At 33.1% G+C, this 1,009,181-nt stretch overlaps 379 protein-coding genes and 12 non-coding genes across 391 annotated transcripts in view; 197 read left to right on the top strand and 194 right to left on the bottom strand.

Moving 5' to 3' along the window:
- On the top strand, nucleotides 1–1,754 carry BX664DRAFT_338846 (nucleoside phosphatase family-domain-containing protein). The gene is made up of 5 exons (XM_051546517.1): nucleotides 1–272; nucleotides 369–531; nucleotides 705–850; nucleotides 898–1,110; nucleotides 1,151–1,754. Exons 1-5 carry the CDS (start codon nucleotides 83–85, stop codon nucleotides 1,432–1,434), a joined length of 996 nt encoding a protein of 331 aa, XP_051397341.1. The 5' UTR covers nucleotides 1–82; the 3' UTR covers nucleotides 1,435–1,754.
- Nucleotides 1,755–4,168: 2,414 nt separating this feature from the next.
- BX664DRAFT_284339 (S25 ribosomal protein-domain-containing protein) lies at nucleotides 4,169–4,939 on the bottom strand. The gene is made up of 3 exons (XM_051541631.1): nucleotides 4,909–4,939; nucleotides 4,385–4,675; nucleotides 4,169–4,302 (listed from the first exon to the last, which is right to left on the bottom strand). The coding sequence occupies exons 1-3, from the start codon at nucleotides 4,909–4,911 to the stop codon at nucleotides 4,225–4,227; spliced, it is 372 nt and encodes a 123-aa protein (XP_051397342.1). The 5' UTR covers nucleotides 4,912–4,939; the 3' UTR covers nucleotides 4,169–4,224.
- A 531-nt stretch (nucleotides 4,940–5,470) lies between these two features.
- Nucleotides 5,471–6,234, top strand: BX664DRAFT_284341 (ribosomal protein S25). The gene is made up of 2 exons (XM_051541632.1): nucleotides 5,471–6,019; nucleotides 6,101–6,234. Exons 1-2 carry the CDS (start codon nucleotides 5,830–5,832, stop codon nucleotides 6,148–6,150), a joined length of 240 nt encoding a protein of 79 aa, XP_051397343.1. The 5' UTR covers nucleotides 5,471–5,829; the 3' UTR covers nucleotides 6,151–6,234.
- A 2,446-nt stretch (nucleotides 6,235–8,680) lies between these two features.
- Nucleotides 8,681–10,452, bottom strand: BX664DRAFT_284344 (nucleoside diphosphatase Gda1). The gene is made up of 2 exons (XM_051541633.1): nucleotides 10,160–10,452; nucleotides 8,681–10,061 (listed from the first exon to the last, which is right to left on the bottom strand). Exons 1-2 carry the CDS (start codon nucleotides 10,311–10,313, stop codon nucleotides 8,842–8,844), a joined length of 1,374 nt encoding a protein of 457 aa, XP_051397344.1. The 5' UTR covers nucleotides 10,314–10,452; the 3' UTR covers nucleotides 8,681–8,841.
- Nucleotides 10,453–10,776: 324 nt separating this feature from the next.
- Nucleotides 10,777–11,745, top strand: BX664DRAFT_351965 (fork head domain-containing protein; the record flags this gene model as incomplete). Its single annotated transcript, XM_051547666.1, has 1 exon — nucleotides 10,777–11,745. One exon carries the CDS (start codon nucleotides 10,777–10,779, stop codon nucleotides 11,743–11,745), a length of 969 nt encoding a protein of 322 aa, XP_051397345.1.
- A 124-nt stretch (nucleotides 11,746–11,869) lies between these two features.
- Nucleotides 11,870–15,316, bottom strand: BX664DRAFT_360996 (nucleolar protein 14). The gene is made up of 6 exons (XM_051548207.1): nucleotides 14,985–15,316; nucleotides 14,777–14,911; nucleotides 14,427–14,708; nucleotides 13,010–14,350; nucleotides 12,481–12,867; nucleotides 11,870–12,374 (listed from the first exon to the last, which is right to left on the bottom strand). Exons 1-6 carry the CDS (start codon nucleotides 15,291–15,293, stop codon nucleotides 11,982–11,984), a joined length of 2,847 nt encoding a protein of 948 aa, XP_051397346.1. The 5' UTR covers nucleotides 15,294–15,316; the 3' UTR covers nucleotides 11,870–11,981.
- A 778-nt stretch (nucleotides 15,317–16,094) lies between these two features.
- Nucleotides 16,095–18,670, top strand: BX664DRAFT_360997 (uncharacterized protein). Its single transcript, XM_051548208.1, has 3 exons — nucleotides 16,095–17,646; nucleotides 17,779–18,163; nucleotides 18,256–18,670. Exons 1-3 carry the CDS (start codon nucleotides 16,124–16,126, stop codon nucleotides 18,502–18,504), a joined length of 2,157 nt encoding a protein of 718 aa, XP_051397347.1. The 5' UTR covers nucleotides 16,095–16,123; the 3' UTR covers nucleotides 18,505–18,670.
- Nucleotides 18,671–18,798: 128 nt separating this feature from the next.
- BX664DRAFT_338858 (uncharacterized protein) lies at nucleotides 18,799–19,497 on the bottom strand. The gene is made up of 3 exons (XM_051546518.1): nucleotides 19,367–19,497; nucleotides 19,213–19,300; nucleotides 18,799–19,140 (listed from the first exon to the last, which is right to left on the bottom strand). Exons 1-3 carry the CDS (start codon nucleotides 19,469–19,471, stop codon nucleotides 19,010–19,012), a joined length of 324 nt encoding a protein of 107 aa, XP_051397348.1. The 5' UTR covers nucleotides 19,472–19,497; the 3' UTR covers nucleotides 18,799–19,009.
- A 179-nt stretch (nucleotides 19,498–19,676) lies between these two features.
- On the top strand, nucleotides 19,677–21,763 carry BX664DRAFT_338861 (Man1-Src1p-C-terminal domain-containing protein). The gene is made up of 4 exons (XM_051546519.1): nucleotides 19,677–20,179; nucleotides 20,282–21,029; nucleotides 21,106–21,331; nucleotides 21,433–21,763. Exons 1-4 carry the CDS (start codon nucleotides 19,717–19,719, stop codon nucleotides 21,634–21,636), a joined length of 1,641 nt encoding a protein of 546 aa, XP_051397349.1. The 5' UTR covers nucleotides 19,677–19,716; the 3' UTR covers nucleotides 21,637–21,763.
- Nucleotides 21,764–23,339: 1,576 nt separating this feature from the next.
- On the bottom strand, nucleotides 23,340–23,411 carry BX664DRAFT_t112. Its single transcript has one exon. It is a non-coding gene; the product is annotated as a tRNA-Glu (tRNA).
- A 250-nt stretch (nucleotides 23,412–23,661) lies between these two features.
- Nucleotides 23,662–25,849, top strand: BX664DRAFT_361000 (Scd6-like Sm domain-containing protein). The gene is made up of 7 exons (XM_051548209.1): nucleotides 23,662–23,797; nucleotides 23,901–23,982; nucleotides 24,054–24,241; nucleotides 24,303–25,085; nucleotides 25,169–25,227; nucleotides 25,312–25,513; nucleotides 25,636–25,849. The coding sequence occupies exons 1-7, from the start codon at nucleotides 23,762–23,764 to the stop codon at nucleotides 25,675–25,677; spliced, it is 1,392 nt and encodes a 463-aa protein (XP_051397350.1). The 5' UTR covers nucleotides 23,662–23,761; the 3' UTR covers nucleotides 25,678–25,849.
- A 565-nt stretch (nucleotides 25,850–26,414) lies between these two features.
- On the bottom strand, nucleotides 26,415–29,176 carry BX664DRAFT_338874 (xanthine/uracil permease family protein). The gene is made up of 11 exons (XM_051546520.1): nucleotides 28,977–29,176; nucleotides 28,664–28,868; nucleotides 28,492–28,587; nucleotides 28,360–28,386; nucleotides 28,038–28,298; nucleotides 27,819–27,978; nucleotides 27,521–27,724; nucleotides 27,294–27,405; nucleotides 27,060–27,204; nucleotides 26,852–26,941; nucleotides 26,415–26,744 (listed from the first exon to the last, which is right to left on the bottom strand). The coding sequence occupies exons 2-11, from the start codon at nucleotides 28,842–28,844 to the stop codon at nucleotides 26,494–26,496; spliced, it is 1,527 nt and encodes a 508-aa protein (XP_051397351.1). The 5' UTR covers nucleotides 28,845–28,868; nucleotides 28,977–29,176; the 3' UTR covers nucleotides 26,415–26,493.
- Nucleotides 29,177–29,231: 55 nt separating this feature from the next.
- On the bottom strand, nucleotides 29,232–31,301 carry BX664DRAFT_301060 (uncharacterized protein; the record flags this gene model as incomplete). Its single annotated transcript, XM_051542371.1, has 6 exons — nucleotides 30,835–31,301; nucleotides 30,110–30,769; nucleotides 29,926–29,999; nucleotides 29,727–29,859; nucleotides 29,584–29,664; nucleotides 29,232–29,524 (listed from the first exon to the last, which is right to left on the bottom strand). Exons 1-6 carry the CDS (start codon nucleotides 31,190–31,192, stop codon nucleotides 29,232–29,234), a joined length of 1,599 nt encoding a protein of 532 aa, XP_051397352.1. The 5' UTR covers nucleotides 31,193–31,301.
- Nucleotides 31,302–32,043: 742 nt separating this feature from the next.
- On the top strand, nucleotides 32,044–37,467 carry BX664DRAFT_284358 (coatomer protein alpha subunit). Its single transcript, XM_051541634.1, has 14 exons — nucleotides 32,044–32,218; nucleotides 32,420–32,455; nucleotides 32,539–32,680; nucleotides 32,771–33,331; nucleotides 33,398–33,616; nucleotides 33,683–33,906; nucleotides 33,978–34,362; nucleotides 34,471–34,609; nucleotides 34,677–34,917; nucleotides 34,992–35,147; nucleotides 35,250–35,448; nucleotides 35,559–36,178; nucleotides 36,294–36,902; nucleotides 36,970–37,467. The coding sequence occupies exons 2-14, from the start codon at nucleotides 32,438–32,440 to the stop codon at nucleotides 37,210–37,212; spliced, it is 3,756 nt and encodes a 1,251-aa protein (XP_051397353.1). The 5' UTR covers nucleotides 32,044–32,218; nucleotides 32,420–32,437; the 3' UTR covers nucleotides 37,213–37,467.
- Nucleotides 37,468–37,607: 140 nt separating this feature from the next.
- BX664DRAFT_338878 (uncharacterized protein) lies at nucleotides 37,608–39,064 on the bottom strand. The gene has a single exon (XM_051546521.1). The coding sequence runs from the start codon at nucleotides 39,051–39,053 to the stop codon at nucleotides 37,698–37,700; it is 1,356 nt and encodes a 451-aa protein (XP_051397354.1). The 5' UTR covers nucleotides 39,054–39,064; the 3' UTR covers nucleotides 37,608–37,697.
- A 193-nt stretch (nucleotides 39,065–39,257) lies between these two features.
- On the bottom strand, nucleotides 39,258–40,748 carry BX664DRAFT_338879 (membrane bound O-acyl transferase family-domain-containing protein). The gene has a single exon (XM_051546522.1). The coding sequence runs from the start codon at nucleotides 40,730–40,732 to the stop codon at nucleotides 39,398–39,400; it is 1,335 nt and encodes a 444-aa protein (XP_051397355.1). The 5' UTR covers nucleotides 40,733–40,748; the 3' UTR covers nucleotides 39,258–39,397.
- Nucleotides 40,749–40,964: 216 nt separating this feature from the next.
- BX664DRAFT_375681 (permease for cytosine/purines, uracil, thiamine, allantoin-domain-containing protein) lies at nucleotides 40,965–42,845 on the bottom strand (the record flags this gene model as incomplete). Its single annotated transcript, XM_051548720.1, has 4 exons — nucleotides 42,710–42,845; nucleotides 41,983–42,644; nucleotides 41,452–41,905; nucleotides 40,965–41,374 (listed from the first exon to the last, which is right to left on the bottom strand). Exons 1-4 carry the CDS (start codon nucleotides 42,828–42,830, stop codon nucleotides 40,965–40,967), a joined length of 1,647 nt encoding a protein of 548 aa, XP_051397356.1. The 5' UTR covers nucleotides 42,831–42,845.
- A 537-nt stretch (nucleotides 42,846–43,382) lies between these two features.
- Nucleotides 43,383–44,460, bottom strand: BX664DRAFT_338881 (Asp/Glu/hydantoin racemase). The gene is made up of 2 exons (XM_051546523.1): nucleotides 44,375–44,460; nucleotides 43,383–44,258 (listed from the first exon to the last, which is right to left on the bottom strand). Exon 2 carries the CDS (start codon nucleotides 44,226–44,228, stop codon nucleotides 43,443–43,445), a length of 786 nt encoding a protein of 261 aa, XP_051397357.1. The 5' UTR covers nucleotides 44,229–44,258; nucleotides 44,375–44,460; the 3' UTR covers nucleotides 43,383–43,442.
- A 514-nt stretch (nucleotides 44,461–44,974) lies between these two features.
- BX664DRAFT_338885 (microtubule associated protein-domain-containing protein) lies at nucleotides 44,975–48,152 on the top strand. Its single transcript, XM_051546524.1, has 10 exons — nucleotides 44,975–45,200; nucleotides 45,260–45,343; nucleotides 45,420–45,593; nucleotides 45,719–45,856; nucleotides 45,922–45,957; nucleotides 46,037–46,459; nucleotides 46,595–46,660; nucleotides 46,727–46,814; nucleotides 46,879–46,997; nucleotides 47,067–48,152. Exons 1-10 carry the CDS (start codon nucleotides 45,105–45,107, stop codon nucleotides 48,072–48,074), a joined length of 2,232 nt encoding a protein of 743 aa, XP_051397358.1. The 5' UTR covers nucleotides 44,975–45,104; the 3' UTR covers nucleotides 48,075–48,152.
- A 460-nt stretch (nucleotides 48,153–48,612) lies between these two features.
- BX664DRAFT_338887 (Sec1-like protein) lies at nucleotides 48,613–51,183 on the top strand. Its single transcript, XM_051546525.1, has 9 exons — nucleotides 48,613–48,735; nucleotides 48,866–49,061; nucleotides 49,120–49,199; nucleotides 49,281–49,499; nucleotides 49,597–49,800; nucleotides 49,870–50,190; nucleotides 50,275–50,433; nucleotides 50,526–50,761; nucleotides 50,827–51,183. Exons 1-9 carry the CDS (start codon nucleotides 48,646–48,648, stop codon nucleotides 50,984–50,986), a joined length of 1,665 nt encoding a protein of 554 aa, XP_051397359.1. The 5' UTR covers nucleotides 48,613–48,645; the 3' UTR covers nucleotides 50,987–51,183.
- A 483-nt stretch (nucleotides 51,184–51,666) lies between these two features.
- BX664DRAFT_338888 (pseudouridine synthase) lies at nucleotides 51,667–53,033 on the bottom strand. Its single transcript, XM_051546526.1, has one exon. It carries the CDS (start codon nucleotides 52,972–52,974, stop codon nucleotides 51,745–51,747), a length of 1,230 nt encoding a protein of 409 aa, XP_051397360.1. The 5' UTR covers nucleotides 52,975–53,033; the 3' UTR covers nucleotides 51,667–51,744.
- Nucleotides 53,034–53,134: 101 nt separating this feature from the next.
- BX664DRAFT_284373 (uncharacterized protein) lies at nucleotides 53,135–55,159 on the top strand. Its single transcript, XM_051541635.1, has 8 exons — nucleotides 53,135–53,287; nucleotides 53,352–53,529; nucleotides 53,588–53,724; nucleotides 53,803–54,324; nucleotides 54,386–54,420; nucleotides 54,488–54,540; nucleotides 54,632–54,777; nucleotides 54,936–55,159. The coding sequence occupies exons 1-8, from the start codon at nucleotides 53,144–53,146 to the stop codon at nucleotides 55,113–55,115; spliced, it is 1,395 nt and encodes a 464-aa protein (XP_051397361.1). The 5' UTR covers nucleotides 53,135–53,143; the 3' UTR covers nucleotides 55,116–55,159.
- Nucleotides 55,160–55,316: 157 nt separating this feature from the next.
- On the top strand, nucleotides 55,317–56,419 carry BX664DRAFT_361011 (uncharacterized protein). The gene is made up of 2 exons (XM_051548210.1): nucleotides 55,317–55,867; nucleotides 55,940–56,419. The coding sequence occupies exons 1-2, from the start codon at nucleotides 55,418–55,420 to the stop codon at nucleotides 56,018–56,020; spliced, it is 531 nt and encodes a 176-aa protein (XP_051397362.1). The 5' UTR covers nucleotides 55,317–55,417; the 3' UTR covers nucleotides 56,021–56,419.
- A 32-nt stretch (nucleotides 56,420–56,451) lies between these two features.
- Nucleotides 56,452–60,987, bottom strand: BX664DRAFT_387861 (Fusaric acid resistance protein-like-domain-containing protein). The gene is made up of 8 exons (XM_051549412.1): nucleotides 60,336–60,987; nucleotides 59,611–60,230; nucleotides 59,361–59,538; nucleotides 58,288–59,279; nucleotides 57,927–58,216; nucleotides 57,490–57,817; nucleotides 56,774–57,396; nucleotides 56,452–56,655 (listed from the first exon to the last, which is right to left on the bottom strand). Exons 1-8 carry the CDS (start codon nucleotides 60,827–60,829, stop codon nucleotides 56,599–56,601), a joined length of 3,582 nt encoding a protein of 1,193 aa, XP_051397363.1. The 5' UTR covers nucleotides 60,830–60,987; the 3' UTR covers nucleotides 56,452–56,598.
- On the bottom strand, nucleotides 60,978–61,507 carry BX664DRAFT_338895 (uncharacterized protein; the record flags this gene model as incomplete). Its single annotated transcript, XM_051546527.1, has 1 exon — nucleotides 60,978–61,507. A coding segment is annotated over one exon (440 nt), but the record flags the coding sequence as incomplete, so codon positions are not given.
- A 631-nt stretch (nucleotides 61,508–62,138) lies between these two features.
- BX664DRAFT_338897 (uncharacterized protein) lies at nucleotides 62,139–63,050 on the bottom strand. Its single transcript, XM_051546528.1, has one exon. The coding sequence runs from the start codon at nucleotides 62,980–62,982 to the stop codon at nucleotides 62,290–62,292; it is 693 nt and encodes a 230-aa protein (XP_051397365.1). The 5' UTR covers nucleotides 62,983–63,050; the 3' UTR covers nucleotides 62,139–62,289.
- Nucleotides 63,051–63,207: 157 nt separating this feature from the next.
- Nucleotides 63,208–65,336, top strand: BX664DRAFT_361015 (uncharacterized protein). The gene is made up of 2 exons (XM_051548211.1): nucleotides 63,208–65,046; nucleotides 65,115–65,336. Exons 1-2 carry the CDS (start codon nucleotides 63,279–63,281, stop codon nucleotides 65,219–65,221), a joined length of 1,875 nt encoding a protein of 624 aa, XP_051397366.1. The 5' UTR covers nucleotides 63,208–63,278; the 3' UTR covers nucleotides 65,222–65,336.
- An 817-nt stretch (nucleotides 65,337–66,153) lies between these two features.
- BX664DRAFT_351987 (Ctr copper transporter family-domain-containing protein) lies at nucleotides 66,154–66,852 on the top strand (the record flags this gene model as incomplete). Its single annotated transcript, XM_051547667.1, has 2 exons — nucleotides 66,154–66,456; nucleotides 66,565–66,852. 2 exons carry the CDS (start codon nucleotides 66,154–66,156, stop codon nucleotides 66,850–66,852), a joined length of 591 nt encoding a protein of 196 aa, XP_051397367.1.
- A 623-nt stretch (nucleotides 66,853–67,475) lies between these two features.
- Nucleotides 67,476–69,156, bottom strand: BX664DRAFT_338902 (asparaginyl-tRNA synthetase). Its single transcript, XM_051546529.1, has 4 exons — nucleotides 68,893–69,156; nucleotides 68,712–68,826; nucleotides 68,479–68,616; nucleotides 67,476–68,408 (listed from the first exon to the last, which is right to left on the bottom strand). Exons 1-4 carry the CDS (start codon nucleotides 69,120–69,122, stop codon nucleotides 67,512–67,514), a joined length of 1,380 nt encoding a protein of 459 aa, XP_051397368.1. The 5' UTR covers nucleotides 69,123–69,156; the 3' UTR covers nucleotides 67,476–67,511.
- A 231-nt stretch (nucleotides 69,157–69,387) lies between these two features.
- Nucleotides 69,388–70,714, top strand: BX664DRAFT_380323 (eukaryotic porin-domain-containing protein). Its single transcript, XM_051548895.1, has 3 exons — nucleotides 69,388–69,726; nucleotides 69,808–69,959; nucleotides 70,045–70,714. Exons 1-3 carry the CDS (start codon nucleotides 69,498–69,500, stop codon nucleotides 70,696–70,698), a joined length of 1,035 nt encoding a protein of 344 aa, XP_051397369.1. The 5' UTR covers nucleotides 69,388–69,497; the 3' UTR covers nucleotides 70,699–70,714.
- A 404-nt stretch (nucleotides 70,715–71,118) lies between these two features.
- Nucleotides 71,119–72,304, top strand: BX664DRAFT_338905 (uncharacterized protein). Its single transcript, XM_051546530.1, has 4 exons — nucleotides 71,119–71,215; nucleotides 71,296–71,320; nucleotides 71,409–71,724; nucleotides 71,784–72,304. The coding sequence occupies exons 1-4, from the start codon at nucleotides 71,172–71,174 to the stop codon at nucleotides 72,131–72,133; spliced, it is 735 nt and encodes a 244-aa protein (XP_051397370.1). The 5' UTR covers nucleotides 71,119–71,171; the 3' UTR covers nucleotides 72,134–72,304.
- A 66-nt stretch (nucleotides 72,305–72,370) lies between these two features.
- BX664DRAFT_181724 (integral membrane protein DUF92-domain-containing protein) lies at nucleotides 72,371–73,791 on the top strand (the record flags this gene model as incomplete). Its single annotated transcript, XM_051540023.1, has 6 exons — nucleotides 72,371–72,682; nucleotides 72,743–72,933; nucleotides 73,026–73,053; nucleotides 73,155–73,391; nucleotides 73,459–73,593; nucleotides 73,669–73,791. Coding segments are annotated over 6 exons (969 nt in total), but the record flags the coding sequence as incomplete, so codon positions are not given.
- A 141-nt stretch (nucleotides 73,792–73,932) lies between these two features.
- On the top strand, nucleotides 73,933–76,968 carry BX664DRAFT_338909 (U3 small nucleolar RNA-associated protein 6-domain-containing protein). The gene is made up of 11 exons (XM_051546531.1): nucleotides 73,933–74,047; nucleotides 74,115–74,262; nucleotides 74,340–74,508; nucleotides 74,623–75,062; nucleotides 75,147–75,412; nucleotides 75,532–75,612; nucleotides 75,679–75,802; nucleotides 75,881–75,976; nucleotides 76,049–76,191; nucleotides 76,266–76,560; nucleotides 76,625–76,968. Exons 1-11 carry the CDS (start codon nucleotides 73,967–73,969, stop codon nucleotides 76,786–76,788), a joined length of 2,007 nt encoding a protein of 668 aa, XP_051397372.1. The 5' UTR covers nucleotides 73,933–73,966; the 3' UTR covers nucleotides 76,789–76,968.
- BX664DRAFT_338912 (uncharacterized protein) lies at nucleotides 76,934–77,901 on the bottom strand. Its single transcript, XM_051546532.1, has 4 exons — nucleotides 77,518–77,901; nucleotides 77,346–77,410; nucleotides 77,181–77,261; nucleotides 76,934–77,123 (listed from the first exon to the last, which is right to left on the bottom strand). The coding sequence occupies exons 1-4, from the start codon at nucleotides 77,705–77,707 to the stop codon at nucleotides 77,034–77,036; spliced, it is 426 nt and encodes a 141-aa protein (XP_051397373.1). The 5' UTR covers nucleotides 77,708–77,901; the 3' UTR covers nucleotides 76,934–77,033.
- A 789-nt stretch (nucleotides 77,902–78,690) lies between these two features.
- BX664DRAFT_301098 (kinase-like domain-containing protein) lies at nucleotides 78,691–80,247 on the bottom strand (the record flags this gene model as incomplete). The annotated part of the gene is made up of 4 exons (XM_051542372.1): nucleotides 78,691–79,339; nucleotides 79,464–79,527; nucleotides 79,624–79,848; nucleotides 79,965–80,247. The coding sequence occupies 4 exons, from the start codon at nucleotides 80,245–80,247 to the stop codon at nucleotides 78,691–78,693; spliced, it is 1,221 nt and encodes a 406-aa protein (XP_051397374.1).
- Nucleotides 80,248–80,476: 229 nt separating this feature from the next.
- On the bottom strand, nucleotides 80,477–81,903 carry BX664DRAFT_338917 (uncharacterized protein). Its single transcript, XM_051546533.1, has 5 exons — nucleotides 81,864–81,903; nucleotides 81,631–81,788; nucleotides 81,017–81,473; nucleotides 80,868–80,948; nucleotides 80,477–80,771 (listed from the first exon to the last, which is right to left on the bottom strand). Exons 2-5 carry the CDS (start codon nucleotides 81,682–81,684, stop codon nucleotides 80,719–80,721), a joined length of 645 nt encoding a protein of 214 aa, XP_051397375.1. The 5' UTR covers nucleotides 81,685–81,788; nucleotides 81,864–81,903; the 3' UTR covers nucleotides 80,477–80,718.
- A 1,778-nt stretch (nucleotides 81,904–83,681) lies between these two features.
- Nucleotides 83,682–87,407, top strand: BX664DRAFT_361024 (potassium/sodium efflux P-type ATPase). The gene is made up of 6 exons (XM_051548212.1): nucleotides 83,682–84,174; nucleotides 84,261–84,517; nucleotides 84,590–84,652; nucleotides 84,735–85,966; nucleotides 86,066–86,666; nucleotides 86,778–87,407. Exons 1-6 carry the CDS (start codon nucleotides 83,713–83,715, stop codon nucleotides 87,337–87,339), a joined length of 3,177 nt encoding a protein of 1,058 aa, XP_051397376.1. The 5' UTR covers nucleotides 83,682–83,712; the 3' UTR covers nucleotides 87,340–87,407.
- A 797-nt stretch (nucleotides 87,408–88,204) lies between these two features.
- Nucleotides 88,205–92,805, bottom strand: BX664DRAFT_338921 (uncharacterized protein). The gene is made up of 7 exons (XM_051546534.1): nucleotides 92,089–92,805; nucleotides 91,362–92,017; nucleotides 91,155–91,288; nucleotides 90,811–91,080; nucleotides 90,524–90,724; nucleotides 88,755–90,444; nucleotides 88,205–88,681 (listed from the first exon to the last, which is right to left on the bottom strand). Exons 1-7 carry the CDS (start codon nucleotides 92,637–92,639, stop codon nucleotides 88,569–88,571), a joined length of 3,615 nt encoding a protein of 1,204 aa, XP_051397377.1. The 5' UTR covers nucleotides 92,640–92,805; the 3' UTR covers nucleotides 88,205–88,568.
- Nucleotides 92,806–92,979: 174 nt separating this feature from the next.
- Nucleotides 92,980–100,043, top strand: BX664DRAFT_387876 (uncharacterized protein). The gene is made up of 12 exons (XM_051549413.1): nucleotides 92,980–93,048; nucleotides 93,142–93,235; nucleotides 93,303–93,557; nucleotides 93,654–94,626; nucleotides 94,698–95,328; nucleotides 95,403–97,087; nucleotides 97,394–98,602; nucleotides 98,682–98,771; nucleotides 98,841–98,945; nucleotides 99,015–99,228; nucleotides 99,322–99,471; nucleotides 99,543–100,043. Exons 2-12 carry the CDS (start codon nucleotides 93,213–93,215, stop codon nucleotides 99,737–99,739), a joined length of 5,532 nt encoding a protein of 1,843 aa, XP_051397378.1. The 5' UTR covers nucleotides 92,980–93,048; nucleotides 93,142–93,212; the 3' UTR covers nucleotides 99,740–100,043.
- Nucleotides 100,044–100,416: 373 nt separating this feature from the next.
- Nucleotides 100,417–102,188, bottom strand: BX664DRAFT_338927 (fructose-1,6-bisphosphatase). Its single transcript, XM_051546535.1, has 7 exons — nucleotides 102,034–102,188; nucleotides 101,815–101,918; nucleotides 101,460–101,718; nucleotides 101,268–101,369; nucleotides 101,101–101,172; nucleotides 100,851–101,010; nucleotides 100,417–100,745 (listed from the first exon to the last, which is right to left on the bottom strand). Exons 1-7 carry the CDS (start codon nucleotides 102,109–102,111, stop codon nucleotides 100,516–100,518), a joined length of 1,005 nt encoding a protein of 334 aa, XP_051397379.1. The 5' UTR covers nucleotides 102,112–102,188; the 3' UTR covers nucleotides 100,417–100,515.
- Nucleotides 102,189–103,276: 1,088 nt separating this feature from the next.
- On the top strand, nucleotides 103,277–105,176 carry BX664DRAFT_268156 (DDHD domain-containing protein; the record flags this gene model as incomplete). The annotated part of the gene is made up of 4 exons (XM_051540979.1): nucleotides 103,277–103,529; nucleotides 103,634–103,869; nucleotides 104,148–104,339; nucleotides 104,790–105,176. The coding sequence occupies 4 exons, from the start codon at nucleotides 103,277–103,279 to the stop codon at nucleotides 105,174–105,176; spliced, it is 1,068 nt and encodes a 355-aa protein (XP_051397380.1).
- A 624-nt stretch (nucleotides 105,177–105,800) lies between these two features.
- Nucleotides 105,801–107,002, bottom strand: BX664DRAFT_387879 (uncharacterized protein). Its single transcript, XM_051549414.1, has 2 exons — nucleotides 106,835–107,002; nucleotides 105,801–106,758 (listed from the first exon to the last, which is right to left on the bottom strand). The coding sequence occupies exons 1-2, from the start codon at nucleotides 106,943–106,945 to the stop codon at nucleotides 105,823–105,825; spliced, it is 1,047 nt and encodes a 348-aa protein (XP_051397381.1). The 5' UTR covers nucleotides 106,946–107,002; the 3' UTR covers nucleotides 105,801–105,822.
- Nucleotides 107,003–107,131: 129 nt separating this feature from the next.
- Nucleotides 107,132–108,340, bottom strand: BX664DRAFT_338930 (ras family-domain-containing protein). Its single transcript, XM_051546536.1, has 6 exons — nucleotides 108,196–108,340; nucleotides 108,054–108,137; nucleotides 107,887–107,981; nucleotides 107,759–107,815; nucleotides 107,420–107,702; nucleotides 107,132–107,352 (listed from the first exon to the last, which is right to left on the bottom strand). The coding sequence occupies exons 1-6, from the start codon at nucleotides 108,275–108,277 to the stop codon at nucleotides 107,192–107,194; spliced, it is 762 nt and encodes a 253-aa protein (XP_051397382.1). The 5' UTR covers nucleotides 108,278–108,340; the 3' UTR covers nucleotides 107,132–107,191.
- An 86-nt stretch (nucleotides 108,341–108,426) lies between these two features.
- On the top strand, nucleotides 108,427–109,321 carry BX664DRAFT_338934 (phosphatidylethanolamine-binding protein). The gene is made up of 4 exons (XM_051546537.1): nucleotides 108,427–108,597; nucleotides 108,667–108,827; nucleotides 108,886–108,961; nucleotides 109,027–109,321. The coding sequence occupies exons 1-4, from the start codon at nucleotides 108,531–108,533 to the stop codon at nucleotides 109,272–109,274; spliced, it is 552 nt and encodes a 183-aa protein (XP_051397383.1). The 5' UTR covers nucleotides 108,427–108,530; the 3' UTR covers nucleotides 109,275–109,321.
- A 657-nt stretch (nucleotides 109,322–109,978) lies between these two features.
- Nucleotides 109,979–112,014, top strand: BX664DRAFT_182012 (uncharacterized protein). Its single transcript, XM_051540024.1, has 2 exons — nucleotides 109,979–110,112; nucleotides 110,188–112,014. Exon 2 carries the CDS (start codon nucleotides 110,249–110,251, stop codon nucleotides 111,857–111,859), a length of 1,611 nt encoding a protein of 536 aa, XP_051397384.1. The 5' UTR covers nucleotides 109,979–110,112; nucleotides 110,188–110,248; the 3' UTR covers nucleotides 111,860–112,014.
- A 682-nt stretch (nucleotides 112,015–112,696) lies between these two features.
- On the top strand, nucleotides 112,697–114,206 carry BX664DRAFT_387883 (uncharacterized protein). Its single transcript, XM_051549415.1, has 3 exons — nucleotides 112,697–113,027; nucleotides 113,123–113,271; nucleotides 113,361–114,206. Exons 1-3 carry the CDS (start codon nucleotides 112,859–112,861, stop codon nucleotides 114,150–114,152), a joined length of 1,110 nt encoding a protein of 369 aa, XP_051397385.1. The 5' UTR covers nucleotides 112,697–112,858; the 3' UTR covers nucleotides 114,153–114,206.
- A 417-nt stretch (nucleotides 114,207–114,623) lies between these two features.
- BX664DRAFT_352006 (uncharacterized protein) lies at nucleotides 114,624–115,836 on the bottom strand (the record flags this gene model as incomplete). The annotated part of the gene is made up of 3 exons (XM_051547668.1): nucleotides 114,624–115,478; nucleotides 115,551–115,708; nucleotides 115,776–115,836. The coding sequence occupies 3 exons, from the start codon at nucleotides 115,834–115,836 to the stop codon at nucleotides 114,624–114,626; spliced, it is 1,074 nt and encodes a 357-aa protein (XP_051397386.1).
- A 561-nt stretch (nucleotides 115,837–116,397) lies between these two features.
- BX664DRAFT_301121 (uncharacterized protein) lies at nucleotides 116,398–117,938 on the top strand (the record flags this gene model as incomplete). Its single annotated transcript, XM_051542373.1, has 6 exons — nucleotides 116,398–116,737; nucleotides 116,816–117,070; nucleotides 117,157–117,249; nucleotides 117,319–117,456; nucleotides 117,522–117,629; nucleotides 117,750–117,938. Exons 1-6 carry the CDS (start codon nucleotides 116,528–116,530, stop codon nucleotides 117,936–117,938), a joined length of 993 nt encoding a protein of 330 aa, XP_051397387.1. The 5' UTR covers nucleotides 116,398–116,527.
- Nucleotides 117,939–119,303: 1,365 nt separating this feature from the next.
- BX664DRAFT_267482 (Dopey, N-terminal-domain-containing protein) lies at nucleotides 119,304–126,750 on the top strand (the record flags this gene model as incomplete). Its single annotated transcript, XM_051540952.1, has 19 exons — nucleotides 119,304–119,432; nucleotides 119,521–119,667; nucleotides 119,738–119,818; nucleotides 119,907–120,325; nucleotides 120,396–120,801; nucleotides 120,880–121,104; nucleotides 121,237–121,800; nucleotides 122,104–122,130; nucleotides 122,230–122,848; nucleotides 122,958–123,006; nucleotides 123,092–123,342; nucleotides 123,445–123,957; nucleotides 124,168–124,509; nucleotides 124,600–124,726; nucleotides 124,821–125,125; nucleotides 125,285–125,558; nucleotides 125,601–126,105; nucleotides 126,157–126,281; nucleotides 126,348–126,750. The coding sequence occupies 19 exons, from the start codon at nucleotides 119,304–119,306 to the stop codon at nucleotides 126,748–126,750; spliced, it is 5,511 nt and encodes a 1,836-aa protein (XP_051397388.1).
- A 2,850-nt stretch (nucleotides 126,751–129,600) lies between these two features.
- Nucleotides 129,601–129,843, top strand: BX664DRAFT_237566 (uncharacterized protein; the record flags this gene model as incomplete). The annotated part of the gene is made up of 2 exons (XM_051540190.1): nucleotides 129,601–129,700; nucleotides 129,767–129,843. Coding segments are annotated over 2 exons (177 nt in total), but the record flags the coding sequence as incomplete, so codon positions are not given.
- Nucleotides 129,844–130,732: 889 nt separating this feature from the next.
- On the bottom strand, nucleotides 130,733–131,319 carry BX664DRAFT_182106 (uncharacterized protein). Its single transcript, XM_051540025.1, has one exon. The coding sequence runs from the start codon at nucleotides 131,176–131,178 to the stop codon at nucleotides 130,813–130,815; it is 366 nt and encodes a 121-aa protein (XP_051397390.1). The 5' UTR covers nucleotides 131,179–131,319; the 3' UTR covers nucleotides 130,733–130,812.
- A 706-nt stretch (nucleotides 131,320–132,025) lies between these two features.
- On the top strand, nucleotides 132,026–133,389 carry BX664DRAFT_338947 (uncharacterized protein). Its single transcript, XM_051546538.1, has 4 exons — nucleotides 132,026–132,338; nucleotides 132,408–132,555; nucleotides 132,613–132,776; nucleotides 132,841–133,389. The coding sequence occupies exons 1-4, from the start codon at nucleotides 132,176–132,178 to the stop codon at nucleotides 133,356–133,358; spliced, it is 993 nt and encodes a 330-aa protein (XP_051397391.1). The 5' UTR covers nucleotides 132,026–132,175; the 3' UTR covers nucleotides 133,359–133,389.
- Nucleotides 133,390–136,952: 3,563 nt separating this feature from the next.
- Nucleotides 136,953–137,966, top strand: BX664DRAFT_338951 (ribosomal protein L14-domain-containing protein). Its single transcript, XM_051546539.1, has 3 exons — nucleotides 136,953–137,072; nucleotides 137,446–137,793; nucleotides 137,866–137,966. The coding sequence occupies exons 1-3, from the start codon at nucleotides 137,067–137,069 to the stop codon at nucleotides 137,917–137,919; spliced, it is 408 nt and encodes a 135-aa protein (XP_051397392.1). The 5' UTR covers nucleotides 136,953–137,066; the 3' UTR covers nucleotides 137,920–137,966.
- Nucleotides 137,967–138,655: 689 nt separating this feature from the next.
- BX664DRAFT_267966 (uncharacterized protein) lies at nucleotides 138,656–139,953 on the bottom strand (the record flags this gene model as incomplete). The annotated part of the gene is made up of 4 exons (XM_051540973.1): nucleotides 138,656–139,206; nucleotides 139,270–139,440; nucleotides 139,544–139,773; nucleotides 139,838–139,953. 4 exons carry the CDS (start codon nucleotides 139,951–139,953, stop codon nucleotides 138,656–138,658), a joined length of 1,068 nt encoding a protein of 355 aa, XP_051397393.1.
- Nucleotides 139,954–140,257: 304 nt separating this feature from the next.
- BX664DRAFT_361040 (Rad1/Rec1/Rad17) lies at nucleotides 140,258–141,681 on the bottom strand. Its single transcript, XM_051548213.1, has 8 exons — nucleotides 141,504–141,681; nucleotides 141,205–141,449; nucleotides 141,003–141,123; nucleotides 140,803–140,928; nucleotides 140,678–140,745; nucleotides 140,506–140,602; nucleotides 140,375–140,425; nucleotides 140,258–140,312 (listed from the first exon to the last, which is right to left on the bottom strand). The coding sequence occupies exons 1-8, from the start codon at nucleotides 141,585–141,587 to the stop codon at nucleotides 140,292–140,294; spliced, it is 813 nt and encodes a 270-aa protein (XP_051397394.1). The 5' UTR covers nucleotides 141,588–141,681; the 3' UTR covers nucleotides 140,258–140,291.
- Nucleotides 141,682–141,756: 75 nt separating this feature from the next.
- Nucleotides 141,757–143,577, top strand: BX664DRAFT_301136 (Nin one binding Zn-ribbon like-domain-containing protein). Its single transcript, XM_051542374.1, has 4 exons — nucleotides 141,757–141,986; nucleotides 142,059–142,189; nucleotides 142,268–142,750; nucleotides 142,815–143,577. The coding sequence occupies exons 1-4, from the start codon at nucleotides 141,779–141,781 to the stop codon at nucleotides 143,316–143,318; spliced, it is 1,326 nt and encodes a 441-aa protein (XP_051397395.1). The 5' UTR covers nucleotides 141,757–141,778; the 3' UTR covers nucleotides 143,319–143,577.
- Nucleotides 143,578–143,598: 21 nt separating this feature from the next.
- On the top strand, nucleotides 143,599–144,936 carry BX664DRAFT_361042 (HAUS augmin-like complex subunit 6 N-terminus-domain-containing protein). The gene is made up of 4 exons (XM_051548214.1): nucleotides 143,599–144,285; nucleotides 144,359–144,509; nucleotides 144,575–144,678; nucleotides 144,737–144,936. The coding sequence occupies exons 1-4, from the start codon at nucleotides 143,610–143,612 to the stop codon at nucleotides 144,805–144,807; spliced, it is 1,002 nt and encodes a 333-aa protein (XP_051397396.1). The 5' UTR covers nucleotides 143,599–143,609; the 3' UTR covers nucleotides 144,808–144,936.
- BX664DRAFT_338959 (uncharacterized protein) lies at nucleotides 144,937–149,195 on the top strand. Its single transcript, XM_051546540.1, has 11 exons — nucleotides 144,937–145,349; nucleotides 145,416–145,571; nucleotides 145,659–145,788; nucleotides 145,856–146,000; nucleotides 146,055–146,370; nucleotides 146,445–146,642; nucleotides 146,718–146,902; nucleotides 146,972–147,294; nucleotides 147,367–147,624; nucleotides 147,716–147,781; nucleotides 147,859–149,195. Exons 1-11 carry the CDS (start codon nucleotides 145,141–145,143, stop codon nucleotides 149,032–149,034), a joined length of 3,162 nt encoding a protein of 1,053 aa, XP_051397397.1. The 5' UTR covers nucleotides 144,937–145,140; the 3' UTR covers nucleotides 149,035–149,195.
- Nucleotides 149,196–149,743: 548 nt separating this feature from the next.
- BX664DRAFT_284435 (uncharacterized protein) lies at nucleotides 149,744–151,263 on the bottom strand. Its single transcript, XM_051541636.1, has 4 exons — nucleotides 151,221–151,263; nucleotides 151,093–151,143; nucleotides 150,869–151,022; nucleotides 149,744–150,797 (listed from the first exon to the last, which is right to left on the bottom strand). Exons 1-4 carry the CDS (start codon nucleotides 151,230–151,232, stop codon nucleotides 149,794–149,796), a joined length of 1,221 nt encoding a protein of 406 aa, XP_051397398.1. The 5' UTR covers nucleotides 151,233–151,263; the 3' UTR covers nucleotides 149,744–149,793.
- Nucleotides 151,264–151,613: 350 nt separating this feature from the next.
- Nucleotides 151,614–152,391, top strand: BX664DRAFT_316769 (putative 60S ribosomal protein L27A; the record flags this gene model as incomplete). The annotated part of the gene is made up of 4 exons (XM_051542727.1): nucleotides 151,614–151,640; nucleotides 151,813–152,121; nucleotides 152,194–152,299; nucleotides 152,372–152,391. 4 exons carry the CDS (start codon nucleotides 151,614–151,616, stop codon nucleotides 152,389–152,391), a joined length of 462 nt encoding a protein of 153 aa, XP_051397399.1.
- A 1,084-nt stretch (nucleotides 152,392–153,475) lies between these two features.
- On the top strand, nucleotides 153,476–154,118 carry BX664DRAFT_338969 (ubiquitin family-domain-containing protein). Its single transcript, XM_051546541.1, has 2 exons — nucleotides 153,476–154,065; nucleotides 154,102–154,118. The coding sequence occupies exon 1, from the start codon at nucleotides 153,518–153,520 to the stop codon at nucleotides 154,013–154,015; it is 498 nt and encodes a 165-aa protein (XP_051397400.1). The 5' UTR covers nucleotides 153,476–153,517; the 3' UTR covers nucleotides 154,016–154,065; nucleotides 154,102–154,118.
- A 119-nt stretch (nucleotides 154,119–154,237) lies between these two features.
- Nucleotides 154,238–155,307, bottom strand: BX664DRAFT_338970 (uncharacterized protein). The gene is made up of 2 exons (XM_051546542.1): nucleotides 154,707–155,307; nucleotides 154,238–154,597 (listed from the first exon to the last, which is right to left on the bottom strand). The coding sequence occupies exons 1-2, from the start codon at nucleotides 155,259–155,261 to the stop codon at nucleotides 154,589–154,591; spliced, it is 564 nt and encodes a 187-aa protein (XP_051397401.1). The 5' UTR covers nucleotides 155,262–155,307; the 3' UTR covers nucleotides 154,238–154,588.
- A 70-nt stretch (nucleotides 155,308–155,377) lies between these two features.
- On the top strand, nucleotides 155,378–156,123 carry BX664DRAFT_338974 (uncharacterized protein). Its single transcript, XM_051546543.1, has 3 exons — nucleotides 155,378–155,774; nucleotides 155,843–155,941; nucleotides 156,009–156,123. Exons 1-3 carry the CDS (start codon nucleotides 155,423–155,425, stop codon nucleotides 156,014–156,016), a joined length of 459 nt encoding a protein of 152 aa, XP_051397402.1. The 5' UTR covers nucleotides 155,378–155,422; the 3' UTR covers nucleotides 156,017–156,123.
- Nucleotides 156,124–156,133: 10 nt separating this feature from the next.
- Nucleotides 156,134–163,511, bottom strand: BX664DRAFT_301151 (uncharacterized protein; the record flags this gene model as incomplete). The annotated part of the gene is made up of 8 exons (XM_051542375.1): nucleotides 156,134–156,463; nucleotides 156,551–156,679; nucleotides 156,744–160,063; nucleotides 160,179–161,218; nucleotides 161,321–161,902; nucleotides 162,047–162,975; nucleotides 163,060–163,210; nucleotides 163,259–163,511. The coding sequence occupies 8 exons, from the start codon at nucleotides 163,509–163,511 to the stop codon at nucleotides 156,328–156,330; spliced, it is 6,540 nt and encodes a 2,179-aa protein (XP_051397403.1). The 3' UTR covers nucleotides 156,134–156,327.
- A 902-nt stretch (nucleotides 163,512–164,413) lies between these two features.
- Nucleotides 164,414–166,581, top strand: BX664DRAFT_338980 (uncharacterized protein). The gene is made up of 6 exons (XM_051546544.1): nucleotides 164,414–164,689; nucleotides 164,790–165,446; nucleotides 165,545–165,842; nucleotides 165,901–166,046; nucleotides 166,153–166,378; nucleotides 166,448–166,581. The coding sequence occupies exons 1-6, from the start codon at nucleotides 164,456–164,458 to the stop codon at nucleotides 166,498–166,500; spliced, it is 1,614 nt and encodes a 537-aa protein (XP_051397404.1). The 5' UTR covers nucleotides 164,414–164,455; the 3' UTR covers nucleotides 166,501–166,581.
- A 443-nt stretch (nucleotides 166,582–167,024) lies between these two features.
- On the bottom strand, nucleotides 167,025–168,288 carry BX664DRAFT_361051 (uncharacterized protein). The gene is made up of 3 exons (XM_051548215.1): nucleotides 168,018–168,288; nucleotides 167,843–167,939; nucleotides 167,025–167,769 (listed from the first exon to the last, which is right to left on the bottom strand). The coding sequence occupies exons 1-3, from the start codon at nucleotides 168,257–168,259 to the stop codon at nucleotides 167,146–167,148; spliced, it is 963 nt and encodes a 320-aa protein (XP_051397405.1). The 5' UTR covers nucleotides 168,260–168,288; the 3' UTR covers nucleotides 167,025–167,145.
- Nucleotides 168,289–168,922: 634 nt separating this feature from the next.
- On the top strand, nucleotides 168,923–170,124 carry BX664DRAFT_238817 (kinase-like domain-containing protein; the record flags this gene model as incomplete). Its single annotated transcript, XM_051540202.1, has 4 exons — nucleotides 168,923–169,000; nucleotides 169,069–169,353; nucleotides 169,615–169,651; nucleotides 169,751–170,124. Coding segments are annotated over 4 exons (774 nt in total), but the record flags the coding sequence as incomplete, so codon positions are not given.
- Nucleotides 170,125–170,709: 585 nt separating this feature from the next.
- On the top strand, nucleotides 170,710–172,818 carry BX664DRAFT_338981 (regulator of chromosome condensation 1/beta-lactamase-inhibitor protein II). The gene is made up of 8 exons (XM_051546545.1): nucleotides 170,710–170,936; nucleotides 171,010–171,112; nucleotides 171,169–171,462; nucleotides 171,643–171,798; nucleotides 171,890–171,960; nucleotides 172,110–172,197; nucleotides 172,314–172,457; nucleotides 172,592–172,818. Exons 1-8 carry the CDS (start codon nucleotides 170,754–170,756, stop codon nucleotides 172,750–172,752), a joined length of 1,200 nt encoding a protein of 399 aa, XP_051397407.1. The 5' UTR covers nucleotides 170,710–170,753; the 3' UTR covers nucleotides 172,753–172,818.
- A 740-nt stretch (nucleotides 172,819–173,558) lies between these two features.
- Nucleotides 173,559–174,476, top strand: BX664DRAFT_316777 (E2F/DP family winged-helix DNA-binding domain-containing protein; the record flags this gene model as incomplete). Its single annotated transcript, XM_051542728.1, has 3 exons — nucleotides 173,559–173,839; nucleotides 173,896–174,274; nucleotides 174,396–174,476. 3 exons carry the CDS (start codon nucleotides 173,559–173,561, stop codon nucleotides 174,474–174,476), a joined length of 741 nt encoding a protein of 246 aa, XP_051397408.1.
- Nucleotides 174,477–174,887: 411 nt separating this feature from the next.
- Nucleotides 174,888–176,341, top strand: BX664DRAFT_338986 (uncharacterized protein). The gene is made up of 6 exons (XM_051546546.1): nucleotides 174,888–175,143; nucleotides 175,265–175,411; nucleotides 175,540–175,623; nucleotides 175,694–175,855; nucleotides 175,936–176,012; nucleotides 176,097–176,341. Exons 1-6 carry the CDS (start codon nucleotides 174,925–174,927, stop codon nucleotides 176,281–176,283), a joined length of 876 nt encoding a protein of 291 aa, XP_051397409.1. The 5' UTR covers nucleotides 174,888–174,924; the 3' UTR covers nucleotides 176,284–176,341.
- A 19-nt stretch (nucleotides 176,342–176,360) lies between these two features.
- BX664DRAFT_338987 (RNase P subunit p30-domain-containing protein) lies at nucleotides 176,361–177,780 on the bottom strand. The gene is made up of 6 exons (XM_051546547.1): nucleotides 177,675–177,780; nucleotides 177,493–177,548; nucleotides 177,334–177,429; nucleotides 176,929–177,272; nucleotides 176,774–176,853; nucleotides 176,361–176,644 (listed from the first exon to the last, which is right to left on the bottom strand). Exons 1-6 carry the CDS (start codon nucleotides 177,763–177,765, stop codon nucleotides 176,460–176,462), a joined length of 852 nt encoding a protein of 283 aa, XP_051397410.1. The 5' UTR covers nucleotides 177,766–177,780; the 3' UTR covers nucleotides 176,361–176,459.
- Nucleotides 177,781–178,209: 429 nt separating this feature from the next.
- Nucleotides 178,210–181,003, top strand: BX664DRAFT_366555 (translation initiation factor IF-2; the record flags this gene model as incomplete). The annotated part of the gene is made up of 8 exons (XM_051548526.1): nucleotides 178,210–178,543; nucleotides 178,619–178,675; nucleotides 178,761–178,851; nucleotides 178,934–179,097; nucleotides 179,208–179,797; nucleotides 179,929–180,220; nucleotides 180,305–180,751; nucleotides 180,852–181,003. The coding sequence occupies 8 exons, from the start codon at nucleotides 178,210–178,212 to the stop codon at nucleotides 181,001–181,003; spliced, it is 2,127 nt and encodes a 708-aa protein (XP_051397411.1).
- Nucleotides 181,004–181,213: 210 nt separating this feature from the next.
- Nucleotides 181,214–181,735, top strand: BX664DRAFT_338990 (uncharacterized protein). Its single transcript, XM_051546548.1, has one exon. The coding sequence runs from the start codon at nucleotides 181,264–181,266 to the stop codon at nucleotides 181,642–181,644; it is 381 nt and encodes a 126-aa protein (XP_051397412.1). The 5' UTR covers nucleotides 181,214–181,263; the 3' UTR covers nucleotides 181,645–181,735.
- A 1,074-nt stretch (nucleotides 181,736–182,809) lies between these two features.
- BX664DRAFT_387907 (WD40-repeat-containing domain protein) lies at nucleotides 182,810–184,751 on the top strand. The gene is made up of 4 exons (XM_051549416.1): nucleotides 182,810–182,907; nucleotides 182,975–183,252; nucleotides 183,329–184,416; nucleotides 184,495–184,751. The coding sequence occupies exons 1-4, from the start codon at nucleotides 182,821–182,823 to the stop codon at nucleotides 184,668–184,670; spliced, it is 1,629 nt and encodes a 542-aa protein (XP_051397413.1). The 5' UTR covers nucleotides 182,810–182,820; the 3' UTR covers nucleotides 184,671–184,751.
- A 416-nt stretch (nucleotides 184,752–185,167) lies between these two features.
- BX664DRAFT_338994 (ClpP/crotonase-like domain-containing protein) lies at nucleotides 185,168–186,840 on the top strand. The gene is made up of 9 exons (XM_051546549.1): nucleotides 185,168–185,327; nucleotides 185,406–185,512; nucleotides 185,590–185,666; nucleotides 185,769–185,915; nucleotides 185,995–186,098; nucleotides 186,187–186,257; nucleotides 186,328–186,391; nucleotides 186,456–186,543; nucleotides 186,633–186,840. Exons 1-9 carry the CDS (start codon nucleotides 185,227–185,229, stop codon nucleotides 186,693–186,695), a joined length of 822 nt encoding a protein of 273 aa, XP_051397414.1. The 5' UTR covers nucleotides 185,168–185,226; the 3' UTR covers nucleotides 186,696–186,840.
- Nucleotides 186,841–187,456: 616 nt separating this feature from the next.
- BX664DRAFT_301170 (glycosyl transferase family group 2-domain-containing protein) lies at nucleotides 187,457–189,419 on the bottom strand. The gene is made up of 2 exons (XM_051542376.1): nucleotides 188,958–189,419; nucleotides 187,457–188,853 (listed from the first exon to the last, which is right to left on the bottom strand). The coding sequence occupies exons 1-2, from the start codon at nucleotides 189,401–189,403 to the stop codon at nucleotides 187,500–187,502; spliced, it is 1,800 nt and encodes a 599-aa protein (XP_051397415.1). The 5' UTR covers nucleotides 189,404–189,419; the 3' UTR covers nucleotides 187,457–187,499.
- Nucleotides 189,420–189,659: 240 nt separating this feature from the next.
- On the bottom strand, nucleotides 189,660–190,346 carry BX664DRAFT_267417 (HotDog domain-containing protein; the record flags this gene model as incomplete). The annotated part of the gene is made up of 3 exons (XM_051540949.1): nucleotides 189,660–189,890; nucleotides 189,955–190,122; nucleotides 190,200–190,346. 3 exons carry the CDS (start codon nucleotides 190,344–190,346, stop codon nucleotides 189,660–189,662), a joined length of 546 nt encoding a protein of 181 aa, XP_051397416.1.
- A 2,358-nt stretch (nucleotides 190,347–192,704) lies between these two features.
- On the bottom strand, nucleotides 192,705–193,817 carry BX664DRAFT_284471 (uncharacterized protein). The gene has a single exon (XM_051541637.1). It carries the CDS (start codon nucleotides 193,746–193,748, stop codon nucleotides 192,861–192,863), a length of 888 nt encoding a protein of 295 aa, XP_051397417.1. The 5' UTR covers nucleotides 193,749–193,817; the 3' UTR covers nucleotides 192,705–192,860.
- A 47-nt stretch (nucleotides 193,818–193,864) lies between these two features.
- BX664DRAFT_387912 (translation elongation factor EF-1 alpha) lies at nucleotides 193,865–196,169 on the bottom strand (the record flags this gene model as incomplete). The annotated part of the gene is made up of 5 exons (XM_051549417.1): nucleotides 193,865–195,086; nucleotides 195,170–195,487; nucleotides 195,569–195,624; nucleotides 195,946–195,990; nucleotides 196,100–196,169. The coding sequence occupies 5 exons, from the start codon at nucleotides 196,167–196,169 to the stop codon at nucleotides 194,082–194,084; spliced, it is 1,494 nt and encodes a 497-aa protein (XP_051397418.1). The 3' UTR covers nucleotides 193,865–194,081.
- A 5-nt stretch (nucleotides 196,170–196,174) lies between these two features.
- BX664DRAFT_182630 (uncharacterized protein) lies at nucleotides 196,175–199,022 on the bottom strand. Its single transcript, XM_051540026.1, has 6 exons — nucleotides 198,795–199,022; nucleotides 198,613–198,716; nucleotides 198,006–198,396; nucleotides 197,716–197,910; nucleotides 197,554–197,640; nucleotides 196,175–197,486 (listed from the first exon to the last, which is right to left on the bottom strand). The coding sequence occupies exons 1-6, from the start codon at nucleotides 198,888–198,890 to the stop codon at nucleotides 196,476–196,478; spliced, it is 1,884 nt and encodes a 627-aa protein (XP_051397419.1). The 5' UTR covers nucleotides 198,891–199,022; the 3' UTR covers nucleotides 196,175–196,475.
- A 67-nt stretch (nucleotides 199,023–199,089) lies between these two features.
- BX664DRAFT_339005 (uncharacterized protein) lies at nucleotides 199,090–200,079 on the bottom strand. Its single transcript, XM_051546550.1, has one exon. It carries the CDS (start codon nucleotides 200,057–200,059, stop codon nucleotides 199,106–199,108), a length of 954 nt encoding a protein of 317 aa, XP_051397420.1. The 5' UTR covers nucleotides 200,060–200,079; the 3' UTR covers nucleotides 199,090–199,105.
- Nucleotides 200,080–200,564: 485 nt separating this feature from the next.
- On the bottom strand, nucleotides 200,565–202,168 carry BX664DRAFT_339007 (uncharacterized protein). Its single transcript, XM_051546551.1, has 6 exons — nucleotides 201,999–202,168; nucleotides 201,679–201,822; nucleotides 201,472–201,594; nucleotides 201,103–201,403; nucleotides 200,898–201,031; nucleotides 200,565–200,831 (listed from the first exon to the last, which is right to left on the bottom strand). The coding sequence occupies exons 1-6, from the start codon at nucleotides 202,062–202,064 to the stop codon at nucleotides 200,820–200,822; spliced, it is 780 nt and encodes a 259-aa protein (XP_051397421.1). The 5' UTR covers nucleotides 202,065–202,168; the 3' UTR covers nucleotides 200,565–200,819.
- A 1,040-nt stretch (nucleotides 202,169–203,208) lies between these two features.
- Nucleotides 203,209–204,837, top strand: BX664DRAFT_267927 (WD40-repeat-containing domain protein; the record flags this gene model as incomplete). The annotated part of the gene is made up of 7 exons (XM_051540971.1): nucleotides 203,209–203,320; nucleotides 203,388–203,477; nucleotides 203,540–203,743; nucleotides 203,999–204,102; nucleotides 204,178–204,254; nucleotides 204,309–204,458; nucleotides 204,546–204,837. Coding segments are annotated over 7 exons (1,029 nt in total), but the record flags the coding sequence as incomplete, so codon positions are not given.
- Nucleotides 204,838–206,229: 1,392 nt separating this feature from the next.
- BX664DRAFT_267499 (PSP1 C-terminal conserved region-domain-containing protein) lies at nucleotides 206,230–207,104 on the bottom strand (the record flags this gene model as incomplete). Its single annotated transcript, XM_051540954.1, has 2 exons — nucleotides 206,230–206,335; nucleotides 206,425–207,104. 2 exons carry the CDS (start codon nucleotides 207,102–207,104, stop codon nucleotides 206,230–206,232), a joined length of 786 nt encoding a protein of 261 aa, XP_051397423.1.
- A 740-nt stretch (nucleotides 207,105–207,844) lies between these two features.
- BX664DRAFT_182734 (uncharacterized protein) lies at nucleotides 207,845–209,115 on the bottom strand. The gene has a single exon (XM_051540027.1). It carries the CDS (start codon nucleotides 208,855–208,857, stop codon nucleotides 207,943–207,945), a length of 915 nt encoding a protein of 304 aa, XP_051397424.1. The 5' UTR covers nucleotides 208,858–209,115; the 3' UTR covers nucleotides 207,845–207,942.
- A 591-nt stretch (nucleotides 209,116–209,706) lies between these two features.
- Nucleotides 209,707–210,315, bottom strand: BX664DRAFT_339019 (uncharacterized protein). Its single transcript, XM_051546552.1, has one exon. The coding sequence runs from the start codon at nucleotides 210,299–210,301 to the stop codon at nucleotides 209,732–209,734; it is 570 nt and encodes a 189-aa protein (XP_051397425.1). The 5' UTR covers nucleotides 210,302–210,315; the 3' UTR covers nucleotides 209,707–209,731.
- A 129-nt stretch (nucleotides 210,316–210,444) lies between these two features.
- BX664DRAFT_339023 (mitochondrial carrier domain-containing protein) lies at nucleotides 210,445–212,260 on the bottom strand. The gene is made up of 7 exons (XM_051546553.1): nucleotides 212,211–212,260; nucleotides 212,071–212,127; nucleotides 211,955–211,987; nucleotides 211,719–211,804; nucleotides 211,236–211,402; nucleotides 210,852–211,156; nucleotides 210,445–210,791 (listed from the first exon to the last, which is right to left on the bottom strand). The coding sequence occupies exons 1-7, from the start codon at nucleotides 212,230–212,232 to the stop codon at nucleotides 210,556–210,558; spliced, it is 906 nt and encodes a 301-aa protein (XP_051397426.1). The 5' UTR covers nucleotides 212,233–212,260; the 3' UTR covers nucleotides 210,445–210,555.
- A 483-nt stretch (nucleotides 212,261–212,743) lies between these two features.
- BX664DRAFT_380342 (amino acid/polyamine transporter I) lies at nucleotides 212,744–216,408 on the top strand (the record flags this gene model as incomplete). The annotated part of the gene is made up of 6 exons (XM_051548896.1): nucleotides 212,744–212,913; nucleotides 212,992–213,072; nucleotides 213,158–213,646; nucleotides 213,714–214,226; nucleotides 214,307–214,684; nucleotides 216,391–216,408. Exons 1-6 carry the CDS (start codon nucleotides 212,812–212,814, stop codon nucleotides 216,406–216,408), a joined length of 1,581 nt encoding a protein of 526 aa, XP_051397427.1. The 5' UTR covers nucleotides 212,744–212,811.
- A 743-nt stretch (nucleotides 216,409–217,151) lies between these two features.
- BX664DRAFT_t100 lies at nucleotides 217,152–217,224 on the top strand. Its single transcript has one exon. It is a non-coding gene; the product is annotated as a tRNA-Lys (tRNA).
- A 3,100-nt stretch (nucleotides 217,225–220,324) lies between these two features.
- Nucleotides 220,325–222,093, bottom strand: BX664DRAFT_387919 (uncharacterized protein; the record flags this gene model as incomplete). The annotated part of the gene is made up of 5 exons (XM_051549418.1): nucleotides 221,884–222,093; nucleotides 221,243–221,820; nucleotides 220,956–221,170; nucleotides 220,780–220,878; nucleotides 220,325–220,701 (listed from the first exon to the last, which is right to left on the bottom strand). The coding sequence occupies exons 1-5, from the start codon at nucleotides 222,043–222,045 to the stop codon at nucleotides 220,325–220,327; spliced, it is 1,431 nt and encodes a 476-aa protein (XP_051397428.1). The 5' UTR covers nucleotides 222,046–222,093.
- BX664DRAFT_387920 (uncharacterized protein) lies at nucleotides 222,078–223,447 on the bottom strand. The gene is made up of 3 exons (XM_051549419.1): nucleotides 223,010–223,447; nucleotides 222,704–222,952; nucleotides 222,078–222,608 (listed from the first exon to the last, which is right to left on the bottom strand). The coding sequence occupies exons 1-3, from the start codon at nucleotides 223,404–223,406 to the stop codon at nucleotides 222,382–222,384; spliced, it is 873 nt and encodes a 290-aa protein (XP_051397429.1). The 5' UTR covers nucleotides 223,407–223,447; the 3' UTR covers nucleotides 222,078–222,381.
- Nucleotides 223,448–223,855: 408 nt separating this feature from the next.
- On the top strand, nucleotides 223,856–224,485 carry BX664DRAFT_339038 (uncharacterized protein). Its single transcript, XM_051546554.1, has 2 exons — nucleotides 223,856–224,199; nucleotides 224,274–224,485. Exons 1-2 carry the CDS (start codon nucleotides 223,902–223,904, stop codon nucleotides 224,417–224,419), a joined length of 444 nt encoding a protein of 147 aa, XP_051397430.1. The 5' UTR covers nucleotides 223,856–223,901; the 3' UTR covers nucleotides 224,420–224,485.
- On the bottom strand, nucleotides 224,468–225,650 carry BX664DRAFT_339041 (uncharacterized protein). Its single transcript, XM_051546555.1, has 2 exons — nucleotides 224,761–225,650; nucleotides 224,468–224,710 (listed from the first exon to the last, which is right to left on the bottom strand). The coding sequence occupies exons 1-2, from the start codon at nucleotides 225,581–225,583 to the stop codon at nucleotides 224,592–224,594; spliced, it is 942 nt and encodes a 313-aa protein (XP_051397431.1). The 5' UTR covers nucleotides 225,584–225,650; the 3' UTR covers nucleotides 224,468–224,591.
- A 1,664-nt stretch (nucleotides 225,651–227,314) lies between these two features.
- On the top strand, nucleotides 227,315–228,487 carry BX664DRAFT_339042 (TatD family). Its single transcript, XM_051546556.1, has one exon. The coding sequence runs from the start codon at nucleotides 227,335–227,337 to the stop codon at nucleotides 228,367–228,369; it is 1,035 nt and encodes a 344-aa protein (XP_051397432.1). The 5' UTR covers nucleotides 227,315–227,334; the 3' UTR covers nucleotides 228,370–228,487.
- An 85-nt stretch (nucleotides 228,488–228,572) lies between these two features.
- BX664DRAFT_387924 (uncharacterized protein) lies at nucleotides 228,573–230,177 on the bottom strand. Its single transcript, XM_051549420.1, has 4 exons — nucleotides 229,758–230,177; nucleotides 229,474–229,677; nucleotides 229,178–229,381; nucleotides 228,573–229,070 (listed from the first exon to the last, which is right to left on the bottom strand). Exons 1-4 carry the CDS (start codon nucleotides 230,092–230,094, stop codon nucleotides 228,727–228,729), a joined length of 1,089 nt encoding a protein of 362 aa, XP_051397433.1. The 5' UTR covers nucleotides 230,095–230,177; the 3' UTR covers nucleotides 228,573–228,726.
- A 69-nt stretch (nucleotides 230,178–230,246) lies between these two features.
- BX664DRAFT_339049 (V-type proton ATPase subunit B) lies at nucleotides 230,247–232,623 on the bottom strand. The gene is made up of 9 exons (XM_051546557.1): nucleotides 232,464–232,623; nucleotides 232,341–232,396; nucleotides 232,149–232,247; nucleotides 231,914–232,085; nucleotides 231,715–231,854; nucleotides 231,433–231,641; nucleotides 231,085–231,359; nucleotides 230,835–231,022; nucleotides 230,247–230,739 (listed from the first exon to the last, which is right to left on the bottom strand). The coding sequence occupies exons 1-9, from the start codon at nucleotides 232,546–232,548 to the stop codon at nucleotides 230,419–230,421; spliced, it is 1,545 nt and encodes a 514-aa protein (XP_051397434.1). The 5' UTR covers nucleotides 232,549–232,623; the 3' UTR covers nucleotides 230,247–230,418.
- Nucleotides 232,624–233,194: 571 nt separating this feature from the next.
- Nucleotides 233,195–236,543, bottom strand: BX664DRAFT_316801 (elongation factor 2; the record flags this gene model as incomplete). The annotated part of the gene is made up of 7 exons (XM_051542729.1): nucleotides 233,195–233,280; nucleotides 233,348–233,855; nucleotides 234,008–235,414; nucleotides 235,495–235,989; nucleotides 236,127–236,159; nucleotides 236,337–236,338; nucleotides 236,540–236,543. The coding sequence occupies 7 exons, from the start codon at nucleotides 236,541–236,543 to the stop codon at nucleotides 233,195–233,197; spliced, it is 2,535 nt and encodes an 844-aa protein (XP_051397435.1).
- Nucleotides 236,544–237,323: 780 nt separating this feature from the next.
- Nucleotides 237,324–239,793, bottom strand: BX664DRAFT_339052 (major facilitator superfamily domain-containing protein). The gene is made up of 9 exons (XM_051546558.1): nucleotides 239,600–239,793; nucleotides 239,451–239,534; nucleotides 239,322–239,386; nucleotides 239,088–239,250; nucleotides 238,942–239,017; nucleotides 238,389–238,859; nucleotides 238,183–238,236; nucleotides 237,854–238,091; nucleotides 237,324–237,740 (listed from the first exon to the last, which is right to left on the bottom strand). The coding sequence occupies exons 1-9, from the start codon at nucleotides 239,770–239,772 to the stop codon at nucleotides 237,409–237,411; spliced, it is 1,656 nt and encodes a 551-aa protein (XP_051397436.1). The 5' UTR covers nucleotides 239,773–239,793; the 3' UTR covers nucleotides 237,324–237,408.
- Nucleotides 239,794–240,105: 312 nt separating this feature from the next.
- BX664DRAFT_301207 (uncharacterized protein) lies at nucleotides 240,106–242,545 on the bottom strand. Its single transcript, XM_051542377.1, has 10 exons — nucleotides 242,483–242,545; nucleotides 242,376–242,415; nucleotides 242,106–242,281; nucleotides 241,753–241,980; nucleotides 241,501–241,691; nucleotides 241,257–241,436; nucleotides 241,016–241,181; nucleotides 240,796–240,943; nucleotides 240,607–240,718; nucleotides 240,106–240,520 (listed from the first exon to the last, which is right to left on the bottom strand). The coding sequence occupies exons 1-10, from the start codon at nucleotides 242,483–242,485 to the stop codon at nucleotides 240,226–240,228; spliced, it is 1,539 nt and encodes a 512-aa protein (XP_051397437.1). The 5' UTR covers nucleotides 242,486–242,545; the 3' UTR covers nucleotides 240,106–240,225.
- Nucleotides 242,546–243,423: 878 nt separating this feature from the next.
- On the top strand, nucleotides 243,424–246,108 carry BX664DRAFT_361080 (DHS-like NAD/FAD-binding domain-containing protein). Its single transcript, XM_051548216.1, has 8 exons — nucleotides 243,424–243,629; nucleotides 243,820–244,101; nucleotides 244,174–244,233; nucleotides 244,311–244,393; nucleotides 244,465–245,010; nucleotides 245,110–245,235; nucleotides 245,329–245,804; nucleotides 245,902–246,108. The coding sequence occupies exons 1-8, from the start codon at nucleotides 243,452–243,454 to the stop codon at nucleotides 246,014–246,016; spliced, it is 1,866 nt and encodes a 621-aa protein (XP_051397438.1). The 5' UTR covers nucleotides 243,424–243,451; the 3' UTR covers nucleotides 246,017–246,108.
- Nucleotides 246,109–246,231: 123 nt separating this feature from the next.
- On the top strand, nucleotides 246,232–247,350 carry BX664DRAFT_284509 (emp24/gp25L/p24 family/GOLD-domain-containing protein). The gene is made up of 4 exons (XM_051541638.1): nucleotides 246,232–246,492; nucleotides 246,578–246,707; nucleotides 246,851–247,057; nucleotides 247,141–247,350. Exons 1-4 carry the CDS (start codon nucleotides 246,292–246,294, stop codon nucleotides 247,260–247,262), a joined length of 660 nt encoding a protein of 219 aa, XP_051397439.1. The 5' UTR covers nucleotides 246,232–246,291; the 3' UTR covers nucleotides 247,263–247,350.
- Nucleotides 247,351–247,376: 26 nt separating this feature from the next.
- BX664DRAFT_339060 (kinase-like domain-containing protein) lies at nucleotides 247,377–249,545 on the bottom strand. The gene is made up of 10 exons (XM_051546559.1): nucleotides 249,133–249,545; nucleotides 249,027–249,056; nucleotides 248,743–248,948; nucleotides 248,662–248,672; nucleotides 248,549–248,567; nucleotides 248,433–248,478; nucleotides 248,214–248,356; nucleotides 248,106–248,145; nucleotides 247,912–247,992; nucleotides 247,377–247,839 (listed from the first exon to the last, which is right to left on the bottom strand). Exons 1-10 carry the CDS (start codon nucleotides 249,350–249,352, stop codon nucleotides 247,529–247,531), a joined length of 1,107 nt encoding a protein of 368 aa, XP_051397440.1. The 5' UTR covers nucleotides 249,353–249,545; the 3' UTR covers nucleotides 247,377–247,528.
- Nucleotides 249,546–250,245: 700 nt separating this feature from the next.
- Nucleotides 250,246–252,575, top strand: BX664DRAFT_361083 (carbamoyl-phosphate synthase L chain, ATP binding domain-containing protein). The gene is made up of 4 exons (XM_051548217.1): nucleotides 250,246–250,490; nucleotides 250,565–251,057; nucleotides 251,132–251,587; nucleotides 251,672–252,575. Exons 1-4 carry the CDS (start codon nucleotides 250,267–250,269, stop codon nucleotides 252,467–252,469), a joined length of 1,971 nt encoding a protein of 656 aa, XP_051397441.1. The 5' UTR covers nucleotides 250,246–250,266; the 3' UTR covers nucleotides 252,470–252,575.
- Nucleotides 252,576–252,772: 197 nt separating this feature from the next.
- On the bottom strand, nucleotides 252,773–254,070 carry BX664DRAFT_361084 (uncharacterized protein). Its single transcript, XM_051548218.1, has 2 exons — nucleotides 253,733–254,070; nucleotides 252,773–253,628 (listed from the first exon to the last, which is right to left on the bottom strand). Exons 1-2 carry the CDS (start codon nucleotides 254,031–254,033, stop codon nucleotides 252,862–252,864), a joined length of 1,068 nt encoding a protein of 355 aa, XP_051397442.1. The 5' UTR covers nucleotides 254,034–254,070; the 3' UTR covers nucleotides 252,773–252,861.
- Nucleotides 254,071–254,650: 580 nt separating this feature from the next.
- On the top strand, nucleotides 254,651–254,732 carry BX664DRAFT_t101. Its single transcript has one exon. It is a non-coding gene; the product is annotated as a tRNA-Leu (tRNA).
- Nucleotides 254,733–256,187: 1,455 nt separating this feature from the next.
- On the bottom strand, nucleotides 256,188–256,568 carry BX664DRAFT_339069 (uncharacterized protein; the record flags this gene model as incomplete). The annotated part of the gene is given in 2 exon segments (XM_051546560.1): nucleotides 256,188–256,294; nucleotides 256,312–256,568. Coding segments are annotated over 2 exon segments (170 nt in total), but the record flags the coding sequence as incomplete, so codon positions are not given.
- A 328-nt stretch (nucleotides 256,569–256,896) lies between these two features.
- BX664DRAFT_361085 (uncharacterized protein) lies at nucleotides 256,897–259,144 on the bottom strand (the record flags this gene model as incomplete). Its single annotated transcript, XM_051548219.1, has 8 exons — nucleotides 256,897–257,036; nucleotides 257,107–257,340; nucleotides 257,403–257,529; nucleotides 257,603–257,626; nucleotides 257,697–257,772; nucleotides 258,486–258,617; nucleotides 258,687–258,745; nucleotides 259,138–259,144. The coding sequence occupies 7 exons, from the start codon at nucleotides 259,142–259,144 to the stop codon at nucleotides 257,199–257,201; spliced, it is 567 nt and encodes a 188-aa protein (XP_051397444.1). The 3' UTR covers nucleotides 256,897–257,036; nucleotides 257,107–257,198.
- A 7,646-nt stretch (nucleotides 259,145–266,790) lies between these two features.
- Nucleotides 266,791–267,528, bottom strand: BX664DRAFT_339078 (VPS4-associated protein 1). Its single transcript, XM_051546561.1, has one exon. The coding sequence runs from the start codon at nucleotides 267,503–267,505 to the stop codon at nucleotides 266,891–266,893; it is 615 nt and encodes a 204-aa protein (XP_051397445.1). The 5' UTR covers nucleotides 267,506–267,528; the 3' UTR covers nucleotides 266,791–266,890.
- A 358-nt stretch (nucleotides 267,529–267,886) lies between these two features.
- Nucleotides 267,887–271,292, top strand: BX664DRAFT_339079 (uncharacterized protein). The gene is made up of 3 exons (XM_051546562.1): nucleotides 267,887–270,539; nucleotides 270,638–270,673; nucleotides 270,738–271,292. The coding sequence occupies exons 1-3, from the start codon at nucleotides 267,920–267,922 to the stop codon at nucleotides 271,082–271,084; spliced, it is 3,003 nt and encodes a 1,000-aa protein (XP_051397446.1). The 5' UTR covers nucleotides 267,887–267,919; the 3' UTR covers nucleotides 271,085–271,292.
- Nucleotides 271,293–271,977: 685 nt separating this feature from the next.
- Nucleotides 271,978–279,106, bottom strand: BX664DRAFT_361089 (ribosome 60S biogenesis N-terminal-domain-containing protein). The gene is made up of 16 exons (XM_051548220.1): nucleotides 278,976–279,106; nucleotides 278,752–278,897; nucleotides 278,553–278,662; nucleotides 278,295–278,445; nucleotides 278,143–278,209; nucleotides 277,936–278,069; nucleotides 277,736–277,840; nucleotides 277,354–277,661; nucleotides 276,490–277,238; nucleotides 275,587–276,384; nucleotides 275,240–275,477; nucleotides 274,764–275,169; nucleotides 273,802–274,653; nucleotides 273,012–273,740; nucleotides 272,667–272,882; nucleotides 271,978–272,574 (listed from the first exon to the last, which is right to left on the bottom strand). The coding sequence occupies exons 1-16, from the start codon at nucleotides 279,088–279,090 to the stop codon at nucleotides 272,095–272,097; spliced, it is 5,604 nt and encodes a 1,867-aa protein (XP_051397447.1). The 5' UTR covers nucleotides 279,091–279,106; the 3' UTR covers nucleotides 271,978–272,094.
- Nucleotides 279,107–279,810: 704 nt separating this feature from the next.
- Nucleotides 279,811–281,670, top strand: BX664DRAFT_366570 (surface antigen-domain-containing protein; the record flags this gene model as incomplete). The annotated part of the gene is made up of 6 exons (XM_051548527.1): nucleotides 279,811–280,128; nucleotides 280,208–280,300; nucleotides 280,402–280,533; nucleotides 280,691–280,776; nucleotides 280,851–281,248; nucleotides 281,354–281,670. 6 exons carry the CDS (start codon nucleotides 279,811–279,813, stop codon nucleotides 281,668–281,670), a joined length of 1,344 nt encoding a protein of 447 aa, XP_051397448.1.
- A 164-nt stretch (nucleotides 281,671–281,834) lies between these two features.
- Nucleotides 281,835–286,016, bottom strand: BX664DRAFT_183442 (SNF2 family N-terminal domain-containing protein). Its single transcript, XM_051540028.1, has 11 exons — nucleotides 285,700–286,016; nucleotides 284,860–285,611; nucleotides 284,620–284,782; nucleotides 284,486–284,548; nucleotides 283,929–284,386; nucleotides 283,788–283,840; nucleotides 282,993–283,710; nucleotides 282,463–282,930; nucleotides 282,311–282,382; nucleotides 282,171–282,242; nucleotides 281,835–282,111 (listed from the first exon to the last, which is right to left on the bottom strand). The coding sequence occupies exons 1-11, from the start codon at nucleotides 285,998–286,000 to the stop codon at nucleotides 282,016–282,018; spliced, it is 3,216 nt and encodes a 1,071-aa protein (XP_051397449.1). The 5' UTR covers nucleotides 286,001–286,016; the 3' UTR covers nucleotides 281,835–282,015.
- Nucleotides 286,017–288,500: 2,484 nt separating this feature from the next.
- On the top strand, nucleotides 288,501–289,801 carry BX664DRAFT_387938 (uncharacterized protein). Its single transcript, XM_051549421.1, has 2 exons — nucleotides 288,501–288,628; nucleotides 288,694–289,801. The coding sequence occupies exons 1-2, from the start codon at nucleotides 288,526–288,528 to the stop codon at nucleotides 289,728–289,730; spliced, it is 1,140 nt and encodes a 379-aa protein (XP_051397450.1). The 5' UTR covers nucleotides 288,501–288,525; the 3' UTR covers nucleotides 289,731–289,801.
- A 424-nt stretch (nucleotides 289,802–290,225) lies between these two features.
- On the top strand, nucleotides 290,226–291,583 carry BX664DRAFT_361093 (uncharacterized protein; the record flags this gene model as incomplete). The annotated part of the gene is made up of 4 exons (XM_051548221.1): nucleotides 290,226–290,337; nucleotides 290,448–290,553; nucleotides 290,631–290,975; nucleotides 291,057–291,583. The coding sequence occupies 4 exons, from the start codon at nucleotides 290,226–290,228 to the stop codon at nucleotides 291,394–291,396; spliced, it is 903 nt and encodes a 300-aa protein (XP_051397451.1). The 3' UTR covers nucleotides 291,397–291,583.
- A 259-nt stretch (nucleotides 291,584–291,842) lies between these two features.
- BX664DRAFT_387940 (uncharacterized protein) lies at nucleotides 291,843–293,654 on the top strand. Its single transcript, XM_051549422.1, has 2 exons — nucleotides 291,843–292,129; nucleotides 292,200–293,654. The coding sequence occupies exons 1-2, from the start codon at nucleotides 291,934–291,936 to the stop codon at nucleotides 293,441–293,443; spliced, it is 1,440 nt and encodes a 479-aa protein (XP_051397452.1). The 5' UTR covers nucleotides 291,843–291,933; the 3' UTR covers nucleotides 293,444–293,654.
- Nucleotides 293,655–294,708: 1,054 nt separating this feature from the next.
- On the top strand, nucleotides 294,709–296,610 carry BX664DRAFT_339093 (uncharacterized protein). The gene is made up of 5 exons (XM_051546563.1): nucleotides 294,709–295,030; nucleotides 295,096–295,199; nucleotides 295,277–295,378; nucleotides 295,447–295,870; nucleotides 295,941–296,610. Exons 1-5 carry the CDS (start codon nucleotides 294,751–294,753, stop codon nucleotides 296,474–296,476), a joined length of 1,446 nt encoding a protein of 481 aa, XP_051397453.1. The 5' UTR covers nucleotides 294,709–294,750; the 3' UTR covers nucleotides 296,477–296,610.
- Nucleotides 296,611–297,183: 573 nt separating this feature from the next.
- On the bottom strand, nucleotides 297,184–298,557 carry BX664DRAFT_352069 (uncharacterized protein; the record flags this gene model as incomplete). The annotated part of the gene is made up of 1 exon (XM_051547669.1): nucleotides 297,184–298,557. One exon carries the CDS (start codon nucleotides 298,555–298,557, stop codon nucleotides 297,184–297,186), a length of 1,374 nt encoding a protein of 457 aa, XP_051397454.1.
- Nucleotides 298,558–299,618: 1,061 nt separating this feature from the next.
- On the top strand, nucleotides 299,619–304,379 carry BX664DRAFT_366573 (uncharacterized protein; the record flags this gene model as incomplete). Its single annotated transcript, XM_051548528.1, has 16 exons — nucleotides 299,619–299,741; nucleotides 299,883–300,057; nucleotides 300,119–300,346; nucleotides 300,439–300,499; nucleotides 300,551–300,951; nucleotides 301,017–301,237; nucleotides 301,302–301,841; nucleotides 301,912–302,019; nucleotides 302,210–302,321; nucleotides 302,399–302,565; nucleotides 302,643–302,846; nucleotides 302,931–303,008; nucleotides 303,086–303,287; nucleotides 303,386–303,708; nucleotides 303,785–304,086; nucleotides 304,199–304,379. 16 exons carry the CDS (start codon nucleotides 299,619–299,621, stop codon nucleotides 304,377–304,379), a joined length of 3,426 nt encoding a protein of 1,141 aa, XP_051397455.1.
- Nucleotides 304,380–306,666: 2,287 nt separating this feature from the next.
- Nucleotides 306,667–306,738, top strand: BX664DRAFT_t102. Its single transcript has one exon. It is a non-coding gene; the product is annotated as a tRNA-Glu (tRNA).
- A 3,267-nt stretch (nucleotides 306,739–310,005) lies between these two features.
- On the top strand, nucleotides 310,006–312,283 carry BX664DRAFT_267613 (Noc2p family-domain-containing protein; the record flags this gene model as incomplete). The annotated part of the gene is made up of 7 exons (XM_051540958.1): nucleotides 310,006–310,639; nucleotides 310,706–310,971; nucleotides 311,063–311,392; nucleotides 311,488–311,648; nucleotides 311,736–311,961; nucleotides 312,050–312,151; nucleotides 312,209–312,283. 7 exons carry the CDS (start codon nucleotides 310,006–310,008, stop codon nucleotides 312,281–312,283), a joined length of 1,794 nt encoding a protein of 597 aa, XP_051397456.1.
- A 436-nt stretch (nucleotides 312,284–312,719) lies between these two features.
- BX664DRAFT_387945 (P-loop containing nucleoside triphosphate hydrolase protein) lies at nucleotides 312,720–315,098 on the top strand. Its single transcript, XM_051549423.1, has 4 exons — nucleotides 312,720–313,056; nucleotides 313,131–314,574; nucleotides 314,693–314,800; nucleotides 314,887–315,098. The coding sequence occupies exons 1-3, from the start codon at nucleotides 312,734–312,736 to the stop codon at nucleotides 314,789–314,791; spliced, it is 1,866 nt and encodes a 621-aa protein (XP_051397457.1). The 5' UTR covers nucleotides 312,720–312,733; the 3' UTR covers nucleotides 314,792–314,800; nucleotides 314,887–315,098.
- Nucleotides 315,099–315,142: 44 nt separating this feature from the next.
- On the top strand, nucleotides 315,143–317,488 carry BX664DRAFT_339101 (beta-lactamase superfamily domain-containing protein). Its single transcript, XM_051546564.1, has 9 exons — nucleotides 315,143–315,433; nucleotides 315,480–315,593; nucleotides 315,684–315,880; nucleotides 316,007–316,053; nucleotides 316,139–316,273; nucleotides 316,366–316,459; nucleotides 316,526–316,601; nucleotides 316,683–316,777; nucleotides 316,846–317,488. The coding sequence occupies exons 1-9, from the start codon at nucleotides 315,203–315,205 to the stop codon at nucleotides 317,381–317,383; spliced, it is 1,527 nt and encodes a 508-aa protein (XP_051397458.1). The 5' UTR covers nucleotides 315,143–315,202; the 3' UTR covers nucleotides 317,384–317,488.
- Nucleotides 317,489–318,238: 750 nt separating this feature from the next.
- Nucleotides 318,239–319,796, bottom strand: BX664DRAFT_267842 (uncharacterized protein; the record flags this gene model as incomplete). The annotated part of the gene is made up of 3 exons (XM_051540966.1): nucleotides 318,239–318,882; nucleotides 319,341–319,481; nucleotides 319,547–319,796. The coding sequence occupies 3 exons, from the start codon at nucleotides 319,794–319,796 to the stop codon at nucleotides 318,239–318,241; spliced, it is 1,035 nt and encodes a 344-aa protein (XP_051397459.1).
- Nucleotides 319,797–320,794: 998 nt separating this feature from the next.
- Nucleotides 320,795–322,248, top strand: BX664DRAFT_339103 (uncharacterized protein). Its single transcript, XM_051546565.1, has 5 exons — nucleotides 320,795–321,040; nucleotides 321,118–321,197; nucleotides 321,291–321,435; nucleotides 321,515–322,090; nucleotides 322,195–322,248. The coding sequence occupies exons 1-4, from the start codon at nucleotides 320,901–320,903 to the stop codon at nucleotides 322,059–322,061; spliced, it is 912 nt and encodes a 303-aa protein (XP_051397460.1). The 5' UTR covers nucleotides 320,795–320,900; the 3' UTR covers nucleotides 322,062–322,090; nucleotides 322,195–322,248.
- Nucleotides 322,180–322,958, top strand: BX664DRAFT_339105 (nucleoside diphosphate kinase). The gene is made up of 4 exons (XM_051546566.1): nucleotides 322,180–322,465; nucleotides 322,538–322,621; nucleotides 322,707–322,783; nucleotides 322,844–322,958. Exons 1-4 carry the CDS (start codon nucleotides 322,209–322,211, stop codon nucleotides 322,936–322,938), a joined length of 513 nt encoding a protein of 170 aa, XP_051397461.1. The 5' UTR covers nucleotides 322,180–322,208; the 3' UTR covers nucleotides 322,939–322,958.
- A 174-nt stretch (nucleotides 322,959–323,132) lies between these two features.
- On the top strand, nucleotides 323,133–324,150 carry BX664DRAFT_301248 (GTP-binding protein ypt1). The gene is made up of 5 exons (XM_051542378.1): nucleotides 323,133–323,223; nucleotides 323,330–323,450; nucleotides 323,513–323,560; nucleotides 323,625–323,852; nucleotides 323,919–324,150. Exons 1-5 carry the CDS (start codon nucleotides 323,210–323,212, stop codon nucleotides 324,129–324,131), a joined length of 624 nt encoding a protein of 207 aa, XP_051397462.1. The 5' UTR covers nucleotides 323,133–323,209; the 3' UTR covers nucleotides 324,132–324,150.
- A 194-nt stretch (nucleotides 324,151–324,344) lies between these two features.
- BX664DRAFT_339107 (uncharacterized protein) lies at nucleotides 324,345–327,885 on the top strand. The gene is made up of 6 exons (XM_051546567.1): nucleotides 324,345–324,445; nucleotides 324,517–324,579; nucleotides 324,686–325,396; nucleotides 325,488–325,688; nucleotides 325,786–325,944; nucleotides 326,003–327,885. Exons 1-6 carry the CDS (start codon nucleotides 324,397–324,399, stop codon nucleotides 327,811–327,813), a joined length of 2,994 nt encoding a protein of 997 aa, XP_051397463.1. The 5' UTR covers nucleotides 324,345–324,396; the 3' UTR covers nucleotides 327,814–327,885.
- Nucleotides 327,886–328,337: 452 nt separating this feature from the next.
- Nucleotides 328,338–329,349, bottom strand: BX664DRAFT_387951 (uncharacterized protein; the record flags this gene model as incomplete). The annotated part of the gene is made up of 5 exons (XM_051549424.1): nucleotides 328,338–328,520; nucleotides 328,588–328,658; nucleotides 328,892–328,949; nucleotides 329,063–329,085; nucleotides 329,293–329,349. 5 exons carry the CDS (start codon nucleotides 329,347–329,349, stop codon nucleotides 328,424–328,426), a joined length of 306 nt encoding a protein of 101 aa, XP_051397464.1. The 3' UTR covers nucleotides 328,338–328,423.
- Nucleotides 329,350–330,127: 778 nt separating this feature from the next.
- BX664DRAFT_267663 (glycoside hydrolase superfamily) lies at nucleotides 330,128–331,382 on the top strand (the record flags this gene model as incomplete). Its single annotated transcript, XM_051540962.1, has 2 exons — nucleotides 330,128–330,809; nucleotides 330,901–331,382. The coding sequence occupies 2 exons, from the start codon at nucleotides 330,128–330,130 to the stop codon at nucleotides 331,380–331,382; spliced, it is 1,164 nt and encodes a 387-aa protein (XP_051397465.1).
- A 37-nt stretch (nucleotides 331,383–331,419) lies between these two features.
- BX664DRAFT_387952 (ras guanine nucleotide exchange factor domain-containing protein) lies at nucleotides 331,420–334,884 on the bottom strand. Its single transcript, XM_051549425.1, has 5 exons — nucleotides 334,537–334,884; nucleotides 334,403–334,478; nucleotides 333,797–334,228; nucleotides 331,918–333,555; nucleotides 331,420–331,851 (listed from the first exon to the last, which is right to left on the bottom strand). The coding sequence occupies exons 1-5, from the start codon at nucleotides 334,606–334,608 to the stop codon at nucleotides 331,487–331,489; spliced, it is 2,583 nt and encodes an 860-aa protein (XP_051397466.1). The 5' UTR covers nucleotides 334,609–334,884; the 3' UTR covers nucleotides 331,420–331,486.
- A 392-nt stretch (nucleotides 334,885–335,276) lies between these two features.
- BX664DRAFT_339114 (acyl CoA binding protein-domain-containing protein) lies at nucleotides 335,277–337,013 on the top strand. Its single transcript, XM_051546568.1, has 4 exons — nucleotides 335,277–335,548; nucleotides 335,625–335,709; nucleotides 335,774–335,849; nucleotides 335,972–337,013. The coding sequence occupies exons 1-4, from the start codon at nucleotides 335,310–335,312 to the stop codon at nucleotides 336,868–336,870; spliced, it is 1,299 nt and encodes a 432-aa protein (XP_051397467.1). The 5' UTR covers nucleotides 335,277–335,309; the 3' UTR covers nucleotides 336,871–337,013.
- A 36-nt stretch (nucleotides 337,014–337,049) lies between these two features.
- On the top strand, nucleotides 337,050–338,130 carry BX664DRAFT_361107 (uncharacterized protein). Its single transcript, XM_051548222.1, has 3 exons — nucleotides 337,050–337,179; nucleotides 337,251–337,392; nucleotides 337,464–338,130. Exons 1-3 carry the CDS (start codon nucleotides 337,080–337,082, stop codon nucleotides 338,020–338,022), a joined length of 801 nt encoding a protein of 266 aa, XP_051397468.1. The 5' UTR covers nucleotides 337,050–337,079; the 3' UTR covers nucleotides 338,023–338,130.
- A 72-nt stretch (nucleotides 338,131–338,202) lies between these two features.
- On the top strand, nucleotides 338,203–339,672 carry BX664DRAFT_339117 (rab domain-containing cell division control protein). Its single transcript, XM_051546569.1, has 6 exons — nucleotides 338,203–338,331; nucleotides 338,412–338,625; nucleotides 338,708–338,934; nucleotides 339,033–339,123; nucleotides 339,200–339,347; nucleotides 339,405–339,672. Exons 1-6 carry the CDS (start codon nucleotides 338,209–338,211, stop codon nucleotides 339,628–339,630), a joined length of 1,029 nt encoding a protein of 342 aa, XP_051397469.1. The 5' UTR covers nucleotides 338,203–338,208; the 3' UTR covers nucleotides 339,631–339,672.
- A 59-nt stretch (nucleotides 339,673–339,731) lies between these two features.
- BX664DRAFT_339118 (uncharacterized protein) lies at nucleotides 339,732–342,126 on the top strand. The gene is made up of 8 exons (XM_051546570.1): nucleotides 339,732–339,836; nucleotides 339,940–340,148; nucleotides 340,207–340,461; nucleotides 340,556–340,971; nucleotides 341,065–341,164; nucleotides 341,271–341,348; nucleotides 341,423–341,550; nucleotides 341,655–342,126. Exons 1-8 carry the CDS (start codon nucleotides 339,748–339,750, stop codon nucleotides 341,958–341,960), a joined length of 1,581 nt encoding a protein of 526 aa, XP_051397470.1. The 5' UTR covers nucleotides 339,732–339,747; the 3' UTR covers nucleotides 341,961–342,126.
- A 3,090-nt stretch (nucleotides 342,127–345,216) lies between these two features.
- Nucleotides 345,217–346,416, top strand: BX664DRAFT_339126 (glutathione S-transferase). The gene is made up of 4 exons (XM_051546571.1): nucleotides 345,217–345,459; nucleotides 345,526–345,763; nucleotides 345,840–345,990; nucleotides 346,075–346,416. The coding sequence occupies exons 1-4, from the start codon at nucleotides 345,453–345,455 to the stop codon at nucleotides 346,357–346,359; spliced, it is 681 nt and encodes a 226-aa protein (XP_051397471.1). The 5' UTR covers nucleotides 345,217–345,452; the 3' UTR covers nucleotides 346,360–346,416.
- Nucleotides 346,417–347,336: 920 nt separating this feature from the next.
- On the bottom strand, nucleotides 347,337–349,364 carry BX664DRAFT_301257 (protein-tyrosine phosphatase-like protein; the record flags this gene model as incomplete). Its single annotated transcript, XM_051542379.1, has 4 exons — nucleotides 347,337–347,852; nucleotides 347,927–348,208; nucleotides 348,533–348,595; nucleotides 348,869–349,364. The coding sequence occupies 4 exons, from the start codon at nucleotides 349,362–349,364 to the stop codon at nucleotides 347,482–347,484; spliced, it is 1,212 nt and encodes a 403-aa protein (XP_051397472.1). The 3' UTR covers nucleotides 347,337–347,481.
- Nucleotides 349,365–349,983: 619 nt separating this feature from the next.
- On the bottom strand, nucleotides 349,984–350,788 carry BX664DRAFT_339129 (uncharacterized protein). The gene is made up of 2 exons (XM_051546572.1): nucleotides 350,372–350,788; nucleotides 349,984–350,297 (listed from the first exon to the last, which is right to left on the bottom strand). Exons 1-2 carry the CDS (start codon nucleotides 350,753–350,755, stop codon nucleotides 350,058–350,060), a joined length of 624 nt encoding a protein of 207 aa, XP_051397473.1. The 5' UTR covers nucleotides 350,756–350,788; the 3' UTR covers nucleotides 349,984–350,057.
- Nucleotides 350,789–351,087: 299 nt separating this feature from the next.
- Nucleotides 351,088–352,891, bottom strand: BX664DRAFT_183833 (X-domain of DnaJ-containing-domain-containing protein). The gene is made up of 6 exons (XM_051540029.1): nucleotides 352,857–352,891; nucleotides 352,677–352,793; nucleotides 352,456–352,601; nucleotides 352,278–352,383; nucleotides 351,551–352,161; nucleotides 351,088–351,463 (listed from the first exon to the last, which is right to left on the bottom strand). Exons 2-6 carry the CDS (start codon nucleotides 352,750–352,752, stop codon nucleotides 351,245–351,247), a joined length of 1,158 nt encoding a protein of 385 aa, XP_051397474.1. The 5' UTR covers nucleotides 352,753–352,793; nucleotides 352,857–352,891; the 3' UTR covers nucleotides 351,088–351,244.
- Nucleotides 352,892–354,026: 1,135 nt separating this feature from the next.
- BX664DRAFT_284558 (uncharacterized protein) lies at nucleotides 354,027–354,548 on the bottom strand (the record flags this gene model as incomplete). The annotated part of the gene is made up of 2 exons (XM_051541639.1): nucleotides 354,352–354,548; nucleotides 354,027–354,207 (listed from the first exon to the last, which is right to left on the bottom strand). Coding segments are annotated over exons 1-2 (342 nt in total), but the record flags the coding sequence as incomplete, so codon positions are not given.
- A 475-nt stretch (nucleotides 354,549–355,023) lies between these two features.
- BX664DRAFT_339136 (uncharacterized protein) lies at nucleotides 355,024–355,555 on the bottom strand (the record flags this gene model as incomplete). The annotated part of the gene is made up of 2 exons (XM_051546573.1): nucleotides 355,024–355,256; nucleotides 355,360–355,555. 2 exons carry the CDS (start codon nucleotides 355,550–355,552, stop codon nucleotides 355,093–355,095), a joined length of 357 nt encoding a protein of 118 aa, XP_051397476.1. The 3' UTR covers nucleotides 355,024–355,092.
- Nucleotides 355,556–355,667: 112 nt separating this feature from the next.
- BX664DRAFT_339138 (uncharacterized protein) lies at nucleotides 355,668–358,794 on the bottom strand. Its single transcript, XM_051546574.1, has 7 exons — nucleotides 358,257–358,794; nucleotides 357,062–358,170; nucleotides 356,844–356,991; nucleotides 356,367–356,760; nucleotides 356,193–356,297; nucleotides 355,932–356,119; nucleotides 355,668–355,845 (listed from the first exon to the last, which is right to left on the bottom strand). The coding sequence occupies exons 1-7, from the start codon at nucleotides 358,762–358,764 to the stop codon at nucleotides 355,742–355,744; spliced, it is 2,556 nt and encodes an 851-aa protein (XP_051397477.1). The 5' UTR covers nucleotides 358,765–358,794; the 3' UTR covers nucleotides 355,668–355,741.
- Nucleotides 358,795–359,306: 512 nt separating this feature from the next.
- BX664DRAFT_380361 (ubiquitin-related modifier 1) lies at nucleotides 359,307–359,879 on the top strand. Its single transcript, XM_051548898.1, has 3 exons — nucleotides 359,307–359,367; nucleotides 359,463–359,624; nucleotides 359,687–359,879. The coding sequence occupies exons 1-3, from the start codon at nucleotides 359,336–359,338 to the stop codon at nucleotides 359,802–359,804; spliced, it is 312 nt and encodes a 103-aa protein (XP_051397478.1). The 5' UTR covers nucleotides 359,307–359,335; the 3' UTR covers nucleotides 359,805–359,879.
- Nucleotides 359,880–360,065: 186 nt separating this feature from the next.
- BX664DRAFT_339141 (kinase-like domain-containing protein) lies at nucleotides 360,066–362,470 on the top strand. Its single transcript, XM_051546575.1, has 7 exons — nucleotides 360,066–360,240; nucleotides 360,306–360,645; nucleotides 360,805–361,021; nucleotides 361,077–361,145; nucleotides 361,235–361,560; nucleotides 361,644–361,971; nucleotides 362,037–362,470. Exons 1-7 carry the CDS (start codon nucleotides 360,213–360,215, stop codon nucleotides 362,364–362,366), a joined length of 1,638 nt encoding a protein of 545 aa, XP_051397479.1. The 5' UTR covers nucleotides 360,066–360,212; the 3' UTR covers nucleotides 362,367–362,470.
- Nucleotides 362,471–363,269: 799 nt separating this feature from the next.
- BX664DRAFT_361120 (uncharacterized protein) lies at nucleotides 363,270–364,415 on the top strand (the record flags this gene model as incomplete). Its single annotated transcript, XM_051548223.1, has 2 exons — nucleotides 363,270–363,702; nucleotides 363,798–364,415. The coding sequence occupies exons 1-2, from the start codon at nucleotides 363,283–363,285 to the stop codon at nucleotides 364,413–364,415; spliced, it is 1,038 nt and encodes a 345-aa protein (XP_051397480.1). The 5' UTR covers nucleotides 363,270–363,282.
- Nucleotides 364,416–365,368: 953 nt separating this feature from the next.
- BX664DRAFT_316841 (uncharacterized protein) lies at nucleotides 365,369–366,375 on the top strand (the record flags this gene model as incomplete). The annotated part of the gene is made up of 3 exons (XM_051542730.1): nucleotides 365,369–365,633; nucleotides 365,690–366,053; nucleotides 366,120–366,375. The coding sequence occupies 3 exons, from the start codon at nucleotides 365,369–365,371 to the stop codon at nucleotides 366,373–366,375; spliced, it is 885 nt and encodes a 294-aa protein (XP_051397481.1).
- A 400-nt stretch (nucleotides 366,376–366,775) lies between these two features.
- BX664DRAFT_339147 (uncharacterized protein) lies at nucleotides 366,776–367,618 on the top strand (the record flags this gene model as incomplete). Its single annotated transcript, XM_051546576.1, has 1 exon — nucleotides 366,776–367,618. A coding segment is annotated over exon 1 (656 nt), but the record flags the coding sequence as incomplete, so codon positions are not given.
- Nucleotides 367,619–369,457: 1,839 nt separating this feature from the next.
- Nucleotides 369,458–372,079, top strand: BX664DRAFT_352097 (uncharacterized protein; the record flags this gene model as incomplete). The annotated part of the gene is made up of 14 exons (XM_051547670.1): nucleotides 369,458–369,476; nucleotides 369,538–369,588; nucleotides 369,688–369,786; nucleotides 369,884–370,088; nucleotides 370,162–370,235; nucleotides 370,300–370,457; nucleotides 370,543–370,560; nucleotides 370,720–370,860; nucleotides 370,902–371,278; nucleotides 371,369–371,504; nucleotides 371,575–371,617; nucleotides 371,692–371,820; nucleotides 371,915–371,937; nucleotides 372,038–372,079. The coding sequence occupies 14 exons, from the start codon at nucleotides 369,458–369,460 to the stop codon at nucleotides 372,077–372,079; spliced, it is 1,515 nt and encodes a 504-aa protein (XP_051397483.1).
- A 299-nt stretch (nucleotides 372,080–372,378) lies between these two features.
- BX664DRAFT_339159 (uncharacterized protein) lies at nucleotides 372,379–376,129 on the top strand. The gene is made up of 11 exons (XM_051546577.1): nucleotides 372,379–372,901; nucleotides 373,190–373,363; nucleotides 373,422–373,531; nucleotides 373,611–373,834; nucleotides 373,909–373,977; nucleotides 374,038–374,186; nucleotides 374,260–374,525; nucleotides 374,599–374,740; nucleotides 374,812–374,999; nucleotides 375,078–375,279; nucleotides 375,371–376,129. Exons 1-11 carry the CDS (start codon nucleotides 372,769–372,771, stop codon nucleotides 375,808–375,810), a joined length of 2,097 nt encoding a protein of 698 aa, XP_051397484.1. The 5' UTR covers nucleotides 372,379–372,768; the 3' UTR covers nucleotides 375,811–376,129.
- A 244-nt stretch (nucleotides 376,130–376,373) lies between these two features.
- BX664DRAFT_339161 (transcription factor TFIIH complex subunit Tfb2) lies at nucleotides 376,374–378,941 on the top strand. The gene is made up of 13 exons (XM_051546578.1): nucleotides 376,374–376,574; nucleotides 376,683–376,787; nucleotides 376,896–377,012; nucleotides 377,115–377,306; nucleotides 377,386–377,494; nucleotides 377,570–377,638; nucleotides 377,701–377,784; nucleotides 377,840–378,044; nucleotides 378,143–378,273; nucleotides 378,355–378,402; nucleotides 378,461–378,539; nucleotides 378,610–378,730; nucleotides 378,805–378,941. The coding sequence occupies exons 1-13, from the start codon at nucleotides 376,465–376,467 to the stop codon at nucleotides 378,863–378,865; spliced, it is 1,431 nt and encodes a 476-aa protein (XP_051397485.1). The 5' UTR covers nucleotides 376,374–376,464; the 3' UTR covers nucleotides 378,866–378,941.
- A 388-nt stretch (nucleotides 378,942–379,329) lies between these two features.
- On the top strand, nucleotides 379,330–380,837 carry BX664DRAFT_387967 (uncharacterized protein). Its single transcript, XM_051549426.1, has one exon. It carries the CDS (start codon nucleotides 379,464–379,466, stop codon nucleotides 380,700–380,702), a length of 1,239 nt encoding a protein of 412 aa, XP_051397486.1. The 5' UTR covers nucleotides 379,330–379,463; the 3' UTR covers nucleotides 380,703–380,837.
- Nucleotides 380,838–381,035: 198 nt separating this feature from the next.
- Nucleotides 381,036–382,313, top strand: BX664DRAFT_339163 (ribosomal protein S5 domain 2-type protein). The gene is made up of 3 exons (XM_051546579.1): nucleotides 381,036–381,788; nucleotides 381,854–381,973; nucleotides 382,043–382,313. The coding sequence occupies exons 1-3, from the start codon at nucleotides 381,093–381,095 to the stop codon at nucleotides 382,268–382,270; spliced, it is 1,044 nt and encodes a 347-aa protein (XP_051397487.1). The 5' UTR covers nucleotides 381,036–381,092; the 3' UTR covers nucleotides 382,271–382,313.
- A 960-nt stretch (nucleotides 382,314–383,273) lies between these two features.
- On the bottom strand, nucleotides 383,274–384,244 carry BX664DRAFT_240499 (RmlC-like cupin domain-containing protein; the record flags this gene model as incomplete). The annotated part of the gene is made up of 4 exons (XM_051540224.1): nucleotides 383,274–383,437; nucleotides 383,586–383,812; nucleotides 383,924–383,964; nucleotides 384,044–384,244. Coding segments are annotated over 4 exons (633 nt in total), but the record flags the coding sequence as incomplete, so codon positions are not given.
- A 1,473-nt stretch (nucleotides 384,245–385,717) lies between these two features.
- BX664DRAFT_339175 (transcription factor/nuclear export subunit protein 2-domain-containing protein) lies at nucleotides 385,718–390,914 on the top strand. The gene is made up of 4 exons (XM_051546580.1): nucleotides 385,718–386,107; nucleotides 386,178–386,305; nucleotides 386,389–386,561; nucleotides 386,663–390,914. Exons 1-4 carry the CDS (start codon nucleotides 385,769–385,771, stop codon nucleotides 390,832–390,834), a joined length of 4,812 nt encoding a protein of 1,603 aa, XP_051397489.1. The 5' UTR covers nucleotides 385,718–385,768; the 3' UTR covers nucleotides 390,835–390,914.
- Nucleotides 390,915–391,420: 506 nt separating this feature from the next.
- BX664DRAFT_339176 (uncharacterized protein) lies at nucleotides 391,421–393,142 on the bottom strand. The gene is made up of 6 exons (XM_051546581.1): nucleotides 392,887–393,142; nucleotides 392,543–392,780; nucleotides 392,395–392,433; nucleotides 392,116–392,245; nucleotides 391,732–392,041; nucleotides 391,421–391,658 (listed from the first exon to the last, which is right to left on the bottom strand). The coding sequence occupies exons 1-6, from the start codon at nucleotides 392,968–392,970 to the stop codon at nucleotides 391,590–391,592; spliced, it is 870 nt and encodes a 289-aa protein (XP_051397490.1). The 5' UTR covers nucleotides 392,971–393,142; the 3' UTR covers nucleotides 391,421–391,589.
- An 830-nt stretch (nucleotides 393,143–393,972) lies between these two features.
- Nucleotides 393,973–394,771, bottom strand: BX664DRAFT_339179 (uncharacterized protein; the record flags this gene model as incomplete). Its single annotated transcript, XM_051546582.1, has 4 exons — nucleotides 394,477–394,771; nucleotides 394,274–394,411; nucleotides 394,116–394,199; nucleotides 393,973–394,042 (listed from the first exon to the last, which is right to left on the bottom strand). Exons 1-4 carry the CDS (start codon nucleotides 394,661–394,663, stop codon nucleotides 393,975–393,977), a joined length of 477 nt encoding a protein of 158 aa, XP_051397491.1. The 5' UTR covers nucleotides 394,664–394,771.
- Nucleotides 394,772–395,516: 745 nt separating this feature from the next.
- Nucleotides 395,517–398,051, bottom strand: BX664DRAFT_339183 (Mysoin-binding motif of peroxisomes-domain-containing protein). Its single transcript, XM_051546583.1, has 6 exons — nucleotides 397,970–398,051; nucleotides 397,767–397,906; nucleotides 397,332–397,700; nucleotides 396,551–397,193; nucleotides 395,833–396,446; nucleotides 395,517–395,774 (listed from the first exon to the last, which is right to left on the bottom strand). The coding sequence occupies exons 1-6, from the start codon at nucleotides 398,019–398,021 to the stop codon at nucleotides 395,667–395,669; spliced, it is 1,926 nt and encodes a 641-aa protein (XP_051397492.1). The 5' UTR covers nucleotides 398,022–398,051; the 3' UTR covers nucleotides 395,517–395,666.
- An 85-nt stretch (nucleotides 398,052–398,136) lies between these two features.
- On the bottom strand, nucleotides 398,137–398,967 carry BX664DRAFT_375802 (uncharacterized protein). The gene is made up of 2 exons (XM_051548721.1): nucleotides 398,798–398,967; nucleotides 398,137–398,725 (listed from the first exon to the last, which is right to left on the bottom strand). The coding sequence occupies exons 1-2, from the start codon at nucleotides 398,878–398,880 to the stop codon at nucleotides 398,152–398,154; spliced, it is 657 nt and encodes a 218-aa protein (XP_051397493.1). The 5' UTR covers nucleotides 398,881–398,967; the 3' UTR covers nucleotides 398,137–398,151.
- Nucleotides 398,968–399,714: 747 nt separating this feature from the next.
- On the top strand, nucleotides 399,715–401,200 carry BX664DRAFT_387973 (CRAL-TRIO domain-containing protein; the record flags this gene model as incomplete). The annotated part of the gene is made up of 6 exons (XM_051549427.1): nucleotides 399,715–399,855; nucleotides 399,956–399,994; nucleotides 400,137–400,391; nucleotides 400,463–400,640; nucleotides 400,710–400,861; nucleotides 400,937–401,200. 6 exons carry the CDS (start codon nucleotides 399,715–399,717, stop codon nucleotides 401,198–401,200), a joined length of 1,029 nt encoding a protein of 342 aa, XP_051397494.1.
- A 178-nt stretch (nucleotides 401,201–401,378) lies between these two features.
- On the top strand, nucleotides 401,379–403,202 carry BX664DRAFT_339186 (uncharacterized protein). The gene is made up of 6 exons (XM_051546584.1): nucleotides 401,379–401,787; nucleotides 401,861–401,993; nucleotides 402,065–402,227; nucleotides 402,308–402,401; nucleotides 402,493–402,744; nucleotides 402,804–403,202. Exons 1-6 carry the CDS (start codon nucleotides 401,483–401,485, stop codon nucleotides 403,072–403,074), a joined length of 1,218 nt encoding a protein of 405 aa, XP_051397495.1. The 5' UTR covers nucleotides 401,379–401,482; the 3' UTR covers nucleotides 403,075–403,202.
- Nucleotides 403,203–403,895: 693 nt separating this feature from the next.
- On the top strand, nucleotides 403,896–404,793 carry BX664DRAFT_339188 (GPR1/FUN34/yaaH family-domain-containing protein). Its single transcript, XM_051546585.1, has one exon. It carries the CDS (start codon nucleotides 403,918–403,920, stop codon nucleotides 404,587–404,589), a length of 672 nt encoding a protein of 223 aa, XP_051397496.1. The 5' UTR covers nucleotides 403,896–403,917; the 3' UTR covers nucleotides 404,590–404,793.
- Nucleotides 404,794–405,126: 333 nt separating this feature from the next.
- Nucleotides 405,127–407,061, bottom strand: BX664DRAFT_339189 (uncharacterized protein). The gene is made up of 4 exons (XM_051546586.1): nucleotides 406,921–407,061; nucleotides 406,729–406,864; nucleotides 406,448–406,674; nucleotides 405,127–406,339 (listed from the first exon to the last, which is right to left on the bottom strand). Exons 1-4 carry the CDS (start codon nucleotides 407,027–407,029, stop codon nucleotides 405,225–405,227), a joined length of 1,587 nt encoding a protein of 528 aa, XP_051397497.1. The 5' UTR covers nucleotides 407,030–407,061; the 3' UTR covers nucleotides 405,127–405,224.
- Nucleotides 407,062–407,151: 90 nt separating this feature from the next.
- On the bottom strand, nucleotides 407,152–408,204 carry BX664DRAFT_184385 (kinase-like domain-containing protein). The gene is made up of 4 exons (XM_051540031.1): nucleotides 408,052–408,204; nucleotides 407,913–407,991; nucleotides 407,618–407,832; nucleotides 407,152–407,552 (listed from the first exon to the last, which is right to left on the bottom strand). Exons 1-4 carry the CDS (start codon nucleotides 408,147–408,149, stop codon nucleotides 407,270–407,272), a joined length of 675 nt encoding a protein of 224 aa, XP_051397498.1. The 5' UTR covers nucleotides 408,150–408,204; the 3' UTR covers nucleotides 407,152–407,269.
- Nucleotides 408,205–409,828, bottom strand: BX664DRAFT_184383 (uncharacterized protein). The gene has a single exon (XM_051540030.1). The coding sequence runs from the start codon at nucleotides 409,579–409,581 to the stop codon at nucleotides 408,259–408,261; it is 1,323 nt and encodes a 440-aa protein (XP_051397499.1). The 5' UTR covers nucleotides 409,582–409,828; the 3' UTR covers nucleotides 408,205–408,258.
- A 577-nt stretch (nucleotides 409,829–410,405) lies between these two features.
- On the bottom strand, nucleotides 410,406–412,631 carry BX664DRAFT_339192 (major facilitator superfamily domain-containing protein). The gene is made up of 6 exons (XM_051546587.1): nucleotides 412,321–412,631; nucleotides 412,182–412,237; nucleotides 411,690–412,091; nucleotides 411,314–411,546; nucleotides 411,113–411,249; nucleotides 410,406–411,035 (listed from the first exon to the last, which is right to left on the bottom strand). The coding sequence occupies exons 1-6, from the start codon at nucleotides 412,544–412,546 to the stop codon at nucleotides 410,506–410,508; spliced, it is 1,584 nt and encodes a 527-aa protein (XP_051397500.1). The 5' UTR covers nucleotides 412,547–412,631; the 3' UTR covers nucleotides 410,406–410,505.
- Nucleotides 412,632–413,235: 604 nt separating this feature from the next.
- BX664DRAFT_361136 (tyrosine phosphatase-like protein) lies at nucleotides 413,236–414,193 on the top strand. Its single transcript, XM_051548224.1, has 3 exons — nucleotides 413,236–413,307; nucleotides 413,391–413,951; nucleotides 414,036–414,193. The coding sequence occupies exons 1-3, from the start codon at nucleotides 413,289–413,291 to the stop codon at nucleotides 414,113–414,115; spliced, it is 660 nt and encodes a 219-aa protein (XP_051397501.1). The 5' UTR covers nucleotides 413,236–413,288; the 3' UTR covers nucleotides 414,116–414,193.
- Nucleotides 414,194–414,520: 327 nt separating this feature from the next.
- On the bottom strand, nucleotides 414,521–416,110 carry BX664DRAFT_267461 (meiotic recombinase Dmc1; the record flags this gene model as incomplete). Its single annotated transcript, XM_051540950.1, has 8 exons — nucleotides 414,521–414,656; nucleotides 414,724–414,784; nucleotides 414,867–415,223; nucleotides 415,380–415,394; nucleotides 415,464–415,590; nucleotides 415,789–415,884; nucleotides 415,960–416,022; nucleotides 416,081–416,110. Coding segments are annotated over 8 exons (885 nt in total), but the record flags the coding sequence as incomplete, so codon positions are not given.
- A 1,811-nt stretch (nucleotides 416,111–417,921) lies between these two features.
- On the top strand, nucleotides 417,922–419,522 carry BX664DRAFT_339205 (S-adenosyl-L-methionine-dependent methyltransferase). The gene is made up of 7 exons (XM_051546588.1): nucleotides 417,922–418,286; nucleotides 418,344–418,375; nucleotides 418,445–418,524; nucleotides 418,633–418,646; nucleotides 418,706–418,771; nucleotides 418,839–419,196; nucleotides 419,265–419,522. The coding sequence occupies exons 1-7, from the start codon at nucleotides 418,092–418,094 to the stop codon at nucleotides 419,465–419,467; spliced, it is 948 nt and encodes a 315-aa protein (XP_051397503.1). The 5' UTR covers nucleotides 417,922–418,091; the 3' UTR covers nucleotides 419,468–419,522.
- A 531-nt stretch (nucleotides 419,523–420,053) lies between these two features.
- On the bottom strand, nucleotides 420,054–422,195 carry BX664DRAFT_339215 (uncharacterized protein). The gene has a single exon (XM_051546589.1). It carries the CDS (start codon nucleotides 422,123–422,125, stop codon nucleotides 420,104–420,106), a length of 2,022 nt encoding a protein of 673 aa, XP_051397504.1. The 5' UTR covers nucleotides 422,126–422,195; the 3' UTR covers nucleotides 420,054–420,103.
- On the bottom strand, nucleotides 422,194–424,141 carry BX664DRAFT_284604 (ATP synthase subunit beta). Its single transcript, XM_051541640.1, has 4 exons — nucleotides 424,084–424,141; nucleotides 423,976–424,018; nucleotides 423,741–423,907; nucleotides 422,194–423,627 (listed from the first exon to the last, which is right to left on the bottom strand). Exons 1-4 carry the CDS (start codon nucleotides 424,103–424,105, stop codon nucleotides 422,390–422,392), a joined length of 1,470 nt encoding a protein of 489 aa, XP_051397505.1. The 5' UTR covers nucleotides 424,106–424,141; the 3' UTR covers nucleotides 422,194–422,389.
- Nucleotides 424,142–424,417: 276 nt separating this feature from the next.
- On the bottom strand, nucleotides 424,418–426,364 carry BX664DRAFT_339216 (uncharacterized protein). Its single transcript, XM_051546590.1, has one exon. The coding sequence runs from the start codon at nucleotides 426,279–426,281 to the stop codon at nucleotides 424,569–424,571; it is 1,713 nt and encodes a 570-aa protein (XP_051397506.1). The 5' UTR covers nucleotides 426,282–426,364; the 3' UTR covers nucleotides 424,418–424,568.
- A 733-nt stretch (nucleotides 426,365–427,097) lies between these two features.
- BX664DRAFT_339218 (uncharacterized protein) lies at nucleotides 427,098–427,586 on the top strand. The gene is made up of 2 exons (XM_051546591.1): nucleotides 427,098–427,254; nucleotides 427,316–427,586. Exons 1-2 carry the CDS (start codon nucleotides 427,120–427,122, stop codon nucleotides 427,451–427,453), a joined length of 273 nt encoding a protein of 90 aa, XP_051397507.1. The 5' UTR covers nucleotides 427,098–427,119; the 3' UTR covers nucleotides 427,454–427,586.
- A 195-nt stretch (nucleotides 427,587–427,781) lies between these two features.
- BX664DRAFT_387985 (uncharacterized protein) lies at nucleotides 427,782–431,388 on the bottom strand. Its single transcript, XM_051549428.1, has 6 exons — nucleotides 431,314–431,388; nucleotides 430,905–431,247; nucleotides 430,330–430,831; nucleotides 428,418–430,239; nucleotides 428,268–428,332; nucleotides 427,782–428,179 (listed from the first exon to the last, which is right to left on the bottom strand). The coding sequence occupies exons 2-6, from the start codon at nucleotides 431,163–431,165 to the stop codon at nucleotides 427,980–427,982; spliced, it is 2,850 nt and encodes a 949-aa protein (XP_051397508.1). The 5' UTR covers nucleotides 431,166–431,247; nucleotides 431,314–431,388; the 3' UTR covers nucleotides 427,782–427,979.
- A 1,083-nt stretch (nucleotides 431,389–432,471) lies between these two features.
- BX664DRAFT_339223 (uncharacterized protein) lies at nucleotides 432,472–433,488 on the bottom strand. The gene is made up of 3 exons (XM_051546592.1): nucleotides 433,365–433,488; nucleotides 433,158–433,249; nucleotides 432,472–433,027 (listed from the first exon to the last, which is right to left on the bottom strand). The coding sequence occupies exons 1-3, from the start codon at nucleotides 433,399–433,401 to the stop codon at nucleotides 432,650–432,652; spliced, it is 507 nt and encodes a 168-aa protein (XP_051397509.1). The 5' UTR covers nucleotides 433,402–433,488; the 3' UTR covers nucleotides 432,472–432,649.
- A 250-nt stretch (nucleotides 433,489–433,738) lies between these two features.
- Nucleotides 433,739–436,221, bottom strand: BX664DRAFT_339226 (nucleotide-diphospho-sugar transferase). The gene is made up of 11 exons (XM_051546593.1): nucleotides 436,200–436,221; nucleotides 435,896–436,023; nucleotides 435,720–435,829; nucleotides 435,494–435,651; nucleotides 435,268–435,409; nucleotides 435,080–435,185; nucleotides 434,829–435,010; nucleotides 434,548–434,750; nucleotides 434,201–434,415; nucleotides 433,980–434,083; nucleotides 433,739–433,906 (listed from the first exon to the last, which is right to left on the bottom strand). The coding sequence occupies exons 2-11, from the start codon at nucleotides 435,979–435,981 to the stop codon at nucleotides 433,857–433,859; spliced, it is 1,356 nt and encodes a 451-aa protein (XP_051397510.1). The 5' UTR covers nucleotides 435,982–436,023; nucleotides 436,200–436,221; the 3' UTR covers nucleotides 433,739–433,856.
- On the top strand, nucleotides 436,140–437,251 carry BX664DRAFT_301318 (uncharacterized protein). Its single transcript, XM_051542380.1, has 2 exons — nucleotides 436,140–436,914; nucleotides 437,041–437,251. Exons 1-2 carry the CDS (start codon nucleotides 436,200–436,202, stop codon nucleotides 437,124–437,126), a joined length of 801 nt encoding a protein of 266 aa, XP_051397511.1. The 5' UTR covers nucleotides 436,140–436,199; the 3' UTR covers nucleotides 437,127–437,251.
- A 182-nt stretch (nucleotides 437,252–437,433) lies between these two features.
- Nucleotides 437,434–439,966, top strand: BX664DRAFT_339231 (Sds3-like-domain-containing protein). Its single transcript, XM_051546594.1, has 6 exons — nucleotides 437,434–438,667; nucleotides 438,856–438,911; nucleotides 438,984–439,135; nucleotides 439,201–439,297; nucleotides 439,435–439,674; nucleotides 439,759–439,966. The coding sequence occupies exons 1-5, from the start codon at nucleotides 437,517–437,519 to the stop codon at nucleotides 439,569–439,571; spliced, it is 1,593 nt and encodes a 530-aa protein (XP_051397512.1). The 5' UTR covers nucleotides 437,434–437,516; the 3' UTR covers nucleotides 439,572–439,674; nucleotides 439,759–439,966.
- A 917-nt stretch (nucleotides 439,967–440,883) lies between these two features.
- Nucleotides 440,884–443,285, bottom strand: BX664DRAFT_375818 (Neutral/alkaline nonlysosomal ceramidase; the record flags this gene model as incomplete). Its single annotated transcript, XM_051548722.1, has 9 exons — nucleotides 440,884–441,017; nucleotides 441,100–441,560; nucleotides 441,650–441,702; nucleotides 441,785–442,100; nucleotides 442,190–442,238; nucleotides 442,346–442,518; nucleotides 442,577–442,837; nucleotides 442,900–443,179; nucleotides 443,264–443,285. 9 exons carry the CDS (start codon nucleotides 443,283–443,285, stop codon nucleotides 440,917–440,919), a joined length of 1,716 nt encoding a protein of 571 aa, XP_051397513.1. The 3' UTR covers nucleotides 440,884–440,916.
- Nucleotides 443,286–444,003: 718 nt separating this feature from the next.
- BX664DRAFT_352126 (uncharacterized protein) lies at nucleotides 444,004–444,752 on the bottom strand (the record flags this gene model as incomplete). Its single annotated transcript, XM_051547671.1, has 4 exons — nucleotides 444,004–444,163; nucleotides 444,273–444,328; nucleotides 444,397–444,659; nucleotides 444,722–444,752. The coding sequence occupies 4 exons, from the start codon at nucleotides 444,750–444,752 to the stop codon at nucleotides 444,004–444,006; spliced, it is 510 nt and encodes a 169-aa protein (XP_051397514.1).
- Nucleotides 444,753–446,620: 1,868 nt separating this feature from the next.
- Nucleotides 446,621–449,374, top strand: BX664DRAFT_339245 (uncharacterized protein). Its single transcript, XM_051546595.1, has 5 exons — nucleotides 446,621–447,253; nucleotides 447,337–448,135; nucleotides 448,233–448,249; nucleotides 448,349–449,142; nucleotides 449,244–449,374. Exons 1-5 carry the CDS (start codon nucleotides 446,669–446,671, stop codon nucleotides 449,266–449,268), a joined length of 2,220 nt encoding a protein of 739 aa, XP_051397515.1. The 5' UTR covers nucleotides 446,621–446,668; the 3' UTR covers nucleotides 449,269–449,374.
- Nucleotides 449,375–449,582: 208 nt separating this feature from the next.
- On the top strand, nucleotides 449,583–453,548 carry BX664DRAFT_301325 (uncharacterized protein). Its single transcript, XM_051542381.1, has 8 exons — nucleotides 449,583–450,487; nucleotides 450,551–450,664; nucleotides 450,746–450,874; nucleotides 450,946–451,053; nucleotides 451,129–452,374; nucleotides 452,442–452,585; nucleotides 452,661–453,188; nucleotides 453,258–453,548. The coding sequence occupies exons 1-8, from the start codon at nucleotides 449,684–449,686 to the stop codon at nucleotides 453,458–453,460; spliced, it is 3,276 nt and encodes a 1,091-aa protein (XP_051397516.1). The 5' UTR covers nucleotides 449,583–449,683; the 3' UTR covers nucleotides 453,461–453,548.
- A 187-nt stretch (nucleotides 453,549–453,735) lies between these two features.
- Nucleotides 453,736–454,507, top strand: BX664DRAFT_339247 (uncharacterized protein). Its single transcript, XM_051546596.1, has one exon. The coding sequence runs from the start codon at nucleotides 454,013–454,015 to the stop codon at nucleotides 454,448–454,450; it is 438 nt and encodes a 145-aa protein (XP_051397517.1). The 5' UTR covers nucleotides 453,736–454,012; the 3' UTR covers nucleotides 454,451–454,507.
- A 989-nt stretch (nucleotides 454,508–455,496) lies between these two features.
- Nucleotides 455,497–457,281, bottom strand: BX664DRAFT_284622 (mitochondrial carrier domain-containing protein). Its single transcript, XM_051541641.1, has 5 exons — nucleotides 456,905–457,281; nucleotides 456,700–456,831; nucleotides 456,291–456,641; nucleotides 455,946–456,224; nucleotides 455,497–455,855 (listed from the first exon to the last, which is right to left on the bottom strand). Exons 1-5 carry the CDS (start codon nucleotides 457,232–457,234, stop codon nucleotides 455,532–455,534), a joined length of 1,416 nt encoding a protein of 471 aa, XP_051397518.1. The 5' UTR covers nucleotides 457,235–457,281; the 3' UTR covers nucleotides 455,497–455,531.
- Nucleotides 457,282–458,378: 1,097 nt separating this feature from the next.
- On the top strand, nucleotides 458,379–459,491 carry BX664DRAFT_184777 (phosphoesterase family-domain-containing protein; the record flags this gene model as incomplete). The annotated part of the gene is made up of 3 exons (XM_051540032.1): nucleotides 458,379–458,648; nucleotides 458,712–459,017; nucleotides 459,143–459,491. Coding segments are annotated over 3 exons (870 nt in total), but the record flags the coding sequence as incomplete, so codon positions are not given.
- Nucleotides 459,492–460,976: 1,485 nt separating this feature from the next.
- Nucleotides 460,977–461,059, top strand: BX664DRAFT_t103. Its single transcript has one exon. It is a non-coding gene; the product is annotated as a tRNA-Tyr (tRNA).
- A 724-nt stretch (nucleotides 461,060–461,783) lies between these two features.
- On the bottom strand, nucleotides 461,784–462,499 carry BX664DRAFT_339255 (uncharacterized protein). The gene has a single exon (XM_051546597.1). It carries the CDS (start codon nucleotides 462,470–462,472, stop codon nucleotides 461,861–461,863), a length of 612 nt encoding a protein of 203 aa, XP_051397520.1. The 5' UTR covers nucleotides 462,473–462,499; the 3' UTR covers nucleotides 461,784–461,860.
- A 3,682-nt stretch (nucleotides 462,500–466,181) lies between these two features.
- Nucleotides 466,182–468,494, bottom strand: BX664DRAFT_352134 (uncharacterized protein; the record flags this gene model as incomplete). The annotated part of the gene is made up of 3 exons (XM_051547672.1): nucleotides 466,182–466,865; nucleotides 467,724–468,058; nucleotides 468,278–468,494. The coding sequence occupies 3 exons, from the start codon at nucleotides 468,492–468,494 to the stop codon at nucleotides 466,182–466,184; spliced, it is 1,236 nt and encodes a 411-aa protein (XP_051397521.1).
- A 1,480-nt stretch (nucleotides 468,495–469,974) lies between these two features.
- Nucleotides 469,975–470,321, top strand: BX664DRAFT_339284 (uncharacterized protein; the record flags this gene model as incomplete). Its single annotated transcript, XM_051546598.1, has 1 exon — nucleotides 469,975–470,321. A coding segment is annotated over one exon (180 nt), but the record flags the coding sequence as incomplete, so codon positions are not given.
- Nucleotides 470,322–473,983: 3,662 nt separating this feature from the next.
- On the top strand, nucleotides 473,984–474,747 carry BX664DRAFT_339292 (uncharacterized protein). The gene has a single exon (XM_051546599.1). The coding sequence runs from the start codon at nucleotides 474,033–474,035 to the stop codon at nucleotides 474,639–474,641; it is 609 nt and encodes a 202-aa protein (XP_051397523.1). The 5' UTR covers nucleotides 473,984–474,032; the 3' UTR covers nucleotides 474,642–474,747.
- Nucleotides 474,748–475,392: 645 nt separating this feature from the next.
- On the bottom strand, nucleotides 475,393–475,466 carry BX664DRAFT_t111. Its single transcript has one exon. It is a non-coding gene; the product is annotated as a tRNA-Val (tRNA).
- Nucleotides 475,467–476,763: 1,297 nt separating this feature from the next.
- Nucleotides 476,764–478,285, bottom strand: BX664DRAFT_339296 (aspartic peptidase domain-containing protein). The gene is made up of 6 exons (XM_051546600.1): nucleotides 478,235–478,285; nucleotides 477,821–478,173; nucleotides 477,547–477,755; nucleotides 477,379–477,460; nucleotides 476,979–477,317; nucleotides 476,764–476,871 (listed from the first exon to the last, which is right to left on the bottom strand). Exons 2-6 carry the CDS (start codon nucleotides 478,143–478,145, stop codon nucleotides 476,834–476,836), a joined length of 993 nt encoding a protein of 330 aa, XP_051397524.1. The 5' UTR covers nucleotides 478,146–478,173; nucleotides 478,235–478,285; the 3' UTR covers nucleotides 476,764–476,833.
- Nucleotides 478,286–479,224: 939 nt separating this feature from the next.
- On the bottom strand, nucleotides 479,225–481,224 carry BX664DRAFT_339297 (uncharacterized protein). Its single transcript, XM_051546601.1, has 5 exons — nucleotides 481,039–481,224; nucleotides 480,736–480,938; nucleotides 480,251–480,621; nucleotides 479,853–480,145; nucleotides 479,225–479,791 (listed from the first exon to the last, which is right to left on the bottom strand). The coding sequence occupies exons 1-5, from the start codon at nucleotides 481,163–481,165 to the stop codon at nucleotides 479,313–479,315; spliced, it is 1,473 nt and encodes a 490-aa protein (XP_051397525.1). The 5' UTR covers nucleotides 481,166–481,224; the 3' UTR covers nucleotides 479,225–479,312.
- Nucleotides 481,225–481,267: 43 nt separating this feature from the next.
- On the bottom strand, nucleotides 481,268–482,997 carry BX664DRAFT_339300 (uncharacterized protein). The gene is made up of 8 exons (XM_051546602.1): nucleotides 482,949–482,997; nucleotides 482,640–482,846; nucleotides 482,472–482,564; nucleotides 482,320–482,380; nucleotides 482,138–482,246; nucleotides 481,984–482,059; nucleotides 481,766–481,924; nucleotides 481,268–481,673 (listed from the first exon to the last, which is right to left on the bottom strand). The coding sequence occupies exons 1-8, from the start codon at nucleotides 482,954–482,956 to the stop codon at nucleotides 481,340–481,342; spliced, it is 1,047 nt and encodes a 348-aa protein (XP_051397526.1). The 5' UTR covers nucleotides 482,957–482,997; the 3' UTR covers nucleotides 481,268–481,339.
- Nucleotides 482,998–483,233: 236 nt separating this feature from the next.
- On the bottom strand, nucleotides 483,234–484,186 carry BX664DRAFT_388003 (uncharacterized protein). Its single transcript, XM_051549429.1, has one exon. It carries the CDS (start codon nucleotides 484,116–484,118, stop codon nucleotides 483,288–483,290), a length of 831 nt encoding a protein of 276 aa, XP_051397527.1. The 5' UTR covers nucleotides 484,119–484,186; the 3' UTR covers nucleotides 483,234–483,287.
- A 1,968-nt stretch (nucleotides 484,187–486,154) lies between these two features.
- Nucleotides 486,155–487,838, bottom strand: BX664DRAFT_249893 (uncharacterized protein; the record flags this gene model as incomplete). The annotated part of the gene is made up of 4 exons (XM_051540284.1): nucleotides 486,155–486,327; nucleotides 487,357–487,462; nucleotides 487,542–487,557; nucleotides 487,708–487,838. Coding segments are annotated over 4 exons (426 nt in total), but the record flags the coding sequence as incomplete, so codon positions are not given.
- Nucleotides 487,839–488,676: 838 nt separating this feature from the next.
- Nucleotides 488,677–490,302, top strand: BX664DRAFT_301339 (uncharacterized protein). The gene is made up of 6 exons (XM_051542382.1): nucleotides 488,677–488,887; nucleotides 488,955–489,272; nucleotides 489,367–489,500; nucleotides 489,597–489,728; nucleotides 489,808–489,887; nucleotides 489,952–490,302. The coding sequence occupies exons 1-6, from the start codon at nucleotides 488,736–488,738 to the stop codon at nucleotides 490,105–490,107; spliced, it is 972 nt and encodes a 323-aa protein (XP_051397529.1). The 5' UTR covers nucleotides 488,677–488,735; the 3' UTR covers nucleotides 490,108–490,302.
- A 166-nt stretch (nucleotides 490,303–490,468) lies between these two features.
- BX664DRAFT_284637 (uncharacterized protein) lies at nucleotides 490,469–491,301 on the bottom strand. The gene is made up of 4 exons (XM_051541642.1): nucleotides 491,137–491,301; nucleotides 490,972–491,045; nucleotides 490,811–490,915; nucleotides 490,469–490,745 (listed from the first exon to the last, which is right to left on the bottom strand). Exons 1-4 carry the CDS (start codon nucleotides 491,248–491,250, stop codon nucleotides 490,613–490,615), a joined length of 426 nt encoding a protein of 141 aa, XP_051397530.1. The 5' UTR covers nucleotides 491,251–491,301; the 3' UTR covers nucleotides 490,469–490,612.
- Nucleotides 491,302–492,011: 710 nt separating this feature from the next.
- Nucleotides 492,012–494,152, bottom strand: BX664DRAFT_339310 (uncharacterized protein). The gene is made up of 8 exons (XM_051546603.1): nucleotides 493,818–494,152; nucleotides 493,649–493,753; nucleotides 493,555–493,589; nucleotides 493,114–493,467; nucleotides 492,960–493,028; nucleotides 492,628–492,892; nucleotides 492,371–492,508; nucleotides 492,012–492,292 (listed from the first exon to the last, which is right to left on the bottom strand). The coding sequence occupies exons 1-8, from the start codon at nucleotides 494,102–494,104 to the stop codon at nucleotides 492,097–492,099; spliced, it is 1,449 nt and encodes a 482-aa protein (XP_051397531.1). The 5' UTR covers nucleotides 494,105–494,152; the 3' UTR covers nucleotides 492,012–492,096.
- A 741-nt stretch (nucleotides 494,153–494,893) lies between these two features.
- Nucleotides 494,894–497,548, bottom strand: BX664DRAFT_339312 (nucleoporin complex subunit 54-domain-containing protein). Its single transcript, XM_051546604.1, has 10 exons — nucleotides 497,409–497,548; nucleotides 497,096–497,269; nucleotides 496,669–497,001; nucleotides 496,440–496,580; nucleotides 496,318–496,371; nucleotides 496,021–496,243; nucleotides 495,870–495,963; nucleotides 495,698–495,808; nucleotides 495,294–495,527; nucleotides 494,894–495,235 (listed from the first exon to the last, which is right to left on the bottom strand). Exons 1-10 carry the CDS (start codon nucleotides 497,467–497,469, stop codon nucleotides 495,098–495,100), a joined length of 1,563 nt encoding a protein of 520 aa, XP_051397532.1. The 5' UTR covers nucleotides 497,470–497,548; the 3' UTR covers nucleotides 494,894–495,097.
- Nucleotide 497,549: 1 nt separating this feature from the next.
- Nucleotides 497,550–498,252, top strand: BX664DRAFT_339315 (uncharacterized protein). The gene is made up of 3 exons (XM_051546605.1): nucleotides 497,550–497,797; nucleotides 497,877–497,938; nucleotides 498,002–498,252. The coding sequence occupies exons 1-3, from the start codon at nucleotides 497,650–497,652 to the stop codon at nucleotides 498,089–498,091; spliced, it is 300 nt and encodes a 99-aa protein (XP_051397533.1). The 5' UTR covers nucleotides 497,550–497,649; the 3' UTR covers nucleotides 498,092–498,252.
- Nucleotides 498,253–498,323: 71 nt separating this feature from the next.
- BX664DRAFT_185180 (uncharacterized protein) lies at nucleotides 498,324–500,471 on the bottom strand. Its single transcript, XM_051540033.1, has 2 exons — nucleotides 498,781–500,471; nucleotides 498,324–498,699 (listed from the first exon to the last, which is right to left on the bottom strand). The coding sequence occupies exons 1-2, from the start codon at nucleotides 500,146–500,148 to the stop codon at nucleotides 498,361–498,363; spliced, it is 1,707 nt and encodes a 568-aa protein (XP_051397534.1). The 5' UTR covers nucleotides 500,149–500,471; the 3' UTR covers nucleotides 498,324–498,360.
- A 107-nt stretch (nucleotides 500,472–500,578) lies between these two features.
- BX664DRAFT_361170 (WD40-repeat-containing domain protein) lies at nucleotides 500,579–502,682 on the top strand (the record flags this gene model as incomplete). Its single annotated transcript, XM_051548225.1, has 7 exons — nucleotides 500,579–500,604; nucleotides 500,671–500,881; nucleotides 500,930–501,134; nucleotides 501,206–501,441; nucleotides 501,542–501,781; nucleotides 501,852–502,106; nucleotides 502,192–502,682. The coding sequence occupies 7 exons, from the start codon at nucleotides 500,579–500,581 to the stop codon at nucleotides 502,615–502,617; spliced, it is 1,599 nt and encodes a 532-aa protein (XP_051397535.1). The 3' UTR covers nucleotides 502,618–502,682.
- A 219-nt stretch (nucleotides 502,683–502,901) lies between these two features.
- On the top strand, nucleotides 502,902–503,351 carry BX664DRAFT_339323 (uncharacterized protein). Its single transcript, XM_051546606.1, has one exon. The coding sequence runs from the start codon at nucleotides 502,916–502,918 to the stop codon at nucleotides 503,333–503,335; it is 420 nt and encodes a 139-aa protein (XP_051397536.1). The 5' UTR covers nucleotides 502,902–502,915; the 3' UTR covers nucleotides 503,336–503,351.
- Nucleotides 503,352–503,567: 216 nt separating this feature from the next.
- BX664DRAFT_339325 (mitochondrial ribosomal protein subunit L20-domain-containing protein) lies at nucleotides 503,568–504,239 on the top strand. The gene has a single exon (XM_051546607.1). The coding sequence runs from the start codon at nucleotides 503,609–503,611 to the stop codon at nucleotides 504,038–504,040; it is 432 nt and encodes a 143-aa protein (XP_051397537.1). The 5' UTR covers nucleotides 503,568–503,608; the 3' UTR covers nucleotides 504,041–504,239.
- A 618-nt stretch (nucleotides 504,240–504,857) lies between these two features.
- On the top strand, nucleotides 504,858–508,432 carry BX664DRAFT_339327 (SPOC like C-terminal domain-containing protein). The gene is made up of 12 exons (XM_051546608.1): nucleotides 504,858–505,047; nucleotides 505,109–505,163; nucleotides 505,234–505,377; nucleotides 505,452–505,620; nucleotides 505,736–505,805; nucleotides 505,869–506,405; nucleotides 506,484–506,702; nucleotides 506,764–506,924; nucleotides 507,006–507,211; nucleotides 507,276–507,817; nucleotides 507,892–507,981; nucleotides 508,061–508,432. Exons 1-12 carry the CDS (start codon nucleotides 504,922–504,924, stop codon nucleotides 508,076–508,078), a joined length of 2,337 nt encoding a protein of 778 aa, XP_051397538.1. The 5' UTR covers nucleotides 504,858–504,921; the 3' UTR covers nucleotides 508,079–508,432.
- A 175-nt stretch (nucleotides 508,433–508,607) lies between these two features.
- BX664DRAFT_388014 (uncharacterized protein) lies at nucleotides 508,608–510,836 on the bottom strand. Its single transcript, XM_051549430.1, has 4 exons — nucleotides 510,335–510,836; nucleotides 509,584–510,200; nucleotides 509,442–509,509; nucleotides 508,608–509,365 (listed from the first exon to the last, which is right to left on the bottom strand). The coding sequence occupies exons 1-4, from the start codon at nucleotides 510,525–510,527 to the stop codon at nucleotides 509,026–509,028; spliced, it is 1,218 nt and encodes a 405-aa protein (XP_051397539.1). The 5' UTR covers nucleotides 510,528–510,836; the 3' UTR covers nucleotides 508,608–509,025.
- Nucleotides 510,837–511,886: 1,050 nt separating this feature from the next.
- BX664DRAFT_339336 (tetrapyrrole biosynthesis, uroporphyrinogen III synthase) lies at nucleotides 511,887–512,839 on the top strand. Its single transcript, XM_051546609.1, has one exon. The coding sequence runs from the start codon at nucleotides 511,908–511,910 to the stop codon at nucleotides 512,724–512,726; it is 819 nt and encodes a 272-aa protein (XP_051397540.1). The 5' UTR covers nucleotides 511,887–511,907; the 3' UTR covers nucleotides 512,727–512,839.
- A 312-nt stretch (nucleotides 512,840–513,151) lies between these two features.
- BX664DRAFT_284652 (carbon-nitrogen hydrolase) lies at nucleotides 513,152–514,442 on the bottom strand. The gene is made up of 4 exons (XM_051541643.1): nucleotides 514,291–514,442; nucleotides 514,019–514,224; nucleotides 513,889–513,954; nucleotides 513,152–513,773 (listed from the first exon to the last, which is right to left on the bottom strand). The coding sequence occupies exons 1-4, from the start codon at nucleotides 514,416–514,418 to the stop codon at nucleotides 513,238–513,240; spliced, it is 936 nt and encodes a 311-aa protein (XP_051397541.1). The 5' UTR covers nucleotides 514,419–514,442; the 3' UTR covers nucleotides 513,152–513,237.
- A 1,746-nt stretch (nucleotides 514,443–516,188) lies between these two features.
- On the top strand, nucleotides 516,189–517,483 carry BX664DRAFT_366607 (40S ribosomal protein S23; the record flags this gene model as incomplete). The annotated part of the gene is made up of 3 exons (XM_051548529.1): nucleotides 516,189–516,196; nucleotides 517,013–517,162; nucleotides 517,216–517,483. The coding sequence occupies 3 exons, from the start codon at nucleotides 516,189–516,191 to the stop codon at nucleotides 517,481–517,483; spliced, it is 426 nt and encodes a 141-aa protein (XP_051397542.1).
- A 480-nt stretch (nucleotides 517,484–517,963) lies between these two features.
- BX664DRAFT_388019 (uncharacterized protein) lies at nucleotides 517,964–519,544 on the bottom strand. The gene is made up of 6 exons (XM_051549431.1): nucleotides 519,394–519,544; nucleotides 519,070–519,328; nucleotides 518,789–519,003; nucleotides 518,561–518,720; nucleotides 518,280–518,501; nucleotides 517,964–518,211 (listed from the first exon to the last, which is right to left on the bottom strand). The coding sequence occupies exons 1-6, from the start codon at nucleotides 519,417–519,419 to the stop codon at nucleotides 517,999–518,001; spliced, it is 1,095 nt and encodes a 364-aa protein (XP_051397543.1). The 5' UTR covers nucleotides 519,420–519,544; the 3' UTR covers nucleotides 517,964–517,998.
- A 945-nt stretch (nucleotides 519,545–520,489) lies between these two features.
- Nucleotides 520,490–521,397, bottom strand: BX664DRAFT_361180 (TB2/DP1, HVA22 family-domain-containing protein). The gene is made up of 3 exons (XM_051548226.1): nucleotides 521,102–521,397; nucleotides 520,842–521,029; nucleotides 520,490–520,786 (listed from the first exon to the last, which is right to left on the bottom strand). Exons 1-3 carry the CDS (start codon nucleotides 521,319–521,321, stop codon nucleotides 520,655–520,657), a joined length of 540 nt encoding a protein of 179 aa, XP_051397544.1. The 5' UTR covers nucleotides 521,322–521,397; the 3' UTR covers nucleotides 520,490–520,654.
- Nucleotides 521,398–521,903: 506 nt separating this feature from the next.
- Nucleotides 521,904–527,170, bottom strand: BX664DRAFT_339345 (CNH domain-containing protein). The gene is made up of 12 exons (XM_051546610.1): nucleotides 526,021–527,170; nucleotides 525,472–525,890; nucleotides 525,134–525,365; nucleotides 524,954–525,066; nucleotides 524,817–524,858; nucleotides 524,606–524,752; nucleotides 524,175–524,545; nucleotides 523,887–524,082; nucleotides 523,633–523,806; nucleotides 522,470–523,556; nucleotides 522,260–522,408; nucleotides 521,904–522,192 (listed from the first exon to the last, which is right to left on the bottom strand). The coding sequence occupies exons 1-12, from the start codon at nucleotides 527,117–527,119 to the stop codon at nucleotides 522,046–522,048; spliced, it is 4,176 nt and encodes a 1,391-aa protein (XP_051397545.1). The 5' UTR covers nucleotides 527,120–527,170; the 3' UTR covers nucleotides 521,904–522,045.
- Nucleotides 527,171–527,405: 235 nt separating this feature from the next.
- On the top strand, nucleotides 527,406–529,549 carry BX664DRAFT_339347 (CDP-alcohol phosphatidyltransferase-domain-containing protein). The gene is made up of 7 exons (XM_051546611.1): nucleotides 527,406–527,756; nucleotides 527,834–528,192; nucleotides 528,283–528,363; nucleotides 528,434–528,575; nucleotides 528,634–528,939; nucleotides 529,027–529,199; nucleotides 529,268–529,549. The coding sequence occupies exons 1-7, from the start codon at nucleotides 527,602–527,604 to the stop codon at nucleotides 529,366–529,368; spliced, it is 1,317 nt and encodes a 438-aa protein (XP_051397546.1). The 5' UTR covers nucleotides 527,406–527,601; the 3' UTR covers nucleotides 529,369–529,549.
- Nucleotides 529,550–529,623: 74 nt separating this feature from the next.
- On the bottom strand, nucleotides 529,624–533,618 carry BX664DRAFT_388023 (citrate synthase-like protein). The gene is made up of 3 exons (XM_051549432.1): nucleotides 533,250–533,618; nucleotides 530,620–533,148; nucleotides 529,624–530,523 (listed from the first exon to the last, which is right to left on the bottom strand). Exons 1-3 carry the CDS (start codon nucleotides 533,607–533,609, stop codon nucleotides 529,888–529,890), a joined length of 3,525 nt encoding a protein of 1,174 aa, XP_051397547.1. The 5' UTR covers nucleotides 533,610–533,618; the 3' UTR covers nucleotides 529,624–529,887.
- Nucleotides 533,619–534,623: 1,005 nt separating this feature from the next.
- Nucleotides 534,624–536,429, bottom strand: BX664DRAFT_301376 (uncharacterized protein; the record flags this gene model as incomplete). Its single annotated transcript, XM_051542383.1, has 2 exons — nucleotides 534,624–535,445; nucleotides 535,566–536,429. 2 exons carry the CDS (start codon nucleotides 536,427–536,429, stop codon nucleotides 534,717–534,719), a joined length of 1,593 nt encoding a protein of 530 aa, XP_051397548.1. The 3' UTR covers nucleotides 534,624–534,716.
- A 2,734-nt stretch (nucleotides 536,430–539,163) lies between these two features.
- BX664DRAFT_339353 (uncharacterized protein) lies at nucleotides 539,164–541,079 on the bottom strand. Its single transcript, XM_051546612.1, has 3 exons — nucleotides 539,796–541,079; nucleotides 539,353–539,716; nucleotides 539,164–539,246 (listed from the first exon to the last, which is right to left on the bottom strand). Exons 1-2 carry the CDS (start codon nucleotides 540,795–540,797, stop codon nucleotides 539,597–539,599), a joined length of 1,122 nt encoding a protein of 373 aa, XP_051397549.1. The 5' UTR covers nucleotides 540,798–541,079; the 3' UTR covers nucleotides 539,164–539,246; nucleotides 539,353–539,596.
- On the bottom strand, nucleotides 541,018–542,213 carry BX664DRAFT_339356 (uncharacterized protein). Its single transcript, XM_051546613.1, has 3 exons — nucleotides 541,364–542,213; nucleotides 541,117–541,184; nucleotides 541,018–541,048 (listed from the first exon to the last, which is right to left on the bottom strand). The coding sequence occupies exons 1-2, from the start codon at nucleotides 542,098–542,100 to the stop codon at nucleotides 541,148–541,150; spliced, it is 774 nt and encodes a 257-aa protein (XP_051397550.1). The 5' UTR covers nucleotides 542,101–542,213; the 3' UTR covers nucleotides 541,018–541,048; nucleotides 541,117–541,147.
- A 4,295-nt stretch (nucleotides 542,214–546,508) lies between these two features.
- BX664DRAFT_366613 (Squalene/phytoene synthase) lies at nucleotides 546,509–547,394 on the top strand (the record flags this gene model as incomplete). The annotated part of the gene is made up of 4 exons (XM_051548530.1): nucleotides 546,509–546,553; nucleotides 546,630–546,965; nucleotides 547,019–547,174; nucleotides 547,266–547,394. The coding sequence occupies 4 exons, from the start codon at nucleotides 546,509–546,511 to the stop codon at nucleotides 547,392–547,394; spliced, it is 666 nt and encodes a 221-aa protein (XP_051397551.1).
- A 1,746-nt stretch (nucleotides 547,395–549,140) lies between these two features.
- Nucleotides 549,141–551,007, top strand: BX664DRAFT_339365 (uncharacterized protein). Its single transcript, XM_051546614.1, has 2 exons — nucleotides 549,141–550,045; nucleotides 550,120–551,007. Exons 1-2 carry the CDS (start codon nucleotides 549,615–549,617, stop codon nucleotides 550,955–550,957), a joined length of 1,269 nt encoding a protein of 422 aa, XP_051397552.1. The 5' UTR covers nucleotides 549,141–549,614; the 3' UTR covers nucleotides 550,958–551,007.
- Nucleotides 551,008–552,641: 1,634 nt separating this feature from the next.
- Nucleotides 552,642–558,446, bottom strand: BX664DRAFT_361187 (uncharacterized protein). Its single transcript, XM_051548227.1, has 11 exons — nucleotides 558,367–558,446; nucleotides 558,103–558,306; nucleotides 557,998–558,024; nucleotides 557,841–557,911; nucleotides 557,667–557,763; nucleotides 557,413–557,592; nucleotides 557,078–557,276; nucleotides 555,857–557,014; nucleotides 555,746–555,790; nucleotides 555,525–555,623; nucleotides 552,642–555,423 (listed from the first exon to the last, which is right to left on the bottom strand). The coding sequence occupies exons 1-11, from the start codon at nucleotides 558,384–558,386 to the stop codon at nucleotides 552,694–552,696; spliced, it is 4,830 nt and encodes a 1,609-aa protein (XP_051397553.1). The 5' UTR covers nucleotides 558,387–558,446; the 3' UTR covers nucleotides 552,642–552,693.
- A 598-nt stretch (nucleotides 558,447–559,044) lies between these two features.
- BX664DRAFT_339370 (uncharacterized protein) lies at nucleotides 559,045–560,316 on the bottom strand. The gene has a single exon (XM_051546615.1). The coding sequence runs from the start codon at nucleotides 560,281–560,283 to the stop codon at nucleotides 559,219–559,221; it is 1,065 nt and encodes a 354-aa protein (XP_051397554.1). The 5' UTR covers nucleotides 560,284–560,316; the 3' UTR covers nucleotides 559,045–559,218.
- A 53-nt stretch (nucleotides 560,317–560,369) lies between these two features.
- On the bottom strand, nucleotides 560,370–565,712 carry BX664DRAFT_301387 (tubulin-specific chaperone D-like protein). The gene is made up of 21 exons (XM_051542384.1): nucleotides 565,553–565,712; nucleotides 565,270–565,447; nucleotides 564,963–565,132; nucleotides 564,768–564,871; nucleotides 564,624–564,705; nucleotides 564,321–564,540; nucleotides 564,082–564,245; nucleotides 563,747–564,010; nucleotides 563,430–563,654; nucleotides 563,228–563,328; nucleotides 563,007–563,160; nucleotides 562,775–562,918; nucleotides 562,269–562,694; nucleotides 562,077–562,173; nucleotides 561,662–561,995; nucleotides 561,438–561,564; nucleotides 561,141–561,358; nucleotides 560,977–561,057; nucleotides 560,816–560,906; nucleotides 560,619–560,728; nucleotides 560,370–560,539 (listed from the first exon to the last, which is right to left on the bottom strand). Exons 1-21 carry the CDS (start codon nucleotides 565,682–565,684, stop codon nucleotides 560,449–560,451), a joined length of 3,513 nt encoding a protein of 1,170 aa, XP_051397555.1. The 5' UTR covers nucleotides 565,685–565,712; the 3' UTR covers nucleotides 560,370–560,448.
- A 244-nt stretch (nucleotides 565,713–565,956) lies between these two features.
- Nucleotides 565,957–566,802, bottom strand: BX664DRAFT_388030 (thaumatin). The gene is made up of 2 exons (XM_051549433.1): nucleotides 566,267–566,802; nucleotides 565,957–566,164 (listed from the first exon to the last, which is right to left on the bottom strand). The coding sequence occupies exons 1-2, from the start codon at nucleotides 566,780–566,782 to the stop codon at nucleotides 566,006–566,008; spliced, it is 675 nt and encodes a 224-aa protein (XP_051397556.1). The 5' UTR covers nucleotides 566,783–566,802; the 3' UTR covers nucleotides 565,957–566,005.
- A 726-nt stretch (nucleotides 566,803–567,528) lies between these two features.
- Nucleotides 567,529–569,073, bottom strand: BX664DRAFT_339375 (phytanoyl-CoA dioxygenase domain-containing protein 1). Its single transcript, XM_051546616.1, has 8 exons — nucleotides 569,022–569,073; nucleotides 568,923–568,936; nucleotides 568,469–568,853; nucleotides 568,363–568,384; nucleotides 568,140–568,265; nucleotides 567,969–568,082; nucleotides 567,786–567,909; nucleotides 567,529–567,686 (listed from the first exon to the last, which is right to left on the bottom strand). Exons 1-8 carry the CDS (start codon nucleotides 569,046–569,048, stop codon nucleotides 567,647–567,649), a joined length of 852 nt encoding a protein of 283 aa, XP_051397557.1. The 5' UTR covers nucleotides 569,049–569,073; the 3' UTR covers nucleotides 567,529–567,646.
- A 1,594-nt stretch (nucleotides 569,074–570,667) lies between these two features.
- Nucleotides 570,668–573,837, top strand: BX664DRAFT_185671 (uncharacterized protein). Its single transcript, XM_051540034.1, has 5 exons — nucleotides 570,668–570,983; nucleotides 571,060–571,125; nucleotides 571,179–571,286; nucleotides 571,366–571,458; nucleotides 571,548–573,837. The coding sequence occupies exons 1-5, from the start codon at nucleotides 570,894–570,896 to the stop codon at nucleotides 573,747–573,749; spliced, it is 2,559 nt and encodes an 852-aa protein (XP_051397558.1). The 5' UTR covers nucleotides 570,668–570,893; the 3' UTR covers nucleotides 573,750–573,837.
- A 445-nt stretch (nucleotides 573,838–574,282) lies between these two features.
- BX664DRAFT_284692 (mitochondrial carrier domain-containing protein) lies at nucleotides 574,283–575,837 on the top strand. Its single transcript, XM_051541644.1, has 6 exons — nucleotides 574,283–574,427; nucleotides 574,544–574,610; nucleotides 574,681–574,701; nucleotides 574,784–574,882; nucleotides 574,947–575,599; nucleotides 575,677–575,837. The coding sequence occupies exons 1-6, from the start codon at nucleotides 574,363–574,365 to the stop codon at nucleotides 575,714–575,716; spliced, it is 945 nt and encodes a 314-aa protein (XP_051397559.1). The 5' UTR covers nucleotides 574,283–574,362; the 3' UTR covers nucleotides 575,717–575,837.
- Nucleotides 575,838–576,208: 371 nt separating this feature from the next.
- On the bottom strand, nucleotides 576,209–579,420 carry BX664DRAFT_267617 (WD40-repeat-containing domain protein; the record flags this gene model as incomplete). The annotated part of the gene is made up of 7 exons (XM_051540960.1): nucleotides 576,209–576,694; nucleotides 576,770–577,037; nucleotides 578,205–578,683; nucleotides 578,771–578,823; nucleotides 578,914–579,132; nucleotides 579,203–579,309; nucleotides 579,374–579,420. The coding sequence occupies 7 exons, from the start codon at nucleotides 579,418–579,420 to the stop codon at nucleotides 576,209–576,211; spliced, it is 1,659 nt and encodes a 552-aa protein (XP_051397560.1).
- A 1,260-nt stretch (nucleotides 579,421–580,680) lies between these two features.
- On the top strand, nucleotides 580,681–582,300 carry BX664DRAFT_339387 (uncharacterized protein). Its single transcript, XM_051546617.1, has 5 exons — nucleotides 580,681–580,739; nucleotides 580,810–581,048; nucleotides 581,143–581,435; nucleotides 581,518–581,787; nucleotides 581,854–582,300. The coding sequence occupies exons 1-5, from the start codon at nucleotides 580,713–580,715 to the stop codon at nucleotides 582,198–582,200; spliced, it is 1,176 nt and encodes a 391-aa protein (XP_051397561.1). The 5' UTR covers nucleotides 580,681–580,712; the 3' UTR covers nucleotides 582,201–582,300.
- Nucleotides 582,301–582,384: 84 nt separating this feature from the next.
- Nucleotides 582,385–583,563, top strand: BX664DRAFT_388036 (SMAD/FHA domain-containing protein). The gene is made up of 4 exons (XM_051549434.1): nucleotides 582,385–582,635; nucleotides 582,693–582,837; nucleotides 582,904–582,967; nucleotides 583,064–583,563. The coding sequence occupies exons 1-4, from the start codon at nucleotides 582,411–582,413 to the stop codon at nucleotides 583,236–583,238; spliced, it is 609 nt and encodes a 202-aa protein (XP_051397562.1). The 5' UTR covers nucleotides 582,385–582,410; the 3' UTR covers nucleotides 583,239–583,563.
- BX664DRAFT_339390 (50S ribosomal protein L32) lies at nucleotides 583,450–584,341 on the bottom strand. The gene is made up of 3 exons (XM_051546618.1): nucleotides 584,281–584,341; nucleotides 583,933–584,028; nucleotides 583,450–583,861 (listed from the first exon to the last, which is right to left on the bottom strand). The coding sequence occupies exons 2-3, from the start codon at nucleotides 584,020–584,022 to the stop codon at nucleotides 583,556–583,558; spliced, it is 396 nt and encodes a 131-aa protein (XP_051397563.1). The 5' UTR covers nucleotides 584,023–584,028; nucleotides 584,281–584,341; the 3' UTR covers nucleotides 583,450–583,555.
- A 500-nt stretch (nucleotides 584,342–584,841) lies between these two features.
- On the bottom strand, nucleotides 584,842–587,959 carry BX664DRAFT_268110 (uncharacterized protein; the record flags this gene model as incomplete). Its single annotated transcript, XM_051540977.1, has 6 exons — nucleotides 584,842–585,208; nucleotides 585,286–585,692; nucleotides 585,774–585,973; nucleotides 586,061–587,147; nucleotides 587,477–587,713; nucleotides 587,804–587,959. The coding sequence occupies 6 exons, from the start codon at nucleotides 587,957–587,959 to the stop codon at nucleotides 584,842–584,844; spliced, it is 2,454 nt and encodes an 817-aa protein (XP_051397564.1).
- A 189-nt stretch (nucleotides 587,960–588,148) lies between these two features.
- On the top strand, nucleotides 588,149–590,981 carry BX664DRAFT_284703 (uncharacterized protein). Its single transcript, XM_051541645.1, has 12 exons — nucleotides 588,149–588,201; nucleotides 588,281–588,475; nucleotides 588,534–588,820; nucleotides 588,880–589,113; nucleotides 589,185–589,428; nucleotides 589,515–589,761; nucleotides 589,835–589,992; nucleotides 590,074–590,178; nucleotides 590,289–590,410; nucleotides 590,549–590,610; nucleotides 590,667–590,720; nucleotides 590,795–590,981. Exons 1-12 carry the CDS (start codon nucleotides 588,174–588,176, stop codon nucleotides 590,910–590,912), a joined length of 1,854 nt encoding a protein of 617 aa, XP_051397565.1. The 5' UTR covers nucleotides 588,149–588,173; the 3' UTR covers nucleotides 590,913–590,981.
- Nucleotides 590,982–591,310: 329 nt separating this feature from the next.
- Nucleotides 591,311–591,562, top strand: BX664DRAFT_267615 (high mobility group box domain-containing protein; the record flags this gene model as incomplete). Its single annotated transcript, XM_051540959.1, has 1 exon — nucleotides 591,311–591,562. A coding segment is annotated over one exon (252 nt), but the record flags the coding sequence as incomplete, so codon positions are not given.
- A 1,196-nt stretch (nucleotides 591,563–592,758) lies between these two features.
- BX664DRAFT_339394 (2,3-bisphosphoglycerate-independent phosphoglycerate mutase-domain-containing protein) lies at nucleotides 592,759–595,007 on the bottom strand. The gene is made up of 10 exons (XM_051546619.1): nucleotides 594,862–595,007; nucleotides 594,642–594,738; nucleotides 594,467–594,542; nucleotides 594,287–594,393; nucleotides 594,050–594,175; nucleotides 593,887–593,947; nucleotides 593,690–593,818; nucleotides 593,360–593,611; nucleotides 593,209–593,292; nucleotides 592,759–593,111 (listed from the first exon to the last, which is right to left on the bottom strand). Exons 1-10 carry the CDS (start codon nucleotides 594,980–594,982, stop codon nucleotides 592,863–592,865), a joined length of 1,302 nt encoding a protein of 433 aa, XP_051397567.1. The 5' UTR covers nucleotides 594,983–595,007; the 3' UTR covers nucleotides 592,759–592,862.
- Nucleotides 595,008–595,597: 590 nt separating this feature from the next.
- BX664DRAFT_339396 (uncharacterized protein) lies at nucleotides 595,598–596,693 on the top strand. The gene is made up of 5 exons (XM_051546620.1): nucleotides 595,598–595,786; nucleotides 595,861–595,948; nucleotides 596,048–596,237; nucleotides 596,304–596,375; nucleotides 596,465–596,693. The coding sequence occupies exons 2-5, from the start codon at nucleotides 595,937–595,939 to the stop codon at nucleotides 596,590–596,592; spliced, it is 402 nt and encodes a 133-aa protein (XP_051397568.1). The 5' UTR covers nucleotides 595,598–595,786; nucleotides 595,861–595,936; the 3' UTR covers nucleotides 596,593–596,693.
- Nucleotides 596,694–596,752: 59 nt separating this feature from the next.
- Nucleotides 596,753–597,790, top strand: BX664DRAFT_339399 (uncharacterized protein). Its single transcript, XM_051546621.1, has one exon. It carries the CDS (start codon nucleotides 596,870–596,872, stop codon nucleotides 597,704–597,706), a length of 837 nt encoding a protein of 278 aa, XP_051397569.1. The 5' UTR covers nucleotides 596,753–596,869; the 3' UTR covers nucleotides 597,707–597,790.
- Nucleotides 597,791–597,933: 143 nt separating this feature from the next.
- On the top strand, nucleotides 597,934–600,628 carry BX664DRAFT_185867 (uncharacterized protein). The gene is made up of 4 exons (XM_051540035.1): nucleotides 597,934–597,988; nucleotides 598,073–599,608; nucleotides 599,697–599,916; nucleotides 599,994–600,628. Exons 1-4 carry the CDS (start codon nucleotides 597,984–597,986, stop codon nucleotides 600,351–600,353), a joined length of 2,121 nt encoding a protein of 706 aa, XP_051397570.1. The 5' UTR covers nucleotides 597,934–597,983; the 3' UTR covers nucleotides 600,354–600,628.
- A 3,924-nt stretch (nucleotides 600,629–604,552) lies between these two features.
- On the bottom strand, nucleotides 604,553–604,852 carry BX664DRAFT_239150 (uncharacterized protein; the record flags this gene model as incomplete). The annotated part of the gene is made up of 1 exon (XM_051540207.1): nucleotides 604,553–604,852. A coding segment is annotated over one exon (300 nt), but the record flags the coding sequence as incomplete, so codon positions are not given.
- Nucleotides 604,853–605,519: 667 nt separating this feature from the next.
- On the top strand, nucleotides 605,520–605,590 carry BX664DRAFT_t104. The gene has a single exon. It is a non-coding gene; the product is annotated as a tRNA-Gly (tRNA).
- Nucleotides 605,591–606,171: 581 nt separating this feature from the next.
- On the top strand, nucleotides 606,172–607,921 carry BX664DRAFT_339409 (uncharacterized protein). Its single transcript, XM_051546622.1, has 3 exons — nucleotides 606,172–606,697; nucleotides 606,822–606,920; nucleotides 607,014–607,921. The coding sequence occupies exons 1-3, from the start codon at nucleotides 606,196–606,198 to the stop codon at nucleotides 607,775–607,777; spliced, it is 1,365 nt and encodes a 454-aa protein (XP_051397572.1). The 5' UTR covers nucleotides 606,172–606,195; the 3' UTR covers nucleotides 607,778–607,921.
- A 30-nt stretch (nucleotides 607,922–607,951) lies between these two features.
- BX664DRAFT_339411 (PDCD5-related protein) lies at nucleotides 607,952–609,000 on the bottom strand. Its single transcript, XM_051546623.1, has 6 exons — nucleotides 608,871–609,000; nucleotides 608,678–608,769; nucleotides 608,583–608,610; nucleotides 608,450–608,486; nucleotides 608,169–608,338; nucleotides 607,952–608,105 (listed from the first exon to the last, which is right to left on the bottom strand). Exons 1-6 carry the CDS (start codon nucleotides 608,928–608,930, stop codon nucleotides 608,052–608,054), a joined length of 441 nt encoding a protein of 146 aa, XP_051397573.1. The 5' UTR covers nucleotides 608,931–609,000; the 3' UTR covers nucleotides 607,952–608,051.
- A 49-nt stretch (nucleotides 609,001–609,049) lies between these two features.
- On the top strand, nucleotides 609,050–614,520 carry BX664DRAFT_185970 (Foie gras liver health family 1-domain-containing protein). Its single transcript, XM_051540037.1, has 17 exons — nucleotides 609,050–609,541; nucleotides 609,611–609,900; nucleotides 609,987–610,051; nucleotides 610,130–610,250; nucleotides 610,333–610,560; nucleotides 610,651–610,780; nucleotides 610,869–611,011; nucleotides 611,132–612,239; nucleotides 612,329–612,449; nucleotides 612,578–612,638; nucleotides 612,706–612,863; nucleotides 612,975–613,141; nucleotides 613,236–613,481; nucleotides 613,538–613,592; nucleotides 613,717–613,831; nucleotides 613,906–613,991; nucleotides 614,061–614,520. The coding sequence occupies exons 1-17, from the start codon at nucleotides 609,296–609,298 to the stop codon at nucleotides 614,447–614,449; spliced, it is 3,729 nt and encodes a 1,242-aa protein (XP_051397574.1). The 5' UTR covers nucleotides 609,050–609,295; the 3' UTR covers nucleotides 614,450–614,520.
- A 144-nt stretch (nucleotides 614,521–614,664) lies between these two features.
- BX664DRAFT_339414 (uncharacterized protein) lies at nucleotides 614,665–617,532 on the top strand. Its single transcript, XM_051546624.1, has 3 exons — nucleotides 614,665–614,960; nucleotides 615,040–615,433; nucleotides 615,507–617,532. The coding sequence occupies exons 1-3, from the start codon at nucleotides 614,796–614,798 to the stop codon at nucleotides 617,387–617,389; spliced, it is 2,442 nt and encodes an 813-aa protein (XP_051397575.1). The 5' UTR covers nucleotides 614,665–614,795; the 3' UTR covers nucleotides 617,390–617,532.
- A 600-nt stretch (nucleotides 617,533–618,132) lies between these two features.
- On the top strand, nucleotides 618,133–620,667 carry BX664DRAFT_339415 (VTC domain-containing protein). The gene is made up of 3 exons (XM_051546625.1): nucleotides 618,133–618,355; nucleotides 618,420–620,375; nucleotides 620,449–620,667. Exons 2-3 carry the CDS (start codon nucleotides 618,421–618,423, stop codon nucleotides 620,621–620,623), a joined length of 2,130 nt encoding a protein of 709 aa, XP_051397576.1. The 5' UTR covers nucleotides 618,133–618,355; nucleotide 618,420; the 3' UTR covers nucleotides 620,624–620,667.
- Nucleotides 620,668–621,082: 415 nt separating this feature from the next.
- On the top strand, nucleotides 621,083–622,889 carry BX664DRAFT_339416 (mitochondrial carrier domain-containing protein). Its single transcript, XM_051546626.1, has 11 exons — nucleotides 621,083–621,155; nucleotides 621,271–621,324; nucleotides 621,423–621,452; nucleotides 621,521–621,599; nucleotides 621,677–621,822; nucleotides 621,883–621,916; nucleotides 621,987–622,101; nucleotides 622,194–622,246; nucleotides 622,306–622,471; nucleotides 622,522–622,643; nucleotides 622,706–622,889. Exons 1-11 carry the CDS (start codon nucleotides 621,114–621,116, stop codon nucleotides 622,777–622,779), a joined length of 915 nt encoding a protein of 304 aa, XP_051397577.1. The 5' UTR covers nucleotides 621,083–621,113; the 3' UTR covers nucleotides 622,780–622,889.
- Nucleotides 622,890–622,913: 24 nt separating this feature from the next.
- Nucleotides 622,914–628,154, top strand: BX664DRAFT_301429 (uncharacterized protein). The gene is made up of 11 exons (XM_051542385.1): nucleotides 622,914–623,236; nucleotides 623,340–623,412; nucleotides 623,503–624,055; nucleotides 624,152–624,325; nucleotides 624,400–624,485; nucleotides 624,544–624,617; nucleotides 624,704–626,458; nucleotides 626,533–626,982; nucleotides 627,054–627,144; nucleotides 627,233–627,540; nucleotides 627,626–628,154. The coding sequence occupies exons 1-11, from the start codon at nucleotides 622,932–622,934 to the stop codon at nucleotides 627,999–628,001; spliced, it is 4,245 nt and encodes a 1,414-aa protein (XP_051397578.1). The 5' UTR covers nucleotides 622,914–622,931; the 3' UTR covers nucleotides 628,002–628,154.
- BX664DRAFT_339421 (uncharacterized protein) lies at nucleotides 628,115–630,256 on the bottom strand. The gene is made up of 6 exons (XM_051546627.1): nucleotides 629,566–630,256; nucleotides 629,337–629,507; nucleotides 629,147–629,270; nucleotides 628,848–629,084; nucleotides 628,614–628,760; nucleotides 628,115–628,551 (listed from the first exon to the last, which is right to left on the bottom strand). Exons 1-6 carry the CDS (start codon nucleotides 629,787–629,789, stop codon nucleotides 628,240–628,242), a joined length of 1,215 nt encoding a protein of 404 aa, XP_051397579.1. The 5' UTR covers nucleotides 629,790–630,256; the 3' UTR covers nucleotides 628,115–628,239.
- Nucleotides 630,257–631,831: 1,575 nt separating this feature from the next.
- BX664DRAFT_388050 (major facilitator superfamily domain-containing protein) lies at nucleotides 631,832–634,133 on the top strand (the record flags this gene model as incomplete). Its single annotated transcript, XM_051549435.1, has 9 exons — nucleotides 631,832–631,947; nucleotides 632,001–632,171; nucleotides 632,241–632,341; nucleotides 632,414–632,494; nucleotides 632,578–632,671; nucleotides 632,766–632,795; nucleotides 632,927–633,610; nucleotides 633,696–633,934; nucleotides 634,000–634,133. 9 exons carry the CDS (start codon nucleotides 631,832–631,834, stop codon nucleotides 634,101–634,103), a joined length of 1,620 nt encoding a protein of 539 aa, XP_051397580.1. The 3' UTR covers nucleotides 634,104–634,133.
- A 790-nt stretch (nucleotides 634,134–634,923) lies between these two features.
- On the top strand, nucleotides 634,924–636,438 carry BX664DRAFT_267498 (uncharacterized protein; the record flags this gene model as incomplete). Its single annotated transcript, XM_051540953.1, has 3 exons — nucleotides 634,924–635,170; nucleotides 635,255–635,671; nucleotides 635,795–636,438. 3 exons carry the CDS (start codon nucleotides 634,924–634,926, stop codon nucleotides 636,436–636,438), a joined length of 1,308 nt encoding a protein of 435 aa, XP_051397581.1.
- A 592-nt stretch (nucleotides 636,439–637,030) lies between these two features.
- Nucleotides 637,031–637,943, top strand: BX664DRAFT_186168 (Sin3 associated polypeptide p18-domain-containing protein). The gene is made up of 4 exons (XM_051540038.1): nucleotides 637,031–637,142; nucleotides 637,215–637,264; nucleotides 637,329–637,388; nucleotides 637,457–637,943. Exons 1-4 carry the CDS (start codon nucleotides 637,104–637,106, stop codon nucleotides 637,797–637,799), a joined length of 492 nt encoding a protein of 163 aa, XP_051397582.1. The 5' UTR covers nucleotides 637,031–637,103; the 3' UTR covers nucleotides 637,800–637,943.
- A 136-nt stretch (nucleotides 637,944–638,079) lies between these two features.
- On the top strand, nucleotides 638,080–638,504 carry BX664DRAFT_267920 (glutaredoxin; the record flags this gene model as incomplete). The annotated part of the gene is made up of 3 exons (XM_051540970.1): nucleotides 638,080–638,127; nucleotides 638,186–638,288; nucleotides 638,356–638,504. 3 exons carry the CDS (start codon nucleotides 638,080–638,082, stop codon nucleotides 638,502–638,504), a joined length of 300 nt encoding a protein of 99 aa, XP_051397583.1.
- Nucleotides 638,505–638,775: 271 nt separating this feature from the next.
- BX664DRAFT_186199 (uncharacterized protein) lies at nucleotides 638,776–639,348 on the top strand. The gene is made up of 2 exons (XM_051540039.1): nucleotides 638,776–639,095; nucleotides 639,171–639,348. The coding sequence occupies exons 1-2, from the start codon at nucleotides 638,903–638,905 to the stop codon at nucleotides 639,251–639,253; spliced, it is 276 nt and encodes a 91-aa protein (XP_051397584.1). The 5' UTR covers nucleotides 638,776–638,902; the 3' UTR covers nucleotides 639,254–639,348.
- Nucleotides 639,349–640,117: 769 nt separating this feature from the next.
- Nucleotides 640,118–643,881, top strand: BX664DRAFT_267811 (uncharacterized protein; the record flags this gene model as incomplete). Its single annotated transcript, XM_051540964.1, has 12 exons — nucleotides 640,118–640,195; nucleotides 640,328–640,587; nucleotides 640,672–641,022; nucleotides 641,290–641,486; nucleotides 641,642–641,763; nucleotides 641,838–642,032; nucleotides 642,109–642,355; nucleotides 642,515–642,790; nucleotides 642,870–642,950; nucleotides 643,015–643,075; nucleotides 643,173–643,330; nucleotides 643,403–643,881. Coding segments are annotated over 12 exons (2,505 nt in total), but the record flags the coding sequence as incomplete, so codon positions are not given.
- A 1,347-nt stretch (nucleotides 643,882–645,228) lies between these two features.
- On the top strand, nucleotides 645,229–645,868 carry BX664DRAFT_339430 (uncharacterized protein). The gene has a single exon (XM_051546628.1). The coding sequence runs from the start codon at nucleotides 645,304–645,306 to the stop codon at nucleotides 645,712–645,714; it is 411 nt and encodes a 136-aa protein (XP_051397586.1). The 5' UTR covers nucleotides 645,229–645,303; the 3' UTR covers nucleotides 645,715–645,868.
- A 1,554-nt stretch (nucleotides 645,869–647,422) lies between these two features.
- On the top strand, nucleotides 647,423–649,307 carry BX664DRAFT_268106 (glycosyl hydrolase; the record flags this gene model as incomplete). The annotated part of the gene is made up of 2 exons (XM_051540976.1): nucleotides 647,423–647,603; nucleotides 647,770–649,307. 2 exons carry the CDS (start codon nucleotides 647,423–647,425, stop codon nucleotides 649,305–649,307), a joined length of 1,719 nt encoding a protein of 572 aa, XP_051397587.1.
- A 118-nt stretch (nucleotides 649,308–649,425) lies between these two features.
- On the bottom strand, nucleotides 649,426–654,698 carry BX664DRAFT_301448 (armadillo-type protein). Its single transcript, XM_051542386.1, has 24 exons — nucleotides 654,568–654,698; nucleotides 654,296–654,493; nucleotides 653,821–654,207; nucleotides 653,389–653,752; nucleotides 653,135–653,283; nucleotides 652,998–653,062; nucleotides 652,839–652,922; nucleotides 652,633–652,779; nucleotides 652,521–652,566; nucleotides 652,389–652,455; nucleotides 652,191–652,324; nucleotides 651,929–652,123; nucleotides 651,759–651,846; nucleotides 651,467–651,654; nucleotides 651,215–651,376; nucleotides 651,084–651,146; nucleotides 650,879–651,027; nucleotides 650,680–650,803; nucleotides 650,479–650,613; nucleotides 650,370–650,412; nucleotides 650,089–650,303; nucleotides 649,875–650,018; nucleotides 649,715–649,792; nucleotides 649,426–649,598 (listed from the first exon to the last, which is right to left on the bottom strand). The coding sequence occupies exons 1-24, from the start codon at nucleotides 654,661–654,663 to the stop codon at nucleotides 649,542–649,544; spliced, it is 3,378 nt and encodes a 1,125-aa protein (XP_051397588.1). The 5' UTR covers nucleotides 654,664–654,698; the 3' UTR covers nucleotides 649,426–649,541.
- Nucleotides 654,699–655,457: 759 nt separating this feature from the next.
- Nucleotides 655,458–657,291, bottom strand: BX664DRAFT_339436 (TAFII55 protein conserved region-domain-containing protein). Its single transcript, XM_051546629.1, has 7 exons — nucleotides 656,903–657,291; nucleotides 656,694–656,824; nucleotides 656,466–656,618; nucleotides 656,293–656,365; nucleotides 655,986–656,240; nucleotides 655,825–655,913; nucleotides 655,458–655,719 (listed from the first exon to the last, which is right to left on the bottom strand). Exons 1-7 carry the CDS (start codon nucleotides 657,207–657,209, stop codon nucleotides 655,639–655,641), a joined length of 1,089 nt encoding a protein of 362 aa, XP_051397589.1. The 5' UTR covers nucleotides 657,210–657,291; the 3' UTR covers nucleotides 655,458–655,638.
- A 22-nt stretch (nucleotides 657,292–657,313) lies between these two features.
- Nucleotides 657,314–658,940, top strand: BX664DRAFT_339439 (centromere protein Cenp-K). The gene is made up of 7 exons (XM_051546630.1): nucleotides 657,314–657,585; nucleotides 657,692–657,763; nucleotides 657,854–657,917; nucleotides 657,998–658,238; nucleotides 658,310–658,412; nucleotides 658,479–658,541; nucleotides 658,613–658,940. Exons 1-7 carry the CDS (start codon nucleotides 657,403–657,405, stop codon nucleotides 658,775–658,777), a joined length of 891 nt encoding a protein of 296 aa, XP_051397590.1. The 5' UTR covers nucleotides 657,314–657,402; the 3' UTR covers nucleotides 658,778–658,940.
- Nucleotides 658,872–660,000, top strand: BX664DRAFT_339440 (NADH ubiquinone oxidoreductase subunit NDUFA12-domain-containing protein). Its single transcript, XM_051546631.1, has 5 exons — nucleotides 658,872–658,944; nucleotides 659,049–659,062; nucleotides 659,281–659,473; nucleotides 659,597–659,663; nucleotides 659,738–660,000. Exons 3-5 carry the CDS (start codon nucleotides 659,317–659,319, stop codon nucleotides 659,913–659,915), a joined length of 402 nt encoding a protein of 133 aa, XP_051397591.1. The 5' UTR covers nucleotides 658,872–658,944; nucleotides 659,049–659,062; nucleotides 659,281–659,316; the 3' UTR covers nucleotides 659,916–660,000.
- Nucleotides 660,001–661,036: 1,036 nt separating this feature from the next.
- On the top strand, nucleotides 661,037–662,518 carry BX664DRAFT_316942 (uncharacterized protein; the record flags this gene model as incomplete). Its single annotated transcript, XM_051542732.1, has 6 exons — nucleotides 661,037–661,121; nucleotides 661,201–661,241; nucleotides 661,316–661,354; nucleotides 661,421–661,744; nucleotides 661,822–662,003; nucleotides 662,083–662,518. The coding sequence occupies 6 exons, from the start codon at nucleotides 661,037–661,039 to the stop codon at nucleotides 662,516–662,518; spliced, it is 1,107 nt and encodes a 368-aa protein (XP_051397592.1).
- A 564-nt stretch (nucleotides 662,519–663,082) lies between these two features.
- BX664DRAFT_339443 (uncharacterized protein) lies at nucleotides 663,083–665,222 on the top strand. The gene is made up of 9 exons (XM_051546632.1): nucleotides 663,083–663,198; nucleotides 663,272–663,385; nucleotides 663,455–663,585; nucleotides 663,664–663,878; nucleotides 663,954–664,059; nucleotides 664,133–664,207; nucleotides 664,291–664,421; nucleotides 664,513–664,967; nucleotides 665,030–665,222. Exons 1-9 carry the CDS (start codon nucleotides 663,101–663,103, stop codon nucleotides 665,142–665,144), a joined length of 1,440 nt encoding a protein of 479 aa, XP_051397593.1. The 5' UTR covers nucleotides 663,083–663,100; the 3' UTR covers nucleotides 665,145–665,222.
- Nucleotides 665,223–665,252: 30 nt separating this feature from the next.
- BX664DRAFT_339444 (uncharacterized protein) lies at nucleotides 665,253–667,632 on the top strand. Its single transcript, XM_051546633.1, has 6 exons — nucleotides 665,253–665,422; nucleotides 665,520–665,647; nucleotides 665,726–665,932; nucleotides 666,004–666,238; nucleotides 666,459–666,914; nucleotides 666,992–667,632. Exons 1-6 carry the CDS (start codon nucleotides 665,335–665,337, stop codon nucleotides 667,471–667,473), a joined length of 1,596 nt encoding a protein of 531 aa, XP_051397594.1. The 5' UTR covers nucleotides 665,253–665,334; the 3' UTR covers nucleotides 667,474–667,632.
- A 124-nt stretch (nucleotides 667,633–667,756) lies between these two features.
- Nucleotides 667,757–670,113, bottom strand: BX664DRAFT_301456 (ubiquitin carboxyl-terminal hydrolase-domain-containing protein; the record flags this gene model as incomplete). The annotated part of the gene is made up of 4 exons (XM_051542387.1): nucleotides 667,757–668,284; nucleotides 668,358–669,192; nucleotides 669,265–669,500; nucleotides 669,708–670,113. 4 exons carry the CDS (start codon nucleotides 670,111–670,113, stop codon nucleotides 667,821–667,823), a joined length of 1,941 nt encoding a protein of 646 aa, XP_051397595.1. The 3' UTR covers nucleotides 667,757–667,820.
- Nucleotides 670,114–670,237: 124 nt separating this feature from the next.
- BX664DRAFT_339447 (DNA polymerase delta, subunit 4-domain-containing protein) lies at nucleotides 670,238–670,956 on the bottom strand (the record flags this gene model as incomplete). The annotated part of the gene is made up of 3 exons (XM_051546634.1): nucleotides 670,676–670,956; nucleotides 670,506–670,607; nucleotides 670,238–670,449 (listed from the first exon to the last, which is right to left on the bottom strand). Coding segments are annotated over exons 1-3 (469 nt in total), but the record flags the coding sequence as incomplete, so codon positions are not given.
- Nucleotides 670,957–670,992: 36 nt separating this feature from the next.
- BX664DRAFT_339451 (TB2/DP1, HVA22 family-domain-containing protein) lies at nucleotides 670,993–672,304 on the bottom strand. Its single transcript, XM_051546635.1, has 4 exons — nucleotides 672,091–672,304; nucleotides 671,967–672,030; nucleotides 671,727–671,897; nucleotides 670,993–671,617 (listed from the first exon to the last, which is right to left on the bottom strand). Exons 1-4 carry the CDS (start codon nucleotides 672,261–672,263, stop codon nucleotides 671,138–671,140), a joined length of 888 nt encoding a protein of 295 aa, XP_051397597.1. The 5' UTR covers nucleotides 672,264–672,304; the 3' UTR covers nucleotides 670,993–671,137.
- Nucleotides 672,305–673,699: 1,395 nt separating this feature from the next.
- Nucleotides 673,700–674,980, top strand: BX664DRAFT_361224 (uncharacterized protein). The gene is made up of 3 exons (XM_051548228.1): nucleotides 673,700–674,313; nucleotides 674,449–674,638; nucleotides 674,722–674,980. Exons 1-3 carry the CDS (start codon nucleotides 673,778–673,780, stop codon nucleotides 674,836–674,838), a joined length of 843 nt encoding a protein of 280 aa, XP_051397598.1. The 5' UTR covers nucleotides 673,700–673,777; the 3' UTR covers nucleotides 674,839–674,980.
- Nucleotides 674,981–675,112: 132 nt separating this feature from the next.
- On the bottom strand, nucleotides 675,113–678,355 carry BX664DRAFT_301459 (fungal-specific transcription factor domain-containing protein; the record flags this gene model as incomplete). Its single annotated transcript, XM_051542388.1, has 9 exons — nucleotides 678,135–678,355; nucleotides 677,712–677,994; nucleotides 677,452–677,617; nucleotides 677,226–677,396; nucleotides 677,125–677,154; nucleotides 676,914–677,045; nucleotides 676,092–676,821; nucleotides 675,772–676,000; nucleotides 675,113–675,588 (listed from the first exon to the last, which is right to left on the bottom strand). Exons 1-9 carry the CDS (start codon nucleotides 678,252–678,254, stop codon nucleotides 675,113–675,115), a joined length of 2,337 nt encoding a protein of 778 aa, XP_051397599.1. The 5' UTR covers nucleotides 678,255–678,355.
- Nucleotides 678,356–678,410: 55 nt separating this feature from the next.
- Nucleotides 678,411–680,344, bottom strand: BX664DRAFT_339457 (uncharacterized protein). The gene is made up of 6 exons (XM_051546636.1): nucleotides 680,298–680,344; nucleotides 680,143–680,202; nucleotides 680,021–680,075; nucleotides 678,958–679,914; nucleotides 678,790–678,871; nucleotides 678,411–678,728 (listed from the first exon to the last, which is right to left on the bottom strand). Exons 1-6 carry the CDS (start codon nucleotides 680,332–680,334, stop codon nucleotides 678,600–678,602), a joined length of 1,320 nt encoding a protein of 439 aa, XP_051397600.1. The 5' UTR covers nucleotides 680,335–680,344; the 3' UTR covers nucleotides 678,411–678,599.
- Nucleotides 680,345–680,778: 434 nt separating this feature from the next.
- BX664DRAFT_361226 (dihydrouridine synthase-domain-containing protein) lies at nucleotides 680,779–682,279 on the top strand. The gene is made up of 3 exons (XM_051548229.1): nucleotides 680,779–681,035; nucleotides 681,115–681,918; nucleotides 682,013–682,279. The coding sequence occupies exons 1-3, from the start codon at nucleotides 680,784–680,786 to the stop codon at nucleotides 682,166–682,168; spliced, it is 1,212 nt and encodes a 403-aa protein (XP_051397601.1). The 5' UTR covers nucleotides 680,779–680,783; the 3' UTR covers nucleotides 682,169–682,279.
- A 142-nt stretch (nucleotides 682,280–682,421) lies between these two features.
- Nucleotides 682,422–684,245, top strand: BX664DRAFT_361227 (WD40-repeat-containing domain protein). The gene is made up of 4 exons (XM_051548230.1): nucleotides 682,422–682,650; nucleotides 682,748–682,916; nucleotides 682,994–683,611; nucleotides 683,695–684,245. The coding sequence occupies exons 1-4, from the start codon at nucleotides 682,456–682,458 to the stop codon at nucleotides 684,177–684,179; spliced, it is 1,467 nt and encodes a 488-aa protein (XP_051397602.1). The 5' UTR covers nucleotides 682,422–682,455; the 3' UTR covers nucleotides 684,180–684,245.
- Nucleotides 684,246–684,678: 433 nt separating this feature from the next.
- BX664DRAFT_267298 (acetyl-coenzyme A transporter 1-domain-containing protein) lies at nucleotides 684,679–686,835 on the top strand (the record flags this gene model as incomplete). Its single annotated transcript, XM_051540945.1, has 7 exons — nucleotides 684,679–684,865; nucleotides 685,007–685,606; nucleotides 685,688–685,744; nucleotides 685,871–686,070; nucleotides 686,144–686,362; nucleotides 686,453–686,582; nucleotides 686,639–686,835. 7 exons carry the CDS (start codon nucleotides 684,679–684,681, stop codon nucleotides 686,833–686,835), a joined length of 1,590 nt encoding a protein of 529 aa, XP_051397603.1.
- A 7,044-nt stretch (nucleotides 686,836–693,879) lies between these two features.
- Nucleotides 693,880–694,476, top strand: BX664DRAFT_339470 (uncharacterized protein; the record flags this gene model as incomplete). Its single annotated transcript, XM_051546637.1, is given in 4 exon segments — nucleotides 693,880–694,062; nucleotides 694,073–694,157; nucleotides 694,266–694,269; nucleotides 694,323–694,476. Coding segments are annotated over 3 exon segments (173 nt in total), but the record flags the coding sequence as incomplete, so codon positions are not given.
- Nucleotides 694,477–704,100: 9,624 nt separating this feature from the next.
- Nucleotides 704,101–705,573, bottom strand: BX664DRAFT_186566 (uncharacterized protein). Its single transcript, XM_051540040.1, has 2 exons — nucleotides 705,420–705,573; nucleotides 704,101–705,292 (listed from the first exon to the last, which is right to left on the bottom strand). Exons 1-2 carry the CDS (start codon nucleotides 705,459–705,461, stop codon nucleotides 704,492–704,494), a joined length of 843 nt encoding a protein of 280 aa, XP_051397605.1. The 5' UTR covers nucleotides 705,462–705,573; the 3' UTR covers nucleotides 704,101–704,491.
- Nucleotides 705,574–707,031: 1,458 nt separating this feature from the next.
- Nucleotides 707,032–707,637, bottom strand: BX664DRAFT_352212 (uncharacterized protein; the record flags this gene model as incomplete). Its single annotated transcript, XM_051547673.1, has 2 exons — nucleotides 707,032–707,438; nucleotides 707,508–707,637. The coding sequence occupies 2 exons, from the start codon at nucleotides 707,635–707,637 to the stop codon at nucleotides 707,032–707,034; spliced, it is 537 nt and encodes a 178-aa protein (XP_051397606.1).
- Nucleotides 707,638–707,976: 339 nt separating this feature from the next.
- Nucleotides 707,977–708,727, top strand: BX664DRAFT_339477 (30S ribosomal protein S6). Its single transcript, XM_051546638.1, has 3 exons — nucleotides 707,977–708,076; nucleotides 708,157–708,296; nucleotides 708,383–708,727. The coding sequence occupies exons 1-3, from the start codon at nucleotides 708,029–708,031 to the stop codon at nucleotides 708,531–708,533; spliced, it is 339 nt and encodes a 112-aa protein (XP_051397607.1). The 5' UTR covers nucleotides 707,977–708,028; the 3' UTR covers nucleotides 708,534–708,727.
- A 183-nt stretch (nucleotides 708,728–708,910) lies between these two features.
- On the bottom strand, nucleotides 708,911–717,113 carry BX664DRAFT_339479 (pre-mRNA-processing-splicing factor 8). The gene is given in 11 exon segments (XM_051546639.1): nucleotides 708,911–709,204; nucleotides 709,276–710,377; nucleotides 710,449–711,410; nucleotides 711,485–711,749; nucleotides 711,823–712,385; nucleotides 712,399–712,404; nucleotides 712,627–714,417; nucleotides 714,492–714,658; nucleotides 714,754–714,904; nucleotides 714,979–716,679; nucleotides 716,795–717,113. The coding sequence occupies 11 exon segments, from the start codon at nucleotides 716,970–716,972 to the stop codon at nucleotides 709,047–709,049; spliced, it is 7,044 nt and encodes a 2,347-aa protein (XP_051397608.1). The 5' UTR covers nucleotides 716,973–717,113; the 3' UTR covers nucleotides 708,911–709,046.
- A 222-nt stretch (nucleotides 717,114–717,335) lies between these two features.
- On the top strand, nucleotides 717,336–721,435 carry BX664DRAFT_361234 (uncharacterized protein). The gene is made up of 13 exons (XM_051548231.1): nucleotides 717,336–717,454; nucleotides 717,527–717,718; nucleotides 717,797–717,952; nucleotides 718,040–718,436; nucleotides 718,517–718,689; nucleotides 718,784–718,854; nucleotides 718,913–719,490; nucleotides 719,542–719,706; nucleotides 719,800–720,107; nucleotides 720,188–720,557; nucleotides 720,630–720,811; nucleotides 720,900–721,094; nucleotides 721,159–721,435. The coding sequence occupies exons 1-13, from the start codon at nucleotides 717,346–717,348 to the stop codon at nucleotides 721,365–721,367; spliced, it is 3,105 nt and encodes a 1,034-aa protein (XP_051397609.1). The 5' UTR covers nucleotides 717,336–717,345; the 3' UTR covers nucleotides 721,368–721,435.
- A 30-nt stretch (nucleotides 721,436–721,465) lies between these two features.
- On the bottom strand, nucleotides 721,466–721,990 carry BX664DRAFT_339482 (uncharacterized protein). The gene is made up of 2 exons (XM_051546640.1): nucleotides 721,857–721,990; nucleotides 721,466–721,797 (listed from the first exon to the last, which is right to left on the bottom strand). The coding sequence occupies exons 1-2, from the start codon at nucleotides 721,920–721,922 to the stop codon at nucleotides 721,603–721,605; spliced, it is 261 nt and encodes an 86-aa protein (XP_051397610.1). The 5' UTR covers nucleotides 721,923–721,990; the 3' UTR covers nucleotides 721,466–721,602.
- On the bottom strand, nucleotides 721,991–723,291 carry BX664DRAFT_284773 (NLI interacting factor-like phosphatase-domain-containing protein). The gene is made up of 5 exons (XM_051541646.1): nucleotides 722,792–723,291; nucleotides 722,607–722,723; nucleotides 722,506–722,543; nucleotides 722,366–722,439; nucleotides 721,991–722,308 (listed from the first exon to the last, which is right to left on the bottom strand). The coding sequence occupies exons 1-5, from the start codon at nucleotides 723,155–723,157 to the stop codon at nucleotides 722,160–722,162; spliced, it is 744 nt and encodes a 247-aa protein (XP_051397611.1). The 5' UTR covers nucleotides 723,158–723,291; the 3' UTR covers nucleotides 721,991–722,159.
- A 147-nt stretch (nucleotides 723,292–723,438) lies between these two features.
- Nucleotides 723,439–724,709, top strand: BX664DRAFT_339489 (N-terminal C2 in EEIG1 and EHBP1 proteins-domain-containing protein). Its single transcript, XM_051546641.1, has 6 exons — nucleotides 723,439–723,679; nucleotides 723,761–724,004; nucleotides 724,070–724,119; nucleotides 724,181–724,275; nucleotides 724,341–724,399; nucleotides 724,460–724,709. Exons 1-6 carry the CDS (start codon nucleotides 723,519–723,521, stop codon nucleotides 724,541–724,543), a joined length of 693 nt encoding a protein of 230 aa, XP_051397612.1. The 5' UTR covers nucleotides 723,439–723,518; the 3' UTR covers nucleotides 724,544–724,709.
- A 943-nt stretch (nucleotides 724,710–725,652) lies between these two features.
- Nucleotides 725,653–726,857, top strand: BX664DRAFT_339494 (Metallo-dependent phosphatase-like protein). Its single transcript, XM_051546642.1, has 3 exons — nucleotides 725,653–725,908; nucleotides 725,992–726,477; nucleotides 726,528–726,857. Exons 1-3 carry the CDS (start codon nucleotides 725,693–725,695, stop codon nucleotides 726,750–726,752), a joined length of 927 nt encoding a protein of 308 aa, XP_051397613.1. The 5' UTR covers nucleotides 725,653–725,692; the 3' UTR covers nucleotides 726,753–726,857.
- A 664-nt stretch (nucleotides 726,858–727,521) lies between these two features.
- Nucleotides 727,522–730,259, bottom strand: BX664DRAFT_339498 (acetoacetate-CoA ligase). Its single transcript, XM_051546643.1, has 10 exons — nucleotides 730,069–730,259; nucleotides 729,784–730,008; nucleotides 729,551–729,731; nucleotides 729,457–729,484; nucleotides 729,194–729,381; nucleotides 728,691–729,112; nucleotides 728,382–728,618; nucleotides 727,852–728,321; nucleotides 727,751–727,789; nucleotides 727,522–727,668 (listed from the first exon to the last, which is right to left on the bottom strand). The coding sequence occupies exons 1-10, from the start codon at nucleotides 730,184–730,186 to the stop codon at nucleotides 727,573–727,575; spliced, it is 2,004 nt and encodes a 667-aa protein (XP_051397614.1). The 5' UTR covers nucleotides 730,187–730,259; the 3' UTR covers nucleotides 727,522–727,572.
- A 1,118-nt stretch (nucleotides 730,260–731,377) lies between these two features.
- Nucleotides 731,378–732,567, top strand: BX664DRAFT_186758 (methyltransferase domain-containing protein). The gene is made up of 3 exons (XM_051540041.1): nucleotides 731,378–731,968; nucleotides 732,054–732,285; nucleotides 732,370–732,567. Exons 1-3 carry the CDS (start codon nucleotides 731,393–731,395, stop codon nucleotides 732,525–732,527), a joined length of 966 nt encoding a protein of 321 aa, XP_051397615.1. The 5' UTR covers nucleotides 731,378–731,392; the 3' UTR covers nucleotides 732,528–732,567.
- Nucleotides 732,568–732,833: 266 nt separating this feature from the next.
- On the bottom strand, nucleotides 732,834–737,594 carry BX664DRAFT_186768 (Spc7 kinetochore protein-domain-containing protein). The gene is made up of 15 exons (XM_051540042.1): nucleotides 737,450–737,594; nucleotides 737,309–737,382; nucleotides 737,153–737,212; nucleotides 736,895–737,065; nucleotides 736,783–736,830; nucleotides 735,283–736,688; nucleotides 735,017–735,187; nucleotides 734,841–734,911; nucleotides 734,489–734,752; nucleotides 734,322–734,428; nucleotides 734,191–734,259; nucleotides 733,933–734,114; nucleotides 733,605–733,846; nucleotides 733,266–733,546; nucleotides 732,834–733,194 (listed from the first exon to the last, which is right to left on the bottom strand). Exons 1-15 carry the CDS (start codon nucleotides 737,549–737,551, stop codon nucleotides 733,095–733,097), a joined length of 3,348 nt encoding a protein of 1,115 aa, XP_051397616.1. The 5' UTR covers nucleotides 737,552–737,594; the 3' UTR covers nucleotides 732,834–733,094.
- A 27-nt stretch (nucleotides 737,595–737,621) lies between these two features.
- BX664DRAFT_339505 (ribosomal protein L6, alpha-beta domain-containing protein) lies at nucleotides 737,622–738,634 on the bottom strand. The gene has a single exon (XM_051546644.1). It carries the CDS (start codon nucleotides 738,556–738,558, stop codon nucleotides 737,869–737,871), a length of 690 nt encoding a protein of 229 aa, XP_051397617.1. The 5' UTR covers nucleotides 738,559–738,634; the 3' UTR covers nucleotides 737,622–737,868.
- Nucleotides 738,635–738,870: 236 nt separating this feature from the next.
- BX664DRAFT_339506 (uncharacterized protein) lies at nucleotides 738,871–740,008 on the bottom strand. The gene is made up of 3 exons (XM_051546645.1): nucleotides 739,718–740,008; nucleotides 739,441–739,614; nucleotides 738,871–739,380 (listed from the first exon to the last, which is right to left on the bottom strand). The coding sequence occupies exons 1-3, from the start codon at nucleotides 739,883–739,885 to the stop codon at nucleotides 739,000–739,002; spliced, it is 723 nt and encodes a 240-aa protein (XP_051397618.1). The 5' UTR covers nucleotides 739,886–740,008; the 3' UTR covers nucleotides 738,871–738,999.
- Nucleotides 740,009–740,431: 423 nt separating this feature from the next.
- On the bottom strand, nucleotides 740,432–742,254 carry BX664DRAFT_339507 (velvet factor-domain-containing protein). The gene is made up of 9 exons (XM_051546646.1): nucleotides 742,064–742,254; nucleotides 741,912–741,973; nucleotides 741,772–741,850; nucleotides 741,547–741,701; nucleotides 741,381–741,465; nucleotides 741,183–741,244; nucleotides 741,073–741,090; nucleotides 740,928–741,003; nucleotides 740,432–740,820 (listed from the first exon to the last, which is right to left on the bottom strand). The coding sequence occupies exons 1-9, from the start codon at nucleotides 742,102–742,104 to the stop codon at nucleotides 740,511–740,513; spliced, it is 888 nt and encodes a 295-aa protein (XP_051397619.1). The 5' UTR covers nucleotides 742,105–742,254; the 3' UTR covers nucleotides 740,432–740,510.
- A 2,571-nt stretch (nucleotides 742,255–744,825) lies between these two features.
- BX664DRAFT_339509 (S-adenosyl-L-methionine-dependent methyltransferase) lies at nucleotides 744,826–746,128 on the top strand. Its single transcript, XM_051546647.1, has 2 exons — nucleotides 744,826–744,990; nucleotides 745,066–746,128. The coding sequence occupies exons 1-2, from the start codon at nucleotides 744,861–744,863 to the stop codon at nucleotides 745,827–745,829; spliced, it is 894 nt and encodes a 297-aa protein (XP_051397620.1). The 5' UTR covers nucleotides 744,826–744,860; the 3' UTR covers nucleotides 745,830–746,128.
- Nucleotides 746,050–746,719, bottom strand: BX664DRAFT_339510 (uncharacterized protein). Its single transcript, XM_051546648.1, has one exon. The coding sequence runs from the start codon at nucleotides 746,677–746,679 to the stop codon at nucleotides 746,107–746,109; it is 573 nt and encodes a 190-aa protein (XP_051397621.1). The 5' UTR covers nucleotides 746,680–746,719; the 3' UTR covers nucleotides 746,050–746,106.
- A 182-nt stretch (nucleotides 746,720–746,901) lies between these two features.
- On the top strand, nucleotides 746,902–749,178 carry BX664DRAFT_339512 (uncharacterized protein). The gene is made up of 8 exons (XM_051546649.1): nucleotides 746,902–746,952; nucleotides 747,060–747,076; nucleotides 747,134–747,295; nucleotides 747,400–747,512; nucleotides 747,579–747,721; nucleotides 747,779–747,876; nucleotides 748,017–748,306; nucleotides 748,368–749,178. The coding sequence occupies exons 1-8, from the start codon at nucleotides 746,939–746,941 to the stop codon at nucleotides 749,058–749,060; spliced, it is 1,530 nt and encodes a 509-aa protein (XP_051397622.1). The 5' UTR covers nucleotides 746,902–746,938; the 3' UTR covers nucleotides 749,061–749,178.
- Nucleotides 749,179–749,206: 28 nt separating this feature from the next.
- On the bottom strand, nucleotides 749,207–751,037 carry BX664DRAFT_339518 (Septin-domain-containing protein). The gene is made up of 6 exons (XM_051546650.1): nucleotides 750,884–751,037; nucleotides 750,682–750,813; nucleotides 750,372–750,588; nucleotides 749,836–750,297; nucleotides 749,651–749,762; nucleotides 749,207–749,587 (listed from the first exon to the last, which is right to left on the bottom strand). The coding sequence occupies exons 1-6, from the start codon at nucleotides 750,990–750,992 to the stop codon at nucleotides 749,459–749,461; spliced, it is 1,161 nt and encodes a 386-aa protein (XP_051397623.1). The 5' UTR covers nucleotides 750,993–751,037; the 3' UTR covers nucleotides 749,207–749,458.
- Nucleotides 751,038–751,982: 945 nt separating this feature from the next.
- Nucleotides 751,983–753,739, bottom strand: BX664DRAFT_339521 (WD40-repeat-containing domain protein). Its single transcript, XM_051546651.1, has 4 exons — nucleotides 753,685–753,739; nucleotides 753,386–753,538; nucleotides 752,203–753,241; nucleotides 751,983–752,102 (listed from the first exon to the last, which is right to left on the bottom strand). The coding sequence occupies exons 1-4, from the start codon at nucleotides 753,692–753,694 to the stop codon at nucleotides 752,030–752,032; spliced, it is 1,275 nt and encodes a 424-aa protein (XP_051397624.1). The 5' UTR covers nucleotides 753,695–753,739; the 3' UTR covers nucleotides 751,983–752,029.
- Nucleotides 753,740–753,903: 164 nt separating this feature from the next.
- On the bottom strand, nucleotides 753,904–755,870 carry BX664DRAFT_388088 (Bromodomain-containing protein). The gene is made up of 6 exons (XM_051549436.1): nucleotides 755,802–755,870; nucleotides 755,049–755,730; nucleotides 754,924–754,932; nucleotides 754,564–754,877; nucleotides 754,318–754,498; nucleotides 753,904–754,212 (listed from the first exon to the last, which is right to left on the bottom strand). Exons 1-6 carry the CDS (start codon nucleotides 755,817–755,819, stop codon nucleotides 754,142–754,144), a joined length of 1,275 nt encoding a protein of 424 aa, XP_051397625.1. The 5' UTR covers nucleotides 755,820–755,870; the 3' UTR covers nucleotides 753,904–754,141.
- Nucleotides 755,871–756,331: 461 nt separating this feature from the next.
- Nucleotides 756,332–757,555, bottom strand: BX664DRAFT_361251 (uncharacterized protein; the record flags this gene model as incomplete). Its single annotated transcript, XM_051548232.1, has 8 exons — nucleotides 756,332–756,520; nucleotides 756,580–756,648; nucleotides 756,721–756,788; nucleotides 756,847–757,005; nucleotides 757,073–757,169; nucleotides 757,231–757,283; nucleotides 757,356–757,393; nucleotides 757,485–757,555. The coding sequence occupies 8 exons, from the start codon at nucleotides 757,553–757,555 to the stop codon at nucleotides 756,332–756,334; spliced, it is 744 nt and encodes a 247-aa protein (XP_051397626.1).
- Nucleotides 757,556–758,015: 460 nt separating this feature from the next.
- Nucleotides 758,016–760,379, top strand: BX664DRAFT_339527 (uncharacterized protein). The gene is made up of 4 exons (XM_051546652.1): nucleotides 758,016–758,617; nucleotides 758,791–759,739; nucleotides 759,803–759,986; nucleotides 760,065–760,379. The coding sequence occupies exons 1-4, from the start codon at nucleotides 758,143–758,145 to the stop codon at nucleotides 760,116–760,118; spliced, it is 1,662 nt and encodes a 553-aa protein (XP_051397627.1). The 5' UTR covers nucleotides 758,016–758,142; the 3' UTR covers nucleotides 760,119–760,379.
- A 2,282-nt stretch (nucleotides 760,380–762,661) lies between these two features.
- Nucleotides 762,662–763,626, bottom strand: BX664DRAFT_339531 (uncharacterized protein). Its single transcript, XM_051546653.1, has one exon. The coding sequence runs from the start codon at nucleotides 763,487–763,489 to the stop codon at nucleotides 762,815–762,817; it is 675 nt and encodes a 224-aa protein (XP_051397628.1). The 5' UTR covers nucleotides 763,490–763,626; the 3' UTR covers nucleotides 762,662–762,814.
- A 2,371-nt stretch (nucleotides 763,627–765,997) lies between these two features.
- On the bottom strand, nucleotides 765,998–767,329 carry BX664DRAFT_339533 (PAC2 family-domain-containing protein). The gene is made up of 6 exons (XM_051546654.1): nucleotides 767,216–767,329; nucleotides 766,980–767,139; nucleotides 766,734–766,911; nucleotides 766,395–766,624; nucleotides 766,240–766,305; nucleotides 765,998–766,169 (listed from the first exon to the last, which is right to left on the bottom strand). Exons 1-6 carry the CDS (start codon nucleotides 767,282–767,284, stop codon nucleotides 766,078–766,080), a joined length of 795 nt encoding a protein of 264 aa, XP_051397629.1. The 5' UTR covers nucleotides 767,285–767,329; the 3' UTR covers nucleotides 765,998–766,077.
- Nucleotides 767,330–769,366: 2,037 nt separating this feature from the next.
- On the top strand, nucleotides 769,367–769,773 carry BX664DRAFT_339536 (uncharacterized protein). The gene has a single exon (XM_051546655.1). It carries the CDS (start codon nucleotides 769,374–769,376, stop codon nucleotides 769,710–769,712), a length of 339 nt encoding a protein of 112 aa, XP_051397630.1. The 5' UTR covers nucleotides 769,367–769,373; the 3' UTR covers nucleotides 769,713–769,773.
- Nucleotides 769,774–770,697: 924 nt separating this feature from the next.
- BX664DRAFT_284806 (uncharacterized protein) lies at nucleotides 770,698–777,919 on the top strand. The gene is made up of 17 exons (XM_051541647.1): nucleotides 770,698–770,823; nucleotides 770,922–771,258; nucleotides 771,327–771,369; nucleotides 771,452–771,677; nucleotides 771,742–772,475; nucleotides 772,595–772,874; nucleotides 772,956–773,140; nucleotides 773,240–775,199; nucleotides 775,285–775,647; nucleotides 775,704–775,809; nucleotides 775,873–776,224; nucleotides 776,299–776,582; nucleotides 776,652–776,846; nucleotides 776,908–777,177; nucleotides 777,256–777,403; nucleotides 777,470–777,596; nucleotides 777,670–777,919. The coding sequence occupies exons 2-17, from the start codon at nucleotides 771,072–771,074 to the stop codon at nucleotides 777,811–777,813; spliced, it is 5,604 nt and encodes a 1,867-aa protein (XP_051397631.1). The 5' UTR covers nucleotides 770,698–770,823; nucleotides 770,922–771,071; the 3' UTR covers nucleotides 777,814–777,919.
- Nucleotides 777,920–778,210: 291 nt separating this feature from the next.
- Nucleotides 778,211–780,067, top strand: BX664DRAFT_388095 (uncharacterized protein). The gene is made up of 5 exons (XM_051549437.1): nucleotides 778,211–778,328; nucleotides 778,463–778,496; nucleotides 778,577–778,977; nucleotides 779,056–779,778; nucleotides 779,868–780,067. The coding sequence occupies exons 1-5, from the start codon at nucleotides 778,272–778,274 to the stop codon at nucleotides 779,916–779,918; spliced, it is 1,266 nt and encodes a 421-aa protein (XP_051397632.1). The 5' UTR covers nucleotides 778,211–778,271; the 3' UTR covers nucleotides 779,919–780,067.
- A 22-nt stretch (nucleotides 780,068–780,089) lies between these two features.
- On the bottom strand, nucleotides 780,090–780,673 carry BX664DRAFT_339540 (uncharacterized protein). The gene has a single exon (XM_051546656.1). It carries the CDS (start codon nucleotides 780,597–780,599, stop codon nucleotides 780,126–780,128), a length of 474 nt encoding a protein of 157 aa, XP_051397633.1. The 5' UTR covers nucleotides 780,600–780,673; the 3' UTR covers nucleotides 780,090–780,125.
- A 2,249-nt stretch (nucleotides 780,674–782,922) lies between these two features.
- On the bottom strand, nucleotides 782,923–785,407 carry BX664DRAFT_388097 (uncharacterized protein; the record flags this gene model as incomplete). The annotated part of the gene is made up of 3 exons (XM_051549438.1): nucleotides 785,268–785,407; nucleotides 783,212–785,197; nucleotides 782,923–783,066 (listed from the first exon to the last, which is right to left on the bottom strand). Exons 2-3 carry the CDS (start codon nucleotides 785,180–785,182, stop codon nucleotides 782,923–782,925), a joined length of 2,115 nt encoding a protein of 704 aa, XP_051397634.1. The 5' UTR covers nucleotides 785,183–785,197; nucleotides 785,268–785,407.
- A 555-nt stretch (nucleotides 785,408–785,962) lies between these two features.
- On the bottom strand, nucleotides 785,963–788,176 carry BX664DRAFT_187040 (uncharacterized protein). The gene is made up of 2 exons (XM_051540043.1): nucleotides 788,039–788,176; nucleotides 785,963–787,955 (listed from the first exon to the last, which is right to left on the bottom strand). Exon 2 carries the CDS (start codon nucleotides 787,942–787,944, stop codon nucleotides 786,013–786,015), a length of 1,932 nt encoding a protein of 643 aa, XP_051397635.1. The 5' UTR covers nucleotides 787,945–787,955; nucleotides 788,039–788,176; the 3' UTR covers nucleotides 785,963–786,012.
- A 307-nt stretch (nucleotides 788,177–788,483) lies between these two features.
- On the bottom strand, nucleotides 788,484–791,453 carry BX664DRAFT_267890 (chitin synthase 1; the record flags this gene model as incomplete). The annotated part of the gene is made up of 10 exons (XM_051540968.1): nucleotides 788,484–788,901; nucleotides 788,955–789,269; nucleotides 789,335–789,501; nucleotides 789,559–789,698; nucleotides 789,770–789,809; nucleotides 789,874–790,170; nucleotides 790,268–790,609; nucleotides 790,687–790,848; nucleotides 790,937–791,023; nucleotides 791,172–791,453. 10 exons carry the CDS (start codon nucleotides 791,451–791,453, stop codon nucleotides 788,484–788,486), a joined length of 2,250 nt encoding a protein of 749 aa, XP_051397636.1.
- Nucleotides 791,454–792,252: 799 nt separating this feature from the next.
- BX664DRAFT_339555 (40S ribosomal protein S8) lies at nucleotides 792,253–793,215 on the bottom strand (the record flags this gene model as incomplete). Its single annotated transcript, XM_051546657.1, has 4 exons — nucleotides 792,253–792,331; nucleotides 792,406–792,961; nucleotides 793,036–793,108; nucleotides 793,212–793,215. The coding sequence occupies 3 exons, from the start codon at nucleotides 793,213–793,215 to the stop codon at nucleotides 792,406–792,408; spliced, it is 633 nt and encodes a 210-aa protein (XP_051397637.1). The 3' UTR covers nucleotides 792,253–792,331.
- A 528-nt stretch (nucleotides 793,216–793,743) lies between these two features.
- Nucleotides 793,744–795,153, top strand: BX664DRAFT_339557 (uncharacterized protein). The gene is made up of 2 exons (XM_051546658.1): nucleotides 793,744–794,247; nucleotides 794,309–795,153. Exons 1-2 carry the CDS (start codon nucleotides 793,960–793,962, stop codon nucleotides 795,035–795,037), a joined length of 1,017 nt encoding a protein of 338 aa, XP_051397638.1. The 5' UTR covers nucleotides 793,744–793,959; the 3' UTR covers nucleotides 795,038–795,153.
- A 76-nt stretch (nucleotides 795,154–795,229) lies between these two features.
- Nucleotides 795,230–796,930, top strand: BX664DRAFT_284817 (putative U5 snRNP complex subunit). Its single transcript, XM_051541648.1, has 7 exons — nucleotides 795,230–795,463; nucleotides 795,546–795,599; nucleotides 795,680–795,752; nucleotides 795,825–795,918; nucleotides 795,986–796,274; nucleotides 796,335–796,455; nucleotides 796,553–796,930. Exons 1-7 carry the CDS (start codon nucleotides 795,320–795,322, stop codon nucleotides 796,861–796,863), a joined length of 1,086 nt encoding a protein of 361 aa, XP_051397639.1. The 5' UTR covers nucleotides 795,230–795,319; the 3' UTR covers nucleotides 796,864–796,930.
- Nucleotides 796,931–797,013: 83 nt separating this feature from the next.
- Nucleotides 797,014–798,320, bottom strand: BX664DRAFT_187118 (putative mitochondrial genome maintenance protein Mgm101). Its single transcript, XM_051540044.1, has 4 exons — nucleotides 797,725–798,320; nucleotides 797,592–797,657; nucleotides 797,323–797,533; nucleotides 797,014–797,253 (listed from the first exon to the last, which is right to left on the bottom strand). The coding sequence occupies exons 1-4, from the start codon at nucleotides 798,260–798,262 to the stop codon at nucleotides 797,109–797,111; spliced, it is 960 nt and encodes a 319-aa protein (XP_051397640.1). The 5' UTR covers nucleotides 798,263–798,320; the 3' UTR covers nucleotides 797,014–797,108.
- A 115-nt stretch (nucleotides 798,321–798,435) lies between these two features.
- On the bottom strand, nucleotides 798,436–799,741 carry BX664DRAFT_339561 (uncharacterized protein). The gene is made up of 6 exons (XM_051546659.1): nucleotides 799,725–799,741; nucleotides 799,558–799,657; nucleotides 799,476–799,487; nucleotides 799,269–799,320; nucleotides 798,728–799,209; nucleotides 798,436–798,654 (listed from the first exon to the last, which is right to left on the bottom strand). The coding sequence occupies exons 2-6, from the start codon at nucleotides 799,618–799,620 to the stop codon at nucleotides 798,568–798,570; spliced, it is 696 nt and encodes a 231-aa protein (XP_051397641.1). The 5' UTR covers nucleotides 799,621–799,657; nucleotides 799,725–799,741; the 3' UTR covers nucleotides 798,436–798,567.
- Nucleotides 799,742–799,798: 57 nt separating this feature from the next.
- Nucleotides 799,799–803,708, bottom strand: BX664DRAFT_284821 (telomere length regulation protein-domain-containing protein). The gene is made up of 14 exons (XM_051541649.1): nucleotides 803,091–803,708; nucleotides 802,838–802,995; nucleotides 802,297–802,752; nucleotides 802,110–802,232; nucleotides 801,898–802,037; nucleotides 801,689–801,818; nucleotides 801,407–801,541; nucleotides 801,223–801,343; nucleotides 801,049–801,167; nucleotides 800,856–800,985; nucleotides 800,637–800,778; nucleotides 800,352–800,539; nucleotides 800,019–800,296; nucleotides 799,799–799,945 (listed from the first exon to the last, which is right to left on the bottom strand). Exons 1-14 carry the CDS (start codon nucleotides 803,648–803,650, stop codon nucleotides 799,851–799,853), a joined length of 2,775 nt encoding a protein of 924 aa, XP_051397642.1. The 5' UTR covers nucleotides 803,651–803,708; the 3' UTR covers nucleotides 799,799–799,850.
- A 50-nt stretch (nucleotides 803,709–803,758) lies between these two features.
- Nucleotides 803,759–805,907, bottom strand: BX664DRAFT_284822 (ABC1 family-domain-containing protein). The gene is made up of 4 exons (XM_051541650.1): nucleotides 805,242–805,907; nucleotides 804,962–805,170; nucleotides 804,431–804,889; nucleotides 803,759–804,362 (listed from the first exon to the last, which is right to left on the bottom strand). Exons 1-4 carry the CDS (start codon nucleotides 805,888–805,890, stop codon nucleotides 803,823–803,825), a joined length of 1,857 nt encoding a protein of 618 aa, XP_051397643.1. The 5' UTR covers nucleotides 805,891–805,907; the 3' UTR covers nucleotides 803,759–803,822.
- A 184-nt stretch (nucleotides 805,908–806,091) lies between these two features.
- On the bottom strand, nucleotides 806,092–807,403 carry BX664DRAFT_388105 (uncharacterized protein; the record flags this gene model as incomplete). The annotated part of the gene is made up of 3 exons (XM_051549439.1): nucleotides 807,187–807,403; nucleotides 806,245–807,092; nucleotides 806,092–806,175 (listed from the first exon to the last, which is right to left on the bottom strand). Exons 1-3 carry the CDS (start codon nucleotides 807,263–807,265, stop codon nucleotides 806,092–806,094), a joined length of 1,011 nt encoding a protein of 336 aa, XP_051397644.1. The 5' UTR covers nucleotides 807,266–807,403.
- Nucleotides 807,404–807,551: 148 nt separating this feature from the next.
- Nucleotides 807,552–808,619, bottom strand: BX664DRAFT_339566 (uncharacterized protein). Its single transcript, XM_051546660.1, has 5 exons — nucleotides 808,395–808,619; nucleotides 808,224–808,302; nucleotides 808,000–808,158; nucleotides 807,830–807,910; nucleotides 807,552–807,762 (listed from the first exon to the last, which is right to left on the bottom strand). The coding sequence occupies exons 1-5, from the start codon at nucleotides 808,548–808,550 to the stop codon at nucleotides 807,638–807,640; spliced, it is 600 nt and encodes a 199-aa protein (XP_051397645.1). The 5' UTR covers nucleotides 808,551–808,619; the 3' UTR covers nucleotides 807,552–807,637.
- Nucleotides 808,620–811,968: 3,349 nt separating this feature from the next.
- Nucleotides 811,969–813,163, bottom strand: BX664DRAFT_388107 (uncharacterized protein; the record flags this gene model as incomplete). Its single annotated transcript, XM_051549440.1, has 2 exons — nucleotides 811,969–813,078; nucleotides 813,154–813,163. The coding sequence occupies 2 exons, from the start codon at nucleotides 813,158–813,160 to the stop codon at nucleotides 812,414–812,416; spliced, it is 672 nt and encodes a 223-aa protein (XP_051397646.1). The 3' UTR covers nucleotides 811,969–812,413.
- Nucleotides 813,164–814,145: 982 nt separating this feature from the next.
- Nucleotides 814,146–815,616, bottom strand: BX664DRAFT_301533 (uncharacterized protein). Its single transcript, XM_051542389.1, has 3 exons — nucleotides 815,068–815,616; nucleotides 814,596–815,013; nucleotides 814,146–814,514 (listed from the first exon to the last, which is right to left on the bottom strand). The coding sequence occupies exons 1-3, from the start codon at nucleotides 815,478–815,480 to the stop codon at nucleotides 814,344–814,346; spliced, it is 1,002 nt and encodes a 333-aa protein (XP_051397647.1). The 5' UTR covers nucleotides 815,481–815,616; the 3' UTR covers nucleotides 814,146–814,343.
- Nucleotides 815,617–817,706: 2,090 nt separating this feature from the next.
- Nucleotides 817,707–820,438, bottom strand: BX664DRAFT_339571 (uncharacterized protein). Its single transcript, XM_051546661.1, has 10 exons — nucleotides 820,354–820,438; nucleotides 819,016–820,287; nucleotides 818,875–818,956; nucleotides 818,686–818,803; nucleotides 818,513–818,628; nucleotides 818,302–818,446; nucleotides 818,181–818,243; nucleotides 818,048–818,116; nucleotides 817,890–817,969; nucleotides 817,707–817,815 (listed from the first exon to the last, which is right to left on the bottom strand). The coding sequence occupies exons 1-10, from the start codon at nucleotides 820,411–820,413 to the stop codon at nucleotides 817,757–817,759; spliced, it is 2,064 nt and encodes a 687-aa protein (XP_051397648.1). The 5' UTR covers nucleotides 820,414–820,438; the 3' UTR covers nucleotides 817,707–817,756.
- Nucleotides 820,439–821,817: 1,379 nt separating this feature from the next.
- Nucleotides 821,818–823,365, top strand: BX664DRAFT_361271 (amidohydrolase; the record flags this gene model as incomplete). The annotated part of the gene is made up of 4 exons (XM_051548233.1): nucleotides 821,818–821,845; nucleotides 821,909–822,156; nucleotides 822,256–822,835; nucleotides 822,942–823,365. The coding sequence occupies 4 exons, from the start codon at nucleotides 821,818–821,820 to the stop codon at nucleotides 823,310–823,312; spliced, it is 1,227 nt and encodes a 408-aa protein (XP_051397649.1). The 3' UTR covers nucleotides 823,313–823,365.
- A 154-nt stretch (nucleotides 823,366–823,519) lies between these two features.
- BX664DRAFT_187241 (putative serine dehydratase domain-containing protein) lies at nucleotides 823,520–825,072 on the bottom strand. Its single transcript, XM_051540045.1, has 3 exons — nucleotides 824,578–825,072; nucleotides 824,419–824,524; nucleotides 823,520–824,337 (listed from the first exon to the last, which is right to left on the bottom strand). Exons 1-3 carry the CDS (start codon nucleotides 825,014–825,016, stop codon nucleotides 823,635–823,637), a joined length of 1,248 nt encoding a protein of 415 aa, XP_051397650.1. The 5' UTR covers nucleotides 825,017–825,072; the 3' UTR covers nucleotides 823,520–823,634.
- Nucleotides 825,073–825,210: 138 nt separating this feature from the next.
- BX664DRAFT_284834 (endoribonuclease L-PSP) lies at nucleotides 825,211–825,835 on the top strand. The gene is made up of 2 exons (XM_051541651.1): nucleotides 825,211–825,598; nucleotides 825,674–825,835. Exons 1-2 carry the CDS (start codon nucleotides 825,305–825,307, stop codon nucleotides 825,770–825,772), a joined length of 393 nt encoding a protein of 130 aa, XP_051397651.1. The 5' UTR covers nucleotides 825,211–825,304; the 3' UTR covers nucleotides 825,773–825,835.
- A 69-nt stretch (nucleotides 825,836–825,904) lies between these two features.
- Nucleotides 825,905–827,141, top strand: BX664DRAFT_187262 (uncharacterized protein). The gene is made up of 5 exons (XM_051540046.1): nucleotides 825,905–826,058; nucleotides 826,198–826,280; nucleotides 826,364–826,514; nucleotides 826,582–826,669; nucleotides 826,734–827,141. The coding sequence occupies exons 1-5, from the start codon at nucleotides 826,024–826,026 to the stop codon at nucleotides 826,881–826,883; spliced, it is 507 nt and encodes a 168-aa protein (XP_051397652.1). The 5' UTR covers nucleotides 825,905–826,023; the 3' UTR covers nucleotides 826,884–827,141.
- Nucleotides 827,142–827,453: 312 nt separating this feature from the next.
- Nucleotides 827,454–828,744, top strand: BX664DRAFT_339577 (uncharacterized protein). Its single transcript, XM_051546662.1, has 6 exons — nucleotides 827,454–827,574; nucleotides 827,641–827,746; nucleotides 827,869–828,016; nucleotides 828,092–828,179; nucleotides 828,264–828,394; nucleotides 828,503–828,744. Exons 1-6 carry the CDS (start codon nucleotides 827,473–827,475, stop codon nucleotides 828,537–828,539), a joined length of 612 nt encoding a protein of 203 aa, XP_051397653.1. The 5' UTR covers nucleotides 827,454–827,472; the 3' UTR covers nucleotides 828,540–828,744.
- Nucleotides 828,745–829,888: 1,144 nt separating this feature from the next.
- Nucleotides 829,889–832,687, top strand: BX664DRAFT_267471 (rab-GTPase-TBC domain-containing protein; the record flags this gene model as incomplete). The annotated part of the gene is made up of 6 exons (XM_051540951.1): nucleotides 829,889–829,919; nucleotides 829,981–830,096; nucleotides 830,175–830,231; nucleotides 830,304–831,484; nucleotides 831,574–831,631; nucleotides 831,749–832,687. The coding sequence occupies 6 exons, from the start codon at nucleotides 829,889–829,891 to the stop codon at nucleotides 832,685–832,687; spliced, it is 2,382 nt and encodes a 793-aa protein (XP_051397654.1).
- Nucleotides 832,688–833,023: 336 nt separating this feature from the next.
- Nucleotides 833,024–834,223, top strand: BX664DRAFT_284840 (UPF0014 family; the record flags this gene model as incomplete). Its single annotated transcript, XM_051541652.1, has 6 exons — nucleotides 833,024–833,159; nucleotides 833,226–833,298; nucleotides 833,415–833,427; nucleotides 833,496–833,556; nucleotides 833,633–833,700; nucleotides 833,765–834,223. Coding segments are annotated over exons 1-6 (798 nt in total), but the record flags the coding sequence as incomplete, so codon positions are not given.
- Nucleotides 834,216–835,356, bottom strand: BX664DRAFT_339582 (acyl-CoA N-acyltransferase). The gene is made up of 4 exons (XM_051546663.1): nucleotides 835,110–835,356; nucleotides 835,004–835,039; nucleotides 834,729–834,935; nucleotides 834,216–834,624 (listed from the first exon to the last, which is right to left on the bottom strand). Exons 1-4 carry the CDS (start codon nucleotides 835,279–835,281, stop codon nucleotides 834,512–834,514), a joined length of 528 nt encoding a protein of 175 aa, XP_051397656.1. The 5' UTR covers nucleotides 835,282–835,356; the 3' UTR covers nucleotides 834,216–834,511.
- A 588-nt stretch (nucleotides 835,357–835,944) lies between these two features.
- BX664DRAFT_187361 (HotDog domain-containing protein) lies at nucleotides 835,945–837,262 on the top strand. The gene is made up of 3 exons (XM_051540047.1): nucleotides 835,945–836,658; nucleotides 836,715–836,830; nucleotides 836,907–837,262. The coding sequence occupies exons 1-3, from the start codon at nucleotides 836,057–836,059 to the stop codon at nucleotides 837,113–837,115; spliced, it is 927 nt and encodes a 308-aa protein (XP_051397657.1). The 5' UTR covers nucleotides 835,945–836,056; the 3' UTR covers nucleotides 837,116–837,262.
- Nucleotides 837,263–837,310: 48 nt separating this feature from the next.
- On the top strand, nucleotides 837,311–838,699 carry BX664DRAFT_339588 (uncharacterized protein). The gene is made up of 4 exons (XM_051546664.1): nucleotides 837,311–837,461; nucleotides 837,521–837,767; nucleotides 837,841–837,993; nucleotides 838,051–838,699. The coding sequence occupies exons 1-4, from the start codon at nucleotides 837,409–837,411 to the stop codon at nucleotides 838,540–838,542; spliced, it is 945 nt and encodes a 314-aa protein (XP_051397658.1). The 5' UTR covers nucleotides 837,311–837,408; the 3' UTR covers nucleotides 838,543–838,699.
- Nucleotides 838,700–838,844: 145 nt separating this feature from the next.
- On the top strand, nucleotides 838,845–840,913 carry BX664DRAFT_388121 (tubulin gamma chain). Its single transcript, XM_051549441.1, has 10 exons — nucleotides 838,845–838,900; nucleotides 838,971–839,083; nucleotides 839,148–839,201; nucleotides 839,268–839,450; nucleotides 839,516–839,722; nucleotides 839,790–840,032; nucleotides 840,096–840,242; nucleotides 840,302–840,463; nucleotides 840,547–840,726; nucleotides 840,788–840,913. Exons 1-10 carry the CDS (start codon nucleotides 838,852–838,854, stop codon nucleotides 840,812–840,814), a joined length of 1,365 nt encoding a protein of 454 aa, XP_051397659.1. The 5' UTR covers nucleotides 838,845–838,851; the 3' UTR covers nucleotides 840,815–840,913.
- Nucleotides 840,914–841,031: 118 nt separating this feature from the next.
- Nucleotides 841,032–842,621, bottom strand: BX664DRAFT_339590 (eukaryotic translation initiation factor 3 subunit G-domain-containing protein). Its single transcript, XM_051546665.1, has 5 exons — nucleotides 842,582–842,621; nucleotides 842,382–842,425; nucleotides 842,168–842,256; nucleotides 841,897–842,070; nucleotides 841,032–841,795 (listed from the first exon to the last, which is right to left on the bottom strand). The coding sequence occupies exons 1-5, from the start codon at nucleotides 842,587–842,589 to the stop codon at nucleotides 841,229–841,231; spliced, it is 882 nt and encodes a 293-aa protein (XP_051397660.1). The 5' UTR covers nucleotides 842,590–842,621; the 3' UTR covers nucleotides 841,032–841,228.
- Nucleotides 842,622–842,804: 183 nt separating this feature from the next.
- Nucleotides 842,805–843,591, top strand: BX664DRAFT_339592 (ribosomal protein S11-domain-containing protein). Its single transcript, XM_051546666.1, has 2 exons — nucleotides 842,805–842,861; nucleotides 843,068–843,591. Exons 1-2 carry the CDS (start codon nucleotides 842,859–842,861, stop codon nucleotides 843,515–843,517), a joined length of 453 nt encoding a protein of 150 aa, XP_051397661.1. The 5' UTR covers nucleotides 842,805–842,858; the 3' UTR covers nucleotides 843,518–843,591.
- A 138-nt stretch (nucleotides 843,592–843,729) lies between these two features.
- On the top strand, nucleotides 843,730–845,188 carry BX664DRAFT_380432 (galactose mutarotase-like domain-containing protein). The gene is made up of 7 exons (XM_051548899.1): nucleotides 843,730–843,854; nucleotides 843,960–844,011; nucleotides 844,080–844,180; nucleotides 844,267–844,338; nucleotides 844,466–844,641; nucleotides 844,697–844,904; nucleotides 844,961–845,188. Exons 1-7 carry the CDS (start codon nucleotides 843,779–843,781, stop codon nucleotides 845,119–845,121), a joined length of 846 nt encoding a protein of 281 aa, XP_051397662.1. The 5' UTR covers nucleotides 843,730–843,778; the 3' UTR covers nucleotides 845,122–845,188.
- Nucleotides 845,189–845,312: 124 nt separating this feature from the next.
- On the top strand, nucleotides 845,313–846,328 carry BX664DRAFT_361284 (SURF4 family-domain-containing protein). The gene is made up of 2 exons (XM_051548234.1): nucleotides 845,313–845,592; nucleotides 845,650–846,328. Exons 1-2 carry the CDS (start codon nucleotides 845,353–845,355, stop codon nucleotides 846,235–846,237), a joined length of 828 nt encoding a protein of 275 aa, XP_051397663.1. The 5' UTR covers nucleotides 845,313–845,352; the 3' UTR covers nucleotides 846,238–846,328.
- A 3,229-nt stretch (nucleotides 846,329–849,557) lies between these two features.
- Nucleotides 849,558–850,048, bottom strand: BX664DRAFT_361285 (uncharacterized protein; the record flags this gene model as incomplete). Its single annotated transcript, XM_051548235.1, has 2 exons — nucleotides 849,921–850,048; nucleotides 849,558–849,838 (listed from the first exon to the last, which is right to left on the bottom strand). The coding sequence occupies exons 1-2, from the start codon at nucleotides 850,015–850,017 to the stop codon at nucleotides 849,558–849,560; spliced, it is 378 nt and encodes a 125-aa protein (XP_051397664.1). The 5' UTR covers nucleotides 850,018–850,048.
- An 803-nt stretch (nucleotides 850,049–850,851) lies between these two features.
- On the bottom strand, nucleotides 850,852–851,443 carry BX664DRAFT_268084 (uncharacterized protein; the record flags this gene model as incomplete). Its single annotated transcript, XM_051540975.1, has 2 exons — nucleotides 850,852–851,064; nucleotides 851,126–851,443. The coding sequence occupies 2 exons, from the start codon at nucleotides 851,441–851,443 to the stop codon at nucleotides 850,852–850,854; spliced, it is 531 nt and encodes a 176-aa protein (XP_051397665.1).
- Nucleotides 851,444–851,679: 236 nt separating this feature from the next.
- BX664DRAFT_352268 (CCR4-Not complex component, Not1-domain-containing protein) lies at nucleotides 851,680–858,952 on the bottom strand (the record flags this gene model as incomplete). Its single annotated transcript, XM_051547674.1, has 20 exons — nucleotides 851,680–851,701; nucleotides 851,779–852,058; nucleotides 852,186–852,928; nucleotides 853,017–853,384; nucleotides 853,462–853,627; nucleotides 853,702–853,937; nucleotides 854,002–854,393; nucleotides 854,462–854,531; nucleotides 854,608–854,709; nucleotides 854,788–854,940; nucleotides 855,011–855,792; nucleotides 855,887–856,112; nucleotides 856,189–857,040; nucleotides 857,140–857,431; nucleotides 857,506–857,774; nucleotides 857,846–858,043; nucleotides 858,137–858,374; nucleotides 858,458–858,483; nucleotides 858,568–858,681; nucleotides 858,752–858,952. The coding sequence occupies 20 exons, from the start codon at nucleotides 858,950–858,952 to the stop codon at nucleotides 851,680–851,682; spliced, it is 5,730 nt and encodes a 1,909-aa protein (XP_051397666.1).
- Nucleotides 858,953–859,594: 642 nt separating this feature from the next.
- BX664DRAFT_339601 (uncharacterized protein) lies at nucleotides 859,595–860,708 on the bottom strand. Its single transcript, XM_051546667.1, has one exon. The coding sequence runs from the start codon at nucleotides 860,613–860,615 to the stop codon at nucleotides 859,749–859,751; it is 867 nt and encodes a 288-aa protein (XP_051397667.1). The 5' UTR covers nucleotides 860,616–860,708; the 3' UTR covers nucleotides 859,595–859,748.
- An 828-nt stretch (nucleotides 860,709–861,536) lies between these two features.
- BX664DRAFT_187622 (alpha/beta hydrolase fold-domain-containing protein) lies at nucleotides 861,537–862,902 on the bottom strand. Its single transcript, XM_051540050.1, has 5 exons — nucleotides 862,866–862,902; nucleotides 862,472–862,757; nucleotides 862,337–862,394; nucleotides 862,061–862,259; nucleotides 861,537–861,989 (listed from the first exon to the last, which is right to left on the bottom strand). Exons 2-5 carry the CDS (start codon nucleotides 862,729–862,731, stop codon nucleotides 861,544–861,546), a joined length of 963 nt encoding a protein of 320 aa, XP_051397668.1. The 5' UTR covers nucleotides 862,732–862,757; nucleotides 862,866–862,902; the 3' UTR covers nucleotides 861,537–861,543.
- Nucleotides 862,903–863,940: 1,038 nt separating this feature from the next.
- BX664DRAFT_267952 (Sec23-binding domain of Sec16-domain-containing protein) lies at nucleotides 863,941–867,155 on the top strand (the record flags this gene model as incomplete). The annotated part of the gene is made up of 7 exons (XM_051540972.1): nucleotides 863,941–864,104; nucleotides 864,612–864,624; nucleotides 864,724–865,006; nucleotides 865,385–865,820; nucleotides 865,935–866,394; nucleotides 866,521–866,672; nucleotides 866,765–867,155. Coding segments are annotated over 7 exons (1,899 nt in total), but the record flags the coding sequence as incomplete, so codon positions are not given.
- Nucleotides 867,156–869,178: 2,023 nt separating this feature from the next.
- On the top strand, nucleotides 869,179–872,124 carry BX664DRAFT_339606 (FAS1 domain-containing protein). The gene is made up of 5 exons (XM_051546668.1): nucleotides 869,179–869,772; nucleotides 869,891–870,163; nucleotides 870,238–870,342; nucleotides 870,456–870,875; nucleotides 870,960–872,124. The coding sequence occupies exons 1-5, from the start codon at nucleotides 869,208–869,210 to the stop codon at nucleotides 872,075–872,077; spliced, it is 2,481 nt and encodes an 826-aa protein (XP_051397670.1). The 5' UTR covers nucleotides 869,179–869,207; the 3' UTR covers nucleotides 872,078–872,124.
- A 134-nt stretch (nucleotides 872,125–872,258) lies between these two features.
- Nucleotides 872,259–874,117, bottom strand: BX664DRAFT_301585 (uncharacterized protein). The gene is made up of 4 exons (XM_051542390.1): nucleotides 873,746–874,117; nucleotides 873,272–873,709; nucleotides 873,002–873,138; nucleotides 872,259–872,925 (listed from the first exon to the last, which is right to left on the bottom strand). Exons 1-4 carry the CDS (start codon nucleotides 874,098–874,100, stop codon nucleotides 872,278–872,280), a joined length of 1,578 nt encoding a protein of 525 aa, XP_051397671.1. The 5' UTR covers nucleotides 874,101–874,117; the 3' UTR covers nucleotides 872,259–872,277.
- Nucleotides 874,118–874,499: 382 nt separating this feature from the next.
- On the top strand, nucleotides 874,500–875,851 carry BX664DRAFT_388132 (COP9 signalosome). The gene is made up of 7 exons (XM_051549442.1): nucleotides 874,500–874,624; nucleotides 874,739–874,821; nucleotides 874,933–875,129; nucleotides 875,210–875,317; nucleotides 875,407–875,469; nucleotides 875,543–875,731; nucleotides 875,830–875,851. The coding sequence occupies exons 1-6, from the start codon at nucleotides 874,553–874,555 to the stop codon at nucleotides 875,620–875,622; spliced, it is 603 nt and encodes a 200-aa protein (XP_051397672.1). The 5' UTR covers nucleotides 874,500–874,552; the 3' UTR covers nucleotides 875,623–875,731; nucleotides 875,830–875,851.
- Nucleotides 875,852–883,889: 8,038 nt separating this feature from the next.
- On the bottom strand, nucleotides 883,890–884,960 carry BX664DRAFT_339621 (uncharacterized protein). Its single transcript, XM_051546669.1, is given in 5 exon segments — nucleotides 883,890–884,182; nucleotides 884,366–884,519; nucleotides 884,562–884,604; nucleotides 884,683–884,798; nucleotides 884,810–884,960. 4 exon segments carry the CDS (start codon nucleotides 884,695–884,697, stop codon nucleotides 884,113–884,115), a joined length of 282 nt encoding a protein of 93 aa, XP_051397673.1. The 5' UTR covers nucleotides 884,698–884,798; nucleotides 884,810–884,960; the 3' UTR covers nucleotides 883,890–884,112.
- BX664DRAFT_361293 (uncharacterized protein) lies at nucleotides 884,940–887,193 on the bottom strand (the record flags this gene model as incomplete). The annotated part of the gene is made up of 8 exons (XM_051548236.1): nucleotides 884,940–885,079; nucleotides 885,150–885,385; nucleotides 885,449–885,533; nucleotides 885,610–885,672; nucleotides 885,743–885,818; nucleotides 886,625–886,666; nucleotides 886,727–886,785; nucleotides 887,187–887,193. 8 exons carry the CDS (start codon nucleotides 887,191–887,193, stop codon nucleotides 885,012–885,014), a joined length of 636 nt encoding a protein of 211 aa, XP_051397674.1. The 3' UTR covers nucleotides 884,940–885,011.
- A 3,445-nt stretch (nucleotides 887,194–890,638) lies between these two features.
- Nucleotides 890,639–892,884, bottom strand: BX664DRAFT_339626 (major facilitator superfamily domain-containing protein). Its single transcript, XM_051546670.1, has 8 exons — nucleotides 892,390–892,884; nucleotides 892,264–892,276; nucleotides 892,120–892,174; nucleotides 891,964–892,040; nucleotides 891,569–891,869; nucleotides 891,337–891,438; nucleotides 891,166–891,264; nucleotides 890,639–891,102 (listed from the first exon to the last, which is right to left on the bottom strand). The coding sequence occupies exons 1-8, from the start codon at nucleotides 892,863–892,865 to the stop codon at nucleotides 890,873–890,875; spliced, it is 1,353 nt and encodes a 450-aa protein (XP_051397675.1). The 5' UTR covers nucleotides 892,866–892,884; the 3' UTR covers nucleotides 890,639–890,872.
- A 1,011-nt stretch (nucleotides 892,885–893,895) lies between these two features.
- On the bottom strand, nucleotides 893,896–895,860 carry BX664DRAFT_339627 (uncharacterized protein). The gene is made up of 2 exons (XM_051546671.1): nucleotides 895,472–895,860; nucleotides 893,896–895,331 (listed from the first exon to the last, which is right to left on the bottom strand). The coding sequence occupies exons 1-2, from the start codon at nucleotides 895,851–895,853 to the stop codon at nucleotides 894,007–894,009; spliced, it is 1,707 nt and encodes a 568-aa protein (XP_051397676.1). The 5' UTR covers nucleotides 895,854–895,860; the 3' UTR covers nucleotides 893,896–894,006.
- Nucleotides 895,861–897,118: 1,258 nt separating this feature from the next.
- Nucleotides 897,119–899,706, bottom strand: BX664DRAFT_339632 (uncharacterized protein). The gene is made up of 12 exons (XM_051546672.1): nucleotides 899,595–899,706; nucleotides 899,462–899,508; nucleotides 899,228–899,388; nucleotides 899,110–899,149; nucleotides 898,956–899,011; nucleotides 898,483–898,857; nucleotides 898,010–898,105; nucleotides 897,820–897,898; nucleotides 897,657–897,709; nucleotides 897,589–897,590; nucleotides 897,395–897,451; nucleotides 897,119–897,292 (listed from the first exon to the last, which is right to left on the bottom strand). Exons 1-12 carry the CDS (start codon nucleotides 899,597–899,599, stop codon nucleotides 897,253–897,255), a joined length of 1,011 nt encoding a protein of 336 aa, XP_051397677.1. The 5' UTR covers nucleotides 899,600–899,706; the 3' UTR covers nucleotides 897,119–897,252.
- A 785-nt stretch (nucleotides 899,707–900,491) lies between these two features.
- Nucleotides 900,492–903,380, top strand: BX664DRAFT_317025 (uncharacterized protein; the record flags this gene model as incomplete). Its single annotated transcript, XM_051542733.1, has 2 exons — nucleotides 900,492–900,810; nucleotides 901,093–903,380. 2 exons carry the CDS (start codon nucleotides 900,492–900,494, stop codon nucleotides 903,378–903,380), a joined length of 2,607 nt encoding a protein of 868 aa, XP_051397678.1.
- A 469-nt stretch (nucleotides 903,381–903,849) lies between these two features.
- BX664DRAFT_187836 (40S ribosomal protein S30) lies at nucleotides 903,850–904,689 on the top strand. Its single transcript, XM_051540051.1, has 4 exons — nucleotides 903,850–903,894; nucleotides 904,156–904,212; nucleotides 904,314–904,375; nucleotides 904,494–904,689. Exons 1-4 carry the CDS (start codon nucleotides 903,892–903,894, stop codon nucleotides 904,567–904,569), a joined length of 198 nt encoding a protein of 65 aa, XP_051397679.1. The 5' UTR covers nucleotides 903,850–903,891; the 3' UTR covers nucleotides 904,570–904,689.
- A 216-nt stretch (nucleotides 904,690–904,905) lies between these two features.
- On the top strand, nucleotides 904,906–906,242 carry BX664DRAFT_284883 (40S ribosomal protein S1). The gene is made up of 3 exons (XM_051541653.1): nucleotides 904,906–904,917; nucleotides 905,039–905,093; nucleotides 905,458–906,242. The coding sequence occupies exons 1-3, from the start codon at nucleotides 904,914–904,916 to the stop codon at nucleotides 906,197–906,199; spliced, it is 801 nt and encodes a 266-aa protein (XP_051397680.1). The 5' UTR covers nucleotides 904,906–904,913; the 3' UTR covers nucleotides 906,200–906,242.
- A 184-nt stretch (nucleotides 906,243–906,426) lies between these two features.
- BX664DRAFT_339644 (exocyst complex component Sec5-domain-containing protein) lies at nucleotides 906,427–910,099 on the top strand. The gene is made up of 11 exons (XM_051546673.1): nucleotides 906,427–906,703; nucleotides 906,756–906,799; nucleotides 906,873–907,151; nucleotides 907,225–907,370; nucleotides 907,488–907,756; nucleotides 907,832–908,192; nucleotides 908,283–908,679; nucleotides 908,755–909,089; nucleotides 909,180–909,296; nucleotides 909,399–909,540; nucleotides 909,621–910,099. Exons 1-11 carry the CDS (start codon nucleotides 906,435–906,437, stop codon nucleotides 910,046–910,048), a joined length of 2,787 nt encoding a protein of 928 aa, XP_051397681.1. The 5' UTR covers nucleotides 906,427–906,434; the 3' UTR covers nucleotides 910,049–910,099.
- A 527-nt stretch (nucleotides 910,100–910,626) lies between these two features.
- BX664DRAFT_339649 (actin-related protein) lies at nucleotides 910,627–912,366 on the bottom strand. The gene is made up of 7 exons (XM_051546674.1): nucleotides 912,261–912,366; nucleotides 912,162–912,194; nucleotides 912,034–912,098; nucleotides 911,768–911,966; nucleotides 911,412–911,659; nucleotides 910,979–911,343; nucleotides 910,627–910,906 (listed from the first exon to the last, which is right to left on the bottom strand). Exons 1-7 carry the CDS (start codon nucleotides 912,279–912,281, stop codon nucleotides 910,701–910,703), a joined length of 1,137 nt encoding a protein of 378 aa, XP_051397682.1. The 5' UTR covers nucleotides 912,282–912,366; the 3' UTR covers nucleotides 910,627–910,700.
- Nucleotides 912,367–912,480: 114 nt separating this feature from the next.
- Nucleotides 912,481–914,554, top strand: BX664DRAFT_339651 (uncharacterized protein). Its single transcript, XM_051546675.1, has 8 exons — nucleotides 912,481–912,550; nucleotides 912,631–912,756; nucleotides 912,824–913,510; nucleotides 913,583–913,728; nucleotides 913,784–914,003; nucleotides 914,100–914,192; nucleotides 914,271–914,390; nucleotides 914,459–914,554. Exons 1-8 carry the CDS (start codon nucleotides 912,506–912,508, stop codon nucleotides 914,480–914,482), a joined length of 1,461 nt encoding a protein of 486 aa, XP_051397683.1. The 5' UTR covers nucleotides 912,481–912,505; the 3' UTR covers nucleotides 914,483–914,554.
- Nucleotides 914,555–914,787: 233 nt separating this feature from the next.
- On the top strand, nucleotides 914,788–916,199 carry BX664DRAFT_339652 (uncharacterized protein). Its single transcript, XM_051546676.1, has 4 exons — nucleotides 914,788–915,210; nucleotides 915,274–915,417; nucleotides 915,489–915,851; nucleotides 915,922–916,199. Exons 1-4 carry the CDS (start codon nucleotides 914,830–914,832, stop codon nucleotides 916,126–916,128), a joined length of 1,095 nt encoding a protein of 364 aa, XP_051397684.1. The 5' UTR covers nucleotides 914,788–914,829; the 3' UTR covers nucleotides 916,129–916,199.
- A 59-nt stretch (nucleotides 916,200–916,258) lies between these two features.
- Nucleotides 916,259–919,633, bottom strand: BX664DRAFT_361303 (P-loop containing nucleoside triphosphate hydrolase protein). The gene is made up of 5 exons (XM_051548237.1): nucleotides 919,128–919,633; nucleotides 918,418–919,049; nucleotides 917,562–918,357; nucleotides 917,134–917,487; nucleotides 916,259–917,068 (listed from the first exon to the last, which is right to left on the bottom strand). Exons 1-5 carry the CDS (start codon nucleotides 919,624–919,626, stop codon nucleotides 916,389–916,391), a joined length of 2,961 nt encoding a protein of 986 aa, XP_051397685.1. The 5' UTR covers nucleotides 919,627–919,633; the 3' UTR covers nucleotides 916,259–916,388.
- A 206-nt stretch (nucleotides 919,634–919,839) lies between these two features.
- Nucleotides 919,840–922,559, top strand: BX664DRAFT_339657 (Rho GTPase activation protein). The gene is made up of 13 exons (XM_051546677.1): nucleotides 919,840–920,046; nucleotides 920,117–920,170; nucleotides 920,260–920,375; nucleotides 920,446–920,587; nucleotides 920,648–920,710; nucleotides 920,785–920,904; nucleotides 920,970–921,098; nucleotides 921,157–921,274; nucleotides 921,355–921,482; nucleotides 921,548–921,761; nucleotides 921,830–921,970; nucleotides 922,038–922,143; nucleotides 922,217–922,559. Exons 1-13 carry the CDS (start codon nucleotides 919,903–919,905, stop codon nucleotides 922,434–922,436), a joined length of 1,695 nt encoding a protein of 564 aa, XP_051397686.1. The 5' UTR covers nucleotides 919,840–919,902; the 3' UTR covers nucleotides 922,437–922,559.
- A 370-nt stretch (nucleotides 922,560–922,929) lies between these two features.
- On the bottom strand, nucleotides 922,930–924,581 carry BX664DRAFT_339661 (proteasome complex subunit Rpn13 ubiquitin receptor-domain-containing protein). The gene is made up of 7 exons (XM_051546678.1): nucleotides 924,445–924,581; nucleotides 924,347–924,365; nucleotides 924,209–924,268; nucleotides 923,883–924,156; nucleotides 923,714–923,771; nucleotides 923,219–923,637; nucleotides 922,930–923,131 (listed from the first exon to the last, which is right to left on the bottom strand). The coding sequence occupies exons 1-7, from the start codon at nucleotides 924,546–924,548 to the stop codon at nucleotides 923,040–923,042; spliced, it is 1,026 nt and encodes a 341-aa protein (XP_051397687.1). The 5' UTR covers nucleotides 924,549–924,581; the 3' UTR covers nucleotides 922,930–923,039.
- A 985-nt stretch (nucleotides 924,582–925,566) lies between these two features.
- BX664DRAFT_267506 (uncharacterized protein) lies at nucleotides 925,567–926,890 on the top strand (the record flags this gene model as incomplete). Its single annotated transcript, XM_051540955.1, has 4 exons — nucleotides 925,567–925,698; nucleotides 925,783–925,939; nucleotides 926,004–926,099; nucleotides 926,178–926,890. 4 exons carry the CDS (start codon nucleotides 925,567–925,569, stop codon nucleotides 926,888–926,890), a joined length of 1,098 nt encoding a protein of 365 aa, XP_051397688.1.
- Nucleotides 926,891–927,228: 338 nt separating this feature from the next.
- On the top strand, nucleotides 927,229–929,851 carry BX664DRAFT_284905 (uncharacterized protein). The gene is made up of 2 exons (XM_051541654.1): nucleotides 927,229–928,253; nucleotides 928,422–929,851. Exons 1-2 carry the CDS (start codon nucleotides 927,251–927,253, stop codon nucleotides 929,615–929,617), a joined length of 2,199 nt encoding a protein of 732 aa, XP_051397689.1. The 5' UTR covers nucleotides 927,229–927,250; the 3' UTR covers nucleotides 929,618–929,851.
- A 114-nt stretch (nucleotides 929,852–929,965) lies between these two features.
- Nucleotides 929,966–932,850, bottom strand: BX664DRAFT_375947 (uncharacterized protein; the record flags this gene model as incomplete). The annotated part of the gene is made up of 8 exons (XM_051548723.1): nucleotides 929,966–930,304; nucleotides 930,368–930,473; nucleotides 930,548–930,763; nucleotides 930,852–930,950; nucleotides 931,012–931,215; nucleotides 931,314–932,065; nucleotides 932,153–932,337; nucleotides 932,578–932,850. 8 exons carry the CDS (start codon nucleotides 932,848–932,850, stop codon nucleotides 930,103–930,105), a joined length of 2,037 nt encoding a protein of 678 aa, XP_051397690.1. The 3' UTR covers nucleotides 929,966–930,102.
- Nucleotides 932,851–933,648: 798 nt separating this feature from the next.
- BX664DRAFT_339672 (uncharacterized protein) lies at nucleotides 933,649–936,390 on the top strand. The gene is made up of 8 exons (XM_051546679.1): nucleotides 933,649–933,763; nucleotides 933,815–933,884; nucleotides 933,963–934,750; nucleotides 934,800–935,180; nucleotides 935,292–935,369; nucleotides 935,426–935,671; nucleotides 935,721–935,930; nucleotides 936,025–936,390. The coding sequence occupies exons 1-8, from the start codon at nucleotides 933,689–933,691 to the stop codon at nucleotides 936,331–936,333; spliced, it is 2,157 nt and encodes a 718-aa protein (XP_051397691.1). The 5' UTR covers nucleotides 933,649–933,688; the 3' UTR covers nucleotides 936,334–936,390.
- A 117-nt stretch (nucleotides 936,391–936,507) lies between these two features.
- On the top strand, nucleotides 936,508–938,395 carry BX664DRAFT_361310 (uncharacterized protein). The gene is made up of 3 exons (XM_051548238.1): nucleotides 936,508–937,085; nucleotides 937,162–937,205; nucleotides 937,884–938,395. The coding sequence occupies exons 1-3, from the start codon at nucleotides 936,534–936,536 to the stop codon at nucleotides 938,119–938,121; spliced, it is 834 nt and encodes a 277-aa protein (XP_051397692.1). The 5' UTR covers nucleotides 936,508–936,533; the 3' UTR covers nucleotides 938,122–938,395.
- A 100-nt stretch (nucleotides 938,396–938,495) lies between these two features.
- On the bottom strand, nucleotides 938,496–939,824 carry BX664DRAFT_388148 (P-loop containing nucleoside triphosphate hydrolase protein; the record flags this gene model as incomplete). The annotated part of the gene is made up of 2 exons (XM_051549443.1): nucleotides 938,496–939,763; nucleotides 939,799–939,824. 2 exons carry the CDS (start codon nucleotides 939,822–939,824, stop codon nucleotides 938,590–938,592), a joined length of 1,200 nt encoding a protein of 399 aa, XP_051397693.1. The 3' UTR covers nucleotides 938,496–938,589.
- A 467-nt stretch (nucleotides 939,825–940,291) lies between these two features.
- On the top strand, nucleotides 940,292–942,003 carry BX664DRAFT_301619 (adenylosuccinate lyase). The gene is made up of 3 exons (XM_051542391.1): nucleotides 940,292–940,647; nucleotides 940,704–941,008; nucleotides 941,085–942,003. The coding sequence occupies exons 1-3, from the start codon at nucleotides 940,314–940,316 to the stop codon at nucleotides 941,889–941,891; spliced, it is 1,446 nt and encodes a 481-aa protein (XP_051397694.1). The 5' UTR covers nucleotides 940,292–940,313; the 3' UTR covers nucleotides 941,892–942,003.
- A 162-nt stretch (nucleotides 942,004–942,165) lies between these two features.
- Nucleotides 942,166–946,059, bottom strand: BX664DRAFT_284918 (leucyl-tRNA synthetase). The gene is made up of 7 exons (XM_051541655.1): nucleotides 946,018–946,059; nucleotides 945,628–945,924; nucleotides 944,672–945,526; nucleotides 943,124–944,590; nucleotides 942,798–943,061; nucleotides 942,615–942,713; nucleotides 942,166–942,542 (listed from the first exon to the last, which is right to left on the bottom strand). The coding sequence occupies exons 1-7, from the start codon at nucleotides 946,036–946,038 to the stop codon at nucleotides 942,330–942,332; spliced, it is 3,216 nt and encodes a 1,071-aa protein (XP_051397695.1). The 5' UTR covers nucleotides 946,039–946,059; the 3' UTR covers nucleotides 942,166–942,329.
- Nucleotides 946,060–947,608: 1,549 nt separating this feature from the next.
- Nucleotides 947,609–949,707, bottom strand: BX664DRAFT_268083 (SWIRM domain-containing protein; the record flags this gene model as incomplete). Its single annotated transcript, XM_051540974.1, has 5 exons — nucleotides 947,609–947,794; nucleotides 947,859–948,454; nucleotides 948,539–948,908; nucleotides 949,010–949,302; nucleotides 949,395–949,707. The coding sequence occupies 5 exons, from the start codon at nucleotides 949,705–949,707 to the stop codon at nucleotides 947,609–947,611; spliced, it is 1,758 nt and encodes a 585-aa protein (XP_051397696.1).
- Nucleotides 949,708–951,323: 1,616 nt separating this feature from the next.
- On the top strand, nucleotides 951,324–951,395 carry BX664DRAFT_t105. The gene has a single exon. It is a non-coding gene; the product is annotated as a tRNA-Glu (tRNA).
- Nucleotides 951,396–952,346: 951 nt separating this feature from the next.
- BX664DRAFT_339689 (Zinc/iron permease) lies at nucleotides 952,347–954,160 on the bottom strand. Its single transcript, XM_051546680.1, has 4 exons — nucleotides 954,023–954,160; nucleotides 953,682–953,912; nucleotides 953,079–953,614; nucleotides 952,347–952,992 (listed from the first exon to the last, which is right to left on the bottom strand). Exons 2-4 carry the CDS (start codon nucleotides 953,752–953,754, stop codon nucleotides 952,639–952,641), a joined length of 963 nt encoding a protein of 320 aa, XP_051397697.1. The 5' UTR covers nucleotides 953,755–953,912; nucleotides 954,023–954,160; the 3' UTR covers nucleotides 952,347–952,638.
- A 476-nt stretch (nucleotides 954,161–954,636) lies between these two features.
- BX664DRAFT_366670 (ChaC-like protein-domain-containing protein) lies at nucleotides 954,637–955,749 on the top strand (the record flags this gene model as incomplete). The annotated part of the gene is made up of 5 exons (XM_051548531.1): nucleotides 954,637–954,737; nucleotides 954,809–954,851; nucleotides 955,121–955,213; nucleotides 955,423–955,513; nucleotides 955,610–955,749. 5 exons carry the CDS (start codon nucleotides 954,637–954,639, stop codon nucleotides 955,747–955,749), a joined length of 468 nt encoding a protein of 155 aa, XP_051397698.1.
- A 328-nt stretch (nucleotides 955,750–956,077) lies between these two features.
- On the bottom strand, nucleotides 956,078–960,017 carry BX664DRAFT_339691 (VTC domain-containing protein). Its single transcript, XM_051546681.1, has 5 exons — nucleotides 959,646–960,017; nucleotides 957,832–959,584; nucleotides 957,299–957,648; nucleotides 957,133–957,216; nucleotides 956,078–957,062 (listed from the first exon to the last, which is right to left on the bottom strand). The coding sequence occupies exons 1-5, from the start codon at nucleotides 959,961–959,963 to the stop codon at nucleotides 956,115–956,117; spliced, it is 3,453 nt and encodes a 1,150-aa protein (XP_051397699.1). The 5' UTR covers nucleotides 959,964–960,017; the 3' UTR covers nucleotides 956,078–956,114.
- Nucleotides 960,018–960,289: 272 nt separating this feature from the next.
- BX664DRAFT_188269 (uncharacterized protein) lies at nucleotides 960,290–960,949 on the bottom strand. Its single transcript, XM_051540053.1, has 2 exons — nucleotides 960,543–960,949; nucleotides 960,290–960,441 (listed from the first exon to the last, which is right to left on the bottom strand). Exons 1-2 carry the CDS (start codon nucleotides 960,826–960,828, stop codon nucleotides 960,410–960,412), a joined length of 318 nt encoding a protein of 105 aa, XP_051397700.1. The 5' UTR covers nucleotides 960,829–960,949; the 3' UTR covers nucleotides 960,290–960,409.
- On the bottom strand, nucleotides 960,622–961,510 carry BX664DRAFT_339697 (SH3 domain-containing protein). Its single transcript, XM_051546682.1, has 2 exons — nucleotides 961,094–961,510; nucleotides 960,622–961,034 (listed from the first exon to the last, which is right to left on the bottom strand). The coding sequence occupies exons 1-2, from the start codon at nucleotides 961,455–961,457 to the stop codon at nucleotides 960,955–960,957; spliced, it is 444 nt and encodes a 147-aa protein (XP_051397701.1). The 5' UTR covers nucleotides 961,458–961,510; the 3' UTR covers nucleotides 960,622–960,954.
- A 391-nt stretch (nucleotides 961,511–961,901) lies between these two features.
- BX664DRAFT_339700 (ankyrin repeat-containing domain protein) lies at nucleotides 961,902–962,823 on the top strand. The gene is made up of 3 exons (XM_051546683.1): nucleotides 961,902–962,116; nucleotides 962,189–962,355; nucleotides 962,419–962,823. Exons 1-3 carry the CDS (start codon nucleotides 961,957–961,959, stop codon nucleotides 962,599–962,601), a joined length of 510 nt encoding a protein of 169 aa, XP_051397702.1. The 5' UTR covers nucleotides 961,902–961,956; the 3' UTR covers nucleotides 962,602–962,823.
- A 141-nt stretch (nucleotides 962,824–962,964) lies between these two features.
- Nucleotides 962,965–964,787, top strand: BX664DRAFT_380447 (cytoplasm protein). The gene is made up of 4 exons (XM_051548900.1): nucleotides 962,965–963,244; nucleotides 963,341–963,524; nucleotides 963,597–963,718; nucleotides 963,788–964,787. The coding sequence occupies exons 2-4, from the start codon at nucleotides 963,359–963,361 to the stop codon at nucleotides 964,619–964,621; spliced, it is 1,122 nt and encodes a 373-aa protein (XP_051397703.1). The 5' UTR covers nucleotides 962,965–963,244; nucleotides 963,341–963,358; the 3' UTR covers nucleotides 964,622–964,787.
- A 197-nt stretch (nucleotides 964,788–964,984) lies between these two features.
- Nucleotides 964,985–967,706, bottom strand: BX664DRAFT_388157 (WD40-repeat-containing domain protein). Its single transcript, XM_051549444.1, has 11 exons — nucleotides 967,605–967,706; nucleotides 967,370–967,548; nucleotides 966,948–967,277; nucleotides 966,617–966,870; nucleotides 966,350–966,530; nucleotides 966,074–966,220; nucleotides 965,786–965,992; nucleotides 965,661–965,710; nucleotides 965,402–965,584; nucleotides 965,255–965,310; nucleotides 964,985–965,191 (listed from the first exon to the last, which is right to left on the bottom strand). Exons 1-11 carry the CDS (start codon nucleotides 967,669–967,671, stop codon nucleotides 965,049–965,051), a joined length of 1,797 nt encoding a protein of 598 aa, XP_051397704.1. The 5' UTR covers nucleotides 967,672–967,706; the 3' UTR covers nucleotides 964,985–965,048.
- Nucleotides 967,707–970,294: 2,588 nt separating this feature from the next.
- On the bottom strand, nucleotides 970,295–970,367 carry BX664DRAFT_t110. The gene has a single exon. It is a non-coding gene; the product is annotated as a tRNA-Phe (tRNA).
- A 300-nt stretch (nucleotides 970,368–970,667) lies between these two features.
- On the bottom strand, nucleotides 970,668–970,739 carry BX664DRAFT_t109. The gene has a single exon. It is a non-coding gene; the product is annotated as a tRNA-Glu (tRNA).
- Nucleotides 970,740–970,837: 98 nt separating this feature from the next.
- Nucleotides 970,838–970,911, top strand: BX664DRAFT_t106. Its single transcript has one exon. It is a non-coding gene; the product is annotated as a tRNA-Ile (tRNA).
- Nucleotides 970,912–972,346: 1,435 nt separating this feature from the next.
- On the top strand, nucleotides 972,347–974,068 carry BX664DRAFT_366673 (uncharacterized protein; the record flags this gene model as incomplete). Its single annotated transcript, XM_051548532.1, has 5 exons — nucleotides 972,347–972,642; nucleotides 972,873–972,955; nucleotides 973,040–973,148; nucleotides 973,217–973,323; nucleotides 973,404–974,068. 5 exons carry the CDS (start codon nucleotides 972,347–972,349, stop codon nucleotides 974,066–974,068), a joined length of 1,260 nt encoding a protein of 419 aa, XP_051397705.1.
- Nucleotides 974,069–974,312: 244 nt separating this feature from the next.
- On the top strand, nucleotides 974,313–974,750 carry BX664DRAFT_252837 (rab-GTPase-TBC domain-containing protein; the record flags this gene model as incomplete). The annotated part of the gene is made up of 1 exon (XM_051540302.1): nucleotides 974,313–974,750. A coding segment is annotated over one exon (438 nt), but the record flags the coding sequence as incomplete, so codon positions are not given.
- Nucleotides 974,751–975,348: 598 nt separating this feature from the next.
- BX664DRAFT_317049 (uncharacterized protein) lies at nucleotides 975,349–978,848 on the top strand (the record flags this gene model as incomplete). Its single annotated transcript, XM_051542734.1, has 7 exons — nucleotides 975,349–975,741; nucleotides 975,823–976,036; nucleotides 976,109–976,279; nucleotides 976,351–977,328; nucleotides 977,419–978,262; nucleotides 978,344–978,611; nucleotides 978,675–978,848. 7 exons carry the CDS (start codon nucleotides 975,349–975,351, stop codon nucleotides 978,846–978,848), a joined length of 3,042 nt encoding a protein of 1,013 aa, XP_051397707.1.
- A 531-nt stretch (nucleotides 978,849–979,379) lies between these two features.
- Nucleotides 979,380–981,145, bottom strand: BX664DRAFT_339712 (Alpha/Beta hydrolase protein). Its single transcript, XM_051546684.1, has 7 exons — nucleotides 980,714–981,145; nucleotides 980,504–980,615; nucleotides 980,179–980,401; nucleotides 980,032–980,097; nucleotides 979,873–979,973; nucleotides 979,678–979,784; nucleotides 979,380–979,604 (listed from the first exon to the last, which is right to left on the bottom strand). The coding sequence occupies exons 1-7, from the start codon at nucleotides 981,027–981,029 to the stop codon at nucleotides 979,537–979,539; spliced, it is 993 nt and encodes a 330-aa protein (XP_051397708.1). The 5' UTR covers nucleotides 981,030–981,145; the 3' UTR covers nucleotides 979,380–979,536.
- A 189-nt stretch (nucleotides 981,146–981,334) lies between these two features.
- Nucleotides 981,335–984,674, bottom strand: BX664DRAFT_361324 (V-type ATPase, V0 complex, 116kDa subunit family; the record flags this gene model as incomplete). The annotated part of the gene is made up of 12 exons (XM_051548239.1): nucleotides 981,335–981,597; nucleotides 981,658–981,775; nucleotides 981,837–982,043; nucleotides 982,108–982,383; nucleotides 982,449–982,529; nucleotides 982,593–982,796; nucleotides 982,853–983,137; nucleotides 983,249–983,461; nucleotides 983,520–983,936; nucleotides 983,994–984,229; nucleotides 984,430–984,508; nucleotides 984,585–984,674. 12 exons carry the CDS (start codon nucleotides 984,672–984,674, stop codon nucleotides 981,335–981,337), a joined length of 2,469 nt encoding a protein of 822 aa, XP_051397709.1.
- Nucleotides 984,675–984,963: 289 nt separating this feature from the next.
- On the top strand, nucleotides 984,964–987,386 carry BX664DRAFT_339715 (uncharacterized protein). Its single transcript, XM_051546685.1, has 5 exons — nucleotides 984,964–985,052; nucleotides 985,413–985,662; nucleotides 985,727–986,034; nucleotides 986,135–986,567; nucleotides 986,624–987,386. Exons 1-5 carry the CDS (start codon nucleotides 985,023–985,025, stop codon nucleotides 987,343–987,345), a joined length of 1,743 nt encoding a protein of 580 aa, XP_051397710.1. The 5' UTR covers nucleotides 984,964–985,022; the 3' UTR covers nucleotides 987,346–987,386.
- Nucleotides 987,387–987,632: 246 nt separating this feature from the next.
- BX664DRAFT_388162 (uncharacterized protein) lies at nucleotides 987,633–988,468 on the bottom strand. The gene is made up of 3 exons (XM_051549445.1): nucleotides 988,122–988,468; nucleotides 987,951–988,055; nucleotides 987,633–987,887 (listed from the first exon to the last, which is right to left on the bottom strand). Exons 1-3 carry the CDS (start codon nucleotides 988,419–988,421, stop codon nucleotides 987,768–987,770), a joined length of 525 nt encoding a protein of 174 aa, XP_051397711.1. The 5' UTR covers nucleotides 988,422–988,468; the 3' UTR covers nucleotides 987,633–987,767.
- Nucleotides 988,469–989,169: 701 nt separating this feature from the next.
- BX664DRAFT_339719 (phosphoesterase family-domain-containing protein) lies at nucleotides 989,170–990,920 on the bottom strand. Its single transcript, XM_051546686.1, has 7 exons — nucleotides 990,731–990,920; nucleotides 990,532–990,607; nucleotides 990,118–990,445; nucleotides 990,017–990,048; nucleotides 989,716–989,919; nucleotides 989,606–989,631; nucleotides 989,170–989,457 (listed from the first exon to the last, which is right to left on the bottom strand). The coding sequence occupies exons 1-7, from the start codon at nucleotides 990,911–990,913 to the stop codon at nucleotides 989,251–989,253; spliced, it is 1,056 nt and encodes a 351-aa protein (XP_051397712.1). The 5' UTR covers nucleotides 990,914–990,920; the 3' UTR covers nucleotides 989,170–989,250.
- A 374-nt stretch (nucleotides 990,921–991,294) lies between these two features.
- On the bottom strand, nucleotides 991,295–992,954 carry BX664DRAFT_339724 (uncharacterized protein). The gene is made up of 7 exons (XM_051546687.1): nucleotides 992,909–992,954; nucleotides 992,790–992,828; nucleotides 992,529–992,678; nucleotides 992,351–992,472; nucleotides 992,167–992,268; nucleotides 991,721–992,105; nucleotides 991,295–991,631 (listed from the first exon to the last, which is right to left on the bottom strand). The coding sequence occupies exons 1-7, from the start codon at nucleotides 992,930–992,932 to the stop codon at nucleotides 991,368–991,370; spliced, it is 1,086 nt and encodes a 361-aa protein (XP_051397713.1). The 5' UTR covers nucleotides 992,933–992,954; the 3' UTR covers nucleotides 991,295–991,367.
- Nucleotides 992,955–993,047: 93 nt separating this feature from the next.
- BX664DRAFT_301654 (P-loop containing nucleoside triphosphate hydrolase protein) lies at nucleotides 993,048–996,872 on the bottom strand. Its single transcript, XM_051542392.1, has 5 exons — nucleotides 994,854–996,872; nucleotides 994,534–994,769; nucleotides 994,180–994,457; nucleotides 993,832–994,045; nucleotides 993,048–993,765 (listed from the first exon to the last, which is right to left on the bottom strand). Exons 1-5 carry the CDS (start codon nucleotides 996,803–996,805, stop codon nucleotides 993,305–993,307), a joined length of 3,141 nt encoding a protein of 1,046 aa, XP_051397714.1. The 5' UTR covers nucleotides 996,806–996,872; the 3' UTR covers nucleotides 993,048–993,304.
- Nucleotides 996,873–997,308: 436 nt separating this feature from the next.
- On the top strand, nucleotides 997,309–998,488 carry BX664DRAFT_339727 (uncharacterized protein). Its single transcript, XM_051546688.1, has one exon. The coding sequence runs from the start codon at nucleotides 997,344–997,346 to the stop codon at nucleotides 998,250–998,252; it is 909 nt and encodes a 302-aa protein (XP_051397715.1). The 5' UTR covers nucleotides 997,309–997,343; the 3' UTR covers nucleotides 998,253–998,488.
- Nucleotides 998,489–998,505: 17 nt separating this feature from the next.
- BX664DRAFT_388167 (uncharacterized protein) lies at nucleotides 998,506–999,876 on the bottom strand. Its single transcript, XM_051549446.1, has 3 exons — nucleotides 999,666–999,876; nucleotides 999,101–999,600; nucleotides 998,506–998,998 (listed from the first exon to the last, which is right to left on the bottom strand). Exons 1-3 carry the CDS (start codon nucleotides 999,859–999,861, stop codon nucleotides 998,594–998,596), a joined length of 1,101 nt encoding a protein of 366 aa, XP_051397716.1. The 5' UTR covers nucleotides 999,862–999,876; the 3' UTR covers nucleotides 998,506–998,593.
- Nucleotides 999,877–1,000,021: 145 nt separating this feature from the next.
- On the top strand, nucleotides 1,000,022–1,004,168 carry BX664DRAFT_284954 (armadillo-type protein). The gene is made up of 18 exons (XM_051541656.1): nucleotides 1,000,022–1,000,104; nucleotides 1,000,195–1,000,248; nucleotides 1,000,335–1,000,438; nucleotides 1,000,517–1,000,617; nucleotides 1,000,686–1,000,950; nucleotides 1,001,048–1,001,095; nucleotides 1,001,165–1,001,299; nucleotides 1,001,391–1,001,444; nucleotides 1,001,531–1,001,590; nucleotides 1,001,688–1,001,789; nucleotides 1,001,867–1,002,106; nucleotides 1,002,270–1,002,508; nucleotides 1,002,578–1,002,964; nucleotides 1,003,067–1,003,160; nucleotides 1,003,242–1,003,345; nucleotides 1,003,437–1,003,576; nucleotides 1,003,638–1,003,861; nucleotides 1,003,946–1,004,168. Exons 1-18 carry the CDS (start codon nucleotides 1,000,062–1,000,064, stop codon nucleotides 1,004,078–1,004,080), a joined length of 2,529 nt encoding a protein of 842 aa, XP_051397717.1. The 5' UTR covers nucleotides 1,000,022–1,000,061; the 3' UTR covers nucleotides 1,004,081–1,004,168.
- Nucleotides 1,004,169–1,004,439: 271 nt separating this feature from the next.
- Nucleotides 1,004,440–1,006,137, top strand: BX664DRAFT_388169 (phosphoesterase family-domain-containing protein). Its single transcript, XM_051549447.1, has 7 exons — nucleotides 1,004,440–1,004,642; nucleotides 1,004,762–1,004,837; nucleotides 1,004,906–1,005,233; nucleotides 1,005,343–1,005,374; nucleotides 1,005,447–1,005,650; nucleotides 1,005,751–1,005,776; nucleotides 1,005,840–1,006,137. The coding sequence occupies exons 1-7, from the start codon at nucleotides 1,004,496–1,004,498 to the stop codon at nucleotides 1,006,044–1,006,046; spliced, it is 1,020 nt and encodes a 339-aa protein (XP_051397718.1). The 5' UTR covers nucleotides 1,004,440–1,004,495; the 3' UTR covers nucleotides 1,006,047–1,006,137.
- Nucleotides 1,006,138–1,008,025: 1,888 nt separating this feature from the next.
- Nucleotides 1,008,026–1,008,108, bottom strand: BX664DRAFT_t108. The gene has a single exon. It is a non-coding gene; the product is annotated as a tRNA-Leu (tRNA).
- Nucleotides 1,008,109–1,008,985: 877 nt separating this feature from the next.
- The window catches only part of BX664DRAFT_301664 (nuclear pore complex subunit Nro1-domain-containing protein), a 1,646-nt gene continuing 1,450 nt past the window's right edge, over nucleotides 1,008,986–1,009,181 (top strand). Inside the window, exon 1 of the mRNA XM_051542393.1 lies at nucleotides 1,008,986–1,009,181. This exon is cut by the window's right edge and continues 28 nt beyond it. Within this exon, the coding sequence (XP_051397719.1) occupies nucleotides 1,009,008–1,009,181 (174 nt within the window). The 5' untranslated portion in view covers nucleotides 1,008,986–1,009,007.

Raw genomic sequence — 1,009,181 nt, forward strand, 5'->3', positions numbered from 1 at the left:
TTTTACTCTTTTCTTTTCTGTTGAATTAACTTTTTTTTTAAGGACGAATACCCATTTGTTAGTATTAGTTGGTATCCTTTAAATGAAGAACAAGAAACTACCTCCCAGTCCATATACCATGTTACGTCAATCAGCAAAAACAACTAAACCTGTCAATCCTTGGGGTCGTATCGTATTGGCCGTTATTGGTATTCTCTTTGCCATGGTAGCAGTCTTTGTCCCTGAACAATCTTGGTTATCAGTAATTGAAACTTTACTCAATAGTCATTCTGGTAAGTTAATAAAAAGATATAATAATAATAATAATAATAATAATATATATATCTTCTTTATCTTACACCTCAAAAAAAAAAAAAAACTCTTTTTAGACGATTGTTTTAGATATGCATTGATGATAGACGCTGGTTCCACTGGTTCCCGTATTCATGTTTATCAATTCCACCAATGTCAAGGAAGCACTGAACCTTTAAAGTTCCATGATGAAATTCTCTTCAAACAAAACTATCCCTGGACCTCTCTGCCTATTCTCCTGTTGAAGCGGCTCAATCTCTAGACTCACTCTTGGATGCTGCCATGGACTCATGTCCCACAGCCAACATAAAAACCACTCCTATCTCTGTCAAGGCAACAGCAGGTTTACGTTCTTGGGCAATGAACAAAGTGAAGCTATTCTAGATGCGGTATATGAACGTTTGGTAACCAAGTTATCCATTTGTGATTGTGGGTGGACGAAAGGAAGGTGTGACCATTATGGAAGGCCGAGATGAAGGTGTGTACGCATGGATCACTGTCAATTCTTTACTTGGACGTTTGGGTACCAATAATACAGCAGCTATCTTTGATCTTGGTGGTGGGGTCAACACAAATTGTATTTGAACCGGAAAAATGGAATTAGAGAATCATTAGACAACTTACCAGCACTTGATCACAAATACGAACTCCAACATGATGGTCATCATCATATACTTTATCAACACTCTTATTTGGGCTATGGTTTGATGGAAGCAAGGAAATTGGTGCATCAACATGTATTCTCATCATTGGATGGACAGGCGATTGATCTTAAACATCCTTGTCTTCCTGCTGGCTTAGCATGGGCGTATCAACTTGGTGGCGATCAACAATCATTTACAGGGGGCTGCTATACCAGAAGAATGTAGGGCAGTGATTGATCATGTACTGGATAAAAATGCAATGTGCGAAACAGCACCTTGCTCTTTCAATGGTGTCCATCAACCTACTATCAGTGATTCATTTCACACAAGGTCCTATCTATGTTTTCTCTACTTTTTTGATCGAACTCAACCTCTTGGTTTACCTGCTCAATTCAAACTTCCCGAACTGGCGGCACTTGACAGAAAAGTATGCTCTGGCGCTTATTTGCAATCTATCACTGATGATGATCTACGTGGTGAATTGTTGGATCGACACTGAATGGTGTTTAGATTTGACTTATATCTATCGTCTTTTGTCATTTGGCTATGAAATCCCTGATCATCGTGTCATCAATGTGGCCAAGAAAATCGATGGTGTGGAAACTGGTTGGTGTTTGGGCGCTGCCATTGCCTTGTTGGATGATTTTGTCTCTTCTTAGTTTAGCTTGGTAATAGACCTTGTATATATATATTTATATTTTTTTTTTTATGATGATGATGATAAAAAATAAACGGTCTCTTTATTTTAAATAATTACTATGTGGAACTTTTTTTAGACAGATAATGAGTTTGATTGGGCCAAGATATGAAGACAAAATGAGGTACTTAATGTTTTTCATTTTTTCTAAGGGGTCGATCATAAAACATAATAATAAACTATGACTTTATTGGTATAACATATAAACTATAATTGACATTGGATTTTTTCAACTAGGAAAAAGGCAAAATGGTTATCGCTTTGTAGAAATCTCTTTTTTTTTTTCAATATTACCTGGATGTCGTGTTCGTTAGGATTTGTAAAACATAATGATCATCAATTAAAAATAAATTCAAACCATCCGATTGTTAGTCTTTCTATACTTACGGCTCTTCTCAGTGTATCGTTGTTCTATAGTATATATATAAAAAAAAAGAGTCATATTAGTAAAATAAAATTCATTTCATTGCCTATATATAGTATATGTTTTTTTTTTTTTTTTTTTTCCAATGTCGATCCTTGAAGAAACTATTCGATGACCCGAAATTGAATTTGTTTCCATCATCTTGAGATCTCGGTGAGAGATTTATTGACAACTAAAAAGACCACACAGAGATGATTTCAGAGACTATAAAAAAGCTCCCAAATAAGGAGATAAACTTGTCAATTAATTTCTATCTATAAAAGTCAATATCTCTGTTTTGGTCAATTACCCTATCCAGAAAACCATCTAATATATCATTAAATTGTTCAGGAGTAAAAGAATCGATAAAAAGAATAAAGGGAGAAGTTTCCTTTCCTACAAATCCTATTCCTTCTACCCATGAGAATAAAAGAATGATGATCAATATACCGTAGTCTGCTGGAAGTCCAAATAGATATACTTACATTTTTTTTTTTTTTTTTTTTTTTTTGGTTTCCAGTAAATCTGCAATAAGAGCGGGCATGACAGATAATGTTGATCTAATAAGCACAATTATAACAAGACGCCTAGCATTGGTGGTCGATGTAATATCCATATTAGTAAAAGTTAGTTAGAATAATACTTATCCAGCTCGTTCATTTTTTCATCATTTTCCATTCCTCCATAACAAATAAACAGAAAAATTATAATAACAATAAGTAAAAAGAATACGTATATAGCTATTTTCTATACATACTGAGGGTTTCGTACAGACATGAATAGATCGTCCCTTTTGATATTGTGGTAACTATATGATAGGTGAGATTTCATCGACTCATAGAATGGCTTTTGAGATGAATGTTGAATGGTTTCGTATTGTGAAGGTGATAACGGTGGTTATCCATAGTGAATGTTTTCTCCATTAGACGCTGTGACGTCATTAGTCGAGAAATCGAAATCAATGTCAATGGGGAGGAAAAGAAAGAAAAGAAAAGGAAAATGAAAAGGAACTGGAAAGTGTTGCAGGATGGAAAAAAAAAAATTGGATCAGTTTTTGGATTTTACAGCCAAAATTTTCAAACTCCTCAGCCAAATTTTAGCTGTAAAACTAAATCGTCGAGGAGTCATCAGGCAACTTTTGGAAAAATCGATGAAATATTTTAGTGTTTTATTGCACATTAGCTGGAAAGATAAGTGATGAAATGGTATTAGATGATATTAAACTACTTTTTTAAGAGGAATCCAATGGTGGTCATTTTATGGGATGATGATCATTATTGGATGAAGGATGACGATATTGAATTTTATTTTTTAATTTATTCTATAAATTGAGAGGTAAGGTGTAAATTGTTATTAAGATAAATGAAAGAGAATGTTGTTATCTTTGTTCGATTCAAATTTGGTACGATGATGATCACTTTTGAGCGAGCTACAAAGAGATCAGTGAAGTTATGGAAAAAAAGTGGCTAAAAAAAGATGATGAATAAACTAAAAAGAGGGGACTTTGAAGAACTTCACGAATTAATACCTTAAAATTTCTTTTTTTGCGATACTTTGAGTACGGAGTTTTAGTAAAAGGTGAACACAAGAAAGAGTCGTCAGAGCAAAAAAAAAAAAGAAAAAAAAAAAAAAAAAAAAAAAGGAAAAGTAGTAAAACCAACAGTCAGTTTGAAGACTCCGCTGTCGCGTATAAATTTTTGTTTTTATTATTTTTTGTTTTCCTTTTCTTTTTGTTTTTTCTCTTGAAGGGACATGATCTAGAGTCGTTGAATGTACGAATCTTCCAAATAGGTCATTCTGCGCTAATCATTCCCGCGAAAAAACAGTATCCCAGTTTATAGCTGTGTGATGGTGTGGTTTATAGTTATCGAACTACTATTTTCAGTTTGACGCTTTGCCAATTGCACAAACATCTTTAATATTATAATGAAAATGAAAATAACTTATGAAGTCTTGTACGTGGAATATATGATCAAAATAAATCATCATCGTAGTAGAATCATGATTATTGTAGATATATATCACCCATCATCATCATTGATAGAGTATGACGATGGATAAGTAGGACATAGCATAGGGTTAAATGTTCAAAAAAAAATGATAATATTTAATAAGATAAAAATAAAGATGGATAAAAATCGAGTAAACTTAAAATAAAAACCTATCAATCAAGTCTTTATTTGAATATATCATGATTTGTACAATTGTAAAACTAGTTTATTCTTCATCAGCAACCTTCTTCTTGTCTTCATCACCAGTAACACGAGCTATACAGAAATAAATAAATAAAAAAAAGATAATAGATTAGATATCATGTAATATATTTGATTTTTTTTTTTTGTATCTTACTGTAGATAACTTGAGAGCATGGTGAATGGTAAGAGGCTTGATAAGTCCTTGAGCAGTGAGTTCCTTGAGAGCGACACGAGCAAGAGAACCATTTAACTTGAGACGATCAACTAAAACAGATTGACTGATGAGCTTGTAGGTAGGTACTTCCTTAAACAAACGTTCGTAAGTGGGTTTGTCCAAAACAACCATATTGTTAGCCTTATCCTTCACCTTCTTGGCAGACCACTTCTTCTTGGCTTTCTTTCCTCCAGAAGAGGAGCTAGGCTTAGCAGCAACGTCCTTCTTAGCCTAATGAATTGTCCATTAAAAAAAAAAAGAAGGTTGAGTCGATAGGATGTTCTTTATTTCCTGCTGGGAATTTCATGTTTGTTGTTTGAGTCGTTTTAATTCATTCATCCATCTATCCATCCATCCATCCATCCATTCATATATATATGTATTGATCGTTTATCTTTATTTCGTCTCTTTCCTATTGATAATCACTATTTTTTTTTGCCTTTTTGTAGTATACGATTCCTTACCATATTGGATTATTCAGAGGAAGAACAAAATCGGGGGGGATGACCAAGACGTTTCGCTATGGGATGTTCCTTTCGACTCATTGGCCGATCTCGTGCGGCATTTTAAATTGTGAGTGCTTTTTTTTTTTTCCCTTTGTTCTCCTTTTCTCTTTTTTTTCCTCCTATGATATATTATATTTCATAAAAGAAAACATGAGATCAACGACTAGAGGCAAGTTTAACAGGTCACCAGTTGTATCACATTCAACGTAAAAATAATAATAATAAAAAAATACTCAATATATATATTAATAATATATATGAGTATTTTTTATTATTATTATTTTACGTTGAATGTGATAAAACTGGTGACCTGTTAAACTTGCCTCTAGTCGTTGATATCATGTTTTCTTTTATGAAATAATAATATATAATAGGAGGGAAAAAAGAGAAAAGGAGAACAAAGGAGAAAAAACAAAAAAAAAAAAAGCACTCACAATTTAAAATGCCGCACGAGATCGGCCAATGAGTCGAAAGGAACATCCCATAAGCGAAACGTCTTGGTCATCCCCCCGATTTTGTTTTCCTCTGAATAATCCAATATGGTAAGGAATCGTATACTACAAAAAGGCAAAAAAAAAATAGTGATTATCAATAGGAAAGAGACGAAATAAAGATAAACGATCAATACATATATATATGAATGGATGGATGGATGGATGGATAGATGGATGGATGAATGAATTAAAACGACTCAAACAACAAAACATGAAATTCCCAGCAGGAAATAAAGAACATCCTATCGACTCAACCTTCTTTTTTTTTTAATGGACAATTCATTAGGCTAAGAAGGACGTTGCTGCTAAGCCTAGCTCCTCTTCTGGAGGAAAGAAAGCCAAGAAGAAGTGGTCTGCCAAGAAGGTGAAGGATAAGGCTAACAATATGGTTGTTTTGGACAAACCCACTTACGAACGTTTGTTTAAGGAAGTACCTACCTACAAGCTCATCAGTCAATCTGTTTTAGTTGATCGTCTCAAGTTAAATGGTTCTCTTGCTCGTGTCGCTCTCAAGGAACTCACTGCTCAAGGACTTATCAAGCCTCTTACCATTCACCATGCTCAAGTTATCTACAGTAAGATACAAAAAAAAAAAATCAAATATTACATGATATCTAATCTATTATCTTTTTTTTTATTTATTTATTTCTGTATAGCTCGTGTTACTGGTGATGAAGACAAGAAGAAGGTTGCTGATGAAGAATAAACTAGTTTTACAATTGTACAAATCATGATATATTCAAATAAAAGACTTGATTGATAGGTTTTTATTTAAGTTTACTCGATTTTTATCCATCTTTATTTTTATCTTATTAATATTATCATTTTTCTTTGGAACATTTAACCCTATGCTATGTCCTACTTATCCATCGTCAATTACTTCTATCAAATGATGATGATGGGTGATGATATATATCTACATAATCATGATCTACTACGATGATGATTTATTTTGATCATATATTCCACGTACAAGAGACTTCATAAGTTATTTTCATTTTCATTATAATATTAAAGATGTTTGTGCAATTGGCAAGCGTCAAAACTGAAAAAAAAGTAGTAGTTCGATAACTATAAACCAAAGCACGCATCACACAGCTATCAAAGCTGGGATACTGTTTTTTCGCGGGAATGATTAGCGCAGAATGACCTATTGTGGAAGATTCGTACATTCAACGACTCTAAGATCATGTCCCTTCAAGAGAAAAAAACAGAAAAGAGAAAAGGAAAACAAAAATAATAAAGAAACAAAAATTTATACGCGACAGCGGAGTCTTCAAACTGACTGTTGGTTTTACTACTTTTCCTTTTTTTTTTTTTTTTTTTTTTTTTCTTTTTTTTTTTGCTCTGACGACTCTTTCTTGTGTTCACCTTTTACTAAAACTCCGTACTCAAAAGTATCGCAAAAAAAGAAATTTTAAGGTATTAATTCGTGAAGTTCTTCAAAGTCCCCTCTTTTTAGTTTATTCATCATCTTTTTTTAGCCACTTTTTTTCCATAACTTCACTGATCTCTTTGTAGCTCGCTCAAAAGTGATCATCATCGTACCAAATTTGAATCGAACAAAGATAACAACATTCTCTTTCATTTATCTTAATAACAATTTACACCTTACCTCTCAATTTATAGAATAAATTAAAAAATAAAATTCAATATCGTCATCCTTCATCCAATAATGATCATCATCCCATAAAATGACCACCATTGGATTCCTCTTAAAAAAGTAGTTTAATATCATCTAATACCATTTCATCACTTATCTTTCCAGCTAATGTGCAATAAAACACTAAAATATTTCATCGATTTTTCCAAAAGTTGCCTGATGACTCCTCGACGATTTAGTTTTACAGCTAAAATTTGGCTGAGGAGTTTGAAAATTTTGGCTGTAAAATCCAAAAACTGATCCAATTTTTTTTTTCCATCCTGCAACACTTTCCAGTTCCTTTTCATTTTCCTTTTCTTTTCTTTCTTTTCCTCCCCATTGACATTGATTTCGATTTCTCGACTAATGACGTCACAGCGTCTAATGGAGAAAACATTCACTATGGATAACCACCGTTATCACCTTCACAATACGAAACCATTCAACATTCATCTCAAAAGCCATTCTATGAGTCGATGAAATCTCACCTATCATATAGTTACCACAATATCAAAAGGGACGATCTATTCATGTCTGTACGAAACCCTCAGTATGTATAGAAAATAGCTATATACGTATTCTTTTTACTTATTGTTATTATAATTTTTCTGTTTATTTGTTATGGAGGAATGGAAAATGATGAAAAAATGAACGAGCTGGATAAGTATTATTCTAACTAACTTTTACTAATATGGATATTACATCGACCACCAATGCTAGGCGTCTTGTTATAATTGTGCTTATTAGATCAACATTATCTGTCATGCCCGCTCTTATTGCAGATTTACTGGAAACCAAAAAAAAAAAAAAAAAAAAAAAAAAAATGTAAGTATATCTATTTGGACTTCCAGCAGACTACGGTATATTGATCATCATTCTTTTATTCTCATTGGTAGAAGGAATAGGATTTGTAGGAAAGGAAACTTCTCCCTTTATTCTTTTTATCGATTCTTTTACTCCTGAACAATTTAATGATATATTAGATGGTTTTCTGGATAGGGTAATTGACCAAAACAGAGATATTGACTTTTATAGATAGAAATTAATTGACAAGTTTATCTCCTTATTTGGGAGCTTTTTTATAGTCTCTGAAATCATCTCTGTGTGGTCTTTTTAGTTGTCAATAAATCTCTCACCGAAGATCTCAAGATGATGGAAACAAATTCAATTTCGGGTCATCGAATAGTTTCTTCAAGGATCGACATTGGAAAAAAAAAAAAAAAAAAAAACATATACTATATATAGGCAATGAAATGAATTTTATTTTACTAATATTGACTCTTTTTTTTTATATATATACTATAGAACAACGATACACTGAGAAGAGCCGTAAGTATAGAAAGACTAACAAATCGGATGGTTTGAATTTATTTTTAATTGATGATCATTATGTTTACAAATCCTAACGAACACGACATCCAGGTAATATTGAAAAAAAAAAAGAGATTTCTACAAAGCGATAACCATTTTGCCTTTTTCCTAGTTGAAAAAATCCAATGTCAATTATAGTTTATATGTTATACCAATAAAGTCATAGTTTATTATTATGTTTTATGATCGACCCCTTAGAAAAAATGAAAAACATTAAGTACCTCATTTTGTCTTCATATCTTGGCCCAATCAAACTCATTATCTGTCTAAAAAAAGTTCCACATAGTAAATTATTTAAAAATAAAGAGACGTTTATTTTTTATCATCATCATCATAAAAAAAAAAATATAAATATATATATACAAGGTCTATTACCAAGCTAAACTAAGAAGAGACAAAATCATCCAACAAGGCAATGGCAGCGCCCAAACACCAACCAGTTTCCACACCATCGATTTTCTTGGCCACATTGATGACACGATGATCAGGGATTTCATAGCCAAATGACAAAAGACGATAGATATAAGTCAAATCTAAACACCATTCAGGTCGATCCAACAATTCACCACGTAGATCATCATCAGTGATAGATTGCAAATAAGCGCCAGAGCATACCTTTTCTGTCAATGCCGCCAGTTCGGGAAGTTTGAATTGAGCAGGTAAACCAAGAGGTTGAGTTCGATCAAAAAAGTAAGAGAAAACATAGATAGGACCTTGTGTGAATGAATCACTGATAGTAGGTTGATGGACACCATTGAAAGAGCAAGGTGCTGTTTCGCACATTGCATTTTTATCCAGTACATGATCAATCACTGCCCTACATTCTTCTGGTATAGCAGCCCCTGTAAATGATTGTTGATCGCCACCAAGTTGATACGCCCATGCTAAGCCAGCAGGAAGACAAGGATGTTTAAGATCAATCGCCTGTCCATCCAATGATGAGAATACATGTTGATGCACCAATTTCCTTGCTTCCATCAAACCATAGCCCAAATAAGAGTGTTGATAAAGTATATGATGATGACCATCATGTTGGAGTTCGTATTTGTGATCAAGTGCTGGTAAGTTGTCTAATGATTCTCTATTCCATTTTTCCGGTTCAAATACAATTTGTGTTGACCCACCACCAAGATCAAAGATAGCTGCTGTATTATTGGTACCCAAACGTCCAAGTAAAGAATTGACAGTGATCCATGCGTACACACCTTCATCTCGGCCTTCCATAATGGTCACACCTTCCTTTCGTCCACCCACAATCACAAATGGATACTTGGTTACCAAACGTTCATATACCGCATCTAGAATAGCTTCACTTTGTTCATTGCCCAAGAAACGTAAACCTGCTGTTGCCTTGACAGAGATAGGAGTGGTTTTATGTTGTGCTGGTGGGACATGAGTCATGGCAGCATCCAAGAGTGAGTCTAGAGATTGAGCCGCTTCAACAGGAGAATAGGCAGAGAGTCCAGGGATAGTTTGTTTGAAGAGAATTTCATCATGGAACTTTAAAGGTTCAGTGCTTCCTTGACATTGGTGGAATTGATAAACATGAATACGGGAACCAGTGGAACCAGCGTCTATCATCAATGCATATCTAAAACAATCGTCTAAAAAGAGTTTTTTTTTTTTTTTTGAGGTGTAAGATAAAGAAGATATATATATTATTATTATTATTATTATTATTATATCTTTTTATATAACTTACCAGAATGACTATTGAGTAAAGTTTCAATTACTGATAACCAAGATTGTTCAGGGACAAAGACTGCTACCATGGCAAAGAGAATACCAATAACGGCCAATACGATACGACCCCAAGGATTGACAGGTTTAGTTGTTTTTGCTGATTGACGTAACATGGTATATGGACTGGGAGGTAGTTTTCTTGTTCTTCATTAAGAAGGATACCAACTAATACTAACAAATGGGTATTCGTCCTTAAAAAAAAAAAGTTAATTCAACAGAAAAGAAAAGAGTAAAAAAGAAAGAAAAAAAAAAAAAAAAAGAAAGAAAAAAAAAAGAAAGAAAGAAAAAAAATCTTTGATAATTACCAGGAGCGGAGAGGCCAGGGGAAGATGAAATGAAACCATTGGATAGGGTTTGAGCGACCGATAGTTAGAAACGGATGAAATCAAAAAACAATGGGAAAAGCAAACAAATCTAAAAAAGGTGTCAAAAGATGTATATAATATATATATATATATATTTCAACAATATTCCCGTTGAAAACTGGACTAAAAGATAAAAAAGCAATTATTTTTTTTAAAAAAAAAATCATCATCTTGATTTTAACTTCTTTTTTTTTTTTATCTTTAATTAACAATGAACTTTATTCGCTTACCAAGCTTAAAGTTAAATCATCATCCATCTGATAATCATCATTCTCACAATGCCGTTGATTCATCATCGGTTAAAATGAACAGTCTCTTTTTACCACCAACTTGGAAACAGGAATCTCATCATTATCAACAAGAAGATTTAGGTTTGAAATTACATCCTTCTTCACAAAGTTATGCACAAGAGATGTTTTCGTTCTCCGCGGGAAGCACCATCCCACCTCCTCATGCCAACAATATACGATCATCATCCACTATTAAACGACGTAGACGACCTCCACATTCATATGCATCCATGATTGCACAAGCTATCATGACGTCTAAAGAACAAAAGATGACCTTACGAGATATTTATGCATGGGTGCAGCAACGGTATCCTCATCTATATGAGACAAACACAAGTGGATGTCAAAACGTGATCCGGCATAATCTTTCCTTGAATCGTTGTTTTTATAAACTGCCTAAATCTAATGGGAGAGGTAAAGGAAAAGGTGGTTACTGGGCCGTATCTCCCGAGCAATTGCACCATACCACGTTTGGTCGACATTTATTAGATACGGGAGGTATATCGGCCGCTGGTTTCGAATATTGGCCTCAATCATCAGTGGATCAGAAGACACAACATCAAGCGAGTGAAGAAGAACAAGAGGAAGAGGAAGAAGAGGAAGAGGAAGAAGAAGGTTCCCAAATGGATGAAGACAATGAGGGATTCATTCCACGTATTCATCCGTCCTCTATCTCTTATAAAAATAACATCACTAATTTGCTTCAACCTGCAGATCTCGCTACTTTACAAAATCATCAACTTCATCTACAACAACGTCGATCTGTTCCTCCTCCACCAGCTCTGACTATCCCTTTTGAACAAGATCATCATCATCATCATCAGAGTCCTATTGCTGAACTAGATAATCCTACATTTCATCCACCATCACTTCATCATATTCTGAACTAAACAAAGACAATAATAATAAAAATGAGAATAAGATAGTGCTTGATTTCCTTTTTTTTTTTTATTATTTTATTTTATTTTATTTCAAATGTGTATGAGAGAAATAATATAATAAAAGGTAAAATATCTGCGTTTCTATGTACATTGTAAAGTAAGAGGGGATAATAATAATAAAAAAAATAAAAAAATAAAAAAAAATCTAATCAAATGATGCAGTGATACCAAAAAGTGGGGACAATCTATTTTCTTTTCTTTTCTCGTTCCAACCTATTCTTTTCAGCTTGATCGCCTTCCAAGATCGTCATGACACCCTTGATCATCTTGTTGTAGTCTTCATCCTTTTGTTTCTTGATCTTTGCCTTTTCACGAGCCATAAACATATTGTCCTTTCGTAACTCACGCATGGCACCCTTCTTTTCCTTCTTGAGTTGTGCTTCCAATTTGGCGGTGGCAGCTCGTTCATGATCAGGATCATAATGACGATCCATTGAGTATCCTTTTTCAAACTTGGGTAAATGTTGTGCAATTGGTACTGGACGATGTTGTTGCATTCGTAAAGGTGTCTTGAGTCGTTTTTCAATACAGAATTTGATTTGTCGTTCCAATCGATCTTGTAAGTGATCCATCAAGGTCTATACAAGTAAAAAAAAAAAAAAAAAAAAAAAAAAAAAAAAAAAAAAAAAAAAAAAAGGTAAGTTGATGTGATCCCAAATACATATATATATATATGTATCTTACCTTCAGATCCTTATGCCAAGTCAATGATTGAAGTTGTTGAATTAAAGAAAGAGAAGAATCAAAGACTTCTACCAAAGCAGGTGTTGATGCATATAATTGAAGATAACGTTCCAATAAACGTAAAGATGCTTGAACAAGAGAGAGCCGTACGGTATTTTTCTTGTCGAATCCATCTTCATCCACCAGTTGATCTAAAGAAATTGATTTAAGAGATTCTAACCCTTTACCTTGTGTATCCTTGATTTTCAATTTGGTTGTCTCTTCAGTCATTGGGAATATGCCAGGTATTTGTTCATCAGTGAAAGCATTTGATGGGGTCAAAATGGCCAATACACGGTGTAAAAAGTTGAGACATTCTGGTACCAATCTTTTTGAAATTGCTTGATACTAATGAAATAAATCAAAAAAGATAATGCGTTAATACCCTTTCTTTTTCTTTTTTTTTTTTTTTTTTGTCTCTCTTTTGGTTGTCTTGTTTTTTTTTTTTTTTTTTTTTTTTTTTTTTTTTTTTTTTTGGCTGTATACGTACCTCCAAGAATAACTGTGTCAAGAAAAGTCCACGACCAATATCAACTTCAGTACGCACAGGACATTGAGCTAAAGCTTGAGCCATAAAGAGAGAAGCAGGAGTAGCCACAGAATGATTCAAATCAGAAGTAGAGAAAACTTGACCTAGAGAGCGTAAAATAGTCAAATCTTCTACATCAGGCCAGCAAGATGACTTCAAACTGTTTCGCATTTTCTTCGCCATGTTGTTTTGCATTTGCTTAACCTTAGTAATATAGACTTCAGTAGCAGCTTCTGGTATTTGTTGTGCTATTTCAAAGATATGACCATTTAGGGCTTCCAGTAACTTTATAGGTAAGGGACTAACTGTTGATGCAATATAACCTAGATGTTCCACCAAGACATTGAAGAAGACTGACATCTTTTGTTTATTTTCGGGAGAGATTTTGATATGATACAAAACACGGATACGCTTGATTACAGTAAGAGTATCTTCCAATTTGAGACCATCCATGATTGCCAAAAAGTCGCTATGTGATTCGGGGCATTCAAATGTATATGGAATTTCGCCTGTTGTTTCGCCATTAGAAGTTTTGGACTTTTTGTTGCTTTTATTAGATTTTGTAACCACTTTTCCATGTTGTCCAATTTGATTCATGTCATCATCATCATCATCATCGCCAAAGTCTGGTATTTCATCCCCTTCCAAATCGTCCACTTCTGATTCATCATCATCATCTTCTTCTTCGTCGTCGTCATCTTCATCTTCTTCTTCATCTTCATCCCCAGATCCTTCATCGCCAGTTTCCATATCAGCTTCAAGATCATAGGCACCATTTTGAATATCATCCAAGGTAAGACCAGTACCAAGTTGTTCATGATCATCTTCAACATAATCATCCTCCAAATCATCAGCATCAGGACCACCTGTAGACTTACGTTGTTTCTTTGCTCCACGTCTATGTGAGAATCGATCACCTTCAGTTTCAGATTCAGAGTCCAATCCTTCCATACGTCGTTTTCTTGCACGTTCAGCCTTTTCCAACTTTTCCTTTTCTTCCAAAGCCAATTCTTCTTCTGTTTTAGTTCTATCAGTAGCTTGAGCTCGTCGATCAAATGCCAAGTCACGAAGAGCCTTGTCATAATCTTCATAATCATCGTCCTTTTCTACTTGATGATCCTTTTGTTCAGCAGCTTGCTCGGCTTTGATATTGTTTTCAATTTCTGTTTTGGCAAATAGCTGATTCTGCGATGGAAGAGGTTTGCGTTTGTCAGTATTCAAAAGAGCCCGGATATCTTTGAGTTCTTCATCCAATCCAGCACGAATATCATCATCTTCTTGTTTAGCCATTTGTCGTTCATACTATATATCAAAAAAAAAGAGAGAGAAAAGAATGAATTTCAATTATATACATAGTTTATTCGATGATATTTCTTACTTTGTGCATTTTGCTTTTAGCAATAAGTTCCTTCATGACTTCATTCTTGGATTTAGGTCGATCACTTCCATCATTTGTTTCTTGATCATCATCACCGAAACCACCGAAATGCATCTTGTTGACAATACTACGATCCAATTGTCCATTATCTTCGTCATCACTAAGGGTCAATCCAGTGTCATCAAAGTCATCAATATCTGCCAAAGATTGTCCGTAATGGGTTAGATTCATTTCATCCTCGTCATCCAAGTTGAAGAGTGAGGTTGATGATCGGGCAGCACGCTGTTATAGATTAAGGAAGTAAGTCAGTATAAAGAATAAAATTCATAGGATGGACAAAAAAAAATTACCTGACGTTCTCGGGTGAATCTTTCCAGCATTTTTTCTTCAGGAGTCAAATTGGGATTGTTTTCACCGAAACGTTTATCAATAATACCACCCACACGATTCTTGTTTCGCATTTCAACTAGAAGAGTTTTCTTACGCTAAAAGTCATTAAAAAAAAAAGATAGATTAGAAAACCGAATTCTATCGCTCTTTTAGATCTTTTGAACTTACGTTGTCTTCACCAACTTGTTTTGATAAAGTAGGCTTCCCAGTAACACCTTTGATCTTGCGTCCAACCACATCAAATTTGGTACGAGTTGTTTTCATTTCATAAGGATTGAATTCTCCACGAATAAGAGCCAACTTTGCTGAATTGTCCATTTTGCCAACCTCACTAGGTTTACCTTTCTTGCGATCCTTTTTTGATCTGCTTGCTTTGGATTGTTGACCAACCACTCCAGCTGCTTGAAGTGATGTTTTTAATCGTTTAAGTGCTGATCCTCCACTTGATTTCTTGTTATTGGGTGCAGTGGCTACCATAATTTTAATTGTTGGATCAAACCAGAGAGATAAAAAAGTGAAAAAAAAAGTAAGGAAAAAGTAGAAAATTTTATTTTATTGTGGTTAAAAAAAAAGTTCCAAGCCGCAGAAAAATGCAAAGAAGCGGAATTGACAAAACGGTAGAATCAAAAAAAAAAAAAAAAAAAAAAAACCACACTAGTAAAACTAATAATAATGATTTGTTTTCCATCAGGCAACATAGATGATAAATGATGTAAACTATGATAATAAAAGAAATCAAAATCAGTATTTTTTTAAAAACTATTTGCTTACCTAATGTGTCAAATATCCAGTCAACGACTTGATCCTACAAAAAGAGTGAGTATGATGATAATCATGTAGATATGTATCCTCACCAAGCACCATCGACTAACAAGAAATGCTGGTTTCTAATTTTCATCCATATCCTTCTATATAAAGAGTTGATCTAGCTTGTTTAATGACTTCAAAACAAAGAATCAATGACTATGATAACTGTTGAACCCATAAATATAAGCCAATAAAGGTATATAGACAACTTCTTTACCCGTCAAAGAAACAGATCTTTATCAAAACAGTGTTTAACAACTTTGTCCAATAATATTTAATGTTTGTATAAACAAGGCTTTTTACATCTCATGAAAGGAGAAGAAATAACCTTGTTGAACAAGAGTAAAGAAGAAGAAAAAAAAAAAACAAAATTGACACCTGGAAATAAGTTTGGGACTCCGGGGAACCGCAGCTTGATTGAAAACTACCAATTTTTTTTTTTTTTTTTTTTTTTTTTTGCTACTTCTTCTACCACTCTTCTTTTTCTTTTTCGTTTCCTGATGCTTCTTCCTTATATTCCAAATGGTTCCCAAGGCATCAATGATACTACTTGGGAAAAAGGTTATCATATTTGGACAACTCAACTCATCAAAGTACTCTCTCTAGACGACACTGCCTTTCTCCAAAAAGTAGAACGCGACCAGGAATTGGCCTCTTGGATTCAGTCACTACTACAAACACAACTTGATCTTGGTAACACAGAAACAGGTCTACTTCGCCTTGTATATCTGATATACGTCCGGTTGGGAACTGTATTGGAGTTATCATCATCTTCAACCTCTTCACCTTTGATCTCAATTACCTCTCTGGACACTTTCTCTCTGGTATTTGCTCGTGCTAATCCAACCACAACACAAACACTTTTTGCTCAACTCTTTGCCAACCAAAAGGGACTACGAGATCAATATGAAACATCCATATATCTACTTGTAGATACTTTGAATACTATCGGCAGCTACATCGCAACAATGACATCTCAGCAGGAAACAAAGTGGGAACAATCTTTTTTGGAACGTATTCTTGTGGTGACGCGGTTACTAGAAGCCAAAATACTTTGTTTGAACTCAAAACATTTATCTTCTCAACTGCAGCCTGCCTTGATGTCAAGCTATGAACAATTACTAGATGGATTTACAACGACAACTATGACAAAAGATAATAAAGACTTGGAAAACAAGGAAGATTCGACAGCTCATGTGGACTATTGGATATATCTTGTGAAGCAATCCTTGGTGAACATATTTAATACGATGGTCGAAATCAACTACTTGACACCACTGGAGGCACTAGGACAATCAGAAAGCTGTGATGATGATAATAAGGAATCCCTTGTTGCGGCACTCAGTGATCAAATCTTACAATGGGTGGAACAGAGTCATGGGCTGGAGACTATCAAGACTGCTTTTGTAGATGCTCCTCTGATTATGGATTGGCAAGTAGAATGGCAAGTGGCAAAAAGACTGGATCAAATCAATCAAGACCTATTTCGTGGTGAGAATGAACAACTTTCGTTTCTGACATTGGTAATGGACACTCAAATACAAGAATTGGCTTCCAACCCACCACAATCATGGAGTAATCGTATTAAAAGACAACAAAAGAAACAACAACAGCAACAGATGGATCAATCAATGTCTTCGACATCTACGACAGTGACGACAATGGAAACAAACGATGACTATACCAACTATATCAAACGTACTTCTTTGATATCTCAAGTTAGGGATATCTTTTCTGATCTTGGAGAAGGATTTATCGAAACTTGTTTGATAGCTAATGATGATGATGCTGAAATGGTGATCATGCAACTTTTGGAAAACAATCTCCCATCTTCTGTCAGCTCTTTGGATCGAACAATGGAACGAGCTGCTTTCATTCCTTCAGCAACTACGGAAGTAATCATCAACTCTATACCACGTACAAGCATTTTGGATTCAAGAAAGAATATATTCGACAAGGATGAGTTCGATGTCTTTTCTGGTGGAATCGTGGAAAAAAGCAAAGTTTATGTTGGAAAGAAAAAGTAAGGAATTCTTTGATCAATAATCAATATACTGATTAGCCGCTCTCTTATTTTATTTTATTTTATTTTGTTTTTTTATTTTTTATTTTTTTTTTTTTTTTTTTTTTTTTTTTTTTTTTGGTTTATCAATAGCGATGGTACAGCTGATTCACTTTTGGAAAACAAAAAACATACGGAAGACGAAAAAGTAAAAATGCTGCGGAGGATTTACGACATGTATGAAGACGAAATTGATGACTCTTATGATTCTGTGAATGAAGTGACGGGACCTGTGGATCTTGCCGCAGTTGATGAAGGTGGAGAAGCAGCATTGGACGTGGTACGGGCCAAGAAACAACAAACAGTGGATCCAGGTGTATTGAATGAAAGCGAATTAGTACACGTGTATGTGGATCATCCTGAAGTCTTTGATCGATCATCAGCTACTAGGAAATCTGCGCAAAGGGATGCTCTAAGGAAACGAACCAATATGACTGATGAACAACTGGAAGGATGGGCTATCATGTTCAACCGAAACGTAAGTGCCTTTGGAGAATAAAAAAAAAAAAATAAAAAAAAAGGTAGTTTATACTCATGGTATTTTTATTATCGTTGTTATTGTTATTGTAGCCAAGAAAACAGCGAATCCTGGACAAATATATGTTATTCGATGGCAATCAAGATCAAGTAGATGCAACGGTAAAAGCAAGTCAACAGCAAAAACAAAAGGAATCGCCATCGAGGAAACCTCCACCGATATCTGAATCAAGACAACGAGCTTACAAGGATAAAAACAAAGCCAGGTTTGGAAATCACAATCGAAAGAAGAATCACGACAAGAAATTGGCTAAATTGGGTGGTCCTACAAGTGCAACTTGACCTTGACGACAATAAGAGAAGGAAAATGGAAGGAATTTTTATGTATAGAATTCAGTTAGACTTTGATACCATAGTATATGTATATTTTTGCCTCTTTTTTTTAAAAAAAAATATATTTGTCTCAATAAAAACTCTGTACTTATAAGTATATGAGTATGTATTTATGGGTATTTTATTACTCGTTGGTTTCAAATATCTTCCATTTTGAAATAAAATGTAAAAGGTTTCCACATGGAGAAATATTACCCTAATAAGGTAATCACTTTACCTGTTCTTAGTAAATGAAGGGATTCATGATTTTTCAACATATATATTGTACTTTATTGTGGTCGATACATGGAATTAAAAAAAAAAAGGAGACAAAGGAAGTGTACAAATGATAGGATATGACTGATATGAATGCTAAACTACAAGCAGAATTATAACTATTCTACAAAATGATGATACATGATATAAATAACAATTATGTAAATATGAAAGGAAGGAGAGGGGATGCGTATCTAATCTATCCTTCACGCCATTGATGTTCACATTTTTCATTGCAACACTTGAAGAAAATGGAGGATGGTTCATCAGCTGATCGAATTTGAATTTGCATAAAGTAAGCTCTTTCATGTTCACATTTAGGACAGGTGGCTATGTATAAAAAAAAACAAAAACAAAAAAAATAAGTGATAATATTCAATGACTCTTGATCCATTTCTTTACCTTCAGTAGAATCAACATTTTCCCAAGCTTTTGCACCACCAAGCACATCATCGACTTCCTTCCTTTCCAGTTGTTTCCGAGTCGTCAACTACAAATAGAAACGAACGAAAAAATGTTAAAAGGAAAAAATACGTTCTGGTTGGATCTTTCTTACCTTATTCTGTATACTATATTGATATGGACATGTTTGACAGTAGAACATTTGACCACCATCGTTCTGTACAAGAAGAAGATTAGCGCATTGTGGGCAAAACAACATGGTTAAAAAAAAGCTAGGGAAAGAAAAGAGAAAGAAAAGAGAAAGAAAAAAAGAAAGAAAAAAAGAGTTAGGTCGAAAACATAAAAACGTCTCATCTGCATTTCCGGGATTCCAAAGTCACGCATTTCTTTTTAGGTCCCAAATCGAAATCCAGAATAAAGGAAAAGAATAATTTCTTTTCCTATTTCTTTCTATTCTATTTTTCTTTTTTTCTTTTTTGTATATATTCCATTCACATACAACATATGGATAATCCTCCTACGAAACGTGGACGTAAAAAAATTGAAAGAATACCTGACGGTCAAGGAACTGATCCAATTACTTCTACAACTAAAGCCAAACGCGGAAGACCTCGTAAACCGAAGACTGTCACAACTGATCCTACAGAAGTTATCGTCAAACGCGGACGTGGACGACCTAGAGGCAAGATACAAAAAGAAGATCAACTAGAAGATATCAAACTTGAATATTCTCCTTCCGGTTCAACGTTATCCTCACACGCACCTCATATCCTTCCTGACAAGCAAGATATTAAGAACGAGGTCCTTCAAGAAGACAATAATATTAGCAACGCCATTATCACCAATGACAATAACAGCGATAGTGATAGCGATGATGCTTTCATTTATGAAGGAACTGATGACGACGACATGGAAGCAGAAGGAATGGATGATATTGATAATGACGAAGTGATCTATCTTGTCCGCGGTAAGATATCAAATGGAAAAGACTTAATGAAAAATAATCATTAATCTCTCTCTTTTTTTTTTTTTTTTTTTTTTTTTAAATCTTCCTTTGGTGAGAATATAGATCAACAGTTAGATATCAGAAAAGGTCACGAATTACCAATCCTCTATTATCCCGACGTCCAAAACAGATTTTATTCAATAATACGATCCTTCCGCATTGAACATTTTTACATCATCAGTCGATATATCTTGTTGATTTTATTTGCTTGTTTTATTATATCTCAAGTTGGTCAAGTCAAATCTACAGTCAGAAGAAATGGATATTGTGACTCTGACATTGGAAATAATAGTGGAACAGGCATTTTACCTAATTTGAATGGAGTGAACTCATTTTGTATCCCTTGTCCTGCGAATGGTGTATGTGTCAATGGTCAACTCACTTGCCTTCCTCTCTATCGACCGCATCGATCAATCACAAAACGGATCATCAACCTTATTTGGCCAACTGGGAAAACATGTATCAAAGATCCAACACTGGTCAAACTTTCAAGGAAACTGGAACATCATATGTTACAGTATCTTTCACGTCGCCAAGGTCATCATGAATGTCGCCACCTCCAGTTTGCTTCTTTTAGAACATCATCATCAAAATCATCTTCCAATACGCAGTCAACTAATGCATCATCATCATCACAACAACAAGATCAATATCTGGTCAAAACGAACAGGACAAGGATGATCGATAACTTGCGACGATCATCAGCTCTACCTACTGCTCACGATCAACATCACCAAATTGAATTGGATTATGTCATGGAACAAGCTCTGATGAATATCAAGAGTAATAAACATGTGATCACTTGGAATATGTAAGACGTGCAAAACAGTAATATGAACAGTTATTCATATTCTTCTTCTTTTTATTATTATTATTATCTTTTATAGCGATGATGAACTGTATTTGGGCATAGACGTTGCAAGATATTCGGTTTGGTGTTGGTGTTTGGCCTCCATCTTCTCTATCTTTGCACTTGTGAAAAGGATGAATACAATGATTACACTTGGTATTCCTACGCTGGTGATTCTATGGATGGGCTATAGATGGAAAATGAAAAGAAATCGACAATTGGCAACCGTTGTTCTCAAAGCGTTGGATATTCTGAAAAAGCAGGTAATCAAAAAGAAAGAAGGAAGGGAAGAAGAAATTAGACAGAAAATATATATATTCATTAACTAAAATCTTTTTTTTTTTTATGGTTTCGTGAATAAAAGCGACAATTACATATTGAAAATCCTGATGGGTTTGGACCAGGATGTTCAGCAAGATACCTTCGTCTGCATGCATTGGAATCAAGCAACGAAAATACAGCACATGTATGGAGGGCGGCATTACAGGTACTACAGCACCATCCTTGTCTGCGTCATGGCTATACGGATGAAAATGGCGAAATTCTACAGTATTTTGAATGGTTATAGTTTTATATTGTAACTTCCATAGATTGCTTGTATATATTCTTTTATCCTATCTTTTTTTTTTTTTTATCCAATCGTACATGATTCACATCCTTTACCAATATATGCACAATATTATACTGATACCAATAAAAAAAGATTTTATTACGTTTTATAAAACATTTTATTATGCCTGATTGACTCAATTAGAACCTCTTTTTAATCAACGATCTATCTTCTTATTTTTTTTTTTTATCAATAAAAAAAAATATAAAATAAAAGGCTATTAAAGGGTCAAAGGAACAATTTATAAAAATAATCATCCCATGTCTTTATCATATCCATAGAATCATCATTTCGAAAAAGACATTTTCTTTTATCTGTTGTCAAAATCATCTTTGGATAACTGACTATGAAGATACTTTTTTACTGGTCTCATCCACTTACTTTCCCATCACTTTTATTATTATTATCATCCATCTTTATTTTTCCATCACTTTTTTTTTTTTTTTTTTTTTTTGTTTTGACGATTAATCATATCCATCTAATAATAGACTTAGTTTCTTTATATAAGCGCACCACTAGTTTTTATATATATATATTTTTCTCTTCGTCAATCATCAAGTCAATTTTTTTTAACAAACAATAAAAAGATTGTATACTCAAATCATCCTGGCTACACTTACGGAATCAATCATCCTAAGTTTTATCTTTATTATATTATTATCAAGCAATCATCAAGCTTCTATATTCAAGTTATTTTATTATCTGATCGTCACCGAGTGTGATCATACATTCAAGACATCCATTTCCATTTTGGATTATATATTTAAAAATATCTTTTATTATTCTTTGTTCTATCAACTTAAAACTGTTGTTCATGTAATGTTTGATAGTCTTTATAAAAGTCAGTGATACAAAAGATAGATGATTTTTATTAAATAAAATAATAGAAGGCTTTTTATATAAAAAAATGGAGTTGGAATGAATATATTACATATAACTATTCTGATGGATCATTGGTGTAGTTCTAGATGATAAGATAAAAATAAAATAAAATAGAATAGATGGATTGTTCATATGGAAGATTGATTACTTACCCGTATGAAACATGACCAGTTATGTATATCGTATTTAGAATAAAAGGCACAATTGTTGAGTAAGTATAATGATTCCATGTTGATTGGGTATGAAGAGACGACGAATACAACAGTTCACTACTATATAATCATCAAAGATATTGGTAGACAAAAAAAAAAAAAAAAAAAAAAAAAAAAAGAAAAGAAAAAAAAAGATATAATGAAAAAAAAAGATATAATGAAAAAAAAAGATATAATGAAAAAAAAAAATAAAAACATCCTTTATCGCTACTTATTGCGGATCATTCATCCTGATTGGCTCAACCTCTTTTTTAAAGTCAGACTAAGTACTTCGTATTTTCTCACCTTTCAAATTTGGTCTTTATTTTTCTACTACTTTGCTTTTCTTTTTTATTTTATCTCTTTTCTTATACGTGTGCTTGCGTAATCAAGTACTGGTGCTCACTATAAACATTATTAACTTTCAATCATCCGTTTTACTTTTTCAGTTTTGGCCTTAACAACCAAAAAATCACTTTAACATCACTTAGCAACACAATCATCTACCAAAGTACAAAAGACATGAACATCAACAACTATGATTGGCTTATATATTAAACCTTAAATTTGAGGAAAAAGGCAAAAATCTTCCCACACGGGGAATTGAACCCCGGCCACGGCGGTGAAAGCGCCGGATCCTAGCCACTAGACCATATGGGAGAAGATGAAAATTAGACTCATAAGTATGTAATAAAGTGAATCAGCTGAGAATGAAATAGCGATCGCTGATTGGTTGGATTACGCCGTTTGAATCCGATTGGTCGTGTAAATGCCGTACTTTTTGCACTTCCCAAAACCAAAACGTGGACTTGTGACTAACATTTGGGGCATTTTTGTTTTGCGTGTACACCCTCATACTTTTTTTTTTCTTTTTTTTTTTTTTTTTTTTTTTTTTTCTGTTTCTTTCTTTCTCACACCTTATTTTCTTTTTTCCACTCTATTATTTTTTTTTTCTATTATCTTTCTTCTTATTCTATCATTATTTTTTTTTTCTTTCATTTTGATATACAATGAGTGGACAAGATTACATTGGCTCCAAAATATCGGTAATATATCAGTTTATCATTGTTAATATATAAAGTCATCTAATCTAGAATTTTTTTTTTCTCAACATATTTATTCTTTTGAAACTTATTTTCTCTCAACTAGCTCATAAGTTTGAGTGATATTCGTTACGTAGGAACTCTTCACAGTATTAATACAAGCGATTCTACTGTTTCTCTTGAAAATGGTAAGTTCAGCTTTTATATATATATATATTTGCCAAACTAACAGATGTTTTTTTTTTTTTTTTTTCGTTAGTTCGGTCTTTTGGTACTGAAGGTCGCCGTGGTAATCCTGATGATGAAGTTATGGCCTCTGATACTGTATTCGATTTTGTCGTATTCCGTGGTTCAGATATTAAGGACTTGCAAGTTTTCGAAGCCCCTGTTAAGGCAGCTCCTCCTCCTCCTCCTCCTCCTTCTAGACCTCAAAACCCTCCCATCAGAGTAAGAAAAAAAAATAAGACAAGTCTTTATTCGAATAAATAATCTTTTATTTTATGATTAGCATTCAATGGAAGGGTACCCTCCTATGAATCCTTACATGATGCCTCCGTATCCTCCTCAAGCTCATCAAGCAATGTACTGGCAAAGTCCTATGTATCCTGGTCAACAGCCTCCTCTTGGTCAACCTCCAATGCAACCTCCAACTTCTCAACAAGAACAACAACAACAACAACAACTGCCTCCACAACAACAAAATCAACAACAACAGCAACAACAACAATCAGTATTGCCTCCAACCACCTCAATGCCTCAACCACCTATTTCTACCCAACCTTCTGCGCCTGGATTAGATTTGGCAGCTAAGGAACAGTCATCCATTTCGCCTTCGAATATTGCTGCAGAACTTATCGATCAACAAGAAATTGATGGTGCAGCTGTAGAAAACCTAGCCAAGCAAGTCAGTGAATTGGATACGGATATCAAGGAAACTGAAGAAGCTCAATCATTACCACCAGCACCACAACAACAGCCACAGCAACAACAACAACAACAAAGACAACAAACACACCAACGTCAAAACAATTACCGTAATGGACGTCATGCCAATGGACCTCGTACACGTGATAATAATCAAAACGCCAAGCAACGCATTACCATCCCTCAGTCTGATTTTGATTTCGAATCTTCCAATGCCAAATTCAGCAAGAATGATTTACTCAAGGAATTGATCAAAGGTGGTGAAGATGATGATGTTCATCATATTACTAATGATAAACATCAACAACATCAACAAGAAGAAGAGGAAGTGATTATCCCTCCTAATGATGAAGAATTCTATGACAAGGTAAAACAAGACAAAAAAAAAAAAAGAAATGAAAAGAGTGAAATGTACTTATTATTTTATATAAATATATATTTGCTGTTTAGAGTAAAAGCTTCTTTGATAACATCTCTTGTGAATCCAAGGAACGTCAAGACCAAGATGGGTAAGTCCCAAAAAAAAAAAAAAAAAGATTAGAGAGAATGAATGAAATTTTAATTAAACTGTTTCTTCTTTAATATTACAATAGTTCTGTTGATCGTCGTGGCAAATTCCATGAAGAACGAAAATTGAATATGGAAACATTTGGTCAAGCATCAGTGGATCAATCACGGTTCCGTAACTTCCGAGGACGTGGAGGCTATCGTGGAGGCTATCGTGGTAATCGTGGCGGCTATTATCGTGGAGGTAATCGTAGCAACTACAGCAGAAACACTTCTTACGGCTACAGAGTAAGTAGGAATTAAAAAAAAAAAAAAAAAAAAAAAAAAAAAAAAAAAAAAAAAGTTTGACTTTTGTACAACCTTGGATCTTTATCTCATCATCATTTTTTAAATGCTTTTTTTTTTTTTAGTCACAACAACAACAACAGCAAGTCGAATCTCAACAACAATAGAATGAATTGGATGATGGATACCTTACACTTTCTTTTTTTTTTTTTCTTGTCCCCTTTTGTCTTTTAATCACTTTTTCTTTTGCTATGGTTTAGTTTTTTTTTTTTTTTTCGTCTATATTAGTATTATTTACACTTTCTCACTGTCTCCATTCTCTTTTGTCTTTCTTTTTTTTTTACATGATTTTTTTGACTTTGTAATATATTTTGAAGCCAAAATCAGAAAAAAAAAGTCTTAGTTTAGTTATGTATATTCGTGATAAAACCCAAACACTTGTGAATAAAGACCATGATTACCTTAGTCAATTATTTTATAAAACTAGATTATGATCCATGTGAGAGTCAATGATCGGGATTTGACACCTCGAGTAAACTCATGCGTCCGCCTTTTTTTTTCTTCCTTTTTTTAAATCAACAAAGGTAAAGGAATACTCTTTTTATTTTAAATGTTATTATGTTATGAAAGTAAGCGAATATATGTATCTATTTTGACATATGTGTGAACATATATCTTTCTCTGAACTAACAGTTTGTTTCATCGGCTCATTCTCTCATCTGACTCTTTTGGATAATTAAAGAAAGGTATCTTTATATTTTTGCCATTCTACCAGTAGCCGTTGCTGTCCAAAATATTTTCTATCATCCCATCATTCATCATAAATAGCATATTCTAGAATAAATAGTCAGTGGAAGAATCAAATAGTTCAAATAATATACATTTTTTATTTAAAAATACAAACGTGAGATGATCATACATGAATTCGTAATGAAATAAAAAAAAAAAAGGAGGATTGGGTGAATCATATATCATGGTAGATATTATTGTTGTTGTTGTTGTTGTTGACATAAACGCTGTCCATCGTTTGTTCTCCTTCTTGTTTGATAGTAGTTCTTGATTGCATTTCCATATTCCTTGAAGCCATCCACACCACGGAGAAGTTGATTCAATATGATTGCACTAAAAGTTGCACAACCGATGCCATCCAATTGAAAATTCCCTAGAACAAGCTGTCCTTGCATCGTGCTTGCCAAAATCATAGGAACGACTCCAATGAATATATTTCTTGCATCTGTTTTTTTTTTTTTTTTTTTTTTTTTTTTTTTGTTTTTGTTTTGTATGAATAAAAAAAAAATGAGTTCCTAATCCTACACTATCTTTCATTCCTATTATCTTTACCAGAGAAATCCACCTTGTTGTCGATCCAAATCTTAATTCCGGTAATGGTGATGATTGCATAAAGAACCAAAGTAATGCCACCAAAGACACCTATGATATAAAACGTAAGAGTCAATGATGATCTTCAAAAAATAAAAAAATAAAATAAAATAAAACCTTTGTTCCTTTTTACGTATATATATACGAGTGTACGTGTGAGTGATATTACCTGGTGGGATACTATTGACGACAGCACCAAACTTTGTAAGCAGACCCAAGATGATAGCTATCAATGCAGCAAACACAATGACTAATGGAGAATATATACGAGTCACAGAAAGAATAATCAAGTTTTCAGCATAAGTTGTCATTGGCTAATAACAACAGTAAAAAGAATAAATGATATCAGTCATGATTAGTACAAAGTATTCTCATTTCTATCGTATTCATACCTATCACTTACCGCTGTCCCAACAATGCCACACAAGGTGGTTGCTAACGCATCGCCTAAATAAGTCTTGGCAAGATGATGATCCAAAGGTGTTTGTGTGATAGAAGAAAGAGCCTGTAAGTGTCTATTTGTAAAATGTAAATAATAAAACAACGTCAATAAAGATGTTACTGATGATGGATGATGGATGATGGATGATGATAATGTTGATGTACGACTTAGTAGTACTATTTACTTACCCCATGTTTTCTGCTAGCAATACAATAAGGACAGGTGCCACAGTAGAAATAGCGGGTGCTTGGAATAGAATGGGTGAGTTGATCATAGGCGCACGAATCCAAGGACTAGAAGAAACTTGACTGAAATCAATTGGAGGACCTGCTCCCTTGAGACCACAAATCAAATTGATTATATATCCAACAATTGCACCTGAAAGAATACATCTATATTATTCCCCTCAACCAAATATAAAAATAAATATATACTAATCTCTTCATTGGTAATATTCATATAGGAAAAGAGAATAGAATAACTTACAATCGACGGAGTAGAGGGAATGGAGCATAAACAGCGATAAACATGGTTGCTAAAATGGTTGTGAGGGCCATATATGTATCAAAAGGAGTTGAAGTTGCCTGATGAAAAGAGGAATAAACAAGATGAAGACCAATACTAGCAACGACTGAACCAACTACCACTACGAAAAACAAGTCAAATTGAATCATTATTTCCTTTTTTTTTTTTTTTTTGATTTACCAGGAGGCATAATCCATCTAATCCATTTGTAACCAAAGACAAAGACCAATAAAGAGACGCCAACATACATCAAACCAAGTATCACCAATGCTCCTTGTACTGCAGATATATTTGGATTAAGAGTTCCATTCCCGTAAACAAAACCAGTGATACTAAGCACAGCGCTTGTAGCTGACCCGGAGCTTCCAAGATAACAAGGTACCCTACCTCGTACAACTATAAAAAACAATATTGTACTTATTCCCGAAAAGAATAATGCAGCTACAGAAAAAAATAACAATAATTAAATAGTGTCGCTTATAACATACAGTATAACACTTACTATTAATATCAAACCCCATTTGCATTGCTGAAAAAAAGAGAGAGAGAGAGAGAGAGAGAGAAAAAGAAAAAGGAAGGTCAGCATTTAACATTCCGTACATCAACACGATGACCTTTTTCTTTTTTGACTTACGAATGAAAACTGTTCCACTAAACATGGCTAAAACATGCTGTAAACCAAAAACAATACACTTGTAGATTGGTGGACGTTCATTAATTTTGACTAAATCTATAGAATAATAATAGTAATAACAATAATAAGGAAATCAATATCTTTTTCTTTTTGTATTTTTAATCGAACTCACCTGATCCTGATTGTAGTTGATAATAAGGAAAATAGTTTTTGATCCCGTGCCAAATGGTAGGATAAAAAGAAGCCGAGTTTGTACTTGATGTTGATGCAGTTTGTATAGTTTTGTTATGAGTGTGATCACCAATAGAATCCATTGAAATAACATTTGTTGTTTCCGAGTCCATATTTTTCATAAATAAAACGAAAAGTCAAGATACCTAAATATAAAAAAGAAAAAAAAAAAAAGAAAAAAGGAAAGGAGATAAGTAAATATATGCACTCCTTCTTTTGTACAGTCCATCATGCAATCAAAGCGATAAACTTACTCCGACTGGTCATCAAGATACTGTTATCAGAAGAGATAATACCAAAAAAAAATATATATAACCTAATGTTAATAGTAATGATAATAATAAAGTCTAATTCAAATTCTAATACGACACAATGTAGATATAGTTGTATATTTATAAAAGATAATAATAATAATAATAATAATCAAAGATAATGAGGGAAACCAAAAAAAAAAAAAAAAATAGACTTCAAATGTATACATAAGGGGAAGGTAAGGGAGATCCATTGCTTCAAAAATCTTCGTTTGCTTCCTTAATTTCATGTAGTAAAGCGTTGTCAGGATTCAAGCTTTGGAAAAGTCGATAATCAAATTTGCCGTTCTTCATCAATCGAGTAGCCATACGATCAATAGCTATAACTGCCAATACCGTTTGAATATAAGCATCGATCAAATCATCTATTCCCAAACCCAATTGATTGAAATCTTTTCGGTCCATTAGTATCAATCTTGAGGTATCTGTTGTCCAGCCACCATCAGGTAATTTCACCGATAAGTTTGTACCCAACATATCCCATGTATCAGCTTTTTCATCAAAAAAAAATAATATGTTAATATCATCATCTCATCATCATTCTTCTTACCATGTGGATCCAAACTTGATGCTAATGGAAGTCGAGCTTTCCTGCCATAGATACAAATAGGTCGAAATCCTTGAGCACTACCTATTTTTATATAATATATAATATTAATAAACTAATGGATAATATTTGATTGTTAAACTTACCAGTCACCATCATCCTTAAATCACTAACAAAGGTATTACTCTTCTTATTCGGGATGGTACCAACATGATAAAACTTCCCACTTCGTGTAACACTTGACCAAGAAGCATTTCCAACCAAAGATTGAACAATAAACTATAAATAATAAAAAGAAATGAATATATATCATTCGTGCTTGATATATATATAATCCAAGTGTACCTTGTCATAGTGATGATCTTGCTTGATAAAGTTATCCAATTCATCATCATTCGTGATGGTATAAACACCTTGACCTGTAACAAAAGATAATAACAAGTGAGACAAATATTAAATATACTTTTTTGTTAGTACAGAAAATTTCCATTTTTGTAATATGTATATATATATATTTTTTTTGTCATACCGGCATTACTATAAGGAACTTTCAAGACAGCATGTCCTCCCATTGACTGGATCCAAAGAGGGATTTCTCCAATAGTCACATTATTGATCGTTTCAGGTGTACGGATATTCAAACCAGTGTCGACAAGTTCGGAATTGTAAAAATCATAGGCCCGAGCAGCCATCATTTTGTTTCGGCCGCCTGCTAGACAGCTGATGATTTGATTCATGACAATGGTTTTGGTCTTGAGAGGGAAACGATTCCAGGGTTTTTGAGTCAAATAACGGAAGCAAGCACGAATAGGATGCCATTCACGATCTACCAAATCACGTACATAAAGAACACGATCTACCCATTTCACATTTGGATCAGGATCATCAACGTTCCATTCCACCAACCAAACATCTTCTTGAGATACATCAGCTAATACGGAAGCATAACCAGAGGATTCCATCAAATTTTTGTCGTAAATTACCGCCAATCCACCCAATGATCGGTCTGCTTTTGAAAGTTGTTGTTGGAATGCAGTTTCAATCACCAATCGATAACCACCTTGTTCATTGTGTTCATCCGTTTCTGATAAAAGAGGCATTGATTTTTGACCAGAAGGACAAGAATTTGTTTCTATAACAATCATTTGTCGTTGACCAGAAGCTGTTGTTACATTGAATAAATCAGATCCTAATAAATAAAAATAAAAAAAAAATAAATGAAATGGAATATAATAATAATAATAATAACAATACCTGCCCATTGGAAATGAATTGGTTGATAAGATAATAATTCTTTAAGATGATCAGGTTTGACTTGAGGATTCAAATGGGTATAACGGGCAATGATTCGGTCATTTCCAAGTGAAAAAAAAGATTGAACCAAAGGATGAATTTGTGCATTTAAAACACGAGGATAAAAATGACGATCAGATTCAAATTCACCTTGAGATATTAATCTTGGCACATTTTCAGTAGTAGTATTTTCTTGAGGTGGTGTTCTTGGAGGTGATGGTGCTGTTGATACAGATGTACGTTTCTGTTTCTTGGATTCACGAACTTGTTCATCTCTTGTAGGTGATCTTCTTGTAGATGATTGTAATAGATCCGTCATCTTGTAAAATATCTTGATATATTGTGAATATAAAACAATAAGAAAGAAAAAAAAATTTTTTTTATTTTTATATAAAACCGGAAAGAAAGAAAAAAGAAAAAAAAAAAAGAGGGAGTTTTTTTATTTTATTTGGTTTTTTCAATTGGTTGAATTCCCTCTGTGCAGGATAGATCGTCCAAAAAAGGCAAGAAACTCCTCCAGTCTTGAACTTGTCTTATCCAATAGCTTGAGACATGCTTGTTTTTTTTTTTCCCAACCCATAGATTTGTTATCCAATAAGAAAATATATCAGTTTGACATGTCCAAATAAAAAAAAAAAAAGAACTCTGTTCTTATCCTAAAAATAAATACATACGCGTACCTACAAACACGTTCACGTCTCAAGATATGGACTCCACTTACTCCTTTTGTCAGTATGAGTGGGGATGTCTTTTCAATTTCCGTCCCAATTTCTTTAACTTTCCCTTATTGTTCATCATCACGTAATGCTTTGACAACAACAAAACAAAAAAAGAAAAAAAAAAGGCTTGAAGAATGATAAATACATAAATTATATTGAATATAATTTATTTGATATAGAAAAAAAGAAATAATAAATAATATAACATATTAATTAACTATACTACCTCTATTACTACTCGTTCTACTATCTATTACTATTGCTATCTAAGTCTTTTGAGAGACAAGAGACAAAAAGAAAAAAAAATATCTCCAGCGTAACGTCATGTACAGATTTATATATAAATTTCAAATAGCGCAACTTTTGTCTTGGCTGGCGTTGGTTGACACGTTGAGATTTTTTTTTTTTGTTTTCCCTCTCTCTCTCTCTCTTTTCTTATTTTTTTTTTTTTCATCTGTAAAAGTTATTTTTTTTTTCTTTTGTATCATCTTTTCCAGAATATACACTTTTACGTGATCATTACTTAGACTTATCTTTTTCCTTCTTTTTATATTCTTCAAATCACTTTTACATCTTACTTTTGTATTCATCAACTTTTATCATTCGACACAACTCGGTTCAAAAAGGTACATACACATCTATCTCTTAGTTTTGTTTTATATCGATGAAAGGAAATAGGCTCCTTACTTTATTTTTTATTCAAAAGTATTGTTTGGTCCTGTTTTTTTTTTTTTTTTTCGAAGATATTATCATTCTTTTTTTTTTCTATCATCATCATCTGTCATTAATCCTTCACTTTTTTTTTTTCTTTCTTTCTTTTCTGATAGAATTATTATACGTCAAGGATGCAGATGCTTACAAAGGTATAAAGGAGGAACATAGAGAGAGAAAACGGTTTAGGTACCTACTCACTTGGACATTTCTCTTCCTTTTTTTTTTTTTTTAGTTTGAATCGAAAAGCAATCGCGTCAAAGGAATCGCCTTCCATCCTAAACGACCATGGATATTGGCTTCTTTACATAATGGTTGTGTACAACTTTGGGACTATCGTATGGGGACTTTATTGGAACGTTTTGATGAACATGATGGTAAAAAAAAATAGTATACTATATATATATATTTATTATTTGAATATTCATTCCTTTTTTTTAAAAAAAAATTACATAAATTATATATAGGACCTGTTCGTGGTATTGCTTTCCATCCCACACAACCACTTTTTGTCTCTGGAGGTGACGATTATAAAATCAAAGTATGGAATTACAAGACTCGTCGATGTTTATTTACTTTAAATGGTCATTTGGATTATGTACGTACTGTATTTTTCCATCATGAATATCCTTGGATTATTTCATCATCAGATGATCAAACTATTCGTATCTGGAATTGGCAATCTCGTACTTGTATTGCTATTCTTACTGGTCACAATCACTACGTTATGTGTGCTCAATTCCATCCAAAGAATGACCTTGTGGTATCTGCTTCTATGGATCAAACTGTACGTGTATGGGATATTTCTGGTCTTGTTAAAAAGAATCAAGCTCCTTCTGCAATGTCATTTGATGATCCTTTTGCTAGACAAAACTCTCAAGCTGATCTATTTGGTTCTACTGATGTTATGGTCAAATACGTATTGGAAGGTCATGATCATGGCGTCAATTGGGCTTCCTTCCATCCTACTCTTCCTTTGATTGTATCTTCTGGTGATGATCGCCAAGTTAAACTTTGGAGAATGAATGGTAATAAATAAATAAATAATCAAATGATTTATATTAATCTACGTTCTTTCTTTCTTTTTTTCTTAGATTCCAAGGCATGGGAAGTAGATAGTTGTCGTGGTCATTTCAATAACGTATCAAGTGCTATCTTCCATCCTAGACAAGAACTTATTTTATCTGATGGTGAAGATAAATCTATCCGTGTATGGGATATGACAAAACGAACAGCCGTTGCCACCTTCAGAAGAGATCATGATCGTTTTTGGGTATTAACTGCTCATCCTGAATTGAATCTTTTTGCTGCAGGTAAAACAAAATATAGATTGTTTATCATCATATCTCATTTTTTTCTTCTATTTTTATTTTTTCAAGGTCATGACAGTGGTTTGATTGTTTTCAAATTGGAACGTGAACGTCCCGCTTTCCAAGTTCACCAAAGTCAACTGTACTACGTGAAAGATAAGATTGTTCATGTCCATGACTTTGGAAGTACTGCTGATCAAGAAGTTCTTAGTGTTCGCAAATTGGGATCTCAATATATTCAACCTCGTACATTGTCTTATAATCCTGCTGAACGTGCTGTGCTCATTACCTCAGTAAGTAAAAATAGAAATAAAATCGGATGACACTGTTGCTATGCACGTTCTAACACTTTTTATTCGTTCAGCCGCAAGATGGTGGTATCTATGAACTCTATCATTTGCCCAAGAATTTGTCAGGTTCTTTGAAAGAACCTATGGATGAATCTAAACGTGGTACCGGTCATTCTGCTCTCTTCATTGCTCGTAATCGTTTTGCTGTATTGGACAAGACTAATCAACAAATTCAAATCCGTGATCTCACCAATACTGTCACCAAATCATTCAAAACCCCTATTCCTGTGAATGAAATCTTTTATGCTGGTACTGGAAGTTTGATTATGGCTACACAAACTTCTGTTATTCTGTTTGACCTTCAACAACGTCGAGTATTGACAGAACTTCCTGTGGCTACTGTCAAGTATGTGGTATGGTCCAATGATCAAAATATGGTGGCTTTATTGAGCAAACACAGTAAGTGATTATGAACGAAAACAAAAAAGAAATTGAGTGTATATTATACAAGATAAGTGATGTTTAACCTAATATATTCCTTTCTTTCATTCTTTTTTTCCTTATTAGCAATTACACTTGCCGATAAGAATTTGAAACAAATCTGTCAAATCCATGAAACGATTCGCATCAAGAGTGGAACTTGGGATGATTCTGGTGTCTTTCTATACTGTACTTTGAATCATATCAAATATGCATTGCCTCAAGGGTAAGAAGGATGAAAAAAAGGTCGAGATGATTTGATCAAAAGTGTATCTTAACCTTCTATTTTATAGTGATAGTGGTATTATTCGTACTTTGGATCAACCTGTGTATTTGACTCGTGTCAAGGGAAAGACATTATATATTTTGGATCGTGATGGCAAGGCTCGTTCTATTATGATTGATCCTACTGAATACCGATTCAAGTTGGCTCTTATCAAACGTCAATATGAAGAAGTACTACATATTATTCGCAACTCCAATCTGGTTGGACAATCTATTATTGCATATTTACAAAAGAAGGGTTATCCTGAGGTAAATACATATAACAAAAATTGGAAATGGATGAAATCTAAAAGATTTACGTTATTTTTTTTTCCCTTCTATAGATTGCTTTACACTTCGTCCGTGATGAAAAGACTCGATTTGAATTAGCTTTGGAATGTGGCAATTTAGATATTGCATTGGAAACAGCAAAATCAATGGACAAAGCTGATTGTTGGATGAAGCTCAGTGCTGAAGCATTACGTCAAGGAAACTACAAGGTAAATATATATATATATATGAATTGGAAAGACGACAAAATGAGAGAAATGATTTACTTACGTATTATCTTCTTTTTTTTTTTTTTCTGTTGACCTTTATAGATTGTGGAATTAGCTTATCAACGAACTCAAAACTATGATCGCCTTTCTTTCATGTATCTTTCAACTGGCAATGAAACCAACCTTCGCCAAATGATGAAGATTGCTGAACTTCGTGGTGATCCTATGTCTCGATTCCAAAATGCTTTATACCTTGGTGACATTGAAGAACGAATTCGATTGCTTGAAGATGCAAATCAATGTAAGTTTCTATTTAATATTATTCTATGTTAAAATAGAGGATGGGAGTTGTGATATATATTAGTGCGCCTTTATTAATTTAACTTCTCTTTTTATCTCTATCAATTTTAGTACCTCTCGCTTATATGACCGCCAAGGCCAATGGACTTACTGAACGTGCTGAAGCTATTCTTGCTGCCGCAGGAAAGACGGAAGAAGATATCCATCTTCCTACCATATCTACTGATCAATCTATCTCACGACCCAAACCCTTGTCACAACTTGAAGATCCCAACTGGCCTTTGTTGACTGTATCCAAAAGTTTCTTCGAAACCGCCTTTACCAATGCTAGTGTTGACAGTAATGGACCTACCAATCTTGCTACTGGACCTACCTTCAAATTTGATGAAAATATTGATGACATGGGCGATATCGATGGTGGTGAATGGGGTGGTGATGATGATATTCTTGATTTGGCTGGTGACAAGCATAACCTTAGAAATGAAGATGATCTCTTTGAAGCTGGTGAACAAGATCTTTTGGATATTGGTGGCGGCGATGAAGATGGTGGATGGGGTCTGGATGATGATATTAAGGATGACATTGATGCTGAAATTAGTCGTGTGGCGGCCAAGGAATCTGCTGAATTTGTACCTCCTACTGCTGGACCAAGTGAAAGTGCACAATGGCTTCAAAACTCTCCTTTGGCTGCTGATCATATTGCTGCAGGTTCCTTTGAATCTGCCATGCAGGTAAAGAAGAAAAATATATTATAATAATAACATTAAAAAAAAAAGGAAGATATGATTTGTATATACGTGTATGATTAACTAATCTATCTCTTTTTTTACATATATTTCCAATTAGACTTTGAACCGTCAAGTTGGTATTGTCAACTTTTCACCACTCAAGAACCACTTTTTATCTATCTATGAATCATCACGTATTTATTTGTCACCTATGGCTTCCAATCCTCCTTTGCAATTCTATCTTCGACGCAATCCAGAAGAATCGACAACACGCACCAGCTTACCTCCAGTATTATACAATGTAGAGAATCTTAGCCGTATGCTTCAAGCAGGTTATCGACTTTTCTCATCAGGACGACTTGCTGCCATCTCTGTACAATTCAAGACTGTTTTGCATGCTGCGTTATTCACGGTGGCTGCTGATCAAAAGGAAGCGGATGAAGTGTCGCAATTAATTGACATATGCAGGGAATATATCACTGGTGTGGCTTTAGAACAGATGCGACGATCGATATCATCATCAGCTACAGCAACAGAACCAGCACAACAAAAGCGGGCATTAGAACTAGCATCATACTTTACTCATTGTCAGTTGCAATCAACACATCTTCAAGTGGCTCTACGACAGGCAACCAAACAAGCGTTCAAGCTCCGGAACTTCATCACTGCATCTCAATTTGCACGTCGTCTACTTGAATTGGCTCCTGCTGCTGCTATTGCTGAAGAGGTAACTTTTTTTTTTTTTTTTTTTTTTTTTTACAACAGAAATTATATACTAAATCTACTTTGCATAGGCAAGACGAATTCAAGCTGTATGTGAACAAAATTTGCGTGATGATATCGATTTGGCTTATGATCAGTACAATCCATTTGTGGTATGTGCCATCACTTATGAACCAATTTACAAGGGCTCACCCAAGACGACATGTTCATTCTGTCAAGCATCCTACAAACCTGAATTGGCTGGAAAACTATGTACGATTTGTGATGTGGCTCAAATTGGATCCAATGCAAGTGGACTTCGTGTATTGGCTTAGATTTATTTATATATCTCTCTCTCCCTTTATCTTTCACTACACCATGGTTTAGCGTTTGCTCCTGAAAATCTATTACTACTATATAAACGTTTACTGCACTTCTTTTATTCTTTATTTTCTCCTTTTGTCTCTGTTTCCCATATACATTTTTTACTCTTTTTCTTCCCCCTTTTTATACTTTACATTTACGTACTCTTTCCAAAAAAATAAAATAAAATAAAATAAAAGATAATGACTGATTTTGTTCCATCCTCCTAATAAAACAATGAAGTGTATAGTCCTTTGATGACATGAGTTAAATCAGAATTTTTTTTTAAAAAAAAAACTTGTATTCCAATGTTAATGATCTCCATATTATGACGATTCGCATATGATAATGATTCCTATGATAATGATTCATATGATAGTTCAAGACAAGTGTGTTTATTTATTTGACTGTGATAAAAAAAAGAAGGGCCAATAAATAAAACTAAACTAATCATCATTCAACTTGATGTATCGATGGTGCCATAAGGACATAGGAAGCCAATGTGAGAATCAAAAAATCTTGGGTACAGACCTGTACCAGGTAGCAAAAGGGATCCATTTCTTGAAAAGGGCACAATGAAGATCGGAAGGGTAAAGACAAACCACACCAACGTTAGTAAACGAGCTAGCCACATTGGTACAGCACGCGACAAAAAACGATACCATGGCATACAAGGAGAACTGATTACCGTAGCTACACCTTGAAGAAGAAAAAAAATTGTCTGTTGTCCAAGCATCCCAGGATACGATCGAATGGCGGAAAGACCCACCCTTGCCAACAGGATATAATCATGTAATAATCCAGATGCCAAAAACACAGCCATGATTGCAGCAATGCGTCCCATACATACGCCCATGATTGACGTATTATTTGCCTTTTCTTCCGGGAAAAGTGATCGTACAGGGTCGTAAACCAACTTCTTGAATCCAGGACGGAGGAGTTGATGCCATCGACAACTCCATAGATTGTGTGCCGAATGAGCTAGCCAAGGTTGATCAAACAAAGAAGGTTGCAAGATATAATGACGACTATCATGATAGTGGTGCAATAGCGAAGTCATACAGTCTTTTGTCGGCTTTGTTTTTGTCCATAATACCATCATCATCAAGTGTGCCGACAAGAAGAATCGATAAATCAAATCCACGGCATGTAAATAAGGATGTACAATCAAGAAAGTCACTAGGTAGTATGCCAGCGTTTTCCACGGATACCAGTATAGAATGGAGTTTGCTGTCGGAGGGAACGAACACACGTGGAGCAGGCCATCAAAAAATGACATGATAGGAACCAACAACGCTATATATGTCACGTACTTCAAGAACCAACGTCGACTGTCATGATAAATCACAGAGAGAGAAACAGGTTTAACATCATTCAAAGAAGAAGAAGGTGTTGACGTTGTTGTTGATGCTGTCATTCTGGTAATGGCATTATCCTCACCATTTGAAGATGTTGTGTCTTTGTGGTTGTTGGAAGATCGAGTAGGGCTTTCGTTCCATTGGTGACGGGCTTGGTAAAAAACAGCGAGTTGTTGTCGTTTTTCTTGATTGTTTCCACACTGTCGTAGATCATGTATATAAAACATCATACGGGAGCCGAGAGATATACTCAACGCAACGAAGAAATCATTTTCTTTCCAAAGACCAGCGCCACGATAGGAGATCGGAATTAGCAGTTGGATGATTGTAATAAATACTAGGACGATATCAGGGGTATATTGTTGATGTTTCTCTGTACACAAATAAAATAAGAATGAAGGTATGGAATAGAGAATAATATCTGGCAGTAACATGAATGGAGAAAAAAAGAGCATAAAGAAAAAAAAAAAAAAAAAAAAAAAGGGAAAAAAAGGTTGGAGTCCCGCTTTTATGTTAAATCTATGGCATTTCTGTCCTTTTTTAGGTAAACAGACCATTTGCTCCATGTACCGATGATTTCCATTTGCCGATGATTTGCCGATGATTCTTCTTCCTGATGATTCATATGATGAAGAAGATATTACTATACTGAAGATTCCCGTGATGATCCAAACAAGTGACTTTTTATTTGATTGTGATAGAATGCAAAAATAAATAAATAAATAAAATAACAATAAATAAAAATCATAAATAAAATCTACAGTCTAATCTAATCTAAATCAATCCTCTTTTCCAAAATCTAATTCGTTTGTGCATTGATGGTGCCATAGGGACATAAAAAACCAATATGAGGGTCAAAGGATCTTGGGTATAGAGGCACTTCAGCTTCCACATGTAGTCCAATTCGTAAAAAGGGGTCCACAAAGATTGGCGCAGTGTAAATGATCCACACCCACGTCAATAAACGAGCCAACCACATTGGTAAAATACGCGACGAAAAATTTGACCACGGCATATTGGGAGAACTGATCACCGTTGCCACACCTTGAAGAAGGAAAAAAATAGTTTGTTGTCCAAGCATGCCAGGATAAGATTGAATAGCAGAATGACCTATCATTGCCAGTAAAATATAATCATGTAACAATCCAGATGCCAAAAACACGGCCATCGTACCAGCAATACGTCCCATCCATACACCCATACTTGGAGTCTTGTTTGCCTTTTTTTCCGGGAAAAGTGATCGTACAGGGTCGTAAGCCAATTTCTTGAATCCAGGACGGAAAATCTGATGCCATCGACAACTCCATAGATTGTATGCCGAATGAGCTAGCCAAGGTTGATCAAACAAAGAAGGTTGCAAGATAAAATGGTGAGTATCATCATAATAACGTAATAATGATGTCACACTTGTCGTCCATAACATCATCATCATCAAACGTGTCGTCAAGAAGAATCGATAGATTAATTCCACAATGCCCACATGGAGATGAAGAGTAAATCCAGTCATCAAGTGATATGCCAGAGTTTGCCAAGTAGGAGGGAACCGATGCCAATATGAAATTGTGTCTGTACCTGGAGGTAAAGCACACACACGCAGCAGACCATCAAAAAATGACATGACAGGAACTGACAAAGCCATATAAATCACAGACTCCAAGAACCAACGTCGACTGTCGTATTGAATCACAGAGAGAGACACAGGTTTTTGATCATCAAAAGTTGTTGTTTTTGTCGATGATATGGTGGTGGTTGTAGTACAGTCGCTGTTTGAAGATACCTCGCCAGTATCGTTGTTGTTATTGTTAAAAGATCGAGTAGGGTTTTCGTTCCATCGGTCAAGAACATGATAAAACGCAGTGAGTTGTTGTCGTTTTTCTTGATTGTCACCACAACGTCGTAAATCACGTATGTAAAACGTCATGCCAGCGCCAAGAGACACACTTAATACAGTCAAAATAGCATTGTCGGCCAGGTAACCAGCACCATCATAAAAGATCGGAATAAGCAGTTGTATGACTGTGATAAACATTAGGACAATGTTAGAGGTATATTGTTGATATTTCTCTGTACATAGGTAAAATAACAACGAGGGTATGGCGCATCCAACATAGAGAACAATCTTTAAAAGTAACATGAATGGAGAAAAGAGATCATACGGGGAAAAGAAAAGAAAAAAAAAAAGAAAGAAAAAAAAAAAAAGGAAAAAAGCAAGTCCGCCTTTTATATTTTTCTGTCCTTTTTTGGGCAATCAGGTCATTCAAACGGTCAATAGAAAAATAGTGTATGATTTATTTGTTTTTATACATATAATAAAGTAACTAATGAAGGAATAATATACAAAGAGATATAATAAAAATCTAACTTAATTATACAATGGAATCATGAGTAGTTTGAAGAGAATGTGATTGTTGATGAATTGAAGTAGTTGGTGATAATGTAACAGGTATTTCATACTTGTCCTTTTTAAGAGCACTTGGATCCATGACAACCTCCTTTTCACGTTCAGCAATGATCCATTGGCAAGGGAATAACCAGTTGCACAAAATGTAAACACCACCTCCAATGATGAATCCAATAGGCCACGCCAATTTAAAGATCTTTTCAGCAACAGGAGATACATAGTTTCCAGTTACTCCTGCAAATCCAGGAAGATTGGGTGTAATACCAATAAGATAAGCAGCATACGCACGCCAATTGATACCATAAGTATACCAGTATATACCTGCAGGATCATACAAGTCTGCCACTGAATAATGCCCCTTTTTGACGAAATAATCTATATAGGAAAAAAAAAAGAAGGTAAATCTTAAATCTTCTTCATACAACTGTTGTCTAAATTAAAAAACTACTTACAATCCGCAATCAGAACGCCAGTGATTGGAGCCAAGAAAACAGTATATCCTGTGAGAAAATTGAGAAAAGCTTGTGCACCAGAAAGTAAGTTCCAAGGAGTGATACAGAATCCAATAGCCGCTGCAACATATCCACCACGACGCATATTAATATAACGAGGAAAAACTGCTGCCAGATCTGCACCTACAGGAATTGAGTTTGCCGCCAAATTTGTACCAAGAGTTGCAAAAGCAAAAGCAAAAGCAAGGAAGAAGACAGCCGGTCGACTATCCATTCTATTCAATAAATCAATAGGATTCCATAAAGCCTCCCCATACATATGTTGAGATGCAGATGTCACGACAATACCGATAAAAGAGGTGAAGAAGAATCCAAGTGGAAGTGTGATCAGTTGAGAATAAATGATATCTCTTGGCTTGATAGAATATCTTGCAAAATCAGGTTGATTGACAATCTAAAAGAACAAAAAAAAAAAAAAAAAAGACAATGAGTTACCATTTCCTCTTTCTCTCTTTTTCTAATTATTATTACCAAAGCAGCCATGTTACCAAAACAAGAGATGATAGAACCAATAATACCCCAAGCCATATCTTCGTTGGAAGTAAAAGAAGAAGGTTGATTCACAATAGGACCTAATCCATGTACGTTGACAACAGCCCAGATAAAAAGAGAAATAGCAGCAATAGGTACAACGATTGATTTGAGGGTGAATAGATGACGGATTCTTTCCACAGGGAACCAGATGGCCACACAAGATAATAAAGAAAACAAAAAGAAACCAAGGAAGGCTTTTGTTGTTGTACCAGCATTAGGAGGAAGTGAATTGGGAAGATCATCAATACTTGGGGCAATAGCACGAAGCATTTGATAGACACATTGACCACCAATCCAAGCTTGAACACCATACCAGACTACACCAAGTAAAACCCGATTAAGAATAGGAATGAAAGCACCATACATACCAAAGGAAGCTCTTGTAAATACGGAAAATCCAATATGATATATTGCACCCACTCGACCATTGATTACCAATACTACAGCTGATAATCCATATCCAATAGCAACCACCACCAATGCTTGCCACCAAGAACATCCAAGGGCAACAAATGAACCTCCAATCATAAATGTATTTACATTTAAACAATCAGAAATCCAAAATGCAACATAATTCCAAGTACCCCATGTTCTACGTTCTAAAAAAAATAAATAAAATAAAATTAATATATGATTTTTTTTTTTTTTTTTTTTTTTTTTTTACCTGGAGGAATAGGAGCTAGATCACGATTGATCCAATTATTGTTTGTACTAATATCATTATTCTGTCCAACTTCTAGTTTTTTCAAAATCTGTTGAATATTTTCTTTATTGACTATTTTCATTCTTCATGTAAAAAAAAAAAAAAGTATTCTGTAAAAAGAAAAGAATCGAATCTAATTTTTTTTTTCTGGATACCTTTTTTTTTTTTTTTTTTATCTAATCCTGAGTTTGAAAAAGTCTTCCCAAAATGGGTTATCCTCTCAAACCTAAAAACCATTTAGTAGTTGATAAAAGATATTTGTTATATGATCTTTTTTTTCTTTCACACTAAAATAAGTATGAATGGATTTATAATAATTTGAATTAAATACAAATGTTCATTGAAAATAACGATAATCAAATAGTTAGAACAATAAAGATCAAGAGAAAAGTCGTCATAATAAAACTATGATCGAATCCCTTTCATTATCTATATGATGATAGATAAAACAGGAAAGATAGGAGCTTGAATCAAGATAAACATTATAATCGGTAGTGTTACGTGAAATGATAGAAAGCAGATGATTTCATAAATTAGACTTTTGATTTTCTTGAGAAAGATATAGGTATTTTTGACAAGCCAATAATGGGTTACTCACGTTTTGGAATGGTGGGAAAATAATTTTATACAAATATACCAAAAAAAAAGAAGAAACTTTATTTCAAGAGATATTATCATAAAAAAGTAAAACTATCTATTTTGCACCGGAATGATAAGCCATCATAATACCTTGATTAGGTACAGAAACTTCATCAGGACGACTTGGAAGTGGAGTATACATACCACAAGGACTTGTAAAAAGATTGGACAATAATAAGCCTACCATAGACATAACACCAGCAGATACAGCATCAATCACAGGGACACCTAAATTAATTTCAATATCTTTTTTCAACTGAGACATACCAGCACAACCCAATAGAATCACCTCAGCACCATCTTCTTTAATTGCCAATTGACTTGCCTCCAGTAGTTTATTCATCACTTGATCCACCGATAAGGTTACTGTATCTAAAGCTGTCATACCGGATGATCGTACACTTGCACAACGTTCCATAGAACCCAAAATGGATTGAATTCCTTCCTCTAATAATGGTTTCCAATGAGCTGAATCGGTCACGATAGAGAATTTGGCACCTAAAGGTAATGATTGCAAAATAGCGGCTTCCATAATATGCATTACTGGTTTACTAGTTGCTTCCCGTAAAACCTTAACTGATATATGATGAGAGAAACAGGCAATCAAGACACCGTCATATTCATCTAATAGAGTCATCACTTTATCTACAGTCCAATAGGTCGATACCGCTTCATCAAACGATCCTTCTACCGATGCTACACCTTGATCCGCACTAGTCGTTGTTGCTTCCATTAAGCCTCCTAGTTTTTTAATCGAATCATCCACAGATTGTTGAATTACCAATGTCATTTCTTTGCTTGTATTGGGATTGATGACAAGTAATCGTTTTGCTTTGGTCATGATTTAGATAAACTAAGAAATGTGTTGTCTCTAAAAAAGAGAAAGGTAAAAAAGAAGAAGAAGAGAAAGGAGTTAAAATAAAAAAAATTAGATCTAAAAAAAAGGTAAACTATATTCCCAATCCTTTTATTCTGTCACACACTTACTTTTGTGTTAAAATATAGTTTTTCAACATTTTCAACAAAATTTATTTGATTTTCCTATATTTTCTAATATTAGTTTATGAATCAAGTTTATCTTGAATAAAATATTATGAAGAAGGAAAAAAAGGAAAAAGAAAAGAAAAAAAAAGGTATTCAAGCAGAGGCTGCCTAAATAAAAATTCCCGTTCGGAAGGTAAAATGATCCTTAACTAAAGTTTTATATAGTTATGAATGAAAAAATGTTTCGAATATTAAAATAATAATAATAATAATAATAATAAAGAACAAATAAAGAAAGACCTTCATTTTAAACTAAACTTTTTTTTTTTCTATTATGTAGGACAATAATGCAACTCTATAAGAATATAGTAATCAATGATAAAAGATATTATTATTATTATTATTATTATTATTATTATTTTATGAGGAGTGAATGACTAAGGTAAACCTTTGAAGAAGAATAATTTCAAAAAAGGGAGGATAGATTAGAGTGAGGGAGAAAGGGAAAGGAGAAAAGGGAAAAACCCTTTTGACTTGTTTGGTTACCCCGGAGTCTTAATTAGTTTTTATTTTATTTTATTTTTTTTGTAGGTTAAAGGAATAAAGGACAATAAAAAAGTTCACTTTCCTTTCTTTTCTTTCTTCTTTCTTTTTTTCTTTTCCTCTTTTTCTATATATTCTTCAATTTCTTGTATATCATCTTATTATAATTATTATTTTATTCTTGAATGAAATGGAACGTTTACATTTAAAGGTATCAAGACTTGAAACTCTTTGGTCCTGTCTGGGAACTTGTATCGATTCACTTAGTATCAATGAAAAATTAGAAGTAAAATAATAAATAAAATAAATTACCCCATAACTCATTTTATTATTATTATCTTATAGCATGTCCTTTATGAATTGGATAAAGTTATTGAATATGAAGAATGGCGTAAACTAGTACTTAGTGCTGATATTGAAGATGTGATGGTAATAACAATTCATTCTTTTTATTTTATTTTATTTTATTTTTTTTTTTTTATTTATTTATTTATTCTTTAATAAGGCAAGTATTGAACATGGTTGTGATATTCTCGGTATAGCTATGGAAAGTTTACTTACAACTAATATGAATGATACAATGACCGATAACTGGGAATTCTTTGCAACAAATTGTGTAATGACACCAACATTAGATCGTAAGAAAACTCTTACAACGTTGAACAACAGACTGGCAAACGTATGTATGCATGACAGGACAAGAAATGAATTCTTATAGTTAACATCATCATCATTCTCTTCTCCCCCCCTTTTTTTTTCTATTACCCCCCCCCACTCCTCTCTCTTTCTCCTTATGGATCATAGGAAATACGACAAAGAAGATTACATGTGAAGGAATGGCTACAAGAGATCGATACTATTTGTCTTGAATTAGGTCAATCTCATTCTCTTGGTTCCTATCATGATTATTATGATGATTTAAGTTGGGGTACTGTACAAAAGGTAAAAAATAAAAAAGGAATTACTTTCATTATCTCAATTGGTTTACTTGATTTCTTTTGTTATAGGTTAGTTGTACTTTACGTGATCTTACTCAAAAACAGGTAATAAGAATAATACTGAAAAAAAAAAGAAATATAATAACATCATTAACCCTATGTTTATTATTATTATTATTGTTAGACATCAAACAAAGTTTTATTTGAACAATTGGTTCATTCTATTCATTACTTTTGGACTGTTCTCGATGAACCTATTCATGGTGATGATCCTATCGACATTTCCTTACACCAGCTATGTAGTACTATCAACAATCATCATTTCCATATGGATAACATTCCTCATTTACCACTTGACAAGCATAATATGAACAACAATGCATTTTTGTACTACCGTCATCCATTACCTTTTCCATTGTCCTTACAAGATGATCTCATGATGGTTCTACAATCTAAAGCACATGATTTGGAAGCATTGTACAACAATCGACTGGAAAGATTCAATCATTTTGTGGAAAGCATTCAAACTCTTTGGGAAGAACTCAATGTCCCAGAATCAAAAAAATGTACAATACATAGATCTCTACATGAAGAAAATATGATCAAGGTAATATATATATAAAATAAAATAAAAGAGGGACAAAAGGGGAAAAGGGAAATGGAAAAAAAAATACAAAGGGGATTTTTTTTTTCTTTTTACTAAACTAACGTTTGATATTTTCTTTATATTTTTCATCATTAGCTTCAAATCGATTTTGATCAAATGAAAACAATTGTGCGGACCATGACAGATGAATACCTTGATACGGTAATGATCAATCCGAAAACGAATAACTATTTTATTCACTTGATTTTTTTATTTTTATCAATACAGATCAGACAGGATTTAGTACACTTATGGGACGAATGTTTACTGACACAATATGAGCGTGATGAATTTATGTCCATACTCTATCATAAAGGTAATCATCTCATTCATATCTTTATCATTACAAACGCTAACTAGCTTTTCTTTTTTTTTCGTAGCAAATACAATGGATACTGTACGATCGATCATAGACGAGCATATGTCATACTTGAAAGCTATACAACCAGCGAGTCATATAGTATCAACTATTATGAAAGAAAGAAAAGATTTAATACAGGTAAGAACAATTATATATATAATCGTTGTTAAAAAAAATCAAAACTCATTTCACCAAATTCATTTATAGAAAATGATCGATTTTGAAACTTCGGCCTCTGATCCAAAACGACTATTTCAAGCATCCTTCCAATTGCTTGAAGAAGAACGATGGAGAAAAACCTGCTTCCCAACATTACTTCAACTGGATGACACCCTCACCAAGGCAGTTCAAGATTTTGAAAGGATCTCTGAAAAACATTTTATGGTGGGAAATCGACGGTTTCTTGACATATTGAAAGAGGAAATCATGGACAGAACGGCAAATCAAACCTTTTTTGGATTTTTGAATACGGAACCCAATCATGATCGATCTACACGTGTTAAACCACGCCACAATTCATCAATCTGTCATTCACTTTCCATCAATACCAATAACAACAAAAAATCTAAAACGACTATCTTCTCAGAATCTCCAACACAAGACATGCCTTCAAATGATATTCAACCTCGTCGAAATAGTAACTCTCACAAGCAGCGATCTTCACCAACAGGCAACAATAAACAACATATTACCAATTCTATAGTAACGACAGATCCTCCATTACCTTCTACAACATTATCTTCGTCTTCTTCGGCAATAACCCAACAATTGTCATCATCATCATCCAAATTCTTGAATCAAATATCATCATCTCATTCAACTAGAACAAAGCATCGTCAAGACATTAAAAAACGACGTAGTACTCAATCTATACCAACATCACAAGAACAGACAATGATCATACCCGAACAACACAAATCAAAATCTTACCCAGTTTCAGGTGGCATCAAAAAGAAACGAACCACCCTTTTTGACAATGATACCAGCATACCAAATCATGTAGAAAATAACCATATCAAAAATAACAATCAAACAACAATAACAAATGATGATACTATCACGACATCCACATCACAATTATCACCACCTATATCTCCGTTGACCCCTCGAACTAAGGCTTCTCAAATCCCTGTACGTGCACAACCTCCTTCCAATCGAGCTTCTGTTTCTCCATCTCCAGCTCGACAACAACGGATGCCTGTTCAGTGTGCTTAGTTTTTTTTCTTTGTATTGTAGTATAATGTTAATGCTCAAAAATACCCTCATCAATAAACATTTATTCATTTGACTTTATTCTTATTGTGACATTCACCATAATACTGACTCTATATTTATAAATTAGTGATCATTTTTTTTTTATTTGATTAAATTACAAGGTAAGATAGATCATTATCAAATTGATGAATATCGTGAAACAAAAGAAATAAAGACAATGATTGGTCTTGAATACATTTCTTGTTCTATGCTGGTCAAGAAGAAATTGATCTATTCTTCTGCTATTTTTTATTGTGATCAAAAAAAAAAGGTACTATTTTAAACCTTGATCTATTCTCATCCTAGGCAGGTTGGGATCCCATATTATGCGCTTGGTGCTAAAGGGTTGTTTGGCTTGTTTTTTTTTTTTTTTTTTTTTTTTTTTTTATATAGAGAAAAAGCCTAAAAATGATTGGCTCCATTTGTTCTCTGACTTTATCTGTGGTTGATAAAATAAATTTCGTCGGATGGCAGGAAAACGCATTTTTTCTCTGTTTCTTTGTCACTGATACCCTTCTACTGTTCTGTCATCATGGATATGATAAAAAGTGTACAATACTATGTGAATAAAATGATTGACGATGTGACTGGAATGAAAACTTTATTGTTGGATATCGAAACTGTAAGTAGGATAAAGAATTTTAAAGTAGGGGAAACACTCAGACTAATCAGTTTCTATTTCTCTTGTATATTCATTATCCCTCTGGTCTCTTTTATTCTACCCTTCTTATCACTTTTTTTTTTTTTTTTAGACACCTATAGTATCACTGGTCACTACTCAATCTGCTCTTCTCACCAAAGAATGTTATCTTATTGACCGAATAGACAATCGTCAACGAGACAAGATGAAACACCTCAAATGCATTTGTTTTATTCGACCTACCAGAGAAAGTATTCAGTATCTCATTGATGAATTGCGTGATCCTGCGTATGGTGACTATTATCTATGTAAGTATCATATTATAAAAAAGGACCATTAGATTTATCTTTATATATATGTATATAGTCTTTAGTAATACCTTACAAAAAGCTGATGTGGAACGATTGGCCGAAGTGGATGAACATGAAGTTGTTCGTGAAGTACAGGTAATAAACTTATATGGAGTGAATATCTTCTATATATATATATATATATTGACCAATATGGTGTTTTTTTTTATGATGCAGGAATATTTTGGTGATTATTTAGCCATCAACTCGGATTTGTTTTCTTTTGGTATGTCACCTTATCATCTATTTGGATCCAATATTTCGACTTGGGATGCTACAGCTTTTGAACGATGTGTACGTGGTGTTAGTTCAGTACTACTTGGATTAAAAAAGAAACCTGTGATTCGATATGAACGTGCAAGTTCCATGACACATCAACTTGCAAATGAAATACAGGTTCGTGAATAGAAATAATAATAACAAAAAAAAGGGAATATTATTATGTCAAGATATTTATTCTCTTTTTCTTTTCTTTTTTTGAATCAACTCATAGCGTCGTATTCAACAAGAAGGTCAATTGTTTGATTTCCGTCGCCCTGATACACCTCCTATATTGTTGATCCTTGATAGGCGCAATGATCCTGTCACTCCTCTTCTTACTCAGTGGACTTATCAAGCAATGGTACATGAATTAATTGGTATACATCATGGTCGAGTGGATATGTCAAATGTACCAGATATTAGGAATGAACTCAAGGTATGATACATATACTTTTATATCTTTTTATTTTCTCACCTCTCACTCTATCTATATATACACACACAGGAAATTGCTTTATCACCAGATCAAGATCCATTTTTCAAGAAATCAATGTATTGGAATTTGGGTGATCTAGGCGCAAACATCAAGAAATATGTGGATGAATATCAAAGTAAAACCAAATCCAACATGAATATCGAATCGATTGCTGATATGAAACGTTTTGTGGAGGAATATCCTGAATTCAGGAAACTTTCTGGCAATGTCTCCAAACATGTTGCCTTGGTCAGCGAATTGAGTCGACGGGTAGCTCAAGATCATTTACTGGAACTTAGTGAACTTGAACAAAACTTGGCATGTAATGAAAATCACAACACAGATCTCAAGGTAAGAATAAGACAAAAAAAAAAAAAAAAGACAAGCCATTCTCATTGACTTTTTTTTTTTTTTTTTTTTTTTACTTGTTGGTAGAGTATACGTCAAATGCTTGAAGATCATAATATTTCTGAAGTTGCCAAGATACGACTTGTTCTTCTTTATGCCTTACGATATGAACGAATGCCCAACAATGCCATCAAGTCTTTGGTTGACCTTTTAGATGCAGTAGGTGTCAGTGAAAAATATAGTGCAGTAAGTTGAATAGAAAAAAAAAGATCTAGATTATCGTTTTTAGTGACTTAAAATGCTTTTTTTTTTTTTTTTTAAAAAAAAAAAAAATCTAGTTAGTTCCTGCCATTCTTTTTTATGCTGGATATCAACAACGACAAGATGATCTATTTTCCAATCAAACATTTTTATCAAGGGGCAAAAGTGCACTGAAGGGACTTAAAGGAGTTGAAAATGTATATACACAACATACGCCTGTATTAGGGGAAACATTGGATCTACTCATCAAGGCTCGATTGAAGGATACAGATTATCCTTTTGCAGATGGTACCCATCAACAAGCAAGAGAAAGGTGATGTGATAGAAAATGATTTACCAAGAAATGATTTCATCTCATTTATCTTTATATATATATAGACCACAAGATATCATCGTGTTTATGGTTGGTGGTGCAACTTTCGAAGAAGCAAAATATGTGGCTCAATTGAATGCAACGACTCCTGGCGTTCGAATTGTCCTTGGTGGCACTTGTATCCACAATTCAAAAAGGTACTATCGTGCTCCAGTCACATTATGATCGTTACTTACTTTTTTCTTTTCTTCTTCTTTGATTTAGTTTTATGGAACAAGTAGATCAAATTGGAAAAAGTTACATGAATTAACATAGTCTCCTCCTAATAGATTATCTCGTTACCATTATTCTTATTCTTATTATTATTTTAGAGGGGATGATATCATCTTAATGGAAATAATAAAAAAAAAATGTACAATTCATTTCGATATGGAAAATGTTATCGTAATTGGAAGGATCATTAGGAGATAAACGATTTATCAATTAGGTGATGAGAGAGCAGTGAAAAGATCAAGAGTGAGTTGGAAAAGGGGAAGCGAGAGAGGTATATGATCCAATTTCAAGATTGGTTTAACGATGAACTATAAGGTAGATTACTTATGGGTAGCATAAGAATGATGATCGTCTTTTCGACTTCAATTAAATGTATCGATGAAAATAAGCAAACTGAGACATTATTTCATTCGCATCATGTCAATGCGTGCTCCTTCTTTTTAGCCCATTTCTTGTTTTGATACTGATTTTTTATTTTAGGATTTTTTTTTTATTGAGCATCAGTGAATGGTGATATAATCAATTTTTTTTTTCATATTGGTCATTTTAGGTGGAACATCTTTTTATAGATAATAACCTGTCCATCCATCATCTCCAAATACAATATTATGCAACAAAAAAAAACAATAAAATAAAAAAAAAATCAGATCTGTTTATTTCATATTAAATACAACTATATACAAAAAACTATACTATCCAATAAAAATATATCATTGATCATCGAGTATAGCGCGTTTCCTTTTCTTCGCTGAGAATTTTTCTTTTTTGCGTTCGTCAGTATCACAGCATGGACGGAGGGCCAGAGGTTTATAATGTTGCATTGAAGAAGACAAACCAGCACCCAAGACAACTTTGTGTTTTCCATCTTGAATAGGATCGCAAGCGGTCTGTTGAGAGAATAATTCACAGGTCAAGGCACGAACTTGTTGAGCATAAGCCATTTGATCCCAATGGGTAGCAACACGATACGATGCTGAGGGTGCGTAATGCCATACTATCGAGTCAAAGGCACAGTCGTACAGAATCAAAGGAAGATCACTTGCCATGGGGTATTCCGGTCGTCCAGGGTATCGTGAGATATCCATCAAATCCTTGATGATCGTGGGTGGTTCCAAATGCTGCCCAATCAGAAACAATACAGACATCATACACCGTACTTGATGCCACAAGAATGCCGTACCTTGTAATTCCAATTGAACCATATCTTTTTCTTTGACATCGTCTAATGATGTTGGAAGGAGGGTGCAGCGAAGAATACATCGATGATAATCCGTGATATTCTTTGATGGATCCAATTTACAAAAGTTGCGGAAATCATGAGTGCCGACAAAATCTTGAGCTGCTTGTTGCATCAAATGAAGATCCAGTTGTTCTTTTCGGAAGAGGTAGCGATACGTTCGAGATCGACAATCAAAGCGAGCGTTGAGTTGAGATGCCACAGGTGCCCAGGCCAGGATATGAATATCATCAGGTAATGCTCCATTCAACATGTCCACATAAGGTAACTCTTCTTCCACAGGTAAAAAATCATCATCCTCCTCCTCTTTTTTTTGTTGTGAGAGTTGCTTGGAACGAACATTCAATATGATCACTTGCCCTAGTCCACTGACGCCACGATCTGTTCGTCCACACCGTGTATAATCACAAGAGTCCCTATCAACAATGAGTCTACAATGTTCCAAAGCATAAAAAATAGGTCCTTCAACAGTAGGTATATTGACTTCATCCCCTTGAGCAGCAAATCCTGCGTATTTCCAACCAAGATAGGCCACTTTGAGGGCAATACGTCGTTGTCGATATTTGGTCATGTCAAATGGTCGTTGTTGTTTCTTGTGTTTCTTTGTTGATTTATTGTTGCTTAGTTTATTTTCACTTTGTTGTTCCAACTTTTCAATATGTGATAATAGTTGTTCTTTCGTCCAATCCTTGTACTTTTCCATCTTGTCAACTAGATAAAGAAGAAAAAAAAAGAACAGCGAAAAGAAAAAAGAAAAAAAAAAAAAGAAAAAGGGGACGAAGCCACCAAATACTCCGTTCGAGCATTCTTTTTTTTTTTTTTTAATTTTTCTTTTTCGTTCCTCTTTTTTTTTTTTTTTTTTTCCTGCAAATATGAATTCTAACTTTGATGAAGCTGGAAAACGATTTTGGCAATGGCTTATAGATAATAAAGCTATAGTATCTGATGCTATTGCTTTTAAGGATTACCGTGATGAAAATGCTGGTCGTGGTGTAGTGGCTACTCAATCTATCAAGGTAAGTAGGTTTATCTATTCAAATTGAAAAGAACTTATATTGGTATTATTTTCTTCACATTTAGGAAGGTGACATGTTATTCAATATCCCAAGATCTTTACTTTTCTCCACGAAAACGGCGCAATTGGCTAACAAGGAAAACATGGCAACTATTTTACAAGAATTAGAAGGTTGGACACCACTTATTTTATGTATGATGTATGAACTTGATCGGGAGGATTCCTTCTGGAAACCTTATTTTGGTAAAACAAGACTTTTTTTTTTGATATATTCATGTCAAAATTGATTTTTTTTTTTTAGATTTACTTCCTAGATCTTTTTCTACACCGATGTTTTGGACAGATCTCAAATCATTGGAGGGAACAGATGTGATCAACAAGATCGGCAAAGAACAAGCAGATCAATGTTATGATGAACAAATTGTTCCTATTATCAAAGTATGTGATAAAGAATGAATTTGATAGGTCCTTTTTTCTAATCTTTTTTTTTTTTTTTTTTTTTTTTTTTGATGATAGGCCCATCCAACTTTATTTGATCTCAATGTTCACACCAAGGATTTGTTTCATATTTGTGGCTCATTAATTATGGCGTACAGCTTCCACGACGAATATAAAGATGAAACAGACAACAATGGTAATGGTAACAACGACAAATCTAATGATAATGCCGAAGATGAAGAAGAAGAAGAAGAAGAAGAAGAAGAAGAAGAAGAAGAAGAAGAAGAAGAAGAAGAAGAAGAAGAAGAAGAAGGATTATTGGCAATGGTTCCTATGGCTGATATGTTGAATCATAAGACTGGTCATAACAATGCACGACTATTCCATGAAGCTCAGGGTTTAATGATGAAGGCTATCAAGGATATTAACCAAGGGGATCAAGTATACAATACATATGGTGATTTGTGCAATGCAGATTTGTTACGCAAGTATGGGTTTACCGATGACAACAATCCACATGATCTAGTTGAAATTGATGGTGAAGATGTGATGAAATTGTCTTGCTCAGAGGACACTGATGAATCGATGAAAGAAGAAAAGGTAAAACAACATTTTATATATGTATTATACTTATCACTCATTTGAATTCTAATCTTTATAGTTATCTTTTTTGATGGATGAAGGCGTACTGGATGAGTAAGTTTTGTGATGGTGATACAATATTTTGAAAAGATGTGTATTTATTTACCCTGAAAAAAAAAAGTTATTTTGTGATAGATGGCGATCATGAGATCCCCCCTGAAATGATTATTACTAGTAAGTTCATATCGAGATGGGATACTTTCGTCATCATACAAATATACTTATCAAAAAAAAATTTTTTTTTTGTTATCTTCTTTTACTATAGTCATTGTTTTTGGTAGTTCTCGTGAAGTCTTTGAAAAAATGGTGGCTAAGGAAAAGTTACCGAAACCAAAATTGACTGATCAAGTTAAACAAGTAGTCTCCACTATATTAAAACATCGTTTATCAAAATATCAAACTAGTTTGAAGGTAAAAAAAAAAAAAAAAAAGAGTTTGATGGGGTGTGTATATGATACATGATGTGTTTATATATAGGATTAAATATTTTTATTATTTTGGAAACTATTTTTGTACTTACATTTCATTTCTCTCTCTTTTTTTTTTTTTTTTTTTTTATAAAAAAACAGGAGGATTTAGAACAGATTCAAGGGACACAAGATGAAAATGAAAAGAATGCAATCCGTATTAGGATTGGAGAAAAGCAGATATTAGAACATACATTAGACTTATTAGTGAATAATAATACTTTAGAAAAACGACCAACCCCCCTTAGTGTAGATCATCCCAATAAAAAAACCAAAAAATAAATATTTATATCGTTTCATCAAACGCCCTTTTGCCACAATAAAAATCGTTAGTTTATCAAAAAGTTTCTTTTTTTTTCCTATTTACTTGATTTGGAATTTTTGCTTGAAACAGAAAAATTTACCCATATATGGTAACGAAATAAAGAAAAATATAAATAGCCCTTTTTCAAGAAAAAAAAGGAAATATTATTCCACTTTTATCCTTTTTTTTTCTATTATTCTTTTGAACCTTTGAAGGTTTATATTGTATTTTTTTTTATTTTTTAATTTATATATCAATTTTGTATTATATATATAACATCATGGTTGTTCCTCTTGCTTCCATTTCAACATCATCCACATCATCCACAGGCTCTCCTACACTTGACTTTTATCATAGTCCTGAACCAGCTTTATCATTTATGGTGAAAAAGATAGATGGATTATTGGATTGCTCAAGTAAACCATCACATCATCATCGGTTACCATCATTACAAAGCTTTGTTCGCCAAGTATATGTGAAATGTCGATTATCACCTTCCATTTTGGTCATTGCCTTGATTTACATTCATCGATTACAACAACAATTACCTTTGGATTCAAAAGGTGATTATGATACTCCTCATAAGGTCTTTTTGGCTGCTGTCTTGTTGGCTTGCAAATATAATGAAGATTCTAAAAGTCTTGCTCAAGCTATTTATCGTTGTGTCTCTGTTGTTTATACCAATCTCGACCTCAATGAAATGGAACGTAGCTTTTTGGGTGTTGTCAAGGTAAAGAAAAAAAAAAGATAAGTGACTTTTTTCTCTTTTCTATATTAATCATCCTTTTTTTTTTATTATTAGTTCGATCTTTTTGTTGATATGAAACAAGTAACTCGTTTTATTGAAGAACATCCTACACTTGAATTGAATTGGGAGGATTAATCTCATCTTTTTTTTTTTATCCTCTAAGAGTGGATTCTCTTTTTATCTTTGTTTTATCTATCTTTATGTTTATCTACCCTTTCCTTTCTTTCTATCTACTTTTTCTTTTTTTATTTAAGCATGATCATCATCCAAGTCACCGCCAACTCCATCTCTTTTTATTGTTCTATATTATTTTATGCTCTTTTTTTTTCCTTTCTTGTATGATACCCTTTTTATTATTTTTATTTCCAATCAAAACAATATGAGAAGCAGCTCAGTTTTTATCTATCTCTCCCCTCCAAAAAAAAAAAGATAACAAGAACTATGTACATAATCCAGAATTGCCCCTCATTTCTCTCTCTCTCTCTCTCTCTATTATATATATATATCTTCTATAATAAATAGTTTTCATTTTTATTCAAATAAAACAAAGTATTCATAATAAACTTGGTGTATTGATAACTTAAAAAATCAAGGTTCTAAGATTCTATTCTAAGGTACATCAGCTGATATTGGCCCCTGACTTTCCATTTTGTTCGAGAACTCCTTTTCTTGAATGGGAGAATTTCACCAAAAAAGATCAATCTGTCTTAATTTCAATTGTGCCAATGAGGAATCAATGATCCATAAAGTGCCTTCATATGAGATCCCAACTAGAAAAAAAAAAAAAGAAAAAAAGAAAAGATCATTTTAATAATACTAATAATAGTGATAATAATAGCAAGCACTGACCCTGATCTTCCTTTTTTTTTTTTTTTTTTTTTTTTTTACCTGATCCATATCGGTGAGCATAGTTTCCATTAAGACAATATACGCATAATAATCCATATAAGAAGAAATAGATGCATGATGCATTGTTGAGGATTGTAATCGTCCAATGAGTTGTTTGCGTGCCATATCTGCAGGAGGTAGGTAGGGAGGTAGAGGCGTCTTAAGCTGCAACGCCGACGCCAATACGTAAAAATACAACACCACATTGCCCTCCATCTCTGTCCCTTGCTTGTTCGTTTGTTGATTTGCCTTCATCACCATCCGCATCATCACCAAATTATCCAAAATCGATTGACATAATTCTAACATCACTTGATAAGTCTTGACTGGGAAACGTCCTTTCAACCTTGGTTCGTTGGGCGCATGACTTAGTAGCACTGATAAATCGTATAGCTGGTGTTGTAAATTCAATGTTATATCGTCATCATCCTCGTCCCCTGTTGTCATCAGCATCATCGTAGTTGTTGTTGTCATTGTTGGCATCATCATCGTTGTCATCATGTTGTTATTGGTATTGTTCAGTTGATAATATTGCCATGAGAATCTTAATAAAAGATCAGATAAGCCAAGTCGTACTTCTTTTCTTGCTTCGTAAGGCCACATATAGGTAGTCACCACCAATCCTAACAAAAGAGATGAAAGTAGAATCATGATTAGACTTTGGACATTGCATAATAATCACACACACCCGTATATATATATATATATAAGTTTACCTATGATGACACCTTGACAAACAGCCACACATCTTTGATAAGCCAAGTCAAATACGTTCACATCAGGATGATTGTACTTGTAAAGAATCACAAGAGTGTAAGCTAGTAAAACAAATTGCCCAAACTTGCCATATTTCGGTTGGTGAAGAATCATCCAAAAACAAGGAAGAGATACCATCCATGTCAAAAAGATAAGAACCACCACATGATAACCAGAGAATACTTGATAACAACATGCACCAATCACTACTCCTACCACTGTTGCACCCAAACGCAGTATTGCATTAAAATTGGTTCCTCCTACTGTTGGGGTCATCACTGCCAAAGCCTAAACATAGAAGGTCCGATCACATGTCCATACAAACATATAAATAAATTAAAAAAAAAAAACATGAGTTCCCATTTTTTGACTAAATCGTTTGTTTACTTTTCCTTACCGTAATCAGAGTCCATTCCATTCGATAGGTTTGAAAATAATCTTGAGTAGAAGGAAAAAAAGCCATACTTGCCACTACCAAAGTTGTCAATCCTGCCTTGATAGCATATCGCACTTGATATTTTCGAAACCACGATAAGAAGCTCCAAACTCCCAATCGAAAAGAATGACTCAAGTTACTTGGTGCTGGAGTATGTAGAGTGTCAACCGTGTGTTGATTGTTAGAAAGAAATGGACCAGTATTGTGACTAGATTGGAAAGCAGCAGTGAAGAGGCACTTGATACCAAACACTATAAAAAAAAATGGATTAGTTTCATGATTTGGTACACTCCTTTTTTTTTTTTTTTTTTTTTTGTCCTACTCAAAGATGTTATCGAGATCCGTTTTTCATATCGATCAAATACTTGTTCCATACATGTCACAGTGACCATCAATTCCTTGGCGAAGGCACTTAGACAGAATACAAAAAAGTAAACCAAAAATAAATCATCTTCAGGAAATTGAGTCAGTAATTCTGAATGCACAGTCGAAGGATGAGGTGTAGTTGGTGAGAAGTAACCAGTAGAAGATTCAGTTTTTGCTTTTGTTGTTGGTCCATTTTCCTTGTCCTTGTTTTTATTGCTAATATGCCGACGATATAAGCGTGTCAATGCTTTTTGTTGTGATTGTTCAAAGACTTCCAAAGCCAATCCAAGGTTTTCACGTAAAGTAGAAAAAGATGGTGGAGGAGATAAAGTCGTTGTATCTTTTGAGGGTGTAAAGTGATATTGAAGATGGATGATCGTTTGTTTACAGGTGAATGCTAATGATTTCATAGGCGGTCCGGTCGTTCGAAGAAAATTGATCAAATTGCCATCATTACCACTTGTTTGCGAATTGGTATAATTCTCTTCTTCATCAATTTGTTCCGCCAAAGATGTATCCTGTGTACTATGTTCTCTTTTCAATGTACGTTCAAATTTTCGTCTATGATCATCCGCTCTGATTTGATAGGTAACATTTTCATTGTCGTTCTCTTTTATTGTTGAAATAGTTGACGTATTATGAGTTCGATCGAATTGTAGCCCACAGCTTTTTCGTAATCCACCAATATGAAGAGCCAATCGTTGAATGCTTTTGACCATGCGGTCATATCCATCATCACAGTTATCAGACTTGTTCCACCGCCACCATTCAAGACGTGCTTCTCGTAGACTAGATTGAAGAGCAGTAAAACTTGTAGCATGCGTTTTGATCGCTTGTGCCAATGGTTCATTTGCCTTGAAATCTGGTAGATCAGCATCCAATAAGAAAGTTTTTGTCAATAATTTCAGTAAAATACGAAGACTTTGAAGACTATCATACATATTGGAACTAAAAAAGAAGGAAAAAAAAAAACATAATGGATATATTAGTATATTTAAATTCTCTTCCGATATATATATATTTCATCACTTGAACTTTTCGGTTGCAGTTTGAGGCCAAATAAAGAAACATACAGCAGATGAAATGGCAGTACCAATAGCAACAATGGCAAATGTATCTTGAATCTTTTGTCGACTGTATTCAGATTCGTCCAAAGTATGTTCGCGTACCAAAATAGGAAAAAGAATAATGAATGCCAAAGAAGATGCTAAATTAAAAAGAGAATGAGTCTTTTTTCTTTCTTTCTTTTTTTTTTTTTTTTTTCTTTCTTCTAAATTACCAGTTCCCACGCTTGGTCGATCAGAGTATCGTGCCTTCAGAAAAGTCAGTAAAAGAGTACTTGTCAAGAGCCAACCAATAAGAGTGATCGCATAAGAAACAGAAGTTTGATGTAAATAGTCCAAAAAATAATCAGTTGTCCAGAGACTTGCAAGACAAACAGCGAGAGCACCTAATGTCATGATCCATCCAATTCCTGCTGCTTCAACCATACCACCTACTGTTTTCGCTGGATTGAAAAACACGGTGACCGTTGCTGCCATAGAACTTGCTACCCTATTTCGAACCATACCATCTTCCCCATATCCACCATTGACCCATTCATGTAAGAGAGGTACAAACGTGAATAAAGATCCCAAAATATAAGCTAGACTACATTTCAACACGCGTTTTTGTCCTGTCGTCAGTGTTGATAATTTGATCCAAGAGAAGAAAGTAGAAGATTTCATTGTCTTTTTCTTGCTGTTTAGTTTGTTATCACCATCATTGTCCTCATCACTATCTGAGAAGTTATCCTGTTGATCAATAGATCCTGCAGCTGTAATGATGGAATTGTTATTTTGGTGATATTGTCGTTGATCAAAAGTAAAAGGTAATAAATGAGTCGTTTCCAAGTTTTCCCTAAAAAAAAAAAAAAAAAAAAAAGAAAAAAAAAGAAAAAAAAAACGTTAAGTAAATATCAAATTGGTCAAAATCTAAATCAATAATAATAATACAAGTACTTACCTAGGAGATAGGTTAGATGGAAAAGATGGAAAAAGTGGTACAGTTGTTAAAGATATGGTACGTTTTTGTCGAGTTCCGTCGTCCATAATAACATCAACATGATTACGATCAAAGAATGAAGAGGCATAAGAAGGTGAAATAAAAGATGAAGTACCAAGAGAACCATATTGAGAATAATAAAAAGGTGATAAAAAAGTTGATTGTTGTTGATCCATCAAATTTTGTCCTGTAGTTGTACTTGTAGTAGATGTAGAAGGTAATAGCCAGTTTTGAAAGAAGAGAGTAGAATAGAAAGACGAGGAATGATGACTAGTTTGCTCCGAAGTATTGTTAGTGTAGGCATTCATTGGAATAGACCTTGGATTTGTTGTTGTATTGGATGTCATAATAGGACTTGTATCAATTTGATCTGGGTCTATGTCATCATAAGTTGGTGTTGTCAAAGGATGAATAGTATTTGATGGTGGTGAAGTACTATTCTTTATGTAATGCATAGTGTAGTGGTATATGTAATATACAAATAGTATAAATAACAAAAATAAAAGGAATAAGATGAATAATCATTTTCTTTTTTTATTATTATTATTATTAATATTATTCAATTAGATAGAAGTAAGGGGCTGAAAAAGTAAAATGTGTCAAGAAAAAAAAAAAAAAAAAGAAAGAAGAGGGAAAAATGAAAATTGACGTACGCGGAGATGAAATACCATATTCAGGATTAAAAAAAGTGTTTCAAATTTCTCTTAATGCTAATGTAAAGCATACAGTAGCCATGATATCACCAATCAAACGAACTTTATGAATTTTGATCCATCGTTTAATAGCTGGTTCAATGGATGATTGATTTTTGTTTTCAATAATTGTTTGGCAAGGATACATTATCAAAGGAACAAAAGCAAAATGTAATCCAGCAAAAAAGGCACCCCAACCAAAATATCGATTTCCACCACGAAAAAAGTAAAGATATGAACTAATCATACTCGAAGTACTACCAGCTGCAATAATAGGACCCAACATACCATAGAAATAGGAACTAAATGCTTGTGACATCACATTAGTAGAAGGTAATTTTAACAGGGATGGTACAGATACAAGTGCTTCTATTCCAATGGTTGTTAAAGCTGTCGATGTTATCAATGGAACTAAAGAAAGTGTATGATAATGATTCATTTTAATAATAATGATAATAATAAAAAAGAAAAAAAAAGAGAGACCCCTGATTTAAATAGTCTCTTATTTGAAACAACGCTTGTTTCTGGGGTCCATGCAATTTTCCCATTATTTTATCGCCTGATCAACTCACAGACTAAACTAAGCTTTGCATCCTCATCATAAAAATAGTAGTAGTATTTCCATTTTAGGATCGGATCATTTTTGACACAAATACTTGTAATAGTTTTTTTTTTTTTTTCGGGTAAATATACCTATATGATTTGATTCATAAAATGATATATACAATTGAATGTCGGATGAATTAAACCGAACCGCGCGGATTTGCTTTCCAGCATCATCATCATCCATACTTTAGTCCTAAATTGGCTCTATGATAATGATATTGGCTATAAGTTAAAATTTTTATGTAAAAATTCAATGATAGTGAGATTATATATGATGACAATGATATAAAAGATGACTTTGATGATATTTATGTGATGACTGATAGTTATTATGATACATGGATGTTGGAAGATATGTAATGAATGAATAATCAGATGTTGATGATCGATGACATTAAAGCTAGGAAATGAGAAATCTATAAAGGATGTTTCAAAAAAAAAAAAAAATATAACGAGACCAGAAAACTTTGATAGTAGTCATCACAGATAACTTAATATGGATAATTTAATAATAAAAAGTAAATAAAACAAAGACTATACTATATAATATATACTATATATGTAAAATAGGAATAATCGATTTATAGGTAAATCTAAACTAGGAAAGAGAAAAGTATCTAAGCAATAACCACAGAGAGCATCACAGCAATAAATACCATAAGACCACCAGTTCTCAAAGAAGTAGCAATACTAGTAGTAGGTTGACTACCGGCTGAACCAGATTTTGAAGGAGAAGAACCATCAGCATTGACACAAGCACTAGTGTTGAAATTAGAAGGTTGATTTTTCAAAGTCACATCGGTACACTTGATGAATGAAAAGAGACATGAGGAAAATAAAAGTAAGTAAACGTATAGTAAGTTCAAAATGAATTTTTTTTTTTTTTTTTTTACCTGATACAAGCTACCATCACCAGCCATATAGATAATTTGTAAAGTAGCATTGGTACCATCAGTAGCGGCTTGAACAGATGAAAGATCCACTTGAAGACAACTTTGAGCAGGATAAGAGACTTGACCTTGAGCGACCATGCTATTATTACCAGTAAAAGAAGAAGCAGTAGGATTGTTACCAATAGCCATAAATACTTGATAAGTATATTTGGGATGTTCCGAATTAATTTCTAAGAAACCATTTTTTATAGGGAATTCAGTACGTTGGGAACTAACTTGGTTAAAACCACCACAAGGACCAGTAGGTTCATTTGATTCACTGAATCCACGAGAAGGAGGATAAGTCAATTGGTAATGACCATAAACAGTTTGACAAACCAAAACAAGAAGAACAGTGAATAATAATAAACGCGACATATCTTATTTAATAATATATAGAAAAAAGAAAAAGAAAAAAAAAAAAGAAAAAAAAATGAAATTAAATAATAAAAAAAAAAAGAAGGGAAATGCGAACTTTTCGCGCTAACAATTGTTTTTATTGGCTCTTTTATTGACAAACCGAATTTGTCTTACCCTTTTTTTTTTTTTTTTTTTTTTTTTTTTTTAAAAAAAAAGCTCCGTTTCAGATTTTCTTTGCGGTGTCTTTCTCTTTTCAACTTTTTTTTTTTTTCTCTTTCTCCATTCTATTCCCACCTCCAACTCTTTTTTACAATATGGACATGTCAGAAATGAGTATGGAGGATACTCCTCTCAATGGTAACGAAATGTATTCTCAAACATTGGTTGGAATTATATGTGCCTTTATATTTCTATTGATCATTCGCCACCATATTCTATTACGACCCTATATCCCACTGTCAACTTATAAAACAAGGTCAAACAATACAGTATTATCAAGGTTATTATCTATACAAATGCCAATTGGAATTCAAACACTTTTAAAACAATATCAAGCAATCGATCGTTTAGTAGTGAACAAGTTTACCTGGTCCTTACCTTTTTTACCTCCCATTGGTGTTATACTTATATGTTTGGTACTGATCACTACGATCCTTCCCCTTTTATTGTTGAATACTGATCTTTCCTTAAACTCCAATCGTGCAGGATTCCTTACTATTGGTTTGGTTCCATTTTTATTGGCTTCTACAGGGAAATACTCGGCCCTTGCTTTATTAACTGGTATGTCATCTGCTCGTTTGAATGTTTTCCATCGCATATTGGGTTGGGCTATTGTGATCTTGGCTACTGTTCATATGTCTTGTATGTTATCCGCATGGGCTCCTTTCCCATCCTTTATGGCTTCTCAATTGACAATTCCAAAGGTACGATATGGTTTGGCTGGATATGGTTGTCTTTGTGTGGTTGTCCTTGGTAGTCTTTATCCTATACGTGTATACAAATACGAATTCTTCTTATGTACTCATATCCTTGCCTTTGGTTTTATTGGTGCTATTTCCAAACATACTCCTTATGCTATGCGTTACTTTATCTCTGGTATTATCTGTTATTTATTGAATCTTTTAGCGGCCTGGTGTGTTCAAGCTCGTCTAGCTCGTGTCCGTACCCATGTCCTTGATCATGATTGTACAAGATTATCTTTACGTCTTTCTAGTCCTATGGCTCATGCTCCTGGTCAATTCATTTACGTATGTATTCCTCGTCTCTCTGCTTTCCAATGGCATCCTTTTACGATCACCAATATTCAACCTCAAGGTGAAGGTTTTTGTGATACAATGGTGGAAGTACATGCAACTGTTCGTGGTGATTATACTCGTCAACTTTACAAGATGGCTGGACATTCTGGTGATGATGATGATGATGATTGGATTGCTTTTTTGAGTGGCCCATGTGGTCGTGCTTTATCTTCCACTTGCCCCAAGACTATGCTTACTGAACAAACTGTTATTGTCCTGGCTAATGCTGGTGCTGGTGTTACTTATGGTATTCGATTGATCCGTGAATTGGCTTCAACTCTATTAGAAGTGGATAGTTTCAACATATCATCTACAAACGAGGGTTATGATCAACATCATCCTATTCAACAAAGTCATTCTAATTTGAAAACTCGTGATATCTATTTTATATGGTCCGTACGACATGCTGGTGCTTTCAAATGGTTTGGTCCTGAATTACAATCTTACAAGGATCAATTTGACAAGGCTCATACATCCAATTCCCGATTCCCTCGCTTGCATCTTATATTACATCATACTGGTACTGATGAAATAGAGCATGACTTTTTGGATACAACCGACGTTAAGAATATGGAGAAGGAAAACAATGAAATCATTAGGACGACAGAACCCGACGTGATGGATGAAACTTGTGATGAACTGGTTTACGAAAACAAAGTATCGACATATACAACTGAATATAGTGAAACAAAAGCACGTTTGATCAAGACTGCCCTATTTCGACGACGAGTGGATCCAAAAGAATGTCTGGCATTATCTTCTGACTCTGATACGATGGGACTCTTTGGTAAGTTGAGAAAAAAAATATGTATATTTAATAATATATTAAACATTTTTCTCTATTCTTTTTGTTAGTGTGTGGATCTACTAGTTTTAATCGATCATTCAAGAATGTTGTCGCTAGCACTGATGTTTCAAGATCATGTTTATTGGATTTCCATTGTGAAGAATTTGAATATTAGATCATTCCCCTGCATCACATGACACAATAGTAGATTTATCAATGTATTATATTACTGAAATAAAGCGTTTTGATTCGCCTATTCACAGCCATAAAGTCTCATTTTCATATTAAAATATCAGCAAATCAGATGATTGACTACAGCAAAATGATCTCTTTCTATTTTAGTATACTATTTGGATTTTTTTTTTTTAATATTTTGTTTCGGGTACAATAAGGGGAGGTGTACGATCCAAGAAATAATGATAAAAAAACGGATGATTCTTTCCATTGAGAATGTAAGTATAAAAAAACGCTTTGATGGCAATAATCTCTCAATGGTAGTACCGATATATTTTGTTATAAAGATCAAAAAAACGAAAGACGTTGTATAGAAGAAATATGTTCAGCTGAGAGTCAATAATATGATGATGGAAAGGTTGGATGGTCATTCCTTCCGAATATGTATTTTTAGTATAGACAGTCAAATCATTTTTTTTTTTTTTTGTTTGTTTGTTATTGATCTGTATGATAAAGTTTTAATAAAATGAATATATTATTGAATAAAAAAAAAACAAAATATGGTTTATATGTTGATGTTGGACTATCTTGGTCTGTGCTCTCTTTATTGTTCACTTTTCGTATTTTTTTTTTTTTTTTTTTTTAACAAAAAAATCTATCAATGTGACATTAAGCTTTAAGCCAAACCTAGCTTGGTTGGTAGCTCCGCGATTTTGAGAATTTTTTGCTATACCAATGGTTTTCCTCGCCTAGGAAACTAAGGTAATGGATGATTTGAAGCTCCTACTCGCGAATAAAAAGGGATACAAAAAAAAAAGTGATTTCTACAAAAGTACCTCCCTCTTTCTTTCCTTTCTACCTCTTTTTTTTTCAACCCATTCTCGGTCAACTTTCTTTCTCTTTTTCTCAACTTTATATATACATACAACAACAATGGATCATTCAACAATGGACCATTCTTCTCATGGATCAGGTAGCATGAGCGACATGGGTGGAATGAATATGGACATGTCTTCTATGACTATGGGTACTTTCCATTGGTCTTCTACTGGTGATGCTTTATGGTTTGATGCTTGGATGCCCAAATCAGAACCTGCTTATATTGGTGCATGTATTGGTTTATTTGTATTTGCTGTGGTATCTCGTGGATTATTAGCTTTGGAAGTCTATTTCGTGTCATGGCGCGCAAGAAGATTTGAATCTATTCATCAAGCTAATCATATCTCTATGTCACAGGTATTAAAAAAAAAAAAGAATAGTGATAGTAGAAATAGAAATGTTAACAAAAACAAACAATCAATCAATGATATTCATCAAACTTTGTTTTTTCTTCTTCCCGTTCAGACACAATTGAAAGACCAAACTTCAACTTCTTCTCAATCATTGACAAATAAGGATTACCCTACAGAACTTGGATTACCATTGGTTCCTCCTTTCTCATGGATCACTGATCCTATTCGTAGTTTCTTGACCACCTTCTCATCCTTTGTAAGCTATCTTCTCATGTTAGTGGTGATGACTGGAAATGGTGGCTTCTTTATTGTTGTCATTGTTGGTATCTTTGTTGGTGAAATTGCTTTTGGTCGATTCCGATCCATTGGTGGTATGAAAGGCGGTGAACATGATCATTAATTTATCTCTATTATCATTATTTTGTGTACACTTTATTTATTCATATGCATGTATTATCTCCTAGTTGATTCCCTCCTCCTTTCCTTCATCATCTTTTTTACTCCTCCAAGTCCTCCATCAATATTTTTGATTTCTTCATAATACTTATTTTACATATTACCTCCTCACTCTTTTCCATACTTCATACTTATTAGCCTCCTTCGATCTTATTGTACAAATAAAAACATTTATTTTCAATTTTTTTTTATGGAACATCCTCAACGCTCCTCTTTTTCTTTCTTGTGTGTACATGTATATATGATCTCTGAAGATATGAATAATTACTATTATATGATGTTGTCAATATGACCTGTTGTCAATCATACTCTCATTTGCCCTTGATCGACATCTCGTTCTTTATTCTCCGATACTTAAAAAGGCAATGGTCATTTTACGTATCTGACATAAAAGAGTACAAAACGTGCATATACTGTTACTATATACATATGGAAATTTGTCTTTATTGACGGATAATGATGATGATACAAAAAAAAAAAAAAAAAAAAGGAATAATCTAACACTACTATTTCTATCTAGTAAAAAAAAAAAAAAAAAAAAAAAAGGATATGATACAAAATCTATCTATACATATATAATAAAAAAAAAAGAGAGAAAATACACTAATATTTGCAATGACCAACCCATCTAGGGATAGGTACCACTTCGCGGACATTATCAAGACCAGTCAACCATAACATCAAACGTTCAAAGCCAATACCATAACCACCATGAGGAGCCGAACCATATTTTCGCAAATCCAAATACCATTGATAATCTTCACAATTCATATTGGCCATTTCCATCTTGTACTGTAAAACATCATATCGTTCTTCACGCATGGATCCACCCACTAGTTCACCAATACCAGGTATCAATAGATCAAAACAACCCACTGTCTTTCCATCGAGATTATCACGCATATAGAAGGGTTTTAATTCCTTTGGATAGTCGGTCACAAATACTGGTCGCCCACAACAGTCATCCGAGACTAAGTAGCGCTCATGTTCAGATTGTAAACTGGAACCCCATGTTGTTGGAAAATCAAATTTCTTTTTGCTTCGCTGTAAAATATCGATAGCTTCCGTATATGTCATTCGTACAAATGGTTTATCCACACTCTTTTGTAACTTGTCCAATAAATGTTTGTCGATCCATTGATTGAAAAAGGCCACATCCTCTTGACAGGTTGTCATCACATGCTGAGTTGTTTGTTGGATACTTGCTTCTGTCACGTCTAACAGTTGATCCAATGAATCAATAAATGTCATTTCTGCTTCTGCCATCCAGAATTCTGCCAAATGCCTTGATGTCATAGATTCTTCTGCACGAAACACTGGTCCAAAGGTATATACACGTCCCATTGACGTAGCCATGATTTCCGCATGTAATTGTCCTGACACTGTCAAATACACAGGTTTTTTAAAAAAGTCGGAAGGAGCTACACTGAATACTTCACCACCTCCTTCGCAATCCGATGATGTCAATAATGGCGTGTTCACTTGAATAAATTCTTGATTCTATTGATGATATACAGATATATTAGTTCATACTCGAAAAAAAAATATCGATTTTATTTTCTATTCTTACAGCAAAAAACTTTTGAAGACCTTCACTAGCAGCATGTCTAATTCGTAGTACAGCACTACCAGTATTTGCACGAGATCTTAGATGATTAATTGTTCGCATAAATTCGAGTGTGTGTCGTTTCTTTTGAAGTGGATATGTCTATGATAAAAAAATAAAAAAAGAAACAGAAACGTCAGTTATCCAAAAATCATCCTTTTCCTTTTATTATTATTTATTTATTATTATTTTATTACACTGTCGCATTCACCTAAAATTTTGACCTTATTGACTTGTAATTCCATACTTTGTTCCTTGCCTGGACTTGTAGCTAATATCCCTTGTAGTTCTACACATGTTCCAGTCGATAACCTTATACCCAAAAAAAAAAAAATAGATTTAATAGTTGAATAAGAAGGTTTCAAATTGGCAACTTACTTGTGGATAGGTTGGTCGTCGTTCAAAATAGCTTGAATACCTTTCAGAGTAGAACCGTCGTTAATGGTGGCAAAAGACAATTGTTTTTGTTGACGAACGGATCTTATCCAACCACGTATAGTAACATTGGGTTGAGGTTTTTCGGATAAGAGAGTTCGAATAGTTTTAGTGGGGAATAAAGGTTTTGTTGAATAAAGTCGACGATGACCTTGTAAACTACAACGAAACATTTATTTTTTTGAAAAAAAAGGGGGAAGAAAAGAGAGAAAAGGCAGGATCTTTTTTTTTTTTTTTTCCTCAATTCTCGAGAAATGTGATGTCAGAGCGAGTCACCCCCCTTCGCTTGGAAATGCTTTTTGCTCAACAAATTTTTGATTCCGTCTGGTGGCTGGCAAAAACTCTTATGTCTCTTATTTTTTTTTTTTTTCGGTATTATCTCTCTCACTTGTGTGTTCGGCCTAGCTTCCTTTTTTTTTTTTTTTTTTTTTTTTTTTTAGCTCTTGTCAAAAAAAAGTTTTTTTTTTTAACATTTTACATTTTAGATTTCATTTTTTTTTTCTCTTTCTTCTTCCTTCTTCCCCTTTCTACCTCGTTAATACATCATAATGGCCACACCTGTTGTTCCTCCCACTACACCTACCAACACTGCACCCATCACTCCTGGTGCTACTCCTCGCATCTATTCACCTCTTTCTACTTTCCCAATCAAAGATCAACAACCTACTGGTTCTCCCTTGAACCCTCTTCATTGGGGTGCTTGGTTCTCTTATCAAAAGTCCAAGTTGAATCTTCCTAATCCTGGTAAATTTGAACGTTTACACAGTGAAGCCAAAGGTAATATTTCGATTCCTATTATTCAAAAAAAAAACTTTGTATTTAACCTTTTTTTTCATATATTAATAATAATAATAATAGACACATTTGTTACCAACTATTTATTCGACGGTGCTCAAGCCAACATTGTTAAAGAATTATCCGGTAACTTCCACGTACAACATCAATTCTCTTTAGGTTCTCAAGTCATGCCTCCCATGTACAACTTTATGTCTGGTTATATGACTGAAAGAGTAAGTGACCACAATCAAAAAAGAAAAAAAAAAGAAATAGAGAAGCTAATTCTTTTTTTTTTTTTTTTTTTTTTTGAATAAATAGACTATGGCTCAAGGTACTATGGACAATGATACCAACTTGAATGCAGTTGTTCGACATGCTTGGTCTGCACGTACAGCTACTAAGGTTGTTGCTCAAATTACTCATATGCCTGGTCAATCCATGCTTCAAATTGATCAAGATTATACTGGTTCCGACTTTTCTTGCAATATCAAAGCTATGAACCCCAATCCTCTTGAATTCACTGGATTGTATATGGCTAATTATTTGCAATCTATCACTCCCAATTTGGCTCTTGGTACTGAAGTGGTATTGCAACGTCCTACTCCAGATATGGAAGAAACTGCCATGTCACTTGTTGGTAAATATACCGGAAGTGACTTTGTTGCTACAGCTCAATTCCAAGGACTTGGTGCTATTCAAGCAAGTTATTATCAACGTATCAATGAAAAGGTAGAATTCGGTGCTGAAATGAATATTATGGTACAAAATGGTCGTCGTGAAGCTGTGGCTACTGTGGGTGGTAAATTTGATTTTAGACAAGCTACTTTCCGTGGTCAAATTGATACTACTGGTAGAGTGTCTGCTGTATTGGAAGAAAAGATGGCTCCTGGTTTCTCTTTCCTCATCAGTGGTGATTTGGATCATATGAAGGGTCAAAGCAAGTTTGGTGTTGGTATTATGTTATCTGCTTAGATTTTTTTTTTTGTCTTCTTTTTTATTCTTTTTTTTTTGATTTTTACAATCTATTTGTTTTATTCTTTTTTCTTTAGTATATATACTTTCTTTTCCTCCCTTTCCATCCACTTTCCCTTACTGTCTTCATATAGTATACATCATTCAAATATACATGTTGTCACTTTATCTTTCTTTCTACTATTGTACACCTCCTGTTTCTCCCCTACCTTTTTTTTTTTTTCCTTTTGTAAAGTGAAAAATACATCAATCAATAAAAAAAAATATGCAACAACATCAATTGTCTGTGGTTCTGCAGTTTCGACTTGGATGCTGTCAATTCACACATCACATGCGGAAATTCAAATTCGATTTCTTATTTTTTATTTTTTTTTTCCCTGTTTCCAAGTTATTTTTCCTTCTACACTTTTCTTCCATTCCTTTTTTTTTTTTATTTGTAAATCAATCAATTACCTTTTTTTTTTTGAAATAATATGGCTGAATATCTTGCTAGTATTTATGGTACAGAAAAAGACAAGTAAGTAATCAAGTACAAGTTGTAAAACTATGTCATTGAACACTATATTCATTTATTTCTTTTATGTTTGTTATTTATAGAGTCAATTGCTCGTTTTATTTCAAAGTAAGTAGTGAAAAAAAAAAGGATAATATATTTTGTTTATAATAATGACTGATTGAAACTTTTCTTTTTTTTTACTATGAAACGATAGATCGGTGCTTGTCGACATGGAGAACGTTGTTCTCGTAAACACGTTAAACCTACTTTCTCACAAACAATGCTAATTGCTAACATGTATCGTAATCCTAGTCATGAGCAACCTCGTTTATCAGCAGAAGAAGATCAAGCCAATTTTGATTTGTTTTATGAAGATGTATTTATGGAACTTGCCTCGTTTGGTGAAGTAGAAGAAATGATCGTTTGCGACAATGTGGGTGATCACTTGGTGGGGAATGTTTATTGTCAATTTAGATATGAAGAAGATGCTGGAAAGGCGGTGGAAAGCTTGAACGATCGATTTTATGCTGGTAAGATATAATATATATATATAACTAGGATTTTTACAAAAATATTTGTTTGATGATAGGACGACCTCTGTATGCAGAATTATCACCTGTGACTGATTTTAGGGAAGCATGTTGTCGACAAAACGAAATATCAGAATGCAATCGTGGAGGTTTTTGTAACTTTATGCACTTGAAACATCCATCAAGATCACTAAGACGAGATTTACAAGAAGGACAACGACTGACAATACGAGAAAAGCGACGGGAAGCTAGACAACGGGAAGATGAAGAAAGACGACAACGGGACGAAGAACGACGAAGACGATACGATGAAGAAGAAAGGCGGAATCACCACAATGAAGATGATAGACAACAACAACAGCAAGAGGATTATCATAATATTGTGCAACAAGAATCAATGACCATGTAGATAGATAGTCCCCCCACTTTTTTTTTTCCTTCTATATATATATATTATCTGCTTTTTTTTATTCCTTTATATTGATATTTACATATCTTTTTTTTTTTTCTTTCTTTCTTTTGTTTGATTGATATATATTTATTGTGTTTTAGTTTAAGTTTGAATAATAAAAAGCCAAACCAATTTTAAATGATACTTTTTTTTTCTGACTTTTTTTACTGATGATGATGGACTCGATGACCTGAGAAAAAAAAAAAAAAAAAAAGGGGGAGGGAATGGAATTACCTTTTTTTTTTTTCTTCCTTTCTCTCTCACACCCACACACTCCTTTTTCTCTTTCTTTTCGAGATTACCAATTTAAAAATACCCATGCATCCCATTATCTTTGCCTTTGGTTTATCCACGTTATTGGTAGTATATACACGTCGAAAGAAATCTCTCACAAGAGATGGTGCTGGAGGTGCATTTGTGCTTGGTATGACCACATTTGCATCTTCCTACTGGCTCTTCACCGTGGTACTTTTGACCTTTTTCTTGACTAGTTCGAAACTAACAAAGGTAATCAAATAAAATAAGAAGTATACTTGTTTTTAATAAATCTTTTTATACTATTGATAGTTCAAAGCGGAAAGAAAACGACTCCTTGAAGATGAATATGATCTATCTTCTGAACGCAACTTGACACAAGTGTTGTGCAATGGTTTGGTGGGTGGCATTGCCGTATCGTTTTTCCATACTTTGGCTGACTCAGAACTTGTTTGTTACTCTTCATTTCCCTGGGGAAAAATGCTTCTTTGGATCTATATTGGGTAATCATCATCATATTAACACTCTTTATTACTATTTTCATCTGGTATATATTGTATTGACTTTTTTTTCTTTTTCTTTTTTTCTTCTGTAGACACTATTCTTGTTGCGCTGGTGATACGGTAAGAAGAAGAAGAAGAAGAAGAAGAAGAAGAAAAAAGGATGGATGAAACTATCATCTTTTATTTTTTTTTTTTTGTCTCATATCATCTTTTCATTTTAGTGGGCAAGTGAACTAGGTATTTTGAATTCATCATGGCCATTTCTTATTACGAAATGGGAACGTGTACCACCTGGCACAAATGGTGGTGTGTCTCCATTAGGACTATTTGCTTCTTTGGCTGGAGGTTTATGTATTGGATTGGTGGCAGCTCTTTCATTGGCATTGGATCAACGTTGTCATGGATTTGATTGGAGTGTGATTATCTTGGGTGCTATGGCTGGACTTGGAGGCTCATTGGTAAGAGAACATCTCAAATGATTTGACTATGACATAACCCTGACAATGATATTTACTGTTTGAACAGATTGATTCCATTCTAGGCGCTACTATTCAAGAAACAGTATACTCCAAGGATAGAAAAATGATAATGACAGATAGATCAGCAATAAAGGAAGCAAATATCGACATTCGTGGTTGGAATATTTTAGATAATCATCAGGTAAAAAAAAAAAAAAAAAAAAAAAGATTGAGTTAGGGTTTATTGTCTCGCTTATCACTATTTTTTTTTTAATAGGTGAATTTCGTCTCTTCTTTGTTGACATCTAGTCTGTGTGGTTTAGCTGCATTGTATTTTCAATAGTGATAGATATTTTTGTATAGTGTATAAACCAATAAAAAAACATGATGATCATCAAGCTTTTGAATAGTTTCTGTCCTCCAATCTGTCAGAAATGAGCAGGCATCAGCCACTTGGTCGTTTTTTTCAACGACCGATTTTTTTCTTCACATAATTTGAACATTTTTCTTTCTCTCTACTTTTCTTTCTTTCTTTTTCAGTCTTTTGTGATCCTTACGATCGACATACAATCAATATGGCTGATACCGTACAATACTATATGGAACGTATGGTTCCAGAATTAGAAGAACTGGAAAAGAAAGGTTACTTCAGTGATGTATGTCTTGTTTTTTTATTTTTGTATGTGTTGTGATCTGTTTACTTATATAGATCTTTATATATAGGTCGAAATCAAATCTATTGTCAAGAAACGTACTAACTTTGAATACGCTATGAATCGTCGTATTGCCAAAAAGATCGATTTTTTACGTAGTATTGAATATGAAATCAACTTGGAAGCACTACGAAAGAAGAGGAAGAAAAGGATCACAGGCAAGTCATACTATATTTATGTCAAGGGAAAATACAAATATTGCAAAAACTAATCTTTTATTCCTTTATTGTTATAGTTATCGATGGAAAAGTAGGAACTTCTGAATACTCCATCAACAGACGTATATTCCATTTATTCAAACGGGCCACCAACAAATTTAAGGGCGACTTGTCATTATGGATTCAATATATCGAGTTCGCAAAGAAAAACGACGCTCAGAATATCCTCAGTGGGATCTTTGCACAGTAAGTAACATAGAAAAAAAAAATATCAAGGAATACATTAAAGAGGAGTTAAGTTTATAAATCTTACTAAACTCATTCACTTTTTTTTTCGTCTTTCTTTCTTCATATTAATAGAGCCATTCAATTCCATCCTAACAAGCCTAGTTTATGGATCCTTGCGTCTTCATGGGAATTTGAAGACAATGCAAATATGGGAGCAGCACGATTATTATTACAAAGAGGATTACGCTTAAACCCGGATCAGACTAGTCTGTGGCATGAATACTTTCGCTTGGAACTGTTGTATGTGGAGAAAATCAAAGCACGACGACGCATATTGGGAATCGATGAAAAATCTGAAGAACAACAAAAGGGTGATATGGAAATTGATGATGAAGAAGAACAAAAGGATGACAACATGATTCAATTACCAAAAATCACTGGTGAAGATTTGAATAATGACTCGGATGCTGTGAATCAATTGAAGGAAAAAACAGCAGATGCTTTGAAGGAAGGCATGAATCCTATTTTGCAAGGTTTATTGGCCACCATTGTGTACAAGAATGCGATTGCTGGTAAGTTATATGTAGAAGATGAAACATTATCACAGACAGATTCTCAATTTTATTACCTTTTTTTTTTTTTTTTTGTCTTATAAGCCCATCCCGACAACCTCGATTTTAGAACCGCTTTTATCGATATTTATCGCACGTTTACAGATACTGAAAAGGGATGTGACTTGGTGTACGATAGTATTCGACAAGATATGAATGACAATCCTCATGCTCGTACTTACTTGGCAACCCGACATTTATTTACAAAACCCAATGATGCAAACAACGAATCAAAGTACATTTCTATTACGAATCCTTCTTTTGTGGTAGCTCTCAAGGCATCTGTAGACGAATTCAATCTATCTGTGAAGGTAAGAGAAAAAAAAATGATGAATGTAAAATGACAAAAAAAAGTATGGATATGGATGACTGATTTGATATCCATGGGATGATTCTCTCTCTCTTCTTTTTTTTTTTTTTTTTTTTAAAGGAACTATGTGTCCCACTTATGTGGCAATTGTACTTGGAATTCTTGATCCAATGGAGAAAACTCATTAGTGAAGAAAACTTGGTAAGTTCCAAAAGAAGCTTGTGACGATCATATGGGTACTGATTTTTTTTTTATGTGTTGAAATAGAAATTATACCTTACAAAGCTATTGCAACGAACATTCACATCATGTCAAAAGAAAGATTGTCTTTCTGAAGAAATATACAAATTATGGATAGACTTGCTTGTAGATCAAGATGAAATCACTCAAGGTAAAAACCTCAATTTTTTTTTTTTTCATTGATCATGACAAATTTGACTGATTTTCTTCCTTGTTTTTGTTGGTATAGCTCAATCCAAGGCAAAAGAAGCTACTAAAAAGTACCCTCATTGTCCAGCTTTATGGCTTGCTCGTATCTCTTTAGCTCAAAAGGAAGATGGTAACGGTAGGTTGATTACCAAAGAAAAAAAAAAGGCGGAATGAAAACACGTAAAACTAATCTCATTGAAATTGTTAGATCAACCCCAAATGATATTATTCAAACAGGCTTTGGAAAACCTACCTTCATCCTATGATTTATGGGCATCATATGATGACTTTTTGCAACGACTTTCTGAAGAAAATACTCTCACATCTGAAGAAGTGAATGACCTTTATTTGGTAAATCACACACATCTATATATTTACAACAAAATGAGTATGACTAACCTCAATTGATTTTTTTTTTTGAATAGGATGCTTGTCAAAGGGTTACTTATTTGCTTCCATCCGTTATGACAGCTACAGAAGAACGTAACCATATCAAGGATTTGATATTATCTAACTATATCAAATGGTCTGCTGACGTTTGTGGTATTGAAGCAGCCCGGATGGCTTACAAAAAAGTGATCCAAAGTATGTATCCTACCATCCAATTTTACAAGACTTGCTTGGAAGTTGAAAACACATATGGTCAAGGTGGTCAAGATGGACAAAACAAAGTGGAATACTTGTTTGAAATGGCGGTACGCATGGAAAACAGTAAAGAAGGTAAATCATTGATATATATATATGCATTACGAATATATTGACTCAATCTTTTTTTTTTCTATAGATACCTATCTTTCTTATTTGTCATATCTCTATTCTCAAAAGAAATTCCAAAAGGCAAATACAATTTATTGGAAAGCTAGTAAAGAAGTTTTGGACAAGGCAACGTTTGATCTTCGATTCCAAGATATCAAGAATGGCACCGTATTCAATGTTTTTGCTTTATAAATAGTAGTATCCCCCCTTTTCCTTTCGCATACACACATATATTTTGTTTCTTTTTTTTTTTATCACATTATGTTCATCCATAGAATCCATCATTTTATATTTACTAGTCCTTTGTAGAATATTTTATTTTCTTTTTATTTTTTTTTTTTTATCAACAATAAAAAATGATATGGCATTTTTGAAACAACAAATGGTTGAATCATATATATATATATATATATATGTAAAATACTATACTATAATTTTTAAAAAGCAGAATTCAAAAATTCAAGTAGATTGGATCGATTTTCATCTCGCTTCTTGTCATCAGAGGTTTTGTGGATCTTGAGTTTAACCTATATTAACAAATAAAGTTGTATAAATGATATTCTCTTTTTTTTCGCTTTTGTTACCTTTTTGCCAGTAATAGGATTTCTTCTATGATCATCATCATCGCTTGAATCGTCATCACTTGTATCCGATCTTTTACTCTTCTAATCAACCCCAATATAATAACAAAATAATAATAATAGGAAAAAAAAGGTTAATAAGGTACACATACGGGAGAATCCACTTACCGATTTCTTCTTCTTTTTATGTTTACTGGATGATTTCTTGTGTTTCTTTCTGGATCGTCGTTCTTCTATTGAATGGAATGGTAAGTAACAAAAGCTGATAATCCCCTCCCTTCTTATCCCTTCAATTGCAATAGGTGTAAATCTTTCATAAAAAGGAACCTATTTTTCTTACCTTCCGAGTCACTTGATGAACTAACTGAAACACTTCGATGACGATGGCGACGATGATGATGACTATTACTACGTCGAGAAGAAGTGGGTGACCTTGAACGTCTATCTTTGTCGTCGTCTAATTGTATTAACATCATAGTTCCCCAAACCCCAAATACAGAAGGGACAAATGAGGTGAGAAGAGAGAACATTAACCAAGATCATATACGTTTTCCAACCAGACAAGTTTCATATAGATATATTACAGTAGTATTGACATTTATCCGTTGTAATGGTCCATAAGAGTAATAAAAATAAATAAATAAACAACAACATATTAGTTAAAGAAGACATTGATTCAAACAAGGATCGTCACTTTAATAATAAAAAAAAAATTGTATCATCATTTTATTCAACTTACCACGCCTACTCGCTTTCCTTTCTTCTTTCGTCAATGGAGATTTGCTTCTTGATCGAGTATCATGCTCCCGTCGCTTGCGCCCACTACTACTACTACTGCTGCGATCATTTTGGTCACGATGTGAAGACCGTCCTAATGATAACGGCAAGATCCACCAAAAAAAAAAAAAAAAAAAAAAAAAAAAAAAAAAAGAGAGGTTAGGATATAATACAGTACAAGTAGTGAAGGCTTAATCAACATGATCAATCCCTTCCATATATCTAGAAGCTTTACCTTCACCCATATTTGTATTGTTCGTAAATTATCCAAAAAAAAAAAAAGGAAAGTGAAAGAAAAAAAGAGAGGGAAATGATTGAACCGCTATTAAGAAAAAAGATAAAAAAAAGATTGGCTGAGGTTGAAGACCCGTCCAACATGCACAGCCTATAATAGTGTTTTATTCAAAAAAAAAAAAAAAAAAAAAAGGTGGATATATAATAAAACAATAAAAGAAACAATAAAAGACAAAGTAAAATCATTGTAAACGGTGCATTTTCTGTCCAACTTTGGTGTACTGATATAAAGGAAGCTTCTTGCTATTGCTATCAGGGTCATCCTTTGTATCTGCATCTTGTGGTGTCAACGGAAACTCATCATCATCATCCTCATTTTCGTCGTCATCATCACAATCATAACCAAAAGTCAATGCATTAGCTGGTTGATGATCAATAATCACACTAGGTCGAGAAGTGGGTGAACAAGTAGAAAAATCCCATCCTGTCAAAATAATAAAGATTAGCCTTTTTTTTTTTTTTTTTTTTTGGTTGATATACCTTGTGTTTGTAGTGATGATGATAAGGATGTCAATGGGCGGTGATCTCTTTGTGTATATTCTGGAGATTGGCCAAACAGAGGACAATGTGATTGTAAATACTGAGCTAAATAAAGAGGTGGCGGAGCAGTCTGGATCCAAGGATGTAGTAAAGCGTCCTTTGTAGCCCAACGTTGTTTAGGATTCTTATGTAAACATCGTTGCACAAAATCATGACATAAACGAGATAAAGGTTTGTTAAAAGTCGGTGGATGATCATGGAGAATCCGATCAAAAATCAAGGATGTACGTTTAGCATCATAAAACGGGGGTTTTCCACTGGCCAGTTCAATAGTGGTGATGCCAAGTGACCACATATCCACTTTGGTGTCATAGAGTTCGCGACGGATCATTTCAGGTGATAGCCAACAAGGTGTGCCTACAAAACTACGTCGGGCTAGCACACTGTTTTTACGCCTGCTGGTTGGTGTTAATTTGCCTGATACCCCAAAATCACACAGTCGTACCACGCCAGTGTTAGCATCCACCAGCATATTAGCCGCTTTCACATCCCGATGAATTAACTCGTTGCTATGCAAATAATCAAGTGCTTCGAGGATTTGCTTCACGATGCTATACAAAAAAAAAAAAAAAAAAAAAAAAAAAAAAAAAAAAAAAAAAGATCTTGTTAATAAGAAAGTAAAAAAAAAAAAAAAAGGTAATAGATGATGGATGATGGATGATGGATGATAATTACCAAGAGATCAGCAATTCATGCAGGCCATGTGGATACCATTCTGTCAATAGATCTAGACAAGAACCTAAAATTCATTTCACAAATGACTTCATCAATGACAACCTTCCTTTTTAGGAACACCGCCTTTCAACCTTAATTTTTTTTTTTTTTTTTTTTTTACCTGACATGATTGGGGTGATGATATATAAATAAGAGAAAGATACAAAGCTTTGAAGAAGAGGTAACAAATTTGGATGTTGACATAATGACATGATTTGTACTTCACGATGTAATGCATCTAATCGAGCAGGGTTGTCGAGCGTTTCTAAATCCAATTGTTTGACAGCTACCAGCGCTTGAGTGGGAGGATAGAAAGCAGCATAGACATGAGCACTTGCACCTGAACCTATCATCAATGAGATGCAAATCATTAATCTAGCCAATCCATCACTCGTATTTTGTCATGGGAGAATGCTGTTGTTCAAATAAGGTTTCTGGTTTTTTTTATTATTATTTAATTACCGATGAGGGTGAGAAGATGATAATCTTCTTGACGAGTTGTATATGGATTGGATGATGATGATGAAGTTAATGATGATGATGATGATGATGATGATGATGATGCTGTTATTGTTGCTGATGTTGATGGAAAGATATTTAATCGCGAAACATAGGTGGAAAGTGAATTTTTTCGTTTCATAGGCTGTTGTTTAGCAGAAATCAACAGATCATTCAGAGGTGTATGTTGTGCAACTGATAATTGACCTTTGACATGAATCCGAGTTTCAGAAACAAAAAAGGACATAAGACAATATTTAAACAAATAAGAAAATAATGATAAAGAATGAAATGATAAAAAGAAGAAAGAAGAGATAGTAGAAAGAAATTTGGAAGTTGGTTTAAAGTTGAGCAGGCGAATACTGAGTTTTAGGGTTAATTAGTTTGAATTCTGTTTCATAAAAAGAGAGATCATCCAATGGAAGGATAGACTAGTATCAAATACAATTTTGTTCATTTCAGTAAGTTTTTTTTTTTTTTTTTGTGGGAAAATAAAACAATTTTTATTTATTTTGAATGACTCCAATCTAAAAGATGAAGAATACAAAAGGAAGTGTATGTACATATAATAATAAAAAAAAGGAGAAAATATAAAAGAGATCGGTCCAGAATTCTATTCTAAAATGGCCAGATCTTTCCCGTGGGATAGAATAAAAAAAAATACACGCAACAACAACAACAACAACAATAATAATAATAACGAAGTAATTTAATCATACTAAAATGTCGACCATTGCCAATCAGCAGGAACAGAGGGTATTGGACTGAAAACTATCATCATTAAAAAAAAAAAAAAAAAGAAAAATAATTATTATCTTTTTTTTTTTTTTTATATATACCCAAATCATCCATTTTTCTTTTTATTACCTGTATTATTGAGTTTCTTGTCTTTTTGGTTGTTATTGATGGCGATACTTTTCGATGAAGATGCATCAGTGGCGGTAATATCTATAATATATATAAAGGGTTTGTGAATATGAAGCTTTACTATTGTCTTACTTTTTTTTTTGACTTACTATCTTTTCCTGGTTCTGTTATCTCTTCCGTAGTATGAACTTGATGTGATATTATACCAGGTTGTCGCTTTGCAAATGATGGTTTCTTTGGTGATGATTGTTTTTGTAACTGAGTAGCTCTAAATGTAGGTGAGGTTGTTGAAGATTGTTCTGATGGTGAAGAATTAGGCGATTTCTTGCTCAAGGAAGAAGGTCGTCGTTTCTTTTGTTGTAGTCGTCGTTGTTGTCGTTCTTCTTCCATCTTTGTCCAAGCAAGATATTCCGTAGTACAATGATCACATCCACGAGAAAGAATTCCTTCAGAATGAAACTGACAATCTTGATCCAATCGAAAATAACTTGAGCAATGTTGAGTACAAAAGATATCTCCACATCGTCGACAGTGATGTCTTCGTTCAAATAATCCAAACGATGTTGCACAACCCTGATACTCACAATGCGCTGCTTCCGAATCAGGCTAGAAGGGGAAAAAAAAGAAAAAGAAAAAGTCAGTCTTTGTTTTATTGAACCATAGACCCCCCCCCCCACATTACACTACACTAACATATGTATATATTTATCTGTTTCTTTTCCATATTCCAATCTTGTAGACCAGGATATTATTCTTTCATTACCTTCCAATGATGTTTTGATGGTGGACCAGTAACAGAAAATGATAATTGATCCATATAAAGAATGTCGCAGCAGAAAAAAAAAAAATAAATGAAGCGAAAAAAAAAGAAAGAGGTATCTAAAAGTTGACCACACCAAGATTTCAAACTTGCGTCTAAATCTTAACAAGTGTAAAAAGAAAAAGTTAATAAGTAACAAACATAACAACAACTACTAACCATATATAATAACATACATTGAGAAGAAAAAGAAAAAGAGTAAAGGAAAAAAAAAAAAAAAGAGGTAAAAGAGGAAAAAAAAAAAAAAAAGGAAGGAAATGGAAAAAAAAAAAGGTGAATGAGTAATTTCAATCCCAGTAGGTTGTCACCATCACCACAAATGCTTTATTGACAATATAATATAAGATATATATATATATATATATATATGAATGTATAAACAGATAATGAAAGAAAAAAAGAATAAGATGGTATATAAAAGAAGGGTAAAATATTATCATACCAATGATGTTTTGTCCAAAGAGAGGGAGAGACCAAAATAAGTCCAAACTGGCATAGATACAGAGACAAAGGTGAGATGAGCATCTTGAAAGGAAGAGTGTTGTAAATCATGTTGACTTGATACTTTGGGAAGAGCATATCCATACTTGAGACCAGTTTCTATCAACCCTAAAGCTTTCGTCATAGCATCCTTACTACCTTCGCGCTTGTATAAATAGATCAAGTTGATAGTCAATGTTCTTTCCAAACATTCATCCCGTAATGGTGGTGGTACTTGTCTTAAACAAAAACAAGCATAATCCAAAGATTGTTGTATTGTTGGCGCATATCGTACCATACTTGAAATGGCTTTCTGAAAGTTTTGAATTTGGATTCTACTATATTTTGGTGTGTTGTTATCCAAACCATTTGGGAGTTTGATCATATCGCATAATAGGAGAAAAGCTGCTTCTGCTTTTGAGAATGCATTATGCTTACAATAGTTTATCACTTGATGCTGTGCGTCAATTACATTTTGAGGTGGATCACGTCGAAATGGTGGAGATTGACGGGAAGGATAATTCATATTGTCGGAAAAAAGTGAAAAAGTGAAAAAGAGAGAGAAAGAGAGAGAGAAAGAGTCAAAAGAAAAGAGAGAGAAAGGAAAAGATTCTTTTTTTCCATCAAAAAGAAAGTGGCTGACATTCAAAAAAAAAATTTCACCATAGTCCTTTTTTTTTTTTCTTCCCTGTTGAATAAAGCAAAGACAAGAAGGGGAACAATAAAAAGAATTAGGCACGTGATAAACCAGAACTGTATCCAATAGTGGGCACGGATGATTTCCATGATTACCTTTTTAGATATCACAAAATCCAATCTTGTTTCTTGATGTTCTGATACACTAAAAAAAGAAAAAGTTAAAAATCTGGTATTCATGGAAAAGATAAGCTAATAGATCATCGTGTTTTCCGTAGCATCATCGGCATAAGAAAAAAAAAAAAGGATTACGTTTTTAGTATGATAATGATGAATCCCGTTTTTAACTTTCTTCTCTTTCCATTAATTTCATACTAAAAATCATAAATAGTGCGGAAGTATAGGATGATTGATCAAAAAGAGAAAAAGGATGAGAAACATAGTATGTTTCAGTTGGGTTATCTTTTTTTTTTTCCTTTTTTTTTTTTTTTTTTTTTTTAGTTACCATTTGATTATCCTATTTAAAGTGATAATGATATTCATTTACCGTTTAAGCGATAAAAAGGTTATGTCTGTTTGTTTGTTTTATGATTATAGTTTTTAAACTATCAAACATAGAATTGAAGTATTCACGTTTTTTCTTAATCGAAAGATGAGAAGTAAAAGAAACTGAAGTAGAAATCCGGAATGATATCCACCAATAGGAAGGATGGAAATATGAAAAATAGCATGACATAGTAGAAATAAAAATGGAAATTAATATGAACTCCGTTTTGGATTGGATCAAGGTTTAACATCAGTGAAATCCATATAAATAAGTCAAAACGTTTATTGTTTTTCTTTCTTTTTTCTTTTGTTTCTTATTTTTTATTTATTTCTATTCATATATATATATATTTGTACATTATAATGACACATCAAGATCAAAATCAAACTACTATTCAATTTGATGCATTACCAGCTGAAGGATACCGTCAAAAATATGCCAATAATGAAAAGATATCACAAAAACCCCTTACTAGAAGTTCTACTGGTCAAAGTAGTGGTAGTTTTGATACAAAATCTGTTAGATCTGTAGTAATGAAACGTATGAAATTGGTAAAACGATTCAAGAAAAAAAAGAAATTAAACAATGCAATGGATGAACAAGAAGATCGTGTGGAAGGACCTCCTTATCATACTATGGATTTAACTACTGTAGCTGAATTACTCAAGACTGATTTGGAAGATGGTTTATCGGATCAAGATATTGAACAACGTCGTGCTGAATCTGGTTATAATGAAATGGAAGGTGAAGGTGGTGTTAATCCTTTTCAATTGTTATTAAAACAATTCCTGAACGTTATGGTTTTGATCTTATTGATTGCTATGGTAAAAAAAAAAAAATTGAGTTACCGCACAAAAAGGGCATTTTTTTTTTTTTCTCATTCAATATATTTTTGTTATGGTTATATTAGGTTGTTTCTTTTGTATTCAAGGACTGGATTGAAGGTGGTGTTATCTGTGCTATTATGTTTCTGAATGCTGGTGTTGGTTTTGCTCAAGAATTCAAAGCTGAAAAAACAATGGATTCCTTACGTCAAATGGCTTCTCCTACTAGTGTTGTCGTTCGTAATGGTCATCAAAAGACTATTGGTACTCGTGAACTTGTTCCTGGTGATATTATCATTCTTAAAAGTGGTGATGTTGTAGGTGCTGATTGTCGTATTGTAGAGTAAGTCCTCATAAAAATAGATAGTATATACGTTCTTTTTTTTTTTTTTTTACTCATTGTTTCTTTCTATAGAGCTTTCAATATGGATATCGATGAAGCTCTCTTAACTGGTGAATCTCTTCCTGTGAATAAAATGTAAGTTAGTAACAAAAATAGAATTTGATGGGAGTTGAATACTTTATTTAAAGGAAAAAAAAATTAACACTGTTTTTACTAGGACTGAACAAATTGAAGGTGAGGAGGTACCTTTGGGTGATCGTGTGAACATGACCTATTCAAGTACCGTTCTGACCAAAGGGCGTGGTAAAGCTCTTGTTACAGCTATTGGAATGCAAACTGAAATTGGACGTATCGCCAAACGACTCTTGGACAGTGGAGACAATCAAAAAACGCCTCTTCAAAAATCATTGGATCGTATGGCTTGGGCTTTGTTGGCAGTCGCTATCTTATCAGTCATAATCGTATTTGCTTGTGCACGCTTCCATATCAATGATGATGTGATTCTCTATGCTATCTCAACGGCTATTTCAGTGATTCCTGAAGGTCTAGTGGCTGTGGTGACCCTTACTCAAGCTTTTGGTGTTCATTCTATGGCCAAACGCAAAGCTTTAGTGCGAAGATTGGCAGCTTTGGAACTTCTTGGTGCTGTGACAAATATCTGCTCCGATAAAACTGGTACATTGACTCAATCTAAAATGGTGTTAACTAGACTCTGGCGTCCTGACAGTGGCTTTTTTAGTATTAGTGGACTTGGCTTTGATATCAAAGGGGATATGATTCGCGAAAATGATGACAAAATGATGGATCCAGCTGACTTATCTAATGGATTACGTTATATGACAACAACAGCAGCACTTTGCAATATGAGTGAAATTCGAAAAAACAAAACAACTGGAGAATGGAATGGTATTGGTGATCCAACTGAAGTGGCATTACAAGTGTTTGCATACAAGATGAATATGGGAAAACCTTCTTTGACAAAACCCAGCAAAGATAGAAACAATATTATCGGTGATGGTGTAGGTAGCAACAGCAATGAACAACAACAAGTTTGGAAACTAGTGGCAGAATATCCATTCGATTCTACAATCAAACGAATGAGCACGATTGCGAAATCCCCTGAAGGCAATTACATTGGTTATCTTAAAGGTGCAACTGAACGGGTCCTTCAATGTTGTGTGGGTTATTATCAGGAAAATGGTGACATCAAATCGGCAAATCCTCAAGAATTAGAAGATCTCGTTCTCCCCCAAGTCGATACTCTTGCTTCTGGTGGTTTACGAGTTCTTTCTTTGGCAATGCGAAAAATGAAAGCGGAAGGTGAGGTTACTGGTGATACTTTTACTCGTGAAGATGTAGAACAAGATATGATCTTTTTGGGTCTTGTTGGTATTTATGATCCTCCTCGTGAAGAATCAAAATATGCTGTAGAAAGTTGTCATCAAGCAGGTAAATGAATGAAAATGAAAAGGAAAAAGAATTATTTTGAGAGAAAACAAAATATAACTAACTATTTTATTTTATTTTATTTTATTTTTTTAAAAAAAGGAATCACTGTACATATGCTCACTGGGGATCATATTGCTACGGCTACTGCTATTGCTCGTGAAGTTAGAATCATTCCTGAAGATTATGGGTTAAAAAAAGACACCAATGGACATCAAACAATTGAAACAGCAGAATTAGTCATGTCAGCACAGAAATTCGACAAACTGACAGAAGAGGAAATTGATCGATTGACTGAACTCCCATTAGTAATTGCACGTTGTAGCCCTGATACCAAGGTCAAAATGATTGAAGCTCTCCATCGACGGAAGAAGATTGCTGCTATGACTGGGGATGGCGTCAATGATAGTCCTAGTCTCAAAGAATCAGATATTGGTATTGCTATGGGTGAAGCTGGATCGGATGTAGCTAAACAAGCAGCTGATATTGTCTTGGTCGACGACAATTTCTCAACCATTGTAAGCGCTATTCAAGAAGGTCGTAGAGTATTCAGTAATATCTCCCGTTTTGTGGTTCATATGGTCTCTGCCAATGTATCTGAAGTCACTCCTCTTTTAATTGGTCTTGCATTCAAGGATACAATGGGTAATTTGGTTTTCCCTATGTCACCTATTCAGATTTTATTCAATAATATTTTGACAAGGTAATTAAAAAAAAAAAAAAAAAGAACAATAGTTGACACTATATATATATATATATATATATATAAAACAGAATGAACTCACTTTTTCTATTTTAAATATTTTGAAAATAGTTCACCTCCTGCTATGAGTCTCGGTTTGGAACCTATTCATGCGGATGCAATGACAACACCTCCTCGTACATCCAAACAAAGCTTATTCTGCTTGTCGAACCTAATGGATATTCTGTATTATGGTTTTATGATTGGTCTCATCTGTTTCTGCAACTTTATCGTGGTGATCTGGGGTGGCGCGGATGGATATGCATCTTTGGGGATTGATTGTAACAAGGAATATGATGAAGGTTGTAGAACCGTTTACCAAGCGCGTGGTGCTCTCTTTGCCACTTTGACGGTGCTAAACTTGTTACATGGCTTCACTTGCCGCGATCTGATTCATTCTACCTGGAGTTTCAAGGCATTGCGTGGACCTCAAAATTTTTACTTGTATGGCAGCTTTTTGTTTGGCTTGGTTCTATTGGTGATCGTGTTGTATGTGCCTGTCCTGAATACCTCCGTCTTTAAGCATGAAGGGATCACTTGGGAATGGGGGATGACTGCCGCTTCTGTCTTGGCCTATATTGCTTTGGCTGAACTTTGGAAGGCTCTCAAGCGCAAGTTTTATCACAAGATATAGAACTCATGATTATTATTATTATTGTTATTATCATTATTATTGTTATCATTATTATTGTTATCATTATTTATTTTATATCTTCCATGTATTTTTTTTTTATAAATAAAATGTTTTATAGTGTTTTCCAAGTTCAAAGTTATGAATGCTTTTACCCAAATTGGGCTCTCCAGAGTGATCACTTTTACCTTTTATTGTTTATATACATTTGTCGTTCAAGCTCTCAGATTGTAGTCTCACTCATGGACGTTATCGATTGTAGTTTAGATTTTTGTTATCATTATACACGGTAAAAAAAAAAAAAATTGAAAAATTAATATTAGTATCGACTTTTCAATACGAGAAGTCAATATCGTCAGTATTCCATCAATTTTTTTTTTTTTTTTTTTTTTACTATGATATATTTACTGTAATGCAGTGATCGAATAAAAAGTTTTGTTTATGGAACTCATTTTTCTGCAGATCGATCACATCAATATTTTAATAATTATGATATCCTAATACGGCATCAGAATATTTTAGAATCATATAGTAAATTAATTGAAGTCAAATATTATCAGCTAGTCTTCTTATCCATAGTATTCTTTTTCGATATGTGATTGAAGATAGAGGATGATAATAAGTATGATGAAGAATGATGAAATAATAAAGTGATAGTATGGTTAAAATGATTGGATGATAACTATTTATAAACATTCTTTCATGTTATTATAATAATAACCTGTTGTATGATGATTCAGAGACAATATTCGAATAGGGCTTTATTAATGTAAGAATGTAATAAAACAATATTCTATATATAAACTAATTGACTAATATTCACTACCAAAAAAAAAAAAAAAAAAAAAAAAAAAGAATCATCATGATGATAAGAGCCAAGTACGAGAGAGAGAGAGAGAGAAGTCAACCAAAAAAGATCATCAAAAAAGATATGTTTGTTCAAGTGATTATTGCTTTTGAGTAGGACATTGGATGCGGAATTGTATAAATGTTTTATGCAATGATTTATTTGATGTATATTTATATAAAGACTACACTAACCAATAGAGTACGTAGCTAATATGTAGTAGGTAATCGGTATCATGATTCTTCTTCAAGCGCGTTTTCTTGTTCTTCAATGATTTGTTCTTCATAATTGTCAGATTGCCTTCGGCGTTTATAGAACAACAGGTACGCTGCTTTGGTCTAATTGAAAGAAGCAATTATAATCATTAACAATGTATTTCCCTTTTTTAATATATTATCCTATATTTTACCTTGGCATCCTTTTGTTCTACTTTGCTGACGTGAGAATCATCAAAATTGTACCATTCACCATCTTGCCAATTTTGGGCATAAGCAGTATCTATAGATATACAAAAAAAAAGATCAGCAATTATTCCATTTTCAATAAAAAAGAAAAAAAAAATGAAACTTACAATGACCACCACCCATACCACCAAAGTGATTATCCACAGCATAAAGATCATAAATAAAACGGTCTTCCTTAGCGATAGAGTCAACATTCTTCACGCCAAGTACACGGTCGGTCATATCCAATTCTTCCATGGGAAAATCAATAAACGCATCAATCTTGTCACGTAAAGTTCTAGTATGGCTAAAGCGTTTCAGATGGACCACCATGATTTCTGGTAGATGCCAAATGTCGAATTTCTTGGTGGCACGTTGATGTTCTTTGCATTGAGGACAGTACCAAAGATCTTCTTCACTGAGTTGTTCTTCCTTGGTGAATTCATCTAAACAATCCATAAGTGTAACATTGCGATTACGCTCCTTTTCATCAGATTCAGCATCAGGATCAGCAATATCGTCGATTTCCTTCCAGCCGGCGTCGCTTACGTTGCAAGAATTGCTTCCATAATTCATAGGTTCAAGTGATTTACCAATACCAAATAATTCTTGTGCCTTCTTTAAACGCCAATCTAACATAATTCCTTCGCCTTGTCTAATAACCGTTCGTGGTGGAGGGCGTCGTGGCGGTACATGTGGTGGTGGAGGTGGAGAAGATGGCGTTGATAAGATGGGAGATGCTGATTGTATAGTAACCGATTTATCCTGAGAGTTCGATTTTTCAAAGATCATGCTACTAGTAGAGCTCGTCTCGCTACTGGTGTCATCACTATTGTTGTTTGTTACTGTTATTGCCGCATCTGGTGTCATCGTTGTATCATCGTTATTCCATTCTGAGGCAACATCCGCTACAACATCATTGTCATAGTCGTCTATAGAGGCTTGATTTGGTGAAATCATATTGTTGTCGTTATTGTTATCCATAGTATCATCCATTGATTCCTTGTTGTTTCTATTATTTTCGTAGTCTCGTCTCGCCTTTTCATATTCAATCCGTTCAGCATTTTCCTTGATAAACCTTTCGTTAAGATCTTCGAGAGAACCAGATCTCCAAGAAGAGATGCTTGTTGGTATAAGATCATCAAGATCAGAGCTGTAGTTGTTTTCAGAGAATACCTTCATAGTGAATAGGTTGTTGATGGGTTCAAGTTGACGTCCTCCAGCAGCAGTCACTGCAGCCGCTGTTCGAATAAGTTTGGGTTGCTGATCCACAGTATCAATATCCATGCTCTCTCTATTGTCATCTTCTATTTCTTCGTTTTCAGGAAGAGTTGGTGATGCGGGTGACATGGGTGTAATGGCATCATCAATGATTGAAGCTTGAGATGGTCGTCGTACTTCTTCAAAAAGTTTCACCATGGTGTAACGTTCCACGTGTTTGGTAATCAATCTGTATACATTTTCAGGGCAAATGGCATCCTTGGCCTGCATAGCGAGTATCACGGGTCCACCAAATTGACCATAGTTATATTGATTTTCAGTATCAAGTCGTGAGGCACAATAGGCAGGGAAAACAATCCATTTTTCACCATCAAATTCATCATCCTCATCCATAGTATCACCAGATTCAATAGCAGAGGAACCAAGTCTGGATCTAATTGAAAAGCGCGGTTGACGTCTTGTATGAGGAGAACGTGAAGGCACAGGTCCAGGTAATTGATATACATAAATAATGTCTGACAGTCCAATTGACGCAACGAGTTCATATTCCGGGAACACCTTGTAAATTTTGTTGTTGAATATTTCTACCACAAAGAGCTACAAAAAAAAAAAAAAAAGGAATTAATACATGTCCTTATTTTTTTTTTCTTAAAATATCAAAATATTATATATTTACCGTGGATGGATCGTCAACATTCACTTGTTTCGCAACAGCATCTTTGAGATTCTTGAAGCTTGCATCCTTATCAAGAGTAATGGTCATACGTTGTGGAGTGATAGAAGGATCATAGGGAACATATACAAGTTGAGTTTTTCGTTTCTTTTGTATTGGGAGAGGTAAGGATAAATACATAAAAGGGTCAAACGTTACCGAAACCTAAAAGTAAACAATAACAAAGAATGATTTAGATCCATCATGTACACCATACTCTTTTTTTTAAAAAAAAATATATATATATATACCTTGTGGCAAACATTACAAATCAAACGACTCTTGAATTGTCCTTGAAAGAGGTCGACAATGATGGAATCATTTCTAGCCTTGTGATAATCCCAACTTGTTTTCGCAATTTCTTCATCGGTCATATTGTCAAAATCAGGCATTTCTATATATGGTTTCTTGAGGATTCGATTCATATCTTCATGTAGACCATCTAATAAAAATGCCAACAATTCTTGAGAATCATGTTGTTGATAACCAGTAAAAGTAGGATTGAAACGACTGATAGTATACTAAATCATTCATAATAAATAAATAAATAAATAAATAAGCAAATATACTGTATTGTTGATTTCTTTTCACTTACTTTGAAATCTCTAGGAGCTATACTTGCTGTTGTACCACTCCAAAGTTTTTCAATCAATGATCCATAATTTTCTGCAATTTCACCATTCATGCCTAATGGATTGTCCCGATTCAGATCTTCTTTGTAATTTCCAGCTATTTGTGAATGGAATATTAGTTGAGTTGATACTTTTTTTTTATTTTATTTTTTTTATTTTATTTTCCTTACCCAAGAACCATTTTGTCAATTGCATTGTATTGCTAAGGCATTGTAAGGCCGAATTCATGAAGCATGTATTACCAAGATTGGATAAACCACAAATACCTTGTTGTCGTGATACTGGTGCACTTTTTCCAATCCAAGAAGAACCAAAATCACTATCATCATTGTTCCTATTACCATATAAATTGTTGTTGTAACCAATGGAAAGAGGACCTGCTGTTGTCGAATTTAGTATAGAATCAGTGTTATCTTGAGATAGATTGATGACCAAGATGCCGCTAGCCAAGGATAAATCGGAGATTGTTTTGTAGTCTTCATCAAGGTTAATTCGTTCAGCATCACGGAGGACAGAAGTAGAAACGAAAGGAGAGTTTGAAGTGGAACTCAGAGTGGTAGGAAGATCATCATCTAATCGCCAAAGTTCAAAATCCACATCTTGAGCCAAATCAAAAGCATTCAGAAAAGTATTCTTCATATCCATCACCAAAGTTTTCCTTGAAAGGCTAATGGTTGGACATTTTTCCAAAGAAGAGTTGTTGTTTTGTGATGATGTGGCCAAATATATTTTGAATGTTGGAGGATAAATTTCAATCATAGTTTCTTTATTGACTTCGCCTTCGGTAATGACATATCTTGGGATAGGATCTACTGAGATACCATACCTATATATGAATGATTTTTTTTTTTTGATTAGATTATACTATTTAAATAAAAAAATAAAATTATATTTTACCATTTCTCCAGGGAAAGCCAAGCCAATTCAGGTACACAGGTGTAATCTTCCCCTTCAACCAAATCTGGTAATAATTGATTCTTGTTGGAGTTGAGGACTGAGCTATTGTCGACAGGGCCAGGAGCAGTTTGAGAACCTAAAAGTTGAGTATTGACCATTGGACTTGCCATACGTTTACAATATTGTTTCCACCTTGACATCCAAGAATTAGCTACCAAATACCAAGTATCACCTTCTTTCATGGTAGAGTTTTTAAGTGTCTCCAAGTAATCAATTTGTTCAGTAGGAGGTAGATCGGATATTTCTAGACAGGTCGAGATATCATTGTCATTACAGTCCCAACCAGCAACAGCGTTTTCAAGTTGTTCATCGTCAGTTTCGTCCATTGTTACTGCGGTAGTACGTTGTTGTTGTATTGTTATTTCAATATCACTACCAAAACTTGTTTCTCTAGCACGTTTTGCTGATAATGGACTATAATTTTCTGTTGGAGTCATGTCTATTGAAGATGTAGGAGATGAAGGCTCACTAGAATCATTTTGGTGGGTCATAACTTCGGATCGGTGTCGTTTGGATGGTGATTCTGATCCTCGACTACTTCTTTTCACTATATTTTCCACCTTGTCTTGAATTTTGAGGTGTAAGGATGAAGATTGTAAGAAGAAGAAGAAGAAGAAAAAAAGGGGGGAAGAGTTGAAGAAGGGGGAAGAAAAAAAAGAACTGTAGAGAAATCAAAAAAAAAAAAAAAAAAAAATCAAAAAAAAAAAATGACGAACCAAAAAGAATCGCGTTTTAAATTTTTTTTGACTGTCACGAACGACTAAGATGAGCCTTAATGCAGCCTTTTCCTTTTTTTTTTTTTTTCTTCTCTTCTCTCTTCCTTTTTCTTTTCATTTCTTTATCAAAAAAAAATAAAAATAAAAATAAAATAAAATAAAACTATTCTGATACCGCTAATAGGTAATATAGAAAAATAAAATATTTGAAAGTTTCTTGTTAGAATAAAAAAGTTATATATTTATACCATGTTGCTAACATTTTTTTTTTTTACAGTAAAATATATACTTTCTTGATCGACTGGATTCTTGAAAAAAATAAGGACTTGTATCTAAACTGTTATAAAGATGGCTGGCGTTGGAAAAGAAAGGTATACTTAAAAACACTATTATTGATAATAGTGGTAGTAATACTAATACTCTCCTTAATTTATATAGCAGACGACGCAAACAACCTGATATATCTACTGCTAAATCCGATACAGGCAACCCTATTCAACCCGGTTTCTCGTCTTCCCGACCACAACTTGGAAAACGCAAAAATACAAAGAAAGCTGATATAGGCTCCTTGGATCGACCTCGACCAAAAGTCTTCAAGTCACAACAAAAGACTCCTGATACCTCAAAACCCCCTTCTACGTCAACAAGATCCAAAGGGAAAGCCAAGGCTGATAATCATTCAACTTCCAAAACGTAAATACCAACTTTTTTTTTTTTTGAGCCACTCCAATAAGAAACCAGTTCATAGCCTCTAACCTTTTTTATTCCCATTATTATTATTATTATTAGTCAATCTTCAGCCTCCTCCAGGGTGTCATCTGATAGTATGGATATGGACAAAACTAAAGTTACATCTGATAGATTCACTGATAAGGCCTTGATGGAAGTAGAACATGACATCCATAGTCAAGACAATGAAATGGACTCTTTTGCTGAAAATGAAGACATGTTGGTTATGGATGAATCAGGCATGATGAACTATGGTAATAGTAGTGACGATGACCACGACCAAAACGAAGGTGACTGGCATACCTATTTTGAAGATGATAATGAAGATATGGACGACTTTTTTGATGGTAAAAATGACGATAACGACGATAATGACGACGAATTCTTCAAAAGTGGACAAACAAGTCATATATCCAAAAATGATAGCGACTCTGATGACGATAATCATAACGATAATTCCATCAATAGTGACAGTAGAAATGACGATATGGATGCCGATGATCATTCTCAGGATGACATGGATGATTTGGATGATGCCGATGTTGGTAGATTATCACGTCTCCGCCGTAATTTGGGATTACATATGCATGATCTATTTGGTGGTGTCATGTCTGGAATGTCTGGCCAATTTCGCAACATTTTGGAAAATCTATCAAACAGTGACGATCAAACTCAACAACTTATCGCTCTTCAAGAACTAGCGGAAACTCTCTCAATCAGCAGTGAAGAAAATTTGACCGGCTTTTTCCAATGTGATGCCTTTGTGAAGGAACTTGTCAAGATTATGAAAGGTTCTAATGCAGATCCTACTCTTGGTGCTACAGAAGATGATATGATGCTCGCTATTGCTTTGAGTGAGCAATATGGTGGAGGAAATCCTGAATTGATGTTACTTGCTTGTCGATGTCTATCAAACTTGTTAGATGTTCTACCATCGGCTGCATCAAGTGTAGTATCCCATGGTGCTATTGAAGTATTATGCGACAAATTGAAATCCATTCAATATATTGATCTTGCTGAACAAGCTCTTGGGGTAATTATCAAACTAAAATTGTCAATTCACCGGTATTTTGATGGCTCACTTTTTTTTTTTTTTTTCCTTAGGCTTTGGAAAAGGTTGCAAGTCAGGTACCTCAGGCTGTGATTCAGAATGGTGGTCTAAGCGCTTCTCTCATGTACTTTGACTTTTTCAGTATACACTCTCAACGTACAGCGTTACAAACAGCTTCTCATTGTATGCGAAATATTGGTGTGGATTCATCTTCTCAAGTTCTGGAAATTATACCGATCCTTACAAATACTTTAACCTACTCAGATCGTACAGTGATCGAACTTACTTGTTTATGTTGGGCAAGATTGGCCGAAAGTTACCGATCAAATCCTACTGCTTTTGAAAAGGTGATCTCTATGGATGTATTAAAGACAATGATCGGTCTTCTCCCTGTTTCTGGAAACTCAAATGCTGTTCGATCTGGTACCTTCAATGATATCTTACGTGTCTTTCGATGTGTTTCCAAGGCATCCCCAGAACTTGGATATCAACTTTTGAATCTTGATATTGTTGGATACTTTTATCAAATTCTTACTGGTGCTCATAATCTCCCTCCATCAAATGAAGTCCTGCATACTGGTACTCCTGCTTCTCTAGCTATGATATCTTTGGACAACAAATGGCGTGACTCTCTATATACGGTATTGAAGATCATCATTGATTTACTTCCTCCTTTGCCAAAAAGTAAGGAAAAAAATAATACTAGACTTGGATCTTTTTGTTTCTCATCCATTTTTTATTTTTTTTTATTTTTAAAGATGAAATTTTTAGTTGGAAACGTTTTCAAGGAACAGAACCTGTAGCTTTACGAACCAGATCTGCAAAGTCAATTCAACCAGAATCATTGTCACAACCATCATCACCAACTTCGACTTCTTCATCATCACCACCATCACCTTCATCTTCGTTAGCTTCACAATCAGGACAATCTATTGAAAATGCATCTCCAGATCCTCGAATTCAACTCTTCAAAGAAAATTCAGAACTTTTACAGCGAATTGGCTTTATTTTATTCCCTTTACTATTGGAAATTTATTCTTCAACTGTGAATTTACGTGTTAGACAATTGGTGACTCATATCTTGGTCAAATTGGTCTTCTTTATGGACAGTGATGCTTTGAAAATTGTCCTCAAGCATGTGAATTTATCTGGGTTCCTGGTGGGTTTATTAGCTCAACAAGAACAAACTACTTTTGTGATAGATGCTCTTTTTCAAGCAGAATTCTTACTGGAGAAACTACCGGATGTCTACTATATATTATTCCAGCGTGAAGGTGTTTACTATGAAATCAATACATTGGCGAACAAAAGCTTGGTAGAAGAAGGTGTTTCTGCGAAAATGCATCAATCTTTAGAAGGTACTATTCTGGCTCCGTCAATTGATGATTTATCTATGATATCCGAAACAAATAGTGAATCAGGACAGTCTTCAACTCAATCAACATCACAATCCATGGAGGAGAGGTTGTTCACTGATAGCCCTATTCTTGCTTCAAATCAACGACGATCTGCACGTTCGGATACAAGTCAACAAATGTCCAACTTACTGGAACGTAGCTTTATGATGAGGAGACTTCAAAAAAATCGGTCTCGTTTAGAAACGCATCCTTCAACAATGTCATCGATCAGAGAAGGTGAAGCTGGAATTGGACATGGTGCACTTCGGAGGTTTGTCATTCAACTGGCTCAGCATTTTATCAAGATTTACTCAACTGCTCAACAAACTGATAGGGCTGATCCTCTTATCAACAGCTTACATAAATTACAACAATTTGGACAAGGACTTGTTGGAACAACGGATGATCCAGCAGCACGCAACATTTTGGAAAACTTTGTATCCTATATTGATGGATCTACTATTGGCATCAGTGGATTTGAATTACTCCGATCTGGTATGCTAGAGGCTTTATTGGGATATCTTACTCAATCTAACGACGGTGATAAACGACAAATTCAATATATGGCATCTGTGAATCAACGAAGGCAAACATTTTACTCTGTGTTCATGGAGACACTCAAATTAAATGAAGAAGAAGAAAACGGTATGATGGCTTCTCCTTCTCTGCGACTTCTTGTGAAACGTCTAGAAGATCTTTTCACACAATTTGAAAGATTTGAAGTAGTATCGCCTTTGGGTTCCTCTTTATCATCAAGTGATAGTATCCGAAATCCTGTACATTTATTAGCCAAGCAAATCCGAATTAGGCTGACTGGACAAGGACCTGGAATCCCAGCAGAATATCAGCATTTGATGGTGGCCACCCATGCAGTTGCAACCTTCCGTGTTTTGGAAGAATATTTACTGGCTCATATTCATGATCCAAATGATATTCTGATGACTGACAAAACGATCTGTGCAGACGAAGAAGAAGACTTTGATGATGACGAAAAGACATCTCCTCCAGAACAAATGAATTTAGATGATGACGAACAAAATTCAAAGGTATTTTTTTTTTTTTGAAAGGATTATTCTACTCCTTTATTTACTCACTTTTTTTGTTCATTACAATAGGATAATACTATTCTCAAGAATGGAAAATCTATCTCAAGAAGGACATCTTCCCGCCAAGCAACACTTCGGAAATCTATATCATCGTCATCATCATCATCATCATCATCATCATCATCATCATCACCATCATTATCGAGATCAGCATCAAAAACGAAAACTGCAACAGCATCATCATCATCAACATCAAAAACCAAATCAAAATTAAATACTCGCCAAAAAGGAAAATGGAAGATACAGTTTTATATGGAAGGTACTATGATATCCAGTGACTCGACAGTATATGGCGCCATTCACAGAAATGAAATAAGAAAACAAAATCAATCAGATCCTCAGACGACAAATCATCCTATTTGGTCAACAGCATACCCAGTTACTTACAAACGCGTTTTTGTTACAGACGATACTGATATTACCAAGAAAGCGGAAAATTCATCATTACAACAAACCGACAATTCACAGCTTCCCAAGCAATTGCCCGATATGGATGCAATTTGTTTGAACATATTACGATTACTGAAAGAACTGGCGACATTGAGTGGAGCATGGGAAGCCATCAATCAATCACCTTCGGCCATAATAACAACAACAGAAACTCCTTCTCTGGTACCAATGACTGAATTCGTGAATAGAAAATTGGCAGCCAAGATGCAACGACAATTAGAAGAACCTTTGATTGTGGCAAGTTCATGTCTTCCGGAATGGGTATACTACTTTATGGGAAACTATCCGTTTTTATTTCCATTCGATGTACGACACTTATTTATACAGAGCACGTCTTTTGGTTATTCCCGGCTGATTGCAAGATGGCAAAGTATGCAAATGCGAAATAACACTCAAAATGGACAGAGACATGATGGTCAAGGAGGGTATACGAATGATAGTGGGTCTGGACGAAGTATTGAAGGTGGATCATCACAACAACAGCAACAACAGCCAACATTAGGACGTATGGAACGAAAGAAAGTGATGGTGAAACGAAATCAAATTTTGGAATATACCATCAAGATAATGCGACTTTTTGGTAACTCTCAACCTGTATTGGAGATTGAATACGTGGATGAAGAAGGTACTGGTCTCGGTCCAACTTTGGAATTTTATTCACTGGCTTCCAAGGAATTTAGTAAGCAATCTACAAATATGTGGAGACAAGATGACGATATTAGTGACATTGATGATGCCAAGATGACTCTTTCCGGTGTGAATACATCTTCTGAAGAAGAAGTAAACAAAGATATATATGTAGTGGCGAAGCGAGGACTTTTCCCAGCTCCATTATCAAGATACAAGGATACCAGATCTAGGAAAAAGATCATTCAATTATTCAAGACACTCGGTCAATTTGTTGCTAAAGCGATGCTGGACTTTCGGATTATTGATATTCCCTTTAGCGTGGCTTTCTTCAAATTACTTCTTCATGATGATGTGACTCCGTTAGAAATATTGAAGGTAACAAAAAAGAGATAAAAGAAATGATAACATGATAACCAATTATTATTATTTTTTCTTTCTTTCTTATTCTCTGTAGGAAATTGATCCCACCCTTGCAAGATCTGTGTCTCACTTACAAGCCTATGTAGATAAGAAACATTTGATGGAACAAGACATAAGTTTAAAGGTATGACAGTTTATTCAAAAAAAAAAAAAGATTCTAAGAACTTATTCACTTTTTTTCTTTTTAACTTAGTCTGATCAAATTCAAGCTATCGAAAACATTACAATCAATGGTGCCAAAATTCAAGATTTATGCTTAGACTTTACTTTACCAGGGTATCCAAATATCGAACTGAAGGTAACAACAAAAAAAAAATCTTCTTTTTATTTTTCCTATAATTCATTTCATCCTTTAAATTCTATTTAGCGTGGTGGGTCTCAAATACCTGTGACAATGGATAATGTAGAAGAATATATATATCTTTTGACAGACATGATAGCTGGATCTGGAATCAAAGAACAAATATCGGCATTCCGTGATGGATTCAGTGGACTATTCCCTATTGAAGATCTCAAAGTACTTACTTGTGAAGAATTGGTATCTCTCTTTGGTGCTGCAAATGAAGATTGGTCATACGCAAGTAAGTCAGAAAATATGCATGATATTCATGAAAAAAAAAACTCACCTTATGATCATTATTTTTTTTTTGATATTAAATAATAAAAATGAATAGCTTTATTGGATACTATCAAGGCAGATCATGGATATACAATGGAAAGCAACACGGTCAAGCATCTTCTGGAGGTGCTTTCTGAAATGACTAATGAAGAAAAACGTGAATTTTTACAATTTACCACAGGATCCCCACGATTGCCAATTGGAGGTATAATGAGACTGAGTAAAAGGTATTATGACACCACTGACGTTTTTTTTTTTTTTTTTTTTTTGGAATAGGATGGAAAGCAATGCGACCTATGTTTACTGTTGTCCGGAAGAATTGCGAAGCACCATTAGTTGCGGATGATTATTTACCATCGGTGATGACATGTGCCAATTATCTCAAGATGCCAGATTATTCCACCAAGGCTATTCTGCGAAAACAATTATTCAAGTCTATGCAAGAAGGGAAAAATAGCTTTTTACTTTCGTGATCGATGGATTTCATACTCTCCTTCCCCTTTATATATTCATATTTTTGTATTCATGTACCCCTTAGGACGATATCTCATTTTTATTTCCCCCCACTCATTTGTACATCTTTTATCAACACCTCTTTTTTTTTCATAGTGAATTTTCACTTATTCAAAATAGTGTGTAAATTCAATATCACTTACATCTTTTCGCTTAGTTTTTCCCCCCTTCCAATTGATAGCATACATATGACTGTGTAAACTCAAAAATAAAAATTTTATTTTACTTTGTGACAATGCTTGATGATCAGTAATAGTATCCATACACAGAAAATTAAACCTTTTATATATATTATATATATATATGTATAACAATAAAGAAAAAGGGTCCAGTATACTCAAACATGTCATTGTCAATAAGGTTGCACGTACATATATTCGATAGTTGTTTAAGTTTTAATATGAACTCATTTTTTATATTAAAAAGATCGTCATTGTTTAATAATGTGCATATCATTATTATTCCGTATATCGACATAAAGTAACCATCATAGGACATGAGCCATCATAAATATCATCTATCATCCCATACTATACAAAAAAAAACAATTACATCGATGCATAGAGAGAGAGATCGTATATGCATTTTCTTTTTTTTTTTTTAGGGGTGAGTCTAGAGATATCATTGGTCATTAAGATTTTTTTTTGGGGGGGGGAATAGAAAAAATCAGTTTATTTATTTGAATGGACAATAAAATATTTGCATACTCTACAAGTAAAACTATTTTGTTTCTACTCTATTGATTCTTGTAATATGATTCCAATTCTTCCACATCTTCCTTTGAACCCAACCAAATACCAGATCGATCGTGAATATGTTCTGGGATGAGATCCAAAGCGCTTTGTGTTCCAGTTGTTGCCTTGCCACCAGCTTGTTCAATCAAAAATGCCATAGGGAATACTTCATATAGAATACGAAGTTTTCCTTTCTTTGATTTGGAATCAGCAGGATAACCAAAAATACCACCTATATCAAAAAAAAACATTAGCATAAATTACTTTTTTTCTTTTTTTCCCCATATTTTTTAAAAAAAGAAAATAGTCCGAAAAAAGAAAGTATGTGTAACGTTACCATAAAGTAAAGTTCGGTGAATATCGGATACCATGGAGCCAACATAACGAGCACTGTATTTTTGTTTGACATGATCTACATACTTCTTGCAAGGTTCATCAAAGTATTTGTAATTTCCTTCATTGACAGAGTAAATCTTTCCTCGACTAGGTAAAACAATCTAAAAAAAAAAAAAATATTATTTGAGATAAGCGGATAATAAAAAAAAACATCTAGATTTTCTTTTTTCTTTTTTTTCTTTTGAATTTACGTTTGGGTGGGTCATGATAAATTCACCAATAGCAGGATCCAAAGTAAAACCGTTAACACCATTACCGACAGACTAAAAAAAGAAATCATAATTAAAAATCCCTCTCCTTCTCATAGTGATTCCGTTCCGTTTCGATTTTTTTTTTTTTTTTTTTAGTCATTCATTACCAAAATCATTTCACAGTAAGAACCATACATACAATAACCAGCAGCAATCAATTCACGTCCACTTCGAATACAATCTGACATATCAGGGTTTTCTTCATCTTTCTATAAAACAAATAGGGGTCATCAAGAAAAAGAAAAAAAAATATATTAGTCAATATTTTCAAAAAAAAAAAAAAAAATCTACCCACTTACCACTTTGAAAATACCAAAAATAGTACCAATGGATACCCCACAATCAATATTTGAGGAACCATCCAAAGGATCAAAGGTGACGACATATTTTCCACGTTCATGAGGATTCTTGATAATCATTGCATTTTCATCTTCTTCAGATACAAGAAGACGAGCTTTTCCAGAAGCAATTAAAGAATTACGAAAGATATCGTTGGCTAATACATCAAGTTTCTTGACATCTTCACCTTGTACATTCGCAGTTCCTGTCAATCCCAATCTATTCAATCAAACTTTTATTAGTAAACACTCCCATCTTATTTTTTTTCTCCCTTTCCTCCCTTCCCTCCTCTTTTTTTTTCGAGTTCAAACTTACAAGTTGATCAAACCAGCTTGTTTGACTTTTGAAGCCACAAACTTGCATCCGAATTGAATAGCAGTCAAAAGAATAGTCAAATCACCAGAAGCTTCAGGTACTTCCTGTAAAAAAAAAAAAAATAGGAGTTATGATTGAGTAAAAATAGAAGACTCAATAAAAAAAAAACGCGGGGTGTATGGGGAGAGGAGTATTTTTTTTTTTATTTTTTTTTATTACCTGTTGTTGAGATAAGACCCAACGAGTTAAGGTGACTAAATCTTCACCTTTACCGATCTTAATTTCGTCAAAGGACATGATAAGTAATATTTATTTATATATAGATTGAAAAGAGAGAGAGAGAAAAAGAAGAAGAAGGAAAAGAAAGAAAAAAAGAAAAATTGATATTTTTTATGTATAGAAATAAGCGGAGTCGCTTTATGAATATGGAGAATCTCGGACAGACAGACATATGAAAAACGATACTCTGTCCGCGGATACACATTTTTACATATTGAAAGAAATCATTTTGGTTTTTTTTTACATTTATTCATTATAAACAATAAGTTGCCACCCTTTTTTGGAATACACTGGATTATTTTATTTTTTTTTTGTATTTATCAGTACTCCTTTTATTGTTTCCCCTATTGCAGTTCTTCTTTAAAGTTAATCCCATCATTATATAACAACAACTATAAAAACAACATCAAGTTGTTACCTGCATATATTACTTGTAAAGATAATCCCTTCACTCCTTTATCGAAATAACATTTCTGTTGTTTTCATCTGACAAATAAATAAAAAAAAATAAAAAATAAAAAATAAAAAATAAAAGAAATAAAAAAAAAATAAAAAAATAAAAAATCTTTTGGTTCAGGAGTTACCAAAGGAGGTCCTTTTTTTTTTTTGATCTTTGTAGTCAAGTAAGGGTGGCAAACCTTTATAAACATTTTCTTTTTTTTTTTATTTCTTTTTCTTTTTCTTTTATTTGAAATTCTTTTTCTTTTTCTTTTTCTTTTTTCAGATTGTTCTTTTTTTTATATATGATTTATGATACTTATCCTGATCTTGCCATACCAACTGGGAGCGGTAATTGAATACATATATATTTTTTTTTTTTTTTTGCATTTATTTTATCGGTTCCTTATCTTTTTTTTTTTTTTTTTTTTTTTTTTTGTTTCTAAAAGGCGAAGAAATTCATTCTGTTTGGGAACAAGACAATAATGTAATTGATCATGTTATTTTTGTTATTCATGTAAGATAAATAAATTATTATATAAATATTATATTGTAATATTTATTAATAATAATAATAATATATAGGGTATTGGTCAACAAACTGAACGTTTTGGTTATTTTGAACAACATAGTAAGTTATTTTTTTATTTTATATATATATATACAAAAATATTTTAATATTTTGAATTCAATTTTTCTAGTGGAAACTATTCGATCTACTATATGTGAAGTATTACAAGCACGTATGCCATACCGAGATATTCGTATTCAACTCATTCCTATTGAATGGCATAAACATATTCATGAACAAACAGACGAATCTTTGAATAATATTAGTCTCAAAAATATTCCTGGTATGCGTTTGGTTGGTAACGATTATATTATGGACGGTCTTTATTATCTTGCTAAAGATAGACAACAAACTATTATTACCCATGTCACACGTACTTTTAACGAAGCATATCATGAATTTATTGATTCTCATCCTACTTTTCAAGGTAACATTGGTATCTTTGGTTATTCGTAAGTGAATAAATGTATTTATTTGATATATTTTTATTTTATTCTTATTTTTAACACTTTTTTTTTTTAAGTTTGGGAGGTTTGATTACTTGGGATATATTAGCTCATCAACGTTCAATCACTACTATGGAAGAACAAGCTCAACTCGATAAATTAGACCTGAACGTACCTCATTTAGATTTCAAACCTCAATTTTTATTTGGTGTGGGTTGTCCATTAGGTGCTTTCCTTAATATTCGTAATCAAGATCCAAAACTATATTGTCCTGATTCCTCTACCGTTTTTGAAAATATTTATCATCCTTGTGATCCTTTGGTAAGTTAACCCTTTATCTCCTTCTCTTCTTTTTCTTTTTCTTCTTCTTCTTCTTCTCCTTCCTTCCTCCTTTTGTCACAAAAAAAAAACTCCTATATTTCTCCTTGTATACTTGTTCTTCTATATCTCTTCTCCCCCTATCTATCTATCGATTTTATTCACTACTCTGTTCTTCTCAAGTTATCTCCTTTTTTTATTTTTATTTTTATTTTTTATTTTTATTTTTTTTTTTTACTAATACGATAACTCATTTTTATATGTATATTTATATCCAATAGGCTTATCGCGTGGAACCATTATATCATCCTGAATGTCGACATCATGATAGTGTTCAAGTAGAATCTGCCATACCGAATGATGCATCAACACCTATATTCTCATCTCTGACCGATTGGGTAACTTCATGGTTCAAACGATCAAATGAAAAACTTCAAGATGATATTCAAGTTTCAAGTACCCCTCAGTCTCCCGTCAATGGTTTGAATAGTATCGCCACTACTACATCGACTTCTCCTTGGACTCCCCCTCAAACTCCTACTCTTGTCAAAGACTCCATGTCCCTCATTGCCACCACCACGTCCAACAGTAACAATCTTCACTATAATAACGGCAACCATCCTCACTATTCTTCACCCCCTGCTCCTCACATGCGTGGAAACAATGTATTGGATTCAAATGATGATAACAATATGGAAAGCAAATCTAGCGAATCCAATGATCGAACTACTTTATTATCATCTGTCGGTGCTTTATTCCAATATATCTCTCCTCGTGCCTCTTTTGATCGAGATTCGGCTCTTGGTTCGGATATTGAAGAAGATCATGAAGAAGAAGATGATGAAAACAACGATACAACATTCTTGAATCCATTGGACACAGGATGTTCATCATCTTCCTTATTCAACAAACGCAATACCAAGAAAAAATCAAGTATCAAAGCAAGTAATATGCCACCTGTTAGTCAATTGTCTATGCCGACCATGAATGATCCCAATATGTTATATCGTCGTCGACAAAGTCAGATCTATGATTCGCCACAATCTTGGATGATGGAAAAGAAGAAACGACGTCAATCCTTACCCAACCTTCATCGATCTCCTCGTATTTCGTCTTTGGAAGAAGATACCATGTTATTGCAAAGTTTACCAGGGAGTCGTCGAGTGGATTATGCATTACAACCTGGTCCCATGTTTGGTGGCATGATTTCAAATCAATATCTTCTTGGTCTTCAAGCTCACTTTTCTTATTGGAACAACAAGGATATGTTATGGCATATGGTGGATCAATTGGATAATGCTATTCATTAGATTGGTGATTCCCCTCTTCACCTCCTATATCAAGCTTATCTCCCTTCCTCTTTTTGGTGCTTTAGTTTTCATTATATACATACCTATATTTATATATCCTTCCTCTTCTTCTTCTTTTTTTTTTTTGTTGTTCCTATTATTTATCATTCTTTTGTGTCAAACTGCTGTAGTATCTTCTTCCGTCCACCCCCTCCTTTTTTTTTTTTTTTGTCATTAGTTCTAATCTACCTATTCGTCCAGTTACTTCCCCATCATTTCCTTTTTTCTTTATCCCTCACATCTCGTCCCCCCTTCCTTTTTTTTTTCCTTCCTTTTTTCAAAGGTAATATCTATTTATCACTGCTACACAACTGATTCAATATTATAATAAAAAAAAATAAAACACAATAAAAAGACAACATTTTTTTTTCCTTTATTGAATATATCTATCTATCTATTTATCTATCTATCCAAGGTGATGTAAAAAAACTAGTTTGACATTCTATAGTTGGATACTAAACTTTCATCATCCATCCCCTTTTTTTTTTTTTTTCCTTCAGCCAGATACTAATCTAAATTGTCCATAATGCCCGTTGCCAAAATGAAAATAGAGAAACAACGATGCTGAGTCCAAAATGATGATGAGGAGGATGGGTTGGATGCTGTATTATTGTTGGATATGTTGAGCGAGACGAGTGACTTCCTCTATAGCGGCCACGGTGGATGGTGAATAGTGAGCAGTTTCATTGTCATTTTTATTGTCCATGATAGCATGTCGTTTACCGTCATCTTGTTGTAATCCAGTTGCAAAATCTGTTGGTGTCGTCCAAGGGTAATCCATCAATGGATCATAATAAGAAGGTCCACTATTTCCTGCCACAGTCAAATAATACAGATCATTGTGTCCTTGTTGTGATGTCGTAGGGTAATAAGAAACCAAATGTTGTTGTTGCTGTTGTTGTTGTTGTATTGGATACGTGGGTTGAACTTGAGAAGAACCAAGTGGTAAGAAAGGAGTCATCTGTTGTAATGGAGAGGTTGCCGAGTACATGGTCATCATGCCAGAATTGGATGCCGTTTTCGTTGCCGAGAATGTAGTTAAATCTGTTGAAGTAGGTACTGAGGATGAAGATGAGGATGAATTACCAAATTTGGTTGTTCTTGTAGAGAATCGCTTTTTACTATTTGATGATCGTTGTGGTTGTTGTTGCTGTTGTTGTTGTTGTTTTGCTTCTTTTGTTTGATTTCTCTTTGTCCTAGCTATTCTTTGTTCACCACGAAGACGAAGCTGTGCCAGAATGGTTCTTGATTCTTGTACTTCTTGTTCTGTTTTACTGAGATGAGATCTTAACATTTCTTCTTGATCACTTTCATTGGTTGAATGAAAAGAGGAAGTGGCCAAGCTGGATAAAAGCATTTCACGGTAATCATTCATATCCGCTTCTATTTGTCGAATATGTTGCTCCAATCGTGATAGATGATCTATATAAGGATCGACATGATGAGGTTGAGTATTGCGTGAACGTCGTGAACTAGGATAAGAACAGGATGATCCTGTGCTTTGACATCGTGTACAATAAGGATGAGCTCCATCACAACGTACCTTTATTTCAATTAAAAAAAAAAAAAAGCGTTGGTCAGTTGATGACTGATGATTTTTTTTTTTTTTTGGGAGTTACCTTTTTATGGTGACATCTGAAGCATGCAATAGGTGCTCTAGGACGTTTCATTTGTTGTTTTCGTGATTGATAATGTTGACTAGTAGAAGAATACTTTGAAGTTTTTATCATATAAAAGGAAAGAAGAAGAAGAAGAAAAAGGAAAAGAAAGAAATAAAAATAAAAAAAAAATCCAGAAAAGCTTATACGGTCATTTGGAATTCCGCTTTGTACCTTTGGGCGAGTTTGATATTTATGCAGGAATCACAACGGGGAGATCAATACCATCATTCATTCAATTATATATATAAAGTCATACAAAATAGTAATAATCAATATTTATTTTAAAAATAATAATAATAATAATGCGAAACTATTTCAACAAGCACATCCATTCGATCTTGTTTCGCCTGTTGTATTACCAAGAGTTAAATTCACATTATTGTTACCATGTTGATTAAGTATTGAAGAAGAAGTAGCAGATTTATTTCCACCTGGAGGTCTTATAGGTGTAAGGTATTCAATAGGTACATTTTTGGCTTTATATATATAAAAAGAGGGTTGTTAGTAACAAAAAAAAAAAAATAGGAGTCATCATCATTTTACCTATTTCTGTAAATACTTTTTCTACATTGATATTTAAACGAGCACTTGTTTCAAAAAATAATAATGCACATTCTGCAGCGTATTTTGATGCTTCTTCTGTTGATACTTCACGTTCTTGATGTTCTTCATGTTCAGCAAAATCAAAGTTTTCATTATCCAAAGGAGTCTCTTGTTCTAAAGAATCGCATAAATCAATCTTGTTTCCAACTAGTGCAATTACAATATGTGGAGGAGCTTGACGTTGTAATTCACGAATCCAAATCTTTGCTCTTCCAAACGTTGCCTATAATATAAAATGATAAATGATCGTATTTGAACTGTATTTATTTAATAATTTACCTGTTTTGATACATCATACATTACTATAGCAGTTTGAGCACCACGATAATACATTGGCTTATATAAAATAAAATAAAATAAAAAAGTGATTTAATCATATATATTTAGCTTTCCTTTTTATCATTTACAGCTAATGAATGGAAGCGTTCTTGACCAGCAGTATCCCAACAATTCATTTTGATCATCCTATCTTCTATTCTAAACGTTTTTGTAAGAAAACCAGCTAATAAGAATAATAATAATAATAACTTTGTTAGTTCATCACATTTATAACTATCCTTTTTTATTATATTACCTCCAACTGTAGGTTCACGTTTTTCGGTAAAGTTGTTGTTCACAAATCGATGAAGGAAAGAAGTTTTACCAACTGCAGATTCACCTATAAAAAGAATATACTTTTTTATACTTTGATAGAATTCTAATAAAAATAAGTTTACCTAATAAAACTAATTTGAGTTGATGTTCTGGAGTTTCATTTCTATCAGTTATTGACTGAATATCTTCAGTAGATGTAGACATGATATATAATATGCAAACAAAAAAAGGAGTAAGTAAGAAAAGAAAGAAAGAAAGAAAAAAAAAAAGGTGCGGCGGAATATAAAAAAAAAAAGATGACCATAAAACCAACCAATGTAAAGAAAAGTTTCACCACGGGTCTTTCTCAATTTTTTTTTTTTTCACTCATGCCAAATTTTGTTGTTTCATATTGGCGTATATTTTTTTCTTTTTTCTTTTCTTTTTCCTCTTATTTTCAAACACTTTATTGTATACAATGCCACTTTTTACTTTTGATATGAATATGCAACATGCTTTGAAACAAGCTGGAATCATTCCTGATGGTAAAGAATAAAAAAGTAAAAAAATAAAAAAGAATAAATAACAACTAAATATTCGTTTTTTTTTAATAGTTATTGATGAAGGTTTTCAACCTAAAACACTTTTATCTGTCAAATATCCTGATGAAGAAGTAGCTATTGGTAATCATCTTACTACAAATCAAACAGCAGAAGCTCCTCAAGTTCAATTTGTTACTGAAGATAATGAAGATAATGAATATACTCTATTCATGGTAAAAAATCTCATTTTTTTTTTTTAGTATATATTATTTATCTTTATTTATTCAATAGGTCGATCCTGATGCTCCATCACGAACAAATCCTAAAAATGGACCTTGGCGTCATTGGGTGGCAGTAAATATTCCTGGTAATTATCTAAAAGAAGCAATAAAGGAATTTGTTTTAAAAATGGAAGAATTATTATTTTTATAGGTAATCAACAAGATAAAGCAACTGCAGCATCTTCTCAATTGACCAACTATTTGGGACCAGCACCTCCACCTGGTACAGGCGATCATCGATATGTTTTTTTACTTTATAAACAACCTAACAAGAATATCAAGTTTGAATCTTTATCCCAAAGTGTTCAAGAACGCAGAAGTTTTGATTACAAAAAATATGCTTTGACTCATCAACTTGAACTTGTAGGTGTCAACTTTTTTTATTGCTCTGTTTCGTAGTTATTATTTAGTATTCAATTAAATAAAATATATATATATATATATTATGTATGTGTTTATTTTTGTCATTTCCATATTTGTAAATGACTAACTATCACTGATAAAAGAAAAAAAAAAGGGGGTTTATGAGATTGAAAAAGATCTTGGGTTATGATTGGCTGGTATACAAAAAAAAAGAAGAAGTGTGAATAAGTGTAACTATAGATCTAATAAAGACATTGACTTTGTATTTAAAACAAAAGATCAAATAAACTAGATAACATAAATTGATAAGTAAATAAATCTAAAAGTTTAAATATACATGTGACAGTCAAAAAAAAAAAAAAGAAAAAAAATCGTCTTACTGATAAGGAAAGAGATGATGATCTAATATCATACTAGAAATTTAACCCTTAAGGAGTGTGGTTAATCAAGGAGTGAAAAATGATAAAATAAAAATAATCTTTTTGTATATATATAAATATGCATTGATCCCGCGGTTCATTTCTGATAAGAAGAGAGAAAAAAAAAAGCAATCATCTTATCAATTGTAAAACGGGCGCTTGCGGGATTTTATATGTTTTGTACTATATCTGATGCTTATCACCAGCCAATAAAAAATTCCCTCACAAGAGCTTTTTTTTTTTTTTTCCTTTTTTTTTTTATAAAATGTTTTTTTTTCAGTCCCCTCTTTTTTTTTTTTTCTCTTCTCTTCTCTTCCTTTTTTTTTTTTTTTCCTTTTATTATCTTTTTTTTTTTCCTCTTCTTTTCACCTTTATACATTTTTTACTTCTGTCTCTCTCTCTCTCTCTCTTATATAACTCTTCTCTTCTACTTTATTTCCTCATTGGTACAATAGGTAAATTATTAAAAATAAATAAAAAAAAAGTGACTTGTATGACTCATACCTTTTATATATATATATATAATATAGAGTTTATACATTCATCTACTTTTATTCTTGAATCTATTTCTTTCTTTTTAATCCACCTAAAATGACTGTCAAGTCGCCTTTTTACAACAAGCCTTCGACGTCAACCAGTGTGGATTCTTGCCATAAATGCCCGGCGATACCAACCAATAACCAGGACTTACACGTACCGTCAACTGATTCAGTCAATCTTCAGACTCAACAAGACCAGTCCTCTCCTACTGGCTTCGACCAACGAATCTTGGATACTTCCAACAATGACAACACTTCTACTACTACTACTATGGATAGTGCTAATGTCGTTGAACCGTGCAGCTCCAGTGCCGCGATATCGGAATTTGGAACAACACCCTTGACCTCTTGTTCGAACTGTGGAACTCAATCCACTCCTCTTTGGCGACGTTCTCCTCAAGGTGAAACTATTTGCAATGCTTGTGGTCTTTATTTGAAAGCTAGAAATACTACTCGTCCTCCATGGTTGAAAAGAAATTCTACAAAACGTCCTGTTCCTTTGGCTCCTGTGGCTTTGGCTCCTGCTCCTATTGCTATGAAATTACCTATTCAACCTTCACCACCTGCTATTGTTCCCATATACTCTACTTCTTCTCCTTCTTCATCATCATCTGGATCATCATCTGATTCTGTTTCTACTCCTGATGATACTACTGCAAGTGATAGTGAACAATCTGACAAGTCTGATAGCAATCGTTCAATGATTTGTTTCAACTGCAATACAACAACAACTCCTCTTTGGCGACGTGATGGTGACGGAAACACTATTTGCAATGCATGTGGATTATATTACAAACTCCATAGTGTACATCGACCTATCACAATGAAACGATCTATCATCAAACGTCGAAAACGAGTGGCTATTCCTGCTACTATGACAACAACAACATCATCTGATATTATTGGAAATAAACGTAAATCAAGTTTGGATGATTCTATTGATCATGTATCACCACCTGCAAAACGACTTGAATTACCTCTTCTTGCCGCCAAAACAACAGCAACAACAAAATCGAATCAATCTCTCACTTTACCCAATGTAAGCACTATTGTGGAATCGATGGAGCCTGATGCTTTCAATCGTCATCATCATCGTCAACATTTACCTTCACCACCTCTACATCCTGTGAAATCTTCCAATTTGGCTAGTTTATTGAATCCATCCAATGAAAGTGATAAGAGATTACCTCCTATTTCTTTACCTGGTTTACCTTCTCCTCCTATGGTACCTCATGATACAATGCAACCTTTATCACCCGCCAGACCTTCTTCACCTTCTTCATCAACACCATCTACTACTGTCAATTCGCCCATGTCATTACCATATGAACCTTCATCCAACTCTACTGTCGCTGCTGCTGCTGCTGCTGCTTTTGCTACCGTGTCTGCTCTTTTGAATCCCAATGCCAATCGACAACATACACATCAAATGCTTGAAGCTCATCGTCATGAATTGCAACGGGAAGTCACTAATTTGACATGTATGCTTACTCGTACTACTGCCATGTTGGAGAATCTTGATCAAGTGATGGCTGTCACTGGAAATAGAACAACAACTATGATGGAAACAAGCAACAAGAACAACAATGTATCTCAATCCATTTTATCCTTTTCCAAGTCATCCTCTTCCTCTACCACTGTTACCTCTTCATCTGGATGTTGATTTACAAGTTGATTCTCTTTCTTTTTTTTTATGCTTTTATTCATTTCAATCCTTCTTTTTTTTTTTTACTATGATATTTATCTTTATTCTCTTTCTTTATATGATCGTATAATAGTTTAGCATGTTTTTTTTTAAAAATTCTCTTCCTAACTTTTATTCGAATCAATAAACATTCTTTTTTAAGATCCCAATGACAAATATGGAAAACATCTTACAGGATTGGCTTTACAGATTATTAAGAAACTCTTTGTTCGTTCTCCGGTCAGACTATTCTCTTTCCTGAAATATCCAAGTACACTAGTTTGGAAAAATGGTGTCATCATTTCAACTCCGTTGGTTACCCACTTTTGTTCCTCTTTTCATAAATCACGAAACTAGCCGTGAGAAGTTTGGCGGAATTGAATACTTTGTGGAGCATTTAAAGTTTTTATATCAAAAAAGAAACAAGTTCTCTGCCTTTTTTTGTTATTGATGATCTCTATAATGATGATAAAAATGAATTGGATAATATATGACTAAATCATAAAGAAATATGAGATATTTATTTATATATATATATATATGAACAAATAATGTATTTTTAGTCAGGATGATGTGATTTCCGCGGAAAGATATCAATTTTTCTTTTTTGAAATAAAAAAAAACCTCTCCTTTCTCAATCAAATTTCTCTATTACTGTATAATATGTGTGGGGAGGATGGTGCACGAAAATGATATTTTCCCACAGTACCTACCAATCAAAAACCAAGAAAGTAGATATTCAACTTCCGTTCCTCGATTAAAAAAAAAAAAAATCGGTTAAATGTTAATTTTTTTTATCTCTTTTTTTCTATTCCCCTTCTTTTCTTTTCTTAATTCACTTCATTGCCTATTCTTATTATTCAAACTATACCCATTTTTTTTTCTTTATATTTTTTTTTATACGCTTTATTTTTCCTCTTCCTTTGATCACTTTTTATTTTATTTTATTTTTTTTTATCATTGAACGCGATCTGAATCATGGCCCTTTTTATGGAATATGACGAAAGTTATGTAGCAGGTAGCAAAGCTTCAAGTATCTCAAGTACTGATAGTGGCGATCATCCTCCTTCCCTTTACACTGGTCAAGCTGATTCTTGTTCAAGTTTATGTGATCCTGATGAGTTATCTGAACCACTTGTATTTGACGGTAAAAAAAAAAAAAAAAAAAAAAAAAGAATGGGTACCTTAACGATTCAAGGGTCACTCACTTTATTCTTTTTTTTTTTGTACTACTTTCTTTAGATCCTAGTCCTTATGAACCCATGAAATCTAGACAACGAACCTCTATTTCAATTCCTTTTGAAGAAGATCTGATTCCATCATCATCATTTTACAACACTTTCTCTTCTTCTTCTTTGATCATTCCCGTGACCAACAAAGATAAACAAGAGGTAAGGTTTAATCTATTTCCGATCAAAGCAAGTACATAAAAATAGAATTGACAAATTGGCTTTGTTTTTGTTTTTTTGATCTTACTCAGGAAAATGAACAAGAAAAACAACAATCATCATCCATTTCTCCTTCAAGCCATCATGTACTTAGCCAAGATGAAAAACGTGCCAATCATATTGCCTCTGAACAAAAACGACGTCAGAATATTCGTCATGGATTCCAACAACTGACTGATTTAATACCTAGTTTAAAAAACATGCCACACAGCAAAAGTACCATCTTATTCAAGACTGCAGATTATATCAGATATTCTGAGAAACGCAATAAGGTATTACAGGATAGATTGAAACAGTTACAACGTCGGGTGGCACTTTCTACAACTGCTTTATCATCAGCTACACCCTATTATCGTCGTTCATCAGCATTATCGTCAGTATCATCAACATTATCACCTTCATTACTATCATCATCATCATCATCAACAACAGCATTATCAGCATCATCAACATCTTTAGCATTAAAATCATCAACAAGTCGACGTGCATCTAGTAGTTATACATCTACTCAATTACAAATTCGACGATTACAACAACAACTTTTACAACAACAAGAACTATTACTACAACACAACATTCCTCACCATTCATTATTATCTCCTTCATCTCAACAACAATCATATGAATGCCCTGCCGCCATTGTCATGCCAGCCTCTGGAGAAGATGAAGAAGAGAATAAGGACACTACTCATATGCATGATATTCCTATCAAGTCAACACCTTGTCTTCATATTCCAGCCGATGATGAATTTGGTCAAGAATCTATGCTTCGGGAAAGGTTACTCAGCTGTGGTAAATTGAAATTTAAATCGCCCATAATTTAGTTTAGTGTTTTTTTTTTTTATAGTTTAGAGTTATTCCTTTTTTTTTTTTTTTTTGATCTCATTCATTCTTTATCCTTTTGATTCCTAGTACTATCATCATCTTTTTTTTTTTTTTTTTTTGTGTATCAATAAAGAATGGATATTTTTTTTTTTTGAATGGACGAATCAAACAACAAGACAACATCATAATTATGGAATAGGAAAAGGGGTATAAGGATGCGGATATCTTGTGAGGTCAAAAGTGGATCTACGCGCATAACCTGTAGGATAACAGCATAAGGGATTTGAAAGGGGGGGGACTATCATGTGTAACAGAGGGATTTTTTTTTTTTATAAACAAAAAGAACAAGGCTTTATTTTTGATCGATTTTAATTGAAAAAGGGAATGAAACACTAATTATAAAGGAAAAAAAAAAAAGAGAAACAGAAACAAAAAAAAAAAAAGGAAAAAAAGAGAGAAAGTGAAGGGAATTAAGCAAGGCACCAGGCAGCAGCAGCAGCCATAGCAGCCACCAAGGAAGTGGTGACCTTGAAGGTATTAGAGGAACCATTGGCGGCAGTGACGGAAGGAGAAGTGGAAGGTTTGCGTGATGATGAAGCAGCAACAGAGGAAGAAGCAGCAGCGACCTTTCCGGCAGAAGGGGAAGATGAAGCACTGGATGATTTTTGAGTGGAGGGAGCAGAGGCGGTAGAAGCAGCATTTTCAGCTACACCACCAGCTACAGAAGTGGCATCAATAGCAGCACTACTGGAAGATGAGGCGTTTTGGGCAGCCAGACCTTCAACTTCTTTGATCTTGTATCCATCCGACTTCTTCTTCCAATCATCCTTCTTGGAGTTACCACCACCATTACCACCCTTATGATGAGATTTCTTATCTTTATGGTCATCATGACCATCATGACCATCATGACCATCATGATCATCATGATCATCATCATCGTCATCATCATCATCATCATCATCATCATCGTCGTCATCATGACCCTTGTGCTTGTGACCTTTACCCTTCTTCTTGTAATGATGACCAGTCCATCCTGAACTGTTGACAACCACTTCTCCGTTCTCTTCAGGAGCAAAGACCGTCGTGGCACTGGGAGGAATTTCATCTTCAGGGATGATGGGGATCGCTTGATCTCCACCTTCTATCCAAGCTCCTTTGGCCTTGTATCCATGATGATGATGGTAATCATCGTCATGATCATCATCATCATCATCATCATCATGATGTTTCTTATGATGCTTGTCCACTTCAAATTCTGCAACAACTACATCACTACCTGGAATATAGTCAGGATTACCAGGCAAGTGCTTCCAGAGCCATTCCTATATAGGAATTTAAAAAAAAAATTTGGATTATGCAAAAAATTCATCGGATTTTTTTTTTTTAATACTTACATTAGGAGTAGGATATACAATTTCAGTTTGAGTCCGAGTAACATGGACAGTCCTTGTTACTGTCCTTGTGAATACGCCTGGATCTTCTTCTCCTCCTCTTCCTCGTTCTTCATGTTCTTCTTCGTACTTTTTATGTTTTTTCTCTTTCTTGGCATGAACTAGTCATAATATATATTAAAAAAAAATGAATGAATATCTTTTTAATATGAAGAATGATCACTTTACCACCAGACAAGATACCGGAACCTAAAATGGCGGATACTGCAATAATGGAAGTAGTTTTCATTTTTTTTTTTTAAAAAAAAGAAAGGAGTGAAGGAAATGAAAAAAGAGTTGTCGTGAAAAGAAAGAAAGAAAGGAAAAAAGAGAGAACAAGAAATGTTAAGTTCTTTATCCATCTTGTTAATGATTTTTATACCTCTAAGAAATAAATTCCCGAGATATCAAAATTGGGCCCATTTTCTTGGTTAGAATCTATCTCTCCAACTAAAATACTATGATGATCTATTTGCTCTTGATCAAAAAAAAAAAAAAAAAAAAATCATCCTAACAACAAACTTTTCTTTTTTTTTTTTCTATTTCAAATGAACATTGTTATATTAATGACCATCAAAACTGACCGATGATTTTCTCTCTCTATCTATCTATCTCTCACTTATTCCCGATCAAAACATTCCTTTCACCCAGCTTTTACTTTCCTACTTAGTTTTTTCATCTGCATGATCATCCTTGAAAGATTATACCATCCACTGCTGGGTTTCAAAAGAGAAGGGATCCAGGCTGGGGGGTATATACTCATGTTTATTTTCTCTCTCTCACTTTATTTTTTTTTTTTTTTTTTTGGAAACTTGAACCTGAACAATAGAAAAAAAAAAGAGTTTCATTCTTCTTCTTCTTTATATATTATCTTTTATCTATATACATATAATTCATACAACAAGTGAAACAACGACATAGACAAAGAACAATAAACGAACATGACGACGACGACGACGACTATGATGGATCTGTCTAATGATCTCAAGGAACTAGTCAAACATTGCGCAGTGGATGAAAATGCGTCATATCAGTATGTACGAATCGTATCGTTTATGCAAGGACTTCTTCTCGGTCAAGTCAGTGTTCTTGTTGTAGTATTCTTTGTTATTCGATATCTATTAATGGAGGATGTCAAACGCGTGAAAAAGGTAATAAAAGTGGCATATATAAATGTTATTGTTTTTCCTTTTTTTTTTTTTTTTATTGATTATATTTTATATTTTTAGAGATATATTCCATCAAGACTTTCTACAGCACCTCACTATCGAACAAATCCGGCCATGACATCAGCTCCTCCTGTAGCATTGATCACGTCCAAAACTTATTATGATATCATTCACCATCCTCCTGAAAGCACAGATTGGCTCAACGTTCTATTTGCTCAAGCTATTTTACAGTATCGCGATGATGCCAAGATCAACAATAGACTCATGCTTTCCATTGACGAACTCATTAATGGAGGTGTACGACCTAACTTTGTGGTAAAGTAGTCAGTTAAACCTGAAAAAAAAGGGGATGATATTGACCACCTTTTTTTTTTTTTTTTTTTTTTTGTTGGTATGTTTAGGGTCCTATTCATGTGACAGAATTGAATCTTGGTGATGAATTCCCTATCTTTAGTAACGCAAGGATTCGACCATCTGATGAAATTGGATCCATGGTAAAGCAAAGAATAAAAAAAAAAAAAAAAAAAAAGAGACAAATATTCATTTTTTTTTTTTTTGTTTAGCGTGCTGAAATCGACTTTGAATATAACGATCAAGTTACTTTGGGTATTGAAACACAAGTCATATTGAATTGGCCAAGACAATCTTTTGCCGCTTTACCGGTATCTTTATTATTATCTGTAGTGAGGTTTTCAGGCACGGTAAGGATGAAATAGGAAAGAAAAAAAAAAAGGAAAACCATATTGACTTTTTTCTTTATATATAGTTGACGATTGAATTGATTAACCCACCAGAAACAACGACAAAACCAGACAAACCATTGGAACGATATATTGCAATCTCTTCTTATCCTGATTTTGTGCTAGATTTACAAGTACAATCATTGATTGGATCAAGGACCAAGTTGGAAGACATCCCTAAGCTGACAGATCTTATTCAAACAAAGTTACGGAACATTTATATCGATAAGTTGGTATACCCTACATTTGTCAAGATCAAAGTACCAAATCTTTGGGAAGAAAGGGATAGGAAATCAAAAGAGGCTCATCAATTGCAAGATCAAGGATTGGAAAAACATCAACAACAACAACAACAACAACAAGAAAAAGAAGAAAATGGGAAACAAAATGATTATGATGATGATGATGGTATTGTACCTGTATCAAAAGAATCTACTTTATAGTTTATTATATGTATCTACTTTACCACTTTTATTGTTTCAATTCATACCCCACTTCTCTCATCTTTTTTTTTTTTTTTTATTTTCTTCTGTATTTTTACATATCAATAAAACATTCTGATGCATCTCTTATCTTTTGTTATCTATGATGATCATTCTTATTATGTTTATTACAAAGAAATCGGAACGATCATGTTTATATTCCGGTATGATTTTATCCTTGACCATATATACAGTGTGGCTATGTTTATTTAGTTAAATTCCTGGTCAAGTTCTTCTTCAAAATAAGGCAATACATACTTAAAGTTTGTTGAGATAAACGGGAGAAGAAGGAAATTTCCGACCACACTTCATTATTATTATTATTATTATTATTACACATAGACGATTGAATCAATATACAAAGAGGAATGAGAACTGAAGAAATCGGATCAATACCAAAGGCAAGTGAATTATGCAACATCATCTTCTTCTAGAGTGATTGCTTCTCTCTCCCTTTCTTTCTTCCCTTTATCATCTAGCTTTGATGTTGATAGTTAGCCTTATTCTCCAAATTGAGATTGAACATAAATTAAATAAATCATTCTATTTGACCTATTAGTATCACTTTATAACTTCTCTCCCAACTTGTAAAAAGAAATGATCATTATCCAATAAAAATCCTATTTTTCGATTCATCTTCAAAAAGTAACTTAATATTGCCCAATAGTATTTTATCCGTTGCCCTATTTCCTTGAAATTTTTAAAAGATGATCAAATAAGGTAAGCGTGTATTGTTGTATACTTTTGTAACTCACTCAAAAATCATCATCATCGTACCAAACTTGGACATAACATAGACGAAATCATTCTCTTTCATTTGTCTTAATTTATACCTTATCTTTTATAGAGTAAACTAAAAAAAAAAAAAAAAAATATCGCCATCTTTCATCCAATAATGATCATCATCCAATAAAATGATCACCATTGGATTCCTCTCAAAAAAAAAGTAGTTTAATATCATCTCATATCATTTTATGGCTTACCATGCCACCTAATAGTGTAAATAAAGAATACCAAAAGATTTCATTGATTTTTCGAAAAATTGCCTGATGACCCTTCGACGATTTATTTTCACAGCCAAGATTTAGCTGAGGAATTTGAAAATTTTGGCTGTAAAATCTCAAAATCTTCAATTCCTTTCACAGCGGAAAAAAGGAATTCTATTGGCTAAAATTTAACTCTCTGGGGAGGCTAATAAAAAAAAAAAAGAATTGTGCTTTTCTGGAGCTAACACGTTTCTTCCTTTCAGCTACTCTTTTTTATATCAAATAAATACAACAAAACAATACTTACGCTGAATAAAAAAAAAAGGAAAGGGGAAGACTAATGCCAGAGAAAGAACACCAAGACCCACGATTTAGAAAATATGTACAACTTATTGAACGAAACTTACAATCCTTTGATGCTGTGAATGAATGGGCTGATATCATCTCATTTCTTGGAAGACTATTGAAGGTATATAAAAAAATCTTTTTTTTTTTTTTTAAAAAAAAAAAAAAAGAAAATAGATAGGCTTTAACCACCCTTTTTTCTCTTACCATAGTCTTTTCAAGCCTATCCTCAATTCCAAGTTATACCTCACAAACAAATTGTTTCAAAACGATTAGCTCAATGTTTAAATCCTGGATTCCCTGCTGGTGTACATCAAAAAACCTTGGAAGTATATGCTTATATATTAGAAACTATTGGTGTAAGTATTACTAAACTTGTTTACTATTGAACTCATCTTTTATTTTTTTTCCTTTTGTTTTTACCTCCAGAGACAACAACTGGCTGAAGATTTACCATTATGGTCGGTTGGATTGTTCCCATTTATACAATATGCTGCTACTCATGTCAAGGTAAAGAAAAAAAATACTTATAAGAGGGAAGAAGTGATTTACATTATATGTTCTCTTTACCTTTTTTTTTTATTGATATTATTATTAGCCTCAACTATTAACTTTATTCGAAAAATATTATTATCCTCTTGGTGTGAAATTACGGCCAGCGATGCGCGGATTTATTATTGCACTTTTACCAGCTTTAGAAGAGGAAGGAAGTGAAGGTTTTGACAAGGTAGTGACAATGTTGGATCGACTCTCGAATATAGTGGAATTACCATTTTTCTACTCTTGTATATGGTTGATCATGATCAACAATAACAATTTGCGATTGGCTACACTCAACTACCTATTACGACGTTTACCGAAAATCGTTAATACTGAAGATGTGGCTTTAGTATTGGGTGGACCTGAAAATATTGGATTAATGGTACGTGCATTCTCAACGACATTGATGGATCAACAATTACTTGTTCAACGTGGCATGTTGGAATTGTTGGTGCAAAATTATGTTTTACAACACAGGTAAAAAGAAATAATATATCAAGTTGATTACAAAATAAAATCTAATCTATTTTTTTTAATATGGTTATAGAACACTGCGGCACGATGATCTAGTGATCTTGACACGTTCCGCTTTATCGATTGTTTTACGGAAAGACATGTCACTCAATCGTCGATTATATGCTTGGCTATTAGGACAGGATACAACATCACAATCACAACTCCAATACTTCCATCGTTATGCAGAGAAACCAGCAACCCAGGCTATCAAGAGTTTATTTTTTACAACATCTTACGATAAACACATGGTGGAGGATGATATGGGTATTTACAACAAAGATGTATCCTCGGTAGTAACTGATGCACAGAAACCATACAAGATCTTGATTTCTTTACTGGATAAATGGGAAATTGGTCAACCTATTGTGAACAACATATTTATCGATTCTTTGATTAGTCTTCAAGGGTATGACGAACATGGATCAGTGGAGCAAGAGGTAAAAGAATAAAATAGATAGAGATATAGTAGAACTGGAAACTAAAGAAGAAGAAAAAAATCAATTATCCTTATTTAGATCTTACAAACAGCAAATATGTGGATGGAAATGATCGAGCCCTATTTGATATGGGGAAAGCTATTCAATATTATTGACATTTCATTCCCTCCTCTATCCAAAGCATCATCATCCAAATTTGGTCAACCATCAAGAAAAACTGGACTCAAATTGGTCGAATTTACTCTGGGATCTTTCAAATTTACCGATGAAGAAATCAAACATATGCATTTACCTCTTGTTTTGGTAGCACTAACCCAGAAACTTCAGGTAAGGAAGAATCTAAATAATGGAAATAACAAGGGGAGAAAAAAATGCTATGAGTCAAATAACTGATTATAATCTTATATTATTATTATTATTATTTATTATTTCCAGGAATCCATACGACATGTCTCCTTTACTGGAATACTCAATCATGTGATTCAATGCATCGATATTATTCTCATCATCTTGAAGCAATTGCCGGATTCTGTATTTATGGATCGACAACGAAAACTATCGACACCGGTTGGTGAAAACTCATCCCTATCAATAACATCACCGGATTACCAAAAGGAATTCAAAACGGGTATGGATGCTTTAGAATATGCACGCGATTTTTATGGTATAAAGCAACGTATTGGTGACACCAAACAACATAGTATCAAAGATGGAGATAGTGACAACACAGCTACAAGTACAACAAGCATGGTATCATCTAACAACAAATCAACAACAATGGAAAATGAAGAACAAGAAGATGAAGGCGATCTTACAAGTCAAAGGACATCGACGATTACATTGGATGACGAAACAATTGCTGCAGTCACCAAACCTTCTTATGGACCGATACGAGGATCAACTTTGATGAATGAAATAACAAGAAATTTGGTTCGATTTTTGGCAGAATTGGTCAACAATTATGTGGTAGCCCCAGAAAACAATATGAATACAAATGGTGTAGATGTCGGTGTGGATGGAAATCGTTTACAATCTCTCGATGCTCAATTGGAACAAGTACTTCATGGCGCTTGCTTGGTATTGACGACTGTGGCAAAACATGCTGATCGTGCTGGCAATACTCGAAAAAGTCAGGATGATAAGGATGAACAACAACAACAACTTGATACAGAATTGATACAAATTTTACTTCGATGTTGTCAACAAAGTCGTGAATTTGGCGTAGTCGATGCTGGTTTATCTACCTTAGCTCAGTTGATACGACAACAATGGTTTTTGGATGACTCCATATTGAAAAACAAGCATCAAGTTAAACAAATCTTGAACAAAGTAAGTCATGAGATCATTATGAATCAAAAGGATGTTTTTTTTTTTTTTTTAAAAAAAAAAAGGTTATTGAGCTGACGAATGATAATTATATTATGTTAGTTATGGATATTTCTTGGACCATCCACTCAATTATTACATATGCGAACGGTAGAACTATTATGGTTATTGACAGATACATCTGTTGCACATCATGTGGAGGCAATTATGGCAAGTTATTTGATTATTAAAGATGATCAAGAACGGATGGTCAATTATGAAAAGTTTGGTATTTTCTGGGAACTATCTGAAAACATGGTGGAAGTCTCAACATTATTCTCGCGACCTATGTTCTTAATGTTGGATTTGTTACGTGATGATACTAGCCCTGTGAATCGTCGTGCTGCGGAAACTTGGATTAGATGTCACTTGAAAAGTTATGCTCGACTCTTGGAACCTTTTATTACCACATTATTGAATCGATATATCATTCGTCGGTCAACGGAAAAAAGGATACCTTATGTTTATCAATCGGTTTTCCCTCCTCAACAACAAGACGATATCTATTTTACAGTTCCTTACTTTTTATATATGCGTTCATTTGATATGGATATTGTGGATTACATGCTGACGACTTTGACAACACTTATTCAATTCGGTGGTGTTGGTGTATTGAAGGCATGTAGCAATTATACAATTGGTGATGCTGGATTAATGCCTTTATTGATTGAATCTGGTCTTGGTATCTCTACAAAAGGTATTATTGTGATGATTTATCGTGAATTAGTCAATTTTGAAATTTAACAATTAATTACTCTTTTTTTTTTTTTTTTTTTTGTATCTTATAATAGATCATCCAAATTTGAATTTTTTGGAACTTTTGGTACATATTGCAATTAGGTAATTTCAGTATAAGAAAAAAAAAAACACAGTTGTAATAACAAAATTTAATAATATTTTTTTTTTTTTTGTTTATATCTGATAGATTTCTGGAGTCTGAACCTTGTGACAAACTCTATTCCAAGATAATCAAGCCTGTGCGTCAAATACAGCTACATGCATCGGATCTACTCTATCTCATCATCTCTAAACTTGATTATGTTGATATGACGATAACAAGTCTTATTCAAAAAAGCGTATTACAAAAGTTACTCTTTTGCATCTCATCAGGTGATCTCGATATTCAACCCAAACTATTACATCTTTTACATGCGACAATGTCAATCACAGCAGCTGGTACAAATATGGTTGGTCACAAATCAAATATGAATTCGACAACTACGCCTCAAAATAATACCAAACGACATCAAAGACAACGATCATGGACAACGATCTCAGATAACATGTCACCTTCACCATTATCTAATGCATCATCCATGTCATCATTATCTTCTCCATCTCAACAACAACGACGTCGTCGCGAAAGTATCTCAACAACTTATCAGGTACAACAAGAAGCTTTGAAATTGGCACGATCGACGGCCAACCTTTATGTCAAATGTGTTCTTGATGCTTTTCACACTGCCAACAATCGACCTCTACTTTTACAATGGATGGATTTCGTTCTTGTTACGTTGCCACATGTTCGACAAGGATTTCGTCAAGTGGTTGTGCCTATTCTGATATGCCTTTGTCAACAAGTTAATCTTTGTAATGTAACAGTGCGACTACTTATGCATGGGGACAACACAGATAACGTACAAGTGGATGACGGGACTCATGTTAATGGTCTAAACTGGAAATACTTGAATGATATGGATGAAAAGGTTACAGACGATGATGAATCAAGCGATGGACGAAATGATGCTTCAACTACAAAACCTTTGATACAAGAACGCAGTGCTATTATTGGTGGACCTGAAACGGATATTTTGGTATTTTTGAATGGACTGGAAAAACTTGTTACGTGTTGTATAACGGATCGATCTCTCAGTGATATTTGGTCATCCTCTTCAGAACAACAAGGTGTGGAACCTCACTACTTGATGATGCCTCGAGTGGAAGATCATACTGAATTATGGGGACTAATTCAGCTGATATTGCAATATCCCGCAACAACAGCTACCGGAACAATAAACGAAACGATGGATTCTTCTTCAAACATCAGTGACAAGTCTAAACCACGCAATGCATTATTATATCATTTACCAATCATACTTCATATTCTTTTGGATGTATGGCGAGTATTTCGACAGCCTACTTGGGATCAAAGTACCGTGGATGTCATTGGTTTTGCCAAAAAGGATGCAGTATTACAATCATTTGCCTATGCTGCAGATCATGTCAAGGCGAGACTGGAAACGACATTCGAAATATTATACAAACATTGTCCTGTGGAAGTCATTGAAGGATTTGTCGAGCTCTTTTTTATGGAGAATCCAATTGCTTTGGAATATGAAGTAAGTCAAATATATAGATATATAGGAGAACTGACTCTGTATGATTATCATTTTTAGGTATCCAATGATCATTTTCAAATGATGGCAATGGAAGTATTGACATGTATACCTACCAATACTCCTCAACAAACCATGACGATATTATTGGATAGTATTCGACAACGAACACCTGGTATACCACCATCACATCGAAAACGACCTATTTCACGAATTGGAAAATTGTAAGTTTTTTTTTTTTTTTTTTTTTTTTTTTTTTTTTTTTTTTTTATATAAGAAAGAGGTATGTCTCATTTAATTTACTTTGTATTCAATTAGGACGGATACCTCATTACTTCGATTTGCGGAAATCTATTGTCAAGAAATGGTCAGACCAGAAATAGCATGTACTTTATGGCCTTCAATATACACGTTTGCCAAAGAATATCTGTCTCAAGCCTCAGCGTACAAGATGTTTTTACCGGGACTACTACGATTTTTGACAGTGGCATTGGATGGATTTATACGATTCTCAGAGGATAAAAAGGCTCGCAAGGATGCACAAGACCTTTATCAAAGATGTGTGGATTACTGTATTTTAATTGCGGGACGATCATTTGATCAAGGACTTTGGCTTCGTGGACGTAGTAATGTATTTGAGGAGGAACAACTACCGCCATTGGAATCATATCACACTTCAGGATCATCAGGATCAGCATCTCCTTTTATATCTTCTGCTGCTGGTGGTTCTCTCGCTACAACATCAACGACGGCTACAACTATCTCAATGCAACAATCAACAGTCGGCACTGAGTTATTTTTTGATACCGGTACTGGTTTCATACATGATGGTGGTGTTCCTCGAAATTTATCGACAAGTACAGTATCTGATTTGGAAAAGAAAGCAAGTTGGAAATCTCGAGAAGACTTTTTGATCATACAACTCAATCATTATCTTGCTATTCATGTGATTCCTCAATTACGTCAACTCATGGGTGATCAAGATCGTATCAACTCGTTACTGAACAATTTAGTTTATTATGTGATTGGACCTCATCTTCGATCAAGAACAACTATGTCTAGTATGCCAACATTGTATAGCAATGGATCATCAACAAGTGGATTATTGCATGGCGGCGCAGTCATAGTGGATCAAGTGGTTGAAATGGCCAAAATGCCGTTTACCTACAAGACATGGAGAAAAGAAGTATGGGATGTATTCAATGAAGGACGATTCTTTTATATGACAAGAACAACGGCGAAGAAATGGTGCAAGATTTTGGCGACTATGTTTAGCTTGGAAAAGGATCGATTTATGGAACTAATGGGCAAGATTACGACATCAGCAACCGTCAATAACAGTGCATTCTTCACAACAAATAAGGATCAAGAAACCTGGCAAAGAGCATTACATTTACGTCGAGTATCTTTTGTGATCTTTGCAGGTACCATGGATCAATTTGTGCCACAACTTCCTTCGTTGCAAGAAAAAATCGTGGATCTACTTAAACTCGATCATAGTGAAATGGTACATGTAGAAATCTATCTTTGTCTTCGGATCTTATTACTTCGTTTCTCTCAAAAACATTTGATTAACTTTTGGCCTGTATTGATCTCTGAATTGGTAAATAAAAAAAAAAAAAAACAAAGATTGATTGATTTTTTTTTATATTAGATGCGATTATTCAATGCAGTATTAGCGAATGCAAGTCATGATCGACCTGAAGAAGCACAGATCGCATTAGGTGGATGTAAATTTTTGGATTTACTTTGTACTTTGGAATTAGATTCTTTTCAAGTGTAAGTTTTTTTTTGGGGGGTGTTTTCTTGAAACTCATTATTATTATTTGATTCTCATGATGTTAGTTACCAATGGATATTTATTCGTGACACTGTGGAGGCTCTGATTCAACGTGAACAACAACCTAAAACGACGGATATGACACCAACAATGATGGATCAACTTGAAGACAAGATAGAAGATATTTCAAGAACAACAAACAACAATGCTAAGACAATGCTTATGGAACAGGAAGGTGTCACAACGATGAAGACACAACATACCACAACGTTGCCATCCAGCGGGGAATTGAAACGACCAATGTTGACGATGCACAATATAGGATCTATATTACAACTAGATTTTTTTATACACCATATTAGTTTATATGTATATCAATCATCGTATATGCTTGCCAAACCGGATCTCTACTTTATCGAAAGTTTATTATTACAAGATCTTTTGGATGGAGATATGCGGACGGAATAATTAGTTATAGTATAGGTTAGATATCAGGTTTATGATAAATAAAGATACCCCTCTATTTTTTTTTTTTTTTGTTGGTTTATATTATTTCTTTTGGGGGGAGAAGAGAATGAAAAAACCTCGGGATGTGTGAGTCAACAAAGCATGAAGACATACAGTTCGTATCACCCATAAAAAAAATGAAGATTTTGTATCACACATACATTTTCAATGATATTTCTCTTTTTTTCTGCAAACAGGATGAAAATAGGCGTAGAAACTGGCGAAGGAAGAGGGGGATGAAAATAGGAGGATAGGCAGGGGATGTTGATAGATCTTTGATAGACCATTTGTTATTTTTTTTTTTTTTACAAAAGAAAAGGGCGTTGATTGCATCAAAATAAAGTTGAGAGAGAAACAAAGAAAATAGGAGGCAACTCACGCCCAAAGGGATGAACTTTGTTTTTTTTTTTTTGACCTATGATTTCTCGTCAGTGTCACTTTTTTTGGTAGTCAAGAAAGAAAAAAAAAATATGGTTAGATCGTGATAATGCATCTTACCAAAGAAAAAAAAAACTTGTTACTGTAATTGATATATATATATTTATAGTAAATAGATATATGTGTGTGAATAGATGATGAGTGTGAGAAAGAGATTCAATTAAATAGATAAATGAAATGAAAGGATGATTGTTTTTTTTTGAACCCAAGAACAACAAATAACAGAATATGACGATCTTGTGGGTAACACGATGACATTAGAAAAAGCATTGACAATTTGTTTTTCTTTGTTCTTTTTTAGGTTTGCCACATTATTGAAAATGGGAGCTGGGTGCAGCAGCCACCCGGAATAGGGGAAAGAAATAAAAAAAAATACTCATCCAATAGACAAATCTGATGTTGAGTGAGGGGATGACCTTTTTCGGTAATCATCTCCCCCCAACTTATTACTTTTATAAAACTGGATGATAGTTGATTGGATAAAAGAAGAAAAAAAAACAAGATTCTTTTTTTTTTTTATTATTATTAGTATAAAGAGAAATGAATACTTCATTGATAGATAAAAAAAAAGGTAGATATGATTAAATACGTTTGCATGCAGACGAATGCAGCGTTCAAAAGTCGGTTACCCAGTTCAATAGAGAGTTTTTCATATATATATATATATATATATATTTGTCCAACCAATGATGATAGAAGAAAAGAAACAAAGAGAATGAAAATAGAACTATGATCAATATAGAAATAATCATCATTTAGTATTTTTAATATGATTGAACAATGAAAAATGATAATGATATTAAAAAGAGTCCGTGCTTTAATATGATGAAATAATGATGATGATGATTAAAGGATTTGTTCAAAAATATTCAATAAGCCAGATATGGTATTTTCATCATTATTATCATCCAAACAACAAAAAGTGCTGCATATGTAAAGATTAATGTCAAAAAAAAGTAAAGTACCCCTTTTCTTATATCACATTGCCGGATGATCCTTGTTTTTAAGTTGTTTTTTGTGCTACGGCATGTTTTTTCTATTTGTGATGCACTTAAATGGACGCTCTAATTGACAAACATAACGGTTAAAAAGAAATCTATTGAATTCACAAAAAAAAAAAAAAAAAAAAAAAAGGATGATTTTTGATTGGTGTTAAAAAAAAAAAGATAAACAAGTTTTTTTTTTTTTTTTGTGGTTGATGGAGATTGGTTATAAAGATGCTCCCGTGAACTCTTTTTATGCCGCAACACTAAAAATAAAATTTATATAAAGAGACTAAAAATTTTTTTTTTTTTGATTTTTTTTTTCCCCTTTCTCTTTCTTTCATTTCTTTACTTTTATAACTCATCTTTTTTTTCTTTTTTTCTTCTACTTTTTTTTTTTATTCACAAAAAAAAAACTCTTGTTTTTTTTCTTTTGATAAGAAATAAATTTGGTGTTTTTTTTTTATTATTATTATTCTTCCTTTATCATTCCTTTTTTTTTTTTGATTATCCTACCTACTTTTTATATCCTCTTTGATTTCCTTTTTTGATAAAAGGAAGCAAGTTATTTTATCTGACTCTCTCTTATCTTGTTTACTTTTGATCTTTTGGTAAGTAGTACGAACTAGAATATATGCATGCAGCACACATTGCTTTTACATGTGTTTACTAGTAAGGTTGACCCGAAGATAGTTCCTTAAAACTTACCTTTTTTTTTTCTTTTTTTTTATTTTTATTTTTTATTTTTATTTTCATTTCTTTTTTAGTTTTCATCAAAATAATGAATTTCCAATACAATCAAACAGCTTTTGGTTCAACTTTTGATCAACCTGAAGAATGGATTCGACGGGTTAGTTATTCAGATATGCTTTCTCAAAGTGAAACTGGTTTTTCTGATGGTGAACAATTGACTCCATCACCTAAAATGGATTATTATGACGACAAAATCTTATCTTCTAATTGTGATACTTTTGATTATCCTCCTTCTTTTTTTTATCAACCTTTGATGAATGAAATGTATTTGACTCCTTCTCATTTGGTATATCCTTTCAATATACAATCTTCTCCAGCTTCTTTTAGTTCTTCTTTTGGATCACCTGATTTGTCATCTAGTTTATTGGTCTCATCATTATCGTCAGCATCATCATCATCAGTATCATTAGCATCGTCATCATCATCAGCATCATGTATATCACCTTCATCATCACCCTCTCCTTCCTATACTTTACTGTCATCACCACCCTCCTCATCTGCATCTACATCATCATCACCATCTGCATCACCAAAATCAAAGAAGAAACAATCATCAAAGAAAACAGCATTATCATCAGCATCTTCACTAGCATCATCAAGAATCAATAAGAAACCAAAACAGCCTTTAGTCACCATTCTTAAAACATTTGAATGTACAGAAGATGACTGTGGGAAAGTATTCAAACGATCTGAGCATCTCAAGCGTCATGTGCGGTCTATACATACAAGAGAAAAACGTAAGTCTTTATATTTTATCAAGTGACATCTATATTGATTTTTTTTTTATTATTATTTTCTATTAGCCTTTGAATGTCCTTATCAAGCATGTTGTAAACGTTTCTCAAGATCTGATAATTTGAATCAACATATTCGTATCCATCGCCCTGCCGACAAGATGTCCAAAGTACAACGCAAGAAACATCATCATTAGAAATCTCTTTGATAAAAAAAAAAACAAACATCAAAGCAAACAAAAAGAAAAACAAATTGGCTGGCTCCCTTTACCCATCATGGATCGACTGATTGACTTGACTCCCCTTTTTTTTATATATCACTTTTTTTTTGTTTTTATTTTTTTTTTTTATTTACAATACCCTTTTTTTTTATCACTTTGCATCTTCTATATATTGTATATGATGATGATCAGGTCTCATTGCTTGCAATGAAGTAACTAGTCTATTCAATCCACTTAGTATATCAAAATCACTTCAAATAAAAAAAAATGCTTATTGAAACAATGTTATGATGATGATGATATTTTTTTTTTGGAGATGATGTGCGGATGAAAATGAAATCGGTTAGAATCTTAACATGAAAATCTACGTTATGCACTGGTTCATACGCAACCAGTCAATCAAATAGTGTTCGATCTATATATCTTAGTTGTTTTTTTTTTTCTGCGGCCTCCCTCTCCCCCTTTTTTTCCCATCAACCAAAAATATTAGTGACAAACCACATGATGACTGTCTTAAAAGGAAATACACAATGAAGGTTGATCCTTTTTCTATCTATGTGTTCATGTATACCGTTCTTTTTTTTTTTTTTTTTTTTTTTACGAGTCAACCATGTGAAGAGTAATAATAAATTCAATGAGATTGACAAAAAGTAAAAAAAGTAAAAAAGTAAAAAAGTAAAAAAGTAAAAAAAAAAAAAAAAAAAAGAAAAAAGAAAAAAAGAAAAAAAGAAAAAGTTGTCATGGGTATGAAGGCTCGTGCACCCCGAGATTTCTTTTTGGTGGTAGTGGGATAAAAATAAACTCTATTTTATATGTGTTGACTGTCCCCTTCTTCCTTCAAATAGACGTGCACACACATGTATATACAGTAGATCAAAAGATGTAATAAATACTTTAATATGCTGAGATGTTAATGGCGAATGATTGGACGATTAGATGATACTTGATGATGGATGATAACGTAATGACGGATGATATGTGATGATGAATAATACGTGATAAAGAATGATATGTGATGATGGGCGGTTCTATTGGTGTGTATTTAGATAATAATGATGATAGTAATGTTATTAGAAATACTAAGACTACTAATATAATGTATACATTTTTTTTAAAAAAAAAAAAATAACGCAGACACAAACGGATAAATAACAGTATAATATAAACATAAACATCCCCCCAAGTGACCCCCACCGTTCGATTTTCTTTCGTTTGGTCCAACTGATTTTGATTGGCCGAGATTCGACGCCGTTTAATCATCAACTTGACAATCTATTCGGAAGGAAAAGCCGGTTACATATTATTGACATTCCCAACTTTTTTTTTTTAGATTTGATTGGTTTTGTGTAATCATCCTTCTCATTTCCAAGAATACATAAGCTCCTGTCATATAAACTATTTATATATATACAACGAGGAGGTATTTATATATATATATATATATAATACAGATGCTTCAAAGCCAATTTTTTTTTATATTTCTTTATAGTCTTTTCTTTCCGGCTTAACAATTTTAAAGTTTGTTCCCCTGGAAAAGTATATTGCATCCGTGCCACAGACGGATAAATCATCATACAAAATAAGACTAATAATAAAGATTAGGAAAAATAGAACTTTTTTTTTAAAATGACCAGAGGAAACTAATAAGGTTATGCTGTATATAGTCATCCGGTGATGGTAACAAAGAGAAATATCTAGATATTTTTATCTCTTCTGTGAAGTAATTTGAATTCCGTTAGAACGTATACTTTTTGGCACAGTGCGTTGATGGATATATTATCTGATTATCATCATTTTAAATAAAAAAAGAAAAAAAGAAAAGAAAAGAAAATCAAATATAATCATCCTAATGTCATTTTTGAACAAAAAAGGAAAAGGGAGAGTCTTTTTTTTTCTTTTTAGTATCCTTCTTGTCAATTGTACTCGTTCAAAGGAGAAACCCGTTTTTTTTCCACTTTGGCACTAACAGTGGAAATAGAAATATAGTGAAAGACAAAGCACCCGTGACAGCAACTGGTGCTACCGCTTTCGGAATTTACTACCCCGCTCCCTCCTTGTAAAAGAGCTTTTTTTTTTTTTTTCTTTCCTTCTTCTTTTTTTCTTTTCCTTTTTTTACTTTCCTTTCTTATCCTCTTCCTCAATTTTTTTTCTCTTCCTTTCTTTTCCATACCCTTCCTCTAGTTTCATAAATTCCCAAATCAAATATTTATATTATTATATATCTTGACAAAAAAAAACCAAAAACAAAAAGAAAACAATGTCTATGCAAACAACCAGTCAATTTTGTGGTGGTTATGTTGATCCTATTTATTATCAACAACAACAACAAACATATCAAGTATCATCACAACATATACAACGCTTGAGACATCTTCAACAACAAGCAGCACTTCATCAACAAACTTCTCTTCAACCTCAATGTAATATTTTTTTTAAAAGAAAGAAAAAAGAAAACATATTTGGAATTAACCTTTTCTTATATTATATAGTGATGACTATGCCTCAGTATCATCCACCTTCTCAACCTCATCATCATTATCAAGAACCTTCTAATCATCATCATCAGCAACAACGACAACAACGATCACCATCATCTTTGGATCAATCTACTGATCTCGATCGTACTACGGATCAAATGTAAATATATTATTAAAATCATTGTCTTGGTACTTATTTTTTTTTTTTTGGTTTTAGTGATCCAAGCAAAGCAGCAAGACGTGCAGAACATAATGCAATCGAACGTGCTCGACGTGAACATCTTAACACCAAGTTCCAACAATTAGCTCATTCATTACCCAATCTTCAAAACGATCGTCGTCCATCCAAAGGCACCATCATTGAACGTACTCTTGAATTTGGTAAGTTTAAAATCTTCATCCTATGTTCATTTACAATATATTAATTCTTCTTTTTTTTTTTTAGTCAAACATACAGTACAAAAGGAAGAACGATACAAGAATGAAATTAGGGAACTCAGCAGAGCCAATCGACAATTGATGCGACAAGTGACATCTCGATCATCCATACTAGCCGGTGTTCACGATGAAGAAGATGAAGAAGAAGAAGATGTGATTGATTATGAAGATACAATGGACCTGGCAACAACTGATGATACTCTTAGTCATAAATCCTCCTGTTCCTCCTTTGCTATGCAATCCATGTCGTCTGCTCCAACAACTGTGGGTGGTGAATCATCAGCAACAACCAGTCCATCTTTGGATTATCACTCCATGTTATGTCAATGGGATATTCCTACTTGTCAGCAACAACAACAGCAACAACAACAACAACAACAACAACAGCAACAACAACAGTACAATCCTGATTTATTCGTATCCAATGATTTGTTGATGGAAGATGGTTATCTTTTGGACCCTACTATCAAGACTTCTATGGCTAATCCTATCAAATTCGAACCTGCCTTCTCTACTACTTCTTGAGCTCTCTCCACTCTTTTTTTTTTTTTTTTTTGATCCTCCTCACTTTCCTTTTGATATATCCATATATTTATCTCATACCTTTCTTTATATCAATAGTATGCCAATGCCATTTTTTTTTTCATTTTTCTTCACGTCCCCCACATCACACTCATAACTACACATTTATTAGTCATATATACTCTTTTGTATATATATATATATTTTTTCCTTTGCGTTGATCGCTCCTCTCCATTACCCATCATTACTTTTTAAGATGTTCTTTTTTATGTGTATACTTTTTTTTTATTCCCTTTCCCTATGTTAGATATGATTTTTTTTTTGTCCAATTGCTATCCACCCATTTCTTTCATTCTCTTTGATCCTTCTAAAGGTTCCCTTTTTCTTTTTGTGTGTAAATTATTCTTATTACTATTTTAGTTTTATGTGATCCTATACCAAATATATGAACTACTTGTGTCTTTTGTGTTTGTGTTTGTGTCCTCCTTATTACCTACCACCTACAGTTTCAATTTTTTTTTTTTTTTTACATCAATAAAAAAAAGCCTTTTTTTTAAAAAAAAATATGATGATGATAATGATGATTGTTTCATTTTGATGATGAATGTGTTTGATATTCAATGATGGTTCCTATGATGGTTCTTATGATGATTCCTATGATGGTTCCTATGATGATAATAAAAATGATTCCTATGATACTTGAGGCACATAGTAAGTGTTTCCTGCTATCCTAATTTGGATCCTTGCTTTGGAGTAACTTTTTTTTGATAATCAACATACTATCTGAACTGCCTAACCTCACCAAGTTCCCACACAATGCTTTCTCTCTTTTTCATGATGATGATGATGATGTTTACTTTTTGTTCCACTGAAGATGATGTATTTATTTTTTTTCCCATGGCAAAAAGATCAACCTCCCCTTCTCCTCTTTTTGCATCAATGACCTATGTATCTAGATCTTTTATTTCATATAGATGATTTTTTTTTTGTCCTCACCGGTTATCTACCAAAAAAAAAAAAAAATCAGGGGAACGGAATCTCAATAAAGTCTCGGCAAGTTCATCGGATCACTTCCCTTATGAAAGTTGTAGTTGTACCTTTATTCTTTTTTTTTTGTTTTCATGAAAACTCAGTTGTCACTTGTCAATTTTAATTGATAGGTCATGGAAAAAATAACTCCTTTTTTTTTCTTTACTCAGCCAATTTACACAAAAAAGCATAAGAAACAAGTTTTTTTTTTTTTTTTGTTTACACCAATGCTTTTTGTCCAAATAGCTCTACAGTTCTTTTGAGAAACATTTTTGTCTAGTGAACTTTCCGTGTGAAAAAAAAAAACCGATCATCATCCTATTCTGCAAATTGAAGCATAAACAAAAAAAAAAGACCAAATAATGTGATAGGACCGATTACCTTTATGAGTTCTTCCTCCTTATCAAGGTTTTTTTTCTCCTTGATCTGATCGTTTTGTCTGCGGACATCAAAATGGCGTTTTTTTTTTTTTTTTTGAATAGAAAAAAAATATCTTTATACTATTTTTTTTTTTTTCATCGTGATAAACAGAATAAACAAAACAAAAACAAAAAGTCAAGTGGAAATTCCATGGGTAGTACATAAGCGGTGATTTAACCCTGTATATGCTTCTCTCTCTTTTATAATAGTAATAATGACGAACGGCTTCTCCTTTTTTTTCTCTCTCTTAAAATAAGATTTCCCTCATTTAACTAGTGCACAGACTTTAAGATAGATGAAATTTATCATCCTATCTGATTCCGTTCTTGCTGCTTTATTTAGTAGTTACCCGACTTTTTTTTTTCTTTTATTAGACATCTTCTCTTTGTCTATTTTTCGATTTGGGTCTATCATCATTTTATTATTCCAAGTGATGGGAACAAGACGATCATCTTTTTATGTTGAGTATTTTGGACGATCTTTTTTTTTTTTTTCCTTCCAATGTCTCACAATTTTTCTTTTTTGTGATCACGTTCTTTAATGGATACAACGTATCACTATAATAAAAAAGAAATGATGTTTTTTTTTTTTTCTTCCCGTGATTAAGAAGTATAAAAAGGATAGACAAATTCGAATCCACATTCGAGAATCTTGGCAACCTTGATGTAGTACATGTCACTCACACAAGAAAAACGTGATGTTGGTAAGGCAGATTGCTGTCATCGAGCTTCCGATCAATCCCATGTTTGGGCTTCCGATCTTTTTTTTTCTTCTTTCTTTTATGATTCTATTTTATTCAGTGATGATCCAAAAAAAAATGGTGTATTGATTGTATTCTTTTTTTTTTTCATAACCCTCTTTCTTGGATTTCCATGCATTTGATAAAAAAGATTGTAATCATTATACAGTACCATTTTCATAAGGCATCATGAGGAGGATTCATTCATTTAATAGGTACATGACATGATCAGTTGTTTTTTTTTTTTTTTTTTTTTATTCTAGAGTACACGATGCATCCCATTTCATAAAGCACTAGCTTCCTCATGGATTGTCTTTACATACAGATATTACCACCGTGTTGGATCTTCTTATTTGAACCGATAGAACATGGATGTCTAAAATAGGCAATGACTGGATGAATGATTTTTTTTTTCTCATTACATATACTCTAACAAATCTTCTTTTTGTTTTCTTTCTTCACAGATTTCTTTCGTCCTTATAGAAACAATACTTATGGTGGATGGATAGTGTAGAGAGAGATACCATCTCCCTATTGTATTTTTTTTTTTATTTCTGCGGGGATGTAAAAGTATGAATCTTCCTTTCTTTCTTGCTTTCTTTCTTTCTTTCTTTCTTTCTTTCTTTCTTTCTTTCTTTCTTTCTTTTCTTTTTTTCTTTTCTTTTTTTCTTCTTTGAAACAATTGACTAAAACGTATTATCACCAAGACCTTTTTCTTCTTCTATTATTTCTTTTTTTAGATAATTCTTCACAAGCAATGAGTAAGTTGAATGATATCAAACAAGAATGGGGAAAAAGAAAAGTAGGGGAAAGCATTCCTTTTTTTTATTCTTTTTTGGATACAATAGATTAGATATGATGGTTGGGTTAGTTGCCAGACTCATACTGAATCTAGTAGATACTACAGTTATGGTGGATAAGAAGAAAGCTAAGATATCAAACATATACATATGTACGAGAATGGGCGGAAGGAAGAAAAGTATCCGTTAAAAACGAATTGACTTCATCAGACAGTAAGTTAAACAAAAGTGAAAAGGAAGGATTTTTGGTGACACAGAAGATTAATATGCAAATACAAATAATCTTCTCTTATTAGTATCCATAGATCCAATAGCTCACTCTCATACCCAAATAGATATGGACACCATCGATCTACTTATTCGGTTAATATCTTGACAACTGGAATTTGTACAATGAAAGATATGGATCAGTGTTTAGTGTTTAGCTCTAGTACCAATATATGAACAATAAAAGTTAGTTTGAAAATTCTTTATCTTCTATGAATGACTTAATGTTTTTTAATGAAAGAAGGTTTTATGATCTGAAAGGTATTTTTCTACTTGGTTATTTTACAGATGATCAACCATATGTAGGATAGAAATCCATTCTTGCAATGGACGTTCATAAGGGGAGCCTATCCATCTATTTTTCAACTTCCGCCCAAAAACAATTCACAAGTGAGAAAACATCCAGTTGAAATTCCTCCTCTCTCTTTTCTTTCTCTGACCATATAGTTTACAACCATGGTGGTAAGCATTCGTATTGTTTTATAGAGTGGATGGATAGGATATTATCTGGTGAATAGATGGATGGATGTATGAATAGACGGATGGATGGATGGATGGATGGATGGATAGATAAATCACATATACACGCACAACAAACGGATTACCATAGTCAAACCATTAAAGGACATGAAAATAACGAAACGAACAACGCTCGGTCAATAGACAACATCATGATAGTTAAGGAACGATAATAAGCAATCACTTTCAGAACTCTATACTTCTAATTATGCCATCCATCTATTGACGGGAATGAAAGAGAATGGGGGAAAATGCAAGAAGAAAAAAAAAAGTACAATGCACTGATTTTTTTTTTTTTTTTTTTTTTTGTGAATAGCAAGGATCATTCAAACGTCAAGTCGAAATCGGTCGTGTTGTTCTTCTCGATAATGGTAAGTTGGCTGTTATTGTTGAAATCATTGACCACAACCGTGCCTTGATTGACGGCCCTACCACTGGTGTTGCCCGTCAAGCCTTCCCTTACCGTCGCTTGACCTTGACTCCTTTGGTCGTCAAGGGTTTGCCTCGTGGTGCTGGTCAAAAGACCGTCAAGAAGTACTTTGAAAAGGCCGATATCTTGGCTAACTGGGAAAAGTCTGCTTGGGCTCAAAAGATTCAAACTCGTCAAGTTCGTGCTGGTTTGTCCGACTTTGATCGCTTCAAGGTGCAAAAGTTCAAGAGCCAAGTAAGTAAAAAAAAAAAAAAAAAAGGATGATATATGTGTATTGACTGGATAATTAACTTTTCTTCTCTTTAGCGTCGTTTCGCTGTCGGTTCCGCCATCAAGCAAGCCAAGAAACAAGCTGCTTAGATTTTCTTTATCATTCTTACAATAAAAAAAATCTTGTCTTCTCTTTATTTTTTCTTTTTGGGATGTCTTCATTATTTTTACTTTTTATAGTGTTGATATATCAAATGTCTATTGTTGAATTATGTTATATGATGAAGTGTTATTTTGTTTTGATGGGATGATGATGGAAGGGTGGAAGAACGAAACAATAAACTACGCTGTATGATGCTTCGATAAAGTAGGCTGTGATGATTCTTGTAATGTGATGACTTTAGGTCCATAAAGATGACAACTCTATAGATAATGATGATTTGTCTGTTAATTTAGAAGAAATGTCTCATCTGTAGTTTGTTTTCAGAAGAATCTACGGCCATCTTCACTTGTCTTTTACTATCATCATCGTAGGGTTGATAACAAGAACATGACTCATAGAATCATCCAAGAATATACCGTCATCATGGAGTTTATTCGTCAACATATTAAACTTTCTTTATCGTATGAACACCATACCGATAGTCCGGCGTCATAAATAAACTTTATACATCTACGTATGACAGTGTGTCCCTATCACTAATCATAATATTAACCTAAAGATCAAAGCATATAATGTGTATTTCATTATTTATTTCAACTGTACAAGAATGGGATCCAAATAAAAATAATACAAAAGGGAAATAGAATAAACTAAGTAATGATGGAAGATTGGATGGAATGATAGGGGGGAAAAGAGTGATGACTAGAAAAAAAAAAAGCCTATCTAAGCACGAGCAGCGGCCAACTTTTCTTGATAAAGAGTTTCGGCACCATTCCAGACAGGAGATTCCTTTCTATTCTTCAAGGCCAAGATAGTGGGCAGAAGATCGCGAGAGAAGAGATCAGAAGATTCACGAGGAAGTAAGGTAGGCAAATGATCAATAGAACACACATCCAAAGGCATAGGATTGGAAGTGGTGACAGGAACAATAGGTTTATCGAATGTAGTGTTGATGGTGTAGACTGGAATAGGATTGTTGGGATTGGTAGTATCACAAGAAACATCACAGATAACAGATAAGTTGCGTTCACCATCGATTAACTCTTGAGTAATGAAAGGAGGAATCTTTTGGTTCAAATAGATACAATTGACAAAGATATCAGCCTTCAAGATTTCAGGGAAAGGACCACCAGCCTTGGTTTCATTAATATCCCACTTAATGATATTTTCTTCAGGAATACCAGCTTTACGAGCAAAATCACAAGCGCCAGTACCACATCGACCTAAAGCACCCATCACCATCACCTTGGGATATTGATTATTATTATTGGCCACTAAATATTAAAAATAAAGTTAATCAAAAAAAAAAAAGTTCTTATGAATCTAAATAAACTTACCAGCAGCAGTCAATCGTTTCTTTGTGAATGAAATCAAAGCATCTTCATTGGGATAAGGTTTCAAAGCTCCATAAGCTTCATTCTTGTTGATTTGTTGATGACACCATACATCAATAGCGACAGCAGAACCAGCAAAACCAGCCATATAACCAAAAGCAGCAACACGACGACCTAAAAAAAAAAAAAAGAAAACAATAAAATGATCGTGTCAATTTTTTTTGAGTTTATAACCCGTGGGAAATGCGTTATCCTTTTCTTTTTTTTTTTTCTTTACCATTACTGTCATTCAAGAATTCCAGATCAAGAATAGTACCATTACCAGCATCAAAACGACGTAAAAGTTCCTTCCATCCACCTTGATTCTTGAAACAATGGGCAAAGAAGATATGTGTATGATGAAGAGGAGAATCGTCATTTTCAGGAAGTTCCTTCAAACCAACAATATAAGCATCTGCAGGAGCGTCAGTCTTCCAACTAAGAGTATCAACAAGAGGACAACCAACCCTAAATAATTATAGAGAAGGATAAGTTTTCATTACTAGAAAAAAAAAGAAGAAGAAAAACTTACTTGACATATTCTTCATCGTCAAAAATACGTTGGTCAGAACGTTCAACAGTAATCTTAAAACCATTATCCAAAAGAATCTTGGCAGTAGCAGGAGTCAAAGCAGCACGATGTTCCATGGGCTTTGTTTCAGCACGGAGCCAGAGATGAGGACCTTGAGTAATAGTAGAAGACATTATATTGAGTTTTAGTAAGATATGAAACTAAGTAACAAAAAAAATTGAAGTAAAAGGAAAAAAAAAAAAAAGACAGAAATACGCCAAACAATCATTTTATAAGCGTATCTTTCATCTCCGCATCTTCAGTCTTTGACCAAAAAGGGAATGTAGTTTCATCTCGTTTGATGGATGACTGTGTTTCAATTGATCTATGTCAAAAATCAAAAAAAAAAAAGATTATCATGTTTTATTTACAGTAGATAGTAATAATAATAATAAGAAAAAAAAAAGATCTATAATTATTCTACACAGGGTATAAACTAAAAAAATAATAATAAAAGTATTAAATCATCAATGATATTGAATATATTATCTATCTTACTGTAAATTCTACATAGGCAGCATCATCATTCACGCTGGTTCCAATCTTGAACTGTAATAATAACAACAAAATAAATGATATGAATGAATTCCCCCATATTTCCCTTTTTTTTTTTTTTTTTTTATAATTACCAATAAGCTAAGAAAACCTTCAACTGATATTTTCATAGTAACATCAGACGCTTGATCTAAAGCTTTGGTGCATCGAGCAATATGAGAGTAAAGATATCTAATTCAAATATAGTAAACCAATTGTGATTAGTTTTTTCATTGGCCGATCATCATCATTGTTTTATTTCCTTACTTGTATGTTCCATCGCAGGAAAAATCAAAAGCTATAAAAGGTTCAGCATTATCTGCATGATAATCGGTCTACATATAAACAAAAATCAATTCTATCATATCACACTATTTCATAGCTCTCTTTACCATACTAGTTGTTCCATTTGTTCCAGTACCAAACAGCTGAAAATGAAGATCTTGAGAAAAGAATTTGATCGTTATTTGTTCACAACTTGAATCCAAATCACCTAATGCGTCTTGAAGTAATGATGCCTGAAATAATAATAATAATAATAATAATAAAAATTAAGTTCTCTCCTACGATTATTTTCTAAATAAATACTTGCCTTCATAATAACCGTTTGTACAATTTCCCTATCATTCACAGATAAATCTATTGTATCCAGTTCAGGTTCCATAGTCTTGATTTTGCAGGTATGTGTCAAGTGTGTATGATTATCTTCACGTCTAAATAAATAAATAAATAAATAAATAAATAAAATTAAATGAGAATATGTATATACATATATATATATTTGTATCATTTACGTAAGCTCTAATGGTGTTCCAATTCCATTATATTTCATTTTGCATCCTTCCATCATACCAGAAGGACAAACAACACCTAGACAGTCGACCAAAGTCACCAAGTGCAAGTCAAATGAAGACCGATCAATAGTACCAAGTCGATATTGTTCAAACATGATACGTTTTGCATAAACAACAGCTTTTATACTTTGGTGTTCAGTTACAGTAAAAGTCAAACCTTCTTCTTGAATATCGCAAGTCGCTACCTAACTCATAATAAAGTTAGAATAAAGTTGATATCAGAATCTATATCATTTTACCGGTCTAAATTGTATAGTTTTTATCATGCCAAGTAATAATTTCACTGCTTTCAAATTAGCTGTGAAAGGTTCTATTTGACTCATATTTATATAGAAAAAAAAAGGTTACGCGAAAAAGAGAAGAGGAAGCATGAAGGAAAAGAGAAAAAAGAAAAAAAAATTGGGTTTGAAAATCGTTTGCTGTGACTTGATCTCCTTTTCTACCTTTTTTTTTTTTCTTTTTCCTTTTTTTTTTTTTTTACCATTTTTTCCTGTTGCTTACTCATTTATCAAACATGGAAAACAAAGATAACAAAATCAACCATTTGGTTATCGATACAAACGCCATTATCAATGGTATGACTTTAAAGGATACTGCCGATTGTTTTTATACTTGTCCTGAAGTGTTATCCGAAGTACGAAGTGCTCACTCCCGAGAATACTTAACTCGACTTCCTTTTGAAATCAAGGTGGAAAATCCTACCGAAGAATCTTTGAAAGCTGGTAAGTTTTTTTTTTTTTATTGAATATATTAGTTATCATTAATTACTTATTCCTTTACTTTACTTTTATTAGTCATCAACTTTGCCCGAAAAACTGGTGATTATTCTTCTCTTTCTATGCCTGATATACGAGTTATTGCTTTAACACATACTATTGAAGCACGTCGTAACGGTTTAGAAAATATTCGAACTGAACCTATCAAGGTAAACCCATTGATTTTAGATTTTTTTTTTATATATGAAAAAAATAACTCATATATCAATTTTTTTTTTGTTGTTTAGACTCGACCTACTGGAACTCTTACTAGTGCACCTCCTCCTAAGAATAAGGTCAAACCCAAAGTGATAGAAGTAGATGAAGATGGATGGGAAGTTGTCACACCTGCCAATAAATCGACCAAAAATTCCAAAAAAAACAAGAATAACAGTAACAACACCACCACTACTACTACTACTACAACTACTTCCAACACTACTGACAAAGATGTTATTGACAATGACAAAGAAGCAGCTAATCAAATCGAACAGCAACAAAAAGAAGAAGAAGAAGATGCTCAAATCGTGGATACCTTGGCACAAAATGTGTCTGATGTTATTATTGAAGAAGTGGAACCTGATATGGAATTCGATGGTGATGATGGAGAATGGATTACACCTGAAAATGTAGATGAATTCAATGCTTTGAAACTTGGGGTGACTCCTGCTGAATTCCGAAAAATGAATATTATGGATGTTGCTTGTATGACAAATGATTTTGCTATGCAGGTATGTATATAAATAATTCAATTATATATATATATATATATGTTATTTACTTTTTTTTTTTTAGAATGTTTTATTACAAATGAATCTAAATCTCGTATCAACTGGTGGTCATCGTATTTCCAAAATCAAGAATTGGGTTCTTCGATGTCATGCTTGTTTTACAGTAACAGCAGATGTGGATAAGAAGTTCTGTCCAAAGTGTGGTAGTGCAACATTGATGCGTGTATCTTGTACAACAAATAGCAAGGGTGAAATCAAATATCATCTCAAGAACAACTTTCAATACCGACTTCGTGGCACAAGATATGATATCCCCAATCCTAAGGGTGGACGAAAAACAAACAATATTGTTTTACGAGAAGATCAACGTGAATATGTTAAGGCTCAAGAAACACAATCCAAAAAGAAGATCGTTGATTTGTTTGATCCTGATTTTGTACCTCTTTATGGTAAACTGGATACTCGTACTGTCAATAATAATATGTTTGGTACAGATGTTATTGGTTTTGGTCGTAGGAATCCAAATCAAGGTCGAAAACGAACAGGGAAAGGCAAGAAACGATCTTAATTTTTTTTTCTTTATTAGATTAGATATATGATAGACTTATCTTTCCCCCTTTTATATATATACATGTATTATTCTTATCATTTCATCTTCATTTTTATTCTACAACTGCATTCTTTTTTCTTATCAAAATAAAAATATATAATCATAAAAAAAATTATCCATACTATTATTTATGCAATATGGAAAATGGAGTCCCGACTCCTTGGTGCACTGCCTTTTGACTATAAAAATTTATATGGCTTTTTTTTTTTGTTTTTATTTCCCTTTTTTCCTTCTTCTTCTTTAATCTTCATGTCAATAGAACATTACAGTGCACTTTCCCCTATACAACTCTTTTTACAAAACCTCGATCTTTTAGGTTTTGAACCACAACGAGATGCTTGTGATCAGGCTTTTCAACACTTAATATTTGATACTTCGTTATATCAACCAAACACTGACAACACCAGGGCATTTGAATGTACTAGTTATTTTTTATTCAAAAAACTAGATCCAGTAGAAACCAAGACCAAATTTGCTTCTTGCTGGCCTATTCAAGAATATTCACCTTTGGCTCGAACATACCGTATGACTGCTTATCAATGGTTAGTGGAACTCAAGGAACGACAACTTTTGTTAGGTCCCATCTCATTACGAAGAAGTTATTTTGAATCATGTCCAGGACACGAAGCTTTTATCTCTATCATGTTGTCCTTATCTATATTGACTCTACAAACAGTGATTGATCGTGACTATGCAGATCCAAATGGTAAACCAATACGATTGATACCCTCCTACAAGAATGTTGGCAACATTGACGAGCGGTTACCTCTTCCAAATGAAAATCCAGAAACTGTCCAATATAGTTTACAAACAGCAATACAAGCTCTATCAACTTACGTACAACAACAAAAGCATGATTTTATTGTATCTACAAACAAATCTATAGCCAATGCAACATTATTGAAACAAGCGATCGATACACAACGTGAGTATTAGTGGTAACAGTCTTTGAAAATGTCTTACCCCCTTTTTTTTGTATACTTGTGCTTTATCATTAGGAAAATCCTTATCCTATTCTTCTTACGAATATCAATATGGACAAGTACCTGATCTGACAAGGATAAAGAAACGTATGATCCAATATCATCAAGCTCAAACACATCAACAAGATCTAACCCAGCATGCTTTATCTGATCATATATTGAAAAGGTAAAACAGAGAATAATGAAAAAAAAAGAACGGATGAAAACTAATATTCTTTTGTTCCCTTCAAGTGCTCAATTACAAATAGAAAAGCATGATCAGATTCAGAACCATACACAAATGACAATTGATGATTATCATATACGGTATAACCTTCCTTCCTTATTATCAGGAGGTAAGAATAACGATATTTTAATGAGAGTTCTTTTATTCTAATATATATGTAATATTAGATACGAATATCAAGGATGCCGTTGAGGCAATACAGACTCAAGTTCGATACCTTCTTGATAGCAAACGATGATGAACAAACCTTTTTCTTTTTGACATTGGCTGACTTCAAAATGCGTGTTTTTTTTTTCTATCCATTATCCCCCGTACAACAATTTTTTTTTTCTTCTGTTTCTCCTATTCTTTGTATTTTTATTATCCTTATTATTCTTAGTTATTTTTTTACTTTTTTTATTATTTTATTACTATTAATCTCATGTCACTATTCTATTAGATTTGTTTATATATAGTATATAAATACGTATTCAGTTTTTACCACTCAACTTTAAAAACTTGACTTTTATTATTATTCATTATTCATTATTGCTCTTCAAACGATAATGATCCAAGCCGCTTATCAACAACAATGCAAACATCTCAATTATCAAGTGCCTCAAACAACATAATCAACAAAGAACAACAAACAGCGCAAAAAAGAAGACGTCGTCGTCGAAGAAGACAAAAGAACAAACGCAGTTCAACTAGTCGTCAACAAACCAAACAAGAAGAACAAACTCATTCATTTGCTTCTTCATTGTCACAAGATACTCGCCTTGACCTCAAAGATTTGACCAGGTATTATATATAAAACAAAAATTGTATTACAATACCTTTTAAATATACTCATTATTGATTCATTAGGGAAGCGTCTGCTCTGGAAAAGCAACTTGGTGAACTTCAAACACAATTGAATATCAACTATACCAATTTTCCAAAGGACCAAGGACGTCGTGCCAATGCTATTGCCAATGAACAAGTGACAGCTACCGAAGAAGAAATCGACTATGTTAGAAAAAGGTAAATGAAAATAAGAACAATCACGCGCTTTCAGCCATATGAAATATCTCAACGATTTTTGACTTTTTTGTTTTTTTTTTCAATTAGGTTGAAAACTGTTTATAGACAAATCCTCACCAATGATCTTTTATATGCTTCATCTCAACGAATTGAAGATAGACTCTGGCGGTACATATTTTATCCAGTCATTGAAGAGACCCGCAGTCAACTACGCAAGGTAAATAGTAATCATTAATAATTACTCAATCTGATGATCAAACCAAATGACCTTTTTTTTTTTAAAGCTCAAACCCAATGATTCGTCTACTTTACGACAAAAACTTGCTACAACTTATCATCAAGATATTGATACAAGCTTCAAATTCTATCGTGACCTCAATCACAATATCAAAACTACTTATCACATCGATACGAAGACTATTGGAATTGGTAAGTATTGTTAAGTGGCATTATATCATACTGACTCTTGTTTTTTTTTTTTAGATGTATTTCGACATCAAATAACAAACTCTATGGCGACAGATGAAGATAAGGTGGCACTGTTGTTACAATCAAACTATATTTGTATGGGTGATCTAGCTCGGTATCATGCTTCCTTTGCTTCTTCCAATTTGGACAAGGATTCATCCAAAGAGAATCATACTACTTCTCGTTCTTCAGATGCTTGGAAGGTGTCGAAAACATGTTATCAAAAGGCAATCGATGTTTATAGATCAAGTGGGAAACCCTATTCGCAATTAGCTCTTGTCTCTGCTTCTACAGGGAGTGTGATCGATGTTGTCTGGTATTATTGCATGAGGTAAAAAAAAAAAAATAGACCACGTGATGAAATACTCTTCTGATATTCATTCTCGTTTTATAATATAATCATAGTTTGGGCATGAAACATCCTTCAAGCTTAGGTTACGACAATCTCAAATCATTTTACTCCAAAGTTCGCTTTACCACGAAAACTATATCTCCTCAACAACTGAATGTAATGGACAATATCAAACCCTCCCAATGTATATCTCATTATGTAGAATCTTTTCTTCAAATGCATCATGCAATTGTCTTCCAAAATAGTGACAAGTAAGTTTAAAAAAGGAAATGTCAAGTTAGCCATGTGTGATTGATCTATGATGATCTTTCCCTATTACTATGTAGTTTTCCTCCCATGTCAACTGGATTAGTATTAGCTATGACTCAAATATTAACAACTGCGGTATCAGATCAACACATGACGAAGACTACTTCTTCAACTCTTCATATTATCCGATCAACTTTGACAAGGGCAATGGTTATTTTATTGATTTCTGTATGGCATCTAGGCGAACGCATCAAAAACAAAGGTAATGTATAAGCTTTTGTTTTTATATATTTATGGATTATGCTGATTGAACTACTTATTGTTTTTATAGCTAACTTTAATCAGCGATTCGAACTACAGCATTTGCAAATGATACTATTGAATTATGGATTCGATATGCTGATAACCTTATACAAAGAAACTAACTCGACTTTGGAACGCCTGAAAAAAACGGCATCAAGTGAATCATCAGCCATTTTGTTATCTTTAACAACATTAGTAGATAATACTCTTCTCCCTGCTTTATCAATATGGTGTACATTCCTATATACGAATATGGATATCATTGGACAATATTGTCATGGTGCTGATGGTAGAAATACTTCCCTTCCAAATGGTAAATCAAAGGAAACCACCAAACGATCATTAGTTAGAGTAAGTCAAATATATATATATATATATATATATATAAGTTCTTTCAGCAACAACTAAGCTTCTTTTTTTTAGTCTATTCAAACATTTTGTTCCTTATTGATTGGTTATCCATCTTTCCCAGTCCCTGTTAATAATATCCTTCCAAGTGTATATCCATTATCTGAAGACGTTTTGCTTCTTGGTCTTGTTCCTTTGATTCCATTCCATGCCAGTGTCGACTTTTTCAAGGAAACGGCTTACGAGGTGGATGAACAAGTTACATCTGACGCACGAAAACAAGTACGTTGGGGTCGTGTCCGGGAATTCATTCGGAAAATGGCAGATTCAACTGTAAGTTCAAAAATAATAACAAAAAAACAAAAATATCTTTGATATTCATTTTTAGTTTTTTTTTTTTTTTTTTTTTTTTTTTTATATCTAGTCTTTTGATTTTGTACAATACAACCAAGTGGAACAGAATTATTCTGTGATCGATGAAAATGCAAAGGTAAATATGAAACTTTTCTTTATTCCAAGATGAATTGTTGTTAATCCTTATCTATATATATATATATATATATATAGCGACAACAACAGAGTCGTTTCATGAAGGCATTGGCTACTCAAAGATTGATGGAACAAGTATCTTCTCTGGAAAAGAATGTTAGTAACATGGCTATTTCTCCCAATGGTGGTGGCCAAGCACGCAACAAGATGACAACAGAGCAATTGAGACCTGATGACATCGATATATATACAGTTGTGGTGGATGCAACTGCCTTCTTGGATGGGTTGACAAAGGTCAAGAGGTGGGCAAATCAAACTCTCAATGTACGGTCTAGAATCCAAACAAGTGTTCTCCAAGTAGTCGTCCCCCTAGATGTGATTGACGTTCTTGATCGATACAAGAAAGGTGATTCCCATATGAATCTACAAGCTCGTGAATCCATTCGTTATTTGGACCAACAACTCACTGTCGCCGCCGATCATAACAAGCAAAACGAAATAGAATCTAATAATATACGTACGCGATCTTTTTTACGAACTCAACGTGTGGAAGAGAAATTGGATGATTGGGATCAGGCATCTACATTCTATATTGATCACAAGAAGAACAACTCCCAGCAAGAGCAACAACAATCGGCACATCTGACTGAAGAAAACAGCAATGAACCAGTATTGACGGATGTCGACGATGTGGATGATACTTCGATGAGTTCCGATGACGATTTATTCAAAACACATGGACGTAGAAGGGGTCGACGATTTGATCAAGATGAAACGGATTCTGAGGTTGAAGATTTATCTACAGACGATGATGAAGACTATTCAACTGACGATGATGATGATGACAACTATGCTGATGAAGATGAAGATGAAGATATGGATTCAGAGGACTTGGATGAAGATGAACAACAAGCTTTGGATCAGGATGATGATGAGGACAATGATGATGAATGGTCATTTATGGATATTCCCAAGATGTATCGCCCTATTCTTACTTGTTTATTGTACTTTTATCAACAACAACAACGACAATTGGATTCTGGATCTGACTCAAAAAGTACCCACGACAATCAAGTGGAGCATTTAGTTCTGGTGACCAATGATGATAATTTGACCAAATGGGCTGAACGATTTGGTGATCCCTCTACATGCAAACCTCTTTCGGTGTATTCTGTGGCTGAATGGGATCATATCTTGAATACAAAATCTTTCGAAAGAATGGCTTCTCATCCTTCCCAACGACGTCGTACTTGAACATTTTCTCTCTCTGTTCATCTCCTCTTTTGGATTTAGCTAGACTTTATTTTTTATTTTATTTTTTTACTACCCCATTTTGTTTATCTCCTCCCCCTTATATATACATACATATATTTAATTACTCAATAAAGATATTGATTCCTATGGATGAAACTTTATCTACTACAAATGGCTCTTTTTTTTTTTTTTTTTTTTTTTTTTTTTTGAGAAATGGGACATTAGAATTGCATATTATGTACGATAAGAGCAAGACATGTCGTTCATCGTTATCAAGCAGCGTTTTTGATTGATCTTCTTCTGATTTGGTAAAGTTCTTCTTCTCCCTCACGCGGTTTTATCATGGTGATCCCTGTCTTGATGGTTTAGTATATTTCTTCTCTTAATAAAGTCAAGATTGTATTTAATATTTTTTTTTTTTTCATTTCCAATATTCTGCATCACCATCAATATGATAACATTCACCGTCATACTGGAATCACTACCCTATCAAGCTTGGTGATGATTAACAGCAAATTTTTACTAATACTGTTTTACTTTTATTTGCTCACATGTCATAATAAACACTCTGGAAAATAAACATCATTCTTACTGTTCATTCCAATGCATCCCTTATCATCCCCAAATCTAATCCGAACAAGGTGTCTCTATACAAAAGCTTGTGCCTTTATTCTATATTTCAAACAAACAAAATAAATCAATAGAATACAGTCTAATCTAAACGATAGGAGGAGAAGTCAAAAGAATATATCCGGTTGTTTACTTGAAGATCTTGCCATCAGCGAAACCTTCGACTTCCCAGGCCATGTACTTGTAGATTTCTTCCTTCTTTTCTTCGTATTGGGAGGGTTCAATCTTAACAAAGTTGTAAGAACCGAAATCGGCAGCATCGTACACTTCGAAAGGCACTTCTTGACCACGGATAAGGAAGTAACCAGAGATAGTGTTGTTATTGTTTTCACCGCACACCACCAAAGAACCAAAGGCATACTTTCTGGCCATTTCCAAACGAGCGAAGAAACCACCGATCAAGTTGTTAGACATGAAGACCAAGGTGAGTTCATCATTGTACTTGTAATCAACCTTCCAGAGAGAGTAACCTTCAGGATCATGATGTTCCCAGAACCACTTCATAGCGACATCAGAGTCGTTGTTAGAATACATACGCTTCCATTCATCCATGATAAACTTGGAGGGGGGCAAAAGATCCAACTTGGACTTGGGCTTAGGAGCAGGCTTGGCAGGTTCTTCATCATCAGCAGCAGGAGCAGCAGCCTTCTTTTCCTTCTTGGGAGTTTCTTGCTTCTTAGTTTCCTTCTTTTCCTTCTTAGGAGGAGTATACTTCAAGGGAGTTTCACACAATTCAATATCACCAAGGAATTCCTTGAAATGCTTCTTGGCAACAAGGGTAGTGAAATAACGAGTGACATTCTTGTATTCAGAGCGGATGGACTTGTCAAACACGGTCTTGAAACCAATAACTAAGGCAGTGACAACAGCAATATCAGCATAGGTAACATCTTCACCAACAAGGTAGGTCTTGGTCAACAAGATCTTGTTCAAAGCATCCAAACCACGCTTGGCCTTTTCGATAGCAGCATCATGAGCAGGCTTGAGGTAAGGATAGTAACCCATGAGAGGATAGATCCAGGCACCGAGGTGAGCACTGATTTCATTTTCAGCAAAGAGAACAAATTGAAGAACTTGAGCTTTTTCAGCAGCAGTGGTACCAAGAAGAGTGGAATCTTCCTTTTGGAGAGCAGCTAGAGAATAACAAAAAAAAAACGCGTCATGAGCAATTTCATTCAATATAAAACATATATGTTATTCTTACCATAGTAACCAAAGGCAGAGGATTCGAACAAGTTGACTTCAGCACTTTCAAAAACAGGTACCTTACCCAAGGGGAACTTAGCATAGAAAGCTTCATCACGGTCCTTGTGAAGGTCAAAGTCCTTTTGTTCGATGGTCAAACCATTGTAAGCAGCCTATTTTAAATATAATGTATAAGTGAATGAGTTTAAATGGTCAGATATTCTAATGTCATTTAGAACTTACAGCAATTTGAGCCTTAGCAGTGCGAGGATTGCCGGGATAAGAGGAGATAGTCTACAAATCGAAAAAAAAATAGAATATTTAAATACAATATTCGATGGAATTAAAAGTGATATGTTTTTTAAGCTTACTCCAAGAGACATGATGGATGGATGGATGGATGGATGGATGGATAAAATAGAGTAGAAAAGGTGCAAGTTCCTGAAGAGCTTTGAAAAAATTAAGTCGGTAATTGAAATCAGGCAATCAGCTTGGATGGGCCAGCCAGGAAATCCAAATTTGTTTCTCTTCTTTCATTATATCAACATGGTAAAGCAACTTAAAAAAGATAAAAATGCTGGGAATACGAATTCAATAATCGATGGATGAACGAATATACGAATAAATATATGTGATGGATGGATGGATGGATGGATGGATGGATGGACGAACCAATTATTTCTTGATGAATAAATATATATATATATATATATATAATGTATGCAATTGGATGAATGGGGATTCAAACCGATAAACATTTTCGAATGGATAATACATTTATAGTTATATTGGTCAAACGAATTTCAACAATTTTAACAACAAATACTATATTCGACAAGTAATAATATCGTCATATATATAGTCATCCATCTATTTTTTGTATTTCTCAGCTCTTGATGAATGATACTTATTATTATTCTCGACTAATAATAATTCTTTTTCTTTTTATTATGTATACATTAGCCTACTAGACTCCATCACAACAGAAAGAAGCGTGGACATGTGTCTGCCGGTCACGGTCGTGTTGGCAAGCACAGAAAGCATCCTGGTGGTCGTGGTCTTGCTGGTGGTCAACATCATCATCGTATCAACATGGATAAATACCATCCTGGTTACTTTGGTAAGGTCGGTATGCGTCATTTCCACTTGAAGAAGAATCCTACCTGGCGTCCTGTTGTCAATTTGGATCAAATCTGGACTTTGGCTGGTGAAGGTGTCCGTGAACAATACAAGAACACTGAAAAGGTGCCTGTTATTGATGCTCTTCAAAATGTAAGTTGGATAGGAATTAGGGAGATGATTTATTATCTTATTTTTTTTTCTTTGACCCCTTTATAAATGTAGGGTTATGGCAAGGTCTTGGCTAAGGGTCGTGTTAATCAACCTGTTATTGTTCGTACTCGATTTGTCTCCCGTCGTGCTGAAGAAAAGATCAAGGCTGCTGGTGGTGGTAAGGATGATGAAAAAGAAAATGTTGATAATTCTTTTAATAATAATATTTTATTTTATTTTATTTCTATAGTTGTCGAACTTATTGCCTAAAGTATTAGATTAGTTTTTTTTTTATTATTTCTTCAAATAAAAATGTATAGTTACAGATGATTGGATTAGTTATCAATGAAATTTAAATATAGTATGAAGGACAGACTGCATGAATTAGATAGGAATATCAAATAGCACGTGGTTATCTGCAATGAATAAACATCGGATCATAACCTATTTTAAGCAAGTGGGATAAATCGGGATCTCAACCCGCCAAGGAAAAAAGGTACAATATTCAATCATTATGATAACCAATAAATATTACTTCATCAGTACTATATATATATATAAGAAGAAGAAGAAGAAGAAAAAAAGAAGTTTGAATTGAGTCAATAGATTTATAAGATATTAAAATTATTGGTTTATATCATGCAATCAATATGCCATCTAATGCTTGTTTATTCTAATATATCATTTAATTACTATATTGATCAAAAACAATATATTTATTTACAAAGATTCTTTTTTCCTTAAAAAGACATTGATGATAGTCCTAAAAACATTCATTGGTCATACAACCATATCATGTCGTCATAGTATTTATTCAAAAAAAAAAAAAAAAGAAAAAAAAACTAAATGAAGAATATAATGAATCTTTGAATCTTTTATACAACTATCATCATTGTTTTTTTTTTTTTTTAAGTTGCAGGTTTGGAACAATGAAAACCTTTTTCCGTTTAATCTATTCTCATTGGTACAAACAATGAGTGAAGGAGGAGGGGGAAAAAGTGATGGAAAGGGAACTTGCTGGAATCATCATTTGATTGGTCCTTCGGCCTTTGAACTAATACAAGCAGAAAAAAAAATATAAAAAGGGTTTTTTTTTTCTGGTGTGATTACGTTTTTTTTTTTTTCATTAATTTTTTTTTTCCTTTTTATTATTATCACAACTATTAACATGCAAATCTTTGTAAAGACTCTTACCGGCAAGACTATTACTTTGGAAGTGGAATCTTCTGACTCTATTGACAATGTTAAACAAAAGATTCAAGATAAAGAAGGTATTCCTCCTGATCAACAAAGACTCATCTTTGCTGGGAAACAATTAGAAGATGGACGAACACTATCAGACTATAATATTCAAAAGGAATCTACTCTTCATTTGGTACTTCGTCTACGTGGTGGTATGCAAATCTTCGTTAAGACTCTGACTGGCAAGACTATCACTTTAGAAGTTGAATCCTCTGATTCTATCGACAATGTTAAACAAAAGATTCAAGATAAGGAAGGGATCCCACCTGATCAACAACGACTTATTTTTGCTGGAAAACAATTAGAAGACGGACGTACATTATCAGATTATAATATTCAAAAGGAATCTACTCTTCATTTAGTATTACGATTACGAGGTGGTACCAATGATGATAACAAGATAAATCAACAATCATCATCATCATCAACACCTAAGACAATAACAACTAGAAAACGCTGCGCATTTGGTTCCTGTTCTGATAAACCTGTCAAGATCATTGGTGATTGCCGTTATTGTGAATCCAAGTTTTGTGCTCGACATCGATTACCTGAAGCTCATGCTTGTGTGAATCTGACTAGTTGTCGTCAAGCTGCTCATGAAAGGAATAGTATGAAATTACTTAGTGAACGATGTGTAGCTAGCAAAGTATAAATATTAGTCTTAGTTTCATCATCTCCCTTTTTTTTTTTTTTGTCAATTTTGTGTATATGATCTTTTATCCCCTTTCCTCATTCATCTTTTTTTTTTTTTTATACTTTTAATCATTGAAAGTATTCTCGATAGATTTTTATTCAATCAAATAAAAATAAAAAAAAATATTCAAAAATTTCTTTGTTTCTTTTTATTTGTGTAATTTATCTTTCTTTTTTTTTTTTTGTTTTTCTTGGCTTTTTGAATGATGGATACTAAATCGGAGCTGAAAGAAACCTACTTTTTTTAGAAGACAATGGGATGATGGATGATTGTCTGCATGTCTGGATGAACGATATTCCTTCCCGATTTGATTTTTATAGAGAGCGGAAAAAGTAGGTTTCTCTTTCTTTGAAAGACATTTCCGTCACACATAGCAGCATTTTTATTTGTTTTATAGAATGCATCATCCTATGTTATTCATGCATCTTTCTGTCATCATTTTTTATCCATAGCGTGATTTATCATCCCTATCAAAAAATCATCCTCCATCTGATATCATCGGGTTGTCACTGTTCATGATTAAATCCTATTTCAAGCAATGTAATAAATGCTCATAAAAATTTCTATTTTATTTTTACAGATTTCTATAAAAACAACGAATATAAACTATTTTGACTATCTAAACTGGTTTTCTTGATAAAATTTGGAGATCCAATCCAAATGGAAGCATAGTATCCTTATACCTTGTAAAATGTTGCATCACTTGCTGTTGTTGTTCCAATTGACTAGCAAAGGTGGTCAAGACAAGTCTAGTGTGTTGATCATAATAAACGACTTCACGCATCGTAGGTAATTCATCCATGGAACGAGGTAAACGACCCGGATAATCCAATAATGTTGCCAGTTGTTCTTCCGACATGTGCAGTTGTTCTTGCTGAAGAAGGTGAGATGTTGTTTTCGTTCGTACAAGGAGAAACATCCATTGGCCATCTATTTCAGGAGTATATAGTTGTCGCTTCACTAGTACACTGTTGACAAGCAAGTTGTTGTATTGGTCCATCCAAGGTCGAACAACCTGGTCAATATAGTCAGGAAGAGCTGTGATAACATCAAATAGGACCATGGGTTTAAGTCCACACAGATAAAAGCCTACTTCTCCATACATATACAAGTCATGTGTGGTGATATCTGTCAACGTGTTGAAAAAATTCTGTTCATATTGTCGATATATTTGAATAGCATGTTTTATAACAGTTGCTTCCATCCATAGATTCTAAACCAAGATAAAAAAAAAAAAAAAAAGAGAAAAAGAAAAGAGGGATAAAAATGACCGGGGAGTGAAAAAAAAGTGGCTTTTTTTTTTGGCTTAATTATGCATTTTTTTCTTTTTTCTTTTTTTTTTTTTTTCTTTTCCTTCTTTACAACATGGCGAAATCAAAGGCAACTCCACCGAAAACGACAGAAAACAAGTCTGACACTAAAAACAGTGAAATTGATGATATCTTTGCCACCAAGACCATCACCAACAAACAACAAGACACTCCCACATTGACGAAATCACAAAAACGCAAACAAAAGAAAAAGGCCGCTCAAGCAACAGAGACAGCAACTGATCAAAAGACGAATGATAGTGAAGATGAACATAAGGTCCAAGAAGTGATCTTTGCTCAATTAGCAGCAGCCAAAAGTTTGAAGCGGAAGACTGCCCCTCCTCCTCCTCCTTCTTCTTCCTCAATAGACGATGATGCCTTTGGTGACTCTAGAGGCAAAAAAGCAAGTAAGTCAGGGTGAAAAATAAAAAGTTTTATTTGGAAAAGGATTGTCTCATTTGTTATTTATTTGTAGAACGCATGACAGATGATGGATACCCTCTTTTTGATGTCAAGGATTTACGGATAGGTGAAGGAAAAGATACTCCTGATTGTCCTTTTGATTGCCAATGTTGTAAGTGATTTTTTGATGTTTCTAGTGAATTCCTGATTGGACTAACTTTATTTTCTAATGAATTTAGGTTTCTGATCGTAATCCATAATGATGTTTTTAGTTGGAATACTCTGTTGTATAGTAGTAGCATATTTGTAATTAGTGATAGAAGAAATAAAATATCTGTAGATACAGTAGTAAAATCTTTATTTGAAGTGATTGTATAATTGGATAAAAAAAAAAAAAGAAGATAGTATAGATATATGTTTGTGTACAATGGAGTTTTGTAAAGAAATAAATAAATAAATCAAAGGGATAAAGTTGGGATGAAAAAAGAAAAAATATGTCAAGAGTGTGTACAAAGATAAAAGTAAGAATAATAAAATACATCATCATGAATGATAAAACTACCAATTTTCCCAACGTTGATAATTGTAAGATACCTCCATACGTCTTCTTACAAATGCTGGAATAGAATGAGATAACCACATTTGTCGAAGTTGTTCATACCGTTTGGAATTGAGATATTGAGGTGCACCACGTCTAAAGATAGGAAGACAAAAAAAAAAAAAAAGTCAGTTATTATCAAAAATTATCATCCATTCTTTTTTTTTTTTTATATAAACTTACTTTAGGAATAGATCTACTTCACCATGAGCATCAAGATAAGGAGCGCTCATGATAGTGCCACCATTATCATGTAGAAACAAAATAAAACATTCTTTGATCACCATGTAAATACCAATTTCACCACCACACCTATTTCGAATAAATAAATAAAAATTGAATCCTTGATTTTTTTTTTTGGAAATCATTTACTTACATTCGCATATGAGTATTACATTCACCACGGTCTCTAGTCATACAACAATATCGACGTGCACATACAAAAGTACCACACATCAAACAAAGAGCAGGATCTTCAGGAATTGTCTTACAGTTTCGACACACTCGTCTAGAACTTTCATCAAAGAGTTGATCCATACGATAAGGTAAAGATACCATCGAGAAAGGAGTAGGAAGGTTGAGATTCAATTGTACCAATCGAGCATAAGCTGGCGTCTGTCCTCCTTTCATTACCATTCCTGCAGACGATGAGGAGGATTCATTAATGGGTTGCATATTCAATGAATGATCACGATAATGTTGACACCATGTCGTAAGAATTTGTTGTTCAAAATCTTCCAATGAAAATAATTGGTCAAAAGCAGGGAGCCGTAAGATAGAGAGAAGATGATTGTATTCATCCAAAGTCGAGTTTTTCTTGTCAATATCTTCATCCAAACCGAGGTCATCATTTGGAGATTGAGGTACAAAACCATGATGAACAACCATCAGGAATAAACATTTGCGGAGAAAAGGTAAAGTAAATGTATGAATCAGAGCCACCAATACCTGAGGATCAATTTGACGGAAAAAGTCTTCCACAAAGCTGGATGGTACCTCCAATATCTGCATGATGCTTTCAGCAAATTGTCGTACTGATGTAGCAGTCGTCGTATTGTCATTCCAAGTTTCGCTTGTCATCACTTGTTGTAAACTTTCCATCACACGGACATCCTCCATTTGTTCACTACCAGTTAGTCCTTGCATCAAAGCAATCACAGTCTTGGTGATTTCCGCTAATAATAAAAGCCGCATAAGGTGATGCACTTCCAATCCACAATCATCATCATTCAATACACAAAAACCAAGTCGAGTCAGAACACTGAAAGGATCGTCACAAAGAAGAGGAGTAATATGAGGCTTGTCAACACCATCTGCTGAGAAAGGAAGATCTTGATACATCACTTGACGAAGAGTAGATAATGCCAATCGTTTCATGCTGTGTCGATTTTCGGAAATCATGTTGATGTTTAATGCTTTCGGTAACAGATCATTGGTTTTGGCGAGGATTTTGAGTAGAGTTTGTGTTTGAATCGAGATGCCATCCAAAAAGGTTCCAGTATATTCTACAGTCAGATCACGTTTACTTGATGATTCATCCACACCACGTTGTCCGATTTCGATGGATGCAATGGTGTAAGCATACATATCAAAAAGTTGCATCAAAGGTTTTCTCGTATCCACTATTAATAGTTGAGAATCCATCTTGTCATTCGCCCTGATCATTTCCAAAGTCTTCATCAATTGTTGGTAGAGTTCCGAGAGAGATTCTAATTTATCGGGTGTCAGGTTGGCGTCATGATTATTGATGATGGCAGCAGCAGAGTCTGAAAGTAAAGATGATGAATGAAAAGCTCCAGGGATCTGAGTAGTGGGTTCTTCTTGATGTCGCTGTTGAGAATAATGTTGAATTGCATCATCAAGACGTTCACCTGTTAGTTCATATCGAGAATGAGGAGCCATCACACCAGGGAAGGATTCTGTCTTGCCTTTCCATACCACAGGTAAAAGAGTGTTGCCAAGAGCCTTGCACAGAGGACATAAAAATCGTCGACGAGGAGCAAAAGTTGGCATGATTTCTCGCAATGAACCTAACACTTCGTTTTCAACTGATGCTTGATAGTTCTTGAAACATTGAGCATGCATCAGATGACCACAAGATGATACTTGAGCACCAGCAAAATGAGCATCAGAAGGGAATCCATGAAGATCTGTCTTTTGACCAGGGATGGCTTCAGTACGTTCAATAGCAGGGTTTTTTCCTTGAGCAGTTTCACAAATATCCACCAATATATTCGAATTCTTCAAAGGAGTTTGTCGAAGAATATGTGAGTTTTGAATAAGTCCCAAGACACCATAAAGTTTATTCCGGTCGAGTTCTTCTTGACAGACAATGCAGGTGCCAGCAGGAAAATGACATAGTCGTTCAACTTCTAATTCACCGTCTACTGTTTCAGGAAGAATATCATTCTTGGTCATATCATCGTTTCCATCTTCAAAAGCAGCAAGTTCGTCATCATCTTCATCATCGTAGAGTTCTCCATGTTGTGACATAAATTGAGATTGTGCCTGAGCAAATTGAGACATAATAGCCGCTTGACGAGCCTTTGCCGCAGCCTTCTTTCTTTCGTATTCAGATTGTGCGCTTGATGCTGTTTGATTAGCTTCTGCTACTGCTGCTGCTTGGTCGAATGCTTGTCGCCATTCTCTAATAATTGATTTTGCCTCATCCGATCCTTGTTGCTCAATTTTTTCAACGATGAAGTGTAGTCGCTTGTGCACGTGTTTCAAATCATTGTCGTCTAAACATTTAAGTAAAACTGTAAGTAGTGTGGTGTGAATGCGTTCAATACTGTTGATAGTGATGGCGTATTCCTTTGTAATAGCGTGATGAATAAATCCAGATTGTCGCTCAATGTCGTCAGATGTCTCCATTGCTTCAGCACGTTGTTTTCCTTTTGTATCACGAGATGTTTGTGTTCGATCTTCTGTTGTCACTGCCAGCATGGCCAAATAGAGTGTGGTTTCTAGTACAGTGTCGCTTGGATTGGGAGAAACCTTGGTATTCCATAATGCATGTGTGATGATTTGGCATAGAGTAGCTGAATGTAAAAAGTCACCCAAATGAGTAAATGGTCCAGATTCAATGTTGACGAGTTGGGGTATCACCATGAATTCTTCCTTGTCATCAAGTTTTTCATCAGGATGGTGTTTCTTCCAGTGTTTTCGTAACGCTTCAAGTGCTTCTTCACGGTGATTACGAGTAAAGTGCCAAAAGTAAGGATCCAGTTCACTATAAAATTCATCCTTGAGTTCGTATAATCCATGATCATTCAATCCATCCGGAGCCTTGTAAGTAGCCAAAGTATCAAGTATCGTTTCAAAGGATTCGTTTTCACTAAGACTTTCCGGAACCAATTTCACAAGTTCAGAATAAGCCAAACTAGAAATACCCAAGTATTGAATGATAGATCGTCGAATTTGATCTTCAGTAGACATAGCTGAAGCGTATCCACGTTCAGTTGCACAAATAGCCAAAAGATTTAGAAATTCTTCCACAATGAATATAAGTTGACTTGCTTCATAATCTGGATGAGCTTTGTGAGTTTTTCCATTAAACCAGTTCCATAACTTGAATCGATCCAACATGGTCACCAAAAGATGATCAGGATTCGTAGCAACAAAACCAACTTGTAATAGATAAATGTCCCGATCAAACGTATTTTCACGCACACTGATATCACGATATGTTCTAGCCTAATATCGCGAGTGTCAGAAATAAAAAAAAAAAAAAAAAAAAAAAAAAAAAAAAAAAAGAGAGAAGGGGTTCATCAGTATCATAATTAGCGTATGTATGTAAATCTGTTCTTACCTGATTCCGAATACCATAACCATTTCTAACCCAAACTCCACAGTTGATTTGAGCCAGCATAACAATAGTACGTAAAGGATAATCCAATATGGTCAAGAACAAATCATAAGGTAACTGAGACGAAGGCATCTGAATCATCTGTTTAAATCCACCAGTCCATCCAAGATCAGCCAAGAGATCAGCTTGTAATAATGAGATATGTTCCAACAGTTCAGACAATAGCCAATGGAAAGGATGATGAAAAGAGACAGGTTCCTTCGCAACATCATAATCCACCACATCAAATGTTCCAGAATAAGGTGTTTTGATAGTTTGGAATTTTTGTTGATTGACACCACGGATAAGAAGTTGTGCACCACCATCGTTTGCAGCAGAGATATCGCCTTCTATACTTTGTTGTTCAGTTGATTTGTGAGGATCCCATTCGCCAATTTGATGTAATACTCGATAGATGGACCGACATAGATTTCGAGCTGCTTCCGCCGTTGTCAATTTATCAGAGGTTGGTGAAGAAGATAATAGATGAGGAGAAAAGCAACCAGCAAAGAGACGACAGAGCTTGGATACTTGTAATGTCACATTAAATGCACTAACCCAGGAACTTGATTCGTATTCAACATGAGTGTCCATTTGGCGTTCTAAAGGATCCATGGCTTGAAATTGGTACAATACATCCAAGAAATGTCGCAGATACACAGGTCCTTGAGATACTTCCACTCTGACAAGATCGGCATTCAGTACATATCGTAGATCAAAAAAGGTATAGGCATAGCGATGTCGAGTGATGGATCTTGAACGACAATCTACTTGCATCTTGCGATAGTTTTCAGGTAATAACATGTGAATATGATCTGTCAAAAAGAAGTTGGATAAAATAGAACTGACAATGCCAAAAAATTTGTATTCCTTGACCAACATCCAAGCAACCGTAGGGACCGTCAATAATTGTACCGATAGTGAGCTAACAGAGTGTTCTGGTTCACGATCCTTAAAAAAGAAAGCATCCACCAAATCAGGATAGTTGCGAGCAAATCGAGTACCTAAAAAAAAAAAAAAAAAAAAAAAAATCAACAATAGAGTGAGTCATCTATCCTCTCTCCTTTTTTTTTTTTTTTTTTTTTTTTTGTTTTGTCCTTGCTTACCTAGTACAGGACGATAGTCAAAATTTGAAATCAAAGTACCAATCAAAATATCCTTGATAGAAGCACGAGCTAGTTTCCATAACCGAAGATCGAATTGTAAAAGATAATCTAGTCGAAGTTTCCGCTTGAATTCCTTCTTCAGTGATTTGTTGGCTTCAGATACAGGTTTTGATGGAGATGATAAAGGAATACCTAGGGATTGTGCTAATTCACGTTCAAATTTATCCAGTTTCTCTGTATGGGCCAGCCATTCATCCAAATCGTAACCAATATCAACAATATCCGATTGCTGTTTCTTTTGTTGTGTGGTATTTGAATGTCGACGTCGAGTACTGCCGGGTTGTTCTAATAATGTACTAGTTGTATCAGCAGCAGAAGCAGCAGTAGTAATTTGTTGAGGATGGTTGTTATCGTCGGAACTGACGGAATGTTGGGTAGTCGTTACAGAAGAGTTGTTGGGGTCATTAATAACTTCAGAAAAAAGGCGTGTCAAAGCAGTCGAAGTAGTAGCATCATGCATTTCAATATCGTCATCAGCATCATGATATTCTGTATCATCATTGTCATCACTACCATTGTCTTCTTCAATGACTTCGTCACCATCTTCATCATCGTCACCGTCATGCCATATATTATTATCATCAGCGATAATTTCGTCTATATCTTCCAAGTCAAGTATATGAGCGTCCATCATAGGTAAAGGTTGCATCAAAAATGTAGGATTACCATCTTCGTCCACATCACCATCATCTTCATCATCATCAGGAATATCCATTTCTTGAGCGTCAAAATCATCATCAGTGTCAACATCCATTCTACGCCCACGTCTTGATCGAGTAGATAAAGCAGCGAGATCCGGTCGTAAAGTCCATTCTTCACATAAAACTTTACATAAAGTATCACGTAAAATAGATGTACCACCTTCCACAGAGGTAAAGAACTTGAAGCGTCCACTAACAAGATCTTTGAGCCACTCCAATAAAAGACCACATATTTCTTCTCGTAGTGTATTTTCAGTCGATCTTACAGTAACTGCCAAGTTGATACTATTGATTTGTAAGGCTACTTTCATCGCTTCCTTGAGATTTTCAGAGATAAGAATAACATGTCGACCATAAGCATCCACATTTTCCGCCACTTTTTGCGCTGCCGCCTTTGAGCACTTGGTTGCCCTTACTACAATATCGTTTACTTCTTCAAAAGAATGGCGTTCATCATTCCACAATACACATGAGTAAGCAGATCTTCGTTCTTTACTTGTATCACGAATACCAAGAGCAGCATGAGATTCTTCACAATCTTTCAATACATCCATAATTGAGCCTGGTGATACATCTTCTGGAGAGGCAGCAAATGTTTCTAAGAGATAATCCAACACAACAGCAATGGTGTCATGAATAGAATTGAGTAGTTCAGTAGGGATAGTATCATAAGGTTCCATGGTGGGTCGAACTATCTTGACACCGGCATCATTATGGGTTGCTGATAATGAGTGAATACGACATTCGAGAGGAATTTTCCAAGCTTCCGGATCTCCACAATCACAACATCCACCTGCACCTCGGCTAATCCAAATTTTTACATCATGTCCATCATGGTTAGTTGCGTGAAAACATCTTGAACACATAACACAAGTATCATCCAATCCACAGTTTCTAAAAAAAAAAAAAAAAAAAAAAAAAAAAAAAAGTAAGCTTCTTATTTTTTTTTAAAAAAAAAAATTAAAATATATCATTTACCTGCAACGATAAACACTTTCACCTTTCTTGAACAAATGACCACATTGTTTTCCACGTTGAGATTCCCAATATTCAGGCTCGTCTTGAGTAGAGTCTACCAGGACATTATCAGGATTCGATTGTATAATATTCATAGAGGTATCATCATTGTCTTCAGTATCGTGTCCACTACTACTAGCGCTACTATTACCAGTAGTACCCACAGCACCAAATAAGTCATGTCTTTCCAAAAGTTGAGTCAAAGATTCATTGTCGGTTAAACCTTCCTTGAAGAAGTAGCGTTGCATCCAGTCGAGGTTGTTACTCCATAAAGACCGATAACAATTGGAAAGGATTTGTTTTTCGTTACCTCGTTGAAGTTTGTCCTTGAATACACTTGGAGCGTCGATCAGAAACCTCCTCAACAAGTCTGGTGTGAGCGGAGCAGCAGAACCAGTTGGAGCAGACGACATGTTGCTTGCCGTTGCTGAGGATTGGGACATGGTTTTGTAATATATAAAAGAAAAACAAGAAAAAAAGTACAAATGACAAGTGAAATAAAAAGAGAGTGAGAGAGAAAGTGAAAAGAAAAAAAAAATATGGAAAACGCAAGACAAACGTTTGTTTTTTCTCTATTTTCAACATCCGACTAGACAAACTGTTCTCCACAAGCAGCCTTCATTGGTCATTCTTTTTCAATCATGATAATCCTATCATCATAAATAATTCATCATCACATTATAAGAGATATATAAAAAGGAGATTCTAATTAGGAATCTTTCTTTGGAATACATCATATGAATCTCCATGAAAAAAAAAAGAAAGAGTCAATGACTACAGTATAAAAATCGTCATCATTATCATCATCATCATCATATATTATCGCGTCATTCTAAGGATTCTTCAACAATAGTAATAACTTGATACTAACAGGTTTACTTCTTGTTTAATATCATTGTTTCGGGGGATCATCAATGGCATGAATAGTGGTGAAACATGAAATATATTATACCACTCAATTTTATCCCGCAAAAATATTGTCATTGTAACTTTAGTATTGATTTATGCTAGATGAATAAGCCACTCGGTTAACCTTTTCATATTTGGAGTCATTTTCTATAGAATTTATATTTTACGTAAACAACAAGGATGTCATCTGTAATTTATTTTGATTTTCCAACTTGTAATAAAGACAAATCAATCAAACATATTCAATTTTTTCATTCGGAGCAGTCTGTTCACCATCTCTAAACTTTGTCTTCCCTTTTTCCCTTGTTGACTGACGGCTTTCCTTTTTGGGAACCTTTTTCCAAAAGCGTACTTTACTTTCCCACCTTGAAAATGAAAAAAGGCGTCTTTTTTTTTTTCTTTCTTTCTTTTCTTTCTTTATTTTATTTTATTTTTTTACCGATTAATCATGGCCGCCAAAACTTTTAGTGACAGACTCAAGAAATATGCTTTATATGAATGCACTGCCGATCTCTCTCACTTGCATCCTAATGAACTGACTGCCCTTAAACACTTGGTCAAGGCTGCGAATATCATTGATGACATTTATTATCGTCAACTATGGTCCGGAGCTACGGAATTACGCAAAAAGGTACTTGGAGGAGATGATGCCGAATTGAAGGAATTATTTGAAGTATACAAGGTAAGTCAATTATACACACTCACAAAATAACAATGGACGCGTTCTTTTTTTTTTTTTTTTTTTAATATTAAGCTTTTTTTTTTTTCTTGTTTATTTTTAGGGACCTTGGGCTGGTGATGACCATGATGCACCTTTTATTCCTGGTGTTCCCAAGCGACCTGGAGGTGCCAACTATTATCCTGAAGATATGACGTCTGAAGAATTCGAATCATTTGTAGCCTCATTATCACCTGAAGATCAAGTACAAGCCAGAAGTTTCTATACAGTGATTCAACGTAACAAGGAAGGCGGATTACAAATAGTACCTTATACTGAAGTCTATGGTGATTTATTGAAGCCTTTGGCCGATCAACTTATTGCTGCTGCTGAAGAATTAGAACAAGTACCTATTCATAAAGGAAAAGATGAAACATCCAAGACAACAGTGGCTGAATTTTTACGATCTCGCGCAGCTTCTTTCTTATCCAATGATTATGTTTCCTCTGAAGTTGACTGGCTTCATCTTGGTACTTTTAACAATCTGGAAGTCACTGTATCTGCTTACGAAGTCTACATGGATGCTGATCGTGGATTGAAAGCTGCCTATGAAATGTATCTTCATGTCCGTGATCAACATGCTTCAAGTCTCTTGGAAAAGTTCTCCGATTTGCAATATGCTGAAGATCATCTACCTGTGCCCGAACAATACAAGAACAAAGATTTGGTGCCTGCTCCCATTGTGGTGGTGAATCAATTATATGCTGGTGGTGATGTATCTGTAAGTTAAAATAAATCAGATGGAAGTGAAAAGATGAAAAAACGTTCCCTTTTTTTTTAAAAAAAAAAAAAAAAACTTTATTTATTGATATTTTCTAGGTCCCTATGACAGCAGCCTACAATCTTCCTAATGACGAAGTTGCTATCAAAAAAGCAGGAAGCAAATTGGTTTTGATCAAGAATGTTCAAGAAGGAAAATTCAAGCATGTTCTGGAACCTATTGCAAAGCAAGTATTACAAGCTGATCAGTTACAATATTTGAAAAAAGATGCATTCACCACCCATGTCTTATTACACGAAGTTTCACATTCAAATGGTTGTCATTTTACATTAAAGGGGGATACTGTCCGATCTGCACTCAAGGAACATCATTCAACTCTTGAGGAAGCAAAAGCAGGTAATCTATTTGTATATGGGATAAAATGAATAGTTCTGATATGTATTTTATTTTATAGATATTGCCGCCCTTTTTGTTTCTGATTTGATGGTAAAGAAGGGAGTGATTGATGATGTAACACAAAAGCAATTCTGGGTCACCTTTTTGGCCTCTGCTTTTAGAAGTATTCGATTTGGGATTCAAGAAGCTCATGGTCGCGGTCAGGTAAGCTGAAGAAAAAGTAGTAGTATTACTATTACATATATCGATTATGACTCCATTCTTTTTTTTTTTTTTTTTTTTTTTTTTTTTTTTTTTTTTTGCTTGGTAGGTGATTCAATTGAATTATTTGGTTGAAAAAGGTGGATTTACATTTGATCAAGATGGCATATTTGGTGTTGATTTTGACAAGATAGAACAAGCTGTGGCTGATCTCACTCATGATATCTTGGTATTGCAAGGGGATGGTGACAAGGCAGCCGTGGATGCTTTTGTCAATAAGTATGCCGTTATTGAACCAGCTACTCGAATTGCCTTGGATAGAATTGATAATTCTGGTAAGAAACAAGAAAAAGAGGAGAGGAAAAAAAAAAAGAATAGATAGATTAACATCCATTGTTTATTAGGTATTCCTGTTGATATTCGACCAATTTACCCTCTTATCAAGTCTTTGGAATAATTTAGCATATTATCCTATATAGTTGTAATTTTTATATTGGAATCAAAAAGAAATAAATTAAAATAAAATATTTGAAAACTAGATGATCAAATTAGAAATTGTAACTTTGCGACAATAGCCTCAGAAATTATCTCTTTTATTGGATGGATGTTGTAGTAGGAAGACGCTTTTTTCGAGAACAATATTATTCAAAATGAAGACGCACATGTGTGGTCGTTTTATGGTATGATTGGAGGGTGTCAGATGCGATTTTTTTTACGTATTATCGACAAGGTGACTTTTTTGATTCACTAGCAAAAGAAATAATTACAGTTAAGGCTGTGGATTCATTTTTTTTTTTTTCGAAAATTTTGGAAGTTTACAGCCAAAAATTTGAAACTCCTCAGCCAAATTTTGGCTGTAAAAAAAAATCGTCGAGGGGTCATCAGGCAATTTTTGGAAAAATGGATGAAATGCTTTAGAGTGTTAAAAGATGAAAGAAAGAGATATCGTACCCTGATGTAATGTATATAGTTAAACAAAATAATGTGATAAAAACAAAAAGACTTTTATTGATTCAAAAACTATGTACAAAAATAAAATAATATAATATAAACATGAGGATAAAGATGAATCCAATTCAAGCTAGACCGATTTGTTGTTTGTTCAAAAGTCATTTCCATAATGGGCCAACATAAACGTTAGCGCTTTTCTCGCTGTTTCTTCATCTTCGTCTTCTACATTGTCATCATCATCATCATCGTCATCATAATCATCATCTTCGAATCCAGTAGTATTATTGTTATCGTTGTTCAAATAGTCATCCATTTGAATCGAATCTTGATATTTAGAGCTATCATATTGATCTAGTGGTTCTTCAGTGGTTGTATTCTCTTCGATCGTATCAAGATGAGTTGGTGTCATTTCTTCTGATTTTGTTGTTGACCAAGGTTCTAGACATGGTGGTAAAGATAAAGTATCTATTACACTTCTTGTATCCGATCCAATTTCATCAGCCGTTTCGTATACAGAACTACCAATAGGTGATAATAACGATATGTTGCTTGTTGTGGTCGTGGAAGCAGTGTCATAAGGAGAATCGAAAGTTTGCATCCAACATTGATCATTAAGTTGTTTCAATCCGTCTTCCTGTTCCATTCGCATTGACTGTTGGTATGCTGCTGTGTCTTCGTCAAGAGAGTCTATATCATGTTGACTGAAAAGAGGTGGGACATCATCTACATCTTGTTGGGTATATTGGCACATTTGCTCTAATAGTGAATGTTCCATCTACATTAAAAAAAAAAAAACAAGGATTTGGGTTAAGAGTTGTAAAAATATATTTCTCTTTTATTAATCTAACCTGCAGTTGTTTTAATTTATCCCATAACAGTCGTTTCAGATCGAATAAAAAATGTTGATCTCGTAAAATAGATCGATATACCTTCTTGGCTCGTTTCCTTTGGAGTTTATGATATAAAAGAATGGGATTAGTCAACAAAGATAAAAAAAAAGGAAACTTGACATATCAGACTTACGCATTGGGTTGTAAAAGACCTTCTTGTATAGGTCGTTTAAAGTTGAAGTGATTCAAGGAATGATATAAGGTTTGTGGAGTTGCCAAATTCGTTGTTGTAGAACCGGTAGTGTTGGAGGATGTCGTAGATGCTAAAAGGCCAGCTTTTGATGTGTGAAGGCGTCGATGGAAATCTTGTTTGACTGCTAAAGGACGTGGTCCATCATTACTAGAAGAAGAAATAGAATAAGAGGGAGGATCCATGAAGTTTTCCAAACGGGAAAAAGAAAGATAAAGAAAAAAAAAAAAGGAAAGGAAAAGGGAAGAATTTTTTTTTTTTTTTTGGCTCTCTTCCATTTGTGATGGACAATAATTCAATCCCAGCAACCTACTCTTCAGAAGTTTTCTGGTCGAGTAATGTTATGACAAGATCTTTTTGACATCGGTGGCGTCTCGACTAAGATTTTGGTAATCAATAACCATCATCCTTTAAATAAACAAAAAGAATGTTATTCGAACGAGAGGAAAAGTGACATTACTATAGATAGAGAGAGAGTGTGTGTGTGTGAGTGCGTGTGGTTCATTTTGATATGATCTAACAAGAGACTTATATGAGGTGCATGAATCTCAATTTCGCGCTCATCAAAATAAGTTTCCGAAAGAAAAAGACATCCTTCACAAAAGTTGTTTTTGATTCCTTCCTCTCCTTTTTCTTTCTATTCATCTACACCGAATTTTTTTTTTTTATCATTCAGGAAGGATCGCGTTTATGACGATGACTTTTACCAGAAACGCCACTTCCCAGCGTCATCAAGAAGTACAAAAAAAGAAAAAAAGGCAATATAAATATATCCAATTGAATCATCCAATTTCATATTTATTTATTTTTAGATCAAAACAAGAAAAAGTAATATATTTCATGATCGATATAGAAATATATGTACGCTAGGAAAAGGCAATTTTGGAAAAGTTTTATTAGCAGAGGATCTGACCACTGGTGAGCAAGTAAGGAAAAAAAAAAAGTCGGATAGTGAAATAGGATATATAGAACTCTGCTAATATTTTGATTATAGGTAGCGATCAAAGTAGTAGATAAACGATTATTCAAAAATGGAGATCAGAAACAACATGCACAAAGAGAACAATCTATATGTGAAGAGTTTGCTACGGAATTGAAACATAAGAATATTGTGCAAATTTATGATGTGATATCCGATGAAGAATGTATTTATGTGGTGATGGAATACGTACAAGGCGGAGAGTTATTTGATCGTATCAAGCAAGATCAAAAACTTACCGAACCTCTTGCTCGTCGCTGGTTTCGAGAAATCGTAGAGGCCGTTTCCTATATTCATGAGGTAAAAAAAAAAAAAAAAAAAAATCTGATATAAAGTCAAAAGTTAAACTAATTCCGTATCTGTTTGTTTATTATTATCATCATCATTCTTATAAATCAACCAATCATCATCACGAACCAATCAATCATCCATCATAAATCATCGTAAATCATCATAAATCGCATTGAAACCATCAACAATCATCATCTATCAATAATCCATCTATCATTTATCCACCCATCATCATTCAAATCATCTACTCATCATCATCATCCATATCAGAATGGCATTGTTCATAGAGACTTGAAACCAGAAAATGGTAAAAAAAAAAAAAAAAAAAAAAAAAAAAAAAAAAAAAAGACTTGACACAGTTAATAGCAGTAACCATCATCTTCCTTTTTTTTTTTTTTTTTGATAGTTTTAATCGATAAAAAGCAAAGAGTTAGAGTATGTGATTTTGGATTTGGAAAAAGAATCAGAGAAAGACAAGAGGTACTTAGTACTTATTGTGGTAGTCCTTTCTATGCAGCACCGGAAATGGTAACCGCTACACCTTATCGAGGTCCACCAGTGGATATGTGGAGTTGTGGAGTGATCCTTTATGCCATGTTGACAGGTACATTACCGTTTCAAGGTGATGATATGCCACAATTATTTCGTAAGATTAGCCATGGCTTATATAATACGCCTCGATTTATATCTCCCGATGCAGCCCATTTGATCAACCGACTGTTATGTAAAAATGCCAAAGATCGTATTACGGCAGCTGCTTGTTTGGATCATCCTTGGTTAAAACCACCATCAGCAACTACATCATCATTATCATCATCTCAATTATCATTGTCGTTTTCAGTTCGAAAATCTATTGTAATGCAATCTACAACCCCTCTCATCAGTGCTCCTCCTTCAAGACATCCATATAAAAAAAGTGTTACTCCATTATCTCATCATCAACAACAACAAGAACATAAGAAAAAGAAAATTCCTTCTGATGATAAGGTTGCTCTTCATTCTACATCATTGTCTACATTGAATCATCGTTATCATCAACAACCACCACCATCAGCTAAGAAAATCAAAGGATCATCACCATTTAGATTTGTTTATTCCAAAAAACCAACTCAAGTGGTGCCATCCTCTACATCTGAAAAATCTGATACCACCAACAACAAGAAAAAACTTAAATCTGTTGAAATCAAGATGATTCATCGATTCAAAGGCTTCTTTAAATCTGCATTTCAGAAAAGAATCACTTGATATCTTTTTTTTTTTTTTCGTGTTTAAACGTTTTGAATAAAAAAAAAAAAAACTTTGGAAAAACTTTAAAATCCGGTCATACTTTTTTTTCTCTCTTCATTTTGTTGTTTTTCTTTCCATTTTTTTTTTTTTTATTCTCTATCTCTCTTTCTCACTTTCTGTGAATGATACTTCAAGAAACGTTCCAATCCTTATCTCACTCCTTTCGTCGGTCCTTTCACTGTACAACGCGTTCTAGTCAAGCACTTTATGGATGGGGACAAACAAAAGCATTACCATTGACACGAGATCCTACTGTTTTCACTCAACCAACATTACTGCAAGAACAAACTGATTATGCTTTACCAGTAAGATAATATTATTTTCATTTTTCCTTTGGTCTTTATTATTCATTTTTTATGTCTATATATTTCTGACTAGGCTTCAGCAAACATCACTCATATGGCAGCTGGTTGGGGTCATTCTTTATTAGGAACGAAAGAACACGTCTATGGTTTTGGACTCAATAGATCTCATCAACTTGGTAAATCTAATCCACTCATGAATCTCTTTCTCTTTTTACTAACCTTACGATTATAGGGCAACCTGATAAGGATCATGTCATTCTATCATTGAAGAACAATAGAAGTTTAAGGGGTGTTGTCTGTGGTCGAGAACACTCACATATCGTACTAACGGATAATGACAAATTAAATGATATTATTTATAGTATGGGTAACAATATGTATGGACAACTTGGTATTGGACAAAGCAAATCAACACAACCTGGACATTTTGTTATGTGCAAACAACCTACTGTGATTCCTACTAATAGTTATGATGGAAGAATTACCGATATTGTATGTGGTTTGGACAATACTATTTTTGCTACAGGTAATATCATAAAAGATTTTCTCTTTTTGGGATTTAGGGAGCCAAAAAAAAAAAAAAAAAAAAAGAGGAGGGATGACAAGTAGAAATGATGGAGGCGGGAGAGAGAAATCAAAAGACGTTTTGATATATCTATTTTTATTAGATCAAAAATTGATAAGATGATTCGATTACTTTTTATAGATGCGAACAAGATTTATGCTATGGGATGGGGCGCTGATGGCCAACTTGGACAAGGACCAGGTTTATCAAGTGATACAAATATACCTAGTTGTCTACCTTTGAATAAATCTATACAAAAACTCTCAAGTTCAACAGACTTTACATTGGCTCTCGATAGTAAGTAAAAAAAAAAAAAATGTTTCAATCACAACATCAAAGGAGAATGAATCTTTTTTTTAACTTTGTTGTTTTCTTCTTCTTTCTATAGGAGAAGGTGGGCTTTGGGTATGGGGTAACTCAGAATATGGTCAAGGCATGCAGGGTGAGAAAATAGATCGCGTAAGTTATATCTATTTATATAGAAATCATGGAGGAAAAAAAAAAGAAAGGGGGTGATGATCAGTAATCATAGTGATAGTAGTATAATGGTCATAGCAGGAGAAAATATACTTAATCTTTTTTTGTTTTTATTGTATAATTTTATTTAGATATTAGATCCATTACCTGTGACTATGATGGAACGAAAAACAATAGTGGATATTGCAGCTGGGGGACCATTTTCAGTAATCTTGACTGGTAATATAAAATAATAAAAAAAAAAACCATCATGTTGAAAAAGGCAAAAAAAGGGGGGAAATGACTTACTTTTGATTTGTGGGGTGGGAATTATTCTTGTTTATATCTATTTGCAGATGAAGGACAAGTATATACCTGTGGTTATGGAAGTATAGGATTAGGTAAAGAAGTGATTGAAACATTGTCTTTACAAAAAGTCAAAGGATTAGACAAGATCATTCGTGTATTTGCCGCCACTGACTATGCTGCAGCTCTTTCAGGTAAACAAACAGAAAACAACAAATCATCATGTATATATATTTACGTTTTGTTTATTGTTTTTATTATTATTATTATTATTATTGTTATTGTTATTTTTTTTTTTTTTGTGTGTATTCATACGGATCTATTCTAGAATCTGGTGATTTGTTTACTTGGGGACTCAACGGACAAAGTGGACGATTAGGATTGGGTCATCATCAACATGAATTTATTGCCAAACAAGTACTTTTCAATAATAACAAAGTGATAGATGTAGTTTTAGGCACCAACCATGCTATGGCCCTTTGTATATAGTTTATATAGATCTCCCTTTTTATTATAGTATTTACAAAATAAAAGTAGAACATACCATTTTTGGCCACATGTATTAAGATTTACCGCGCTTGTCTTTTTTTTTCTCGCTCGCTCTCTCTTTGTCTTGTTTTTACCTGATTAAAACCAAACTATGATGATGATCGTTTATACTTTAATTTGATCATGCTTTCATCACATGTAGCGGAAGAAAGGAGAAAACACCAATTGTTGGAAAAAAAAGAAAGGGGAAGAAGTCTCTCTTTTTTTTTTATCTCGATGATTTAACCGCCAACTCTCCTCATTTCCCTCTCTCTCTCTCTTTCTTTTACTTGATTTGCTTTCTTTCTCTTTACCACTAAAAAATCTTTTTGTTCTTTTTATATCTTTTTTTTTCTTTTTTCGATGATTACTCCTTATGATGATCCTCAAAGCGTAAAAGAAAACAAAAACAAAAAAAAAAGTCAGGGGGAGATGATTATAAAAATGCCAAAATAGGATACTGGTCGGTCCGTGCAGATACCTTACACAAAACGACAGCATTGCATGTTGTGGTTTATATAGATACCAACATGATTTCTCTTTTAGTATAAAAAGCTATTCAGGTGCCTTTTTTTTTCTACGTTTTTCTTTTTATTTCCCACATATCTTTTCAAACATTATTTTTATATTCCATGAAAACTTCATTTACATCTACAAACACTAGATTTCGTCGTCCTTCATCTTCAGGTAAAAATAAATAAACAAACTTTTATATAAAAAAAAAACTAATGTGATGATTAGTACCTTTTCAAATTCAAACAACAACAATGAGTAACATGATGATCAGTACCTCACCTTCATCTTCTTCCTCGTTATCATCATCATCACCCACCACCACTAGTTCACAATCAAGTCGTTACGATTCATCTTTGGGATTATTGACGAAAAAATTCATTTCACTTTTACGATCTAGTCGACATGGTGATCTTGATTTGAATTCTGCAGCTGCCCAACTCAAAGTACAAAAACGAAGAATATATGATATCACCAATGTTCTTGAAGGGATTCGTTTAATAGAGAAGAATTCTAAGAATCATGTTCGATGGATGTAAGTTTATATTATTATCATCATGACCCCATCTGACCTTATATATATATATATAGTGGAAAATCATCTTTTAAAAAGATCAATGGACCCAGTACCATGGCAACAGCAGACAAGCGGGCGGAGCTAGAAACCCGGCTAGTGGCACTACGCAAGCATAATCTAGCCCTTGAAAAGGAGCATGATCATCTGATGCGCATCAAACGCCAAACCGAGGATCACGTTGACCATGCATTTAAAAATCGTAACTGTTACATGACCGTCAAAGATATTTTGAATTATAATACTTCCAATCATACAAACGGAAGTACCCGAAATGATATGTTATTGGTGGTAAATGCTCCTTTAGGAACGGATGTTTCTTTTCAACAACAACAACATCGGTATCAAAGATCATCCTCCTCTCGAAGATATACCCCGTATTCTACCGCTTACAAGGTAAAAAAAAAAAAAAAAAAAAAAAAAAAAAAAAGATCCGAGTGTTCCCCACCTCCCTTTTCTTTTTTTTTCTTTTTTTTTTTAACCCCTTCTCTAAATGATCTTTTTTTTTTTATGATAGAATAAATGTTATATTCAAGCTCCATCCAATTCAAATCAATCACTTCAAGTAATAACATTATCACCACATCGATCAAATTAATTTTTTTTCCTATTCCCTTCCTTTTTGTATATATGTTATTTTTATATTGCATTTTATGATGATGATGAATAGTGTGTCTCCTGGAGAGTATCATTATTGATTTCCCTTCTGTTTTTTTTTTTTTTTTGTCTACATTTCCCCCCCCCCCTTTCTTCTTATTCGTTTTGATCGGCGTATACAATAAAAAGGATGGCTTAACTCCCTCTCATTCTTCGTTGTTGCATGAATGGTTTTTTTTATATATATAGTGAGAGAGAGGGGTGAACAGAAAAGCTTAAAAAAGTAATCGGGATTTGGAATCCAGATATGTGTGTGTGTGTCTATGTGGCTTCTTGACTGGGGGAGGGAAAGGGAGTTTCTTCTTTCTTTTTTTTTGACTTTTTTCTTTTTTCCCTTAATCATATTTTTTCTTTTTTTTTTTTTTAGAAAACGACATTGACTTATTGAGATGCCACCATTTATAGAAAACACTCCTCGATTTCCACAACTCCCAAATATTGAATTACCTCCTTTTCTTTCGTTCTTGAAACTCGCTTCATTCCCTTTGAAAACTTATCCACCTGTCAGTCAACCCAAACGTAGTCAAAAAGATACTTTATACATTTATGGTCCTGGTTTACGTGCCTCTCCCTCCATTAGTTTTGATGTTGACTGTATTCAAACTCAAGTAAGTTTCTCCTTTTTTTTTTTTTATTGGTGAAATGATTTAGGTTTATGTTATGGGAGAGAGGAGGTAACAATATTCACACTGACCCGTTTTTTTTTTTTCTTTACTTGGATTATAATAGATCTATTTTCGATTCTGCAACTTGGACGTGGATATCAAGTTTACTAATGATCCTGAAGCTTCCCCTTCTGGTAAATTACCCTATTTTTCAACTGTGACTGGAAAGCTTTTGACTGGTACGCAAATAGATCAATGGCTCAAAGACAATGTAAGTTTCCTAATGTGTGTATCCTCAAAGAACAGCAACACAGGAGAAGGGGACAAAGAAAGAAAAGGGAAAGAAAAGGAAATGTAAGGGAAAACGGATGATATTGAATTTTATTCTATTTGATTTAGGAAAAGGATATCTCACTAGGAACTCATCAAGATGAAGCTATTGCATTTATATCTATGGTGAAATCAAAATTACATCCTGCTTTGGTAAATGTGAAAAAAAAAAGAAAAAGTTTTCATCCTTCAATATTATTCTGATCTATTTTGTCTATACTAGTTATTCTCGATGTGGCTGGAACCACTTAATTATAATGAAAACACATTCCGTATGTATTACGGTCATATTCCAGCACCAATCAATTCAATCATGGGATATAGGAAAAAAGAAGAAATTGTGAATCAATTATTGGCAAATCGTGATATTTTATCCCGAGAAGAGGTAAGGAATGAAAACAAAAAAAAAAAAAAAAAAAGAAAATCATAAGATGATCACGTAACCCTTTGTTTTGTTTGGTCTAGGTATATGCAGATGCAGCCCAAACATTAGAAGCATTATCGATCAAACTTGGTGATTATACATACTTTTTTGACCAATCGTAAGTTTATCTTTTGTGATGATATTTATCATCTGATACAATGGATTTTATTTATTTTATTATTGTTGTTTTTGTGCATAATAGTGGACCCACCTGGATGGATGCAGTGGTTTTTTCTTATCTTCATGTGATCCTTGGTGTTCCTCCCGTCAGCAAATCTAATACTTCTACCGAAGAACGAAATCAAGCTGCCACATTACGAAAATTGGTCCAGAAACATCAAAACCTTGTACGATATGCCAAACATATCAATGAACATTATCTCAAATAATAATAGTTACATATAGTGATGATTTAAAATAGAATGAAATTCAAATAAAAACAAAAACAATATAATAATATATCTATGTCAATTTATTATACATATAAGAAAGGAGGGGAAGAAATGAATATTGATACGATAAACTATGAATGAATGAAGGGGGAATGCCAGAAAATGTATCAAATCTAGTTGGTTTTTGGTTGCTTTTGTTTCTTTTGCTTTTTGTTGTTATTATTGTTATTATTCGGCTTGTTTTTTCGTTTCTTTCCTTTGGAGGATGATGCGTCAGATGTTGATGTTGATTCAGCTGTTGTTTGAATATATGGTTCGTTGATACTGATGGCAGAAGCAATGGTATTTTTTCGTGTTTCTAATCAAAAGGTTGAATACAAAAAAAAAAAAAAAAAAAAAAAAAAAAAAAAAGGAATCAGTAAGCAAGTAAAGAACAGCTTCCACACATACACACACATGAATATATATTTATGATATCTTTATTTACCTGCTTTTCGTAGTAATCGTTGATAATTATATCCTACTGCTGCTTCCATTTGTGTTGGATTCATACCAAACATAAGAGCCCTTACAAAAAAAAAAAAAAATCAAGATCTTGTTCCTCCATGACTTTTTGATTTTAATTTTTTTCATTCAACTTACAACATTCGAATATCTGAAGGTCGTTTAATTTCCAATGCTTGGATAGCTCCACTTGATAAGATCAGATTATGTCCACGGGTATGCTGGATCAGTTTGCGTACATTAGCAAAGAATAAGGCACGTTTACCAGGTTGTCGGATGGCATGAGAGTAGCAAATTTCAAAGAAAATACCACGATTAATAGCTACTTGAGCAGCACCATAACCAGGAAGTCCAATTGTAGTACATAGATCGATAGATATTAGATCGATTTCATATACCTGACAAGCTTGTTTGCAGGCATCACTTGTTAATGGTTTGACTGCTAATATATCAATTTGTTGATTCAAAGGATTTGCTGCTACCTTGGAATGATAATACAACAATGATTAGATCAAGTGCTTTTTTTTTTTTTGTTATACATACTAGTTGATAGTTTTTCTTGATATCGTCAACTGCCACAGTAACACGAGTGAGTTGTTGAATTGTAGGGAATCGTTGAGGTCCATAAGGAGGTATTGCCTAATAAAAACAAAGATCTATTGGTTATTTTGTTTGTCATTTATTCGTTTTATTTATTAATACCTTCATTTGACTTATTTCAAATACTTCCATATTCCAAGCGATCGTAGCTTGATCAACTATAAAAATGGAAAAATATAAAATGAAATTTAGTAAAAAAAGGAAAAGAATAGCATAGGTTTTAAAAAAACTTGAATCAAATTCCTTTTATATATATATATATATATATATATTCTTCTACTTACTAGACTTTATTCTTTTCATCAAAAGATCTATTCGCTCTTCTTCTTTAGTATTAGTTTCTTTTGAATATGGTATATTAAGATCAAAATACATGGTCGTGATTGAGAGAAGAAGAAGAGGGAGAGAGAGAAGAAAAAAAAAGTTTATTTCACTGTCCGACTTTGATTTCCACAGAGGCACAACAGAAAAGATTTTATTTACTTTTTCTTTTTCCTTTTTTTTTTTTAAGTAGTATACTTCAATAACGGTTTCAAAAATATGAGTGGTCAACTGTCACATTTATTACTTCGTCGATCGTTAATAGTATACACTCGATCTATTCATACCACTTCAAAATGTTGGAAAGATCATGTTTCTATTGGAAAACCTGCTGTCTCTACTGGGAAAAAGGATTCTACTACTGTACCTTCTGGAATGGATAAATGGAAACGTCCTACTTCATTGAAATCTAATACTACTCGACCTTCTGGACAACAACAAGATCGATCCTCTCGATCAAAGGATGTGAATAAAAAAAAGACGGATAATGGTCGTACTATGCCTCCTAAACGTAACTGGACAAAACCTATAGATCGACATGCTGAAAAACACGAAGGTGAATCGGCCAAGCTTCATGAACGACACATCAACAAATTCTCCAAACCACCTCGGGAAGGTGAAACTGTGGCACAACGAAAAGAACGAAAACGAAAGGAAGAAGAATTAGCTGCCATAATGAAACAAGAAGCCATAGCCAAACGACAAATGGAACAACGACAAGCAAAACAACGTGCAAAGGAACTAGCAGAGAAGGAAAATAGAGTACGTGATGTTTTTATCCCACAAATCATCAATGTCGCCAATTTATCCAAGGTTTTGGGTGTTCGTGCTGGTATGTTAACCAAAAAAAAAAAGGAAGACCTGTTAATAATAGATTCATACTTATATATATATATATTTTTGGTAGAACAAATCTTATCTACTATGGAAGAATTGGAAATGGGTAGTGCTAAACACGATCGAAGTAAGTATATACCAAATAAGAAACAATGAAAAGGATATAACGACATTTGAACAAATTTATCCTTTTTTCTTAACTCCCTTCTTAGTGTTGAACGCCGATGAATCTAGTTTGATCGCTATGCAACTGAATTTAAATCCTATTGTGGATGAAAGACAATCTCTGGATCTTTACCCAAAGTAAGTGATTACTTTTCAAATGGAAAGATGAACTATATCAATAAAAATCCATCTTTTTTTTTATTCTTCTTCTTCTTCTTAGGCCTCTACCTGAAGATACCTCCAATTTGCCCTCTCGTCCTCCTGTAGTTACTATTATGGGTCATGTAGATCATGGAAAGACAACTTTACTGGATACTTTACGGAAAACATCTGTGGCTGCTGGTGAAGCTGGTGGTATTACTCAACATATTGGTGCTTTTTCTGGTAATAAATAGCAATATGATCTATGAATGAATGAACATCAGTTTAACTCTCTTTTTATTATTATTATTATTATTATTATTATTATTATTATTTATTTATTTATTTATTAGTACTATTACCATCAAAGAAAAGTATTACCTTTTTGGATACACCCGGACATGCAGCATTCTCAGCTATGCGGGCTCGTGGCGCACAAGTAACGGATATCATTGTTTTGGTTGTTGCAGCAGATGATGGAGTCATGCCACAAACACAAGAAGCGATCAAGCATGCACATAATGCTGGGGTACCTATGGTAGTTGCTGTCAACAAATGCGATAAACCTGGCGTGGATACATCCAAAGTCAAACAAGAACTAGCACGGTATAATGTTCATTTGGAAGAAATTGGTGGTGATGTACCTTGTGTCGAAGTCTCTGGATTAACGGGTTTGAACTTGGATCAATTGGAAGAAACAATTGCTACATTATCTGAAATTCTAGAACTGAAGGCCGAACAACAAGGTATGGGTGCTGAAGGTGTTGTATTGGAATCTCAAGTGGAAAAAGGTCGTGGTAATGTCGCAACTGTACTGGTGCGTCGTGGAACTTTGAAAGCAGGCTCCGTTGTAGTGGCTGGGAATACATGGTGCAAAGTGCGATCAATGACGGATCATCAAGGCAAACCTTTAAAACAGGCCTTACCTGGTACTCCTGTCAAGGTTATTGGTTGGAAAGATGTCCCTAATGCTGGTGATGAAATGTTACAAGCAAATGATGAAGTAAGTGAAAGGATCATAGGATGGGATTTATTCTAATGCCTTTATTTTTGTTTTTTATTTTATAAAATTAGAGTATGGCCAAAACAGTAGTGGAAAACCGTCTCACTCGGCAACAAAGAGATCAACAGTTACAAGATTTAGAAATCATTAATGCCAAACGAAGACAACAACGAGAAATATTGGAACATGAACGATTAGTGGAAAAACAATACCAAAAGGAAATGATGATGTACCAACGAGGATTGTCAGATCAAGTGCCTGATTCACTTGGAAAACGACTCAGCGCGGTACAACAAGCATTACGAGAAGATGGGATTATTGAATCAGAAGATAAAACGCTGGAATTTCGTGCTATCGTTAAAGGTAAATAATGTGAAACAATAATAAAAAAAAATAGGGATTGAAGCCAATGATTTATTTCCTTTTTTTTTTTATTTTATTTCATAGGTGATGTCAGTGGTACAGTGGAAGCAGTAGTAGATTGTCTTGGTGGATTACAAAATAAACAGATTCGTGTCAAAGTAGTACATGGTGGCGTTGGGCAGATCTCGGAAGGTGATGTTCAACTTGCTGCAGCGTGTGAAGGACAAGTGATTGGATTTAATGTCAAGGCTGATAAAAAAGTGATGGCGGAAGCTGGCCGACGTGGTGTTACGGTGAAATCTTACTCTGTTATTTACAAATTATTGGAAGAAGTCAAGGATCAATTAGGTGATATGTTGCCTCCTGTAGTGACTACTCAAGTTGTTGGTGAAGCATCCATCTTACAAGTATTTGATATCAGTGTCAAAGGAAGAGAAACCAAACCTGTAGCTGGTTGTAGGGTGACGAATGGAACCATTTCTCGTAATGGTCGTATAAGAATTATTCGTGATAAGAATACTATCTGGGAAGGTAAGGAAATTGAAAAGTTTATATTATTGTTATTGTTACTATTGTTATTTGTTATACAAAAGCTGATTTATCCTTCTTTTTTTTTTCTTTTTTTTGTTAGGTGAATTGGATGCTTTACGACAAGTCAAGAAAGATATCAATGAAGCAAAGAAAGGACTGGAATGTGGTATGTCATTTGAAGGATTTCATCAATTCCAACCTGGCGATATTATTCAAAATGTACAAACCATAGAAACTAGACAAAAATTATAGAACATTTAGCCTGATATTTAGAGACTTTTTTTTTAATAATAATAAATTTTTATTTATTTATTTATTTATTTATTTTGGAACCAACGTGATGTCTTTTCCCTGATCTTTAGCTTTTCTTATTGGTCAATCACTGTCAATTCCCAAAAAGAAAAAGAAGCTCGGTGATCTTTCTTTTTTTTGACTTTTTCTTTTTTTAGAGCTTTCTTTCTTCTTTTTCTCTCCAATCTATTTTTTACTTTTATATACAATAGTTCGGCATAATGATAGCAACTTATTCATATCCATCTAATACTTCTGAAACGAAACGATTACAACGATTTTGGAGAACCATATCAACTAGATTCAAATCAAAAGAACAAACCAAAGAGGATGATGATATTACTTTGGCAACCATCACTAATCATACCATCAAACAAAGTACTCTATATTGTCAACGACGGAAATCATCAAAACCACCAACATTTTATTGCCAAGAAAATATACCCTTGGTGCCACCTTTTAGTCCTACTTATTGTCAACGGGATGTTTTTCCTTATTCCAATTTTTATGTTAAATTACCTGATGGTAGATGGATGATACGATTTCGAGATGGTAATCGTGGTATTTTAAGAACTGATATCATTAATGGATATTATATTTGATTTTATATTGTTTCTAATTCTTTTTGTATATTGATCATTGAACTTTGAAAATAAAACTTTTTTTATAAATGTTAGAATGCTTTGATAGATTTAACCTCAGTTACACTTTCTTTTTTAAATTTCTATGATCGAATCAAGTAACCGTATTTGGTTGATGATGATTCTTTACTCAATAAAAATAAAAAAAAAATTTTTTTTATTCAAAAAATTCAAGTTTTTGTCCTACAGTAATCCTTTTCATTTCTTTTGTGTTACGTTTTGAAAAATCAGAATTATAGTTTTTATTTTTTTTTCTTTATTTCTGTATGATAAAGTAGTTAAAGATTAACGATTTAAAAATATAATATAAAGTGTATTATCATCTGTTCTTTTTTTATCTCCTTTTTTTTTTTTTTAATTGCTATTTTTTGACAGCAGGCGGAAAATAAAATTTTGACTCTTGGCTCATTCAGTTTGATTTGATGAGGCTCAGGGGTTCATGAATGAAAAAGGAAAAGAAAAACTTCTCTCTTTCTCTCTTTTTTCCTTTCTTTCCTTTTTCTTTATTATATCACTCTATTCATCAATATACCGTTTATTTTTTTTCTTCTTCTTTTTAATATCCTTCATTTCACTATATTTCAAATATGCATACCACTGCAAATACCTATTGTCTACAGCGACCTTATGAAGAAAAAACGGAATTACCTTCATCACCACCTCCTCCTGTACCTCCACATCATATATTACCTCGTTCTTCTTTTACAAATACATCACCTCACTTGATACGTTGTGTTTCTTTACCTCATACTACTCAACAACAACAACAACAACAACAACAAAATAATATACCCTCACGACCGATATCTTGGCATCCTATTCCTTCTCGACGTACAAGTCAATTTTATCAAGATGATCCTGAAATCAAGGCAAAATTGGATCGTATTGCACATAGTGATCGTTTATTATCTCTTAGAACTAGACTTCATGCATCCATAAAATAGATAAACTATTGGTCTTTCTCTTTTTTTTTTTTCTTAACTTCCTCTTTTTTACTTCAAAATAATTTACCACTATGAAATAAAACACCGCAGTGGCTTTTGTCTCTTTTTTTTTTTTTTTTATGCCCAGTTCTCTTCTCACTGTCTCTCTCTCTCTATCTTCTTTTTTTTTTTTTTTTTTTTTTACTACAATACAATGGATTATAGAAAAACTGTTATAAAGAAATACCCCAAAACACCTACAAAACTTACAAGTGAAGGAAGATATTGGAAACGATTCAAAGTAAAGCGACATAAAAGAGATTAAAAGAAATGAACTAGACACCTAACTTTTTTTTTTCTTTGACTAGTCACCCATTTTGATCAAAGAATATGCTAGTATTCCCTCCATTTATTTTTCACCAGTAGCACCTTACGATTTCGCTGTGGCTTCTTCTACTCGTGTACAAATTTATTCTTCCAAAACTCATCAACCCAAGAAAACGATCTCTCGATTCAAAGATCTTGCTTACTCTGCGACTTTTCGACATGACGGGAAACTTATTGTTGCTGGTGATGCTACTGGTTTGGTTCAATTATTTGATATCAACTCTCGAGCCATTTTAAGAACTTTTCGTGAACATACAATGTAAGTTAACTTAGTCTTCTAAGACTGATCAAATATCTCATTTTTTCTTTTTTTTTTTTCTCTCTCTCTTATTTAGGCCTGTTCATGTGACGAAATTTTCTAACAATACAACCAACATCATGTCAGCTTCGGATGATAAAACAGTGCGTATTTGGGATATACCTACAGAAACCAGTATCAATGTATTCGAAGGACATGAGGATTATATACGTGCAGGTGTAGTCAACGATGATAATCCAAACTTGGTCATCACTGGCTCATACGATCAAACCGTGAAATTATGGGATATGCGGGAAAATAGCTGTGTAATGACAATGCAACATGGAGCTCCTGTGGAATCTCTTTTAATGTATCCTGGTGGTAGTGCTATTGTATCGGCAGGTGGACCTACATTGAAAGTATGGGATCTTCTTAGTGGTGGACGATGTATACACACTCTATCTAATCATCAAAAGACAGTAACAAGTTTGGCGTTCAATGGATCACATTCTCGATTATTGGCAGGATCCCTGGATCATCAAGTCAAGGTCTATGATGTACAAGATTATCGTGTGGTGCATACAATGAATTATCCTGCACCAGTCTTAAGTGTAGGCATTTCACCTGATGACACTCATATCACTGTAGGTATGGCCAATGGATTATTATCTATACGTCAACGTCAAGTATCTGCAGAGGAAAAGCAAGCAAGAATGCAAAATCAATTATTTATGCAAGGTGGTGGTCACAAGTACTTTATGCAAAATGGATCACATCATTTATCACAACCATTAACATCAACATCACAATCATCATCAGCATCTACAAATTCATACAATACAACTTCTTTAGGAATATCATCTGCTGGCGAAACACTCGGGAAAAAGAAAACTCCCATCAAGGATGATTTTACTGTAGAAAAGACACGTCGTGTACATTTAGCGCAATACGATAAGTACTTGAAGAAATTTGAATTCACCAATGCTTTAGATGAATCTCTCAAAGTTGCCAATCCAAATGTGGTTGTATCTATGTTACAAGAATTGATTCATCGAGATTCCCTTATGCCTGCTCTTACTGGTCGTGACGATGTCTCTTTGGAACCTTTGGTCCGCTTTTTGATGCGACATATTCAAAATCCAAAATATACGAACATTCTAGTAGATGTTTCCGAAATCGTGTTAGGTAAAATGTCTTTTTATTATTATTATTATTTTATTTTTATTTAGGATGAGTTATTGACTTCTTTTTTTTTGATGATAGATATCTATTACAAGTTATTTGGTCAATCTCCATTGATAGATGAATTGATTTTGCAACTTCGACAAAAGGTGGCAAATGAAGTCAAATTACAAAAGGATTTACTTCAAACCATTGCTTCTCTTGATATGTTATTTGCCCGATCAACTATTGGTTTACCTACTCCTTCCATCGCTTAGTGTGATTATTTTGGTCATTATTAGTATTATTTATTTATTTCATTCTTCATACAATAAAAATCATCTCTTTTATTTTCATCATCCTTTTTTTTTTTTTTTTTGTCTTGTCAATGTGGTTATTTGTATTGAAGGATCCATTACATTGTTTCGATCCTTTTTCATCATGTGTTTTGATTGCTTTTCTTGTTCTGGTCATTTGTATAGTATATAATATATGTTTTACTAGTTTTCCAATATTGTAATTAGAATAGGTAAGAAACACGGTGATTAAAGATAGCCGATTACCGTTTCACTTGGTTCAATCTTTATTATTATTATTATTATTATTGTTCTTCTCACTATTTGACAGCTTTTCTTTTTTTTCATATGATTGCGTCTCCATGCAATTCGGTTATGTCAATTGCCGTCTAGATCTCATTTCTAATGACAAATGCTGATTCCCCCCCACAAAATAAAAAAGTGAAAACTTTAAATCCCAGACTAGAACCTTTTTTGTCCCTCTCTTCTCTCCTTCTTTCTTTTACTTTCTCATATAAAAACAAAACTGTCTTTCACCATGTCTAAATATCAATACGAAAATATCAAGGTAGATATTTATGACAAAGTTGCTCACGTTCAATTGAATCGTCCAAAGAAACTCAATGCATTTAACCCAGGGTAAAAAAAAAAAAAAAAAAGAAAGAAAGTTGTCTCTGTATGCAAACGTCAAGTAATTTGAATTTGAATTAATATTAGTTTGATCGATGATGTTGGTAATGTTTTTCGTGCTATGTCTGATGATAAAGATCTAAGTGTCATTGTGGTATCTGGTTCTGGTCGTATGTTCACTGCTGGTTTAGATTGTAAGTTATCTTCTAACAAATATATCATAGAATAAAAAACGACTCATCATGATCATTTTATCACCGGAATTTTTTAGTGGGAAATACTGGCATCACTCTTCTTACTGAAGGCGATCCTGCTCGACTTGCTTACAACAAACGTGCTCATATCAAGGTAAAAAAAGAAAAAAAAATCATATATATATATATACACCTATCAAACGCGTATAGAAGAATCAATCATCATCTTCTATCTATTTCATCATCTATTCTTTAGCATTTCCAAGATGCCTTCACTGCTATTGAAAAATGTGAAAAACCTGTAATTGCTGCTGTTCACAATGGATGTTATGGTGCTGGTGTTGACTTGATTACTGCCTGTGATATTAGATATTGTACCAAGGATGCCCTTTTCTGTGTTAAGGTAATACAATAGCAAAAGAAGAATATTTTCTTTTTTTTTTTTAACTTGCTTTTATGATGAATTTTTATATTTAATATAGGAAGTGGATGTTGGATTGGCTGCTGATGTGGGTACGTTACAACGTTTACCAAAGGTGATGGGTAATCAAAGTTTGGTCCGGGAATTATGTTTAAGTGCTAGAAAGTATGTTCAAAACAAAAAAAAAAAAAAAAAAGAAAGGTATATGAATCATACGTTACTTGGTACTGATTTTTCTTTTACACATATATAGTTTATATGCTCCCGAAGCTTTCCAACATGGTTTAGTGAGTCGTGTTTTTGACAAGCATGAAGAAATGATTGGTAAGGTTTATATTTCAAAGAATTGAAATGAAGATGACATTTGATTTATCTTTTTTTCCCTCTCTATTAGCTGAAGCATTGAAGATGGGTGCTTTAATTGCTAGCAAGTCTCCTGTAGCTGTTCTGGGTACCAAGTAAGGCAATCATACTAGAAAATCATTATCCATTCTCTAACTTGTCTTCTTATTATATCTCAAGGCACAACCTGATCTATTCGCGAGATCACACCGTCTCTGAGGGATTGGATTATATTCTTACCTGGAATTCTGCTATGTTGACTACTGAAGTAAATATTAAAAAAAAAAAAAAAAAAAAAAAAAAAAAAAAAAAAAACCATCATCTAAATGTGCTATTCTTATTGATCTTTCCTTTTAGGACATTCCAAAATCCTTTGAAGCCTTTGTTACTAAGGAAAAGCCTGTTTTTTCCAAATTGTAGTTTAGAACTATTGTTTCCTTCTTCTCTCTTCTTCAATAAAAACTCGCAACATTGATCTTCCTGTTTCTCTTTTACATAATTGATGTCATATGGGAGTTCTCATCAAAATTCATACCTACATGCATTGATAATGATTGTGTTATAACTACTGCTATTATACTCTCTCTCTTTTTTTTTTTTTTTTACTTTCTCTATAGAGTGGTATTGATGGATGATGATACATTTTCGTTGTGAGTTTAGTATTATCCACTTTTATTTTTGTTGATGATGATATGTGACGATGGATGATTGAAAATGAGTAGTAACCGTCATGATTACTTTTCACTATAGCAAACAATATATATCGTAAAAATTTGCTGTTCATCATCACGATGTTAATACTATGATAAAGGCTCTACAATTACGATGAATGTATTAAAGATGATGATAACTACAATAAGGATAATGATGATGGAAAAAAAAGGAACCAAATTAGTTTTTTATTAGTTGTATTAAAAAGTAAAGAGTAAATAATAATAGTATAATAGTAGTAACAATGTTTTGTAGAATAGCAAAAGAGGATGTAAAAAAAAAAAAAAAAAAAACGAGAATAAATGAATGAAGAAATGCTATATGAATATGTATGTGTATGAAGTGCGTTTGTGAGGTGAAAAATAATTGACTGGAGTATAAAGATATATCATTAATATAACAGAGTAAAAAAGAAAAGACGTGAAGAAAAAGTAAGAATAACAATAAAAAAAAAAAAAAAAAAAGAGGATGACAAAGTACAAGAAAATCAAATAAAACCACGACAAAAGATCATCATGAAGCTGCTGCAGCCACCACCAAGTTCACCTTTTGTTCTGGAAATTCTTGTCGTAAATCATCCATAATCATGACGGTGTCTTCATCCTTGAATAGTTTTTCTGATACAATATATTGTTGTTCCACTTGAGATAATCGTTTCACACATGCCAATGTTGAAGGTAAAGTCATGAAAAGCCAAGCTGCCACAGGTAAATTTGTATAATCCAATAGATGCTTCCATTGACGAGATTCACTCTTGGATTTTTGTAAAAATTCACGATCGATTGCTCGGTGAAGTTGTTCATAGATAGCCAAAGTACCAAACAAAGGAAAGGGAAGTAAAACAGTGATGATTTTGACCATATTCCAAAGTTGTGCATAAAAATCAGATGTCAAGATAGGATTTTGAGCAGGATCCACCAATGCTAAAGCCGAAAAAGGAGGGAACAATAAAAATTGCATCAAAGGAACAGCAGCAAACATAAGCCATCCAGAGGTTGCAGGAATCATATGAGCTTCCAAAATCAAAAAACAGACAGTGACCTTATCCAACCAACTAACAGAGGAGGTAGCAGCTAGAGCTAATCCACTACTTGCGTCGTCCAATAAAGAACCTTTGGGAGCACCACGATGACGAGTAAAAGCATTCTTGAGAGTATAAGCTACATCAGCAACACCATTATAATGACGTTTGGCTTGTACATATCGAGCATTGACATTGGAAAGATAACCTTCGGTTTGAACATTTGTCAAATTGATAGGTACATAAATAGGAGCAGTACGAACTTGACCATTAGTTTTGAAAAAACACTTTAGCCACATATGCATATCTTCACCTACGGCATCAGCATCCGTATCCCAATATCCAACACGTTCGGCAAGCATCATTGACAAGGAGTAAGTAGAGCAAGGAAAAGAGAGACCACGACTATTGCTGAGATTAGACATGACCATAGCAGACCAAGTAATATCAGTGACACGAACGGCAGCAGGAACTTCATAGCAGTTACGAGAGAAGAAAATAGGAGGAGCCAAGAGTAAATAATGAGGATCATCGGCACGATGTAAGGCATCTTCGACTTCACGTACATAAAGTTCAGGAATAGCAGAATCAGAATCAGTAACGGTCAAAATAACACGACGACGATCAACACCACGACGTAAGAGTTCGGCACAACCATTTCTTGCAGCATAAGCAACATTGGAACCTTTACCACGACTTTCACCAGGAATATTGGCAGGATGACCAGTAACAATGAAATAAGCAAATCTATCAGCAAAAACAGAAGCTAATCGTTGTCCCTTTTGTTCCCATTCAGATTCCGATTGTTCCATGGCCATAATGATCGCGTAGTGTGTCTTGGCATTTCTAAAAAAAGATGATCATTTAGTTATAAAGAAGATGGTTTTTTTATTATTATTATTATTATTATTATTACTATTTTTATTATTATTATTATTATTATTATTTACCTGTGATTAGCCATTCTTCCAATAGTATCTTTCAATAAACCTTCAGGTTCACAATAATTAGGAATGATAAAAGTATGAATATAAGTTGGATCTTCATATAAATCAAGTTGTTGTTCAATATCATCCATATCATCTAAAGCAAGATTATTGTTTCGTTCACGAGTCAAATTAGGAGAACCATTTCGACTAGTAGTAGCAGGTTGTTGTTCAATATGATGAGAAGCAGATCGACGATTCCATTTTGAAATAGTTGCTTGAATTTTGCAAGAAGTCATATAAAATTTGCATACATGATTGACTTGAGTATACAAAAACACGGTAAAATAAGTAAATAATAAAAAAAGATAAACTCTTGGAAACAATAAAGGTCCCAAGGGAAGAATTAATAAAGATAATAATGGAACAAGAGGCGCAACCCACTCCGAAGGAGAGTGAAGACGAGACATTGTTTGTTAGATAAAGAGGTAGAGAGAAACAAAATATAAAAAAAAAAAAAAGCAAATAAACAAAAAAAAAAAAAACTTAAAATGGGGCTCTGGGTTTCCAAAAACTTTTCTATTTTAACCAATCATACAAGAGAAAATCATTTGATTTAATGTCCGAGACATCATTGATGGACAAACTCTTTGAGACAATGACAATGAAATCCAACAAATAAAACAAGTTCTTTTTGCATGATAAAAAAAAATTCTATTCTTTTATTCAAAGTACGCGTGCTAAAGGGGATTTTGGGGAGATATATAATGATTTCGCTTCTACAAATTTGGTATTACCATCTAGACTTTCAATCCACGCTTCCACCCAAGCTTTTCTTCCTTCTGCTTTGTCCAAACGACCACGTAAAACAACCCATTGATCTGATTTGACAGGTCGGCGGTAATCAATATTCAAATTGGCAGTAAATCCTACATAATTGGGTAATGCTGGCATAGCCTAATAAAAAAAAAAAAAAGGAATCAATATATCTCTAATTTGGTTACTAGTTCAAACACTTTACCACAAGAGCTAATGCTTCATCTAAAACAGTTGCTAATAAACCACCATGAATAATCCCATCATGTCCACATAATTCTGTACCCAAATGGACTACAATCATAGTTTCAGTTCTTGATTGATTATAAAATACCACAGGAGGAACAATGATTCGACCTTTGGCACGTAATGTCTAATAATAATAATAAAAAAAAAAAGGTCAATCCTCAAAAAAAAAAAAAAAAAAAAAAAGAAGGATCGAATACTTACTGAGGCTGTCAAATTATTTAATAATGCACTTCCTTTCAAATGACCATAAGCTTCGATTTCAATTAAATCAGGATTATTACGAGCTTCCTTGACAATATCCAAATTATCCCGTTCTTCTTTTGCCAAGGTGACATGATCATGATCCATACCAGTCAAAATATGTTTTTGTTCTAAAAGAGCTTCGTGTCGTTCAGTAGCCATGATAGTATAGGTGATACCAGTTGCAAGTAAAACGCTGAATGTAGGGGTAACCAGAGGATGGAGACGAGAAGATGATCGTTGTGTTGAATAAGAAAAAGAAGAAGTTCTAGGAATCCAAAATGTTGGTCGTCTTTTTATGGTCCTGGATAAAGATTGAAATACAGTCGGGAACATGACAATTGTTGGGTTGAAACAAAAGAAGAAAAGAGAACAATGGTTCAGCCAAAGACCCCTTTTTTGCGCTTCATCCAAGTAATTTAAAAGTCAGTAACCAGTGAAATCGTAGACTAATTCGCCTTTGTAAGCAGCTATATTTCATCGCCCACTAAGCTTGGACGGAAACGGCAATATACTGTAGTTGGTGAATTTTCTGATCTATCAAAGCCGTGATCCCCATTTTTTTTATTTTTTTCCTATTATTCCATAGATGATCGATTGTGATACTATAGAAAAAAAATAAGATAACAAATTTGATGGTTTATTGATGTCATAATAGAAAAATATCAAAAATGGAAGGACAAAAAAGAAGAAATATAAAAAAAAAAAATGATAAATAACACACTAAAGATATGGTAACTAAAGAGAAGGGAAAAATGAGTTTTTTCAAAAAAAAAAAAAAAAAAAAAAAAAAAAAAGAATGAGCATTAATAATACTATTGAAACTAAGAAAAGTTCTTTCGGTACAAATAAAAAAAAAAAGAAAGGAACGTACTTACGGTTTATTCGTCCAAGGGATTTCCGGATGCTTTCGGTGGGTCATCACGCTGTTGATAATAATCTTATATTCATGGGTGAAGACTGATGGGCGAGATCCAAACATAGCTAAAAAAAAAAAGATCGGATATTGTGAGAAGCATTCACATCTCGATGCCAAAGAGTACAGCACGTTTGACAGCATACCACACTATGCAACTTTGATGTAATATCGGTCTCATCCAAATATAAATTTTGAAAACCATGAGATCCACATTTTGAACAAACTTGATATGATCATTGTTCATCCATATCTACAACGAGAAGAAAATTCTGTCTTTGTGCTTGCGTGATCATCTTTCGGAATGTCTTGGCGAGTCCATGTTGTTTATTTTGGAATAGAATCCTGCCAGACGCTGGATATGGTCGTCGTTTTTCATTTCTTCGTCTTGACACAACATCTTCAATCAAAAAAAAAAAAAAAAAAGAATAGATGCGTTAATGTTGTTTGTTCTTTTTTTCTTCATCTTCACCTTACATTGTTTTTGATGTTGATCATGTTGAAGGTTGGATGTACACTATTTGCCGTAGTTGATGTGTGTATCCATCATAGAAAAAATCCAAAATGTCGCATGATTTCTGCCCCTTTTCTTGAATGATAAATTTCCATATGTTCTTCGATAAATAGGACTTCTGCGTGTATTTCCGTAAGATGAGTTTGCTTCACATGTCCATAATCAATTCCAGAAAAATCAGCATATTCGTCAAGAAGTTCAATCATCCTGAATGATATTTATCAAAGTATTGTTCTGTTCTTCAAATCATCAAATCGAGTATCAACAGGTTGTTCTTCCAAATCGGTTACATCCACAAGTCCATCAAAAAGCGATCTTTGGTAGCACAAAATACAATGATGATTCAGACATTTTGAATTTCGTGTTAGGTTCTGATGCTGCAAGACATTGGCGAGCTTCGGAACCGAGTATCAGAGGAATAGAGTATTCTGATCAAAGGCAATTCCCTCATTAATCGTTCTTGTCAATCCACAGACTAGCTTGTGTCTTTGTCGGAATACATCCGTTGTCGAAGTACTTGCCATTGTTGTCAATATAAAACGACTAACAGAAGGATTCAAAGAAGGGCCATATTCAATAGTGAGATTGTTTGTGGCATCATAGACAAAGTGAACAACCTGAGAGTGTCTACAGAAAAAAAAAAGGAAAAAAAGAAAAAAGAAAGAAAAAACGAAAAAAGAAAAAAAGAAAAAGCAAAAAAAAAGGTGAGAAAGTGCCCTACTTTTTTAAAGACATGAAGAGGGTACTTACTGAGACCAAGTGAGTCAAACATGCTTGGATGTAGATATATTCGAATTCTTCTACAATAGAGTTGATCATAGTTGACGTGTACAAAATAAATATATATATATATAGTATATCGAAGTTGACATGAATTCTGTTATGTAACAAAGCAGTTGTAATAAAAACTTTATTGAATAAAAGTACAAACATTACTGACTACTAATATACTATACTAATAAGTCAATAGAAAGAAAAGAGTTGTATATTTTTTTTTTTTTAAAAAAAAAAAAAAAAAAAAAAAAAAAAAAAGGAAGAAAGAAAGAAAGAAAAAAAAAAAACGGTGACCTACACGTTACCCAGATTTCACAGCTTGGCCCATTTTCAAAAAGTTGACCCAATCAGATTTTTATATGACCCATTTCCATTTTGGTGATCCAATGATCCTTGTCGACTACTGTATATAAGTAAATCAATCAGCCTTTGCCTCCATCTTGTCTTCATTCACAATAGTTGTTGTCACAGTAGATCCATTCATAGATTTGCCCCAATAGAGATAAACTTGCATAACCAAGACACCATTGAGTAAACTTGCCAATACATTCCCAGCCAACATCAGAGGATCATCCAATTCTGTCATGGTTGTAAACACACGTGCAGTTGTTCCTGCAAAATAATTCAGCACGGCAAAGACTGAAAGTTGACCAGTAGATTGATTTTCATAATTGGTATAAATTTGAGGAAGTTTGCTGGCCAATGTCATGGGAATCGTGATAGCATATAGACTTGATAATAACCAATCAGGTATCCAACTAGGTACTAACAGAACACAAAATACGCCAATAAATGCCGCTGCATTACAATTCAGTGTCCATAATATCGAAGAAGAAGAAGAAGTCGGTCGCCTGCCATACCAAAAGATCATGAGAGTGATGAGTACATTTTGACTAGCAATAAATACCACTTCACCATAAGTACTGAAAGGATTGGCCTGTCGTAAATTGTAAGCCAAGATGATAATGTAAGCATAAGTTTCCAGATAATAAGATGCGAGTGAAAGTCCCTTGGCTGACCTTTTGGAGATGATCGTGACCATTTGAGGTACCTTAATAATAGCACTACCAAACACAATACCAAACCCAAGCACTTTGGACAGTGCATATTTCAAACAAAGAGTATCTGTAATGTTGAAATCCTCCACTAAAGACACATAACATGTTTCCCCAATCAAAGTTGCTAAAGGATCGCGTAAAAGCGGTGGTAGAAGATTTTTACGTTCGAAGAATCCAGGATATGGGATAGGTGCAGACAATGACAAGTGGAAACATGTAGAAATAAAGAGAAATATTTCCACAAGCATTGAGTGGGATGATAGAAGAGAAAGAAAAGGTTGGACTGAATAATCGAAATGAGAATGGAGAAGAGAGAGAAAAAGAAAGAAAAAAAAAAAAAAAAAAAAAAAGACCCATTCTTTCTGCGGAGTTGCTTATCCTTTATTTATTAACGTTCTTAAAATCATCCATCATCACAAAAATATAATAACACAAAAAAATGAAGCTTTTGCTCCATTCTTTTCCCTTTATTCAACCAATATATATATATATTATAGATAGCTATAAAGATTTAAAAAAAAAAAAAACTAAACTACAATGGAAGAAAAGAAATCAAAAGAAAACCAAAATCAAAGAGGAATTTATTTCTTGCCAGCCTTGGTAGCAGCCTTGGTAACCTTACCAGCCTTGTCAACCTTTTCAACAGCCTTGATGACACCAACAGCAACGGTTTGACGCATATCACGGACAGCGAAACGACCAAGAGGAGGATAATCAGTATAAGCTTCAACACACATGGGCTTGGAAGGAATCATCTTGACGATAGCAGAGTCACCAGACTTGACGAACTTGGGAGCATCTTCGAGCTTCTTACCGGAACGACGATCAATCTTTTCCAACAATTCAGCGAACTTACAAGCAATGTGAGCAGTGTGACAATCCAAGACAGGAGCGTAACCAGCACCGATTTGACCAGGATGGTTAAGGACAATGACTTGAGCAGTGAAAGAGGCAGATTCCTTGGCAGGATCGTTCTTGGAGTCGGAACAGACGTTACCACGACGGATATCCTTGACAGAGACGTTCTTGACGTTGAAACCAACGTTGTCACCAGGAAGACCTTCAGCCAATTGTTCGTGATGCATTTCAACAGACTTGACTTCAGTGGTCACGTTAGCAGGAGCGAAGGTGACGACCATACCAGCCTTGATGATACCAGTTTCGACACGACCAACGGGGACAGTACCAATACCACCAATCTTGTACACATCTTGAAGAGGAAGACGGAGAGGCTTGTCGGAAGGACGAGTAGGGGGATCAATGGCATCAATAGCATCCAAAAGAGTCTTACCAGACTTTTCACCAGCCTTGGTTTCCTTCTTCCATCCCTTATACCAGGGCATGTTGGTAGATTCGTCCAACATGTTGTCACCGTGCCAGCCAGAAATGGGGACGAAGGGGACAGACTTGGGGTTGAAACCGATCTTCTTGATGAAACCAGAAACTTCCTTGATGATTTCGTTGAAACGAGCTTCAGACCACTTGGTAGAATCCATCTTGTTAATAGCAACAATCAATTGACGGACACCGAGAGTGAAAGCCAACAAAGCGTGTTCACGGGTTTGACCATCCTTGGAGATACCAGCCTATGAATAAATAAATAAAAAATAAAATAAAATAAATAAATATATTCATTCTCTTTTTTTTTTTTTTTTTTTTTTTTACTTACTTCGAATTCACCAGTACCAGCAGCAATGATAAGAATACCACAATCAGCTTGAGAAGTACCAGTAATCATGTTCTTGATGAAATCACGATGGCCAGGAGCGTCAATGACAGTAACATGGTACTTGGGAGTTTCGAACTTCCAGAGAGCAATATCAATAGTGATACCACGTTCACGTTCAGCCTTAAGCTTGTCCAAAACCCAGGCGTACTTGAAGGAACCCTTACCAAGTTCAGCAGCTTCCTTTTCGAACTTTTCAATGGTACGCTTGTCAATACCACCGCACTTGTAGATCAAGTGACCAGTAGTAGTAGATTTACCCTAAATAATAAAACACAAAAAAAAAAAGTGGTAAGTTATTATATATATATCTTTTTAAGAATATATAAAATATAAACTTACAGAATCGACGTGACCAATGACAACGACGTTAACGTGAGTCTTTTCTTTACCCATGGCTATATAAAATAAATAAAAAGAATAAGTTTATTTATCATTTTTCTTTTTTTTTGTTTTGTGCAAAACATCTTACCTGTAGATTTGTAGTTTAAAAAAAGAAGGAGGAAAAAAAAAAAGAAAGAGAAAAAACAAAAAAAAAAAATGGGGAAGAATGTTTCATTACGGTAGAAAAAAAAAACAAGCCACCAAGTTCCACCATCCAATCAAAAAGTCCATGCCATTGACGGGCTTCAAGAAATTGAGACCTTACCAAAAAAAGAAAATGATTTTTTTTTTTATATCAGAATGAGTTCAATAATAAAAAGTGATAATCATCATACCTTGCATAATAAAAAGTTTCTCCATATGTACTACATAACGATGAGCTATGATAAAATCATCATCATCATAAATAATAATAAGAATATGAACCATGATGAAATGATGACCAATTCTTTCTAATCATTCAGAGTCATGCTATCCAAACCAGCTAACATATAGACGTGTAAACAGCAATCAAATCACATAAACTCACTTCTCCTGTACCCTCTCCAACATAATCCATGTGATCATTCCAAATAATTAAAGAAATTTGCCCATTTCGAATCAAGAACTCAATATATAAAAAAACAAGGTGGTAAAAAAAAAATCTTTATTGATATATGAAAAAATAGAAATAAAATAGAATCCGCTGTACAAAGTTGAAGAAGGAGGAATAAAAACCAATAGTAAATAATCATAAGAGAGAGAGAAAGAGAGAAGAATGACTATATAAACATGATGAAATGCAGACTATCTACCCGCCCATAATAATCCCCACTCTTTCAACAAAAGGATATCCATCCAATTCATCATCTTGACCTTGTATCGACTAGTTGCTTTTGTCCAATAATAATGATCGCGGTAATGGAATCTGATTATCTGTGATTGTTGTTGGTGAACTATGAGTAGAAGGATCCGAATGGTCTAGTAATAGCACAGAGTCACATTTTGTTGTCGTTGTCATTACTGCTTTATCATCTGTCTTGATATTGTCCCCTTTATCATGCTTTTTTGATGATACTATCGTCGTTGGTGTTAATTTTTGGTCGTCCAAGGTAAAGTGCGATTGTTTGGAGGGTATCGTAAGCGATACGAATGTCGCGTCACTATCATACATCTTGTCGTTGCAAAAAGTTAGATCACTTATTTTTGGTGTAAAATGGTTTTTGTTGTTATTCATTCTAGATTCATCATGTCCTGTTTCCGCAGTAGTCAGTGGTGATCTTTGATTATTGGTTCTATTGTTAACAGATTGTTGCATTCCAATTGTAGTATTGTCGTCCCTTTTGATAGCACCTAGATGATCATCCACACTACCAAATTGCTGTGTCTCCATACCAATTGATGATTTGATGTTCCTATCGTTGTCCGATGTGGCAATCGAATTATTTTCTAATATTGCCGTTGATGCTTGTGGAATACTGATAGCCTTTGATTGTGTCTCTTCTATGATATCCAAAGACTTGTTGTTATTATTTATCATCATGTTCTGCACAGTTTCTTGTGGAGCCTCCGTCATCATTATTTTCGTATTGCTCATATTAGATGTTGTTTCCGCCACTGGAAGAATAATTTCAGATGTATCAGATGGTGAGTTGGTCGTGAATGCAGAATTGTCGGTGGTAGAGGTCATTGTTTGTCCAATTGTCGATGTCGTTGGTATTGATTCTTTGCTGTTCGTGTTGCTGGCAGTGGCATCGATGGCAGTCTCCATTTTGGATAATAGATGTGTCTTCCAAGTATTTAGTACATGAAAGCATCGGTCCTGAAGTCCATAGGTATCATTCTTTTCAAATTGATAATCGCATCCATATCGTACCACTTTGCCTATTTTTGTTTCCTTTAGACAAGTAATAAGTAACCCTCATCTTGCTTTCTCTTTTTTTTTTTTTTTTTTTTTTTTTTACCTTCAATAATTCCTTGGTCATGTTGACTTGCTCCAGAGAATTGAGAATATCATATATTTTTGGATAATCACTTGAAGGTATTTCACCCTAACGATAAAAATCAAGTTTAATCAATGTAATCCTTTTTGTTTTCTTTTTTTTTTTTTTTTTATCTCTTCTTACAGGTTTCTTTTCATATATCAGTTTCTGAAGTTTGTGGCGAGTGAGATAAAGTCTTTTGAAAATTCGTTCATATTCTGGTGATCTTCGAGCTGCTGCTTCAAGAGATCTAGATGTGTGTGTAGGGCGCGTCTGTTTGGAGGAGGAACCAGTTGTTGGTATTGAGTTATTGTTGGTCATTGTCGGAGAAGCTTTTGTCTGCATATGTCAAATGAAACCAAAAAAAAAAAAAAAGAAATAGTTGAATCCAATCAAGTCAAACAATAATAACATATATTTTTTTTTCTGCTTACATTTCTTTTTTTGTTACTTGTTAATCCAGATTTTGTTTGTTTCAAGTCGACATCATCATTTTCAAAAGACCTTTTCTTGATCACTTTTCCCTTTTTTGTTGCTTTCCCTTTCTTTTGTTTCGTGATGGTAGACTGAGATTGTTCTAAGGGTTGTTCATCGTCATTGTTGATGGTTTCAGGCATATGTCGTTGTCTACTTTTATTATTTTTCAGGTTATTGATAATCATATCATTGTCTTGTTCCGATTCCCTTAAAGACTCCAAGTAGGTTGGATCCAATGCCTGTTGAAGACCTTCTAGTAACGCCTTGTTCTTGACTTTGCCTAAGAGTATATCTTGTTTCACCTTGTCTTTATCAAATGGTCTAAGCAAATTCTCTGAAAAAAAAGCACTATGTATTAAAAAAAAAAAGCAGAATTAGAAAGATGATGATATCAGGACATTTGTAGGATCAAATAGAAATACGCGATCGCAATTCACATTCTTCGTCCTCTCTCCTCTCGCCCCACAGAGAACAAAAAAAAAAAAAGTCCCTGAGCAACATATATATATATATATATCTTCAACTACATTGACCCAAGTTCTTTTTTTTTGTTTTTGTACTTACTAATCCAAAGATCCAAAGAAGAACACGGTATAATAATTTTGAGGTATGTTCTTTTTTGATTTGGCCTTGACGACATCTTTTGGGACTTGGTTGTCATCTTGAATCTATTCAAAAAGAAGAAGGTAATATGATTAGCATCCTACAGGAAATATATATATATATGAAAAAGGAAGCATACATACAATGGCTGGCCACCATGGGAAACCTTTCAATTTGGCAAATACTATTTTTCCTGGAGGGTATAGACTTTGTTCGGGCTTGCCTTTTTTTGGTGGCATGATAGGCACAAAAATAAAAGACAATGTTCGTAGGACTATATATGCTTATAATAACTGTGTGTGTTTTTATATATATGTGTGTTTGTGTGTTTGCTTGAGGAATAGTGAAAAAAAAGAAAAAAGAAAAAGACAAAAAAGAAAAAAGAAAAAAAAAAGACGTGCAGAAATCAACGAGGAGAAATAAAAAAAAAAAGTATTCCCATGCGCTACTGTGTTTAAAAAGACACAACATGATATAATTTATTGACGATTTCAAATATAAAGGATAAACGACGAGAATAACCTAAAACACCCAATAAACTCATCATAACAAAACTAAAAAGTACTTTAGGATTCAATGTGGCCAAGATATATTTTCGTTGTTGTCGTACTATAGAAGTTAATAGCCATCGATCATGACTGCTAAAATGAGAACCACTGAGCCATTTCAAACTTGTCCTTGTTCCCACTATCGAATTTGTACCTTTCCTTGACCATATTGATTCTTGTTGTTGTTGTCCTAAACCATCCAGAATTTGATGATGTTGTACTAGTTTGCGATCATCATCCAATAATAATACTAAATGCCTTGACCTGTTGTTGGTGGTATCATTGATAGTGGTAAATTGTTGATCGAAAAAGCCATATCTATTTAATCGATGCAAATAGAGCTGATATGTAGTTAAGTGAGTCCCCAATGTCCAATTTTCCAATCGGATTGGTGATAATTGAATAAAAAGATCGATCAATGGATATAAATGAGTTTCCAATGGTATGAGTGATTGATTGAATCTTTTTAAAGAGCGAGAATGATCATCATCTGTTGTCCGTGATACTAATTGAGACCATACATCGTGAGTGGGTGGTAACGGTTTAAATCCTAATAAAGTGCCTTCTATAAGAATAATAGAGTATGTCTTGATATGTATCCAATGTTTGAGAGTTTCCAATATATCCAATATTGACTTTTTTGTTGTTGGGTGTTGATGATGTTGATCTAATGATAAAACAGTTGTTGATAAACCGTATTCTTGTTCGAGAACATGTGCTAAAGTATAACATAAAGAAGTTTTCCCTATCTTTTGAATTCCTGAAACTGCTACTACTAATGGATGATCGAGTTCTTTTGTATGGTCAAGTATATGTTGTAGTGAAACTTTTACTTGTGGTAAGAGTTGATATGTTGACATGGTTGTAATAGAAAAAAAAAAAAAAAAAAAAAAAAAAGAAAGAAAGAAAAAAAAAAGACAGAGAGTTTATTACCCCAAGCGGGGGATTTTTTTTTTTTTAGGATGCGGCATGTGCAAATTTGTGTAACTATATCTTTTTTTTTTTTTGTCAGATCAATATTATCCTTTCAAAAAGTAGAATTCTACTATAAATCAAGTTTTAACAATGACAGGTAAATTATACTCGTATTAGTTTTAAATAATCTTTTAAAAATCTAATAGATAATGATATTGATGATGATATTAATGATGATGATGATACATCAAACTAACTGATTTCGTAATAGTAAATATTCTATTTTAGTCAAATCCTCGAACAATGAAAAAAAATAAAAAAACGATCATCCAAGTTATCACTGATTACTTTTCCAAAAAAGAATAAATTGAATTGTTTTTTTATTTGTTTTGAACCTGAATTCAGAAAAAGTATAGTATTGAAGATTGAAGTTTTATTTGATATATATATATAAAGAGGGAGAGAGAGAAAAGGAATGTGAATGACGGGTTGGGTAAATAATAAATAAAAGATAAAATAATATTGTATGATGTATAAAAGAGAAGGATGAATAAGAGAGATCTCAAGAAGATCAAAAGAAAAAGAAAAAGGAAGGATTCTATTTTTTGACAAGAAAAATAAAAAAAAAATCAAAGCCTCCAGGGCAAATTGGATAAATATGGATTTGTTGTATGTTTGGAGTAGTGAGAGATATTTTTTTTTGTACTAAGAAGTAAACTATTATATAATAATAAAGTTAGTGAATAGGTATCAATATGTATCGTCATTATTATCATCACTTACGTAATTGGACGGTACAATTCCTATAGTTTGATCTTGTTTCCTTGCTTGCCACCAATTTCCTCGTCGATCAAGAATTTCTAGGACTTCACCTTTATAAAATGACAATTCATTTGGATCATCAGGATTGGCCGTATCTATAAAAATAATAAAAAGGTTAATTAGTTATCTAAAAAAAAAATTAAGATATAAATTTAATGACCATTACATGGATGAAGAGCTATAGCATTATTTGCAGGATCATATGTAGTTGTTGTTTGAGGAATATAAGCTTGTTGTTGTTGCTGTTGTTGCTGTTGTTGGACAGAACAATCCATTGGAGCAAAACCACTGTGAATAGAATCATGTTGAGACATTGAATATTGAGTAGGAGTGGATAAAGGCATTGCACCTTCATTATCGTAATATTTGGCAGAAGCTGGTGTTGCTGATGATGATGATGGAAGACCATAGACAGCACTATGAAACCATGATTCAGGTGTACTTCCAAAGACGATGACCCAGAAAAACTATATATATAATAAATAAAATATAGTTTAGAATCAATCACAAGAAAATTATTTTTGTTTATTTTTACCTGCATAGTAATGATCATGATACCACCAGCAGCAGATGCTTTGGCACTACCCATACCAACATGTAAGTGTGAATCAATTGTTTGAATTAATAATGTGATACTGATAGCTAAACAGGTTAAAATCTAATAACAATAATAATAATAATAATAATAATAATATATGTATGAATAAGAATAATAATCATCATTCATTTTTAAATAATTTACAAGTAATCGATAATCAGGAAAGGCAGATTTCATGAGTACGTAGAAAATACCAAGTATTAATCCTAATTCATAAATAATAATCCACCACACAACACCTTTGAATCCAGAAATGCATGTACCGATAAAGAGTATAAACCAACCAACCTAAATGTATATAAAAAAAAAAGTAAAATATGTTAAGTTACACAGTAACCATTTGAAATATAAAAAAAGGGGGGGGAAGCAATGTTAAGGAGATTCATAGTTAATAGGGAGAATCACCAAAAATAGAAAAGAAGATAATGGATAAAACACACAAACATATAATTCACCTAACTTACAGCAACAATAATAGCAGAACTAAATACTATAGGATTCCTAGTAACGTGTGTAATATTTAACGACATTTATTATTATATATGAGAGATTGATTGAATAAAAGGAATGTAAATGGGAAAAAAAAAAAAAAAGAGTGGAAAGGGTAATTGAAAAAAAAAAATTGAATTCAAGAAAGAGAGTGAAAGAAATACAAAATATAAAAAAAAAAAGTTCTTTCTTTTTGAAAGGAGACCACCTTTTTCGACCTCCCATTTTCTCTCTCTCTCTTTTTTTTCCTGGTAAAAGATACGTTCATGGTGTAACTGCTGTTACCATTCTTTGAACACAAAAAAAAAAAAAAAAAAACTTTAATACTTACGGAGATAGTCACCCTTTTTCTTCTTCTTTATTGGTTCATATCAGTCAATAATGATTGATTGAACATCTCCTCAATTTCTTTTATTTTAGTTTAATTTACAAGGAGTTAATAAAGAAAAAGATCGATTCATCCTTTTTGTTGTTTTCATTTTAATGAATAAGAATATCATCATATCCCCTTAAATCATTTTTTTTCCCACTTTTCGGTTTTTGTTTTAAAAAACTAGAACATTGATCATTTTGTGAATCATCATCGATATTAGTTTTAGTAAAAATCGAAAATGGTAAGTATGGATTACATTGGTTGATAACATTTAGTTGATTTGGTGTTTTGGCCTACTAATTCTGTCGTAAGCGGAGAAGAAAATCTTCTGTCGCGAAAAAAAAAAATATATAGAATAAAAAAAAAACGCGTTCGGGTGTTCCCCTTTTTGTTCCTTTTTTTTCACTTATTAGAAAAATTGCTTTTTTTTTTTATTATTATTATCATTATTATTCTATTGTAGTCTTTTACATGCTTTCATCTTCTACATCACTAGTAGGAACAACAACAACAACAACGACAACATCAGTTACAAAAAAGTCTTCTACCACCACGACCACCGATGGACGAGGCAACAAAAAACGAAGTTTTGACATGTACAATGATAATAATTCAACTACCCGTATAAGCAATAGATATCCCCGATTTCATCATTCTTCTACTTGGAGTACTTATGAAACTTTACAGTTTAGATCTTTATATGGAAACCAGTATTTTGGACGCAAGATTCATGGTAAAATAAACAAACAAATAAAACAAATATATATATATATATATATATATATTGAAATGATATATTGTTCTTGTTACTAGTTTCTGGTCGATCCATCTTGCAACGATTCCAATGTTATGAAGATCAAATCTATTATTTTTATTTCCCTGATTATACCTCATGTACACCTTTTGTATGTGATTATGCCCATTGTAAGTTGAAATAACAACAAAGATAGACAAAAGCAATGTTTAATTGTGTTATTTTTTTTTTTTTTAGCTGCGAATGATGGAAACTTATTGGCTGTACCTGATGAAGAAGGTCGTATCTCTATTATTAGAACAGATAAATCCAATGATATCTCACAAGGTAAAAGGATATGACTTTTACTTTTGTTTATTCAGACTTATTCTAAACTTTTTCATTTCCAGGTCAATATCATTGCTCATTCTATTGTCATGCAAATGCAGTAGTGGATGTTAAATGGAGTCGTGATGATACCATGTTATTAACATCTGCAGCTGATAGTAAATCAAGGATCATGGATGTAGAAACACAACAATGTCTTGGTACTTTTATTGGTCATAGGGCTATTTTAAGATCTGGCAATTGGCATCCTACCAATCCACGTAAATGTCTAATTCTATTACTATACTTCTTTTGTATTGATGAATGATCTATTACTTTTTTTTAGACTTACTTGTTACTGCTTGTACTGATGGCTCTTTCCAGATTTGGGATACAAGATATCGACAACTAGGAATTAGTAATGATGGTAAACAAACGGATATGATGAAATGAAATGAATTTGAAAAAAGTTGTTAGAAACTTTTTTTTTTATTTATTCGATATAGATAAATTTATGAATGACGAACAAATCAACGGATTAGATTTAGGTAGTTATCCTATGTATGGACCAATCAAGGCAGTTCCAGATGCACATGTTGAACCCAATTCAATCATCAAAAAGAAACGACCTGTGAAAACCATTACAGTAATTATTAAAAAAAAAGAGGGTGGAAATACCTTAGCATCTTACTTATTTTCTTTATTCTTTAATGAATCATAGGCTGGTCGAACAGTAACATGTGCATTATTTTATCCAAATGAAGAAGAAAAAGTCATCACCTCTGGAAGTTTTGATGGGTAAGTTCAAAATGAAATAAAATGAATCTAAACTCTATATATTTTTATTCTTAGTGCTATCAAACTCTGGGATTGTCGCGCTGGTCGTTCTCCCTCCACTTTGCAAGCTACTCATTTTCAACAAAATGGACGAAGAAAAGGAATTTCTGATATGAAGATCGATCATTCTGAAACTCGATTGTTTAGTGTGTGTATGGATAGCAGGTAATGTTTTTTTAAAAAAAAAAATGTGATACAGTTGTATCTAAACGTTGAGAAACCTTCTTTTTATATATTTATATTTATATTTAGTATCTATATGCATTATCTTTTGGATTTAACGGAACCAGCACGAAGATATACTGATCCAAGTTACAACTCATCCTGCTTCACCATCAAGTTATCTGTCTCACATGATGATCAATTCCTATTGGCTGGTTCTAACAACTCCAACAATGTCTATGCTTGGGATGTAGATGGGGATCCAACAGTTGCTCATGCATTTGAAGGTCATACGGATACTGTCAGTGGTGTTGCTTGGCATAAATCGAACAATTATCAGGTAAATGGATATAAAATGAGAAAAAAAAAAAGGTTGCAATGAAATGGAAATTGTAGTTATAGGTGACTGACTGACTGTTACTTTTTTTTCCTTTTTTGATTGGAAATTCTAGTTTGCATCTTGTAGTGATGATTTCAAGGTTAGAATATGGAAAATATGATAGATAGTGGTAGTAAAATATGCGCTATTTTTTTTTTTATTATTTTTATTTTTTATTTGTGTAATAGTTTGTAAATACAGTGTTTTCAAAGTTTTTTTTGTCAGGTCACAAGAAAATAGTTTCGTGATATTATAAAATAAAATATTGGTCTTCTCCAAAATAGATGTCGCATTACCCACTTTTTCAGATATCGCTCTAAAGTACGTCAAAACACATTGATTGATGATTGATGATGATATAGTATATTAATCATTCTCTTCTTTTTTTTTTTTTTTTCTTTTTGAAATCTCCTTTGGTGTTTCCTATTCAAAGTGAATAATCCACTTGTAACAGCAACATATTAAGATATGTTATCACCTCTTCATGAGGATGTATTTAATACAGGTAAGATAAAATAAATATATAAAAAAAAAAACGGATATGTTGACTAGATATATATCTATATATATTTCTGTTATTCAAAATCTCTTATACTCAATGGAACTACTACCACTCCTTTTCTTCTTTTTCTTCTTCTTGTATTCAATTTGGATTATGCGTTCAACTCTTTATCTTTTTTTTCTTCTATCATCTATTTTCTATTTATTTCCTATTTTTGCGACATCTTATTTTTGAATTCCGTTTATTTTTTATTGAATAAAGTGTAGATCATATTCCCCTCTCCACATGTTATAAAGATAAAATACTTGTCTTCCTTTCAACAAAAATCGATATGATGATGATCCTATAATGATGGTGGTGATGTTGTTGTTGTTGTACCCATCATCATTAAATTTAGATAATACATCAATCTCATTTTATCCATATGCTTTATCTATAATCATATTAATTTTTTAATTCAATCAAACACCTTTATTGCATTCCGTACCCAAAAAAAAAAAAAAAAAAAAGGTAGAGAGAATATAGATCATCAAACATATACAAACGGTATTTATTGGTTGGTCGTTTATATGAATATGTGTAGAAAAATAGATAACCTAAACAAAGGAAGAATCCATAATATATAATAAGGTAATAAAAATAATTTGTTTGTTATTTTGAGAAAGGGGAATTTATATATGTATAAAAGGAGAGGGGACAGGCACACTAGATATCCTAAACTATATATATAGACTAAAAAAGAAAAATAGAGTAGGGATAGATAGATCTTCGTTGTATTCAGGATTTAACATCATTTTTTGTTTTCTTGTTGTTAATCGCACACCTAAAGATCCAATAAAAAGGGAATCAGTTACTATTTTTTTTTTTTTTTTGGGTGATCCATCTATTTCTACTCACATCCAAATCCTAGTCTTGTAGATCTTGAACATTTCTCGTACAAGCTCTCTAAAGTCAATTCGTTTTTCGGCACTAAAATAAAATGTCAATTTGCGTCGATCCCTATATAATACAATAGAATTAAAAAAAAATAAAGGAAGTTTTAGTAGGTCAAATATAATATATATATGTTTTGTTGCGTTTTTATTTACCATTGATATTCGGCATCCATCACCTCCATTTGTAATTTTCGTTGTTTGACCTTTTGTTGACAAATCACCAAAGCTCGTTGTTCATCTTGACTTTTAACCAAAAGCATATTGATTTCATCAGGAGTTGCTAGTCGATGAATTCGTTTGACATACATCTCTTCCGTTGATTGTTCAGGTCTTGTTGCTGAAGAGTTTTTGATGGATGATGGTTGTTCACTATTCGTTGGAGATGATAGAGAATTGGAGGCAGAAGAAGATGGGGATGATGGTATGCTGTTGTGTTGTTTGGGTGATTCATCTGAAGTCTCATCCATATCATTTTTGGCAACGACTCTATCATCTTGTTGTTGAGTTTGAAGTACTTGTTCACATGTCAGAGCTACTTGAGCCACCTTTCCTAAATCTTTTCCACGATCCGCTTCCACAATCACCAAATCGCCTACCATAGGTTGTAAAAATCCATTTCCACCACTAGTGATATTGGATAGATCAGTGGTTGGTGCAATGTAATAGTAGTCGATTCGTCCAGATTTGAATTCCACCATGTATAACGGTCCTTGAGGCGGTAACTTGTTCAATGGTACACCTTTTCCGTTTTCATGAAGTAAACGAGGGTCGATATAACCAATTGGTTTACTGTCCTTTGCATCGTAACAATTTGATCTTGTTTCATTATCCATCATTACGTTATCATTGGTGGGATTTGTAATCAAATTGGATGGTGTAGATGTTGTTGTTGTTGTTGTTATCGCTGTTGATGTTGGTGATTCATATATTTCAATGGATGTTTGTTGCTGATATGATGGATGTTGATTTGTTGTAGCATGAATAGCCGATGATTGCTGTGATATGACAGAATGTTGTTCCATTTCTATCTGCTGTTGTTGTTGTTGTTGTTGTTGTTGTTGTTGTTGTTGTTGCTCTTGTCTCGGTTGATAATGGACTTGAGAAGGATGTTGATAATAACCAGAGGATGTTTTTTGCTGTGATGACATGGCTGATGATGATGTTGTTGGTGGTGGTGGTGGTGGCGGTCCATAATGAAATATCATGCCTGAATTATCCTGAACCTGCTGATATGGATGCATGGGAAACTGAGGGATTAAAGAGTGACCAGTTGATATGACAGATGGAGTAGGAGGAGGAAGCGATTGTGATGACTGGTGATAAATAACAGGATGAGAAGGGTAATGTTGTTGTCCAATTTCAGCAAATTGTTGTTGACTCTGAAGATGATCATGTGAGCGTATATAGGTAGGAGTCGACATTGTTGAATAAGGTAAAGGTGATGGAGGTTCAGATTGTAAATGCATATTTTCCATTTGGTTGTTAAGATCACGTACTCCTGCCAAATAACCATGTTGAAGAGGAGCGCGTGTTTGCTCATTGCTGAATGATTGTCGTCTGGGATGATTCACTAGAGGATAGCTTTTGAAAATATATAAATATATAAGTAAAGAGAAATAAAATCCAACATCAAGGTTTCACAATAACACATGATTTTTTTTTTTCATCTACTTACCTACTGTTCTTCTCAGGAAAGGAATAATCTACACTGTGACTCAGTCTTTGTTGGAAGGAAATATCGTATTGTTGATCGCGTTCTTGGTTGTACAATGGTGAAGATAGCAGATGAGATGTTGTTGGTGCATTTGAAGAAATAGGCTGAGTATGATCCATTGCTAAAGATGTATTATTGCTGTTGTGGTTGTTGTGGTTGTTTTTGATATCATTACTTTCATTCCATAAACTAGCTAGTGAAAACCTTCGATGTTGTGAATCATGCCAATGTTGTTGAGATGGATGATAAGACGATAAGTAGTGATGGCGATGTTGTTGATTTGTAGAAGTTCTGGAAAAAGTATTTCCTAAAGATCCTGAAGAAAGATATCCAAATGTTGCACCAGATGATTGAGATCTCATACGAGACGATGATGATGGTGGAGGTGGTGAATTGGCTAATGTATCGAATGACATTTGTTGTTGGTTGAAATTACCGTCCAGTAATGTTGGATCCAAGTAAGAAAAAAGTCCACGACAATCCGGTCCGATTTCATCTTCTTCCGCCATTGTTTCAAGAGAGGATTTATAACCTTGTCGGTTATTGTTATTTTCGGGAATGTCATCATCATAATCACCATAACCAAAAGAAGAAGGATCTTGACCCATAGAGAATGATAGACTTCGTTGTTGTCGATACATAGGTTCCAAAGGTACACCAGGAAGCATAGGCACAGATAAGACACTATTGGTACTAGTAGATGAAGTGATTCCCATCATATCAGGAAAGGATAAATTGGTTTCAACTTCAGGTGTATTGGTTGGAGAGGCATCCCATTGGAAACCGGCAAATGAATCCCAGTATGATTGCTTGGAGAAATTGTAAGGAGTATCAGATGATAAGGATGCACGTCTAGGGAAAGATTGGGTCATATGGTTTCCGTTTCCGCTGCCGAATTTTGGTGTAATAAGCAAATGCTGTTTGTCGCTGTGAGTCGTATTTGATGGTGGTGAAGGAGGAAGTTCGGTCCGTAGCTTGTGATTGAAATCGTCGTTAAGAGTTGTATGCGTAGAATAAGATACTGAATATGGTTGTCGTGTTGAAGTTGTTGGCTCTTGATAGAAACTTGTGTCCTAGGAAGAAACAAGAAAGAAGAAAAAAAAAAAAAAGATAAATATATTGTTTTGATTTTTAATGCCGCCATCTTTTTTTAAAGTTACCTCCTACCAAATATGGATCAGTGAGAAGAGTTTTAGAAAAACCAACAACATTATGGCGTGAGTAAAAAAAAAAAAAAAAAAAAAAAAAAAAGAAAGAAAAAAAAAAAACGGTGAGTAGGTTCACGTATTGCTTTATATTCTAAATAGTTACTTTTATCATGTCCTCTTATTATTATTTGATATAAGTCTAGTATGAGTAAAGCTAATAATATTGAGAGGTAACTGACCTTATCATAACGAAGAAAGAAAGAAAGAAAAAAAAAAAAGATAAGTTAGTCTTCCTTTTTTTATGTTATTAGAGTTACTTACAATCAGCTATTCAGAAGAAACTATACCCGAGTTTCAGCAAAAGCTTTTTTTTTATAGTAACCTGAATATTCAAGGAATTGAGATTGTATATAAAACTTAGTATATAAAACTAACAAAAAGTAAAGAAAGTTTGTTAATAAAAAAGGAAATATAAAAAAGGGGAGAAAAAGAGAGAAAGAAAGGAAAAAAAAAAGTAGAGAGAATCGGGAAGAAAGACACTGAAAATAAATATCAAACAATTTTGTTCTATATGTAGACAAAATAATAAAAAAAAAATTTATTGATCAACACCCATTCCATTCATCAAATCTTTACACTGATCTAATTGTCTAAAGTTGCGTTCAATCTGTCGAATCACTTTTTTCTTTCTATTTCTAATATCTAAAATAGCTGCTTGTTCTAACGCACTTGGTTCTTGTTGTCCTTGACCTTCTATATCTTCACCTAAAATAGCAGACTTGGGTCGTATCGCGTCCAAACGTTCCAGTAACCGTAGTAGTAACTCATTACATTCTGCTAAAATAAAATCGCGCCTTTTCCATTCCTTATCATCAGTTGTTGTATCTATTGACGTGGTATGCTGTGCTGTTTGTAATAAGACACGGGTCAATCCTTCAATATCGTTATGTATCGTTTGTCTATCCAGTTGAATTTGGTGAATAAGTCTTAGTACTTGCCTTTCTGCTTGTTTCGTTTGTTTCCTTCGTTTGACTCGACGATCTTGTTCAATAAGATGATAAGTGGCAAAAGCTGTACTGGCCACTAACGTAAGACCTACTGTGATATATATCCAAAAAGTGTTTGTCCTTGAATTCTGTTGTTGTGATGCTTGCAAAAGACTTGACATTGACAAAAAAAAAAAAAAAAAAAAAAAAAAAAAAAAAAAAGGAACTACCTGAACAGAAAGAAGTGAAAGAAAGGAAAGAAGAAGAAAAAAAAAAAAAGGAAGAAAGAAATGAAGCTAAAATTGATCTGTTTTCGATTTCCGAATTGTAGATTTCAAATAGGTTTTTTTATTATATTTATACAAAAGAAAAATCCAACGGATTAATTAAATAAATGATATATACTACTATTGTCAAAAAAAAAAAATCAATCTAATCAAATGGCTACGGTTTCACGTAATGTATGTTGTTCTTGAGTTGCACTAGCAAAACCAGCCATTGCCCAGGTATAAGCCATAAATGTTGCAGCATTCGATGGGAATGCTCGGACAATTGTGGGAGATAAACCTCTAAAGAATACACGCCATCCTTCTTCTTTATAACATTGTTTGAAACAATCCAAAGTACTTTTATATCGATGAGGTTCAGATTGAATTCTTGTTTTTACCACATCTATAAAGAGTAAAGATCATCATGTTATATAACGTCTTATATTATTTGTTTTCGTTTTACCTGCTGCATATGTAGAGCACCACGCACCAATACCTGCTACTCCACCAGCCATAATCACCTTCATTGGATTTTGATCATCTTGTTCTTGAGAGCCAGATGATAAGACTTGATGAATAGAAGCATATACCAAAAAATAAGGACCAAAGCTAAGTTCTCTTAGAGCTGTTGACGTCAAACCTGTGAAACACATACGAATCCCCCCAGTGGTATAAAGTTTGATCAAACAATCTATTGGCCCTTTGATGGTATTAGTTGTTTGATTTTGAAGTTGAACCTTGGCTAATTCCATAGGGCATGTGACAAGACTAATATGAAATGATTAAAAAAAAAAAAAAAGAGAAATTACTATCATGATCATTTTCTGTAATTTTTGAATAACCTTACCTTGTAATAAGACCAGCTCCTAATCCAGCAAAAAAAGTATCCCTCAAAGGAGGAGTAGAAGGAGGTGATGTATCTAATTGATCCATTTGTATTCGTTGTTTAGCTTGTAATGTCATAAAATAACTGTGTGATCCGAATACGAGTGCATTGACACCAGCAACACCAGCCTAACAACAATCAATACAAAAAAAAAAAAAAGAAAGTTCATTTTAGTATATAAATCAAATCAAAATAGAAAAATACAGAATACAATCATACTCATGATTGTTTTTTGATATATTGTATTTTTGACTTACAGCTGGAGATGCCTAATGAATAATATTTTTTTTCAAAAAAAAAAAAATACAAATGATTAGTTAAATATTATGATGATTGAATATTCTACTAGTACTAACTTACCATTCCTTTGTAAAGCCCTGAAAACTAGAAGAAAAAGAGGAATGATTAGTTTTAATGCATAAACTAAGTAAGTAATAGTAATACCTTTTCTTGTCGTATAATTGTAATGAAACAATGCCACGTTCCTTTATATTTTGAAGCCAGTTCACGGGATTGTAAGCGTACTTTCACTATTGTGGTCATCAAATGTGAGTTAAATAAATCAATATGAAAGTGGTTGTATATTACCAGTATCTACATATTTTAAATCAAAAATTAATAATATATAAAAAGATGAATCAATAAAAACAAAGTGATTTATGTCGATTGTGTGACCTTACCAAAAGGATGCCCCACGATCAATCCTGCCAGACCTAAAAAATAACAATAACAATAATAATAACAAAGAATGAATATTACTTATATTCTCTTTTTTTTTTTTAAATATTTCTCTTACCTCCTACTAAACCAGAGAAGAAACTAGGGATAGTTTGTGTTTGTAAGTGTTCAGCAGCTATAGTAGTTATTAAATATCGTTATATATAAAAAAAAATAAGTACAGTGAAGTATAAACATAAAATAAATGGTAGTATTTACGTATTTCGTCAATATCCAACATTGTAACTAGATTTAAAGAAAAAAAAAAAAAAAGAAAGAAAGAAAGAAAAAAAAAAGGAAAAGAAAGAGAGAATAAGGAAAAAAAAAAGTCAGATAAAGATAGAAAAAAAAAAAAACTAGACATCAGGGCGTCAAATTGAATTCCCACGGGTTATCAACTTATGCGTAATAATTTACTTAACTCTAATACAATTTATTCCATTTCAATTCTCTCTTTTTTTTTTATTTATTATTATTATGATTATATTGTTCTTTTTTTATAATTTATATTTGTATTATAATCTTCTTTTTATTTTCTCTTTTTATGTATATTATACTGTGATTAGCGGAGTGAAAGCAAAGTAAGTCAAAGGAAGGTCATGTGCATTCCCCAAAATGGCAACCATTCCATGAATTTTCTCAGGATCTCCTTTTGAGGTACCTTGGGGGTGTGAATTAAATGCTCCAATCAGCAACCAATCGCCCATTCAATTGATTAATTTTTTTCTTTTTTTTTTTTTTTTTTTTTTTTTGTTAAGCCTCTACATTATTTCTTTTTCTCTTTTTTCCTCTAAAAACATTTTGGTCTGATAATCTGACCATGGTAAATGATTATTATGACCGGAACAAAGACGATAATGAAACAGCTTTACCAAATCCACCTACTGAAGAAGAAATAATGGCTTCTTTTGGGTACAAGCAAGTATGTTTTATTTTATTTTATTTTATTTTATTTTTTTTAATGGAAGACTTCTCACCTTATTATCTTTTATAACTTCAGGAAATGAACAAGACAATGTCTACCATTAGTAATTTCTCCATTGCCTTTGGTTGTTGTTCCATCCTATCTGGTCTTACGCCTGTAAAAATATAAAACAATGTAATAATACTTTGTAGATAGGAAAAAACTCACATACTTTTATATATATATATATTATTGTAATTAGATGTGGGGTGATATCATGTTGATGGGTGGTTCCGTTGCTGTTATTTGGGGTTGGATACTTGTTTCTATCTTTACTTTTGGTGTTGGTTTATCACTAGCCGAAATCTGTTCTGCTTATCCCGTGACTGGAGGATTGTATATATGGGTGTCGCGTTTGGCTCCTCCGGAATGGGTTCCATTGGCGTGTTGGGTTACCGGTTATTGTAATTGGCTTGGATTGACAGTTGCTATCACTTCTGCTGATTTGGGTTTAGCTCAATTTCTAGCATCTGTTATCAGTATTCACAATCCAGAATACAATGTTGATATTTATTGGCAATATGGAATCTTTTTAGTCATTTGTTTTGTTCATGGTCTGATCAATTCTATTAGTGTCAAATATAATGGATTCTTCAATCAAACCTCTCTCTACTGGCATATCATTGGTACTTTACTGATTATCATTGTTGCTTTGATATTGACACCAAATAAAGCAAGTGCGAAATGGGTGGTAAGATGAATCATTTTTTTTTAAAAAAAAAAAAAGCTCATTTTATTCTCATTTTATTATTTTATAGTTTACCTTTTTTGAAAATGACACTGGTTTCTCTTCAAATGGGTATGCTTTTTTACTTGGTTTGTTACAATCACAATATACTCTCTCAGGCTTCGATAGTGCGGCTCAAATGTCTGAAGAAACGGTGAACGCTTCCAAGAATGCACCAAAGGGAATTCTTTATGCCATAGGAACTGCTGCCATCACTGGATTTGCTTTTATGGTCTCTGTCAACTTTTGTGTTCAAGATTTTCAGCAACAAATTGTAAATACAACCACAAGTCCTCAAATGACTCAAGTATTCTTGGATGGTGTTGGTTATTCTTGGACAATTGTATTCACCGTAATTATTATGGGTGCCATGTTTTTCAGCGGTTCTGCTTTGACTCTTGGTTCTTCTAGGATGGTTTTTGCTTTTGCTCGTGATGGAGCTACCCCTTTTAGTGATTACCTCTCTCGAATCAATCCTATTACGAAAACACCTATCTATGCAGTTTGGGCAAATATTATCTTCGCTATGGTCATCGGATTACTGGTATTAAAAAAAAAAAAAAAAAAAAAAAGGAAGGAAGCAACATAAAATTTACTTCTTTTTTATTTTCCTATTATTTTTAGTATATCGTCAATACAACTGCTTTCAATGCTATTGTATCTGTCAACACAATCGCATCATCCTTAGCCTACTTGATTCCAATTGCCTTACGACTGACAGTAGCTCGATCAACATTCAAACGAGGACCTTTTCACATGGGTAGTCTATCTAACATTATCAATTTCATTAGTTGTTGTTGGATCATCTTCACTTCCATCTTATTCGTTTGTCCAACTGAATATCCAGTTACAGCTTTAAATATGAATTATTCAAGTGTCATCTTTGTCTTTGTCATTGGTACCTCTGTCCTTTATTATCACTTCCGTGCAAAATCTTGGTTCCATGGTCCTGGCAATAGTATCGAATTACCAGCAGATGCTTACGAGTCCGAAACATATATAGTAGGTGATCAGTCGAAATCTCCAAGAGACTATGATAGTAGTGGGTTGACTGATCCAAGTCAATCATCATTATCCTTGAATGTATCCTATTCCATTGGTCATATTGTAGACGATCACGGTAAAAATAATAATAAAAAAAAAAAAGAGATATCTACTGGTACAAATTTATCATGCTTACTATTTTTTTCTTTTAGATCATTCCAACTTGCGGCCAAGAACTACCCATCAATAGAATTTCCTTTAAGATTATTATTATTATCATTATTTTTATTACTGTATTTTATCTACATCATTATCATCTCCTACTTTTTTTTTTTTTACTATTTGTGTATATCCCCCCTCTCTCTCTCTCTTCTTTTATATACTGTATGCTTTGATCTTTCATTCTCCCTCCTCTACTCATTTTTTTGTTTGCATTATTTATCTATTTGTATATATACCTGAATTATCGTGATGTGTATTTTTTTTTCCCTTCAATAAATATCATTTTTGTTAGAACGCAAATGGTTTGATTACTTGATAGATAACAGATGATGAAACGATTAGATGATGATTGATAATTGGTTCTTGGAAAAAAAATTATAAAATGATTCAAGTCACGGTATTACTATGATGATTATTGAAGGGGTACACTTTATTCAATAATAAATAAACGGATTCAAAAGTAAGATGTCGTAAAAATAGGAAATAAAATATAGGAGAGAAAATAGATGAAAAGAAGGAAAAAAAATGTTAATCGCATAATCAAATAGAGAATATATGAAGAAGAAAAAGAGTGATAGTAGTTCCATTGAGTATAAGAGATTTTTGAATAATAGAAAAAAATATATATATCTTTAGTCAACATATCCATTTTTTTTTTATTTATATTTATTTTAACTTGCCTGTATTAAAGTACATCCTCCTAAGAGGTGATAACATATTTCTATATGTTGCTGTTACAGTTTGATTATTCACTTTGAATTGGAAACACCAAAGGAGATTTCAAAAAGAAAAAAAAAAAGAAGAGAATGATTAATATACTATATCATCATCAATCATCAATCAATGTGTTTTGACGTACTTTAGAGCGATATCTGAAAAAGTGGGTAATGCAACATCCATTTTGGAGAAAACCAATATTTTATTTTACAATATCACGAAACTATTTTCTTGTGACCTGACAAAAAACGTTGAAAACACTGTAAAAACAACAATAGTGATTACGGTGGTTAGTACAAAAAAGAATCAATATGCTTTATTAAAAATAATAATAATAATAAGATATAACATTTTCTGTAATACAGTAAAAATCACTAGCTTCGATATGATCATCAATTAAAAAAAAAAAGCATCACTATTAAAGCCAAATGAGAGAAAGAGAGAAGTCAATCAAAAACCGGAAGAAAGCTATCAAAAGATACAGCCGTAAATCCATTCAATTTGTTGCGTATCTATCCAGTTTGATCATGTTTGTAAAATCCTGTGTATTTCTCCTGCTACCTATCCATCCAGTTTATCCAGTCGCATAGTCATCTAATTGTATTCTATCTACAAGAATATGTATAGGAATAAGAAAGTAAGTCAAGCAAACATCGATGTATATTAATTACAAGAAAGAGAGTAAAAGATAAAGAAGAGTAAAAAAAAGAAAAAAAAGAAAAAGAAAAAGAAAAAGAAAAAAAAAAGAGTTGCACTTACCAAAAAAATAAATCATGGTGTCAAAGGATGGCATTGATACATAGAAATATCATTGTCTTTCCAATATAGAGCTTGAGAGAGTAAGAAAAAAGAAAAAGATTATAAAAAAAAAAATAGATTAGCATTTTGCGTGGATATGAATTGATATGACTCTACCTTTTTCAAAATATAATATAAATAACAATAAAAGAAAGGTATTGAATACTATCCTATTGAAAAAAAGAAGCACCAAGAATATGAATCAAAAAAAGAATGATTTAAAAGGAAAAAAAAAAAAAAAAAGAATATAAAAAAGATAAATGAATATTCATAAAAATATATAAAAAAGAAAAGTTAGATTAGTAATAAAATAAATAAGTATTTAATTCATTATTTATGTATAAAATAATAATGAATATAATAATAATAATAATAATGTAAAAATAAAGTATAATGTAAAAAACTAAAGAAATGAGGATAAAAAAAATATAAAAATAAAAAAAAAGTGAATACATATGAATTCACTCTCTCATTTCTATATCCAATCATATTGCTCCATTTTTTTTTTTTTTTTTTTAGTCACTGTATTTTCAATTCCTTTCTTATGCTATAAATAATCATTCAAAATAAATAAAATTTTCAGAAAACATAAATAAAACTAAATCAATTCAAATCATGATGGTGATTTTTGTAAAAACCCAATCATCATTAAGAAATAAATAAAGAGATGAACTACTAAAAAAGGGAATCGGAGATCCACATTTGTGATGAGATTTATAATGATGATCTCGGTCTACGATACATATCAGCCTTGCTAGCTCAATCGGCAGAGCGTGAGACTCTTAATCTCAAGGTTGGGGGTTCGACCCCCCCGTAGGGCTTCTTTTTGTCGTTTTTCGCTATTAGTCGCAGTATGAAAATGTACCAATCAAGTTTGTTAAAGATTTTTTTTGTGGATGATTGTTTTATAAAATGATTGTTGGGTGATTTTTTGGTTTATAGGTTCAAAATTGAAAAAGTAATTCGGATGATTGAAAGAGAATAAGTTATTTAGTGAGTACCAGTACTTGATTACGCAAGCACACGTATAGTAATAGTAATAAAATAAAACAAAAAGTAAAGTAAAGAAAAATAAAGTCTTGTTCCAAATTTGGAAAGTAAAAGTAGAGTAATTTTTCTGACTTTTAATATAGAACAAAGTGAGCCAATCAAAAGTAATAATCCACAATACAATCAAGTAGGGATGAAAAGAAAAGATTTATTGTAAAAAATATAATATTTATTGACTAAAAAAAAAAAAGGAAAAGGATGGAGTATTTATACTATTTGGATTAAACAATAAAAATTATTAATGTACAAAATCTTGGATGTAAGATTTTGATAAAAATTTAAACAACGATGTTAAAAAAGACTAAGATTTTTTTTTTTTTTTTAAAAAAAATTCTTTTTTTTTTTTTTTTTCTTAACATCATACATCCCCAAGGGTCCACTTTTCTGATTTTTCTGATAAAGGCTGACACGTAGGCATTAGGTCTTTCAAAAGATGTTGTAAATAACATCTTCTTTCTTTCATATAATTCAGTCGCTTATATTTCCCCAATGGCTCTTCGAAATGGTCGTGAAGTAAGTTGATGACAAGTGGGAAGAGATTCTCCTTTTCTTCTTTCATTCATTTTTGTTGTTGTTCTTTCATTAGGGACATTTGATACAAGTATGAAGGGATCATCATTGACAACAACTGTTCGCTATCTTCAGTACTACAAGTAAACGGCGTTGTTGGTTGAAAGTAAGGGTTATTGTATACATTCTTGTTTTCAGTACACGCATCGGTATTGTTAGAAGGAAGCCCGTCCAGCAAGAAAAGGTCATTCAAACAGGTGGTATTGTTATTCATGGTGATTAATTGCTAATCCATTCCTTTTTTTTTTTTTTGAGGGAAATGGTGATCATGGATTATGATGTAGTATATGAAAATCAATGATGATCATTTCAAATAAAGATTTTTTTGATGATGAGTATTGATGATATTGATAGTGATGATTATTGAGGTACACGTCTCTTCTTTTTTTTTTTTTTTTTTTTTTTTTGTTTGACATAAGTGATTTTTTTGGTTTATAGGTTCAAAATAAGAAAAGTAAATGGGATGATTGAAAGATATTAAGTTAAATGGTGAGCACCAGTACTTGATTACGCAAGCACACGTATAAGAAAAGAGATAAAATAAAAAAGTAACGTAGAAGAATACAAGATCAATTCCATATTTGAAAGGTAAGAGTTTAATAAACTTGTTCTGACTTGATATAAAGAACAAAATGAGTCAATCAAAAGTAATAATCCATAAATACAATTGGGATGTAAAGAAGAGACGTTATTTAAAAAGATATAAAATATGTTGACCGAACTAAAAAAAAAAAAAAAAAAAAAAAAAAAAAAAAAAAAAAGGAAAAGAAGAAAAAGGATGGAGTATTTATACTAGTTATAAAATAAAGTTAAAAACAAAACGAAAATGAAAATGAGAATAAAAATAAAAATGAAAATATAAATAAAAAAATTCTTTTTTTTCGTTTTTCTTCTTTTCTTTTTTTTTTTCCTCAACAAAAGTAATTGGGATGATTGAAAGATAATAAGTTAAATAGTGAGCACCAGTACTTGATTACACAAGCACACGTATAAAAAAGGAGATAAAATAAAACAAAAAGTAAAGAAAAAAATAAAGTCTTGTTCCAAATTTGGAAGGTAGGAGTTTGATAAAATTGTTCCGTGTTGCTATAAGGAACAAAAGTGAGCCAATCAAAAGTAATAATCCACAAATACAATTGAGATGGGACGTCAAGAAGTTTTTATTTAAAAAAAATATAATATTTTTGAAAGACTGACTAAAAATGAGAAAAGAAAAAAAGGAAAAGTTGGGTTACTTATACTAAAAATACTATGATAAAAAAATATGGATATAAAGGGAATAGAAATATGGAGTTTTATTTTTTTTTTTTTTGGTTGTTTTCTTCTTTTTTTTTTTTTCTTCTCAACAGTAACTTGGGTGATGATTGATTAATAGAATAGATGGATGATAATATTAAAATAATAATATCTATGATGATCGATTTGTAAAAAGAGCAAAATAATATAAGATAAATTTAAATGTATTCCATATATGGAAATGAATGTCTTGATTATATGATCACTGATGACGATCAATAAAATAAAAGCTTGATTATTGCTTGAAAAGAATAAAATAATAATAAAACTTACGATGATTGATTCCTTAAGAGTGGCCAGGATGATTTGATTAAATCTTTTTAAAGTTTATTAAGAAAAAAAATTAAAGATCTGTTTGACCAAGTAAAAACTAGGCGCTATTAACAATAAAAAAATCCAAGTCAAACCGATAAAAAAAAAAAGATATAACTGGCGAGAATTGGTAAAATGAGAATATATATATATATATATATATATATCCAGAAAGTCAATGTAAATTTCATTGGCAACAATGGTGATTGTTTAATTTTGGAGAAGAAAAATCTATTAAAATATAACTAAAGAAAAATATAAATTATAAACACTAGTATAACAACTAACTATACAGCATCCTCCTTTTCATCATTATCATCAACAACAAGATGGATGCACTATTTCTACTAAGTTGGCGTAGCTGTCGTAGTAAATATGAATAGGAAATGTAGTAGCAAGATCGTAGTATAATATTTATGTCGCAACTAATAATGTGATCATAATCATTTTTTTAAGATAAAAAAAAAAAAGAATGTATGTCAGATAACATAACGCGGTCGTTATAAAGACAATCCTTACCTAACGTCAAAAAATATAGTAAAAAAGATAGAGAATTATCTCGTGAAAATAAAATACTGTATCATTATAGATTAATTGTTCATCAGGTTCCAACAAAAAAAGTTTTATTCTGATTAATCGGTATAAAAAAAGAAATCAAACGAGTGATAATAAAGTAAATAAACTACTAATAAACTATTCCCAATCACTATCACTATCATCATTATTATTATTGTTGTTGTTGTTATCATTGATTGATTGTTTCTTTCGTTCTTCTTCAGTTGATGTCTTGACCCAATCATCCGCATCTGTCTCTGATTTCAAAGGAGGTGATACAAGACTTGCTTCAGTTGATGGTGGTTCTGAGATGTTGCTAAAGTCAGTATCCGATTTGTTGGTATCATTATTTGTCTCATCCAATATCTGTGATGATGATGAACCTAAAACTGCCTTGTCCTTGTTCTTCTTTGTTGATGATGTGTTGTTATTTTGATCATTGGTTTGTGCTTTTTGGTAATTTGTATCTTCATCATCTGAATCCCATCTAAAATCATCCTCGTCATGTTCCGCACCTATATATATATATGTATATAAAAGAAAGAATTTATTATCAATATGGATGGTATTCAAACTATTACATTTATCATTACCTTTGACAATAAGTTGGCGGCGTTGTTCTTCTTGATCAATCTTCCAAGAATGATAGAAGTACCGTTGCCAAAATGTTGTATAATCCACCTTGAGTGGTACTAAAAAAATAAAATAAAATATCATCATTATCAAATAATATAGCCAAATAAAATACTGTATGTTTGTAATCACGTACCTAGATCATCCATGGTCTGTCGTAAATCAGGTGAATCATCCAGTAATCTTGCTATTTCCGAAGTATATTCTTGCACATTGAATCCAGAGTTGAAGGTTTCCAAGAGTTTAATTTGATCACTATCTTGATTCGCCATTAGAATATCCTTTGGATCTGCAAGTAAAATATCATGATCCGTTTGAAGTTTGGCAATGAGAGCTTCGGTACGATTGGCACTACAAAAAAAAAAAAAAAAAAAAGAAGGTTGAGATAAAAAAAAAAAAAACTATATTTCTTTTTGTTATTACAATATCCTTGGAGCATTTGTATTGGATTGACTAGTATTCTCTTCTTGTTGTGATTGTTGATTATCCTCTTGTACATCTGGTTCCAATACAGTAATAGTACGATTCAACACCTGAATAACTTCAGCACCAAACTTTTGCATATATAATTCCGCGAATCTTGTACCTTGATCCAATTCTTGTCGTAGTTCACCCAAGTTGATATTATCCGGAAGTTTGATCGATGTGAGTTGAGAAGGTAAAAAAGGTTGATTTTGTAATGTATCTGTGAGTCCTTCGCGGAGAGCTTTCAAGTTGACAGTGTTGATTTTTCCAAGTCCTTCTCGTAGTGAAGCAATAGATGATGCATAAATACTATTAGTATTGTTTGTATTATTTTCATTATCAACATCACGAGTAGATTGATGGGTTTCTACTGAAGTTGTTTCTTGTTGATTAGGTTCATCGTTATTGTTGTTGGTAATTGTTGCAGTAGAAGTGGTAGATTGAGAGAGTTGGTCTACAAGTTCATTTGAGTCTTCACGAAGAATATTAGCGAATTCTTGCAAATCCTTTTTAGTAACGTCCACAATGACTTCACTCTAAAAGATAGATATAAAAGGTTAGATAACAATATTGTTATATATATATGTTAATATATTTACCTGTTTTTTAACAGTATCCATCAAACTAGAGAAACGTTGACCCCAACCAAAATTTGTAAATGCCTGAATAAGAGGATCGTTCTGTTGATCATTTTCATTTATATTATTGTTGTTGTTGTTGTTGTTCACAGCTGAAGCAGTATATTGATAAATATCATCCATATTAGAATAAATTATTTACAAAATAGAAAGAAGAAAAAGGAAAAAAAGAAAAAAACCAAGGTAATGAGAAAAATAAAAGAGAAATAAGCGGTCCTTTAATAATGAAGTGTGTTTTTTTTTTGTCAATCAATAAGGATATAAAAAAAAAGTATAAAAGAATCAAGGGGTAGAAGGATATAATATAAAAAAAAAAACAATAACAGAGAATCACATATATTGGGGAATACTAAAAGATATATATATAAAAAAAAAATACTATACTACTTTCAATTTTTTGATTTTGGGTAAAAAAAAAAAAAACATGAAACAATGATATGTAGAGAATATCACATGCTTTCATTTATGAGATTCCGAATTATGAGCCACAGCAGCTTGTAAAAGAGCATTACAGGTTATTACTAACTTATCCATCACCAGTCTATGTAATTCATAATGACGATCCATTTCAATAGCCTTTGCCATTCCTTGTACAGCCATATTCCATGTTCTTTGACGAATTTGATAATTAGCATCCATCGCTTCAAGTCCAGCCAATGCGCATGATAACGAATAAGCCATGGCATCTAAAAACATATGCATACATATACATAAAAAAAAAGGAGAAAAAAAAAGTTAAACTACAAATGATCATTTGCACTCCCTTTTAGTTATCATTTACCAGGGATAGGACTTTTTTTGAATACATCAACACCAAATAAAGCAGCAGAGGTTACGATTTGTGTCAATCTTGATTTCAAACCAACATAGGATAAGGAAGTAAAGTCTTGATCATCATCAGCAATTTCTTGACAATCAGCAATAGCCATCATAGTTTCTTCAAAAGGTTGATCTAAATCCAATTGTTTACGATTTCTAAAGTCTGATAAACGATATTCCAATGCTAATTTCAATGTAGGATCTGATTCCACTAATAATAATAATAATAAAAGTTTAATATGTATAAAATAATAATAATAAAACTTACAAGGTAAAGAAGAAAGCATTCTATCAATACCCATAATATAAAGATCTTTTGCCATTTGATGATTTCCAGATTGATCCATTTCAGCAGCTATATGAAGTAAAGTCATAACTTGTTCAATTTGTTTTTTATCAATAGTAGATTGGGTAACAGAATTAGATAGAGTAATATCAGGTAAAAAATGAGAACCTTGACGCCATACATAATCAGATAATTGTGATAATTTGGATGTACCAACTACTTTTTCATAAGGAGGAGGAGGAATAGGAGTGAGAAAGGAATGAGTTTTTTCATTGGATTTCTTGATATCAGGTAATAAGGCAGAAGCCATATTAGTTAAAGGTGTACCAACAAGAGGAATCTTATCAGCATGAGAGATGAGGGAACCAAGACTAGTCATGGTAAAAATAAGGGGGAGGAAGGGGGGTATACAGGAACAATAAAGAAAAAAAAAATGGGAAAAGAAAGAGAAAAAAGAAAATGTTTAAACGCTGAGTATTTTTGAACATTAATTCCGTTCACGTGAATTAAGACAATGTATTGTTTCAAAATAAAAAAGTACCTGAATTGCAGAATGGATTTCCAATGGATTGGTTTTAGTAAGACAATGATTTGAACTCCATTTGTCCCACATATCATCATCATTTTTGTTACCTTAAAAACTTTTTCCTCAGCCTATGATCGGGTCATATGTTTTTTTTTTTTTTTGTCAATTGCTATAGTTTGATCCTTCAAAATCAAAGACAGTTCGCATGTACCACATTGTACAAAACAAAATGCAACACCTAAAGTTTAAAAAATTTCCCTCTTTTTTTTTCTTTTTTCTTTTTTCTTTTTTCTTTTTCTTTTTTTTTTTTTTTTTAAACGAAATAGAAAATAAAAAAAAAAAACAATCATGTCTAACACTGAATATGGAACTGTAAATACTCAAGATGAAGAAGCTCCTTTACTTCATACTCAAGTGGAACAAAGTCGTTGGGAATTCATCAAGGAAAAGTTGCATCTCCATGGTCATCGTGTATTGATTAGTTGGATTATTGTTCTTTCTGTTACTGCCGTACTTACTTTGAGTTTCCATTTTGCTTTGAAAGAACATCATCCTCCTGTTGAAGGTGATGATCTTTTGATTCAATGTGTATCCGATCGTAGCTGGTTTGTTGCTCTTCTCTTGTCTATCTTTGTTGGTCCATTTGGTAAGAAATAAATAAATAAAAATGGGGTGATGATTTTAATTGAATAATCATTCCTTTTTTTTTTATTTCTTTAGGTGTTGATCGATTCTATCTTGGTTATGTATTCTGGGGTATCATCAAATTGTTGACTGGTGGTGTCTTTGGTATCTTGTACGTTGTGGATATCATTTTGATTGCTTTGAATGTCTTGCCTGATCATTTTGGTTGTATCCTTCATTAGTGTAGTTTTATTTAAACAAAAATTGTATAATAAAGTATATATGAATGATTCTTTTTTTTTTTTTTATTATTATTATTATTGATTCAAAGTAAAATGTATATATCTAATAATAATCCGGTATAACTATCCTATACTATCTAAATAAATAAATATATATGTACCCAGGTCTAAACTATCGTCGTTTTGAATAAGGCCCAGTTCGTTCTTTTTCCTTCTTGAATTTGGTTTCCGCATTTCGATCCTTCCAAGTACTTTTTCGTAGTTTAATAGGCCGATTACCCACATATTTTCCTAATAGACAATGATGAGTTCCTTTTTTTTTTTTTTTTTATTTTATTTACCATTCATTTCGCGCCAAGCTTTAACAAAATCATTGGCATCCTTGAAACTTATGAATCCATAACCCCTAGACTTGCCAGTTCGTTTATCGCGCACCACACGAGCCTTGAGTGTTCCAGGATATTTCGCAAATGCCTTAAAAAGAAGTTCGTCCGTCACTTCATTTCCCAGGTCACCAGCAAATAATCGAAAATCATTTTCATCCCATTGTGCCAAGGATGGATCTTCCCAAGTTTCCCCAGCTGCATGTCGTAATATCGTCGTTTTCTTATGTTCCTTGTCACCTTTCTTTTTTGATTTTCCACCTGCTGGTGGTGCTGTCACTGTTGTTGTTGTAGGTGTTGACGGACTGCCTCCTAATGCATCTGTCCTTGAGTATCCCGCTGTGCTGTGTTCTGGTATATCTTCTCCATAATACTGATAATAAGCTAATTTCTTCCTTTGTGCTGCTGTTAGTCCATCCTTTGGTACAGTTGTCGTTTCTTCCCCAGTTGTTTCTTCTGATGGTAATGATCCAAATGTATGACTATACCTTGCTGTTGTACTGCCTTCACCATAATCGCCAGTTTGGTAGTAATCTGTTTGCTCATAGTAATTAGGATCATTGTAGTATTGTGAATAATCATAATCGTACCCTTGATAATATCCATCATATCCTTGCTGGTATCCTTCATAACCTTGTTGTTGATATCCTTCGTAACCTTGATAACTGCCATCGCCAGTTGGATAATAGCTGTTATATTGGTATTGTGCCGAGTCATAATTATTGCTCTTTTCTGATGGTTGTTCCGATGATCCAGTTTTGTGGTTTTGAATGTCACTCATTTTCTGTCAATATATCAATGTCGCAAAAAGGAATCTATTAAAAGGAAAGAGGAGCAAGAAAAAAAAAAAAAAGAAAAAGAGTTAAAAAAAAAGTGGCAGAAGAGAAAACAAAAAAAAATAGCCAATCTGGTGTCCACACATTTCAAATTCCGCATCTGCTCACTTACAAGATGATAGCGTAATGGATGATCGAATATGTTAAAGCCCTCCCTTTCATGTGAGATTCCAATCACATCAAGTAGAATACTTTCCCCCATCGAGAGAAATCAAATACCTGGTCACCGTCAAATCCAATGATTAATAGTTTTTTCTTTGTGGATTGCTCTTATTTTCTTCTTTTCTGCGAATGATTAGAGGCTTCTTTGCATCAGTGTCCGAATATATTTGCGATGATATATTTTTTTTTTATCACGGAAATGGATTATGGGAAAAAGGGTTTGATGGATGATTATCGCCACTTCTCATAACCTTCCTACCCCAAAAAAAAAGAAGTTACAATCTACACCTTTCCAAAAAAAAAAAATAATCCCGTTTGATTCAATCCATGGATTCACTTGGATTGCTCCCTTATTTACTCCATCAATAACATCACATGTCATCCTTTTTGCATTGATTCATCTATTCATTGATTCATTACTACTATCTTCAAAAAAGAGGGAATTTTAAAAAAAAGAATGAAGGAAAACAAAGAAAATGTTATCCATTTCCAGTTGATTTAGTATAAGAGGGATGATCCTCATTTATCCTTTTTCCTTTTTAAGCTCATCTCTCTTTCTTTCTTTCTTTCTTTTTTTTTTTTTTTAAACCCTCAAATGCGAATTTCTCTCTCTCATCCTTTTTACTAATATTTTTTTTTTTATCGATGCTACCAAGAAGTAACAAAAACAAGTAAGTAACAATTGCTATTATAAGATAACTATTTTCATCATCTAATATGAAATCATCATCATCATGTTAGGTTTCATCAAAAGTGGGTCAATTTCTGTGGTTATTTGGTGTCTCTATACTTTTTATTCAGGGCAAGAAGTTTTTTTTATCTATCGTGTCTGCCTGTCTGTTTTCCTTTTCTCCCGTCCTCCTTGTGTTGTCATTATCGTTTATATTGATGTGCGTTGGATCTAAGCTACCATCATACAAAAGAGCATTAGTTTAACAAGCGCCTGCCAACCAATACCAAGTCTCCGATCATCATGTTAGAACAGCAGTCTTTTCTTTTTCCTCTTTGCTTTATCGCCTTGATCGTAGTTAAAACGGTCATAGTTACATGTTGTGAGTAATCCTTTTTTTTTAATGATGATGATGTATTAACTGATATATATTTTTATTTATTTTCTAGATATGTTATCCCCTTGGTGTTCCAATTTGATTTTCCCCACACTCTCAATTTTATTTTCCCTCACTCCAAATTTTATTTTTTCTTTGTCTATATATTTTCTTTTTACTTTTTTGTCTCAATTTAAAGTGAATAAACTGTAATAAAAAAAAAAAAAAAAAAAAGAAAGAAAGTAATGATTCGTTTATATTTGTCTTTGTTGAATTGATGTTATAGTTTATGGTCATCTTTTCAATTTTTAAATTATATACAAAATGCTCATAAAAAAGTGCCGCTTTCCTCAAGCGAGCTATTCATTGGCTAAAAACTTTCCAGTGCAACTTTCAAAGGCAGGAAACAGCTCCTTTTTTTTTTTATTTCTCTTTCCTTTTCTTTTCTTCTCACCTTCTTTTTTTTTTTTTTTTTTTCAAATGTTACCATGTGTGGCAGTCAATCACAAACAATAACTTCTGATCCGATTTACGACAATACACTTATTGAAGAGTTTGATGACGACTGGTATGACTCTCTCTGTGATGCGCATTGTCACTTACATGATGATCAGCAACTTGTCAATGATATCCCAATAGTACGTACTGGTCATTTGACTTTGATGGGTGTACGATTGGACGATTGGACTTGTGTGGAGGAAGTGACGGCAGCATGCAACAATAAGAAGAAACAAAAGGCAGTTCCATGTTTTGGCATTCATCCTTGGTATACCTATCGACTAGAGACAGAGGATAAGAAGAGAACAGATGATCATTATCAAAGCATTCTAGAAGGACCTGATGATACTGAAAAACAAGAACTCATCTCACATTTGCCACCACCCACACCTTTTGAAGAATGGTATCATCAACTCAAACAACATTTATTACGGCATCCTACGGCTTTATTAGGCGAAGTTGGACTGGATAGGGCGGCACGATTACTCCCCAAAGGCGCGATTGAATGGCACGGTGTCAAACCAACGAACGTTATCTGTCATATTGATCATCAATACGCTATTTTGCAACAACAAATACAGTTAGCTGTGGATCTGGATCGAGCAGTTAGTATTCATTGTGTACAAAGCCAAGGACATCTATTGAAATTACTACAATGGACCGGACGGTATATCAAACAAGGAAGCAAATCAACAGAATTACGTGTATGTTTACATTCATTTGGCGGAAAAGCAGCAAGTTTGAATCAATTTTTAAAATTACCTCACATCGTTGTCTATGTTTCTTTTTCTATAGCCATCAATGCAAGATTGGGGTGGTCCAAGCTCTCTCAACTTATTCAAACTATCCCTGACGATCATTTACTCATTGAATCTGATTATAATACCCCTCAAGGTGTGGATCAAGCTATGGTGCATATAGCTTCTTTGGTTGCACGTGCAAAAAATTGGTCTCTCCATGATACTGTGCTTCGAACTGAACGGAACTGGCTCCGATTTACTGGTTTGGATGTATATAATAAATGATGTAGTTAGAATAAATTAGACTAGTGTTTATCGTATTTAATTGAATATTGATATCTCCTTTTTTTTCCAATATTGATGATGATGATTTGATTTTATTATTTGTAAATAAATAAATAAGAAAAAAAATTGTATGAAAGAGACATGTTGACAATATGGTTGATAAAAAAATATGTAATTTTATTAAAATGAATAATAATAAGGAGGGCGAGAAAGGAGATATAAAAATAAATAAATAAATATAAACAAGGAAATGATGTCAATAGATCAAAGATGTACCTAAACGAAATAATAAGAAATTATATAATAAAAATGTGTATATGTATATATTTGTAACTATGTATTTCCATCTATTCCTAACTATATCTTCAAGTCTTCTACAGCTACTATAGTGGATGCAACGGAATCCAATTGTTTTTCATTACCGGATTTGCTGCTGGATGGTGGCGATTGAGGAGGTGTGGTGATATCAAGAGCAAGTTGAGATTCAGGTTTGATGGGTGTTGTCGTAGATGATGATAATGGCGTAGGAGAAGGAGAAGTGATCGTCGTGCCACTCCTATCAGATGAACGCCGTTTCTTGTCTCCAGCATCGATCAATGGTTTTGCTTGTTCACGGTAGGATAACTTTTCGCTGAATATACGTTTTTCAGTTTCTTTTGGTTTGTAATGTATATTGTCCTTGGAACCTACTCTTGATTTCACTATAAATTTAATAATAAAAAGTAAATGTTCATCAGTTCATATTCATTCAATCAGTAATGTCACTCCCTCTTTTTTTTTTTTTTTATTAGCATTTCCTTTTTTGTACCTGAGGCGTAATGTGGAATAGGTTTGCTAATGATAGTCTTTTTATTTTCAGATTGGATTGATTTCTTACGTCGTTGTTCCTTGTCACCAGCATCAATCAAAGGTTTTGCTTGTTCCCTATAAGTGAGTTTTTCGTTGAATATCTGTTTTTCAGTTTCTTTTGGTTTGTAATGGATATTATCCTTGGATCCCACTTTTGATTTCACTACAAGTTTGATGATAATAAGGTTGACCACAATTAGATCGTTTTCGTTTTCTCCTTTTTTATAAATATTTCCTTTTTCTTTTTTTTTATACCTGAGGCGTAACGTGGTTTGGGATGATTGATGATGATCTTTTTGGGTTCAGATGGGATTGATTTTTTGCTTGATTTTTCCTTGTCACCAGCATCAATCAAAGGTTTTGCTTGTTCGCGGTAGGATAACTTTTCACTAAATATGCGGTTTTCAGTTTGTTTTGGTTTGAAGTGGATGTTGTCCAGAGATCCCACTTTTGATGTCACTACACATTGGATTATAAAGTGTAAATATCAATATCAACATCTAACCAATACTAATTTTTTTTTGTTCATTTTGGAATACCTGAGGAATAGCGTTGTTTGAGTGCAGATACACTTGTTGCTCCAGGTTGTGATAGGGATAATCTCTTTGCAGAACTACCTTGTGAGCCAGTAGGAGAACGTAAACCCGTGGGAGAGCGCATACCTGTAGGAGAGTTTAAGCCTGAGAGAGGATTTGAGTTGGTAGGTGAAGAGACAAGTGACGAGGTGGAGGATACCGAATGTCTACTTGTTCTTGTTGAACTAGTATTGGAACTGGTAGTATTACTGTTGTTTGCACTTTTAGTAACTGATTGTGTTGTCGTAGTTAAACCAGTAGATCGCTGTGGTTTTTTGCTGGCGCAAGAAGAGATTGGCATGTTGAGAGTTGAGAATGCGTGTAAAACAAGTAAAGACGTAAGAGAGAGAGAGAGAGAAATAGAGAAAGTAAGAGTTGGAGAAGAAAAAAAAATAAATAAAAAAAAAAAAAAAGAAAAGAAAAGGAGAAAGAAAGAATTAAAAAAAAAAAGAATTTTATATTCAAATTGGGTTGTTTTTATTGTGAGTTTTCGTAGCAGTGGGACAAAAAAAAATAATAATCAAAGGGAAAATTTGTACAACAAAAACTTAATATGATAACAATAAACTAACTACGCACGGCACATATCTATCCATGATTACCTAGTTTTTCAGTTACAAAGATCCTATTGTTCTTCTTCTTCTTCGGTGGTATCAAAGACACCCTTGGATCGTTGTTTTGCCTTGCTACGATCACGTTGATAGTATTCAGCCAATACCTTTTGAGGGATACGATTCAACAATTCCTTGGGGAAGATACGGAGTAAGGACCATGCCAAATCCAAAGAATCATAAATAGTTCGAGATTCATAAGCACCTTGAGCAATAAACGTTTTTTCAAACTTTTCCAAGAATTCCAATGACAGTTTGTCTTCTTGATTCAAAGCTTCTTCACCCACCACAGCTTTCATAGCAGCAGCATCACGACCAATGGCATATTTGGCATACTAAAAAAAAAAAAAAAAAAAAAGGATGAGACAAGATGATTTTCATATATTTATAACAACAAATAAGTGCCTCCTTTTTTTTTTTTTTGACTTACCAATTGATTTGAAACATCACCATGATCCTTTCTTGTCATACCTTCACCAATGGCAGACTTCATCAAACGAGACAAAGATGGGAGAACATTGATAGGTGGATAGATTTGTCGATTGTAAAGTTGACGATCAACAAAGATTTGTCCTTCAGTGATATAACCAGTTAAATCTGGGATTGGATGGGTAATATCTATTCAAATGATAAAGGTAAGTTTTTCATAAGAAATTATAATATATATATATATATATTACCATCGTTGGGCATAGTCAAAATGGGGATTTGAGTAATAGAACCATTGCGACCTTCCACACGACCAGCACGTTCATAAATGGTAGATAAATCAGTATACATATAACCAGGATAACCACGACGACCAGGAACTTCTTCACGAGCAGCAGATACTTCACGCAAGGCATCAGCATATGAACTCATATCGGTCAAGATCACCAAAACATGTTTTTCCAATTGATAAGCGTAGTATTCAGCGGTTGTCAAGGCCAAGCGAGGGGTAATGATACGTTCAATACTAAAATATAATTAAATAAAGGAAATTATCAATAAATAATAATAAATAAAAGATAACTAATAATGTTACTTACGTTGGATCATTAGCCAAATTCAAGAAAAGAGTCACACGTTCCATAGATCCATTTTCTTCAAAGTCTTGTTTGAAGAATCGAGCAGTTTCCATATTAACACCCATAGCACCAAACACAATAGAGAAATTGTCTTCATGACCATCATGAACATCCTTGGTAGGAGCAAGTTTTTGAACAAGACCTGCTTGACGGCAAATTTGAGCAGCAATCTATAAAGTAGTAACTAATTAATCATATCTTTCTTTTATTATTTTTATCGTTATCATTTTTTTTTTTTTTTACTTCATTGTGAGGTAAACCAGCAGCAGAGAAAATGGGAATTTTTTGACCACGAGCAATAGAGTTCATTGTATCGATAGCAGAGATACCAGTTTGAATCATTTCTTCAGGATAAATACGAGAGAAAGGGTTGATGGGAGAACCTAAGAAAAAAAAATAAAGATGAATTTTCCTAAGAGTATATCATTTCATTTCTACTTACCATTGACATCCAAATAATCATCAGCAAATACTTTAGGACCTTTATCAATAGGTTTTCCAGAACCATTGAATACTCGACCCAACATATCTTCAGATACAGGGATTTGTAGAGTATTACCAGTGAACTTGACATGAGTTTTTTTGGCATCAATACCAGGAGTTCCTTCAAATACCTAAACACAAATAGATTTTTGTCAATAACCTTTCTCCTATCCATTTATTATTATATTAATTACCTGTACAATAGCCTTGCTACCTTGAACTTCAAGTACTTGACCTGAACGAGTAGAACCATCGGGAAGAGTCAAGTCAACAATTTCAGAAAACTTGGGGAACTACATACAGATGTTTTTTTTCTTTTAGTATAAAAGACATCCTCTTTTTAAATGATATATTATTTCATCCTTTCCAACTTTTTTTTTTGTTACCTTCACGTTATCAAGAATAACAAGTGGACCATTGACACCAGTGACTGTACTATAGTCTAAAAGAATGAATAATATATAAAGGATGAAAGTGAGCGAAATGTTAATAATTCTTTCTCGTTTTACCTAGTCGTGGTTTAGCAACAAAGTCTCTTGTCACAGCAGATTTGTGTAATTCAAAAGCTTCACGAGCAGAAATTGGTTTTGCCATCAAAATATAATGTTAATAGAAAAGAAAAAAAAAAGGTATAATAACAAGAAAGATGAAGAAACGTAAAAAAAAAAAAAAAGAACGTAAAAACAACAAAAATTGAAACACAAAGGGATAACGCGGGTCTTGAAAACAAACGGAAATTCAACAAGTGCCTGCTTTCCATTCATACTGATGGAGATAAAAGATCATCATCAAGTTTCTCTAAACCAAAAGAAAATATCATCCAATTAGTATAATGCTTAATAGTTCAATTATCTAATCAATCTCCTTTCTAATAATATCCTCACGTTATTCAAACAAATCCTGTATTATCAACCTTTAATCCTTTTTTTTTGAAAGCATTTACCACTGCATAAAGAAGGTGATGGTTATGTTGGAATAATTTAATTATATCATAACATTACATCAATCATCCACTGTATTCAATGACTTCATTCCTTTTTTATTTTTATTTTGGCAACAATATCTAAATAGAATATAACTAAACTAAAAAGAGAAAAAGGAAAAAAAAATAAAGACATTAAAAAAAAAGCGAGAGAGAGGGAGAGAGAGAGAAAAAAAAAAGATAAATCAAAAGCAAAACAACTATATAAAATAAAGCTATCTAAGAGATGAATGTCTTTATCCAATTGCCCAACTTGTTTTATAACTTGTCATAGTATTTGTCCAAAGAAGGAATGCTTTCAGCCAAACCCTTTCTCTTACGTACGGCAGCGATGATGTCAGACACTAAAACACAAAAAATGAATTATATCAGTCATTAATAATAATATATTTTCACTTAATATATAATTACCTTTGTTTCCAGGTTCCATAGGATCACCAGTCATTTCTTGCCAATGATCAAACACGGCTTGAGGGAAGGCTTGACCAGCAGTAGCAGCACGAAGATCAGTAGTAAAACCAAACGATTCATTGATAGGAAGATGGGCTTTGATGTTCATTATAGGAGTACCAACACGTTGTTCTTCATTTATCACCACACCACGACGGCGATTCATCACACTATAGACACCACCAATGGCTGTTTCAGGACATTGCACTTCCACAAGGTATACAGGTTCTTGAATACCAGGGTTAGCTGTTAGTACAGAGGCATAGATCACACGACGACAAGTAGGAATGATTTGACCACCACCTCGATGAATGGCATCCGCATGTAAAGCAACGTCCAAAATGTTGAATCTACATCCACGTAAACTTTCTTCAGCCAAAGGTCCTTCCTTGGTAGCCCATTGGAATGCAGCAACACATGAATCCTTGATTTCATTTAGGTATTGGACAGCCTTGGTAGTATCCACCAACTAAACAAAAATCATATATCACAATAGTAATAATAATAATAATAATAATAACAATAATAGATTAGTCTCTTTGATATCCATTCTCTCTTTCCTTTTTTTATTGTACTCTTTTTTTTTTTTTTTTTTTTTTTTTTTTTTTTTTTTTTTTTTACCAAGTTTGCACCCATTGCTTCAGGACCAAAACACCAGACTTTTCGTGCTTCATTGACATCCCAACCATGCTTATCGGCCATTTCACGAGCACGAGTCTTGAAATCATCACGAGGACCAATTTCACCTTTTTCAATAGCCAAAGATAGTTCTTCATCCAAAGGAGCAGCACGCATAAAGATACGATTGTGTTTGTTAGGAGATTTGGATAGACATGTAATGGAGGATTCACTAGTAACAGTTTCACGGTATTGAACCACAGGATCACCTTTTTTCAGTTCTACTTGAGCATGATCTTCTTCCAAATCCTTGAGACAGATTTCTAAATGTAATTCACCAGCACCAGCCACGATATGTTCACCAGAGTCATTGGTAAATGTCAATACACAAGGATCAGATTTTGCCAAGCGTTTCAAACCTTCTACTAATTTAGGCAGGTCGTTGGCGTTCTTGACATCCACCGCCACTTGCACTACAGGAGAGACAGAGAACTTCATAACCTTCATGTTGTGTGCAACTTCAGACGTACTGATAGTACCAGATTTCACTAAGAATTGATCCACACCAACGAGACCAACAATATTACCAGCTGGACAGTCATCGATGGCTTCAATGTAACGACCCATCATCAAAACAGTACGTTGGATAGACTTGATAGCCAAATCGGTCTTGCCACCAGGTTGATAATTAGGACCCATGATGCGTACCTTGAGACCAGCACGAACAGTACCAGAGAATACACGACCAAACGCATAGAAACGACCTTTGTCAGAGGTAGGCACCATCTTGGAAACGTATAACATCAAAGGACCATTTGGATCACATTGACGAATACCAACAGCACATTCATCATCATGAGGACCTTCATACAAATTGGGTACACGGTAAGCTTGAGCAGTCACTGGGGAAGGTAGATGAATACAAATCATTTCCAAAAGGGCATCACCACAAGGTAAGAATTTTCGCATGACGACCTTGAGTAAAGGTTTTCCTTCCAAATCCTTTTCTTCGGGCCTAAGGACAACATTCAATTTTGATAAAAGAGTTTCAGTTTGTTCTTTCTTGAAGTTCATCACACTATCGAAAATCTTGTAAATAGGATCCAGAACAAACATGTTGAAGGCACGTTCTAGGGAATTTCCATCTGCATCCGTACTGTGGCTGGTCCATTTCTTGGTTTTTGGATTGAAGTAGTTTTCACCCCAAAGTTTGCCCATCATACGTTCTCTGTCAACACCAAACTTTTGTGAATATCGTACAGCAAATTGACGAAGAGTGAAACCCCAACCATGTAAACCAGAGGCAAAGGCAACAGTACCACGATCAGGATAAACTTGAACATCACCAAGAGCATCATCCAAATAGGTAGATATAATGACATTAACGGATTCAATAGTACGAGAAAAAGTCTATGTCATTAAAAAAAAAAAAGAGAGAATCAGAGACTAGTTTACATTCCTTTTTTTTTTTTTTTTTTTATAATAATTACATTATATAATTCTTCTTTGCCAAGTTGAAGTTCCAATAAGGCACGATCCATCTTGTTGATGACCAAAATAGGCTTTATACGTTCAGTTAAAGCTTGACGCAAGACAGTTTCGGTTTGTACACAAACACCTTCAATACAATCCACCACAACAAGGGCACCATCAGTGACACGAAGAGCAGCAGTGACTTCAGAAGAGAAATCAACGTGACCAGGAGAATCAATCAAATTGATCAAAAAGGAATGACCATTCGTTTTCTGATTCTTGATTTCCTTGATATCATCTGGGGTTTCCAAAGCAAAATACATAGAAATGGCAGTTGACTTGATGGTAATACCACGATCTTGTTCATCTTGACGTGTATCAGTAAAACGCATATCACCAGCACGACCAGCAGAGATAATACCAGCCTTGGAAACTAAAGAATCGGTCAAAGTAGATTTTCCATGGTCCACATGAGCAATTACAGACATGTTACGTACATTGGTGGTACGATTCTAATAAAATAAAGAAAACGCATGAGTTTTTTTTTTTTGTGTTTTTTTTTTTTGGGGGGGGGAAATAAATATAAATAAAAAGTGAATAGAAGCACTATGATAATAATAAGACGCGTTTTTTTTTTTGTTTTGTTTACCATCAATTCACGAATTTCTTCGATTGTAAAATTCTACATATGAGAAAAAAAAAAAAAAGAGATATGAGAATGTTTCATCTGACGTGAGAGGGTACGTTCACACACACACACATATATAGATATATACAGAAAAATAATAAAAAAAAATCAGAGTATTCCCACGCGGGTAAACTCTTCATTCTATAAAATAAAATAAAATAAATTACTTACCACTATATATATTCATAATATAAAAACCAAAAATAAAGGTAAAAACATGGAAGATCAATGAGAGAATTCATTATAATAAAAAGAAGAGGAAAAAAAAAAAAAAAAAAAAAAGGAAAAGAAAGAAAGACCAAAAAAAGAAAATGAGTTTAAATTTATTATATATATATATATATATATTTATGCGACATTCAACCTCCACTTACCCATTGTATACTGTTATAGTAGGACACTTGGAATGGAAAGGGTAGTAGTAGTAATAAGGTAGTTTGTTGAAGAAAGAAAAAAAAAGAATGTATTTTGGTAAAGAAAAGAGAAAAAGAAAAGAGAAAAAAAAAGGGAGAAAAGAATTTTTTTCTCATGACCCTTTTTATTTTCATTCTAGATGACTGGTCTAACAACCCGCATTCATTTACTTTTGTCACATAAAAAAAAAACAATATTAGTTTTTATTAATTTTCACTTTTTTTTCCTTCTTTTTACTTGTCGTAGTAAGACATATGATGATGATGATGATAATGATAATGATAGGTTATAAAAAGATATTTTCATCATTACCGCAGTAGAATCAGACGATGAACATACTGTCAAAGGAATGAAGACGCGTTGGTTGGAATAAAAAAAAAAAACAAGATTGTTTACGTAGTCCCACGCTTATTCGTTCTCTCCTGTTGATATATAAATCCCCTCACCTGATCATTTTTCTTTTTAAAGAAACACAAAATACTCACACACACACACGTATATATATATATATATATATTACTCACACACAGAGCTGTATGTCTTAATCAAAAAAGGGTATAAACAAATTGTCCAAGTCAAAACAAAAAAAAAAAAAAATAATTAGCTGAAAAAAGTTGTCAGTAAGAGGTTGATCATCGATATTGGTTTCATACAGATATGCATATTGCATATCATTGTAGAAGTATAAAGGATAGATAAGTTTATTGACGATGAAATAATAATAAAATAAAAAAAAAAAAAAACGGATGATACTAAAAAAAATAATGAATTCTAACATGCAAAGACTATTGTTGAATGAAGTAATTGTGTAACAATAATATAAGGATATCTATTTGGATTGCTTGTGAAGAAGATCACAATTTTTCATAAAACAAGATACAACTAGACAAAGTACAGAGGTAATCACGGCATAATATATGGAACTATGGATAGCATCTTGTAACGACTTGATGACAATGATTTGAATACTAGGTGACAATAATCGAATTTTTGAAATAGAAGTTCGTACAAATTCAATGATTTCTTTTGCTTGAGGTCCACTTATGGAACGAATGAGATTCTCTTTCAATGAAGCTTGAAGTATGGCTGCTGAAAGACTACCACCCATTAACCATCCAGTTGATCGACATAGGAATAACATTGATGTAGCAGAAGCTGTTTCTAATAGGTCATTATTGGTTTACCAAAGAAAAATATAAAAAAAGGAGAAGATGAGTCGGTGTGCGTTCTTCCTGTCTCATTTTTTTCTTTCTCTTTTTTTTTTATTATTTTACCTTGATGATCAATGTCCGCAACCAAAGCTACCATTGTAAAGACAAAAACTGATCCAAAAGCATAACCTTCAAAACTCATGGTGAAAATCATAGACCAAATTGGTGTTGACGGAGTCCAGCTGTATGTGAGTATCGTAGCTATCAGTTGAATCACCATGGAAAATAGAATATAACGATAATATCTTCCTTTGACAGCCAAGATCTTTCCAGCAACCCAGCATCCTAATGCAACACAAGCCTAGGGAGAAGTGTTCAAAAAAAAAAAAATTAGGTTCCAACTAGTAAAGTAAAAAGTGATGATGTCGACTTTCTTTATATCTTCAACTTACCGTACGACTGAATGTCCATAAACCTGCAGCAGAAGATGGATAACCAAGAACGCCCTATTGTATAATAAAAGATGAAGTAAGTATACCAAATATTATTACTATCATGTCATTGTCATTCATTGATTCCGTCATCCATTCATCCATCCGTCCATCCATTGTACATCAGCATAGAATGCCCTAATATTTATTCTGCTGCCAAAACTTACCATAAAGAATTGAGGCACCAAAAAGATCAAGGTCATAGTAGAGTTACACAAGAAAAAGTTGTTCAAGCAGACAGCCACGACATTGCGATTCTTGAGCAATTCTTTTGAAATCATAGGATAGGAAGCCCAGTAGAATTCATTGATAGCAAACAAGACAAAGAAGATGGGAGAGAGGACTAATAACATAATAATCAAAGGATTTGTCCATTCAAGAGTATTTCCACCAAAGGAAGTGGCGATAACAAATGTAGTATTGGCGATCAGTAATAAAAGAGCACCGAAATAATCAATTCGTTTGCATTTGGAAGCCAGATTGGTTGACCAATGTTCAGATAGGTTATAATTTTGCAAACGATAGATATAAACATAGAGAATAAACAAGCAAGGAGGTACGTTTAAATAAAAACAATGTCTCCATCCAAACATTTCATTGATCATTCCACCCAAAGGGGCACCAACTGCAGCACCAACCTATTTCCCAAAAAGAAAAAAGTTGAATCAAAATCATTATTCTTTTTTTTTTTTTTTTTTTTTTGCCTTTGTTCATTTTTACCGTCTGTGACATGTTAATATAAGATTGATACTGTCCACGTTTCTTCATTTCTACAAGATCATGAATGACAACAGAACTGATACGATTGGATTATTATTATAAAAAAGGCTGTTCCTGATATATCAATAATTTTTTTCTTGTTTTACCTCATGACCATAGCTCCGGAACCACCTAGACCTGCAATGGCCCGAAATATACCCAGTTGTACCATATTTTGAGCAGCACCACATCCAACAGATCCAATCAAGAAAAACGTGAGAATGAAAACCAAGGTTGTTTTACGACCTACAATATCACTGATCTTTGAATCTATATTATAAAAAAAAAGAGTGGAACATTTATTAGTATGAATCAATCTTTTTTAGGTTTTTAGGACTTACACATCGGTTGAAATGCAGATGCACTGAGCAAATAGGAGGTAATAACCCAAACCGCTAAATTGGAACTGATCCATGTAATTCAAACATAATAGTAAGTATCCTCCTTTTTTTTTTAATTTTCTTTATTACCTTTGGAATTCAGTACCAATAATATTAAAGATCGTAGAAACAATCGAACTATCTAGAGCTGCCAAAAATGCACCAATACAAAGACTATATCAAAAAAGAACTAAATATGATGAATTATTTGATGATTGTTTTTTTCTTTTTTTCCTTACCAAAGAGTGAGTAGAAATAAAGAGACATCACCAAGATTCTTTTCATTATCAGACTGAGAATCAATATCATCATCTAATTCATCAGTAACAAGGTGTATTGTATCATCCATATCATTATACAAAGCATCATATTGTTTATTTTTATGAAAGAGTCTATCCGTTTCAGTTGTCATTTCAATAATGAAGGAAAAAAAAAAGTAAAGGAAGAAAAAAAAAAAAGAAAAGAAATGAAAAAGAAAAAACGAAAAAGAAATCTTTATGCGATTTAAAGTTCATGGATTGAAATACCGATATCCTTAACAAAAAAAAAAAAAAAAAATGACGAGCAAGTGTATATCAATGGCGCAACTTTCTTTTTTTTTTTTTTTTTAGATTACCAAGGATCTTTATTATCAAAATGATGTACCATCTTCACCTTGCCAATAATTTCATCATCTTACGTTTCTTCCTTATGCCCTGATTATCTAAAACTTTAATCTCCATAATACTGTATGTGTAACCAATTCTAATTTTCATTATCGTCTTTTTTTTTTAAAGTGATTTTATTTCAAAAAGGAAAAAGGAAAGAAAAAGATATAAACTATAATATGATAAAATAACAAAACATAATATAAACTAAACTAGATTCATCCAATTGTATATTCATCCGTAGTGAGAAGCACTTCTTTGGAAAAGGTAGAGCTCGAATTTGATTCCAAATTTTGTACATCCAAAACATCCACACCACAAATCAATTTTTCAGAAACAAAGCTTGCCATTACAGGGAAGAATGAGCTGGCTTCGGTACCAGGAAGTGTGCATTCCAAAAGTCCATTCTTATTAGAACTGTTGATAATAGGTAATTGCCATTCAAGTACTCGTCGTTGAGTATCTACGAAATAAGTTCCATCCACTTGGTGTACTGTTGCCATAGGTTCGCCACTATTATTTGATCATCCAAAAAAAAAAAAAACATAGTTGATGAATCTACTGGTCATTTTTACCCTACAATATATGTATAAACTTACGGAAGAGGAATAGCAATCACTACATCATGAAGTTCCAAATGATCAGCTTCTAATACGTATTCTATGTTCACATCACAAGTTCCATTCTCAGCAGGAGAGGGCCAACAAGTAACTATAAGAAGAAGAAAAAAATTAAATAAATAAATAATCAATATCCATTTACAAATAAAAGTATCATAAACAACTTACTTGCTAACGGGACTGCAGTTTCATCTTGAGATATAAATCTCCATCTTACCACCTCCAAGTTTTGATTTATAGGGAACGCCCGAGTTGGATCACGCATTTGAACCGCCTTTTCATTCTTGAATAAGTTCTTATCCACATTTGGATGGGTCTATTAAGATAGAAAATAATTTAGTTCAATTTTTTTTTTTTTGATCCTTAGTTCTTTTCTTTAATTTTTTACCTTGAATTGAATAGCAGGATCATCAGTAGCATCAAGAGCCAATCGAATACGTCCAAGTGAAGGATCAGATATCTTTAGTGTAAGAACACCCTTCACTTCTAATTGTTCTAATTCGCCTTCTTGATTCGCCACCATAGAAACACGTTCCTCAATAGACACGTGAACGCTATGAAAAAAGAAAAAGTTTTTTAAAAAAAAATCATCCACTATTTACTAATTCCTTTTTTTTTTTTATTATTACCTATCTTGATGAACATTGATCTTTTGTTGACTAGCTGAAGATGGCAAGGAACGATTGGATCGTAAAAGAGGTTCTTCAACTTCAGTCTTAATGGCTTCAAACAAATCGGCTGTTTTTGGTTTGCGACCCAATTGCATTCCTCTGGCCTTTGATGATGAAGCAGGTGGTGTTGAAGAACGTCTATAAAAATAAAATGATGAGTTTCTATTATTTTTTTTTCTCTCCATTATATCATCCTATTTACCCATTATAAGAAGGAGTTTGGATCATAGATTGAGCAGAAGGTTCCAAAGAAGGAGAATATCTTCCACCCATAGTGTTATTACTAAAGTTCCCTTGCATGAATCCTTGACCACGTTTTGACGCTTCCTTTCGCTGAAGATCGAATTGTTTTGCTCGTCGTTTGAGTTCTTCCTTGGCTTCCCGTTCTTTGTTCTATGAATATATACAAACGATGTTAAAGAAAAAGAAATGCAAATCATATTAAAATAGTTACCCTGGCAATGATTTCTTGAATCTTTTCTTCATGACTTTCCATATCAGTATTATTCTTGACTTGAGAGAGGTTCACATTTTCCCGGTATCCTTCCGAAATAATTTCATCAAAGGCAAATAAAAGTTCAAATGAGTTATTAAGTATATCACGTTCATCACAAGAACGGCAAGTATCAGTAACAACTCGGGCAAATAGATGAAGTGATTCGATATCTTGAAGAATGTTTGACTACGTGTTCCAATTTCAATAGTAGATAAAAAAAGAATAAGGGAAAAAGATGAGTTCCCTTTTTTTTTTTCTTCTTCTTCTTTTAATTCTCATTGTTATTATTTTTTTTTTTTGTATGAACTTACTTGACGGTTTGTAATGAGTACCATAAAGAGATCTTCGAGAGGTTGATATACATAACGAACGTGTTCTGTTTCGACAGTGGTATGTTGATGACCTGTACTGGTGAGTTTGGGAAAAGATGCAAGTAAACCTTCGATACGAGAGCGTTGAATTTCACGGAATTGACGAGAGATAACAACTATAAAAAATAAAAAAAAAAAAAAGGAAAAAGATGGAAAGACAACAGATGAGAAATTAGAAAAAAAAAGATGGTATATATATATTGTATATACCTTTGCCACTCTTGGTTACAATAGAAGCAGCTAAAACGACCTATATAAAACAAGAATATAATTTAATGTGGGCAAACAGATCTATTTCTTTTCTAGTCTGTGCTTACCATAGTTGTATGTGTTGTATTTGGATGACAATAAAAGAAAAGAAAGGGCAGAGGGAAGACGAGAGGCACCCGCTCTGAACGTCAAAAAATGAAAAAAAAAAAACGCACTTGATACGGACTTTGAAATGACTCCCATCACCAAATAGGATGCATCCACAGTTTTTTACACAGTTTTCAAAAAGTTTTTTTTTTTTTTGTTAGGTCACAAGAAAATAGTTTCGTGATGTTATAAAATAAAAATATCAGGTTTCCAAAAATGGATGTTGCATTACCACTTTTTCAGATATGGCTCCAGAGTATGTCAAAACACATTAATTGATGATTGATGATGATAATACAGTATTAGTTAAAATAAATATAAAAAAAATGGATATGTTGACTAAATATATATATATAACTACCATTTCTTTTCTTCTTATATTCAATTTGGATTATGCGTTCAACTCTTTGTTCTTTTTTTCTTCTGTCATCTATTCTCTATCCTTACAATATTTTATTTCCTATTTTTGCGATATCTTATTTTGTGAATATAGATAGAAAGAAAAATAAAAGAAAGGAGAAAATAAAAAATAAGTGTCTTTTATATTGTTTTTTTCCTCCAATCACATTGAAGCTATCAAATAATGATGATTATTCTATTAAATCAAATCAATTATCCAATCATTATATGTCATAAAATAGTATTTAGAATTCATATCTCATAAAATAAAAGGCTACTTGTAAGAGTATGGTTTTTATTAAGAGCATAATCATTGATCACGGTTAAATTATTAAGGGGGAGATTTAATGTCAACAATCAAGCTAACTGGGGAGAGCGGCTTGGAAGCACTATCTCACAGTCATGAGGCTTTCTTTATATACTAAATCGGGATGTCAAATACAATTCTCTCCCTCTTCTTTTGCTTTTACCTTTTTTTTTTTTTTTTTTTTTTTTTTTTTTTGTTATATTGATTCTCTTGTAAACAAATTATGAATCCATCTGATGACTTACTTAACGGAACGAGTAGCAATGACTCTACTACTACTACAATGAAAAGATGCTCTGAAGTTGATCAAGAAGATACCCTAAAGGAATCCACTGATCTCAACAATGATGTCAGAAACGATCGCTCTTTGAAAAGAACTAAATATGACCAAGATACATTAGGTAATTAGATTCAAATACATTGGGAAAATGAAAGAACGAAAACATGTATAAAAAAAAGAATCTTATTTGTATGTGTATATATCGTTGTTTGGAAAAAAAAGGAAACTGGAAAATTATATATATATTTATGCTATGTCACATAGATATTTATGGAAAACTTTTTTAATATTATTATTATTATTATTGATAGTCGATTACAAGGAAAATGATCAACGAAACACGACAGAAAGTCGTTCACCGTCACCACCAGCAACAACACCATTCAAAAACAACAGCAACAACTCGACTAACCTGGGCGATGCTTTATTTGACGAGAATTACAATGAGGAATCTGATGCAGATTGGGCTTCAGGGTTTGATGGGGATTCTGCAAGTGAAGGCGGTTCATCACCAGAGTTACTACATTCTGCATTACGACTGGATGAAGATATAGATGTGGAAGAATCGGATGAAGAGTCTCAATATATTTTACGTAAGTTGATATCAAAAAAAAAAAAAATTATAGATAATTCATGCATTCTATCTTTTTTTTTTTTATGCTTAGCATGGACTAGCTTTACTGAAGAAGAAATGGAATCAATTCAAGAAGATGCCAGGGAAATTGGTATGTAAGAAGACTAAAATACCTTTGATTTTGTCATTACCTGATAGTTTTTTTTTTCTTATGTAAATGTTTGATAGGTCTTATGAAGTTTATAGAAAAATACGTCCTTCAGTTAAAGGTACCCGTAGCCAAACTTTTGGAAGTATTTGGATTCATCATGGTAAGGATGTTTTTTTTTGTTTGTTTGTTTTTGATCCAACTTTTTTTTCTTACCATTTATTTATATTTTAGCATCCAAAAGCTATCATGATAGCTTCTGATCTTGAACTTGCTCCAGTGTTACGAACAGTAGTGAATCGCTTTTTACGAAAACGACGTCGATTGGAACATGTGAATACGTTAGACGATGTAGTGGAATTGATGTCCAAGGCACAAAATATCATGATTGTCACTGGGGCGGGTGTATCGGTATCGTGTGGCATTCCGGATTTTCGATCTGAAACTGGTATCTACTCAAGACTACAGGAATATCAATTGGATGATCCTCAACAAATGTTTGACATTGAATACTTTCGCGAAAGTCCTGAAATCTTTTATTCGTTTGCCAAAGAATTGTATCCAAGTAAATATGAACCAAGTCCAAGTCATGAATTTGTAAAATTGGTAGAAGAGCAAGGAAAATTGTTACGGAATTATACGCAAAATATTGATACTCTAGAGCACAAGGCTAACATTAAAAACGTGGTCAATTGTCATGGAAGCTTTGCAACAGCTAGTTGTGTTACTTGTGGATATAAATGTGACGGGAAAGACATTGAAGAACATATCTTTGCTCAGGTAAAGTATTCGAAAAAGAAAAATTCCTATTTGATATACTAATATTTTTTTTTTGTTATTATTATTATTATTATTATTATTATTATTTTATTTTGATAGACTGTACCACCGTGTCCAAAATGCCCAACACCCAAGCCTTTGAAACAACATAACAGAAACTCTGATGATAGTGATGATGATGATGATGGTGACGGAAATGCTAAAGGAACTTCCATTATGAAACCGGTAAGCTAAAAAAAAAAAAAAAAAGAATTGGGTTGGGGAGGATTCATCATGATGATACAATTATTAATCATTTCTAATATATATATGTATTAGGATATTACATTTTTTGGAGAAAAACTACCCGATGAATTCGACAACTTACTTGCAGTAGATACAGATAAGGTGGATTTATTGATTGTTATGGGATCATCTCTCAAAGTCTCACCAGTATCTGAAATCATGACTCAAATTCCTCATCGAGTACCTCAAATCTTGATCAACCGTACGCCAATCACACATATGACTTTTGATGTTCAACTGCTAGGGAACTCGGATGATATTGTACCTGAACTTTGCCGACGACTTCATTGGGATCTGCGACATGACAAGCTTCCTGGTGGAAGTGCTCTTTCTGAAGAAAGTATGCAACTCTCTAGACAAGGTGATGGTGACTTGATAGATTCTACAACAAACGACATGGATCAAACAGATTCTAGAACTTCTGAACGACACATTTGGAAGCAATTAGCGGATGGATTATATACTTTCCCTGGGGCAGTATTAGATGAACGTTATTTCAATGCACAAAGGTAAAGTAAAAGAAAGAAAGAAGGAAAGAAATGTATAAAATATGATTAACATTTTCTTCTTTGTTAACTATTGTTGTTCTTTGTTTGATGGGTTTAGATGTGATGAGCGTGGAAGTATCAACGATACTGAAGAAGATAGTGATCAAGACGATAATGATAAGCCAAATGACCAATCTCTTCTAGATGCGAAACCAAATGATCCAATAATATAGTTTTTATTTATTTATTTGCTTAACCATATAGTTATTGAAGTAGTTAGTGTTCATATATGTAAATAAAATGACTTTCTTCCTTTGAATCTCTAGTATTACATTTCTGATCTGTCAAAAAAAAAATGACCAACTGCGGTACTTGAAATGAGATGAAGACATCCAATCAGAGTTGCCTTAGTGTATATAATGTTTTTTTTTTTTTTTTTTGTCTTCCATATTGTTCTCTTCCTTCTTTTTCAACGTTACTACTTTATTACAACTATTTCTTTTGAGAAATGCGAACATTTTCCATTTCTTTCTTGATTGGAGTTACTTTGGTAGCTCTTTCCTCCGCCGTGAAATTCGATCTTCATGCTGCTCTTCTTGCGGACCGTGCCACTGCTGAACGATGCTTTTCTCAATATGTACCCAAGGACACCAAGGTCTTGGTTACTGTCTCTGTAGGTCCAGGTTACAACCAACGTGTGGATTGTAATGTAAGTCAATTTCAAATAATAATGTACTACTAATATTTGTTTCTCTTTCTCTCATTTTGATATTCACTTTTTTTTTTGTCATTAGATTTTTGAAGATGGAGAACAACCCAATATATTTGCAAAGAAACAAGATATCAAGAATGACTATACGAATGCATTTGATACCTTACAGGATGGTGAAATTAATATTTGTTTTTCAAATATTCTCGATGATGGTAAGTAAGGGAAACAAAAATATGAGACATCTTGTAGATGAAAAAGAAAAAGGAAAAATACAATAAGGAACAGATGACGCGACGTATGATTTTGAAAAATAACCTTTTCTTATTAACATTTTTTTTTTTTATTTTTCAATTAGGTTTCCTTCCTTCTCCTGATTATTCTCGTGAAATAGATCTTGAAGTTAATGTTGGTACGGAAGCAAAAACCATTGAAGAAATCACCAAGAACAAACATTTGCCAAACCTGGAAGAACAGACTCAAGTGTTGGAAGCCATGGTCGATGATATCTTGAAGGAAATGAACTATTTGAAAGGACGTGAAGCAAAGTTGCGAAATACCAACGGTAAGAATTAAAAAAAAAATGGACAATTTATAGTAATGATTTGATGAACTAACATCCTTTCTTTTTGGATTTGATTTAATTAGAATCGACCAATGATCGTGTTAAATGGTTTAGTTTATTATCTTTATTTACATTGATTAGTTTAGGCATTTGGCAAATTTTATACCTTCGCTCATTCTTCCGTAGAAAGAGACTTATTGATTGATTGATTTTTTCTTTTTTAAACAAATAAAAATTCTGTGTATGAATGTAAGGATAATGATGTTCTTATATATGTAGCTTGACAACTATAATTCTTTTTTAACAAAAAAATTATATAAAAGTTTGATCTTTTATTAGGTAAAAAGAAAAAAAAAAGGGGGAATGGAGACAAAAAAGAAAAAAAGAAAAAAAGAAATATCAATATAGACAAGGGCATAAAAGGGAATGTGTATCAAATCAATTCTACTAATTATTATTCCTAAAGTGGTGCTAAGCTGTGGCATCATGAATATCTAGGTCGTTGACTTGACTTGTTGCTTTTTCCACTTCCGAATCGGTATCAGAGGAAATATCTGAAAGTTCATCATCCAGGTGCTTCCATTGATTGAGTAAGGTCATGGCGGTAACAACTGATTTGAATTTGGTATGAGAGTGTAAACCTTTACGAACAGCAGGTGCCAAGTTGGTATCAGTAGTTGTTTGTTCTTCTTCATTAGTAATCCATGGATGTTTGAGTGCTTCTTTAGCTGTAATCCGTTTTTCCGGGTCAAAAGTAAGTAGCCGATCAATCATGTTCTTTGCTAAATGAGTGGAGAATAGAAGTTATTTAATCATCGTGTAACTATGGTTTCTATTTTTTTTATTATTATTACCAGAATCAGAGATATCGCTCCAATATTCTTCATCAAATTCATATTTTCCAGACATGATGTTTTCGAATAATGCAGCCTGGTCTAACAACAACAATAAGAATAATAATAATGAACAACAATAAAAGAGAATCAGAAATCACGTTGGTCAAACCATTCATCATGATATGATATCAGTTTTTTTTTTTCCGTTTTACCTTCACCATAAAAAGGAGTATAACCAGATAAAAGTACAAACTATAATAACATAACATCAATTAGTCACTCTTTTTTTCCTTTCCATGTTGAATGGACTGAATAATTACAGCAATCACACCAACACTCCAAAGATCTACTGGTTTTCCATGTCCTTTTTGAAGTAACACTTCGGGCGCAACATATCCAGGAGTTCCACAGGCTGTCATCAAAATATCATCATGGTTTTTGAGGATCTTTGATAATCCAAAATCTGTAACACATATTTAACTGTTAGTGCAGAATCTTTTATTTGATACGCGTTCCAGTATAATTAAATATTGATTTACCTGTAATCATCAACTTGGCATCCACATCTTTTGTTGCAAACAAAAGCTAAAAAAAAAAAAAGTTTAGCAATTGAATGGTATCATCCCCCTTTTGAAACATAATGATGATGACTTACATTTTCTGGTTTGATATCTCTTTTTAACAGTAAAGATAAAAATAAAAAAGAATAGTAGATGAGAATAATGATCCACCAAATAATATAAGCTATCTATTTTTTTTTTTTTTTACCTATGAACAATCTAGAAGAATATGATAATCATTTTATAAGTTTCATATATCCTAATCACTAGAGTATTGTGTGTTACTTACATCGAGATCATGTAGATATGCAAGTCCTTCAAGTAGTTGCCGTAAAAGATTAGCTGCATCACGTTCTGTATAACTACCCTTATCCAAAAGTTGTTGAAAAAGTTCACCACCACTAGCAAGATCCGTCACAATATAAACAGCATCCACACTTTCATATAATCCATGCATAGATACAATATGAGAATGATGCACCTTTGTTAAAATATCTTAAAAATATAAAAAGATTAGATTTTTTTTTTTTTTTTTTTACTGTTTTCTCTCTTTTCTATATTTATAATTTATACCTAGTTCACTATCCAACATATGTTCCTTGCCTATCGTAATGAAAAAGTAAAAAAAAAAAAGAAGTCAATCCTACTTGGTCATAAGTATAATCTATTTTTATTTTACCTGCAATGACTTTTTTCAAAATGATTTTCAAAGCATAAGGCTTTCTTGTATCCTTGTGTATACATTCCTTGACCACAGCGAAACTACCAACACCAAGAGTCTTCTTGGTGACTTCATAATCAGCAGTCAACTGAGAGGGATAAACATCAGCTTCATCGTCTTTTTCATGAGTTTTCTTGAACAACGCCAATAGGCGTTTCATCAAAGGTGATTTGGGCATGATGGAAAAAAAAAGAAAAGAGTAAAGAAAAGAGAAAGAAAAAAAAAAGAAAGACTTTTCTTTTGATTTCAAGGAAATGACAATTTATTGTAGTCCCGCTTCAAGCCGTTATTCCGATGAGTTAACCAAATGAAGTGGATCGTTTCAGCATACATAACGTAGAATGAATTTATGATTTAAAACAATATTTTATTATTATATACTATTCAAATCAATTCTAGGTAAATATAAGAATCCGTTGTAACTAAAAATAATGTATTTTAAAGTTGGCAAAGTTCGAAAACAATAAACATTGCCAAAAAGGGATATCAGTAACAAAAAACACAACTCCCTTGTTTCCTTTCTTTTTTTTTTTTTTAACTTTCTTTTTTGACTTACTACACATATATATATGTACATAAGTAATAAGAAGTGGCAAGGTCCTTTCCGCAAATGGATCCAAAATATCATTCTTTTTTCAAAAACCATTTGGAGAAACAAGATAACACATAATACTATATTCAAGATCAAATCTCGGATATCCTCTTCTTCAAATAGTCAAAAAAGACAACAATCTCTATTACTTCCATATCAAATCAATCTATTGTTAGTAGTATTTCTTTGTTTATTATTTACCATAGTATATGTATTTTATCAACTTGGTAGAGTCATTGGTATCATAGAGCTTCTTGTGTTTGGACTGAATGATATAATACGAAATAGCATAACCTTGTTGAAAAAAATAAACTGAAAAGAGAAAAAAGAAAAAAAAAAAGGTTCTGTTTCCAAAATTTTGCTGACTGAATAAAAAAATGGCATGGGAAAACTACCATTTTTTTTTTTAATTTTGTCGCGACTTTTCTCTTCTTTTTTCTTTTTTCTTTTTCTTTTCTTTTTTTTTCTTTCTTCTTTTTACACTGACTCTTTATTATTTTATGTCTTCTAATACAAGTCTTTCTCATCATATACTTCTCGTCGCTAATCGTGGTGAAATAGCCATTCGTATCCTAACAGCTGCTACTGAACTGGGATTACAAACTGTAGCCCTTTATGCAGACCAACAAGATACTACTCATTGTACCTTTGCCAATCATTCAGTCAAACTTCCTTCTTTGAATTCTTTTTTAAATGAACAACATATTATACAAGCTGCAAAGAGGTACATCATAATTCTATTCAAAAAGTAATTCATCTCCTTTTTATTCTTATATTATTATTTATTTATGCAAATAGTGTACAAGCAACAATGATACATCCTGGTTATGGATTTTTATCTGAATCTGTTTCCTTTGCTAAAGCATGTTTACAAGAAAATATACGGTTTATCGGTCCTTCTCCAGTCTGTATTGAATCTGTAGGTGACAAGATATCAGCACGTCAAGTGGCTCATGCTGCTAGAGTTCCTGTGGTACCTGGAACTGAACAACCTATCTCTCAAGTATCACAAGTTCTTTCATTTGGTGAACAATATGGTTATCCTCTTATGTTGAAGGCTCGTGATGGTGGTGGTGGTCGTGGTATACGGATGGTAGATCATCCAGATCAAATAGAAGAAGCTTTGAAACGCTGTATCAATGAATCTCCATCAAAACAAGTCTATATCGAAAAAGCAATTGTTGGTGCCAAACATATCGAAGTACAAATTATTGGTGATGGTTATGGAAATGTGTTACATTTATTTGATCGGGATTGCTCCATCCAGCGACGATATCAAAAAGTGTTAGAGGTAATATTGAAGAAAAAAAAAATTACCAATCATCTGAATTTTTTTTCTATATATATATATATATATATTATTAGGTTGCTCCTTGTCCTTGTTTATCTCCTTCTCTACGAACATCTATCCATAACGCTGCTATTCAAATTGCACGATACATCCAATATGATTCTGCTGGTACAATTGAGTTTCTGGTCTCCAATCATGATGATGACAACAAAAAACAATTTTATTTTTTGGAAGTAAATCCTCGTATCCAAGTGGAACACACCATTAGTGAACAAATCACCAATGTCGATATTGTACAAACTCAAATATTAGTCGCCATTGGGAAGAATCTGGTCACAGATCTACGACTGACTCAAGCTTCTCTTCAACCTTTACGAAATCTGGTTTCTATTCAAGCACGTATCGTGGCTGAAAATCCCATGAAGAATAATATGCTTTCTGTTGGCAAAATAACAAATGTTTCGTTCCCTAATGGAAGTTATGGTGTTCGTGTTGATACTTGGATTCGTCCTGGTTGTGTTGTTTTGCCTGTAAGCCTTTTTTTTTTTTTTTTTTTTTTTTTACTTTTTTCTTCAACGTGTTGATCTTTTTATTTATTTATTTATTTTATATAGACCTTTGATTCCTTGCTGGCGAAAATCATTGTTACTGGCTCTTCTTTAGACGATGCTCTGTCAAAGATGTCACTTGCTCTTCAACGTACAATTATCACAGGTATAGATACCAATCTGGATTTCCTTACTGCTCTTGTCAATGATCGTGAATATCTTGGACAAGATTTACGAAACACTCATATCAAGTCTTTAGAAGAGAGATCACCGGTTTTATTACAATCAACCCTTACTTGGATGGAGCATCGACAGTCAGCAACGTTAAGACCTTCATCAGTGATGGGAAGTGACAATCTGACTTCTGCAACATTGGCATCATCAAATAGCGGATCATTACAATTCAAACCTGGTGACTCTTTTAATGTTGAAATCAATGATCATTCATCATCATCATCTTCGGTAACACATACATTCAAATTGGATACAATTCAGGTCAACAACTTTCCCGATGAAATGGTAGCACATGTTCAATCGACCTTACCAACATTACCTAATCCTTTTGCAATGACATTGAAAAGAAAGACAGCACTTGGATCAGGTTTACGGCGCAAGACAAGTACTCAAGTACCAGGCGAGGTGGGCACTCCAATCACTGGGATGATGGTGGAAATCAATGTACAAGAAGGAGATGTTGTCTCCATTGGTCAAGAGTTATTCGTCATGAGTGCAATGAAGATGGAAACCGTCATCAAATCTCCTATTCATGGTCGTGTTCAAGCTATATTTGCCAAGGCTGGCGAACTAGTAGAAAATGGTGATCTCGTAGTGGAACTCTTTGAAAAAAAGGAAAGCAAGATGTGATATCCCTCTTCCCTCCTTGTATTATTATTATTATTATTATTAGATGATTATTTTGATTAGATCAATTTTTACATTTAACCAAATAGTAATAAAAAAGAAATATGCATATATATATATATATATATATATATATATATATATATCATTATCTCTTTGTTTAGAATTATCTTTCAGTCTGTATTAAAGAAAAACGGGATATATTTCAATCTATTTGTAAGGTGATGATGATCAAATATATATATATATATATATATACAGGCTATTCATCATACTACAAAAAAAAAGTTCATATTTTTATTACTAAAAAAACAACAACAAAAAGACAAAAATCAAAAAAAAAAAAAAAAAAAAACTATTAACTATACAGTACTATATATAAAAAGATCATCCAACTAAGGTTTCCGTCCATGTTCGGCAGCCAGCATTGCAGTTTGAAGATCAGGCATCGCTACTGGAGGGATGATTTTTTTCGTTCCACGATCTCCTTTTGAAATGGAAGCAAGTAATGAATCTAGAATATTCCCATTCGAAGCTGTTGATCCATTATCTGGAATAGATTTAACTGACGATGATGATGATATTAAGGTTGGCGATGATGCATGTTGTACCTTTTGCTGAGGATGTGAGGCTGTGTCGATCTTTGAAAGTCCAGAAGATCCTATCGTATGAGCATTCTTTTTCAAAATTGAATCAACAATGGCAGTGAAACGATCACTTGAGTAGGTTTCAAACGCATCACGGGTGATAAAGAATTTGTCGGAAAAAGGTGATCGTACTACTGATGATCGATCGATGATTACAAAACGTGGATCACGTAAACTTTCGGTGTCGTTTTGTGGTTTCAGTGGTGGCAATTTTAGCGTAGTTGTTGCGGATTCTGATGATTGTCCTGTTGAAGTTATTGACGCCATATTTTGTATCGGTTTGGTTAGTGAAACTGCTGCACCCAACTCAACTCCATCCGTTGCTAATGTTGTTATCTGTGAATGTGTCGTCTGAATCGTCCCTGTTGTCTCCATTTGCTTTGTTACTTCTTCTTGCTCAACCGAATCGGCAACAACTGATGATACTTGTTCCTTTGCTTCTATTATTTCTGTCGATTCATTAATGTTTGGTTCTTTTGTCGATGTCGTACCGTTGATACTTGCATTATTATTTCCTAAAAATAAAAAAAAAAATGGATCAAAGAAAAAGAGCAATTGAATATATTATATATAAAAACTGAATCCTATAAAGATTAACCTAGATCAATGAATTCATTACCTGGAGTTGTATTTAATATACTTGCATCTTGTCCAGACCTTATAGAGTTGCATTCAATAGAGGTATCAGTGTATGTAGAGGTTGTAGTTTCAGATAGTTGGGTATTTGTGATAGTAGACGGCTGATTGTCAATAGAATCCAGTTCAGGTTGATAGCTAGTAGTATTTAAAGGTGAAGATCGTTGTTTTTTTGTTGTCGAATCAACAGTATGTATAGATTCATTGCTACGCTTGTTGCTATTACTTTCCTGTATTTCAGATTCTTTCGTTATTTGCTGTAAATCCTCTTTTCCTGTTTCCATGGTTAATTTTATAAAAAGAAAAGAAATAATAGAAAGCGTGAGCAAGGAATTTGTCTTGAAAAAAAAAACTCCGTCGAAGCCCTATTTTAACTCTTTTCTCTATTCTTTTTTTTTTTTCTTTTTTTTTTTTTCTTTTTTTTTTTCTTTTTTTTTTTTTCTTTTTTTCTTTTTTTTCTTTTTTTTTTTTTTTACATGGAGTATCATTCCCTTTATATACTGTATGTATGAATTATAGTGAATCGTCTATATTTTTAACACGTACATTAAAGTAAGCTATACCTATCAAACCACATTTATTATAATCTTCTTCATTGACCATCTTTTTTTTTTTTTTTTTTTTTACTAAATTAATTATAGATGTATTTTGTGTGATGAATCCTTCTTTTGTCATAGCAATCGTTGTGATGGGATTGGATATTATAGAATGATAGTATAGCGTAATGAAATAGTAGTATAGTGTGTAATAGTGTAGAATGATATACTGTAGAATATAGCATGGCACATCAAATAAAATGATCAATCTCCACCAATCATTGTCCAGGACATTCCACGGATAAATAGTCGGCGCGCGTATGCGATTAGATTCATATATACTTTTGGCTATTTTTGGAAATAAAGGTGAGATGGCCGAGTGGTCTAAGGCGGCAGGTTTAGGCCCTGTTTTCTCCGGAAGCGCGAGTTCGAATCTCGCTCTCATCATATGTATACTTTTTTTATTTTTTTTAATTGGGTGGCTTGTACATTTGTCGTTTGGGATGTAGGATTTTTACTAGATGATCTGTTACAGTTTTGTTAGGTGATTTTTTTGGTTTTGTTAAGTGATTTTTTGGTTTATAGGTTCAGAATTGAAAAAGTAATTCGGATGATTGAAAGAGAATAAGTTGTTTAGTAAGCACCAGCACTTGATTACGCAAGCACACGTATAGGAAAAGCAATAAAATAAAAAAGAAAAGTAAAGTAAAGAAAAATAAAGTCTTGTTCCAAATTTGGAAAGTAGAAGTAGAGTAAAATTGTTCTGACTTTAAATATAGAACAAAGTGAGCCAATCAAAAGTGATAATCCACAATACAATCAAGTAGGGATAAAAAATATGTTGACTGAACTAATAAAAATATATAATAAAAAGTTGGACCAAGCTCTGACAAAAGAAAACTTCGGCGCGCTCTCACTTTTTTTTTTTACTTTTCCTTTTACTTTTTTTTTTTTTAACCACTGGCAGGTTGAACATTGTAAGTTACCATTATACATTTCTTTATTAATCTATGTTATATATTTAGAGTCATTCATTACATATTATACTTACTATACTTACTATTCACTTACTCTATACTTATTCTTTCCTTTTTTTTCTTCTTCTTCCTCTTACTCCATCATATTATGAACTAATCCATTTTTTTTTTTTTTTTACTCTTTCTGTGAACATATAGTAAATAGATATATGAAGAAATATACAATAGGATTAAATGGATATTGGATAAAAGAATATCAAGTTAGGTAAAAGTATCCAACTCTTTATCATAGAAATTAGTTTATTGAATAGTTTAGTCTTTTAGTTATAGTGTTTTATATTCTCATTTAAATAAAATCATATCTTTATTATTGTCATTTCATTATTATTTATGTATTTGTCCTGGATCATTATCAAGAGGAGTAATAAGAAAGAATGGTATGATTATCATTTTAGCTTCACTAAAAAAAAAAAAAAAAAAAAAATAAAAAAAAAAAAATAAAAATAAAATCCATATACACATCAGTATCTGCTATTTCTCTTCATACATTACATCCATCATTTTTAAGAATAGATATTATCTTATTATCAATCATCATCACCACCCATGATAATAGCAAGTTGTACCTGTATACTGTTGACTGTTCGTCTTCTCTCTTAACGAAAATAACGATATCGTTGATGGTACTTTAGAATAGATCATGTACTTTATTACATAATACACTGAAAGATAATTTTTATCAAATCATCACAACAATAGATAGTAGCAATAGGTACATACACAAAACATCATAGCAGGATAATTTAAATAATCAAACATTTTATTTAAATAAAAGGGTAAATTTACCAAAAAAAAAAAAGTAACTAAATACCAACAATATAAAGAATATATACAATACCAGTGACAATAATGACAATGATAAGAATAATAATAATACTAATGGAGACAGAGATGCCAATCAAGTAGAAAACAGAATGAGACCATCAACCATGGGTGAGACCAACCAAATAGAAAGAAACAAAAAAAAAAAAAAAAAAAAAAAGGACAAGGACCAACCACGCAGAAAAGAGATCTCGAAGAAAGCACCATGACAATGAGAGACAGATGAAGGAAAGGGAAAGAGGGAGAGACCAACCAGGTAGAAAAGAAACGAAGAGACCACATAAACACGAGAGAGAACAACAAGAGAGTGAGAGACACCATACCATTAGAAAAAATAACCAACCAAGTAGAAAAAAAAGAAAAAAAAGACCTTCAAAAGTACCTGTACATACAAGTTGACTTGCATTTGCTATTCAGTCCAGAGTCCAACAGTAAAAAAGATAAAAAAAAAAAAAGTAAAACGATTAGTTCCTTAATCTATGTCTTACCATCATAATTGTCATTCCATCCAGTTCCAAACCATTAGAAGAGCCATAACCAGCTAAAGCTAGAGAAAATAAAAAAAAAAAAAAGGAAAGAAAGATGAGAGAAGTGAGATAGATAAAATAAGAAAGGAAAAAGAAAAGAAATGAAAACTCAGTTAGATAGGAAAAATAAGAAATGAATTTATACGTTGGCTGAATTAAAGTATCTCTCAAAGCAATCACGTATCTTTTCTTTTCTTTTCTTTTCTTTTCAATAAAGAAGATTTAGACTATATAGACAATAATATCTAAAAGATCAATAAAATAAAAGAAGAAATATATTAGTATCATTTCCTTTTTTCATCTATTATTTTTTTTAGACTTATCATTTTGCACCATTGATCGTTTTATATCACCATTTTGTTTGACTAAAGGTTAATATAAAGTAATGATGATCATTCGAAATTTGATTGCATAAACAACAATCATTGTATCTACAGATAAAATCAACCAAAAAACAGTACTCCATCACTGTTATTCTTATATATATCAATGTTACCTTGTGTATATCATCTGACAGCGATACCGTATCAATCCCCATACAATAAAAGGAAGGATCTAAAAAAAAAAAAGAGAGAGAAAGAAGCAAGTGATTGTATGTAATATTGATTGATCATCTTTTTCTTTCCTGACAACTTACTAATTTGATTGTATAGGCGACAATCATAGTATCTACGAATAAAAATAAACCAAATGAATAGCAATCCGTTACTTTTTTTTTTAATACATGTTACCTTGTCAACACCAGTGGATGTTTTATATCATATTGCAATTGAATGTCATCATCATCACGAGTTCGGAGAGAAAGAAGGGTTGCCACTAGCAGTACATCTGACATTTTAAGACCATCAAAGTAGGTAGCTTGTTCCGGTTTTAATAGATACGCTCCACTGACCAGTTATGATATTATCCCCTAATTCTTTCCAAACCATACCGCAATTGGCAGGACTTCCAAGGACTCCAGCATGAAACAACACGACCTACAGGCGATATACTGTATTCCCTGCATGTTGCCTTCTAGTCTCCACCTGCTTGAGCACTAGATCCAGCCTCTAGATTCATAAATGATCCTAGACACCAGTCATCCTCGACCAAGTCCAATGCCTGTTAGATAAACAAAGGTCATCCCGCCATGATCTTTGAATATCACCAAAAGCTAAGTATAAAACGATGATGACCATTCGACAATTGATTGTATAGACGACAATCATGGTACCTACAAATTAAAAAAAAAAACCAAATGAGTAGCAATCTGGTACTCTTTTTTTTCTTTTTTTTTTTTTATACACATGTTACCTTATCAATAACCAGTGGATATTTTGCATCATCTTGATTGTATAGACGACAATTGTGGTATCTACAAATAGAATCAGTAAAACGAGTACCAGTTCATCACCGTTATTCTCTTTTTTTTTTTAATGTATGATTACCTTAGTTACATGATTCACCAGTGTCAATGTATCAATCATAAAGGTCATACCAAAGGAAGAACCAAGAACATTTTACAAATAGTATAGCCAAAACCGAAGTTATTGATTTTCGTTGAAAGGAATGGAGAGTACCGTAAGACGAAGGGATAATAGTCCAAGGTCATGGGAGAAGACAATAAGTGGAAGACATCATACCAAGTGGGAGGGACAAAAAAAAAAAAGACAAGGACCAACCATGCAAGAAAGAGATTTCGAAGGAAACACCATGACAATGAGAGACAGATAAGGGAAAGGGAAAAAAAGAGAGAGACCAACCAAGTAAAAAAGAGAAGAAGAGACCACACAAACTCGAGAGATAACAACAAGAGAGTGAGAGACACACCATACCATTAGAGAAATGATCTTGAAGAAACCAACATCATAGGAGAGAATAACCAACCAAGCAGGAAGAAATGAAAAAAGATCTTCAGAAGTACCTGTACACATAGGTTGACTTGAATTTGGTGCTCCGTCCAGAATCTAATGGTAAAAAAGACAAAAAAAAAAAAAAAAAAAGTAAAACGATTAGTTGCTTAATCTATGTCTTACCTTCATAGTTGTCATTCCATCCAGTTCCAAACCATTAGAAGAGCCATAACCAGGTAAAGCTAGAGAAAAAAAAAAAAAGAAGGAAAGAAAGACGAAAATAAAACAAGAAAAGAAAAAGAAAAGAAAAGATACGTGATTGCTTTGAAAGATACCTCAATTCAGCCAACTCATAAACTCATTTCAATAAAAAATATTTAACATCTATTATTTTTTTTATACTTATCTTTTTACACCATTGGCTTGTTTTGTATCACCGTTTTGTTTGATCCAAACCGAGAAGAAAAGAGATCTTGACAATTGGAAAAACCAGAAGAGTCATGAATTAATTATAAAACAAGTAAGTAATTATATTTTATACTGTCTTTTTATTATTTTATTTTATTTTATTTATTTTCTAAATTGACAATTGTAGAATAAGACTCCATTACTGTCATTGTATTTTATATGTTACCTGTCATTATTCCAATATGGAGACGCGAACAGAGTGCGGAGAGTGAATAAAAAAAGTGTGGAGAAATGGAAAGAGAAAGAAAGAAAAGAAAAATGTGGGGAAACGAAATAAATAATAAAAAAAAAAGAAAGCAAAAGTCCGAATAGATAAAAGTGATGTACCAAAAGTAGCAAAATAAAGAGAAAGAATATATTGTAATGTGATAATGAATGTACAATTAAAAAGTAGATTAGTTTTTTGACATTGAAAGGAAAGTGTCAAAAACTAATCTACTTTTCCTTTAATGTTGATAATACATTTAGATCGAGTCGAATACAATATACAGCAAAAAAGGGAAAAAAAAAAAGACAAAATATGTGAAAAAGAGAATTAATATGATTCCATGTTGTTTCTTGTTTTTCATATTATTGTTAGAAAGTCTTTAAACTCTGATTCTCTTTGCTTGGATTCAGCTGTCATTTAATTTATTTAAGGAACGAGGTACAGAAATGCATTGATAACTGTTCGAGAGCTAATACTTAATAATATAAGAGAAAAAAATAATAATTATGATTTTATGAAAAAAAAAAAAGGGAATGGAAATATATATAATTGATATACTAAGTACCATTCTAAACTACAAGTAAAAAGAATCACTAACGATTCGTAAGCCAGAATAAAGGAAAAAGATATTTCTAATTGATTGTATAAGCCGATCCAGGTGAATCCTATAATATATCCTGTTCATCCATGTTGTCCACACCTTATGACAATAGCATGTATTCATTTCGTTTCATTTTGTGATCCTGTTGTATATCTATCCATTCCGCTGATGATGATATATAGCTACTTCGCTTAATATCCTATTGATACCATATTTAAATGATCAAGTCTTCGTGTATCTAGATTTCTTTATTTCTTTCAGACATATATTCAGTGATGATGATTGTCAAGGATACCAATTATGAAGTATGAGAAGAAGAAAGAACGGTAATTCTAGATGGATGGATGTTGTAGTAAAAAGATCACAGAAGAACGTATATAATAAAAAAAAAAAAAAGGGAAGGAGGTTAGAAAAAAAAAAAAGAAGAAAAGCATTTGTTTTTGAAACTTACCTTTAATAAGAGTAAATATTTGTAAAAATCACATAGATAACATGAGTAGGATATAGTAACGAAGTTGGAATGTATATAAAAAAAAAAAGAAAGAAAAAAAGAAAAAAAAAAGAAAAGATTACTTTATATGTCTACCTGATCGGAGCCAGTTTAAAAAATCCTGCAAATCAAATCAACCAATCATAGGGAATCACAAAGGTTGAAGTTGCTTTTTTTTGAATTGATTTTTTTTTATTATTGATTATAGTAACATCATAATGATGATGATGATGATATATTAGAATAAACACTTTCAAGTGAATGTCTTTATCACTTATTTCTTATTCCTTGTATTCATTGAACTTTTTCTTGTACCACCTTATATTTTCTAGTGATGACATCCTTTTTCACTTTTTTTTTTTTTTTTGTTTGAATAATTATGATAGTGAAGAAAGATTACAAAAGAAAAAGGAATATCAAGCATATAGGCTAAATCAATTTGAACAACTTTTTATTATGGAACATCAATTACATTCATTTAGAATAATAAATCAGTTTAAATATCATAAATTGATTATCCTGATAATATAAAATAATAAAAGTAATGAATATAAATTATGAAAAGCGGTAGTTGAACATCCAAAAAAGGAAAGCCTCAATTCATGAGGTTATGTTAAAATAGACCTCACTTTTTTTATTTTCTCACACTTTCTTCTTCTTCTTCTTTTTCTTCTTTATCACTACTGTTATAAGCTTCTTTTTTTTATTTTGTATAAAAAGTAAGTAAAGATATAATAAAAGGAACTTTATATACTTGTTAAGTAATCTCTCTCTCTCTCTCTCTCTCTCTCTCTTTTTTTTTTTTTTTTTTTATCTTGTTATAGAAATACCATCTCTTGACTCTTCTTACGAACTGAATCCTCAATATATATTCAACAGATCATGAAACTATAACAATGGGACTATAACTATCAAAGGTACTACTATATTTCCAAAAGAAAAAAAAAAGAAATAGTAAAATAGTAAGTGATTTAGGTATGGCTACGATTCTCATTCTTTCCTTTTTTTTTTTTCTCAGTAGTATTCCGGTATAATGTGTCAATGGAAAGGCTATTGAGCATATCTATCAATTATGGTTATCAGGCATAAACAAAACAAAATCAAGGGTATTATCTTTGAAGGTAAGGCCTAAAATACGATAATGAAGGATTTGTCAATCATTAATATCATCTTTTCTTTTCTTTTCTTTTCTTTTCTTTTCTTTTCTTTTTTTTTTTTTTTTTTGCTGATGGGTAGTGTCACAAATACAAGTTTATCTGTTTATATGTTACTCTATTCTCTATAAAGGCATCCTATCTTATCAAGATGGTTTGAATTCTCATCAGTTAGTTACCCTTGTGGAAATTGATATCGTTATCATTACTATCGCTGTCACCCATCAAATATTACTAGTATAAGTTCCAACTACAGTGGAATATATATTACACATATCAACCATTAAAGTTTATTTATTAAATAGATAGGTTGTCATGATAAATCGTCCATCAGTCTTATTATGTTACTACTGTATTATTCAATTGTTACGATCCGTTTCAAGTATGGTCAATTACTGTATTCAAAGTAAGATATAAAAAAAAATGAAAAAGAATATTTAAAATATGATTCTCATTCTCTTTTTCTTTTTCTTCTTTCTTTTTTTATTGTTTTGATGCATCATTATCCTATATATACCGATCACAGAACCAAATGAAAATTGGATACATAAAAAGGATGAATAACTAATGTAACTATATTATTAACTACAACTGGAAAGGGAAAGCAATTTGTGTACAATAAATAACATTTTTTCTATAGTTTCTTTTATTGATAGTTTTAGTCTTATTATATTCTTTTTATATTCTTCTTCTTCTTCTTTAATAAAGTTTATCTTTATATCATCATCTTATTATTATTATTATTTATTCATCTATTCTATTTTCTTTTAATGCAAATCATAAGTGTTTCCATAAATAGTATATATTCAAAGTCCGGTCTCAATGTGGGGTGTGTTGGATCAAAAAAAAAAAAAAAAAGGTCTGGAGGTTCCAATCTCAAAAAAAGTTGGTCGAGATCAAAAAAAAAATCTGGGAGATTGAAAAAAAAAAAAGAAGTTGGACCAAGCTCTGACAAAAGACAAAATTTTTTTGGCGCGCTCTCCACTTTTTATTCCAACTTCTCTTTTTACTTTTTTTTTTTTTTTTTTAACCAATGACTCTTTGAACATTGTAAGTTACCATTATACATTACTTTACTAATCTATATTATATACTTAAAAGTTACTCTTTACATGTTATACTCACTCTATACTTTACTATATACTTACTCTATACTTATTCTTTCTTTTTTTCTTTCTTTCTTCTTCTTCCTTAGTCTTTCATATTATGAACTAATCTATTTTTGGTTTTTTTTTTTTTTTTTAACTCTTTTTATGAACATATAGTAGATAGATATATGAAGAAATATATAATATGATTAACTGGACATATAGCAAGTTTTCTATTGGACAAAAGAATAACAAGTTAGGGAAAAAGTATCCAACTCTTTGTCATGGAAATTACTTTATTTAATAATTTAGTCTTTTAGTTATAGATATTATATTCTCATTTAAATAAAAATCATATTTTATTATTTGTTTATTATATTGTCATTTCACTATTATTTATCTATTTGTCCTCGATCATCATCACTATCAAGAGGAGTAATAAGAAAGAATAGTATGATCATCATTGTATTTTCACTAAAAAATAAAAATAAAAATAAAAAAAACTAAAAACAAAATCCATATACACATCAGTATCTGCTATTTCTCTTCATACATTACATCCATCATTTTTAGGAATAAATATTTTCTTATTATCAACCATCATCATCATCTATGATAATAGCAAGTTGTACCTGTATACTGTTGACCGTTCGTCTTCTCTCTCACGAAAATAACGATGTTATTGATCAATTGCTTGGATTCAGCTGTAATTTAATTTATTCAAGGAACCAGGTACAGAAATGCATTGATGACTGTTCTAGAAAAATAATAATTATGATTTTATTAAAGAAAAAGAATGTAAATATATATAATTGATATACTAAGTACCATTCTAAACTACAATTAAAAAGAATTACTAACGATTCATAGACCAGAATAAATAAAAAAAAAGATAAATAAGATACTTCTAATCGATTGTATAATCCAATCCAATTGAATCCTATAATATATCTTGTTCATCCGTGTTGTCCATGCCTTATGACAATAGTACGTATTCATTTTGTTTATTTCTGTGATCCTATTGTATATATCTCTATCTATCCTGCTGATGATGATGTATAGCCCCTTCGCGTAATTATGCTATTGATACTATATTTAAATGATTAAGCCTTCGTGTATCTAGATTTCCTTCAGACATATATTCAGTGATGGTGATTGCCAATGATAACAAGTATGAAGTATGAGAAGAGGAAAGAATAATAATTCTAGATGGATAGATGTTGTAGTAAAAAATATCAAGGTCAGAAGAACGTATATATAAAAAAAAAAAGGAAAGGAGGTTACAAGAAAAAAAAAAAAGAAGAAAAGCATTTGTTTTTGAAACTTACCTTCAATAAGAGTAAATATTTGTAAATACGACATAGATAAAATGAGTAGGATATAGTAACAAAGTTGGAATGTATAAAAAAAAAAAAAAAGGAAAGAAAGAAAGAAAGAAAGAAAAAAAGAAAGAAAGAAAAAAAAAAAGAAAAGATTACTTTATATGTCTACCTGATCGGAGCCAGTTTAAAAAATCCTGCAAATCAAATCTACCAATCATAAGGAATTACATAAGTTTAAGTTTCTTTTTTTTTGAATTGATTTTTTTTATTATTGATTATAGTAACATAATAATGATGATGGTGATGATGATGATGGTGGTGATGATGATGATGATGATGATGATGATGATGATGGTGATGATGATGATGGTGGTGATGATGATGATGATGATGATGATGATGATGATGGTGATGATGATGATGGTGGTGATGATGATGATGATGATGATGATGATGATGATGATGATGATGATGATGATGATGATGATGATGATGATGATGATGATATATTAGAATAAACACTTTCAAGTGAATGTCTTTATCACTTATTTCTTATTCCTTGTATTTATTGAACTTTGAATAATCATGATAGTGAAGAAAGATTACAAAAGAAAAAGGAATATCAAGCATATAGATTATATAATCAATTTGAGCAACTTTTTATTAATCTGATGAAGCATCAATCACATTCATATAGAATAATAAATCACATTATATTATAAATTGATTATCTGATAATAACAAAATAATAAAGTAATGAATATAAATTATGAAAAGCGGTAGTTGAACATCCAAAAAAGGAAAGGGTCAATTCATGAGATTATATAAACTAGACCTCACATTTTTTTATTTTCTCACACTTTCTTCTTCTTCTTTATCACTACTTTTATAAACTTCTTTTTTTTATTTTGCATAAAAAGTAAGTAAAGATATAATAAAAGGAACTTTATATATTTGTTAACTAAACTCTCTCTCTCTCTCTTTTTATCTTTCTATAGAAATACCATCTCTTGACGCTTTTTTACAAACTGAATCCTCGATATATATTCAATAGATCATGAAACTATAACAATGGGACTATAACTATCAAAGGTACTACTATATTTCCAAAAGAAAAAAAAAAGAAATAGTAAAATAGTAAGTGATTTAGGTATGGCTACGATTCTCATACTTTCCTTTTTTTTTTTCTCAGTAGTATTCCGGTATAATGTGTCAATGGAAAGGCTATTGAACATATCTATCAATTATGGTTATCAGGCATAAACAAAACAAAATCAAGGGTATTATCTTTGAAGGTAAAGCCTAAAACACGATAATGAAGGATTTGTCAATCATTAATATCATCTTTTCTTTTCCTTTTGTTGATGGGTAGTGTCACAAATACAAGTTTAGCTGCTTATATATTACTCTATTCTCTATAAAGGCATCCTTCTTATCAAGATGGTTTGAATTCTCATCAGTTAGTTACCCTTGTGGAAATTGATATCGTTATCATTACTATCGTTGTCATCCTTCAACTGTTATTGGCATAAGTTTTCAACTACAGTGGAATATATATTACACATATCAACCATTAAAGTTTATTTATTAAATAGATAGGTTGTCATGATCCATCGTCCATCAGTCTTATTATGTTACTGTCATTCAAGTGTTATGATCATTTTCAAGTATGATCAATTACCGTACTCAAAGTAAGATATAAAAAAAAAAAGAAAAAGAATATTTAAAATATGATTCTCATTCTCTTTTTCTTTTCCTTTTTTCTTTTTTTATTGTTTTGATGCACCATCATCCTTTATATACAGATCACAGAACCAAATGAAAATTGGATACATAAAAAGGATGAATAACTAATGTAACTATATTATTAACAACAACTGGAAAGGAAAATCAATTTGTGTACAAATAGATGACATTTTTTCTATAGTTTCTTTTATTGATAGTTATTATATTATTTTTATATTCTTCTTCTTCTTCTTTAATAAAGTTTATCTTTATATCATCATCATCTTATTATTATTATTATTATTTATTCATCTTATTCTACTTTATTAAAATCATAAGTGTTTTCCATAAATGGTATCCATTCAAAGTCCGGTCTCAATGTGGGGTGTGTTGGATCAAAAAAAAAAAAAAGTTGGTCAAAGATCAAAAAAAAAAAAAAAAAAAAAAAGTTGGTCGAGATCAAAAAAAAATCTGGGAGATTGAAAAAAAAAAAAAAAGTTGGACCAAGCTCTGACAAAAGACAAAATTTTTTTGGCGCGCTCTCCACTTTTTATTCCAACTTTTCTTTTTACTTTTTTTTTTTTTTTTTTTTAACCACTGGCACTTTGGACATTGTAAGTTACCATTATACATTACTTTATGGTTGGTTCTTTTTTTTTTTTTTTTTTACTCTTTTTGTGAACATACAGTAGATAGATATATGAAAGAATATACAATAGGATTAACTGGACATATAACAAGTTTTCTATTGGACAAAAAGAATAGCAAGTTAGGGAAAAAGTATCCAACTTTTTATCATGAAAATTAGTTTATTTAATAGTTTAGTCTCTTAGTGGTTTATGCTATATTATTCTTTTTTATTCTCATTTAAATAAAAATCATATTTTTATTATTGTCTATTATATTGTCATTTCACTATTATTTATCTATTTGTCCTCTATGATCATCATCATTATCAAAATGAGTAATAAGAAAGAATGGTATGATTATCATTTTATTTTCGCAAAAAAATAAAAAATAAAAAAAAACTAAAAACAAAATCCATATACACATCAGTATCTGCTATTTCTCTTCATATATTACGTCCATCATTTTTAAGAATAAATATTCTCTTATTATCAATCATCATCATCATCATCTGTGATAATAGTAAGTTGTACCTGTATGCTGTTGATTGTTATATCTACCATTTCTATTGCAGGTATATACATCGAATCAACCATCATAACAAAAGATAATAATAATATTTGATTATTTATTAAGATAGATGATATATCTGTAAGCTATAAATTATCGATATAAAAAATATACAAAAATAAGCTAAGACTATTCTAGTGTTTTGGGGAAGGTATAGTCTTGGGAACTGAAGGGAATTGTAATGTTTTAAGTCTTTCTTCGGCTTCCTTCTTTTGTTGCTTCTTGGTATGTTCACGTTGTCGTAAGTAGAAATAGTCCCGTTGTAGAATGAATTTCGGTGGTGCTTGTGGTTGTGGAGATGTACTTGCTGGTGGTGGTGTAGCAGACGCCGAGGAAGAAACATCTTCTTTATTGTCATTAGAATTGTCGTTGCCATTGTCGTCGTCTTTATCATCTTTCTTATTCTTGTCCTTGTCTTTATTCTTTTCATCGTCGGGTTTCTTTCGCCAAGAAGTCAATGCTGATCCAATACTAGATACTAGATCTACTACGCTATCACTTTCAACTGGTCGATCCTTCAATGATGAATTACTTGTCTGTGGTGGTAATGTTGCTTTTGGTTTGGGTGATCCTCCTACTTTAGAACAAAAGTTGAAATCACCTAGATGAGATCGGCAGGTATAAAACCAATCACTGTTGCTGTTATCAGCAGAGGTCAGTACTACTAAAGTAAACTTGTTGCATACAAAACACGGTCTTTCTTGTTTGGTGAGTCGAGCGATATATAGATTCTGTATTTTGGATGTCATAGCAATGATAAAAAAAAAAAAAATAGGAGAAAGAGTGGAAAAAAAACAACCTGCTTTTTGCTTGAACAAAGCCTTTTTTTTTGGAACTGTAAATTCAATCTCAGAATCCACTGATAAGTAAAGGTGCCTGGGTTTTGTAAACGCTACCAGCATGAATCATCAACATCATTTCAATGATCCTATAAATACCAAGTTTACTGATTAAACTTTGTAATAAAATGATATGTATTCTAAATGGAAGGATAGAACAAAAAAAAAAAACCAATCGTCGCAGTGACCAAATCATATGACCTTAATGGGGGTACACAGGGTGCAAATTATACCTGAGCTTTTTTTTTTTTTTTTTTTTTTTTTCTTTCTTTCTCTTTCCATTCTTTTTTTTTTTTTTTTCTCTCCATTGAACTAGTTAATTGAATGGTGAATCTTGTCGAGAATAGTGACGATTATAACAATAAGGACAACGGCGATAATACCCACTTATCCGATGAAACAATTGATCAACTTGGATATGCTCGACTCACAGCTGCTTCTCTGAGTTGTGCTCCTGCTTCTTCTATTACTGCTACTTCACCAACAGCTATCTTTGTCACTGGCCCGACGAAATCTCCTCCACCAGTTCTGATGCCACGTCCTCGTCCAGCCGTTCATCCTACTTTGAAGCTAACAAGTGCATTTTCTGAACCTGATCCTATTTCTCTTCCTTCCATTACTACTGTGCCTTTGACTACAACAATACCACCGAAATTTCCAGAACCAACCCAACATCAACAAGAAGAGGAATACGAGTCTCCGGAACAACCTCCAAGCACTTACTTGACACCACCTCTTGCATCTCCTCTTTCAATGCCTTTACAAAAAACAAACTCAATACCGTCAAAAGTAGATTCTACCAATTTGGAAGAAAAACCACAAGTAGCTGTTGAGCAACAATCATCTTCGCCAACATCAACCAAAAGGACATCGCCTTCCACCACTAAAAATATCAGCAACAACAGCAACAACAATGACAACAACGATAGCAACCATACTTTGGAACAAAGGATCACATCATCATCATCATCATCAGCAGAAACTAATTCCAATTTGAACCGTCATCAGCAACCAACCAGCAAAAAGGCAGATCCTGTGGATAACCAATCATCATCAGAGCGGCGCAATCAGCATAGTGGGATTTTACCTCGAAAACCTCCTGTTTCTTCCTCTGGTCATAGCATTACAGTCTTGACTACTTCTACTAGTGCACCTATTATTCCCTCTCCCTTGGTCAAATCTACATTGGCGTCCCAACTCTCCAATTCTTCTTCTTCTTCTTCTTCTTCTTCCTCCTTTTCCTCCTCTTCTAGTTCTCGTGGCTCGACCAAAAAGCAATCATCATCACAACCATCACGATCATCACATCCATCAGAACCGCCAAGTAGTCATCATCAAAGACTTCAGCGTCCAATTCGAAAGTCGATGTCTAGTGAACATCTTCAGAAAACAGGTCCTTTTGATCTTTACACATCATCACCAGCAACGACGAAACAACAGCATGCAGGCATCATCAAGGAAAAAGTACCATATATCGGCAAGCCACCAACTAGACAACAGCAGCAGGATTATCTTTTACGACAAAACAGCTTACTTCGACGACAAGTGGATGCCTTGCGGTTTGACAATTGGGAATCACAAAGACAGCATCAGGAACTGGCACTTCGTTTGAAATATTTGGAAGCGCAATTAGCAGAAAAAAGGCAGGCTACCACTGGATCTGTAAATGAATACCAACATCACCATTATTACCACCATCACAGTATGTTATCGCCTGAAGATGTAATCAAGAAAAATGGGAAAGTGCAACGACAGCAATATGGATTTGAAATGAATGATGATACCAAAAAAAACAACGATGGCGACAATGACAGCATGGAAGAAGAATTATATTATCATCATCACCATCATTATCACCAGAGGGACAAAGATGAAAAGGATCAAAGACGGAATTCATATGACGAGGAGGAACAAGATGAAATAATGGACAACAAGAGCGCAGTAGATAATAGCAAACATTATATGGAATATCAAGAAACAATACCTAGAAACGAAGCAATTAACAATAGCCAACCATACCAACCTACAACCAAACAGAAACGACCAATATATCAGCGAAGACATTCATCATATATTTCACCCACATCATCGATTTCGGATTCTGTGCTATCACCAAATCAACGGGTCCAACGACAACAACGACCGGAACATGAATTACATGAAAATGAAAGGAGACATGCAACATTCCCTCTTCGACGTCGCTCAATCAATCAACCAGTACCAATACAAGAACGACAACGACAGCAACAATCAGGAGGGGGATCAAGACGTCAACGTAGTCGAAGCGTACCCAAAAATAGCAATATCCCACTTACGCCATCCTCACAACAAAAACAACAACGGCTTTATCATTATCAACCACGACAACATTATCCGCAGCAACAGCATATATCTGATTTTCCTTATGATGATGATGATGTTACTTATCTAGACAACGAGGATGTCAATGACAACAGCAGCAACTACATGATGCCTAATCGTGCGATGCTTCCACCAATACTTTCTCGCGAATTGGACAACGGAGAAGAAGATATGGATGATGGGTTTAGTGAAGAAAGTGATCCTATTGATGACATGACGGATGATATCAGTGACGATTACTATGGATACGATGTCAACAGAGCTGCCGATGATGATGATGATGATGATGAATACTTTGATGATGACGACGACGATGATGATCATGTTGAGGCAATTCTACCACCACGTAATGCTCGCAGAATGCCACCACCTCCATTGAACAATGTTTACTCTATGTTTTATCCACCCTATGAACGACTGCCGCCACCCAATATGTTTATGAATGATCCTTATTTTGATCCACGTTTGCATCCATTTTCACCTCCAATTCGATTGCGCCGACAAAGATCAGCTACTGCTCCTCAACAGATCAGACGAAATCTTTCTACTGAATTTCGGATACCTATGCATCAACATTATCTTCGTAAGTCATCATAAAAGAAGAAAGATGATCGTTGTTTTTATTCATTTATTTATTAAATCAAACCACTTTTTTTTTTTTTTTTTTTTGAAAAATGTTAGGACGACCACCCAAACCACCAGTTGGAGGAATGCAATGTAAGTGAAAACACCATATGTTTTGCTCCCCATTTATTCAACAAATGATTTTTTTTTTTAATAGGGAACCCTCGTCCTTCTCCTTCTACAGCAGCTGCCCATACTCGACAACTACAATCAGTTCGATCACCAACTAATAGTCAGCGTCGCATGAAACCACCTGGAGAGGGAACATCTGTATCAGCTCGGCCGTCTCCAAGACCTCCTGGATCCGTTCGATATAATATAAAACCCCCACCAAAAGTGTCTAGGCGATTGGATGAGAATCATACACCAAACAATAGATCATCAAGAAACTACCATGCACCATCATCATTGGACCCATCAAGGACGATATCATCACCAAAAGTCAAGACTTCCACCGTGCCACTCACTTCGATACTGAAAACATCAACATCCGCCAACAACTGACCAAAATTTACTACAATGATGGAATGATGATAACACTTGTATTAGTATCATATTAGTACTCCTTTTTAGTTAGTTAATTAGTTCGTTAGTCAATGTACACTCTACCATGTTTAGTTAGTTTTCTCGCCACGGTACCCTTTTAGGTGAATCACTCTTTTTTTTTTATATATATTTTAATAAAGTCACCACCACAACAACATCATCATCGTCTTTTTTTTTTTTTTTTTTTTTTTTTTTTTTTTAACATGATGGTCCAATCGTTTTGATCTAGATGTTCAACCATGATGAAAGAATTCTGTCAGACATGACCATCGTTCCGTTTTCCGAGTCTAGCCAATGACTAGCATTTCATTTCGACTTCCATTCCATTCATACTCCTTTCATTATTACTTTTTGATCATCCTTCATCATAAATACGCATAAAGTTTCTTTTTTATATACTTTTTATTTTCATAATTGTTTTTGAATGAATAAAAGAAAATAAGTGATCATTCCAAAATTATATTTTATTTTTCTTGTGAGACTGATACAAAGTAGGAATCCATGATGGAATGATAGCTTTGAGATTATCCGATCTCTTTTATTTTTTGATGTATACGTATATCTCTGTTTCAAAAAACAAAAAAAAAAAAAAAATAGACCGTGATCCAAATCACATCCTCTATGAGGCATATACGTCCTCCAACTTTCTCATGTTCCATCTTCGCTTTAAAGGAATCAAGCTAAAACAGATTCAAAATCGTACATCCAATCAATTCCACCGAAAAAGGAACAATGTGTCCCCATCACATGCACCTCAGATATATGTTCAATGAGTTCGCTCAAACCAGATATCTCATCGTCGTGTTTAAAACAACTTTTTATGTTAACCCAGACATCTATTCCTATTTCAATATATTTATAAAAATATGCATATGCTTTTTGTTTATTCTATTGATATATGTATGAAGAATGATGATAATATTGTAATAATAAAAAAAACAAACTATTGTACAGAGGGCGGATGGATATTATATTAGGGATTGTAAAAGAGCCAATTGCTGAGGTAAAAGAAGCTTGACTTGTTCCGAGATCTTGCTATTTGTTTCAATGATACCATCCTTTTCCAGTTGTGATTGATGTTCTACTACCATCATTGTCTTTTGTAGTTCATCCAAGATCAATTTCAAATAGTGTCGTTCATCTGACGTTGATGTGATCAAAAGTTGATGTATCCAAGTCAATAATCCATACCGTTGAACCAATCGAAGAGCCACATCAGGAATCGAGACTGCTTGTTGTATTAATTCCATTACCAGTCGTTTGCTCTGTATATCTGCCAAGGATGAATTGTAATAAGATGGTATTAAATCCCAAATGCGGTGGCGTGCGTATATGTTAAAATCGTCCACTGTTCTAATGGATGATGCCAAAACTTGAAGAATCCATAATCGTTCTTTCTTGTGATTGGGTGTGGTAGAGTTGAATAAGGCTGTAAACATAGGAATATGCTATAACATAAAGGTATCAGGCAAACGTTAGTTTTTTTTTTTTTTCAAAAAAAAAAATTATATTCATTCATCGTCATATTCTTATAACTTACGTTGAAATCCAAAGCTGGTTTTTGGGAAAGCCATTTCGATATATAAGGTAACATAAAATGATAAGGTAGCATAAGAATTGACAAGCTCTGTGCAACACAAAGACAAACAGCTGGAGGTATACGAGGTGGAACATCCATATCAGACCGTTTCGTAATCCCTTGTTTGAAGATATCTAAAAGGTACTTGATAGGGAATTTGCCTTTGAATTTGGAATGCTAAGAAGAAGAAGAAAAAAAAAGATGATGAATATCGATCTTTTTTTTTAACACATACAAACAATACAGATATATATACATATATATATATATATATATATATATATATATATATATACATATAATTACCTCCAGTAAAACGTAGAATTGATCCATCATTTGATATCCAATCTTCCGCACATTTTCATCCAAACTTGACAACGCAGCCACTGTCAAACCCAAACCGTCATTTTCGATAAATCTTCGACAATCCAAGGTACCACTGGCAATCAGATTGGCAAAAAGAGGCAAGAAAAAGTCAGGATCATAAGTCACTACAGATTTATCCACAGTTGTCGTAGGCATATGTAAGAATGTATATCGCATCATTTCTCGATGAATCAAACCCAATGTCTCCACAGAAATCGTTGATGCTCGAAGGAGTGTGCCAGCTTGTGCATGCTCTTGTCTTGTCTTATCAGAATTTGGTCCCCACATCAGTAACTTTGGAAGAATCGTTTGGTCACCATGATGTTCACTAGAGCGAAGAATACCAAGAATTCTTCGATCACTAGGTAATGTTGTCGCACTGTAGCTGGTAAGTAGCGTATCCAACAGACCGTGATGGCTAGCAAGTATTGAGGGCTGAATGTCATTGAGTGTACCAAGTAGTTCAATAATGGCATTACGTTGTTCATCTTGGACAACTGTGTTTCTACGCTTGTTCTCATCGGCATCATCATCATCAGCATCTGTTTGCGCCAACCCTTCTTTGTTTTTGAGAAGAGAATCAATCGTCTTGGGTGCCGTCAATGATCGATACAAGTTGTGATCTAGAATGCGACGGATATACGTTTCAATAGGCTCCTTCCGAGTATACTAAATAAAGAGACAAAATATAAGTCAACTGTCACAAGTAATTCTTTTCTCTTCTATTTACCTTGGCATAAACTTTATGTATCAAAGTTGATGTGAAACGAATAGCAGCTGAATTTGATATATTGTCCAACAAAGTCATCAACACGAAATCACGTACAATTTCTGCATCCAATCGAGTCCAATCAAAGTCGTCTACTTGACTTATCAGCAAAGTGAGAGCGTCATATACATCGTCAGTAATAGCCATGTTGGATACAATGGAAACGTCTGCATTTTCTGTGAGCATTTTCAAAATAGATTCCATGACTGTTTGAAGATATGATTCGCCGTCTGTTGAAGAGCAATTGTTGTTGATACTCAAAGAATAACCAATACGGATCAAATGAATCAAAGGGACAGTAACTGATAAACTGGCCGAGGAGGAGAAAGTATCTAATACCCATAAAGACACAGGGACAGACGTTTCCTTGCAAGCTTCTTGAAGATCCTTCATATTCACAGAATAAGGATGACCTTGAAGAATATGCTTCACTACAAGATCACTACAGGCATTCAAAAGAAGTCGTTGAGCATTGCGGTAATCGTCATCTTGATATTGTAATGATTCATTCTTTTCTAATAATGATAGAACATCGGTATTTGATAACCCCATTGTTGCCGCAGATTGATGAGTTCCATTCCACATTTGTGCTATGGTAGCGAAAACCTTGCCAGGAATAGAAACTTGATTTCCACCATTCTTGATCAGAGAAATCAATAGTTTCATGAGTCCATTATAGAAGGATTGATAACCGTTGTGATTGCAATATTTGTAAAGAGAAGTAAAGTCCACCAACGCCATACTGTTCAATAATTCAGTTGTTCTGGTCCCATCTCCAAATATTTTTGTAAATTTGACAGCCAACTGGATCAACTAGAATCATGCAAAAGTAAGGAAAAAGTGAAGACAGAAAAAAAAAAAGTGAGTTGTGTGATGATTAGATGAATGAAGTAAGTAGAAGAAAGACAAGTTATTCAACTTACATCATCATCAGGTAATGTAGGATAAGTGTCGGTATATCTGAGCTGATGTAGTAGTGTAGAAAGTCTTCTAATAAAATATTTCAGAGTTGGGTGTTCAAATATAAAGTGTCGAAGGTCCAATCGAGTTTGCTCTTGCTTCATGTTGTTGTCAATAACCCAAAGTCCATGCTGAATAAGTTCAAAGCAAAAGTCAATAGCCTTCATGGTATTTTCCGTCGCTTTGTTGATCAACACAATAGACAAATTTTGTAGGACTAAAGAGAGAGCACAAGTCAGTTGATACCGAGTCATGTTGTTCAATTGATGTTCCAGTAATTGTATTGCTAAAGTGTGGTCACCAGAATAATTCCAGGCATTATAGAAGATGATGTGGTAAGGAATACATTTGAGTAAATCCACTATAGGACTGGAGCGAAAAGATGAAATAAATATATGAGTTTGCACCTTTTTTTTTTTTTGAGTTTTAACTAGATTACCTTTGATCATTCAGTGATCTCAAGTGTTGTAAATTAGGATAATCGAATAAGTTGCCGGCTACTGGATGTCGATCAGAGATATAATTCACCAAAGGATCAAAAGCTGTAAATTGTAGTACTTTGATACAATAATTTGCTGTAGTATCCAAGTGATTGGCAAGAGCTTTGGTAGGTAATGAGTCCAAAATATCGATAAATCTTTTTTGACGATTATCAAGATCATCATCTATTTCTGTTTCTAAAATGAAAAAAAAAAAATAGAAATGAGAGAAGAGCAAGTGAGGGGGGAAAGGTTTTAAAAATACACAAATCCGTCCATATCTTTTGTATATGAATCTATCATTTACCTGATATCATACTGGTGAGAATAGAGGTTTCCGAATCTTGATCCTTCGTCACAAAAGAGACACTACTGAAGATTTCTTGATCAAGACATATCTTGGCTTGATATACCATGTCCTTTATTTCCCAAGTGCCAACCAATGCTTCATCAGAAACATTGTAATCGAGATCCATGTCATTTTCTTCACTATTCTTGTTCATCGTTGTTTCTAATAGACTTTTCATCAATGCTTGCAGATAAATGGGTAGTTTCTGTTTAGTTTGAAGTAGAGAGAATAATCGAGAAATGAATAATACCAATGGCCGTTTATCAGTTTTAATAAATCGTAATTGTTCCAATAAGACAAGTAACAAAGGACTGAATGGGTGAGTATAATCAATCATGGTGTTTGATGATCCAGTATCGACGATAGATTGGTAACTTATATGATTATGTCCGTGCTTTTCTGTCGATATTTTGAGTTCAAAAGATTCGTTTGTACTGTTTACAAGTTCCACCAATTTGTCCGTATATCGATATTGAGCTTTCCCAAAACGAGTAAAACAATCATCCAAGTATCGAAGAACAATTTCTTGATCAGTTGACATTGTAAGTCTTTCACTACCACTTGATGATGTTCGAGACAAGAAATTTTGAGGTAGAGCTTGTAACCATAACTGTACTTCTTCAGGATCATGTTTAAACATAAATGAGTCGGATAGCGTTTGATTTACCAGTTTGGCGGTCAGGTTGCGGATATGATTGTAAGGAGTTTGAAGGTATAGTGTAAGAAGAGTCGTGATATGCGATACGGATGTCCCAGCTATAGTGCATATATATATATATATAGATAAATTGTTAGTAACAGTTACTTCTTTTTTTTTTTTTTTTTTTTCTATCTTGACCTGGCCGATCTTTCTATCTTTACCTGATTTGTTGCTCCATCTGAAATCCGACAAATTAAGAAGTAACTCCAAAAGATGAACCAAAATACTAGGGCTAACAGAAAGAATATCCGCCGGGATCAGATTGCTAGGATCCACATTATTTTCCATAAAGGTCAAAGGAACACATTTTTGATAGTAATGAAGTAACCGGAAGACACTAACTTGCAAGATTTCACATTGGGCTTGATATTCAACATCATCCTTTTTAGTATTATCGATCTTGCCAAATATTTCAGAATGTAACTTGATGATGATTTGAATTTCTGGTAATCTTCGTCGTAATTCTTCTCGTACAGTGTTAAGACATTGTCTCCATTGAGCTGATGGTAAAGATCCAGGTTGTTGATCTTGAGTTGTTGTTGTTGTTGTTGTTGTTGTATTTTTATCTTGATGTACTTCTACATCTTCCAAAACTGAGATAACATGTTCCATTTCATCCGCTACTTTGATGAATTTCTGAAAAGCAGCTGCTAAGATGTTGGTTGTAGTGAAACGAACAAGAGCACTTGCATGTTGAAGACCTTTGCTAGATATCGATCGACCAAAAACGGTTGGAAGTATATTGTCGAGAATCATGTCTGCTTTTGGTGGAGTTGCAGGATAAAGGTGTGTTGTTCCAAAATAGAAGGATGGTACAGGGAGTTGAATCACTTTTTGAAGATAAGTTGCATTTCCAAGCCATTTACTACTGAGACGTACTTCAAATGTCGATGATACATGTTTCCAATATCTATGTATTGAATAATAATACAAATAAAAATAAAGAAAAAAAGGTTAACATACCATTCAGATAGAAGAAGTCCAAACCACCACCACCATCATCATTATCGTCATCATCATCTTACGATTGCACAAGCTCAGGACAGGCAGATAAAATTTTCAATAGGAGTTCTTGTTGGCGCATATCATCAGATGGTTTCAAAGATAAAATGAATTTTGACAAACATTTATTTTCTAATGGTTCTCCTTTATCACTGTCGGTCAAAAGAGTATTATCACGAATTGGAGGATACCATCCAGCATGTTTCAAGCAGACGCCAATCCCAGGAACAGTACAGATTGACAATAAAAAGTGGTGTACCAAATTAGCAGGGATACCAGTTTCTGTGGAATTGATAGGTACTGGTTCTTGTCGTCCATATATTTTTGCGATCTAATAAACAAACAAACAAAAAAAAAGGCATAAGAAAATTGAACATTTCACTCTTTTTTAATCAACATGTTTACCTTTTCCAATATATAAGGTGTAAAAAAGCTTAACTTGGCGAATCGTGGAACGCGATGATCGGATATAAGGTTTTCATAGATCACATTTAGTATTTCTTCAATCAACTGCGTTGTCAAAAAAAAAATAATTAAATGTTGATGTTAAAATATTATTTGAAAGCAAAAACATTTTTTTTTTTTTTTTTTTTTTTTTTTTTTACCTGATACGCATCTTCTTCCATTGGAACAAACACGCCATTCAAAAGACCCTTGACACCAAGGACTTGTTTCTTTATTTCAGAATCACCATGAATTAAAAATGCCAATACAAATTGAACATATAATGTTCGTAGATCTATTATTTGGAAAAAAACCCTTATCATCAGCTTGTTGTTCATTTTCATTTCATCCGTTCCTTTTATGTTTACCGAATAAATATTTGTTTGGATTGTTTCCTTTTTTCTGTTGGCGATATCGACAAGCTCTAGTAAAACCCTAAAAATCAATTAATAAAAACAAATACTCATTAAGTCAAAGTAAGAATAAAAAATGTTTTTTTTTGATGGATGTGTCAGCTTACTTCTGCCTGGAAATTGAATGACTGAAATAAATCTCTTGCTGTTGTTTGATTGAAAGAGGCGATGGCGATCAAAACCCTAAAGGACGATTGACATTGAGGAATACGCGCTGAACTGATACCACGGTAAATGGACTTCATATGTCTTTGCATGATGTATTAAAAAAAAAAAAGAAAAAGGTTAAGGATAATAATAATAACAATAAAAAGATTTCGTTAATATAAATGAATCATCGACATAATATTTCCAAAAAAAAGGATATAGTTTGAATAAGTTGTAGACCATAAGAGCGCAGGATAGGAGTGTTGCACAAACGGATAACCAAACTAATGATATCAGGTACAAGACATTCTAGGTTTTGTATATTTGTCTATTTTTTTTTTTAAAAAAAAAAAGGATTGTTAATATCATATTTTACTTCCTCAATAAAACATGATAATTGATTTATTAAAACATTACCGAGGTTTGATAGTCCCAAAGTTCAATGACGGAACTACAGTCAGTACAGGATTGGATATATTCAACAAGAGGTCGTGTATATTTTTCGGTAGGATCTACTCGGACAGATACAGCCCCTATCAACTGAGATCGCAATGTTTGAAGATCTATTAAGAAATAATAATAATAAAAAGGTTAAAGAAAGGAAGGAAAAAAAAAAAAAAAACTCTTTTAATATAATATACCTTTTGTGAGAGCACCAAGTTCCTTTATCTTCACTGCTTTTGCCACATCCTTGACATTGGTATAAAAGTCAATACCCTTTTGTGAATCTTTGGCAGACTGATCCTTGTTCGTCATAGTCTGGAAAACAATGAGGTAAAAGGAAAAGAAAGTGAATAAAATCAAAAAAGTTAAAAAATTTGTCTGGAAATGAATAATTTCAAAAGGAAAGATTCATGTCTCCCCTTTCAAGTGGTGGCTTACACTCATAATTTTTTTTTTTTTTTTTTTTGGGAGGTGCATGTTTTTGCATAAATTTTATTCATCCATGTTTGCAAACCACTAAAAAATATTTTGATATAAATCATAACGTATAAAAACATCTATTATCTATATAATTCATAATTATTATATATTTTGTTATTGAAACTAAACGATCAATATAGAATGATTACTTTTTTTTTTTTTGTTCATGTAACCTCTACGGTCAACAGCAAAATGGCCAGTCTGCTGGTGCTATTTTTTAATTACCGCTCTATTTTTTTTTTTTTTTTTTAGGTCCTTGACCTGTTTTTTTTCCTTGTTCTTATTTTCTCTTCATCACCTTTTTCTTTTATTTCGCGATTTCACATGGATGATAAGGTAAAAATAAATACAAAATATTGTATGATAGAAATTAATTAGTTTCTTTTTTGTTATGTATATATAGACCAATCCTGACGTTACTTTCCAGCAACAAAGTGCGGCTGCCCGTTTCCTTAATGTGGTAAATATTTATTTTATTTGATATATTGGAATAGACTGATACTAATATACTCTCTCTCTTTTTTTTTTTTTTTTTTTTAATAGTTGAATTTGATGGCCTCATCAGTAGCTCACGTCAATGCAGTTTCCATTCATGGTACTCGTTATACCCGACCCACTTTCCTTGAAACTGTCAGTACTCCCATATTAGAAGCCAAAACCATTGCTGATGTTGTTAATCTATCTCAAGATATTGCCGAGAAGTTGATGCGCTTCGATATCTTTGAGGACGTTCAAGTATTACTAGATCATGCTGCTGATACTGATCCTTTGGCTGCTCCTGATTCTATCAATGTTGTCTATAATGTCAAAGAAAAAAGTCGTTTCTTCATCAAGACTGGTACTGAAATTGGGAATAATGAAGGGAATATGGTAATAAAAACATTTAGATAAAGCACATCATCATCTGATTATTTATATTCATATGTTATTATCTTGATATTTCAATTAGAACGGATCTCTAACTATTCGTAACGTTTTTGGTGGTGCGGAAACTCTTGAATCCGTGGCTTCTTTTGGCAATCGTACTAGCTCTGCTTTCCAAGTATGTACATTCAAAATGTTGACCTGACCATTTAGTTTGGTACAATACGATCTGATAAAGAAAAATTACATATACTCAACAAAACTTTTATTATTGAATAGTTTACTCTTTCATCCCCTGTCAAGGCAAATCCAGACTCCAAAATCGATCTTAACGCTCATCATGTCCTTCGCAACAACAAGTTATACAGCGGTTACGAAGAACTTTCCCGAGGTGCTGCATTAAGATATAAGGTAAGGGAGAGAAAAAAAATGAAGAAGGGTGAATTGTATAGGTCATTTACCACTGGAAAAATTATATAATAATCTTTATATTTCTTGATTTAAACGAAATAATATCTTTTTTTTTTTTTTTTTTTTTTTTTTTTTTTTTTTTTTTTTACATACATAGACTGTATCAAATTTTGGATATCATGAACTTAGTTACGACTGTACCTGGCGATCTATTGACAAATTTTCTCTCACTGCTTCTGAAAGGTAAATGAATTAACAAAGGATGAATGATTCATCTTTGTGTATTGATTATGCTTCCATTTTTCTTTTTTCTTTAGTGCTCGTGCGGAAGCTGGACAGTCATTGAAATCATCCTTAAATCATACTTTTATCCGTGATCGTCGTGATGATATGTTATTACCTGGAAATGGACATTATATTCGATTGACACAAGAATTGGCTGGTGTTTTAAATATTGGTAACGCAAGCTTCTTCAAATCTGAATTAGAAACTCAAGTATGTCATCGATTTGGTGGTGGTCAACTTCTCAAGAATGAAGAAAATGAATTGATTGGTCTTCATCCTGGATTTGTTATTAGTTTGGGTCTCAAAGCTGGTTGGCTGGCCAACTTGAATGATGAAAAGAAGGCATCTACTATATCCGATCGATTTTTACTTGGTGGTCCATTATCAGTCCGTGGATTTAGAACAGCTGGTATTGGTCCTCGTGACTATAGTAAGTGATCATGATGATAAATATTCAGAAAGAAACAAAGAGAGAGAGAGAGAGAGAAAGAGAAAGATGGCTAATCGTTCATATAATTTCTTCTACATTTTATAGAGGATGCATTGGGTGGTAATATTTATTGGGCTACTGGAATCAGTGCTATGACTCCCTTACCTACATTTGAACACAAACCTATTCGTGCACATGCCTTTATCAATGCAGGAACTGCGGTACCATGGTCAACAAAAACAAGTGCACAAGATACAGCTAGCTCTTTAATGAGATCACCAAGTATCGCCGTAGGATTTGGTCTCGTCTATCGTCATAGTATCGCTCGATTGGAATTGAATTATTGTATCCCCCTGACAGCTGCGAAAGGTGATCAAGTCCATCGTGGTCTCCAGTTTGGTATTGGGTTGAACTTTTTATAGAAACATATCATTTGTCACACTCTTCTCTCTCTTTTTTTTTTTTTTCGGTTACACGTCTTTGTAGATTATTATCCCCTATATCTTTCTCACCATCGTCCTTTCTCTTTTCTTTCTTTCTTTCTTTTTTTTTTTTTTCTTGATTAGCCTTTCACTTTTTGATATTTACAGATACATACACGCTACTCATTTATTCTTAAAACAATAATAAAAAATTATACACAGTTTTGTATTAGACGAAACATAATATCAATCAATGATTCAGATCAAATCCAATATGCAGACAAGAGAAAAAGGCTTTTTATATACAAATACACAAAATTAGCTAACTAACTAGTTTGAAGCAATCTATCTATTTCCACCAACACCGAAGATACGTTGTAGATCTTGCATATGTTGAGCCTTCTGTTCATCCTTGGACATGTAGAGTTCGTTCATCATTGCCTAGAATTGGAAAAATACAAATATGAGATAGAGTAAAAAGATAGTTAAAAATAACTTACATGTTTTCGATTTTGAATGTCTAAAATTTGTTCCTCCACGCTATCTTTCATGATGAATCTGGTGACAACCACCTATACAAAATAATAATAATAATACAAAGTTAGCATGTAAGGTTTTGTCCATCTTTATATTTACTTACGCTGTCCATTTGTCCTAAACGATGAACACGATCAATGGCTTGAGCTTCCACAGCAAAGTTCCACCAGGGATCCTATATAAATAAATATATATATATATATACGATGAATAAAAGTGGTATTCTTAATCCTGATTATATATATATATATTTACCATCATCAAAACACGATTTGCACAAGTAAGATTGAGACCCACACCACCAGCACGCAAACTGATCAACATCACCATAGGGGATTTTCCATCTTCCGTTGTACGACCATCTTTGTTTGTAAACTGGGCCAAGACCTTTTCACGTTGTACTTGAGAAAGAGTACCATCGAAACGAACATATTCAATATGATGTAATTTCAATGCTACTTGGATCATATCAAGAAAGCCAGTAAATTGAGAAAACACGACAGTTCGATGTCCTTCACGAATATATTGTTTCAAATGTCGAACGAGGGCGTCAATCTTGGTGGATGATTTGTAGCCTCCTACAGCTCGTCGTATATTCAGTAGTTTATTTGATGCCATTTCCGTATCTTCTTCCTGTTTGGTGATTTCAAGTAAATCATTTTCATGTACTGGACCTTGTCGACAAATCGGGCAATCGCCTGGACGACCTTCATTTTCTTTTTTCTAATTAAATAAAATAATATAAGAAAACAATGTCAAAATATAAATGTTTTTAGTTTAATTACCTGTAAATATTCAATCACACAAGGACGGCAGCCCATATGCATACATGGTAACATGATCACCGATTCCACAGGTTCAAAACATATAGGACATTCATCAGGTATAGATTCGTTTGTTGAAGAAGAAACACCACGTTGTTGTTCTAATAAATTCCGTAAAACTGAGATGCCATAGGATTCAGGTTTTTGATGATCATTTTCTTCAGCATCTATATCCATGCGGTCCATGTCGGTTGATGATCCATCGTCGTTTGTCAAATTTTCCATGGAAGAGTGGTTGTACTTGTCAATCAAAGCTTCAATAGAGATACGACCACCATCATCCATCAAAATGTCATCGTTCAATACGTCTTTTCCACCAGTTGATTTCCGTAAGGCCAAATAAGGATGACATGTAGCTTGACGTAGCCGAGAAAGAAGTTGGAATATAGAAGCATAATTGCGAAGACTTGTACCAGCAGCACAGAAATGGGAGAACTTGGTTTTTGAATCCTTGAACAATGATTCATAGATGTCCTTTTCCGGGTCCGAAAAATCCAAATATTCTATGCTGATTTGCTTTTCAGGTAGAGGAACAATTGGGTTTCCATTTCCGTCACGCATATTCTTTGTTCGTCGTAATACCAAGGGTTCCAAGACTGTTTTGACTGTTGATAATGCTTTGGGATCTTTCTTTTCAAAGGGAAGGGTGATAAATGTCCGCCAAAAGGTATAATTCCCCCTATATATATAAAAAAAGGTAAAAAGATAAGCATACATAATGAGATAATTCCATATATATATATATATATTGATTACCATGGTTCACATTTGAGAAATCGAACCAAAGAAAATAAATCTTCCATTTTGTTCTACAACAAAAATAAAAGTAAAAAAAAAAAAAATGTTAATATTGATTTACCTTTTCTTTAGTAATATATATATTAAAGCAAAGCTTACCTGAATTGGAGTCCCAGTCAAAGCCCAACGTCGTCTTGATTTCAGTAGATGACATGCTTTGGCAGTTTTACTGAGTCTATTCTTGATGTGATGAGCTTCGTCCAGAACAATCCGCCAAAAGTTCACATTGAAGAGGGTCATTTCACCACCATTTTCCGGTCGATTCATTTCTGACATAATCACGCCATAAGTGGTTACTAGTACATCTGGGGCAGAATCAGAACAATAACGTTGTCTGAAATCTTGAGGTCTTGATCCACCATAGTAAACTTCCACTATCAGAGAATCTGGAGCACTACTTCTAGTAATTTCGTCACGCCATTGAGCAAGAAGAGCCATAGGACATATAATCAAAGTAGTAGGTGAACTATAATCATTTTCTAGAGACATTTTACCAGGTACAAATCGATTGGTATGAATCAAACTAAGCATTTCTATAGTTTTGCCTAATCCCATTTCTATGGATAAATAAGAAAAACGAAAATAAAAAAAAAACGAATGAAAATCTATATGAATACCTTATCCTATCATCATTTCATATTATATTATAAACTTACCATCTGCCAAGATACCGCCACGTTCTTGAGAGTTTGTTTCTGGGAATTTCAAATCAAGTTGTCCTGAAAAAAAAAAGAAATAAAATGAGTCGAATATCCTTATATCAAACACACTTCTTTTCATTTATTGTTACCATTATATGGATTAAAATAAAAGTGACTGATAGATTGATTGCCATTTGGAAATTCAGGATCTGTTGGAAAACGATATTCTTCCCATAAAGGATGCATAGATCTTACATCAATTTGATCTTCATCATGATTGACTGATTCCTTTGTCACCATCCATGCTAATGCCTATAATGTAAAATTAAGGTGTTAAATTCTATATATATATATATTTACAAACTATTATCTTCATTTTCCTATCTTACTCGTTGTTGATATGGTTTCAGAGTCAAAGTAAGGGTATCAGGTTGTTTCATAGGAGTGATTTGAGCATCGAAAAATTGTGCTTTTTCATAAATTGTATCTAATTGCCCATCAGTAACTTCCTTTTGTTCATCATTATTGTCATTATCGTCATCAGATGTTGTCATTTTGGAATCCGTCACTGTTGATGCTGTCATAATGGAGTGCGTGATTTGATCGTAAACATCATCACCAGCATTAGAATCGATATTGGAGTGCCGTACCGCTGATCGAGAAGGTCGTAATCCCAAAGTTCGAATAAGAGAGAGTAATGCCAAAGTACGCTCACGAGAAATCAATTCGGTATCATCATCAAGCTGATTATTGTTGGTGAAAAATGACGTCTGCCGAGAAATCGATGATGGTAATCCAGAAAGAGTCGTATGATCAGTTCCAAAAGCCGATTCCCGTATATAACATTTCATATGCAGTAGGATATCATCGCCTGTCTTGAGTACGCGGTTACAACAAACGACACTTGCTTCAAAATCACATAGCTCCAAATCCATCAGTTTTGAAACAAACTTCGCTACACCTCTTGGCAATCGTCCTATTTCACTTCCAGAATCCGTTGAAAATCGAACAATATTGTTTTGGGTGGTCTGAGTTCTATTCCGTTTGTTAGACTTTGTCGTCGTAATGATCTTGTTGTTGCGTTCAATGATTACATGACTGCCTTGCCGAAGAGGATTGACACCACTAAAAGTAGCCCAGCCTTGATAATTTTTTAATATAAGGAAAAAAAAGTTAATATTTAAAAAAACAGTTGTTAAATGACATTCCATATCTTTTTTTTTTTTTACCTGTTACCACTGTATCACCAATATAGTATCGACTTGACGTAGGTTTCTTTGATTGTGTCTTCGTTTTTCTTTGGGGCGAGAGAAATGGATTCGAATTAGTGATAGGAGTTGAGGGTATTGGGTTGATGAAGTAAGAATTTGCAGCCAGTTCGAGATTGCCTTTGTGTTGAGATAATAGTTGTTGTAGATGAGAGATTGGTACATGATCTCCAAGTACAGATCTTAAAGCTGCTATTTTTTCATCCAAGTTGTATTCTGTACTGTGATCGTTGTAGGATCTTTTCCTTGACCCGTCGTCCATGATCTAAATGGGTTACAATATGAATTAAAAAAAAAAAAAAAAAAAGAAAAGAAAAGAGAGAAAGAGAAAAGGTAAGCGCGACGTGTTTTTTTTTTTCTGAAACTTTGGTACGAATTGAAACGCCGTCAGTCATTTCATGTTAATGAATTCACTTTACACCTTTTCTCTCAATTTATAGATTAAATCGCAAAATAAAGTTTCATATCGTTATTCTCTTCCCTCCCAGAAGTGATCATCATCCAATAAAAGTACTATCATTCGACTATTCCTCTCCAAAAAGTAACCTTGTATAATCATAGTATTTATCAGTTACCTTGAGACTTTTAGAAGATGATTAAGGTGATGATCAATGCTAAATGCCACGTGAGATAAACATATACATATATAAACCCATTCTCTTCCAATCGTCTTAATAATAATTTATACCTTCCAATTTATTGAGTAAATTAAAGAATAAGAATCAATCCAGTCATCCCTCATCCAATAATGATCATCCAATAAAATGACTACCATTGGATTCCTCTCAAAAAATTAGTTTAATATCATCTAATATCATTTTATTACTTACTATGCTACCTAATAGTGTAAATAAATACTAAAATATTTCATCGATTTTTCGAAAAATCGCCTGATGACCCCTCGACGATTCATTTTTACAGCCAAAATTTGGCTGAGGAATTTGAAATTTTTGGCTGTAAACTTCCAAAATCTTCAAAAAAAAAAAAAAAAAAGAGTGAATCCACAGCTCTAATCACTCTTCAAATCCGATTTTTAAGCTTAAATCTATCATCATACCGTATAAACACCATTAATAAAAGATGTATATATTATCTATGATTACTTCTTTTGTTAGTGGATCGAAAAGGCACCTTGTCGCTAATAGGTAGAAAATCTCAGAAAAAGGTTATCTGATCTCTACTCTCACTCTAAAAAGAAATTCTCAAATCTCGTTTTGAAGTTTAAGCGTCCAATCATACCATAAAAATACTACTAATAAAATAATAATAAAATAATATGTGTATATGACTATCTTTTTTATTAATATCTGAAAGTAGATTTACCATTAAAGCGTTAAACCATACATCATACTTTTGTTGTCATTTAATCATTCATCATCATAATCATCATTAATACTAACTATTCTTCGGTTTTACCGGAATTAAAGTAGATAAAAAAAAAAAAAAAACTTTTCTGATGCCGTTTGCGGATGTTCAGGGCATGTTTTAAAAAAAAAAAAAAAAAAAAAAAAAAAAAAAAAAAAAAAGAGCACGTGTAACTTTAATTTGTAAAGTTCCCCTCCCCCTTCAAAGATTACCCAAGTCGGTGTAATTTTTCCCCTTTTGGAGAGTTTCCCAGTTTGTTGACAAGGCATAAAAAAAAAAAACTAAATAATGCTAACCTAATTTATCTATCTGTATTGCATGTTGATAAAAATAAAAACTACATGAGCAATGATCAAAAAAAGTCAAATTTATTTTTATTTTTATTTTTTTCGAATGGTTTCCTATTCAATGTAGAATACGAAGGTTGCTGATTGGCTGTAACTTTGTATCACGTTAAAATAGAAGTTTGACCTTGTTTCTATATTCGGAGGAAACAACGGAAATTCAACACATGTGGGTTCTTTTTAGATATAGATATATATATATATATATGTTGTCTGTGAAATGAAAAAAAAAAAGATGATTTCTAAATAAACAAGATATACTGAAAAATTTACTTTTTTTCTTTTTAAAAATAAATAAATAAATGAAATCAATAATCTCAGATACTTGATATACTTATTTATGCAGAGCTATTCCATTTATAGATGAATTTCAACAGTTAACTCAATGCGAAATTTGTTTCTGTAAAAAAAAAAAAAAAAAAAGAAAGAAAGAAGAAAAAAAAACTTTTTCCATTCCATCCATCATCACATTCATCCACCGCGGTTTCGACCGGAGATGACGAATGAGTTCTTCTTTTGTGGACCCCTAAGATAGGTTTCCATATCGGTATTTTTAAGTACCTGAAAGAATTATAAAACGATGATGAAATTCATTCTATTGGCATAAAGTGAAACCAATCCATCATGATGATTTTTATATTAGAAAAAGAAGAAAGAAAAGAAAGTATCGGCAAAATGGAAACAAAAAAAAAAGCACATGATCTGATCCTTGAAAAAAAAAAAGAAAGAAAAAGAGAGAGAGAGAGAGAGAAAAAAAGAGTATAAAAAAAAAAAGAGAATTTCTTTTTTTGGGTGACACACATATTGATTTGATTGATTAATATATATATATATATTGAGGATGACAATGGATATAATAATATGATAAAATATTTTTATAATAGTAATAAAATATATCAATTCAATTTTTATGAAAATATCTCATAGATTTCTATTCTTTCTTTTAGAAGAAGTGGAAGCGGAGATTTTGAGTTCTCAGGACGGAAACTTGATACTAAAAAAATTATCGCTTTTTTTTTTTCTTTTCTTTTCTTTCTTTCTTTTTTTTTTTTTCTTAACTTTTTCAATTAAATGTATTATGGATTATTCTTCATACAATCCTTATCAACATTATAGAAAAAAGTCACCTACAACTTATGATAATATTATTGATCCATATCGTAGACATACATCGCGACCTTGTAAAGTTAAATAAAAAAATATATATTATTATTTTATTTTTTTTACTTATTTTATTTTATGTTAGCTGATACCAATACTATAGAACAAGAAGTCCTTCATTCAAGAACTGCTTCCGATAGTAGTACTAGTCGATTAGCTACTAATGGTATTACATATACTTCCCGTGAATACGATGACGATCCTTATGCCATATCCAAAATACCCAACAACAATAACAACAACAACAAAGAAGATAATAATGATATCCACACTAACAACAATAAAATACCAACTGTCAATCCTTACCATAGAGCTAATTCTTATTTACCCTATTCTCATCATCAAAGAGATCCAACACAACAAATAGCTCCTATTTATGTGGAAGACGACCAACAACAAAGTATTCAAGGTGTGGGATCTATGTTACATGATACTTTTAGCGTTGACATGACTACCAACGAAATTAGAAGACAAAAAACTACAGCAACTTCTGATTCTGAAAAACGCAATAAAGACTTTCTCCTCCTAATTGATCAACAAAAGAAAAAAAACAATGTTTTACATCGAAGGTGTTATGGTATGACTGGACGCAATTGGTTTATAGTGATTACCACATTTTTGGTTCTTTTTACTCTATTGATGTATTTCTTGATTCCTCGTATGCCTACAGTGACATTCTCTGGTGCTGATACAACTCAAAGACAAACATGGTCTCTCGACAGAAACACAATGACAGCACAATGGACGGTGAATATGACACTTGACAACTCACAAAATTGGATTCCCCTTTGGTTACAAGAAATGTATGTAGAGGTAGCGGATAATGATACGCTTACAATGATTGGTTCAGGTATGGCTCAACCCACTTGGCTTTCACCACGCAATTCTCAACAACTCATCAATATACCCATTAATATCAGTTACACTGGCAAGAATGTATCTGACGAAACTATCAGTGATTTATTTGCTACTTGTGGTCCTCAAATCTCCCTACCTGGTCCTTCCTTTACTAAACCTGAACTTTTCAATATTACTTTTGATATTGATCTTCGTATACAAGGTGTTCCCTGGTCTTCTCATACCATTATTGAACCTAGTGATGGTATTCAATGTCCTGCTTGATACTAGTATATCAATAGTTTTGATTTTTTTTTTTTTTAGTTTCTTCATTTGTACTATATATCTATTTATACTTCTCTTTTTTTTTTTTTTTTGTATTCATTACTTCAATCTTAATAAAACTTACATTTTCCCAATTTATCACTCATAAAACAGAAAAGTTTCTTTTTACCATCATATATCCTATCATGATATACATTCTATTATACAAATTATCATCCTCATTTGTAAAACCTATCATCATTATCAAATTTATTGCATACATAATTACCATTCACCATAGGAATATAACTACCTTCATCATATAGAAATACAGTCATCAACATACTAATCATAGGTATCAACCATTTCTAACAGTGTCATCACTTTGATGCGATTGTCTGATATTTTAATCTCAGTAGACACTTTTTGCTGGTATTCTGCCATGTGGATTTTTTTTTTTAGTCAATCTCCATTTTTGATATTCCCTTTTTTCTTTTTTAATTCTTTTTCATTTGAATGTCAAAAACAGTGGCAACACGAACCAAGAAACTTTTTGTAGAATTACCACATTGGAAAGTAGTATCAAGACCAGTGGATCAACGATCGGAAGTAACTGTCTATGTAAAAGGTTTTTATATGATTCATTTTTTTATTCTACTGGGATTGGTTGTACATCTTTTTTTCAATTCACTCACTTTATCTTCCTTTCTTTCTTTATATATATATATATATATATAGGATTTCTAGCTGAAGGAGATACACCAGAAAACTTTGACGATTGGTTACACTCTCATAAATTATTGGTACTTAGTCCAAAGCATCGTTGGGGTTCAGCAGCATTAGGGTAACAAAAAAAAAAAAAAAATAAAGGTAAAAAAAAAAAAAAAACATTTCATTCATTATGTATTATTCTATCTTTAGATATTCATGGCCTTCAGGTTCTTCACTTCATCATATTCCTGTTCCATTGGCAAGTGTTGGATCAGCAGCATATTTGATTGGACGAAACTTTCAAGAACTTAAACATCTGCGGATGCCATCACCATTATCAATGATTGGGGCAGTAGCCATCGACGTGGGACTTCATTTGGGACGACTTGCATATCAATTCAATGTGGCGACAAAAGAAAGTCAAGAAAGGGCAGAAATGTTAGCTTGGCGATTATTGGAACTTCGAAGGAAACATGATTATTTACGTGTAGTGGGTCATTCTCTTGGTTGTCGACATATTGTAGAGGCCTGTGGATTAATGCAACAGAATGAAAGGTATGATAATGATGTATGATTCAATATGGTTTACTTATTTCATATATTCCTTTTTTTTTGGGGGGGGGATGATGTTTCTAGACCCAATTCTATTCATCTTTGTGCACCAGCATTAGTCAAAGAGGATATTTTACCATGGATTGAAAATGGTACAGGTGGATTAGGCAAAGAACAAACATTGATTTATTATTCTCACAAGGATATCACGTTGGGGATTTTATTAAGGATTTTACTTGGTGGAACTCAAGCTGTTGGTGAAATTGGATTATTGGATTCAAGTCTGGACCCTACGGTAACATTAATCGATGCTAGTAAATCTCTTGGTGGATATTATATAGGTGCTCATACTGATTATGCGAACAAATTCCATTATTTTTGTTACCCCGGTGTTCCCCTTTCTCCTACAGTTTTAGAAAGTTAGTTTTATATATATATAGATTAGATGAAATGAATCAGGCCACATCACTATTTGACACTCAGCCTATAGTCGTCCATGCAAAATAAAAAAAAAAAGGGTTCTTGATTTAGGTCCATGAACTTTATTTCATACACGCTTTGTAGACTTTCTATACACACACACAAAATAAAGATATTAATTTTAATACCAGATTTACATATAAATTGTGATGATTTTTAATGAATAACTATATTGAGAGAAAGATGTTTGTTTAAAATTTTTGCACTATTCTTCAAAAAGGGGATCCGTGAACACAAAAAAAAAAAAAAAAGAAGAAAATTTTTTCATTTGTACCTGGGTTTGAAATTTAAAAATGGCTCAAATGGGAGAACAGTTCCATTTCTTGATTTGACTGAAACTTTTTTCCTTTTTTCTTTCTTTCTTCCTTTTTTTTTTTTTTTTTTTTTTTTGATTCAATCAATCCTTTCATTATTATTATTATTCTCTCACTCCTATTCGTATATCTCTGCTTACTATCATTCTTTCTATTTTTTATTACCCATGGTACATACTATTCGAAAATCTGTCGAAGTACGGATTGACTTGGCAGAAGAAACTATATTGATGGTTGGACATCCTGAAGAATCAGCTGGAAAACTACTTCGAGGTGTTCTTCATTTAAATACTACTGAACCTATTAAAGTCAAGTCTATTAGTTTACGTTTTGTTGGAAAAATGAAAGTATCTTGGTCTGAAGGTAAAAGGAAAAAAAAAAAAAACAACTTGTTATCGAATATCAGTCTAATGTTAATATTGAAAATATTTAGGACTCGGACATCATCAACATTATTACAAACAAGAAAGAACTATAATGGAACATAGTTGGCAATTTATACCCATGGCTTGTTCAAGTCAGAAAAAGACTTATAGTTTGGCAGCTGGTGAACACAGTTTCAATTTTGAATTGATGCTTCCTGGGGATCTACCGCAATCATTGGATGCTGAAGGTGGTCAAGTTCTTTATCGATTGAAAGCTATGGTGGAACGTCCTGCTTTTGTACATAATATTGTCAAGAAACGTTATGTCAAATTGGTTCGATCTATGTTACCTTCCGAATTTGAATTGGTACAATCTATGGAAATACATAATACCTGGGTAGACAAGATGATGTATGATATTGTGATGCCTTCCAAAATGTATGCTTTGGGTGAAACTATTACTATGACCTTTCATATCTCTCCTATTGCTCCTGAACTCAAAGTACGATCTATTTGTGCATCTCTCAAAGAATATTGTTCATATACAACTAGGGATAATAGCAAGATGGATACTCGAATTATTAATTATGAAAAACTCTTGGACCCTTTCCCTCATCATGCTGATACATGGTCCCGTGATGTTACCTTGGATGTACCCTCTACTTCACCTCTGATCTTTTGTAACACTGAAAATGATATGATCAAGATCCGTCACAAAATGAAATTTGTTATTAGTTTGGTCAATGCTGATGGTCATCTGTCTGAATTACGTTGTTCGGTACCTGTTGTGGTAGTGGATTCTTTTGCTGATCAAAGTGAAAATATGTTACCTGCTTATGATCAAACTTGGCGTTCGGTTCCTTATGATCCTGCTGTATTTGAAGCTTTACGTCGATCTTCTGTTTCTCAATCTCGTCCTCTTCTTCCTCCTTCTTCATCTTTGGTTAATACTACTGATACTGAAGCTACTACTTCTATGTCAGATCAATCATCAGCATCAACATCATCACCATCATCATCATCATCAAATGAACAAGAATGTCAAGCATCATGCCGTGCTCCCATTACTATTTCTGGTCGTGCAAGAACTTTATCTATCACTACTTTATCAGCATCACCTAGCAATACTTCTTTTTTGAATTCATCCTCTGGTATTCGTCAAGGACAACAACAATCATCGGTAGACCCTTGGTGGCAAGGAATGGATTTATCTCGGGTACCTTCTTACAATACTGCAGCAGCCATGGATCATGTAGCCCTTTCTTCCTCTTTACCTGCTTATGATCAACTATCATGTTCTCCTCGTGTATAACAAACTCAATTTCATCATTCATAGCATTTCTTCTTCATTACTATATTATCTTACATTCATATTTATCATTTTTTTTTATCATTCCCTCCTTGTTTTATTTGTTTACTATTTGTTACTACTATTCTTTTGTTAGATTTTTTTTTTTTGTTATCTTTCTTTGGATGTACTATCATTTATCATTCATTCAAAATAAAATACCCACTTCAAATATCTTTCGTTTTCTTTGTATTCTTGACTTTTTTTTTTTAATACAACAACAAAAAACAAAATAACAATGACAATAACTAGTTAGAAGAATATAAATACAATACATAATATATAATCAATCAATATTTCTTTATTAATTCGAAAAAATAACAATATTTGAAATATACTATCCTACTAGACATGGTAACCCTAGGTAAAAGAAAAAGGTCAGTTTACAATATTTTTTTCACATTATGACTTTTTTTTTCAATATTTTTATTATGTTATTCAGACATTGGATATATATCACCACGTTTTTAGGCACAAAGATGGGTCCACATTCAACAAAAATTGATGAATGATATCCTTGCGAAACTCCCAAAACACTATGACATGATTATCCATAATATCATCCTAAACAATGTTTTTCATTTTTTTTTTATTCTATTATATGATTGCTTACCTTTATAAGAGCATTATTCCAGAACAACTGAAAAGAGAAACAAGGAAAGAAAAAAAGAACAAAAACAAAAAAAAAAAACAGAACCCATGATTTTTAAAGGTTATCACCACCCCCAGTCACTAAACAAAAAATAATTTTTCTTTACTTATGGTTTCAAAGACCGCGGGTGTTGGGATTACAATATCATCAAAGAATGTTATTCATATTTTATGTAATTACAATTAAAACAGTAAAAGAAAAAACGAAACTAAACAAAAAAAAAACAAAAAGATTATTCTTAATTTTCTTTTGATAATATTCAGTTTAATATATAAGGAAAAAAGAAGGGGACAGTTAGTCACACAATGTAAAAATCGCCAAATGTAATGGAAAGAGGCCGAAATATGAAAATCAGTCAATCAAGTAGGAACATTTTCCGATATTCATTGGCGGTAAAAAAAAAAAAAAAAAAAAAGATTCACCTTTTTGAACCTTTTTTTAATCCAGTATTTGTTATAACGGACTTGATTTTTATCTTGAAAAGGAAATGTCTATATGAAATTTTTCTCCCTTGCCTTTTTTATTTTTTTTGTGCCGCTTTTTTTTTTTTTTTTTTTTTATTCATTCATTCATTGCATTTTCCTTTTTTTTTTTTTCTTTCTTTCTTCTTATGTAGACAATGACTAAAGTTCAACCTGACCAAGAAGAAGATACAACTCGACGACCTTCACTTCGCTGGAAAGAACGGTTTTCACGTACAACACGATTATCCACCATTGACTCACATGTATCAACCAAAACCAATAGTGATAATACTTTTGACAACAATTCCATTCATTCTCAATCTTCAATAGAAAAACATGTTGATAATGTACGTATTACAAAGTCTGCCTTGTCACGAAATAAAGACTTTCATGAAACTTTTAAACAAGTACCTTTAGAAGAACCCTTATTACAAGGTATTACTATTATTTTTTTTATTATTAAAAATAGTTCCGTATATACTAACTTACTTTTATTATAGACTTCAAATGTGCTTTACAAAAAGATATTATCATACAAGGAAGATTGTTTATCACCAAAAACTTTGTTTGTTTCAAATCTACTAGTCTTGCCCATGATACTTCGGTAATGTGATATAGCTTATTTATGCAAGACACATCTAACTTGTAAGGAATTATCTTTCCGCCTTTTTATTAATTTAGCTGGAATTCAAGGTACATGATATTAAACAAATTGACCGAATACGAATGAAACGATGGATGCCAAGAGTCATACAAGTAACCATGAACAATGATGATGAAAAAGTAATCACAAAAAAAATTTTTTTCTTCCTTTTTTTTTTTTAAAAAAAAAAATAATCTTTTTATTATAGCATATTTTTACTTCCTTCTTAACTTCATTATCTTCAAGAGATGATGCTTATTATCGATTACTTGGTGTTTGGGAACAAATATATCCGCCGATGGTGGCATCATCATCATCCTCAACAACATCAACAACAACCAATTCTGCAAATACAAGTACAGTATTATCTACAACAAATAATACCTCAAATAATTCTGCACTTCCTACTACTTCTACTACAACAAATAATTCGACAGTGGAATCAACCTCACAAACTATTCAAGAAGAACATCATTTATCAACCTCCATGAACAATGAACAACCTGCACCATCCACATCTCACTTTAGGATCTTTCATCGAAAACGTGCTCAAACAGTATCTGCTCAACAAACGTCTACAAATAGACCAAGATCAGGTACATCCAATAGTACCCCTTTAGAAAAAACCAATCGTAAGTGATTTATTTATCTTCCTCCCGTTCAAAAAAGTCATCTGATTTTTTTTTTTGATTTTTATTTTAGATAATCATGTTACTTGGAATGACAATCAATCAAACCAACAACAACAGAGTGAATCATCCATTACGCCATCTAGTATCATAAAACCAATTGAATCACCAGTAAAACCAACTTCATTATCATCATCGTCACCATCATCATCATCATCAGCAGCAGCAATAGCAACAGCGTCATCATCATCATCATCATCATCAAAGAAATCACTGATGCCAACTCCACCATCAATACTACATGATCCTTCACCTACTCGTACCAACTCTAGACTTTTTATTACTGGAGGATTACTCGTATTTTTATCCTATGTCTATTTGACATACAAGTTTTATCAAGTGACATTACTCTTCAATGATCAATACCAACAACTTCATTCACATTCGACTCCTTCTTCTCATCCAATACTACGCCATCTTCCTTCTCATCAATTTCAAGACACAACTTGGATTTCAGGGCATCTACAAGAGATGAAAAACCAGGCTCAATTATGGGAACAAGAAACTCTGCGACAAAGAAAGCGACTTTTAAGTTTGATACCTTCGTAGAATTATCATCATCATGATTTCTAGTATAGATTATTCCTCTTTCCTTTCCTACCTTACTATTATTAATTACTATTTAGTATGATTGCATTGTTTTTAGTTTATACTGTGTATATGTCACTCTTTCTTTTCTCAACTACAATAAAAGAAAAAAAAAAAAGAAAAATACCCCAGCTTGTTCCTACCATAAAATTGTCCCAATAGAGAGAAGAAAAAAAAATGTTGAAATGAACTGATATCCTACACCCCCCTTATCCCTATTTTTTATTTATTTATTTATTATAGTCTTCAAGGATGGATGATTGAATCAATTCATCATTATTCAAAGTTTCTATTATTTATATAAAAACATTTCATATATTCAAATAAACTAAAACAAAAGATAAAAACATGTCCATTTACATACGTACTGATGCCCATATACAACACAACACACCCAAAAAAAAAAAATAGACACAATGGAAGATGATGGATAGATATCCAGTGTACATTTATTGATAAAAGAAGATGATCCAAAATACTATGAAGACAGGTATCTATGGAATGCTAGATATACAACATTACTTGACCATATAGATAAATGAAGAAGGAAAATGATGATTGATATGATGGTTGGAATAAGATGGTGAGTGGGATGATGATTGAAATGATGATGATAAATAATAATGATCATGTACCTTCAGAAAGAGACGCTGCAGTAAAAATCCATATCATTCGGGATGTTGTTGCTGCTGAAGATGTTGAGGATACGCCATCATTGCTGAATTCGCTTGCTGTTGCATCATCAGGTAGTGTTGATATTGATCCATTGGCATCTCTTCCGTTTTGATAGACTGTTGATATTGATCCATAGGCATCTCTTCTGTCGTGGTGGGTTGTTGATGTTTGGGTTTCTTACGTTTCGATTTTTCTTTGCAAACCACCTGTCGTTGCCGTTTATGTTCACGTTGAGCCACATGTTGTCTATATTGATCCACTGCTTGTTGTCCATTCGGTATATGAGTGGCGATGGTTGTAAGTAAAACATCGATGTCTTGTTTCAAGTCTTGATTCGTATTGCGCAGATGATATACATAATCAGTTGCTTTTTGAAGAATAGTGGCCTTGTTCAATTTGGTTGCTACAGTCACACCATCCATAAACACTGGTTCCAGGTCTTCTTCTTCTCCACTGTGGGTCATTTCTTCCTTTCCATTGTTGTTCTTTTTCAATCGAGCATAACGAAGTGCTGGTACTGCCTCTTTCAAAGCAGCTATTCTATCATTGATGTTGTTTCTGTATTTTTTTTCCACTGCATTGTGTGCTGATCTTCGAGGTACTGTTTCATTCTCTTGTTGTTGTTGTTGTTGTTGTTGTTGATATCCAGGTGACGATGATGTGGATAGTGGATACATATTTCCCATAGATGAATCCATTGGTGTATATTGTTGTTGTTGTTGTATTTTCTGATCCATCATATTGTTAAAAAAGGTTGAAGCTGGTGGAGAATTTCCAGGAGAAATGGGGGAGACTGGACTATCATCAGCCCAAGGATAAGAAGATGATGTTTGTAAATAAGTTGGGCTACTGGGCATACTATGTTGATTCATATCCGTAGAAGGTAAAAACTTGGCCAATGGACTTGAAGGAGTAGAAGTAACGTTAGTAGGTGATAATGGAAACAAATGATCAGCATAATCTACACTATCGCCATTGATCAGACAAACAGGTCCTTCGATGGTTAAATTACTGGGTTCATTTGAAGGTGTTGACGTATTTGAGGTGTTTGGAGAAGAAAAAGCAATGATGTTGTTGATCAAAGTATTTGTATTATTGAAAGGAGCTTCAAGAGAAGGACGATGAAGTATGACAGTAGGTGGATGATTAGTTGATCCAGTATTATTTGTGTTGAAATACTCTTTTTGCGTTTTTGGTGTGGATGTTGTTGAGTTAGAGGGTTCACCAGGAGGACATGATTGAGTAAAACTAGTAAAGTTATCAGAAGATAAAGTCCAAGCATCATTTGAATTATTATGTAATGACAGTTCAGCATCCAAAGTGGCATCTAATGGAAAATTTGTTCCTGTTGAAAGTATTGTATCCATGGGAATTTGATTTGAATTCATATTGATATAACAATAATAATAATAATAATAATAAAAAGTAAAAAAAAAAAAAAAAAAAAAAAAATAAGAGAAAAGAAAATGGAAAAAAAGAAAAAAATCTTTTTTTAAAATGGTTTCAGTTCCAATGCCGCTCCTTTCAATGCATTGCCTTAAATGAGTGATTGAATCTCAATTTTTATGATCCCTTGTTTTTTTTATAAACCTAATATTTTTTATTGAATCATTTTCAGTGGAATCATAATAATATATTATTTATTTTATTTTTTATTTTATTTTTTTTATTGATTCTGGTGCACACACACGTACACGCACACACGCACTCGTATATCGTGTTCATAATTCAATGGTTTGTTATACCTTTTTATATTCCGACTTGTTTGTGGCTAGCCAATCAATTTTGGTCACAATGTGAAAAATTGGGATTTAAAATAAAAAACATAGTCTTTTCATTCTTACTTAGTTTCTTCTCCTTTCCCTTTTCAGTTGTTTTATAGATCCCTTTTTTTTTCTACATTTTTGATATTGTTATTATTCTATTTCAATTTGATTTTGTCTCTTATTTATAGTTATTGATTGAATATCTTGTATATATATACAAACATATATATACTGACATAGATATATTTGCTGTAAAGAAGAAGAAAAAGAAGAAAAAAAAAAGGTACATTACAAAGTCTTTTTATTAGATTAAAAAAACTCATCTATCTTCTTTTTTTTTTTTTGTAGGTATATCAACTTTTATTATTCAAAACAATAATATATTCCATGGCGACAACTTATTCTTCCTTTGCCATGTCAGCTCAATACCAATCAAGAACTTTATCTCTTCCTGTGATCTCAACTTTCCACACTGATAATAGTCATCAGATGACACAACTGGGAACAACAACAGATAATCCTAGAGTGAAATCAGAATTAACTTGGACTCAACTTATCCATGCTGAAATTATAGGTAAGTTCTTATAAATATCATTATGATATATCTTAACTTCTTTTTTTTTTTTCTTTCTTTTGGTCTTTTTTCAGCTGTCACTAGTGCTATGCGGAAAAATGCTCGTTGGTCTGGTACAAACGTTAATGGTCTTCATATGGGTGGACTTGGTATGAGCATGGGCTTACGAAAAGGAAAATCTCATATAAAGGACCGTGAACTGAAAAATGAGGTAAATAACTTGATAAAACTCTTTTATTTTTATTGACTTTTGGTTATATAGGAAAATCCACTTATGGCTGGTTTTACTAATCTTCGAACTTACTTGGAAAATGTACAAGGTAAAATAAGTTTTCCTATTTAAGGAAAAAAGAAAACTTATGCTCATATATCTTTTTTTTTTTTCTATCTACAAGATGTCAAGGACTTGGATGCTTTGGTATTGTTGAACCCATTCTTGGAAGTAATTCGTTCTGGCAATACGACTGGTCCTATCGCTGGAACTGCTCTTGGAAGCGTAGAAAAATTTTTACATTATGGAATCATTGGTAAGTAATATATAATCAAAGTTCAACCTGGATCAAATATACCCACAGTTCTTTCAAATAGGTTTACACAACCCAAGTATTGCGTTTGCCATGAATGCTTTATCGTCAGCAGCTACACATTGCAAATTTGAGGCATCGGATGCTGCATCAGATGAATTGGTCTTACTTCGTATGCTTCAAGTTTTACAGGTGACTTTGACAAGTGAATGTGGACAAGTACTTAGTGATGAAGCTGTTTGCGAAATGATGGAAACTGGTCTTAGTATGTGCTGTCAAATGCGTCTTACTGGTAAGAAATAAATCATAAAGTATATAATTTTTTTATCTGATCTTTCATCCTCTTTTTTTTTTTTTTTTTTTTTTTTTTTTTTTTTTTGGTAGATATGCTTCGTCGATCTGCTGAACATGTCATGATTAAAATGGTTATATCTATATTTGAAAGGTAAACGAATGGAAAAAGTGTTGATCATATCTTAATTATTTTTTTTTCTAGATTGAAAAATCTTGATGATGAATGGCAATTTGTGGACACTCCTACAGAATCAGATGGTGAAATGCAACGAGATGGACAAACAACAGCTACGCACGCCCCTCATATGAGTACACCACGACCGTCACCATCTCCTACACCATCAACAGATACGACTCCTAACAATAATGATATTAATCATTCTTCAAATGACGATCTGAGGGAACCTGAACAACAACAACAACAACAACAACAACAAGATGATGATAACTCTGTTTCTCAAAACCTAGACATTCCACCCGTGACTGATGTCAATACTATGGTATCAACTTCTTCATCATCTCCTGTTCCTCCGCCTCCGGTAGCACCATCACCAACATATGAAGAAGATTCTGACAGAATAGAAGATCGTCAACAAAATCAAGGTAACACATATATTATTAAAATATTGTTCTTAAGATGACTCATTGCTTACTATATGACATTTTAGATGTACAACCTCTACGACCTTATGGACTTCCAGCAATTCGTGAATTGCTGAGAGTGCTAGTCTCTCTTTTGAATCCTCATGAACATAAACATACAGATTCCATGCGAATGATGGCCTTAAGCATTTTGAATGTTGCCTTTGAAGTGGGTGGTCGCAGCATCAGTCGATTTGAAACTCTTCGTGGACTTGTTACTGATGAATTTTGTAAATTCTTATTTCAGGTATTTAAAGAAAAATGATAACTATGACTAGAACTCTTATTGATTTATCATTATATTTATATAGTTGGCAAAAACGGATTCTACGCCATTACTCTCTCTCACATTACGCACCATCTCCACTGTATTCGATACATTCCGACCATATATCAAGTTACAACAAGAATTATTTTTATTCTTTCTGATTGAACGCTTGTCACCTTCAACGGGTATGGGAAGTCGAGGGATTTCTGTAGACGTCGATGAAGAAGGTAACATTAGCTTCATGTCTTCTTCAGCACATCACGCTTCATTGGATGGCAATTCTGGAGAAAAAGCATCACCATCAGCAATGGTTACTTCAGGCGGTAGTCAATTGGATATTCGCAGCGGCTCACCAAACATGTTTTTGAACAAATCTACTGATTACTATTCGGCGAAATCACATCGGGCTAGTCATACTCTATCTGATCCTCCTATGATTCCTGGTGAAGTACGTGAATTATTGCTGGAATGTTTATTACAATGTGCCCGGATTCCAACTTTTATGGTGGACCTTTGGTTCAATTATGACTGTGATCTCTCTTGTGGTGATCTTTTTGAAGAATTGATTCAATTTTTGAGCAAGGTAAGGATATAAATGAAAAAAGATGATATCAAAGTCCTAATACTCTCTTATATATTACTTCTATGATTAGAACTCGTTTCCAGATCCCCATAACTACTCTGTCATGAACTATCATATCTTGTGTCTAGATACCCTACTTTTGTTTATTGATCATATGGTAGAACGTGTTGGCGAGGAAGTAAGTTGGTATACGAAATGATATTGAGCAATTTCATGATTGATTTTAATATATTTGTCTTTTTTTTTATATATATAATAGGCCGAGCAATCATCAGACAGTAGCTATGTGGTATGTATAATAAAGGAAGAAATATGGCAAATCGATCATCTACTGAAGTTTTTTTTTTACTTATTTTTATCTTCTTTAGGAATTGACCTCAACTGATGAACTTTTAGAACGAAAAGCTAGAAAACGGATTATTTTGACTGGGTCTATGCTCTTCAATGACAATCCCAAAAAGGGGATCGCTTACTTGAAAGGTAAATCTTTTTTTTTTAAGACGTATGTGTTATATTAATTTTTCTTTCTTTCTTACTTTATTATTTGATTCGTTTAGAAAACGGAATTATTCAAGCTGATGCATCCAACGACACAAAAGAAAGCTTGGCTCATTTCCTTCGATCTACACAACAGCTTAACAAGAAAAGTTTAGGTGAATATTTGGGCAAACCAGACAACTTGGATTTGCTACAAGTTTTTATGCGACAATTCGATTTTGAAGGGGTAAGAGACATATATATATATATATTGGAAATAAATTTTTTTAATCTCTCGGTTTTTTTTTTCCATTCTTGTACTAGAAACGTATGGACGAAGCTCTACGAATGGTATTAGAAACATTCCGTCTTCCTGGTGAATCTCAACAAATCATGCGTGTAACAGATACTTTTTCTGAAGTCTATTTTGCAACAAAACCAGCTCAAATAGCAAACAATGATGCTGCGCAGCTTTTGGCCTATTCCATCATCATGTTGAACACAGATCAACATAATCCTCAAGTGCGAGTAAGTACAATCGAAACAAAATAGAGACATGATCATATATAACAGTTTTTTTTTTTGTCTTCTTCCTTCTTTTTACTATTTTAGCGACGTATGACTTTGGAAGATTATATGCGAAACTTACGTGGCGTCAATGGTGGTGAAGATTTCCCAAAGGATTACTTGGTAAGGGAGGGGAATCAGTCACAATTCCTTTCTTTTTTATCACTATGCTCATTATTATGAATTATTTTTGTATATAGGGTGAAATCTATGAAGCTATTCGACAAGATGAAATTGTAATGCCCGAAGAACATGAAGGTCGTTTAGGATTCAATTATGCTTGGAAACAACTTTTACATCGATCCGATACATCTGGTCCATTCGTAGTATGTGATACTTCAAGTTATGATAAAGCTATGTTTGAAATGTCTTGGAAACCTGCCATTGCGGCTATTTCTTATGGTAAAAAAAAAAAAAAAAAAATAGAAACAAAAATAAATAAAATAAGATAAACAATGTAACTACAACATCTAACTTATTTTTACGTTTTTCTTTGTTAGCATTCAATACAGCTCAAGATGATGATACTCTTCAAAAGGCGATTTCTGGATTCCATCAATGTGCCATGTTATCTGCGCATTTCGGTTTATATGATGTATTTGATAGTATCGTGGTGAATTTGGCTACCATGACAGGGTTACTGGATACATCAGGTCATTCAAGTTCTTTACCTGATCCTATTGTGGATGTCGCTGGTGAAAAGTATGTGATCAGTTCCCTGGCGGTACGATTTGGGCGAAATTACAAGGCTCAATTGGCAGCTGTGGTGGCATTTACTATAGTAACAAGACATGGTAATTCTTTACGCAAAGGATGGACGAAGGTAAGACTATTGATAATGATGATGATGATGATAATGGAATAACCATTTCCTTTGTTACGATTATAATGATGATTAGATTCTTCAAGTAATCCGAAATTTATTTGTCAACTCTTTACTACCTCATTCAATGCTTCAAGTGGAAGATTTTGTGTCTGGAACAACAAGTATTCCTTTGAAACCCAAGAACATAACACAATCAAGACAACAACAACGTAGAGATGGATCGTTACTATCGACATTATCCTCCTATTTACTCTCTCCTTATTCAAATGATGAAACATATCGTGCTGATCCTACTGAAGAAGAAGTGGAAAGTACTATGTGTGCTGTTGATTGTGTGGCTGCTTGTCGATTGGAAGATCTCTTCAATGATATCAGGTAAAAAAAAAAAAAAAAAAAAAAAAAATTGAATGATAGAAAAAAAAATGTATTTTTAGACGACTCATCACTTCGTGCTTTTTTTTTTTTTTTTTTTTTTTTTTTAATACAGCAATTTGAAACTAGAACCATTACAAGCGTTGTTGACTGCTATTGGAAAGGTCGGATATGATGGCGAAGCGGTGAAAAATGCTGAAAAACCTATACCTTATGATCCAGCGACTGTCTTGTTTTTGGAATTCATGATTACTATCACTATTCGAAACGATAGTAGAATAGAATTACTTTGGTAAGTTCCTTTTTTTTTTTTTTAAAAAAAAAAAAAAAAGAAAATAAATCTTTTTTCTAATTTGTTTTTTCTCGTTTATATTGATGTAGGCCATACACGACGGAATATATTTTTGACATCCTGGAACAAGCAGAAAAGCAAAGCGTTTTAGTTGTAGAAAGAACAGTGGTTGGCTTACTTCGATTATGTATAAGGATTGCAGACAAGGTAATATATGAATAAATGCGAATAGATGATAGATGAGTTGACTTTTTTTTTTTCTGTACCTAGAAAAACATGCAAGAAGATATCCTGAAATGTTTACGTTTACTTCGTGATTTCCCTCCTTCTGTAACCAAAGCTGTTGCTGAACAAATGATGGCTGGTATTTACAACTTATCATCAGCAAATTCTGAAAATTTGAAGTAAGTTGAATATATGTATATGTTTTTCTTGGAGATAGAATATTAACTCTTTTTTTTTTTTTTTTTTTTGTCTTTAGTAATCCCGAATTTTTGAACACCATTCTAGAAATCAAACAAAAGGTTGGTAGCTCCCTCGGATGATGACAAGTAAAAAAAAAAAGAAAAAAAAAAGAAACTTTTTTTTTTTTTGATGGCGTATCCATAATATAGAAAAGACACAGGATTATTCTTTTTTTTTTTTTTAGATTGATATATATATATATATATATATATATATATATATATATATATATTATATTTGATGATGAAGAATAAAAACTGTTAGCAACTTTTTTTATGACTTTGATATTGACAGTGAACTGAATGGGATGACTCATTATTATCTGTTTGATGATTGAAGGGAATATTGATACGGAAATGTAGCATGAAAATATACCTCATGGTGCACAGATGGAATATGGGTTAGTAAATTAAAGGCGATAATGAAAGACAGAAAGATGGCTTTCTATAGAGTTGCATATAATAAAATATGTTTCATATATTCGAATGGTGATAGTGGTTAATAATATTGGAAGACTACGAGAAAATGACAATAATAATAATATTGGTGTGATAAAAAAATACTTTATTAAAGATATGTAATATGATATACTGTATAATTATGTATGAATAAATCACTAGCATCAACATCACCACAATAAGAGACGAAAAGAAAAGAGAAGTCGGTCAAACAAGAGAATCATCATCTGCTACTGTACACCTATCCAATTGAATTTGTTGCGTATCTATCCAGTTTGATCATGTTTGTAAAATCCTGTGTATTTCTCCTGCTACCTATCCATCCAGTTTATCCAGTCGCATAGTCATCTAATTGTATTCTATCTACAAGAATATGTATAGGAAAAAGAAAGTAAGTCAAACAAACATCGATGTATATTAATTACAAGAAAGACACAAAAAGTTAAAGAAGAGTAAAAAAAAAAAAAAAAAAAAAAAAAAAAAAAAGAAAGAAAAAAAAAAAAGTTGCACTTACCAAAAAAATAAATCATGGTGTCAAAGGATGGCATTGATATATAGAAATATCATTGTGTTTCCACTATAGAGCTTGAGAGAGTAAGGAAAAAAAAAAAAAGAAAAAAGAAAAAGATTATAAAAAAAAAAAATAGATTAGCATTTTGTGTACATATGAATTGATATGACTCTACCTTTTTCAAAATATAATATAAATGACAATAAAAGAGAGGTATTGAATACTATCCTATTGAAAAAAAGAAGCACCAAGAATATGAATCAAAAAAAGAATGATTTAAAAGGAAAAAAAAAAAAAAAGAAAAGAAAAGAATATAAAAAGATAAATGAATATTCATAAAAATATATATAAAAAAAAAAGAAAAGTTAGATTAGTAATAAAATAAATAAGTATTTAATTCATTATTTATGTATAAAATAATAATGACTATAATAATAATAATAATGTAAAAATAAAGTATAATGTAAAAAAACTAAAGAAATGAGAATAAAAAAATATAAAAATAAAAAAAAAAAAAAAAAAAAAGGGAAAAAAGCGAATACATATGAATACTCTCTCATTTCTATATCCAATCATATTGCTCCATTTTTTTTTCTTTTTTTTTTTTAGTCACTGTATTTTCAATTCCTTTCTTATGCTATAAATAATCATTCAAAATAAATAAAATTTTCAGAAAACATAAATAAAACTAAATCAATTCAAACAATAATGATGATTTTTGTAAAAACATTTTTGTAAAAACTCAATCATCATTAAGAAATAAATAAATAACAAAGATGAACTACTAAAAAAGGAAATCGGAGATCCAAAATTACGATGAGATTTATAATGAAGGAGATGGTCTTCGAAATATATTCTCCCATATGGTCTAGTGGCTAGGATCCGGCGCTTTCACCGCCGTGGCCGGGGTTCAATTCCCCGTGTGGGAAGATCTTTTTGCCTTTTTCTTCAAATTTAAGGTTTAATGGATTAGCCAATCAGATTAGTTAAGTGGTTTTTTGGTTGTTAGGGCCAAAATTGAAAAAGTAATTCGTGTTAAGTGATTTTTTGGTTGTAAAGGCCAAAATTGAAAAAGTAATTCGGATGATTGAAAGAGAATAAGTTAAATAGTGAGCACGAGTATTTGATTACGCAAGCACACGTATAAGAAAAGAGGTAAAATAAAAAAAAAGTAAAGTAAAGAAAAAAATAAAGTCTTGTTCCAAATTTGGAAAGTAGATGTAGAGTAAAATTGTTCTGACTTTAAATATAGAACAAAGTGAGCCAATCAAAAGAGATAATCCACAAATACAATTGAAGAGGGATGAAAAGAAAAGATTTATTTAAAAAAATATATTGATGATTAACTAAAGAAAAAGAAAAATAAAGGAAAAAGGTGGGGTATTTATACTAAAATATTATGCAACATAACGATTATATAAAATTGATATTAAAAGTATAACTATAGAGATAAAATTTATATAAAAGTTATGTGCAGAGGATAAATATATAGATGATGTGAATGGAGACTAAAAATTTTTTTATTATTTATATTTTTTTTTTTTTTTTTTTTTTTTTTTTTTTTACTGAACAGTTGTTAAGGCCAAAATTGAAAAAGTAATTCAGATGATTGAAAGATAATAAGTTGAATAGTGAGCACCAGTACTTGCTTACGCAAGCACACGTATAAGAAAAGAGATAAAATAAAAAAGTAAAGTAGAAGAATACAAGTTCAATTCCATATTTGAAAGGTAAGAGTTTAATAAACTTGTTCTGACTTGATATAAAGAGCAAAGTGAGCCAATCAAAAGTAATAATCCACAAATACAATTGGGATGTAAAGAAGAGATGTTTTATTTAAAAAGATGTAAAATATGTTGACTGAACTAAAAAAAAAAAAAAAAAAAAAAGGAAAAGAAGAAAAAGGATGGAGTATTTATACTAGTTATAAAATAAAGTTAAAAACAAAACGAAAACGAAAATGAAAACGAAAACGAAAACGAAAACGAAAATGAAAACGAAAACGAAAATAAAAATAAAAATGAAAATAAAAATGAAAATAAAAATGAAAATAAAAATGAAAAAAAATTTTTTTTTTTTTTGTTTTTCTTCTTTTCTTTTTTTTTTTTCCTCTCCTTTTTTTCTCCTTTTTTTTTTTTTTTTCTCAACAAAATTAATTCGGATGATTGAAAGATAATAAGTTAAATAGTGAGCACCAGTACTTGGTTACGCAAGCACACGTATAAGAAAAGAGATAAAATAAAAAAGAAAAGTAAAGTTAAGAAAAATAAAGATCAAATTCATTTTTTGGATGGTGGAAGTTTGATAAACTTGTTTTTTCTTGCTATAAGGAACAAAAGTGAGCCAATCAGAAGTAATAATCCACAAATACAATTGAGATGGGATGTCAAGAAGTTTTTATTTAAAAAAAATATAATATATTTGACTGAACTGAACTAAAAAAAAAAAAAAAAATGGAAAAAGAAAAAAGGAAAAGAGGCCTATTTATATAAAAATTTTTATAAGAAAATGGACAAGTGTCGATAAAGGTCAAAGTGATGCATGGATAAAAGTGATCTGAATCCCATCATCTGATACACTGATGATCAGAGGATATGTTGGGATAAATAAAAAAAATTATTTTTTTTTTTTAATTTTTTTATTTTTTCCCTTTTCTTTTCTTTTCTTTTCTTTTTTTTTTTTTTTTTTTGTCTCCTCATAAATATTGATTGGATAATTTTTTATAGAATATATGTGAATAGAATATGTCCTGATCAATTGAATAGACACAATGAAGAAAAAGTTGATGGTGTAAAATAACAGGTTGGAAAAATGATTTGACAATCCATCAGCTATTAATTATTAGTATAGATCTATTTTATACTTTATTCATTAATAAACCATAAATTCAACTTTTACGATCATTCTTCTATCTCTTGTTTTTTTTTTATTGATTAAAATCGTATTAAAAATATATTTATTTCAAATTTATAAGAGTGGAAGCTATCTATAATAATCAACTATCATAATAAACTATACTAAACTAAATATTCTTTCGAATACTTTATCACTCCGGAAACGTTTCTTCAATGAGTCTGGTACCAGCATTGGTATTGTTTAGAGGAAAAGGACACCGAATATTCCATTGAGATGCTTAGTAGAAATCCAAAACTGAAGAAGTAATGTTCATACCCAATACCACGACGGGTGAGTAGCCAACAGCTTTTGCTCTTTCCAATCCAGTCAAAACAAGTTGTTTACTGATCCTTTGTTTTTTATTGTTCCGAGTCCACAATTAAAGGTGCTAAAAACAGACTTGCTACAGGTAGCTGAGAGATCTTCTTGTCATATAGTAAAATATGATATGAATGAAAAAAAAAAAAAAAAAAAAAAAAAAAAAAAAGAGAAAAGAAAAAGCTCTCTGCGCGCAGCAAAAAGGGATCCACTTATTCAATGCTTTCTGTGTAGTTGAAAGACCGCAAAAAGTTGGCATAAAAAGTGGCTTTTCCTCTTATGAGAAAAAAAAAACACAGAAACTAGAAAAGTCACCCCGCCTTCTTCTTTTTTTTTTAACTTTTTTTTGTCTTCTTTTTCATTATACAATGGCAAAATCTCACAAAGCAAACCCCAAGAAAAATATCAAGAAAGGTTCTCCATCTGTGAAAAAAGTAGAAAAAGGTGCAAGTGTTCAAAAGAACAAGAAGAATGAAAAAGGTATATTTGAAAAGACATTCTTCTTTTACGTGAATATGGGATTAACCTATATTAGTCCTTCATTTTGTACTTGGGTATTCAATGTGTACTCACCAATGTTTTTTTTTTCTTTTTCTTTTTCTTTTTCCTTTTAGTGACCTCCAAAAAAACTTCAAAGTGAGTATTTTATATCTTGTCTATTATAGATAAAAATTAGATCTAGATTTTGCATACAGGAACGTTTACTAATTGATCTATTGTCTAGATCTACAATGTCTGTGGATGATTTCTTCAATGGTGGTTTTGCCATGAATTCTGATGATGAGGATGCTTTGGATAAGGTAGGATAGTTTTAGTAGATCAGAGTAGTATCATTACAAGTTGATTCATTTTTTATATTATTTATAAAATAGGACTTGCAACAAATGGAACAAGTGGAAGTAGATGATTCTGATGATTCTGATGATGAATTCCTCAAGATAACAAAGCCTATTGAAACACCAAAAGCTGATGTTGATGAAGCAATGGAAGACAGTGATTCATCATCTCAAAACGACAACAATGATCAAATTGACGACAAAGAAGAATCAATGACGGATAGCGAAAGCGACAATGACGAAAAGGAATTACAAGATACTACTATGGAAGCTGAGAGTGATAACGACGACGACGACGACGATGATGATGATGATGATGATAACGACAAGAACACTGATGAAGGTAGCGATAACAGTAGCGACGAAGAAGAAGAAGAAGACAGCAAAGAAAAACTTAAAAAGGACGCCGCCAAACATAAGAAGGAAATAGAAGAACTCAAAAAACGTGATCCGGAATTCTACAAGTTTTTGGAAAAGGAAGATGCTGAACTTTTAGGATTCGACATGTCTGAAGACGAAGATGAAGAAGAAGAACAAGATGAAAAGGAACAAGAATCAGCTGACGAACAAGAGGATAAGGATGAAATCAGTATGCATGACGACACATCTTTGATAACCGTGACAAAATCTATGTTGGCAACATGGGTACAAGACATTGAAGCAACATGTGACCCCAAGGCTGCAAAACGACTATTTTCAGCATTCAAATCAGCAACTAGAATGGGTGATGAAGAAGAACGTGAAAAAACTACTTTTATTTACCAGGTGGTTGATCCAAACGGTATGTTTCTATAATTTATATTATAAATTAACAGTCGTGACACTCATACCTTTTTTTTTTCTTTAGTATTCAATAATGTCTTGACATCAACAATGCGTTTGGCTCCTATCATATTTGGACGATATTTGAAAACAAAATCGGAAGGTGCCTCTCCTACAACTTCTAATCGCTGGATCAAATGGAAATCAACAGTCAAAACATATCTCTCTAGTTTACTGTATTTGATGAAAACATTGACGGACTCTAATATGCAATATTTAGCCATTCATGAATCGGAAAAATGTACTATTTATTGGACTTGTTTTGAAAAGGTCTCAAAGGATTATTTAAAGGTAAAATAAAAAAAAAAGGAGTAAAATAAAAAAAAAAAGTGGAATCAAAATGTTTAATTATTATTTTTGTCGGTCTTCTGTCTTGATTTAGGTTTTATTAAACTTTTATTCAAACTTGGGCTCATCAGATAATGTGCGAATTCAAAGTTTCTTGGCTATTCGTACCTTGGCATCAAGTAGTGTTATCACCAAAAATAAGACAGATGCACCCTTTTTAGATACTTGCTTGAAGAATATTTATTTGACTTTTGTACGAAACTGCAAGAATACTAATTCTCACACTCTCCCTGCAATCAATCTTATGCGGAATTTGGCTGTGGAACTTTATGGCTTTGATCAAGTGTTATCATATCAACAAGCGTTTGTATATATTCGACAATTAGGGATTCATTTGCGTGGTGCAATGCAAACCAAATCCGATGTAAGTTAGGAATAAAATTTAGCCTTTATGTCTGTATATTAATCTTTTCTCTCTTCTCTCTCTCTCTTTCTTTTTTTTTTTAAATAACTTTATAGGAAACGTTCAAATCTGTTTATAATTGGCAATATGTTCATTGTATTGACTTTTGGTCCAATGTATTAGCAACTTATTGTCAATCTGTAGAAAACCAGGAAGAAGAATCTCCATTGAAACCTTTGATTTACCCTCTTACTCAAATTGCCCTTGGTGCTGTTCGGTAAGTACAAAATATATTATATATAGGGGAGCAAGTAGATAGATAGATTTTTGTGTTTACATGTATCTTATATATATATTTGTATAGTTTGATTCCTACAGCGCAATATTACCCTCTACGGTTCCATATTTTGAAAAGCATGGCTTCCCTTTGTGATGCATCAAAAGTATATATTCCTTTGGCCCCATATGTACTGGAAGTTTTAGATAGTGCAGAACTTAAGAACAAAGCAAAACCATCTACTGCAAAGCCTCTCGACTGGGATCTTCATCTTCGAGCACCAAAACCATATTTGCGAGGTCGCACTTACCAGGTAAACACATCAAAGAAAAAAAAAAGATCAATTAATATGTATAAGTTATGATCACTTACTTATATATACCTTTTTTTTTTATATATAGAATGGTATTATAGATCAAGTAGTGGAAGTATTGGAAGCAAGTTTCAAATCCTATTTCCATCATATCGCTTTCCCAGAAATGATCATTCCTACTATTGTCAGTGTAAGTTTGTAAATTTGATAGTTTAATGGATAACTTAAGAAATTACTATTATTTTAGATCAAACGATTTGTGAAAAAGTCCAAAAATGCCAATGGAAACAGAAAATTGATTGATCTCGTGAAGAAGGTATGAAAAAAGAAAGGAATAAAGAAATGAATTTTGATGATTAACTTCTTTTTTTTTTTTTTTGTTTATAGTTTGAAATCAAATCGAACTCGGTCCTTATACAACGAGCCAAGATTGACTTTTCCCCTGAAAGCGATCAAGCTAGACGCTATATGTTCGCTTAGATATTAGTATTGTATATCATTTTAGACTTTTTATTTTTATTTTTATTCTTTATTCTTCATGGATTTATTTTTATTGATTCTCTTTCATCTTCATTTTTTCTATAAAATAAAAGCACCTTCATCATTTTATGTATTCTTTTTTTTTTTTTCCTGTAGTCTATTCACTCACAATTTTTTTTCGGGTATTGAAGCACCGGATAAATCCAAAAATCCCAAATTTCTCATTTTTTTTTCTTTCTCTTTTTCTTTTTCCTTTTTCGATCCATTTTGAGTCGTTTTTTTTTTCTTTTGTATGTTCATTCCTCGATCAGTCAAACGAAAATATTATGACTTGCCATCTAATGATCAACATATCAATAAGAAGAAACTACTGAACATCACCCAATCAACAGATCCTTCATTATTGACTTGCCACAATGACAGTGAGAGTAATATACCAGATCAGCATATAGACAACAACATTGATACCTCCACCTCGACAATATCGGAAGATGACATCAAACAGTTCTCATCACAGCAACGACTAGTTCACCCTGATCAAGATGAACCCATTTGTATTATTTGTGGTAAATATGGCGAATACATTAACGACAACACAGACAACGATGTGTGTAGGTATGTGAAATAAAATAAAAAGGTTGAAGAGAGAAATGCTATTGAACTAAACCTTATTTTTTATATACTCATAGCTTGGAATGTAAAGGAATCGATACAGATCTTTGCCAACCATCTCATGGATCGTTGATACGAAAACAACAACAACAACAACAACAAAATACTGTCATGGTGCAACATTACACAGCGGAAAATGTACATGCTAAATGGACAAATTATCAAGAATCGGATTCTGTTCGCACAATGACTCGTGGACAGAAAGAAGCGATATTCAAAGCACACGACATTACTGTCAAAGGGGATCGTCTACCAAGACCTATTACAAGTTTTGATCAATGTTATAACAGTTTGGGAGATCAACTTTATAGTAATTTGGAAACTAATCTTGGATGGCATATGGCGACAAGTATTCAACGAATGGCGGTACCAGTGGGTTTAGCCGGTCGCGATCTTCATGTCACAGCACCTACTCATTCTGGTAAAACAGGAGCATTTCTGATTCCTTTGATAGTTCATTGTCAATCTCTAAATGTTATACACCGATACAAACGACGCGGCGGACCTTATGCATTAATTGTGGCACCTACTAGAGAACTCTGTCAACAATTGGAAGTGATCACAAAGAAATTGGCAAAAAACATTCGAAACATGCGAACAGGGTTATTGATTGGTGGTCAGCCTTTATCTACTCAACTTTATCGACTTCGAAAGGGTGTTCAAATTGTTATTGGGACACCAGGGCGTATTTTGGATATTGCGATTCATCATCCAGCCATGCTTCGACTTTGGATGATACGTATGGTAGTGTTGGATGAAGCAGATGCTATTTTTGGGTTGGGCTTTGAACATCAAATCAAGGAAATCATGGGAAAACTATCCAACAAGGCAGTTTTGCAGATAAGTTTATTCTCTGCTACTTTTGGTGATGGGGATGATGGATTCAAGACGAAAATGTATGGTTATCTCAAAGATCCGGTGGAAATCAGCATACGACCCACAAATGACGACAATGATGATATCAACGAGGGAAAAAAGGAAGTAATGATGGATAACAACAAGAATATAGCTACTCCATTGGTGCGACAAACAGTACTTTGGGTGGAAAATGATAAAAAAGCCAAACGATTACTATCTATTCTCAATAATCCGAAGTACTTTTTACCACCTATCTTGGTATTTGTAGAAAGTCGATTGGGTGCTGAATTTCTGACAAGAGCAATACAAAAGCGGAATGGATCATTACGGGTGGTAGCTATGCATGCTGACAAGGATCAAAGTGAACGTGCAAGTATAGTAGCAGGGGTGAACAATGAACAAGATTTGGCATGGGATGTGGTGGTGACAACTGATGTTTTGTCACGTGGGATTGATTTGCCGTACGTCCGATTGGTTATCAATTATGACATGGCCTCTACTTTGGAAGATTATATTCACCGAATTGGTCGTGCTGTTATTCGTGGACCTTTACCCAAAGGATCAAGACAACAAAGAGGTTGGGCTATTACTTTTATTAACAAGGTAATATATATATATGTAAAAGAAATAGAGTGTGTGTGTGTGTTTTGGGAATAAAAAAAAAAAAAAAACCTAACAATGAAATTCACATTTTTTTTTCTTTTGTTTGTATCTATATTAGGAACATAATTATTTGCTACCTTCTTTCACTAAAATGCTTAGCGATAAGGCACTTCACCAAGTTACACCATTGCCTTCACAACTAAAGCGATATCTCTGAAACAACAAGGTATCTGATACAATAAGTCAAAATATCCGTCGAAACATGATATTGTTTCTAAACTCTTTTTCGCTTTTTTTTCTTCTTCTTATTAGACATCGATGGTTATATTATTTTATTTTTTTTTGGATGAAACACGTATATGTCTATTCTTGATCGCCATACAACCATGATCATTGTAGAAATCCCTTGATCATCCACGTGAATCCATCGACCAAGTGAACAGGTCGCGCTACTAGGCTGGTGTTGAAACTTGATCCTGATTGGGTGAACGCCAGGTACAAAATTCGAATGCTTTCTCTTCTCCCTTTTTTTTTTTTTTTCCTTATTCCTTTTTCTCTTTCTTTTTTTTTTTTTTTTTTTACCTTCTTTTACTATTATTCCCCCTAGTTTATATATTATATACTCTTTATGACACAATTAACTAATATCAATAAAAGACCCTCTCTTTTAAGTTTTCCTATTCCCTTTGATCATCCTTTTACCATTCCAACATTGATTGCTACCTTGTCAGCTTCTGCTTTACTGTACTATTATCTTCAAGCCACCCATGCTGCTGAACTTGTGGAAGCCTTGAGGAAGAAGGATATTAAGAAACGGAAACAATTGAAACGACCTGAAGATCGCTTTGCTAGTTTGAAGGTAAAGAACATATTTAGTTTACTATGACTGACTTTTATTATTATAGGTTGAAAAACGCTTTGTTAATCCTTTTGAAGAATGGCAAGAAGTTCCCTTTTTAGAAACTGCTTTATTCTGGCTACGTCGATGGAAAGGTAATGGATTACCTAAGGCACAACATGTAAGTTTTAGAAATATAAAATAAAAAGGAATGGAAGAATTGGCATTGAGACCTTCTTCTTTTTTTTTTTTTTTTTGGTTGTTATGGTAGGAACTAGAAGAATTATTACCTGTTCAACTACCTGCCTTGGATACCATATTTGCTAGCCGCATTCGAACTAAATCACTAATTCAACACGAACACACAGACAATGATGAACATTATTGGTCAGACAGTCCTAACATGCCAACTACTACTACTATTCAACAATCGTCTGCTGTTGAACCCGTTACTTTTACATGGTTTGGGTAAATAATAACAAATAAAAATAGATAAACAAACAAACAAAAGATGGGATCAGATAAGAAAAAAGAAACGTTTTCTTTTATATTTCATATAGTCTTTTTAACCTCTTTTTGTTCTTTTATTTGTAGTCAATCAACGTGCCTGATCACAATCGATGGATTGGCCATTTTGACAGGTAAAAATATAAAAAACGCTTTGTTCGTTCGGACTTTTTTTTGACCCTGTTACTCAAAACTTTAGCATCATTTTCATCTTTTTAGATCCTGTTTTCACTCGATGTTCTATCAATGATTATCTTGGTCCAAAACGACTTCGACCTATTCCTTGTAAATTAGAAGATTTCCAAGAAAATTTAGATATTGTTTTGGTATCGCATGATCATTTCGATCACTTGGGTAAAAAAAAAAAAAAAAAAAAAAAGATTGAAGACAAACAGATCACTCTTTACCGATTGTCTCATTATTATTATTATTATTATTATTCATAGATGAAAAGGTTGTTTATCAATTGGGAAACTCTGTGACATGGTATATACCACTTGGACTCCAGGATTGGTTTTTGAAACGGAAAGTTACAAATGTGTAAGTTTTTTTTTTTCTTTTTTTCATTGTTTTCCTGTCCTTATTTGATACTATGGTTTATAATAGAGTGGAATTGGATTGGTGGCAAGAAATTCGACATCATTCTAGACCTGATATCATGATTGCTTGTGTCCCTGCTATGGTAATAGAAAGAAAGAAAGAGAAAAAAAATTCTTTAGAATTATGTCATGATATACTTACTAATACTATTTTTTTTCTATAGCATTGGAGTGGATCAAGGACTCCCTTTGAAAAAAATGGAACTTTATGGTGTAGTTATGCAATTAAAGGACAAAATAATAATGGTGTATTCTTTTGGTAAATTATCATAGATTACGGATGCGATTGTTCATCATACTCAATTCATCTTTTTATTTTATTAATAGTGGAGATACTGGATACTCATCCGAATTATTCAAAGCTATTGGCGACATCTATGCTCCATTCACTCTAGCAGCCATTCCAATTGGTAGTTTCCAACCTGAATCTATGATGCAACATGTACATATGGGTCCAGACGATGCGATTAAAGTACACGAAGATCTGAAAATGCCTCGATTGTCGGTAGGTATTCATTGGGGAACATTCATGATGTCCGACGAGCATTATTTGGAACCACCTAGGGCATTGACACGATTATGGCAAAAACGACAGCAACAAGGTTTACTGAATCTTGAGCGTCATGATGATGATGATGCACAGAGATCTTCTTCAAGACAACCATCTACTCATACAAACATTGATGAAGAATCTACCTCATCTTCTCCAACTTTTGGTGGTAGTGATGTACAATCCATTGGATCTTCATCAAGTTCATCTACCATCTCGTCTTCCATGGCAATGAACACTGACGACAAAACAACTGGATTATATTCAAGTCGATTTATTACTACAGCATTTGGTGAAACCGTGATTATAGATTAATTAGTGATATTGATTTTTTTTTTTTTTGTTGTTGTTATAGTATTTATTTTTAAAAAAATTTGAAATAAAGAGGGACCTATGTATAGGTTGATGATGACTTCTTTATATGGACAGTTTCCTTTTTTGACTCTCTACTTTTTTTATCTCTCTTTTTTTTTCTCTTTGCGACAAGGATGGTGATACAGAGCTGACGACAAAAAAAAAAAAAGGCTACTCATCCATTTTGGAATATGTGGAAAATAAGGTTAGAAAGAAAAGAAAGAGGGAAAATGAGTTTGGTATTTTTTTTTTTTATTACTTTCTAGTTATCATGAATGATTACACTAGTATGACCTTTGATTTTCTAATGATCAGTAGTATAATGATGTCACTTACTATGATGATGTAGAATAATAATAGATAATTTTATTTGAATTCAGTACAAATAATTTGAAATAAGAATGTATTTGCATTAGCGAAGTTTGGTCAAAAAAAAAAAAAAAAGAATGAATATGTGTAACATATCTGCATCTTTCAAATCATTTTTTTTTTTTTTTGAATCTAAACAAATATATATAATAATGATTCCACTGTAGGTTCATATGATTTGATACCTTTATGTAATCTTATTCATTCATACCTATTCAATCATCATCATCATCATCATAGTTCATCAGGATGAACAAAATAAAGAAATGTCAGAGTCATCATATTGATAAATAAGAGTTTTATATAATTTTGAGAAAAAAAAAAGAATTTTTAATCAAGAGGAAATAATAATAAAAAAAAAGGGGGGTCAAAAGTATAGAATACAACTAATACACTACATAAGAAGAGATGACAAAAAGAAGACGATTGAAAAAACACTAACGACATTTAAAGGTAGTTGAGAAGAGTACAGCTGCCACCATCATAGATATCGACCTTGGTAATACGATGTTGCTTATCCAAAGTTTTATAATTCTTTTGCTTGTAAATGTAAAAGTCAATGTGATGACTACCAAAGGACCAGGATTGATCATCAACAAGTAGACAGCCATTGTGTTTCTTACTAGTACCAGGGAGAGACCAACCAACGAGTTGAGGGACATAGATTTTGGTGCCACGCTTGAAATCATTGGCAGCAATGGTAACATAGGGTCGAAGAGGAGAACCACCGGCAGTCAAACCATAAGGATCATCATGCTTGTCAACTTCTTCGAAACACTTGTAATTGGAGCAAGAACATCCACCGAGGTTGACAATCTTGGATCCCAACACACCAGTACCTTCCATCACAAGGGCATCACCATAGTTTTCAGATACTTTGCCAAGGGATTTGCCACTACAGGTCTTGATGGTCACAGATTTGCCTCCAGATTTGTATGAATCGGGCGTGGCAATCCAGTAGTAGGTGAAAGCCGTGTTGCTTTGAAGAAGCTTGCGTTTTTCCTTCTTGCCAGAGGAACTTTTGCTGGTGGAGGGACGCTTGCTGCTAGATTTCTTCTTTTGGCTGCTCTTGTTGGAGGATACTTTGGAGCCTAATTTGGTCACCTTGCCAGAGACATCATTGCCAGCCTTGACACAATATGACTTGCCATCATCCAGATTGTCGCAGGAACCACGGTGCACCTTGGGGTTCAAATCATAGAAAGTGTTGACGCTAATACCATTGGCTTTGGCAAGACTAGCACAAGTGTCAGAAGAGGTCACTAAAAAAAAAATAAATAGGATGAGTTTTCTGAAGGCAGAATAATAATAACAATTGTAATGATGATGGATGATGATGGACGATAGTAATGGATGAAGTATGTTTGTATAATAATGATAATAACGATGATAATCGAAGTGACAATGACGATGAGGAAGATTGTGTCGTGTTATGTCGTGTCGACGATGATGATAATATTTTTTTTTTTTTTTTTTTTTTTGTGATGATTACCCTTGTGAGTTTTGGCACAACCGCTAGCAGTGACGTGGGTGTTACTGGAAGAAGAACCAGATCCAGTGGCAACACAGTACTTCTTTCCATTGTTCAAATTGGTACACTTGTTGTTAACTTGAGGATTCCATGAGTAAAATTGATCCAACTTGATACCGTATTTTTTACTGAGATTGATGCAATTATCGTTTCCACTGACTAGTATTATGATTAGAAGAAATGATTATTAATATAAAAATTAATATTTCTTTTTTTTTTATTACCAGTATGATATTTGGTACATTCAGCACGCTTGATCAATTCAACTGGAGTTTCAGGGATGTCGACATGACCTTCAACAAGTTCAAATTCGGCTTCAGGTTCTTCTTCATCACCAAATGCAGAAAGGTAATAATCAGAATAAGCTTGAGGAGTATAAGCATCAATTTGAGAATCTTCAGCTTGTTGAGCTGAAACAAATTGAGCTGTCGCGAGAACGAAAAGTCCAAGAGAAGATAAAGTAGGCAAACGCATTCAAGTGTAATAATAAAAAAAAAGGAAAGTAAGAGTTTATAAAGAGTGATCAGTTATAAAAAAAAAAAAAGGTGACTGATACTACAAAAGAAAAAATAAAAAAAAAAGATAGAATGAAAGGAAAGGGGGGTTTATGAGCCTTGATAAAAAAAGAATGAAGAAGAAGAAGAAGAAGAAAGGAAAAGGAATACAAGAAAATTTTTATTTGAAAGAAAGTTGATGAGCGGTGATTGAAACACGAAAAGTTACACAAGTTAGATTGCATTGCTTGTTTCTTTGTACCAAGGTGAGTTTTCTTCGATTTCTATTTTACTATTGCCCATTGTAGGTTATTTTTTTATTTCTTTTTTTTTTTTTTTGAATTCATCATCACGTAGATCTATTACATCTTTTAATCTTTTAACATTTATATTTTTCTATTATATTATTTAATTTATAGGATGATGAATGAAAATGGAGTTTTAATATAAAATATTTATTTCTATCTCATTTTCTTTTTATATATATATAATCATAATCATAATAATAATAATAATAATAAAAAAAAAAGGGCTTTGGTAACCCGGGAATTGAATCCTGAGTTCGATGACCGAAATGAATAACTTATCCATGTGTCACTTTGAAAACGAAAGCTCGTGGGATGATGAAAAAAGGGACATTGATGTGAAATCTCTTCATCTTATTGGTAGGAATATATTACTTTTTCTTTCTTTTTTATATTTTCCGTTGTTCCTGAATATGTTGCATATAACAAAATTTAGTGATAAGAAAAAGACAAAAGTAACAATTCAATATTGGTAACACAATTTTTATCCTTTTTTTTTTTTTTTTTTTTTTTTTGAACGTCATAAATATAATACTTCTCCATCAGTACTACAAAGAAGTATTATCATTGATTGCATAAATCAAATGTTTTTTTTTTATTCATCTAAAATGTGAAATTTACCCTTTAAAGTCTAACCTTTTTTTTTTTTTTTTTTCCTACATTAAGTTGTAACCTTTTTTGCAGAAACTCTAAACATTTCCTTCTCTTTTTTAATTACCGCCAATCACGATTTTTTTTTCTCTTTCTCTTTCTTCCTTCTTTTTTTCGCGTCTCTATCAATGTCAAAATTTTTACCTTCTGATAGTTTGTTGGCCTGTCAACCTTTTTTTATTAAAGATATCATAACTGCAGATCAACAATTGAATCAACATCCTCTCTTATTCAAGACAAAAACCAATAAATTCTTTCAAAAAGTCAAGTAGGTTATAATAAATAAAAATAAATCTATTCTATTTAACCTTTTTTTCTTTTTTTTTTTTTTTCTCGAACGCACAGACTCAATGGGGTTGTAGTATCACATAGATATCTTGACTCTACCAAGGTTGGTAGTCAAACTCGTTGCATTCTTTGTTTAGGTAATAAAAACAACAACAATAAAATGATAACCTATTTTGATTTTTTTGGTATAATTTCCTCCTCATATATCATTCCCTTTTTTTTTTAAATAGATGATGGTACCGATGTTATTCAAGTACACCTCTCAAAAAGGCTTTGTAAAAGAGTTGACGCAAAAGACTTGACAGAGGCTGTTTCTTTGACTATTATTGGTGATCCTCAACTATATAATGACACTATTATCATTGTTTGCAAAGGGTAAGTAGAATTGTATATTATTTTTTTCAGGAACGTGCCCATATTTTTTTTTTATTTTTTTCCACACATATTACTATAGTTACCGTATTGAATTGGATCCTTTAGCTGAACTTTGTCACTGGTTAGAAGTTATTAACATCCATCGAAACAGCAATAATACTGATATTAAAAGAAGAAATTCGTCCTGTACGTCCACTCAACTTTATTACTTACAATATGGAGAAGGAAAACGACAAAAACAACGCACAGTATCCAATCTTTTTCTTTCATTATCTTCACAGCCATCACCCATTCGAGGATCTACTGATAGTCTATATCTTTCACCTTCTCAACAGAATGATGTTACTAACAACAACCAGATTGATCGGGACGTATTACAATGGCATTGGTCACCGGATCATATCATTGCTACTTCAACGCCTATCAAGCAAACATTTTCATCGTCACCTAATCGATATATCGCATCGCCACTACATACAACACAGACCGCGTCTAGATTATCATCTGCCTTACAACCACAACAAGATGAAGAGAATGACAGCTTTGGATTTATTGATGACACGGAATTTGATGCCATGGATTTGGATGATTTAGAAAAAAAGGCATTAGAAGGACGGATAGCATGACAATGTCTTTTTTTTTTTTTTTACCAAAGGTAGGTGACAATCGGAGTTGATATGTGATATAGTTTTTGTTGTTATTGACACAATTCCTCATTTTTCTTTTCCTTTTTTTTTTCTTTTCTCTTATTGCAATAAGATAGATTTACAACAATGACTATATCCTTACTTAGAAAATACTCAACTACTACAACAAAGCACCAAACGACACAATTAACCTTAGCCTTGTTGAAACCTGATATTTGTGCTGATAAACTATTGATACCCAAGATCCAACAGGCAATGAAGGATCATCAACTTGACATTGTACAGCATCGCGACGTTCTTTGGACAGAAAAAGAAGCAGGGAAGTTTTATGCTGAACATAAAGGCAAGTTCTTTTATCATCGACTATGTGGCTATATGACAAGGTAAGTCAGAAAAGAGACTAAAAGTTTTATATATAATTAAACTATTCCCCTTTCTCTTTTTTACTGATATAGTGGACCCTTTCAAGCCTATATTTTATCCTCACCAAATGCTATTAAAGAATGGCGAAGTTTGATTGGACCGACTCATCCTGTTAGGTAAGGAAAAAAAAAAAACAGTTTATCATCTTGAAAAAGCTTATGTATTAATATCCTTTTTTTTTTTTTTCCTCGATGAGAATAGAGCAAGGATTTACCAACCTGATACTTTACGAGCATTATATGGATTGACTGATACAAGAAACTCTTTTCATGGCTCAGGTAAGATCATATATAAATTATATATTATTCTTATTAAAGAAATGTTTTTCCTTTTAATAGACTCAGATGACAACGCACGAACAGAAATCCAATTTTTCTTTCCAGACTTTAATATAAATTCCTATTTAGAACATCATCAAAATAGTCATCAATAAACATTCTTCTTTCATCTTTACTTCTTTATAATATATATATATTTGAACAGATTGACCCCAGGATGTGGGTGCCATGTGTCGGTCCGGATATCACGGATAATCACGTTTTTTTTTTCTGTGTCAGTCTCAAAAATAATCTCGCTCGCTTCTTTTTCTTTTCTTTTCCTTTTTCTTTTTTTTTCTATCGTTCTTTTCTTTCTTTTTATTTTTCAACCTTTTTTTTTTTTTTGGTTATCGTTAATTACTAACTTTCTTGTTAGTTTTATACAATATGAATCCTGAGTAGTAAGTAACCTCAAAAGGAAATAACTAAGGTAGAGAGCTCTGGGTATGAACTCTTGTTTATGCTATACTTGGTTGACAATGAATTTCCCTCTTCTTTTTATTTTAGCGATTATCTATTCAAGATGTTACTGATCGGTGACTCTGGTGTTGGAAAGTCTTGTTTGTTACTTCGGTTTGCTGACGATACATATACTGAAAGTTACATTTCAACGATTGGTGTAGACTTTGTATGTTGTTTTACATGACTATTCTTTTGAAAAATATATTAATTTAATTTTTTCATATATAGAAAATACGAACTATCCAATTGGATGGCAAAACGATCAAACTTCAAATTGTAAGTAATATATATATATAAAAGCAAGCAGTGAAGACTGACCAGATTGATGATTTAATGATAGTGGGATACGGCTGGTCAAGAAAGATTTCGTACTATCACATCGTCTTATTATCGAGGGGCACATGGGATTATTGTTGTCTATGATGTCACTGATCAAGAATCATTTAATAATGTCAAATTGTGGTTGAAGGAAATCGATCGTTATGCAGCAGAAGGTGTTAGCAAGTTATTAGTTGGGAACAAAACTGATCTGATGGATCAAAAAGTAGTAGAAACAGAACAAGCCAAGGTAAGGAACAATTATAATATATATATATGATAAATGATCTTTATATATATACATATATATGATTAGGAACTATCGGATTCACTTGATATACCATTACTGGAAACATCAGCAAAAGATTCTATCAACGTGGAACAAGCCTTTTTGACTATGGCTAAACAAATTAAAAATAATATGGGATCACAACATCAAGATCAACAACATACACAACAACGAAAATCATCTATTAGGATAGGTCAAGGTACATCAGTCAATCAAGAAGAAAATAGTAGATGTTGTTAGTTAGTTAGTTAGTTATGATAGTTTTTTTTTTTTTTTTTTTTTTTTTTTTTTTTTTTGATTCAAATAATAAAAATGAAGAAAAGCGGACTCCGCTATTAAAGTTTGACTAGGACCAAATTTCATGTGGGGCAAAATAAAAAAGTTACACATAAAGCTCTTTTTTTCTTTCTTTCTTTCTTTCTTTCTTCTTCACTTTTTTATTTTTATTCTTATTATAATCGTTTTATTTACCCATTCCACTCCTTTTATTTCAAACTATTATATTATGTCAAAGTCGAGCTATAATCAATCAGAAGTGCTGATCGTTGGTGCAGGTAAAACTATTTTCTTTTTTTTATTATTATATCGACACGAGGCATAAGACTAACTTGCATATTATTTCTAGGTGTTACTGGTCTCTTTACAGCTTTATTACTACGACAAACGGGTATGTCTGTTCGTATTATTGGTAAGTCATATATTATATAAAAAGAATGTTTTTCTATGTATATGTGTTTAACTAATCTATTTTTTTTTTCTATTCTTTTGTCTTGTATGAAACACGAAAAAAAAAGATCAAACTCCAAAAAACCATTCAATATCAATGAATTATCAGACTACAAGTTTACCTACACTTTTATCATCTGGTACAAACCAATATTCTGAAAGCAGGTTATTACTACTATCACCAAGAACTTTACAATTATTACAATCAATACAACTATATGACGCGGTTATCGAATATGGCATCAAGCATTGGCAATTACAAGTCCGGTCTAGTGTGTCAATGAACGTGCAGCAATATGACATGAATGCTATTACACCAAAAATATTAAATGAATCATCACTATCTTCACCATTATTACCATTATCCTCCTCTATACCTTCAGATACCATCCAATCTTATAATTTATGGGAGAACAAGACAACAGATTATAATTTTTGTCTTTCCATTGAAAGATCACAACTGTGCAACATTCTCGAAACAGCACTTCTCGACAGATTTGGAACCAAGGTAGATTACAATATCGCTCTAGTGGATATTTATTATGCGGATTGTCTTGGGAAAATGGTATTTATGGAAAATGAATTGGATTCTGATTTTTACTTCAATTCGTCACATCAACAAATGCAACCTATTACAAATGATACTATCAATGGAATGATACCAATTATCTCAGCTCTTAGGTGCCAACGAGAACATCAGGACAGGAACCAACTTTGGCAATCTCAATACTTGGTGGCATCTGATGGCAAATCAAGTCTTGTGCGACAAAAATTAGTAGGTAAAGTTTATTCCCCCATAATGGAAATATTTGTTTTCATTAAATACAAAAGTTTAATTTCCCAATTTTTTTTTTTTTTTAATTCTAATAGGTCATACATCTCAGCAATCAGAGCAAAAACGGACCATACAACGTCAACGGTCAACTACTAGTACACTTTGCAGCAAAACAACCATTGGAAAAGAAAATGACAAGTATTATTATTCTATGGTGATCAAGGCAAAAACGAACTTTCCTGGATTGAAGCCCATTTCCATTGTGATGAAGTCAGAAGGTACACTTATCATTTTAGGTAAAGTTCAAAAATTTTCAACATACTGAATAGTACATCAAATCAAAAGACTGACTTGTTTTATTACATTGTACTACATCTTTATAACTCCGTCTAGCTCACAACAATTACTTCTCAATGATGATTCATCAAGACAATCTCAAAAGAAAGGAAGAGGCGCCGATGACTTTGGGAAATGCTCAAGCTCTTCTCAAACAACTTTTACTTCCTTATACTATTGATATAGAAGATACACTGGAATATTGCTTTGGGAAAGGTAATGTTTCTCAAAATCATCAATTAGGAGAGGACGAATTAACATATGCAATTCTTAGATTCGAGTATTCCGTCCACACCAATGGCACCTGACAAACCTATTATGGACAACCGCGTTTTTTTACTTGGAAATGATTCGCTTCAAATCCCTTCTGGATGGATCTCACCTGACCTTGGATTTGAACAAGCTATTAACCTTTGTTGGAAATTGAATTTATGTGCGCAACATCGAAGTGTACCTCATTTACTGGATACTTACAATGAAGAAGTCATCATCAAGAAGATCAACACATTCAAGGCCGTTGATGTATTGCTACATTTCTTACGAGACTCATCGACTCTTACTGCTAGTGGTGGCGTGGCCAAGTTACTTCAAGATCATCGTCATTGCTTTGTTGGTGGAATGCTTTTAGAAAACAACTTGTTGAATCTCGGTTGTCCTCAAACAAAAAAAGTACAACGTGGATCAGTTGGCACTCTGGCTCCTAATGCAAGACTGAAGCCTTATGATTTGAATCAGCTTTTAACACAACAAACCAACAACTATACAGCAGCAAAACCATCCTCTTTGTTGTCATCATTGGATATCAATACAAACGTCAAGAACAATAACAGACGAACAAAATTGTCTGGAACATCATCAAGTATAGATGGGAACGAAGAAAATCGACACAGCAAACTCAAATTATTACGGGGATTATTTACCTTTTCAAACAACAAGAAGATACAACAACAGCCATCATCTGTAGCCGTTCCCTCGGATCAAGCATCAGTAACAACAGCATCACCATCGCCAGCAAGCGACAAATGGAAAGGCATTCGGGCGAATCATTATCAACTTTGGGATAAATTACAGCTTTCTCAATCCACTTTCTCCGTGTTGGTGCTTTGCGGTTCATTGCTAGACCGTGATTCTTTATTGGCCTTACGAAAACTGAAAAAACATCTTGATCAACCAACTTCTTTTATACGCATGTACGAATATTCACATCACCAATTATATTATCCACAAACTCATTATCAACAACAACAGGAACAACAGCGACAACAACAACAACAACAACAGCAACAACAACAACAGCGACCTATGTTTTCAACGTCTACACCTATTTATCCAACTAAATCAGCAATACCTGATGTTGACAATGGTAGTTCCATACCTCCTCCTCCATCATCATCAGCGTCCATCCATCGCTATCAGTCACCACAACGATCAGAATCTTCATCATCCTTTTACTCGATACAAAGTAATACCAGTAGCAATGGTGACGATACTCTACATCAATATCAACATCATCGTGACAGTCTAAGTGCCAGCTTGAAAAGTCCACAATCCTCCACTTTTACTCGCTTTTCATCCTTCTCCAACTCTGATCGATATTCTATGGCCACCACTATCAGTGATCGTAGCATCAATAGTGCGGATATCCCACCACTTCCACAGGTACCAACATGTTTCCTATCAACAACTAAACCGGATCATTCACAGCAAGAAGACGATCATCGACAACGGACATCACTACCCATGTTTTCTTTTACTTGCTTGACATCTTCCAGTCGGTCAGAATGTACAAAGTTTCTTTCTGAACAAACACCTTACTCTCTTCATCAGTTATTCCCCTTTGGATTGAAAAATGTGTTTTTGGATCATGATCAACAAGCTCATCAACTTTATACCATCAAAACCCGGCAACAACAACAAGTCCCTACTCTGGTGGTCATTCGACCTGATGGCTACATCTGTGCACAGATACCTTTTCATCATGAAAGCCATTTACATGACTTGAATCGCTACTTTGATCAACTTCTATTACCCGTGGTGGATTGGATGTCGGCTGCGTCTCTTGTCGCTGATGATTATTGTCCTTGAACATATGTTTATTTTAGTTTAGATAAACACTCATACCATATATATATATATATATATATTATAATTATTATTGTTGTTATTACTATTATTTTACTATTATTTTTATTACTATTATTATTATTATTATTACTCTTTCTATTCCAATGAATAAATTACTCTTTATTTTATTTTGTATGTATATTCTAGATGACTTTGTGAAGTATCTGCTCTGTTCCTCTAATGGTTTGGTGAATTACCTTTTTTTTTTTTTTTTTTTTTTTTTTTTTTGCCATAACCTATTGGCAAAGTTGGGTAATGATTCTGATCATCGTACTAGAGATGATGTTTTTTTTCCATGACGCAGGCCATTCTGCTAGAGACGATATTGTTCAATGATACTGATCATGCTATTGGATATTCCGTTATCGATGATTACCATAATGACCAAAATAAAATAAAATAAAATAAAAAGTTTGTATTTGTCTTGATAGACATGCTCCTTTTTGTAAATACAAGTACGTCGTATCAGTTGTTTCTTTTATAATGTGATAGTTAATCAAATAAAGTATTTATTTAAGTATACAAGGTCCCTAATTAATGACAAATAAACTAATGATAAACTAACGATGAGCTATATTAATGCCTTCGCCATAGCCTTATGTTGTTCCTGAGACCTTTGATTTTTGCTGCTATACGTTTTGAGATACTTTCGAAGCTGGGACCAAATGCTATAAAATCCTAAAAATAAAAGTGTTATACCCTAGTTACCAATTCATCACGCAAAGTCTATGTTACCTTAAATCCAAACTTTGTCGTTCTTGTACCAAATCATACGTGTACCTATAATCGTCCTTTTCGTGAATCATCTTTATGCCAAATCATTGTCGTGTAATAGTGTCCCTATGTATCCCCCGAGTGAATTCATCCTAGAGTTAATCCGTCCGTGAGTTGGTCCTTCCTTGCGGCAATCCGTCCTAGTTGTGCTAAATCATCTTTTCCTGCGATTCCATCTTTCTACCAAATTCATCCTTATTACCGAACCATTCTTTCTGTTCATCCGTCCTTGTGTCAATGCATTCTTGTACGTTTGTAATCACACCTGTGCTAAATTCACTCTTCTTCGAACTGTCCACTGATCAATAACCCTTGGCAGATATCTATCAATTGAAGAAACATAGTGAGACTTTTCCTAGAGAAACTACAATGACAATTGTCCTTGTTGTTGTTGGTGACGTTCTTCGTGTATTTCGTAAAAGTATCATTGACTTACCTTTTGACAAGTAGATTGAAAAGCTATGGTATCAAAAAAAAAAAAAAAAAAAAGGAAAGAGAAAGGAAGAAAAGAAATAAAAAAATCTGTCCCAATTTTAAGTAAAGTGAGACCCGCTCGGCCAATCAAACCATCGTTATGCGATTTCCTTATACAGTATTTTCTTTTAAAAAATAAAATAAAAGATGATTATCGGATTCTTTTCAGGGGAGAGACTTGGATCATGTTACTCTGTTTCTTGAAGTCCCTAGTAGTATTAAAAAAACAATTGAACCGAGACAAAACATTACGGAAAATTAGTTCATCATGATGATGGGGTTTGCTCGCTGAATAAAACAGGTTTGGTGAACTTATGATCTGCTTTTTTTTTCAATTTCTTTTTGTTTGTTTATCTAAGTGTCAATTGAACGGATAATTGAATTTGTAGATCTTATTATTTTAGGTAAGGTAAAGAATCATACGGATGATGCTATCAATCTAACAAATAAAAAAAAAAAAAAAAACTATTCTAGATCAGATGCCAACATGAATCCTTTCAAAAAGAATTCATCAAAAGTAACTACAACACAACAACAAGAACAATCATCAGTAAAAGAAGAAAAAAATCAGAAAGAATATAGTCAGAACGTACATCACACACAAAAGAATATAGCAGGTAGATCATCATCATGGTGGCATTGTCATCGTGCACGTGTAATTGCTATTGCTATATTGACAATTGTCGTTCTGAGTGCAATTGCCATTGTACCAATCATTGTTGTCCAACAATTAGAGCTCACTCATCATTCATCTCCTCCTGATATGATTGATCCCACAAACAACAATAATCAGACAAACCAACAACCTGATCATCCATCACCTCCTCGTCCTCCTCCTCTAGATCCATACAACGATACTGCTCAAGCCAATCCACATGTACCACCTTTGTATCAAGATTTCCATTACAAGACAACCCCAGTGCGTGGCATCAACTTGGGAGGTTGGCTTGTGTTGGAACCTTTCATCACACCCAGTCTATTTGAACAAGCACCCGACACATCGAAGCCACCACATGAGCGAAAAGACATGGATGATCATGTGGCGGTGGATGAATGGACGTTATGTGAACGATTAGGGCCTACCAAGGCGCGGCAAGTACTTGAGCATCATTATGAAACATTCATCACTGAAGCGGATTTTGCACGAATTCGACAAATGGGGTTCAATCATGTCCGTATTCCCATAGGTCATTGGGCCATCCGACCATCTAGCCAGGAACCGTTTGTACCGCATGTGGCCTGGACTTATCTTTTACGTGGGATTCAATGGGCAAGGAAGTATGGTTTAAGAGTGATGATCGAACTTCATACTGCCCCTGGGTCTCAGAATGGTTGGAATCATTCTGGTCGTAGTGGCGATATTCGATGGTTGAATGGGGATCATGGTCAATATTATGCTGATGAAACTAAACGTGTGGTGATGGACATCGTATCCTTTTTTAATAAAGATCCACCTGAAGTCAAGGATGATAATAAAACCATCCATAGTCATAATGTATGGTCTCATGTTGTACCTGTATTTGGTGTATTGAACGAACCTGCCATGATGATCATTAAAAAAGAACCAGCCAAACAATGGTACAAGGATTCATACTCTGCTATTCGAAACATCACTGGTCATCAAGGTCCTATCTTATCTTATCATGATGGTTTCTTAGGATTGTCACCTTGGAAAGGATTTTTCACCGATTTTGATCGTACTTTTTTAGGTATTTCTAATTACAAAAAAAAAAAAAAAAAAAAAAAAAAAAAGAAGATACTGATCACCTTTTTTTTTTTTTTTTTTTTTTTTAATGGTAGAAACACATATGTATTTGATTTTTGATCCGAATTTGGTTTATATGGAAAGAGAAAAACAAGCAGCATTCCCATGTGATACATGGCGTGAACAACTTGCTGATGCTAGTCAACAAGTGGCACCAGTGATGGTAGGCGAATTTTCCTTTGCAACCAATGATTGTGGTAAATACCTAAATGGGGTTGGATTAGGTACACGATACGAAAATACAATGAATGGGAATGATGATGATAGTAGATGTCCACAATGTAATTGTACTCAAGTAGAAGATTGGCCTTCATGGACCTCTGGTTATAAACATTTTTTAAATACATTTGTCCAACGGCAAATGGATGCCTATGAAGCTGGTGTAGGATGGTTCTTTTGGACATATAAAACTGAACAACATATCAATCCACATTGGGATTATTCTCTCGCTTGGGAAAAAGGTTGGGCACCTAAAGATGTGAATCAACGTGAATTCTCTTGTAAAAAAACACAATAGTATAAAAATCATAATAGTTTATTTATTGACATCACAAAAAAAAAAAAAAAAAAAAATAAAACATAACTATAATGTATATAAAGTTGGAAACAAATGGGAATGATCTAACTTCTTTTCCTGAATGTCACTGGATGTTCCGATGTTGGTAAAGATAGACTTCGAAGATGACCAACCAAAGAGAAGGAGCTATTTTCATTGATTTTATTGTTGTCATTGTTGTCATTGGTATTGTCGTTGTTGGATGTAGGATGTTGTGATATATTTGTAGAGATAGAGGAGGACGATTCGGTTGTAAAGGAATGGGCTGTACGTAACGGATGTTGGAGGTGATGATAACCTTTTGTAAGCGTTGTAGTTGGAGAAATGGGCATCATCATGGATTGTTGCTGTCGTAAACTATTGTTGAAGTTGATACCTTGATGTTCATCCTCTCGTTCCCCATCAGCCATACTATGCCTATTGCCATGTTCTACATTGTCATCATCATCGTCATCATCATCATCATCATCCATGTCATCATCCCAGCTTGTCAAACTGCTTGTTGTAGAGTTCATCCGGGCCAAGGAGCTTGCGTTGCTAAAGATAGAGCTAGAATAACTGCTAACACCTGACGTTCCACTACCACTATGAGCACGACTGCCTGGAGAAGAACCTGATCGTTGCTTGGGAGGTTCACGAAGAATACTTAGTTCATCCACGATTTTTTCATTTACCCATGGTCGCATTAATAGATATTGTGTGATGAGTTGTTGTTCCACTTCCAATTCACGTCTAGGATCATCATCATAATCGTCCGTCAAAGAAGTTGAAGCACCAAAGAGGAGGGCCATATGAGTGGAGCGTTGTCTGACAGTAGCAGAAGTGCGTTGTAAAGCATTGGTGATCAGGGAAGCTGACGGTCGGAAAGAATGTTTTTTGGGTTGACAAGCCTTGATATATGAATTAGGCGGAATACTGGGATAGACAGGTGCTTGTTGGAAACCAGTAAAAGAATTCATAATATCTTGTACACGAACATCATTCTCTGGCTGATTCCCTGGTTTTGTTGCAGCAAATAAATAAGTCATGTCGTGAATGAAGACACCCAAGAAAGGAACGATAGGTTTATCCCATTGATGATGATAGTGTCTTTGACAAGGTTGTTTCTTGGATAAAAGAGTCGATGAAGATGATGATGATTCCAATAAACCCATATGTTCTCGATAACGTCCATAATTGTCTGATTCTGACATGAGAGTGTTGAGTAATTCCAAGCGATTCATCCTTTTTTTTGGTATACAATCCCAAGTTCTTCGTAGACGTTGTACAGGTGGTGTTCCTAATGCAGATACTATGGCTTTCAGAGTTTGGTAATTGTTAAGTAATAGGCATTTGGTAGCGATCTTAATCCAGCGGTTAATCATTTCAGCACGTCGTGATGCTTCTTGTGGCAGTAGGATAGAATGTTCAATGGAGCGAGTGGTGTAGTTAAAGAAATCTGTAGAGGCAACTATCCTTGCATGCGGTGTTCGTGGCGAATGAGTCAAAAAGGCGTCCTTTGGAATATTGCGAAAAATGGCGGATTCGATCAGAGTCAGTTGATATGCTGTAAGATAAGGAGGAAATTGCATCACATTGGGTACTGTTGCTGCTTTCATATAAAGTGTACGTACTTTTGTCAATGTTGCTCGAGTTTCTGCCACAGATGTGTTTCGTTGTAATATTTTTTCGTCCATTTCCTTTTCTAGTTGTGTATTTGATCGTGTCATAGATAAGTTATTGTTCCTAGTTTCTGTGAGTAACACCATGGCTCGTTTCTTTGCTTTACATTCTTGTAAAGAGGCCTCCAAATCAGTTAGTTGATGTTGCAGTAATCGATGTGTTGATAAAAGAGGTGGCATTGGTATCAAAGGTATATAATCACTAGTTGGTGACGATGAAGGACATGGTGTCAGGATATTATCACCCGAGTTGGTTTGAGCAGGTACAAGAATAGAAGCGTCCACAAGAGAATCAGCTAGCACGTCCATAGGGGTCAATTCAAAGTCAGAAGAATGATGATGAGATATATCTAAGGATTTGCGTTGAGTGTCTTCTTTTTTCAGATGAAAGAAAGGTCGAGAGTCAGCAAGAGTATGAGGTCGAAGTATATCAGGATGACTTTGATTCCTTCGCATTGGTGTAGTGATAAAAGCTGCATTATGTTTTGTACAAAAAAAAAAAAAAAAAAAAAAAAGAAAAGGAAGAACATTTAATAAGTCAATAGTTTCTTTTTTTAATGTCATTCCACACAATATATTGAGTATACGTACTAGGATCATTGTCAAATTCCACACTAATATCATCATCGTCATCGTCATCATCATCATCATCATCATCATCATCACATTCATCATCATTGTTATCATTGTTGTCTGACTGTGTTGGATTGTTACTTTCCAGATCTTCCGCAAAACTAACAGAATTGCCTCTTCCGCGATTTTTTCGTACATTTGTTGAAGACGAATTCCAAAGACTCTTTGTTGATAGTTGAGTAGTTGAAGTCATTTCTATTGGTGAATCGATTTTCGTTGATGAAGATATAGAAGGAGCTAAAGGTGGTAGTGTTCTTGGTTTTGGTGGAATAGCAGGTTTTTGTTTGTTGTTGTGAGATGTATCATTTGGAGGACATGGTAAAACTTTAGAGTGGAAAAGTTGATCTTGATTCAAAGGTGATGGAGCGATCGAAGTTTTTGGTATAGGTGGAGGACAATCATAATGCTGTGATGATGGAAGTGAACGCTTGACGACAATATCATCCAAATGAGAGAGACTTGATCGAATCATAGATATAGATACTTCATAAAGATCTGGTGTTGATACTACAGCTATAAATAAATTAAAATAAAATCAATATCTTCATCCCTTTTTTTTTTTTTTTTTTTGTGTGTGTGTGTGTTATGTGTCTAATAACGTTCCTTCATCCCCCCCTTTATTTTTTCTCTCTCTACCCCAAGTTTCGTAAGAAGAAGAAATAAAAATTCAACAAACAAATTACTTACTATGATGAACAAATTTGACACCATGCAATTGTTTTGTAGATAATTCAACCACTGATAAAAAGGAAAGATACGCGTCCTAATGAATAATAATGAAGAAATAAGTTATACTAAGTTAATTGGACTCTATTCATTACCTTGACTCTTCCTTCGTCAAGTAGTTGAGCAGCATGCATGTAGGCATCGTGAGGAGTTTGGATGGAGGTCATTTCAATAGCACATGTATCAAAGAAAAAGTGGGGGTATAAGTAAAAACAACAACAACAACAATAATATATATGTATATATAAGGTGAATATAGAGGTGAATATACAATAAAAAAAAACGGAGCTTTTTGCTTTTTCGTCCACTGAAACTGTTTCAAGAAAGAACAATCAAAAACTGTTCAAGTTGGAATCAGGCAAAAGCGTGATAAGTAAAAAAAAAAAAATGGAGAGGTACCAAGTTAGGAAAAACAACAATAAAGGAGAACTGTAAAAAAAAAAAAAAAAGAATGGAAAGAGAGATAGAAATAAGAAGAGAAGAGAAAAAACAAGGAGACTTTATGTTTCGAATTCCGCTTTCTACCGCTTTTTTTTTTCATGCCACACTATCATTAAGAATATGATTGGATGAAAAAAAGGAAGTTTTATTTACTTTTACTATCATTTTACAAGTGTATATATAATAGAAATTTGTTCCAAGTAATTAATACTATTATACAAAATATTCTTATAAACATGAAATAAAAGTATAATGCATAAACATGAATCAACAAGATAGTATCAAGTTAAGGTCCTCCTTTTTTTTTTTTTTTTTTTTCTTCCTTTGCTGTGACAATAAAATAAACTCCGTTGTGGTCTTTTTTTTTTTAATTTTTATTTTATTTTTTTCCTCTTTTCTTTTCATTTCTTTTGTTCTTTAGTCTTCAATGCAACATCAACGTTTACCTTCTTCTTCTTCTTCTTCGTCTTCTTCTTTTACTATCAAAACACAACTTCAGTTTTCTAGAGCAATAACAATAGTAAGATCTTTGCCTGCTAGTAACATACCTTGGCAACCTTCTGTACATGATAAACTTTGTTTATATGGTTTATACAAACAAGCTTCAGAAGGCGATTGTTATAGACCACGACCCTCCTCTCGTCTTCTTGTCCAACATGCAAAATGGTAATAATAATAGTAAAAAAAAAATAAATACTGAATGAATCTTTATCTCATATTTGAAATAAAAAAAAACTTTAAGGAAAGCGTGGGATCAACTTCGACAATGGAGTACAGTAGAAGCTCAGAAACAATATGTTATGCTACTTATTGACATTCTTTTGGACGTAAGTAAAAAGTAATAATAGTTATATTATAAATATTAACTATTTTTTATTTCTTTTTTACTAGTTTATTGAACGATATCCTCACCATCAAATGACACCGACATTACAGAACGCCATACACTACATTAAATTGGATACTGGTAAGTAAAGGGAAAAAAATATCACACGGAAGGGAAAAAAAATAAATAAATAAATGGCACGTGCGATAATGTTTGTGTAATGATCTATCGTTTTTACCCCAAACTATTTTGTATTTTTATAGACATGATACCCTCAGTAGAAGACAAGAACAGTGAAGGCTTTTTTCATCATATAAAGGAAGATGAACTAACTGAACAACAAGAATACGGTTCACCTGTAGAACCACATTTCAACAATGATCAACCAAATTATAATCCTCCTTATTCCTCCACTAGTACAGCAACTAGTAACTATACATATCCCATGACGCCTGATCATTCTTCTCCCTCTCAACAACAACAGCAAAATATATTACAGCAACAAAAGCAACAGTGGTATGAACGAAATCGACATTATGTACAACAAAAACAACAGTCCATCATCAATTCAGATATACAATCTCAACATCATCGTCATCATCCTATTGACAATGGTTACGATGGATTTTCAGACGTAGATACAATTGATCGCGAAGTGGCTGCTGCGACGTCTGGCCTAGGACTTTTATCTCCAGAACAACATCCATACCATATGATGATGACAAATGAACAAAGTGGAAAACGACAATCGATTAGACAAAGTGATAACAATCAAATATTGAAGGAACAAAAACAACATGGTACAAAAATCGACAGCAAAAAGAAGACTAAATCAAACACATCATCATCAGTATCGCCATCAGAAAAAGCATTGGAATCACTACAAACAGAAGTGGCTGCACTCACGGAACAATTGGATTATCTACGGATAGAATTGGCTGAAAAGAAGAATCAAAAATTACGGTGGTCATGGTTTCGGTTAGGGAAAACGCTTTTAAAACACACGTCGATCAATTTGGTGATTCTCTTATTGGCTTTTATTGTACTCTACAAAAGGAAATCTCCTATTGCCTATGTCATCATTGGCTATGTTGGACCTAGAATACAAGATATTCTTCACTATTTAGTTGAAAGGCTCTTCTTTTGGAAATTAACAGTATAGTAGTAGTTTGTTTTGTAGTTTAGTGCATATTTGTATCATTTGAACAAGAAATAATAATAAAAAAAAAAAGACCTTCCTTGTATTCCATTCACATCATCAGCTTCGGATTTTCAAATTGCTTGGAATTTGTAACAAAAAAAAAAAAAATAACTATTGTCTGGTTCGTCTTTTCTCTCTCACTCCTTTTGCTTTTTTTATATTTTTCATTCATGTCCTTAGCACACCAGTCGACTCAGCAACACATGCTTTTAAAAGATATACGTCCTTTAATGCGCAAGATAGATGTTGAGGTCATTGTACTCCAACAAGGTAAGATAGTCGATAACAATTATTCCACTCAGAAGATCACTCATACTTTTTCTTTATTCTATCAAATATAGAAAGTGAACCTATTATTACTCGTGATCGTGAAGTCATTCACAAATATTTAGTGGCTGATAAATCAGGTGTTATGATATTTAATGCTTGGGGTACCGTAGGCGAACTGATCCGAGGTGGTGATATTCTAAGAATTACAGGAGCGTAAGTGTGGATTGAAAGAATGATATAAGCAATTTGAATACATACTCATTTATTTATTTATTATTTTTTAGAGAAAGCAAATTTAGAGCTGGACAACAGTTTTTGGCAACCACCCGAACAGGAAAAGTGGAAAGATTAGGTCAAGATACATTTCCTTTTGCAGAAGGACCCAACTTTTCAGAAGCAGAACCAGGATCAAATATACCACCATCAAGGCTTGCACGGGCAGCTGTAGCAGGAGAACAACAACAACAACACCAACAGCAACAGTTACAACAACAACAACAACAACAACAACAGCAACAGCATCATCAGCAGCAACAACAGCAGCAACAACAGCAGCAACAACAGCAGCAACAATATAATTACCATCTACAGTCAAGGCAGCAGCAACATCACACACCAACATCATCACCATCATCGTCATTATTACCGCCAAAGCACTTTGGAGGAAGAGGTAGAGGAAGTAGAGGAGGTAGAGGAAGGGGTCATGGCGAAGGACCAACCCATATCAACGTACGGGATCCAAGAAAACGGACTCTAGAACAAGCGACATCATCCATCAACACGAACAACAATAATGAAGCTTCCAATCAACGACGAAAGGTTGCTTACAAAGAATTAGTATAGATTTTAGTTTAGATTCCCCCTCCCCTAATTTTCCCCTCTCTTCGACTTCATACAATCATCATCATTGTAAATAAAGAAATTACTCTGTTTTGAACACCGATTCTCTTATTTGATACCCTATTCTTTGTCCTTTTTTTTTTGTTCTCTTCTTTTCTTTCTTTCTTTCTTTCTTTTTTGCAAGTCATCATGAACTATTCGTTAGATGATATCAGAAGCATTCTTTCAAGAAAACATAAACTTCCTGTAGAAACTGAAAACAGTTTGATGGATCTACGCATCTTTGTTTTATCTCATTCTATTCCTTCCCAGGTATCAAAACGAAAAAAAAAATGCTTTATGTGTGTGTAACCGATGAGTTTTACAGATTGATTTTATTATTATCGTCATAGAAACGGGGATTACTCTGGAAACTATTATTACGGGTAAATGAAATATCTGCGAAATGTTATATATCATTAGTGCATCGAGGACCTAGTTTGATGGATTCAAAAATCAGGAATGATACCTTTCGAACAATGACGACAGATGAAAATTTTTTGGAACAAGTGTCTGAAGATATGCTTATTCGAGTTTTGAATGCTTTTGTATGGATCAGTTCTTCAGGTAAAAAGAATCATCATCATCTATTTCCAACATTTCTTACCTTTTTTTTTTTTTTTTTTTTTTTTTTTTTTTTTTTTGGAAGATGGCAAAGAACTTGATACACCAGAAGAATTACGTTACCGATCAAAATTTATAGGATGGTTTCCTGAAGCTGGATTGACTTATGTTCAAGGTATGAATGTATTGGTTGCACCATTTTTGATGGTGATGCCTGAAATGGAGGCTTTCTATGCCTTTTCAAATTTTATGTGGAGATGGTGTCCTTTATATATTCAACCTAATCTGAAAGGTGTTCATAGTGGTATCAAAGTAAGTAGGAAACAAAAAAAAAAAAAGTAAGATATATATAAAAGGTTCTGATTTTTTATTTTCTCTTTTTATTTTTTTTTTTTTTTTTTTTGACAAAGCTACTTGATATGTGTCTGAAAATGCTAGATCCACAACTATATTATCTTTTACTCAGTAAAGGGTTTACTGCCAATATGTATGCGATACCATGTAAGTCTGAATCATTTGTTGGACCTCAAAACAAAAACTAATCTTTATTATTGTTATTAATTATTCCTTGCTATAGCTGTGATGACATTTTGCGCCTGTACACCACCATCCAAAGAATTGTTATTATTATGGGACGTTATGTTTGCCTTTGGACTCCATTTGAACATTCTTTTTATTATTGCTCAACTAGCCTTGATACGGAAAGATTTAATGGCAAGCTCAAGGTATGTATATATAATGGATATCTTTTTATTCTAAATACATTTATCTATATCAATTAGTCCAATGAAACTACTTCGAAAGCTACCTTCTTTACAAGCCGAGAAAATTATCAAGATCACATTATCATCCATTAAGCAACTTCCACCTGATCTATATGAAAAATTGGTCCGACATGCTTATGATGAATCTGTCGCTGATAGTCTTGGTATCCAATTATCTGCTGGTGTTTCTCAATCTGAAGATTTACATAGATTACCACCTTATTTAGCTGAAGCCCTCCTTTGATTTTGAACAATAAAAAATGCATTTCATTGTCCGCGACGCGTACAACTTTTTACCGCGCCTCGTTCTTTTCTCTTTTTATTTCTTTCTTTCTCCTATTTTTACTTTTTAGAATTGTTTATGCTACATTCATCTACACACAATGATTTGCCTGATACCATTGAAGGCATACTTCTTCGAATGAATCAAGAATTAACTTGTCCTATCTGGTAAACAAAAAAGATACTTATTTTATCCCAAAGTGAATCTTTCCTTTTTGAAGTTGTATATATTTCTAAAATTTGTCATTTATTTCTTCATTCTTATCTATAGTTTGACTTTATTGACACAATGTACTAGTACACCTTGTGGACATAACTTTTGTCGCCAGTGCATCCTACAATCCTTGACTTCTTTACCCAAGTGCCCTATATGCAAAGTACCAATCACTAAACGTGGTCTCTACAGTTCAGACTCAGTGGAAGCTATTGTACAAGAATTCTTGGTTCTTCGCCTACACTATGAAAAAGATACTGGCAATGGTAATATGACAATATGATTCCTATGAAAATATAATTATTTACCTTTTTTTTTCGTTAGTACTATCGCAAATACCAAATAAAGAATACCACGAAAGGCCAGTGAATGATCTGTCACAATTATACCCATATCCAACCAAGGCAACTGACTCCTCAACAAATTTAGAAAGGAAACACCAAATGAACGATGATCACCAGCCACTGCAATCGACTGAAAATATATTAGAACCTCAATTAATACCAACAACTCCATCCATAACAGATGCACCGATAAACCATACAACGTCAAATCATCAAGAAATCTTCAGTGTAAACGGTAAAGCTCATGTTTTTGTCGAAACTTAAAAGACAGTGCAAATATGTTATTTTTCTAAAGAAGATGACTAACATTTTTTTTTCCTTTCTAATAGAAAATACTATGACTCGCGATCAGCCTCCTCCTTCTTCTCAACAACAACAATATGAACCCTCCACCCTTTCATTATTATTATTTCCATCTCATTCGCCACCACAGACACCAGCACCATCTCATACATCTCTATCTACACGGCAATCTTTATCACAGGCAATGCCATCACCATCCTTGCCACCATCATCGTATCATCTAACGTCACATCAACCTTCATCATCACAGCGATCCCCGTCTTCATATACAATCTCATCACATGCGATGCCTTTATCATCAAATTCGCAACAATCATCACAAGAATCACCACAACAATTATCATCATCATGCCCTACTGGTTCACAAACGCCAAACACTTTTATCGATACTAGTCCGACATACTTCTTGATTCATGCAGCTGGTCAGTTGAATGATTTTACTGTAAGCTTTTACAAAAAAAAAAAAAAAAAAAAAAAAAAAAAAAAAAAAAAAGGAACGAAAACTATATTTACTCAAGAGATTGTGTTTGCTTAGGTTGCTTATCTGACAGAACTGGAAAAACAAGGCAAGCTACAAATATGCGGAAAAACACATGTATCTTCCAAAGTAACACACTTTGTGTTTCCATCTACAGGTAATCTTTGCTTTAAGGTTACCTTACAGACATGCTCACCCCACTTTTTTTTATTATTTTTATTTTATTTTATTTCATTTTTCTTTTTTTACTTCGCCAATAACAGAACAACATGGTATCCAGTCCGTCAGCAGTGCATATCTTCAAGCGCTCGTTTTACGTAAACGTATCGTACGAGAAGAGTGTAAGAAAATATGAAAAAAAAAAAGATCATAAGGTCATTGACTCATATTATATTGCTTTTTCCGGAAATGATAGGGATTAAACAATGCTATCAAGCAAAGGAAATGGTAGATGCGACACCTTTTTATACTGCATACTTCGGTGACGGACAACATGGTTATGAAGAAGGACCGAAACGAGCAAGAATTAGTGCCTTACATGAGGTAAAAAAAAAAAGGAAAAAAAAAGAGATCAGATGCTTCTAATCGTGCATACTCATCCTTTAATGCAACTCAAATATTTTTTTTGGAACAAATTTGGGCTCTAGATGCCGCTATTATTTGATGGGAAAGTAGTCTATTTCCATGAATCTGTGAATATCAAATTAAAAAAGCAATTTATGAATCTAATGGTTGCGGGTGGCGGTCAAGTGATTCAGAAGGAAGAAGATATGACGGATGATACCCTTATATTGTGCCAGTCTTTTGCCAAGAAGAAGGATGATCAGTTGACACTTTTATTATACCAGCAATATAGAAAGCAAGCAATTGGTATTGCCTGGATGACTCAATCTATCCTACGATACGAATTATTGAACGAACAAGACTTTGTGATTGGATCATCAATATACTAACAAACAAGGTAAAAAAAAAAGACAGGGAAGGTAGGAAGGATGCGCATTGGTATTTGGCTTTCTTTGTTTGGATGGGACTTGGTTGTGATACAAATGTGTGAGAGCTAGAAATACGAATGCCTTTTTTTTGCCCTATTTCGCGCTCTCATCTTTTTTTTTTCTTTCTCTCTCTCTTTTTTTCTTTTTTTTCTAACCTCTTCTTTTTTTATTTTATTTTATAGAAACAAAAGGTTACGAACCAACCACAGGACTACAAGTATGAAGAAAGAAAAAGAAGAAGGTCTATTGCGATCGTTTGTTCGGTACTTCTTGCTACTGAATTCACAAAACCGAACGGATTACGACATAACAATGAATCGGAATGGTGGTGACAATGAAGAAGAAGGGTGGGTGCATAACAAAGGAACGCATATCATGAATCCAAGAAATCAATTGATATCAGCAAGACAACTGCGGCGGGTTGGACGACCACAAAGACGAGGATCATATGATTTACCAGATGTTACTTAGTTTATTATTATTATTATTATTTGATGGATCAGTCTTTATGTATGCAAATTCATTTGATATATCCAGTGATAGTTCGCATTATCATAGTATAGTTTTTCAAACGATTTTTGGTGGATGAAATGTTTTGGAAATAAAGAAAAAAAAATGCCTCATTGTTTGTTGTTTACATAGATACATACATACTCTCTTGCTTTACATAATTTTGTTATACTATGACATTTTTTTTTATTTGTTATATGTATTTGATAGATGAATAACCTTATATTTCTAATGACATGTTTATTCGGTGAAGGGTAAATAGATTGGACCGTTTTTTACCACTTTTGGTATTGTGATATGCTTTCGTTTTTATATTCACAGCAAGTTACACGATGAAAGTCGGTGTTGAAGATGCCAATCTTCCTGAAATCGAGATTCTGCTTGATCTTCGTACTTGATGCTCTCCTTTCTTTCTTTTCCTTCTTCTTCTTCTTTTTTTTTTTTTTTCTCTTCTTGTTGACTTCTTCTACAACGATTAGATACTGAATCCACATAAATCTGACATCTATTTCAAATGTTACAGAACACCTTTCATACAAAACCACGGATCATTTGGTCACAAACACAAGATACATTATCCATTTCAATCATCACTTCAAGTGCTGTAAGTAATATGCGTGAATGAACATCACAGATTTAATACTAAGCTCCCATCTTCTTTTATGATAATAAAAAAAAAGATTACTTGTTGTTTTTATCCTCAATATCTTGTTCTTTCTCCTGTAAGTTCTCCTTCTATTCAATGTACTTTCCAGTTTTATGATGTGATTGATCATCAGGTATGAAAACAAAATAAAAACAAAAAAAAATGTCAAACTGACAGTCTCTCTCTCTCTAAAAGCCACTCCAATTTAGTGATGAAAATGATCAATTACGTATTATATCTCTATCCAAACAACAACAATGTGAATGGCCCAGATTATTTGAAAATACTCATGAAGATAAAGTGGATATCATTTATAGTAATAGTGTCGATGATTGTTCCACGCTAGTTGATGATGATGATGATGATGAATGTATAGATTTTGACAAAGTTCTTTCTAGTCATGGAAATAAAACAGGCCTTGAATTGTAAATCAGTGATTATATATATATGGTACTTTTGATGTTCTTCTAGTTTGGATCCGGACTTTTCGGACCGAGAGATCCCTATTTGTAGCCCAAAAATAGAAATATATATAATGTAATGGTATGATAACTAGTTGCAACTCTTTCTCATGTAATATGAATTTTCAAGCTCGGCTTAAAAGAATGATATGAAGAATGGAAACTAATAGAAGAAAAAGGTTGGGCAATCTCTATCGTCCATCCATCATTCATCATAAGAAATATCAACATGAGTTGCCTTTATTAATGTTCACCATTGAACTGTTGTCATCATTCTATTTCAACATAACGGTATTATCTGAAATAAGACATCATCATCATAGAGTTTGAAGTAAATGATTAATATTATTCTCTTCCCCTGGCGATCTCCAAGTTTGATGTACAAAAACGGAATTTTTGGAGAAAATCGGTCGAGGTACCCGTTATAACCATGAATTTAGGGCTAACATGTGGATGATTAAGGCTGAGGAGTTCGAACAGTTTGACCACAAAAAAAAAAAAAAAAAAAGTGCGGAACCAGCTTTTTATGTTCTTTTCTTCCTTTTTCTTTCCCTTTTTTTTTTCTTTCCCTTTCTGGTTTCCACTATGTCATACATATTCTTCACCGGTTTTGTTGCCCATAGCATAGTTTGATTGGCATGTCACCATTACCTTCATTTACTTCGTTATTTATATATCTCATAGGAAAACCAAAGGTAATATGAGGAAAGAGAATTGAGTAATGTGGTGAACAGCATTCCGATACTAATATACTTTTATTTATGATTTTTTTTTTGCCCCTCTTTCTTCCGAGAATCTTCTTAAACTCCATAGTAAAAAAAAAAAAAAAAAGGGTCCATGATATTCCACTGTTCCTCTCTCTTTCTTTGATAATTCTCTTTTTTTGTTTTATTATGCACATTTGCATGAATAATATCTGACTAGGTGATTATATGGGCTTGGATCAAGTAAATTTATAACAGGAACAATCGGATGAATGGGATCATCAAAGAAATTATATAATGGACAGCAGGATCAAAACTGGGATGGATGTGTAGCAGGGAACAGCTAGACGATGGACATGTGACAAGATTCGACTGGACAAAGGAATACATAGTAATGGTGACACAAGTCTCTTTCTTGCTTGTCTTGTTCTGGTTTGGTTGACTTCTTTATCTTATAGTGATGATAATTTTATTATAGTTAGTGTTAATTTTTATCCAGTCTTTATAAACGATATATTCAAATGTGTGTGTATGAATAAAAGTGAAAGAATGAAATATTTCAACATTTGATCTAGTAGGAAAAAAAAAAAAAACTTCTCAAGTATTATCACAGGCTACAAAGAAAGAAAAGAATTATGGATAATGTTGGATGATTAATACGATGGTAGGATAATAGATGATTGTCACTTTGTTGTTCCACAAGACACCAGAGGAATTGCTTTCATGCCACTACTTTGCATTGATTTGTAATAAATGTTTAAGAAAAAAAAAAAAACAAACAAAAGTTTAAACTAAAAAATAGCATCATATTTCCCACCATAAATACAGACACATCCCACCGAGTGTATACGTAATATATTTAAAATATAATAAATAATATATGTCTTGGGAACTAAGTGTATTATTTTGTCATTCTTTGTTCTTTGTTCGTCATTTTTTTTTGCAATAGCATTAATAAGCGTTTCGCGGTCATTCAAACACCGTGGTTATCTGACAAATTTTTTTAAAAGGAAAATTATAAATTTGGCACCATTCTTTCCTTCTTTCTCTCCTTTTTTTTTTTTTTTAATACGTGAACGAAATTCAACATACTTTTGGAAAACAATTATATTATATAACAACAATAACAAACATGTCAGGTAATGTAGTTGACATGAGGGAAAACAAGGAAAGCACATTTCGTTAATTTTTTTTTTATTTTGTAGCTGGTAAACTTGTACTTTATACTGCCGAGGTATGTCCTTACGCACAACGCGCTAGAATTGCCCTTTTGGAAGCCAAAGCAAACTTTGAATCTGTAGAAATTGACTTGACCAATAAACCTTCTTGGTATGGTGAAGTGAATCCTGAATTGAAGGTGCCAGCACTTAAGATTGGTGATAAATCTATTGCCGAATCTTTGGTGTTGACTGAATTGGTGAATGATCTTTATCCTGAAGCAAAGTAAGTTTTATGATTACTCTTTTTTTTTTTATTTTCTTGATGATTCTAATTATATATTTTTGTTTATTTTGTATAGGTTATTACCTGATGATCCTGTCAAGCGAGCACAAGGTCGATTTGCTGTTGAATTTTATGGTGCCAAGATCTTACCCAATTTATATGGTATTCTCAGAAATCCTGATCAAAAAGAAGCTTTCGTGAAGGATATTGATACTGCTTACAAACGGGTAAGAGGACGTGATGCATGAAAATATTTAAAGGAGTATGAAAACTATATTTATCTATATATTTCTTTTTTATTATCTATATAGTTCAATGAGTTACTCTTGGAACAATCATCCGATGGCCCTTATTTCTATGGTGACAAGTTCTCTTTAGTGGATATTGCTATTGCTCCTTTTGCAGGTCGTTTTAATGCATTGTTTGAATTGGCATTCAACAAAGGTTATCAACCTCCTAGTGTGGAATCCTTACCTCGTTTGAAGAGCTATTTTGCCAACATCTTGGATCGTCCTAGTTACAAGGAAACCTACTTTGGTGATCAAGCTTTTAGGGAATCCGCCATCCGTCGATTCAATTTTCCCGCCAAGGATTAATAGTTAGTTAGTTTTTGAAGTAAAAAATAAAAAATGGTTTTGATGATTGTATTCAAATTTGGTGAATGGTGGTTTCGAATTCCGATTTTTTTTTTTCTTTTCTTTTTCCTTTTTTGTTTTCTTCCCCTTTCTTTTCTCTTCCTTATCTCTCTGTCTCTCTCTCTCGCTCTTTTCTACGTACATACTGTTTATTGTTTCTTGACCATTATGGGCATACCTATATGGAAACCAAAAGATACAGCTAAAAAGTCATTGAGACGTCACTTGTTACATTCTACTCATCGCCACCATCAACAACATAATGCACTTCGAACAAGACGACGTTCTATTCCTTTTACTGGATCTTTAGAAGACGGTGACAGCAATTCTCAAAGACAATTCATCTCTTTCAGTAGACGCACAGAAATCAACAGACAAATAGAGTTACGTTTTCATGAAAAACAAGAATTGTTGGATCAATTGAAAACGACAACATCTTTATTGGATCAATACTTGGTCCTCCGTGAATTGTGTGGTGAACCTTATATCACTGATGGTAATCAAAAAAAAAAAAAAAACATTATCCAATATATTTCTTTTGTTCTGTCTGGCTCAACCTTTTTTTTTTTTTTTTTTTTTTTTAAAAAAAAAAAATAACGTGTATAGATCTACGAACTATCTTGACCGCCACTTCAACATCACTCCATTCATCAATAACCACACCATCATCTATTGAAGACCATCCTGATCCGATACGGAACAATCATGAATCCTTAACCCGACTGGTGGATCGATTGATGGGTGCACCTCCTCATGCGTCAAGACTGGCTGACATCGAATCCGACATTGCTACTACTCATCTCCGTGTGAATGATCAATTGAACTTGTTAGGTGCTCCTTTGTTGCCTTCGGTGATATTCCATTGACTTTGTTTCCCTTCCCATTGAACACACACACACATATATATATATATAGCTTTATCATTCTCTCATCTTCAGCATTTAGATTACAATTTATTTATTTTTTTTTTTAAAAAAAAAATTGCTTTTATTGAAAAACATCAAAAATAAAACATATACATTCTTTTCATCAAACAACTAAATTGTATAAAAAAAAAATTGTATCGATACTATATATAGAAAACTATGAAGTGGTATATCGACGAGACAATGATTGGGTAGAAGACTGTTGAGAGGTAGTTCGCCAAGCACGTTGAATCAACCTGATTTCCTTTTGTGATGCAGGACTAGGAGGACTGGTAACATCGACTTGATGCCAATCGGTACCGGCAAAATTGCTTGCATGACCCAATACACTTTCTTCCAATTTCATCAGTTCTGCCACAAAGCCAATATTAGGAGATACCCATGGTCGTTGCTTGATCACATGTCGATATGCCCGTCGTAAAGACCAATGTTCTGATAATACAAAATATGCCAGGATCACCGCTACTGATCTTGATTTACCTGCCTTGCAATGAACATAGATGGCTTCATGATGTTGTTTGGCATCATCTATCATCATAAAAAAAAAAAAATAAAAATCAAGCAATCAATATCTTTTTTTTTTTTTTTTTTTTTTTTTTTACCAATGATTTGTACTGCTTTTCGTAAGGTAGATTCCACATCTTGCATTTCTACAGTATCTCTAGCTGCCAGTTTGGAATATCGAAAAGAATCTTTCAATCCAGGTACATCATCATCACATTCTTCAGCCATGTTGAGAATCCGTCGTATCGATCGTTGCTTTAATCCATCCATTTGTTCCACAGTAGATATTTCTGGACCAAGGTATAAAAAATCCGGAACAATAGCTGATACAATAAAGGCATATTCATTCTCGGTCAGAGGAGTTGGTTCTTGTTCGCTTTCTAGTCCATCATCGTATACATCATGATATTCCATACTATGGTCGTCATTATCTGCTATTCCTGGTTTTTCATTGTCTTTTGCTGGTATAGTTGAAGGTATCGATTGTGTCTTATTGATAGGTGATGAAGCAGGTATGGATGGTGCATTATTGTGGATGGATGTTGTTGTTGATGTAGATGTTGACGGAAGTATATCAGAAGGAATCACTGGATCATCATGAAGTGGATTCCGATCTTGTCTCCTTCGTCGATTTGTAAAAGTGGATGATCCAATGGTAGTTGATTGTAATTGCGGAGGAGATCGATGTTTGTTCCTGACATTACTTGTATCCAAAGTGAAAAGACTTGCGCGACGTTGTATATTAGAATTGCTAACCAAATGAGGTGCTGATGAGAAGGTGGTGGCACTCCGTGATAATACAGGGACGACTTTAGGTACAGATAAATTATGATCATCATTGTTATTCCATAAAGTAGAAAGATCGCCTTGCCTTGTTGAATTGAAAGGTTCATCCTCGAATCCATTTGTTCTTCCTATATCCCGTTGTTGTTGATATTCTGGTGATTGTCTATCTATATATTCCATCTTGGTATCCCATTGTTCAAATGCTGTATATCCACCTTGTAACCAAACTACTTTTGCCTTAATATTGTCTTCACCATCCATATCACCGGAGAAAAATTTGCTAAGAGCGCCCACCAAAGTCCAAGCTGAAGTTGATTTATCTGTAATATCCATATGATCATCATAGACTACCACAAGATTAGAACGATCATTTTGTTGTTGTTTTTGTTGCTTTAGCCATTGGGTATAATGATCGATGGCTTGAGGTGTAGTAATAAAACTTTCCAAGCTAAAATTAGACACTGTTCCGCGGCGATAACGTTTCAAAAGTAATGTCGGCATATTGACATGAATGGAGCCACGAATCCTAGCATAATCATAGTTAGGTTGGTATCTGATATCGATCAATAATGGTTTCACATGAGGTGTCAAGAGAAGAGCAAGATCTTTTGCTGTAATGGAAGTTGCATTATCTATGGCCTTGACTAAGATATCACTTGCAGCACCGTCGCCATGAGGACTATTTCCAGTGGATAAACGTCGTTGAATAATAGATTGCTGATGTAAAGCAGTATTTGGAGAAAGAAACATGGAAGAATCGCTTGTTGTTGCCATACCAGTACTAGTTGACGTAGTTGGGGGAGGCACTATAAGAGGTTGAGTTGTATCATCTGATAATTCTACTGTATGCTGAAGAGGATGGCAAGACAGATCCAAAGGATTTGATGTTTCGATATTGTTGTTGTCGTCAAAGTTGATGTTGACTTTTGATTGAAAAGAGGTAGATAGTTTATCGGTTGGTTTATTGGTAGAGTAAACATGGTTTCTACCTGCCATAATAAAAGAGATATGAAGGCACCAAGAAAGATGATGGATAATAAAATAAAGTAAAATAAAATAAGAATAATAATAATAATAAAAGAGTAAAGGAAAGGAGGAGACAGAGTTTCAACAAACAAAAAAAAAAAAAAAAGAGAGAAAAAAGGTATAAAAAAAGGACCAAAAGTGTGAATATTCCACCTTGAGAAGAAAAATCACACGCACAAACAGTCTTTTTTTTTTTTTAAAAAAAAAAAAAAAAATGAAGAAAAGAGGCAATATAGACAGGAATGCTCTCCGAAAAAAAAAAAGTCGGCTGTGGATCAAGCTTTCTATTTATGGGTTGTGAAACAAAAAAAAAGAAAAAAATACAGGAATAGTTCAAGCAATCTATTTTAAAAATGACATTTTTATTACACTAACTAACAAGAAATAATAAATAATAATAAAACTATATAAAATCTACTAATGAGACGGATGATGAGATTGTTGTTGCCGTTGATGATGACCAATCAGTTGTTCCTGAAGCTCAGTAATTCGTGCTGTTTGTTTCTCCACCAGGGCCATTAGTTGTTCAATTCGATAATAATACTGCGTTTGTAGATGTTTTGATTCTTCCAATTGTTTCTGTAGTTGTAAAATATATGTTTCTTGTCCAGTTTTGTTCCCACTCATAGACGATGATGCACGAGAAGATACTTCTTCCTAATCAAAAAAAATAGTAAATAATACACTGTAAATCTATTTGTTTCTTTTCTTGTCTCTTTTGCTCGTATTACATCAATAATTGAAGAAGGTAGGGAATACATAGAGGGATCTTGGGAGACTATATCTTGTTGTTGTTGTTGTTGTTGTTGTTGTTGTTGCTGTTGTTGTTGCTGTTGCTGTTGTTGCTGTCGTTCTTGTTCTTGTTGTTGCTGTTGTGAGCCAAAAGAGAGCGGCGGTGGTGGTGGTTGGCTAGACATTATGGATATAGGTAAATGGTGTACGGGTTTCATATCGGAAGTGTTTGCCATGAGAGGCATTACTGTTGTTCCAGGTAAAGGATGAGTATAATAACCTTCAGAGGTAGATAAGCCTTGCGTCATGGTAGTGGCGTTTGGCTGTGATGCAGTATGAGAATAATATATTAGATTGTCTGTAGAATAATTATGATCTTCCATGACTTGATGTAAAGAATAAAGTTTTCCTTTTTTTTTTTTAAAAAAAAAAAAAAGAAGAAAGAAAGAAAAAAAAAAAATTGCATTCACAAAGTTTATACAAAATGACAAAAGCGGATATCTAAAATAATGATGGGCAATGGAAAAAAAATTATTGGCTTTGCGGCAACTTTTAATTTAACTTACCAGGCACATTCAAGAAAACCAAGCCAATATCTATATAAAAAGCCGAATTTAAAGAATGATTAATTTATTTCCATATGTATAATTACAAATAGTATACGACCAAGTAAACAAGATGAAGAAATAAGAAGAAGAAGAAAAAAAAAAAAAGAAGAAGAAAAATATATATATATATAACTTGGGGGGTGAAAGGGATATCAAAACTAAACTAAACTAAACTAAAAAAAAACACATCATACTATACTATACAATAATAAAGGCATGATAGAGAATAAAAATAAACTATATATGCATGTAAGATAAAATAACCTAATGATGATTTGGATTCACATTTTCTTTGCCCAAGGAGATTTCAGGAGATTCGTCAGCTTTGACCTTTTGATATATAGTTCCAATCATCCGTAATCCAATGGCACGTTGCTTGCGAGTTTCTCTAGAAGCGGTAGGATCACCCAATACTTTATCACATACATCACGTAATACACTTTCTACTTCCAGTTTTGATCCACGCCAAATTGCTTGTAATCCCTATTTAGATATAAAATCAATCTTTTTTTTCTTTCTTTACTTTTTTTCTTTATTTTTTTTTTCTTTATTTTTTATTTTTTTTTTTACCTTGGCTGCTGCTTCTTCTTCCAATTTTTGTCGTTGTTCTTCAGTTAATCCTTTTTCTTCAGCCTTTTGAAGTTCACTAAAGCTTGATTGTAGATCTAATGCGGTTCGAAGAGTACCCACTGTTTCACTAAAGATATAACCCTTTTCCTTGACACTATGGAACATACCACCCAAACCAAAAGCGATATTCTTTCCTAGATATTGATTTGCCTTGGCCATATAAGTATATCCAATAGCATGCAAAAGTTCCACACCATAATTTTCCGTTTTCAGTTCTTCAGCTTCGATCTGAACAATGCTCTTGAAGGCTTGCACTGATGATTCCGAGGTATCTGGTAGTTCTGTATACAGGCTGAGTTTGTTGATCAGTTTTTCAGCCAAAGTGTCTACTCGCTTCGCCCTTGTTTCTGCCCGTTCCTGTTCAGATTTTTCCTTTTGAGCTTCACGTTCCGCTTTTTCTTCGGCTGTCAACGTCGTAGTATCATCTTGTTCCCCTTCAGTTTCCGCAGTTTCCAATGCTTCACGCATATCTTTTCCAATCGAGATTTCCCCAATAATATCAATAAATCGATCTCCACCAAACGATTGTTTGAAAAATTCTTCAGGATCCACTATCATACAAAAAAAAAAAAAAAAAAAAAAAAAAAAAAAAAAAAAAAAAAAAAAAAACCGGTTACCATCTCATTTCACATCTTTTTATAATTTTTTTTTTTTTTTTTTTTTTTACCAAAACCACCATCAGGTTTGACACCATTTTCTTCACCAAATTCGTTATAACGTTTTCGAAGTTTAGGATCTGATAATACTTGGTATGCTTCGGATATTTTCTTGAACTATTAAAAAAAAAAAGAAGGTCAAAGGTACATATAAATATGTGTTATTTCTTTCTACTCAATTATATATACTTTGTCTTCGGCTGTTGGATCGTTTGGATTCTTGTCAGGATGGAAACGAATGGCCTTTTTACGATATGCTTTCTTGATATCATCTTGGGAGGCAGAACTTGCTACACCAAGTAAATCATAGTATTCTGTAGAGATTGGATGTTCGTCTATTAAAAAAAGAAAAAGAATGTCAAAATATATAGTTTATAAAATGGCATCATTTTTTCAACATAATACTTTACCAGATCCTCGTTTTCTTGAAAGTTTTGGTTTTGTACCATTCTTGGCATTCTTCAGTCCAGTTCCCGTGGCATCCATATCATAGGTTACCACCTTGTGACAAGCAAAGCATTTGACTTCTACTTTTTCATTGGCATGAGTAGCAGTAGGAAGGAATTCTATAGGTGTCAAACACTCTTTACATGTGGTTTTGATATATGGTTCTGGTTTTCGAGATTCGTAGATCATGATAAAGATCAAAAGAGGCAAATAATAAGAAAAAAATAAAAAATACAAAGAAAAAGGAAACAAAAAAAAAATGGGAAAAACCACGTCCCTGTTCCAAGTTAAGTCTCCGCTATTATGTGTTGAATGATCATATGAAGATTGAAAGTGTACTTTGGTACTAAGTAAAGAGAAATTTAGTATGACTACTGATATCGTTTTCATATGTATTCATAAAACGTTAGAGTGGAAGTTAATATCAATCAAGGAAAGATGATATGATTTTGATAGCAATAGATAGAATTTGAGATCACGAATGGATTATGACCAGTTACAAACAAGTGTTGATAGATGATTGTATGCATAATGATTGATCTTGAATATAAATAACAATGGTGGTTTTTATTTATTTCTTTATTGATATAACACAATAATAATAATAATAATAATAATAATAATGATCATGGTAATAGCAACAAGTTAAAAAAAAAGAAGAGAGCAAAATGATAGAATGGCAAATACGAAAGATCCAAATAATGATAATAATAAAAATAATAAAAAATAAAAATAAAAAGAGGACCATCCACGTAATCACATTTAAATAAAATAGGAGGGAAATTATAGTAACAATAAGAATAATAATAAAAAAAAGGAATCCAATAGTAAAAGTCAAGTGGGGGTGATCAGAGAGTGGTTGTTGCAAAGGATTTGGAATAAGACTTGTTGTTTTTGGCATCATCATTGCGCATAAAAGTGGGAACAAGACCATCCATCGGATTCAAAGAAGACCATAAGGATGAAGTAGAAGATGGCGCGGATTGGTCATTAGAATGATGATAATTGAAGGGTACCATGGAAGTAGAGAAAGATCGAAGAAGTAGAGGAGTTGAAGAAGTTGAATGAGTAGAATTGACAAGAAAAGAATTATCATCCATCATCCTGGTCGTGGAGCTGTTATTGTTAATGCTTGTAGTAGGAATGAAATTTTGACGACAATGTGAATCAGAATAAGGTGGCCACTGGATCGATAAGCCTAGTTTTGAGTTCCATAATTTCTTGTCGCAGGCCGATGATAGAAGAGTAGAGTCACTATTGGAAAAGAATTGAGAAGTAGATCGACTAGTTGGCTTATGGTCCAATTGTTCAAAAGAATTCCGTCTTGTTTGATTCCCTTCATCTTCATCAAGATGAATAAAAGTACATCGGCTACCATAAAGACAAGTTCCTTCCAGATGATAAGCACGGCATATTTGAGTCTTGTATCGATTATGTTTTGGTACCATTCGTAATTCTTCATCACCATGAGCATACCGACATTTTTTCCCATACCTTTTAATCACCAAAAAAAAAAAAAAAAAAAAGAAGATATATCAGTGATCATGATAGATCGATTGAATTGATAGATGATTGATTGGATTTTTTTTTTTTTACTTTTTATTTTATTTTATTTTATTTTGTTTTTCATTTTTTTACCTGCATACACCTAGCTCCGACCAGTTTCGACAATATTCAGTTTTGTAAAGATGAGATTTTTTTGGATTGACGGAAGTGTTGTTACTGCCATCATAGATGGTGGGTATACAATGGTCGATAGAAGTTGTCACGGAGAATGTTGGGGTTGATGTGGTTTTCATCACATTTGTAGTAGATAGTGAATATGAATAATCCTGTACGTGATTGGATGGCCTATAAATCGAAGAAGATGATGACGATGACAATGATAATGGTGATGATGTTGCATCCATTTTGTCTGTTGTGGACATATAAAATAAAAAGATAGGATGGATCCATCCAACAGACAGTAACGAAAGGATGATTGTTCAATTGAATAGAACAAAAAGGTGAAAAATAGATAACAAGAAACAGAGAAAGAAGAAAAAAAAAATAAAGAAAGAAAAAGAGGAAAAAAAAATATAAAAAACTATCAATTTATCGAAAAATGGATGACTGGTGTTTCTTTATTTGGAAGGACCATCTTTATTTTTATTTGAATTTTTTGCAGGAATTATATCAAACGGATAATATCCACATACAAACACACACACACACATATATATATATATAAATATAAACTAAACTATTCTTGTACACATCCACAAATGACAACAAAAAAAAAAAAAAAAAAAAAAAAAGAAAAAAAAAACACTACGACTATCAGTAATTACAACTATCTAAATCTAATCATTTTTATTTCCAATAAACCAAAGGACTGTATCATTTTTCAGTGATTTGTTCACAGTGTTGATCACCTCTAATACAAGTATACCAGTCTCTTCCAAGTGGACATTTGATATCGGCTGCCAAACGACAAGGACAAAGTCTAGGTTCACTAACACACTTTTTGGTATCTTGACAAAGATATCCCTGAGCACATGTTTCTATCATCATACATTTAAAGATATATTACCATGAGTCTTTTTTTTATTTTTTTATTTTTTGTTTTATTTTGTTAAAGAACATATTATTTAGATTTAGTTTTACCTTGGGTTGCTTCATTATGTTTCTTGACTAATCGCGGTGGCACAATGTATCCAAAATCTTTTGTTGCCTTTCCATGGTTGTCTACTGGTCCAGACGTACCAAAAATAATGTTCTTAAAATCGAAACAAGTAGATGGTGGAATAGAAGTTAAGCCTAGCACTATAAAAATGAGTGAAAGAAGAAAACACTTCATGATTTGATATAAAGAAAAAGAAGAAGGAAAAAAAAAAAAAAAAAAAAAAAAAACCAAACTGACCAAAAAATCAGAAAGGAGTTTCAAATCATCAAGCCAATTTCATCCATATAAATGATCAATGCAAAAAAACCAGGTTTTATTGATAAAAATACACCACACTAGACTAAAAAAAAACATATACACAAATTATGGACTACTTTTCTTGGTGTCATCCCCGTCTAATAGAATTGAGTTTTCCATGGAAGGTCCATCATCATGTAGTTGTTTTTCCCACATGTCATAATATACCCCTATTAATAAATAAAACAATTAGTTTAAAATCTAGAACATATCCATTCCCTTCTTTTTTCTTTTTTTCTTTATTTTTTTTATATACCTTCTCCATTGTTTTCCATTGCCTGTCGTATCAGTTCTTCATGCGTTCCAGATTCAACCACCTGACCATCCTTGATGACAAGAATTAGATCCGCATTCAAAATTGTGGACAAACGATGTGCAATCACAAGGGTAGTTCGTCCTTTTGTCATAGCATTCAATGCTTCTTGAATATATCGTTCCGTAGTCCTATATACCGTATTATTATTATTATTATTATTATATATATATATCATCTCTATTTTTATCTAATGTCACTTACGTGTCTAATGCACTTGTAGCTTCATCTAGTAAGATAATAGGAGGATCTTTGACAATAGTTCTTGCAATGGCCAATCTTTGTTTTTCTCCGCCTGATAATCGTAATCTATCATCATCAAAAAAAAAAAAAGAAAAATCAGTAATCTATACAATTTATCCTATTTTTTTTTCTTACCCTCGTTCACCCACTTTGGTTTCATATCCATCTGGAAAGTTCAAAATACTATCATGGATTTGTGCAGCTTTGGCAGCATTCACAATTGTATCTTGAGAAGCATCAACATCACCATATCGGATATTGTATTCAATAGTATCATTAAATAATACCGTATCTTGAGGAACTACACCAATATTTTTTCGAAGAGAATTTTGTTGAATATCACGAATGTTTTGTCCATCAATGTAAATGTTGCCAGAAGTAGGATCATAGAATCGGAATAAGAGTCGAAGAATCGTACTTTTGCCACTACCAGAAGGACCAACGAGAGCGACAGTAGAACCTGCAGGGACTGAGAAAGAAATACCTTTCAAGGCTGTTTGACGAGGATCGTAATTGAATACCACATTGTCTATATATACATCAAAAAATAATAATAATAATAATAACAAGTTAGCCTTTTTTTTATTTCTATATATATATATATTAACTTACCGAAAACAACATTGCCTGCCTTAACATTCAATTCCTTTGCTCCAGGGATATCCTTCACTGATTGATCCACTTCAAATAATTCCAACATTTTTTCCATGTCTGTAACGTTCTGAATAATCATTCGATAATATGTACCAAAGAAATGTAACTATACAAATATAAAAATATAAGTAAATCCAAAAAAAAAAAAAACTAAAAAAAAAAAAAAAGATTCTTACCGGTGAATAGAGCTGCATCATATATATATTGAAGACAACAAAATCACCCGCAGTCAAAGTACCTTGAGATACTTCCCAAGCAAATAGTAAACTTCCAACTAAAAGACCCAAAGTAATCACAGCATTTTGGGTGAGATTAAGTACATTCAAAGAAATAGAAGATTTCCAATCGGCCTTTTGATAATCAATGATGGCAGTCTTGTATCGATCAACTTCAAAGGATTCAGCACCATAGTATTTCACAGTTTCAAAGTTGAGTAACGAATCCACAGCCTTTGTCCTAGCAAGATTATCAAGTTGATTCATTTCACGTCGAAAAGCCGTTCGCCATTGGGTCATAGCAATGGTGACATAAAGATAAAGTGACATGGTGACAAAAACGATCAAACCAAAAGGTAAGGAGAATTTGAAGGCGAAGAAGAATACAGCAACGATGATATTGGCAATGGCAGGGAATACTTGGAATACAATTTGTTGTAAGAGTTGAACGATACTATTGGTACCACGATCCATCACACGAAGTACCTCACCAGTCTTCCGATTGATATGAAAAGCCAATGATAATGAATGGAGATGAGTGAACATTTTGATGGAGATTTCACGCGTTGTATATTGACCCACGGGTATCCAAAAGAAGTTTTGCATTGCTTGAATCAATCCGGAGCCACCTTGAAGGAATTTGAACCCAACATATAAAGATACAGCAGCCCATGCAAATTTGCCTTTTCCATCACTAATTTGGTCCACCACATAACCTATTTGAAGTGGTGTGAGCATATTGATAGCCAAACCCAAGATCATTAAACCAAAACAGAGGAAGATAAGTAGTTGTAAACGGAGGTTACCACTAGGCCAAGTATAAGGAATGATTTTTCGTACTTTAATAAAGAAACCCTTGAGACCTGGTTCACCACCTTCTGGAATGGGTGCAGGAGTAGTTCCATAGTCAGTTTGTACTCTTGTATTATCCAAAAGAGGTTCATTTTCTTCCGATTGTCTTTCTTGCGAAAACATATGTATCAAGGACAAAACAACAAGAAAGAGTTGAATAATATATCGACCCATAAAAATACTGAACCATATTTTGTCGTAAATACCAAAGGTAGTATCTAACATAAGAAAGATTATATGAATGAATACAAATATATCTTTTTTATTTCCTTTTTTTTTTTTTTTTTTTTTTTTTTTTTTTTACCTTGATGAGATTTAGAGTATTTGATTCCCATTGCCCATAACCAACCAACACTAGTATCTGAAAAGAAAGCTAAAATCCAAAACGCATATTGTATCCAATACCATTGACCAAAGAGTTGAGTTTCTTGAGTGAGTCTAATTAAACTAATAGTCCAAGCCAAATAACTAGTGACAATATAATAGGAAAGTGTTGCTGAAGTCCAAGTACCTTCCACTAAAGCACGAAGAACCATAATAATAGCATCGATCACATAACTAAAAGTGACAATGATAGAAAGTAGAGCGATCAGTTTGCCAAGAGGTGATAAACGAAAAGTTTGTTGTATAGATTGATTAAGTAGAGGGTCATGACGTACTTGTAAATATCGAATGACAAAACATATAATTACAAACCCAAGTAAAAAACTAGGTGCTATAAAGAAAGGTGAACTAAAAGAGAAACCATTGGAAGAATAAAAAGGTGGATAAGGTGGATTCTGTATCCTTTCATAGACCAAGTCAAAGGACATTATCCAAATATTAAAAAATTAAGGATAAACAAGAAGAAAGGCAAAAAAAAAAGGATGGAGTATGAATTTTTTTTTTTATTTTTATATTTGTGCCCTCGCTCCATTTCCTTTTTTTTTTTTTTTTTTTAACATGCATACAGTTAGTTTTCTATTATATCATCCAAGAATAAAAAAAAAAAAAAAGAGAAAAAAAAAGACTGATTATTACACGTATCTACTTTTTTTTTTTCTTTTTATAATGAATCTCATTATGTAACTAGAGATAGATTTCTTTATAATTAAAAAACAAACTTTCCTTTTATAATAAAACTCATTATTTTAAATACAGTATAATCAAACTTCTTTTAAATATAGTAGTGATCAAAAAAGAAGAGTTATTTGAATTGAACAATCATCTTTAAGTATTATAGTATAAAAAAAAATGTATTTTGAAATGCTGTTTCCATTTTTGGTTTCATCCAATCAAAAGTCCACGGTATTTCAATTTACAACAACTTTTTCACCCAAATGTTTTTTTTTTTTTTTGTATTTCCCTTTTCTTTCTAAATTTACAGCAGAATTCCCTGATACCATGTCAGAATTACATATTAACGTGGAATTCAGGTAAAAAAAAAAAATAATAATAATAAAGTATGAATAGTATAATATAATAAATATATCTAAAACAAAAAAGAAATTATTATTATTATTATTATTAGTGGTGGTATGGAGTTACTTTTCAATAATGAACGTAAACATAAAGTCGTCCTTCCTACTGAAAAGAATCCTGGTGAACCTACGAAATTACAAGATCTTATTTTTTATATTCGAGATAATATGATGACAGAAAAGAAAGATCTATTTGTAGATAATGACACAGTGTAAGTGAAAATTATATTATATTATATATAATCAATAACCAATTATTATTATATATTATTAGACGACCTGGTATTCTTGTATTAATCAATGATGTTGATTGGGAACTTTGTGATGAATTAGAATATCAACTTGAAGACAAGGATGAAATAGTATTTATTAGTACTCTTCATGGTGGATAAAAAATAGTTATATATATAATATAGTTTTAATTGATTGTATAGATGTATAAAATATATAATATGTTTTTTTTTTTTTTTGATTGATGATTCTCTTTCTCTCTTTCTCTTTATATTGTATATGATTCCCATTTGATATGAATAGTTTTGATGACAAAAAAGTAATACACTTTATTTGTTTTGCTACAAACACCGATTCTGTGTTTGAAAGAAAAAAAAAAAAAAGGTTCCATTCAACACTTGAGAACCCCATTTTTCCCTTTTCTTTCTCCTCCCCCCTTTTTTTTTATTAACCCATTTCTTTCTTTCACCTTTTTCTTTTTCTTTTTTTTTTTTTTCTCTCTCTCTCTTTCACGGACACATTCTCACATACTCAATAACCTCTTTCTAGTTTCGGTCTATTTTGAAATCATGAACTCTTGGAAACTAACTGGGAAAAGTAAGTGTTGTCAAAAAATGTTATATTGCCTGATGAATAATATTTTTATTAATATAAATCTATAGAAAGTAAAGAAGTATCACCTCCACTTCCTCAAACTTCAACATCTATTACTACACAACAACAACAACAACCTTCATCTTCATCATCTACTAATCATGAACCCAAGTCTGGTGTGTTACTTATTCGTGTATGTGAAGCTAGAGGAATTTCTCTACCTGCTGGTGTTTCTCCTCCTCCTTCCAATCTTCAACCTGTTCAACCTCGTAGTAACCGAGATTCTTTTAACAGAAAACAAAATTGGTGGTTACCTTATGTAGTGTTGGAATTCGACAAGAATGAAATTCTTATTGATGCTCTTGGTGGTGATACAAACAATCCTATTTACCAGTATCGTGCAAACTTGTAAGTGATTCTTTCTACCTCCTGAAAAAAAAAATTCTACTTTTTGTTTTCACATAAAAATATATATCACTCCCCCCCTTTATATATATATATATATATATATTATCATTATTATGATATTGATTCTCCTTTTTTTTTTTTTTATTTTCATTTATTTAGTGATGTCTCTCGAAATTCGGATGTTTCCATATCTATTTATTTACGTCCTCCACCTACTACTCAAGGAACTATACCTGCCAAGACCAACAATGATCATTTTCTTGGCGCTGTCAAGGTTCAACCCAATTTCGATAATAATAAATTGGATGATCAAGTTCTGAATATTACTGGTGGTACTGGTGCTATGCATATTCAATTATGTTATAAACCACAACAGGTACATATATATATATATTGATAGTTTTATATTAATAATTATTTATTTATTATAGCAAAATCAACCCATTGCTTTTGATTCTTTTGATCTTTTACGTGTTATTGGTAGGGGAAGTTTTGGAAAAGTAAGTCAAATAAAATAAATAAATAGATAAAAAAAAAAGAAGAAGAATAGAAAGTGATTTATACTTTTTTTTTTTTGGTTGTTATTTAGGTATATGTTGTACGTAAAAAGGATACCAATCGGATATATGCTATGAAAGTGTTACGCAAATCTCGTATTATCTCAAGATCTGAAGTGACTCATACTATGGCTGAAAAGACTGTGTTAGCCAAGGTTCGAAATCCATTTATTGTACCTTTGAAATTTGCTTTTCAAAGTCCAGATAAATTATATTTGGTACTTGCTTTTATCAATGGCGGTGAACTTTTCCATCATTTACAATTGGAAGGTAGATTTACTGAAGAAAGATCAAGGTTCTATACTGCTGAATTGTTATGTGCATTGGAATGTTTACATGACTTTAATGTGGTTTACAGGTAAAATAATAATAATAATAATAATAAAAGAAGAAAAAAAAAAAGAAGAAGGATGGATTGTTTAATATATTTATTTTTAATAGGGATCTTAAACCAGAAAACATTTTGATCGATTATAATGGACATATTGCTTTATGTGATTTTGGATTATGTAAACTCAACATGACGGAAAAGGAACGCACCAATACATTCTGTGGTACACCTGAATACTTGGCTCCTGAACTTTTACTTGGTCAAGGTTATACAAAGAATGTGGATTGGTGGACTCTGGGTGTACTTTTATATGAAATGATGACAGGTTTACCTCCATTTTATGATGAGAATACCAATGAAATGTATCGCAAGATTTTACAAGATGAATTAAGATTCCCTGAAGATATGTCTGCAGATGCTCAACATTTATTAACTGGCGTAAGTTCTTTAACAAAAACAAAAAACGCGACAGGATAATGAACCTTTTATATATATATATATAGCTTTTGACGAGGGATCCAAATGAACGATTAGGATGTGATGGACCAGAAATGATCAAGAATCATCCATTCTTTGCAAGTATTGATTGGCGAAAATTGATGCAAAAGAAAGTACAACCTCCATTCAAACCTTTAGTGGAAAATGCATATGATACAACCAACTTTGATGATGAATTTACGTCTGAAGCTCCTTTGGAATCTTTGGTGGATGAATCTCATATCTCAAAAACAATGCAAGAACAATTCGCTGGTTTTACATATAATCCTGCAAATGATGGTATCATGAGTGAAAGTTACAATGGTTCCGTACCTAATAGTGGACAAAAATGGTGATTGATTGGCTGATTATATATTGATGGATAGATATATTATTATTATTATTATTTATTATTTTGAAACTGATTAGTACAATAAATCTTTTTTTTTTATTATTATAATTATTTGTTTGATTCAAAATGATGATTTTCATATAGTGTGGATATGATAAATACAGTATTTTATCAAATCTAGATAATGAAGGGAAAAAGTATGGCTAGTGTTATTACTAATAACGAGAATAAAAACTATATTATAACAAGATTTCTAATTGATTACAACCTGTACAGGTCCAAATCAAAAAAATATCATCGCCTGGTAAACCTAAATTGGAATAGTTCACTTTTGATTGATCACTTTGACAATGACTTTTTATGTACTCAACCACATAAATAAAAAATAATTAGTCAAAAAAAAAAGTTGTCAAGTATCATTCTATTTTGAATAACATAATACCTATGTTCTTGTTTAGCCATATTGATCATATTCATAATACCTTGAAGACCAAGATCTTGTTGATAAGTTAAAGGTATGTTGATTGAACATCCTTCACAAAATAGACCAGTAGAAGTAGATGTTAGTGTGAAAGTGCATTGAGGACAAGTAAAGTATTCATGTAGTTTTATTCTTTTCTTATCATTATTATTGTTAGTATAGTGGTTGATATCCTTGCTTATTTCCTCGAACAGTCGTTTTTTCCACATACAAGAAAAAAAAAAAAAAAAAAAAAGAAAAGAAAAGAAAAAAAGAAAAACCTAAGGGGAGGAAGGTAGGAAGGGGATTTCAAGTTCAAAGTGAGCTATCGGAAAATTGTGTTCGAACCAATTTTCGCAATGCTTGTCTTTCTATTTTTTTTTTTTTTTTTTTTTCACTCTCCCCTCCTTTCTCTTTCTTTCTTTCTTTCTTTCTTTCTTTTTTTCTCTCTCTTTACTGCATGTTGCCACTCGATTCTCAATCCCATTCATCTACAAAGGAAGTAAAACAACATTATGTTACACTTGGAAGTCTTCCATCAAGTTACTCGGATCATGATACCAACATACTTCCTAAAGTGTCACTTTCTTCGTCTACTTCGTCTATCAGTTCATGTTCCACCAAACATTATAAAACAACTACTACTTTATCCGACGCTGCTCTTCCTTCACCTTCTTCTTCTCGACACTTTTATTCTTCAAACTTAGGAAGACCTCCTGGACAACAACAACAACAACAGCATGGGAAGCAAGTTCGAAAATCTATATCAGCAACAACTGGACCAAATCAAACTTCTTCCTCTATTATGCCAACAGCTTCTTCTTCTTATCCCATGACATCAATGACAAATAAAACAGTTCCTATGAAAGAATTACAAAAGGTATACATAACAAAAAAAAAAAAATAGTTGAAAAGGAATGAAAATTGATACTATGAAAAAAGTTATATATCACTGATTTTTTTTTCTTTATATAGATCATTGCTGACCTTAAGAAAGAAAATTTCGATCTCAAATTACGATTATATCATTTGGAACAGTTATTGGAAAAAGACCTGGAAAAATCTTGGTTAACAGAAGAAAACAAACGGTTACAAATGGAATTAGATGAACGTACGACACAAGTGAATACATTGGAGCAGGCTCTAGAAACATTTGTGAATAATGAACAAAAAACGACATTGTGTGATGCTAGTACACAAACAATAACAATAGGATTAGCATCATTGATACCTTCATCTACATCATCAAAATCAGCACCATTATCAGCACCAGCTACTTTCAACAATAACAATAATCAATGTCATTTTTTCCCATCTGATCCTGAATCATTTGGTTTAACCTCATCAATACCACCACCATCACAAACCACAAAAGGAATATCACATCCACCAAATACAAAAGATTGGGCAATCATGGTCGATCGATTTCAAAATGTCAAGATTGTATCTCCGAAGCCACCGAAATCAAAGTATGGCACTACTGAACAAAATGATCGTATTTCTGGTTGGATAGATAGAATACCCTTTCCTTCCTTCTTATCAAATGATCCTTTATCAAATAATACATCATCATCATCATCATCCAATAAATGATTATATAATTTTTTTTTGTTTTGTTTTGTTTTGTTTATACATATATATATTTGTCTTGTTTTATTATCTAGCGTTCAATATAGATCAATAATAAATAAAAACATAATGAGGAAGATTTTATATTTGTTTGTTGACAATATCTCACCCCCCCTTTTTTTTTCTCTTTCTCTCTCTCTCTCTTTTTCTTTTCCTTTATATCGGACCCTTTTAAAGTTGCTCAAATGGAGAGATTCCCAATGCAAGATATTCGGGAAGTGAAATAAATAAATAATGATCACAAAAAAAAAGGGTTTAGTTGACATTATGATTTTTTTCAACTACGATTGTTTCATATCGAAAAAGAAAAAAATGTTATAAGATAAAAAAAGTTAGAATGATATATAATAATAATAATAATAAACACATTAACCATCAAAATCAAAAGCTAAGGTTGATAGGAAAATATAAGTATTTTCTTTAAGATTTCAATTTTATTTTAACGTGTGGAGATCCGAGGTTAAAAGTTGGAAGTACAGGATGATTTCAATAGACTCTAAATAATGTAGATAAAAGAAGAGGACAAGTTAAACACATGTTGAATTGGAGAACTAATTTTTTTTTTTTTTTGGCTGAAAGTAGAGTATGGGTCTCATGGCTGTCGACGTTGAAGTGAAAGTGATCAAAAAAGAATGATGGCACCAGATATGTTGAATGTTATAACAGGATAGTGTCAAAACCTTTGAAATTGACTTGTATGAAATGCATTACGTACAATACATTTTAACCTCCGCGTTCTTTTGAACGGCATAACTTGAGGTACAATTCAAGTTTACTTCTATTTCTTCCTTTTTTTTTTTTATACTTGCTTATCATATCACCTTATTTTATATCTAATATATTATTATTATACCATTTCATTTGGTTCTTCTAAGAATGCACAATTATTCACCTTGTTTTACATTTATTATATCGCCATGTCATTTGATTCTTACCGAAAAGCACAACTACATTTGCAAGAAACAAGAAAGACAATTACTATACCACAGTTAGACAAAGACACCTGTATATCATATTTCAACAAAGTATTCCAAGAATTAGTACGCGAAGATTTACATAAGCTATGGACAAACAAAAAGAAGAAAACCGAATCCGAGATTCTATCAAACTATTGTCAACAACAAGAACGAAAGCGAACAATACCAAACCTTTACAAAAAGACTGTAGAACTGTATAACCAAGGTAGTATACATATACATATATACATCTATACCAATATTAATCTAACTTTTATTTAGAAAACTCAACCGACTTTTCCAAGGATACGATTACTGCAACTGTAGACTCGAAAGCTATTCCTTATGTTCACCTTTATAAAGATTTTGTGAATAATAATGCTGCCAATATATTAGAGGAATTAAAAAACAACGACAACAACGACAACAACAACAACAACAACAACAACAACAACAATCAAGATTATGAGGATAATTTTATTCACAATACCATTACTTCTCAATTGAACACAATCTTACGACCTGATTTGTCTGACTTGGAGAAAAACATCATCCGTCAATCACTACTGAAGTCACAGAAGATAATTACCAATATAATGGCGGATATCTCAACTTTAGTTTTGTTAGACCTTTTGAAACGAACCACGTAAGTAAATAGTGATCATGAAATACTAGTCATATACTCATATGCTCTTTTTTTTTTTTTTCTTAGTGGTCCACCTGTAGAAATAACTAGTATTCTACCTGAATGCAAGATTACCAAGGTCCTTCCACCACCACAGATCTCTCCTCCTTCTTATGATGTCAAGAAACTCATGGCTAGTCACAACAATGCCACCAAAGCTGAACGACGTCTATTTGAACTGTATACTTTCGGCCATTTGATGCACCTGTTGACCGCAACTCATAACTCTCAAGAAACCTCTCTTACTGACACTCCAGGTCCTTTCTACTTCTTCAAGTCATGATTCCAACAAGGATGGTATATTGAACTGGAATTTGGACTTACCGGACATCACCAACCTAAACCTTACTGATATGCCACCTGGATTATCTACCATTATTCTGCCTTATGTAAATACGTACGCCACCAATTTAAAGAATATATATCAAGGTGATATAGTGGATCGTCTGCTATCAAGAACTATTATGACTGTCCTTCGGTGTCGGCTTATTCTCCCAAAAAAGGACCAAAATAAGAATGAATTGAAAGAAAGGTAATGCATATTGATGATTTGATGATGATGATGATGATGATGATGATGGATGATCCACATTATTAACCTATCTATATATAATTAGAAAATCACAACCAAAAAGTCCCAAGAATTCTTTTACATTCAAGTGCCAAATCAGACGCCACAGCAAAAGAATAAAGCGGTTGCAACAATTTGATAATATAAATCGACCAGACGTTCTTCAGAAGGAGCAACAAATTCTCGAACACTTGATGCAATCCTCTATTCTCAATTCAAGTACTACTGCTCAGGTTAACGTGGAGATTCCTTTGGTGGACGATACTGATGCTCAAATGAATTTGGATGTTACTTTGGTGGATGATACTAGTGCTCCGATGGAAGTGGATGCCCCTGAAACCATTCATGTTAACCCCTCCTACAATCGACTGAAGAAAATTGCAAATTTTGTGAAGTCAATTCTATTCAAAAAGAACATCGATCAACCGTTAACTGTCGAGGATCTTAAGATGCATGCGCCAGATATGGAGTTTAACGATGACGAAGCCAATTCAGTACTCCTTTTGTATCAATTTTTCTCACCATATCTGTTACCCAAAGTATACGATGACGATGTAGATCGGCATCCCCTTCTCAATTTCCCTCTTGTTACGGTATGCAATCATATTCTTCGCTCAACTGGAAACGAGAAATTTGTAAGACGATCTGTACCAGTTGTAAAACATTCCAAGACCTATTCCATTACTTTGGATCCAACAAGATTGTATTTGACTCTGTGCTCGTTGAAAGGACGTGTTGGCGGAACAAAAGGCGGAAATGTGCAACCTCTACATTCGTATGGATTCGATGTTTTTCTTCCCAACGGTGACATAATAAGCAATATTACCAAGTCAATCAAATTCCAGGATGAACTATTTGGTGCTTTTTTTGATCTTCCAACGAGGCGAAGACTCTGTGCGAAAAAGACTGGCTTTACCTTCTCCAATCGAATCACAATCACTAACTATGGCGCGGTGCGACTACATTCCAAAAAGGAAAAACCAATTGACACTGATATCAAGCCATCAGCAACCAACGTACGACGAAAAAGAAAGTTATCTGAAGAGATCACAATGCAAGAAAAGATAAAATCATTGGATGCTTCCTTATCAACACCAGCTGAAGAATTGCGCAAGTTGAATAACGAAATAGATGAAACGAAGATGAATATTATGAATATCAACAAACGAATTTAATCCATTGCCGACACAACACATGATGATCTGGAAGACCTCCCAACAAAAGTTTTTTTAATTAAACAGCGGGCAGAAAAGAAGCGACAGCGTGACGATCTACTTCGACAGAAGCTTGTTGTGTTACGGAAGATATCAGCCCTCAAGACAGAGAAGAAGGATATCTTTGACGAGTTTTATTCAACTGACACGACAGATGTTAGCCTATCCTCATCATCTACTGGTAACGAATGGGAAAATGGAAGTATTTTTGTTGGATGTGATCCGGGTCTGGCAACCATGGTCCAAGCTACAAGTGCTGATGTCAAGAAAGTAATGTACTATTTGGCAATCAACAATCGTTATCAACCATTGGAAACATTAGTAGAAAAGGTGGATAGTGATGGCGATGAAAAGGAAATGCTTACTTTGAAGAAATATTCAATTACCAGTAAACATCTCGACGATCAAACCTTCTCCAAACGCCATCGCAAGGGAATGGAATATAGAAAGAGACGAGATCATCGCAAAGTAAGTGATTCCAAAAAAAAAAAAAGGATGTCAATAACCTATTTTTTTTTTAATTACTAGTCTCAAGCTCAAGGTTTGCTTTCCGTCAAGCAAGTAGAAGAAAAGTTGGCTGGATCAGTTGATGTTCGTTTATATGAAACAAGTCTACAAAAAATCATGACAAATCACAAGGTAGGATCAATTATTATACATCATCACGGAGACCAAAAAAAAAAAAAAAAAAAAAAGACAATGGATATTAATGAATGCAATCATTTCAATTTATCTAGTTGGTCAAAGACAGCTCACCTATTCTCCAGGATTTCTATTGTGATCAAAAATACAATCGGCGGTGGAAACGAACAGCAGTGATATACAGCGAAAAGGGAACACATGTAGTCATCAAGCATCACCAACGACAAGTAAAAGAAGAACCTGGACAAAAATTACATTACTTTTATGGAAAGGCGGGCCGTGGTAGAAACTCACGTATTGGTGGATTTTTAAGAAGAGGTCATGGACCCTTATTACAAGCTCTTGGTCAACATTCTTCTATCTTCCATACAGATGAATTTAGAACGACAAAACTCTGCTGCCGTTGTCATGAGCCTATCTATCATCCGAAGAAAGCTAATGGAAAATTAAATCTGGGAACTGCTATTTGTCAAAACCCTGATTGCAAAGGACGTCAAGCTGGAATGATTGCTGAATCACGAGACACAAATGCAAGTATGAATATGATCATCACTGGATTATGGCAACAAGTTACTGGCAAACTTCCTCCATCCTTCCGGCGGTCAATCTCATCAACAGACAACGATAACAACAATATTGATAAGATATTCCAAACTTTGATCTCTTCTCATCCTGGACTGGTTGAAGATGGATACATCATGCCTCTGTGCTGAAGGCAAAACTTGAATTGTACCCTAAAATTCAAGTTTTGCTTTTGATATGCATAAGTTTTTTACTGCCCTTCCTTTTTCTCCTTTTTTTTTTTTTCTTTTTACTTTTTTTTATATATGCCGTTATCTCTATTTTATTTCACATTGATATCACAGTTTATATCTTTTTTTCTTTTTTCTTTATTCTTCTTTTTATTTTATTTCCATACATACCCTCACCTTCTTCGCATGACATGTACAAAACAAGGTATGAAGAAAGCCCGTGGAAAAACGCCAGAGAGAAAAAGAAGAAAGTGATGACCACCAAGAGCGACAACAATTAATCCGTTTGGATCCACAACCCAATCCAGAACCATCGCGTAAGTTAGAGTTAGATATTATTTGATAGACTCTTTATCCTTTGGTCTAACCTTCATCTCCTTTTTCTTTTTTTTTTTTTTTTTTGAATGAATGAATAGATCCTCCAAAACGACAACGTGGTGGAAAGTCCAAGAATATCACCCATCGAAAGCAAAACTCTGATGAAAAGTTCTCCAAGCAAACAACAAGAAATGAACGTTAAGATGATGTAGAAGCTCAACAAATCATTAACCGCCTTTACCCGATATGCCTGTGTTATGGTATTACCCAAGCATCAACTACTCATTCTCATAGCTCAAGTCAACATTGTCCTTATCACTCGAAGTCTTAGAGTGTCATCTCACGGCAGATACTGGATGGGAATACTCGAACTCTTACTATCAAGCATGGCATTGAAGGCATCCTCAAGACTTTACGGAACGATGAAAGAACGCAATTCTTGTCTGGCCTGGTCAAAGGTGGTGGATTTCAACCGACGTGTCATGATTTGTGGTCATCTGTTTATTTTGCACTATTTTACGCAATGCCTGTCGATTGGTTTCCGGATAACCTTTGGTGTTCTTTGATTATAGGTTTGTGAATGGTGTGTATCAACTCATCGTAAGGCGCAAGTGGTCCAATGAACGTCATTTCGACGAAGAAACGCGTGAATATATCAAGACATCTTTTTAAGCATTCAAGCTAAGTCTCCAACGTCCATTGTCCTTTAGTACCCTCTACTGTTCAAGACAAAGCTACGATTGGTTTCAACAAGATCCTGACCGCTACGGCTCGTTTGTATGCTTCAACCATGATCAACCATATTGTAGAAGGATTCGAACAGATTTTTATCTCATATCTGCAAGCACGTTTGGCTCGCATGGCACCAGTAAGTACATTCTTCAGGTTTAGAAAAAATAGATCACTTTCTCACCCCCCTTTTCTTTTCTTTTTTTTCTTTTCTTTTCCTGTAGGCCTTGAAACGCTCCCAAGTTATTTTTTTTTTCTTTAAAAAAAAAAAAAAAAAGAAACGAGGCATATTCGAAAATCAATTCTTCACTGATTCGGTATATTCTTCCATTCAAGAAACGTTGCCCGGTCGTCGTCTGGTATACCTTTGACACCGAATGATTTGGATCCATCCATGGTAGAAGGCTTGGAAGTGTGGGGGGATTCACTCTGGTTTTACCGAAATATTTGTGGCATCAAACTCTTCTAATCCTCGTGCATATATAAGTGATGAAGATCCCGATGAACCGATCCTGTCTTCACCAGAAGAAAGTCTCCATCAAGTTCGCAAGTTTAGTGCAGCTGAATTTTATTGTCTGATCAGTTATCCCAAAACGAACGAGAAAATCAAGCAGTGGAAACAAATACATATGGTATTGATACGATTGAAAGTGGTATTGGATCACCCAAGACATCCTCGCGTGAAGAAATTGTCAACTACATGGTCAACAAACTCAAAAATCTAGATCAACCATTGTCATTTTATGGTCAAGATCTTCAGGAGATCCGATTTCTCAACTATCATGGTCGACAAAAGGCAACTCTAGAAATGGTCAAGATCTTTCCGGATGGAGGTCGAAAGTATGGTGAACACTCTGATCATGGCAACAGCTTTGGTGCACAACAGCGTCGATTGAAGATTGATGGATCAATGAAGCAACATCGGCGTAAGTTTGGACAAGTCTCATCTATTCCAGTACCGTAAGTTGTTTTATAAAAAAGTGTGTATGAGAAGAGGAATATGTCGACTCATTTTTTTTTTTTTTTTTTTTGGTTGGGGATGTTATGTAGAAGCAATACAAACAAATGGAAACGGCTACCATATTCAGGATCTGACAATATTCCCTTGTTATGCGTTGGTGATGGCCAGTTTGATCGAAGTACTTTCCGAAATAAATATCATGGACTCATCAAAACATTCCGAAAGGTGATCAAGCAAGCGCAAAGATAGAATCTTCTTCTGTTTGTGGATGTGGATGAACGATGATCGTCTCAAGTTTGTTCAAAATGTGGATCTCGTGATTTACAAAACTTATATCTGTATGAGAATGCTGTTACATCAAAATTGCATAGTGTGGTCTGCTGTCAAACACGTTATACTCTTTGGTAACGAGATGTGAATGCTTCTCGCAATATCCTGTCTTTGGCCATTTTCCCTATTTTTGGATCTTCAGTTTTCACCAATGAATATGATAATCAAGAATATCAAGAACTTTCCAATGATGGCCCTCAAAATCATCCTGGTAATAGAAACCCGTTGGACGAATAAACCGTAGGTGCATACACTTTTTTTCTTTCCTTTTTCTTTTTTATTCACCTTCTCTTTCCATCATATAGACTATGGACTCCTTTGTCTGATTGTAAGTATCAAAAAAAAAAAAAAGAAACACCAACAAGGACATTTCGGAATCACTTGGTAAGTCAAAAAAAAAAAAGGTATTCTGACCCGCTTTGGTGAAGTTGAATCGTTTTGACAATGGTGACCGAATTTGGCAAGACTGACCCATTTTTATGTGGTTGACTCAATTTCATACTAACCGACCAAGCTTTTTTTTTTTTGTAGGCTCATTTTCATTTGTACTGACCCAAGCTTTTTTTTTCTCAACAGGAACTTAAGTCTAAGTGTATGGTGTAACCTTGCTGTGCAATGAATATCATTTTTATATACGGAGAGCAAAATTTACATTTGATTCTCCTCTCCTCTCCTTTTGAAAAAAGATCTCATTTTTTTTTCTCTTTTTTCTTTTCTCCTATCATACTCACCCACTCACACACACATATATATATATAAATATATATCTATTACACTTACATTAACACACCTACATTCATATTACCACTAACACTCACACTATTTTCCTTTTTCTTTCTTTCTTTCTTTTTTCTTTATTTTGTTATTACATTCTCTCACATTAACATCTGTAGTGATTATTTTTATATTCATCCTATTATCCGTTTATCAAATTTGACCACTACTCCCAGTCTCTCTCTCACACAATCACATAGCACCTTCAGTTTTTTCCTTGGAACAAATTGTTGGTTTCTTCGTCCTCCTCCATCTTCTCTTCGTGATACAACAACTTTTTTTTTTTTATGTGTTTTATAAAGACGACCTTTTAATATACGACAGAACAAACATAAACCAAAACTTTCAACTTGTATATCATCAAACAACTTAAAAACAAAAGATCATGGATCCTTCTCATTGTACAGTAGTAATATTACAACAACCTCAACCTCAACCTTTTATTATTAATGATGGAAGTGATCAACAATTGTCTCAACCAAGTTATTTATCTATTTTACAATCTGTTTTTGCTCAAGGTAATATATTATTATAATAAAAGAAAAAAAAAGGGGGGAATGACAACAGGTAACAACAATAGCAACAACAGTAATAATAACAATAATAATAACTGCAACAACAACAACAAGAGAACGATTATGGAAATCAGTGTGTGAATTGTGGGGAAAGAGAGAGAAAGAAAAGTGAATAAATGATAATATTCCACACACAAGAAAGTGAATGAGTAACATAGAAGGATAGCACTGTGAAACCATAGAAAACTAACACTCCTTTTTTTTTTTTTTTGTAACCATCATACTTTTTAGTATCTATTACCTCCCATCAAACCGAAGCTTTTAGTTGGATCAAGCAACAACCGTCAACATTATTATTATTGGATTTGGATGATCAAGAAGATGACTCCCTTGGATGTTTTGCAAATATCACTTGGGTTGCCAATATTACTCAACTTGTTGAAGATGATAATGTCCCAGTCATTGGTAAAATGAATGTTATTTACCATGTGCTCCTTTCTTATTCTTCTTTTCTTTTCTATAGTATGTTCATCCAATGAAAATGCTTCCTTTATGCTTGATTGCATCCATGCAGGTGCTGCCGATTATATCCTGAAACCAATGCGTCTAGATGTCGTCAAAACATTATTCTTAGTAAGTAAAGAAAAAAAAAAGGAGGATAACCATAAATTGGAAAAAAAGGGGGGGAAAAAACTCATATCATCTTTACTAGGCGTTACACCGACGTCGATCTCATTCCAAAATGCACGATGACCATGGTTCCTCTCCCACACTTTCTAGTGATAATGTCATGTCTCCTGCTGCAACTACTACTACAACTACAACTACAACTGCTCCTATCACACCTACCAACTTTCAATCTTTACAACATCATCCATTACGTGACGATTCTAGTTTACAACTTCGTTTGAAAGAAATAGTTGAAAAAGATTCATTGTAAGATTATTACTTTATACCATCCATATCATTTGTAATTCATCTCCATCTCTCTCTCTTTTTTTTATCTTTAGATTATCCAAAGTAGTGATGGATATTTATGCACCATTACCACCGGTTTCTGTAGACATGTCCTTATCAAGGTATATATCAATCACAAAAATCGCTATTTCAACTTGTTAACTTTATTTTTTTAAACTTAGTGAATCTGCTAAATTATTACAAAACAAAATCGATAGATGGGATTTTTCTCCATTTGAATTGAATCATCAAGAACTTATCCATTGTGTTATCCTTATGTTTAAACCAGTTCTTGCTTGTCCTGAATTGGATCATTTGATTGTTACTCAAGGTAATAAAAAAAAATAACAATACTTTAGTTTTGGTCTTTTTATTATGTTACTCAAATAGATTCTGTCTTGTAGAACAATTGTACGACTTTATTAGTGATCTTTCTAGTGTTTATCATGATGCCAATCCATATCACAACTTTGCTCATGCTGTTGATGTTTTACAATGTTCTTATTATACTCTTCAACAACTTGGTGTCTTGCCTTTTGAATCACGACAAGATCAATCACTTCCATCTTTTAAACCTCAACATCTGTTACGTCCCATTGATGTCTTAGCTCTCTTTATTGCTGCCATTGGTCATGATGCTGCTCATCCTGGTGTCAACAATTTGTTTTTGGTAAGTCACTTATCATTTTTGATTTTAAAAAATCAGTTTTTATTGGATATTAATCTCCTTTTTTTTTTCTTAGGTCAACTCGGCTGCTCCTCTGGCCTTGCTGTATAATGATCGTTCTGTACTTGAAAGTTTCCATTCAATGACTCTGTTTCAATTGATGAAAAAACATGGCTTGGATCAAATTTCAGGTGGTTCTGGAACCTTAAATTATCAAGGTAAAAAAAAAAAGAATACATTCATATAATGTTGATCTTAACATGTTTTTATTTATACTTTCAATCCAAAGAATTTAGAAAGACTGTGGTGACTAGTATTTTGGCAACGGATATGTCACTTCATAATGATTATGTCTTGAAGATTCAAGAACAAGCGACAAGATTACTGGATAGAACGCCAACATCCAAAATAGATGAAGAACAAGAACGGCTGCTGCTATGTAGTGCTATTATCAAATGTGCAGATATAAGCAACGTGGTAAGTCGTTTGAAAAATAGTTATCATGCCGTGATTCTAAATGTTATTGTTTTTAACAAAAAAAAAAATGATGATTAGGCTAGACCTTTCTTACAATCTACCAAATGGGCTGAATTATTGGTTGAAGAATTTGCTTGTCAAGGTGATTTGGAAAAGGAACTTGGTATGCCTGTCTCCTTACTCAATGACCGTGAAAAATTGATATTGGAAGAATCACAAATTGGATTCATTCGGTTCGTTGCTATGGGATTATTCCAACGTGTGCGTGAAGTTATGCAAGGTAAAAAAAAAAAAAAAAAAAAAGGATGCAGATGAGGAACAGACATTTTAACATTTTTTTTTTTTTTTTTGCGTGTTTGTTTGTTTGTTAGAAATGACATTTGCTGTAGATCAATTAGAAAGTAATTTACAACGTTGGGAAAATCGCAAACATACCACACATGATTCTGGGGTATCAACACTTGCCGATAAGGAAAACGAATTATTACAACGAAACGACAAGGTCACTGATCCCTCAACAACGGTGATCCTTGGTAGTGATGACAATGATGGTGATCATACAAACCGTGATACAGACAATAGTTCACCGTATAATGTCCAACCAGATGTGGAATTTTTGCATACGCGAATATCTATTGATACAGCAAATGAACTGACAAGCATGCCAGCCATGGCGATGAAGCACTATTCCTCTGCAGGCAAGGTGGATGATCGGGATGATTTTTCGACTTTATCGCATTTCCCTTCTACTGGCAATCACCCTCCTGGATGGCACGATGGCCCTGTTTATTGTCAATGTACTATACAATGATGAAATCTGATCATCTCCTCCCCTCTCTTTTTTTTTATATATCTAGTATTATCATAGTCATTATAGGCATTTGTACACAATTTTATTTTTATTCTTTTTTTTATTTTATTTTATATCTACACTCTTCATTGATTCCCCCCATTCCTCCTTTTTATTTTTTTAAGTATATAGATTATTCTTCCTCCGCATTTTTTCTTTATCTTCTTATATCTTCCTTCTCTTTCTTTGCCGATAGATTGTATACTTTAGACCTTTCTTCAGTTTTCTTTTTTTTTATTTATTTATTTTTTTACAAATAAAATTTCAATGTGTTTATACATATACATACTCAGTACACTTTATTTTTTAAATGTTTTCAAAGTTTTCTTTTTTGGTCGGGTTACAAGAAAATAGTTTAGTGATATTATATTTCTGTCCTTACAATATATTATTTTCTATTTTTGCGACATCTTATTCGTCAATTATTATTGAATAAAGTGAATAAACTGTATCCATGGTCAACACTTGCTTTGTAAAGAATCCCACTCCAAAGAGACTTCCAACTCCGCTTTTTTTTTTTTTTTTTTTTTTTTTGTGATGGTGTGGTGTTTTCTCGTTTTTATTCTTTTATTCTCTTTCCCTTTTTCTCAAATTTGTCTTGATTCCTTTTGAATCATGTCTGCTGATAATTTCAAGACAAACATCTATGAATATCTTGAAACATTACCAAAGTATACCTTTTTACGACTTTTTCAAAAGCCTGCAACATGTTTAGCTATCTTTAGGTAACAAAGGAATCCTTGTTTGTTAATCTTTTAACTATACTCATTCTTTTCTTCTCCTTATATCACGATACTATACAAATGCTTTATAACAACTACACATTTCAAAAGACTTTTGCCAGCAATAGGACGCCAAATAGTCATGTCATTACTTTACGTGGAAACGCCAATATCAACACAAGATCTACAATATTGGGTGAATAGAGAAGGACAAAGGTAAAGTTGAAGGGATAAAAAAAAAAGATAATGTCAATGTATTAAGCATTGTTTGACGTGTCACCTTCTTTTTTTTTTTTTTTGAATCATATGATTGGGACAATGTAGAAAACTCAAAGAAGCATTATTGAAATTATCAAGGTTACGTATATTGGAACAAAATGACAATCTGTTGATTATGAACGAAACCTTTCGACTAGAATTTACCAATGCATTGACTGGAGGGTAATCATATGGATGAACAAGCAATGGCATACATGGATCTCACTCACACTCCTTTGATTCTTACTTCTGATATATATATATTTTTTCTTTAAAAAAAAAAAGTGGGACACAACAATCGTTTGGTCTACCATGTGCAACACCTGATAAACATAGTGTAGATATTGGGTTCCTGGATCAATATGCAACACAACAATGGGAAGCGATTTTACATTATATGGTTGGAACCTCTTTGACAAAGAAGCCAAGTGGTGGAGTATTGAACCTTTTGGAACGTAGTAAACTTATGCAAATCAGGCAAGATAATTAAAATAACATGAATATGACAAAGTAATATTATTCTGATAATACTACTTTTTCTTGTTCTACACTATAGTGCGACAGATTCTCATTTACAGATCACAAACAAGGGTTTCCAATTCTTACTTCAAGATGTGAATACACAAGTTTGGGCTTTTTTATTACAATATCTAGACATGGCAGAAGTACAAAAAAAAAAAAAAATAACAACATCGATCACCTCTTATTTACCCCCCCTTTTTTTTTGTTCTTCTTCTTAGGTTTTACAAATGGATCTTGTAGAAGTGTTGAACTTTTTATTTCAACTTGGATCATCGGAATTGGGTGAAGTACGTTGATATAATGTAATACAATCTATGTTCACTTACCAATATCTTTTTAAACTATTTAGAATTATTCTGTTGAACCTCTTACTCAAACACAGCAACAAATGTTGGAAGATCTACGGGATTATGGTATTGTGTATCAACGAAAGGTAAGAAATAATAAAGAAGATGTATAAATAGTTGACATGTATCTTCATTATATAGCGTGGATCTCGACGGTACTATCCAACACGTTTAGCAACTACTCTCACATCAGGAAATGCTGCGGTTGCTGGATCCAACAAAGCCGTGCAACACAAGGATCATGGTTCACAAGCTGTTGGTGCTGTTGGGAAACTCGATACAGAAGAGGAAGAAGAGCAAGGATTTGTCATTTTGGAAACAAACTATCGTGTTTACGCATATACAGGTAAAAAAAAAAAAAAAAGACAAGAAATGACCTGAATTTAAAGCTATATTTAATGATTGAAATTTGTTTATCTTCTTTTTTATTTTATTTATTTAAAGATTCTCCTCTTCAGATTGCAGTATTGAATCTCTTTGTACAATTACAATCTCGATTTGGAAATATGGTCGCTGGTGTTATCACAAGGGAAAGTGTTCGGAATGCATTGATCAAAGGAATCACAGCAGATCAGGTAAGTGTTTTTGGTGGAAGAAAAGATATCAAAAACAAAACCTATCATTTATCCTTTTTTTTTTTTTTTTTTTTTTTGTAGATTATATCCTACTTACAATCTCATGCTCATCCACAAATGCGAAAAAGAGTAAGACATCTTATTTAATATTACGAATGTGAATTAAAACGTTTTTACTTTGACGTAGATTCCGATTTTACCTTTGACAGTAGTAGATCAAATACGATTATGGGAAATGGAAAGAAATAGATTGAAAGCATCACCAGGTAAAAAAAGAAAAAAGTTAATAATGTTTAATTGAAAATGACAGAGCACTAACCTTTTTTTTTCTATTAGCATACTTATACCATGAATTCAATGTGCAAAACGACTTTGATGCTGCTGAAAGACATGCAAGAGATATTGGTGTTCTATTATGGTCAAATCCCAAGAAACGATCTATGGTGATTACACAAGCGTAAGTGATGGAAAAAAAAAAACAAATGATCAAAAGATGAATGGTCTGATCTGATTACTTTTCTCTATTATTAGAGGACATGAAAGTGTGAAAGGATACGTCAAAAGGAGACTTCAATCAAATAGCAACCGATAATGATTTTGTTGGATTTAGTTTAGCATCATGTTATTTTGTTAGAACGATCAATAAAAAGAAAATGTACATACAATTTTTTTTTTTTTTTTTTTGGAAAATGATGTTATTATCCTCTCATTGATAAATAGAAAAAAATATTGTGATATGATTGAAGAAACCATCTCTATTCTCAAGAAAAAAATCTAATATCAACTTATGGCAAACTTAATTGAGAGTGGTCTAACAAAGAGCTTTTGCGAAATCTGACGCAATTAACTTTAATATTCGAATAGATGAACTGCTGTGCCTTTCTTGAAGTGAAACTGCCAAGACCAAAGCAAAAAAAAAAATCTGTGCGGGTTTGCGGACCTTCGAAGTGTGCACACTGCATTCCAGTAAGGCGGTAACTCGGCCAAGTGGCAAAGGTGATGTGGGGCGGCTTTACGCTTTTTGTTTTTATTCCTTTTTTTTTTTTTTTTTTTTTTTTTTTTTTATTCTTTTCCTTATTATACCAAGCTAGCCGGTCCCATCAAAAACATATAAAAGGAGCAAAAACCATGGTTCTTTTATTTGTATTTTCCTCTTTTATTATTATTATTTTTTACCTCTTTTTACAACAATGTCTTCTACTCTCATCTTCCAAGTGAACTGTAACGGTGAACAACATCAACTCGAACTTGCAAAGGACCAATGTAACTGGACCAACTTTTATAATGCATTGAAAGAAACGCTTTCATTACCTGCAAATATCACACCAAGTGAATCGGCTCTTTACTATCTCAAGGATAATAACAAACAACGTATTGAAGATGCTTCTGATTTTGCCGTTTTGCTGATGACTCTTATGGATACAAAACAAACCAAAGCTCAACTTTTTTATGGCGATAATAACGCTGAAGACGGTGACTGGGAATGGACACCTGAAGGAAAAGACATGGATCAAACATCAAACAAACAAGTACCTGACGACAATCATGTATCATCACCTGAATATACGACCTGTTACTCACGTCTTGGTGAAGTGATCGACAAACACCATAGTAAAATCACACCTGACCCTTTTCTTCGTATGGTTTGCCGTCGTTTAGCTTGCAAACTTATCATGCGCCCGGACTTGACCATCATCAACTCTCTGGATACTTGGTTGGATGGATACGACAGTAACAATACCACTACCAAAAACAATAACGACAATAAGAAATCGTGTGAACATCATGACAAGAAACATTCGTGTATGCGCAATCGACAAGCATTTATCTCCTTGCTTCCTGATGACATTTCCAAATTCTTGATGACTCACCACGATGGCCATCATGGCCGTCACTCTCACCACTTTTATGATTCTTTCTTACACGAGGATGATTCAATGAACAACTGCCACCGTGGAGGAAAACGAAGACGACATTGTATGAATAAATCATTCCCTTTTGATATTCTCTCTGATGGAAAATTTGGAGGACCTGACGACATTTTCGACATGGCTAATGGTTCCAGACATGACAAGAAGCATGGATGTAAAGCGGACAAGTTGCGGAAACTATTCGAAAAATTGCATAATGATGATGATGGACATCATTATCATCATGGCCATCATGGTCATCATCATGGACGTCGAGGTGAACATCATCATTTTGGTGGACGAGGTGAACATCATCACTTTGGAAGAGGTAGACATCATCATTTTGGTGGAAGAGGTGGACATCATCACTTTGGCGGACGAGGTGAACATCATCACTTTGGAAGAGGTGGACATCATCACTTTGGTGGAAGAGGTGGACATGGTGGTCGTCCTTTCTCATTTGGTCAACCAATCCCTTGGGCGGTACAATCTCATGGCGATCTTTATGTCAACCTTTAGTATTATTATTTTAGTCTTATAGTTATTCTTATTGTTATTATTTGTTAGTAGTATATTAATTAGTGTTATTATATTATATTAAAAAAAAACCAATAAAAAAATTTGAAAAGATGGGGTTTGTACCATCAAAAAAAAAAAAAAATTTTAAGTTTCAAATCTAAAAAAGTTTGCATATATTTTTTTTTCAACTTTGAACAAAAAGAGTTCTTTCCAGGAGATCTCCGACCAGGTTCTGCCAATCACAGAAGGCGTGACTAACTCACTGTCAAAAAAAAAAAAAAAAAAAAAAATAGATATAATTTTTTTTTCCCTTTCAACGTTTTTGTTCCTTTTCTTTTTTATCTACTATTATTCTTATTATTTCCCTTGTACGGACGAACCAAAAAAAAAATGACCAATACTCGACAGTTCCGTATCCGAGCACCTTGTTCCACAGCCAACATTGGACCTGGATTTGATGTATTGGGTATTTCTTTATCACTTTACTTGACATTGGATGTTACAGTAGGAAGTCAAGACGACAATGTACCAGCATTTACAATGACTTATTCTGGAGAAGGAGCTCAAGATGTTCCCTTGACACCTGAACATAATCTGATCACCAAAGCGGCTTTGTATGTACTTTCAGCTAATGGTATTCAACAACTTCCTAGTCCTCTCAAGATCCATGTGGACAATCCTATTCCTTTAGGTCGAGGACTTGGATCGTCTGGTGCTGCTGTGGTGGCTGGTATTCTTTTAGGTGATGCACTAGGTCAACTTGGATTATCACGTTCTCGATTACTGGACTATTGTTTGATGATTGAAAGACATCCGGATAATGTAGCAGCAGCTTTAATGGGTGGGTTTGTCGCTTCTTATTTACGAGAATTGTCTCCAGAAGATATGGAAGGTATCCCTGAATCCGAAACCTTATTGGAAGTTACCCCTTCTACTCCTTCTCCACAACCTCCTCAAGGTATTGGTCATTTCTTACGTTTGGCTTGGAATCAAGATATTAAGTGTATTGCCATCGTACCTCAATTCAAGGTCGCTACTGCTAAAGCTCGTTCTGTTTTACCCTCTTCTTATCAACGTCAGGACGTTGTAAGTCACATTACAAAAAAAAAAAAAAAAGATAGAGACTGATGCTGATTACTTATGGATGTTAGATTTTTAATTTCCAACGATTGGCTGTATTGACCACAGCTCTTGGTCAAAACCCTCCTGATGCTGATTTGATTTATAATGCTATGCAAGATAAAATTCATCAACCTTATAGAAAAACTTTGGTAAAATAATCATCATATATATATATATATGTATCTGTGGATGTATTGATATATATATTTTTTTTATAGATTCCTGGTTTACCTGAAGTCTTATCTTCCATCACTCCGGAAAAATACGATGGTTTATTGGGAATTTGTTTATCGGGTGCTGGTCCTACCATATTGGCCTTGGCTACAAAGAACTTTGATGCTATTGCTACTGCTGCTCAAGCTGTTTTTAAGGAACATGGAATTCAAGATAGTTTTTACAAAGTCTTGGATGTTGTAGAGGATGGTTCCACTTGTGTAGATTTATAGATTAGAAATGGATTAGACTTTTTTTTTTGAAATAAAACTCTTCATTGTTGAACAGTTTAGTTTATGATATAGATGATGATGACGATGATATGTGTATATGCAAAATGTTGGATCCTATTATCTAAAGTAGCACAAAAGTGGACGGAAACTCAATTTTTGGGAAGAAATCAAGCCAGTTGTAAAATTATCATACTGAGGTAACGATGATCTTAAAAGACAATACTGGATAATGGATGATGATTTAATGAAAAGTTCATTGATGATTCCTTTGATGATGAACTTTTGATAACTGATGATATCATTAGAAAATGAAAACATGGCTATAACACTATAATGATAGTGATGTTGATGAAATTTTCTTTTTAGAAAAAAAAAAAGTCGAAACTGGAAAATTGCTGTTTGACGATTGGTAATAAAGATTTTTTATATATAAGTACTTTATTAAGAAGATGGTACACTAAATATGACTAACTACTACAATAACTATCCAGGAAGAAGTCAATTATAAATGATGATCAAAAAGAGATGCTTGTATCCAACTATCTTTCCTTACTTGTCCAATCGATAACATACTTATGTATTTATCACTAAAATGAAAAAAGAAAAGCAGGTGGGTAAGTCTGAAGTTCAGATCCTTTTTTTTAAAAAAATTACATTGGCGCGGTGAATAAAAAAATGAAAAGGATGTTGCCATTATCATTTAGCAAATTTTGATTGGCTAATGATTGCACCATCAATGTCTTTTATGAATGGTCAATTATCATACAAGTAAAGAATAAAGGTAAACTACAGAATGGAAATCTATTTATCTCTTTTCTTTTCACTCTTTTTTTATTCTTTATTTCTTTATATTCTTTAACTCTTTTGTATATGGTAATTAAAAAAAAAGTTTATTCACATAAAATTTCGAGAGAGAGTGGGGGAGTACTAGACTGGGTAAAAAAATATAAAAATATATATATAAAAAAAAAAAAAAACTAAACTACAATAATCCTTTTTCTTGACGGGTTCCTTTAATGGAATAATAGGTACATTGACTGGCACTACGAGCTTTACCTGATTTCTCTTCAAAAGTCTTGCAAGTTTTATACGGAGGAGTATAAAGATGTAATGATACAGCACCATTTACTGCACTTGGATTGGCAATTCGATGTAAACCAATTTTATCTATAGGTAAATATAGAATAATAAAAAATCAGCTCATCTTGTGATTAGGGTGGAAAAAACTAAAGAGAAATTTTTTTCTCACACTCCGAATCTTTTTGTTTAAAAAAATTTTAAGGGGATAGGAACACCAATCAAAATTCATTCTTACCATGAATATAGGCCACTTGATTTGGATGCAAAATACTATCCTTTGTGACTCGTAACGGACACTTATCAATACAACCATCATCCGAATTATCGGCGGTAATATCTACATGCGATAACATAACATCATCTTCTTCAACAAGTTTGTTTGGATATTCATATAAAGTTTCTTGTAAATTGCCATCAAGTACTTTCATGATACAATGGGATCCAGCATGATCATGAATAGGACTAGAAAAAAACAGGTAAACCGGAAAGAAGAAAGAAAATATTCATTACATATCGTGAGAAATCTAACCTTTTTATTAAACATTTTTTTTTTTTTAGTGGAATCATCCTTACCTATGTCTTTCTTCGGACCATGCCAAAATCATCAAATTAAACTATTCAACAAATGTATGACAAACAATAAGAATGATGATTAGTGACGAACGATGACGAACGTATTTTATGAATACATACCTTGCCATTACCATCATCAATCAAATTACGAGTATAAGGACGTGATCGATCAAACATAGTATATTTTTGCCAATCTTCACGGTTGGATCCATATTTCTCCATCAAGCGAATGATTTCATTTTGATCAATATGCTCAGAATCAAGACCACCATCAGGACCAAGAACATTATGGATTTCTTGAATTAGATGTTGTAATGTATATTGGGAAACATCTTCTTCAGTATTGGATTGACAAACAAAAGGGGCCATTTTGGAATATCAAGTAAGTAATAAACGATGGTTTGAATAATAATAATAATAATAATAGAGAAAAGAAAAAAAATAAAAGAAGGGAAAAAAATACTTTATATAATTTTCTTTGTTTCACTGACCTGATGATTGTTTTTTTGGCAGCAATTCAAATCAACCAATCGCAACAAAGGTGACTGAATAACCATCTCTATTATTCTACATCTCCTTCATTTCTGATTCTCTTTGATTTTGACTCCGATGGGATTTCTTTTTGGATTTTTCGTTGTCTTTTACGATCATGGTTTGTTTCTATAGATAGGTATACGATCATTTTTGGATGGAAGAATAATGATTTTCTTGTTATCAATATGGATGGATTGGGTGGGTGAAGTAGTTAGGTATTTTATGGTAAAAGGTGATTTTGATATGCACATATTCAAATAGGGAGAGGGAAGCGGAAAGGGTGATGATACTATATGCATGATGAAATAAGGATAGAATACGGAAATAGAATAGTCATTATTGTTATTATTTTTATTTTTACATCTTAGAATCGAATAAAGGAAAACTTTTTATAAAAACTTGAATGTTTCTTTTTCTTAGTAGACGTAATGGATGAGATGATGACTTTGTGAAATGAAACTGTAATCCTATAATAGAATCACTTTTTTGATTGATGATTGATTTTTATGATTTGGTTTTATTGATTAATTTTCATGATTTGATTTTCATGATTTGTTTTTTTATGATTTGTTTTTATGATTGATTTTTATGATTTGGTTTTTATGATTGATTTTTATGAATCTACTAGAATGATGACTGTAGGATGTTGACGATAGTATGATGATGATGATAGTATAAGAAGATATAAAGATAATGAAAAAGATGATAGAAATGCTACGAGGAATGATAAGTGATGAGAAGTTGAACAGTGATAAAATTGATTCTCGCTTCTGTCAGATGTCAAAATCAATTTTGTTATAATTTGAACAGTTTACTCACTTTAAATTGAGACAGAGAGTAAAAAAAAAAAAAAAAAAAAATAGACAAAAAAAAGTTAAATTTGAAAGTGAGGGAAAATAGTACCTTCCGATTAGATCTACCATGATTTGATATTAGATGATGAAAATAGTTATCTTATAATAATATTGTTTCTCACTTGTTTTTGGTAGTTGTTGGTAGCATCGATAAAAAATATATAAGTAAAAAGAATGGGAAAGAGAAACTCACTTTTAAGGGTTTAGGGAAAAAGAAAGAAAGAGAGATGTACTTGAAAGGAAAAAGGATAAATCACAATCGTCCTTCTTTTATAGTACATCAATTGAAAAGAAACCAGTGGTGGACGACCTTCATTTCAAATGCCGCTCTGTGTTTTTTTTCTTTTTTTCTTGTCGGTTGTCTTTATTTGCTCTTTTCTTTTCTTTTCCTTTTTTTTTTTTTGTCATTTTATTCTGTACTTTTTATTCGTATTTATATATCAAACATAAATACAATATGAGTCAGGAAGAAATAGCTCTGGCTCTACAACATGCTGAACAGTGGTCTCCTCATGACAATATCAATCCTTTACGACAATTGATTTCACAGTCTACCTATTATACTTACATTGGTGAACGTTCCCTTGATAGTTTTATAGATCTCTTTAAAGCACTAACAGAAGACAAAGATGGAATATTTGAAAACAAAAACATCGATATTCGACTCTTCTTTATCAATTCTATGAAAACACAGGATGTCAATCTTGAATGTATGGAAGAAGCAAAACGTGAAGAAGATCAACCCAAAATTGCCTCAAGGAAAGCCAATCTTATTGCTATGATTAAAGGTGTTATTGTAAGTTTATTTGTTTTATATTATAAAATATCTTTTTTAATTCTTTGATGTTTATCAAAACAATATATAGGATGCCAATATTTTATCAGATGCTGATTGTAAAGTACATTTCTCTAGTCAGTTATTGGAAAGTGCAAAGGTGATACCAAGCAAATCCATTTTTGATCGTCGACTTATTCGTATGAATACTGCCATGTTGTAAGTAGATGAAGGAACATATATATATATATATATATATATATAAAGTGATGGATATTAACTATATTGTTTTATATTTGCAGGTATAAACAAAACAAATTCAATTTATTGCGCGAAGATGCTGTCGGTTATTCTGCTCTCATTAACGATATTATCATTGGAAGTATTGATTTGGAACGTGACGAATTCGGTCGACTACCTCCCACTCCCTTAGATAGAGTTCCTAGATTTTTGGATATTATCTCATCACATATCGGTAAGCCTCTTGTCTTCTCGCCTCTTGGTGAACAAAATTTTATTATCTACCTCAAATGTGTTTTCTCATGGTGTATATCTTTCCTCTTTATTTCTTGGCAGGCAATTTCCATCTTGATCCCAACCGGGTTTTGGATATATTACTCGACTTTTTTATCAAGGAAGTCTTACTCAATTTCACCTTCTGGATTGAACTATTTAAACAGTCCGCTTGGATTCGACAATTGACTTTATCGCCATTGAACAATAATGATGACAAGGAATCTTCAACAACAAATGATAACATTAACCACAGTACAGTCATGGCTCACCTTCTTGGTTTCAAATTTGAATATTATCACACTTTAGAAATCTCCCAAGCTCCTCAAGAACTTTATTATTCTTGTGCTCTTTTGATTCAAAATGGTTTGATTCAATTAGGTGATTTGTTACCTTATTTAGCTCCCAGTGAACAAGAAACAGAGAAGCTCAAGTCAGAATACATGGAAAACATGAATAAGGAAATCAAAACCAACAGTGGTGGATTGCTGGCTCAATATGGTGCTCTAGGTGAAGAAGGTACAACCAAAAAAGCGGCAAAATCAGCAAAGGATTTGGATGATGGGGAATCTGCAACTCTATCACGTACCTATGATGCAAATGATATAGTGGAATTGGTCAAATCTCTTCTCTCTATTGGTGATATTGTACATTCTGAAGAAATATTATCAAAGTACAACAAACTATGTGACATGTATCCAGTACTGGCTCATTATATATACCGTCTTTGTTCTGTGATCATTGAACCTAGCTATCAACACTATGTCCCTGATGATCTCAAAGCTCGATCAACTTACTATATGGAGTGTGCACAACAATCGGAATTAAAGGCTGTACTGTCAACAGGAAAAGGGAAGATTCCACGATTACCCAAACTCACTACTATTTATGTACTGGATTGTCTCAAAGATGGTTCTCATGATCTGAAGAAGAAACAAATACATCAATTTTTTTATACAAAATGGGCTGATCAATTGGAAACTGCAACAACTTACGATGAACTCTTGACGCGACTCATGCCTGTTATGCGATTGGCTGGATACCGTGCCTATTTGGCCCCTCAACTTTTCCAAAAACTGTTACAAGTAGTTTCAGCTCTATTCGAACGTGGTGAAGCTGTTCCAGATTCTGAACAACGAAACGTATGTACCATCATGACTCGTGAATTCTTCCTTCCTGCTATTTCATTCAGTGACTGCAATCCTGGTCTTATGGCGAATGTATGGGAAATATTGGAATTATTTACCTTTCAAGAACGATGCCGACTCTATGGTGAATGGGGAAACGACTTTTATAAGAAAACCATCGAAACCAAACTACTCAAGGCTCGCGTCGAACGAAATGTCAAATCAGTTATGAGACGTGTATCCAAAAATGATGTTCGTCAATGTGGTCGTGACCTTGGCAAACTTGCTCATTCAAATCCTACTATTGTCTTTTCTGTCATGTTGGATCAAATACAATCATTCGACAATTTGGCTCCATACATGGCGGATGCATGTCGATACATGAGCAACTTCTCTTACGATATTTTGGGCTATTATATGACTGAAAAATGGACTGGCTCTCAAGGTGCTGGTCGTATGAAGAAAATCAAGATGAAAGAAGATGGAATCACATCGTCATGGTTACGGGCATTATCTGTTTTTGCTGGTATGCTATACAAGAAGCAAGGTATAGATCCCACCCCTCTTATTCGATATCTGATTTTCCGACTTCAATACGACGATTCGGTGGCTGATCTGGTTCTCTTTAACGAATTTGTGACGAAACTTTGTGGCATCGAAATTATTGGTAGTACTTTGACGGATGATCAAATTACATCTGCTGGTTGTAGTGATGCATTGAAAGCTGAAGCATTCCAACCCATTTCAAACGACAATCGAAAAGCGACAAAACGAGTGATTACAAGATTGAAGGATACTTTGAAAAAGGACAATGCTGCTTTGGAACTTTTGGTACTACTCTATCGACTGAGTGAAAGCTGCTCCTCTCAACAAGATATCAGCACGCGTGAACGGGTGAAGCGACTGGATCAAGTACAACAAACCATCCTTCAATATACTGAACTTTTGACAACTGTATTTGACCAAGCTGAATATAGTGCATTGATTCCTGGCATTGATGTACTGTTCAAGGACTATGATCTTCCCTATAATGTGGTGATGCAAATTATGCGCCCCAAGACACGTTATCTTTTACACAACAATATGGACACTGACACCAAAGAGGATGAAATACCACCTGTTATGCAGCCCATTATTCAAGCCGTACCGTCTTTGATGCCGAATAGTGAAATCTTTGAAATCATCACAGCTGAATTCTTTGTCATGTTTTGGCAACTTGATTTATATGATATCCATTGTCCAGTCAAACACTATGAAGCCGCCATCAAACGATACACAGATACAATCAATCAATGCCGAGATCCTCGATCAGTCATATGCCAAACAAATAGGCCATCTGTGGTGACAAAAATGGAACGACAAGCTCAAGCTAGCCGTGATGCTCTAGAAGCTGATCTTCCCAAGCATCAACAAGACGTGGAAAATACTATGAAAATGCTCAAGGCCTCTCATTCACGATGGTTTGTCAACAAGGTGGATAGAATCATCCTTATTAGATGTATTCTTCAATATTGTCTCTATCCTCGTAGTGTCATGTCTGAAGTGGATGCTGTCTATTGTTACAAGTTTGCCATGATCATGCATCAACTCAATGTCAGCAATTTTTCAAGTTTGACTCTGATTGATCAAATCCTTTGCGAAAGTTTGCCTGCTACTCTGATGACATTTACCGATTACGAAACAACTATTCATGCTCGATTTATATTCAAGACCTTTTCCAAAATGTCACGATGGTACAAGGATGAAAAACTATTCAGTGAAGAAGCTCATGGTGAAGGTTTGATTGGATTTCAAAAAAGCTGGGTGGTCCAGATGTCTCAAGAAGTACCTAAAAAGGATCTCCTCTGTCACGCTGATTTCAAACGGGTAATGGGAAAATGGCATCAAAAATCAAGTCAATTCTTTGAACAAGCTCTACGATCCGGTGATTCTCATCAGATACGAAATACTTTTTTGATTCTTCGACAATTTATTCCTCACTTCCCTGCTATCCGTGAACATGGCGAAGCATTAGTCAGTGCAACTCAATTTTTGGCAACAACGGAAAAACGGGATGATCTCAAAGTGTTGGCACGAAGTTATCTTGGTCTCATTGAAAAGAATCGATCACGTTGGGTTAGCAAGAATCACTTTAATGGTCAACCAGAACCTCCTACTTCACCACCATCTACAAAACAAACATCAACATCACAATCTCAACCGCAATCAACATCAAAACCATCAACCCCTCGACAAAATCATCACCGTCATCATGATGAAGATCGTACGTTGGATAATACAACCTCAACATCCAGCAATGGAACAATCACGGACAATACAGCTAGCAACGATCGTAAGCGCTCCAACAAGGACGATATCCCTTCATCACTCTCTAGTCGATCTTCCTCTTTTACCACTGGAGGTGGTGTCAAAAGACTTCGCAGTGATGAAATGCAGTCATCTTCATCTCGTCGTGATATTCCAAGTGAAAGCCGTCATGTTAGCAGCAGCAGCTCTAGTCGTTATCATCGAACGGATGCAACTTCTTCATCATCATCATCATCAGGCCGACATTCTCCAAGGGGCTCTTCTAGTCGTGGCGTGGAAATTGTGTCGACATCAATAAGTTCTACAACAAGGGAAGGTATCAGGATACGTGATCAAGCAAGGGATGCTATTCGTGAAGCAGCAAGGGATTCATCATCAAGATCATCTCAACCGACGATTTCAACAACATCATCACACTCAGCGTCATTGACAGCCAGCAATCACAACTCGCCAACTTCTACCAAGGAAAGCACAAGGGAGTCAAGGCGATCAACAAAGGAAGATCGATCCAGTACTTCACGTAGTCATCATCGTGATCTTCAACAAGAATCAGTTAGGGACGACCGACGTGGCGTTACTACCGGCAGTAGCAGTACCAGCAGCAGTAGTTCTCACCCAGTGGCATCCTCTTCTTCAGTGACTTCAAGTGGACGCAAACGTGCAATTGATGATGAAAAGGAAAAACAAGCTCGCGACAAGATAGATAAACGATACAGAACCGACAGGCATTCAAGGGATGTTCGACGGGAAAAGGATCGTAGTGGAAAGGACTATCGTGACAAGAAACGCAATCGCAGATGATCTAGTTAGTTGATATTTTGTTTTTCTTTTTTTTATATATATATATATATAATTTAGTTATTTTTATTGTGAATAAAGACCTTTTTTTTTTTTTATCTTTTTTGTTCTGGGGTATTGTTAGTTATTTGAAAGTTATTGATGTATATAATAATCGATGATCAGTACTATATTTATCTTGATGATCATCTTTATCATTATTCGTTAGTCAATCATTTTAGCAAACAATCGTCATATTATTAGATGGAAAATCACTGGTGTAATTCTTCTTTTATTTCTGTGTTCATATTCAACACTGTTTGATAGTTTGATTATTATTTATTTAATTATTTTATTTTCTTTGAAATATGAATGATCTGGATGAATCATTTCCGGGGTTGCAGAACCAAATGAAAAAGGAATAAAAACAGATATTCTTTAAAAAAAAAAAAAAAAAAAAAAAAAAAAAAAAAAAAAAAAGGTCGATCATCAAGCAAGTAATAATGATGTTTTAACCAAAGGAAAGGTAATGTTGATTTGATTACCAACAATATCAAATATCTAATAACAGGATGAGACATTAACCCAGAATGGTAATCATTAAAGTGAATAAAATAGATATATATAGAAGCCCTTTTTTTATTATGCAGATAAAAAAAAAAAAAGTATTACATTACTATCAAACAATATAATAACAAAAAAAGAGAGAGAAGGGAAGAAACATCATATGCTAAAACTAAAATATATAGAAATAGAGTAAAGACATAAAAGAGTAGAATTTAAACTGATAGTAAAGGGGTATTTTCACTGGCCTCCTTCCGACAAACATCAAATTTGCAAACAGGACACTAAATAAAACATTAAAATAAAAACAATTATTACCCAATACATATTTTTTTTTTTTTTTTTTTTGGAACTTACAAATTTTTTGTGACCAGTAAGCCAGGCATCAACACAGGTAGAATGAAACTCATGCTTGCAAGGAAGTACCCGTAAAACATCACCATCGACATAATCTTCCAGGCATATTGCACATTCTGCATGACGAGTATCATCTTCATTTCCAGTTTCTTTCAATTTGAATTTTCGTAAAGGTAATTTTGTGACAAAGTCGGTTGGAGCCAATTCTTCTTTTCTTTGTTGACGTTGTCGCATTCTCCATGTAGTATAAATAAAGAGCATCATCACTGCTGGGGATAATACTACTACAAGTAACATATCTAACAATGGCCTAAATGATAAGAATCATTAATATTCTTGATTTATATCCTTTTTTTTTCTTTTTCTTTTTTTTTATAAATTTACCATGTCAATATATCATCCTTTTCCATACGTACTTCCATAGGTTGTTTGAATAATTCTGATAGCTGCAGGAGTGCTTGATACTGGCGTTGTGCTACAAAGACACTGGGTATACGTATATCAGAGGTGTCACCTGGATCATCAAAAAAAAAAAAAATGAGGTGAGTTAGCAAGAAAGAAAAAATAATCAGCCTGACATGTCATTCACTCTTCCTTTTTTTTTCCAATTCCATCCTTTTTGTTTTCTATACTTTAATATCATCTTTCTTTTTCTTTTCTTACCTGGAGCATACATGGTCACCCAACCATTATAGTATTTATCTATATAAAGTGGAATAAAAATAAAAAAAAAGAAATCAAATGTTAGACAAAAGATTAAAAGTGCCACAATAACAACAACAACAACAACGAAGCTTTTTTTTTTTTTTACCTCCGACCACTACAGCGATTGCACCACTTTGCTGCATAGATCTGACTTTATCAATAAAAGAACAGTTGCCTCGTTCCACTAGAGCAATCCATTTGTCAGAAGGAGGTTCAACTACTTCACAACCGTGTCTTAAATCTGGTGAGAGAGGTGCCATCAAATATCCTGTTAATCCATCTTCTGTTTCTTCAATCCTTGGTCCAAATGCTGCCATACGGTCAACATATGTTTCATTGGTTGCCTACAAATATATATATTATATATATTTAATCCTTCATGTCAATGTCTTTTTTTTTTTTTTGTTATTTAATAAAAATAAATAAATAAATAAATAAATAAAAACTTACTAGGACAGTAATAGAAGCTAAAACAAGTTGAGATTGGTATACAAGTAATGATAAGAATAAAAGTATCAAAGTACTTCGAATCATGATGGCATAAGTTTTTAAAAAAAAAGAAAGTAAACCAAGAAAAAAAAAAGAGATTATATAAATATAAAATGTTTAGGTAAAAAGGGGGAGAAAAGGAGAAAAATAGAGTATTGAAAATAAGAAAGAAAAGAAAAAGAAAGAAAGAAAGAAAGAAGAGTGAGAGAAAAAAAAAATATATTCGCTCAGAATAGAATAATAATAATAAAAATAAAAAAAAAGTCAGTAGGCTTCAAAAAAAAAAAAAAACACTTGGCAGGTGAGAAAAAATATAATAGAGACAAAAAAAAAAATATTATGCATATTATCAAATTATCTTCCATTTTATTTGATCTTTACTAAACGAAGGTACACTTTTATCATTTAAATAATAATTTTCAAATGCTTTAAGTTTTAAATAATAATAATTATCACTATCAGCTTCAATCCATTCCCATATTTGTCCATTACTTTCTGTTGAACAAAGTCTTCTAGCTTGAATAATATTTTGATCTTCTATTGATCGTTTTTTGGATATTGTCTTTACAGAAAGTACTATTTTTTTAAAAAAAAAATAAATAAATTAATAATAAAAAGAAATATATATATATATATATTTACCACAACCAGAATGTTTATTAATGATATAACCAAGAGGATCCATATACCATTGTTGATGAGAACCTTGAATATTAGGTCGTAGTTCTACTCTAGCTTGTGGCTACAATATAAAAAAAAAGAAACTATCAAACAGAATGAAATTTATTATTATTATTATTCTCTGTCTTACTTCAAAAGAAGTATTCACTACAGTGAGAACATGATGATGATGGCTCGGTGACACGATATAGAACCACTGTGTGGGTATCATGGAAGACTTCAAAAGAATGGCAAAAAAAAAAAAAAACAAACACAACGAAAAAAAAAAATAAGAGCTCAGAAAAATTGTAGGTGACGGACACTCAAAATACATCCATCATACAACAAAAAGAAATCATGCATTAAAAAAAACTGTCTATATATATATACTATAATGTAATACTATTCACTTTTATTGTACATTTTTCAATCCTATCTACTACACTATATGTTTTCCCTAAAATATATAAATATATATATATATTAGTATTCTTATTTTCAGCATTCATGTTTTATTTTGGATTATTTACCTAATTGTTCCATACGCATCTGTTCCTTTAAATAAAGTGATCGATCTCTATCTATAGCAGCCTTTTGAATAAAAATAAGAGTACCTACATATATATATATATATAAAAAGATGAATCATATCCTTTCATCATTCTTATCTTTTTTTTTTTTTTTTTACCTGATACTTGTAAAGTTCTAAAATGACATGGTATAGATTCTAATTGTTTGATAAAAAACAATGCAGCTAAAAGCATAGAAGCATGTTCTCGTGGTGCGCGTATGATCCCTGTCCCCGTTTCTGGATTGTACCATTTCACTATCGAGAAAAAAAAAAAAGGTGAGTTAATATAAAAAGTCATCAAAAAAAAAAAAAGGTCTTACCATGTGCTGCTCGTAAAAGACCTCCACCATATTCTCCAAAAGTAGAAGTGATTGCCACTCGTAAAGCTTTTTGAATCATATTATCTGCTAATTGTAAAGGTATATTTTGTTCCACTGGTTTGTCATGTTGTAATAAAGGATCTTGAACGAGTTCAAATAGAATCCATCGACATTTGAATCGTACCATAATGTTTATAATTATTTAATAATAGAAAAGAATTAAAAAAAGTTGGAGATAAGAATGAAAGAGGCTTTTGTTTTTTTTTTTTTTTTTTTATTTACATCTGAGCTTTTTCCTTACCAAAAAAAGGGAGTACGGATTGCTTCTCCGCACATACAGCACGAAATGTGTTTTATTCCATTGCTTATTTCTTCAAAACTTCGACTCAGTATCTTTGCCATCACATGTGATAGAGACGTATCCCTTTATATGTTGACTCAAGAAGTCATCATCATCGCACCGAATTTGGAATGAACATAGATAAAAGTCATAACTTACTTCCCAATAAAAAGTAAATTAAAAAATCAATTTATATGATCATCATTCAATAAAATAACCATCATTAGATTCTTCTTAAAAAAAAGCAGTTTAATATCATCTAATCCCATTTTTATCACTTGCCATCTAATGCGCTAATAAATACTAAAAAATTTCATCGATTTTTCCAAAAATCGCCTGACAACCCCTCGACGATTCATTTTTACAGCCAAACTTTGGCTGAGGAGTTTCAAATTTTTGGCTGTAAAATCAAAAAATGATCCCATTTTTTTTTTTTCATTCTGCATACAAACTTTTTGATTTTCCCTTTCTCGCTCAAAAGTCATCATCATCCTACCAATTTTGAAAAAAAAAAAGTGTAAAACGAATCATTTTCTTGAATTTTCTTAATCCATCGAGTCAATTAAAAAAAGAAGTACCAATATTGCCATCCTTCATCCCTACTTTAAACAATCCTATATATGGAAAATACAACAATTCTATCACTGCAGTATTTCATCTACATAGGTCATAAAAAAAAAAAAGATTGAAAAGAGAGATATACTTTTGATACATATATCATATCATTTGTTTTTATTGTTCAAGCATAAAAATATTCACATCATGAGATCAAAATAAAGAGTGGAAAAACGTGGGGGTATACTAACAACTGTAAATAAAAATAATTGTAAAAATGCAATCATGTAAAAAACTAAGTACGATCATCCGATAAATCCAATTCAAGTGCACGTCGATCTAATACATTTTTCAATTCGTGTACCATAGTTTGAGGATCCATTCGACTTGCTTTTTCTTTTGCCTAAACAAAATAAAAATCAAACTTTATTCTTTCCTCTTTTTTTTTTTTTTTTTCTTACTTCTTGCTCTCGTTTTTGTTTCATTTCTGCAATACGTTCTGCTCGAGATTTCTTGATGGATCCAATGGTTGTTGTATTGCTATCACCTGTGTCATCTTCTGTTGTTTCATAGACCGATGCCTTGGAAGGTAAAGGTAAATGGAAGATATCTGAGGATTCATCCGAGTTGATAATGTAGACTAAAGATGGATCATCATGACCTGTATTATCAGTAGGTGTCATTGTAGGAGAAGGAAGAGGTGATGGTAAAGTTTCGTTGGTATGTGTTTGAGAATCTATTATTGTCACTGGTGGTGGTGCCATCAAGTCATGTAACGCATTTCGTCCTGTTTCCCATTCAACCACTAATTGCTGGATATCCTTCTCCAAAGCCATGTATTCTTTTTGAAGAGACCAATCTTGATGATATATTTCGCTACTATCATTGTCGTTTGTTTTTGATATCAATCGTTGTCGTTTTTCTAATTCGTCATTACATAAATATATTCTTGCTTCCATTGTCCGTAATTGTTGTTCAAGTGAAGACAATCGATGAATAAATTGTCGTGCATGTGCATTGGTAGAAGAAGAAATTCCTGAGTTTTCATTGTTAATATCCATCATTGAAGGTTTATCTAATATCAAAATAAAGAAAGAGAAAGCGATTGAATAAGAATATATATATATATATATATATATAAATGTATTTATATGTTGTTTTCATCAGAATATAACTTACAAAATTCCAACTCCATGGCATCCACAATATCCTTGACAAAACCTTTTGTTTCCTTTCCAAGCGTGGCCAATATTGTATTGATATTTCGCCAACCGGATTCATAACCTTTGCGTATAGAATCATGATCACTTGTCATGACTGAGAGTGCCAAGAATTGTAGCATACATTCACGTCGTTTTGAATGCATAAGATGAGCCAACGTTTTCAAATAATCCAAAGTAATATTGCTATCACTGTCCGCACTATTGTTGCTACTACCAATGTTGCTGAAACTGCCATCAGCTGCTGCTGATAGTGATGCCACTGAATGTATATTGTGCATGTCAAATAAGCGAGAAAGTGTCTGTTTATTGACAGTATCAGTCATATCGATGATAGCCTCTTCATAAACAATAAAGGCACGTCGTAATAACCCGGCAAGATGAGATCGTAATCGTTCACATCGTTTGTGTTTACTAGATTGTTCTATTCTTGAGATGGGTGATAAAGGCGTAGAAAGTCGGTATCCACGGGACACAAGCTCGATTTCTTGAATAGTCAATAATGCTCGATGTACTTTGTTGTCTAAAAGTTGTGAATGATCTATCACATCTTGTAGCTGAGTCAATGCACATTGGTATAATTTTCGGATAGATGATCTGCGCTATAAAACAAAATAAAATAAAAAAGTATTTCAAGAATAAGGTTTTAGTATAAAACAAATAACCAATCGCTACTATCCTAGTCTTTCCGTTCTGCAGTATTATTTATATCTTTCTTTTTTTTTTTTTTCTTTCTTTACCAGGTGACGATAAATGAAGAATAAAGACATTCCACTTGCTAAAACCATAGTAACAGTAGGTGTGATATGTTTAGTTGTTGTTGTTGTTGTTGTTGATACCAAATTAGTTTCATTTCGTTGAAAAGGAGCGAATCGTTCCACACCAAGAGCAATAAATAGACCTGACAAGGTGGCGATGGTACCAATGCGTCCAGACCGAGTATGTGCAGCTGCAGAGTGAAATGGAGTTGGAGGAGGTTGGTTATGTCGTTGTTGTTTTGAATGAGTATTTTGAGTATCATTGAGTAAAGGAGATGTCACAATAAGATATTTGAATTTTTCTTCAAATGCCACTTCTTCCATAATAGGGAGTGAAATAGCAAAAGTATCCTAATCAAAAATAAATAAAGTATTGAATTCATCTAGTTCAAATCAAACCTCAACTGTTCTCCTTACATGAAAAAAAGAATGCCTCCAGTAACGATAGATTGTTTCGGATAGTTGAGTCATAACTGATAATGTTGTTTTCGTTTCGGTAGCATGGATACCAAGATGAAGTGGTGCTGGTTTGACAATAGATTCATTGCTTTCTATTGCTATCAAAAAGTAAAAGAATTTTAGTAAATTCAATCTTTTAAAAAGTGCTTATTTCTACTTACATTTCAAATACTCTGCAATAGGTGTATCTTCATACACGACAAATTCTGCCATGTTGTTAGTCAGTAAAAGGGAAAAAAAAAAAAAAAAAGAAAAGAAAAAGAAATAAGGGAAAGTACTCCAGAAGAAAAGTAAAACGCGGAGTTTGACAAATCATGGGACGATTTTTTTTTTTATTCATTGGTCAAAGTTTCAATGGAAGAGAAGGATAATGAACAGTGATAGGATTAGGTTGTAAAAGTAAAGGAGGTAAAATAGAAAAAGGTTTATGATTATGATAATTAGTTGATTGAATTGGAGGTAGATTAATCATCAACAAAGGAAAGAAAGTAGGCTTCTTATTTAACTTGTCGAAGTATGTTGGACGAAAAGATGCTATTGTCGGCAATACAATTTGATCATGCGGGGCATTGTAAAAGGGTAACAATTTTTCTTGACAATAGAAATTGGGATGTAATCTCCTTGATGATGATGATGATGATGGTGATGATGAAGGTGATGATGATATGGATGATGATGGTGATGATGACAAAGAAGGTAAACCTGGATCTGTTGTTGAAGATGAATTCAACAAATTGGCTGCTTTCTCCATCAGTGAGCGTTGTCGTCCTAATCGACGATTAATTTGATCTTGAATAAAAATTTGCTTCTCAAGATAATCATCATCCCCAAATTTCTGTCTGGCTAATCTATAGACTCGACATCTAAGGTCATTACGCTTATTTTTGTCTCTATTGGCAGCTCTCCATTTCCGCATACTGATCATCATCATCAAAAAAAAAAAAAAAAAAAAGTTTGTAAGGTAAATGAAGTATATTAGATGCACTTACCGTTCAGCTGTTTCTTCCTTGGAAATTTGTTTTTTTGCATGGTTTTTCCATCGTTTTTGATCTCTACTTCGTTTATATGGCATATTATGAATATTAGGATTTTCTGTATGCCGCTTTCTAAAATAAAAAAAAAATTAAATGATGGTCTTCTCTCACTCTTCCCAAAAAAAAAAAAAAAAAAAAAACTTACAAGTTCGAATGAGTTGCAAACTCTTTTATAAAATGATAAGCATCATACAAAAAAAAATCAATAAAAATGCGCTGACCTGTTGGGAGAAAATAAGTATATTAGCTTACTTTTATTACACTGAGGACAGGGATATAGACGGATGAATCCCATAGGCGGATGATAAGTGATGATGATCAAGAAAAAAAAAAAGAAAGAAAGAAAAAAAAAGAAAACGAAAACCATTTTATAAGTTCGAAGGAGATAACATTAGTGCATAATGATATTCATCTTTACTTAGTAAATACATTGCACTTGTAAGTCCAAATAACAAATATGTAAGATTATGTAGGTGTTTGTCAATTGTTGCAAAATCTTCTCGCAGCAGACTTACTTACTTCTTACCCAGGCAAAACTTTTATAAATGATCACCCCTGCCGTAGTTGGGTTTCAATATCTGTTGATCGTTTTCCATGAAAAAGCATCACAAATACATATGTACATTAAAAAAAAAAAGAAAAAAAAGAAACAGATACCCACTCTTTTTTTTTTATTACTGCAACCAAGTTGTTATGTAAAAGATGATCCTTTTTTCGCCAAAAAGCAAAACAATCATTTGGTACAAGGGGGTTTACGGAGTTTTATCATTTGCATTGATGTTTCCTTTTTCAGTTGACTTTTTTTTTTTTTTTTTTTTTTTTTTTACTTCTTCGATCAATATTCAATTTTATAATCATATAATATAATTATCATGGTATTTGAAGCGGTGTCTCATATTCTTCATCCTGATCATAAAAAGGACGATCATGAAAGATCCAATGAAGAAATCACAAACGAGGCAGAAAAATTACGAGCGTCAGTGGGCGATTTGGCACAGAATCTCGCTATTGATGTGAGGAAAAAAAAAAAAAAAAAAAGAAAACCAAATCAAATCATAAAGAATGGTACTCATCCGTCCTTTTTTTTTTTCTTTCTTTCTATCTCATCACTAGCGATTAACTCAATTCCTTGATGCTAATGGGTGGGATCACGTAAGAATCTATTTAATTTTGTCTCATATTAGCAAAATTCACTCACGATGTCCCTTTTATATATATATATGATTACTCTACTTTGTTTGATGATGATTATACGATGATGATTTATGAATGATGATTACAATGATGATGATAGGGTGCCGCCAAAGAACAGCTAGAGTCAACATTGCTATGGCGACAAGAAAAACAAGTAGATATGTGCCCAGTGGCTACAGCGAAAAATGGCCTACCAGTCTTAGTCAGTGTACGAGGTTACAAGAACATCCAAGATCAAAATATTCAATCACATCCTCAATTATCAGAAACATCCATCCGTATATTGAATTATTTGGGTGGCGATTCCTTCCATAAGTTTGATAAAGAAGGCCATCCTCTTTTGATTGATCGAACAGTAAGATTTCTTTTTTTTTTTAAAAAAAAAAAAAAACAACTCATCATACTAACATATTATTATTTAAAAAGGGATATCATCAATCCAAAGAATTAGGAAATGATGTAACATCAGAAGAAATAAAACATTTCCAAGTGGCATGTAACGAATTTTTAAATCGAGTGATTATGCTTGAAGCAAGTGAACGAGCAGGTCGACCTATTCATAAAGAAACAATCATCTTTGATTGTACTCATATGGGACTTTGGCGTAAGTAATAAAAAATAATTAAAAAAAAAAATAGGATGAGCATTGACATTTCTTTTTTTCTGGAAATAGAATTCCATATGAGTGGACTATTGAAACTCAAACAAGTAGCTGAATATGTTCAAGGTTATTACCCAGAGACATTGGCCCATCTTTTTGTAGTAAATGCGCCTAGTGCATTCTTGGTAATGTGGAGAATAATCAGACTTTGGTTAGATCCTAAAGTGAGTATGGATAGTATTTTTAAAAAAAAAAAAGAATTGTATTTACTTATTTACTATTTTATTTTTGAAATTTAGACATTGGAAAAAATACAAATACTTGGCAAAGATTATCAAGATGTATTATTGAAATATGTGGATAGTGAATCATTACCAGATTTTTTAGGTGGAAATTGTTCCTGTTGTCATTTGGCAGGAGGATGTGTTCCTTCAGTGAATGAAGGACGTATTCCATTTTTAGTAAAGAAAGAAGAAAATGAAAAAGTACCATCAGTATATAATTCAGATATAATGAAAGAAGCCAAGACCAATGTGATATATCGTCAAATAGTTAAAGAATAGAATTTATAGAATAAAGTTATTTAATCATGAGTGGATGATGATTTCAATAGGAGTACAAAACCTTTTTGTTCTTTTACTTCCCAATGGGGGAAGTCAACAAGCAAAGTGGCGGGTTACTAAAAAAAAAAAAAAAGGAGTTCTATTTTATTTTTATTTTTATTTTTCTCTCTTTCCTCTATTTCTTTGATTTACTTACTTTTTATTTATTTATTTATTTACTTCTCTTACTGTTTTCCTCCTTCATTTATTGGAAAGTATCTCGATTCTTTCTTTTCTTTGATAATGATGAAGTTTGGTTTTTCAAAAAGAGTCATCATTACATTGGGTACAATATCTACTTGTTTCACTTTATTATTTTTATATCTCATCTCCACTGACTATTCATCAAATAATAATCATCTTTCATATACTTATGACGACGACACTACTGTATTGACTACATTGAAAGAACAACCGAAATGTCTCAAGAATACTGCTATTACAGAACGTCCAACTAAACAACAATGGGAACAATGTCTTGCTCCTGGTGCTGATCCTTCTTATTACTTATCCATTGTCATTGTTACTCGTATGGATGACTATGCTGGGTAAAAAAAAAAAACTACTTTGAATATGTATATATATAATACTAGACATTCTTTTATTTATTTATTTACATAGTGGTCAACATCATCGATTCCAAAACTTTATCGACAGTGCCTTCCTATTAGCCGAAAATACCAAAGAAAAGATCGAATTATTGATTATTGAATGGAATCCTCCTGAAGATAAACGAAGAGTAGTGGATGTATTTGTAAGTGACCAAAATAATAAAAAGAATGTTAGCGTATTGAATAATATTTTTTATTAATACGATGAATATAGAGATTCCGTCAATCAGAATATTTGACTTATCGTATCATCACTGTACCAAAGAAGATTCATGAATTTTTACCAAACAGAGGTGGGTCTCCTTTACATGAATTTGAAGGCAAAAATGTTGGTATTAGATATGCTCGTGGTGAATTTATCGTTTGTACAAATCAAGGTGAAGTAAAATTATATCTATCTATACGTTAGATGAAAAAAAAAAAAAAAAAAAAAAAACTAACTTGATGATAATAATAGATGATATTTGGTCACACAACTTCCATAATGCAATCAAATCCCGGGCATTCAAAAAAGGCATGATTTATCTCCAATATCAAGCAAAACACAATATGTAAGTGAAGAAGAAGGAAACAAAACAAAAAAAAAAAGAGAGAGATAGAGGGAAAAAGAATACTTTATTCATATCTATCGTTTACTATTAGTCACGAAAACTTCCCTCCTACGATTGTTGATTTACCTCCTTTTCCTGATGACACCACTCTATACAATGCTTGTCACTTGGATGATCAAGACTGGGGAAATTACAAACTACCTGAACCTATCACTGTCAACACTGTTCATCAAACACCTGAATTTATTCTCACAGTTGCGGATCAAGCTGGTGACTTTACAATGGCACATCGAGATACTTGGAAAATACCTAGAGGATATCGTGAAGCTGGTGGTATTGCATGGTAAGTGAATACAAAAAAAAAAAAGTAGAACGGAATTTATTTATTTATTTTGTATATAGGATGGATATTGAATTCATTTGTACAGCAACATGGACATTCGATATCCCAGTGGTTTATAGTTATAAATCATTTGCTTGTCATCAACATCATCAAAATATTTGGGAAGGACGAAAGGATCAGCATACCGACAATAGTAATATCAATATGGGCATGATTGAACGAAAAGAAGTCAAATATGTGAACAAGGAGAACGAGTGGGGTCTACAACATGTGGATACTTGGACTATGGGACTAGAATGTTTGGAATTCCGTGGTGGACTTTGTTGGTAGATCATTATTATTATTTTATATCACCCATTCTTTTCTTTATTATTATTCTCTCTTATATTTTACCTTGTAGATACTCTTTTTCAATAATAATAACAATAAAAGAACAAAAGACTATTTTTCTTTTTTAAGACTCTTTTGACGATCTTCTATTAAGAAAGACAGACGCTGTGTGACATGACTATAAACTAATGTAGTTGTGATACAAGATTTATTTATTCACTGATTTTTGATGATGGTACATGGTTTATGTTCATGAATATATGTATGATGAGAGGATAAATTATTTGGCCGATAGCCAATCATTTCAAAGAAAAATCTTTCTTTTTTTTTTTTCTCATCGGCTTACCCCACATGTACTGGATTGAATTTATAAAATAGATGACGATGCATTTAGGTGATGATTGACATGATATGTCAAAGTTCAGATAATGAAATAGTAGTAAAAAAAACAAGCAAATGTGATGTTTTTGAATTTTTCTGTTTTCTGCACAAAAATGGAAAATGAAGAGTAGATCAAAACAAGATAATATACACTAAGAAAGGGTCTTTTTTCTTCATCTCAGCCACCTTGATATCTTTTTAGGATGTACACCCGCGGTGTTGTAGATGTGCATACACACAAAAAATAATCGGCGCCCGCCACAGAGCACAAAGGGTCGAATGATCCAATCATTGGTTGGCGGATGGTAGGCGGACACTGGATGAAAAAGAGTGATACGACCAACCCAATTTTTTGTTTCATTCGTTCCTTAAAAAAGAAAAGATTGTCGTTTTTTTTTTCTTTTCTTCTTTTTCTTTTTTTTTTTCTTCAATTTCTACCTTTTTTTTTTTTAATTTTATAATATGTCAGTAGCTGAACAACAACAAGTCAATGAAATCGTTGATGTAGAAGCCAAACAACAACAAGTGGCTGTCCCTATTACTGCTGCTCCTACTATCGCTAATCCTGGTCCTTTGGGTCTAAGCTCTTTTGCCCTGACTACTTTTGTTCTTTCTCTTCACAATGCTGGTGCTGGTCTTTCTGCATCAGGTCCAAGCAATGTTGTAGTATCTCTTGCCATGGGGTACGGAGGTTTAGTTCAATTACTTGCCGGTATGTGGGAATTTCGTACTGGTAATACTTTTGGTGCCACTGCCTTCTCTAGTTATGGTGGATTCTGGTTATCTTATGGTATGATCTTTATTCCTGGTTTTGGTGTGATTGATGGTTATAAAGGTGACACTGTCACCATGGATCAATCTATTGGTATTTATTTATTATCTTGGGCCATCATGACTGCTATCCTATTGATTTCTTGCCATCGATCTTCTGTTGGTATGGTTGCCATGTTCTTCTTTTTGTTCATCACCTTTGTTCTCTTGGCTGCTGGAAAATTCAACAATAGTTTGAGTTCGCAAGTGGCTGGTGGTGCTTTTGGTGTGGTTACAGCTGTCATCGCTTGGTATAATGCTCTTAGTGGTTTACTCACCAAACAATCCTCTTACTTCCAATTACCCATGGGTCGTTTGAACTAAATGTCAATTTTCTCTTTTGTTTACTGATCAAGCATCCATATACCATCTCCCTTGTCTCTACTCCTTTACGTTATATTATATACTCCATTAGTATTCGTAGTATCATTTATTTATAATTAGTTTAATTATTATTATTCTTTTAATCTCTCTTTATTTATCTATAGTGGATGCCACTTTTTATTCTATTTTTTACTATCTGAAAACAAATAAATAAACTTTTTCTTCTTTTTTTCTTTTTTTTTTTTTTTAAAACTAAAATTCATGATGGGAATACACAATATGGAAAATGATACAACATGGTCACACAGCAGATTCTACCTTTACCAAACTTGTCCATGCCTCATCCTCCTTACTTCCCATCATCATCATCATTGTCATCATTATTTCAAACATTGAATGTATATCATATATGCCAGTTTCTTTTATTCATCATATATAGAAATCAAAAAAAAAAAACGAATAAAGAAATCAAAGATCACCCATCATCATATATAAAAAGCCAAAAAAAAAAAAAATGAAGAAATCAAAGATCACTCATCATCATCATATAAAAGTCTATTTTATTCAGTTCAAATCAGAATCTAAAATAATCATCATAATAAAATCTAAACTAAAACTTGTTACATATGGGTCAATCATGAGTCGTCATCCGTTTCTTCATCTTCTTCAGCACCAAAAAAGTTAACGCCTACCCAGTTGACAAAACCTCCATCCACGGTATCGTTATCTTCAGTCAATCGTTGGAATAGATCTTCATTGCCACCAGCACGTTTAAGCCAAGAGGTAAAAATTTTACGAGCATCTGCTTCCTTGCCATCAACATCAGCCCATGCACCCAGCGCCCAAGTAGCGTACGACCATCCTATCCATCCAGCGTGCTGTTGTGCATCCGTCTCCACTGCCTGTTTATAATAAAATTGAGCATTCTTCAACAATTGTACTTGATTGCGTTCCGCCACTGGAAGTGGTAATTGTGCTCTTGCCATACTGATGTCACCTGCCTTGTTCAAGATATGCAAATTTTTGGATTCAAGTTTCAATGCCTTTTGGAATGCTTCGGATGCCTTGCTGTAGAGTTGCCATATATCCTTGCCAGTTGCTTGGGATAGAGATTTTTGTTGATCAGCTTCGTCCACGATCGCTTGTGCATATCGAGAAAGCACATCACCTTGATCACATAATGCTTCTACATTCTTGGGGTCCAGATCTTCCGTCACACGCTCTAGAGGTATCAATGCTTGCTCATATAAATGTGCATCCACCTTGCCAGTCGCCAAAAAAGCACGGTCTGCCAACGCACAGTAGCTTTGTCCACGTTTAAGTAAAAGATGTGATCTTGCCTTGATATATTCCTTGTCTGTCTCGTCCGTTTCCGCCAACCATTTTTCCGCTCGTGATAGCTTCTCCCTAGCTCGACTAAATAGCTTTTGTGAATCTGCATAGACTGCCATCATGGATGCCATCGTCGTCATTGCATCTGCCGTTGAAAGAAGTGTATCAATCAGTGAATAAGCTGTTGTCGCCTCCATCTGTGTCACCGTTGTGAATTGATTATTATCTTCCGTTGTTCCTTTGTCATTTGTGATATCCTTTTCGACGTGCTCATCTTTGTGATTTGCGGTACAAGCATCATTTTTCGTTGTTTCTGTCGTTGTTTGATCTCCTTCATTCTTGTTATTTTGGTATCGAAGATATTCCTTTTCTTGCAATTCATAGACAGTATCAAACAAAGAGATGGCTTCTTGTAACGCTATAAATAAAGATTAATATATATATCATCAACTTCCACATTCAACATGGATCATCCTATGTAAACCATAATCCTCTCTTTTTTTTTCTCTCTCGTCTATTCATATACCTAAAGCAGATTGTGTATAAGCATTTTCAATCTCGGAAGACTCTTGCAATAATTCGGATCGTAAATGTAATGCTTGAGCCAAATTAAATTCCACATCAGTCTTGTTGTGAGATTCTAACCTTAACGCGTGTCGAAACCTTTCGATCGATTCATCCAGTTTGATCAATTTTTCTTCAGGAGCAGCATGAGCAGGTAAAAATCCAACAAGAATAAACAAAACACGACCCCTATTATAAATAATGGTTATATAAATCGTCAACAAGTTTGTGCATGTATATTACCAATTGTAAAGACAATCTGCATCTTGATCATTCAAAGCATGGGCCTTGCTATACATATCCAATGCACGTTCATAATTGCGTTGAGCACGATCACCACTGGCATACCGTTCTCCTTGTTCTTCAAACCCAACAGCATCTAAAATAATATAAAAAGTAAATATAGCCGTTCGATCATTTATTTTTTTGACATACCTTCCATAAATTCTTCAAAAGTAGAAGGTTCTTTTGACTTTTTGGATTTTGACTTTGTTGCTGCTGTTGTAGGTTTCTTTTTATTGTTATTAGTTTGGAATCTTCCCATGGTTTCAATCGAGTGAAAAGTGAAAAAAAAAAAGAAGAATAATGAAAAGGAAAAAAAAAAAAAAAAAAAGGAAAAAAAAAAAAAAAAAACTTTTTATGGCGGATTTTCAATAAGGTTTTAACTTTTGTATGAAATGATCAAAATAAGTTTTGTTTTATTATATATACAATACTACATACAAGATAAATGAAATAAAAAACTAAAGATATATACAAAAGAGGGGTAAAGAGCTTCGTATTTTCATTCTTGATCCAGTAATTGAGCGTAATCATAAAGAGGACCAGGGTCTTGTTGATTGGTAGCTATTCTTTGTAGATAAGGCACAGCGAGGATTTCATCTATGGTCGCACGTTCTCTTGAGCTTGGTTTCAACATCATCAGCATGATCCGTCGAATTTCCAATGGTACAGTTATCAATTGTTGCTTGTAATTAGAGAAATCACCTAATCGAAGCATTTCCCAAGAATCACCAGTTGACGGTAATTGTACTCGAGTTACCATTTCAAATATAATCAATCCCAAACTAAAAAAAAAAAAAAAAGATGATGAGTTTATTTTTTTTTCCTTTCTCTTTTTTATAAAACTTACCTAAATACATCAGCAGGTGCATCATATTCTTCACGTAATAAATCAGGTGCCATATAATGTCGATCCCCTTCACCTTTGAATTCATAGGCGTCCAATGGTCTACGTATAGATGTTCCAAAATCACCAATCTTTAATATTCCATTTGCATCAATCATAATGTTACTAGGTTTCAAATCCATATGTACTAGTCCTGCATGATGTATATCTTGTAATCCCTACCAAGCCAAAAAAAAAAAAAAATCAATTCCTCCTCTTGTAACCTCTAGGTACCTTTTGCAATGATGATTATTTTTACCATAGCCATTTGATAAATCATATGCCAAGTAATCGATTCATCGATCGTTTCTTGTTCATCTTGTAAATAATCCGCTAACCTGTCTCAATAGGAAAAATAAAAAGTCAGTTACATTGAAGGAAATACACTATTTACTTACGTAGCCACAGCAATATCCGTTTGTAAATATAAATAACCATCTTGTTCCCAGGCACTGAAAAGATTCAAACAATAAGAAGAGTGCTGTACCATTAACATATTCCTGACCTCTACTAATTGTTGCCATCTATGAGAGTAATGGAAATATATATTAAAAAAAAAAAAAGATGAATAATCCTGATATTTTCCATCATCACAAAATAAGTATCTACCTGTCACTAAAACTTTGGAAGGGCACCTTGAGTTTCTTGATGGCAAACACTTCATTGGATTCAATATTCCATACTTTCCAAACATCAGCATATTCGCCTGTACCAATACGATGAAGTACAGAAAATTTGGTATCAAAATAGGAAGCTGTGGAAAGAATAGGTGTCATCGTATCATTACCATTGTCGCTGTTTTCTTGATGATTAGAAGATGGTGGTGGAGATGGTGGTACAATATCAGATCGATCGTGAGCATCATGTGTATCGAAATAATCCAAGGTCAAGAAATGAGGCCAAGAAGTCAAATAGGTTGGTTTGGCAAGAGCAAGGAATTGTTGTCGTTGCTGTGGAATAGAAAGTTTCGTTGAGAAAGACATACTGACATAATCTGCTTGACTGGCTGAGAAAAACATATCTACTTCATCTATTGGTTGTTGTCCACTTATAGGTTGTTCACTGTCGCCACCATCACCCTGAACATAATCATCTGCCTGGAGAAAATCTTGAAGTAAAGATCTTTGCAAAGGTCGGTCGGAAAAGAATGAGGTGCTATGTTGATGTTGTTGATGATTGTTTCCTTGTATTGAGAAAAACTCTTCGCTGGAATTCAAATGGTTGCTATTGCGCCGTCCGCAGCTGATATTGTTAGTGCTGTTACTATTATTGTTCGCGTCGTGTGTTGCTGTTGGATCCATATCAGGCCATCCAAATTCTGAATAATGTGTCCCATCCTTGTCCTCATCCTCGTCACCGTTCATATATCCATAAACTTCACTAGTGTTGATACCCGTCATTGATACATCTGCCGTTGGACTACTAAGATAGTTATGTCGTGAATTACCCACAAATCCTTCCCGTTGTCGTAAGAATGCTGCAGATGGTGATGGAGAAGGTGGTGATAGTTGTTCGTCGTTTAAATCATAGGAAGAACTAATATCTTTGTTGTCATAAGGGTCATCAATATTATTGCTAATGTTGTCATCAGTTTCTTCAATGTCATCGTTGGTATCTTCATCACTTTTGTATGTGACTTGATTCACAGGAGACACAATGGGATTAGAAACTTCCTGATTGAAGGTATCTACTACTTTTTTTGCTGCTGCTGGTGTTTGAGACGTACGTCGTTTCTTTGAAGGAGAGTTGATGGATACTGAAAATTCCTCTGTTTTTGTACAATAACTGGGAGTTGGTCTCTTGTTGTTGTTGTTCGTTTCTTCAGGATTATCTTGTTCCTTGCTATAAATTTTGCCCATGGATCGTGTCCTACGTTGATTTGAAGGAAGAGAAGATAATTGTTTGGGACTAGCAGTAATGGTGGTCATTATTGTTGGTTTTTTTTTTTTGCGTGTGTGTGAGTCTTGTTGTGTGTTTTCGTTTATTATTGTAATTACTTGTATCGAATCCAACTGTTGTGCCGTCCTCAAAGTGAATGGTTTTTTTTTTTAGAGGAGTCTACTCTAATGGTGTCAGAATGACAACACAAACAGAAAGATATAAAAAAAACTTGGAAAAAAAAAAAGATGTCTTTGCTATATAGAATAAAAATAAGGAAAAGAAACAAAAAGGAACGAGAAAAAAACGGGAGTCAGTGTCTGGATTTAAACCTGCTTTTTTTTTGTAGTGGTGTACCGCGTTTTTTGAACTTCCTTTCTTTTTTTTTTTTTTTTTTTTTTTTTTACACAATTGACACTTGTGCATAATTTTAGGAAGTCATTTTATTTCGCCTGGATTAGGACATACCGGTAGACGATTATCTTGATACGCAACAAGAGCCATCTACGGGGCGATCAATGCAATTTTATAGATAACAACAGTGAGGTTCGAACAAAGCTATCTTTCTTCTCTTCCTCGATGGTTTCTTCAATGACATACAGAACATGTTACTGGCAATGGAAAATGGGAAAATCACGTAGCGACGATACCAATTTAAGCGAGCGAACAGATCGAATCGACTCTCAAGGAATCATCACGACAAGAAACGCAGTTGAAAGTACTTTATTTACTTAGTATAGTTTATACGAATAAAATGACTTTTTTATCATGGTAACTTTTCTCTTGTTTTTTGACTCCCTATCGTACCATCATATACCATCCATTATCACATATCGACGTCGTCAAAGAGAATAATCTGATAGATATGAGCTTTCAAAGTTCGTTTTTTTTTTATTTATTATTATTATTATCATTATTTTCATACATATATAATAGAATCAACTATAATATACTATTCTAATCCTAACAATTTATTATTGATAAATGATAAATCGGAAAAAGAGACCCCAGCTTGTCATCATCAATCCAAGTAAAATGGCACCATAGAGATAGTTCATTTTCAAAGGTGTGTCTTCCATAGCATCGTACTTGTTTGTGTTGAGATCCATCTTTTCCCTTCGTTGAGCCAGCACCGCCGATTGATCCAATAGATGACTGTAACAAGTGCGATCCAAAATCCAAAGGACAAGCCCAGCCAAAGTAGAAAGAATTCCTACAGCGAGAAAGAAGATCACTACACCAGAGTATCCTTTATTTGTATCCTGATCTTGAATCCATCCTGTCAAAATATCAAAAAGCGATGCACCAATATTCGTAGAGCACTTGATCAATCCCATGCCAGTTCCCACAAAGGACAATGGTAATAATACAGGAACAGAGGATACCAATCCTACTGGACCAAGGGCAAGACTGAGACTAAAGGAAAGCATTCCCATCAATGGATGCCATTGGGTATAATCCAGAAGATACATTGCCAAAGTAAACGTCAGGCCACTTCCAATCACTATCAAAAGACAAAAAAAAAAAAAATTCAGTTTCCTATTTTCATTTTTTCCTTTAAAAAAAATATTATTTGCTTACTAAGAAGAGTTCTTTTGCCATATCGATCGACAAAAACACCAAGTAGAGGCATGAAAAAGATAGGTAGGACTTGAGCCACGCTTGCAATGGCGGCAGCATCAGCATTATCGTATCCAAAACGGAATTTAACCAATTCACTATCAAAGGAGAAAAAAAAAAACAAAATAACTACAAGGAAGGGAAACTTTTTTTTTTATTTACCTGTTGATATGTAGAAAAGTGCCCCATGAACCACCTAAGAGGAATTCAATCAATACCACGATCCAATAACCATGAGGCAAATATAGTAATTTGGACCAATGGAAAGCTTTTTTCTGTTTGATGGTTTGAATATTTCGACATTGATCTACATTTGAGACAGGAGATACTTTGTGTAATAAAGCAATGTAGATCAGATTGATAACCAAAGAGAAGAGACAAAGCAAAGCAGAAAACTACCAATAAGAAAAAAGAAAAAGAGGTAAATAAATAAAATAAATAAATAAATAAACAAGCAAATCAAAAAGGGTTTTCCGAGTAGATGATATGAATATTTCCGATATCCTTTCTTTTTTTTTTAAAAAAAAAAAAAACTTACCCAAAAACCATATCCATACCATCCAGACCAATTAGCGATAGGTACCACAGTAGCTTGAGCCAAAAAGGAAGCTAAACGACTGACGGTCAACATCAGAGCCACCACAGCTGCCAAACTACGTCCACGGAACCATTGACTTAGAATCGTTTCTTGTACAATCACCACACTACCACTTCCAATACCATATAACACACGTCCCGTCACCATGATATTCCAACTTGCGGAATGCGTTGACAAAGCCACTAATATATTACCAGATGTGATCAGGAGGGTTGCACACACGGATCCAGGAACGGTACCAAATGCATCGATAAATACACCTCCAAGCATAGGCAATACTGTGTTGACAATAGCTACTGAAGATTGTAATACGCCATACTGTGAGTTACTAATATCAAATTCCTTTTTTTTTTTTAAAAAAAAAAAAAAAAAAAAAAAGGTAAGCATCAATTATTTTTTTTTTGGATATCTTGCTTTTGTTGAATGACTTACTTGTTTGATCGTGTTTTTCATGGCCCCTAACGTATGTGCAGCAAAGTGACTACCAACTAGAAAAAAAAACAAATAGAGAAAAGAAGGGTCAAAATTTCAAGTCAAAGGTATTCAAGGGTAAGAGAGGATAATCATTTACCTGCTAAAAACAAGGCACATAGTAATGCAATCGATTTATATTTCCAAGGTTGATCAGATAACTGACAATAAGATGAATTTTGATTATCGTTATTATCTAAAGAAGAAGACGGTGGATTGATTGCTGTGGAACAACAAGCGCCAATATCATTTCTGCCTTTACAACATGGAGTAGACGATATAATTTGTTGATGATGACGAAGTAAAGGAGTCTGTTCTGTATCCATCAGATATGTAATAAAAAAAGAAAAAAGAAGAAAGGGATAGAAATGTGATATTTACAATATAATATAAGAAAAAAAAAAGAAAAGGAGGAAAAGAAAAGAAAGAAAAAGGAAAAAGACAAAGAATTTGGAATTTAGTCATTTTTATGTCTCCGCTAATGAGGCAAAGGGTTTATTGTAGTTCACGAGATCAAGTCATCTTGTTACATGATGCGATTTACCATTGGTAACGTTATTCTATCAGGCATTTATAATATAAATAATCTTTTTATCTAAAACAAAGGTCAAGGGGCGTGCGCGTGTCTTCATAAAAAAAAAGATCTGATAAGAAAACCATCTGATTACTTTCTTTTTTTTTTTTTGGTTTGGACACCAACCTATTATTGGGTCTCAATTTATTTATTTTTTTTAGTGCAGGATATCATCATTTCAATATCATCTTTTTCCCTTTCTTTTTTTTAAATATGATGATAGACTAAAACTCATCTTACTTTATACCCACATGATGATAAAAACTTCCTTTAATCCACATGATTACTATCTTTTCCATAATCCTATTCAATTTTACTAAATATCTATTTCGGAGGGACATGTGTCACAGACAGATCGGGGAACAGAATCATCAGCCAATCCAAACAATCCAAATACCCCCACTGACTTTATATTTTATTCTTTCCTCTCTCTCTCTCTACCTCGTTTTCTTTAATCAAGATTCTTTGTTTCTCTACATTCATATTAGAAAAACATGACACAAGAGAAAGAAGGTACAGTTGAGAAAAATCTTCATGTTGAAAAAAGAAAAACTTACAATTCACTCACCTCTTTTTTTTTTAAAAAAAAAAAAAAGTATCGACGTCAAGAACATCAGCTGGCCTGACTTTACAACAAAGAGCTCACGTGGTGGTAAATGGATTAGGGGCAGCAAGTTGGTTCTGGATCATAGTGATGGTGTTATATCAATGGTTCCTTGTTGACCAAGGAGTATGGAAGGGATTACCAGCTGGATTGCAAACCTGTGTTGATGGTGTAGTGTTGTATAGCGCCATCCTGGATACGAGTATGCATTACACTGAGGATCTTTTACTATGTGTACAAACTTTGATTCGACTTTTCGTCCTGTTTGGAATCATCACCTTGTTCCCGTCCATCCAATCACTCAAAATCTATTATCCCTGTTTATTATTCGTCTGGGCTACACAACATGTTGTTCGCTATAGTTATGATGCTTATCAAAAACTCTCTGATTTTCCCTCTCTCGTCCATGCTCGCTTTGCCTGGCCCTTATATTTGGCTCCTCTTGGTGTCGTGTTAGAAATCATGATGATGTATACTGCTTTGCCTTTGGCCAAGGAATGGAACAGAACATATGGTCTTATGATGGCTTTTGGTGGTCTTGCTTATTTACCAGGTAAAACAAAAAAAAAAGGATGGATGGATGTATATGTTTACTAAAGTATATATGGATGTGGTTTTCTCTTATAATGATTGATAGGTTTCCCTGTCTTATATAAAAATGTCTTGATTGAACGACGAAGATATATCCAACGCCTATTCCTAGAAAAAAACAAATGATAATCTTAGTATAATCCTTTTTATTTATTTATTTATATTCTCTAATAAAACATGTCTGTATTTTATTTTTTATTTTTACTTTCTTTTATCTTGTTGTAAAGTGGTTCTCTTTTATGTTTATGGATGATATTTTGTAGAATGACAGTCAGATCATGTATTGATATATAGACTACATCAATTGTAATAGATGGTTTTGCTGAAGACAGTAAGGATGATGGAAAATATTGACAAGTATATTAATGTAGCATGTAAAATAAAAAAAAATGATTTATTTGAAAAAAGATGGATGATACTATAAAAGATTCGTAATAATGAGAATAATATAGTAAAAATTGAAGGAAAATGCAAAAAAAACAACAAACATAAATTTCGACTAAAGAAAGAGGACAAGACTAGAATGTTATACTACATGGATACATCAACAATGCCACCAATACTAATTGCATAACTAGCTTCGTTTTCAGGCATATCTGGTGAATCATAAATCTTGGCTACACGCTCTTCTCCGCGTCCTTTTCGTAAATAAATTCGAGTAGCCGATCTAAACAAGTTGATTAGTACAACTATGATCTATTTTTTTTTCTGTTATTTTAATTCTGTATACGTACGCATGAGCCAATATATGTCCACCTACAGGTTTTTTGGGATCAGAAACAAAAGTCATTCCAGCTAAAATAATTCAATACAAAAAAAAGAAAGAAAAAAAAAAAATGATGAATATCGACCAATATCATATTAATTTTATTATTACCGCCAGGATCAGAGGAAACTTGATTTGTCAAATAGACCGCTACATTGTATTCTTCAGAGATCTTAATCAGTCGACTAAGCATTTGGTTAAGTTTTTGTTGTCTTTCAGCTAGTTCACCACGTCCAGCATAATCACATCGAAATAAAGCAATAATGGAATCCACTACCAATAATCGATAGGCACCTTTTTCTTGTACAAATCGTGCAGCAATCTCTGTCATCAAATCCATCTGATGATCACTGTTCCAAGCACGGGCTACGATGATGTTTTCCAAGCATTGTTCCGCATCTACTCCAAATCGTTCAGCAATGGCACGAATCCGGTCAGGTCGAAATGTTCCTTCTGTATCGATAAAAGCTATATATAAAATAAAAGAGATTATTTGGATGAATGACTTTTTTTTTTTTAATTTGAATGTTATTTTGTTACCTGCTTTTCCACCAGCACCTCCACTATGAGTAGGTAATTGAACTTGAACACATAAAGTATGTGCCAATTGAGTCTTTCCTGTACGATATTCACCAAAGGCTATAATAACAAAAAAAAATCGGACTGATTAATATTAATTCTTTAGATGGAACTACTTTATAACATCACCTTCAGTAATGGACATGGTTTGTATTCCACCACCCAACAAAATATCCAGTTGTTGACTTCCTGTAGAAATTTTCAACACTTGTTCTCGTTTTTGAGCCACTTCTATACCAGATAAAAATCCAGAGTTCTAAAAAGATAAATATATATATATATATATATATAGAGAGAGAGAGAGAGAGAGAGAGAGAGAGAGAGAGAGAGAGAGAGAGAGAGAGAGAGAGAGAGAGAGAGAGAGAGAGAGAGAGAGAGAGAAAGAGAAATAGGAATAATAAATTAGACGTGTAGTAAAACTTAGAAAAAAAAAACTTCTTTTTTTCCAATTTACTTGAAGTTTAGCAGCTGCGTCTTTGATTTTGTCCACTTTTGCTTCCGATAATCCTTTAATTCTCAATAAATTCTTCTTGGTCATCATTTGCACACCCTATCAACAAGTTGTATAGATTAATATTCAGAAACCAAAAAAAAAAAAAGGAAAAAAAAATAAAAGAGAATTTACACTAATAGTACAAATACCAGCATTTTTGAGTTTGTTGATATCCACCATAGTAATGCCTTGGGTCTATATAATAATAATAATAAACAACTAACAATAGAACAATCCCCAAGTTCCGTCATACCTGTAGTTCTTCTACTTCAGTATAAAATATCTAAAGAAATAAAAATAGTAAGTATCATATCTTTTTTTTTTTTTTTTTTTACTTGATCCATTGTTTCTTCGTCTGATGAATTGATGTCATTTTGATCTACAACTACTTGATCGTCGCTCGCGGTCACAGAAGCTGCACGTTTTGGAGTCATGAGAGAGATGGGAGAAGCAGTGTTAAAAAAAAAAAAATATTGGAAAGAAAGACGAGAAAACTCGAAAAGAAAGGTGAAGCGCATGAAATGGGTTCTTTTTCAGCCTCCGGCTTATAGTGTGTTCATAATAATTTAACCGTGATCAATTATTATGCTCTTAATAAAAACTATACTCTTACAAGTAGCCTTTTATTTTATGAGATATGAATTCTAAATACTATTTTATGACATATAATGATTGGATAATTGATTTGATTTAATAGAATAATCATGATTATTTGATAACTTCAATCTGATTGGAGGAAAACAACAGCATAGAAGACACTTTTTTTGGTTTCTCTTTCTTTCGTTTTTCTTTCTTCTACAAAACACAAAAAAAAAATCATTTGGTTCTTTTTGGCTGGTTCCTTGTTGATATCTTCTTTCACTTGGTCACAGGCGACAGAATATAGAGCAATATCTTAAAACCTTATTACTATACTTTTAAGACCCAAAAATGGTTATGCAAAAAAAAAAAAAAGAATAATGTGATAATCTGTCATTTTCAGATTGGTAAGCCGAGGAAAAAGGTACATCCTGATGATGATTGGAGTGGGGTGATTTGTCAAATCAGATTCCGATTCGTTCCTATTTTGAATCAGTATAAAAAAGATCGGGTCATATTCATCCTCTTTTTTTTTTTCTTTTTTTCCTTTTCCTTTTTAACTATACTTTATTATTATTTTTCTCAAATCATTTACTCATGTTCTCAAGATTATTTATTGGCATTCGCGAACAATTTGGTAAAACTGTCCCACGTCAAGGTCGTTCAACTGCTACCAACATTGAAGAAAAGTCGATTAAAAAATATACAAGGACACCTACTTCCTATCGTCGACTCAACACAGCTGATGATTTTATACGACAGGATCTTATCTCTGGCTCGTGGAATTAAATCGTTACCTTTCTTCTTCTCTTTATTTGTATCATATATCCTTGTATAGCTCTCTTCTTCTTTTTTTTTTTTTTGTATATTCCCTTCTTTTTGTTATCAATAAACCAATCATCCTGTTTTCTTTTTTATTATTATTCTTGGAAATTGTTGTCCTCACCTCCCTCGATCTTATACTTTTGCAACTCGTTCAAAAATCGTCGTCATCATCATACCAAATTTGGACTGAACGTCTATAAAGATATTCTTTTTCATTTGTATGAGTGACAATTTATACCGTTACCACCTAATTGATAGGGTAAATTAAAAAGATAAATATCGTCATTCCTCATTCAATAATGATCATCATCCAATAAAACTACCACCATTCAATTCTTAAAAAAAAAAAAAAAAAAAGTAGTTTAATATCATCTAATCCCATTTTATTGGGTGCAATGATCATCAAAAAATTTCATCGATTTTTCTGAAAATTGCCTGATGACCCCCTGACGATTTATTTCCACAGCCAAAGTTTGGCTGAGGAGTTTCAAATTTTGGCTGTAAACTTCCAAAATTTTCAAAAAAAAGAATCAACAGCTTTAATCACTCTTCCAATCCCATTTTAAGCTTAAATCAATCATCATACAATATAAACACCATTAATAAAAAATGTATACATTATTTATGATTACTTCTTTTTTTTTTATTAATGTATCAAAACATATTTACTACTAAAAATATCTCGTTAAATGAACCAAGTTAAAAAGACAACAGGAACAAAAAGTAAACTCGAGGTGAGCATAAGAATTCAATCAACGGAGTTTCTTTTTTTGTCTTTTTCTTCTTGATTCCTATTTCTCGGCCCGTCTTTCATTGTCCTATAAATATCTTCTTCTTTTTTACATCTTTACATCATTCTCATGGGTGCTTCTTCTTTTTCCTCTTTAAAGAAAAAGAAAATACGAATGTCTCAACAAATCAACACCAATGTCACACCTTCGTTTTCTTCTCAAGAAAAGTCAGAATCAAATATGTATGAAGGTCGATCTTATCACAATACAGATTCTATCTATTGGTTACCTAACGATAATGAAGAACTTGATAGATTAATAGGGGTAAAATACAACTTTTTATTTTATTTCTATATTCATATTTTATTCTTTCCTTTTTAGCAACACTTTGCCTTGAAGTCTTTATTCGGTGGGTAAGTTCAATGAATCAAATCAAAAAAAAAAAAAAATTTAAACCTGATTTGACTATACACTATTGATAGGAATTTCAATACCAAAGTCTTGGATTATATGTCAATGGAAGATCGTACTACTAAAGTACTGGATTGTGGATGTGGTCCTGGTAAGTAAATTTCTTAAAATAATTGATCTCTTTCTTTGTCACTCATAATTTCTATCTCATTTCTTTTCCTTTTTTTTTTTTTTTTGGGTTGTACAACTACCTAATAAGGTACCTGGATTATGGTAATGAAATGACAAATATATTATAACGTTTTATACTAATGATGATGGATGTTTTTTAGGATGTGGCTACCGAATACCCAAATATTCAATTGACTGGTATAGATATTAGTGATGTATTTCCAACTGTAAGTTCTCTCACCAATAATAATAAAACTAAAAAACATCTAATCTACTTTATTGATGGATGAATAGAGTATACGTCCTCCCAATGTCAATTTCTGCCTGGGCAACTTATTGGAACGATTACCATTCGAAGATAACACATTTGATTTCATCCACGTTCGCTTATTCATCGCAGCATTACGAAAAGAAGAATGGCCTCTTGCATTGGAAGAACTTTTTCGTGTGTTGAAACCGGGTGGTATTCTGATATCTACTGAATGTAGTCAAATTGGACCAGGTCGTGATTTTATCAATGAATTTGCTATTCTCATTGCTAAATTCATGGAAAGTCGTGGTCAAGAACCTGAAATTGCTGCCATGTTACCTGATCTACTTGTCTCCAAAGGTTATGAACTTATTGATTCTGTCAAGCAAGTTATCAATCTAGGTAAGAACAGATAAATTAAAAAAAATGAAAAGAGTGTTGATCTTTTTTTTTTTTTTTTTTTGATAAAGGTGCGAATGATTCACTAAGTCGTGAATTCTTATACGATGTGATCAATTTGACGCGAAATGCCAAACCTTTTATTGCTCCTCATCTGAATCTGACCACTGATCAAGAATACAACGATATGGTGAACAAGCTGACTATTGAATGTCAAAAAGAACCTCAAGCCCAATGGTCATTTACTTCAACTGTAGCTAGAAAACCTTTGTAATTCTCCTCCTTTTTTTTTTTGGAACAAATCACTTCTTTATGATATCCTATGTCTCTCTTTTTTTTTTTTTTTTTTTTTTTTTTTGTGGAATCCATCCAACCACACCAATAAATGATTTGTATTATTTGATTATTATTATTTATTTATTTATTTTTATAATTAACCAGAAATATCAGGGTGACTATTTTGTGTATATATACGAGCACAAATATGAGACCTTTTTTTTTTCCAGTAAAGGATGATCGTTGTGATTGGTCGATGACAATGATGAGGAATGATAATTATTAAATAAAAAAAAGAAACTGGATGATGGCGATTCCCTCTTTATTTTGAGGTACAAATCTGTGTTGTGTGATATCTCATTCGAGCAGGGTAAGATATGGAAACCAAGGAAGAAGACACTAAAGTTAAACATTAAATTCGACCGAACTATACCTTATTCTTCAATGATATATGGTTCTCTTTTCCTGGTAAATGAAATGCATGATCACCATGTCAGATGATATGCTGTTATAAATGAAATCACTCTCTCGTTTCAAACACACACACATATATATATTTGTACATATACTGAAATAAGAAAATAAAAAAAAAATAGAATACGAAACAATTTTTATTCAACTAATAAAGACTACACTACATAAATAAGCCTGTACTGTCATTATGAGAAGATGGAGGAGGAAAGATGGAAGGATGATGATGAAATGGGGGTAACAATGAAGGATGTAATGGTGGCACGGGATGATGATGAGGCGGAGGACGAGGAAGAGGGAAAGTATTGGGACCAGCCGATGGGTAAGTTCTATAACGAGATGAAGAGGATGTAGAGTGATAACTGGAAGGAGGAGGATGAGATGATGATGATGATGATGATGATGACGGCGGTGGTTGTAATGGTAAACCATGAGAAGTTGATGATGTTGATGAAGCCACAGGCGGATGACTGTTGATGATTTGTCTTCTCTTTTCTCTTTTCATTGATGGTGGAAAAGAAGAAGAGGAGGAGGACGACGACATAAGAGAAGGAGGAATCGCATAATATGAATGTGATGTAAACCCATTGTTGATACTACTGTAAAAAGGAGTCGATGTTGATGAAGACGGTGGTGGCGGATGATGAGACGGCGGTTGATTCCATGATAGCTGTTGATTCGTCGTTGCCGATGTTGGTGGTACCATGCGTGAAATAACCATAGAAGGGTGACGTTGATAATAATATCCTTGTTGATGATCAGTAGGCCATGGATATTGCTGAGAAGGCGAGGATGAATTAGATGTTGAATGTTGAGAATGTCGTTGTTGGTCAGGTTCTCTTTGTGATAATGGTCCTGGTGCTTGTGGTCGTCCTGGTCGATGATGATGATGATGATGATGATGACGATGATGATGATGATTTTGTTGTTGTTGTTGATGATCCAGTCTTGCATCACTTTCCTCATCTGATCTACCGTTGCTAGCTGAAGAGTAAGTATCATCACAGTCAGATGATCCTGCCGAAGAAGAAGAAGATGATGATGATGATAGCGAAAGCAGAGCTGATACAGTATCGTTTTTATTCTTTTTGGGTCGATGTCTGATCTTGGTTTTGGTACTGTGACTATCGTGATCATTATCGTCTTCCATTGCAGAATGATATCCATTTGGTTGATCCAGTAGTGGTAGAGATAATAGACTAAGAGGTCTTCTTGATGTTTGCCCTTTATCATTGTTGTCACGCTGTCTTTCCTCTGATTTTGATCGATAACGCCTTTGTTGTTCTTGTTGCTGACGATGTTGCTTTTCTTGCCGTTCCAACTGTTGTGTAAAATAAGCCAACTGTTCACCCGTTCTTTGAATATCATCCAGCATCCTTTTTTCCAATTGTCGTCGTTCCACTTCCTTTGCCAAATATGCCATTTTCTCTTGTTCACGTTCTTTCTGGATTTGCTGAATCTGATCCTTCAAAAGTTTCAATGTCATCATCCACTGTTGCGAATTCATTGTTTCTTGGTGAGAATCTATGTTATCATTTTTTGTTGTAACTTTATTGGAGGATGACGATGATGATTTTTGTTTCACCAAACAGGGTATCCCGGCATTAGGATGAAGTGATTCATTGTTGTTGTTGTTGTTGTCATGTGGTGAAGGTATGATGCCAAGGGTTGTACCGGCTTCTTTTGTTATTGTTGTCTCGTCCAATGATGATATCGATAAGTTTGAGGTTGCACTAATAGAAGATTGTGTTGCAGTATTGGATGATTTAATAGATGAAGTATGTTTGTTGTCATCCACACCCACAAGATCGAAGAAAGATGAAGATGATGGCGATGATGATGGGAACAATGGTGCAGAAGAGGAAGGAGATCGTAGTACAAGAGATGGTTGATATACGCCATTGTCTCCGTTATCGGCTCCGACTTGATGATTTTGATGCTTGTTATCGTTGTCTAATTGCTTTGTTGGTAAGGGTACTGTAATGGTATTGTTATTGTTGCTAGTAGTGTCAATAAGAACTCCCTGTTGAGACTCTACTTGCACATTGGACATGACCATCTTGACTGGAATAGGTTGGGCAACTGCTTTGATAGTACGGATTTTGTATTGATGTTGGTCAGTGGTAAATGAAGGTTGTTGTGGTTGTGTTGGTACATGATATAATGACGGTGACGGTATCGACATAGAATACCCAAAAAAAAAGGAGTCAATAATATATATATATATTATATATAAAAAGGGAAAGAAAAAGAAAAAAAAGAAAAGAAAAGAAAAGAAAAAAGAAAAAAAAATTAAAAAAGAGATGGGCGTAAAACATATCAGATAAACAAAATGGGAAAATTTTTTTTCTGAAAAATAAAACCTTTAATTGATCTACTATATTATAAAAGTGGGGAAGAGAGAGTATGATAATGATGACAAAACTATATAAAACTAAACTAAACTAATCTATTGACCACCCATTTCCTTGGCAAGTTCTTCAGCACGCTTGATCACATCAGAGATATCACCTTGCATATAGAAAGCAGTTTCGGGAAGAGAATCATGCTTACCACCGAGGATTTCTTGGAAAGAGCGGATGGTATCTTGAAGCTTGACGAGACGACCTTCATAACCAGTGAAAACTTGAGCAACAGCGAAAGGTTGAGACAAGAAACGTTGGATCTTACGAGCACGTTCGACAACCAACTTATCTTCTTCAGACAATTCATCCATACCCAAAATGGCAATAATATCTTGAAGAGACTTGTAGTTTTGAAGGATTTGTTGGACATCAGTAGCAACCTTGTAATGTTCAGCACCGACAATACGAGGATCCAAAATACGAGACTTGGAATCCAAAGGATCGACAGCAGGATAAATACCCAATTCAGCAATAGAACGAGACAACACAGTGGTGGCATCCAAGTGAGCAAAAGTAGTAGCAGGAGCAGGATCAGTCAAATCATCAGCAGGGACATAAACAGCTTGCACGGAAGTAATGGAACCATTCTTGGTAGTAGTAATACGTTCTTGCATACCACCCATATCAGTGGACAAAGTAGGTTGATAACCTACAGCGGAAGGAATACGACCCAACAAAGCAGACACTTCGGAACCAGCTTGAGTGAAACGGAAAATGTTATCAATGAAGAGCAACACATCTTGACCTTCTTCATCACGGAAGTATTCAGCAATGGTCAAACCAGTCAAAGCAACACGAGCACGAGCACCAGGAGGTTCGTTCATTTGACCAAAGACAAGAGCACACTTGGAATCACCTTCGAGTTTAATGACACCAGTTTCCATCATTTCATGGTACAAATCGTTACCTTCACGAGTACGTTCACCGACACCACAGAAGATAGAGTAACCACCATGAGCCTTAGCAATGTTGTTAATAAGTTCTTGAATCAATACAGTCTTGCCGACACCAGCACCACCAAAGAGACCAATCTTACCACCACGAGCATAAGGAGCCAACAAATCGACAACCTTGATACCAGTTTCCAAAATTTCGGGAGTAGGGGATTGATCAACGAATTCAGGAGCTTCAGCATGGATACCACGGTGGGTCTTAGCGTTAATAGGACCACGTTCATCAATGGGTTCACCAATAACGTTGATGATACGACCAAGCACTTCCTTACCAACAGGAATAGTAATAGGAGCACCAGTATCAACCACCTTTTGACCACGGACAAGACCTAATGAATATAATAGTAATGATGATCATTTTTTTTTTTTTTTGGTGTGAATACATAGACTATCACTTTCTTTTTTTTATCCCTATTTATTTTTTTTCTATAGGTTACATTACCTTCAGTACCATCCATAGCAATAGTACGAACGGTGTTTTCACCCAAGTGTTGAGCAACTTCGAGGACGAGACGACCACCAGCATGATCCTTGACTTCAAGAGCGTTCAAAATAGCAGGTAGGTTTTCTTGTTCGAATTGAACATCAACAACAGCACCAATGACAGACCTATATCAATGAAATTAAAAAAATTAATTAGTTTAAAAAAACCTTTATAAAAAAAAAAAAAAAAGTACCGAATTTGACCAGCAGGAGTAGCTTCAGTAGCATATTGACGACCTTTGAATAAACAATAATAAAAACAATCAATCTATAGTCTCGTATTATTCGTTTTATTGTTTTACCCTTGACAGCGACAGGTTTCATACCAGCCTTTGCAAGAAGAGCAGCATTAGCCTTTTGTTGACGAAGGGCACTTTGAGAGGCCTTTCCAAGAAAACGAGTAAAATGCATCGTGTTTAAAAAAAAAAAAAAAAGAAAAAAGAAAGGGGTTGAAAGAAAGATGTCAACGACGCCGGGGGAGGAAAGAAAGAATTAAAAGAAAAAAAATCGCACCTTACCAATTCTCAATTTTTTTAACCCCGGCTTTTAAAGATCAATTAAAAAAAAAGCCACTCACTCCATCACGCGCTTAAATGAATGTATCAGCTTATATTATATTATCATCACTTATTAGCTCTTTTTTATTGGTATAAAAAATATATATATAAAAAAAAAAGTTAAACAAATAAATAATAAGAAGAAAAAAAAAAGAGAGAGAGAAGAGTAGGGAAAAGAAATCAAATAGAAATATATATGTACAATAAATAATACAATTAAAAAGAGGAGTCTAATCTAATAATCCATAATGTCTTTGCTTGGCCCAACGTAAGACTTCCATGGTTACCTTGTTTGGTTGAATATTTTCTGTCTTCATTTCTTCATAAACACGTTTAACTTGATCCCATTGTTTCGCCTTGGCCCATGCTCGCATAACAATTGTGTAAAGTGTCACATTGATCTTGATACCATGGGTTTGTAATTCCTTGAGCATATTTTCGCAAGCATGAGGATCCGGCACAAATGCATGAGCTAACATCAATGTTGAAAAGGTCACCAAGGTAGGCCTGATTTTCTGTCTGATCATATCTTGATATACTTGACTAACCATTCCAATATCATCCCGTCGTAAATAGGCCCGCATAAATGTGGTATATGTGTATACATTATTGCAAGGTTGAATGTGATCACCCCAAAGTGGTGAATTTGTATTTGTTGTTGTTGTTGTTGTATTGGAATTCACCATAGATTGGAATTGTTGATAATAGGAATTAATCTTTTCCAAATCGGTATTCCCCATCATTGCATTGAGTAGAGTATTACGAGTATGTTGAGTCGGAATCAAAGAATGATGATGTTTTTCTTCATGTCGTTGGAAAAATTCTCTGAAGAGTTGAACCGCATATGCATTGTCTTTGTGTTTGACATGAATTCCCATCAAGGTCGTTGCCACCACATTGTTGATATCCACTCCCTGTTGCTTCATCCTATCAAAGATCCGCCAAGCTTCATCCACCAATCCATCATCGCCTAATCCATGAATGAAGATCGCATAGGTATATACATCAGGTTGTAATCCAGCCTCTGCCAATTTACCCCAAAATTTGACTGCCGTTTCCATATCTAATTTCAATACAGAGTGATGCATCAATACGTTGTATGTCACCAAATTGGGCTGCACCGAATATTGCATCATTTTCTTGAATAGTTGTTCTGCCTTGTCCACATTGCAGTGTCGCATATATCCGTCAATCAAGGTGGTATAGATATAGACATCAGGGGATATGTTGTTGCGTCGCATACGTTTCAACCATTTCATCGCACGTACCATATCAGATTGTTTGCTGTATCCATGAATAATCATCGTATACGACCGTATATCAGGTTTCAATTGTTGTTTCTCCATTGTACGTAACCACTTGATTGCTTTATTTTGTTGATCATTCAATACTGCAAATAGAATATACTTATTGTAGTCTTCCACCGTCTCGGGTAGTTTTTTTGGTAGTTTGAAATGTTTGCCAAGTACCCATTTGTCCAGGAAGGGTCGATACACAAAACCATTTATTCTTTTCTTTTTCTTGTTGTTGTTGTTGTTAATGTTGCTGTTATTGATACTGTTTTTTGTTGTACTCTTTGGAAATTGATTGTCATGTTGTATATCTTCAAGTAATATATCTTTTGAAGGAAGATAATGGTCATAATCCAAGGTGGCTGAAGAAGATAATGAGGAAGCAAAGTTTGTTGTTGATCCATTACAAATAGCAGGTGATGAGGAGGAATAAAGTCGATAAGCCATTAATTGATGTCTTGATATTCCAGAAGTAAAGAACCAATATCCTGATATTCGCGAAGATGTTGACCAACTAGAGTGTTGATGTAATCTTGTCCAATGAGTTGTTGTCGTTGAAGTGGATGGATGAGTTGATATTGATCTTGATACAATGGCACGTAATACATTGACAATGACAGATTGAGGATAATGAAGATGATGGGGTGACATTGTATCAATAAAAAAAAAGAATGGGAATCGACCGGGGTGAAGAGAATTATAGTAATAGAATGCAATGGTAACAAAAAAAAAAAAAAAGAAAAAAGAAAAAAAGAAACAACGAAACGAGACGAAACGAGACGATCGTTTATTTTCTTTTTCTTTAAATTCGGAATAAGTGGAAGAAGAAAGAAGAAAAAAAAAAAAAAGTAAAATGAATGTAGATCTTTTTTTGTTGACAGGAGAGAAAGAAGTATGATAATATATTGATAGAAAAAAAAAAAAATCAGGTCAAAAAAAAACAAGGCTGGCTGAGAATGAAGTGACTTGCAACTGACCTGGGCTTTACCACCATGATCCTTTCTTGTCATCCCATAGGTTATATATATATATATATATATATAACTTCTAATATCATCATTATGATCATAATAATTTTTGATGAATGAAGAATCTAAAAGGTAACAAAATCATCATATCATTATCATTATTTCTCGCCATGGAAAAACCAAGAAAAAGAGAAGAGCCAAGGATTCTCGGCAAGGTCTCATGTCCCGCTTTTAAGGTTCTCTCCTTCCTTTTTCGACAACTCCTCTTTTTTTTTTTTTTTTAACATATCTCATCCTGGAATGGTTGAGGATATGTTCACTGTGCCTTATGCCAGTTGGAAATTTTTTATTGTAAGTTGATATATCTTATAGTGATCACTTATCAATTCTTTTTTAAACACCGTTTTTTTTTTTTTTTTGATGCATATAAATCTTCGTCCTTTCTTTCATTTTTCTTTTCCTTTTCCTTCTATTCACTTATAATAAAATCTTGTTTTAGTATTTCTTCTATTGAACAATAAATGAATCCCATCAGAGTAGGACTTATGCAACCCACCCAACAACAACAATCAGCAGACTGTGATGGTTGGCGGGATAAATTAGTAGGAAAAACCGTTGTAGATGATGAAACTATCACTTCTCTTCCTGAAGACAAGGTATATATAAAAGTAAGATATGAAAAGGAAATAACTTACTAATATAGTCAACTTGATTTAGATTGTACGTAAAAAGGATTTACCTCAATTTCATCGTGTTCTTGCTCCTAACTCGATAATGACTATGGACTATCGACCGGAACGACTCAACATTCATGTGGACGCCAATCAACAAGTCAAAGGCGTCAACTATGGTTAAATGACCCAGACAGCATTCCTTTCACTCTCTTGGCTCTATATTGTAGTTTATTATCCTTTCATAGTTATTAATCTCTTTATGTATAGTATTCCGTTATCTTTTGAAATAAAAATCTTCTTTTATTTTCATTCTATCATTAATTAGTCTTCCTTCCTATATTTCTTTAGTAGTAGTAATATAGTATGAGGAATCCGGAGTCTTGTCTGCATTTGGTACTTTTAGTCTTTTCAGGCGGCGAAGTGGATCTCTTTTATTATCTATGAAAAGATCAATGTCTCACAAACTACATGATAAAAAGTAACATGTTCCATAAAATATATATATTTCTCTTCATATTCTTTATTATAATCAACAAAAAAGGGATAAAATAAACGTTAAATATGTCAATATGTATATATATATATGTATATTTCAATGTAAGATAAAATAAAGATAGGGTCAATTGGATGAGAAAGAAATAAAAAAATAAAAGATACTATAACTACATCTAAAAATAACTGAATGAGATAATATATATATACTAATGTCAATCATCCCACATCCATTCACGGTGACGTTTTAACCATTTGTTCAACAAAATGGCGAAATCACGCATCACAAAACCACACACCACAGTATGTAAAGTGCCACTACACATCATGGTTTTCTGTAAGAGTTGATCATACACATACGCTTTGTCCATCGACATAGTGTGAGTCATTTCCATACACTGGTCCCGCCATTCATCTATAATAATAAGAGGGAAAAAAAAAAACGTATAGATTATTACGATTTCCTATTCTCTTCACAATGATGTCTTTTTTTTTTTTTTTACCTAATACAGTGGTCATAGAAAATAATCGGATCAATGTTTGGATATAAGCATGAATTTGTTCTTCACTATATCATTATAAAATAAAAAAGTCATTACATTCCTTTGTTTGTTTGTTTGTTTTTTCTTTTTTTTTTTTGCATTGTTACTTACGAAGATTTGGTCTCTATTTTCATCCGTTCTACAGATTTGGATAGTTTACTACTCCAGGTAGTCACAGGGTCCTTGATTGAGTTCGTGGGTTTCGATTGAAGTGATTGATCTTGTGATAATGAATTTGTTGTTGTTGCTGTTACTATTTTGGTCGACGAGAATGATGGAGTTAATGATGATAATGCTGATGATGCTTGGTATGTTGGTGATGATGAATGTTGCTGATGCTGAGAAGTGAATGTCGTAGTCGAGTTACCTGGTTTAGAATGATCATAATGAGCCTTCCCAAAAGTTTGTTTGATTTGATCCAATATCTGTTCTAGGCGTACAAGGTCATGTAATCCTTCCGTGGCGGCATCTCTTTGTTTTTGTTGTTTTTGTTGTTGTACGTCGAGGAATTGTGTAAGAGAATGCATATGTTGTAACAAAGCTAAAATCTGTTCACATGATGAGATTTTGGCATCAATTGAAGGTAACCTGACCTGGGTTTGATACCATAATTGTTTGGGTGCATGAATTCGATCAGTGATATATCCGCCTTCTTCCATACTTTGCAATAGTCTGGCCATCAACTTTGGTTGTTTGCATTCCTTATTGCTAGTTGTCGATTCCAATGCAACACTGACATCAATTCCTTTATTCTTCATTGCTGTATCTACATACACTCCAAAAGCGTGAGAATAATGGGTCATAAGTCTTTTAGATGATGTTGTAGTTGCGGCTGATCCTAATGACATAGTTGGTGACAATAAAGATAAACTAACTGATGTGGTTGTTGATTTTGGTGTCGAAGGTGTTGATTCTACTGATCGTCCATGCTGTGATTCATGGCTCTTGTGATGATCAAGATGCAAAGGTGGTACTGTCTTCAAAGTTTTTTGCTTGGTTGGTTTGCTTCGTTTGGTCCAAAAAGAACGGTCCTTGGTACCAGATGGTGTAGATGGTGATGATGATGAATAAAGTTCTTCCTTGAGGTTGTTGTTATTACTTTCATTGCTACCATGTGAAGATCCACGGGATTTTGCTGATGAGACACTTTTGGCACTGGGTGATCGACTAAGACCAGATTGTTGTTGATGACCATAAGGAGTATCCAGGAAATTGGCGGTAATATTGGCAGTCAAAGAAGAAGATGATGATAATTCAGGTTCTGGTTCTTCAATTACAGCAGGAATGGAAGGAGCAACGGTACCATTTGTACGTTTTGAGCGATCAGGCATTGTAGCAGCAGATTCGGCAAGGACCTTCGCCAAACTTTCCATAGCAATATCGGTAGATCCAGTAGTGAAGAAGGACGATGTAGTGTTATTCATATTGGTATCAGAAAACAGAAATGACTGAGCTGGAGGATATTTGCTGGAAATGATAGAATATTCGTCATCATCTTTGTATGAGAATGAATTGGAGTAAAATGATGATCGTGTAGGTGAATAAATGGATCGTGTAAAGGATGAGTTGGTAGTCATAACAGAAGAAGCAGAAGAAAATAATTGTTGTTGTTGTTGATTTTTATGGACACTATTTGTTCTAGATACGCTGGTTATATTGTTGTTGTCATTATAAGAATGGTCGATAACATCTTCATGAGTTGGAATATCATTGGCTTTCTCGTGTAGATCGCGCAAGGAGGTTAACATGGATTCAGGTCTTGAATAAAGCATATTTTTAGTTTCTGTGTTCGATTGCAAATCAAAATAATCATCATCCTTGGGTATATCAACATTGGGTAATTCCAAAGAAGGTAATTCAATTTGAGAAGCACTAAATGGTGAATGATTGCCTGAATCCAATTCAATAGAACGTCGTTGTTTCTTTTTTGATCCTATTCATACAAAAAAAAAAACTTGAATTAGTCATCACTATATATATATATATATATATATATATTGTATTTTCTATTTTTAATACTTACCATTCTTTTTCCACGATAATGTAGATCGATTCATAGACAAAGTAGGAGTACTTTTGGAAGGAGTAGGCATAGAGAAGACGGGATTGGCTGTTTTTGGTTTCACAGATTCTTTGCTTGATTGCTTTTTCATAAATATAGAACCAAAAAGAGATCCAGAAGGTGATTTGGGAGGTAATACTTTTGGCGATTTACTGGGCAATGGTGGAGGTGGTGTATGAGGTGTTTTAGAATCGAAATAAAAAGTTGAATTATTAGAATTTGGTGTAGGAGGTTGAATATCCTTTTGATAATTCTGTGAATCGTTAAGAATCAAAGATGGTGGACGACGATGATGTTGAGAACGAGTAGATTTTGTTGAAGAAGAAGTGGATGGTTTTGGAGGTAGAGGTGGTAATGATACTTTTGGTGTATGAGCGATAGGGATAGTAATAGAATCATCCAATTCATCATGTTTTTGAAGTTGTCGAGTCAAAATAGCTACACGTTCTAAATAAGAATCATACTAAATTTTATATAAAGAGATGAGTAACAACAAAATAAACTATAATAATAATAATAATTAATATTATACTTACAATTTTCTTTAATCTAGACTGATCGTCAGATTCAGTAGCCGATCCGAAAACTTTATCAAGTAAATCAATAGCTTCCTTATAAGCATCCAGGGCAGGTTTAGGAGAACCAGTATAATCATATAGTACCGCTGTATTTGCCTTTTCCAGTGCTGCTTCCGTCCAAGAATTCATAACCGTATTTGTTGTAATTGGTTTCGTTATTGGTGATGATATTTGTTCATTGTTTTGTCGATTTCCTCTGAACAATGACTTTCTTGGCATCTGAAATGGAGGGATTGATCTAGTCTATAAAAAGACCAAAAACAATACAAAAAAAAAAGAGTATGACAAAAGTAAAAAGTAACTATAAAAGAAGAATAAAAAGTCAATATTAAATATATATATATATATATATATAACAATCAAGTACTTTACAGAATGAAAATAACGTCAAAAAAAAAAGAATAAATTGAAATAGAATAAAGAACGAATAAATATTTTTTTTATTTGATCAATATATAAAAAAAAAAAAAAAAGGAAAAGAAAAAAGAAAAAGAAAAAAGGGACAGAAAATGAAAAAAAATTGAAGGATTTTCATTCTTGTGTCGGGTTACAATCATTAATGAAAAAAAAAAAAAAAAAAAAAAGAAAAGCGCGACGAATAATCTTTCACAGACTGTACCACTTTTTATCTATTCAATCCAAACTTTCTTCTCTTCTTCTTTTTTTCCCCCCTTGATGAACATCTTACTTTTTCCCTCCAAAATTTGAGATTTGATTACCTTCTTATTGTTTAAAACCCCAACATCTTTCTCCTTTATTCTAATTCTTAGTTTAAGCTTTCCTCGAATATGATTGGCTTTTATTCTTTCTCCATTGATTGCCTTCCCCCCTTTCTAGTTTTAAATCTTTAATAATGTTGATGATGAATAAATGTTGTTGGATGATCCTTTTAAATCCCCGAAATTAAAGTATCAATGATTGAGAAGGAATTGTGATTTGTGTTTAGGTTTAATATGATACATTTTAAAATTATTATTTTTTTTTTTTTTGAAGTCAAAGAGAAAAAAAAAATATATATATATATATATATATATATCTGTTAACAACAATCAAAGGAGAGAGAGAGAGAGAGAAAATAAGGATATTGGCCAATAAGAGACTTCATCTGATCTCCATTTTTAGCTTATTTGAGTAACATATGACCATAGAAAGGACACTAAACCCGTTTTTGCACGAGTTTTTTTTTGGGGCTACAATCTATATAATATAGTTTTAGAAATTGTAATCACAATCATAACAACCATGTTGATCCACGTTTTATATATGTATATATTCTCCCTTTCGTACATGATCATCTATAGTTGTACAAACAAAACAAAAGAAAAAATTATTAGAAAGAACTATCTTCTTTTATGATAAAGGAGCAAGTCAAAAAGATAACAAAAGGAGTCCACCAAGGTACTATCATCATCATCATCATCATCATCGTTACCAATATTATTATATATCGTGATCAATAAGAAAATGTGTAACTGTTTTCATTATGTACTGATTTTTATTTATTTATTTTCAAAAAAAAAAAAGTCAAATGAACAAAATAAAGAATGAGAAGAGGAAAAAGTAACAAAAAAAAAAGAAGAATCAAAATAATCAATAGAGAATAAATAAGAAGAGGAAGGGAGGAATGATACATTATAATGATGAATATATAAAAACTAATGCGGGTGATATCAAAGTGGTAACAAATGTACGAAAAAGAAGAATCATCGTACAGTAACATCATACATGGTTTGACGTAAAAGAGGTTGACCAGTACTTGGATTGATGATGGGAATAACACGGCTATGAAGGATGGATGAAGAGGAAGAGGATGATGACGTTGATGATGGTGATGATGATCGATCATGGAAGGCTTGCCAATGAGCCAATGGAGGAGAATCTTGTTGATATCGTTGTTGTTGAGGATGATGTAATTGCTGGCGTTGCTGTAAAATTGATACTGGTGTCATATTTTCAGGATTGATAATAGGAATTGCCTTTAGTTTTGGTGGTGAAGGAGTACTACTATATGATACAGGAGGTGATGATCTTGGTGATGAATAAGGTGATCTTTGTTGAATTCGAGTACGATGAGCAGCAACCTATTCAAGAAAATAAATAAATAAATAAATAAAAATTAAAAAAGTTATATAGAAGATGAGCATCATATCTTTTATATATATATATATATATATATATATATATATATATATTTTTTACTCTAATACTTACTTCATCAAACCCAAGAAGAGGACAAAATTCAACATCATCATAAAAGTTTCTAGCAAGTTCATGTTGTGTCCTAAACTGTTCAAGGCGACCAACTAGTAGATATAAGAAGACAATAGGGATAAAAATAGAAGAGAGAAAGTATTAACATACATTCTGTTTTCTTTCTTGATATATATATATAAGTCAGGTTTGTCATTGTAGTTGTACCTGATGAATAACCACTATCGTAACTTGATAAAGACATTGTTGTTTAATTTGAGGGAACAGATAAATAAATAAATAAAATGACAATAATGTCAAAAAGTAAAACAAAAAAAAAAAAGAAAGAAAGAAAGAAAGAAAGAAAATAAAAAGTAAAAGTAAAAGAAAAGAAAAAAAAAAAAGTGGAAAGTAAACGAACGAATATAAATATATAACGACCCAACCTTTTTGGGAACACAGAGCGAAAACTAAAAAACTAAACAGGAGAAAGCAGGTCCCCCTCTTTTGATTCCCCTCTCTCTCCTTCTAATGCGTAAATAGACAGTTACACAAACCTGTTTGTGCGTCATATCCATATTTAGCATAGAAGTATCCCCATCATTTTATCATTTTCTGAACCAACACAGCCTTTCTATCGTTAAAAATTTATATATAACTAAATTTGAAGTAATCATCCGAGATATTTCTTTTTTATTTCTATACACTAAATTACATAAACTATGATATGGCTTCTCTAAATGCAACTAACTTTTCACCCTTGATTTGACCTAATAATAAAAAGTATAAATATCTACATTAAGTATCTATATAATTCTTTTCTTATCTTCAATTGTTACTTACTATCTTTTTCTACTACAAAGTCACTAGCTACTTCACAATCTTTCAATACAGCTTTGTCTAATACTTTAGCATTGTTACAAATAACACAACCATCCACTTTAGCACTAATAATAATAAATAATAATATTAATATTAAAAAACGTTGTAAGAAATCCGGATAAGCTTTTTCCCAGTTATATAGAGTATAAAGATATCATCATCTGCCTTTTTTTTCTACTTACTTGTCTCCAATCACTACATGATCCATAATCACTGAATTGGCAATTTTCACATTTTTTCCAATAACACAATGAGCTCCCACCGAGGATTTCTTGACGGATGATCTTTCATCAATTTTGGTATGTTCTCCAATAATAGAATCATTGCCCACTTGAGTCTTTGGTGCTACTTCTGCGGTAGGTGGAATACGAAGAATGGGAGTACCTTGTTTGATCACCTACGTATCATCATCATCATCATCCAAAAAAAAAAAAAGGAGAAATCAAGTCAATAGGAGAAGAAAGAAAAAAAAATAGACAATAACAAAAAAAAAAAAAAAATACAACATCTTTTGCATCATAATACTTACATAACGATTAAGTTCAGTATAAGTTGCCATGGTGTTACCTCGACCACAAAAACCATCACGATAAATAAATACTTGAGTAGTTACAGGACTTTTGAAAGAAGGATGAATAGGATCAGGCATGAATACATCTTCATCAATATCATCACAAGTAGTTGTTGATAATGATAATGCTGTTTTCAAAAGGTTTTGATAACGAGAGGCGTCTAATCAATATTAAAAAAAAATTTTGAGTTTTACAAAAAAAAATCATTCCTCGGCGTTTACGACTCCTTTTAACTTACATTGTTCCACATTTTCTCGTTCCACCATTTTCTTTTGATATTGACATTTCACCAACATGGGTATCAGATCATCTGAGATACTTGCAATAGATTCCTTGTCAGTCACCATATCAAGAACCCAATGTTTAAATATATAAAGATGGGCATCTTGTAAATCAGTATGAATTCGAACGCGTGGAAACCTAAACAAAAGTAAATAAATAATTGAGTTACATATTTATTTGGTATATATTATATTTACAAAGAGTTACCTTGTCAAAAGGGACATACGCATCGAGAAGTCTTCATCATCCGATCTATTTGCTTTGTAAACAAGAGCGTCATGTGTAGGTTCGATACCAACATAAGGGAGAAGTTCTAATATAATAAAAATAATCAATATATATGCATATAACATTGTCATCATCATTATATATATATATATATATATGGGCTTTACCATCATCCTTACTAGCCGATTCCAAATTGCTGGGTTCATAAAATAAAGCTGTCATAGTAGAACCATTGAGACGATGTTGATCAAGTAATTCCCTAGGATTCAATTCTGTCACCAAATCACAAGGCAAAACCACAAAGTCACGCTTCAAAAAAAAAAAAAAAAAAAAAGTGAAAGGATTTAATATCTATATCTATACCCTATATATATAATATATATATGTACTTACGTCAATTTTATCCTTGATAGCTCGTAAAGCTTCCGCAGTTTCACAATCTTCATCCACGCCTACCACGTTACAATGAACACTTCCAGTATAATTTCTTGATAAGTATCCTGATAGTTTTTGCTGAGCATTTCCAGTAGTTTGAATAACAACAATAGCATCTATTCACAAATACAAAACATTCATAAAGCTTTAGTAATCAATATATTATTATTATTATTATTATTACCAGTAATTCCAGCTTTTTCCAACCAATCTAAAGTATATGTAATCATAGGTTTATTTCCAACTGGTAATAGTGCTTTGGGTAAGTTGTCGTCTTCAGATATAGGATAAAGTCTATAAATAAAAATAATAGATTAGATAATAATTTCTTTTTATTGTTAAATATAACATATAAATTACCTGTTACTACTTCCATATCCACCCAAGATCACGGCTTGGAATTCACTATGACGGTGATGCTTTGTCTTTTCAAATAACAAATTCATGTTCTTTGAAAAGAAGGTCCAGATAAAGCGTGGATAGAAAAAGTATAAAAAAAAAATCTCTTTTATTCTGCAGAGAAGTTCGACTCGAGTCACAAAAAAAAAAAAAAAATAATTCAATCTGCGTCATAATGATGAGTGTGTGCTTCTTTTCCATTATTATTTATTTTACCCTTTTATACTTTTTAATTCATTCTATATATTATTATTATTATTACTAGATGAGTGAAAGTGAAACTGAACTATATCAATTTCAACTTGAACAAGTAGAACATGCTCTCAGTAGTGATCCAACCAATGAAGAACTTTTGAAATTACAACATGATCTGAAAGACTTGATTGCTTTAACAACACAATACGAACAAGTAGCTGGTTCTGCTCCTCCTTCTTCAACAGATAATACAACAAATTCACGAAAACGATCAAGGTCACCTAACTTATCACCACACACTTCGGAAAATACAACTAATCGTCCTTCTACATCAGCACTTGTAACACATCAATTTACCGTTGGACAAGAAGTCAAAGCAAAATGGTCTCAAGATGGACAATACTATCGAGCCACTATCACAGCCATTGGTGGAGCGGATCAAATATTTTCTGTACAATTCCGAGGATACAAGGATATTGAAGTTGTATCGGTAGCTGATATTGAACCATTGGAAAAGGATAAACGAAAAGGGATTTTTGAAGGTATCAAGAAAAATGATGATACGGATACAGGTTTATTAGCAACTGGTAGCCCATCAGTAGGTGATGATGGAAACAAGAAGAAAAAGGATGGGAAAAAAGTCAAGAAGGTATCTGAAGTGGAAGTCAAGAAAAATGCATGGTTAAATTTTGCAAAAGGGTCTGATAAAAAAAAGAAGAAACAAAAGGTTGCACCTATCAATAAAAAAAGTATATTCAAAACCCCGGACAATCCCGAAAGCAAAGGTAAGATTAAAAAAAAAAAAAAAAAAAAAAAGTAGGGGAATGATAAAGAAATAATGTTTATATACTTACTCTTTTTTATTATTATTATTATTATTATTATTATTATTATTATGTTGATGATGATAGTGGGTGTCGTTGGTAGTGGGCGTGGGATGACAAGTTATCAACAACGTGGAAAACATTCTTTTACAAATAGTTCAGGTGAAGAATAGAATTATATAGTTTATTATATCTTTTTTCTTTTTTAGTATAATATCATGGTCTAGTATAGTATTATTATTATTACTATTATAATAATAATAATAAAAAATGACTTGTTTTTATCTTGAAAAAAAATAATAATAATAATAATAAAGGATTGACAATGATGATTTTCTTTATTGACCCCTTTTGTACAAAATGTGGGCTTTTTTTTTCCATTTCCAATATCTTGCCCCCCCCCTCTCTCTTTAAAACACCGCGTAGGAAAAGTTAATAAAGTTTTTTTTGATTCTTCCTTTCATTGGCTTCTTCTTTTCTCTCTCCTCTCTATTTACATACAGTCGTTCCTTATTCATTTATACAACTTCGCAACGAATCTTAATTGTAAACCCTTGATCGTCATGTTACCTCAACTAAGTTATGTTGTTGCGCAAGCTGGTGTTGATTCGAGACCTCCTCCTACATTGCCTCGCTTGACTAAATCTTTTTATGCCAATGGTGATTCAATAACAACCGCTACTAGTACTACTATTACTACTACTACCAATACTGCTGCTACTACTACTACTACTTCAACATCTACTATAGACCAACCATATTATGCACCTTCTTTTTATATGCGACCTACTGTTTCACCAACACCTCCTCTTTTACCATTACCTAGTAACACGTCTTCTACCTCGTCACCATCGACCGCCACGGCTGCTCCTTCTTCTTTTGTATACCCACCTTCTTCTTCTTCTTCTTCTTCTTCTTCAAATGTTTCTACCAATAAGATATCCTCTACTCCTTCTACTGTATCCAATCAGCATATTTCTGCTGGATTTGCTTCCACGCCATTACCTCAGCAAAATCATGATCGTCAACAGAAATCTCCTACTATGACAACAAATCCAATTTTATATCATCCTTCTTCTTCAGGTTATTCTCATCAAACTCAGCAACAACAACACATATCATCATCAGCGACATCATCCACATCATCCTCATCTTATCCACCTTTGTATGCTTCGAGTTCTTCTGCGTATCCAAGCTATCCTGCCTATCCATCAAATGACCCATGGCCCCCTCATTGGACAACTGCCCCTTTTGTGGAACCCGGCAAGTCATCATCAACTTCTGCCTATTCATATAATACATCTTATCCACCATATACCAATCAAACATCCACTACGAATACGGTTATTACCAAAGACAGTGCTTCTCCAATATTGGCTACATCAAATCATAAATACCAACAAGCTCCTTTGTCTCACCAAAAGGTACAACAGCAACAACAACAACAACAACAACAACAGCAACAACAACAAAAACAGAAACGTCGATCCCGTGGTTTTATTGTACCTGATCATAATCCTCCTCCTCTCAATAATATGAACGATACAGATCAAGATACTTCTGTATATCGTCATCATCATCAACAAGGATATGTAACATCTGCCACTGGACCTGCTACTGATAGTTACACAACATCGCATCGTGTGGAACACTTAAAAGAATGGAATCAGTTATTGACATGGATGGATCATGACTTTTGGGAACAAAGTGAAGAGTAAGTCAATGAAAAAAAAAAAAACAATTATGATGATGATAAATAGGCAAATATTATAAACGCACGTGAAGCAAAAGGATATAGGGGTTTTAAATGAAAACGAGATGGAATGAATGGGAACACAAAAACAATGGGGAATTTTGATTGACACTAACTAAAAACATTACCACTTTTTCATTTATATATAGAATCTATCAAGAGAAATTGACTTCTTTACAACAAGAATTAAGATCATTACAGAATGGTAAACTAAAAATGATTTTGAAAATACTTTGATTAACAAGAGAAATAAATAAATTTTCTTTTTTTATATTAGATACTCATGTTACCTTCCGAGATTTAGTATCGGACTTGGATTTGAAACGACAAACTATGATCGCCGACGCGGAGTGCTTCTTGAACTATCAATTGGAATGGATGGAACACTTGTATCAAGAAGATATTGCCATTATAGAAGAAGAATACAATGCAAGTGAATATTTATTCATCATCATTATTATTATTACTAACATGATCATGTTTTGTGTCAATAGAATGAAAAAAAGAACCTGCATGATGCCCTGATGGCTGTCATTGAAGATCGAAAAAAGCAAATTAAGGAAGAAAAAGATGATCATATAAATACAAAAGGTAAAAAAAAAAAAAAAGCAAGAAGAAGTAAAAAAAAAAAAAAAAAAAAAAAAAAAAAAAATCTTTTACCAAATATCAACTGATATATATTCTCTCTTTTTTTTATATTTATACTCAATTGTGGATGATGTGCACAGACCTATTCCATGAGGCTTATTCTCGTGTGACCAACAAGCGCACATTGCGTAAACGACCTAATGAATCTGCGAGAAATGATTCTCGAAAACGGCAAGGTAATAAGAAAATAGGATATTCAATCATTCACTCAACTTGACTATCCTTTTTGATTAGCTCGTCAAGCTGCACAACAATTGGATAATAACAATTCACATGCAAAAGAAGAGGAAGAATTGGAAATGGAACTTGAACTGATGAAGGTAAAAAAAAAAAAAAAAAATATAACAGGATGGAGAAAGTTCATCTCACCTCTTTTTTTTTAAAAAAAAAACAAAATTCATTAGAGTGGAACAAAAGGTATTATCAACGGACATCATCTACAAAGTTATCAACAGCGATAGTAATTGGACCAAAAAAAAAAAAAAACAATCACATCACATCAGAATTTTATATCATCCCTTATTAGTCATTTAGTTAGTTATTTCTTTTTTTCTTTTTATCTTTTTATTGTTTACTTTATTGTAGTTATTTTTGTTTATTATTCATGAAAACATATAATAAAAAAAAAAAATGAAAAAAAAAATGTTTGAATTAGAATAGTGTCATGGTAATCAGGGAATGAACGAAAACAAAGTAATCATTTATTCCGTTATTGGATGAGATCTTCCACCTTTGTTTTTTATTATTATTATTGTCCCGCTCATCCTCTCTATTTATATATTTTATTATTTTGGTTGGATTGGGGGGAGATATACTAATTAGGAAGGCATAAACGGGGGGAGCACTATTTTTAGAGTACATGCTTATTATGTGATTGGATTAAGTGGTTTGCTTGGGATAGCAGAAACTGGATACATTACAGATATACATAGTGGGTCAGCTGGATAGATACTTTGCAGAATCAATGGCACGATGTGCTGACAGAATCCGACTGCAACAGAAGCAAGATAGGTGCATTGTGTAAAAAAAAAAAAAAAAAAAAAAAAAAAAAAAAGAATACCTTATTTCTTTTATATCCTTCTGGTACTCCTCTCTCTCTCTCTGTCTCTCTCTGCGTGTGTTTATCTCTCATACGGCTTTTACCATGATGATTCCTTTATTATTAGTTAGATTCAGTCATAGTTTAGCAATTTATATTATATCTTATAATAAACGTCTCTTTTATACTATTAGTTTAGTAAAGTCATGCTCATGTTTTTTTTTTTTTTTTTTTTTGGTCACTATCATCTTTGTCATTGTATTGTCGTTATTATCATCTCCCAGTTTTTGAAGTATTTTTAATAATGATATCATTCATTCACCATCATTTCCAATCTATACACTGAGTTGTCCTTACGATTATTCCTTGCTTGTAATGGAACGCTCTGGTATATTCATAGAAAAAAAAAATGAATAAATGTCAAGCTTTGTATTCACTTGTTGATAAAATTTTATTTCATAGATAACACTTGATCCAAATGACAGGGAGTGATAAATAAATAAATTTAACTAAATATGAGGTTTTATTGCACAGTAAAAATGGAGGAGTAGCCTTGATGAGGAGTCACTTGTTGAGAAAGATCATTGCGATGATGTCCAAAATAGCCCAGTCGATATGTTCCAGCTATATCAGGAGAAAGAGAAAAAAAAAAAAAGGAGAAACTGAGTATTCATCTATATCCTTTTTTTTTTTTTTTTTTTTTTACCTTTGACGGTATCATCAATATCCCATTCAATAGTAGCCTTTGACATACCCAATAATTTTGAAACAGATTTCCAACGAAAGCGAGTATCCCAATCATTATCTGTCCGGATCACTTTCCATTTTCCATTCCTATACTTTCCACCAGAGTAGGGAACCAGCTGCTCAACTGTTAAATAAGTTGAATCCAACATGACATTGTTTCTTGGATTACCAGCTACAAAAACCGCTTTTACTGTTTGTCCGCTCTTATAAACACTGGTTGTATTCACGTCGGTCAATACATCGCCAAATTTGTGTAATAGCAAAGGGTGATCGGTAAAATCAGGAGGTGCTAGGCTGAAAGCTTTGCTGGTATAATCAGGTAAAGCTACACTTGCTATTGATGTTCCATTCGCCATGACGTCCACTAATTCATAGAATGCTTCGATATAGGCTTCCAAAGTATGTTCACCATAGGGTGTACTACATTCATCATAATACAAAAAAAAAAATGATTATTTTTGGCATCCTAACTTTTTATTATTATTATTATTATCATTTGTCATGCTCACCTTGCACCTTCATAACGTTGTTCCTGATATTCTTCATACGTTGTACAGTAAGACTACCAAAAAAAGAGAAATAAAAATTTGGTAATGATATAATTAAGAATATACATCAGGAAAATAAATTTGTCTTTCACTTACAGCATAACCATTGGCAGGACCAGAATATATGACATCTTGTACTGAAAATCCATGAGATTCTAATCTTGATTTGATGGCACGACGTAAGCGTCGACCACTCATTGTAGTCAATTCAGAAGGAGTAGAAGTTATAAAGACATCACCAAGACGGAATAATTGGATTTCTAATACAGTAGGTTGCCATGGGAAAGGAAAAGAGATTTCACCAGTATCAATCAAAATAGGTTTGGGTGCTTGACATTTTTCTTGTTCCTTTGTTGGTGTTCGTAGAATATCCTTAATAATGTTCCACAAGGGTGTTCCATGTGTCATGTTTCTATAATAGAGAGAGAGTATGCATAAAAGTATACGTAATTGAACCTTTTAAGGATAGTATTTAATCTAAACTATTAGTTTTCCACTTACTGATAAATACCTAAAGAAGTGAGACCAGGTCCATCTGTGGTACCAGCAGCTACAGTTTCAAAAAAAGAATCAATTGATTTTCTTCTTCTATGAATGAATTTATTATATGAAAAAAAAAAAAAAACTTACCAAAAGCATAACCCATTGCAGGTGCACAAAGATGTGAACCATTGACTACCATAGTTGTAATATCAAAAAACTTGTTTCGAAAATCAATCGTACCAGAGAGTGAATGACCTTCTTGCTTAAATAATTCAATTGCCTTGTCTGCTTGTTGTTGACCAATGATTCGATTGGATTCATAATCACTTATTTCCCACCCTGGTCCCCTGTGTGTGTGAACATAAAAAAATTCAGCAATGTGTATGACACAAAAACAACTATTACCTTCCATTGCAACTTGATCCAGTAGGACATTTATCATTTTTCGATCCATCACAAGGTATGGTGGTACCTGTACAGAAAGAACCAAGTGTATTCGGAGTAACATCACCTTCGTTGGATTGAGCAAAAGCAGAGACAAACCTTCCTTTACCAGATATACTAGACGGATTCATTGTACGTTCAGTTATATATGCTGCATAACCTTTGTTATCACCATTCACCAAATGGTTTGTTTCATTGACTGATACTCCATGAACTGCAAACCTAAAAATCAATTGTAATTTAACATGATTTCTTTTCTTTTCTTTTTTTTTTTTTATTATTACCAACTAATAAGTCCAAGTCCTTTTCCTGTTTTATCCCTGAATCCAAGTACTGTCATATTCTTGTCCACATCATAAGCATATTGAGAACGTTCTTCTTTAGGATTCAAAAGGTAACTTGCTGGTGATCTATTGATATTTGTGTTCAAAAGTTCCCCTACAGAAAGATCCACTGAACCAGGTTGAATATTATCGTGTGCACGAGTAATAGCGTTGACAATGCCTTGTACCATAGGTCTTACTGTTTCTTCGAACCATCCAAGTACAGAAATTTCATACAGAGCTTCAAATAAAATAATTAAAAAAAAAAAAAAGATGAATATAAACCTTTGATCAGTAAATTAGTTTGATTGAATATTTGGTCTACCTTGTTGTAAATATCCACCCATAGAAGAATGAGAATGAGTTGAACTCAACATGACATTTTGTTCAGTGTACATTGTATCCCCATATAACACCTTTAGTTTTTCAATTACACGTTTCTTGACAATATCACCCATGGATTGCGTGTCAGTATTGACAAAGACTAGTCGTCGATTGTCATCAGTATCATCCACAATAATAAAAGCACGAGCCCAAATACGTTGTCGTATACCTTCTCCAGTTTGAGCCAAATTTGCATAACTTTCGTATAAAATCACGCATGCACATAAAAAACAATTAAGTAAGTATAAAGGAATATATACAATCATAATATTTCTTACCCCATAAACGTAATTTCTACACATGGTCCAGTAATGTCACCAATACTATATATAAAATAAAATAAAATAATAAAAAAAAAAGAATGAATGAATATTTCAAATTCTCTTTTTTCTTTTTCTTCTTTTTTATCATCTATACCCGGTTCCAATCTTGTAGGCTTGACCAGTATCAGTAGCAATCAATAATAGTAGAGTAAACCAAAAGGAGATATACCATGGAGAAGATTTCATAGTTATTTATTAAAAAAGAAAAAAAAAAGGAAGAAAAAAAAAAGAAATAGAAAATGTGAAGGGAATCTTTTTATGTACAAAGAAGGGAACACATATATATATATATAAAGTTTATATTTGTCATTTTGGGTATGGTGAAGTAAAAAAATGAATGGGATAAAACATAAATACCTTATTTAGGATGAAGGGAAGCGGTTGAAGCAGTATATTCAAAAGAAGGAGTTTCTGGTAAGGGACGATCTAAATTATCATGCTCTCCTTCTTCTTCAAAACTATTGCCAAGATGTTTTTGATTTTCATATTGAGGTTGATCATAGTTTGCATATCGTGTACTAACATTTTTTTTTTAAAAAAAAAAAAAAAAAAAAAAAAAAAAAAAAAGATCATGATCAGTCTTTGTTACATATCTTTTTTTTTTTATTATTATTATTATTTTTTTACTTTGTTGAAGACTTGAGGACTTCTATGACTAACTGACCAGAACATAGTGACACAACCTATAATGTGCATAATTTACAACAAATAAATAACAGTAAATCAATTATTGTTTTTTAGTTAAACTCACCACCATAATAAAAAGTCCAATATTGAAATACATTGTAATCAACATATACCAAAGACGAAAGACAGTAACCAATCCATAGAGTAAAGTTCGTGTTATGATTTTTCTCCATCTAGATCTTGTATTATTGTATTCAAGTTGATCGAGATAATAAGTTAAACCACGTTCAGACCAACAAAGAAATACGATGAATATATAACTAGCAAGAAGGTTCCATCCGTTTTCCAATTGAAAGGTTTCGAATAATAAATGAGTACCTTGTATATCTATAAATAATAATAATAATATAAGTATAAACTATTATAAATTTCATATTATTTTTATATACCATTATGAAAGAACCACTTCATAGTATCCATTTAATATATAAAAGTGTCAATTAAGGAGAATAAAAGGTGTGTGACCAAAAGGAAAAGAAAAGGAAAAATAGGAGAGACAAAAAAAAAAAAAAAACTAAAATCTCCGCGGAGTCCTATTTTGCCTTGAGTCTTCCAAATCATCATCTCTCATCTACCACCACCCCCAAAAAAAACTCACAGTGAACTCTTTTTTTGATTCTTTTCTTTTGACATATAAATATTCCGATCAAAAAAAAAAAAAAGTTATTGGGGCATTTTATAAGTAAGCCACGTGGAAAGAGAATGTTCACTATTACCATCATCAAAAGATGTTTTGTTATAAATGATGATGATGATTTATCCTTGTTTTCCCGAAAAGAAATCGATAATAATATTATATAAAAGAAAAAAAGAAAAAAGGTCGACTGACTTTTTTTTTTTTATTTTGTATGAAATTGCTTATCTTTTTTTTGTTCTTATCCTGCCAAGCGATAAATCCCAATCAAAAATAAAATTAAAAAAAAAAAAAAATAAAGATACAGTACGGATGATGAATTTTTTTTTTTTTTTTTGACATTGAATCAACACGTGAATATTAGTTTTCTTGCATTTTAACGATCACCTCAAAGGTATTTATCCATAAGCGGCGATAAAAGGGTCCCTTTTCTTTTTTTTTTTCTTTTTTTTTCTAACGTAAAAGGGAAGAAACGGGATCATTCATGTAAAAGTCGGGTGGTAGATCTGATTTGATTTACCCATGTGAAAATGAATTCAACCGATTTATATGACTTGACATTTTGTTATATAAATGAATCATTCATATCGTATTAAAGAAAAAAAAATCATTCATTCTTTCTCTCGTTTTTCATTATATAATGATTTCTTCTTTTATTCTATTTGTTTTTATCTTGATCACTAGTACTGTAGCAGCTCCTACTAAAAGACAAGAAACTATTTCTATTCAATCTCCAAACAAGGGTGATACTTGGGTGATTGGTAACTCGTAAGTTGAAATTGCATTTCAATACATATATATATATATCTTATAAGACTAATGATTATGTTCTTCTCTTTTTTTTTTTTTTAATAATGAAGTAGTATCTTGGACAACTCAAATGAACAAACCAATCAATATTTTATTATCGCAAGGTGATTCATCTGATGTTATTGTTGTGGGTCAAGGTTTAAACGCTTATCAAGGAAGTTATGTCTTTACTGTACCTTCATCTATTGGATCAAAATCTATAGAAAATGGATCAACATGGAAGATTATCATTAGTGATGATGGACAAACGTAAGTAATATATATATATATACATATATAAATAGAATTCAAATTAAATATATATTTTTTTTTAATTTATATAGATTTGCTACTTCAGATGATTTTACAATTGTATCTAGTGCCGCTGTCAAATCTGTCAATGTGGTTCCTGCGCCAACTCAAGCTTTAGCACAAAATCAATGGACTGCTACTGCAAGTATTACTCTTCTTGGACCTGATGGAAAACCTATTGTGATGCAACAAGAATCATCTTTAGCTACTAATATAAAAATGACCTCGTTAACAAGTCTTATTGCATTAGTGATTGTTAGTTGTCTATTCATTGGATTCTGATGATCTCATTCCTATTCTTTTATTTTGTTTATATTATGTATTTATTTCCTTTTTTTCTTCATTCTTTTTTTTTCATATTACATTACTTATTATTTTACCCATTATTATTTATTAGTTTTATATATATCTTCATCCATAATCATTAACCCTAACTAGATAACCCAATATGTATAATAAACTATTCATCATTACCTTTTTCGTCTTTTATTTTCAATTCCGATCTGCCTCTTTTTTTTTTTTCGTACTTTGTTATCTTACTTTTTTTTCTTTTTTTTTTTTTTTCTTTTTTTTATATAGTCTCTCCGTATTTTTTGTCAAAATGATTAGGGTATGGACAAATCCAGTCTATCCCTGTAACTCATTTTTTACACAATCTTCCTTCATATCTCGTCATAAAGTCTTCATTAGAACCATTCGTCCAATATGTACATTACCACGATATTCGAAACCATCCTTTAATAAAGCAACACTTTTATCAATCACACGTCTTTCATTACGCCAGCATTCACCTACAGTTCCATATTATACTCTACTTAGACATTCATGTCTTATACCAACATCTTATTCACTCGGAGCTTTGATGTTAACGACCTCTACTTTGACACCACAACGAGAACTCTCTTCAATACAAGCAAATACCAAAATATCTAGAGGTGAAGATATCAGCAACTCAAGGATCAAACAATGGATGAAACATATTCTTCACTTTTTGGACCATTGGTTATTAGAACCATTATTGACACTTCGCCGCTTTGTACATATTTTATTATTATTTACCCCTGTCTTATTGTCTTCCCCTGCTCTGGTGTTGGGTAATGTGAAAAATGAAGATACCTCAGGTAGCTTATGGTGGTATGATTTCTTGGCAACTCAAATGGAAAGGGCTGGTCCTTCATTTATCAAGGTAAAGTTACTTTCTTCTTTTTCTTCTTCTTCATTCCTAATATCTCATTTTATTCTTTTGTCTCTCTTTTTTTTTTTTAATAGTTGGCTCAATGGATCGCTTCTCGTACAGACCTATTTCCCATGGCTTTATGTCAACGATTAGGCAAATTACACTCTAATGTGGATCCTCATTCTTTCAGTTATACAAAAAAGGTTTTGGAAACTACGTTTGGGCAATCGATGGATGATATCTTTTTGGAATTCAACCCTGATCCTCTTGGAGTAGGAGCCATTGCTCAAGTTTACAAAGCAACACTACGACCAGAAATTGTATTGAATAAAGGCAATATTGTCAAGGATTTTATTGTGGGGGATAAGCAAACAGTGACTTTAGATTGTATTTCAACAACAGATGAACTAGGACGACAATTGAATGTACATACAGCGGTAGCAATCAAAGTGATACATCCAAAGGCTCGACAGATTGTACGACGAGATCTCAATATCATGCTTTTCTTTGCATCACTACTGGATTGGCTCCCTACAATGCGTTGGCTCTCACTTCCTGATGAAGTACGTGTATTTGGGAACATGATGAAAGATCAATTGGATTTACGAATTGAAGGACAACATTTGGAAAGATTCAATCAACTCTTTGCTGACAATACTGAAATACGATTTCCTAAGCCATATTTACATTTTACTTCTAAAGATGTTTTAGTGGAAGAATATGAAAATGGTATTCCATTGAGTGTCTTTTTACATCAAGCTGCTATGATGAAAAGAAAACATTTAAGACAACAAGAAGATGCATTGGTGGTCAATGATATTGATGATGATGATGATGGTGATGCTCAAGTTAATCATGGTGGTGTATTTGATCATAAGATTGCAAACATTGGTAAAATAATAATAATAAGAGAAAAGATCTCCTACTTTATGCATATTGATTATTTACTCTCTTTTTTTTTTTTTTTTTTTTTTAATTATATGATTAGGATTGAATGCATTTTTGGTAAGTTTTGATCAAAATATATGAATGAAATGAAGATTCTTCTATTCCTTTTTTGGATACTGAATGATCTAAATGATTATTTTATTTTATTTTATTTAGTATATGTTGATTGTATATAATTTTGTTCATGCTGATCTACATCCTGGTAATATTATGATCAAGTTTTACAAGCCATCAGCACATCATCCATTCCAAATAGCATGGTCAAAATTATGGCATCGTGAATTGAAAGATGATGGTGATTTGGTAGTTAATCGAGTATTGGCAGTACAAGATGAAACTGAATTATTCCATGAATTACTTTATGAATTGGATCAAGAAGGTTATGTACCACAATTAGTAATGCTTGATACTGGTTTAGTGAATGAATTAAATGACAAGAATCGACGAAATTTTTTGGATTTATTTGGAGCAGTAGCAAAATTTGATGGATATCGTGTAGGTGAATTAATGGTAGAAAGATGTCAATCACCTGAACGTGTGATTCAACCTGATATTTTTGCTCTTCGTATGCAAAATCTTATATTGGGACTCAAGCAAAATACGTTTCATTTGGGAACAGTCAAGATTGGAGATTTACTTTCAGAAGTAAGAGATATGGTCCGAGCACATCACGTGAAATTAGAAGGTGATTTTATCAATGTAGTTGTGGGAATTATGTTACTAGAAGGCATTGGTCGTCAATTGGATCCTAATTTGGATTTATTCAAGAATGCATTACCAGTATTACGTAAATATAGTATTCAAGATGGTGGTAAAAATACAATTGAAGGTATGAAAGATGTACAAGAACATGGTGTTATGTCCCCTCATTGGATCAAAGTATGGATCTTTTTGGAATTAAGAAATTGGTTAATCAGAAATACTCGAGAAAATGAATGGTTACAACTTTGGTAAAGAAAAAAAAAATAAAAGAAAAAAAAAAATAAAAAAAATATTATATTTATTTAATCTCTCTTTTCTTTTCTTTTTTTTTTTTAAAAAAAAAAAATAGTGACATCCTGTGCTTTAATAATTAGATATAAAATAAATAAATAAAAAAGGAACATAATAGGTTTAGTTAATATTATTTTATATAGAATTGAAAATAATAATAATAATAATATTAGTTTTAATAAAGAAAAAACCAGTTTTTTTTTTCTTTTTTTGTCTCCCATTGTTGGTCTGTGTGTTCAATAAACCTGTTCGGCATGAACACTGAGTTTGAACTTGTTGTCTGATATCTGTCATCACCTCCTTTTTTTTTTTTTACCACATCCCCCCCTAACTCTTTTTTTTTTTTTTTTTTCTTCTTCTTCTCGAATTTTTCTTTACCCCCTTGTTGTTGTTATCGTTTTTTTTTTTCCCTTAACTTCCCTCCTTTACTGATTTAAAAAAACTTTTCTTTCCTTTTTTTTTTTTGTTTCTTTTTTTCTTTCTTTTCCTTCCCACACAATGTCGACAAAAGTAGTGCCAACCAGTAACACTACTATGACAGTCTCTCAAACTGATTTAGCAACACAGAATGATCAATTATGGTCTATCATTACAAAACAACGTAATGTCATTAAAGATTTGGAACAAGCACTTGCTAATATGACCAAAGACCGTGACTCTTTATTACTTGCAAAGAAACAACAACCTTCTCCTTCTCAAGAACCGGTTCCTCCTCCTCGTTCTCCTTATCGTCAACATCATCATACTCATGACGGTTCGGCTATTATTCCAACTATATCAACAACTATTGCTAATAATACTCGATATCGTTCTTGTTCTTCAATCACTAGTGCACTTGACTCTTCAACTTCTAATAATTCAACTTTATCTTCACCTATTCATGCTATTATGGATAAAGATGCTCAATTATTTGCAAAATATCAACAAGCAATCAAAAAACTCGATACTACCTCAACATCTTCTTCTTCTTCTTTTATTAAATCTGATCCATTAAGTTCTTCACCTATTGAACAACAACATCCTATCACTCGTCGAGCTTTTTCTCAGCCTCATTTAATCACTTCAACCAATGAACAACATGCTTTTTTTGCTAATATCTCTATCAAGGTACTGGATACAACTATTCAAAAAAATTTAAAAGGAAAAGAAATACTATCTTTTATTATCTCTATACGCGGCTTTACTTCTTCTTCTTCTTCTTCTTCTATTTTAATCAATCCGACTTCCGATGATGATGATGATGATGATGAATTATGGAGAATTAAAAAGGTTTACTCAGACTTTTTGGCTTTGGATACTTTGGTAAGAAATAAATGATTCAAGAATATATTTTTAATTCATCTTTTTTTTTTTTTTTTTAATTAGCTTCGATCTCAATATAGATCTCTTTCCAATCATCATGCTTCGAAAATGGGAAAATTACCAGATAAATCTTTGTTTACAACTCATGGTCAAAATAACAAAATGGACAATCGAAAAGTAAAAAAAAAAAAAAAAAAAAAAAAAAAAAAATTCTTGTGTGATCTTATATACTTAAATCCTTCTTTTTCTATATTGTAGGCTATTGTTGAAAAGTATTTAACACGTGCTATACGACTCTCTCTCCCCGAAATGACCGATTTAGTTCAGTTCTTATCTACTGATATCATAGATCAAGAAGGCAAACCTACTAATACTACTACTTCTCCTGTAAGCATGAACATGAAATATCTTTATCAATTGATTCTAATCCTTCTTCTTTGTATTTTTTTTTTTTTTAGCCAAAACCCCAAAAGAAGGGTTACTTATCATTACAAGATAGTCGACAAGAAATATGGCAACCTCGTTTTTTTATATTACATGGATCAGTATTAGATTATTACGATACCGTAAGTAATTTATCTATTATTTTAAAATGAAGTTAATTGATATATGAATATTTTTTTTTTACATACTTATTCTAGAAAGGTGGCCTTTTGATTGGATCTATTCAACTATCGGAAACTCATATTACCATGCAGCAAATGCAAGATGCAGCTCAAAACTCAACATCATCATCTAGTCTTATCATCACAGAAAACAAACCAACATCTACCACTCTTCAACAATATACCCTTTGTGCAGATTCAGACATCAAATTGGACGAATGGGCACATGCACTCTCTCCGTTCACTCAGCCTACACCACAAGTCTCTCAATCAACATGCACCACCACTCATTCTTTTACCAAACCTAGTATGCGCCACAGAGTGTCAAAAGATCAAATCAAGCAACTTTCTGCAGCTCCCATCTCTCCAGAAAATCACAACAATTATGGAAAGTTTACCACACGCAAGTACATTCAACCTACTTCCCCACATTATCACCCACAACGATCAAATTCTGATACCTCTATTCATCCTGGTGAATTCGATGGAGGTGTTCGTAGAGCTAGTCATACATTCTATCCACACAGTCCAAGTATGAATGATACTCAATCTTTACCTTCTTCGTCCACAGTGGAAACCTATCGGAACACTCTTAGTGCAACTTGTACTCTTCCAAGAAGGGATCATCTTCGACAAAGGTCAAGTTTAGATGCTATCTATTATTCAAATCATCGACAACAAGATAATAATCAAAAACAATCCATCTCTATCTCTACAATACCAACAAAGAAGAACTCTCCTTCTTGTCCTTCGTCTCCTTCTTCTGGTAAGATACCATCCACTATACTAGGCAGTATTGGAGATGATCCTTCTTATGATTCAACAACAACAACAACAAAAAAAAAAGTCAAAACAAAAACCAGTCGACGCACTTTTTGGCCACGCAAGATATTTTCAGGCAATCATCAACATCAACAGCAAAATGATATGGGTGTCTTACGTGGATTCTTATCGCGACATTCCAGTGATGATTCTTCCTCTGCTTCTTCTGCTTCTTCTACAACTCAAGTATCCAGGACATCGACCAATCATATGGATCTTTTTAATTCATCCAGTTCGACTCAATGTCAAGATACTCCAGCTCCTTTATGTCCTGTTTTCGGTGTCCCCTTGGAACAAGCTGTACGTATCTCCAAGATAGACGACAATTACGAACTTCCTGCTGTTGTATATCGATGTATTGAATTTTTGGAAACCAAGGATGCTATTTACGAAGAAGGTATTTACCGACTTTCTGGTAGTGCTGTCAAGATCAAGGCCTTACGAAGGGAATTTGATGAAAGTAAGTGATGATGAATCAAAACTCGTTTTTCTTACTATTACTCTTTTAATTCTTTTTATATATATAGAGGGTGATGTTAATTTATTGACATCTGAAGAACATCAAGATTGTGATGTCCATGCTATATCTGGATTACTGAAGCTTTGGCTTCGTGAATTACCAAGCAATGTATTGACTCAAAACCTGTTGAAAGAATTTCTTCCTGTCATAGGTAAAAAAAGAATATATATATAAAGGGAACAAATAGATACTGAACATTTTTTTTATTTATTTATATTTTGTATAGATATGGTAGATAGGGATGAATGTATTAATGAATTGGGTCGATTGATCTCCATGTTACCACTTGCCAATTATACACTTCTTCGTGCACTGACGGCTCATTTACTTCGTGTTGTCCAAAATGCTGATACCAACAAGATGACTTTACGAAATATAGGCATTGTTTTCTCACCAACATTAGGTATTCCCACAGGAATCTTCAACCTTTTCCTTTGCGAATTTGACTATATCTTTTGGACAATGGAACAACAACAGAAACAGCATCAACAACAAAAATCGGCTACTTTATTCCCTTCTCTTGAAACAAAACCAGAATTATTACAAGAACAACGGCAGAAAGATAATAATACAAATCCAAATAATACTCAATCATCCATCACTGATACCATTCATCCAACTCAGGTCATTTCTCCAACTCCTCGACATTCTTCGTGGCGACGTAACAGTAATGGAAGAAGCAATAGAAACAGTGTTCAATATTCGGGTGGTGCTCCTGAATGTATAGTGGGTATGGAAAGACAATGTCAAAAAGGTAAAGAAAGAAAGAAAGATATATAATAGGAACGAAATGGGTTTGATCTGATATGTATTTGTTTATTAGGCACAGTGGATCAAGAAGAAGAAGAAGATGATGATGATGATGACAACAGTAGTGGACAAGATATTGGTGATGACAATGAAAACAGCGTTAGTGATGACGATGATGATGATGATGATATGGATGATTTTGATAATCTTCCCGTACACGATATACCTCATAGCATAATAGAAACTTGGAAAATGACCAGTAGACCAGTTTCATAATATTATATTTATTTTTTTTATTTTTATTATTTTTATTATTATTATTACTATTATTACTATTATTATTATTATTATTATTATTATTATTCTCTATCTTTATTTATTATATATTAGCCACTTCTCCTCCTCCTTTATTTAGTTATATTATACAAACTATACCTTCTTTTTACCTTTAAGCTTATTAACCGGAAAAGTGTAGAATAAAGTGTATCAAATTTAAGCCTTTGTTGATTGGATAGAATTGTTGATCAGCATTGATTTTAGAAATCCGTATTTTTTTTTGTCACACGTTCGTGGTTTTTTTTACTTCTTTTTTCTATATATTTTTTTTTATGGGCCAACACAAGAAATCCAAATCATGGTCAGCTTTAGTTTCTTTTCCTAGTTTAACAACCTCAACATCATCAACTATAAAGACACCTTCCGTTACCAATGTGACTTCATACCATTCTTCATTGTCTGGCGATAACTATAAGTTTCAACCATCAGGAACAACCATGATGAAATCCAATTCACACCAACAACATCCGTCCTCACCATACAACAATAATAATGGCGAAAGCAGTAGTGGTAGTAGTATTAGTGTCAGTAGTGGTAGGAGCAGCAGCAGTAACAATAATAACAACAAGGACAAACGAAATAATGATCAAGATGACAAGGATTGGAATGAGTTTAATAATGACTCACTACCTGTGTTTTATATTTTCTCCACGCAAGCTTTGGCCGATGAATACGCAAGTGAGCATACCATTATTCCATTTACTGATCCTCCCAGTTTCTCCTTGGATCAAGCAACTTTACTGGCTGGTGTTTTGGAATCTCTTCTTCGTGTGGTGGATGATATTCCAGTGGATTCAACGGATATGCATGGCAGCGATTCATCCGACACCGATGATAGTTCACATTGTATGGATAATACAATGCAGGATATCAGCAGCAGCACAAATAGCAGCATTCATAGTGAACATGATGTTGACGACGATCAGGTGAATGGGCCTTGGAGCGATGATGCCAACGATATATCGACTGGAGACAACAATGATGATGATGATGATGATGATGATGATCATACCACTCTCACTTCCGATTATCCACACTTTTCTACAGACAATCATACATTTTCACCTACAACCATCTATCCTCACCATCATGAACGCCAACATCAGCATTCACCCTTGAGCAAAGATATATTGTCTTCTTCTTCAACCATTCAATCTTTAGCAAATACTGGATATCCTGTCTCCTCATCTACTACGCCGACTATCGATACCCTTCATAGCAACACTAGTCATATTTATCATCATCCGACCAGCAATAGACCAACAACAAGGAGTTCATCATTTGCAGTAGCAACACCGTCGTCCTCTCTTACACATCCTTTCACGATCGTTGGTCTTGGTTCCTTCAAGGTAGTTTTGTGGCCATCTGTTTTACCCAAAATGAAAGATTTATGCGCGGTAATCATTGAAATAAGATATTCTCTTTTATATATATTTCTTTATGAATTAATGAATGACTTTTTTTTTTTTTCTTAGGTGATTCTGGTGTCGCCCCAATTCCCGGATCAAGATATCATTCAAGCAATGCATCAAATCAAGTCATCATCAAGTCATACATTGTCTCCTTTGGTAAGCATAAATAAAAAGTTGTTTTCACATGAATTGCTCACCTAATATTGATTTAGACAACGGCGCAGATGATTGGACAACAACTACTCCCTTTGATCAAGCAGCATTTTGGCGTCTCCAATAGTATAGATAGATGATCTTTTATTTTTTTTTTTCTATACTGTGTGGATCACCATTTTTTTTCCATCCATTTTATTCCAATAAATCAAATACATTTTTTTATACTATTGTTCGCTAAAGACTCGAAAAAAAAAAGGAGACTATAGTAAGAGTTTGTTTTATTACATTATAATGAAAAATAATAAATAAAAGAATAAAAAAGATATGTACAAAACAAAACAAAGTTATTATTAAAATAGTGAGGGGTATGATTGGATTTGATCAAAAAAAAAAAAAAAAAAAAAGTACAGTATGAAAAAAAAAAAATCTATTATCTATATTAACTATTCATCGGAAATGGTAGATGATTGAAAAGGTTCAAACTTCATGCTTCGAAAATCAACTTCCCGTTTGACCAATTCAAATACCAAGAAACCCACACTTGTTGCAGGTACCACCTTGAGTACCGTACTTCCAAATTCTTGATATAGGAACTTGATCCAGCTGCCACCATTTAATTTCACCTGACGTTGACATTGTTCCCACGTGCGCCGATAGAGTACGTTGACAGGTTCTCGTTTGGATTTGTGAGTGAATTCAGATTGACCTTCTTCGATATAGAATATACTATGGATCTTGGCAAATGGATGATCTATTAATTGATACGCCTAATGAAAAAAAAAAAATGTTAACATTATCTTTTTCTCTCATTATCATTCTAACGTCTATTCTTTTTTTTTTTTTTTTTTTTTTTTTACCACTGCCGCGGCTGCACCTGCCAAAATGACAAATATAGGTTCTAACATAAGTGGAGGTCGTTCCTTTTTTATGGTTGTGATGGTTTGATCATTGAGAGGATCTTTTGTAGGATGGTGATGAATTAGATCATTGACTTGTTCCTTCCATGATATTTCCAAATCTTGAAGTGTTTTTGATGATACTACATGTAATCCATACATTTCATCCAAATAGTAGTAATAACCTTGTTGTTTTACCCATTCAAATGTTGCAAAGAATAATCCACAAGCCAACGAATCCTGTCCAAAAAAAAAAAAAAAAAAAAAAAAAATGAGATCATTCTTTATATATATATATTACTTTACCCTTAAAAGAGTCAATGTGAATCCTCGATAAGCACTAGCAATTCCCAAATCCTTTAATGTCGTTTTTGCAAATTGATAAAGAGATCGATGTTTTCCTTCTAATAGATCGTTGACTTCAAATCGTACTTTAAGTGAATCGATAGGTGTAGCTATGATTGACTGTGCTGCTCCTGCTAGACATCCAGCTAAAAATACAGAACTATAAGGTGGTGGTGGAAATGGACGATGAAGTTGATATGCTGATGGTGGATGGAATAAAGGTAAAGTGGCGATATAGGTTGTATACAATACAGTACCAATCACAGTATTGGCAATCAATGGTGGGAATACATGTTTCGGTAAAAAGCTCCACTATTTTATATATATAAAAATAAGTACAAAATAAAAGAACATAAAATATAATTCTTACTCCTCTTGTCTTGACAGCATGAGTGATCATTCCAATAGAAGTATATCGAAAAGAAAATCGTTTAGAGGCTTCATCTATAGGTAAAAGAGCACGAGCCATGATTAAGTAGTCTATACGAAGAGGTCGAAATAACTAGGAGAGTGTCATTTTGAGTAAACAATGAATATCAAACCTTGCTTTTTTTTTTTTTTTTTTTGTCTCCTACCTTGACTGGTGTCCGATAAAATAAATAAAGTCCCTGAAGCATCAATGTTCGAGCAATAGCTGTTGAACCACCTACAGAAGTAGCATCCTTGGCTTTTTTTCGTTTGATATGAAGATTGGTTGTACCATCAGGTGTTGGGTAAGGTACTATTGCTGCTGGTGAACGTGCAGATAAAAAGGATGTGGCGCTGTGAGGATAATGAATAGGAAAAAGAGATGCTTTTGACAGGAGAGGTTGTGTATTGATGATAGTAGGGTTGGAATGAACTGTTTGAGTCGTCTTCTCTACAGTAGCTGTTGTGGAGGTAAATGAGTCCGAAGCAACAGCCATGTAAAGAAAGAACAAGAGTGTGGAAATGTGAAGAAGAATGTCAGGACAAAAAAAAAAAAAACAAGAACGAGAGATAAGTGAAAAAAAAAAAAAAAAGATACGGAGCTTAAATTCAACTATTATTATCAGGGCAAAACCATTGATTGAAGCCACTCCAAATGCCTTTATTTGTGATTGCCTACTAAGAAAAACTCTTTTCTCCTTTGGATGATCCATTGTTTATACGATTGTTTATACTGTACTGATAAATAATGAACTCATTTTGCTTTTTTTTTTTTTAGTAACAAGGATTGGAAAAGATGATCTCTATTGTTCAACAATAATTCATTCATTTTCATTTTATATTGGATTTTCAGAAAAAGGTCTCAGTAGGATCAATTGGAAAAATATGATGTTTTATGGCGCATATACTGACTAGCCAATGAAATACTTCATCCTAGACCTTTAAGTACAAAGAATTCTTTCTCAGAGTACAGCAATCCATCGGAGACTATCTGTCTTGACAACCATCAACGAATTGTGGTTTTTACATTCACTGGTTATTTTTTTTTTTTTTAAAAAATCCATGTTGATTTCTTTTTTTTAAAAAAAAACGCTAACTATTTCCAAGATACTAACTACTGTATAATCATGAATAAATATATAAATATGTATATATACTTACAATTTTTTTTTCATCCCTCTATTTGTACATAAAAAAAAAAAAAAAAGAGAAATGATAAAAGACTAATATGGATAGTTGATGTCCATGAGAGCAATCATTGATTTCCCGCTGACTCCTTTGGTCATGTTTTTCCTTTTTTTTCACATCCCACATTATACCTTTAGTTTGATTGGTCAACAGTACCCCTCGTGAGACCAGGCGATTATAATGTTTTGATAGATAATTGTAAACTTTATGTATTATGATAATAGATCAATCGTTCTGTCACTTTTTACCATTTTGTACCTTTTTTTCTTTCTTGTGAATTATTTTTTTCCCAGTATCTTATTCTCTGTACAACATTTAAATAATAATAAAATTAACAGTAACCAAAAAGGTGATGTCTCTCTTTTTTTAGCAATCATCATCAAAATGTATAAAAAAAAAAAAAAAGATAGCTCTATTATCATGTATTTTTTTTTCTCATTACTTATCAACATGAAGTGGATTTTATTTCTTTCCATTGCTTTGACCTTTATTATCACTCCAATCAATGCAATACCTTTTAACAAAAGAGCTAGTCATCAACCTAATGATTCATCTTCATTAGTACCTGGTAAATTCTTTGATCGTGTCGTGATTTTCATTTTTGAAAATATTGATTATGCTGATGCTGCTAATAATACTTATTTCAAATCTTTGGCACCTAATCATAATGGTGTTGAATTGACTAATTTTACTGCCCTTACTCATCCATCTCAACCAAATTATGTACGTATCTTTTTTTTTTTTGGATGATCTTTTACTAAAGAAAAAAAAAATGAATTAATTTAGATTGGTCTTATCAGTGGTGCAACCGAAGGTTGTGTTGATGATGATTTGGTTAATATGGATCGTGATACTATTGTCGATCTTTTGGAAAAAAAGGGTGTCTCATGGAAAACATATCAAGAAGATTATCCTGGAGGTTGCAATGACTCAATGTACATTGGCAAGTATGCAAGAAAACATAATCCATTCATCAGTTTCAAGAATATTCGAACTAATCCCGATCGATGTGCTAAAATCGTCAATGCTACCGAATTGGATGATGATATTGCCAATGACACCGTTCCTCAATTCATATTCTATACACCTAATGTAAGTATCATAAAAAAAAAAAATCCATCGTCTCTTTTACTAAAAAAAAAAAAAAAAAAAAAAAAAAAAAAAAAGAAAAGGATACTAATTATCTGCTATATAATTTGATTTCATCTATTTGACAGTTGGATCATGATGCTCACGATACTGATCTTAACACGGCTGCCACTTGGTTCCAAAGTTTTCTTGAACCCCGCATCAAGCAAGCTAACTTTACAAAGAACACTATGTTTGTTTCTACATTTGATGAAGCCAAACATTATACACTGATTCCCAACTCAATACAAACTGTCCTTTTTGGCCCTGACTTCAAGCGTAAATCCAATGTTACCACGGACAATACTCCCTATAATCACTACTCTATCCTTCGCACCATTGAAGATAATGTAAGTTTAAAGATACAACTAGAATTCATTTAATTAACTAAATCCATTCATCCATAGTGGGATCTCGGTACATTGAATCTGATTGATAGGATTGCGACTCCTCTTGATCTCTAAGATAAAAAAAAAAAAAAAAAAAAGAAAGTGTAGCTATCGGTCATTCTAAAATAAAACTATCGTATATAAATGTTTCTTTTTTTTTTTATTTTGTTGTAAAATGATATAATAGAAGTGATATTATAATCTATATGAGAAAAGAATTAACATCGAGTTAGTACCCATATTCCCATAATAAATCACTCGCATATCTCATTCCTTTTTTTTTTTTTTTTTTGGACTTACAACGTTCGCCACTAAGAAAGGATTATTGTTTTGTTAATTCAATAGTATTTGCTGATAACCATATGGTATACTTTCCGCTTGATGGAGACTATTTATGATGGTCAGTTGGTGGAAGTCTGGATAATGTTGTATTTATTTTGTTGACGTAGCATTCCATAGTTAAATCAAATCGATCAGCATAGAGATAAATGGTATGAAGGTGAGAATAGATCATCCATAACGCTAGAATAGAATAAAATAAAATAATAATAAAGTTGGTTAGGTATCTCCAATACCATCCTTTTCCCTTTCCCTTTCTTTTTTTTTTTTTTTTTTTTTTTTTACACGTGTTACCTATATTGTTGATTTATACACAGGCGAATATGGTAGAACAATCAGGAACATAAAGAGATAAAATAAGTGAGTATGCTTTTCCTACTGTTTTTGGCGTGATTCTATCAGTATCATCCACTTTCATGAGCTAACCTTGATCAATCATAATTCAATGTCTTATTTTTTATGACACCATCCTTGCTGTTTCGATAGCAGTAATTGTTGTTATTGTTTGTACCCCTAACAGTTGATTCTTCTTTGACTATTGTTGCATTCAGAAGTCGTTTATTCTAACAAAAAAAAAAAAAAAAAGTATTAGATCCAGTCAGCTGTACCTGTAAACATTGGTACCTAGTCCTTATTGACCAATTGCATGTTAAACAGATCATATCAATAGAGAAGATATAGAGGATATTCGACGCCAATGTAAAATAGGAGAGAATCTATATCGAATTCAAAAATATTATTCTAATGATAAAAGTATAGGAAAAAAAAAAGATTAGTTTTGCAGATAATATTGGTCTTTGTTTTTCCAATAGTCTACAAACTTACTAAGAATATTATAAATAAGAATGTATTAAAATATAAGTTATATATAAATATAATTTTTCTTTTTTATTCCTTGTATTATAATTTTTTTTTTTTTTTACCTTCGAAAACAATTATAAAGCAGGTATATAGATAAAAGGAAAAAAAAAAAAAAGAAAAAAGCATCTAAAAGGAAAAAAAAAAATACTCAGATCAAATTAATCTCCAGGTGTTGAAACGGAACGATTCCGTTTCAGATGTACATCCGCCACCGGTTCATTATTACCCAATCCGAGTTAACTGTTATTCTGAACACGGCATTGTTTGACCAATCACAGTGCGCCATTTTAACATTTGATTCATATAGAAGAGACCAGTTTTTTGGTCAGTTCGACCCTTTATAGCTCAGTTGGTAGAGCGGAGGACTGTAATGAAATTGTCATCCTTAGGTCACTTGTTCGAATCAGGTTGAAGGGATCATCTTTTTTATTTTTTGTGACCAAGTTTGTACTACAATAACTCCTGTTAAGTGTGTTGTGGGATTTTTTGGTTTATAGGTTCAAAATTGAAAAAGTAATGTGTTGGGTGATTTTTCGGTTTATGGGTTCAAAATTGAAAAAGTAAAACGGATGATTGAAAGAGAATAAGTTGTTTAGTGAGCACCAGTACTTGATTACGCAAGCACACGTATAGGAAAAGAGATAAAATAAAACAAAAAGTAAAGTAGAGAAAAATAAAGTCTTGTTCCAAATTTGGAAAGTAAAAGTAGAGTAAAATTGTTCTGACTTTAAATATAGAACAAAGTGAGCCAATCAAAATAGATAATCCACAATACAATCAAGTAGGGATGTAAAGATGTTTTTATTTAATTTTTTCTATGAAACTAAACTATAGGGCAAGTGGGTATTGCAGATACTTTTGTCATTCTTCTTTCTGATTGAACTAACTGATAAAAAAAAAGGAAAAGAAGGGGTATTTATACTATTTGATATTTAAGGTTAAAAAATAAAATATGAAAAAGAAAATGAAAAGAATAAGTGAAAAGAATAAGTGAAATAAAAAATAGAATGAAAATATAAAACGGAGGTATAAATGAAAATAATTTTTTTTTTTTTTTTTTTTTTTTTTTTTTATATTTTTTATTTTTTTTTTTTTTTTTTTTTATTTTTACATTACAGGAGATAAAGATTTTTTTTTTGATTTTTTTTTTTTCTTTTTTCTCCTTTTTTTTTTTTTTTTCTCAACATCCCACGCCCTAAGAAAAGATGGTCCCCGTCTTTACCAGTCATCCAATCTACAGACTTTCTTTGCAAAGGTACGGAAGGTATATCTTGTCATATTGTTACGAAACAAACGCCTCATTAAACCAGAGCGACTTTCTATATAGGTTTCTTTCGCCATTCTTCCATTAGGCTTTGAATGATATGCATGTAAAACCTGTATGACCAAAGGTATAATATCTCTAACCTCCTCTCGTTGAACTTCTTCTTGTAGGTCTTTTATTTGTTTCAGCTTTTGCAGATATGGGGGTATAACCAGGTTTAGGAGCTGTTCGGCATCTTCAACTGACACTTGGAATGGTACGGTGGGTTGAAAAAACTTGTTATCATAGATATTGGGATTAGTTACGGCATCCAATGATTCTGACACCACTTTAGGATTGGCAACAATGGTACTTGAAGATGATTTGTTTGTATTATCATCAGAAGATTCAGGTGATACTTCATTATCGACCAAGGATTGTTCATTGACTAATTCTTCTCCAATCTTTTTATATAGATCATAGATCTCAGTATCCAGCGTGGCATAGGTATCCAAAGGAAACAGGTTTTGATAGAGATCCATAATTTTTGGTTGTTTTTTTTTTGTGATAAGTGGATCATTCATCATTGGGGTATTTATACTTTTTTTTTTTTTGTTTTTGTTTTTTTTTGTTTTTTTTGTTTTTTTTTTTTTTTTTTTTTTTTTTTTTTTTTTTTTTTTTTTTTTTTTTTTTTTGTACAATCATCCGGTAATTTGAGATGCTTTTGATAATAATAAATTTAGTCAATCTTTCGTTGTTCCATCTTGAGTGTGTAGTTTTGATGTGCAGAAAAATATGTTATTGTTGATATGTAGGTCGAAAAATATTGTTGATTGGTTGATGATGATTGGTGTTTAAGCTTTTTACGACTTCATAAACAATTTTTGGTCGAAGGGTGCATGTTGCATGAGTATTGTAACAGGTGATTACTGCGCATTGTGTTTTTTTTTTTTTTGTAATTGTTGATAATATGGTTTGTTGTTGTGAGCACCAAATATGTTGTGTGTTTTAAATATGTTGAGAGATTGATGATAATGGTTGATGTTCGATGATGATGATAAATATAGATGTTGAAACAAGCACCAAAATATGTTGAGTATGTAGTGCTTCATAATATTGTTTGATGATGATGTCCATTATTGAGATAGATTGATGATAACGATATTAATAAATATGGATGATCGTGTAGATCAATGATGATCATGTTCGATGTTGATGATTAATAACCAAGTCGAGAAAAGAAATCAGCAGCTTCTTGTTTTCTTCCACTTCTATATTTGATTTCAAAGTCATAATCCGTAAGATATTGTATCCATCTTGCAACTATTCCACTTATTTTTGGTGATTGTATCAGCCATCGTAAAGGTGAATGATCAGTTATAACAGTAAATTTTCTTCCAAGTAGGTAAGGTCGAAAGATTTGTAAACTCCATACTAAGGCTAAACATTCCAATTTGGTAGCACCGTAATTTTGTTCACTATTCTTTAATCCACGACTTGCATAAATAACAGGATGTTCTTTTCCATCATCATCCAGTTGTGAAAGAATGGATCCAAGTCCTTTTTGTGAAGCATCACAAACAATAATAAAAGGTTTAGAGAAATCAGCACGTTTTAATATAGGAGCTTCCATCAGTTTTTGTTTAAGTAGATTAATGGAATCGGTAGCTTCTTGAGTCCAGGTTACTTCTTTACTTGTTGTAGTTTGATCGTGTAATGGTCTTGCTATGGCTGCAAAATTTTTTATGAATCTCCGATAATAGGATGCCAACCCTATAAAACCTCGGATTTGTTTGAGAGTTTTTGGAATTTCGAACTCTTTTACTTTCTTTATTTTTTCTTCGTCCGTCTTGATTCCGTCCTTGGTAATAATATATCCCAGAAACTTCAATTCTTCTTTGAAAAAGTAACATTTGTCGATATTAAACAATAGGTTTCCTTGACGTGCACATTCGAATACTTTTTTCAAGTCGTGTAAGTGTTGTTTATAAGAAGAGGAATGTACATTCAAGTCGTCGATATAAGCAACTAAACACTTGTTAATAAGTTTGTTGAAACATAGGTCAATCAATCGTTGAAAAGTAGCAGGACTATTCACCAATCCCATAGGCAACATTTCGTATTGATAAGTTCCAAACTTTGTAACGAATCCAGTCAATTCTTTGCTTTCTTCTTTTAACGGTACTTGGTGGAAACCAGAACGTAAGTCAAGAGTAGAAAATATAACAGAAGTGCCTAATTCATCAATCAAGTCGTCAATTTTTGGTAGTGGATAGGCATCAACTTTTGTTCTTGCATTCAGTTTGCGATAGTCTACAACCATTCGATATTCACCATTCTTTTTCTTCACAAGAATTATAGGAGCAGTATACGGTGTATTGGCAGGTTTGATGATTCCAAGTTCACATAGGCGATCAAGTTCTTTTTTCAAATATTCTTGTTCAATAGGTGCCAATCGGTAAGGACGATGACGAATAGGTGGCGAATTGTCTTGTAGAATGATTTCATGTTCTAACAAAGTGGTTCTTCCCATTCTATCATTATACCAGTCAAATACATCTTGATAATCGGTAAGTAGATGATAAAAAGATTCTTGTATATCTGGTGGTACTTCTCCTAATTGTATTTTTTCTTTTTGTGTAGAATCCAATAATTTTGGAGTAGGTACTTCTTCTTCAGGATCCAACATGGTATGATCATTCAATTCCATATGTACAAGTTCATATCCTAGAGTTTCTTTGGTATCTTCTTCAGGTATATCATGAAGGTAACATTGTGCAATCAAAGTATTTGGTGGATATTCCTTGGTAGTATCAGTATCATTCATTATATGGAAATGTATATCTTGATTTTCTTCATAGATTGGATCAGTCAAGATAGATCTCAAGATTGGTACACGATTATCATTTGGTTTGGATATATTGATATCACATATGGTATAGGGAGGTAAGTAGAAACCAGTGTCCTTAGTGTATATGTAGGCTTCGTCAGTATTTGGATGATCAACTCGTAGTGTAGTATCAGCTTGTGTAGAATTCAACAAATAAAAATCTTGATCTTCATCATCTTGATCTTCATCTTTGTCGTCATGTTCCCATTCTTCTTCAGCTGTTTCTTCATCAGACGCTTCTTCGGATTGATCCTCTTCTTCACTATCAGTATCAACTTCTGTGATTCGTTTTGGCTTTGATTCCTTTTCAATTCTATACTGGATGGATTTGGCTTGCATCTTGATGGGTGGATCTTCCGATGCTTTGATGTAAGTAATTGGTATAGAATGTTTTTTGTGTTTGTAGGTCAAAGTCAAGTTTCCAAGTTTGAAATTGATTACAGCTTGTGCAGGATTCAACCAGTTATTACCAAGTATCAAGTGTGATGGACATCGAGGTAATACTTCCATATTAACAGGTATTTCCAATTGATTGTTAATATTTATAGGTACATCATATATTTGTCCAAGTGATGATTGTTTGGTTCCATTCCCAAGAGTGAATACACTAGTAGATGGAGCATCAATTTCCATTTCCAATATCTTCATCAGCGATCTCGACATACAAGATTTTGCAGCACCACAATCAATCAATGCTTTTATCTTTTTATCGCCAATTTGGACTTCAGTATAGGCAGCAGTTGTAATGATTTCACCATCTTCCAATGAATTCAATTGTGCTGGTTTCTTGTTTCTTCTTGGTCGACATGCAGATAACAATTGACGTTTCAATAAAGGTGAAGCAGCAAGTAGATCTCCAACAGCAATATCAGCTTTTCGAGTAAGTACATCATCGGCTATATTGTATTTGATATTTGGAGGAATTGATTGTGTTCTTTTTTTCACCGTTTTTATTGTAGATTGGACTTGTTGCATTTCATCATCTTTATCATGTGGAGGTGTTGTCACTTGTGGTTGTACGTTTTGATGATTTGTCCTTTGTCTTTTTTGTGGTGTTTTCTTTTGTGATGGATCAACATGTATGATTTCAGGTGGACGTTCCAATCTTTTTGGCACAGCGAATAAATCATCATCCATATGATTTAATTCATCAAGATATTGATTGATTTCTCCTTCATCATATATGGCATTAAGGTAATGTGGTTGTTGTGATGGTTGTTGATTCATTGATTTATTGGGTTGATCAATGTTTTTTCTTTTTTCTTGTTGTAGGTTAATGGATTTTGGATGTGGGATTCCCAATTGACCATTAGCAATTGCCCGATTTAGTTTTTTGCCGGTTGTTGATTGTTGGATTGATATCGATTATCTTGTTGACAGTCTTGATTTTGATTCATTCGATTGTTTTATTGTTGGTATTGATTCTGGTTGTTAGGATAATATTGTTGTTGATAGCCATTGGATCGATTGTTATTGTTGTTGTTATAATAAAGGTTTTGGTTTTGTCTACGGTAGTTTCTTGGATTCATTTGTTGATAACCATTGTTGTGATATTGATTATTGTTGTTTCGATTTCTTTGATTATTGTTGATGATTCCATCCAAGGATGATTTCATGTCAATAATCAATTGTTCAATCTTGTCTACTCGTTGAGATACATCATTCATTGTGGATGTTCCTTGTGTAGCAGTGATTCTATTGAGAACGGAATCATGATGTGGCATGTCTTCATGATAACCCATACTAGCATGTTGAGGAGAGAAAGGATTATTCACCAATTCAACCTTTTGTGGATGATGAGCAATCCACCATCCTTCGGCAGCACGAAGCCATTCCTTGATGTTTGTACATCCAATTGCTATACAATGTTGTTGTATACGAGGATGTAATCCAGCACGAAATCTGCTTTGGATCATTGATTCAGAATCAATTTCAGCAAGTTCAGCAGCTTCAAATAATCTTGCATAAAAAGTTCTTGGACGTTCATCAGGTCCTTGATTCATGTTGTTTAATGCGTATTCATAAGTTTGAATCAATTCAGCAGTAATATATTCATTCATCAAGCCATGCATGATCACAGAGTAAGTAGCCTTGATGGATGATCCAGGAGTAGAATATTTTTTTATAAATAGTGTTGGGTGATTTTTTGGTTTATAGGTTCAAATTTGAAAAAGTAAATCAGATGATTGAAAGAGAATAAGTTGTTTAGTGAGCACCAGTACTTGATTACGCAAGCACACGTATAGGAAAAGCAATAAAATAAAAAAGAAAAGTAAAGTAAAGAAAAATAAAGTCTTGTTCCAAATTTGGAAAGTAGATGGAAAGTAAAATTGTTCTTTCTTGTTATAAGGAACAAAGTGAGCCAATCAGAAGTGATAATCCACAATACAATCAAGTAGGGATAATAAGAAAAGATTTATTTAAGAAAATATAATAAAAATTGACTGAACTAAAAAAATAAAATAAAAAGTTGGGCTATTTATATAAAAAAAATAATAAGTAAAAAGGTCAAAGTGATAGAAAGGATAAATGTGTTAGAAGGATAAAAGTGATATGTGGATAAAAGTGATATGTGGATAAAAAGCACAAGTGGATAAAAAGCACAGGTGGTCAAAAAGCACAGGTGGTCAAAAAGCACAGGTGGTCAAAAAGGACTGCGGTCCCATCAGGAGATAAAGATTTTTTTTTCTCTTTTTTTTTTTTTTTTTTCTCTTTTTTTTTTTTTTTTCTCTTTTTTTTTTTTTTTTTTTTTTCTCTTTTTTTTTTTTTTTTTTTTTATTGACATCCTCCGCCCAACAGAAAGATGGACCCCATCTTTACTATCATATCCATGTATCAGCTCTTCTGACCTTCTTTATGAACAAGCGTAAAGTGAACCTCGTCATAGTGTCTTGCAACAAATATCGTAGTAGATTCCCAATGGTACGGTCGTATTTAGATCTAGATACATTATCGGTCGGTTCTGTGAATGTAGCATGTAGCACCTGTATTGCTAGAGGTATAAAGAACGATGCTTCTTTTTTATGTAAGTCGGCTTGTCTTTCCCTAATATCTTGCAAGTTATAGAGGTATCCCGGAATGGACATTTGTAGCAGTAGTTTTGCATCTTCTGGAATGGGATTAAAAGGTAAGTCCGGGCTAAGGAAGGGATCAGTCCTAGAATCTTGTTTGATAACCCATTCTTCTGTTTCTGTGTCCTTGATAGTTTCTTCTCCTTCATCTTCGAACAATGGTTGTTTTTCCACTGTTTTGTTATCCACCACCGTGCTTAAAGTTAAAGTTTCTGTATCCAACCAAGTGAATTCATCCAGTTGGTAACTTGAATGGGCCATTGGTTTATAGAAAAAGGATAGGTAAAGATAATATATATATATCAATTTTTTTTTTTTTTTTTTTTACTCTTTTATATATAATTTTTTTTTTTATAGATCATCTCCAAGGATGCGATCAATAGACTGATTCCAAAAGACATCAGGCAGCTGATACAACTTTAGTCGATTACCATGCACTCGTTTAAGTTTTGGATCAGTGGATTGATATGGTTTAATGAAATAAGTTCCTTTGCCAAGTGTTTGATGTACAACATAAATTCCATCCCACATGTCAGATATTTTTCCTGTCCATGAATTTGCCTTGATTCCAGTATACAATGTCACTATGTCACCAAGCTTGAAAGGAGGTTTCCATTGTCGTACGTCTTCGATGATCTTCTTATCCATCGCTCTTTTTTTTGATTTTCTTGGGATTTTCTTATGGCTTCACAAGCATCCTTTCGTATTTGATTCAACATCACAATCTCTTTTGTTGTTCGTACATCTAGTTCATGTTGGTACCTTGGATGATGCATATTGTATGTTGTGTATTGTTGGTCATAAGGTGTTTTAGGATGATAACCGTAAGTGAGAAACTTGTTCGAATCAGGTTGAAGGGACCATCTTTTTTATTTTTTGTGACCAAGTTTGTACTACAATAACTCCTGTTGGTGATTTTTTGGTTTATATGTTCAAATTTGAAAAAGTGTTGGGTGATTTTTTGGTTTATGGGTTCAAAATTGAAAAAGTAATCAGGATGATTGAAAGCTAATAATGAATATAGTGAGCACCAGTACTTGATTACGCAAGCACACGTATAAGAAAAGAGATAAAATAAAATAAAAAGTAAAGTAAGGAAAAATAAAGTCTTGTTCCAAATTTGGAAAGTAGATGGAAAGTAAAATTGTTCTTTCTTGTTATAAGGAACAAAGTGAGCCAATCAGAAGTGATAAAAGTAGGGATAAAAAGAAAAGATTTATTTAAAAAAATATATTGATGATTAACTAAAGAAAAAGAAAAATAAAGGAAAAAGGTGAGGTATTTATACTAAAATGAAATAAAGTTTAAAATGAAAACGAAAAACGAAAAACGAAAAACGGAAAACGAAAATGAAAATGAGAATCATAAACGAATTTTTTTTTTTATAATTTTTTTTCTTTCAACAATTGAAAGAGAATGAGTTGTTTAGTGAGCACCAGTACTTGATTACGCAAGCACACGTATAGAAAAGAGATAAAATAAAAAAATAAAGTAAAGTAAAGAAAAATAAAAGATCAAATTTGAAAGGTAAGAAAATACAGTGTTTTCGAAGTTTTTGTCGGGTCACAATAAAATGTTTTTCGTGATGTTATAAAATAAAAAATCGTACTTTCCCAAAATGAATGTCGCATTACCACTTTTTTAGATATCGCTTTAGAGATGTCAGTAGAGTATGTCATTGATTGATGATTGATGATTGATGATTGATGATTGATGATTGATGATTGATGATTGATTGTTAGCTGATTCTTTTCAACAGGCCATATTTGGAAAAAAAAAAAAAAGAACTAAATTTTTTATATTGTATCATCATCATCGTCATATTCACAGTTAAGACAGGGGTATACTAATGTAATATTCATATCTTGTGATGTTGATGTGAATTTGCATAATAGTTCCTTTCTTTTTTTAAAAAAAAAATACATTTACTCGGGTATTCTTTGTTTATTTTCATTAACTGAGATATTCGATCGATCGATAACGAATGTAAATTTGCATAATAGTTCTTTTTTTTTTTTTCTTCTGAGATAATTTTTGCCAGGTTTATTTTATTCCTTGATCAAGTGAGAGATATAAAAAAGTGCTATTTTATTTTTCTTTTTTTTTTCTTTTTCTTTTTGAAATCTCTCTTGGTGTTCAAAGTGAATAATCAACCTGTAAACAGCAACATATTAAACTATGTTATCACCTCTTCATGAGGATGTATTTAATGCTTTTCTACAGGTAAGTTAAAATAAATAAATATAAAAAAATGGATATGTTGACTAAATAATATTTTATTTTTTCTGTTATTCAAAATACTCAATGGAACTACTATCACTCCTTTTCTTCTTGTTCTTTTTTTTCTTCTTATATTCTATTGGATTATGCGACAACTCTCTCTTTTCTACCCCGTCATTTATTTTCTATCCTTACGATATTTTATTTCCTATTTTTGCGACATCTTATTCTTTGAATTCCATCATTTTTTATTGAATAAAGTGTAGAAGTTCTTAGTCTAACCAAAAAGAAAAAGGGGTTGAGCCAATCAAAATGAATAATCCACAATACAGTTAAGTAGGGATGAATAGAAAAAAAAAAAAAAGGAAAAGGAGAAAAGTGGGGTATTTATACTGTTTGAAAAGTAAGAAAAATCCGTATTTTGGTGTTGTACAGGGCCAAAATGCAAAAATACTGATGCCAAATACTTCCGTATTTTGACCTCTGTATTGGTTAGTATCATTTGGATAGGCAATGTTTCTTTTTCCACTTCATGTGTCATCTTGATGATTTGAAAAATAAAAAGTAAAAATCTTTCCTTTTCTTTCTCTTGTTTTTTTTTTTTTTATTTTTTATTTTTATTTCTATTTCTTTACCTTCTTTCGATCTCTTTTTTTTTTTATTCCATATACCTATATACGTGATCATGGATGATCAACAAATCCAACAAGACAATGATGTCCACACATCGATGAAGTATCAAAATGAAGCGACATTGACAAGAAATCGGGCACAACGTCCTATCAACACGATTATAAACTATTTACCAAAACAAAAGGAATGGCAGGTATGGCATCTCTCTTTTTTGAATTACGGTATGATGGATGATGGATGATGAATAGAATGGATGATGGATGATGAATAGAATGGATGATGGATGATGAATAGAATGGATGATGGATGATGAATAGAATGGATGATGGGTGATGACAGATGATGGGTGATGACGGACGATGGGTGATGACGGATGACGGATGATAATGGATGATGGATGACGGATAATGGATGACGGATGATGGATGATGGATGATGGATGATGGATGATGGATGATGGATGATGGATGATGGATGATGGATGATGGATGATGGATGATGGATGATGGATGATGGATGATGGATGATGGATGATGGATGATGGATGATGGATGATGGATGATGGATGATGGATGATGGATGATGGATGATGGATGATGGATGATGGATGATGGATGATGGATGACGGATGATGATTTTTTTTTTGTAATCTTATCTTCACCTTTTTTTTTTTTTTTTTTTGTACTTTTATGATTCTGTACTATTGAAGCAAATATATCCTGACGATTATCTTTGGTCAGGATGTGTTTTTTCCACAACTTTATATAAGCAATTCGAAGATCAAGTGCTAAAAACACAAGAGAATGATGAATGAGCTTTCACTTCAAGTCAAAAAATCCAGTTAGCTTTACCTGAGTTATCTTCACGATTGACCAGTGGGTTTGAATCAATTACTGCAACAATCAAAGCTATGAATCATGATCATCAGTCAAATTTCCTGCCTCTTTATATTTCTGTAGTTCCATCGCAACCTATCATCATTGTATCAAATTTGGACTGAAGATGCGTGATGACATTCTCTTTCAGCTGTATTAATAGCAATATACACCTTGCCTCCCAGTTTATAAGGTAAACCAAGAATGAAAAGTCAATTCAGTCATCCCTCATTCAATTAATAATGATTATCATCATCAAAAAAAAAAAAGAACCATGGAAGTATATTCTTGTGTATCATAAAAAGTAATATAATTTTTATTTTTTTTTAAAAAAAAAAAAACCTCATACTGACTAACTAAAACTATCACTACTGTATCTATTATAGTACCAACCAGAAGCATTCGTCCACCACCGAGATCCTAACAACAAGCTTCCCTTCCTAACCAAAAGAAGCTTGTCATCCAGTCAGTTTTTCGTTCACATTACTAGTAAAATAAAACCAAGCCAAGTAATTCACATTCTATTATAAAATATTTTCCGTCATTTACCTGTACTAAATCCTACATCCAAAATGAAAGGGTTTCCCCATGTATTTTGTAAATCCCTTTTTCAAAACGCTCCAAATCCAATAAAATCTACCTTGACAAGATCGCACAGACAAAGAGGACACCTAATGTGGAAAAAAAAGTGGATGGAGAAAAGAAAAGAAAGAAAAAAATTAAAAAAAGAGCAAAACGCGCACAAAGGGGTGGGTTTTTGAAGCCCGTCCACTGACGACAATTTGCCATTTTTTTTTTTTTTTTGATTTTTCTTTTTGTCGCCCCAACCTTGCAAATTGAATTTTTTTTTTCTATAGTCGATAAATTTCAGGCAAAACCTTTATATTCAGTCATCATCCATCGCCCATCATCCATTACCCATCATCCATATATTACATATTTCGTAAAGAAAAAGACTTCTTTATGCATCCTGGTAAGACTGTCCAAATTGACGTGGATGACTTTGAACAGCCATAATTTTATGATTATTTCAGATATCAAACAAGTTTTTATTTTAATGGAAGGTAAGAAGTGTAATATTTTTTTATCGTATAGTTCAAGAGAAGTAAGAATAGTAAATGACAAAGCAATCATCCATCATCCATCATCCATCAACCATCATCCATCATCCATCAACCATCGTCCATCATCCATCAACCATCGTCCATCATCCATCAACCATCGTCCACCATCTATCATCCATCATCCATCACCAGTTAGAACCAATAAAAGTCTGGATCAAATATAACAACGGTTTATTTCAGACAAATTAAAGAAATAAAATAATAATAGTATAAAATATATATTATCAATTTTTTATATTTTTATTCAATAAAAAGTTTTTTTTTTAACCAACATCATATTGGCCACTCTTAAGGAACAAATCATCCTAAGTTTTATCTTTATTCTTTTATCATCAAGCAATCATCAAGCTATTTATTCAAGATTATTTAGTTGATCATCATTACCTGTGATCAAATCATCAAGACATCTATTTCCTTTTTTGGTTTACATTTATTTTTTTTTATTTTACTTTTGTTCTTTTTATATAAAACAACTGGTGCTCACTACTCATCAAATATCATCGATGTTATTATTTTAATAATATCATCTGTTGAGAAGAAAAAAAAAATATATATATAATATAAAAAAAAATTATCTCCCTTCACATCATCTATATAGTTATCACATAACTTTTATATAAATTTTATCTCTATAGTTATAGATATTGGATGTTATTGTAAGTCACAAGACTTACATAACATTTATCATACTCGTTATCATAATCATTATCATAACGTTTATGATAATCATTATCCTTTTTTCAAAATAGTATAAATACCCCTCCATCTTTCCCCTCTTCCTTTTTTTTCTTTAGTTAATCATCAATATATTTTTTTAAATAAATCTTTTCGTTTTATCCCTACTTGATTGTATTGTGGATTATTACTTCTGATGGGCTCACTTTGTTCCTTATAGCAAGAAAGAACACTTTTATCAAACCCCTACCAATTGATCTTTTATTTTTCTTTACTTTTCTTTTATTTTTTATTTTATCTCTTTTCTTATACGTGTGCTTGCGTAATCAAGTACTGGTGCTCACTATTTAACTTATTATCTTTCAATCATCTGATTTACTTTTTCAATTTTGAACTGTCGTATAAAAAAAAAAAAAAAGAAGAAAAATGTTAAAAAAAAAAAAAAAAGGAGAGACTTGCATATCATCATCGTCACTAATATTATCAGCAATCACCACTAGCATCTTTATTAATATTAAATAATATGATCCACAATGATCTACCTACAATTACATCAGCATCCTCAAACAAACAAAAAAAAAAAAAAAAAAAAAAAAAAAACTATAAAAACAAAAAAAAAAAAAAGAGAAGGGAAGATAAATAATAATAAAATCATCATTATGAATACACCTAGAAGAAGTACTTCCCTTGAAGACCTATTGACCTTGGACATCTTCGCGGCAAATCCTTCGTGGAATAATGACTCTGCAATTTCACAAGATATAGTCCCACAGGAATTTTCTACCATGTTAGATCCCTTCGATTTTACCTTACATTCTACCATTAATAACGAGGTGATCGATTCCCAGCAGCTGTTTAACCCTAAACAAGAAACAGACGAGACAAAGGAAGAATCTGAATGGACTACAGGCAAAGATATGAATATCAATAACCAACCCTTCTTGAATCCCACTACACCATTCACACTAACACCAAAAGACAGCGAACAATTGTTGCTTTTGGAAATGCCATCCTACCTAAACAAACTTGGGATACTAAAGAAGATGCAACAAGAATTAGTGAACGAAGAAGATGAGAACCTATTTCCCCGTGTAATCAATCTGATACATGACCATCTGGAACCACCAACAGATAATATTAGTCGTCAAAGATATGTAAAGGAACGTAATCGTTTTCTTCATCGGTTGTTGGGGGATGTAATGCCTTCCGCTATGGAACATTCCTTCGTCAAGAAAGTAAAGCGCAGAGATATCTGGACAAAAAAATAAAATGGAGACCATTTTTCTTTGGGGCGTAGATTGTCGTATAAAAAAAAAAAAAAAAATAAAAGAAAAGAAAAAAAAAAATTTATAAAAGACAAAAAAACAATAAAAAGATTTTTTTTAGGTACGATTTTTCTACCTATTTTTTATCTCAGTGACTTAGTTCCATCATATATTTTATCATTTTGTGACTCAGTGATTTATTATTCCTATATATTTTTATCCCTAATACTTCTTTATTTTCAAAGTTTCTTTTCAAATATGTTTCTTTTGGAAATCTTCATCCTCTGTCCATCCAACAAAAAGAGTATAAATACCCCAACTTTTTCCTTTATTTTTCTTTTTTCTTTAGTCAATAATTAATACACTTTTTAAATAAAACTTTTCTTTTCATCCCATCTCAATTTGTATTTGAGGATTATTACTCTTGATTGGCTCACTTTGTTCACTATTTAAAGTCAGAACAATTTTACTCTACTTTTACTTTCCAAATTTGGAACAAGACTTTATTTTTCTTTACTTTACTTTTCTTTTTTATTTTATCTCTTTTCCTATACGTGTGCTTGCGTAATCAAGTACTGGTGCTCACTATAAACATTATTAACTTTCAATCATCCGTTTTACTTTTTCAATTTTGAACCTATAAACCAAAAAATCACACAACAATACAGTATAAACCAAAAAATCACTTAACACAACACACTTAAGTTAAACCCCAGTTTTCTTGTGTAACGTATAGAAAAAATTTAAAAAGAAATGGTTGCTAGCAGATTCGAACTGCTGACCGTCTGTGTGTTAGACAGACGTGATAACCAACTACACCAAGCGACCATTTTCGAAAATTAGACTGCCAGTATACATATAAATCTAATCGTAAAAAATTTATAAATTTTTTACTTGAATAATTATTCAAGTTTATTCAAACGTGCGCCTAATATATGTATCAAAATCCTTTTTTTATTTCTAAGTTTATTCAAACGCGCGCTTAATATATGGATCGGAATACCCTTTTTTTATTTCCTTTTTTTTTTTCCTTTTTCTCTGAATTTTCTTTCAGCTTTTTTTTTTCTCTCTCTTTTTTTTTTTTTTTTTTTTTTTTTTTTTTTTTTAAATAGACAACTCTTTCTTCTTTGTCATTGATTATAGTAGTTGGAAATGAATGCATGACTTCCAATGTTAAAAGGTATACAATAGGAAGAAATACATTATATGATAATACGAACCAAAAAAATGGGCTAATCCAATTTATCATTCATTAGCATTTTAATTTATCATTCTGCAGACATGAATCCATAGGATGATGTGCAAAAAAAAAAAAGCATCAATAGTAGGTCAATGAAGGGTGAAAGAGGATCTATTAGGTATAGTTTGTCAACAATGCTATTATTAGGAAAAGAACAAAAACACTATTATGTACTCATTCTTTTCTTCCTCCCTCTTTTCTTCTTTTTTTCTTTTTCTTTTTTTTTTTTTCGCAACGTATAGTATATCTGCGTGATGCAGAATACGACTTTGTGTTTATTCGACTGTATCAACGAATGGATCATCTGAATGAATATACAACATGATCGATTAGATGAATACACTAAGGGATGAACTAGATGGACATATAAGAAAATCAAGGTGGTCTTTGAATTGTTCGTTTGATTCTGGATATCATTTTTCTCTCTCTCGTTCATTTGATTCTTCGTGATTTTTTCTTTTTTTATGAATTGTTAGAATTAATTTTAGTATTATAGTTACATTTCCTTTTTTTTTTTTTTTTTTTTTTTTTTTTTTTAATAAAATCCTATTCATGTCGTTGTTGTCATTGTTACTTCCGAACAGTCCTTGAAAGTTATAGTTTATACAGTATTAATTATCATCATCATCGTCAATCACGCATAATCATAAAAATCGTATCTATTCTACAACTCTCTTCCATGTACGGTATGAAATACTGTAGAAGTGAGAGTAAGAGAAAGCTGACAGAATGTTATATTAGATCTTGATAGGAATATACAATAGAAAGTATATGTAACAAGAGAAGGGAAATGAAGAGGAAGCATGTTTTGAAAAGGCAATCAATCATTCAGGGTTTCCAAGTAGAAATAATATAAAATTTTTCTTAAACATAGACAAAATAAAATAAAAAAAAAATAAAGACTAGCAAATTTTTTATTATAAAAATCAAAATAAAAAAAAAAAAAAACACATTACTATTTCGAAGCCTTGTTATGCACACTAGGAGCAAATCCTAATGAAATAAAATATCAATTTAATATTACCATTCAAAAGGTACAACACTTTTCTCTCTCTCTCTCTTTTTTTTTTTTTTTTTTTTTTTTTTTTTTTTTTCCTTACCTATTTGTTTATTGTCCACATCATAGATAGTAACATAATGTTCCAAGAATTTCTGGCCAAAGACAAAGTCAAATTTATCGGATGAATCAGTAGAAATATAAAGAGGACATCGAGCATCATTGTTTTGCCAAAGAGTGGTTTGCCAGTGAGGAACCGTGTACTGTTCAGGAGTCAATACTAGTGTCACACCATCAGTTATCATAAATGTGAGTGTCGGTAGAGAACGAACCTTGTTGCAATCCACCGTATACAATCTTTTTTCCTCGTCAAATTCAGTTATTTTGAGACTTTCTATCACACGATTTCCATATTCAGGAGCTAGGATGATCATGGTTGTACCTATCAGAAAAAAATAAAAATAAAAATGAGGTTGTGAATTTTTCTTTCCTTCACTTGTTACCTGTATCAACTATGCCAATCAAATCACCAGAAATATATTCGTTGTCTAATTTTATTCCATTTGATTTGATCGCCCAATAATACTAAAAAAAGCAAAGAATCGGATTGAAATGAGTTAGAGAAAAAGTTTAATAAATGATTCCATTTTTTTTTTTTTTTTTTGGTTTACTTGTAGCAAATTACCACCAAGTAAAGGAGCCCATTGAATATCACCAGAATAAGAATCCCGAGGTGGCAAATCACCCAAAGTCAATTGTCCATTTGCAGACTCAAATTCCTCGATATTATCTATATCATCTAGATAGATACTAAACATATTCCGATCAATAGCTTTATTAGCAAAGAGTTGTTCAAGAGGGGTTTTCCATTTTTCCTTATCTACAAAAGAATTCAAGAAAAAAAAGAAAGATTAGTTTCCAAAAGAGGATATAAATTATTCTTACTTTGATTGAATACTTGAGTTGTAACAGGAGGACCTAGACCAAATACTCCATTGACACCATCCACCAGTAGATCTTTGGAGATTTTATTGGCAACACCGAACTTTTGATGTTCAATTTCCTTGACTCCAATAAACACGGAATCTTGACCTGATTCGCCAATACAATGGCCTACACCATAATCCATGAAAAACCTATTATTCTTATCACCTATATATGAGCTGGATTGTGAAGAATCAAACAATGTAGACGTTGAAGACCCAGGGCAATTTTTTTCATCACATGCACTAGAAGGTACCCATAAAACTGATGAACCTGTATCTAACATCAAATTGAATTGTTTTTTTGGATGACCACTATATAAAAGATTTGAGTTAATGTGACATGAAGAGAATAAAAATAAATTCGTCTACTTACATGCCAACAGTAATTAAATACTAGACATGGATAATAATAATGGAAGAAAAGAATGGAAAAGGAAAAAAAAAATAAGAATCAAAAACTATGCTAGCTCTCATTACTTATTTTGTTCTGTTGCGTACACTCCAAAGGTAATTTCTAACTCCGTAAGCGCCCTGAATGGATAAAGCATTATCACTTTGATGATCATCCTCATCATGTTTTGTTGTTTGATTATCTAAAGCAGCATTCATTTTGTGCAAAATAAGTTTTTCTTGTGATTTGATATTGGCGGCACGATCAGTGATGATTCTAGAGAAACGATTCAAAGTGGATCGAGTAATCTCATATCTAACAGATTCTCCTCGTACTAGACAAATCATCAATAAAAGATAGACTATAAGATAAATCATGTTTAGTATATAGAAGAGGTAAGGCATAAAAGAAAGAAAAAAAAAGTAAGCTTCTTTTTTTTTTTTTTTTCTACGCTATGTAGGAGGGAGAAGAAGAAAAACAACAACAACGAAAAAAGCAGGGGAAGGGATCATCATCATCCAGTTTATCATCATGACTCTATCCAAAAAAGATGAATGATGATATTGGAATAAAATTGGAAAAAAAAAAATAAATGGACGGGATGAATGTTAAGGAGATATCAAAAAGTTGCAATGCTATGTTTAATTTTCGGATATCCTTTTTCTTTTATATGTGACCATAGAAACCAAAATGTAGCCAACAGGCATAGGGGCATAAGATGCATATACAAAAAGGAGAAAGGGGAGAAGGAGAGATAAAATTCAGTAATCGTTCATAGTGCCAATGATAAATAGAAAAGGGATTATATAACAGGAGTTCGTCAACTAAAAACAGTATTAAAAAATCAGATTGAGATAAAGAGTACAAAAACACAAAATAGGATTGAATGAATGAATGAATGTATTTTTATTTGTATGTAAATTTATGTAATGATGACCAAAAAAAAAAAAACAAAAAAAAAAACAAAACAATGTAGAGATAATACTAAATCAAAAAAAAAAAAAAGGTTGTCCACAATATAAACTAATCTAAAAATATATATATAGTATGTAGATCTAAACTACGAATCACTTGTTGATTTTGAGGGACTTGCTCCATTTTTCTTGATTCTTTCTTTTTTCCGTTTCCTTTTGCATTTTAGACACATACAGGTTCCATCACTAAGATCCGTTTCTGATTCAGTACTGCTGATGATCAATTTTCTTTTCCTTTTTGTTAATTTTTTAGTGGTTGTTGATGAGGTTGTTGGTAATGTAATGTATGTATCGATGGAGGAGGATGATGATGATCCGCTACTGCTACTTGTACTACTAGATGAACTACTGTCACTGCTACTTGGTGGTATCTGTGGTGTATGTTGTAACGTTCTCAACTGGGCCGCCACTTTTGCATAAATACTATCCGGATACTTGTTACCTAATTTTTGTAATCGTCGATAAAGTCTAGCACCTAATTTGGGTCGTGAATGTCGAGTGGATAAATATACATATTCAGCATTGGTAGGTGAGCAAAAATTCTGTGTAACAGCGATGGTCATATCTAACAAAGAAAAAAAAATCAGTCAAACTGGCCCCCTTTTTTTTTTTTTTTTATTAATTACCAAGATTCATGACAACATGATGCCATCCACCAGGGACAAAAATGATTTCACCAGGTCGTTGTAATACTTCAACCATACCCAAACGTTGTCCCAAAGTACGTACATCAGTAGGATCATCACGCATATGGAACTTGGGAAAGACTTGACTAAACCATGATACACCTTCATGATCATATGGCTTCATAGGTGGATCAACAATATTTTTGGGAGTATTAGGAGGAAAGAGCGCCCATCGTTTATGTCCTTTCAGTAAAGCGTTCCAAGCAGATGTACCAAGAGGATCTGTGTGGATACTAAGTAAGTAACCAAAAAAAAAAAGATCCGAATCAAAAAAAAAAAAAAAAATCAGCCCACCTTTTTTCATTGTATGTGATAAATCAGTTATATTTCACACTTACCCAGTACCACTACGAGCTTCACCTATCACCAACCATCGATAAGGAGGTCTTCTTTGACTACCTGCTAATTTGAATAAATCATCTGCAAAATAATCTGGTACTTCATAATCATCCAATAATGAGCCGGAATCCAAATGTTGTTCTTTCATTTTATCATCATCATCATTATCAGAGGAAGAGCTAGATTGTTGTGGTTTCTTCTTTTTTCGATCCTTGTAAAATCCACTATCAAAAATATATAATGGAGAGTCGTCCTTTTTGGCATCATGATGACAATAATGAAGAAAATGTTTCATTTTCATATATACATTGTTGCCTTCATTATCTTCCCCCACTTTATAAAGGTCCTTACCATATCGATCCGAAAAGTACTATTGTTTCTCCCAACAAAAAAAAAAAAAAAGGATGTGTTACCAAGGGGCAAAATTTATTTACAGTACACATAAGAAGACGAACATCTTTTTCCTTTTTTTTTTTTTGTTTACCTTTTCAGTCCAAGAGGTATGCGCTTTCCAATGATCAGTTCCATGAATAAGGACAACGGGTATGTTGGGTGTTTCAAAATTGTCTATGAATTCTTGTTTGGATACCTGACGACAATCAATGCGAGGCACAGTATCAACAAAAGGATCGATCCAAAAATCCTTTTTGGCAAACTGCCATTTGTTCCATTCAAAGAGATCGATTTCTAATAATAACAAAAATAAAAGAAAAAAAAAGAGAGTTATATTAATACTTTCTTATTTTTTTTTTTGACGATTATATTGGCATGATCTATATTTGTTTACCTTCCCGGGCCTTCAGTTTCGCCTTGTTGATCTTGCGTTCGTACCTTGATGATTTTCTTTCTTTATGATTCCCTTTTGCACTTCCATTAACACATTTCTTGTTCGTTTTTACAATCGTTGATACCATATGGAAGATCAAGATAATAAGAAAGAATGTATGTATATGAGAGAGAGAGAAAAAAAAAAAAAAAAAGAAAAAAGAGACAAAAAAAGACAGAAAAAAAAAAGAGGGGCAGATTTCAAAAATATAGTTTTTTTTTGTTTATTTCAAATACCGCGAACCAATATTCTAAACTATGTTTTACAAACGAGAAGAAGAAGAAGACGAAAGAGGTACAATAACCTTGCCTTTGTTTTTCCCCATTTGTAAGCGATCCACCCCTTTTATAACATCCTTAATATCACCTTGTCCAACAAGATCCAATTCTACCTCCAATTTGCGTTGAGCTAATAAAGAAATTAATCGATGTAAATGCTTGCCATATTGGTCGGCATAATCAGGGAGGAAGAACCCGGTCACTGTACGAGATTTGCCAAGTAACTTGATTGTATTGAGATCGTTACCTTGCATACCAGATGAAGAGGAATAAGTGGATGCCATACCGATTACAATCAAACGACCCTTTGTAGCCAGACTATATCATATATCATATTGTATAATATAAAGACGTGAGTAAAAGATCAATATATCCCATATCTTTTTTTTTCCTTTCTTCTTATTCCTTACCTGCCCAAACAAATATCAAAGAATTGGCCACCCACACTTTCGAATACAATATCCACACCTCGAGGATATTCTGATTTGAGTACCTTTTTGAAATCTTCCTTTTTGTAATTGATCACCCTGTCGCAACCCATTCTTTTCAACATTTCCACCTTGTCATCGCTATAGTAACAAAAAAAAGATAAATCCTTCGAAACATATCTTGTGTCAATTTCTTTTACCTAGAACAAGTACCAATAACATGATTTCCAGCCAGTTTTGCGAGTTGTACAGCGAATTGACCAGTACCACCAGCAGCTATATATAAATAGAAAAAAAGAAATACAAATGGGATGTTATATCAATTATAGTTCATCATACCTTTCTTTTCCTTACCAGCAGTTACCAATACCGTTTCACCAGATGTCATTTGCCCTTTTTCAATCAAAGAAATGGAAGACGTCAAACCGGAAGTAAGAAGACCAATATATTCAGGTTTGGGATTCTATAGTAAAAAGGAATATATGAGATGGTGATGCATACATTTTTTTTTTTCAAAAAAAAGAAAGATCATTTACAGGGATAGGAGTAATGCCTTTGTAAGATATAATCAAATATTCAGCGAAAGCACCATATTGTCTTTTTTTTTTAAAAAAAAAAAAAAAGAAAAAGAAAAGAAAGAAAGTAGAGTTAGTCATTTATTTCTGTTATTGATTTTAGTTATACTTACGAAAAAATCCCATAACTTGCCACTTTTTCCTTGGGAACTTTTGATCCAACTTGTACAATTTGACCCAAACCTTCAAAACCAACATCAAAAGGACTAGAAAGAACATCCATTGAGTTCAAAGTATCCATAGTTTTAACCGATTTTTTTTTTTTTATGCAGATCACTTACGGCTTCACATTAGGAGTATATTTACCATTGGTATAGTTGACATCAGAAGCATTGATACCAACATAAAGTACTTTGACAATGACTTGATGAGGTTTGAGTTGTTGAACGAGATCGATATATTTGACAGAGACAATTTCGGTTACCTTTTCAAAGTCGTTTCCAATAGTGACAGCTTGAATCTTTCGAAAGGTGGAAGGTTGTTGTTGGCTACATAACAAAATAATAATAGTAATAATAATCAGTCTACATTCCACCACATTCTCTATCCAAAAAGAAAAAGAAAGTTTGCTTCCGTGGTCTGTTACTTACTTTGCCATAATGAGATAAAGGTATAAAGAAGTTTATTAAAAAAAAAAAAAAAAGAGAGAGAAGAAAAAAAAAGAAACGAAAAAAAAGGGAACTGGAATTTTAACGTGCAAGAATCGGACTTAGGTAAGCAATATTCAATCGTGTGCCTATTACTATTTCAGGTCAAAGATCAAGGATCAAAAATGCATGAATATGACTTTGATTATTAATACAAACATAAATCATCATCAAGAGATACATAAAAGATGACAAGTAAGATTAAAAATAATAATAATAGTTTTCACAGAAGGGACTTTTTTTTATTATTATTATTATTTAATGATGATACAAAGAAGAAATTCAGGTAGATAAATTATTATTTGCTATTGTCAATGATTTAATATGAGATTGAAGTTGATGAATAATATCATCACGTTGATGGAGTTGATCTGTTAGTAGTTGACGTTCTGCTTTCAAGTCGTGACATTGCCTTTTTAGACGTACGCCTTCCTGTTGAATATCTTCCATTTCCTCCAAAAGAATTCCAAGTTTTCTTTCATAAGTAATATGGTATCCACTGCTGTTTTCTCCTAGAGAAAAGGATGATGATGATGATGATGATGATGATGATGAAGAAGAAGAACAAGGTGGTGGTGATAATTGAGGAGGCTCTAAAGGTAATGCCATCATCATGGGCAAAGAAGAGCTCCGAATAAGATGTTTACGTTGATGATCATTAGAAGGATGATGTTTAGTGGTTGGTAAAGTGGATGAAGAAGCGTGTGAGCGAAGTTGCATAAGAGATGTTCGATTACGAAGGGGAGGAGCTGATAAGAAAGGTTCTGTTTTGGTAGTGATCACAGATGATGATATAACACAGTCATTATCCTTGGTATCCATCATAAACTCTTCATCACTATCATCATCATCATCATCAAAAAGATGATCATTTTCTTTGGATACAATCGTAGGTTCCCAATCTAGTGGTAATGAAGTATGATGTTGTTTATTCAGTATGATTGCTCCATTGGCTTTCACACGAACAGATGGTTGGTCATGTAATGACTTCAAATGAGGCATGGTTGAATTAATCTTGCGTTGTAATTTACATTGTTCATTAAAATGATAGGATAGAATATCATTCTTTTCCTCCGTTGTTTTGGAATGAAATAATCGTTTGTTAAATCGCATATCTTATAAAACAAAATAATAGTGAGGAAAAGAAAGAAATAATAAAAAAAAAAGGAACAATGAAAAAAAAAGGAACCAAAAAAAAAAAAAGGATTGATTCAGGGGGAGAAAACACACATACATATACAAACAGAAATGGTAACCAATCATCATTATTAGATGACTTGTTTTAGACTTGACAGCTTTCACACTTGGCTTTTTTTTTTTCTCTCTCTCTCTGTTTCTTTCCTTTTTTTTTTTTTTTTTTTTTTTTTTTTTGTCCAACCTAACAAATCCTGTTCTTCGTTTCCCATCCACAACAATGATCACTAGTTGTCTTCCAATTCCAGTAATTCCCCCATCCTATCAGGAGACAAAAAAAAAAAAAAAAAAAAAAGGAAATTCGCCCCTATTTTATTGTGATCTGTCATGCGGACGAACGATACCTTCTGTGCAAAATGGTAAACATATAATACAATGATACTAACGATTATGGTTCTTGTTGTTGTTGTTGTTGGTATGATAAAGAATGCAGTGGATGTTTATGTGAATAATAATCCTTTGAATGAAGATATGAACGATGATGAGGTAATAAAACAGGGGCAGTAGTGGAAGAAGACAAAGGCGATAATACAGATGATGATGATGATAAAGAAGGAGATGATATAGAAGAAGAAGTATCAGGTGAATGAGGATGATGATGATCTTGAAAGAATTGATTGACATCACTTTTCATTAAATAACATTGAGGATGTTGAAGTGCTTGTGTAGTGCATTGTTGAATGGTTTGCTGTATTTGTGTTAACTTTTGATGTTCAAGTTCCAATTCCATATTTGTCTTTTGTAGTTGTTGTAATCTATCTATATATCTCTTTTGCTTTTGTATCTTTTGTATTTTTTTCTTCTTCTGGAGGTTAGTTGACTGTCTCGATGCATTTGCCTCCTTGATTCGACTTCCGCTGACGAGAAGGGGAAGCAAAAAAAAAAAAGTAAAAAGGGTGAATGAGGAAAAAAAAAAAAGAAGGGTTTTTTAATACAAAAGTAAGGGTTTTCTTTTTTTTTTTCGGTTTTTGGTTTTCATGCACTTACATCCATCTGACATGATTCTTGGATACCTTTTCAATCAAGTGGATTCCTTCGAGAACATTCGTGATGTCATAAATACGACGCTTTTGGACATTCAGTTCACTAGCCGCCTGTTTCAAATCTATATCACCAGGAGTACTTATAATCAGATCAATGAACTTTTTGGTCAATAAACTAAGAGATGAATCATATCGACTTGATGAATGTGAAAGCGATGTTGATGATGATGGTGATGATAATAATGATGATGTTGATGGTGATGATGATGGTGCTGCATCTATTGTTGTTATTGCATCAGTAGATGACGATACTATACTACCAGTAGATTGTTTTTTAATAGATATTATTTTCTCATTCTTCTTCTTTTTCATTTTATTATTATTCGGTGCAAGTAGTTCCGTGGTATCAAGGGTAGGATCCTTCTTCTTCTTTTTCAAAGTCATCAATAATAAACAATAGATATAAAAATAAACCAATAAAAGAAGCGGGAAAATTGGAAATGAAAGGGGAAAAGTAAAATGAAGAGAACAAAAATGAAAAAAAGAAAATAAACACTTTTTGGAAATGAAAAGGGTCCTTTTAAGACAAAAAAAAAAAAAAAACAAATCAAAATGCATAGGGGACGCATATAAAGGAGACTTTATTAAGTGTGATTGCTTTATTGGGGAATTTCTACATCTAAGATGATGATGATGATGATGGATGATGATGTTTGTAAGAAGACAGAAGGGGTAATAGGAAACAAAAGGTAAGTTGGGAGTGAAACTAAACTAAATGGTCAGAGACAAAAAAAAAAAAAAAAAGATAACACAATAAAGAAAAAAAAGGGATAGGTGGAGTGCATGGCATCGCCGCTAATACACCAATAAAAAAAAAAAAATCAAATGAGGGGGGATATGGAAAGGAGAAGGGGGGAAAAGAGACGCCATCGACACATGATAAATCCATTTCTATTTCTTACTGCCGCATTTTTGGAATCGACCAAATCCTTGTATTGCTTCGTATTCATCCAAAGTCAAGTCCACACCATCTTCTTGTTTCAACATCTTTGTCTTGTTATCCTGGTCACTGGCATACTCATCATTATCATCGTCACAAGATGATGGTCGTTCAAGATATTCGATTGGATTGCATAAATCTTGTACTGATAAACGTCTTGTCATCATCTTTTCTGTACCAGGAAGAGATGGCCAAGTCAATGCACGTCGTTGCTGTTGGAATTGTTCTCCATACGATGATGATGATGATGATGATGATGTCATTTCTATTTGTTGTTGATATAGTAGATAATTTTCTGGTGGTTCGTTAGGATGTGCCATCAAATATGTAGCCAATCGAGGTAAGATCATGTGAGCATCATCCGTATCTTCTTTTTGTTGAGATAAAGGACGTAGTACGTATCGTTCATCCGAGGAGGTAGAATGTCGAAGATGTTTCCTGTTGTAAGGATATGGATGAAACTGGACTTTGGGAGTAGTCCTTGGTCGCCTTGTGATTGAAGAGGAACAGGTGGATGAAGAATCAGCAGCAGATATAGAAGATGAAGTGGAGTCTGGTGATTCAGGGAACGGGCGTTGATAGGGGTGAATATTCTGAGAAACTGATGATGATGACGACGATGACGATAATGTTGCTTGTTGAGTTATAGTTGATGATGATGGTAGTGGAGCTGCTGGCCAAATAGGTTCACCATAATGAGATATATGATTGGTAGGCCATACATAAGATTGATGATAAGGATGAGGAATTGGTGGAGGTAATGTATATCCATCACGACTGGAACGACGCATTTCAGCAAATAGTGCACGTTGTTCAGATATCACTCTTTCACCACATATATCGTCGTCATTTTGTTGTTGTTGTTGTTGTTGTTGTTGTTGTTGTTGATGTCGAAGTAAACGGTAACTTGCATCACTATCACTATTATCTTCGTCGTCATCAAGTTCATAATCAAGTTCGTCGTCATCTTCTTCTGCATAGTTTTTCCGTTGTAATTGTCGTCGTCGTCGATGTATTCTTGGTTTGTTTCCAATATTTTCTTCCGTACCACGTCGTGAAGGAGGAGGTGAGGGAAGTCCACTATGATCATAACTGGAGTCCATGTCGGATATAGAGTTTTCACGAGATCCTTGTTCAGAGCCTATTTCATTCTTTGTTTTTGATGTTTTTATACGCCTTGGAGCACCTCGACTTTTGTTGTGTGTTTGAGTATGTTGCATCATATTGTCGAACCGACTAAACATTCTATTACATCCAGGTACTACACATTTGAATGGTTTCTATGATGAAAAGGAAAAAAATAGGTTACTACTTATGTAAAGGTCTTTTTCTTATTCTACAAAAAAAAAAAGAACTTACTTCACCAGTATGTTTTCTGTCATAATATATATATATATATATTTAAAAAGAAAAAGAATAAAAAAATAAAGAAAGAAGGAAAGAAAGAAAAAAAAAAAAAGGTAAGAAAGGGGGAGTCAATTGATCTTTTTGACATCGGAAACTGAATTCTGTGGTATATTTTTACCTCATATGTCGAGCAAGATGTTCACTTCGAGTGAAAACCATTCGACAATCTCCATAACCTGTACATTGAAATAACTTTGGTTTACCTCCACGCGATTTTCTAGCATCAGGATTTTGTCCTACTGAGACTGAATCATTGGATGATCTTGAAGTCATGGTAGTTGTTTCTGGTGGTGATGGTACTGATGATGGCATCATAATAATTTTTTTTTTTTTAAAAAAAAAAGTCAAATGAAAACGGAACTTTTTTTTTTCTCGATCGAAAAAGCTTTATGCAAGGTACCAAAAAAGGGGATATAAAAGAATGATCAGTTGGATTGCCTAGTACAATAACATAATATAATTATGTCTAACCTTATGTTCCTGTTTAATAATAATAACAATAGTAATAAAATTCTTTTTTTTTCTTTTTTTTTGAAATGAATACTTTTGTTACTGCTTGAACTCAACTCGTGATGATGATAAAAGGAAAAGGAAGAGAAGAAAAGAAAAGAAGATAATGAATTAGACCACGCATCAACACTTTCTGTTTTAGTTTTTACGAAGTGAGCCAATGTATAAAAGAAAAATATATGCCCGAGGGTTGCTTATATGTCATCATCATCAATAATAATACAATGGTCGGTTAGTTTTTTTTTTTTTTTTTTTTTTGTTTTTCAAGGAACAACTGGTATCTCTCTAAGGTTTCAATTCAACAAGATGACTTTCTTGAGGAGATCAGTTTACTCGAAAAACTCCGATACCATTTACTAGGAACTTTTTTCTTTGATCTTACTGCTATCAAAAGTTCGGAAAGTTTCTCAGTTTACTTTTTTACTTTTTTTTCAACAATATGATCTTGTTCCTGTATCTACACTGGAATATTGGACTAGAAAGTGATCGACAAATGGGATCCCGACGGACTTTGAAATCATTTTGGGTCTAAAACAAAAGAAAAAAAAAAACTATTTTTGTCGTCGTTCCTTTTCATCTACAAACTCTTTTTTTTTTTCATCTTTTTTTTTCATTCATCCTTTTTAATATCATAAAATGGCTACTGAATCTATTATTCTTGTTACTGGAGGATCTGGTCTTGTTGGTAAAGCTATCCAATGGGTTATCGAAAACGATAAATCTGAACGTTTTGGTAAAAAGGATGGTGAAACTTGGATCTTTTTGACATCTAAGGATGGCGATCTTAGGTACGTGATAATAAATATTTTTTTAAATACAATTTATTCATCTTTTTATATATTCTTATACTTTTAGAAACACTGAACAAACCAAAGCTATCTTTGAAAAGTATAAACCTACTCATGTCATTCACTTGGCTGCTTTGGTTGGTGGTTTGTTCAAGAACATGAAGTATAAGTTGGACTTCTTACGTGATAATATGCTTATCAATGATAATATATTGGAATGCTCAAAGAATGCTGGTGTCAAGAAGGTTGTATCCTGTTTATCTACTTGTATCTTCCCTGATAAGACTACTTATCCTATTGATGAAACCATGGTTCACAATGGTCCTCCTCATGAATCTAACTTTGGTTACGCTTATGGTAAACGTATGATTGATGTCCAAAACCAGTAAGTACCAAAATAAAATAGGACACAAAGAATGGATTATTAATTACAATAATATTGATCTTTTTTACTTTATTTATTTATTTATTTAAAATAGTGCTTACAATGAACAATATGGTTGCCATTTTACCTCCGTTATCCCTACCAATGTTTTCGGTCCTCATGATAACTATAACTTGGAAGATTCTCATGTTCTCCCTGGTTTGACTCACAAGTGTTATTTGGCCAAGCGTAAGTCATATATATATATATATATATATATATATATATTTATTTTTAAAAGGATCGATGGTAAAACTCATTTTTTTTTGTCGTATATGTATGTAGAAAACAACACTCCTTTCGTTGTTGGTGGTACTGGTAAACCATTGCGTCAATTTATCTATTCCCGTGATTTAGCCAAGTTGTTTATCTGGACTTTGAGAGAATATGAAGAAATCGATCCCATTATTTTGTCTGGTAAATATATATATATATATATAGAAAGGAACATGATGAAATACTGATGACTTTTTCTTAAATGTTATTTGTTCAATAGTTGGTGAAGAAGATGAAGTCTCTATTAAGGATGTTGCTGATGCCATCGTTAAAGCTGTTGGTTTCCAAGGCGAATATTCCGTAAGCAGTTGTTGAGATAGTGTATATACAAAATATCTAAATACTTTTACTTTCTTTCTTCTAGTTCGATACCTCTCGCGCTGATGGTCAATTCAAGAAGACTGCTAGCAATGACAAATTGAAAAAGTATTTACCTGACTTTGAATTCACTCCATTTGATGTAGCTGTCAAGGAATCTGTTGAATGGTTTGTGGCCAACTTTGATAACTGCCGCAAATAGAAAAACATTGTTAGTATAGATCATCCCTTTTGTTTTTCCCTTTTCGTTATCTACTATTCCTATTTCATTCCTATATAAATCACTTTATCACATACTCATATGTTTCCTACAATCCCTTTACCTATTGATGATAAAAAAAAATCATTTATTGTAGCTTTATCGATCAATAAAACGGAAATGTGTTTTTTTTATTTAGTTTTTTATTTATTTTTTTCTGGTCATTGGTGACAATGTGAACATGTATTCTATCATTCTAACTACTCCTATTACTTATTCAATTTTTACATCACGATATTTACCGTATATTTGATCTTATCTCTTTATGATTAGCAATGTAATCCAGCCTATTTCAATATATCGTCTATTTTCGTACTATCTACATCTATTGTTTAATAAATTATATTTAAAAAAAATATTTTTATTATTTCTATATATCTAATAATCTAAACTATACAGTGTAACAGTCTTGTCCAATTTTCCAATCCATCCAAAAAGCTTATAACGTTCAATCATCCCTGTCGTTTTCAAAAGCATCCCAATCAAAATCATCGTAGTTCTCTGAGTCACTATTATTCTTTTTGTCTTGCGTCTTGTCATTATTTTCATCACCTTCTTGTTTTGCAAGGATTTCATCGTACCTATAAAAAAGAGAGAGAAAGGGTGTAGGTTTCTTTTAACGTGTCGCATACCGATCTTGTCTTACCATTTCAGAAGCTGACTTTTCTGTTTGGTTGTAAAACAAGGGACTTTTAATGCATCTTCAATAAGTGGAAAGGCAGAAACAGTTGAATCGGTCTTGGATGTTGCACTAGATAGAAAAAAAGAAAGGATATGAATACTATTTCGGACTATAATTCATCTTACCGATCGAATACAGAAAAGTAAGATTCAATACAGGCAAACAGTTTATTTTTCTCTTTGTCAGAAAACCGATAATCCTATCATCGTTAATAACAAGATATATAATAATAATAATAAAGAGTGGTGAGTGATTCAAAATACTTGAATAAGCAATGTCGATCTTCCTACCTGATTTTTATAAATGAATTTTTTTAATGTTTGCATTTGTTTCAGAGTTTTCGCTGTTGGTGGTGTGGGTATCGCTTTGGTATCATCGTGAAACTTTTGAATCCGTTGTTCCATGGTTAGAATGTAATCCTGAAAAAAAAAGTATCGAGGAATAAAAAGTGAACCAAAAAAAAAAAAAGAAAAAAAAAAGACAAACAAACAAAAAAAAAAAAGACGAGATTCTCAAAAAGTCAGATCAGATAACATAACAATTGCCTAAAAAAATGATGTATGTGAGTGAAGTCAGGATACTTTATTTATCAGTTTCAATGGATCACAGAAAGGGATGTCGTACAACGGAAGCAAATTGGCAGTAAAAAAAGTTAATTTTCTATTGAAAAAAAAAAAAAATGATAATGACTTACCGATGAATTGTGTGTTTCTTTTTTTTTTTTTTTTCAATAGAAAAATAAAAAGGGGCCTACAACAACTGGCATCATTTAACAATCAATCATTCGTGATTCTTATTGATAAGTTAAGTTTGTTTATTTCTTTGTTTTAAGAAAAACAAGAAGGGATCTGTAATTGATATCATTGGCAACATGTTCCTTAACATATATGATGATTCCGTGACTTATGAGGGTTCCCGTCATTCTGAAAGTAGTAAATAAAAAAAAAAAAATGGATGATGATGGAATCCGTGGAGTATGGATCAATCACCTGCAAAACCTACAACATCCGAGTTTCACATTCTTTTGTTTTTATCTCAATGCAAATAAGTCTCTAGCCACAGCGCAGAAAAGAAAAAATGAAGTTTTATTATATCTTATCTATTCTTTTTTTGTACCACAAATCTCTTTTCGAATCGATATATATATATATATATATATATATATATTTTATTTCTTTGAAGAAAAACTAAGAACAAATTAATATCAATTCTAATCGACAAATATGTTTATAAAAGACTATTCTAGATCTCTAAAATAATGTTGTCAAAGCAACAAATACTATAGATAGAGCCATTTGACCAAGAGGAAGTTGTACAATAGAACCATCACTAGAACCATTATTAGTACTTGTTTTATTGGTTTCCACAGCGAGACTCTTGTATTGACAGTTAGTAGCACCTCTTTCACAATAACATTTATTACCGATAGGATCCCACCAAATTGAACTAATAGCATTAAAGAAAATAAAATTATCAATTTGTCCTTTTTTTTTTTTTTTTTTTTTTTTTTTTTTTTTAACATACTCGCAATTGTCAGGAACAGGATATCTATAACCAGCAGTACCATTTTGAGTAGATGAACTAGGTGTAGGTGATGATACAGTAGGAGCACCACTAGGACAATTGAAACAGGTCTTGAAATTGGATGTACCGAAATTACAACTATTGTATATCATAAAAAAAGAAAAACAAGTTAATCATCATGTCTAAGCAAACATATACACAGATATATATATATATATATATATATATATATATATATATTATTTGAATGATCTTACTTGTTCAAAAGATTATCATCCATGTTGCCATTATTATCATCATCCAATCCATTGCAGATTTCATTTGGTATCACAGGTTGTTCACATTTCATGTAAGGTTGATTGCCAAGTTCAGAAGATTTCACAGGGTTCTTCATATATTGTAAGAGCTGTTGATTACTTACGACCCACACGTCCTTTTTTTCAGAGACAGTTTTGATCAAATTCACTACACCATCAAGTAAAGGCTTTGGATCAGGTAAACCAGGATACGAAGATAAATGAGCTACAATAAAAGAAAAAAGAAAGTATAAGTCCATCATATCTTTGACCATTGTTATTTTATGACCTACTTGGATGTACATAAATACCAAATGGTTGTCGTCCACCATTATAATTTTTTTCAAATTGATCCAATGACCCTATATAATAATAATAATAATAATAGAAAAAAAAAAAAGAAGTAAGTATATTGTGGCGCACATTCGTCTTTTGAGTGTAATATACATTTTGTCACATCTTCAGGAGATCCAGAAAGATAAACATCCATCAATTCAGAAATGCTCGCATTATTCATTACAGCATACATAGGAAATTCCCAGAAACCAGGTAACTTTACCTTGCCAGGGTCACAAATACCAGTCCAACAATCATTTGCCATGCCATTGTCCAAAGTATAAGGCCAGAATCGATCACTATCACTACTAGCACTTGAGCTTGAATCGTAGGAGAATTGTTGTTGAGAAAGTTGTTTCAGTGTATCAGCAGTATAATTCAAAAATGGTGCACGAAATCCTCGGATTTCGGTTAATGGTACACCCCCATATTCATAAAGCATAGATTTAGCACTTGAGATTTCCTCTATTCCCCAAATAAGAATAATAATAATAATAATAATGATAAGTACTGTTACGATGATTAAAATAGTTGTCTTTATTGTTAACTTACGGGCAGATGGATTACCAACATGAGTGAATGTATGACTAGATAAACAGATTATATGAGTATTACTGTAAAAATTGGCCACCTTTTATAGACTTACTCAGCAACCTCGTTTCCGGCAGCGTACCATTTTTGAACCAAAGAAAAGTCAGTATATTGCATACTAACATACCAAGTACCTTTTGCTTTACATCCATTAGGATTGCTATTATTTAAAAAAAAAGAAGAATCAGTTGGACATTCAAAATAGTTGTTTTAAATATTCATACGTGACATTGAGCATTTGTTGAGCAGTAGCATATAAAGGATCTTGAATGGAATCGTCAAAGGTCACTACGACAAACTGAGGAGTATCTTTAGGATCAAGACCATTTGGCGGTTTGCTAGATGCACAAAGACAATTATTGGCAAGTTTACAAATATTGGGGTCACAAGAATAGGAGGAAGGTGCTGAAGAGGTTTGTGTAGTACTACCTTCTTGAGCTTGAACAACAGAGTTGATAGTTAAGAAATAACCAGTGGATAAAAGTGTAAAGGCACACGTCAATAATTTCATTGTTTGATTTTGATAGTTTAAATAATAATAATAATAATAAAAAAAAAAAAAAAAAAAAGAGAAAAAAGAAAAAAAAAAAAAAAGAAAAAGGAGAACTCAAATGAAGTAAAAAAAAAATAGATCTTTGACAAAAATAAAAAAGTGTCCCTTAAATACGACCAGTTCCATCGCCGCCATATACAAAAAAAGGAATTTCCGTTTCAAAATTAGTATCATTTCCTTGGTAATCGCGTAGTACATATTATTGTAAATCGTGTCACTTGTCATTTTTTTTTTTTCTTTGTGGAGTTTCATCAATATGTCCATTTTTCTTCTTTTCAGTCTCTATTTAGAATAATCCAAAATTTCTTGTTTTATATGTATTGTATTTATTGTTTTCATTTTCATCATAGTACAAAAAGATCTGCTATTGAACTTCAGGAGACAGATACTTTCTGTATTTTTTTAAGTGGGATCATATTTCTGATCGGTCACCTGAAAGAATCAGTCGTTACTGTTACCCCCCCTCACTTCCCTTTCTTCCCCCCCCTCTACTCCTTCATTTTCGGACATCCTGTTTGTAACAGTATTCTAATGCATCCATAATATTTCGATCATCATTCACATATTATCATTACAACTATCATCACTCAATCTACCTGCTATTGATTAAAATTCAGATAAACAAGCTTTCAACATTCATTATTTATAAGATTCAAATCTTAAAAATTAAGGAGACAACACCTTTTTTTTTTTTTTTTTTCCAATCGTTTTCAATATAGATTGTTGATAATGTATTCTTTTTTTTTTATTGTGTGAAGCAGAAGAAGAATAACAAAAAAAAAAACAGGAGGATACCAGAAGAAAAAGAGAGTATGTAAGTGTCTGTGTGTTTTTATGTATGTGTATGTATGTGTTATAGTAGAAGGAGTAAAGAAAAGGAGAGAGGAAGATGTATATGTGCAAGTATAAAATAAAACAGAATAATAATAATAATAATAATAAAGAATCAAACTACACGGGTAACGGTTGTTTATTTTCCTTATTCTTGGCTTCTAATTTGATGTTTGCTTCCAAGGCCTTTACATCTTCCAAATCCTTCTTCAGTATGTCAATAACATGACTCAATCCTTGTTGTTCATCACCAAGAACCTATAGTATAATAAGATCAGTTCAAATATTCTTTTTCCTTTCCTTTCCTTTTTTTTACCTTCGCAATTCTTGTGGTATCATTTTGATTCAATGCCTCCCAATGGCCATCACCAGATGTAGATCTTGATTTCTTGATAGCTTGTAGTTGTGACCATAATTCGACCATCTTGGTATACAATTGTTCTGGATTATTGGTTTGCGTAGACAGTTCTTCAAATTGTTTTTGAGATAATTCTTCTTCATTACTAAGAGGAAATCCTTTATAACGTAAAACTTGTACCAGTCGAAGTAACTACAGAAAAAAAATAAAAATAAAATAAAACAAAAATAAAACAGTATATGAGTATGCGTAAAAAAAAAAAAAACAACTACTCTCCCATGACTTCCCCTTATTTTTCATGCTATCATCATATCCTCCTAGTTCTCCTTTTACTCCATCCTCTCCTTGCAGTTTATTCTTACTCGTATTAATCGTTGAGTTAGATCAGCATGACGTCTTTTGTGTTCTTCTAGGCGAGCTCGACTACCAAGTTCATATTTCCTTCGCACTGTTTCTAATCGTTGGCTAACTTCCTATATATAATCATCACAAATCGTTAGTATCAATAGGTATATCATCTTTCATTGTACTCACCTCTAATTTTTCTTTGTGTAGCTCCGATTGTCGATCTTGAATATCCATTCGCTTCAAAACGTCTTCAAATCCAACAGCAAGTACAGGCACCATACTAGAAAGAATTATTGTTAGTGACATTAATCCATTACAGAATTATGACAATACTTACCATGATAAATCAGGATTCTTTTGTTGAGCTTCGTTCCATAGTTGTTCATCTTGATTAGGAGGACGGACATATAGATGTACTTCATTTGGTGGTACCATGTTGTAAAAATAATGTCTAAACTGACATAATGGTGAGGTCGGATCCCAACTGGCTTTAATGAGAGCTAATTGTTGCCATACATTATATTGTGGTTGTTGAGGTTGAGGTTGTTGCTGTGGTTGTCCTACATTTTTGTTCATAAAATAATAGTCAGTCATCCAAATTCATTACTATAATGTATATGAAGTTTTGTCTTACCAAAGGCATTTGCTGTTGATGTTTGACCAAAACCAGTGGTTCCTTTTTGTTGTCCTACAAAATTGTACACAAATGAAATCATCGCTGTAAATACTCTGCAACATATATACATATAAACTTACCAAACAAACCACCGCCTGTATTTAGACCGAGTCCTCCAGATGATGCTTGTGCTTGTTGATTACTTCCAAATCCACTAAATCCACCAAATCCACCGAACCCACCTGTTGTTGCAGGCTTTTGCTGTTGTTGTTGACCAAAACCTAAAAACAAAAAAATAAAAAGGAAAAAAGAAAAAAAAATGTTGATATTTCACGAAAAGTCTACTGGAAGATATATTTATATAATTACCTATTCCAGAAAATCCACTAGTTTGAGGTTGTTGTTGATTACTTCCGAATCCACCAAATGATGTTGTTGCTGGTGCAGAACTGGTCGTAGTTGCTGAAGACATACCAAATCCACCAAAGCCAGTTGTTGCTGGTGCAGAACTAGTCGTAGCTGCTGAAGACGTACCAAATCCACCAAAACCAGTTGTTGATGTTGCAGGAGGTTGTTTACCGAATCCACCAAAGCCAGGTGTAGATGTTGTAGCAGGTTGCTGAGTATTTCCAAATCCAAAACTTGATCCTGGTGCTGTTGATGAGGTAGGCGCTGTACTACTGGCTCCAAATCCAAAGGTACCTTTATATATATAAATGTTAGTAAATTATCATGGTAACAAACAATAATAGTTGCACTAGTATTTGATAAGGCAAAAAAAAAAAAAAAGTTATACCTGAAGAAGATGCTGGTGTAGGCGTAGAACCGAATAAGGAGCCTGAGGTACTAGTGGCGGGTGGATTACCAAAGAGTGAACCGGCAGCTGAAGGAGTTGCTGTTGTGGTATTTGTTGATCCAAAACCTGTAGATGTCGTTCCAAACAAAGTTCCTGCTGCTGAATGATTTGTAACTAGATGAACGTATAAAAGAAAGAAAAAAAAAAGAATAATTAGGAGAAAGGAGATATGATTTGAATATAAAGGGAATACATGACTTGGTCAATATACGTCAAAATAATAAAAATAAAAAAAAAAAGTGACATTATTTACCTGGTGCACCGAAACTAGTAGTAGCTTGTGAGGCAGGAGCCCCAAATGTAAAAGAACTCATTGATACAGTTAAGAAAACAAGAAAGAAGGAAAAGATAAAATACGCGCCTACACTTTTTCTTTATCTGGCCCAAAAAAAAAAAAAAAAATCACCAGTCACCAATCCTTTCTCCCATTTCAACTGTGGGAAACCCCGTCAATTCTTCCTTTTTTCTTCTTTCTTGTAATTAAACAATCGATCATGGCGAAACAGTCCACACCTCCTCCTCAAAGATCCTATGATCCAGTGTTAGATGAAAAAGCAAGAAGAAGATTACAAATGCCTCAACAAATGGCTCCGAGATTGAGAGCTCGTCAGATTCAAGTAGCATCTTGGGTTCTTTCCTTAAGTAAGTGTGTCTCCAGAAAAAAAAGGTCCAATATTGATTCTTTTTTTTTTTTTTTTTTTTTTAAATTTTCCTTCCATAGCACTTTCAGGTTATGTTGTATTATTTGCTGATTTTGGAAAACAAGAACATTGTTTCTCACCAGTAAGTTTTTTTGTATTCCTATCTCTGTAAAAATATAGACTAATATATATTGATGGTGAACAGATACGTCGATGGTTCTATGCTAAACGCAGGGAATTTTGGTCACTCAGCCCTCAAGAACAAGAAGATATGAAGGATCAAGGTCGATTATAGTAAAAATCTAGTTATCATTCTCTTTAGTAATATTACCCGATAGATAATAATTAGAATAGTGTTATATATTGTACATAGATGAATTAAAAAGAAAGATATCTTTGAATTTTATATTTGATTTATCCCTTTCTCTAATAATTATTCAAATTGTTTGATAGCAAATAATCTAATCATCTTATCGTATAATGAAGATAAATCACAATATATATATATATAGATATAAGAGGTATACAAGTAATGCTTTATTGAAAAAAAAGATGCTGGTTTCACTATACTAGTAATGTTCTATCTAATAAGAATTTGAGCTCAAAAGAATTTGACTGGCCTATAATCAACAATAATAAATGATCAAATATCCAAAAAAAAAAAAAAGAATCATCCATCATCCATTCCTTCCACTTACCAGAATAATCCCATCCAAATACAGCATGTTTCGCATCACAGTATCGTTTGCCAAAAGATCGATGATCTTCAAATAATGCAGGTTTCAAGAGTTGTAATAAAGCGAAAGATTCCATAGGACGAGGAATGACTGGAGTTTCAGTAACCATAATTGTTTTCTTCGCTTCTTTGACTACTTGAACAACGGGAGATCGATGACCACGTAACTATAGAAATAAATAAATAGTGAGTAAACCCAGTAGATCAATATATTCTTCTTTATACATATATATATATATATATATTACCAAAGTTGACTTGATTTTATGACAATCATCAAATATAAGGATCTTGAATTTTTTTTTTACAATATGATGTATATGGGCTGCCATGTTATCGTAATCAATAATGTACAATTGTGCTGATTCAGGATTTGGTATATCGTTGGTATCGTTGGTCATCGCTCCATTGGTTTCGCTTTTTGATGTAAAATCCATGTTTGCATCATCGTTGCCATTGGAATAAGTATAATCACCACCATCATCCTTTATGCTGATATATAAATTGTCATTATCATCGTCGTTATCCTCCGAATAATAATCCCCACTATCGTCCTTGATGCTGATATATAATTCCTCTGATGATGCCTCCTTATTTTTCCGTGATGATGGATCATTTTCTTCCCTTTCTGCGTTGATTCCCATCGATTTTCGTAGTCGTACCATTTCCCGTCGTTTTCGTGATCTAATAGCTGCTGCTTTGGTTGAGTACTCTGCTTCCAATTTCCGTGATCGTTTCTTTGTACCATTTAATAAAAGAGAGATCCCTTTTGTATCAATAATATATACTTGATTGCTGTCCAATGATAACATCTTTTGAACCAAATTTTTCCAAGCCAAACATACCGATTTTGGACATATGATAAGTGCAGGCCAATCCTCTTGATATATCATAGCCAAAGCCAATGCCTGTAAAGATTTGCCACTGCCAGCAGAGTCATGCATATATACATTGCCTTGAAGTTGTACACCTTTTTTTACCTTGGATTGTTGTTCTGCCGTTAAGGATTGCCATAGTATCGATTGTTTAATTCTATTTTGTTGAACCTGATTGCCCATCCAATCATCATTGTTTTCATCCCCTTCCAGATGGTTATGTATGTCGCCAAATGTGTCATCATCGTCACCAAACATAGCATCATCTTCATTATCATCATCATCATCATCATCATCATCATCATTAGGATTCAGCTTTCGTTGCTTTTTCCAATTCATTTCTTGCCGTTCCTGTCGTTGTCGTTCAAGTAGTAGTTGCTCAGTTGTCAGAGGAAGCTGTTTATATACAATATCGGGGAGACTATTAATGTCAAATGTACCATAATGTCGAGAAAGTGTTTCCAATACACGCTTGTAAGTTTGCTGATCAGCTGAGAATACCCATTGCTGTAGGCTTTGGATCCACTCCACACCAGGAATATTGAAAAAGATGGTTTGAAGAGTACGATGTCGTCCGTCACTGGTGATTGTAATATCGTTGGGACTATATAATGCTATACAGACATTGCTTTTCACGATCATTCCTTTTTGTGGTTTTCGACTTCTTTGTTGTTCATTGGTCCATCGATGTCCAAAAGTACCATTTTGTAGATCCAAAGGGTTACGTCGTTGATATATCATATAGTTTGTGTTATGTCTTGATTTATCATTTTCATTTGGTGAAAATACTATATCTGTATAAAGAGATCCGACTTCTTTATCCCATTCAAAAAAATCACAACGTCGAGAAGGACACTAAATTATGGAAAGATAAATTCGTATGATTTTTTTTTTCTTTGTCTCAATAATCTATTCCTTACCGTCCAGTACCAACGTCCTCTGTTAGGACCATATTTAGTTTCTTTGTTTGAACAAGTACTTCCGCATCTACATTTAGGAGAAGTCATAACTTTGGTCAAGAGACTGTTTTTGGGTATATTGTGGAAAAAGAAGGTACAAAAGAGGGTAAGATTTTTTTTTTTTACACTCCGGAGACATTTTTTTTATTTTATATGTCTATTCATTTTCTCTTGTTCTTTTTTTTTTTTTTTTTTTTTCACTTTGCACAACAATGTCTGTCGAAATAGAATCTGAAGAGTAAGTCTTTAAAGAAAAAAAAATATATCGCATTTTATGCCATTCACTGATTCTTATTAATGATAGTATTATTCGCCTGATCTTACAATTTTTCGATGAACAACATTTAGGAAAAGCTCTAAATGCATTAGAGTCAGAAACATCCATAAAGTTAAACACAGTAGCAAATAAAGACGACTTTACTCAAGAAATCATTCAAGGAAAATGGGATCTTGTATTGAACAAAGTAGTTACTTTAAATATTCGACCAAAGGCACTTATTGATCTCTACGAACAGGTAAAACGAGAACCATAATCTTACCCTCCATCTAATAGCTTCTTGTAGGTAATACTTGAACTTGCCGAACTACGAGAACTTGGTGCTGCACGATCTTTATTACGACAAAGTCATCCCATGTACCTATTAAAACAACAACACCCTGAACGATACCTGCACTTGGAACATGTATTATCAAGGACATTCTTTGATGCAAAAGATGCTTATCCTAAAAATATGACAAAAGAAAAACGACGACAGGTGATTGCACAAGGTAAAAGACGAAAAAGGAACGCGACAATGATTATACTCATCTTTCGAATATATAATATTGATGCTGAATAGAATTGGCAAATGAAGTCTCTGTAGCTTCTCCTTCAAGATTGATGACATTACTGGAACAAAGTGCTCAATGGCAGTGTCAACAAGGATTGTCAACTTTGAATACTTTTGACGTGTTTGGTGGTGGTAATCATAATGGCAATGATGGTGAAAATGCAATAAAAAAGACAGATGTTACTCCTATGGAAGAAGATGATCATCATGATCAATTTGCAGGAACACAACATAAGACCATAAAGGTAAAGAAAGAAAAAAAAAAGGAATGACACAAGAAAAAAAAATACATAGGATGATCTCTCATTTTTATTAAAACAAACAAACTTACTTTTTTTATTACAGTTCCCAGGAAAGACTGCTTATGCAGAATGTATGGCATTTTCATCAGATGGACAATTTTTCATTACAGGTTCGGTGGATGGGTTTATGGAAATATGGAATCCAGAAAAAGGCAAACTACGAAAGGATATACGATATCAAGCTGAAGGAAATCTCATGGCTATGGATGAATCTATTATCTGTTTAGCATTCGACAAATTCAATGAAACTTTGGTATCAGGATCAACAGATGGGAAGATCGCTGTAAGATAGGGATGATTATTGTTGGATAAGGAATTCTTCAATATTAATTATTATTTTTTACTGATGATAGGCATGGAGAATTCAGTCTGGTACCTGTAGGCGGCGCATTTCTCCAGCTCATAGTCAAGGTGTTACGTCTGTCCAACTCAACAAAGATGCAACTCATATTCTTAGTGGAAGCTATGATCAACTCATCAAAATACATAGTATCAAGTCTGGGAAATTGATCAAAGAATTCAAAGGTCATACATCATTCATCAACAGTATTATGTATATCAATAATGATTCAAACATACTTAGTGCCAGTAGTGATGGAACGATCAAAGTAAAAAAAAAAAAAAAAAAAAAAAAAAAGAAAAAGAAAAAGTTATTATTGATTGGTTGTTGTATTAATATATATTCTATCATAGTTATGGAATGTCGAATCAACTGAATGTCTCTCCACCATTCGTCCAACAGAAGATACAACGCCTATACAACTGATATTACCTCTACCGTCAAGTATGGACCAGTTATTCGCTGTTTGCAACAAAACCAGAAAACTCTCCATTTATTCGTATGATGGCTCTTTGGTAAAAGTGTTCCCTCTCTCTGGTAGTGATGAAGAAACCCAAATCAATTCTGATTTTATTGGTGCGGCATTATCAAGGCGTGGCGAGATCATTTATGGTATCACTGAATCTGGTAAGATCTATGGATTTGATATGTCTACTGGAAAATTAATAGGACACGTTCAACTGCCGTATACTGAAATCATCTCAATGGCAAGTCATCCATCATCCGATATGTTGGCTGTGAATGATGCTGCAGGTCATATCTATTTATTGAAACCTTAGAACCCAATTTATACATATTTTTATTCTGTTTTTGTATCAATAAACCTGTTACTTTTTTTTCTCTCTCTCTCTCTCTTTTTTTTTTTTTTTTTTTTTTAAAAAAAAAAAAGATTCGTGTGGATGTTTGTCCTCTTTGATTAGTGTGGGAAGTTGATGTAGTTAGCGATTAATGCGGAAGACTGACTTAAAGCAAGCATATGATGATGGCGATCTGGTGTGGTAATCCAAAATTTAATAAAAACCGGAGTAGGAAAACCAAATTATTCTTTCTTTTTCTTTTTCCTCCCTCCTCCATATCATGACTAAACTTACTGTTTATCATAACCCAAGCTGTTCAAAATCTCGTAGCGCTGTCAATACATTGGAACAAGAAAAACAGCAAGGCGATACTAAATTATATGAATTGGAAATATGCAAGTACAAAACGGATCCTCCAAGCAAAGAAGTGTTAAAGACTCTGGCAGAATATTTAGGCTTGATGAAGAAGGAGGCGGCAACACGACCATGGGATGTTTTATTACGACCTGAAGCAAAGAAGAAGGCATCATCGTGGGAAGAAACATGGGATATGTTAGAACAAGACCCTGCTTTGTTAGAACGACCTTTTGTGATTGATTGGGATTTGAAAAAAGCTGCTATTGGACGAACTGTTCCTGGTCATCCGGATTTACTTAGTGTGGATAGTCTTATCAATGAACATATTAATAATAAAATCTGATTTTTTTTTATTGTGATTGTGTTTTTTGTAATCTACATAAATCATATGTCTTATCTTTTTCAATGATACTCCAATAGATGGTAGGGACCTCCAATTTGCTCATCCCCACAAATGTTCATTCCGGCTGACTTTCCTTTTTCTGATGGGTGGCTTGAATATCCGTCACGCAAGTTTCTATTTTCTTAGGGACTTCAACCCTAACTTTTTCTTTTTTTTTTTTTTTTCCTTTTTATTTTTTTGTCTTTTGTATCACATATATAATATTCACTCGTCATGTTCTCTCAATGTATACGACAACACATCCGTGGTTATGCTACCAAAAGTAAAACCACCAATATGAAAATGACAGCACGAGTTCCCTTGGAACAAACCTCACTTCCTAGTGGTAATCTGTTCATCAGTAGGCAGTTACCTGTTCCTCTCCAGACACAAGCAAATGCTCCACCTATCCATCGACCTTACGAACGTAAACCTGAACTCGACCAAAAGACCATTGATGAAATTCGTCAACTTCGACAACAAGATCCCGAAACATGGACACGCAAGAAACTCGCCAACAAATACAATTGTTCTCCTTTGTTTATCAGTATGATTGCTCCTACCTCCGTCAAACAACCTACTCCTCCTGTTACCATGTCCTCCGAAAAGGGTTATCGACGCCGATTAATCACGAAGAATAGACAAAGAAGAAAGGAATTATGGTAGATAGAATTATACTTATTTGTTGACAAATCCTTTCTTATTAGTTTAGTTTGTATTCTCTTTTTTTTTTTTTGTATATTCATTATCTATCTTTATTCATCAATATAATCCAAAAAGAGTTAAACATTATAGGCATGTAGATAGATAGAAAAAGTTCTTTATTATACCGTTATTTCAAATAAACTATTTACTATTTTACACATTTTTGTTTGATGCTTATGAAAACTATAGAAAGGATCTACGTATTTTCGCCTGCCATTTCGTTGTTTGAAAAGAAGAAATGGAAAGTGATTAGTGTGATGATCAACTATATATTATTTGTATATGTTATCCGGGATGTACATGGCACAAAAGGATAAGTATCGTAGGGTAAAAAAAAAAAAAAAAAAAAAAAAAAGGATCCAAACGGCAAGAAGACAGACAGACGACGCAAATGAAAGACAACCATAGGCACAACGAGAACACGGAGAGCAAGGAAAACGGAGAAACAAGAATCGCCAGAAAAAGATAGTGTTCTGTCGCGTATGACCAGGCGAACGGAAAGAAGAAGACACCAACAGGGAAGCAGCTAAAAAAAAAAAAAGCAATTAATTTTGTGTTTTGTAGAAGAAAGAAAAACAGAAGACAGGAGAAAATAAAAAAAAGTCTCTTTTATATTGTCCAATCATCCAATCATTATATGTCATAAAATAGCATTCATACCTCATAAAATAGAATAAAAGGTTGTAAGAGATCATGCATAGTTTTTAGTACATAGAGGTCAAATTTAAAAAGGATGAAAGGATATCGGAATTTCAAATACTCGTATTCATCATTCTTTTTTTTTTTTATTTTCGTGTCATGCGTCTTTTTCTTTTTTCTTTTTCTTTTCATATTGATAAATCATGACTCAAAAAGCTACTTCGTTTGTTCTTAATTGTAATTCATCCATGGCCGTTGATTTACCGACCATTGGTAAAACAGCCTTTCAAGCAGGTATTGATGTTATCTTAGATGCTCTTGGTGAAAAGGTAAGTCCACAATAATGTGTCACTCTGACTTTATAGATACTTATTATTATTATTTGAATAGGTTTTATATGACAGAAAGATGGATAAAGCCAATGTTATTCTTTCGGGTACCACAGGTAGAAACGACACAATGAATACACCTATATATATATAGTATCATTCATGCCATCTTTCTTTTCAATACAGGAACTGAAAATGAACTAGCGGACGAAAACGCTGACCAATACCAGCACATTACAACTGTATGTCCTATTATGCAACCCAACGTAGCTACTTTACGGACACTAGTCAATTGTACGGTCTCGGAATCAAAAGATATGAAAGCAGATAGTAAGTGTGTGATGGTGAAAAGAAAAACCATGGTCATAAGAAAAAAAAAAGTGATTGACTTTATGATTAATTAGTTATGGATGCATTGATTTTGGCAATACACATGATTGTCAAGGGTTTTGGACGACTGAAGTATATCAAACAAGTTGTATTAATTACCGATGCGGTGGATCCTATTGATTGGAGGGACGTGGATGATGTCAAAGGAATGCTTGAAACTGAAAATATTAAACTGGTGATTATGTAAGTTTCTTTTTCTTTTCTTTTTCTTTTTCTTTTTTTTTTTTTAAAAAAAAGACATACATCTCCTCATTATATACATTTTTTTTTATTATTGTTATTATTCTGGACAAAATAGTGGTGTGAACTTTGATGCAAATGGAGTCATCAAGGATGAAAATGAAGACTCAAAATCACAACAAATCAAGGTAAATTAAAATAAAACAAAATGTAATGTGAGTATCAAACTGATTTTTTCTTTCTTTCTATAGGTTTGGAATCAACAAAATTGGAAGAAATTAAGTCAAACTGTCCCTGGTGCTACTATTCACAGTATACACGAAGCTTATGAAAATGCTAAAGGAATGAAAACTAAAGAAATCAAGCCCATGCCATCGTATCGAGGATTTCTATATCTAGGAGATCCAAGAATGTATGATCAACGTGCATTGTCTATCAATATCAATATGTTTCCTCTTACATCTGTTGCGCATCCACCTGCAGCAAAGAAATGGTCGACCTTATCAGATCTTGTACAGAATAAGAACAACGATGCATCGTCATCACCGAGACATCTTACACACGCAGTTAACATGATAAGGAAATATCGACTTAAGGATACAGGCAACAATACCGATACACAACAACCAGCTCATGATGATTCCTTTCTTGATGTGGATCCCAACACTTTGGAGAAAGTATACCCATTTGGCAAAACCTTGGTCAAGATCACTGCAGAAGAAGAAGAATATCTCCGGATACAAACAACACCTGGGATGTGGATCATTGGTTTTTTAGGAAAAGATGCCGTGAGTTAAATTTATTAATAATGAATGATATGATTATTAACGTCAAGGAAATTCTTTATTTTATTTTGATATTCATAGGTTCGTCGGGATTATATCTTATCAAAGGCATATCTCATTGTAGCTGGTGCAAACAATACAGAGCCATCGGGTGTGGCCATAGCTGCTTTGGCAAGAGGTCTATATGAAAAGGAAGCTTTGGCTTTGGTGCGATATGTGCAAAAGGCAAATTCGGAACCAGTATTGGGCATTATTTCACCTTATATTGATGTAGATATCAATGCATTAGAATTCTGTCAGGTAATAAATATAACTAGTGGAAAGAAGAAAAATAAAACATATATATATATTTTGTTATTAGATTGCTTTCGCAGAAGATATTCGACAATATACTTTCAATAGTTTGGACAAGGTAGTTTTGAAGTCAGGAAAAATCATCACGGAAGATCATCCATTGTTACCTACACAAGAAATGAAAGAATCTATGACCGATTTTGTCAAGCATATGAGCATAAAAACAGAGTAATAAAAAAAAACATCGCTAAAAAAAATAATATATAATGACATCTCTCTCTCGTTTTTTGTTTATATATATATATATAGAGACCAAGAAGAAGATTATCAAGATGCATTCAATCCATTGATTTGGCGATTCCATACTGCTATCAAGGCACGTGCTATGAATGAAGCGGCTCCTATTCCCGAACTACATCCAAAACTGAAACAAGAGATGACAAGAAATCCTATTCTGGAAGAAGAGAATAGTGATCGTATGAAACAAATGGCATCTTTATTCCAAGTCAAAAAAGGTAATATTAACTAAAAGAAGAAGAAAAAGAGCCCACATAGATGAAAATTTTTTTTTGATTATAGTGGACCTTACCAAAAAGCGAAAAGGGAAATATGGAAGAAATAAACAAACAACTGATTCTGTGGTGACGGATAGTAGTCAATTGACACCGATTGAACAAGTGATGAGTGGAGCAAAACAAGGAGAAGAACCAGATATGAAACGCAGCAAGATGGATAACAATAATGGAGCTCTCCGTATAGGTGTCAATCATCCAGTGCAAGATTTTTATGCAATGCTGAACAACGAACAAGATTTAGTGACAGCGGCTGTAACACAAATGTCTGAATTGATTCAACATCTGGTGACCACTTCGTTTGGAGATCAACATTACGACAGAATCATGGATTGTTTGAAAGTCTTTCGAGAAGCTGCTGCCAAAGAAAATGAAGCTGGCGTCTTTAATCAGTGTCTTTATCAACTCAAACGTATTATTGATCCTGCTAGCAAAACGTCTCGATATGATCTTTGGCAACGACTACAAAAGGAAAATATGACTTTGATTACTAAAGATGAAGCTATGGATGATGAAGTAGCCAATGTGACAAAGGATGATGCTGAAAAGGTAAAAAAAAAAAAAAGTTTATTTTTTTTTTTGTACCATGATATATTAACTATTTCCCCTTTTTATCAATTTAGTTTTTAACTGATACAGAAAAAGAATCCACCTTATCTTCTGCTCCATCGAGTAAACCTGAAGAAAATAATGATATGTCTACAGAAGATTTGGTAATAATAATAATAATGAAAAAAAAACATATATTTACAACAACAATGGAATGACTTTTTATTTATTTATTTAATATAGCTTGCTATGATGGATTGATGACAGCCATTAGGTTAGGTTAGTTTATATATATTCAAATAAAAATAGATCCAAAAACAGAATTGGCTGGAAATGGGACACGTTTGTGTCACGGACTGTGTTTGATTCTTTGTTCTTTATTATCCTTTTTCTGCATGTCAATGGAACACAAATAAACCCAACAAAAAAAAAAGTTAAAAGAGATGTTGATTCAGGGCACCATTCCTCCATAAATAAATAAATAAATAAAGACAACCAACAAAAAGTTTATGAAAACTTTTTATATGAATTTATGTAGAGATAGATAGAGAGAATAGATTATGACAAACCACAACTCCGCAGACTGACTCACGTTTTACAGAAAAATAAAAAAAAAAAAACAAGGTTATATTTTGATCATATATGTGCAGGGGTGGTAAAAGAACAAAATAAGTGAATTTTTTTTTTATTCATCATTTAAGGAATATGAACACAATAAGAAATATCTAACAATCAGGTCACCAAGAAACAATCCAGGGTGTACAATGAATACAATAGGCCTCTTTACAAAAAAGAACTGGTCAACTGATGTTATCATCCCATCAGATAAGTGTTTATTATATAAAATAACTTTTTCTTTATTTTTCAGGAATCATCCCTAAATCATCCATCATAGATAAACTAAACTAAAAATGAAGATATACTAAAACAAAATCATAAAAAAAAACACGCATAAACACATGGGAATATATAAAACAACATTGGAGGAGGATGAATATACAAAAAAAAAAAAAAAGAAGGTGAATTTTCATTGTCAAAGTTGGCAAGAAATCAAGTACTATATATATATATATATATATAATAATAATAATAAAAGAGGGGTATGATGCGTGTGTGTATGAGAGTGATTGTATGTGTGTGTATGTGTGTGTGTGTGGGTGTAAAAGAAAAAAAAATGCAAATAAACATGATCAAAAAAAAAAAAAGTGTCACATCATCTTTTTCGATTTTTTATGAGTCCTAACAGAATCCAAATCAGTTGCCAATCGAGATAAACGGTATAAACCTTGTTGAGGAAGAGGAAGACCAGATGATGCCATAGAAGGAGGATGTAATTGATTGATGGAAGTATTGTTGTTATTGTTGTTGTTGTTGTTGATGATGGAAGATAAAGGAGAATTTCTATTAGTAGAGGAAGATGATGCACGTTTTGGACAATAACGATATTCTGGAAAGGCTTCCTTGTGAGCTTGTTTTTCTTGTTCTGCCAATTGATGCCATGGTCGCTTTTCATTTTCAGATAACAATGACCAACGACGGGAGGCTCGCCTATGAAGCATAATAAATAATCAGAATAAGAAATCACATGTCAAAAACGCCAATGAGAAATTTAAATAAATCTTACTTTGAGATTTCTTCGGCACGTAAGGTTGGATCTTGTGTCTTCAAAGCTTGACCATAATGACATCGGAACTAATTAAATAATTATAATTAGAATAATAATAATAATAATAATTGATGGTTTTTTTTTTTTTTTTGTAACTTACATGGATCCAGGCATTGCGAGGTCGTTTGATATGAGCATTTTTGGTCAAAAACATACTTTGATCAGCCAATTTTTTATCATCATCTGATTTGACTCTAGATAAATCAACATATTGAGAAATAGATGGTGATGAAGGTGTAGAGGTAGGTGATGAAGTTGTTGATGTATGCAAGTTGGCGGCAGAAGCACAAGCAGCAGCTAAAGTAGGTGACGTACATGAATCTTGACCCTGAAATGGAGATGTATGATGAATTTTTCTTTTCTTTGTTGAATTTCTATGATGATTGTTTTCTTGTTGATGTACAGAGATAGGAGAAGATGAAATTGATGAAGGTGTATATGGATCCATTGAAATATTTTCTGAAGTATGAATAGAATCCATTGATTGAGATTGAGAACGTCTTGGTAAAGGAGTATATATACTTGGATGATTTGTCAAAGCAGGAGCAGTAGCACGTCTTGTAGGGAAAATGACCAGAGGAGGAGCCAAAAGATGAAACAATTGAGGTCGAATATTCAAAGTAGCATTTACTTCACAAGCTTGAGGAGTTGGTTCCAAATATGCTGGTAATGCATCCTTTTGTTTCTTGGGTGAAGCTGGTGAAGGCGGACCGTCATCTAAAATAAGAAATAACAACAACAAAAAAAAAAAAGTGATTAATAAATAAGCCCCCCCTCTTTCCTTATTCATTAGCATATATCAAACACGAATATTTTTTTTTTTTATACATAAATACAAACAAATACTTTACCCAAAGTAAGATGACGTCCATAACTTGACAATTCTGGAATAGGTGGCAAATCAACAGGTGATGCTGATGGAGGTGGTGTTGGTACTGTCAATGGATAATTAGGAGAATCTGTCATCAAAGGAACTGCAATAGGACTCATCATAGTAGTAGTAGTAGTAGTAGTAGACGTCATAAGACCGGAAGTACGATGCATTGAGAAGAGTGACAATTTTTCTTTTTTTTTTGATTTGGTATAAAATATAATAAAATAATAAGACGTGATATATATATATAGATATTTATATATATACAAAATAAAAAATCAACAACGAAACAATATTTAGTAACGATGAAGAATATATATATATATATAAAAAAAAGGGGAATGAGGGTGAAATAAAAAAAAGAATGAAAGAGAGGGGAAAAGGAAGAAAAAGGGAAAAAAAAAGAAGAAGAAAAAAAAAAACAACTTGTTCTTCTTTTTTTAGTTGGTTGGTTTACGTTTTATTTTATTTTTTTTTTTAAAAAAAAAAAAAAAAAGGGAAAGAAGAAAGAAAAAGAAAAAGAAAAAAAAAAAAGGTGAAGATACACTAAAAAGTTTACAATGGGTGATAATAGTTGGACTGGGCCTTTCATCATTTATCGGATAGTGAAATCCCAAAGACGCACTTATTTTTAATATGTAGTAAAACTACATAGTGGAACATACGCGGAGAGTCAATTCATGTCAACCAGGAACGTTAATAAACAAAAAGTAATCATTTTAAAAGAGAATTACACAACATGATTTTTATATATATAATAGAAAATGTGATGTTAGTAAAAAAAAAAAAAAAAAAAAAAAAAAGAATTGATCAATTGTTTTAATTCGGTAGGTCCCGTTAAAACCAAATGTCTGTGCGACTTTTTTTATTATTATTATTATTATTCAATGACTGATGATGATTTTTTTTTTTTTGAAAACAATGAAAAATCCTACATCTCATTATAATAAAACTATCTTCCGAATGTAACCCTAAAAAGAATAAGAGCCCACGAAATAAAATATCTTTTGAGCCTCCGAATGAATAAACATTGTCTGACAAAAAAAAAAAAAAGAATTTCGCTCTCTCTCTCACTCTCTCTCTCACTCTCTCTCACTCACTTTTTTTCACTTTGTAAATATAGATACATTTTGACTCCTGAACAAAAAAAAAAAAAAAAAAAAATTCTCCCCTTGAAAAACTATCAAAAATCTTTTTTTTTTTTTTTAGTCTTTTTTTAATCCTTTTTAAAAAAAATTCACTTTTGAATAATAATAATAATAATAAACTTTTTTTTTTTTAAAATCTCAAAATAGTTATCATCATCATCTTCTTCTTCCTCTTTCATACTTTGTAAAGTAATTTCTAGGGAAATCTTATTCATTGTCAAATTGACCAATGGGAACTCTTCCTTAATTTTGGTGTTACACATCAAGCCAACCAAAAAAAAAAAAAAAAAAACTTCTCTATTCCATCAATTTCACATACCGATATTTCTTTTTCCTTTCCTTTTTTTTTTTTTTTTTTCTTCTCTCGTCCCCCCTTTTTTTTTTTTTTTTTTATTGCAGACAATGCGATTATTTTTTTTTAAAGCTCATACGGAAGAATATCAAAAACAAACGGAACTTTATGGTTATGAACCACACTTTATTCCTGTTTTAGATCAAATATATACAACTGATGAATTAATTTCTGTATTGAAACAAACTCCTTCTTCTTTGGGTATTCATGGTATTATTATTACTTCACAACGATCCATTCAAACTTTGAAACAAGTCAATCTGACTCTTGATCAACAACAACGACAAGCATGGCAAGGTATACCTTTATATATTGTAGGTGATAACACAGCAAAAAAACTAGAACAAACTTTGGATCAACAATTATTCTTTTTACCTGATCAACCACGTCCTCTCATTCTTACTGCAGATAATGCTTCTTGTTTAGCTGATCAACTCATTCAACAACAACAACAACAACAAAAAGGACTTTTATTTTTGGCTGGGGATAAACGACGTGATGAATTACCAAACAGATTAACACAAGCAGGATACCATTTACATTATATTCAAACTTATCGAACTTGTCGTCATGCTGATTTAGCTACTCATTTAATCAACTATCAACAACACAAGATAGATATGGATAAACAAAGCAAGAATATTATCAAGGAAGACGATTGGTCTATTTACTTTAGTCCTTCTGGTGCAGATTATATCCTATCTCTTCAATCTTCTCTTTGGCATACGAAAATCGCCGCCATTGGTCACACCACTGCAAATCATTTAAAACATTTAGGTTATACCGTCCATGCCATTGCTACCAAACCTGATATCTCTCATTTGTTAGAAGCTATTACCCTTTATGATAGAAATATCTCACATCATTAATCACTAGATTATACTCTTTTTTTTTTTTTTTTTATGCGATGATATCCATTTTGTTTTTAATTCACGTGTATTATAATAAAGATCTAAATAAATAATATGTATATACAAAAAAAAAAAAAAATAACGCTCCTTTTTTTTAATTTCCATTATCTCTCTTTTTTCTATATATATATGTGTGTGTGTGCGCGTGCTTGTGCATGTACCAGCGTGGTTTCTAGACAGATGAAGGATCGTCCATTCACCTGTGATGATCGCATCTGCAAAGTTATCATATACATCCTTTTTTTCGTTAGTTACAAAACCCAGTTAAGAAGATCCCAACCTTATTTAACATCATTGACTAAACCATTCAGTCTTGATGATTGGTACAAACATTCATTCTCCACATATCATCCCATCATCCAATCATATATCATCCCACATCATTCAACATCAAAATACATTTTATTACTAATGGGTTCATATAATTACATCAACATGATCAGCAAATAAAATAATAAAAAAAAATAATCTAAGCAGACGAGTTGGAAGTTTGATTGACGATCAATTTGAAGACATCAGGACGAGTGTAATGACCAGCAGGATCCAGATCCAATTTACTTTGAATGATTTCTTCCATATCAAGATCAGCAGTGAGCAAACCTTCGTCACCACGGAGAGGACCGGCCAAGATGGTACCAAGAGGGGAGATGATCACACTACCACCAAGTGAGCGAGGAGCTTCAGGATCACCACCATCCAAATCGTTTCCAGCATGACCTTCGGGATAATCCTTTTGACGTGTGAATTGACAGGCACTAAGAACAAAGCATCGACCTTCCAAAGCAACATGTTGCATAGTTGATTGCCAAACATCACGATGATCCACCGTAGGTGCACAATACAACTGTACTCCTTGACTATACATAAAACTACGCAATAATGGCATGTAGTTTTCCCAACAGATCACAGCAGAGATACGATGTCCATCTCGATTTGCCACCACTGGTAAAGTTGAACCATCAGCAATTCCACTCCAGATCGTTCGTTCCGTACTTGTGGGCATCACTACCAAAAAAAGTAATCATCATCATCATAAAAAAAAAAAAAAAAAAAAATTGGTGATGATTAATAAATGAGTCATCCATTTTTTTTTTTTTTTTTTTTTTTTGGAGTTACATACATTTTCTATGTTTGCCAACATATCCTTGATCAGGATCAATATACACAACAGTACAATACAAAGAGCCTATACATAAAAAAAAAAAAAGAAGATGAATGAATAGTCCAAATCATTTTATTATTTTTTTTACCTGTCAATTCTTCACGTTCAATGACACCCACCACAAGAAAGATATCATTTTCTTTGGATAAAGTCACCAGTCGATCAGTAACAGGACCAGGAACAACAATAGCACCTTTGTGATACCTAGCATACTCTTGCCGACCTTCCGGGGATCTTGCTCCAATCACCATACCAAAGGTACTATGCTTAGGGTATCCACCAATGAAGGCTTCACTAACATTTCAATAATAAATAATAAAGTGTTAGGTTCTAGAAGTAAGTGATTCATTTAAGACTTACGGAAAGACAACTAAGCGACTGTTTTGTTCACGAGCTTGTTTGACATAAGATTCCAGTTTCGCCATGGTAGGTTCCAATTCAAACTTGGGTGTACCCACTTGAGCAACAGACACACGAATAGTAGACATGATAGTTTAAAAGTTTTGATGAAGTGGAAAAAAAAAGGACAAAAAAGAAAAAAAAAAAAAAAAAAAGAAAAGGGAAAAAAAAACAGAAAAAAAAAGATCCCACGCTTTTATCATTTCAAATTGACAGCACAGCCCCACATAAAAAAAAAAAATATGATAAGATAAGATCAAGATGAATAACTGCGGTTTTCCTATATATATTTTCTTTTTATTTATTTTTTTTTTTCAAATAGGTATATACACTAAACAAAGGAAGAAGGAAGATATAAACTAGATAAAAGACCATAGAATCACCTTTTGCGACTATATCTTGTCATGGCAGCTGCTTTTTGACTTGTAAACAAAGTACGGATAGCTTGCATGAGATTGGGAGCAGTAATACTATGAGATTTGCAGAATTCGTGAGCCAGAGTATCAGGATCGTCAAATTTTCGAATATCAACGGGTATCTTGACGCCATTTTCCATATCTAAATGAATCGATACTACAATTGGATTCTGTGATGGTGGTGGATCGGCAGCCTTGCTAGGTCTTTCCATAAATGCGGGTCGACTGATACCATTCTGACGATAATAGTTTCTCGGTAACGGCCGGCTGGATGTTTGTTCTGCGCTTGAATACTTGTTCCTATAAGGATCCGAAAATCTACCAGTTGAGCTTGTCTGTTCATCCATGAAAGAAGGCGATGATCTCTGTTTGGTGAATGTCTCCTGTCCATCTGATACCCAATTTTCATTTTCTATATTCCATTGATCATCCTGTTGTTGTTGTTGAGTCTTTCCTGTTGAGCTTGATTTGCTAAATTTGGTACGATCAGATACATTGACAGATGATGCAAAAGATGTAGTAATATCATCCCATCCTGACACCCAATCGAGTTGATTATTGTCTTTTTTCTTTCCACCGTTGTCGCCTGATATAGTGTTCCATGATGTGCCATTATTGTTGTCAGTGGACCATGAATCTTGTTTTTGTTGTTGTGATGTTGATGATGGTAGAGCATAGTCGAATCCTGGAGGTGGTGGTAATTGCGGGTTTTCAGAAGCTACTGGATAACGTCGTTGAGGTATGGAGCCAAATCCAGGTGGTGTCGTCATTGTTTTTGTTGAAGTCGTAGATGACGGAGGAGTTCTCTTTGTTGTGCGACTACTATCAAATCCAACGCGTTTTGGTGGTGGTGGTGAAGGTGCTTCGAATGTATCTGTCATCCATGAAGAAGGTACGTTAAGAGTCTGTTTCCCTCGGCTTTGTGGTTGTGATAATGGTTGATCCTGTTGTTCCCAAAATGGTGTTTCAATCAATGGTTGAGTACCCCAACCAGAATTAGTAGAAGTTGGAGGAGGTCGACGTATAGTTGTTGGTATTGTAGTAGGAATTTTCTTATTGTTTTGACGTATCGATGAATTAGTAGAAGTTGAAGTAGATAAATGAGAAGGTTTGTTTTTGTCTTTGCTGTCATTCTTGTTGCCAACGGAAGTTTTGTTTTTTGGAGCGCGTTTTTTGTTTTCACCTTTGGGTAGAGCACCACCTTTGAGTCTTTGTTTGAGAATAGCTTCTTCATCCACAGGAATATAATTTTTGCCTTTCCGATGGAGTCCACCGCTTCCAAGAGCACCTGCTTTGATTTTGACAGAAGGATCAACTAGAGAATTCCAACTTTTCGGTCCTGTAAGTTCATTTGTTTCTGAAGTAGGTGTGTTTTGTTGATTTTGATCACCCCAGCTTGAAATAGTAAGAGGTTCATATTCATCTTCACTACTATCACTTTCCATGGACAAGTATCTTGGAATAATTGTTCAAAGTGATAAAACAAAAGCACTAAAACAAAGAGAACTGGAAAAAGGAGAAAAAAAAAAAAAAAAAAAACCTCGAACCAAAACATAAAAAATTATAAAGTCCGTCCAATCACTTTGGAAGCATATCTTTGTAAGAAAGATCATACATCTCTTCAATAGCAAATAAAGACTATCTTAATTTCAATTGAAATAATGTTTTGTATATGATGATGATTATTCTCTCTTCATTACTCACTTTAGTTTTAAGTTGAATTGACTGTTATCTCCCTTTTAATACTGAACGTATATTGCCTTTCTACTGATTTTTTTGTATTTAAAATTATCATCTATAATGATGATAACAATAATAATAATAATAATAACGATAATAATGATATAGAAATTAAATAAAATAGAAAGAAATTTGATGATTTCGTTTTAATACATACAGTAATGAAAATAATCATCATCTTGTCTCGTTGCCTTTTTTGGTACCGGACTTTCAAGTCTTTTGTGAGATGAAATGTAGAGAACAACTGGCATTCTCATTTGACCTTCCTTTTTTAACTTTTTCAAATTATAATATGGGTACGTTACAATTAGATATCATAAACACAACGACTATCTCTCTCTATTTCGAAAGGATATGGAATCGATATTAAATGGATGATTGGATGGATGGATGGATGGATGGATGAATGAAAAAATGGACTGTGTGGACAAAATGTTCTACATTAGAGAGAATCATTGTCTAAGCTGTTAATTACAATTCTTAACTAATGACCATTTTCTTACTCTCATTGATATAGGTCAACCTAGTGGTTTGAATGCTGCTCGTAAGCTTCGCAACCATCGTCGCGAACAACGATGGGCTGATAAGCAATACAAGAAGCGTGCTTTGGGTACTGCTTTCCGCTCCAACCCCTTCGGTGGTGCTTCTCACGCTAAGGGCATTGTCCTTGAAAAGATGTAAGATATGAAAATATATTTAATATATATATTAACTCTTTTTTTTTAAATAGTGGTGTTGAAGCTAAGCAACCTAACTCTGCCATTCGTAAGTGTGTTCGTGTCCAATTGATCAAGAACGGTAAGAAGGTTACTGCTTTCGTACCCAATGATGGTTGTTTGAACTACGTTGACGAAAACGATGAAGTCTTGATTGCTGGTTTCGGTCGTAAGGGTCGTGCTATTGGTGATATTCCTGGTGTCCGTTTCAAGGTTGTCAAGGTTGCTGGTGTCGCCCTTATTGCTTTGTACAAGGAAAAGAAGGAAAAGCCTAGATCTTAGATAGTATACTCCATTCTTCTCTTCTTTTGTTTAGTACATCTCTTTATTTTCTTTTATTATGATCTATATATATCAATAAAATATTGCTGATGCTCTTTTTTTTCCTCCTTCATTATCCCTATCTCTCGTCGTGATAATTTATCTCTTTTATCAAATACGTATGTGAACCAGGCATCTCTTATTATATAACTACCGATCTTTTTTTTTTTTTTAACTAATAATCATGAATATTAAAAAAAAAAAAGACAAATCCATTCTATTCACTTTCAAATCAAGCAAGAATAACAAGATGAAATCATCAATCATATATGGGAATTATCATCACCAATGGTAGCACATTCTCTTGCCATAAAAGATATTATAGTATCAACCACGCATTGTAAAGAAAAAAAAAAATAAACAAGCAGTAACCTACCCTAAAAAAAAGAAACCACATCAAATCCTGAATCACAACATTTTTAAAGAGACAATAGAATATAATAAAATGTATATAAAAATATCAAACGTTTATTTATTTATTTATCATCCTTATCATCCTTCTTCTTTTCCTTCATATCTTCCAAAGCTTTTTGAATACGAGCATCGTTTGCATCCACACCTGGTAATGATCCAAGTACTGCTGACATCATTTCTTGATTGGCTTCACCATTATTATCATTCATGGACATTTCCAAGGCACGTTGAAGTTCTTCATCTTCATCCATCTCATCCATATCTACATCTTCGTCCTAATAAAAAGAAAATAACAACACAATTTATTATCATTTTCTTTTTCAAATATATCATTGATCTTTACCTCCACCTGTGATTGGTTCATTGACAAGGCCAAAGCAGCTTGTAATTCCGCATCTTCTGGACTGATATCTTCTTGTTGTGATTGTTGTTGTTGAGATGATGATGAATCCACTGCCATAGCATCACTTGACCCAGCTGCTTTTGATGGTTCTCCATTACTTGATTCTTTCTTTGAAGCAGCTTCTTGACGAGCTTTTTCTTCTTCAAGTGAAATACGTAAAGCCTATATTTAATTATCATCAGTTAACAACCCGTTTATACATATACATGTTTTCACTTTACCAAGGCCAATTCAGGGTCGAGATTGGGATCAATACCAAATTCAAAGCCCTCACCACCAGTAGCGAAACCACCAGGAGCACCATCTTCACCAGAGATAATAGGAGTGGACATTAACATATCACTCAAGATATGAGGACCAGGGGGAATAGATACCAAATGACTATTATTAAAAAAAAAAGTCATGTTAATACCACTCTTGCTTACTTTTCCTTTTTTTTTTTTTAATACCTGTTATCACTGTTGTTGACATTATTGATAAATGCTTCCAATTTGGGGGTGTTTTCTGCTTCTTCGCCAAAGTTGATGATATCAATAGCCACGTTATTCTTTTTGAGTTTCTTTGCTAGTCGTACTAAGGTTCGTTCATCAGTTTCCACAGGACTTCCAACAAAAACAATCACTCGTTGACGTTGATTTCTATTTTGTCGATGTTTCAATGCAAGCTATCCAAAAGAAAAAAAAAATTGAGAAACTATATTATTCTTTTTTCCTTTTTTTCTGTATTTTACCTGAGCAATCTGCACACTGGTCAAAAAATCACTTTTTCCATTAGATTTAATACTATGCAAAGCCGAGAGGATCTTGCCAACATCCGAAGTCAAAGTCACCAAAACCTCTGGGCTCTTTCCAGCCATGGTCATCAAACCAACAGTGTTTTCAGGATTGGATTGTGTTTTAGCATTAAATATAAGATTTACAGCTTCGTTTTGAGCTACCAACCTAGTAGGAGTATAGTCACCGTTACGCATCCATTCTGAATTATCCACCCTATAATATGTCATCAGTATCTTTTATTTTTTAACATCTACCCTTCTTTTCTCCTTTCAACTTACACAATCATAGAAGCTTCCATCACCATTGTTATATTGAAGTTTTATAGATAGATATATGTTCAGTAAAAGATAAGGATCAAAAAAAAAGAAGATATAAAAACAAATCGTAGATCTTTCAGAAAAAAAAAAATAGTACGTGGATAAGAAAGAGAAAGAAAAAAAAAAAAAAATTAGGTGTACACCTCACCGCGTAATATGACATGACGTTCTTTTTTTAATAATGTTTGGTGGTAGAGACAGCAGATTGAAACACCGCTGTTCCACTCGTTGACATGTAACAACGCTTTATATATTACAACAATGTGTTTTTCTCTTTTTTTCATTTGATGATCATCACCAGTCATCATCACAGTTTAGAATATGAGTAATTATATAGAATGATCATCATCGTAAGAATGTGATCATTATAGAGCCTGATTACGGTAGGATGATCGCCATCAAACAATCATGATGAGTGCTATCCATCATCCACTTTTTTCAACTAATACACCCTTCTTTAATCATCATTAAATAAATAATAACATATATAGCGTTGTTGAATACCAAAATAGCAATGAACACACTGTAAGCCATAGAAAGGAGTAGATAACCTTTATATTGAAACTGAACAACGGGTTAATAGTTTATGATGGTAGCTAGACTGACTCTGATTGCTAACACCAATAATGTGTATGTATGAATGGAAAGACGATGATATCAATTGGTGAAATGAAAAATATGAGTTGGATAACAGATCAATCATTTCAATCAAAGGAAGGAATATTCAGCGATTTGAGTAGATAAGTGATATTTCATGATGCAGTGTCTATATTCATTCTCTAGAGTGTTTCTTTTTTTTTTTTATTATATTGACATCACAAGGAAAAATCAAATTGATATTGATGATGGTGATGAGTCTTATGATAATACTTATGACGTTGATCGTGATGATGAATGATATTCATGATGACGCCTACGATGATGCCTACAATGAGTCGTATAACGATGGATTGTCTTTTGTGTCTATTTTTTTTCTTTTGTCTCAATTCAAAGGTAATAAGGATAAACATCACTTGGACAATGTGGAGAATCAAACTTGTAAACATGTGAATCGAATCAAGAAAAAAAAAAAGAAGATTTTTTTTATTTATTTTGGATATGACTAAAATATATTGTATATATATAACTAATAGGATAAAACTGGACAGGATAAAGATGAGGAACTAACCATAGGAGGAGAAAGGAAGAAGGGAAACAAAAAAAAAAAATGGGGGAGATAGATTTAATCAGACTTGCTTGCACTAGATGCTAAATCATGAACTTTTTCCTTCAATTCATGAGCATGTTTATCTACCGAGTTTCGTGTATTCAATAAAACAGGACGTAAGAACCGACCATACAATAGTTCAGCACCCTAAAACAAATAAACAAATAAATCCATAATCTATTCATCCATCATAATAACTTACTCTGAATTGAGGTAAAACAAGGTAAAGTACAAATAAAGTTTTGAAGAGATAATAAAAAGGAAACCAGTATAATAAAATATCAGAAAAGTATTCGAGGAGTTGCACAAATCCAATCACAGTCCAATAAGTCAACCATTGTTTATCATCATTATTGCCTGGACTTTCAATAGCCTTGAAAGAAGCATAAGCTAAAAAAAATTAAAAAAATAATAAAAAAAAAAAGTTTAGTTCATTATTATATAAAATATGAATCTTTTTACCAGGATAAATCCAAGAGATAACATTAGTCAAGAGTTGACCAGCAATGTTAAAGAAAATCATGATAAACGCAATACCACCAACACCAAGAGCAAAATAACTTTTTGGTACTCCAGTACGACGTTCCACTTGATTCATATAATACGATTTACCAAGTTCTTTATCCAGAGTAGATAAATAATGTTGAAATTTCACTTGAGCACTTTGAATAGATGAAGCCATATTGAAAAAAGAATAGGAAAGAAAGAGAAAGAAAAAAAAAAAATGAAACGCACTTTCTGTCTCGTGTACAAAAAAAAAAAAGACTCTGCTGACATTAAAAAAAACTCGCCTATTCATTCTTATGCTTGAACTCACTTGGTGTAACATCACACAGATATTATCAAGGATGATCCTATTTGTTCATATGATCATCCATCCTTTTTATTTTTCTTTTTTATTTTTTTTAAAAGAAAATGAAATTCAAACCAAAAAAAGAAAAATGATGATATTTTTTTCCACTTGTCAAAAAGAGAAAAAAATCCACTTTCACTTACTTTTCATTCCAAATCCAACCTTTTTATCATTTTACATTCGGTTCGGTTTATATTAAATCATCATAATTGAATATTTCGTGATAGTGATGAATGATATGTTTGACTATATATATATGATGTAAAGAAGAAGGATGATATCAGTAATTTCGATCACACTTGTGTTATCCATAATACTCACCATTTGCATACATTTCTATGATATCAATTCTTTTTTAATATTAACAAATACAATTCTATTATATAGATAAATAAAAAAAAAAAAAGAGGTGTTCTTTTTCTTTATTATAAGTATGCTCTCTAACCATCAAGTTGCAAAAAAAAAGGTATATAATTTAGAAAAAAAAAAAAAGGAATGGACATCAAAATAAAATACAATGAGTAAAACTATCAAGAGAGAAAAAGAAGGAAATCTATGTATCCAATGAGGAGATTCTATCTAGTTGGAATAAGACTTGATAACTATCATTATCGGGATCATTCATTGAGCCTTGAAGAACGCCTTCTCTAGTATTGGTACAACGAATGTTTTTGCCACGAATCAACTGATCCACTTGACCCTACAGAAAAAAAAAAAAATAGTTAATCTCCATAAAAAAAAAAAAAAAAAAGAATCAATCTTATTACCGTAATGATATTTCTCACTTCAATAAAACCTGGTTCAAAGACAAGGACATAAGGATAAGATAATGCAAAGGCATCCGGTTCTCCTTCCCATTCCATAATATGACTTGATCGAATCCATCTGCCTCGTTGATCTACAAAGAAGCCAAATTCTAAAAAAAAAAAAAAAAAATATCAATTATCTTTCCTTTTTTTTTTTTTAATTTTTCTTACCATTATAGCAAACAAGGTATTCTGCAAATTGAACACGGAAAATGGTGATAGGTCGAATATCTTGTCTTGAAAAAACAAAATCCAATTCTTCATCTTCAGGATCTAGTAATGCTTGTACACCAAAGGATTTCATATCCACCACACCAATTTCTCTAGGACAGGAAATACACATTTTGCTTTTGAGAAGACTGATGGCTGATGCTTCGCTTGGTAAATAAAGATCCTTGTAAGGTTTCAATCCCACCGGCCCATTACGTACCAGACGTCGAATACTAAAGCCGGTTTTGGTTTTCTTGCTTTCATCCGTGGCAATTGGTTCCAGGACACGAATCGTAGTTGTAGCTAAAGTGTTTGGTTTGGCAATACATACCATGGTCTTGTTGATACATTCGCCCACATGGAAAAATGCTGTGTTGGTGCTAATCGTCCGTCCTTTTTTGATGCTGAGTGGTTTGTTGTCTGATGTATCCAAAATATCGTCCAAAGGAAATGTCCATAATGTCTTGTCCGCTAATACCAGGAGTTGTGCATCTTCCATCACTTCAATTTGGGAAATTCTATCCAGAGGAATGACCCGCTTCATCGTCGATAATTGCCCATCTTCTTCTTCATCGTTGTTGTTGATCCTGACATATACTCCCATATCCGTGCCAACCAACATGGTATAATTGTCTTGTTGTTGACCTTCTTTCTTTGTTTGATCAGTTATCATGATAGAGTCATGCACTCGGTTACTTGTTAAAAACTGCCGAATGACAATATATCGTACAGTAAACACACTTTTTTCCATGGATAATGCCTGCTGTTGTTGAAGAATCTTTTCTGTCCAAGTTTTGCGTGCCGATATGTTGGAAACAAATAATGTGATCGGTGGCGATCCTTTTCTTCCATGATGATAAAATGTAATACTACTTGACGTATTTGATTTCATGGCCAAAAGATTGTCTGATGTAGAAGCACGAGGCAGTGAGGAATGAGAATTGGAATGGCTAACACTGGATCGACTATATGATAAAAGAGTACTTGCACGTTTTGCTCGATTGTTGTTCACCACTGTGGAAATCGTCAATAGTTCAAGTGGTATTGGCTTTGGGAAGAGAGATTAAAGAAAAAATAAATAAAGATATGTTAATAAAAAGAATATTGTATGTTAAATGGTTTACCTTTCTGTACACCTTGTAGTATTCTAGATGATCGTGATACTTGATTTTTGCAAAGATAAGATAGTGATCAAATAAGAAAACTTGTAGATCTGATGCCTCTGATGAAGTATTGCCCTTTCTCTTCATTCGTCCTTGAATGATCAGTTGTCGTTGGGGATCTCGCAGCCTCAAATCCTAATAATAATAATAATAATAAAAAAACCCCCATCCATTATCTATTGTATCCTTGGATCTATTTTCATTTTTGAACTTACCACATATTCAGCTGATGATTTGAAGGATAATCGTTCTTCAATTTGTTGCAAGTTGAATATATTTTCACATTTTCCGGTTTCAGTGTTGACTTGAAGCAGATAATCAGTAATAATATCCATCACCTTGGGAATTGTTTCATAATCTGAATTTTCTTTTGGTGTTCGTTTCCATATTTCACGTAATAGTAAATTGTATCTGAAGAATCAACAAAAAAAAAAAAAAAAAAAAGATCAGTCATCCATACTCTATCTATTTTTTTTTTCTTGGGGAGAGGGTGGATGCTTTACTTTCCAAGTCTAGTAGTAGGTTTTGTCAGATAGCCATTGAGTTCCAGACGCTTTGATTCAGGTAATCGTTCTGTATTTTGGACAAACTGAGCAAATACTGGATTCCGTTTCTTTTCCAATTCAAACTTAAACTTGCCAATGATTTGATGGGCACCATAGGCCACAAAAGGATCAAAATGAGATACATGATTAAGAAGAATATCCCCAACATGTTGTATCACATGTTGTTCTTTTTGCAACGCTAATAATGCTTGTGAGAGGACAGTATTCACCTTTTCCACATCCGCCATGTTCCAAAACACCTCTTGTACAAAATGTTCTCGACGTTCATCAGGAATAATATCTTGAGTAATCAAAGGTTTGACCCAATACTATACAAATAATAAAAAGAAATTACTATCTATATGGTTTAATTCTTGATTCGAACTTACGTTATGCACATATTGTAAATCCTTCACAAAATTGGCCTCTGTGTAAATCAATTCATATATACATTCTTGACGTTTCCTTTCTTCTTTTGATGTAGCATCCACAATGGCCTTTGGTACAGAATGAATCCAAAGATTACTTTTTTCTTCCTAATAGACCCATTAAAAAGAATTAACATTCGATTATCTATTTATGTTCTTTCTTTTTGATTACCTTTTCTTGTAAAGATGACTGACTAATAGATCGTTTGACCAGCTATATATATATATAGGACCCAACATAACAAAAGAAATAGAAAGAGTTAGTTTTTCCTCTATGACATAAATAAATACCATTCTTTCCTTTCTTACCTTTCCTTTTCTTGGACAATGTATACTATAACAACCTTGACCCCTAGCACAGGTGGGTGAGTAACAGTTGGTGAGTAAGGTAAAGATTCCATTAGGTAGTTCTTTCTTGTCGTCTATGTATAGGAAAATAAGTGTTAAAAGTTTCAAATACATACCCAAGTTGGTTTTATAATCCTTTACTTTCATCCATATCTCTAGTTCGAATTGGAGAATCTTCATCAGTTTTGACTGCGTTTGATGTTTGACCAAGGGAAGAATCCAAATGATGTCTGAATTGATAGATTTTATCACGAGAATCCCGAAGATGATGTTCATAGGTGACATCATGGAAAAAATGCTGATGATCTAAAGCACGACCAACCAAAATCCCAAGATTTCGATCATTAGTACGAAGAATTTGTAATAAGCATTCCTATCCCATAGAAAAAAAAAAAAAAAGAAACGAGAAATTAAACAAATGAAAAGAAAAAGGCTTCCATCCATCAAGTAAAAAAAAAAAAATAGTCATCTTGCCTTACCACAGCTTCCTTTCCATTAAATGTATGAGGATATTCAATATCGTCCTTAAATAATGTTTGTACAGGTAATCGTTTATAGAGTTCTTGAGCAACGCGTGATAATAAAGCTGGGTACAGTTGTGAAGTGGAGACGGATGATGATCTTGAAGGATTGCGTTGTAAAGACAATAAGGATGGATTAGTGTGAGTAGATAATGATGTTGAATAATATGCATGAATGGATTTTCGTTGTTCTATATGTTTGGCTTGTTCCATTGTGATACCAGTAGTAACCATAGTCAGAGTAGTAACTGGATCATCATCATCATTTCTACCTTGTTGTAGTGATACCGGTAATTGTTGTTGCTGTACTTGGTCATTGGAAAACGAAGATGATTGATAGTTTTCAGGTAAAGATGATGATACTGTTTGAATGATATCTAAAAATAACATTAAAGAAAGCAAAAAAAAAAAAAAAAAAAAAAAAAAAAAAGAGTGGTCAGTTACCAGTAGCACTAATATATATATATATATATATATATATATATATATATCATAAGAAATTCTTACCACCAACGCTTCCTTTTCGCCAATAAGTACGTTCGCGCTCTTCAGCCATAATTGTTTCAGATAATGATGGAGTTGGTGTTGGCCATGTATCCGATGGTCGACCATTCGTATCGTTGTCGTTATCATCGTAAACAGCTGGGGTGACAGGAGAAAATACAGTACTATCATCGTCGTCTTCTTTGATAGGTGCATAGGTATTGATGGGAATGGGTGTTTCAGGTCCAGTTTTCAGTTTGGTGGTATGAGTTGAGGCTGTGTCCAAAGATGTATTGAGAGACTTTAAAGGAGTTGTTCCATAAAGTGAGGAGTTGGATGATGTGCTGGATAGAATGGGACGCGTACAATTGATAGTGGAAGGAGGTCGATCGCCAAAGTAAAAGTCTTCATCATCATCGTCTTCCTTGCGTTTGTCATTTGTATTGTTCGTTTCTGATGAATGTGTTGTTGTTGTTTCAGGTAATGGTGAAAGTAAAGGAGAAGTGAATTCCTTTGAAGTTGAGTGAATGGTAGGTAGACTGCTCTGTAGGTTCAAGTTGGAAGAGGTAGTTGTAGTGTGTACATCGTAAGTAGTGGTTGGTAGTAATGGTGAATTACTATGAACAGCTGCTATTGTTGTAGTACCTGATGATATTGTCGGTGATGAAGAGGACAAAGCGACAGTAGCACTGCGAGTAGGTGTTTTGTATCCGGTGGTATTAGTAATAATATCAGAAGATAAAGAAGGAGAAGCAGGAGAAGAAGAAGTAGAAGAAGAAGAAGAAGTAGTAGTGAAAGAACGAGCAAGCCTATCTGGAGGAGGATAAAGTAAAGAAGAACCAATACGTCTTGTAGGTAGTCTTTGACGATTAGCACGGTTTTGACCAAAAGCAGCCAAGCTTTGTTTTCGTACAGGAAGCTTTTGTTGAACATAACTTTTCCTTATAGAATCTGGTATAGGACCACCATCATAATCCAATTGAGTTGATTCCAGAGCATAATGTGATGAAGTAGTATTGAGTTGAGTTGTAACAGAAGGTGAAGAAGGAGGACTTGATTCATTCAATTGTTCAGAGGATGAATGTTCAGAGTTGACAGTCTGAGCATTTATATTAAAATTCATAATAAATAGTTCACCATAGAAAGTAAGAAAAAGAAGAAGAAGAAGAAAAGAGAATGAACTAAAAAAGAAAAAGTAAATTTTTAACTTACATATTGAGATGAAGCCCTTTTTTAGGAAAAGGCTCAAAGCGGAATCCCAAATACAAAGATTGATAGAAACCGTTTGTGTGGAAAACCAAGAAGGTTAATTCATCTCACCATAAAAAAAAAAAAAAAAAAAAAAAAAGAGAGAGAGAGAGAGAAATCCATTCATTTTTATTTTTATTTTTTATTTTTATGAATTTAATTATAAGAATCTATATTATTTAAGGTAAATGTAAAATGAAAATAAAACGTTTTACAGTTGCAATCTTTCCCCTTTTTTGATGCACTATCCGGGTCTGACATTGAAAACACTATATAATTTTTTTTTCCTCTCGTTCACTGCATTTTCTTCTTCTTCTTCCACTATTACTATTGTTTTCCTTCTTACCTTTTTGTACCATGCCTATTCAGTTTGGTAGTCATGCTTTAAATCAAGAACATCTGGAAAACCTACGTTATTATAAATATGCTGCAGTTGACAAGTCTTTGATTTCTAATTATATTTTACGTCATTATTGGAATGCTATGGTTCACTTGTTCCCGCGTTGGATGGCGTAAGTTACTTTTTTATGAGGTTGAAACAGAGGATTTATTTTATTTATGTTTATTTATTATTATTTTTTTATGATAGACCTAATTTGATTACTTTGCTTGGTTTAGGCTTCATGATGATAAACGTATTATTCATTATCATTTATGTTCCTGATCTTGGTACGGAAGCTCCTAGTTGGTTATATTTCAGTTTTGCTGCTGGACTTTGGTTATATTCTACTTTTGATAATGTCGATGGAAAACAAGCTAGAAGAACTGGTACAAGTAGTCCTTTAGGTGAATTATTTGATCATGGATGTGATGCTTTGAATTGTACCTGTGTGGCTTTGTTACAAGCAGCTGCTCTTGGTTTGGGTCACTCTTTTTCCACGGTTGCTCTTGTTTTGGTAACTATTGTCGGTTTTTATTTGTCTACAGCTGAAGAATATTTTACTGGAGGTAAAAAAAAAAAAAAAAAAAAATTATGATAAAAAAAAAATGATGTATTGATGAACGTTTTTTTTTTTTTTTTCTTTTTGACTTGATTAGTACTGTACCTGGGAATTGTAAATGGTCCTACTGAAGGCATTTTGGTCTCTTGTCTTGCTTTTATTTGGTCAGGCGTCTATGGTAAATCACAAAACAAAGGGAAATAAAGAAGGATGTTTAACTATATTTTTTTTTGTTTAACGTTGCACAGGTGCTTCGTCATGGCATGTACCTTTATCTGCTGTCTCAAGGTTATCATGGATTTCATCTCATCTCCCAAATGGAACTTGTTTTGCTGATATTTTTGTATGGGGAATGATTCTCTTTTTCTTGATTACCCATTGTCCTTTTTGGTAAGTTAATGAAAAGGAACATTATATATAAATGATGATTGACAAGTTTTATTATTAGTTTCGCTTCTATTTATACAGTGTGTCAAGAGAAATCATTAAAGTTGTCCCATGTTTTACTCACCATCTTATACCCTATCACTTTGTACTCGCTTGCTATCTATCTCTGGGTATCATCTCCTTATAGTCATTTATTTGAAAATCAAGATATTATTCTTTTCTCATTGACGATCGGAATCTTATTTGGTATGATGGCATCTGATATCATTGTAGCCCATCTGACACGCAACGAATTTCCTCCATTCAAGGTATCTTTGGGTTTATTATGGACTATGGCCTTACTTGTTAACCTGCCTTTCCTTCGAACGTAAGTTGTTGTTTTTTTTTCCTTGTGTTTTCTGATGAATGATTTGAATTGATTTTTTTTTTTTTTTTTTTTTTTTTTTGCATCTAGCCATATCATCACGGCAACATCTGAACATATTCTCTTATGGATTCTTTTCCTTTCACTGGTTGTTCTGTATTTAGTGTGGGCGACAAGGATCATTCAAGCATTTTGCAAATACCTTGGTATTAACTGTCTTACAATCCGTCATACAAACCAGACTATACCTCGTTCTACTGAAGGTAATAAAAAAAAACCAGACGGAAATAAATTGATCTAAGATACTAATCATGATTTTAATAATTAATAGAACATGTGGAATCAGATGCACTTTTGGATCAACAGGAACAAGGACAACAAGCATCCACATCAACGAACGGCAACAACAAATCGTATAGTACATTTGAGTAGGACAGTCTTGATCTGGATCATCAACTTTGTATTATTCTTTTTATATTTATTTTTATGATGATATTATTTTTATGATGATACCTCTATTTATTCTCTATTTATTATACTTTTACATCAATATGTTGAATACCCGCGTACATATTGTAACTAATAAAGAAATGGAGTATTCTTTTTTTTTTTTTTTTTTTTTGGACATGATTTTTATTTGACTGGACTGTCTTGTCTATTTTATGTATTTTTACACTATATGTAGGCAGTAAATCATCAAACATTTGACAGAATGGGACTTTGCAACTAGACTATTTTATTGATATATTTAGACAAATGGGTTTGGGTTCATTTTTATTCAAATTGAGAAGATGTATACAAAGGATGAATTAAAAAAAAAAAGGGGGGGGAATGGATCCTAATAAGTGATAGAAAAAAAAAGTGTTACTATAACATACTATAAAAAAGAGGTGTGTATATATAAATATGATAATTAAAAAAAAAAAAAAATTAAAGGGAAAGGTCACTAATCTATTTGGGTTGAACATTGACACGAGCAGTGATACGTCGAGGATCCAAGGATTCAGGTTCCAAAGAAGGAAGCAAGTAAGAGATATCATCCCAAGGATGTCGGTATAGGCCTTGCTTGAGACGCTTTTGATCCAAATGATGACCGATGAAACCAAGAGTACGACCTAATACAAACAGACCATTCAAAGTACCAATACGCATGTATTCTTCGGCTTCTTCAGGGGTGAATGCATTGGATTCACGTAATAAGTCCACAAATGATACCGCAATACAACCATCCACATTGAGAATCAAATTATCCTTCTTGCTAGTAGTAATTTCTTCCACCTTCAAAGCATAATCCAAGATAGGAGTGTTGGGGAAGTTCTTCTTGACATAGGATTTCACCAATTCCACACGCATATCGGGGTTAGTACGAGATTTGATCTTGTGTCCAATACCAGGAATCAATTTGTTAGCCTTTCGCATGGATGTCACGAATTCACGAGGGGTCATGCCACTGTCATATGCCTTTGTGAAACTAGTAGCAGCACCATCCAATGCACCTCCAAATCGTTCACCGATGGTCAACAAACCAGATACTACTGATGAAATCAAATCCTTTCCAGCACGAGTAGTGATGATGGTATTCATAGCCTAAAGATATTAAAATAATAAAAATAATAAATTTTAATACCTTTTTTTTTTTATCTTTTTTTTTTTTTCCTCTCTGAATATATATATATAACTTACACCAGACACAGCAGGACCATGATCAGCTGTCAACATAAGTACCATTTCAATAAACTTGCCAGCATAATCAGGTAAGCGACGCTTGAACCAAAGAAGAGACAAAACACCACCAATACCAATATCATCTTTGAAAACATCAGTAATACGCATACCTGCATACAAAAGTTCTTGACCACGATCATCAACAATAGTAGAGACAAAACTAGCAGGTTTACGAACCAAACCTAATTCTTGAGCCCAGGAGTAATCAATAGGAATCTTAGGAACTTCAGGTTCAGCACGAGGAATCACAATACCATCTTGAACAAGTTTAGTAAAAGTATCGGCTAAAGCTTGAGGCATCAATTCAAAAGTGTCAGGAACAACGATACCAGCAGCACGCATAGCCTTGTTCTTAGCATCAGCAGTTTCGAGATCAGAGTTAGCCATGGCACCAGCGTGACCGAATTGGACATCAGTTGTGAACATCTTGGCACAAGTACCGATACACCAGGCAACCACTGGTTTCTTGATTGTACCATTGCGAACAGCTTCAATCACCTTGTATTCTTCTACACCACCCACTTCACCAAGTAACACAAGCATCTTACAGTTAGGATCTTGTTCGTAACGAAGTAAATGATCGATGAAAGTAGATCCAGGATAACGATCACCACCAATAGCCACACCTTCATAAACACCATCAGTAGTACGGGACACAATATTGTTCAATTCATTGGACATACCACCAGATTTGGATACGTATGCAACGGAACCAGGTCGATAAAGCTTAGAAGCCACAATGTTATCCATCATACCACCAGTATTACCGATCTTGAAACATCCAGGCTTGATACCACCAACAGTAGCAGGACCAATCACGAGTACTTGACGACGTTCAGCTTCATGTAAGAGTTGACGAGCACGACGTTCAGGTACACCTTCAGCGATGATGGCGATTGTCTTGATTTGAGAGGAATAAGAGAAGAGTTCACGAGTAGATTCATAGACAGAGCGACAAGAGGCAAAGTTCACAACCATATCAACTTCAGGGAATCGTTCAACAGCTTCTTTGAGAGAGGTGAAAACAGGAATCAATGTTTCCTTGGTACCCCAGTAGAATTTTTGCACATGAGAACCACCAAAGGGATAAACCATAGCAGCCACAGAAGGAGCTTCACGCTTACACATAAAATCAAAATCAAGCATACCTTGGACAGCACGAGGTTGCATACCATATACAAAAGCACGAGTCTTGCTGGTGAAGGGACGGTACCATTCACGGGTTTCACTTTGACTGTTATCGAAGTATTGCATACGATTGCTGATATCAGAAGGAGTAGCGTTATCATCGGCGATCTTGAGTTTTGGACTGTTGGCTTGAGAAACAGGGGTCGAAGTACCGAGAAGTTGATCTTGGAATAAATTACCAGAAGAAGCACCATTACCAGCAGAGACAGCACCATTAATATCAGAAGATTTACCAACAAGAGCCAAAGGTACAATTTCAGTGATATGAGTTTCGGGACCAAATACTTGAATTTCCACACCAAGAGTTTCACCCAATTGACGCATGGCACGAAGACCTTCTTGATAGTTAGGACCACCACGACGGATGAAAATACGAACCTTATGATTAATCAAAGCACGCTTGAATTCAGTCAAAGCACGAATAATACCCTTGAAAGTAGTAGCGACATTGGTGAAATTAGCAATACCACCACCGATAAAGAGAATCTTGCCTTGAGGATTAGCATCACCACGAGTCATCAAGTCCAAAATAGTCTTGGCATATTCATAAGTTTGAGTTTCAGTAGGAGCACCAGAGTATTCACCATAGTTTGCCAATTCATTTGCATAACCAAGAGCAGCAATAGCATCAGAATAAACAACAGAAGCACCACCACCAGCAACCATTGTCCAAACACGACCATCTTTATTGAGTACAGTCAATTTGAGAGAAGCACCTGTCTTACCATCCAATTCTTGAATATAAGCTTCTTCCTTTGTTAATTCCCGACCAAAAGGAGCAGGGAAAACCATGGGGGGACCTTGATCAACATGTTGTTCAGAAGTGACGACACCAGTGTTTTGAGGAGAACGAGCGATTGCCCATTTAGGACCAGCTTCGAATTCAGCGGTTTGATCCAACTTGGCAGCCAAATCCAAATACATAACTTGAGGAGTTTGACCTTCAACAGGATCAGTAACGACTAGAGGATTGATTTCCAAATAAGTGAAATGTAAATCAACATAGACAGCATAAAGACGAGTAATAAAGTCCACCAAGACATCACGTTTGAATTCGGGTACATCTTTCAAAAGAGTTTCCTTGATAGTAGAAGGAGAGGGAAATTCTTCATCGACCTTGACAAGTAACTTGAGAGCTTTAGCATCAACATCACCAACATCAATACCACCTTCATGAGTAAATAAGATATTATCACCATCACGTTCAGAATTGATACAGATATAATATTCAGTATTAGAAGGATGAGGAGTAAAAGGTTCCACCAAGAAAGTTTTCAATACACCGGTCGTTCTTTCAATCTAATAGATAGATTAACATTAGTTCATCTGTCAGCAATATCCTTTTTTGTACCCAGATCTTTTTGATTAACCTTTTTTTTTTTTTTTTTTTTTTTTTTTACCTGAATTTCTTTGCCAGCACGTTCTTCAATCCATTGACGAGCTTCAGACCAAGATTTATTCAAAGTTAATAAACCGTGTTTTCCACGTCGTTTGATTAATTGATCAGGTTTGGCCACCAACTTGTCTGTTAATAACCAAGGATGAGATTGTTCCAAAAGATCCAATTGTTGTTTTAAAGCAGTTTCAAAAGTACCTGGACCAGCTTGTTTAAGAGAAGTATCCACATTAACTTGAGCCAACTTGGTAGCAGCAGGTGTGAATAATGATGTTTGTTGGTCATTTGATAACAAAGGAGCACGTAACAAGTGATAAGCTAATAACAACTTGCCATCATATTCTCTAATAGGTTTGGCAGACATGGTTGTAATAAAAAAAAAAAAAGAAAAGATGGATGAGAATGAAGAAAAAGAAAAAAAAAAAAAAAAAGGAAAGAAAGGTAGATAAAAAGGTAAAAAATTTAAATGGTTGAATTTCATTTTTTTTTTTTTTTTTACGCACCCCCCAACAAAAAAAAAAAAAAATGAGGAGACTGTCAGTCAAGATGGATGATTCGGCATATCAAAAAAAAGTACCCTCTACACACACACACACACACACACACCCCTCTCTCTCTCATTATCTCCCCCAGCTCAACTGATACGCTAAAAAAAAAAAAAAATTCGGCTGTCATGCCATTATCACTCTCAAAAATATGACTTGTCAAACTCCAAAGGCGGGCCATTTCCTAATTTGGTATCCATCCGAGGAACCTTGTTCATGGATCGACTTTCACTTGTTGAGACCCCAAAAGGAGGGGATGGCAGACCATTTAAGACTTTCAATTCCCCCAATCAATCATTATGATAAGACAAAACTTGGATATGACTAAAAAGATATAACGTTATTTATTTCAATTGTTTTTGATTTCATTTAATTTTTTATTTTTTTTTTTTGATAAGATGAAAAAGGGACATAATATGCTTAAAAAAAAAAGGTTGAAAAAAGATGACTATATAAAAGAAGTAAAAAGAAAAAAAAATTAAAAGAGAAACTACCATGCAAAGAGAGAGAGAGAGATATAAAAAAAAGAAAAAAGAAAAAAGCATAATAAAGAAGAATACAGAATGTGTGTGTGTGAGAGAGAGAGGGAGATAAATAAAAGTAAAAAAAAAACCAAATTAAAGGGGAAAAGAGAAGAAGGGAGAATATGACTAGTAATGATGTAGTGTGATTCAAACTAAACAAGCTTTCTTTTTTTTTTTTCTTGGGAATAAGGGGAAGAATGATTCAATCATAAAAGGAATATATAAAGAATAGGGAGAATCAATAGGTGTAGGAGTTTGTATGGAGAATCAAAAAAAAAAAAAAAAAAAAAAGAAAAGAAAAGAAAAGAAAAAAAATGGAACATAAAAAAAAAAAGAAAACCAAACTAAACTAATGAATCAAAAAAAAAAGGTATATATAAATAAAAGAATGGAGTAATCTGTTCAACAGCCCACGGATTCAGAAGAAGACCAAGGTAAAGAAGAGACTACATCAGAAGGTGAATAACTATCTATTGTAGAACATGTAGTAGAATAACTTGATGAATGATTGTTCATATTCGGAGATGTAAAGTCATCCATCACTGATCTTGGAGATACTGAAGAAGAAGAAGAAGAAGAAGAAGAGGATACACTTTGTCGTTTGTCCGCACGATTTTGATGAGTTTTCATATGTTGAGCCAAGTTGTCAGATCGAGAAAAATGTTTGTGACATTTTGGGAAAGTACAAGCAAAAGGTCGTTCCAAAGTATGAATTCGCATATGTCGTTTCAAATGTTCCAACCGCTTGAATCGTCTTTGACATTGAGGCATAGCACATACATGAGATTTTTGTTGTCCACTTTCCACCATTGTACCATCATTGTTGTTATATTGTAATAAAGTTGACCGACATTTTCGTTGTTTCTTGGTTGTACCATTGTTGTTATTATTGTCATTACCCCCAGTAGTTGTCAATTCAGAAGGAGATTGTATCATACTTGTCGTTGTTGTTGTATTAAATCCAGTATAATGTTGACCTAGTTCTCCTTGGAAATCATAGGTAGGAGCAAGTGTTGTTGTCCCAAACATGGAGGAGGAAATTTGATCATGATTCAATAAAGAAGATACCCCACCTCCATTCAGAGTCATACAAGGTTGAGTTGAAGTCATTGAGGAATAATGATCGTGCATCTATAATTAAAAAAAAAAAAAAAAAAAAAAGGAGAAAGGTTAAGTATTTTTTTTTCCTTTTCTTTTTAGTAATGTTTCTCCCTATTTTGATAAAAAAAAAAAGTCGTTCCAAGAACTTACCTCGTTGTTGAATGAACGTTGATCATAAATATCCTGATAAGGTAATTCAAAAGGTTTGTTATTGAAAACAAAAGGTTGAGTTGAAGAAGGGAAAGCATGAATCAATTCTTGTTGAGTGGAAACAGTAGAAGCGGAAGAAGAAGAAGTAGAAGTAGCCATTGTTGCACTTAAATTAGTTTCTGCGACGGAGTTGGATTTCTTAGAATTGCGTCGACCAGTAGCAGAAGGTAATTGTTGTTGACCAGAAGGAGAAGATGCTTGCTTTTTGATATGAGTACGATAATGAGCATGAAAGTTGTCAGAACGACTAAAACTTTTACCACAACCAGGGAAAGCACAAACATGAGGACGTTCACCAGTATGGACCAACATATGTCGTTTCAAATGTTCATATCGCTTGAAACTCCATCCACAATAAGAATACTTGCAAACATGTTTATGAGGAGCATTGGGACCATGTTGATAATGTTGAGCAGATCGACGTTTATTCTTGTTATTCGTAGAAGGATCCTTTGTCATGGAAGCAGTAGTCAAAGTTTCATCAGATGATGGAGAAGAGCTACCCGTCAAATAATCATAATCATGTTGTTGAGACATATAACCTTGATGATTTCTTTCATCATGATGATGATCGAGAGTTGTTCCTTGATGTTGCTGCACGCAATCATCCACTGACATGGCTGAACACGAGCTTCGTCTGTATGCATCTTGATCATGCATCAATGTAGGATGAGCGTTGAATCCAAAAGGTCCCACATCCACAGAATATTTTCGTTTGAATTGTTGCATAGGATCCATCATGTTGGAAGGCGAAACAGCTGGTGTCAATGGAGGTGATAAATGTTGTTGATGAAACAATTCCATCTGCATATCAGGATGTCCGTTGTTGTTGCTGTTGTTATTACTGGTAGCTTGACTACTTGTAAAAACACCACCTGTAGGTACAAAAGTAGAAAATGACATATCTTGAGAATATGAATTTTCCAATTTTTCATTTGATTGTTGAGATAACATAGAAATACTGGGTAACTTTTCAGAAAGAGGATCAAAATTAGTCATTATTGTTGATTGCTTTTTGTTTTTATCTTTTTGAATGATTTTCGAATAGTCAAAATATGAGTGATTCGTACGATGTATATAAATAAATATATATATATATATATATAAGAATGGGTATAAAAAAAAAAAGAATTATATGAAATGAAAAAAAAAAGTTTATCAAATCAGAAAGGAAACGAGTAAAAAGCAAAATCATTTGAAAAAAAAAAATCCTATTCTCTTTATTGTTGTTTTCAGGCTCCGGTTTCCTTTTTTTTTTTTTTTTTTTGTTTAGGTAGCTAGTGAATGGGGTTGATCGACAATGTGAGGTTGATTGAAGTTAGGGATCGTTATAATAATACTTAAATATATATATAGAGCGTGTTGCATCATCATCATCAAGAAAAAAGACTGAAAAAAGGATGGCTCTCAATTCACTATATACACACACAAAAATCTATCCACGCATAACTTTAATAGCAAAAATGATGCTTTCAAATATAATAGGAGGATATATAAAAAAAAGGAAAAAAAATCATCCCCTGAATTTAGTTAACTTGAGATCATCCAGTATTCCATTTTTATAACTACACGCATTGATGCTTCTTTGCCTAGTATTCTATAGAAACTGTTATTTCTTTCTTTCTTTCTTTTTTTTTTTTTTTTTTTTTTTTTACTCCTTAAATGACATATTTTTTATATGCGTGTTCATTCTTCCTTCACTTTTTGTTCAAAAAAAAAAAATATGCGTTACTCTAACTTGAGCATAACATTCTTTCCATCATCATTTGTCATGTAGAGTAAAATTTACCAGCGGAGACATAATTTCCATAAAACTAAACTATATACATCACATTACCATATATAAATATATATATATTTTTGATAATTCATGCAAAAACTAGAGCATGCTTCCCCTTATTAAAATCATCCCATTCTCCTTTTTTATCATTATTATTATTTTTATTATTCATCATCATCATCATAATATATACTTTTTATCATTATTATTGAGTTCAATACAAAGGTGAATGCATCGCCATATATAGAAATATGATTTCCTTCTACCTTTTGAAAGTCTGCTTTTTAGTCAAACCATCGATGATTGATTTTTTTTCTTAATCTTCTTTTCCTCCTTATATATAGTAATATCTGTCTTGATGAATACGTATCATGACTCGCGCTTACGCAGTTAAACAGAGAGGATGAGAAAGAAACAACATGTGTGAAAGTGAAAGTGTATACCCCTTATTTTCATGTTAGTAAGGAGGAATGAAAAAAAAAAAAAACTTTACCCGCCTCGTGCTGTACTTGCTCCTTCGAGACTCCTATTATATTTTCATACAAACGTTTTTCTTTCCGTTGTTATGGATCTCTTTCATGGCATTTATATCATCCGATGGCAAAAGAAAGATACTAGTATCAACAATCATTCTTTTTTGTACTAAAAGAAAAAAAAGTACTAATTAGATGCCATCAGTCGATGAATATAAAGTTGTGGTATTTCTATCAATGATCGTACGATGATGATGATGATGAATGATAAAAAAAGAAAATGTGATGATGGAAGAGAGAGGACGAAGATGACAGAAAGTGACTTCGTGACAATACAACATGGCATCCCTTGAGCTGCTCATGACAAATTTATATCTTTAATAGAACAAAGCTAAAAACTTCCCTATTACAAAGCTTCTTTTGAGACCTTTTTTTTTTTCCTTCATCATACCATGTTTGGATCTATTGCCGCCCCTACCCACTTTTCTTCTTTCCTTTTTCTTCTTTTCTCTTCTTCTTCTTCGGCTTTCGATCTCCTACTCCGGGCATGGTAACTGACTATATCTCCCCAAGGGACCCTGATTTAAAGAAAAAAAAAAAAGAGAACGATCATTACTTTTGACTCCCTCACTCCTTCTCTTTTATGTATCTGTGCTTTTATTCCTTTCTTTCATTCCAGTGGAGCTCTTCTCGTGTCATTTTTTTTTTTGCTCCTTTTCTGTCATCACAACGGAAGAAAACAACTATTCACGTTTAGAAAGAAGAAGAAAAAAAAAAAAAAGAGAAAGGGAGCCGAAGTCTTGTTTGAATATATCTTGAAAAAAGAATATGATTCCTCGTGTATGTATGTACTACCACCTTTTTCTCCTTTCCTAAAATGAATTAAGATGAATTAGAAATACAATCATATAGTATAAGAAAGCCAATGATAAAGATGACTACTAAAATCTGTCAAAAATGGAAATTGCCAACTAAGTACTTTTATTATTATTTAGTTTTCAATATATATTGTCATCATGATGCTCGGAACAAAGGGGAAAAGGTAAAAGGAGAGAGAGAGAAAAAATCCTTTATGCATCCATCAAAGTAAATAGATATAATAAAAGAGTTTTACTTTGTTAGTACATCCCAAAGGAAAGGAAAAAGATCAAACGCGTGAAAAAATCTTCATCATATAGGAAAATGAAGTGCCTGGCAATTGTCATCAAACTCCGGTGCATTTTCTTATAAAGTGTAAAAAAAGAAAAAAAAAAAAGGTATATTCTCGCGCTCTTTCTTCCACCATTTCTTTTCAAATTTGACATACAGAAAAAAAAAAGTCAACCTATATACTATATTGTTATATCATTATCAATATGATTATTTATTGTAAGTTTGAAAAAAAAGAGGTGAAAGATTAAACTATTACAGTACAATTGTTCATTGTCCAAAGAGGAAACTTAATACTTTTTTTTTTCCTTATTGTTTTTTTTAGGTGTTATGCAATCTTGGTCGACCTCTTGGTTTATGTTCAACATCTTTGCAACCTGTTTTTCCCGTGGCTGTACATCTCTGACATGGTCTCATATTATCACATCGTAAATGGGACCGTTTACAATGGTTACACGCCTTATCTACATTTCGTCCTTTTTTGATAGGATGACCAGATGGATTGGATAAACTGGATCCTGCTGTATCGTTACGGTGATAGACTTCATTATTAGTATGATAATGTAAGCCTACTTTGTTGTTACTATTTGTCTCTTCATGGTGATGTTGGTGGTTCCTATGCGGTTTTGGTAGATATGGATTATCTTGTCCTCCTGTCTCAAGAAGATTATCTGTATTGGAGATATAGTGTAAGCTTAAAAGAAAGAGAGAAAAAAATAACAGTATGTTCTTATCTTCTTATTTTTTTTTTTTTTTACCATTGCTTAGATTCAAGCGATTATGTTGATATCGATTACGATTCCCATTGACCTTTGGATGTTGATATTGTCGTTGGTGTTGCTGGTGGTGGAATGGATGACTCTCCATATTATTTTGATTGACGTTGATTTCATCTTCTTGATCATCATCCTCTTCTTCATCGTCATCCTCATCCTCGTTATTATCATCGTCTGGCTCATCATCAGATAATCTTTGCCTGGACAAGAAACTGGAAATACTTTCTGATACTGATAACCTTGCTGGCGAAAATGAATGGGTACCATTGCTGCTACTAGTGGATCCGGCGGATGGAAGATTTGTATTAATGGACGTAGAAGCAGCAGCGGCGGCAGCAGCAGCGGCAGCGGCGGCAGCAGCAGTGGCAGCAGTAGTGGCAGAAGTAGTGGATGATGAATATGATTTGACCTTGTTCAAGGAATGTGGTTCACTCTCTCGACGTTTCAACTCTTTGCGTTTGCTGGCTGGTTTCAACTTGGTATCAATTGACATGCATGATTTTCTTCTTCCGTTCCCTGGTCGGCCTACAGTGGTGATGGATCCTGTTAATGATTGTGGCGTTGCTATTGATAACGATGACATAGTCATTGTTGTTGCTGGGGATGATGGATGCAGATGGCTACTGTGACTGATATTGGATGATCCACTGGAAAAGGGATTTTTATGGCCAGTATGAATCATTCCACTGGTACTACGTCTGGTTTTCCCTGGTTGTTGCTGTTGTTTTTGTTGTTTGGATCTCTTCTTGGTGGATTTGTCAAATCGTTTGTTGTTATTTTGATTGTTATGATGTGGTAAAGGATGTGAATGGTGTGCATGTGGTCGTGGATGATGATGACCAAGACTGACAACAGGGGTGGATACAGATGATGACATACCCATTGGATAGAAACCTGAAGATGGATCACGCCAAGTGGAAAATGGATCTTGTGGAAATGGAATCATCCAACTTTGTGTGGATGTGGTGGTATCACTATCAGAAAGTTCATCCATACTCTCATTTGAATCTGAATACGAATAGGACGACTCTGGATGAAGATACGAAGGAACAGCAAATGGATGTGACAACAAATTACTACTATTATTGGATGGTGTGGCCGGTGATATATCTCCCAACAATGATTGCAACTGATCACCACTACTGACGCTATTACCAAATTTTGTAGATGAAAACGTCAAAGTTGGAAATGAATTTGTATGTTTGATGGAATCTGTTTCAGCAACAAATGAATTGACATCCTAAGGTATTGGAAACAGAAAAGGCATTAGGTTGACTAATTTTTTTTTTTTTTTTTTTTTTTTTTTTTTTTGGTTGGTGGAGAAAAAAAAAATTTAGAATGATTCTATTGGATATTACACTTAGATTGACATAACCATGTGGTAAGCATGAAGACAAATCATTAACATCATGTTGGGAAGTTGGTTGTAAGGAATGACAAGAGATCGATGATGACATTTGTTGCTGTTGTTGTTGTTGTTGTTGTTGTTGATCTGAGGAAATATAGGTGTGTTGTTGAAGACAGAACGGATTCTCACTATTTTGTTGTCCATTTTCATAGAAACTCAACGTAGAATCCAAGGTTGGTATGTATGCAGTATCCAAAGAATCCATCATCCATTGACAAGAGGAAGATTTATTGGTATCAAGATAACCTAGAGAAGCGGAAGCACAAGGTGGGTCCATGGCAAGATGATTTAGGTCAATTGATGAAGCTGGAGGATGGGATTGCTTCATATCATTATGAAAATGATTAGAAGTCAACATTGAATTGTTATTGTTGTTACTCATATTATTATTGTTACTGTTACTAGGTTGCTGATGATATTTCTGGCTTACGGCAGATGGATGTTCCAGGATATCCAAAGGTGTGGTGATGGCTTTTGATGATTGTTGCTGGGAAGACAAGGGTGACTGTTGAAGATACTGAAGATACGAAGGCGGTGAAGACTGAGGACAAGGACCATACAAGTCATCCATATTACCATCAAGTTGAGGTTGTAGGGAATGATGATCAAGACTAGTCAGATCAGATGGAGAGGAAGAAGGTAAATGATAGTCATGAAGAAAATTAGGCATGGAAATGGATGTGGGTACGGAGGATGACTGATAAAAGATTGGTTTGGATGGTATATCAAGTGGATGTTGACAGGTTGACCCATACATGGAATACAGCATCAAGTCATTATTACTGGGTGATACAGATAGATTCGTGGTATCAAAATGAGGTGGATTGGTCGTATCATCAAATAGGTCGACGGGGTCAAACAACTTTTGATCGTATGCAGTTGTATCCATGGTAATGATGATCAAGGTAGGTAATAGTCCGCAGTCGTAGTCGTAGTCTTAGTCTTAGTCTTAGTTATAGTCTTAATCGTAGTTTACTCTTCCGTCTTATTATATGATTGAAATAAAAGAAATCAGCTTTTGTTATTTGTTTTGGAAACTTGTTGTATCAATAAACACACATATATACACATACACGCATATATATATTATATAAATATATATAGATATATTCTATATCTATTATATATTTTATACACACCGCTTTAGGAAATATATGAAAAGGATATTTATATATAAAGAGAGAAAAGATCGGATAATGCGATATATGTTTGATGCTGTTGGATCAAGTAGAAAAGAGTGGAAGGGGTAAAGATGAACAAGAAGAAAGAAAGAAAAAAAAAAACAGAACAGTGGGTTGAGTTATATGTTTGCGTTAAAGAATGATAATAGTATTTTTACTGAGGTTCAAAAAGAGCATTCTTGCTAGTTTTTTTCTTCATCCTTCTTAATATTGAATATCTTAAACTCACTTTCTTTTCCTTTCATTCTCTAATGTCGGGCTAAACTCTATGTACTTTTATGATTTTATAAGGCTTGTTTTCTATGGTCTTTTTTTGATAGTGTGAATAAATCTTTTTTTTTTTTTTTGGAGGATGATTTGTCCATAATCCATGATCAATTTCGATTCATCAACCCCCTTCTTTTTCATTTCATATTGACGTTTCCCAAGACGTGGGACATCATCTTGGAAATCATCATCGATCATCTTGTGTGTGTGTTCGCCTTCAAAAACTGTTATGGATGTTTCTTTTTGGGAAAATACCAAATAAGAAATGCATAGCTCGTTCAATCACAAATGCATCCATTTGGTTCTCATCTTATTCTTTTTTTTTCTCACTTTAATAGTTTCCCTTTATACGTATTACTTCCTATTCTTTTTCTTTCTCTTTTTTTTTTTTTTTCTTTACCATGATTGATATTATTATCAGCATCATCAAGATAAACCTTATTTATTATCAATAATCCATCAACGAATCTATAATGATCATATAATTGATCAACTAAAAGATGCTTAAAAAGAAGTCATTATTATGACGGAAACATCAACTACATTAAATTATTGTTCGAATGCATTTTCAACACCACCATCATCTCTTGAATGGGTAATCCCAGAATCGAAAATATATCTATATGTCTTCTTTAGCTCTAGTAGACATTTCACTGAGCAAAAAAAAAAAAAAAAAAAAAAAAAAAAGGGGGGGGGGAGCAAGTTCTTTGTACCAGGCTTCTGTTTAATATCGTCATCAAGTCCCCCAAGAATTTCAATCAGGGCCAATCACACTTTCATATTCAATATAATAAGAAAAGAGAATAATGATCTATCGTTTTTCATCATTAAACATCTTTCTACGTTGGTTCATCGGATGACAATTAGTTGATGAGGACAATACTTTTTTTTTGGACCAACAATATTGAGTTTGTCAAACAATGGTAGAAAAAGTTATAATCAAGACTAGATTGTAATATCATACAAATGATATTAAGACATAAAGGATCACTCTGTTTTTATTATTATTATTATTATTATTATTATTATTATTATTATTATTATTATTATTATTTCATGTGGTATAAAACCAATTACTTCCATGATCTAACAACTATAACTAATACTAATAATAACCAGTACCTATTGAGATCAACTACAATTATACTAATAATAAACAACTAAAAAACAACCATTTCGCTAAAAGGATATCAAATAATTGCTTTTCCTATTCAAAGACTGGTCAAACATCCAATGTTGATGGAAATCCTTGTGTTGTAGACTTTCTTATCCATCCGTCATATATTGTGTTCCGTGTCAGGAAGATCCTAGCCATCATCTTTTTTTTTTCTTTTTTTTTTTTTTAAAAAAAAAAAAAAAGAGAGAGAGAGAGAGAGAGAAAAGAGGAGATATATATATATATATATATAGAAATAAGTATCTGTAGTGAAGTTGTTAAAAGATAAAAACCATTACCTTCATCAAGATTGCATATAATCCATTAGACTTGAGTACAATAAATCCTTCAATCAAGTAGTTGCTTTGGCTAAATTCCTCATTGCTGCTGTTGGGTATTTTCTTCTGAGGTTAATCGTAGTTGTTGTTGTTTTGAATGATGCTTGCTATCCAAACCATCCAAAATACAGAACGTTGATAAGTATGTATGTTACTTTTTTTTTTGTTTCTATAATTCCTACCTCTAGTATATATGTGTTTCCATCAACCGAGTATATATGTCTTCCACCATATTGATACTGAAGTATCTTCTTTTTCCTGCTTTCTTTTGAATCAAATGTAATTAAAGAAAAAAAAAAAAGATGGAGTGAAGAGAGACGAGAAAATCGTCTAGCGTGATTTTTTTTTTTAATCCTCCAAATTTTTTTTTTTTTTCCTTTCATGCTAAGGAGATTGAAATATCTTGAACAGCGAAATCTAAAAATATGATCGGTCTCGACCAACTAAAATGAACATCCCCTGATTGCTCCAAATATAGATGGGTGGTCATCGGCGCTGAATTCAACTTTGTGATAGCAACTAAAATAGATGCTCCTGTAAAAACATCCATCAAGAAATTACCTTTTGTAGTATTTTGGGGATGTACTCAGGTACGTCAAACACTTCCAGAATTTTTTGAATAAATGATCCGAGATTTTTTTTTTTTTTAGTGGATTACATTATTGTCAAACATCATCAATCATTTTCATCCTTTTATGATATTTGCTTATTAAACCTGAGTCTGATCAGTAAATAACGGCCCTCCCTTCCTACCCTTTAGACGTTTTACTCAAAATTCAGATCAAAGAAAAAAAAATATTTATTTATAGTTTAATTTTATTCTATTTTTATTGTTCAAAATAAAGTAAGATGACTATAGAAGATTAATGATCAGATTGGTATTGACGTAATTCTTGCGAGAATTCGACCTTGAAGTGATTTTTGGATGACGGATTATTCCTTTTTTTTTTTATTTTTTAATTTACTTTAAAATAAGCTACAAATGATATTAGGTAAAGTTCAAGAAAAATGGTTTGTTATATGTTGTGTTCAAATTTGGTATAATGATGATGACATTTGAGCGAGAAAAGGAAAGACAAAGCTCGTTCTCCTGCTTGTATATAGAACGAAAAAAAAAGGGATCAGTTTTGCATTTTACAGCCAAAAATTTCAAACTCAACAGCTAAATTTTGGCTGTAAAAATAAATTGTCGAGGGTACATCAGGCGATTTTTTTAATATTGGATGAAATGATTTGGTATTTATTGCACGTTTAAGTGGCAAGGTAAGCAATAAAATGAGATTAGATGATATTTAACTACTTTTTTGAGAGGAATCCAATGGTGGTAGCTGTATTGGATGATGACCATTATTGAATGAGGGATGACTGAATCGAGTTTTATTTTTTAATTTATTCTATAAATTGGGAGGTAAGGTATAAAATGTCACTATGCTAATTGAAAGAGAATCATTGACTCTACGATCTGTCCAAATTTAGTTCTATGATGATCGTTTTGAAGCGAGCAATGAAAAGACAAAGTTTTGACTCAAGTTTGATCGTAACAATTCATCATCTGGAGGTCTTCTCTATGGATTTTCTCAAGAAATTCACCATTTTTTTTAACGAGGCCGTTTTGATAGTAAATATGCCTTGATGTGATAATGATATGTTCTCATACATATTGGATGAGCGCTTTTTATTAACTCATTATAGAAGATATTGATAGTAAATGGTAGATCGACGTCCTTGGAATGCGTAAAATATCTATTTTGTACTGTTTTTTTAAGCATGATTGCTAGTAATTAGACGATGATATCAAAGAATTGCTCAATGATCTTTGAAAAAATGACAATACAATATATTGAACAATCAAAAGCTAAAGAAGGCGGGATGTGAATTTGTGTGCTGTGTATGGTGGCTGGCAGGTTTGATTTTTTTCTTTCACACTTTCTTTTTCTCTTTCTTATCTTCCACTTGCACTACTTTTTTTTTTTTTTTTTTTTTTTTTTTTTTTTTAGGATCATGAGTACCTTGACTAAGCGATCCATTCTATCTTCTTCTTACCAATGGATACAAAGATACAGATCGTATGCAACTAGTTCTTCTGGACAATTACAAGCAGCTCAAAATTACTGCAAAGAATCGGTTAGGTAAGAAGAAAAAAAAACGACACGAAACAAATCCATAGATATTAAACGTTTTACTTTTTTTTTTCTTTTTCTTTTCTTTCAAATATATAGAAAAGGTGATTATGAAGGTTATCTCTGTGTACCATTTTTCCCTGAACATTTGCGCAATACACAATACGCTCTTCGTGCATTCAATGTAGAACTAGCCTCCATTCGTGAAAATGTCTCTAAACCTGAAATAGGCAAGATGCGCATGCAATTTTGGAAGGATACTATTGATAAAGTATATTCTGTAAGTTTGACATTAAAAAAGTGATAATGGAAAGAAGGGATGGATTTTATTTACTGACAAAAGTTAACTTTGATAGGGAAATGCACCTCAACAACCAATTGCACTTGCCCTTCAAGATTCGTTACAACATGCTAACTTATCATCTATGTGGTTGAAACGCATCATTACGGAAAGAATGGCCAATTTGGATGATCATCCGTTTATGACCATCAAGGAAATGGAAGATTATGGCGAAAATACGGCTTCTAGTTTACTTTATCTTCAATTGGAGTCTCTGAATGTACGTGATGTACAAGTGGATCATGTTGTTAGTCATCTAGGCAAAATGATGGGCATCTCTACCTTTTTACGATCATTACCTTTCCATTTGGCGCAAAAACGATTAGTGTTACCGGTCCAGATCACAGCCAAGGTAATCATATAATATGATGAGGATCCATTGACTCAACTTTATGTTCAATTTAGCATAATATATCTCAAGAAGCAGTGATGCGGGGCGATATTGAACGAGTGGATGATGCGGTATTTGAAGTAGCGACGGCAGCATATGATCAACTCTTGACAGCTCGATCCTTATTGAATACAGTGAATCCTGAAGCTTTTCCTGTGATTCTCTCTGCTGTAAGTTTGATGATATGATGATGAATGATATGTGATGATGACTGAATAGGTAGTTATATGCATGTTACTTATTCTATTTTTTCTTTTTTAGATTCCTCATATTCGATACTTGGAACGACTTGAACAGCATGATTTTAATGTATTTGAACCGAAATTACAACGCAAGGATTGGAAATTACCACTCGTGTTATGGTCTAGTTATAGAAACAGAAAGATTTGAATCGCCATTGTAGATAGATAGATATTTCTTCATATTATAGATTTTTTTTTAAAAAAAAAAAAATAAAAAATAAAATAGATTGTATTATTTCTTAGTGTTCTTGTAATTTGTGTCACACCAAGGGGTTGATAGGGGCGAGGGTATTTTGCTGCACTTCTTAATCAGGACTATCAGATGATGATAAAGTAGATGCAAAAATCACAACAACGTGAAAAATGAAAATCAAACCATTCTTAATATTGATTGTTCCCTGTTGATGATGAACCACATGGCTAGGGTAAGAATGGATAATCATCCAAACAAACCACAAAAAAGCTGGTAAACAACGTGATAGAATGGTTATTTTTTCCCGAATAAAGTCAGCAAGTCAATATTAGTGAACGTGAGACAAAGTTTTTGTTCCTAAATCAAAAGGATTGTTTGGCGTATCTCTCTCAACTTTGTTTTTGTCAGTTTGTAACGCGGTTTCATCTCCGCCGATAGAATGCATCAGAAGTACATGCAAGGTTTTGATGATGAAGAATTAAAAAAAAAAAAAAAAAAGAGAGGTTTTTTTATTTCAAAGTTAATATATATCTATCTATTATATATAGATATGAATAAAAGCACAAGTGGTAATTTGACTTTTTTTCATTGGCGGGGGATGATGTTTAGAGTTCAATGAAGAAAGAAACTATACAGTAGTCGTGTCATATAGAACGTGTAACATCAAATGTGCTGCAATCTAAATGGGAAGGATAAAGGACAATAAGGGGAGAAGTAAATCTCACATGAGATTATATTTTCATAAACATTTTTTTTTTTTTATTTTTATTGTTCAGTTTGATGCAATAAATAAGATAAGGATGATGATGATTGACATAGAGAAACAATATGAAATTAAATGAGGGTTCATCCGAACATATTCACTCATGCGATAAATTTATTGCGTTTTTTTTTTTTTTTTTTTTTTTTTTCGCTTGGAAGATGTCTGTGCTTTCAAAGCCCGTGTTGACCTTTTATAGGATGATATCTTTTTTGGATATGTTCCCCGCCACTATTCTCTTATCATTTGTTTCCCACATTTATAAAGAGTTCAAACTATAGATTTAAAGAAAAATAACTTTATATATGAATGAATTGAATAGGATAGGATTACCATTTAAAGAATAAAATAGATAGAAAATATGAATGATGGGCTAGATCTATATGTTTTTGTTTTTCAGAGATCAGCAAAAAAGACACTAAACTAGGCTAGTATATTGAAAATTATCAGGGCGTGCGATGAGTGAGTGGTGGATGGTAAAGGGCAAAGTTTAGTCGGAGTAATAATCACTGAAAATAAGTCTATCATCAAATCATCCAATCATATGTTAACAGCAAGTTATTTTTAGTGTAGCACGTTTTTCGATATTAGGCTATAGTGTGGTTAAATATATAACATATAATATATATGACATATGTCCAGAACCTCTTTACTTTATATAATAAAAAGTCAATCATAAGGAAATAATAATAATAATAATACTAATAATAATAACGATAATATATATATATAGATGATGATGATGATGTGATTGTACATATATATATAGAGAGAGAGAGAGAAAAGAGATAAAGAGAAGTCACCTTATATTTTTGTGAATTTTTTGATTTGCTGACTTCCCTAATTCGGCATATGTTTGTGTTCCCACATATAATTACTTTTGCTCTTTTTAATGCCCTATTCTTCCCTTTTTCTACTTTTCTTTCTCCTTATTTTCTCTTTTTTTTTTTTTTTCTTTCTTTCTTTTTCACCCTTTTCTTCTTCTTCTTCTTTTTTTAATTGTTGAATTGGTTTTTGCCTTTTTTTTTAAAACCTTTTATCAATATTTATTTATTTTATATTATATTCATTCCCTTTTTCTTATCTGTATGCCACAACCTATTCAACCTTTTCCTCAACAAGAAACAATGGAATCAAAAGTAGACACTTTAGAAATATCACCAGTGATTGTTCCTTCCATGTCACCTATGGTAGATTTCCCTTTATATTATTATTATTATCTTCAATCTCAAACAATGCCAAGACCTATGGTAAATAATTATAAAATGATTAGGAATAAAAATAGACTGATCATACTTTTATTATAGCCAATTCATCATACACTTGAAAATGCTACTATTAGTTTTGATAATACTGATTATCAATTCAAATGGCATAAAGATTTATTGGTCAAAGATGTCTTTTTATCTCCACCTATGACTTCTACTACAACTGGATCTATACAACATCATCATCATCAACAACAACAACGGTTTATCAAGAAAATGGAAGTAGCTCCTTCTGATCTTTTATTGGATGACACTGATGTTTTTGGTTTGAATGATACTTCTTTACTTTTGGATGATCAACAGCTTCAACATCGTATTACTTCTGTTTATGCTACCGATTTACCTACTCCTCCTGCCAATATAGATTCTCCTTCTTCTGATTATCTAGGTATCAAGAGACGACATAGTAGTATCTGCAGTGATAGTAGTGATGATGCTAGTAGTGTGCAATCGGATTCTGAAAAACGCCCATGCTTGGTACATTCTCCTTGTTCTTTACCAGAATCCCCTCCTCAATTACCTATGTTTGATTTTGATGATGAAGATGAAGATGAAGATAATGATATTATGGATAAAAGGTAAAATGATTTTATCAAATTTTTTCTCCCCCTTAGAGTTTGAAAAATAAAAATATTCAACTTCTTTTTTGTAGAACACGTTCGACGACGGACTTCCAACCTTACCCAACCATTATGGAATGGATGACCGACGATGAAGATGATATGACGTTGCACCAACAACAACAGCTGGATTTGGAACTCACCATCACCAATGAGCCATCCATTCCAAAACCTTCAAAAAAAGCCAAGACAACCAACATGTCTAAAAAGCAACATAAGGAAAAATCAACAAAATCGACAAAATCAACTACAAAGAAATCATCTCCTCCTTCGTCTCCTTCGTCATCATCTACCGATTTGACAGATGACACCAGTTTACCCGTTTATGTACCTCATGGAGCTGCTCAAGTCGAATTACGATATAGTACTCAGGGGCTTTACAAACATTTATTGAAGCAACGTGTGGATTGGTGCCGATACTGTGGTACAACAGAAGGTGTCAATTGGCGACCTGGACCTTGGGGAAAACGTACACTTTGTAACAAACATGGATGTGATTATAAGGGATATGGATTTGCATGCAAATTACCTCGATTGGACCTCACTGCTTTTGTCAAGGAACCTATGGATCAACGTATTCGTCCTGTACTTCAACTCTTTTGTAGCTGCTGTCATCGATCTGAATCTTGGGAAGATAACCTTCTTGTACAATGCGATGGTTGTCCTATGGCTTATCATCAACAATGTCGACGTGAACAAGATCTGGATGATGAGTTTTGTGCTTCTTCTCAACCTTTCTTTTGTACTGGGGATAAATGTCGGGACAATCTAAAAAAGAAAAGGGTCGTCGTGGAATTCTCAAGAAAACGCTTACCTTTGATGCGTACTCCGAAACAACAACAAGCTATGATGGACGCATTGAAACAGTAGACTAGACTTTTTTTATTATTATTATTATTATTTATTCTGGTATATAGCTTTATGCTTTTTTTTTTTTTTTTTTTTTTTTAGTTATGTACATTCATCTTCCTCCCTTCCTCTTATATGTAGATTCCTATTTTTTTTTTCTATTTATTTCTATTTATTTCTATTTTCTTTACTTTTTTTTTTTTTGATGTATATACACATTCTTCACACACCCCCTCCTCTATAGTTTCTTTTATCTTTCCCTCCTCTTTTTTTCAAAGTAGATACTTTTTTTTTTATTATTATTTATTTTATCTTTATTATGCCCCTTTATACCCATTTTAGAAAGTTACACACATCATAATAATAAAAAAAAATGGCTACAAATCAATCTTTTTATACTATTGAAATGAATGATGGAAGTCATATGATCAACAGTTGCTAGAGTACGAACAATAAACAATGATGAGGTAATATTTTTCAATCATCTTATCATCACCAGAAGTGAACTTTGAAAACCATCATAATTATGGACATCATTATCGTAAAAAGATCATCATAGAAACAAAGTAGGAGCTGATACAACTGATGATGACTGATTTGGCTCCCCTTTCAAAAATTTTTGATCGATTTTTGGGAATATCGTCCCATCAACTCTCCCTTCCAAAAAGAAAAACCTAAAATAGGTCCAAGGAGTTTGAAATACTTGGCTGTAAAAAAAAAAAAATCCCAAGTGAAAAAATCAGTCTCTTTTTTCTCTTATTTTTTGTTCCCCTTTCGCATTTATTGGTTTTTTTTTTTCATGTGAAGCGGGTTTATTTTTTCTTTTTCTGCGTTATGGTTAGAGACTTGTTCGCATTGGGGTTTGAATATATTTGTATGTATTCTTTATAATGTTTTTATTATTTAGTGTTTATGTCTTTTTTTTTTTTTTGTAAAAATATCTTTTGTTTAAATAAAATATTTCTTTATCTAAACTATTTTATTATGCTGGATCTACTAAGCTGGAGCAAAGTATCTGTAACGAGCAAAACAATGGCGTTTGGCTTCGATTTCCTCTTTCTCTTTTGTACAAAACATTATGATTTTTTTTTGTGTCTGTTATTGGTTGTTACTTAATTTTTTTTTTTAGGATATCATCCTTTCATAAACTCATCATATTAGTATTTTTTTTTCTTTCCTCTCCTCCTATTTTCTTATCATTGTTAGTATCTTCTTTATCATCGCTTTCCGATGGTCATCACCTCATCATAAAAATACTGTCGCATGAATTCCATCCTATGAACTTTATAGATATAAATCATTTTTACATCCATCATCAACCACTATCAACCATCATTCTATCCAGTGTCATCAATCACTCTCAATCATCTTTTTAGAACAATAGAATCATCATCATAAAATAAAAAAAAAAAAAAAAAAAGAGGAATGGTGGATAGTCGCCTTAAAAAAAATGTGCCAGGATTTTACAGAATTTTTCATCTTGTCATTAGTAGGAACGACAGGATATATAAAAGGGATCAAACTGAAATCACGTAGCGTTTTTATTGTAAAGACTAGAGTGAATCCAAAGACCATCACCACAATAAAAGGCACAGTAAGAGATAGATGACATTCATTTAAGATGAATTATAAAACAGAGAACTACTTTTTTTTATTATTACTATTGAAAATAACACATAAATATAAATCAAAACCCAATACTAAAAAAAAAAAAAAAAAAAAAAATTCATGTCCAATAGCGGGAGAATACTTGAGAATTAATAGGATAATTGATGTATCTTTGCTCTTGAAACTCTGGTAGAATTGGGTGCCAATCGATCAAAAATGTTGTTTCCATTATCATCATCATCGTCATTGCCATGCATCGAAAGAGGCAAAACTTCATTTTGAGAGGCTTTGCTGCATATGAATGAGGATTTCACATGTTGTAATGATGATGCACGTGGACGACTAGTAGGATTCATTGTTTGTTGTTGTTGTTGTTGTTGTTGGGAGGCAAATGGTTGCATACAATCTTGGACTGGTACTGGTGGTACTGGAGGTTGTGATTGCCGTAAATGGCTACTGCGAATAGATGAAGTTGATGAGTCGTCTGCTAAATCCATATCTATATGGCGTTGTTGTTGTTGTTGTTCTTGTTGTTGCTGTTCTTGTTGTTGTTGTTGCTGCTGCTGCTGCTGTTGTTGTTGTTGTTGTTGTTGTTGTTGTTGTTGTTGCGGATGTTGCTGCAATCTTGAAGTACTTTGTTCAAGCGCCATACGTCGAAATTCCACCGGATTAGCCATTACCATTGGGAGGGAAATAGTGTTGTTCTCATCACATGGTAGCTGAGGAGAGGTTAGTCGTTTATGGATCATATTGTAAAATCGATCAGGTGAGGGCGTGGTATCGACTCTGATTGGAACTGGTAATGAATTATCCAATGATGATCCTTGCTGTCGATGGTGTTGTGATGCTGTATCATAGGCGCTTTTGTTGTACATCGTATCCATTCCATGCGCTGCTGTCGGTGTAGGGATAAAAGGTGAGGGCGTCAATAAGGCATCACTGCTATAGTTGTCGGATAATACCAATCCAGGAGGAAGATGATCACAAGAAGTAGAAATATCATCACTGTATTCCAAAGGAGAGGAAGTTGTATTATTGATCATACCACGTAGTCCATCTTCATATATCTTGTCGAAAATGGTGTTGCCATTACTGATATATTCTTCCATTTTTCGATCCATGGCTGCCATTGATTCATCATCGTCTTGTGTACCAAAATTACTTTCCAATCGTCGGATTCGTCGTTCGTTCTCCACTGTTGATGCCACTGCTGCCTTTTTCATTACAATCAACGTACGCCTCATATCCATCACGGTACGTTCCAGATTCTGCATACTCATTTGTCGATTGCATTCTGCCATTCGTAATTCCAAGATGTCTTCCAATAGAGATTCGGCAATCTGCTTGCATTCATCAGGCTTGAGAGACTTTAGTAGTTTGGTAGTAATTTCGTATGCCAAATCGGGTGCTGCATTAGATGGTACAGTATATCGTTCTTCGAAAGCATCCATATCGGCCCATTCATCATTTGGTGGTGGATCTGTTACAATTTCATCGGCAAACGTAACATGCTTTTCACTACGTAGGTGTTGAATATGTAAGAGCTGCTGTTGTTGTTGATTGTTGTCCGAAGCTGCAGCTTCCATTTGTAACCCATGTATACGAGATGATAAATAGGATATTTCTGCTGATATCAGATCAATACGTTCATCCATGAATTCAATAGTGGCCGTGTCCATAGCCGTACCAGTTTCGTCCATTCGTTCTTTTTCCAGCAAATAGATATGTCGGCGTTCATCCATCAAGTCTTGCTTTTCATCGGATAAACGTTCACGTCGTACCAAGAGCTGTTCCATCTCAACTATTGCTTGTTTTCCCTGGATATATTGACAGAGTGCCCTATCTAGAAGTTTCTTCTTTCTTGATGCCCGTATTTGAAGAGGGATACTGCTGACAGTCCTGCTGATGCCTCGTTTTCCGTTGCCTTTGTTGTTGGTTGCATTGCTTCTTGTATGTCCACCGCCACGTAAAGGAAATCCAAGACTACCACGAGCCAAGATAGCAAAATTTCCACCAACAATATGAGATACCTTGCCTAAGAGACGTTCATCCAAAATCCCACCTTCGCGTACGGCCTTCTTCATGATACAGGTAAGTTGTTTGAGTTGACTGCGATTCATCACTGCTTCTTCATTTTGTTTCTTGAGAGTTTGTTTTTGTAGGTCCCTTTCACGTTCCATGCGTCGTCTTGCGGTTGTTGCTTCAGTATGCTGTCGTTGTAATTGCTGTATCCGTCGTTCTTGGTTTGTTATTTGTTCACGCACCCTGTTTGCTTCTTGTTTCATTCGTTTCACCATTTGCTTCTTCTCCAATTTCAAGGTCTCCACATTGACACGAAGAGATTTGAGTAATGATTCATTCTGGTTGCGTGTAACATGCATGGCACTGGTAGTTTGGGAATATTTTCGTTTGAGATCTTGAATTTCAGTCAAAAGATGCTTCATTTTCGTTTCATATGCTTGTCGAATATCCAATATCTGCTGCTTTTCCTTTGCTTGTTGTTGTTGTTGTAGTTGTAGTTGATTTGAATCAATATTCGCTGTATTTCCAAAAAATCCCTTCGTACGTTTCAAAGCAGAGTCACGATCTTGTTGTAGAGCTGCCAATTGATCTTGAAGTCGATTGATTTTTTCATCAAACTTGCGACGCATGTATTTGTATTCGTTTTCAGACTTTTCTAAGTGACAAACCAGTTCTTCTTTGACCTTGATATCAGATTGAATTTGATGAATCATCCGGACTAATTTTGAATCTTGTTGTTTGAATTCCATATCCGTAGAAGAAGCCATTGATAACTGACTACATAATGAACCACGTGTAGATGATATGTTGCTATTCTTGTCATGTTGCGATTCAAGTTCTGGCCATGTTGGTGATTCCTAAAAAAAAAAAAAAAAAAAAAAAAAAAAAAAAAAAAAAAAGAAGGTTAGTAAGCTAAATAATAGTAATTGTCTTTTTTTTTTCCTTTTTCTTTTTTTACCAGTTGAAAATCATCCAGTAGCTGAGTTGGTGAAGGTGATGCTGAAAAGTTACCTTCATCAGAAAAATCATGTTCAATTGGTTGATTTTGCATCATAGTCTAAATAAATAAATAAATAAAAAAAAAAGAATTAGAATGGTTGCTCCTATCTGATGTTGGATAGGATCGACAACAGATTGATCTTCATCAGACCGCATCTTTTTTATGCAACTCATATTTACCTTGAGTTCTTTGTCCCACACTTCCAAGTCATTTTCGTCTTCAGGCTACATTTAACGATAAAAAAAAATATAGAGTTAGAATGAGACTGTTTCAATAATATATATAATTACCTTTATTAGTTCCAAAAATTCCATTCCTTTTCGAATTTCTTCCCTTGCCTTGGCAATGCTTTCTTTGAATTCTTGATGCATGTTTTCATCTTGTAGATCATTTATATAGCCTTCATCATCGTCTTCCATAAAGAGAACTCCACTATCACCGTCATCATCATAAGAATCATCTGTATAGGAGGAACTTCGTTGACGGCGGTGTCTTTTCGTTGGAAATAATCGATCTTCTGTTGATTGCAAACTATGTTGTTGTGATTGATGTTTGTTTTTGATTTTGTTGGGACGAATTGTGGTATTTGTAGTAGTGCTGTTATTGTTGCTAATTCTTCCAGTTCGTCCAAATCTTCTTCTTGTACCAGACTTCTTCCGTTTCTGTTGATCAAAGGATCCATTTTTCGTTGATGAAGCAAAATTGACTGTATGAGCAGTAATAGTTTGTGATGATGCTGGCTGCCGGGTATTTTCCAAAAATTTAAGTCTATCCTTAGCTTCAGTTAGATCACTATTTAAATCATGTATTATCTTGAGATATTTGGCTATCAGAGGATGTGGTGTAACAGAGGAAGAAAGATCATCATTTGTTGTACAAAGATTGTTGTTGTTGTTGTCATTGATGGCTGCTGTCTGTCCAATTTCCATTAGTAACGTGTCCCTTTCACTTGATGCTTGTATCATATCGTTAGTTGTGTGTTGTAATCGTTCACGTAGTCGAATAATTTCATTCCGCAATGATTGAACTTCATCATCTGTACCATTTGTCGAGAGTACTGCGCCATTAGATCGAAGATCAGATATCTCCATTCGTAGTCGGGAAACAAGTGCACGTAGTTGATTCACTTCCACAGAATTTCCAGCGAAATCTTGATTGATCGTAATACGATTTTTGATATTGCGAGCTCGATTGGCATATCTAAGAGTATTGAGAGTTTCACCAAAATTAGAATCAGAAGGGGAAACACAGGCCATCATCAATGTTTGACTATTTCCACCAAGAGAATCTTGTAAAAGTCTAGTCAACTTGCTATCACGATATGGTATATGCGCTGCTCGTCGAGTCTCATCACCAAGAGCTGATATCACATTTCCTAGTGCCAACAAGCCAGCATTGATGGCGATTCCTTCTTTTGCACGATCACCTTCAGCGTTCGTTCGTTTGAGCTATAAATAGAAAATTAGTTATGGTGTTGTATTGTTCATTTTTTTTTTTTTTTTTTTTTTTACCCTTTCTGATCCAGCCAGGTCCACAAAATGAAATTTACTAATCAAGGTTTTTGAAGTTTTTGGTGTGTTTTCATCTGTTCCATCTTGTTCCAGACGATATTGCTTTAGAGATACAGTAAACATTGCATGAGATCGAGAAGAGACAGTATTCATTTCAGTAGATCCAGTGGTACGACATAATGACCCTTTTTCCAATAAACTAAGAAAACAAATGTGAGGTTAGAGAAAGTGCGGATATCCAAAGTTATTATTGAATTTGTAATGTTTGTTGTTTGTTTTTATTTTGGTGGGTTTTTTTTCTTTGCATCATGTTCTTTTTGTTTTTTTATTATTACCCAAGCAATTCGTCAGGACTATAACAACGTTCTTCTCTGACACCCGTCCAGTATATGTTACCAGCAATATCTTCACGTATGGATACTTCAGACGTTTGAGGTGATTGACTATTGTGACTTCTTCGTTTTTGTATAGTAGGTGGATTCAGAAGATCAATAAGGTCTTCATTATGTAATTCACTAATTCAATCAAAAAAAAAATCAGAGTGTATCAGAAATTAAATTTCACATCTTTTACTAGTCATCAGACTTACAGAAACGAGACATGTACTTCATAGCTATATCCTTCTTCCTTTTCTGTTCGTTCTTCTAACACTTGATAGAGTTCCAATATACAGCGAGGTACAATTCCTATCATAAAAGAAAGAAAGAAACAATAAAATGAAATTCTTTAGATGAGATAAATAGATAGGGAGTTGTTATATTACCTTGATTTTCTTTGTCTTTGGTATTATCTAATCCTGTCCCCATAGAAAAAGTCTTTCCCGCTCCGGTTTGACTATAAAGAGTAAAAAAAAAGAGTCAAGTTTCATGTGGTATAAAGCATGTAGATAGCGTGATGATTTCTTTTTTGGTTCAACTTACCCATAAGCTAGGACTGTTGCATTAAATCTATATAGAAATAAAATAATAAGGCATTATTAGATTATAAATTATTATCTTTTTTTTTTTTATAAAAAAAAATTATACCCTTCTGTAAATTTATGCAGCAAAGGTGCAATGGCCGTTGAGTAGACAGAAGATTGAGTAGATTTGGTGTCAAAAACATAGTCATAAGTGAACGACTTATCTGTTCCAATGAGAACCTGAGGTTCATTAGGTATAAATGTGAGACATTCGGTACAGTTGGAATACTTTTCTTTTGCTGTTAATGGTCGGACACGTAAAGCGACCCTATATAGGAAAAAGAGAATGGTAAATATTCAATAGTGTATAGAGTTTCATATTATCTACCTAACAGCCGTTGAGGTCATTGAAATGGGTATATGATGTAAAAGGTATAAAGGGAATATAGTAAACCAACAAAAAAAAAAAAAAAAGAAAAGAAAAGAAAGAAGAAAGAAGAAAGAAAAAAAAAAAAAAGAAAACGTAAACTATAGAAGAAAGAAAAAAAATTCAGCTGAAAGGGAAAAAAAAGGATCGTTTTTTGTGTGTATTACAGAACGGAACGCCTGCCCCGATGCTCTATTTCACACTCAGTTTGACAAGTCTAATGTGATGACAGCACTGACTATGATCATGATGATGATACCTAGATTTTTATGTTCAACAATATATTCTAAAAAGGAATATACGATATGTTAACCCAGAAAAAAAAAGTTGTCTTTGTAACCCATTCATCATGTGGTGTACTTTTCATATTCCCGCTTCCCCCTGATTTTTGTTATATGCATTTTTCTCTTGGTCAGCAATAGATAGGATGACAAAAAAAAAAAATTTGACTATATATAGTTCAATGGATCGACCAACATTTGATTAGACTTGATTCTATACTAATCTTTGATATCAAGTAAAAATAAATCTAAACCAATATGGATATTTGACCAACTGATCACCAAAATCCCCTTTCCCCCTGTCTTTTTTTTTTCACAAAAATGCACAGTCTCCGTTTCTTCCAATGCATATAATCTTGTTTTATTTACACATACGTAGAGACAAATAAAAAAAAAAGATAGAGAGATAGAGAATAATAAAAAAACTATGATAAACTAAGAATAAGAACTATATTTTGATAATGATGATAATACAAAAAAAAAAAAAGATATAATATAAAAAAAAAAAACCAACTACTCTATCAAACTAAATCTAATTTTCATCCTCTTCATCATCACCTTCTTCTTGTCGACCACGTTTCTTTGCCTTCTTTCCAGCAGCTCGCTGTTTGGCAGCGACTATCTTGCCATGTTTTGCCTTTTCGATTTCCACATCCATGACCTGTTTCCGTACAAAAATAAAAGTTCTTGGATCCGACTTCATGATTTCTTCGTTGTCTTCTTTGCTGATACCCTTCTTGAAGCCAATCGTACGTCGATGACAGTAACCAGGATAGTCACTAGGTCTAAAAGGTATACTTGTTCTTAACGCCAATAATCCAGTCCACTTGGCCACAAACTTTATTTTCCATTCATCATAAGGTTTGCCTGTCTTGACCGTCACATAGATTTCGCCATCCACTTTTGTATCATCGCGTTCATCATGATCATAACCCGTATCCGTCTGTTTATCGTCTTGATGAGTTAAAAGAGGAGTAGCCGCCTTGAAAAAATCAGTCAGTAAAGCCTGATTGCTTTCGATATTACGTTGCTCGTCCTTGATCCCTTTACCAGCATGAGGAAAATTGAAGATGATCTTGCTGTACTTGTCCTTGTTGATCAACTTGTTCTTATCTAATTTAGTGCCATCCACATCAAATAAAACAGTAGCTCCCATAGTACGTGCCAGTTCCACATTTTCCTTGGCTTCATCCCCATATTTTTCATAAAGCACTTGTTCACTGTCGAAACATGTCGCTGTCAATCGTTCTGCACCAGAGAGATAGTATTGATTCACCAACGATGCTGCAAACGAGAAATTACCTTCACCGATCAATAAAACTCGATCATAGTCATGGAACTTGATAAGAGGTCGTGGTCTGGGTATGTCTGCTTTTACGTTTGTTTCAGTTGTTGCTTGTTCTTCTGTCGTGTTCTCTTGTTTTCGTTGTTTCTTCAAGGCCTTCTTACTGATCCCATTTGATTTCATGTATGCATTTTGTTTCTGTCGTAGTCGATTTTCATCATATGTTTGATTCTTGTATTGTTGGATTCGTCTATTTTCAGCTTGAGCAAGTACTTTGGCCAACGCTACCTTGAGTTTTTTTTTAGGAGGCATCAATAAATATCTGTTTATATATATATGAAGAAGTTGAAAAAAAAAAAAAAAAAAAAAAGAAATTGATGGGAAGGCGGGAATCAAATAAGTGGAGGACGTTTCTTTTATTGGATAGAGAAAAAGCCACCATGTAAAATCATGCAAAAATACAAAATATATCTAAAACTACTTGGAAGGTCGTACCACAGGTTTTGGAATACCAAGAAAATCATACAATTGATCACGTAAAGGTTTGATTTCATCAATAGACATCGACCTAACCAGAGGGAAAAAGAAGGAAATGATAATTTAACAAAAATGTTCATTCTAATATTGTAATTTCTTTTTATTATTACCAATCAGTGCCAGTAATGATTTCTTCAGCTTGCATAGTTCCATCAGTCATCTCATCATCATTCAAAACCGATAAAAAAGTAAACAGTTGGTCAGCGACTTCCATACGAATCTAAATTAATAAAACATATGTTCGTTAGCAATATATCACTTGTATATCAATTCACTTTTTTTTTCTTGTTTTTTTTTTTCTTTTTACTCTAGGGTAACCGTGAACCAAATAAGACAACATTTGTTGCAAGGCCTTGATTTTCACTTGAGTTCCAGACAAAGAGATGAATCCGACATATCTAAAGATAGTACACATAAAAGAAAAAAAAAGTAAGAAATATAGTATATTCCTTTCATAATCGCACTTACATTTTGATAGTAGATAACAACTTTTTCACATTTTTTGCTTTAAAGGATTCTTTTCTAACAAGTGTCATCAGTTTGAGATGACTGAATATAATCAAAGAAAGAATGGGTGAGTAGTTTTTAATATCATGATATTTCTATATATAAATTTATGTTTCACTACTTACATAGTTTCATTTTCAATAACTGACAGACTTCCAGTTTCATACAAAAGTCCAATTACATCCATCAATGGTATGATTACCCGGTCTTGTTTTTCATATCTTGCGAAAATGTCATACATGGTCCGGATAATATCTTCCCTAGAGCAGTTATCCGAAGTGTCGTTGGTATTTGGAGGTAGTTTGTTGATAAATTCGATGAGACAAGAACTAGCATGACGAACCTATATTCATATGAGATGTAAAAATAAGCAGAGTGAGTATACGTATGAAGATGATCATCATTCCACTTTTCTATCGTACCAAAGATTCAGTCAGTCCACCAGCACTTGCAATGAGCCCAGTTAATAACTCTAATCGATAACTAGGATAGTATAATAAATCAACCATGACAGGGTATAATTCACCAGGAGTAGAAAACGAGAGATCACTATCCGTGAAAAAAAAAGAAGGAGAGTCGATGATTTTTTCTTTCTTTTTCTCTTTTTTTCTTTTCAAACGAGCTTCTACTCTTTGGTTTTATTTACCTTGTTAAAAGTTCCTTCAGTTTATCATGGTGTGGAATGATAATTGCATCACAGGAGACAAGTTCCACCAAAACAGAACCAGCTAATCCACGAACACGATCGATACGTTCAACAGATTGTTTCATTAACATACTGATCATTCGACCGTTTGTATCCAAATTTGACAAAACTTTCACAGTATCTAATCTTGCTATGAGAGGCATGTAATAACGAATACATTCCATGCTTGCTGAGCGTACCCAGGAACCGACATCACCACGCTGATCTGTACTATAATCCTTTAAACAAGATTCCAATGTGTCGATAACAAATAAATGATCATCCAATGACATACCTATTAAAATCATACATAGAGAATAAGTAAAAGGGAAAAGATCCTTATTTATTTATTTATTTATTACTATTGGTATCTTACCTTTGATCAATGTAGTGTCATTCAATCCTTTCAAGATCGTAGTTAGACCAATCACCGCGTTTCTTTTTGCTTCTACATCATTGGCTATATGATCTACCTATTCAACATATAATCAAATTAGTAAAATGACAGTTTTCTTTTGTTAATATATATATATATATGTACATATGCTTCTAAAGCAGAGTCACTTACTTGAATTCGAGTTGCCAAGCCCAATTGATGCAAGACGTCATGTAGCCAAGAATATCGTTCTTCCATATTGTAATCCAAAGTCCCAAGAGCTAAAGCATAACCTCGTCTACCGTACATCATATGAGTTGTCTCAATCTTCTTTAGATAGATATCAACTTCTGATCGTTGAATGCCGTAAGTACGAGATAAAGCACCAAATGCACCCACAGCATATTCTTGCACATTTTCTTCTTTTCGTTCCAAAGATGTTTGAATGATACGTTTCCAACCATCAATCATTTGAATCGCTGTGTTTTCTTTGTCATTGTCAATCAATCGAATTCTGCACATATATTCCACAAGTTGACATGTTGCTTCCCGAATGTGTTCAGATCCAAATGTTGACAAAGATCGTGAAGGTATTTTTGCTACCACGCCAGCAATATCCTATAATTCATCATTTATAGATAGAATACAATAGTATCAGTTCTATTGTCAAATTCGTCTTTTGATTCCTCCTGCTTTACCTGAATCAAGGTTTCATTCTTATTCCATATAACATTTTTTTGTTCATCTTGTTGTCGACATTCCCAAAGAGAGAAGCAAATTTCACCAAGCGAGAGCAAAGCACCATGAGAAATAATCATATCTTTAGATGTTGATAAAGGCACCTATATTAAATAAGAGTATGTGTTTTTGTATTTTAGTTTAATGCTAATGATGGTAAATAATATCATTCGTTGGCTTTTTTATTCTTACCAATGAAGGTAAAACTTGATCCATAAAATAAACAGGGTCCAATGGTACCAGTTGATATAAAGTTTTGGAAGCAAGCACACGCATAGATTTGTCCCAATGTTTTGATGTCGTGGTAACAAGGTGATCAATTAGGTGATATCGATAATCTTCAAACCTAAAAAAACATTGATCAATAAGAATATAAATAATCATCACCATTCCCCAGAATATAGACTACTTACTTTGCGATAGCTACAGCCACCTGAAGGAAGGAATTGGTTCGGTTGCCAAGGGAAAAGTAATCTGCCAACTGAATGATGTCAATGCCCATAGGAAAAATACCCTGTATGAAAAAAAAGGGGGGGGGGAAAGAAGAGAAAATCAATAAACAAAAGAGAATAAGGGGAATTTTATCAGTAATAACTATTATTGTTATGATTTTACCTGTCTACCAACATTTTCTTGAAAAGCAGCACTGCTTGCACGGCGAACGTTGATTTCACGATCAAATACAGATACAACCACCAAATTTTGAGCCACTTCTTTGACAAATGGAGCCATGATTTCAGGAGCATAGGCTCGAGCAAATGACCAGCATACATAACAGGCAGCATCACGAACATGTGCCCCAATAGAGTGAGATCCACGTTTCAGGTCAAATTTCAATCCCTAAATTATTATCCGTATCCGAAATAAGAATTCATTTGATACACAATCTTTCCATAGGATAATCTTCTTTTTTTTTTTTTTTCTCAAATTACCAATATAATCCAAGGTATTGTCTCTTCAAGACGTGCAGGAAGTAATAAACCACGACGAGCTAATTCAGCCACAGCTAATGATACACCATGCCAAGTATGATCTGATACTGCTGTCAAATCTAATTCATCACAACCCTTTGGCTTGAACGTATTTTCTTCAAAAAGTTCCAATAAAGAGCCAATCACATCTTCAGCAAGTTCTTGAGGTAGACGCTGCGTAATACGGCCCATCCCTTTAGCAGCTGACCATCGAACAATAGTATCCTAATATCCAAAAAAAAAAGAGAATACTTAAATGACTATTTTTTTTTTTTTACTCGCTCCTTTCTAATTACCTTGTCACGTAGTCCATTCAATAAAATATCAATGATCGTTTCCAAATGTTCAGATATATCTTCATCATCATCATTTTCATTATTCATTGTTGTATCACTTTGAGATGGTATATTCACTGATAATGGTATACCTTGATCCAAATTATTCCGTAAAGATCGACTACCTGTTAAAAAATGAAATAAAAAAAAAAAGAATTAAAAACTAATGCTATATAAACTTTACCTCTAATGCAGTTTACCTCGTTGATATCTCCAAGAAGCTAATTTTGGTTTGAGATAGCAAAGTCCAACACGTTGAGTCAACTTCATACGTAACTTGCGAATCAATGAGTTGTTATCATATTTATCAAAAAAAGGCATAGACAGTAAAGGGAAGATACTATCATCCAAAGTTGGTAATAATACTTTTCTTGGAGAGAATTGATAAAGAGTACATAAACTTGAAAGTATACCAGCCGTCTATGAATAATAATAAAACTGAATATTGTGCGATATTTCCCAAATGTTCAATTAATCAACGAAAAAAAAACAAACCAACTTACTTCGAAAACTTCAGCATCTTTTGCCAGTTTCATCTTGGACCATTCTACAAAAGGAACCAGATAATCATCACAAAGATCCCGTCTAGACAATGTCAATCAGTTAAACGGTTATAAATTTGTCAAATCAAAAATAAAAGTCATTACCTGCTTAAAAGTCGTGCTACTAAAAGACTTGCACCGTCACGCTCTTTCCCTGTTGCCTTGAGGTAATACTTGCATAAATCGAGTAACCTTGTAATTAGAGAAATCTAGAAAAAGAAAAACCAAAACCAATTTGATCAATAACAATGTGGCATAGAAATCACTTCAGGATTATTAAAAAAAAATATCATTATTTACATCAGATCCACTATCCACTCTTTTCAGGTCAAAAGGAATCATACAAATCAGTGATAACCATACAAAACAGATATATCGAGTTTCCCAAATCTGAATATTGGTATCATCAAGGTTGGACAAAAAATGGAATACTGATTCAAGGTCAGTGACTTCATGAGACATAAACTTAACTATCAGAATTGGATCAAAAAAAAAAAAAAAAAAGTTCAGTGAAAGAGAATATGTTGATATGTTAGTTTCGGAAACACGCATGTATACCACACTTTGCAAAGCACGAATTACATTCTCTCTTTTTTCATCAACCTACCAATAGTTTTATATCCTCTTGTTTTTGTCAAAAGATAAAGGAAGCGAAATAAATGATGAGTGTTTTCTGGCATGATGGGTCGTTGTTGTATCCTTTCTCTAAGGCAGGTCATGATCGGCGTAACGAGATCTTCCAAATAAGGGTCGAGTAGGTGAGACTGTTCTTGATATATGTCCAACTAGTGATTAAAGTAGAAAAAGAAAAGAAAAGAATGTGATGAGATGAAGATTCAACTGGTTTTTCCTAATAAAACTATTCAGTTGACATATTTTATTGAGCTTACTATGATAGAGAGTTGTTTCAATAAATCATCAGTAACTTGAATAGACGAAGTACATAGATCATTGACTTGTTGTTTCACTTGGTCGGCATGTTCAAAATGACTTTTGGTTTGAGTGATACATTCATCTTCCATGCTAGTCCGCCGTTTCTCTTCTATATCAATAACGAGAAAAAGAAAAAGAAAGAAAAAAAAAAAAAAGGTGAAGATGGAAGCGAATTCAGGATTTTTGAGTCTGAAATTCAAACTCGTAGGGCCCAGGCTTACTTTTTGACAGACACTCTATTTAACAGATATTATATTATCTACTCATCATCATCATCAAAACATATTCACCAATTCAACCAATATCTTTAATAAGAGTTAACTATAGTTTTCTATCATTTATTTCAAACAAACGATAAAATGGCTATATATATATATAAAGATCTATCTAATATTTCTAAATTCAATTATTTAAGGGCAGAAAGTGATATCATAGCCTTCAGCAACACAAGAGTATGTGGATGACTTGTCATCATAGGCATAAGAATAAGCATCGGGGCAATCACTCTTGACAGCCTTAGAGTAAGAGTTGGGAGAACATGTGTCAGGAGTACTATTGGCACCAGTACACTAATATAATAAGAATAATAAATTTGAGTGACATTAGAAATCATGAGATTCAAATAATAATAATAATAATAATAATAAAAATAATAAAAAAAAAGTACTTACACAGTATTCATCAGACTTATATTTGGCACAAGCACTTTGGCAGCTAGAGAATTGACCATTGTTGGTAAGTTTCATATCACTAGGACATGTAGGTAAAGTAGAACAAGTAGGGGAACCACAGTTATATTGACCATCAGCATTGCTACCACCATGGCCATTTACAGGAGCAATCTTCAAAGGCAAGTTGAAACCATCGACAAAACTAAGATCATAGAAATCATTACCACCAGCACCACGGAAAGTAAATTCAGCCAAAGAAACAGGATCACTAGGACTACCATTGGAACCACTTTGACGAGCAGAGAAACGACCTTGCCATTGTTCATCCAAAGGATAATTTTGACTACTACCTTGAGATACCTTGTTTGTAGAACCTGAGGATTGACCATTGGTAAGTTTGGTAACATCAAGATCAAATTGACATTGATTCTTCACAGTGATTTGCATTCCGCCAGCGGAAGAGGCAACAGTCATACCAGCCAAAGCAGCAATAGAAGCGATAGTAGAGAAAAGCATGATGATGATGATTATTTATATAATGAAAATTGAAATGAAAGAATAAAAAAAAAAAAAAAAAAAAAAGGAAACAATTTCTCATTGCCTTTTTATATTGATGATTTTCAGGATCCGAGAACTTCTCAAGTTCCCTTTTTTTTTTTTTAGTTTGAAAACCGATCTAAAAATGATTTACAAACATAACTAATGGAAATCATGAGGCTATTTTATTTGAAAGAAAAAAGACTTTTCGATTCTGTTTTATTTTCTACAAAAAAAAAAGAACGTTTGATTTGATTGGATGATTTGCGAACGGGGTCCCTGAATATCCTTCAGATCAACTTCCTGACACTTATCGAATGAAAAAAATTATGTTTTAAAGTCATCACCCCTTTGTCTCAGTTAAATATATTTATATTAGATAGATGATTTATATATTTGATTTGATGATTTAATAATAATAACAAAAGAAAAGAAAAGAAAACAATGGCGCTAAAATAGTAGTAATAGTGAATTGACTATTACAGTTAAAATGTATGCATTATACTTCTTTGTGTAACTTTTGAAAAAAAAAATAATGAACCTCTTTTCCCAACGTTTATCTGACTTTCAAGTAGACAGTTCCCCCCGCCCGATCATCAAACGTGAGTATATTCAAGTAATTCAAGACATGACAAACCAATTGTATTCTTTAGCTGATCGGTCAATCAAATAATCCTATAACATCGTCATAAACTAGAATAAACCGAGACATAGCAAAAGAATGATCATCTTGGCATTGATTTGATCCCATCAACATCACTTTTATTATTATTTGTTGCATTCCAGAATAATAAACTAAACTAAATGCAGATATATGACAAACTAAGAGTATAAAAGTTCCAATCATAAGGAGGTAAAAGGTGATTCTGCAGTAGGTTGTAACCTTGAAACATATCGAAAAAGAAAAGAAAGAGAAAAAATTAGTGTTTGAATATTTCAGTTCCCTTGATTTTTTTTTTTTTTTATATATATAAAATCTTACCAATTATCCTTTGGATAATGAGCATTGCCTTCAATAATATGGAATGTGTATATGAATCGAGATTGTTTGGAATAGTTGGGAGCAGACTTATGTACAACACTACCATGAATCAACACCAAAGTACCTAATATAACTAATATCAATGATCTGATTTCCTTCTTATCCATATTTATAATAACTTACCAGCTTTTACTTCCATGCGAACAAATTTTGATTCATCCACTTTCAAATCACTATCTCCAATAAAAGTAGTTCCACCATTTGGATTTCGTACAAAACGGTTTGTCACAGGAACGTCTAAAATAAATTTTAAAAAGATAAATCACAATTCTAGTATTATATTTTTGAATTTACCTTTATGAGAACCGGGAATAAACCAAAGGCATCCATTTTCGTTTGTACAATCTTCCAAAGCGAACCAAAACCCAGTGGCTGATAAAGGTTCAGTATATAAAAATGTAGAGTCTTGATGAGAAGGCACTAAATCCAAGTGAAAGATAGTAAAATATATATATATAAAATTAAAATTAAAATAAATTAAAAATCATTATACTTATATATATATATATATATTTACCTTTGCCACCAATGTAAGGTTGCTATAAAAAAAAAAAAAAGGAATCAACCAATCAGTTGGATAAGTTTCAAACTGCATAATAATTTATTTATTTATTTATTATTACCTTGAAGATAAGCATAGATTGTAAGACCTTGGGGGACGAAAAACCAAGTTGTTTTGCCATAGTAGATAAAGTAGGATTAATAGAAAAAGGAGCAAATACAGGATCCAACATATGTAATCCATGTCCAATCTTATTGATAGCCTTTTCCTTGGGTCGAGTCAATTCTCCTTTATCATTGAAAGCACCTTCTTCAAAAAAGTATCGAATCTTGTCCCCAGACTCTAAGAAATAATCATCACCAATATGTTTCTTTTTATCTTCACCGCCAGTACTAAATTGTGTCATGGGATGACCTTCCAAAGATAAATCTTCAAGTAGTTCTTCAGCCCTTTGTTTCAATCTTTTTGCTTCTTCTAAACTAAAAAAGTTTGGAATTACCAAGAAACTATTTGAGAAAAAAGAAAAATATAATGTTAGTTCACGTAAATATCTTTTAAAGGGAAGATATCTTTACCCATCACGATCAAACTTAAGTTTCGTAAGAAGAAGAAGAAGAGAAAATAGTTAATGATTGAATAATGTAGACTCTTTTTTTTTATTTTATTTTCATTACGTCTTTCAATTGTGTCTCTGTAAGCATTTTTCTTATTTCCAAAAAAAAAAAAAAAAAAAAAAAAAGAGAAAGAGAGATAGAGATAGAGAAGTAGAAAAAAAAAATCAATTCTTTTTTGTAATGGGCATTCATTACCTGGGGAAAGCTGAAACCCCGCATCGATCGTGGGACTTATCACTCACTTGTAAATAAATATTCTAATTGAGTTTGAGGTAGAATTGTTATACATTTCCGCTAATCTATTACCAAGTTCTCAATTCATCAATTTAGATTTATTATTACTTATATTTAATTGTAATATGATAGTTTGTAATGCAATGACAGCAATCTATAAAAATATATATTTTTGCGTGAATGTTTGATTAACTTTAAACATCCGACTATAGTTCTTGAAATGTCAAATCATGGATCATGCTGACTGATCAATATATATAAAAAAAGAAGAGAGATCTTGAAATGATCATTCCACGTTGTGTAAAAGAAAGAACAACAAGAAATAAGCGTGATACTAAATATATAAATATAAACGTGATTAACGTTTTTCCTTGTATTCTAATAACCATGATGATTGACTAAAATCAGTATCTTACTCATCTCAGTCGATTAGGAGTTTGAATACTATTAGATGAATATATATATATATATATATATATATGATGAAATGGAATATATAATAATAATAATAATAATCATGTTTTTTTTTTTTTTTAATAAATTCATAGATAAAAAAGATTGACTAACAATAATAATAATACTAATAATAATATGGTAGTCAATCATTTTTGAAGAGAGTATCACGCTTGATATAATATAATAAACTTTATTCTTTTTTTAGCACTTCTTGTTGTCTGTGCAACCTTTAACGGGTAAAAGTGGAATCTACTGTGTATATATATATATTAAAAGAGTAACCCATTTATAGTACGATCTCAATTACCTTTTGTTGATAGTAAAACAAAAATCATCATATATTATTATTCTATTTGACAACTGAGATGTTTTCTTGCATGAATTCATTGGTAACTATTATACAACAATAACAATAAAAAGTATAATTGATCTTCAAGAAAAACAAAAAAAAAAATCACTGAGGGGCTTGCCTTTTTGAGGTCCGGAGACCGAAATTTTGTATTTTACTGTGTAACTTTTTTTTTTTTTCAAAGTAAAAAAGTAATAACTAGTAGAAAAAAAAAAGTTTGTTTTTTTTTACATATATCTCTTTTCTTTATATCTTTTTTTTTTTTTCTGTTTTTTTTTTTTTTTGTTTTATCCTATATTTTCATCTCTTTTTCATGACAAACTAGTTTTGTCTTTCTACATTCCTTTATTATAACCCAATACTCTCCTTCTCCTTTCCTTTTTAGAACTTTTAACTACTTAAATCAATCCTTTTATATATCAACCTACTTCTTCTTCTTCTTCTTCATATCTTTATATAATACCGTAAGTATTATTATTATTATTACTATTATTATTATTATTATTATTATTATTGTAGATCTATTACTAACTTATATATATATATAAAGTTTCTATGTTATCCGCTTCTACTATCACGTCTTCTACATCAACTACTTTTAGTCTTAGTCCCGCTTCATCTACACCTTCTTCTCAATATTCTATGGGATCTGGTACCAAATCTTCGCGTAATCCTCTGATTGACTTGGTTGAAGCTGAAACTACTTATCTTAATACATTGAAGATTATTGATTCAGTAAGTGTTATATACCTTTCTCTCACTCTCCTCTTCCTCTTCTCCTACTTCTTCTCTTTGTACCCCTTTATCTCCTTTTTTTTTCTTTTATTTTGTCTATTCTCGGATGAACTTATCACAACTTGTTTCTATTTCTTTAGCAAATTGCACCATTATGGATGAAACAAACTTCTCAAGCTGCTCCTGATTTTACTGAACTGCTAAAACATGCTCGTGATTTGGTCATGGTGAATAAACAATTTTGTCAGGTAAACGAAAAAAAAAAAAGGTATAGACAACACAATAAAAAAGTTTTATTCACTCCTTCTTGTCTCCCGATTATAGAAATTGCAAAAATTTGCAGGAAATGCTCAAGCTGCCCAAGAACTTGGAGTAACTCTTATGCAATGGGTAAAATAGAAAAAGTATTATCATTTCATGCTTTATTAATTATTAATATTTAGGTTGATGATATGGAAATTCCTTATGCAAATTATTCTAGAAGTTTTATTCCAAATCTTAATCAACGTCAAGATATTCTTGCTAATCGTTCTATTGATCAACTTTTGAAGGTATTATTTTATTTTATTTCTTTTTTTTTTATTTATTTATTTATCTTTTATACTCAAAAAAATTTATTTCTCTTGATAGGATCTTTCACAATCTGCTTCTTATGATATTTCTCTTGAATCACTCTTTAATGCACCTATTCAACAACTCAAATACTATCATGGCCTTTACAATGTAATAAAAAAAAAAAAAAAAAGAAAGGAATAAATATAAAACTTTATATTGATTTAAGTATTATTTTTTTTCCTTTTTGGATTTATTAGAGACTTTTGGAATCTGCAGATCCATCTCGTTCTGATTTTCAACATCTCACCAAGGCAACTCGTTCTTTGGAAACTATTCTATCCTTGTCTCAAAAATCTGTTTCCTCCAAATCTGGTTTACCTGTTTTACCGCCACCTATTCGTACTCAACCCAATGATACTACATCTTTATCAAACAAGGTCGCCAAGAAGAAGAAAAGTATGATCCGACAAGAAGACTTTTTCTCTTACTATACTGAAACTGGTGAAGTGTCTCCTTTGGAAAGTTCTGAAGATGAAGATGATTTTGATGGTTATGATTCAACATTACAAACGAAAATTCATGATAAGGCTACAGATGATGAACTTTCTACTATTCAACCTCGTACTGTCAAGATCGTGAATACTACTTTACCTGATCCCAAAATCGCTACTACTACTGCTGCTGCTGCTGCTGCTGGTGGATCTACTGCCTCAGCTTCTGCGGTTAAAAAGGACACTTCGGCTCAAGTACAAATGACTTTTATTCAACCTGCTACTGCAAAAATGGATCATATCGACACTGTCTCTGTCAACAAACAGCAACAACAGCAGCAACAACAACAACAAGCAGTGGATGTCAAGACAACCTCTCGATCGGATACATCAAACAATACGAGTCATGTAGATACTGTCCGTGCTGCTTTAGCTACTCCTCCTTCTCAAAGAACTCTCTCTCCTTCACCTGGTGATTCTCCAAGACCTGTTTCCCCACGAGCTGTACAAGTACAACAAGCTGTGACTCCAGTAGCCGCCATGCAAGCTGTATCTCAAAAAACACATGATTATTTCTCTTCTTCTCCAAACAATATCACCAGTTCGGCTAAACCTCTTCCTTCTCCAAAAGAACAAAATGATACTGGATTTTTTGAACATTCTACCTCTTCCACAACCCCGGTTACTTTACCTCGTACTTCTTCCAAGCGTGGTACAGCTCAAAATGTGGATCCTACCGCTCGATCAAATCAGAGATCTAATCCTCCTGCAAAGTCTATGAATAGTCAACCTCCTGTGATTACTCGTCCTTTTGCTCCTGTTCAAAACCCTGGTGTTCAACCTACCAACGGTGGTCAACCTCGTCCTATGATGAATAACATGTACAACCAAGCACCTCCTCCTCAACATCATCAAGGTTACTCTCACCAACCTATCCCATTGTTACGATCATCATCTCATAATTCTACTGAACAACAAGGTTATGGTATGCATTCTATGCCACCGCGTATGAACTCCAATGGACCTCACCCTGTTCCTAGTCGATCTACTGGTACAACCACATCTATGCATCATTATCAACAGCAACGTCCTCCTCTACCACCTCAACAAATAAGTGCACGACCACCTCCTATGCATTCACCTACATACCAGCAACCTCGTACTCCACCTCCAACAGATGATCAACAAAATGGTGTGCGTCAAGTTCTTTACAGTAACAATCAATGCGAAGTATTTCATTGGAAGGATCAATCTTGGTATGCAGTAGATGGACAGTGTACACTTCAAGTGCGCCTAACATATGGAGGTCGTTCCTGTTTGGCTGTACAGCTTCAACCCTCTGGACAATTGTATTTGAACGCATGGATTTTACCTAGTATGTCACTCAGTCAACCTTCAGCAACAGATGTTAGTGTCTCAGTGACCATGATGGCAAGGCAAGAAAATTACTTGGTTCATTTTAGACATCCAGCAGACGCATCGAACCTTTTCGCTATGTTACAACGTATGCATCATGAATCATCACAATCATCTACACCATCACCAACACATCATCAAAAGCCCAGAATGGCTCGACAAGATACTGTTGCAGTAGAATTACGTGATGATACTCCTTCCGTAGAAGATGTACCTCAAACACTCAAGCCGGTCTTCCAGTGCAAGTGCAAACTGTTTGTACAAAGTGAAACATCGAAATGGAATCCTATGGGTAGTACTGCTATGCGAATATCTCAACAATTGCCTAGTCAAAAGATGCATATTTATATTGAAGATGATAAGAACAAGTTGATTAGCTCCATTGTACGAAGTGGCAATGTGGAACGGTTGACAAACAAACGAATTACTTTCTTATTGACCAATGAACAAGATAAATCTAGTGTAGTCTATTTGATTCAAGTCAAGGATGAACAAACTGGTAACAAGTTATATGATTACTTGAAAACTCAGAATGCTGCTCAAGGATGGTGATTCCTTTTTTTTTTTTTTTTGTTATCAAGACTCTCTCTTATCTTTATTGGATGGATTAGAATAGAAACTGTTACATATATATATAGTTATTAGTTATAGTTTCTTCTTTGTTATTTAACTGGCAAACACACACACACACACACTCATATTCATTACATACACACGCAAACAAGCACTCATATTTTTTTATATCTACGTATATATATATTATCATTCTTTTTTTTTATTATTATTATTTTTATTATTATTATTCTATAATTCAATACATTATCATTTACTTTTCTTCTCTTTTGTTTATATTATATTTTATGATTTTCCTACCTTTGAGAGATCATACAAAAGAAGGTGGGATTGTATGATTTAAAAATGAGTTTTTTTTTTTTTTTTCTTTTGTATACCAACTAATTTAAGGATATTGAATTTCCCCGCATTGATTTCCACGGGTCTTGTTTCAACATCCCGATAGGATCTTTATTTTGATTGGAGGGTGACTCTTTTTTCTTGATTTAGATCACTTTAAAGGTTTTTTTTTTTTTTTTTTTACCTTCAAACGTCCCCTTTTTTTTCCGTTTTCTTTTTCTTTTCTTTCCTTTACTTCTGTTTGGAAACTATCATGGCTTCTGAAGTAACCACTGCTGCCCCTTTATTGAAAACAGATATCAAGCAAAAACAAGGAGGGTAAGAAATTGAAATAAGATAGATGTATGAATAACCTTATACGTGTGGTCTGTGCCTTTTTTTTTTTTTTGTAATATATCTCACTCATGTTCTTTATTTTTTTTTTCTTTGTTTAGTTCTCAAGCCCTCATTGATTGTGCTAGTGGTACTGTTGGTGGGATCCTTCAAGTGCTTGTTGGTCAAGTATGTTATACGAAAGATAAGCAATTCTTTTTTTACTTATTTTTTTTTTTTTGTCTTTTTCTTTTTCTAGCCTTTCGATACTGTCAAAGTGGTAAAATATAAAATACTTTTCTATCCAAGTACAAACTTATTACTCACTTTTCACTTTTATCTCTTTTTTTTTTTTGATATAGCGTCTCCAAACTCAATCAACCACCAATCCTGTGTACAAGAACATGATGGACTGTGTTCGCCAAACCAGAGCAAAGGAAGGTTTGAAAGGATTTTACAAGGTAAAAACAATAATATTCCTGAAGTAGGAAAAAAAAGGTTCTTTCTAATATACATTTATTATAGGGAACGACCACACCATTGGTTGGGATTGGTGCGTGTGTATCTATTCAATTTGTTGTATTGGAAGCCATGAAACGATTCTACTCACCTCATGGAGAATCATTGACCAATAGTCAATTTTATCTTGCTGGTGCTGCTAGTGGGATCGCCAATTCTGTTGTATCTGGTCCTGTGGAACATATCCGTACTCGTCTTCAAGTACAAACTTCATCGACTGGGACTGGACTTTACTTCAAAGGACCTGTGGATGCCATCAAACAAATCTATTCTCGTTATGGAATTGCTGGGATCTACAAAGGACAAGGTATCACAATGGCAAGAGAATTTCAAGGATATGGTGCTTACTTTTTGGCCTATGAATGGTTGGTGAAGAAATCCATGGAACATAGTGGTCGTCAACGATCTGAATTGCCTGCTTGGGAAGTATGTTTATATGGTGCCTCGGCTGGTTATGCCATGTGGATGACTGTCTATCCTTTGGATGCCATCAAATCCAAGTTACAAACCGATGCCTTTGACCCTGCTCATCGGAAATACAGTGGTGTGTTGGATTGTGCTCGCAAAACTTTGGCTGTTGAAGGTATGGCCGGTTTCTTTAGAGGTATTGGTCCTTGTTTACTTAGAGCTGCTCCATCCAATGCTGCTACTTTTATGGGGTAGGAAATAATTTACATAATACGATTTTGTTTTTCTGATGACTGATACTTTTTTTTTTTTTTATTGATGATAATAGTTTCGAAGTAGCCATGCGTGTCTTATCTTCCAACTCTTAGATCTTTTTCATTCTTTTATTATTATCACTATTATTATTACCTTTATTATTATTATTTTTATCCTTCCTAGATATTTAGTTTTATTACTTTTGTTTTTTTTTTTTTTATTCTTTTATCGTCTTGGGCATAGATATTATTATCATATATCGTACTACTTTTTTTCTTTAGTATTACATTATAACATATCAATATACACAATATCATCAACCATTGAATTGGATTTGTTTCTTTATATTTGAGCAATACATATATTAATTAATACGAATCATTGTCCGTACGGCATTCACATTGTCTTTCGTAAACACCATTTGATTCATTTCAACATAACATGGGAGTTAAAGAAGAGTTATCCATCAAATATCAATATTAAACCACCTTCAAATGAGAAGAGCAAATAGATTGTTTTTTATTATTCAACAAAAGATGAAGTAACTAATAGATGATACATGTATAGAGAGGTTCTAACTAAACTAATCTAAAAAGAATGGATCACTATAAACCATCACTGTCATCATCACCATATCGATCTATATTTGCGAGCACATCCATATCAGGCACAAAGATATATTCGAAAGAATCATCATCATCATCGTCATCATCGTCACTATGATCCAATAACAAATGTCTTTGTCGAAACATTCTTGACATGCTTTCCAACAGGCTACGTGTAAGGAAGGATTCACGCTGGCGTTCGACATGATATCGTCGGTTGCTTCCTACAATATCGTCAACCAGATGCATTTGCGAACTTGTTGATGGTCCGGTAGGGCTAAACAATTTGATGGTATTGTCAATGCCTGATGCCGCCAAGTAAGGTAAGGAAGGATGACCATGCACTACATTCACCGTATCTTGATCTGCTTTGAGAATTTGTACTATCTTGCCAGTTTTCTTGTCCCACAAAAATACATTACCATCATCACTACCAGACATCACATATTCATCTTGTGCTCCATAAAAATTCACATCCTTGATAGTCTAAATATATATATATCAGTAAAAGATAATCAATCATACTTCAGTGATACTTCTTTTTTTTTTTTTTATTATTACCCGAATGTTGCCATGACCATCATATTTCATTCTATGACTAATAACACCCACATCACTTTGGAAATCAGTACGAATGGCTCGTTGATGACATTCTAGTTCATCCAATTGGTTCTCACCTATGTCAGTGTCGTCATAGACGGTGTCAAAGAAACCTGTAGTGCTGTGCCAATCGTCATCCTCGTAGTCATCACTAATAATATAGTTATTGTCGTCATCATCGTCATCGTCCAAGTTGTAGCTGTAGTCGTAGTCATCACTACTGTTGCTTCTGTTGCTGCCATTATCTTGTTCTATACCACTATCATCATTTGCGTCATTGCTAGTTGTATTTTCTTCACTTGTAACCAAAGAAGTAAACAGATCATCAGAGTTGTTGAATTCATGTTGATCGATCATATCAATATCAAAAATAGGAGATATTGGTTTTGTCGGCGTCAAAGGTGGAGGAAATGGGTATAATAGACGTAGCCAGTCCATATGTTGTGGTGTTGAATCCAAATCTTCTTTTGAAAAGTTGTTTCGTCTCATCATCATATCATCAATTTCCATTGCATCATCATCATCATCATCATCATCATTATCGCCATTATCATGTATCGAATCATCATTAATAAGAGATTCATAAGACCGATAAGCACGTCGAGAGAGATGTTCCATCCATGTATAATAATCAGTCACAGATCTTCCTTGTCCTTTGGCCACCAAATCCGATCGATCAGATGTAGACAATCGGTCAAATAACACTCTTGTTCGTGTCGCAAACTGACTAGCCAACAACATGTATTTTGATACCCCAGGGAAATAGTATGCCAAATTTGCTGTTGTTTCCAAGGATTCTGGATGTTTTGTTTTTAGTCCAGACAGATATCGCTTTCGCTGTTCAACAACATCATCATCACCACCACAGATCAACCAATGAGTCACCGCAATCATCCACATGCCTTTCCAGTTTTTGGGTGCCATTTCTTTTGCTCTTGAAAGTTGGACTCTTATGCCGGCCAAGTCATCTTTGACACGTTGTATAGTTGCATTATCAATATTGCTGTTTGTGTCGTCGCTGTTGTTGTGATTAGTATCATTGTCATCACTGTTTGGTTCATTCAGGATATGTTCAGAAAGCCCTCGCATGACTCGTACCGAAAAGATCACGGCTGTCATACAATGAATCCAGGTATGTTCTAATTGTGTCGTTTCCTTTTGTTGCCCAGTTTGAAAGTCTATAGATGATTCGTTGCCACCTCCTTCATGCTGAAGATATAAATAATGTTCATTGACTAGTCGTAATGCTTGAGGTAAATTGCCTTGTTCAAGTGCTTGGATGACTCGTTCCCTATTGTCTGCTGCCATCAACAATTTACGATGAGAGGGTTGTTTACCATTTAATATATTGTCTTCATCATCATCGTCGTCTGCAGTAAATGTGTCATCATCGGACTGATTGAAATCCAATTGAGATTGTAATGATGGTGATGATGATGATGCTGTGTATAGCGAGAGAGATGAACGGACTTTTGGTTGTGGTTGAAATGTAGCACCGGAATCACCAAGTCGAGCTTCTGTTGGAGAGTCTAAAATATTGAACAGATAGATACCTCTAGCAGCCCAGCTTCCCAATAGTTCATATCCATTCGCATCACTAAATTTACACGCCGTTACATATTGATTGCCTTGTTTTCGTCGTATATGATCGCCAGATGGTGTGAACCGTAAAAGACATTGAGATCCTGGAGAGCGATCCCTATTTTTCCCAGCACCTTGACTAGCCGTAGAAGAATGAATCATACGTCGATCATGAAGATATATATAATTGTCCATTCCAGCAATCACAAAATATTGAGGCTTGAACCTGTTGATTGTCATACTGTTGATGTCAAGACCATATTGGCTATAATCGAGTAATGGTCTTGGGCAACCCTGTCGAAGAGGACGAGGAGAAATGGTACGATGTTGTGATGTGTATTCACGAGCACGTAATCGAGTAGCAGTATTGAAGGAACGAACATAATGTGGAGTACAAATATGAGGTTGACGAAGATCAAAATGACGAACAGTACCTAATATTAAAAAAAAAAAAAGATATGAATAAAATAAATAAAAGTAGTTTTCTTTTTTTCTTTTTTCTTTTTTTTAAATACTATACTTACCATCTTCGGAGCAAGTTAAGAATTCATGTGGATTGTTTGGTTCAGTACCTATTCGTTTGACGGGATCACTATGACAGGTATAAATGTGACGTAATTGTTCATTAGAGGTAGATGCATCCAAGTCAAAGATACGGATTTCAGAATCACCAGCGGCAGAAACAATGATTTGGTCCGCAGTACTTGGCATGAATTTGGCAGCAAAGACATTGTCTCGATGACCTTGTAAACAGAACAAAAAAAAAAAAGGTAAGCACGAGTTCTAATGATCATAAAAAAAAAAATAAATTACCTGTTCTAATAATAGTCTTGTTGCGATAGTCACCACTAAAAGGATGCCAAATTCTAAGTGTTTGATCATCTGAGCCAGATAAAAGCTTGTCACCGCGTTGAGACCAGCTAAACCACAAAAGAAAGAGAATGAAAGATTAGAGAAAATGTTAAAAATAATAATGAAACTTACCATAATGAATTAACACAACCTTGATGACCTTCGAGTTCCTTTTGCATTTGTAATCGATCAACAAAGTAACGATCGCCATAAAGTGTTCGTACTAAAGAATTGAAAAATAGTAAAGAGTAATTTAAATGAATGTGTCTTTTTATTTATAAATAAGGAATAATATATCTTTACCAAATTCTTTTTGACCTAATTCCTGAAATGGGTTGGTTGAAGAATAAGATGGGTATAACTTTCTATTCCAAAGACATGTTTGTATTGTAGTAGACATTGGCGTAAAGTAAAGAAGTAAAAAGAAGAGACAAGAGCGAAACAAGCAAGTGAAATATGCCACTTTGGTTTCAATGTCCGTCTTTTTTTTTTTTTTTTTTTTGGTCAGTAAAAGCATTCCCAAACTTTTTTTTTTTCTTCCATCCAATTTCTCTTTTTTTTTTTATTTTTTTTTTCGCACACTCTCACCGATTTTTATCTATTTTATATGGGAAGCCATTATAGCTATATGGATCCATATTTATATCAAAGTATGTATGACTATAGTGACGGTTCTTTTGATATCATGGTAAGACATAATAAACCCTTTTTAATCCATTCATCTATATTTTTATTATTTTTTTTTTCAAATAGAACAGATGGCGTTGGTACGGGATGCCACGTTATTATTATCCTCCAACTTATTATTCATCACCCTATTATTACCCAAGACATTTTACTCCATATGCATCAAGTTATTATTGTTCCAATTATGCCTCAAGACGTCGTCCTTATTCATACCCTTTAGTTAATTATCGTTCCCCACGTACTCGCTTATATTGAAAAAATTAATTAATTTGTTATAAACACATACATCACATGTCATATAATACAACAATCCTTTAAATAAAAAAAAAAAAGAAACAAACCTCTTGGTGTCACATGTCCACCCTTTTTTTTTTTTTTTTTTTTTTGGATAAACATAGATTCATGCTTGCAGATGGGGTTCAAGTTCAGCTGATAAGTCTGACAAAAAAAATAAAGTCCCCTCATGGGCAAGAAAAAAAAATAAAACATCATCAGGTCAATTTTATATCCTCTACAAGTGGATGATTATCGTCATTATTCAGTATGAATCTTTTATTGTTCCTATATAATCATCATGATTTTAGAGAAGTAAAATGATGACCCATATGAAATGTGGAGGGAAAAAAGAAAAACTAAGGTTGCATTGAGAAATGTGTTTGTTTTTCCAAGAGAACTAGGTTTCAAATTCCGTCTTCTAACACGAGAGCAAAAAGCAACAAAAAAAAAAAATCACATTCACCTCTTTTTCTCCTTTTCCTTTTCACAACAGACTTTATATAAAAAGATGGGTGGTTACCTATCAAAAGAAAAGGTATTATTATTTTTATTTGTACTTTTAAAAAAAAAACTAATTCTTTCTCTTTTTATTTATATAATAATAGACCGACCCAAATGACTTTGAAAAAGTTTTATCAGAATTAGATGGAAAGATACAAAAAGCTGAAATTCGATTATCAGATATTAAAGTACGTCAACGTAGAACAGGTGTTTTAGTAGTTACTTATAGTACACTGGTTTGGCTTGTCTATGTTGCCTATTGTTTCTTAACTCTTCATCAACATGATTCTTCTTTTGACATGATGGCTACTCAAGTCGCGTTCATTCTTGTTATTCCTATTGGGTAAGATAAATAAGTTACCCGGTTCTCTTTTCTTTTTTTTATAATTATTATTATTATTTTTTGTCTCATCTTTTATTTATTTATTTATTTATAGTATTTATTATTTAAGAAAAGTACTGGTTTGGTTTTATGCCAGGAAACAAACCTCTGAAGAATCTAATTTATCCTCACTACGTGCTCAACAAAAACTCAAGGTTGAAGAACTCAAAAAGAAAACATCTTATTATACAACACAGTCCTTATTGGAAAGATATGATGCTGAAGCTCAAGAAAAAAGAAAACAACTGGAACAACAGGAACAACGAAGACAACAACAATTAAAACAACAACAGGAACAACAGCAACATCAAAAACAACAACAACAACAATTACAGCAACGTAAACCAGGTATATTAAAATTAAAAGAGGAATTGATTTGATTTTTTTTATGATATTCATTTTTTTTTTTTTGTTATTTTAATAATGATAGTATCGATGCCAGGACCAAGAATGATGCAAGCTCATCAAGGAAATCAGCAACCCAACAATGTTCATCCCAATAATGGTCCTAGTACTAATCCCATGGTACAACCTTTACAGGCATATCAAAAAGAACCCATTCAAGAATCGAAAAGTTGGATTGATAGACTCGTTGATGCCCTACTTGGAGCGGATGGGCCAGAAACAAAATATGCCTTGATTTGTAATCATTGTTTTACTCATAATGGATTGATATTACCTGATGAAGTGGAAACCATTCGTAAGTTGGAAACATTTTTCTTATGTTATGAAAGGGGATAATGTATTCATTTTTATTTATATGTAGAATATACCTGTCCTATATGCCATCAATTTAACCCATCTCGACAAGCTCGAAAATTACATCCTGATGGCCCAGTATTGCCTCCTCAGACACCTTCACCATCTATGGCTCAGCACAAAGAAGATATCGGCAAAAAAGAACTTGATGTAAACAGTGAACAAAGTCAGTTGGATGTGGAAAAGGAACAAAATATGGATAATGATGATTCTATTGCCAACAGGGTAAGACGACGCCGTGGATATTCTCCAGCAAACAATGATAAAGACAACAATATTGATAATGACACCAGTGACAACAATATCGATGATGACAACACCAATGATGACAATGAAAACAAAAAGAGTTTATGATAATCAAATATCATAATTTAGTATAATTATTTACTTTTTTATTTTGTTATGATGAATAATAAAAAAATGGTTAGTTTGTATTCTTGCTGCATATACAGTTTTTATGGTGATTTGAATCCCCGTTTCTTATAAAGGTCTTTTTTTTTTTTCTTTGTCTTTTCTTTGGTCTTTTTTTTTTTTTTTTATCTCATTTGTACTTCAAGTTAAAGAATGACTCCTCTCACGCACTCTACACCACATGTACATTTTAACATTCAAGCAGGTCCTGGCTCAAACAAATCATTAGTACTAGGATCATTGGATTGGGAATTACAGCCAGGTACCATTTGTACATTAGGTCGACATACAGAAAATAAAGCACAACAACATAAGTTGATACTCAAAAGTAAAGTGGTGAGTCGACAACACGCCGAGATTTGGATGGAAAAGGATAAGGCAAGTATCATAAATATAATAAATAACTGTTATTAATCTTTTTATTGTTATCAATAGGTTTATATTCGTGATATTGGTTCTTCCTCTGGTACTTTTTTAAATGCCACACGTCTTAGCCCTCGCAATACTGTGTCTGAACCCTATTTGCTCCATGATGGTGATAGTTTACGAATTGGAACTACATATCATGATAGTCATCATGGTAATTTTAATTATATATATATATACATGTACAAATCCTCTCTTACAATTTTTTTTTTTTGAATAGATGATTACCGTTGCATTATTTTTTTAATCCGTATCAGTTTACGACCTTCACTAAACCAATATAGGTAAGTTACAGGGGGAAGGAAGAAATGAAACCAAGAACAGTGTGTCCCATGATCTTCTTCTAACTCACCCTACTTTTTTTTTTTTTATCAATATAGTACAGAAACTTGTTGCATCTGTATTCATCCTCTCAAGACTTCTCAAGCCCTGTTTGTGACACCTTGTGGTCATCTCTTCCATTACAAATGCAGTCTACCTTTACTTCAAAAATCATACAAATTTCAATGCCCTATCTGTCGAAGCATTTCCAATCTGGATAAGGATATTGATTAGTACTTTTTCTTTGAAACTCTCACATGTAGCGCATTTTCCATTCATAGTATAGCATTCAAATGTATCAATATGTCTATCCCATCACCCTTTTTTTTTTTTGTAATACATTGCATCATTCTTTTATTCCCATTATATCAAATATAAACTTTCGTCAAATAATAAAGAATTATATCCATTTTTGTTTTTCCAAAATAATATTTTATTCCAATAGATCAAGTAATAAAAGAAGAAGTAAAGATATATGAGTCATGACTACAAACGAAAAAAAAAAAAACAAAAGCTAGTAAAGAAAAATACGAATATCCAAAACTAACAATCTATTCTTGAGATCGGAGACGAGCACCAGCGTTGACCACCTTAACGTTGAGTTGAGCAGCACGTTCGAGGATGGAAATACGGTTCTTGGAAGACACATTATGGGCGATTTCGGCAGCATAAGAACGGTTGTGCATCAACAACAATTCAAGTTCACGCACATTGGACACAGCAAACTTGCGGAAACCATTGGGCATCATGTGGCGAGTCTTCTTGGCAGAACCGTAACCAATCTTGGGCATAGGAGCTTGACCCTTGAATCGACGACGAACACAACTGTCAATACCCTTGGGCTTTCTCCAGGATTCCTATAAATATATAAAAGTAACATCGTTTTAATCTCTATTAAAAAAAAAAAAAAAGATATTCAAACACTTACACCGACACGCATGAAGCGGTTGGATTGATGACGCTTGAAGGTAGCAGTACGCTTCTTCACAATGGTGTGCTTAACGGCAGGAGTGACCATGGTTATCTAAATTAAAAATATAAATATAAAAAGAAAGAAAAAAATGAGTATCAATGTAAAAATATCAATATTTCCCTTTTTTTTTTTTGCATTCGGTCCAACAATATATAATATCCTTCATAAAAGATCAGTCATATCCATCCATCCATCCATCCATCCATCCATCTAATGATATCTATTCATTTCTTTTTTTTTCGTCCCAATAGATTCGACAATCCTTCCTTTTTTTTTTCCTTTTCTCTAATCCATCATCTGTACCGAATGTTGTTAAGTAATTAGGTGATATACGTACAAGCAAAGTAAGAGGAGGAAAAAAAAAGTGGAAATCGATTCCCCCCCTTTCCCCCCAAATCTATTTTCAAAAGTGCATAGCGGAAAACGAAATGGTTTTTTGGATATTACCGGGTCGGTTGACAAGTGAATTTTTTTCTATCGCAAGTAAACCTCGGATGTTCAATTTGATAGTTTCTTTGGAGTTTTATGCATAGTAGTATAAGAAAGATGATCATTCTTATGATGATGATCTTCTTCTATAGATAGATAGAAAGATAGATTTCAATCATTTGTCAATTTATCATCTTATCATCATCACTAGCAAGCAGAATAATTCTATTTCTTTGAGAGGCAAGCAAAATAAGAATCATCATCAATGTTGTGATCCACTCTATGATTTGTCCATTGGACTACATGCTCTGACACTTCCACACTAAAAGTTGAATTAAACATTATATTCTTTCCTTTATTGTATCAATTACATCCGATTTTATTGAAACAAATAAACATATAAATGAATAAACTACATACGACTATGACGAACAACTAAGCTTCGATTTCTTCTTGTTGTTGCGCTGCCATGGCTGCCTTTGCTTCATCCAATTCATCTTGCATGATCTTCTTTCGCCCTAAAGCTAATTTCGCTAAATCCAATCGATGATTTTTCTTGAATATAAGTGCCAACTGTCGATCACGATTCATCCGTTTCTCCACATTGTCAAGATATGTCTGCATATCCAGCATGCCTGTCTGTACCTGTATCACAAGCATATTCATCTTGATATCTAACGCTTGTTTTCTATCCAACCAATCTTCCTTTGTTCTTCTTGAATCACTCTTCCCCGTATTCAATGCTTGATTTGCCACTGTCAATTCATGTTCCAATACCATGTTGGATACCAATACATCAACACTAACCAAAAAAAAAAAAAAAAAAAAAATCAATATTCATCTGATTTGTTTCTCTTCTTATATTAAATAAAACTTTACTTGTTGATTTCTTCTTCAGCAGCTTCAAGTTCTGAGTCACCCACACCTGGAGTATCAGTGTTGGTAATAGCTGAAGATGTCGACAAAGTGGCTACATCCGTTGATGGTATTTTAGAAATATCCTCTGTTGTTGTTACGGTTGTTGTTGTTGCTGCTGTCGTTGCTGGTAATGATGATAAGGACGAGGAAGAAGATGATGGATGAACAGTGGTAGATGTTGATGTGGGTTTATAGGGTCCTTGAGTCAATCCTGCCGTATACATCAACTGTGAAGTTTGTGGACTAAGACCATCCATGACTAACCATCGTTCACTTCGCTTGACAATATCTTGACCAGTCAAAGGTTCACGTAATCCAAGTTGAATTTTCAGTTTGCCACCAGTTTTCTTTCTATTGGTATCAATCAACTATATGGAATAAAAGAAAATAGAAATATATTCAGAATTACACATTGTCAAAAAAAAAAAAAAAAAAAAAAAAGGACATACATCAAACCAACCGGCAGTAAATGTCTTGGTTAACAAAACATCCAATGGTATAATCACTTTGCCAATGAGGATCGGTCGTCGTAAGAATCCATAGTTGTACTTGTTATGAAAAACTTCCAGTGTCAATTTCTTTCTTTGTAAATGTCGCATAAATATACGATTGGTGCGAGTGATGGGTATCAAGGTGGTAAAATCAAATACTACACATTTAAGTGAAAATAAAATGAGAATATCATGAGTCATCAATTTAACATCCAATCTATTATATATATATATATATAATTTACCTGGTTCTGTTCCTTTCATCACAGTTGTTTCACCTTTGTTCAAATGAGCTTGAGCTGTATTTTCAGGAGGCCAACCGCCAAAATCCCAGGTAACAAAAGGTTCTATAGTTGTACCAATATCCAAAGACTGAATCCCTGTGCCTTGAATAATCTTCAGTTCCATTTGGTTTAAAGGCAAATGATCCAATATATTCTTGTAAGCATAATCAACTTGTTCGTAATGTAAAGATGGCATTGGATGATTCGCTCCTACTTGCTCCTTCAATGCGCGTATGGTCACCAAGTCAGCTGCAAAGGCTTGTTTCAAAGGAAGAAGAGCGGAATGCTGTTGCTGATTAAAGGAAGAAGTGTTTGTATTCTTGTTTGATGGCGGTTGATGCTGAATATCCAAGTTGTGACAAATGTCGATTTGATACATCAGTTGAGCTTCCATTTGTTCCGTTGTAGGTTGGTTGAATTCTGTCAAAGGTTGCACTGGTCGAAGTTTACCATCCCCCAAAGACAAATCAGGATGATCCGGAAGTCGCTTTCTAGTGCTATCCACTTCGTGCTGTTGTAATGGTTGCTGTTTGAGTTGAATACCAGTTTTCAATAAAGATTTAGAAATCTTGATCATTTCCTTTGCTGCCATTAAATTGCCAAGATCCTTATAATGATGGGCTGCATCTTTGTATTCTTTTTGTAGTTGGATCACCCGCTGTAATAATTCCTGTTGTGCTTCCCGAGCTGCTGGATCCGGTAATGATAAAGATGTTGCAGATGCTGATTTTACTTGATCATTGGTAATTGCTCCTTCTTCATTTTCTGTAACCGAGATTGAACTTGCTATTTCCATTGAAGTTACCGATGATGATGTTACAGCTATATGAGAAGGTTCAGGTATTTTGCTAGGTTGTTCAGATCGTGAATCTAATTGTAGAAGTCGTTTTGATTCACGTAATAGAGCGACAGCTTGCTTTTTGTCTCCTTGTTTCTTCGCAATCAGAGCTTGTTGTTGGTACATTTTTGCTTGTTCCTTGAGATCCATCTTGTTGTTGTCCATGTTGGTATCATGATCATTCAGTGATGTTTCATTATCGTTGGTATACTGTTGTTGAATCGTATGATCAATCATATCAGTGTCATCATTTGCCATTGTTTGATTTCCATCATATTTCATAGCGGTATCGACTTGATCAGAAGGTGGTGTGTCCAAAAGAAAGTTGGTGGCCCGTTCCATATCGTTGTCAAACATGTCAAGTGCTTTTTTCGCTTGCTGTTGGCTAAAACCCATGTTCATTAATTGCAGAGTAGATTCATCAAGTTTGACAGACTTAGTTGAATGTTCTTGAGAATTACTGGTATGTAAAGGTCCACTATCTGCTATAACTGAGAGTTCTTCCTATATATATTTAAAAAAATGAGGATTTAGAGGACAATACCAAACAGTCTTTTAATGCTATTGTTTTTTACCAACAAGTGAGGATCAGTTAGATCATTTTCATTCAATTCCACATGAACATCATCATTCCCTTGAGCTAGAGAAGCATACGAGTCCCAGTCAATATCCATGTCCGCAGTCTTTGTAGGACGAGATGTCTTGGCAAGTGATTTGGGTTTGGTAGGTTGTTTGCTTTCGCTTTGTGATGAAGAAGCCAATAACTGTAGTTGTGCCTATTCAATACAAAAATAAAAAATAAAAAATAAAGATAGAGAGAGTATATGAGTTAAAACAAATTTGAAGATCTTTTATACTATCAATACCAAAAGTTCAGGATCGTTAAAGTCATTTTCGTCAATATCATCGCCATTATCATTTAAAGAGTCGTGTAATAAGTGTTCAATATCATCTATATCAAGATTTGAGACTTTTTGTTGTTTTCGATTTATGTTCTTGTTAGTTTGTTGTCCTCCAAACATGATAATGAGATATATATATATAAAAATGCTTGAAACAAGATAGGGCAAAAAAAAAAAAAAAAAAAAAATGAAGAAGTAACGGAATTGGAAAAATCCTGCACAGAGGCAAAAAAGTAAATCTGGCCAATCCGTGACCACTGGAAATTTTTTTTTCTCTTTTTTTTTTTTTTTTTTTTTTTTTTTCGTTGTTGTTATTGTCACTATCCTTAAGAAAATGACAGCTGGAAAAGAAACAATAGAAGGTAAAACTCGATGATTCAACAATACCCTTGATATTGATTTGCAGCCCACAATTCTTATGTTTTTTTTTATTATTAATAGAAACTTCGTCTGTACCTGTGGAAAAGCGGATCTATGTTGGCGGTCTTCCTTCTAGTGTGACAGTAGATCAACTTGAAACACGATTTGCAAAGTTTGGATCCATTTCAAATGTCACCATAGCCAAGAATGAACAAGGTGAATGTCGTGGTTTTGGCCATTTTACTATCAAAACAACACCAAAACAATGGACTTCATGTAGGTGACAGAATATATATATACCTTTATTCCATAGTTAACTTGTTTTTTTTTTTAGGTCTTTCTGTTTATAATGGGTCAAAGTGGAAAGGGGAAAAAATACGACTGGAAGACTCAAAACCTGACTATAAAGAACGAAAACGAAAAACTGAGGAATTATTAGCTCTCAAAGCAGAGAAGAAACGAAAACGTGAACGACGATGGAACAATAGTGATGGTTTCTTCGCAAGGGATATGTCATTGGTGACGGATAACAATGTGAACACACGATCTGGAGGATGGAAACGAGGTCGTTATGGAAGAGCTGTTGCAGTGATGCGGTTACGAAAGGAGGATGGTACTCGGGTATGTTAATACTGATTTTTCTTTATTAAATGTCATTTACTAACACTATTCTTCTCTAGTTTGTATATGATCCTTTAAACTATAAAAACAATTTGGAAAAACTTTATAATATTGGTGTTCGGATGAAACCCACGAAGGACCTGCCGATGTTTTATGAAGAATATGAACAACAAAATGATCAAGATGCTTTGTTCAAGCAACAACAGTATATACCTGACGACAATGACGATAACAAAGATGGAGATATTGACTTTTCCCAGACTACTCGATCAGATATGATCTTATCATCCAAGGTAATACATATGAAAACAAATGAAAGAAACAAATTTTTTTAAAAAAAAAACCATACATCTTCTACTTTTAGGACAAGGGTGAAGAAAGACGACTTGCAGCATTGGAACGAAGAAGTTTAGAATTATCAGCCAAGAAAGAATCAATGAAACAAGCTGAACAAGATCGACAACATATTTCATTTGACAAGGACGAAGATGTTATCGAATATGATGAGCACAAGACCGATATTGATATAATGAATGAATCGAATGTACAACCAAAAGATGGAGCGAAATGGATGTTTGATTCAGATTCCGACGATGATGATGATCTAGGTAAACTTAAGAAAAAGAAGAAGAAAAGAGGGGGGTAACATAGAAAAGGATTTTCATTGTACTTTTTTCTTTTTTGGAAACGACAGATATACGAATTAATCCGGTACTTGAAGGTGAAAAAGGAAGACAACGATTGGAATTACAAAGTCGCTATCAAGGTGATGATCGATTCAAATTGGATTCAGAATTTATGGATGAAGATGAAGAAGAAATAACACAACCTACAAAACCCACTATCAACGATGATATATCAAAATCCCTTGGTGATGAAAAGAATCAATCTTTAGATGTTTTACGTGCTATGTTTGGTGATATCAAGGTCATGACTCAAACGTAAGTAACTATTATGATTATGATTATGATTATTGCTTGCTTAACGATTCTTTGCAATTTATTTTATATATAGAAAACCTGAAGGTCAGTGGTCATCCAGTGCGCGCTTTGATCCTGAAGCTGAAGATTCCTCAAACTATTTGATCCAATCCACAAAACTGGAAACAGCCACCAACGAATCACAAGATGATGATGATCTCGAAGACAATTCTATAAATAGCAATGATGAAGGTAATTATCAAAATATTAAAAGAAAGGGGGGTTGTTAATTATTGTAATTAATGTAAATTAATAATAATTACTTATTTATAGATTTACCAACCACTAGACGACCTGAAAGTGCCATGCCAGTAGTATCAACTGAAAAACATTTTAGTGTCAATGTTAATTTGAAACCATTGTTTGGCGCGGAAGAAGGTAAATGATACCAAACAAAAATTGAGGCGGTTTTTTTTTTTCTTTGGAGGGCGTTTATTACATTTTTACATTATTGACAATAATATTCCATTGATGATCAATTTTAATAGAACCTTTTACCCTCTTTGGTGGCAATGTCAGTGATGATGCAGACGAAACAGGTGATACTAATATCTTTGGCAACACAACATCGAATGATCTATCAACAGGATTTATACCACAAACTACTGAGGTATGTAAACAAAGAAAATAACAGGATGATAGTTTGAAAGAGGGAGGGAGGGGGTTAGAGAAAATGATTACCTGATTATGCATATTTATTAATTCACTCCCTCCATTTTTATATGTGTCCCTGAATACCTTAAAAAAGTCCCACGTTGGTTTAGGTTTGATGTTCTTTCTACATTCGGATGATCCAAACTTGGTGAAAAGGTAAATAATGAATATGTCTGACATCTCACTCACATCTACTTTTATGATATCAATAGAAGCTGTTATTCTTATGATCCCAATGGTATTTTCCAACGAAATCAAAATGAAAGGTATAATAACAAAAAAAAAAAAAAAAAAAAAAAAAAGAAAGAAATATTTAATCATATATCTATGTATTTGTTAGTGAAAAATATGAAACTGAATGGAAAACTGAACGAAATATATTCTCTGAAATCCTCAAGAGACGTGAAAAGTATTCTTTACGGAAGCAGAAAAAAGAGACAAATGGTGGATTGAAATGAATTAGATAGTTTCTAGTTTAGTGATGATTTATTTTTATACACATAATAAAAACATTTTCTTTTCTTTTTTGTTTTGTTTGTTCCGAGAGAAGAATATCCATATTTGGGTGTGTAAACCGAAGGAGATCAAGCCGGTTTATGCAATTTGTGTAGGGAATCCATCCTAAAGCCTGTGCGCACCCCCGCGTTTTTTCTTTTCTCTTTCCTATTCAGGCATGAAGATGATGGCGGGTATTGAAAGTGAAAAAGGTTTAAATAAGATGCTCAATTCTTTTTTTTTTTTTTGAATCTTTATCTTTTCTTTGTCACTCTTTTCCTTTTTACTATTTTATAATTTATACCAACCATTCCTTTTATTCAATATGCCTAGTCAACGTATTCCTAAATCAACAAAAAACATGTTGTCTTCTCCTACTGAAAAAATTCCTCGACCTATGAATTGTTTCTTGTTATATCGACATGACAAGCAAAAAGAAATCTTGACAAAGTGCCCTGGTGCGAATCATCGTGATATCTCAAAGATTATTGCAAAATGGTGGAAAGATGCTACTTCTGCTGAAAAGGCTCCTTATGTGGAAAAGGCTCGACTCGCTAAATTGGAACATGCTCGTCTTTATCCTTCTTACAAGTATATGCCTCAAAAGAAAAGAAAAGGTTGTACTCGTACCTACAAGCGTCGTACTCAAGATGAATTCACCTCCAAATCAAAGGAACGCAATGATTTTATGCGGATGATCTATCGTGGTCATGATGTTCTCTCTTCTGTGTCTTCGTATTCTGATGTTTGTTCTACACCTTCTTCTCCATGTCCTTCCTCCTCTTTGAATACTGATTCTCTTACTTCCTCTACTGTTGCCGACAATACCTATCTTTCATTGAATCAAAACTGTACATCTTCCACAGTATCTTCATTATCTCCAATGACGTTTACTTCACCTTGCCATTCCAGTGTCTCATCGTCATCCTCCTCTCCTTGTTTTCTGCAACATCCTTACCAAGAAGATATTTATAAGTATGAAAATATGGATATGATTCATGGTCTTGAGGATTACCATCCTTCCTTTTTTTTGAACGACAATCATTTGGATTACACCACTAATTACACCACTATGTTGACTTCCGATCACCCTACAGCTACTCTGACCAGTTACCATAACGATGTTATCCGTCAACAACAACAACAAAATTATCGTGATTTGGCTTTGAATGATGGCTACATTGATCCTTCTTACCTAATACAACAAACCGCTACTGACAACCTAGATACGTCAACAGATCAATCCGTACAATATGATACCTTTACCGTTGGCTCACCTTCTTCTATCTATTCTTCCAATTGCAGTATGTATGATCCCAACTATGCCTATGATCATCATGTATCCTTCTGATTATCAAGCTCTTTGGTACTCCGCTGGTTTGTCTTTGTTTTTCTCCCATTTGTATATTTCTCCCCACCCCCTTAATCCTATTTTTTTTTTTATGATCTTTTGTTTTATGATCTTTTTTTTTTATTATTATTGCTTTATGTTACTTAGAACTTATTTCTTCTTCATCTCTATCTGTTCATCTATGTTATTGTTATTTTTTTTTTCCTTCAAAATCATTTACTCTTTTTTTTTTTTCTCATTTCTCCATTTTAGAACACATGTATAGACTCACCTCTTAATAAAGACTAATCAATTTTGCATTATAAAAATAACAATTAGACTGATTTTGTAAAGTTAATGATTGATTGATGATGGATGATGATTAATGTGATAAATGTTTGACGTGATGGATGATTGATGTGATGAATAGATGAGTGGATAATCAATAGGATGGATGATGTATAATTCATATATAACAATGGCTCTACATTTTTCGTTTTTATTGTTAACAAACTGTCTAAAAATAGCAAAACTGACTAAAAACTATACTACTACTACAAAATAGATATATTCTACACTATAATCATGGTTTATTCTTGGTGGACATGAATGATTTTGCTATTGGAATGACATGTTCCCCACAAAATCTACCAAGTGCTCCTTGAGATGCACTGATTTCATCATAATGAATAACTTGATCCCCTGTTGGATTTTTGCTGTCATCATATGTCGCTACATGTTTGACTCGACTGATACAAAAAGGTACTGGTTCACAACTATGGTCACCATAAAGGACAGGTGTTGAATGATCACTAGTAACAATCACTGTGAACTAATTAAAAAAAAAGAATATTTTTTTAGAAAAAAAAAAAAAGATCATCAGTTAGTGATTCTATTCTTTATTTATTCTATTCTTTTCCTGTTCCTACCTCCATGTTTTTGGATTTCTCTACTTCAGCCAACTGTTGTATGACTTTTCCCATCATTTGGTCAATTTTTTCCAAGAATTTAACCTAATGAAACAGAAAGGTAAATAACAATGATCAATACGCAAGTTTTCAACTTTTTTTTTTTTTTTACCTTTAGCTCTACATTGCGATCATGGCCTGCATCATCCACTGCCTTGATATGTAAAAAACCAAAATCATAATCTTGATTCACTAAAGCATTCACAGCAGCTCTTCCTTTGGCATCAAAATCAGTAAGGTAATCTCCAGTAGCACCTTCAACTTGTAATATATCCATCCCAGCAGTCATTCCTAATCCTGCAATAATACACGTAGGCGCAATCAAAAAGCTTTTGAATCCATGTAACTTTTCTATACTGGGTATCTACAAAACCGCCAAAAAAGAAATATTAGATAACTTTTTATATCCCTTCCTATGAGAGAAGTAGATTTCTATACTTACATCAATACAGCTACCGCATCCACGTAGTAAAACACAATTTGCAGGATTCTTGCCAGCTTTTATTCGATCCTTGTTGATGTCATGTTGATGAAGTGCCTCGTAAAATACATCTGACAGTTCATTCACTAGCTAATATAGAAATGATCAGATACGAAATTTACATTCTAAAATCCTTTCTTTTCCAATACACAACTTACTTGGCTTGTCATTTCAGCTTCCTTTGTATATTCGGTAGGTTCACATTTCACCAACAAACGTCTAAGAGTATAAAGACGATCACATATAAGTATTGAATGTTTTTTTGCACCTCATCATCATGCGTCACATTTCCTTTTCTTTTTTTAAAAAAAAAATTCTTACCCATCCTTGAGAGGATCTGTCCCTGTAATAGTATCAGTCAAACCAGGACCACGAACACGGACACCACATCGATGTTCAGTTGCATATTTGACTGCGACAGTATGATTTGGAAAAGAAGGTAAAGTACTAACATAAGTATGTTTTCAAAAGATAGTCATTAGATCAAATAAAAATATAGCTATTTCTTTGTTTTGTTTTGTTTTTTTTTAAAAAAAAAAAAGTAGATGATTTGCTTACATTCCATCCAAGGCTTCGCATAAAGTTGGACCAAGACCTTCAAATTGTCGATCTGCTCTTCTTGATATCACTATTCCAGTTGCCCGATCCATATAAGCAAAGTTTGACTAGATTTTAATTAGTGAATAATAAAGGTTAATGATAGGAAATAAAAATATGTCATCATCTTGATCCTTTTACTTTGAAAGCAATATCACCAGGAATCATATTGAGTCCGGCACCCATAGTTTCAAATGCACCTCGACCACGATAAAATCTAACAACAACAAAAAAAAAAAAAAAAAAAAGTAGTATGAGTATGAGAAGATCATCCTCCTCTCGTTTTTTTTTTTTTTCACATAATAAACAGACTTACTTCCGAGGACTATATCCAAGAATAGACATGTGTGCAGTATCCGAACCACAAGCCAAACCAGGTTCCACTGAATCCATAAGACCATTCAAACCACTAGCTAAAATGATAGTAATACGATGCAAGATACATAAAAAAAAAGAAAAGACAGACACATACAAAAAAAAAAATAGTAATGGTTAATATTTTACTTGACCAACCAAACCATTCAATACTAACTTACCAGCCAGTTTGTCAAGCCATGGTATATGAGCAGCTTGTAACGGTGTTTTCTGATTTAATGACTTGACTGCTACATCACCAACACCATCAATAAGTAAAAGTAGCAGCTTCTGTTGAGGCATCTGAATGACTATAAGAGAAGTGAGAATGCGAAAAAGAAGGTTCTTTATTTCCACCAAAAAAAAAAAAAAAAAAAAAAAAAAAAAAGAGGTCAGTGAATCAATGACCAATCATATTCCAGGTTGTCTGTTTTTCATTTTTTTTTTTTTTTGTAACTTACAACTCCCTTCAGCATAGAGGCATGATGTCTTCATCCAGTCCAGGATGAGAAGAGATCAGGGTTTGGAATATTTTATCGTCATTGTCTGTCGATGAAGTTGACCACCGGAAGGATGGAGGAAGTTTGCCAGTAACTTGTTGCCATAATCCAGTGATGATCCTAATTCATACTTGCATTTGTGTCTCGTGATCAACAGCAATCATTCTAGCTTGACACCCTTTGCAATCGGGGTTTTGACAAATAACAGTTCCCAAATTCATTTCTTATGCTCTTGTTGACGAGTAAATTTTCAAATGTCCTTAAGAATTCAGATTTTGGAAGAGGTAGAGGTCACATGTTTTTTGATTGATGCCATTGACGGGGTGTGAATTTGGCAGTGCATTTCATATTGAATAAGAAAAATTCTAGCTTCTTTTCTTTTCCTTTTTTTTCATTTTTTATTTATTTCTTTGCCTATAAAAGTTATAGTGGACTTTAGTCATTTTATTGAAAAATCACAATTCAATTATATTATTCAAGAAGGTAAAAAAGAAAAAAAAATCATTCAATATTTCTCGTCTTCATTCAATAGAAGGGGAAACATCCAACCACCGACAAAAAAAAAACGTCACTAATTCACTTTTTTGATGCTGAACTTCCTCTTTTTGTAAAAAAAAAAAAAAAAAAATCACGACGACTTTCTTTTCTTTTTTAACATTATATCTGATATCAACTTTATAGTCCAACCAAGTTAATATTATAAACCATTTGAACAATCTAGTTTCATCAGTCATACAAAGAAAAAGAATAAACAACAATGTCTGATAGAGTAAGTTCCCTTTTCACCAAAAACATCATTACTCCTCATGACTTGTATAAAAATTATATATGCTTTGACTTACTATTATTTTATTATTTATCACAATAGGGAGGTCGAGGTCATTACAGTGGTCGAGGAGGTGGTGAACGAGGTGGTCGAGGAGGACGAGGAGGACGAGGTGGAAGAGGTGGTGGACATTATCAAAGTCAACAAGACAAGCCAAAGAAAGAATCTATCCTTGACCTCAGCAAATATATGGAAAAGAAAGTACGCGTACGTTTCAATGGTGGACGAGAAGGTACATATAGAAACATGAATAGATATGACAATGTGATTTAACTATCTTTCTCTTAATGTGATATAGTTGTAGGTACTCTCATGGGTTATGATCCTCTGTTAAACTTGGTATTGGATAACACTGTGGAATACTTGAAAGGTAAAGAACGAATGAGTTATTATGTTGTAATATTCATTAATTCATGTTATTGTTTAATTATTATTATTATTATTATTATTATTATTTAGACCTGGAAACCGACTATGTAACGACCAAGACTCGGGATTTGGGATTAGCAGTATTACGTGGTACATCAGTTATCTTGATCTCACCTTTGGATGGTATGGAAGAAATCGAAAATCCTTTCGCCCAGTAGAATATCTTATAAGTAGTTAGTAATATAGTATAGTGGTTTTATTCCTTGTCTGAAGCAATTGGATTATAGTTAAAAAATAAATCATGTTTTTTTTAAATACACTGTGATTACATTAAACAATTTTGAACGATTTGTGCCGGAGATGGAAAATTGGAGTCAAAGTACTTCATTTTATTTTATTTTTTTGTTTTCTTTCCCTTTTTTTCTTTTTCTTTCTTTTCCTTCCTTTTATTTGTTAACTCACTTTTATTTATTTATTTTTTTTTATTCTCACGAAATGGCACCAACTGGACATTCCGAACACAAAAACAATACAGAAGATATCAACGAACAAAAGAAATCAGGTGACGGTACTAACGAACAATCAATAGGTGATCAATTAGACGAAACTGCTGCGACAATCGAAAAACCCAAGGTTGAATATGACGATGACAATCTTACAACAAAACACAACAATGACATATCATCTACTACTACTACTACTGATACGATAGAAGGTGATGGTTCTAACAACACAGCTTCCGAAGAGGATATCAACGCAGCTTGGACTGAAGCTTGGGATGATCAGAGTCAAGCATATTATTGGTGGAACACAATTACTTATGAAAGCTCTTGGGAAAATCCAAACGAATCTACCTCTACTGAAACAACAACACAATCACAACAAGTAACAACAAAAAACGAATTAGACTCTGTACTTGACACTATAGACACAGAAGTAAAGGCAAAATTGGATGGAGCAGAAAAGAGTAATAATGATCAAGGAATGTATGATCAATATTATCAATACAACACTTCAGTGCCAACAACATCAGATCATCTTGGTGCAACTGATCCTTATCGATTCCAAGCATTCTTCAACACCAAAACTGGACGGTTTCAAACAGCAGGTGATGTAGCCCAACGAAACCCAGAACAATATACTATCGAAGCCCGTGGAAGAAGACAAATGGAACATTACTTTGATGTAGATGCATATCAAGCTTCAAGGAATCAAGAACGACAACAGCAACAAGGAAAAAAGCGGACATTATCGAAAAAGGAAATCGAACGGTTCAAGCGTGCTAAAAAAGAAAAGAAGGCAAACAGAATGCGGGGCTGGTTAATGGATTGATTCAATAATCTGTATAGTTTTAGATGATTTATTATTTTTATTATATATATTCTTGAAATAAACATTTGATTATTGTCTTCTCCATTCTAATCATCAACTATCTTCATATTCATTTCTTCTCTTTGCTCGTATGTCAAACCAGTCACGGGATCCCAAAATTTTTGTTTTCAGGCAATCACGCTCCACGATTCTTTTTTTTTTTTTTTTCCTTTCTTTCTTTCATTATTCTTTGACCATTTACCACTGAGAAGCATATACAACAATCTTTCTCTATATTATGAGGTAGAAAACTAGCAACACTTTCAAAATTTTCATTCATATCTATTTTACTTATCTTCCTTTTTTTTTTTTTTTTTTTTTTAGTAGTGGCAAGAAATTCAACAGACTTGGCAGCAAAAAAAGTGGTAGTGACGATAACGTCGGCAACTTTGTCTTCTCTTGGCCTACAGCAGGAAGTCCCAGTCAATCCTTCAACACTACTGGTAGTACACCATCCAGTCCTATAGGTTCTCCAAGCACTTTTAGTACTAATCCTCCTCCTTCAAGTCCTTCTTTTCAACCATTTGGTGCCACTGGTACTGCTTCTTCACCTTCTGCTTCCGGCGTCTTTGTTTTTGGTGGTGGTCAGTCTCAACCTTCGGGAACAACTAGTCTTCCAAATAGTCCTACTACAACTTCTTTCTCTGGCGTCAGTAATACTACCCCTGGTTCCCCCAATTCAACTCTTCGACGAAACTTTACCGAAATCACACCAAAAGCCACTCCTGAAAGTGCAGGCATGCGACGCGCTAACTCTGACAGCAATTCAACAACATTCAGCTTTGGATCAACCAATAACACTGGCACTTCTACTACTGCTCCTACTACATTTACATTTGGAGCTCAAAACCAATCTTTTGGTTCGACTACTACTGCACCAACAACTACTTCTACGATAGCTGCTCCACCGTCGTCAGCAACACCTTCAACATCAACCTTCACTTTTGGCTCACCAGCAACAACTAACATATCATCTTCTACTGCAACTCCTGCTGCTACTACAACTTCTTCAACTTTTTCATTTGGAGCTCCATCTACATCGACAACTTCCGGTTTCTCATTTGGTGCTCCAGCCACTACAACCACGTCTTCAGCAACACCTTCATCAACTATTGCTGCGCCGACGACAGCTTCCAGCTCTAGTCTCACATCAACTTTCAATGCACCTTCCACTTCAACAGCAGGAACACCTTCATCTACCTTCACTTTTGGATCACCATCAGCTCCCAGCAGTCTATCTGCTGCATCTCAAAAGCCAGATTCTGGTGTATCATCCGGTAGTATACGAAGTTCCCCATTCAGTTTTAAAATGCCAGCACCAGCCAGCACAACAACAACAACATCATCATCTACTACTACAAGTCCTTTTGTTGGAACTACACCATCATCAACACCAGCAACTACGTCTTCTTCGACGCCCAGTACATCAACCACAACAATGGCAACACCTCCTGTTTTCAGTTTTGGAACATCAACTACTGGTACAACATCAAAACCAACAACAACAACAACAACAACAACAACAACAACAACAACACCGTTCACATTTGGAAAGAAAGAGGATACAAAAAAATCCGACACTACAACGCCATCATCAGGTATCTCAACAACACCACTGAATTTGTTTTCATCAGGAGTAAGCACTACCACTAGCGCTCCAACATCAACTTCCACGACCACTGCAACTACTTCAACAACAACTGGACTACCAAGTTTTTCTACGAATCTCACAACACCTGCTGTATCCACTGGACCCAATCCATATTCATTTACAACCATTTTAGAAAACCTGGAAAGAACAGCGACACAACCACCAAGTCAAATAGGAGCAGCCTTGATTACACCTTCATTGAATGCGCTTCGGTAGGAAAAACTTGGATAGAGAGAAAGGAAAAAAGATAAAAAAAAAAATAAAGATACTGATCAACTCTTTTTTTTTTTTTCTTAATAGACAAAACCAAGTGGTGACACATACTAATTTCCGTATCGATAATATTCTACCAAGTACACGATATACCGAATTACCTGAACAAGCGAGGAAGGAATTGGATGAATTGGATCAATATATACATGGAGAATCGCAACGATGTGACTATATTGTGAAACAAGCAGCTCCCAAACGAAAAGACACAATGAAAGAAGCAAAACATGATTATGAAATCTTATCTCAGGTATACATCATACAAGAAAGAAAGAAAGAAAGAAAGAAATCTTACCTTTTTTATCTATTTTTTTTTTTTTTTGATAGAAATTGGACTCATTATCAAGTAGTTTACAGATTCAAGTCAATTCTATTGAAGAACTTTTCGATTCTTTAAAGGAACAAATACGACATTTTAACGATGGTCAATCGGTGATTGAAGCATGCAAACATCCTGGAGGACGAACAGCACGTTGGTTATTTGCTTATGGTGCAAATGATGATTACTTTGTCAGTTTATCTACCCGACTTGCCTCTCGATTGGAAGAATATAAAAAATGCATCAAGGAAATCGAACGGATTACAGAATCTTGGACAAAAAATAGGGCTCAATCTCCTCAAGGTAAAAATAAAAATACAAAAAAAAAAAAAAAAGAATGTATACCTAAACCCATGTGTTTGTTGTAAAATGAATGAAATTGTGGAACTCACACCTTGGTGTATTGTAGATATTGCTCGTATCATGGAATCACAAAATCAAACATTCTTGGCATTAACCAATCAGGTGGCTGCATTACATGAAAATTTGAAAATGGAACAAGATTTTTATTTACAATATCGATTACAAGCTGTTACCCTCTAATCTTTTCTTTTATCTCTATGATGCCACTTCTTGATGATGGATGACTCATTGACCTCTCATTTTTTTTTTCCTCTTTACATTTGCAAACATGCCTTCTTGGTTTCTTTTTTTTTTTTTTTTTTTTTTACTTTTTACTTTTTATCTTCTTATATACATTCAAAATAAAAAAATATATCCAATTTGTCTTTATACTGTCTTGTTTTTTATAATTTATGTGATGATTGATAACCGGATGATAGTATGCTGATGGGATGATATGTGATGGTGGGATAGTACACTTTATTCAATAATAATTGACGGAATTCAAAGAATAAGATGGCGCAAAAATAGGAAATAAAATATATAGTAAGGAAAGAACATAGATGACAGACTAAAAAAAAATATAATTGTCGCATAATCAAATAGAGAATATAAGAAGAAAAAGAACAAGAAGAAAAGGAGTGGTAGTAGTTCCATTGAGTATTTTGAATAACAGAAAATAAAATATTATTTAGTCAACATATCCATTTTTTTATATTTATTTCAAATTACCTGTAGAATAGCATTAAATACATCCTCAAAAGAGGTGATAACATATTTTTATATGTTGCTGTTACAGTTTGATATTCACTTTGAACACCAAGAGAGATTTCAAAAAGAAAAAAAGAAGAAGAGAATGATTAATATACTGTATCATCATCATTGTTATTAAAGGAAACTTACTATTAATGCAAGCACAGAAAGAAGGAAGTCCAATAAGTATAGAAAAAAAAAAGCAAATGGACCTAAAGGCCAGTCTTGATTCTTGTAAGGTTTTTGTCCAGAAAAAAAAAAAACTTGTATTGGTGTGGATAGATATAAAGGTCTTGTATGCTTGTAGATTGGTTTAAAAATTGATATCAAAATAGACAAAGAAAAAGAAAAAAAAAAGGAAAAAAAAAAGAGAAAAAAGAAACAGAAAAAAAAAAAAGAAAAATAAAATAGCACTTTTTTATATCTCTCACTTCATCAAGGAATAAAATAAACCCGAGTAAATGTTTTTTTTAAAAAAAAGAACTATTATGCAAATTTACATTCGTCATCGATCGATCGAATGTCTCAGTTAATGAAAATAAAAAAAAAGAAGACCCGAGTAAATGTATTTTTTTTTTAAAAAAAAAAAAAAGAAAGGAACTATTATGCAAATTCACATCAACATCACAAGATATGAGTATTACATTAGCACACCCCTGTCTTAATTGTGATGATTGATGATTGATGATTGATGATTGATGATTGATGATGGATGATGGATGATGGATGATGGATGATGGATGATGGATGATGGATGATGGATGATGGGTGATTGCTTTGTCATTTACTATTCTTACTTCTCTTGAACTATTACGATAAAAAAAAATATTACACTTCTTACCTTCCATTAAAATAAAAACTTGTTTGATATCTGAAATAATCATAAAATTATGGCTGTTCAAAGTCATCCACGTCAATTTGGACAGTCTTACCAGGATGCATAAAGAAGTCTTTTTTTCTTTAAGAAATATGTAATATATTGTTGATGGGTAATGGATGATGGGTAATGGATGATGGGTAATGGATGATGGGTAATGGATGATGGGTAATGGATGATGGGTAATGGATGATGGGTAATGGATGGTGGGTAATGGATGATGGGTGATGGATGATGGGTAATGGATGATGGGCGATGGATGATGACTGAATATAAAGGTTTTGCTGAAATTTATCGACTATAGGAAAAAAAATCAATTTACAAGGTTGGGGTTGGGGCGAAAAAAAGAAAAATCAAAAAAAAAATGTGAAATTGTCGTCAGTGGACGGGCTTCAAAAACCCACCCCTTTGTGCGCGTTTTGCTCTTTTTTTAATTTTTTTCTTTCTTTTCTTTTCTCCATCCACTTTTTTTTTCCACATTAGGTGTCCTCTTTGTCTGTGCGATCTTGTCAAGGTAGATTTTATTGGATTTGGAGGGTTTTGAAAAAGGGATTTACAAAATACATGGGGAAACTCTTTCATTTTCGATGTAGGATTTAGTGCAGGTAAATAACAAAAATATTTTATAATAGAATGTGAATTACTTGGCTTGGTTTTATTTTACCAGTAATGTGAACGAAAAAACTGACTGGATGACAAGCTTCTTTTGGTTAGGAAGGGAAGCTTGTTGTTAGGATCTCGGTGGTGGACGAATGCTTCTGGTTGGTACTATAATAGATACAGTAGTGATAGTTTTAGTTAGTCAGTATGAGGTTTTTTTTTTTTTAAAAAAAAAAAAATAAAAATTATATTACTTTTTATGATACACAAGAATATACTTCCATGGTTCTTTTTTTTTTTTTTTTTTTGATGATGATAATCATTATTAATTGAATGAGGAATGACTGAATTGACTTTTCATTCTTGGTTTACCTTATAAACTGGGAGGCAAGGTGTATATTGCTATTAATACAGCTGAAAGAGAATGTCATCACGCATCTTCAGTCCAAATTTGATACAATGATGATAGGTTGCGATGGAACTACAGAAATATAAAGAGGCAGGAAATTTGACTGATGATCATGATTCATAGCTTTGATTGTTGCAGTAATTGATTCAAACCCACTGGTCAATCGTGAAGATAACTCAGGTAAAGCTAACTGGATTTTTTGACTTGAAGTGAAAGCTCATTCATCATTCTCTTGTGTTTTTAGCACTTGATCTTCGAATTGCTTATATAAAGTTGTGGAAAAAACACATCCTGACCAAAGATAATCGTCAGGATATATTTGCTTCAATAGTACAGAATCATAAAAGTACAAAAAAAAAAAAAAAAAAAAAAAAAAAAAAAAAAAAAAAAAAAGGTGAAGATAAGATTACAAAAAAAAAAATCATCATCCGTCATCCATCATCCATCATCCATCATCCATCATCCATCATCCATCATCCATCATCCATCATCCATCATCCATCATCCATCATCCATCATCCATCATCCATCATCCATTCTATTCATCATCCATTCTATTCATCATCCATTCTATTCATCATCCATTCTATTCATCATCCATTCTATTCATCATCTATCATCTATCATCATCATTCTATTCATCATCATCATCTCATTCATTCTATTCATCATCCATTCTATTCATCATCCATTCTATTCATCATCCATTCTATTCATCATCCATTCTATTCATCATCCATTCTATTCATCATCCATTCTATTCATCATCCATTCTATTCATCATCCATTCTATTCATCATCCATTCTATTCATCATCCATTCTATTCATCATCCATTCTATTCATCATCCATTCTATTCATCATCCATTCTATTCATCATCCATTCTATTCATCATCCATTCTATTCATCATCCATTCTATTCATCATCCATTCTATTCATCATCCATTCTATTCATCATCCATTCTATTCATCATCCATTCTATTCATCATCCATTCTATTCATCATCCATTCTATTCATCATCCATTCTATTCATCATCCATTCTATTCATCATCCATCATCCATCATCCATCATCCATCATCCATCATCCATTCTATTCATCATCCATCATCAATCATCCATCATCCATCATCCATCATCCATCATCCATCATCAATCATCAATCATCAATCATCATCATCCATCATCATCCATAAAAAGTAGTTATATTCAAGGCAGGCCAGACGATTAGGAATATAAGGGTAAAATTGAGTTCGTATGTGTACTTTATTGGATTTAAGAAAAATAAAAGAATGTAAAACATAAAATATGTGTTCAAAAAAAATAAAGTCAAGTAAATAAAAATAAGGATCAAGATTAAAAAAAAAAAAAAAAAAAAAAAAAAGAAAAAGAAACCAAGTTTTCTGAGTATATATAAAGAGGGTAAAAATATCGCCTGGAGACGAAAAGAAGTTTATTACATAGTTAGAAACATAAGATCTTCGTAGTATTCGTTCATTTTTAGAAACGTAATAAAACATATCATAGTATTTTACCAAAAATAATTCCTCCATCTTTAGTTGTAGTTCCTTCACATTAAGATTCCCTTGCTTAATTCGTTCCAATTGGTTCCACCAGTCGTCTTGAATAACTGTTGACATGTAGTACTTTCTAAATTCCAGTTTAAAGGATTCCCAGTCTTTGATTTTACTTTTCGCTACTTGCCACCATCGGGACGCGTCTTCCTTCATATATGTTGAGGCTACTAACACAGCTTCCATATCCTTCAGCTTTGTAATGGTGATATATACGTCCATACTTTGCAACCATAATGTAGGGTTTTCGTTATCACGGCCATAAAACCGGTCTGGTTTATCAATGAGGTATCTTGAAGTGCTTATATCCATGAAAAAAGAAAAAACGATGTTGAGTAACCGACAAGTTACGAGCTTGTGTTGTAGAATGTAATAAAATATTTGTTATCACTGATCCTGATAAGGTTGTAGTTGAGTGCCTAGGTTTTCCACCAAAATGTTAAGGGCTCAGGGAAAAGTTGTTTGTTCAATTGAGTCAAGGAATGTAGTCCAAAAAAAAAAAAAAAAAAAAAAAAAAAAAGAAAAATAAAAAAAAAAAAAAAAGAAAGAAAAAAAAAAAAAAAAGAAAGAAAAAAAAAAAAAAAGAAAGAAAGAAAGAAAGAAAAAGAAAGAAAAAAAAAAAAGAAGAAAAAAAAAAAGAAAGAAAGAAAGAAAAAAAAAAAAAAGAAGAAAAAAAAAAAAAAAGACGTAATAAAATAGTATAAAAATATGTACAGTCGAGAAAGTTAGGTTGGGTCAGGTTAGCTGAAAGTGGGCTAACTGACCCAACCTAACTTTCTCGACTGTATATTGTAAATACGACATCCACCAGAACCAGCACCCCCCCCCAAGAATCAAAACCCGCTGAACCCATCTAAAGGAAACACATTCCAGCTAGGACTGGACCATGTTTCCCCAAAATATGAATACTGAACGCTGATTGGCTGAAATTTACTTGAGATTCATAATGGAATAATTGATTTTCCAAAAACATCAGGCGCGGTTGGTTAAGTGGTATAATCTTCGCCTGCCACGCGAAGGGCCGGGGTTCGATTCCCCGACCGCGCAAAATTTTTAGCCAATAAGCTTAATTTCCTCAGCCAATCATATTCTTTCTTTTTTTCGCAGCAAAAGGCTTTTTTTTTTTTTTTTTTACTCGTTTATTAAGTTTTTTTTTGTTTTTTTGTATCTATTATGGATCTTTTTTGTTACTTGATTAATAAAATAGATGGATGATTGACTCGTAGTGAACACCAGTCTTTTTTTTTTTTTTATAAAAAAGAAACAAAATATAATACAAGATGATATGTAATATTATAGATTTATCTTATTTTTTTTTTTTTTTTTTTAGTATTATTTTATTGATTATTATTAGAAATTAGTGAATATGGATACACATTTTTTTTTTTATATTTCAAATAAAAGATTTTATTATAATAACAGTTTTGATATTATTATTATTATTATTATATTAACTAGATTTGATTCAGAATTCCATTCATAATATTTCCATTTTCAGAACTAATCATTGTTGACTGGATTGGTTCACTGCAGCAAAACTTTGCCCTCAATATTTGATTTCAAACTCAAAAAAAGGTGCCCCTCCTTTTTTTTTTTTTTGTCTTCTTTTCTTTCTATTCTTTTTTTTTTTTTTTTTTTCATTGAAAACCATCATGGGTGCTCAAGTAGTTGATTATAGAGTATCTACTCTTGTTGTATTATGTAAAGATTGTGGGCAAGATGTTGGATTATATCCTAGTCGACATAAATGTCAAACCAGTATATCTAGACCACCAGTTCCAGCTTTACCTACTCGTTTTGCAGAATCCAATGAATCTTTACAAGTACCTCGAAAACCTGTTCATTCTCCTGATGCTTCAACAACAAGTGGATTATCCTCTCGGCCAACTAGTTCAGCATCCTCTTCTTCCTTCTCCAGTATGCCTTCACCCAATTTTTCAGATACAACTGCAAGTTCTTCTCCTTCTAGTGGAAAATGGGCTCGGTTTGGTCAACGAAGCAAACAACAAGATGATCAACAACAACAACAAGACGGCGATGATTCTATTTATTTTAACAAATTCGCGGAACATCTTCCTGATCAAGAACCACAAGGTAAAAAACTTTGGGGTAAAGTACGTCAAAATGAAAAATGGAAGCAAATGACTGAAAAAAGTAAGTATTTAACATTAACAAAAAAAAAAAAAAACAAATATCCTTATTTGATTTTTCCTCTCCTTAATCAAGCTTTTTCACACACACATATATACTCACATTATCATACATTAAATATATTTAGATGATACCCAGAAACAAAGTGGAAAATTATGGGGAAAACTACTTTCAGCTACACAGAACATGGCAGACAAGTTACCTTCCCGTGATGATAGAGGTCCAGGTAATTTGAACTATATACTCTGTTAAAAAAAAAAAAAAAGGAGAGGATCGACTGATAGGAGGACCTTTTTTTTTTTTTTTTATACATATATAGATTCTGATGAATCTGATTGGGAAGGCGAAACACATGTGTCAAGGGTTTTACGTGAATATTATGAGAAGAAACGTCGTCCTTTACCAAACTGGCTACGTGATGAACGAACACCTACTTCATCAGCAAACTACAAGCAATCACCATCATCACATCAACAGCATATAAATGATACCAGAATACGTCCTCAATCACCAAGAGATGATATGACAAAACCATCCTCGTCACGACGAAGATTATGGGATCATTCTCAAGAATTATCAAGTAGAGAAAGAGAGCGTCAAGAATTACGCCAACAACAACCTCCTCCAACAGAAGTGAACGACCATCAACATCGACCATTATCACCACCACATAGTGGACGCCAATATAGGGGTAATGGTGATCATTATGACGATGAATATTCAGCATATACAGCTTCTAAACAACATGGTTATCGCCGTGGATATGATGATCATGAACGGGGTTATAGGAACAACGACCATCCAAGCTATCGAGATCATTATCAACAACATGAACAACAACCAACATCTTTCCGGTCCAATGCACGTATATCTCAAGATGAATCTAGAATGGGTCAACAACAAAGACAATATATGCGCAGTGCAACTCCTGATCATCGTGGTGGTTATGAAAACGATTTGGACGATTATTATCATTCTGGTCGACAACATCCTCCATCATCATCATCAGACCGTCTTCGTGGCCCACGCAACCCTTCTAGCCGACCTAATCGATACTTGGATGCCAATAGTGATTACTACTAGGTTTTGTATCAAACTTTGAATATTTATATTTTCTTCCTCATTCCCCTATATATCTTTTTTTTTTTTTAATTTATATCAAGTATTAATAGTAGTTTATAGTTATGATTGAATGTATTATTACGAAATAAATCATATTTTCTTTTGATCAACAATACAATAAAAAAAAAAAAAGAGTCGTTTTCAACCATGTTTTTATTCGGATAGAGGGATATACAATAATAAACTTAAGCAAAACTAGTCCAAAATTAAACCAACGCAATACCGAAGAAGTGGTCTACAAATCATATTCTTCGTCATCAGAGTCATCGCCGAATCGTCTTCTTTCAAACTATATAGAATAAAGTATACATTATGTCTATAAACAATACTTTGTTATTCTCCTTTTACTTACCACAACACGAGATTGATTTGAGCCTGATTCTTGTTGATTGATTTGACCAAGCAAATCAATCAATTGAGATTCGGTCACCTTATTTCGTAATTGATTCGATTGAGCCATTCTGATCAATAAGTCTTCGACAGCTCTTGCTTTTTCAGCTTTCACCATTTGAATTCGAGCAACTATAAGGCCAAAAAAAAAAAAAAAAAAAAAAGAAAAAGAAAAGGGAATATGAGATATTCAATAAGATAAATAAAAAGTTCCTCAAATATACATTCTTCTCTTATACTTACGTCTTTCCCGAGCATTATTATCCAAAATTTGGAATAACTTCCCCATAATAATAATAACAATAAATTCTTTTAATAATTTTTTTCTTCTTTTTATCCACAAGTGAGAATTCATAATTGCCCTCTATTATCTTACCATAGTTCGTCGCATTTCTTCTATTTGTCTATATAGAAAAAGATAGATAGGGTAAATATGATGATCTAGACTTATTATCCATTTCTTTTTTTTACCCTTGCTTTTCTTCGTCTTCCTTTGAAGTTGATCCTGCTGCACCTGGAGAAGGTAAACCTGATGATGGGGAACCACCATAGTTACCAGAACCCTTAATAACCAAAAAAAAAAAAAAAAAAAAAAGGAAAGAGAACGTGAATTTTAGTCGAAACCGTAATGTTAGTTTTCTTTTTTCTTTTAAGTTAATCTTACTTGTTGTTGAAGTTCTGCAAGACGTCTTGCTCTAATGGCTTGAAGTTCGTCGTCAGCCATGTTGTTTGATGTATGTAGAGAGAGAAGGAACAAGAAAAAAAAAATATATTAGTGTTTTGGTAATTTTTTGAAGGGAAGCGGATTTGAACGCCGATTGACCTTTTTTTTTTTCTTTTGGGAAATAGGATCGTTTTGATGAGCCGTGAACCTTCTTTTCATTTTTTATTTTTATTTTTTTATTTTTCCTTCTCTTTTTCTGACCGTATAGATATAAGTGTTAATTAGTATAGAGTTGGTACATTTGGGGTGACTTTTATCTATCATTTATACAATCCTTATTATTTTAGAATACTCTCTCTCTTTCTCTGTATTATTTTTGTTATCTATTTTATATATTTACCTATCATTTGTCCATTCCTTCCATCATGGACTCCTATCCTTCTGAATACCTCTTACATCCTGTACCTGTGCTTGCTATATACGGCCTTCGAGAACAACAAGAACTTATTCCCACCGAACCTTCCAATTCTGACGAAAACAAATTTCATTCACTTACTACCACACTTCTCAACATTCTCTTGGCACGACAAGATTTCTCTTTATATGATGCTTCAAGATATATTACCAACGCTACCATACCACCTCCCTTTCGTGTCATAACAGTACAAAAGGTAAATTAAACATGAATATTATAACTGTAAATAGTCATACTCATTTTCTTTTTTTCCTGTTCTATGTAGGACTATACATTACCCGAACGTTCATCTTATGGTCTTCATACACCACTATCACCTTTATCGTCTGATTCTCCTCTTTATCCTGATGGATTAATGACACCACAGTGGATTACGAAACACTGGAATCTACCAAGTGTAGTGGTTGGATGTTATGAATTATGGGACTGGTCTCAGGAACCTGGCTCGCCACCTCCTCAAAGACGTGAAACTGGACCTTTGGCATCACATTTATTGATCGATCCTACAGAACGTGAAAAGGATACTATATTAGCTCATGAAATCAATGAAAGAAGGTAAGTAACTTATCATCACTTGAAGAATGTAAATTATTGATGATCATCTCTCTCTCTTTTTTTTTTTTTTTGAACATTTATAATAGAAAGTATTTTCAAGACAAAGGTATTAAATTTGCTGCTGTCATACTTCGAAAAGGGAAACATTTGGGTAAGAAAGGAAAAAAAAAAGAGGATTATTAGTAGAATGGAATAGTCTGTTGATGATTAAATAATTGTTTAATTGTAGATGGACCTGCTATCGAGGAACGATGTTCTATGATACGGAAACAAAGTGGATTGGATGCAAAAACTTCCTTTTTTACTCTTGGACCTGGAAGTATTCATGATTTGCAAGAATTCGTCAATATGTAAGTAAGACAATGTTGAGTAAGAAGTATTGGATTTAGGCTGATCTCCACCTTTTTTTTTTTTTTTTTTTTTTTTTGATAGATTATATCGATCATTGTTCGAATCAGCATTACAGTATTATAATAACCTCATCAAACGGACTAGAAAGAAACGATCAAAATTACCATCCCTGTATCAACAACCAAAACCTACTTCTGTAACTTCACTTGATGATTCTCGACCACTCACAAACTCTGGTTGGACCATACGATATGATACAAAAATCGCTTTGTTTCAAGAATTCAAACAAGACATTGAGGGTGCTCTCAAGTAAGTATATATATTAAAAAAAAAGAAGAAGAGATGAATGCATCATCAAGTTATTCATCATTTCTTCTTTGTTATTATTATCGATAAAAGGACATTGGAAATTACTTACACATCACTTGCTGACTATCTGACTCCTGGAACTAACGCTGTGTCCGGTTTGCATGTCCGAAGCAAACGGTGGTTTGAAGCTCGTTCTTTATCTGACTGTTTGAATATCAAGGTAAAAAAAAAAAAAAAAAAAGGAAATATAAAAGTAATAATAGTAATAATGATGATTCAATACTTTACCAACTTTTCTTTTATATTAGATCTGTCAATTTTATCTCTATTTAAATGACTCTTCATCGGCACTCGCGCAACTCAATGGTCATCTACATATGTTTCAGTCCTATTCTGCAGCTTGGGGAATGGGTGAACAGTCATTTGAATACTGGGCATGGTTATCTAAACAGTAAAGTGAATGAAATAATTGAACAAGACAAGACGATCGACCACTAACCACCATAACGTTTCTTTCTTTCTTTCTTTTTTTCTTTTCTTTTCTTTTTTTTTTTTTTTTTTTAAAAAATAGATATCGAATCTTCGCTGATGTGATTGACTTGGCAATTCAACATGGGTTCAAAGTACCTGATCCTTCTTCACTTACAACATCTGGATTCACAAATACACCTGGAAGTCCACATTCTGGAAGCGGGATGTCTTTTGGTATCAATGACATAAATGTAGGATGTAATCCTGGGGCTATCTTACAACATCCTGGATTCTATTATCATTTGGCAGCAATGTGTTGTGCTGAACGACGTCGACGTTTTTTGGAAATGAATAGACTGGAAGCATCCAAGATGGGACAACAAGAACCAACCATGTTATCATCATTACTCGACAAGGAACGAAGGATGGATCATTCAAGCTTAACAATTGAACTACTTACCAAAAGCTATGAGCAATTCAAACGATATCACAATGGTCGAATGACACTTTATCTTGCTGCAGAAATTGCTGGTACCTATTATGAAACAGGCAAATTCGAAATGGCATTGAAATTTTTTGAAAGGATTGGAAAAACATATCGCAAGGAACGATGGCATACGATACTAACTTCCATTTTACGGTGGTCATTACGATGCGCGAAAGAATTAGGATCTTTGGAACGAGCTATTGAATGTCTGGTGGAATTATTATCAGATGCATTACCAATGTCGGACAGCAAACGAGCAGATATTCAAGGTGAACTACTGTCTATATTGAATAAACCATCAGCAACAATAGATCATCGTCAACCTCAACCTATCCTGATCAATATGAATCAAATCAATGCCTTTGTTCATTGTCAGATCCAGTTTCGTACAGCCACCAACTTTGTTAACGCACCACTTTTATTCCAAATTACCTTACAAGCCAACTCTCAGTCTCCTCCTGCTACTCGCTTTAGATTTGGTGCCATGCGGATTCTTTTCAGTGATCCTCGATACAATTATTACTTGATTGATTCAAATGGTGATGAGGACGATTCTCTACCTACCGCTACTCTAATTGATTGCTCTCAAGATGTAGAATTGGTCAAAGACGATAGTGATTATAGAAACTGGAAGACAAAGAAAGTGAATCTTGGTCTTTCAAAGAAACAAACTAAAGTTATTCAAGGTTGTGTATTACCTGAAAAATGTGAAGAAGTCAAGGTAAATATAACAAAAAAAAAAAGGTGAATCCTTTTACTCATCTTTCTTCTTTTTTTTTTATTCTCTTCCTTTTTTATTGTCTTTATAAGATTGTGGGTGTTTGCTTGGATATTATATCTCCCAGCTGGATTGTGGGTCTCAATTATACCTTTGATGAAGGGAATCAAGTTCATCCATTACCAAGGAGGAAATGGCTTCAACCCATATCAGGTATAAAAAACTTCCTCAATTTTTAAGGGTGAAAAAAAGAGAGAGAGAGAGAGAGAAGATTCTAACGGGGGAAGAGGCAATGAACTGCGTGATCTAATCTTTTTTTTTTTATTTTATTTATTCATTAGATACTAATGATCAACTCAAATTCAAACTTCTTGATGGACGAGGGGAACTCAACACCGTTCGGTAATATCAATCAATATTTTTTTTTCTTTTCATGAATTTGAACTTTCTATTTTATTATTTTTGACAGGATTATGCAAAGACCACCTTGTGTCAATTTGACTATGAAGTATTCAGCACCTGCTCTTTTGGATGAAACATTCCCTCTTACGATAACCTTGACTAGTGATGAATCTGAGATAATTGATGTGACACTGCATGTGGAAATGAAGAATGTGGAAGGTCAAGGTATGGCTATCCTTTATTATTATTATTATTGATATTGGGAAGAGGGGAAAAGGGGGTTATGATAGTGATACTAACTTTCTCCTTTTTTTTTTATTTGGTATGATTTTTTAGTTGATGAAGATTATGCGACATTTATGGTGAATGATCAACCGATAACAACAAAACAACAAGCCATTAATGAACTTCATCTGGGTCATGTTAAACCTAATCAATCCATTGACAAAACAGTTTATCTTTATGGTTCTCGATTGACAGGATCTAGATTGATTACATTGACGGTAAATTGAATATACAAACAAAAACCAAAAAAAAGGATGTCTTATATATATATATATATATATATATATTATTGTTGTCTCAACTTTATTTTAGGCACGTTATTCATCTGTGGGATCAAGTACAAATGCATTAACGGAAAAATCAGAAGCCATTCGTATACCATTTGTGACGCCATTTGATACGAATTTTGAAGTATGTGCTCAAAATGAAAAACCTGATTCTAATATGGAACCATATTTACCGAATACCACGGCATCTGAAAAATGGCTTATTGTTGCCTCTGTACGATGTTGTTCTACTTGGGATTTGGCAATTGACAAAGTGGAATTTGTTGCACAGGTAAAAGGAATGAAAGGGATAAGGAAGGGGAAAGAACTAATTTTTTTTTTGTATAGGCTCTTGAAACTCACAATGCATCATTGACGTTAATTTCCAAATTGGATGATTTTAGTAACCAAAGTAGGTATCACAAGCTTATATATATATATATATATTATATGACCGCATTATTTGTGATTACAGGAACCGATCAAAAAGGCAAAAGATGTCTTAATTTTTTTTTTTTTAATTATAGAATGGCAAACTGGACACGTGTACAATGCAAACTATTTATTTAGAATGACCACTTCAGACTTGAAAGAAAACATGCCATCCATACCAACAGGTTATATTATTATCTATTGGAAAAGGTCGGTTTATAATATAATGATGACAATGATGAATACTAATAGAATATTATATATCTATATTTATATTTTCAAAGATATGATCAAGATGGACTACTATCACAGACTACTATTCAGTTACCTTCTCTTACTTTCCAAAAACCAACATTATCAGTGCTAGCAGGTAAATTAGAGTTTTTTTGTTTTTTTTTTTAAAAAAAAAATGCAACTTACTGATTTTTATATAATGTAGATGTACCTTGCGAAATCTATCTTGGAGAACCGATCACTATTTCTTATCAAATCAACAACTCAACCATGCATATTGCGGAATACACAGGATCCATTGAACTTAGTGAAGCATTTGTATTTTCTGGTTACAAGCAAGTCAAGGGGCGAGTATTACCGATGACACGACACACATATCATTATGTATGTTATCCATTATTAGCTGGCAAGGTTAGATTACCAAGATTGAAAGTGATAGCAAAACATCAGGGAATAGATAAAGAAATTTCAACAGAAATGGTTGGTAATGGTACTATGGTAGCTTTAGATAATGATTTACATCCAAGACAGGGCCTTACTTTAGAAGAATCTTCATTAGTTACATATGTATTTGTGAATGCTAGAAGAAATTAGTTAGTATTGTTTTAGGATCTTTTTTCTCTCCTTGATTACTTATTATGGTGATCATCAAATATACAATAAATGATATTTTTTTTTTTTTTTTTTACCAAAACAGAATGTGACACAGAATTGAATTGAAACGCCTTTTTTTTTTTTTTTTTCTACGCCGACATCAAAAACGATTTTCCTTTCTCTCTTTCTCTCTTTTTTTTTTTTTTTTTTTTTTTTTTTTTTTTTTTATTATTTTTATTATTTTATACATATTATATACATATAGATAAATATATATTAGTAGTTGTATTATTGCTTACTGGTCATATTCTTAGAAAAAAAAACAAACCTTATTACAACAATAACAATGCAGCAACTACCACAAGAACAACGTATACAACAATTAACTTATACTTCTCGTTCAATGGATTTACAATCTTCGTCTGATTCAACTAGTAGTTATGGTACCTTTCCAATGACTCCTTCCGACCACAATTTGCCTCTTTCCCCTGAAAAAGATCATTTGAAACAAGTAAGTACATTCCTTTCTCTTCTCTTATCTTTTTATACAAAAAAAAAAGACACTCAAATTGTATTTATTAACATGGTAGTCTACTCAAACCCAATATACTTTTTCGAAAGCCACTTCAACAAAAGATATACCTATTACATTGGATCCAACAACAAATATGAATGCGAAACAACTCACTCAAAACCCAACCGATTTGAATAACACTACTACAAGCAATAATAACAGCAGCCATACATTCCCTTCTTTGGAACATCCTCATTGTACTCAGTCTGCCCCTGGCGAAGAAAGTTCACCAATCAACTTTGATAGGAAAACACATCTGAGCGTCGGACCTTCTATACACTCCTCATTAGTCACCCCTTTTTCTTTGACAACAGAAACAATAAAATCCCAGGCACATACGATACAACAACAAGATGATGATGATGATATTTATAGTATGGATGGATCTTTAGGATCTATTGATTGTGACGGTAAGTTGATCCTTCTTTTTTTTTTTTTGATGACCAAGGGAATATTAAACCTATTTTGAATTATAATTTATAGATTTTCCAAGTCCTCCTTCATCTACTCCTAGTCTAGTAAATTACCAGACCTTCACAACCAATAGCCAACAAGAACAACATATTGAAAAAGATGATACAAACTACATTAAACATACTTCGACTGCCAACAACAACAACGACAACAACAACAACAACAAATATACTTCACGATTCACAGAAATTTTTGATGTAGATTGTATAGAATTGGATTGGGATTATCTTACCAAAAATCAGCAATGTTCAACTATATCAAATCAACAACAACATCGTAATGATAAAAACAACAATAGCAGCAATAATCGAAATTACAAGACTCTGGGAGGCATTATCACTAATATTGGACGAACAGCATCGTTATCTAGAGTATCGTCTCCTACAGATGGTTCTAGGTCATCTATATCTATCAGCAGTAGTCCTTCACTTCGTGGCATCATGAGAAGCTTTAGCACAACAGGCACGCATTACCAAAGGTCAAAAAAGTCAAATACATTGGTGGAACAAGAAATCGGAATGTCTCGAGCAGCTCAAGTGGTGGCATCAACAGCAACAACAAGTAATGATATTCTTTTACTTGAAGAAGAAAATGATATTGGCAACAGCAGCAATGGATCATCTAGTTCTATCAACAAAGATATCGACAACAATAATGATGTAAAAAATGGACAGAGGAGAAAATTATCCTATTTGTTATCTAACACCATGAAACCAACACGACGCCATACAACTAAAATAGTCAACTTGCAACGATCACCATCATCAACTCCAGCTGCCCAAAGAAAACCAGCAAGAAGGACAGTGATGAGTACAAACTCGATGAATGAAGTCAATACTCAAAATCTATATGCAGAAATTGTCATCAAGTCAACCCAATGCCACCCTACCAAATTAGTTGGCTCTCAACAATCATCATCCTTATCAGTATCATCTGCACCCAAAAATTCTATGAATGAAGTCACTACTGAACGATTACATGTTAAAAACACGATGGAGCGAATAGGATACAAGACCACTAGTAGAATAAGCATGCAGCAATCACCACCTTCATCCTTGTCATCATCATCATTAGTTTTGCCTGCAGACTCGAGGAATGAAGCCAATGCTCATGATTTACTTGCAGCTAATAACATAGTGGAGCCAACGCGACACAACATCATCAACAAAGTCAATATGCAACAATCATCAGCATCATCATCATCATCAGCTTTACATTCAAATTCGATAAATGAAATCGGTATTCAAGATGTATATGCAACTAATATTATGAAATCAACACGACGCAACACTGGCAACAGAACAGATACACAACAATCATCAACATCAACTTTATCAGCTAGGAAATTGACACAACGGATGAATGTAGACTCGATGAATACTCAAGATTTATATGTGGATATTGTCAATTTGTGTCAACCTCATCGACCTTCTTCTACTCCTCCTACTCCTCCTTTGAAAATAGCTCCTTATCGATACTCCAAGAAGTTACCTTTACCACCACCACCACCATCACCGACTCTATCATCATCATCTACATCATCATCATCAGTAGCATCTATTCAAGGATATCACAATGAGCTGGATTCATGTGATTTAACATTGGAACAAACGAAAAAGGCAAGACGAAAACAACATATTACTCAAGTGATAGAACAAGCACCAAGATTACGACAAAATATGGATAAACGGTCAAGGAAGATCACAAATGATGAGACTGAAACGGGTGAACAAATTGAAAAAAGCGTTCTGACACTTATGGGATTGGAACCTGACTATTTGAAGAAGTTACCGCCGCCTATTCCTCATCGATCACCAAAAAGAAAACCATCCATTCATCTATCATCATCTTCACGAACAATGGCATTACCTCCTTTACCAACATCACCATGATTATCAATCATCATTCATGACATTTTATTATATCAGTTTTTAGCTTTTATCGTTTTTTTTTTTATTATTATTGATCAACAACAATCACCTATTTTTATTATTAGTCACCCCTCTTTGTCCCCCCTTTTTTTTTTCTGAATTGGGATCTTTGATACACTTCGGAATATTTTTTTTTTTTATGTATTCCGAGTATATATATATATATATATATATATATATATATATGTATATATAAATATATATGGATGTTACGTATTATATATGTGTTGTTTATACCATATCAATAAATAGATGATTTGTTTATGGACCCTTCTTTCTCTTTTTTTTTCTTTTCTTATTTTTCGTAAAAAACAAGTTTTTGATCATACCGAGAAATAGATAAAAGTAAATAATCACGTTTTGGTATTAAATAATAATGATAAAAGAATATTAAAGTAAAATTGAAGAAACTCAAATTTCTCTTTTATACTTGATTATTGTTTCAATTCATCCTCTTTCTATTTATCAAATCAAATCAAATCAAAAAAGAAAAAGAAAAAGAAAGATATATAAAAAACTGATAACAAATAATATCGTTGTAAATTGAATTTCTGTCATAAAGCTATTTGTTTAATATCATCTTATACTGAGACTCAATTTGTATCCACATTGGGTCTTTTTTTTTTTTTTTTTTTTTTTTTTTTTTTTTTTTTCATCTGCTCACTTTCAATTCCATTATTTTCCCTCTTTTCTCTCTTTCCTTTTTTTTTTTTTCCTTTCTTTGTGTTCCCATCTTACTTTTTTATTTTTTTTTCTTCTTTATCTATTACAACTTGCTCAATTATATCATCATTTCATTCTTTATCGGACACTCAAAACCAAACGCTTTCCTTTTTGGTTTAAAGAAACATTTTATATAAATTAGAAAGAATAAAAAGTTTTTCTCTCTTTTTTTATTATTTTTTTTTATATTTTATCCGGTCAAAGGTAAATTAAAGAAAAGATTTTTTTAAAAAAAAATCATGCATAAAAACTAATAAACTTAATCTAGTATGAAATTTGGGGAAGAACTGAATATGAAGATTCATAAACCATGGCAACATTTATACGTTCAATACAATGAACTCTCGGGGAAATTGGAAAGAAAATCACAAAGCGAATGGACTGAACAGGATGAACGTGATTTTTTGATGACTTTTCAACAAGAATTAAGCAAAGTTTATAATTTTGTCAATGGATGTATGATTGAACTCACTCATCGAGTGGAACAAACTGAAAATAAAATCAATGATCTCAAATCACAACAACAACAACAACAACATTGGATGAACAAATACGATACTCTGGCTGATATATTAACGGAAATCTTATTTGATATCAACGATATTTCCAAATACCATCAACTCAATACAACTGCGCTTGATAAACTGGCAAAACAACATGACAAACAAACTCAATTAGACCTTTGTACGAAATACCATGGAACTCTTTTGACAAAATGGCCGTTGGATAAGATACATTTTGATGTCTTGATTGTACGGATATCCAATATGCAAGATATTTGTCGATTACAAGGTCATCCTCGACCAAAACAAGCTTATAGTCAAGGTGAAGATCAAACAGCTTTTGAACGTGCAACTGCAAAATATTGGATTCATCCTGACAACATCACCGAAGTCAAATCAATCATCCTTATGTATTTACCAATTCATGTCTTCAATCAACGAAAACCTTACGAACAATCCGATGCTGCTGTTTCCAGTGTTTATTTTGATAATCCCAATTACGATCTTTACTCAGAACGACTACAACGAGAAGAAGGTGCAGAAGCTATTCGTTTTCGATGGTATGGTCAATCAACAAATGATATCTATGTAGAGCGCAAAACTCATCATGCTCCTTGGCTTAATGGCAATTCGGTGAAGGATCGATTTAGACTCAAGGATACACAAATCAATGCTTTTATACAAGGTCGTTACACTCCTGATGACTTGATCAAGGATCTTAGAGCAAAAGCAAAACTAGATAACGATGCTATTGAACAAAATGCCTTCATCGCTCGTGGTATACAACATTCTATACAACATCGTCATCTCAAACCTATGTGTCGTGTATTCTATAATCGGACAGCTTTCCAACTACCTGGTGATCAACGACTACGGATTTCTCTGGATCACAATCTGACTTTTATTCGAGAAGATCATCTGGATGGCCATCCACGCCGTCGAACGTATGTCAATGGAGTAGAGCAAGAACAATGGCGACGATTGGATGTGGGTGTAGATTATCCCTTTCGACATATTTCTCCTTCAAGTGATATTCTTCGATTTCCCTATGCTGTACTAGAAACTAAACTACAACATCATCTGGGTCAAGAAACACCACCATGGTTGGAAAAACTCCTCAGTAGTCATCTGGTACATGAAGTGCCTCGATTCTCCAAATATTTACATGGTGCTTCTCAACTCTACAAAGATTCCGTGCCCATTTTACCTTGGTGGATAAGTGAATTAGAAAAAGATATTCGGAAACAACCTATGGCCAATATTGGATTATCAAGATCTCTCAGTCTTAAACCTTTATTCAATGGTCATCATCGTCGTTCACTTGATCAACAACAACAACAAAAGAATGTACCTTATATTGCCATTAATTTATCTGATCCAACTCAACCATCTGAAAAACATTCAACAGGTCGACGTGATTTAATATCAAGATTATGGGCTGGTAGAGGATTATCATACAATCATAGTAAAAAGGCCAGTGGCCTTCCTCGGTTGGAAGATGATGAAGAAAAGACAATGGCAAGGCAACGATTACCTCGATTGGTGGCTCAAGCAAAGAAGATGGATCCCAAGGCCTTTTTTGCAAATGAACGGACATTTATTTCTTGGTTACAATTTTGTGCTTTGATCTTGACCGTAGCTTTGAATCTATTAAATTATGGTGATCATATTTCTCGTTTTGTTGGTGCTATTTTTATTATCCTTGCCTCTCTTATATCAATGTAAGTTATAAAAAAAAAAAAAAAAGAAATGATATATTTAACTTTTTCTTTTTTTTTGTATGTGTGTGGATAGTTATGCTCTTATTCGATTCCAAATACGTGCTTACCAAATGAGGACAGGACGACATCTTTTACGTATAGACGATATCTATGGACCAGCCGTTTTATGTATTCTTTTGGTATCTGCATTAGTGATCAACTTTTATTTACGAGCTCCTTTATTGGCCCAATCGGATGATTCTGGATAATAGACTAGTCCCCTTATTATTATTATTATTATTATTATTATTATAATTATTCTCTTATACGTATATTATTTCATATCATGTTATACTTCTTTATATGGTTCCTTTTGTTGTTCTCATTTTATCTTACACTCTCTTTCAATCACATACAATCATATACTCATACATACAAAAATAAAACCTTTTGAGATATTTATATAGTACTTTTTTTTTTAATCGTCTTTATTGATTCTTTTTTTTAATCAAACACTACAATAAGGTTGAATGGCTAAATGATGATGATCTTGGTATTGTATGATGGATATCTAATGTGGATGATTGGATACATGTCATTTCAAGTTTGCTTGCATTGATTGGCTTTCGGTTCCTTTTAAGGTTTGGTTTCACATCCCGACATAGATTTTTTTCAATGCTGTTCCTTTTTGACTTTTCTTTTTCTTTTTTGACTTTTCTTTTCTTTACCTTGTACATATCTACATAGAATACCTTTGGAATGACTGACTCTGATAAACTAAAGCCTAAGAAAAGTTTAGTGGTAAGGACTACAGAGTCACTCATGCTCACCCTACTACTCCTTCCTCTTTTTTCTTCTTCTCAAATTCATTCATTCATTCTTTTTTTTTTTTTTTTTTTTTTTGGTATATCTTTAGAATGCAGCAACAGCAGGATTGATGGCTGGTTCATTGGAAATCCTTATTATGCAGGTATGTTTAATAAGAGTGAAATTTATAAATATTGGAAAGGATATCATTCTTTTATAAACAAGATATATATTAATTCAGATATTTCATATATTCGTTAGCCCTCCGACGTTGTGAAAACAAGATACCAGGTATATTAAACTAAGTATTCAAAAATATTATTCAAATTATTTATATCCTATCTACGAAACTTATGTAGTCTGTCCGAGTGGCGTCTCATTATCAACAAGGCATACTTCACGCGTTTCGTCAAGTTATGAAAGAAGAAGGATTCTTAGGTACTATTCTTCCTATATAGAAATCAATATACATCATACTGATGTTTTTAGTTTTAATAATGAATATGTTTGTTTAGCTTTTTATAGAGGAACTGCTCCTGTTTTGTGTATTGTTGGACCAAGAATTTCATTACAGTATATAGGTCTTGCTTTTTACAAACCAATATTTGAAAAAATGGAAGGAACTTTGATCCCAGCTCATAGTTCTGCAGGATTGGCTGGTGTAAGTAATTACCAAAAAAAAAAAAAAAAATTGTATTCATTCAAATGATTTATTTCATAGATATGTACCGGAATTACTCAAGCTGTCACATTAGGTAAATAAATCAAATAAGGAAAAAAAAAAGGAAAAAAAATGAATATCTATTCTTTCAATCCTTTGTGTAGTGACTCCATTGGAAATGATAAAGGTGAGACAACAAACGGATCTCATGAATGCAGCTCACGAACGAAAATATCATGGGTTAATCAATACAGCAACCTCTATTATACGTACTGAAGGGTAACTATATATATATATTGTAGTGATATAATTGATCTGAATGTTTCTTTTTTCTTCTTTTTTTTTTTTTTTTTTTTTTTTTTTTTTTTTAGATTTCTAGCTTTATATAGTGGGTTAGCAGCAACAGTTGTACGGCAATCATGGGGTAAAAGAATAATAAAAAAAATGTTTTTTTATGCATACAGCCCTAATTTCTGGTTTTAGGTTTGTTGGTCAAGTTCTCAGGTTACACCGAAATCAAGTCGTTTTTTGAAAAGACATCCAAAGATCCAACACAACCTCTTAGTCCTTGGAAACATATGGTCAGTGGTGGTTTAGCTAATGTTCTAGTAGGTGTACTCAATTCTCCACCAGATGTAGTTAAGACAAGGTATGAATATTATTATTATTATTATATACTTATTCATATATATATTATAGAATGCAGGATGATGGAAAACTATATCGAAATACATGGCATTGTATCTCCAGTATGGTAAAGAATGAAGGATTTTCATCTTTCTTCCGTGGTTCATGGCTTCGAATCTTACGTGTATCAACAGGTACAATTATATCATCCATTATTATTCTATCAAATATTTTAATACTATATTTTTTATATTAGGTGGTGCTATTCAATTTTCAGCCTATGAAGCAGTAATGAATTATTTGGAAACAAATAATACCTTAGTGAAATAGTTGTATCAAAATACTTCTTTAAGCAATTTGTGAGGTGCTAGATTAGTTTTTTTGTTCTCCGCTTTTTTTTTTTGTCTCAATAAAATGTCTCTATCTCTTTTTTTTTTCTTTTTCTTTTTTTTTTTTCTTCCACCTTATTTTTATGTCATTCCATGATATCGATATTCAAAGCTATTAAACTTAACAATGTAGAACTTGTACAATACTTGATCAACCTCTCTGTCTCTTCTCAGGCAACAACAGCCATGAACAAGGACACTCAGGCATGGCTTATACCTTATCTGAAAACCACCAACCAAAAGCATTATAATCTTAATCGAAGGTCAACCAAGGGCAAGTCTGCTTTACATTACGCCATCACTTGGAATCGAATTGAAATAGCTAAACTCTTGATAGAATGTTCCCATGTCAATATCAACAAACGTGATCTTGAAAACGGTTGGACTCCTTTACATAGGTAAGTGCATTTATTTGACAGTTACACTTTTATTATCATTTATTTTAGTGAGAAGTTACTAATAACTTATCTTTTTTTTTTTTTAATATATTTATTATTCTAGGGCACTTTACTTGGGACGTATGGAAATAGTATGGATGCTTATGAAAAGGGATGATCTAGATCTGAATATCAAGGTAAAAAAAAAAAGTAGGGATTACTATCAAAGATTTGTTTTTGTTGTGTTTTGTTGAAACTTAATGTTTACTATATACATAAATTTATAGGATTGGGAAGGTTACAATGCTTTAGAACTATTCAACACAACTATCATGGATTCTCAACCTAAACCTCGGAAAGTGAATTCACCAATCACGGATACGCTTTATCAAACGTGCATGGAGAACAACAACGTATCCACCAATCATCAGCATTTTGAACAAGGCGGCACGGATTTATACACATGGGGAATGAATACAACTTATATCTTAGGCCATCTCGACACGGAAAATAGATCAAGACCAGAGCGAGTGAACTTGGAATCCTTGAAGACGGTCAATAATATTCTACGTCAACCTCCTTATGTTATCAAATCTGTACATATGTCAAAGTTCCATATGGCCATTTTGACAAGTGAACCTATACATAACCTATTTATCTGTGGTTTTGGAAGAGGAGGTCGCCTTGGCACGGGAAAGGACACTGATGCTCAATTAGCTCCTGTACCTGTACGATGGTCTGAACAAATTGTGGATGTCGCCGTAGGAAGGGATCATACTATTGCTGTAACACTTAGTGGAAGTGTCATTACTTTTGGTAATAACGATTATGGACAATTAGGTAAAATAATAATAATAATAATAATAATAATAATAATTTAAAAGAACGTATATCTTATCCTTTTTTTTTCTTCTCCTTTCTTCTTTATTTACTTAGGTTACGATACTGAAGATCGAGATGATGGTTACTCAATGCAACTCAATCCTCGTAAAATTCAAGCACCCAACATTAGAAAACAACCAATCATTGGTGTGGCGGCTTCCAAAGTTCATTCTGTTGCATACACTTCAACAGAACTATTTACATTTGGTTACAATCAAGGACAACTAGGTAGGCAAATAAAAGAATCATAAAAAAAAATCAATCAAATGATGAAACTAATCGTGTTTTATTTTTACATAAAGGTTATCATTATTTAGGGAATGAACGACGTCAGGTTATTCCACGTAAAGTGGTTTACTCAACTCCTATTTGTCAAGTTGTTGCAACTGTAAGTGATGAATCAAGGAAGAATGATGATTATTTAAGTTTTGATTTCTTTTCTATAGGATTATGCTACCACTATCCTTTTTGAAAATCATGATGTTGTATTACTGGCCAATTATGAAACTCAAAAAGTCATGTAAGTGACCTTCATAGAAAATAATAATAATCCTATAATATATCTGATGAACACATTACTATTTTCTATATGTTTATTTTAAATAGATTTACGACAAGGCGGTTTCCTAGCAATATTACTGTACACTCACCGATCAGCAACCATATCATCAAGTTGATATCAAGTAGTACTATTTATACCGGGGCCATATCAAACGCTGGCGACGTATACGTTTGGACATGTAAACCAGCAGCAACAATGAATGATAAACAATCTGAAGGAAAATCCAAACAACGACAGGTTATTGTCAGCACTCCTCGACGAATTTGGACGGCATCTCGATCAGATATGATGGCTGTGGATGCAAGTATTGGACAAGACGGCAACATTATCATATGTACTTCTTCAGGTAGTGTCTATACTGGAGATATTGCAAAAGAAACTACACGAGAAGGCAAATTCAAGTTTCATTGTATCCCTCAACTTCAACGATGTATCTCTGTATGTGCAAATCCAAATGGCGCTTATGCAGCAATTCGATCCGAATATCAATTATCTCTACCTCCACCACCAACAACTACCTTGGCATTGGACTTGATACGATCTTTACCTTGTTTGGCAATTTCATCGACTTTGGATAAGCAATTGGAACAATTGGAAAAAAAGAAAGCAGAAGCACTCTTGGCTCTATACAAAGATCATGCATCAACTGGGGAACTTGACAATAATAGCGATAATGATGATACTATTTATCAACAAGAACAACAGATACATAAAATTTATGGGACAAAAGTGGAAGATCTTTTGAATACAATATGGAAAAAAATGGAATATCCAAACGACCCAACACTGGATGTATTGTTCTGGGTCCAAGGCAAACCGATCTTTGCTCACCTTTGTATACTGGATTGTCGACGCAACAAACAACGAAAAAACCCTCTCTTCGGTCCAATCAATGAAAACAATTTGATCATACCATTCACGAAAACAGCAGGTCATATCCAATTTACTGTTTCAAAAGCATCGTCATCATCAACAAATCCAGATCATAATCTCAATATCATTGTAGAAGGGTGTCATCTCTTATCCTTTTTTATACTGTTGGAATATATTTATGGTGATACAATTACTTATTTTACAACTCGGAAAATCCCAGCTCTCTGTCAATACTTTATTACTCAACAGCAACCTGATCTTCAAGATATTCGATACGATTTGATTCAATTGTCCGCTATATTTGGATTAACTGTATTGCATGATACCGTGAAATCGACTTATCTTCCAACACCTTCACCGTCTTTGGCGACAGATATCGTGGGTATGATGACGACAAAAATGGATGATGACATCGTTGATCAGCGACGACAATACTGTGGCGATGTAGAATTGATTCTAAAGGATGGGAAGATGATATGTGACGAAATTATACTTCGACAAAGGTGTTCGTTCTTTGCATGCCTCTTCGATCCAAAGACAACTTGGTTGGATGGACGACGACAATATGATGATACAGGACAACGACATGTGCAAGTAAATTTAGATCATCGTTCTACAAACATAATGGCTAGTTTAGTGAATTATATATATGCCGACCCTCAATCTGAAAATGAACTATTGATACCTGAAACTACTATGGAAACTACTGAACAAATGGTCACTTTTTTACTGGATCTCTTGTGTGCTGCTGATGAATTCTTACTTCCTGGACTTAAGATTTTATGTGAACGTGCTCTCATACCAATGATCAATTTACGTAACACCGTGATGATTTTGGAATACTCTCATCTTTATCTGGCAACTTCCTTGGAACGTGCCTGTCTCGCCTTGATTCTAGTTAACATGTCTTCATTTGTGATTGCTGGGTAAAAGAACAAAACAAACAAACATAAACTTTCTGCTTTATATACTGATTATTTTTTTTTCTGTCTATTTATAGCTTACTTGAAAATCTCTCACTTGATCTTATACAGAACTTGGAAGAATTTGTATGTGTACATCAACAAGCTGCATTACGACAGGTTCAACGTTTACCAAATACGGCAATGGACGATAATCATGATGGCAATGACGATGATGATCTTCTCATGACATTATTTACGTGGACTCATGAAGAAATGCCAATTACAACAGGTTACGTAGAATATTTGGAAACGATCAAGCCAGTAACAACAATAATGACGACGAGTCAATCTGAGGTCCCTACCACATCGTCACCAGTACCAACAGCAACAACAACAGCAACAACAACGGCAGTAGAAACAGTTAATAACATGGAATCCAAGTCGAAACAGCCAAAGACACCAAAAAAGAACAAGAGGAAAGACAAAGAAATACTTCCTTCTCCTTCCAGTGCTCCATCTACCATATGGGGATCTGATCAAGCTGAGTAAGTTTAATATAATAATTATTTTTATTGGGTTTATATAGTCATATTCACCTTTATTATCATTATGATAGATCATCAAGTCAGAATATCAAGTTATCACTCCGAGATGTAATGGAAAAGGAAATAGCTGATCTTGCTTCACCGATACCACTTGTGTCCAAGGTAAACAGCAGAAAGAGGGAAGAGGAACCTACTAGTATACTAAGGTTTTTTTTTTTTTTTTTTTTTTTTTTTTTATTTACTACAATAGATTCCTAGTAGTTCAAACAAAAAGCTTTCTCAGAAGGAAAAAAGGAAATTGTATCAGCAAGAATTAGCAATGGCAGCATCAACGAACTACACCGATACCATCAAAAAATCAGCTTGGGGTACTGTTAACATCACTCCGGAACCTGTTGGATCACCGTTATTGCAAGAATCGCCTCTTTCTAAGTCTATCAAGCAAGAACCTAAAGGAAAAGTATCAACGACATCATCATCATCATCATCATCATCGTCATCATCATCATCCAAAATGCAAAATGGGAACGATATGCCATCGTCCAAAGGCAAGAAAATGTACGTAAAAAAAAAAAAAGAGAGAGAGAAGGAATGAAGGGAAAAGAAAGGAACGAAAATGGACTCACCATATTCCTCAATATAGATTTACAGCAAAGGAAACCTTACTTGAAGAACAACGACAAGGATGGAAACGAATGACAGATGATCAGCCATCATCTCGACTTTTTAATCTACAACAAATCGGTAGCTCATTTCAATTGATTCCGCGGAAATCTCTTCCTACGACAGACAAGAACACATCCACGAGACCGGACAGTTCTGTGCTCAGGGGATCCTCTTCATTCCATGCGATTCAACAGGAACAGAAATTAGAAGATGATTGGATCAAGGGCAAACGGAAGAAGAACTTGGTACGTATCCAACGTGAAGAAACGGCAATGGCATCACTAAGGGAATTCTATATACAGACACTGGATCGGGGAATGGGGACATGGATTGTTATTGATCCTTCTTCTTGATATGGGAGATGATGATTCGTAGATAGTGATAAATACTAGATAGATAGCTCCTGTTTTTTTTTGATTATTTTATTATTTGTATATTTTCAATGTATGAAACAAATTAGGATTAAAATAAATCTGCTGTTATCGTTGTTGATGATGATGAAAATGATGATACATATTATTTTTATTGCATATACAGATTGGAATGGATGGGGAAATAAAAAAAGACGATAAATATATACATAAAGCTAGATTAGGTGGGCCAAACAAAGGAATCAGCAGCAGGATCATCTTGCCAAAGTTGTTCATCATAAGCTTGTGCGATGATATTACGTTGTTGGATCATGGATTCAGGAATATAGCCTATATAGGTCAATAAGCACTCTTTTTTGGGTTGTGTTGATCGTAGCATGGCGTATGCTCTGTTTGTCATATCCACATATGCTCTTCGGAAGACTTTGACCACTGTTAGCGCATTGAATGATTTGACTCCAATATCGTTCTTGGCGTCTAAAGGATCTTCAATAGAAAATACTGGTTTACCTTGTCGCAAGCAATTGGTCATCTAAAATAGGTTTAGTTAAAACTACCATTCTTTTTTTTTTTTTTTTTTTTTTGTTACTTTACCTTTGGATAGTATTTCCCTTTATGACTTACAGAAATAGCCACCTTTCCCACTGCAAAATGAATCCCATAAAGTTGTAAAAAGTCCAATAATAGTGTTCCTAGATTTTTTTGAGGATCGATTGTGCCAGAAGCGACCATTGGATGCATCTACTCAGAAGAGAAATGTTAAGTTTCTTTTTTATCAATCTATTTCTCTATATATCACTTTTTTTTTTTTTTTTTTTTTTTTTTTACCTGTAAAAAGCTGATCACCATACAAACAACACCAAATCCACCTATGCCACCGGTATATACTTCATTTACTTCTCGAAGAGCCACAATATGTTTGATGATCAATGTCAATTGTCTTGCACCAGGATATTCTGACAGTTTCCTTGAGACATAGGTTGCACAATCTACACCACCAAAAGAATTGAGGATAATATCCACCTTCAGTCCCGTCAATCTTTCTTCAAACTTAACGACAGGTACCTATTTAAATGACATAAGTCCAGTCAGATATCCTTGTTTTCTCTTTCTATTATATATATTACCGTTGCTTTGCCAATCACAGTCGGATAGCGTTTAGACACTTTAGCTTGATAAAGTACACTTGCTACAGTATATAAATCAGAACTTGTTGGATAGCCAGGTAATTCTACCATCAAATCCATGTCACTATATATAAAGTAAAAAAATCATTATTAAACTCTTTGCCTTTTTTTTTTTTCTTATTCTTATTACCTGTCAGGAAGAAAGGTATTAGTTTTGAAACTTCCAAATACATGTACTTTGGCATCACTCCAGCGTTGGCGAATATGGTATCGAATTTTGTGAATCAAATAGTGTCGTATATTGATTTCTTCTTGGGTTGGTTGAAGGAAGTTGACAAAATCCTCGATTTCAGCTTGGAAACTAAAGTATAATTAGATCATTGATTTTCCTATAATCACCTTTTTTTTTTTTTAATTACCTTGCCATGGTATTATCAGTTGTTTGCTCCCACCAAGGATAATGATACGGTCGTTCGTCTTCATCTAATTGCCCTGATTTATCATTTTCATCCGATCCAAGTGCAATATAATCCTCCTCCATATCTATTAAAAAATAAAATAAAAAAAACTTAATTTGTTTCTCCAACCTAAGAAGAAGACTACTTACCCTGTCGAGATTCTGGAGAAACAATAACCTGGTCATCCTGTAGTTCACCTTCTTCTACTTCAGATTCATCGTCGGATATTTCAATAGGTTTGTCGAGAGTATTGGAAGAATCAAGTAAAGAATTGTCGTCGTCGTCGTCGTCGTCGTCGTCGTTATCGTTATCGTCATCGTCAGATATAACAATAGGTTGGTCGGATTGTTCTTTAGATTGAGCCATTTTCTTTACACGTTTCAATTTTCTCTTGTTCTTTCTCTTTTTCTTTATTTCCTCTTTTTTGACTTGCTTTGTTTGCTTGTCTGGTTTGCGTTTCTTTACGTTGTCAGTGTTTTGGTTATCGTTGCCATTGCGCTTTCTCTTCTTTGTTTCTTGTTTCACTTTGGTGTTGGATTTCGCAGTACTAGCTTCTTGTACTGGTTTTTTAAGTTTACTTCTTCTTCGAGCCTTTTGATTCGTTCTTGTCATACTAATGAAAAAAAAAAGTAAGGAGAAGAGACAAAGAAAAAGTAAAGAAGCATCAAAAAAGAAAAAAAAAAAAGTGAAAGGCGGAAAGTAAAAAAAAGAAAAAGCTCAGAGTGACAATTGGCCTATCCACACACAGCTTGAAAATGAAAAGCCACTTTCACTTTTCTTTGATTCATCTTATTTCTGCCTGGATGTTGTACTTTCTTTTATTTCTTTCTTTAGCATCATCATGTAACAAAAGTATACTTTCACTGAATATCAGGATGATGCCAAAGATGATTGGTTTTTGACGATTTACTGGTTTTTCCTACCAATTTGCATTGATCCAAATAAAAAAATGAGTTTGCGATACCTTATTTTTAAGTTTACATCATAAATCCAAGTCGGAATTCCCGCTATCTTTATTTCAATAAAAAAAAAAAAGATCTACAGTTCTTTTCTTCAGCCAAACAACGATCAAAAGAAGAATAATAATAATAATAAAAAAAAAAAACCTAAAAGAAAGGGGGAATCGGTAAGAACGAGGCCCGTGAAAGAATAGGGGGACGATATGCTAAACATTCCTAAATCGAAGATCGACGTCTGTGAGCATGTGTGCGAGTGTGTTTCTACTAAACATCATTCAATTCAAAAGGCTAAACAAAGACTAGAGATATATGGATGATTTAACTATAGAGATAATGATGATTGATGACACAGAGTTTGAGAGATAGCAACAAGGAAATAGATTAGAAATAAAAAGAGAAAAAAAGATATATCGTAATGTAATATGTATATGCACAAGATATATATAAGGAGCGGATGATCCTTCCTAAAGAAGGTTATTATGATCACACATGATGATCTGATTGAAAACACTAGGACGAGTGATCCTTTGCAAGAAAAAAAAAAAAAAAAAAAAAGGGATCGAATTGACCTCGTACCACAAAATATGAAGAAGGTCTAGATTACTTAAGAACGACGAAGGATGAATCAATAAGCTGTAAACCCCTAGTACATTTCCGAGACTAGAAATTAATCTATATCCCTTTTCAGTTTGAGTGAGAGGAAAAGATACAAAAATAGTGATAAAAGTGACGGCTATATCTATATATATATATATATATATATCGCTGTGTACGAAAGAAGAGTATGGCGCCAACAAAATAACTAATTGAATTCTCAAGTCATACCACAATAAAAGAATACCATAAAAAAGTTAAAGGGACGAGATAAACGATGATGATGATGATGATTCCCCTGATAACTTTTCTCTCTTTGATAACACTTTTTTTTTTTTTTTTTTTTTTTTTTTTTTTTTTTGATCAAGAAGAATTAAAGATTCAACGCTACATACTTTAATATCATCCCAAAAGCGGTCTCAGATCCTCAAAATGAGCAAGTGAAAAATTCATTAGAGCTCCCTACTCTTTTTTTGTCTCTTTTTTTTTTTATATATAAAGAAAAAATTCTGCTGTCAAAAAAAATTAGAACAGATCTCATCTTTTTCTTTTTCTTTTTGTCATCCTTGTTTGTGATATACATATATAGTTGATTAGATAGATAAATAAATAGATAAATAGATAGATAGAATATATCTTTTGTTTCCCTTTAAAAAATTTACATAATATATACAATGGATCCTGAAGCAAAATTTGAAAATGACAAGTCAAGTGAAGAGGATAAATCACAAATTGGATTAATCAGTCAACCAAGAGTATCAAACTTACGATTTGCGTTAGTATTTTCTGGGTAAGAAATTCAAAAGATTTACTATAGATTTTAACTCATCATCATCATCATAGCTTGATTCTTGGGTTTTTTATGGCTGCCTTAGATCAAACCATCGTCATCACTGCTTTAGGACAAATTTCTGCTGAATTCAATGCTACGAACGATATTGGTTGGGTTGGTTCATCTTATCTATTGACAATGAGTGGATTCCAACCAATGTATGGCATATTTGCTGATATTATGTAAGTCATCATATATATATATTCATCACTTTATATGATCATGTATTTATTGAATTTATTATATTTTAGTGGTCATAAGATTGTTTATTTGATTGCTATTACCATCTTCTTGATAGGTAGTATTCTATGTGGTTTATCCACTAGTATGTTTATGTTAATCATGTCTAGAGGTAAGAATCATTTATATAAATATATATGTATACATTTTGATCATCAACATATTATAATAATGTTTGTAATAGCTGTTCAAGGTATTGGTGGTGCTGGTCTTATCACTGTAGTGTTAATCATTGTGACGGATGTTGTAACTGTACGAGATAGAGGTAAGAAAGAAATACATCCTAATTTGGACATCAATTGAATAAATGATTCTTTTTTTTTTTTTTTTTTTTTTTTTTGAAATCAGCCAAGTATCAAGGTATTTTGGGTGTTGCTCTTGGTACAGCCACTGTTGCAGGTCCTTTAATTGGTGGTGCATTTGCTGATGCCAATTTATGGAGGTAAATATAGATATATAGAAAAAAAAAAAAAAGATGATCATTAAAAGCAGATGATTTGATTTTTACCATGTTTCCTTTTTTTGTTATTGTATAGGTGGTCATTTTTTATGAATGTCTTTATTGGGTAAGTGGATTTAACCTCCCAAAAGGGACTTTTTTTAATTCCGCATCAACAATTCTCATTCTCCATTTTTCCTTTTCTATCTCTTTCTTTCTCCTACTTTACAATTTTTTTTTTTTTTTGAACAATGATAGACTGGCGGCAATTGTAATTATTGTCTTCTTCTTTAGACGTGATATGTATTTACATCATCGGTCCTCCACATTACCTTTATCAGTACAACTTCGTCGAGTAGATTATGGTAGTCTTGTGTTGCTCATGCCAGGTGCGATATGTATGCTAGTGGCTTTACAAACTGGTGGTGAACAAGGTTCTTGGAGCACGCCTTTGGTCTTGATTCTCTTTAGTGTTGGAGGATTTGCTCTTGTATTATTTGTCTTATCAGAAATATTCGTCATCAAACATAATCCGGTATTACCTCGTCGCTTGGTGACTTCTGTCTCTTCTATGGCTATCCTTATTGCTCAATTTGCTGGTAGTGCAACTGATTATGCTATCTTATATTTTGTTCCTCTTCATTATCAAATTGTACGAGGTGATTCTGCTGTACAATCTGCCTTGGAACTTCTACCGTTCTTCTTATCAGCCGTGATAGCTGGTTTGATTTCTGGAATTTTGATTACGAAGACTGGTTATTATCGTATTTATCTTTGGTCCGGTTGTACTTTTGCCATGATTGGTTCTGCCTTATTAGCAACATCTACTGTGGATTCCAATGTTGTTCATCAATATGTATTCTTGGCTATCCTGGGATTGGGTGTAGGTTTATGCAAACAATCCTTTGTTGTGGCAGGTCAAGCTGCTTCACCTGAAGAAGAGTAAGGGATCTTTATATACATATATATATATATATATATATATATATACTCAATCCATCTTTTTTTTTTTTGTGGTCTTGATTAGTCTTTCTTTGGCAACTTCACATGGACAGTTCTTCCGTGTTCTAGGTGGTGCAGTGGGAATTAGTATTTCAGCAACATTATTTCGGTTCAACATTACCCGTGGTCTCAAAGATTTGATGGACAAACTTCATTTACATTTGACGCTTCGGAATATCAACATGATCAAGGCATTACCTCGTTCAGTCAGAATACAAGTTCAAACAGTAGCTGTTCAATCGTTGGACAAAATTTATATATTTGGTAAGACAAAAAAAATAATGATGATAATGATGATGATTAATATTTTTATTTATTATAATATATAGCTGCTGTCGCATCTGGTACTGCTCTTCTTGCAGTGATATTAGTCAAGCATACGGATCTATGGACAAAAGAAGATGAAGAACAGGATGAAAAGATTCACCCTTAGATATATCAATCATTGTATATTCTAACGTCCAATTATTGTTTTTTATGTTATTTTATTTATCTTTTTTTTTTCAATAAAATATTTTTTTTTATAATCCTTCCTTGATTTCCCTTTTTTGTATTTGATTTGCAGTTACTATGATCTTTATAAGGAAGGTGACCTGCTGTGTTCTCTTATGTGAATTCCCGTGTACAACAGAAATGTTTTTTTTTTTTTTTTTGGTGGTGCCAATCTTTAATGATCTATTATCGACAAATACCTTTTTTTTTTCTCCATGTTTTTTGTATATAATATTGTTTTAATGAAAAGTTCAAAGCCAAAGCTCAATCCCATTTCCGCTTTATCAGCCAATAGATCAGCTGATCAAACATGTCTTCAAACATCCAACTTTTTTTTTTTTGAAAGATGGAAAAAAAATTCCCGCTCTTTCCTTGATTGCCCACACTGAAAATTTTATTTTACTCGGTTTTTCTTTTACTTTTTTTTTTTTTTTCGTTTCCCCACACTTTGTACTTTTTCTTTTTTTTTCGTCTTTCTTTCCCTTTCTTCCTTCTTTTCGCTTTCTCCTTTCTTCTTCTTCTTCTTCTTCTTCTTCTTCTTCTTCTTGTATAACTAGTTCTTCCACCACTTATTATCAGCACTATCACTTTTTCAATAATTGGTCAATTCATTTATCTATTGTTTCATATACAACCATACCCCCAACATTCATCCTTTTTTTTTTACACCATTCCCGATATCTTTTAGTCGTCATATACGCCCTTTCATCGACGTCTTATTTTAATAGACCATGTATTCAACAACAGATTATGATTCTCCTATGGATACTTCTTGCACATACGAACAGCCGTCTTATTCTCCACCACCAACGACTTCAACGCAATATTCAGATCATCTTATTCATGGTAACGAACAACAACAATTAGTCATGATGGAATTACAGCAAATGTTTCGTTTGGACAAACCAACTTTATTACAAATTGTGGATTACTTTGACAAGGAACTAAAAGCTGGATTACTAGATGACCGTTCAAGTGACCTTAATATGATTCCTACTTTTGTTACTGGTAATAGAAATATCATATATTCTTGTGTTTCATACATAATGTTGATTCATCCAATTTTTTAATTATTATTATTATTATTATTAGGACATCCGACTGGTGGTGAAAAAGGTACATATTTAGCATTAGAAGTAGCTGGAATGGATATATACGCGTGTCAAGTCAAATTGAAAGGGGAACAAGGCAAATTAGCGATCAATCAATATCAATACAAGATTCCTCAAGATCTATCAAGCGGAGATGATTTTACAGTGTTAGTAGATTACATTGTTGAATGTGTTTCTGATTTCTTGACGCGCGTGGGTACTCAAGATCGATTAGTGTATCCTATGGCTGTCTCTTTTGGATTTGCTATCAAACAAACTGGTTTAGACAAAGGGAAAATCTTATCTTTAGGTTATGGATTTAGTTATCCGAATGGTGTGGGTGTAGATATCGTACAACTGATGCATGAAAGGGTCCGACTCAAATCTTTACCAATCAAGATTGTAGCTATCGCAAATGGTACGTATTATTTATTATATTATACAAAAAAAAAAAAAAAAAAAAAAAAAAAAGAAAAAGAGAAAAATCGGAAATATTCACACACGCTAAACTTTATTTCATTTTACCTTTATATATATGTAGATGCTGTTTGTACATTACTAGCTCATGCCTATCAACATCCTTCTACACGAATAGGTATTGTACATAGTTTAGGGACAAATTGCGCTTATTACGACAAAACTCGAAAAGTCACCAAATTGAAAATACACAATACTGCTACTATCGAGTCAGAAATGATTATCAATACAGAATGGGGAAATTTTGGCTCTTCAAGGCGAACCTTACCTTGTACCTGGTTTGATCGGAAATTGGATCGTGAATCTATTAATCCACAATTCCATGTATTTGAAAAGATGACGACTGGTGTATTTTTGGGTGAAATTGTACGCATCATTTTGACATATCTTGTTGATCGGGATTTACTGTTTCGTGGCGAATCATCACCTATGCTGAATACACCTTATGGTTTCGATACTAGTTACATGTATGTGTGTGAAGTGGACCAATCTCCGGAACTGGATGATACTAGGATTATCTTGGAAGATATGATGAATTTGACAAGAACGTCTTTAGCCGATAGAGAAATTGTGAAGAAAGTTTGTGAATTAATTGGAACAAGGGCTGCCATATTGGTTGGTACTGCCATTGCTGCTGTGGTACAACATATGGCAATGTCTGATGTGGGTTTAGGGCCAAATGATGATGGATGTGCTATATGTAAGTGATGATAAAATAACAAAAAAAAAAAAAAAAAAAAAAGAAAAGAACGGAACTGATTTTTTTTTTTTATTTCGGTGTAGCTATTACTGGTGGTATATATGAAGATTATCCATCATTTCATCCTCGTGTATGCACAACTTTGAAGGAATTGATTCCAGATGAAGTAGCTTCCAAATTATCTGTTGGTATTGTTAAACATTCTCGTATCGTTGGTGCTGCTATTGTTGCTATGATGGCCGAAAAAATTGTATCTGAATCTTCTTCTTGAACTTTCTCCTTTGTTTTATTATATTATCTTATTCCTTTTATCATCATCATCATAATCTTCATCATTTTTAGTATTCTTATTTGTTATTATTATTATTATTCTTATTCTTATTCTTATTATCATTGTCATCGTCATCATTCTCACTTTTTTTTTATTTAGTTTTGTATTTTCTTCTTTTTTTTATTGTCTCTGCGTATTTATAGTTCTTTCCTCCTAATATTCTTTTTTTCATGTAGTGTATTCCTATTTTTTTTTTTCATATCATCAAGCCAAGCTAGAACCCTTGCGGGGTTGAAATAAATTTATCTTTGTTTCTTTTCTGTGCAATTCTTTTCTTTGTTCTTCAAAAGAAAAAAAAAAAGATCAACTTTTTTTTTCTTTTGTGCATTTAATTGTTATAGGATGTCTGTTCCTCCAGCCATTACTATTGATCGGGAAAAGGTAAAAGAAAGCAAACATTTTGAATATATTCTTTCAACTGACGCGCCTTTTTTTCACTTCTCAATATGATAGGTTTGTCCATTTCTATTGAAAGTATATAGTAAAATAGGTAGTCATCACAAGTAAGTAGTTATTGAATCAAAATAATAAGAACAAGTTAAATTCAAATATTGTTATATTTTATAGACCATATGATTATCAAATTACTCGTCAACCAGTAGAAGACGAAATACAATTATATACTTGGTAAGATCATATTAAGTAAATACGTATATAAACTCACTTTTTATTTTTATTTTTGTATGAACTAATAGGAAAGATGCTACATTAGGTGAACTTGCATTACTTCTTCAAGAAGTGGTACCAGAAGCTCGTCATGTTGATGCTCGTATTGCCTTTCGATTAGTCTATCTTGATGTTCGTACAGGAAGGTATGAACATACTGATATTGGACGTGTGGTAAATGCTGAAGAAACTCCCGATCAGATGAAAACTTTGGATGACTGTAAATTCTTGATTGGTGATTTCTTGGATGTGGCTATTTATATGGGCCCTAAACCTATGCAACGTGGCAATGGAAACCGGTTTGATCGACGTCGTAGTAGTGGCGGTGGTGGTGGTAATAGATATAGTTTCCGTGGTAGAAGTCGTTATTGATATTTAGTTATTTTTTCCCTTCCTTATTCATTCTTTTTATTTCATCCTTTTGTATATTTTTGTCAATAATGAAGAAAAATACATTCTTTGAACATGTTTATGCCTTTTTTTTTTTTAATGTATGGACCGGAGATACGTTTGTCAACTTCTGCGTATGACGTGATTTGAAACTTTTTTTGTATAAGCTTAAAATAAAATTTTACTATATTTTTTTTTTCCTTTCTTTTACTTCTTTGTTTTTTTCTTTTCTTTTTTGTTTCAATCATATATTATATATATCATGTCCAGTCCTGCTGAAATCGTTGAAGAACTTATCAAAAACAACAAAGTAAAAACACGGTATATAGACAAGCAAACTGATGACTAATAATATCTGTATTTGATAGGTTGTGATCTTCTCCAAGTCTTATTGCCCTTACTGTACTGCTACCAAAGATCTTTTCAAGCAACTCGGTGTTACTGTAGTGGTTATTGAACTTGATGAACGACGTAAGTGAAAACTATAAATAAGAAACCAAGAAACTTGACGCGTTATATATATATATTTTTTTTTTAGAGGATGGTGCTGCTATTCAAGATTATCTTTTGACAAAGACTGGTCAACGTACTGTTCCTAATGTATTTGTTGCTCAAAAACATATTGGTGGTAATGATAAGGTTCAAGCTGCTAATAAAGATGGTACTCTCCAAAAGTTACTTGCTTAAAACCTTTGGTTCTCTAGTGAAACTCTTCCATGTTTTATATATATATATATATACACATATATATATGTGTGTGTATATTGAGTTTCTTTCATGGGTTTTAGTTTATTCACATTTAAATTAGTATCGATTCCTCTTTTTAAATAAATATCAGAATTTTGTTGATTATAATGTGTCTTCAAAGATCATTGGCTGAATATAGATTTCATGCCCATTGGGCTGGGTATCTTTCAATGAGATTTTTTTTTTATTCTTTTTTTCTTTTCCCTCTTTTTTTTTTTTTTTCTTCTTCTTTCTCCCTTTCTTTTCTTTTTCTCACTATATCATTTTTCTCCTTCCTACCCCCTTTCTTTTTTTTTCCACTTTCGGTATTTTATATATATCTATTATCTTCATTATATATGACAAGTATTATTACCAATCGTCCACCACTTATATCTTATCCTACTCATATCCTTACTTTACAAGATGTCATTGTGGATTCTCCAGTGTTTCGATCTAATGTTCAACATTTGGAAGATCAAGTAGATCTATTTGAAAAATGGCTAGAAGGCTTTATACGTGTTTTGAAGTCTTATATTGATGCATTGACAAGTAAGTTATGATATTATATTTTAATAGTATTATTCATTTACTTTTTTTTCTTTTTTTTTTCTTTTTCTTTTTTAGAGGTGAATACACAAACTAGTCATTTATTCAAACAACTTGACTCGAACAAGATGAACTTGGCTTCTATTGGTAAATTGAAATAAAAATAAATTCTATTTTGACTTAAAAATAATTTTATAGATTCTCAAGTAGCAGGGATCGTTATTCATGCTTTTAGTGGCGCTTTAGAAAGCAGCTTGTCAGCAAAAGTGAAATTGGTAATAATGAGGATGAAACAAAAATTAAAAAAAAAAAAAAAAAGAAAACGACTTCTATTAAACATGAATATTTTTTTTTTCTTTTAATTCTAGGTGAACGACTTGAATGAAACACTATTACAACCATTACAAGAATTACTCAAGACTGAACTCAAAGAGTTTAAGGTAAATTTTTTATTTTTTATTTTTTACTTAAAAAAAAAAGGAAATTGCATATATGGTCATATTTAGTTCCTGCTTGAACACAACAATACTCATCATATATTTATCTTATTTTGGATTATTTGTATGGGATGATCGTTAGGATATGCGGAAAACATTTGAAAAAACTTTAGATAAATATGAAAACCATTTGTTTCGTTACAGCAATCTCAGCAAACAAAAAGAACCAAGCTCTCTTAGGGAAGATGCGTTTCAAATGTTTGATGTACAAAAATCCTATATTCGTGCAAGTGGAACTTATTTTATGCAACTGATTACTCTCAAGACCAAAATTGAACATACCTTGGTGGAATGTTTTTCTGGTTCTCTTACTGATCATTTGGATCACCTGGATCAATCTCTTCAATCTCAAAACTCCGCACGTACCATGATTCCTGGTTGGCGACAATGGTTACAAGAAGTAAAAAAAAAAAAAAGAAGTTTTTTTTTTATTATTATTAATATCTCTTTTTTTTTATTTTTATTTTTATGTAGAGCAAAGAAACTTGTAGTTATCAGCTTGATCGTATTGAAAAATCAACTCGCGCTTTGGAAGATGCATATATTCGGAAAATCAGACCACATCGCTCACTCAAACGTTATTCCACTTCTAATAATGATCAGCTGGTAGCTATATCCAACTCTTCTACATTTGATTCTTTATACGATGATCATACCACTCAAGCAGACTCCTCTGATATCGATACTAGAATGGCAAGTAATATCTCACTAACTTCAACATCTTCCAATGATGAAAAGTCTTCCATCATTAGTCGTCATGTCAAACAAGGTTATTTATTTAGTCGTATTACTGTGGGAAAACCTTCTCGCTATTCTTGGGTTAGACGATGGTTTTTCTTAAAGGATGGATGGTTTGGTCAATGTACAATATCTACTGTTAATAAATCAAGGGGTACAATCACTATCAACGATCGAATTCCTATCGATGCCTCTTGTGAATGTCGGATCTTTATTGATATTGATAGACGATTTTGCTTCCAAGTCAATGGGTCAAGCACGTAAGTCAAAAAAAAAAAAATAGAACATCGAGAATGACGAAAAAAAAAAAATTGACCTTCTATCTATTGTATTTTTTTTTCTAGCTCTTTCTTCTTACAAGCTGAAACGGAACTAGATATGCAGCAATGGTTATGGGCTATCGAAAGGGCAAAGGATTTTTATGGAAAGGATCAACATCTCAACAAATCTTCTACTGACATCATTCCTCGTGCTTTGTTATCTCCAAAAGCAAATACATCTATTCGAAAACCATTGGATGATAAATCACATATTTTAATCACTTTATCATCTTCACCGCCATTGATACCCCCAATAACTGGCCCACCTGCAACTATCACTTCAAGCCCGCAAGCAACGGATTATTTAGCAAATGATGTCTCCACTATATCGGCAATCATTACTTTGATGCTTAAGGAAGGATCAAGCTTCATCAAGTCAACAGTCACTTCTACTGATACCACTACAAGTTCTTCTTCCTCAACAACCTCTACTACCGATAACGATAACAAGGAATCCTCAACCGTTGATCTTCCCTCTCATCAGCCTTCCTCCACAACAACAGATGACAAGTCAACAAATGAACAGCAAGAATCATCTATTATTCCACGCCGACAACCAAGTACGTCAACTGCTTCTTCTTGGTCCATGCCATGGCTAATATCAGGAATCAGTGCATTATCATCTGCCTCTGCTGATGCTAGCTCGACTGCAACGGATGAATGGATTTTGAAATCAAGTAATAGCCAGGAACCTGATGCATTGGTTATATGGCCCAACAAGATGGAATTAGAAGCTCCCAAAGTAACTTTGAATAATTATTCTGATGATTTGATCGCTGGACAACGTGAATTACGACGATACTTCGAAAATGTGCCAAAAAGGGAAACTGTACTTGATAGTAAGTCCCAAAAAGAAAATTAGACATCACCAATGGTAAAAAGATGAGACTTATTTGTTTTTGTGTCACCATAGTTTTTTCTGCATCACTTTATCGCCAAACCAATACTGATGCCACTGACAATAAGGATGAAAACAATACCGCTCAGGATGAAGATCAGAAATATCAGAATAAGAACAATAGCTTCAACGATGGAAAGGGATATACAGGAACTGTTTATGTGACTCAAACAAAGTTATGGTTTTATAGTTGTCGAATGATGACTTGTGTCAACGCTGTAAGTAGGAAAAAAAAAAAAAGAGAATTCATGTCACTTTTTAAATCTCTTTCTCTCTCTTTTTGAATATGTAGATTGTTATACCCTTTAACAGCATTAAGACAATCCGTTTGGAAAAGGTATTATCAGCAAATTCTCAAGGCAAATTGATGTATATTGAAACCAAACAAAACCCATCAAGCGTCTTTTGTTTTGGACTTTGGTTGAATGCTGCTGAATTGATTGCAGAAAGAATCCGTGTAGCCACTGAAAATGCAAAGCGAACAGAGGTAATATAATTGTGGAATAAAACGAAAGAAGAATATATATACATATATGTTCTCAATGTGCTCTTTTTATTTATAGAAATTGGATGATCAAACCTTATTCGACATTTTACGTTGCACGACTATTGGAAAACTTAAAGCAAAAACACCCACCAGCCACGTCACTACCATTAGTGCATCCAATGCTGCGGTAACACCACTCACTGTACAAGCACAATCACGACTGACATCGGAGCAACAAGCAATAGTTGGTTATGCAAGTGGTAGTGAAGAGTCGAAATCCCAATCCTCATCATCGGCCTCCTCTTCATTATCTGATAATAGTGGTATCAATGCAGTAGAGTTATCCTTGGAACGTTATCGGAATGCGTCTCCTGCAGCCGGTGCATTGACTGCAGCTATGGAAGCCGCCAATGAAGCTGAGATCGCCAAATCCAAAACACACAAGTTTATTAGAAGAAATAGCAAGTTGGAGAAAATGAAAGCAAAATCAATGATCAGTGCAACACCTACACCAGACGAGACAACTGATGACAACTTGTTGGATCAAAAGAAACAACAACAGCTTGACAACATGGCAGCAACAATACCATCATCATCAGCAATACAAATCCCTGAAGGTCCTGTTGGTTGCAATTGTGATGATCATTTAGAAAAAGTGGAAATCGATGTTGAAGTACCGGCAAATGTTCGCACAATATATGAATTCTTGGTTAGTACAAGATGTTGGGAACAATTAAACAAGGCAAAAGGGAACTCTGGTAATTTGAAATGACTCCTTTTTTATTTTTATGAATGATACTCATGACTTTTTTTTTTCTTTTCTTCATATTATATTAGTTCCAAATGCTTCAAATTGGGAACAAACAAAAACCGGAACAAATGAAAGGACATTGAACTATACCATGCCAAATCCAATGTGTAAGTATGACTGATTTTTTTGTTTTTTCTTCAAGCGACGTTAACAATTTATTATTCATTGTAGCTAAAACAAAGGATGCCGATGTGATTGAAACTCAAGAAATATTACAGCAACAACATGGATCGTAATGAAAAAAGAAAGAAGAAAAAGATATATTAACAGTTTAACTAACAAGGTTGTCTTTTTTTTTTTTTTTTTTTTGTCACACGCGCTGATTTTAGATGTTATGTTATGATGATCACGACCAAAACTCCTACATTACCATATGCGGATGCATTTATTCCAATGATCAAACTCTGTATCACTTTTACTAGTATCAATTCCTGTCGACTTGTGTGTAGCTTTGGTGTCAAATGGTTGAAGAGCATCATGATGAAAGGTAGGGATTTCTTTTTTTTTTTAAAAAAAAATAAGGGATGGATTAATTAAACAATTATTGTTTACATATTAGGGATGGTGAACCGTGCAGCAGTAAAAGGAATGTCTGAAACAATTACTTCATTGATCCCCATTGTTGAACAAGAAGCATCGGCATTACAAGGAAAAGCAAACGTCAGCGGTAGTGCAAATAAACAACAAATGACACAAAAAGAGAGATTGACTGGAATCCAGGAAGAAGATCAAGTGGCGGCGAAGCAACAATCACCTTTAACAACAGCAATTCATGGTGACACAAGACAGAAAGGAAAGTTAGCTACATCGAACATTCTTTATCGTGATACCCTACTCAGCCCCCGCTGGCTTGCTGGTTTTATGGGAGTGGCGCTGCTTTTTTTACTCGTCAACATCACGTGGTTTACTGGAAGAACCAGATCATTGTCAACAACCAATTCTATGGGCAATATATCATGGCGTGCAGTACATCTTACAGATCTTGAACCTTTAGTGAATGGAAAAGATACTGAAATCAATCGATATAATTCTAGGTAATAGTATCTATCAATTTTTAGGTATATAGATATTCATTTTTTTTTTTTTTTTGTTGGTAGTGCATATGAAATCTTCAAGCATTCACGGTCGGACATTGGTGGATGGGATTATTATCGATGGTTCAATATTAGACATCGTTTGATTGCAGCAGAATTGACATATACAAGAGAACAATTAGCTATATCAAGATATGAACTATTGGCAGCTTTTAAAATGCTGAATGGAATGGAACAACGTTTATTGGAAAGTGAATATTGGAATTGGCTATTGGATCAAAGATCGAGATGTGATGACAAGAAGGATGAGGATGAAATTAGATTAGCGCATGATAGTGATAATTTTACCAACAAAGTAATATTATGCAATGATATCAATATGGAATTAGATCAACTTTAATAAAAATCCCAAATTTTTTTTTTTTACAAAAAGTGGCGCGCGCGTGCAAATATTATATTTTATGTGTGCGTATGACAAGAGTCTATTTTTATATTTTCACCTTACCAGTGATCGGCGGATATCGAAAAATAGTACAAATAAAGTTTATTTTGTTCTGTAACACATTTCTTTCTATTTTATTTTTATTTCAATCATGCATTTTGTGAATGAGGAGTGTGGCGCGTCGATATTATTTTTATAGAATTGTTAAAGTGTGACAGAAGTAAGTTCAATATAAATACACAATGTCAATTTGTATTTTGATTTTTTTTTTCTTCTTCTTAATTTTCATTCTTCTTTATAGTCATGAATCATCAAGTTCATTTGGAACAATACAAACAAACAATAGATTATCAGCATTTATTATTGGAAACATCATTTTATTATCAACCTCAAGAACAACAAGAACCTTCACCTACATTTTCTAGTCCTCTTAGTTCACCTTCTTCTTCCTTATTTCAAGAAGATTTTTCAATGCATCATCATCAACAACAACAATTATCTTATACATTGACACCTCAAGAACAAGATCATCAACTTTATTATCCTTCTATTAACAACAACGACAACAACAACAACAATATGACTAGTGACGCTGATGTATCTCCTCATCAACAACATGATTGGTTATTAGATCCTTTTTATGATTTGAATGCTTTTGATTGCAATCCTCTTGTCATTTCTACTCCTCCACCACAACAACAAATCAATCATCCATCTGTTGTACCTCCAATGGATCATCATCAGCAAGTATCACCACAACCTACAATTCAACCTTGTATGTATCCGGAAACTTTGTCTACCAGTTTGGTTGATCCTATTGGTCAATTAGCTTCACCTCCTCTTTCCACTCATCTTCAAATGGCAGGTCCTTCTGAAATCAATCTTTATTATCAACAACAACAACAACATGATGAAGAGCCGGTCTCCTCAATCAATAACAAAAAGAGATCCAATAAAAAGAAACCAGTTCCTTATGCTGATCAGATGCGAAGTTTAGATTTCGGTCATAACACAACAACAACAAAGATGATCACTCCAGAACAATCATCTCAAACAACAACGAAAAAACGTGCCCCTTCCGCTTATCGATGTGATTTTCCTGGATGCGAAAAAACATTTACACGACCTTACAATTTGAAATCACATCGACGTACTCATACCAATGAAAAGCCATTTGATTGTCCTCATTGTCCAAAGACATTTGCTCGTCAACATGATCGTAATCGACATGCCAAATTACATTTAGGTGTTAAACCCTTTGTATGTTTGTTTTGTCTCAAGTCTTTTGCTCGACAAGATGCTCTTAGTCGTCATCAAAGATGGTCCGAAGATGGTGTCATTGTTGGCTGTTCTTCTTTGAAACGCAAAAATAGAAAAACTTGTGTGAAATCATGATTTTTTTTTTTTAGTATATATATGTTCTTTACTTTGATAGTATAGTTTCTTCCCTTCTTCTTCTTTTTTTTTTTTAAAAAAAAATTATGTTTGTATATAGCTCTTTTTCTTATGCTTACTTCTCCATTCTTTTCTTCATTTATCTATTTCTTTTTTTTTATATGTCTTGTTATAGTTATTTATCATCCACTTCCATTTTTTTTTTTTTTTTTACTATATACACTATTATTCATGCTGCCTTCCTATAGATTTTAATAAACATCATATTTTTTTATTTATTTTATTTCTACAATACCTTTTTATTATTAATGTATTATGTGTTAGTAAAATGATAGTGATAAATCATCATCATCATCATCATCATCATCATTCATCATGACATATCACTACAATTCAACCAGGATCATCAAGTTGCATCCTAATATCTCTCATTCATACTGATGCAAAATACTTTATGTCGTTGGCTGTAAAAATATCTCCCCTATTTGTTCATCCTGCATTCAAGCGGGAGAGCAATCTTTTTTTTTTTATTTCTTGCTCAAAAATCATCATCATCATATCAAGTTTGGATTGAAGATAGATGAGATCGTTTTCTTCCATTTATCTTAATAACGATGTCTATCTTATCTTCCCATTTATAGAGTAAATTAAAAAATGAAATGTCACTATCGTCATCCCTCATCCAATAATGATCATCATCCAATAAAACGACTACCATTGGATTCTTCTCAAAAAAGTAGTCAAATATCATCTAATATCATTTTATGGCTTACCATGCCACCTAATAGTGTAAATAAATACCAAAGGATTTCATCGATTTTTCCAAAAAATGCCTGATGATCCCTCGACAATATTTTTTTACAGCCAAAATTTAGCTGAGGAGTTTGAAAATTTTGGCTGTAAAATCCAAAAATCCATCCCATTTTTTTTTCTTTCTTCACTTTTCCATTGGCTGCACTGCTGAAATAATTCTTTTCCAACTATATTCTTCTTTAATAAAGTCGTCTTTTTTATCTTCCCCAATGATCATCTTTATTCTTGTCGTTATAAAATACCGCCAATCATGGTATCATCATCACCATAGAAATCATTTCATGTCCTACCCTGTTCGCGTGTATTATAAGCATCACTATGCGTTGATCTTTAGTTCTTATTTTCCAAAGTTTGATTTGTATGAGTATGTGGTATAATATTATGGTAATAAGGAAGCATCATCCATCGTTTCAACCATCTGATGTATCGTATAGTATATTATGGGAATATTCTGAAAGGATTAGAACATAAAAAAAAAAAATTACTTGGGTGAGAAAAAACTGGAAAAAAAAAAGGTAAAAGTTCTTTTTTTTTTTTTTTTTTTTTTTTTTTACCATAATTCCATACAAGTCAGTTATCGGCGATGTCAAAGGGGGCAACCTGTACCATAAAAGGCGATTCGGAGAAACCTGGGTATCACGTCCTTACCCCACGATTCAACGATGAAAATTCATCTAACGTCTTTAATATTCCATCTTTTCCCTGAGAAAACTAACAAACTTAAAAAAGTGTTATTTTGATGTCCCGTCGAATATGAAACAAATATAAAAAGGATGAAACCTCAATTTTTGTTTAAAAAGATAAAAAAAAAATGGGTTTAGTTCAGTGGCATAGTTTAGGTTGGATAGCATGGATGATGATGCCTAAATTTATACAAGCAGATCCATTTCAAAGCATGAATGCTTCCTTTGGCAAGATTGAAACAGGTTATGGTCCTGATGATCAAGCCTTTATGAAGTATCGTACTCAATACCATTTCATTGCCCCTGTCAACTGGATGAATGATCCTTCTGCTCCTTATTTTGATGGCCAACATTATCATTTGTATTATCAACATAATCCTTATGATCAAATCTGTAAGTGATCCCATATTCATACTCAGATTTCCTTTTCTTATCTTTCTTTTTTTCTTTTCTTTTTTTTCCTTTTTTCTTTTTCCTTTTTTTTTTTTTTTTTTTTTTTCTTCTTCTTCTTATTACCATGTATTCTTCTTCTTTTTTTTTTTTTTTGTGACATGACAAGGGGGGAATATGACCTGGGGTCATGCTATCAGTACCGATTTACTCAAGTGGGAAGATAGACCATTTGCCCTTTATCCTGATGGACCTGATGATAAATTGGGAGCGTTTGATGGCACTGTACTTTTCGAGCAAGGATATCAAGGTCTTCCAACATTGATCTATACAGCCGTGTCAGCTGGTGGCGATACTTATATTCCTGGACAAGAAAAGCAAGTATTAGCAGTGACAAAGGATAACGGTGATTCTTGGACACGTATTCAACCTGTGATATCCAGCCCTCCTCGTCAATTACCTGTCAATGGATTCCGTGATCCTTATCTTTTCCGTTCGTCTGAATTTGACCAACTTCTCCAACTGAACAACAAAAAGAATGATTCTATTTATATGACTGTTTCTTCTGGGGTGGATAACAAGGGAGGTCGCTTATGGTTATATCATTCTAACAATTGGATTGACTGGGAATTCCGTGGTCCTTTCTTATCTCATCCTGCTTATCATGTGGCAAACTCTGATTTTTATGGCAACGATGGTAACAACTGGGAAGTCGCAAGTTATTTTACATTGAAGGATCCTCTTGGACAAGATGATTGGCACGTGGCAACTTGGGGAAGTCAGAAGGGACGACAAGGCATCAATTTTGATCATTGGGCTCTCTGGACGGCAGGACAGCATCTCTCAATATCACAACCTGACAATGACGAAGTGGCAGCAACTACACCTCGTATTGAAGAAACTATGAGTGGTGTTTATGATTGGGGAATCCTCTATGCTCAGATGATGTTCCGTGATACTAAAAAGGATGGTCGAGCATTGGTGGTTGGTTGGGTACAAGATGACATTATTGAACCTGCAAAGAATCCAGCACGTTGGAACGGAGTGATGGGTGTGATCCGTGAAGTCTATATTCAAAAAATCGACGGTGTGTCTCCTCAAGATCCTCTTTTACAACAAGGCTATTCAAGTTACGTATATGACAATACAACCAAGACAGTGCGTACCTTGGCTTCTCGACCTTTCTCAGAAATGGATTCTCTCCGTGGTCAGAAATGGACATTGGATCAAAATCATCACCATGACCTTTCCAATTTTACTATTCCTGTCAAGTCAAAACATGTGGAAATCGACGCTACCTTCAACATACCTCTTGGTATCAAGACTCCTTTGGACATTGTCATCCGTCAATCTCAACAGGAAGAAACAATCATCAGCTACATCCCCGATATTGGACATATTTGTATCAACAGGACATTATCGACACTTCAGCCTAACATATATCGCACATCACCTGAATCACATGCTTTCCCACTTTTCCAACTTGAACATAACAAACATGGTGTGGTATTGGAACCTTTACATTTACGGATATTGGTTGACAACTCTCTGGTAGAAGTCTTTGCAAATGAACGCACCACTATCTCCACTCGTATCTATCCTACACGTGATGATTCTACTGGCATGTCCATTCGATTACCTTCCAATATTACTGTCTCCAAACTGGATGTTTACTCTATTGATTTCAAGGCCTGGGACCGTCCATGATACTGGTAATATTATCATCTTGGTGATTCATCTTAGTATAGTCTTTGATAATAATAATAATAATAATAATAAAAAGGAATATTCAAATAGTAAATGTTTGGACGGAAAAACAAAGTTGTAGATTTGAAAATGACAGTATTTTTTTTATTTCAAAGGAGAAAGGATAAATAACGAAAAAAATGTATGTATATATGACAATGAGAATAATAACGCTATTTCAGAGTCTACAGATCATCATATCATTCTGTGTCGTTTGCTTGTAGTTTGTTTGGCGCTATCTAGTCGAGATCGCTTTTATCATCACGGATAAAAAAAAAAAAAAAAAAGAAAACGTCAAAGCATGAGCACATCAATAAAATATTCCATATTGAACTTTGAAATCATTCCATTTATATCTATATATATACCTTCTCCAATGCCTTTTGTGGTTGTTCATTGTTGATTCTAGTTGTCAATGCGTCAGACAGATAATTGCGTTCGATCGCCTAGATTCAAAAAAAAAAAAGAGTCGTACAATGCATTCAATTGATCATGTCTATCATTCATATCAACCTTTCAGTTTCTTACCGCTTTTTGAATGGGTCCAGGTGGTAATAATCGGTATAACTTGGATTGTAGGGCAGTTTTTTGGACAGGTCCTATTTGCCAACCAGATCGTTTTGATTTTCGTTCAAACAAGCGACAGGCCAAGTCACAAAGAATATTAGAATTCTACATCAAAAAAAAAAAAAAAGGTGTCATCATTCAGTTCGTCTTTTTTATACAATGAATGGGGTCTCACCTCGCCTTCATCTTCTGCCAGAGTATCAACGGATATCTTGATTTTTTGTACACAGTTATATAGATAAGAGATGTTTTCTGAAGTAACAATGCAACTGATATAAAAGTCGATGTATTGAGAAAAGGTGTAAAGTTCTTCATCCGATTGGCCAAAGTCAGGATGATGCGCCAGTAAATGGATCAGCCGGATAATCGTTAGTTCTGTGGTTGATTTCACTATGAAAATATTGAATAAATATATCTTGTTCGCTTTTTTTTTTTCTAGTTAATGTTCTTGCTTACTTGGTTCCACACGAGAGGCTCTACCACGAATAAAGTGTGCCACCTAAAATATGTTGGAAGAAATAATCATAGTTAATATAGAGATAATATATGCTTGATACTAGCTTACCTTTTTCAGAAAAGATTCTTCAGGTTCATGTGCACATAAAAACAATAATGTATAATACCGAGAATGAAGTTGAGATTTGATCAGTCCGAGCATCAAAGATTCACCAAATTGTGATCGAACAAAGAAGCATGAATCCTAAGAATTATCACGGACCATAAATCAAAAAATCATACATCAATCACATTTCTATAAGTTTCTTACTTGTAATAATAGTGCAAGTCGTTCAAAATGAGTCATAGTAACTAATTGTTGATAAGGAGGATATTCCGCTAATTGAACGATCGTTTCTGCCGCCAACAGTCTAAGATGTGAAGATTCTGCAGCACTATAAAGAAGAAAGAATAGTAATTAACAAATATGAATATCAAAAATAATCGTTCTCTAACTATTGTTATGTTACCTTGTTCTATTTGTCACAGCGACATCACAAGTTGTTTCAATAAAGTTCCATAGTATAGTAAATAGATTTGTCACAATATCATCGTCCACTTGTTCCTTAAGATTGCCCATGCCAATAAGGTAATTTGATAGAATAGGAACACCAGCTAACTATAGTGCATAAAAAAAATGATCAGAAAGCAGTAATAGGATGATTATTAAATTACCTTTTGTTTTGAGATATCCTTCAAATCATCATACTCTTCCCATTCGTAATTATTGTCAGGATTCTAATAAAAAAAAAATATTCAATAAAAAATCAATGGTACCAAAGGAATCATTGTCATCAGTAATTTACCTGAACCAATAGCGTTTGTGCCAAGCACTTTTGCGTAATAAAATCAAATAAAATATCCAAATGTGGCTGTACCAGTAAAGGAGTGTATAAGGCAAAAACTGACAAACTTGTTAATGTGGTAACGAGATTGGGATTTTCCAAGCTAGTGTAGCTAATCAAGTCCTAAATAAATACATCAACAACGAGTTTCTAATGATCAGGATATTTTCAATCTTTTTTTTTTGTCACACGTATCATTTTTTTTTTCAATACCTCGACGAGCTCAGCACATATGGTGGACGTATCATTCGAATTACAAAGGATCATAGTAGCATGTTTGGCTTGAAGCATATTTCCATTATTGGCGTAGGAGGACAATCGCTCGAGTGTTTGATTAGAAAGTATCAGTTCCGAGGGAATTTCTTTAGCAATGGAGGCCATGACTTCTAAACTTTCATCCGCTATTTCAATGCAAGCATAAGAATATAAGGGTGAATCAAATGTAAATCATTCAGTTGAATAACCGTTTTTTTTCCATTGATGTTCGTTCATTCTCCATTATTACCTATTGGGCCACCATTGTCATTCATAATATGTCGAACTAGATCATCAACATAAGGTAAACACATCCTTGGGAACACCTCACCGATTTTCTATCCAATAAAAAAAAGAAATGAGGATCCTAAGATATATATTACTTTTTTCTTTTCATTCATTTTGATAGATTGATAATACCTTGACTAGATCTTGGGCAGCATTGCTTCGATCTTGAATAACAGATTGCCGCTTTCCACGTGTAGACCGTAAAGCACTATATAAAAAGGGTACATTTGATTTGTTCAAAGCCAAAAGATGTGTACGATTCAATATCCACTTGCAAGGCTCTAGAGCTCCATGAGCCTGTTGTTCTAGTTTTTCCAATAAGGAATTCTATAATAAAAGTAACAAGAAATCAGTTTGGGTGGTCTTTTATTCACTGGTCCTTTTCTTTTCTTACTTGAGCTTTCAATATATCCTTGTATTCTTTTCCTACGTCGATAGATGTCCGTAAGGCACGTATGATGTTATTATCATCAATTTCATGAAGCTGTCGTAAGCAACTAGTCACACGTGCATGATCTTCAAATTGATCTATATGTAATGGAAGAAGGTTTCATAAATGGTATTGGTTGAATGATCCTGTTGTATTTATTACCTGCAATCAGCTTCATCAAATGGTCCATCTTTCCTTGTTCATATTCACTTATCATAGATTCCATTCCCTAAAGAGGTATACCAGAAAAATAATAAGCATTTATTTTCAACCCTTTCAAATACATGCACTTACATCGTTTTCGCAATATTCGACAAATTTCTTCATCATTTCAATGTTTCTATTCAAATAAATAGGGACATTAGAAACAAACATCGTTCGACAATTTGCACTTATTCAGGATTACCTTTTCCCATAATTGATGAATGCATGGAAGGCACTCTTTGATTTTTCATCAAAAGACATGTAAACAGTGATCAATCGTTCCGTCCTTGCAGTATCATCCAGATTTTCAGGGAAGATGTATCGTTGAACCGTATCATCCAAAGCCACACTATCAAACTTCACATCAGTACAAAAAGGTTTATCTTATTTGGTATATATAAAACTTACATAATTCGAAGATTGTCTACAAAGATACAGTTGAATAATGCGCCTGGAATCCATGCGAACTTTTTGGAGATATGTTGTTCATTCCTATTATCATTATTACAACAAAAAAAAAAAAAAACAAAATCAGCTCTATATATTTGTTCCAGCATATCAACTTACATTTGAGGATATATCTCATTGTAGATTTTTCCTATAGCATTCATTGCTGCTTTTTGAATAATATTCTATAGAAAGAAAGTCAAGATGATTTCATTGAGATATAAATATGAGAGTGCCAAATGGTTGGTTACTTTTACCTTTTTGTCTTTGCTACGCATGGCCAACGTTTCCAATAATGAATCTGTCACATAGTTTATAATAATGTCGATTTCCATTTTCCCCATTGATTTGCAGGCAGCCAAGCGTACTTTTTCTTCCATATCTTGAAGTAAATTCATCAAGCATTCTAAAATAATATATAAAAGTAATGAGATTGTGAGTACATACCTTCTAGCATCCTAGATTTGTTTCTCGCGCTTTTATGTTTTTTTTTTTTTTTTTTTTTTTTTACCATTCATTTCTTTGGCAACAAGGTCAGGATGATGTTGAAAAATTAAACAGGCTGTCTCCACCCATTGACATCGAATAGATACAGATTTGTCCCGAGATCGACCTAACCAAGCTTTCCAAACACTAGGATACTGATGAAACATGATTGATGATTTGTTGCTAAACATATTACCAATGGTTTTTGTTGCTAGTTCTCGTACATTGAGTTCATCTAGTATCATTTCTTCTTCCAGTTGAGGAATCACATTCAAAAGTAAAGAAGGCGCCACAAAATATATTTTTTGAATCCAATCATGTACACGTTCCAATCCTTCCATGCTGTCGTCCCCACTATGCCCAACTTCTATCAATGTATCCGTAAAGTACTATACAAAAAAAAAAAAAAGGAAACAAAGAGTGAATACTTTTAAAAATAATGGAGATTTGATCTTACTTGACACACACGTCTTTGTAAAGCATCTGAAGAGGTACGACATAAATCCACAGCCATAATATGTTTGGCATTCGTATTGTCACCAGAAGCCAGTTGTTCCAAAATCAGTTCAACCACTTCTGACGAAAGAGTGAAGTCTTCAGTGATCAGTTGACTCAAAATATCTGTCATATATACTTGTACGTTTTGAGGTAGTCGTTTCTCCACTGAGTTGAAGAATTTCATAAAGAGGTCGACTGTCATCAGTTCTGTTTCATCCAAATCGGCCATAACAAGAATACTTTTCACCGTTGATAAGCTTTCCAACAAATAGAATTGGTATCTAAAATTGTTTTCGTTGTTTTTATCGAGATCACCTAGTTGAGATAGGAATGCCTTGAAAATTGTCTATTGACAAAAAAAAAAAAACAAGAATATAAAACCATATCAATCGAACCAATCATATATTTATATCTATATATTCTCTTTTACTTACTGTAAGTTCTTTGTTGTTGTAAGGAGCATCGGGAGCAAATAGACGCAAGATATCGGCAATACAACAAGCAGCTATGGCAGACACGGTAGTACTATTATGCTGTAAAATCTTTTTCTGAATGAGATCTTTGGCAACAGAGTTTAATGAAGATAGATCTACTTGTTGTTGTTCAAAACCTTGAAGTTCTTTATGTAGTTTCTATAAAACCATACAAAAAGGAAAAAACGAAAAGAGTAAGTACCTATATCGTGTATTGAAGGAAATAACAATACCAAAAGTCGGCTAGTTAACACATCCACTTTAATAGTTCTTGCACTAATAAGTGGTTCATCAAACTTTAAAGACGGTACATCAACTTCCATGGACATGCTAAACTACAAGTTGACGGTTTTCTATAAGCAGTAAAAAAAAAAAAAAAAAAAAAAAGGGAAAGGAAAAAAAAAAGAAAAGGGAAAAGAGAATAGTTAAGCGCGTCGCGCAGGGCAAAAAAGAAATCGGACCTTCAAAGCCTCACCAGAGCTGTCAGGGCGTGTTTAAACCTATTTGGAAACCAACATTATCTTCATTTAGGAGTAAATCAGGATATAAAAACGAAATAAGCAAACAATAATAATACCATATTTATTGATTGAATATGGAAGAATGAGATGATGCTTGTCTTGAACCTTTCATTGAAGATCTTTCCTTCTTTCCCAGGTATGGTTAACAAAGGGGAGGGGAACGTTTCAATATCCGATGATTTACAGTTTCATTGGTAGTGTGACGACTATCTATCGGTGGTCCAATGAATGAAAAGTACAAGGGATGAGTCATCCCACAATAATTTTGAAGTTTGAAAAAGTATAAATATTGGCCACAAAACCGACGAAAATGATTTTTTTCCTCATTCTTGTGCTCGGGCATAACCACGCAAGTGAGGTTTCTACTGATGCTGGTTTATTGCTGGTTGAAAACTACAACCAATACCCGTCTGTTCATCTTCATGGTGAATGGCAATTTTTAGCGGTCCTTAGTGGCCTGTCTTCTTAAATAAAATGAAAATAAAAAAATAAAAAAAGAGCATCTTTTTATCATATTGAAGGTAATCATACTGAAGGTGTGATACAAAGCAGCTGAGTATCAATCTTTACACATAAAACAGTTGTCCTACTTGTAAAATATTTATCATATAAATAAAGATGTAATGGAAATGTTTGTTTTATTTCAAGTAATAATTATAAAAAAGGGAGACTTTTTTTTTTATTTCAAAAATGCAGGAAAGAAAACTATATATAAAGTAGAGATGGAATGAAAGGGAATATGATATGAAAAGGGATAGGAAGAGAAAAGGGATTCATTTTTGTCTATTTTCTCATTTCAGCCAAATGAGCTTGCTTGAGTGTCAGTTCTTTCTTCAAACTTTCAATACTTGTTTCAAATCGTTTCTATAGAAATAATGTTGCCGCCGCAGTAAAAAAAAAAAAAAAAAAAAAAAAAAAGGTAATCAGTTGGATGATCAATCATTTTTTCTTTTATTTTCTTTCACTTACCTTGAGCATAGCATTTGGTGCAGTTTCAACATCCTTCTTTTTTCTTTCAATGGCTTGTTCAATTTCATCAATTTCTTGTTGTTTTTGTTCTATATAGAAGAAAAAAGTAAGTATATATCATGAGGTATTAATATAGAATAATAAAGTACAAAAATACTTACCAATTTCACCTGTTTGACCTGTTTCTTCATCTTCACTATCTTCTTCTTCATCTTCATCTTCTTCCTCTTCTTCCTCCTCCTCCTCTTCTTCTTCATCATTTTCATCATCAGAGGCATCATCATCGATTTCATCCAATCCTTCCACAATAGCTGCCATCATATCCGCATCACTATCTGATCCTTCGTTACCACTACCGATATCTTGAGTTCCTGCGTCCGATTCCATTTCCATTTCTTCACGACTATCGAATACCTCTAAAATATAAAAGTTGAGCATTATTTCCAATCTACAATATTTCATTATTACCATATGTGACATCTTCAGCTGTTGCATCCACTTCTAATAATCGTTCCACTTCTCGTTCCACTTCTTCGATGGCCTATATATATATATATATATATATATATAAAGATATATGAGCGAATTCTATATATTTTTTTTTATTGATTGATTGATTTGTTGGTATTTTTCCTATTTACCCGTTTTGACAATTTCTTTCGGAATCGACGTTTTCGAACATATTTCAAAGGAGGAGTAAGACCATGAGGATACATATAAGGATCAGTATGATGTCGACCATTCATTTGTTGTGTCATAGGTGTATCCAAGGTAGCACCATCCACAACCAGCATCTATATGAAAAATCAAAAAAAAAAATCATTAGTTCATGACAATAGTCTTCTTTTTTTTTTAAGTCTTTTCTCTACCTGTGAAATATCTGCAATCTTGTAAAACTGTTTCTTGTCCAATGTCTTTTGTGATTCTATAATGGTGGGTAAATCGACCAATGTTGTTTCATGTTTTCGTCCTTCAAAATAAAAGTATCCTCGTCGACTATCTATAAAATAAAAATAAGTTCAATTGATATATTCTTCTTTCTCACTCAAGAATCATAAACTAAACTTTTTTTTTTTACCTTTAAAGTTTAACTTGATACCTTCAGGTATTTCCCGTTTCCGTACATATTCATGAAGTTTATCGCACATTTCACCTTCAGGTAACCGCAAGATCAAGTGTTCTTCGATAGCAGGTTCCGGTTCTTCTTCATCTTCTGAACCAAAACCTGAGATAGTAGACGATCCTTCCTTTGCTGTAAGTTTGATTTTAATTTGTTTGTCTTTTGTTTGACTAGTCGCTCTGGGTACTTTATTACGTTTGATCTTGACTTTTACTTTAGGTGTTTTAGGAGCTTCTTCTTTCACTGCTATCATGTCGTCTTCCATGGTGCGTTGTGTGTTTCGTATATACTGATGTGTGATTGAAAATGGTATAATTGATCTTTTTTTTTTAATAAATGTAGGAAAGAAAAACAATACAATGCTGTTTGCGGCTTTTGAATTTCTTTTTAATAATTTTTCTTTTTGATTCCAAACAACCATTTTTTTCTTTCTTTTAAAATAATATACCTATTGAAAGATGAATTTGGAAGAACATCTTGAAAACTTGGTACTAAAAGCGGCAAAAGACTTTGACCAGATTGCAGGAAAGGAGCCTACAGTTACTGACGACAATAACGCATCATTACCTAATACTCTACTTGATAAAGTATTGACTGAACAAAAGGAAGAACGCGATCGACTATGGAAAGAACTTCACGAAGTAAAAAAAAAAAAAAAAAAAAAAAGAAAAGAACAAAAGGAAATGATATAATAGTATTATTATAAACTAAAGTATAAAATTTACTCCCAATTTTGTATACTTATAGTTAGAAGAACAAGAAAACGATGCGAATGAAGGTTATACGTTTGATGAAGAAGAATTACCTCAAGATAGAAAAGTAAAGGAAAAAAAAAAACAAAGCAATATTCAGATGATAGTCTAAAGGTTTAAATATTGACATGATTTATTTTATTTATATAAATAATAGCAACTGGCGATATATATGTATGAAGAACAAGAATTACTTAGGGAACTTGCAAAGCAGGAACAACGTAAGAACTATATAGACATTCTATGTTATTATTATTATTATATAGACTCAATCCCATATAATATATATATATATATATAGATGTCAACATGGTGAACTTTGAAAGCGGGAAGGTGATACCAGAGTTACGATTTCGACAAAGACTGATGACATCTATCAAAGAAATGAAGCAATTACTTACATTTTTACGCGAACAAGTGACAGAAGCTAAAGCCTTATATCAACAAGAAGATCGAGGTTTGGAGGAAAGTCAACAACTTCAAGACGCATTGACAGCAAAACTTACTGAAATAGAAACCTTTGGGGCCCCCACTCTTTCAATGTAAGTGAACTATAAAATAGAATATATTTTTTTGTTTTAAAAACTCATTATTTTATTAATATTATTACTAGGAATGTAAGAGAAAAGGTGATGAAAGCCAGAACTCAATATCAAGCAACTATGGAAAACCTAGTAGATTTCTTGGATGAATATTATCCTCCTCATCTTATCGATGTAAGTGATCACACATAAGAAAAGAAGAATTTGAAATCAATATTATTTACATTCACTATTATATAGTCTGCTCATCTTACTGAAGATAATAACCCTCAAAATTTGTGTGAATTGAAATTTATATTGGAAGTAAGTATAATGCATATTTATGGAAATAGTGATTTATGATTGTTTACACTACCTTTTTTTTTTTTTTTTAGGATTTGATGAATCGTGCAGTACTTAGTCCATCCAATCCATACATTGAATTAGAAGATGGTACATATTGGTCTCCATATATCGAAACTTTGGTGAAAGGTGGCATTGCAGAACGTGATCCATCTAACTTTAGACGATTACGACTAGTGGATTTCCGAATTTACTGAACATATGTTAGTTTGTAGAAGCTACAGCAGTAGTAGTAGTAGTTTTATTGTATATTATCCTTTACTATTTTTTTTTTCGTTCATCATAAACTTTATCTGTATATATATTATCTATTGTCTTTTTGCATTCCTGTGGTTTGATTTTGGTGATCTCCGATCTTTCGTTGGTAAGAAAAAAAAAAAGGGTTTGTGACGTGTGTGCGGCGGCGGAAACCAGGTGAAATTCAATTCAATTCAATATACTTCTTTTTTTTTGTTTTTGTTTTGTAAGTACACAACAATAAGGTAAAGAAGAAAAAGGATAAAAGGGTAGACCAAATGAAAATGATATGGATAAGGAAAAAAAGGAAAGGGGGAATGGATGAACTTTAGATTATGTTATTTTTTATTTTATTTTATATATCAATGGACTCAGGGAAATATCCTGAACCAAAATACCTACACTTAGAATTATGATACTAATATTTTTTTTTCCTCTTCTTCTTCTTCTTCAACCAACATAGTTTCCTTATCGATTTGTTTATATCTTACATTGCAACATGTCGACACTTGGACGTACATTGAAAAACTTAGCCAAAGTTGGACCTTCCAGCTATATTCGACAAATGGATACTATTGGTGATACTAAATGGGGTCGTCTCGTTGGCGTAGATGTGAATGGCAACAAATACTTTGAAAACAACGATGAAATCTCTGGTACGAATACAAATAAAAGAAAAAAAAAGAAGTGGAGTAGATCATTTGCTTTTGAATATCTATTGATGAAAACAAGTTGGTTTCTGACACTTTTTTCTTTAATTTTTTTTATACTTTTTATAGGACGTGAACGTTGGGTGGAATATGCCAGTATTGTTCAACCTGATAGTGGAGATATTACTCCTGAATGGTAAGATGAACAATGTGAAAAAAAAAATAGATCATGTTGATACTAATTAATAAAAAAAAATATGATAATGATAGGCACGGCTGGCTTGGAAAGTTTGTACAAGAACCTCCTACTGAACAAAACTTTTTGCCCAAAAAATGGTGGGGTGAACCTACTCCTAACTTCTCTGGTACTCCCAAGGCATTCAAGACATACAATACCACTAGACCCAAGGTCAACGCATGGGAACCTATTGTGAAGGCTAGAGTTTGAATGAATGAATACAGTGTAGTTTTTTTTTTTTGTGATGAAATGTTATTATTATTTTCACTAATAAAGAATATAAAATAGAAATATATATTATGTTGATGTTGATTTGTTTGATTAGGTTGAAATCTATAATAGGTGAGTACGTCCGATGAAATGGAATGTCAGTAGTACATAAGAGTTGTCGGAGAGTATGATTTTAGCTAGATTAGTGATGATCAGTGCAAAGTAATATAATAAAAAAAAATCATTTTGAGGGGAAGATATTTGAGAAAAAAAAAATACATCATCAATATATTAAATAAAAAAGATGGACAATATGATTATTTTTAGTAATATTAGTATATATTTTTTATTTTGAATGATGATGGGCTGTGTTGCCATAGTAAACGGGTCATGAAATAAAATAAGACATTTCCCTTTTTTGCGCACGGTCAGTGTAACATATCAATCCGAAAAAGGTAGAGTTAAAGTGAAAAATTTGGCGGTAAGAAAAACAAAATGGATTACAGTCGAATGTCGTGCAACCATCTCAATTGAAATCTTTTCCCTTGTGAATTGAAATGTTTCTTCCTTTTCTCCTTTTCTTATTTTCATTTTTATTTTTATTTTTTTTTATTTTTTTTTATTTTTATTTGGATTTTCCTTTCAATAGTTTATCATTTTTTTTTTGTACATATTAACTATTACATAGATCAGTTACATATATATATAATATTTATATTATTTTTAATATTATTCAATGAATAATAACCTCACATCGAACGAATCAACCTATTGGAGACCATGCGAAAATAATATTTGTTATTGTGATTGGAGATTGACTATTACTCATTGTTATGTAGAAGATATTTATCGATACATCTATATCGTAGTCATCGCTCTATCAGCAGTAAATATTATATGTGGTAAGGATATATAAATGATGATGATGATTTTTTGTTTCTAAACTTATATGTATATAGGTTCAGGGTTATTATATCATCGACTAGTGAATCTTAAACAAGTGATTTTTGAATACAGGAATGGATTTTTACGCCCTCGAGCCATGGAATCTATTTTATTTTTTATGGTTTTATTTAATTTACGTACGTAGCTACAAATATACATATATAATCTAACTCATCATGATGATTTTTCTTTTGATAGTTCGATTGATCCAGTCAATCATTGTTGTCACTGATACTGCTCAAAACATTGTATTCCGTCAATGTAAGTGTTCTGTGTGAACTTAAAATAATGAATCATCAGTGATGTCAAGGTTACACTAATTAGTTTTTTTTTTTTATAGTTCTTTATGAATTTAGCTTTGAAATGGGTTTCACTACACTTGTAATCACTAAATAATTCTCAAAAAAAAAATGTATAAATTCATTATTATTATTATTATTATTATTATTATTTAGGGTGTTTATCTATTTGGGATCATTCATGCGCTTCGAGAGGTAAATATAATATATTTCCTTTTTCGTATTTTCTGATCTTCTTCTTTTTATATATATATATTATAGAGTGATCGTGTTATCTTTGATCAGTGGATCTATTCTCCTCGAGTTGCTGATATTTTATGTACTGCTATTATAGTAGGACCTTATGTTACTAATACTACTTGTTCACTTGGTGCTGGTATCAGTGCATATCTTGGACATACTGATATGGCGAATGATTTTGCATCGGCTTTATATATTGTATGGTCTGGACATTGTTTAGCTTTATCTTCTTTGACTTTATTTGCTGGATGGCGATTACTACGTATTTTAAACCAACATATCAAAATGAAAGAAGAAAGAAAGACTACTATTGACATATCCAAGGTCAAACTTGGCGCACAAAAGGTAATTTCATCTTCAATTTCCGCTTTTTTTATTTTTCTTTTTCTTCTTTTCCTAACTTTTTTTTTTCTTTTTTAAAGGTCAAAATCATTGCCCTTACATCTTCTATTTGTTTATTCCTTTATATTGGTGTGGCTATTGGTTATGGTGTTTTCCGAGTTCCAATTCATACCCATGTACCTTATAGTATCTTTTTGATCATTGCTTGGAATGGTCTAGGTATACTTGCTTCCATGTTTATTTCTTTTGCTGTGATATTACAGTAAGTCACCTAATATCATTCTTCTTTTTATTATTATTATTAATATTATTATTATGAAACTAACATATTTTTTTTATAGTCCCAAGATGAAGTTATCTTTATTGTTCACTTCTGATACATCTGGAGCAGGGCGTAGTCATGGTATGGAGCTGGACTCAAGCAAAAGAAACGATAGTAGTAACAGCAATAAAATGACAACTTCAAACAATTTCAACTTTGAAACTTCAGCAGGTAACAGCAATCATATCGATAGTGCTTTTGATACCCATACGTTTACTGACAGCATGCAATATACAAGCAAAATCAGTGATGTCGGTGCCCAATATAACAATGAAGGACGAAATTACACATCAATGGATGCTGCCCCAACTTTATCAACTGCCATCGCCATGAAGTATAGCAATGCAAGTAATCCTTTGGTATTGGATGATTGTGATATGGAACTGGTGCATGCTTATCCCGAATCAACAAAGTCTTGCTCTCATTTGGTGGATGATAAGATTTCACGTTATTAGATCCTGGTTTAGCTGGAAATCTTTTTGATTATTTTAGTTAGTGATTTATTCCTTTTTTTTTTATTTTTTTTATATATATCTTATATTTATTATCCTTTTTAGAATTTGTATATTCCCTCATTTTGACTTTATACGGAAATCAAGAAAAGTTGATCTTTTTTTTTTATTCCTATTTTTTTTTTTTAATAGTATCCTTATGATAATAATAAAATGACAATTACAATCATTAGAGTTTTTTTGTTTTTTCCTTTCTGAATGTCATTCAATCATCATCATCATAATTATCATCATTATCATCATTATCATCATCATCATTATTATCATCTTTATCAATGTACCAGTACCATCTAGTTACCCATTCATTATGAAACAAGTTTAGATATTCTTTTGATTTGTTTATTGGTCAATTTACTTGAATTTGACCATGTGGATCAAATAGCTTATGTCCATTGATTTTGTTCTCCGCTTTGTCTCGATTGGAGTGAACAATTTGGGAAACAGTCAATAAATACATAACACAAAAAAAAAAAAAGACTTGTTTCTCTTTTTTACTTTCAAACTTCTTTTTTATATATTTTGACTATGGATAACATTGACGATTATATTTTACAATTGGCAGATAAAGATACATCATCCAAATCAACCAGCAAATCCTCAAGAAAATCGTCTTCGAGAAAATAGTAAGTTACTAATTGACTATTTTCTTTTTTTTCTTCTTCTTTTACTTATTTGACTTTTGTTTTCGAATTACAGTGCGTCTGACTCTGATGAAGTTTACTCGGACGATGACGATATTGATATTGGTTCTGAAGGAGAAATAGATGAATATGGACCAGATTTGTATAAAGATGAAGAAGATCGAAAAAGGTAATATAATTATTATTACTTATTTTGAATAAACAGCTCATCAAATTATATATATATTGTCTGAAATAGACTTTTGGCTCTTCCTGAAGTAGAACGTGAACATATTCTTAGTGAACGATCAGAAGAAAGACAACGCAACTTGGAACGTTTAGAAGTACGAAAACTATTAAAGGATGGTCATAGAGGCGATACAACTCGACGTAAGTTATTTATTATTATTATTATTATTATTTCAATAGTATACCTGGTATTGATCCATTCATTATCATATTTCATAGGTTCGACACGATCCAAGGGTTCCGGTACCTCCAGAGCTCTTTCTGAATTGACAAGAAGACGTGAAGAAAAGAAATCCAGTCGATCTATCAAACGTCATAGAAGGTATTCTCCTAGTCCTGAAAAGAAAAAGCGACGTCGATCAAGTCATGAAGAACATAGTGATTATGAACATAGTGAAGAGTGGCCTGAATCTGATGAAGAACGTGAAGCGAAGGTAAATTGTGTCTATCTACTTTCAATTTTTTTTTTTTATATTTTGTACTGATTCTTTTTTTTTATGTATATATAGGCAAAGAAACGAGCGCCAACCCTTGAAGAAATACAATCCATTAGTTTCACTCGAAATATGATTGAACAATGGTTATATACTCCTTTCTTTGATGACACTGCCATTGGTAAATTAATTTAGTTTTTTTTTTTTTTTTTTTTGGATTGTATAGATACTAACTTAATATTTATTACATTCAGGTTGTTTTGTTCGTTTATATATTGGTCCTGATCCTGCAAAAAAGGTTCCTGTTTATCGAATGTGTCAAGTTGTTGGTAAGTGTGTGTGTCTGTGTGTCTGTGTTAAAAAAAAAAGGAGGAATTCAAATTAGACATTCATAAAATATCTTCCATCATAGATGTGGCTCCATGGCACAAGGTTTACAAGATTTCTGATGGTGTGTTTAGTAATCGAGGTCTCAAGGTTAAATATGGAAAATCTGAAAAGGTGTTTCCTATGGATATTATATCTAATCAGCCAGTGACTCAGGTAAAAGAATAAATAAAAAAAAAAATAGATAATGTTTAAGAACGGAACAACTGATTTTTATATCTGAATTTTTTTTCTCTCTCTCTTTTAGAGCGAATATACACGATTATTGAATGTTTTGGAAAGTGAACGTCTTCGAGCACCAACGATGGACCATGTGGAACAAAAATTGGAAGATCTCAAGAAAGCAAAGGCATATGTTTTGAATCATGAAGAAGTATCGGATATGATTGCACGAAAGCGTCAGGTACAAGGTCAAAATGTCAGTGTGGCAATGGAACGTGCAGAAGTCTTGGCTCGATTGGAACACGCTAAAGGATATGGTGATGCAGATGAAATCTCAAGATTGACAAAACGTTTACAATCACTGGATGAATTGGTGGATCGTGGTGGAAATAGTGGAAGTCAGCAACATATTTGGGAAGAAATTAATAAACGTAATCGAGAACGCGACAGGATAGAATCTCAAGAAGTGGAATTACGATTATCAGAAGAAAGACGCAAAGCAATCAAATTGGCTATGTTACAATCATCACAACAATCAAGGTATTAAGACAAAGAAAAATAAAAAAGAGGAAAGAATAAACTAATGTTTCTATTTGTTATAGTGAAATTGATCAAAAATCTGAAACAAAAAATGCAACGGTGATAGTAGTAGCTAGTTATGAAAAATTGATGCGTAGCTTAGGAAAAGAATTAGCAATTGAATTTATTGATGAATAAACGAATTTATGATAGTTTTTGTTATTGAGCCATAAATAGGTTAATGATATGTCGCCATTTCACGCTCCGGCCTTTTTTTTTTGCCCTGCTATCATTTTCTCTTTTTTTTTTTTTTCTTTCTTTTTTATTCTATATTTCTCCTTGAATCTTGTTTTTTTAAAAAAAGGGTTGGCGTGGGCCATAGATCATTATGCGAGCCAATCTATTATTATTATTACTTTGGTTTGCTTCCACTGATGCTAGTTTGTTTACGTCAAGTAATCCATATATTGCTTCTTGTAAGTATCTCCGTGTTATTGACAACCACTCTTTTTTTTTTTTTTCCTTTATATTTCCTGTATGCTTTAACAAACATTTTATTTTATTAACAAATAGCTCTAGTTACATTATTCACCAATACTTCCTCGATTGACAATACTCCAGCTATAGGCAATAGCTTGCAAACGTATGATCATAATATCGTAGTGACCAATGCCACTGTTCCCGATGCTTCAGGTGTTAGCGTAAGAACATATGACTATTTTCTAATCTTTCAAGTCATTTTTCTTTTAACCACTTTCTTTTTTCTTTCTTTTTTTAAGGGAATTCTTTATGATCGGCAACAATCTTGTCAACAAAATGTGACGACATATCATCCAGAATTATTAACGAATCAACCCAAGATTGCCCTAGTGAGACAAGGTGGATGTTCATTAACAGATAAGGCACTTTATTCTCAACTTGACAATGCAGTCGCAGTGATAGTTTATGCTACTGTTCCTTTTGATGTGGTGACAGGTGTGAACAATGTAAGTAGAATTCAAGTATTAAAAAAAAAAAATGGACACACTAATTTTTCTTTTTTTTTTTTTATGTATAGCCTTCTGTTGGTGACAATATCAAAATTCCTACATATTATATTGACCTTGAATTGGGACAAAAATTATTACAATTATTACAACAACCTGAACCGATTTCTCAAGCACCGAATAATGTTAGTTATCAAATTGCAACCAAGGTAACTTTATATCCAGTCATTGGAGGGTTTCCGACTACTTGGGAATACATTCTGATCATTGTGGTAGCTCTTTTGGCTCTCAGTTTCTTGGTATCAAGTAAGGTTTCATCTATCCAAATGTTTTCTATTCACTCAAATATGGAAACTCATCTTTTTTTTTTATATACGATTTTCTTTATCCGATTCATTTACAAACAATACTCCATTTATATTCTTCTTTTGATTTATCTTTTTCTTTCTTTTTTTTTTTCTTTTTCTTCTTTTTTTTTATTTTTTATTTTTTTTTTTTGTTTGACTTATGCTTTTTTTCTCCAAAGTGGGTGTACATTGGCATCTTTGGCGTATTCGAAGACGTCAACGTGCATTATATGAAAATGGACTCTCTATGGCTACTCTTCCACAACAGCATACCGACAAGGGGTTGATCGATCCTGCATCTTTGGCTATTTTCCCAACTCGAATTATAGGTGAAACTATGGAAAATATGGATGATGATTCGACCAAACCAACAGTATTACAGCGACGACAATCAGTTCTCTCCATTCGACATGAAAGAGCTTTGGAAAACGCTGAAGCTTTGGCTGCTACTATTGTTCATCCAAGACGTGGGTCTAATGTTGAAAATACTTCTGATACTTCCTCGGTCTCTTCCCCGCATCCTACTGCACGTGAACAAACGGAAGAAGTCTGTGTTATTTGTTTGGATGATTTTGCTCTTGGGGAAAGTGTACGAAAACTACCTTGTGGACATGAATATCATTGTGAATGTATAGGTAAATGCTCATTGATAAAATGATTAAAGTCATTCACCTTTTTTTTTTTTTTTTTTTTATTTTTATTCATCTGATAGATCCTTGGTTGACCATTAAATCCGCCAGTTGCCCACTTTGCAAACATGACTGTTCAATGGATGTACCGCCTAAGAACGATGATGAACAAATATCGCCACCACCAGCAGCTACCATGGATGACAGCTCTTCTCGTGCATCATCGATTTTTTCCTTATCCTTTTTGCGACGACGTATGGATGATGATACCACGGTGCATCAACGAAGTGCTCCTTCCACCTTTGGCCCAACTATTCCAGCAGATCAAGCAGAGGCATTCAGTCGTACTTGGATGGCAAGAAGTTTACCTCGGAATATGCGACGTCAAATTGATTTAGCAGCACAACAAGCAGCAGAAGCTCATCGACAAGAACATACTGTAGTAACTCTTCCAGCAAGAATGATTTCTCAACCTGATCCTTCTTCAGTATGTTTGGAGATTGTACAATCACCTTTGCAACAACAACAAGCCGAATCATCAAGCTCTACCAACAAGACTTCTTAACGAAACATTATCATCAATACTCCCTTATTTGTATATCAAACACATACACATATTCTTCTGACTTGTAGTTTATATTTTTGTACTTATAATACGTCTTTCTACACAGACACATACCTTTTTTTTTTCTTTTTATAATAAACACTTTTTTCTTTTTTTGGATTCCATTTTATTGGTGAGATGAAACAAAAAAAAAAAATGTCGTGTTACCATCACACCGAGATTTATCAGTCAGGTGCAATCAACAAATATGATATAAAAATCTTTTATTTCAAAAAAAAAAAGAGGGGTAATATAAAACAAGAATAAGACTAGCTACAATTGGTGGGATGTTCAATCAATGATTCTATTTACATGATGAGACATTTGTCAGTTTTGGAAGATTTGGTCTGTTTGGTATTGCTAGTTGTTGTTGTGGAGGAGATAGTGGCAGTAGAATGAGAGCCTGTGGTTGATGTAACTACAGGAGGGATGACTTCATCAGGATACCATCCGTCGATTTTTTGTTGTTCTTGTGCCAACAGCTGTGCTTTTTCTACAGAGATTGGTTGTGTTTTCGATTGTTGTTGTTTAGTATCATCAACATCGTTATCATCATCATCATCGTCATCATCTTGGTCCATATCAGATTCTGTATGATCAAGAAGATTTTGATTGATTTTCTCCTGTTGTTGTTTTTCCTGTTGTTGTTGAAAACATGCATCACATAATCGATTCAGTTCATAAAAAAAGAGATATCCATTTTTCGATACTTGATCTAATACTGTTTCTTCCTTGATATCAGTTTGGACTCTATGATCTAGATCAAGGTCATCTTTACAAAAAAAAAAAAAAAAAAAAAAATTAGTGAGATTATAAAAAGACTAAAAAGAGAATCATCTACCTACCTAATTTCATCCATATATTGGGACTAGTTGCAGAAGTTTTGTACATTTTAGCATAGGCAACATAATGTCCAGAATAAGGAGAAGAACCTTGATGACATACCACACTTTTCAATACCATGAGATAATCCATTTCAGCATTACATTGGGAACACACAGCATTATCAGTATTGCGATTGACAAATTGAAGGAATGGAATAGTATCAGGGACTTGTACAGGTCGTTCATCCTTGACATAATAGTTGCCATTTTGTTGATGATGATTGAGTTTGTACCGCTTTAATACAATAGGGAGTACCAAATGGGTATCAGGGGAGAAATAATGTTGTTGTCCATCATCAATCATATCACCTAGTTCATTACTACTGCTATAAAAGGGTAATAATTCCATTGCTTGCCATGCATCCACTTCTCTTTGTTGTTGTTGTTGTTGTTGTTGAATGGGAGTTTTGGGATCATTTCCAAAGGTATCCATATTCTTTTTATCTTTTCCTTTGTCATCCATAAGTGTTGGTGTTGTAGTATTGGTAGTGACAATAGTCAAGCATTTGTCAGTAGAATCCGATGTACCATTAGTGCTACTACTTCCCCATGAAGTACTAAGATATTCTTGCGTATCCAAGCATTGTCTTCGTTCATTTTCCATGTTGACATTGCGTTTGACACCTGTGACCACGCTGTTATAAAAATGATCGAGTAAGATAGTTTCCAATCGAAGAGGTTCAATAATATCATCATCCTTCTCCATAGTTGGTAAAGATAAAGGTAAAAGTCGATCTGTCATGATACGATCATCATCCATATCCTTGTTAGCTCCATGGAATAAACGTAATTGAAACTACCGAAAAAAAATATATATTATTATTAGAATTAAATTTTTGTTGTTTTGTATCATTTATGTGATGCTTACAGGTAAATAAGGTAGTTCAAAGATAGAAGTTAAAAATAAAAAGAGTTCACTTGCATCTTCTTGTTGCCAATGATGAGTTTCAGGATCTTGACCATACCAACCAGTTTGTTCCAAACCACGTCGAACTTGAGCTACAGTACTTTTCTTGACCAATTGTCCACTTCGTAATTTGTTGACAAAGAGACGTAAAGTTCGTTGAAGATGATGTTTTTTGTGAATTAATTGTTCTTCTTGGTCTATTTTTGGAGGATCAGTCTTGATAGAGAGAGGAGCAGAAGTACTTTGTTCATTGGAGTGAGAAGTTGTAAAGAAGCGATGACGATGATGATATTTTGAAAAGAACCGATGGTGACGGTGGCGATACCAATGTTGTTGTTTTAACGGTTGAGAAGCGACTGGGGAAGAAGGAGAAGAGATAGGAAAAGAAGGTTTGAAAGGATCACCAAGAAGCATAGGATCAAAAGAAGTAAGACCAATATACATTGCAAATAAGAGAGCATCCAAATAACAACTAGTGCCTTGTTCGTTTTCACTACCCAAAAGTGGAAGAGATGTTGTTGTCGGTGGTGAGGTAAGAAGACCATAACTTGCCTCTTGAATATCTTCAATGTCCTTCAAAGCTTGATTCATGTCCCAGTTGGCATCTTGAAGAAAAGAAACTAAATGTCGACGTTTCCAACCTTTATCGAAACTAGAAGAAATAGTATTTGTAAAACTTTGCAAGATCTTTTCTTGTTTCGGTGTCAATGGTGGAGGAGTTGTACGTTGTTCAGTAACATGGTCATGATGATAATGTTCCAATAAACGATGCCATAAATTATTGGAATGTTTTTTCTTGGTATGCTTCATAACATATGTATGATAAAGGGAGTAAGATATAAAAAAAAAAAAAAAAAAAAAAAAAAAAAAAAAAAAAAAATCAAAAAAGGGAATTCCAATCCAAAAAAGAAACGAAACAAAAAAAAAAAAATAGACGGGACTTTTTTTTTTTTTTATTCAAACAAGAATGGGTATCGAAATTAGACTTGAAAAAATAAAAAAAAAATCTAATCAATTTGTATAATAGAGATCATATTACGTTCCCATAAAATAGACATTCTTGAGTATCCTTTTTATTTCGTTTCTTGTCCAATAATAGATCCCTGATTTCAATAGGTGGATGTAACCCTAATGCTTGTGCTCGTTCTATAAAAGGCAAATCATATCAGTTTTTATTCAATCATCCTATATAATATATTTACCCCAACGTTCTAATCTTGACAAGCCAACACAAGGTCCATATTGATAATTCAAATCAAATGCTCGTAACTTTTTATCCATATCAGATAAATGTGTTTGGTGAACTATCAATCAAAAAAAAAAAATGATCAAGCTTTCTAAACTTCTATTTTATTATTATTATTATTTTTACTTTCAATACGTCTTTGAGGTGTAGTGGTATCATTCTTATTTTGCTGTGTCACAATGGTAGAAGAAACGTCCGTATCCTCATTAGTCAATGGTTGTTCTTTTTTCTTTTGTTGTTTTTTATCAGTATCGTCCTTGCTTAGAAAACTACTTGTCAATGGACTATGTTGATCGTCTGCTGCTTTTCCTCGTCGTCGAGATACCCGTGTCTTAATAGTGGATTGTTTTTTAGCTGCTGTTGCTGATTTTGACTTTGGCATTGTATAACTTCAGTTTAAAAAAAAAAAAAAATAGAGAGAAAGGAAAGAGGGAAACTTTCCGGTCTTTGAATGGGAACAAATAGATAAAAAAAAAAAGCACATGATCTGCCTCGCTGTTTGAATACATATAACTCTATGATTTTGTCAAAGTGGCATCTTTATTAGCAACAGTATATATAAAAAAACTAGTAATTTCATGAACTATACTAATCTTGTTTTTCTGCCTTCGATTGTGGTTGAGGTTTCCAGATCCAACTAGCCATATAACCAGACCAAGTAGATACTGTCACCGAACTTGTAGGGAGAATGTTGTTGTTGTTGTTTGCCAGTGATGACGTATCAGATGTTACATCCCTTTGTCTTCGTCCATTTACCATTGAAGCCAATGAATCATAACTATCCACACGTTCTATAGAATATCCACTATCTTGATCAGATGATGATGTTGATGATGATGACGCTGCTGTTGATGATGATGTCCCTTGTATATCTTGTTGCTGCGCCAATGGTGTTGTTGCCGAGGTTGACGTTTTTGTTGATTGTAATCCTTGTGTTAATTGATGGACTCTGCTGGAAGACATCAATGAAGAAAAGATACCATAGGCACTCCATGATTCCTGGTTGGCTGTGTTGTTGTTACCCTTATCAGGTTTAAAGGATGGTTCTTCGGTGATACCTTCAGTTGACTAAGAAAAATAAGATTGATGAATATAAGTTGTTACAATCTTCATCATACAAGGTCCTATTTTTCTATTCTATTTTTTTTTTTTTTTTTTTTTTTTTTTTTTTTTTTACCTTGAATAAAGAATCAGAGATAAATGTACGTAAAAGATGAATTGCTTTTTGTCCATAAGTTGATAAAGTCGTCTTGACGTTTTGTTCAACATCGATTACAGTTTGATCAATTAAAGGTTCATTCACCTTTAAGAAAGGTTCCATATATTGAGTATAGAATACACCAGTGCCCTATTCAAAAAAAAAGACATAATATAAATATTATAAACAAGCATTATTATTTTTTTTTTGTTGATTTACATTGGTCTGAGGAAGAATGAGCCAAACGATAAATAAAAGTTTGATTTCGTAGTAAAATGGAAACCTAATTAATAAAAAAAAAATAAGAATGAATAATATGTAACATGATAAGTGTTTAATATACCAAAAGAGAAAAATATCAGTTATATGTTCAACAACAAGATAAACACTGGTAACCATCCAATATATAATGAGTGGACGAAATTGAGAAGCATCTTGAACTTTGATAGCTTTGTAACACATGTACGCAGGGTATAATTGTAAAAAGAAAAGTTTTGTAATCAAGTAAATGGTCATAATAAACCTGATCAACGGTGGAGGAAATCACAAAAAAAAAAAAAAAAAAAAAGGAAAAAAAGAAAAGAGAAAAAAGAAAAAAAAAAAAAAGAAAAAGAGATAAAGACAAAAAATGTACGCATAAAACTTTGCCGACGGAGTTTGGGCGACTTTTATACCTTCCTTTTGAATCCTTTCTCCTTTTTCCTCATGTCTTTTTTTTTTTTAAGAATTACTGTTATAAGATCATTGATTTATTATTATTATTATTAACTATGATGAATTCATCTGACGTAACTTTTGAGCATTGGATTCCAATAAATAAATCAAACGACGCATATGAATATTATTACTACCACCACCTGTCACCAATTCCTTAGAGGATGCATTGATAGCCTTGAAACATGATTCCAATTCCGCAATATGAGAATCAATAGGATTGACCTTGGGTTTATCAGTATGTCGTAAAGGAGGAGATAATGAAGATGATACTTTATACATGACACCTCTACGACTTGTTTGATTATATGTTGGTAAGGCAAAACGACGAATAGTGTTCATCATCATTGTTTGTGTGATTATTATTATTTTTTTTTATGGAGAAAGGAAAATTGCAGTATTTGGGAATAAGAAAGATGAAAAAAGAACCGTAAAATGCTTATTTATATTGAAAATCAACAAAATAGAAATATTCCCACATAAAGTATCAACAACAAGTGTTTCTACATGCAACTTACCACCTGACAAGGTATCTATGATGTAAACCGAAGGCACATCATCATCATCATTCGTTGGCGACAAGGTTGTTAAAAGCTCAGCGACGGTATTTGAACATTGGAGTTGGGTAATTGGTGTAACCTTAAATATTCCTTTTTTTTTTTGTTGTTGTTATGATGATGACGTTGTTGATGGGAAAAGTGATTCATTTAGGGAGGTTCTCGATCAAATGATTATATGATCAAATCAAAATAGAAAAAAGATAAGATAAGAGAAGATGATCAACATCATATCTTTTTTTTTTCTTCATTTTTTTTTTTATTTTCTTTTTTTTTTTATTTTCTTTTTTGATATTGTCACAGTGCACCCTTTTGCTTATTTGGAAAAAAGCGGCACTTTCTGGAAAATTGAATTATATAACTATTCCGTTTTCCGTTTTCCTTTTTTGATTTCTCCTTTTTTTTTATTATTATTTCTATGTATCTATATATAAACGAATTTCATTACTATCGCAACTTATAGGTGACGATAAAAATAAAAGTAAATAATCCATTTCTTCTAGTGATTCACATGTATACTTCTTAAAAGATCTAAATGATTTACCATGAACAATAAGGATTAAATATCCCACGAAAAAAAAAATCACTGAGAATGAAATGTGGGGAAACGGAAAATAGTGACCGGGAAGGGATTATTTGACTCTGCGGGGAAAACGGAACGGGGTAAAACCAGAATCAAAAAAGTTTCTTTTAAGGATTTTTTTTTTATTTTTATTTTTATTTTTTTTTTTACTTCTTTATTTATTATAGACAGATAATATGAGCCCCTTGTTTCAATTTGACAGTTGTCCTAGAGATGATGCCACTTTGATCCGATACTCAAAAAGTACATCCACTAGTCGACCTCTCATATCATCATCATCACCCTTATCACCACGGATACCACAACCATCATCTTTACAATCCAGTTCGAATCATCTTCAAGCCATCGTTGATCAGTATCAATCTCAACCTGAACTATTAAAGATGATTCTCAATACAAAACTTGAAGAAGATAAAAGAAAGGCAGAAGAGGCTCGTTTACGTGCTAAAGAGTTAGATATTTATATGTCTTTTCATGGAAGAAATGACGAGGATGATGATCGTGTTTCAACTCCCCCTTTATCTCCACATCAACATCCTTGTTTATCCAAATCATCACCATCATCATCATCATCATCATTGCCAACGTCACCACCACCACCATCATCATCACTAACAAATGGTCGGAAATCAATCTCATACTCTATCGATTCTTCATCTACCCATCCTTTGGATACCTCTTTTCCATATTTCAAACCCATTTCAATTACCCCGTAAGAAAAAAAAATTTTTTTTTTTCATTCCAAAAAGAAAAAGTTGCTCAAAAAAGGAAATTGAGTCCCTAAGAAGAGAATGGTCAATAAAAAATAATTTATAATATCCTTTCTTTTTTTTTTTTTTTTTAATAGTGAACATCAAGATGACATTTCAAAGAAAATGACAGGTAGAAAACGTCGATCCATGCAAGCAGTGACTAAAATTGTAGAAACCAAGGATCCTTTGTATAAAGATGATTACCTATGGAAAAACAATGGTAATACCATTCAACGCAAAACTGGGTATAAAAGTACTTATTATAAATGTTCAAATGCTTCAAAGGTAAAAATATATGTATATAACAAAAGGGATACCACGGACCAATTTTCGGGTGTGCTCGGAAACTTAATTTTTTTTTTTTTTAGGGTTGTCCTGTCAATAAAACCATTTTGTTCCAATCCTCTAGTGGTGATTGTATTATCAAATATCGTGGTCATCATCTACCCTTTTGTGGTAAAGTGGAGCATGTATATGATCTGTAGTCTCATCATCATGGTGATATGACATGTTACACAATATGTCAGATAACTGTTCATTCTTGCTACTGCTGTTATTCCTACTACACTTTATTCATTCATTCATTCTATCAATATGCACACAAATTTTATATGATTTAATATTCCCTCTTTTTTTTTTTATTCATTTCTTTTTTTATATACTGTAATAATAATAATAATAATAATAATAAATAGTGTTGATAAACAAAAAAAGATAGCTAAACTATAATACATTACTAACTACATTCTAAAACCATGTTCATGTTGTCTGCCAGATATTGTTCCATATACGTTTTCCATACTGTGATGTAGAAGGTTGTTGTTGTTGAGGTGATTGAGATGGTTGTGATGGTATATATGAAGTAGGTGATGTTGATATTGTAGCTGGCGACGATTGACCTTGATTCCCATTTTTAGTGTTGTTATTGCCTCCTCCAGTATGCCCAATATTATTGTTATCATTGTTGTAAGCCATAGGTTGTTGTATTCCATAGATCGATGGCATTGTCGAGTTGTTGTTGTTGTTGTTGTTGGTCATATTATTCATAAACTTGGTTTCGTCAAACATGATTTGTCCAAATAATCCTGTATCGTATAAGAATGCACTACTGTTGAAGTCAATAGTACCAGATGCCGTAAAAGGATCTGCACCAGCGAATGGAGCAGCAGTAGTCATATCTATCGTGTTGGATAAAAGTGTTGAAGTATTTGATAATGAAGATGCTGGTGCAATGGCTGATAATGGTTGAGCTAGTTGTGCATTAGAAGTTGACGGAAGTACTGTCGAGTAAGTTGCCGTCGTGCTTGTTGTTGGAGTTGAATATGTCGATCGTAATGAGTCAGAGGTTGATGTATCAGAATGTAAAAGACCAGTCATAGACACCGGTGGATTGTTTCTTGACGATACTGGTGTTGGACGTGAGATTGTTGATGATGGTGTTGCTACTGCTGATGATGATCCAGATGAATATGAAGTAAATGATGGTGGACGTACAATGGGTTCTTGTTTTGGCGATAATGGTACTTCGTAATGTGTTCGTTTATGATGTGTCTCCTGGGAATATTCATACATTCTACTATGAGATACAATCAAATCACGGGTAGTAATCGATAATCGTTCACATACAGGCCAGTAAGGTCGCAACAGCTAAGAAGAATAAAAATAAAATAAAAAAAAGAATTATATATGAGTATATTACTTCTTTCATCACATCATGTATCTTTTTTTTTTTTTTTACCTCAATCATATCATATAATAAAAGAAGTCCTTTGGTCCCTTTTCGGTGTTGTTCTTCTGTTTTTGTAAAAGCCGAGGTCATCAAAATAGTAGCAAACATGTAGGAAGAGTAGCCCATATAAGGAATCACATTAACACCACATATATCCTTCATAGCTCTGAACACTGGCATAACATCATTGACTACTTGTTTACACATGTTGACACTATATTGAATTCGTTCCCATGTATGTTGAGAGAAAGAAGATGCCATGTTGTTTGTATCGTCGTCTTTTTTATCCACATAAGCCAAACTACCACGGTGAAGAGCCAATACCAAGGTTCTCCAAATCACATGTGCACAAAGATAATGATTGATTTTACCTCTGCTTGCCCGTTCCAAGTGATAATCTAAATTGTCCAAAGAAAAATCCATGTGAGGAGGTAAATTGTGTTTCCATGCTTGAAGATCATCATTGAGCTGATCGAATTCATCCATAGGTGGCCAAATTGCTTTTCCTTGATTGCTTTTTGCCCGTTGTAATCCTTTGATAACGTCACCAAATAATTCCATCAATGAGAGGTAGTGCTTAATAAATGAGGCCAACGAGTCTGTTGTCACTGGTTTGTAGTTTACTGTGACATTTTGAGATTCTGGATTCAATAACGCCAAGGATTCATCATCTGGAAGTCCCACGTCGTAATCACCTTTACCGAAAAATTGGGGTCTTGAATTACCAGCACTTCCATATCTGTATATGATAAATATAAATGATTAAATCGTTAGTAAAAACCAATATTCACATACATATATATTTCAAGTAGAGTCTTTGATTCAACTTACTTGTCGATATTGAAACAACTCCAAAAAATCCGTCGTCGCATCAACATTGCTACACGATCCAATGTTCCATCCTTCTTGTAAATAGGTGATCTTATAGTTTCTTCCTTGTGAAATCCCAATTCAAAGCATAATCTGTAGTTAACCATAATACATACAGATAAGTATTCATATCCTTCCTGCTCCAGCTTTTATTTTCTTTATTTTTTTTTACCTTGCAGCAAGCCCACCGTATATCCATGCTCTATTAAAAGTTGATCAGGTAACAATATACATGTTAGACTGTTATAAAAAGGAGAATATTAATGTACTTGCCTAGAACCAGCAGCTCGACCATATTCGAGACATGCCATAACACCCCAGAATTGTAAATTAGGTACAGTAGGTTCAAATAAATCGTTATTGATTAATGATCCGGCCTTTCTAGCAAACTTTTCACCAGCCCAATAAGGAGGATCTGTCTTGATATCGGGATGATCCGAAAATCTATTCAAAAAAACAAAATTGTTAAAAACACATATAACTTATACCCGTATTTTACCTTGCTCCAATTGCCATGACACTCCATAATAAAGGTTGTGAAATAGTTCCATCCTTGATAGATTGTACAAGAGTATGATGATGTATCAAAGGAAATATTGAATTGATGTATTTGAAAAAAAAATCCACTAGATGAAGCACTACTTCTTCTGAGGGCATAGTGACATCTAATTTATATATTAACGAGAAAAAAGAAAATAAATAAATACAAATTAGTACTTTTTGCCATATATATATATATATATATAAAATATGACTTACCATCTAAAGAACCCCCATTTAATTCAGTTTGTGGTATCATCATGCCTGTAACACTTGAATTCGCATATAATCTTGAACCTTGTTTTGTTGTTGCTGTTATTGTTGGTCTACCTGTTGAAGAAGGAGGCATACCTGTCAACCTTCTTTCCAATAAAGCCAAACGTTCTTCCAAAAGTTGTACATATCCTTTTCTAGGTCCACGTCGCTTGCATTCTGCATAACCACATTCTAATCCAGCTTCGGTACAATTTCGACAGTTGGGTTTGGCACCATCACATTTTTTCTGTCAAAATAATACAACAACAACAAAAAAAAAAAAAAAAAGGAATAAATGAGTTTCACAGAATATATCTATTTTTTTTAACTATAATGAATCGCAAAGTAATATGTCATGTGGTGTGTGTGTGTGGTTTTTTTTTTTACCTTCTTTTTTCGACAAGGAGAACAAGCTTGAGTGGCTCGTTCACGTTTTTTCCCAGATTTCAAAATATAGTAATCAGATGGTTCATCGTCCGAAACGTTTCGTTGGGTAAACTGATCCATGGTATGTAAAAGACGAGATCGTTTGTCCAATGTTCGATTATAAATTAATAAAAAAAAAACAAGAGAGATAAGGAAAAAGGTGACTTTAATGATATGAAAGTAAATAATAATAGAAAAAAGAAAAGACAGTAAAAATTTCATTTTTTTTCTTTTTTGCTTTGATGAAAAAACACTCTTACAATCACCGACTGCTTCTTCTCAATGCTTCCGTACCCGGAACAAAAATCAACCGATACCCGTGACAATGCTTCCGGAGTTTTATTTTTCCTTTTGATCAAACAAGAATACTTTGAAAACACTATATAAGCTAAAAGGTATTCTGTTTTTTATTGTTTTGAAGCCGTACTATTTTTGAGGAGAATCAGGAAAGTCAAGATCCCAATAGCCAGGTGGTGTCGCTGGTTGTTTATACTTTTCTCGATGTCTTGAATAAAGTTGAATTCTATCATCTGCAGTATTTCCATTTGCAAAATACTTATTAAAAAAAGAAAGAGTCAACAAGTCTAATATTAATTCAATAAGGATGATCATTTACCTTTTCACAACATGAGCAAGTAGAACCATGTAATTTAGACCGTTCATCCCTTTTTCGAACCACATCTGCATAAGGAAATTCACTAAATGGATCCATAAAAAGTGATGTTAATAAATTGATTTTATATCATTCTATTACTAATATTTATTTCTTTTTTTTTCAAATTACCTATTTGGAGCTGGTCGGCTTAAAAAGTGGTCCTCTTTTTTGTTGGTATCATTTTCAATGATTTCTGTTGATGGCTGATTTTGGTCGATTGAGTTGAGTATAGATCGGTTATTTGACTGTTGTAGTCTCATTTGGTATTTGTTGAATGATATAAAAGTTTCTTTTTGTCGTTGATATCTATCCAATTGCTTGGTGGAAGATGAACAAGTGGGGAATAAATCGTGATGAACATCGAATGACTTTTTTCTTGGTGTATTAGAACTAGTTTCCATATTGTGAGTCAAATCAATGGTTGGTGAAGTTACTGTTTTCCATAGAGTATCAGTATTAACACGTCGTTTTCCAGTTTTGCGACATGGTGTTGAATGATGAGTACGTTGTTTCGTATTCGATGCATGTTGTAGCTGAATCTTTGCCTTCCTAGATAGCGATGGCACTAGTGATGATGATATGACAGTGGCTGTACCGGATGATGATTTCTTTGGTGATAATAATATGGTTGACATGTTGGCTGATGCTGGTAAGCCTATTGTACTTGAATTCTGAAGTGTTAGCGTGTCATCAAGTAATGATGATTGCGATGTTTCTGTTGTTTCTGAAGCTTGAGATGATTGTGATGATTGTGAGTCTGTTGTTGATTGTGAGGACGATAACCCATTCATGTTATTGCTATTATTGTTTTGTTGTAATTGTTCTGAATGCAGTGGTGATGTGATAGTTTCCCAAAGTGAAGGCGGTGGTTTTTCTGATTTGTGATACTGACTTGAAGATTTTGATTTGAAAAAAGAGCGCAAATCACTTGTACCAGACCTTTTCTTGGGATGTCTGGCAATAGTTACTGAAGTGGTGCAAGTAGGGCGTTTCTGTCGAGAATTTGTATCGTTGGAATATGTAAATTGACTTTGACATTGATCTTCCAAATCTTCTAAAGCTTGTTTGCCATGGTACTTTACAATACTAATAAATGGTAGAACAAAAAAAAAAAAAAAAAAAAAAAAAAAAAAAAAAAAAAAAAAAAAAAAAGGGTTAGAAAAAAAAAAACCAGTTGATTCAGAGTTCTTACAATTGTCGTAAGATTTGGATTTTGTTGTTTTGTTTGTGTATAAGCTTTTCACAATCTAAAAAAAGTAAAAATATAAATGAATCCATTTCTATTTGATATTTCTTATTTTTCAAAAGATTTACTTTTGATCTGTGTCTTTTGTAGAAGAATGGTCGTTTTCGCATCTCTAAGGTTTTCTTGTGCTATTTTAAAAAGGAAAAAAAAAAAATATTATTGCTTAGAAACAAAAACAAAAAAAAAAGAGATCAACTTTTAGATTAATTTTCTTTTCTATTACCTTCACTAAATTTTGCTTCAAGGTAAACTGTTTCCATCGGTATAAACTGAATAAATAAAAGAAAGAAAGGGAAAAGGAGAAATCCATTGTGCTCTTTCAGGTAAGACGTGATGGGGGCAAATCATTTAGTCTCCGCAGTCGAAGGAATATAACAAAATCAAAAAAGGATCGTTATCAAACACCAAAGTTTATTCCATTTTCTACAATCAATCACCAACATTATTATTATTATTATTAAATTATCATATTAAATTATCATGATCAAAATAAAAAAATTTCATTGGGAAATACAATATAATATCAATTTGACGCATATTTTACCAACTTTTGACCTTTTTTGACTGTCGCCTTTTAAAAATAGACCGATTTCCATTGGTGATGGTTATGAAGAAGGAACCAAACAAATTTTTTTTTTTTTACTTTTCACTTTTTTCTCTTTCTCTCTTTTTCCTCTTTCTCTCTCTTTTTTTTTTTTTTCGTTACGACATGACTAGTAACCCGATCAAGTTGAAAGGCTATGAATTCTTTCAAAAGACATTGAAATCACCTCGCTTTATTGTGGGACCTATGGTAGATCAATCTGAACATGCTTGGCGTATTCTAAGTCGACGTTATAATGCTCAACTATGCTATACACCTATGTTCCATGCCAGACTATTTAGCGATCCTGAATCTGGTCACAAGTACCGAGCAGAACAATGGACTACCAATGAAAAAGATCGTCCTTTAATTGTACAGGTAAAAAAAAAAAAAAAAGGGAGAACTCAAATGCACACAACCATTCTTATTTATTTATTTATGTAAAATACTTTTCTAGTTCTGCGCCAACGATCCTGAAATTCTACTTAGAGCAGCAAAACTTGTCGAAAACGATTGTGATGGTGTGGATCTTAATCTTGGCTGTCCTCAACATATTGCAAAAAGAGGAAGATATGGTTCTTTCTTACAAGACGAATGGGATTTGATCAAGTCCATGGTATCTACTCTTCATGAACATTTGGCAGTACCTGTAACAGTCAAGATCCGTGTGTTCCCTACGGTGGAAAAGACAGTAGAATATGCAAAGATGATTGAAGCTGCTGGTGCACAAATGTTGACAGTCCATGGACGACTTCGAGAACAAAAAGGACACAATACTGGTTTAGCGGATTGGGACAAGATTAAGGCGGTTAAGGAAGCAGTCAAAATCCCTGTGATTGCTAATGGCAATATTTTATATCATGAAGATATTCAACGTTGTATTGATCATACAGGTGTGGATGGTGTGATGAGCGCTGAAGGTTCTTTGTATAATCCTGCTATTTTTGTTCCTGGACGCTCCATGCCACCTTGTACATGGGAAATGGCTCAAGAATATTTGGAAATCTGTCGGGATTTGGAACCCTCTACTCGTCCTGGCATGATCAAGGCTCATCTCTTCAAGCTCTTCCAACCTAGTCTTCCTCATCATACTGATTTACGTGCTAAATTGGGCAAAGCGAATAACTGGCAAATGTTTTGGGATATCACCATGGAATTAAAGGAACGCTTAAAGAAGGATCAAGAAACTATTGGTGAGGTGGAATTGAATGGCAAGGAAAATGAAAAAGGAATCCGACAATATGGTCATTGGCGTTGTCAGGTAAAGATCATCATTTTTTTATTTTTATTTATTTATTTTTTTTGAAAAGAGTTTGCTAAAAGGGTATCTTCTTTTTTTTTTTTTTTTCAAATAGCCTTACTTCCGTCCAGCATTACCTGAAAGTCAACAATCGAAAAAAGGGGAAAACAAGCGCAAGTTGGATGCCAGTGGCACTGGGCCTGAAAATGAACCAAAGAAATCAAAGGATGATCAATCTCTGGTCGTGGAAGAACAGAAGATTGTAGTATAGATGATAGATTGGTTTTTTATATATATATATACCGTGATTTTTTACTTGATGATAATAACAATAATAATAATAAAAATAAAGAATATAGAATTAAATTAATATTTAAAATTTTATGAATAATTTCTAAAAAAGTTAGTTGATTGATTTTTTGGTACCGGTGGCTTATTATGGGCAAGCATTGGAAAAGATAGGGGAACCTAAAAAGGATTTTTATTTTCATGCTCCACATCTTTTTTTTTTCACCTTTTTTTTTTTTTTTTTTTTTCTTATACATATATTATATAACAATGTCAACCAAAGTACGGGAACTCTTAGCTGCAAAAGCAGCTATTAAAGCAGCTGCTGAAACAATGCCTGAAGGACAAAAAGTAGTAGCACAGTTTAAAACAGAAGACGGCGAGTCAACTGGACCTCCTTTGAATCTTCCAGCAGATGTCTCACCTGAACAATTGGAATTACTTTTGAATCAACTCTTGAATCAGGCAAGTTCTTTTTTTATTATTATTATTATTATTATTTAAGGGTTTATTTATAAGAGTATACTAAACTTAAACATTATTTTTCTTTTCTTCTTTCTAGTCTGATGATCCTTTACCTTATACTTTTTATGTGGGTGACGATGAAATCCGTAAAAATTTATGGACTGATCGTAAAGACAAATCAACCGAAGATACCATTACCATTGTTTATCAACCTCAGGCTATATTCCGAGTACGAGCTGTTACTCGTTGTACTTCTACACTCACTGGTAAGTGCATATATGAATAGTACCGTTTCTTTTTTTTTTCTCATTGATCTAAACTACATTTTATTTTTATCATATAGGTCATACGGAAGCTGTTTTATCAGTTTCTTTCAGTCCTAATGGTACCCAATTAGCTACAGGTTCAGGTGATATGACAGTACGGATATGGGATTTGAATACAGAAACTCCTCAACACACACTCAAAGGACACACTGGCTGGGTTCTCAACATTGCTTGGTCACCCGACGGTAAAGTTTTGGCATCAGGCAGTATGGACAACACTGTACGTTTATGGGATGCGAAAACTGGCAAACAAATAGGTACCGGACTTCGTGGACATACCAAATGGATCACTAGTTTGGCTTGGGAGCCTTATCACTTGAATACAAAGGTCAATCGATTAGCAAGTTCTTCTAAAGATGGCACTGTACGTGTATGGGATACAGTGTTAAGGAAAATGGTGTTCAATATTGCTCAACATACAGCTGCAGTCACTTGTGTTAAATGGGGTGGTGAAGGTTTGATCTATACAGCTTCACAAGACAAAACAATTAAGGTATGGAACTCACAAGGGATGTTGGTCAAGACTTTACAAGGTCATGGTCATTGGGTCAATACTTTGGCTCTTAGCACTGATTTTGTTTTACGTACTGGACCTTTTGATCATACGGGAAGACGCTATGATACCGAAGAAGAAGGTAAAAAAAAAAAAAAAAAAAAGATTGAAATATCAATGGTGGATGACTAATATATATTATTTATTTTCAATATTTATAATTAGCCAAAGCTGCAGCTCTTGCTAGATACAAAACAGCAAAAGGAAATGGACATGAACGACTTGTTTCTGGCTCAGATGACTTTACCATGTTCTTTTGGGAACCTGAAACCAGCAAAAAACCATTGACAAGAATGACAGGACATCAAAAGTTGGTAAACCATGTTAGCTTTTCACCTGATGGACGATATTTTGCAAGTGCTTCATTCGACAATTCTGTCAAGTTATGGGATGGTTTGACTGGTAAATTTATTGGTAATCTTCGTGGACATGTTGGAGCTGTATATCAAGTATGTTGGTCAAGTGATTCTCGTATGTTGGCAAGTTGTAGCAAAGATACAACATTGAAGATTTGGGATATTAAGAAGATGAAGATTAAGATGGATTTACCCGGTCATTTAGATGAAGTCTATGCACTTGATTGGTCTCCTGGTGGTGATAAGATGGGTAGTGGTTCCAAGGACAAGACACTTCGAATTTATAGACATTAGTTTACTCTTTATTATTAGAATCATTTGCATCACTTTTTTTTTTATAATTATATTTATTGTCATCTCTCTTTTATCTCTTTTTTTCATTTTAATAAAATTATTTTATACATTGTCTTTCATATACTTGTTATGACCTACTCAAATGTTACGGTTGGATACAAATGTCTAGATTTCTTTATATGGAATTCCCTCCACTCAGATATTGACACCTCTTATTTGTTCTTTCGATTGGTTACCAATGGCGGCGTTTTTTTTTTTTTTTTTTTTTGTCCTCTCCCTTAATCCCTTTTTTGATTTTCATTTTTTTTCTCTCCTCTTCCTCTGTCTCTCTCTCTCTTATACACACACTTTTTTGCCTCTCCTTCTTCTTTTGATAGTATAGATGCCTACGGCACACATTATTCCATCTTGGGATAACGAACCTGCAATACCTACTGATTTGAATACTAGAGACCAACAGACGACAAAAGAGTCACCATCAAAAGGTCAATCTAGTGCAATGGAACCTGGCAATCTTGGAACAACAGTACGACGTAAAGAACTCCTTACTACACAGAATGATAAGGAAGAATACCAACTACAATCTTTTAATGACAAAAAGGAAGATCTGGCAAAACAACAAGAAGAAGGAAATGCTCCTCTCAGCAAAAAGGATCGTGGTAACTTTGCACTTTTGGTGGTGTTATGTAAGTTAAAACATTTAGAAACTCATACGCATACATACACACACGCACACACTCTCTCTCTCTCCACTTTTAGACTCAACTTCACCTTATTCTTTTTTTTTTCTCTTCCTCTATATGTATATATATAATTTCATTCCGTAGATCTACTTCAAGGTGTACCTGTTGGTCTGTCATTTGGTTCCATTCCGTTTTTACTCAAAGCACATCTCTCATATTCTCAAATCGCCATCTTTTCGTTATCTTCTTGGCCATACTCACTCAAATTAATATGGTCACCTATTGTGGATGCGGTGTACTCAAAGGAATTGGGAAGACGGAAATCATGGATCGTACCTATTCAACTCTTGACAGGTTGTTTCTTTTATTGGTTGGGCAGTCATATTGATGATATCATGGATCAAGAAGAACATATACCAATCTATCGATTGACTATATCCTTTTTATTGACTGTTTTCTTTTGTGCAACTCAAGATATTGCCGTGGACGGATGGGCTCTGACTTTACTTTCAAAAGAATCTTTATCCTATGCTTCTACTGCTCAAACCATAGGCCTCAATATTGGTTATTTCATGTCTTTTACCGTGTTTTTGGCTCTCAATTCTCCTGATTTCAGCAACAAGTATCTGCGTTCGGAACCTAATGATATCGTTGGGGTCCTACCTTTGGGTGCCTATATGAAATTTTGGGCCTTGATGTTCTTCTTGGTGACTGGTTGGCTTTTGTTTATGAAGAAAGAGGCAAGTATATATTAATATAAAACTAGTGATTACTTACTTTTACTTTTGTTTTGTTTTATTGAACAGACGGAAAGTCAAACGGAAGAAGATATGGGTATCAGACAAGTTTATACTACTATTTGGAAAATCTGCAAATTACCTCGTAAGTTAAAAAAAAAAAAAAAACGGGAGATAAGAAAATATATTATTATATTCATATCATCCATCATACCTATTTCTAATTTTTTTTTTTTGATTATCTTGATGTTGAATGATAATCTTTCTATAGATATGAAGAATTTTGTTATTGTATTGATGACATCAAAAATCGGATTCATTTGTCATGAAGCTGTTACCTCTCTTAAATTAGTGGAAAAAGGATTCTCAAAAGAAGATATGGCATTATCTGTATTATTGGACTTTCCTCTTCAAATCTTTTTTGGATACTATGCTGCCAAGTGGTCTAATGGATCAAGGCCATTGAAACCAGTAAGTTTTATTTTATTTATGGAATCTATTCACTTATCTCTTTTTTTTTTTTCTTTCTTTCATTTTCTAATAGTGGCTTTATGCATTTTATGGTCGTCTTTTATTCTCTGCATTGGGTATGTTGGTAGTTGCTGGATATCCTCAAGGGAAATCAGATATTGGATACTTTTATTTTAGTATTATCATTGCCTCTACTGTGCTCAGTTCCTTTATGTCTACAGTTCAATTTGTTAGTCTTGCCGCATTTATGACTAATATCGCAGATCCAGTCATTGGTGGAACATACATGACGGTAAGAACGGAAGCATATATAATATATGACAAGTGATTGGTTTGATAATAGAATTTTCATTTTTTTTTTTTTGTATGAACGTTTATATAGTTACTCAATACATTCAGTAATTTCGGTGGAACATGGCCCAAGTTCTTTGTTCTTGAAGCTGTCGACTATTTCACAGTTTCAAGATGCTCTATTACCAATGCAAAAGATCAAGGTAAGCTAATAATAGTTAGTGTCAAAATGATATCGTCAACGAGGAATGAAATTAACTTATTTCTTTGATGATAGAATTCTCATGTACATCAGATGCTGGAAGAACATTGTGCAAGGATTTGGATGGAACGTGCTTGATCGAGACCGATGGATACTATTATGCAGGATCATTATGTGTACTGATTGGATTGGTTATGTTAGTTTTTTATATCAAACCTGTTGTCAAACATTTAGAAAAGCTTTCCAAAAGTATGTGGAGACTGAATCAATAAAGAATATCTTTTTTTTTTTTACTTTAGAACTTGACTTTTTTATATTATTGTTTTAATATGTCATTAACGTCGTTGAATAATAAAGTTAGTCCAGTAGACTTTTTTTTTTTTGTTTCAAATTCTTTAAGAATAGGTGGCAATGGGATTGTTACTTTGCGGTATTAAAGCCATTTATCATGATGTTTTATCATTGACTTTACGGAAACGTTGGCTTTTTTGAGCGTCAATAGAGTTCTACCTCCTTGTGGTGGCTTCTGGGTAACACTCACGATAAAAAAAAAAAAAAAAATAGTGATCAGATATTGATTTTTAGTCAATACCAGTATGATTTTTTTTCTTAATGATGGAATACTAACGATATTGACTTCTCGTATTGAAAAGTTTAATTTTTTTTTTTTTTTTTTTTTTTTACCGTGAAACAAAATACTGATGTGCATATGAATCTTGTTTCTACAATAGTTTTTTTTTTTTTATTTTTCAGTGAAAATACAATGATGATCATACTATTCTTTCTTATTACTCCTTTTGATAATAATGATGATCGAGGACAAATAGATAAATAATAGTGAAATGACAATATAATAAACAAATAATAAAAATATGATTTTTATTTAAATGAGAGTATAATATCTATAACTAAAAGACTAAATTATTAAATAAAGTAATTTCCATGACAAAGAGTTGGATACTTTTTCCCTAACTTGCTATTCTTTTGTCCAATAGAAAATTTGCTATATGTCCAGTTAATCATATTATATATTTCTTCATATATCTATCTACTGTATGTTCACAAAAAGAGTAAAAAAAAAAAAAAAAAAAAAAAAAAAAAAAAAAAAAAAAGAACCAACCAAAAATAGATTAGTTCATAGTATGAGAGACTAAGAAGAAGAAAGGAAAGAAGGAATAAGTATAGAGTAAGTATAATATGTAAAGAGTGACTTTTAAGTATATAATTTAGACTAGTAAAATAATGTATAATGGTAACTTACAATGTTCAAAGAGTCATTGGTTAAAAAAAAAAGCAGAAGGAAAAGTAAAAAAAAAAAAAAAAAAAGTGGAGAGCGCGCCAAAAAATTTTGTCTTTTGTCAGAGCTTGGTCCAACTTTTTTTTTTTTTTTCAATCTCCCACTTTTTTTTTTGAGGAACCTCCAGACCTTTTTTTTTTTTTTGATCCAACACACCCCCACATTGAGAACGGACTTTGAAGTTATACCATTTATGGAAAACACTTATGATTTGCATTAAAAGTAAAAAAAAAATAATAAATAATAAATAATAATAAGATGATGATGATGATATAAAGATAAACTTTATTAAAGAAGAAGATGAATATAATATAATAAGACTAAAACTATCAATAAATAGAGACTATAGAAAAAATGTCATCTATTTTACACACAAATTGATTTCCTTTTCCAGTTTCTTGTTAATAATATAGTTACATTAGTTATTCATCCTTTTTATGTATCCAATTTTCATTTGGTTCTGTGATCTTATATAAAGGATGATGGTGCATCAAAACAATAAAAAAAGAAAAAAGAAAAAGAAAAAGAGAATAAGAATCATATTTTAAATATTCTTTCTTTTTTTTTTATATATATCTTACTTTGAATAGAGTAATTGACCGTACTTGAAAATGATCATAACAATTGAGTAATAGTAACATAAAAAGACTGATGGACGATGTATCATGACAACCTATCTATTTAATAAATAAATGTTAATGGTTGATATGTGTAATATATATTCCACTGCAGTTGGAACTTATACTAGTAATATTTGATGGGTGACAGCGATAGTAATGATAACGATATCAATTTCCACAAGGGTAACTAACTGATGAGAATTCAAACCATCTTGATAAGAAGGATGCCTTTATAGAGAATAGAGTAATATATGAGCAGCTAAACTTGTATCTGTGACACTACCCATCAACAAAAGGAAAAGAAAAGATGATATTAATGATTGACAAATCCTTCATTATCGTATTTTAGGCCTTACCTTCAAAGATAATACCCTTGATTTTGCTTTGTTTGTGCTTGATAACGATAATTGATAGATATGTTCAATAGCCTTTCCATTGACGCATTATACTAAAATACTACTGAGAAAAAAAAAAGGAAAGTATGAGAATCGCAGCCATACCCTAAATCACTTACTATTTTACTATTTCTTTTTTTTCTTTTGGAAATATAGTAGTACTTTTGATAGTAATAGTCCTATTGCTATAGTTTCATGATCTATTGTATATATATTGAGGGTTCAGTTTATAAAAAAGAGTCCAGAGATGGTATTTCTATAACAAGGTAAAAAAAAAAAAAAAAAAAAAAAAAAAAAAAAAAGAGAGAGAGAGAGAGAGAGAGAGAGAGAGAGATTACTTAACAAGTACATAAAGTTCCTTTTATTATATATTTACTTACTTTTTATACAAAATAATAAAAAAAGAAGTTTATAACAGTAGTGATAAAGAAGAAAAAGAAGAAGAAGAAGAAGAAAGTGTGAGAAAATAAAAAAATATGAGGTCTATTTTATATAACCTCATGAAATGAGCCTTTCCTTTTTTGGATGTTCAACTACCGCTTTTCATAATTTATGTTCATTACTTTATTATTTTATATTATCAGGATAATCAACTTATGATATTTAAACTGATTTATTATTCTATATGAATGTGATTGATCTTCCATCAGATTAATAAAAAGTTGTTCAAATTGATTTAACCTATATGCTTGATATTCCTTTTTCTTTTGTAATCTTTCTTCAACAATCATGATTATTCAAAGTTCAAGGAATACAAGGAATATGAAATAAGTGATAAAATCATTCACTTGAAAGTGTTTATTCTAATATACTGTATCATCATCATCATCATGATTTTACTATAATCAATAAAAAAAAAATCAATTCAAAAAAAAAGAAACTTAAACCTATGTGATTCCTTATGATTGGTAGATTTGATTTGCAGGATTTTTTAAACTGGCTCCGATCAGGTAGACATATAAAATAAATCATTTTCTTTCTTTTTTTCTTTCTTTCTTTCTTTCTTTCTTTCTTTTTTTTTTTTACACATTCCAACTTCGTTACTATATCCTACTCATTTTATCTATGTGGTTTTTACAAATATTTACTCTCATTAAAGGTAAGCTTCAAAAACAAATGCTTTTCTTCTTTTTTCTTTCTAACTTCCTTCCCTTTTTTTTTATTGTATACGTTCTTCTGCTTGATCTTTTTACTACAACATACATCCATCTAGAATTATTGTTCTTTCTTCTTCTCATACTTCATAATTGGTATCCTTGACAATCATCATCACTGAATATATGTCTGAAGGAAAGAAAGAAATCTAGATACACGAAGACTTGATCATTTAAATATAGGATCAATAGGATAATTACGCGAAGTGGCTATACATCTGAATCAGCGGAATGGATAGATATACAATAGGATCACAGAATGAAACGAAATGAATACATGTTATTGTCATAAGGTGTGATAACATGGATGAACAGGATATATTATAGGATTCAACTGGATTGGATTATATAATCGATTGGAAGTATCTTCTTTATCTTTTTTTTTTATTCTGGCTTATGAATCGTTAGTGATTCTTTTTGCTTGTAGTTTAGAATGGTACTTAGTGTATCAATTATATATATTTCCATTCCCTTTTTTTTTTTTTTTTAATAAAATCATAATTATTATTTTTTTCTCTAATATTATTAAGTATTAGCTCTCGAACAGTCATCAATGCATTTCTGTACCTCGTTCCTTAAATAAATTAAATGACAGCTGAATCCAAGCAAAGAGAATCAAGTTTAAAGACTTTCGAACAATAATATGAAAAACAAGAAACAACATGGAATCATATTAATTCTCTTTTTCACATATTTTGTCTTTTTTTTTTCCTTTTTTGCTATATATTGTATTCGACTCGATCTAAATGTATTATCAACACTAAAGGAAAAGTAGATTAGTTTTTGACATTTTCCTTTCAATGTCAAAAAACTAAATCTACTTTTTTTAATTGTACATTCATTATCACATTACAATATATTCTTTCTCTTTATTTTGCTACTTTTGGTACGTTACTTTTATCTATTCGGACTTTTGCTTTCTTTTTTTTTATTATTTATTTCGTTTCCCCACATTTTTCTTTTCTTTCTTTCTCTTTCCATTTCTCCACACTTTTTTCATTCATTCTCCGCACTCTGTTCGCGTCTCCATATTGGAATAATGACAGGTAACATATAAAATACAATGACAGTAATGGAGTCTTATTCTACAATTGTCAATTTAGAAAATAAATAAAATAATAATAATAAAATAAAATAACCAGTATAAAATATAATTACTTACTTACTTGTTTTATAATTAATTCATGACTCTTCTGGTTTTTCCAATTGTCAAGATCTCTTTTCTTCTCGGTTTTGATCAAACAAAACGGTGATACAAAACAAGACAATGGTTGTAAAAAGATAAGTCTAAAAAAAATAATAGATGTTAAATATTTTTTATTGAAATGAGTTTATGAGTTGGCTGAATTGAGGTATCTTTCAAAGCAATCACGTATCTTTTCTTTTCTTTTTCCTTTCTTGTTTTATTTTCGTCTTTCTTTCCTTCTTTTTTTTTTTTCTCTACTTTACCTGGTTATGGCTCTTCTAATGGTTTGGAACTGGATGGAATGACAACTATGAAGGTAAGACATAGATTAAGCAACTAATCGTTTTACTTTTTTTTTTTTTTTTTTTTTGTCTTTGTTACCATTAGATTCTGGACGGAGCACCAAATTCAAGTCAACCTATGTGTACAGGTACTTCTGAAGATCTTTTTTCATTTCTTCCTGCTTGGTTGGTTATTCTCTCCTATGATGTTGGTTTCTTCAAGATCATTTCTCTAATGGTATGGTGTGTCCCTCACTCTCTTGTTGTTATCTCTCGAGTTTGTGTGGTCTCTTCTTCTCTTTTTTACTTGGTTGGTCTCTCTCTCTCTCTCTTTTTCCCTTTCCCTTATCTGTCTGTCATTGTCATGGTGTCTTCTTCGAGATCTCTTTCTTCCGTGGTTGGTCCTTGTCTTTCTTTTTTTTTTTGTCCCTCCCACTTGGTATGATGTCTTCCACTTATTGTTTTCTCCCATTGCCTTGGACTATTATCCCTTCGTCTTGTGGTACTCTCCATTCCTTTCAACAAAAATCAATAACTTCGGTTTTGGCTATACTATTTGTAAAATGTTCTTGGTTCTTCCTTTGGTATGACCTTTATGATTGATACATTGACACTGGTGAATCATGTAACTAAGGTAATCATACATTAAAAAAAAAAAAGAGAATAACGGTGATGAACTGGTACTCGTTTTACTGATTCTATTTGTAGATACCACAATTGTCGTCTATACAATCAAGATGATGCAAAATATCCACTGGTTATTGATAAGGTAACATGTGTATAAAAAAAAAAAAGAAAAAAAAGAGTACCAGATTGCTACTCATTTGGTTTTTTTTTTAATTTGTAGGTACCATGATTGTCGTCTATACAATCAAATGTCGAATGGTCATCATCGTTTTATACTTAGCTTTTGGTGATATTCAAAGATCATGGCGGGATGATCTTTGTTTATCTAACAGGCATTGGACTTGGTCGAGGATGACTGGTGTCTAGGATCATTTATGAATCTAGAGGCTGGATCTAGTGCTCAAGTAGGTGGAGGCTAGAAGGCAACATGCAGGGAATACAGTATATCGCCTATAGGCCGTGTTGTTTCATGCTGGAGTCCTTGGAAGTCCTGCCAATTGCGGTATGGTTTGGAAAGAATTAGGGGATAATATCATAACTGGTCAGTGGAGCGTATCTATTAAAACCGGAACAAGCTACCTACCTTGAAGGTCTTAAAATGTCAGATATACTGCTAGTGGCAACCCTTCTTTCTCTTCGAACCCATGATGATGATGACATTCAACTGTAATATGATACAAAACATCCACTGATGTTGACAAGGTAACATGTATAGAATAAAAAAAAAAAATAAAGCAGTGATAGATTACTACTCATTTGACTTTTTTTTTTAATTTGTAGGTACCATGATTGTCGTCTACACAGTCAAATGTCGAATGGTCGTCATCATCGCTTTATACTTAGCTTTTGGTGATATTCAAAGATCATGGCGGGATGATCTTTGTTTATCTAACAGGCATTGGACTTGGTCGAGGATGACTGGTGTCTAGGATCATTTATGAATCTAGAGGCTGGATCTAGTGCTCAAGTAGGTGGAGGCTAGAAGGCAACATGCAGGGAATACAGTATATCGCCTGTAGGCCGTGTTGTTTCATGCTGGAGTCCTTGGAAGTCCTGCCATTTGCGGTATGGTTTGGAAAGAATTAGGGGATAATATCATAATTGGTCAGTGGAGCGTATCTATTAAAACCGGAACAAGCTACCTTCCTTGATGGTCTTAAAATGTCAGATATACTGCTAGTGGCAACCCTTCTTTCTCTCCGAACTCATGATGATGATGACATTCAATTGCAATATGATATAAAACATCCACTGGTGTTGACAAGGTAACATGTATTAAAAAAAAAGTAACGGATTGCTATTCATTTGGTTTATTTTTATTCGTAGATACTATGATTGTCGCCTATACAATCAAATTAGTAAGTTGTCAGGAAAGAAAAAGATGATCAATCAATATTACATACAATCACTTGCTTCTTTCTCTCTTTTTTTTTTTTTTTTTTTTTAGATCCTTCCTTTTATTGTATGGGGATTGATACGGTATCGCTGTCAGATGATATACACAAGGTAACATTGACATATATAAGAATAACAGTGATGGAGTACTGTTTTTTGGTTGATTTTATTTGTAGATACAATGATTGTTGTTTATGCAATCAAATCTCGAATGATCATCATTACTTTATATTAACCTTTAGTCAAACAAAACGGTGATATAAAACGATCTATGGTGCAAAATGATAAGTCTAAAAAAAATAATAGATGAAAAAAGAGAATGATACTAATGTATTTCTTCTTTTATTTTATTGATCTTTTAGATATTATTGTCTATATAGTCTAAATCTTTTTTATTGAAACGAAAAGAAAAGAAAAGATACGTGATTGCTTTGAGAGATACTTTAATTCAGCCAACTTATAAATTCATTTCTTATTTTATCTAACTGAGTTTTCATTTCTCTTTTCCTTTCCTTTCTATCTCATTTCTCTCATCTTTCTTTCCTTTTTTTTTTTTTTTTTATTTTTTTATTTTCTCTAGTTTTAGCTGGTTATGGCTCTTCTAATGGTTTGGAAGTGGATGGAATGACAATTATGATGGTAAGACATAGATTAAGGAACTAATCGTTTTATTTATTTTTTTTTTTTATCTTTTTTACTGTTGGACTCTGGATTGAACAGCAAATGCAAGTCAACTTGTATACACAGGTAGGTACTTTTGAAGGTCTTTTTTTTTCTTCCTACTTGGTTGGTTATTTTCTCTAGTGGTATGGTGTCTGTCTTACTCTCTTGTTGTTCTCTCTCGTGTTTCCGTGGTCTCTTCTTCTCTTTTTCTATCTGGTTGGTCTCTCTCTCTTTCCGTTTCCTTCATCTGTCTCTCGTTGTCATGGTATTTTCTTCCAGAACCCTTTACTACGTGGTTAGTCCTTATCTTTTTTTTTTTTTGGTTCTTCTTATTTGATTGGTCTCTCCCATTTTTGATGGTCTCATTCTGTTTTTCTACTTGATTGGCATCTCTGTCTCCATTAGTATTATTATTATTATTATTATCATTGTCATTATTATCACCAGTATTGTATATATTCTTTATATTGTTGGTATTTAGTTACTTTTTTTCTTTATTCCCTTTCTTTTCTCCTGTAAAAATACTCTTTTATTTAAATAAAATGTTTGATTATTTAAATTATTCTGCTATGATGTTTTGTGTATGTACCTATTGCTACTATCTATTGTTGTGATGATTTAATAAAATGTATCTTTGAGTGTATCATGTAGTGAAGTGTATGATATGCTCTACTGTATCATCAACGATATCGTTATTTTCGTTAAGAGAGAAGACGAACAGTCAACAGTATACAGGTACAACTTGCTATTATCATGGGTGGTGATGATGATTGATAATAAGAAAATATCTATTCTTAAAAATGATGGATGTAATATATGAAGAAAAATAGCAGATACTGATGTGTATATGGATTTTGTTTTTAGTTTTTTTTTTTTTTTTTTTTTTTTTTTTTTTTTAGTGAAACTAAAATGATAATCATACTATTCTTTCTTATTACTCCTTTCGATAATGATGATGATAGAGGACAAATAGATAAATAATAGTGAAATGACAATAATAAAATATGAGTTTATTTAAAAGATTATAAAATATAAAACACTATAACTAAAAGATTAAACTATTAAATAAACCAATGATAAAGAGTTGGATACTTTTCCCTGGTTTGCTTATTCTTTTATCCAATAGAAAACTTATAAACCAATTAATCATATTATATATTTTATTCATATATCTATCTACTATATGTTCATAAAAAGAGTAAAAAAAAAAAAAAAAAAAAAAAAAAAAAAAAAAAAAAAATAGGTTAGTTCATAATATGAAAGGCTAAGAAGAAGAAGAAGAAAGAATAAGTATAGAGTAAGTGTAGTAAGTATAGAATGTAAAGAGTGACTTTATAATATAGATTAATAAAGTAATGTATAATGGTAACTTACAATGTTCAAAGAGTCATTGGTTAAAAAAAAAAAAAGTAAAGTAAAAAAAAGTAAAAGGAAAAAAAAAAAAAGTGAAGAGCGCGCCAATTTTTTCTTTTTGTCAGAGATTGGTCTAACTTTTCCAATTGTCTCCAACTTTTTTTTTTTTTTTTTCAATCTCCAGATTTTTCCCGATTGTCTTCAAACTTTTTTTTTTTTGAGATTGGAACCTCCAGACCTTTTTTTTTTTTTTTGATCCAACACACCCCCACATTGAGAACGGACTTTGAAGTTATACCATTTATAGAAAACACTTATGATTTTAATAAAGTAGAATAAAATAATAATAATAATAATAATAATAAGATGATGATGATATAAAGATAAACTTTATTAAAGAAGAAGAAGAAGAATATAAAAATAATATAATAACTATCAATAAAAGAAACTATAGAAAAAATGTCATCTATTTGTACACAAATTGATTTCCCTTTCCAGTTGTTGTTAATAATATAGTTACATTAGTTATTCATCCTTTTTATGTATCCAATTTTCATTTGGTTCTGTGATCTGTATATAAAGGATGATGGTACATCAAAACAATAAAAAAGAAAGAAGAGAGAAGAAAAAGAGAATGAGAATCATATTTTAAATATTCTTTTTCATTTTTTTTTTTTTGTATCTTACTTTGAATACAGTAATTGACCATACTTGAAAATGATCATAACAATTGAATGATAGTAACATAATAAGACTGATGGACAATGTATCATGACAACCTATCTATTTAATAAATAAATGTTTAATGGTTGATGTGTATAATATGTATTCCACTGTAGTTGGAACTTATATTAATAACAGTTGAAGGATGACAACGATAGTAATGATAACGATATCAATTTCCACGAGGATAACTAACTGATGAGAATTCAAACCATCTTGATAAGAAGGATGCCTTTATAGAAAATAGAGTAACATATAAGCAGCTAAACTTGTATTTGTAACACTACCCATCAACAAAAAAAAAAAAAAAGGAAAAGAAAAGATGATATTAATGATTGACAAATCCTTCATTATCGTATTTTAGGCTTTACCTTCAAAGATAATACCCTTGATTTTGTTTTGTTTGTGCTTGATAACCATAATTGATAGATATGTTCAATAGCCTTTCCATTGGCATGATACAGGAATACCACTGAGAAAAAAAGGAAAGTATGAGAATCGCAGCCATACCTAAATCGCTTACTATTTTACTATTTCTTTTTTTTTCTTGGAAATATAGTAGTACCTTTGATAGTTATAGTCCTATTGCTATAGTTTCATGATCTATTGAATATATACTGTATTGAGGATTCAGTTTATAAAAAAGAGTCAAGAGATGATATTTCTATAACAAGATAAAAAAAGAGAGAGAAAGAGAGAGAGAGAGAGAGAGAGAGTTTAGTTAACAAGTATGTAAAGTTCCTTTTATTATATTTTTACTCACTTTTTATACAAAGCAAAAAAAAAGAAGAAGTTTATAAAAGTAGTGATAAAGAAGAAGAAGAAGAAAGTGTGAGAAAATAAAAAAAAAAGTGAGGTCTATTTTATATAACCTCATGAATTGAGTCTTTCCTTTTTTGGATGTTCAACTACCGCTTTTCATGATTTATATTTCATTACTTTATTTTATATTATCAGGTAATCAATTTATGATATTTAAACTGATTTATTATTTAATATGAATGTGATTGATCTTCCATCAGATTAATATAAAGTTGTTCAAATTGATTTAACCTACATGCTTGATATTCCTTTTTCTTTTGTAATCTTTCTCTACTGTCATAGTTATTCAAAGTTCAATGAGTATGATACAGGGAATATGAAATAAGTGATCAAGACATTCACTTGAAAGTGTTTATTCTAATATATCATCATCATCATCATGATGTTACTATAATCAATAATAAAAAAAATCAATTCAAAAAAAAAGCAACTTAAACCTATGTGATTCCTTACGATTGGTAGATTTGATTTGCAGGATTTTTTAAACTGGCTCCGATCACGTAAACATATAAAATAAATCTTTTTCTTTTTTCTCTCTTTCTTTCTTTCTTTCTTTCCTTTTTTTTTTATACATTCCAACTTCATTACTATATCCTACTCATGTTATCTATGTGGTTTTTACAAATATTTATTCTTATTAAAGGTAAGTTTTAAAAACAAATGCTTTTCTTCTTTTTCTTTCTAACCTCCTTCCTTTTTTTTTTTATTATATACGTTCTTCTGACCTTGATCTTTTTACTACAAGATACATCCATCCAGAATTATCGTTCTTTCTTCTTCTCATACTTCATAATTGGTATCATTGGCAATCATCATCACTGAATATATGTCTGAAAGAAATCTAGATACACGAAGACTTGATCATTTAAATATAGTATCAATAGGATGATTACGCGAAGTGGCTATATACCATCATCAGCGGAATAGATATATATATATATACAACAGGATCACAAAATGAAACGAAATGAATACATGCTATTGTCATAAGGTGTGGACAACATGGATGAACAGGATATATTATAGGATCCAACTGGATTGGATTATACAATCGATTAGAAGTATCTTATTTATCTTTTTTTTATTTATTTATTCTGGTCTATGAATCGTTAGTGATTCTTTTTAATTGTAGTTTAGAATGGTACTTAGTATATCAATTATATATATTTATATTCTTTTTCTTTAATAAAATCTTAATTATTATTTTTCTCGAAGAGTCATCAATGCATTTCTGTACCTGGTTCCTTGAATAAATTAAATGACAGCTGAATCCAAGCAATTGATCAATGACATCGTTATTTTCGTAAGAGAGAAGACGAACAATCAACAGTATACAGGTACAGGTTGCTATTGTCACGATGATGATGGATAATAAGAGAATATATATGCTTAAAATGATGAACGTAATGTATGAAATGAAATAGTAGATACTGATGTGTATATGAATCTTGTTTCTACAATAGTTTTTATTATTATTATTTTTTATTTTTTAGTGAAAATAAAATGATAATCATACCCATTCTTTCTTATTACTCCTTTTGATAATGATGATAATCGAGGACAAATAGATAAGTAATAGTGAAATGACAATATAATAAACAATAATAAAAATATGATTTTATTTAAAAGATAATATAATATCTATAACTAAAAGACTAAAATATTAAATAAACCAATGATAAAGAGTTGGATACTTTTCCCTGATTTGCTTATTCTTTTATCCAATATCTAGTTAATCCTATTGTATATTCCTTCATATATCTTATCTACTATATGTTCACAGAAAAAGTAAAAAAAGAAAAATAGATTAGTTCATAATATGAAAGACTAAGGAAGAAGAAGAAGAAAAAAAAAGAAAGAATAAGTATAGAGTAAGTATATAGTAAAGTATAGAAGTATAACATGTAAAGAGTAACTTTTAAGTATATAATATAGATTAGTAAAGTAATGTATAATGGTAACTTAACAATGTCCAAAGTGCCAGTGGTTAAAAAACGAGAAGTAAAAAAAAAAAAAAAAAAAAAAGAAAAGCAAAAGGAAAAAAAAGTAGAGAGCGCGCCAATTCAAAGGTTGACGAAACGAAGACTAAAAATGTGATACATACTCTCTAAGAGCCGCTTTATTTTTCATATATATAAATTCAATTCAAATTAATAATACCCCTTTCCCTTATATCTTCTAAGCAAGCTATAAATGCTATTCTATTCAATTTTTTTTTTTTTTTTTTTTTTTGGGAGGGTTTAAACTATTTAAGATTTTTTTTTTTTTTTTTTTTTTTTTTTTTTTTTTTTACCAAAAAGATCTGTACCATGGGCGGGTATGTATCACATTTTTAGTCTTCGTTTCGTCAACCTTTGAATTGCATGTCGTTCCTAATCCAATTCTAGTTGACTCCACTCCGACTTCCAATGTGATACTGTTATCCGAAGAAAAAATTGAATTACTGATTGCCGTACTTGAAGATCTTTGGGATGATGGTTTATAATAATGTTTTTCAAAGGTGTTGGTTGACAAACTCCAATTCGCGTGTTTTTTAACCTCTTGAATAGCGTGGCCGTTTTCAACTGCTTTTGTGCTGGAAGCTGCCCTGATTGAATGTGCTTGGAATTGTTTTGTGTCGATGCCAGCCGTTGTCATTTCATTTTTTATCCAATTTGCCACTGTCGCTGGTCGAACGGAATTTGTTGGTTTTGAGTCATCTTCCAAGTATGTCAAGAATAATGAGTGATCAATTGGTAAGTGTTGTCTAAGATTTGCTGTTTTGTCCAAGAACATCCTCATTGTTCTGACCGGGCATAATTGTTCCTCTCCAATTTCTCCCAACGTAATTGATTTGACTTGGCATTCCTTTGGTTCGCGTACATGTAATGAAAGAGACCAGTGTTCCCCTTCTTGTCGTATAATCACATCCCTGAATTGTAACCGTCCAATGTCGGATCGTGGTCTCCACATAGTAGCTATACATGTCACTAGAATAGTTTTCAATTGTAAGGCTTTCAAAGATAAACTTGAAGTTGGAGACAAAGAGATCTTGATATGGTTGACTAATAGAGAAATATCCCATGTGAACAGTTGTTGTGTGGTTGGAATGGTGACCTGTGATCTTCTTTTTGCTTTGAAAAAATCCCTGAGTAGTTTGTTTCCTGCTAAAGAAGGTTTATCTTCATGGATGATCGAAAAAACTGAAGCGATAGCTGTACGTAAACTGTTCAAATGTGTAACACTATAATGCTGATTGTCCACTAGAAATTGTAAAACTTGTCTTGGTTCATATGCACAAGGATTTTGTTGAGGTTGTTGACTTTTGCACCATCGTACCCATATCTTCCAATTTCCATCATAAGTTTTGACAGTATGTTCTCTAGACGTCTTGAGTAAAAAACTTGCTGTTTTTTCATCTATACCCATCTTTTCCCGGAAGTTGTTGATAACAGCCATGCGGCTAAAAACCATTTCGTATTGATCTTCCAAATTATCGGTGGTTGGAGGTGTTTCATGTTCAGAATCATTGGAAACCAAAACTGGCTGGGCCACCAAGGTGTCACCAAAACTGTCTTCTTCACCTTGTCCTTCTTGATCTTGTGCAAAACTTGTGGAATCATCCTCCAAGGTGGGTAGAGATATAGTCCTGTCCGTTGCCAATCTTGTTGGAATGCATCCACTGCTGTGGCTCCTGGATCCATCTTCAAAGTCCAATATTCTTTCAGTTGGTGATTGTGTCTTGCTGCAAATGCATCCACTTTCAGTTTTCCCCATTGTTTCTCTATCATCTTGAACATCGCTTTTGGAATTGATGTTTCGTATAATGGTTTCTTGGTCCTGCTCAATTTGTCTGCCTGTGTATTGAGTATGCCTGGTACATGTTGGTAGATGACTTGTAACTTGTGTGTATTGCAAAGATCTTGTATCTTGATCGCTAGATCTTGTAGAAGTAGTGATGCTGTTCCTCCTGATTTTGTTGTATATTTCAATGCTGTCATGTTGTCTGACAAAATCTTGATTGTTGAATTTTCGCATTTTTTTGCGTGAAGTTGAAGGGCAAATAAGATCGTCTTCAGTTCGCGCACGTTTATTGAGTGTTGAGTTTCTTCTTTGGTCCAAAATCCAGCTGTTTCGATCATTGGTGAACTGATCCCCCATCCTGTATCGGAAGCATCGACGTAAATCGTTGTCTTTGGGTTTGTTGGTGTTAACTTCTGTATTGGTAATCCATTCTTTTGAACTAAGAACTGTATCCACCAGTCTAGGTCTTGAAGGCTTGTAGATGATAACTTGCATGTTGCTTCCCAGTTTTGCTTTGTTGCTTGGAGTGTTCGTGCCAGATCTCGTTGCAAGTAACGGATGTGTAAAAGAGATTCCCCCACTGCTGGTATCATGGCCGTCATTTTTCCCAACAATCCTGCTATCCACCTGCATGATTTCTTCTGGAAACTTTTTATTTGTCGAATCTTCTTTAATAGATTGTTGATCTTCAGTTGTGGTACGGAGATGATCATCTTCTTGGTGTTGAATGTAAAGCCTAGGAAGTCTTGGATCTTTGATGGAGAAAACGAACTCTTGTTGTGGTTGATTATAAAACCCAGTGATTCTAAATGTAAACGAATTTTGAGTGTCAATTTGTTCATTGCTTCTTTTGATTTTGCCAGAACGCAGATGTCGTCCAGGTAAAAGACTAAACGTATACCTTCTTTCCTCAATGGTTCTATCGCATATTTCATCAACTTGGAAAAAACCCTTGGAGCTATACTCAGGCCAAAAGCTAGAGACTTGTAACGGTAAACTGTTCCTTGATTTTCGAAGCTCAAGTAATCCTGTGATTCTGGGTGTATTGGTACTACTACATAAGCATCCTTGAGGTCGATTTTGCAAATGTAATCGTTTTCTTCGATAATATCCCTGAGTGCTGGAATCCCTTCCATTTTGAAGTGCTCGATTTGTATAAAACTGTTCAGTTTTTGGCAGTCCAGAATCGGCCGTCGTTTCGTCTTTTCTTGTAAGGTGAAAAACTTCGACAGAAAATTTCGGTTTTGTGATGGTGAAATTTCTATCATTCCCCCTTCCAAAAATTTGGTGATTGCTGAGTTGATATGAACTTGATCTTCTTCTGAAACATCCCTCTTCGAAATTTTCCATGGAATTGGTTGTTGAGCAAATTGAATCTTGTATCCGTTTTGAATTACTGAAAGAGGCCATGTGTGTGATGTGATCTTCTTCCAGTTGTTGATGAATTGTTGCAGACGTCCCCCTGGTAATATCCCATCCTGTGGAATGGAATAATTTTGAGCTTTCGTTGTGATTTGTTGTGAATTGTTGTGATACATCATTGTTGTTCCACAGAGTTTTCTTGGTGACGATGTTGGTTTGGTGATTGGTTGTGAGAGTTGTTTGAGTTGATGAAGGTTGGAGTCCCACGTCCCCTTCCCCCAAAGTAGTTTTTTCCACCACGGAAAAAACCTCGTCCTCCTCGATGTTGGTGCCAGTTATGTGAGTATCCACCTCGATTTCCATAAGATTGTGTTGATGTTGCTGCTTTGATGACTCGTTGTTGGTAGTTTGCTTCATGATATTGTTCCAGGAATTCTTGGCTAAATGCTTCTTTTTTCCCTGTTGGTTTGGATTCCAAATGTTTGAGACTTTGGGGCAATTTGAGAGCTTTGATGGCGAAGTCTCTAGCCTCATTGTCTTGTTGTTTTGCTTGAGCCCATGCGAATACTGCGAGTCGCCTAGTACTTTCCATTGTTTCGTCCAATAGTTGAGAGGCTTCTGTTTGAGTGAGAGATCCTTCTTTGATGTGATTGAGTTGTTCAAAGATTTCTGTTGCTGCTCGTCCAGTTGTACGGATGATATCTGATCCCTTGTAAATGCTGTTGACCACTTGAGTGGTGTCCACAGTGTATGATTTGAGTTTTGGAATGAGTGATTTATTGATTTCTTCACCCACTGTCCATTCGTCATGTTGGTATTTTGTAAGATCTCGTTTGTATCTTTTGAAGTTTTCTTGTAATTGTAAGATCGTACTTTCTTCCAAATTTTCAGCGATTGCCAATGGTAATTGACGTTCTTCTCTGATTTGTTGGTTTGATGCTTGTTCATCTGCTCGGAAGCGTTGGAATAGTTGATATACTTCTTCTTCTGTATACAATCTTCCATTGTTATCATTCATATTTAATCCTCGTTGCGCGGCTTAGAAAGATATAAGGGAAAGGGGTATTATTAATTTGAATTGAATTTATATATATGAAAAATAAAGCGGCTCTTAGAGAGTATGTATCACATTGGAAGTCGGAGTGGAGTCAACTAGAATTGGATTAGGAACGACATGCAATTTTTTTTTTTGATCCAACACACCCCCACATTGAGAACGGACTTTGAATGGATACCATTTATGGAAAACACTTATGATTTTAATAAAGTAGAATAAGATGAATAAATAATAATAATAATAATATGCTTGTCTCCCTTATTTTTTTTTTTTTTGTTTGTTAATTTATTTTATGGTTGTATGTGTTGTGATGCAATGATATATATATATATATATATATATTGACGTTGACTTTGACATTGATGGTGACGACCCCAAGATGATGATTCACGATGGGTCAATGATAAAGATAATGCGATTCCACAAAAAGATATATTTATGGTTACTACGCGATGACTCCGTGATCAATTCATCATGATGATACACAAGACAATCGACAGTATACAGGAATAATTTGCCATTGTCATGGACGATGATGGTCAATAATAAGTGAATATCTAATTTGTCAGACACTTAAAATGATGAATGTAATCTATGGAGGGAAATAGCAAAAAGAAGATATATGTGTAGAGTAGTTTTTATTTTCCAAGTGAAAACAAATGATAGTCATACAATTTTTTCTTACCATTGCTTTTGATGATGATGACAGTTGTAGATGATCAACGAAAAACGGATGAATTGCTGGTATGTGGTGATAGGTTAGTGGCGGATGATAATAACAAACAATGATAAAAAAAAAATGATTTTATTTAAATAAATGTACAAGATAATGTAGTATAAACCACTGGCCAAAACACTAAACTATTGAATAAAGTAATTTCAATGATAAGAGAGACCTAAATAAGAATAAGAGATATAGTTTTCCCTGATTTGCTTATTCTTTTGTCCAATAGAAAAGTTGTTATATATCCAGTTAACCCAATTGTAAATTCCTTCATATATCTATCTACTATATGTTCATAAAAAAGGGTAAAAAAAAAAAAAAAGAAGTAGGTTAGTTCATAGTATGAGAATAGAGGCCGTGCAGTAGTTAAACCCATTTTAAGTCCAATAACCTGAAGTTGTTTGTTCATTTCGTGTTCATAATCAGCAGAAAGACCGGCGTAACCTAGATCGAGTAAATTTATAACCAAACTCATGTTTGTAACCATCAGTATCCACCAGACCAGCCAAAAGGAGCACGACGGACATCAGCGGATTCTTGAATAAAGAAATCAATATTTTCATCAGTAAGTTCCTTGACTTTGTAAAATCCAAGACGAGTCAAGATATAAACCAAAGGATTATCAGCAGATCTGTTTGAGGGTCGGTACTTGATAATAGATTCACCATCATCACGAGCTGTTGCACGAGGAGTACCAGTCAATGAAGAAAGAAGAATTGTATGACAACGAACGTCCTGTAGATTTCGGTAAGTACGAGAATCTTCATCAGCTTTTACAACAGATAAGCCCATCTTGCGTCCTATAGCTTCAAGTTTCTGGTCTATTTCTGGTTCATAATCAGCCACAGTAAAAATTGGTTTACCAGCTGTACCGTCATCAAGCCAAGCACCAATAATCCATGCACATTCAGCAACAGAGAGACAGGCGTAACGTTGTTTGGTTGACGTGTGTGCTTCTTCAATGATTTTAGAAAGACCACCATGAATTGCCCGCACAGGCCACTGATCAATGGCACCGGAATAGTACTTCATCTCACATTTGATGGGTTCATTACCATTGGATTCCATATATTTCTTGTACTCCAGAAAGTGTTTTACAGTGACAACCCATTCAGTAGTTTGGTAATATTCTTGCGCCGCTTGTTTTGCTTCGTTCATCGTTGTATATACGGGACAACCATTCTTGATTTCATGATTGGGACTGTAATGGAAAGGACGTTCAGGAGTGGGAACATCAGCACCTTCAGGGAACTTCTTGCCTCTTCTGATTCGAATCGTCGCTGTAACCTTTTGTTTTTTTTTTTTTTAAAAAAAAAAAATAAAATAAAAATAAAATAAAAATAAAATTGATATAAATGATTTCATCTCTTCCTTTTCCTTGTCTAAAGAATATGTGATCCTTTTTTTTTCTTACCACATTATGAGAAACATCCGGCTGTGCTAGCTTGAACACCATGATGAGCTAAGAGAATGTTGAGGATAAATTGATTACACCAAAGGATACAACCGGGTATGAGTAGGATGCGGGATGAGTAGATGTAGTTAATTTATCAATGCTAGAGTACTTGACAGCAATCTGATAAAAAAAAATCATTCAATAAATCAAAAGTAGAAAATAACCAAGCACGCGGTAAGGAATCAATAAGATCAGAAATCAATGGAAGAGGATTTAGTCACTTTATCCTGAAAACGGATGCACATACAAATAAAGAAAAAGAAATGTTAGAGCATAATAGACAACTTGGAAAATTATCAGTATAGGGTATTGTAATAATATCGTTACTTACAAAAAAAGCGAGAGGATTGCTTGCGTCCTTTGATGACAAAGAGTAAGAGGAACAGCAACCATGTCAGCATGGAGACAGGATAGCCAAAACCAACCGAATCAACGAATGTGGACATAGAAGGAAGAGTTCGAGAAGTGAGAGATGGAGGAGGATTCAAAACGATAATTGTAATTATGGTCATCACGATGGGCATTAGTTGAATAAGTCATAATAAAAAAAAAAAAAGAAGTGACTTGAGAAATTGATATAATCACCAAGGTACGGAGGAGGAGAGTCGAACTAAGACGAAAAAGGACTTGCTCGGTGAAGTGATATTGGGTAAAGAACTAGTGTTACTAGAAGGAACATATTATACAGAAGATGGATTATTGTAAACTATATAGAAGTGAAGAAAAAAGAGAGTGGGAAAAAAAAATGGATAAAAGAAAGGAAAAGAGGAGAACTTTTTGGTTGATTCAGCTTAATATTTTAGTCCAACAAGCAAATAGAACTCCGCGGTCAGCATGAATTCTTTATGTTTGGAAGGTACGTTTCTTTTTTTAATAATTTATCAGAGCTTTTTTTTTCTCAGTCTCCAGATTTTATTTTCCTCTGCCTATATTTCTTTACCTTTTTTTTTTTTTTTTTGAATAAACATATTGTATATGAATAGAAGACGGGTATATGGATCAACCAGATGAATATTTAACAGGATAAACAAAATGAATAAACAACAAGAACGATTTAACCAGTTTTATAGTAGCATCAGATGTACAGTAGGAACATATGCAAAAGTATCATTTTGATGGTTACCTCTAGTTTGGTTAGCTTGTGTTATTTATCTTGATGTTTCCGTGATGATACTTTTATTTGTTAGTGTTTTACAATACAATACTATATCAACTCTTTACAATTCTTTTTTTTAATAAAGTCATATTCTTGTTCGTTCTATCAATATCATCATGGATATAATCATCATTTCAATTATCATCAACAGGTGATTTTATGGAAATATTTGTAGAAATCATCACTTCATCATCCATTATCACTAATTATCCAATTACACTTGTGACCATGTGAGTTCGTCTGAATTTTTATTTATTATCGCAACAATAACAAACAAACAAAAAAAAAAATCCACCGCACAGATATATGAGAAGATTTAGAGGGATATATAAAAATGAGAGGTACATACATATTAATGAGAAAAAAAAAAAAAGAGGGAGATAGACTAATGCTACAAAGGAATCCTAAAAAAATTCAAAACAATACATCACTCGTGATCACTTGCAGGACGGCATCATTGTTTTTGGCAAGCTCTTGCAAAGATAATAAATGCTGGTTGTGATCATCAACATCATCATTTGTCCATTGAGCCAACATCACAAGTGGATCATCCTTGTATCCCTTCCATTTGTTCCATAATTGTTGGTACCATGGTGGTATTTCTTCTTGTTTTGTGATAAGAATAATGAAATGATTGTCTATATATCGCTTTGACCGATCATAGTGATGTTGACGACTTGATGTCATTGTCAGTGGCACGGCGATGTTTTCTGTCATCAGCGACCTGTCGATGCCTGTCATCCTTGTGTTAGATTCATCCTTGTTTATTAGATCGGTTTCATATCGGTCATCCTCCATCATGTCCGTAGAATGAAGATCGCCTATCAACAACGTTTTTTTTTTATTTTATTAATATATCACAATCATTGTTTCATTTTTTTTTTTTTTACCTTGTTGTTGCTGATATATTTGAGCATATTTTGACGATTGTTGTTTCAAAAACAAGGATGATGGGAAAACAATAGGAGCACCTAATGATGAATAGAATAAAAGACAAAACAATGTACTTCTCAAGAACATGATAATAAAGAAGAAAAGAAAAGGATTGGAAAATTAAATATTTGTCTATGCATCCTTTTTTCACCGATCGGTTATTGAAATCATCAGGGCAAACCAACATTCTGGTCATGACTTGTAAGTCAAATTAATATAAACAAATTGTGAAATCAATAGTTAAATAAACAATGGTCTCCCTTGATTTAAAGTTGGCATCCGTCTGCTTTAAAGTTTGGCTCAAGAATGTCAAAAAAGAGGGTTTAAATTTCAATCGTTAAATCTCAGCTTCTGTTTCGAAAAGAGTGGCTTGGGACTACTTAACTACTATCTCTCTTTCCCCCCCCCTTCCCGCTGATTTTTATTTTTTTTTTCTTTCTCTCCTTATACTTTTTTTTTTTATTTCTTATACTCCATTATGCCTTTTTATGAACTTGTTTGTATTGCTCGATCTCACCTTGTAGAAGTAAGTTTGAATAGAAATAGAGATAACATAAGGAATCATGTTTAAATTAACCCTTTGATATATATATATATATTTAATAGAGCAATTTGAAAGATCTGATCCGAACTTCAGCAACACAGGTCTTACAGCGTGGAGGTGTTGTACGTGGATTCGACAATTGGGGAGATAAACAACTTCCACATCGTGTTAAACGACATCAACAATATCATACCAATGGACAGTATGTATTTCATCCATCTAATGATACTTTTGTAGAACATAACAAGTAAACTAGACACTCACTTCCTTTTTTTTTTTTTTTAATAGCTACTGGATGATGCACTTTGATGCCAATCCTCTTATTGTACAGGAATTAGGAAAAAAGTTACTTGTTGATTCTCGGGTACTTCGTCATACTTTTATCAAGTTAGGTGACAAGTTGGAAACCGTCGTGACTCGTCCTGACAAGTCTCAATAGATTCATTATATAGACACTTCGTTTTTTTTTTACTCACATATTTTACATACTTTTATACACACACACCCTTTACTTGTTGTAAATAGAATATCATTCACCCCCCTTACTTATTCTTTTGTCCCTTAGTCTGCTTTTCTTTTTCTTTTTCTTTTTTTTTTAACTTGTCATTCATATGAAATAAATATCGTTATATATCTCCTTTTTTTTCATTGTGCATTATATTCAATGATGGGCCGTTAATAGGATAATCATCCTAGGATTCTTGTGAGAAATCAATAAGAAGCTATCAACTCATTAATATGATCTTTTCCCAATGATAATGATGGAAGATAATAATTATCAGCACGAATGATTCTCTCTTTTTTTTTTTTTTTTTTTTTTTTTGTGTGTTATGTACATCCTTTATTTCTTTCATAAAAAGAATAAAACAAATAAAACCATTTCAATAAAACTAAACTACTACTAAATAAAAAGACTAAACTATAAATTTTTTTTTTGTTTCATTATTTTCCATTAGGCGAAGGCATCTTCAATATCGGCTTCACCTACTGCTTCCAAGTCACTGCTAAAGTTCATAAAGTGAGATGCCCGATGTGATTCGTGATAAAATTCCTTTGGTACATCCAAATTCAATCGGTATTTCATATTGGCATTGAATTGTGCACCCATAACTATTAAAAAAAAAAAAAAGGTAAGTATCATTCTCTATGTCTCTCCATTGGTTTGTTCAACAACTACTTACAGTTGTAATTCCAAATATCTGTTGGGACCATAAAGTAACCAAGGAATCGATCTGATAATAAGATTTGAACCTTTTCAGCATGCGTAGGAAGATAACCTTGAGGATTATTGCCAGTATCCATATTATTCTTGCCCCATTCAAATCCACCAGGCGTCAACTTATATGCCGTCAAAGAGCAAGAACCAGGAGTAAATGAACATGTCAATGTCACTGTCTTTTCACCATCCCATGATTTGTTGTTAGCCAAAAGTTTTGCATGTGTTGAAACATCTTGTGGGGAGATATTCATCAGTTCTTGTGGTTGTGTATGGAGCCAGCCAAGAGGTTCAAGATCAGCCAAATATTCATGTTCAGGTAATGTATTAGGAAGATGGATGGTTTGATGGGAACCCCATTGAGGAGGAATCACCACACAACGGATTTCTTTCACATTGGGAGCATCAGGAGGACTTACACCATACATCAAACCAGCTACTTGGGTTCGTAGATCGGAAATCGTAATAAATCGTTTGAGTACATTCTTGGGTAACACATAAGTGTAAGTGTTTTCTTTGATATCGTCAGAATTCACATAGATGTGGTTGGTACGTAGATGAAGATTAGTTGCAGAGATAGCCCGAATACGCCATTCCGTCTTGGATGAGAAGGTTTGAGTTTCATAATTACTGGTTGTTGTCACAATCATTTCATCACCATGGATATTGCGAGTCTTAGTCGTCACTGCTGTGAGTTGTGATTGTTCTTGGGTTTGCTTTTCGATTTCTGCAATTTGTTGTCTTTGAAGAGAAGGTGCTTGAATTTCCATACCAAGAATAATATCACGGATTTCAGATTGTGTGAGAGAGGCCACATTCACATTATTTTTCTTGCCATAATCGCCCAAAATCAAATCCTTCAATGCCACTTCCACCTTAGCCCATTCTTCATCAGATAGTGTTGGCCAGATATGATGAGCTTCAGTAATGGTGCTTCGGTCAGGTCGCAGAATCATCTTGGTTTTTTCGTTGTTCACATGAAGAGCACGAAGAATCAATACCAAACGAGAGAATGCAGTATAAGATGAGAAGGATCGTAACCAATCATCATACAAGTTGAAAAGAACCTAAACGAAAAAAAAAAATGAATAAAAAAATAAATAAATGAAATATATCTATAATATGAGAAATACTTTACCATTTGAGGTTCAGTTGCCTTCAAGATCAAATCACCGAATTTTTCCACCTTCAAACATGCTTGGAAAGGTAATTGTAATTCACTACCCTTGATGACAATATTCGGGAAATCAAGTAAATGCACTTCCAAAGGATCCAACATACCCTTACGAGTAACGATGATTTGTTTAGGTTGTTCTTCCACAGGTAAAGACCGAATAAGAGCTGCCACTTCTTCTGCCGTCTTCCATTTTGCCAATTGACCAAGACGTTTCTGACCTGCCCACACTGAAGTATGAATGATCTTGAGGAAGAGTTGTCCAGTTCGAGGATTAAAGATAAAGATAGCACCATTGATGGGTTTGGTTGTCAAATTACCTTCGAATGTCTTGTGAATCGTCACACGATATACATTAGTGTCATCCACAAACCAAATGATTTGATTACTGAAGAGTTCACCATAATTTGTTGAAGAAAGATAAGGTTCGGTTGGTTCTGAAGAATATAATTGAAGTGCCTTTCGAATACGTTCACGTAAGACATACAATGCAGGGTTTGCCTTCATGATCTTCGCCATAGCTTGTTGTACCAAAGGTTTCATACCAGGAATCCAATTACCATATGCTGAGTACATGTTGTAAGCTAAATCCACACCAATCATCAAACCAGTAGGTGAAGGATAGATACTCATATTGTCAGTAGTGTAATCCAAGAATTTGGCACGAGTGTAACGTTCAATATCGTGAGAATCAAAGTCACCCCATCGTAATTGAATATCCAACCAGTATTTTGTTGTAGTAGGTCCATCCATCACATCCTTTGGATCATTCAAAAGTGAAGGTCGTGATACAGGCCATTTGTAAGCAGCAAACAACAAAATATCACTAGCTGATGAATTCATCTTGTATGATTTACGAGGGTGAATAGTTTCCTTTTGTACAGTTTCAATTTGAAGAGCTTCCAATTCACGATCGAATACTTGGCCTATTTTTCATATCATTAGTTAGTTTATATTCCTTTTTTTTAAAAAAAAAATATTTTTCTATTGATAGACTTACAGAAATCCATAGTAAGAGCTTCGTGAAGTTTTTGCCATAAATGCGCACGGAAGATTTGAATCAAAGAGATCTTGAGGGTAGGAATTTTACCATGCATGAAAATACCAGTCAAATCCAATTGTACTTGGAAACCAACATAAACATTTGCTCGATTGATAGTAGGAGACCACCAAAGAGTGAAACGACGATTGGGGATTTGATTAAGACCACTACGTTGTGCATTGGTAAGCTTTTTGTATTTCATACTTTCTTCGAAACCAGATGCCTATTAAATAAAAAATAAAATTGTTAGGAAATGACTTTTAAAATAATAACCTTTTTTTTTTTTTTTGTTATACCTTTTCCCAGAAAAGACCAAGCCATGAAGAGAAATAGGTACCCTTGAATAAAGTATGTTCCAAAATACCTTCCACACCACCAAGGGCTTGAATCATATCGGTACGGTAGTTGTTCAAATTCCAAAGTTTACCATCATGACGAGTATGTGTCCAATAGAAGGGATTGTTCTTGAGTACTTGATATTGTTTGAAATCGGTACGCACACGCCATCCTTTATCATAAGCCAAAGTATGTCGATCCTTTTGGAATAAAGTATTAATACGAGGAATACCACGATCCCATGAATCTTCCAAATCTTCCAAAGTAAGTCGTCGATTTTGAGCATTGGCTTCTTGTCGCTTGAGTGCATATTCAGCCCAGACACGTTGTGAATCAATAAATTCGGATTCCCATGATTGGATATAACGATACAAATTAGGGATCAATTGATCTTCATCATGGCTCATACCAGATCGGAAATGAGTGATACCAGTTTCAGTTTGACTAGACCAACGCAAATCACTTTGAGGAATCAAAACGTGACCCATAGAGAGCATACCAAGCCCACCAAGTTCTTTGGGACCTATAAAAATAAAAATAAAGATAAGTAACATATAACCTTTTTTTTTTAACGAAAATCTAAGGGAAACACATACAATCTAAAAAAAAAAAAAAAAAAAAAAAAAAAAGAGAGAAAAAAATTGGGTTAGATACAGATTTTTATGCATTCGTTTTTTAAACGTCGGTATTTACACTAAAAAAAAAAAAGGGTTGGATTAGCTATCTTCTTTTTTTTTATTATGGTTCTTTTCATTGCCCTACAAATAAAACGGGAGGAAAGCGGGTAGGCATCTTTGAGTTGAGACCGATCTTGATACGAGTTTGGATCTTATTTTCACATTTGACCAAGAGGTCCAAAAGTTCACGAGTATGTACAACAGCTTCACGGTAATAAGTCATGAGACCAATAAGGGCCGTATTATACTTGTTTGCGATCTTGCTGAAAGTGGTACTACCAGATGACATAAGAATTTGACGAATACGATTGTGGAATTTATCCATAGATTCTTGATCGACACGAAGATAAGCTTGAGCAGTACGTTCTTTTGTTTGTTCATTGATGAGGTTCCATACACCATCCTTGAGAGTAAATTCTTCATTAAGGTTTCGAATTTTGGGTAAAATACGAACATCAAAACCGCACATAGAGAAGAGTAAGTTTGGATTATCCTTTGAATAGACACTGACAAAACTATTTTCCCATTCGATAGTAGTTAAGGAGCGAGGTAAACGATTCTTGATATCCCAAAAGACAGCACGACCCAAATTGACATCATGTTTCATCAAACGCATACGACAATCACGAGGCCAGCATTTCTTGTTGTTGTAACCGACAATGTTTTCAAAGTTTGGATCAGGATGTTCAGTCAAATAACGTTGAATCAAATCGCGTGCTTCATCAGCTGTAAATCGGAAGAAGATATGTAAGCGATCTACATAACGCGAGTATAATCGAATAGGGTGTCGAACTTCAGTAGCATTGTCTCGATATTGTAAAAAGTCATTGGGTAATTGAGGGGGACCTGCCATTTCACTAGCACGATGAAGACCAAGCACCAATAAATCCAAAACGAGACCATAGTATTGGAAGATGAAAGAAGCAAATTGAAGACCACGAATCAAACCGTAAGCATTGACATGATTCATATCTTTATAATTCAACACAACATTGTTCTTTGCAGTTGCATAATCCGCCAAATTGTGATCCAAAATAAGTCGGAGGAGACGTCCCAATAGAGTAAGATCAATTTTTTCATATACTCGGCTAAAGCTAGTTTCCATCATCACATTGCATTGACCTTCAGAAGTATCCCATACATCAGATAAATTGTTGATACCTTGACACCATTTGTATACGAGAAGTGGGGGTGGTTCAGAATCACCAGGTTTAATCCAAGCAGGGAATAGATTTCGTTTGTCAGCTTCATACCAGAGATATTGATCAAGATAAGCATCCGTAATCTTTTCCAAAGGTTCTACATCATACACAGGTACCAAATGGGAGTAGAGATCCATGAATTCAATACCAACTTCTTTAAATGCACGTTGAGTCAATAATAAACGTTTGATTCTTGAGAGAGCTTCATGAGGATTGTCATAAGCTTGTTCAATTAGACCCAATTCTTCACGTTGACTTTGATTTAGACGACCTTGTACACTATATGCTTCACGAAGACGTTCCAGGGCCAAGATAAGAAGTTTGGTGTCATGTTTATAAGATAATGGTGGGAAAGGAATAGGAGAGAATTTGCGACTTTCCAACCAATGAACAGTGGATGTATAGATAGCCACGGCTTCTTCTGCAGTTACATAAGGACCGTCCTTAAGATAGTTGTGTTGACGTTCTTGTTCAGCCTTCAGCCATAAACGAGTAAGACGACCCAAATTTTTGCGACATACAGTCTTGTCCACAGTAGCACCACGTCGAATACGTTCACGATTGTAATGAGCAACACTAGTCCACCAATCAGCCTTTGATTTGATATAACGTAAGATCATATTTTCAATAGGAGTAGGTAAACCAGGCACCTTCCATGGGATATTGGCCTTCCAAGCTATTAATTTTTTTTTTAAAAAAAAAAAGATGAGTTTCCAGTGTTATCTGATAATATGAATTATTCATTCTTACCTCTCCAAGCTTCAGATAAATGTTGTAAAATAGTCCTTGATTTGTTTCCTTTGATTCCTTCAGGCATGGCATCAGTGATATCGTGAAGAACAGCAGCACGGAGTTCAAGATCGTAATGAGATTCTACACGTTGTTTTGTAACAGTTTTGGCGATTCCTTTGGAGTGTCTATAAATCAAATTGAAATAATAAAATTTAATGATCTATACAGTATACTTGTTTTTTTTTTTTGTTATTATGATAATATTGATTTGATCACTTACCTTCCTTCGAATTGACGAGCCAAAAGATTTCCTAACCATCTTTCTAAGAGAGGTACAATACCACGCATAAAGAAAAGCCATACACGCCATGTAGGAGCCCAAAAACCAACACCAGGACCTTTTCCTACTGGACCAGTATTGAATCGATAATCTATTTATATATCATCATCATATTAGTTCATCTTTTTTTTTTCTTTTCTTTTTTTTTTTTTTTTTGATACTTACAAATCAAATGTTTCAAATCCTTGCACATACGAATTTGTCGCATTAAACGATATTTGTAACGATACATCCCAGTCAATTGACCAACGTGAGCAAAGATATATTGTAATCCATCAGCTAATTGATAAGCATCCACATTTCCCAATCTGTATTGTACATGAGCATCAACGACTAGTTTGGTAAGACGAAGAATTTCTCTGCACAAATGGAAAGCATTACCAAATCGAGATTTCTTTCGTTCCTTGGTAGTGAGAGTTTTGACAGGTTTGAGATTGAAGTTGTAATCCAAATGAAGATAGTTCAAGTTCTTACGATGAATGAGAAGATTGAGCATATTATAACCTTGACGGCACACTTGGAGACCAGCTTCAACCCAGTCCAATTGAGTAGTTTGGAAGAATTTGGTAGACTTAAGACTTCGGAAGAGATACTTTTTGTTGAGAGCTTTAGGGTGACGATGTTTGAGGGCATTGAGGACATAACATTTCAAAAGTTTTTGATAAGATACACGAACTTTGACAGGTTGACCAGAGGGACAATGTTCGAGATACCAATTTTTGACCAAAGGAATATCTTCAGCACGACGTGTACGACCAGATCGTTTGTCGAATGGATGAGGAGCCCAGTAAAGAGAAATAGCATTGGCAGTGTTATCAGTATATACAGGTGTTTCATCCAAGAAGGGCTTCACTGAAGTTGGAAGAGTGAAATCTAAATCTTGATCATCATCACCGAAAATACTATCTTCATGAGATTGATCACCACTATCCACAGATCGAGAAGAGATGGGATTGATAATAGGATCAAAGTAAAATGCAGGCAGTTCAGGATCTTCAGCTCGTACATATACCACGATGGGGAAATGATACCAAGAAACTTGCACACTACGAGGTAAAGAGTTGTATAAATAAGGGAAGGCGATCTTGTATTCGGTTCGTACAGGTTGTCGAATAATGATTTTATTGATATCGTTGAATTCGTTCCAGTCATCATCGGCATTTTCAAGATCACGGTATAACGGTTCAAATTTGGGACCACCAGGAATAGCCATACTGAGAGCCTTTGCTGTAAACATAGATTGCAAATCAAACAGATAAAAGTAATTCTTATCGTTCAAGTCGGATAATAATTGATGAGCTAAACGATACAAAGTAGACATGATAGGTAAATCCAGACGCCATTTTCGATATGCTGAACCATTGATAAATTTGGTGTCGACCAAAGGTTTGGGATCATAAAACCAATCAAAAACAGCTGCATCTTCTTCTTCATCTAATTCCATTTGAATAGCTTCCAAAGGTTCTACATCCATGATATTATCACCATAATCCAAAGGAGGTTCTTCATCATCAAAAGGAGGGAAACGCATACGCTTGAAATGTCGTCGATCACGTTTTTCACGTCGCATCATAATCCACATTGTACCCCATTGAGCAATGTAAATAGGCTCCACTACCCAAGGAATTTCATTGACAAAAGTGATTGCACCAGTAATGTGATAAAGAACATTGACTTCACGGACTTGTTCCCAAGGCATAGGCATATTTTCCAATAATTTCAAGACAGCATGAGGAATGTATTTGAGTGCACCCAAATAAATACGTTTGTCATGACGAAATTTCTTTGCTGACATGTCACCATGATCCTTGATAATCTTTCGTAAATGTTCAGGTGGCATATCTGCTTTTTGATGTTCGATAAAACCTGGTAAATTAATAAAATGAAAGAAAAATAGATATAATAAAAAAAAAAAGATTAGTTTAATTATTTCCTTTTAATAGTATGACATGATGAGAAAAAAAAAACACGATGATCTTACCAAATTTTCGTTTTTCGCCATAACGTTTGTTTTGAAGTTGTTGCCATTTTCGAGCCTTTTCATCCAAGCGATCCTTATATGACTTCATCTGGGTATGTTGATCATAAGCATCGTTGTTGTATTGTTGTTGTTGTTGATCGCCCACAGGGGAGTTGATTCCCTGATAATTCGTGGCCATGATAACTTTTGTTTGTCAACCAAAAAGGCAATCAAAGATCAAATAGATGTAAAGTAAAAAGTATTTGTACTTTAAAACTGGAGATCTTCAAATAAAGCGTTGGTTCAAAGAATAAAAAAGAATAAAAAAACAAAAAAAAAAAAAAAAAAAAAGCTATTTGCGCAGTAAGAAATCAGCAAAGAGAAAGAAAAAAAAAAAAGAAAAGAAAAGAAACATCAATAACAAAAAGTTGAAGCAACGAAAAATTCGACGTGACTGTATCTGATCCAAATTAGGAAACTGGGTGTGATCTTTCCTCCATCAAAAATGCACAATGGATTTTTTTTAAAAAAAAAATTCTTTTTCTTGTTGTGCATATTGATTATAAATAACCATGTCGACACAACCTGAAGAACAAGAAGAAGAAAATGTTTTGAAACAACTATTATCTCAAGCAGCCGTACTTATTGGAACATCACAACAACAACAGCCTTTGTCGAAAGGTAAGTCAAGTATTAACCAATCGTGACAGATCCAATACTTTAACAACTTTATATTATCTTTTATCTATTTAGATATACCTTTGGAAACACAGTTAACTCAACGTTTACAAGAATTAAAACTAGTACCAGATAATAATGATGAATCTTCTGAAACTCAAACAAGTGTGAAGAAAGAAAGTTCTATTCAACATACCTTTGTCCTAGAATGTCTTCATTTACTTGTCAGTATTCAAGAGGCTCTAGCTACCGAAATGACTCACAATGGTAAATACCGAAGGCAAAAAAAAAAAAAAAAAAGTATTTGACTATATTTACTTTTTTTTTTTTTATCTTATTATATAGAAAAGCAAACCGACCGAGATTATCTTGGTGTCCGAGATCTTCGTCTTGTTCATACCCTGCTCCAAGTTGTAGTTTCCTGGGGCATTTATCCTTGCTTATTACCTGGTGTTGGTGTACCTTTATCAAAACGTGTCAAATCAGGTTATACAAATCATGGTAAGGGTAACATATCATTCATATCTGTAAGAAAAATCTTGGTTAACTTTTTCTATTATTATTATTATTATTTTTTTTTTTGTATAGAGCTCTTAACATCACGTAAAGACACTGAAGCTACGGAAACTGAACGATCACAACGTACACTTTTATCCATCACAACTCAACTAGTAGATATTATAGCACGAAATGAGAAAACTACAATTGGAAAACAAGGCACCACAATTGCTTCTATTCTTTTACTACGACATTTACCAGATCTCTATGCTGCTCTACTTCAGCTAGCATATCAGCCAGTACCATCAACAACCAATATAAATTCACCTGGGAATGGATCTTCAATATCATCATCATCATCATCATCATCGTTCAGTCCAGCAAATATGGGGTTCTCAGATAGTGTGATGACAAAGGAAAATACAAACATCCTAACTCCTGATGAGAAAAACAAATGTGCTCGAATGTTCATGTGGCTCTTTGAAAGGTAAAGGTAAAAAAAAAAAAAAAAAAAAAAAGGAATCAAAATAATTATCTAGTCATTGATTTGATTATTATTTTATATAGATCTGATCTTTATCGAGCAATGGAATCGTTGATGCTTTTATTGGGAACATCGCCATTACATCCAGTTCCTGCTTGGTTGAGAAGTATATGTGGCCGGTTTTTATCTCGAATATTGTTGAAGCCCACAGGTGTGGCCGTGGTATTAGAATTTACTGTCGGAAATACAGAACAAAGTAATAAACGAAAAAGAATGAAAAGAATGACTCTCTTCTTATTTGATAGCTTACCCTTTATTATTATTATTATTATTATCGTTGTTGTTGACAGTACAATTGGCGGAAATGGAGAAAATCTCAAAATTGGTATTATCAACTCCAAGACAAATGACTTCTGTAGAGGTAGTAACAAGATAATGATGGAAGAAAATTATAAATTAACTTTTTTTTTTTTTGTTAGAGTTATTATGCCGTTATTTGCCCTCAACTTTTGGAATTTTTAATGGGTACCAATCAACAGAGATCCTCAACGGCAAAAGATCAAGTGGTTACATTTATTGTGGGACGAATGATTATCAAACATACTGATCTCACCAAGAAGTATATTGTAGAACCCATTATTGGTCCTTTGGAAAGATATTGGAAACAGTCACAGTATGACGATAACAAAGGCAATGACATTATCTCTGTATCTAATAATATGGATCGAGTGGTTATAGACGACAATAAGATGGCCAATCTACTACGAACATTGCACAATATAATGGTGGGTGGTGAACCTTCTCCCTTAGTGATCCAAACTTTCATGGTGACCATTGTTCCTCCGCTATACCATTTATATGATTTTGCCTGCCGCACGAAATCAGGGTTACGAGAAACTGTATTGGATTTATTGACAACTTACTTTCGTATCATGATGACAAAGGACGTATTGGACGATCTCAAGAAAATAATATTGGATCCCATCAGTATTCAAGGTGATCGTGTAGCATATTTTGCGCCATCATCCAGTGGTGGTATTGAATTACGATTAAAAAGGTAAAATGTATATTTATAAACGGGATTTATTTATTTATATGTCATATTTAGGGAAAGAAAGAGTTTAGGTGGAAATGAACTTCCTTTGGATACAACTCGATTGGTGGAATTTCTTCAGACTTTGGATAATCCTGACTTGAGTGGTGATTTTTTTGTCTCCTTACTCAACATTTATACCACCATGCAACATGCTTCATCGGCAACAGATCCTAAAAGGTAAATTATTATTAAAAAGATGAAGGAAAAAAAAATAATGTTCAATAATCACCGCTGTTAACCTTTTTTTTTTTTTATTTCTTTCTGATGTAGTATACTGATGGTATTACAATTGATTATGAGTATGGCTGATACCTTAGGTCCTAACATTCTTGGAAAACCTACACAAATCCTGTCATTTGCTAATAACATAGTGATGGAACATTTAGATCGTATTGAAAATGTCAAGAATCAACAAGAACAACAACAACAACAACAAGGTAGATTCCCGATAGATTTGGCCAATATTATCAGTGAGGATCAAAAGGAAATACTGGAAGAACATGATGACAATTTTACGGTAGAAGATGATTTAGAATCTTTATTGTTGGCCATCGATCTTGTACGTGCAGTTATTCAAGGTAAGAAAGTCGTAAAAGAAAACTAAGTAGCGATGATGATGGTCAGATATTAACGGAGGGGATTTTGCGTTTATGATTAGAAAATGATGAATTGAATCATCCTACCATTCAACTCTTGACATCGATCTTGGGGCCAATGAAGCGATTGGAAAAGTATGTTAGTGATATTATGCAAGAACAAGTACATGAGGTGATTCTGGCCATCACCACTTTATTATCGGCGCATGATATGGCAAAGAGCAAATCAAGTGGAAATGAACAATTGGAACAGTCGAAAATAAAATATCGAGATGCGATGAAAGCTCTTCAAGATGAATTGTTACCTATTCGGGCACACGGTATGGGCATGTTGAAGGAGATGATTCTTTCCAAAGATCCTTTGGTATCTTCCGGTACTCAGTTGGACAGTATTTTGGACTTGTTTATTCAATTGGTTCAAGATGAAGATAGGTAAGAACAAAAAAAGATTTAAAGAAAAAAAAAAAAGGAAACTCATTTATCTATATATATATGTGTGTATAGTTTTATCTATTTGAATGCAATCAAAGGTTTATCGGCATTAACAGACATCCATGGCAAGAAAATCATCGAAAAGTTGGGAAATATTTACAGTGACGTCTCTGAAAAATTGGATAATCGGTTACGAGTAGGTGAAGCTTTGTTGCAAACGGTTCAACGTTGTGGTGATACGCTTGGAACATATAGTAAGTCAAAACAGAATAGATGAGAATAAAGATCTAATCTCTCTCTTTTTTTTTTTTTTTTTTTTTTTTTTTTTTTACGTATATTTAGTCAATAGCTTGATCAAACCTTTAGAAACTGTTTTGGCTAGCCGACAAACACCTACTCATCTTCGTGTGTCAGCATTATCCATACTTAGTACAGCATGTCAGACAAGTCCAAGTGCATTGACAGGTATCTTGTGGGAATTAACTAATTGGGTATTGAATATTCTTGAAATTGAAAAAGCACCAGAAATTCGTCGGGGTAATTCTACAAAAAAAAAAAAAAAAAAATAGATTATTTGACTGATCACATTTTTATATAATAGCTGGGACAGTATTGATATTATCACTCTTCCGAGGAATGGCACAACAAACTTTATACGATTTTCCAGCGGACAACTTGCGGCGGGCTTATAGAACACTTAGATATATTGAACATAGTGACCCGGATGAATTGACAAGACATCAAGCGAGAGTAGCTCTAAGTGATTTGGATATGATCATGCGTGGTGAACTCTTCAAATCCAATAGATAATAGATTTAGATTATTATTTTACCCCTGAAACACATTTTTTTTTGGTACAAATAAACAACACCCTGTTATTTATTTAAATTATTTATGTTTGACAAAAGCGAGAAACAATGGACTTTTATTTATTCTTATTTGATGGATTGAATTTGTTTATTTTTTCTAATAAAGGTAATAATAAGGGAAGGAACTAGATGACCAAAATAGAAATAAAATAGATACTTGAGGTTGAATGATTATTTTAAAAAGTCATCATGTCGATAGTGACATCTATTTTTTGGTCATCATCCATGATTGTCTCATGATCTGGACAAACAAATGAAAATAGATGATTCTCTTGATGATATTGTTCTTCTTTTATGGAAGACGATAATAATGAACAGGAAGATATAATTGACCATTGTGATGGATGAACCCCATTACGTGGACAACTCCCCTGAAAAAAAAAAAGATGATGAATAAAACTGAAATAAGATAGATAAATCTCAAACTTACAGCATGCTGAGGAATCCAATGACCACAAAGTTCACATGTAGCAGGAAAAAACATGATAGGAGACATATGGATATCAGAAGAAGAAGAAGAAGGAAAAAGAAAAAAAAGTAAAGATAAAGTGAAAGGAAAAAAAAAAAAAAAGAAAACAATTGAAATAAAGAAAGTTTATTATTAATTGGAACAAAATGTCACAAGATCTAAAGAAACAACAACAACAAAAGTAATGGTATGTGTAGGAGATGGTGATAAAAAAAAAATATATTATAAAAAAAGAGAGAGAGGGGGGGGATGACTAGAAATAAACTAATTTTCCATAGGAACAGATAGTTTTCGAAGTTTCAAAATGTTCCGAACATCAGAAGTGAACCGAAGAGCATCCAAAAGCGGTAACAAATCTAATAAACTTTCATCATTAGGTGCATTAAACCAGCTTGATATTGGGATTCCATTTTCTAATCATAATATTATTTGTTAGTTTTTTCATCAATAGAATAATAATATTAATTTACCTTGATAAAGTTCATAAGCAATAGGACTATTATCTATTAAGCAAACTTTGGAAAGATCAGGTTCAGCTAATGATCTAAAAAATATATAAAAATATAATTTTTTAAGGAGGATCATTCAATAAAAGAAAGAAAAAACTTACATATCTTTCAAATAGTTCCCGCCTTTTGGTACGCATGACTATTTGAAAAAAAAAAAAGAAAGATCATCAAAACCAATGATTTTAAATAATATCCATTTTACCTGTCTAAAATAACGTTGTGATACCATACTGTCATCCTGATCTAACCAATCTATCACTGGGTCAGCGTATTCTGCCATAGAAGCTGTAAAGATGACTACTTTATACCATTGACTTATCTATATATATATATATAATAAAGAAATTAAATAAATAAGAAATCAATTTATTTTGTATTATATATTACCGTTTTCAAAAAAAAGTCAGCATGGGGTCGTTTATATACTAAATAAAGTACACTTTGTTTTTCACTTGTTACTTCAATTTGTTTTCGTTGAATAGCAGCATGGATGGGTTGTAATTTAGTACCACCAAGTTGAACAGAATGAACTAAAGTTTCGTCCAAGTCTAATACAAGAGTTTTTCCTTTGTAATATTGTAAAGCAGTTCGTTTTGAATTGAGTTTGTTAGTAGTAGTAGTAGTAGTTGTGGTGGTGGTAATACGTTGTATTCGATGTTTAGTAGGATAATAGAGAATGGTCCGTATATATGCATAAATAAGAGTAAGATAATCAAGTAAAGGAGTGACAAACCGATGACGTCGTGATGGCATGAATAATAAATAATAATAATGTTAAAAAAGCGTAATAATAATAATAATAATATGATGTCTCTCTCTCTATATATATATGTAAAATAAAGTATGTACAAAAATAAAAAAAAAACAGAGTTGAGTTGAGTTTATATAAAAGAAAAAAAAAAAGAGAGAGAGAAGGAGGGAGAGAGAAACATAAAAGCGGAAGTGGTAACCGTCAGAAAAAAAAAGTGACGCTGTCGGTGTAACATTTTGAGAAAAAGGAGTGGAAAAAAAAAAGTCTCCAGGTTATTTGGCTGGGCGTTTTAAACTATTCTTTTTCTTTTTCTTTTTCTTTTTTTTTATTATTAATACCATCATTACTTTTATATTAATACTAATGACACCACTTACACATCTTTTTATATCTAAACATCGTAAAGTACATTTTGATATTGCTATTGTTATCCGAGATCTAGTGAATATTCCTTTAGTAAGTGGGCTCTTTTTTGTCAATTGGAGAATGAAGAATGCATCACAAACTTATGGAGCAACAGTAAGGTAAGGAGGAAGGAAGTATTTTATTTGATTTTTTTTTTTATTTTATTTTATTTATTTCTCCCTTTTTTTATTATTATATAGAGTACCTATTAAAGATCATACTGTATGTTGGAATCAACCTATTAAAGTTTTATCTCAAATGGTGATCAATAAGCAACGTGTATTAGGACCTTGTGAACTCAAATTAGAAGTGTTTCAAGAACTTGGTGGTAAGCAAGTATCAAATATCGGCGACTTGACTATCAATTTATCCGAATATGTGGACGCCGGATTGGCTACTGAAAGATTCCTTTTGAATCATTCAAAATTCAATTCTACTTTAAAGGTAAATATCAAAAAAGGAAACTCTCTGTGTGACATTATTAAACTTAACCATTATTATTATTATAGTTGGCTATCAAATTACATCAAAAATCAGATCCTGGTGTAGAATTCCAAATGTAAGTTTTTTTTTTTAATATAAATATTATACATATTCATTTCTTTTTTTTTTTTTTATAGACCTATTAAAAAGAAACAATTATCATCAAGCATACCTTCATTTATCATTGAAAGGAAATCAAGTATGACACCCTCTACGGATGACAGATTATTAGGTAACCATATCCAATATATCATATTCACGTGTCTCACTTCCTATCTTTTCTTTTTTTCTTTTTAGATACACGAAAACCTACTACAAATCGAGTTATTAGAAAATCTCAATCTACAATGACCCTAGTAAGTTACTATAATAATACAAAAAAAAATACTCATCTTTTCCTTTTTTTTTTTTAATAGAAATACTGTAGACAAAATACATTACCCAAAGGTTATGATTGTCCTTCTCCTCAAGATGTAGTTGAACAACTTTTTGCCCATTGATTCCTTATTCCCCTCCCCCCGTTTGTTTCATACCATCCTTCTTCTCGTCGGTTTTGCCTCTTCGTCTAGAAATTCCACTTTATGTAAACCCTTTTTGTACAGTTCCTTTTTTTTTTTATCTCCTGAATAAATCTTCAAAATGACACATTTATCTATTTTAATACAATCTCCTATTTGTCTTCTTTATTCAAAATCACTTTTTATAATTATGATAGCTATGATGATTTCTCTTATGATTTGGAAATATTATTTCGATTGGTATGATCAGGTCAATGCAGGTATGCCATATTCAAGGATCTACGTACAGTGCCCCTCATTTCGGTGTTCAAAAAGAAGAAATGGAAAAATGGTAAGTTGTCATGGTTCAACTAAATTATTATTTGTATATATGCACTTACCAACAAATGATCTGCTAGTTCAAGGGCATGACAATCAACTAATCCAGGATGTGTGTGACACCGAGAGATAATGGAAACAACCTGAAAAGGACCATGAGAAGAAAAGTAGACAGACCATACAAGTGACATACGACCAAATGAAAAAACAACAAAAAAATATACCAACAAGAAGCAAATGTTTTTTTTTTTTGTGTTTATTGTTGTTTCCTCCAATCAACATTGAGATTACTCATGATTATTCTATTAAAGCAAATACTTCAGGCTTATCGATCAAATCAATCATTCATCATCCAGTCATTACATGTCATAAAATAGTATATAGAATTCATATCTCATAAAATAAAATAAAAGGTTACAGTACTTATAAGAGTAATAGTTTTTATAAAGAGCATAATAATCATGCAAGCGGAGATCATAAACCTCAGGGTCTATCAACTTGGGCATCCCATAATAAACAAACAGGAATCAACCTGTTGGATCCTTGAGTCATCCTGAATTGATTTTTCAAAAAAAAAAAAAAAAAAAAAAAAAAAAAAAAAAAAAAAGAAAGATAGAAAAGTTCTATTTTCAAATAAAAATCGATTCCCAAAAAAAGACATGCGATAGTACCAGAGTCATTTCTGGGCACTATCTTTTTTTTTCTTGTTTGGGAAAAAGAAAGTCAATAGATGGGAATTCATTTTTGAAGCCCGCCTTCCCCTTTTTTTTCTCTCTTTCTCTCTCTTTTTTTTTTTCTACCGTATTCGTTATCATGAATCAAATGGTCCTTTTGATCATTGGACTTTTTCTCTTTTGTTTTATTCAAACGAGTCTTGCAATAGAATCAACATTAGACTCACCACGACGAATTGTGGCCATGGGGGATTTGCACGGAGACTTGGCAAATACGAAAAAGATCCTTGCGCTAGCTGGTTTGATAGATGAAAAGGGACATTGGTCTGGACAAGATGCTATTTATGTACAAACGGTAAAAAAAAAAAAAAAAAGAATTCATATAGCATCTCTATTTGGCTAGAAACTCATTTATATATATATATTCATTGTTGTTAGGGCGATGTATTGGATAGAGGTACGGATACGATTGCATTATACGAATTGATCCAACAATTACGGGAAGAAGCACCTGAGCAAGGTGGACTAGTGATTCCATTGTTGGGTAATCATGAAATCATGAATCTTGTGGGTGATTGGCGGTATGTGACACAAAAGGAAATGGCGACGTTTGGTGGTCAACAACAACGGATTCAAGCCTTTCAACCGGATGGGTTCCTTGGTAGCTATTTGACCCAACTCAATCTAACAACCAAAGTAGGTGGCAATGTGTTTTGTCATGGTGGTATTCATCCTGATTTTGCCAAATGGGGACCAGATCTAATCAACGATTACACTCATCAAGATATTCTGGATTATATGCACTCACATCATGATCCTCATCACTTATTTGGCGCCAATGGTCCGACTTGGTATCGTGGTTATGCTTTGGAAGATGAACCAGAGATTTGTACTCTATTGGATCAAGCACTTGATCATATGGAGGTAAATCTAAATATATAAGTAGAGTGGCACTGATATATGATTTTTTATAGGCTGATCGTATGATCATGGGACATACTGTACAACAAGATGGGGAAATCAAAACTCGATGTAATGGAAGGATAGTTTTGGTGGATATCGGTATCTCTTGGGTTTACGGTAGACATGTGGGTGCACTAGAAATCTTGGGTGATCAACTGACAGCTATCTATGAGCATGGAAGGGTTTCATTGACGCCACCTTTTCAACCTATTAGGATAGTACATCAAGAATTATAATGAATAGAATAAAAAGCTAGAAATGTTTTTTTTTGTACCTTTATTTATTGTTTGTAATCGAATACCTCATGACCCAAACCTTTTTTTTTATTATTGTTATTGTATTCTCTTTTTTTTTTTTTTTTTTTTGTGTGTGTGTGTGTGTGCGTCACTTCATCCATTTAATAAATGACATATAAAAGCCCTTCTTTATTATGATGATTTATATTTTTATATAAAAAAGAAGCAATGTCTTCATAGCTTCTATATTAAAAAAGAAATATGCTTCAACGACCCTATTATAGTCCTGTTTTACCTCCACAACCAACAGTGGTAATGTCTCCACCTCCACCTTATTATGCTTCTTCCGTTCAACCTATTGTCTATCAAAGTAAGAAAAAAAATCAATGTTGTTTGTTCTTTTCTCAATAGCTACCTTCATAGCACCTGTCATGCGTCCTCCTGCAAGTTACTATTATGATCCTTATCGTCCTGATATGTGTTCATCAGAGAGTGGGAGTTGTTGTTTAGGCTGGTAATTTCTCAATCATCACCAACATCATCATCATCATCAGATCATTGAAACATTTTTGCATTCTTTTTTTTTTTTTTTTTTTTTTTTTTTTACAACATAGTATGGTGGCCTTGTTTTGTTGTTGTTGTATTGATTCTGTCATGGATGATTGTGGTTATTGTTGTCTTGACTAAAAAAGCTACCTTATGCTTAGCACGATAGTTCATCAACACATTTCAAAAAAAAAAAAACAATATACTTTATTTGTATAAACACACATAATATATAACAATAATAATAAGAATAAAATATCAAAAACAAATACACCTATTGAGCCAATACACTGATATTATAATATAAATCTAAACTTTCAGGATTGGATAAAGTACCAGAAGGAACAACAGTTTGTCCAGAGATGATTTTCTATCATCAAAATAAAAATAAAAATAAAAAAAATGAGTGTGTCGGAAATCATTTGCATTTGCTGATCTTAGATATATCTTACCTTGACAGCCACTTCAACCTTCTTACCATTGATGGTATACTATTCAAGAATAAAGAAAAAGATGAGTATACAAGATCATTTAATCTATTTAACCAACTTACAGGAATATCAGAAATAGGTAAAATAAAGGCAGGCACATGACGAGGGCTTAGTTCGCTTCGAATCTTGACCTTAATAGACTTGACCAAATCATCTGTAAGTGCCACATCCTTTTTCATCTTCAAAAACAGGACTACGCGTTCATCATCTTCACCCTTGATCTTTTGTCCAACACAAAGAGAATCTTCAACACCTTGATCAACAAATCGATCCACCACATTATATATTTCTGCACTACCAAAACGGACACCAGAAGGATTCAAAGTACCATCCGATCGACCCAACATGATCACTCCTCCAGTCTTGGGGTTTATCCATACGAAATCACCATGGTACCAGATATCATCATGTACGTTAAAGTAGGCATTCTTGTATTTTGTACGCTTTTCATCATCACCATACATACATACAGGCATACAAGGGAAAGGAGTTGTACATACCAAATCAGCAGGTTCACCTTTGACAGATTTTTCTACATCAAATAAATAAATAAGTAAACATCTATATATATCATATATTCAATCAAACTTACTATCATCAGTCCAAGCTTCAATCTTCATACCAAGACAAATACATTGAATTTCACCACGATAGACAGGTAAAGCCGCATTATGACCAGCAAACAATGAGCAAATATCAGTACCACCAGTAATACTTCCTAGCATGACATCTTTCTTGATATGTTCGTATACAAATTCAAAGCTTTCAGGTTTCAAAGGAGATCCAGTAGAATATACTGCCTTGAGCTTATCGAGACGACAGAGATCCACTAATTACAAAAAAAAAAAAAAAAAAAAAAAAATCAGTCCCCTGTTGTCATTAAAAGTCATATAATACTTGCTTGGATAAACTTTAGCTTCTTGTAAAGATTGAATATACTTGGCAGAAGCACCCCAATGTGTCACATTCAATTCATCAGCCAATTCCCATAAAGAGATAGGTGCAGGCTTGAATGGACTACCATCCCACAACACAATTGTAGCCCCCACACTAAGTCCAAAGACTAACCAATTCCACATCATCCATCCAGTTGTTGTGTAATAAAAGAAAACATCATCAGGAGTCATGTTGCCGTGTATGATATGTTCCTTTTTTAATTGAAGTAAGAGACCAGCACCAGAATGGACGATACATTTAGGGAGACCAGTAGTACCAGAGCTGAAAAGGATAAATGCTGGATGATCAAATGGTAATTGTTTGAATTCAATTTCAGAAGGTAATTGATTTTCAGGCACAGTCTTCAAAAAACAATCCCATGTAACGCTATATATATAAAAAAAAAAAGAGGGATCGTGAGAAAAAAAAAAAGAAAATATCAACGGCGTCTGAATATGATTACTATACCTTTTATCGACTTCACCCATAGATGCTTCTTTGACAAAAGGGATCATAACCACTTTTTCCACAGAAGGTAAATCCTTGATCACAGCTTCAACCTTAGGTACATGATTAAGAGTTTTTCCATTATAATAGACAGCATTCACAGAAAATAGGATCTTGGGTTGAATTTGTGTGAATCGATCAAGTACACCCTATAAATCAATATCGGGTCAGTTAAACCTTGTTTCATCTATGTCTCCACATTTTTTTTTTTTTATTTTTCTTACCGTGGTTCCAAAATCAGGAGAAGTAGAACTATATACAAATAATAAATCATCATTCATATATCTCTTCTCTTAATTATTTTTTTTTATCAATTACCTCCAAATAGCACCTAAACTTGTAGCAGCCAACATAGCAATGACGGCTTCAGCACAATTAGGAATATAAGCAGCTACACGATCACCTTGTTGAATACCCATAACCTTCATAGCTTCAGCACATTGAAGTACCTTTTGATAAAGTTCAGCATAGCTTATAGATTCACGACCATGACCTTCACCTAAGATTATAAAAAAGGATATAAGTCTTTTATATTCAAACGAGATGCTTACCTGTAGCAATGATAGCAGTCTTGTCGGCACTACGACACCATAACATGTTTTCAGCTACATTCAATAAAGCACCTTCGAACCATTTTGGAATTGAATCCATACGAGCGGAAGTATCCAATACACGATTAGCCTTGGTGGAAGAAATGATACCAGTCTTATCCCAAACTGCACCCCAAAATTGTTCAGGTTCAGAAACAGACCATTCATAAAGTTCTTGATAATTGGCTAGTCATTATTTAAAAAAGTGAATAAAAATATATGAGTGCATTTTATGTGTATCATTACCTAAAGACAGGTTATAAAGGTCATTAACAGCAAGTCTAAAGCGTTCCATTTCAGTATCTTCAGGGTGACTAGGAGTCCAGAGACATTTTGGATCAAGAGTCAAGTTTGCGTCTTCCATGGCTTAATAATAAAAAGTGTTCAAGAGAAAAAGAAAAGAAAAGGAAAAAGAAAAAGAAAAAGAAAAAAGGAAATCCATACATTTATGACTTTTGATAAATGTGTCTTCCGATTAAACTTTGGGGCCTCTCCGGTCATACACTTTAAAAGTCCGTGACCATCTTACCCTTTTTTTTTAATTCACTCTATCTCACTCTATTAGATAACTCTATTAGATAACTCTATGATTGGTGTTATTTAAAAGCTAAAAAGAAAAAAAAAAGGGAATACTATGGAATTTTACATATTTCATATATATATATATATTATTGATAACACATTTCAAAAGTTTGAATAGAATGTGATTACAATCATCATCATGTCAAGGATAGTTTCCCACGCCATTACCACAAATCCCTTCTCTCTCTCTCTCTCTCTCTCTCTCTATAGGACTTTTTCACGGAAAATTCAAAAAAATGGATGGCGGAAAATCTTTTTTCTGATCCGAACAAAAAAAAAAAAAAAAAGAAAAAGCTTTGTTCTTTCTCCGGTTCTTTCTTTTTTTTTTTTTTTATCACTCTATCTGTGTGATGGGTGGATGTCAATTACCAAAAGATTATCAAGATATCTCTTCCTATATCAAAGATCTATGTGATTTCATTCAACAATATCAATTCCTTATTGATATTCATGTTGTTGACTTTATCTCCCATAATCAATGGTTTCTTCTCGACCCTGAATGGCAACACGCTTTTTTACCAGACCACAACCAGGACCCAGATTGGTGGAATCATTTGATTCATATATCTACTGCAGCAGATTTAACAAACGTAAAAGTCATCCTCATAAAAATAGTTTGCTCATACTCACTTTTTCCTTTTATATATATATATATATTATATGAATAGAATTTTGAAATGGATTCGACTTGGCCAACTTCCCTCTGTCGTTATATTGAAAAAATTAGATCATTGACTCTACCAAGGCAAACAAGTTTAGATGGTAAAGAAAAAAAAAAAAGCCAACATTCCTTATCTATCTCTCTTCTTGCTTACATAATTTCTTCCCTTTTTTTTTAAAAAAAAATAGATGACCTTGTTTGCATGATTGATCGACATATTAAACCGGGTATGACACAAAAAAAACTACATGAGGTAAGAATTGATTAAAGAAAAGAATGATCACTAAATCAATCTTTTTTTATATATATTTCTGATAGGTGGAAAGAATGGGACCATTGATTGACAAAGTGGCCAAAGACAATCATATTGGACATGTCATCGACCTTGGTGCTGGACAAGGTTATCTTTCAAGAACCATGGCATTTCAATACGATTTACAAGTGATGGCGATTGATGGATCAGAAGTTCAGACATGTGGAGCAAAACGATTTGATACCATGGCAATCAAAGGATTCAAGGATAAAGAACATTTGATTCATCATGTCACTGATCTGTTTACTCCCGAAAATGCAACCGATATCTTACAATCATTACAACAACAACATACACATCCTTCTTTGTTAATCTGTGGTCTTCATGCCTGTGGTGATCTTTCAACTATGATGCTCCGGCTTTTTACGCAACAATCTGACATCCAAGCTTTGGTCAATGTGGGTTGCTGTTATCATTTTTTATCCCATCAAGGTCCATCTCCTGGATTTCCCATGTCACGTACTCTACAATCCTTTCAACTTGGTTCTACTGCTTGTATGCTGGCCTGTCAAGCTCCTTCTCGTTGGTTGGATCAAAAGGAGGCAAGTATCAAGGCTTACGAACATCATTTCTTTCGATGTTTATTACAGGTATATATATAATTATTTTTTGTAAAAAAAAAAAAAAAATCGATGATAGAATTCTAACTTTTTTTTTTGCTTTTGTTTTTTGTAGTGGATGATGATTGAAAAAGGATTGATATCGGCAACAGATAAGGCTCCCATCATAGGTCGACTGAACAAGAAACGTGATTTTGATTCTTTTCCTATTTATGTAAAGGCGGCGTTGACAAGACTAGGTATGGACCCAAATGCTATTTCATCTGATGACGCCGCAGCTCAGTATCATCATTACAAACATACGGCTCAAGTGGACAAACGGATTGCTGTACTTTGGACTCTTAGAGGTAAGAATAATAATAAAAAAAAAAAAAAAAAGACGAAGAGGGGGAGGAAATGGTGACTATAAAATAACATTCATTTTTATATAGCTCTTCTTGGTCCAGTGATTGAATCATTCATATTGATGGATCGTTATATGTATTTGGAAGAAACTGTACCACCGAGTCCAACAAAATCCGTATCTATCTTGCCTCTATTTGATGATCTTGTTTCTCCAAGAAATATGGTCATTGTCGCCACAAAGTAGTAATAACAGTAGTTTAGATATTTTTTTTTTTGTCAACTAGCTAGATTTGTATATTATATTTAGACATTTCCTTTTTTTTTCATGATCCCCTTTTATTATTATATGTGTAGATAGATATTAGAACGTATTCCCTCTTTGTTGAAATTTTATAGATTGGACAAATAAATTTATGGTGTGGTGAAGTCTTTAATGACAAATCAATAGATGATATATGAGATAATGATAGTTTATATGATTGAACAATGTTATAGTATAAACGAATAATTGTATTATCTATTAGCATTCTCAGAAATGGATAACCGTCTTCTTTTCGAGATATGGGTTTCAAAACGGAAGAGTATCAACGTTGAAGCATTGAAATGAAGGGAAAAAAAAAAGGTATGGATGTGTTGCTCATAGTAAGCGTACATAAAAGAAATTCATTCAGTAGAGAAGGCAGAGAGAGATATAATATAGACACAAAGAGAGGTTGATGTTATTTATTGACATGGGAAAAGAATAATAATAATAAAAAAGAAAATGATACTATGCAAAAAAAAATAAAAATTAAAAATAATGTATGTGGTTTCATCGATAATCATCAATAACCTCGCATAAAGTATCTACCAAATTGACAATGCCATTCTTTTTCAGTTTTTGTCGAACCAAGTTACCCAAGATTTCTGATCTATTTGCAAAATCAAAAAAAAAAACAAGTGAGATGAAAGGGGTACAAAAACCTACGGAGAGAAAACTTACGAGGTATCACCATATTGTAAAAGGACAGTTAATGAAGAGAGATCCAAAGAATGAGGATAAGCCATGATTTGCTTTGCACGGATATTAAAGATCACCTGGAATTTGAGTTTTTGCATATAGCTAAATACTGTGATTTGACACTTTACACCACGCATATCAGTATCAGCAAAGGGATCTTGAGTCAATGTTTCCAATTCAATCCAGAACCGTCGTTTCACCATGGTCACTTCTTTTCTAATCATCCGTAGTCGATTCCAATAAATCGAGATCACTTGCATAATCTGGATAAAATAAGTTAATTTTTATATATAACTCTTATTCTTATTATTATTATTTTACCTCTTCTTGTTTCCATGTTCCCTTTGCCATAAGTTGTAATCCATGCACCAATTCAGCAAAAGGCCCATAATCACGATCCCTTGATTCCAGCATACCAATAAAGACAGCATCCACTTCATGATTGTATAATTTTTGAGTGTTGATCAAGACATTCAAATCATCATAAATGATAAATTCCATGATATCTTCAGTCTTTTGTTTGAGTTTCCAACCACAGATTTCGGAACAGGCATCATATTGATCTAAACAAAAAAAAAAAAATCATAATTAAAGACTGGAAAAAGAAATTTCCTTGCCTTTTAGAAATAAATCAATAAATAAAAATTACCTTTTGCGTCGATCATATCACGGTCTGAAACGTATGGATGAGCATCCCTTGTAGCTTCTGCTTTGGCAATGGCTTCCAATAATTCCTTCTTCCGTTCTTCTAGTAGAGTTAACTTCTTCAGAGTATCTGTTTCCTGGTCCTTCAAATCGCTGACTTGTTGTCGACTATTTTCAATCACCATTCTTGTAAAACAAAAGAGGACAACACCTCATCAGTATCCATATTTCCATTCCTTCCTTTTGTTTTTTGTTCACTTACTCTTGATCTCTGATATCCCGTTCCCATCGCACGATAAGTCCGTGATCCATTTCTTGATATGTCTTTTCCCTAAATACAAAAAAATAAACTTATTTGAGATCACCCAGTTCTAAAAGAAAATGAAGTCTTACCTTTCTCGTGCTTCCTCCGTTGCTTTTGTCAGTTCATACCGATGCGCCAATAATTGAGGGAAATTGCTGTTGATATGATCTTCCATTTGTTTCAAGAGATCTTGATCCTATAAAGTGAGAGATAAAATATCAGTATTTGGGTTTTCATTTTTTTTGATAATACATACCTTCTTTTGACGATCAAGATGAGATGTAAAAAGATTGATCAAATCTTTCGTTATAGATATTTGCCACTTAATCCATTCATGTTCAGCTTCCGCATGCGCCAATGCTTTAGACTGTTCAAACTGTTCTTCCATTTGTTGACATATTTCGGCTGTCGCATCACGATATTCTGCAAAAATTTGTGGATTGTTTTCACTTAGATCATCATCCAATATCTTGAGTCGATTTGAGAGTTCTTTAATCAAATCTTCCAATCGTTGAGCCAACTAAAAAATAATAGTAAAATAGAATATATATTAGTACTTGATCATTTTGTTCTCTAATGTAAATATAAAATGAAACAAGAGATTTTACTTTGCGATAGGCTTCTAATTCGGGTAAAGTACATGCGGCAGCTGTAGCTTGTTCATCAAATCGGGCTGGATCTAGATAGAAGGTAAAAATAAATCAGTGTTCGCCTAATCAACCTTCTTTTATTCTTTCTTTCTATAGACACACACACAATGTATATATATATATATATATATTACCTTTGTTCAAAGGAACATCTGCTTCATTTCTTTGAGTTGGTACTGGTACATTTTCGGCAAAGTCCACTCCGGCAGATTCCAAGAATTTCGACAAGGTCATAGATTTGGAGCTTGGTACATCTTCAACAAAGGAATCATAGAGTTGTGGTAATTCTTCTTCAAATAAATCGACTATGATCATAATAGAAAAAGAAAGAGAAGAAGAGAAAAAAAAATCAATCGTCTATTTTCCACACTTTTTTTTTCTTATTCTCCCATATACTTACTATTGTCATTTCCATGCATTGATATCATTCGATCACCATAATCAGACCCTATACTATGATCAGTTTCCTCTGGACCAGGTACATCTTCTCGTCGAAGTGGTGATGGTTGAAGATGATGAGTGCGACGTATAGAAGATGCTTGACCAGGACTAGTAGGATCTACTGAGCGAGCAGGAGAATACGCTTGAGCTTCATCGTGCAAATAAAAAGATCGTTGTGGTGAAAAAGGTTCTTGCTGACGTTGATGTAGTGAACGAGGAGGAGGTAACCGATCAGATAATAATGCTGAATGAGATGATTGACGGCGAGGAAGAATAGGGCTTGCATCCATTGATTCTAACACTGACATACCAACACGAGGGCTTTTGGCGGTATCATTGTTGACTTTCCTTGTCGATGTATATGGAGATCGCATAGGAGACCTTGAAGGTGGTGATGATGTGCCAACAAAAGATGAGTAATTATCATGGTAAACAGACTGTCTATTGGGTGTAGAATGAAGTCGATTCGTTGGTATAGATTCTAATGTCAGTTTCATATCAGCTGTTTCTTGTGATTCATTTTGAGAAGTAAGTTGGCCTGATAGAACATGTTCCTTGTTTGATGCGGGTACTGAATTGTTGCTGGAGTGCTGTTGCTGTTGTTGTAAGGTAGTACGACGTTGATCCGGTAATCCACTGGTGATAGCTGTCGTAGGCCAAAGTTCCATTGTTTCTTCCATTGGTGACATAGCTTGCCTCGTGGTTTCCTCTTCTTGCTGTAAAGTTAAAGGCATAATACCAGTATCGTCCATGGTTGAATGATCAGAAAGTCGTCTAGATGGGTTGGAGGTAAATGGTGGTAATGGCATATTGTTGGTATCTTCTTGTGAATTTGTCAAAGTTGAGAGTCGTGATGATTTGGTAGTGATCTGGTGTTGATAAGTATGATCATCCTTTTCATCGTTATTGTTCATATAAGGGTTTGCTTTCTTGTCATTGGTAAATATCGATGGTTCATTACTGGAAGAAGATATGGGCAAAGTTGTCGATGGTAACGTTGATACTTTTGATACGTTTGGTATTGTCGTTGATTCGGTTGCATCTTGTGTAGATTGAGGAGTAGTCGGCACTTTTGTGGTACTATCATAATGATTGGAGAAAGAAGAAGAAATAAAAAAATCGTTTTCTCCTTTATATTTCTTGTCATTATTGTTGATATCATTATCATCATCGTCGTCGAAAAGTCGTTTGGGACCTCTTTGTTTGTCTTGAGATAGGAATTGCATAAAGTAGTTATTTTGAGGAGTTTCATCGTCGTCTTCGTCCCATTGTCGCATTCCACGTACGCGATTTTCAGGATAGATGACTTGCGTTTGTTTGTGTTGTTCACGATGACCTGGTGGGCTACCAAACATATCTACACGCCTAAACAACAAGTAAAGAAAGAAGAGAAATAGATGGATCAGTATCGTATACCAAAGTCATTCAAATCAATGTCTTTTATCCATGATGCATTTACCTTTTTCTACGGTCCATAGGCGATCCAGATAACCTTGATAAGTAGACACTATAAAGAATATATTTATTGAGTATAATATCCTTTTCTGGATTTTTTTTTTCTAGTTTCTTACTTGTCAGTTTGATTCACTGATGGACTACTGGTTTCAGCATCAAAAACAGTAGAATATGGTTTATCATTGTCGTTATCCTCGTTGTTGTTTTCGTCAGATAAATTTGTATGTACTCTTTGATTCAAAGTACGGAGACTTGGACTATTAGGTGTTTCGTTTTTGCCATAGAAGCTAAAAAGGAAAAAAAAAAAAGGAATATTTGATCATTTATTAGAACACAAAAGATTCCTTCAATTAGACCTGTTTGTTTATCTTTACCGAACTCTAGCGTCTGATGCAAAACTAACACGACGGTTGATCAATTGATGATATCTTGGACTAGAAATAAATGACAAAAAAAAAAAAAAAAGGAAATAAGAAAGGAGAAGTAACAATATCGCGTTTGATGACAGAAAAACAATGTCGAGAACTTACGCTTTTTGCCGACTATGTTGACTAGAATAAGGATCTGGTGTTTGTGTTTCTTTCAATATACTTCGAATAGGAGACTAGAAATAAAAGTAGATACGAGATTAGTAAATATGTTCACAATGAAGGATAAGTAAGTATACATACTGATATGGCTTGAGATATTCGACTTTCAGAATTATCAATAGTCCAAGGTACAGTCGGTTCCCTTTCATTATTCCGAACAGGAGATGTCATCAAATCAGACATGATAATTATATATACAGAAAGTGATAAAAAAAAAATAAATAAATAAAGAGAAAAAGAGAGTGAAAACAAATATTCAAGAAAATGGGAAAAAAGTACCTCCCAATTGAAGTACCGCCTAATGTGAACGTTACTATAGTTTTTATTGATTTTGTTTATTTCTATTAAGCTAATATGACAAAGATGATAAATGATGATCAATAGGGTGAGATAGAATGATAGAGAATATGGGAAATATACATTTATAGTGAAAAAAAATAGACAAAGAAAAAGGGAAAGTATTGTGTATGTATGTGTGTAAAGAGAAGGTGGGGAGTAAACTATTTCTTCTTTCCTTCCTTCTTCTTAATAGTTTCGTCGTTGATAAAGATACCCTTTTGGTTATATGGTTCTGGTTTTCTCCATTGTTGAATCTTTGCGGCGAGTTCAGTAACTTGTTGAAGATCAATACCTTGTAAGATAAGTCTGTTGGGTTGAGGAATAGTACAAGTAATACCTTCAGGCAAATCGATAACGACAGGATGAGAATAACCTAATTTCAAAGATACACTACGATTGTTGTTTTCCAATACACCACGATACCCAACACCAACTAAACGTAAGTGAAGACGATAACCTTCAGATACACCAACAATCATATTCCGAATGAGATTACGAGTTGTTCCCCACATGGCTCGTTGTTCTTTGATGGTGGCATCCTTGACATTCACTTGTAATACTGATTCTTGTGATCCTTCATTATTTCCAACAGTTGAATCTAGTTTGATAAAAGGCTTGATTGGCATTTGAAGTTGTCCCAATGGTCCCTTGACTGTGAGTGTGGTATTATTCAATTCAGAAGGAATACGAGGGAATTGGATTGGTGTAAGATCATGATCCAGAGTAACTTCTTGAGGATAATAGATAGGTGTACGACCAATATGTGACCCAACTACAGTAGATGTACTAAAGTTATGATGACATTGTTGAGATAATGGTCGTTTCAGTAGTTGTGTGGTGTATCTCAACATGGTCGGTAACAGAAATATAAAAAAAAAAAGAACAAAAAGATGTTTGTTTTTTCTGAGAGGAAAAAGTAAAAAAAATAAAAAGGGCAAACAGGCCAAATTTTTTTACTGTCACACTTCCCCAAGTTTTTGAACATCCGAGGTTAAGGGAAAATCGATTGAGAATCTCCTCCCTCGTTTTGGGAATAAGGTGTATCATAACGAAGATCATGATTTTTCCTTTTTTTTTTTTTTTTTTTGTTAACACTATAAATAAAAGGATATTAAAAAAAGAAAGTAAAATAGATTTTATTGATTGTTTTCATAAAATGATAAACTAAACTAAACTAAACAGGACTACATAATATAAACATAGAGAACCATCAGATATATAAAAAAAGAAAAGAAAAAAAAATAGAAAAGTACAGATAAAGAAAGGAGGAGAAACTAAATAAAGATATTCCACTATTTGTTGTCCCGTTTACCATCAGCCTCTTGTTTTGTCCAATAATCTTGATGTTGATTAGAAGAAGACATATATTGTTGCTGTTGATTATGTTGTCCATAATAAGGCATTCCATATGGAGGCTGATTAGAGTTTCCTGCTGAAGATTGATGAGGATGATGATGGGGAGGAGGAGGAGGAGGTTGTTGTTGTTGTTGATAACCAGGGTAAGAAGGATAACCATTTCCACTCATTCCAGGAGTCTGACCAGCAGGATAACTTGATGGATAAGCAGGAGCAGCATTATTGTTGTAACCAGTGGACGAGGATGGGCTTACTTCATTTTTTTCTTCCATATGATTCGATCTGGGTGAAGATGCTTCAATAGCAGTATGAGATTCCTATTATAATTAAGTTAAGTATTAATATATTTTCATTTATGTTATTTTTAGTTTATTTACCTGTTCAGTAGTATTGGGGTCAGGTGCATTCAAACAAGCTTGAATCAAATTCTTGCCTTCAGGTTTGGTAACAATAGGTTGAAGTTTGACAGTAGTAAAAGTATACACAAGACCAGTTTCAGAAACAACCAATAAAAGGACTTGAGTTCCAGTCAAAGTACTCAATTCATATGCCTAATAAAGATATTAAAAAAAAAGAAAAAGGTAAGATGAGAAAGAACTCTTATTTATGCAATCCCCCTTTGAATCCAAAAACAGATGTGTAGTTTATTATTACCTTTTTCATAATACCCGCCTTTCGTTTGGAGAATGTAATATGACGACGGTTTTTATCTTCAATATATTCAATTTTAATTTTGCGACGACCTGACCGCTTGTTCGGTTTATCATCAGAATCGTCTCCAGAGTCATCTTCATAAGGTTTGATTTTGGAAGGTGGATTCATCTTGATAGTATATAAAAAAAAAACGTTTATGGAAGGTAAAGGTTCACAAGAGTTCCCAAATAAAGAGTCGACAAAGAAAGAAAAAAAAAAGCAGAAAGTAGAGTCTTTTTTTTCTTAAAAAAGAAGAAAGAGAGAGAGAAAAAAAAGGAGTTTGGAACAAACAAAGAAAAAGGTATAAAAGGGAATTGAGGCGATGTTTCATCATCAGCTTTCATATCATTGGTTAATTTTAAAGTCCTTTTTATCCAATTGGTTTTGTTTGAGTTTGAGTTGAACCAACTCCCTTCGTCCCCCCACTCTCCACCCTTTAGTATGAATGATTTTTTTTTTTTTTGTCTTATAGGCACTATCCGTGCTTTCCCGCACTTGAATCCATCTGTGACCATCACCTATACATAATATATATATAAATATATATTCACAGCCTCATATAAAAACCAGACTTTTGGTTTAAATTTATGTAGTACAAATGACAATTTAGAACATGCACGGTAAAACAAACACTTTTATTATTATTATTATTATTAATACAACAATTAATAAGTGATGAAGATAAAAAAAAAAAGATAAAAAAAAAAAAGAAAAGAATGATGATAATGATGGATGATGATAATAGATAATACGATCATAAAGTGGAAGTGGGTGATGAATCAGGAAATTGAGGTGGTAAAACTGGAGGAAGTGGATGGGAAAATAAACGTGAAGGAGGAGGAAGAGTACGAGTAGAATAAAAGTCATTATTTTCATAAAGAGGTGGAGAAAGAATATTTTGCATCGACATGGCAGATTTTGATGGTGTTGTAAGATTTGATTTTGATGAAATAGATGATGATGATGATGGTAACGGTGGTAATATCAATGGTGTATTGGGGCTTTTCTCCGATTCCAAATTTTCTTCCATCTTGATTGGATCGTTGTCAGTTCTTTGACGTTTACTATAAAAAGATAACAGCGGGAAGATCAGTATAAATTAGAAAAATCCCAACCAATGGATGATTGTTTCATTTCACATTTTCTTGGTAAATCCCTCAATTTTTATTACCTTGTATGTCTTGTATCTTTTCGTATTCTTATCCTGACACCTTGATCCGAAAATGATTTCGTCAATAAAGACGATTCTATAATTATAAAAATAATAAATGTTTAGTATATATAACTATATCTTCTTTCTTTTTGAAATGATGTACCTGACATTCCAGGGAAATCTAAATGATAAAGAAACAATATATTAATAAAAAAAAAAAAAAAAAAAGAGGAATCATTTGAAAATCTACATTAAAATGAAAAAAAAACTTACGTTTTGGAGAGTATACCGTAAATGGATTGGATATGACAGATACTAATCTTTTTACGTGTTCACTTTGTTTAAGTAAGAAGTATGAGTATATTAGAAACAAAATAATAATAAAAAAAAAAACTTTTTTTTATCCGCTCGCTAAAATCACTCATTTGTGATTCACCAGGTTTACTTTTTTTTTTTTTTTTTTTTACTTACCCAGCTATTTCAAATAGGGTGAATTTCAATCTGTAATTTCCTTCCAAACGGACACTAACATCAGCAAATACAAAGAATCCACCATCTATTTGTCAAATACATATAAAAAATATGAATCCTATATAGACAATAATATTGACTGATCTTTTTTTTTTGTAAGACTTACCATTGTTGTCAGTATCCTTCAGTTTATGGAGAGACTGCACCACAGCACCTGCCGTAGTACGATGTCCATGGTGAATATATAAATCCGTGTCATCGGTGATACTTGTCAGATTGGCGTACAAGAAAAAGTAAGGATTGTGTAAAAAGTTGTAATGACTATAAAGTTGATCATTAAAGATATATTAGACTCGCGTCATGACTTAGTACCTTTTTTTTTTTTTTTTACCATTGTTGTTGTTGTTGTTGAGGATGACATGTACAATAAAGTTGGACTATAGGAGGTGGATCAATCGGCCTGCGATCAACTAAAGAAGAAAGTGAAAAAGTTAAAAACTTTTTATTTCCTTTGTAGATAATAAATTGTACCTTTTTCTTTGAAACTACATAGCCTTGCTTTACTTGGTTGTTGTAATACTTTAAGTTTATACCTAGAACATATATTTAAAATATGTAGTCAGATAAGGTTTGTTTGTTTTTTTTTTTTTTTTTTTTTTGGTCTTTCTAAATAAATAACTTACTTGTGAGGAATGGATTTATCATATGTAGAAGACATACCCATTATAGTTTGGTGACAGTAATAAAATAACAATAGTAATAAACACGCAATATAATTAAAATATATATATATATATTATATATAATAATATATATATAATAATATATAACAAAATCAGAATAAAGAAGAAACAATAAATTCAAGTATAAAAAGATCCATAGAATGAAAGAAAAGGAAAAGAAAAAAAAGAAAGAGTCAACCAAGCTTTTGGGTCGTCTCGCTATGCTGCTGGTTTAAACTCAGATGATCAAAGCCTAAATAGCATACCAACCGAGGGTATCTTTTATCCCAGATGAAAATAAACTCTAAATGATTGAACTAATCCTTATAGGGTACTTGACTACCCCTCTCTGTTTTATTGGTTTTTTTTTTTTTTTCTTTCCCCTCATTCATACTCCCCCTCCTCTTCCCTTCTTTCTCCCTTTATATTGAAGTAGAAGGGGATTTTATTTTGACTTGTTTCTTTTTTTTTTTTATTTATTTATTTATTTATTTCAGGTGATTCTCCCCTTATTATAAAGTATGATATGTCAAAAAAAAAAAAAAAAAAGAGTTCACTTGTTCCACTCTATTGAAACTCCTATAATACTTCTCTTTACAGGAGCAACATTTGTGAGACTCCGAGTTTATGGGTTAAAAACAGATATTCTATTGTAAAAATAAATAGGAATAATAAGATTTCCTCTTTCTAAATTCATTTTGTATACTGTAGATCTTTTCAACGTTACGTGTATCATTTTAAAGTTTATTTTTATATCGATGTTTATTTCTTATTATAAAGGACAATACAAAGGATGATAGAGAGTTACTCTAATTCAAATTTATTATTTTTTTATTATTACTTTCTATACAAATCATCAGGAGCATCATCCAATGTATTGAATGATTTCAATCCAATTTATAAACACCGATTTTTTGGTTATAGCTCTATTCTTAGTTACATCCCAAAAAAAAAAAAAATGTTCCCAGTGCTGTGGATTATGGTTACCTTTTTCATGTTAATCCCTCTCTTCCGGATTTTTCTCGAAAAAAGAAAAGGGGGGATGAATCGATGATTAGATTTTACTTGTTATATATTATACATTAAAAAAAAAAAAGAAAGGATTATTTTAAACTTGTTAGAAGAATAAAATAAAAAAAAAAAAAAGAATACTTAAGGTTGCTTAAATGTCGGTTTTTTAAAACTCGGCAATTGTGTTCCCATTCCCATTCATTTGAACCTTGATTATTACTACCATAGATCATTATTCGTCATCATCATTGTCATCATCATTGACATTGTCATCATCATCTTTGTCATCATCAACAAGTGTTATACAACTTTAAAAAAAAAAACAAGGTCTCTCTTTTCTCTCCTTTGATTTACAGGTAGACACATTTTGATAAAAGCTTTCAATTGTTCTACGCATTGTACTCATAATGATTAAAAGGAATAGACTTTGATAACCTTACGATATGCAAGCTTCAATAGTCCGCAAGTATTTAAAAAAAAAAAAAAATAGAATCATAACCAATAAAAAAACTTTCCGCGATACTTGTTATTTGGATATCAGGTGCCATGTTTCGCTCTTCGCGCGATCACTATCATCAGAACATCTGGTTTTTTCCATTTTTCCATTTGCTACATTAATTTGTTTGTTACCCGATTAGCAATGGTAACCGCTTGAAGCACCGAAGTCTATCAACCACTTCTTTTTTTTTTTTTTTAAGATGAATCCAAAAATGGTAATTGTTCTATGTTTATAATGAACATCCGAGACAGTGGAGAGAGAAAGAGAGAGAGAGGGTTTTTTTTTTTTGTATCGTGGAAATGGATGATGGGGTGATGATGGGATGATGATGGGATGATAGATGATTGATAATATTAATAGAGTTCTTTCTTGTTCATTATTTTTGTTGTTCATCCTGCATTCAAGCGAGAGAGCAAAACTTTGTCCTTTCATTTTTCGCTCAAAAGTAACCATCATTGAACCAAATTTCGGTCGAACATACATGAAAATATTCTCTTTCAATTATCTTAAGAACAATTTATACCTTTTCTCCCAATTTGTAAAATAAATTAAAAAACGAATTGTCAATGTCGCCATCCCTCATCCAATAATGGACATCATCAAATAAAATTGCCACCACTAGATTTCCTCTTTAAAAAGTATTTTTCTTCATCTACTCTCATTTGACTAGTTAACTTGCCACCTAATATGTCAACCAAAAAAAAAAAAAAAAAAAAAAAATACAGCTCTAATCTACCTTCAAATCCCATTTTCAAGCTTAAATCTATCATCATACCGTATAAGCACCATTAATAAAAGATGTGTACATCATCTATGATTACTTGTTTTGTTAGTGAATCCAAAATGACAGATCCTATGCTAAAATGGTATCTTCGAACCTGTTTTGAGAGTTGAACCTTCAATCATATCATAAACCACTAATAATATATGAGTATATCATCTACGATTACTTTTTTTTTTTATTATTATTAATGTATCAAAACACATTTACCACTAACAATGTCACGTTCAACTATAAAATATGAACAAAAAGAGAGAATGTAACTGAATTAGGACTCCAATTTGAGAGCAAAGCAAATACAGCCCCGCTTATTTTTTAGTGAGTTGCAAGATAGAGATTTTATTGGTTAATTTTTATCTAGGGCTGTGGGCATAAGAATTTCCTTTTTTTTTTTTTGTGATATTCAACTTTCTTTCTCTCTTTTTTTTTTTTTTTTTTTTTCCTGACATTTAACGACTCACTTTCTCATGGCGACTTTCTCCAAAGATGGATTCAATGCAGATAGCTACATGACCTATAGACCTACATATAATAAAAATGCATATTCTTATATTTTCGAAGTACATCAAGGCGACTTGGAACTGGCGGTGGATGTAGGTAAATATATAAAGTAATGACCAACTCTTTTTTTTTTTTTTTTAATATATATCTATATATTATATGTAATATTAGGTTGTGGTCCAGGCACGGTAACAATTGAACTTGCCAAATGGTGTCGACAAGTCATCGGTATTGATCCTTCCAACAGTATGATTGAAGTGGCTCAGAAAACGGCACAACAACAGGGCCTTCAGAACGTGACCTATCGACAAGGGTATGGTGAACAACTACCTCTGGAAGATCAATCAGTGGATATCCTTACAGTGGCCCAAAGTTTACATTGGCTAGATCCTAGCAAGTTTTTATCAGAAGTGAAACGTGTATTACGACCAAAAGGTACTTTGGTGGCCTGGGGTTATATGTTTGGCAAGTTATGCTTCGATGACAACACATCTCAACAAGAATATCAGGATACATTGGCACAACTTGGTGATCCGGACAAAGGTGGATTATTAGGTTCTTACTGGGAAAAGAATCGAGCTATTGCAACTGCTGGTTTTGTATCATGGCTACCTGAATTCCAAAAAGTGTTCAAGAAGGTACAACACTTATCTTATCCAACTTTATTGACACCTTCATCGATGATTCTGACTATGCCTTGGATGGATGATTCTGATATATCGTTTCATCAATTGATCGCCTACGTCAAAACCTGGAGTTCGTACAAGAATTGGTTGGATGCAAAACGACAACAACATGATGATGATGATGATGGTGATATTGTTGATACATTTTTCAAGAATCAATTTCCCTCTGTTTCCTTGGATACTCTCGTGCATGTACAATGGCCCCATTCTGTATTTATAGTTTCTAATCCCTATTCATCTACTTTGTAATTCCCTCTCCTTCCTCATTCCCAGTTGTTCTTCATTATATATCTACACAATTTTCCCCGGCACTACTATATCTATATTCTATTTTTAGTATATATATGTAAATGCTGTTTGTTTATTTGATGATGATGCAATAAAAAAGAAATGGTCTTTTTTGTTAAAAAATACTCTATGTCTATAACTATGATAAACTACCTAAAGGGTAACGGGTCTAATTCTATCCGATGATGATGATGATGATGATGATGATGGTATGGTGGATGGTAACTATAAATTGATTTCAAAAATAAGGCAAGGAGAACGCCAAGGATGCCAAGAAAACGATGGATGATGGAGATACCAAGGAAGAAGAAGATAGAGCATCACTTTTTTGAGGAAGAGGAGTAGATGTGGCAACCATAGAAGAACTTGCTAGAGTAGAGGAAACAGTTGAAGAGGTTGTAGAAGAGAGAGGTGATATTCCCCCTAAAGGTAATAATGTCACTGTAGAAGAACCTTTTTGGATAGCACCATAACAAACATGACTGTATTGATCAATACATAAAATGTTGGTTGAATTGCAAAGACATGAGGCGGTCGAATTAAATCCAGCTTGACAAGAAGAAGGTATGGCAGGACATGCTGATGTTTCATGTAAAGTTGAAGAACCCCAACAATATTGGTGCTTGTCATTATAACAAACAGTAATGGTTGGATCGCACCGACAGTTGAGAGTACCTTGAACTTGGTCACAAATGGAGGGTGCAGTACAATTGTTACTAGGTAAGGTTGAAAAGGGAAGATTACCAGCTGCTGATATCAATGTCTTTGTATAAGAAAGGTAAAAAGTAATGAGTAGAATAAAGAATGTCATTGCGTTCAAGAATGAAAGAAAGAAAGAAAGAGAGAGAAAGAAATTTGTGGAATAACCGGAGATTAGAATATTTTTTTATTTTTTTTTTATCTTTCCTTGATCGGCCCTGAAGGGGCTAATGCTTTTGCCTTGATGTTGTACAAGCTTATTTATTCAAAGTCAATTTTCAATTGTTTATTTTTTCTGTCCTTGTTTTCTTTTAATTTTTGATCTTCCTTTTCCCGGTTTACATCTGTTTTTATTTTTTTGTTATTCAAGAATGACCCATCTTAGGTAAAAAAAAAAAAAAAAAAAAAAAAAAAAAAAAAGAAATTGAAATAATGAATTGAATCTTCAAATATACTAACTAAATTATATCAATCTTTTCTTTTTTTTTTTAGTGATTTCTCATATTTACGTAAGAAAATATCTTTATCAAAAGAAAAGAAATAATTAATTCTCTTTTATATTATAGAAAGAGATGTTCAAGAAATTTATTTAACTAGTTTTTTAATGATTCGAATGTGGCAAGCTGATGGATTCAGGTGTCTTTCTCCGAAACGACTTATTAATGGTGAACTTCGATCTATCATCACATGGTTTATGTTTTTATTACTGATAGCACAATCTTCTTGGGGTAAAAAATTATAAGATGAAAAAAAAAAAAAATTTACGGAAGAAATGGACTTTTTGCCTATTTAGCGTTTTTTTCTACCCAGCATACTCATTTGCCTTTTATAGATTTACTGTGTACATATATCAAATACACCGAAGGCTTTATGCAAGTTGCACCAGGGATTATTATCAGTAAACCTTTTTCTCAGTGGTCACCGAAGAATCAAGATCCTATCGCGGTTAGTAATAATCTGATATACAATAGATGATTTTAATTGGCTCATTCAATTTTTTTATTTTTTAAGGTGATGAATTACATTCAATGTATCACTTTCTCTTTGCAAGTCAGTATTCTTTTATTATTACAATGCTTTTGGAATTATCTCTCAAATACGGTGGCCAAACATAGTTTTATGAGCTCGAAGGAATTCTCTCTTTATATCATCTTGTAAGTCTGAATCAAAATGTGATGATAATTATATTTTATTTACTTCTTCTTATATAGTACTATTGGTTCTATGGCTATGTTTCCTGTCCTTCAATACTTTTACAAAAAGACTGCTTTGGAAGAAGTGGTTCCTCAAACGGCTTATTCTTGTGAAAGTGAGTACTTTTGGTTTTTTTTTTCAATTCAATCCCCGGACATAGTGAAATTGATGTTCTCATTTTTTTTTTTCATTTTTTCGTTTCTTTTTTTTTTTTTTTTTATTATTATTATTATTATTTTATTTCCCTTTTACTAGTTCTTTGTGTCGCACTTTTGGGATTCAGAAATCATGGACGATTCAATCGACTTATCAAAGTAGCAACAGGCAATGGAAAGAGATCTGACGTTCATGTCTCTGATAAATTAGCTTACTTCCGTGATATGAACTTACTCTTATCAGTTGCCTTGGTGGCATTTGGTGGTGGCATATTCATCTTGTGTATTGACGGTTTTACAGCAAATAAGGTCATCAACTCTCACAAATTTGCTGCTGACTTATTGATCTGCAATGCTAATATCAGTTCCATCTTTATCTGGCTTATCATTGTAAGTCAAAGTTTTATATTTGATTCATTAACTGTTTAACACAAACTACACTGCTTATTAGATCGGTATCTTTCATCCTGCTCGAGTTGCCATTGAGCCAAGATCAATAAATAATACTTCAACAAAAGAAACACCTGCTAGGCAACCTTTCAAGAGAACTTCAAAGACGCAATCACTGAGTACTCCTGTGCCATTGTCACCCATTGTCTCACCTCCCAGTTACATTCATACCAACAACAACAACAACCAAGCTTATTATATGGATAGTGGAAAGAATAAGGATATGGTGGATACCAAACAAGGATATATGTCATCTTCACCTTCTGATACCATCAGTACGACAGCAACGCCTATTGTTGGTGGCGGACTCAATCATCCTCAACATCACCAGCAACGCCATCGTTTTAACATTGTTTCTATTGATGATCCATATGCTACCGAACCAGTCACTTTCTCTATGGTCAATTCTGTTCCCAATAGCAAAGGTAACACTGTATCTTATGCATCTGCGGTGGATTACTATGGTGTCAATGACAATCAAACTTCACCTTCGATATCTTCTTATGGGTTCCGATCTATGCCAGCCTCTCCTCCTCCAGATCAAGACTTGCCCCCTGTACCTACAAATGCTAATCCAACCTCTTTACAGTCATCCACTCATCAACAGCATTCTGATCTTCATTCTAATGTCAACTCTAGCCATCAGCAACACCCACAGGATCTGGACATTGGTTGGTTGGAAAGATCCCATTAGTCCTAGTCGTAGATGATTCATATGATATTCCAGCTTAGATTTATTATTATTAGATTATTATTATTATTAGATCATTATTATTATTAGATCATTATTATTATTAGATTATTATTATTATAGACAATCATTATTCAATAAACAGTTTGATTTTTATATAAATCTACATTTGTGTGTATTGCGTTCTGAAATATTTATTGTCCATATTGTCGATTAGAGCATACAAAAGCTTTATTTCAAATATATAAAAAAAAAAAATCAGAAAACAATAAAGATAATATAAAGGATAAAAAACAATTAAGTAAATGGAATCAAAAAGGGGTCACTAAATAGAACGAAATATCACATACTATAGAATATAAAACAATAATAATAAAAATATAAAAGTAGAGGGGGGCAAATTATCGTCTGATCGATCCACGACCTTGCTGATGATAATGGTAAAGTTGTTCCAGTTCACCTTCCAATGCCTTGATTTGAGCATGTTGACTTTCCAAATCCTTGTTAAGACGATCTCGTTCCGTGATAAGCTATAGGAAAAAAAAAAAAAAGATGAGACTTCCTTTTTTTTTATATATATAGCATAGTCTTACCTGCTGTTCCCATTGACGGAATCGGTTTTCTTCTTGTCGTACTTGTTCAGTAAATACCTTGCGCAAAGCATCTTCCTTTTCACGATGTTTTGGATTTTCATATTTTTTGATTCTAAAAAAAAAAAAAAAAAAGATCAACTTCACAATCTCTTTCTTTCTCTCTCTCTCTTAAAGGGTTCACTTACTTTGGTTCACCAAACTTGCGATTAGCCATTTCACGTTGGCGATAATTTTCATAATGAGTTTCTTCCGTTGTCGAGATCAAATCCAACATATGAGAACGAATCAACAAGTTACGCAATTTCTTGAAATCACAATGTTGTTCATTTTCGACTTCGGCCACACCCCAAGAGTAAGCACGACCTTTGACTTGACGACCATCAGGAGTAATAACGTCTTGTGTTGATCCAATGATGGAAAATGGCATGGCATCCAAAATGGTTTGATTTCGACTGGTCACTTGTTCATCTTCGCTTTCCACAGGAGAGGTGTAAATTTGAATGTTTTGAGCCTTGATCACATCTCGAATACGTTGCTTAAAAGTAGCCAAGTCTTTGGGGGTCAATGTATCTGCTTTGGCAATCACTGGAATCAAATTCACCCTTGATCCAAGTCGTTTCATCATTTCAATATCCAAAGGTTTTAATCTATTTAAAAAAAAAAAAAAGAAATGAGGATCCATCTCTTTTATGTTTGATCTCCCTTTTTTTTTTTTTCTTACCCATGACCTGTAGGACGGATAAAGTATAAACAAGCATGCACACGCATATCAATAATACCTTTCCGTACTGGTTGTTGCTCTTGACGCATATAACTTTCATGTTGATCATCCAAAAATTCAACCACTGGTAACCAACTATCATAGTTATTCACGTAGTCACCAAAACCAGGGGTATCCACTACGTTAAGTTTCACTTTGAACATCTTTTCCTCCAGTTCTAAGAATATGACAAATTCAAAAATATAACAATTAAAAAAAAAATGTTCATATATTTTCAAATAGTAGTAAAAAAAATTTTTTTTTCTTTTACCAGCTTTTGTGATTTCTATCTCGACTGTTCTATCCAGTTGTTTTTCATGTCGTTTAGCAGGAGACTTATAGTCCTTAATGGAGGTTGTAAAAAGAGTATTGATAAAGGTAGACTTGCCAACACCAGATTCACCTAAATGAAAAAAAAAAAAAAATATGATGAATTTGGTGGTTGATTTACAACTAGATATGTCTTAACTTACCACACACCATGATAGTGAAATTAACCCCTCGGTTGGTGACTATCTTATGCTTTTGGTTAGGTAAGTGAGCCACTCCTATGCCATTAGATGATACTGTCACTGGCGCCATCGCTTTATATTGTTGTTCAATTGGAAGACAAAGAGAGAAAAAAAAAAAAGAAAAAAAGAAGTCTGAGCGGTGCAAGATAATAAATAAATTTTTAAAAGTGAGGCACAGATTTTGATTGGTAACTTCCACTTTTGGAAGCTCTCGTGTTACCTTCGTTACAGCAGCAACTTCAAAGTAGTTTTAAGAGAGTGCACAACAAGTGTAACTCTTTTATTTCTTGTTCATCACCTTACATCTTGAGGCTGGGTTGGTTTTTTTTTTTTATTCCAATCTAACCATATGCTTGCTCATCTATTTATGCATTTTTTATGCTATAATGTACTTGAATAACGATAACAACTCCGGGAGATCGACAGAGGATACAATTGTTACAGTTTATTTTGTTCTAACGTTTCAATCTACCCTATGGTTGCATTGGAGCTCCGTAAGAAAAAAAAGAACGATACATTACTGTAGAACCCAATTTTCTCGGCGCCTCTTTTTTGGAGTTCCCTCATCATTCCAATCATCTATTTTTTTTTTTTAGACATGAATTCTTATATAGGATGATCCATCTTCAAAATAGGATGATCCATCTTCAAATTAAACTTACTGTTAAAAAAAAAAAAAGAAAAGTAGTTCCTTTCTCGCTTGATCTTTTGACGGTCTCCTCTTTCTTTTAGCTATTGAACGATTGGATTACCGCTCAGTAATAGGAAAAAAAAAAAAAGGATCGCATGAAAACTACTTTATTTATTGCCAAAGTTATGACCATGAATTTATCTCTATTTTATTCATTTTGGTATGTAAAAAAAAGGTATTACTATTACCATCATTAGGACTACTTTTATTTGTACCAACACTCTTCTTTTTATTATTATTCTAATTAGATTATCATTTCAACTGAAGACACATGAACACAATTTCATTGATTGATCTATCCGAACAACTAAACATATTCTTTCCACCAACAAGGGTTTATATATAATATACAAAGAGTTTTATTAAATAATTGTAATCAAAAAATAACTATAGTATATTGTATAATGCGTATATGATCATGATGATAAATGACGGGTATCAATATCATAAGCAAAGTCCATGATGAGTATTTTTTGATCTTGACTTGTACTACCAAAAAAAAAAAAAAAAAAAGATGAGTATGAATAATCTTTGATGATATTTCCCTTGCGCATATCTAAATATCATTCTTTATATATAATTGATTTACCTAATAATTTTGGTATCATCAAACATGACATCAAAGACCCAACTAGAATGACAACGTTGAAAATTCAAAAGACAAGCACCAGAACGACGATCCCATACACGGATGCTTTCATCATAGCTACCAGATACGATTTTATGTTGATCAAAATACAGAGCGCGGACCAAACCAGTATGACCTTCCAGAGTAAGTGTGCATTGACCAGAGCGAACATCCCAGACCTTGATCAAGTTGTCATTACTTCCACTGACAATCGTAGATCCATCAAACCGTATACAAGCTAGACCTCTTGTATGACCGACAAAATCACGTAAACATTGCCCAGTCGTCATATCCCATAATCGGATGGTTGCATCCCCACTAGCCGAGACCAACCTATTGTTTTTGAATTGCATAGCATTGACAGGACCACGATGACCACGAAGAGTCATGTTCAATCTACCCGTCTTGAGATCCCATAAACGTATGGTGGTATCCTTGGAACAACTGACAACTTGCACATCATCCAATCCAACATCCAATACTCCAGAAGCATGACCCGTCAATCGCCAGACGACTTGGAACGTTCGCATGGACCACACCAGAACAGTATGATCGGATGAACCTGAGACTAACCAATGTGGATTATATTGAAGACATAACACACTAGCATCATGACCCGCCAATGTACGCAAGCATCGTCCTTCTTCACCAGGTATAAGACTCCAAAACTTGATGGTTCGATCACGACTGCCTGTCACCACTTTATCCTGATCGAATTGAACACAATAGATACTGTCACCATGGCCAAAGATACACCGTGTTTCATGTTTCCCTTGTCGCCACCGTTGTTCCATAAGCTTCTTGATTTGATATAACTCTTGATAATTCAATTTCTTCGTCACAGGTCCATAGTGAGCTTCATAAAGTCCGCGCCATAGACTAGGTTCTGTGCATAAAATATACCAACGTCGTGATACGTAAGCTGCTGCAAGTACACTGGTTGGATCACAATACCCAAGAATCAACCAACATATTTCTACTGGTAAGCGTGAGATATAATCTATTCGTTCCACCCAACAAGATGACCAATTCAAAAAAAAAAGGGGGGAAAGGAAATAAGGAGAAGTCAAAGATGGGTGGTGGTGGTGATAAGTAAGGGTGATTCCATATATATAGATAAAAAAAAAAATATAAATATTGTTACCTAAAGGAACCGAGGATATAAATTGTTGGTGTAGTGTCAAGTTTTTATTGGGTGTTTGATAGAAACCTTCGTCAATCCTATGTTGTTGTTGTTGTTGTTTGTGCCAATTGGATTTTCGAAGATAACGAAATAAAGGATACTTCAAAAGAATATCTTTTGTCAAGAACGGCATTGATGATAAAGAGAATGAAAAAAAAAAAAAAAAAAAAAAAGGAATGAAAAAAAAAAAAAGAAAGAAAAAGGTGAGAAATAAAAAATAGCGAGTGGTCTTTTTTTTTTTTTTTTTTAGTCTAACATACTTACATACATAGACTTCTCCCGCAAAATGAAAGAAGGGGATGCAGTGAAAAAGATGTCTGCAACTGAAAAAGAAATAAAAAAAAAAAAAATAGTGATCTAACCAACCTATTTCTATTTTTGGGTTGCTGATCCCCTTTTCTTCTATAATAAAAACTCCTACTATCATATAATTTCATTGTTCTTCCAAATAATAATAATATTAATATTCATATTAAAAATATTAGCCTATATAAATGTTTTTTTTTTTTATTCACAATGGTGATAATGACAATGATAAACATAATAATAATGAAAGATAATGATGATCAAATACCAAAGAATAGAAACAGAGATACAAGCATAAAAAAAAAAAAGATAAGAATACTAGACAATTATGATAAGAAATAAGAAACTAATAATAATGGTATCATGCATTTTTTTTTTTTTTTTTGTTCCATGTTTATCTTGAGTTTTCTTTCAGTCAGAGTCACTAGAATCCGTTTCTGATCCCGAAGATGTTCCGCTATCACTACTAGACATTTCATTTGCTACAATGCAATAGAAAAAAAAAAAAAAAAAAAAAAAAAAAAAAACAGAAGATGAGTTACCCATTCCATCCCTTCCTTTTTTTTTTTTCTACAAATAATTTTTACCTTCAAATTTTTTCAATTTTTGTTCTAATTCTTTGATCTTTCGGTTCGAATCTGCTTCAGAGTATCGCTTACGTGTTGTTGATGGTCGTGCAGTTAATCGTTTTCCAGTGACAAATTCATGCAATTGATGTAAGGTTTTTCGATCCAATAAATCAATATCCAATACAATTTCATCTTGTCCCTATATAATAATAATAAAAAGTATTTAGTATAATACATATCTTTATATATATATAGTCCCCTTACCCCATCTAGATTTGGCATTGAAGATTGAATGATCTGAACCACAGTAGTCAATTTATCCCCTGTTAAATTGTTTATCCTTTCACTAAGATCAGATTTTTGCTGGAATGTGAATTCTGGTAATGCTGAAGAACTTTGTCGTTTCAAACTTATTGGCTTGGATTCTACTCGTTTTCGTTTATTGCCTGTGTTGACCTTCTTTTTTGATCGTTGCCGTTGTTTTTGGTTGTTATTATTGGTACCATCTGATTTCATGGTTTGTAATTGTTCAGCAATATTAGCGATATGTCGTTCCAATTCAGTAATTCGTCTTTCTTCTATATAATAAATAATAAAGTGTTAGAATATATTATTCATACTTACCTTTTCCTCCTTCATTTTATATATATACACACACAAAACACCACTTTCCTCTGTACTAAACATACATACACACACACACACACAAACACCTAATCTTTTCTTTTCATTCTTTTTTTTTCGTTTACCATCTTCATCCGTATCCGATGATGCAGAAACAGAACGACGAGTAACCGACTTTTTTGATTTTGTTGAAGCCGAAGAAGAAGAAGAAGAAGAAGAAACGGTAGTAGTAGTAGTAGTAGTAGTAGTAGTAGTAGTAGTAAGAGAAGAAGGTGGAGGAGTTGGTGGTAAAGTTGGAGGACAGGGTTTGTGTTGCCATTTATCATCAAAAATTTTTTCCAAAGTGCGAGCCATTTGATAAACAGGTAATGTTGGAGGGTTGTAAAGATAACAATTGTTGAACATGAGACGAATATCCTTTTCAAACTGATCAGCATCAATATAGTCGCCTTGGTGCCATTTTTGTTCAATCGTAGACAGATCCATAGGTTGTTTGACAATAGTTGGGTAATCAGGAATATTCAAAGCTATATAATCAACAGGAGCTAAGAATGGATAACTAATAGCCTTGTGTTTTGACTTTTTCAATTCTTTGATAGTTTGTCCACAAAACTTGAGTTCAGCAGTATTAGTACGAGGATCGGGTTTCTTGGTCCATGTTTCCGGATAATCTTTTGAAGGAGGTGGATGAATTTCTCGTTTAGGTCGTCCATCTTCTGATATACGTCTGATTGTTGTTTTTGTTGATGATATTTTCTCCATTTTATCGTCCAAAGAACTTGGTGAATTCGTCAACGACGGTGATAACTATAATAATAATAAACAGTTAATATAATCTAATTATATATATATCAAGTATCCTTTCTTTTAACTTTTACTTTTTCAAAGGGTGGCATTAGTAATATATATTAAGATTGTTTCAAATCAACAAACTGTTTCGCAGTTATAAAAAAAAAAAAAGGAAAGAAAAAAGAGAGCAAAAAGCTGACAGATGGAAAGAAACAATTTTTTTTTAAAAAAAAAAAAAATCGGACTTGAATTGTAAAATTTTTTTTTGGAAAGAGAAGGGGGGTAAAACATGACGAATTCTATATACACTTGAACTATTTGTACGCCAAAAAAAAAAAAAGAGACAATGAGAGATCACATGATTTATTTATATATATATATTTTTCAATGGTTATGTTTTGTATGTTTGTCGTGTTCTACTAACGCGTTAAATCAGAGATGATGATTGGCTAAGTGCATGCATCAGCCGAATTTGCCGCTTATTATCGTTCCTTTTGTGTACTTTATTATTTAGATGATATTCATACGATCACTCCTACCTCCCTTGATTCTTTATATTTCACGTCATTCCTGTTCATCCTTATTATTGATTGTACCAAGATGATTAAAAAAGTTTATTTCAAGTAAAAATGATACTTTTCCTCTTCATTGATTTATGATTTTTTCCAAAAATGGCTTTCTTCAAACCATAACTAAGTGTTCTATCGTCCATTTTATGTTGTGTCTGATCCAATGATTGATCCATCACCATAGTTGACTTCCATGCTTGTAGTAATAATAACTCATGTTTTAAACCATTAGCGTTTTTCTATGCAAAACGATTATTTTTTTTTTATGTAATCACTTTTTTTTTTTTTTTTTTTTTACCTGTATGGATAACCATAGTGGGTGGCTTGCGGACATGGTATATTCATGCATTGCATGCTGATGAGCAGTCTGTGATTTAAATCAAGAGAATAGATTTCTTTTTTTTTTAATTCTCTTCCTTTAATCATATATTTTATATACCTTAATAAAATCAGCTTCTTCTTTAAAAGAGTTAAGTAACCAACTATCATCCGCTTCCATGTCAATATCTATTATAGATGAATAAGCTGATGTCATATAGAATATTTCTTTTTTAAACGAACGAACCTTCTGTGATACCATGCGTGAGCAGTTGATGACGAAGTAGAGAGATTTGTTTTTGTAAATGTAACATTGAAGAAGACATGGATTGTATCTTATCAATATAATTTTGCTTTTGTACTTTTAATTCTAATAGTAAAGTTTCTTTTTCTTTTTCGTATTGATCTAAACAAAAAAAAAAAAAAGATGATTACTTTTTTAATTTCATAATAACCATTTTACTTGTTAATACCACGAATTGAATTTTCAAATTCTTGACGTTCGTTTTCCATTAGTTTATATTTGTGTCTCCATGATTTTTCATTTTGTGTAGCCTGTTTCAATTGTTTCTAAACACCGAATCATCCATTATCATCATTAGTCTATATTATAAAATAATAATATTCTTACTTCTAATTCTAATCTTTCATTATTCAATGACTTTTCTGAAACAGTGATTTTTACTAAAGAAAAGATAAATAAAAATAAAAAAAATAAGGAGGATATTTGTTTGGTGCATACATTTGTTGTTGTACCTTCATTTTTATAAGGCGTAGTCAAAGAACATTGGGAACTGAAAAAATAGCCAATTAAATCATGACGGACATGAAATCATCCAAATCAGTTTGATGATTCACACATTTAGTTTTAAGCTTTTTTTTTACCTGCTTGGAGAAAAACACTTTTGATCCAAAAGATCGAAATTGATTTGTTTTCGTTTAATATAATGTGACATTAATAATATTCATAAAGAAGAAGAAGAGAAAAAAAATAAGAAAAGAGAGAGAGAGAGAAAAAAAAAAAAAAAAAAGAAGAGGAGGAGAATGTTGAAATCATGCGCATTGATATTTAGGAAATATATTTTTTTTTTATTTTCATTAGTATTATTGATCGGCGATATAAAATGGGTGGCTTCCCTCTTGTTAAGTGGCTGTAAGAAAGTCAAAGTGATGAAACATCACCAAAGACAAGCGCATTTATGCCAAAAAGAGGCTACAGTCACGCGTTCGAATGCTTTTTGATTGGATGGATCCAAATGGGAGGGGGGACATACTTTTTTCAAGCAAAAGAAAAAAGTCCAAACCAAGCACAAAGCAAAAAAAAAAAAGGGCCAAAAAGCAAAAAAGTTTTTTTTTCTAGTTTTTTTTTCGCTTTGAAGTACCTTTTCTCTCTCTTTCTTTTCCTTCTTTTTTTTTTTTTTTTTTACTCTCCATCCCCCTTCTTCCCCCTTTTTTTTCTTTCTTATATTTATTTACACATTATATACTACTTTTACTATTATTACTTGTATTTGTACATTCTATAGTCAAACTTGTTTTTATCATGGATATTCAAACCACTTATATTCCCCCTCATACTGAAGTTGTATCATCTAGTCATTATGCATCAAACTCTTGTCAAAGAAAAGTGACTCAGTCATCTTTTACGTTTCCACCTACTCAAGTTAAACTGGATTCAATAGATGATGAAGAAGAACCTATCAATACACCTGTACCTCAACAAGTATCAAATTCTCCAACATCTGACGACCAACAACAAGGAGAAGAAAATGAAGAAGAGGAAGAAGAAACATTTGTTGATGATAAACCTACTTATTCAGCAGCAATGTATTTGGCTTGTCGAGATAAACGCAAAAGTAGTCCTGCAGTTCTGGGTTTACTTGGACTTGGTGAAGAAGCTGAATCCAAACTTAGTATTCATCTCTCTCAACATCGAAATTCTATTGAAGCTGCTATGCTTTTAGCTAATTTTAATCGACCTCAACAACAATCTCGACCTTCTTCTCAACTTGAAAAAAGTAAGTATAGAAAAAAGAAAAAAAAAAAAAGAATGACCAGGAGTATAATATACATATCTGTATATGTCTGTGTGTATTAGTATAAAAAGGATGATGATGGTCATCATGCGCATGAAACAAGAACAAGCTTACTTATCTTCCCCCCTATTATTTTTTTTTTTTTTTTTTTTTAGAATCAACTTGGCAAGATACCATGTCCGTAGATTCTAATCCTGATAGAAAGAGTACTTCTTATTGGGAAGACGCTGTGCAGGCCACTCGTCAACGTCGACGGTATTCATATGATAGCAAGATGACTTGGAAAACTATGCCCACTACCTTTTTGGAACAAGCCTCTTTATTACAAGAATTAAAAGTTAAGCCTATCAAGTTACCATCCGCTTCTTCTTCATCATCATCCTCGGTTATATCTAGTCCATATCACAAATCAACAACTTGGTATTCTGACCCAATGTTGGATCATACTTCTCATCCTCATCATCCTACTCCTCCTCTACAACAACAACAACAATTACAACGTCATATGCAACATATTCAACCTCATCATCCTCAAATGTATCGTCCTATGTACCCACCTATGCATCCTTTGGCTACTTCTGATCAATCATCTTCTCAACCTTTACATCCATTACCACCACCCGGTTATTATCCTTATCCTTATCAATCAAATCAACAAGGTTATTATTTCCCTGGCAAGTTACCTATACTCATGGATAGTAACAATAATAATAACGGCAACAATACAAATGGTATGATGATGCATCCTCCTCCTCATCTTCATCCTTTACATCTTCAACATCTTCAACAACAACATCCTCATGCAATGGCAGCATCCATGGCCACTCCACCTGTCAAACCCAAACGAAAAAGACGTGATCAAAATGAAGATGAAGAAAATCTCGGTCAAGTCATGCCAGGTGATGCTGATTTTCCGGATATGGGAGAAAGAGATGTGGAAGCAGCAAGAAATGACGTGGAAGCAAGACCGAGACGACAGAAATTACGTTATGTGGGAGATATGTATACTCCTCAATGGGTCCGATACAATGGTCAATCCAAAGAAGGTTTATGTGATACTTGCAAACCTGGCAAATGGCTACAATTGAAAAATAGTGCTTTTTGGTAAATGATTATATATATATATATATATATAAATGATGACTTTTAATTTTTTTTTTTGGATAGGTATCATAAACAATTCTTTCATGGTATTTCTTCAGTATCTGGAAAAGAATTCTTGCAACCTTTGGAAACTCGTTGGGTAGATCAAGATATTGTTGAAGGACTTTGTCATCAATGTCAACAATGGGTGTCTGTTAGCAATGTGAAAAGAAAAAATAGTGTACTTTGGTATCGTCATGCTCACAAGGTAGATACCATCTATTTTTTTTTTTTTCAACTCATCCATTCATTGAAATTGAACTTATATTTTTTTTTCTTGTTGTAGTGTCATGTATACCATAAACCGAAGAATGGATCTCCAAAGAGAAGAGGAAATTAGTCTCCCCTCCTTTTCTTGAATATTACTTTGTTTATCTTCGTATTTTAGACTTCTCCCCATTTCCCCTCCTTCCTTTTTTTTTTTTATACTTGACTATCCTCTTTTTTTTTTCTTATTGATTATTATTCTTATTTTCTGTCTCTATCTCTCTTGTATATATATACATATTGACTTGCTACCTATATTTAGTTTATCCATTACCCCCTCTTATCTATAAATATCATCTCTCTTTTTCAATATTGATTCGTATACAAAAAAAAAAAAAAAAAGAAATAATAAAAAATTTACATCTTTTCTTCTTCTTTTTTTTTTTGTTGGTCTCCATTGGATGTTCTCATGTTACAATGTTGTAATGACAAAATGACAGGATGGGATGATATGATGACGTTATGATGATAGCAATACGATGGATATATAACGGTGATGATTCCGTAGGGACTATAACGAAAATGATTCCACAATGATTCCTATGATGACGATGAGTGGGTAAACTAAACATTGTTTATTGATTGGTATATATATATATGTGTGTGTGTGTACTATGAGGATAATCATTAATAACAACTACATTAATTCAAACTATACTAATGATAAACTATAATGATAATAAACTATGCTGATGACAAACCATGTTGAAGTTACACCATAAAGGTCAGTCCATTAAACAGATGATCGTGTGATTGCCTGATTTTCCCCTAGTTGTTCCGTTGAGCCACTTGTCAAGATAATCAGTGAAACATAAAGGAGAAGTCCACTTGTAAAGTCCAGCTGTTAAGATGACCTACCATCCTTCCAATACAAAAAAAAAAAAAAAAAGATGACCTACCATCCGTATTGCATCGTATCCATCTTATTGTTTCCATATGAGCCTTGATAAACCCGTGTAATAAGTTTTAACCGAGCTGGCTGTGTATGATATATGTTAAAAACGTGTCGTGTCATCCACATCAGGTGTAATATGATGGCATAGATAATAAACAGCCATTAGTTCAGTAGTCGAAAAAGAAAGATGGCGTGTGGTGAAAAAGATGGCCATCAAGTAGGGAATGAGACCTTGTTGTATCCTTCGTTGAAGCCTTTATACACAAAGAAAGAAGCATTACTAATGATGGATGATGTACCTTACGACATTTAAGAGAAAAATAAGCATCTGTAAATAGAAAAAAATAAAGAAAGATTTTTTAGTATCGATAATATAACGATATGTTGTAGTTGTTATCATTCATGAGAGGACATTCCTACCAAAGACTATTAACATAGTTTAATGTTGTTGTCCTACTTGCGAAGCATTCCGGTCGTTGCTGAACAATGTATCACGTTGAATTCATAAAAAGCATCATTGATTGAACACGTCGGGTAAGAAAGATAGAATACTGTTGAGGAAAAAAAAAAAAAAGATCTGGTCATGATTCCAACTTCGGCCAATGAAATATCTTCATTGTGGGCATAAACATCATTGGATGAACACAACGATCATCATGTCAATTTTTTTTTTTTTAAGGATCACATAGATACCTGCGTCGAGTTCCCAACCTAATCACCCCAAAAAAAAAGGTACCATCTATTTGCTTCATCTCGGGTTAATCTGGAACGTCGTACATATGCATTTACTTTCGTCCGATGTCAATATATTGCACAGAACATAGTAACAATAAGATCTTCATCACCTTTCTGTTCACTTTTGGTTCTCATTTTACTCCATTATTCGATGATGATGATGATGATGATGATGATGATGATGATAAAGATGACGACATCTTTTTTTTTTTTTTACGTATGTTGATGAATAAGAAGTAGACAATGACGATGCTGAGGATGCGGATGGATTTACCAAAACGCAAATGGATCAAGAAAAGGACAAGTTCATATGCACGTATTCAGGTACCGCAGATCGGCATCATTTATCCGTTGATTTTTTTTTTTTTGGTCTGTTTTAGGTATGGATAAAAAAAAAACCAACGGAAATGTACTCTTATAGATATGAAATAGTTTTTTTTTTTTTTTTTTTTTTTTTTTTTTAATTACAGGAATGACCCTACCAAAAAGAGAGATCTTTTCCCTCTTCATATGAACACAAAGGACCTAATCATACATAGATCGGTATCATTATTCCGCGTATGATTATTCAAAAAAAAAAAATCCAAAATAAGCAATCTAGACTCTATCCAAAAATATCATCATCATCCCAAACTCAAAAAAAAAAAAAAAAAGAAAAGATTCCAAATGATGATGATTGGATCCATATTTTCTCCTCTTTTCTTTCATCTAGTGACCGACCCCAGAAAAAGCCCAGATCTTCCTATATATGACCTGATTTTATTATGAAGTCATTTTATATAATTGATTGGATCGTGAAATGAAAAATAAAAAATCACCGCCTATCTACTTCAACCGATCATTCCGACTATACGTTCAACTTTATATTTAATATAGTAGGATAATGTAGGATAACTATTTTTCATTTAATAAAATTGACAATAATAAAAGAAGATCTTTTTATTTATTTATTTATTTATTTTAGTTTAAAAAAAAAAGTAAATGAATGATGAATGAGTGATATTTTTTTGGGGGGGAGGATAGATTCTAATGAATCCAAATTAGGGAGTTTTCATAAAATAGGGAAAAGATGAATGTATACAATAACAATAATAAAAAAAAATGGGGGGAGAGAGTTTCTAAACTAAGAACAAAATCATCTAATTTTCATCCTTCATCCGTAATAAACGTTGTCGTTCCCTAGTTCGCATGGCCTGCCGTTTGTTTTGAAACCAGATTTGTACAGTTCTTGGACTCATTCCTAGCTGTCGACCCAATTCTGCCCGCATTTGTGTCGAAGGAAAAAAAGTACGATCAAAGACTTGATTCAAGATGGAGAGTTGTTTTGCATTGGCTCTTCTTCGTTTTGCCTTGATTCGTTGTTGGCTATTATTGCTACTTGTAGTCATGATGGATGATTGATCATCATCATCATCCACCTGTTCTTCTTCCTGTTGTTGTTCCGAATGATCAGACAAGTTGGTGGTAGGAAGAGGCGACCGGCGCTTTTGTTCTTCCAATAAAGTGGTTGGTAAAAAAGGACGAGTGTGTAATGAAAAATCAGAATTGGTGGAGGATAACATGGAATGTAAAGAAGTGGTGGATGTAGATGGTGATGATAAAGCTGACAAAGGAGGAGTTGTCAATTCTTGAAATGGGAAACAATAACTATCAGTCGGTGAAGGTGATGATGATGGTGATAATGAAGGACTTTTTGTAGGTGGATCACATAATAAATGAGAAATCGTCAACACTGAAGGCCTGCTATTGGATGTTGTTGTTTCTTGCTGTTTGATATATTGATCTTGATTTAACATATTGTTGACAGACAACATTTTTGTTTATAAAAAAAAATCGATGATAAAATAAAAAAAAAGAAAAAGAATATTTTAAAAAAAAGAGAAACACTGAAACTCTTTTTTTTTAAAAAAAAAAGAAATAATCGAAAAAGTTTAAAAAACAAAAAAAAAAAAAAAAAAAGAAGAAAGAGAAAAAAAGAAGTAAAGAAAAGAAAAAAAAACATTGGTTTTAGTTTTATTTTATATAATATTAAGATTTAAGCTCAGTTGCCAGTCAAAAACAAAAAGAAGAAAAATATAACCTCAAAGTATATTATTATTATTATTATTTAATTTTGATGAAAATTGGCTCGAGCCAAATGATGATGATTATTTGATTATTTAAAACTAAGGCTGAACCTTTAACTAACAAAGGTAATGAAAGAAAAAAAAAATATCGTTCGATTTTTTTTTTTTTTGTGTTTTCAGTTTGATGTCACACCAAGTAGGGTCTGGTCTCTTTTCAATAGCAACCTTCCTCATTTGGATATCAAATGGGCTAAACTGACCGCGGACATTGAATGATTAGTAGGTTTTTATTGGAGTACGGTGGAAATTACCATATAGAGATGTTGTTGCTAGGTTGATGTCTTTATTTATAGTGTCTTTTTAATAAAAAAGGGAAAAGGACTTACCATGAATAACATCACTTATTTCTAACTGTAAATGAATTGTTATCATCATCATCATCATCATCATTTATTATTCATATGGATCATATCCCCCACTTTTTATTGCAGATCGCTTATTTTTTTTTTTTACTCCTTATATTAAAAAAAAAAAGGTGGTACCTTCATCAATTTTTAATCAATCAAAAGCGATCAATATATATATATATACATATATATATAAAACTGAGCAGGTATACCTTCCGTAATAGTGATTCATGTTCTAATTCCTTTTTAGTGATCCCCAACTTATAATATGCAAGGTAAAAAAAAGGAATCCTTTGATCCTAATGTTAATAAGCTTTTTTTTTCATTTCAAGTTGCACGACAGCAGCCAATTGAATCATGTTTCGGCTGTTTCTAGGTACTGTTTATTCATTATTTAAGCAATCGTCCGAGGGATATGATACTTTTATAACACCTGATTTACAATGATTATCATGACCAATCACCATGATGCATCGCCAAGACTATTTTTAATATCCTACTTGTCGTGAATTGATTTTATTTATGTAATGGAGAATGAATGTTCTATGGATTCTCTATTCATCCAACAAGTAAAATTCATAAGGCCAAAAGTGAGAAAATTAAAGTTTTTTTTTTTTTTTTTTTTTTTTTTTGTTTATCATCCATCAAACTAGTTGTTTACCAAATGATTCATTGAGGATTATGTAAGTCAAATACTATTACTTTCTTGGCGAAATAATATCTGATGACCACCCCATTCTTTTTTTTTTTTATCATCTAATCCCATTACAGAAACTAGTTTATATCACAGATGATTTACTCACACATATATAAAGTAAATGAATAAATAATAATAATACCATCATCAACAATCATTCATCCGAGAAAAAAAGAAAATAACTTTATTTGTTGTAGAACATCAAATGAAAAAGTAAGGCGCCTCAGCATAAATATAAATATATATTTATATATATGGTGACACTGCATAATCTCATTCTTCTAAGTTTCCATATCTCAAAAGTACAAGATGAAGGGAAGGAATGGGTAAATTGAATCGCCGTGAAGCCTTTTTTGGAAAGGTATATGAGTGAAATTGTTGGGAGCTGTCAATCTTTTTATGGCTTCACGTTTTTTTTTTTTTTTTTTTTTTGTGTTCTCCTCTCCTTCTCCTTGTCTCGGCTGTGGGTCCGGGGCTTGAAAAAACGTGTGTTTTTAGTCATACAATGTTGAACTTTCTTCACATGGTAAAAATCGTCTTGTTATTAAACCTCCTGTTTTTTTTTATTAAACGATTTCTGGAGAAATCATCCCACTTTATTTAAAGTATAAAGTGATTCTTTTTTTTTTTTTTTTGTTATTTCATAAGAAATCTTATAATAATATTGAAAGAAAAAAAAAAGTAATGATGTCGTTAGTCTTGTATTAACAAAGAAAGAAAACGGACCGAAAAAGGACCGAGTCATATATAATAAAATGAAAGAGACCGACTCTCTGGATTTTTTTTTAATGAGTTGACAGCGGGGGTCTAAAGAATCATTGAGTATATGGGAAATGGGACCTCATAAAGAATCTTGTATGATGGTAGAACAACAATATAATGCCTCATTTAAATGATGATTAGAGCTTAAATGATACTCCCGTGCCGATTTTCTGTAAAAAAAAAAAAAAAAAAGTGGTGTGAAATATAACGGTTAATTAATGTTAATAGAGATAATCTAAACGTAAAAGGTGGATCCAAGTGTCACCATTCCTAATCTAGTAAGACCATGTTTCCTCCATAATAGTAGTAATAGTAATTCAATTGTAAGCCATCCCCGTCATTAACAATAAGACATCCAATGATCTAGAACAATGGTAATAAGATGATGATCATTTTTATTGGTCAAAGCGAGTAGAGAAAAATAATGAGTCAATAAAACTAAAAAAATAGGAAAAAAAAAAAAACTAATCCTATTGATATATTTCTGCATTGAAAGGAGTCCCAAACAAACATTCCCAACTTTTCGGTGGCGTCCATGCTCCTGAATTGTTGATGTCAGTATCTAATAACATTAAGATGTTACCATTTGATCATCTCTATAAAAGGAATATTTTCCATTCATCTTATCTTACCTTTTGATTTGATATGATAATACGTATTAAGTAAATTGGCCAATTCCACACTATCTTGAACATTGTCTACAAGTAAAAATCAAAATAGTCAAGTCATCATCATCATCACTATCACCATTTTTTTTTTCTATTAATTCATTTTCTTCATTACTTACCACCTTCCAAAACAAACATACAAAACATGATGACTTTTGTTTTCTTTTCCTGTAATTGTTGATATAAAGAGCGTGCAATACCAGCACCAGGCATAGGTGGTAACGTTGAAGTCATATCAATATCTTCTTTCTGTTGTTGTTCTGTTGGAGGCATTTCCAAATTTGGAACCTGAATTGTTTGATAAATATCTTGTACTGTGTTTACATCACCCACCACTCTGAAAGGAATTCTATAAAAAAGAGAAAGACCAGAATGAGTACATTTGTGTGATTTTTGTTTTCCTCTCTAACCCTTTTCATTTTGTCTCTCATTTCTTTTTCTCTCTCATTAATACATACCCTGATATTTGTGAATCCAATCGTCGAGCCGCATCCAAACTTGTCAATATCACCACTTGAGAAAAACCAGCCGAGGCAATAAAAGTTATTAATGTCGATATCAAACTCTGTTTTTTCCCTTTCAATGTTGGTGATCGTTGTTGTATCACTGTCCATCGACGATCCTTGGATTGATATACTATTGTATCAAAAAAAAAAAAAAGATGAGGAAAAAGTCCAACTCTTTTTAAAAAAATGGAGACTTACCTTCAATGGGTACAGAGATCCCAATGGCTTGTTGGTCTTCATATTGTCCAACTACAGGAATCACAGCATCTGAAGAAATGAACCCAACACGTTTCAAATGCAAGGTATGAATGATAAGATCACATGTTAATTGGGGTACATTGCCTATGGACACTGATGGCTGACAAAAAAAAAAAAGAAATAATAAAATATATAAGAATTAGAATTTTTATCAAAATTCTTGTTATTCAACTTACCAATAATAGTTGAGAATCTTTTAATAAAGAGATATCGTACGAAGCTGAAGGTATAAAAGAGGAAGTCATTATGAGTTGAAGTCAATTGAATAAGTTTTTTTTTTTAAAAAAAAAAAAAGAAGAAAAAAGAAAGGAAAGTGACGCGTACAGCGAAGAAAAAGTAAAAGAAAAGCAACGATTGGTGTTCAGACTCAGATTTCATGTTTTAGGATTTTCCCAAAATGGATGTCGCATTACCACTTTTTCAGAATATGTCAAAAATACATTGATTGATGATGATGATGATACAGTATATTAATCATTCTCTCTTTTTTTTTTCTTCTGTCATCTATTTTCCATCCTTACTATATATTTTATTTCCTAATTTTGCGACATCTTACTTTTGAATTCCGTATTTATTATTGAATAAAGTGTATTGAAGATATCAAAAAGATATAAATAATAATAACTAGATAATCATTAAACTAAATAATGTTTCATTCTGCCTACATGTATGTTTTTCTTGATCCTGCCGTCCTCTGATGGAATGTCATCAATAGTATTTAAATCTCGTTTGTACTAACTCGAATGGCCCCGTCCAGTTCAACATGCTCTTGCGATTTCTTTTGCCATTCCAAACTTATATGGTGACCCTATTGTTTTTTTTTTCTCTATATCCAAGCATTGATGAACTGTTCCAAAAGCTAAATACAGTGGATAAATAATATTGCCGTTGCTGGTGATGATTATCCGAGAAGAAGCCAACAGTATATCAAACGTGGACGAAGTAAAATGGTTGAGTATGATGTAACTGAGTGTGGTGTAGAATTGTGTAAAAAAAAAAAAAAAAGAAGAATTGGATAATACATGAATATTTCAGCAATTCCATTTGGTCATTTCATATAAATATCAGAGATGTTGTATAAATTCTGAAGCAAAAAAAAAAAAAAAAGGTCCATTATCGACAATTCCAGAGATACACCATATCTAAAATAAAGTCAAAATAAAAAAAAATCCTTGTTAGTTCCATTGATTGATTGTGTCGAGGTCGTGACAGATAACTCAACGTATTAGAGAAAGTACCAATGATCATCAAAAGTATTGCGTCCCAGCAGATCCGTGAAATAGTCCACAAAGATTCATAATAATCCTTTGGAATGGATAGCTGTCATGTGTTGTTGCTTGCTGATCATCGTTGTCGATATGCCTTTTGATCCTTTGACAAATATCGTGTGGATTGATATTTGTTTCGATGTATTATGTTCCTCCACATTCCAGCTGATAGGACTTCCTTTTTTAAATGGTCTTGTTGATTCCAAGGTAGCAGGAGAAGTTTGAACCATGATCACCAGAATGATTTTTTGCCAGTTGAACAAGTACTAGCATCAAATTTCCATGAGGTTTGCACTTTTTCACTAGGATTGCTATACACCATTGCATAGTTTTTTCTTGTCGATATTTGCCTTGATTTACTGAAGAGATAGAGTCTTGAAATGAAATGTCATTCCCTACATCCATTAAAGCTTGTACTGATGTACCGTTGGTGTTGTCGTATTGCCGTATTTCGTACCAATAATATATGCGTAAGATAAAAAGAATTCATTCAAACATAAAAAATAATATACCTTGAATCAATTCTGTTGAATAAAAAGCATATAAATGAACTACTACATATTGATATAATAAAACTATAAAAAAAAAGTCAATGGAATAGAAAAGAACGAAAGAGTAAAAAAATAAAATAAAATAAAGAAACAAAAAAAAAAAAAAAAAAAAAAAAAACTAGGACTTTGAAAATCAGTGCCCCTGAGCACCGAATCTAAAAACCAATGATGAAAATTGTTACTGTTGCTGTTGTTGTTTTTGTTGTTGTTGGCGTATCCGTAAAGTTGGTACCAGTTGATGAACGTTCTTAATGTCACACCTCAGATTTTTATTTTCCTTTGTTGTTGATCACCCGAACGTTTGCTGATGGCGTCAGTTTTGTTTCTTTAGAGTGTCCACGTCCATCGTTGTACTTGTTTTTTGCGCCTATATGCATGGTTTTACTAGCAAATGCATTTCAGGAGTAACATTTGTATTTTCATCACCAATTTAAAAATTTGAGAAAACATATAAATAATAGTGATCCCCTCAAAATAAAAAAAAAAAAAATAAAATGATTTATTATAATTTTAAGATGATATTACTTTTACTTTTTATTAACATTATTTTAGTCGCAGGTCAAGATTATTTGACATCACTTTCCACAACTACATGTACATCTTCTCAGTTTCTAAACACAATGAAACAAAAATACCCAGAAATTGCTAGCCAACTTCCACCAGAAACTACAAATCTTATAAACACAGCACTTGATTTACCCCCGAATCAAAGAGAGCACGCTATCGCAGAATATCGTGCAACAATCGAACAACAATTAAAAAATGATCCTCAATCAGCCCAAGCATCAAAAGGAGCTACAGATGCTCTTAAACAAGTATTTGAAGACATAGCAAGTACATGTCATAATAATTAAATATGATCTTCTAAAAGAAATGATTACTGAAAAAGAATAAAGTTTTAAATAATGTTCACAAACTACTTTCATAATGATCCATATTTACCTATCATAACCAACAGTCGCTTGTATGATGTTATTGCGTAAAAGACAATGGTTCGATTTTTTCAAATGCGATTTTCTCACTATGGAGCAAACTAACCAATAAAGTGTTGTTATCGATTGTTAAGCTACTTTTTAGCAATGCAGCCAATGGGAAAGAGAGTTCGAAGTTTGGAGGTATGAAAAAAAAAAATGGGATGGATTTTTGGATTTTACAGCCAAAATTTTCAAACTCCTCAGCCAAATTTTGGCTGTAAAAAAATATTGTCGAGGGATCATCAGGCATTTTTTGGAAAAATCGATGAAATCCTTTGGTATTTATTTACACTGTTAGGTGGCATGATAAGCCATAAAATGATATTAGATGATATTAAACTACTTTTTTGAGAGGAATCCAATGGTGGTCATTTTATTGGATGATGATCATTATTGGATGAGGGATGACGATATTGACATTTTATTTTTTAATTTACTCTAGAAATTGGGAGGTGAGGTGTAAATTTTTATTAATGAAATTGAAAGAGAATATTTTTATCTATGTTTGGTCGAAATTTGGTGCAATGATGATGGATGGCAAGTGAATTACAAAAGTATAAAGAGGTATATGTCGACACCATATGATATATTTCCCTTTTTTAACATTGTCAATCGATATATGTCTTACTCGTCATCCATCATTATTATTTAAAGATACAACGTCCCTCAATTGTTAGTTATCTTATCTATAGGAAGATTGGTTCCTCCAACAATGGCATCATGCTTTTTTTTTTTTTTTAAAAAAAAAAACAATATGGGCAATGTTATCATGGTGAGCCAAGTTTGAAAGACCGATAGATATGTGTTTAATTACTTGCACGCCAAGTTTTTTCTTAATCCTTTTTTTACTCTTTTACATTTTCATTGTGTAGGTAGTGAATAGTTCCTTCTTTTTTTATCTTATCTCGTTCTCTTCTATAGTTTTCGAAAATAAGATAGATCGGAAACAAAAATAATAATAATAATAAAGAAGTTCTTCGCCTTCACTTTGGTAATGATAAAAGAAAAAAAAAAGAAAAGAAAACATCATATTTGATGCTCACCTTTGGATACTTTTTTTTTACGCACTCTTTTCTTATTCATTTTTAGGGAATATTCTTATTTTGATCATCATCTCTCGTTCTTTTTGTGATACTGCTTGGCTTACTCTGATACCTTCAAAACAACAGGACCATATTCAAAGAAGGACGACAGGATACTTGTTTTTTTTTTGTTATTCATCTCTGAAAAAACATTACTATGACCTCTTCCCCTGATTCACCTGCATCATCTATCACTACCCATAGTACACCTAATGCTGGAACTCCAAGTTTATCTACTATTACATCAAGTACTGTGTTTGTCATCAAGGCTTTAGACAAGATTGAATCCGCTAAAGAAACTCGCCGCAATAAAGCTCTGAAAGAAGCTGTACAAAATGCTCAAAGTAAGGAACTCTTCATTTTGATGAATCTTCTATATTGTTATATTGATGAAATTATTTTCTTTTCTTAGACTCTCTAAAGACGATAGAACCTTTACAAAATGGTGAAACTCGGTATGATTATAAAATGACAACTATTTATTTACCCATTTGTTTGTAACCTTTTTTTTTTTTTGATTTATTTTTATACTGATAGATCGACGCTTATTTTAGCTGCTTTACAAATGGCCATTGATACACGTTCAGCCAATCTTATGACGATTGCTCTGGACTGTCTTGGCAAATTTATAACATATAACTATCTTGGGGACATGGAAAACGAGGTTGCACAAACTCAAGTCATGGAAAAAGTAGTTGATAGTATCTGTGATTGTTTTATTGGTGAAGAAACAGATGAAAAAGTACAACTACAACTTGTTAAGGTAAGATAACGAGAAATATAATTGAAAAAATTGTTGATGATTAAACTTTTTGTTTTATTTATAGGCCTTATTAGACGCGGTTTATTCCACAAGCAATCCATTACATCAATCTGCTTTACTAAAGGCGGTTAGAACAACGTACAACATTTTTTTATTATCACGCAGCAGTGCCAATCAGAATGTAGCGCAAGTTACTCTTACACAAATGGTGGATCATATCTTTCGACGTGTTAAAATTCTACCTCATCCCATTGCAGCATTAACTACTGACATTACAGCACAACAAGACGAAGATCAACAAACACAACAACAAGAAGGAACAGCAATCAACGAAATGGATAAAACCACCAACGATACAAATGGAACAGCGTATCAAGATCAAATTGTCGTGGAAGCAAGCATGGCTCGAAGTGAAATGGAGAAAAAGTTACCTAATAAGAAGGATACATCTGAAGAACTACTAAATGATACGGCAAATGTATTCAAGGAAGAAGAAATTGATGGACGAAATACATTGGAAAGCTCGATGGTAGAGAAAAATGGATTACCAGATACCATACCTTCAGAACAAGATACAGTAAAGTCATCACCCTCTACGGATACGACTCATTTGAAAACATCAACGAAAACTGGTGCTGATTTGGACGATGATCAAGTCTCAGATGGTCGAAGTTCTTTTGGCAATGACAGATTGGATACTGCTGAAACTGAAACTGAAGCTGATTTATATATCAAAGATGCTATTCTGGTCTTCCGTGCTCTATGCAAATTATCCAAGAAACCGATCTCTTCTGAATGGTAAGGATAAGATGAACCATTCAAAAAAAAAAAAAAAAGGAATAAGAGAAAGAAAGGGATGTAGTAATAGTATATACACTAACTCCATCTTTTTTTTTTGTGTGTGCGCATTTTATTAGGGGAAATGATATGCGATCATACTCTATGAGATCCAAGCTTTTATCACTTCATCTCATTTTGACCATTCTTACCTCTCATATGAACGTCTTCACCTCAACAAATGTCGTGTTTTCTTCTACGGATACCACAACTAATCGAATGAATCCTTTTATCTTGGAGGTCAAACAATATCTTTGTCCAAGTTTGGGTAGAAATGCTTTCTCAATGGTCCCTCAAGTATTTGACATTACCTTGGAAATCTTGTGGAAAGTTGTTCAGGGTTTGAAAGTCTTCTTGAAGGTAAATATAAAGAGAGAAAAAAAAAAAAAACTGGAGGACTAATCTGATTTTGAATTTGAATGCATATTTTGATGATTATAGAAAGAAGTGGAGGTGTTCTTCAAGGAAATCTTTTTACGAATTTTGGAAATGCGTACGGCAACTTATCAACAAAAATTCTCCTTATTGAAAGTAGTGCTTCGAATTTGTGAAGATCCTCAAACATTAGTGGATATGTATTTGAATTATGATTGTGATCGACAAGCCTTGGATAATATTTATGAAAGGTAAAGATAAGATAAGATATGAACAAAAAAAAAAACAATAAAGAAATAACAATTGATTAATTTATATATATTATTATTTTTACCATATTGCGTCTAAAGATTGGTCAATGTTCTATCGAAAATCACAACTTCGCATTCTGGTCCAAATGTTGGTAAAGAAATGGATAATCATGGTAATACCAATAACCCATCTGGTCATCATGGTCTTCATTCCAATTCAGTGGTGATTCCTCCTCCTCTTACAACTGCGACTGTACAATCTAACGAAAAACAACAACAACATCATCATGGTGTACTTGCGACTTCTGATGGTGCTATTAGATTCAAATCATTGGAATGCTTGGTGGCAGTGCTTCGATCTCTGGTGACATGGTACAACAACAATACTGTCAGTGTCTCTGCTGATGGTAAACAAGAAGATGATGTGACTACACCAAGGGAAAGTGAAGATGTACGTGGATCGACTGACCAATTGACACTACACAGTAATGGATCTGTTTCTCGACTTTCTCCCACCTCCTCTTCTAATGCCCTACCTACAGCAACAACTCCTTCTACTGGAAATGTGACACCAAGACTGGATGATCCTGAACAATTTGAAAACCTCAAACATCGAAAACAATTGCTTCAAGAAGGAATAAGACAATTCAACTGGAAACCAAAGAAGGGGATGGCGTTATTGGGAAAGAATGGATTTGTGGATATGAAGGATCATACTAGTGTGGCTCAATTCTTATTATCTACTGAAGGACTCAATAAGACAATAATTGGTGAATATCTTGGTGAAGGTGATGACGAAAATGTTGCTATTATGCATGCCTTTGTGGATGAAATGGAATTTACCAATATGGGATTTACGGATGCCCTACGACACTTTTTACAAGCATTCCGGTTACCAGGCGAAGGTCAAAAGATCGATCGATTTATGCTCAAATTTGCTGAACGTTATGTTCATGGAAATCCTACGGTATTTGCTAATGCTGAAACTGCTTACGTACTAGCCTACTCGGTGGTGATGTTGAACACAGATGCTCACAGTCCTCGTGTCAAGCATCGTATGACTTTACAAGACTTTATCAAGAACAACCGTGGTATTGATGATGGTGCGGATATTGCTCCAGAAATCTTGGAAGGTATTTTCAACGAAATTCAATCCAATGAAATCAAGATGAAAGACGAAGTAGAGGCGGCTAGCAATGATGCTTTGTTTACAAGTATAGCAGGTGGTGTTGCTGGTAGTGGACCTCTTGGTATTATGGGTTTACAAAATGCTTTGGTCAGTGCAGGAATTACACGTGATGTCCGACGAGAAGCTTTCCAAGCAGCTACTGAAGAAATGGGTTCCAAAACAGAAGCAATGTTCAAGAATATGTTGGCCAGCAAGCAACGTGCGGATGGTGGTGAAATGATTACATTTTACAGTGCTTCTCATGTAGAACATGTGCGACCTATGTTTGAGGTGGCATGGATGGCCTTTTTAGCCGGTATTTCTGGACCTTTACAAGAATCAGATGATTTAGAAACAGTACATTTATGTTTGGAAGGATTCAAGCATGCTATTCGTATTATCTGCCTTTTCCATACCGTGCAATCTGAAGATATGGATTTACAACGAGATGCGTTTGTCACCACTTTGACTAAATTCACCTTTTTATCCAATTTGAATGAAATGAAACCCAAGAATGTGGAAGCCATCCGTACATTATTGGAAGTAGCAGCTGAAGATGGAAACTATCTTAAAGGCAGCTGGAAAGAAATTTTGTCAACTGTTAGTCAATTGGAACGATTTCAACTCATTACTAGTGGTGTTGATCAAGTCAATCTTCCGGATATCTCTACAAAGCGACCTTCCAATGTATCTGCTAATAGTTCATCTACAAGTTCTCCTCATAAACCTTCTGTGGATATGGTTCGTCGTTCTTCTACCATGGCTCGTCGGGGTACAGCACAACATCGATTACAAGTGGCATTAGCTGAAGAAGTAGCATCTGCTGGTAGTTCTCAATCTTTGGTCTTGGCGGTGGATCGACTCTTCACTTCCACTGTTTATTTGAATGGGGTAATTTTTTTTTTAAAAAAAAGGAATAGAGATCTTAATGTACGGGAAGTGCTTGATTATTCACTTTTTTTTTTTTTCTTTAAAGATTGCCATTGTTGATTTTGTTCGTGCATTATGTGAAACCTCATGGGAAGAAATAGTATCATCAGCACATTTAGAACATCCAAGAATGTATAGTTTACAAAAGTTGGTTGAAATTTCCTATTACAATATGAATCGTATTCGTATGGAATGGTCCAATATCTGGTTGATCTTGGGTGATTATTACAACAAGGTGGGATGTCAATCTAATTTTAATGTGGCATTCTTTGCTTTGGATTCCTTACGACAATTGGCCATGAAATTTTTGGAAAAAGAAGAATTATCTCACTTCAAGTTTCAAAAGGACTTTTTGATGCCATTCCGTGATGTATTAGCGAATAATCCTGATGTGGCTATTAAGGATATGGTAATCATCATTTAAAATAATTTTTAATTCTTATCACTAAACTTTTTATTCTTCAGGTATTACGATGTTTATCTCAAATGATTTTGGCTAGAGCTCATCATATCAAATCTGGATGGAAAACTATGCTCTCTGTCTTTGCTATGGGTGCTAGGGAAAGTTCAGGTAAAAAAAAAAAAAATCATACAAGTAAGAATATAACTAATGATCTTTTGATTTATTGAATAGAATCCATTGTCCATATGACATTTGATATTGTCCGAAGTGTGACTCAAGAAAGATTCCCTGATATTGTTGCAAATGGTACTTTCCCTGATTATATTTCATGTTTAGTTGAATTCTCTCGAAATAAGAAATTCCAAAAGATCAGTTTACCTGCTCTCGATATGATTAAAGGAACGATTCCCAAAATGTTAGAAATTGCTTACAGTGACAAGACAATTGAAATCAATGATGCTCATACAGTAGCTGGACAGACAATTCAATCAGGGGATGACTTTTTGATCAAATTTTGGTTTGCTGTGCTTTATGGTTTGAAGGAAGTGACAATGCAAAGTGATGATGTGGAAGTACGAAAAAGGTAATGTGTAAATATATATATATATATATGATATTATTAAACAATGAAACGTATTTTTTTTTTTTTATTTTTAGATCATTGGCATACCTATTTGAAACATTGAAGCAATATGGATCAAAGTTTACTCCTGAATTCTGGGCAACAGTCTCTAGACAAATCATCTTCCCTCTATTTGATGATTTAAACGCTGACAGTCGACGACAACGTAATATTACCCCAGAGGATCTTAGTGTTTGGCTTTCAACAACCATGATTGAAGCTCTTCGTAATGTTGTGGATCTTTATACATTTTATTTTGACAATATGAAAAATATGATGCAACATGTATTAGGATTATTGGGACTCTGTATTACCCAAGGTAAGTCGACGATCTCCAAAAAAAAAAAAAGATCTGATCTTTTATTTGTTTTATCTTCTTCATTTTTAGATAATGATACTCTTGCTCGTATTGGATGTGAATGTTTAGAACAATATATCGAAGCTAATGTGGAAAAATTTGATGAAGATTGTTGGAATCAAGTAACAGATATGTTTACCAATTTATTCGAAAAGACAACGGCTTATGGATTATTTGATGATACTCAAGATTTGGTAGAAAAAGTCAAGGCAGCATCTCCTAAAGGTAAGATATGATAGAATAAACTAAAATATATATACTTATATATATCTATGTATACATGTAGAAATCAATGGTATAGATCATGATAATGGACCAGCAGTACCTTTGACTATTAGTCCTGAACGCCATAGTAAATTCCAACAAGTGATTGTACGATGTGTATTACAACTGATGCTTATTCAAACAGTGAATGATCTTCTCAGCAAGGACAATGTATATTGTGCTTATCCATCTTTACATTTGATGAAGTTAATGGGCTGTTTGGAACACTCTTTCCATTTTGCAAAGAAATTTAATTTGGATACTGAATTACGGATGGCTTTATGGCAATTTGGTAAGACAAAGAGAATAATAAAACAGACACCTGAAAATATGATTGGCTCACCTTCCTTCTTTCTTTTTATGGATATAGGTTTTATGAAACAATTACCCAACTTATTAAAACAAGAAACATCTAGTGGCGGTTGTTATGTCTCTGTGTTGATGCGAATGTACTCCAATCTAGAAAATATCTCTGATCGTGATGAACACCGAGAAGCTATAGAAAAGACATTGATACCGTAAGTGAAATCCAGAAAAAAAAAAAACCTCATGAAATTCACCATCTTTTTTTTTTTTTTTGTTAGACTTTGTAATGAAATCTTTACACTTTATATGGATTTGGATCATGATACAAAACCCAAGAATATTGCTGCATGGACTCCTGTTGTTGTTTCTATATTAAATGGATTATCTTTATTACAAGATGAAGATGTAAGTTTAGAGAAAAAAAAAAAAGGAAAACACCAATGATTTCTCACACGAATTTTTTTTCTTCTTGATTAAGTTTACTCGACATGTGCCACAGTTTTATTTACCAGCAGTTGAACTGTTGGGGCAACACAATCTTTTGGCTCAAGTACGATCTGCTTTAAGAACTTTATTGATTCGAGTTGGCAAAACATACAAGATCACCTCTACATCATCATGAAGGAATAAATCATGAAAATGGATTTCCCTTTAGTTAGTTACCTAATTATATATTTTAGTCTTGTTTTACAACAAAAAAAAAATAAAAGCTCCTATTTTTGTGTTCTATATTTTGATAAAATAGGTGTGTGGGGAATCAAATCTATCATCCGGGAGTAGAAATAACCACGGCTAATCCTTTTATAGAACGGAGAATTGACCATAAAAGGTGTGCGAAAAAGTCTATTCATTCAAAACATCAAGAACTCTCCCGACCAAGCGGGGCAAGACTGGTTTGGATTTGATGAGGGGAAGACGTGGAAAAATCGAGGTTTTGGATCCCAGCGTGGCCCTTGATTTTACGTAAAACAAAGGTGGGTTCTTTTTTAATTCTCTTTCTCTTTTTTTTTTTTTTCTTTCTTTTATATCAAAATTTCTACTATTTCCTTTCCTTCCTTTTTTTTTATTTATTTATTCAATATGCTTTCTTCTTGTCAACGAAAAAAGTCAATCAAACCTCATGTACGAACTGCTTGTGTAAGTTTAGTTTGATTGTCCCTTTTATATAGTTTATCGTCAAAAAGAACAAAAAAAAGGTTGCTCAGAGTTATTAATATAATACCTCCAACTTTCTTTTTTTTTTTTTTTGGATACCATTTATTATTGTATAGGTGAATTGTAAGAAGGCTCATTTGGCTTGTGATGGTAAAAAAAAAAAAAAAAAAAAAAAAGGAAGAATGGGACGATATAAAGATACTGATTGAACTTCCATATTTGTATATTAGCGGAAAGACCTTGTAAACGTTGTATCTCAGTTGGAAAGACCGACTCTTGTTATGATATCCAGCACAAGAAACGGGGTCGTCCGAAGTTACGGGAAAAGTATGCATCCAACTTGGAATCCGATCATCATATGTCCACTTCACTATCAACAAAAAGACAAGTTCCACGACATCAACATCATACAACCCAATTTCAACCCATGTTACCATTATCATTACCTTCACAACAACAACAACAAATTTCTCCTCTATTGGCTCGTCATTCATCATCATCACCTATTGATTCCCTTACTCCATTCCTCACCATGTCTTCACCTCCTTCTTCATTTATGATGACAAAATCATCCACTACATCATCATCACCATTTAATTTATCAGCAATGACTAATGTTCCAATGATGACGGTAAAAAAAAAAAAAAAAAAAAAAGAGGATGAAAAAAAAGGATTTGAAACTGATTCTTTTTTTTTATGATTTGCATAGATTTTTCTTACACCAGAAATGTGTTGTGCACGAGCATCAGATGAAACCATGGATTTTCTTGGTTATCATCCTCAGGAATTGGCTCATCGATCATTGTATGACTTTATATCCAACACTTCTGAATTACATCACGTGCATCAGCTTTTATCTCAGTCTTACCAACAATCGCTTCATTCTCAACCATCAACAGTGTCAACTAATAGCAACGACGATTATTATCATCAATTGCCACCAACGACATTATTAAATATTGCAAATGGATCGAAAACATTCAAGATGGTATTGTACTTTTATACAGCGGATCAGAAAGGACAAATAGCTTTAGATGCTCGGTTTTATTTTGGTGGTGGATTAGGTGCTGATTTATGTCGATCATCCACGTTGCATCATCTCTACATTGTCTGTCTCCTAACAAAATCGACGACGAACATACTGCCAACATCATCAAAACCGGTATTATCGTCTTCTGTCAATGCCATCCCTTCTCCCATATCACCTCCTTTACTCGATTTATTGACCGATCAAACTATCCATCCTGATTTCTCCTCCCTTTCTTATCTCTCTTCCTCTCTATCGTCTATCTCCTCTTCCTCTTCTTCCAGTTCTTCGGCTTCTTCTTCTACCCAACAGCATATATCAGCCTCATCACCTTTACAATCCTTATTGTTGACGCCGCCGTATTCTAATCTTCAAACTCCTGTAGATCAAGAGGAAACTTCTTTGGTAAGAACTAGAACATAGATTGTTTCAATAGTATGGATAAAGAAACATGATTCTCACTTTTTTTTTTTTTTTTTTTTTTTTTTTTTTAGTATTCTTGGTTAGATTTCGCATTTTCATCCAATGCTCCTTCAATAAAATAGATCTTACAATGTTGATTGTTGATCATAACGTTGCCTTATTATTATGGTTATTATTATTTTTCCCCCATGTGTATTAGTATTTCTTTTCTTGTATTTGTAGTATAGTTGATATGTAGTTTCTTCCTATTTTGATAATAAAAAAAACCAACAACAATCAACAGACCATGAATAGTGGAATAAATTTAGTTTTTTATTATATATTTTTAATCAATAACACAAGTCTTTGAGGTATCTACATCTAATTCTAACCATACTATTGCTAACATGTCTATTCGTTCCATCCAATATCGGATCCATTTGTTTCCAGTAGTAGTCCTTACGTAGAGTTGCCGTCAACGAAGGCCACTGTGATTCATCTTCATAATAAGGGAGTCTAGGAAGAACTTGATTTTCCCTGAGTGATATCAAACGTTGATCTTCTTTGTCGTTCCATGACATACAAAACCATTTTTCTTCTTTCTTTTGTGTGATAACAACCAAATCAGTATCAGTCTCAAATTTCAATGCGCATGTTTCTAATCCGATATCCGGCAAGTCAACCTCTAGACACCGTTCACCTTGAGTCGTCGTTTCCCATGGTGGAGCCCTGTTGTCAAGTTCCCATAGGATAGCCAGCTTTTCCAAGGTCTTACACGATTTGTTGATATACCCAAATAAAGAAGAATCTAAAGAGCAGTACATCAATTGTAGTTTTGTCAGGTTGTTGTTATACGATGATGTGGTCGATGATGATGATGATGATGATGATGATGATGCTGATGATGATGATGTTGCTGATGATGATGTTGCTGATGATGATGTTGCTGATGATGATGTTGCTGATGATGATGTTGCTGATGATGATGTTGCTGATGATGATGTTGCTGACGATGCTGTCAATGTACCACCTCTCACTTCAAGACTATCCAGATTCCGGCAGGCATCCAAAATGGAGGGTATGTCCACAGGATGGTCACGAGGACCACCAAAGAGATTCAACGTCAATGTAGTCAAGTCATGGCAAAAGGACAGAGGTTTTATCATATCTACCAAGCAAACCCCAGGACACAGCGATGGTGGAGAGATGTGCAATGACTTCAATGTTGGTTGGAGACATCCAATGAACCAGTAGTAATCTTCCATGTAGGTCGCATTTCCTATATCTTCCATTGCTTTATTCCAAAGATTTTCCAGACGTATATCTTCCATTCCGATGATCGAATTTTTGAGTCGTAAATAATGCAACAGTGATTCATGCGGTTTGTTGTATTGTGTTTCCAAGCCAAGGCTGCGTAATCGAGGAAAGCCAGCCACCATTTCAGCTTGATGTGAAGGGGATTGCGTCCCACAAGGGACATTGCTGTCGAACTTTTCCAAGTTAGGGTATCTTGTCGCAAAAAATGATCGCCAGGATGAATCAGGAGTTCCCATTTCCCGAAATATCAAAGTACGTAAACATGTTAAGGTTTTTGCTGTTGATGTTGTTGTTGCTGTTCTCATAGGAAGAAATTTGCATCCGTCAAGGTGAAAAGTTGTGAGTTGTGGTGCTGAGGTGTTCATCATGTCCAAGGAGTCACAACTAAGGCTCATATACCTTAATCGAAGTTCATGGAGAGAAGGTAAGGACGGCAATGGCCAAAAGTAACTGTCAGTCCGACGAAATAGGCCGATGTCCAGATGTGTCAGTTGTTGGGTGTAATGGTGCGTCAAATATCCAGATGTATCAGTGTAGTGAGAGGTGAGATTTTTCAAATATGGCCATCCAGGGTAAGCATAGGGGACCAAGAAATCTTGATTAGAAAGATTATCATCATGATTTTGAATGAGCGGCCACGTCGTAGATAGGAGGCAAAGAGAAGAATAATGTTCAAAAAATTCAACAAAAGGACACAGAGATTGAAGTAAGACATATCGCATATTGTTTATGCCAACAGACAGATTGATAGAGAGCTGCCGAATATAATGACCAATAGGTAAAGGGGAGTTGGTAGAAGCAACGTGATGTTGTTTTGCAGACCACAGAAGAAGAAGTAGAAAAGATTGCATACGCGGTACATTGGAGATGGTCACAGTGTGGTACAGTTGAGGATAGTCAAATAGATGAAACTTTTGCCAGTCGCGAGATACCAGCCGATATTCGAAGAATTGTTGACGAGGTAGAAGTAAAATGATCTTTTCAAATATTTCTGCAGGTAAAAAAAGAGGATCCATATTGAAGTTGTTGACCTAGAACAAAAAAGAGGGGATCAATATAGCCGTTCTTTTTTTTTTTTTTTTTTTTTTCCCTTTTCTTGGTTTGGCATGTACCTTTTGCACCCAGCTTTTAGGAATAGTGAATGAATAAGTGTACGTGCATAAGTATGTGTAAAATAGATGGAAACTGTTTATATAAAAGACAATCGTAAGACAGAAGTAAAAGGAAAAAAGTGATGAGAGAAGAGAAGAAAAAGCAAAAAAAAAAAAAAAAAAAAAAAAAAAAGAAAAGAAAAAAAAAAAAAAGAAAAGAAAAGAAAAAAAAAAAAAAAGAAAAGAAAAAAAAAAAAAAAGAAAAAAAAAAAAAAAAAAAAAGTGAGGCAAAGCCAAATTACGCGTTCCTAAATTTGGCAAACGAAGACTTTCTTTGAGACACCGCAAGTAGCCAGAAGATATCAATCTTTACATACAGTAGGAATTTGGTGATGATGATCCGTTTACTTGATTGAAATTGGCTAGCTTTGACGCTTTCTGTATTTGGTTATTTACCAGCTTATCCTTTGATTTGAACCTAATGAAATATCATCATCATCATCATCATCATGATCTGTGAGTTCCATTCCTTACCAATTATAGTAAGGTCAACCGCTCGTTTTTTCAAACAGTGTAAAAAAGTTTATTTATCATACATAGGTAGATCCAATTAGGCATCTTTTAGAAATGAAGATAAAAAAAATAAAAGGGCGTATCACAATGTTTTATTCAAAGAAACAACAACAAAAAAAAAATCTAACTAAGGGTATTATAAGAGAAAATTGATATGATGATCATTCTAGAGATATAAGTGAGACTTAACTACCAGTGAATAACTTGAATGCCCAATGAAAACAAGAATCCAAGAATCAAAAAGCAGATAAATCAACGACCATCCATAAGATCTCCAATATGGAATAATTTGTCTTTTGGTCAAGCAAGACTAAAAAAAAAAAAAAAAAAAAAAAAAAAAAAAAAAAAAAAAAAAAAAAAAAAAGGAAAAAACACCAATAATGGAATAAAGTCGGTTTTTTATATATTTGCAATCAACAGCATAATTCTTTGAGATATCTACATCTAAGTCTAACCACACTATCGCTAACATATCGACTTGATCCATCCAATAGCGGATCCATCTGTTTCCAATAGTAATCTTTGTGTACAGTTGCTGTCAAGGAGGGCCACTGTGTTTCGTCTTCATAATAAGGGAGCCTGGGAGGAACCTCATTGAATGATACCGGATGCCGATATTCTCTGTCGTTCGAAGGCATATAAAATCGTTTTTCTTCTTCTTTTTGTGTGGAGCCTGTAATAACAACTAAATCAATAATAGCCTCAACGTCCAATGTGCATATTTCCAGTCCAACATCCGGCAAGTTAATCTCTATACACCGTTCATCTTGAGTCGTAGTTTCCCATGGTGGAGTCACATCGCTAAGTTCAAACCATCGAATTGCCAGCTTTTCCAAGTTCTTACACGACTTGTTGATATATCCAAATAAAGACGAATCAAAAGAGCAGTTGACCAAGACTAATTTCGCAAGCTTGCTGTTATATGTTGATGATGTTGATGATGTTGATGTTGGTGATGTTGATGTTGGTGATGTTGATGTTGGTGATGTTGATGTTGGTGATGTTGATGTTGGTGATGTTGATGTTGGTGATGTTGATGTTGATGATGATGATGTTGGTGATGATGATGTTGATGATGATGATGTTACTGATGACGCTGTCAATACACCTTCGCTCAGTTCAAGACTATCCAGATTCCGGCAGGCATCCAAAATGGAGGGTATGTCCACAGGGTGATCAGGAGGACTACCAAAGAGATTCAACGTCAATGTAGTCAAGTCATGGCAAAAAGACAGAGGCTTCATCATATCTACCAAACAAACCCCAGGACACAGCGATGGTGGAGAGATGTGCAATGACTTCAACGTTGGTTGGAGACATCCAATGAACCAGCAGTAACCTTCCATGTAGGTCGCATTCCCTATATCTTCCATTGCTTTATTCCAAAAATTTTCCAGACGTATATCTTCCATTCCGATGATCGAATTCTTGAGTCGTAAATAATGCAACAGCGATTCGTGCGGTTTGTTGTACTGTGTTTCCAAGCCGAGGATGCGTAATCGAGGAAAGCCAGCCACCATTTCAGCTTGATGTGAAGGGTATTGTCTCCCACGAGAGAAGTTAATGTTGAATTTTTCCAAGTTAGGGTACCTTGTCAAAAAAAATATTCGCCAGGATGAATCAAGTACTTCCGTTTTCTCAAATTCCAGAGTACGTAAAGATGTTAACGGTCTTGCTGCTGCTGCTGCTGTTGTTTCCATAGGAAGAAATCTACATGTATCAATTCGGAGAGTTGTGAGCTGCGGTGCTGAGGTATTCATCGTATCCAGGGAGTCGCCATCAAGGTCCATATATCTTAATTGAATTTCATAAAGGCAAGGCAAGGACGGTAATGGCCAAAAGTAAGAGCCAGTCCGATGAAAGAGCGCAATGGTCAAATGTGTCAGTTGTTGGCTGTAATGGTGCATCAAATATCCAGGTGTATCGGTGTGGTGAGACATAAGGTTCTTCAAATATGGCCATCCAGGGTAAGCGTAGCTAGGGTAAGCGTAGCTGGCTAAGAAGTCCTGATTGGAAGGATTATCATCATGATATTGAAGGATTGGCCACATAGTAGATAGCAGGCGAGAGGAAGAGTAATGTTCGAAGAATTCAACAAAAGGGCACAGAGATTGAAGCAAGACAAACCGTGTGTGGTTTATACTAACAGACTGTTCGATGTAGAGTTGCCGAACATAATGGCCAATAGGTAGAGAGAAGTTGGTAGAAGCTATATGATGTTGTTTGGCAGACCACAGAAGAAGAAGTAGAAAAGATTGCATACGTCGTACATTAGTAATGTTCACAGTATGGTAAAGCTGACAGTGGTCAAATAGACGAAACTTTTGCCAACCGCGAGATACAAGTCGATATTCGAAGAATTGTTGACGAGGTAAAAGTAAAATGATCTTTTCAAATATTTCTGCAGGTAAAAGAAGAGGATCCATATTGAACTTTTTGACCTAGAAAAAAAAAAAAAGGGATCAATATAGCCATTCCTTTTTTTTTTTCCCCTCTAGCTTCGACATGTACCTTCAGCACCAAGAATAATGAGGCAAGCGTGAATGAGAGAGCGAATACGTTTGCATAAGCATGTGGAAAAGAGAGGAAAACTTTATATAATAAAAGATGATTGTATGGCAGACACAGAAGGAAAAAGTGAGGAGATAAGGAAAGAAAGAGGGAACAAAAAGAAAATCGAAACGAAGCCAAATTACGCGTTCCTAAATTTGGAAAATGAAAACTTCCTTTGAGACGCCGCAACCAGTTGTGCAAGACTTCAATTATGATCCGTTTACTTGATTGAAACTAGCTAGCGTTGATACTTTCTGTATTTGGTTATTTTCCAGCTTACTCTTATATAAACCATCATCATCATTATCACCATGATCTATGCGTTCTATTATTTACTAGCTATAATCGATAGTAACTTCAATCGCTCTTGTCAAATAGGGTGAAAAAAATTACAGTATCATAATGTTTTATTTGAATAGACGACAAGATAAAAAGATTTATAGCTGTAAGCATGACAAAAAAAAAAAAAAAAAAAAAAAAAAACGGAGAATTGGTAAACACCGTATGATGATCAACTTAGATATATGAATGAGACCTGATTGACCAGTGAATAGCTTGAGTATCAAATGAAAACAAGAGCTCAAGAATCGAAATGCTCCAAACCTGTAATGATTTGTCTTCTGATCAAACAAAAGTAAATAAATAAATAAAAAAAAAAACACCAATAATGGAATAAAATTGGACCTTTAATCTATATCTGTAATCAATAACATAAATCTTTGAGGTATCTACATCTAAGTCTAATAACACTATTCGTAACGTCTCTTCTTCTTCTTCTTTTTCTTCTTTCTTTTCTATTCAATGAGTCTATCTGTTCCCAATAGTGATCCCCGGGTATAGCTTCTGTCAAGGACGGCCAATGTGTTTCGTCTTCATAATAAAGGTTTCTGTCAGGAAATGGAGTTTCACTGAATGTTACAAGACTATAATCATCATAGCTGTTCAATCGCAACCAAAATCGTTTTTCTTCTTTCTGTGTGGACCCTGTAATAACAATCAAATCGTGATTATATCCCAAATCCAAAGTGCATGCTTCCAGTCCAATATCCGACAAGTCCATCTCTATATACTGAGTCCTATATTCCCATGGTGGAGTGTTGTCGTCAAGTTGAAACCATCGGATCGTCAGCTGTTCCAAGTTCCTACACGACTTGTTGATATAACTAAATAAAGAGGAATCAAAGGCGCAGTCGATCAATTGCAGTTTTATCAGATTGTTGTTGTATGATGATGGTGGTGTTGCTGATGATGTCGCCAATGATGATGATGATACTGCTGATGATGTCGCCGATGATGATGATGTTGCTGATGATGGTGGAGGTGATGACGCTGTCAATATACCATATTTCACTTCGAGACTAATTAGATTCCGGCAGGCATCCAAAATGGAGGTTACGTCCACAGAGTAGTCAGGGTTATCAACGAAACTCAAGGTCAATGCAGTCAAGTCATGGCAAAAGGACAGAGGCCTCATCATATCCACTAAGGAGATACCGGGACACAAAGATAGTGGAGTGATATACAATGATTTCAACGTTGGTTGGAGACATCCAATGAACCAACAGTAATCTTCCATGTAGGTCGCATTCCCTATATCTTCCATTGCTTTATTCCAAAGATTTTCCAGACGCACATCTTCCATTCCGATGATCGAACTTTTGAGTCGTAAGTAATGCAACAGTGACTCATGCGGTTTATAATATCGTGTTTCCAAGCCAAGGATGCGTAATCGAGGAAAGCCAGCCACCATTTCAGCTTGCTGTGAAGGATGTTGACTTCCAAAAGGAATGCTGCTGTCGAATTTTTCCAAGTTAGGGTATCTTGTCGCAAAAAATGATCGCCAGGATGAATCAGGAGGTTCCATTTTTCGAAATGTCAAAGTACGTAAAGATGTTAAGGGTCTTGCTGCTGCTGTTGTTGTTTTCATAGGAAGAAGTCTGCATAGTTCAAGGCGAAAAGTCATGAGCTGTGGTGCTGAGGTGTTCATCATGTCCAGGGAGTCAGCATCAAGATGCACAAACCTTAATCTAATTTCGACAAGACAAGGCATGGATGGTAAAGGCAAAAAGTAGGGGTCAGAGCCATTACAGATGTCAATAGTCAAATGTGTCAGTTGCTGGGAGAGATGATCTTTCCAATATCCAGATGTTTCGGTGTAGAGGGACGTAAGATTCTTCAAATGTCGCCATTGAGGGAAAAAGTAGACGTAATAGGGATCTTTATAGAAAAATTCGTCATCTTGGAATGGAAGGGCTGGCCAGAACGAATCCAGGCGAGATGAAGAGTAATGTTCAAAGAATTCAACAAAAGGACACAGATATTGAAACAAGTTATGTCGGTCTTTGTTTACGCTAACAGACAGATTGACATAGAGCCGTCGAATATAATGGCCAATGGGTAAAGAGGATTTGGTAGAAGCCACATGATATTGCTTGGAAGACCACAGAAGAAGGCGCAGAAAGGATTGCATACGTCGTACATTGGTAATGTTCACAGTATGGTACAGTTGACGGTAGTCAAATAGGCGAGACTTTTGCCAACCGCGAGATACAAGCCGATATTCGAAGAATTGTTGACGAGGTAAAAGTAAAATGATCTTTTCAAATATTTCTGCAGGTAAAAGTAGAGGATCCATAATAAAGTTGACTAAAAAAAAAAAAAAAAAAAAAAAAAAATGTTATCAACATTGTGATTCTTTTTTGTTTCTTTTCTCTAGCTTCGACATGTACCTTCAGCACCAGGAATAATGATGCAGGTGTGAATGATAGAGTGAATGCGTTTGCATAAGTATGTGGAAAAGAGAAGAAAACTTTATATAATAAAAGATGATTGTATGATGACACCAAAGGAAAAAGTGAGGAGATATGGAAAGAAAGAGCGCGAAAAAAAAAAAAAAATTGCGTTCCTAAATTTGGAAAATGAGACTTCCTTTGGGACACCGAAAATAGAAGCGTAAGGTTTCCACTGTAAAGAAATACAGCACTTGCTTCTAACGGTAGTACATTTTAGATATGGATGTAAAAAAAAAAGTATATCATAACGTTTTATTCAAAGAGACAACAAAAAAATACAAAAATAAGAAGATTTCTAGCTACTAATATTATAATAATAAAAAAAAAGAGAATGAATTGGCAAATGTGGTAGTATGATGATCATCCTAGAGAGCGTGGGTGATTAACCGGTGAATATCTTGAGTATCAAATAAAAGCAAGAACCCAAGAATCGAAAAGCAGCCAAAATAACGACCATCCATAAGATCACCAACATGTAATAATTTGTCTTTTGATCAAACGAACCGAAAAACCCAGCATTATCCGCAGAGCATATCAGAGCCACCAAGATCAAGTTCGTAATTAACCAGCAAATCACCAATTTAGTTCGAAAGGCACGGTAGTAGTCTTCTTGTTTTGTTTTTGGATCTCTTCGATGAGGTTCTTCCTTGGTACGTCGACGTAGATTTTGACAGGCTTCGATATATAATTCTCCCACATCTTTTTGTTCAGGTACCGCCACTTCCGCTGTAGCTTGGCCTTGTTTCACTTCCACCACTCCAAGATCAATAGCAACGGCGTCGATATCCTTCGTGCCCCAACTATCAATAGTGAAGAAGATTAGTTTTCTTTTTTTTTTTTTTTGTCATCTTACCTAACATCATGCGTGTTACAAAAGGCGAAACTATTAAGGATGTTGATATAGCTTGGTGTCATAAATATGTATTGGACAAAGCTTGTAAACATGTGCCATGGATCAAAAAATAAAATACTGGATACAAGGTAGATAGCATATGTAGCGGCAACAGAGACGACAATATCACGGAAGGATCCATTAGAGAGTAGGGAAGTATCAGGATTATTAGTGGCACTACGAACACCTTGATATGCAATCCAAACCGAGGCAAACATGACATAACCCATTAATATAGCAAAGAACAGGATGATGGCAGTGTAAGCACCTTTTGATCTGTAAATAGTGAAATTGAAAATAATTAGAATATTATTTTTTTTTTATTTTTTCTTATGATTTACCCTTGTGGTCGATTTCCTAATGAGAGTAAAAATAATGTCACCAATAAGATTCCATAGATATATACCAGAATAGTATGAATAATGCTTGCAGCTTTTTGAGAGAAAGGTGGTGATTCCATGGTAGATAAAGATCTGGTCAAGATATAAAAGCTAAGAAAGAAATTTCCCTTTATAAAGAATATTAGTCAGCCCTTTCTAATAAAAGAAAAAAAAAAGCATCTTACCAAAGCAAACCAAGAGAAAAGCCATTGAATAGATAGATAAATCAGTTCGATCAACAAAAGAAATTTTCTACCCGTAGAATGATCCGTTTTGAATATTTTTCCCCAATGGAAGAGAGCGTATACACCGGCAAAAAAAGAACCTATGATAAAAGATAAAAGTTGATCATGTTAGTATATAAATCGTCTTTTTTTTTTTTTTTTTTTTTTTTACCATTAAGCCATCGTCGTCTTTGTGATAAGAATTCAGGAACCTAAGAGAAAAAGAAATTCAGTACCACTTGTATGATTATTATTATTTTTTTTTGACTTGTTTACCGAACTAGGTACATCTGTTTCGCCATAAGCACCCGAAACATAGTGAAGTACCCAATTTGCATGTTTCTTGGCTACTAGTTCATAACATAAGATTCGATCTTCAGCAAGATACATATTAGCTTCAAATATACCAGCATCATCACCATGAAGGACTTCTCCCATAAAATATTTTTGTAAAGGACCTTGACCGTTGACATCATTCAAGAGAGCGGTATATCGATAGGCAGAAAAGGCTCCAGGAAGGACTTGAATATATCCCAAAACAGATTCCAATGGTTTATCGAGAATATTTGAGATCTAATTTAGTTTAAACCAGGAAAAGAGATAAATCATGATGATGATGATGATGAGATTTTTTTTTTTTTTTTGAGAATTAAATATGTTATTACTTTACCTTGTATTCAAAATTTTGACTGGCTACCAAAGGATTGATAAGATGTGCACCAAGAGGACCTGTCATGGCACGAATTTCACCACAAGCACCACCAACATTTGAATGAAGATCAAAAGTTTTCCAAAGACGATAAATAGAATGTACACCAGGTCTTGTTCCAACATCAAATAACATGCATATATTCGGCTTTATAATGGGGCAAAAGGCCTGAAAAAACCATCGATGTGAGTTGATCTTTCGTTGATTCTTTTCCTTGATACAAAGAATCATTTGCGTAGGCACAATCTTGTTTTCTGCATTCTTGAATTTGAGATCAGGATCCAATGATAATTGTGTTGTATACTAGATTGGTAAAAAAAAATAAATATAAAATAATAACATTCATTTTTTATTATTATTTAGGAATGAGATGAGCTTACCTCATATAAATGCGCTTGTACGGGTTTGTAGTCCACTAGATTCTTGGCAACACCTTCTTGATAAATTCCAATAGCTGAAAGCATATCAAACACACGTGGATGTACTTTATCACGACCATCAGCAATAATACATACTACGACTTTTCCCCAACTGTCTGAACCCTAACCATAATAAAAAAAAAAAGATCATCAAGTGTTTCGTACAAATTAATCTGGATTATTAGTTTCTTTTTTTTTTTTTTCTTTGTACCCAAGTTTTCGATTTATTTCTTTGACAAAGATGAGAGATATTCTTCATGACACCGTGTAGTGTTCGAGACAATAAAACTTCATCTTCCTAAAAGGGAAGTGGATCCAAATATATATATATATAAATAAAAGGGGTGAGATCAGTGATACAAATCAAAAAAAAAAAAAATGTTGGAGATGTATTTTTTTTTTTTTTTTGTTTCCTTTTCTTTTTTTTTTTTTTTTCTGGACCTTACGTTGTACATCGTGATGCAAACAAATAATTCCGTTTCTCGACCTAGTAGGGCTTGGCGTAAAGTATACTTGGCAAAATCAGATGGATCATTGGTCACCGCTGTATATCGCATATGAGTAAATTCTTTCCCAATACGTAAAGGAACACTTGCTAAATATTGTTCAGGCACAGGACAGTCAAGTACAAGATTTCCTTCAGTCAATTTGATACGTCGTGTAGTGTTATATCGTCTTCGTTGACGTCTTGGTGCAAGATGTGGAGTAGGTGATATTCGAACAGGCATCATCACCATCTCTGGTTGTAACTGATCTTGCTGTTGTTGTTGTTGTTGGTATTGTTGATATTGATAATAAGGATGATGAAAATATGGATAATGATACTGATCTGTTTGTGATGGTGGTGGCACTTGCTGTGATTGTTGTGTATGTTGTTGATGATGATTGTGTGAATTATTTTCATTACTTTCATTGTTATCATAATATGAATAATAGTTGGAAGAAGGATAAACTTCGTTGGGCAAAGTAGAAGAAGGTGCTGGTGGTCGAGCGGTGTGTACTGGTTGTTCAATGAGCATGGGCGCAGGAGGATGCTGTTGATGGTCACCAGGTTGAGGCATATGAATTGGTGGAGGTGGAGGAGTAAATACACTTGATCGCATAACGTCGCTCGTGATATTTCAATAGAGACCTAATGGAGGAAAAAGAAAAAAAAAAAAGTAAAGAAATAAGGAAGAGAGAGACTACCAAAAGTACTGTCAATCCAAAAACAATCACCCAAAATTAGCCAAGAAGTCATCACGTGTCCCCCTTTTTTTTTTCTGTAACACTTACATCATGCCTCCATAAATAATATCATCTTACCAGTTTTGTCTTGAATAGATAAATATAAAGATCAAGTCGAGATCTAAAGAAAAGTTCATTGGAAAATAATATATATATATATAACATATCGATGGAATAAAAAGGAGATAAAAGTAAAAATAATAAAAAAAAAAAAAAAAAAAAGGAAAGAGAGACATGAGAAAAGAATGAAGCACAAAAAATTTTTCTAAATGCGTGAATCCATGGTTTTTTTTATTGAGCAAAATAATTTCAACGTAAGTAAAATAAAGACATCGAACTAAAGAATACAGAAAGGTTTCCGACTTTAATGCTTCTTGGACTATATTAAAGAAAAAAAAAAGAAGAAGAAATAATCAGTTTCATGATCCATTTTATACCTTTTCTCTCTCTCTTTTATTTATATATTTTTTTTCTTACCTTGATCTTCTTGACGTAGAATTCGAGTTCCTTGCCTTCAAGGATGTAACCATCACAACGACCAGATTGACCAGGACGAGAAGCAATGATGGCATAAAGACGACCAGCAGCGAATTGATCATCCAAAAGGGGATCGACAGCAGCAGTGGCTTGACGAGCAGCAATCTTCTTTTGGACAGACTTGGACTTCTTATCAGCAGCATGTTCGACTTCTTCAGTCTTGGCAGCAGCAGCCTTCTTCTTACCCAAAACTTGAGCATAGTGAGCTTCATACCATTGACGGAAAGGAGTGGCATCGATTTGAATAACGGCACCCTTGACAAGAGTGTTAGTACGAACCAATTCGTTGTTGGAAGCATTGTACACAACAGTCAAAACACGAGTCTTGCGAGAAATACCTTCGGAACCCCAAGAGAAGTTACCGGCTTCAAGACGAAGAGCACGATGCTTGTAGTTACCACCACGGACACGAACCAAATGGATACGCTTAGCTCCCAACTTGGTGTTGGCAGATTGACGACCCAATTCGAACCTAAAATAAAGTAGTAGATTAGTTATATAGATATCTTCTTATATATATATGTATGATTAATGTTGAATCCTTACTTTCTCTTCTTTCTGTATTGAGAACGTCTGGCACCGGTAGCGCTGCGCTTGTGGCGAGAATCACGGCTGATACCTAAAAGAAGATGATATCAAATAAAAAGAAATATATCATGAATGTTAGACATGGATGGATGAATGGATGGATGGATGGATTATTATAGTGTGTGGTTACATACCCATATTAAGTTGAAAAGGAGGGAGTCAAAAGGTTGGTAGAAAGAATTACCATTTTACAAGCGAAAAAAAAAAAAAAATATGCGGAGATGGAATTCCCTGTTATTTTCAATCCGGACAGACCTGATTGCCCTCTTTTTTCTCATATCTACAACTTGCCATGTGTTCCTTTTTTTTTTTTTTTTTTTTTTACAATGTGTTACAGTCAATGAATGGGAGCATAAATATTAATTTTTTTCTCATAAATGATCTTTTTTACTTCTTATTATTATTATCATTTTTAATTCTATACTTTTTTAATCCAATGGATGATGATTCATATTAATATCCTCTGAGTTCCATATTTAATATTATTTATTTTTTTATTTTTAAAAAAAAAAATCATAATTAGGACAATAAGTGGCAGCGGAAAGTGAAATGTATCCAATGAAACAAGAGACTCGATGGCTCAGGTACTCACGCAGGAGTCGTTAAATAGTTTAGATCAATTTCATATTTTTACTTTTTATTTTTTTTTTCTCTTTTTAACTTTTTTTTTTTTTTTTGTTAACTTGTCATTTAGTCTTCATTCATTTTCCAAATCTCTTTCTCTCTATTTCTCTCTTTTTACTGCGGTATACTCAAGAAAAAAATAGAGTCAATTTCTTCCAAGTTTTCTTTTGTTTTTATCTTGGCGTTTCTAAATAGACCTTTTTTTTTTTTTTTACCACACGCCATTCATATACTATTTTAATCAACAATAACAGCAATATGGTGGACAACGATAACAACAATATAACCAAGAATAATAACAATGATAATGACGGCCCCAACGCCGGTTTGATAGCTGGACTAACGACAGGTTTGGTGGTGGCAGCTCTAGTGGCCCTGACCGCTGGGTTATTTATCTATCGAAAAAGGAAAAGAGCAAGAATGAATATCAGTAAGAAGACTCTAGACTCAGTTGAAGATCCTCCTCCTTCCAATCCAATGGTATCAGTTTCTCCTCCTTCTCCTCTTACCATTCTGGTTCCACCACAGCAGACGCATCAACAACAGGTAATCAAGCCAATCAAATGAAAATAGGAGTAACAATATTAATTATGAATATATTGAATAGGATCAACATCATTATGAAACTTTGCCACCTCTTTATATTCCACCATTATCAACAACACCAGCAGTCAACAACTCCATTGGATTGCCCACTACAACTATTCAAAGATCATTGACACTTGCTTCACGACCTCATCGGAAATCACCAACAGCTATTTCCTCCAATTCGCCGCTCAATCGATCAGCCTCCGTCAAAATAACAAAGTACGATCATTATCCTTTGACACTGGATGATGATGATTTAGATCATGTACAAATACGACGTGCAATCTCCGTGAAACGACAAAATGCAAACACATCATCAACAACTGTTCCTTTCTTAGTCCAACCTGTAGCAACAACAGTATCTCGATCTAATTCAGTTCGTTCTACCAATAATCGAGGATTGGATGATAAAGAATCGATTACCGCAATCACAACTACTTCCATAAACAAAACAACAAGTATAGATTCTACGACAGAAAATAATAACAAACTCAATGATGGTTCTATGCAAGAAACAACTACAACAACAACATCTTCTGCTGGCAGTGGTGCGATTCAGGTGGTCTGTGCTAAACCAACCATTGCAAGGATACGATCTATATCAAGAAAGGGTACTAAGGGAAAGAAATCAACAATAGAACAAGAAGACAAACATGAAGAACGAACATCAATACCTGGTAGTACTCATTCTTCTACTTTGGCAGATGGCGAAATCACTGTGTATTGGCAACCTCCTTCTACTAATTAGTTCTCTCTTTTGATAGTTTTTTAGTTGAATGTATTATTACCTCCTTAATTATTATTATTCTTATTACACCTGTCAAAATAAATAAACTTGGTTTACAAATTTGGAAGTGTTCTGAATCCCGCAGTGTGACTTTTGGACAGCAAGAGCTAGCTGTCCTTCTCTCAGTTTTTTTTTTTTTTTTTCTTTTTTTTTATTTCTTTTTTCTTTTTTTACAATTTCAAGGTTGTCTTCTTTGATCCACACTCCCTTTTTTTTATTTTATTGTAATTCCTATTGCTTCTAATGTCCTCAGAGAAAAGAAAAGATACCTCATTATCTAGTAATGCTTTAGTCAAACGGGCTCGTGGTGAAGGTTCCGATGACTCAGCTGCCTTGATCACCTTGTCATCTGAACGATCTGGTACTAGCAATGCTATTGTCGGCACAGTAAGTTATATTTATTGTCATGGTTAATAAACATACATAAGATAACAATGTTGTTGAACTTATATTTTTTTTTGTTATATAGATTAAACGTACATCTGGTTTGGAAGCTCCAGTAATGCAACTCACTGGTCATGAAGTAAGTCAAGAACAATGACGAAGATAATGCAATAATATTAAATTCTATTTCTATTTCTTTTTCTTTTTTTTTTTTTCTAGGGTGAAATTTATAGTGCAAAGTTTGATCCTTCAGGTCAACATATCGCTTCTGGATCTTACGATAGACGAATTTGTAAGTAAATGAAAATAATAATAATAACCTATGCTGATATTTCATTTTTTCCCCTCTCTTTTCTTGATATAGTACTTTGGAATACATATGGTGATTGTCAAAACTATGGAGTATTAAAAGGTCATACAAATGCAGTCATGGAAGTACATTGGTCTCGAGATTCAAAGTAAGAAGGAACAAATATATTCACTTTTAAAATATTTCTCACAAGTATTTTTTTTTTTTTTTTGTAGTGAAATATATAGTTGTTCTGCTGACAAAACTGTATGTATATGGGATGCAAATCGTGGAGAACGTATTCGAAGGTGGAAAGGACATAACTTGGTAGTCAACAGTTGTCAAGTAGCGCGTCGAGGTCCTGAAATGGTTGTATCTGGAAGTGATGATGGATGTGTCAAACTTTGGGATAGTCGAGAAAAGCATGCCACACAAACATTGGAAAATGATTATCAAGTGACAAGTGTATGTTTTAGTGATGCTGGTGATATGGTTTATTCTGGTGGAATTGACAATGAAATCAAGGCAAGTTTCCAAAAAAAAAAAAAAAAGATTCTATTTTACTCATCCTTTTTATCATTTCAGGTATGGGATCTTCGCAAGAAACAAGTACTTTACACTTTGGCTGGTCATTTAGATACAATTACTGGTCTTTCTTTAAGTCCTGATGGTGATTATTTACTTTCGAATTCTATGGATAATACAGGTAAAAAAAAAAAAAAAGTAATAATAAAAAGATGGAGGGACAATGAATGATGAACCTTTTTTTTTTTTTTTTTTTTTTTTTTTTTTTTTTTTTTTAGTACAAATGTGGGATATCAAACCATTTGTGGCGGCTGATCGATGTGTCAAGGTATTTGAAGGGGCTCCTCATGGATTTGAAAAGAACCTCATTCGTCCCACGTGGTCAACAGATGGCAGTCAAGTTGCATGTGGGTCTGCAGATCGATCGGTGGTGATCTGGGAAGTCTCTACAGGCAAGATTCTTTACAAGTTACCTGGTCACAAGGGTTGTGTCAATGATGTGGACTGGCATCCAAAGGAACCTATAGTTATGACTTGTTCAACAGATAAGTCTATCTTTTTAGGTGAAGTCAAGCAAACAGGTTATTGAATAAAGTGTAGTATACTCTACTTTTTATATATATATCGAAATAGTAATAATAATAATAAAAAAAAAATAAAAAATATGATAAAAAATTGAAATCGAATGTATGTTTGATGATAATGATGGACTTTATGTATTGATTTTATATATGATGTAGCTATTTTGAATGATACATACACATATATATATATATATATGTATATAATGAGATTGTTTATTAAAAAGTAGGGACTATACTAAAAGATCAACTATCAAGCCAAACCAGTTTCTTTATAAGGATACTCCAAAGAATCATCCTTTTTCCTCCAGAGTTTCTTTTTGCGTTTGGTAGTAACATGTTCAGTCCAGACTTCTACACAGTATTTCTTTTTGAATTTTCGAATAAAGACAGGATCCCTATTTTATATATAAATAAATCAATAGACTAAATCAATATGTGTTTGCTTATATAAGATTTTTCTTTACCATAATTCCGAAGCGATACCCAAATCCTTACAACAACGCATCAACGCATTACTTTTACAACCTTCTGATGCAGTGGGTAAACCAGTGGTATCAAAGAAATCTTGTTCGCCACGAGCTTGAGATACAAATCTACCATGACAAATCAAAGCATATTCTCTAGAGATATTTTTACTAGAAATCGAATGTTCACCTCGAGGAGCTAAACCCCAACCTAAAAAGAATGTAAACTATTTTAGAAATACTTTTTTTTTTTTTTGTTATCATTTTACCACCAGGGCCAAAAGCCTTGTTCAAAATGCGTCGGTACTTAATTTCAGGTAGATACAGTAAACCATCTATATAATAATAATAAGAAGAAGGTTTAATCGAATAAATATGTCAACAAAAAGAAAAAAAGATTACCTGGCTTGATTTCCACATCATCAGGATTCACCTCTTGTTGTAAAATGTTGGCAATGTCAGGAGAAAAAGGGACAGTGGAGAGACCATAAAACGAGGTGGACCAGTTGTGTGATTGATTATCAATGTCAAGACCTTCTTCAGCTAATTGAGGATCGAATTGATCGGTGGCTGGAAAATAACTCTTATCTTGAACAGTTGGCATATTAGATTCTACAATGGTTGCTGTAGGTGCAGGATCGACGCCTTTGGCAGACGTGTCATTCAATGTGCTTTTTTTGCTGTTAGATGATATCTTTGTTGTTGTCGTGTTTGCTTCATTTCTTAAAGAGGTATGGAAGGATTCTTTTCTATCTGCCGCTTTTACTATAATGGATTTGGTGGGTGTCTTGGTTGATGTTTGGTTGGTGACTGAAGTAGTTGAGGTACGTGTATTTTTCCCTGTATACCGTGTGGTTGTAATAAATCGTTGAGTCGATAAAGAAGTAGAACGGAATGTAAAGAAAGATGAATGAGGATGTAACTTGTAAAAGAACCGCATGCTGTTAAGATCCCTTTTTCCAATGATAAAAAGAAAAAGAGAAAAGAAGAATTAAACAGAGCTGGGAAGGAAAAAAAAAGTTTTTTTTTTCTTTTGTCATCTTTAGCGGTGCTTAGAAGTCGCATAACCCAAAAACAACATTTATGTTGAATGAAAAGATGAGTTGATTTTTATTTTGTTCAGGGGGGATATGTAATGGTCATTTTATTAAGTTTTCAAAAAAAAAAAAAAGGGTTTTAGATAAAGTATATATAAAAAGGAAAAAGTATAAACATAACTAAGCTAAAAAAAAAAAAAAAATAACACTACTTTGATTCCATAAGGGCAATGATCCTAAAGTGTTTTTGATCTGGCTCCAAGTCTTTGTATTGTTTGATCATCTTGGCAGCACTCTAATACAAAGAAAATGAAGAAAAAAAAATAATGAGTTCAACCCTTTTATTATTATTATTATTATGTATTTACCTGAATAAAATCTGTTGTTTTTCCATGATTCACAGGTAATGGCCTACGTCCATCCAATTCATATAAATGATCATCGACTTCCACTAAGCATATATAATGACAATCAATATGACATTGACCAGGACCAGTGACATCCGTTTGACCAAGTGAAGCGGCAGTTTGATGCAAATGTTCTAATTCGTTGGATTGTTGTAACCAATCAGCACGTTCGTCAGGCGACATGGATCGTGATGTTTCCAGAAAATCATGCAATACTCCGGGTCCCACTACTTCATTATCATTATTGGCCAATGAATGAAGCATAGCTGTCATCCCACATGCTGCCATCCCAGCTGGTTGCTTGAAAAAAATCACATTCGGACTAATACTTTGTTCCAATTTGGCCAGCCGGATTTCTTCTTGATGAATATGATCATTATAGCGTTGTGTTGATGGGAATAAAATAATGATGGCCAATGGTGCTTGAATTAAACTATCCAAATCTAATAATAATTCTTTATTGAACAAAAAAATCCCATTTATATTTTTTGATATGACTTACTTTCAATATCCACATATTTCCATTTTGTATCAACACCTGACCCATGAATGATCTAGAAAAAAAGAAAAAAAAAAGTGAAGATTGAATATAAAAAGTAGACCATTCTTATGCTAATAATTGTAACAAAAAAGTTCCAAAAGAAAAGTCTCCGAGTCACCAAAAGAAAGAAAGAAAAAAAAAACTTTTTTTCAATAGTTTATATCTTACCTTATTCCAAACCTAAACAGTTTAAAAGAAAAGAAAAAAATATAATTTATTTATCAAAATAAAGAAAAAGAATTCAACTTACCTCTGGACAAGCTTCAAGTGGTAACCAAGAATGGCTTGCATTATTTTTGGTATTTGCAGTCATTGGAATATATATTATTGTAATATAAAAAAAAAAAAAAGAAAAAGGAAAGAGTGCACAAAAAGAAGAATAATACGTAATAGAATAAATAAAAAAAAAAAGTGAAACAAAAAAAAAAAAAAAGTAAAAAAAAAAAAAAAAAAAAATGAAAAAAAATAACCAGAAAAAGAAATAGCTGGATGTGAGTTTGAACTTAACCATATTTATTTGATTTTGATACAAATTTATTTTTATTAATTTATCATTTTATATATGTTTGATAGACTTGCCAATAATGTCAATATCAATTCTTGAATTTCATTTTCTTTTGTCAAATTTTCCAAAATATCTAATCAAATAAAGAAATATATATATTATTATTATTATTTTAATATTTTATTACATTTTTTTTTTTTTTTTACCTTCTAACCATTGTATTGTTGATGATAATTCAATACTATAATCCTTCAATAATAAACTACCTTGATCTTTATAACAAATATGGAGAATAGTATGAATACCAATAAGTAATGCACGAAGTCCTTGAGTAGATAACTTGGGTATATATCGTATTGACAAGGCATAATCAAAGTATTCTTTAACTATCTTGCGTCTATCAGGTGTATTACTACCACATTGCATAATCACATTCAATGTCATAATAAATCTTTCTACTAGCATAGGATCTTCTATAATCCATCTATATAAATAATAATAGGTTATCATATTATATATATATATTATATACTCTTTACCTTAATTTTGTTTGTGGTGATGCCCACCAACCATTGATCAGTGGAAAAAAGAAACTTCGTCCAACCAATCCAGAAAGTCGATTCTTTGTGATACCTTTTTGTCGTTTGAGATCAGCTTGAACCCTTGATGAAGTAAATACAATTTTTCCTGTTGTATTTGCTGACTTCGATACCATATCGAGGGGTTCCTAAAAATAAGATCAATTTACGTACAAACAATCATAAAAAAAAACATTCTCAGTCAATGATGGAATTTCTTGATTTTTTTTTTTTTTTTTTTTTTACCAATGCCAAAGTAGAGTCCATATTCAATTTGTGATCAGATGTCCAACCTGATAGCTCAAAAATCGAGGTAGAGATGGATGCCAAGATAATGTTTTTTCGAAAGATCGAGGTATTTTGACTGAAAAATTGTTCAATCAGGAAACTATTATAGAAATAATGATAATAATATAAGACTTTTTTACTTTTTTGAATAGTATTTATATATATAGATATCTTTACCTAGCCACTTTTTCAGGACATGCCACTAATAATGCTGTCAATGAGGACTGTAGTAGTTGTTTGTCATTGTCAATTTCATAAACATCAGGAAAATAGACCAAACGATTTGCAAGTTCCATCGCCCATTCATCTAATATATGCCGTTACTTTTTTTTTCTCTTCTTTTTTTTTTTAATTGTTTTTTTTTTCTTACCTATTTCAGTTCCAACATTTGTTTTCTGTCGTATGATACGTTCAGCAGCATTTAATCCAATTTCAAGTTTTTCAGGATCTTCCGAATCTTTAAGGTAATTGATCAATTCAGATATATATCTATATGATCGTGGTTAGTAAAGAACAATTTGATTTTTAACGATTTTTTACTTACACTGGTATCCGAGCTTTCTTCTTCTTAGGGTCCGTCTTGTCATCATTCTTATCATCTTCTTCGTCAGATTCTTCTTCCATTGGATAAGGTTCCAGATCAGAATCCTCTTCGTCTATTTGTTCTATATAAAAATATTATTCGCTTATTATTCATTGCTATATTTTTTTTTTTTTTGTCATTGTACCTTCGTCTTCATCATCAGGATCTACCAAGAGATCAGGATCCAAATCTTCCTCTATTTCCTGTATAATATCATCATCATCATTATTATCGACTGCTGTACCAGTAGATGGCAATTCGAATGAGTATGTCTCTACAACTAAATAAACAAATATGGACAAAGGAGATTAGTTGACACTTTCCAAAAAAGATCCCGTTCTCTCTCTCTTAAAAGGTACCCGAAGAAAAAAAAAATCCTATCATATAAGATCAAATGGCAGTTTTATTTCCCCTTTCTCTTACTTACTTTGAGTCAATCCATCGCCAATTGTCGCTAGTTCCTTTATATTCTTGAACCATGATTCCATTGGGATCCCAAAATCCAGTACTGCATCATCCTGATTCTTTGTTCGACTTGATATGCTTTCAGCAACAACCTTAAAAAAATCATCAGCCATTCGTTAGTCATCATTCCATATCGCGTTTGATCTCTTTTTTTTTTTTTGCTATGTTTACCATAGCTAGTTTTGCAGTATTAATATCAGCTGTTTTCAACCAAGTCGAAATCCCCATCATGATTCCAGTGGATTGTTGAATATTTTCCATCATTGTATTGTCAGTATATCCAAATAGAATCAACAACACGGTTGTCACATCTGTAAAGAAAAAAAAAATAAAAATATAATTAATTAATTGGAAATGCCCCTATCCATCTTAATTAAACTTACCACGTCTTTCCGAATCACTTGATTGTTTGATAAATACAGGGTCAGTCCATATATCAATAACATCATATAAAAGCTGGACTATCATATCAGAAGCAACCATGGAAAGCCGAAACACACAGTCATCTAATATAATCGAATAATCATCAATCGAAATGACAAAAATAATATGTCCATCTTTTTTATTTACCTTTAATTTCATATGTTCCCAAACGTTCCAAACCAACCGCATGTACTGCAATGGCCACCACTGTTCTTATTACCAGTTCATTCTTCAAACGGATCTTGGAAGTGTCTTTTAATGCAAAAGTCAAAAAGGCTTGTATTCGTGTTACTTGATTCGATGGTGTTGATAAATTCTTGTTGAAAAATAAGACTGGGGCAAGTTGTGAGGCAGTGTGTTGGATAATAGGTCTTGTAAAATTTGACCATGAACAGTTGTTACTGACAGTAAAAGTTGCATGTTTTTCTTGTAGAGGTGCCATATGCTTGTTGATATAACCTAGGATGGCTTCATATAATTTTTCGGCTGGTGCAGTTTTTTCACATCGAGTCCACAGTTGATCCCAAACTGAGCTACATTGAGGATCAGAATGTGTTGTATATTGCTGTCTAGCTATAGGGATCATCGTTTCCATACACACATCTAGAATCCCAAAAAGTCAAATAGTAAATCGTCCAATCCAATTCCCCTCGATTTATAGATAGCATCTATATATATATATATTTACCTTGGTATCCTTGTCGAATCATTTTTCCAACCAATTCACCAGCCATATCCAAACATCCACTTGCTTGTTTTACATCACTACCAAAGGATGATTTCACCATATCATAAACAAAATCTATCTCCAACGCAATATACTTGGCCAACGAAGGATAAAAGTTCCTATTCAATCATCACCATCGATGAATAAAAATAATAAGAAGAAAAAAAATGGAACCAATGTTAGACCTTAGTGATAACAACAGGTTGACCATTACCTGTCCAAATACCAATATCGATGGGAGTTATTGATAGCTTGTTGCATTCCATAAGCGTTGGAAAGTCGAGAAGGAATGGAACACAAAAGGGAGCAAAATGAAGAGAGATCTATGATTGCATTGGCATGACGAAGATAAATAGAAACAAGAGGTCCACTCATCTTTTTCAACAAAGTCGTATAAGCATCAAGGACATCCAAAGAAAAAGTCGGATCTGTCGTATGAAGATCACGAATACATTCCAAAAGTAACGGTAAACTTATTTGTGCCATGGTGGCGCGTAGGGAAGCCATTGTCGAGGACGATCCAATAAGAGTGGCCACAAGACTCTCCATATCCTTACGATTGTCGCTAGTCATAAAAACAAATGCCCAACGTGGTATCAAGGTATGAAGAACTAACCAGACATGTCGTTTCCAAACTTTGTGCTTGACCAACTGAGGTGAAAGCCAAGTCAATGGTTGATGGAGGCTTTCGCGGTCGTGTTCGATACTGTCACTTGTCGAGGTCGAAGCATCAATAAGCTCCAAATCATGAACCGTCTTTTCTATTGATCCCATAAAAGAAAAGTGTATGTGAATAAGATAGAGTAAATCAAATTTAGAAAAGGAAGAGATTAAAAAAAAAAAAAATTGTAAAAAGAGAGAGAGATATAAAATTTTCAACATCAGCTTTTTTTTTTTTTATTATTATGCCCCATATTTAAAAAGTATCTATAAACTAATATCTAATCTAAAAATGAAAATGATTTGCGACTTCTTCCTTCCAGAGGGACTTGGTATCAAACTTGCTTCCTAATTTCGTACAGAGCAAAAAGGCACCAGACAACTTTTTGTGTAAGCCATAGGTTTCATCAGGAGGAGGAGTCAATCGATGTTGTAGCATGATAGGAATAGTATCACGAACCCTTGATGTAATGGTTTGTTGGGAAAAGTCATATATATCGGGTGCTGTTGCTGTAAAAGGTTCACCAAGTACCATCACACTATCTATATGAGCTTGCTTCATCACTTCGGTTTCATATCCAGTCACAAATCCAAGTTGTTTCGAATATTCCCATACACCTTCCCGATCTTGTCGAGCCGCTGACCCAAGAATCCGTCCATACAATTGTAAAAATGAGGAAGGATATTCACGACATGCTCCAAAGTCCAATAATTCGATTTGTGCTGTTTTTTGATTATAAAAAAAGTTGGACCAGTTAGGATCTGTTTGCATGAATCGGAATGAGAACACTTCACGTAAACATAACCTTAAAAGATTTTCACCAAGCTAAATATCCAAAAAAAAAAAAAAAAATGGAATGAGTGAATCGTACATAAATTCATCTTTTGAAATACCTTGTTTCGAATATCTTGTGGTTCATCCACTGCTTTACTAAGAACTTGACCTTCCAATCGTTCACATACCAAAATCCGTTCCGTACACAATTCCTTGATGACTTGAGGTACCTTGTATCTTGAATCATCCTTTAGTAATTGTCCAAATCGTTGAGCATTATTGGCTTCCCGTAGATAATCACATTCCCATGCTAATTCTTCTTTTGTGACCTTGATCGTATTATCCAAATAAAGTCCTCGAGGAAGTAAATTGCTGAATGTTACTAGAGCCTTAAGATTGCTGAGATCACTATCAATAGATGTTGCAATGCCAGGATATTGAATTTTGATGACGACTGATTGTCCATTGGATAAGGTGGCTGCATGGACTTGACCAATAGACGCAGCTGCAATTGGTACGGGATCAAAATGTTCAAAATTGGATAACCAATCATTCCCTAGCTGTTCGGCCATGACTTTCTATAAATGATATTTATATTAGTCTAATACCTTTTTTTTTTTTTTTTTTTTTTTGTTCTACTGATTGATTACCTCCATTTGTTGTCTAGGCATATAATTTGCGCTATCATGAACTCGAAGTAAAACTTGTTCTAACTGAGGAGGTAATGCACTGGATGATTGATTGGCAGCTTGAATACCTTGAATGCTTAACATCTGTCCCATCTTGAGTGCTGCTCCACGCATTGTTGAGAGTTTCTCCACTAATCGATCCACATTTCTTTCACTAAGCATGACCGATCCTAACTCCCAAAAAAAAAAAAAAAAAAAAAAAGGTTAATCATTCACTTTTTTCTCCATTCGTTTCATTTACCTTGATGGTTTCTAGAGATACCCGTTGCTCTTTTGAACGTTTCATTGATGGCACCTAAACCCATACCTGTTGCTAATGATCCATAATGCCATAACCGACTAGCACGTGAGGTTGGGATTCGCGCTTCTTTCAACATGCGTCTTACTGGTTCCTTTTGTTTGTCTGTCAATAATAAATCTGTATCCTGTATCGAGTTCACACTGGTTGAAGGACTATCTAATGTTACTGTTGTTGTTGTTGTAGTTGCAGACACTGAAGATAATGGTGATGTAGATTGAATAGGTGTATGACTAGTGATGGTAGTTGTAGTAGAATCTTCGATGCCTTTCAGTGTAACCGATTCCTGAACGACTGGTTCGATGTTGAGATCATTCATTATTGGTGATACTTTTTCAATACTGGATTCATGATCAAAGGGAGCTTTTGCCGTAGTCTTAGTATTACTGTTGGTACCAACATTTGAATGTGATAGTTGTTGTTCATTTGTTTCTGTGGTTTGGGTAATAGTAGTAGGTGTTGGATTCAATAAACTTGACGTTTTGACGTGATGTTGGATAGCGGCTGATTGACTGGCAATAATACCATATCCTATTTTTGAGGTTGCACTTGCTACACCGAATATATCAACAAGTGTCCTGGCAATAGACATTGGACCATAAAAAAAAAAAAAAAAAAAAAGAGACAATCACAGTCTGAAAAAAAAAAAAAAAAAAAGAAAGTGAAAGAAAGAGACCTGGAAAAAAAAACACAGCATTCACATCCCCCGTATAGAAATTGGAAGGCACATGCCCACATACATTTTCAAAGCCAGATGTCAAAAGGAAATAAGAGATAACTGTTTATTAATAATCTATAAAGGACAAACAAAACCTCCAGATGGTGGTGAAGCTGTAACTGTAGATGACCAAAGAATCCCCTGAAAATGAAAAGTAATCTATGTATATATATATAAAAAAAAAGGTAGAAGAGGTTACATCATCCGATTATGTTACATCCATCCTACCTTGATATTAATATTTAAAGAGGGCATATCAGGGCCTTGTTTCTGTTGAGGACCACAAGTACGATAAAGATCCTGCCAAGTAGTATCAGTGTCTGTAGCAGCCGAATAATGAACATGGAACACGATATTTGGGATGACCACCAATGATTTGGGTGCCAGAGCGAGATCATCCATTGTGGCAGTAGCAAAAGAGGATTGAGTCAAACTATCCATCATGATCATCTCCATTTTGTTTAGTCGTGTTGGGATCCAATTATCACGATTATCCAATGTCACGTTCATTAGCCATGTTGCCTCCATCCATGGTCGTTTATCTGGTGTGGTTGCCCATATTGTTCCTTCTTGAGGGTTTTGACGTTCAGCATGGCTCCCTATCACCACCATCGGTGTCCTTGGCCAACAAAAAAATGTCGCTATTCCTCCTAGAATAATCATCACAAAAACACAATAGATCATCCCTCGTGCAATCGCACATTTTCTTTTTCTTCTTCTTCGTTTTGTTGTGTCGTGTCCTCCTAATGGTATATTATCGTCTGCAAATCGTTTTATCGGTTCATTCACAACTTCCATCTGTCCTCTTGATTTTCTTTGTAATTTTTTTTCTTCATCATCATGTTTCTTGGTATTATTTGTGGAAATCGAACAACTTGCCTGATTTTCATCACAGTGAGATGATGATGATGATGATTTCTGATGATGATCACATTGACAACAATAACTTGATGTACTACGTCTACTAATATCATCTGATGAATGTGAATGAGATATACAAGAAGCATGAGGATGATGATGATGATGATAACTATTGCTTGATTCATGATGTGGATAAAGGGAACATGATGTAGCGGCTATGATGATAATCAATAGTGAATATTAAAAGAATGAGTAAGTCGATATCACTTTTTTTTTACATATATATATATATATATATATATATATTACCTTGTTGATCTGATGAATGTCCAGTTGCTAATGAACAACAAGTTTCCGTATCATTTATATCACAAGGTTTAGTATGCATTAAAGTCGAAAAGAAAGAAGAAAGGAAAACAAGAAGAAACTCAAACAGGAGAGAGAGAAAGTTAGGAGGAAGGGCGCTTTTAAAGTGAATACCCCCCCTGGATCTCCTTTTGACTTCTACCTACATGACCAATTAAAAAAAAAAAAGAATGATTGACATCATGCGTCAAATTTATCATCAAACATTACTTATATATAAAAAAAAATGGATTTGTAACGACTAGTAATATGGCAACATGGATGATCAAGTGATCTAAAAAAAAAATAAGATTGAAATGATAATAACCTTTATAGATAAAAGTAATAATTTTATTCATAAAACAAAGTTGTATGAAATATTCTAGAAATAATAAAATATCCATTAAGATGGATATCATTGTCGTTCTATCTTTCTTGCTGGTGATTTCAATCCCAATGCTCCATGAATAAACCTTTGTGCAGCTGGATTGGAAGGCCTGGTCCGTTGATTAATCATACTTTTCCTCACTGGAGTAGGATCTATTGTACAATACAAAGAGATTCATTAATTTATGTTCTTTTCACTTATATATATATATATATATACCTTTCACGATATCCATTGGACCTTGATACCCTTGAATACTAATGACACCATTATCTTTATTCTCTTCCCACGCTCGTTTTGCTATGAAGATCAAAAAAAAAAAAAAAAAAAAAAAAGATACGAGATGAATCAATATTACAAGTAATAAGATTTGTAGTTCCTGTTTTTACCTGTTGATGGATGACCAAACACCACCAATGCTTTCGTTTCATCAATGAGTTGTAAATTACAGCCTCCACGCATGTATTCATATTTTTCAAACATGTCCTGTAATGTCACCATTTTGATAGACTTTCCCATACATTCCAATATAGATGTGTTGTCGTCGACTTGATCAAAAAAAAAAAAGTTAGAACTATCAATCTTTTTATTTTCTATTGGTATTCATACTTACTAGTGCTCGATTCGTCCTTTGTTGACAATGCTTCCATGCTTTTGCAAAGATCATCACCCTTCGTATTAGATGTAGTTGCCTTGTTAATAAAAAAGAAAGATTAATACATTCAGTATGCTATAATAGTATATCACAACAAATTGGCAAATAATAATAATAATCATCTTATACCTTGGAAGGAGCTACCACCAATTGATCATCACCATTCCGAAAGGTGTTTTGATCCTGTTGAGTTGAATTATTCCTACGATCTCCTTTGGCTGTAGAGGATAAATAAGACTTTGTACTATTATATCTTGGTTGATTTCTATAGTCGTTCCATTCCATTTGTCGTTGCCCATTGCCGTTTCGTTCACCTGGTCGTTGTTGCTGTTGTTGTCGTTGTTGTTGTTGTCGTACAGATGCAGATCTACCTTGTTCACTGCCTTGATGAATGGTTTTCGTTTGCTTACCTTGCCCTCTTCGTTGTTGCTGTATTGGTTCATTGTCTTGCTTGTTAGGTTGTCGCAAGTCAGGTGGATGTAAAGCAGGCGATAAGTCCTTTTGCAATTGATTTTGAGTGGGTTTAGAACTTTCATACGATCGTATCACTGGCTCTGTATTCTTTGCGTCATTTATTTGATATCGTTGCCTTTCAGGTGATCCTTGCCCATGATCTGATTGACTTTTATCGATACGATAATCTTGTGTTTTATCGATACGATAATCTTGCGATGACAAGTTTTCCGTTGGTGTTGAGGAGTCGTGGTAGTTCTGATGAGAAGCTGATTGGTAAGTACGAGTGCGATCAGACATGTAAGATAAAAAAAAACAATGTACAAAATATGATTTAATATGTATATCTATAAGTCAGTATGATGAATGATTGAGGAGGGGGGTATAAAAAAGAAGTAATGGTAGAACGTCAAAAAAAAGAAAGAATTAAAAAAAAAAAAAAAAAGTTTTCAAAGGTTTTTGTCGGGTCACAAAATAAAATACCGGGCTTTCCCAAAATGGATATCGCATTACCACTTTTTCCAGAATATGTCAAAACACATTGATTGATGATTGATGGTGATTGCCTCAGCAGGTGAGTTGATTCTTTTCAACAGGCCATATTTGGAAAAAAAAGAACTATTTGTATTATATATGGTATCATCATCATCATCGTATTCACAATGAAAACAAGGGTATACTAATGTATCTGGTGATGTTAATTATTTTAGTAGATGAGTTGATTCTTTTCATCCTATCAGTAGCAATTTACATAATACAAAAAACATAGGTTTTTTTTTTTGAGATCATCGGGTCTTCTTTGTTTATTGTCTTTGATCAAGCGAAAAAATGTAAAAAAAGTGCTATTTTTCTTTTTTTTCCGTTTTCTTTTTTTTTTTCTTTATTCCTTTATCTATTTTGATATGAATTTTTAAACCAATTTACAAACTACAAGGTCTTCATATACATCCACACTAATACAAGTTTATTTTTTTTCTGGACTACAACTCTATCATAATCAAGACGTACCTTTAGGTCTATTTGCTTTTTCTGTACTTATTGAACTTTTTTTTTTCTGATCCTTGCATTTATAGTAAGTTTCTTTTAATAATAATGACGATGATGATACAGCATATTAATCATCCTCTTCTTTTTTTAGTGAGCAATCACCCTGTACAGCAAAATACCTATGTTATCACCTCTTTTGAGGATGTATTTAATATGGGTAAGTTTAAATAAATATATAAAAAAAATGGATATGTTGACTAAATATATATATATTTTTTCTGTTATTTAAAACCTCTTTTACTCAATGGAACTACTAACACTCCTTTTCCTTTTCTTCTTTTTCTTGTATTCAACTTGGAATATCTATCAACTCTTTTCTTTTTTCTTTTTTCTTCTGTCATCTATTTTCTACCTTTACAATATTTTATTTCCTATTTTTGCGACATCTTATGAATTCCATCATTTTTTATTGAATAAAGTGTATTCGCAGTATATAGAATCGGCTTGACTTCTTTTTTCTTGGCCACTGATTATAATACAATAACATTCCTACCCAAATCCCCCCTTTTTTTCTTGGTGTGCATGTGCGTGGTCGTGTGCAGATCCCGATACCCCACCCCCTTCGTTTTGCATAATCAGGTACAACTCAAAATTATCTCCCTCTCGTTCCATGGAGCTTTTTTTTTTTTGTATTACATCCATCATCATACTGCTAGGGTAAAAAAAAAAAATCGTCAAAGTAAGTATGGAGAGAGTGAGAGATCGTCATTTTTAGGATCAAGGTGGGGTAGGTTAATCGGGTAAAGTAAAACAAAAAAAAACGCCCTATTGGTTTTTTTTTCCCATATTCATCGAATCTCCGTTGACGCCTTCTTTTTTATAATATATCCAAAAAAGGAGAGAGATATATTTGATCATCTACTTTTTTTTTATAAACAGTTCATGTTATAAGTTTCAAAGATAATCATCATCATCATTTGTTGTTATTGTTTTCAAAGGTACAAACTTTATAGTTGGAGGGGAAACTTTGTTTCTTTTATTGCATGATTCACATACCAATCTAAAATTGAAAAAAAAGATGGGATTTTTTATTATGTTCCTTTTTGGGTTCGGAAGATCGAGATGGTAGAACTGAAAGTTAACGTATCTCCCTCGTTTTTTTCTTTTTTTTTTTTTTTCTCCACCTCCTCTTCGTCGGATGAACTATAAAAAAAAAAAGTAAATTATGTAGACACCATCATGTCTGAGAGACAACATCATGGATAAAGTTGCATGGTGGATGTAGAATGAATATTAATAAAATGAAAGCATCTGTCCAACTAGACTAATGTGATTCTTATACATGCAGCATTGAACAATTTTATTTTTTCCATCTTTGTCTCTTTTTTCTTCTTTCATTCTCTTGAAACAAAAGGGGGAGAGTTTAAATGAAGGGTGCTCCTCTTTCTTTCTCTTTCATTATATATATATATATATGCTACAGATAATTTTATTTTTCTTCCCCTTTGCCGATAACTAAAGTAACTTACCCCTTTTTATTGTGTAAAATGGGTAATATTTATAGTTAGGTGATAGTTTTAGTGATACTTGGAAAACCAACAAAAAAAAAAAAAAAAGAACGATGTGATTCTTATGATGGATGATTGGATGATAAGGTTGATTTGTGTGATGATGAATTGTATAAGGACGATGATTCTACAAAGATTCTTCTAACAGGCTAATTCTTTTCAGATATATATATATATATATATAGAAAATAGAAACAAAATTTATGCAATTGATATATTGAATGGAAAAAAAAAGCAAGTGATCAGATCATCTCTTTTTTTTTTTTTGGAAGGGATCATCTCTGTTCTTTCCTCCATGGACTACCATTTGCTCCTTATCGGCATCGATGAACCCCTTCTGAGAAAAAAAAACATCTTGCCATCTGTCGACATAAATATAACGGTAATATATACGAGTGTAGATACAAAGAATATATGTAAGTATACGGAAAAGGGAGCACGGACAAAAGAATATCGTGGTGAAAAAAAATAAAAACTGGTTTGACCGTTCAAGGAAAGTCTAATGCGGGGATCTTTTTTTTTTTTTTTTTTTTTTTTTTTTTTTTTTGGTCAAGGGAAAGATATAGATGGAAAGTGGCTCAGGTCTAAAAAGATAACTACTCAGGTATGTAATGATGATGATGATGATTTACGCTGATGAACGTAAAGTTTCTGAAAAAAGAACATAGAAAGACAATAGGCAGCCTTGGCTTTAACCTAAACCAGCAACTCAATAACAATAAAAGAAATTAGAAGGTTTCAAATCGCGCGTACATGATAGAATAATAGTAAAAAATTGACAGAAAAAATGATGTAAAAAATCTATTTTGTCATACCAAAACAACTATCAATGAAATATAAAAAAAAAACCATGAAACGAGAGGAAATGAATCACACTTTATTAACATTATGTAAAAAAGAAAAGAAATAATCATAGCATAAGTAAAGGTAATGATGATGATGAGTGAAAACGAGGGAATGGGATCAACTATGTATAAAAATAAAAAAAAATACAATTGAAAAAGAAAGGAAAGATGCAAAAATGGATTTGATCAATAACAGATAACTATACTAAAGTAAAATAATGATGACGATGATGATGTGGTAACGTGAATGAATGTGGTGATGAATCAAAAAGAAAAAAAAAGAAAGACACCTTTTTCAAAGAGGACACTGATCAAAAGTAGAAGTAGAAGAAAATGAAGAAGAAGAAGAGGTTGTAGAACTTGAAGCACGACGAGAATAGTCATAAGAATGCCAGTAATCTTGATGAAGTAAAGCAGGACTGGGTAAAGGAGAAGTACATACAGAAGAACAACTAGAGTAACGTCGATCCAAACCAATTTCAAAACCAGAAGATGTAGTATTATCTTTCATCATTATAGGAACACAAGTAGAAGAAGGTGGAGTAGAAGGTAACCAAGAAGAAGAAGAAGGAGTAGGTTGATGATATGCTGGATCATAAAGAGGAGAATGAGGTCTTGATTTTCGAATGCCTTGCAGTGTACGATACCGATTGAAACAAGTAGCTCGTTTGCGATGAGGTAATTGTCCCGAGATTTGACCCCACGTTAACCCATTTGCTACACCTTGACATATGATTGCATCTTCCAACGCTGAGAATCGACTACGCGGTTTCATATGATGGATGATGGTATTGGAAGAATGCACATTGTGACGTATCTTTCTTGGAGATAAAGGAGGTGATCTCAAACCCTGATGATTGCTTTGATATGAATAAAATGGTTGTTGATGATAGATGACTTGATGATCGATAGGTTGATAAGATTGTTCTTGTTTCTGAGTAGGGTTCAAGATAGTAGCAACTAAAAAAAAAAAGATAATAATGAAGGATTAATCTATTTTTTTTTCAAATTATATAATATATATTAAAAACTTACGATCCATCGTATATAATTTATATATAAAAGTAAAAAAGTGAATTAGTAAAAAATAAAAAAAAAAAAAATGAAAAAATAAAAAAAGAAAGAAAGAAAGAGAAAAAAAAATTCGACTTCTCTTTGTCTTTTTATATTTATGTACTCAGATGCACTCACGCTTGATCATTACCATATTTGGACTGCACAAACAAATACTTTGCATATTGTTATATACATATATAAATATTTTGGATGATTATCGACGGTAAATCCAAATTTTGACATTGAGAAAGGTACAACCCCTGTAAAAAAAAAATTATAATATTAAACAATGATCCATCAGTAATCCCTTTAGTAACAAATCAATATTTTTATATAAATATACATATATAAACCCTTAATGTTTGATATATGTTAGTAGATCAAAGCCGAAGAAAAGGGGAAATGTGGAGATTCGAAGAAAGGAGGCAAATGGGAGGAAAAAAAAAGATAAAAAGAAATGCTCTTTGGTGAAATGAACCCCGACTGTCATTCCCCTTTGATTTATGCTATTTTTTCTATTCTCTATTATCAACATTTACCGTCAACATATTTCTCCATAAAACACACAGATCATCATTCATCTATAATGATGGAGAATAAAAAGGAGAACATTTCAATGATGCTTGATGATAGATTGATGAATGTGATTAATATTAGAAACATATGACAAAAGGCTTGAGTATCAAACAAAATAACAACAAATAAGAAACACAAAATATGGTATAATATTATTGTTTTGATTTCCTTGTTGTCAGAGAAACAAAAACAACATGTAGGGAAAATTTCAGCTAAGCATAATGAAAGGACTTTCATCGGGATTCTGGTTGAAACATGTAGGAAACATTCATATATATGCAGCTTACCTATAAATGGAATCCATGACAACAATAACAATAATAACAAGTAACCATCTGCATCTATATAAAAACAACAACAACAACAACAACAACAATAACAAGTTCATCATCATAACAACAACATTTTATTGAAATAAAAAAAAAATGCAGAAAAGAACAATAAATATAATAAGACAAAAAGGAGGGGTAAAAAAAAAATACTATTAAACAATGATAATAAAAATGAAAAAAAAATAAAACATGATAAATAATGATACAAAAAGGTAATAAAAAATATACTACTACTACTACTACAATAAATAACAATAACAATTACATTTCCATGGCATCATCATTGTCTGATACATAATCGGCTTCATCATCAGGTAAGACTTCAACTTCTTCTTCAGGTGCAGAAGGAGGGACCACAGTGTTAATAGATGTAATCAATTCTTTAGCATGTTCCAATAAAGCATCATCATCATAACCTGACACTTGAGATAACTATAAATAGATGCAAACAAAAAAAAAAGATATCAATGTATATATATCCTAAATAAGATAATTTTTTTTTTTTTTTTGTACCTTGAGAGCCAATTCCAAACAATCTCTTGCATCTTCCCAATGAGTCAAACGATCATCTCCAGAAGTATCTTCACCCATACAATAATAAGTCCAACCATACAAATACCATAGATCTACCACTTGATCATTCTCTTTTTGTAATCGTTCCAATACCGTGAATGCTTGAGGGATCATACCAACTTCTAATAACAATTTGACTAAACCCAATCTTGCATCGTAATTTGGGATCGAGGGATCACCCACTTCCTTTTCAATCCAAAAACCTATACTTTCTTCTAAAATCTTTGCTGCTTCTTCGTTTCGTTGCTGTGATAATCGAACAGATGCCAATAATTGGTATACTTCAGCATTATTGGGATTCACTTGTTGTGCTTGTTGTAAGTATGTTTCACATTTTTGTTCGGCATCAGGTTCAAAACTATGTAAAAAAAAAGTCAGTTTTTTTATTATTATATACAATCGCATCACTTACCAACAATCTGTCAAATATATTTCAGTCATAGAACATAAAGCACTAGCGATCTTGTCTGCCAATAACTGTGCTGTTTCTTCTTCTTGTTGTTGTTGTTGATACTCCATCATCATAAGATCTACTCCTTTTTGAAATGCACCAATAGCTTCCATTTCTACCGAGAGTTGACCCAAATACATGTATTTACTATAACCAGTGTCAGGTTGGAGTTGAATAGCTTGTAAAAAATGTTGTCGAGCGTCAGCGAACTTTTCCAATTCAATTTCTACTTGACCCATGGTTTCTAGAATGCGAGTATCAGTTGGTGCAAGTTGTAATGCTTTTTCACAATAGGCGTAGGCCATGGGATAATCCATAGCATCTGTGCTTTCTTGAATCCTAGGTAAAAGATCTTCGACTGTATAAGTGGACATGGCTGTGGCTTTTTTTTTCTTTTCTTCTTTTTGTTTCACGAATGACTATTGGCGAGAGAGAAAGAGAGAGAGACGAAGAAAGAGGAAGAGAGGGTAAGTCTATGTGGTATAAGGAAGGAGAAAGCAAAAAAGATTTGGAAAAAAAAGAGAAAGAAGAGAATAGAAAAAAAAAAAAAAAAAAAAAAAAAAGAGTTGGCAGTCACCTGCTTGAAAACTTTATCTTTTGACAGGAAATAGGGAAAAAAGGTCCGATCTTAATAAAAGCTATTACATAACGAGTAGCCTTTTATTTTATGAGATATTAATTCTATTACTCTATTTTACGACATATAATGATTAGATGATGATTATTTGATTTGATTTAAGAAAAAATCAATATAAAAGACACTTTTTTAATTTTCTTCTTACTAACGATTTTTCCATTTTTTTTCTTTTCAAACATCGAAATGGGGGGGATGAAATACGTAGAACCAGATGTATGCCTTTTTTTATTATTATTGAGAATTGGAATAAAAGTACACATAAACTACAAAAATAAAAAAGTGATGGAGGAGTAAAAAATAGAAATAAAATAATCTACAATAATAAATAAGTAATCATAGTAGAAGCTATTAAAGAGATAACACCAGTAGATAAAGAGACACCAGCAGAAGTGGAAGAGGACAAGGTGAAAGCACCACCATTGTAAGTAGTAGCCATAGAAGGACGAGGTTTGGTTTCATCCCAAGTACAATCTGAAGTAGAGACATAATGTATAGCATCATTGTTAGCAACATTACGGAACCAAGTACGCTTGTAATTAGAAGTAGGAGCAGAGGGATTGATGACATTGATCATATCTTCCAAAAGAGCATCAGCCATCACCAAAGGAGTACCGAACCAATCATATCCACCTGATTGTGTCAATACACCATCTTCACGATAGATCGCCTTGGCAAACTTGTATTGAGTTACATCTTTAATACCATAATTAGTCAAAACATCGGTCAAATTGGTAGCAATATAAGTTTCATCAATCATGATATCCACGTCCTTAATCGCTGTCAATAAATCCGCTGCATTCGTAAAGTTGGTTGTTGATCCACTGTAAATACTACCTCCAGCATCTGTTGTCAATTGTTGTCGATATCCTCCAGTTTTAATCATCCATGAAGCAGTATTACCATTATATTGATCAGGTGCATTGTAAACGGTCCATGCAACCACAGGTTTGGTCTTGTAATTAGATGCAGCTTGACGAAGGTTATTATAATTGGAAGTCATTTGTTGAAGAGTATTAGTAGCAGTGGCTTCTAAGTTGTAAAACGCAGCATAGTATCCAAGCCAAGAAGATCGCTATTAATAATAATAAGAATTAATATCTATTTTTTTTTTTTTTTTTTTTTTTTTGTGATTTAAACAACTTACACCTAAAACACTGTTTTCAAAAGATTCAGCAGATGCGACGGAAGTATTGGCCACAGGATCAGCAGCACCAGGACTATAACCAAATTGAACTTGTACTTGTTGTAATTGTTGAGTGGCCAAAGTAGTATTTGTTACCGAGATTTCAGCAGGACCATTAGAACCAGCCAAATACTTTTGGAAACAACCTGAAGTAATCCAATCACCACCAGAAACAAATTTGGTAGTTTCAGCTACACCTAAAGCCTAAATAATGCATATATTAATAATCATTTATATAATTCATCCTATTTTTTTTTTTTTATTACCTCGAGATAAGGTACCACAGTAGTTGATAATACAGCAGCACTGGTAATGGGAATATTGTAGATCTCAGTACCATTGGGAAGATTGGAAGGAGCAGGAGTACCACATTGTACCAAGCAATAGGTTTGATTGTTATTAGTAGTATCAGTCAATAACTTGTAATTATTATGATATTCAATAGTAAACAGTTGAGCAGCATCAGTATCTTTAAAAAATAAAAAAAAAAAAATTTAATATAAACAATATTTGTTCTGTCATATCTATTTCACTTACTGGTATTAAACTTTTGAGGGAAATAATCAGTGTTTTGATTATAGTTACTGACACAGGTTTGAGCATTTTGAGCTTGACTAGATACAGTAGTAGTGCCAAGTAATAAAGCAAATAAGATATAACCGCGGACCATGCTGTTATTATTTTTTGGGAAAAAAAAAAAAAGAAAGAAAGAATGAAAGAAAAAAAAAATAATTTTTTAAAGAAAAAGGAACAAATCAAAAGAGTGGATAATGTTACACCAGATGATCAAGAAAAAAAAAAGTTTATTTGAATCAAGAGTATACAAATTGTTATTCTTCTAAACTATGTTTCATTTGTATTAATCGTTTTTCCAATATATTCAAGGTGTCTATATTTCAAGTAAAAATAAAAGTTAATATACTTTTGTTTTTTAATTTTAAAGGAAAAAAGGTTTTTTTTTACCTGGTAAATTCATGGTTTCGTATTTTGGAATCGTGCTTCGAATTTTGATATAAAATGACCTCAGTGTTGATGATATCCCACTAGAAATAAGATCAAATACAATCAGTCAATTATTCATCCAATCATTATTAAAAAAGAAAAAAAAAGAAAAAACTTACACGCCAAGTTCATTTGCAATTTCTTCAAATTTTAAATCTCTTTCTGCCTTGAGTTTCGTTTTCTTCATCCTATTTATATATAAAAAAACGATTAAGAATGAATAATAATCGAAAAAGAAAAAGTTCATCTTACTGTTGAATCACTGCTAGTTTATCATCAATGGATAAGCCTGTCTTGTTAGCATTTCGTTTTTGCCTAATATACCAAAATTTGTCATCATTAGTATAGCAAATATCAACTTTTATATTATTACCATTGAGTGTTACACTGAGCTGCCGTTCGAGTTGGGAAATACCGTTTTGCAATGTCTTTGAAGGATGTCCAGCCTTTTTGACGAGTTTCTGTAATAACTTGAATCAGTTTTTCCTTTTCTTCTTCTGACCATGGACTACCGATAGCTATATAAGATGAAAAAAAAAAACAAAATCAGTCATAAAGCGCATTTATTATCTTGATCAATTTACCTTCATGTTTCTTGTTTTTATCCTTCAGGGCAAGAGCTCTCTGTTTAATTTCATCCCGTGGACGTTTCATTTTTTCTTCAATCACACCATATCGTCGACCATATATTTTCAAATATCTAAAGAATAAAAAAAAAAAGTTTAACAACATATATATATATGTATATATCACTTACTCTTTCAGTTGCTTTGTCATCTCATCTGTCCATGGTTGACCGGAATATCCATATTTGTTATACTTTCGATTACACCATTCAATCACCATTTTCGCTGCTCTATCTGGAAACGGTTTCACTATAATATATATATTTATATATAAAATGGATTAGCTTCTTTAAATATTACTTGTCCAACTATAATCTTACGAATCATTTGCCAAAGTCGTCTATGTGAACCATAACCTGCAGCCAAAATACCTTGAAAATCTTCCAATCCATAGTTTTGACGCTATCAAAAAAAAAAAAAATCAATGAATAAATATCATTATTTCTTCTTATTAATCTTACCCTGCAAATTTTTTTGATCCGTTTTTCCAGTCGAATTTCTTCTGCTCTAGTTATTGGATTACTGTTGACCTTCCAATTTGTTTCTCCCACTTTTTTTCGTAGACGTGATGTATCCAAACAGATAGCGTGCCAAGGTAGAAGTTCTTCACTGTAACTGTCATTAGAATCTGTATCGGATTCAGAATCAGAAATAAAAAAGTCATGGTGGATGTCGTATTTGTCTGCTTCATCAATGAATCGTCGTTTATAATCTTCAGATTGGTGTTTGTTTTTATCCCTATAAATCCCACGACTTTGTAATCGATTGATTATGTATTCATCAGTACCTTTTCGTCCTGTACCCCGCTGTCTTATTTTCCTCTTTGTTACAGTCTCATTGTCATCACTACTGCTACTGTCACTGGTGTTGTTTTCCTTGCCGTTTTGCACGTTGTTAATCAAATCCATAGCAACTTTTTCAGGGTTGGTTTTGTACGTCGTAGTATCATTATCTGAACTATCACTATCCATAATATATTCCGATGATCTTGGTACCCCACGCTTCGTCTGTTGCTTTGAACCTCTTGACGATAGAGTTGTAGATAACGATTTTGACATTGAGGTATTTTTCGTAAGCTGTATTGGATGTCGATGGTCGTTGTTGTCCGCGCTATCACTGTCGCTATCGCTAGAGTATTTGTGTCCTTTGTTGAGTTGCTCCATATTCGTCGTGGCTGACCTCACTGATGTGTTCAAAGTAGTGACATGATATCTCTTCGATGGTGTTGCTGCTGCTGTTGCTGCGGGCTGTTGTTTGCTGTCATTATCAGTGCTGTCACTATCGCTATCACTAGTATATTTTGTAGGTTTGGTAAGGTTTGTTTTGTTACCATAAGAAGGCGCTGGCACAGTAGACGGCTTTGGTATAGAGTGCTTGATCGAAGAAGCTGTTGAAGATCGAGATTTGGAATCATGGTCAGTACTGTCACTATCACTATCACTAGAGTACTTGGACGGCTTGGATGCATTTTCTTTTTTGATGATAGGTGATACTACCGAAATTTGAGAATACTTGGTTGGCAATGGTGTTGATCGTTCATAAGATTCGTTGTCAGTACTATCACTGTCACTGTCACTGAAATATGTACGAGAAGGTGGTGGCATCACTTTACTCCTTTTCGCAGGAATAGATGTAATTTCTGACACTGATCTTTTTCTTGAACGAGTTGAATAAGGAGCATTATTAATGGTTGTTGTTGTTTTTGTTGTTGTTATTCCTTTGTCCTTTGGATCCTGAATAAAAGACAAAGCATTAGATTTGGATATTATGACATACCAAGTTTTATCTTGTTTATTTACCTTTTTCATTGTGGATTTATCCTTCTTTTTATTTTTGTCTTTTCTGTCGCTTTTCCTCATGATCAATAGTGAAGTAAAGTAAAATAGGAAAAGAAAAGTGATATTTTTTTTTCAGAATAAATTTTTCTAATGGTTATAGTTCTAGTGGAATTCAACTTCCGCCACTCGCTTATCATCACTGCATCAAATTTGAATTGAATGTAAATGAAAACACTCTCTTTCAGTTGTATTAATAATAACTTATAAACCTATTTCCCAATTTATAGAATAAATAAATAATAAAAAAAAATAAGAATAAATTCAATCATCTCTCATCCAATGATGATCATCATCCAATAAAATGACTTCCATTGGATTCCTCTCAAAAAAAAAAGTAGTTTGATATCATCTAACATCGTTTTATCACTTACCTTGCCACATAATGTGCAATGATTACCAAAATATTTAATCGATTTCTCCAAAAATTGTCTGATGAGCCCCATGATGATGTAATGTTTATCTCATTTTTTCATCCTTCATACAAGCGGACGAGTAAATGCTTGCTTTTCCTTTTCTCGCTCAGAAATCATCATCATCACACCAATCACCCGTCATTCCATTTATCCATCATCCTCATTTTATCATTACATGTCTTCGTATCACTTATCATTCATATTCGTTATCACCATACGACAGTTGTTCTTACACCAACCAGTATAATCATCAAGCATGGTCATCCATCACTCAATAAATCATCATCCATGAGCAATCACTCTATCTTCCCACCTTTTTTTTTTTTTTTTTTTTTCAAAACGACAGTGGAGACGGAGGAGATAATAACGGAGGCCAGGATTACCTTATAAAGATCTAAGCAAGCTTAATCATCAAAAAATTGGGGGGAGTAGATTGATCCCTGAGAGATCTAAATAAAGTTAGGGCGCCATTCGAACCTATAGCAGGATTTATCCCCTATTCATTTCTGACAGGACAATATTTCCCGAACATCAATAATATGATTTTGTATGGGGATTCATTTTCAGTGGTTTAAAAAAAAAAAAAAGGACTCATCATGCCAAAACGAAGAGAGAAAAATAACTCATCAAGCGTTAAACTATGGGGAAAAAAAAAAGAGTGACAACTTCGTTTCTTTTTTTTTTTTTTTTTGACAGGTAGAAGAAAAATCATGCTCAAAGGAAAAAAAAAACAACTATAATCAGAGCGTCTTCCTCGGTGAATCATCCATTCAAAGTAATTACGTATACAATATAAACCTTCACCTATAGATATGAACAAAAAGCTATCTTTATTACACATTCATACTGAAAGATAAGCTCAGTGTAACAAGGAGAATTTGTGTGGGAAGGCGAACTCTATCCTTTATGTAATCATGAGTTTGCTGAACAAAAAAAAAAAAAAAAAAGAATGTTCCTTTTTTTTTTCTCTCAGTATCTCTCTCCCTCTTTCTTTTTCAAGTACTAAAAACAAATGATTTCCTCTACAAAGATTACACAAGGTAAGTATATTAATGTCAATGTAGATGATTTGGTCCTCATGTATGACATAGATTATGATATAGTGATTCAGAATGGTACAGTGATTGACACTGTGCATGAACAAGAATTGGCCAACACTGATGTCGGGATTAAGAATGGAAAGGTGGTAGCTATTGGTCCTTCTCTTTCTTTTCAATCATCCACTAAAATCATCGATGCTACTGATCAATATGTGTGCCCTGGTTTGATTGATTTACATACTCATGTGTATTGGGGAAGTACATATTGGGGAATTGAAGCTGATCCTTTGGCAGCTACCACCGGAGTTACGGTAATCTTTTTTTTTTATAATGAAACAAATAGAAATAATTCCTTTTTTTTTTTTTTTCTTTTTTCTTTTCCTTTTTTTTTTTTTTTTTCTTTATGATAGACCTGGGTGGATGCTGGAAGTGCTGGTGCTTATACATTTCCAGGGTTTAGACGACATATTATTGAAAGGTCCAAAGTCAAGATCTTCTCATTACTTCATGTAAGTGCTCTTGGATTGACAGGGCGTACTTATGAATTGACTCATGACGAAATGGTGGATGTAGACATGGGTGTAGCAACTATCAATCAACACCGGTCGCTGATCAAAGGTATCAAGGTTAGAATGGACAGGGATGCTACCAACAATACAGGATTACGAGGAATAGAACGTGCACGACGTATGGCTGATGCTATAGATGGTGGTGTACCATTGATGATTCATATTGGACTGGCTCCACCTAGTCTTCAAGATTTGTTGCCGTATTTGAAAAAGGGTGATATCTTGACACATTGTTGTACTGGACTTTCCAATCGATTAGTGGACCATCAAGGTGAATTATTACCAGTATATTACCAACTCAAGGAAAAAGGGATCGTGTTGGATTTGGGTCATGGTTCTGGAAGTTTCAATTTTATCTCTGCCGAAGCCATGTTATCTCATCAAGTATTACCAGATGTCATCAGTAGTGATCTACATCAAAGTAAGTAAAAAAAAAAAATAAAAAAAAAAAAAAAAAAAAAGGTGATGATTGGAAAAAAAATAATGAGAATGGGCTCATTGTCTTATATATATATATATATATCTAGTATCTCGGTCAGTCAACGTATATGATTTACCAACAACATTATCAAAGTATCTGAATATGGGAGTATCTCTACCTACAGTGATTGCCAAAGCAACCGTTGCACCTGCTAAGTTGATCAACGAACCACAATTAGGTGTACTCAAGCTTGGATGTCCTGCCGATATTGCCTGCTTCAAATTAGAAAAGGGAACATTTATTTTTAAAGATGCCGCCAACAATGAACGTCATGCTACACAACGACTTGTCAATACTCTCACCATGGTGGATGGCGTTATTTTGGAACCTTCAAAGGAATCACCCCCTCATCCGTGGGTGCTTCGGGATTTGGCTACTGTGGCTGCTCTAGATGAAAAGGAAGAATCTTGTTGTTGATATACACATGTATAGATTTGTTAGTACATTAGTGATTTAGTGCTTAGTGCGATTCATCAATAAAGTTTTCTTTTTTTTTTTTTTTACATATTCACCCTGTTTAAATCATATCATCATTGTTTCTAATCTTTCATCCACCTTTCGTAATACTGTTATCCTAATCATCCCATCGTTATGTACAATTAGATTATCATCATTTACGTATAAATCCATTATCATCAGATACAAATGGCATCATGTTTTTATTCATCTCTTTTTAAGTATACAATTTCTACAATACTACAATATATATATCATCTATAAACTAAACTAATTGTTAGAATTACCATCCACGGACAGGCACCCATACATCGACGATTTTATCACCTCCATTTTCCACAACCAAATAAAATTCAAAACAAGCTGCAGTCAAACAACAATGATTAGGACGGACATGGAAGAGAGTACCAACAGGAGCATCTTTGAAATCAGCAGCAGGAACTTCGGTCACAACGCCATGTTCTTGAGCAATCTTGTTCAGTTTCCAATGTTCACGACCAACTATTTCACCAAACCCACCTTGAGGAGAAGGATCCTTGGAAAAGGCAAGAGCACCAGCATCGAGTAAGATAGAGCCACGTTCAGGATAACGAGAGGCCACACGAGAGAGTACAGTAATAGCTACATCATCATTAGTAGCCAAAGAGGTAGCCACTTGCTGTCGATCCATAAAAGCAAATGCACCAGCATGAAGTTCGGTGATCCCTTCCAACACAGAACTATCAGCCAATCCAGCTGCCATTACTGTTGGTGTCGCACCGATGGAACATTGATTGATGATAATACCATTCTCCTTGAGATAATCCCGATACTGAATGGCTGCATCACGTTCTGCTTGAAGAAAAGCTATTGCTGAGGCTTCATCACGGCAAGCATAAGATTGTCCTGCATGTGTATAGAGACCCATCAAATTGATATATGGAGAATTCACCAATCGACGAGCAAGTTTCAAAGATGCTTCATTATGAATGGCAGCACCTGCACGACTAAATTGATCCAAAAGAATTTTTTTGTCAGTCTTTTTTTTTTTTTATTTTATTATTCTTCATTCCTTTTACAAACTTTACCCATTACCACATTCTACTTTAAAGAAGACATTCACCCGACGATCAGAGTCTTGACCAAATCTTTCATTGTAATAAGTATCCAAAGCATCCAAAGTTTGATCATGATCTAATAAAGAAGGATTAGTATATATATATCTATTGAAAATATCGAAATTTTACCAATAAAGATAGAAAAAGTATCGATTTGATCAGCCAAAGCAAACATATCATCAAACTTATCCGGACTGATAGGTAAACCAAGTAAGACATCATTCAATTGATTGGAAGAAACAAGAGGTGATTGAATCAAGTAGTAAGCTTCAGCCAAAGTAGAGACAACAATAGACTTTGTATTTGTAGCTTGTAGTTCAATGGCAGTAGCTTCAATAGTTTTATGCGTCTTGACATGAACACGAATCTTAACTTTTTGTTGTTGAGCAATGGCACCCAATTTTTCACCATTCTTTTGAACAATGGCACGATCTACTACAAGACGAGGTGTTCGGACTTGTTCCAAGGACTTTCCCACATACTGTTTGACCAAACCTTGTTTATCAGGTACAGAGAAACCAAAAGGTAAAAGAGGTGTAGTAGATTGAGGAATCACTGGAAAGGACATGATATAAAATAAATATATATATTTGAGAAATAATAAAAAATAAAAAATAAAAATAAAAAAAAAAGAAAAAGAAAAGGAAATGACACACTTTTTTTTTTAAGAGGTTTTTTACTCTTTCCCAAAAACGATGCAAAATAAAGTTTCGATGACCGCCGCTTGAACTCAAAAAAAAAAAAGAAAATGGGGGGAGGAAGAAATGAACATTTTCTTATATAAATATGGAATTTTTTTTTTTTAATCTTTCATCTTTCTTTTTTCTATTATTTTATAAGAATCATCATCATCAAAATGTCTGCTATTAAAGAAGCTGTTAGTTCTACCAAGACTGCTCCTATTGGTGCTCCTTATAGTCAAGCTATTAAATTCAATGGTTTAATCTTCTTATCTGGTACTTGTCCTGTGGATCCTCAAGGTAATCATGTTGGTATTGCTGAAAAGGATGTTACCAAACAAACACATCAAGTACTTCAAAACATTCAAGGTTTACTTGAAGATTGTGGTTCTTCTATGGCCAAGGTACTTAAGGTTAACGTATTTATCAAGGATATGGGTGATTTCAAGGCTATTAATGATGTTTATGCTGTAAGTATTTTCATTATTAGATGAATGATTATTTTATTTTTTTTTTATTCATTTCCTCTTTTTTTTTTTTAATAGACTTATTTCCCTGATCCTAAGCCAACTCGTACTTGTGTTGAAGTGGCTCGTTTACCTTTGGATTGTTTAGTTGAAATTGAATGTATTGCTGCTCAATAGATAGATTAGATTGAAATATATATAATATAAAAATAAAAGAAACTAGGTTTGGTTGTATATTGTACTTACAGCGGAGTTGACTCACTTTCAAAGGACTAGCTAAACAAGCCCTCAGAATTATTCACCTCTTTTTTTTTTTTTCTTCTTTTTTTTTTTTAACTTTTATACATAACAAATATTTTTTTTTTTGTTATTTTTTTATATAATGTCATATATAAATAATTCTAACCCTGGTCAATACCAAGTTCCTCATGCTCAAACAGAATATGGTAATGCACCCAATACGGTAAGAAGGACGGATGAAATACCCGTCTATGAGACTTTTTCTTTTTTTTTTAAAAAAAAAACAAAAAAAAAAACATAGAAAAAAAAAAAAGATGATAGACTGGGAAAGATTTACTTTTTTTTTTTTTCTTTATATAAAGCATCCTACTGGAGTATACTATGATCAACCAACTTCTGATAATAACTATTATCCAAACACGTATCAAGCCGAAGAGACTAGTAAGTACGTTTTTTTTTCTTTTTTTTTTTTTTTTTTGTGTGGGAATATAGTGAGATACTAACTATTTATAACTCATATTTTTTCAGTGCAGCAATCAATGACAGACGCGCGTTCAATATATGTTGGACAAGTGGATTATGGCACATCTCCAGTAGAATTACAAGCCTTTTTTCAATCTTGTGGACCTATTAATCGAGTCACAATTCTTTGTGATAAATTTACAGGACAACCCAAAGGGTAATAATAATGATAATAATAATAATAAAAAAAAAGGATATATTTATTCATTTTTATTTTAAATTAGATATGGTTTTATTGAATTTGCGGATGAATCATCTATTCCTCAAGCATTGGCTTTAGATCAAGCTGAATTCCGTGGACGTCAATTAAAGGTAAACCTTTTTTTTTTTTTTTTTTTTTTGTTATTGATGATCATTTTTATATCTTTTTTCTTAGGTTACTCCAAAACGTACTAATGTTCCTGGACTTACTCATCATGGTGGAAGAGGAGGACGAGGTCGTGGTCGTGGTAGAGGTCGTGGTGGATATTACGGTGCTCCTCGCGGTGTCTCAGGTCCTTATCAAGGTGGCTATTATCAAGGATAAATATGGTTTTTATTTCTTTTTTTTTTTTCTCTTTTTTTGTTAGTTTGATGTTGTATTTTTTTTTTCTCTTTCTCTATGTACCATCGGATTAAAATAAAATATAAAAATATATATGTGTTTACGTGTACACTTTATTTTTTATTTGGTGAATCGCGTTTACTTTATTTTTTATGTTATGAAATGAATGATATGATATATTCATGAACAGTTTGTTTGTTGATGATCGATTGTTGATGATTGATTGGCTGTTGATAGTTGTCTCTTGATGGTACGAAAAAAAAAAAAGATAGGGTACATTTTATAAGTGATTGGTGTATCCAGCGTCATTTTTTTTTTCATACAACGACAATTATCTTTTTATGATCTGCAAACTATATTGTTTACTTTTGCAAGCTATTTTGTTTTTTTTTTGTCGCCTATACAGTCTTGTTATAGGGTATCCTACTTCGTCTTGGTCATCCAGTCATTTTGGTTGGTTCAACTGCAATTCACCCTCCGATTGTTTACTCTAATAAATTTTTTTTTCTGTCCTTTTTTTTCTTTTCTTTTGATAGTCAATTTATTATTATTATTTATTCAAAAATACATCATGAGTGAAACTGGTAACAAAACTCCTGAATCTTATGGTGTCATCCAGAAAGAACCTGTTACAAACGAAGTACCTGCTGAAGCTGATGGTGAAGTAGACAAGGTAAGGAAAAGATGAAGAAAATAATAATATTAATAATAATAATATATAACATATTTTATTACTTAGGAATTGGAAGCCATGAAGGCTCGTGTTCAAGAAATGGAATCAGAAGCTGCCAAATTACGCGATATGCAAGCTGAAGTAGAAAAATCCATGTATCCTGTAGAAGAAGGTATATCTATCCATTGTCATCTTATCATCATCGGCTTTTTTTTTTTTTATTATTATTTTTTTATTCTTATTCTCATACAAAAAAAAACTTGATCTTTCTTTTTTTTTAAAAAAAAAAAATAGATAAAGAAGCTGTTGACGCTCGATCTGTTTATGTTGGTCAAGTAGATTATGGTGCATCACCTGAAGAACTTCAAGCTCATTTTCAATCTTGTGGTACTATCAATCGTGTTACTATTCTTTGTGATAAATTTACTGGTCATCCCAAAGGGTAATAATATAAAGTTTTATTTATATTGAACACTACATAGAACTCATTTTTTTTTATTCTTATATATTTATTTAGATATGCTTATGTGGAATTTGCTGAACCATCCTTTGTGAGTAATGCTGTTGCTTTGAATGAAAGTCTTTTCCGTGGACGCTTATTGAAGGTAAGTGAAATTTAAGAAAAAAAAAAGAACTTTCAAAATGGGATGACATTTACCATATATAATTTACAAATCATCATTTTATAGGTCACTCCTAAACGAACCAATGTTCCAGGTTTTGCTTCAAGAGGTCGTGGTCGTGGTCGTGGAGGATTCCGTGGTGGTTATGCTCCTCCTCCTTATTATGGTCATTCTCCTGGTTATGGTTATCGTGGAAGGTAAATATTTAAAAAAAAAAAGGAAGGATTATAAAATGTGGAGGGATGGAAAATAGGATCAAAAAGAAGAAAAGAAAAAAAGTACTGAAGCAAAAAAATTAAAAACAGGGGAAGAGGACGCGGCATGCATTATGCTCCATATTAGAAAAGACAAGCCTGACAAAAGAGGATGGATGAAAGGAATAAAAAAAAGGATGAACAAGCCGAATCGAAAACATGAAAAAAATGACCTTTGGATTATCTCTAGCGCCCTTAATTATAGTTTGATTTTACGTTGTTTTTTTTTTATATATCGCCCTCTTTGTGTAAATAAAAAATATATATTTGATCCATTTTGCTGGATGATCTGATGTATGAATGGTTTTTTTGAGTTATTTAGTCAACCCATAAATGTCATTGGCTTCGGTATTTGAATAGGACGATATGTTTGTTATTCATATTGCTGTAACCTATATATTGTTTTTTTTTTTATTATTCATCTCTTTCGTTAGCATTTGACATAATATGTGTTTTAATAAGAGATAGACTGATTGACAAAGAAAAGATTTTGAATGAATTAATTTGTTTTTTGTCATTGATAAATTCCGTCAACCCACAAGTTGAAATTCAATGTTATAAAAAGAAATGTTTTGGTGACACTTGCTGAATGACTTTTTTTTTTTTTAAGAGCAACGCAAGAATATGTCTGAAGCATACCTTTTTATTTTCAATAAGGTTGATGTCTTCCTGAATCTCAGCGAATAAAAAACTTTTTACTCGTTATGTTGGTAATGGTAGACTTTCTTTTTTGCAAGCATGACTTTGAAAAGGAAATACGATTGAACCAAGAAAACGTGATATCTTTTTTGTTAAATATTATCTGAAAATGAAAATCATCTATGCTAAATCCAAGCAGTGAATGAGTACGAAATTGAGATAAAAACTGGAACGGGTTTGTACAACCTAGTTTATTATATTTTGTTGAAAGGGATTTAATAATGATTTAAAAGAAAGAAGAGAAAAAAATCAATTTATAAGAAGTGATGATAATTAAAATAATTTAAAATAAAAAGAAATAAAAAAAAAAGGGAGAGATCTCACAAACGATAAAAGTTCAGTTAGTATTCATCAATGTGTTTCAATTGTAGTCAGAAAAAAAAAACTCAGATTGGTGCCTTTGATTGGCTATTTGGATCTCATGGGGAGGGGGGACGTTCAAACAAAAAAGAAATAAGAAAAAAAAAAAAGAAATTCAAGCAACTTTTTTTCTATTCTCTTTCTCCTTCGCTCACTTTCCTTTTTTTTTCTTTTTCTTTATTGTATCATTTTCTATACCACGATGGAGTCATCTTTTAAAGAAAGGTAAAAAAAAAAAATTGATATTCTTTTTCTTTTTTTTTTTTTTTTTTTATTAAACAACATATTTTATATTATAGATTGAAATACTTTGAGGTGACTCTAAGTGAACAAGACCAAGACGATGAAGACTTTCAATATTGGACTCCTGTGATTGATATGAAAGAATTTCGAGAAGTTTGTTTTCGAGGTAAAAAAAAAAAAAAAAAAAATATTATTAGTGTATATATAAACTTATATATATTTAATAGGTATACCAGAAGAATCAGGTTTACATGCTACAGCCTGGAAAGTATTACTTGGATATTTACCGCCAGAGAAATCCATGTGGCAGTCCACCATATATGAACAACGATTATCTTATTATGTAAGTAATTCCGCATTGAGCTTGGCAAAAATTAAATACTTAGTATTCACATGTTTTTTTTTTTTTAATTATTATTAGAATCTAGTGAAAGATTTATTAGAAAAACCTGGAGAAGAACCACCTAGTAGTGATCATGTAAATTTTATTTTTATTTTATTTTTATTTTTATATAATTCTTATTGATTATAATATTATTATTTTTTATAGCCTTTGAATTCCACTCCTGGATCGAAATGGGCAACTTATATTCAGGACAATAATACTTTAGAACAAATAGATAAAGATGTAAGACGTACTCTACCAGATTTCGCTTTTTTTCAACAACGTGTACCACAAAATCCTTTAAATCCACTTTCATCACCACCACTTCCTGTCAACAATACAATTGAAGAAAGTAATGATATTGATCCTTTACAACAATCTGATACGAAACGTCGATTCTCTTTTGGTATCATGGGAAGACCAAGATCTGGCTCAAATACATCTAAAAAATCTCTCAAAGTCAACAATAGTCTCAACAATGCTAACCGATCAAGATCCAATTCAAAAAGTTCTACTAGGTCATCTGGTGGTATCATGATGGAAAATGGTACAGATATGATTCATTCACCACGAAATATTGTACGAAAACTATCCACAGCATTTTCAAAATCAAGTTCATCATTATCACTCACCAACAATACTACTACTACTAAATATAACAAAAAACAATCATCAACTGCAGCATTGACTCCTATTTGTCCTTATATCCCTAATCGACGATCTCTCTTCAAACGTATCCAACAACAACAAACAGAAAATTCACAACAAGAGAAAGAGAAGGAAGATGGTTACAAGAAGGAAGGTGATGATGATTATACGCAAGATTATCATTGGGAAGTGATTGAACGTATTCTTTTTATGTATGCAAAATTGAATCCTGGTATTGGTTATGTACAGGGCATGAACGAAATTCTAGCTCCTATTTATTACGTATTTGCTAATGACACCTCACCAGGTTTAGCAGGTCAGGTACATGCAGAACCTGATACATTTTATGTGTTTACAATTCTAATGGGCGATGTACGTGATCACTTTGTCAGATCTTTGGACCAAGATGGTATGGGTATTCATGCAACCTTATTTCGAATGCAACAACGATTAGCTTGGTATGACAAGACTTTATGGCGTGATCTACAAAAGAAAGAGGTGAAAGAACCCTATTATGCTTTTCGTTGGATCACTGTACTATTTACTCAAGAATGGGATTTACCGGATGTGATACGATTATGGGATTCTTTGTTGGCGGAACGTGGCATGTCTTATGGAACCAAACCTGGAGGTGAACGATATCAACAAACCGATACTTCATTTGAATTTCTACTGGATTTTGCTGTTGCAATGCTTGTGTAAGTATTTCACTTGGTACAAGAAGAAAGAAAAAAAAGACAAAGAATTGATTATTTTTTATTTTGATTTTTTTTTTTTTTTTTTTTAGATGTATTCGTCAAGATTTACTCAAAGGGGATTTTGCAGAAAACATCAAACTCCTTCAGGTAAATGACATTATTATTATTTTAGGAAATGAATGATATTATTTGTATACTCATTTTATGTGGTACATATGTATGCGATTTGTTTTTTTTTTTTTTTTTTTTTTTTTTGTGATGTAGAATTACCCTGTGAATGATATTCAGTTTGTGTTAACCATGGCCAATCGAATACGAGAAACAAGACTTCAAATGGTATCTATGGGACAAGTAGTACCTGGTGTGAATGATATACGACATAGTGGAGTCTTTAGTGGAGATTGGAGTGATACATCATCCATTTCATCAACAACCAGTACAGCAAGCAGTCGATTACAACAACGATTACGGGAATCTACAGATATAGCAAGAGCCAGTTTTGATTCATTCAAACGGGAATCAAAAGAATCTATGGATGATATATTTCGACGTGGTATGGCTGCATCTGGTGAACAATGGAAACGAGCAAGTACAGGTGAAATGAAACGAAGTATTTCTCAACGACTTGGATTTGTTAAAAGCAACGTATTTAACAAAGCAAAACGATCTGGATCTGTACGATCAACAACTAGTGAAACATCATTTATATCATCACAACAACAACAAAAACATTGGTTGCTGGCCAATCAATTCAATCAAAGTGGTATCCTTTCCACCTCTTCATCAACGTCTGATCATCATCATCATTTTCGATCGAATAGTGCCAACAGTAACAACAATAGTTTCATACCCTATACTAGTGATCGACAACGTACAATATCTGGATCTTCACAAACTTACACTGATGATGGATCTATCTCATCTAGATCCTCCAACATGTTAAATCGATTCTCTCAATTGATGGTATCTGGTCATTCAGCATCTTCCATCACTCCATACCAACGATCTTCAAGTCCTCATGTATATGATCCTCTTACAACCAATGGCAATGATGTTGATTCTTTAGTCTCGACAACCAATCCAACATCACACGACGATGAAGACGACAATGAAAAGTTACTTTTCGCAAAAGCTGCTGCTGCTCGGGATGAGGCTCTTTATTATAGAACTTCTACTGCTGGTACTTACAAGGGTTGTGTCTAAATGAATGATGTTTATTTATTATCTAGATGATTGTCCATTTGTATATTAGTCTACTTATTTATTTTTATCCTTATATTTTGAAATAAAATAAAACTATTCCTCTTAATTCATTCCCTTCTTTCTCTCTCTCTCTTCAAATTATTTATCAATGTCTTTATCATTTATTTTACACTATAACACTTCATTACCAAATCGTATGAAACATTAAAATCATAAACATGACATCAAGTTTCTTTTTTTTTTATTTTTATTTATTTATTATATCTGGTCCTTAAGATAGCATAAATCGGGGAGATTTCTTTTTTTTTTTCTTTTTTAATTTATCAAAGCTTTTTTTTTTTTATCAGAATGGAGATTTATCAAAAAGAGTTTCTTTATAAAAGCCTATATAGTGATGATAATGGAGAATACAAGATGCCAACTCTTTCTTGGTGGAATGTATTGATTGCAAGTAGTTTCTTCATAGTAGATTGTAAGTGTCAATGACGCGATGATCATTTATATAAATTTCATTTTTTTTTTCTACTACTCTTCTTAGTTGCTCTCTCGTTCGCTTTTCAATTGAAAATCATTCGTCCACTTTTGATCAGTTGGACTCGATGTTTAATCCAGTATGTCTAGATCTTCCATCTATATATATATATATGTGTGTGTGTGTGTGTTGAAAAAAAAAAAAAAAATGAGACAGTGGATGGATGATCCTTTTCTTTCTTTTTTTTTTTAATAGATTGACTATCATGGTAAGTTCACCCCCAACTGAAGATTCCCTTTTTTGGCATCTCACTTTTTTTTTTTTTTTCCTTGGTAGGGATTTATTTTAGAGGATGTTTTTCGACAACGAAATCCATATTATATTGCTGGCATGACCTGTAAGAACATTTCCTCTTTTTTTTTTTTTTGATGATGAACGAATGACTTATACTATTTGATCTCTATACATCCTAGTTGTGCTCATTCTCTTGACGACTTTTGAAACAACGTTCAATAAAGCAGACAATACTTTTCATGGCATGGTAACGTTAACCTAAAAAGAAAGCTGTCATTTTTATTTTATATCTATTTTATCCATCATTCTAGTTTGTATCAGTATTTGTATGTACGTTTTTCTCCATCCATATGATTGGTGTGCTTGGCATCCGATTTGCTGTCAACAAGGTACCTTTTTGGGCGCCGGATGTATTTATTCCTACCATTGGATTATTGTTGGGCTTAACGGTGAATACGATGGCAGTGGGATTAAATAGTTTATTGGGTGGATTACTGAATACCAATGGTGATCGTGTGGAGGCCTTGCTGGCGATGGGTGCTAGTCGTTGGGAAGCAACACGTGCCATCACACAAGAATCTGTTCGATTGGCCATGTTACCTCCCATTCAACGCATGTCAATTGCAGGTCTGATTGTCATCCCTGGTGCTATGGCTGGACAAATCATGGGTGGTGCCAATGTATGGAATTCTTTACGTTATCAACAAATCATGTTCTTTATGATCACTGCTTGTTCTTGTCTTGCTGTCATGATTTTGGTCACGGTAAATGCATAAAAATAAAAAGATATTTTTTATTTAACTATTATATTAGATATGTAGGATGGTTCTCTTGGATAATCAACATCGACTTCGACGAGAACGTATACAAGAATCAAAAACCTTTTTTCGATATTTCAATTGAATAATAATAAAATAATAATATTTGAATGATGTTTTTATTGATTTGTATATATGAATAATGAGATGAATGAATTGTTGTGTCAATCAAAAATAAAAAGAAAAGGGGGAATATATGTAGATAACTATTACAAAAAGGAGGACAATAAAAGAGAGAGTCTACAATTTAGCTACAGTGCCTTGAGGAACATACCAAGCCATTTCATATTCCTTTTGTTTGAAACCACATTTTTCATAGAAAGGTATATTCTTTTCAGAGCAATCCAAAATCACTAATTTAAAAAATATAAAAAGAATGAATTCTATTGTTTTTAATTTTTTTTTTTTAATTTTTTTTTTTTTAATTTTTTTTTTTTAATTTTTTTTTTTTTTTTACCTTTATAACAACCACGTTGAGCACCAATATATTTCAAAGCTTGAATAATACGTAAACCTAATTTTTTTCCTTGTTGATTTCCATCTACAGCGATATCTTCAATATGACCCACTAAACCATTCTTATGGACAAACTTGCGTTCTACAAATATAGTACCAGCAGCTACTACCTTATCCTTTTTATCATCTGTAATTGTAATAGTAAAATCTATAAAAATAAAATAAAAATAATCAATCATAAATCCCTTTTTTTCTTTTCTATATTGATATACTTACATTCATGATTGTGTTGCTTTAAATAATTGAATTGATCTGTATAAAAAATAAAAAAAAATTTGAATGAATATATTTATAATATAATTTAGTTTAATATTTTATTTACCTAACCATTCTTCCTTTGTATGATTTCCAACTTCAGTCAAGACTTCTAATACTTTTAAGAAACCACGTTCATAATCACCAGAACGAAGAGCGCGTAAGGTATAACCATTAGGTAATAAAGATTGTACTTCAGGAGAAAGAAGATGATTTTCAAATAAAGTGACTTCAGCCATTTGTTTGTTTTATAATGAATAGTTTAAGATGAAAAGAAAGAAAAAAGAAGAAGAAGACCTTTCTTTAAATATCTTTTTTTGAATCTCCCTTTTTTTTCATTAAGGAGATGCCTCGGAAAACTTAATTGAAAAGACTGAATTCCGCGGAAGAACTGAAGTAAATATATCCACCAATGAAATATTAACGGAATATCAATATTATTTACCTTTCTTTTTGTTGCTTTCTACTTCCTCTTTTTTTTTTTTCTCTCACCAAAATATGCCATTTACAATTCAAACTGCTTTTGAATCCATACGGTCAATATGGTTAAGAGCATTTCTTTTTATTACTGAACCTATCTTTCGTTTTTTATTACCTGATCCTTATACTAATGCCGGCAATACTAGAGTTCAAACAAAACCAATGCATCAAAGTAGAATCACAATGACAGAAATAGTTACTGCTTCTCATGTTAATAATCAAGATATTGCTTTTGCTGGAACTATTCTTAGTTGGATTGATATTGCTGCTGGTATTGCTGCTAAACGACATTCCTCTGTACCTGCGTAAGTTATAAATAAATAAATAGATAAATAAAAGGACTCATATATTCTATTATATATATATATATATAAAAGAGTGACACGCTCAGTAGATGGTGTTGCTTTTTTAAGACCAGTGAAGAAAGGAGATATAGTAAGTTTTAATTCAATAGATATATTAAATATCTAATTTTTTTTTTTTTGGAAATAGTTAAAAATACAAGCCAATGTGAACAAATCTTGGAAAACGTCAATGGAAGTAGGAGTCAAAGTAGAAGCCGAATCACCTTTATCTAGTGAACGTGTATTTGTAGCACATGCTTATCTAACATTTGTTGCCTTATCACCACGACCTACACCACATACATATCTTGGAAAACGATTTGTACAATATATGCCTATTGCAGTACCACATATTATCCCTATGACGCCAATGGAAACAAGAAGATATGATATGGCAGAAAAACGACGACAAAATCGATTATCACGACCAAAAATGGATAGATCTAATATTCGTGAAACAATGCAAGCTTATTCTCAAGGATTAAATTTACATCAAACAAAAGATGCACCTATTCGTTCTCATCCTGCATTTACACCTCGTCATATGATGATGCAACATGAACAAGAAGAAGATACCAGACATCATCGAAGATACTCTATGGATCCCAAAATGTTACAACCTGTAGATGCTATGAAAATGGAAGATTCTTTTGCTGAAGTGGTTAAATTGGTAATGCCTCAACATGCTAATTCTCTTTCTATTACTTTTGGTGGTCAGATCATTTCTTGGATGGAACAATGCGCTCTTAGTAGTGCTAATCGATTGGCCAAAGCTTATTTATTGACAGCAAGGTAACACATAATATTTGTTGATTTGATTTGTTCATTTGACCTTTTTTTTTAAATAGTATTGATTCTTTAAATTTTATTACATCTACTCGTATTGGAGATGTTGTAACCATTCGATCCATTGTATCTAAAACTTACACTTCATCTATGGAAGTTTATGTTAGTGTGGAAGCAGGTAAAAAAAAAAAAAAAAAAGAATGACTGAATAATTGATAGGATATTAATTTATTTATTTATTTTTTTTTTATTAGAAAATTTACAAACAGGTCAAATCAATTTTACCAATGATGGATTTTTTACTATAACAGCTGTTGATAGTGATTTGGTACCAGTAGTGATTCCTTGTGTAGTACCTCAAACTCAAGCTGAAATAGAACTATTTGATGAAGGGAATGAACGACGCAATAAACGATTATTATATAGACAAGAATTATTAGAATTATTAGATAGTCATTCATGAAATAAAAACTATATTCTTTTTGGTCTTCATAGTTTTGTACAACCACCCTTGCTACAATCCCCAGTGAATCTGACACTCAATCTCCAAGCCATTACGACTCATCAGTGGACTGGCAGCGGTATCTGAATATAAAATTTTGTTGATCAAAAAAAAAAAAAAAGCCATTTTCGATATTTCTTTTATATTTTCTTTTTTTTTTTTTTATCTACACTTTTCGTTTATTCCCCACAACCGTCTTTCTCTCTTTCTCTTTTTATTTTTTTTTATTTTTTTACTATTATTTATATATCATTATGCCTGTTTCTTGTAAAACTGTACTTGCCTCCAAGGTGTCTGCTTCATTTAGGTAACATTCATTCATATTTTATTTGACAGGTAATTGACATTTTTTTTTAAAAACAATAGAGAACAAATGAAGAAAGATATCAAGGAACGAGGTATTTGTCCCAAACTTGTTGGTTTCCTTGCCAATGAAGATCCTGCCGCTAAGAAGTATGCTGAATGGACAGCCAAGACTTGTGCTGAAACTGGTGTTGCTTTTGAATTACGAAAGGTTGATAAGCAGGATTTGGAAGAAAAGATCACTGAAGCTAATGACGAAAAAGAAGTTAATGGTATTATGGTATATTATCCTGTCTTTGGTGGTAAACAGGTATTTTTTTTAAAAAAAAAAGACAGAGAGGGGATGATATTGATGATGTTTTAATGTGTATATATTATTATAGGATTTGTATCTTCAAAGTTGTGTCAGTACATTGAAGGATGTTGAAGGCTTATGTCACAAATTTGTTTATAACGTCTATCACAATATTCGATATATGGATGAAGCTGAAACCATGAAATGTATCATTCCCTGTACTCCTCTTGCTTGTGTCAAAGTAAAATTATATAAAGATATAAAGTTGATCAATGATTGATTATATTTCTTTTTATAGATTCTTGAATATATTGGAGTGTATAATACCGTCCTTCCTTATGGTAATCGATTGTATGGTCGTACTATTACTGTGGTGAATCGAAGTGAAATTGTAGGTCGTCCTTTAGCTGCCATGTTAGCCAATGATGGTGCTAAGGTATACTCTGTGGATGTTCATGGTATTCAATTGTTTACTCGTGGTACTGGTATACATTTAACTGCTCACAAGGTAGAAGATATTGATGCAAAGGTAGAAGAAGTAGTTCCTTTATCCGATGTGGTGATTACTGGTGTACCTACTCCCAAATACAAGATGCCTACTTCTTTATTAAAGGATGGTGTGATTGCTATTAACTTTTCCTCCTCTGCTAACTTTGAAGATGATATCAAATCCAAGGCATCTATTTTTGTTCCTTCTGTTGGCAAAGTCACTGTAGCCATGTTGGAACGTAATTTATTACGTCTTCATGATTATCAAAATAATTTACTCGAAAACAAGTCCTCCAAATAGATTGTAGATTTTTTTTTTTTTGTAGGGTATCATTTTATACCTTTCTTTCTCCTCCCAAAAACTTTATTATATACATGATTTGCATACAGTTATTATTATTATTATCACTTCAATAAATATAAAAAAATAAAAATCTTTTTCATCAGTTCTATTTGTCCATTTAATACTCTCATCGATAATTTGGAATACCGCGTTTTTCAATCGCGTCGTCACGGATTTCAATTGTCCTGCCATTATTTTTTTCATTCTTTCCATTCCCCCTTTTTCTTTTATCTTGTTCTTCTCCCTCCTTTTTTTTTTTTATTTACTATGCCACGTGAAATCATCACCTTACAAGCAGGACAATGTGGAAATCAAAGTAAGATATATAAAAAGAAATCATCATTGTATTCTTGTTTTTAATTCTATTCTTTTTTTTTTTCTACAAGTTGGAAGTGAGTTTTGGAGACAAATCTGTGCGGAACATGGTATCAGTAGTGATGGTACTTTGGAAGATTTTGCAACTGAAGGTGGTGATAGGAAAGATGTCTTTTTTTATCAGGTACCAGCTTATATATATATTATCTAACTTGGTTTTTTACTTATCCTCTTCTTTTATTGTTTAGGCAGATGATGAACATTACATTCCCCGTGCTTTACTACTGGATCTTGAACCACGGGTAACCTATACAACTTGATATATATATATATATATATGTTTATTCACTCTTTTGATTTATACCTAGGTAATCAATACCATACGTGAATCGCCTTTTGCCAATCTTTATAATCCAGAAAATATGTTTGTAGCTGACGAAGGTGGTGGTGCTGGAAATATTTGGTCTTATGGTTATTCTCAAGGGGAAAGGGTATATGAAGATATTATTGATATGGTGGATAGGGAAGCTGATGGTAGCGATTCTTTAGAAGTAAGTCATATATATATATATATATATATATATTAAAATAAAATACTGACCAAAAATTCATATAGGGATTCATGTTACTTCATTCTATTGCTGGTGGAACTGGATCTGGTCTAGGTTCTTTTCTATTGGAACGTTTGAATGATCGATATCCCAAGAAATTGATTCAAACTTATTCGGTATTTCCTAATTCTGAAGAGGTGTCTGATATTGTTGTTCAACCTTATAACAGTATGCTTACTTTGAAACGATTAACTTGTAATGCTGATAGTGTGGTAAGTAATTCTATTTAGAATAGTTATATATATATAAGATGATCAACTTTTTTTTTTTTTTTTTTAGGTTGTCTTGGATAATGCTGCCCTTGCTCGAATTGCTACAGATCGTTTACATATACAAACTCCTACTTTTGAACAAACCAATCAACTTGTTTCTACCGTCATGTCTGCCAGTACAACGACTTTAAGATATCCTGGTTATATGAACAATGATCTTGTCGGTATTGTATCCTCTTTGATTCCAACTCCACGATGTCACTTTTTGACAACAGCTTATACACCTTTCTCAAGTGAACAAGTAGATAAAGTAAAGTGATTCAAATGAATAAGAATTAGAAGTATTTATTATCTTTTTTTTTTATCATTTTAGGCCAAATCAGTACGAAAAACAACCGTGTTAGACGTTATGCGTCGTTTATTGCAACCAAAGAATAGAATGGTATCTACAGTACCTTCCAAACGAAGTTGTTATATCTCTGTATTAGATATCATTCAAGGAGAAGCTGATCCAACGGATGTAAGTCAAATGATTATTTTTTTCAAGAAAAACTGAGAATTTATTCATCTTGTTTCTAGGTTCACAAATCATTGTTACGTATACGGGAACGTCGCCTTGCACAATTCATCCCTTGGGGTCCTGCAAGCATTCAAGTCGCATTATCTAAGAAATCACCCTATGTACAAACACCACATCGTGTCAGTGGTTTGATGTTGGCAAATCATACCAGTATTGCATCAGTAATAAGAAAAAATAGAACATGTAGAGAGAAATTCTTTTGTGATTATTGATATCTTTTTTTTTTCTTCTTCTTCTTCTTTAGCTCTTCAAACGGACATGCGACCAATATGATCGACTACGAAAACGAAATGCGTTCTTGGAACAATATCGAAAACATCCCATGTTTTCAGATAATTTGGATGAATTTGATGATTCTCGGAATGTGGTGCAAGATTTGATAGAAGAATATGAAGCATGTGAAACACCTGATTATGTCAACTATGTAAGTCCCCCAAAAAAAAATGAGGATGTTTTGATAAAAGACTGATTTTTTTAATAAATAGGGTATGAAGGACAAGATGGAATCATAAGACATTGGAATATACTTTTATCTATTAGCTTTGTTTTTACAAGAAAAAAAAATATCGTTTTATTTTATTTTATTTTACATAATAAAAAATGATTGTACATACTCAAACAAAACATATCATGATGCTTTTCTCTTTTTCTAAGCATACATAGAGATCAATCATCTATGTCTTTTCAACATTTTGTGTATGTTCGGTGCTTAAGATATAATATCATAAAAAAAAAAAGAATAGGAATGATTGTGTTTTTATTTTTGGAATGATGAATTTTGATGAACTACTATAAAAAAAAGATCGATATCAACAATGAATATATAAAAAGAGAGAGAAAGGGAAGAAAAAAAAAAAAACTACACAACTACTACAAGGCGATGACTAAATATACTAAAAAATAAAATAAAATAACAATTAACTTATCTATTGACTACGAGCAAATTCGACTCTAAGAATGAGATTGTCATAACCATAACCATTGATAGCTTGTTGAGCACGTTCAGCATCCTCCCGATCAGCAAATGAGACAAAGGCGAAACCTTTACACATCCGAGTTTCACGATCACGAGCCAAGAAGACACGAGTAATATTGCCAAAGCGGCGGAACAGATCATGGATATCATTGTCAACCACATCTTCAGACAAGTTGGTAACACGTAAAGTACAATTGTCATCACGACGATCACGCATAGATTCACCTCCTTGACCACCAGCGGCAGCAGCAGCCTTATTGCGAAGATGAGGAGGAGTATATTTGCTTGGTCCACCAGCTGACACGGGTTCGGGTGAGTTGGTACCAGATAAATCGGATGTTTCCATTTTGACAGCTTCCAATGATGATGCGATTTCGTCCAATGGTTGTAATGTATCCTTGTAAGGACATTTTGATGTGAAATGTTCACCTTTACAAATACGACACATAATGTTCTTGGATTTGAGTTGACTACGTACTTTATCTTGAGCTTCTTCCGCAGCAGCTGTTTCAACACTCTATATATGGATTATAAAAAAAAAAAAAAGATATGATCAATATAAATAAATTTCTATGAAAATCATGATGATAGGATATATATTCAATTCGTCCTTCTTACCTTGCCAGCTTTGGATCCTAATTTCAAAGGAATATTTTCACCAATGGTAGTGGTTGATAAGTCAGGTCCAGGTTTATTGCCTTCTTCTTCACCAAATTTAGCCCATTTCTTTCGTTGAGCTACAGCTTTGTTGACATGTTCAGTCTTAAGAGTGGATCGGATTTTACGAGTAATCTAAATAATACATAAATTATGAGAAAAAAAAATAAAACATGAAGAATATCGATGAAGTTGTTCTTTTTTTTTTGTTCTTGTCTCTGCAATTACTTACCTTGACTTTCTTTCCAGCATCGTTTTCCTTGTATTCAACAATATGTTTGATACCATTTTCGTCAGTGAATACCTTCGATTGATAGGGATCTATTTTAAAAAAAAAGAAAACGAAAAAGAATATGACACGTATGTCCAATGCAAAAAAAAAAGAATAAATATCATGATTGATCTATCGATAAAGTTCAAGTCATATTGATAAAAAATAAATGTACCTTCATCTTCAATATCGTCAGCCCAAGATGATTTGCTTTGCATTCTATTGTTATTTGTCCAAAGAAAGAAAGAAAAAAAAAAGAAATACATTTAGTTAATATTATGATCTGGTTCATATGTTTCGTCGTTTTCATGTCTTTTTTTTTTTCTTTTTGTCTCTTCCTTTTCTCGATAAAAGTGTTATTAAAGCAAATCTTACGTGTTCATGATAGTATATACAGTATGATGTTCAAACAAAATAAAGGCTCTGAGAGAAAAAAAAAAAAAAGAAAAAAAAAATAATTGTCTGGGTGCCCTTTTTTGTTTTGTGACAAGCGACTTGCTAGTCAAAGCCGCCAACCACAAAGACAACAAAAAAAAAAAAAAAAGGTGGATTAAATCACCGCAAGGATTTTTTTTGGGCAGAATTGGGTTGGACAATTGAAAAGTGAAAATTGAATTCTAGATTGATTTATTCTTTCTCTTTTGAAATCATCATGGTAAGGACCTCAGACATGTAGTTAGTATCAACATAAATACAAATATATATATATCTATCTATCTATATATTGGATATATATATATATGACGATCAATAAGAAAATCAATAAATGAACGGATGGATGAATGGATGGATGGATATATAAAAGAAAAAAAGGACAATTGAATCAATGATACTCATGATCATTCTTTTTACATTATCTAGTCCAAGCGTGCCCTCGCCAAGAAGCCTGTTGAAGCTGTTACTCTCGGTCCTCAAGTCCGTGAAGGTGAACTCGTTTTCGGTGTTGCTCACATCTTCGCCTCTTTCAACGATACCTTTGTCCATGTCACTGATCTTTCTGGTCGTGAAACCATCTCTCGTGTCACTGGTGGTATGAAGGTCAAGGCTGATCGTGATGAATCTTCTCCTTATGCTGCCATGTTGGCTGCTCAAGATGTTGCTGCCAAGTGCAAGGAATTGGGTATCAATGCTCTCCATGTCAAGATCCGTGCTACTGGTGGTACTGGTGTCAAGACCCCTGGTCCCGGTGGTCAAAGTGCTCTCCGTGCTCTTGCTCGTGCTGGTATGCGTATTGGTCGTATCGAAGATACTACTCCTATCCCTACTGATAGCACCAGAAGAAAGGGTGGTCGCCGTGGTCGTCGTCTCTAAATTTGTTGGCTACATATTTTATCATCATTCTTTAGTTTATATCATTGAAATAAAGAATTCCATTTGATCATATACTTTTTGAAACATCTCTTTTTTTTTTTTTTTTTTGGTCTCCACGTGCTATGAGTATAGGTTCGTCGGATTAGAAAATAAGTTGGCAAGGCATAAATTACATGGAGTTGAAAAAAAAAAAATAAAAAGTTGGGGACATTGTTTATTTCTTTTTCCCACTTTTTTTTTCTTTATTCAACTGTCATTAGAATGCCTGCACACGAAGCAAACAAAGTCGTTACTCTGGAACATCCTTCTGGTGCTACTGCAAAGATATCTCTTTTTGGTAACGCGAAATAAATAAATAATAATAATAATATTAATAAAAAGATGATAATTTAAAGAGACTTCATCTTGCCTCGACTGATAAACTCTTATCTATGTTGTATAGGTGCTACTGTAATCTCTTGGATTGTAAAGGATACTGAACGTCTTTTCGTTAGGTACAATTCTTATATTATTCATCCTTTTTTTTTTTTTTTTTTACTCAAATGAATTTTTTTTGGTATAGTAAGAAAGCTATCTTGGATGGAACTAAGGCTATTCGTGGTGGTATCCCTCTTGTTTTCCCTATCTTCGGTACAAAGTCTCATATTCCTTTACCTCAGCATGGTATGAAAAGAAAAAAAGCATTCATTTTTCCTATCATTAGGTTCACATTTTTTTATATTCTGTTTTTTTTTATATATAAAAAAAAGGTTTTGCTCGGAATTCATATTGGGACTACCTTGGTATTTTGACAGACAACGATGAAGTGGCTGTTAGGTTTGGTAAGAATTGATTAATATCCTTTTTTCTATGATAATGATTAGAGTTTATCAAGTATATATTTTCTCATTACTATTCTTCTTCATTCATTTTTTTTGAATGGGATTTCGATCATCATTACTATCATAGCTTTGAAAGATAATCAACTTACTAAGGAACAACGTCAATCTTGGCCGCATTCTTTCCGACTTGTATATACAGTGACTTTGACTGCAAATACATTGAAAACTATTTTAACGGTCAAGAATGAAGATAGTGATACTTTGGAATTCAATACTCTTTTACATACTTATTTCCGTGTCAAGGTAAAAGAACAGAAGATAAATTTCCTTTTATATATTCATTTATATTATTATTTAGGATATTGCAAATGTATCAGTAGAAGGATTGAATTCTTATACCTTTACAGATAAGGTCACCGGTGGTACAACAGATGTTGAAAACAGAGATAAGGTGACCATTGCAGGTGAAGTAGATCGTGTATATCAAGATGTGAAGGATCATCTTATAGTCAATGTTGGAGATCAAGAAAAATTGACTATTGACAAAACTACCATGAAAGATACAGGTAAAAAAAAAAAAAAAAAAAAGATATATTTCTAATTTTTATTATTATTATTATAGTTGTATGGAATCCTTGGATAGAAAAAGCAAAAGGAATGGGTGACTTTGATGATAATGAATATCATGAAATGATTTGTGTCGAAGTGGGCTCTGTTGCTAAATGGGTACGTTTAGAAAGTGGACAAACTTGGACTGGTGGACAAACAATCTCGATAGTTTAGTTTGAATCAACTAGATATTATACACCATTTTATACATGTTGAATAAAACCCTTTTTTTTTTTTTTTTAACAAATCGGGTGCATGACAGAAACATTATACCAGCTGACTGAGTTTTGATTGAAACGTGTAAAAAAAATCCTCATAGCTCTTTTTTTTTTTTTAATTCCTTTCTTTCTTTTCTTTTACTTTTTTTTTTTTTTCTTTTATCCCTTTTTCTTCATTTGGAACCTCATGTCAGACTTGAAAGTAAAACTTGAAACTTTCAGTTCTTCTATGGAAGATGTTATTGATAAAGTGGGTCAACCTGTAAAACCATTTATTCCTGCGATTGCCCGGTTTCTCATTGTCGCTACCTTTTTGGAAGATGCTCTTCGTATTACAATGCAATGGTCAGACCAACTGGACTTTATGGAATTAAGGCGAGGGTTCCCTACTGGACTTAGTCATCTATTTTTATTCCTCAATATTATTGTAAGTAATAATAAATAAAAAAAAATATGGTTTTTTAATTTTTTTTTTTTTGTATAGGTTATGTTTACTGGTTCATTTATGGTGATTGTCAAGAAACATCAAGAATTAGCAGTGTATGGACTTTTGGGTGTGGTAATCTCACAGGCATTGGGATATGGATTACTCTTCAATATGTCGTTTTTATTACGAAATCTGTCAGTGATGGGTGGATTAGTGATGGTATTATCAGATTCTATTGTACGACGAAGACGAATGTTTGCAGCCCTTCCTCAGATATCAGAAAACAGTCGACGTACCTATTTACAATTGGGTGGCCGCATTCTATTGATCTTTCTATTTGTAGGATCCGCGTTTCATGGTGATTGGTCATTTGCTCGTGTGTTGGTGTCGCTTCTGGGTTTGATCGCCTGTGTGATGGTTGCTGTAGGATTCAAAGCAAAGTATTCCGCTTTATTCCTGGTATTGATATTATCTGTGTCCAATGTATTGATCAACAACTTTTGGTCTGTCACTCACAATCCATTCCGAAGGGACTTTTTGAAATATGATTTTTTCCAGACCTTGTCTACCGTTGGTGGCTTTTTGCTTTTGGTTAGTGTTGGCCCTGGTGGTTACTCTATTGATGAAAAGAAGAAAGAATATTAATTCGTATAATGATTATTCCACCATTGATTTATTATATAATCCTTTTTTTTTACGTGTTTTAATAAAGAAAACAATATCTTGTCTATATCTGATTATCCAAACTTTCTGATTTTTTTTTGTTTCATAATAACCTGGAATGATATTTTGGATCGAAACTCCCGAGCAATGCAAAAACGAAAGACAGGTTCCTGCAATTTCCATTCATCGGTCGTTCAATTTACCAGCAAAGGCCCTTTTTTTTTTCTTGGAGACAATACTATTTGTGTAATTTTTATTTTGACCAATTTTTTGTTGTTTTTTTTTTTTTGCCAAAGCATATACCACACATTTGGTTCATCTTATCCTTATTATAGAAATAGACTGGTATCATCTTTGTAACTATCATCGTCAATATTCTCAACCAATCATCCTATTACCTTTGTCATTCAATTGATTTCTTTGATCTATCATCATTCTAACATGTTTCAATATATCATTTCATCATGCATTCACATCATCCATCATCATCCAACACCAACCATTAAATCAAGAGGATCATACATTGCCTTTCAATATCACTGTCCAAACACTTGACTTTATTAATATTCCACAAACGCGCATCTAACTAACTACTAATTAAACTACTACACTAACTATCCACTATTACTATTGCTATATATTTCTTATGCCAATAAATCTTTCCATAAAGTCCCTATCAAAAATAAAGAAAAAAAAAAAAAGAGTTGAGTTCAAGAAAAAAAAATATATACTTTTTTTTAAGTCTATAAAATCCATCTTATTGGTTTTTTTTTTCTTCTATCAGAGTGTCAATTTGAATCATGAGAATCATGTGAAGAAATTCAACAGTAAAAAATAATTTTTCTGAAGAGACATCATATGAGAGAAAAAAAAAACCAAGATAAAATAGACTTGAGGAATGGTAAAAAAAATATATATCTTACCTTGGTATCAAAAAAACAACAACAAAAGATCATGTCTAAAAGTCATCTTTTACAAAAGGAGAAAAAAGAATAATAAAAAAAAAACAAACAATCATTTTATATAGTCAGTCGGCTTGATAAAAAAAAATTTTCATGATTTGACTGCTTAGTAGGACCCGAGAAAAGAAGAAACACTTTCGCGCGGTAGGAGATTAAACAAGTGGGGGGTCACAAGGGGGAGTGGCAGACAGACAAGAGAGACAAAAGAAAAGAGAATAAAGATAGTTTTTTCTTTTTTGGGATCATGCTTTCTTATTTAAAAAAGGCTTCTCATCATCATCATCGATAGATGATCAAAAAGTAAGATCATGTAAAAAAAAAAAAAAAAATAATGTCGGTTCTCATTAAAAATTGTTCTATTTTATTCTCTTCTAATCTGATGTTGTTCTCATTGTCCATTTTTGGATTATACCATACAATTCTGGATGTTTATAACTTTATTTAAATTTTTCTGTCCTGCTATTTCGTTTTTCCTTTCTTTTTCTTTTTTCTTTTTTCCTTTTTTTCATTTTTACACCCTTTCCTTTCCTTCAGTGATACAAAATTCATGATTCATCATTATTTATTATCATCATCTTTTAGCTTCGTTTCCATCACGGTATATCTTACCTTTTATGTATCAGTTGAATAGGAACTTCTTCTTATGTATGATCATCATAGTTTTGAAAAAAAAAATCTATTTTGACAAATCATTCATTTTCTTGTCTCCAAAGGGGGAAGGAAATAAATTGTAAAGTTTTTCTAATATACTAGTTTTTCCATCCTATTTAAACTCATCATCCTTCTTTTTTCTTTTCCTATCTATTTTATAACAGCCACTCTTGTTCTTGACCGTTACTACCCCCCTGTCGGACACTTGATCGGATATTGTGATTTCTTTTTGGTTCCTTGGTTTCTATAGAGACGATCATCTTGATGTAAGCAAGTGGGTTTTTTTGTACTACTTTGATGACTATCATTGACTATTTGAAAAAGAAGAGAAGGATATTTTTTTTTCTTTTATTCTCATTTCCTTTTTTTTTTTTTTTTTTGTCTCTTGAAAAAAAAAAATCATGATTTTATAGCAAGACCTAGGCTCGAATAGAACGGTGCGGCTCATGGATGAAAGTCGATATGGAGGACGTGTCATTGCCAGATGGCCGGGTTCGTGCCAAATCCCATCGTCAACCGCGTCGGTGGGACGATTCCTTAAATTATATCTACATAATGGATGTCAATTTCCCTTTTCGTTCTATGAATAAAATTCCCTTTTTTATACCGTTCAAAAAAAAAAAACTTATATGTGTTGTTTTGGAAATAATCCATCAGAATGTTCAAACATATTTGGAACTTTTGTTTTAGAAACACGACGAAAATAAATATGCAAGATATCATCAGTAATTCCTGGAAAAAGAAAGGCGTGAAATCCTGTTTTTGAATGCAAGCAGTAACTTTAGTATTCTTCTGAAATTTTTTTTGTTTCAAATAGTCTGGTGTTTTTTTTTTTTTTTTTTTTTTTTTTTTTTTTTTTTTTTTTGTGCACACCATTCTTCTATGTCTTTTTTCCCCCCTCTCATCACTTTGAAAAGACAACAATTCTCTCGGAAAAGAATTGAGCTGGCTAATCTTAGTAAATCCTAAAAAAAAAAAAAAATAAAGATGTGGATCGGAAGGATATCATTACTTTGACTTTTTTTTTATGCTTCTTGCATGGTTATACGGATATATTGATTCAGGAAGTATGAAATAGGACTCAAATTGGATGGACATAAAAACTTTATCAACTAGATAAACAATAAATAAACATGGATTGATTATACAACAGGATTTAGTTCGGGTGGATAGGACGATAGTATTCAAATCGATCAACAAGAAACTCGATGGTGTATCTTTTTCACAGTTATCTCTTTTGTAGTGGTGATTTTTTTTTATGGATAGTTAGTCGTTATAGTCTTTGTGTTTTTACATTATACATCTATTCACCTCTTTTATGTCTCTCGTTAATAAAGTCATATCTATCATGGTCATTATTGTCTCGAACAACGTCTGTCTTCATACGTTCTTGTCGTTTTTGTTATCATTTATCCATCATCATTAATAGTCATTATTGTCAGTATCAAGTCAATATCATGACTGTAAATAAAATGCTTTTGATGATTGTTGTTGTCAATAAGTTATGATCATATTTATCAATATCGTCAAGAAAGCACCGAGTCAAATACGATATTTCTATGTCTACCTTCTTTCATCCATCTATCTACGTATGTATCAAATCTCCTGCAAAATAATAAAAGTTTGTCATGATCAAATTGATGTTTTTTTTTTATTGATGATGTACAAAAAAAAAAAAAAATAATAACACTATATATTATTGAGATCACGATGAATGGAGCGTCGAGAAGGAGGATGTTGAACAGTATGACCATATTCCATAAACCTCCTCGGATGATCCTGAGTTTGTCTTCGGTGATGATTTCTTTTTTGTTGTTGTTCAGTGGAAGTAGGTTCTTCAAGAGGAGGATGTTGTTCCCATCGATCCGTGGTGCCATGGGCGGTTGTATACCATTCTGGATGTTCTCGTGAAGCTTGTGAATGATCCCATGTACTTTCTCCTTTGGGTGAAATTGGTGCTTGCCAAGGTGCTATCATCAACATAAAAAAAAAAAAAAAAAATGAATGATCCAAAAAAAAAGTATCTGTATCCTTTTTTTTTTTCTTCCTTACCTTTTGTATCTTTTGGAGGCTCTGCTGTAAAGTCGGCTTGTGGTGGTGATGAGGTGGGTGGATGATGTCCGTACATATTTTGTTGTGTTGAGTCCATAATGGCTGAAGGATGCTTAAGAAAAACAAACGAAGAGTAAAACAAATAAAAAGTAAATATCTTTTTTCAGCAAGGGTTTTTTTATTAAAAATATCCAAACTCAAAAATAAAATAATGTTGTTTTTCATGCCGCCAAGGGAAGCTATAAAACTATCTGATAGGTTTTGTTTGAGAAGGAGAGGTTTTCATTCGCTTAGTTGTGACTAAAAAACCAGAATTGGTTAAAATATAGTCTTATGTGTTTTTTTTTTTTTTTTTTTTTTTTTTTTTTTTTTTTTTTTTTTTTTACCTTTTATTTTCTTGTTTGATATATCTTGTCGCTTTTTTACATAAGTAATGGATAATACATTTGACTTGATTTGGTTCACTATGGGTGATGGATTGGATCAGAGTTTCGACTTGATTTTCGTTGATATCATAAATATTCTGATCTATCTTGGTATAACATTTGGTGATGAATTGTTTTGTTTTCCAGTATCTAATAGCAGTAATATTGTAGTGAGATCATCAGTAATTAGTTTTATTACTATAATTTACCTTGATTTTGGTGCTTTCCACATCCAACAAAGAAGTTACAAATTGATTAACAAAAAAAAAAAAAAAAAAAAAAAAAAGATAGAAAATAAATAAATAAAAGGGAAGAACAAAAAAAAAAGAAAGAGAAAGAATACAAATCAATTATTTTTTATTGCTGTTAAAGCAAGTAAAGGAGAAATGTAAATGGTTCCATTGTATTCCAACAAAAAACCATAAAAGATGAATGAATAAAAAGATATCTAACTATAAACAATGAATAAATCAAACCATAAAAGTCTACAAAAAGATAATAATAATCTATTTCTTGAAGAAACCCTTGACTTTGTTGATAACACCATCACCTTGCTTTCCATCTGTCTTGTTATCTTGATCCTTTGAATCATCATGTTCTTGTTGGATTGTTGTAGGAGGTTGACCCAATGATTTTTGAAGTTCTGCAATAGTAGCCATATCCAATTGAATACCTGCTGATTGCATATCGCGTGCTAATTGTTGTACTTTTGCCTTGACCTATATATTCATACAAAAAAAAAAAAAGTGAGCTTCTATATATATATAATGATGCTTTTACCTCTGGATCTTGCATGACTTTCATCACTTGCATATAGTTGAGTTGTTTACCACTTGGATCAATACCCTTGGTTTGAATAAATGCTGTAAATTCCAACAATTGTTCCATAATATGAGGATGACGAGCCAATTGCTCCATAAGAGGATGGCTTGGAGGTTGCCAGTGGTCTGATTGATGTGCTGCATACATGATCGTGTTGTGAGAATGGAATCCTTTTTGCTGCAGTAAAGGTTGAATCACAGAAGCATGTACGGTCAACTTTGGTTTCAGTAGTTGGGCTTTACTTGTACTCGCAAATAATAATCGAGTAGATGCCATACGACTAATATTCATAATACGATTCATGGTAATTGGAGTAGTTTGTTCAACAAAGGATGTTATTATCGAAAGAAAGGATGCCTTGTTTTTTTAGTTGTTTGTCCTCTTTCATCTATTTGAATCCCAGCTGGCTTATCCTCCTTCCGGATTTTTATTTTTGAGTCATATATTTTTTTATTCAATGTATCATGGATGACTAAACTAAAAGGACACTAGACTAATATTTTTGTTGGTTTTCATGTTGCGTGATTGATCGATCTATATAATAATAAATGTAATTAAGTTTTTTTTTATTTCTTTTTTTTTTATTTTCTATATTTTCAGTATTTCTTTACCTTGACACGTTACTAAACAATTGTTCGATTTCAGGAGAGCATTGGATAAAGTCATGTTTCCAGAAATCATCACTTTTCATCAAATCAATAAAGAGTGATAATAAACCCCAAGGATGTGGCCTGTTAACAATCAACCTTTCTAACAAAACTCGGATGATTTGTTCTTTGATCTTTTCCTTTTCCTTTTCAAACAAATGTATGAGCACCTGGCTAAAGAAGTATGTATGGCTGTTGGGATATCGCAGATGATCCGCCAATGATCCAAGTAATAAGTATCGACCTATCGAAACAAATATATATATATATTTCAGGATGTCAAAACAAAAAAAAAAAAAAAGAAAAGAATATCGTATCATCATTGTCACCCTTGATGTTATCCTATTTTTTTTTCTCTTCTTTATGATTACCTTCATTATCCAAATTTGCTAACAGATGCTTGTATAGTACCAAAGCCAAATTGCCATCAACAAATGCCGTAGCATCAGAAACTTTGTCACCAACGTATAACACAAATGCTCCAAGAGCTTGACTTCCATAGAGTTGTCCTTTCTTCAATAATTCCTTCATCTCAACCGTCACTTTGTCCAAGAGTACCTTCAATGCCTGATTATTCTTATTGTTGTTTGCGTTGCAATCAAAGTCGTCACCATAATGATCTATAAAATTGTCGAAGGCCGATACAATGTCAGATTCAGATATGACATCCAAATAGCTGTTGTCCAGAGATGGATGAACCTTGGATTCAGGCAAATCGTCCAGTTGCAAATTGGGAGTAAAGGGATCAGGGAGATGCATCGTTCGTGGAAATGCACTTAATACCAAGTTTCGCATTTGGATACTAGATGGTGGAATGGCTTGCGACAAGACAGTATAATAGTAACATAGGAACTCAGGAAAATCATGAAGTAACACCACAAACACACGTAATGTGCCTCGATAGAAGGTTTTCGTAGCTCTATCCAGGTTTTGTTGTTCCAAAAGTGGTCCCAAGAATCCTAGGAGTCCAAGTATCAAACGTCGGCAAATCGTCCATCCTTTGTTCTCGTCCGTTGCTAATAGCTGAGGAAGATAACTTCGATGGGAAACTAATTGTAACCAGGCAAAAGCAAATCCAGGAAAATCACTTGGCTGAAGGGTAAGTAAAGTATCACTATAAAAAGAGAAGAAGAAAGTGCTTTGATTTGAGTATCCAAAATAAATCCATTTCCTTTTTTTTTTTTCTCGCACATTAATCTTACCTAAAGGCGATAAGTAGATTATGATCCATATATTTATGCATTTCAGCATACAAAGATGTCAAGAGTCGTAAAAAGGGCTTTTGATTAAAGTCGCCACCAAGTCTCTCATGATGATGAGCAAGAACCAGAACAATGACCGAAAGGGCTTTCCCAAATACCTTGAACTTGTTGCTGTTGTTGTTATTTTCGCCAGAATCTGATGTTGCCATGCATGAGACCAATTTCGCGTATGCATCAATAATACCAACTGCTCGTCTTTGATGTGCTGTATTCGGTGATTGCTGAGACATATAATGATCCACACATACTTCTGTGCATACCCGAACAAAAAAACATAAACTTTCAGAATCTTGAGTGATCAGAGCAACCTATTACATAACCAAAGAAAAGCTCAATCATGAGGCTTTCACTTAAAAAAAAAAAATTAAAGACTTTACTATCTTACCTTTTTCACCAAAGAACGACAAATATCGTCAGTAACCATCGGATGTTGATCGAGTCGAATCCATTCTGCCAATAATAAGCGTATTTCCAAATATTTCTCATTTTTATTCGTTTCACCGTACAATGACTTGAAGTTTTGTTTCAAATTGTCCATAAAAGTAGTAATACTAGAAATAATAATAATAATAGTAAAAAGATTTAACTTAGATATCAGTTACAATAGATATATTTCCATTTTTACCTTGTTGAAGCTTCTTCCGTATTACATTGACCGAGTGCTCTTATAGTAAGAACGTGGTCTTCCAAGACTGTTACAGGTCGACCAGTCAAATAACACTTTTGTATAAAGTCCATGGCAAATTCAACGGCGCCTTTCACCTTGTTTTGTATCATTTTAGCCAAATGGGTATCATATTCTTCTGCTGGAATAACATCGTGCTGCACCAGAGTAGCTAAAACCTCTGAATTAAATTTTCTCTAATGAATAATAAAAAAAAAGAATGATCAGTATATAGTATATTTCTATTTGTTTTTGACTTACTTGATCATCCGCATATAAAAACCATGCCAAAGTTTCATGAGTTACTTCTTGAGAGATATCAAGTAAGGTTTGCAAAAAGAAAACATAAATTTCACGACCAAATGTACTAGCACTTTCATATAACATATAAACCACTTTTTCTACAAAGTTCATCACAGATGGTAATGGTGCTGAACTCTGCGATATCATCAATGGGATTTGGCGTATCAACAGAAAGAGATCGTGGTTGGGTGGGAGAGAGGAGATGGAGGTTGCGTTGATTTGTCTAATCATTCGATCCATTTCAAGAAGCATTTGTTCCAATTTTACAGATAAAGTGTTGGCAGCAGCTGCTTTGTCATTCACAGGAACAGATGAAACCTGAGGTGAATTCAATATTGGTCCTTGTTGTACTAATAGAAATAATCATTAATAATTACCATAGCTCTTCATCTTTTTTTTTTTTTTTTTGAGATTTTACCAGGTGGAGCTGCTATTGGTTGTTGAGTAGAGTTGTATGCAGGACGATTGAATGATTCATAGAGAAACATCTATAAATAAAAAAAAAAATCAATAGGAAATAAGTATTTGTTTCTTTTTTTTTTTTCCTTTCCATTCCAATATTACCTGTTCAGGAGTAACAGGACCATGCGTTTGTAAAGGTTCAGGTAAATAGTATCGTGTTGTACTTTTACGACTGAAGGGGTCAAAATAAGTATCGCCACGTCGCTATAAAAGAATAATAAGAATAAAAAGTGAGATTCTGTGATAAGATCGTTCTAATCTATTTCAGTATATAACACAAACCTCTTCTAAATGAGAAGCTCTGTTCGCATAAGACATAGACAGCGCCCGATCAATGTCGCCAATTGCACGTAGGTGAGCCAATTGTTCCACAAAGAGACAAGTAAGTTGAAAGTTATCAGATACCACAGTAGCTGCAATTTCATCAGACAATGACTATACATACCGTAAACAAATAATATTAAAACCAATTTCCCTCTTTTTTTTTTTTTTTTTTTTTTTTTACCTCCGGTAATCCAGCCTGAGAAAGGTGATCGCGCATCGTACCAATCATGGCATTATATAATGGTTCCTTGCAGGTAGCGACGGCAAGATTTCCAGCAAGAGGTTGTATCATTGAGTAAGCAGCTCTTTTGAGTTTCATTTCATCAGGTTCGGTAGCAAAATCCTTCAAAATCAGTTCCTTTGTGGATATAGCAGCGATGTTGGATGAAGTCACAATGGCAGGAGGCACTACGGCAGCAAATGCTTCCGAGATGGCGCGAAAGATGGTGACTTTGATGAGTGGTTGTTGAGCAATGAACTGTGATATAGCTGGGTTGAATTGTAGCCTGTTCAGAAGAGGTAAAACATCTACTTCTGGTCTTTCATCTGATTGACTGTTATTGATCCTAGGGGAGCGTTGAGTTTGACTCGTGATTGGTGGTGAGACGTCGACAGGAAGTACGGGAGGGAGTCCATTTGGTAATTGTAATCCAAGTGGGTGTTGTAACTGTTGCTGTTGTTGTTGCTGTAATATCTGTTGTTGTTGCTGCTGTTGTAATATCTGTTGCTGTTGTTGTTGTTGTTGCTGTTGCTGTTGTTGTTGTTGTTGTTGTTGTTGTTGTTGTTGTTGTTGTTGTTGTTGTTGTTGTTGTTGTTGTTGTTGCTGTTGTTGCTGTAGTAGTTGCTGCTGCTGCTGCTGTTGTTGTTGCTGTTGTTGTTGTTGTTGTTGTTGTTGTTGTTGTTGTTCTTGTTGTTCGTGAAGAATTTGTGTTCGTTTTTCCAATAAAGAGGTTGATTCAATTTCTATTGAATAATTATCAAGAGAGGTAAATAAGACTTCTTCCATAGCTGAATTCACTCTCCCTTTCCACTTCTATTCCCTTTTTTTTTCAGTTACCATTCAAATCCAGTTCTAAATTGTCAAAGAGGATTTCAATTTCAAATTTGAGGTTCAAACGTAATTTGTCAGTCCAATAAAGTTCAGCCAACAATTTCAAGATGCTCATAATCCATGGATTGGGTGGTTTGAAGACTTTGCTGGCGCTTGCTTGACGTAAAACTTGACAACATAATGGAATCGCCACGATCAATCGATCTTTATCATAAGCATCCAATAATAGGTCCTATATTTGATATCACAAATAGAGAATGAATTTCATTGCATACTAATACATCTTTTTTTTTCTATTTTATATATACCTTGAATGATAAATCTTTATGACGAATTGGTTTGTTTTTTGCAATAGTGAGTTTTCCTAGCCAAATTCCCAGATTCTTCAATAATTTTCGATCCGCTGATGATGATACAATTCCTTCCGATTGAAGTAATACCCTAATGTTGGAATATGTTTCTTCAATAATAATATCATTGAGCTGAGGCAAATCAAGTTGGTTGAGTAAAGATATATACAAGTCGTGATTGTTGGGTTCGATACTGGCACGACGGACTACAAGATAGTGACTAAACCAAGGCCAAGTAGACGCATTCAAAAGTTTCAATAATTCTGGATATTTGGTATCCATATTACCAAGAGAAAGGTTGTTGATCAGAAAAGACACGCGTTCTTGTACCTTGTTGGACGGTAAGCCTTGAGTTGTTCCAGTTGAAGATGATTTTCCCAATAAACTTGAAACATCAGGTGCCAAGTCTTGTCCATTCGTTGTTGTTACCTTGTTAGTGCCATCTTGTTTGTTGGATGTGTTATTGTCCTTATTCGCGCTCTGTTCTTGCTCATTTTGACCGATCTGTTGTAGTGCTGATGTGATGCTATTGCTGATAAGTGGATAACCTTTCAAACCTTCGATTTTTGAGAGAAGTAGAGCATACTGAGGCCATTCATGATATCGTCCACGGAATTGAAGAAGAGCCTGGATAGCAAATTTGAACATTTTCGAATCGACCTTGTGGTTCGCAGCATCTAAAATACACTTGAGAGCAATACGTAACTGAGCATAAGACACCATATGATTATCCACTAAAAGTCCAAGGAGTTCCCCAGTAACAAGAAGTTCATTGTCAGGATATTGATCAAAGAATCTGGCTTCATCCAACTAAAAATTACAAATACAATCGACAAAAAAAAAAAAAAATAAGAATCATCCTATTCTCACTTCTTATCAAGATAAATAATGAAATCAATAAAAACTTACCAAGGTATGTATAGTACAAGAAAAAAAATCAAGTTGATTTTGATCAGAAGAGTTCCGGCAGGTCTTGAGTAAAGAGACAAATCGACTAGGACTTGTTTCCTTTGTATAAAGTCGTTCAAAATATCGTCTAACACTATCTTCGAATTCTGAGGAGTAAGTTCGATCAGCATCCACATCACTACTAGTCGCAGGTTTAGTTGAAGAAGCAGTGTTTTCCAATAATTGAGGGTAGATCTTTGAGTAAGCTTGAGCAAGCTGGGCCACTTTTGCACTGTCAATAGGTTGGGTGACTCTATATACATATAACTAAACGATTAATATCATATGTTTTTCTTTCTCTCGCTATTTTTTTTTATTTTCACTTACCTTTCCTTCAAAACGCGCAAGAAAGTACTTATAACCTCCACTGATAGATGAAGTGTTGATACGACATTAGCACCAGATTGTCTAGCCACTTCCATCATGTATTTCTTTTCCAGAAAGTCGATACATTTAGCCATAAGTGTATTACTGTTGTCCTGGGAAAGTCCTTCTACTAACCATTTTTCCAGATTCAGATGTTGTCGACGAGCAGCCAATGAAGCAAGGTCCAAAGCAAAATAAGGTACTTCAATCTTGAGTACATGTACTAAAATCTATGATATAAATATGTTAAGTTACCAAAAAATAGAAAAATTGATTATCATCATTATTATTAGTTTCATACTTTCGCTTCTTGAGATACATCCAAAATACGAGAAACAGATGATGGATCTTTCTTATATAAGGCTAAGAATCCTTCCATGAGTAAAGTAGGACAAAGTTTCCAAAGTAGCATAATGACCAAAGTAGAATTTGCATGTCCAATCAAGAAGATGTTGAGCAATTTGAGTAAGGTATCACGATGTAATTGATTTTGTAAAGGCTATATATATATCATAAAAATAGTGATTAAACCGTTAGCTATATAAAAAACGACATATCTAATTAATATTACAAAAAAAGAAAAAGGACTTACTTGAGTTTGAGCTAATCCAAGTAATAGTAACTCTGGTGCTTGAATAGACAAGCGATCCATCAAAATCCGTACATCTTCGGCCACGGCAGTATCATATAAACGAATAAGTGCTTTCACTAATTCCAAATAATTCAAAGGTTGTGTTGCCAAATGCGTAGCTTCTGATCGAACGCTGACATGTAAAGATTGAATATCAATGTCGCGAATAGATTTTTTGTTGGTGATAATACTTGGATGACTGTCATCAAAAGGTCCGAGTTACTATAGATCATATAATAGAGAATACTGAGTTGCCCACGTGAGTTTGTCCAAGGCTGAAACAATAAATATACAGGGAAGGCCTTATCCTGATAGAAGTATATACATATGTATATCAGTATATTCAATAAAGTTTCATCCCTCTCTTTTCTTTTTCTTTTTCTTATTATTACCTTTTCAGCAAAAATCCAGGCATCAAAGATAAGTTTTAATCCAGGAGCATCACATATAACAAAATCAGGATGATCTAGATACTTGATGACCAAGTCCCATTGTAAATGTTCATTCTAATATAATAAAAGATATAAATAAGTTTGAAACATAAAAAAAAAAGGTAAAATATACCTTCATATTTACGGCCTTGACAAAATGAGCTAAATTCCAAGATGTCCCTTGTGTCATTGTTGATTGAGTTCTTGCCATCATACCCAAAGTCCTAGCCACAGCATCCTCTTGAATAGTGCATTGTTTAATAGTTTCCAGAGTTGAATCTAAAGTTGAACACGATTGCCAACCAGCTTCATATAATGCTTTACAAAGATCGAGTGAATCTGACATTGTTGGTGTAATACTATAGAGGAAGAAACTAAAAAAAAAAAAAAATAGATATAAATAAATGAAAAGCGTGTTAATTAATATAAAAAGATTAACTTAAAAAAAAAAAAACTGTATTTATTTACCAAGTAAAAGCTATATACAATCAAATACTTGATATAAAAGGAGGAGTGGATTCCAAGGAAATAACGAGTGTAAGTTCAAAACTAGTTTGAAGCAAGTATATAAATAAGTTAATCAATATCTCTTTTCTTTAAATCAACTTACCTTTGATAGTTTTGAATAAAGTATGTTACAAAATATAATAAAGAACAAAAAAAAAGCCAGAAAGGGAACTAATCAATGAGATTGATTGACTCTTTTTTTTTTTTTAAGTAATAAGGTAAAGAAAAAGAACGAAAAAAAAAAAAGATAGTCTGGCAGGTTTTTTTCCATCCCAGTCTGTTCGGAGGCCAAATAGACTCCCTTTTTTGTATGTAGACTTCCTTAAAAAGAACAGGGATAGAAATCACTCTGATAATACATAACAAAAAGACTTTGTACATGACTTATATTATATCTATTTCTTGATTCATGAATATCGGTTGCTGTTACGGCGACATATTCTTTTTCTTTTTTTTTTAATCAGTATATATCAAAGATAAAGATGAGAAAGAAAAAAGGATTTTTTTTATTAAAACTGTAATGTATTGTATGTAATAATAAATAAAGGGATAATAAAATATATATATATGTATAATACATTAATCAAAATAATAATAAACTAGTAATAATATGTAATAGTGAAAAAACAAATAGATCAAACAGCGAGATGTCGATGAGAGGTATTTTCTTCAGTCTTTTCATCAAAATCATCAATATCAATATCCACAACATCAGCAGTGACTTCTTCCTTATCTCTTATTTCCTTTGATTTTGCCCATTGACTTGCAAATAAGGAACCCCAACCAATTGCAAATAGATAGATCAGACGATAACAAACAAATTCAGCGATATAGGCAACACGAACTTGAGATTGATCGGTTTTTGATAAAATATTTTCATCAATAGTAAGGACTAAAATACCAGGTACAAGACAGAGATAATAAAAGATAAAAGTACCATAAAAGTGATTGAGTGTTTTTCTGTAAAAGAAGAAGAGTAAAAAAACAGAACCAACAAAAGGCCAAAAGAGGTACAAAGCCACCAATCTTGATTTGGCAATACAATCCACAATAATAGGAGGAGTCGTAGCATTCAATACCATTTGCACAATACCAAGAACAACATAACAAATACCTTGTACACCAAACATACCTAAACCCAGCAGGTACATGAGGTAAGGGAAGATCCATATAAGAGGTTGACGAGGATTTAACCTAAAAACTTCAATAGCTGCTAACCATACAGCAAGACGACCGAGATATTCACAAATGAGACTGATATAAAAAATAAGAAGATAAACACCTTCGTCGTTAATGATGGTATAATTGACTTCTGTAAGAACATAATAGGCAAGATAACTGAATGAGGCAACGACAAAGTGAGCGCTTGGTAAAAAGTTTTTGAATTTCAAGGCACATCCATTCGCCAATAAAAAAGCAAGACAACTAAAAGCGATCAAAGCACGATTGGCTGCGAGTTCGAGCGTATAGTTATCTGGTGAAAGAGTATCACTATATTTCATCAAGGTTATATATATATAGAATGTATAAAGGAAAGGAGAGGAAAAGAAAGAAGGAATAAGTTAAGAGTGGGGAAGGGAAGGAAAAAAAAAAAAGTGGAGAAGAAGAAAAAAGAAAAACTAAAAAAAAAAAAAAATAGTTTTTTTTTCTTTCAATTATAGAGAAATAGAATTCATTCATTTAATTGGATGATCTACTTTTATTTGATATATCGGAGTTCCTTCCATGTAAAAAAGGTTACACCTCTTACTTTTACATATGTCGACTCGTTCTTGTAATACTGTTTAAGGTTGAATATCCGGCTTTCCTTTTTGCTTTTCATTGATGTTAATAGATATCTTATCGGCAGTATATATATATATATATCTTTTGTTCTAATAATTACTTATTCATTATCATTTTGTCTATTTTAACTATTACACTCAATTGCTCATAATAAGTATCTCCCTTTTATGGTTAAAATCGTATTTTAAAAAAATAGTTACAGTTGTTCTATTATTGTCGTGTGTAACATTTCAAACAACATAAAGCATGAAATTCCCACTACGATATATATATGTACTATTAGCCAAATTCTTTTTATTCTAATCTTTTTTTTTTTTTTGTTGTACGTACAAACTATTAGCTTGATAAATTCATCAGATCCGTCATATCGATGAGAAAAGCATCTACTAGTTTTACCTGTATAGTTGATCTTAGTGAAATTATCATTTATCTGTCAGAAACGTTGATCTTTGTCATATGTCACCTTCTCTCTCTTACACACACATACACGCATGATCACAAAAAAAAAAAAAAAAAAAAAAAAAAAAAGAGTAATATCATAATATACCAGGGAATAAATTGTTTATTTCATGTCACATTCATAAAAGAGATAACTAAATATACATTTTATAAAACTACAAAATATAACTAGTAAACCGAAGACAGCTAATAAAGACGTTTGTTCATAAAGGCAGAAATCATATTCAAAGTTTGTCGATATTGAGGAGTGTCCGCAGGGAAACTAGCATAACCATGAACAGCACCAATCATTCGCGTACAACATGTATCCACACCAGCTTCAGTTAATCTACGAGCATATTCTTCTCCTTCATCCCTAAGGACGTCACATTCAGCTGTCAAAATCAATGCCCGAGGTACACCTTTTAATTCATCCAACGTAGCCAAAAGAGGAGCAGATCGTACATCTTTTGGAGGCTTTTCATTTCCATAATAAGCATTGAGGAAGAATACCATTTCCTTTTGAGATAAAATATAATCACCATTTCCGAATAAGTTGTATGATTCATAGTGTTGTCGATGTTGAGCAACACCGGGATATATAAGAATTTGACCCGCTACCACATTACCATGACCACGTTCTTTCAACATGACTAAAAAAAAAGTATGGTTTGTTAAAAATGACAGGCATATATATATATTTTTTTTTAAACTGATCACTTACTGGAAGTCGCAGCAGATAAATTACCACCAGCGGAATCGCCACTCACAACCAAATTGGAAGGGTCCACCTTAATCATTTCAGCATTTTCATGCACCCAAAGAATGGAAGAATAACATTCTTCTACTGCCACAGGAAATCTGACTTCAGGACTAAGACTGTAATCAACAAACACAACAGCAACATGAGCATTCACAGCTATCTATATATAATAATAATAATAATCAAAATTATGAAAGAAAATCCTTGCTATTCCTAATCATCATTCCATTATCTTACGTCTTTAACCAATTTTTCATGTGTTTTGAAGCTTCCCCAGAGCCATCCACCACCATGACTATAGAAAACATGATAAATTAATTAATCTTCAAAGGTTTCTTTTTTTTTTCCTTTTTCTATTTAATATATGCTTACAAGTAAATAATGGCAGGTAATACTTCATTTTCTGTACCAACAGGACGGACTAGAGTCAAAGTAATATTGTGATTATCAACTGGAATAACTTTTTCTTCCACAACGGCCTTTTGAATAACGACACCATCAGGAAGAGGTAGACTATCGGCGGTTGCGCGAGTTTTTTGGTAATCAGGTGAAGTAACATCGAAATCAGACTTTTGTAAAGTTTCAAAAAGTGCTTGGTAGATTGGAGAAGGAGTGACCTTGGCTAAAACCATTTTGTGTAAAATAAATATATAAACAACTAAAGAAAGAAAAGAAAAGAAAAGAAAAAGAGGAAAAAGAAAAAAAAAAAAAAGAAAAACAAATTTATATCTTTCTGGAAAAACTGTACTGATAAATAAAAGCTTACTATGTGTGAATGAACAAAAACTTCTTAGTGCTCAAGGATTTATAATGCTGGAAGGAGAATCTATTTTCCCTGTAGTTTCATGGTACAACCTAGGTACTATGTGTTATTTATAACACTTGGACATTTATATATATGGAAACATACTAAAGTTAAATAAACCAAAATTATCTAATCATCATCACACAACCTTCTATTTATTATATATCTTCTATCATCTATCATATAATACCTGTTTTATTCAATACCAGTATCATCCTCAATATATATACAGTACTATCATACGGCGTTTGAATTGGGAGATCCGTACTTTTTTCTTTTTTTTTTTTTTTTTTTTTTTTTGTAAGAAAATCGAGAGCAGCGCAATTGGTCTTTCTTTTTTTTTTTTTTTTTTTTTTTTTTTTTTCTTTGTCTCTTTGTTCTAGTCTCTATGTAATATATATATATGTATAAAAAAGAAACTCTCTTAAAAGCCCTAGATAGATCAAAATAGAAAAAAAACCTCTTTTTTTTTAACTTTTCTTTTTTTTTTTTAATTACGTTTATCTCTTATAGAAGTGATACCATTATTGTCATCATGACGTCTTCTTCCAATCTGGCTCACGACCAACCAATTCCATTTGATACTACATCCGATCAGAAAAACGACCCGTTCAACTTTACCAATGTGAACACGAGCCAATCTCTACAGTCTGACAATAATAAAACCAATACTACCAATGATGTTAGCTCTCTTTTTACTAATACAAATACTTCATCATTCTTCTCTCAACCTCATCAAGATTATCCATCATCCACTTATCAACAATCTGACCAAACAAAGTCATCTGTGCATTCAGTAACAACAACCACAACAGCATTTTCTACAAATACTCAACAACAACATACTGTTCAGCAAAATGGATATTATCAACAACAACAGCATTATGGTTCTACGAATTTTTCTTCCCAATCTTTGGATTATAACCAACCTTTAACAAACCAACAATACCAGCAATATTCGACAGGCAACACGGTACATGATGGATCACAACAATATTCTGAACAATATCAACAGCAGCAACAAGGTTATCAACAAGGGCAATGGGTACAATTTGATCCGATGGTACATTATTATTATGATGAACAAGGACAATATCACTACTATGATCCAAACACTGGCCAGGAATATGATTATACTCAATACGCGTATCAAAATAATTACGATCCACAACAGCAATATGATAACACTTCCTCTGGCGCGTTGGGCTTGGGACAAAATTCTACAACTGTCACATCTGATAGCGGAAACACGGATGTACGTGATGGGACTAATGTACATTACGTTGATAACGATATCTCACAACAACAACTGTATCAACCCTATGATCAAACGATGATAGATCAACAAGGCATGCAAACAACAAATAATCAACAGGTTATGTCAGCTAGTACTCAGAAATCAGAAGCTCATCTTGCAAGTATACCGGAAGCTCCATCTCCTTCTTTAGAACAGAAACAAATCATTACCAAGGTGGCACCGCAACACGAAGAAGAATCTACCTTACAAAAATCAGGTTTGATATTATCTCAGTCGGACGATGTCAATGTATTTGGAAATGGAATCACTGCCGATGATGGATACAATCCTTCATTATTATCAGATAATGCCACAAAATCAGCAGCAACCACGCAAGCAATTGACACTCAATCAACATCAGTAACAACAACACCAGCAGGTCAGCAATGGGATCAGGTGGATATGGACAGTCAACCGGAAAATGTATCTTCATTTGTTACCGAGAATCAACACACAGCTGACCGCACTATTGATGAATTGGGTAATGATTTGGATGACTTGATATTAGGTGACAAACAAAAGAATCAATCAGCAGGTTCAACTTCTACTCCGGATTTCTACAATCTCACTGGATCTCGTACAGCTACTCCTCAACTTCCTGTGGAATCAACAATCATTTGTCTCAATCCTTCCTGTCAATCAGTGAATAAAGCAACGTCCAAATTCTGTGAAGAGTGTGGGACACCTTTTATTACCAATGGATCTCGGGCACAAACACCTGCAATTCCAACAGTACCAACATCACCACCAGCCGTAGTATCAGCAGCATCAACATCTACAATGTATGACCCATCTTCTTATCAACGTTCATATTCCCCTGGAATTCAAGAAAACATCCATCCAGAAACAACTGTTCCATCAATCTATGACCCACCAAAGCAACAACCACAACAGCAACATTCCACGCATTCACAACAATACACTATCCCTTCCGCAACTCCAATGTATAATGAATCACAACAATATGAAGCTCGTCCTGCACAATCAGCAGAAGCAAACATTTACTCAGCACCTTCAACTACTCAGCAACTATACCCCACCTCTACTGCGGCAACCTCTAGTTACAATCCATCATCTTATTACAATAGCAACAACGTTGCAACAACAACATCTATTAGAAATCAACAATCATATGCAACTGATCCTTATACAATGACATCAGCAGTATCAGCATTCCCAACAGCAACAACACAACCCCCTGTGGACCAAGATCCTCTACAACGATACAAGAGACGACCTCTGGTTCGGTTTGGCTTTGGTGGAAAACTCTGCGTCATGTTTCCACAAACGATACATCAGCAATATGGTGGTGGTTATGATATCGGAATGTCGGCCAAGAAAACATCAAGTACAATTCAAATAAAAAACATATCGGAAATATTAGATGGTACCTCTACACAGATGGCATGTTTACAATCATTTATTGGACCCGTACTATCAGACCCTGATTATTCGGTGAAGAACAAGAAGAAACAAGTTATTACATACATGAACAACCGGATTACAGAGCTTGAAACATCATCTACAATGACTAACTCCACATTAGATGTTGGGACACGATTATTGTTATGGAAACTGGTGAAATTTATGATTGAACATGATGGATCTATTGGTGACAGGTAATCATATAGGAAAAACGAGAGAGAGAGAAAAAAAAAAAAAAAAAAAGAGAGAGGCAGAACAATATTAATTGATTTATATGTGATTCTCAAATATATTTTAATTTCTTATAGTGATGAATCGAATAAAGCACTTTTGGATTTGTTACAGCCTCAAACAAAGTTAACAACAGCAGATATGAACAACTTTAGTGTGCCAGCCTATGGTAATATTATACAAAATCAAGAGGATCAGCAAGGACAAGATTTATCAGAAATTACTTTGGATAAATTACAAGATTACTTAGCTCGAGGGGATCGACGAGGTGCTGTTGCTTATGCTATGCAACAAGATTTATGGTCTCATGCGCTCATCATCAGTAGCTGTGTGGATAGAGAACTATGGCAAGCAGTGGTTCGTGGATTTTCACAACGTGAATTGGCAGTGACAGCAAACTCCAAACAAGAACGAATTCATCATCATATGGAAGGCAATCGTCAAGGACTTCGGGTACTTTATGCACTATTTTCAGGCATGGGAGCATCATCAAGTAAGTATAAAATTGCAAAAAAAAAAAAAAAAAAAAAAAAAAAAGTTACTTATTGATGTTGATATCTATTTTACAATTGGCTAGTGTCCGAATTCTTTGTCATAGACAAGCAACCAACTCACAACATGGGCAAGAATTTGGATCAAACTGGTGATGGAACAATGGCAAAGGTACATAGTCCTCTTCAAATAGGTCAATTAGACAAATGGCAAGAAACACTTGGATTGATTCTCGCCAATCGAACAACAAAGGATTTTGAAGCTATTACTGCGCTCGGTGATATTATGAAAAATCATGGATGGTTAAATGCTGCTCATATTTGGTAAACAAAAAAAAAAAAAAAGAAGTGTGCAAAAAATAACAAGTACTTAAATAGAATTTTTTTTTTTTTTTTGTGTTTGGGATATGATTTAGTTATCTTTTATCACCACAATCATCACTTCTATCTGGGTCGGATACACCTTATGTACGATATACACTTCTTGGAACAATGGATGAACAAAAAGCGTTGATGGATGTGGATAGTTATTTATTGACAGAGCTTGCGGAATTTGCAATTTCTCTTCGACCAGGTATTGGCAACAGTAAATGTCTTCCGCACTTACAAGGCTACAAACTGATGCATGCATGGTGGCTGGTGGACATTGGACTTGTGAAAGAAGCTAGTAGATATTGTTCGGCTATCAATCAATGTATCAAAGATTATACCAAAGAAAGTCCTTATTTACATCAACATCTAGTGGCAAAGGTGAAAGAACTGACCGATCTTTGTAACGAATACCATGGAAATAGAAGCATAGGGTAAAAGGAAAAGAAAAAGAGAGAAAGATAATAAATAAACAAATAAATAAAAGGGTTATGTGAATACTTATTTTATTTTTATATTTATTTACTACTATAGAAGAGATATGACGTCTTGGTTGAAACCATCCTTCAAGAAGAATACATTAGATTCATTTTGGGGCTCCATTGAAGGCAAATTCAACAAGTTCGTGAGTGGGGATGATACAACTGTAGAAGAACCTACTGGACGCAAATCAACTGAAATCAAAGCTTCTCCATTTGAAACCAATATTGAACCTCCTGCTCGAAGTGCCTCTGCTGTGGATTTCCGAATGCAACAATCGAATCAACATTTGTCTTATTTGAGTTTCAAGCGATTCAAATAATGATGATTTTCCCCCTCTATTTCTTTAGCAGTGTATAGTTTTGGATTATATTTTTTTTTTTTTTGATTATTTATGAAATAAAGTAGAAATATATTTGTACTTTATTGTAACTTATTGGATCTATATCACGATTATGGCAAGAGAGTGAAGATAATGATTTATTGATCTAGTTTTTGTCGGTTTCTGTTATTGTATTCGACTTTTTTTTTTCAAAGGGTCGTCATTAGCTATCTATCATCCTCATCATCTTACAAACTTCAGTTCTAGCTGTGACTCTTTTTATATATTCTTTTTAACTTGTTGTTATGATGAACTAAATTTAAAATTATGCAACTGTCATAGAAGTTAGCTTGGACTCAGAAGGAAATACCCCTTTTTTTTTCCCTTTCTTTTTTCAAATTTTTATAATTTAGCACGATATGCTTAGTGTAAGTGTGATCTGATACATTAATAAAAAAAAAAGATAGTCATAGATGATATACTCATATTTTAATAATAGCGGTTTTATAGTATGATTGGAGGTTTAAACATCAAAATGGGGATTTGAGGATTTCTTTTGAGAGTGAGAGTAGAGATCAGATAACCTTTTTCTGCGATTTTCTACCTATTAGCGACAAGGTGCTTTTTAGATCCACTAACAAAAGAAGTAATCATAGATAATATATACATCTTTTATTAATGATGCTTGTATGGTATGATGATAGATTTAAGCTTAAAAATGGGATTTGAGGAGTGATTAGAGCTGTGGATCCACTTTTTTTTTTTTTTTTTTTTTTGAAAATTTTCGATTTTACAGCCAAAAATTTGAAACTCCTCAGCCAAATTTTGGCTGTAAATATGAATCGTCGAGGGGTCATCAGGCGATTTTTCGAAAAATCGATGAAATCTTTTGGTATTTATTTACATTATTAGGTAGCATGGTAAGCAATAAAATGATATTAGATGATATTAAACTAATTTTTTGAGAGGAATCCAATGGTAGTCATTTTATTGGATGATCATTATTGGATGAGGGATGACAATATTGACATTTCATTTTTTTAATTTACTCTATAAATTGGGAGGTAAAGCATACACTGTTATTCATGCAAGGGAAAGAGAATGATTTCATCTATGTTCAATCCAAATTTGGTACCATGATGATTATTTTTGTGAGAGAGAGAGAGAGAAATGAAAAGATAACATTTGCTCTCCTGCTTGAATGCAGGATGAACTGGAAGCATTTTGCATGTAAAGAAAAAAAAACACTGAATTTTTGAAATTGTCATCCACGCAAAGTTTTGAGATTGAGGTGAGACTTCCTATGAAGGAACGAGTAAAAAAAAAAAAAAAAAAAAAAAAAAAAAAAAAAAAAAAAAAAAAAACGGAGATTAAATCAAGACAATGCAGAAAGGAGATGACTTTATAATGGTAATGTCAACAAAGAGCAAATTCTTCTATACAGATCATCAGGAAGAGTGATTTTTTACTTTATGTATATATTGATTAGAGTATCTTTCTTTACGAAACCACAAGGGAACTCTTTATCGCTGCTTTTCAACTCCAGCAGCATAAAATCTTTTTTGAGTTAGTCCCAATTTTTTTACCTTTTCTTTTTTTCTTTTTCTTTTTCTTTTCTTTCTCTCTTTCTTTCTCTCTTTCTTTTTTTCTTTTTTCCTTTTTTTTTTTTTTGCGAACAACGACAATAAATGATTTCCGTTCAAAGATCTCTACCATTGTACCTCATCTTATATCTGACATTACTCGTTTTATTATCACAGCATACAGTTGCATCCATTGCCAACTCTTTTGGTGACGACAATAGCAACAAAACAACCATCATTGATATACTTATACGAGAGAAACGGTTTCAAATTCTTCTAGATCATTTGAACCGAACACAATTATTACCATTTGTGAATGATCTTACTTCAACAACTCTTTTTGCACCGGACGATAAAGCGTTTGAACAGTACCAAGGTCAAGATATTGATAAGGACATTCTATTATACCACTTTATTACCAAAGGAATGACCAGCCAAGACTTTTATAATGACCAACTACTAACTTCACTCTATGTGCGACCCGATGTATTGGGACCTAGCAAGAAGGACCATGGACAGCGTATCAAAGTCACAACGGAAGACCTTTTGGGAAAAGATCATGGGAAAGTGTATGTTAATCAAGTTCAAATCACAACACAAGATATCCAGGTCAATAACGAAACATATATTCAAGTCCTTGATCAAGTTTTATCTCCTCCTCTTATGCTAGGTAAAAAAAAAAAAAAAAAAAAAAAAAAAAAAAAAAAAAAAAGACAATAACTAGTGTGTATTGTGATATGTCGTTTTGACAATTATTCTTTATCTTTTTTTGTTATTATTCATAACAGATAAATTACTAGAGGAACAATATCAAGCGCATTATAATGCTATGAAATTAGTGGATGTGGAAAAAATGATTGGTCGAGAAAAACCGTATACTGTGTTTGCTACAAAGGTCGATGTCTTTGGGAAATTCAATACTATTGAAAACACTTATTTGTTATCTGGATATGGGAAAAGGGATCTTCAACGATATCTCAACTACATGGTGATAGTCAATTATGAACATGACAATGGTGGACCGTTATATAGTATAGATTTGCCAAGAACAACAACAAATTGTAAGTATATATTAAATATACACTTCAATACATAAAACAGCATCTGATACTTTTTTTTTGTGGGACGAATATAGATAAAACGGCAAACGGTGAAATCATTACAGTTGAAGTATCTGAAGATGGAGGCATTAAAGTCAATGGTATAGCTGTTGTAAAGAAAGATATCTTGGCAGCCAATGGTAAGAAGAAAGGAAAAAAAAAAAAAAGAATACAAACAAATAAGTATCAAATGTACATATGAAAAAAAAAGGAGGGACTCCATTAATAACTTATTTCTTTATATATATATTAGGGGTACTACACGAATTAGAAGGTAGTCTTGTTCCCAACAGCCTTGTATTTGATACTAGAAAATATCTCTATGGTCTCAACACTACTAAATATGTATCGCTATTGGATCGGTTTGGTCTCAGTCAGTACTTGGATGCTTCTTACTATAATTATACTTTTTTGGCACCAGAGAATGACGCTATTGATGAAAATGCAATTCCAAACCACAGCAAGCATGATTGGCTCAGTTATCATCTTTCGAATGGCTCTTGGACAAAAGATCTACTTCATGATGGAATGATGTTGAAATCACAATATGCTTCTGAACCTATGGATGGAGCTTTACAACGGATCCCTGTGTTTGTTGAAAACGAAGAAATATTCTCAGCCAAACTTGGGAAATCGATTCGTTTTGATAATGCCCGGGTCATTACTGATATTGGTAAAAAAAAAAAAAAAAAAAAAAAAAAAAAAAAGAAATCATTCAATATATGGACCAATCATAATATTGTTTTCATTCAAACAGGTATTCAAGGCAACACTATTTACAAAGTGACGGATCCTTTGAAGATACCAGGTGATGTGCTATCAAGATTGGTGGTAGATCTGGATTTATCAACCTTTATTGCAACATTATATGTCTCTGAATTAGCGGATGAAATACGACATGCTAAAGGGATTACCTTATTTGTTCCTACTAATGATGCATTCAAGCGACTAGGATTATTGGCCAAATATCTTGTTCATCCAACTGGAAAACAACATTTACAAACTATATTAAGATTCCATGCTGCTCAAAAATTACTTTATTATGATGATATGCTTCATCATGTGTATGAAGTCCCCACATTATCGAAATCTATTCTTCGTATACGTGCCACTAAGGATCAGCAACATGTAGTAGTAGGACGACCAGATGGATCAGATGCTGAGGCAGGCATGATTGTAGTTGATGGAAAAGGCAGTAATGGTGGCGATGGAAACAAAAATATTCTCATGTCCAATGGTGTTGTTCACAAATTGAATGAAGTCCAGATTCCCAGTCAGGTGAAAATCAACAATTATGATCTGCTTGTAGGTATTGGTGCTACGACTATGGTCAAGGTATTGGAACGAGCGAACATGACGGATGTATTGAATCGAAGTGACTGTGTTGTACTAGCCCCTACTGACAAGGCATTTGCTCATGTGGATCTTGACAATCTTTACAATAATCCTGATCAACTGAACCGAATTGCACGATTCCATCTACTCTCAACGACATGGCATCAAGATTCTACGGCATGGCAAGCGGATTATCAAACTCATTTATCAGACAAGGATAAAGTGATCATCAAGAAAGAAGGGGGTGACACGCACAAAGGTGGTGATGATGATGATGATTTGATTGTTGTGGTCAAGGACAAGGAATCGATGATGGCTCAAGTGACAGGTCTTGGTAGAGCTACAACTGGTCAAGGTGGTGTTCTTGAAATCAACACGGTGTTAGTTCCTATCAGACGTGGTGTGTTTGGATTACCTTTTGTTTGGTCTGTTGTGGTGCTGATCATCATTATCCTTATTGTTTCTCTTATTGTTGGTGTTATTGGCTTCTTTACCTATAAGATCTACAATCGTCGTCGACTGGGATATCGTGCTGTGTGATGATATATCTTTAGTTAGAATATTGATGAATGCTTTTATGTGCATCCTTTTTTTTTTTTTTTTTTTTGAATAAAACATTGAAAATATATTCTTTGTCATCATGATTTTGGAACCAAAAGAAAAGAGATGATGTTTATTATTATTATGGTTTTAATCAAGAAACTAAACTATATAATGTTACCAACTTGGATGATATATTCTTATTCCTCGTATTCATCCATCTTCTTTTTGGCCAGTTTCTTTAAACTCTTTAGACTTTTTCTTTTTTCTTTTTTTTCTTGTTCATCCTCTTCATCCTCTTGATCATCAGGTGTATTAGCTTCCTCTTTTTGTTCTTCTTCAGCTTCCTTCGCTTCCTCTCTAGCGTTAGCGATATCGGTAAGGAGTTTGGCTGACTGAGCATTGAAGATGCGGCGTACCATAAAGATTTCATTGGATTCTTCGCTACTGATCAAGAGTCGCCCGAATTCATCGATGGCCAAACCGACAGGGGAAAAACAAGGCGCGGATGTACAAGGATCAACTTGTTGAAGGATGATCTCGGCCGGTTTGTCCCAACGTGGTTTATGACCCAGATCATCAAACGAGAGATGAACCACGCTATGCCCATTGGGTTGTGCTGGCTCACCATGATATGCCACAATAGGAGTATCTGTCCAATTACAAGGGAGTCCCACCGATGTACCTTTGGTGTCTTGTGTACCCACAGAACAGCCTGTGCCCATATAAAAAAATAATCCTGCTGTTTTGGATCCTGGTGCTAGTGGGATCGCTGGTCCATGATTGTTTTCTCCTTGTTGACAATACGTATCCATATTGATCGATCCATTCATAAACTCGGGATGTGCCTATTTTTTTTTTAAAAAAAAAAAAAAAGCAAAAGATGGAATGAGATAAAAAAAAAAAAAAAAAAGGTAGTGTTACCCATTGTGCACCCAATCCTGCAAATTTGCTTGTATGTTCTTTCAAATCAAATTCGGTAAAACATTGTGGGAAGCCATAATTCACTCCTGATGCTTCATAAAGATTGATTTCTTCAGCTGGACCACTTGATGATATATCTATTTTTTTTTTTTAAAAAAAAAAAAAAAAAAAAGGAGTCAGGTTGAATAATATCAGTTTGGTATGATGGACAATATGTGATGATGCTCTCTCTCTTTTTTTTTTTTTTTTTTTTTTTTTTAAGCTTACCACCACCCAAGTCAGCTCTATGAATAGAATCAAATGGATGATCAGCACCCCATAAACGAGCCTGGGCATCAAATGCCATAGATCCCCGGGAATTAGTACCAAAGGCATGGACGACCCCATCTCTTTGATAATCATAACCAGTGACAGGGATGGATCGGAAATTAAACTTCTTGATGATGGCATCGTTTTGATTCATTTTGTCCAACGCACCTGAGGCCATATGGATGCCCACGGATGAACGAGGAATAAAGGCGACACCAAAGGGATCAATGGAGATATCAGGCATGGCCTCTCTAGGAGCATCAGGGTCAGTGGCAATGTTAGACACCACCACCCGACCATTTGTCAATGGCGAATGTTGACCATCCGAATAGGGGAATTGATAGACATTATTGAGAGTGGCGACGTAAATGTATTTTGTATCGAGTGCCATACCATGTGCTAACTTTTCTACCGGTCCATCTTCATCATCATCACTGCCTGGGAGTTGACCCTTGATTGTGGTATCCAGAATCAATTCCGTATTGACATTCCCACATTTATCCATGCGTAAAGAGTAGATGGCATTATCACCCGACATGACCAGGAGATGATTGACTCGATCCATCAATAGTTTACGAGGTTGTTTGATATGATTGGCAATCACAATGGCATCATACCCATTGAGTACCTCCATTGGATTGATTGGTGAGAGTGTGATATCTGGATTACATAGAGGCATGGATTCTTCATGCGATAGAACCATAGGATGTTCTGATGCAGAGTCAGGTACAAGCAAGTTGGTCGATCCCATACGAATGGCCCCAATATCACTATCAGGATTACTATTCATTGGATCAAGCGTATCACCCATTTGTTCTTTCTTTTTTTCACTACTGGAACTTGCATCGACTCTAAGAAATATCTGACAGAAAGCTAAACATACTGTCATCAAGAAGAAACTGCGTTGGTGTACCATCCTCTTTTTCTCTCTTTTTTTTTTTTAATATATATAATGATTGGAAAGGGAATATATGAAAATGGATGATTGAAATAGAAATTAAAGAAGAAGAAGAAGAAGAAAAGAAAAAAAGAAAAGGAATAAACGTAAGAGTAAAAGAATAGATGAATACGGAAATATTATGTATATATAACTTTCATTGAGTCTTTATTCCCTCTTGTAACTTTTTATCGAAAATTCAAGGACCGGGCATTTTTCTGTATAAACTGCTCCGTTTTTTTTTTTTTTTTTATCTCTTCTTTCTCTCTTTCTTTTCTTTTTTTTTAAGTTTATTTTTATATATCATGATTGAAACATATATTACCACCAAAAACTATTCAGAACTATTAAGTGCATGCGAAGAATATGAATTGAAGGTAATGAAATATCATTTTACGGACCATTGTTTTATCTAAATTTATTCATCTTTTTTTTTTTATTTGTTTGCTATATATATATTCAAAATACTATTATCTTTTATTATTTTTTAGTATGGAACTTTGACGGATCCTTCCTTTTCCTTATATGATCTATATCCTGCCTATCTTGGTTCCTATATTATTGCCGATGACTTGTAAGAAGAAAAAAAAAAAGTTTTACATGACACCAGAATACTGAGCATATGCGCGTTTATGATACGTAATAAAACTGACATGGTTTATTTTATTTTTATTTTATTTTTTAGGAACTCTGCAAGATTTCTGAGGAAAAGAATGTTGGGGAAAGCAAAACTACAAGGATGTGCCATTAGTACCGAAACAGATCAAATGTGGCAAGTCTGTGTAGCATTATGGAAACGGAATTACAAGGACGCATATATCTTATTGAATGATACCTCTCGTTGGTCAATACAAATTCAACCTATGATTTCAGATATACTAGGTAAGAATATACGTAGATAGAAAGAAAATAAAAAGGGAATAGCATATACTTATATGTGAATGGATTTTTCATTTGATTAGAATCAATACGGGAACGAATGGCCACACTACTTTCCAAGGCTTATAGCACTCTCACGATGGATGATGTGATCGATTACTTTGGTATGCAGGAAGCTGACATTACACAAGGTAAACAGAAAAGAAACAATACATTCATGTGGATGAATTTGGAAATATAAGGATAGAATAGCTCATACTTTTGTATTGAAACAAAATAGCATTATTAACAAAGGGTTGGTCATATGATACAAATACCAAGATATTCACAACAAGGAAGCCAGGTAAATAAATGATGTGAAATGAAGGTTTGGATGAAAGATTGATTAACCTATTCCGTTTTTATCACTATATTAGATGTCAGTCAAAGGGAATCCTCAAATTTTGGACAATTATCAGCAATAGCAGACATGGTTTTACATTTAGAAAAATTCTGATTTGGTATATTGACTATAAAAAATAAATAAAAAAAAAAGTATAAACCAAATTGCTTTTATATATGTTCTTGAATTTGGAAAAGGTTTTATGACAGATTTCAAATATAAGGTAATATCAACAAGAAAAAGTATTGATGAATGGACTGATGATACTAATTAATTTATTTTTTTTTTTTTATTAATAACCTACTATTGTCCTTCTCTCAGTTTTCTTTCTTCATTCTTTTTTTTTTTTTCATTCGGATCTAGGTTGTGTAAATCTACGCTTTCTTCTTCATCTCTAATGTTATCCTGTTTTGTTTGCTTATATATGAATGGACGAAAAATTGGATTAATTGGATATATGGTAGAAGGGACTCAATTTTGAAACAAGCAGGTAGAGGCAGTAGGACCAGTATCAATTGCATGAAGATACAACTTGAATATGGTGTATGATGCTAGATTCGACTGGACAAGAAAAAGCAACTGGATGCTGTGCACATGTATCTTTTTGATGATCTTCTTCTGGCTTCGTTGGCATTTCTCTCCCTCCGCCTCTTTCATTTGGTTCTTGTCATGGTGATTCTTTTTTTTTTTTTTTTTTTTGGGTAGTTGGTTTTAGTCAAATAGTTTTAAATATAGGAAATATTGTTTTGTGAGATTCTTTCGTTAATAAATCCATAGTCATACTTCGTTATTGTCTTTGAACATCAACAAACAAGCCATTATTATAGTAATATGAATGAATATTTCTAGATAGCCATCATCATGCTATCATTTCTTTTCTACTTAATAATCCTTGATCATAGCTATTATTGTCATTCATATTCAATAGTACTATTACTATTAGTTTTAACAACCAATCCATTCAATTGAAGATGGAAAGATGAATATTGAGTTGCTCCTATTTATTTATTTTATTGTGAATTTTCCATTATCATGATGGCCTTGATCATGAAATCATCTTCATAGTGATTATTATTATAGATCTTTCTTTTTAAAATCACATTATCTTTATCATCATCCTCACCAGCAGGGACAGCAGCATAAATTTATCATCAAGTCATCATGAACCATCATTACGGGATCATCATCATCATCAACATCAATGTCAACGTCAATATATATATATATATATATATATCATCGTGTCACAACACATGCAATCATAAAATAAATTAACAAACAAAAAGAAACAAAAAAAAAAATAAGAGAGACAAGTATATTGAAAACAGGAGTTTATTTGAGCTTGTATAGTATTAATAAAGCAAAATAAAATACACTATATATCTATTCTACTATTTTCTAAACTAAAGGATGATGATAGTTCATTTAGCGTTACCCAGAAGCCACCACGAGGAGGTAGAACTATATTGACTCCCAATATTTATTTCTATTTACTAACCTTTTATATTCCTTACCAACCATACGACTTGATGTCACTAAACATAGAGAACTACTCTAGAATATATATATATAAACAGCGATTTCACAACACCAATGAAATAAATCTAGGTCAAGCAATTCATATAAAAAAAAGTATAAATTATTTTTCTTCATTACCTGTACTAAATCCTACATCCAAAATGAAAGGGTTTCCCCATGTATTTTGTAAATCCCTTTTTCAAAACGCTCCAAATCCAATAAAATCTACCTTGACAAGATCACACAGACAAAGAGGACACCCAATGTGGAAAAAAAAGTAGATGGAGAAAAGAAAAAGAAAGAAAAAAATGAAAAAAAGCAAACCGCACATAAAGGGCGTGATTAATTTTTGAAGCCCGTCCACTGATAACAGTTTGACATAATTTCTTTTCAGCCTTGCCAAACTCCAAAAAGTCCATGTCTGTTCAAGTGTAGCTCTTTTTAATTTTTATTTCCAAATAGGACTATAAAGAAATCTCACAGTTTATTTTGTTTTAAATATCTATCTACACCCATAGTAGGATACAAAATGCCTATGAGTCTCAACCCGATCTTTTTTTTTTTTTTCAATAAAAAGAAATCTCACAGGCTTGCTTTTGTCTTCATTATTTTTTATTTTTTTTTATCACTATCTACACCACTACCATCATTATCATCCATCACTTATCATCCATCACTTATCATCCATCACTTATCATCCATCACTTATCATCCATCACTTATCGTCCATCACTTATCATCCCATTCATGACCCAAGTACTACAAAAAAATAGAATCGCGCATTTGACAGTGCTTTATTTTGTTCAAAGTAATAAAAAAAGAAAGTGAATATAAAAATATAAAACTAATGTAACCGTAACTATACAGAAGAGCCTTTCTATAACGATAAAAAGCAAATTGTCGATTGTCCCAGGTAGGCATATTTCTCTTTCCACCAGAGTGTTTCGTTTCCATTTCATGCGTGATTGTATTGTCCTCAAAGAAAGTGGCAGTGTAGATGAGTTGAGTCGTAATACCAAATTGCCAATAATTGATTGTGATAGGCTGAACTTAGCGATGAGGTTCATTGTTTATGATTTACGGTTAAAGCAGGTTTGATCAAGTCCTAACTCCAAGAGAAAATCATAAAAGATCAAGTTGATTCAAAATCAAGTCAGTTCAAAAGTAAAACCTAACCAAGATATCAAATGGATTCAAGTATCTATTAAACCATCTAGAACTAAAAAAAAAAAAAAAAAAAAAAAAAAAGAGGAAATGAGAGGATGAGTAGGTTATTCACAATATATAATATGATATAATAGATAGAGTACCTACATAGTTCTCGTCTTTCTTTAGGATCCACCATCACCATCATCATCCTTATATACAGAGTTTCTTGTTTTCACCAGTAAAAGAAGAAATCTTCTATCATATTACCATTTTTTGAAAACTTCTCTTAACCCGGTATTCTAATAAAAAAACAATAACAATGATTTCAGTAACTATCTATTCTTGTTATCATAGTATATTATTTATGCGATATAAACTTACGGTGATAGATATCATTGGGAACCATACAGAATTCTCTTTTAAGATTTATATAATATAAGAAGAATTAGATTAGTTTGGTAAAAAAGATAGTTTTTTTTATTATTCACCCATTCGAAGATGTAAACAAATGAAGATGAAAAAAAAAGGTGTAACTATATAACAATTTGGTATGTTCATTGAAGTACTTACAAAACTTTCCAGCAAGAGATGATTGTTGAACGAGGTGGTCACAAAAGGAAAAGCAAAATACAGGAAAGATCTATAAATAATTGGAAGAGTAATATGTGTTTAGTAAACTTAGTTTAAAAGTTGCAAGGAAATAGAAAGAAAAAAAAAAAGTAAAAATTCTTTACCTTTAACACCTTGATTTTTATGCGTTTCAAACTCCACGTATTATTCTCTATCCTTTTTTTTTTTATAATAATAACAGTAATAGTGATATACATATATCATATCTTTAAAAGAGAAAAAAAATATTGATACTTAATGTCATGATGAGAAAAGAACATTGATATTTTTTTATGCAGTAGGACATGTACTACACTAAATCGATCTACACATTCTAATATGTCAGGTTAGAAATCCAAGCAAACCCTACAAGGTTAAAATAATTCAGGAACAATAAAAAAGTAAATGGATGATGATGATGATGATGATAATATCAAGATAACTCTATATGATGATCATGGATCCTAAACTCTTTTTCATCGAAGTACATATTATAATACTATAGTTACTGTAATATTTATGCTATTACTAATAGTTATATTATAAAATCATCATTTCTTTACATTCATACTATTCATATTTTCATTATTATTATCATTATCATTTCATAATAGTTTAATCCATATCATCATCAGATTATTATTATTTATTATTTATTATTTTTTTTTTTTACTTTTAATGCAAATCATAAGTGTTTTCCATAAATGGTACAACTTCAAAGTCCGTTCTCAATGTGGGGGTGTGTTGGATCAAAAAAAAAAAGTCTGGAGTCCTCAAAAAAAAAAAAAAAAGGATCTGGAGGTCGAGATCAAAAAAAAAATTGTTGGAGACAATGGAAAAAAAGTTGGACCAAAGCTCTGACAAAAAAAAAAAAACTTACCTTTTTTTTTTTTTTTTTTTACTTTTCCTTTTCCTTTTTTTTTTATTTTTTATTTTTTAAGCAATGACTCTTTGAACATTCTTAAGTTACCATTATACATTACTTTACTAATCTATATTATATACTTAATAGTCACTCTTTATATTATACTTACTCTATACTTTACTATATACTTACTTTATACTTATTCTTTCTTTTTTTTTCTTTCTTCTTCTTCCTTAGTCTTTCATATTATGAACTAATCTATTTTTCTTTTTTTACTTTTTCTGTGAACATATAGTAGATAAGATATATGAAGGAATATACAATAGGATTAACTAGATATTGGATAAAAGAATAAGCAAATCAGGGAAAAGTATCCAACTCTTTATCGTTGGTTTATTTAATAGTTTAGTCTTTTAGTTATAGATATTATATTCTCATTTAAATAAAAATCATATTTTTATTATTGTTTATTATATTGTCATTTCACTATTACTTCTCTATTTGTCCTCCATCATCATCATTATCAAAAGGAGTAATAAGAAAGAATGGGTATGATTATCATCTTATTTTCACTAAAAAATAATAATAATAATAATAAAAAACTATTGTAGAAACAAGATTCATATACACATCAGTATCTACTATTTCATTTCATACATTACGTTCATCATTTTAAGCATATATATTCTCTTATTATCAATCATCATCATGACAATATCAACTTGTACCTGTATACTGTTGATTGTTCGTCTTCTCTCTTACGAAAATAACGATGTCATTGATCAATTGCTTGGATTCAGCTGTCATTTAATTTATTCAAGGAACCAGGTACAGAAATGCATTGATGACTGTTCGAGAAAAATAATAATTATGATTTTATTAAAGAAAAAGAATGTAAATATATATAATTGATATACTAAGTACCATTCTAAACTACAATTAAAAAGAATCACTAACGATTCATAGACCAGAATAAATAAAAAAAAAAGATAAATAAGATACTTCTAATTGATTGTATAAGCCAATCCAGTTGAATCCTATAATATATCCTGTTCATCCATGTTGTCCACACCTTATGACAATAGCACGTATTCATTTCGTTTCATTCTGTGATCCTATTGTATATCTATCCATTCCGCTGATTCAGATGTATAGCCACTTCGCGTAATTATCCTATTGATCCTATATTTAGATTATCAAGTCTTCGTGTATCTAGATTTCTTTCTTTCCTTCAGACATATATTCAGTGATGATGATTGTCAAGGATACCAATTATGAAGTATGAGAAGAAGAAAGAACAATAATTCTAGATGGATGTATGTTGTAGTAAAAAGATCAAGCAGAAGAACGTATACAATAAAAAAAAAGGGAAGGAAGTTAGAAAGAAAAAAGAAAAAAAAGCATTTGTTTTTGAAGCTTATCTTTAATAAGAGTAAATATTTGTAAAAACCACATAGATAAAATGAGTAGGATATAGTAACGAAGTTGGAATGAATAAAAAAAAAAGGAAAAAAAGAAAGAAAGAAAAAAGAAAAAGAATTATTTTATATGTCTATCTGATCGGAGCCAGTTTAAAAAATCCTGCAAATCAAATTTACCAATCATAAGGAATTACATAAGTTTAAGTTTCTTCTTTTTTTGAATTGATTTTTTGTTATTGATTATAGTAAAATCATGATGATGATGATGATGATGATGATGATGATGATGATGATGATAATGATGATGATATATTAGAATAAACACTTTCAAGTGAATGATTTTATCACTTATTTCATATTCCATGTACAGTATTCATTGAACTTTGAATAACTATGACAGTAGAGAAAGATTACAAAAGAAAAAGGAATATCAAGCATATAGGTTAAATCAATTTGAACAGCTTTTTATTAATCTGATGGAACATCAATCACATTCATATAGAATAATAAATCAGCTTAAATATCATAAATTGGTTATCCTGATAATATAAAATAATAAAGTAATGAACATAAATTATGAAAAGCGGTAGTTGAACATCCAAAAAAGGAAAGGCTCATTTCATGAGGTTATATAAAATAGACCTCATATTTTTTTATTTTCTCACACTTTCTTCTTCTTCTTCTTCTTCTTCTTCTTCTTCTTCTTTATCACTACTGTTATAAACTTCTTTTTTTTACTTTGTATAAAAAGTAAGTAAAGATATAATAAAAGGGACTTTATATACTTGTTAACTAAACTCTCTCTCTCTCTTTTTATCTTTCTATAGAAATACCATCTCTTGACGCTTCTTTACAAACTGAATCCTCGATATATATTCAATAGATCATGAAACTATAACAATGGGACTATAACTATCAAAGGTACTACTATAATTCCAAAAGAAAAAAAAAAGAAATAGTAAAATAGTAAGTGATTTAGGTATGGCTGCGATTCTCATACTTTCCTTTTTTTTTTTTTCTCAGTAGTATTCCGGTATAATGTGTCAATGGAAAGGCTATTGAACATATCTATCAATTATGGTTATCAGGCATAAACAAAAAAAAAATCAAGGGTATTATCTTTGAACGTAAGACGTAAAATACGATAATGAAGGATTTGTCAATCATTAACATCATCTTTTCTTTTCTTTTCTTTTTTTTTTTTTTTTGTTGATGGGTAGTGTCACAAATACAAGTTTATCTGTTTATATGTTACTCTATTCTCTATAAAGTCATCCTTCTTATCAAGATGGTTTGAATTCTCATCAGTTAGTTATCCTCGTGGAAATTGATATCGGCATCATTACTATCGTTGTCATCCTTCAAATATTATTGGTATAAGTTCCAACTACAGCGGAATATATATATATATATTATACACATCAACCATTAACATTTATTCGTTAAATAGATAGGTTGCCATGGTACATCGTCCACCGGTCTTATTACAGTATATTACTATCATTGAATTGTTATGATCATTTTCAAGTATGGTCAATTACCGTACTCAAAGTAAGATATAAAAAAAAAAATGAAAAAGAATATTTAAAATATGATTCTCATTCTCTTTTTCTTTTTCTTTTTTCTTTTTTTATTGTTTTGATGCACCATCATCCTTTATATACAGATCACAGAACCAAACGAAAATTGGATACATAAAAAGGACGAATAAACTAATTCAACTATATTATTAACAACAACTGGAAAGGAAAATCAATTTGTGTACAAATAGATGACATTTTTTTCTATAGTTTCTTTTATTGATAGTTATAGTCTTATTATATTCTTTTTATATTCTTCTTCTTCTTCTTTAATAAAGTTTATCTTTATATCATCATCATCATCCTATTTATTATTATTATTTATTCATCTATTCAACTTTATTAAAATCATAAGTGTTTCCATAAATGGTATAACTTCAAAGTCCGTTCTCAATGTGGGGTTGTGTTGGATCAAAAAAAAAAAAAAAAGGTCTGGAGGTTCCTCAAAAAAAAAAGTTGGAGACAATTGGAAAAATCTGGAGATTGAAAAAAAAAAAAAAAAGTTGGAGACAATTGGAAAAGTTGGACCAATCTCTGACAAAAAGAAAAAATTGGCGCGCTCTTCACTTTTTTTTTTTTTTTACTTTTGCATTTTTTTTACTTTTTTTTTTTAACCACTGGCACTTTGAACATTGTAAGTTACCATTATACATTACTTTACTAATCTATATTTAAAATTCACTCTTTATATATATTATACTTACTATATACTTACTATATACTTATTCTTTCTTCTTCTTCCTCTTACTCTTTCATATTATGAACTAATCTTTTTTTTTTTTTTTTTTTTTTTTACTCTTTTTATGAACATATAGTAGATAGATATATGAATAAAATATATAATATGATTAATTGGTTTATAAGTTTTCTATTGGATAAAAGAATAAGCAAACCAGGGAAAAGTATCCAACTCTTTATCATGGAAATTAGTTTATTGAATAGTTTAGTCTTTTAGTTATAGTGTTTTATATTTTATAATCTTTTAAATAAACTCATATTTTATCATTGTCATTTCACTATTATTTATCTATTTGTCCTCTATCATCATCATTATCGAAAGGAGTAATAAGAAAGAATAGTATGATTATCATTTTAGTTTCACTAAAAAAAAAAAAAAAAAAAAAAAAAAAAAAAAAAAAAAAAAAAAACTAAAAACAAAATCCATATACACATCAGTATCTGCTATTTTTCTTCATACATTACATCCATCATTTTTAAGAATAGATATTTTCTTATTATCAATCATCATCACCACCCATGATAATAGCAAGTTGTACCTGTATACTGTTGACTGTTCGTCTTCTCTCTTAACGAAAATAACGATATCGTTGATGATACAGTAGAGCATATCATACACTTCACTACATGATACACTCAAAGATACATTTTATTAAATCATCACAACAATAGATAGTAGCAATAGGTACAGACACAAAACATCATAGCAGGATGATTTAAATAATCAAACATTTTTATTTAAATAAAAGAGTATTTTTACAGGAGAAAAGAAAGGGAATAAAGAAAAAAAGTAACTAAATACCAACAATATAAAGAATATATACAATACTAGTGATAATAATGACAATGATAATAATAATAATAATACTAATGGAGACAGAGATGCCAATCAAGTAGAAAAACATAATGAGACCATCACACATGGAAGAGACCAATCAAATAAGAAGAACCAAAAAAAAAAAAAGATAAGGACTAACCACGTAGTAAAGGGTTCTGGTAGAAAATACCATGACAACGAGAGACAGATGAAGGAAACGGAAAGAGAGAGAGACCAACCAGATAGAAAAAGAGAAGAAGAGACCACGCAAACACGAGAGAGAACAACAAGAGAGTAAGAGAGACACCATACCACTAGAGAAAATAACCAACCAAGTAGGAAGAAAAAAAAAAGACCTTCAAAAGTACCTACCTGTACACATAGGTTGACTTGCATTTGCTGTTCAATCCAGAGTCCAACAGTAAAAAAATAAAAAAAAAATAAATAAAACGATTAGTTCCTTAATCTATGTCTTACCATCATAATTGTCATTCCATCCACTTCCAAACCATTAGAAGAGCCATAACCAGCTAAAGCTAGAGAAAATAAAAAATAAAAAGGAAAGAAAGATGAGAGAAATGAGATAGATAAAATAAGAAAGGAAAAAGAAAAGAAATGAAAACTCAGTTAGATAGGAAAAATAAGAAATGAATTTATAAGTTGGCTGAATTAAAGTGTCTCTCAAAGCAATCACGTATCTTTTCTTTTCTTTTCTTTTCAATAAAGAAAATTTAGACTATATAGACAATAATATCTAAAAGATCAATAAAATAAAAGAAGAAATATATTAGTATCATTTCCTTTTTTCATCTATTATTTTTTTTAGACTTATCATTTTGCACCATTGATCGTTTTATATCACCGTTTTGTTTGACTAAAGGTTAATATAAAGTAATGATGATCATTCGACATTTGATTGCATAAACAACAATCATTGTATCTACAGATAAAATCAACCAAAAAACAGTACTCCATCACTGTTATTCTTATATATGTCAATGTTACCTTGTGTATATCATCTGACAGCGATACCGTATCAATCCCCATACAATAAAAGGAAGGATCTAAAAAAAAAAAAGAGAGAGAGAAAGAAGCAAGTGATTGCATGTAATATTGATTGATCATCTTTTCCTTTCCTGACAACTTACTAATTTGATTGTATAGGCGACAATCATAGTATCTACGAATAAAAATAAACCAAATGAATAGCAATCCGTTACTTTTTTTTTTTAATACATGTTACCTTGTCAACACCAGTGGATGTTTTATATCATATTGCAATTGAATGTCATCATCATCATGAGTTCGAAGAGAAAGAAGGGTTGCCACTAGCAGTATATCTGACATTTTAAGACCATCAAGGAAGGTAGCTTGTTCCGGTTTTAATAGATACGCTCCACTGACCAATTATGATATTATCCCCTAATTCTTTCCAAACCATACCGCAAATGGCAGGACTTCCAAGGACTCCAGCATGAAACAACACGACCTACAGGCGATATACTGTATTCCTTGCATGTTGCCTTCTAGCCTCCACCTACTTGAGCACTAGATCCAGCCTCTAGATTCATAAATGATCCTAGACACCAGTCATCCTCGACCAAGTCCAATGCCTGTTAGATAAACAAAGATCATCTCGCCATGATCTTTGAATATCACCAAAAGCTAAGTATAAAACGATGATGACCATTCGACATTTGATTGTATAGGCGACAATCATGATACCTACAAATTAAAAAAAAAAACCAAATGAGTAGCAATCTGGTACTCTTTTTTTTCTTTTTTTTTTTATACACATGTTACCTTATCAATAACCAGTGGATATTTTGCATCATCTTGATTGTATAGACGACAATTGTGGTATCTACAAATAGAATCAGTAAAACGAGTACCGGTTCATCACGGTTATTCTCTTTTTTTTTTTTTTAATGTATGATTACCTTAGTTACATGATTCACCAGTGTCAATGTATCAATCATAAAGGTCATACCAAAGGAAGAACCAAGAACATTTTACAAATAGTATAGCCAAAACCGAAGTTATTGATTTTTGTTGAAAGGAATGGAGAGTACCACAAGACGAAGGGATAATAGTCCAAGGCAATGGGAGAAAACAATAAGTGGAAGACATCATACCAAGTGGGAGGGACAAAAAAAAAGGAAGACAAGGACCAACCACGGAAGAAAGAGATCTCGAAGAAAACACCATGACAATGAGAGACAGATAAGGGAAAGGGAAAAAGAGAGAGAGAGACCAACCAAGTAAAAAAGAGAAGAAGAGACCACACAAACTCGAGAGATAACAACAAGAGAGTGAGAGACACACCATACCATTAGAGAAATGATCTTGAAGAAACCAACATCATAGGAGAGAATAACCAACCAAGCAGGAAGAAATGAAAAAAGATCTTCAAAAGTACCTGTAACACAAGTTGACTTGCATTTGGTGCTCCGTCCACAATCTAATGGTAAAAAAGACAAAAAAAAAAGTAAAACGATTAGTTCCTTAATCTATGTCTTACCTTCATAGTTGTCATTCCATCCAGTTCCAAACCATTAGAAGAGCCATAACCAGGTAAAGCTAGAGAAAAAAAAAAAAAAGAGAAGGAAAGAAAGACGAAAATAAAACAAGAAAGGAAAAAGAAAAGAAAAGATACGTGATTGCTTTGAAAGATACCTCAATTCAGCCAACTCATAAACTCATTTCAATAAAAAATATTTAACATCCATTATTTTTTTTATACTTATCTTTTTACACCATTGGCTTGTTTTGTATCACCGTTTTGTTTGATCAAAACCGAGAAGAAAAGTGATCTTGACAATTGGAAAAACCAGAAGAGTCATGAATTAATTATAAAACAAGTAAGTAAGTAATTATATTTTATACTGGTTATTTTATTTTATTATTATTATTTTATTTATTTTCTAAATTGACAATTGTAGAATAAGACTCCATTACTGTCATTGTATTTTATATGTTACCTGTCATTATTCCAATATGGAGACGCGAACAGAGTGCGGAGAATGAATGAAAAAAGTGTGGAGAAATGGAAAGAGAAAGAAAGAAAAGAAAAATGTGGGGAAACGAAATAAATAATAAAAAAAAAAAGAAAGCAAAAGTCCGAATAGATAAAAGTAACGTACCAAAAGTAGCAAAATAAAGAGAAAGAATATATTGTAATGTGATAATGAATGTACAATTAAAAAAGTAAATTAGTTTTTTGACATTGAAAGGAAATGTCAAAAACTAATCTACTTTTCCTTTCACTGTTGATAATACATTTAGATTGAGTCACGAATACAATATATGGCAAAGAAGGGGAAAAAAAACGACAAAATATATGAAAGAGAGAATTAATATGATTCCATGTTGTTTCTTGTTTTTCATATTATTGTTAGAAAGTCTTTAAACTCTGATTCTCTTTGCTTGGATTCAGCTGTCATTTAATTTATTTAAGGAACCAGGTACAGAAATGCATTGATGACTGTTCGAGAGCTAATACTTAATAATATAAGAGAAAAAAATAATAATTATGATTTTATTAAAAAAAAAAAAAAAAGGGAATGGAAATATATATAATTGATATACTAAGTACCACTCTAAACTACAAGTAAAAAGAATCACTAACGATTCGTAAGCCAGAATAAAGGAAAAAGATACTTCTAATTGATTGTATAAGCCGATCCAGGTGAATCCTATAATATATCCTGTTCATCCATGTAGTCCACACCTTATGACAATAGCATGTATTCGTTTCGTTTCATTTTGTGATCCTGTTGTATATATATCTATCTATTCCGCTGATGATGATATATAGCCACTTCGCGTAATCATCCTATTGATACTATATTTAAATGATCAAGTCTTCGTGTATCTAGATTTCTTTCTTTCTTTCAGACATATATTCAGTGATGATGATTGTCAAGGATACCAATTATGAAATATGAGAAGAAGAAAGAACGGTAATTCTAGATGGATGGATGTTGTAGTAAAAAGATCACAGAAGAACGTATATAATAATAAAAAAAAAAAGGAAGGAGGTTAGAAAGAAAAAGAGGAAAAGCGCTTGTTTTTGAAACTTACCTTTAATAAGAGTAAATATTTGTAAAAACTACATAGATAAAATGAGTAGGATATAGTAACGAAGTTGGAATGAATAAAAAAAAAAAGGAAAGAAAGAAAGAAAGAAAGAAAGAAAATGATTTATTTTATATGTCTACGTGGTCGGAGTCAGTTTAAAAAAATCCTGCAAATCAAATCTACCAATCATAAGGAATTACATAAGTTTAAGTTTCTTTTTTTTTGAATTGATTTTTTTTTATTGATTACAGTAACATCATAATGATGATGGTGATGATGATGATGATGATGATGATATATTAGAATAAATACTTTCAAGTGAATGTCTTGATCACTTATTTCATATTCCTTGCATTCATTGAAAATTGAATAATCATGATAGTTGAAGAAAGATCACAAAAGAAAAAGGAATATCAAACATATAGGTTAAATCAATTTGAACAACTTCTTATTAATCTGATGGAACATCAATTACATTCATTTAGAATAATAAATCAGTTTAAATACGAGAAATTGATTATCTGATAATAACAAAATAATAAAGTAAATGAATATAAATTATGAAAAGCGGTAGTTGAACATCCAAAAAAGGAAAGCCTCAATTCATGAGGTTATATAAAATAGACCTCACCTTTTTTTTTTATTTTCTCACACTTTCTTCTTCTTCTTTATCACTAGTGTTATAAACTTCTTTTTTTTTTTTTTACTTTGTATAAAAAGTAAGTAAAGATATAACAAAAGGAACTTTATATACTTGTTAACTAAACTCTCTCTCTCTCTTTTTTTTTTTTATCTTGTTATAGAAATATCATCTCTTGACTCTTTTTTATAAACTGAATCCTCAATACAGTATATAGTCAATAGATCATGAAACTATAGCAATAGGTCTATTACTATCAAAGGTACTACTATATTTCCAAGAAAAAAAAAGAAATGGTAAAATAATAAAGTGATTTAGGTATGGTTATGATACTGATTCTTTTTTTCTTTCTTTTTTCCAGTTATTTTCAAGTATAATGCCAATGGAAAGGTTATTGAATATATCTATCAATTATGGTGATCAGCACAAGCAGAACGCGATCAAGGATATTGTCTTTGAAGGTAAGGTCCAAAATTACAATAGTGAAGTATTTGTCAATCAAGATATCTCATCGTTTCTTTTTTTTTTTTTTTTTCATTGATGGCTAATGTCACAAATAGAAGGTTGGCTGTTTATATGTTACTCAATTCACTATAAAGGTATCCTTTTAATCAAGATGGTTTGATTCATCATCATGATCGTTATCCTTGTTGAATCAATATCCGCTTCATTACTATTATCATCATCCATCAAATATTATTAATACAAGTACCAACTGCAGTGGAGCATCCATTATACATCAATACTTATTTGTTACGTCGATAGGTGGTCATGATTCATCCTCCATCAGTCTTATTATGTTACTGTCGTTCCATTCTTACGATCATTCAACAGCAGCAACACTGGTATCCAACAATGATGATCTTACCATCACCGGTATATCCTCGTCAATAATACGCATCATTTCGGCATCATAGAAAATATCGGCCAAGGCACCAGATACAACATTTTCGGTGATATGATAAAAGGGAACATCAATCGATTTTCTATTTTACGATATTCTTCTTCCGGAAAATAAGAATAATAATTGTTACAATGATAAACAAGCGACCAGTGTTATCACCATCTTTTTTTTTTTTTTTTTACTGTATTGGCTCCGTCACATTATCACAAATATCACCAACTATAGGAACAATTATGACAGCATTGATTATAACGTTAATGACAATCAAGGCAGGATTAAAAATGACCACTTCAACTTGATAGAGGTAGGCAAGAAAAATATATGAAGAATTGATTTACAACATGATGGTACAAAATTCAATTGGGGCTTTCTTTTTTTTTTTTTTTAGTAACCATTCCTTTATTGGTAATCTTCAATAGCAACATTCACAGTTACTCGAAAATCCAACAAAAATCCTTCTATCGTCATCAGCGATTGTTATTTCACCTCCTTACCAGAGCAACATCGACGTTCTTTTTATTCGGCATTCGAAGCATATTCACCATGACATGACCAAAAAAAAAAAAAAAAAAAAAAAAAAAGGTAGGGGTTAGCCCTTAGGAATTCGATTCATCAAGGGGGGAGTGGAAACCTTACGATCGGAATGGACTTTAAACGTTACTCAATAAGGAAGACCGATGAAATGGCAGCGATCTCAATTGGAATAGTAGCAACGACGAACCACGATTTGCCCCTGATCCCTTAGATTAGTATCAAATTATAATAATAGCAATAGGTATGGTAGTAATTTATTTAGATTTTTATGTGTTAATTAATAAAAAAAAAAAGAAAATGTGATCTTTTTTATGTGATGATTACGATGACAACTTTGATGATTGATTTTGGTACGATATTACAGTATGTTAGTGATGGAAGATGACGAACAAGAAATGATTTCTTTGATGACGATGAATGACGATGGATGACGATGGCAGTTACATAGGAGAAAAAAAGAGAGAGAGAGGAGAAAATAAGAAAGAAAAAAAAATGAGTAAGGGATAAGTTTATTTTGATTCCAAATGTTGATCTACGGCTAGGCGTTTCATATCTCCTTTCAGGAAGAAACAGGGTATGGATCCAACGGCAACAATGATGGCAGCGGCAATCAATGGTGTTTGAGGATAAGCATGACCAACTCTCAAGCAATCAAGGATGATGGTGAATAAAAACATGGTCATACTACATGCACCAGAGATGATGCAATTGCTGACACTTTCAGGCACAGGATAGGTCACTATAATGGATGAAACAATCAAAACAGCGTCTCTGGATTATTATTATTATTATTTTTTTTTACTTTCACTTGCAAGTTCCAAATAAACTGAGAATAATCCATAGGAAAAGAATCCATTGGCAATACAAGCAAGGATGACAACATTGAAAGCATTAGGAATAACTAAATATAAAAAAATAGGATGATCAGAAGTGATGGAGTACATATAGTGTGAGTGTATATCAGATGACTTACTTTGAAAGATGAACATAATATATGTGAAGATGGATAATGGGGTGAAAATCATGATGATAGTACGATGATCATTGGTTTTACCCATCCAGTAACCAGTAACAGCTGTGATAGGATGAAATGATGATGGATGATCATTGGATGATGAAAAAAAAAAGAATAAGGGTGAATAAAACAAAAAATGGTTTCGTCTTTTTTTTTTTAAAAAAAAAAAAAAAAAAAAAAAGAATCCTACCACCACCAGGAAATCCACTAATGATGATCACAGCGACACATATACCAGCTTGCTGTTCCGAATAACCAAATATAACGAGAGCTTCAGCAAAGATGGCGGAAAAGCATAATGCCATTCCGATTCCTGTGGAAGAAAGAATCAACAGCCACCAGAAATCCAATTGTTTAGCTAATACCTTTATGCCTTCAAATACACCCATACGCATCTGCGTAGCACTATGACTAGGTGGTACTTTTGGTTGTCTAGGAAGAAATGGCATAGCAATCGCGGCAATGCTACCAATTATGGATATCACTAGAAACTGGTAGAGAAATTAAAAAAAAAAAAAAAGAGTTGATATTCATTTCCTATTTGGGCCTATTGTTTCATTATGCCATCATTCATTATTTTCTTACCATGAAAGGTGTACTATCAGCATCAGGAGTCAAATGAGGGATCAACAATAATGCAATCACTGGTCCAATCGATAATGCTAACCGAAGGAAAAAAAAAAAAAAAAAAGAGTTATTAATGAAAAGTAACTCTTTCCATATTGATTTGTTTATCTTTACTTGTCAATGTATTTGAAATGCCTCTCCATTTTGGTGGGAACCAAACAGCGGCTAACTATAAAAATGATGATGATCCCGAAAATAAAAAAAGATCCAGAAAAGGAAACCAAAAGAGGAGAAAGCTTTTTTTTTTTTTTTGTGTACCTTTGTTGAAATACTATCATCAAATCATCATCATCATCATCATCATTATATAAATAATATTAAAAAAAAAAGAAAAGGATGAGTATACCACATGATTATTATAAAGAATGAATGAGGAGATTATACTTTGTGACCAAGGGACCGGCAATAGCAGCGAGTGATTGGCCAATGATGACAAGGAGAAAGCGATGATGAGGAGGAACAATGATGGCTAGATAACGCAACCAACATCCAAACATATTGATAAATCCGGCGATGACAAGAGTGATTTTGATCCCCAAACGCTCATAGGCCCAAGCGGTGGGTAACGAGACGACAGTATTAAGGATGGCACAAATGTTGGATAACCAATTCAAGGAGGTGAATGAGACCTGCATCCATTGTGATGTAGCTTCAGGAGCGCTGGATGCACTGAGCCAGGTCAAATTAACCGCCGTATTCAATAGAACCACGCAGAACACAACCATCCATGCCACGTAGCTCACTTCATTTCCTTCCTCCTCTTCATTTGATGTTGGTGTTGCATGCATTGCATGAGCGGCTACTTTATGCTCTTGAGTCATCACTTGTACACCAACATCCTTGTGATCTGGATGATCCATATGCTCTTCATCATCATCATCATTTGAATCAAACGGTGTCATGATTTTATTTGGTAAGAAAGAAGAGAAATACCTTTTTCTACATATCATATTGAACTTTTTTTTTTTATATATTTATTTTTCATTTATTTTGATGATAAAAAAAACTAATCTTTATACTCGTTCGATTTTAATTTTTTGCATGAATCTTCCTTTTTATTATTATTATTATTATTAAATGTTGAGAAAGGGATATTGTGTAAGGGCAAACTGTATCTAATGAAATAGGAGTGTAGTTAGCTTGGAAGAGAGAAAAAAAAAATAAAAAGATGTATACATAATAAACATTTCATTATTCTAACAGGTAAAGATCATATACAACAAGGAAACAAGCGTTTTATATATATATATATATATATTATTATTATACATGCGTATTGGCGTGCGTTGAACGTGTGATGGAACAAAAAAAAAAAAAAAAAAAAAAAAAAAAAAAAAAAAAAAGGGGATGAGGTCGATCAAAATGAAAAAAGTGTAACCCATATGTTGAACATACATTCACCATACGATATTCCCTAATATGGTTTATTGGGAGGGAAGACGAAAGACTGGGCTTAAATCCGGGGCAAAGGATCAGAAGAAAACGGGTAAGGAGCCACTACTACGGATCCCCCAAATCGTTTCAATAGACAAAAATAGTTATTTTTTCTTCTTTATATTTGGATAATCATCCTGATTGGTTCAAGTAGAAAAAAGGAAACACTTTTCATTCTAACACACTCCCACTTTCATGCAATATCTGTTTTGTTTAGAGCGCATATCTGCCGGGCAAAACATTAAGAGACCAAAAAAGAAGAGATGATGAATAGATGATATTTTATTTGATACCGTTCAATTGGTATAAAATAATCAACTAACTAAAGAGATGATAAATGCAGAAAAAGAAAGGAATGCCGAATGATATATATAAAAAAAAAAAAAAAAAGAGAGGAGAATAGATGAGTAGGTTCCAGGAGAAAGGAAAGTTTTGAAGGAAAGGGGCAAATGAAAGAAAGAAAGAAAAAAAAAAAAAAAGAGAATTGAAATGCAAGACATGAATAACATATAACAAAATAATAAAGTAACAATAATAAAATAAAAATAAAGGGGATGCGGGTATATCCTAATAACCTATCGATGAAGTACCAAACGTCCTATAAGTTGATGATGTGGATGTTGATGATTGAGTGGCGTCAGTAGTGATCGATCGCTTCTGAGATTCCAAGCGGGCTTTTCCTGTCAAAGGTACTTTGGCGTCATTGTCAATATTGGATTTTGTAGGAAATTTGCTTCGCCTTGATGATGGTACGATACTAGTTGTTCTTGGTCGATTGTTTGTTGTTGTTGTTGTTGTTGTTGTCCTCCGGGGAGAATTAGTGTTGACGATAGTTCCGGAAGCGGTTGATCGTGCAGCAACAGAAGAAGGTTTCAAGACAGGATTGGCGTTTGTCTTTAAAGAAGTTGGTGGTTTTGTAGATGACGTCATTTTGTTGTAAGGTACTATTGAAGAACGATGATGATTTACAGGAGTAGCAGAGGATTTTGTCATATTATTGATTTTGGTTGGTGTACGTCCTGATGATGTCGATGATGATGTTGAAAAGGTATTGGTCAAAAGAGTAATGTCATCCATAGCTTTGTCTAATTTTTTCTGCATTTGTGTATGCTGTAGAACGTCATCGTTGACATGTTGTTGATGTTGGGTATGCAGATGTTCCAGTTGATCCAAAACATGGGCCATTGTTTGTTCCAATTGAATGCGGGCGGTTGTTTCCTTTTCTAGTCGAGCTTCAAGGGGTTGAACATGAGTCAGGGTTTGATGCATCTTTTCTTCATAGACTTGTCGCATATTGATTTCTTGGTCCAGGCGGTCATAAAGTACTTTTTGCTGTTGGTCCATCAACACTGTCATATCTTCCATTGCTTTCTCAAAAGCTTGTCGCATAGCTCTTTCTTCGTTCAATTGTTGTTCCAAATGTTGAATGCGATTGTTCCATATTACTTGTTGTTGTTGGAATGTGGTCCAAGTTTTTTGTACTAAATCATTATTATTCTTGTTGTTGGTTGATTGTTCAGTTTCATCGTTATCATCTTCCAAAGGTAAGAATACAGAAGCCGATTCTATTTCACCCATTTGATCCTTGCCATCTATGTCTTCATCATAACCTTCGTCACTAGCCAAATAAGTGAAAGAAGTAGGGCACCGAGTAACATTGGATAAAAGACGATTGTTACCAGCACTATTCTTGTTGCGCCAGTTTCCCAGTTTGTTAATCTTGATAAAGACGACTTGTTGTTGGGGATATAAACAATCACTTGAAATGCTATCATTGTCGTCGTCCAAAATTGGTTCAGTTTCAGTAATAAAGATGGGTAAATCCGTATCTTCCAAAGAGTTCATCCTTGATAAGGTTGGTGAAAGCATTCCATGTTGTCTTGGTTGATTATCTTTTTGGTGAAGAAAAAAAAAAAAAAAAAGAGGAAAGGGAAAAAAAAAGGAAAAGAAAAAAGTGAGTAAGAACCATTCGAGGAGTTTCAAAAGATATTAAGTTCCCCCCCCCCAAAAAAAGAGAAGAATATAGACTTACAACAATCGGTTTGCGTAACCTGACAAGTTGAATGGACAAAAGAAGAAGGATCATCGTTGCTATTTGACCTGTACAAAGGCATGGACAAAAACGATTGTGGTGCAACAAGAGCATTCTTAGTAATAGTCATGGTGGAATCACAAGATGGTTCACGTCGATGATGATATTGTTGTTGAGCTTGAGCAGGTAATTGTAAAGGTGATAATCCATTATCATCCACGAGAACAAGTGTTGAATTTTGTTGGATATTAGATGATGATGAAGAAGGAGAAGAATAGGACCCAGCCTTGATCTCATGATGATGATGCTGATGCTGATGATACGAATAATGTTGCTGATGGCGTTCCTGTTGTTCTTGTTGTTGTTGTTGTTGGATGAGCATGTGATGATGGATTCGGGTAAGGTCAAGGTCATCTTGGTCATATTCATTGGTTTCTTTTCTATCGATCAACGAAGAAAGAAAAAGATTGGTATGTACTGGAGGAGTTGTAGTTGAAGAAGATTCGTCTTGTTCATCGAAATATCCCGATAAAAATGAAGAAGAAGAAGATGCTGATGATGATGAATCGTTCGATAAACTAGTGAATGAAGTTTCGTCGAAAAAAGTATATTCTTCTTCTAACTGATCAAGGTAAGCTAAAGCTTTCAAATGAGATTTGGGCGGGAATTCATAGTTGATTTGTTCCGAATCGAGATGTTGAGGTACTGGCATCATCATATCTTGATCATCTTCTTGTTGTTGCAGTTGATGATAATAAGATGATGATGCCTGATTGATGGAGGAAGATGATTTAAAATGAATGATGAAAATAAAAATAGAAAAGAATGAATTAAATAGTAATAGAGAATTTTTTAAAGAAAAAAAAAAAGAAAAGAAAAGAAAGAAAAAGAAAAAGAAAAAAAGAAAAAGAAAAAAAGAGAGGGAAAGGCATTTTATGTGAGTCGGAGACCATAAAGAGAATTCCGAATAGACAAGCGGGAAATGCAGGACATGCATATAAAAACAAAAAAAAAAGAAAAAGAAAAAGAAAAAGAAAATATCATCAGTATCAATATATATATCTTTTATATATATATATATATATATAAAAGATATACTTACATCAAGGTGATAGTACATGTCTGTAGTATGTTGATTCATCGTCAACGATGAAGATGTTTCGGTAGGTGGTTGAAGTAAAATAGGTGTAGAATTAAATGAATTTTCGGTCATCATCGTATGTATGTAATAATGATGAAATATTTTGAAGAGTAATTTTGATTAAAGTACTTTTTTGATTTTTGGGATGTATATATGATACAGTGTATTAGGTTGTTAAAAACAAACAAAAGCGTACGCTGTAATCGTGTGTATGTAATGATTATACGTATCGTGTTTGTATCGTGTAACGAAAAAGAGAAAAAGAGAGAGAGAGGAAAAAAAAAAAAAGAACTTTACAAAAAAAAAAAAAAAAAAAAAAGGAAAGGAATGGAAAGGGGGGAGGAGGAGGGAGGAAGTAGAATAAAAAAAAAAAAAAAAGGGAGAAAAGTGAGAAAGATGGGAAAAAAAAAAAGAGAGAGAGACGTACAGAGAACGAAAGTAAGAAAAAGATAGAAAAAGAGAAAAGAGAGAAGAATGAAAGAAAATGATTCGAATTGAGGCAATGGTTTATATAATAATATTTCAAACGTTTTATTAATTGTTAAAAAACGTGTAAGGAGAAGACAAAAGGGAGAGAAAGACTGATAAACTACAACAACAAAGACAAGTCTAATAATAATCACTATACTAATCAATTCATCTAAACACGTAGATCACTATTTTGTCGAATTGGCTTTTTCCTAAAAATAATAATAATAATAATAAAAAAGTCTAATTTGAGTATCACTTTTTTTAGTTGTTTTCCCTGGATCATGCTCTTCGCACACGTCTGTCAAGCTTACCCTAATGCCTTTTCTGTCATCATAACAACTTTAGGTAGAGTTTCGCTCGATTCATTTCTAAATAGTAAGGAGACATGTTAGTAATAGTATCAAACGCAAAAAAAAAAAAAAAAAAAAAATTGAATAAATTCAATACTATCCAATAACAATAAGGTAAACCTTGTCAAATAAAGTTAGGGAGGATTTTGACTTACTTCTACAAAAAAAAAAAAAAAAAAAGTATCAAGTCAGTCAAAATCTATTATAACAACAAATTGATTACCTTGTATGTTTCTAATACTTGAGACAAAAGGACATTTGTGTCGATCAATGTACCTGAAGAAAGGAAATAGATAATTTTAGATAAGTTAATATAGAAAGCCAAAAAAGAAAAAAGTCTCTTTTCCTGTTCTTTTTTTTTTTTTTTTGTGAAACACCCTGATTACCTATATAGACTGGATCAGTTGTTGTTTCTATGTAACGCATGATATTCGACTGCAGATCTTGACACTTTTGATAAAGTTCCTAAAATATCCCAAAAAAAAAAAATGCATCCCGTTCCGTTGTTTTTATTTGGATAACAATTAAGTCAAATCATTCCAATTTTCCCAATATTTTTTTTTTAATTTGATTTACCCGCAATAATGGATCATTCGTTCGTGATTGTTCATTTGATAATAATTGTTGTAATAAACCACTAGTACTTTTGGATTCTTCTATACACTCCTGGACCTATAAAATAAATCATAACAAATCATGTTAGTCATAAAAGTAAAACAAAAAAAAAAAAAAAGAAAGTCCCTCCTTTTTTTCTTCCAAACAAGGAGAAAATTTGAAGTAGATCGCGATCATAATCAATCACAATCAACTTGAATATCTGTACCCATTCTGACTGATATCCTCACATATACATCACCCCAAAAAAGTATAACAACTTCCAACCTTGTCATACACATCATCCTACCTATTCTCTCCTCTTTCCTTTTCTGTCCATTCATCCTCCTCCCCCCTATCTATCCAATCCATCCCCCTTTTTCTCCTTGTTTTCCTTTTCTCCTCCTTTAATTTCCTTTTCTTTTTCTTTTTTTTTTTTATATTTCTTTTTTTACTTTTTCACCATTGTTTTCCGACATTTGTTTACATCCCGAGATCATTTGATATTCGTTATGTGATGATGATTGTTGTTTTTCCTTGATATTGCTGCGTTTCAATTTCCATCCACGAAACAAAGATGATGTTCTATTAGTTGCCGCGTTACTAAATGATATTGGTGTAACTGTCCTATTTTGTTGATGATGCTGCGGTTGTATTGGTAAGGGCGAAGTTGATATCCATGCTTCTGTTTTATGTGGCGCTATTGACCGGATTTGGTTGATTTCGTGACAATATTGTATGATTGGATGAACAGGTTCATACTCTCCAAGTTCGATCATCCAAACATAGACACATTCAATAATACGTTCACGAACCTTGGTATAAGTTTCCTACAATATAAAAAGATATATATATATATATATAAATATTATTATTATTATTATTATTATTATTTTGATGATCATTAATATTCTCTTTTTCACTTTACTGGATGATTCCATATAATCCTCAATGATCGAATCAATGTTTCATGTCCTAATTGTTCTGCATAAAAAGAAAAAAAAATAATGATCAGTTCTGTTTTTTTTTTTTCTTTCTTTCTTTCTTTCTTTCTTTTTTTCCTTCTTTTCTTTCAATCTTACCATCAAAAGATTTGCAGTTTTCCGTAATCACTTTCATTAACTATCATATTAATATATATATATATATATACGAAGAATCAATAAAAGTTTATTTATATAAAATTTCATCAAGACTTACAGCAATTGTCAATAATTGAGTTTGAGGTATCATACTAAGGATCTTTTTCTGAATCACTTTTCTTGTTGTTTTAGCAGCTTGTGGAGATTGATTGATTTTATGACATATGCTGATAAAAAGAGTCCAATTTTCAGTTGTCAAACTACTATCTGTCGCCTTGTCTATGGAAGTCAGGTCCAGTAAATAAAGGGGTATGGAGCAGTAACTTTTTTTTTCCTTTGTTCCTTTGTTTACCTATCAATTGCATAAGTTCTGTTTGTTCAGAGTCCTGTAAAGAAAACCTAAAGAAAAAAGATATCGCAATGTGAGTATCTTCCTCATCTAGTTATTGGCTCCCTTCAGATGACTCTTATAAAAGACAACTTACTTCATGTCGATGATAGACTGATATTAAACAAAAAAAAAAAAAATAGGTAATAGTAATAATCGTAGTAGTTGAAGAAGAAAGTTTTCAGGGTGTAAGTTAAAAAAAAAAAAAAAAAGAGAGAAAGAGAGATAGCTTGGCAAAAAAAAAAAAAGAAAAAAGAAAAAAGAGCTCACGGACGGGATCTGAAATGATTACCATGATTGGAAACTGGTCAATGTATACTTTTATATATTATCATAAAATAGTGTATCATCTTTGTTAATAATTATATATAGATAGATAGTATAGATATAAATATATAAAAGTTAAATGAGACTATATTAGAATATATTGAGTGTGCATATATTTGAAACTTTTTTTACTCTCAAAATCAATATTGAAAAAAAAAAAAAAAATGCCAACCAACCTCATGTATTAAAAATATGCACGGTTCCTCCAATCATCATTCCTGAGGCTAAAAAAGTTATATGATGATAAAAGGATATTCGAAAAACTGATTGTTTCAATCAAATGAAAGTTTTCCAACCCCTATGATCCTTCATATGCTGTTGGATACATACCTGCTTATAATTGAAAAAGTGTAATTGGTAAGATGATGACAGGAGATGTAGACCTATCATTATTTTCGCTCTTTTGTCGATTTCGTCCCGATTAGGAAACGCCTCCTTTTTATCTCTCCTTGAAATGCGTTTTTCATGATAAAGTCCCCACGTTTTTATTTTTTTTTTTTATTTTATTTTATTTTATTTTTTATTTTTTTTTATCTTTTCTTTCACAATTTTTTTTTTTTTATATTTATATTTTTATTTTTTTTTTTATTTTTTATTTTTATTATTTTCTTTTTCTTTTTCTTCTTATTATTATTTTATCTTTATTGACACCAAGTTAGTGATTATAATGTCAATCATTGAAGATGTAGTATCATTGACTGATGAATCAAGACATGATCATCAACAAGATGACGATGAAGAAAGTATATTACCACTTACTCAAGAAGAACTATATCAAGAACTGAATGAATTACTTAGCGCCTTTTGTTCAGATGCTCAACAACAATTTTGTATGGATCAAAATATTATTCAACCTGATAACCTATATCGCTTAAGACAAACTGTACAACAAATACAATTACTTTTACCAACTGTGGATCGTACCAACAATCTTCAACTTCGTCAAGCCTTGATGCGCGTCATTCATGATATTTTACATTACTATGGTGAAGCTTGTCGACAAAGAAACATGTACTTATTGGATGAGGTTATGACAAATCAATATATTGGGGATTGGCATCAACTCAAACAGCAATGGAAACTCAAGGAAAAAGAAAACCAAAACACTTTGATCTTATTAACCGACATCACTCTATTGACAAACTCATGGTATCATTCACTCAAAAACAACAACAACAACAACAACGACAACAGCAGTAATGACAGCATTACATTAATTCCATCATTATCTACTTTACCAAAACGTATATCCAACGCCGCCAAACGAGGTTCCATGGTAAATCACAAAACCAACGCAACGGTAACATCATCTTCACCATCACTGAACAGACGTTCATTAGCCCCATCATCTACATCTCCTTTATCAGCATCTACTTCACCATCAACAACAACAACAATGTCAACATCACGAACAATGTCATCTACAGCAGAAGAAATATTGACATCCATTCTGACAACTTTTGATTATCCACCAGGAGCTTATACAGTAGTTATTGACAAACACAATTATGGCCAACTTGGACTTCAACATGGAAAAATTGGTACTAGACAAATCATATTCGACCATCGTCAGCTTTCCACCAATGATGCGATCGATATGATTAATCAGATTTGTGATATCTTTGCCGCTTTATTTGCTTCCACCGCACAACATCACTTAGCCCAAATCGACTCTCAAATACGAAAATCTCAGCCCTTTCACACTTTGTCTCATATCAAGCGATTGTCAACAAGGATATTTGAGGATACATCATTGATAACATGTATGGACGACGCAGATATGGATCAAGAGGACAACTTTATAGATACCAATCATCATGATCATCAAGAATATTTGGACCATCAGTCTCAACACTACAATCAAAATCAACGACATCATCGTCGCCAATCTACAACAAATGAGATTCTACATACAACTTCAAATATATCTTCTTCATCAACAAATCACCAAACATCTTCTCCTATGACTATATTGACTCCTTTTCGACTTTCGATGACACCTACTCATACTTTATGGCGTCATCCTATTCCTATTCCTTCCTTTGCTCCAGCACCATGGCAGTTACCTGATCTTCTGAAGAAGCGACATCCTTATAATCCTTTGTTTTTTGGTTTATTCCGCCGACGTACAAGTAACAATCAAACCAAAAAGAAAAATCAATCATCTTCTTTTTTGAAACATCTGCAGCCTCAACATCTTCAGCATTACCATCACCAACAACATCAACAACATCCTTGTCATCATCATCATCATCATCATCATCCGCAACAACATCAACATCAACATCAACATCATCATCATCAGCATCGAAATCAAGTGACTAGGACAACATCTGCACTGAAAGGGAAGGTAGAAGGACAACAACAACAGTGTTGTGAAACAGCATCCAATCCAACATTGTCAACATCTTGTACCACATCCACAACAAAAAACAATATCAACAATAATAGTAGGACAAACATCACTAGTGCTAACGCAACAACACCGACGCCTGCAGTTTCAGATTGTTATGCATGTCATTCTGCAATGCTTCTCGATGAAGGAATTGACAACAGTACTCATCAGCATCATCATCTTCAACCTTCAACAACCATGTCCACGAGTGTACCATTACGACGATATCAAAGTAAACGACGTGGAAGGGGAACTATGGGGAAATCCACTACCTTAGATACTGCCATCTCGTCATCATCTATGGAGGAAGAACAAGTAAATCACCAGGCGGTTGATGATATGTATGACATGTATGATAGCAATACTACTTTGGAGGCTCCATTTATCAGTGTTTCAGTTGACAAACTTGCGTTCCATCTGGGCAAGATCGCTGGCCAATTTTATCAAGATCTTCTAATGCATACAAGGCTACGTTATCAAGAAACACAAAGCACGCTACAAACTTTGGAATGGCAACTGATGGATCTTTATCGACATCTTCAATTAGCAAGTTCTAGGGCAGTGATGCAACGTGCTTTAATGATTGTACAAGAATTGGATGAACGACAGCATGACTCACCTTGTTTTCAACAACAACAAAAACAACAACAACAACAACAACAACAACATCATCATCATCATCAGCTACAACAACAATTGAATCGATTTGGTCAAATTGGACGGCAACAATACAACAATGGTGATGGTGGACAAGAGGAAGATGATGATTCAAGTGAAGGTGACGCTATTCATCAACATCATCAACAGGAAGAGAATGATCAAGGACAACATACAGCAGCACAGCAAAGAAAATCGATGAATCAATGGGTACCCATTTGCACTGATCACTATCAAAAAAAGGACATGGCATTCAATAACAATAATAACAAGGACGCGGATGATGAACTTTCTGGATGGAAATTGATACCATCATCACCTCTTATGACCTCAGTAACGGCAGCAACAACAACTCCAACTCCAACAACGACAACATCAACAAGAACGACATCATTGAATGAAACTTTGAACGATATGAAAACTCTTCACCATGCATTACCCATTACCTCAAAAGTGGCCACCAATTCTGCTTCCACCCTCAATAACAATAGTAGCAATATATGAAATAGTTATAGGACTTTTGGTATGATAGATAATTTAGTTTAATTTCATTGTCATCATTCTTTATTTGAAAATCAAAAATACAATTATTATTATTTTTATTATTATCACACTCTTTTTTTTTTTCTTTGGATTGATGTTGAATTTTAAGAAGGAAAAGAATTTAGTAATACTGGAATTAGATTAAGAGATGATGTTGGTAGATGATGATCATTTATGACCATTACCATCTGTTTAATTTGAGTTAATCATGACCTTGTTATTTAACTTGCTTTAATGATTAAGCTCTCCTTATTTTTTTTTTTTTTTTGTGTTGTTAGGATGAAAAGTACATTCTCATTGTCACACCATCAACTTTCAATGAAATGTGCAAACATCACAATTTTTTCTTTTTGCATAAATGATCGGTGTTCGAATTAAAAATTGAAGGGGGGCAACAGGCATCTTTTTTTTTTCCTGATCAAGAGCTTATTGTATTTTTCCCCCTTATTCTTTTTTATAATCTTCATTTACGATGGTATGTAGACTTTGATTGTAGTTTATGTTCTTATTATTAGAGGACTGAATGAAAGGATGATGGATGGATGTACCGACAAAGGATTAGGTGAAAGGATGGATGGATGGATGGAAGCAGGGACGGAAGCAGGAATGGAACGCAGCAAGGATTAGATGATAGGATGAAATTATGTACATCAATATTCACATGTGGAAAAAACGCATGTTAATAGGGGCTATGTCTAATACACTACTCTTTTTTTTTTTTTTTGTTATTCTATAGGGTAAAGTTCACGGTAGTTTAGCTCGTGCTGGTAAGGTCAAGTCTCAAACCCCCAAGGTAAAGTATTCGAGAGGGAAAAAAAGGAACATAGCATTGCATAACATTCAGATATTCACTCACATACACACACACACTCTCTTTCTTTTTTTCCAACATAGGTCGCCAAGCAAGAAAAGAAGAAACAATTGACTGGTCGTGCCAAGATGAGACAAGTATACAAGTAAGTCCTTTCCCCATATAGATAGAGAGAGAAAAAAGTGTTTAGCAAAAAAAAAAAAAAAAAAAAAAAAAGACATAAGATAGACTTATTGTGATTCTTTTTTTTTTTTTGATATTAGCCGTCGTTTTGTCAATGTCACCAACCAAGTCGGTGGTAAGCGCAAGATGAACCCTGCTCCTACTGCTGGTCCTTAAAGTGATCTATCTCTTTTTTTCTCGATCATCATCAACATCATCATTACTCTATATGTTTTGAAATCAAATAGAAATTTAGATATCAATAAAATCCAACTATTAAAAAAAAAAAAAGAACAATTCTTGTCTCTTTATTTTCTTATTATGCATGATCATAAGAATTCTTAATAGATTATATGTTTTGTGTCTATGTGTGTTAGTGGCGTCCGAGGGCAAACTCAGACCGAACAAGGAAATGTTTTTACCTATAGTAGTGATCCATTCACTCTCCGGTCAGTGAATTTTCTGGCCTGACACTGTTCTCCATTTTTTTTTGTTCTTTCTCTTTTTTTATATAATCCATCATGGGTAAAGATAGAAAAAAAAAAGAAATATATCATCCATCCATCCATCCATCCATCGTTCTTTTGACATATTCAAGAACAAGAACTTTCTTTACTCATCCATCATTTATTTTGATATTTTATAGCTGTCGGTAAAAACAAGCGCCTCTCAAAGGGAAAGAAAGGTTTGAAGAAGAAGGTGTAAGTCAATCGTTCCTTAAAAAAAAAAAAAGATATACAACAAATGACAACAATGACAAAATAGCAACAATAATCAACAAATGATATGGAAAGATGTCGACGGTGATGAATTAGGAAACATGTGGTTTTTTCGATACTTTAATGACAAACATGAACGACATATGGAACATGCAACAAATAATTATACGAATTTTTTTTTCTCTCTTTTGGGAAGGGAATTTCACTTCTGTCTGGCGATTCTGACTCTCGACTTTATATCCTTTCATCACCGTTGATATTCGACGTATTCTTCATCTATTTTGTCACGAAAAAAAAAGGCGAACAAATACTGATCTATTTTTTTTTTATTTATCTTTATTATTAGTGTCGACCCCTTCACCCGTAAGGACTGGTATGATATCAAGGCTCCTTCCATGTTTGATGTCCGTCAAGTCGGTAAGACTTTGGTGAACCGTACTCAAGGTCTCCGCAATGCCAATGACTCTTTGAATGGTCGTGTTGTTGAAGTGTCTCTCGGTGAATTGTCCAAGGATGAATCCCGTGCTTTCCGCAAGATCCAATTGAAGGTGGATGAAGTCCAAGGCAAGAACTTGTTGACTAACTTTTACGGTATGGATATGACCTCTGATAAGCTTCGTTCCATGGTCAAGAAATGGCAATCCACTATTGAAGCTTTCGTGGATATCAAGACTACCGATGGCTACCTTATCCGTTTGTTTGTGATCGCCTTCACTGCCCGTCGTCGTAACCAAGTCAAGAAGACCACCTATGCCCAATCTGCTCAAATCCGTGCCATCCGTAAGAAGATGTTTGAAATCATGGCTGAAGAAACCAGTGCTTGTGATTTGAAGGAATTGGTTACCAAGGTCACCTCTTCTGCTTCTCAATCTGCTCAAGATCATATTGCTGCTCGTATTGAAAAGGCTTCTCAATCCATCTACCCTCTTCAAAACACTTACATCCGTAAGGTCAAGATTCTCAAGGCTCCTAAATTCGATGTCTCTCAACTCTTGGCTCTCCACGGTGGTGCTGCTGCTGCTGCTGAAGAAGTTGGCTCCAAGATCACCAAAGACTTTGTTGAACCCCCTGTTTTGGAAAGCGTTTAAAAAAAAAAAAAAGAAATCACTTTGTTAGATAGCTTCTCTTTATAGTTTTTTTTTTTTTTTTGAAATAAAAAAATTATCATTTCCTATTTATCTTACTGCATATTTAAAATGTATCGTGTTCCAAATTTCCAAATGAGGTTTGCGGAGGATGAATTCCAATGTGAATACTTCAAAAGAAAAAAAAAATCTCTTACCTTTTTTTTTTTTTTTTAATACATCATTTTATTATTTATACATGTCTGTTCAAATAGAAAGCAATGAATATGCAGAAGATGCTGCCATTTTAAGGTTCTATAATGTGGATTCTTTTGAACCTGATATTTGGGTAGATGATCCTGATGCCGAGCCTGTCAGTCAACAAGAAACAACTAAGCAACAATTTGAACGACGCGGTGAAGCTTCACAACAGCAGCAGATACCCTCAGCTTCTCCTAGTGACCATGATATCCAAGCTTCTATGGACATTAGTGATCCTCTTGGTTTATTACCTTCCATCTTTGAAAAGTAAGTCAAACTATTCATACTTATTATTGGAATAACTTATTTGTATCATTAGGGAATCTGGACCCAAACCTTCCAATTTTGCAGGTTTCAAAGAAAGTAAGTGAATAATAGATGGAGAAATAGATTGGTTTTTTTCAATTGATTTATTTTTTTTTTTGATTATTAATAGAATCAACCTTGATGATCTCCAACAAAAACTTTAACCCTCGGCAGTTTTTACTCCAGGTACATAAGGATGCTAGTTACAACGACTTGGTGTTAGGTGAAAAACGACTACGACAAGGTGTAGATAAACGAGCAGAAGCTTTGAAATCCTTGGTACACAACAACTTTGATCGCTTCGTTACTGCCAAGAATACAATGGACCATGTGTATGAAGAAATGAAGTCTCTACAATTAAATGAAATTCAAGAATATGGTACACGTGCGCTAAGATTGGCTTTAGAAGGTAATATATAAAGGAGGATCAGCTAAGAAAACAAAAAAATGATTAGTATATTGATTATTGTTCCTCTTTATAGATGCAAATAAAAGAGCAGATCAGATTTATGGCCCAGTGGTGGAAAGACGTCAGCGTGTGGATAAAGTACGAAGCACTTTATCCATTTTGCAACAGTATAAATTCTTCTTCAATCTTCCTAGTAGTCTTTTGGAAGCTATCAAACAAGTAAGTAGAATTATTGCTTTGTTTTTTTTTCCTTAAAAAAAAAGATGAAAATGATTTCCTTTCTCATCATAATCTAATACTACACATTCTACTTTTTATTATTATTATTATGAATAGAACAAGTACGAAACAGCTATTCGAGATTATAAAAAAGGCAAATATGTCTATCAAACACTCAAGACGAACTCGATTTCCGATCTACAATCCGACACTATTCCCAACAACATACCTGAAGATAATCTCTCTGGATTCACAAACATGCATCGTAAGGTGTTTGATAAGGTGTGGAGCGAAGTGACCAAGATTATTGGTGAGCTACAGAATGTATTGTTGAAAATGTTGGCAGATCCTTGGCGAAGTATGGATGAACAAGAAAAAACCATCAAGTAAGAAAAAAAATTGGTATGTAGAATAGTTTTCATTATCTCATTATTTTTATATTTTATTATTATTATTATTAGCTACTTATTTGAACTGGATACCAAAGAGGATCCTGCTTGGTTTTATCTTGATAGTCAATATCAATGGATCATGGGTTTGATGAAGGAAACATTTGCAACAAATGTTGAAAAGGTGGACAAAATCAAGAATAGTAACGTACATATCAAGGAATCGGTGACTCAACGAAGTCTTTCTCTCAAACATGCCATTTCCGTTATTGAATCCAAATCCTTGTCGCTTGATACTGAAGGTGATTTGGACTTGCGTACTTGGAAAGCTATTAGTGAAATTGTCAACTCTTTATCCTCGTTATTGGTACGTTGTCTTCCTGATTTTTGGCGACTATCCAAGGCATTCATCGAAGGGAAATTTAAAAATAAGGTAATCAAAAAAAGTCAACTCTAATACATTTTGTTTTGTTTTTTTTTTTTTTTTTTTTTTTTGACGATATGATTTTTTTTTTCATTTTAGTCTTCCTTGGCATCTAGTGAAAAAGGCGGTGGTTCACGGCGTGGACGACGTGCAAATGTGGATCTTAGTAAAGTGGAACAATGTCAAAGTATGTCTCGCAATATTGTAGATAAATATGCCTCTCTTTTGTCAAGTTATTTTACCTTGGATCATATTATGGATATTCATGATAGCGACAATGAAAAGTATAAAGACGATATGCCTTCATTTTTACCCCTCAACACGAACTCGATTCATGTTTCTGAATCTTTGACTCGTATGATGACTACATTATCCAACTGCATCAATGATCTGAACAATATTCATTTACCTGGTGAGGCTTTTGCTGGACTGACGGATTTACTAGAAAAGGCTAGATCGAAATTTATTGACGTTATCTGTCTTTGTTGGGAAAGAGGTATTTTTTTTTTTTTTTTTTTTGATTTGATGGCCAAATTTTTCATATTCTTTTTTTTTATTTATTTTAATATAGATGCAAAGAACTTTTATTACTTGGAAGATTGGGTCTTGGATCCTTATAACCCTCAATATACTGGATTACTCAAACGATATTATGATTACCACAAGTTTTGTGCAAGATCGGCACACAAAGTAGCTTCCATGACGGTGATATCTGAAGGAGGAGGTGGTGGTGTACGCAATGTCGATTCGGTATATGTGGATAAAATCAGATCATCCTTCTTAGAATCTACTTTTGCCTTTTTGGATGGACTAGTACAACTTGCTTTTGCGGATTACAAGCCTTTGAATGAAAAAGAAGAACTGTTATTGGCAAAAAAGCGAGAAAAAATTGATGTGCATTCGGTGGTAAGTGATTGTATAAAAACATCATTGAACTTGAGAATAATACAAAGGATGTTGGCAATTCACTTTTTTTTTTTTTGGTATGTCTTATAGGATGTCCGCGTTTTACTGACAGTAAGCAATCTTGCTCATATGCGATCAGCTGTCATTCGGAAATTGGTGACCTTATTTGAAAGTGCTTATAAAGTTAATATGGAAGAGGATTACAAGGTAAAAAAAAAACAATATGAAATATATATTGACATTGTTCTTTTAACTCTGTCTTTTTATTTTTATTTGTTTTTTTTTTTTTTCTTTTGAAATGAATGCTAGACTCTGATTGATGTGGTGGATCAACTAGATTTGATCCTGTTTGGCGACTATATCAAACGAAAATCAGCCGTGATACGTGATATTATACATCATGGGATTTTGATGAGCGGTATTGATTGGTACAGCATCTCCAAACCTACAGGTAAAAATAATAATAATAATAATAATAATAAAAGGGTAGATAATGATTTAGATACTCACTTGAATCACATGTTCTATTAGATGTACATTCTTTTGTCTATGAAGCATTGATGACCTTGGTGATGGTACATTCTCAAATCAGTAGCGTAGCGAAACAATTAGTACACCGTGCGCTTTCTTTCTTACTTGAAACCATGGCAAATGATTGTTTAGAAAGTTTTCGACAAGTGGAACGATTCGGTATGGGTGGTATGTTACAAGCAACCCTAGAAACGGAATTTATGCATCAAACTCTTTCACAATACGTGACACCAGCGGCTTCAGAGACCTTGCAACAAATCTATCAAACCATTGAACAAGCTTTTGATCAACAACAACAACATGCAGGCAGCCTGGATGCCGAACTAGGTCATGTCAAGGAACTCTTGGTCTATAGTCGGAAAAGTACAGTGGTTCAATTCTTATGCTTCAAACCAAATAAGGAACGTCATGCTGGAAATAGAAAATAGTCTAGTTATATTATTCAATAAAATACTTTTTTTTTCGGATCACCTTTTCAATATTAAAGATGTTTTATTTGATCGATTTTTATTATTATTATTATTAATATTATTATTATTATAAACGATATATGTTTCCAAATCAAGAATAACCGATGAATGTACGATCATTATGGTCGACAGAACTCGTTATAATGAATAATTTTTCAATTTTTTTTTTTTTACCGTGAATAGAAAAGATCACCTGTTCTCATTCTAAAAAGAAATCATCAAATCTCATTTTGAGGTTTAAACTTTGAATCATATCATAAACCACTAATAATATATGAGTATATCATCTACGACTACGTTTTTTATTAATGTATCATTTACTACTAAACTATAAGTAGGAAAAAGGCAATTTTATTCGTTAATCTTTACCTAGGGAGTGAGAATAAGAATTTCCAAGTCGTATATAATAATAATGATAATATAGTCCGGAATGATGATGACAATGATAAATAATAGAAGAATAATCACATGTATTTGTTCCAGGTATAACTACAAAAAGGAGAGAGAGAGAGTGAAAGGACATGGGGAGTGAGGGAAAAAAAAAAAAGATAACTAAAAAAGTATAAAATAATATATATATATGTATATAAAAAGGGGGAATATATCTAAACTAGAACATCTTCTTATGAATAATGTCAGGATCTTCTTGATATTCTTCAGCAGACACCCACATCTTTTTGAAAGTACTAAGTGAAGCGAGAATAGATCCACCAATCCAAGTGCTGTATTTTCGTTCAGGAGGAGCATAAATCTTGATTTTGAGATCTTTCTTTGCTGCTAATCGTTTTACTTCAGATAAAAGTCGATCACCAAATCCTATTGTATTTCATTCCATATAAACAAAGAATCAGACTTTCGTTCCATTCAGTTTTGTATAATAATATTTACCTTTACAAAGAGTAGATCCTCCAGAAAGAACAATGTTGGAATAAAGAGATTTCCGCAAATCCAAATCAGCACGACTAATACAATCCACAATGGTTTGATGGACACTAGGAAGTTCTTGACCAATAAGATCAGGTTGGAACAGGATTTCAGGAGCACGGAATCGTTCAGCGCCAAGTTTGATAATATTACCATCTGGAAGCATAAAGTCATCCACCTTGCCACTTGTTTCCTTTTCTTCCTTGGTTGGATTCAATGCAACATAACATGTTTTTTCCTTGATAATACGAACAACTTCCTTTTCAGCTGAAGTATGGAAATTATAACCAGACTTGCGTAACAATAATTGTAGATATTCAGTGATGTCTCTATTTAAATAAGTAAGAATAAGAGAAACGACAATATATTCTTTTTTTTCACTATGTTTTTAGTTTACCTTCCAGCTAGATCTATACGACGGATAGCGTGTGGAACAGCAAATCCATCATAAACAGGTACAGAGTGAGTCACACCATCACCAGAATCCAATACAATCCCAGTGGTTCTACCAGAAGAGTATAAACTAAGAACGGCTTGAATAGATGTAAATAAGGCAGGTACATTGAATGTTTCAAAAAAGATTTGTGCAGCCATTTCTCGATTTGATCTAGGATTCAAAGGAGCTTCAGTCAAAAGAACTGGATGCTAGAAAGAAGAAGAAGAAGAAGAAAAAATGATAATCGTATATAAGATAGTAAGTATATTTCTTTCGTTTTCCCCCGCATTCTAGCAAATTGATTCTGATTTACTTACTTCTTCAGAGAGAGTTTTCAATTCATCGGTATAAAGGTATTGCCAAATACGTTCCATATCAGCCCAGTTATCAACAATACCATGTTGTAAAGGATATTGAATGGTAAGTAAACCTCGTAATTCTTGAGCTTTTCGACCAATAAATGTCTCTCCTTCTACAGCACCAGCCATAATACGAACATGTTTTGGTCGTCCAACCCTTTTCATAGAAAAAATATCAATGGTAAATAAACAAATACTATTTATTTTTTATTTTTTATACATACATAGATGGGAAAAAACATTTTGGTTGTTCTTCACCAGCGAAACCTGCCTTGATAACACCAGATCCCTAAATATAATAAAATAAATGAACTGTCAGAAAGTATAATATACGCGACTAAATAAAGCTTACATTATCTATAACCACAGGTTGATTGGTTAGAACCTAGTTCATAAAAGGGATGATGTTAATAAAAATAAACATTCAGTAATAAGCATCATATTAACATACATCGTCAAATTCAGAATTCATTGGTATATATTATAAGAAAGTGAGAATGAAGAAGAAAAGAAAAAAAGGATGATGTCGAAGAAAGGGGAAAGAAAAAAAAAAAAAAAAGAAAAATATTAGGCAGCAAGCCGGTCTTTCAAATCTGTTGGATATGTTGTAGAAGGCAAAAACTGATGAAAATTTTTTGTCCTACTCCTTGTTTGCTTTTTATTTTTTTTTTTTTTTTTTTTACTTTGCTCTCGTCAATGTCTAATCCACTTCACCAAACGAGACTTTCTCTTCAACTCAGGGTAACAATACTATATATATATCTTATTCTTATCCTTATTAAATAACTTATATTCTCTTTCTTATTTATTGTTTTACTTAGAAACGAAATCTCGAACGATCTCAGGATACCATCCTTCCTAACAAGAGACAAGCAAAAGAGATCACTGATATACAAACTAAACAAGACTTACCTGCATTTGGTGCTCCTCTATTTGAAGAAAAAAAGGTAGCTTTGTTAATATTTTTTTTTATTTGTTTGACGCGTTGAACTTCACTAATTCTATTTATTGTAGACCGCAAAGCGTAGTACTGACACCAAACCAAACAATTCAGAAGAAGAACCAAAGAAAAAGCGAGTATCAAGGCAACCAACGATCAAGGAACTTATCAAACAATCAACCAACGTACAAACAGATACCTCTACAAGCTCAGTAGAAACGAAAGAAACTTCAGAACAGAACAATGATCAACTCCAACAAAATATTACCAACCAACAGAAACAATCAACAGCCTTGGAATCAGCAGAACATTCGTCGCATGTTGTCGAAGACGACAAGTCAGAGGGACAATCATCAACTAAAGTCGAAAATTTACCTCAACAACGCTTTGTAGTAACTCAGGTCGACAATGATGATGACTCCAAAGCAACATCACCTTCTAATGATGACACAACCATTGATAATAGATCACCAGATATTTTGAACACGCCTTCTCCTTCTCCCACTTTGAATATTGAAGATCAACAGTCTTCTCAACATGAATCATCTGATACTGGACTTGAAAAAACAACCTCACCGCCATCTCCTGACGCTACTCCTCAACCAAAAAGAACTGCACCGGTCATAACAAAGTCACCAGAATCGACATCAACTTCAGCAATAGAACCAATCATTCTTACTTCATCTTCTTCTCCAAAGCAACATACCATTTCATCATCATTATCAACCTCCATCGTCTATGGCAAGTCTCTCTTACCCAAAGTAAGCAAAGCAAAAAAAAAAAAAAAAAGTAATTGATTTTTCTAATGGTATTCACATTTTTTTTTATCCTAGTTGGAAAAGGAACGTATTCATGAAGAACGAACTACTTTGGACAAGTTAGTCTCCGCTTTGGACGTTACTCTCACATTCCATGCCGCTAGAAACGTTGCTGCCTTTTTCCACAAGATTCAACCTATGTTACGAAATTCTACAAAAAAGTAAGCATCATCTTATTGTATTGTTTGTTTTTATTTAACTCTTTTTTTTTAATAGAAATATCACCCTTTCCCATTTATGCAAGATCTTGTTTGTTGCCCCTGAATTATACGATGTGGAAGTGAAATTGTTAAAGGAATTTGGAAAAGATGTGGAAGGACATCAGGTATCTATTGGTCATGAATGGCAAATGCCTTTGTCTGGTAAAATGATTCAAGAACGCAAAGAGTTGATGACCCAACGAAGTGGGGATTACTTTGAAAATAACAAAGACAAGGTAAAAAAAAAAAAAAAAAAAAAAAAAAAAAAAAAAAAAAGAATGATGAGGCTTTGGAATCAAATTTCCTTTTTTATTCACTTGTTCCCATCGTAGGCAATTACAACAATACCCGAGAAGGAATTACCAAGATTAGACAAGGTAGTGGACCAAAAGAAATGGTTAGAAAAAGCAAACCTCCCAGCTAGAGTAAGAAGAAGAAGAAGAAGAAGAAGAAGAAAAGATCATACCTAGATAGATTGATTGATATATTATTATTTTAAAAAGGTACGGTCTGTTTTGGAATTACAAGAAAAACGCAAGGCAGCAAAAGAAGAAAAGGCAGCACGAGCTCAAGTTGAACATCAAGGAACAGCAAAAGATAGAGCCAAAGCTTTATTGGATCGTGTATGTATTCATCAAAACCAATTCAATGGATACTAAACCTCATACTATTTTCTTTTTTCTTCATTTAGATTCGAAACAAACAAAAGAAATAATGCATAATGTACTTTAGTCTAGGCTATTTATGTATAAATGTTGATTCAATAAACTCTTTTTTTTTTATTTGACATTTTATGTTGATGATAATTGATTGATTGATAATTGCAGCAATGATATATATTACTACACTTTAACTATCAGAAAATAGGCACCAAGACGGAGGTTGGTGCCAAGGTCACACATAGCCAAGGGTCCTTTTTTTTTGCCAAGAGTCATTGGATGATCACCCAAAAAAAAAAAAGCATATAAACTCACAACGAATCATCATTCAGATTCCTTTTTTTTTTTTTACATTACACACAAATCTTCCTTTTCTTTGTTTCCTGCTACTACTTTTTTAAAAATGTTTCCTGGTTATAGTTCTATTTCTGATGGTGATGTTGAAAAACAAGGCTTGCAACCATCTAAACCCTCTTGTCAATGCTGGCAACAACAATGGCAAGAACAAATCCGTCAACGTAAACAGTCAAGACTGATGATCTTTTTGCTGATCCTTGTCGCCTTTTCCTTTGTGGGCTATCATCACTACCATCATCATCGTGTGGATGCTTTTGACCATCATCCTGTGGATGGAATGGCTACATTTACCAAGGAGGATCCAGTTAAGATATGTGCTCAACCTACCGTTCCATGGGATGGCCAAACAACTTTTGAATTCGATGAAAAGATCAAACATTTAGCCATGTCCCAAAAGACATTTAAAAGTACGTTGGAGGGTCTACATGTAAGTATATCTTTTTTTTTTTTTTGATACATGATGATCTTATTTTTTTTTTTGATTGTATAGCATGGCAAAATTGATGTTCAAGTCAACGAAGCATTGGAAAAAACCAAAGTAACATTTGATATCAAACTGTCTGATGAGGCTTTCAATGATTATATTTGGATCGATGAACATAACTCGGAAGATACCGTCCGTTTAGTGGTCAGAGTAAGTTGATATCACACTTTTCAAAAATAAGAAAGGATTGACCTTTTTTTTTTTTTTTTTTTGTATGATAGAGTGAACATGATGTACCATTATGTTTCCAAATCAATGCAGTTATACAAGTCCCCAACAAGGCAAGTTTGGATGCGTTAGCTGTAGAGTTTGCGAGTAATGATGTCCAGATCATCGATGCTTTACAATTGCAAGACTTAGCTCTCAGTGTGGTCAGTGGCAACGTCCACATTGTCCAACCTCTCCAAGCTCGTCATATCGATATGGCTGCGGCCTCTGGTCAACTGATCGGTGTGTTTGATGTGGATCAAGTTGATTTCAAATCTGCTACGGCATCTGGCAACACAGACCTAACCTTTATTGGTATTCATCCTATTTCTTCTATTGACGCATCCTCTGCATCTGGCAGTATTCAAGTTCAAGTGGTAAGTAGTCAATATCATCATCATCATCATCATCATTAAAAAAAAAATCTTTTCTTTTTTTATGTGTTAGCCTTCTACCTTTGAAAGCAAAATGGAACTTAGCTGTGTGGTAGGAAATGTTCATGTCAATGCTGTTGATTCATCCAAATTGCATTACCGTCGTTCTGGTGGTATCGTTGGTCACACTTTGAAAGGTTACTATGGAACGGACAGTCATCCTCCTTCTAACATCAAGATCAGTACCGTTTCTGGCAATGCCAACTTGGATATCGTATAGTGTATTCTATTTTATTTATTTATTTATTTTATTCCACAGTGATCTTTGAATAAATACAAAATGAAAATCTATATAAAGATAAGATGTTTCTTTATTTTCAATTTTTAATACAAAAAAAAAAAAAAGGAAGGGATGACAATAATAATAAAAAAAAAAATAATGATAATGATAATAATACTAATATATTGATGATGATGATGATGATGATGGATGGATATGAGTATATGTATGTTTGTCTATTCTACACTATAAACTATTGTCTAACGTCGTCCACCTTTTCCTTTTCCTTTCTTTGGCGTCCGATTTGATTTTTCTTTGCGTTTTGCGGTTTGAACACGAGCCTTACGAATTTGACCAGCCGTCTTGAGTTCATTGGCCACACCACGACCACCTTCTCTACGTTGACCCATAGCTACCTTGGTTCGCTTATTGTTGTTATTATTATTTGATTTGACGTTATCTTCTTCCTCTCGTTTTCGTTTCTTCATTTTCTTATCGTAATCAAATGCTAAAGGATCCAAAGGCTTAGCATCATCTTGTCTGTTATGCTTGAATCTTCGTTGTTGTTTGAATCCTGCAGAAGGTAATTCTTGTTCACCAGTACGAGGTATGTTGGTACGTGTCTTCTTGGTCCATTCATCAAATCTTCCACTTTTATATGATGCAGGGATCAATGCACCACTTTCTGTCCGGATCATCTTTTTGTTGTCAGACCCAATACCAGTTCCCTTGACGAATTTGTGTTTCTTGGAATCCCATCGTAGTTGATTACGTTTACTGTTGATCGTGTCATTATCATCACCAATCAAATCCAATTGAGCTTGTCCAGCTTGTTCTAAAAAGTTACCTGAAGTGTTCATTGCGTATCCCCGTTCAGTGTTGGCATCCTTCTGAGTATAAGAGATATAAAATTCTTCATCACGATATGATTTTGGCTTGTCTGTTTAAATAAATAAAAAAAAAAAAATCAGAATGATTCCCTATTTATATTTAAATGGAACTTACTTTCTTTCTTGGTAGATGATACAGGTATATTGAATGTATTGACTAATTCTTCTTCTTCCACATCGTCTCCCAGATCAGCAAGTACCTTTTCATCTTTGTTGTTTTTGGCATCTTCCTTAGCTTTGGCCACAGCAGCTTCTTCAGCCGCTTGCTCTTCAGCAGCTTGAGACTTGAATTTACCAATGGTCTTACCCACATTTTGTCGACGTTCACGCATCATGGCTGTAGCAGGATTGACTTTTCTTGTACCACGTTGACCAACTTCGAAGATCGTTTCTGAAGGTCGAAAACCAGATATCATGTTGATCATTTCAAGTCGTTCAAGTTCCATAGCACTACTGTTTTCATCGTTGACTAAGTAAAAAAAAAAAAAAAAAAAAATCAGTTAATGACATTATTTGCTTCACATATGTATATATATAAATTACCAAGTAAAGGATGTAATTCTTTCCAAGATTTGCGTTTCAGTAATTCTTTTGCTCTGGTATAACTTTCAGGTGAAGCACGGGGTTTGGTACGATTGTAGAGTTTATAAGCATTGTTGGCAGTAGAAACAAGACCTTGTAATTCGGCATCACTGGCTACCTTTTGTTGAACCCATGTCACATCATCGGCCAAAGCATCCTTAGGCATAGTTCCTACTGATAAATCACGCGTATAGTCGATTTGATCCTTTTCATTGCCAAGTACTAATGGACGTGTCAAAAACAGTTCTAAATCTACCAAATAAGGGAGCTCTTCGGGAGTCATTAAGGAATATGCCCAACCACGACGACCAGCACGAGCAGCACGACCTACACGATGAACAAATACCTTGGATGAACCACAAAAGTCATAATTGATCACATTTTCTAAAATAGGGATATCGATACCACGTGCAGCCACATCTGTCACTACCAATATATTCGTTACGCCTGTTCTAAACCGAGTAATTTGGACGTTACGAGCCGTTTGATCCAGAGATCCATATACATAAGACACTTGATATCCAGACATCGTCAATATGTTAGCCAAATATTCCACATGATGTTTTGTTGCAGCAAAAAGAATGGTTTGATGATCGTCTTCAGTAGCTGATTGTCGTTGACCATATTTCTTTTTCTTCTTTTTCTTGTCCGAATCATCTTCTTTGTTGTTTGTCGATTTGGGTAGTTTGATCACGTTGCGTAACAAATATAACAAGGCAGCTTCCTTTTCCACTTCTTTGACAGAAAAAAAGGCCATCTATAATGAAAAACAAATAATGTTCAGTATATCTTTTATATCTTGTATATATAATATTACCTCTAAATCTCTACTGATCTTTGTATCTACATCCAAACGGACAAGAGTAGGTTCTTGTAAACCAGCCTTGGCAAAATCAACTAACATTTTGGGTAAAGTGGCAGAGAATAATAAGGTTTGACGAGTAGGAGGTAATCGAGAGAGGATTTCATGTAATTGGACAGCAAAACCCATTTCAAAAAGACGATCAGCTTCATCAAAGACAACATATTGTACAGTACGTAAATCCAAACTCATTTCCACTGCTAAATGAAGTAAACGACCAGGAGTAGCGATAAGAATATCAGGATTGCTTGCCAACATACTAAATTGATCATCCAAAGAGTCACCACCAACCAGAACACAACTACGAAGATCGGTATATTTGCCTAATTCCTTGCATACTTTTTGAGTTTGTAAAGCCAATTCACGAGAAGGAGATAACAGAAGAGCACGAGCACCCACTTTAGCGGAATGAGTCTTGAGCTTTTCAAATAAAGGGATTAAGAAAGCAGCAGTTTTACCAGAACCAGTACGAGCCATACCAACTACATCTTCACCTTGAAGTACAATAGGAATACATTTTCGTTGAATAGGTGTAGGCACCTTGAAACCTTTATGAATAATTGCCTTGTATACCGCACTACTAAGACCTAAATAAAAGAAAGAATAAGAAATATATATGAATTAGTCCATTATTTCATTTTGGAGATCATTCTTTCACACAGTACCCATTGATTGAAACCCTCCAGATTTTTTGTTTTTCCTATTGGCAAGCATATTTTCCTTGGCAATAAACTTTTCGTCGTCTTCGTTATCTTGATCTGAATCTTGATCATCCAAAGTGATTGGTTTGGAAAGAATAGAAGCTGTTGATTGTTGCTCTTGTTGAGGTTTGTCGATGGGTTTGATATTATTATTATTATTTATTAGATTGCCAAACATATCCATCTCAAGATCAGAGTCACTTTCGTTATCATCATTGTTGTTATCAAAAGTAGATCCAATTGGTACTATTTCAAAGTCTGAGTCTTCTTCTTCATCTTTGTCTTTCTTGTTGTATTTCTTCTTGTGATATTCACGTTTTTTTAATTTGGTATTTGAGATTTCCTTGGTTGTTTCTACTTGATTCCGTTTGTTTTTGGATTGTCCTGTTGTTTTGTTATTATTACTCTTTTTTGTATCATTGGTCAGTTTTTTATTTCCAGAGATGGCTTTTTTGATAACCATTTTGATCACCAAAAAAAAAAAAAAAAAAAAAAAAAAAAGAGGAACAAAGGAAAAGGAAGTGTCAAAGTTGAAATTTTTCTTTTCTCCCTCCTCGGACTGTGGCTTTGTCAAATCCTCAAAAACTGCATTAGTGGCGGAAACTGAACTATGTTGCACCCATATTTTAATGGGAGAGGAAAAAAAAAAGAAATTCTTATCCACATTTTGCATTCTCCCCTTTTTTCTTTCCCTTTCTAAACTTCCTTATTATATTATTATTATTTTTTATTTAATACAATGATGTCCACTGTTATGAAACCCGATGAAATAAGAGACTCTTTACAAAGTTCACCTCAATCATACTCTTCTCCTTCTACAGTAGGTGCTATTCCTGACGCGAAAAAACCTGGAGATATCATTGAACAACTTACTGACTTGGATGTAAAGTATTTATTTATTTATTTTATATCTATTATCGTATTAACCTATATTATAAATTGTATATATTCAGTGTGGATTCCAATGTCTTTTGGACAAAGTCAAAGAAGATATGCAAGCTGCAAAGGTGAATAATGACTTTTGTTATTATATATATATATATATATATGACTCCCAACCTTTTCCTCCTTTTTATTTTGTTTTTTTTTTTTTTAGGACGCTAGCTTCTTCCTAAAGAAACGAGCAGCTATTGAAGAAGAATATGGGAAACAAATGATCAAATTATCACAAACAATATCAGAAACTTTTGATAAATCACATCCAAGATCAGGGTATATAATATATAGATTAGTATTATTATCATCATATACTAACTGATTAACTTATATATATATATTTTAGAACTTATGGAGATGCTTGGATATCAATGCTCAAGGTTCATGAAACGATAGGTGAACAGAGAATCAAATTTGCCGGTAACATTACAGAAGTAGCGGACGATTTACAATTGTTGTACAAGGATACCGAAAGAGGAAGGAAGCAGGTAAACAAGAAGACAAGTTCAGTTTAATGTTTATTCATTTCATTTCTTTTTCCTGTTTAGGTCAAGGATGCTGGTGGTAAACATGAAAAAATGTTGGGTGATGCTGATACTACTTTGGAAAAAGTAATTTATTGAACTAAAAGAAAAAAAAATTCCCATTCTTTATTTTACTTATCATTATTCATTTATTTATTTAGATCAAGCAGAAATATGAATTACAAAGTGAAGACTGGGAACGCGCCATTTTACAAAAGAACAACGATCCTCTTCATGTTCCCAAAAAAGGATTATTTAAAAACACAAAGACTCAAGCTCAGGTAAACAATATACATATCAATTCTTTATTTTTACTTAAATTATCTTCCGATGTTTTCTTTATTAGTTGAATCGTATGGAAGAAGAAGCAAGATATAAAGCAACCATGGCTGATAAACATTATCGACAACAACTTCAAACAACAAATCAATCAAGACAAGAATATTTTCAAGTTCATTTACCCAAGATATTGGCAGTAAGAACAACAAAAAGAAAAGTTGACAGTCTAATCAATTCGTTTTTTACTCTTGCAGGAACTCAAGGCTGTCGGAGATGAATGCTGTGTTGCTTTACGATATCAATTGGCAAGGTACTCTTATATTTATGAAGAAGCTTTGGCGGCTGATGGCATTGCTTTAGATAATGATGATGGTAAAAAAAAAAAAAAAAAAATGATAATATCTTTTCTTGTTTTTTTTTTTTCTTGGTATTCATTTTTTATCTTTTGATAGGTTTGGGATTACGATCTTTAACGGAAAAAATTGACAAGGATGCTGATTTGATTCAATACATCAACTCTTATCAAGGACGATCTGGTAGATTACAGAAAAACGATATTGAATATAAAGAATATAGTATGGTAAGTATAGTTGAATAATATCAAGGTGATCATTCAACTATTTATTTATTTTTATTTATTTTTAGTCTATCTCCACCATGAATGCACCCAATCCCAATCCCAATCCTGTATTTGGAGTTGATTTGAATACATTGATGACTCGAGACCAACAAGAAGTTCCATGGATTTTAAGAAAATGCGCTGAAGCAGTGGAAACGTATGGGTTAAATGTGGTAGGAATCTATCGATTATCTGGAACCAATAGTCAAATTCAAAAACTGAAAGCTGCTTTTGATCGTGGTAAGATAACATAACGATGGAAAGGAAAAAACAAAATGTATGCTTATTTTTATCATTGTATTTCATAGATTGTGTTGGAGTCAATCTCAATTCCGAAGAATATATCTCTGACATCAATAACATTACTAGTGTATTGAAACTTTGGTTCCGTGAATTACCTGATCCTTTATTCCCCAGCAATGCTTATCAACATTTTTTGAATGCGGCAAGTAAGTAATCCAAGAGAATGATACCTATATACTGATATGATTTTATATTATTATTATTTTTTTATAGAAATCGAAGATGACAATATGCGTGTTTTAGGATTACATACTGTGATTAATGATCTTCCTGATGCTCATTATGCAACTCTGAAATTCTTGATGTGTCATTTAGATAAGTATGTCTCTTTTCGATGAAATAGGATCCAATTGCTTACATATATATATATATATATATATTTCTGTTTTTAGAATCCAAAAACATCAACGATATAACAAGATGGGTGCATCCAATCTGGCAACGATATTTGGTATGACTTTGATGGGAAATGAACCTGGAGGTGGTGTTTCTGGCAATCTACATCCCATGGTAAATCAAGATAATCAACGGTTTACTGAAACTCAATGGCAAGTCAAGGTTGTACAAACTATTTTGGAAAATTATGCTTTGATATTTGAAACTGAACAATGATTTAGCCAGAAAAGACTTCTCACTAGTTTACATATATACATACATTCATACACATCTATCTCCTTGTTGATATCCTTTTCTTTTTCTTTTTTTTTTTTTAATCTTTTCAATAAAATATCTTGCCTTCTTTTGGATTTTTTCTAATTTCAACAGTTAGGTGAATAAAGAATTTTGTATCTTCCGATCAGCATGGAGTACCTAATGATTATAAGCTACTCTGGTGATGTTTGATCATAATACTCTCAGATAAGTTTTGTTGGACATCATATTATCCTAACCCAGATCAACTTTAGATCATCATTCCATTTTTTTTTTTTTTTTTGCCTCCAATACGCTCGCTATTGTTATTGTCATCGTCTCCAATCTTGTTAGTTGTTCTCATGCATGAATCATTTCAATTCTTCATCAATGATGTTCAACGATTTCTATGTGTTTGTAACACATTCGTATGAGCTAATACCTCCTTGGATCATAGATAGACTTTAACCACAAAAAAAAAAAGGCGTTTATTGATATAGAATGGGATTAAAAAAAAAAAAGTATTTTACAAGTAAACGAACTAAAAACAATAAAAGAAAAATCAAAGGCTAGATGGGAATTATTCTAGTGTTCCATAGGATCATGTCGTTCGGCTTGGCGTTGTCGATGTCTAATTTCAGCTTGTTCTTCCATGGATTTCAAAAAGGTATTTACATCTAAACATTTATCAATAAAAACAAAAAAGTAAACCATTAGTGACATCCATATCTTTTTTTTTCTCTCTCTCTCTTTTTGGTACATACTTGATAGAGAATCCAATCCTAGAAAAGTCAAAATGGAATCCAACGCATTGGTTTGAAGAGCTTTGTTCAGTTTTTGCAGAGATGATTGGAAATTTGTACTTTGAACCAGTTCAGTCAATTCAGATTGGGATGGATTTGTTGTTGTTGTTGAAGGTACATCAGGGAATAAAGCTTGTCGTAAAGCATCATCTTGTAACAAAGGTGTCAAAGCATTAACAGATACTACATCTTCAGCAAGATCAATTGGACTTATATCACTTGTATCTTCCACTGTGATATCAGCAAGTATATTTTTGATAGATTCCACTTGAGTTGAGGAAAGACAGGCGTCTTCACGTTGTTCATGACCTTCATCTACTTCCATTGAACTGTCAATAGGTCCATCCCCGCCAAGACGTGTAGTTGTTGGTACAGTTCCACTATAGAATATTTCAAAAGAATGAGAGACCTTTTTTTTAAAAAAATAAAAAAAGAAAAAAAAAAAAAGTTCCTTACCCAAATCCACCAGCTGCTTGAAGGAATTGCATAAGATTTTCTTGAGACATGCCAATATCTAATCATCACCAATCATATATATATATAAACAAGGATTGAGATCAACAAAGTCCATTTTCTATAATAACCCTTCTTTTTTTTAAAAAAAAAAAAAATTATATATATGTACCTTGACCACTATCACCTAAGATTTGCATCAAATCTTGAGAATCATTTGAAAAGTCCATACGACCAGAAGATCTACCTTCTTCAATGACACTTTGAGGATCATTGATAAGTCGATTCACTTTGTTAACCATTTCTTCATCCTTTTCGTCATTTTTGCTTTGCATCCAGAAGAATAATTTTTGATTGGACGATTTAAATTTCAAAAGATAAACGCGTCCAGTGGTGCATTCTTGTACTCGGACCATTTCAGCTTCGTCAGGAAAGATAATCAAGTCCTATAAATATAAGAAAGTGAGTAACAAAGAATATATATATATATAAACTTACTTCTTCAGGTTCAGATGCTTTACGTTCCTTCCAATAAAAGTGCATCAATTGATCGTCACTCTATTATTAGAATAAATAAATAATGAGAAATATAAATAAAATGTTACTAATACGAATGTTCATATTTGAGTTTATTACCTGATCCATATATATAACACTAGAATAAAAGAAAAAGAAAAAAAAATTAGTTTATGAAAGATATATATAGGAGTGTTTTTTTTTTTCCTTTTTTTTACCCTTTTCGCAAGTCAGGCTTAAGAGTATTGTTTTCACGAATACACTTTCCAGCATTGAATTCCACCAAATGACTAGGACGTTGAGCAGTTGGAAAGAAACTCATGTTAAGTGTCGTTGATAAAAAAAAAAAAAAGAAAAGAAGATGAGAAGATAAAAGAACAAAAAAAAAAAAAAAAATAAAGCAAAAAAAAAAAAAAGTGAATAAAAAAAAAACCAGCTGTATGAATGACGCGGCCCACCAATCAATCGATTTTTGTCTCATTTCAATGTGGAAAGAATGAAGTGGATTCGCCCTCTGTCTGTCGTTTGGCGGCATTAAAAATTCGACAAACGGGATTAGGTTCAAGCGGGTCATCGGCATGGGTTCATATTTTTTTTCTTTTTTTTTTCTTTTTTTTTTTTTTCTTTCCTTCTGTTTTTTTTTCTCTTTTCTTTTTTCTATTTCTATTTACATTGTTTAGGTTTTCTATGGATGCTTTGACAAATTTAAATCCAGTAAGGACCAGAAATCGTGCTAGTTCTGCTGTCTCTACTTTACCTATTCCTCTTTCACCTGAACATACAAACCATCGTCATTCTCACCCTGATCCCAACTGGCGACTATCGCAACCAGAACTCTCTTCAAGTGCTCCTTCTACTTCTTGTCTTTATCGTCATCCTAACGCAAGTTCTGTTGATGGTCGAAGTTCTACCAATACTCTTAACCCTGAAATCACAACTAGCTCTATTAGTTTGGACTTTGAAGGTGGTGCTCATGTTATTGTACGTCCTAACCGTATTATTCGAGGTATGTCAAATCATATTATAAAATGATTTCAAGCTTATATTTTCTTTTTTTTTTCTTTTTCTTTAATAGGGACATTTCGTATGGATTTAGCAGAAAATACACATGTGACAAGGATACGAATCAAAGTAAGAAACAACAAAAAAAAAACCAGTAAAAATTAACTCTTTTTATTTTTCTCAGTTCCGAGCAGAAGAATATGCAACAGTTAGAGTAGATGAATCGGCAGGAGATGGAAAAACGGATTGGATACATCAAATCATTACAACTTTTTTCGAAGTAGACTACAAATTATTTGGAAATGAAGCATTACGTAAGAAATCAATAGCCGAAGAAGATGATAAAAAAAAAGGGGGGAAGGAATCTTGTTATTAACATATATATACTCTTTACTGCTTTATTAGCATATTCACAAAGTGCCTGGGAAGAAATGGATGCTGGTCATTATGAATTCCCTTTTGCATTGAAGGTAAAACAAGTAAATCACAAAATGATCATGTTGTTTGGTCACAATACTTATTTTTTTTTTCCAATTTTTCTTCTTTTTCTTTAGTTTCCTAATGTGAATTATCCCCCTTCAATGGAAGAACCTCCTGGATTTGGAATTCGTTATATTTGGACAGCTCAAGTGGATGGACCAGGATTACAATCTGGATTACGAAGTAGAGAATATATTACACCTTACAGACCCATTATTGTATCCACAGAAGGTAAATCAAATTTGAATTAAAAAAAAAATTATCATCGGTTTTCTAAATCATATATCTATATTAGAAAAAGAATGGACGTATAGAACCACTTTGACTCGGGATAAGAAACAAGCTTTGGCTGAAGTTCGTGGAAAATTATTTAAACAATGTTATTGCCCAGGTAACGAATCATCTTTTTTTTTTTCTATATGGTCGTTGTTACAAATATACTAATTAAGATCATTCCTTTTATTCTTAGATGAACCTTTCTCAATGCAACTTAATATGACGACATTACATTCGGACTGCAAATTCAGTAATATTTCATTCAAATTTCGAAAACATCATGAAGGAAAAATGTTGATACAACAAGGCACAGCATTCAGAGAACACACTCGTACAGTTTTACATGGCACAGTACCTATTAGTGGCAGTAGTACTAATACCAATCTATCGGAACTCATCTCATTCGACATACCTACTCGACTGGTATCACCCTCCTTTACAACACGACATACTCGAGTATACTACGATATTCAATTCCAAGTACATATAGAACATGGTCATCTCTTCAAATCAGCTCATACAGCCGAATTTGCCATTCCTTTGACCATCGCTAATTTGCCTCATGAACAACTCTTACGTATTCCAAATTTAACATCAACACAACACTATCAAAATTCCAAAGAATGTCCCTTCTTTTTTGATCCAGCATTAGAAGAACCACCTTCACCTCAAGGCCTTCCTAGTGAATTGATTGCTCCACTGACAGCTGCTTTGATGAGTCCTCCTCAGAATGAAGAACCTCCTAGTTACTTTAGTTTACCCAGTTTACCACCTCAGTTTGAAATAAGGAAGGAACGAAAGGAACGAACTATATGCATGTCAAAACCGGCAAAAGGTGCTTATTATGCAGTCGATCTTGGTGATGCTGTTGTTATTCGTGGTCTTTATGATGAATCCAGTTGGTGATCAGGTGGTTTTTTTTTTTTTTTTTTACTAGTTTATATGTATAGGTTTTTTATTATTATTATTATTCATTACCCAATTCATATTTATACTTGTTATCTAATTTATTAATTATCTATATTATTTAATTAGATTTTGCATTGTATTATTTTATTCTTCCCTTTTTATAATAATAAAAAAAAAGTGATGTGCATAAATGTGAATCATGATGACAAGACTTAAAGGCTGTGGCTTGGTTAGGTGGATTGGGGAAGGGGCAAGTTTAGGCGCTAATTTTTTTTTTTTTTACTCTCAATTTTTTTTCCCTTTTTTTTCCCTTTTTTTTTTTTTTTTTTTTCTTTCTTTCTTTTTACTATTTATATAATGGATTTGACTGTCTCAACCACTTCTATTCCTTTTAATGTCCTTGTCATTCTAGTACTTGGTCAACTTCAGTCCAGTGTCAAGCTTGTAGGAGGAATATCCACTAGCCTCAAGGTGAATGACCAAACGACTTTCCATGACGACGCCACTATTTCTCGCTTCCTTCTTCGCTTGGGTCATCTTTTAGACGAACAACAAACTTCTAATCAACGTGAAGCATCTCTTGTGGATGCTTTGTTATTGAAAGATGTATCAGTCGCCAGTGCCTTGGTTCAACAAAAACAACATGCTTTTTTGTTATCTGACAATATTGGATTAGTCGATTATCTTGCTTGGTCCGTCTTAGTCAACTCACAACAACAACAAGACTATGTTGCTTCTGTCCAAGCAACCAATGTTATTCAAGATGTCCTTACTTTGCAAAAGACGGTGACCGAAGATTGTGCAGCTGCTACTGTTGCTAGTGAATTGGCCCCTATTCCTGGTAGTGATCCCACTCTGAATCCTTTAGACGTATTCCGTGTCCGTATTGCCAATCAATTAGCCAAGGTGACTGATATTGATCCTGCTGTGATTTACAAAGCCATCGATATTCCTCGTCAATTGGACCATGGTGACTTTGCTCTCGCTTTACCTCGTCTTCGTGTCAAAGGCAATCCTGTACAACTTGCTAAAGAATGGGCTGCTGCTTTTACTCCTGTGGATGATTATATTCTTGGTGCAACTGCTATTGGTCCCTTCTTGAACTACCGCATCAATACTCGTCTCTTGATCAAGCATACTATCGAAATGGCTAGTCAACGTGTTGAAAACTATGGTAGCAATACTTCTGGTACTGGTAAAAAGGCTATTGTTGAATTCTCTTCTCCTAACATTGCCAAACCTTTCCATGCTGGTCATTTGCGTTCTACTATCATTGGTTCCTTTATTCGAAATGTCTATGTTGCCAACGGTTGGGATGTCATTGCTATGAATTATCTTGGTGATTGGGGCAAACAATATGGTAAGAAAACAATTAAAAAAAAAGTGAAGAGGATAGGAGGATGATATGATAGTTCATCATCATTATTGTTATTAAAATGAACTGGTATCCATTTTCTTTTTTTTTTTTGTTGTTGATGATCCTGGTTACTAACCGTTTTTTTTTTTTATTATTTGTTTTTTGTTTTAGGTTTGTTGGCAGTTGGTTTTGCTCGCCATGGTGACGAAGAAAAGCTCCGACAAGATGCTATCAAACATTTGTACGACGTTTATGTTCAAATCAACCATGATGCTGAAAACGAACCTACAATTCATGATGAAGCACGTGCGTATTTCAAGAAGATGGAAGATGGTGATGAAGATGCTTTAGCTTTATGGCGTCGATTCCGTGATCTCTCTATTGCCAAATATCAAGAAGTGTATGGACGTTTGAACATTGAATTTGATGTCTACTCTGGTGAATCACAAGTAAGCCGTGGTATGGAAGAAGCCATGGCAATGTTGGAATCAAGTGGATTACTTCAAGAATCTCAGGGTGCCAAGGTGATTGATTTGGAAAAATACAAATTGGGTTTCTCTGTGGTGCAAAAGAGTGATGGTACAACTCTATATATTACTCGTGATATTGGGGCTGCCAAAGAACGATATGAAAAATTCAAGTTTGACAAGATGATCTATGTGGTAGCTGCTCAACAAGATTTACATTTGAAACAATTATTCAAGACATTGGAACTTATGGGCTTTGATTGGGCCGACAGGGTGGAACACGTCAATTTTGGTATGGTACAAGGTATGTCAACTCGTAAGGGTACAGTTGTATTTTTGGAAGATATTTTGGATGAAGCACAAGAAGTAATGCATGATCAAATGCGTAAGAATGAAGCCAAGTATGCAGAAATTCCAGAACCTCTCCGGGTAGCTGACGAAATTGGTATCTCTGGTGTCAAGATTCAAGATAATTCTGCACGTCGTGTAAAGAACTATGAATTTGATCGTAATCGTATGTTCAGTTTCGAAGGTGATACTGGTCCTTATATCCAATATGCTCATGCTCGTCTTTGCTCTATTGAACGCAAGAGTGGATTGCAAGTCAATTTGAATGCTAACACTGATCTTCTGACCGAAGAAGGTGCTTTGAATATCATGCGTACCGTGGCTCAATACCCTGATTTGGTGAAAAGTTTGATGAATGCTTATGAACCTTGCAATGTGGTCACTTATGCTTTCAATTTGTCTCATGAAATCTCTGCTGTCTTTGATGCTTTGTGGGTCCGTGGTGCTGAACCAGAAGTCGCTGATGCTCGTCTTCTTATGTATTGGTGTGCTCGTGTTACTCTTGGAAATGCTATGCGCTTATTGGGTTTGCGTCCTTTGGAACGTATGTAAAAAAAAAAAATCCTTCTCTTTCTATCTCTGTATCCGATATTATCAACAAACTACAACATTCATCATCAACAATCAACACAATTCATCAAAAACTGAAGAAGGGTGGGAACGTAGATAATACATCATCATTTCTGTTTTTTTTGTTTTTTTCTTTATATATATATATTTTTTTTGATTATCATTCCTTTTTGTTATCTCTTTATTTTGTTTTCTTTTTTTCCTTTTTATATATTTGATTATTATTATTATATATTATTATTATTGTACTTGTCTATCATTTACTTCTTTCACCAACACACTCACTTGTATACAATAAAGATTGATGTTTTTATATTTCCCATTGAATTATTATTTTTATTCTTATTCTTTTTTTATATATGATGATTGATTGGGGGGGATGAAAGCCTGTAGAATATCATCATTAAGATGGACATATGGATGACGATTTTATAAAGATGATGATGACAATGGTATAGTTTATTACATTAAGAAGAAGATGATGAAGAAAAGGAAGTGGGTCTTTCAAATAATTCATTGATATGATGAAGAATGAAATCAATGACATGGATCTTTTGATTCATTTCAGTGATATCATGTATATCATTTGGATGACGGATAAGAGTAGGACCAAATACCATAGCCAGGTTTTTGGTCACCATCAAGTTATTTTGACTATGTTGTTGAATTCTAATAATAATAATAAAAAGAAGAGTTAATCTTTTTTTTTTTCTGTTTCATCATTGGTTGTACCTATCCAAGTGCTTCATTAAATATTGAATAGTAAGATAGTTTTCTTTAGGCATTCTTTCGAAAACATAGACTAGTTGAGAAATACGACCTTGAAGATCATGACAATCTAAATATATAACATAAAATGAGTAACGATTATTTTTTCTCCAAGACAGAGAGATTTCCTTTTTGGGTGTTTACCGATGGCCTGCATGATATTATCATAAAATTCAAAAGGAAAGAGAGAATCAGGTAATTCCCGAAAGTAATGTTTGAGTACACTGGTAATGGCACAAATATCTGGCCAAGTACATGAATCACTTAGATCAGGATATTGATGATCGTCAAAACATTGTTGTATCAATCTCATTTGACTGGCTCCTCCAGATTTTCGATAAATCCCTTCAAAATCCAATCCTAATCAAAAAAAAAAAAAAAAAAAAAAAAAAAAAAAAGATGAATGGATGTGATTATTATTATTATTATTATTATTAATATTACTTACCACGTTGCTCTATTGCTTCCACACAACATTGAACAACAAATGGAATCAATCGTTGTTCTTCTTGAGCTTGTAAGACAAGACTTTTACCAAAGACTGATTCTAATAATACAATAAATATAAGTATTCCCAATAATTTTTTTTTTTTTTTTTTTTTTTTTACTCTGTTTTTGCTGCTGCTGATGATGATGATGTGGTGGCGGAGGTGGTGGAGGTGGTGGTGGAGGAGGTGGAGGCGGAGGAGAATGTGTTGGATTGGATGATGATTGTGTTGTCAAAGAAGGTAGTTTTGTTTGTACAGTAGGTGCATGTTTACAAGGATCCACAATAGTGGAAACACATTTTACGTGACAGACCAAAGAACAAGCTATAAATAGAAAATAAATTTTTTTTATCGTCCCTTTTTTTTTTTTCTTTTCTTTTCTTTTCTTTCTCCCTTTTTTTTTTTTTTTTTTTATACTGTACCTTGACACTTCAATTCGTTAGCACGCCACATCTTCTCCTTACATAATTCACATTTGGTAGGTCGTAAGAACTTGGTCTCGATAAAGTGATGTTGAGCTGTGGAACGAATCTCATCTGATGGTATCCTTTTACTTCCCTGCTCTTGTTGACTACGTAAGTACAGTGGGTCTGTTTTAGGTGGCAATGTTGGTTTTTTACTTGACTCTGATGATTTCTTTTTCTGTAATGTTTTCGACTGCATAGTGGCGAATACCTTTTTACGACGATTAAACGGGAATATTTTGGATGACTCGGCAGTGGGCAATTCTTGTTGTTGATCTTTTTTTTTGTTGGACGAAGAGGAAGCGGATGAACCGGTGGATGTCGATGTAGATGGTCGAATCTGTTGATGGCTCTCAGGTAAGGTCCATGAAGCTGGAAGAGGTGGCCGGTTACTCGAGGATGAGGTGGAAGTGGATGTGGTCAGGGTAGTGTCTGCAGAAGAAGAAGAGGTCGAGGGTCGTATAAACTGCGTACTGGCCATCAAGGCTTTGGTTTCCATCTCACGTTGGGCAATATGACGGGATAGATCATTATTCATACTATTCAATTCGGCATTTTTTGTATTCAATAAAACCATCTCTTCAAGAATGTTGTCTCTGGTTTTTCGAAGTTGACTCATGGTCTCTTTGGCTGCATCAATCTCTTTGTAAATGGATTGTAATTGGATATCAAGCATTTGCTCAAGTATAGGCTTTGTGTCATAAATGTCTCTATTTTAGGCAAGTTATACCAAAAACAGAATATAAAAACAAAATTAGACAAAAGGGATGAGATATATATATATATGATATACTTACTTTCCATGTGTTTGTGACAATAGTTGGATTTCTTTTACAAGGCGATCTCTTTCTTGACTTAGAGTATCACATGTATTCTGTAAGTCATCTTTGGCGTTGTTAAACATTCCGTTAGATAGTCCCAATTGTTCCTTCAAATTGGTCACAAGTACTTTGGATTGATCTCGATCTTTATGTATCAGTAACTAGATAAACAAATAAAGTATAGTTATATATCTTATCTTTTTTTTTTTTTTTTTTTTTGATAGTGATGAATAAAAAGTGGGAGGATAGTAAAAAGGAATGACAACTGTGATGAGGCTGTTTTTTTTTTTTAGGGAGATGATAGGCGGAGAGAAAAAGAGGATGCCTATATATATATATATATACATGCCTACAGTCTGTGTGTATGTGTTTATGATGTTTTCTTTTATATATGTATATACCTTATATTTGTTCAATTTCGTTTCCATTTCTTTTAATCTTAATTTTGTGGTGATGAGACAAGTTTTCAATTCGTCAATGGACATATCATCTATATTGTCAGATATGGTAGATGGTGACCGCGTCGGTGAAGATGGAAAAGATGATTGAAATTCTGCTGGAGTGGCGAGTGGTGGTAATTGCAGAGGATCTTCTGACAAGTGATCCAGATCATTATAAGATACAAATGAACATTTGGATGATGATGAGGAAGAAGAAGATGGGGGTATTGACATATCTCTTTCCATCTATCTTTTTATTCTCTTTTCTCTCTTCGATATTAATTTGATAAAAAAGAAAGACTGAAAAAAAAAGAAGAAGAATAAAAAAAAAAAAAAAAAGGTTTAAGAAAGGAAAAGAGTTCGGACGATCAACGATATCAAAAATTATAAACGTGCTCCTTAAAAATGACAAAAGGGTAGTTGGTATGTTGCTAGGATATAAAAAATGTACATCGCCCTTATTTGGGGTTTAGTTGACGAAATTGAATAGGATGCAGATAGTTACCTTCTTCTTCCGGAATGAATCTATTTACTCATCATCATCAGATGATGATTATTACTTGCACCTTATATTGGATAAGCTTATCCCTTATAAACTGTTTACATTGCATTTACATAAAATAAAAGAAAAATTAAAGACATGATCTAGATCAACTTAAATGTTAATTCTCATTACGGCTGGTTAGTAAATTTCACTATTGATCAAAAGGATGACCTCTCTTTTTTTTTTTTTTTTTAGTCTGTGCCCTGAATTCATGCAACCCTACATAAACAAGTTTGATTCTTATAACTTCTTGTTCCCCTTTTTACTTTCTTTATTATTATTATTATTATTATTATTTGGAAATAATCATTATGGAGCTATATATGTATATAGATTTTGACTGTTCCAATGAAAGAGGGATGACATCAAATCATGTCATATAATGTCCCTTCAATCCCCTCTCTAATGCTTGAATCATTTCCTTGCTGAGATTCAACTTTTTTTGGGAGGGAAAAGCGTTGACCCACTTTTTTCTCCCTTTTTTTTTTTTTTTTTTCTCTTTTCTTTATATTAAAATGATATTTGCCCATGGCGATCAATGAACTTGATACTCAGCCATCTTTTGATAAAGAAGAACCAATATTACCTGAAGGAGTTCTTAGAGTAAGTACTTTATAAAATATTATTAAACTTTAACTCATTCTTATTCTTTAGCTTCAAATTCTGGATTGTATTTTGAATAATATACCTGTCAAGAAACCTTACTTTCTTATCACTCTTGGAGGTAAGATATATATATATATATATATATATGAAAGTTTCATTCTTTTATACTTATAAATATATATATATTATATTATAGACCAAAAGAAACAGTCAACAATATCTGAAGAACGCATTTGGAAAAATGAACAGTTTGATTTAAAGGTTGATTTCCATGCTCAATTGTTTGGCACCTTACAACTTGATCTTTATGAAAGCAACACTTGGTTTTCAGACAAACATATTGGAAGAACAGAAATAAGACTCTGTCTTTTAGAAACAATGCCATATCAGTTCACCAACTATTATGAAATTTGGGATAAGCAACTATCATCAGGTGCTAGTTCTTCTGTTGGTCAAGAAACTGCACGAAAAAACAATCTCGGTGTTCTTCACATTCAAATAGCATATCGTTATCAATTGGCTTCTAGCAATCTCTCTTCTACTGATGTTCTTTTGATGAACGGGAAACAACAAGATAATTTACCACGACGACTTTCCGACCTCCTTTTATCAACAACAAATAACGATCAGATGAAGGACGACGATGATGTTAGAACGGATATTTATTCGATCACTCAAGATGGACCTCCAGGCTCGATGAATTTACTAGAAAAGGAAGCAATGGATGAAGATTTGAAACGATATGCGAAATTCCAACGTCAACGTGGCAAACGATCGGATGGGAACAATGAATATGGATCTATATTGAATGACTATGATGAAGATGAAGATGATGATGATGATGATGATGATGATATTATCAAACAAACGACAAATGAAAAGCCATTACCAGCACACGAAACAGATACCGTAGTAGAAAATCAAGACAGTAGTAAAGATAATCGGCAAGTACTAGGTGCTATAGGCAAATTACTCGCACAATTTGTAAGTTGAAAGAAAGCTTTGATGATATGCTTATCATATTTATAATTAGGGACAAGGCCTTGAACTTGGTAATTTTCAAATCTTGACTGGTTTCAATCTTTTGGAAAAGTACTATGCTCAATTACCACGGGATCGCGAAAAGGATATTGTTCTCGATTTGAACCAAGTAGAATTGATGGGTCATTTTTGGAAGTTTGCTTTGGCATCTTATGGTTGGAAAGGATTGAACTTTTTAGGTCGTGGTAATGGTGTATTTTCTGATGGTTGGCGAGATAATTCGGATGCTTTATCGATTGTGGAATACCTCTCTATACCAAAGGCGGATCTATTGGCTTATGAATTTAGAAGTGCTGAAGCTTTTCGTCCAAGTTATTTTATTGCTTTGGATCGATCTACTGATGCTATTGTTCTGTCTATAAGAGGGACGATGGTAAGTAATGTTTAAAAAAAAAAAAAAAAAGATATCGGAAATCTGACCCAATACTTCTTTTTTATTATTATTATTATTATTATTATTATTATTATTTCTTTCTCTTTATAGAGTGTTTCAGATACACTTACTGATCTTGTATGCACATACGAACCTTGGCGTGGTGGTATTGTTCATTCTGGAATGAAGGTATGATTTATATTTATAAATCATATGTGTATAATAAACATTATCTATATACTTAGGAATCTGCTATGTGGTTTTTACGAAACGTGGCACCTCAACTATTAGTATATTGTCGAAAATACTCCGTTTCTAGGCTCTATATTATTGGACATAGTCTTGGATCAGCAACTGCAGCCATTTTAACGATGATGTTGATGGATTATCTGGATGAATTCAAAGAACAGGGTGGTGAAGGATTTACTTTGGAATGTTTTGGATATGCACCTGCATGTTGCCTGGATTTGAAATTGGCCGAAAAGTACAAGGTAAATACAAAACGGAAGTGAGTAAAGGAACTAACTCTATATATAATAGGAAAATATACATTCGTTTGTATCTGCTGATGATATTGTTAGTAAACTCAGTTATGGCAGTATGATGACGGTCAAGGATATGATTATTGCTGGTGTAGAAGCATCCAAGTTGGTAGCACCCAAATCTACGGAAGGGGATCGATGGAAACTAGCGTTTGAACGGATTAGCAAGGTGAGAGATCGATGTCTTGCTTCCAAGGAAAATCCAAGGGTAAAAAAAAAAAAAAAAAAAAAAAAAAAAAAAAAAAAAAAAAAAAAGTATACTTACCATCTCTTTTTTTTTTCTATTTTACTGAACAAAAAAGTTATACGTTGCTGGACAAATATACCAATTCTGGCTGGATCCAGTGCCTGGTAATGATACAAGGGTAGTGATCGAGAAAACAAGTGCCCAGCAAGTATGTAGTGAAGTGGTTATACAACGGTCAGTCATAGGTGATCATCTACCCAGTAATTTTGATTTGGCAGTCAAACGATGTCGAGAAACTCTGATGAGACAAGGACAACAACAACAAAAACTGGACGATACCAGAGAACTTACGATCTCTACGGATGATTTATGGCATCAATTTTCAACTCTGAAATGCGACAATAAGAATGAATCAACAAATTGAATTTTATTTAGAAATATTAGTATTCAATAAATCATTGTTTTTTTTCACTTGACGGGATTTGAATGGTTTCAGTTCATGCATACTATTGTTTCTTCTATTCTGGGTACAATTTTTCTGGGTTAAACAGATTTTTTTTCCTTTTTTTTCCCATTTTGTTTTTTTTTTTTTTTCTTTCTCTTTTTTTTCTCTAGTCATGTGAAATGGGATATCATTACGAAAGTCATACAACAACAACAGGGTATGAAGATGGTAGTACGATTACAAATTCAACAGTACGAGTACGAGAACTAGATGAAGGTGAAGTAGGAATTCTGATGGCAGGCAATAACAGTATATTTGATCCATCCTTGACACCTAGAATGTTAGCAGTACCAACGACTAATTATGATGTAGAAAGTGATACACTTAGTATTTCCGATGAATCTGATGATGATGATGAAGAAGAAGAAGATTGGTTTCCATCTTTATTACATAAATCATGGATTCATGGTTTGGATGATGATGATGATGATGATGATGATGATGATGATGATGATGATGAAATGATGATTGATAAGATGATGGACACTTTGTTTGCATCAGCAATCATGGAACGTGATGATGATAATAAAAACAAATATCAACAGGACAGTCATCCCAAGAAATCAAGACGAATGTCAAGAAGGGGGTTTGGTAGAAATCAAATGGAGGAACAACGACACAATGATAATGAAGTTGATGATTATGAAGAAGAAGAGGCTACCTTAGTTCCAGTAGATGTCATTTTTATATCATATTAAATAAAAATCTATTTATGTATCCGGATGAACCTTTCGTTCTCTTTTGAAGCATGTGAATGATGATGATGCTATTTTTCGAAAAATGGGGGGAAGGTAGAAGGAAAAAAAAAAGAACTCGAAGAAAATCCACAAAAAGAACATGGTTTGAATTTGGGAAAGGAATATTCTTTTCATGTTCAGTATCAACACTTTTGGTGTGGAGTCATCCAACAGGGAGACAATGAACGGAGTATCAATCAGATAGGAGAAACATAAAAATAAAAAAAAAGGAAGGTTTGCAAGATAAATCATCCATTATGAATATACATTTAAACCCATGAACAACCTTTTCTAGGATGAATCTTGTATATATATATATATATATATGTGTGTGTGTGTGCGCGTGTAAAATAAAAACGTATGGGTTATTCAATGCAACTTTGAATATCCGCAAGCTATTTTTGACAAGAGTATGATAAAAATAGAAACAATAGCAAAAAAAAAAAAAAAAAAAACGTGTCAGTCTATAAGATCTGGATTCTTTTCTATTCTCGAACTTCATTTATCTAAAAACAAAAATCACTATGGTATTTTATCTGAGGATGAATAATAAGGGGATCGACCATAGATGTCAATCAAATCCTTTGGTTGACATTAAAAAAAAAAAGTTATAAATATATATATGGAGGAGATTTTTTATTTTTTTTTCTTTTTTCTTTCATTTATATCTTCTTCGTTAAATGGGTCAATCATGTTACAATTCTTGACTGATTTTACCAATAATAACAATAGAAGATTATCTAAACAATCACCTATGATGATGTCTTCAGATGAACAACAACAACAACAACAACAAATAAATAAAACAACCAAAACATCACATCAAGAAAAAACAACAATGACACGATCAGCATCCTTTCATTCTATTCAATCTACGACTTCAGTTTCTTGGCATGATGAAAAACAAGAATTCTCTTTCAAACATGATTATGTATCTTTCCCAAGTCTAGATATGGACGATTGTATATGATTTCACTCCTCTCTTTATATATATATTTATTTATTTATACCAATCTTTCCTTCCCTATTCGTTTATAACCCCTATCCTTTCTTTCTTTATATATACACATCATAGTTTCTTCTTTTATATATGTATTTTATTCATCTACTTTGACAACCATTCCATTCTTTTTTTTTTTTCTCTCTATTCTACCATCTTAATATGCCCCTCTTTATTTATTTTATTTTATTTTCCATGCTTTTTAATTATTTTAAATAATAAAAAAAAATAAAAAAAAAAATAAAAAAACAATCCGTCCTCTTTTTGCCCCACGAAAAAAAGTCTATTCATGCTTGCGGAAATCAAAGTGATACTGCAGTTGTTTGTACCACTTATAACACATGTCAATATACTAAAAAACCTTTATTGTCGGTGAACATCAAAAAAAAGGGTAAAAAAACTTTATTTCTATATCATTTAACTAAACTATATACAAATTTAGGTCATTACTGTGCCTTCACGAATAGATCGTCGAATTCGATCAGCCATCATGCGATCCTTGCGTCCAATCAATGAAGAAGCCTTGCCAACCGTTCCTGCTCTAGCCGTTCTTCCCACACGATGTAAATAATCCACCACGGAGGTTGGAAAATCATACAAGATCACATGGTCCACAAATGTCGTATCAATCCCACGCGAAGCAATATCCGTACTAATCATCACATTGTCACCACTAGTTTTGTCAGCAAATCGAGTCAAAGCTTCATCACGATCGATGGGGGCATCCTTATACAAAGGTAACGCTTGAACATTCTTTGTTTCCAACCATTGATGTACCAGTTCCACCGCTTTTTTTGTATTGCAGAACACCAATGTTTTTTCATCCTTGATATTCTTCTTGAGCACTTCCAATAAAGCCAATTGTCGATTACCTTGAAATCGTTGTAGATCAATGAAGGATTGCTTGAGATTAGGTAATGCACGATGCAGGGAAGGTGTAGTGATCTTGACCAAATGAGGAAAAAGTTTGTCCAATGTGGTATGTACCGAACGTGGGAGTGTGGCAGACACAATCATCATTTTTTCCTTACGAGGTCGATCATGATGAATGGTTTGTATTGTATCAATCAGTTGGCGACAGTCCTCTCCCCATCCCGCATCAAATAAAGAATCAGCTTCATCCATCACCATATACCTTGTATCCGCCAAAGATACCATCTGTTGTTTAAGAAGGAGTTGCATTGCTGTTGGTGTTGTTACAAGAATATCCACAGGTCCACTGGCCAGTTGGGGTATCACTTTGGATCGTTGAACGCGTTCCACACCTAGACTTCGGAATTTCACCGTATGGGAGAGTTGTTTGCATGTTTTGACCACTTGAGATACCAATTCACGTGTAGGTACAAGTATCAATGCTCTTGGATGATCTAATCGTCGTTTGATACCATGTTTTTGTTCATCCACCATCAATTGTTGAATCACAGGTAACAGGTACGCCAGCGTTTTCCCCGATCCTGTTTCGGCTGCACAAAGTACATGTCGATGTTGAGGTGAAAGTAATGTTGGAATAGATAGAGCTTGGATTTCTGTAGGTCGTATCAAATCTTCATTGGTTGTCAAATATTTCTGTACAGCTTGAAGGACAATAGGTTGTAAACCAAGATCAGAAAACCTTTGATTTGATAAATAAGTTGAAAGAGTACGTACATTATCTGTTGTTGTTGTTGGTACATGTTCTAGACGTCTTTTTACAGGAACATAAGGTGCTCGAGTTGATTTTGGTTTGTTTGTTTTGAGTTTATTACGAAGTACATCTCTTCGTTCCTTGCCAGTCAAACCATCAGGTTTCAAATGTTTGGTAAGTGTTGAGATATTTGGTTTTCGAAGTTGAGATCGTTTGGATGAGACTACAGCACTAGTTGAAAATTCACAACGACATTGTTGAAGCCATGACAATACATTGTAATTAAATCTATGACTTTTATACATAACAGTGAAAAAAAAAAAAGAGAGAAGAAAAAAGAAAGGAAAAGGGAAGAAAGATAAATTTCTCCACAAAGCCACTTGAAATCCAGATTTTGACAAAAAAAAAAAAAAAAACTGAGAGCTTCGAGACGGTGGTTGAAATGTCCATCAAATAAGAGTCATCTTGTTGTTTCAAAAATATTTTCTTTCTCTCTTTTTTTTTTTTTTTTTTTTATTATTATTCTTTTATCATAATAATGTCAGTACATGCTAAATACCAGTCTCCTTTGACTTCTCGTTATGCCTCCAAAGAAATGGCTTATAACTTTTCTGAAGATAAGCGTTACACTACTTGGCGTAAACTTTGGCTTAACCTTGCTATTGCCGAACAACGTCTTGGTTTGACTGATATCACTGACGAAGCTATTGAACAAATGCGCGCCAACTTGGACAATATTGACTATCAAGTAGCTGCTGAAGAAGAAAAGAAACGTCGTCATGATGTTATGGCTCATGTTCATGCTTTTGGTTTGGTGGCTCCCAAAGCTGCTGGTGTTATTCACGTTGGTGCTACTTCTTGTTATGTCACTGGTAAGAAAAAAATAACAAAAAAAAAAAAAAGACTGATGAAACATTTCTTTTTTTAGATAATGGTGATCTTATTATTTTACGTGATGCTTATGATTTGGTGATCAAGAAATTGGTACATGTGATTGATATCTTGAGCAAGTTTGCAAAAGAATATCGTGATCTTCCTACTCTTGGTTTCACTCATTTCCAACCTGCTCAATTGGTCACTGTGGGTAAACGTGCTACTCTTTGGATTCAAGAATTGTTATGGGATTTACGTAATTTCGAACGTGCTCGTAATGATTTGAAATTCCGTGGTGTCAAGGGTACTACTGGTACTCAAGCTTCTTTCATGGCTTTATTCAATGGTGATCATGATAAGGTAAAAAAAAAAAAAAAAAAAAAAAAAAAATGAATCATAACGTTATCTTATTTTTTTTTATTTTTTTTTTTGATAGATTGAAGAATTGGATCAACTCGTGACTGAATTATCTGGATTTTCTGAAGCTTACCCAGTGTGTGGTCAAACTTATTCTCGCAAGATTGATATTGATGTCTTGAATCCTCTTTCTGGTTTTGGTGCTACTTGCCATAAAATTGCCACTGATATTCGTTTATTAGCTAATCTCAAGGAAATCGAAGAACCTTTTGAAAAGGATCAAATTGGTAGCTCTGCTATGGCTTACAAGCGTAACCCTATGCGATGTGAACGTGTATGCTCTTTGTCTCGTCACTTGATGGTCCTTGTCAATGATGCTCTTCAAACCAGTGCTGTACAATGGTTCGAACGTACTTTGGACGACAGTGCTATTCGCCGTATCTCTTTACCTGAAGCTTTCTTGACCACCGATATTTTGTTGACCACTTTACAAAACATCTTTGAAGGTATGGTTGTGTATCCCAAGGTGATTGAACGTCGTATCCGTCAAGAATTACCCTTTATGGCTACGGAAAATGTCATCATGGCCATGGTGAAGAAAGGAGGTGATCGTCAAGAATGTCATGAACAAATCCGTGTCCTCTCTCATCAAGCTGCTCATGTTGTCAAGATGGAAGGTGGTGAAAATGATTTGATTGAACGCATTCAAAAGACTGAATACTTCAAGCCTATCTGGGATGAATTACCTGCTCTCTTGGATCCTTCCACTTTCATTGGCCGTGCTCCTCAACAAGTCGATAGTTTCTTGGTCAAGCATGTTGAACCTGCTTTGGCTCCTTATGCTGAAGCTCTCAAGGACAAGACTCGTGCTGAATTGTCTGTTTAGATCTTTTTTTTTTTTATCGTTATTATTATTATTCGTTTGATTGCATTCATCTTTTTAGTATAGACTTTTTTTTTTATAACATGTCCTTATATATACATAGATATTTTATACTAAAAAAAAAAAAAATAAAATAAAATAAAATTCTCACATTTTTGATTCAAGTGTTTTTTTTGTATGTGCCAATCAATGGTAAAATTGATTATAGTTCTTAAACGTCGATGATGAATTGTGATGATAGATGATGATAGGACAATAGGAACGAATCCAATACACAAAAGAGAAAAAAAAAAGTACTTTATTGATATAATGTATAATAAAGGAAGTATAAACACAAACATATATATATAAGATAGGAACAAAAACAAAATATATAAAAAGAAGATGATGATAATGAAAAAAAAGGAGAACTATCACCTATCTATCTAACTATCTAACTATCTATTCATTCTTAAAAGCAAAGGCAGGTTGACCGGGAACAGCGGCTTCAGCTTGTTTGGCTTCTTCTTCAGTCCAATCTTCACTCTTCAAAATCGTCACAGTATTGAATCCAAGGTTGCGCTTGATTTCATCCTTAGCATGTCCAAGAATATCAACTTCACTGAAAAGCAATGCACGATCAAATCCTTCCACACCCCTCTTTTCAACCATTTTCTACAAATAAAAACAGAATCCAGATCAGTAACTATATACAAGTTTCTTCTTTTTTTTTTTTTTTTTACTCACCTTTTGTTCCTGTACAAATGGCATGGTCTTCTTATTTTTAAGGATACCCTTAACACCAAGAATTTCACGAACCTTGACATCATCGAATTTACCAGTGGCCTAAAAAAAAAAAAAAAAAAAAATCAGCAACAGTATGATATCATTATCTTTTTTTTTATATATTTTAATTTCATTCAAACTTACTTGGTCATAGTTAGCCTTGAGTGCAGCAATACAATCTTCTTGCCATTCGGGGAATTTGGTAGCAACAAAGATCTTGAGAGATTTGGGTTGACTTGGGTTATAAGTAACATCATCGGCCTTGCTCTTCTTCTTTTTCTTTTGAGTATTAGCTTCAGCATCACGAATGGATTTGATAGTACGACGGATATAAGTAGTGGCAAGAGAAAGAACTTCATCAACGGGAGCAGATGGTTTGGGGAATGCAGCATCAACAACCATACCATCCTAAGCACAAAAAAAAAAAAAAGATGAATCCATCATACTCTTACAATTCCATTCATTATTACCTTCTTAAGAACATCACGCCAGACATATTCAGCCCAGTGAGGACAGACAGGAGCAATAAGAAGAGTTTGATCAGTGATATAACGCAAGACAAGATCCTTGTGCATACCAATAGTAGAGCAAGCTTGTTGATAATTATCACGAGCAGTTTGGAATTCAAAGACACCATATTTCATAGCATCACGATAATGAGTAAGCTTGTAAGAATGATCAGTTAAAAGAACGTTGTTATTCATTTCATTTTCAAAGATACGATCAAAGAAGTTAAATTCACCAGTGCGGAGAGTATCGATAGACTTGGTTTGTTCTTCACACCATTCCAAAAGTGTGTACAGACGTAAAATAGCAGCGTTGGCAGTGGCATCTTCAAAGTTGGCATCTTCACCAGAATCACCAGCATCAGCAAGAGCAAAGCGAGTAGCATCAGCACCATATTTGATAACAGCATCATTCATCGTCATAAAGTTACCAGTGGACTTGCTCATCTTCTTGGAATCCAACATCAAATGGCCATTGGATCGAACAGCGCGAGGCCACATTTCAGGGGGGAAGATGGCAGTGTGATTGTACAAAAAGAAGGTCAAATGGTTGGGAATCAAATCTTTGCCAGAACAGCGCACATCCAAAGGATAAAAGTATTCATATTCACGACGTAACTTGTCCAAAGTAGCTTGAAGGGGTACATTAGCTTCGTCAGCAGGATAAGTGTCAAGCTTGAAGATATAATCCCAAACACGATCCGTCATTTGTTCAGCAGTGATACCAGCAGGGCCAACTTGAGTACCATTGAGAGAACCTTGATGCAAGAGATGAGAGACAGTGTAATAAGCCATGTAAATGGTAGAATCAGAAAGAGATTCAACCAAGAATTGTTTGTCCCAAGGCAACTTGGTACCAAGACCAAAGCTACGAGCGCAAGCCCACTTATTCAACCAACCAAGCGTTTGTTCAAATTGATGGCGAGTTTCAGGGGTGAAAGTTTCCATACCAGCCAAACACTTTTCAGTTTGAGTTCTCCATTCAGTTTCTCCATAATCGAGGTACCATTGATCCATCAAGGCAACAACACATTCATCTCCAGATCGGGAAATGACCAGTCCTTCAGGTTCGTAGTAAATGAAACCTTCCTTAGATTCAATCAACTTTTCACGGATCTTGCCCTTGGCATCTTGCACCTTCATACCCTTGAATTCACCAGTGATCACAGTACCAAGATAAAAACCTTCCTTATAAGCTAGTTCCTTGGCTTCAGCGAGTTGAGCACGGTCCTTTTGAGAATTGATCTTCTTTAGTTCACACAATTTGGGAGCAGTAAGTTGACCATAAGTAGGAGTTTCGATGACAGGTACAGGTTCGAAATCCACCCATTCAGGTTCCACCTTGTAGAAAGCACTTTTCTTTTTCAAATCTTGTAGAGTAGCAAAATCATCAGGAGAATCTGAAGGAACAGAGGTCACAACACCAGTACCCTAATATATACATCAACAAATGAAAAGAAAAAAAAATCAATCGATACCCTCTTTTTTTTTTTTTTTTGGTTATTTACATACCTTGGTAGGCAAGACATTATCCATAGGAAGCACATAAACAGCAGGATAGGCACTCAAAGGAGCATGAATCTTTGTACCAACCACAGCTTCACCCTTAATATCAGCCAATTTGCGTACAGCACCTTCCTTATCAAAGATTTTTTGGAAAGCCATATTTCGAGCAGCACGTTCAGTCACCAAGAAAGCTTCAGTATCATTGACTTGATAAACACCATAGGAGATATCAGTACCAACAAAACAATTAGTTTGACCATACATTGTTTCAGGACGGAGAGTAGCAGCCACCAAATATACAGTTTTGCCCTTAAGAGCATTTTCGAAAGGAGCAAAGGCTTCCTTGGCAGCCTTGGACCAATCCAATACCTTCATCTTGATACCAGTATATTCTTGAGGATTCAATGCTTCACCAGATTGTCGATCGTGATCCATACAAGGTTGTTGATCCACAATAGAATAGATAGTATAACGTTCACCAAACTTGACTTTTTCCATTTGACGAAGCTTGTTCATTTGCCATCGCACGAAACCATCATAGTAAGGGTTAGCATCAGTAGTGATGAAGCAACGACGCCAATCCACCTTGGAACCAAATGCAGTCATGTCATTGATAGTTTGAGGAGGGAAATATTCAGTCCAATAATAAGGATCAGCAAACTTGTGAATTTCTTCACGAGGAATACCAAGACTAAGCATAATTTGGAATTGATATGTCACATTGCCTGTCTTTGCTGCCACCTTGCTTTTCTTTGCCACAGCTACCTTTTCTTCGAGTTGATTAGAGAGAAGCATTTCTTCATAACGTTCAAAGTTTTTTCCAAACATTTCCAATTCACGAGTCAATTTATCAGCACAGGCCTATATTATTATTATTATATAGATTAAAAAAAATATATATGTAAGTATTTCCTCCATTTTTTTTTCCTTTCTCTTTTTTTTTTTTTTTTTGTGAGTTTTACCTTGATGGGCATACCAGTACAATGGAAACCTTGAGGTAGAAGAGCACGTTTACCCTTCATACGTTCATAACCGACTGCGTAATCAACCTTGGAAAAAGTGAATGCGTGACCCAAATGAAGACGACCGTTCATATAAGGATAAGGCATACAAGCCATAAACTTGGGATAAACAGTATGGATATCGTCACTATTGGCATGTTCTTCGATAGTAGGTGCATTGATTTCAAAAGCTTTGTTGTCATTCCATAGAGTACGAGCTTTGCCTTCCAAATCACGAAGGTAATCACGTTTGGCTGTCTATTTATTAAGATACATCAAAAAAAAAAAAAAGAAATTAGTTTATCTATAAAATAAAAAAAAAAAGTATTATGTATGTATTGTTGTTTTTACTTTTGGAGCTTCGGTAGCCATATTCAATGTTAAAGGGGAAAGAAAAAAAAAAAAAGAACAAAGAAAAAAAAAGGAAAGAAAAAGGAGAAGAACAATTTTTTTTTTTTTTGTTGTGCCTCATACAGATGTGTCAGAGCTGAGAATTAAAAATCGTGGCTTACTTTGGATTGGTTTGTGAAAAGGGACAAATGAACAATCCCAAAAAAAAAAAAAAAAAAAAAGTTACAGTGTTTCGACAAAATACTGGCAGAACGTTTTAAGTGGATGTTATGACTTGGAACCAAATGTAATGAAATGAACAACAAAATTATTTTTTTCTGAATGATTGTTGGATGTCAATTAAAAAAAAATGGGTCAAATATAACAGATTTGATTTGAATGACTTTTGCATCACAATTGATTTGCATATTAAAAGAATATAACACTATCCATCGTCTCTGCGCTATAACATCACATGATACATCATCATTCTTCTATCTTTTATGACTCACTCAAGACTCATCATCATCCAATAAAATTACCACCGTTAGATTCCTCTCAAAAAATTAGTTTAATACCATCTAATATTATTTTATCGCTTACATTACCACCTATCGTATAATGTTCACTAAAAGATTTCGTCGATTTTTTGAAAAAATGCCTGATGATCCCTCGACAATATATTTTTACAGCCAAACTTTGGCTGGGGAGTTCTAAAATTTTGGCTGTAAAATCCAAAAATCGATCCAAATTTCAAACTTTTTTGCATTATAAAAGAGGTAGACATGTTCCCGTTCATACTTTTGTAATTCTCTCAAAAATCATCATCATTGCACCAAATTTGAATTGAACTTAGATTCGATGGTTGCCTTTTCATTGCATTAATAACAATTTATATCTTATCTCCTAATTTGTAGAATAAAATAAAAAATAAAAAAGTTAATTCAGTCATCTCCCGTCTAGTAAGGATCATCATTCAATAAAACTATCATCATTAGATTCCTCTCAAAAAAAAAAAAAAAAGTAATCTATCATCACCAAATGCCATTTTATCGCTTACCTTAATCTACAGTGAGTACATTTCTTCGATTTTTCCAAAAATACCCTGCGGATATCATTTTGATAAATCAATGCTGTCAAGTAAGAAGTATACTCTGCATAATCATCTTTCAAACTAAAAATGAAAATGAAAATGAAAAAAAAGAAAGATGTGATCTGGTAATTGATCACAAAGATTATCAAAAAAAAAAAAAAAAAAAAAAAAAGATAGATCATATTAAATGATGACTTTGTATCTGAAATAAACTGTAGTCTATCCAATATTTTCTGATTCTGTTTGATGTATTAATGGAGAAAGAAAAAAAGTCTAGTTGACGAGATCATATGATCTTTTTTTTTATTTTTGAGAAACAGAAACACATTTATTTTGGTAAACATGTAAAAAAAAAAAAAAAATAAAAAAAAAAAATACTATCTATAAGTCGTCAATAGTAAATAGATTAAAATGATAAATGAAAAAATATACAAACAAAAAAAAAGGAGGAAAATAATACAAAAAAAAAGGAGGGTACAAATAGGATGCAAAATAACAAACAGAAAATAAGAAATTGGATCATTTGACAGAGGATGAAGCGTCTAGTGATGTGGTTGTTGGAATGGAAGGGTCACTGTCAGATGATGGTAAAGGATAATGCTGTTTTCGAAGATTCTCCAAGGTCGTTTGTAACACAGCGGATTGACTTGACATTTCTTGAAGATCATTTTCCAACACTTGATCAAAATCCTCGTATTGTTGTATCTAATTTTTACAAATGTGATCAGTATCAAATAAATATAATTATCTTATTTTTTTTTTTGGTTACCTTCAATGCTAATTTATCAACTACAGTCTTCACAGCTAACCTTGTCCAATGTTGAATTTCTTGATCTTCATAACTAGAAAGTTTTCGAGCTTGAATAGCGGCGGCTTCTAATGCTGCTGAAGTTGCTGACAAAAGGACTTTTTTGGAGAAAGGTGTTGATGTTGTATCTGAATCTTCATCCATATCATCATCATCTTCATCTACATCGATATCTACATCCATTGTCTGATTTTCATCTCCATGTTGTTGATCTGTGTTGTTTTGTTGTTTTTCTTGCAATGTTGCGCTTGCTTGTAAAAGTTCCTTCATGGCGGCTTTTGCTGCTGCCGATCCAACGCCAGGATTCACATGTGCAGCCAAGTAAGCAATCATCGTCATCACCGGGTTAGCAGTATTCGCAAACGGGAGTTGATCTTGTTCCTTGCTAGATAATTTTGATGTAAGAAAGTCGTCGGTGATAGGCATTTGTAAAAATTGAGTGATACATTGTTCTTTGGATCTACTACCAACATGCTCGGATACCATAAGCCAATCATCATCGTATTGATCCATTCCTTCCAATAACAATAGTATTTCTTCATCTGTCCAATCTTCATCTACATCCTGTTCGCTGCTAATCATGCTGCTGCCAATGAGATTATTGCCGTTGTTGTTATTATTGCTATTGCTGCCAATATTACTGTCATTGGTTTCGTCCATTCGCACAAAGTCGCTGCTGGCGTATACCGCTGTAAACCTTCCATGGACAAAACAATCAATACATAAATGAAGATCCAATCGTTTGATACATTGATATCGAATGGCACTACAATCCGCGAGACAGTTTTTACATCTATATATCTTTCGACCATCCAAATTGTTTGCTTCTTCCGCCATGACATTCCATGTACTACTGGTTTTGCGAGATTTGACTGAATCATATATAAGTTTGCGTAAATAATGAATGTCCACCTTTTTTACAGGTTCCAAGTGTCGATGTAAGTTGAATTCAGGGTATGCATCTGGTTCACTATCTATGGTTGGATCATAAAGATGAAGGCGAGGATCATTCTATTTTTTTTTTAAAAAAAAAAAAAAAAAAAAAAAAAAAAAAAAAGACAGAGAAAGGAAAACTAAGCATGCAAAATATCAATATATATATATATGCTTACCTGAACGTTGATCACTTTGTATAACTCCAAAAAACTATGTAATCGAACAAGTGACACAGTATCGGCATTTGGGAAGGCTTTCTTACAAGCTGAGATTGTAACAAAATAGGAAGGGTTTGATCGATATTGTTCCACCATATAATTTCGATATTGGATGTATTCTTTTTCATGAGCATCAAAGAATTCAGGAAGTGCCAGCTTCTCCATTTCATTCACTTTGTCCATATCAAACCAAGTAGGAGTATATAAATTTGAATAACACTGAGGTTGAGTATTGCATAACGAATATAAATCTTTGATAAAGAACAGTAATAATAATAAAAAAAAAAGTGTATGTTAGTTGGTATTTTCCTTATAATAATAATAATAAAAAAAAAAAACTTACCATCGCCATCTGTCATTCCTTCTTTGTCCTTTTCCAACTTGCCATTTGGAACCATAGTTGCTGAGGTGTTTGGGAATTGGATATGTTGACTGGTGTATTGAGAAATATTGCTAATGTCACCATTCATATATGGTTCAAATTCATTCTTCCTTTGGCGACTTCCAGGTGTTGGGCGTTCAATATCCACATCTCTAATAAGAACCACAGGTTGAGCAGAAGAGTCCAGTATTGGTAATTCCGTAGATTGTATGAATGTACGCTCGCCATTGTTGTCATGAGTACCTTCGTCGTCATATGTACTTGATGTATCCATAAATACTTCACATGCTTTTCTTTTTGGTGATCGCCTTACTGTGTTTGTTGATGTACTACTAACATTCACTTGTGCTGTACTGGTGTCCGTTGGTGTTGTAGTATCATAGTCATCATTGTCCACTTCGTCTTCCTCTTCTTCCTCTTCTTCGTCGTCTTCTTCTTCGATCTCTTCGTCAATTTCTTCTTCCTCTTCACCTTCAACGTCTTCAACAACAGAGTCGGTATCTACGTCTTCGTAATCTTCTTCATTCATCATTTCGTTAAATTTGACTGTATCTTGTAACCATCGGCAGGTCAAATGCCAAGCGCCAGTATGTACGGGAGGTTCTTCAGGATCGGCAAATTGCTCTGTTTGCGTTAACCAACTGTCATAAGAATCAGGATAATACCACCAATGAACAAGAACTTTATTATCTTGCTTTTCCAAAGTTCGAAACCAATCTTCTTCCATTCCATTATACTCGTGTAAAGCACCATGTAAAATATGAGAAGGACTATCTTGTCGATCCACTACATTAGCTAAAGAAATAATAATAATAATAATAATAATAATAGAATCGTATTAATGATTGTATTTTCACACTCGTTTATGTTTTTCTAAAAAAAAAAAAAAAAAAAAAAAAAAAAAGAAGAGTACTTACCACCAATCTTCCTGACAAGTGTTTTTAATGACTTTTTCGCTGATTCTGTCACAGAGCCACTAAAAGCAATTCTTGGAGGTTGAATAAAACCTTGCTTAATCAAAGCTTCTCTTATAACCTGAATCAATTCCACATTCTTTGCCTTTTTAGCTGGATTGTGCCATTCCCATTTTCTCCAGTTGTGTTTAAGTCGAAAAGTATATGCTGCAAGTAACATGGTGTAAATTGGATGGTGTTCGTTCAAACTAGTATGTTGTTGTTGTTGTTTTTTCTTGGTTATTTTGTTGGTATTATGAAGAGATCGATGATCCATTTTGAATAATTTTGCTGGAATACGTAAAGGAGCATGATTTGCTTTGTTGAAAACGCCAAGATTATCTTGTTGAAATTGTTGAAGTTGACCCAAAAAGATGGAAAGTTCACGAGCTTCAAAACCACCAAGATCACGTCGTTGAGGTTGTAGTTCAGATAAAAGTAAAGCATGTAATGGTTCAAAACATGATACTATTTCATCGGACTCGTAATATTTTTGATCCAAAGATGCTTTCTTAGGATTGCGTCCCGTCATATAAAATATATGTGTATATAAAATAAATTAAAAAAAAAAAAAAGAGGGTATGAAATCGTATATGCAAAAAGTAAAAAAAAAAAAAAAAAAAAAAAAAAAAAAAAAAAAAGAGAAAAATTCCAGCTTTATTATTTTGCCTCCAAAAAGTCACGGCTAATTTCTCCTCCGCTATTGCCATTTTTGAAGAAAAAGAATGTATACGAAATAGATGAAAATGTGAATATCTCAACGAAAAATAAACATAAAAAGCTCAAATCAATTGCAAATCCATCATCAAATGATAATAAATCTGAATAATAAAAAATATTGAGGAAACTGTTATAAAAATAATGAAAAAATGGAAGAAAATAATTAAATCCGAGCCATTTTCGAATTTCATGATGATTTTTTTCGAACAAATATTCTTCCCATGTGGTCTAGTGGCTAGGATCCCACGTTCTCACCGTGGTGGCCGGGGTTCAATTCCCCGCATGGGAGTGGCTTAAACTCTTTTTTACCGATTTTTCCCATGATTTCCAGTAAGAATTGGTGAAATGTTTAGTTTGCATATATATATTGTTAAAGATTTTTTTTGTACTGTTAAGTGATTTTTTTGTTTATAGGTTCAAAATTGAAAAAGTAATTCGGATGATTGAAAGAGAATAAGTTGTTTAGTGAGCACCAGTACTTGATTACGCAAGCACACGTATAAGAAAAGAGATAAAATAAAACAAAAAGTAAAGTAAAGAAAAATAAAGTCTTGTTCCAAATTTGGAAAATAGAAGTAGAGTAAAATTGTTCTGACTTTAAATATAGAACAAAGTGAGCCAATCAAAATGAATAATCCACAATACAGTTAAGTAGGGATGAAAAGATAATTTTTATCAAAATATTTTTTTTTTAAAAAAAAAAAAAAAAAAAAAAGGAAAAAAAATGGGTCAAGGTGTCGACGAACAAAGAGCTCATGAATTAACGAGATTTTGATGACGGAGGGTAAATGGATGAGAGTCAACATTTTTTTCTTTTCTCTCTTTTTTTTTTTATTTTTTTTATTATTATTATTTTATTATTTTTTATTATTATTATTTTATTATTATTATTATTATTATTTTATTATTATTATTTTTTTTTATTATTATTCTTATTATTTTATTATTATTCTTATTATTTTATTATTATTATTTTTTATATATAACAAATGAGTTGAAAAGAGGAAATATTTGACGCTTCTTTAGCGCTATTGATTTTTTTTTTTTTGGATCACATTGATGAACTTATATTTTTGATGTAAATTATAATATTAGCCTTGATGATTGTTTATATAAATCATTAAGATGATGATATAAAAGTAATCAAGTTTGCAAACTATACTTTTTCAAATGATTGAAATGACAAAATAGAGAAAAAATCAGTAATCGAGATTATTTCCCTTTTTTTTTTTTTTTTTTTTTTTTTTGTGATAAACTTATTTATATACATATAGAATGAATGGATGGTATAAGATCATTTGACTTTATTTATAAATTTACAAGATATGAATACATATACAGTATGTGTATAAAGATGAAAGAAGGAAATGATACAAATAAAGTGAAAGAGGTATACAAAGATGCAACTATACTATTTTGATAAAGATGATGAGAATGAATGACGATAGATGATAAAATGATAATAATAATATGTATGAATACAAAAATGTAAATAAAAAAAAATCAATCATTAAAAAAAAAAATGGATGATTTCATGCCCATAATCCAATCAAAGCCATCAGACCAGCACCAACATACATCGATATAAAAGAAACCAATTTACGTTGCCAAGAGGATCTTCTGAAATCGTCATTCTGGTTGATTTCGGTACTCATTAAAGAGACATAAGCATTATACAAGAGAATACCGGCTGATAAAGAATCCAAAATAGCACTGGCCAAAACACTAGAAGGTGAATTGGGATTGAATGAAGAATGAATACCAATACCAATGGAAATGCCGATAGGTGTCATGATAATATATAAAAGTCCCATGATCAAAGGACGCATCCATCCAACATGTACCAATTCATTGACTCGAGTTCCTAAAGCAATACCTTCAAAGAACTTTTTTTTTTTTTTTTTATAAATCCCGAGTAGAAAAGAAAAAAAAAATGAGTATAATTTCCCAATCTATAAAATAATATTATTACCTGATGAAAAACCAAAGCAATCAAAAGTGTTACAAATTGACTAGATTGAGTATTTGCCAACGTGATGCCAATAATAATAGAATGCATAACAATCCCAAGTTCCAATATAATTGTGTTGATATCTTTGAATGCATTTTCGGTTTCCAATAAACCTGCACTGTGCACATGACCAGAATGATGATGATTTTCAAGTTGTTCTTGATTCTTTTCTGAACTAGTACCTGTTGCTGAATCAAGTGAATCCATTCGTTGTATTGTTGTACATTCATTGATATTATTCACCTTGCTGAATTGTTGACGTTCACAATCATTCGAGTTTCTATTTGTTTGTCCTTTTTGTTTATTAATCAATCGATCCACATTGCTGACAGCAGCCAATTCCAATAATTGAAGAGCAAATGAAGATATCATACAAAAAACACCAGCAAAAGAACCATATACTTTCCAACCTTCATCAAGACAAGGACTAGCGAAGTTTGACATTGCTTCAGGAAATAAATGAACGAAAGCTGTGGCTAATAATACACCTGTACCAACTAATGAAACAAAAAAATCATCATCAGTTTCATTCTCAAGACTAATTTGCCTATTGAGTATACTTACAAAATTTGCCAATAGTCAATATCCAATCTTGTACACTACCTTTACCATAAGGTCGAATATGATGTATAATCATAGGTGTGAAAGTGCCTTATAAGATATACAAGTTAGACAACATTTTTTTTTATTTATTTTATTTATTACCAATACCACTGGTGATAAGGACAATAAAAATAGATCCCACTCTTAAATTCATTCTATAGTCGTCAAGAGATTGAGGGGCACATTCGTCAGCTTCGGTTTAGTGAATAATAAAAAAAAAAAAAAAAAAAAAAAAAAAAAGAAAAGAAAAAAGTCAATAGCGTGTTACAAAAAAGGTACGTCAAATACCATTTATAGTTTACCTTGTTGAGCCTGAACAGTGGAGAATAATAACCATATGAAAATAAAGCATGAGAAACGAATACTCATGTTGTATATAGAAAGGAAAAAAAAAAATAGAAAAGAGTGGGAGAGAGAGAGAGAGAAGGAAGAAGAAAAAGAAAAAAAAAGAAAAAGAAAAAAAAAAAATAAGAAAAAACAAAGAATGGAAAATATAAAAGGAAAGAACAAAGTAAGGAAAACTTTTTTTTTTGTCTCGGATATGGAAGAAAATGGCCAATAAAATGTATAAATTTCAAGCTGGTGATACTATCAAAAATTTCGATCGCAAGTCACAGCGTTCTTTTTTGTTTTTTTTTGAATATCGTCATTGAATTTGTATCATTTCAGCATAAAACGGAGAACAATATATATATCTCATATATGAAACACCTGAGTATCATTCTATGATCTTATAACATTTTTTGATTTTCCAAAACAAAAAAAAAAAAAAACTTTACCCCTTGGGGTAGATGGTAGAAAATTAAGTCTATACTTGAGCGGTTATTGAAAATCAAACCTACCCAGTTTTTCTTTCCTTTTTTTTCCCTTCTTCTTCTTCTTATTTATCCTATTATTTATATCCATTATTTAACACATGACGTTTGATACAGAACTTGATACTACAATACCAAAAGATATTTGGGTCTTTGGTTATGGTTCTTTGATTTGGAAACCTCCTATACATTATGAAGCCAAGTAAGTATCTCTCTATTTATCAACTTAGTAGTTCTTAACTTTATTATTATTATTATTATTATTACTAATAGAGTCATAGGATATATTAAGAATTATGTTCGTCGGTTTTGGCAGGTAAGAAAAGCGAAAAAAAAAAAAAAAAAGAATGAGTTTTTTCTTTTTTTTTATACAATCAAATTTATCTTTTTTTCTTTTTTGAATATATCCTTTAGGCAAGTCATGATCATCGAGGTACTCCAGAAAAACCTGGTCGTGTTGTTACATTAATCCCTTATGATGAATGGAAACTAACTGAAGATGTGGTAAATATTGAATTTTATATATTTATTTTATTCATTCTATTAACCATATGATTATTATTATTATTATTATTTTGGTGGTAGCATGGACATGATAATGTTACTTGGGGTGTTGCATTTAAAATCCCATCAACAGATGTAGAAGCAACTCGTGCATATCTTGATCATCGAGAAAAGGTAAGAAAAGAGAATATATTTTTATGAATCAGATCTTATAGAAATCTTATGATGATGATAGAATGGATATACGGTTCATACTGTGGATATTTATAGTGCAGAAAATGATCTTGTACCTGCTGTCAAATCTGTAAGTAATTACAAAAAAAAATAGATGCAGTTATTTCTTATGATGAATCATTTGATTTCTTACTATTTGTTTACATTAGGCTATGGTTTATATTGCAACAACGAATAATGAAGCTTATGTTGGACCAGCACCTATGGAAAAAATTGCCCAACAAATATATGAAACATATGGTAAAAAAAATCAAGAAAAATGAAATGTTATATTCCAAATATTTGTTTGATTGACGTATTATTATGATTTTTTTTTAAAAATTTTAATTTTAATAGGACCTTCTGGATGGAATGCAGAATATTTGTTAAATTTAGCCGTCGCTCTTCGAGAAATATCACCTGAAGCTAAAGATGATCATTTGTTTGAATTGGAACGTCGTGTTAAACACTTGATCAACTCCAATCCTCAATCTTAGTTAGTTAACTTGAAACTTGTTACGAACTGCCTTTCTATAGAATAGATCTACCCCTTTTCTTTTTTAATCACATCTTGTCCACCTGTATAAAAAATAGAATATCATTATTCCCATACATCCTTTTATTTAGATATTCATATACATAACTAGTTCACACTGATCTCAATACAATACAATAAAAAAATACTATTTAATGATATTGATGATTATTATCTTTCAAAAAATATCAACACATTTGTTCCAAACTATATAAATATATAAATACAACATACCGCTCTTTTTTATTTATTTATTTCCATCAGTCAATAAACTACACAATACAAAATAGGGGAATCATAAAAAAAAAAAAAAAGGAACCATCATCATCATAAATCATCCACTAGTAAGTAAAGCACAAATGCGACCATAAAGGATCCAATACCACAGAGCATAGTCAAAGGAATAGGTCTTTTCATTGTTGCTATAGTATGTGTCATCAAGTTGCTTGTTCTTTTTCTATCATTGTTGTCCACTTCACTTTCTGGAAGTACGTTTATTACCAAATGATTGTGTTGATGCTGCTGATGATCATAATCAATTTCTTGTTCATTGTTGAATCCGTTCATTCCAAAATGATCGGGTTGATCAAATAGAGTCGTAAGATGTAACCATATTTTGAAAATCATTCTGAGTATACGTGATGATGAATATGAGGATGAATAAATTCCTTTGTCCTGAGAGGTTGGAGGAAGACGAGTTGGGTAATTATCAGATTGTAATTTTGTTGATGTGACGCCTTGATCTAGGCAGCAATAGTCATCTTTCAAGCTTGTTCTTGATGTTATTTCCAACAAGGGCGTACGTTCACTTGGAGAGTACCTGGGCGATGATAATTGAATAGTGAGTTTTATGTTGGTGCTGCTATCATTTTCGTCATTATGAAAATCCATTGACTGTCGAGATGATGTCGTGGAAGACGTCAAACCATTTTCAATATCTTTTTTATAATGATCAGATGGCGAAGATCGTTGTTGTTGCTCTTTTGTAGATTCAATGGAAGTATTTGTTGTGCTCATAGGCTCTGGTGTGGATGCTCGTATATTGTTTCGATCTGGTATGTTTTTGCCGCTTTTACTAGAAGATGCTGTGAGTGTAGTGTTGCAAAAGCTCCATGGCGCTGTTGTTGCATCGTTAGTACTATCCTGGCTACTGCTCTTATTGCTACGTTGTCGTCGCTGTCGATGATGATGGTGATCTTGATGATAAGTACGTCCCATTCCTGACAAGTATCCTTGATTGTCAGTTCGGCGCAAATCCCATTTCAATTTTTTATGCTAATTAATATATTATAAAAAAAAGTTAGAAATAACCATTCCCTTTTTTTTTTTTTTTTTTGGTATTTACCCAATGTGGATGGACGATCGCTTTGTTTGGTAAAAGGGTACTGATTCCATGAAGATACAAAGAGAAATCTTGAACCGGTTCCAGCTAAAAGTAATGATCAACAAAGTAAACAAATGAGTAAATGCCCCCCTTTCTCTTTGATATTTTATTTCTTCTTTTTACTCACCAGAGGACAAGATAAGAATCTTTTGAACCAATATAAAGAAGCAGTGGTAGGCGAGGATGATTTAACAGTAGTGAAAACATCAAGATCCTGCGAAAGATTGATTTGTATCACAGCAAAAGGAAAGCGAGTGACACTATTGGGTGGTAGAGTAATACAGGGATAATCATCTTGATATGCTGGTGTACCTTTCATCACTTGATTGATATCATATGGTGCCATAGTAATGTCAGTGTCGATAGTAATTGTCATTTGCTTATATTGTTGATCATCACATCCATTTCCTGAAAGAGTAGTTCCATTTTGTTGATCCTTCCATTTGAAACCCATGCGATTGTATGATGATTTCAATACTGTCAATATACGTATATAAATATCATCCGTAATGCGAAACAATCAAGAAAGAAAGAAAAAAAAAAAAGAAAGATGAATAAAAGTAATAAGAAAAAGATGTAACTTTTTTTTTTTTTTTTTTTTTTTTTTTAGATGAATAAAAGTAATAAGAAAAAGATGTAACTTTTTTTTTTTTTTTTTACCTGGTATCAGATTGAGTGCTCGTAAATCTTGTTCCATCTCCATCACCTTTTGTTCAACAAGTTCCTCATCAGTTCCACAATTTTTGTATTTCTTGTAATAATAATAACGATGAGGATATTTTGATGAAGACTTGTCCAAGATATTTAAGAGAGACCATTGATGATTCAACCAAGGTTTGCATCGCTTCGACTTGATCCAGATACGACTATACAACATGGAAGAATAATGTGAAGGAATGATATTACCATAGTGTTGAAGTTGTTCCATACTTGTCGACTCGTCGTCATCATTTATAAAATTGTCAACTTCCATTGTGGTGGCATCCGATGATAGGTTAGTAATGATGGATGTAGCACTGCAAGCTGGAATAAGAGATTGACCTTGATTGTTGATATCATTGCCGATGGTTGTGGATGACGGTCGATCATATCGTCGTTGATATTGTTGATAGTAATATGGCTTTTTACCTAACTTTTTATTTCTGTCAACAGTAGACATAGCCCTGGAGTTTGGCGGTGATGGTAACACCGATGATGATGATTCATTGGACATGTATACTTTCTTCTCCAAGGCGTAAAAGGTGGTGGTGGAAGAGTCGTTATCACTTTTTTTGACTGTAGCGCTTTCATCATTGTTGTTAACACTACCATTGTGGTATTGTCGTAGTCGTAGATGGGCTATCGTTCCTTTGCTGGTAAGTGAAGGGTCATCATTGCACTGTGTAACATGCTGTGTATAGTTTGATAGATCAGGTGTATCCAAATGTATAGTGGTAACGTATTGACCATGACGTCTTTCGTTTTTTGATGCGGAATATTGTTGGTGGAGCGCGTCGTCATGATGAGGAATATGTTCAGGATTGTCAATTTCATACTTTGCTGCTGGATAAAAAGCATTATAATGATTTGTAACCTCCATGAATTTTGCTAGATACATGATGACTTCCAATATATTGTCGGGATGAATCCAAAATTTCAATGTATTACCGGTAGAACAAGTTGAATGATCATCTATGTTGTCATCGGAATTGTTTGAATGAACTGTGGTTTCATCGATCTGAGATTGGTGTGAAGATACACCAGTACAAAATGAATCGCGATCCGAGTAGGAGGAGGAAGTTGGTGACAAATGATCAAGACATGTCGTTGGGCCACTGATAGGAGATGATGGTGGTGGTGGAATAGATAGAGTCATTGCTGCTTGAGGTAAATCAGTTGATGGAAGAGAGTAAGTGGAGATATTGTAAAAGTCACCAGTCATATCAAATTTTGTAAGATAGGTAATTGGAGATGTGATGTCAGATAGTGAAAGCAGATCAGACTGTCCAAAGTAATTCCCAACATCATTCATACAAGTAGTAGCAAGTTGAAGATCCGTACAACCTGAATAAAGACGATGTCGATATAGTTCCCCAAGGTCTAAAGCCCATCGTAAGAATAGATCCAAATCCAAAAATTGGTGCGGTAATAATAGACGGTAAAGTTTTTGTAGAAAAAGATTTGTTTTCATTCGATCATATTGTTGATGATTGTTGTTTTCGATAGCTGTATCAAGATGATAGACAATAGCCAAAAAAGCGCGATAATTTAACTTGATAAAATGCCATAAATCTTGAATATCATATGTCAATTCATCCAATGTATCACGCATATCCATATAGCTGTCCAGTGTTTGGATGGAAGAAGATGAACAATTAATAAATGTCAATCTTCGATCAATTTCACCACCTTTGACAGTACAAAAATCGTGCACCTATGATAATAATATTAATAATAAGTAATGTTTTTCTTTTTTTTTTTTTTCTTTTTTTTACCTTATTCAATTCGAATATAAAAGTTTTAAAAAAAGATATTTGATACTGAGGTTCAAATTGGTAGTACAGGACAAAGTTGCTTGATTTGATCAGGTTTTCATAATCCAAATAAAAGAATCGCCAAATAGAAAAACGTAATCGATATAATTCTTGTTTCAAACTATCAAGTGTAGTATCTTGATTATAAATGGCCAATATATCAGATAAATGGACGAGATGAATCTTATGTTGAGAAATAAGTAAATTGGGAATTTGTTGAAAAAGGGAATCAAATGATTGAGTTTGAATATCAACATCAATAATAATAGGAGCCACCATATGTTTTTATAATAAAAAAATAAAAAAAAATAATAATAAAAAAAGTAGAAAAATAAAAATACAGGAAAAAGATGGAAAACGGAAAGAGAAAGAAAAAAAGAAAGAAAGTTCATTGGCTTTTTCCTTTAACATTGTAACTTTCAAATGCCGTTCATCACTTTGAGAAAAATGTTTCGTGTGCAATCCAAGTCTCATCAAATCTGTCATTATTATTAAAAAGAAAACATTAAAAAGATAATATCGTAAATGACCTTAATAAAATAATCATTGTATTTCATCATAAGTTTCGATAGTAAATGAGACTATATCACTAATAAACTACTTCTATTACTACTAATGCTTAATAACTATGATCACACAAAGGAATGTAAAAAAAATAATAATCAAACATCATAGGGTGTTAAACTCTAAAATTGAACGACGACATCATCTTGTAAACAATCTTTTCAAAAAATGGCATGGGCAGCTTCACTTCCAACTAGATGTAACAATAACAAAAAAAAAAAAGACAAAAAGATGAGACATCAAAATATTTTTGCGCCTTCTAACAAAAACAAACACTTCATTTCTTTCATTTACGTGTTGCACCAAATCCAAGAGTGGCAGCATTGGCGATTTGTCCACCCACTTTAGACATCATCCCCGATGCTTTGCTAGCTGCTGATCCTGATGCTTGTTGCTCAGGCACAGGTTGCGCAACTGGAGGAGGCACCGCATAATTGTTGTTATATTGTTGTTGTTGTGGTGGTGGTGGTGGATATCCATAAGAAGCGCTGGGAGGTGCGTTGGAATAAGATGGTGCTGTTGTAGGTGGTGGTGGATAAGCATAAGTATTACCAGCTGAAGGAGGTGGTGGTGGAGGCATCGAGTTTCTAGCGGGTGTTGAAGGAGGAGTAGGCTTTTCTTGACGTGGAGCTCTAAAAAAAAAAAAAGTTACATGATTTTTTTCTTTCTTTCTTTTTTCCTTTTTTTTTTCTTTTGTTATTGATACTTACGCTCTCTTTTGTACATAAGAGCTAGGGAATAATCCAGTTCGACCATTGAGAGTACCTCTCCACCAATCATTGTTCACTATTATAATAAAATCAATGATTAGATGATCATTAATTAATACCTTTTTTTTCCCTTACCATGTTCATTGACTTGAATAATATCACCACGATGGAAACTTAAATCTTCTGCGTTTTGACCCTGGAAATCATATAAGGCTTCAACAGTTTCCGAAGAAATAGCTGTAGCATAATTGGGTGGAGGAGGAGGTTGAGTTGTTGAACTATTGTAAGTAGAACCAGGTGAAGGCATAGTAGCTTTGCTGGCATAGGGAGAACCACTAGTATAAGAAGGAGTGGTATTGTGCAATTGAGGAGGTAATATACGGAGAATATCGTCATACGCTTGATTGCTTATGTATTGCTGAGATTTCAAAAAAGACAAATCCTTTTGAATTGATTGAAGTACGTGGTTGGCTAGCGCAACGTTATCCCTGGAAGTCATTGTTGTTGTTATTTTCGAGCTTGAAGAGAAGAAGACGTTCAAAAAAAAAAAAAGAAAGAAAGAAAGAAAGAAAGTAAATAAATAAAGGAAGAAAGAAAAAAGAAAGAAAGGAAAAAGAAAGAGTAATAGCCGAAAAGCCGAAGCCCCGAAAATGCCAAGACCAAAAACCTAACACGCATAGACTCCGGAGAGATGAGTGTTTTTCCTTTTTTTTTTTTTTTTTTTTTTTTATCAAATTATTATTTCCCAATAGAATAATATCTTCACAAGTTTAAATTACTTTTTGAGGTAGACATCATTTCTTCGATTGAGTAAGGGACATTCATTCAGTTGTGACCAAAGAAACTCCCCTGAAACTAGGATTTGCTTGAACTGCTGAATTTCAAAAAAAAAGTAAAAATAAAAAAAATGAGACAATTGCTCCCTCCAAGCCTCTTGTTCACTCTCTCTCTCTTTTTTTTTTTCTTTCTCTCTTTTCACTTTCAACTTTTAGAAACTAATGGCTACTAATCAAGAATTGATAGAAGATATTATCTATTGTTCTCGTTATGGTGAACTTGAAGATTTAAAACAATCAAACGCGTCACCTGAATTATATATTACAAAGGATGAAAATGGCAATACTGCTTTACACATGGCATCTGCCAACAACCATATTGGTAAAAGTTAAATATGAAATTGAATATTCATTATTCTTACTATATATATTATATTATTTCTGATTTTTATAGATATTGTGAATTTTATTTTGGAACGATTACAAACACTTGGTACTTCAAACTTATCTGAATTTATCAATGTACAAAACGAACAAGGAAATACACCTCTTCATTGGGCTGCACTTAATGGACATTTAGAAGTAGTACAGGCTTTGGTAAATAACGGAGGAGATTGCAAGGTAAAAAAAAAAAAAAATTAATTGATTTGTCTTTTTAACTAATCTTTTATTATTATTAATTAGATCAAGAACAGATCAGAAAAGACACCTATTTATGAAGCACAACAAAGAAATCACGAAAAAATTGCAGAATTCTTCCTTGATACCATGATTGAAGAAGCAAAGGATGAAAGCGATGAAGATATGGATGAAGATGAACAATATGTTGAAACTGGTGTTCCCAAAGAAGATCCTATGAAAGAATAGATCAACTTTTTTTTTATTTATTTATTATCATCAATTGTTATTATCATCATTTACTATTTTATCATATTATCATATTATCTATATATATATTCACTATAGCATTCATACACATTATTATCATTTCAATAGTCATCTTTTTTTTTTTTTTTGTTTCAAAGCTAACCTTTATATAACAGTTAATAAAAAATCTCCAGTCCCTTCTTTTGACAGTTTTGCCATCTCGGTTTTCTATTGGCCCATATTACTACATTTTTTCAGTCACGTACCCCACCATAAAAAGGTTGTTTCTCCTGTCTCTCAACCCCCGCGCCTTTTACCTTATTCCCCTCATCCTTCTTTCCTTTTTCTTTTCCTTTTTTTTTTTTTTTTTTTTACCTTCATCCACGACAACCGTCCCCTTCTTGTCCTCTTCACATTTTGATCTCGACTGTCGTTTTCTTTCTTTCTTTCTTTCTCTTTCTCTCTTTTTATATATATATATATCTCACTCATCGTTTTACATTCGTGTGTATATTCAAATAACAACAACAACAAAAAAAAAAGTTTTATCTCATCATATCCTATCCAACCTACGTAATTCTTTAACGAAAACAAAAAAAAAAAACCAACACAATCTCATTGATACGAACTTTTTTCTCACAAAGTAAATATATATAAAAAAAAAAAAAGAGAACAGCGATATATAAAATAAACTATCTTGAACTTACTTTATTTTATTTTCCATTTGGTAAAACAATAGGTACCTGTTTACAATATCATGTCTCAATCTCCCATAAACAACTCTACTGACCAACTTGATGATCAGTACTCAAAACAAACTTATCCTCAACCAGATGTGACTACTCATACTGAAGAAGACGATGGTCTTTTGACTTTACGTGCCTTAGTATCTACCAAAGAAGCCGGTGTAATCATTGGCAAAGGTAAAAATTATTATTGATAACAAAAAATAGTATGATATTAACTTAACCTGATCTTTTTTTTTATATGTATAGCTGGGAAGAATGTTGCTGAACTTCGTGAAGCTACTGGTGTCAAAGCTGGTGTCTCCAAAGTGGTGACTGGTGTTCATGATCGTGTCTTGACTATTACTGGTACTCTAGAAGGTGTTGCCAAGGTAAAAAATAAATAAAGAAAAAAAAATCAAATGATGAAATACAATATCAATCTTTTTTTTTTTTAATAGGCTTATTCTTCTATGGCTCAAACTTTATTGGATAATCCCATTACTACTGTCACTCCACCTATTTCTCCTGTTACTCCATCTCGTAATAATGCAAAGGCTGTAACTACTCTTCGTCTCTTGATCTCACATAATTTGATGGGTACTGTGATTGGACGTCAAGGAGCCAAGATCAAACATATTCAAGATACATCAAACGTACGTATGACTGCATCCAAATCTATCTTACCTCAAAGTACGGAACGTGTGGTGGAAGTACGAGGAACAGTTGAAGGACTTCATATGGCATTACTGGAAATTGGACGTTGTTTGATGGAAGATAAGGAACGTGCATATGGCACTATTCTTTATAATCCAACCAAAGCTGGTGTTGCCTCTGCTGTTACTGCCAATGGTGATCATCATCGTCGTGGATCGGTGACTCGTGGTGGAAATGGTTTGGAATTCGATAATGATGGTTATCAAGATGGTTCTGTCAATGGTGGTGACCGTCGTCGATCTTCTCATGCTGCCTTTTTGGATGATCCTAATGTCCGTACTCAACATATCTCTATTCCCAGTGACATGGTTGGCTGCATCATCGGTAAAGGTGGTTCGAAAATCTCGGATATTCGTCGATTATCTGGTTCTCGTATCTCCATTGCAAAAATCCCTCATGATGAAACTGGTGAACGTATGTTTACTATTCAAGGTACTGCCGAAGCTAATGAGCGCGCTCTCTATTTACTCTATGGTCAATTGGAATCTGAAAAGGAACGACGTCTCCAAGGTGTGATCCATGAAGAAGTTTTGGAAGAAGAAGAACAACAACAACAAGAAGAACCTCGACAAGAATAACCTTGAGAATCTTTTATATAGTATAGTTACTTCTTTTTGACTACTATTTTTTTTCATTGTGAATACCTTTTTATATATATTATTATCATTATTCTTTCTTTTTTCTTTTTATTATATTGTTTTATTATCATGAATGATCCTTTCTTTTCCTTTTTTTTTTTTTTTTTTGACGATCAATCACATTTCTCTTCCTAAAAAGTTTTATATGATTTCGATCTTCCTCTTTTTTCACATCATTTTACTCCACGCAAATATATATATATATATATATACTCTGCTCTAGCCCTCCAAAGAAAAAAAAAAAAAACGATCATGTACACATATTTCAATAAAATAGTATGAAATGACCCTTTCTTTAATGGATGTTTTTGAATGTTTTGTTTTATTTGATATTCAATACAGAAACAAATATATATATATCAAGTAACTAGATTAATGGTTTAATTCCAGGTTGCATAATATAATCCATCCATGTTAATACCCGAGTTGACGCCACAGTGACCATAGTATCACGATTTGGTAAAAAGACGGATTGAGAAATTCGACTTGATTTGGAAATACCTGATATACCTAATGAATGATTTGTCAGGTATAATCTACTTGATTTTTTTTTTTTTTTTTTTTTTTTTTTACCTTGCATTTCAACAGTAAAAGATGGACCTTTCGACACATTTATATAACGCATATCCCTAAAGTTATCAGCCCATATGAAGAAAAAAAAAAAGAAAGATGAATTGGATATCTTTTCATTATTGCTCAATCGATACAAATCTAACTTACCAAAATTTAAGTCTAGGATCTGCTTGACTACCACATACCACAGTATACCCATTGCCATGCCAGTCTGGTCTTATATACCTTGAAAGATTTTCATCCTCTACAGATCCAAATTGTAAGCAAATCTCTTTTGATCCAACACAACGTTTATCAACCAGACAAAACTGATCAGTCTTCCTTGACAAACTATTATATAAACGAAATAAAATAGATATAATCTGTCAGATGGCAGTTTTTTTTTTTTTTTAATTTCATGATATACCTTATGAGTAAATTGTTGGGAGTTGCTGCATTTGAGTTGATGTGATTCACCTATCAAAAAGATACGAATAATAAACTGTATTAATCATCCGTAGGCAATATTAATAAATGTATCCTATTTCTTACCCTATTTTCAAATTTCGTTTCAAACGTAGGTATTTCTTTCTTCAAATCATAGCCACATAATCGATAATCAGCAGACCCCGAGAAGAGTGTATCTGTATCCTTGTCAACATAGAGTGCTTGGATTCTGCTTGTATGTCGAATATGTAATGGATGTAATGTTTCAACATAATCTCCACTTGGTCCATCACGAGTCAATTTCCAAAGATACTATACAAAACATGTCTTGTCAATATAATTTATTCTTTTTTTTTTTTTTTTTTTAGATGAATATATTCATAGATAACTTACCGCTGTTTTATCAATACCAGCCGTCACAAAAGATGATCCATCTTGCATTGAATTTGTGCCAAAATCAGAACCAACAGAAGCTATAACAGCGAGACCTTTTTCATGAGGTTTGTTCATCAGAGTACGAATACATCCTTCGACATTATCCTAATATATATAAGGTTACAAAAAAAAAAAGTACAAAAAAAAAAAAAGTGATCACTAAATTAGTTAATCGCCTACAACACGAGATCTCTTTTTCTTTTTTTTTTTCTCTCTTTTTTTTTGGTATTTTACCTTATTTGATGATATGATATCAACTACAACGACAGATTGTTCAATTGTTCCTGGTTCACCTTTCACCGCAGGTATCATTGCCAAAGTTGTTTCTGAAGACCAACACATATCTTCAATCCAGGTATTCTTGAATATGATATCACTTCCTAGAGCCTTGACTTTTTTCCTGTATTTTGTATCCCTATAGTATATAATGGTCACGACAAAAAAAAAAAAATAATTATTACTATCCCTATACTCACTTATCATGACTTTATGCGTCTTTACCAGAATTGGAGTTCCCCGTTCAATGTTGAGACCGCCATCAAATCTTCTATATGTTGATTGCTATTGGATTTAACTCTATTGAATAAAAGCTGCCTTGTTTTCCTGTCAAATGCTTCCTTATCAACCGTTTCTTTCTTTCGCAAAATCATATCAAAGGAGTTCTGATATGCCCATTCATTTGATGAATCACTGCTGTTGTTCCTACTACTGCTGCGGTTCGTGTCTTCCCCCTTGAGTCGTGATACTATCTTATTCTGTATATAACATAAAGTTTAGTTAGTTGAATATATCTTAACCAGTAGGATGACAGTTCATTTATTATAATCCTTACCTTTGTTGATGATACTATTTTATCAGAATGTGTCTTTTGTATCACAGATTCACGTCGTCCTAAAGTTGTTTTCATAGAAATGGGGGTATCATCAGTCGATCGATTATCAGACTTGATTGGACTAAATAACGGTTGTTCTTCTACTATATTAGGCGCCTCGAAAGATGTTGAATGTGTTGATATACTGTTGGTATGGCGAGGATGAGTTTGTTGCTGTGTGATAAGTTTTTGTGTCAATTCCCCTAGTTTCGCCGTGTTCTTTCGAATCGTCTTGTCCAAAACTCGTAGTTTTTCCATATACTTTCTTTGTTTCAATTGCTGATGTTGTATCTATATATATATATATATATATATTTAAGAAAATAAAAAGAGAAAATACCAATTAGAAAAAAAAGAATAAGAGTTTACAAAGTGATATTTACCTTTGTTGTGAGAATACTAATGTCGTTCTCTAAATACTTTTGAGAGTAAGTATCACTATTATCAGATGCTTCATCGCTATCAGTATCACTACTTGACCCAGAAGAAACATCCGTTAATGTATTATATACTTGATCATTACGCCGTTGACGTTTTGCAGGATATTGTTTGGAAGTGGTACCTGATAAAATGAAAAACAAAATACATAAGTCAAAAGTCGATTATGTAAGTCTCTACCTTTAGTTTTAGTTTCTTGTTCATTTTTCAAACTTGATGTAGATAAAAACGATTGAGGTAATAGCATTATGATTGTCACAGATTTGAGAAAAAAAAAAAGAGAAAAAAGAAAAAAAAAAAAAAAAAGGAAAGAAAGAAAGAAAGAAAGAGAATCAACTTTATACCCAGAAAAAAAAAAATAAAAATAAAAATAAAAATAAAAAAAATCACAACCCTTTTGAATGAGCATGACCCTCCGCTTTTTGGAATATTTGATACAAAACAAGTATCATCAAATTAAATAGTCTCCTTATATGAGTGTTTTTACTTTCAATTTGAATCTAATTGATATCTTGAACGTAAAGGAATGACTGTTCTAATATATCCAATCGGTTGATTCCCAAATTTGGATGTACATTTATCCTCTTCATCCTCTATATATATACATATGTATCTATATATATATATATTGTATAATACTGTATAAAGATGATGACAACATATTCATTATCTACCATTTATTATTCATCATTACATATCATTCATTATAACATCCCAATCATATCTAGCATATCCATCAAATTGATTGATCTATTATGAAAAATCTTCCAAATACCTGTTCACTTTATCAAACATATAAATCACGTTATTATTATCAAATCTCTTTTTCAAATTATTACAGTATATTATTTTTTTCATCAAAGCGTGCTCCTTATATTTCAAAAGATTTCCATTTTTGGACAAAAATCAACCAATTAATCATAAAAAAAAAAAAAAAGAGTTGTTCTATCATTAATAGGATTTCCTACATACCGTATAAAGAATGACTAATCATTCATTATGAGCGTTGATCATCAATATCATATATCAATTGTATCAACATAATATCAAGTTACAGCTAAAAAAAAAAAAAAAAAAAAAAAAAAAAAAAAAAAAAAAAAAAAGAAAAGAAAAAAAGAAAAAAGAACTATCGGTTAGCAGTTGTGCGCGAACAATATTAGAAGAGATCAAACGCTTCATAAGGATTTGTATAAAAAACATTGTAATAACAAGATAATATTTTTTTATTTTATTTCTTTTCATAAGTATATTTATACTAAAACTAAACTACTAAATACAATAATACTTACACTTTTAAATCCTACACCTTTTGTCACATCTGTAATGGCAAACATGAAAAGCATTTCACAAACTCTTCAATAGTAATCCTAAAAGCTTGTATTTAATTCTTGTACATTTAATTGGTGCAGACCATTCTTAAACCAAAGCAGAGATTTCGAAATCAACAAAGATCATTTTATCTTGTGAGGAAGGTACATTTCTTCATGTTTGCATACAATTAGCCCCTACACATTCTAAGTATTCCAAAATACAGTACCTTCTTGATATGTTCCGTGCGTATTCCTTTCGTCTTACAATAAATTAATATATTATCCAAATATATCAAATAAAGTGATGCAAATAATCATCAAACACCTTGTTCATCAATTGTTGGAAATATCGGTGAAGCATTTGTCAAATCGAATGGGAGCAACTTGAATTCAAAAGATACATACCAACTTGTCAATGTTCTCTTGGAAATATTATCTTCTTATATCCATACCAATATCTAATCAGGTAAAGTGAAAAAAAAGCGGGAAGAGAGGTAGTCAAATAAAAAAAAAAAAAAGAAAGCGGGAAAAGAGGTAATCAAATAATAATAAAAAAAAAAAAAAAAGCGGAAAGAGAGGTAATCAAATAAAAAAAAAAAAAAAAAAAAAGCGGGAAGAGAGGTAGTCAAATAAAAAAAAAAAAAAGAAAGCGGGAAAAGAGGTAATCAAATAATAATAAAAAAAAAAAAAAAGCGGAAAGAGAGGTAGTCAAATAAAAAAAAAAAAAAAAAAAAAAAAAAAAAAGCGGAAAGAGAGGTAATCAAATAAAAAAAAAAAAATTGATAAATTTATGTCTAACGGAAATCTAAAAAAGTACCATCACCACATCCTTTTTATTGGATTATGTAAAATAATGATAATACAGTACATTATTCTCTCTCAATCATCCGGATTACTTTTTTTATTTTGGCCATCTGAACTGTTAAAATAAAAAAAAAAAAAAAAAAAAAAAAAAAAAAAAATATATATATATATATATATATATATATATTTACCGTGGTCACACTTTGTGACATCCAACCAAATTTTTTTTTCACAAGTTTAACATCATTTTTTTTACTCAGGTTTAACATCGTATATTTTTTTTTTGAACATCAGTCTGAACCGAGGTTTAAACCAAGGTTCAGAAAAATAGTATAAATAGCCCAACATTTTCTTTCATTTTTCTTTTTTTCAGTCAATAAAATATATTTTTTTAAATAAATAACTATCTTAACATCCCATCTCAATTGAAATTGTGGATTATCCCTTTTGATTGGCTCACTTTGTTCTATATTTAAAGTCAGAACAATTTTACTCTACTTCTACTTTCCAAATTTGGAACAAGACTTTATTTTTCTTTACTTTATATTTTTTTTTATCTCTTTACCTATACGTGTGCTTGCGTAATCAAGTACTGGTGCTCACTATAAACATTATTAACTTTCAATCATCCGGTTTACTTTTTCAATTTTAAACTTATAAACCAAAAAAATCACTTAACATCATAATAACAATAAAAATAACCATTCCTTTAAGTAATCACGTGACCATATCGCTAAGGCGATTGACAAAAAGGTATGTCCCAAGGGTGGTTCGAACACCCGGCCTTCAGAACTTCAGTCTGACGCTCTCCCAACTGAGCTATTGAGACTCAGATGAGATGTTAGACCGATTACTCTATTATAAATCATATCTAAAATTCGCGCACTCTGATTGGTCAGAAATATCAGTCTTTATGACATGATGATCACTTTCCTATGCATTTCCTTGATTATTGATGATGATCAATCAACAAAGAGGATTCCAAAACAAAGAAATCACTAGAAGAAGTCAGTTGTATGCTGTAGATGATGTTGATAATAAAAATGTAACCTATTAAAAAAAAAAAGGTAAATTCATAAACAAACGATTCTGATTGGCTAATATTTTTTAGGGAAAAAACAAAAATATATTCCCACACGGGGAATTGAACCCCGGCCACGGCGGTGAAAGCGCCGGATCCTAGCCACTAGACCATATGGGATGATATATTCTAGAGAACCGTCTAGTACATTATGAAGCCAAAGAGCGGGGTTTGAAAATGAGATTCATAATGTACTTATATGTTTCAGATGCAAAAATGCTCGCTTAGCTCAGTTGGTTAGAGCGTGGTGCTAATAACGCCAAGGTCACAGGTTCGACCCCTGTAGTGAGCATTTCTTTTTTGTCCAATTTTTCATTGGAGCGGACTTTAAAATAGAGTATTTTTGTTTCTTTGGTGTTCTTTCTCTTCTCTTTGAATATTTCATTCTTTTTTTTTTTTCATTCCTTTTTTTTTTTTTTTTTTTTTTTTTTTTTTTTACCATTAGTTAGTATTCTTATTCGTTTTGTGTTAGTTTAATGCTTTCTTCTATTGCCTTTAGAGTTACTTTCATTTCTCGAATTGATGTGATATCGTCTTCATTTGCAATTATCCATTGTCAATGACAATTTGTCTTCAACAAATGCAAACCGACATGGAAAGTTATTATTTGACTGACTAGGACCGTACAAATTCATAAAACAAAATACATCAACTCTGATACTCTGACGAAACTGTGGAGGATGGTTACAATCTCTGGAACAATATTTCGACTTTACAAGACTATCGGATGAATGCAAAATGGATTATGCGGTGATATTATTCAGAGGGTCAAATGTACTGTACATCTAACAGTGGATTTCAATGGATATTTGTAGATGTGCCTACAACATAGGGTGAAGAAGTTATCAAATGCAGTGACGGGTATATGGATGAATGGTTACATACTAGACAGAATCAAAATGGCCATATTGGACTCTTCGCTTGGATTGAACATGTCACAACTCTCATTTGGCTTGCTCAATGTACTTCTTTTTTTTTTTTTTTTTTTTTTTTTTTCTTTATATTCATTGTTTTATTCTTCACTTTTTTTTTTTTTTTTTTTTATGGAATACCCTCGTATTTTTTTAAATTAGTATCAATATGTGTGTGTCTCCTTATCAAAAATAAATCATCATCTTTTTTCCTGTATGGCTTTTATTTTTTTGTTTAGGAATTTTATGTTTTTTAAGTATTTGTTCGCGCTATGCTCTGCTGGGAAGGATGAAAACTATTTGATTATCCGATCAAATCGGTTTAAATGCTTTTTTTTTTTTTTTTTTTTTTTTTTTTTCTGGTCTTTTTCTTTTCTCCTTTCATACCAAAATACAACTCATATGCAAGCAAGTAATGATAATGATGGTGATTTTGTAGAACTTGATCTTGAAGGTCAAGACCAAGTGGAATCAAAGCTATCAGAATTGACTCTTCAACATAGTAACACGTCAGCATTCCAGAAAGTTCATCTTGAAACACAATCAACACAAGAGGATAAAAAGTTCACCGCCGATCACCTATTAGACGAACTATCTTTACCTCAAATTGACAATACCAATAATAGTATCAACGACAACAATAAGAAAAACGATGCCTACGTACAATATGATGCTCCAATTTCTTCTCCGATAGAATCCAGATTTACATCCCATTACGATCAACTTTTTGAAGAAGTGTCTTTGGATTTACCACGGGGTTCATCTACAAATTATACAAGTGCACCAACATCAACATCTTCCAAGTTACTCAAGTTTATGCCTCGTCGAAATCCAGTTATCAGTACCTCCATGACAACCTCTGGGACTCAAGATAATTCTCATCTCAAGATCACTTCTGCAGATGTTAGTGGCCCTTTTTATTCCATTTCTGACGTACTCAGTGACTCTCCAACTACTTCTGCTGCTGCTTCAGCGGCCATAGCAGGCAATGGCAGTGTTCCTTTTGATACAAGATCATCTTCTGTCCGTGGTGCCCAGCGAAACGTATTCGAACAAGAAGTAGTAGTATCATCGGGTGGTTCCAACATGAAAGGTGTTCGTAGAAGATCAAGGTAAAAGAGAACAAATGAAAAAAAAAAAAAACTATATATTAATCTATCTCATCTTATTTTACATTTAGTTTGAATCCTTTTTCTCGAAAACGAAATATTCACAAACCATCTCCTCTAGAATCAGTGATATCCAAAACTAGGCCAAGGTATAATGAATGCATACCATGTTTTTATGAATACCTAATTTTTCTTTTCCTTTTCCTTTTTTTTTTTTTTTTCAACGATACTAGGATGTTACCGCCAAAAGATCCTGTGGAAGAAAAAAAACACTTACAACAACATGATGCCATGATGAAAAAAGCACTTCAATTAGGTAACTATAAATAAAAGAAGATTGTACAGAATATAGGTTGTAATATCATTCATTAATGACTTCTTTGCATATATATTGATCTAGAGGCGAAGAAACAAAAGGAACATGATAAAAAGAAAGAGGAAATAGATAAAAAGCTGACACATGCCATACACGTATGGGAAAAAACCATCATACCCCAATGGAATAGAAAGTAAGAAATAAATAAATAAAAAAAAAAAAAGGTATGATAAAAGAAAATATTTATCAAGGTATTTATAGAGTCAAGGAAAAGAAAGTGCATGAATTATGGCTACAAGGTATTCCTCCAAGATGTCGAAGACAAGTTTGGATATTGGCTATTGGTAACGGATTACATCTTACTAAAGGTAAAGAAAAGAAGAGAAAAAAAAAAGATGTATATACATGATGGTAAATAACTAACAATCATCTATGATCTTTTTCTCAGATACTTTTTCTACGTGTATACGTCGACTACCTGTTATCAACAAAAATGGAAAAGAAAAGAATGAAATTCAAGAATCACCTGCATCCATCCGACGAAAAATCATGGAGAACGAAGCATTACAGCATTCTCACAACGATGATCTAGTATACGACCATTATCAAACGACGGAAGGAAATGCTTCATTTTATCAACTACGCCATGGCAAACGAACTAGTAGCCTCAATGTCTTGAATGATCAGGATGAAGATAATGGTGGTGATGATGACTCTTCGATACGCCACTCTCTTTCTTCTACTCAGAGCATTGGATTTGATGATGTAAATGACGATACTCATCCACAACAAGATCATCATCAAAATGGACAGCGTAGATACTTAGGTGGTACTGACAATGATCTAGTGAATGATATAGAGGATGAGCGGTCAAGCGTTGGAACGAAAGAATCTATGGCAATTGGGGATGACGTGGATGATGATGATGATGAGGATATGAACAGTGATACAAATGATCAAATTCCTGCAAACAATAATGACGGTGACAATGATGATATGAATGGGTCTATCGCTCACGATCCGACTATGATTGCATTTCTACGTAAGGCAGTGGATGAAGACATACTACGTACTCTCCCAAGTTTATGTGTTTTCCAGGTAATAAAACATTGACTATAATAATAAAATCAATGGTGCTCATTCCGTTTTTTTTTTTTTTTTTTTTTTTTTTTTTTTTTTTTTTATTATTATTATTAGCCTGATGGTCCTTTATTCCTATCTCTTCGAAAAGTCCTACATGCCTATATTGGTTATCGCTCAGATATGAATTATGCAAGTATCAAAAAAATGGTTTTGTTATTGACTATGATATTGTTCTTACATATTTTTTTTTTTTATATGAAAAACTTTGTAGGTCCGAGGAACATCTTTCCTAGCGGGTATGCTTCTGTTGAATATGGGAACAAACGATACTTTTATTGGATTGATCAATTTGATTCACAATAGTCCAGTACTTTCAGCACTTTACAACTCGGATGAAACTCGTGTCAAGGGATACTTCAAGATATTTAATGTTGTATTTGCTGAACACATGCCGAAACTCTACCTTCACTTCAAGAATCTTTCATTGACACCTGACAATTATTTACCAGATTGGTTGATGACTGTATTCACTTCTGTTACACCACTTGGATTATCATCTAGATTATGGGATATCTTTTTACTTGAAGGTGATGTGATTCTATTTAAAACTGGATTAGTGGTACTCAGATATTTGGAGCCTCTTCTTTGGGGTGGTGGATTTAGTGAAACTGTTCGCATTTTGAATATGGGCTTTATTGGTGAACATCGTGGTGAAGAAGCAAAAGCAGCTATAGCAGTTAGTGGTGGTATTACCAAGGATGAACAAGATCAATTCTTTCAAGATATTTTGGGTAGAAACAGTACTATTCATTTGGATTCATCAAAATATAAAAAATTGGTGAACACTCATATACCTAGAACATGATCATTAGGATTTATTGTTTTTTTTTTTTTTTTTTTTTTTTTGAATAAAAACTGTCTTTATCCTCTTTTTTTTTTTTTGTCTATATATTATGTAATTATTGTAAAATTAAAAGGTTTTTATTTTTATTTGCATTTCTAAGACGGAGTTTCTTTCTCTCTCCCACATTATATTTTTTTTTCTCTTTCTTTCTTTCTTTCTTTTCTTCATTTTATTATTTATTATTATTTATTTTTAGTAAAAGATATATCCACATGTTGTCAGTATGAAATTACGATTCCTGTTATCTCTTTCTATTTTATTTACGCTATATATAGCAGGACAAACTTTTGCTTCCACCAATGACCATACCATCACACCTTCAGCGCCTGTCTTTTCATCAAAACATTCAGACAGATATTTACCAAAATCATTATGTACTCCTGATCAACACTATGTACCTATAGATATGATTATTGCTACTTCTTTGGATGGTTCTATTAGAGGTATAGGACGTTACGATAGTCAAGTGTATTGGACAATACGTGGTGGTCAACAAGCTTCTTTAGTCAAATCCAATGCAAACCATCAGAGTCGACTAGTACAGGATTCACTACCTCAATCTAACTCTATATTTGACAATGACAATAATGATTATTATAACAAATACGACTATCAACATACTTATGACGAAAAGGTATACAATAACATGGCTCCTTTGTTGGAGGAAAAGGTCACACCGGATAATGAAAAAGCTGTTAGACTATGGAACAACCTTCCTCAAAATTACAATGTTTCATATATCATTGAACCAGTGAATGGTGGCATTTTATATTTACATATTGAAGGGGAACCTTTGCAGGTAAGAACTGAAATTAATATCTACCACAATGACTTTTAACATTCTTTTTTTTTTTTTTTTTTTCCTTTTTGTGACGATTAGAAACTTCCTTTTACAATGAAAGATATAGTGGATAGGTCCTTTATTACTGAAGATGGTGTTGTATACATTGGTGAAAAGTCTACCTTGATGATCGCATTGGATCCAATTGCTGGCAAGATTCTAAGAAAATTCGACCTTCAAGACTCCCAATATGATGTTATGATGGATTCCAAAACTCACTTCCCACCACATACCATCTATCTCGCTCGAAATGGTAATATATATATTTTAGATATAGGTTAAGAGATACTCATCATGAAATCTTATTATTATTATTATTCCGTAGAATACAAGGTCAGGATCAATGATTTGAAAAAGAATATGCATTGGCGTTTGACTTTTAGCGAATATGAACCAAATGCAATGAAATGGAACCTACCAGAAGATATGACAGCACCTGATATCTATATTGCTCCGGATTCTGAAAGGGGAATTACTGCCATCAACCTTACAAGTGGTAAGTAAAAAGATCAAAGGTTAAAAAGAAAAAAAAATCAATTTTGATACTAATATTTCTTATTTTTGTAGGTGATTTTATTTGGACAAAGAATTTACCTTATCCTGTTGTTACGGTTTTTGATGTTTATCGCAACTCAGACTTCTCACTGGTATTATCTCAACAAATTCCTCCAACACAACTCAACAAAGGAACGATCGGAAACATCACCAAAACACTCGACTCGCATCAACTCTCCTCAGCATATGTCAGTGTTCATGAAGGTACTTTATATGCATTATCAGTGGAAAACTTCCCTCTTGTACAACTTGCCGAATGGTCATTCATCTATACGGGAAAAATACCAGGTGCTAACTTGCGATTATTGGATTCTGGCGATGCAGTAGTTGCTCCTCAATCAGAATACAAAGCAGATCGATTGATTGGTCAAAATCTAGTAGAAACAACAGCACTTCCAACACCACCTCTTCCTGACAATGATAGAAAAACTATCGACGGTACACCAAGTGATCAAGGATTACATAATACTATCGACAATTCAGACACGAACTCGTTTTATTATACGATTGGACAGCATTGGAAACTTTATCTCATTCTATTACTGACTACTGCTTATATGAATCGAAAAATTGGATGGCAACTCTATATTTTACATATTTTACCCGTATGGACAAAATTCATGAATCGATATCGTAACAATCAACGTAATGGTCCTAATATTGTCCAAAAAACGGAAAGAACGGAAGATTTCGATACCAACAGAGTAACAACAACAACAACAGCAACGACAACAATAGACGAGATTTCAGCTACCGAAAATTTACAGCATGAAAATAACTCAACTTTATCGATACCCTCTTCCGTTGCCGCTGTATCAACATCAACAATCAAAGATACTCAAACTTCACAAAACGACATTGATCAACATATACATAATAGTTCATCAGACAAACAAAATGTTTCCCCTTCTATCAAACCTCGTGGTTTGGATTTACAAGCTTTTCAACCTACCAAATCAAGTGTACTCAGTATATCAGACTCTGTTTTGGGTAAGAAGATATGCTATCTATATGTATTCATCATATTCTTTTATTCCTTTGTTGACCTTGTTTTTTTTTTTTTTTTTTTGACTGGAATAGGATATGGAAGTCATGGGACAGTAGTATACAAGGGTACTTTTGATGGAAGAGCGGTAGCAGTTAAACGACTTTTAATTGATTTTTATGATGTCGCTCTTCAAGAAGTGAAGCTTTTACAAGAAAGTGATGATCATCCCAACGTGATTCGGTATTTTTACAAGGAAGAAACGGATAGGTTCTTATACATTGCTTTGGAACTCTGTTTTGGCTCATTACAAGATTGCATGGATCGCTCACTTGCCATCTCTGATATGAAACTATACGATCAAGTGGATCCTGCAAACATTCTTCATCAAATCACCAATGGTATTCAGCATCTTCATTCACTTAAAATTGTACATCGTGATCTCAAACCTCAAAACATCTTACTGGCACCGGCAAAACATCAAGTCAACAAGGATAGTCCTTCTATGCGTATTTTGATATCCGATTTTGGTCTGTGCAAAAAACTGGATGGCGAACAAAGCAGTTTTCATTATACGGCAGCATCACCAGCTGGGACGTCAGGATGGAGAGCACCGGAATTACTGGCAGGTGTGCTAGCAGCATCTGGATCCGACAATACCAATTTCAGTAATAGTAGTAGTAATGGTCATAGTAAGGATATGGATCCCAATCGTATCGGTAGAGTCAAGGCAACAAGGGCAATTGACATCTTCTCCACCGGTTGTATATTCTATTATGTTCTATCGAATGGTGATCATCCTTTTGGAAATCGATTTGGAAGGGAGAGCAATATTCTGAAAGGTGATTATGACATTTCGAAATTGGAAACCATGGGTGAAGACGGTATAGAAGCTATGGATCTCATTGACGCCATGATTAGTACCAATCCTCGATCAAGGTATGTCATATAGTAAAAAAAAAAAAAAAAAAAAAAAGGGTTATATACATATACTTATTCATTTAATATTATCTTTTATAGACCGACGGCAGCACAGGTACTAGCACATCCCTTCTTTTGGTCAACGTCAAAACGACTTGCTTTTCTTCAAGATGCATCCGATCGGTTTGAAGTAGAACAACGTGATCCTCCATCATTGCTTTTACAAAGTTTGGAAAAGGATGCCAAAAAAATTGTTGGTTATGATTGGTATCGTAGAATTGATCGTGTTGTGGCTAATGATTTAGGCAAGTTTAGAAAATATGATGGAAAACGAGTTCGTGATTTACTTCGTGCTCTTCGTAACAAGGTAACCAAAAAAAAAAAAAAAAAAAAAAAGAAGGAATATTGATTTTATGATTTTCATTTTTAGAAACATCATTGGCAAGACTTACCCGATGCAGTTAAACGTACCCTTGGTGAACCCCCTGATCAATTCCTTTATTACTTCACAGCTAGATTCCCTCTTTTACTTTTACATACTTATCATATTATTCTTAGTCATGATCATTTGACTCGAGAAGGTGCTTTACGACAATACTTTTGATTTAGTTTTATCATCAATACCATTTTTTTTTTTTGATTCTTTTTGTATATGTCCTCTTTCTTCAATATATGACTATTTATAGTTTGCATCGACACTATCTTTATGTTTCTCTCTTTTTTTTTTTTTTTTTTTTTTTTTTTTTTTTGTGTAGTTAGAGATAGATAACGATGATGATGAACTCTTGCTAGATGTTTTTCACCAATGATGTTGACGGATTGATAGTCTATGATGATTGAATATGAACGTATATGATGAATGAAGGATTGTATATAGGGGTTTTTTTTTTTTGACAAATGTCTGAGGGGTGATGAACATCGATAGTGTCCAAAATAGGAAAAAAGAAGAACAGACCTTTCGCTAGTTTAACTTATAGAAAGATCGCTGTTCTCCATTCATTATTACCCCCTTCATGATTTACTCTTTTCCATATGACCATCAATCATCCTCATTATTATTTTTCGTTTTTAGGAGAAACTTATATATGTTCATTCAAACTTTCATACGAAAAAAAAAAAAAACATTTTGGATATCTATCAATCCACGAATTTATTTCAATAACAATGTATTTAACTATTCTAGATAAGCATAATAAAATAAAATATATAAAAGGTATTATGGAAGAAAAGGAGGTTGGAAATAATACTAAAAAGAAAGGAGAGTAAATGTATAAGATTTTTGGTATTCTTTTTCATAACTTGGAATCAATTCGTTTCTTGACAGATAAAGCCCGATCCATTAATGCAAGAATTTCAGGTACTACCAAAAAAAAAAAAAAAAAGAAAAAGGTCAGTCAAAGCGATGAAACATCTCTTTTGATTCATAGACTTACCCATCAATTGAGGATTTTCATTGGGCACCATATGAGTTCCTTCCACCATATTGACATTGGCAAATTCCCGATTAAAATTAGGTAATTCTAAAGGATCAATCGTAACACTAATTTATACAAAATAAAAAAGTATAGTAATCAGTATCATTAGACACAGATCTCCATCTTCCCATTTCTCTATATACTGTTGCTTACTACACCGAAGATGACGCAAAAACAAATTGGACAGGCGTACGCAAAGCACGGATCGAGTTGTAGGCCGTCAAGGTAGCGTAGGAGCTGACATTGAACACATGCTACATCAAAACCAAAACAAATCAGAAATTGCAGTAATATAGATACAATGTCACTTACGTATTCTTCTTCTTTAGGTGTCTTGAGCTTGACTGTACCGTCAGGAGTTTCGTACAAACCATAATCCTAAATGATAAAAACAAGACGTAACATTTGATTAAGAATCGATTGGTTTTTTTTTTTTTTTTTTTTTTTTTTTTTTTTTACCACATAGAGTTGCATGACTTCAGGATCAAATATTTTCCAAAAATCTCGATGGACCAAAGATTTATAACAAGATTCTCGATCAGGCCAAGTATCGCGACGTTTCAGAGATGCTAGAATAGGTAATTGAGCCCGAAGTTCAGTATCCAAAATGTCAGATGAAAGTACAGGTTCTATTGCACAGATGCCAGTGAATGTCTGTGGAAACATGTATTCCAACAAGAGCCTAAAAAAAAAAAAGAAGAATAGCCATTAATATATATATATATATTTGTTGGTAATATCCTATTTTATTCTATCATAAATATAAATCCTATATAATACTTACATAGCAGTAGCACCAAAACTATGCCCAATACCAAAAACACCATCATAACCAGTATGGAGATCCAGAGATCGAATTACTTGTTGAGTATCAAGGGCATGATCAAACCAATTATCTATAATAATGATAATAATAAATAAATAACTTTGATATAATTACATATATATATATATATTTCGATTTATCCTAACGATAAACCAGTCATACACTTACATGTTTCTGAAAAGGTGCCTTCATTTAAACGGGCAGAATCACCATGAGTACGAGCATCCCAGGCATAAACACAAAGATCAGTATGTTGATAGCGAACTTGTTCACGGATACCAGCGACTAAACGACGAATAAGAGGATGTAGAGTTTCTTTGTTGAATCCATTCGAGTGGGAAAAGAGTAATGCTAACTTTTGTTGCGCAGGTTGTTGGGGTGCTTTGAAACAATGCTTTTCAACCACGAGTTGTTGAATTTGGTATCCAAGGGTACCAGGATGGACTTTAATCACTTTTGTTTCTGTAGGTATTAGTCTAGGCATATTGATAATCAAAGGAACAGTTGAATAAATAATAAAAATAAAAGATAAAATGTAATCGATCTTCAAAAGGAATGTTAAGAAAGGAAGAAAAGAAAAGAAAAGAAAAGAAAAAAAAAAAAAAGAATAAAAAAGACAGGTCCAAAACTCCGAGTCCCCCCACAAATCCATGTGAGAATGTAGCTGACATTAATGAAAACAACGGGTCAATCATTCTCCCATGTAACCTTAGTAACCCCAATCACATCCATATGACACCAAAAGACAAGAATATATATATTTCAAAATAAAACAAAGAATAACAAAGTTTATTCAGATTTGATTTCTAACATTGTACTAAACGAAAAAGGTTCAAAGGGAACACCATCCCCCATATAGAACTTCCCATCAAATTCTACCCAGTGAAGACGAAGAGCATGAAGGAAAGCAGATAATCCTTCCATACCAATCAAAATAAAGCATGTCAAAGTGAACCACATTGCGAATCCAATAACGAGCCCAACAACAGCCAATGGTCCAGTAAATCCAAACCAGATCTTGAGTGTCATATCCCATAAAACACTTGATAATTCTATAACAAAAATAATAATAATTAATATTTATCAAGATTTAATAAAACATTGAAACTTACGAGCGTGAGCAAGAGATAAGGCCCAAAGACGAAGGTAAGATGCAGTATTTGAGATACAATTCAAACAGAATTCGATGGTATGAATAGTTTGATGAATCATTTCTTCACTGAAATCGAACTATATAAAATCAAGATATATATTACGATCAGTCATCCTTCCAATTTTTTTTTTTTTTTACCTCTTCTTCATCACCATCATCATCATCGTTCACTATTTCAGTAGATGAACCACCAAGGCGAGCTTCATCATCAGCAACATGTTCATCGTCAGCAATTCGTTCATATTGATGTTTACTGTGTTGCATCTTCAAATAATAAGGTTTGGCAAACCACATCCAAGGAACACAAATAAGAGCTATAATAATCAATACACCTTGAAGAGGACCCTAGAATATAACAAAAATAGAAACAGATTAAAAATCAATATAATATCTGTATAGTTTAACTTACTTGGCCAGGGAATAATTGTTCTTCGGGATTGACTTTTCCAGGCGTTAAGAACATATAGATTAACATATTGAGAAGATTGGGAGGAGCATTATGAATATGATTGCCATCGCTATCCAATTCCCACCAGTTGACACTCCATTTATACATGATACAAAAGATCAAATAACCAAAGATGGATTCCATAAAGAGGATTTGTGGTAAGAATTCAAGCCAAATGAAAATCTTCTTTCCAAAGTTAATATGATTGAATACGTTCAAGCAGATAGCAAAGGACATCTACATAAAAGGTATTTTGTCAGTTTTTAAATCAACATTGATCATGATATTTCATTTTCACTTACATGGATGACACCCAAGATAATAGCTTGTTTCATTTTATAAGAATTGGAGAAAAGTAAAAAGTTTTCGGAACCATGCCATGACTAATTAAAAAAAAATGATAATGAGTATGTGTGATAATATTTGAGATATATCAAAGTACTTACGGGATCAAAACCAAAGGCATAGGTTTTACCATTGGGAATAGCTTCCACCGCATCAGTAGAATTATAATTTGTTGGCCAATCAAAACCAGGTTCAAAGACGTTAAGAGACAAGGAGAAAATATCATTGTAAATAGCACCAGTAAAGATAGAGAAGATAGCCATCATCAACATCATATATCTTCCACTGAAAAACATTTGGAAGATCTAAAAAGTTTAAAATATATTATTATACTTTTCATTCTCATCATAATATGACTTACTTCATCATTGTTGTGAACCAATTTCTTTTCATTCAATACCAAATAAAGAGCAAACAACAACATCAAAAAGCCATGACCGATATCACCAAACATAACAGCAAACAAGAATGGGAAGGATATAATCGTGAAAAGGCCAGGATTCACTTCACGATAACGAGCCATACCATAAGCGTCAATAATATGTTGGAAACCTTGGGTAAATTTGTTGGTACGATGATATGTAGGAGGTGTTTTTTTGGTACGTAATTCAGTCAAGATTGAAGGTAAATTAGTGCCAGATGCTTCCTATATATGTATGTATGCATCGTAAGAAAAAAAAAAAAAGAAAAAAAGAAAAAAAAAAGTAGTTTAGAAACTTTTTTTGACCATTGAGCAGTTTTTTTTTCTCTCTCTTACCGTGGCTTCCTTGAGGGCATGTTGAACTAGGGGAATATCATTGGTAGCACACCAACCTTCAGCAACCAAACATTTGCGGCCAATATCATAATCAAACAAGTTCATAGTATGGTATACAGCTTTTTCTTTGCGCACAATAGTAGTCCAAGCATCCAAATTTTCAGCAATATCTAATAATTCGGATCGTCGAGTTTGGTTGGTATTAGTCAAGACCTAATAATCAATAAAATAATGTTAAGAACAGTAAATGATCTTATTTTAATAAACTTACAGTAGTGAGATCTTCAATACGGGAAGTCACATCCAATAAGGCATCACGACGTTTGTCAGCGGATTCATCAATACTATAAAGAGTAGCACCCAAACTTTCAGAGATCTTTTTGATTTTTGATACAATTTCACGACCATGAGCAAAGATAGCAAATACATTTTTTTCCACCACAGCATCAGAATCAGGATCCACAATCGCTTCATCAATTTCAGCAGTGTTCATATACAAATTTCCACGAAGAGAACGCCAAAGGACGCGTTCAAAGGTTTGGATACGTGTACGAGGAATAACACCAGTGATATAACCAAGATTGACCTGAGATGTTTCATTATAAGCTTGTTGTTCCACATCATTATCCAAAAGAGCAGCAGTATCTTCAGCTTCTTCATTTGCACCAGGAATATCATGTCTGGAAGCCTATATATATAAAATATAATTAATTTTATCTTATATAAATAAATAAATATTACTTACTTGTTGGAAAAAGATACCAGTATCACGTAATACATGACGAAGTTCAGTAAGTTGAAGGTAACGACGTTGAAGTGTTTCATAAGAAGTATTCATTTCAGTGATACGAGCTTCATGTTGACGTAATTTTTCTTCCAAATCATCAATTTCTTGAGCAGAACGAGCACGAGATAATGAACCAGAGGTAGTTAAAGAGCGAGTTGGAATATCTGCTTTTTCCGTTTGAGTCTTGAAAAATCCTAAGAGAAAAAAAATAAAAAAATAAATAAACATAACATAAACGGGGTAAGATAGTGTTTCAAGTCAAACAAGTAAGTTTTTTTGCCCTCCCCCAACTACTACACGATATACAATAATATATAATATTCATATTTCTTTTCCCTTTCCAATTCCAAAATGATAACAAAAAAAAAAAAAAAAGATAAAGGGTGACACTTACTACATTGGCGTTCCATTTCGTCAAACCGTCTTATTTCTGACACAAAAGACCTTTGAAAGGCATTCGTATCAGGATTGAGCTATTGTTTAAAAAAGACAAAAAAAAAAAAAGAGTTATTATCTTATTATTAAAGACAATAATTTATATAAACTTACATCTCTAAATTGAACCTTGCCAAGTTCACCCAATTCAGAAACACAATGTTGAGAGACTTCCACAGGAATATACAATTGGATGAGAGACATCACTTCCGATTGGAAGAGTGTAGACTGTGTCATGATGTATCCAAATAGTGAAATAACACTATGACAATAGAAAAAAAAAAAAAAAAGAGTTAAAAGAAAAAAAAAAAACAAGAAAGAGAGACGATATGAAAAAAAGTGTAATTATCAGAAGTGAGGGCGGGGGTTGAATACTGACGCCCAACAAAGAGAGAGAGAAAGTGAGTGACGTCCAGAGAAAGAGACTAAAAATGGAACTTATAACAAATTTCTGATCTATTACAATTTTTGAACTCTTTTCTTCTCTCTATTCTTTTTTTTTTTTTATAAAAAAATTATATATATATATACACTTTATATACAATTTTTATTATGAAAAAAAACTTTGGCAAATTTAAACAGGTAATAGAACAAAAGAAACACTATATTAGAGTGGGTTACTCAAAAGAAAAAGATTCAGCATAACGATGAGGAATAAGTCATATACAGAATTCAACATAATAATAATAAAAAAAAGATTCCTTTAATGTTCATTGTAAATGAAGTTCATCTTGACTTTGTTTAAATATATATATATATTGGGGAAACTCTTCTTTTTTTTATTATTATATTTCAAGCTTATTCGGAGTTTCTGCTGGTCTTGTTCGAGACTCGACCTATTCCAAGAATAGATTTGTCTATTTTATGAATACCAAAAAAGGATTTGATGATTGAATTTAGGATATTAACTTTTTTTATATATATATATATATTGTTTTATAGTGGACTGGTGAAAGATTAGGTGCAGTCAAAGCTACTTCACAAACTGATGATTTTCAACAATTAGAAGCTGAAACTGAGAATAAACGTACAGGATTTGAAAAAGTATATGAAGCAACTGATCAATTTTATACTCAATTATCGAAAAAGAAACCATCTCCTGAAGATCAAAAAATCAAATGTACTCCATTAGAAAGTCTTGCAAGTTGTTGGATGCATCATGGTACTGCTTTTTCTGAAGATGTTGCTCTTGGTAATATATATAATATTTATTTTTATTTATTTATATATACTGACATGTCTTATCATTTTATTAGGTGTTGCATTAATCAATCTTGGTCAAACAGAGGCTCGTATTGCTTTACTTCAGGAAGATTTTGCCAATATGATCAAAGATGGATATATGGATGTATTAGAACAAGGATTACAAACTTATAAGGATTATCATGCTCTAAAGAAAAAATTGGAATCAAGAAGATTGGATTATGATGCGAAATTATCTCGTTTACAAAAATCAAAGAAGGAAAAACCTGAATGGGAGCAAGAAATGCAGGCCGCTAAAATGAAATATGAAGAAACAGAATATGATATCATTCAAAAGATGTTGACTCTACAATCATATGAGGTAAATAAATAAAAAAATAAAAAAAAAAATAAAAATAAAAAGATGATACTCATATTTAATTTTTTTTTTTTTTTTTTTACTGTTAATAACAATAAAATAGGATGATCATTGGAATGCATTGTATCAAGTTATGGAAGCTCAATTATCATATCATCAACAAGCGATGGATATGCTCAACGAACTACGTACACATATGCCAACCCCTATCAATAGTCAATCTACCCGACCTACAATGACTCCTATCAGTCGATCATCCACTACAAGTTCAGCCATATCTTCTTTGACATCAACAAGTGCTTTAACACCAACAAATGGACATGGAAACACAGATGATTATTTTGGAACTTCTACTTTGAAATCTACTCAACGTTTCTCTGGAAGTCGTCAACCCAGTCTTGATAATCTTCATAGACCTCGTCGTGCACCAAGTCATTCATCCGTTACAAGTTACTCCAATGATGATCAATCTCAACAACAACAGCTATCAACTTCGCCTTGTCGATTACCACCTCCAATGATGCCTAGAAGGAAATGTAAGTGAAGATGACACAACGAACGTTATCTATTTACTGAATAATTGTTTCTATAGCAAGTGCAGGGATCAAGAAACTTCGAAAAGCGATCTATGATTTTCAAGGTGAATCTTCGGATGAATTATCCTTCCGTATTGGTGATATCATTACCGTAGTTGAACCCGTAGATGAAGGTTGGTGGATGGGTGAAATGGATGATCTTGGATCTAAAAGACGAGGTATTTTCCCTGTTAATTATACCGAAGATATGATGCAAACTACGACATCTCCACCTACTATGCCTATTCGACCGATGATGACGACTCATATACAAGAAGAACCTCAAGATGAAGATTTATCACAACAAGTCACCGATCAATCACCATTTAGCGATAATTCGTCTTCCAATACCACAGGATTTTCTTATATTCGACCCAATCCTATTTCACGATCCAGTTCAACTTCTATATCATCCATTGCTTCTTCTGGTACAGTAACTCCTTCTTTGGCAAGATCATCCACCGTGATAACCAATCAATCAAAACTAGCATTATCCAACCGAACGCCCCCTCCACCTCCTCCAGCACTTTCTCGATCCAATACACCATCTGTCAAAAGTATATCATCATCAACAAGAACCCCTCCACCGCCTCCTCCATCAAGGAACTTGGGTACATCATCTGGTCCCACAACAATGCAAGTAGCAAATTGTCAAGATTGTGGATGCGATGATTTTAGTGCCAATTTGTTCAAGAAAGGTCATTGTAACAATTGTTTCCACAAGCACATTGTATGTTGATTAGATTCTTTTTTTTTTTTTTTTAAAATTTTATTCATATCCCCTGTATTACACTCTTATCAATAAAAAAAAATTAGTTACCATCCATCCTTTTTTTTTTTTTTTTTTTTTTTTTTTTTTTTTTTTTTTTTACTGATGACTTTTAGTTACTATCTATATCATAGGAATCATCACAGTAGAAATCATCATATGTATTAACAGTATCAAAGTCACTACAACCACAATAAGTCAGGCATCACTGTCATTGACATCACAAACAGTCAACTTGTAAAGATAACAAAACTAGTAAAAAAAAAAATCGTACTTCATGACATTTTTATTATTTCATATGTTGATACACAAAAAAAAAAGAGTTTTCATCTATTCTAAAACAAGGCAATGATGCTATAAAACCATCCCAAGTCCAAAATCGGTCTCTACACTTAGAAGTAAGAAATATCGCCGAACTTTTCCTTGTAACCAGGAACATTGTATTGACCCTTTTGAACCATAGATTCGACATTCTTGTTGATTTCGGGTTTGGCAGCAATGATATCGTCAACCTACAAAAAAAAAAAAATATTAGTTGAGGATAAGTAGATGATAATAATGGCTTTGGATCTTACAGTGAGTTGTTCAATAGGTCGAGAACCTTGAATGTTTTCAAGAGTAGCATGAAGATCCTTAAGTTCGACATCAATTTGTTGGACAGTCTTCTTAGCCTTTTCAACCTATAGTCCCAAAAAAAAAAATGAACATCTTCACCAAAAAACATCTATGTTAAAGAGGATACTTACAGCCTTGGCTTCAAATTGATCAATAGCCTTCAATTGAGCATCCAAGTTGTAAGCAACGGGTTTAAAACCTTGAACAGACTTTTCAGCGGAATCGATAATAGCTTGGTTCTTCAATACAGAACGATAATGAGCAAAGTCCACGGTGGTAGATTGAGTCTTCAATTCATTCAAAACACGCTTGACTTCTTCATTTCGCTTTCGGAAAGCTTGTAAAGAGGCAGCGGTTTCTTGAGGAAGAGAAGCTGACAATTTGGTCCAATCCAATTGCTTGGCAGCAGTACGAACAGTTGAGGCCATCATGTTGTAAAGAGAGGGGTAAAAAGAAAAATACAAAAAAAAAAAAAAAAGGTTCCAAAACAATAAACTCTTTTGATTCTACCCTTCCCCCCATCCCAGCTTTTTTTTTTTTTTTTTTTTTTTTTTGTGACTCGACGTCACGGTGAAATTCGATGACAGCTTTTGAACCGTACCTGAGATCCATCATTGTCCCTATTTTTCTTCGTATAGGAGTTCCTGTTGTTATTTGAAATATTTTTTTTTTTAAATAAATGATCGTATTTAGCACTATTGTTAGTCCAATTATCGTCATTATTATTATTATTGACATCCTTGACAAATGTTTCCTTTTTTTTTTTTTTTTTTTTTTTTTTTTTTTTTTTTAGCCAGTGATCAAGCACTTGCCTTTTTCAGCTAGGATTGACAGGCACACAAAAAAGAAGTGGTCCATAGAAACCCAATGATCTTTAGACAATGAAACTATTGACAATTATTGAACTTGTGGATGATGATAGATGGTAGTTAACTAGCGATGTACGGACAATACGTGGTATGTGATGATGGATGATTACCGTATGCTGTGATGGTTGCCTGGAATGATCCTTCAATAAGAAAACAATGGTAACAACAATCATAACATTTTTTTTTTTCTTTCTTCCTTTTTTTTTTTTTTTTTTTTTTTTTTGTTTGAATGTTTACAGCGAGAGAAAGACTATCAATCAAAACACTAAGAGATTTTAAATCCAATGAGTCTGTAACAAATGTGAATAATATATAAAGTTCTTTTTTTTTTTATTTATTCAACAATAGTGGAATAATAATAATATGGATGGATAAATTATACTATGTAATCTTAAGGAGGAGGGATACCACCTTTAGGATGAGTTTGATTAAAGGATTTGCCAGTCAAGAGTCCAGGGATGGAACTATTATACAAAGGAATTTGATCAACGGGTACAACAGTATTCTTGTATCCAATTTTCTTGGCGACAAAATCAAAAACATTGTTGTCTGTCTTGTTAGCGTCTCCACGACCCAATGACCCAAGATCCCAGTTTTGCTAATCAACAGTAATTTAAAAAAGGAAAGGAGTTAGTATAGATATGTATATAAAAAACTACGAGTTAGTATAGATATGTATATAAAAAACTACTATTCTACTTGATAATTCTAAATTGCCATTATCATCGTTGTATTTGATCACTTACTTCCACAGTGTGCAAGGTAGAATAATCTATTTGAAATAAATAAATAAATAAATAAAGATAGAACGGTGGCTATCAGAACAATGATGATGATGATGATTCTTGTCACTTACGAGTATAATATGTACTATCATTGGTACCTTTCAAGTGATCAGGAATGGCACCAAGCAAAAGAGACCATACACGGTTGCGGATAGGTTTGGTATGATTTTCATCAAAGGTGATCAAGATGAGAGTTTTATTTGACAGATTAGGCTTGCTTAGAGTAGATTGATAGAAACCTGTCAACCAGTCGCCTGCATAAGTAGTATTAGTGTCTATGAATGATCAACAAATAAATAAACAAATAATAAAAAAAGAGGTGAGATGAATGAGAAATTAAACTTTATATATATATATATATATATTTGTTACCATGACCATCATTTAGCATATTGGGAGTGTAACTAAGATATGAATGATTTGTTTAATAAAAGTAAAACAATTCATTTTGAAATACAATATTGGTAACTTACAACATCCAATTGGGAAGTGTGTTGGCAGCAATATCAATGTCGAGTTCAATTCCAGGGACAACAAATTTGGCTCGCGCAGGATCTTGAGCAATAGAATCAAAGATGATGGCTGGATTATGCTTTCTGACATATTGACCGATCTTGTATCCAGGATAACCAACGCTGGGAATATCTTCTTGGTAAACCTTCCAAGTCAAACCCTTCTTTTCTAAGAGATCGTAAATGGTGCTAATATTCTTGGGAATGTTATAATAGTCATCATTGGTAATGCCAAAAGTAGATCCACCAGCAGCCGCGACGTAATTGGGTTCACTTGGGTGAGTAAGCGCTTTTAAAAGAAAAAAAAAAAAAAAGAGGAATGAATGAGGTAAATGAAAAAGAGACCAGTTTGAATTTTTTTTTTTGTTACTTTACCACTATAACTATCCAAAAGGATACCTTCTTTTGCCAATGTTTTCCATGCAGGTAATTCACTAACTAGTTCAAAATCCTAAAGTGTGCAAAAAGTAAAAGAAAGACCAAAAAAAAAAAAAAAAAAAAAAAAAATATGGAAACGTTGTTTAAATCAGCGCATACTGTTTATTGGTCAAACGACCAACTTTCACTCTGGTACCTGATTTTCAAACCAGACTTGAAGGAAATGATCAAAGACCTTTCCTTTGACTCGCTGATGATGATGATAATGATGATAATGATGATGATGATGACAGTGATGCTGGTATTCAACTGACGGAGAAGCTATTATACTAATAGTAAATGAACTCAAAGTAAGAAAGGAAGATAAAGTAATACGCATGATAACGATGATGGAAGATTATAAAAAAAAAGGGAGAACACTCATCAAATGGTCTATTATTTATATACTGTATTTTATTATTATTATTATTATAATACTGATATTAATCATCCTTGTGATTTTATTTACTATGAAAGAAATGGCTTAATTGTATTGACCAAAGGATACCTATGATTTCCATACAGGTGGCGTGATCTTGAAAACTGATTGGGAAACAAAGAGAGAATTTCGATATCGATGAACGTTTTCCCCCTGTCATGAGGATGAAATCAGGACATATTGTGAAACATTTATTTTTATGTATACGCTTGTAATACTAAAGAATGTTCACTTATCCAAAGGAAAAAAAAAAAAGATAAAGACAATATTTAAGAGATTCTATTCTCTTGTATCGAATACATATTAATTACTTATTTATTTATTTGGGTAACAAAATACTGAAACTAAATCTAATCTAATTCCTTTTTCTAGACGTTGTATTCGAGAGTTGTTTCTTTTTATTTCCTGAATAATAGTAATCCAAAAATGATCGCTTGTCTTTCACGTCGAGATTTGTTTTTCGAAGTCGGGCCACATTACCAAGAGCCAGCAAAAATTGACCACCCACTAAATCATCATATCCTGCCAAAGCCGTCAAATCAGTAGTGTTGACCGAACCTTCGTTTGCACATGGTGTTTCATCATCCAATAAATGCTTGATTCGTAACGTATTGGAGAACTACGTAAAAAAAAAAAAATTATATATCAAATGAAATATAAATTAGATCCATTTCCTTTTCCTTTTTTTTTTTTTTTTCTAATAATTACCTGTGAGCATAATGATAAAAGATGAACAAGTTGATAGCCGACAGTATAAGTTGGAGACATATAACTGTATTCATATTTGAATGCAATAACATGAAATCGACCATCACGATCCGTAGGCTTGAATTCGTTGAATAAAGGCGCACTGAACTTGAGTAAGGCACGACCATTAGAGGTAGTTGCTTCAGGGAAAATGATCACTGGACCCCATTTGTTGTTCTTAGCTTGACTAGAAATTTGCTTGACTGTATATAGATCATTTTCATTCACATTGGCCTCTTCAGGAGTCATCACTGGTAAATAAACACAAGATCGAATGGCTTGCCATAATGATATCCGACGCACTTTGTTGACAGATGGAATGACTTGGGTAAATACAGGATTAAATCTAAATAATAATAATAATAATATATCAGTCTTATTTGTTTGATTATTATTATTATTATTACCGAAAAGCCAGATAGATCACCTCGATATAAGAAGTCCAATTAGTAACAATGATATCACCAGAATTCACCTTTAAAGCTGGAGCCTTGGAAGCCTTGTTGCGACTAATATAAAACATATGGAATAAAAATAGATAAGAGTGAGTATTTTAGAAATATCATGTCATTTTGTGTCCTTTTTTATTACCCTTTTCGAATAGAGACTGGTTCGGATTTGAAATAAAAAAAGCCCATAAAGAAAAGGATCAGTCTTAAGCATACTGAAGTGAAAATCCTTTTCCAGACACGCTGTAGAGGTTTTAATGGTATCTATAGTGACGTGATATATAAGTAAGGAAATAAAATAGAAGGATACGATTACTTACCAGTAAAGTACCCAAAAGAGGAACTAAGATCAAGTAAAGCAAGGCAACAATAGTAACTAGGGTGAATTTGATAATTCCTTGGATAGGACCAACAATATAATGAATGACATTAGATAATGATAATAATAGACTGTTTTCAGTACGTGGTGGCTAATAAGAGAAGTGAAAAGAAAATAAAAAAAAAAAAAACAAAAAAAAGTGAGTGTTGAGATCAATAAAAGATGGATTGTTGATTGCTTATATCGTGTTATTTTAACTTACCACTGGTGGGAGGAAAGGTTGAATACCAGTACCAGGATCCTATTATTAATCAAACGAAAATAAATAAATAAATAAATAAATACATTTCAAATGACATGAAGGAATAACAAATGACTTACTCTCCAACGAGAATATTTTTCCATTGATATTAGATTCAGAAAGAAATAAAATAAAGAAAAGAAGCACCCTCTTCAACATTGAAAAAAAAAAGCACTTTTTTGAATTCCAGATAATCCCAAAAAGAATTGCCACGTGATTTTTTTTTAATGTTGATCTAGATAATCATGATTGAAAAAACCTATGTTCATCCATACTTCTCTTATCGTAAACAATTATTAAGAGAATATATGAAGAATATATATATATGAATGATTCTAATCTATGAATGAATTTATTATTTCTAGTAAAAATGCATGAAAATAATACTTTCTAATTTAAAAACGAGATAAAATGAGAATAACTATATACGATGGTGAAGTCAATGAGGGAAATATGGAAAAAAAAAAAAATCTAATCTAATCACTATCAGTGTCAGGTTCCTTTTCACCACCTTCGATTAACCATTTGAGATGACGAGCACGACGACGATCTTCTTGTTTCTTGATTTCATTTCTAGTTTTCTTTTTCTTCTTGCTGAGTTTGGCTTTTACCTTTTCATCATCCACTTGCTTTTCATCATCCACCGCAGTCTTGCCAGTACGATTCAATCGACCAGCTTCCAAAGTCCAAGTTTCAGGGCAAAGTGCACTAACGAATTCTTGAGAGTGAGAAATCATCACCACAGCTCCTTCCCAATTCTTGATAGCACCAGCAAGACCACCCAAAGCTTCACGATCCAAGAAATTGGTAGGTTCATCCAAAATCAACATATGTGAGTTATTCCACATAGCTGCTGCAATTACCACCTTGACTTTTTGACCACCAGATAATTCACTCACTTTACTATATTGTGCAATATCAGGATCCAAACCAACATCTATAAAATTCATTTAAATATATATATGAATACAATGTTTCCTATTTTTTTTTTTTGTTAGATTACCTTGAAAATGTTGACGAATGGCAGGTACAGTCAATTCACGATACATGAGACCTTCACGAGAAGCTTCCTTATCATCAAATTGTTGTACCATTTTTTGGAATCCAAGTTCAAGTAGCTTTTCACGAGAAATCCAAGTATTGTATTTGTGAAGTAAGTTTCTCCATTTGACTTCATATTGGAAAGTTTTCTTGAGTTTGGCACGACCTAACAAAGTCTATGAAAGCAAAAAAAAAAAAAAAAAAAAAAAAAAAAAAAAAAAAAAAAAAAACCGTATTGAGCTACCATTTTCTCCTCCCATCTTTTTTTTTTTTTTTTTTTTTTTTTTTTTTTAAAAAAAACAAGACTTACTTCAATTTGCCGTTTATCACCATTGATTTCAATATGTTTTTCCATTTGTTTCCTTTCTTCTTCAGACCATTGACGAGTTTCCTTTTCCAATACTTCTTTGTCTTCACCCGTAGAATAACGCCATTGTAAATAATCCATAGGAGTCTTTTCCAAATGTTGTTCTAAATGGTGGAAAGCATGTTGTGCTACATAACCAATGCGTAAAGCAGGATGACGCCAAACTGTACCAGTTTGAGGAATAGATTCCCCTGTCAACAATTTGATCATAGTTGTTTTACCTAGAATAACAACAAAATATGAATAATTAAATCATCATCTATTATTTAATTCTTTTTTTTTTTTTTAATTCTTTACCTGCACCGTTTGGACCCACTACAGCCACACGAGAAGAAAGAGATAAAGAGGCGGAAGCATTGAATAACGAAGGACGAGATGCACCAGCATAGGTATAGGTACAATCAGTGATTTTCAAAATAGCTTTGGTATTGCTTCGGACTCCTGATAAAACGGAAGGTTTAGGAAAAGAGAATTCAACGGTAGAGGCATCAAGGGTATAGTAAGTACGTGCTGCTGGATAAGCTTCAACAAACCTATTCAAAAATAAAATAAAAAAAAAAAAGAAAAAGATTAGGAAACAATGTTTTGCTATATTTTGTAAACAATAAAAAACTTACTTTGAGAGGTTGCCAGAGTATAAACGTAATTTCTTCTTTTCATAATGCAAAATTTGAGTACAAACATTGTCCAAGAATCCAGAATCGTGAGAAACAATAAGACAGGTAACATGAGTTTGACTATTGAGGTAATCTTCTAACCATTTGATATTATGGACATCCAAGTGATTGGTAGGTTCATCAAGTAACAAGATATCAGCCTTAGTAAGCATAGCACGAGCCAATTCCACCTTCATTTTCCAACCACCAGAGAATGTATTGACAGCATGAGACAAACGAGCATCATCAAAACCAACTGATCGGAGAGATTCTTCAATTTCTTCTCTTGGGATATTTTTTAAATGATGATCAGCAGCAACATAGTCCACCACATTCAAAGAAGTATCAGCACCTTGTACAGTATAATCTACAAAAGCAGTTCGGACTTGATCTTGAGAGGGGAAACCTTCTACTTTTCCTTGATGAATAGATCGCATAAGAGTAGATTTACCAGCACCATTTGTACCACATAAACCATAACGTTGACCACGATGTAATTTGAGTTTGGTGTGATTGAGTAAAAGACGAGTACCATAAGCTAAAGAGAAATCATCTACACGACAAATTTCTTCTCCTTCTTGATGATCATAAGCATCATCATCATCAGTAGCACCACTACGTTCTTTCCAAATTGTATGTAGTTGTTCATGTAAAGCAGTGCACACACCAGGGACATCTGAAGCAATTAAAAAGGAATTCAAATAAGGAGATAAGATCTTGATCCATTTTTCCAAAGTAAACATTTCTTGACGAACAAAATCAACACAAAGGACGGCAATGAAATCCAAGACAGGATTGTAGAATGAATCCAAAAAGAATTGTACTTTTTTGACTTGAGTTTTAACCGTATTTATCGTTTCATCCAAACCAAGTAAAGATAATTGTTTGTCTTGTTCATCTTTTTCCAAATGACCACCAGCATCAATCAAGGTTTGTTTTGCTTTTCCAGCCAATGCACGAATTTCAGGGAATGCAGCGCCTTCAGCTTGACGATCAACACCAGGGTATAACTGAGGTAAGAATTGAGCAGCAGTACGAGGATCACGGACAAGTTTACAAAGATTGTCGATAATAATAACAGTTTGACGTAATAACAAAGTAGATCGTTCATTCAGAGCACGAGTTAACAAAGGGACCATAATAGCTAAAGTAGGACCATTGACTTCAGCAACAAAGGTAGTACTTGCCAATTTTTCAATAGTAGCAGGTACATGAGTAGGATCACCCATACAAAGAACTAAATCCTTAATATGACGTTCAATATCAGGATTGCCACCAACAGAACAGACAGCACGCATAGTACGTTGAGCTTCCGAAGCGACTTCATTCTTAGTATCAGCCAAACAATTAGAAACGACAGGAATAATTTCAGGTAAAAGTTCCCCGACTTGTTCAGGAGCTCTTTCGGTAAATCGTTTCAATAACTTGAGAGCACCGACTTTGGTTTGCCATTTCTTGGATACATTAGACTTTTCACCTTGAGCAGAGAGAATAGTACCCATACCTTCATATAATAGAGGAAGAAGTAAATGAGCAGCTTCAGGAGGAGCAAGATCAACTAAAGTTCTTGAGGCTTGTTCAGCAGCTTCTTGCACTACTTGACCCTTATCAGCATAAAGATCCAAAAATAAGACCAAATAGTTCAAAATGATAGGTTCAATAGGATCCTTCACCACTTCAGCCATAGCATTAAAACCAATAAGTCCACTTTCTCTTTCCATACCAGATTTCTTGTTCTTAGCACTAGTTTCCAACTTTTGTAAAATATTATGATGTTTTAACATGATAATACCACGACTTTTAACTTCTTTTGCAAGTTCACGAGCTGCTTGATCTACTTCTTCACTAGTAGGTGCTGTATTAAGTTGTTTCAACAGATCACTGACCAAAACAGCCACATCATCAGTTGCCATGATTGTATAAAAAAAGAAGAAGAAGAGGAGGTGAATGAAAGAAAGAAAAAAAAAAGGGGGAAGAACAAAAAAAAAAAAAAAAAAAGAAAAAAAAATGATAGGAAGGAGTTTCAAAAGTTTTTTTTTTTTTTTTTTCTAATAGCAGCCACTCAAATAAATATCAAATCAAAAGTGAGCTTTTTATCCATTTGCCCAATCTTTGGTTTCGGATCAAAAAGTATTTTTTCAATAATGCAATCTCATCCTCTTATCATAGTCAATCATTCTTCCTTTTTTTTTTTTTTAAGGTTATTTACGCAGCAAAAAAAAAAAAAAAAGGTAAAAAATGAATAACTTTATACTTGTACGTCCCTCATTTTGACACATTTTATTTTTTTATTTGTTTTATTCAATAGACATAATATTTCTATTTTTGCCTTCAAATCAAGTCACATGGTATCTACTCTCTTCATCAAAATGGTAAAAAAAAAAAAAAAAAAAAAAAAAAAAAGAATTCTTTTTTCTCTCTCTCTTTTTTTTTTTCTTATATTCAAATAATATGGTTTCTTCTTTTACTCAAACAATTATTGCCATTTTACTTATTCCTTGTATTCCACTTCTTATTTATGTTATTGGAATATTAATTCCTGAAAGTCATATTGTTTCTCGAACTATCACTTATAAAACTCGACCTGAAAGACTTTGGGAACTTCTAACAGATGTACAATCTTATCCTTTATGGCGACCTAAACTTGAAAGTGTTTCTATTGATAGTATTACTCCAGCAACACTTGATGAAGGAAAACGCGTAGTGTTTGTAGAACATTCTAAACGTGATCGTCGTACTGTCATCTTACATGTCGAACAACAACCTTTGAAAACAATGCTTCGAGTTTTGGAAGAACGTATTACCACTGCTGTTAGTTTAAGATCTCCTGTACCTACACGACCTCATGTTCCAACTTTTTCTGGTTCTTGGACTTTTGAACTCAAATATCCTAATCAATGGTTACCCAACAACAATCATAATAATAATAATAATAATATGGATTCCACCATCACCAACGAAACCCCGACAACTGTACAACTGAAGATCACTGAACAAGGTGTTATCAAAAAACCATTGGTACGTTTATCCAATATGTTACTTTTCGGTTATCATCGTCGTATAGACCGTTTTATGAAGGATTTGGAAAAAAGAATTGCTCAAGATCATCGAAATGACAGCAAAAAATCAACTACAACAATTGGGGAAAACGATGATCATCATCATCAGCAACAACAACCGATCAAATCAGCCGACAATGAAATATATCACCAGACATTCCTTTCTTCATTACCTGACAAGGAAATCGACTTGGCCACTCAGGATGATACTTTATTACAAGTCAATGGACCAAAATCAACAAAAGCATTGGAAAAGGATTGGGATCTAGTTAGTGAAATTTATGAACGTCAAAAACCATAATTTATCTTTTAGTACTCTTGTCCTTTATATATATATATATATATATATATATCAATACCCTCATTTCATCATATTTTTTTATCCATTCTTAGTCGATTATTCCCTTTTTCTTTTATTTCCCCATTCCTTTGTGTATCCCTTTATATATATATATAGTATTACTATTATTATTATTTTATTGAATACTTTATCGTGTATCATTTTTAGCCATTCATTCAATAAATATTCAAGTCAACTGTTTTTTTTTTTTTTTAAAAAAAAAAAAGTCTTGTATTGTAATTTATTTTATTGTAATATAAATAATTATTATCTAATTCTAAACTGATTAAACTATATCAAGATTAACTATCTGTATTTTCTTCATCTGAATAGGTCACACTTTCTTGTTCGCTATCATCATCATGACTGCTGTTGTCATCATCATTGTCCTTGTCATTATCACAAGTGGAATTTGCTATGTCTTCATCATCCAAGGGGTACATCTTCATTCCAAAATCGGCACTTTTTTTCATTATTTTCATTGCCATCATCCTGCTACTATCATCGTTGGATCCTAATTTCTTTCCTTGTTTCATCATATCCTCTTCAATTAATCGCCATCCAGTTTCGGGTATAAGCACTTGTTGAATATATTCCATTGGTTTTTGAGGATGTACCTTTTCTTTTGTAATATATCCAGTTCGTAAAAACATATCATTGAGTATCTTGAGTATGATGGAAGCACCCTTTGATCCATAGTATCCAGGCTATTTTCAAATATATATATATATCCCATAATCATCATGATCATCAAAAAAAAAAAAAAAAGAGTTAGATTATTATATTGATCCTTTTTTTTTTCCTTTTACCATGGTTTTATCAAATCGTCCGATCAATCCCATTGTACTTCTTGCCTTATGTGAGCCCATTTTCTTATAAGTTGCCAATGCTGTTTCTCTATAAGGACTGTCGATATGACCATCGATCACTTTGATTAGATCAAGTTTCTTTTCTTCAATACGTGTATCTAAACCCATAAAATCCAGATCAATAGGGTATCCATTCTTGATACCTTCGGGTTTGACTTTGAGTTCCAAGGTATGTAATTGACAAAATCGAAATTGATCCATGTTGCTGACAGCACGTCGTTTTGGAAGGTAAAAGTGTGAAGCATTGTCTTTTCTTTGTTGAGCATACTGAAGGTCATCCGATTCAATTTGATCCAGTGCTTCCTTAAGTTTCAAAGGTAGTGAATATGAATTATCGTCGTCATTCTCGTCGTCGTTATTGTTGTATCGAAGCACCTCCTTGCAATATGGACATACTTTTAAATTGATATTCTTGTTATTCGTTTTGGATATATTGTCGACTGTATAAGAAACAAAAAAAAAAAAAAGGTTAATGATAATATCAGGTCATAAAGATGAAGGTTACCATCATTGAGTCTTGGAAGTTTGGTAGTAGGTTCTACTTTTTCAGAAGTTTGATGAGACCGTTTTCTTGCTTTTGTCACCAATATTTCCTTCTTTTTTGGTTTTTTTCCAATAAAATTAGTAGGTGCGGTATATTTGGATGATTGAGGTTTTATACTGTTTGCGAATAAATCGTTATTGATATTATTTTGGTTCATGTTGGAATACAAAACTAGGAAGAAAAAACCAAAAAGAAATAAAAAAAAGAGACAGAAATCATGCCTGGTGCATCTCGTATAGCCTTCGATCTCCGCTGAAAAAGCCACTTTTTATATGCGGGAACGAATACGCGTTTTTTGAATTTAACATTTCTTTCTTTTTACTCTCACTTTTTTTCTTTGCTGAAAATATAAAAACTATGAGCTACGAAGGTAGAAGTCAACATCGTTCAAGAAACGATGGTAAGTTGAAAAACAAGTCAATAATAGTAAATAGGTCAAACTCGAAAGAACTTGATGTCTTATCTATTATGTTATACATATGTTGAATAGGACGACGATATGGAGGATACAATCGAGACTACCGTGGAGGCAACAGATACAGAGGTAACCCCATTAACGACGACTTTTATACGAAATTATGTTTAATATAATATTTAATTGATTATATTTTTTTTTATTTACATATATAGATGACTATCGAAAAAGACACTATCGACAACCTTCTCCCAGTCGTGACGAAGTAGAAGATATTGAAGAACGATTAAAAGGACTCATCATCAAAATAGGTGATAAGGTAATGAACAATTACTTTAAAGAAAGGGATTACGATCTAGAAAAGGACAGAAAGACATAACCTTTATGACATATATAGATTACTCCTGATCTCCAAGTAAATTTAAACAAGATGAAGAATATATTGGACAATGATTATGAGAAGTACCCTGATATGGTGCAAGAAACATTACAAGCTTGGTAAGCAAAAGTGTTCTTTATTTATCATATTTTTACTCTATTAACCATTCTTTTTTTTTTTTTTTTAGTGTTTTAGAACTTCCTTCAAAGACTCCCATCTATGGTACTCTCATTGGTTTATTGAATGCATCGAATAACAATATTGTTTTACGACTTATGGAAGGTTTCAATACGTTACTTACGACTTCAGTAGAACAAGCAGATTGGTTCAAACTAAAACAACTCGTTCGATTCTATGGAGAACTTGTTAATGCTAATGTTATCTTACCGAGCGCTTATTGTCATTTACTGGAAGATATCTTGGCTGATTTGGATCAATCAAAACAACTAAAGGTATTCAAATAAGGAAAAAAAAAAGAATTCAATTAGGATCAGAAGTATGTTATTAATCCTTTCTCTCTCCCTCTTTTTTATCTTGCTCTACATTTAGCGTCGATTGGATTGCCTTGTTTACATTGTTCTTAATGCTTTACCTTGGGTAAGTTATAAAAATGAAAGAATAAGAATTAGAATGGAAAATTGACTTGTTAATGATACCGAATTTTAGTGTGGAAAAGAACTCAATGAACGATGTGGTTCTGGATTGGAAGGTGTTCTCAACAAAATTGATACTTACATGAACAGCAGGGAAACAATCCACTTTCCTATTCTGAAGGTCTTTCAAGATGAGCAAGACCAAGATGTAAGTAGAAAAAAAAAAAAAGAAAATTGGGTCACTTTAAGAAAAGTGTTTGTATTTGTTTCTTATCTTTATATTCACTTTTTATCATTAGGAACTTTTACATTTGTGGAATCTCATTCAACAGCTTGAAAAAAGCAATTGGAAGGTAATACCCACTTTTTTTCTTCACCACGCATAATATGTTCATTGTCCTCACATCTCATATTTTATTTTATTTTTTTATCATTCTAGATATCGCTCATTCCAAAGGTTTACAAATGGTTTGATGATGAATTAAATAGAGCATTGCAGGTAACAAACAGAATAAATTATCGGAAAATGTGATACTGTTAGCGATATTTTTAGGATACATTTTGACTCATATTTATTGTTGTTCTTGTTTTTTTAGCATGAAATTCCTCGAGTGACACTCCCTCTTGATTCAGATGAATCAGCAAGGTACATTCATCCTCGACATATACTCAGAATTTTTATAGATGAAGATGGAAAGGTAAACGATAGAATCAAGGTTAAAATACCTTAAAACGGAAAGAATAAGGTAACTGAATCAATGATTATTTTTTTTAGACGAAATCTGACCATCCTGATCATCGTGGTCTTGATTACTTTATTCTCAACGATATCATTGCCGACACTATACAAATTTTTGAAGCCAATCGAAAGGAATGTGGCAAGTACCTTTTGAATATTGCAGGTGTTTTTGAACCCGGTCATTTTATGTCTCAAATGGATGATGATGACGATGATGATGATGAAAGGATCAACGAAAAATCTTTGGATTGGAATGCATCCGAAATTTTGATGGAGGTACGTATTAAAAAAAAAATAACAAAAAGGTTTTCTTTGGAAACTGATATAATTCTCTTTTTATTATTATTATTATTATTATTATTATTATTATTATTATTATTATTATTATTATTATTATTATTATTATTATTATTATTATTATTATTATTATTATTATTAGTCACTTCTATCACAGATGTTGATGCTTCCTATTTCTTCTTATCGATTGATTTTCTTCTCAACTCTCATGGCTGAACTGGTCCGTTTGAATACAAAAACATTCCCTATGGCTTTAGGACGATCTGTCAAATTATTATTTGATAGATTAGATAATATGGATACTGAATGTGTTGCTCGATTATGGACTTGGTTTGGACATCATTTAAGTAACTTTGGATTTCAATGGGATTGGGTAGCATGGTAAGATGACATAAGAACAAAAAAAGGATAAAGAGGGAAAAAAACTGATGGATTTTAATTATATTATAGGGAAGATGCATTGACTCTTGACAAATTACATCCACAAGTATGCTTCATCCGGGAAACCATCGAAAAGGAAATCCGACTCAGTTACTATGAACGTATCAAAACATCTTTGCCTTCGGAATTTGTCTCACTTGCACCAGCAGAAGCCCCTGGACCCAATTTTAGTTTTGGTGATACTTCTCATCCTCTTAACCCAGCAGCAAAGAAGGTCGTGGAGGCACTTCGGTCCAAGAAAAGTGTAGAAGAAGTACGAGAACTTTTGGAAAACATCAAACGGGAACTCGGTGATGATGATGTAGCACAGTCTTTGGCCATACAAGATCTCTTTATTCAATGCCTTTTGTTGGTGGGTAGTAAAAGTTTCTCTCATGTATTGAATGTAGTAGAAAGGTAATAAAAAAAAAAACGGGCAGATGATGATTACATTGGACTGCTATATATATATATTATGGTCATATCATATTCATTCATGTTACCATCATTCATTTATAGATATCTTGAAGTCATGCGACATTTCAATGGCACTCACGAAGAAAAAGTACGCACTGTTGAAATAGTGGCCACGTTTTGGAAAAACAATACTCAGGTACTCATAGAAAAAAAAACATTGAGAGTTTATTATTCTTTTTGTTACTTACTCAGTTGATTTTGTACTCCACACGTGTAGTTTTTATGCATTTTACTGGACAAACTTTTGAATTACCGTATCGTGGACCCAGCTTCCGTGATCGCTTGGATATTTGATCCAAAACAATTGGAAAACGCAGGAAGGTAAATTGAATATCCATTATACAGAAAGAATGGTTGATATGCATGGAAGTGACTGATTATTCTCTTTTTTCTTTTCTTGTTTCATTGATAGATCATATATTTGGGAAATCTTGAAAAATACATTGAACAAAGTTGTTTCTAGAGCCGCACAAATCAAATCTCGTTTGGAAACCTTTCGACAACAGCATAGAGACAATGAAATTGCTCGGGCAGCAAAACCTTCTACAGAAAGTAAGATTTTGTATATATATATTATGATAAAATAGGTTTGTTCTAATGATTTCTATCGTAGTCACACAAGCTGAAGCTCAACAAGAATTAGATGCTATACAAATTGCTGAACAATCATTTGGAACAGTATCAAGAGAACAAAAGGAAGTGTTTATGGTGATGTATCAACGTTTTGCCGAAATTTTACAGTCGTTACTCAAGTCTTTAGAAGCTCAAGGTCGAAACCCTGATGAAGATTGGACTTTTTGGTGGATGAATGGATGGTTCAAAGAAATCCTTCGACTGGTAAGGTTTTTCAATGACAAGAGCCAATCAAATGACAAAGAAACTAAATTTTTTTTTTGACATCCTTTCCCCTTTTATTCATAGTATCACGATGAATGTGCTGGATTCAAAGTCACTTTGGAGTCTGTTGTATTTACCTCTGATTTAGAACCTCGCATCATCAACTTGTTTCAACAAGTACAAGAATGGAATCAAAGCTTGTTAGCAAAAACAAAATGATCTCTTTTTTTTTTTTTTTTATGAAATAGTATAGTGATGGTGGTACATTAGTTTTATAGTTCTTCGAATTTACAATGGAAAAACTTTTTTACATCAATAAAAAAAAATATACTTATTTATATAATTTGGTCCCTTCAATCGATAAATAGGAAAGGGTGATTTTTACCTAATTTTGCTGTTATACAAAATGTTTTATATTTGATTCCTGGCGGAGCGCTCAAAGAATTGCCAATCAGAAACAATGATCATTGCACCTGCTTACAAGGACCACATTACTATCTATCATCAACATTTAGATTGTTGTCACACAAAAGTAGACCCTCTCATGGATATATAAAACGTTTTCTTTTTTTTATTTACCTTTTTTTTTTTTTATTTTAGCTTTTTCCTAATTTATTTCATTCTTTATTCAACTATGCGTCTTACTTTGGCTTCTGTTGTTGCTCTTGCTACTTTATCTGTTAGCACCATGGCTGCTCCTACAGCTCATCATCATGGTAACAATCATCAAGGCAAGGGAAAGGTCTTTGATCATATTCTCCAAGTTTGGTTCGAAAATCAGGTACATAACGAAAAAAGAAATGCGGTGTTTGAATAGTCGATTTTCTTAATGATCATTCAACCTTTTTTTTCCTTTTTCTTTTCTTTTCTTTTCTTTTCTTTTTTTTATATTTCTTCAAGGACTTTGATGTGGTCAATGCTCTTCCTACCTGGCAAAAGTTAGCCAAAGAAGGCATTCTTTTGGATAACTTCAATGGTACATTAAAAAGAAAGAAGTATTTATTATATATATTAACTCTCTCTTTTATATATATATATATATAGCTATCACTCATCCTAGTGAACCTAACTATGTCGCTGCTGCTGGTGGTTCCAACTTTGGTATTGATAATGATGACTATTACAACATTCCCAAGAATATTACCACTGTTTACGATTTGTTGGAAAAGAAGGGTTTGACCTGGAAGGTTTACCAAGAAGATATTCCTAGTGTTGGATTCACTGGATTCAAGGAAGGTCAATATGTACGCAAGCATAACCCTGCTGTTATCTTTGACTCTGTTGCTCAAAACCCCAATCGTGTGAAGAACATTGTTCCTGGTACCCAACTTGATGCTGATATCAAGGCCAGCAAACTTCCCAACTGGATGTTGTAAGTTTCCTGTCTTTTTTTTTTTTTTAAAAAAAAAAAATCTTTTTCTGTCACAATGGTTTTTTCTTTTTATTAATATATACTGTTATTTTTTTTTATTTTTCTATAGCTACACTCCCAATATGTTGAATGATGCTCATGGTAAGAAAAACAAAAAAGGAAAACATCTGTTATATATAGATATATATATTCATATATGATATTTCTTTTTAGATACTAATGCTACTTACGCCGGTAACTGGTTGGATGGTTTCTACAAGTCTACTTTATCTCAACCTTACTTGACCAAGAATGCTCTCATTTTGATCACTTTTGATGAAAATGCTTCTTATCCTAAGCGCAACCGTATTTGGTCCCTTTTGCTTGGTGACATTCCTGAACACTTGAAGGGTACCACCGATAACACCTATTATAGCCGTAAGTCAACTTTTCTTTTTTTTTTTTTTTGTGATATAATCCATTTGATCATTCTATTTGTACTTATCATTTTTTTTTATTATTATTTTTTATACTTTAGATTACTCCACTTTGCACACTGTTGAAGTAAGTAGTGAATAGGATCAAAAAGAGAAAGTAAGGAAATATCTGACTTAATTTTATTATTAGCAAAACTGGGATCTTGGATCATTGGGTCGTGGTGATGCTGACAAGAACGCAAACAACGTCTTTGACTTTGTTGCCAAACAAATTGGATACAAGAACACTGTCGTCCCTACTCAAAATATTCCTTTGAACAACAATACCATCACTGGTTTATTGACTGGCAAGTCCTTCAACCAAACTCATCCTAACGGTGGTACTCCTCCCGCTTAGTTTAGATATTTACAATATCCTATACTTCCTTTGTCATATATATATATATATCTTGTATTTCTTTTAATAAAATCCGAATTATTATTTTTTTTCTGTGATTTTTATATGTCTGATAGATATTAATTCTCTCTTTTTTTTTTTTTCCCTCTCTCTTTCTTTTTGGATGACTATGTACCTATGGATTAGTTTCTCTTTTTTTCAATCAAAATTCGATAATGATTCATTTTCATGGATGATTCGAATCGACTTTTGTACAACAAGGAAATGATCATCACACTGTCATAACTCTAGTTTTTCTTTCTTACTTCTTCCATCATCAATTGTACATACCAACTGGTAGTCTATTTTCAATCTTTTTTTTTTTCCCTCTCTCAAAATTTTTTTCGTTTTTTATAAAATCAATATATCTGGTCTCTCTCTTGGGTCATCACCGTAGGTTTTTACTTTATTTTACCAATCATCTGCCATATTATACGATCATCAAGCATTGTTACTAAGTTATTTTTTTTTTTTATTATTTTAACACTCATTAAGATTTTTTTTATACAAAAGTAAAGCTATATAACATCATCATTAACGACCTACATGTCATTGAATTGAATCATCCATCCATAAAAAGTTATAATAACTATAAAAGAATTATAATAACTATCGTAATTATTATCCTTTTTCTTTTTAGTATAAATACTCCTTTTTTTCATGTATCAAATAAAATGTGGATTATTCATTTTGATTGGCTCAACCCCCTTTTTTTGATATTCTCTTACCTTCCAATTTGAAATTGATCTTTTATTTTTCTTTACTTTACTTTTCTTTTTTATTTTATCTCTTTTTGTATATGTGTGCTTGCGTAATCAAGTACTGGTGCTCACTATTTAACTTATTATCTTTCAATCATCCGATCTACTTTTTCAATTTGGGTTCTAACAACCAAAAAATCTCTTAACATAAGTATATCAACCATATTCACACAAAAAAAAAAAAAATTACAAAAACACTTTTCCTTTGGACGACTTTACAATGATTGACGTGGAAATCTTCGATTTGTACACCAAGATAGGAACTGAGTCCTCTACTGACCCAACTATCAACGAAGCCATCCTTTTTTTTTTTTTTTTATCCAACTCAACCTTTTATCATGAATACCGATGATACTCAACAAGTTCTGCATATGAATATTCCAAAGTACGTTGAACAATTGTCCTTGATAAGAGAAAAACAGCGAATAATTCATGAAATGGAAGAAAACCTATTATCTTTGACAGTACAAATGGTCCATTCCAGTCTTGAGAGACCGTATGACGAGTTTACAAAGGCGAACTATGAAGACAAAAGAAAAGAATACTTGCAAGAGTTATTAGATGATCATATGCCTCGCAATGTCATGTATACTTATATTAACAAAGTAAGAAAGATAGATACATGGTTGTGATGGAGGCCATCTTCCTTGGGGCGGTGGGATGTCGAGAGAAAGAAAAAAAAAAAAAAAGAGAAAAAAAAATTTTAAAAAAAAAAAATTTTTTTTAATATATATATATTTTATAATCTGTTTCTAGTTTTAATTTTAGTATAAATAGTCCATCTTTTTCCTTTTTTTTGTAGTTTAGTCAATAGAATATATAATATTTTAATAAAAAACTTCTCTTTACATCCCATTTCAAAGTGTATTTGTGGATTATCTCTCTTGATTGGCTCACTTTGTTCTATATTCTAACTCAGAACAATTTTACTTTACTTTTCTTTTTTATTTTATTTCTTTTATTATACGTGTGCTTGCGTAATCAAGTACTGGTGCTCACTATTTAACTTATTATCTTTCAATCATCCGAATTACTTTTTCAATTTTGAACCTATAAACCGAAAAATCACTTAACATCACTTAACAACTAGTAACAACAACTACATGATGCTATGATCGACACTTTAACCGTGGTAAAAGCATTTACCCGATGATCCAATTTAAAAAAGCAAAAAATGATTGGTAACTGGGTGATTCGAACACCCGCCTCTTACGAGACCGCAACTTGAGTGCGGCGCCTTAGACCAACTCGGCCAAATTACCTAGTTTGAACGTTAGACCCTGATGTTCATGATAAAGCCAAACGGCTGAGTTGGAAAAATCACAATTTCAGCCAATCACAGTGCGTTCGGTGTAGATTTAGCCGAAAAGCTATTGCTTTCATCCTCCACTTTATTTTATTTTTTATTTCGCTATCCTTATTTTTCTTGCACTTTTTTTTCCTTCTTTTTTTTTTTTTTTTTTTTTTTTTTACATTATACTGTACTTCCTTCGTCTATTTTACGGTATATACTGTATCTCCTTTTATGATAGAAACATACTTTTTATCTCATGTTGCTTTATTGGAAATAAAACGATATATACTTTTTGAATGATTAACGTATCTCACTTCATCTCGATCTATTTGAACAATAATTCACCTATCTACTGTACTTTTTTGTTTGTCTTATTGCCTTTCTGTTTGCCTTTTATTGATACATAGAGTATGACTGCTCTCAGTTTTTTTTTTTTTTTTTTTTTTTTTTTTTATGTATATGTGGTTTATGGATGATATGTGATGAAAGGATGAATGGAATGTGACTATGGGAACGATGAATGATTGAATGGATGGTGAATATAATGATATAAATGATGAATTGAACAATGGTATAAAGTAGTGGGAAAAAGAAACTCTCTTATACTTCTTCTTCTTTCTTCTTTTGATATGTGGGTTGATATTTTTCTTTAAAAGTTTATTTCTTTTTTTATATATATGTATAAATTGACCTTGATGATGTTTCTTTTGGTATACAAAAAAAAAAAAGCGGCACTTGAAAAGAGGTCAGTGGCGCTTGCATTGCAAATAAAGGGCAAAAAAAAAAGAAAAAGATTTTTTTTTCTTTTCTTTTCAAACACTTTTTGTTTCTTTTTTTTTTTTTTTATTACATTTGTAGTTCTCTATTATGCCTGCTGAAAAGAAAAGACCTCGTGGATTGAAAAGTAGTGCTGCTGCTAGCAAATCTACTCCCAAGAAAGTCAAGACAGAAGTGGACGAAAAGGATATACCTGAAAATGCTCAAACTGTAGTCATTGACAAGGTGGTAGAAGAAGGTGATGAAGTTGGTGAAGCTGCTGCT

Source organism: Halteromyces radiatus, assembly GCF_025201355.1.
Source record: "Halteromyces radiatus strain CBS 162.75 chromosome Unknown BX664scaffold_7, whole genome shotgun sequence".
Lineage (NCBI taxonomy): Eukaryota > Fungi > Mucoromycota > Mucoromycetes > Mucorales > Cunninghamellaceae > Halteromyces > Halteromyces radiatus.

Coding starts and splice junctions, on each gene's coding strand:
- BX664DRAFT_284652 (XM_051541643.1), bottom strand. CDS start 514,418: ATGTCTACTATTCGTGTGTCTGTTGCTCAAGTGGGTACACCCAAGTTT. Junction 514,225..514,290: donor AGTCGCTTAGTTGTCTTTCC/GTAAGTCTTAAA, acceptor TTGAAATGTTAG/TGAAGCCTTCATTGGTGGAT. Junction 513,774..513,888: donor TGTTGGCAAACATAGAAAAT/GTATGTAACTCC, acceptor TTTTTTTGGTAG/TGATGCCCACAAGTACGGAA.
- BX664DRAFT_387879 (XM_051549414.1), bottom strand. CDS start 106,945: ATGATAAAAACTTCAAAGTATTCTTCTACTAGTCAACATTATCAATCA. Junction 106,759..106,834: donor TCAGATGTCACCATAAAAAG/GTAACTCCCAAA, acceptor ATTGAAATAAAG/GTACGTTGTGATGGAGCTCA.
- BX664DRAFT_339582 (XM_051546663.1), bottom strand. CDS start 835,281: ATGGCTGAAGTCACTTTATTTGAAAATCATCTTCTTTCTCCTGAAGTA. Junction 834,936..835,003: donor AAAGCAACACAATCATGAAT/GTAAGTATATCA, acceptor TTATTTTTATAG/ATTTTACTATTACAATTACA. Junction 834,625..834,728: donor TCAACGTGGTTGTTATAAAG/GTAAAAAAAAAA, acceptor TTTTTAAATTAG/TGATTTTGGATTGCTCTGAA.
- BX664DRAFT_388121 (XM_051549441.1), top strand. CDS start 838,852: ATGCCACGTGAAATCATCACCTTACAAGCAGGACAATGTGGAAATCAA. Junction 839,202..839,267: donor TACTGGATCTTGAACCACGG/GTAACCTATACA, acceptor ATTTATACCTAG/GTAATCAATACCATACGTGA. Junction 840,033..840,095: donor CAAGTGAACAAGTAGATAAA/GTAAAGTGATTC, acceptor TTATCATTTTAG/GCCAAATCAGTACGAAAAAC.
- BX664DRAFT_380432 (XM_051548899.1), top strand. CDS start 843,779: ATGCCTGCACACGAAGCAAACAAAGTCGTTACTCTGGAACATCCTTCT. Junction 844,339..844,465: donor TGAAGTGGCTGTTAGGTTTG/GTAAGAATTGAT, acceptor TTACTATCATAG/CTTTGAAAGATAATCAACTT. Junction 844,905..844,960: donor AACTACCATGAAAGATACAG/GTAAAAAAAAAA, acceptor TTATTATTATAG/TTGTATGGAATCCTTGGATA.
- BX664DRAFT_339255 (XM_051546597.1), bottom strand. CDS start 462,472: ATGATGAATGATCCACTTATCACAAAAAAAAAACAACCAAAAATTATG.
- BX664DRAFT_339649 (XM_051546674.1), bottom strand. CDS start 912,281: ATGAATTCTGAATTTGACGAT. Junction 911,967..912,033: donor AAATGTTTTTTCCCATCTAT/GTATGTATAAAA, acceptor TTCTATGAAAAG/GGTTGGACGACCAAAACATG. Junction 910,907..910,978: donor AGGATCTACTCTTTGTAAAG/GTAAATATTATT, acceptor GAAATACAATAG/GATTTGGTGATCGACTTTTA.
- BX664DRAFT_338879 (XM_051546522.1), bottom strand. CDS start 40,732: ATGTTACTTTTAAAGATTGTTCTCTATGTTGGATGCGCCATACCCTCG.
- BX664DRAFT_338980 (XM_051546544.1), top strand. CDS start 164,456: ATGGCCGCCAAAACTTTTAGTGACAGACTCAAGAAATATGCTTTATAT. Junction 164,690..164,789: donor AATTATTTGAAGTATACAAG/GTAAGTCAATTA, acceptor GTTTATTTTTAG/GGACCTTGGGCTGGTGATGA. Junction 165,447..165,544: donor ATGCTGGTGGTGATGTATCT/GTAAGTTAAAAT, acceptor GATATTTTCTAG/GTCCCTATGACAGCAGCCTA.
- BX664DRAFT_388030 (XM_051549433.1), bottom strand. CDS start 566,782: ATGCTTTTCTCTACTATCGCTTCTATTGCTGCTTTGGCTGGTATGACT. Junction 566,165..566,266: donor ATAAGTCTGATGAATACTGT/GTAAGTACTTTT, acceptor TTATTATATTAG/TGTACTGGTGCCAATAGTAC.
- BX664DRAFT_361284 (XM_051548234.1), top strand. CDS start 845,353: ATGTCAGACTTGAAAGTAAAACTTGAAACTTTCAGTTCTTCTATGGAA. Junction 845,593..845,649: donor TTTTATTCCTCAATATTATT/GTAAGTAATAAT, acceptor TTTTTTGTATAG/GTTATGTTTACTGGTTCATT.
- BX664DRAFT_338878 (XM_051546521.1), bottom strand. CDS start 39,053: ATGCTCTTTTTTTCTCCATTCATGTTACTGCCAGATATTATTCTCTAT.
- BX664DRAFT_387952 (XM_051549425.1), bottom strand. CDS start 334,608: ATGACCTCCATCCAAACTCCTCACGATGCCTACATGCATGCTGCTCAA. Junction 334,479..334,536: donor TTGACGAAGGAAGAGTCAAG/GTAATGAATAGA, acceptor ATTATTCATTAG/GACGCGTATCTTTCCTTTTT. Junction 331,852..331,917: donor GATGAACTCTACAACAAGCA/GTTTGACAAGCT, acceptor ATGACAATGTAG/AACATGGCAATAGGCATAGT.
- BX664DRAFT_339186 (XM_051546584.1), top strand. CDS start 401,483: ATGATGAAGTTTGGTTTTTCAAAAAGAGTCATCATTACATTGGGTACA. Junction 401,788..401,860: donor CGTATGGATGACTATGCTGG/GTAAAAAAAAAA, acceptor TTATTTACATAG/TGGTCAACATCATCGATTCC. Junction 402,402..402,492: donor TATCAAGCAAAACACAATAT/GTAAGTGAAGAA, acceptor GTTTACTATTAG/TCACGAAAACTTCCCTCCTA.
- BX664DRAFT_182106 (XM_051540025.1), bottom strand. CDS start 131,178: ATGATTAAACGGCGTCGAATCTCGGCCAATCAAAATCAGTTGGACCAA.
- BX664DRAFT_338994 (XM_051546549.1), top strand. CDS start 185,227: ATGTCTAAATATCAATACGAAAATATCAAGGTAGATATTTATGACAAA. Junction 185,667..185,768: donor ACAAACGTGCTCATATCAAG/GTAAAAAAAGAA, acceptor TCTATTCTTTAG/CATTTCCAAGATGCCTTCAC. Junction 186,392..186,455: donor GTAGCTGTTCTGGGTACCAA/GTAAGGCAATCA, acceptor TTATATCTCAAG/GCACAACCTGATCTATTCGC.
- BX664DRAFT_339588 (XM_051546664.1), top strand. CDS start 837,409: ATGCCTGTTTCTTGTAAAACTGTACTTGCCTCCAAGGTGTCTGCTTCA. Junction 837,462..837,520: donor AAGGTGTCTGCTTCATTTAG/GTAACATTCATT, acceptor TAAAAACAATAG/AGAACAAATGAAGAAAGATA. Junction 837,768..837,840: donor CTGTCTTTGGTGGTAAACAG/GTATTTTTTTTA, acceptor ATATTATTATAG/GATTTGTATCTTCAAAGTTG.
- BX664DRAFT_339527 (XM_051546652.1), top strand. CDS start 758,143: ATGGATATTCAAACCACTTATATTCCCCCTCATACTGAAGTTGTATCA. Junction 758,618..758,790: donor TTCTTCTCAACTTGAAAAAA/GTAAGTATAGAA, acceptor TTTTTTTTTTAG/AATCAACTTGGCAAGATACC. Junction 759,740..759,802: donor TTGAAAAATAGTGCTTTTTG/GTAAATGATTAT, acceptor TTTTTTGGATAG/GTATCATAAACAATTCTTTC.
- BX664DRAFT_284905 (XM_051541654.1), top strand. CDS start 927,251: ATGGATTTGACTGTCTCAACCACTTCTATTCCTTTTAATGTCCTTGTC. Junction 928,254..928,421: donor TGATTGGGGCAAACAATATG/GTAAGAAAACAA, acceptor TTTTTGTTTTAG/GTTTGTTGGCAGTTGGTTTT.
- BX664DRAFT_339521 (XM_051546651.1), bottom strand. Junction 753,242..753,385: donor TATATCCTCGGTTCCTTTAG/GTAACAATATTT, acceptor TGGAACGAATAG/ATTATATCTCACGCTTACCA. Junction 752,103..752,202: donor GATGATACCAAAATTATTAG/GTAAATCAATTA, acceptor TTTTTTTGGTAG/TACAAGTCAAGATCAAAAAA.
- BX664DRAFT_301429 (XM_051542385.1), top strand. CDS start 622,932: ATGATATCGATATTCAAAGCTATTAAACTTAACAATGTAGAACTTGTA. Junction 626,459..626,532: donor TCTTCATTTGTGATTGCTGG/GTAAAAGAACAA, acceptor GTCTATTTATAG/CTTACTTGAAAATCTCTCAC. Junction 627,541..627,625: donor TCGTCCAAAGGCAAGAAAAT/GTACGTAAAAAA, acceptor TCCTCAATATAG/ATTTACAGCAAAGGAAACCT.
- BX664DRAFT_339651 (XM_051546675.1), top strand. CDS start 912,506: ATGTCTAATCCACTTCACCAAACGAGACTTTCTCTTCAACTCAGG. Junction 912,757..912,823: donor CTCTATTTGAAGAAAAAAAG/GTAGCTTTGTTA, acceptor TATTTATTGTAG/ACCGCAAAGCGTAGTACTGA. Junction 914,004..914,099: donor TTGAAAATAACAAAGACAAG/GTAAAAAAAAAA, acceptor TTCCCATCGTAG/GCAATTACAACAATACCCGA.
- BX664DRAFT_338888 (XM_051546526.1), bottom strand. CDS start 52,974: ATGGAAAAGTACAAGGATTGGACGAAAGAACAACTATTATCACATATT.
- BX664DRAFT_338990 (XM_051546548.1), top strand. CDS start 181,264: ATGATAGCAACTTATTCATATCCATCTAATACTTCTGAAACGAAACGA.
- BX664DRAFT_338917 (XM_051546533.1), bottom strand. CDS start 81,684: ATGGATCAATTATCATTTTCTGTTACTGGTCCACCATCAAAACATCAT. Junction 80,949..81,016: donor AACAGAACCAGGAAAAGATA/GTAAGTCAAAAA, acceptor TATATATTATAG/ATATTACCGCCACTGATGCA. Junction 80,772..80,867: donor CAAGAAACTCAATAATACAG/GTAATAAAAAGA, acceptor TAATGATGATAG/TTTTCAGTCCAATACCCTCT.
- BX664DRAFT_339107 (XM_051546567.1), top strand. CDS start 324,397: ATGTCAAAGTCGAGCTATAATCAATCAGAAGTGCTGATCGTTGGTGCA. Junction 324,446..324,516: donor AGTGCTGATCGTTGGTGCAG/GTAAAACTATTT, acceptor TATTATTTCTAG/GTGTTACTGGTCTCTTTACA. Junction 325,945..326,002: donor GGAATATTGCTTTGGGAAAG/GTAATGTTTCTC, acceptor TGCAATTCTTAG/ATTCGAGTATTCCGTCCACA.
- BX664DRAFT_339126 (XM_051546571.1), top strand. Junction 345,764..345,839: donor GATCTTTATCCTGAAGCAAA/GTAAGTTTTATG, acceptor TATTTTGTATAG/GTTATTACCTGATGATCCTG. Junction 345,991..346,074: donor TTGATACTGCTTACAAACGG/GTAAGAGGACGT, acceptor TTATCTATATAG/TTCAATGAGTTACTCTTGGA.
- BX664DRAFT_339477 (XM_051546638.1), top strand. CDS start 708,029: ATGCCTTTTTATGAACTTGTTTGTATTGCTCGATCTCACCTTGTAGAA. Junction 708,077..708,156: donor CTCGATCTCACCTTGTAGAA/GTAAGTTTGAAT, acceptor TATATTTAATAG/AGCAATTTGAAAGATCTGAT. Junction 708,297..708,382: donor CAATATCATACCAATGGACA/GTATGTATTTCA, acceptor TTTTTTTAATAG/CTACTGGATGATGCACTTTG.
- BX664DRAFT_388167 (XM_051549446.1), bottom strand. CDS start 999,861: ATGAACCAAAATAATATCAATAACGATTTATTCGCAAACAGTATAAAA. Junction 999,601..999,665: donor ACTTCCAAGACTCAATGATG/GTAACCTTCATC, acceptor TTTCTTATACAG/TCGACAATATATCCAAAACG. Junction 998,999..999,100: donor GACGATTTGATAAAACCATG/GTAAAAGGAAAA, acceptor ATTTGAAAATAG/CCTGGATACTATGGATCAAA.
- BX664DRAFT_380361 (XM_051548898.1), top strand. CDS start 359,336: ATGTCAGAATTACATATTAACGTGGAATTCAG. Junction 359,368..359,462: donor CATATTAACGTGGAATTCAG/GTAAAAAAAAAA, acceptor TATTATTATTAG/TGGTGGTATGGAGTTACTTT. Junction 359,625..359,686: donor TTTGTAGATAATGACACAGT/GTAAGTGAAAAT, acceptor ATATATTATTAG/ACGACCTGGTATTCTTGTAT.
- BX664DRAFT_388095 (XM_051549437.1), top strand. CDS start 778,272: ATGCTTTCTTCTTGTCAACGAAAAAAGTCAATCAAACCTCATGTACGA. Junction 778,329..778,462: donor CTCATGTACGAACTGCTTGT/GTAAGTTTAGTT, acceptor ATTATTGTATAG/GTGAATTGTAAGAAGGCTCA. Junction 779,779..779,867: donor ATCAAGAGGAAACTTCTTTG/GTAAGAACTAGA, acceptor TTTTTTTTTTAG/TATTCTTGGTTAGATTTCGC.
- BX664DRAFT_339310 (XM_051546603.1), bottom strand. CDS start 494,104: ATGAAATTATTGACGTGTGCCTTTACACTTTTATCCACTGGTTATTTC. Junction 493,754..493,817: donor CAACAAATGCTCAATGTCAC/GTATGAATATTT, acceptor TTTAAATAATAG/CAATCCTAATGGATGTAAAG. Junction 492,293..492,370: donor CCTGTTCCTGACAATTGCGA/GTATGTTAAAAA, acceptor TAATGCTATTAG/TTCAATTTGGTGGGATCCTA.
- BX664DRAFT_301387 (XM_051542384.1), bottom strand. CDS start 565,684: ATGGAAGATGAATGTATCACTCAAACCAAAAGTCATTTTGAACATGCC. Junction 564,246..564,320: donor TTCTTGGAGATATCAACGAG/GTAAACTGCATT, acceptor ATTTTTTAACAG/GTAGTCGATCTTTACGGAAT. Junction 561,996..562,076: donor TGACACTACATTGATCAAAG/GTAAGATACCAA, acceptor TGATTTTAATAG/GTATGTCATTGGATGATCAT.
- BX664DRAFT_338846 (XM_051546517.1), top strand. CDS start 83: ATGAAGAACAAGAAACTACCTCCCAGTCCATATACCATGTTACGTCAA. Junction 273..368: donor TTTACTCAATAGTCATTCTG/GTAAGTTAATAA, acceptor AACTCTTTTTAG/ACGATTGTTTTAGATATGCA. Junction 532..704: donor ACCTCTCTGCCTATTCTCCT/GTTGAAGCGGCT, acceptor TTGGTAACCAAG/TTATCCATTTGTGATTGTGG.
- BX664DRAFT_339444 (XM_051546633.1), top strand. CDS start 665,335: ATGCGAGCCAATCTATTATTATTATTACTTTGGTTTGCTTCCACTGAT. Junction 665,423..665,519: donor TAATCCATATATTGCTTCTT/GTAAGTATCTCC, acceptor ATTAACAAATAG/CTCTAGTTACATTATTCACC. Junction 665,648..665,725: donor CCGATGCTTCAGGTGTTAGC/GTAAGAACATAT, acceptor TCTTTTTTTAAG/GGAATTCTTTATGATCGGCA.
- BX664DRAFT_187241 (XM_051540045.1), bottom strand. CDS start 825,016: ATGTCCTTTCCAGTGATTCCTCAATCTACTACACCTCTTTTACCTTTT. Junction 824,525..824,577: donor TACTTTTTCTATCTTTATTG/GTAAAATTTCGA, acceptor CTTCTTTATTAG/ATCATGATCAAACTTTGGAT. Junction 824,338..824,418: donor AAAGTAGAATGTGGTAATGG/GTAAAGTTTGTA, acceptor GGATCAATTTAG/TCGTGCAGGTGCTGCCATTC.
- BX664DRAFT_284604 (XM_051541640.1), bottom strand. CDS start 424,105: ATGAAACCTGTCGCTGTCAAGG. Junction 424,019..424,083: donor GAAACCTGTCGCTGTCAAGG/GTAAAACAATAA, acceptor GTTTATTCAAAG/GTCGTCAATATGCTACTGAA. Junction 423,908..423,975: donor ACTCCTGCTGGTCAAATTCG/GTACTTTTTTTT, acceptor TCATTGATATAG/GTCTGTCATTGGTGCTGTTG.
- BX664DRAFT_339506 (XM_051546645.1), bottom strand. CDS start 739,885: ATGAATCCACCTTCCAAAATCAAACCTTATGAAGATGACTCTGGAGAC. Junction 739,615..739,717: donor AGGCGGGTATTATGAAAAAG/GTAATAATAAAC, acceptor TATCTTTATTAG/GCATATGAATTGAGTACTTT. Junction 739,381..739,440: donor ACCCCAATACTACTGAACAG/GTAAATAAACTA, acceptor TAATTATAATAG/GAATCTCATACTGCTATTGA.
- BX664DRAFT_339416 (XM_051546626.1), top strand. CDS start 621,114: ATGACTGACTCTGATAAACTAAAGCCTAAGAAAAGTTTAGTG. Junction 621,823..621,882: donor GTTCTGCAGGATTGGCTGGT/GTAAGTAATTAC, acceptor TTTATTTCATAG/ATATGTACCGGAATTACTCA. Junction 622,644..622,705: donor AATCTTACGTGTATCAACAG/GTACAATTATAT, acceptor TTTTTATATTAG/GTGGTGCTATTCAATTTTCA.
- BX664DRAFT_339411 (XM_051546623.1), bottom strand. CDS start 608,930: ATGGCTGACGACGAACTTCAAGCCATTAGAGCAAGACGTCTTGCAGAA. Junction 608,611..608,677: donor GAAGACGAAGAAAAGCAAGG/GTAAAAAAAAGA, acceptor TTTTCTATATAG/ACAAATAGAAGAAATGCGAC. Junction 608,487..608,582: donor AAGAAATGCGACGAACTATG/GTAAGATAATAG, acceptor ATTATGGGGAAG/TTATTCCAAATTTTGGATAA.
- BX664DRAFT_284806 (XM_051541647.1), top strand. CDS start 771,072: ATGACCTCTTCCCCTGATTCACCTGCATCATCTATCACTACCCATAGT. Junction 776,225..776,298: donor GATGTGGAAGTACGAAAAAG/GTAATGTGTAAA, acceptor TTTTATTTTTAG/ATCATTGGCATACCTATTTG. Junction 776,583..776,651: donor GGGACTCTGTATTACCCAAG/GTAAGTCGACGA, acceptor CTTCATTTTTAG/ATAATGATACTCTTGCTCGT.
- BX664DRAFT_339103 (XM_051546565.1), top strand. CDS start 320,901: ATGTCAAAATTTTTACCTTCTGATAGTTTGTTGGCCTGTCAACCTTTT. Junction 321,041..321,117: donor AAATTCTTTCAAAAAGTCAA/GTAGGTTATAAT, acceptor TCGAACGCACAG/ACTCAATGGGGTTGTAGTAT. Junction 321,198..321,290: donor TCGTTGCATTCTTTGTTTAG/GTAATAAAAACA, acceptor TTTTTTAAATAG/ATGATGGTACCGATGTTATT.
- BX664DRAFT_339353 (XM_051546612.1), bottom strand. CDS start 540,797: ATGGATGAACTTTCTGATAGTGATACCACCACATCCACACAAAGTTGG. Junction 539,717..539,795: donor ATCAACATAATCGCTTGAAT/CTAAGCAATGGT, acceptor TTTTAAGCTTAC/ACTATATCTCCAATACAGAT.
- BX664DRAFT_339509 (XM_051546647.1), top strand. CDS start 744,861: ATGGCGACTTTCTCCAAAGATGGATTCAATGCAGATAGCTACATGACC. Junction 744,991..745,065: donor GGAACTGGCGGTGGATGTAG/GTAAATATATAA, acceptor ATGTAATATTAG/GTTGTGGTCCAGGCACGGTA.
- BX664DRAFT_339430 (XM_051546628.1), top strand. CDS start 645,304: ATGCGAAGTTTAGATTTCGGTCATAACACAACAACAACAAAGATGATC.
- BX664DRAFT_361011 (XM_051548210.1), top strand. CDS start 55,418: ATGGTTGTTCCTCTTGCTTCCATTTCAACATCATCCACATCATCCACA. Junction 55,868..55,939: donor GCTTTTTGGGTGTTGTCAAG/GTAAAGAAAAAA, acceptor TTTTATTATTAG/TTCGATCTTTTTGTTGATAT.
- BX664DRAFT_339079 (XM_051546562.1), top strand. CDS start 267,920: ATGGTGAATCTTGTCGAGAATAGTGACGATTATAACAATAAGGACAAC. Junction 270,540..270,637: donor TATGCATCAACATTATCTTC/GTAAGTCATCAT, acceptor GAAAAATGTTAG/GACGACCACCCAAACCACCA. Junction 270,674..270,737: donor ACCAGTTGGAGGAATGCAAT/GTAAGTGAAAAC, acceptor TTTTTTTAATAG/GGAACCCTCGTCCTTCTCCT.
- BX664DRAFT_387945 (XM_051549423.1), top strand. CDS start 312,734: ATGTTCATTCCTCGATCAGTCAAACGAAAATATTATGACTTGCCATCT. Junction 313,057..313,130: donor ACAGACAACGATGTGTGTAG/GTATGTGAAATA, acceptor ATATACTCATAG/CTTGGAATGTAAAGGAATCG. Junction 314,575..314,692: donor CTATTACTTTTATTAACAAG/GTAATATATATA, acceptor TATCTATATTAG/GAACATAATTATTTGCTACC.
- BX664DRAFT_339175 (XM_051546580.1), top strand. CDS start 385,769: ATGAGTCAGGAAGAAATAGCTCTGGCTCTACAACATGCTGAACAGTGG. Junction 386,108..386,177: donor CTATGATTAAAGGTGTTATT/GTAAGTTTATTT, acceptor AACAATATATAG/GATGCCAATATTTTATCAGA. Junction 386,562..386,662: donor TATTATCTCATCACATATCG/GTAAGCCTCTTG, acceptor ATTTCTTGGCAG/GCAATTTCCATCTTGATCCC.
- BX664DRAFT_361080 (XM_051548216.1), top strand. CDS start 243,452: ATGAATCCATCTGATGACTTACTTAACGGAACGAGTAGCAATGACTCT. Junction 244,234..244,310: donor AGAAGATGCCAGGGAAATTG/GTATGTAAGAAG, acceptor AATGTTTGATAG/GTCTTATGAAGTTTATAGAA. Junction 245,011..245,109: donor AAGAACATATCTTTGCTCAG/GTAAAGTATTCG, acceptor TTATTTTGATAG/ACTGTACCACCGTGTCCAAA.
- BX664DRAFT_339661 (XM_051546678.1), bottom strand. CDS start 924,548: ATGAGTTTCTTTCCAACTGCTCAACGTCCTAGTCATTTGGTGGAATTC. Junction 924,157..924,208: donor AAGCATCTGAACCTGAAGAA/GTAAGTTTATAT, acceptor TTATATTTATAG/GACTTGATTATCTTTCCTGA. Junction 923,638..923,713: donor CAAGCAGCTGGTGGATTTGG/GTAAGGAACTTT, acceptor AATATTCTATAG/TGGAACTGTACCAACAACTA.
- BX664DRAFT_339457 (XM_051546636.1), bottom strand. CDS start 680,334: ATGGAAACAGTTTACCTTGAAGCAAAATTTAGTGAAG. Junction 680,076..680,142: donor ACAAAAGACACAGATCAAAA/GTAAATCTTTTG, acceptor TACTTTTTTTAG/ATTGTGAAAAGCTTATACAC. Junction 679,915..680,020: donor ATCCAAATCTTACGACAATT/GTAAGAACTCTG, acceptor ACCATTTATTAG/TATTGTAAAGTACCATGGCA.
- BX664DRAFT_339345 (XM_051546610.1), bottom strand. CDS start 527,119: ATGAATTTTAATATAAATGCTCAGACTGTCAACTCTGAACATTCATCC. Junction 524,859..524,953: donor ATTGTCCAAGAAAAGGAAAG/GTAAGAAAGGAA, acceptor ATATATATATAG/CTGGTCAAACGATCTATTAG. Junction 522,193..522,259: donor AAGTGAGAAATATCATTACG/GTAATAAGATTG, acceptor TTTTTTCTGTAG/GGTCAAGTGGATCAGTTGAT.
- BX664DRAFT_339657 (XM_051546677.1), top strand. CDS start 919,903: ATGATGTCCACTGTTATGAAACCCGATGAAATAAGAGACTCTTTACAA. Junction 920,588..920,647: donor CCGAAAGAGGAAGGAAGCAG/GTAAACAAGAAG, acceptor TTTCCTGTTTAG/GTCAAGGATGCTGGTGGTAA. Junction 920,711..920,784: donor CTGATACTACTTTGGAAAAA/GTAATTTATTGA, acceptor TTATTTATTTAG/ATCAAGCAGAAATATGAATT.
- BX664DRAFT_186168 (XM_051540038.1), top strand. CDS start 637,104: ATGTCTGTTCCTCCAGCCATTACTATTGATCGGGAAAAG. Junction 637,143..637,214: donor TTACTATTGATCGGGAAAAG/GTAAAAGAAAGC, acceptor TCAATATGATAG/GTTTGTCCATTTCTATTGAA. Junction 637,265..637,328: donor AAAATAGGTAGTCATCACAA/GTAAGTAGTTAT, acceptor TATATTTTATAG/ACCATATGATTATCAAATTA.
- BX664DRAFT_339226 (XM_051546593.1), bottom strand. CDS start 435,981: ATGAATTTGTTATTTGAAAAGACAAAGCATCACCGTCATAGTGAATTC. Junction 434,084..434,200: donor CATGTAGTGATTGGAGACAA/GTAAGTAGAAAA, acceptor TATTATTATTAG/TGCTAAAGTGGATGGTTGTG. Junction 433,907..433,979: donor CTTTGTAGTAGAAAAAGATA/GTAAGTAACAAT, acceptor TTTTATTATTAG/GTCAAATCAAGGGTGAAAAG.
- BX664DRAFT_387967 (XM_051549426.1), top strand. CDS start 379,464: ATGTCTTCTACTCTCATCTTCCAAGTGAACTGTAACGGTGAACAACAT.
- BX664DRAFT_338951 (XM_051546539.1), top strand. Junction 137,794..137,865: donor TGCAAAAGTTCAAGAGCCAA/GTAAGTAAAAAA, acceptor TCTTCTCTTTAG/CGTCGTTTCGCTGTCGGTTC.
- BX664DRAFT_339409 (XM_051546622.1), top strand. CDS start 606,196: ATGGGTGCTCAAGTAGTTGATTATAGAGTATCTACTCTTGTTGTATTA. Junction 606,698..606,821: donor GAAGCAAATGACTGAAAAAA/GTAAGTATTTAA, acceptor AAATATATTTAG/ATGATACCCAGAAACAAAGT. Junction 606,921..607,013: donor CCGTGATGATAGAGGTCCAG/GTAATTTGAACT, acceptor ATACATATATAG/ATTCTGATGAATCTGATTGG.
- BX664DRAFT_284471 (XM_051541637.1), bottom strand. CDS start 193,748: ATGCTTGTGGAAATATTTCTCTTTATTTCTACATGTTTCCACTTGTCA.
- BX664DRAFT_339394 (XM_051546619.1), bottom strand. CDS start 594,982: ATGCCTCAACAGAAGCTGCTACTTTTACTTATTGATGGTGTTGGTGAT. Junction 594,394..594,466: donor CTGGTGATATTGCTTTCAAA/GTAAAAGGATCA, acceptor ATTAAAATCTAG/TCAAACTTTGCTTATATGGA. Junction 593,948..594,049: donor ACAGATCCTCTCAAGGATGG/GTAAGAATTTTT, acceptor TTATACTCTTAG/ACGTTTGTTGGTGAAATGTG.
- BX664DRAFT_339387 (XM_051546617.1), top strand. CDS start 580,713: ATGGGTGGTTACCTATCAAAAGAAAAG. Junction 580,740..580,809: donor GTTACCTATCAAAAGAAAAG/GTATTATTATTT, acceptor ATATAATAATAG/ACCGACCCAAATGACTTTGA. Junction 581,436..581,517: donor ATTACAGCAACGTAAACCAG/GTATATTAAAAT, acceptor TAATAATGATAG/TATCGATGCCAGGACCAAGA.
- BX664DRAFT_284344 (XM_051541633.1), bottom strand. CDS start 10,313: ATGTTACGTCAATCAGCAAAAACAACTAAACCTGTCAATCCTTGGGGT. Junction 10,062..10,159: donor TTTACTCAATAGTCATTCTG/GTAAGTTATATA, acceptor AACTCTTTTTAG/ACGATTGTTTTAGATATGCA.
- BX664DRAFT_339205 (XM_051546588.1), top strand. CDS start 418,092: ATGGGTGCTTCTTCTTTTTCCTCTTTAAAGAAAAAGAAAATACGAATG. Junction 418,376..418,444: donor TTGAAGTCTTTATTCGGTGG/GTAAGTTCAATG, acceptor CACTATTGATAG/GAATTTCAATACCAAAGTCT. Junction 419,197..419,264: donor CAAGCAAGTTATCAATCTAG/GTAAGAACAGAT, acceptor TTTTTGATAAAG/GTGCGAATGATTCACTAAGT.
- BX664DRAFT_339296 (XM_051546600.1), bottom strand. CDS start 478,145: ATGTTAGATACAGGTTCATCAGTTTTATGGGTACCTTCTAGTGCATGT. Junction 477,318..477,378: donor GATTGGCATAGTTGATACAG/GTAACAAGTGAA, acceptor TTTTTCTGATAG/GTACAACCATGATCATCCTA. Junction 476,872..476,978: donor TGTGGACAATAAACAAATAG/GTAAGGAAAAAA, acceptor TTATTTCATTAG/GATTTGCTCCTAGTGTGCAT.
- BX664DRAFT_387861 (XM_051549412.1), bottom strand. CDS start 60,829: ATGCATTACATAAAGAATAGTACTTCACCACCATCAAATACTATTCAT. Junction 57,818..57,926: donor TGGAATGGACTCTGATTACG/GTAAGGAAAAGT, acceptor TTCTATGTTTAG/GCTTTGGCAGTGATGACCCC. Junction 56,656..56,773: donor TGCTCACCGATATGGATCAG/GTAAAAAAAAAA, acceptor TTTTTTTTCTAG/TTGGGATCTCATATGAAGGC.
- BX664DRAFT_284435 (XM_051541636.1), bottom strand. Junction 151,023..151,092: donor CTGCTAAGGCTCAAATTGCT/GTAAGTTCTAAA, acceptor TATTTAAAATAG/GCTGCTTACAATGGTTTGAC. Junction 150,798..150,868: donor CTCTGCCTTTGGTTACTATG/GTAAGAATAACA, acceptor GTTATTCTCTAG/CTGCTCTCCAAAAGGAAGAT.
- BX664DRAFT_339715 (XM_051546685.1), top strand. CDS start 985,023: ATGAAAAAAAACTTTGGCAAATTTAAACAG. Junction 985,053..985,412: donor ACTTTGGCAAATTTAAACAG/GTAATAGAACAA, acceptor ATTGTTTTATAG/TGGACTGGTGAAAGATTAGG. Junction 986,568..986,623: donor AATGATGCCTAGAAGGAAAT/GTAAGTGAAGAT, acceptor TTGTTTCTATAG/CAAGTGCAGGGATCAAGAAA.
- BX664DRAFT_284339 (XM_051541631.1), bottom strand. Junction 4,303..4,384: donor ATGCTCTCAAGTTATCTACA/GTAAGATACAAA, acceptor ATTTCTGTATAG/CTCGTGTTACTGGTGATGAA.
- BX664DRAFT_284883 (XM_051541653.1), top strand. Junction 905,094..905,457: donor AAAGGTTTGAAGAAGAAGGT/GTAAGTCAATCG, acceptor CTTTATTATTAG/TGTCGACCCCTTCACCCGTA.
- BX664DRAFT_284509 (XM_051541638.1), top strand. CDS start 246,292: ATGCGAACATTTTCCATTTCTTTCTTGATTGGAGTTACTTTGGTAGCT. Junction 246,708..246,850: donor TTCAAATATTCTCGATGATG/GTAAGTAAGGGA, acceptor TTTTTCAATTAG/GTTTCCTTCCTTCTCCTGAT. Junction 247,058..247,140: donor AAAGTTGCGAAATACCAACG/GTAAGAATTAAA, acceptor TGATTTAATTAG/AATCGACCAATGATCGTGTT.
- BX664DRAFT_339192 (XM_051546587.1), bottom strand. CDS start 412,546: ATGGATACAGAACAGACTCCTTTACTTCGTCATCATCAACAAATTATA. Junction 412,238..412,320: donor ATGTGCCTTGTTTTTAGCAG/GTAAATGATTAT, acceptor TTTTTTTTCTAG/TTGGTAGTCACTTTGCTGCA. Junction 412,092..412,181: donor TGAAAAACACGATCAAACAA/GTAAGTCATTCA, acceptor AAAAAAAAAAAG/GAATTTGATATTAGTAACTC.
- BX664DRAFT_339365 (XM_051546614.1), top strand. CDS start 549,615: ATGACTTCTACTACAACTGGATCTATACAACATCATCATCATCAACAA. Junction 550,046..550,119: donor AATGATATTATGGATAAAAG/GTAAAATGATTT, acceptor TCTTTTTTGTAG/AACACGTTCGACGACGGACT.
- BX664DRAFT_339489 (XM_051546641.1), top strand. CDS start 723,519: ATGACACCACTTACACATCTTTTTATATCTAAACATCGTAAAGTACAT. Junction 724,005..724,069: donor AATTCAATTCTACTTTAAAG/GTAAATATCAAA, acceptor TTATTATTATAG/TTGGCTATCAAATTACATCA. Junction 724,276..724,340: donor TACGGATGACAGATTATTAG/GTAACCATATCC, acceptor TTTTCTTTTTAG/ATACACGAAAACCTACTACA.
- BX664DRAFT_339512 (XM_051546649.1), top strand. Junction 747,513..747,578: donor AGAATCAAGATCCTATCGCG/GTTAGTAATAAT, acceptor TTATTTTTTAAG/GTGATGAATTACATTCAATG. Junction 747,877..748,016: donor AACGGCTTATTCTTGTGAAA/GTGAGTACTTTT, acceptor CCCTTTTACTAG/TTCTTTGTGTCGCACTTTTG.
- BX664DRAFT_301207 (XM_051542377.1), bottom strand. Junction 241,437..241,500: donor CAAACTCCTTCTTATAATGG/GTAAATAGGATG, acceptor TTATTTTTATAG/ACGTTCTTCAACACCACCTG. Junction 240,944..241,015: donor ATCCTGCTATTCAATTCAAG/GTAAAAAATTAA, acceptor CTATCTTAATAG/ACCCATCCAAATGTGGATAA.
- BX664DRAFT_388003 (XM_051549429.1), bottom strand. CDS start 484,118: ATGCGATTTAACAAACGATTATTTCATTCCAAAACAACGGAGGAAAAG.
- BX664DRAFT_387876 (XM_051549413.1), top strand. CDS start 93,213: ATGGCTGGCGTTGGAAAAGAAAG. Junction 95,329..95,402: donor ACTTCCTCCTTTGCCAAAAA/GTAAGGAAAAAA, acceptor TTATTTTTAAAG/ATGAAATTTTTAGTTGGAAA. Junction 99,472..99,542: donor CCCACGATTGCCAATTGGAG/GTATAATGAGAC, acceptor TTTTTGGAATAG/GATGGAAAGCAATGCGACCT.
- BX664DRAFT_339336 (XM_051546609.1), top strand. CDS start 511,908: ATGCGATTATTTTTTTTTAAAGCTCATACGGAAGAATATCAAAAACAA.
- BX664DRAFT_183442 (XM_051540028.1), bottom strand. CDS start 286,000: ATGGACGACGGGTCAAGGAAAAGATCCTACAACGATCACAGTACAGAA. Junction 285,612..285,699: donor TGGTGATACAGTGGTAACAG/GTAAAAAAAAAA, acceptor AAAATTATCAAG/GCTGGGCTACTTTTAGTGGT. Junction 283,711..283,787: donor TTTCTCAAATGTGAACCATG/GTAATCAATATA, acceptor TTATATATATAG/GGGGAATTATACCTTTTGGC.
- BX664DRAFT_361107 (XM_051548222.1), top strand. CDS start 337,080: ATGTCCTTAGCACACCAGTCGACTCAGCAACACATGCTTTTAAAAGAT. Junction 337,180..337,250: donor GGTCATTGTACTCCAACAAG/GTAAGATAGTCG, acceptor TATCAAATATAG/AAAGTGAACCTATTATTACT. Junction 337,393..337,463: donor ATTCTAAGAATTACAGGAGC/GTAAGTGTGGAT, acceptor ATTATTTTTTAG/AGAAAGCAAATTTAGAGCTG.
- BX664DRAFT_361083 (XM_051548217.1), top strand. CDS start 250,267: ATGTCTTCTAATACAAGTCTTTCTCATCATATACTTCTCGTCGCTAAT. Junction 251,058..251,131: donor GATATCAAAAAGTGTTAGAG/GTAATATTGAAG, acceptor ATATATTATTAG/GTTGCTCCTTGTCCTTGTTT. Junction 251,588..251,671: donor CTGGTTGTGTTGTTTTGCCT/GTAAGCCTTTTT, acceptor TATTTTATATAG/ACCTTTGATTCCTTGCTGGC.
- BX664DRAFT_339719 (XM_051546686.1), bottom strand. CDS start 990,913: ATGCGTATTACTTTATCTTCCTTTCTTACTTTGAGTTCATTTACTATT. Junction 990,446..990,531: donor CCTTTTGGATAGTTATAGTG/GTAAAGTAACAA, acceptor TTCTTTTAAAAG/CGCTTACTCACCCAAGTGAA. Junction 990,049..990,117: donor ACACTTCCCAATTGGATGTT/GTAAGTTACCAA, acceptor TTCATATCTTAG/TTACACTCCCAATATGCTAA.
- BX664DRAFT_185180 (XM_051540033.1), bottom strand. CDS start 500,148: ATGATATATCAACGACGTAACCCTTTGGATCTACAAAATGGTACTTTT. Junction 498,700..498,780: donor ATAAAATCAAGTCAACTTTG/GTAATATATATA, acceptor TTATTTCTATAG/TTACGTGGTCATCGATCTCC.
- BX664DRAFT_361000 (XM_051548209.1), top strand. CDS start 23,762: ATGAGTGGACAAGATTACATTGGCTCCAAAATATCG. Junction 23,798..23,900: donor ACATTGGCTCCAAAATATCG/GTAATATATCAG, acceptor TCTCTCAACTAG/CTCATAAGTTTGAGTGATAT. Junction 23,983..24,053: donor TACTGTTTCTCTTGAAAATG/GTAAGTTCAGCT, acceptor TTTTTTCGTTAG/TTCGGTCTTTTGGTACTGAA.
- BX664DRAFT_339482 (XM_051546640.1), bottom strand. CDS start 721,922: ATGTCTCCTATCATGTTTTTTCCTGCTACATGTGAACTTTGTGGTCAT. Junction 721,798..721,856: donor ATTGGATTCCTCAGCATGCT/GTAAGTTTGAGA, acceptor TTTTTTTTTCAG/GGGAGTTGTCCACGTAATGG.
- BX664DRAFT_338959 (XM_051546540.1), top strand. CDS start 145,141: ATGCAAACATCTCAATTATCAAGTGCCTCAAACAACATAATCAACAAA. Junction 145,789..145,855: donor CCCGCAGTCAACTACGCAAG/GTAAATAGTAAT, acceptor TTTTTTTTAAAG/CTCAAACCCAATGATTCGTC. Junction 146,903..146,971: donor CGAACGCATCAAAAACAAAG/GTAATGTATAAG, acceptor TTGTTTTTATAG/CTAACTTTAATCAGCGATTC.
- BX664DRAFT_284692 (XM_051541644.1), top strand. CDS start 574,363: ATGGCTTCTGAAGTAACCACTGCTGCCCCTTTATTGAAAACAGATATC. Junction 574,702..574,783: donor CTTTCGATACTGTCAAAGTG/GTAAAATATAAA, acceptor TTTTTGATATAG/CGTCTCCAAACTCAATCAAC. Junction 574,883..574,946: donor GTTTGAAAGGATTTTACAAG/GTAAAAACAATA, acceptor CATTTATTATAG/GGAACGACCACACCATTGGT.
- BX664DRAFT_301325 (XM_051542381.1), top strand. CDS start 449,684: ATGTCGACAAAAGTAGTGCCAACCAGTAACACTACTATGACAGTCTCT. Junction 450,875..450,945: donor CTAATACTACTACTTCTCCT/GTAAGCATGAAC, acceptor TTTTTTTTTTAG/CCAAAACCCCAAAAGAAGGG. Junction 452,375..452,441: donor ACGAAGGGAATTTGATGAAA/GTAAGTGATGAT, acceptor TTATATATATAG/AGGGTGATGTTAATTTATTG.
- BX664DRAFT_388019 (XM_051549431.1), bottom strand. CDS start 519,419: ATGGTGATGGAAGCTTCTATGATTGT. Junction 519,004..519,069: donor CCAGTGTGCAGATTGCTCAG/GTAAAATACAGA, acceptor TCTTTTGGATAG/CTTGCATTGAAACATCGACA. Junction 518,212..518,279: donor TGAACCAATCACAGGTGGAG/GTAAAGATCAAT, acceptor TCTTTTTATTAG/GACGAAGATGTAGATATGGA.
- BX664DRAFT_284358 (XM_051541634.1), top strand. Junction 34,363..34,470: donor GGCTTTATTGAGCAAACACA/GTAAGTGATTAT, acceptor TTTCCTTATTAG/CAATTACACTTGCCGATAAG. Junction 34,610..34,676: donor AAATATGCATTGCCTCAAGG/GTAAGAAGGATG, acceptor TCTATTTTATAG/TGATAGTGGTATTATTCGTA.
- BX664DRAFT_361180 (XM_051548226.1), bottom strand. CDS start 521,321: ATGGCTTCATCTATTCAAAGTGCTCAAGTGAAATTTCAACATTATTTA. Junction 521,030..521,101: donor TATCTCTTGGATTTATCCTG/GTAAAAAGATTC, acceptor AATTTTTTTTAG/CTTATGCTTCTTTCAAGGCT. Junction 520,787..520,841: donor TTGTTTTACCTCAATTCAGA/GTAAGTTATTAT, acceptor TATTTGTTTTAG/GGTGCTGAACTATTGTATGG.
- BX664DRAFT_339689 (XM_051546680.1), bottom strand. CDS start 953,754: ATGATTATACATCATATTCGACCTTATGGTAAAGGTAGTGTACAAGAT. Junction 953,615..953,681: donor ATTGACTATTGGCAAATTTT/GTAAGTATACTC, acceptor TTGTTTCATTAG/TTGGTACAGGTGTATTATTA. Junction 952,993..953,078: donor TTGCTTTGGTTTTTCATCAG/GTAATAATATTA, acceptor AAAAAAAAAAAG/TTCTTTGAAGGTATTGCTTT.
- BX664DRAFT_339129 (XM_051546572.1), bottom strand. CDS start 350,755: ATGGAAGATCATAATTATTCTACAGACAATCTAATATATTATTCTCAT. Junction 350,298..350,371: donor TACCTTCTTCAATTATTGAT/GTAATACGAGCA, acceptor TTTTTTGATTAG/GAAGAAGTATCTTCTCGTGC.
- BX664DRAFT_339052 (XM_051546558.1), bottom strand. CDS start 239,772: ATGACAACTGAAACGGATAGACTCTTTCATAAAAATAAACAATATGAT. Junction 239,535..239,599: donor TTATTTCTACTCACTCTTTG/GTAAGGAAAAAA, acceptor TTTTTGATATAG/TCTTTGTATTGGTGCATTTT. Junction 238,092..238,182: donor TATGGACATTCAGTCGTACG/GTAAGTTGAAGA, acceptor ACTTCTCCCTAG/GCTTGTGTTGCATTAGGATG.
- BX664DRAFT_339440 (XM_051546631.1), top strand. CDS start 659,317: ATGTCGACACTTGGACGTACATTGAAAAACTTAGCCAAAGTTGGACCT. Junction 659,474..659,596: donor AAACAACGATGAAATCTCTG/GTACGAATACAA, acceptor TACTTTTTATAG/GACGTGAACGTTGGGTGGAA. Junction 659,664..659,737: donor GGAGATATTACTCCTGAATG/GTAAGATGAACA, acceptor TGATAATGATAG/GCACGGCTGGCTTGGAAAGT.
- BX664DRAFT_284954 (XM_051541656.1), top strand. CDS start 1,000,062: ATGAGCTACGAAGGTAGAAGTCAACATCGTTCAAGAAACGATG. Junction 1,000,951..1,001,047: donor ATCAATCAAAACAACTAAAG/GTATTCAAATAA, acceptor CTCTACATTTAG/CGTCGATTGGATTGCCTTGT. Junction 1,003,577..1,003,637: donor AGCAAAACCTTCTACAGAAA/GTAAGATTTTGT, acceptor TTTCTATCGTAG/TCACACAAGCTGAAGCTCAA.
- BX664DRAFT_361136 (XM_051548224.1), top strand. Junction 413,952..414,035: donor TGGTCTTGCTTATTTACCAG/GTAAAACAAAAA, acceptor AATGATTGATAG/GTTTCCCTGTCTTATATAAA.
- BX664DRAFT_339041 (XM_051546555.1), bottom strand. CDS start 225,583: ATGAGTGACATTCAAAACCACAAAACTGGATCATCGGAACAACCATCA. Junction 224,711..224,760: donor AGCTTGGCGCGAAATGAATG/GTAAATAAAATA, acceptor ATTGTCTATTAG/GAAAATATGTGGGTAATCGG.
- BX664DRAFT_339421 (XM_051546627.1), bottom strand. CDS start 629,789: ATGACCAGGTTATTGTTTCTCCAGAATCTCGACAGGGTAAGTAGTCTT. Junction 629,085..629,146: donor CTGTGATTGGCAAAGCAACG/GTAATATATATA, acceptor TCATTTAAATAG/GTACCTGTCGTTAAGTTTGA. Junction 628,552..628,613: donor AAGGGAAATACTATCCAAAG/GTAAAGTAACAA, acceptor AACCTATTTTAG/ATGACCAATTGCTTGCGACA.
- BX664DRAFT_301619 (XM_051542391.1), top strand. CDS start 940,314: ATGTCAGTACATGCTAAATACCAGTCTCCTTTGACTTCTCGTTATGCC. Junction 940,648..940,703: donor TACTTCTTGTTATGTCACTG/GTAAGAAAAAAA, acceptor TTCTTTTTTTAG/ATAATGGTGATCTTATTATT. Junction 941,009..941,084: donor TCAATGGTGATCATGATAAG/GTAAAAAAAAAA, acceptor TTTTTTTGATAG/ATTGAAGAATTGGATCAACT.
- BX664DRAFT_361303 (XM_051548237.1), bottom strand. CDS start 919,626: ATGGTTATCAAAAAAGCCATCTCTGGAAATAAAAAACTGACCAATGAT. Junction 918,358..918,417: donor AGATCAGTAGAGATTTAGAG/GTAATATTATAT, acceptor TTTTCATTATAG/ATGGCCTTTTTTTCTGTCAA. Junction 917,069..917,133: donor ATCATCTACCAAGAAAGAAA/GTAAGTTCCATT, acceptor TTATTTAAACAG/ACAAGCCAAAATCATATCGT.
- BX664DRAFT_339644 (XM_051546673.1), top strand. CDS start 906,435: ATGTCTGTTCAAATAGAAAGCAATGAATATGCAGAAGATGCTGCCATT. Junction 907,757..907,831: donor GAACAAGAAAAAACCATCAA/GTAAGAAAAAAA, acceptor TATTATTATTAG/CTACTTATTTGAACTGGATA. Junction 909,090..909,179: donor AAATTGATGTGCATTCGGTG/GTAAGTGATTGT, acceptor TATGTCTTATAG/GATGTCCGCGTTTTACTGAC.
- BX664DRAFT_339536 (XM_051546655.1), top strand. CDS start 769,374: ATGATATTACTTTTACTTTTTATTAACATTATTTTAGTCGCAGGTCAA.
- BX664DRAFT_339005 (XM_051546550.1), bottom strand. CDS start 200,059: ATGTCAACATATCAACTCTTACCACAAGTAAAAGTTTCACTACAACAT.
- BX664DRAFT_284817 (XM_051541648.1), top strand. CDS start 795,320: ATGTCCTCAGAGAAAAGAAAAGATACCTCATTATCTAGTAATGCTTTA. Junction 795,753..795,824: donor ATCTTACGATAGACGAATTT/GTAAGTAAATGA, acceptor TTCTTGATATAG/TACTTTGGAATACATATGGT. Junction 796,275..796,334: donor GAATTGACAATGAAATCAAG/GCAAGTTTCCAA, acceptor TTATCATTTCAG/GTATGGGATCTTCGCAAGAA.
- BX664DRAFT_338947 (XM_051546538.1), top strand. CDS start 132,176: ATGTCTATGCAAACAACCAGTCAATTTTGTGGTGGTTATGTTGATCCT. Junction 132,339..132,407: donor AACTTCTCTTCAACCTCAAT/GTAATATTTTTT, acceptor TATATTATATAG/TGATGACTATGCCTCAGTAT. Junction 132,556..132,612: donor GATCGTACTACGGATCAAAT/GTAAATATATTA, acceptor TTTTGGTTTTAG/TGATCCAAGCAAAGCAGCAA.
- BX664DRAFT_338897 (XM_051546528.1), bottom strand. CDS start 62,982: ATGTCGCGTTTATTATTATTCACTGTTCTTCTTGTTTTGGTTTGTCAA.
- BX664DRAFT_284822 (XM_051541650.1), bottom strand. CDS start 805,890: ATGTCTATTGCCAGGACACTTGTTGATATATTCGGTGTAGCAAGTGCA. Junction 804,890..804,961: donor TGCCTAGACAACAAATGGAG/GTAATCAATCAG, acceptor TATCATTTATAG/AAAGTCATGGCCGAACAGCT. Junction 804,363..804,430: donor CACAAGATATTCGAAACAAG/GTATTTCAAAAG, acceptor TTGGATATTTAG/CTTGGTGAAAATCTTTTAAG.
- BX664DRAFT_339505 (XM_051546644.1), bottom strand. CDS start 738,558: ATGTTGAGATACACCACACAACTACTGAAACGACCATTATCTCAACAA.
- BX664DRAFT_339561 (XM_051546659.1), bottom strand. CDS start 799,620: ATGACTGCAAATACCAAAAATAATGCAAGCCATTCTTGGTTACCACTT. Junction 799,210..799,268: donor GAAATATGTGGATATTGAAA/GTAAGTCATATC, acceptor AATTATTATTAG/ATTTGGATAGTTTAATTCAA. Junction 798,655..798,727: donor AAACAACAGATTTTATTCAG/GTAAATACATAA, acceptor TCTTTGTATTAG/AGTGCTGCCAAGATGATCAA.
- BX664DRAFT_339439 (XM_051546630.1), top strand. CDS start 657,403: ATGAATTTGGAAGAACATCTTGAAAACTTGGTACTAAAAGCGGCAAAA. Junction 657,586..657,691: donor TATGGAAAGAACTTCACGAA/GTAAAAAAAAAA, acceptor GTATACTTATAG/TTAGAAGAACAAGAAAACGA. Junction 658,413..658,478: donor ATCCTCCTCATCTTATCGAT/GTAAGTGATCAC, acceptor ACTATTATATAG/TCTGCTCATCTTACTGAAGA.
- BX664DRAFT_339188 (XM_051546585.1), top strand. CDS start 403,918: ATGTCAGTAGCTGAACAACAACAAGTCAATGAAATCGTTGATGTAGAA.
- BX664DRAFT_339216 (XM_051546590.1), bottom strand. CDS start 426,281: ATGTCACCCCATCATCTTCATTATCCTCAATCTGTCATTGTCAATGTA.
- BX664DRAFT_301533 (XM_051542389.1), bottom strand. CDS start 815,480: ATGTCCACTTATACAGTCGAAGATCTTTTACCTAGGATTCAAGAAAGC. Junction 815,014..815,067: donor ATATATTTGACAGATTGTTG/GTAAGTGATGCG, acceptor TTTTTTACATAG/TTTTGAACCTGATGCCGAAC. Junction 814,515..814,595: donor GTTTGGAATTGGCTCTCAAG/GTACAAAAAAAA, acceptor ATCTATTTATAG/TTATCTCAAGTGTCAGGTTA.
- BX664DRAFT_339325 (XM_051546607.1), top strand. CDS start 503,609: ATGTTCTCTCAATGTATACGACAACACATCCGTGGTTATGCTACCAAA.
- BX664DRAFT_284637 (XM_051541642.1), bottom strand. CDS start 491,250: ATGGAACAACGGATTCAAAAGTTTCACGATGATACCAAAGCGATACCC. Junction 491,046..491,136: donor AATTCATTTATAAAAATCAG/GTAGGAAGATCG, acceptor TAACGATGATAG/GATTATCGGTTTTCTGACAA. Junction 490,746..490,810: donor AAAAGTCAGCTTCTGAAATG/GTAAGACAAGAT, acceptor TCTTTTTTATAG/GTACGATGAAATCCTTGCAA.
- BX664DRAFT_339566 (XM_051546660.1), bottom strand. CDS start 808,550: ATGGAATGGAACGACTATAGAAATCAACCAAGATATAATAGTACAAAG. Junction 807,911..807,999: donor GTTTGGTCATCCATCAACAG/GTAAAAACAGGA, acceptor TGATCTTCATAG/CAAAACGAGCGTGGGAAGAG. Junction 807,763..807,829: donor TCCAATGGATATCGTGAAAG/GTATATATATAT, acceptor ATTGTACAATAG/ATCCTACTCCAGTGAGGAAA.
- BX664DRAFT_339601 (XM_051546667.1), bottom strand. CDS start 860,615: ATGAAATATAGTGATACTCTTTCACCAGATAACTATACGCTCGAACTC.
- BX664DRAFT_339019 (XM_051546552.1), bottom strand. CDS start 210,301: ATGTCAAGTCTTTTGCAAGCATCACAACAACAGAATTCAAGGACAAAC.
- BX664DRAFT_361042 (XM_051548214.1), top strand. CDS start 143,610: ATGTCAATAGAACATTACAGTGCACTTTCCCCTATACAACTCTTTTTA. Junction 144,286..144,358: donor ACAAGCGATCGATACACAAC/GTGAGTATTAGT, acceptor CTTTATCATTAG/GAAAATCCTTATCCTATTCT. Junction 144,679..144,736: donor TCCTTCCTTATTATCAGGAG/GTAAGAATAACG, acceptor ATGTAATATTAG/ATACGAATATCAAGGATGCC.
- BX664DRAFT_339443 (XM_051546632.1), top strand. CDS start 663,101: ATGGATAACATTGACGATTATATTTTACAATTGGCAGATAAAGATACA. Junction 663,386..663,454: donor GATGAAGAAGATCGAAAAAG/GTAATATAATTA, acceptor TGTCTGAAATAG/ACTTTTGGCTCTTCCTGAAG. Junction 663,586..663,663: donor TAGAGGCGATACAACTCGAC/GTAAGTTATTTA, acceptor CATATTTCATAG/GTTCGACACGATCCAAGGGT.
- BX664DRAFT_187118 (XM_051540044.1), bottom strand. CDS start 798,262: ATGCGGTTCTTTTACAAGTTACATCCTCATTCATCTTTCTTTACATTC. Junction 797,658..797,724: donor TGATGTGGAAATCAAGCCAG/GTAATCTTTTTT, acceptor ATTATTATATAG/ATGGTTTACTGTATCTACCT. Junction 797,534..797,591: donor CAAGGCTTTTGGCCCTGGTG/GTAAAATGATAA, acceptor CATTCTTTTTAG/GTTGGGGTTTAGCTCCTCGA.
- BX664DRAFT_339327 (XM_051546608.1), top strand. CDS start 504,922: ATGACTCAAAAAGCTACTTCGTTTGTTCTTAATTGTAATTCATCCATG. Junction 505,806..505,868: donor CAAAATCACAACAAATCAAG/GTAAATTAAAAT, acceptor TTCTTTCTATAG/GTTTGGAATCAACAAAATTG. Junction 507,212..507,275: donor TTTATTCCAAGTCAAAAAAG/GTAATATTAACT, acceptor TTTTGATTATAG/TGGACCTTACCAAAAAGCGA.
- BX664DRAFT_339247 (XM_051546596.1), top strand. CDS start 454,013: ATGGCGAAAGCAGTAGTGGTAGTAGTATTAGTGTCAGTAGTGGTAGGA.
- BX664DRAFT_184383 (XM_051540030.1), bottom strand. CDS start 409,581: ATGACCACCATTACTGCTAGTCCCAAACAATTATCTTCTCTTCCTTCA.
- BX664DRAFT_339414 (XM_051546624.1), top strand. CDS start 614,796: ATGCAGCAACTACCACAAGAACAACGTATACAACAATTAACTTATACT. Junction 614,961..615,039: donor AAAAAGATCATTTGAAACAA/GTAAGTACATTC, acceptor TTAACATGGTAG/TCTACTCAAACCCAATATAC. Junction 615,434..615,506: donor AGGATCTATTGATTGTGACG/GTAAGTTGATCC, acceptor TATAATTTATAG/ATTTTCCAAGTCCTCCTTCA.
- BX664DRAFT_338912 (XM_051546532.1), bottom strand. CDS start 77,707: ATGTTCTCTCTTCTCACCTCATTTGTCCCTTCTGTATTTGGGGTTTGG. Junction 77,411..77,517: donor TTCATCAAGTGACTCGGAAG/GTAAGAAAAATA, acceptor TCCATTCAATAG/AAGAACGACGATCCAGAAAG. Junction 77,262..77,345: donor ATAAAAAGAAGAAGAAATCG/GTAAGTGGATTC, acceptor GGGGTTGATTAG/AAGAGTAAAAGATCGGATAC.
- BX664DRAFT_339399 (XM_051546621.1), top strand. CDS start 596,870: ATGGCACCAACTGGACATTCCGAACACAAAAACAATACAGAAGATATC.
- BX664DRAFT_187361 (XM_051540047.1), top strand. CDS start 836,057: ATGGAAGTAGGAGTCAAAGTAGAAGCCGAATCACCTTTATCTAGTGAA. Junction 836,659..836,714: donor GCTTATTTATTGACAGCAAG/GTAACACATAAT, acceptor TTTTTTAAATAG/TATTGATTCTTTAAATTTTA. Junction 836,831..836,906: donor TTATGTTAGTGTGGAAGCAG/GTAAAAAAAAAA, acceptor TTTTTTTATTAG/AAAATTTACAAACAGGTCAA.
- BX664DRAFT_338981 (XM_051546545.1), top strand. CDS start 170,754: ATGATACTTCAAGAAACGTTCCAATCCTTATCTCACTCCTTTCGTCGG. Junction 170,937..171,009: donor AAACTGATTATGCTTTACCA/GTAAGATAATAT, acceptor ATTTCTGACTAG/GCTTCAGCAAACATCACTCA. Junction 171,113..171,168: donor CAATAGATCTCATCAACTTG/GTAAATCTAATC, acceptor TTACGATTATAG/GGCAACCTGATAAGGATCAT.
- BX664DRAFT_339531 (XM_051546653.1), bottom strand. CDS start 763,489: ATGTTGTCTGTCAACAATATGTTAAATCAAGATCAATATATCAAACAG.
- BX664DRAFT_339038 (XM_051546554.1), top strand. CDS start 223,902: ATGTCTAACACTGAATATGGAACTGTAAATACTCAAGATGAAGAAGCT. Junction 224,200..224,273: donor TATCTTTGTTGGTCCATTTG/GTAAGAAATAAA, acceptor TTATTTCTTTAG/GTGTTGATCGATTCTATCTT.
- BX664DRAFT_301170 (XM_051542376.1), bottom strand. CDS start 189,403: ATGTCTCGTCTTCACTCTCCTTCGGAGTGGGTTGCGCCTCTTGTTCCA. Junction 188,854..188,957: donor GGAAGAATGGCTAATCACAG/GTAAATAATAAT, acceptor ATCTTTTTTTAG/AAATGCCAAGACACACTACG.
- BX664DRAFT_360996 (XM_051548207.1), bottom strand. CDS start 15,293: ATGGTAGCCACTGCACCCAATAACAAGAAATCAAGTGGAGGATCAGCA. Junction 14,912..14,984: donor AACAAGTTGGTGAAGACAAC/GTAAGTTCAAAA, acceptor AATGACTTTTAG/CGTAAGAAAACTCTTCTAGT. Junction 14,351..14,426: donor CTAAAAGCAAAATGCACAAA/GTAAGAAATATC, acceptor TTTGATATATAG/TATGAACGACAAATGGCTAA.
- BX664DRAFT_339245 (XM_051546595.1), top strand. CDS start 446,669: ATGATTAGGGTATGGACAAATCCAGTCTATCCCTGTAACTCATTTTTT. Junction 447,254..447,336: donor CTGGTCCTTCATTTATCAAG/GTAAAGTTACTT, acceptor TTTTTTTAATAG/TTGGCTCAATGGATCGCTTC. Junction 449,143..449,243: donor AATGAATGGTTACAACTTTG/GTAAAGAAAAAA, acceptor AAAAAAAAATAG/TGACATCCTGTGCTTTAATA.
- BX664DRAFT_339724 (XM_051546687.1), bottom strand. CDS start 992,932: ATGGAAAAATATTCTCGTTGGAGA. Junction 992,679..992,789: donor AACCTTTCCTCCCACCAGTG/GTAAGTTAAAAT, acceptor TTCTCTTATTAG/CCACCACGTACTGAAAACAG. Junction 991,632..991,720: donor TTTTATCATTATGCTCACAG/GTAATTATTAGA, acceptor TTTTTTACGTAG/TTCTCCAATACGTTACGAAT.
- BX664DRAFT_284834 (XM_051541651.1), top strand. CDS start 825,305: ATGTCTGCTATTAAAGAAGCTGTTAGTTCTACCAAGACTGCTCCTATT. Junction 825,599..825,673: donor CTATTAATGATGTTTATGCT/GTAAGTATTTTC, acceptor TTTTTTTAATAG/ACTTATTTCCCTGATCCTAA.
- BX664DRAFT_338987 (XM_051546547.1), bottom strand. CDS start 177,765: ATGTATTTTGATCTTAATATACCATATTCAAAAGAAACTAATACTAAA. Junction 177,430..177,492: donor TTGAAATAAGTCAAATGAAG/GTATTAATAAAT, acceptor TGTTTTTATTAG/GCAATACCTCCTTATGGACC. Junction 176,645..176,773: donor ACGATTACTACGAAAAGCAG/GTAAATAAAGAT, acceptor CCTTTTGATTAG/AAACACGAAAAAATACCATT.
- BX664DRAFT_339356 (XM_051546613.1), bottom strand. CDS start 542,100: ATGGATACAACTGCATACGATCAAAAGTTGTTTGACCCCGTCGACCTA. Junction 541,185..541,363: donor TTGGATTCTACGTTGAGTTT/CTATGAAAATGG, acceptor CTTCATGCTTAC/CACATGGTTATGTCAATCTA.
- BX664DRAFT_339183 (XM_051546583.1), bottom strand. CDS start 398,021: ATGGCAGAATTTGTCGTGTATGAAGATACACCTATTGCAGAGTATTTG. Junction 397,907..397,969: donor TATTGCAGAGTATTTGAAAT/GTAAGTAGAAAT, acceptor ACTTTTTGATAG/CAATAGAAAGCAATGAATCT. Junction 397,701..397,766: donor GGAGGCATTCTTTTTTTCAT/GTAAGGAGAACA, acceptor ATTTTTGATTAG/GATACTTTTGCTATTTCACT.
- BX664DRAFT_187622 (XM_051540050.1), bottom strand. CDS start 862,731: ATGGTTTTAGCCAAGGTCACTCCTTCTCCAATCTACCAAGCACTTTTT. Junction 862,260..862,336: donor ATGAAAAATTGGTTAAAGAC/GTAAGATAATGG, acceptor TATTATATATAG/ATAGCTGTGAATGCTCATGT. Junction 861,990..862,060: donor TTTATCTGCTGCGACTTCCA/GTAAGTGATCAG, acceptor CTTTTTTTTTAG/TCATGTTGAAAGAACGTGGT.
- BX664DRAFT_338885 (XM_051546524.1), top strand. CDS start 45,105: ATGGAACGTTTACATTTAAAGGTATCAAGACTTGAAACTCTTTGGTCC. Junction 45,857..45,921: donor GTTGGGGTACTGTACAAAAG/GTAAAAAATAAA, acceptor CTTTTGTTATAG/GTTAGTTGTACTTTACGTGA. Junction 46,661..46,726: donor CAGATGAATACCTTGATACG/GTAATGATCAAT, acceptor TTATCAATACAG/ATCAGACAGGATTTAGTACA.
- BX664DRAFT_375802 (XM_051548721.1), bottom strand. CDS start 398,880: ATGCCATATAAACGAAGTAGAGATCAAAAACGATGGAAAAACCATGCA. Junction 398,726..398,797: donor AAGGAAGAAACAGCTGAACG/GTAAGTGCATCT, acceptor GATGATGATCAG/TATGCGGAAATGGAGAGCTG.
- BX664DRAFT_339510 (XM_051546648.1), bottom strand. CDS start 746,679: ATGACATTCTTTATTCTACTCATTACTTTTTACCTTTCTTATACAAAG.
- BX664DRAFT_388132 (XM_051549442.1), top strand. CDS start 874,553: ATGATTGAAACATATATTACCACCAAAAACTATTCAGAACTATTAAGT. Junction 875,130..875,209: donor TATGATTTCAGATATACTAG/GTAAGAATATAC, acceptor TCATTTGATTAG/AATCAATACGGGAACGAATG. Junction 875,318..875,406: donor GGAAGCTGACATTACACAAG/GTAAACAGAAAA, acceptor GAAACAAAATAG/CATTATTAACAAAGGGTTGG.
- BX664DRAFT_339023 (XM_051546553.1), bottom strand. CDS start 212,232: ATGTTGGATATTGACGAAATAC. Junction 211,988..212,070: donor CTTCTCTGGTTTAGTAGGAG/GTAAGAGAAATA, acceptor GTTATTTTTTAG/GTCTGGCAGGATTGATCGTG. Junction 211,805..211,954: donor GATCGTGGGGCATCCTTTTG/GTAAGGTCACAC, acceptor TGACCACAATAG/TGAAAGTACGCTTACAATCC.
- BX664DRAFT_387883 (XM_051549415.1), top strand. CDS start 112,859: ATGGCCCTTTTTATGGAATATGACGAAAGTTATGTAGCAGGTAGCAAA. Junction 113,028..113,122: donor TGAACCACTTGTATTTGACG/GTAAAAAAAAAA, acceptor TACTTTCTTTAG/ATCCTAGTCCTTATGAACCC. Junction 113,272..113,360: donor CCAACAAAGATAAACAAGAG/GTAAGGTTTAAT, acceptor GATCTTACTCAG/GAAAATGAACAAGAAAAACA.
- BX664DRAFT_339163 (XM_051546579.1), top strand. CDS start 381,093: ATGACCAATACTCGACAGTTCCGTATCCGAGCACCTTGTTCCACAGCC. Junction 381,789..381,853: donor CTTATCAACGTCAGGACGTT/GTAAGTCACATT, acceptor TATGGATGTTAG/ATTTTTAATTTCCAACGATT. Junction 381,974..382,042: donor AACCTTATAGAAAAACTTTG/GTAAAATAATCA, acceptor TTTTTTTTATAG/ATTCCTGGTTTACCTGAAGT.
- BX664DRAFT_387938 (XM_051549421.1), top strand. CDS start 288,526: ATGGATTATTCTTCATACAATCCTTATCAACATTATAGAAAAAAGTCA. Junction 288,629..288,693: donor TAGACATACATCGCGACCTT/GTAAAGTTAAAT, acceptor ATTTTATGTTAG/CTGATACCAATACTATAGAA.
- BX664DRAFT_284622 (XM_051541641.1), bottom strand. CDS start 457,234: ATGGCTGTTGCTTCGGACTCATTTACCTCCACAACAGCTACTGTAGAG. Junction 456,832..456,904: donor TTTATCGGACACCAGTCAAG/GTAGGAGACAAA, acceptor ACACTCTCCTAG/TTATTTCGACCTCTTCGTAT. Junction 456,225..456,290: donor TCACATTGACTCTTTTAAGG/GTAAAGTAATAT, acceptor TTTTTTGGACAG/GATTCGTTGGCTTGTGGATT.
- BX664DRAFT_338974 (XM_051546543.1), top strand. CDS start 155,423: ATGGCGAAATCAAAGGCAACTCCACCGAAAACGACAGAAAACAAGTCT. Junction 155,775..155,842: donor CTCTAGAGGCAAAAAAGCAA/GTAAGTCAGGGT, acceptor ATTTATTTGTAG/AACGCATGACAGATGATGGA.
- BX664DRAFT_339118 (XM_051546570.1), top strand. CDS start 339,748: ATGCTACATTCATCTACACACAATGATTTGCCTGATACCATTGAAGGC. Junction 340,462..340,555: donor AGAAATCTTCAGTGTAAACG/GTAAAGCTCATG, acceptor CCTTTCTAATAG/AAAATACTATGACTCGCGAT. Junction 341,349..341,422: donor ACGTATCGTACGAGAAGAGT/GTAAGAAAATAT, acceptor CGGAAATGATAG/GGATTAAACAATGCTATCAA.
- BX664DRAFT_361227 (XM_051548230.1), top strand. CDS start 682,456: ATGTCAACCAAAGTACGGGAACTCTTAGCTGCAAAAGCAGCTATTAAA. Junction 682,651..682,747: donor TGAATCAACTCTTGAATCAG/GCAAGTTCTTTT, acceptor TCTTCTTTCTAG/TCTGATGATCCTTTACCTTA. Junction 682,917..682,993: donor TTGTACTTCTACACTCACTG/GTAAGTGCATAT, acceptor TTTATCATATAG/GTCATACGGAAGCTGTTTTA.
- BX664DRAFT_182012 (XM_051540024.1), top strand. CDS start 110,249: ATGACTGTCAAGTCGCCTTTTTACAACAAGCCTTCGACGTCAACCAGT.
- BX664DRAFT_187040 (XM_051540043.1), bottom strand. CDS start 787,944: ATGGATCCTCTACTTTTACCTGCAGAAATATTTGAAAAGATCATTTTA.
- BX664DRAFT_339518 (XM_051546650.1), bottom strand. CDS start 750,992: ATGGCGCCAGTGACAGTATCATCTAATGGCATAGGAGTGGCTCACTTA. Junction 750,589..750,681: donor GATAGAAATCACAAAAGCTG/GTAAAAGAAAAA, acceptor TCATATTCTTAG/AACTGGAGGAAAAGATGTTC. Junction 749,588..749,650: donor TCCGTCAATGGGAACAGCAG/GTAAGACTATGC, acceptor TTTTTCCTATAG/CTTATCACGGAACGAGATCG.
- BX664DRAFT_339436 (XM_051546629.1), bottom strand. CDS start 657,209: ATGGAAGACGACATGATAGCAGTGAAAGAAGAAGCTCCTAAAACACCT. Junction 656,366..656,465: donor GAAAGAAATTGTCAAAACGG/GTAAATAGGAAA, acceptor ATATATATATAG/GCCATCGAAGAAGTGGAACG. Junction 655,720..655,824: donor CACCAAATGCTATGCTCAAG/GTAAGTGAAAGA, acceptor TTATTTCTATAG/AAACGATTTGAAACAAGTAT.
- BX664DRAFT_339697 (XM_051546682.1), bottom strand. CDS start 961,457: ATGACTTCCAGGGATAACGTTGCGCTAGCCAACCACGTACTTCAATCA. Junction 961,035..961,093: donor TATTCAAGTCAATGAACATG/GTAAGGGAAAAA, acceptor TTATTATAATAG/TGAACAATGATTGGTGGAGA.
- BX664DRAFT_339231 (XM_051546594.1), top strand. CDS start 437,517: ATGTTACCTCAACTAAGTTATGTTGTTGCGCAAGCTGGTGTTGATTCG. Junction 438,668..438,855: donor TTTTGGGAACAAAGTGAAGA/GTAAGTCAATGA, acceptor ATTTATATATAG/AATCTATCAAGAGAAATTGA. Junction 438,912..438,983: donor ATTAAGATCATTACAGAATG/GTAAACTAAAAA, acceptor TTTTTATATTAG/ATACTCATGTTACCTTCCGA.
- BX664DRAFT_338902 (XM_051546529.1), bottom strand. CDS start 69,122: ATGTTTCGTTGTAGTTTACAAGGTCATCGTCGACTTTATTCAACAAAA. Junction 68,617..68,711: donor TTTTAGGTGAATGCGACAGT/GTAATAAAATAA, acceptor TTTTTATCATAG/ACATATCCACTTCAAAAGAA. Junction 68,409..68,478: donor GTCTTCAAAAGTTTTTTGCT/GTAAGAATAGAA, acceptor TATCATCAATAG/AATCAAGAATTTATTCAAGT.
- BX664DRAFT_339700 (XM_051546683.1), top strand. CDS start 961,957: ATGGCTACTAATCAAGAATTGATAGAAGATATTATCTATTGTTCTCGT. Junction 962,117..962,188: donor ATCTGCCAACAACCATATTG/GTAAAAGTTAAA, acceptor TGATTTTTATAG/ATATTGTGAATTTTATTTTG. Junction 962,356..962,418: donor ATAACGGAGGAGATTGCAAG/GTAAAAAAAAAA, acceptor ATTATTAATTAG/ATCAAGAACAGATCAGAAAA.
- BX664DRAFT_186199 (XM_051540039.1), top strand. CDS start 638,903: ATGACAAGTATTATTACCAATCGTCCACCACTTATATCTTATCCTACT. Junction 639,096..639,170: donor TTATATTGATGCATTGACAA/GTAAGTTATGAT, acceptor TTTCTTTTTTAG/AGGTGAATACACAAACTAGT.
- BX664DRAFT_387924 (XM_051549420.1), bottom strand. CDS start 230,094: ATGCCAATCTCTTCTTGCGCCAGCAAAAAACCACAGCGATCTACTGGT. Junction 229,678..229,757: donor CAAACAACGCTATTCCTCAG/GTATTCCAAAAT, acceptor TCCAATGTGTAG/TGACATCAAAAGTGGGATCT. Junction 229,382..229,473: donor CAAACCACGTTACGCCTCAG/GTATAAAAAAAA, acceptor TCAAACTTGTAG/TGAAATCAAAAGTGGGATCC.
- BX664DRAFT_339312 (XM_051546604.1), bottom strand. CDS start 497,469: ATGAGTTCTTTTACATTTGGGGCTCCTGCCTCACAAGCTACTACTAGT. Junction 496,372..496,439: donor TACAGGCGGTGGTTTGTTTG/GTAAGTTTATAT, acceptor ACAATTTTGTAG/GACAACAAAAAGGAACCACT. Junction 496,244..496,317: donor ATCAACAGCAAATGCCTTTG/GTAAGACAAAAC, acceptor ACAAAAATGTAG/GACAACCACAGCAACAACCT.
- BX664DRAFT_339105 (XM_051546566.1), top strand. CDS start 322,209: ATGACTATATCCTTACTTAGAAAATACTCAACTACTACAACAAAGCAC. Junction 322,622..322,706: donor GGACCGACTCATCCTGTTAG/GTAAGGAAAAAA, acceptor CGATGAGAATAG/AGCAAGGATTTACCAACCTG. Junction 322,784..322,843: donor AAACTCTTTTCATGGCTCAG/GTAAGATCATAT, acceptor TCCTTTTAATAG/ACTCAGATGACAACGCACGA.
- BX664DRAFT_380447 (XM_051548900.1), top strand. CDS start 963,359: ATGTCTCAATCTCCCATAAACAACTCTACTGACCAACTTGATGATCAG. Junction 963,525..963,596: donor CGGTGTAATCATTGGCAAAG/GTAAAAATTATT, acceptor TTATATGTATAG/CTGGGAAGAATGTTGCTGAA. Junction 963,719..963,787: donor CTCTAGAAGGTGTTGCCAAG/GTAAAAAATAAA, acceptor TTTTTTTAATAG/GCTTATTCTTCTATGGCTCA.
- BX664DRAFT_185671 (XM_051540034.1), top strand. CDS start 570,894: ATGAAACAAACTTCTCAAGCTGCTCCTGATTTTACTGAACTGCTAAAA. Junction 570,984..571,059: donor TGAATAAACAATTTTGTCAG/GTAAACGAAAAA, acceptor TCCCGATTATAG/AAATTGCAAAAATTTGCAGG. Junction 571,287..571,365: donor CTATTGATCAACTTTTGAAG/GTATTATTTTAT, acceptor TTCTCTTGATAG/GATCTTTCACAATCTGCTTC.
- BX664DRAFT_388169 (XM_051549447.1), top strand. CDS start 1,004,496: ATGCGTCTTACTTTGGCTTCTGTTGTTGCTCTTGCTACTTTATCTGTT. Junction 1,004,838..1,004,905: donor TCTTTTGGATAACTTCAATG/GTACATTAAAAA, acceptor ATATATATATAG/CTATCACTCATCCTAGTGAA. Junction 1,005,375..1,005,446: donor TATGTTGAATGATGCTCATG/GTAAGAAAAACA, acceptor ATTTCTTTTTAG/ATACTAATGCTACTTACGCC.
- BX664DRAFT_186566 (XM_051540040.1), bottom strand. CDS start 705,461: ATGGTGTTCAAGCTAGCACAGCCGGATGTTTCTCATAATGTG. Junction 705,293..705,419: donor CGGATGTTTCTCATAATGTG/GTAAGAAAAAAA, acceptor AAAAAACAAAAG/GTTACAGCGACGATTCGAAT.
- BX664DRAFT_361015 (XM_051548211.1), top strand. CDS start 63,279: ATGGACATGTCAGAAATGAGTATGGAGGATACTCCTCTCAATGGTAAC. Junction 65,047..65,114: donor TGATACGATGGGACTCTTTG/GTAAGTTGAGAA, acceptor TCTTTTTGTTAG/TGTGTGGATCTACTAGTTTT.
- BX664DRAFT_388162 (XM_051549445.1), bottom strand. CDS start 988,421: ATGATGGCCTCAACTGTTCGTACTGCTGCCAAGCAATTGGATTGGACC. Junction 988,056..988,121: donor ATCAATTTGAAGCCAAGGCT/GTAAGTATCCTC, acceptor TTGGGACTATAG/GTTGAAAAGGCTAAGAAGAC. Junction 987,888..987,950: donor GACCTATTGAACAACTCACT/GTAAGATCCAAA, acceptor TTTTTTTTGTAG/GTTGACGATATCATTGCTGC.
- BX664DRAFT_339451 (XM_051546635.1), bottom strand. CDS start 672,263: ATGACCATTTACTTGATTACAAAACTTTTCTTTTTACAATTATACCCT. Junction 672,031..672,090: donor ACTGATATTTTTCTCTTTTG/GTATATTAAACA, acceptor TTTATTAATTAG/GTTTCCATTTTACTACGAAA. Junction 671,618..671,726: donor TCTCTGATTCTTTATTCAAG/GTAAAAAAAAAA, acceptor TATTTTTCTTAG/TCAACTGAAGGTATCACCGA.
- BX664DRAFT_338930 (XM_051546536.1), bottom strand. CDS start 108,277: ATGTCTACATCTACTGAAGATATTCAGTCAATAACTGATAGAAATGAA. Junction 107,703..107,758: donor TGTATGATGTATCAAAACAG/GTAAATTATTAA, acceptor TTTATATTATAG/GCAACGTTTGGAAGAGCAAA. Junction 107,353..107,419: donor AAAAGTATTTACAGAAATAG/GTAAAATGATGA, acceptor ATATATATAAAG/CCAAAAATGTACCTATTGAA.
- BX664DRAFT_339093 (XM_051546563.1), top strand. CDS start 294,751: ATGACTAAAGTTCAACCTGACCAAGAAGAAGATACAACTCGACGACCT. Junction 295,031..295,095: donor AGAAGAACCCTTATTACAAG/GTATTACTATTA, acceptor CTTTTATTATAG/ACTTCAAATGTGCTTTACAA. Junction 295,379..295,446: donor TGAACAATGATGATGAAAAA/GTAATCACAAAA, acceptor TTTTTATTATAG/CATATTTTTACTTCCTTCTT.
- BX664DRAFT_338881 (XM_051546523.1), bottom strand. CDS start 44,228: ATGACCAAAGCAAAACGATTACTTGTCATCAATCCCAATACAAGCAAA.
- BX664DRAFT_184385 (XM_051540031.1), bottom strand. CDS start 408,149: ATGTTAATGGTACAGCACTCTTCTTATTGTTTGAATCTTTTCAGTGCC. Junction 407,833..407,912: donor TGATTTATCAAATGGCTATG/GTAAAAATAATC, acceptor TTGGCTTGGTAG/GGATTACAAGATATACATCA. Junction 407,553..407,617: donor GCACCTGCTGATGTATTTAG/GTAAGTTTTATA, acceptor TTTTTTTTTTAG/TTTGGGATTGATTATATTTG.
- BX664DRAFT_182734 (XM_051540027.1), bottom strand. CDS start 208,857: ATGACCCAATCTTTCCCTAGACGTGCATCCTTATCATCTGATACTCCT.
- BX664DRAFT_338927 (XM_051546535.1), bottom strand. CDS start 102,111: ATGTCCTTTGACGAAATTAAGATCGGTAAAGGTGAAGATTTAGTCACC. Junction 101,719..101,814: donor CAAGCTGGTTTGATCAACTT/GTAAGTTTGAAC, acceptor TTGATTGAATAG/ATTGGGATTGACAGGAACTG. Junction 101,011..101,100: donor TTATCATGACCCACCCAAAC/GTAAATTCAAAA, acceptor TTTTTTTTTTAG/ATTGTTTTACCTAGTCGAGG.
- BX664DRAFT_339590 (XM_051546665.1), bottom strand. Junction 842,257..842,381: donor TGACGATATTGAAGATGAAG/GTACATTTATTT, acceptor TTTTTAAAATAG/ATCCCTATCAATCGAAGGTA. Junction 842,071..842,167: donor ATGCTGGAAAGAAAGTCAAG/GTAAGTAATTGC, acceptor TGTATTATTTAG/ATTACTCGTAAAATCCGATC.
- BX664DRAFT_339672 (XM_051546679.1), top strand. CDS start 933,689: ATGGCGATCAATGAACTTGATACTCAGCCATCTTTTGATAAAGAAGAA. Junction 933,885..933,962: donor CTTTCTTATCACTCTTGGAG/GTAAGATATATA, acceptor ATTATATTATAG/ACCAAAAGAAACAGTCAACA. Junction 935,370..935,425: donor TTGTTCATTCTGGAATGAAG/GTATGATTTATA, acceptor CTATATACTTAG/GAATCTGCTATGTGGTTTTT.
- BX664DRAFT_387920 (XM_051549419.1), bottom strand. CDS start 223,406: ATGACTAGTCTTGGTTCCCTCATCTCTCATGCTGATAAGATTCCTCTT. Junction 222,953..223,009: donor AATGCTTTCTTCTTTACCTT/GTAAGTTTTATT, acceptor TATTATTATTAG/TGGAATCAGATCCTACATTG. Junction 222,609..222,703: donor CAAAAAAAGTCCTATCCCTG/GTAAATGATAAC, acceptor ATATGTTTTTAG/ATGCCATGGCTTATTCGTTA.
- BX664DRAFT_339189 (XM_051546586.1), bottom strand. CDS start 407,029: ATGGGAAGATTCCAAACTAATAACAATAAAAAGAAACCTACAACAGCA. Junction 406,865..406,920: donor TTTTGAAGAATTTATGGAAG/GTATGTCAAAAA, acceptor ATATTATTTTAG/ATGCTGTTGGGTTTGAAGAA. Junction 406,340..406,447: donor TTATACACAATCTGCTTTAG/GTATATGAATAG, acceptor CTTTATTTATAG/CGTTACAAGAAGCCATCTCT.
- BX664DRAFT_339176 (XM_051546581.1), bottom strand. CDS start 392,970: ATGATTCGAAGTACTTTGATACTTTTATTCTTATCATTACTTGTATAC. Junction 392,434..392,542: donor AATCGCTGTAGTGGTCGGAG/GTAAAAAAAAAA, acceptor CACTTTATATAG/ATAAATACTATAATGGTTGG. Junction 391,659..391,731: donor TTACTGGTCACAAAAAATTT/GTAAGTTCCAAA, acceptor TGTTTTATTTAG/TGTCCTGTTTGCAAATTTGA.
- BX664DRAFT_338969 (XM_051546541.1), top strand. CDS start 153,518: ATGCAAATCTTCGTTAAGACTCTGACTGGCAAGACTATCACTTTAGAA.
- BX664DRAFT_339727 (XM_051546688.1), top strand. CDS start 997,344: ATGGTTTCTTCTTTTACTCAAACAATTATTGCCATTTTACTTATTCCT.
- BX664DRAFT_301136 (XM_051542374.1), top strand. CDS start 141,779: ATGGAAAACAAAGATAACAAAATCAACCATTTGGTTATCGATACAAAC. Junction 142,190..142,267: donor TTCGAACTGAACCTATCAAG/GTAAACCCATTG, acceptor TTTGTTGTTTAG/ACTCGACCTACTGGAACTCT. Junction 142,751..142,814: donor CAAATGATTTTGCTATGCAG/GTATGTATATAA, acceptor TTTTTTTTTTAG/AATGTTTTATTACAAATGAA.
- BX664DRAFT_387940 (XM_051549422.1), top strand. CDS start 291,934: ATGGTACATACTATTCGAAAATCTGTCGAAGTACGGATTGACTTGGCA. Junction 292,130..292,199: donor GAAAGTATCTTGGTCTGAAG/GTAAAAGGAAAA, acceptor GAAAATATTTAG/GACTCGGACATCATCAACAT.
- BX664DRAFT_339141 (XM_051546575.1), top strand. CDS start 360,213: ATGAACTCTTGGAAACTAACTGGGAAAA. Junction 361,146..361,234: donor GTAGGGGAAGTTTTGGAAAA/GTAAGTCAAATA, acceptor GTTGTTATTTAG/GTATATGTTGTACGTAAAAA. Junction 361,561..361,643: donor GACTTTAATGTGGTTTACAG/GTAAAATAATAA, acceptor TATTTTTAATAG/GGATCTTAAACCAGAAAACA.
- BX664DRAFT_360997 (XM_051548208.1), top strand. CDS start 16,124: ATGCTTCTTCCTTATATTCCAAATGGTTCCCAAGGCATCAATGATACT. Junction 17,647..17,778: donor GTTTATGTTGGAAAGAAAAA/GTAAGGAATTCT, acceptor GTTTATCAATAG/CGATGGTACAGCTGATTCAC. Junction 18,164..18,255: donor CTATCATGTTCAACCGAAAC/GTAAGTGCCTTT, acceptor TTGTTATTGTAG/CCAAGAAAACAGCGAATCCT.
- BX664DRAFT_339606 (XM_051546668.1), top strand. CDS start 869,208: ATGATTTCCGTTCAAAGATCTCTACCATTGTACCTCATCTTATATCTG. Junction 870,164..870,237: donor GCCAAGAACAACAACAAATT/GTAAGTATATAT, acceptor GGACGAATATAG/ATAAAACGGCAAACGGTGAA. Junction 870,343..870,455: donor AGATATCTTGGCAGCCAATG/GTAAGAAGAAAG, acceptor TATATATATTAG/GGGTACTACACGAATTAGAA.
- BX664DRAFT_361234 (XM_051548231.1), top strand. CDS start 717,346: ATGTCGACACAACCTGAAGAACAAGAAGAAGAAAATGTTTTGAAACAA. Junction 717,953..718,039: donor ATCAGGTTATACAAATCATG/GTAAGGGTAACA, acceptor TTTTTTGTATAG/AGCTCTTAACATCACGTAAA. Junction 720,108..720,187: donor TGTACGTGCAGTTATTCAAG/GTAAGAAAGTCG, acceptor GTTTATGATTAG/AAAATGATGAATTGAATCAT.
- BX664DRAFT_301585 (XM_051542390.1), bottom strand. CDS start 874,100: ATGAATAGTAATCCTGATAGTGATATTGGGGCCATTCGTATGGGATCG. Junction 873,710..873,745: donor CAAGGGTCAACTCCCAGGCA/GTGATGATGATG, acceptor TAGAAAAGTTAG/CACATGGTATGGCACTCGAT. Junction 873,139..873,271: donor TCATAGAGCTGACTTGGGTG/GTGGTAAGCTTA, acceptor AAAAAAAAATAG/ATATATCATCAAGTGGTCCA.
- BX664DRAFT_339117 (XM_051546569.1), top strand. CDS start 338,209: ATGAACTATTCGTTAGATGATATCAGAAGCATTCTTTCAAGAAAACAT. Junction 338,935..339,032: donor GTGTTCATAGTGGTATCAAA/GTAAGTAGGAAA, acceptor TTTTTGACAAAG/CTACTTGATATGTGTCTGAA. Junction 339,348..339,404: donor GATTTAATGGCAAGCTCAAG/GTATGTATATAT, acceptor TATATCAATTAG/TCCAATGAAACTACTTCGAA.
- BX664DRAFT_339060 (XM_051546559.1), bottom strand. CDS start 249,352: ATGCCCAAATCACCTTTGATGAAACGCCTATTGGCGTTGTTCAAGAAA. Junction 249,057..249,132: donor TTTGAAAAAAGTCATTGCAG/GTAAAATAAAAA, acceptor TCATTACGATAG/GCAAGGAACATATGTTGGAT. Junction 248,357..248,432: donor TGCCAAGTTGATGATTACAG/GTAAATCAATAT, acceptor TATGTGTTACAG/ATTTTGGATTATCAAAGATC.
- BX664DRAFT_338970 (XM_051546542.1), bottom strand. CDS start 155,261: ATGGAAGCAACTGTTATAAAACATGCTATTCAAATATATCGACAATAT.
- BX664DRAFT_185867 (XM_051540035.1), top strand. Junction 599,609..599,696: donor CCTTCATTGAATGCGCTTCG/GTAGGAAAAACT, acceptor TTTTCTTAATAG/ACAAAACCAAGTGGTGACAC. Junction 599,917..599,993: donor ATTATGAAATCTTATCTCAG/GTATACATCATA, acceptor TTTTTTTGATAG/AAATTGGACTCATTATCAAG.
- BX664DRAFT_387985 (XM_051549428.1), bottom strand. CDS start 431,165: ATGCCAAGAAAGTCATTGTTCAGAGGAAATCGACAAAACAATGAACAA. Junction 430,832..430,904: donor AGTCTAGATTAAAGAAAATT/GTAAGTATAATA, acceptor TATAAAATTTAG/TATGATTCTTATTTAGAACG. Junction 428,180..428,267: donor TTCTATGACCACTGTATTAG/GTAAAAAAAAAA, acceptor TTATTATTATAG/ATGAATGGCGGGACCAGTGT.
- BX664DRAFT_339577 (XM_051546662.1), top strand. CDS start 827,473: ATGAGTGAAACTGGTAACAAAACTCCTGAATCTTATGGTGTCATCCAG. Junction 828,017..828,091: donor TTTACTGGTCATCCCAAAGG/GTAATAATATAA, acceptor ATATTTATTTAG/ATATGCTTATGTGGAATTTG. Junction 828,180..828,263: donor TCCGTGGACGCTTATTGAAG/GTAAGTGAAATT, acceptor ATCATTTTATAG/GTCACTCCTAAACGAACCAA.
- BX664DRAFT_339627 (XM_051546671.1), bottom strand. CDS start 895,853: ATGCTCATCCAACAACAACAACAACAAGAACAACAGGAACGCCATCAG. Junction 895,332..895,471: donor GGTTACGCAAACCGATTGTT/GTAAGTCTATAT, acceptor TTCACCAAAAAG/ATAATCAACCAAGACAACAT.
- BX664DRAFT_380323 (XM_051548895.1), top strand. CDS start 69,498: ATGGCCACACCTGTTGTTCCTCCCACTACACCTACCAACACTGCACCC. Junction 69,727..69,807: donor TTTACACAGTGAAGCCAAAG/GTAATATTTCGA, acceptor TAATAATAATAG/ACACATTTGTTACCAACTAT. Junction 69,960..70,044: donor CTGGTTATATGACTGAAAGA/GTAAGTGACCAC, acceptor TTGAATAAATAG/ACTATGGCTCAAGGTACTAT.
- BX664DRAFT_301318 (XM_051542380.1), top strand. CDS start 436,200: ATGAGTGAAAGTGAAACTGAACTATATCAATTTCAACTTGAACAAGTA. Junction 436,915..437,040: donor GGACAATCCCGAAAGCAAAG/GTAAGATTAAAA, acceptor TGATGATGATAG/TGGGTGTCGTTGGTAGTGGG.
- BX664DRAFT_339223 (XM_051546592.1), bottom strand. CDS start 433,401: ATGTCTTTATCAAGTTACGATAGTGGTTATTCATCAG. Junction 433,250..433,364: donor CGATAGTGGTTATTCATCAG/GTACAACTACAA, acceptor TATATCTACTAG/TTGGTCGCCTTGAACAGTTT. Junction 433,028..433,157: donor CTCTTCTTGGGTTTGATGAA/GTAAGTATTAGA, acceptor TTTCTTGAATAG/GTTGCTGCTCATCGTACTCG.
- BX664DRAFT_361024 (XM_051548212.1), top strand. CDS start 83,713: ATGACACATCAAGATCAAAATCAAACTACTATTCAATTTGATGCATTA. Junction 84,653..84,734: donor TCTCTTCCTGTGAATAAAAT/GTAAGTTAGTAA, acceptor TGTTTTTACTAG/GACTGAACAAATTGAAGGTG. Junction 85,967..86,065: donor AGAAAGTTGTCATCAAGCAG/GTAAATGAATGA, acceptor TTTTAAAAAAAG/GAATCACTGTACATATGCTC.
- BX664DRAFT_339297 (XM_051546601.1), bottom strand. CDS start 481,165: ATGGTATCAACGATTGTAAAAACGAACAAGAAATGTGTTAATGGAAGT. Junction 480,622..480,735: donor ATACCTCTTGGACTGAAAAG/GTAAACAAAAAA, acceptor GAGAAACAATAG/TACTTTTCGGATCGATATGG. Junction 479,792..479,852: donor TCATGTTGTCATGAATCTTG/GTAATTAATAAA, acceptor TTTCTTTGTTAG/ATATGACCATCGCTGTTACA.
- BX664DRAFT_186768 (XM_051540042.1), bottom strand. CDS start 737,551: ATGTCTGATTTGATGACATCTCCTGTTCGGAATAATGAAAGGGAACCG. Junction 736,689..736,782: donor CCTATGGACCGTAGAAAAAG/GTAAATGCATCA, acceptor CTTGTTGTTTAG/GCGTGTAGATATGTTTGGTA. Junction 733,547..733,604: donor GAACATGGAAACAAGAAGAG/GTAAAATAATAA, acceptor TATTTTATCCAG/ATTATGCAAGTGATCTCGAT.
- BX664DRAFT_339390 (XM_051546618.1), bottom strand. CDS start 584,022: ATGGTCACTCCTGCCGTTAAGCACACCATTGTGAAGAAGCGTACTGCT. Junction 583,862..583,932: donor ACCGCTTCATGCGTGTCGGT/GTAAGTGTTTGA, acceptor ATATATTTATAG/GAATCCTGGAGAAAGCCCAA.
- BX664DRAFT_338905 (XM_051546530.1), top strand. CDS start 71,172: ATGGCTGAATATCTTGCTAGTATTTATGGTACAGAAAAAGACAA. Junction 71,216..71,295: donor TATGGTACAGAAAAAGACAA/GTAAGTAATCAA, acceptor TGTTATTTATAG/AGTCAATTGCTCGTTTTATT. Junction 71,725..71,783: donor GAACGATCGATTTTATGCTG/GTAAGATATAAT, acceptor GTTTGATGATAG/GACGACCTCTGTATGCAGAA.
- BX664DRAFT_338861 (XM_051546519.1), top strand. CDS start 19,717: ATGGATAATCCTCCTACGAAACGTGGACGTAAAAAAATTGAAAGAATA. Junction 20,180..20,281: donor AGTGATCTATCTTGTCCGCG/GTAAGATATCAA, acceptor GTGAGAATATAG/ATCAACAGTTAGATATCAGA. Junction 21,030..21,105: donor CATGTGATCACTTGGAATAT/GTAAGACGTGCA, acceptor TATCTTTTATAG/CGATGATGAACTGTATTTGG.
- BX664DRAFT_301654 (XM_051542392.1), bottom strand. CDS start 996,805: ATGGCAACTGATGATGTGGCTGTTTTGGTCAGTGATCTGTTGAAACAA. Junction 994,770..994,853: donor TACTCTGGCAACCTCTCAAA/GTAAGTTTTTTA, acceptor ATTTTTGAATAG/GTTTGTTGAAGCTTATCCAG. Junction 994,046..994,179: donor GTGATAAACGGCAAATTGAA/GTAAGTCTTGTT, acceptor TTGCTTTCATAG/ACTTTGTTAGGTCGTGCCAA.
- BX664DRAFT_361040 (XM_051548213.1), bottom strand. CDS start 141,587: ATGAGTCAAATAGAACCTTTCACAGCTAATTTGAAAGCAGTGAAATTA. Junction 140,746..140,802: donor CAAATGGAACAACTAGTATG/GTAAAGAGAGCT, acceptor GTTTATATGTAG/ACCGATTATCATGCAGATAA. Junction 140,313..140,374: donor CTGCCTATGTAGAATTTACA/GTAAGATAGATA, acceptor TTATTTTTTTAG/TTTATACCCTGTGTAGAATA.
- BX664DRAFT_339114 (XM_051546568.1), top strand. CDS start 335,310: ATGCAACATCAACGTTTACCTTCTTCTTCTTCTTCTTCGTCTTCTTCT. Junction 335,549..335,624: donor CTTGTCCAACATGCAAAATG/GTAATAATAATA, acceptor AAAAACTTTAAG/GAAAGCGTGGGATCAACTTC. Junction 335,850..335,971: donor CTACATTAAATTGGATACTG/GTAAGTAAAGGG, acceptor GTATTTTTATAG/ACATGATACCCTCAGTAGAA.
- BX664DRAFT_339370 (XM_051546615.1), bottom strand. CDS start 560,283: ATGCCTCCTAAAAAAAAACTCAAGGTAGCGTTGGCCAAAGTACTTGCT.
- BX664DRAFT_339292 (XM_051546599.1), top strand. CDS start 474,033: ATGAATACACCTAGAAGAAGTACTTCCCTTGAAGACCTATTGACCTTG.
- BX664DRAFT_361187 (XM_051548227.1), bottom strand. CDS start 558,386: ATGACCTCAACGGCTGTTAG. Junction 558,307..558,366: donor ATGACCTCAACGGCTGTTAG/GTAGATAATATG, acceptor TTTCCTATATAG/GGTCGCTTTACGTGTCCGAC. Junction 555,424..555,524: donor TACTGGATGATTTTCAACTG/GTAAAAAAAGAA, acceptor TTTTTTTTTTAG/GAATCACCAACATGGCCAGA.
- BX664DRAFT_388088 (XM_051549436.1), bottom strand. Junction 754,499..754,563: donor CAATGCCAAATCTAGATGGG/GTAAGGGGACTA, acceptor ATTATTATATAG/GGACAAGATGAAATTGTATT. Junction 754,213..754,317: donor AAAATTGAAAAAATTTGAAG/GTAAAAATTATT, acceptor ATTGCATTGTAG/CAAATGAAATGTCTAGTAGT.
- BX664DRAFT_338858 (XM_051546518.1), bottom strand. CDS start 19,471: ATGTTGTTTTGCCCACAATGCGCTAATCTTCTTCTTGTACAGAACGAT. Junction 19,301..19,366: donor AATATAGTATACAGAATAAG/GTAAGAAAGATC, acceptor TTCTATTTGTAG/TTGACGACTCGGAAACAACT. Junction 19,141..19,212: donor AAATGTTGATTCTACTGAAG/GTAAAGAAATGG, acceptor TTTTATACATAG/CCACCTGTCCTAAATGTGAA.
- BX664DRAFT_361226 (XM_051548229.1), top strand. CDS start 680,784: ATGACTAGTAACCCGATCAAGTTGAAAGGCTATGAATTCTTTCAAAAG. Junction 681,036..681,114: donor ATCGTCCTTTAATTGTACAG/GTAAAAAAAAAA, acceptor ATACTTTTCTAG/TTCTGCGCCAACGATCCTGA. Junction 681,919..682,012: donor ATGGTCATTGGCGTTGTCAG/GTAAAGATCATC, acceptor TTTTTCAAATAG/CCTTACTTCCGTCCAGCATT.
- BX664DRAFT_339626 (XM_051546670.1), bottom strand. CDS start 892,865: ATGGATCATCCAGATCACAAGGATGTTGGTGTACAAGTGATGACTCAA. Junction 891,439..891,568: donor TAGTGGATTTCCTGGTGGTG/GTAGGATTCTTT, acceptor ATCCTATCACAG/CTGTTACTGGTTACTGGATG. Junction 891,265..891,336: donor TATTATGTTCATCTTTCAAA/GTAAGTCATCTG, acceptor TTTTATATTTAG/TTATTCCTAATGCTTTCAAT.
- BX664DRAFT_284821 (XM_051541649.1), bottom strand. CDS start 803,650: ATGGGATCAATAGAAAAGACGGTTCATGATTTGGAGCTTATTGATGCT. Junction 802,038..802,109: donor AAGTGATTCGGAAAGACGTG/GTAAGTTTAATT, acceptor TTTTCTTTACAG/ATGTGACAACCGTGTTGTTG. Junction 801,344..801,406: donor TCCTGATGATGAAGACGAAG/GTACAATGACAA, acceptor ATTTTTATATAG/AACAAATAGACGAAGAGGAT.
- BX664DRAFT_185970 (XM_051540037.1), top strand. CDS start 609,296: ATGGACTCCTATCCTTCTGAATACCTCTTACATCCTGTACCTGTGCTT. Junction 611,012..611,131: donor TGGGCATGGTTATCTAAACA/GTAAAGTGAATG, acceptor TTTAAAAAATAG/ATATCGAATCTTCGCTGATG. Junction 612,240..612,328: donor AAAAATGTGAAGAAGTCAAG/GTAAATATAACA, acceptor TGTCTTTATAAG/ATTGTGGGTGTTTGCTTGGA.
- BX664DRAFT_388014 (XM_051549430.1), bottom strand. CDS start 510,527: ATGCATCGTACTTCCGGTCTTATGACGTCTACTACTACTACTACTACT. Junction 509,510..509,583: donor CTCGCAATGCCTGGATCCAT/GTAAGTTACAAA, acceptor TTATTTAATTAG/TTCCGATGTCATTATGGTCA. Junction 509,366..509,441: donor CGTGCCGAAGAAATCTCAAA/GTAAGATTTATT, acceptor TATGCTTCATAG/GCGAGCCTCCCGTCGTTGGT.
- BX664DRAFT_339078 (XM_051546561.1), bottom strand. CDS start 267,505: ATGACATCCAAAATACAGAATCTATATATCGCTCGACTCACCAAACAA.
- BX664DRAFT_284918 (XM_051541655.1), bottom strand. CDS start 946,038: ATGGCTACCGAAGCTCCAAAA. Junction 944,591..944,671: donor ATAATGTCTTGCCTACCAAG/GTATGTAAATAA, acceptor TGTATATATTAG/GGTACTGGTGTTGTGACCTC. Junction 942,714..942,797: donor TCAAGGCTAACTATGACCAA/GTAAGTTTGAAT, acceptor TTTTTTTTTTAG/GCCACTGGTAAATTCGATGA.
- BX664DRAFT_339507 (XM_051546646.1), bottom strand. CDS start 742,104: ATGGGTATGTCTTCTACATATGATAAATCCATTCCTCACAA. Junction 741,851..741,911: donor ATGTAGTTTCAAAGAAAAAG/GTACAATTTATT, acceptor TTTCTTCTTTAG/TTGATCGCAGGCCGATTGAT. Junction 741,466..741,546: donor GAAGGATACTGACAACAATG/GTAAGTCTTACA, acceptor TTTGACAAATAG/ATGGTGGATTCTTTGTATTT.
- BX664DRAFT_339315 (XM_051546605.1), top strand. CDS start 497,650: ATGGCGAAACAGTCCACACCTCCTCCTCAAAGATCCTATGATCCAGTG. Junction 497,798..497,876: donor ATCTTGGGTTCTTTCCTTAA/GTAAGTGTGTCT, acceptor TTCCTTCCATAG/CACTTTCAGGTTATGTTGTA. Junction 497,939..498,001: donor AAGAACATTGTTTCTCACCA/GTAAGTTTTTTT, acceptor GATGGTGAACAG/ATACGTCGATGGTTCTATGC.
- BX664DRAFT_339533 (XM_051546654.1), bottom strand. CDS start 767,284: ATGACTTCCTCTTTTATACCTTCAGCTTCGTACGATATCTCTTTATTA. Junction 767,140..767,215: donor AAGATTCTCAACTATTATTG/GTAAGTTGAATA, acceptor TTTTTTTGTCAG/CCATCAGTGTCCATAGGCAA. Junction 766,912..766,979: donor GATCTCTGTACCCATTGAAG/GTAAGTCTCCAT, acceptor TTGATACAATAG/TATATCAATCCAAGGATCGT.
- BX664DRAFT_339632 (XM_051546672.1), bottom strand. Junction 899,012..899,109: donor AAACTGCAAATCTTTTGATG/GTAAGATTGAAA, acceptor CTTTTTATGCAG/AACAATTAGGACATGAAACA. Junction 897,899..898,009: donor CGAATGATCCATTATTGCGG/GTAAATCAAATT, acceptor GGGATATTTTAG/GAACTTTATCAAAAGTGTCA.
- BX664DRAFT_338874 (XM_051546520.1), bottom strand. CDS start 28,844: ATGAAAAATATGGACTCGGAAACAACAAATGTTATTTCAATGGATTCT. Junction 27,725..27,818: donor TTCCCTCTACTCCGTCGATT/GTAAGTTATTCT, acceptor GGAATAATATAG/ATGTATTCTTTCAGGTGCAA. Junction 27,205..27,293: donor GTGGCATTGTTGGGACAGCG/GTAAGTGATAGG, acceptor TGTTGTTATTAG/CCAATGACAACTTATGCTGA.
- BX664DRAFT_338921 (XM_051546534.1), bottom strand. CDS start 92,639: ATGACCCACCAAAATGATTCTAGTGAGCCTTCATCTCCTACATCTTCA. Junction 91,289..91,361: donor ATTGACAAAATGGTTCTTGG/GTAAGGAAAATA, acceptor ATTCACAAATAG/CTGGAAATTACAAAGAAGAT. Junction 90,445..90,523: donor ATGTTGACGATCCATCCACG/GTAAATATATAA, acceptor TTTTTTTTGTAG/CTCTTTGTGGTAGAAATATT.
- BX664DRAFT_339049 (XM_051546557.1), bottom strand. CDS start 232,548: ATGGCAAAACCAATTTCTGCTCGTGAAGCTTTTGAATTACACAAATCT. Junction 232,248..232,340: donor TTATTCTTGATAACGTGAAG/GTAACAAAAAAA, acceptor ATCTGTATGTAG/TTCCCCAAGTTTTCTGAAAT. Junction 231,360..231,432: donor AATTTGGCTAATGATCCAAC/GTAAGTAACATT, acceptor ATTATATTTTAG/TATTGAACGTATCATTACCC.
- BX664DRAFT_339396 (XM_051546620.1), top strand. Junction 596,238..596,303: donor TTTCAATGGTGGACGAGAAG/GTACATATAGAA, acceptor AATGTGATATAG/TTGTAGGTACTCTCATGGGT. Junction 596,376..596,464: donor CACTGTGGAATACTTGAAAG/GTAAAGAACGAA, acceptor ATTATTATTTAG/ACCTGGAAACCGACTATGTA.
- BX664DRAFT_339557 (XM_051546658.1), top strand. CDS start 793,960: ATGGTGGACAACGATAACAACAATATAACCAAGAATAATAACAATGAT. Junction 794,248..794,308: donor AGCAGACGCATCAACAACAG/GTAATCAAGCCA, acceptor TATATTGAATAG/GATCAACATCATTATGAAAC.
- BX664DRAFT_284341 (XM_051541632.1), top strand. CDS start 5,830: ATGGTTGTTTTGGACAAACCCACTTACGAACGTTTGTTTAAGGAAGTA. Junction 6,020..6,100: donor CCATGCTCAAGTTATCTACA/GTAAGATACAAA, acceptor ATTTCTGTATAG/CTCGTGTTACTGGTGATGAA.
- BX664DRAFT_338934 (XM_051546537.1), top strand. CDS start 108,531: ATGCCACTTTTTACTTTTGATATGAATATGCAACATGCTTTGAAACAA. Junction 108,598..108,666: donor AGCTGGAATCATTCCTGATG/GTAAAGAATAAA, acceptor TTTTTTTAATAG/TTATTGATGAAGGTTTTCAA. Junction 108,828..108,885: donor ATGAATATACTCTATTCATG/GTAAAAAATCTC, acceptor TTTATTCAATAG/GTCGATCCTGATGCTCCATC.
- BX664DRAFT_284773 (XM_051541646.1), bottom strand. CDS start 723,157: ATGCCATCACGACGTCATCGGTTTGTCACTCCTTTACTTGATTATCTT. Junction 722,724..722,791: donor CTGACTTTTTTTTGAAAACG/GTAATATATAAT, acceptor ATATATATATAG/ATAAGTCAATGGTATAAAGT. Junction 722,309..722,365: donor TGCTTATGAACTTTATCAAG/GTAAATTAATAT, acceptor TATTATGATTAG/AAAATGGAATCCCAATATCA.
- BX664DRAFT_339300 (XM_051546602.1), bottom strand. Junction 481,925..481,983: donor GTTATTGGTACTTGTTCTAG/GTAAAAGAAATT, acceptor TTGTTACTATAG/CGATGACAAGGTGGAAATGT. Junction 481,674..481,765: donor TTTGATATTTGTTTGGGCAG/GTAAGGAATAAG, acceptor TATATGATATAG/TCTGGCTACAAAGGGTCGTT.
- BX664DRAFT_187262 (XM_051540046.1), top strand. CDS start 826,024: ATGCTCAAACAGAATATGGTAATGCACCCAATACG. Junction 826,059..826,197: donor ATGGTAATGCACCCAATACG/GTAAGAAGGACG, acceptor CTTTATATAAAG/CATCCTACTGGAGTATACTA. Junction 826,670..826,733: donor TCCGTGGACGTCAATTAAAG/GTAAACCTTTTT, acceptor CTTTTTTCTTAG/GTTACTCCAAAACGTACTAA.
- BX664DRAFT_339494 (XM_051546642.1), top strand. CDS start 725,693: ATGAATCAAATGGTCCTTTTGATCATTGGACTTTTTCTCTTTTGTTTT. Junction 725,909..725,991: donor ATGCTATTTATGTACAAACG/GTAAAAAAAAAA, acceptor CATTGTTGTTAG/GGCGATGTATTGGATAGAGG. Junction 726,478..726,527: donor AAGCACTTGATCATATGGAG/GTAAATCTAAAT, acceptor GATTTTTTATAG/GCTGATCGTATGATCATGGG.
- BX664DRAFT_339007 (XM_051546551.1), bottom strand. CDS start 202,064: ATGTCGTTAAATATTACACACGTTACTAGGAATCCTATAGTATTTAGT. Junction 201,595..201,678: donor TTCCTGATTATCGATTACTT/GTAAATTATTTA, acceptor TATTGTTATTAG/ATTTTAACCTGTTTAGCTAT. Junction 201,032..201,102: donor TGCTATAGCTCTTCATCCAT/GTAATGGTCATT, acceptor TTATTTTTATAG/ATACGGCCAATCCTGATGAT.
- BX664DRAFT_338909 (XM_051546531.1), top strand. CDS start 73,967: ATGGCTGATACCGTACAATACTATATGGAACGTATGGTTCCAGAATTA. Junction 75,613..75,678: donor TCATTAGTGAAGAAAACTTG/GTAAGTTCCAAA, acceptor GTGTTGAAATAG/AAATTATACCTTACAAAGCT. Junction 76,192..76,265: donor AAGTGAATGACCTTTATTTG/GTAAATCACACA, acceptor TTTTTTGAATAG/GATGCTTGTCAAAGGGTTAC.
- BX664DRAFT_339652 (XM_051546676.1), top strand. CDS start 914,830: ATGTTTCCTGGTTATAGTTCTATTTCTGATGGTGATGTTGAAAAACAA. Junction 915,211..915,273: donor GTACGTTGGAGGGTCTACAT/GTAAGTATATCT, acceptor TTGATTGTATAG/CATGGCAAAATTGATGTTCA. Junction 915,852..915,921: donor GCAGTATTCAAGTTCAAGTG/GTAAGTAGTCAA, acceptor TTTATGTGTTAG/CCTTCTACCTTTGAAAGCAA.
- BX664DRAFT_339571 (XM_051546661.1), bottom strand. CDS start 820,413: ATGAGGAAAAGCGACAGAAAAGACAAAAATAAAAAGAAGGATAAATCC. Junction 817,970..818,047: donor ATTGCAAATGAACTTGGCGT/GTAAGTTTTTTC, acceptor TCTTATTTCTAG/TGGGATATCATCAACACTGA. Junction 817,816..817,889: donor CGAAACCATGAATTTACCAG/GTAAAAAAAAAC, acceptor CTTGAAATATAG/ACACCTTGAATATATTGGAA.
- BX664DRAFT_361310 (XM_051548238.1), top strand. CDS start 936,534: ATGGGATATCATTACGAAAGTCATACAACAACAACAGGGTATGAAGAT. Junction 937,086..937,161: donor AAGAGGCTACCTTAGTTCCA/GTAGATGTCATT, acceptor TCTCTTTTGAAG/CATGTGAATGATGATGATGC. Junction 937,206..937,883: donor TTTCGAAAAATGGGGGGAAG/GTAGAAGGAAAA, acceptor TAATAACAATAG/AAGATTATCTAAACAATCAC.
- BX664DRAFT_339540 (XM_051546656.1), bottom strand. CDS start 780,599: ATGTACTGCTCTTTAGATTCTTCTTTATTTGGGTATATCAACAAATCG.
- BX664DRAFT_338986 (XM_051546546.1), top strand. CDS start 174,925: ATGCCACCATTTATAGAAAACACTCCTCGATTTCCACAACTCCCAAAT. Junction 175,144..175,264: donor TTGACTGTATTCAAACTCAA/GTAAGTTTCTCC, acceptor GGATTATAATAG/ATCTATTTTCGATTCTGCAA. Junction 175,624..175,693: donor CAAAATTACATCCTGCTTTG/GTAAATGTGAAA, acceptor TGTCTATACTAG/TTATTCTCGATGTGGCTGGA.
- BX664DRAFT_339347 (XM_051546611.1), top strand. CDS start 527,602: ATGCCTATTCAGTTTGGTAGTCATGCTTTAAATCAAGAACATCTGGAA. Junction 528,193..528,282: donor TGAAGAATATTTTACTGGAG/GTAAAAAAAAAA, acceptor TGACTTGATTAG/TACTGTACCTGGGAATTGTA. Junction 528,940..529,026: donor AACCTGCCTTTCCTTCGAAC/GTAAGTTGTTGT, acceptor TTTTGCATCTAG/CCATATCATCACGGCAACAT.
- BX664DRAFT_361089 (XM_051548220.1), bottom strand. CDS start 279,090: ATGACGAACAAGGATCAGTCTGCCAAAGATTCACAAAAGGGTATTGAC. Junction 278,663..278,751: donor TTTGGGACTATCAAACCTCG/GTAATGTTTTAA, acceptor AAAAAAAAATAG/ACAAATATACAAAACCTAGA. Junction 272,575..272,666: donor AACCAGCTTTGGATTTCAAC/GTAAGTTATAAG, acceptor TTTATGTTATAG/CATATTCCTATGTTTACAGC.
- BX664DRAFT_339215 (XM_051546589.1), bottom strand. CDS start 422,125: ATGTCGATACCGTCACCGTCATTATATCATGTACCAACACAACCACAA.
- BX664DRAFT_361084 (XM_051548218.1), bottom strand. CDS start 254,033: ATGGAAACAGGAAAAGAGGATTTACAGCAAATAACGAAAGAATCTGAA. Junction 253,629..253,732: donor TATATTAAATACAACTCCAG/GTAATGAATTCA, acceptor TTTTATTTTTAG/GAAATAATAATGCAAGTATC.
- BX664DRAFT_188269 (XM_051540053.1), bottom strand. CDS start 960,828: ATGCCTCCACCACCACCTCCTTCAGCTGGTAATACTTATGCTTATCCA. Junction 960,442..960,542: donor TCTTGGATTTGGTGCAACAC/GTAAATGAAAGA, acceptor TGTTACATCTAG/TTGGAAGTGAAGCTGCCCAT.
- BX664DRAFT_186758 (XM_051540041.1), top strand. CDS start 731,393: ATGGGACCATTGATTGACAAAGTGGCCAAAGACAATCATATTGGACAT. Junction 731,969..732,053: donor TCTTTCGATGTTTATTACAG/GTATATATATAA, acceptor TGTTTTTTGTAG/TGGATGATGATTGAAAAAGG. Junction 732,286..732,369: donor TGTACTTTGGACTCTTAGAG/GTAAGAATAATA, acceptor ATTTTTATATAG/CTCTTCTTGGTCCAGTGATT.
- BX664DRAFT_339042 (XM_051546556.1), top strand. CDS start 227,335: ATGTGTGGCAGTCAATCACAAACAATAACTTCTGATCCGATTTACGAC.
- BX664DRAFT_339415 (XM_051546625.1), top strand. CDS start 618,421: ATGAAATTTGGGGAAGAACTGAATATGAAGATTCATAAACCATGGCAA. Junction 620,376..620,448: donor CTTGCCTCTCTTATATCAAT/GTAAGTTATAAA, acceptor GTGTGTGGATAG/TTATGCTCTTATTCGATTCC.
- BX664DRAFT_388036 (XM_051549434.1), top strand. CDS start 582,411: ATGACTCCTCTCACGCACTCTACACCACATGTACATTTTAACATTCAA. Junction 582,636..582,692: donor TTTGGATGGAAAAGGATAAG/GCAAGTATCATA, acceptor TGTTATCAATAG/GTTTATATTCGTGATATTGG. Junction 582,968..583,063: donor CCTTCACTAAACCAATATAG/GTAAGTTACAGG, acceptor TTATCAATATAG/TACAGAAACTTGTTGCATCT.
- BX664DRAFT_183833 (XM_051540029.1), bottom strand. CDS start 352,752: ATGGATGCCACGGGAACTGGACTGAAGAATGCCAAGAATGGTACAAAA. Junction 352,602..352,676: donor TTCAAGAAAACGAGGATCTG/GTAAAGTATTAT, acceptor TTTTTTTAATAG/ACGAACATCCAATCTCTACA. Junction 351,464..351,550: donor AAGAAGAAGCAGCAGCCAAG/GTAAAAAAAAAA, acceptor ATATCTAAATAG/GGATTACAAGCAATTTGGCG.
- BX664DRAFT_339218 (XM_051546591.1), top strand. CDS start 427,120: ATGAATCCCATCAGAGTAGGACTTATGCAACCCACCCAACAACAACAA. Junction 427,255..427,315: donor CTTCTCTTCCTGAAGACAAG/GTATATATAAAA, acceptor AACTTGATTTAG/ATTGTACGTAAAAAGGATTT.
- BX664DRAFT_339712 (XM_051546684.1), bottom strand. CDS start 981,029: ATGCCTAGACTAATACCTACAGAAACAAAAGTGATTAAAGTCCATCCT. Junction 980,402..980,503: donor AGTTTTGGTGCTACTGCTAT/GTAAGTATTATA, acceptor TTTTTTTTTTAG/GCTCTTGTTGGAATACATGT. Junction 979,605..979,677: donor TGAAAATCCTCAATTGATGG/GTAAGTCTATGA, acceptor TTTTTTTGGTAG/TACCTGAAATTCTTGCATTA.
- BX664DRAFT_387907 (XM_051549416.1), top strand. CDS start 182,821: ATGGATTATAGAAAAACTGTTATAAAGAAATACCCCAAAACACCTACA. Junction 183,253..183,328: donor ACTTTTCGTGAACATACAAT/GTAAGTTAACTT, acceptor TCTCTTATTTAG/GCCTGTTCATGTGACGAAAT. Junction 184,417..184,494: donor TGTTTCCGAAATCGTGTTAG/GTAAAATGTCTT, acceptor TTTTGATGATAG/ATATCTATTACAAGTTATTT.
- BX664DRAFT_339323 (XM_051546606.1), top strand. CDS start 502,916: ATGACTAAACTTACTGTTTATCATAACCCAAGCTGTTCAAAATCTCGT.
- BX664DRAFT_338887 (XM_051546525.1), top strand. CDS start 48,646: ATGGATATGATAAAAAGTGTACAATACTATGTGAATAAAATGATTGAC. Junction 49,801..49,869: donor ATATTAGGAATGAACTCAAG/GTATGATACATA, acceptor ATACACACACAG/GAAATTGCTTTATCACCAGA. Junction 50,434..50,525: donor TCAGTGAAAAATATAGTGCA/GTAAGTTGAATA, acceptor AAAAAAATCTAG/TTAGTTCCTGCCATTCTTTT.
- BX664DRAFT_339375 (XM_051546616.1), bottom strand. CDS start 569,048: ATGCTTACAGAGACACAATTGAAAGAC. Junction 568,266..568,362: donor ACCTTACATTGGTGGCAAAG/GTAAATATATAT, acceptor ACTTGGATTTAG/TGCCTTCTCATCAAGACTCT. Junction 567,910..567,968: donor TCGCATGGAAGTAAAAGCTG/GTAAGTTATTAT, acceptor TAGTTATATTAG/GTACTTTGGTGTTGATTCAT.
- BX664DRAFT_361224 (XM_051548228.1), top strand. CDS start 673,778: ATGAGCCCCTTGTTTCAATTTGACAGTTGTCCTAGAGATGATGCCACT. Junction 674,314..674,448: donor AAACCCATTTCAATTACCCC/GTAAGAAAAAAA, acceptor TTTTTTTAATAG/TGAACATCAAGATGACATTT. Junction 674,639..674,721: donor AATGTTCAAATGCTTCAAAG/GTAAAAATATAT, acceptor TTTTTTTTTTAG/GGTTGTCCTGTCAATAAAAC.
- BX664DRAFT_301248 (XM_051542378.1), top strand. Junction 323,451..323,512: donor CAACGATTGGTGTAGACTTT/GTATGTTGTTTT, acceptor TTTCATATATAG/AAAATACGAACTATCCAATT. Junction 323,561..323,624: donor AAACGATCAAACTTCAAATT/GTAAGTAATATA, acceptor ATTTAATGATAG/TGGGATACGGCTGGTCAAGA.
- BX664DRAFT_187836 (XM_051540051.1), top strand. Junction 904,213..904,313: donor TCAAGTCTCAAACCCCCAAG/GTAAAGTATTCG, acceptor TTTCCAACATAG/GTCGCCAAGCAAGAAAAGAA. Junction 904,376..904,493: donor AAGATGAGACAAGTATACAA/GTAAGTCCTTTC, acceptor TTTTGATATTAG/CCGTCGTTTTGTCAATGTCA.
- BX664DRAFT_339498 (XM_051546643.1), bottom strand. CDS start 730,186: ATGGAAGACGCAAACTTGACTCTTGATCCAAAATGTCTCTGGACTCCT. Junction 729,732..729,783: donor GACTGCTATCATTGCTACAG/GTAAGCATCTCG, acceptor TTATAATCTTAG/GTGAAGGTCATGGTCGTGAA. Junction 729,382..729,456: donor CTCCTGATTTTGGAACCACG/GTAAGAAAAATA, acceptor ATTGATTTATAG/GGTGTACTTGATCGATTCAC.
- BX664DRAFT_361051 (XM_051548215.1), bottom strand. CDS start 168,259: ATGGATCCTCCCTCTTATTCTATTTCTTCTTCTAGTAATGATGGACCA. Junction 167,940..168,017: donor GGTCTTTTACAACCCAATGC/GTAAGTCTGATA, acceptor TAAACTCCAAAG/GAAACGAGCCAAGAAGGTAT. Junction 167,770..167,842: donor ATAAATTAAAACAACTGCAG/GTTAGATTAATA, acceptor TTTTTAATGTAG/ATGGAACATTCACTATTAGA.
- BX664DRAFT_339479 (XM_051546639.1), bottom strand. CDS start 716,972: ATGGCCACGAATTATCAGGGAATCAACTCCCCTGTGGGCGATCAACAA. Junction 711,750..711,822: donor TTGGTCTTTTCTGGGAAAAG/GTATAACAAAAA, acceptor TTTATTTAATAG/GCATCTGGTTTCGAAGAAAG. Junction 709,205..709,275: donor AGATATTTGGAATTACAACT/GTAAGTAGTTGT, acceptor TTTTTTTAATAG/TTATGGGTGCACAATTCAAT.
- BX664DRAFT_339161 (XM_051546578.1), top strand. CDS start 376,465: ATGTCTGCTGATAATTTCAAGACAAACATCTATGAATATCTTGAAACA. Junction 376,575..376,682: donor ACATGTTTAGCTATCTTTAG/GTAACAAAGGAA, acceptor ACATTTCAAAAG/ACTTTTGCCAGCAATAGGAC. Junction 378,045..378,142: donor TCGTGTTTACGCATATACAG/GTAAAAAAAAAA, acceptor ATTTATTTAAAG/ATTCTCCTCTTCAGATTGCA.
- BX664DRAFT_301339 (XM_051542382.1), top strand. CDS start 488,736: ATGGCTACTGAATCTATTATTCTTGTTACTGGAGGATCTGGTCTTGTT. Junction 489,273..489,366: donor ATGATTGATGTCCAAAACCA/GTAAGTACCAAA, acceptor TATTTAAAATAG/TGCTTACAATGAACAATATG. Junction 489,729..489,807: donor CGATCCCATTATTTTGTCTG/GTAAATATATAT, acceptor TTTGTTCAATAG/TTGGTGAAGAAGATGAAGTC.
- BX664DRAFT_182630 (XM_051540026.1), bottom strand. CDS start 198,890: ATGCCACCAAAAAAAGGCAAGCCCGAACAAAGTCTATACCCTCCAGGA. Junction 198,717..198,794: donor TCCCATGGTGGCCAGCCATT/GTATGTATGCTT, acceptor CTTTTTGAATAG/ATTCAAGATGACAACCAAGT. Junction 197,641..197,715: donor TGATATATGAAAAGAAACCT/GTAAGAAGAGAT, acceptor TTTTATCGTTAG/GGTGAAATACCTTCAAGTGA.
- BX664DRAFT_301448 (XM_051542386.1), bottom strand. CDS start 654,663: ATGTCCATGGAAGTTGATGTACCGTCTTTAAAGTTTGATGAACCACTT. Junction 650,614..650,679: donor GACTTGCACTATTATTACAA/GTAAGAAACTTA, acceptor GATAATTCTTAG/GATTCATGCTTCTTTGTTCG. Junction 649,793..649,874: donor CTGGACCCATTCAAAAAGCG/GTAAGAAACTGA, acceptor TTTTGAATCTAG/GCGATCGAACGCAATTATCT.
- BX664DRAFT_284703 (XM_051541645.1), top strand. CDS start 588,174: ATGACAGCTGGAAAAGAAACAATAGAAG. Junction 589,762..589,834: donor ATCAAGGTCATGACTCAAAC/GTAAGTAACTAT, acceptor TTTTATATATAG/AAAACCTGAAGGTCAGTGGT. Junction 589,993..590,073: donor TATAAATAGCAATGATGAAG/GTAATTATCAAA, acceptor ACTTATTTATAG/ATTTACCAACCACTAGACGA.
- BX664DRAFT_388023 (XM_051549432.1), bottom strand. CDS start 533,609: ATGTCTGCCAAACCTATTAGAGAATATGATGGCAAGTTGTTATTAGCT. Junction 533,149..533,249: donor GTGCTGGCAAAGAAATTCAG/GTAAAAAAAAAA, acceptor TCTATCTATTAG/ATTGAAAGAACGACCGGTGT. Junction 530,524..530,619: donor ATGGTCCTGCTGTGTCTGGT/GTAAGTTATATA, acceptor TAATATCTTTAG/GCTATGAATACCATCATCAC.
- BX664DRAFT_284373 (XM_051541635.1), top strand. CDS start 53,144: ATGAATTCTAACTTTGATGAAGCTGGAAAACGATTTTGGCAATGGCTT. Junction 54,421..54,487: donor GATGAAGGCGTACTGGATGA/GTAAGTTTTGTG, acceptor GAAAAAAAAAAG/TTATTTTGTGATAGATGGCG. Junction 54,541..54,631: donor CCCTGAAATGATTATTACTA/GTAAGTTCATAT, acceptor CTTTTACTATAG/TCATTGTTTTTGGTAGTTCT.
- BX664DRAFT_339691 (XM_051546681.1), bottom strand. CDS start 959,963: ATGGTGGCTCCTATTATTATTGATGTTGATATTCAAACTCAATCATTT. Junction 959,585..959,645: donor TTATATTCGAATTGAATAAG/GTAAAAAAAAGA, acceptor TTATTATCATAG/GTGCACGATTTTTGTACTGT. Junction 957,649..957,831: donor AGCACTCAATCTGATACCAG/GTAAAAAAAAAA, acceptor GTATATTGACAG/TATTGAAATCATCATACAAT.
- BX664DRAFT_339101 (XM_051546564.1), top strand. CDS start 315,203: ATGACACAATTAACTAATATCAATAAAAGACCCTCTCTTTTAAGTTTT. Junction 315,881..316,006: donor GTTACTTTTACATGGTTTGG/GTAAATAATAAC, acceptor TTTTATTTGTAG/TCAATCAACGTGCCTGATCA. Junction 316,274..316,365: donor TGATCATTTCGATCACTTGG/GTAAAAAAAAAA, acceptor TATTATTCATAG/ATGAAAAGGTTGTTTATCAA.
- BX664DRAFT_339159 (XM_051546577.1), top strand. CDS start 372,769: ATGGATCCTTCTCATTGTACAGTAGTAATATTACAACAACCTCAACCT. Junction 373,978..374,037: donor GTAGACATGTCCTTATCAAG/GTATATATCAAT, acceptor TTTTAAACTTAG/TGAATCTGCTAAATTATTAC. Junction 375,280..375,370: donor TGTGCGTGAAGTTATGCAAG/GTAAAAAAAAAA, acceptor TTTGTTTGTTAG/AAATGACATTTGCTGTAGAT.
- BX664DRAFT_388157 (XM_051549444.1), bottom strand. CDS start 967,671: ATGCTATTACCTCAATCGTTTTTATCTACATCAAGTTTGAAAAATGAA. Junction 967,278..967,369: donor TTAGTATTCTCACAACAAAG/GTAAATATCACT, acceptor ATATATATATAG/ATACAACATCAGCAATTGAA. Junction 965,711..965,785: donor AAACGAAATTTGAAAATAGG/GTAAGAAATAGG, acceptor TCTTTTTGATAG/GTGAATCACATCAACTCAAA.
- BX664DRAFT_339621 (XM_051546669.1), bottom strand. Junction 884,520..884,561: donor ACAGGTAGGTACTTTTGAAG/GTCTTTTTTTTT, acceptor TATTTTCTCTAG/TGGTATGGTGTCTCTCTTAC. Junction 884,183..884,365: donor CCAGAACCCTTTACTACGTG/GTTAGTCCTTAT, acceptor GTTGGTATTTAG/TTACTTTTTTTCTTTATTCC.
- BX664DRAFT_339138 (XM_051546574.1), bottom strand. CDS start 358,764: ATGTCCTTTGACTTGGTCTATGAAAGGATACAGAATCCACCTTATCCA. Junction 356,298..356,366: donor ACCAAAGTGGGTGAACGAGG/GTAAGAAAAAAA, acceptor TGATGATGATAG/ATTACGATTATCAGGCGGAG. Junction 355,846..355,931: donor AATGGAAAACAATGGAGAAG/GTATATAAAAAA, acceptor ATTTATTAATAG/GGGTATATTATGACATGTGG.